Source organism: Mirounga angustirostris, unplaced genomic scaffold (genome assembly GCF_029215605.1).
Source record: "Mirounga angustirostris isolate CCGP_5_RB_7025 unplaced genomic scaffold, mMirAng1.0.hap1 SCAF_3, whole genome shotgun sequence".
Taxonomy (NCBI): Eukaryota; Metazoa; Chordata; class Mammalia; order Carnivora; family Phocidae; genus Mirounga; species Mirounga angustirostris.
The window spans coordinates 69,216,361-70,369,793 of NW_026991711.1; the positions used below are offsets into that span (position 1 = coordinate 69,216,361).

General features: G+C 40.6%; 5 protein-coding genes, 6 long non-coding RNA genes and 1 other non-coding gene across 26 annotated transcripts; 4 read left to right on the forward strand and 8 right to left on the reverse strand.

Annotated features, from left to right (window-relative positions):
* Positions 1 to 128,544: 128,544 nt before the first annotated feature.
* RXFP2 (relaxin family peptide receptor 2) lies at positions 128,545 to 175,222 on the reverse strand. The gene is made up of 18 exons (XM_045868530.1): positions 175,021 to 175,222; positions 168,664 to 168,828; positions 166,148 to 166,225; positions 163,073 to 163,178; positions 161,952 to 162,023; positions 154,791 to 154,862; positions 154,119 to 154,190; positions 152,533 to 152,604; positions 151,424 to 151,495; positions 147,860 to 147,931; positions 146,305 to 146,376; positions 142,914 to 142,985; positions 142,735 to 142,806; positions 140,508 to 140,579; positions 137,688 to 137,917; positions 136,646 to 137,056; positions 133,458 to 133,676; positions 128,545 to 128,959 (listed from the first exon to the last, which is right to left on the reverse strand). The coding sequence occupies exons 1-18, from the start codon at positions 175,220 to 175,222 to the stop codon at positions 128,700 to 128,702; spliced, it is 2,391 nt and encodes a 796-aa protein (XP_045724486.1). The 3' UTR covers positions 128,545 to 128,699.
* A 114,085-nt stretch (positions 175,223 to 289,307) lies between these two features.
* Positions 289,308 to 292,561, reverse strand: LOC135363847 (uncharacterized). Its single transcript, XR_010410048.1, has 2 exons — positions 290,333 to 292,561; positions 289,308 to 289,983 (listed from the first exon to the last, which is right to left on the reverse strand). It is a non-coding gene; the product is annotated as an uncharacterized LOC135363847 (long non-coding RNA).
* Positions 292,562 to 318,190: 25,629 nt separating this feature from the next.
* On the forward strand, positions 318,191 to 679,031 carry LOC123839628 (uncharacterized). 3 transcript variants are annotated; one of them, XR_008505658.2, is made up of 14 exons: positions 318,191 to 320,599; positions 432,665 to 432,767; positions 481,385 to 481,460; positions 521,653 to 521,748; positions 529,488 to 532,308; positions 556,629 to 556,788; positions 558,514 to 558,544; positions 623,533 to 623,627; positions 660,424 to 660,590; positions 661,013 to 661,099; positions 666,580 to 666,800; positions 675,266 to 675,516; positions 676,293 to 676,379; positions 677,024 to 679,031. It is a non-coding gene; the product is annotated as an uncharacterized LOC123839628 (long non-coding RNA). The 3 variants fall into 3 exon arrangements; XR_010410046.1 differs by lacking the exons at positions 318,191 to 320,599; positions 432,665 to 432,767 and adding an exon at positions 478,416 to 479,436; XR_010410047.1 differs by lacking the exons at positions 318,191 to 320,599; positions 432,665 to 432,767; positions 481,385 to 481,460; positions 521,653 to 521,748; positions 529,488 to 532,308 and adding an exon at positions 552,415 to 556,377.
* Positions 436,353 to 511,795, reverse strand: LOC123839629 (uncharacterized). The gene is made up of 3 exons (XR_008505659.2): positions 511,577 to 511,795; positions 509,514 to 509,640; positions 436,353 to 442,899 (listed from the first exon to the last, which is right to left on the reverse strand). It is a non-coding gene; the product is annotated as an uncharacterized LOC123839629 (long non-coding RNA).
* On the reverse strand, positions 644,446 to 765,260 carry B3GLCT (beta 3-glucosyltransferase). Of its 2 annotated transcripts, XM_045869271.3 has the most exons (15): positions 764,682 to 765,258; positions 750,617 to 750,666; positions 742,156 to 742,195; positions 735,937 to 736,046; positions 721,285 to 721,361; positions 720,697 to 720,808; positions 713,980 to 714,116; positions 705,867 to 705,930; positions 700,534 to 700,653; positions 698,774 to 698,843; positions 692,113 to 692,226; positions 679,235 to 679,334; positions 666,037 to 666,156; positions 658,605 to 658,749; positions 644,446 to 646,559 (listed from the first exon to the last, which is right to left on the reverse strand). In XM_045869271.3, exons 1-15 carry the CDS (start codon positions 764,752 to 764,754, stop codon positions 646,392 to 646,394), a joined length of 1,500 nt encoding a protein of 499 aa, XP_045725227.2. In that variant the 5' UTR covers positions 764,755 to 765,258; the 3' UTR covers positions 644,446 to 646,391. The 2 variants fall into 2 exon arrangements, with proteins under 2 accessions (XP_045725227.2, XP_064442319.1); XM_064586249.1 differs by lacking the exon at positions 666,037 to 666,156 and having other exon boundaries at positions 764,682 to 765,260.
* Positions 765,261 to 790,129: 24,869 nt separating this feature from the next.
* Positions 790,130 to 798,041, reverse strand: LOC135363848 (uncharacterized). Its single transcript, XR_010410049.1, has 4 exons — positions 797,902 to 798,041; positions 797,112 to 797,227; positions 793,221 to 793,427; positions 790,130 to 790,221 (listed from the first exon to the last, which is right to left on the reverse strand). It is a non-coding gene; the product is annotated as an uncharacterized LOC135363848 (long non-coding RNA).
* Positions 798,042 to 804,018: 5,977 nt separating this feature from the next.
* Positions 804,019 to 830,056, forward strand: HSPH1 (heat shock protein family H (Hsp110) member 1). Of its 11 annotated transcripts, XR_010410050.1 has the most exons (20): positions 804,021 to 804,546; positions 807,018 to 807,106; positions 809,232 to 809,372; positions 810,076 to 810,198; positions 812,327 to 812,426; positions 813,629 to 813,762; positions 814,172 to 814,416; positions 815,378 to 815,606; positions 817,599 to 817,705; positions 817,961 to 818,094; positions 820,070 to 820,278; positions 821,905 to 822,036; positions 824,498 to 824,635; positions 825,514 to 825,639; positions 827,073 to 827,180; positions 827,281 to 827,400; positions 827,521 to 827,559; positions 827,808 to 827,969; positions 829,151 to 829,407; positions 829,557 to 830,056. XR_010410050.1 is itself a non-coding variant. In XM_064586250.1 (19 exons), the coding sequence occupies exons 1-19, from the start codon at positions 804,459 to 804,461 to the stop codon at positions 829,355 to 829,357; spliced, it is 2,631 nt and encodes an 876-aa protein (XP_064442320.1). In that variant the 5' UTR covers positions 804,021 to 804,458; the 3' UTR covers positions 829,358 to 830,056. The 11 variants fall into 11 exon arrangements, 10 of the variants coding, with proteins under 10 accessions (XP_064442326.1, XP_064442320.1, XP_064442321.1 ...); XM_064586250.1 differs by having other exon boundaries at positions 829,151 to 830,056; XM_064586251.1 differs by having other exon boundaries at positions 804,022 to 804,546; positions 807,049 to 807,106; positions 829,151 to 830,056.
* Positions 830,057 to 844,264: 14,208 nt separating this feature from the next.
* Positions 844,265 to 860,214, forward strand: LOC135363850 (uncharacterized). 2 transcript variants are annotated; one of them, XR_010410053.1, is made up of 7 exons: positions 844,265 to 844,399; positions 845,070 to 845,309; positions 846,699 to 850,077; positions 850,156 to 850,319; positions 851,628 to 852,455; positions 855,460 to 855,675; positions 856,973 to 860,214. It is a non-coding gene; the product is annotated as an uncharacterized LOC135363850 (long non-coding RNA). The 2 variants fall into 2 exon arrangements; XR_010410052.1 differs by having other exon boundaries at positions 846,699 to 850,319; positions 851,628 to 852,393.
* Positions 860,215 to 938,883: 78,669 nt separating this feature from the next.
* Positions 938,884 to 946,492, reverse strand: LOC135363754 (uncharacterized). Its single transcript, XR_010409812.1, has 4 exons — positions 946,374 to 946,492; positions 946,194 to 946,277; positions 940,337 to 940,402; positions 938,884 to 939,030 (listed from the first exon to the last, which is right to left on the reverse strand). It is a non-coding gene; the product is annotated as an uncharacterized LOC135363754 (long non-coding RNA).
* Positions 946,493 to 981,122: 34,630 nt separating this feature from the next.
* TEX26 (testis expressed 26) lies at positions 981,123 to 1,015,882 on the reverse strand. Its single transcript, XM_064586258.1, has 7 exons — positions 1,013,349 to 1,015,882; positions 1,008,031 to 1,008,112; positions 1,003,559 to 1,003,724; positions 999,071 to 999,227; positions 988,921 to 989,097; positions 987,036 to 987,197; positions 981,123 to 981,783 (listed from the first exon to the last, which is right to left on the reverse strand). The coding sequence occupies exons 1-7, from the start codon at positions 1,013,758 to 1,013,760 to the stop codon at positions 981,689 to 981,691; spliced, it is 1,251 nt and encodes a 416-aa protein (XP_064442328.1). The 5' UTR covers positions 1,013,761 to 1,015,882; the 3' UTR covers positions 981,123 to 981,688.
* A 3,331-nt stretch (positions 1,015,883 to 1,019,213) lies between these two features.
* On the reverse strand, positions 1,019,214 to 1,036,352 carry MEDAG (mesenteric estrogen dependent adipogenesis). The gene is made up of 5 exons (XM_045869268.2): positions 1,035,980 to 1,036,352; positions 1,026,002 to 1,026,111; positions 1,022,893 to 1,023,005; positions 1,022,181 to 1,022,466; positions 1,019,214 to 1,020,390 (listed from the first exon to the last, which is right to left on the reverse strand). The coding sequence occupies exons 1-5, from the start codon at positions 1,036,255 to 1,036,257 to the stop codon at positions 1,020,266 to 1,020,268; spliced, it is 912 nt and encodes a 303-aa protein (XP_045725224.1). The 5' UTR covers positions 1,036,258 to 1,036,352; the 3' UTR covers positions 1,019,214 to 1,020,265.
* A 102,034-nt stretch (positions 1,036,353 to 1,138,386) lies between these two features.
* Positions 1,138,387 to 1,138,490, forward strand: LOC123840114 (small nucleolar RNA U13). Its single transcript, XR_006789924.1, has one exon. It is a non-coding gene; the product is annotated as a small nucleolar RNA U13 (small nucleolar RNA).
* Positions 1,138,491 to 1,153,433: the final 14,943 nt, after the last annotated feature.

The following is a 1,153,433-nucleotide window of genomic DNA, read 5'->3' on the forward strand; positions in this document are numbered from 1 at the left end:
GATCTCTAAATTGCTACCCCTCCTGCATTTTCCTGACCACTGAAGTTTCTAACTTGGGACTCATTCTAAGTTCCCTCCTCTCTCACCACCACTACATGGGCTGTTTACCAGGTGCTGCCAATTTTGACCTCCTTGAATTCATTGCGTCTTCTATTCCTGTCACCCTTGCCCTGATGCACGCCTCCACTAACTCTTGCTTAGATTCTGCAATAGCTTTCTCTCTGACTTTGGTGCTCTGCTGCTCAAACATATCCTAAATGTCGGTGTCAATGGCACCATCTAAAAGGCAAATGGCGAGGTCATTCTTCTGCTTACATTGTTTTAATGCCTCCCGACAACTGCAGGCAGAATGGCAATGGTAGATCCATTTCAATACCTTGGTAAGAGAAAGTGTGCTCTCCATGACCTGTGCTGGTATGCTTCTTTAATTCTCCTACAATCACCTTCTTTGCACTTGGTGCCTCAGCAACACTCAATTGCATGTAGTTAGTACCCTAAACACTCCCCACGCACAGCCATTTCTCAGTTAGGGGCCTGAGTTCATGGTGTCATCTCGTCCTGGAGTCCTTCTCTTACCTTCTCACCCCTTAATTCCCTTCCCTCGCTCCCTGCCCTGCACCACCCCCATCCCCCGCCCCCAGTTCCCCAGCCTCCATTAAGAAATCCCTCCTGGCTTTGGCCAGCTGAGTCAGTCACCCCTTGGTGCTCCTAGTTCCCCCTGTACAACTATCAACCACTGCCTTTCCTATACCATTTTATACTTATCTGTTTATGTAAAGTCCCCCTTGCTGGAATAGAACTCATTTCTTACTCGTCTCTGTATCCCCAGTGCCCAGCACAGTGCCTGGCATACAGTAGGTGCTCAGTAAATGTTTGCTAGTTTGTGGAACTGGAGGCTCATCCTTCTGACTCACTGGGGCCACCAATGCCTTGCCCCAGGCATGTACACGTCTACAGAGAGCGAAGCTCCTGGGGCTATGAGCAGGGAGCAGGTAGATACCAGGACAACTATGTCTTCTGAGTCCCTGCAACTTCTAAAAGCAGTTTGGGGCTGTATATTTCCATAGACTTAAACAAACACAAAGACCTAACTGGTTGACATTAGCGGAAGAAAGGAAGTTAGACAAAGAAAAAATAGTACGAGTTCAAGACAAACTGAACTATTTAGGTAACAGGCCACTATGGAAGGATAAGAGCTCATAGGGTTGGATTTTCTTGCTTCACAAATGGCTCAAACATGACTCTTAACAACTGTTTTGGTTAAGTTTCAAAACGAATGAGGGCCAAAAGTAATCACAAGAAAGTCACTTTTTATTTTTTAGTTATATAATAAAAGAGGAAGAAGGGAGAGAATTCCAGTGTTCTTCCACTTATTTCACATTTCTAGATTCTAAATGCTACAGGATCGATTTGGGCAATGACAACAGCCCCACGTCCAGGGAAGGGGTGGGACGAAGAAGGGCAAGGCTTTATGTAGCAAGAGGAAGGGGCAGGCAGGTGGGATTGTGGAGCCCACAGGCTTTGTTGTCTGCCACAGGAATTGTGCCTCCCTATGAACCTCAGTCCTCTCTGGAAGCATTGGCCCCCTGAACACACAATGGGGCTCGTGGAGGTATAAACAGGATGTGTCAGAAATTTAAGGCTGGGGTGGGAGGTGGGATCAAAATAATTGGACAGAGTCCCTGAGCTCAAGGAATGTATAATTTAATGAACCAAGGAGAATAAGGCTACCTGACCAGATTAATTGTCTGGCTGCCTCCTATAAAGAACAGTCAGGGTATACCTGGAATAAGGAAAAGGAGGAGAAATGAAATTTCCATCAGACTCATTTAATGAACAATTGAAATAGAAAAATGAATATAAGAAAAACACGAGGAAACATAATTTGTGTCAACAAACGATCCAGTGTTTGCACTGAATTGTACAAATGCAGCACAGCATACTGTCTGTTCATGAGTTCATAGGATTATCTATGCACCGTTCTGCAGGCAGGGTAAAATGAGATATTTTAGAAGCCAAGTTAAGAATATTTCTTTAAAATTACATACGACTTCTGACTTGTGTAGCTTCTGAAAGCCTACAAAAATTCAAATAAAGTTGCAAGATGTCTATCAGTTTCCAGAAGGAAGAGCCTAGGAATGAATATCTAGATGCGTTTTAAAAAACTGCTGCTGCAGATTGCTTTAGTTTCATTTTTGACTTACTAGTAACCAAGCCATTTATGATTAGAGGAATGAGCTTCTGAAAACCAGCTGAACTTTCGCGAGGGATATAAAACATCTTCATGTTCTTGACATGTGATAATAAATGCATTTCTCCTAGCACGAGCAGGCAGCTGAGTGAGGGAGAAATAGCACAGGACCCGGGGGCCCAGGATAAGTTAGAGTCTTTCTGGGACACCTGGGTGGCTCAGTCGGTTAAGCGTCTGCCTTCAGCTCAGGTCATGATCCCAGGGTCCTGGGATCGAGTCCCACATCGGGGTCCTTGCTGAGCAAGGAGCCTGCTTCTCCCTCTGCCTGCCTCTGTCTCTCTCTCTCTGATAAATAAATAAAATCTTAAATAAAAAAAAAAAGAGTCTTTCTGAGGATTGAATTTAGACACACTATGGAAAGTGCAGCTCACAGTGCCTGGTACATAGTAGTTATTAAGTAAAAGCAACTTCTAACTCCCTCCCCTTTCAAATTCTAAATCAAATTGCATGGAATAATTCTAGAACAAAAAACTCATATATTACGTGGGAAGGGTGGGTCAGGGGATGGCTAGTTTTTAAAAGTCTTAATAGTGTTATCAGATTTCTCAAAGAATGCATATATAATGCTTTGCTAAAAATAAAAATCAGTGAGAGATTACAAGCCACAAAGCATATCATCTTCTGGGACACAGCCGGAAATGCATTGTATGAGGGTAAACAAGGCATTCTCCTAGACCTTAAGGAGTTTACCCTATGGTATGAAATTGCTTTGGTCTGGCAAGCAGATGAAAGAATGTTAAACTTGAAATCAGAAAATCTGGGTCTGATTTTAGATTCTGGCATGTATTAGCTGTGTCACCTAGGGTACGTTAACCTCTCCGAGCGTCTGTGTCTTCATTTTCAAAGCAAGAATGCTAGCATCAGCTACGTAGGACATGGCTGTGGAAGAGTCAACAAGACAATTCTCATGAAAGCCCCTGGTTATAGGACTTGGCACAGAGTTGGCCCGTGATAAACATGGGTTGTGTCAGAATCTTTGTGAGCTGCATTGACTTTTACAGGTTATTCCAGGTAACAAGAGTACATACAATTCCTCTTACCTTCATGCAGTGCAAGAAATAGAAATAAGAACACACACTGAGCATTATTTTGTATAAAATGTAAAACACCCAGGCAAAACAGACCCTTAAAGAAGGGGGAAATTATTTCCATGACAAAGACATTTGTCGCTTTACATCGGTACTCCACCACCAGATTCCCTGGGTTTCAGACTCCTCTACTATGTGTGGAAAATACATGTGCATGCGTACATCTGTCTGTCCACAGATACATACAAATACACAAGTCCATCTTTTTATATCACAAGAGATCATTACTATATGTTACATGCAAATATTTAACTAAATAAGTAAAAAGGAAGAAAAACTCAGTTTTGAATCCCACGTCTACACTGTTCCTCTTTTCTGCCCCCTCCCACTCTGACTTTTACTAACACAAGTTGGGCACAAGAGAGGACAAGGGAGCAAGGGCGCTGCCACACGCAGGCTGCGTCGCTCATTCACTGAGCTGCTTTTATATTATTCGTTCTCTTCTCCCCACCCCCACACCCCCATGGCTAAGCTTAGTGTCTGTGCTAGGAGAACCATAATTCAAGGAGAAGGCAATCCTTTCTCCAACATGGCTTTGGGGTAAAAATGTAATCAGGTCATGATGGAATGATGGCACATGCAGTGCATGGGGCGGGGTCCAGACTGGAACAATGAGTGGGAAGAATGAAGTTCTCTAACCTGGGAGGTCTGGTTTAGAGCCCAGCAGTGGAAGGAATGTGTTGCTCCTTTCGGACAAGTGAGGCTCTGGCTTCCTCGGGTCTGAGACTCCAGATCCACAGCCGCCCTCTACAGGCCCTGCACCCTGCCTGAGTCAACAGAAGGTTTATTTATTGAGCTTGTGTCAACACAAACTAACCTCTGTCCCAGAGAAAGAAAAAAAGAGTACTCCAAAAGCACTTAGCTGGCTACTTTAAGTTCTGGCCATCTGAGAGGGGTTTCCCAGCTGTAATGGCAGACAGGGCACATTCCCACTAGAAATGATCTCACTTTACTTCATTCTCATGTCTTTTTGGCTAAGAAGCCGGGTAGAGTGGTACTGTGGAAAAAAAGAGGGTCAGGAAAATTGTGTGACACTTATCTTGGTTCAGCAACTAGCTAGATGTGAAACAATCCATTAAGCTGTTCGCTTTCCCAGAAAGTATGGAAAATAAAGAGTTTGAATGATACGGTTTTGACCATCCCCACCAGCTCCAAAACAACTGCGACTCTATGGGACACAGTGCAAAAATTTTGAACTAAGATTGCTGTAACTCAATTGGAACAGATTAAAATAAATGAATTAAATATATGACTTACGGTGACAGAGAAATAACACAAATCTAAAGAATATGGGACCGAACAATTTAGAAGACATAGAAAGCCAGAAAGTAATGCATTAAAACACTGTAGAACTGATGAATCTAAGAACTGGTGCTTAAAACAAATAAATATATAAATAAAAGATCCAAACTTCTGCAAAAGGTAAAGCTTAAACTTGGGAGAAAGTATGAATACACTACTTTAGGAATAAAAAGGGAAATGTATGTGGAAGAGCGATGTAGACACTCTATGTTAACAAATTTTAAAATCTGCAAGAAATAGACAATTTCAATGGGAAGCCGTTACCAAAGTGACCCAAGAAAAATCTGGACATCCCAGTGTGCTGATAATCATGGAATAAATTGTAGCAATGATTAAAACATAAAGCCCAATTTTCCCAAATCCGCTAGTACCAAGTTATTTTATAAGCAAATGTTAAGGAACATATACTTCTATATTACTCAAGTCATTCTAGAGAACAGAGAAAGATGGAAACATTTCCAATTTATTTAATAAAATTCACATAGCCTTAATACGAAGAGCAGAAAAATATGGTGCCCAAAACAAACAAACAAGCAAGCAAAGTAAAAATCATCAGTCTGATATCACTTATTAGGAAATCAAGTGAGTGTAAAGAAGATTATAGCCAAATAGACTTTATATCAGTAATGCAAAGATAGTTCAAGCTCAGAAAATTTGTTAATAATTAATTATTTCAATCCATTATCTCAAATGGAAGACACATGCTCATTTCAATCACTTAATAAAATTCAATTTGTGATCATAGAAATTATAGTTTGGTAAGATTAGAAGATTAATATGATAAAACTATAATCTAAAACTAGCCAACTCCTTACAGAAAATGGTGAAATGCTTATAGATATTCTCCATAAAATCAGAAATTGATAGTATCTAATAATTTTACCTATGAATTCTGACTAATGTAATAAAACAAGAAAAGATAGAACTACTTGCATTTTTTGCAGATTATATGAATTTATACCTGTAAAACCCATTACTGAAAAAGAAAATTTCAGTAAGAAAGCTGATTACAATAATAATATAGAAAAAATCATTGCTTTCCTATGTATCACAAGCAATAATGGATTGAGATACAAATTTTCCACAAAGACCCAATTCATAATAAAAATTAAAAAAAACAAGATAAGTACAGGATCTATGCCATGACTTCTAAGATTAGCTGATTATAATTTCTGCAACTAGCTTACAGATCTACTAAGAGTTTGATCTCTTGCTAACTAAGAGATTTATATGCATTATTGCATTTACTCTGCATAGCAGTGATAAAAAGTATCTCCATGCCCATTTTACAAATGAAGAAACTGAGGCTATGAGGTGTTAATACTCAAGCTAAAAACTGATAGACTCTGAATTCAATCCCAGGAGACAAACATCATTATTTGCAGGTAAGAAGATTATTTACCCATAAAATATAAGAGAACGATGAAAAACTATAAAAGCTATCAGAGATAGGCAAAGTAGTCACACAAATATACAAAGATCAACTGATTTCTTACCTAGCAGCAAAAAAAAAAAAAAAAAGAAAGAAAGAAAAAGAAAAAATAAATTTGGTTTCCAACAATAGCCAGAAATATTAAAAACCTAGGACTAAACAAGAAATTTGTGGAACCCATAAAAAGAAGAAATACTACAAAATGTTGCCAAGGGACAGTAAAGCAGACTTTAAGAACAAAGAAAACATTGTTTTTTTCCCCAAATTAATCTATCAATCAGGTGGATTTACAATAAGAAAAAATTTTTCCGGGAACATGACAAAATGATTCTACACTAATCAGAGAAATCTGGATGACACTCACTTAATGATCAGAGCTAATACCGCTCGTACTGACGTCATGTTTAATATGACATGAGGAGGACACAATATTGTTACTATAATATCCCTGCCAAAAAAATGCCTAACTTGAATTTAATCATGAAGAAACATCAGACAAACCTCAATTGGGAACATTCCACAATTGCAGTCTCTAAAAAAACTTCAAGCTGAAGAAAGAAAAAATGAGCATGTCTTGCTCCACAATAAAAGACGCTGAAGAGACAACTACGAGCAATGTGTGATCCTGGGTTGACTCCTGGACTTCTGGGGGCAGAGGAGTGGCAGACAGGTGGAAGAAGGAGGAAGATGGCACTGGTAGTGGTATAAATACCTATAAAGGACATTATCAGGGCAATTGACAAAACGTGAATATGGACTGTGGCAAGATAATGTTAAATTTTCCTGATTTTTTCTAATTAGATAAATGTACTGCAGAAATATACAAAAATACCCTTGACCTTATGAAATATACATTGAAATATTTAGGGTATCTGCACTGCAGTTGTATCTGCAACTAATTCTCAAATAGCTTGAAAAAAAGGTGTGTGTGTGGTGTATGTATACAGGAAAATAAGAAGGAAGAATAAGAAATAATGATAATATGAATGATAAAACAAATAGAACAAAAGGTAAATAATTGGTAATTCTGGGTAAAGGGTATAGGAGTGTTCCTTGTAACATTCTTGCAACTCTTCTATCAGTTTGTAATCATTTCAATATGAAAAGTTACAACTACATATATATGTTATATATGCATAAAATATATATTATGTATAATATGAATTATATACATAATGAGTGGCTTATATTCCTGGATATGAAAATATGTTACAAAACCACAATAATTAAAAGAATGTGGTAGCATAAGTAATCAGGAAGGATAATAAAACAAAATAGAAAGACAGAAGCAAGAATTCAGAATAAGATAAAGTTGAAATCTCAAGTTAGTAAGGAAAGTTAATCTTGGGGTAGAGGAAGATTTTCAAAGTATGGAATGAGGAGAGAAACTATAAAAATAAGGGTAGTAGACTTGATTATGTACATATTTTAAAGGTAAGGTCATGAACAAGTAATCAGAGATGAATGAATAATAGCTGATAAATATATGGAAAAAGTGTTTGACCTTACTAATGATCACAGAAATGCAAATAAGATAACAATGAGATTTTTTACTGATTGAATTACCAAAAAATAAAAATAATGATAATTTGCATTGTTGGGAAGGGTGCCCAAAATGGGCACACATACAATAGAAGACTACACAGACATTAATAATAATAAAGATACACATCTATTCATTTTGAAAGATGTTCACAGACTTCCCCTTCCCCTTGGCCAACTCACAGTTATTCATTAGTTCTCAACATAAATATACTTTCCCCCATGTCTTTCCTGGTCATATACCTTCACGGTATCTAGTACTCATCCTTGTCACTCATCACAATTTAATTATATCTGTAACTGCTTGGGTGCAGGAGTTTTATTTGGGAGATGGCCCAAGGATACAGGAGGGAGTGAGTGGGGAACAGTGAGACAGAGAAGGAGGAAAAACCAATAAAGGATGATGGTTGAGTAGTTAAGTCTGGGCAACTGCTCAATCCTGCTGTGAACCTAATGAGGAACCATGTCTGAGTGCCTGCCAGTTGTCCTAATGAAAAACAGGAGGCTGGGACGTTTATCTACTTCATCCATCAGCCCACATCACCACTGAATGGGCTCTTCTGGGATGAGCTTATGTGTGAGCAAAGTGAGCTTCTGAGGCATCAGAAAAACTCAAGGGAGGAAACCTGGAGATATTTCCTGGTACATGCTTAAGATATGAAGGTATAGTGTGCACAGACCATTCATAGAGGCTGGCTGTTGGGGGTGTGAGGCAGGGCACAAAGACTGGTTGCTACAAATATCTTTCAGGGATCCTAGCTCAATGTAGGTATCCAATAACTACCTGTTCAATGAAATACAGCTTATAAAATATTACATTTTAAATGATCCTGCTTTAGTAAAAAAAAGATGTGTGTAATATGTGTGCAGGCAATACATATTCATGTATAAGACGTAAGGTAATGGAAAATTTTCAAAAATAGAATGAAATAATTATATCACTATTTTAGAAAGAGAACTTTAATAAAAACATGGAGAAATAAGTGGTAGTAGGGGAAGAAACTATTTATGGGCCAGGCATGGTGCCACATATAGAATTCTTACATCAATCCTGTTGGATTCTAATTCAGAGTCCCCCCACTTCCACACTTGTGCTCTTTTATTGCACCACAGAGAAGTGGGGAGGCCTCGGAGGAAGGCTGGGTGCAGGGGGACCAGCTGCAAGGCAATGTGTAGCTGATGTTGCTGTGACTGGGACAAGGACACTATGGATGTAGAGACCGGAACAGACAGAGAGAGGTTTTACAATTAAGATATAGAGAACTAAATGGCAGACTTGGGGGAAGCCACATGGGCAAAGGAAAGAGCCAGGGATGACCCCAAGATTTCTGGTTTGAGAAATGATAATGCTATTAAGACAGGGGGTGCCAACAATTTCGGAAAACACAGGCTGAGTCCAGCTTAGGTTATGTGGAGTCTGAGGTACCTGAGAGATAGGATGTGCAATATTTAGGAACTACTGATGGGGAATTTGGAGCTCAGGAGGGCCAGCACTGGGGATGATTAGGGGTCATCAGTCTATGGCATCTTGGTAATAGCTCAATCCAAAGAAACTAGACAATTGCCCAGAAAAGAGCATTTGGAATAGTAAGCAAGGCTAGTGTGAATCCAATGATAGCAACATTTAAATGAAAAAGAAAGTGAAAGAGCAGCAACTAAAATGAGAGAACACCTAAAGACAGTAATATCTTGGAATTCAAAGGAGAAGAACTTTTTAAAGGGGGAATTTCAAGTAGTCAAAAAAGTAAAATGCTGTGTAGAATCACTGGGCATTGGGGTGATCCTGTCCTTTAAACTAAGAGGGTATCCAAAAGAACATTCCACTAAACTAAGCTGCATGAGGGCAGGGATTGTGTCTATCTTACCCACTGTGGGACAGCACAGTGCTTGGTCTAAAAAAGTACCCAGTAAGTATTTAGTGAATGAAGGCAGTCATGTGAGCTGGCTTGGATTAATGTCAGAACCCAAACCATAATCATGCCAGTTGGTTGGGTTAAAATTGCCTTCTTTGGGGGGCGCCTGGGTGGTTCAGTTTGTTAAGCATCTGCCTTTGGCTCAGGTCATGATCTCACGGTCCTGGGATGAAGCCCTGCGTGGGGCTCCCTGCTCAGCAGGGAGCCTGCTTCTCCCTCTTCCTCTGCCCCTCCCCCCACTTGTGCTTGATCTCTCTCTCTCTCTCAAATAAATATATAAAATCTTTTAAAAAATTCCCTTCTTTGGTCCCTGCATTTAATAATAGACAGTAGTGGAGAAAAGATTGATTCTTGCTGTTTGAAATGGTCTTTTTAATAAATGGTCTTTCTAATAATAATTCCTTTTTTCAACCCTATTTTCCTACTTTGTTTATGATCAAAGGAAAGATGTCCTTCCACCCTAAGGGCTCTAACTAAAAACACCCAAATTAGCGTTCGAATGCATTGTTAAGAAAGTCAAATAGTGGACAATGAACATATTTAAAAATCATTTAATGTAGAAAGATACTAACTCTGAAGGTATTTAAAATTCATTCTTTCTGCCTTCAACGTGTCCTCTTCTCTCTTCTAAGCAGACTGTAAAATCTGTTAGTTTTTTTAAACCTTTTGGCACAAACAAGTGGCTTAAATATCTTGTAGTTGAATAATAATCTTCTCTAAAGTCAGTTCAAAGGATGCCTGGGTGGCTCACTTGGTTGGTTAAATGTCTGCCTTCGCCTCAGGTCATTATCCCAGGATCCTGGGATTGAGCCCTCTTGTCATCTGGGCTCCCTGCTCAGCTCCCTCTCCCTCTGCTCTTTCCCTCCCCTCACTCATGCTTGCTTGCTCACGCTCTTCAAATAAATAAAATCTTAAAATAAAGTCAGTTTAATTTTTGCAAAATTCCTTCAAATAATACGTGAGCCATGATTTGATATTTCAGAGAGAGCTGATGCCACCTAAGTCAAATAATCAGTGATTTAGATTTTTAAAAATTTTGGTCCATATAAAAGTTTATGCTAAAAGTATGAAGCCAGCTTTAATATGACCACTAATTTTTCTACTCATAGATGGTAAGGTCATAGTAACCATCTTACAAAAATGTACCAAGAGTTATCTTTTTCACATTTTACCTGGTATTCATATGTGGATAAATACATCTACAGTTTGAAGAACCCAATAGGTAAATGAAAGGAAGAACAAATCATTCTGAGAAGGAAATGTATGATCACAAAGATTGGTTTAGGTGTGACAGGATCCTTCTTGGACGCTTGCCATTTTCTCCAGGTCCATTCTCTATCTCTAGGTAGGCCTGAGTTTGGGAAATGGAGTCAACCAGATTTCTGAAAATTTGAGTATGGGTGTTCCCCTTTTATAGTTCAAATTCATGAAAACACTGGTTGCTGTTTACTCTGGTTTAGATGAGCAGGGGATATATTTTTAGAATAGGAAATTTTACAGTTAATCAACAATCCTGAAAAAGTCATGGAATAGAATGAGCCTGTGTGTTTTTGGAAATAAGCTTTTAGTGTTTAGAATTGCCTTTTTTTTTCTTTTTCCATCTTGCAAAAATTCAGTTCTGGAGGCAACTTCAGCTCACCTCAGAAGCTTGGCAGTTCAGTTTCCAGCAAGATTCCAGTTGGCCCAATGTAGCACAGAATGATGTGTCAAACTATAAAAAATAAATTGAAGAATAGAATACCCCATTTTTTCTTTCATCAGTATAAAGAGAAAATCTTTGGAAAGAGTATAAAGGATTTGGTAAGAACGTGCATCTTTTGAAGAAAAAAAAGAACGCATGAGGATGGCAATCCTTTATCTTAGCTCTAGCATAATCTCTCAATTTCTGAGTCCTTACTCAATCTCTTCTTCGTGGGTAAAATGAATAGTCAGGAATAAACTGATTCAACACTATAGTGTAGTGATTTATACCATTTCTTTGGGAAGTGTGTTACATTCAGTATGGAACTGCTTTTCTACTCTGCCATAGGAAAAAAAAAACCCTCTGTATGCTTTTCATATTCTCTCTGCTTTAAAGGCAATGCTGTTCAGACTTGGGTTATAGCTTTCTTTCAAATGTTTGGTGATGACATTACACAAGGAACACCATATTAAAAATTAAAGGCATTAAATTTGAATTTTAAATTTCTTTCTTGCTTGTTTTCTAATGGTGAAGGCCCCTTATCTTGCTCTTCAAACTGTAAACCAGTGTCTGTCCTCTCACACACTGGGAGCAAACCAGCATATTATCAAAGACTTCTACTTAGCAGCCTGGGAAATATCCTTCCAAGGTAAATATGGTTCAGCTCCAACCCTTAATATACTACTTAAAGCTGTATTCCAATAGCAAATGGAAATGTCTGCGTGATGCCGGCATCTTTTGTAATTTATATACTAATTCTCGACCTAAAAGAAAAATCTTTACCCATAGAAGAAATACACACTAAAATCAACAGGAATTTATTGAATGACGATTTTTGTATGAGGCAATGCATTAAGTTCATTGAAATACAGCATAGTTCCTGTCCTTAAGGAATCTAAAATCTATCCTGGAAAATACGATGTAAAAGTATGAGAATGTAAACAACAATCCAAGGCCTCAGTGGCAGTTTATAAGATGTGAAGGACAATTCAAAACAAGTGTGGAAGAGCTGTTGTGAGTCGGTGTATGATTAGTTTCAGAGTGAGTCACAGAGACAATCACAGCAGATGCTACAGGAGTTGAAAGTAAAAGATAATTACTTCAGTTGGGATAAGCAGGAAAATATTAATGGGAAAGACCAACTTGGAACTGGATATCAAAGAAGGGGTGTATTGTATTGGCTGGGAGACATGAAGAGAACCTTCTGGAAGTGGCAATGTTGGAAGCTGAGGTTTGGATCAGAATGCACTTCAGGCAATTCTGACTGCTCATCTTCTGCTCTCACTGCCTGTCTACCTCTTTGTGTTAAAATGGGAAAAAATGTGAGATTATCTTTATTTAGCAAAGGAGTCAATATTTTTTGGTTTAACTGAACGTACCAGAACTAAAATAAATTGGTCCAGAATAGCAAAGTGCGCAAAACAACAAAACCACTTGCGGCCATTAAAGTTGCCTTAATTATAGCCACTGGTTGCTCAGTATAAGAAATAGGCACATTTATAGCAAAGAAAGCAGTCCCAAATTCAGGATGACTTGTTAAGTGTTGCCTATAATATCTGCTCACAAGAACTATTTCCTATCACTACCACCAAGAAATGTCCTAACTGTCTGTTACCAAGAACACACTGAGGCGTTGATTTGGCAAAAAGCCAAATGGACAGTAATCAATGAATTACAAATGGAAAAGCCAATGATTCCTAGACTCGTGGTGCTTGTCACACTTTTATGTGCATATAAATCACTAGAGGAACTGGTTAAAATACAGATTCTTCTTTCAGTTGGTCTGGGGTGGGGTCTGAGATAAGTAATTTGCTGATTTATTTTGATTATTGATAATATCCCCCTACAGTAGAATGTAACTCTAGGAGGGCAGAGGTCTTCGTTTACTTTGTCACTGACGTATCCCAAGCACCAAGAACAGTGTCTGATACGTGGGAGGCAGTCAATCATTATGTGTTGAATGAGCAGACGGCATTACCCACAAACCCCCACACTAAGAGGATGAGTTTGCCAATTCTGACTCTGAGTGATTAGTTTTGCTCAAGAGACACCACTGACTCATTAAGACTAAGAAAGGTCTGCAACAAGGATGGAGGTGGCCAAGTGGCCAGGTGGCCAGAAGTTTGTACTAGATCATTTTCTGAGTCACTGCCTTCCCCGTGGGGATCAGCTTGCCTTGTGCTCCAGCCTTCACTTGCCCAAAACTTAATGGGCATGAGGATTGACTTGGCATAAATTTCAGCTCATGATCTGGCTATTTGCGACTCTCGCCATCTACCAGCTGTGACGCTCCCTGGGTTGTTCATGTCTGTAGCCTTGGGCCTTCCTGTCTCAGAAGTCTTCATCTGAATTCTTTCTCCAAAACCCTGTGCGGTTTGGCTTAAGACCTAAATCCCACATTACCCTGGCTGTTGACCTTTTAAGCTTTGGCAAAGTTGAAAGAGTTAAGCACAAATTTGGCAACTACCTCGAAATCACAATATTACCTGGTGAACTCCTAAAGACCATGAGTCTGACCGACCACCAATGTCACAAAGTGCTTGAGCAATTGCATGGGTTATCTGTAAGGTCTATTAGTTATGTCCTCAGAACTAGAGAGGCTGAGCTTCCTTTCATACCCAGGTAAATTTCTTCTGTGTATTTTATCTTCATTTTCTTTACCCAGTTTTATATTAGGCTATGTTTCTATATCTTATTGATTCATAATTTTAAAATATACTCTGGTTACTAATTTTTATCACTTACATCCAACATAAATATCTTCTCCCATTATGTAGCTTATCATTTTATTTTGTTCATAGTACTTTCTGTTGGACAGACAGACCTAAACTTTAATGTAGTCAGACTTATCAATTGTGATTGTGTTTTCTGTAAACTGACTGAGAAATCCTTCCATGATAGGAGATTTTGAAGACATTTTTCTTATTTTTTAAAAATTCACATTTGGATCTTTAATCCTTCTGGAATTTATTTTTGTATGTGTTCTGAGGCAAATATCCATAATTCCCCCTACTTGATCTGCTATGCCAATATCTAGTTTTCTATGCATGTGGTCTCTACTTTGTTTGGTCTGTGTTTTTTATCCCTGCACCAATACTACTTTGACTAAATCAATATTGTTTTAAAATAAATTTCACTATCTGATAGAGCAAGTTTCTCCAGATAGCTCTTCTTCAAATATCCAAGGCATTTTTGTTCTTTTGTGCTTTCCATATGAATTTTAGGATCAGCTTGTAGAATTTCAAACTCCCACTCACCCACACAAAACCTACTGAGAATTTGATTGGAGTGTGATTGAGTTTTCAAATCAATTTGGTAAAAACTGACTTTGATATTGAATCTTACCATCTAAGAATATGTGACCTGTCTCTCCTTTGATTTGCATCTTATTTAATATTCTTTGGTAAAGTTTTGTAAGTGTCTTCATAAGGATGTCTTTTAGATTTGTTCCTAAGCATATTTTAGCTTGTTATTATTGTGAATGAGATCCTCCTCACTTCCTCCCCACCCCCAAATTACTTAACAGTGGTTGTTGTTGCCAGAAAGCTTTGGTGTTTGCAGCTTGTCAGGCAGTCTGGGTTCACTAGGGCTTAGCCACAGGCAGCAGGTTCATCCCTTTTTTTTTTTCTTTTTCAGCTTTTTTTTAGGGAAGTGCAGGAATCAGGGTGTCATCTGAGATCTGCCTTATCTTCCAGACCAGGCCTGTATTACTGACTTTTGAGTGTGTGCTTTTCCTCTGGTGAGGCTGGTGAGGTGGGGCTCCCGGAACAAAAGGGCATCATCATTTTTAAGCGCCTGTTACACCCAGATTTCATATGATAAGCCTCCTTTTCAGAGGCTTAAAGGTGAAATACCTTTCTCAATGTTAGTAAGTGGTACTCACTGAAACCCAAGCTTCCCTGGTCCCAGCCCCAAAGCTCTTACTCTCTGCTACACATTTCCTTCCAAATATTGCTTCTCTGATAAGAAGCAAAGCCCAGGCCTCGGCAGTGTGAACACGGGCCTTGACCAACTAGACCGAGGTGGTGCCCACACTTACCGAGAAGCCCGGACTGGAAACAGAGCATCATCACTGGAGCACCAGTCCTATGGACTCTGCCTCTTTTTCTTTTCCCTTCCCTTTCCCCTTTGTTGTTGTTGTTATTTTTGTTTTGTACCTTACTTACTATTACTGGTTTATTATAAAGGATCCAACCCAGGAGCGGCCAGATGGAAGAGATGCACGGGGCGAGGTATGGGCACAGGTCACCCCACTCTCCAGCACCTCCACACGTTCAACCCAGAAGCTTCTTGAATCCTGCAGTTTCAACTCTGCCTTCCAAGTAGCCCCCAGATCCACCCTCTCTCTTTCTCAGGTCCTCTCTCACCTTGACTGCTGCAAACAGCCTCCCCACGGCTCCCCGACCCCGCCTCTCATACTCTCTCATCCTGCAGGAGGTTGAGAGAATCTGATCATATCTCTGCTCTGCTTAAAAACCTCCAGTACCAGGGGCACCTGGGTGGCTCATTCGGTTAAGCGTCTGCCTTTGGCTCACGTCATAATCCCAGGGTCCTGGGATCGAGCCCCGCATCCGGCTCCCTGCTCAGCGGGGAGCCTGCTTCTCCCTTTTCTTCTGCCTGCCACCCCCCTGCTTGTGCTCTCTCTCTGTCAAAGAAATAAATAATATCTTAAAAAAAAATACCCCCTCCCCCCCGCCCCGCCCCGCCAGTGCCTCCCACAGCAGGCAGAGTAAAACTCACTTCCCTTCCGCAAGTCATGCGGCCTTGAGAATCTGGTTCTGGACTCATTCTCTGACTTTACTTCCTACCACGTACTCTCTATTCACTGTCCTCCAGTCCCACTGCCCTGCCTTCTGTCTCTGCCGAGCTCATCACAACCTTGGGGCCTTTGTCCCTGCTATTCTTTCTACCTAGAACATTCCTTCACCAGCATCCTGCATGGCTGAGTCTTTCTTGCAGGTGTCAGCTTAAATGCCACTTCTTCAGGAGTCCTCCCTGACCACCCAAAGAGCCCAACCCCTGCCCTGAGAGTTGCTCTCCACTGTGTCATGTGGTTCATCACTTCATATAATTTACCACAATCTGTATTATTACTATTATTATTATTTTGCCCAGAAAAAAAATCTACCTGAAACATAGTTTTTGGTAACTCTTTCTTGCATTTCTTTACCCCATAGCCTCACAGAATGTTTGCCTATGGGGGAGAGAGAGTTTTTTGTTTTTGTTTCTACGTTGTGGTCAAATATACATAACAAAATTTGCCATCTTAACCATTTTTAAATGTATAATTCTGTGGCACTGAATACATTCACAGTATTGAGCAACCATCACCACTACCCATTTCAAGAACTTTTTCATCTTCTCAAACAAAAACTCTGTGCTGGTTTAACATGAATTCTCCATGTGCCCCAACCCCCCAGCTCCTGGTAACCTCTATTCTTTCTGTCTCTTTGAATTTGACTACTGTGGATACCTCATATAAGTGAAATTATACAGTATTTGTCCTTTAGCGTCTGGCTTGTTTCCCTCAGCATAATGTTTTCAAGGTTTGTCCATGCTGTAGTATGCATCTAGATTTCATTCCTTTTTAAGGCTGAATAATATTTCATTGTATGTGTTCATCACATTTGGTTTCTCCATTCATCTATCAGTGGATGTTTAGTTGTTTCCCCCTTTTGGCCATTGTGAGTAATGCTGCTATTGCATTAAATCTAAAAAGGTGGTGATTGGGGCGCCTGGATGTCTCAGTCGGTTAAGCGTCTGCCTTCAGCTCAGGTCATGATCTCAGGGTCCTGGGATTGAGCCTGGCCTCGGGCTCTCTGCTCAGCGGGGAGTCTGCTTCTCCCTCTCCCACTGCCCCTCCCCCTGCTCTTGTTCTCTCTCTCAAATAAAATCTTTCTAAAAAAATAAAATAAAATAAAATAAAAAGGAGGTAATTACCTGTCTCTCCTCACCTGATGTAAGCTCCAAAAGGGCAGAAACTGTTTAAATAGAATAGTACCTGGCTTCTGGCATGAACAGTATAAGCCAGGTCCAAGTTACAGGCCAACTATGATATGATAAGCTAAATAGTCATACTTGATGAATATAAACAATCAAAGACTCCTTCCTTTAATGAGTCAACAGCATCTGTCAGCTGGGTGATGGCAGGAGGGCATGGTCTGATTTCCTTGCCTCTTCTTGTCTTGTTCCTTTTCAACCCATTCCTCCTACTTCTGCAAAAGTGATTTCTTTAAAACATAAATCTGATTATAACACCCTTCTTAAAAACCTTCAATGACTTCCCATTTTTCTTATAATAAATCCAAACTCCTTACAGGCTTCTAAGGACCTGGGTAAGCTGATATTCAGCTTCAGCCCTAGTCAAGCCCTGTGTTCAGCCAGAGTGGATTTCTTTCAGTTCTTTGAATGCCGCATGGTGTCTCATGGACTTTTGTAGATGCTCTTTCTTTCTTAGATATCTTATGCCCTCTCTATCATCAGTTCCTGGTTGTCGTTTAGATTTGCTTGGACATCACATATAGGAGAAGCCTTTCCTCACATGCCAAGTCTAGGTTAATTGCTTCTACTGTATTTGTAGGAATTGCTCGTATTTCTTGTCTTCGATCCCTTAGACTGTAAACTCCAAGAGGGTAGGAACTGTGTCTCTCTGTTCACTATTGAATCTCAGTGCCTAGTTTGGTGTCTGCACTTAGTCAGAGCTCAACAAATATCTAATAAGCAACTGAACAGATATTTAAGCCCCCTCTATTGTGATGAAACAAAATCAGTAATATTATGCCTAAGAGATTAAAAAATATCAACCTACTGGTATCTAGGGGTCCATACACAGCCTTTTGGATAAATGTGGCCCATCTGAGGTCTATGGAAAACATTTATTTTTTTTATTTTTTCAATGCAGGGCTTGAAATCACGACCCTGAGATCAAGACCTGAGCTGAGATCATGAGTCAGACACTTAACCAACTGAGCCACCCAGGTGCCCCTGAAAAACATTTTTTTTTTTAATCTAATTCTCTGGATCTCCTACATGACAGGCCAAATGGAGCCTTACCATCTGTCCTTCACAGCACTGTGACACTCACTGCCACCAGGTGTCACCCAGGTAGGTGAGGATCCATTAGTAATTATAATTGAAACTCCATGTAATTAATTACTTCATGCTCAAGTTTAATTCCACTGACTTTACATCACGGAACTAGGGGAACTACAAAAAACAATTGAAAGGAAAAAAAATAGATATGAAAAAAATTCTGGGCAGACTTTTCCCCTGGGGCAGCCAAGAACTTGAAGAATTGGACCAACTACTGTATATCAACACCCGTTAGGATGGAATAAGGGCTGGGCAGAGTTGTTTGATTACAACTTCGTCAGTGGTGTTAAGTGGTGTCAAGAAAGAATCTGTCAGCAGATATCAAAAGGATTCGGAGTGGCAAAGCTGGCCAATGTGTCCACATAACACAGAGGCGAGAGCCCCAGATACGGGGTCCTGAGTCATTTGGCTACCTCCCCCCCATACACACACAGATTGATGGTCTGTGGCCCATGAATGAAAGAAGGAAGGGAGGAAGAGAAGGAAGGGAGAGAGGGATGGAGGGAGGGAAGGGGGAAGGAGAAGGGAAGAGAAGAGAAGAGGGGAGGGTAGAAAAGAAAAGAAAAAGCAGGTTGCTACAGTAATTTCAGTTCAGTGCATTTCACGGTGATCTGTCCTATGGCTTTGCAATCACATTAAAGATCCCCCTCTATTAATATTGAGCACAGGTTTAAAATTTTTTTAACTAGCACTTAATAACTAAATCTGTGTTGACATTTACAGAGATTTAGAATATGTATCATCTCAACTTGTCATGCTCATCACTTATTGATGTTTATGATGTTTATCACCTGGCTCATAATGAAAAATGGAACCTTTGAGATTGATTAAATAAATTGCAGTGTATCTATACAGCAGAAATTTATCCTGTCTCTCCTCGCCACCCCCCCCCCATAAAGATGCTGTAGAACAGTGACTGGGATATGGGCATTTAGACATTTGGTAAAATATAAATTCCAGAGCCATATGCTGGAGGTTCGGAACCTGCAGATCCAAGCTAGGGCCTAGGAATCAGAATTTTAACAAGCATTCCCAAGGAAGCTTTTTATGCAGTGAGTTTATTGAACCATCATACAGAGATCAATACTTACTTGCGTGAAAATGTGGAGATTATTAAATGAATGAAACATAGGCTATATAATAGTGTGCCTTACAAAATAGTGTATATTATAGCATAATCTCATAAAAATACCTAGCTAGATAGATAGGTAGATCTATAGATAGGAGGACAGATAGATTAATACAGGTAAGTACAGAAAAAAGCTCGGAAGCATAGACACTAAGGTGTTAACAGTAAACTCTGTGGCAGTATGGTGTTTCTCAAAAAATATTTTTGCTCTATGCATTATCTAATTTTCTATAGTGCATTTATACTGCTTTTTATACTAATAAAAGTATATTTTTAATTATAAAAGAAATAGTTTTTTGAGTTCCTAACGTGCATTGAGCATTAGGACTACAAAGGTGAAGTCAGGCTCTGATTCTGCTTTAAGGAATTCAGTCCCTAGCGGGAGATGACACAATTCCCAGGAGCATTAGGACACAGCACTGTGTCCACATGGATGAGGGGTGAGAACACCGGGTGGGACCTGAGCACCTGGTGCTCCGGAGGCAGCCCAGCTGTAGTGAGGGACATGACAGCAACCCCTTGATCTGGCTGCAACAGAGCTGTGGAAGGCCAGGAAAAATACAGGCAATAGTGGGCAATGAGAATGATTTGCCATTTTAATGACTGCGGGGCTTTTTTTGTTTCTTCTGATAAAAGAACCACCACGAAAACAAACAGAACAAACTTTAAAATAAAACCCAAACTAAAAACAACAACAAAAAACTTCCAACCCACAACGTTAAAGACAAAGAAATAACATAAAAATCAGTGGCATTTATAATTTTGGATTGGGACCTCTCTGGGGAAGAATGGAGAGAGGGGCTGGGCTGGTACACGGCCGTGCGTGCATTCTTTCCTGCTCCCCCTGCTGGCCACGCTGTTACTCTGCGCTGCCCAACTAAACGCTGCCTAACCTTCCAGCCTAACTAGTTCCCCGAGTCTACACGTCTCCCCCAACCCTCCAGTCCTGGGGTATCACCAGCCTTTAAACACATGGTATTTTATCTGATACACACTTGCAAAATCTTGTATGTTTGCTATGTATTACTTATCTCGTGGATTATTTTTGTCACACGACAACTTCTTGAAGAGAAAAATCCTTCGTTTCTTCAACTTAACCGCCAGGTCATTGAGGGCAGGGATGATTTAAAAGACAATTCTAGGCACACAGACACATAAATATTAGGCAGTGAATATGTACTTTTAAAATAAATTATGTTGAACAAAAATACTTTATTTAGATTTTTAAAAGCTTAACATTGCAAAAGAAAAACCTGCTGGCTAAACTAAAATGTCTGTTTATGAATAAATGCCAATATAATTTTTCTCACTACCCATTTTTTATATTTTTTCAGCACTGCTACTTTATCCTCGTACATGCATGTTTTATTTTAAATTAGACAGGAGACACACGCTGATCAAATAACCACGTCCTGTGATTCTAAAAACAGGTTTGGAAATAATCCCTTTCTTTAATATCTAGCAGATGAGAACTATGGAACATTTTAACACACAGGACTGTCTCTTGGGAGAGGGCAAAGATGTAATCTTGAAAGAATAAGAATATGCCTTCCTTAAAAAAACCACAGCTAAGAAGAGACTTAAAAATGCTTTTCTTAAATTCAGCATTGGAAGAAAAGACCTGCTTTTGAAAAAACATTGATGAGAATGATAAATAATAAATGCCTGACTCATATCATAAAGCTATGTTACATAACTTCCAATACGTGTGTTCGAGACAAGGTAGTGCATTATGTAAAAAGCATTATTTTATTTTTTAGCTGCAGAGCGCAGGGAAAAGCAGAAGCACATTATAACATCACTTGAGCACCCTCTGGTGTCCTAATCACTGCACTCCTTTTTGAGTTCATTATTTGCTGTTTCTAGAGCTTTTCTAGAGCTATTTGCAAAGGAGCTCTTTAGGAAGCCACTAATGTGTTCTGCAGGGGAATGCCTCATCTAAGAAAGCCAGATACCTGGATCTTACAACCTGACTGTATGCTAATTATGCCCATACGCACGGTTTAGCCCACTGTAGGGAGCCATAGCCGGCTTGCACTTAGTAGAGTCATACAGGTGAGTGGAGTCTGTAAGGGCTCCAAAAGGAAATCTTTGTAATCCTATTGAATGCTTGTTTTGTGGAAAATTTCCACAGGAAGTCACAGATCATTAGGTGATCTGATGAGAGCTGGATGTTTGGTGGATACCTGCCATATTAAATCTGCTTTATTAAAAAGAAGTTGCATGAATGAGATGAGTGAAGATTTATCACCAAAAGAGATGTTAGACTTTTTTTGTGTGTGGGTCAGAAATGCAAATATGCTCCTTCAACATGTACAGACTTAGAAATAATTTTAGATTTTGGAGTCAGCCTAACCTGACGTGTTAAACTAATAACTGCTACTCAATATTCTAAAACAAGGATAAATTATGTGAATTATAACAAGGCATAAACAAACAAATACACAAACAAACCAATCTACTCTAATACAATGAGTACAAATCTCTGAAGGAAATACACAAGTGCTAGCAGGGTTTATATTAAAGTGGTGAAATCATGTCATTTTTTCCTTCGATAATTTCCTTTTTTCTTCTTTTGGTCATCATAGGAAATTACTTTTATAATGGGGGAAAAACTCACTTCAATAAATAAAAGTTCTTAAAGGAGAATGTGCTTGCTTAGGTCTTTCTGAAAATATATGTAAAGAAAATGAGGGCACAGGGAGGGGTATTTTGTCCTGTTTCCAAATTCTCCCAGTTGGTAACTATAAATCAAACTTTTATTTATGCTCACTTCACCTACTGCCTTTTGACTCTCTTCCTCACCTAATCCGAAATCCCAAGTGCTAGCAGTAGCTGTCCTCATTTCTGGCTACTGCCCGCCTGTCTTTTTCATTGTCACAGCTGAGTAATTGACAATTTATGCAATCCAGGTCATCTGCTTAGCAACAGGAGGGTGGGGCTCAAAACAGAAGGAAACTACACCAATAGCTTTCTGCAATTGTGAAATGAGAAAGGAAGAATGGGGAACTGGCTACGGGCCATAGAAAACTATTTTTAATATGAATTAAAACGATTTTCAATACTTTCAATACTAAATCCCAAAAAGATAAATCAAACAAGAAGTGCTCTATAGTCTTTTCATACAAAAACTCTATAATTACAGTGTTAAGAGAGCCATGTGATTAGAATGCCATAAATAGTGCCTTAATGACAAATAAATACAAAGTTCCTTACCCTTGGTTCTCTAAATGGGTCAATGGGCTTTGCCTTGGAAATCTCCGTAGGGAAAGGGTGTGGCTTAGCTGAGACTCAAACTTATGTTCAGACAGGAGCTCTAGCCACACAGGTGAGAACGTGTGATGTGGTAAATTCTGACTGAGAATGTTCCAGGATCGTGCCTGCTGTACTTTTCATCTCATCCCGTATCAGCAAAAAGGAGGGGAAAATGGGGAACTCATTGAGATATCCCTAGAGAAGTTCTTAGTATTAGGAGCTTTCCGTTTCTGCCCAACTACCGGATGTCTATGGCCATGGTCTCCTCAAATGAATGAGAATCCAGACGTCATAGGTCATAAGGACCCCGTCTCCAAGTCACAAAAACCTCTTACATGCATCTAATCAGAAATCTATCTAACCAGAAATCCATCATGTTTCTTCTTTATAGCAGCCCCGGTCACACATGCAGAAGGAAGAGGTTTCAGTGAACTGAATTGGCCAAATGACAATGAGTTTTTATTTTATTTTCTTGATGAGTCCTTAGAATTTAGTTAAATCAGCTGAGACCATGCTATGAAATAGAACAGAAAATGTCACCGATTTTCCACTTAACAGATGTCTTGAAGGCTAAATTCGTTCATTCGTGTGTCCAGAATATGTTTTCTGAGCGCCTATTATATGCACTGTTCCAAGCACTCAAGTTCTTGTGGCAAGTAAGACCCTCAAGGCCCCTGCTCTCAGAGCTTACCGTATAGCTGTGTGTGTGCCCCCCACACAGACTAAAGAATAAAAATTAATAAAGATGTCAGAGAGTAACGAATACGTAGGAGAAAGCCGAAGCAGAGGGATGTGACAGTGACTATTTTAAAGATTTTATGTATTTATTTGAGAAAGAGAGAGAGAAAGGGGGGAGGGGCAGAGGGAGAGGAAGAGAGAGAGTCTCAAGTGGACTCTGTGCTGAGCGTGGAGCCTGACTGGAGGCTCAAACTCAGGACCCTGAGATCATGACACGAGCCAAAATCAAGCTTCGGATGCTTAACCCACTGAGCTACCCAGGCACTGCATGACAGCGACGACTTTAGACTGGTGTCTCATGGGCAGCATCTCTGAGGAGGTGAATTAGGCTGAGATATGAATGTTAAGAAGGATCCAGCTGCTCCGAGATAAGGGGTAAGAGCTTTCAGCCCAGAAACAGCATCTGCAAAGGCTCTATGGTAGGCACATAGCTGGAGCATGAAAGAAATAAAAAGTAAGCCAGTAAAGTTGGGGCATAAGAGAAGGAAGAGAGGTATAAAATGATGCTGGAGAACTAGGTAGGACCCAGATGGGGTGGGGGCTTGGTAAACCAGGGCACAGCCTGGATTTCATTGCAGGTGAGATGGGTGGCCATTGGGGACTTATAACTGGGGGGTGGGGGGAAGGTGACATAAATATTATTCATGTTTTAAATTTTTTTTAATTTTTTAAAGATTTATTTATATTGGAGAGAGAGAGAGCGAGAGAAAGGGAGGAGGGGCAGAGGGAGAAGGAGAGAGAGAATCACAAGCATACTCCCTCTGAGTGCAGAGCCCAACACGGGGCTCAATCTCACAACCCTGAGATGATGAGAGCCAGACGCTTAACTGACTGAGCTACCCAGGTACCCCAATATTATTCTTGTTTTTACAAGATCACTGTGGATGCTGAAAGGAGACACGAATGGGAGTGGGGAGACAGTTGGGAGATGTGTTTAAGAAGTGAGGGTCAGAGACAATGGTGGTGTGGAGATGATGGAAATGAGAAGGAGTGGATGGTTGGGAACTGCTCTGGAGGCAAGATTGACAGTAGGGACTGAAGGTGAAGGTAAGAAAATAATCATGAGATCATAAGCTCTAGATAAGCCCTAGAATATTTGTCTTGATGTTGGATGATGGTGTTTTCTACTGAAATGGGAAAAAAGAGAGAGGAACAGTATGTGATAGAAAACAGTATGTGATAGAAAATCAATTTTTATTTTGGCCATATTGAGTCTGAAATGCCTCCCAAACTACCTAGTGAAGGCATTTAGACTATGAGTTAAATATTTTGGGGAGATGTGAAGACCAGAGATATAGTTTGGTTATTACCAACATATGGGATGGAAGATGACCTCAGAGAGTGTACATAATAAAGAACAGGGTGCTTGGGATCCCGTGTCTTGGGACACTAACATCAGTGGTTGGGCCAGGGAGGGGGAGCTGGCAAAGAAGATGGAAAAACAGCAACCAGGGAAGTGTAAGAAAATCAGGAGAGTATGGTGTCCAGAGAACAAGCGAAATAAAGTGGGGAGGTCAATGTAGTTAGCTACTACCAGATGTCTTAGTAAGATATGTGTAGAGGGGTGACTGGGAGGTCTGTTTAGCAACATCACTTGGTCAAATGGAGGAGGGTGTCTGCACAAAAACAGAGCAACTGAGTCAAACACAGTGAATATCTTACAGTACTTCATAAACTTCATATCTCTTCAAGTTATATGAAGCATCTTTTCACTATTTGTACCTCATATCTTATTTCTATAACCAAACCACTGAAACATGCACCTGAATATTTCCAACCTTATAAACACATGTTGTAATAGAGATACTGGAAACTGGCTTTAGCGATATCCATTACTTTTCTCATTCTTCCCTACTTTATCATACTTTATTCCAAATCAAGGGTATTCAATGCAGAAAAAGAGGTAAAATTAAAATCAATTAAAGTCTGCCCTTAGCAGAAAACATTTTTCTGAAAAGAAGCTTGAAATCACTGGCTAAAATAGAGTTTGGTGATTCTCTCTGGGTTTCAATGGTTCAAATGATACATTGTCCCCATTTTACTAGAGAAAAACAGGGTCAAATTTGTGTAGAATTGCAAGTGAATCACACTGATGGAAAAGGGACTTGTGTGTCCCACCCCAAAATTGTTATTCTTTCTATTTTTACTTAGAGATTGTCTTTACGTATTGAACCATCTCCACATTCAAAGCCAGGAAAATTTCTACTTGTGGAGCCACTGACTTGAGTTGCTGCTGGTAGCTCACTCTCTGTCCTCTGAACACAAGGAGACATGCACGATAAAATGGGGGGAGGGGGTCAAAAGGTACAAACTTCCAGTTATAAAAGAAGCCCCAGGGAATGTCATGCAAAGCATAGTGATGGTGGTCAGCAACACTGTATTGTATATTTGGAAGTAGCTAAGACAGTAAACCTAAAAAGTTCTCATTACAAGAAAAAATTGTGTTTATGTGTGGCGATGGATGTTAACTAGACTTATTGTGGTGATCATGTAACTGAATCATGTACACTTGAAACTAATATAAAGTTATATATCAATTATATCTCAATTTAAAAAAATAAGTATTTAGGCAAAGAGAAAAAAAAGACACGTAGGCTTCCCAACCTACTTTGCTCTGAGATAGCAAAGTCATGAGTTATTGTTTTTGTGATAATTTAAATCTCCCTGCTGCAGCTACATCCCCAGGGGCCTCATCTAGCACTTTGCAAACAGCAACTAATGCGTCTATTTCCCATTTTTCAGTGGTGAGAGAGGGGAACCAAAATCTCCCTTTACCTTAGTTGATATTCGCAGAGTCACCAAATTTGAGCAGGAACATAAGAAAGAGGTGAAAATTCAGTTGGAGATGGAAAAATAAAAGTGATTTCATAGAGCTGTTCTTGTAGGAAATAATTAAAAAATGGGACACTTGGCTAAGACATTAATCAGAACATTTTTCCAAAGTTTTTCTTCATTGCTTGGATAGAGAGCCATTTTTTTTTTTTTAAATCACATTTCTTTGGAAAGCTTACTCTAAAAGCAGCCTTTACTTTCTATGATATTTTAAAGGCACATCACTGGGTAAGTAAGTGTGGAATAAAATCAGGTGTATCCTGCATTTCCTCTAGTGGCATTCTCTAATACTAGAAATTCCACATAACTGGTATTTATAACAGAGAAGTTGAAGGAAGACACAATCTCAACAACAAAATTCATAAGACCTCTCATTTACAGGGAGCTCGATGACTTACCAAGTATTTTCACACACACTGTTTCATTTGATACTCAAATCCACTTGGTGAGGTGACCACCACTCATACCACAGACGAGAAAACCGAGGCCCAGAGAGGCTGACGGCGTCACACAATCATTGAGAGAGGGTGCTTCGACTCTCAGACTTCCCCTGACTCCATTTTTTTCTGCCATGGTGTAGCTCTGCTGAATCGAGAAGATAAACTATGCAAAAAGATTCTCGATAGACTGATTTAATTTTATCCTGCTTATTCAAAAAATAGCCATCAGGAGCTGGAAGATTCGAGATACAGTTCTGCAGTAGTTAACTGTGTGATCCTGGGAAGGTCACTTCTCTCTGTACTTCAGTGTTCTCAGCTGCAAAAGGCAGGACTTGGATGAAAGAGGTTTATAGCTCCACAGTTCTGAGATTCTGTACTAACCAGGACATACAGCTGACCAGAACAGTCGACTTGACTACTGGGCTAGTACTCCACATTATATTTCTCCATGTGCTTTGGGCCACAGCAATTCGCCACACTGCCTAATGCAGGCTAGTTTGGCTTTAAAGTGGAGGCTTGTTCAATTATTCATTTGAATGCTCTTTGGAAAATTATAGACCTCTTTGAGTTTATCCTGTGTTTCCCACTGGACTATCAATGTCTGCAAGACATTACTTTCTCTGTAATTCCCTATTCAGTGATCAAGTATCAACTAATGTACATCTAGGAGCCAAGACACAATTAGAAAAGCAAGCATGATTCAAATTTGGTTCATGAAAAGTTTATAAAGAATAAGATGGAAAAAGCAACCAAGATGAAACACCTAAAAATCAACAAAGAGCTGAATTGGTGTAACAGATTATAAGGGTTATATAGACATTCAGTTAAAGTGTAAATTAACGAGCCAATGTTTGTTCTATTCATATTTAGCACTGTGAGGAGCAAAAATGAAAAATAAAAAGGGCTCTCCTTGGCTACCTCTTCTTCAGTCCTCCTAATTATGAGAGTCTGTACATGTGTGACTTGCCAACCATTTGGGCATGAGTTTCTAAAATAATATACGGTTTTTCTTAAGGGCAAAGGTCATTTTTGTATGTGTGTATTAGGTTGAAAGCGATGAATCTCATTTTTCTACATAACTTATGGAAAAGTCATTTTCCTCAATTTGGAATGAAAACCAAGATGAAGTGAAATATCTTCAAAGAGCTGAGAACATTTTTGAGTGTGGAAAGGAAGGTGCTTTTGGATAGAAAATGCCTGAAGATAGGGAGGGGCAATTGTTGGGTGAGATTCAGGGAAAAGATGCATTAGCTGAATGGGCTGTTTTCTCTTTTTTTGTGGTTCTGATCCATCGAGCAAACATTTCTGGAAGACCAGCCATGGTCAGACCCAAGAGTGGGAAGGGTGAGGTGACAGATCATATACTGCAGGCTCAGAATGGTGTACCTTCTGCTCCCAGTTTCCTCCAGAAGGACGCATTTGGCTGAGGTCTCCCATGGCTCCCAGACCCCTCCATGTGTGACCAGCCCACTATAGGCACAGCCCATTGAGGTGGAGGGAAGCCTTCATTGTGTAGAGCTAACCTGCCCAAACCGGTTCTAGAATAATGACTATGGCTTTATTTGCACCAGATGGTACCAACTTTTTCTAACAGACCACTCAATAATGCCTATTTTAGGAAATAAATTTTATCTACTTATGCCCCTGTAAGAAACACATTTTCCCAATATGTAATCATCAGCAAATATTTATAGCTCCATTACCAAATATGGGGCATGCTCATGAGCAAAGACTTTGAAGACCACCTCATTTGGATTTTGAGGTTTCTTTGCACTACAAAAACAGGAAAAATGTCACGAGAGAAGCAGTGATAGAATTAAGTGATAGATCTGTAGAAATCAAACTCCTTAAAAAATAGGCATAACAGGGGCGCCTGGGTGGCTCAGTCATTAAGCGTCTGTCTTCGGCTCAGGTCATGATCTGGGGGCCTGGGATCGAGCCCCATGTTGGGCTCTCTGCTTAGCGGAGAGCCTGCTTCTCCCTCTCCCACTCCCCCTGCTTGTGTTCCCTGTCTCACTGTGTCTCTCTCTGTCAAATAAATAAAATCTTAAAAAAAATAGGCATAACAATAATTATATATTAGTCAGAACAATTTTGAGTATGGATCTAGTTTAAAGGTAAAGGGCCTGCAGTCAGGTATGGGGTGGTGTGGGGGGATAGAGCTAAATGAATGAATGAAACACCCAGGCTTTGGGAAGAGAGGATCCAGGGCTGCTCCAGGGGCCCCAGTCACTGGAATTAGACACTCAGATGCTGCACGATGACTTCATTCTCTCCAGTGTAGACGGGCTTTGTCACATGGAGAAGAACCTGCAGCTCTAGGAGCACAAGCTAACAGAGAAAAAAATAAATCTCTCTTTCCCCAGCTTAGGTTCACAAATTCCCTAAGGACAGACTTGGTTTGATCTGACTTGAGCCATAAACTTATCTCCGAATCAATGACTGAGGCTTGGAAGGAATACAATGTGATTGGCTTAGCTTGAGATCTCTCTCTCTCTCTCTCTCTCTCAGCCCATGGCCTGATGAAGATGGTCTTGGAAGAATAGTGGGTGAGTGAAGATAAAACAGGAAATAGGAAGTAGCCACGAGAGCTATCATTTATGAAGACTCTATTAGGGCCCAGATGCTTACATGTATTATTCTGATGAGTTATTCCAGCAACCATGTTGTAAAGGTATTTTTATACCTACTTCATAGATTGCAGAAGTGTTAACTAGCTTTCCCAGGGTCGTACAACTAGATAAAGGTACAGTGAGATTTGGATCCAGATAGATCTGACTCCAAAGCCCAGGTTTATTTTGCTAGGACATTCTGAAGAAGGAAAGAAGAAAGAGAAGGAAAGAAGAAAGAAAGAAAGAAAGAAAAAAGGAAGAAAGAAAGAAAGAAAGAAAGAAAGAGAAAGAGAAAGAGAGAGAGAGAGGGAGGGAGGGAGGGAGGGAAGGAGGGAGGGAGGGAGGGAGGAAGGAAGGAAGGAAGGAAGGAAGGAGGAAGGAAGGAAGGAAGGAAGGAAGGAAAGAAAGAGAAAGAAAGAAAGAAAGAAAGAAAGAAAGAAAGAAAGAAAGAAAGAAAGAAAGAAAGAAAGAAAAGGAAAGGAAAGAAAAAAGAAAAGAAAAGAAAAGAAAAAAGGAAAGAAAGGAAGGAAGAAAGGAAGGAAGGAAGGGAAAGAAAGAGAAAAAGAGATAAAGAGAGAAAGAGAGAAACTATGTTGACTTTATCTAGATTCAGCAAGGAGGAAAATATCCAGCATATATATTTTTATTACCAAATTCTGTGCCATGCAGACATTATTAATTGATCACAGACCTGGAATCCTCTGCACTGTTTTTCAATCGAGTCAGACTGGCACATGAGTTAAAACCTGGCTATAATAACTACAGTTCAGACAGTCTGCTTCAGGTCTTAGAGGTTCTGAGCAGACTTCCCTTCTTTAACTACTAACCAAATCCCAGTCATCTTCCTGCAATTTTTTTTAGCAGTATAGCTGTTGATGACGGAGGCAGAAACAAAGGAAATATTAATGCTTTTTACCAAAATGTGCAAGGCAACGGCAATCCGGTATTTTGGAAAGCATATTACTATGGGCTTTTGATACTGCTTGCTGAGATTTAGAATTTAAATTATGTGCCCAATTAAAAGGCAGTTACGGAATTTTAAGAGACTTGGTATAAAAATTAGGCCAAGGATTTACTGCAAGGGTGAAGTTCTGCTTAGCTTCTCTATCCATTGAGCCAACAGGAATTACTTATTTGAGGAAGTATGACACTAACATATGGCTAAGGCACAAAGGCAATGATAGAGTTAAAGAACAGAGGAGGGATGAGAATGATGTCCTGCAAGGCACTCTTTCAAGCTTTGATGGGAGACAAAAAGTGAAAAATGTGAAGAGCTGGCAATTATATTTGAGTGCAAAGCCTGAAAAAGAACACCCAGAGGCCACTAAACCAATCCAGAATATTAAGATTTTAAAATATCACTGGAAACAAGATTAGCATTATTTTCCTTATATTGATTCAAGCCTAATGGATATGTTTATTTAACAATAAATATAAATTCTGGCCCCATGTGACCAGGGTTTTAAAATAAATCAGGACAAACTGAGGAAATGAACAAAAATAAGTGTAATAAAATCTGCCTCTTTTTTGCGGGGCTGGGGCGGGTCCACTTTACTTGATTTTTATGGAAACCGGTTTTGCTGCCAGAATCATGTTTCTGTTTGATACAGGTCAATTTTTAATATTCTCACAGAGTTGTAATGTGGAGTGCCGTAGATAGATGGGAAATAAACATGGTAATGATATTTCTACAAGTCAAGGGAATTCATATTTTTCTGAGAAGTTTTTGCAATACTACTGTAACAACACTATCTAGATTAATAAATATCTAGTCAACTTCTTTATGGTTTTTTAAAAGATTTTATTTATTTGAAAGAGAGGGAGAGAGCATGAGTCAGGGGGGCAAGGGTAGAGGGAGAAGGAGAAGCAGACTCCCTGCTGAGTGGGGAGCCCAGCTCAGGACTCGATCCCAGGACCCCAACATCATGACCTGAGCTGAAGGCAGATGCTTAACTGACTGAGCCACGCAGGTGCCCCTTCTTTATGATTTTTATCATGAATTACTTCCTCTGAATAATACAATGTATGCTTTCTAGAAGCATTTAAACGTCATTTATTTGACAAGCAAAATCTTGAATAAAAAATCCAGACTCACCAGGACATACTTTTGTTGCTCCATCCTGTTTCTCCTTTTCCTTTCGATATTGCCCACACCTGCCTCTGTTTCTCTCTCCTGTCTATTGGCTGCCAACTCTGCCTCTTCACCTTTATCACTAAATCCTCATTCCCAGCTCTCCAGCTGAAATGCAGCCACACCACCGGCAACATAATTTTGGCATAATCCCAAGACTCTCAGGATCCAGATATTGAAAGAGAAAGGAAGAGAACATGTGATTATGAAAGAGATGTCAGCATCAGAAGGACTCAGGTTGGTCTTGAAAGTGAAGGAAAGAGCCAGAAGCCAAGGAAAGTTGTCAGCATCTAGGCGGTAGAAGAGGTGAAGCTTCTCCCCTAGAGTTTCCAGAAAGGAATTATATCCTGATCTTAGCTCAATGAGATCCACGTTGGATTTCCGATCTACAGAACCAAGCGAAAATCAATTTGTGTTGTCTTAAGCCACAAAGTTTGTGTGGTTCTTTGTTATAGCAGCAGTAGGAAACAAACACATTTCTTCTCTGAGGTGCAGCCCTTTGTGGGCCACAAGTAATGTGTCTGGTCATCATAAATTAAAAATACAATCCAACCTCATCACAACCTGTCCACTATAGAGCAAAAACGTAAACCCCAAAGTCAGGGATGCAGAGAATCTTTATTATATTAAGTTAATTTTCTTTAGTTAATGCTGATTTCTTATTCCTTTTGCTAAAGGCCTCTAAGGAACTTGCTATATTATTGTCCATCCAAATTTATTCCACATCCTTCGTTTCACTGTTCCTCTGGTCCAGTCCCTCTGATCAGTCTTGTCATGGCCCTATCTGCCTTCCTGCATTGTTATTCATGGATCCCTGTGTCTGGGGCACTTCCCTGCTTGTGCCAACCAATTTGCCAATCCAGAATATTGAGATTTTAAAACACCAATGGAACCAAGATTCACATTATTTTCCCCACTCCTCATTATTTGCTTCCTTTACAGCCAGCACCCTCATGACCTTCAGCATTTCCCAAGACTGACCTCCTGCAGGAAGTGGTGTAACCCAGCATACTGAGCACAGAGATACTGACATCCACAGGTAACAGATGGAACGAGAAGAGGAGAGGCGGTCTGCTATGTGTGGCAGCACCCCCCTTTTAGAAGGCATCCCAGAACCCAGAACCCCCTTTCACTCTTGTCATACTGCCGTTTGAGTTCCCAAAGTCATGGGAGTTTATAAATGGCTGCATTCGAGTCCTCTCTCTGGGGCTGCAAACTCCCTGGGGAAAGGAAGGAGACTTCATCTTTCTTGGACTCATTTTCGGGTTGTGCCAGTTACAGGGCTTTCCCACAATCTTAATAAGTTCCATCCCAGACACTGGGTGTTATCGTTGTATCTCAACGGCAACATGTTTTCTGTTTCAAAGGAACGGAGGCAGGCTGCCCGGCTTTGAATCCCAGCTGCGCCACTTGCTAACTGGGTGAGTTTAAGGCAGCTACTGAACCCCTCCCAGGCTGGCGTTCCTTCACTGACAACAACAGGACCTAACTCAGGGGTTTTCTGAGGATTAAATGAACTCCTATAAAGAAAGCCCTCATAAGCGTTTATCTTAAAGATCTTTCCTCCAGAGCATTCAGCACTCCATCTCAGTGAGGAGCAGGGGAGGGGAGGACGTGGGCTTTGGTGTCTGGCTGCCTGGGTTTAGTGGGAAGTTCCCCACTCACTCGCTGCGTGGCCTTGGGCAAGTTACTTAATCATTCTGGACTCGGTGTCTATAAAATGATAGGAGCCCTTTCAAAAGCAATTCTGAGGATTAAATAATGTAAGTCATGTAAAGGGCCAACGGTAGTGTCTGGCACACTAGTAAATAATAAGTGTGAATTTTAATCAGAAGCAAACAAAGCCCCTTCATGGGGGATGTGGCAGGACACGTGGGTTGTCCTCTCTCCTCCCACCAAGGGGAGGCCACGGGCAGCTGCTCACGTGCTTGTGCAGAGGTGGTGAGCGGTCAGCCTTGGCGTTCTGGCCTGGCACACCCACTTCCAGCTTCCGGTGTGAGGAGAACGTGAGCCCCCCAAGGCCTCCAGGGAGCTGCGGATGGCATCGGTGCTAAGTATCATTAAGCAATTCCCAACCTTCCAGCTTCCAAGTTCAGCAGGTGCCCCCACCCTTACACCCTTGGCTTCACACCCCAGGATGCAAAGCTTGGACAGTGAGCCCTTCCATCTGCCTCAGCACAGGAACTGTGCCTCAGCCATTGACTTCCAACCTCCTCTCCACAGGCGGCTCCTTGAGACACTGTCAGGATGGGGTACTGTCACCCACCAACTCCCTGATGACCTTCTCTGCAGCAGGGGTGCCACTGCTAACTTGGCCCCAACTCCCGGGCAGCTGTCTCCTGGGAACTTTCTCCCTGTGGCTCTCTACGCCATCTTGCTACCACAAGCCACAGAGGAAGCCAGAGAAACATCGCTGTACTTTAAAGGATGTGCTAACATGCGAGTTCGTGTCTGTGTGCTGGGACAGGGCTGACAACCAATTTATATGCTAAATACAAGGCAAAGACACACCACAACACTGAGAGGCAATGAGCTCACTGGAATGTGGGCTGCCTGGAGTTTATGGCGGCACCCACTGGGCAGAGGGTCCTCAGTTACCCCGGCTAATGGAGCAAATGCTACAGAATGATGATAAAAATGCTCTGGACCACACGCTAAAATCTTTACAGAATGTGAAGGGAGGAACTCCCTCTTTCTGAACATACTACTTGAATACATTGTCATCTTTTGCATATAAAATGCATTAAACTCTACAGTTCGGTACAGGAACAAAATGGCCTTGCATAACCACCTCCACCTGCAACCTTTTGCCATTCCCTCCATGGACTGATTTTAGTCTAGGTTGTTGGTCTATCACACTCCAAAGCCTAGGGATGGTAGGCTGAATAATGGCCCCTCAGAGATGCCCACATCCTGACGCCAGGACCTTGTGAATATGTTATCTTGCTTGGCAAAATGGACTTTGCAGATGGGATTAAGTCAGAGGTCTTGAGATGGGGAGAATATCTTGAATTGTCTGGGTGGGCCCTACGTACAATCAAAAGAGTCCTTATGAGAAGGAGACAGGAAGATGAGAGTCAGAGAGGGAGATGTGACCATGAAGTAGAGGTCAGAGTGTTCAGGGCCGTGAGCCAAGAAATGTAGTCTCTAGCAGCTGGAAAAGGCAAAGAAAGGATTTTCTCTTAGCGTCTCCAGAAGGAAAGCAGCCATGCCAACCCATTTTAGAGTTCTGATCTCCAGACGTGAAGACAATAGAGCTATGTTGCTATGAGCCACCGAATTTGTGGCGATTTGTTACATCAGCCTTAGGAAGCTAATACATTCAGAGTAGGTATGCAGGGCATTCTGTACTGTCCATACAAAGCAAGCTGTAAATGGGCAATAGATATCAAAATAGCATACAATATTGACTAGCTCCTAATCATTTGCATTATCCACAAAATAAATAAAAATCATGGTAGCCAGGTAGAGATTTCAACTCTCCAGTATTAGTTTTAAGTGTATTTTTTAAAAGTAATTTCTGCTCTTAGGCTCCAATGGGTTAAAGTCTATCATTTTTCTGCTCATTATGAGTTTCTTTGACATTACATTTCTTTATTTATACCATTCTCCTTCGATTCACAAGGTCAAAGCTTGTGGTCTAAATTGATCTCTTTTTCTTGTCTCAGAGATTTGCTCAGTCAGGAGAAAGCTCTGCTGTGGTTTTTAGCTCCCAGAAACCCCACGGGGCCATTTAGTTAGGCAGCTATGAAATCTGCCTTATTCTGAGGGTGGAGTCCCGTTTTGAGGGTGGGAAAAAAGTTCTTACTCCCAGGGCTATTGAGTGAGCCCAGACAGCCCAGCCTCCTCCTGTGCCGGGGGCCTTCTTCCTACCACAACTGTCAGAGTCGCGGAGGGAAGCTTCTAGAGCCCGTAGGGGGGCTGCAGTCGAGGTCCAGGGGCTGTTGGGGGGGCCCCTTCCAGTTGACAATGTCATTTCAGATGTGTGCCCTCTGAATGAAAGAGACTTTCTGAACTGAAGGGCCTGGGCTCTCCTCACAATAAGCCTGTCACTTGCAATTCTAAAAGGCTGGTCATCTTCTGATTTTCTTCCAGTCAAAATGATATGAAGGCACTTTTTCTTCAAGCTTGGCACTGAACCCCATTTAAATCTTTACTTGAGCACAAAACATTCTCCCTAACTTGAACACCCGTTCTCCAGCCCATTTTTTAAGCACCAAATCTTTGAGAAAATATTTCTGATGGCCCCAGCTCAGACAGGTCTCCCCCACTCCTGAATGTCCCTAACATTCGTCTTTCTAGAAAAGTTTTCTATTAAAATTCCAACTTAAAACAGGGTCACCATCTAAGTCTATAGGTGAGTCTGGTAGTTTGAACTCAGAACACTTTTCCCCACAGATAGAACTATAGCAACAACAACCAACCAGGGCCACCATAGAGAGAGGTATGCGCTGTGCACTGCGTGCCTTCAGGGCCTTGCTCTGTGCAAGGCCTGTTGCCAACATTTATGAAGCGCATACCATGTGCAAGACACTGCTATGCATATCACGAGGATCAGTTCATTCCTTTACTTCCCACAAATTCTTATTATTTGCATTTTACAGACAGGGACATTGGAGTTTTGAGATATAAACTATGCAAAGTTATAGCCAGTACACTGGGATCCAACTCAAACCCAGACCTGTTTAAATTAATATATTAGATATTTGCAACAAAATCAGCAAAACACTGGGAAGTAATGCTGTTGCAAATAAAGCATAAATAATAAAATTGGAATTAGAAGCCGTATGGGTTGGGTTACACATTTTGTTTGAGTTTGAGGTAAAACAGTTCCTATAGATGAGATGCTCCTCACCCCCACTAATAGAAAGGATTTGTCTCCAAATACTGAAAGGTTGATACTAGGGTCCTAATCTGTATGTCTGCTCCAGAACAATTAAAAATGAGAATGGGAAAAATAAAGTACAGTACATTCTATAGAGTTTCTCAAACAAGCCACTAAGAAATCCTAAATATTTCCAAAACCCTGCTTAAAGAAGCATATCATTATTTAAATTCAATCCTACCACCCCATGAATTATTTGACCAGTTGAATAATTGTAGTAAATATAGCAAGAATGATAAAGGTGGGAACTAAGCATAAAACCATATCATCGTAAGTATAATTTCATATAGTAGGAAGCTTAATCTGTATAGTAAAAAGTACATAAATTATAGGGGCTAACTGGTTGATTAGACACGGTGCTTGTGTCCATGATTTGAAAAATATCGGGTATGAAGACTTTCTTAGGTAATGAGCACTGTGCTGGGATCAATATCCCTTGCCCTAGCGTACAACAGATGCCAAAGAAAAAGCTTACTAAACATATGGGTATTTCTTAACATGAAAAATTTAACAAAAATTAGAAAGATTTGGATAGGCAAATATTGTCCAAAATAACACCCATTCATGAAAATAGGTAGAAACGGGGATTTTGATAATGGGGGAGGCTAAGCACGTGTGAGGGCAGGGGGTATACGGGGAATCTCTGGACCTTTTCAATTTTGCTGTGAACCTAAAACCACCCTAAAAAATAAAGTCGCTTGTGTCGAGCACCAGGTGTTGTATGTAAGTGATGATTCACTAAATTCTACACCTGAAACTATTACACTGTATGTTAACTTACTAGCATTTAAATAAAAACTTGGAAAAAAAAAAAGTCTTATTAAAAAGGTAAAGTGGAAATGTTTCCAAATCTCTCCAAGGGAGAAGTGAAAATGTCCTCTAATACCATCATAAGACACTGATGATGCTTTAGCATATATTTGCTGTAATGACAGACTACGGGCAAAATGTTCCATGGTATTTAACTGTGGTATTATTAATTTCCTTCACTGGATCCTTGATTTGCTTAAGGCTTAACTTGTTCTTTAAAATGTCACTAATAGTGATACCTAATCGTGCAGACTGCAAAAGCTCCGTATCCCATCCCCGCATGCGGGCTGCATCGGTTCCCGTGTGCTTGTCCTGTGTCTTAGCAGCATTACTGATGGACAGCACTCCCGGGCCCATCTGATAAATACAGAGGGTGTCTTATTGTGTTGTTCTGACACCTCTCTGAGAATGTTATTTTCTCCTGAGAAATCATCCCCCATCTAATTTTCGTGATTACAAAGTGAAAGTCATTCAGTTTATACTGATGGCTCAGCAGGAACCAAGGGGCACTATTCCACCCCAAAGATAATGTACGCATGCTTATTAAGACTATTAACATTATAATTGTAAATCTCTGTTTCTTTTCTGGGGTGGTAGATTCTCTCCAGGAACCATCCGTTCTTTTATGTGAGGCACTCAAGAGGATGATTGGCTTCCCTGTCAAGACAGCCGATTAATGACATTATGGGGTTCTTGCCTAGACATGGTTTTGCGTCCTTTGCTTGCACTCATAGTAAACAGAAAATAAAAACATTATAAAAAGGATGAATTTCTCTATGTTACTTTTTCTGGCGATCATGGGCTTAATATTATAGATAATGTTTTACATAATAAAAATAGTAGAAACCTGATATACGCCATTTTCTCCTTATGCAATGAAAGGTAATAACTCTAATACGGGTAATTTTGAATTGCATTTATTTGAAAAGAGCAGTAAACACGTTTTATACTATTTCATTCAACACTGCAAACAAGGTAGTATGTAAAAAAGATCGAAGCAGAAATTCTTGCTTCTATATTTTCTCTCAACAGCTAAATGACTGATATATCGTAAGTATGATCTCATAGTTGATACTGAAAAGTAGGAAGTGACAGCCTTGGTTTCTTAACCTTCACAGAAAGTTTCATATAAATAAAGGAGGAAGAAAAAGAGAAAAGACACGTTCAGAATCAGCTGACATACAGAATCATGTAAAGCTACAGAAACCTAATATTAAGGTATCCGTTTCAGATTAGGATTTAGAAACGAGGTGCCATGTCGCCACGGTGAATTCTATAAGATCATGCACAGGAGGAGCCAGGCTGGTGAATAATTGATATGTGCCTAAGTTTAGAAAAGCTAATTTCCAGGCTGTTCCGCTGCGACAGACACTACGAAGTCTCCAGTGAGCCAGTGATGGGCCTGACAACGTACCCACCAATGTTCCATGTTCCCTACTCCTAGTCACAGAGAAGCATGTTATAGACGTGGAGAAGCAGAATGGCTTTATGATAATTTATGTGGCTTATATGAGACTGGTAATTAGGCAATAAAAAGGCAGTAAGAAAGTGGTGCTCTGGGTTCAGAGCAGTTCCATGTATCTCATGGATACTCTAAGCCGCTTCGTAAGCCACGTTACCCAGGCAGAAAGGGTGTGCCGAAGAGAGCGGCTGAGCACGGAACACCCTTTCTGCCTCACCCTTCCCTATAAAATAAGCCCCTTACCTTAATTTGCTTTGGAGATGTTTTCATCTCAGCTCTTAGTTTTAGATAAACAAGCAATACTTTTGAGGCATCAAAAACATAAAGCCTGCACCTCCTCCCACCCCCGGTTGAGTTCTGTTTTATTCCGTGAGCAAAGGTATGGAGAGTGTCTTTAAAAATGTAGTGCCTTCCTTTGATATTCTGAGCAGATCAGGAGGCCTGACAAGAAATCCAAGTCACAGGGAGATTCATCTTCACCTGCTTCTACCTGTTGAACTGCATTGGTTTCTCGCACTATCATCCCGGGGCTAGAAATACGTTGAGTAACCAAAGACAAGCAAATGGAGAATTAACAGCACTCACCCCACCCGAAGTCCTGCCACGATCGCAAGACATTACAAAGCTATATAGCTTTCATGTGAAGTATCTATTAATATTTATGCACGAAATAAAGGTCTGGAAACCCGCACTGTTGTGCTTCTTTGCATTTAACTTCCTTTCAGCTCCGAGCTCTGTCCTAAGGAAATGAATTGCCATATCTGATAGTGATGTTTTCCAAATGCTCTGGGTACTGCAATGAGGGTTGGCATCGAAGAGGAGGCCCTGATAGCCTTTCATTTGTGCATGCCAGCTGCAGCTGAGAGCAGGGTCAGAGGCTTGAGAGCCTGGCACTTAGTGGGGGCTTAACTCTTTGCTCCTTTTACACACATTCCATGGTTTTTCACTGGTGCCGCTGAACTGCTGTGTCCACTGAGCCCCCACACAAAGAATTCAGTAGCTAAAATGGCCACTCTGCAACATTCCTAAGCATTTCAAATGGCTCTCCATGTTGACTTGTTTCAACTAATATGTAGGCAGATGGATAGCTACAAAAGATTTGGCCCTGCAATCTTACTCAAGCAGGGCCAGTGCACCAAAGCATAGGCACGCATTATGCACTGATATAGGCATGCATTTTGTTTTTGTTGTTTTTCTTTTAAGATTTTATTTATTTATTTGACAGACAGAGAGAGAGAGCACAAGCAGGGGGAGCCGCAGAGGGAGAGGGAGAAGCAGGCTCCCCACTGAGCAGGGAGCCTGATGCTGGACTCGATCCCAGGACCCCGGAATCATGACCTGAGCCGAAGACAGTCGCTTAGCCGACTGAGCCACCCCGGCGCTGAAGGCATGTATTTTGAACAGCAGAAATACTACATTAAACTGAACAACATTTAAAATAGAACAGGAGGGTGCCTGGGTGGCTCAGTTGGTTAAGCGACTGCCTTCGGCTCAGGTCATGATCCTGGAGTCCCTGGATTGAGTCCCGCATCGGGCTCCCTGCTCGGCAGGGAGTCTGCTTCTCCCTCTCACCCTCCCCCCTCTCATGTGCTGTCTCTCATTCTCTCTCTCTCAAATGAATAAATAAAATCTTTAAAAAAAATAATAAAATAAAATAAAAAAATAGAACAGGAATTATTCAAGTGGGAGCAATGACATGCCATTTATCTATGGTCTGCTTATCACTATTCCCGATTTCCCTCCTTAGTCATCTTGCAAGAATAAAAACAAAAGCAAAAACAAAAAAATAAAACAAAAAAAATCAAGGTTCACACATGGCACAACCAGTCAGGAATGTACAATTTGGCCTTGAGGAAAGAAAAAAGCATTTGGAAGTGGCAGAATCCAAAGCAGCCGGGGCTGCTGTGTTGGAAGTGGCTCAGCCTGGCTGTGTGTATGGGGGGGTAGCTCCTGAGCAGCGACTTTCAACATTTACTTGGCTGCAGCCCATGAAGAGACATGCTTTCCACATGGAGCCCCAGGACACACAGGATGTGCGTTAAGTGTGTGGTCTTGTACATGCGCACACACGCTCATACACATAGACCTATATTCGATTACCGCATTGTTCATGGTTCAGAAAGGTTTTATACAGGAAAGCTTTTATATATATATATATATATATATATATATATATATGAAAATTAAAATACTTTTTCTGCAGGTATTTACTTATGAAATTTATATCGATAACAAATTTCTAAATTAAAAGATACGAATAGAAATAGAAGTTAACCTACTTGGAAGAAACTTGTGGCACTAATTACTGTAAGATTCCCTGTTCTATTTATAGGCAATAAGATAATTATTTATATGATTACACATCTGGGTAAAACCAAGGCCTGGGCTCAGGCGCCGCAGGTGGGTGGAAGAGGCCCAGTCCTTCCTCTACCTGCCCACATCTGGAGTTTCATGTCCCTAGTTGGGCTCACCATATATCTCATGGCACCCACAAGTTTACTTGGAAGCCGAGAGGTCTTTTGGGCATAAAGGGAGCTGAACCCTAGCCACTTCCTTTCCAGATTCAAAGTTATTAACATTTGTCTGCTGACAGTACCTTGACAGAGACTAGATGGAAAAAAGGACAGAGAGGAAGCCTCTGGAAGGTAGGAAGAGACAGAACCCGCAGAACTGCGTCTCCACTGAAACAGGCACTGGCCGTGGGCGGGATGTTGGTCTACGTCCATGAAGTGACTTATTCTGGAGTCTGATCCAAGGCAGATGGTAGCAGTTGGCTCCACCAGGGCGATGCTCTTAGGTTGTGTGAGTGAAACACATAGCTGTGCCACTGGGGCTTTCAGGACAGAGTGCGGCTCTGAGGGAAGGGGCATCTCTTCTTGCCCCCCGGGGAACCATTGCAGCTTGGGCGAACCAGCCGGGCTTGGGCTGTGGCAACACCAGGGAGTTGCCACTGGGAGCCAGCACTGGCTCCGCTGCACCACCGTTTTGTGTCTTTGAACTTCAGCTAATGGAAAGGCCGTACCTCTACCTTCGGCCAAGGCAGTGAATGGAGCAGCGGGACATGCAGGGTTGAGTAGCTCTGCCGGAAACTCATCTTCAGGGGAATGCCCGGCTCTTCGGTTCCCTCAGGTCATGGCAGCAAGAGCAAGAGTTTGTCCCTCACGAGGTTCAAGCAGCCTGGCTTTGGAGACTTCATTGTCCCCAGCTTCTGAAACAAGTCTGACAGAGGGAACAACATCTCTTTCCTTTTGACAGAAGAGCATGGGGCTCCCTGCCACAGGTGCACGTGCGACATTATGGATTTGCTAGAACCCTTGCTATACTGATGGAGGGAGCCGGGGTGGTGGCAGCAACATCCGGGCCAGCTGTGCATTTTGCTCCACAGCAGGCAGCACAGACATCACACCTGACCTTTGTGAGCACCTTTGTGATTTATTCAGATCGTCGAAGATGGGGGCTGGTGGTGGTGCTATGACTGCACATCCTGTCCGGTGCTGTACTTTGAGGAGAGGGGATGACATTGCTTGTCCAAGTGAGCCTGGACACATGTTTCTTTCTTCCCCTTCTTCCCCCCTCCCACTGGTTCATTTATCGATAAATATTTATGCATGATTATGAACAAAATGCTGCGTGCGCTAGTATAGCTTAGAAACTGATGATTAGGAAATGGTTAAAGAGAAAAACATAAAAATCTTTAATAATGCATCCAGAAAGATGTTTAAGGGTGGAACATGGGAGTTGTGATAGAGCTGGGTTCACCCTCAAGACAGGTCTCTTCTGCCAAAAACTGGGTCAGGGCATGAACTGAAGACCCTTCTTATGTGTCACAGCCCAAGAAACAAGATGACAGGGAAAGAGAGAGAGAAAGAGAGAGGGAGAGGGAGGGATGGAGAAGGGGAGGGAGGGTGGAGGGAGCACTCCTGGCATAAGAAATAGCTACAGCAGGTATTTCCCAGAATGTTTGAAACCATGTGGATAAATTTACATGATAGAAGAACTTCAAAGTACCGTTAATGACGACTAGTTCCTTTAAAGTCTAAATTTGAAGCATCATGAGATGGGGGTGTCTCTGGCACACGGAGAATCCAAGGAAGCTTCAACTCTGTCACTAAACAAGTGACATGCACAGAAAAGGATCGGCAAATCTGAACCATACACAAAAAGAGGTTCTGAGCAGACTGGGATGCTAATAACTTCTGAACAGTGCCCAGCACAGCAAGGAACTGGGGGTATTAAGGGAAAAGCCCTGTAAGGAGGACTATGGTGTATGATTTGCCTGTTTTTGGTTTTGTTGTTGTTGTTTTTTGGTTTTTGGTTTTTGTCATCAATAAGACATTTATTGTTTAAAAAAAAATCCAGATGCTGGCATTGTCCAGAAAAATTTAACAGATTTATTTATAATTATTATAAAGTTGAATTGCTGAAATGTGTTCACGGAAACATTTTGACTTGCATTAATGCTTTATGTCCCAGTATTTATATTAAAAATTCACATACAGAAATGACAATGGAAAAACTGCCAATACCTGATTTCTGTCCCCTATTTTCCTACTTGCAATCATATACTTAGGTACCTTTTGACCCCATGGGGGAAAAAAAAATAATGTTCAGAACTACCAGTAACAGGAAGACGAGAATTTTTTTTTTTTTAAAGAATGAAATGCTTTCCATCTTAGTGGATTCTTAAGTGTGATCTCCACATTTTTGTGAGAAAAACCATAATTCAAGCTTCCCAGGATAAATCTTTACTTTTCTTTAGGAAATCTGAGCTGAAGTATTCCTACAGGTAGTTTTATAGATTCCCAAATTCTTGCCAAGGTGCAGGAGCTCAGAAAGGTCAAATCTGATCAAAAACAACCTTCCTTATTCTTGTCTTTGGGTGCTACACATTAGATTGGGTGCCATGGAAAATATGCCAAGGAATAAGAGAAATGCACTTTGCCTCTATGTCCTCCATTTAATAGGAAAGGTGAACACTTTATATAAATAATGATCATAGGATGTTAACACTGATAAGTCCCATAAAAGAAACACGGATAAAGCACTGTGAGAATTTGTTAGAAGGATAAATGATTTCTAGCTGGAAGTGGAAGCAAGGAGAATTTGGAGGCCAAAGTTTTATAGCCAAGAAAGGCTAAAAGCCTGGGCTTTGGAGTAACACAGTGTGGATCTGAGTCTTGGCTCTTCCATCCCAGGCAACTCACTAAACTTCTCTAAACCTTAGTTTCTGCAGTCGATAAATGCAGATAGGAACAGCGAATGCATCACTCAAAAGGTACACGCGCTGGTTCCCTGATAGAACAGAGTTTTGCACCTGGTAAAATGTTCGATTAATATTAGCTGCCATTACTGTTACAAAAGAGGCCCTGTTGAGCCTGGCCTCCAAGGCCAAAGATGATTTTGATTTGTGGGGATGGGGTAGGGCTGCAACAGGGAAAGCCATGAAAAAAGCCAAGGTATGAGAGGGTGAGCATGTGATGCTGCTCTTCCCATTTCTCCCCTCCACGCCCCCCCCCCCGCCCCTACTCCTTTAAAGCAAACGTGATGCTATGGTTGGAATGAGAAGTGCTGCGTGTCCTTACATGACCTCATGGCCGCTTGATCCTCCCGCATGTGAGTGAGGGTGAGGGGGTGGGGGAAAGAGAAAAGGCTTCACATATTCCATCCTTTGTGCACACTGGTATGCAAGTCTTCAGTGACATTCCTATTGTGGCTAGACAGGTGAGCGAACCAATTCCCATAATGTAAAAGAGAAGACTCATTATAGGCATACTGCTCTGTCTTTGGCTCAAACAAGTGTTCATTTGCATAGCATCCCCTTTAAGCTTACACATTATGACTCTATTATGCTGGAATCTGGACCAGCAGGGCTCACTCTCTCTCCCTCCAAAACGCTACAGGCTTAGAACAAGTGAGTTTAAAAAGCTAGCTAGCACCTCTCACATTCTGGAATCATGTTCTAAGTGCCTTTCAGGAAGGTTATAGTTTGAAACCACTGGGAGGTTCAACAAGGTGACAGCTTCCAACTTGAGGAGATCCTGACCCTGTGAGGCAAGACAACACAGTGTGAATTCAGCCAACACAGATGTGCTAATTGCTGCTGAAGGACATAACAACGTTGAGTTGGGATGATGGAATAAACAGTCACTTTTTTTTTCTCCACTTTGCCCCAACAACATAGGTCTGGATAATTCTCAAAGCAAGTAGGAGTACTTCACAGGAGACTTTGAAGGTCCTTGTTTAATTCGATTCAATTCATATCTACTGGTGTCCATGCATAGAGTTCTACTAGGGATACAAGAGTGCCTATGACAGTCTCTGACCTTTTATGGTTTACAGTCTGTTTGCAGAGACAAGACAACTAAGCACAGTAGTAAAGATCTCAGACACTGGACCCAGATAGCTACTGTGTGACATGGTACAAATCACTTAATCTTTCTGTGTCTCAGTTTCTTTATCTATAAAAAGATAGTTGTTTTTTATCATAAAGTCATTGTGAGGATTAACTGAGTTAGTATGTGCAAAGTACTTAGAGTTATCAGTTATTAATTATTTCAGTTATAAACAGGATTAGGTTTTAGGCCCTCAGCATGCCATACACAGACATTCTGCAGCCTCATGTCCTGTTCCTCTCCAACACACGGCCAGGTGCTAGCCATATCAGACCACTGAAATTGCTTTTCTCTCTCCTTACCTTAAAGCAAAATGGCTTTGGAGGCAGGTCGACCTGGGTTCAAATCCCACTTCCACCACTGGATAACATTTTTAACATAACTAGTACTTACTATACAAAATATAACTAGTTGTGTATTTGTCTGTTTCCCCAAGTTGACTGTGAGCCCCTCTAAGGCAGAGGTCTGTAATTAATTCATTTTTGTGCCCCCAATTGCTTGGCACAAGAAAATTGCTCAGTAAATGTCTATTGAATGAAGGACTGAAGAAAGTCTATTGCTAGTGGAAGGAACATCATAGAGTTATGAAAGCATAGGTGAATGAGGGTGACAGCCTGTTTGACATGCATAGGGGTGTCTGAGGACTAACATGAGAAATCCAGGTTAGAGGCATGTCACTTAGGATGGTGGATGCCAGATCTGGGGTCAGGATTCAAAACCGAGGACAGTAGAGGGCCAAGGGGCAACAAGTAATGAAGACCTAAACCAAACTAGAGGGCTAATCGGGGTAGTGGAAAGGAAGGGCCAGGTCTAGGAAGTATGCAGGATTTAATCTTAGACCTTATATATAGGACTTGGTAATTTGATGAATATGGGAGACAAGCTGGAGTCTTTAACTGCGAAGGGTATAATGGCGCCAGGAAAGAGTTTATGGAAAAAGATGAGGCATTTTCTTCATAATAAATCTGATTTGGTAGAAATTCCGTTTTGGTTTTTTTTTTGAGATTTTTATTTCTTTATTTGAGAGAGAGAGGGAGAGAGAGAGAACATGAGTGGGGGTGGGGGGGAGCCGCAGAGGGAGCAGGGAGCCCGACGTGGAGCTCCATCCCAGGACCCTGGGATCATGACCCAAGCCCAAGGCAGACGCTTAACCGACTGAGTCACCCAGGTGCAATTCCGTTTTTAAAAGTTTTTTTTCCAGGGGCGCCTGGGTGGCTCAGTTGGTTAGGCGACTGCCTTCAGCTCGGGTCATGATCCTGGAGTCCCGGGATCAAGTCCCGCATCGGGCTCCCTGCTTGGTGGGGAGCCTGCTTCTCCCTCTGACCCTCCCCCCTCTCATGTGCTCTCTCTCTCTCATTCTCTGTCTCAAATAAATAAATAAAAAAAATCTTAAAAAAAAATTTTTTTTTCCATTTACAGAAATTATATTTATTGTAGAAAAGTTACAACCGGGAGATGAGTTACAAAGAAAACTGAACTGAAATTATTTATAATCCAGCCATCCAGAGATAACAGTTTCTAACATATTGCTGATTTTCATTTAATCCTTTTTCAACGCATACATACAGATTTGCCATGGTGCATATTGGTATATGCAAGTCTATCAATTGTACACATTTACACAATTACACATTATATAATTGTGCACAATACACACTGAACATTTTAATCAATATTCTTTGACTCCTGATTTTTAATGTCAGCATTAATGTCATTGATGAACCACAATTTATGTAAATAATTCCCTGCTATTTTTCATTTGGGTTATATGCAATTTTTCACAACTACTAACAATGCTGCAGTGAACATCCTTATATATCCTTATTGGTATTTCTAATTATGTCCTTAGGGCAGATTCTGAGTCAATGTGTATGATCACATTTAAAGCTCTTAGGATGTACTGTTAAATAACTTTACAGAAAAGCTACATCTACTCTACTCCTCTCAGCAGTGTGTGCCAATACTGAGGATTATCTTGTAAAAAATATTACCAATAAGTAGAAAGTCTTCATCTCATTTTAGTACGCATTTCTTTAATTACTAAAGAGAATAACTTTTTTCATACTAATTAGCCACATATTTCTTCTTTTGTAGAGAAAAATCGTTTCCCTTGTCGATTACAGTACTGGATAGTAAAGTTTTTTTATGATTGATTAGAGACATTTATTTTCATATTAACCCTTTGTCATCACATTTGTTACAAATATTTTCCTAATGTGTTGCTTACATTTTATCATATTTTTGATATGTAAAAATTGTAGTTAAATTTGTCAGCTTTTCTTTTGCAATTATTTTGCATTGCTTTTATATCTTGGTAGAATTTCCCCAAACTAAGATTTACTTTTCATCGCTATTTTCTTTTTTTGTTTTATGGTTTGTTCTGCACTCAACTCTTTTTGTCAATCTTGAATGTATTTTAGCGCAAGATGCGACTGCAAGATGCGATTGCAGGGCAATAGGAAGGATCGGTGTGTGAGTAGCAAAACAGGCAAGGCATTTGGCTGTGCTCATTTTTCAAACATGAGGGTGGATAAACTGGGAAGTCTATGATTTAGACCTAGCACAGAACCTTATTTGCTTTCTCAGTTTCAGGATAGTGTCCTCTTGGAAAATGAGACGTGATATAGCATGCGACAGAAAACTGAGAGCTTGCTTTCCTAATAAAGTAAATCTCTAAAGAGTGAAAATATGAAAATGCTTATGCCTTTTTCTCTAATTGCTGATATCAGGCTGCTCTGAACAACAGATAGGCATATAGCTCCCAAGCCAGGAAAGGTCACTTGAAGATGCTGCACTTCAGGGTGTGGTGCTGCATTGTGAGACTAGATATCCTATTGCACGTGGGATTCTCTTCCCACCTCACTTTACTGTGACAGCAAGAGGAGAAGAATCTGACTCCAAGGGCATTTCAGCACACAGAAGACTGCTTTGAAATAAAACTATCATCGGCACAAAGGCAACAAAGCAAAAAATTCGCTCAGTGACTGAGGCAAACTTACCATATTAACTGAACCGGGAAATGATCATGCTGGGGCATCAGTTCAACAAGGTTCTTAAATATTTGCTACATGACCAGGAAGTTTCTATCTCAATAATACATTAATTGCCCAGAGCATAATGAATTCAGCCCAGATTAATGCAGTGCATAGACTTTTCTCATACATATTTCATTTCACCGTCTTAAACTTACTGGTAAGTTGTTTTCAGAGAGACAGGACAATGAGTGCGTGGGAAGTGAGGTACTAAGATACCAAGGGATTTATTAAGATCTATGTCTGCTGGTTCCCAGCTTTAAGACCTTCAAAAAATACTACTAATAGTCTGGGAGAGCTTAAAGAGCTCCAGGGAAGACTATCATGACCTTGGATAAGTCATTTGACTTTCTTGAATTTTTAAGAATTATGCTTTTTTGTGTTAAAATATCCATAACAAAATTTACTATTTTAACCATTTTTAAGCATGTAGTTCAGTGACATTAAGTATATTCACATTGTTGTGCAACCATCACCACCATCTATCTACAGAACTCTTTTCTCTCCCCAAACTGAAAACTCCGTACCCATTAAATGCTAACTCCCCATTCCCTCCTCCTCCCCATCCCCTGGAAACCACCATTCTATCTCAATGAGTTTGACTACTCTAGGCACCGCATATGAGTGGAATCACATAGTGTTTGTCCTTTTGTGACTGGCTTATTTCATTTAGAATAATGTCTTCAAGTTTCATCCATGTTGTAGCATATGACAAGAATTCCTCCCTTTTTAAGTCTGAATAATAGTCCATTGTATGTATATATCACATTTTGTTTAGCTATTCATCTGTCAATGGACAATTAGGTTGCTTCCACCTTTTGACTCGGGTGAATAATGCTGTTGCAAAAACAGGTATGCAAATATCTCTTCGTATCCCTACTTTCAGTTTTGGGGGGTATATACCCAGAAGTGTAAGTGCTGGATCACATGATAATTCTATTTTTAAGTTTCTGAGGAACTGCCAGATTGTTTTCCAGAGTGGCTGCACCATCCCCACCAGCAGTGCATGAGGTTTCTAATTTTTCTGTATCCTCCACAATACTTCCTCCTTGGGTTTTCAATTATTTATTTACTTACTCACTCTTTCAGTACATAGTTGCACAAAGCCTTTCATATGCCAGATGCTGGGGCTACAGCAAGGAACAAGACAGATTCTGCCTGCCCTCGGAAAGCCTGTCATCTGCCATGCAAGAGGGACACAGAGCACAGAGTTACAAGTAGGATAAATGCTTAAAAAACAGGGAGTACAGTCAGCTAGAGCAATGAAATCCTTTATCCCCAAGCCTTTGCAATTCTAGGTTTTATGAACCTGTGACATTTTCTTTCTGGAAGGCACTAACTCAGGTGGCAAGAGCCACTACTGGATAGATTCTAACATGGATACAGTTCCTACATTTAGAAACATGTTCAAACACATTTGTACTTGTGAGAAATGGCGATCCTTTATTATCCTTAACCAAACCTAACACAGCATGTTGCCTGAGCCAGAGAACCTCACGTGCTTTAAAGTTTGAAATGCTGGGAACAAAGGCCACAAACTGGCAGCTTGAGGGCCAGGCCCATATGATGTTTTGAAAGTTCTGAATTAGTTGCCAACACTTAAAAATTGAGAAATTGCCTGCAGGACTCTGAAATTCTGGCCTCCCCCCAAAACTCAGAAAACCTGGCAGTACTAGGGCTAAGGTAGGAACCGACTGAGCTAAGAGTAGCTCTGTCCATGTTGGAAGGGTTGCAGCCGGCCACAGGCCCCATTTGGGTTCTGTCTCCATTCTTACCTGTTTGGCCCCTGTAAGCCTTTGGTCTAATACCAGAGATACTAGCCCCTAGGGCTACTGACCCTGAGATATGTAGCTAGTCTGAACTGAGATGTGTTGCAAGTATAAAATACATACCAGATCTCAAAAACAGTAGAAAAAAATGGGAAGATATCCCCTTAATATTTTTTATATTAATTACATGTTGAAATGATAACACTTTGGATGTATTGGGTTAAAGAAAATGTATTATTAAAATTAATTCACCCAGGGGACCCTGGGTGGCTTAGATGGTTAAGCGTCTGCCTTTGGCTCAGGTCACGATCCCAGGGTCCTGGGATAGAGCCCCACATCGGGCTCCCTGCTGGGTAGGGAGCCTGCTTCTCCCTTTCCTTATACTGCTCCCCCCTGCTTGTGCTCTCTCACTCTCTCTGTCAAATAAATAAATAAAATCTTAAAAAAAATTAATTCACCTTTTTCTTTTTACTTGTTTTAATGTGTCTACTGGAAATTTAGACTGACATACATTATATTTGTCTCACATTATATTTCTATTGGATGGTGCTGCTCTAGAACCCCTTCCAGTTTAGAGTATCTCTGGAACTTTTCTCCCCACAAGGAATTATCACTTGAATTGTGTCTTATTAACTCTTTCTTATAATGCATAACTGCATATTCCATTGATTAAGCAAGGCAACAATCCCAAGGGGGAAATAACTGATGATTTATATAAACTGTAGCTCACATAAAAAAATCTGAAATCATGGGCCTTATATCATTTTTAAACACATTTATTCCTCTCCAGTGGATATAATAAAATAACATACCTAACCATTGCTCTGAGACTTCATTACTACTCCAATACTTAACTCCTATTTTCATTCACTGAAGGTATTTGGAAAGTTACAAAATAAATTGTTCATATTTGTTTATGTTACTTAATGCACTTGAAAATGAAATCTAATCTATTTACATAAACCCTCTCCACAACTCTTTTTGCAAAAAACTTAGACTGCTAGCACACTTGGCATTTCATAGGGACCATTGGTCTATGATCTTATTGGATAAATTACTTTTTAAAAGTCTTCTAACTTACTCAATTAAATAAGTGAGTGACTTAAATTAATTTTCAACAGGTGTGGGACAAAGGACTCTCAGCCAAGACCAAGGGAATTATTCTATTTTTTTTTTTACAAAGACAACCACTTAAATTATTATTTTCTTAGCAAATAAGATGTATTAAAATTAAGTAAGATTCTAATTCTAGATGTGTAGAATACATAGATATTAAGCTGACACATGCTTCCTGATGACATTCGCTTAACACTCAAAGGAAAGTGAAGGATTGAGGAAATTTTAGATCAATTTAGGTACAACAAAACAAGGAAAACACAACTCTGAAGGAAAGCTGTATTTTGGACTGTACTTTCCAATCTGCATATTTACGCGGACGTAATTCATCTGGTGAGTGCACAATCTCCCACTCTTCTTTACCCATGTAATTCATAAAGAAATTCCCAGGAATAGTACCCATCTTCAATGGAGCACCATAGAAGTTTATCTTTTTTTGGCCTCCTTTTTTGTTCTCCCTCTTTTCTTTCCATAAATGATTTCTATACTCTATACAGGCCTGAGTTTTGAGCAAGCACATGGCAAAATAGTCGATTCCCAGTGTATACACAGTGCCTCATCCCACTATGTGTGAGGCTCTCATTGGAGTTGTTTCTATCTGGGTCATGGGACATGGAAGAACAGACTTTATAAAATGGGTAAGAGGACAGATGAAATTCTGGGACGGAGCCCATGAGGCCTAGCTATTAGCAGGAGTCTCATCCAGTAGTGGGAGAGAAAATACAACTCATTAGCTTTCATAGGCTTGGGGAAATCTTGGTAATCATAAAACTCCATCATTCTTCCAAGATAAAAGTGTGTAATGAAAATGGTGTGGTAGGGCATACACTGCTAACAAGTCCCTAGACACCTTTAAAGATGCTTCAACTTTCCAGCTCTTGAGTTTGTTTTTTTTTTAAAGATTTTATTTATGTGAGCAGGGGAGGGGCTTAGGGAGAGGGAGAAGCAGCCTCCTGCTGAGCAAGGAGCTCAATGGGGGGTGGGGGGGGGTGGGCGGGGAGTATTCCATCCCAGGATCCTGGGATCATGACCTCAGCTGAAGGCAGACACTTAAGCGACTGAGCCACCCAGGCGCCCCTTGAGTTGTTTTTTAAACATATATGCTAGAGTGTAATTATGCCAAGGTAGCTTCTGTCCTTGCTTAATCGTCATTCTCAGACATTTCACAGGGGCAGTCAGATTTCAGTGTCTCTTATAGGTTAAAGAAAGGCTTTAAATAGATCACAATTAACACAACAATCATAATGAAAATAGCAAGACAGCCTTGCACAAGTCAGGGACTATGGTAAATCTCCCTGGGCACTTCAATAAGACTAATGTTTATGTCTCGCTAAATGGAAAAGAGAAATATTTTAGACACCTCTAAGAACTCAAAAGCCCACTGAATTTGATGTTGGGAAGGAAGCATTTCTGTATGAGAAGAGCCAATTCTTTTCTGAAACATGAGGCTGACAGGACAAACACAAGAAAACCTTTGCTCTTAGTTTTTAAAATAAGATATATGCATAGCTGCTTCCTCCCATCTGACACTCAGGAAAGATTCTAAGGTTTCTACCTTAAAATTGTATCTGGTTTTCATTTGTGTCAGCATCAACTCAACATCTGAGAACATTTTCAGAGATTAGCTCAGAAGGAGCGTTTGCTGACAGTACTATCAGGAAGTGGCTGGACTCTATAAAATTCTGTCCTATAGGGAATCCCGACTTTAAGTAGTAAGTTCGTGAACACAAAAATTAAGTAGAGCAAAATAGCACCGATAGACTAGTTGAGGATATGCATGGGGTCTGAAAGAGTATAAATTACCAGGAAGTGAATATTTCAAATGTATACATTGAGTCTCTGCCAGTTTAGGAGAGAGCTAGTACCCCGAAGTCCTAGAAAACTGATCTAGGGCCCAGATAAGCAGGATTGGTAAATATGATAATAAACATATTGCTTGCAAGAATAATGCTTAGCATACTGTTAAGCCCACATTGTTGCTCAGTAAATATCTGTTGAATAAAAGAAGGAAGGAAGGAACTTAGGAAAAGGTTTTGTGCTCAAAAAAGCATAGAACCTGAGTTCAAATCCTCAGTCCACTTCCTTGGATACACAACTTTGGTTAGTCACTTAAACCTTAAGCCTCGGATTCCTCAGTGGTATAATATAGATGATATCATCTATCTCAGAGGCTACTAGTGACATTAAGTTAGGTTTATATGCAGCACTTAGCCCTTAGAGGCACTCATTATGGTGCTCCTCTCAAGGTCCATCTTGTCCATGCTACTGATTCCTACTTTTATTATAAATGCAGAAATTGAATACTTATGCCAAGGTTTCACTTGAACAATCAATGCCAAACTGTACATGAATTAATGGGATTTCACTGCATTAATAATAATAGTAATAACCCAAAGGCTAATTATATTATCTAAGTCACTGAATTTTTTTTTCCTTCTAAAATATTTAAAATCATGTGTAAGGCAGTATTTAGAAATAATTCACTATATCCAAACTATGCATCTTTACTCTCCCATCATATTATACCATATATATCTGTAGCTTGGAAGCAAATCTCTAGGCTTTCTTGGTGAACAGGTATAGATTCAGAAATAGCCATTACAATATCAAAGATAAACGGATGCACATGAATATTGGAGCTTCAGAGCATATGCTCCCCCTAGGCTTTGGGGTTTTTGTCATCAAATAAATTTCAATTCCATGATAATCTGGAAGTTCCAAATTTAGTTTAGAACACCTCAAACTTGAACCATGGGCTCCTACAGAAATTACATTTCAAAGTTAGACCTAATTTCAGGACAGCAGCTTGGTCCTGGGGTTCTATGATGATGTCTAATCCCCTAAGGCTCATAGACCTGATAATTTCAGGACAGCAGCTTGGTCCTGGGGTTCTATGATGATGTCTAATCCCCTAAGGCTCATAGACCTGAGGCCAACAATTAGATTAACATACAAAAAAAAAAAAAGCCAAACAAAAAAACAAAACAAAACAAAACACCAGAAAAGCTTCCCATTGCCTTTATTTTTCTAAAAGAAAAGCTGTGAAAGAAAATGCAAAACTATATTTTAATCAATAAAGCTCAGGCATTATCTACCCAGAATGGACTCTCATCTATATGTTATAAGAGCCTAGGGGCATTACAATTCCTATGTTGTTCAGAAATGTATTTGAAAAACAGGCAAAGAACTTGAGAATGATTTTTAGCCATTTGGGATATATCTTTAAATATAAGTGTACATCATCTATAGAATACACATACATATGCACCCATGCATGCACTTACTCTCTTTCTATATATATATATATTCCATACATATATTTGGAAAGGCTATCTAACATACATGTGTGTGTATACACATTTATGATTTATGCTATATGTACATATATATGCACATATATATCACAGAAAATCCTTTCTAAAAAGATATATTTAAATATCGTGCATACACATGAATAGGTCTCTTCATGGGCTGGGAGCATCATGTTTCAGGGGTAGCTATCATCACATCAGGATCCCAGATTCCCCTTCCACTCTGATCCACATTTGAGGGTAATGATAGTGTTCTTTATCTGACTTAGCTTCAAGTTTCCACTGCATCTCAATTCCATTTGTTATTCAATCTGCAGTCGGTTAAACTACACTTAAGCTAAGGGTATGGGTATATTTGGAAATATGTCCAAGCATCAATCATGGTCATGATTTGACACATTATACTTTGAAAACTGTGTCTTAGCCATATCCATACTTTATTTAGCATAGAGACCTCAGTGCAAATAAGTTATCAAATGGAATGTGGATACCTCTTACAATATCCTAATAAGTCAAACAACTGTTAAAGTGAGTTTAAGAAAATATTTACCAAGAAACTTAAAATGAATGGCTAGTCCCGCACAAATGTGTCTCAGACGCACCAGCATTAATTAACCGCATGACTTGGTCTTTCCCACATAGGCGTGTGACATTTGTTGACCTTTCACTTGAAATCCAGAATTTTGTTTAATCCTTTGAGCAGTGGATCAAAAGCTATGCCTCAGATGAAGTAATGACTGAGAACTATTTAAAAATAGTCAGGGTTGATTCCCAAAATAGGAATTTTCCATTTGTCTGGCAACAAAAGGTCCCTGTAGATTCCCTATACTGGCAAAGGAAAAATGAGTCTATTTCAGAGTTGAGATTTCAGCTGGGCTTTCATTCTGCCAACATCCTGAATTTTTCAAGTATGCCATTAAAGCAGAAAATTTTTAAACTGACACAATTTATTTGTGGAAAAAAAAGGAAAAAAGAAAATACTTGCATTCGAATCCCAAGGATTAGAACATAATCAGTTAGCTGTCGTTTAATACATGCTAAATTCTGTTAATGAGAAGTAACTCAGGCTAAAAATCTCAAAACGGAACTAAAAGTACAGATTTACATTCTGGCTCTATTGTGTAATGCACACACATATAGATATACATCTACAATTTTCAATGAATTGTACAGACAACGAACGTGCAAAAATCACTGATGCCCTGAGGTATCTCAGAGGATATAGACTAAATAAAAAGACAACAAAGTGCAGGAAATGTTTTACTATCTTTCATGTCATCAATTATGAATGTCACTTTCTCAAGCTAATTTTCATAAAAGCTTCTTTTGATTCAAATGGCTACCCCTGCCTAATGTTCTTTTTTCAAAACTCCCCTTTAACAGAAACCTCTGATGTACTCTGTGATTATCATTAATTTTCTTCTCCTGGTGCTTTACTGAACTTTTAAATAAAAATTTTTTTCTTTCTTTTTTTTTGTCTTAATTAAAGTCAGTATTTGGCTTCTTATGAACAATGCCAACCGACTCTATTTTCCCTTTATCCCTGTCCAACTCAGGGTAGGTTTTTCTAGCTGAGACTTTCCTCATCCTTGAATCCCTCTCCCGGAATTTTCTTAATGACGCTGCCCTTCCCAGGATTTCCTGATAATCTTTCCAACTGCAGTTTCATGACAGGTCATGTATAAGGTTAAACTCATTAGAAAACTCATATTTCAGATCCCCAAAGAATTCAATGGTCTAAAGATCAAATGGAGTATCAGCATCCACCCTGGTGGATATCCTGCAAGAATTGAAATACAAATTAAAAGGACCCACCAGGGGCTCCTGGGTGGCTCAGTTGTTAAGCTTCTGCCTTCAGCTCAGGTCATGATCCCAGGTTCCTGGGATCGAGCCCCGCATCGGGCTCAGTGGGAAGCCTGCTTCTCCCTCTCCCACTCCCCCTGCTTGTGTTCCCTCTCTTGAGTGCTCTCTCTCTCTGTCAAATAAATAAATAAAATCTTTAAAAAAAATAAAAGGACCCACCGCAAAATATCCTACCTGGAATGCAGATGGAGCATCCGTTTCAAAAACTTCTTCGGGAACTCCAGGTTGTAGGATGGCAGTGAACAGTAGATGTTCAGGACCCTTCAACTTCACTTGCAAGTTTAGTGTAGACATAGCCCTAAAGACTTTGTTTTCTCTTCTGTGTGTTATTTAAAAAAAAAAAACAAAACAAAACAGATTCCACCACGACTCTCCTGCCCACCCTTTTTATTGATAACCCCTACTCAACTTGTATCATCCAGTTTGTTTGTGGGTCCCAGATCCGAAGGTCCACCCCCATCTCTTCATACTGTGGAATCTTAACTGTCTGTTATCTCTGCGGCATCTTCTAAGTGGAAGCTAATCAAGAATTCAAATGTAACTTGACCAAGATTGTTGTCTAAAACTTAGCAGGATGTTCCCTGTGGTGCAGCTCAGTCTTGTCATCTGACTCTCCTAGCATCTTTCTCTAACTTCATTCTCATTGATTTGCCCCTCTGGCCACAGAGCCTCTTGTTCAATCTTACTGAAGGTGTATTTTCATGGAAGTCTCAACAACATTCTTAATTAATTTGCTATTCTTTTGGAACCTATACAAAAGAAAGGGGTCATACTTTTCTGAGTCCTTAAGGTTGCATTAGTACCCGACTGATACAAAGTGCAATGCCATGTTTAATTGGCAGGCTGAAATGACTTTTCTACTCTTCAGCTTATTATGTGTGTTACTGCCCAGTTACACTAAACAAGAGGAAAAAGCACTTGACCCTGCAGTATGATTTCAAGGCAATTTGTGCCTCACAATTTTCATTTGATATTTATGTTACTGAAGCTATCAAGCCGTATTCTACTACACAATGCAACTTGATTTTTCCCCAGTTTTATTGAGATGTAATTGACATATGACATTGTATAAGTTTAAGGTGCACAACATAATGATTTGACATATGTATATATTGGGAAATTAGTTAATATCACCTCACATAGTTACACATTTTTTTTTCTGTGATGAGAACTTTTAAGACCTACTCTCTCAGCAACTTGCAAATACATAACAATACAGTATCGTTAACTAGAGTCACCATGCTGTACACTAAGTTACCAAGACTTACGTATCTTATAACTGGAAGTTTGTACCTTTTGGCCACCTTTGCCCATTTCCCCCACCCCGCACAATGCAACTTTAAACAGACACTGTTTAAAGTCCTTGCCTAGTATATTCTAAACAAGGTAGCACACACAGAGCTCAGTAAACCCAGGGCTCTAGCATCTCAAGCAGCTAGGCAGGAGCAAAATAGGCGGAATATATACAAACTTCGGACATTATGGCCTTTAATGATTCAAAATATGGGTATTCCTGTTGAAACTGGAAGATAAGTTTCATGAAGACAATATGACATTCCAGGAAGATTTTTAGAAAGGAATGGAACAGGTTTTTTTTTTTTTTTTTTTCTTGTGTGTGTGTGTGTGTGTGTGTGAACTAGATCAAGAACGGGTTGATAATCTAAAAAAAGAAAATAAGTACATGACCAACTAACAGAAACCTGATTCTTACTTCCTGGTGGATTCACTTTGCATTTGTTATGAGCACTGGATTCACTTTATATTCTATTCTTTACATTCTTTACTTGTGGCAAGGATCTTAGATTCCTCTTGTTTTAACAGCAAGGAAAGGGAAACACACTGGGCAGCCCCTCCCCAGGACCACAGAGCTTGGACAGGAGAAGCAGCGAGGTCTGAATTCAGGGATCTTGCCTCACCAGCCGGGCTGCTTCCATTGCCAGACCTGTCCATGTTCCGATCACCATCTCCTTTTCTTATATCCAGTATGACATTTCTGTTCTCTCTTTTCATTCTAGGTCTGAATCATCCAAGCCCTTGTCTTTGAATCTCTAGATTTTTTTTTTTTTGCGGGGGGTGGGGGGGTTCTTATTTGTTTGTTTGAATGGTTTTTAGATTTGGCACCTATTCCTTACCCGTAAGAAAGGTGTCTGGGCACACACAGCTACATGGTGTGGCTTAGAAGAGCAATCTGTTGCCTTTTAGTTTATTTGTAAACCATACTTGGCTTGAGGACTCCATAGATTAGGGGCTTTTGCTGTTGTTTTCATCATTATTTTATCTTTTGTTGCTCCCTTCCCTTCCCCTTTGATATTATTATTACTGGGCATAGAAGGGTCACTTAGAATAGGTTAACTTCCTCCTTCTTTTCCCCAGATGGGACTGCTGAGCTTCCAGCTGTATCTTCATCTCTAATAAATCAGTTTCCATTTCACTCACTCGAATTCTTTATCATAATGTTCCCCGTTTTACATCAAATTGACTTTCTCATTTTTGGTTTCAAAGCTTTCATTTATTCTTCACTTATGAATCACCTGTCATTTGACCCAAAGTCATACTCTTTCCCAAAGCTTTTCCTATTCCCTTCTATTGTTAATTTGATTGATCAAATTTCTGTTTTACTGGTGATGTTGACCATTCGGCTAGGAGTTTACCTTTCACTTGCTTGCTTCAACACCTGCTGCCTATTTTATGTAAGATGAACATACTCTTAATCTTAGTAGACAGGGACAGAACTTCTAAGCCATCCCTACAGGAACAGAAATGGTGTGAATATAGGTATGCTGATGGCTGAGACATGACTTCAGCTCAGATGGGGCTGTGTGTGTACAGGACTGGGCTTGATGTGGCTATGTGGGCAGCTCCCTGGTTTACCTTCCCACTGGCCCATCTTGATGTGTAACCCAGCTCCCAGGGTGCTGTGTCCCACATGCAGAAGGCCCTTATTAATATGTTCTGCTGCTCACTGTGGGATGTGGTAATGTGGGGGCCTCTAACAGCACCTTCCCACCCCATCATAACTGACAGCTCCATTCTTTGAGCCACCACTGAACTGTCTGCAGTTGTATTAGTGTTCTCCTAATACTTGCAACTGCATCTGTTTCACTATCCAACTCTGAGTTCTTTAAGTGTCTGAATTATATTTGGATCCTCACAGTTGGGGCTTACCAAGTGATTAACAAATGAGACTTCTACTTCCTTTAAAGGGCTCCTTCACTCTCAATTCTGGGCCTCAATGCACAATATCCATTTTGTAATACTGAGTTTATTAGTAAATACACAGTGTGACAAGTTATTGGGGAAATCAGAACTGTCCAGGGCTTATATGTTTAGGGGTGAAAAGTACTCAAATACTAAAAGTAACAGGGCTTTATAGAATTTCTATGACAACATATGAAAAAGAAGTGTTGGTGATAGCTTTGAAATATTCCAGTTGTGTTCTCTACTGCTTGGAATAACCTGTACACTTGTTCTGTTTGTGCTTTTATTAGATCTTATTTTACTTTTTTGGTGTCAGGACTCTAAATTTTGAAAGGCTATTTGATCACCACATCAAAAACTAATGATGTATTGTATGGTGACTAACATAACATAATAAAATAAAATTTTAAAAAAATAAACAAAATGTTTAAATGTTTAAATTAGGGGTGCCTGGGTGGCTCAGTCTTTAAGCGTCTACCTTCAGCTCAGGTCATGATCCCAGGGTCCTGGGATCGAGCCCCGCATCGGGCTCCCTGCTCAGCAGGAAGCCTGGTTCTCCCTCTCCCACTCCCCCTGCTTGTGCTCCTGCTCTCGCTGTCTCTCTCTGTCAAATAAATAAATAAAATCTTAAAAAAATTTTTTTAAATTGTTTTAATTATTTGCATTATCATCATTGATCTCCATACAATGTAATGGTATCTACAACAAAAATATAGTTATTAAATATAGCTTTGAAATATTTCAGGACACTTAAATTGATAGTGTAAAATATCAAACAGTTTACACTTAGTGTCATGTTTTTCAGAGGATCATATAAGTATATTCACTTCTTTTGTCTGAATATAGACAAAAATTCATTTATTTCCCTAGAGAAGTTATTTTCCTAAGCATAAAGAAATAAACTCTCATATCACTATATTTAAAATGTAACTGAAAAAGTATTTCCATATTTCAAAAAATATTATATAAAGTAATGACTCTTGAGATTTCTGGCCAAGATTTATAGTTAGAAATATGTATTATACTGCAATCTAGAACCAACATAGGTATACACATATTTAACATGTGTATGAAAATTCTCTTTTGCAAAATATTTAAAAGATTTTATTTATTTATTTGTCAGAGAGAGAAAGAGTACAAGCAGGGGGGAGCAGTAGGCAGAGGGAGAGGGAGAAGCAGGCTCCCCACTGAGCAAGGAGCCCGATATGGGGCTTGACCCCAGGACTCTGGGATCATGACCTGAGCTGAAGACAGATGCCCAACTGACTGAGCCACCCAGGTGTCCCTCTTTTGCAAAATATTTAACCTTACATGATGCCTTTTGGTATTTCTAGTCTATCCTATTTAATTTTTAAAAAATAGTTGGTTTTGAATTACTAAATTGATTTTCCAAACCACTGATGGGTCATTAATGATTCATGATCTGCAGTTTTTCAATACTAAAGAAGTGGACTCTAGAGTTCACAACTTTCTCCATTAGATCCTGGTAATGGCAAGTTACTTAGAGAGGCTACTGGTCATAAGGAGGGTTGGCCCATGAAAACTGTCACCTTGGGCAGCCAAGAAAGGCACCAAGTCATTGTGGGGTATACTTATCCCGTTTTCTCAGGATAGTGGCCTCCTGATTAATTACTTTGCAAATTACTCATTAAAACTTGGCTTTGCAAAGCTAGCCCTTGATCTAGTTATTGCTGCCAGATTTCCTGTTTACACTGAACTCAGTATGTTAGGTTATCGTCCCCACTGAAAAGTACTTTAGACAAGGAAAAAAGGTGAATCAAAGTAAGAAATCAGATTCCTAGCATCATTCCAGGATACACTCTGGCAAAGAATTAGTGAATATTAAATGACTATAGGTGAAATCTAGCAGCCTTCTGACAAAATAATTCTATAGCAAATGGACCATAAAGTTTAATATAGTGTGATTAGTCTGCATTGCTTTCTCCTGGCAGCCACTGACAGGCACTGGCAGTCACTAGTAACTTTAAATATCTCTTAAAGAGGTTTCAGGATGAACATTTTCTATATTCCTAAATTAAGAGGCAGGGTAAAGCATTCTTGCAAGTACACTGATACACATTTTCTCCTTACATAAACATATTTCTGCCCCAAATCATGTGGTTCTAGATGCCTGCTTCAATTCAATTGACTACCATTGGCACATTTATTTTCTTAATTTTGAACTTAAGAAAAACCACAATCAAAAAACCAACTCTTAGTTTTGTTGATTTTTTTCTGTTGTTTTTCTATATTCAATTTCATTTATTTCTGTCCTAATCTTCATTATTTCTTTCCCTTTGCTAACTCTGGGCTTAGTTTGTTCTACTTTTTCTAGCTCCTTGAGGTTTAAATTTAGGTTGTTCTATTTGAGATCTTTCTTCTTTTTTAACATATGCATTTATGGCAATAAACTTCCCTCTTAGCTCTGTTTCTGCTGTATTTTACATTTGTCTTGAGGTATTTTCTAATGTCTTTTTTATTTTTTCTTTGACCCAATGGCTGTTCAAAAGTGTGCTGTTTAATTTTCAGATATTGGTGAGTTTTCTAGTTAGTTTTTTAAAAGATAAACAAAATTGACAAACTCTTTGTTAGACTAAGATTAAAAGAAAACTCAAATAAAATCAGAAATGAAAAATGAGTCATTAAACTGGTGCCACAGAAGTGAAAAAGATCATAAGAGACTACTGTGAACAATTATATACTAACAACTGGATAACCTAGGAGAAATGGATAAATTCCTAGAAATATACAGCCTTCCAAGACTAAGTCATAAAGATATAAAAAGTCCAAACAGACTTATAATTAGTATAGAGATTGAATCAGTAATCAAAATCTCCCAATAAAGAAAAGTCCAGGATTGGATGGCTTCACTGGTTAATTCCATCAAACATTTAAAAAAGAATTAATGCCAATCTTTCTCAAACTCTTCCAAAAATGGAATAGGAGAGAACACTTCCAAACTCATGAGGACAACATTACCCTGAAACCAAAGCCAAAGACCACAAAAAAAGAAAACTACATCCAATATCTCTGGCGAATATAGATGCCAAAATCCTCAACGAAACACTAGCAAACTGAAGCTAACAGCACATTAGAAGGATCACACCACAACGAAGTGACATTTATCCTTATGATGGAAAGACTGTTCAACATATGAAAATCAATGTGTCAATGTGATACACCACATTAACAGAATAAAAGATAAAAATCACATGATCATTTCAATAAATGCAAAAAAAGAATCTGACAAAATTCAGTATCTTCTTGTGATACAAATTCTCAACAAACTAGGAATGGAAGGAAGATACTTCAGCCTATAAAAACCATATATGAAAAGCCCACAGCTAACATCATACTTAATGGTGAAAACTACAAGCTTCTCCTCCAAGATCAGGAACAAGACAAGGATATCCATTCTTGCCACTTCCTGTCAATGAGGTACTGGATGTCCTAGCCCAAGCAATTAGACAAGAAAAAGAAACAAAAGTTATCCAAATTGGAAAAGAAATAAAATTGTTCCTGTTTGCAGGTGACATGATTTTATATAGAGAAAACCATAAGGACTCCATAAAAAAGCCTTCAAAACACATAAACAAGTTTAGTAAAATTGTAAGACACAAAAATCAGTTGCATTTCTGTATACTTCAATGAATTATCTAAAAAGAAAATTAGGAAGACAACCCCATTTAAAATAGCACCAGAAAAGAATAAAATACTTAATAATAAACCTTAAAACTATGAAACACTGATGAAAGAAATGAAAGAAGACACAACAAATGGAAAAACATCCACATTCATGGATTAAAAGACAATAATGTTAAAACATCCATACTATATCCAAAATGATCTATAAACTCAATGCTATCCCTATCAAAATTCCAGTGGCATTTTTTGAAAAAACAGGAAAAAAATTCTACAACTCTATAGAACTACAAAGTTACAAGAATAGCCAAATCATCTTGAGAAAGAACAAAGTGAGGGTATCACACTTCTCGGTTTCAAAATACATTACAAAGTTACAGTAATCAAAACAGAATGGTACTGACATGGAGACAGATATATAGACCAAGGGAACAGAATAGAAAGCTCAAAAATAAATCCATGCATATGGTAGACTGATGCTTAGTAAGGGTGTCAAGAATACACAATGGGGAAAAAATAGTTACTTCAACCAATAGTGTTGAGAAAACTGGTTATCCACATGCAAAAGAAAGGAATTGAGCCCTTACCTTACTATACATAAAAATCAACACAAAATGGATTAAAGACTTAAATAGAGGGGCAGTATTGAAAAACTGCAGATCATGAATCATTAATGACCCATCAGTGGTTTGGAAAATCAATTTAGTAATTCAAAACCAACTATCTTTTAAAAATTAAATAGGATAGACTAGAAATACCAAAAGGCATCATGTAAGGTTAAATATTTTGCTAATAGAAGACCTGAAACTATAAAACACCTAAATACCTTAGGATTTGATGTAGATCTAAACAGAAAAATAAATAAAATCCAGGATTTCTAAACAGAAAACCAATGTGTAATCCTTATGTCAGGTTTTGAGACACATTTTTGCATACAGGTAATCACATTGGGTGTCCTCCTTTCAGACATTTAGGGTAGAAGTATTTACTTGTCATATGGGTTCAAAATGCAACACACTTCTATGGGCTGAAAAGTTACTATATAAATAATATAGGGAAGCCTTTCCTGTGCCTTATGTCCCCAAACATGATTAGCTAGTATAAAAATAGAATATACCCCAAATGATAAACTTGGTGATTTATTTAGTTTTATATTTTCTGACACTCATATTTAAAAAAAAAATTTTCATTGAGCAAGAAGAAAATAAACCAAACAAATATAGTACATGTGGGGGTGGAGAAAATGAATCTGACATTTTTCCTAGTGCCTGGCTTTGACTATTATATTTCTAATTATAGAGCTATGGACAGGGTTGTTTTAGGCTAGAATGCAAAATGAGTGAGAAGAGATCATTTCCTGGATAGAACCAGATCATTTTCTAAAGTAACATTAATCTTTTTTTTTTTTTTCCTATCAAGACATAAAACATGGGTGCCTTTTATTTTAATGATGTAAGTTTCCAGGTAATTGAATTAGAGATGCAGAAACATGGCCTGATGTTGATAAGCCAGCATGATCTAGCTGATTACCACATCTTCCTTAGGTAATTTTCAGAATCATTAGGTTGCTACTTACACACACACACACACACACACCAAAATCATTCCCTGAGATTCATCTGCCCTCAATGTACATCTCATTAAGACATTATAATAGAAAGTCATACGTGATGAAATTATCATCCTCCACCAGTAAAGCAGATAAAGTGAACTTATGTCCCCTAGGTGCCTTTCCCTGACCAACAACTAACCACACTGCAGAAGTCACATCACTCATGTTCTTCCTCTGACCTCTTGATTTTTCACTTCATCTAAATGGCTTAGCTAGATCACCTAGGCTTCCACCTGGACCAGCTAAACAGCGCTGGGATGAGGATCTAATTTTCAAACCTGGAGCCTCATGGCTTTACATTGAGCACCCAGAGGGAAGACAAGTTGTCCTCCCAGGAAGGTCAGTTAGGTTCTGACATGTTAGAGAGGTTTTAACCAGATGTCTCAATGAACTTTCCTGGATATGGGAGTGTTGTGTAGAAGGAGTTTCGCTGTCAGGCCATCTGCAACATAGACATCTATGTTGTTGCTTTCAATTTTTTCCGAATGACATTTGTTTTAAAAATGCCCAGACCCCTAGGGACATAAAAGCATTCATTAGAGTTCAGAAACAACTTAAAAATATTAATGCCAGAGCTTCCCTATCTGTCTTCCATCACCATCCCAAGCTGAGAGACTGAATTGCCTGCAATAAGACATAACTAAATTAGTTATGAGTTTCTGACTTTATTTTTATAACAAGAGCCTACTACATGTTGGGTACTGGCTACTTTAAATATTCTCCTGCTTTCCCCTCACAACAAACTGGTGAAATAGGTATCATAATCCTCATTTTACAGATGAGAAAACTAAGCACCTACTATGTGCTGGGTGCTGGTCCAGGTGCTGGGGTTGGAATTAGTTACCATGCATAGAGTTGTCTGACTCAGGTTATACTGCCCAGAAAAAGGGCTCTGTTTAGCAGTATGATTTCCCACCTCTTTGTTGCTGTTCACCACACCTCCTAAATCCAAGGGTCAAACTCTAGAGAAAGGTGGGCAATCAAGAACATATCTAGATTTATCTATAGAGCTATATCCATATTGCTCAACTGCCTTCACAGTCAGCCCCCAAATCAAATCCTCATGCTGGTGACCACTGTTTGGATGGTCTGCCTCTCCTCACCCACTGGACAGAGATTTCACACAGTAAACCCAAGAGCAGGTTCATTGTGAGGGAGGTGGGTAGATGGGTTATTTTGGTAAACAGCAGGGAAAGTGAACTTAGACAGTACTGGATGATTACACCTTTTTCTGTTGGAATAGAATAGTCTGATCATTTAATAGGAAAACAAAAATTTTGTTCCATAAACAAATCTAAGATATAACAAGATGATTTATAACTATGCTATGAACTTCATTAGTAGAGAAAAGCAACTAAATATTTCTGGTGGAGAATGGTTTGGTTTACACATGCAGAGTAATCAGTTTTATCGATCAACTGCCATATCTCCAGGTGACTGGCACTCATGGGGGAAAAAAAGGACGATTAACAACTCTAGTGTGGAACTGAAAAGGAAAACAAAAACAAAAACAACTTTAAATGGTGCTCTAGGGTGAAAGGAGAAGCTGCTGAAGTGACCAGATTTTTCTATATAACTGAAATATATTTTATCTCACTACATAGCATCTAATTATATTATTTACAGTCACTGTCACCAAACTGTATAGAAGTTTTAAGCAAGCAGGCTGCAGTTTAATTTTTTACAGGCTAAAATGTATCTATTTATAATGCTGAAGAAAGCATTGTGAAATAAATAAAAATTTGGAAGTGTAATGATTAATGGAGGTATTGTCTCCATTTCACAAAAGAATTAATTGAAAATAAAAATTACTTTTTTTGATTATTAAGCATGTACTAGAAAAGATGATATTTGTAAGAATATATATAGAAACCAAGTCATCAAGCTATTTAGTGTGTGGCCAGTTCCTTAAATCCTGGGAGACATACAACTCTAAAGATAATTAAATTTCTCTGTACTTACTGAAAAGTTACATTTCCATGCATAATGATCTCAGCTCTCCAAAACTCTCAGTTTATTTCCCTTTTAGGCTCGTTTATTTGCATTATCTTATCATTACAATACACTATACAATATAAATTAAGCCAAAACTTTTGGTTAAGGTGTGATTAGTAGCAGACTAACTTCAGATGAAGCTGGATAAGAGACTTTGAGCTTATGGTTTCTAAAGAGCTCAGAATTTAAAAATTGTAAGGCATATTTTAGATTTTTACCTGCATCATTATGATGAACTAGAAGCTATTCTTGAAGCTAAATCCATTTTGAGAATAATTAAAACCAGTAAACATCACTGTCCTGAATTAAATGTTGTCAGTCCCACTCTCCTACTCTTTCTAAAACAACAGCATTTTAAAAGTGCTCTTTGTTTTTTTTAAATATTTTATTTATTTATTTTAGAGAGAGAGAGAGAGTGAGAGAGCATGAGAGCGGGGAGGGTCAGAGGGAGAAGCAGACTCCCTGCTGAGCAGGGAGCCCGATGTGGGACTCCATCCCCGGACTCCAGGATCATGACCTGAGCCGAAGGCAGTCACTTAACCAACCGAGCCACCCAGGCGCCCCCGTAAAGTGCTCTTGGTAACGTAAGAAAGGAATGGAGCCATCCAGGTAACTGTAGGGAATAGATGTGTATCAAATACTCTGACAGGTATGGAAAGTAACCATGACGATCTATGGAGGAGAAGGTCCATAAAAATCAGAGCAAACTGTCAGAAAGCACAAAATGTGGGGCAACTTAGCTTCATGGACAGATGGTCCCACATACACAGGTTTACAGCCCCAGAAGGTACATGTTCACACAGATATTCACACAGATGGCCCAAGCCATCCAGAAAAGGGAAAGTTAACTTCAGTACTCTCTATCAGAAGACAGAAGTGAGAGTCTTGGTTTAGAGACTCTCAACAAAGCAAGATTTAGTTATCTGAAAAACTAACACGTTTAGAACATGTTCCTCTATAGCGGTAGATGAATGAGGCTTATTGTAATTGTGAAGTAGTAAGTGACAGACTTTACATAAGCCCTCCAAAAAAGATACACCAAGCTACTGCTGATGCCAAAGGAAGCACTCTATTTGTCAACAGAGGGACCCATTTGGCACTTAAGCAGTAAGGCTTCAGAATCAGCTAGGATAATGAGATTAAAGTCAGTCTGCCATCACCTTCTGCTATGGTTGGTTAAACCTCAATGAAGATCTTTCAGTAAAGCATATCCTCTTACCTAATGGATGCTCAAGTAAAATAGAGACGACCTTGCAAAGTTTGGCAAATAAGTAAATCCATCCACAAAAATCCAGAAACTGCACTCAAGTTCACAGATAAAACTCATGAGCAGACCTGATAGTTCAAAGGGTCAGCAGAAGGGAATTCAGTTAGTGCAAAATAAAGGTTAGTTTGAATCTCCATTTTAAAATAAGGTCGAGCATTGTCCACAATACTGATGATAATACCAATATTAAGATATTAGTAAAAAACTTCCAAAAATAAAAAAAATTCACATATTTAGTGCCAATTGATCACTAATAGTGTGTGGCACAAAAGAGGACAGTCATTAAGCTCTCAAAAACCTAACTGCATCTGAACCAGGACTTGGTTATGGCTTGATTTCATTTTTATTGATGTTATTTCAGATGTTATTTTATTTATGTTAGTCATTTTTAAAAGGGGATTCTGTTTAATTTATGTATGTTATTCAAGCACCCATTCTTTCCACTGACCAGTATCATTACTCTTGAGGAACTTCTATTCTGAGTAGAAAACAGAATGAGTATCATTAATTCTTACTACACTTATGATTCCAAAGCTCATATATTTTTAAAAGTACTGTGTTAGTAGGCCATATTTTAGAATTTAGGATTCTGAAGGTATATTTGGACCTTCAGCTGTTTAGGGCCATAAACAAAGCTGTGGGAATTTATGCCTACTTGAGCCCAAATAATAAAGGTCCATTCACAGAACCCATTCACTGAGATGGCAGTCCAGTTTGCCCGCTCAGCTACACCATCCATCATCTTTTGCAGCTGTCAGACCACACTGGCAGTGGATGGTATCACCCTCCATACTGTTCAGCCTCATAGAACGGCCTCCCCTCTGATTCTGTAATTTCTTGGATTAACTGGGTGCTCAGGAAGGTAAGGGTTCAGGTTTAAAAGTGAAGTGCCCCTTTCCCCGGCTATAGATGATGAACCTGGGTGGTTTAGAACATCTCAAACTTCTTTCAGGACAAATTGAATAAAACTTACAGTTAGCAAAGAAGAGACTATTATACACAGGGGAGAAAAACTAGAATTGTCGTTCTTAACCACTTTCTGGCCATGGATTCCTGTAAGAACTTGATCAAAGAAAGCTATAGACTCTCTTCCAAAAAAGGAAAGAAAAAAAAAAAAAGGAAAGAAAAACAAAGAGAAGATACATGTTGCCCGTGTTTCACACAAATTTCAAGGGAGAAATCACTGATGTTCTGAATCTCATCCAGGATACAAATGAAGTCAAAAGTGCCTCTGCCATTTTCCTCAGGTCCCTTGTTAACATTGAATTGTTTCTTGTTGCCTAATCCAGGGTCCAGCTGGCATTGGCCCTTAGCTGGGCCTGTGGGCCTGGGGTGCTGTGTCAGGCAGGAGATGAGAGGAGGAGGGTACAGACCCTGGGCTCCTCCTGTCTGTCTCCTAATCAACAGTCCTCACACCCGGTCCAGAGGCTGTGCTAGCTTTGACTGTCTTCTACTCAATGGGGATAATTCACATACAATTTCTATTCAACACTTCCAGTATTTCTTTCCAGTACTAAGGACATGATCCAACAAGAAATCAAGTTCTACTTGATTCTCCTGAATTAAGTTTCAGTAACAATACAATTAAAAGCACATACTATAATGTGTTTGTGTCCAATTGCCATTTCTGATAAATGCCTCAACTGTTTAACAAACACTGAGAAGAAACTGAAAACACCCAAAAGGCACTCATCCAATTTGCACTAGCCTGTAAGTGCTGGTAAACATCAGTGTCTGGGAAGGCTTTTAATGTTATTGATAGCTTATTCAAATAGCCTGGAGTGGTCCCACTGGGCCTGAATCACTACTACTGCTAAGGAATAAGCCACTTATAAAGCAAAGATGGGGAGAATATGCTCAGAAGTAAATGTTCTGCAATGTCTAAATCAAAACGGCCCTTCTCAGCATCTATGATGTAACCAGACGGTAGTAACCCTTTCTTCCAGTTATACAATCCAACTAGCTGTAAGAATGCCCTGAAAGCCAAATGCCTGATGACTTCCTTTAAGAAAGAAAATCTTGTAAATAGGTAGTATGCTGTTTCAGGAGATTTTAACGGCTGTGATGGTCACAGGAAATACCATGCTCTTAAAGTTTGTTCTTTTAGATACATCACACGTCCTTGGTGAGGACAACACCATCAGGGAATTAGAAAAAGACATTGTACAAAAGGAAAAAAAAGGACAAAAGAGAAATGGAAATGTGGAAAGAAGACTTTAAGTTGGAGGAGAGAGGGCTAAAGAAGTAAGGCAGGTGCCCCATGCTGGTCAGGGAGGAAAGGGTGCTGGCATGCATGGAGCCATGCTTGGCTGCTGGTGATTTCAAAGCTCAGGGGCCCTTGGTGGAGAAGGTGAAAGAACACAAATATATGAGGTTACAGAATGGTGGCTCTGATTCATTTTTTAAAATGTGTTTGTATTTTACATATATGTATATACACACACACACATATATATCCATATATATGTTTGTATTTCGCAGGAGACTGGAGGTAAGAGGGCAGACTGAGGAAAGGGGAGCTTAAGTTAGTATTTTTTTAAAAAATAAAAGAACATCAATTACTTGGAACTTGTTTGAAGAGCTTTGATGGGCTTTTAGAAAACCCAGATAGAAAAAAGCAATTTATATGCTCGTGAGCAAAATATCTGGATAAAGAACCAAGAAGGGACAGTAAGTGCCTGATTCTACTAGTACAAAACACCTTGCTTAGTGCTTTTCACAGTGAAGACACTGAAGGTTTCAAAGACTGATACACTCAAACTGTAGGAGCATAAAGACAGGCTGGGTTCTGCTTGTCTCTCTGGCAACCAAATTTTGGCTACCTCATTGCTCGTTAGGCTCTGAATCAGGGGCTAGTCAGGAAAAATAAAAGGAGGAGAAACTCAAATCAGTCCATTTGTGAGCAGCTCTGGCTGAAAGATGGATGGGGAGGAGATTTAAACTATCATAAAATTTGGTTATTATCTGTGGGTTTCAATTATCGTTGGCATCGCGGCTCCCAGGAGAAGCAGTAATTGAGAGCCAGCTGCAGAAATTAAAATCATAAGATAGGGAGGGTGTCAGTATTCTGAATGGCAGCTTTTGATCGGCAGATGGGCTTGGTTTTAAGAGGCCAGTTGGCAGGGTTGTGTATCTCCTGACATTCATCTGTCAGAGGATGCAAAGCAGAAAAACCTCATTCGCACTTCCATGTCAGAATCACCAGGATACTCTGATACCCCTCCTTAGATGATGAAAATAATGAGAAGCTCATGATAACAAGAGTAATAATACCAGGCAGAGGTAGGAATCCAGATGTAGAGTTCTCACTTTGCAAGTGAAAACAAGCTTGCACTACTCTAAAACTCCTCAAGATTGGGGTATGTCTTGTGTAGAGATGGACATAGTCCCCAGGCTTGGGGCTAAGTGGAAGCTTTTCTAGTGTCTCAAAACACAAGGACCAAGGTCTGATAACTTTCAGGTTGTCTAAAAAGCTATGTAATGATTTACTATCATGGAAAGACATTTGGGATAAATTGTATTAGCCTACAAAAGCAACTTACAAAACTCTATATTAAATGATTCCATTTTTTGTGTATAATATGTATGAAAAAAAGAAATATGGGAGGGAACATGCAAAATGCAAACAGTGATCGCACTTGGAAGGTGGGATTATGGGTGGCTTTTATTTTCTAATATTTAACTAAATCTTTAAATTTTTCAACATTGAACACATTAGTTGCATAATAAAAATATTTTAATAAGTATTAATATTAAAATATATTTTAATGTATCTTAAGTATGTTAAAATATTTTTTAAATGTATTAATCAGGGGTCACATAGCCAAGGTGTTGAACCTGTGAGAATAAAAAAGCAATTTCATAACTGATTTCTAAAAACTCCTAAGTGGATGCCCCAGGATCTCTTTAAGGAAAAGCCAGGAGGAATGCAATGTAGATTTCACTTGCTACAGTATATTTACAAGAATGTTTAAGATCTGCTAACTACTTACAAACACACAGAATCTGTAATTAAATGCACTCTATTTAGTCATTACTTCAAGAGTAAACTTAGGGTTGCCAATGGTTTTCTTCTTACTTGAGAAGATAACATATCCAGGACTTAAAAAATAGCAAATGAAGGTAAGAGTTCTCCAATTCTTGGCATCAGAGTGTTGAGTGGAAACTTTCCTCCTGTTCTACTTTTGGTGGATTTAATTCCACTGTTCTGCTGAGTGGGTACAGAGAATTCCTGCAAAGAATAATGCCAATCTGTGCCCCCACTTTAAAGTGTTTGTTTCCACTTCTGCTGCTTTCTAGTCATCTAGACACCCCATGTAAGGCAGAAAAGATAGATCCCGGAGAGAAGAGACGTTCTAGACTGGACTATGGGTGCCAGCAAGGATGTGCCTATAGAATGGTTGATAGAATGGCTGCCATAGCAATGGACATGACTGGGCTAAATTTGAGAGACAAAAATAGCTAGGATTTTCACTAGACTGTCACATTACAGTCATTTCCAAAAACAACAAAAGTAGCAATAACAATAGGCAACTACTCTGTACTAGGCCATTAGTGCACTAGATATTTTATATATATTCTCTCGCAAACTCATAACAAAGTTGCCCAGTAGAAATCAGCGGTCCCATTTCAGAGACAAGAAAGCCAAGACTGACAGATGGTAAGCATACACCCTGGGAGTATTATGTAGGTGCTTAAATTCATGATTCTGGGGTCAGACACTCTGAGTTCTTCTCTCAACTTCTTCACTTGCTGTCAGGGTGACATTGGGCAAAATATCTAGCCTCTTCATTCTTCAGTTTCCTAACCTGTAAAATAGAGATAATAACTGGGTCTATTACACAAAGGGGGATTGCTGTGGAGGTGAAATGAGGTAAGGAGACACTGTAACGCCATTGGCTTGGTACTGACCACACAGTCTTCAACATGTTCACTTCTCATTCTGTGGATGAGGGGATGGCAAGTCCAGATCAGTCTGAATCAAAGCTCTCCCCATTCCAAAAACATACCCAAGATAACGTAGCCACTGTTCAAGAGACCAACCTTTATTCTGAAATCATTTTCATAGTCAAGAAAATTATTTTCCATTCCCATGCAGTACTCACAGAGTTTCCACCAGCAGTTTCTATAGAAATAAGAAAAACTGCTGAAGTGAATATTTTGTGAGGATTGAGACCAAATTTCAAAACTTTAAGTACTGTTTTGGATAAGTGAGATCAAATTTCAAAATCTTAAGTGCTGTTTCAGATAAGTGTGCTTTTAAGAGATACAACTACAGTGGAGACAGTCTAATGTGCTATTAGAGTCTGTGAGTGTCCACACTGAAGTCTTCTGTTGGATTTGTTTCTACTGTTTAGAAAAACATCTAAGTAAGAGAAGAAGATCCTTATATGTAATTCTGTCTTAAGCAGTTTCTGAATAAAGTCCCTATGATCTAACTTTGTTAGTGGTGGTTCAAGGATTATTATTATTTTTTGTTTTACTAGTTCAACAAATGAAAACGAAGTCAGTAGACAGAGACTTCCAAATTTCCAAATCACTTTTGATTTTTGTCAAAGCACAAACTACACCTTTAAGCTGTAGCAATTAATCTGTTTGTTTTATGCCCTGGACATTATCATGTGATGATCTAAGATTTGTATTTCAATGTCCAAAATGTTTGCTCATTTCCCTCAACCCCATGCACCAGAATCTGAGTAGTCATGCCACATATCCCATATTCATGTAAACTTGTTACATATTTTATTTTTTAACTTTATTTTTATTTATTTATTTATTTATGTAACATCGACCCCCAACGTGGGGCTTGACCTGGAGATCAAGAGTCACATGCTCTTCCGACTGAGCTAGTTTTACATATTTTAGATAAGTTTTTATTACCCATGCTCTTTCTCATTCTGTCATTTTACCTTTTAGAATTTTTTATTATATTTCCTTACTTAAATGCTTTTCAGTTTTCTATATTCCAAAGCATCTGTCTTTTGTAAGATGACATGCACGTTCAGAAAAATCTTCATGGCCTTCAGACCTGGGATAAATACATTACTTTTCTTGTTTTCCCTCCCTTCCTTCCTCCTTCCCTCTTTCCTTTCCTTCCTTCCCTCCCTTCCTTTCCTTTCGTATTAAGACTGCATTTTTTAGAGCAGTTTTAGGTTCACAGCAAAACTGAGGGAAAGGTAAGAGATTTTGCATATAGCCCTGTCCCCACACATGTATAAGCTCCCCCATTATCAACATCCCCCATCAGAGTGGTGCGTTTGTTACAACTGATGAACCAATATGGACACATTATAATCACCCAAAGTCTACAGTTTACATTATGGTTCACTCTTGGTGCTGTATGTTCTGTAGGTGTGGACAAATACTAAATGACAAGTATCCATCATATGCATATGGTATTTTTTTTTCCTACAACATTTTGTGCTATGGCTTATCTGAAACTTACTACAACACAGGTTTCCTCTGCTATCCAAAAGTTTGCTTTACATCACTTAGCTTTTACAAAAGGCCTACATCAGTACTTGTTTTCACTAACCAAAAGAAATCTGAAGAAGTTTTTCACTTTTACAAAATGGTAATTGCTTTTTCTCCTTACACCCTCTTGGCTTACAAAGAGTTTCACAGGAACACTCTAATTTCGATAGCAGGGGAAACCTGTATTTGGTTATGACCAAAATATGTTTGTTATTCTTTTTCTACTGTTTTCTCTTCTTCAAACTGTTATTCTATTGTTCTAGCACACTCCATTAAGCAATTGACCTTTTCTTCAAAGTGGTATTGCTTATTTGTGTCTTACATTAAGTTCCCTAGGTAATCTAAATCAAAGTCTGGAATTTCTACACATTTTTTGTCTGTCTAGTTTTCAATCCATTATCATAGAATTTTAATAACGGTCATTTGTAATAGGTTTTTGTTGTTATTGTTGCTTTTTTTTTTTTTTTTTTTTGAGAGGGAATGGGGAGGGGCTGAGAGAGAGGGAGAGAGAGAATCTTAAGCAGGCTCCACACCCAGCGTGGAGCCTGACACGGGGCTTGATCTCAATACCCTGAGATCAGGCCTTGAGCAATTTCAGCTTGGATGCTTAACCAAATGAGCTATCCAGGTGTCCCCCATTTGTAAGAGATTTTTTAATTTGTTAAGCCAAACTCATCTTCATGACTTCTATTTGTTAAAATTTCACTTTTGATGTTTTTGATACTTCATTATTGATGATTTAACTATCAAATTATAAAGTATTATCTGAGATTTTTATTTCATAATTAATAAGAATCTTGAGCCAAAGGGTAGGAATTCCTGTGTCAACTAAACAATGTATTTTATTTTATTTATTTTATTTTTTATTTTAAAGATTTTATTTATTTATTTGAGATGGAGAGAATGAGAGACAGAGAGCATGAGAGGGAGGAGGGTCAGAGGGAGAAGCAGACTCCCTGCCGAGCAGGGAGCCCCATGCGGAACTCGATCCCGGGACTCCAGGATCATGACCTGAGCCGAAGGCAGTCGCTTAACCAACTGAGCCACCCAGGCGCCCCTAAGCAATATATTTTAAATCAGCAAATATTTATTAAGTGCCTATCATTTATAGCTACTTTTCTAGGCTCTAGGGCTGACAAAATAAGCAAGAATATGCCTCTTTCCACTCCACCCCCAAAAGAGTGCAATTCAAATTCATAAAGGTTAAAGCTAAAATAGAATGCAAATACATAGAATAGCTCCAGGAAGGCTGCCCCCTCTCGCCTCACCCTCCCATTATGGGGTCTCACTTAATATGCATCAACACAAAGAAAGGGCTCCAGGAAGCAAAGGACTCATGAGTGTCACTAATGTTGAAAGCAACATGCAGCACTTGTGTAGATGTAATTGTTCATCACAGTTTTTTTGATGATTCAAATGTTTCTGTACATTATCTCATTTGACTAAATACTCCATTTTCACATGGGCCTAAATTGTGTACGAAATCAGAGTTCAAAAGGACATAAAAGCCTAGATTTCAAAACATGTATTAGGTTAAAAGACATTTCTTCACTGTTATGGATAAACCCAAGGAGTGTCCTGACCAACATCAAATCTAGGTCAGCAACATAAACCAGGCAGAAAATCTTTCATTGTCCACTTTAGGCTAATAGTGCTACTTTAATTAAAGAGTTATGATGTCAGTTTGGAAACACAATGGGGGAGCAGCTGTGCTCCAGTAAAAACATCCCTACAATTTCCATCAACACAGATAAGCTCTTACACAATGCTACGGAGATGAGTGTAAAGCCACAAATGGAAAGAACTATAAGCAGAAGGCAGTCTCAGAGTTTTCACTGAAGAAATTACCCTTCTTATAGTATTAGATGGAGCTCCCGCTTATGTTTTCATTATTATTTCTTAACATGCATGGTCAAGATTCTAAGGAAAAGTCATTGGACTTTAAAGATGTTACAATTATTAACTAACCACATAAAGAGAAATCATAAGGTTGACTATGGTAACAACTCATCTAATTTACTTAGCTGTGAGCCCTAACACTTCTAACACTCCTGCACTCCTGCCATTCATCATAAAAAGCAACATCCTGAATATGGAAACAACTCAAGTGTCCATTGAAGTGAATCGATAAAGAAGATGTGATTGATGTATGTGTGTTTGTGTGTGTATACAATTCAGCCATAAGAAGGAATGAGATCTTGCCATCTACTACAACATGAATGGACCTCGAGGGCATTATGCTAAATGAAATAAGTCAGAGAAAGACAAATACCATATGATTTCAATTATTTGTGAAATCTAAAAAAAACAATCAGACAAAAAAGCAGAAACAGACCCATAAATACAGAGAACAAACTAATGGTTGCCAGAAGAGAGGGGAGCAGGAAGATGAGCAAAATGGGTGAAGGGGAGGGGGCGGTACAAGTTTCCAGTTGTGGAAGAAATAAGTCACAGGGATGAAAGTTACAGCACAGGGAATATAATGTATTGTAATAGTGTTACATGGTGACAGATGGTAGCTACATTGTGGTAAGCATGGCATAATGTATAGACTTGTCAGACTTACCTAAAACTAATGTAACATGTGTGTCAACTATATTTCAGTAACATTTTTTTAAAAAAGTAATGTCTTGAGTCTAACCCCACATCCATCCCACTCATCGCCACCCTCCATCAGCATCTGGAAAGTACAGGTATATTTTAACCATTCTGTGCCTAGACCTGTCACTACACCAATAGTATGTTTGATAGTTTTTTTTTTTAAGATTTTATTTATTTATGACAGAGAGAGAGACAGCCAGAGAGGGAACACAAGCAGGGGGAGTGGGAGAGGGAGAAGCCGGCTTCCTGCTGAACAGAGAGCCTGATGTGGGGCTGGATCCCAGGACCCTGGGATCACGACCTGAGCCGAAGGCAGGCTTAATGACTGAGCCACCCAGGCGCCCCTGTTTGATACTATTTTGAGTAATTCACATTTAGAAGTGTACTCCTGAGCACATCTACAATACACAATTCACTTTGCAACTCCAATTTTACTCAGAAACAACCTTTCTGTAAGTTGCCTGCAATTTTCATGTTTCCTGACTTTTACTGATATTCCAAATCCACAGTGACTAAGGAATTACCCCAAACATATAATTACCTTATAGATTTTAAGATCTTAGAGTTAAAGGTGTATTTGCTTAAGAGTTCATTTATGTTTTTAACAACTTAACAGTTTTTCCCCCTCTTTGTCCTGGGTGGTTCATCTTTCATCTGGGGATCCTTTACGTAGTGTGGTTCCTCATTTTTTTTTTTTCTCAAGATGAACACTGCACACCTGACTGCAATATGCAGCAAAGGCTGACTGTGAGTGTGGCTGGACCATCTGGTATCACAACTCAGATGTAATTAATGTTTACTGGGTGAGTCCCATGTGTCAGATCCAGAGCGAGGCATTTCTGCACATTTGGCTGAATGCTCCATGTGTACATGGGGCTAATTCATTACCGGACTATTTTAAAAATTCCCATATATTAACCATGTCTTTTATTTTCTGTATTCTGATGTTTTGACATCTTGGGCTCTTGATGATCCTGCAAGCCTGCCTCTCACAGGGTGAGCTAATTCCTAGAGATAAATAATTTGCCTTCCAGTGTGTCTTTCATATGCAAACCAATCAATCCAGAACCCATCCTCCCCATCCTCACACTCGGAGCTGCTGTCCACGTGCCCTAATCACCCCAGGGTCAGATACCAGACAACTAGGGACAGCCTCTATACCCCAGAGCTCTCTGAAACTATTTAGCCCTAAACCTGGCTTGCCCTGCCTCTCCTGCTTCTCTTGCCCACATTCACTCCTTACCCCCTCCACTTCCATGTGGCCCTGCCTGACTTATGTGCCTCCTGCTTCTAGGAATCTGTGAGCACAATAAATTCCTTTCTTTATGACAGTCATTTCCATGTCTGCATGTCTTACCATACGTGATTAAATATATCCCACATAATCATAGAATTGGCAGCTAAGATTATTCTGTTTTTCTTTCATCCCACCCTGTGTGTTCAGTAAAAAAAAAAAGTTTTAAATTACTTTTGTCTCTGGGGAGCTTGAGCAGCTCAGGTGGTTAAGCATCTGACTCTTGAGTTCGACTCACATCGTAATCTCAGGGTCGTGAGTTCAAGCCCTGGGTTGGCTCCATGCTCAGTGTGGAGGCTGCTTGAGATTTTCTCTCTCCCTCTGCCCCTCCCCCACTCACGTAAAGCGTGTGCAGGCTCTCTAAATAAATAAGTAAATAAATAAATAAAATCTTTATTTTTGTCATTTGTCATCTGTCTGGCCCATGTTAACAATACTTAATAAAAGTGATTATACGTAAGTTCCTTTAGTATACAGCCCAAAAAACTGCATTAGTAATTATTTTCTATTATGTGAAAGAGACAGGTCTGATCTATCTGCCAGGTCTCTTCACAGCATACACTGCTTTGCCTGTGCATGGGGAGAGACACACGCCATTTATTCTTCCCTAAGCAAGCGGACTGAATGTATATTAGAAGCCCACAAGTGACCTTAGTTGGTTACAAATGTGTTTTGGAGGTCCCATGTTTCACTGAACTGGAATTGGGGCGTATCTTTGTGGGTCTGGCTATCACATTCACCGACTGTGGAGTTAGTTGGGCAATGCTAATTATTCACTTTGGATCCTCAGGACTGCTTCATAGCTTGCTGCTAAGCTAAGCTTCCCTGCCATTCCTTCTGTCACATCTTCATGTAGCTTCCTGTTTGGCCTCGAAGTACATTCTGCTCGACTAGGAAGCAATAAGGAAGCAGAAGCACTGACAGACGGAGGTCTTTATTGCCTATCAAGGCTTTCCTCCTTCCTTTTCATCTTTTTCTTTGTCAAAATGTCAAGATGGCCTTTTTGGGGGGTTAAAAAGTAGACTGTAAGGCAAGGCCTTAAAGTGTGTACGTGTATATGAATATATATATTCTTTCAGATATGCACATCCAGACAAGGTCACCAGCACTGAATTTCTGTTTCAGAAGAGCCTACTGAAGGAAAAGCATGTGCCTATTAATTCTGGTTACTGTCAAATATCCAATAGGACAAGTACACGAAATTGAACTAAGCAAAAAATTCAAGCAATTTATGATCTGGGATCATATGAAAGAATCAAAGTATTAAGTTGTTATAAATTCTTTCAGTGGTCAAAGGTTAATGAAAGCTACAATGGAGTTTCTTCTATCCTGAACTAGTTTTTGTAATGGCATGGCATATTTTGAATAGGGGTCTGTAAATAAAATCAAGGACTTAATGCTGGCCTATACCCTTTTTCTATGTCTGGCATTTCTGTCAATGTAATAATTTTAAGAATACATGTTCTAACCAGCAAGAGAGTAGTGAACTACTTGATGTGTCTCCACGCCTTCCGTGGGAGGATATTCATTCACTCATTCTACAGATATTTATTTATTGAGCAGATTAACTATGTGTCATGGACTATCCCTAAGTGGCTAGCATATAGTAAAGAACAAGACAGAAAAAGTTCTTGCCCCCCTGGAGCTTGGTCTAACAAAATGAGCGACTGTCTGAATGAATGAATCAACAGGGTTGATGAAATGAAGTAGGCATAGTTTAGCATATTTCATTGATGTGGTTCATTTTTTCCCCCACATTTTAACATCTCTGAAATCAGGATGTGTCTTAATATTGATGGTATCTTAAAACTGCTGATAACTTGGCAGTAGTCACAGCACCATTGTCATTTCTCTGCACATGCATAAATTTGGTCACAGCTATTCATTTTGTTATCACTTCTAAATTATGGGCATTGTTGGCACTGCATGTGTTCTGTTTAATTGCCATTTAAATGGTGTTCAAAAAGATTCCACTATGATTTGGCACTGAAAGAAGATGTTCCTGTGTATGCACCACAGCACAGAAACAGAGCAGTGGGGCATAAATGTTATATTACTAAGGGAAACATTTGTCTTTGTTTGGCATTCCCATATTACCTTGCAAAGCAAGATCCAAATGCTTTACCAGATTGAAAAAAGAAAGACACAGAAGCGGAATCTGTTACAGTGTGTTACTGAGATATATGCAAACCCATTGCCTATCACACTTTGCTTAGGGAAGCAACACTAATGAAGGAACGAGCAGGAAAAAGTACCAAAACCTACGGAAGAGATGGAGGCTTGAAAGCAATGAGAGAGCAGTGTGACTGATTCACACAGTGTCATGGAAGACGACTGTTAAGGTGGCATGCATGTTATAATTGGCAGTATTTTGTCTTCTTGTATAACATAAAAATGTTATTTCTTATAACTCATGCCACTTTAGATTTGATGAAATATGGAAATAAAAATGGATAGCTAGTTAATGAGAAGTGTTAGAATAGAATAGAGTAGAAGTTTGTTGATACTGGACAGTTTTAAGTTAATGAGGTATCTGCACAAACCCAACTTCAGGCACACTGTGCAGTATCAATTTGGTATAGATTTGTAGATCACTAGTCATTTTAAAGAAGTCTACATCACTCCTTATCCCCAGCAATGTTTTTGGTATGTTTCCCATTCTCCTCCAAGACTGTGACAATGAGCAAACCTCATGTTCTACTTTCCCAACTTTAATTAGCGCTGCTACAGTTTTTGGCGGTTTAGAGAATTTAGAGGGGAGGTGCTAGGGCTGTATTCTAAACTCAAACCTTCCGACTGTTGCAGGGGAAGGAGTGAAATAATTAGACAGGAGGGTCCATTTGAAATCTCAAAGCATGCATACGGGACTTTGAGGTTCTTAGCACTAGAGTAACATGAGTAAAATGCCAACTACACGGATATGTTTCCAAGCAGCATATGGCCTCAGCTCAAAAATGCATCTATTTCTCTTTAGGCTTGGTACTTCAAATCATTTTGGAACCAGAGAGAGTTGAAAACTATACCAAGGGAGAGAACACACACACACACCCCTAGGAAGGAGAAATGAAAAAACAATGGCTGTCGATTATAACACACACACTTTTTTAGGCACAGCTTCAAAACTTACTGTTTCACAACTGTGACATCAGTTTTTGATACCATTCAGCCAGTGACTACTGCGTTAGTATAAAAGTGAGTAGGTGTGTGGCCACACCCATCGCCAAGATAACAGGTAAATAGGTTTCCATGTGGTAAACATATACGTTCAGCAGTGTTGACAACGGGCTACTCCATATACATGGCATTTCACACCACAGAGAAGGCCTGCTTCCTGCTCCTGGGGCCTATGTTAATTTCCTTTCTGGTCAGCACTGGAGAATCCAGGAATTCCCTGGACTAATACCACTGTCCCCAGCAACCTTGATTCAGTTTCTCCTTTTAAGTAGGCTGGCCCGTGTCAGGAATTCTCTGACAGTTGGTACAGGAAGATGAATGTGCCAGTGTGAACACTGCAGGGGATGTGTTGCTGCCAACTGGTGGTGTTACTTACATGTGCAGAGCTAAAACAGACTTGGATGACTGAGAGAGTAGAGATTGCTCCTTAAGTGGCAGTGAGGAAAACACTTGGTTACCTGTCTTCCAGAACCAACTTCTCTGAAAGGACAAGGAGTTTATGTGTCTGGAGATTTCCGTCTGATTTACATGCTGGGGACTGGGGTTTAGGGGGAATCTGGAGAGTTCCTGAGGTTGCCCTTTGGTGAGGGGACTACTTGTTGGGCATAGGCATACAGTGTTAGGTTTCCAGAGGGAGAAATAGTCTATAGAAGTGTTTGAATCCAGGAGGCCAGGAGACGTAGTATTTGCCATATTTTGACTTCCCACTACATTATAATATGGTAACTCTCTCTTAAGAGAGGCTGGGAGATAGCACAGGGTAGTGGTAAAGAACATGGGCAGCGAATCAAACAGATCCAGGTTCAAATCCCACCTCTATCACTTATCTGACATATAACCTTGGAAAATTACATAATCTCTTTTGTCTCTGAAACAGGGTGAGTTAATAGTATCTCATCAGGTTGACTATGAGATTTAAAGTCACAATTTATGTAAAAACTTAGTGATATATCTGGCATATAGTATGTTCTCAATATTTGGACACTGTTGTGTCACCACTAAGGAAGTTTCCTTCTCTTTATGATGTAAATGTTCTTAGAGAAGTTATGTTACGTGGTGTGAGGGTAACTCTTATGGATCAGAACAGGATGTCCATGTCCTTGGCTAAGGGTGTCTCCAGAGCACAAAAACTGGTATTATGAAGTTGTCTTATGGTATGAATATGTCTTGTTTAGAAATGAATAAAGTAAACTTGATAATCCACGTATATGGTCAGAAAGGTTGATTAGAATTAAACAGAATCTACATATATTTGTTGAAATCTGCTAATTTCAAGTCAACGGGATATCACACGTTACCACCTCTACGCTGAGCCACTTTACCATAGGCCTGTTCCCACAATCTTGTGTAAAACTCAGTTCTAACTCTAATCATTTCTCTGCATTGGAGGAAGATTTGTAAAGCAAATAATCCCCACCTAACCCACCTTATTTTGAAGGTTAGAACTTTCTCCTATTTTCAAGTGGGTACACATGTTCTGTATTCTTTGTTCCCACCTCCCATCCTAAGAGCAGGGCTATAACTTCTCCTCCCTTTCCTGTGCTCCACAGCACCCGCCCAGTACGCAAGGAAAGTTGAGTGGAAGCATATGGCAATAAGAAACTATTCAAGATTTGACAGAAGTAATCATTGGTACCTTGGACACATTGGTGTTTGGGGATCTTTAATTAAAAGGCCGACTTAAATATTTGAAGCTCTTAGAGCATAGATATTGGTAGCGCCCATTCTAGGGGGAGAGAACATGGGGGATACTGACTACCTGCTGCACTGTTTTCAAGCCAAAGCCATAAGGTGGGGGCTCTGGATGCCCTGCATCCGAAAGCCCCTCCCTAAGGGGGATTCCCACAGAGGAATTTCCTCAAGAAAGGGCCTGTGTCAGGAATGCTGCTTGGGTCAGAAAGTGGCATGGGTTCCTGCATGCCCATATTCAGAACACAGGCGTCCTCAACAGGGTTCTCTGACTCTCTTAATGGTGCGGGCCTCAGGGACCCCCGAGTCTGGCTCCTCAAGTCTCAGCATCAAACTTTCTCCTGGAACAAAACCTCTTTCAAACCACATGGAGACAGGAGGAGGATGGAGGATGGGGATGCAGCCAGCTGCTGCCCGGAGACAGCCTTCCTCCCCCCATCCCGCTTCCCTCTGCCCCCACCCTCTTCCTCACGGGGAAAGCGGCCCAGACAGCGCAGCCCCGCCCAGTCCCACCCACCCCGCTCCCAGCCCACCACTCGGTCGGGGGAGCCGAGAGCTTCACAAAGCCACTTGCCGGGCGCTGCGGTGCCCCGGACGAGAGGGAGAGCGGGGCTGGGTACCTTTAGGAAGAGGCCAGGACACCGGCGCCCGAGGAGACCCACAGCATCGCCCGCACGCCTCCGCCGCCGCTGCGAGGGGCTACTTCGCTGCGCCGAGAGCCGGATCCAGCGGAGACCGGGTGCCGCCACCGCCGCCGCCGCCGCCGCCTGTGCAGCTCGCGCTGCCTGAGCTGCGCTCCACTCGCGGAGCCCCGGCTCTGCTGCCCGGCGACCGCCACTGTCAAGCGGAGCCCCGCCCCCTGCGCGCCCGGCGAGCCGCGGGCCCCCGGGACGCGCCGCCGCCGGGATTGGCTGCGGAAGTCGCTGGCTCCGCCCCCGCGCGCCGCGCCCCTCCCGCGCCGGTGGCGCGCGCGGCGGCCGGCTCTCTCCAGGGGCGCCGCGGGAGGGTGGGGTCCCGGGCTGGGCGAGGCTTCCTGCGGGTTCGGCGCGCGCGGAGCCTCCGCTCCTGGGCTCTGCAGTTTCTCTCTTCTCGGCCAGCCCAGAAATCACTAAACGGCCAAGAAGAAAAAGAGGAAACATCTTCTGTAGGGCCCTCCGCGGAGAGGGCAGCGGGCTGCCGCAGTTCTGGTGTGAAATCTTAATGATAGAAAGACATTTATTAAGGAAGCCTAGGAAGGGCTACCTAGGGGGGAGTATTGGATTATAGCCAGAGGGTTTCTTTTGTTTTTTGTTTTTGCTGGTTTATTTTTTAACCTGAAGGCGCCCTCACACACCGTCTAAACTTCTTCATCTTACGAAGAAAAGAAATCCAGTTCAACAACTTGTCCAAGGTCACAGAGCAAGGAGATTGATTCTCTACCTGAATACCAAATCAAAGCTGCCTCGGGTTTTATTTCTTTTCAGTCATGCGAAGGGATGCATTCTAATATTTGATGCTATGTATATTGTGTAACAAGAAATTAATTAAAAATCCGTGGAGACAGAAAAGTAGATTGGTGGTTGCTAGAAGGTTGGGGGGGCGGGGGGGAGCGTGAGGAATGACTGCTAATGGGGAGGATTTTTTTTTTTTTTTTAGGGTAGTGAAAATGTTGTACGTCACCACTATCAAATCGCATAACTGAGTATACTAAAAAGCACTGATTTTTAGTATACTTTCTGATACGAATCTGAATTGTTTTTCAATAAAGCTGTTACGAAATATATCGAGAGTAATAGTGCTTTGGGTTAACCCACATAAACACATAGTTGGAGTATGTCGCCGTTCTGTTCTTTTTGGGCAAAAGTTATAGTTTATATACGTGCATTCATTCATTCATTCACTCAATAAACCATGTCCATCTTTACTAGGGAGGCTGCCAGGGGTACAAAGATTAATAATTAATAATCTCTGTCTTTAGGGAGTTCCCAGCCTATTGAGGGGGCAGTCATTATAGTCCAATAAAGTAAATGTTACTCCAGGGAGGTAACCGAAGTGCCAGATTTAGGGTACTAAGACCAACAGAAGGACCTTTGCACAGTCATGGAGGGGCTGGAGTACATGTTGTGTTTTAGCAATGGCTGTGCTAGGTGTGAGAGGTGTGACAGAAAGTGAAGCTGGACTGTTATTCACAGGACAAAGTTTCACTGTGGATTAGAGCTCAGTTCAAGAGGGACAGCCTAATTAAAAAATGAAAATTGAGTTCCTCTTTGTCTTTCCTATTGCTGGTATAGTGTGTGATTTTGGCGAATGGTCTTGATATAAACCTAGTTTCATTGCCTTATCATAGGGAGCAATAGTATCGTCAACCGATCTTCATTTATACCTTTATAGTACATAAAGAGCTTTGTGCATGCTTTCCTCTGAAGCTGGAGAAGTTGAGGGGATGCGCTCAAGGCCTTACAACTTCTAAGTGATGGAGCTGGGATGAAACTCCATTTCCAGGCTGAGTCCCACATTCTTAACATTATCAGCCTTGTGAGTTGTGAAGCTTCCTGAGAAGTGCAAAGAACTCTTGAGCTAAAAAAGCTTTTTAAGCAGCAGCGAATGAAACCTGTTTTTACACTTGGAGTTGATCTACTTTTTGATTTGGAAGTAGGAGTATTATAGGTCCTAAGGGGAAACAACAAAGAGCATAGCTAACTGATCCCCTTACTCCTCAGTTGAGTCTGTGCAGGAAAATCATGGATTCTGGATTTATAGAAGAGTGGCTTTGCAACTGGAAAAATGGAGGCTACCTATTTGTATTGTCAAGCATACAGCTGTCAGCACACCAACAGTACTTTCCCTTTCCTCCACCTCCCCTTTCATCCCTCATGGGACTGTGAGTACCTTTTGAAAGCAAGTACCCGGCTTTGTTAATCTCCTTACTTCCCTTCCCCTCTTCTGCATCCTCATCCATCCTTCTCCCACCCCCTTCCCCATCCTCTTCCCAGCCTCAGAGCCTGGGACCCAGTAGCCCTTCCATGAATGTTTGTTCAATGTTCAATGTTGTTTTATCAGCAAAAAGGGAATCATTTTTTTCCCACACTAATTGTTTATAGTGCTGACATACATTATGAAATTTGGATATTAATTGGCCCATATAGCACGTACATTCTAGAGCTTTGGAACATAGTTGTAAGAACATTACAGAATTAATACCTCCCACATTTTAACAAGCTGTGACTTGAACTCTAAATCTAAATGCCTGAAATTTAAGTTAGTTTCAATCTAAGAAAGCACATCATTAATATTTTAATAGTAAATAAGCTAAATACTTGAGAGCAGAATAATTTTAATATTTATTATAGAATTTTTTATCTCTGAGGAGATCATTTATTAGTAGTTTTAAAGGTCTTTGAAATCTTTTCTAAGTCTTCCTTGTTTCTTTTCCTCTTTCACTTCCTCCTTTTAGTCTAATTTTAATCTTTCACAGTATTCTGTTTTCTAATTAACACCTCAGCATTACAATACTATTTTCTGTTAAATTTCTGTGTAAAAATCTAAGGAATCCAAAAGAATGGGGCAAAGGGGTTGCTGATCTCCCAGGAGTCTAGAGCCTGGAGAAAACCAGCAAGAAGCCCGTAGCTATTTCTCTTGCAAGAACAGATGTTGTCCCTCCCTGAGGAGTTATTATGGGTTGGAAAAAATGAGATAATGATAATAAACAAGATACTTTGTGAATGTTATCAAATATCATCAGCACCAGCCAGATAGATCCCTGAATAAGTATTCTTTACTGATGAAAGTAGAAGTTGATGAACATGACAGTTTTCTAAATATATTAAAAAAAAAGTAATTTGAGCAAACGGACCAACATAATAGGGCCACACATGATAGGGTGCGGGCTGGCCATCAGCAGTCAACCTTACCCCAGAGCCATGGCTTTGCTGCCTTCTCCGTCAGCCTTCCTCCTCTCCAGGTCACATGGCAGAGTTATTGGGACAGCAATCGACTGCCCCTTAGGATATTTATGGGACCTGTTTTATGGGTGAAAAGCCAACCAAAGATAGGAGAAAGGGAGGAACCAAAATACTTCCCTGCTTAGCTGTCTGCCAGATCCTGGTGTTTTTAAATCAGCTAGCCCTGGGGTTCCTTGCTGTTCTAGGAGCATCAACTTGTGGCAAAATGTCAGGAAAGGAAAGATACCAGCAGATTGTGATTACAAAGGTATGTAACCTGATGAAAAGTAATAATTCTGTAGCTAGTATAAATGGGAAAATTATGAAGGTTTTTTTTTTTTTTAAATCAAACATAATGCTACAACTGCATACTCTAAACAATTAATAGTGGGAAACTATCCCCTAGCTCAGGCAAGAACACTTGATTCTGTCTGATTAGGGAAAGCATCATGATGAGGGTGGATTTTTGAATTGACAGTGAGGGATGTGTGAGGAACACTAGTCAGAATGAGAGGAGGAGGCATTCTGTGTGGAGTGAACAGCACCTGGAAAGTCCCAGGGTGTGCATATGTGTATGGTTTCAGAAAAGAGCAAGGTGACTTGTGGATGAAATGTGGAGGGGATAGAAGTCTCTGTTTATCTAAACTGTGTGTAGTTTCTCTGCCTTTGTGTATTTGCAGATTCTCCACTTCCACCTCCAGGAAAATAGATACATATTTGAGAGAGAAAAGAAACAGGCTTGAAGTAACTTAGCTGTTACCATAGAGAACAAGAAAATAAAAATTTTCACAGTATGTGAAAGGAAAGTCAAGCATGATATATAATTATTTGGAACAAACCACTAAAAAGACTCTTCAGTAGAATAAAGAAGAATAGTTATCCCAAAGGAAGCTACTGTTTTGACATTTAACTGGGAAGATATCCAAAAATTTAGACTAGGAGTATAGCCCTTGCTTTTCTTTTGGAAGACTTCATAGTGATTATTCAGAGAAGCTGATGTTTGTAATTCTAGTTACCTTCAAATGATAATAAAATAATATAAAACAAAATCCGATGGATGTGTATATAAAGGAGACTGACACTGAAATAATTTCTATCTTTTTAATAAATGACTTGATGCATTTTCTTAACATAGCTAAACTTCCCTTAGAAATGAATCTTAATAATCCTTTTTTATTTCTTACTTCTTTTTGCTTACTTACTAGACTAGTTGAAATGGTTCCATTTCTTTCCTTTATTTTTTTTTTTTTCTGTCTCCTGGCATGTAAGAATTATATTTCATGGCAGTAGGAGTAGCTTAGAAGGAAATTACCAAGGTGTTAGTTTTTGAAGAATCTGGAGGAATGAAAGTATGTCAGGAAGATGGGAGAAGATCGAATTTAAATCCAATTTTCCTAAATAGAACGAGGTGTGTAGTTTGTGCAAACTACTGATAAACTTGATCAGGATTCTGAGTGAAGGTCTAGATCAGGTTATTAAAAGTCTAGATATGAGCACCTAATAGAAAGTAAGGACCACCAGAAACCAGCAGAGATTATTGAAGAACAAATCATGTCAGATTAACCCTTTGGATTTCTCCAGGTTACACTGATAGACCATAAATTTATTAGACTAATGCTAATTGTCCCCCAATATCTATTTGCCCCATTTCATTTTCACTAGAAGAACCCTCTTTGTTTTAGTTGGAAACATGGCAACTTAGTTAAGATTCCAGTGTAGCTGGGTGTGGCCATGTGACTAGCTTTTTCCTGGCCAATGGGATGTGAGGAGGAGTGATGTGTCCCACCTCCCAGTGGCTTCCCTTCACTTCCTCCTTCCCTTTCCTATAGACAGTAGTGGTGAGGAAACTTCACCCAGGTAGTGAGAACAACACTCAGGGGATGGTGTAACAACAACATGGAGGGTCCCTGACTCCTTCAGTGACTTCATGAAGAAAAGCCACCTATTCCTCTCCATACCATGTATTAGAATAAATTCATTTTGTTTCAGCCACTGCCGTTTTGAGTCTCCATGTTATAGAAGCTTAGATTATAGCCTAATTAATAAAATATGTGAACTTCAGTAATACATTTGCTTAGTCTCTTATGATATACTTCTATACAAAGAGAAGAAATGTGTATAAGACAAATATTTGAATTTGTAGCTGGAAGATAACCTTACTCAAATTGAACTCACAGTTATGGTGTATTACCATGAAAGGATCCAGATTAAAACCAGACAAGGGATGGTCTGGGTCAGAGTCCAGGAGAGTCCCATGAATAGATCTGCTATATGTCCTCTCCCACTGGAGTCTTGGACAGCATTAACTCCTCCCAACAACAGTATGTGACAATATGCACTGAGTATTGCAAATCAGGGAAACTTACCAGAGCTTTGTTCTCTGGATTTATTATCGGGGCTTGTTCACATAGACCTGCAAAGCTGACCTTAGCATCCAGCCCCTCCAGAGGTAGAGCTGATACTGCATGGCCCAAAGCCCCAGCCATAAATCACATTATTAGACTATCTTGTGTGGCCCAAGGTTCCCAGATAAATAAAGACATGTTTATCTGATAGGGCATTTCAAAGGTCTATAGATAACCATCCAGGAGCTGAGAGCAAAGACCAGATCTCTTTTTGGGTAGGGTTAATTTTTTACTGCACAATAGGTTTAAATCCATTGCAATTTTTATTATTGAAGTCCAAACCATGCCATCTTTGACCAAGGTGAGCCTCTTAAATTGGTTCCTGAGTCCTTATGAGAAGATTTATTGATCTTGGATATGTGCCTTGATTTTTTTTTTTTTCAATATCACAACATACTCCATGCTCATCTAGTTTCTTTTGGAATAAGTATTTGAAGACCATAGTTTGTATGCTAGGAATTTTCGTTGTTATTGGGTTAATTATTGCTTCTAGGGATTTTCAGTGGACAGAGTTAAAATGATATATGTTCTACATATTATATATAGAATAACATATACATAATAAAGATCAATTTCTTATGAGTATCATACCGATATTTACAATTGAAAAAAGTACTACAGGACTTTTACTCAAGTTCTTCCATATTAAAAATATGTCTTTCTTACACACTGAGAATTCTGGTTCTCAAGGACCAACAGAGAGGATATTAGAATTACAATATTCCCTAATTATTCACTTGTTTTATTTATAAACACACACAAAATACTACTACTACTACTAGTAGTAGTATTAGTACTACTGATATTAAGGATAATGCTACTAACAGTATTATTAGTACTGCTGATTCTAAGAATAATGCTACTGATAGTATTACTGCAGTATGATTACTGAAAGCAGTTAGAATGTGTTTCCATATGCTTTCCCCAATGTTCCCCCAAATTGTTTACAGGTCCTATATCTACATTGCTGGAGTATAGGACCTCCACATACTCTACTTTCTCTTTTAGACATCATTTAGTCTTAGTTGTATAAGAAACTATACATTCAATGTTCACAACCAGTAATATGACAATGTCTCTCCAGTCATTTTGGTTATCTTAACCTCATTCTTTCACAGATTCTTTAAGAAGAGCTCACAGAATAAGTTCCCTGATCTCTTTCATGTTGATAACATTTTTCTATGCTATTTCTACCTGAAAATCAGTTTTGCTGGATATAAAATCCTTGGCTCAAATCATTTTCCTTGAGTACTTTAAATATGTTACTCCATTTTCTTCTGGCATACAGCAGAGCTTTTGAGAAGTTTGATGACAATCTAATCTTTATTCTCCTATAAATCATCTGTTCTTTTTTGTCTAGATGCCCAAGGACATTTTTTTTCTCTTTTTTAAATTTTATTTGTTTATTTGACAGAGAGAGACACAGCAAGAGAGGGAACACAAGCAGGGGGAGTGGGAGGGGAGAAGCAGGCTTCCCGCTGAGCAGGGAGCCCGATGCGGGGCTCGATCCCAGGACCCTGGGATCATGACCTGAGCCGAAGGCAGACGCCTAACGACTGAGCCACCCAGGCGCCCCAGACATTTTTTTTTTTCCATCTCCTTTGTCTAGTAATTTTACTAGGATAGATCTCAATGTTGGTTATTCTAGCCTATCCTCTCAGGTACCAAGTCTGCTCTTTTAATATGTAGTTTCAAATCTTTTTAAAAATTAATTTCTGGAAAGTTGCATAAATAACAGTCTTTAGAGTTTGTTCTATTCTCCTGTCCCCCTTACTATACTTCCTCCCAACCTATCCACGCCCAGATACTCCTATTATCTATGTTGTGTCTTCTTTGCCTATCTTCAAAGTTTATCATTATCTCTTAATTTTCTTTTATATCTCTTTCATTTTATTCTGGAGTGCAAGTTACTTAAATTTTAAACATTACCTGTTATGTTTATTTGTTCTTGAGTTCCTTTTAGTTTAGTTTTTATTTATGAAATTACTTTTATAAAATTTCTAATTCCTTCCTCAGTTCTGTCTTTTATTCTGAATTTTTCTAATTTTCATTTTGCTTGTTCTTGCATTATTATCCTAGTATTTTAGCTTGTCTTGAAATAATAGGTTATAGTTTGGGCTTGTTCTGGAAGCATGTCTATCTGGCATGCTTTCATTGTCTGTACAGATAATATTTTGCTCCTTCTTCTTCTTCTTTTTTTTTTTTTACAATAACCTTGCATTGAATCTGACCCCAGTATTTCTCTGTTGCTCATTCTTATGTGAAATTAGTTTTCTTGAATTGTTAGAAGGAAAAGTTCAGGAAACCTTTCTAACTTTACAAAACTCCCTTTTATTCTTTCTTTGAAGTGTTGTAAATTAACAACTTTATTTATATTTTCTGGCACTGTTCCTCTCTCCCACTTCTCTGGACTGACTCTCTTTTCATATCTACTGTGCTCGGCTTATTTGAATTTCCTCTCAGCAGTGTCTCCTTGGGAGCTTTGGCTGGTCAATTTTGAGACTGTTCCAGCCCCTTCAGACTTCTTTACAGTACACCCCTTGCACTCAGTAGCTATTGGAGTGGGCAGAACCTCTCTCAGGTTCAGCTATGTTTTCAGGTTGGCCTGCCACACTTTCTGGTGAGTACTTTTGGACTATATTGGGATTTTCTTTTCTTGGCTCCCTCAGATATCCCATTATTCCCTTCTGCCTCTTGCTGCACAGATGCTTTGTCATAAATGTTGTCCATGGGTTTTCAGTTTTACTAACCATTTACTCAGTCTGTTTTTATAAGGAATTTCAGAAAGTTTCAAAATATATGACAATAACACCACCATCATCTACCAATAATCTTAAGGTTCTTCTGTGGTAGAATCTCTAGTATTGATAATGAGAAGTAGTAACCCAGTAGATATCCTCAGCTTGGGCTATATCAGCCTACTCAGGCTGCCATAACAAAACACTTTGCATTGTGTGGCTTGAACTACAGAAATTTATTTCTCACAGTTCTGGAGGTTGGGGAGTCCAAGGTCACGGTGCTGGCCAATTTGGTTCCTGGTAAGGGCTCTCTTCCTGGCTTGCAGATGGCCACCTTTCTTGCTCTATCCTCACATGGCCTTTTTACATGTATGCATGTGGAGGGGGTGGAAGAGGAAAGAGAGATATCTTTCTTTCTTCCTTTCTTTATAAAGCCACTAAATCCCCCACCCTTGTGATCTAATGTAACTCTAATTACCTCCCAAAGACCTCATCTCCAAATAACCTCACTTTGGGGGAAACAAACATTCAGTCCATCCCATGTGTTTTATAGAAGGGTTATAGGTGGTTATCAACTTCATAAAACATTTATATTCAAAATTTTATATAGATGTGTTCATGTTTCTAGGAAGAGTCTATTTCTCACTGAAATCTAAAGGGATCACTGACCCCAATTTTTAAAACCATTTTCATAAATTATGAGATCTTTGAAAAGAGCACATCTTATTCCCCTTTTCAAAATGTGAATATATGAATGAACAAATGTTTCTTCTTTTTTATAAGATATACTGACAAGAAGGGTGATTTGACAAGATAAAAACTTGGCTTCCTTTTTTTGTTACTGATTTATTTTGTTTTTATGGGAATTTGAGTTTGCAGAACAACTGTAAGTACATTTGCCATGCAAATACAGGGTCAGCCACAGAGAATATGAGAATGATGAGGATGGGAGACAGGAAATAATATAAGTATATAGGTGGGCAAATGGAAATCTTGTAGGCAAGCTAAAGACTAGAATTCCTGCCCTATTTTTGCCTTTAAAAAAGTACCTTTTTCTTTTTTTTTTTAGAGAGAAAGAGAATGGGCACTTGGCGGGGGGGAAGAGGGTACTTGTGGGGGAGGGGTTGAGGGAGAGACAGAGAGAGACTCTTAAGCAGACTCCACACTCAGCACAGAGCCAGATGTGAGGCTCAGTCTCACAACCCTGAGATCATGACCTGAGCTGAAATCAAGAGTCCGGCATTCAACCGACTGAGCCATCCAGGTGCCCCTTAAAGAACTACTCTTGCCAGGTTATCTTGGACCACTTAATATGATAGCAATTTCTTTATTTCTTTCAAAGGATGTCATTCTAGTGATGAAATAAAACTAGAGGAGCTCCAACATTAATAGTAAATACAATAAATGCAATGTTATCCCAGGTCAGGTTTGGAGTCAGGGTGAAGTATTTTCTGGCAGATTTAAATCATCTTAGCTAGCTTTACAAATTCAGTTCTCATTTCCAGCTAACACTATTCTGCTTTTATCAGGTTAAAAGATATGTGACTGATGGAAGAACATGCAGATGTTATACTGTAAAAAGCAACGGCAGTGTTTTCAGCTCTAGGCAGGTTCCCGAGGCCTTGGGCTCTGCACCTGTATCCTTCAGCGTGATTCAGAGCTGGGACTCATTGAGTTACAAGAGCTGACAGAAATTAATCCTCAGGAATGTTAAAAATAAGTAGACCAAACCCTGGAGCTCTGCTGATAAAATAAGGTATATACTTGTTGACTAGGCAGCCCAGGGCACTCATGTGAGATTGACCAGCAGCTAAGGCCTGGAGAGGGGAAGATGGGGGCAGTGTCATCCCCCTATGTGTGCACAGTGTGAAAAGATCCAACAGCAGCCTGCTTTTCCCTTAACTAGTCAATGAAGTGAATCAGGTTAAACTCAATTCAATAGCCTCCTTAAAGACAGAGGGTAAAGTTCAGCTTGAGGGATGTGAATGAACAAGGCGGGCGGGGGGTGGGGGGTTGTGGGGAATTCCCACGTGGGTTGGGATTTAGGTGTTGAAAGTCTGTAAGTATGTGAGTCCAGGTTTTTTTTAGCACCATATGGTAGCATTATTCTCAGCTTCTTTCTTGCACACAAAAGTCATGAAACCCTGCACATTTCTTGTGAGATGTTTGTGTGTGTGTGTGTTTCATTAACTGTTTCTCTAGACATTATATTTTTAGGAGGTGTATTTCTGTAATTGTGTTTTTAAACCAATACCTACCAAGTTCTTTAGTAAGAGGGCTCTCAGTATTTTATAGTTAAAGCTTCCAATTTGAGGTCACAATTAAATACCCACTAAAATTACAAATGTGTAATTTTCAGGCACATATTGAAAATATACTCAAATTATAGATTTTGAAGCCAAAGAATATAGCTTTCATGAATTTGGACATGTTAAACAATTAGCTATTATGAATAAAAATGAAATTCTCAATACCTGTTTGCTCAGAAAAAAAAAAAAAGTCAATTTTAAACTCAACTAAAAATGAAATTGTAATGAATGGGAAGTCAACTGTTGCCTAATTTGTATGAACTAGATTAACATATTAATTCTTTTATTATAATCTATTTACATATCAGAGCATAAATTTTTTAAATCTTAGAGGAATATGTAATTATAGAATATTTTTTTCCAAAATAAGTCTTAATTTCCCTAAAAATAGGCATGGAAAGAAAAAATTGCAAACCTCATCTAAAGCAAAATATATTTATATCTCTTTGCTATTTCAATAGCTGAAAATTCCTAAGACCTTAAAACAAACAGAAAATAATATTTGTTATAAATTTTGTTGCTTTATTATTTAGTGGTCATTCTTCATTGATTTAATCCCTAAAAGACCAATCATTTTGTTTCTCCAAATATAACTTAGGAAAATGAATTATTATATAATTAGGGGATAATAATATTGAACTCATGAATAATATAACTGCTTTTTTTCTTTTTTTTTTTTTTTAAGATTTTTATTTATTTATTTATTTGACAGAGAGAGAATGAGAGAGAGAGCACATGAGAGGGGTTCGGGTCAGAGGGAGAAGCAGACTCCCTGCCAAGCAGGGAGCCTGATGCGGGACTCGATCCAGGAACTCCAGGATCATGACCTGAGCCGAAGGCAGTCGCTTAACCAACTGAGCCACCCAAGCGCCCCTAACTGCTTTTTTTCTATAGTTTTTTAGAAATATTAAGATAAAAGAAACAGTGAATTTTTATTTTATTCATTTCTTTGTTAGTCAATATTGCTGATAGTTACATGTTACTAAGACAGAGTTATAACTATAGAAAATCTATGGCTAAACTACTCAGGGTATTTAGTCTTTCAGCATTTAATTCATTCTCTAAGTTGATTAAATCTAAGTTTTAGTCCTGCACAGACAGAATTGAAAATATAGTTTTTATTTTGATAGAGCACGCCTTTGATTTTTCTAGAAAATGAGATGTTCAGGCATCTAGGATGAATAATGCCCAAGCATGTAATTAAAGTACTTTTAGGTATTGACTTTTAAATCATATTTCAGAAACATTATAGTTGTGCTTACAAACACAGTAACAGACATCTCTGTGGCATTCAGTAATAGCTGATGGATCAGAGAAATAATGTACTTTATTTTGAAAACAATTTAATGTCAGATATGCATCATAATATACACTTGGATTTACGTTATTTGATTAATAGACAACTATGTGGAAATATTCCTACTCTACAATCTAAGAAATTTAACTTTCCTGTGTCAGTTATTAGGAAAGAGAGAATAAATCAACAGTTTGGCTTTATTTTATAATACCCACTGGGTGCCTTGACACAATTGAATTTTTCCTGTAAATGCTGTTTCTAAATTGGAAAATAAATACTCAGATAAAAATAAATACTAAGAAAAAAGATGACTAAAAATCATACAATTTATTTTCTGCTTATAAATATTGAATCTTAAGACTATGAAAAACTGAATTATTTTTTTCTTGCAGTTGATAATTATTAATTTTGAAATCTAATATTAAGCAAAAGTGAATAGTACTCTGATCTTGAAAAACTCAAGTTATTGCTTTTGTTTTTATTAAGTCTTGTATTTTAATGTTATTTTCTTTTTTATTTTAATTCTAGTTAGCTAACATACAGTGTAATATTAGTTTCAGCTATACAATTCAGTGATTCAACACTTCCATCCAACAGCCAGTGCTCATGATGACAAGTGCCCTCCTTAATCCCCATCACCTATTTCACCCATTCCCCCTACTGACCTCCCCTCTGGTAACTGTTTTGTTCTCTATAGTTAAGAGTCTATTTCTTGGTTTGCCACTCTCTCTCTCTCTTTTCCCTTTCCTCATATGTTTTGTGAGATCATATGGTATTTGTCTTTCTCTGACTTACTTCTTAATGTTGTTTTCTTTATGGAGTGACAATTCAATGAAAAAGTCCTTTAGCAATGAAGTCCATGATAATAAAATTGACCAAATTTGACAAAATTATTTTAGAAGAAAATATAGGGAGTAAGCTCCTTGACACTGGTTTTGGTAATGATCTTTTTTTTTAAATTTGATACCAAAACAGAAGTAACAAAAGTGAAAACAAACAAGTGGGACTATGTCAAACAAAGAAGCTCTGGACAGCAAAGGAAATCATCAACAAATGAAAAGGTAACCTACGGAATCGGAGAAAATATTTGAATATCATATATCTGATTAGGGACCAATAATCAGAATATATAAAGTCTCATACCACTCAGTAGTAAAAAAAACCAAACTATCCAATTAAAAATTGGGCAGAGGAACTGAATAGATGTTTTCCCAAAGAAGACATATGAATGGCCAATAGGTATGTGAAAAGGTGCTCAACATCCACTAATTATGAGGGAAATGCAAATCAAACCAGAAGGAGATATTACCTCTCACATCTGTTGGAATGATGTCATGAAAAAGAAAACAAGAGATAGCAAGTACTGGCAAGAATGTGAAGAAAAGAGAACCCTTGTACACTGTTAGTGGGAATGCAAATTGGTGCACCTCTATGGAAAACACTTTGGAGGTCCCTCAAAAAATTAAAAATAGAATTACCATATGATCCAGCAATTCCACTTCTAGGTATATATCCAGAGGAAATGAAAACAAGATATCAAAAAGATATCTGCACTAACACGTTCACTATAGCATTATTCATAATAGCCAAGACATGGAAACAACATAAGTGTCCATCAATAGATCAATGGATAAAAAAAATGTAGTGTATGTATACACTGGAATATTATTCAGCCATGAGGAAGAAGGAAATCCTGCATTTGCAACAACATGGATGAATCTTGAACACATAATGCTAAGTGAAATAAGCCAGAAAAGACAAATATTGTATAATATCACTTATATATGGAATCTAAAAAAAAACAAAAAACAAAAAACAAGAAAAAACAGTAGAAGAAGAAGTCAAACTCATAGAAACAGAGAGTAGAAAAGTGATTGCCAGGGGGTGAGAGGTGGGGGAAATATGGAGAGATTGATAAAAGAATACAATGTTAAAGAAAAATAATAAAAAAAATCCCAAAACAAAAATTGGCCAGATTTAAAACATATACCCATACATTAATCATATGAAGCACAACTACGTGCATATGTTAGCAAGGGAAAATATATATCTCTTTGAACCACATTTATGTTTTATATCCAAGTAGGAGGTGGACAAGGCCATTCTGGAATATGTGAAAGTTGGTGAAACCTGTCTCCCCAGTCCCTATCTTCCCATTTTCTACTTCATTCATTTCACTGAATGAATGAATGACTGTTCCTTTTAGTCATTTTGGATGCTCAGGACTTTTTGGGAACATCAGTGATATGGTCCTTATATTTGCCAATTCATAAGAACAAAACAAAGGGCTTGGCCACATTGGCCTTTGTGCTTTGGGTGTCCTGAGATCCAGAGCTCTGGGTCTGCATATGCCACAGGACATAAAAAGCAAGTGGTGAGTGTGTTGTTTGTAGTGGTACTTGCTGAACTCCTCACTGGTGCTTTCTACTTAGGGTTGTGGCTTTCCAATATGTCTCCCTTCACTTCCAGGCTGTCACCTCCTCTCTTGAGTTTCCTTTGCTCTGCTGATCAGCCTCCCAAATAATTGTACTTTTTGCATAAGGCTTCTACCTCAGGAAATGCAGAATGATTCTGTTGCCTAAACTGGGGGCATTTAAAATCTTTATGATTTTTTAAAACATAAAAGTTAAAATATTGTGAATGTATTTGTGTACTTACACTTGTTACTTAGTTTGTGGGTGGTACTCAGTACTTTAGCATATAATTGTTCTCATGTGTAGGGCACCGCTCCTTTAATTTTCTCATTTTGGCACATTTATCCTTCGGAACTGCCAGATCAGAGGACATCATCATTGACAGACACTGAAATCCTCTCTGTTCTCAAGCCAAGTTTACTACCAGACTAATGGGAATTAAAGGAATCAAAAAGGCTTTGGCAAGATATTATCGACATTCCCAGAACTTTAAAGGAAGGAACTAGCAGGTAGAGGGCCTCTACATCAAAAGATTAGGTCTGAGAAGAGCTCCTCAGATTGGGGTGAAGGTGATCATTTGGTGGTAGTTATCTCGGCTCCCCCAGCCAGCTGGAGTCTGGCTCTTCTTAACTGTCAAGTGAGAAATCTCTGCCATTAACATCATAGTAGCAAAATGGTTCTCATGGATCATTTGTCTCTAGGGGGTTATTATTAACATGCCCATGTCACATGTTCTGTGGAAGCAGCCCTACCGATCCATCCTCCTTCTGTAATACTCAAGTAGCCTCTGGATTCACTAGTTAGCCCTTAAAATCTGAGGGCATGAGAACCCACCAACTATTGGAGTTATGAATGGGGGAAGGAGTACATGCTTTGGGTTTGGGGATGGAGGCAACATAAAGATGGTGAGTCAAGGATGACCAAGTTAAAATGAGGAGTTTGGGAGGCCAAGACATTGCAAAGGGTGGAAAACCTTCACAGAGCTTGGTAGATTCTAAGGGAGAGAAAAAACAGAGATAAATAGAAGAAAAGAAGGGATACTCAAACCAACTTTGCTTTTTTCCATTTTTCTTTCAGTTTAGCCTAAGCCTTTTTATATTTACTATCAAACTGACCCTCACCTTCTCTATTAATTATTTGTTGATATTTCCAGGAAAAATGAGAATAAATGGCTCACTCCTGTTCACTGCTTTGACGGAGCAGCTCCACTTTCAACAGTTAGGTTTTGAATAGGATATGCTTTGTTCTTGTGCTGGAAAAGAGTTAAAAGAAAGATCTCTGCCTTAGTAAAGGGAAAATGTTTTAATTTTTAATTAATAATGTATTTTTCAGTGAATCAAAATAAGGAACTTAAAGATCTTTGAAGGTTGCTGAAGATTATAGAGAGGCAAAGGCCTTCGTTATATTTCCTAATTTTTATTTTGTAGCAACCATTTGTAATTTTTGAATTTTGAATCGAATTTTTACATTAATCTGAGACTATTTCTTTCTCTGAGAGAGAGAGAGAGAAAAAAAAAAGAAATGTTTGTAGTGAGACAATCTGCAGTGGTAGATGTTGTTCACTGGACACCTTAGTCATACCAACTGAACACAGGACTTGGTGGTCAGAGGCAGTAGGCATAACTTCTCAGGCATAACTGACACTTTTCAGTGAAGTGTTGTCATCCCCATGATGTCCAATCTCCACATTATCAGTCTCTTCTTCTGTCGCAAATTGAAATGTTGATCACTCTTTTGATTTCCAATTGAACTACTTACTATCTTTCAAGAGAGTCTCCTAATGATTATGAAGGAACTTCACAAGCAGAAGAAAAAATGAGCCAAGGATTACTTACAAAGTTCTCTGGTCAAGATGGACTGAAACATTAGCGATATGTCCCCTACCCCCTAAAACCATTTGACTATGACTTTCTACACATTTACAGGACTTAGGGCCCATTTATCTCCTTTATATCTATCCCTAAGTGTCTATCTATCTTCAACTCTCTCATGTCCTTCCTTTATATCCAAGATGACAGGCTTTCATGTAGCCTGGGGCCTGGGTGTATAGTCATCAATTATTTTACTCGGAATGTTTGTAATAAGTTGTGTGGGGTACATTGACATTCACTCAGAGTTTTTGATTTTTGAATCTCTTTTGAGCCTTAAAAAGTTAATTCCAGCCAGATGTCAGAATAGTCCAGAAGAGTATTATTCTAGAGTGATCTGAATAGCTTAATGTTGAGAAGGATGGACTTACAGAACAAGCAAAGAAAAAGAAAAAAATAACTTCAGAATCTATTGAATAATAATCAATCATCTAATCTCTTGTACTCTGTAGAATGCTTTCCGCAGACATATATTATCTTGTCATTAAGTTTTCATGATAATTACCCTGTGAGAAAGATGGGGAGGAATAATTCATGTTTTACAAACATTTGAGGTTCAAAGACAGTACAAGTCTTATTCAAGAATACACCGACTTTCTGTGGCTCATCTGGAACTTGAACCAGATTTTTTGATGCCCAGTGTGAGATTTATGTTATATTTCCACCCAACATTCTGGCAAACTCATATTTCCTTCATGGTATGTCACAGGTTGGGATCTCCAAAAAGTAGACCCTCAGTTTAATTCAGGGGTCTTTATTAGGGTACCCTCAGGATCAACACCTGTGGAAGGGATAGAAAGGAAGCAGATAAGGCAGAGAGGGAGAAGTGAACTGGATGCAAAAGAGCAGCCTTGGCTGATGCCATGGGGAGCACTGGATCTGAGGTGACTCATCAGAGCTGTAAATGCACTGGGCCGAAATGGTCAGCCCACCTCAATCAGTTATTGATGCCAGCCACCCTTGGGAGAGCAAGTGTTTAGGCTGGTGGTTTTGGAGATGAAGTGGTCCTTGAAGAGGCTGACAGCTGAAGGTTGCTCACTTTATTCACAGCAGCTGGGACACCAAGTCCTGCCTTAAAGGGCCATGTGGGCAGGTGGGGGGCATATCTGTTTAGCCACTACAGAGAACAACTAGGAGTTGCAGCTGTGGCTCATTCTGCTTAGCTTCCCCCTGCAAAACAAACAAACCCAAAACCAAAAACCAAACCAAACCAAACAAAACCCAAAAACAAACCCTGTAGTGACCCTAACTTCAATTAGAATTTTTGAAGAATATTTGCTCCTAATGGCCATATATATATCAACAGAAAACTCTAGTCTACATTCAGCAAATCTCACCATTTTAGTTTCAGCTTTGCTTATTTACATTCCAAAAGAAAAGCACTAAGCCTTACATAGGTGTTAAAAAAGAGTCAGAAGAGAAGGCTTTATGCTCGACATAAGTCCACTGCCAAGAGCACAAGCCCTGATCCGATTGTTAGTGTGCCCTCACGCTTCTTAGACCTAGTGCACTTGTCAATCACCTGGGGAGCTCGGAAAATGCAGGCTGTGCTTCAGTAGGTCTGAGGTGGGGCCTTGATCCTGCCTTTTTATTAGATTCTCAGCTACTGCTAATGTTGCTGGTCCTCTAACCACACTTATGACCAAGGTTCCCCACGGAAATTTCAAATCTGTCTTCAAGGGCAAAGGAAAGTCTACCTTAGATAAGCTGATGGAAAGTGATTTGATTGCATGCCACCAATTAGCATCGGCCATGTTCACTAATGACTACCTGTCAGGGATTTTTCCTCTTGGAATGATTCATGTGTGGTGAGACAGAAAGGAGTTATGACAAAGAACCTGTATTGACATTTACTTTGTGTAACTTAGCCACTGATTTCAAAATCATGGAGGCTTTCTTTCTTTATTTCAGTTTTATTGCAAGATAAATCTTTCAGAGAGAATAACTGTCCTGAAGACAATTGAAAATTGACTTCTGTGTTGTTACTCTTTAATATTAAGGTATAAATTCTACCTTAACCAAAGATTTGGGGTCCTTTCCAAAATGTGTATTTGGCAACAAATTAACATAGTGCCTTTCTTTTCTAGTGTTCAAGGTACCTCTGTTATAGTAACAATCTTTACAGCATAGACAAGGAGAACTGTAGGGAACTTCAAATAACACACCACCCACATCCTAATTTTCAGAAAAGGTACAGTGTTCACATAGCTATTTAAAAGGAAAGCAAGAACCAATACTTTGGTTACCTGGCTCTCAAACAGCCTTCTTCCTAAAATGTTATGCCTCTATCATATTCCTGCAGAATTCTTGTGGATATTCACCCTCCCCATTGGTAGATGGGAAGGCTGATTTTTTTCTTTATAGCCTATTTGTGTCAGATTCAGAAAGAAAATCAAGTATTTATTCTTCTTATATTGTCATTTTCTCATTCTAGTCATACCACTTACACTAAACTAAAAAACCATGTCTAGTAAATGAACCTGAGGCAGCCTTTATTTGTGAATAAAATAATAATGTGTATTTTGAGTACTTTCTATATTCCAGATACTATTCTATGTGTTGAAAATATATTAATTCCTTTAACTTCAAATCATCTAACTTGAAGGGGTGAGAAAACAAGCACAATAAGGTTCAAGAGATTTGGCAGAGCTCAAAGAGCTAGGAATTGGTGGAGCCAGGATTTCAATCCAGGCAGTTTGGTTCCAGATCCTATTAACTTTCAGTCTGCAACTGAGAAAATTAATGAAAGGAAACCTCGTTGAGAATGGAGTTGGGAGGCCAGCAGGGGTCCTCTCATGCTCTACCACTCCTTGTCAATTGCAGACCCAGTAGGAAAAGAGGCACCTTGCACGGGGATAGGACTTTATCACCCCAGCAGGAGAAAGCAAGGCTTTCTTCTTCCCCCAGCAACAGTCTAGCCAATGAAAAGCCACTATACTTCAACCTTCCAGTTTACTCCAGTGAGCTTTTTGTTTATAACAGCCCTCCCAACTCCCAACTTTCTTCTAGAAGAGTGTTCCTCTCCTTAGCTCTCAGTACCTGCTTGTGGTTTGCTGTAGCTTGCTTGTGACAAAATTGCATGTCTCTGCTACTCCTGAATAAACTTATTTTTTGGCTGGTAAAATAACTGGCAGTTTTATTTTTTTAAGATTATCACAATTATGTCACCTGCAGGATCTGGTTACCACACAAATGGCCTTTGCCATAGTGATAACTTCAGCTGTGTGAGAAGTAATTTATAATCCAGTGGGAATAAATTCCAGATAGTTTCCTGAGAGAAGGTCTTCATAGGGCGGAAAGGGAAGAGACAGTGGGCATCTGTGGGGTTTTGGGAGCAGGCAGCTGCAGCATTCTGACAGATGGAGTAAAACAGGCTAAAGAGGCTAACAGAACCAACAGTAGCCTCCGCTCTTCTCCAGTATTTCCCAGCATTGGTGGTGTGGTGGCTGTTATTAGCTTCCTGTGGCTGCTACACCAAATGACCACAAAGTGGGTGGGCTTAAAGCAACAGAAATTTATTTTCCTACAGTTGTAGAGGCTAAAAGTTGTAGTGGCAAGATGCTTGCCGGGCCATGCTCCCTTCAAAAGCCCCTGGGCAGGATCCTTGTCTCTCAACTTCTGGTAGACACAGGTGATCCTTAGGTCTGGCAGGATAACTCCAATCTCAGCCTCTTCTTCACATGGTTGTCATCCTTCTGTCTCTGTGTCCAAATTTCCCTATCTTTATAAGGACACTAATCCTTGGATTAAGGATTCATCCTAATGACATCAATTTAACTTGATTACATCTGAAAGACCTTATTTTCAAATAAAACATTCACAGATCCTGGGGTTTAGGGCTTCAATATATCTTTTGGAAGGACATAATTCAACTCAGAACAGTATCTACATTAGTATCAGGATTTTTCAAAGAAACAAACCAATAGGATATATATATACATATCTGTGTGTATATATGTATATATGTATATATATGAATGTGTATATACCTATGTGTATATACATATATACATATATATTTATATGAGATTATGGAGGCTGAGAAGTTGCATGATCTGCCAACTACAAGCTGGAGATTTAGGAGAGCTAGTGTCTTGAGTCTGAAGGACTGAGACTCAGAAGACTTGGTGTAAATCCCAATCTCAGGATGGAAGATAAAATGAGTTGTCTCAGCTCAAGTAGAGAGGCAGGGAAAAATGGGGTGAACTCCTCTTTCCTCCACCTTTTGTTCTATTTAGGCCCTGGATGGATTGGAGGATGCCCGCCCACAATAAGAAGGCAATCTACTTTACTGAGCCACTGATTCAAATGCTAATCTCATCTGGAAACAGCCTCACAGAAAGACCCCCAAATAGTATTTAATCTGAATACCCAATGACCAGTCAAGGTGACACATAAAATTAATCATCACAACATCCATTCATTCCAGCAAGTAATTTAAACATTTAGGAAGCATTAGCAGCAAATCAATTCAGTACTGAGGTATATTTGACACCGATTTAATTTGTAAAATTGTCAAGGATAATGCTTTGGATGAAATTGGTAAACTCAGACTCTGGGTGATGTGTTTATTAGTTCAGTCTGTTTGGACATCTGCTTATAATATGTACCAGAGCAGCTTTTCTCAGTGTCTACTTGGTAAGTCCTCTGTCTAATGGTTGTCTTGCAAAGGATCCTGAGATAGATAAATGTATGAGATACTGTAGTAGACCTCATCCCCTCCTGGAAATTCATGACCACACTGGCTCTTTAGGAGCACAGACTTTTTAAACCGTATGTTTCATTTTGTTTCATTGTAGGTCTCCTAAAGCCTACTCGACTTTGCAATCCCTCTCCCCTTTAAAAAAAAAAAAATTATTTATGTCCCTTCCTAAACATTTTGAGAAATGTTAATCAAGATCCTAAAAATTTCTTTTTGACTTCTGACCCTTTCATTTCACTCCTTGCACTGGGTTTGGGTCCCCTTTTAGTGAGCACATCGCTTTCATCCCGCATTTCTCAAGGGTAGGGACTATTTCATATTTCTTTCTTTCTTACCTTTTTTTAAAATTTTTTAAAAAGATTTTATTTATTTATTTGAGAGAATGAGAGACAGAGAGCATGAGAGGGAGGAGGGTCAGAGGGAGAAGCAGACTCCGTGCCGAGCAGGGAGCCCGATGCGGGACTTGATCCCAGGACTCCAGGATCACGACCTGAGCCGAAGGCAGTCGCTTAACCAACTGAGCCACCCAGGCGCCCTCTTTCTTACCTTTTTGTCCCTAAAGTTTCTACAATGGTTGGCACATAAAAAGGCTTCATGCTTTATAAATGAATGAACAGAGTTGGAAAGATCCAAAATGTTTCACAGCAGGGAAGTAGTTAAGTCAATTAGGATTAATACATTAGTGGAAAATCATGTATCTCTATATAGAAAAGTAAGTATGAAAATTGTGTAACAAAAAAACTTTGCAATCCAGCAAAAGGAAAATAGTATAATGCAATCGTATGAACTGTATACTGGTTTTACAATGACAGAAACATTTATTTAATAAGTTACAGTAATAAGTGAATAAGAAATAAGTGAATAAGTGAAGAGAGTCATATTAAAATGGTGTGATTGGGGTGCTTGGGTGGCTCAGTTCTTAAACGTCTGCCTTTGGCTCAGGTCATGATCTCAGGGTCCTGGGATCGAGCCCTGCATCAGGCTCCCTGCTCAGCGGGAAGCTGCTTCTCCCTCCCCCACTCCCCCTGCTTGTATACCCTCTCTTGCTGTCTCTCTCTCTGTCAAAAAATAAAATAAAATCTTTAAAAAATAATAAAATAAAATGGTGAGATTACGGGTAATTTTCATTTTTTAAATTCCTTTTCCTTCAATATTGTCATAATTTAGTTCATGTGATACTAATTACATGGTTAAAAAGAAAAGAAAATGAACCTCCAGTTGGTGGCTTTCCCAGCACCACAGTTGGCCTGACAGTCAGCCTTTTGGGCCCCAGCAGTGAGTCGGGGCTTACAGAGCTGGAGAGTAGAGCTTCTTTAGCCATTAAAGACGTCCAGGAAAGCTATACTTTACTTCCCTCATCCACCCCCACAAAGGAAGGATGTTATTTCCTCTGCAAGAGGCTATTTTTTTCCCAAATTTTTATTTAAATCCTAGTTAGTTAACATATAGTGTAATATTGGTTTCAGGAGTAGAATTTAGTGATTCATTACTTACATATAACAACCAGTGCTCATCACAACAAATGCCCTCTTTAATGCCCATCACCCGTTTAGCCCATCCCCTGCTCCCTTCCCTCCAGCAACTCTCAGTTTGTTCTCTATAGTTAAGAGTCTCTTATGGTTTGCTTTCCTCTTTCTTTTTTTCTCTTCCCCTATGTTCATCTATTTTGTTTCTTAAATTCTGCATATGAGTGAAATCATATGATATTTGTCTTTCTCTAACTGACTTATTTCACTTAGCATAATATACTCTAGCTCCATCCACATCATTGCAAATGGCAAGATTTTATTCTTTTTGATGGCTGAGTAATATTCCATGTTTATATATACCACATCTTCTTTATCCATTAATCTGTGATGGACATCTGGGCTCTCCATATTTTGGCTTTTTTGATAATGCTGCTATAAACATCAGGGTGCTTGTGCCCCTTCAAATCAGTATTTTTGTATCCTTTGGGTAAATATCTAGTAGTGCAATCGCTGGAAAAGTTGATTCCTAGGTATCTTACAGTTTTTGTAAATGGGATTGATTCCTTGATTTCTCTTTTTGCTGCTTCATTATTGGTGTATAGAAACACAACGGATTTCTGTACATTGATTTTATATCCTGTGACTTTGCTGAATTTGTGTATCAGTTCTAGCAATTTTTTGGTGGAGTCTTTTGGGTGTTCTACATAGAGTATCATGTCATCTGTGAATAGTGAAAGTTTCACTATTCCCTTGCCAATTTGGATGCCTTTTATTTCTTTTTGTTGTCTGATTGCTGAGACTAAGATTTCCAGTACTATGTTAAGTAATAATGGTGAGAGTGGACATTCCTGTCTCGTTCCTGATCATAGAGGAAAAGCTCTCAGTTTTTCCCCCTTAAGGATATTAGTTGTGGGTCTTTCATATATGGCCTTTATGATGTTGAGGTATGTTCCATCTATCCCTACTTTCTTGATGGTTTTTATCAAGAATGGATGCTGTATTTTGTCAAATGTTTTTTCTGCATCTCTTGAGAGGATCATATGGTTCTTATCTTTTCTTTTATTAATATGGTGTATCACGTTGATTGATTTGCAAATATTGAACCACCTCTGAAGCCCAGGAATAAATCCTACTTGATTGTGTTGCATAACTCTTTTAATGTATTGTTGGATTCGATTTGCTAGTATCTTGTTGAGAATTTTTGCATCCATGTTCATCAGGGATATTGGCCTGTAATTCTCCTTTTTAGTGGGGTCTTTGTCCAAAACCAGACAAAGAACCTGCTAAAGGCTACTCTAAAATTAATTCTTAAATTGATCTTCAATATATCTACTGACTTAAAATTGCTTTGAGTTAATGGAATTTTGTTTCTTCTGGGTGTTCATGTTATTTTATCACAAGATGTTTGAATCCTTTAGCAAGTTTTAAATTCAATAAGACCGTGTAAATTCAATATTTGGCAGTGCATGAACCCGTTTAGAGGTCCCTTTTCTCTCCTGTATGCCTTTAAGTGCTTTGCAGATGACTTAATACTATTTTGGCATTTCTCTATATAGGGATTCCTTATATTTTGGTTAGTGTTCTAAATTGTCCAGTGGACTTCAATCTGACCACAGTAGTTGCATTGGGGTTTAGAGTGTGATGCCCAACTTCCTCTTTGAATCCCCTCTCTCCTTTTACCCTCCAAAGCAAATTCTGCCAAACAAAACTCTGCTGTTTGCTCAGCCACCAGGAAGTCTCTCCTGAAACTGGTACCAAGGTCTGTTCTCTGATGTGTCCCTTTGTCTGAGCGAATTCTCTCTATCTCATGAGTTAAAGCCAAGGGTTTTACTTTGCCTCTTACCTGTGTGTTCTGCCTTGCCTCATTCATTCTCAGCACCAGGAAGAAGGACGTCAGACATTCTCTCTCTTTTAAGAAGGTCTTGTTACACTGAAGAATACATAAAAGATACTCTGTTCAGTAGGTAATAAAATTGTGAAAAGACCTTATATGGATCTCAGTATCTTCCTCTAGGTAGGGTTTTCATATCTCTGGGTATGTTCTCTTATGTATTAATAATCTACAATTTCTTATGTCCTGCATAACACCATTTCAGCCATCTAAAATACTTGGATCATTCTAGATAATTAGATTGTGATTTCAGGAAGCTAAGGATATATATATTTCATTTACCCATTCTACAATCATGGAGCACCTGCCATGTGTTAGGCATTGCTCTAGACAACCATTTACCTATAAAAGCTAAAGTTTGAAATGAACTCTTTCTAAAACTTTTTATATCTTTTTTCTTTATCCTTTTTTTAAATTTTTTTGTTATGTTAATCCCCATACATTACATCATTAGTTTTAGATGTATTGTTCCATGATTCATTGTTTGTGCATAACACCCAGTGCTCCACACAGAACATGCCCTCCTCAATACCCATCACCAGGCTAACCCATCCTCCCACCCCCCTCCCCTCTAGAACCCTCAGTTTGTTTTTCAGAGTCCATCGTCTCTTGTGGTTCATCTACCCCTCCGATTTCCACCCCTTCATTCTTCCCCTCCTGCTATCTTCTTCTTCTTTTTTTTTTCCTTAACATATATTGCATTATTTGTTTCAGAGGTACAAATCTGAGATTCAACAGTCTTGCACAATTCACAGCGCTTACCAGAGCACATACCCTCCCCAGTGTATATCACCCAGTCACCCCAACCCTCCCACCCCACCCCTCACTCCAGCAACCCTCAGTTTGTTTCCTGAGATTAAGAATTCTTCATATCAGTGAGCTCATATGATACATGTCTTTCTCTGTTTGACTTATTTCGCTCAGCATAATACCCTCCAGTTCCATCCATATCGTTGCAAATGGCAAGATCTCATTCCTTTTGATGGCTGCATAATATTCCATTGTATATATATACCACAACTTCTTTATCCATTCATCTGTCGATGGACATCTTGGCTCTTTCCACAGTTTGGCTATTGTGGACATTGCTGCTATAAACATCGGGGTGCACGTACCCTTTCGGATCCCTACTTTTGTATCTTTGGGGTGAATACCCAGTAGTGCAATTGCTGGATCATATGGTAGCTCTATTTTCAACTTTTTGAGGAACCTCCATACTGTTTTCCAGAGTAGCTACACCAGCTTGCATTCCCACCAACAGTGTAGGAGGGTTCCCCTTTCTCCGCATCCCCGCCAACATCTGTCATTTCCTGACTTGTTAATTTTAGCCATTCTGCCTGGTGTGAGGTGGTATCTCATTGAGGTTTTGATTTGGATTTCCCTGATGCCGAGCGATGTTGAGCACGTTTTCATGTGTCTTTTGGCCATTTGGATGTCTTCTTTGGAAAAATATCTGTTCATGTCTTCTGCCCATTTCTTGATTGGATCATTGGTTCCTTGGGTGTTGAGTTTAAGTTCTTTATAGATTTTGGATACTAGCCCTTTATCTGATATGTCATTTGCAAGTATCTTCTCCCATTCTGTCGGTTGTCTTTTGGTTTTGTCGACTGTTTCTTTTGCTGTGCAAAAGCTTTTTATCTTGATGAAGTCCCAATAGTTCATTTTTGCCCTTGCTTCCCTTGCCTTTGGCGATGTTTCTAGGAAGAAGTTGCTTTGGCTGAGGTCGAAGAGGTTGCTGCCTGTGTTCTCCTTTAGGATTTTGATGGACTCCTGTCTCCCATTGATCTTTTGACCATTTGGAGTCTATTTTTGTGTGTGGTGTAAGGAAATGGTCCAGTTTCATTCTTCTGCAGGTGGCTATCCAATTTTCCCAACACCATTTGTTGAAGAGACTGTCTTTTTTCCATTGGACATTCTTTCCTGCTTTGTCAAAGATTAGTTGACCATAGAGTTGAGGGTCCATTTCTGGGCTCTCTATTCTGTTCCATTGATCTATGTGTCTGTTTTTGTGCCAGTACCATACTGTCTTGATGATGACAGCTTTGTAATAGAGCTGGAAGTCTGGAATTGTGATGCTGCCAGCTTTGCTTTTCTTTTTCAACATTCCTCTGGCTATGCGGGGTCTTTTCTGGTTCCATACAAATTTTAGGATTATTTGTTCCATTTCTTTGAAAAAAGTGGATGGTATTTTGATAGGGATTGCATTGCATTGAATGTGTAGATTGCTCTAGGTAGCTTTGACATCGTCACAATATTTATTCTTCCAATCCATGAGCATGGAACATTTTTCCATTTCTTTGTGTCTTCCTCAATTTCTTTCATGAGTATTTTATAGTTTTCTGAGTACAGATCCTTTGCCTCTTTGGTTAGATTTATGCCTAGGTATCTTATGGTTTTGGGTGCAATTGTAAGTGGGATCGACTCCTTAATTTCTCTTTCTTCTGTCTTGTTGTTGGTGTATAGGAATGCCACTGATTTCTGTGCATTGATTTTATATCCTGCCACTTTACTGAATTCCTACACGAGTTCTAGCAGTTTTGGGGTGGGGTCTTTGGGGTTTTCCACATAAAGTATCATATCATCTGCAAAGAGAGAGTTTGACTTCTTCTTTGCCGATTTGGATGCCTTTTATTTCTTTTTGTTGTCTGATTGCTGTGGCTAGGACTTCTAATACTGTGTTGAATAGCAGTGGTGATAGTGGACATCCCTGTGGTGTTCCTGACCTTAGGGGGAAAGCTCTCAGTTTTTCCCCATTGAGAATGATATTCGCTGTAGGTTTTTCATAGATGGCTTTTATGATATTGAGGTATGTACCCTCTATGCCTATACTCTGAAGAGTTTTGATCAAGAAAGGATGCTGTACTTTGTCAAATGCTTTTCTGCATCTATTGAGAGGATCATATGGTTCTTGTTCTTTCTTTTGTTAATGTATTGTATCACGTTGATTGATTTGTGGACGTTGAACCACCTTGCAGCCCAGGGATAAATCCCACTTGGTCGTGGTGAATAATCCTTTTAATGTACTGTTGGATCCTATTGGCTAGTATTTTGGTGAGAATTTTTGCATCCATGTTCATCAGGGATATTGGTCTGTAATTCTCCTTTTTGATGGGGACTTTGTCTGGTTTTGGGATCAAGGTAATGCTGGCCTCATAAAATGAGTTTGGAAGTTTTCCTTCCATTTCTATTTTTTGGAACAGTTTCAGAAGAATAGGTATTAATTCTTCTTTAAATGTTTGGTAGAATTCCCCTGGGAAGCCATCTGGCCCTGGGCTTTTGTTTGTTGGGAGATTTTTGATGACTGCTTCAATTTCCTTAGTGGTTATAGGTCTCTTCATGTTTTCTATTTCTTCCGGTTCAGTTTTGGTAGTTTATATGTCTCTAGGAATGCATCCATTTCTTCCAGGTTATCTAATTTGCTGGCATAGAGTTGCTCATAATATGTTCTTATAATTGTTTGTATTTCTTTGGTGTTGGTTGTGATCTCTCCTTTTTCATTCATGATTTTGTTGATTTGGGTCATTTCTCTTCTCTTTTTGATAAGTCTGGCCAGGGGTTTATCAATCTTGTTAATTCTTTCAAAGAACAAGCTCCTAGTTTCGTTGATCTGTTCTACTGTTCTTTTAGTTTCTATTTCATTGATTTCTGCTCTGATCTTTATTATTTCTCTTCTCCTGCTGGGTTTAGGCTTTATTTGCTGTTCTTTCTCCAGCTCCTTTAGGTGTAGGGTTAGGTTGTGTACTTGAGACCTTTCTTGTTTTTTGAGAAAAGCTTGTATTGCTATATACTTTCCTCTTAGGACTGCCTTTGCTGCATCCCAAAGATTTTGAATAGTTGTGTTTTCATTTTCATTGGTTTCCATGAATTATTTTAATTCTTCTTTAATTTCCTGGTTGATCCATTCATTCTTTAGTAGGATGCTCTTTAGCCTCCATGTATTTGAGTTCTTTCCGACTTTACTCTTGTGATTGAGTTCTAGTGTCAAACCATTGTGGTCTGAAAATATGCAGGGAATGATCCCAATCTTTTGGTACCAGTTGAGGCCTGATTTATGACCTAGGATGTGATCGATTCTGGAGAATGTTCCATGGGTACTAGAGAAGAATGTGTATTCCATTGCTTTGGGATGGAATGTTCTGAATATGTCTGTGAAGTCCATTTGGTCCAGTGTGTCATTTAAAGTCTTTATTTCCTTGTTGATCTTTTGCTTAGATGATCTGTCCATTTCAGTGAGGGGGGTGTTAACGTCCCCCACTATTATTGTATTGTTGTTGATGTGTTTCTTTGCTTTTGTTATCAATTGCCTTATATAATTGGCTGCTCCCATGTTAGGGGCATAGATATTTACAATTGTTAGATCTTCTTGTTGGATAGATCCTTTAAGTAGGATATAGTGTCCTTCCTCATCTCTTATTACAGTCTTTGGTTTAAAATCTAATTTGTCTGATATAAGGATTGCCACCCCAGCTTTCTTTTGGTGTCTATTAGCATGGTAAATGGTTTTCCACCCCCTCACTTTCAATCTGGAAGTGTCTTCGGGTCTAAAATGAGTCTCTTGCAGACAGCATATCGATGGGTCTTGTTTTTTAATCCAATCTGATAGCCTGTGTCTTTTGATTGGGACATTTAGCCCATTTACATTCAGGGTAACTACTGAAAGATTGTAATTTAGTGCCATTGTATTGCCTGTAAGGTGACTGTTACTGTATATTGTCTGTGTTCCTTTCTGGTCTATGTTGCTTTTAGGGTGTCTCTTTGCTTAGAGGACCCTTTCAAGATTTCTTGTAGGGCCGGTTTCGTGTTTGCAAATTCCTTTAGTTTTTGTTTGTCTTGGAAGCTTTTTATCTCTCCTTCTGTTTTCAATGACAGCCTAGCTGGATAGTATTCTTGGCTGCATATTTTTCTCGTTTAATGCTCTGAATATATCCTGCCAGTCCCTTCATTTATCCTAGCAGTTAGCACCCCCATTTTTGATTGTACCTCATTAATAGCCTTTTTGATTTCTACTTGGTTAGATTTTAGTTCTTTTACTTCTCCAGAAAGGGTTTCTGTAATAACTTCCCTGCTTTTTCCAAGCCCAGCTAGTATCTTTAAAGTGATGATTCTGAACTCCAGATCTGACATCGTACTAATGTCCGTATTGAGTAGGTCCCTGGCAGTCGGTACTACCTCTTGTTCTTTTTGTTGAGGTGATTTTTTCCGTCTTGTCATTTTGTGCAGAGGAGAATAGATTAATGAGAGAACAAAATGCTAACAGGGTAACAACGTTCCCAGAAAATATACTCTAAACAAATCAGAAAAGACCTGAAGCAGTGGGAAAAGAAAGGGAAATAGAAAAAAGAAAAAGAAAAACAAAAGAAAAAGAAAAAGATAAAGATAAAAACAAACAAAAACAGAACAAAACAACAAAAAAACCAGAATATGATCAAATATGATCAGGCTGGTATATAGATCAGTGCCACACACTAGATTTTGGGTGTTTTTGTTCTGTTAGAAGAAAGTGCCTCCCAAAATTTTAAAGAAAGAAAAACTTATATATGTACAAAAATAAGGGTTGATATGATGAAGGGATGGAATATGACTGTAAAGATGGAAATTATAAAAAATTTTATAAAAGGAATTGATAAGAAGTTGTTTGAAAAAAAAGAAGAGGATTTAAAAAAAAAGGGAGAGAATGTGATCAGGCAGGGGAGTAGAAAAAAACCATACACTACAGATTTAGGGTATATTTTGATCTGTTAGAAGAAACTATCTCAAAATTTTAAAGAGAGAACAACTTATATATATATATGCCAAAAATACGGGTAACTACTATGAAGGGATAGACTATGACTCTAAAAATGAAAAATAAAAATGAAAATTAAAAATGTTTTTTTTTAAAAAGGATTGATAAGATGTTGGTTTAAAAAGGGAAAAAGAAAAATTCAAAAAAAAAAAGACAGTTAAAAAAAATTAACTTTGAAAGACTAAAGAATCATGGTAAAAAAGCCATGAATTCTATGTGCATTATTCCCCTAGTGCTGGAGTTCTGCCGTTCTCATTGATTGGTAAAGTTGGTCTTGGCTGGCTGTTCTCGCTGATCTTCCAGGGGAGGGGCCTGTTGCCATGGTTTCCAAAAGTCTTTGCCGGAGGCGGAACTGCCCCGCCCTTGCCCGGTTTGGGCTAAGTAGTCTGCTCCGGTTTGCTCTCAGGAGCTTTTGTTCCCTGCAAGCTTTCTGTACAGCTTTGGAGGCCGAGAGTGTAAATGACGGCCTCCCAATCTCCGCCTTGGAGGAGCCGAGAACTCGGGCCCTGCTCCCCAGTGAGCCCCCAGAGAAAAGCCGTCAGTCACTCCCGTCTCCACGGTCTCCGGCCGCACTCCGTGCCCACCCGGCCTGTGACTGCGCGTTTCTATCTCTGGCCCCCGACCCCGGGTGGAGTCTCCAAACCCTGCAGATCCCTGCGGTGCCTTCTCGCGCCACTCCTCCCAGGAAGGAAGGTGAGTCTCCCTGGATCTGCCACTTGTTGGGTCCCTGCTGGAGGAGCAGTGGCCCAACTCTGCCGCGGATCACAGTTTATGGCAACCCCGAGCTGAGAGCCCGCCCTCAGCGGAGCAGACTTTTAAAAGTTCCGATTTTGTGCTCCGCGGCTCTATCACTTGCCAGAAGCGGCGGACGGAGGCCCCTCCCCTGCCGTCTATCCTTCCGGATATCGCCGCGGATTCACTTCTCCGCACGTCCTACCTTCCAGAAAGTGGTCGCTCTTCTGATGAGAGAGTTGTTGCTCTTCTTTTCTTCAATCTCCTGTTGAGTTTGTAGGTGTTCAGAATGGTTTGATCCCCATCCAGCTGAATTCCTGAGAGGAGACAAAATCCAGGTCTCCTACTCCTCCGCCATCTTGCTCTTCCTCTCTTTTTTCTTTATCCTTTTTATATTGATATTAATCTGATCCTTTCTTGGTGTCAAGGTTAGATACAGTGTGGAAAGGCATTATATTAGGAGTCAAGGGGACTGGATTTTAGTTTCAGTTAATTCTGCTGAAAATAATTTGTATGATCTCAAGTATTTCTTAAATTGTTTTTTGTGTAAAACTTCCTTATAAACTGTGAATGGCTGTACATATATAAGGCATCATTATTATGGACATTCATTCTAATACTAGATCACAAACAAACATTTCTTTAGGGCGCCTGGGTGGCTCAGTTGGTTAAGCGACTGCCTTTGGCTCAGGTCATGATCCTGGAGTCCCGGGATCGAGTCCCGCATCTGGCTCCCTGCTCGATGAGGGGTCTGCTTCTCCCTCTGCCCTCTTCCCTCTCGTGCTCTCTGTCTCTCATTCTCTCTCAAATAAATAAATAAAATCTTTAAAAAAACAAACAAACAAACAAAAAACATTTCTTCAGAATCAATTAAGGCATATGGGAATTATATGTCCCTTTACTAAATGGCCTTACATACATTCTAGCATTTGTATGTATGTGCAGGCTGCAGAATAAACTGAACAGGGAGTTGGGGGAGGCTCACCACTCTTGCAGATTTATTCCGGACCAAAGGAAAGTGAATTTTGATATTGTTTTCCTTCTGTTTTCTGAAAGTCTTGTAGGGTGAAGCTATCATTCATAAAATTTGGTCAAGCTGAAGGAAAACCTGCAATTTCAAAGATTTTTCTTTTGTTTGGTGCAGCTACAGGGTCAAGACCCTGAATAGAGGGTTCTTTTTTTTTTTTTTTTTAGCAATGTAGATTAATATTCTGGATAAGCAAAGGTAGGCTTGAACCTTAGTGTCAGGCAGGGGTGAAGAATAAAACTATTTTGCAGAAAGATTAACAGGATTTTGGAGGTAAGAAACTGACAGTCAGAATAGGGATAATGTGTGTGTGTGTGTGTGTGTGTGTGTGTGTGTGTGTGAAAAGCCCCAGGGGTGCCTGCGTGGCTCAGTTGGTTAAGCCTCTGCCTTAGGCTCAGGTCATGATCTCAGGGTCCTGGGACTGTACCCCACATTGGGCTCTCTGCTCAGCAGGGAGTCTGCTTTTCCCTCTCCTTCTTGCCACTCCCCCTACTTGTACTATCTCTCTCTGTCAAATAAATAAATAAAATCTTTAAAAAAATAATGGAAACAGTGTAGGCCTAAATGTAGAGGTGACAGTGTTTGAATGAGCCTTTAGAACATATTTTAACTATTTTACTGAACTGTAATCCATATTCTTTATTCTTAACTATTGGTACAAGTCTATGAACAGCAGTAGTGTATTTATATTGTGTTGGTGATGATATAGGAAGGGGTGAGATAATGCAGCCCTCCCTACAGTGTCCCTCTAATATACTATTGTGTTGGTGGCAGCACCACATTGAGGGGGGAATGTAGCCTGTGGCCCAGGTGTTCAAGGTCAGAGGATGCTCAGAGCTGGGGATCAGGGGAGAAGGAAAAACACGCACAGAACAGGAACTGACTTCGCCAATTGTAAATTTCCTGAAAATTCAAAGAAACCTTGAAGAGACTTCTGCACATTCTATGCTGTGATATGTAGGATGAGGGCTTGAGCCATTTACATTTTAATTCTAAAAGATGATGGGACCACAGAAAAGTTTATAAATTAATATATAACAGATAACAGTGAACATACTGTCCAAGTTAAACCAATAATCACATCAGTTATATTTGCTTCAGGTCTTTTTAGATTTTTTACAAAAATTATTAAAAACAAATTAATTTTTTTCTTTCATCTTCCCCAGAGGTATATCCTTTCTTAAAATTAGAAGATATACCCACATACTGGATATATATGGGATATATTATTTTGTGCATTTCAACATTTTGTATAGATGATATAGTAGACAAAATATGTCATAATTATCTTTTTTCAGTCAACATTATGTTTTTGACATTTCTCTATTTTGATACATGAGATCATTTTAACTGTTGTCTGATAATTGATTGTTTGAATAAGCCACAGTTTATTTATCCATTCTTTTATTGTATGAAACTTAGGATGTTTCCACTTTTGTGCTGTTACAAACCGTAAGGCATTAGACATCTTTGTATTCATCTCTCTGTACACATATGCAAGAATCTCTCTAGGGTGAACATCTAGTAGTTGAATTGTTAGGTTGTAGGATGTCTTAGTCTGATTCCCTAAAAAATCAGGGCCCGAGGCAAGGCTTAGGTGCTAATGATTTATTAGGAAGCCAGGCCTAGAGCGGTGAGGCTGAGGGAAGCAGGAAGCAAGGCAGGGAAGGATGAGAAGCAAGTGCAAGGCTTGTGTGAATGCCCCTGCTTCACAAGAAGCCAAGAAGAGATACAGCTGGTGGCTGGGCAGGTGGGCTTCCTTGGCCACATGGACTGTCTCTGGGTAGGCTATACTATTCCTAGGAACAGCCCGTAGGAGGAGGAAAGGAGGAGATTGATTTGTTGGCTCTCATTTCTCTTCTCTCTCCTATGAACAAAACTCATTCCAAGGGAAGTAAAACACCCTGTACTTTCAGATTACATTACCTGGCCTCTTTCATAGCTGCCAGACAAGTCAGAGTCCACTTGCCCCGCCCCGCTTCTCACCCCTCCTGTAGCCCAGTGCTTCTTCTTGAGTGCCGAGTGATGGGAAGAGTCAGGGACTTTGATGTCTGGCTGGCCAGTGCCGGGCAGTCAAGCTTCACAGGCCTCTGTGGAGCTGGCTGTAGTGACAGCAACTGAGTCGGCATAGACGGTGCATGAGAATTTGGGGAGGCTCATGAGATGTATCTGGTAGGGAATGCCTGTGACTATTATGCACAGTGTCAAATCGTTTTCAAAAATGACTGTGATAATTTGCACTCCTGCCCAGCAATGCAAAAGATTTTCCGTTTCACTACATCTTTGAAAACTCAGTTTACTTTTACTAATATAATGGTATAAACCAGTATTTCATTTTTGTGTTAATTCGCATTATCTGATGAATGGTATAAGTTTGTTTTTTGTTTTGTTTTTTATATTTTGTAAATATTTATTGACTACTTGGTTTTCTTCTCTGAATTGTTGGTTCAAACCCTTGGTCCGTTAAAAAAACTTTTGGCTTGTTTGTCTTATTCCTATTAATTTCCAGATAATATGTATTTGTAATTTACATGAGTTACAAAGACATTCTCCAAGCCTATAAACTCATTTTTATTAAAATTTTTTTAGATTAAGACTTTATTTTTTTTTAAATCAGTTTAAAGTGCATAGCAAAAGTGAAAGGAAGGTACATAGGTTTCCCACATACCCCCTGATCCCATGCATGAATTGCCTCCCCACCAGAGTGGTACCTTTATCATAGTTGACGAACCTAGAGAGACAAATCATGATCACCCAAATGTGCACAGTATACATCATGGTTCATTCTTGGTGTGGTGTATTCTACAGGTTTAGACAAATAAATAATGACATGTATTCATCAATGCAGTATTATACAGAGTACTGCCTTAAAAATTCTCTGTACTCCACCTATTCATCTTTCTTGTTCCCTGCCCTTGTACCCCTGATCTTTTCACTACCTTCATAGTTTTGCTTTTCTAGAATGTCATACAGTTGGAATCATACTATATGTAGCTTTCTCACATTGGCTTCTTTCACTTAATAATATACATTTAAGTTTCCTCTATGTCTTTTCATGACTCTATAGCTTATTTCTCTTTAGTGCTAAATAATATTCCATTGTCTGGATGTACCACAGCGTATTTATCCTTTCACCTACAAAAGGACATTTTAGTTGCTTCCATGTTTTGGCAATTGTGAATAGATCTGCTATAGACATCCATGTGTACATTTTTGTATGGACATACGTTTTCAGTTCCTTTGGGTAAATACCAAGGAGTACAATTGCTGGATCATGTGGTAAGAGTATGTTTAGTTTTGTAAGAAACCGCCAAACCTTCTTCCAAAGGGACTCTGCTATTTTTGCATTCCCACCAGTAATGAATGAGGGTTCCTGTTGCACCACATCCTTGTCTGCATTTGGTGTTGTCAGTAGTCTAGATTTTGGCCATTCTCCTGGGTGTGTAATGATATTTCATTGTTGCTTTAATTTCGTTTCCCTGGTGATATATGATGTGGAGCATCTTTTCATATGTTGTTTGTTATCTGAGCCATCATTTGTTGGAAGAGTGCTTCTCTTCCATCCTTTCTGTTCTTTCCCATCTGAGATTCCTTTATTTTATTTAAAGAATTTTCCTCCAGGTTTATTAAAGTATAATTGACAAATAAAATAGTTTATTTTAAAAATATACAATGTGGCAATTTCATATTATATACATTATAAAATGATCACAGCAATCAAATTAATTAACACATCCATCATCTCACATAATTACTTTTTTGGGTTATTTTGGTGGTGGAAACACTTAAGATCTAGTCTTGTAGCAGATTTCAAATTATTCAATACAGGATTAACTAGAATGACCATGATGTACATTAGATCCTCAGAACCTGGGACTCCTTTTAAATGTGCGTTTGACCTTCTTGTACTATCCTTTGTGACTCCTAAATCTTGATCATAATTCATGTATTTTTAAAATCTCTGTCTCCATTTTCTATGCTTTCCTCATGCCTAACGTCTAGTTCAGTAGTTTTCTCTTCAGGTGTACATAACCTGACCTTTAAACTATCCATGGAGTTTCTAATGATAATGAGCACATTTTTCATTCAAGAAGTTCTGTTTTTGAAGATACATTGCATAAGGTCTTTTACATTTTATGGTTTCAACTTCTTTATTTCTTGAATAATTTTTAAAAATGTGTTTCATAGGTTTTGTCAGATAATTCTATTACCTGAAGAATTGTTGTTTAGTTTTGTGGGTTTGTCGACTCCCACTTATGATGGATTATTTCCTCATGGTTTATTAATTTTGGATTATGAGCCCATCCTTTGTGAGACATTACCTGTCGAACTTCTATAAAGATTTGTATGAGAATCTAACATTCTGGAGATGTTTGTGAGGACTGAGTTGGGGACAGATGTTCTAGAGAAATTTTTTTTTTGGTTCTTCCTGTTATCTCAGCATCATTTATCATTCTTCTAGAATTAATTTTTAGGTAAGTTTCTTGGCTTTGGGATTCATAGATCACAGGAAGTCTAAATCTGTAGTGTAAATACACATGGGTATCCAAGACACACATACATGCACACACATACAAACACTCATACATGTGCATTGTACTACACATATATGCATTCCACATATATACATACTTACAATCTTCTCTGAGTTTAGAAACAAGAAAATAAATCTTGCTAAAATTATATGTGAACTATAGGAAAATGGATTCTGAACATATAAAGTTCTCTGAGATGAGTGAAATTTGTGAGATTAAGATGAATCTACTGTTTGTTGAGTAATTAACACATTTCAGGCTATGTGCAGGAATATGTATATGTTCATTTAAAGCTTTCAGTAATTTTGTGAGGTAGTTATTATTTTCCCCATTTTAAAGGTAAATAAACTGAAGAGAAGTGGTGGCATTTGCTATTTTACTCAAATGTCACTTTTTATTGAGGACTCGCACTGCCATTTCCCCTCCTCTGGCAATAACTCAACTGCTTTCCGGATTTATTTTTTTCTGTAGAATTTCTCTCCCTCTAGTACACTATAGATTTTGCTCATTTTCCTTTATTAATATTTCTCTCCCCCTCTACCTGTCAACCCCCCAAAAAGTAAGCTCCATTAAAACAGGCACTACTTTCTGGTCTAAGTGTTCCCTGACTATTTCTGTTACCTAGAATATTGCCTGGCATAATGACACCTGATAAATATTTGTGAATGAATGAATGGCTCAAATGAGATGCTCTGTGCTTTTGCTTATGCACCATTCTACTTCTGAGCTTTAATTTATAAGTCTGTAACAACTGTTTTGTCTTGAGTTCCTGAAAGGCCTTTAAAAAATTTATGGGTTTATTCTTTTAACTTAGTTATGTTCCAAGTAGTTGAGATTGCCAAATAGATTAATTCCAACATAATGAGGTATTTATGTGTATGTACGTCTGTAAAACCATGCATTTGTGAATAAATAATGCTTGACCTCCAGCAAATTAAAGGCCATGTAAAAACATTTGGCAGACTGTAAAGCACTGTTCCAGTATAAGATGTTCCTAGTATTATTTGTTGCTATATGATGGTGGTCAGATGGTTAGACCCTCTATCACTGACTTAGGGCACTTACAGCTGGAGGAGAGCATAAAAATGGACCTAATCAATCACTCTACTCCCTGATGTGCTCAACAGAAGAGTCTTTCTCACTTTTGGCCTCACTCCGGCCTTATATCTCCTGTCCAAACACTGCCTACCCAGGAAGAGAGAGAGAGAGATAGACAGCAATAGAAAGAGGACAGACACGAGGAGGCAAAGAAGCAGATTTAGAGAGAGGTAAGGAGGAGTGTATGTGTGTGTGTGTGTGTGTGTAGTGAAAGAGCAAGAGAAAAAAAACAAGAAATATCAGCAAAAAGTTTGAAAGAGGAAAAAGGAAGAACAGCAGAAAGAAAAAGATATTGCAATAAAGAAGAATGTCCTGTGGATAAAGTGATAAGACTGGTACACATGTGGGACTTAATCTCTGAAGGCAACTCTAGAAAAGTCCCTGGTTGTTTTGCTGAGCCTCTTTTATTGGAGTGTGAATTATCTGCCCTTGAAGATGACCTTGTCAGACAGCACTATGGCAGCTCCAGGTAGCTGTACAAGGCCTGTTTGCTGACTGAATAAACGAATGGCAATAGAAATTTAGATGTGTGGGACACCTGGGTGGCTCAGTTGTTGGGCGTCTGCCTTCGGCTCAGGTCATGATCCTAGGGTCCTGGGATCGAGTCCCGCATCGGACTCCCTGCTCTGCGGGGAGCCTGCTTCTCCCTCTGCCTGCCTCTCTCTCTCAAATAAATAAATAAAATCTTAAATTAAAAAAAAAATTTAGATGTGTATTTCCTGAAGTGATTCACTTCCTTAAAAAATGTATTATTTTAGAATCATACATTATGTTCAACTGTTTTCTTATTGGCTGACAAAGAACATGGCAGGACTCCAAAGATGGCAATGATCCACAGTAGTCGAGCAAAGGGCAGGGCTAAGGCTGGAAAGACACAATTGTGAGGGGCGCCTGGGTGGCTCAGTAGTTAAGCGTCTGCCTTCGGCTCAGATCATGATCCCAGGGTCCTGGGATGGAGACCTGATCCAGCCCCGCATCGGACTCCCTGTTCAGCGGGAAGCCTGCTTCTCCCTCTCCCACTCCCCCTGCTTGTGTTTCCTCTCTCGCTGTCTCTCTGTCAAATAAATGAGAAAAATCTTAAAAAAAAAAAAAAACACAATTGTGAATCTAAATCAAACTCAGCACCTGGCGGATTTAGCATTAACCCCTATTCAGGACAGAACCTTGAGGCTTTTCTTTTTTTGAAGAATAATATAAAAGAGGTAGAAATGAAAAATTCAAAGCAAGTGAGGAACCAAGACTTTTTTTTTTTTTAAGGATTTTGTTTTTAAATAATTTCTACACCCAACATGGGGCTCAAACTTACAACCCCAAGATCCAGAGTTGCACACTCTACCAACTAAGCCAGCCAGGTGCCCCAGGAACCAAGCATTTTAAAGGGAGAATATAAGCCACTGAAGAGTGGAAAACTAAGACAAAAGGATTTGCTATTTACTAAGCAGCAGAATGATACAGCCTTTGATCTCTAAGGCTACTGACAGCTACATAAAAATAGGAAGGGTAAATCAATTAATATCACTGGCCCAGTCTCTATGATGGCTATCATGTGATCTGAGGTTTCCACCCCACCCCATTCAGTGACTCTTTGGACTCTTAACTTTTCCTTTAAGATCCCTTTCTGGATCTCATACTTTTGGTGGACATGTCTGCACATTCTGACCTGGTCAAATAAAAATAAAGAAAAAGTAAAAAGTTTATGTAAGCTTAGGTCCTGGATTGAAAATAAAGGAATTGAGAGGAAATTTATATAGGGAGCAACCAGAATCTTCATCTCCCCTCTCCAGCCTAGGCCACTTATGTAGTTTAAGTTTATGGGATTTTCTATTAAAAATCTTCCAAACAAATGATTTTGGTGGGTTTTGAATCCATTTGTTAAACATGGAAAAATACATCACTTTTCTTTTACTTTATTTTATTTTATTTTATTTATGTTAAATGAGTTTAAGAGAATAGCTGATTCTCAGCAGGGAAGTTAGAAATTTCAACAAGTTTGGGGAGGGGGGTGGGAGGATGGGTTAGCCTGGTGATGGATATTGAGGAGGGCACTTTCTGCATGGAGCACTGGGTGTTATGTACAAACAATGAATCATGGACAACTACATCTAAAACTAATGATGTAATGTATGGGGATTAACATAAGAATAAAAAAATTAAAAAAAAAGAAATTTCAACAAGTTTGTATGGTGGCAGACATTAAAAAATAAATGTCAAGATTTAATAAGAGCTATCAAAATAAGCTCTTTCTATTTTTAATTATTTTAAGTGAGTTTTAAAAATAAATTTACTTAGCTATTACAGCTATAGAGAGGCTGAAGTCCAGGAGGACTTATGGAGGGTAAAGAACAGGGAGCCAAGAGTAAAACCCCAGAAATTTATTTATAAGTTTGTGGGACAGGTGGAGGAAGAGCAAACTCATAAATGCGTGAGAAGGAAGAGCCAATGAAATAGTGTAGAACAGGAGAGTGGTGTCCTTCATTCCCAGAGAGGAGCTTAAAGGAGGAAGTGGCCATCAGTGACAAATTTTTCAGAGAAATGAAATAGTTAAAGAAAGGAAACTGTCAATGGAGTTATTATGAAAATCTCAAGGAGGAGAGCCTCTGTGGAATGGTGAGGGTGGAAGCATTCAGTTGTTGAGAAGTCAAAGCACTGATGACAAAGAGTTTACCATCCTTTCTAAATGTTTAGCTATAAAGAAAAGGTGAGAATAGGCAAATGCTAAAGGAGGGTGTTGGATGTCAGGACTGTCTTCTTAGATATGAGAAATTGGAGCATTGTGAGCTGAGCAGAAAGGGCCAACAGAGAGGGGAGGTTAATGACACAGGGGAGGGAGTTCATGTCTGATGGAGCAAGGTTTGAGGCAGAGATCAATCCTGGGTCAAGATTGAAAATAAAAGAATTGAGAGGAAATTTATATAGAGAACGACCAGAATCTTCATCTCCCCTCTCCAGCCTAGGCCACTTATGTAGTTTAAGCTTATGGGATTTTCTACTAAAAATCTTCCAAACAAATGATTTTGGTGGGTTTTGAATCCATTTGTTAAACATATAATAAAAAAACATTACTTTTATTTCATTTTATTTATTTATTTTATTTTATTTTATTTTATTGTATCCTGTTGTATCCTGGTTCTATGGGGGAAATTAGATATGTTGTGTCTTTACCCTAACAGTATTTTTCCCAAGAATATACCCAGTCATAAGTGCTGGACATGCCTGTGCATTTATGTGTTTTTCAGGATAATGTAGGTGATAGTAGACCTATTTATACTTACATAAAGAGACCAGTTTATGACTTGTAGTTAATTAAAATGGTTGCTTGTTAATTACACCACTGTCTGTATTCCTAAATTTTGCTAACAAGAGGTCACCTAATTTTTAAATTGTACTCACTGCTGTACTGTCGTAATCTTCCACGTCTTAGGAAAGCTTCATTGTCTGAAGTTTCGCCTCAGAATTCTTTCCAAAATAGAATGGGGGCCCTGTAAGCCTCCGCTGGAAGAATTTCTGAACATTGGTGACCCGTGCATTCATTGGTTCTTTCTGAGAACTTGTATTATCTCAGGGAAACTGAGAGTTGGATGATACTTGAATTTTATGTAAACTTTTGGATTTTTAAGCCACATGGACCTTTAGTAAGTGGTTTAATCCACATTATAGATCTTCCCAGAAATGGGACAGGATATCAATTTATGTATATGATCCTAAGGAAACTCAGTTATAGGGAATTGAAAAGATTTGAAGGCATCTGTCTGAGGTCTTATAAATAGTTGATGACTGACCTGGAACTATGGCACCAGCCCCCTGAATTTGACTGTGTATTTCTTGGCCCTGAAGGTATATTGTCTGTAGCAGGAAAGTAGATAGCTTCCATTACAAAATCATTACTGAATCAAATACTCTACCACCATGAATTCAGAGAATTAGTAAACAGGTGAAAGTTTTATTGGTTCCCAGACAATCCAGAAATAATTTCTTTTTGTATCCAAACTAGTTGTGAGTTTATAACTCAAAGTAGTTATGCTTGTTCAGGTCCTAAAGATAAGAGGTGTCATTATGAACTGGAGCCAGGCTGTTCAGATAGCATAAGGCAACTGTTCTTGGATCTGCAATTTTGTCACTTGGCCTTATTATTTTCTATTTCTTTATTTGTAATTGATTTCTTCCATATGTGTCATGTAGAGAATATCCTGAAGACTATTCTAATGAAATACACTGGATAATAGGTTTCAATCAGCTTACAGGGCTTTAGGAAGTATTCCTCAAGGACTTTGAGATCTTCTACTACAAAACCATTTAAAAGAATACTCTGATTGCATTTTATATTACTGGTTCAGAAGTAAATATTATCTTTATTAAATATGTATCTTCCATCTTTCAAAAACAGGCTATCAGACAATTGACATGTAAACAGATAAATATAAGGAGAAATCTTCGTAATCAGTCTTTCTTTTCCTTATTCAGGAAATAAGAAAATACAAATATTTATCAGCAATACTTTGTTTCTTGAGTAAAATTGCCAGAAGGCTATTTATTAAATAGGACCATATGCCCATTTATGCTACATTAAAAAAACTAAAGAGAAATATGTCTTACATGTATTCCTTGTTAATTTTGGAAGATCCATTTCCTTCAGACCTCTCTTGGAGCATTTATAAAATGATAGGGAGCATATGATTGGTGACACTTTACCATTTTTCATTTTTATCGTGTGCATTCTTTGAATCTTTGCATTGTTTACAAACTTGAGGATGATAAGCCAGAGTGAAGGATCACATTGGGTGACATAAATTCTTGACAATGTAGCATGAATATATATGTAGCAAATTACCAAATACTGACTTGATCTGATACCAGAGTCACCCTTAAGAGACAAACATTGGGGTGATGGGTCTGCTTTTGTGGCTCCATTATATGCTATAGAGACTAGATAGATAAGGCTGCAGTGTTGGGGTGCAGAATGGTAATACTGCTACCTGGGAGCTAAGGGTCAGCTGTGTGTAATCCCACTTAAATCCCCTGGTCATCAGGGCCTCTTTCAGCAACCACAATGGGCATAAACTATTTTAATTTTGATTACAAATAAACTTTAAGAACAAAACAAAGTGATGTAAGTAAGCTTGGCTATGTATAACACAGGTAAATCATGCACCTTCTTTTTGTACACTCATTTGAGACTCCATGTTGATTTTTCAGAATATCTTTTTTTATTTCAAGACCGGACATCAGTAATACACAGAAACCTGATGGGGATGTGGATTGGGTGATTTGCCCTCATTCTTTCCTACTGAGAGGTGGCATAGTCTACGGCCTCTTACATTCTCAAGTCATGCTTACATGCTGTTTATATTGTCATGGAATGTATGGTGATTAACACAACATAATAAAAAAAAGAAATATATTGTCATGGGAAGTGGTTCAAGAACAGAGGTGGTATTTTCATAACCACCCAGAAATTTTGGGTTTAGAAAACAAGTCTAACCTAGTGCAAAAGACATTACTCAATCCAGATAAAAGACTTATTTGCTAAAATCAAATGTATTTCTTACAGGCTTCTATTTATATAGCAGTACAGAATAAGAGTGTAGATCAGTAAGCCATTAGAATTCAGTTTTATATTATCTGTTAGCATGCTGCTGACCAATATATAGCTTCAATTTTTCTGTGAAATATGCTTCCAACTTCCCTAACACACCTGGCCTTGTGCTTTTCATGTCCACTACCTAACAGTTGAGAGTGCAGACATTCACAAACATAGTTCCCAGATGCTTGGTGCGTGGGCCATGCCTGATGCTTTTCAAGAATGGGAAACACGCATTTGTGCTAAGATTGAAATACCCTGGGCTCAGGGTCGATTCTTTATTTATGTTCCTGATGTTTAGGAAATGTATTAGGAAACAAATCATCTGATGATCGAGGACTGGCAAAGGACATTTAAATAAAATGTCAGCAAATACAGGAAAGAAGTTGGGAAGTAACTCACCATAGTGAAGAGAACAAGGTGGAGGAAAGTTTGAAACCATAAGGGAAAAGGGCAGCCTACCTAATGGGGAGGAAAATTATTTGTAGAATCCTAATGGAAAGATTTCACTGATGCCAAAAAATATTTCACTTGATCAAAACACAATGGTTTTTTTAGTCACTATTAAGTAATAACAGGTATATTACCAGAACTGCTGTGACATATGAACTCTAAGATTCTTTCTTGGCTGCTACTGGATCCACATAATAGGGAGTAATCTGGAGTTCTCAGCTGCTTACATTCCACTCATTAAAGGAACTCAGAGTGAAGCAAGCAGTGAAGACATTCAGTTACTGCCTCATGCTTCAGGAAAAAGGGGGAAGATAAAAATTAAGATGTATCTTGTTAACTAGGTGTTGTGTTTCCTAGCTATATTCTCTATCAGGAGAAACATGGTAACAGCCAATAAACACCCTCTGTAGTCTTTGTCAAACATAAAGTAATATATGGACAAATGCAAAATATAATTTTATTTACCTGATTTTTTTTTTCACATATAAACTTACATGATAACAACACGTCCAGGCCTTCACAAGTACTTTTCATTTTCAAAAATCAAATCCAAACTTACTGGCCTTTTTGTTAAAAACAGTGGGAATTTTTCTGAGTATGCAAATGGTCCCAATCCAACCACTGTTCTTAAATCCCCTTTAATACCTCTCATCCGTGTGTTCTGTGAAGGCAGAACTTTCTAGCAATAGGAATACAGCTCTAAAGAAATTATACCTGAAAGATATTAAAATATAGCTTTGGCAGTTGGGGTGCCCAATTTTTCTTTGTGTCCTGGGCAACCTGAAGAAAAATATCTTGTTTTAGATCTCAGCTCTACCGACATTAAATAATAGCCAAGAAGGCAAATGGTACTAGGCTTAGTCAGTGTGTCTCTCTGCTTCTATGTTGGATGTGACAGCCTTGTGTAAAGATCTGCTTTCAAAGTTTCCACTCCTCCGGCCTCTGGAGGGCTGGGCTTGAGGAAGGTGAACATCTCAGAAATCCTTTTCCATCAGTACAGCAGGATGCTGATGATTTCATTTGACATTGAAAAAGCAAGGGAAGAGATGCTAGGCTTATGCTATTGTGTTCACACTGGCATTAGATGTCATGAATGTTTTATTTTGTGGACAGTGCAACTCAACTTCAAAGCAAACCATGAAGTGCCAACATGTAGGTTGGTAGTGTTGACTAGCTACAGACCAACTGCACATCAGCCTACTATATATGGATTCACTAGTGCATTTCAGGAACGTAAGGGTGAGAAGAACCCATAGGTACAGTTCTTGGCACGGTTGATAAATAGTACAGCTGCCATTGGATTGTGGTGCATGCCAGAAGTCATTCTGCTGTGCTCTCTGTGCAGAAAGGTTTGTTGTTGGTGGAGATGAAAAGCATTGCAGATGTCATCTTCCAAACGCTGTACTTTTCTTATAAGTAGTCCACTGAACAAGTCCAGGGATCTAAAACCATTACTAGGAAATTGGTTTCACTGTACCATCCCCAAGGGTTATTTTGTTCAAAACCCCAAGTTTAAGTGAAGAGGAGTCATCTGTCCACACAATGGATGTAGAGAGACTCTTTTTTTTAGTTTTGAAAATCGATTTCCTCCGATGTTTGTGCAGCAGCTGTTTCAACTTGTCCTTGAAAAAGCTGGTTGTGAGAGTGTAGAGGATTGGGTTCAAGGCACTGTTTACTGGAAGGAAAAAAATGACTATCCAGGAGGTGATTGTGCCTGGAGAGGGAAATGAAGTGTGGAAAATTTCATGAAGTGGAAATTTTAAACAACACAAATAACACATAACATTTTGTAGTCAATGCTATTTGGGGAGGGCTACCTAGTTCGCTCAAGTTTTCTTTCACCTTATTGAAAATCTCTCTGTGGGAGGAGCATAGGAGCTATGAATCCAAGGTCCTACCATTCTGAATTTCAGGAACTACTTGGTAGTTTGTTGTGAGGTCAAATGAGAGGAAATATGTAAAAAACACTTCATAGATTTAAGTTGATAATGTAATGTATTTTTCTTGTTTTTATTGCTTTTCTTGATAGAAAAGTAAGAAAATGAGGAAATACTTCTTAATCAATAGATCAGTGTTCAGGAAATGTCTGGTCCAGGGTCAGATCTGACCTTGGTCTTAACTCCACTCCTGAAGGCCTTATTGCCCCACCCCTGTATTCCAACCATCCTATCCAGAGTGGAGGCTGAAAATGTGAAGAGCAAATGAGAATACATCTTCCAACTTAATCAATCCTTTTGTGTGGAGCCTTACAGATACATTTAGAATATTAAGGGAAAGATGCCACAAAAAGTCCTTTGTGAGGAGAAATTTGTGATGGTAGTGTCCTTTCCAAATACATCATGTGCTTGGTTAAGATGAAGTGTGTTTTCCCCTTTATGCACAGCCTGCTCTTAGGGTCAGACACTTAGCTACGTGACCATGGGCAAATCACCTAAGCTCCCTGGACCTCAACTACCCTATCTGTGAAAGGGGCTGATGATAACTTACTTGATCGAAGTCAGGGGGCTGGGTCAGAGTCGGCGGCTCTGCTGACGTCCCTCTTCAGCACTAATACCTGTAATTCTCTGACCCCACCACACTATGCTGCCTCTTCCCACATCTCCAAAAATGCAAAGAACTCTCAGCTCAGGTGAAGAGCTGGGTCGTAAGGCCAGGGATACCTTCCCTGTCACTCTCCTTTGTCACCTTCTCTTTCCTCCCCACCCTCACAATTTTCTTATCCTTTAGATACGGTTACTTGTTCTTCTTTGCCCTGCTTTATTCCTTCCATCCTTTCTGTTCTTCTCTTTCTTTTCTATTTTTCCTGACTGCTTATCTGACCTTTCTTCCTCTCTTTCCTCTCTCTTGTTATCTCTCCCTTCTCCTTTTTTCTGTTTGCCTTCCTCTTTTCCTATCCCATCTTCTCTTTCTTGTCCTTATTTATTTTTTTGAACTGGAAAGAATATGGAAGAAAAATATCTATATTTAGCATATCTTAGATTTATTAAAGTTTCATATTACTATGTTACTTGTATTTAATTTTTAAAAATTAAACAATATGGACAGTGCATGATTGAAAAAAAAAAAAAAAACCCAAAGCAAAACAGAACAAAGTAAGTTGCTTTTTGTCTGTTATGTCCCCAAAGGAAATTGTGACCAGGAATGAGACTTCCTATTCAGTCTCAAGGTGACTCACTAATGTAAAGTCAGCAGGTGAGTTCTGAGAAAGGAAGGCTAGTACTGGCTTATTTTTCCAGGCTGACCACACATACTATCAGTGACATGCCATGGTGGAGCACACTCCAGAGTTCTTGGGGGGTGGGCACAAGATGGGTTTAGGTCAGTGAGTGCAGCATTTCCTACAATACATGGGAAGTTGGGCAAACAAGAAGGGGCTTAGTCAAAAATAATCAGGGCTACTCTTTTAGGCCCATTGAAGTGTCCAAGACAAACCTCAAAGTATTGAGCTATAAATGTAGAGAAAGACTGAGGTATGGCCCAATAAGGTTTTCACAAAACATTCTTTTTCCTATTCCAGTTTCCCGTCATGATCTGAAATGTCGCAGGCTTTCCAGGGATGATGATTACTCCTGCGGCTCTCAGATACCATGGATCACCAGACATCTCCTGATTCTAAATCAGACAGTGTGATGGGCTAAATTATGACCTCCCAAATTCATACACTGAAGTCCTAACACCCAGGACCTCAGAATGTGACTGTTTAGAGACAGCCCTTTAAAGATGTCATTAAGTTAAAATAAGGCCATTAGGGTTGGCCTTAGTCCAATTTGACGGGTGTGTTTATAAGAAGAGGGAAACTTTCCTATATGAGAGATACTGTGGGAATACGCACAGAGGAAAGGTCATGCGGGCACACAGTGAGAAGGTGGCCACCCGCAAGCCAAGGAGAGAGGCCACAACAGAAATCTGCTGACAGTTTATTCTGGACTTCCAGCCCTCCAGAACTGTGAAAAATAAATTTATGTTGCTTAAGCCACCCAGTTTGTGTTACTCTGTTATGGCAGCCCAAGCAGAGTAATACAGAGAGAAAAAGCCTCACAGAATATGAAAACTGGAAGGAATTTGAGAGGCCATATGAAAATCATCTCCATGAGGTGAGGTGACCTCCCTACATTTCCTCAACTGCTCAGTGGTGGGGTCAGGACAGAAACCCAGGACTCCTGCCTCACTTAGTCCTTCATCCACCACACAAGGCTGCCTCCTCCCACATTCAAGAGAAGCAAGTGACTGAGGTGGGGAAGGACATCAAAAGGTGTGGAAAAAGAAGTTGGGGAGGTTGATGAGATCATTCCTTTCCCACACTGTTCCACCACTCTTGGACCAGCTCAGCATCTTTAGTTGAAGAAGCATTTATTAAATAACATTATGTGAAACGCACTGTGGAAAGATGAACAAGACATGGTCCCTAACATCCTAAAGCTTATAATCTGAAGGAAGCAATGAACACACTAAAAAATAACGCTGGTAGGAGGCGGTTCAGATGAGGCTAATAAGTGAACTATGAACAATATGTAACAGACATTTAAGCAATTGAGTTGGATGGGAGTGGGCTGGAGAGAGGTCTGGAATGGTGCTATGGGAGAGTGAGTATTTGGGTTGAATTTTGAAGTATGAGAAGGGGTATTTAGTAGCTAGAGTCTTACAGGTTGAAGATACAATCCAGGTGGAGGGAACAACTTCAGCAAAGGCAAGACATCAAAAAGGTGCAGAAGAAAAAAAATCCCAATAATTCTAATGGGCCTGGATCACAGAATACATGAGGGCAGAGTGGGAGATAAACATTTCTGATGCTGATCCCAGCATTTGGACTTTAATCCATGAGCAATGGAGGCCAAAGGCCATCTTAGTCCTGTTGAATTTGGAATGTAAGAATGTAAACATTGAGATGCCCAGGAAGTTGTAGTAGACTGGATATTTCAGACTGGACAATTCATTTTTCCTCTTAATTAACTCTGGTCCTCACAGCCACTTGGCTCTCCCCAACCCCGAGCGATGGCACACACATTCTTATGGCCTCTGCTCTCCCCGCCTAGTGGAAGGTCCAAGTAGTCAGTCCCCATCTCTCTCTTGATCTGCACTTTCACACCTTACATGGCTCCAGGGACACCTCTGCCTTGTGGTCAGTCTATATGGACAGGTTAAGGGGAAGCTGGGGATGTTGTGTGTCATTTTGCAGGGAGGCATTTGACAAGGCCTCCCATGACTCTGTGCACAAGCTGGATGGACATAAACTGTTACAACTGTTTGGTACTTAAACATTCATCACACTTTTATAAGTGCTTCTGAAGGGCCAACCCCATGCATGAGCCTGGGGTGCCAAGATGAATAAGACACAATTCCTGCCCTGGATGGACTCCCCAAGTGGAAAGTCTAGTTCATTGAGAGTCGAGCCAAAGCCCTGGGTGGGCCCTGCATGGCTGTGATTTCTAGGTCCTAGAAAGGGATTCAAATGAAATCCTAACTCATGAAAGGTTTTTTCCTCTGGTTGAACTAGGGGTGTGGGTGGGAAACCTGGCCTTTTTTTTTTTTAAAGATTTTATTTATTTATTTGAGAGAGAGAGAATGAGAGACAGAGAGCATGAGAGGGAGGAAGGTCAGAGGGAGAAGCAGACTCCCTGCTGAGCAGGGAGCCCGATGCGGGACTTGATCCCGGGACTCCAGGATCATGACCTGAGCCGAAGGCAGTCGCTTAACCAACTGAGCCACCCAGGCGCCCGAAACCTGGCCTTTTTGATGAAGCACTTGAACAGAACATCTCACACCCTGCAGAGTGGAGCCTCGTGTGACAACCACAGGGCAGGGACCAGGGGTATGTGCCTCAGAATCACAAGGGGAACTTTTCCAAAATCGCCGTGTGTAGCCCTTTGCCCTTGTAGATTAAATCTAGAACCTGGGCATATATATTTTGATTTTTTTTGTGTACTCTTGGTTAAGAACCACTATCTAGCTCAGGTAGAAATGAGACACTAAGTCTTAGTTTTTGTTTTTTTTTTTTCCCAGCTCCTGTTTTCTTATCTTTCTTGTCTGGATTGCACCACTCCCCAGTTTCTATCTTAGAATACAGATTATAAAATACTGAAGAAAATAATAACTGTTTGTACCAAAGTTGTAGGTATTTACAGAGAATTTACTATATGTCAGGCACTGTATTCTGTCCTCATCAGGGAGTGTAAGATGGCACAATGTACTTGGGAATAATAGAAGGGACTGACCTGGTATTTCCACCCGGAAGAGGGAGAGAATTTTAATTACAAATACAGGAATCCAGCAGATGGCATCAGAGAACACTATAAAAAAGAAACGATTTGCAACAGCCACCTCTCTTCCAATGTGATTTCTCACTTCCGAAGTCTGCAAGGCAGTTTTTTTAATGGAACAGAACATAATAGTATAGGAAAACACAATGATGAGAAAAGCCAGCAAGTTCACACCTGTTGGGAAAAGCACAGCTCTTAACATCTCAGGGGTAGAAATCAACAGTAAAAATACTGTGTTACATAGACGTTCATTATGGTGCCTCTTCTCATGCTGTACTACCAAGAAGCACTCTTTTGTGTAAGCCCAGTCATAATCAGCTAAAAACCTTGAATCTAAGGCTATAAGCTAACGGAATTGGGTTTGTCAGATCAAAAAGATATTTAAAATACACAAACCCTTTATGAAGAGTTACAGAGCTCTGAAATTCAGATCTAGGTGTATCGTGAGGTGAATTTTAGCTTTTTTAAAGTCAGAAAAAAGCCATTATCATTTCTTGCTCTCTGCAAATTCAAATCTTAAGGGATTGCTGTAATCATACGTACATCTCAAAAAATAAACATGACCCCATTTCTTTATCTTATAAATATGAACAAAATAACCTTGGAATAGCAAGAAGATAATAGCCTCAGAAACATTATTTCTCATGTTTTTTTTTGGGGGGGGGGTCCTAAGTAAAAATAATACATAGAACAAAAATCCATTTTTTTTCTCAGATAGCTTACAATAATTTAAACTAAAATTCAGAACCCTTTAGACTTGTTTTAGAAAAAAAAGAAATAAGAAAAAATAAACAATTCAACTATATGGTTTATTATTTTAGGGTCAAATATGTTTAAATGATTCTCACTTAACATCATTATCTTATAATGTTGACTTCTTAGTCACTTTGTTATATTCTTTCTATAATAAAATTCCTGAGTAATGATCTTACTCTTCACTGTGAACATAAAATATGCTTACAATTTCAAAGTTGCTTAAAAAATGTTCTTCTGAATCTAGACTATATGTAAGAGATGGGTGAGGTCTAGGGGAAAATTCTATAAATTCCCAGTGTTCTGTTGTTTTTATTCAAGGTATTTCACATTCTACAGAATCTCATAATAAAGTCATACAATAGAATTTTATAAAATTGGCTTATGTTAGGCCTTTTGTCAGAAACTTCAGTTAAGAATAAAAGAAAATGACTGTTAAAGATGATCCTCTGGTGCAAATTATGAAAACAGACGTGAACGGACCAAAAGTGTGTGTTCTAAAAGCGCCATAGGGATGCGAGAGGTTAGCAATAGGGTATACTGGGTGAGGGGCATATGGAAACTGTACTAACCTTGCAACTTCTCTCTAAGTCTAATTCCATTCTAAAATAAAGAATTCATTTAAGAACTGTGTATTCTTATACTCTTTAAAGAGAAGAAAGGGCTCTGGGACTCCTCTCATAGGTAAGCCAAGTGTATATAGATGATGATGAGATATGTGTGTGTGTGTGTGTGTGTGTGTGTTACTCTCTGTCTATCTGGAGTACGTCACAGGTGCTAAACCCATTTTAGCCTATCCCACCCCCTTTAACTGTAAGGTCCAGCCTCACCTAACTCCTTGGCCCTTCATCTGGACCTGTTCCTTGTCTATGGGCCTCTACATCTACTATGTCTTCTCCTGGAATAGACTTCACTTGGCTAATGCCTTCTTATCATTTGGGCCTGAGGGTTTGGACTCATTTCTATTGGAAAGCCTTCCTGGTGCTCGGATTTGGGGCTCCTAGAACATCCAGTACTCCTTCTTTGTGGCATTTGTGAGTCTGTGATGTAAGAATGCATTTACTTGTCTTTATCCCCCTTTCTGGTGGCAGGTCTGTGAGGGCTGATCTATTGTATCTCCGGTACCCAAAATAGTGCCGGCCTATAGCAGGTGCTTAATAAATCCTTGACGAATCAGTGAATGTAGTGGTGTGTGTGTGTCTATGAAGTGCATCTATGCTAGGAACAGCTTACACTATCCATGAAAAAATAGCTATAGAATAGGGTAGTATGTAAAGAGTATTATTAAAATGGTGCTAAGAAAGTGTATTTCTCAGGAGAAGAGAAGGAATAGATGAAGATCTGGGACAGGTTGTTAGAGTCATTTTGTTTTGCATTTAAGTGATTGATTTACAATTGACCTTGGGAGTAGCAGGAAGTCACTGAAAGTCTTGGAGGGGCAAACACAGTCTTTTTGATACTCAGGTAGTGAACAGGTTAATAGGAGAGAGAAAGCCTCCAAGGCCAGAGGACTAGTAAGGGCTAATGTAATAAACCCTTATTAATAAGCCCTTCAGGGTTGAGGTAGTGAGGTTTTAAATTAGGGTGGTAGTAGGTACAGACTGGAAGAAATAGAAGACAGAGGCATATTTTAATGAAAAACTATTCAATGAAAAAGAAATGATGATAGAGCTTATTGACTACTTAGATGAGAGGAAAAGATGAGAAAGGGAAATTAAAATGATAATACTGCCCTAGTTAAAAAATGACGTGGAAGTCGTCTTAATTTTAAGCAGGAGGGATACCTATTAGACAATAACAAATGCTTTTTTCTAACCTTAAAGAGCTAAACTTCTCATTCACTTTTTTTAACAGAGAAAGTAGGATCTTTTCTAAAAAATTAGGGGGAATTAAGAAAACTGAAAAGCAAACAGTTTTATTAAGTACTCTTATGTTGTTGACTTTAGAGCTGCATTTACCAAAGGCAATAAACTTCCCTGGTATTTCCATTCCGGTAATCTCCTGCTAGTGAGTTTCCAGAATTTTATTATTATTATTTACTTAGCTCATATCTAGATTGTAAAAACAAATGATTTCAGATAACTTGGTGGGGTCGCAGGTCAAGGCACTAAAACTAGAATTCCTCCAGCTCAGAGTCACGATGTGAAAATCAAAGGGTCTTACAGATAATAAAACATCATCCAGACAGTATGCTTTTGTTTCTCAAACTAAATCTCTATAATAAAAAGTTAAATAAAAACTCTAAATTTTCAATAAGAACTTTTCTTTCAAAAAGGACAGTCTGGAGTATAATCTTTTACTTTCTGAAGTGGACAAATACACATTTGCTGAAATTTCTGTTTTTTTCTATCAGAATTACGTTGGTCCAGAAAATGAAACATATAATTTACCTAGGAAAATTCCAAGAGAATACCCTTTGCTTCCTATATCTTCTGTTTGGTCATAATAGAGTGGGAAGCATACGCCATTTTTTCCATAAAAGTTTCCAAAATAATCCTCATTCCAAAATGGAATCACAGCTATTAAAAATCCCACAATCCAGATGCCGGTGAGGATGACCGAGGTCTGCCATTTTCCAGGACGAATGTTACTGAAGGGAAAGACAATGACCAGGAACTTCTCCAAAGTCAAGTATGTCAGCAGCAGGACAGAGACTTCGGTAGACAGCATGGCCAGGAACCCCATGAGACGACACTGTAAACTCTCCATCCACAGCAAAGCATACTTCTGATACTGCCCGCGGTATTTTATATCAAAAAAGCCAATGAAGAACAAATAAACACCCATCAGGCAGTCTGCACCTGTTAAAGAATTAATACAGTGTCTGTTGGTAGTTCCCAGCATCTCTGTTTTGGTTTTTTAATTAGGTCTTCCTCCTCCATCCTGTATTAAATGAACTAATATAAACACCGACAACAGTCTCTAAAGGACAATGGACTTCACGAAAGGTGTCCTAATTCTAAAGTACCACACTTTATAATTTAAAAATAATGGTGGTGGTGTGTGTGTGTGGGGGGGAAATTTGTGTGTGGGAAGCTAGTTTTTGAACAGCAAACAAATATCACTTGCATAGTTAATAAAGAAAATAATTTTCTTTGGGCTTGAGGAACATGGGTGCTATTGTAGTTGAAGGTTTAACAGAGCTTAGTTTATAACCCAAAACCTGTCCTCCATAATCTGTCCATTGACTCATTGGCTCCCTGTTACCCCATTTCCAAGATATAACCCCACACGGTGGGTGCTGGATCACTGCAAATCTAATTTAGATGCAATCTAAAACAGAGAGTCAAAGAGAACAGTACTTCATTCTTAGAAAAAAAGCTGCCCAGCTCATATAATTTATAGTAAGTGCCATGGTTGAAGGCCAATATGTATGTAGTGCACATGTCACAGAAGACATCCTAAATCCACTTAGACAGGAAACATACTTACAACAAAGGATTTTGATGGACGTAGCGTGAGTCGTGTTTTCAGCTTTAATGAGAGATCTCATGCCAATGACAAAAAGATTTCCAAAGCAGGTTATGAAAGCTATAACCCAGACAAATATTCTGAGGATATTGTTAGCCAAGAGGTCCTCAAATGAAGAAATGCCGTCAGTCAAGGGCATACATATGCGGACATGGGGAGCATAGGAGCAGTACCGAAAGTTTGTGAAATAACTAAATTCAAAGGGAAAAAAAGAGTCACTTCACAGCAATGACAGAAAAACTAGAGTTGCCGTCCTGTATCAGAGCCGCTGCTCTGTCAGGTATGCAACTTCGCTAGGTCTGTTTATTTTTGGTTATAGTGATTATAGAATTCTTTATCAAATATTACGTTACTCTAGGCAGTGTGCTTCTTGGGAAGACGGAGAACCTGAAGGACATAGAAATTCTGTGCCTTGACTGAAACGAGTCAGGGAAGGACATGAGAATGTGAAGTCTCTAGGACTCCATTTTTCATCATCACATTGAATTATTCTTTAGGGTATTATAAAAAGTAAATTGTCCTTGTTACACTGACCTGCAGCAAACATTCAGGGGCTTGGGTTTGGGATGGAAACTAAAAACATCCCTGTCTTGTGCTTCCTTTTAATTATACTCACTTAACCAGCCTCCTTTTCCCTGACACTGGCGGGAAGGGAGGGTCTCAGAGACTAGGAAAACTCAGTCTCACGGGAGCTAGGAGAAGAAGCAGATTTCATACCAGGGCCTAAAAGGGCTTAAACAATTTCTAGAGGCAAATATAGGTTTGTTTGTGATCAATGTATTTTTGATCTAGGTGTGTGGAAGCTTGACGTGTTTGAATTGGGAGGTCATTTGGCTTATCGCCATTCCCCAAACCTGTGTATTTAGGCTCCCCCCCCATTAAAACGTATTCCATTTTTGTTTTCTTGTACCACCTCTTTTAGTTCATTTCTCTTTGTCTAATCCTTTTTTGCCATCTCCCCATGCGGTTTTGAGACTAGCCAGTTAAATCAAGCTTTACTCTGCCGAGGCCTCAAGGCCCCCGTGATCGATTGGCTGCCCAGATCCACCTCACCTTCCCTTCATTGCTCGTTCCGTTCAGGCATATTGGCCTTCTTCCAATTCTCAAAGAAGCCAGGCTCACCCCTCTTCTTACTGCACTGCTTTTGCTGTTCCCTCTGCCAGGAAGATTCTTCCCCCTAGATATTGCCAGACCTGCCCCTCCCTCCATTCAGGTCTGCTCAGACGTCACTTCTCTCTTCTATGTGAACCATCTATCTCCTCTTTCTGTCCTTTTGTCTTGCTACACTTTTTTCCACAGTGTTTATCACAGTTTATTTGTTCACTTTCTGTTTCCCAAAGCTAAATGGAAGCTCCATGGGGCAGACACTCCTCTCTCCTGTTTGTCCTGTGTTCTCAGATCTAGAACAGTGCCTGACACATGCGAAGTATTCAACAAATACTTCCTAGATGAGCATGTGAAAGATGGATAATTTAGTGCTGGGCTTGTCAGGTAGGGAAATAGGGGGCAATCACTGCCCTCAAGTAGCTGACAGTCGAGCTTCCAGAAATCATCTATGCAATTAAAGGAACTTGATGTATAATTCACTTTTTATCTTCTCCTTGCCTGGAGTCCTTGGTACACACTTGACTTGACCCTTTAGTTCCTTTAAGATTCCATTATGTCCACTGTCTTCAGATGGACCCAGCTAAGGTCTCTTGGTCATTCAACCTTTCCTCCTGCTGTGACCATGGCACTGGTCAGCAGGTGGAAGGAGAGGGGGTTATGAGGTGGAAGTGTTTCAATAAATGGTGGACAAAGAGGTGAAGAGAAGCTAGGTCACTTAGTAGGGAAGTAACTAAGTTAAAACATTTTTTGTTAATTATTAGCTGCTTCTTGACCTTATTTTAAGTGGCAGCTTCTCCATCAAGTTCTAAAAAGGTTGAATTTCTCTAATCTAAAAGGACCTCACATTCTACCCTCAACAAGGAAAAGATAGCCTCATTAAATAAGTATCTACTGATGCCACAGAAAGAGAAATGATGAAAACCATGTGGATATGCATCAAGTACTTGTCTTTTAGTAATCACACCTACTGCAGAGACTTAAACAAAATGTTCTCCCAAAAGAGCACCTTCACACCAACCATTTCATCCACTTGCTGCACCCAACTTGTAATCTTACACCGAATCCTCCCTATTGTTGTGGATAACAAGGGTTAATTTTTGAAATCATGAACACATTAGAGTACACAGTTGATAAAGAAATGAATCATGTCATAAACACATATATTAATATAACACAACTTACACAGTGCACTTTAGCCAAATATATTAAAGTGACATCAAAAACTACTATAAAGATTAATTACCTCCATTTTGTAGTGCACTTAGTAACAGTAACAACACCTGGAATTTATATAGCACCTTTCTTCCTAAGGGCTCAAATCTTAGAGCAGCCGACTGCTCATTCATGTGAGGTGAATTAATGTTTCCAGGTCTCCTGAGTACCATTTAGCCAGGGACTTCATCTTGTGTAATGTGTGGCATTCTGGTACCCTGATCTCTTATTGGGCCTCAATTGGATAAACAGCGTGTTTCCAGAGAGAAGTGTCATTCATGTCGGCACATCATAATATTGAACTCTATTTGAACAGGGACCAAAGGTGACAAAATTAAAAAGTTCTCAATAAAAAGACTTTTCTTGCATAAAAACACATTGCAGTGATACATTAGGCAGTTTATACTAGAACATCGACAATATTTCGCCATGCTTACTTCTCCATTTTTCATACATACATACATGTGAGAAAGATTCATCATGGGTTGAAACATCCGTGTGTTTATATTTGGAATTTCTATCCTTTCCAGGTCTCTGGAAAATAGGCACAATAGGTTTCATGTTTTCAGGGCTTAATTTTTTAATAATTGCATTTTTTGTCATATCCTAGATACCATGCTTCAAAGTCTTACTACCAGTTAAAATTAGGATGAAAATTTTACAGTAAACTATCTTAGGAGATTGCCATTTCTATTTATGACTTTTGTAAGTTGGAGCTGATTTTGTCACTTCATATGCTGAATTACATTCTAATAGAACATCCTCATGCATTTCTTTGATTTAAAAATGGCAGTGGTGATTTGTGTGATCATGAAATTGGCTGCCTAGTTTGATTTTATAGACCACGCCATGTGAGCTTTAGAGGGTTTCAGACAGGAACTGATATTTCCAACCTGAGAACATCATTGAATTAAGTTTTGTGAAAACCTGGATTCAAATACAGTCGTTTCTTCCAGGCCTATGCATCTTTAGGGTGGAAAACCATGGAAGCAGTAAGCAAGGCTTCAATTCAGGACAAGTGTTCCTAAGACAGTAGTGGGAAGCATAACGCCTTTCCTTCCTCCAGACCCCATGAGATGTCCTCAGAGGGCTCCAGTGGGAACCGCTATATTCCTCATTTATCCAGAAGCTTCTTCAAATACAGATTCTTTGAAGACTCTTTAGGACGGCATGAATTAAGGGAGTCTGCCATGTTCTCAGGAAACAGATGGAGAGAGGAAAATCTAAAAAGAAGCCTTTTACTTTTAAGGTTTATTTTGAAAGATGTTTGATTCTCACTCAGTTTCTCTTTGACTGATCTGAATAAGGATTTCTTGACATGGTTCTGAGTTTTCACCCATCCACTGAGTCTTTCACAGAACTGCCTTGTTCTTCGGCAGTCAGAAATGAAACCTAGTGGAGCAATTATACTCCAGAATTGTCCCAGGGCCTCTGATGCAGGAAACTCTTGAGTCCTTTTTAAAGGATTGGTTTCCCTCTTTCTTTTGCTCTCTGGCTTTCTCCTGGGCTTATCACAGTTTTAGCTCTACATGGATTGTGTGTGATTATTTGATTAATAGCTGATAGTTTCCAGAAGGGTAGGCGTCACTATATCTTGGGTACCTAAGACAATGCTATGAATAAATTGGCAGCCAGCAAATGTTTGTAAAATAAATCTTAAAAAAAAAGGATTGAGACAATAAAGAAAATAAATAAAGAAAGGTGTTGGGTAAATAGTTTCTAATTTGACTTTTAGAAAGGCATGATGTGGTAGCATGATATTTTGACTTTTAGGATTCAGTGTGTAGTAAGTGAAAAATCATTTTGTTCACATCCTAAAGTCTATTATTATATGAAAAAACAATATATTATATATATGTATAACACACACACACACACACACACATCTTTGTTTTTTTATATTCTCGCTTCTTAAGAACAGGAACCAAGTCTTTTTCATCAGTGGATGCTCACTAATACCTGTTGAAAGAGAACTTAATCTGGAATTAATTTCCAAAAGAAAACTATTTAGCAAGAGGAAAAAGTGATATTAAGGATTAATCTTTGGAATTAAATGAACAAAAGCCTAAGGCAGAGATCACATAATATGTATGCCCTCCGTGTAAAAACAAACAACAAACTTAAACCAACAATGGTTATTCCTGGGAAAGGAATGAGGAAGTTCAGAGAAAAACTGGCAGAGTTCTTGACTCTATTTAAACCTCATACATTTGAAATTTTAAAATACTAAACAACATTAAGTGCCTGAATGTTCATAATGGTGAGATAATTTTTTTCTTTACTGAGAGAAATATAAAAAGCATGCACCGTAGACCAATATCAAGTAGACTGTTGTAGCAAAGGGGAAAGGAAAAAGCAAGCAAGTCTTACATAATTTGTTTTTTACCAACCGTTCAGTAACCAAACTACTGAAAATTTAGTTCTTTGCGAAGATTGCAGGATGAGATTTTTCCATGTGAATCTGGTATACGTAGCTTCAAACACAGAAATGTTTTTTACAACATATTGAATGGTTTTGCTGTCATTCAGTACAAACTTGATGGTAACAATGATACTCACAACTGTCTGATGATGCACGCTCAAATAAAAACCCCTCTGTGTTATCAAATACCCATTTAAAAATAAATGTGGTTCTGAGTAAAGTACATCCACTAAAATGATAATCAACATACTGTTATATTTCACTTACAGAGACTGAAGTTGTTTAAGACTTTCAAACTGGTTCTTGTGGAGATACAAAAGAGGATTGGACGACAGATTCCTTTTGTACCATTAGAAAGAGGGAGGAAAGAAGCATCAGGATGTTATTATTTTGGAAGCTTGAGATGTTGCCATTTAAATCTGCTGATGGTGGGAAGAAGAACTTACAGTTTTTGTAGAAGCTTCAGGTCTTTAAAAATGTGGGGTGGTAGCTCCATTATCATATTGCTAGACAGGTCCCTGTTGATGAGAGTGAAAACCCGACACAATTACATAGGAAATAAATGACATGGTTATTACTCCTCACAGTTATCATCATCCCATTGGATGTAACAGAAAATATGATCCAATTTAACCAACCTGATAACTTGTTACAAAACAAGGCTGTGTGAGTCAGCCAAATGGAGTGTTTTCCATCACTTTCAGACGTGTGATATTTTGCTCATCCAGTTCCTGTCCGGAATTTCCTCTCAGTCTCTCTCCAACACATTCCCAACCTGGCTTCAATGTCTACTTTGATTAATTTCCTCTGTTTCAGGTACTCTCTGTACATTTCGATCATTCATTATTTCTGTGATTCTTATTTGGTTCAAGTATATGATATCTTGTTTATCCAACTGTATTACAAGCTTTCTGAGGCCAAGACCTCTGTCTTCTACTTACTCTTGCTTTCCAGCTAGGACAGTATTGGCCACATATTATCTGCCCAGATAATCTTGAATGGATGAATTTGCACATTTTAAATCTATTTTGATATGGTACTATTTTTTAAAAGAAATTAAAAATTTAGAATGAAATATAATAGGACTGTCCAATCCATGAAGAATCATAGGGAAATGCCTCTACAGAATATATAAAAGGATTTGCTTGGGTCAGAAGGAATCAGGGCTCTTCAAGAGTCCAAAATATCCTTCTAAAGGGAAGATGTTCAAAAGTGAAATAGACATGCAATTGCTTAAAACTCAAACAAAAGATCTTATCTATTTTTGATGCTTTGGAGCTGCTGATGGGTATGTGGGAGTTACAAATAACTAAGACTTAAGTCTTTTTCTAAAGAAGCTTACAATTAGAATAAACAACTGGATTATAAAACAAGGAAGGAATGAAGCAAGTGCTATTATAGATGTACTGACTAAATAAAGAGGAAGGAGTTGGAAATCAGGAACTGTTTGAACAAAGCTTTATGATTTTCATAGGTAGTATAAAAGAAGAACAGCTTTTCAGGTGAGAGTTAAGCAGGATCAGTGAAACAGAAACTTGAGATTCAATGACATCTTCTGGAATTGGCATGGGAAAGCATGGGGAGATGTAGAGGAAGTAAGTCTGGAAATGAGCATGGAGACAAAATGGAAGGGCCATGAATACATTCCAAGGCAGAACTTCCCAGGGTATAGTCTAGGCATTAGAACCAAAGAGGATTCTTATAAAAAGAGCACATTCCTCGTGCCCACTCCAGAACTATCTCTTCAGAATCTCTGGGAGGGAGCCTGGTAACATGCATTTTAATCCAGTATCCCTTGTGATTCTTCTGAACATTAACATTGAAATCTGGCAACAAGGAGGGAGAATATGAAGCAGGACAGGGGCATACTATGCTCTGGTTCATGGGATGATAGTTCTGTCGGAAGCATGAAAAGTCGGAGAGTCAAACGATGGAGACCAGGCAGGAGGCTTTGACCCTGTACCATGTGAAAGCTGATGAGGGCTTAAGGGGGTCATGGGCAGGTCTCACCATCTGGTAGGACATGAAGTGTAAGGAGGGTTGAAGGGAAAGGAAGAGGCTTGGAGCCTGGCTGCCAGGAAGGATGCCGATAGCCCTATGATGGTAAGTTCAGGGAAAGAAGCTGGCAGGAGGGTAAGGGTTATCTATAAATTAATTGTCACAGATTACTTTTGAGATGCTATCATGATATCCAAGTGTAGTTGTCCTGCCAGGTGGCAATTCTGATCTGGGGCTGCAGGTAAGAAGAGGACACCCGGGTCTAGTGTAGAAGGAAAGCCACGAGCTTGCATGGGTCAGAGTGAGCATGACAACAGAGCAAGATGATGATGTCTTGTGCAGCTAGAAAACATCCTGTTAAGTGTTATGTCGAAAAACAAAGTACAGCCTTTTGGAAGAAAGGACTTTAATGGCCTCACCTAAATGTGCTTATTCCTCTCCAGCATGGTTTGTTGTCATGAAGGCATAGTAAAATTATCTAACATTTTTGTAAATTCAGGAAGTAAAAATGCCTTGTTCAAGTTAATTCTATAAACTTCTGTATTTCTTTTTTCACTTACTGATGAACAGTGGATTGGAATAGATTATTGGTGATGTTTTAAAAAACAAGCTAATATCTCTTAATCAGACTCTTTTTTTGGGGGGTGGGAATGTGTGTGGCTCTGCCTAAGTGTAGGATAAAAAGAGGATTAGAATATTTTTCAAAATGTGGACTCCGTACCACTGTTTCCGTAAGTTTGCACCTAAAACATGCTCCTGTGTGTCCTGGGCTGCTCGCTTTCTCTACCCTATAACCCAAGTCCCTATCAACCCTCTAAAGTCTCATCAGGAATGCCCTTGTGAAGAATAAGCGAGCGATTCTGAGGGAGCTGCTTTTCACTTTTTGCCATAAAATGACAATATTTTTAGTTGTAATGGAGTGTCTTGCACATACTAGGCACTTAGTAAATATAGGTGGATTTAGTTTGTGATACTTATAAATTCTTTTGAATTATCTTGATTATTCGTGAATTAGTTTTCAAATTACTCTTTCTGAGTTATTTTCCCCAGTACTTCCTGGATTTCTAAACAAGGCATAAAGAACGGGGGAGAGGTAAATAAAGAAATTAATTTCCATTTTTAGGCTTCAGATCAGGAGGAGGAGTTCTATACCCAAGTCACCCCCTTAGTTTTAACTTCCAGTGTAACAGACTTAGTTTTAACTTCCAGTGATACACAATTATGGGGGTAGCAATGAATTAATAGCAAGACAGATGTTTTTAAAAGTTTTAGCTCCACAAAACATATATTTGAACAGAAAAAGTTACATGAGCTCTCTGAATATTTTTCAATAAACCCAATCATTCTAGACATTTGTATTTGCTTCATCTACTCTGGAAGTCGTAATTTCTCAAGGGATAATAAGCATCTTTGTTCCTTTGTTCAGTCATGATTAATATGATTTTAGTCACTTATTCATTTAGCAAGCATTTATTGAGAATTAACTATACTCCAGCCATTAGAGATAATAATCCTTGAGTTTAAGGAGCTCTGGAAAACTCATTTGCTCCAAAACACACACAAACACACATACACACATACACACACACACACACACACAGGAAATCACCCAAAGAAAATAGGGAGAGAAATTAGAGTAGGCTAAATCCATATTAAGCCCACCGTTTGATTTTAATATGCTTTTGGCTTTAGGATAATGTTGGTTCTCTTAATTGATTTTGAATATCCAGGAGTCTGCAGAATTTGATTGCCACTAGGGAAAAAGCAGCCTCCCTAGTCACTTAAATTTATAATCTTGGAAGAAGCAATCCTATTTTCCTAGTAGACAATGCTACTTACAGTTCTCCTAAATTTTTTAATGAAGAAAATGTCTTCTCTGGAACAAAATCAATTTGATTTCTAGGCAGAAACCTGTAAGACATGGTGAGAGTCAGCACTGTTGGTTTGTGTCTACTGTAAGAACCAGTTCTCATTGGGAGATGCCACTGATCCGGGGGGTAATTCCATAAGGCCTCCTTTGAAATCTCAAAGTAAGGTGTGTTCTGGTGTGGAACGTAAAGCAGAAATTTCTCACCAAGGATATCCACGTGTTCTCTCTAGGAAATGCTGCCATAAGTAATTTGAAGTGCTGAGTGTGGTCTATGAAGCTGCGTTTTGTTTGGAATCTGATTATTTCAGAAAGTGTTCATTTCCCAATATACACACACGGATGTCAAATTTGGAACCTGTTAATTAATTAGAGTAGGCTTTGAGAGAGAGGATCCTTGTGTAAGGCACATTCCTTAGGAAAAGGCCAGAAAGAACAAAGCTTAAACCAACCCCATAGCAGTTTCTGGGGCCACAAATGGATTTTAAATTGGGTGGTGGTGGGGAAGGCAGTGGTTTTACACTTCCTTTGTCTAGAAATGGAATTCTCCAAGATATACAGTAAAAAGAGGGGGTCTGCCGCTAACTGCCTTACAGAGGTGTTAACAAATGAGATCATGAGTGTGACAGTGATTCAAAAGCTACACGGGGCTATAAAACAGAAGGTGTCAATGGAATTTGTTTAGTTTACCAGTGTTCTCTGTACCAGTGTTCTCTGTCATTATCTATGAGAAAAGGAATAAACTCTTTGCATCTGCTGAGTGGGATAGCCCCTCTTTTCTCATTAAATATGCTAGTCTGCAATCTGATTGATAGATACGTAGCCTGGCAATAACCTTATCTCTTAGTTTGTTGAAAAACAGTGGTTAGACGACTACAAATGAATATACTCCAATTTTTCTTTTCCAACCACCTGTGCAACCATCAAACATTACTGCTTACTGCATGTGGAAAACTATGGTTAAAACCAAAGCAAAATTCTTGTGTTTTTACCAGGGCAAATATGCCATAGCCGATCCACGTGCATACCACCCCCCACACCCTTTGAAAAACGTAATCAGCAATCAGAATCACCAATCAGAATCTTTGGCAAACCAGAAGACATCAGATATTCTTCCCTTAAGAATAAAATTATTTTTTTCTTTAGAGAGAAAGAAGAGACATCAAGGGATAACTGTTCACAAGGGATAACAAAGCTAATTGTTGTAGAGCTAACCGTTTGCGCACACATTATCTCATTTCCTGAGTGATCACAGGGTTAGAGGCCAGCTCAGCTGAGAGGATGCATGGAAATGCTGATTGCCCTCAGCAAGAAGCAGAGCTGCTGGAAATCTAGAGGCTGGGCAGCTACACTGAAGGCTGGGACCCACCATCAAAACTGATAAATCTATGTGTGCGTTTTCTAGGACTGCAGTTTCAGACCAAGGCTGTAAACAAAACACTACTTTAAAATTCCTTGTCAGTATTTTCTTTTGACTTCCAAATCTACTGGGTTTCCCCTCTTTACTGATTTCCATTGTATACTTACAGCACCGTGAGTGAATTGCATGACAGAAAGGTGGACTTCCTAAGATGTTTTATCCCGTTGCCTTCCAAATCCCTAAAAGGCATGGAGGAGAAATATTTTTAATGTTTTTGCACAAATCACATGTCTACAGGCACTTTTTGTTGATATAACAGTTCTGAACTTTATTTTTTCCTCATTCCAATTTTTATGCTTTCTTCCTAATTATTGTAGGGTTAATAATATAATTAATATTATGCTTCTTTTCCCCTTCCAATTAATATTCAACTTAATAAAATTGAGGGAAAGGGCAGCCCAATATTTCATGAGTGTCTCTCTGTGCTAGATACCATGCTATTAATTATCATTATATTGCTACCATCATAGTGGTAACTACCATTTATTAGACTTCTATGGTGTCAGGTACTGTTCTGAGTGCATAACAGCATTCCTGCAAAGTTGGTATTATTTCTCCCCCTCCTTCCCACCCATTTAACATATTAGTAATGTGAGGCTCTTGGGAATTCACTTTATTTCTGGTCACACAGCTGGTAAATGGTAGAATTGACCTCCTAACCCAGATCTGTCTGTATTTAAAGCCTAGACACTAAACCATGGCATCATAGATCCTTATATTCTCACATTCCACTGACATCACGTAGATACTTTCATCTCTATTTTGCTAAAGGAGAAACCCAAGCAAATTTATCTTCCAGATACTGAACACCAGAGTCAGGATATGTATCCATTTGCATGATGGAAAGTGACTACTCTTTCTTTTATTTTGTTTTTGTTTTTTATTTGTTTTTGGTGCTGAAACCCAGAAACGAAATGACCGCTCTCTCCACCATGCCTCTGAGATCCTGCCGCTGGGTGTATCCCTGCTCCAGTGTGGCTGGGACAGCCCTTCGCGTCACCTGGGGACTTCTTAGAAATGCAGACCCTCGGGCTCCATCCCAGTCCTTAGGACTGAGGTCTTTTTTTTTTTTTAATTCCACTATAGTTAACATACAGTATTATATTAGTTTCAGGTGTGCAATATAGTGATTCAGCACTTCCATACAACACCTGGCGCTCATCACAAGTGCCCTCCTTCATCCCCATCACCTAGTTTCCCCATCCCCCCACCAAGCCACTCTTTGGTAACCATCAGTTTGTTCTCAATAGTTAAGAGTCTGCTTCTTGGCTTCTCTCTCTTTCTCTCTCTTTTTCCTTGGCTCATTTGTTTTGTTTCTTAAATTGTACCTGTGAGTGAGATCATACGGTATTTTTCCTTCTCTGACTGATTTATCTCACTTAGCATGATATTCCATCCACGTCATTGCAAAGGAACTGCGGTCTTAACTAGTCCTCATGTTGTTTGCGATGCGTGCTGACACTGGAGAAGCACCGGTGGAATGATTACATCCTGCTGGTGATCCCTTATGGCAGCGGCATCTCACCATCAGGGAACCCCCCTTGGGAGCACTCTGACATTACCACTCCTAGCAGCACCAAGGAATGAGACAGAGGCAACTTTCCTGCCAAGTCTCCTAACTTCTTTTTATAGTCTGCTTCCTATAATCCTCCATATATATATGACAATAGCTATTTTGCTGCTTCTGAACATTTCTCACATTAACACTAAAATCACCAATCCTTTTGTCATTCCCTTTTAAGTTTCATTTTATAGCCATCCAGGTGGTCTTGTAAGAACTCGATATTTTTTTCAGCCTTAAAATACTGTGATTAAAATAATAAACACTATACTCTCTTAAAGGTCCAAATATGGGGCGCCTGGGTGGCTCAGTCTTTAAGTGTCTGCCTTCAGCTCAGCTCATGATCCCAGGGTCCTGGGATTGAGCCCCACATCGGGCTCCCTGCTTGGCGGGAAGCCTGCTTCTCCCCCTCCCACTCTCCCTGCTTGTGTTCCTGCTCTCGCTATCTCTCTCTGTGAAATAAATAAATAATAAATAAATAAATAAATAAATATATATATATATATATTTTTAAGATCCAGATATTGTTAAATGGAATGGGAATAAATGTTTTTACATTTCACAGGTATAACAGTAAAGAGTTGAGAGCATAGCCCTACTGATGGCAAGTGATGGAGGAGAAGCCTGGCCAGGGCAGTTTTTTTTTCCTTATGGGGTTTTTTTGGGTCTGACCTCTCAGTTCTCTGCCCTCTTGGTTTAAAGGCCCTTTTCCATGTGCAATCAGACTATCTTACTAACAACATATTTTCACTGGATGTCTACATTTTCCCCTAGTGTTTGAAGGAGCCTTGAGTGACCATGAGTATGCCAGAACCCAGGGTTTTGACAATGGTTCCCGATCTCCTCTTGGTTGCTGATGTCCATTTTGGGGAACAGGCCTGGGCCCTGATCTTTTTCTGCTACTTTCACCCTTTCCTGTTTGCTTCTCATTGTGCAGATGTGCTCATGTGTTTTCTAAGTTGTTTTTTCTCACCTATTCTTAACAAGTTTTATTCTCATGTTCAGACCATTATTTCCCTTTCGGCAGTGGCACATCTACGTAAGACCTCTATTGCCTTAAAAGTATTGTGGTAACAGGTATATAAATAATAAAGAAATAAAGAAATGTATGTCAGTAAATAAACACAAGGGCACCTAATAGTTGTAACAAGTAATTGTAAGGCTAGCTCAGAAAGGATCAAAAGCTGAGACACTACAGTTTTATCATCTTATGAGTATTGAGTCCCCTGATTTAACAATGAGGAGAGTTCCAGGGGACGGTACAATCAGCATTTCACAGGGCAAGAGATGTCTGCGTGGGACAATACAGCCTGTCTCAGGAGACTGTGAAGATGAAGGTGGCAGGAATGGGGAGTAGTGGTAGTGAAGCCATTAAGTAAACCAACTAAGTGTTTTAAACAAGTATTGGTTCAAAGTTAACAAGGAGTGGAAATGGTTTAGCACATTAGTTTCACAAAGGTTTTTGAGCAGTTATTATGTGCTGGTGATTGTACAAATGCTGGGATATAAATCCCAAGGGGGGTTTCTGCCCTAGTAGAATTTACAGAGTAGTAGGGGACAGACAAGTAAACCGATGGTTCTGTGATAGTGATAGCAAGACAGGTGTGCAGTGTAGGGACCAGGTGGCATGGTGGACGTCTGTCCATAGTGTAAATAAAGGAGGCAGAGAAGCAGGCAATAAAATTGACTGGCATGTCAGGGATGGCCTCCTGGAGGGGATGTTTAAGCTGATTTTTGAAGGAGATGTTGGAGTTAACCAAAAGAATAAAGGAGCAAGATTTTCTAATTGAAGGAATAATATGTGCCCGGGGAATTGATTATAGCAGTTTGGTGCATCTGGAAGGAAGACTCGTGAGGAGGAGGAGCAGGGTAGTAGACTATATGGAGGAAGAGATAGAAAATGGGGGGCCTTGGGTGCTCCAGGGGCAAGTCTGAATTTGACCTGCACACCCAGTGGAATTCTCAAAAGATTTTTAAACCAGGAAATAACATAATCGGATTTGGGTTTTGGAAAGATCACCAATGGGCTTTTTATGTAATCATGAATTAACTTCAGGTCTAGTTTCCTTAATCTGGATGAAGAAAAATTAGCTCCTAAATGCATACTCACATCCAGTTGAGATGAGGCATTTGGGCACACATCTGTTTGGGAAGGGCTTCTAAGTGGTTATTAACCATAGACCTTTACACAAAGAAGATGTTAATTAGAAACAAAATGATATGCCACTTTAAGAACAGCATTTTTACTATTTCCACAATTTGGAAACTTGCATGCTAAAATCAACACATCCGGATAAAGAATACAGACATAACCTCTTCAAAATGATCTTTAGATATGCAAACGGCACGGAAAAGGAGGCAGATGTCAAAGAAACTATGAACACAAAAGTATGATATATATAACCTGGGAATAAACATTGTACAGTTTAATTTTATGAGATGAAACAAAAGTATATATTGAGTAATAATTTTGAAGTTCATGGTAATTTTCCTTGTAAACTTCAAATTTGCAATCATTTCTAGCATCCTACATCCAGAGTTTTTTCTTAAGGGAAACATTAATCACTTACAGTATTAAAGGGCCACATCGCAAACTGCATTAAATCTAAGAAATGGTAGCAGGGGCTCTGGGGGGAAGAAAACAACCCATTAGCATGTTAAGCTGCACAATTAATTTATGATATTGTGGTCCCTTTTGACAGATGGAAAAATAATGATGCTATACGATCAGCTATAAAGGAACATAATAATCCCCTGCTGATAAATCATTTCAGTGTATTAATAAATAGTGAGAACATAATTATGAGAACAGCTCTGTCGGTGGGACAAAGATTTTGGAATTTTTAGTGACTCTCGCTGGGCAAAGGCACATTTCCCTCTGTTAAAAATGTAGTCGGAGCTGAACTCCTGGGAGATTCTGATAGATTTAAATGTAGTTAGGAGATAAAAATGAATACTATCTTTGGTTAACCACTGCAAGTCAAACATGCCTTAGGATTAAAGGAAATTAAAGGAGATCAAAAAGCAATCAACCAGTAGGCTTAAAATATACCATGGCCAGGAAATCGCAACAGTAACTGTGGTTGGACATATAGGAAAGGTTTTGACTAATAAAAATGTTGGCAGGCTTGAGTTTTTTTAAAGCTCTTTTTTGTAAGCTAGTGTTAGATGTTTTTGCAATTTATAGACAGATGTATTGAAGGTTAGATGAACACTTACAGGAAAAACAAGGACTTTAATCCAGTAAACAACCTCTGTGAAATTCTGGTTATTGGATTGTCATCTAGAATTCTGAAAAAAACATATCACAAACATTTCCAGCATCAGAGACATTTGTGAAATAAAACCAGGAAACAAGAAAAGGCCCATGACAATAATGTCTCCCCCAACACCTGCTCTCTTCCTTCCTGCCCGTCCACACTTGGCCTCCATCCTCTTCCCTGAGAGCCCCTCCTTCACCCTGGCTCTTTCCTCCAAATTCTTACCACCCCCCATCCCAGCCCTTATGAGCTCTGTCCTGATTGTTTTCTCTGCCTGCTTCCACCTCCCATTGGACTTCAAGATCTGAGTCATACGCTTCACCTCTGTATACTTGGGTCCAGCACAAGCTGAATTATTAATTAGCTGAATACAGGCTTGGTGAATGCTTTGACCTACTGATTGAATGAAGAGTGAATGAGGAAAAAAAATTCTTAGGAAATCACAAATAGTTCTTTGGTCTCATGGTGTTTACATGATGCATTTAATAAGGTCTGCACAAACAAACTCATTAGGAGCTTTGAGGGTGAAAGAGTGAAATATTCATATATTCAAATCATCGTTTCTAATGATATATGGTATTTTCCTAGAAAGAAATAGACTAAAGGGAAATATGCCTTCTTTTTTCTTGTGCCTTTGAAACCAGGAGTCCCTGAGGGTAAGAGTTGAAGAAGGGAGTGGCATTGGGCACCTACTATATGCCAGGAGCTCTGCATGTGGCAGTTTATACATGCCCTGTGATTTAACCTCACAACATTGTTCTTAGAAAGGAACTGTGATTATAGTTGACAGATGAGAAATTCGGAAGATTAAGAAAGTTGCCTGGAACATTAAGCATAGGACCACGGCATACACAGGATCTGGATGAAGCTGAAGTTCTGGCTTTTTCCATTAGGCCAGGCGAACCTATAGAAAATGGGCAAACTGACACATAGACCCTTCTAACTGCCTGACGTTCATTTTCCTGATGAAAACACAAACGCCTGATGTGAGAGTCCTTGGTATGGAGCTGGTGGCTCAGCCTGGAAAGTAATGAAACACCACAAACTACCATATTTTCAGACTTTTCTATGAATGTTCTGGAAATCAAAAAAGCCCTTAACTTGCTTTACTTTCTAGGTCAGGGGACATTTGAGAATGTCTGGAGACATTTTTGGTTGTCATAACTCTGGGAATCAGGACTACTGTCATCAACTGGGGTAGAGAACACAGGTTCTGCTAAACATCCCAAAATGCACAAGAACACCCCCCTCATCCAAGAATTATCTGGATCAAATGCCAACAGAGCTGCGGCTGAGAAACGCTGGAAGAGGTAAACACTGGCTGGACTCAGGAAACTTCCTGAAAAAGCATGGCACAGATTTCTTTGCACATAACTACCATTCGGCATGCCGTTATCTGAATTGCTTGGGTAAAGTGCTCCAGGTTATGTGACAGTCAGAAAAATGAGTATAATAAACAAGATACATAAATAGATGGAAACGATAAGCATTGATGTATATCATCAAGACTGATCTTTTGAGGGGGAAGGAGACTAGACTACTTACAGCCAAGTTAGCTGATGTAAGTCTTTGAATACTCCGGGTCTGAGAGCTGTGATGCAGTTGTGATTGAGATACCTATAAATAGCATGCGCAAGTCAATTAGGCAAACTCAATGCTCCATTTTAGTCACATATAATCAGAATATGAGCTGCTGCTGATGATTATGGAGTATGGACATCTGTCTCTGAAAGCACCCAACTGGATAAGAAGAGGGGAAGAAATCAAGGAACAACTAGGAGATACAGATAACAAGCCTAGTCTATGCAACACCAGGGCAAGGACCAGCAAAATGGCCAAAAGCAGTGTGTTGGAATATTATCTTTTTTAAGAGTATAAGAGGAGGTTATTCTTGCTTTTGTCCTTTTTGGTCACATCCTTAGTAGACTAGCATTTTAAGAAAATATATAGGTAAATTAGTGAGAGTTAGAAAAAATAAAATGCTAAAATATTGTGGAAATGACCCAAACTTGAGAAGACAAGGTTAAGGAGAGCCTTTGTAACTGGTAAAACTAGGAATCTTTTAATAATTCTTTTAGCATAATAACTAATCTAAGTACTTCGTGATAACCGATTCCTCCCATTTCACTATAGCCAAGTTAAGCGTTCAAAAATGACCATTCTACCCTTCTAATCTTTACTTAAAATTGTACTCATAATTATAAAGAAGTTACTTACAATATTTGCAGGTTATGTAATCCAAAAAATGCTTTCCTGGAAATGTGTGTAATACAATTATGCTGAAGAAATCTGGTAGGAATAAGATAGAAGAGTCATGTGATTATGGTTTAGGTATTTTATCAAGTTGTTGAATGTGGTCTCCACTTCCTTCAACTAAAAGACACTTTGTGAAACTGGCTTATAAAGTCCCAAGTCCTATTTTTATGTTGAGCAGTAGAGGTGTTGCCCATGAGAGATGGCTGTGAACCTAGCCAATGCCCCCCCGTCCCTCTAGCACCCATGCAGTGAAATTCGGGCATCTCTGGTTTGCACTGCTGAGCTCGTGTGTGATGAGTTTGAGGAGCAAAGGGGTCTTGTTTTACAGTTTTCTTATCCTGACTTGCAAGAGATACGCCCCATGTGAGACCAACCAGTCTCACTGTTGAGCTTTATTTTTTTCAGCACAGAGTTCCAACTTTAAATCCTCATTTCTCTTCATTCTATTCCCCTGGAAAAAGGAGAGGGCAAGTCTTATTCTTTTTTATTTTGAGATGCAGAGCAAGAAGTACAAAGGGAGTTAGTATGGTGCTCAAGGTCACAAATGGCATGAGTAGTTGAACTGGGGCTAGTACATCAACTTCAGCTCACAGGATCATGATTTACTTAACCCCTGAAGCAATTTAGCAATAGAGTATTATTCAATAATATCTAAGTTGGGAGTATCTAAGTAAATAATTTCCATTTCCTGTGCTCATTATACAATGAGAGGTTAGCCTTGAATTCATATTTTCTAGAGGTATTTAGGAGCAGGAATTTTCCACTAATAATAGTAATTAATGACTACATAGTCTTTTGAATGACTTCCTTATCTCTTATTTTTTATTTGCTTTGGTTCCTAAAATCTTGCACAACACCTTCTTAACTGTTATGATACTTCATTGCCAAACTATTCATAGAACATGTGCTCCTTTAGCATATGACTGTACTCTGAATTTTGTTACACTGTAACTATTCATTCTCTAGCAAAGGCATTATAGGTGTGCCAAGATATTAAAAACCTCAGCCATTCAGGTAGCTAGGTAAAGCGGAGATCAGCTCCCAGTTATCAGTGAACCCATCTATAACCCTAAGTGTTAAACAAATATTGTCATTTTCTCTGTGTACTACCGAGTGGAAAAGGCTGGTTCTACAGAGCACATGCATTACATCCATAGATACACAAAACATCCATTTCAATCCCACAAAGTAAACCTGAAACCTATGGAGACCTCATGTCTTTCCAACCCTCCTCCCCTGCACCATGTCTGTGAAGAGATGCTTCCCATTGCAGTATAAATTGTGCTTTTGGTTTTAAAGTTCTGCTATGAATAGAATGAATCCATACAGATCAATATCTGTTTTAGCATTTCAGAGCCCTTGAGTGATGTAATGAAAATTAAAATAATGAATTGTGTTACAACAATAAATGAAAACAGAAAAAGAATATAATACTATAATATAGGTATATTGAAGTTCCTCTTAAATATAAGATTTACCACCTAACTAGTGTGATTTATATTTTATTCAAGATAATGTATTCAAAAGTGGAATGCACATTTTACCTACATGCTCGCAAAGTCTTGAAGAGATGGGCAGTCATAAATTTTGAATTTGACTCTGTGCTTTCAATCTGCATGACTCACTGGACATGTACAGCCTCTCTGCCTTCCCTGACATGAGCTGAGAATCCAACTCCTTAAATAATGAAGAGCCTCTAGTCTTCTGGTTTGACTTCAGTTTGCTGGCACCCCACAGAGAACCAGAGTCCCAAGTCCCCTGTCTCAGACTTAGGCTAGTGAATTTTAACTTGATCCTGTAGTATCCCCTTTCTTCTTTGCAGGATAGAAGCTTGGTGAATATGAGGGGAAATTTGGAAACATGACAATTTGGCAAGTGGTGTCCTCTTTTTATTCAGAGCTGAGATATGAGCCAATTTAATATACTTTACATTGAATGGCTTTTTAAGAATAACTTACTGGTTCATGAATTCCTGCTGTTTCAGCTGTCAGGACTTTTCAAGCAGAAACGCCAGGAATTTATGTACCTGAAACTAAAGCAAATAAATGCTTTAATGACATGCATGTTTATAGGCTATTTTTTAATGCAACATTTTGTATTCATGAGCCAGGCAGACTCCTTGAGCTACATTTTGTTGCCAATGATTGCCTTGAACAAGAACCATGTTTAAGAAGGAATTTCTGATTTATATAAGGTTTATGTTACAAGGGCGGGGAGAGGGCACCTGGGTGGCTCAGTTGTTAAGCGTCTGCCTTCGGCTCAGGTCATGATCCCAGGGTCCTGGGATCGAGTCCCACATCGGGCTCCCTGCTCGGCAGGAAGCCTGCTTCTCCCTCTCCCACTCCCCCTGCTTGTGTTCCTGCTCTCGCTATCTCTCTCTCTGTCAAATAAATAAATAAAATCTTAAAAAAAAAAAAAAAACAATGGCGGGGAGAACTGCTGTTGGTTTCCATGGTAGTGGTGATAAAGTATTACAGTCAATGTTATAAATTATATTTTATTTTTCTGAAAGGTCATCTTAAATTTCTTCCTCCCAATATTAGAAATTCTTGATATTTTAAAAGATTATTAAAATGAGTAATCTGATCAATAGTAAAAGCATTCAGATAAGTTGAACAACATTTATTCATCTGGCAAATAAGATTTCATTTTGATTTATAAATTTATTTTTCTGGATGCCTAAATGACCTCAATCCACTGAATATTTAGAGCTTTCTAGACCACAATCTCACTCAAAGTTAGATTCAGTGATCTCTTAGGATATATCCCAGTGCAGAGAAGGATGAGTTTGGTGTTGGTTCTGGGCAAGATCACAGAACAGGCTATTTAGGACACTGCCTATGAACGCCTCAAAGAGAAAGTGAACAGGGGACTACACGAGAATCAGGGCATGTCAGACCAACTTGATTTTTTTCTTTGAAAAACTGATCAGTCCGACACAAACACGTGGCTGACATTGCTTATAGGTCTACCAGGCATTGATCAAATGGTTTTATGATGGTTTTATGGACAAAATAAAGAACAATACACATTATTTTAAGGATGATGATGAAGGGCTCAGGAAACAGTATTTGACGCTATCCTCTTCGATATTTTACTCCATGATACGGGGAAAGGTGGTTCATCTAATTTTCATATGACAGAATGCTGGGAAGAATAGTAAATATGTTGAATTTTCCAAAAAGTTCTTCACAGTCTGATAAGAAAAGCTGACTCTAACAAGATGAAACAGAATAGGGATAATTTATGGACCCACCACTAGCTCTCAAATGCCAAGTGCACAAATGCAGGATGGAGTAGCCATCACTTAGCAGAAACACCTATGGCACAAGATTGGGAATTTTAGAAGCATGATCACTGACAGTTAAGGGAATGAAGTAGCCACCAAAAAGCAAATGTAAGCTTAGGGCATATAGAGTTTAGAAAGGAAATGTTGCGAGCTTTCTCCTGCCCTGCTTTGGTCATATCACAGTGATAATATTACATTTATTCTAAATACCTCATGTAAAGCAAATGTAGGGGAACATATACAGATTAGAGTGACCAGAATGTTGATCAGATATGAAACCAGGTCCTTCCGGGAGAGAATTCTGCTTGAAGAGACTTGTGGAACATGCAGAGTAATAACAGCCAGCTTTAAATATCTACACTTACGTGGAGGGCTGATTGGGTGTGTTCTGATCTGTTTCACGGAGTAAGTCTAATAAAGATGGGAAGCTTTAAAGATGATAGTAGAGCTAAGTGACAGGACAAAATTTATTAACATATTCTTTGAAATTTCTTTTCCTTAGCATGCCCTCATTCCCTTCCTGGCTTATTTTTCTCCATGGCCCTAATCAGTATCTAACACACTGTGTATTTTCAATTTTATTGTCTATGCTCCAACTTTGTACCTTAAGCTCCATGAAGAGAGGCCTTTTCTTGGTGGTATTTACAACTGTATCCTCAGTATGTGGCACCTTGCACGTATCAACAAATATTTGTTGAAAGAATGAATGAACATGTGGTTTTCTCAGCTTTTACCCTCCTGATGAATGCTACCAAGGGTTCTGGGGGTTGTCCATTCCCTGGACACTTTCTCCTGGGGATGGTTTGGGTTTTGCTATGGTTATTTGGGCTATTGTAATGCAGAATAGGGAAGGAGAAGGTAAGAGTAGGACAGGAGAGGGAAGGGCATGTCTGAGGCTGGGGGTTGGAGGAGTGGCAGGAGCTGCTGAAGAGTGGGAGAAAAGGGGCTGGGGTACTCATGAGCTCATGAGCTGCTTTGTGATATTCGAGTAATGCTTATAAAGAACTTGAGTTATTTTCAAATCAAAGTTTGGTTAATGGACATTTTCATCAACAATAACAATATTCTGAGTCTGGATCATGCAGCTAAGCTTCCAAAGGACCACAGTCAGAGGTCTGGCTTTGAGGCCAAGCTCTAATACTTGTCAGATGGCTGCCTTTGGGCAAACAAACCCTCTTCTCCAGAGTATATACCCTCATTTCTAAAAGGATCTCATGATGTCTGCCCCCACCTCACAGATTTTAGGGATTCAAAGTCCAAATGAGAATTCCAAATGTTGGATTCTTTGTAAACTTTAAAAAGTGTTATATAAATATAAAGAATTGTGCAGTATTTTGCCTTCAATAGATAACTTAGTGAGTATTTATTTATTTATTTATTTAAGATTTTATTTATTTATTTGAGAGAGAGAGAATGAGAGACAGAGAGCACGAGAGGGAAGAGGGCAGAGGGAGAAGCAGACTCCCTGCCAAGCAGGGAGACCGATGTGGGACTCGATCCCGGGAGTCCAGGATCATGACCTGAGCCGAAGGCAGTCGCTCAACCAACTGAGCCACCCAGGCGCCCTTTTAGTGAGTATTTATTGATGAGGGTCTCCTGATCTCTTTTCTCTCAGTCTCCGGGTGAATCAACCTGCCTAGAAAGCATCAAATAGCAGCTTGCATTGAGAAAGCCTCTGCTGGGTGATAATGTGGCACCTAGGTTTTCTCAGACAAAGTAGAAGTAAACATTTATTTGGAGAATTTTCCAGCTGCTCTGGGCAATTAGGGTTAATCCCTATTTTATTTCACTAGGAAAAATTGGGGCCTGAATTATCAAAAGGAGTGATTCCATATTCTTCCCTTAAGTGGGCTACCCGATACTACAAGAGATATTATTGACATAGATCAGTGGTCCACAAAAGGACTTGGTCTGAGTAGTTGAAATTTAACTCTCCTTTGCTTGATCCTCTGGTGATCTCTCTGCCTTCTCAGAAGTCAACTTGTCCCAAATTAGAGGGAAAATGTACAGAAGGGAGTTCTGTATGGTCTAGGACAGTATGTGTTGGTAGAACATTCAATCTGATGCTAGAATGATTTCTTTCCATCTCTAGTTTCTGGTTATTGTAAAATAAACATTGCATTGGGCATCAGAAGATAGGGGTTCTAAATGTGGCTCTTCCACTTACTAGTTGTAGATCTTAGTTAAATCATTTAACCATTGCAGACTTTAGTTGCCTTGTAAATAATAAGAAGATTTAATTAAAAATTCATAAAATTTCTACGACTCTAGATCATAGAATTGAAATGTACTCTACAACATGAGCCTTTTTTTTTCCCTTTCTGCTAGTGCTATTTTATTTTTCCTCCCTTGAGCATTATTCAGGCAATTGCAAGCACAATACTGATTCATAGAATGAACATGTGGTGATTCTAAGAATTTCCAGTAAGATTAGCAGTTAGGATTTCCTCTCTGGAGGAATCTGGAAACCCAGAGTCCACGCACAGCTACTCCACGGTGGCAATTTCAACATGACCACATGCTCCAGGATGGTATTTACAGAGATGTAAGATGATATTTACAAAGGCTATAATCAAACCCAGGCATGATTATCTCTGTTCACAGAAGATTCCATCTCACTCATGGACTTCCTTCAGTGACTTCTTTTCTTGTATGAGAAAATCTGTACCTAAATTCATGAACAGCATAGAATTGTTGATGGCATTTTAAACCAAATATGTCTGTTTAGTATAAGCCAAAGATCATCTTATTTTTATTCCTTTTAACGTATTTTACATTTCTAGATTTTAACATATTTCACATTTCTAGAAACCTATGCTGAAGGCTGAAGGATAAAACAATATGATTGTACTGCCAAGGGGCCTTACAACATTACTTTGTTAATTTTTAAATCTAGTCTAATGATCATCTTGGCAAGTGTAGAAACTTGATCTTTTCATTATCCCATAGTGGCTGTGCTCAGAGGAACTGACATACGGTAACCAAACTCACAAGAGGTTGAATATTCTCAATTTCTTTATTTAAATAGGAGATATCCAACTCCACCAATAGGAATGTTCTTATACCCTATCCAAGATAACTGCCCAGATACTTTAGTATGAATAATTTGGGAAGTTAATGCAGTCATCATAATGTTGCTTGGTGAGCAGGGAATCATGGCAAAGGATAGTTCATGCTAGTTATGGTGGAAATTGACAATCCATCCCTGTCCTCCAGTAGAGACTTCTCTAGGGATTATGTCTCCCAGATCCTGGTTTTCTTTCTTGGAAGATGGCATCTTGATACTTTGTTTCTTGCTGACTACCATTTCTTCACTGCTGACTGTGCTCTATTTATTAACATTTTCTTTCCTCAGATATGCTAATATCACTGATTTCACTAAGATTGTGGTTTTGTTCCTATTATCCTGGGAGATAGGCTGTATCCTATCATTATGTGTTTTAAATGATCTGATCATTCTGGTCTATACTAACATTCCTCTTTAAATTAAAAAGTACATCTAGTGCCTCTGAATCTACAATGTCATTTTCCAAATGATCTTGGAAAATCACATGGAACTATGTGTTTTCTTATTTAGATGCCTGATCTCAATTCCAATTTAGTTCTCTAAAAATAGTTTAAATAAAATCAATTCAGCTATTTTAAATTATGAAATGGAAAGATAATATGCTAGTTTTCAAAGCTTAATTTCCTAATCTTAATTACATTTGGAAAAATAAATTTCATGGAAAAGTTATCAAGTTTATATTTCATTTTACTTCAAAAGATAAAAGGCATCTTAAATAAAACATCAGAAGGATTTCTTCATAAAAACACTACTAATAGCTACTTACATCTGTTTAAGTTCTGTGTATTTGATGAAAACTTTATCTGGAAGACTGTGAATTTTGTTTTTCTTAAGAGACCTAAAATAACAGGTAAAGCAGACTTCATTACAGGTTTAATGACCAACGAAAGTTTTCCTAGAAAGTGCATGCTTGAAAACAGGATATTTAATGATACTCCATGCTGCTTAACATGTATTTGAAAATGACTGTGGTAACTGAAAACTTCCTCATGGGAGAATGAGAAGTCCATAAAGCAAAATTAAGCAGTTTGTACACATTTGACAAGTCTGGTTAGTATCATAGACTAGAATGTCTATGGTGATTTAACATCTTTACTCTCTGGGTAATTTAACAAAATACAACAAACAAAACACCCCCCCCCAAAAAAAACCAACAGGAAATCCTAAGCAACTCGGGGCGCCTGGGTGGCTCAGACGGTTAAGCGTCTGCCTTCAGCTCAGGTGATGATCTCCAGGTCCTGGGATTGAGCCCGACATCAGGCTCCCTGCTCAGCAGGGAGTCTGTTTCTCCCTCTTCCTCTGACTCTCCCCACTGCTCCTGCTTTCTCTCTCTCTCTCTCTCTCTCTCTCTCTGTGTCTCAAATGAATAAATAAAAAAAAAAAGAAAATCCTAACTAACTCATGCATGGTCAAATTATAACATGATTGCAAATTCCTGAGGCTCTCAAAGCATTTTTCCAAAGTACAGGAAAATTTGCACAGTGATAACACAGCTAGCTTCATGGATCTTTTATATCTTTGCAATCTTGGACAATTACTGCTATTTAAAATGAGATAGAATAAGCTAGTGGTCTTCCTTTTTATTTCCATTTTTAGTTGTACAGTACTGGCATTTTAGTAAAAACAATAGATCAGAAAGTAACTGAAATAAACACTCCAGACCACAGACATTTGTGAGTTAAATGATACTCAAGCTAATCTAACACTCAGTGTTTAAAACCTGTTTTCCTTGGAGAAGAATTCTCTAATGGCTGGTGGTTTAAAGGGAGCTTCTATTATTTTGCTAGTATACAAGTAACAAAACAGAACAAGGGGAGGTTAGATTAGACTACATTGTTTCCATATGATTTTACAGGCAAATATCAGCAAGATGCGAAGTCTACTCACAGTAATGTCATATTGCTGGAAATCACTGGCACAGACTTTAAGCCGACATTTACACATTCCAATTCAGTTCCTTTGCAGTCACAGGGTTGTGGATACTGATTTAGAACTAGGGGGCAAAAGAGTAGTATTTCACTGGGAAAACAATACTTTTTAAAAATTATGACCTTATCTCTAATAAATGACATTGTTCTCTCTTCATCGAAAGTATAACATTTACACCTTCAGTGCACTAATTTGGGCCCATAATAAAAGCAAACAAGACTTCTCACCTAGCCAAATATAGACTAATGTGGTGTTTCATCTCAGTTCTAGCTTCCAGTGGTCATTTCAGAGGCACTTAATAAGTGATTAGAAAGAAACCACAGAAAGGTTTAAATGGCAAAAAAGCGTATAGTGAAGCAAGATTAAGTTCTCTTCGATGAAAAACCTTACTATGATGGAGTAAATCTGTAATGGGTAAAATTGAGTCAGTTTAATTGAATTGAATGACACAAAGAGGTTGCTCAATAAATGCTTGTTGATTAAAATTAAATTCCATTCTTTTTCCCCTTTCAAACTTCTGGACCTGGGAGAAGAGAGGGACGCAGTTTCTGCCGTAGCCTCCATTGTGCCTTATTGTAATCAACTGAGTCAGATTCCCTCTTATTTTCGTTCTTTGTTTTTCATTACTATAAAGTTATAGTGGAAGATAAAAATTGTATAGATGCTATAAAGTGGAGAGAACCAAAGATCCATCTATCTGAAACATTCAGAAGAAAAATAAAACTTCAGATTTTACTGTGAAGAAACTTACATAATTATTAAGATAATGGCGTATAAAAGGAGTGAGAAATCTACAGAGAAACCAGGCCAAGTTGTCCCATGGGACAGATAATCACTGTGTGTGTGTGTGTGTGTGTGTGTGTGTGTGTGTGACAGAGAGAGAAAGAGAGAGAGAGAAGCGATATTTATGGAGCACTTGATTTTGCCTCTGATCCTATGGGTAATTGTTTTGATGGGGGCTAAGAACATGAGGATTATTTTCCAACTTTTGTATTTATTATTATTTATTTAAATCTTTATAAGTTCTTTCTAATTGCTCTGTTTCCTTTAAATCACTTTTATCCAAACTTTTTAAAATCAATGTCACTGAATTTTGGTAAGTTCAACAAACTTTTATTGAGTACCTGCTTAATTCAAAAGATGCATTCTAGTGTGTAAAATTCTGGAAAATATTCTATGTTGTTTATAAGTTTATGCTAATTAGCTCAACTTCTTAAAGATAAGTTCAGAATGTTTACTTCAATGTTTATTGACATCAAAAATCGTGGTTATATTATTAGATTGAAAACCTGGGGTTTGAAACTCTTATTTACCAATAAAAGAATCCCATGTAGTCCAAGCTGAGCCTGTTGTCTAAATGAGCAATGTGAACATAGACCCCTCACCTACAAGTTAGTCATACCCACAGGCTCTGTATTCTTCTTCAGGAATGCTTCTTGCATCTCTATCTTAACTTTTCTCACTGACATTTTCTGATTTTAGATTATGAGTATTAATCTGAAGTATTACAGGAAACATAATGATCAGTATCTCTTTCACTGTACTTTCTCCTCAGCCTTGACAAGGTTGACATTTGGGGAGGCCCATTCTCCACTGTGGGGGGCTGTCCTATACATTATAGGATGCACAACAGCATCCTTGTCCTCTACACACTAGATGCCAGTAGCAACCCATCAGTTGTGAAAACCCAAATGTCTCCAGACAATTGTCAAATGTTCTCTGGGGGCAAAAGTTGCCCAGGGCTGAGGACCATTGTTCTAATCCATTCTCTATAATTTTGGTGGAAGAATCAGTCTCACAAACGCTCCTTATCATATGCTTCTTCCTCTTCATTAAAATAAATAAATAAATAAATAAATAAATAAATAAATAAATAAATAAATAAAAGAAAATAAGCCCACAATTTTGGTGGGTGGTTGTCCACCGTGTACAGCAGTGATCTCCACAATGGGATGTGTACAAGATGACTTATTGTGGTTCAGGAAGAAACTATTAGAACTTTCAGTTATATTTATTTTTAATCTTTTAATTTCTAATTTTTATATATGATGCTCCTGTGTATGTATAGTAAAGCACATAATAAGCGGTGATTATAAACTGGTATTATAAAGTACATAATATAATATTAATATAGTGTTAAATATATATGCATTATATATACATAATAATATACATATATAATTGTATATGCACCTACATAATTGTGCCTATGTATACATTATACACATGTATGTAATATAGGTATGTATAAAGACATGATTCTATCTACAGAGTAGAGGCCAATGTCCAAGGTGTGCCCCCAAAACCCTTTATGGGCTGGCCTCATCTTCTAGGTCCAGCTCCTCTGCTCCAGGCACTCAGAACCACTGGGAAAAAAGGCACTGGGAGCTGCTCTGCACCTTCCTACCTCAGCGTTTGGCAGATCTTGCTTCCCTGCTTGTCCTGTTACCTCCTCCCATTTCCTCATCCAGGGACTTCTAAGTCCATCTCAATGTCATCTTCTCTGTGGTTCTTTCCCCACCCCTGGCACAGCCTTCATTTCTTCCAACGGGCTTCCGCATTCCCTTGTGCAGACATCATTCCCCCAGTTTAGCACTATATTGTACCTTCCCTGCTTCCATCAGGATTTGTCTTTCTTGCTACAGTGTGAAGTGTTTGTGAGTTGGGGCCACATCTTTCTTATCATTGTACTCTGAGTCCCTAACATAGGGGCTGGAAAGTAGTTGGTGTTCAATATCTTTATTGAAGAAAGTAATTAAAGGGAAAAAGATCTTTATTATTTGTCATAATTATTCAGTATCTATGTATTCTTGCAATCATAGGCTAATACATAAAATGAGCATGAATGGAGTATACTGTTTTCTTCCATCTCTTCAGTCCCATGGCAGACAACAGACCAGTTGACCATTGAAATACATTGAACTGAAATTGAAATTCCAAAGGGAATTTATTACACCACCCATATAAATCCATGCACCGCAAATCATGTTGCTCGCAAAGCTGATACTGAGTCTTTGAATCAATACCACTTACAGCACTCCTGTGTTAATGCCACATTATTAGCATTTCCATGGACTGTGCCAAATATGGTCGCCCATCCACTAGTGTCTCCTGTGAAATGGTGATGAATATGTGTCAGTTATTCTATAAATCAAATATCAAATTACAAAACAAAAGTATAAAAAATTGATAATGAAATCAATTAAAAATTTGTTTAAGTAATTGAATGATAACATAGATGGTAAGGGAGAAAAAGCTAGGCAAACATCTGGAGTTTTCCCCTTTTTTGCAGTTACAAATATTTCAAATGTATGTATCAGAAGATATATAATGGAACTAGATAATTATTTGACATACATATATGCATCTTGAAAAATATTACTTGTTTCTAATGCTGACAGTTTACATGTTTCATCTTTAATTTTGAGGTCCTCAGAAGAGAATACAATCTGAATTGTTTTGTCATATGCATATTGCTGCATATGTATGTGTAGATCAATACTTGATAGATGTAATGACTGTTAATAAAATATGTGTCACCTGCTCTTCTTCATAAAGCAAAAGCAAAGTTCCTTTTAATGAAGACTATCTAGTCCTATAGAGTGAAATCATATTTTCTCAATTTGTCAGAGGACATAACCAGCTTATTTGCCAAATTTCCTTCTCCTTTTCTGCAAGAAAATTCTATTCTTTTTAAAAAAGAGGCCTGATTCTGAAATATCATTACTTTAATATATGCTATTAAAATGGTGAGATACATGTTATAATGTAAGATACTGAAGTTTGTTTACAAATAGAAAAGTAAATTTAGATAGTTGCCCACAAGTCCCCTTTGATCCCTGAAACCTTTAACTTGTTTCTATTTCTTATTAATACCCCCAATTGTTTTTAAAATAATTCTATTTGATGCCTTTACAAAAATTATTTTTAATTTGCATTCAGAACATCCTCATGAGGCAGATAAACATGAAGGGTCTCTGATTCCCACACAGTGAAGAGGGAATGCCAAGCATTTGATTGACTTGCCCATTGACATCCAGACAGCTGCCCTCATCACTGAGCAGTGAATGGGCACCTACGATGTACTCTACTGTCTTAGCTCTGGTGACACCAAAGCAAATTAAAACACAAAGAACTCTTCTCAAGAAGTTCGCGTCTAGTGGAAGAAGTACAGTGAAAAGACAAGGCAGCCCTTAGTACAACCATACAGGTACAGCTGTGATGCTGTGGAAACAGAGAGAAAAGGTGCTTATCTTAGACTGGCGAGAGAGCTTTAGGACAGGGAATTGGGGCCAGGGAAGCCAAGCTTCTCAGGTGAAAATGGGACCTGAACTGAATCCCAAAGGATGAGCATGAATGATCCACAGGAGGTGAGGGCAGAAGTTTCTGTGAGAGGGAAGCATGCATGAATAACAGGGGCAGGAAAGCAGATTCTAGAGACAGATGCCTGGCATTCCTGGACGATGTTGTCTCACTTTGATTGCTAGTTGGGCAGAGCCAAGGAATGGCAGTTCAGTGTGGTAGAATACACATAGGATTCTTTCAGATTCAGGAGATCTGTGTTTTAGGGCTACTCGCTCATTAGCTAGACATGTCAACTTGGCATCAGCTTCTTCAAGTAAAAATATACATGTTATATTAGACAATATATACACTCCCAACATGCAGACCTGAGATGGCCTGTAAGAGTTTTGGTGATCTGGCCTCTGCTTACCTCCTCACCTTCTATATCCTTGTTCACTCCGATCAAGCCATTCTGGTTTTCTGTCCCACAAACACATTTTCTTATTTCATTGAGCCTCAGGGCTTTTACACTTGCTGTTTCTTTTGCCTGCAACTCTGTTCCTCTACGGTTTTTCATGGTTTGGTCCTCAATTCAAATGTTATTATCTCAGAGAGGTTTTCTCTGGTTGCATCTTTAAAATAACCCCCCCTTCAGGTCACTTTCTATCCCATCATCTTGTTTTCTATTCTTTCTGGCATTTATCACTTTCTGCAGTATTTAGTATTTAAATAAATATTAATACTTATATACATTTTATTTTTTTATGTACAGGTTTATTGTCCTCCTTGTTCACATGGTCCACATGAACTCCATGAGGATAAGACCTCCTCTCCCTTGAGCCTGCTGTGGTCGGGTGAGTTGAAGAGCCCCTGGCACAATATAGGTCTGTTCAATGAATCAGTTCTCTAGGCAGAGCCCATTCACACTTTATGAAATGTATTCCTGCAGCTGAACCAAATTACCAAGCCAAAAAGAGGTAGTCATAGGAAGACATTTAAAATTAGAATATGGGCATCCAAGTAGATTTCAAAATATGACTTCAGTTTTTATCAATTTTATATTTCTGGTTTAAGCAACTCCTACCTGTGAAAATTCTGGTCATCATCACAAATTAATTGGGAGAAATTATTTGTGTTATAATAGGATTCCCTATAGAATACCAAATCATCTCTTCCCTTTCATGACAATTATTATTTGGTTCAAGCACAGTTTGAGGGCATTCACAAGGGGAGGTGGGCATTTGGAGCTGAGTGGGGGGACTCACCACAGTTGTCCTCGTCAGCCCCATTCCCGCAGTCATCCACACCATCACAGTGAAAAGCACGGGGTAAGCACTTGGTAAGATTCCCACAGGGAAAGTATCCTTTTTGGCAAAAAGGAGTACTGCCCTCAGTCAGTAGAAAATCTATGTGAAAGAGGGGACAGAAATCTCATGTAATAGAAAGAAAGTGTTAATATGGCTAAACTTTTTCATGGCATCCCTTTTAATTTTCATAAGAACTCTATGAGTTGAGTTTGGTGTCATTCATAGCACACAATTTCTTTGAATAATATTCTTAATTATAACATTCTAAACAATCACAGTCATATCTAACACCAGCTATACCAACAATGGGATCAAGGTTTATTTTGAACTAATTTCAGGAAGGCAATAGTAAACAAAACCAAAGTAATTGTCTTACTTTTGTGTGAAATCAAAGAACTGTCCATTCTTGGAAACAGAAAGGTAAAGCCATGAGCTAACAGAATTAAATAGATGGATTTATTTACTTATTGACCCTTTATGAGAAGGATTTGAGGTGACATAATAAAAATACATATGCAAAAGGACAGTTCAAGTGTGAATTAGAGAGAAATCTAGAACCACATTTGTTTTTTGTTTTTTTTATTCTTATGTTAATCCCCATACATTACATCATTCGTTTTAGATGAAGTGTTCCATGATTCATTGTTTGTGCATAACACCCAGTGCTCCATGCAGAATGTGCCCTCCTCAATACCCACCACCAGGCTAACCCATCCTCCCACCCGCCTCCCCTCTAGAACCCTCAGTTTGTTTTTCAGAGTCCATCGTCTCTCATGGTAGAACCACATTTGAATAAGGAGAGATAATAGTAAGAACACCTAACACTCATTGAGCTTACTGTGTCCCAGGCGATTTGCACAAGTGGTTTATCTCTGTTATTCCTTCAACCAGTCTATGTATGGGTGATATTTTCTCTTAATGTTTCAGGTGTAAGGAAGTTAAATGCAGTCATCAGTTTGGAAAGTCACAGGTTTGTTCTCTATCCTGCTATATTATAGAACATTATATCACCAATCCAAGGGAACTCCTGGCCTTGATGCCAACCTTCAGTGACATGGTTAGGAGCCCCTTGCTAATGCCCCTTGCTCCCTTCAATTAGTGCCTGAGTGTACACTCTCCTTCAGTCAATTTCTGTGAAGTTTCATCTTGCATTCCTTTAAAAAAATACATGACTTCCACAATTGTACTAGAGTATTTACGAAGAGCATCTCTTTGTTTTCTGGAAAGTACTCTTTCGAAATTGAAAGAATGTCTCTTACATCTAAATTTCCGGAATGTTTTTGGTCATCCTATCCACAGAGTAATTTTGTCAAAGTTAATTATATTCCTTTTTATTCCTTTTATCATATTCTCATTCAACCTAGCCACTATTTAGCTTTTGTCTTCTCATATGTTCCCTGCACAAGGAGACTATTTTTAATCTGTCCTCACAGAGAACTTATGCCCCTTGAAATGCAGCTTCCTGCTTTAATTGATATCTTCATAACACAGTAGTTAACAGCGGGCCCTTGGGGTCAGGGGATGATTCAATACGTATATGGGGAGAGAGGATATGAGAACTAAATTGTCTTTCATAGGTAGGAAGTTCATAAAAAATAGTTTAACATCTGAGAAAACACATTATATTTTGTATTGTCTTTGCTCATTTTGTCTAATTTTCACTTCCCTTTAATAAATACATCAACACACACACACACACACACACACAGAGCCTGGCCCTCCTTGGGGACAGCTGGACGTACCAATGCACACTCTACTTCAGAAGCTGCTGCTGCTACATCTTCCCCAGATGGAGAGGGTAGCCCTGGGATGCTTTTGTACCCATTGGATTTTTGTTCTTACCCAAACAAAAAATATTTGGTCTGCTATTGTTGCAGTGGTAGATGAGTGATTTACTATTAGCAACTTGGCATACGACCAGCAGGTCTGACTATTTTAGGGAAATTCTGCTGTGTGGCTCTGGGAGTTGGCTTGTTAAGAGAGGCGTACTGAGTCATAGATTTTTTTTTAAAGATTTTATTTATTTGAGAGAGAGAGAATGAGAGACAGAGAGCACGAGAGGGAGAAGCAGACCCCCCGCTGAGCAGGGAGCCCGATGTGGGACATGATCCCGGGACTCCAGGATCACGACCTGAGCCGAAGGCAGTCGCTTAACCAACTGAGCCACCCAGGCGCCCGAGTCATAGATTTTTAATCTCTCCTTCCTCATAAACATTTCTGTAGAGGGCAGATTTATAAAAAACTAGTAGTCCTCCTGTACTTGGAACATGAATGAGTGAGAATCAATATATCTTAGTGAAGCAGCTTTGAAAGCTTTTTATGATAGTAACTCACAGACATATATTTTGTATCACAATTCAGCATACAAACAGATACACGCTGAAAACAAAATTTCTTGAAATATAACTTGCTTTTTACTTTGTGGGATGTACTCTGATCATTGCTAGTCTATCTAATTCACATATGGGATCACAAGCTACTAAGTTGACCTCATGATCCACTAATGGTATAGGACCCATTATTTATAAGTATTCATTAATGATGAAGTATTCTGGAGACCATCAGACTTACCTACATTGGAATTCTCTCTGCCATTAGACTTCAAGCAAGCTACTTAAGCTCCAAATTTAGTTCCCTCATATTTAAAATAAAGTTCATGTAGTATCCCCCTTATGGATGTGTTTCAGGAGCTAGATAAACTAATGCTTGTGAAGTACTGGAGAGTGCCTGGTGCATGGTAAACCCTCAGTTAATGTTGGTATGAGGGCAATTTCAACACAGGGCAAGAAAATAGGACTTTAAGAAGGAACCTCTAATGTAGAATGCAAGCTTGCTGTGCCTTAGTGTTGTAGAATTTTTTTTATGTGATTTCTAAGAAAGAAATAACAGGGACTATAATAAAGCTTCCCCTACTTCCTCATGTTTTTCTATTTGAAAAGCCATATGACATATATGGTTTCTATTTTAAGCAGCCTCAAATCACTTTGAAAGCTAACAGGGAGTTGTAAATGATAAAAAAAAAAAAAAAAAAAAAAGAGCAATGAAAATGCCCTTACAACCTCATAGTAACAATATTTTCCTAATGATCTAGTAGAGGTGATTAAACATTTGATTAAAGACAATTTTGAAATAGAAAGCTGAGGCTGTGTAAGACAATTTGAAGGCAATATATTGTGTTCCCTTGTGGGGTTTACCATGAAGGCAAACTTGAGTTCCTTGCAGGCTGGACCCAACTAAATGTCCATCTCACAGATGCAGATTCAGAGCAAGATAAGTAATCAGTTGTCACAGACAAGAGGGATCAACTTTATTTCCTTGTCCCTGAAAGAAAAATGGAATACATCTAGCAAGTTACAGTGAGGGAAGGGAAAGGGAAAGACCGACCATGTACAAACAGAACTTATCAATTGCATTTCTCTTAATTCCCCATTTTGCACTCAAGAATGGCATCTTCCTGAAGACATGCTCAAGGTATAAATTTTATGTGGAAGGAAAATAAATAAGTGAAATCTATTCCCTACGCCTTCCCCTCTGTATCCTAAATCCCTATTGTCCAAGTGCCTGGTACTTACTTGGTGCTCAGTAATTTTTTTAATGAACAAATGAATTAATGGGTCATTTAGGAATAAAAAGAATTGAAGGAAGAGCTCTTTTCAAAATTTAAACTTCCCAAAATTGCAAGCTTATATTTTATTTTAATAACAAAAATATTGTTTAGTTTTCTAAATATTCCATTTATTATTTTTTTCCTGGTCATTATACAATTTAAAAAATAATTAAGAATTCTTGCTGTATTTGGCACATACTGAAAAAGAATCAATAGCCGTCTGTAGAAAGCATATTCTGCCGTCTAGTCTTCCTGCCATCTGTGGAAGTGTAAAGAGATAGTTTTTATTGAAACTTGGGGATTATTAAAATGGAGGATGCCTGCATAAAAGCTATGTTGATAGCTTCTGCAGTGATTTCTATGGGACCCCTGCCAAACACACAGCTGAGAGGAGGTTCGAACATGTGAGAGAAAATTGCTCAGTGAGTGCTTCTTCTCTCATCTGGTCAATATTCTGGACATGTCTGTGCAAAGAGCTTTTTAAATGACTCCTTGAGAGCCTTTTGAGGCCAACTGGACTGCTGCCCAAGAACATTTTTTGCTGCCTGCCAACACCTTCCTCGTGTTCCTGGGAAACAACAGGTGAAGATGCTTTTTTAGGTCCTCAGTTTGAGAATCCATGGAGCTGTGCAAGTCCCTCTTTTTTTTCCTCTGATTCTTTGCCAGTACTAGTCCTGCATGAAGCTGAAGACAGCCCTTTTCCCTTCAACCTGGTGTTCTGGCTGAGATTCTTTCCACACTAACACCAGAGATGACAGCTGTACTGTCCCAGGGGGGACATAGAGGATCCTGGCCAATGAGGCCATTTCCCAGAATGCGCCACTCCTAGTGGAGTTCAATTCAGATGCAGATGAAGCCTCTGCCATTGACGAAAGAGCCAGCTTACTCTTTAAAGAGCAGCACGGGAAGAAACATTTATTTCACATGCAGAAATGTTAACTGAGTGCCTTCTAGGTGCTAGGTCAACAGGGTAGACAATGCCCAGTCCCACCTGGAGCTCAGGTGCTAGGATGTCTAAGAGGAGCAGCAATTCCATTCACGATGAGAAGCAAAAGTGAATCGAGCTCATTCACTGAATCCACCTTCTAGAAGCTCTCCTATTTCTAGGAAGAGTCTGAGCATCATAAAAGCCCACCTTTGTGGGATGGATGATTTATTGTTTGTGTGGAGATAACTATTAAAGTCTTTCTAAAAAACTTTAATGTTAAGGTGAGTGGAGAGAAATTGGTTTCTTGTTTGTTGTTGTTTTTTTTAAACTTAGAAATCTTATGCTTTTATGCCTCTGTTTGGTCCTCCCTTCCCTGACAGTATTGTGTGACCGTATCAACCAGGATGTATAGGATCCAGATCTAGTTTTATTCATACATTTACCCACCTCCTTTTCATTTCAAAGATTGCTGCCTTAACAGAATTTCTCTAAACCCCTATTCTCTGTCATGTTCTTCTGGGACAAACCAACCATCTCAGGCTGGTGAAAGTCCCTCGGGATCCTATTCACAGATGTTCTGTGGAAACTATCACCCCATCTCCCTCTGCAGATGATTGTCCAGTGTTTGAACAAACAGATTTGGGGAAATGATGACAAACCACGTGGAACAGAGTATAGGCTCAAGAAATGTTGGTTTAAATTAGAAAACAAGAGAACTTCAAATTGTCAATATCATCGTCAACAGGGATGGATCTCAGCCCCACGTTTCCCTTGGCTGGGTGCATTTATGTGGATCATGAATTGAATGCTGTGGCCCTTGATGAGTTATAAAGATATAAGGGCACCAGGAAGACTTCTCTTCCAAAAACATCTCTGCTACTCACCAATAAACTGCTTAAACTTCACCTTTAGGGATGAATTCTTTTAAGTTAAAATATTGTCTTTTAGTATTTAAATACCAATCTTGTTCTGCATGAGTTTGAGAGACTATCTTCTTCTTAAAACCTGCCTGAACACAATGGACTCAGAGAATGATCACCGTGGTGGATGAAGGAATAAGAACATGGAAAGAGTGCTTGTGGAAGTGAAGCGTGATGGAAGCTTGGCATGGGAAATGTGGAAAGGAGAGAAGGTGCTTCCCTTTTCCCTTCCCTCACTCTTCTAATTCATCCTGTCTGCTGACTGCTTAGTGTCAAGGGACTTTCACTGGGTTTTCTTCCTCTTGGCGGTAATTCTCCCAAATTCTAGTTCCATTGACTTACAGATTTACCTACATACAAGACTGCTGCATGTGCCTGGGCAGGATGTACCTCACACAAGCATGGGGCACCATTCACATAGACAGCTGGTGTCGAGCCACATAGAAGCCACACATTCCTAGGCTGAGGCCCTGGGTGCTTCTTTGATGATGCACAAAGGATGATGTTCTTCTTCCCTGCCCTTGCTGAAGTTGTCCATCTATGTTTTATATTCCACTTCACCTCATGTTCTCAGAATCTCTCTCTGTTAATTATTATCTTTTTCTCCTATATTTTAATATCCCTGTCTCTCCACTGGTTTTTAAACTCATGTTAATCTTATTCAACCAGCTCTCATCTTCAAAACAAACAAACAAACAAACCAATCAAGCAAGCAAACAACCAATCAACCCATCAGCCCAGATCCTACTGTATCCACAGTAGAACTGAGACCCACTTCTCTCGTCAAAATTAAATTTCTCAGAAAAATCATACAAGTCAATATCTCCACTTACTCACCAACCTTTCTGTCTTCCACCCACAGCATTTGGTCTTGGCCTTGCTGCTATCTCCCATCAGAATCATTAATGTCCTCTTTGTTACTAGATGCAGTAGGTACTTTATAGTTTTCATCTTCCTTAGTTCTCTGTAGCATTTGACACAGCCAATCACAGCCACTGGGCTGAAACCTTTTTTCCCACGGCTTTCTGATGTCTCACTGCCCTGGTTTACTTCCTCCTCCATATTCTCTAAAGGTCCTCTCCTCTATATCTCCTTAATGTATTGGCTCCTTCGTCTTTGTCAACACCCTTAAGATCACTGTTAAACATACGGTCAGAGATTTCTCAGACCATAAAGTCAATTAAAGAATTAAGAGGGATCTGCAACAAGTTACTAATATTTAGTTTTTCAAGTAAGAAAAAATTTTAAAACCCTAAGTTACCATGTATTACAATAATGATTTATTAGAAAAATAGTATTTTATCATTAAAAATTACACAAAACATATCCACAGGAAAAAAAGACAATCCTTTAAAAAGAATACACTTAGCTTTATGGAAAAAACTAGCTTATTTATGCTCCTGGACTGGTGAAACTTTCATTCCTGATGGCAGTGGCCCGGAACACAGTGTTTGGAACTAGGAGTGAGAAAATTGAATCTGGCAAGTTTACCAGAATTCTTTAGAGAGCTTAACCTTCTGGTCTATAACTCACAAATATTTTCACCCAGTCTGTCATTCGTCATTAACTTTGCTTACGACAGGGGCTCCAGGGATGGATCTATCAAATTCTGACTTTAAAATAACTATGCAAAGTAAAAATAGAAGGTAACTTGATTTAATAAAGGATATCTGTAAAAACTGATAGTACATAATCTGCTTAATGGTGGATTTTTGAAGGCTTTCCTTTTGAGATTGGGAACAGGACAGCAATGCCCACTATTTCTATATCTATTCAACATTGTCCTGGAGGACTTTAGCAAATGTAGTGAGACAAGGCAAATAAATCAATGGTTTAAATATTGAAAGAAAAGAAATAAAACTGTCATGATTTATGAATGATATGATTATGAACAAAAAAAATTACTAGTACTAGTGAATTTAGCAAGGTTTCTGAAAATCAATGTCATTTCTGTATGTCAGCAACAAAGAATTAGTTAATAAAATGTTTAAAAAATACCTTTGATTACAGCATCAACGTGTTCTATATTTAGGAATAAATCTAACAGAAATCTGCAAGACATTTATGTAAAGTATATAAAATTATTGAGTGACATTAAAGACGCAAATAAATGGAGACTTAATATTTTAAAGAAGTTAATTCTTCACCCAATTGACCTACAGGTTCAAAGAAATGACAATAAAAATCCAGGAGTGTTTATGTATATATGCATAGAAATGGATAAGTTGTTTCTAAAAGGCATATATTTCTAGAAGCTCAGTAAGAGCCAGGTCAGTCTGGATGAAGGAGAACAAGGCAAGAGAACTTATCTGTAAACTAAGACTTATCATGTGGTCACAATAATTTATGCAGTGTAATACTGGGGGGAAAGGGTGAACAACAGGCAAATCCAATGGAATAGAAAGTTCTGAAAGAGACAGACAGATGTGAACGTTTGATTTATGACCCAGTGGCACTGCAGAGCAGTGGTGGGGGGTAGGTACTTCTAGGTGGATTATATTTAAATATTAAAGGTAATCTAATCGACGTTCTGGAAGATAATGCGGGAAAAGTCTTTATGACTTTGGGCTAGAGATTTTAAGGAGAATACAAAAAAAAAAAAAAAAAAAACCACCCAGAAAATAAAAACGTTAATCATAAAGGAAAAGAGAGCTGAATTAGACTATATTAAAATTAAGAACTTCTGTTGCAAAAAATGAAAAAAAAATATACCATTAAGAAAGTGTAAAGGCAAGCTACAGAGTAGAAGATGTTTCAGAAAGTTTGTAATTAGAATGTATGTATGTGTGAGTATATGTGAGTGTGAGTGTGTGAGTGTGCGTAGTGAGAGTGTGTATGGAGGGGGTGAAAGGGAGGTCCTACAAATTAATGAGGAAAAGATGAACAGTAAATAGAAAACGGACAGGAAACTAAACAGACACATAAAAAAATGGATACACAAATGGCCAAAAACATTTGAAAAAGTATTAAATCTAATTAGTATGCAGGGAAATGCAAATTAAAACTACAGGCTATCACTACATATTACCAGTATGGCTATAATTTAAAAAACCACCAATCCTACACCATTTGGCGAGGATGTGAGGCTGTGCAAACTCTCATGCACTTGTGGGGTGTTCCTTGGAGCAACGGCTTTGGGAAACCACCTGTCATTATCCGTTAGACACAAAGCCTTGAAAACCTGATGAGTCAGCAGCTTAAATTGGCGGCATGTACCCAGAGAAATGCATGCACGTGCGTACCCGGAGACTCAGACAAGAATATTCACTGAAGCATTCTTCATAACAGCCTCAAACTGGAAACAACCCAAATGTCCTTGAAAAATAAAATAGATAAAAATTGTGGTGTGTTCATCAGTGGCATATAGTATAGTATTGAAAATGAACAAATTAAGTCATTCAAGGTGATGTCTGATCAAACACAGGCAGCAGAGAGTTCTTTACTTTTTATAATTGTTGTGTATTCTGGCAGCCCTATGTCTACGGGAATAAGATTTTGAGGCTTTAGCTTGTGCCAAAATGCACAATATCCCAAATGCAATTTTTCTCCTTTTTCACTTCATCATTCTTTTTTTTTTTAATTATTATGTTATGTTAGTCACCATACATTACATCATTAGTTTTTGAGGTAGTGTTCCATGATTCATTATTTGCGTATAACACCCAGTGCTCATCACAACATGTGCCCTCCTTAATACCCATCACCAGGCTACCCCATCCTCCCACTCCCTCCCCTCTGAAACCCTCAGATGGTTTCCCAGAGTCCATAGTCTTTATACCCATTTCAAAAGTCATTTCTGTGAGAAATTTACTGATCCCCTCCAGAATCTCTCTAGAGTAGGAACTTTCTCAGGTTGTCTGGGTGGCTCAGTGGATTATGCATCTGCCTTCAGCTCAGGTCATGATCCCGGGGTCCTGGGATTGAGCCCAACATCGGACTCCCTGCTCAGTGGGGAGCCTGCTTCTCCCTCTGCCTGCTCTTCCTGCTTCCCAGCTTGTGCTCTCTTTCTCTGACAAATAAGTAAAATCTTAAAAAAAAAGTATGAACTTTCTCCTCATCAAGGCATCTTACACATATCTCTATTGTAGTATTTATGACATTTTATTATAGATATTTTTTCTTTTTCCTATGGTGTATTGTGCCCATATTATTCTTATTCTACCAATTTCAATTCTCCCAATGCCTCGTGAAGTTTTCAGTTTTTAGCACTTACTATATGCCTCAAAATTGTTATCTAAACTTAAGTAACATATTCAGGGGTAGCTGTGTTTCCATAATTGGACTACATATACCTAAAATGCTATATGTGGAAGTGGGGAGTACACGGGTACTTCATGATAATCCATGTCAGAAGCATAGGTCCAACTTGAGTGTACATGTGTCAGATATGACGTCAATGTGGGTTAGGTGCAGATAGGAGCTTTATGTTCATTTCTCTCTTCTCACTTATCTACTATCAATACTATAGTTATTTCTTATATTGGCATTTTTAAAAAAATATTTATTTATTTATTTGAGAGAGAGAATGAGCAGGGAGAGTACAGAGGGAAAGGGAGAAGCAGACTCCCTGCTGAGCAGGCAGCCTGATGTATGGTGCTCCCAGGATGCTGCAGGGCTGGATCCCAGGACGCTGGGATCATGATGTGAGCTGAAGGCAGATGCTTAACCAACTGAGCCACCCAGGTGCCCCATATGTTGGCATTTTTGCTTGAAGTTATCTACCATTGAAGGGGAAAGGTGGTTAGGTCTCTCCTAATTTCCAGGAAGATTCTATGTACGTTGAGGTAAGGTGGCCCACACTGACTTATAGTATATGCTCTGTGTCTGGGAATCAGTATAAATATTTTCCTCATACTTTGCTTTTTACAAAACTCTTGCAATTCACTCATACAATGGACACAAATCACATCACCTTTGCAAAACCCTGTGTTCCTAGTGAGGTTTTTCCAAGTAGATAATTTTAGCATTAGTTACAGTTAGAGTGGCATTTATAATTGGGAAGTAGGAAACAGCCATAAAGGAATAGTTTCTGAACAAGGGAACAGAATTTTTCACCAACACTCAGCATGGAGTATTATCCCTTTCCTGACTATAAGTAAGTTTACCTAAAGACTCTCTTATCTCACTCTCAGACAGAATTTAAGACTTTTGAGGGAATATTTTTGCAGTGGCCCTCAAAAGAAGAATGGAAGTGAATCAATATCTTTTGAATTTCTTATATTTCATGAATTTACATGAAAGAAAATTAAGAGTAGAAATATCTACAATAATAGATACACTATTTTTAGCCTAAGATACATTATTTTTAGCCTATGTGGTTGAGCCTGAAAATCTCAGACAAAAGGGTGAATAAGAAAGAGACAGAGAGGTGGGTAGGGGGAGGGCAAGGAGAGGGGAGGGCGAGGGAGGGAAGAGGAATGAGGGGAGTGCTTGAATTAGCACTCTTGTCTTGCTACAGGCAAATGACTCATCTAGTCGAGTCCACTGGCTGGACCATAATCAAGCAAAAAAGTGGATAATTAAAACGACATGACAAATGAAAAAGAGGATCTCACTCTAAATCAGAAGAGACGCCTCCCTAGCCATTTTGTCATGGGTTAACAGTTTCTTCCAAAAAAGGGAGTGGTAGAGACTACCTTATAGTTAAACGTGCACATTAATTATTCTTTTCTGGATCATACTGTCCACTAGGAGGCTGTATACTGATCATTAGACAATGTGGGTTCAGCCATTTCTTTGCTAAATATTTAATTTGTTCTTATAATCCTCAAAATTAAAAAAAAATTCAAGAAGAATTAATATGTTAAATAATGCCGTGAACGCAATTAACATCCTGATATGCACAAAGAGTATAGGAAGGAATTAGCATTTCTTCTAGGAAAAAAAGCCTACTTATATTTTGATGTGCTAACTGTAATACCAGTGTTTCCAGAGGTGTGATTCATAGGACAAGTTTATCAGATCACCTGGCTTGCTTCTGTACTGTGCAGAGTCCTGTGCTCTAGCCTAGACCTATTGAATCTACTGGGGACGGAGTCCTAGAATCTATTCCTTTAACATCATCACAAGTGGTTCTTAGAAACCCAGCAGTTACACCAATATTATGGCCGGGGCTAAGAGATTATTTGGTGTGCTGAAGGCCAAAGGCTGGTGAAGGATAAGGCAGTGGCTTGAACACAGTTTTGCTAACCCTAAATCTAACATACTTGCCACTCTGCTGCCTCCCCTACCCTGATCCCTTACATTCGTATGGCGCTTCACTACTCCAAATCTCTGGTTTGTGTGCCCATCAGTGTCCAATTTCTGATAAAGCAAAATCTGAAGAATGAAAACCACCTTCTTTTCCGAGCTTCTGCATCAAGATGATCTGTTGTGAGCAAGTTCTGAATATGCTCCATTTTCCATAGACACAAAATGATTGCTACTATGTTTCTTCATTAAAACATTAAGCTCTTAGCAGAAAGAACTCTCCACAAATATGAATAGAGAAAAAGCCACCGGTGTGAGAGGAACTAGCCCCCTAGGTGGGACTGGATGAGCACTAGGACTGGGCTCCAAGCCTCTCTCCGAAATGGGTTGAATGCGGCCGGGCCAGCAGGTGCGTGGACCTACAGGAAGTGCGCACATTGGGACTGAGCTCCTGATGATGAATGGAGGATGAAATAGCTCTGCCTGACTACCCAAGGTTGTGAATTTGATATCGCCCTGCCCATGCCAGCAGTGAAAGCAGCAGTGGTGATTTGCAAACTGAACATGAGATTTGGAACTGGTAAAATCCCTGAGATTCGAACATAAATGACAGCTCAGATCTGAACACTTCAGTAGGCTATGTCGAGGCAATTATGGGAGCCCTACTAGGGAGAGGCGTGCAGGAGGAAAGTCCCTTCGACTTTATGAAAATGTCCAGGGCTCCAGAAAAGGGAGAATTCATACCTGAGGAATTAGATGATAGTGCTTTAAAAAGCAGTTTAAATCTGTATGATTAAAATTCTCAAAGAAATAATGGAAGGAATAGTATCATGAGGTAAGAATGGAAGTTTATAAAACCAGAACAGACAGATTTAAATACAGTTGGAATTATTGGAATGGAAAATATCATCACCAATATTTTTTTTAAAAATTTGAGCAGATTGAGTAAAAAATAAACTGGAATTATAGAAAGGAAGAAATAGTTAAAATGATCTCTCTCTCTTTCTCATTGAACACTTTATTCTAATAACACAGAACTTCCCTGGGGAAAGAAAAGAGTCATATAGCCCTGGGGAGAGTAATGTGGCATGGGACAGTGGTAACCTGAATAGAGTGATGGCTAGTGTAGATCTATAACACCTTAAAAGAAACCCATTGGAGAAATGTATTTCAGAATTTATAATTTGCTTTATTCTAGAAAGTTAATATGATGCATATGCTATAAATGACATAACATTCCCTGCTGGGTGTGGGGCAAAATCACATAATCAAGCACATTAATATTTATCTATATCATAATGTGTGAAGTTTTGCAGTAAAATTATAAATGAAGACTCTAAGTTGCTTCTGGTCAATTCTGACCACATTTTGTAGGCAAAAGAGTTCATACTCTCAGTTTTCAGAGCTCTCTGGATTTCAGAATTGTCAAGAAATCACCATGGACCTACAAAACCAGTGCATGTTGGGGTTGAAGTGATAAGGAGACATAGTACGAGTTTGCTTGTGTTTGGACACATGTTCTAGCAATCTGAACCACAGAAATGAGGACTGCTGACCAGGCCAGGAGCCACTGGGGCTGGCTAGCCACAAATAACAGCAAGGAGACCAGGGCCTCAAAGGGGGACAACAGGTACATGAAGACCCGGAGAGGAAGCTCAAGAGTCACAGGAGGCGATTAGAGGTGAAGCATGCTTGAAGAAGGAGGAAATAGAAGGGCAGTTGGATTCCAAGGGGGAAACAACCAGGTGGATGCTAACAATCAAAGTGGAGAAGTAGGAATGGGAATCAGGGAGCACGAGATATGAAAAGCGGGAAGCTTGAGCTGGAGAAGGTAAGAGCTCAAAGAGCAAGAGAGTTGAAAAGTGGAGGCAGGAAGACTAGAGAGAAGAGGTTTTAGAGGCCGGGAAGCCTGGAAGAGACCACAAAGAGAGGTTGAGATGGAGAAACGACAGCAAGAGAGGCCAGGTGGGCATCTGAGACAGATGTGCTCAGAGGTGAGGAGAAGAGGGGGTAAATGTGGTGGGAGGCGAATCTAAGAAAGGAGCACTGGTCGGGGTGCGGGGATGGGGAGGCTACGGGGTGGGGGCGCCAGGGAAAAGAGAGAGCGTAAACAAGAACAGACGTAAGGACAGAAGCCAAAACAGTGGAGAGTAGGAGCGACATAAGACAAGAGGTCTACCGTTTTATCAATAAAGCCGATTCCTCAACTGCAATTCCTTTCTAATTTTACCATGTTCAAAAGTTTATTTAGTCACAGGAGCATGAAATCATTTTATTTTGATTTGAAGATACTTTTCTGAGGTATTTAACAACGTTGAAATTATTGCAAACTTCATTTTTTTCCCGTACATACTCAATGACTGGTATGGGGTGAGAAATTGATGGGTGTGAATAAAGCATAGAAGACAGGTATATTTTTTATTTTCAGATAATTCCACTACTACGTCTCATGTAAAACAAGCACTTTAATTTTTTTTCCAGATGAATATTAAGTTATATATTTACCAAGCAAGTAAACCAAGCTACTTTGGGTTCTTAAACACTATATATATATATAGTATATATATTCCAGAAAACACTGTGCATTTATCATTATATAATTATGTGCACAAAAACTATTCTTAGTTAATTGAATTTTATTCAGGCCACAATTTTACAGGATAAAAGTGTGCCATTTTTCAAAAATAACTTATTTGAAGGCATACCAATTTTGTCTCTAAAATCCAGGTGACAGCCAATTTTGTTAGTTCAAGTAAGAGTTCTTAAAACTCTTAATATATCTGGTTTGTATTTATTTATAGTTCAACTAAGAGTCCTTAAAACTCTTAATATATCTGGTCATATTTATAAGATGAACAAATGAATAAACGTCTGTTGCAGCGTGTATTTACTTAGTGCCTTTAGAGAGAACACATCTCAAATAGCTTTCTCTTCTGGGTTTCTGATATTTTCCCTCTTCGCTCACAGTGGGCTCTTTTCAGCCCTCAAGCTGGTGAGTTTCTTTTTCATTAGTGGTGCCGCATTAGTCTCTCTGTATGACTGGCCTGCAGTATAATTGATTTTCACAGCTCCCAGCAGCATGATGTAATTGTGTGAAATTAAAATTTAGTTGGAAAACCTTTTCTCAAGTCACTGCAACCAATTAGAAGTGACATTACTTAGAAAAAGAAACATCCAAGCTGAGCTTTGAACTTGTCCATTAGGGGGCAGTCAAATACTGCTCACTTCAAAATATTGTTCAGGCCCCGTTTCCAAGGTTAGCAAATCATTTAAGTAGCAACTGGTAGTTACCAAGTAGCAATCTGGGCACTTCATGCTTTTAATTTCCCATAGAAGCCCATATTTTTGGTTTGTCATACTGTCCATAATAAGTCCACAAAAAACTTTTGTTGAGAGGAGGTGGCTTGAGGCTGGTTAACAAGGATACCCAGTGAATAAATTGATGATAAAATACATGTACAAAGTTATAAGGAGATAAGTTATTTTTACTTACCAGTTAATGCCTGTAGCTTAAGTTAGTCAATATCATTCATCCCTTAGGCACTCAAGGGTGATCATAGCCAGAAGAGAAAAGATAATAGTATAATGTCTACGTTTTCCTTTTGTTTAGCTGTGGCCTAAGAATCTATCGCAAATATTTATGTAAATTTAAAAAGCAACCTGTGCTCTTACATAATTTGGAATGACTTTTCTTTCTTTCTTTCTTTTTTATTTTTTTATTTTTTTTAAAGATTTTATTTATTTATCTGAGAGAGAGAGACAGAGAGAGAGCATGAGAGGGGGGAGGGTCGGGAGGGTCAGAGGGAGAAGCAGTCTCTCTGCCGAGCAGGGAGCCCGATGCGGGACTCGATCCAGGGACTCCATGCGGGACTCGATGCAGGACTCCAGGATCATGACCTGAGCCAAAGGCAGTCGCTTAACCAACTGAGCCACTCAGGCGCCCCACTTTTCTTTATTGTAGCCTAACTGCTTTACCTTTCTAAAATTTTGTTGTGAAAAAGAGTTCACTAGTTACATAGCAAATGCTTATTATTTTTATAAATAGGAGTAAGATATCAAAGCATTAATATGTCTAACTTTGAAAATAGATAAGTTTGAGTATAAAGGGTTAAATTAGCAATCAAAAGTCTGTAAAATCAGAATGAAATCAGAATGTGAATTCTGAAATGTAAAATCAGAAAATGAAAATTTCTAGGGAATTACAATGGAAATATTTATCAGGTTGGTACTGTGGATCTGAAATATGGCATTTACTTAGAAATAAAAAACAAATTCATCTGTTTAAAATTTCTTTCCTTCTTTTTTTAAAGAATACCATTACGTTGTGGTGAATAGTAAAACATTATTTCAGGAATAGATGTTTTTCATCTCAAAGATTTTGTTTTTCAAAATCAATTAAATGCATAAGCAAAAGTAGTACTATAGTAAAATTGGTTAACTATAGTTGCAGTTCCTCTACAGTTAAGAATTAAGGGTACAGATGATCACTACACAGTGTTTTGGATCCAAGAACCTACTTCTTCTATTCTTAAAAATCATATTAAATTGAATATTACAAATGTGCATAAGGACATATGAACTGAAGGAAGACCTGAAATCAAAGAAATGGACTACTTTCTACAACTGTATTTCATGTCAAGTGAGTTCATATAGTCTTTCTTTTTAAGAAACACGTTAAGATCATACTGAAAAGATAACTTACATTTCATGTAAAAGAGATTAAAATCCAAGATAGAAATCATGCTGAGTGTATTAGAATAATATTTTTAAATAATTTGAAGCAAAATTTTAGTATTTCAAATTCAAACTAAATTTAATATTTTAAAAATCTTTTATTTGTTAGACGTTTGTAAATAACTGCTCACAAATACTGTGTTTTATTTCGAGATTAAAAATATTCAGTTGAATTCATCTAATAAAGATTGAGTATCTTAAAAACCTAAAACAAATTTCTCAGGAAATAAAAATAATTTCAAATTCTAACTTTTAGTCTCAGAGGTTTATCAAAATTCCTTAAGAAAGACTATGGACTTAAACAGATACATTTGAATAATAATAAATCCAACATGCCTTAGGTATGATATATAGATACAAGCGTACAACCTCACAACAAAACAAGTCTATATCTTTCTTTAAAACCAGGTGAAGATTAATTTTTTTCCTTAGCTTTACAAGAAAAATGCCACTAACTTGAAAATTAGCAGTTTGGCTGAAATAAAAATGTTTAAAAATTAAGAACAGTAAAGAGAATTATCTAAATAGATATACTTTTGTACGTTTTAAATGATTTTGATTTATATAGGTTTGCCCTTAGGGAGAGCTTCTGATATTTAGATTTGTCTGTGGCTTTTTTTTTTTTTTTTTTTTTGCAGTTCCCAGTTTAACTATGTTAGCAACGAAACAAGCAACTAACAGTTACATACATTTTATGAAGATGTTTCAACAGGTTGAAGTTTCATAAGGCAAAGTTTTAATTTATTAATTTGTCATACTTTTGTTACAAATACTAAAAATTATTTTCTCCATTATAATTGACATATTCAACCTTGTTTTTTAAAGATGTTTTATCTACAATTTTAATAACACATAAAAGCAAGTTTCCATGAAAAATTTGTTGCTAGGATGGGACTATAAGCAATTAGTGATCATGACAAAGACAGTGTAAACCGGATGTCTGTTTCTCAAACGCTGCATCGAGTCTATTATAAATATGCTAGAACTAAATAGAAATATTCTATTTCCTATTCTTTTGGAGTTGCACTCATTTAAGCGAGAAAGTAGCAGCCTTACCTTTGATATCTATCAGGACGATGAAATGAAGTAGTAGGAACATTGCAGTCAGTCTGAGGCTGAAGAGATGTTTAATACCAGAAAAATAACAATAGGTTTACAGCAACTGAAGTATTAGATGTATCCTCCTTATACCTCAGAAGGAGTTCTGATATAGTAACTTCGGTGCCTCCCATGCGTCTGAGCATGCTCACAGCTAGAACCTTACTGGCATGAGGGGAGACCGTGTTGTCACTAGCAGCCTATCTTTCTTGCTCTTTCTTTTCTGTTTCATTTTATTTTAAACCTACAGTTGTATTCTTGGTCGTTATTTCATTATAGGATGGACAGAGAGAGACATAAAGAAGACTTTGGTATTATTAGATAGGAAACATTTTTTTTTTTAAATCACGTAAGAATTGTTTCCCCTCAAAGCATATAGTGCAATTTGCTCTTACTTAAAATCCAAACATATACGGTTCTTGCATATGAAGGCATATAGATTTACATTGAATAGGTGATGAAACTCTTTATAAGCATGTTTTTTAATGCGAGAAGCAAGTGACAAAAAGCTACTTATTGACAAATACACAGAGAACACCTATTCATGTGCACTTAAATATTTTCAAATAATATACAGAAAGATAGTAATGAAAATATATGGCCTTGGGTTTAACAGTCACTGTAAAACAGTTGCACAATATTTTAAACATTTACTTCCTCTATAACCATATTCCTTTTTTGAAGTGGATCATTTTCTTCTTGCTTTCAATTCTTGTTGCACGCCTACTGGAAAACATTAATTACAGCTTAATTCTTACATCCTGAAAGTGGCTTCTAACACAGCAGAGTTAGTGCAAGTTCAATTATAGGGACTTTTGGTTGATCCTAACGTAATCAGAAAGATTTCTACGAAAGTTCGTTGTAGAATTTTGTTGTCAGAGTATATGTTTTACTAACTGGGAAATGCCTACGTAGACATACAAAATAGTTTGTAGTCTTGATTTGGACAGAGGGTTTTGTAAGTGAATGATACGGATTTTCTTGCATGTTATTATTAATCGTGTCGTTAACAATACTGTTTGAAAAACTATCCCTTGATGACTGGCTATTGCTGTCACAAATCATAAGAGATGGGTTTTCATTGTTCTTTCTTTCATTCCAGCCTTTGATAGAATAAGGATTCAAAAGGAATTTGAAAGAGAAACTATTTTATTGATCACATAATGTGCTAGTTCTTTCTCTTTTAAGAAGTGAGCTAGGGGCGCCTGGGTGGCTCAGTCCTTAAGCATCTGCCTTTGGCTCAGGTCATGATCCCAAGGTCCTGGGATCAAGCCCCGCATCGGGCTCCCTACTCAGCGGGAAGCCTGCTTCTCCCTCTCCCACTCCCTCTGCTTGTGTTCCCTCTCTCACTGTCTCTCTCTGTCAAATAAATAAGATCTTTAAAAAAAAAAAAAAAAAGAAGTGAGCTAAATTCTCCAGATACATTTAGATGTGTTCTCTCATTTTTCAAACCAAGAAAGCAACAAAGAGAATCAAGTATAAGATGAGAAGAAAATATTCAAAATCTTTTCTTACATTTCAGGCACTTTTTTTCTTCACTAGCTTTGGAGCCTTTTCAAATAAAAATTGCCATACTTCGCTTACAAAAAATCAGGGTGATCAGTTTTTCTTATATTTTGTGTTCTGCTGTCAAGAGGATGGATGCTGTTTTCTGGTATTGAAATATTGAGCATGAATTTTTAAGTGCAAGTAAATGCCACGAATTGCCCATCACAAATCTAATTGAAGTTTAAATATATAGTCCATGAAAATACAATTTTTAGAGAAAGAAGAAATGTCAAGATTTCAAAGAACTTACTAGACTTTTTCATGAATACTAAGCCTTGGAAATAGATTTAAATTGCTAAAAAGTTGAACCACCATCCCTTTGTTTTAGGCTTTTCAAAGCTAATCTTTGAAATATTAGGACACAAAATTTAGAACTCAGTAATTACAAACAATAGTTAAGAACAACTTTGGGTCATTATTGGTTTCTAAAGGCAGAAAAGGGCACGTATTGAAACATGTTTCAATTAATATGTTTTAACTTTGATTTATCTAGCGTGAATATCCAGCCTTTTGAACTGAAACCGAAATGGTTAAAATGTGCACAGGGGATAATATATGTGTTTAAATAAGGGTAAATGAATTTACTCTTTCCTTGGAGACACTGCTGGGGAGGAAGTTCCAGATAGTGCTTCACGCAGAGCTGAGAAGAGACTTGCAAACTGATTCAACCCTGGATATTAACTTCAGATTTGCACAAGTGTGCTTTATTGATCCTTGCCTGAATGAACTCATTCCTTCATTCCGGTCCCTGATGAGTAGCACCCATGTTTTCAGCGATAATAGTAAAAGCTCATGTAAAAATAGTATTTACTATATAGCACAATTCAACGTCATTCTGGATAGTTGGAGGGAGTTTATTTACTGAAAGTACTGATTACCTAGTTCTGTTGGGGGTGGAGGTGGGTTGGGGCACTTTCCTAGTTTCCACTGTAACTGTTATTTGTGTTTTAGACACCATTGTTACACATAAAGCTCTGAGCTCCAGAACATAATTTATTTAAATATTGTCAGAAAACCCTGATTTTGACACATTCTTAGAATTATGTGATCATTTTTCATATAAGCTATAATTCATTATCTTGCCAAACTAATGTTTTCACCAAGATGCTTCCTGAACATTCACTGTGCTTAATGCCAGTATGGCCTTGTAAACACCTGTCGCTTCTACAAATTATCTTGTTTTTTATTCATAAAACCTGATCCATTCGCTATTTACTATAATTTTGGGGTTTGGGGGAAAAGGATAGAGTGATAATCAATGAATGAACTATATTAATAGATAAGATTTGTTCTCAAAAAAATTTTGGAATAATAAATATCAGAATTCCAAGCTTATGATAGCAGGTCAAACAATGGCCATGTTCACTTGAGTAGTCTCTCTACCATAAATAAAGTTATAGTAAAGCCTTAATAATTCAGCCATATTAGCTAAGTATTTGTGATGATTATTGTTAGCCTTTCTTCATGAGATTATGTCACTAATTTATCATTCAGTAAGTGATATTTTGAGTAAACTTTTCAGCAGGGTGATAGATCTATAAGCACCCTGTTGGCAGAGCAAATCAGACTGAATCCTATGATCTCATTAGCATAAGCTGTCAGTCAGTTAAATCAGTCCTGATATAGGGCCCATTTTGAACAAGAGAGTCTAAGTTAAGCCTTCTAACTCTGATTTTCTACGTTTAAAATAATTTAAGCCATGCTCCATTTATCTGGGACTCTCAACTCTTGGCAAGTGCAGCTTTTAGGAGCATAGCTATAAAACCAGAGTAAAAAATATCACCAAGACATCCATTACTAGCAGTGTGGTAGATTAGATACTCTGAAAGGTCTTCTTGCTGGAAAATAATAACTCCTGCATAAAACAATTTTTATTGTATTTCTGAAGTCTTTGAAATGAGGGGAATTAAGTATAAGAGGAAAACACAAGACAAAACAAAACCAAAATGCTGAGATGGCAATGAAGAACAGTAAACAAAAGTAAAGGGCGCGATGCCCCTACAAATGAATGTGGATATCAGCACTGCAACTTTTAGACCAAGCCTTGGGTCAGTGGCAAGTTTTGAGGCTCCATGTCCGCCTCCTAAGAGGATACAGCTGAGCACTGTTAACACCATTTAAAACAAACGCGAACCCTGTAGGAAATCTCCTCAGTTTAGACTTTTAGGATTTACCCAGACCAACATCAACCAAACATTAGCTCATTATCAAAGATCAACTGAGCACACTTGGGTGAGAGTCAGCAGAAATAAAAGCAATAAATTTAAAACCCCAGCAGTTTCAAATATTGAAATGATCAGTTATAGAATATAAAATGTTTAAAGAAAGAGACATATGGAATCACAAACATGAGTAAGAAATAAGAAACCATTCAAAAGAAACAAAAGAGAATTTTTAGAAATGACCAATGTATTGTGGAACTTAAGAACTCAATAGATGGGTAAAATAGTTAAGACATAGTTGAAAAAAAAAAGTTGTACATTGGAAAAAGGAGGTGAAGAAACTATCTAGAAGGTAGTATAGGAATGAAAAAAGTTAAGGAAGTTAAAGAGATTTGAAGGAAAGCAAGAAAAGTTTTAACATACAGGTATTTAGAGTTCCAGAAGATAGTGAGAATGAAGAAGAGACAATATGTGAGGAGATAATGACTGAGAATTTTCTAGAAATGATAAAATATAAAATTTACAAATATAGGAAGAACAATTTCTAGTGGGCAGTACAAATAACAATAAATCCACTTCTAGACTTTTGGCATTGAAATGGTATAATATCCAATACACAGAGAAGGTTTTAAAAGAAACCAGAGATCTCCGACAAAGAGAGTACTTGAATGCTAGGCTTCTCAACAACAATGATGGAAGTCAGAATAAATAACATAGCACTCAAAGTTCTGAGAAAAAATAGTTGGCAATTAAAACTTGTGTATCCAGGAAAACTATCTTTTAAAGGGAATATAAAATAAAGGCAAGCACAAGATATATTAGAAAGTTAAGTAAGTACCAAAATGAAAGATGCAGATAAGAAGTTCAATGGCATTTCAGGGAAGGGAATAATCCATTTGAGTTGCAGAGACTATTAGGTAAAGCTTGAGCTCTGCCCATCTTGAATAATGGATTGAAAGATTAGGAAGTAACATCAACTATTCTCACAGTGATATTAAGACACAGTCAAGTAAGGCTGAAGGGAGAAGGAAGTAAACCAGATTCGTGTGTTTGTGTAAAACTGAGAGAACAATAGGATGGATATTCAAAGAGTGTATCAGAGGAATTATGTTACATTATTGCTCCTAATTCTTCCACTCCCTATGAAAGGATTATACCCACCCACTTTTTGCCATGTGACTTGGCAGTATCTCTTATAGGTAGTGTGTATTTCTCTGATCCATTGATTTTTTCCCTTGGCCATGAGACTGGTTTTGACCAATTCGATGCGACCAGATGTAGCATGTGCCACATTCCAGCAGAGGCTTTAAATGTCTTCGTGTTGTGTGGCTTGACCTTTTGTGCTCCCCTACTCCTTAGCCAGAATGAGAGTGACATGCAGCATGCTTGAACCTGAGTTGAGCTAAGCCCAGAAGAGTGACAGATGATCCACAGACCTGTGAGCAAGGCATACATGTTTATTGTGGAAAGCCACAATATTTTTTGACTTTATTGCTGCTGTTTTGATTGCCACAGCAAAACTTGGCTCAAACAGATAGATAGATAGAAGTCATCAGTCCTGTTGTTTATTTTCCAGGACAAAAGCTGAAGACATTGACCTAGAGGCATGCTCTATGTATATTGAATAAGTTAATGCACAAATCCCAAATTTTCTTTTGGAATACCCTCTTCATGATATAGTATTCCTATATTTCTTAGAGTCAGTTATGTAAGGACTACTTCCAGAGATGGCATTCCTGTCACTGTTCACAAAATGATTCCTAAACATTAACTACGTTCTTTGATTTTTCTGAAATTCTGTGTAATATGACTGAACTTCAGTATGCACTTAGTAAATATGTGCTATTTTCTAGTGCATACATATCATGGTCTCTAAGTGCATACCTTTTAAAGCTTCAGGTAACATAAAATAAATTAGAACACTATTTGATGACTGCTTTAATTTTCAAGTCTGTGTGTTGAGTCTACCCTGAATGAATGTACTTTTATTTATAAAGTACGATCATGTATATTGTTGGGTAATGATCTTTGATTTAAGGTGAAAAGCCACAAATCATTTTTATCTGGATTCTTTTTGAATTCATTAAGCCAGCTCTTTGTTTTATAGGATCATAAAACCAGAAACCTGGCAAAGCCCAATGAAGCCCTCAAACCAGCCAGAATGCTCATAATGGCCATTACTCTCATCCTCTTCTCTTATTTCACCTCTCGCTTGAGGAAGAGCACTGATCCGTGCACTGTTTCCTCATAGTGTTACTTCACCTTTTGACAGCTGGATGAAATATCCAGAAAAGCACCCAAAATGTTAGTTTCAGATGGGAGAATGAGCAAAAAGCAAGGCCCCAAGCAATCAATAAATTGGATCATCTTGGATGGCAGAGTTAACTGCTCATTGTTCGGCAACTTGTGACAACTCATGATGGATGTTTTTATTTCATTTGTTGACATAGGCATTCGACAAACACTTATTGAGTTTAACTGTGGTTTAAGCTGAAGTATGAGGGAGTGTGGCTTGTAAGGAGGCCTGGACCTAAGGGGACTGTGGGGGAAGCCAAGAGCTTGTGTGGAATTAGAATGAGCATGGGAAGTGCTTTTTAAACCATGGAAAGAAAGGTAGACTTTTAGTGGCTGGAAGGGGAGAGCTGTTGAGAAGCTTTAACCAAATAGAAAGGGAGAAAAGTTGGCATGGCCACTGTGGAAGGTGAACTGAGGAAGACAGATCCCGAAGGTGGGAGGACCCATCAACTCTACTGCAGTGGTCCACAGGGAGGCATGAGCCAAGGCTGTGGTGGAGAAAATGGCGAAAAGGGAACAAATGCAAGATACATTTAGGAGGGAGAATTGAAGGGATAAGATGAGCAATGACAGGAAAGGGGAGAGGGAAGCCTCAGGTGACTCTCAGATCTTCAGACTGAGCCATTTGCTATGAGAACTAGAAGTTTCTTATCAGACACAGCATTGAGTGAATATTTCCATGTGCTGAATTTGAGGGGACTGAAGGACATCTCGATAGCAATGCCCAGCCAGCAGGTGGAAATAGAAGTTAGAATTCAGGAGTGAGATATAGTGTGGGAAACAAGGAGTCTCATTTGTGAAAATAATTACCAAAAATACTTTACAATAAAGGGATTAAAATGCTTCAATCCAACATTTTAAACCATCCAGTTGCTATATATCAGAAGATAGTCATTAGAAGCTTTATTTAAAAGTCATTAGAATTCCAAGGCGCTCAAGGTACCGGGTTACATGTAGCTAATTTCAGATTACTATCTCATGAGCATTCATTCTATGAGTAGCCTACATGAGCTCCGTTTGGCTATACCAAAGGAAAAGAGCTAGGAAAAGAAAAATTATAACCACACGGGTAGTAGATGAAATTAGGTAAGTGATTATATGCACATGTGCATATTCAAGCACATATGCAGAAAATTAGGTAGATCCTGTCAATACAAGGCTATTGGTTTTCAGAATGAATAGTTAAGGCACACAAAGCTAACAAATGAGTGGGAGTAACCCCTAAACTTTGTGAAAGTGTTACGGAGTTTTATTTTCACCAGTTTTGAGTTAGCAGCTAACTTTATGATCAAGCCGATGAGCCCAAAGAGCTGAGGCCAAACACAGTGATTCGTATGTCATTAGCTGGCATATGTTGAACTAGTTTTGCAGTTTAAAAACTGTTTTAATTACTAATTTTAGTAAATTGAGTCTGTTGAAATTTATAACAGATACCAATGACATACTTTATCTATACTTGAATGCTTCTCGTTTAATGTATCTTTCAGGAATATGAACAGATTATCATTCAATTAAAAAGTAACCCTTGACTATGATCAATTTCTCACTACATGAAACTCTGAACTCAGGACATACTGCAGAATAGTTGTTGTAAAAACATATTGGATTGCTTTGGATTTGGCAAACCTCCCGCCCATGGGCCAAATTTGGCCCCCCGCTCTAGTTCATCTGCATCTTGGCAAATATTCCCTATGTGAGTTTGGGCCTGCCAAGAGCTTCTGCAGCCCCCAGTGTGATTTTATTGCTGGGATTACTCCATTTGGGGAAGAGTCTGTGAAGGTTTAGTGATGCGCTATGGAGAACTGTGCAGTGCAGTTCAAAATGTCAAAGAGCAGCAGAGCCGGCTTCAGGTGACTGCCCCTTGGATAGCAGAGTGTTGGAGAACAGCAGTTAACCCTGGACTACCTCTTGTATGGAAACCACAGGGCTTCTCCCTTGCTTTTACTCCTCCCTTTTTCCTCCCCTTCCACCTTCTTAGCACTGCTCTAGGCACATCAGGAAATACTGCTGATGGAGTAGAGGGGTGATGTTTCCTTCATCAATCTTCCTCTTTATTCTGTGTATTTCTTTCCATTTCCCATTACCTTTCCCGTCTGTTTTCTTTCTCCCTCCATGTCTCCCTCATTTTAATTAATACAATATGGAGCTCAAATAGATTTTGATTAAAATGATTTTAATTCAATAAAAGAATTAAAATTTCTTTACTGAAAAGACTGTTAGGATTCATGTAATCCATGGGTGAGTTGGTAAATTGCCTGTGTTATAGTTCATGGAAAAGGAAAAGAGAAAATTGTTTTTAAACCTTGATTGACTTCTCTGTTTAATATTATAAGTTCCTGATAGAAAATTTTTTGTTTTATTCCTTATCATTACTTGATGAACTAAATATCATTATTATAAAAATACTAAAATGATTTTTAAGGTACCAGTACTGAAGTAAGAAAAACACTTGCTTTACTCCTTTCCCCAATATTACTTGGCTCTTAAAGGTTTTTTTTTAAATACTCAGGGTAGTTAGTCATTTTTGTCTTTTAACTTTTGAAGAGAGAGACCCTTTAAGAAAAATAGCATCCTGATTCTAAGCATAACCACATTATATAAATCAAGAACAGATACGTCCTAAGCAAAGGATACTTAATTATGATTAGAAAAAGTGCTCTGATGAAAGTATTCTCTTAGAATATTCCTCCTTTGAGATGCCTTCCCTAGAGGTTCTTTCCTAACTTGAGGTGGTAAATGTGTGTTGCATGTGCTTTGGGACTCACTTGGGGTCTCATTGCAAATGAGGTAAGAGGGGTGACTCAGCCAGGGTTGAAGTAGGGGATAGAGGGATCCCTGAAGCTAATTACTGATGGAGAAAAAGCAGAGCTGGGAAGGTCTGGAGAGTCTGTTTTTGAGTTATCAAATCCCGGTGTAGCCCACAAAGAAGTGAGCATAAAATAGTTCAATATCAAAATCCAGGAGCAAAACATCGAGAACTTGTATGGGCGAGGTCTGCATCAGATCACACAAGGAATCCAAGAACACAGGACTTCTGAGGAGCTGGGAAGAACTTTTCAGGCCCTTGGAAGCTATTCTCTTACCAAATGCCAGAGTAGCTGCAACAGTACTGAACTCCATTACCTCTTAGAGAAATTGGCTATAAGCACAGAAAAGATGTTTCTGAAGAAGTGGGAGCCTGCATTGGGCAGAACATGCATTGAAGAATGTTGCTTTTCAAAATTCATGTGGGGATGTGCAGGACCAAATCAGGAATAAAAATAACTCGAGTAGGAGAAATACAAAGACATTAAGACAATACAAAGACAAATAAGGTAGATATGCTTAAAATCAGATCATTGATTCTTTGCAGACATGGAAAGGGAGAAATAGTCCTAGCACACTTTTAATGGAATACAGAGTAATGCTGTGAAAGCCAGCATTTCCAGAGTGTCTGCACCAGCTTGCATTTCCACCAACAGTGTAGGAGGGTTCCCCTTTCTCCACATCCCCGCCAACATCTGTCATTTCCTGACTTGTTAATTTTAGCCATTCTGACTGGTGTGAGGTGGTATCTCATTGAGGTTTTGATTTGGATTTCCCTGATGCCAAGCGATGTTGAGCACTTTTTCATGTGTCTTTTGGCCATTTGGATGTCTTCTTTGGAAAAATGTCTGTTCATGTCTTCTGCCTATTTCTTGATTGGATCATTTGTTCTTTGGGTGTTGAGTTTGATGAGTTCTTTATAGATTTTGGATACTAGCCCTTTATCTGATATGTCATTTGCAAGTATCTTCTCCCATTCTGTCGGTTGTCTTTTGGTTTTGTCGACTGTTTCCTTTGCTGTGCAAAAGCTTTTTATCTTGATGAAGTCCCAATAGTTCATTTTTGCTCTTGCTTCCCTTGCCTTTGGCAATGTTTCTAGGAAGAAGTTGCTGCGGCTGAGGCCGAAGAGGTTGCTGCCTGTGTTCTCCTTTAGGATTTTGATGGACTCCTGTTCTCACATTTCGGTCTTTCAACCATTTGGAGTCTATTTTTGTGTGTGGTGTAGGGAAATGGTCCAGTTTCATTCTTCTGCATGTGGCTGTCCAATTTTCTCAACACCATTTGTTGAAGAGACTGTTTTCCATTGGACATTCTTTCCTGCTTTGTCGAAGATTAGTTGACCATAGAGTTGAGGGTCCATTTCTGGGCTCTCTATTCTGTTCCATTGATCTATGTGCCTGTTTTTGTGCCAGTACCATACTGTCTTGATGGTGACAGCTTTGTAAAAGAGGTTTAAGTCTGGAATTGTGATGCCGCCAGCTTTGCTTTTCTTTTTCAACATTCCTCTGGCTATGCGGGGTCTTTTCTGGTTCCATACAAATTTTAGGATTATTTGTTCCATTTCTTTGAAAAAAGTGGATGGTATTTTGATAGGGATTGCATTAAATGTGTAGATTGCTCTAGGTAGCTTTGACATCTTCACAATATTTGTTCTTCCAATCCATGAGCATGGAGCGTTTTTCCATTTCTTTGTGTCTTCCTCAATTTCTTTCATGAGTATTTTATAGTTTTCTGAGTACAGATCCTTTGCCTCTTTGGTTAGATTTATGCCTAGGTATCTTATGGTTTTGGGTGCAATTGTAAATGGGATCGACTCCTTAATTTCTCTTTCTTCTGTCTTGTTGTTGGTGTATAGGAATGCCACTGATTTCTGGGCACTGATTTTATATCCTACCACTTTACTGAATTCCTGTATGAGTTCTAGCAGTTTTGGGGTGGAGTCTTTTGGGTTTTCCACATAAAGTATCATATCATCTGCAAAGAATGAGAGTTTGACTTCTTTGCCAATTCGGATGCCTTTTATTTCTTTTTGTTGTCTGATTGCTGTGGCTAGGACTTCCAATACTATGTTGAATAGCAGTGGTGATTGTGGACATCCCTGCCGTGTTCCTGACCTTAGGGGGAAAGCTCTCAGTTTTTCCCCATTGAGAATGATATTCGCTGTGGGTTTTTCATAGATGGCTTTTATGATAATGAGGTATGTACCCTCTATCCTTATACTCTGAAGAGTTTTGATCAAGAAAGGATGCTGTACTTTGTCAAATGCTTTTCTGCATCCATTGAGAGGATCATATGGTTCTTGTTCTTTTTTTCATTAATGTATTGTATCACATTGATTGATTTGCGGATGTTGAACCAAACTTGCAGCCCAGGGATAAATCCCACTTGGTTGTGGTGAATAATCCTTTTAATGTACTGTTGGATCCTATTGGCTAGTATTTTGGTGAGAATTTTTGCATCCATGTTCATCAAAGATATTGGACTGTACTTCTCCTTTTTGATGGGGTCTTTGTCTGGTTCGGGGATCAAGGTAATTGTGGCCTCATAAAACGAGTTTGGAAGTTTTCCTTCTGTTTTTATTTTTTGGAACAGTTTCAGAAGGATAGGTATTAATTCTTCTTTAAATGTTTGGTAGAATTCCCCTGGGAAGCCATCTGGCCCTGGGCTTTTGTTTTTTGGGAGATTTTTGATGACTGCTTCGATTTCCTTAGTGGACTTCACAGTTTGCAAAGTGTTTTTACAGACCTCCTTTAATCTTTATGACAACTCTGAAATAGGCAGGGTTGGTATGATTCACCGAGTTTTTTATGGGTGAGAAATTTGGGCTGACGGAGTTCAGATGGCTTGCTCAAGGTCATTTCACCACTGACCATGTATCTTTCAGCTCCTTGTCCAATGCACTTGTCCTATTCTAAAGATACACATTTTATAATTATTTCCCAGTTGTGTGTGATGACATCTGTTTGGTCTGTCAGCTCGAAAGGAAACCCAAAACTTGTGTGGCTAAAACAACCTAGAGCAAACATACCCTGGGAAATGGAACAACACTGTCCAAACCCATTGCAATTCAAGTTGAAGCAGAAAGCCAACTTTATCATTTTTAATGAGGAAAATGACTGCCAGAATCATGTGGACAAGGAATGTCAACACATTTTCCTCCCAGTAGTTAATCCTGTTTTGGAAACCAAATACCAGTTCATTATATTTGAATAGAGGTTTTTATGGTTATAGTTTACAAATCACTCTCAAATACATATTCTCTTTTGATCCACCCATCATCCCTCAATGTCAAGCATGACAGATATGATTACCTCTATCTTCATTCTACAGCAGGAAGGGAGGTTGCTGGTAGGCTCCTTGGGGCAGAGGTCATATGGATCTTCCCTAATACCACCTGATGTGGGGTTCTGGGGGAAGGACACATAAGGGCAAGGAATCTTACATATATTATGGCATTTCTTATAATTAATTACTGTTCTTCCCCAAAGTCTTCACTTTCCTGTGTGATTAGTCGTGAAATAAATGTGAAACAAAAAGAAGTTCTTTGAAACGGAAGGGTGAACAGGAAAAGTATATAAAGGAACAATACGAGAAGGAGGAATTAAGACATCTGAATCCCACTTTACAGTTTGGTCCTGAGGAGGGATATAGAGGGAAAATCAGGGTATTTGGAAAGAGGGAAGCAATTGGAACAAATCCCTGGAGAATCTGATGAGGGAAAAATAGCCAGGAGAGTAGTTCGGGAGACAGAGGGGTGTGGAGGTCTGGGAGACTTCCTGTTCTCAACCTTTGATGGGCAGTGAGACAGAAAACCATCTGCTCATGTACTCAGTGAACATGTGGAGATTGACTGTGCCCAAATGAAGAACAGAGAAGCATTAGCAAGGTGGGGTGCCAGTGGATCTCCAAGTAACTATAGAAGTGAAGCCAAGAGAGGGTTCCCTCCACCAGGTACCAGTGATTCCAATGAATGAGATTAACTGGTGGGGCACAGAGCAAAGGGCTTCTCAGGAAACTGCAGAAGCAGAATGCTCCAGCATGGGGAATAGAGGAAGTGCTATGGGACACGGGCAGCATCCAGAGCCCAGGACGCAAGGAGCCAGGCCCAGAGCAGTATGAGGACAGAGGGGAGTGTGCTGGTCCTGGAAGAAGGAGGAATGTGGCCCAGTCTTGCCCAGTGTGACATCTGAAGACAGGACACCAGGAGAGCAGCCAGGAGAAAACTCCTGGGCGTTTCCAGCCAGACAGGAGAAGCAGAGGTAGAGGATCCTTCTTAAAATCATAGCTCACCATAAAACAAAACAAAACAAGAAAATTAAAATACCAAGAAAACCAAGATCCACCCCACCCCCCCACGCCAGGACAATTATGCCATGGAGCAAGAAAAATTTAAAGAGGTAACAATGAAGATCCTTCCAAGGGAAGTGTTACATGCTTGTGAGGAAAGAGAGAGGGCCTTTGGTTTCATTTACCAAGTAAAAAACAAGCTATACATAAACAACACCAACACCTGGGAGCTTGGTGCAATGTTCTTAGTAAGAATATCAACTCTTGAGAGCAATTGGCTGGTCTGGGTGTAAGCAGAAGGCAGACATCTCTTGTTAGAAAAAAGACACCATGTGTAGCTTTCAGGAAAGCTCTTTGTACCTGCTCAACTTGACCCAGAGCACAATAGAAGAAAACAACTTACCAACCAATGCCTATAGAATCTCAGACTTTGGGTTTAAAGCCATTGGCTGGGAACAAAACTATTTGAGACACTATGGTAGTGTGTCAGCTTGCCAGGGCTGCCATAACAAAATACCACAGACAGGGTGGCTTAAAAAACAGACATTTATTTTCTCACAGTTCTGGAGTTTAGAATTCTGAGATCAAGCTGTGGGCAGTGTTGGTTTCTTCTGAGGCTTCTCTCCTCAGCCTGTAGATGGCTGTCTTCTCCCTTTGTCTTCACATGGTCTTCCCTCTGTGTGTGTGTGTGTGTCCTCATGTCCTCTCTTTAAGGACACCAATCATACTGGATTAGGGCCCACCAGAATGTCCTCATTTTAACTTAATTATGTCTTTCAAGACTCTATCTCCAAATACAATCATATCCTGAGGTACTGAGGGTTAGGGCTTTAGCATATGAATTTTGGAGGACACACTGCAGCCCATAACAGGCAGGCACTAGTGAAAATGAGATCAGGACAAACCGTTTGTGAAATAATAAGAAATAAATATATATTGGTCTCTGCCTCTGGTTCCTGGTAATACTTGGTTTTCGACTCTGGTTCTTAGCATAGAGCTCCTCAAACACTTGTAATTTCCTGGATTGATAGGAGTGTCTTTTGTTCTAATAAAGTGACTTTCAGTGGGCTCCTGGATGGGGGCTGGTCACCAAAAAGACCAAGTTATGATTAGAAGCTTGGACTTTTTGGCCCCTCCTCTTGTTCTCAGGAGAAGAGAGAGGGGCTGGAAATTGAGTTAATAACTGATCATGCCTACATGATGAAAGCTTCATAAGAGTCCCTAAAGTTCAGGGTTCAGAGAGGCTTCCCTGTGGATGAACACATTCACAGGCTGGGAGGGTGGCACAATCCAACTGTACCAGAACAGAAGCCCCTGTGTTCGGGACTCTTCCAGACCTCACCCTATGTATCCCTTACATCTGGCTGTTCAATTGTATCTGTTCAAACATCCTTTGTAATAAGTTGGCAATAATAAGTGAACTATTTTCCTGAGTTCTGTGATTAGCTTTAGCAAATTACTGAACCTGAGGAGAGGGTTATGGGAAGCTCTGATCTGTAGCCAAGTTGGACAGAAATTGTGGGTAACCTGGGGACCTACTATTGGTGATTGGTATCTAAAATAGGTAGTAGTCATATGGGATTAAGCCCTTAACTTATGGGATCTGGGTTAACTCTGGTTAAAGTCAGAAATGAATTGAATTATAGGCTACCCAGTTGGTATGAGAAACTTGGTGGTTGGTGTGTGGGGAACATACATCTGGTATAAGGAGTATTGTGAGTTTGAGAGAAGGAAAACACAGTGTGTTTTTCACAGATACCCTTGTACACCTTTCTGGGAAAACAAACAGCTCATTTAGAAGCAGGATCCCAAACTTGGGACTTTAAAATTGGTGGATTTGTTTGTAAACATCTAAGGGTTAAATTGTAAGGTAAGGGAGGACCAAGGAAACATGCTAAGTGGCAAGCTCAGAGAAAATTTTGCCAGATGAAAGATATATTTGATTCAAACTTACTTTTAATATTGAAATGTATAGTTTAGCCCATATGTCCTCATAGGTATTACCTTTTGGCCTCCATTGAGGTATCTTTCTTTATCATAAATTTAAAAGTCAAATCTCATTAAATAAGTTGCCTCTATAATTCTTATTGTTTTGCCAATTGTTTTTAGAGGCTGAAAAATTATAGGCCTCTTCAATTTCATTTAATCCTGATAAAGTATATAAATGTTATCCAATTAAATATAAAGGAGCTCCATCAAAAGATTATCCCCACAAGTCAAGATGTTCCCAAACTGAGTTATAAACTTTCAAAATTAAATCTTGTGCATGATTGAGTCTCTTCTTTAATTTGTTTGTTTTTCCTTGTCTGTAATAGGAGAAAAGCCAGAAAATTTGTTTTCAATAAATGCAATTCACTAGAATCTTCAAAAGCTGGAATTTTTGGCACTTCATTTGTTTCACCCTTTGATTAAAGATTTTTCAATTGACTTTGGGGGAAAAATGCAGCCACATTTAGAAGACTTATTTACAAATGAAGTTCCAGAACATTGTAGGATATTAAGATTGGCTTACAAAGCAGATCTTCACTAGAAATTTATTTTCTCACAATTCTGGAGAGTAGAAGTCTGAGATCAAGGTGTCAACAGGGTTGGTTTCTTCTGAGGCTTCTTTCTTGGCTTGTAGATGGCCATCTTCTTCCTGTGTCCTCACATGGTCTTCCTTCTGTACATGTCTATGTCCTAATTTCCTCTTCTTATAAGAACACCAGGCATATTGTATTAGGGTCCATTCTAAGGATTTCATTTAATCTTAATTATCTCTTTAAAGACCCTATCTCCAAATACGGTCACATTCTGAGGCACTGGGGGGCTAGGACTTTAATATATGAATGATTTTGGAATTAGAGACACAATTCGGTTCATAACAGTTGCAAAGAGAGACAGCACACATTGTCATGCCACATTTTGTATTCAACATCAGGAGCATCACCAACCTCTTCTCTTTTCCATTATCTAGAGATTCTCTTTCTTTTTGCAGAGATGTCTGGCCCTTGGTGTTCTCTCTAGTCCCTCTGGGGCCTAAGTGGAGCCTGCGGAAGAAAGGTGACAAACAGGAAAGCTCTTACTTGATTTGTACTCATTTAATCAGGCTTTGGTTCTCTCTTTGGTGGATGTTTAAAGCTGATTATCTGGGTGTGGTGGTAAATGGGCAAAGGTGACTCTTTGGTGACCTTCAGAGGTTTGCATCAGCAACTCTTGGCCATAGTAGCGTGCAGTCTTCTCTGGCTACTTGGGGTTGCTCCACTGGCTGCTGAGAACTGGATGGCCCACTCCTCCTGGCTGTCCTCTTAGGCAATATTTAAAATGGCTTCCAATTGGCTTTCTCTCCTGAGTGGCCCACATTTGTTCCAGAAGAAATACATCCTTGCTCTCTTTTCCTCTGACTCCCATGGTTTTAACTTCAATTACCTGAGATGTCATTTGGGATGCTCAGGGTAGCCACAGCTGGAGAAGCCATTATGAGGACACCGACGGTTTGCTAGGGAGGCTAAGGCTCTAGATGTAGTAAACATCAGGGACTCTGAGCAGAGCTGGGTTGCACAGAGAGGCCAAGAAAAGAAAGCTCCCAGAACAATGTGCCACATGTGGACACTTGTTTTCAGAGTAACTGTATGTGTGCTCAGAGCCTCTTATGGTGGAAAACATGCGATCAGTTTGCAGCTTCACACCCCTAGGAACCTCATGCCATCTCTCATGGAAATGGTTCTACAATTACTTCTTTAAATTTCAGAGGCTCAGACTCAGCTCATGTGTAGCAACAGACACCTTGCCACCCTTCCTCCTCTTACCCCTCCCTTCCCTCAAGTCCCTACTCAAATTAACCTTCTCCCTGCTATCCATTCACACAACCAAAATCATGTGTACAAAAAACCAAAACAAAACAAAACACTGAGTGATGAGGGATGTTGTCTGTCCTGCTCAACCAGAAAATGTCTGGTTATAACTGGAAATATTTTAAATTGCCCCAAATGTGGTTTCAGCATCATTACCATTATTATTTTTAGCTATTTTTTTTGGCTCTTTCTATATAAAAATGGTGCTGTTCTAACCACTTTTTACTACTACTTTTACCCTAACCCTAACCCTTACCCCCATGAAGTAAATACTATTATAAATATGTAAGAAGGAATATTATACAACTATTAAAAATCATGTTAAAAAAGAATAATTATGGATATGGAAAATACAGTGCATGTTAAGTGGAAAAAGAAAGGTAAATATGTTTAGATAGTATAACACCAATTTTTTTTTTTTTTATATAAAGTAAGACCATGGATGTGCAAGGAAGGAAAACTGGAAAGAAAATGACTGAAATTATAATCCCAATGGGTAATGAAATTATCAACTATTTTAATTTTCTTCTATTAAGTGTTTTTGTATTTTCCATTTTTTTTTTACAATGAGCTTGCAATACTTTGATAATCTTAAAACTGTTATTAAAAAAAGATATATCTAGAAGCATTGTAGAAGATAGGACAGGGGAATGATAGTTATAAAAAAACTAACATTTGTGAAGCTCTTATGTGCCAGGTATAATTTTAAGCATTTATATTAATTAATCTCTACAACAACCCTAGGAGGTAGTTACTATCACTATTACCTTTTGTTTTTGTTTTAATTTTTTATTTAAATTCAATTTAGTTAACATATGGTGCATTATTAGTTTCAGGAGTAGAATTTAGTGAGTCATCAGTTGCATATAACACCCAGTGCTCATTACATTAAGTGTCCTCCTTAATGCCCATCACTCAATTAGCCCATCCCCTAATCCACCTCCCCTCCAGCAACACTTAGTTTATTTCCTATAGTTATGAGTCTCTTATGGTTTGCCTCCCTCTCTGTTTTTTTCTTCTTATTTTATTTTTCCTTCCTTTCCCCATGTTCATCTGTTTTGTTTCTTAAATTCCACATGAATGAAATCATATGATGATTTTCTTTCTCTGATTGACTTATTTCACTTAGCATAATACCCTCTAGTTCCACCCATGTCATTGCAAATGGTAAGATTTCATTCTTTTTGATGGTTGAGTAATATTCCATTATATATTTTATATTATATATATATACCACTTCTTCTTTATTCATTCATCTGTTGATTGACATCTGGGCTCTTTCCATAGTTTGGCTATTGTGGACATTGCTGCTATAAACATGGGGGTGCATGTGCCCCTTTGAATCTCTATTTTTGTATCCTTTGGGTAAATACCTAGTAGTGCAATTGCTGGGTCATAGGGTAGCTCTATTTTTAACTTTTTGAGGAAACTTCATACTGTTTTCCAGAGTGAGTGCACCCATTTGAATTCCCACCAACAGTGTAAGAAGGTTCCCCTTTCTCCATATCCTCACCAACATCCGTTATTTCCTGAGTTGTTACTTTCAGCCATTCTGCCTGGTGTGAGATGGTATCTCATCTTGGTTTTGATTTGTATTTCCCTGATGCCAAGTAATGTGGAGCATTTTTTCATGTGTCTGTTAGCCATTTGTATGTCTTCTCACTCTTACCTTTTTATAGACAAGGACACTGAGGCACACAGAGGTCAAGTTGCTTGAGGTAGGCAGACCAGCATCCAGTCTCAGACTGGGGTCTGTATTTAACCCTTTTACAGGTTCCTGGTTCTCAAGGCATGACCATTAGGTACCTAAAGCTGCAATCCATAAGGAGCTTGTTATTATTAGTGGCTCTTCAAAGGATAGATTTATATAGCTCCACCTGCTGAGTGTTAAAGCCCATCATCAAAGGAAAGATCAGCAGGCACTGATGAAGGGATCTTTGCTGGCGTTTCCAGCCATACTTCTCAGATGACCTGGTTCTGGAAATGGTAACACCAGGTCAAAAGAAAAATCCACTTTGGGGAGCAAATTGCCGAGATGAGGATAAAGGGCATGTGACTACCTGTTATTTCAGCGGGTAAAACTTGTAACCAGTTGAGGTGGGCTGGATACTGGGAGGCAAATCTGGGTATGTCAAACTTCTTCCTCCCTCAGACTTTCCACAGGTTCTTCCTCTACATGGAATGCTCTTCTCCCAGATATTGGTAGGGCTGAAGCTCACCTCACTCAGGTCTGTGCTCAGAGAGGCCCTTCTGACTAGGTTGGCCAAAATATCAAACTCCACCCTGCTACCTCCACTCACTCTGCTTAACCTCTTCCTAGTCCTGCCTCCACCTGTAATCATATCATGTATTTATCTGTTTGTTGTCTATTTTCTCTCTCTAGAATGTAAGCTCCACAAGGCCAAGGCTGTGACTGTTTTTTTTTTTCATTACCTGTCCCCAGGGCCTACTACGTGCTGGGCTACAGTAGACTCTCAATAAATTATTTGTGGAGGGACTGAGTGAGTGATTTCATGAGCAAATGAAGAAGTCTGTAGAATATTAAGAGAGAAAGTTGGCATGCTGGGAATAACTACTCTAGCTGGAGAGTTTGGGCACTTGCTTGTGGCTTGGGTGCCTAGTCCAGAGCAGCCAACACATTTAGTGATGACAGCAGGGAACACATGCTCTTAATAAACCATATGGCTTCTCCATGTTGAGAACTTAACTGGAAGGATGATCAGGATCTGCTAAGGTGATCATAGATATAGATTTGAAGAAAGAATTTTGGAAAGTAGAAGTAAGTCCAGAAAACAGAGCCAAGATGATTTTGTTGCCCCAGAGGGATTTTATGACTTTAAGGAATTAAGGCATTTTTCTTTCTGGGCAAGAAAAGCTCCAACTACCTTGCAGGGGCTGGCCCATAATTTTTTTTTTTTTTGTCTGAAATGGAATCCATTATGATTATGTATATAGAAAATATTACAATTTTTAATCCAAAATATGGAAAAAAAAATCTGGATTGCTTGGTAACATGGAAGTCCAGGCTAATGATGAAACGAAGGCACTGTAATCTGGATCACCTGAGGTATATGATTGGCCACATTATCACTCCTTAGGGACAGAATTGAATCTGTTCACAAATGGGGGAGTCTAAAAACATAGAGGCAGTTGCAAATTCTCCTGAATTGGATCAGTCATTATCTCAGGTCTAACATACCATGTAGAGCTTTGGCTTCTCTTCTCATTAATTTATTGATTAAATAAAAGCCAGATACAATGATTTGAAGCCCTGAGTGCTTGGGGATCTTTGACTAATTGGGATTTGGGAAGACAGAAGACAGCTGTTCAACTTCTCCAGACCTTTGTAGTCAGGGAGCAAGGGCTTGTAACTATGTATGTTGCAGTGGAAAAGAAAAGTTTTCCCAAAGTTGGTTTTATTTTATTTTATTTTTATAAACATTACTATTAAAGTATAACATGTAAAAAAGTATGAAAATCATAATTGCACAGCTGAATATATTTTTACATAGTGGATACACTCATGTGATCTGTGCACAGATTATGAAACAGAACACTGCACCAGAACCCTCCCTGTCCTCTGTCTTCCTCCTATCCCAGCTCACTGCCTCTAGGGCAACCACCATTCTGACTTCTAAAACCATACATTAGTTTTGCCTGTTCTTTTACTCCATACACATGGAATCCTGCTCATATTCCTCTGGGAATAGCCTTCCTCACTCAACACTGCATCTGTAAAATTTATCCGTGCTGAGGCCTGCAACTAAACTTTATTCATTCTTCATTGTTTTTTTTACCGTAAGACACTATCAAGAGCCATCCATCACCCATTATAGATGAACATCTCTGTGGCCACTGCAAGTAGTGGTTCTATGAACACCAGCAGGTGGGTCTTTGGGCAAGCATATGTGTGCATTTAGTTGGGTATATATTAGGAAAGGAATTGCTAAGCCACAGGGTACATGTGTGTCCCAATCCAGCAGATGCTGACAAAGGGTTTTCCATATTGACTGTTCCAATCCATTGACTATCCCAACAGCACCACTGCTGTAGCTGCTCTACATTCTTGCCAATACCTACTGTCATCTGTCTGTTTGATTTTAGCTGTTCTGGTTGCTGGGCAGTCTTGCTGCCTGGTGACCTCTTCAATCTGCACCTCCTTGATAACTTCTTCACTTATTTATTAGCCATTTGGATATCCTATCCCACAACCACTCATCCAGCTCTCCTGATGGCCTCTCCTCCAGGTGTATATTCTCCTATGGTAAGCTGAATAATGGCTGCTAAAGATGTCCATGCCCCGATCCTCAGAAGCTGTGAGTATGCTACCTTACATGGGAAAAGAGACTTTGCAGATGGGAAAAGGTTCTTGAGATGGGGAATTTATCCTGGTTATCCAGTTGGGCCTAATGTAATCACATGGGTGCTGTAAGAGTGAGGCAGGAGGATCAAAGTTAGAACAAGAAGATACCACAATAGAAGCAGAGGTGAGAGAAGTAATCTGAGGTGCTACACTGCTGGCTGTTCAGATGGAGGAATATGCCCATGAACCAAGGAATGCAGGTAGCCTCTGTAAGCTGGAAAATACAAAAAAATATATATTCTCCTCTAGATTCTTCAGAGGAACGCAGGAGAACACCTTGATATTAGCCCAGAGAAACTGACTTAGGACTTCTGACCTCCAGAACTATAACATAATATATACATTTATTTTAGGTCACTAAGTATGGCAACTTGTTACAGTGACAATAAGAAATTGATAGACTTCCTGCTATCTGCAGGAACTTTCAATATACTCAGAACTTAGTTTCCTTTCTAGACTAAGCATTGTGGACATCCTCTATCAGTCTGTGGCCAAACCTCCCTGCTCCCACAATGATTTTCTTAGGCAAATAGGAGTTCTTAACTTCAGTATAGTTTAATTTATTGTGTTTTATTCTTTTATGGTTGGCAATTTCTGCATACTATTTACAAAATCTATGCTTACTCCAAGGTCATGAAGACATACTTCTTTTACATTCTAATATTCAATCAACTTGGAATTGATTTTTGAGTGTGCTAGGAGGCAGAGGTTAAGATTCATTTATTTTCTCATGTAATGTTCATTTGACTTGTCATTTCTTGAAACAGCCCCCCTTCCCTGCTATGCCTTGTAGTGTCAACCTTTGTGGTATATGTGTGGGGCCTGGTTCAATGAGCACTTCGTCAGTGACTTCACTTTCACAAGGGGAGCTCTGGTGTCTTGGGAAACACCAAAAAGGGGCTTCCCTTGGCTGGAATAGTGGTTAAGGGGGACAAGCCCTTCTGACATCCCCAGGACATCAAGCTAGCCTCTAGGGCTTTGGCCTTGCCAGCAGTCTCTGTCAGATCTTGTAGTTCACATTCCTTAAGAATTGTGTCAGCAGGCGCCTGGGTGGCTCAGTTGGTTAAGCGACTGCCTTCGGCTCAGGTCATGATCCTGGAGTCCCAGGATCGAGTCCCGCATCGGGCTCCCTGCTCGGCGAGGAGCCTGCTTCTCCCTCTAACCCTCCCCCCTCTCATGTGCTCTCTCTCTCTCATTCTCTCTGTCTCAAATAAATAAATAAAATCTTTAAAAAAAAAAAAAAAAGAATTGTGTCAGGCTCTGCATTGACTACATTAATTATCAGCCTGATGGGCAAGGTAGCCACTCAAAACAGGCCCATAAGGCCTGCGGTAGTACCAGGAGGCCCTAAAGAATGTGGAAGAAGATCCTTTTCCCAGGTTCTGTATTAATGTGAATATTTGGTTTGGAAGGATATATTCACGTAGTCAGTTCATGAGTAAGAGAGCCCTAGAAATTGGGCTTCAGTTTCTTGGACAAGGGGGCTCCTTCTCCCTACCCCGGATTACATCTTCTGCTCTTTGGTGCTTGAGATTCCTTGATCCTTCTAAGATCAGCTACAGATCCTGAGTTTGGGCACAGGCCCGAGCTTGGGAGAATACAGAGGAAAGAACCAGCAGGTGTCAGATTGGGAATCCCCCTTGCTGAACTGTTGGATGGATGATGGGGGACGGCGCTTTGTAGCCTTGGTCACTGACCTTGCACCCACTGCGGAGAGTGAGCTATAGATTCTGCCCTTCAGCACAGTACTTGTTCATGAAGAGACACAATGATGGGAAAAGGTAAGTTGGGCTTGGGCAGGGAGCTGTCTGGACCCTGGCTGGGAGTCCTCTTTGCTGAGGCAGCAGTTCCCTCTATGAGGGCAGGAGAGCAGAGCAATGAGTAGATGCATACAAACTTCACAATGGGATGTGTGTGGCGATATTGCCAGGAGGAGAGCTGTTTACTCAAGTGTGTGAGCCACAACCTCCATTTGACCATAGGTTTGAGATGAGTGGGTGGTGTAGACCTGGCTTAGCCTTAGAGGTGTCTTCATGGGGCTTGTTGAGAATTGGATAAAATCTGAGACCTCCAGATCTCACAGGGTGTAGTCAGGAAGTCAGAGAAGGGGAAGAAGCTTCATGAACTTAAACATGTGGTCTTGGCCTGAGGGGAGGCCCCAGCCACACCAGCGTTCTTCTTATCTTGAAGCAGGCAGGAGTCAGCCGTTTTTTACACCATGATGAGATTGTTTTGTCTTCATTTATCAGAAAGTTGACTGAGTGCCTACATTGGAGATCCTCATTTTTCTCTCCAGATAGCCTCTACAATACAGAATGGAAGCAGACTCTCTCTCTTTCCTCCTGTTCCTCTTTGAGCTCAGAGCAAGCAAACAGCCAGTTCTCAATGTTTCTCTCTTGTGGGGTGCTACGCAACCCTTCACATCTCCAGAATGAAACCAGTGGGAGACCTTCCATGCTTCAGGTCATTCAGGAAGGGAAAGAAGCAAAGGAAAGGACAGAACACATGGACAAAAGTGTAATCTTTAACTTAAAATGTCTCTGGTGTCTGTTGTAGGTTTCTACTCCTGTCTTGTGATATCTGCAAATGAACCGAGAGGCAGAGTAGGAGGGAAAAGGTGTGTTTACATGTTTCCAGCAACCCATCCTGATAGGTACCAAATCATTGGCCTGTCTCTGGGCTTGCCCAGCCCTAGTCTTTTCACAGAGTCACTCCTACCCTCATTTGGAGGCTTCCCTAGGCTGGGCTGCACTGCTCTGCCCACACATGGGCTAAAGCACAATTGAGGGCGTAACTAACATCTGATGGGAATGCACTAAAGACTGGGAGAATAGAGCAACTTCAGATAGAAGCAAGATGAATGCCTTACCCTGCTTGGGCGGCTATAACAGAACACCACAGATGGGGTGGCTTAAACAACAGCATTTATTTCTCATGGTTTAGGAGGCTGGGAAGTCCAAGATCAAGGTGTCTGATGAGATCCCACTACCTTGTTTGCTGATAGCTGTCTTCACCTTGTATCCTCACATGGCAGAGGCACACAAACATTTAGTCCATAGTTATGAATCTTTTCTCAGAGTTTGCATGCCCCAGACCCTCAAATTCATTCCTCATGGTTGCATCATTCCTCTGACCCTAGTATGATGCTAAATCTTGCCCCTCACATGGACCAGAGGCATCTCCTTGACTAATGTCCCTCCTGCATAGAGTCTAGTCATCAATATGAAGAAAATGAAAACACTTTCCTGATAGATGGAAGAGTTGAATAAATGGAGAGCCCTATGACATCCTCCGGTAGAAACACTGAGGTTTTTAAGGATAATGATCCTATTATCTTAGAGGGTTTACATAATTAAAATAAAAAGTAAATTTTTAGAACTTTATAATGGATTGTGAATCATTAAAAAATAAATTTGCAAAAGCTACTTGAAAGAGATGAATTATGAAGCGAACCACCCAGTTTCAAAATCCATTTTAAAGAAAGCTAACGATGGCGATGATCGAACATTTGTTGAGCACTCTTAATGTGTTGGCATTATGTTAACCACCTTCCGCACATTATTTTATCTAATCTTTGCAGTAATGCTGTGAAATAGGCACCATTATTATCCATATTTTATAGGAGGAGTGACAGAATTCAAGTGGTTAAATACTAACTCATTGAAGACCAAACAGACAATCAGCTGTGAAGCCGGGATCGGCCTGATTCCTTGGGGCATCTCTTCACCCCTCTACCGCAGGCATGAAACCCACATGCTGCTGCTGAAGGAAGATGCAGACTGCATAGTAGAACAGACTAGAAAGCCTAGAGTGATCTTCTTAGTTCAAAGTGATGACATAAGACACAAGGAAAACATCGATGAAAGTCATCCTTTAAAAACTGAAGTCGATGTTGTTACAAACACGCATGCATACACACTCAGCACACATACAAATCAAGTCTCAGAAAAACCAAACTTGAAAAAAAATTGCAGCAAATATAACAGAGGTTGGATGGGGTTAATGTGAGAATTACAGACTGCTGCCAGAAAAGGAAAACAAGTGCAAACAGAACGGAGTAGAGGGGGAGAAAACGGCTAGAGACACTTGCAGTCAACTCCAGCTTGGAATCAGCCACCATCTTGCTTTTGGCTGAAAGGGGCAGGAGGTGGGGAGCTGGCAAGGGGCAACACCAAGTCCTAAGTCCTCAGCTTATGTCCCACTGTCCCCTTGGACTCCGTTTGTAAAACACAAACTCAAAGATGAAATTGTTGAAAATGTTGAGACTGGGATCACAGAGCATTAGACCCCAAGCGTGGGGTCCTCCTGAGGAGGGGGCCCTGCGTCAGCCTGCCCCAGTCACAGGCCTGGGAAGAGTCGGGTAGTCGAGACAGAGACCTTACGACCCTCAAAAGTGCTACAGAAATATTTTACAAAACGCATTCGCAGATCCCTGGTGTAGAGGACTCACAGGTTGTTGGACTCCGTGGGGGCCTGTGCGCTTCATTGGTGTAGTAATTTCCAACCCCAGAGAGATAGAAGCTAAGTCCTAGAGGGTCGTGCTGTGGCTTCCTCATGCAGGAGGCCCACTTTGTGTCTAATTGTCTGTTCAATTCACCTCCTGATTCTGTCTGCACTTTGGATTCTTCCCTGGCCTCCCCCATTTTTTTACACCTTACTGTAAAATGAGCTAAAGGAAACCATTGACACATGTCCACATTCTTCGTCAACAGAATATTGTTATTTATCCTTTAACAGAATATTGTTCTTTATCTAGGGATTTTCTTTTATTCAATTTCAGACAAAGGGGAGATGTGTGTTTGTACAACATCAGGATTTGAGGAAGGTTTTTGTTTTGTTTTGTTTTGTTTGTTTTGGGGATTGTGTGTTAAAATTTTCAGCTGACTGCCAAATAGTGGAGAGGGGAATATTTATGTTTTCTAAAGTTCTGTTTGGCTACAGTACAGTTCCCAGGTGGCCATGAGGTGTGAGGGTGGAATGATCAAGAAGACAGGTGTCAAAAGTATAACCTGCCAGCTGAAGTGCCATTCTGGACCAACAGCTCTGTGGCCAGCACAGCTGTGTAAGGGCTGTTCCCAGCCTGCAGGGCCTTCAGGTCCAAGGGAGTGGGGTCTGATTTGACCTAGTGACCTGTGGAAGGTGTGTGTAGAGTGAGGAGGGGCGGAGAGGAGGGTCTATCAATGCTGCCGTGGGGCAGAATGTCCCTGCTGGGCATGGTGGCATGTGGCTGCCATGCCCCCACATGGGTAATGCAGCCCTGTGTGAACAGGGCACTACCCTCATTCTCTCTAATTAGCATGACTACCCCCATCAGGAGTCCACTGCCGACTTTATCAGTGAAGAATAGGGCAGAAGTGGCACCAGGGCGCTAGGTAGGGAACTGGTGCAGTTAGGCAGGTCTTCACTGTCTCCTGTCACCTCTGCACCTCCAAGGCTAACTGATGGCCTGGCCTTCCTTGGCCTTTGAGGTTTTCTGGGGATCTTTCAGGGACCCTCGTCCACTCATTTCTTAGGTGGGTTTCCTCCTCTGCTTATGTCCAAATATGAGCCATCTGTTCTGGCTAGCACTCACTATACAGTCTGGAAATTATTCAGGATTATTTCCTTGTTTATAGTAATGTCCCTAATTTTTCAGAATGGATACAGGATTTTCTCTTAAAAAAAAAAAAATCATCCCTTTGGCAATTTTAGTGGGATTTGGTAGAAAAGCAAGGCAAATCAGTTGGCTCAAACAGTTACCTTAAAATATATCATTTCCAATCATTAACTTGTTTAAATAACAATGATGCCATTTTCATATTTGGATAATCTTAAAATCTGATTCCACAGTGTGATTACTGGCCTATGCATATTGACATATTTATGACTCTTGGTGTATAATTGCTAAATTGCTTTTCTAAAGGGTCGATACAGTTTACAGGGCTGTCAATGATATATGAAGATACAAAATGGCAAGACTAGCTCATCATTACCATTTTTCCTCCCCAATCTGGTAGCTAAAATAGTACCTGCTGCTTATTTTAATTTGTGTGTCTTTTATTCTTTTGAGAAAGAATGTGTCACATTAGCTGCAGGAATGTTAGCAAGTTCTCCTGTTTGCTGGTTTCACCTTGTTCTCATTATATTTAATTAAAATAGCTTCAATTCCCTTGGGTGGCGGAAACCCACTGTGTGCTCTGACATGTCTGGAAATTTGAGGGTCTTATTTTTCTTCCAGTCACTTCTTGTTCCAATTTTCTGAAGGGAGAGAATTCTCAGCCTCTGTCCTTTCTTACCTTCTGTGATCACGCTGTCCCCTATTCTTCATTTCCCTCAAACACTCTTTATGCCAGGGACAGCAAAAGAGGAGTGGAACTTATAAATAAACAAAACCTCTTAGCATGGCAAAACCCTGAAAATTAAATAGTAGACATTTTTATTTGTAAAAGTGATGTGGGAAACAAAGGCAAAAGAAAAATTAAGTTTTGTTACTACTTACAGCCCACTGACAAGTTCTTGAAACAGGCAAAGTGGCATTCTTCTAGAAACTCAACTGCTTTGATGTTAATACTTAGCTAAGGGCAAAAGGCAATCTTAGCCTGAGCCCCAGGATCCTGTAAGTCTACTTTAACATAAAAATTCCTTTGGAAACTTCCTTTTTCTCTACCGCTCCCCCCCCCCCAAGATATATGTTGGCAATCATCACCCAAACATATGACCCACCAATATACACCTAAAGGATCTTATGACTCAGGTTTTACTAGACAGTAATAAATGACTTTTCCCAACAATAGCTAGCTCCCTCCAGGTCCTAGAAACTTTGCTTCCAAAATTCCTTGGAGACTTATGCTATCCCTAACCCCCTCCCAACTTGAAAGTATACAATGGGCCACTCCTCATGGCCCCAGTGCTGCTCTTTCTACCCACGGGTCCTGTCCCCAAGCTTTAATAAAACCACCTTTTTGCACCAAAGATGTCTCAAGAATTCTTTCTTGGCTGTTGGCTTCGAACCCTAACCTCTTTCCTGCATCAAAAGCACACAGCTGTTCCTGCTCCTGGGAGTTCACTGATCCCTTTCCTCCTAGATGCCAGCTTCCATAGCATCTTGCAGCCCACCTTTTCTAGACGACACCTTGTCAAACTCCCTTCTCTCCTCGCCACCCTGGGCTCTTGGCCCTGTGCTTTCAGAGGCCCCCCAGCCCCTTCTCAATTCCCCCCGGCCTCGGCCTGCAGCTGTCTTTCACAACCCACAGAGGCCCATCTATGTTTTGCTAAACAAAATGCAGTTTTCTCCTTGAATAATTATACCAATAACTTCTAACCACTATTTTTCCCTCCCCATTTCTCTAGCCATATTTTCTCCTTTGTGTGTGTTCTGGTCAGGCTCTTTGCTCATTTATCTGTTGTCTTAATGTTTCTCTTATTGGTAATTGCCCTCTTTTTGTTCATTAAAAGATTTCTGAATTAAGGGAGAAAAATAATAATTAACAGATGCTCTCTTCACAATAAACAAAAGGTACTATTTCTTAGTTTCTGGGGAAAATTACTTTCTCCCAGAAGGATCAATAAATCTTTCAAAAGATTATTTCATATATGGCTTCAAGCTACAAAGCAGAAACTCAAGTCTCATTTTAAATATATTAGAAGAAATTTTGCATAATTGTGTTTATTTATCTCTGGCTTATTTTGGCGATTAGTATCTCATCCTCACCCATATAAAATACCATAGATAGTCAACTTCTGAATCCTAGACAAAACAAACATCTGCTTTAAATATTAGACATGTGTTTTTTAGTTTTGAATCTTATTCTGGATAATCTGAGAATTATCTAGTTCTAGAAATATATTCTACGAAACTCAAATCCTTACTGGTGTCTTTGAGAGAGTTACTATATCTTTCTGGTTATTATATCTAGATGAAAACAGGTAGACTTTCAGAAAATGCAATTCAAGGTTGTGTACTTTATATTTCCTTAAAAAATCTGAGCAGCTGCATAGCTAATACAAATTAGTAATAAATACTTTTGCCAGCATTTCTCATGTCCTCCTCAATATACATGCAGTAGCTACCATTTGATGAAAGGTGAAATCCTCTTTATAGAAAAAAAATGATTTTGGATGAGGATGTGGAGAAAGGGGACCCCTCTTACACTGTTGGTAGGAATGCAAACTGGTGCAGCCACTCTGGAAAACAGTGTGGAGGTTCCTCAAAAAGTTAAAAATAGAACTGCCCTATGACCTAGCAATTGCACTATTAGGTATTTACCCAAAGGATACAAAAATACAAATTCGAAGGGATACGTGCACCCTGGTGTTTATAGCAGCATTATCAACAATAGCCAAACTATGGAAAGAGCCCAAATGTCCATCAATAGATGAATGGATAAAGAAGGAGTGGTATATATATACAATGGAATATTACTCATCCATAAAAAAAGAATTAATGAAATCTTGCCATTTGCAACAATGTGGGTGGAGCTAGAGTGTATTATGCTAAGCAGAATAAGTCTGAGAAAAGCAAATACCTTATGATTTCATTCATACATGGAATTTAAGAAAGAAAATAGATGAACATGGGGGAAAAAAGAGAGGCAAACCATAAAACAGACTCTTAACTATAGAGAATAAACTGAGGATTGATGGAGAGAGGTGGGTGGGGGATGTGTTAAGTGGGTGATGGGTATTAAAGAGAGCACTTGTGATGAGCACTGAGTGTTATATGTAAGTGATGAATCACTGAATTCAACTCCAGAAACTGATATTGTGCTGCATGTTAACTAACTGGAATTTAAATAAAAACTTGAAGTAAAAAAATGATTCAAGAGTGATATACAAAGAGAGATTATAAAGAATCAATGGGGAGTCAAAATAAATAAAATAAATATAAATGTAAATATTTAAATGTATTTTATAAATATAAAATAAATCAGAATAAAGGGGTTTGTCGTGTTAAGAATTTGAAGATGAAAGTGAAGAAATTTTATGCTGTTAATCTCTATGACTGGCATTGGATTTCTGTCAAAGGGTTAAATGTGCATCTATAGAGGGATAAGCAGGCTGCAGAAAAATAAGGTTTCATGTGCACCAGATCATGGGAGGAGCTTTAACACCAACTCCAAGTGGTGGCTAATGAATTCTAGTGTATTCGGGAGAGGTCACCTTACACCCATCATGATGCATGTAGGCAGAGGGGTACCAGCTGGTTTTGTGCTTTATTAGCTGCTATCCAGCAGAGAGCCTGCTAAAATACAGCAAACTTCTTCCTTATATAACTTTTCTGCTCTTTGCTTCTGCTGATTCATGTGGTAATAATTCATAGAAACTGAACAAACCTGCAAAATAGCTCCAGTAACTTTGAAGTACCAGGAAGAAAACAATAGGTCTTAAGAACGCGGATGGTATTTTTAGGTTTTCTTTAATTTTGGAGACCAGGATATTAAAAGTGAGGAGGTGATCAATAAGACAGAAGTGAAAACTTGCTTACATGGATGGTGTCAAAAAACAGAATTTGGTTTTCTAGATCATGGGTCCTTTTTTTGTTGCTGTTTTTTTTGTTTGTTTGTTTTTTACAATGGGTCTTTAATGAGGGACAGAATGCTTTCCCTAAATACCAGAGAAAAGGTCCCTCAAAAAATTAAAAATAGAGCTACCCTATGACCCAGCAATTGCACTCCTGGGTATTTACCCCGAAGACATAGATGTAGTGAAAAGAAGGGCCATATGCATCCCGATGTTCATAGCAGCAATGTCCGCAATAGCCAAACTGTGGAAAGAGCTGAGATGCCCTTCAACAGATGAATGGATAAAGAAGATGTGGTCCATATATACAATGGAATATTATTCAGCCATCAGAAAGGATGAATACCCAACTTTTACATCAACATGGACGGGACTGGAGGAGATTATGCTAAGTGAAATAAGTTAAACAGAGAAAGTCAATTATCATACGGTTTCACTTATTTGCGGAATGTAAGGAATAGCATGGAGGACATTAGGAGAAGGAAGGGAAAAATGAAGGGGGGGAAATCGGAGGGGGAGACGAACTATGAGAGACTATGGACTCCGAGAAACAAACTGAGGGTTTTAGAGGGGAGGGAGATGGGGGGATGGGTTAGCCCAATGATGGGTATTAAGGAGGGCACGTACTGCATGGAGCCCTGGGTGTTATATGCAAACAATGAATCATGAAACACTACATCAAAAACTAATGATGTACTGTATGGTGACTAATATGACATGATAAAATAAAATAAAATAAAATAAAAGCATTTTCTTTCTCTCATTCACTTTTTACAGAGGCTAATTATTTGAATAAGAATATGCTTTTATCAATGTGGATGTAAAGAAAAATGCTTTTATAACCCTTGCTTTCTGAGGTCACACTAGCCTATGGAAAGGTGAATAGAAATGTGGTTCACATTTTTATTGGCAATAAATATACTCTTTGGTTCTTTTTTTTTTTTTAAGATTTTGTTTATTTATTTGACAGAAGGAGAGCACAAATAGGCAGAACAACAGGCAGAGGGAGAGGGAGAAGCAGACTACCCACCCAGCAGGGGGAGCCCAATGTGGGGCTTGATGCCAGGACCCTGGGATCATGACTTGAGCCAAGGGCAGCCACTTAAGTGACTGAGCCACCCAGGCACCCCATACTCTTTGGTTCTGAGCATATAATAAAGTATGGTGAAATTTCAGCACCAACTGTACCATCCTCCACAGCTCTATGCTATGCCAGGTAGACCAGTAGCTTTTCTTCTCTTAGTGAGCACGTGATGTGGGGGGTGTGTGTGTGTGTGTGTGTGTGTGTGTGTGTGTTGGGCATGGATGTGTGATAGGGACAGAGAGTGTAGAACTGGTTCCTCTCCTGCAGTCTTCAGGACTCAGCACAGTTCCCAGGACATACTCCATATGGGTAAGGTAAGGATGAGTGGAATCTTGGGAAGTACTCCAGCATTGTGGGGAAAAGCCCTGTTTCAGGAGTCACATGAGATAGGTTCAAATTCTTTCACTTCTTAACACATCATCTGGCAAATCACTACACCTCTTTACACCTCCAATTCTTCATCTGCAGAATGAGGATAGTAGTACCTTGCTTTAAAAAATGCTGACTCCATACCAAAAACAAGAGGAGTTCAAATTCTTTATTAATACTTATAAACTTCTTCATAGTTTGGGCTCAAACTAACCAGTCCTGGCTCTCACAATTTTCTAGTGTATCTTATTCTCCAACCCCACCAATAATCTCACCTTTTCTTAATAAGATAGGTCCATTAATAACTGGAATCTTGATGGACAAGGTAACTTTATCTGGCATGCCTGTCCCCTTTTCTGCCTGCTGACCTCCTTCTCACTCTTAGGATCCCTCTCAAAACTCTCCTGCCTTTTTTGGACTTCTGATTCATAGGAAAGAGTTAGATACTCTCCTCTGAGTGCATTTTGAGCTCTGAGTTTCTAGCTCTCTAGCAGCTATCACTCTGTTTCATATTATTTATGATTTAACTTTTAAGTATCTTGAGGGCAAAATATAGGTTTAATTTATCTTTGTATACCATTCTCAGCACAGTAATGGTACATAATAGCCTATCAATTAATGTTGAGTGAGTACAGCTCTTCCTTATGTGTTTTTTGTTTTTTTTTAAACTGAACTTAATTTGACAAATAATCTTATATAAGAGTTTATGCAATAGCTCAAATTGATGAATGAGTGAGGTGTGTGCATCTTCTTATTATTTCACTAATGTTCAATTCTGCACTTTAAGGGTGGTTGATTCTAACTTAGCTCATAGAAGAAGAAAGACAAATGGCCAGTAAACATACAAAAAAATATTCAACTGAACTAATAAAGAAGTTAAAATACAAAAACAAGATAGCAAAAATTAACAAAATAAAGAAAAAATTTGTAAAAGATATACAATTCTGATTAGGGTGCTATGAAACATGAACTTTAATACACTGCTAGTGGGAGTATTGATTTAATGTTTCCATAAAACAATTTTGTAACATATATTGGGGGGTCTCAAAAATCTTATTTTTTCTTAGTCAATTTCTAAGAATATCTCACACAGAAATACACAGAAGTGCAGGAAAACTTTGTGCACATAGATATTCAGCATGACATCATTCATAATAACAATTGGAAACAAAACATTCAACAACACAGGAAAAGTTAAACAATTTATAGTACATCCATGAAAGAAATATTACATAGCCACTGAAAGTTATGGGTACAAAGAGTATTCAAAACTATTGAGAAATGTTGAAGATTAAAAGTGTGTCATCAATTTCAGCACAAAGATGATGATAGGTAAACAGTCCATAATGTCAACAACACTTTTTATTGGGCATTTTTTATTTTCCTCTTTACTATATTTTTCCTATTTTCAGTTTTCTGTAGTGAATGTATATTTTATAAAAATTTAAAGCATTAATTTAGAATAAAAACTGAGCTTATCAGAGAGCTACAATCATAGCTTCAAATGTTTTTTTCCATAAATGGATCTTTTGCTCACCTTCCCTTTAAGAGTGCTCTCCAGGCAAGGACTCACTCATTTTTTAAGCTGAAATTTGAAGAATCAGAAGGACTTCATTAGGCCTCAAACTAACCACAAACCATTCCAGGCAGGGGAATAAATGGAATTGGCATGGAAGATGGGACATCGTGATGATAAGTCTGCAGGAATTGCAGAGTAAGGTATGAGAGATGGGTGTGAAGCAGATGACAGGTTCATAGAGTGAAGGGCACTGGGGTCTGTTCTGTGGAGTTTGGGTTTACACCTGCTGCCCGTGAGGAGCCAATGGAGGACTTTGAGCAGGAAAGTGAGCTAATTAATTTCATTCTGGAAATTAGTACTCTGGCTGCATTGTTGATGATTATAGTTTGTGCCTGACATTTAGCAAGTGTTCAGTAAATGCTTTATTTGAATAAGTAAGTGAATATAAAAGGGTTGATCCTGGAGTCAGGGAGGCAGTACAAAGGCTGTTGCAACATCTGCAAAAGAGGTGCTGGTGGCCTGAATAAAGACAGTGGCTGCTGGGCCAAGGAAAAGAAATAACTTAGAAGGAAATTTAAGACTGCTGGTTCTGGTCTGGCATGTAGGGAGCTTGGAAGTCATCTCTCCTTGTTCACACAACAACATCAAAAAGCTGAACAAACAGGGAATCAACAACTCTTTGTAGATTCATCAGATAATGGAGGTCTTAGTCAAATCACTGCCTCCAAAATTAAAGAGGCAGACAAGCAGATACAGAGAATCACAGATTCCCCAAGCAGAAGTTCAGGAGCAATAAAGAAGTACTGGTATAGAAAAACACTGTAATCAGTGAATTGCTAGAGAGTCAGTGTGGACAAGTGTGAGAGCTAAAAGCTCCAGGAGGGCCCAGTCTTGGTAGTGGATGGGAGCACACTTCCATGAGTTTTACCTCCAGGAGACCTACCAAATTTCTTTTTTTCTTTTTTTCTTTTTTTAAAGATTTTATTTATTTATTTGAGAGAGAGATTGAGATAGAGAGAGCATGAGAGGGGGAGGGTCAGAGGGAGAAGCTGATTCCCCGCTGAGCAGGGAGCCCAATGCGGAACTCGATCCTGGGACTCCAGGATCATGACCTGAGCTGAAGGCAGTTGCTTAACCAACTGAGCCACCCAGGCGCCCCCCAAATTTCTGATCAGAGAAAATCCCTTCATGTTTCTGGTAAGGGGAGGGGGAAAGTAACCGCTTAAAAATATGCACAGAATATTCTGTTCTTCACAAGACGTGCCCTCAAGAGGAACTATGCAAGTGAGCAGAGAGTAGAATAAAATATTTAGTGTTGAAGGTAAAGAATCACCAACCTATAATTCTGTACCCATTGCATTGTCCTTCAAGTGAAAGAGATGAAAATTTGGGAGACAGAATGAAGTTGAAGAGGCATTATTGGCTGCTTGGTTATGGGGTGAAATTGTGGGTGAGTGGGAGGATTTTATGGTTATTTTCCCTCTGCTACAGAGACTGAGTGGATTAATCAGGAGTGAGTACAGGAGGAGGAGGTTGGTGAGGAATGGTTTGGAAATAATGAATTTAAGACATCTATGTAGAACAGACAGAAGAGTTTGGGGTAGAGCTGTAGATTTGTGCATCCCCAGCATATAGGTGTCAATGCATTTGGTTCTATCATCCAGGAAGATAGTATTGAATGAGAAAGAAGGAACTGTGGACAGAACCCTGAGAAATAGCAGCATTTGAGCATGTATCAGTTAGGATTTGGCTGCCACTGAAAATCTGAGTTGTGGCTTAAACAAATAAGAGTTTTATTTTCTCATCTAACAAGAAATCTTGAGTTGGGAATTTAGTTGGTGCAGAAATCTTTCCAGCCTGTGTTTTCCTTTAGCTCCTAGTCACAGGTTTGCTAAGGACAATTCCAGCCAGAGTGTCTGCATTTTAACAGGGACAAAGGATAGGGTGCGGTTATCAGGAAAGCAAAGCTTTGCTGGGCACCCCAGAGTTGACTTCTGTGTAAATCTCATTGATTAGGACTTTCTCAAGAGCCTGTCCTGGTGGGAAGATGGCTGGGAGATTAGAGGTTGGGCATGGGGGCTGATTAGCTAACCAGTAGTGTCTGCTGCTGGTAGTTAAGAGGGAAGAAAAAGAGAATCTGGGGGGAAATATTGAGAAAAGGGGCAAGTCAGGAAGGAGGGAGGGTGTCCAGAAAACAAGAAAACAGTGTTCCAAGAGTCATGGAGCCTAATTTTGTCAAATGCCTCAGACAATTCCAGTGAAATAAAGACAGACACTTAAGTGATGAAAAAGCCATTGGGTCACATTAGCACGGAAGTTTCAGTGGTGTGTTGGGTATGGTGTCCAGATTCTAATGCGTTCAGCAATGAATAGGCAGTAAGGCTGTGGGACTGCTCTTCCTTTTTCCTTTTTCTTTATTTGCTATTTTTTTTAATTATTATGTTATGTTAATCACCATACATTACATCATTAGTTTTTGATGTAGTGTTCCATGATTCATTGTTTGCATATAACACCCAGTGCTCCATGCCGAACGTGCCCTCCTTAATACCCATCAACAGGCTAACCCATCTCCCCACCCCCCTCCCCTCTAGAACCCTCAGTTTGTTTTTCAGAGTCCATAGCCTCTCATGGTTTGCCCCCCCCTCCAGTTCACCCCCTTCATTCTTCACCTCCTACTATCTTCTTCTTTTTTTTTTTTTTAACATATAATGTATTATTTGTTTCAGAGGTACAAGTCTGTGATTCAACAGTCTTACACAATTCACAGTGCTAAAGCACACATGTGCAACATATATGTAAGTTGTGGAACATAGTGAAGAAATGATATTATTGCCCACCACCCAACTGAAGAACAGAACATGGCCAATACTGTTGCACTTCCCTGACCCTGAAGACCACTCTCTCAAGAAGTTTGATTCTAAAGGATGGAATAAAGCAAGTGATATAGGCTAGAATGGGAAGAAGGTAAGAAAGGCCTTTTCCAAAATGGCAGATTGGGAGGGTAATGATACAGGGGAGAGTGGGAACGTGTCAGGCAGTGTTGCAGGGCCCATCGCAGGGATCTAGGAGACAAGCCACAGGCATCAGGCTAGTTTTGCAGGGTGTGCCCTTCCTGAAGGAGGAGTAGTTAGCGCTTCTCTTTCTGTGAAAGGGGCAAGTCTAGGAAGAGGATGATTAACACCAGAAAGAGGGACATAGGTCAAAGCTATTTGTTGGAGAGGTAAGGCACCGAAGTGTAATTCCTGAGGGATTATAGGCAAGGCTCCCAGCTCTTTGCCTGGGGTGAGCTGCACAGTGACAGTGCCACTCTGAGTCCCTCCCGCAGGAAATCACCTGTCCCCAAGCTCAGGATCCAGTCTTCTTGAATTTGACAGATAGGAAATGGCACCTTTGTATAAACAAAATTCTTATCTTCAAGGTGGGAGCAAAGATGATTTCAAAAAGAGACTCTCAGGGGACAGAAACCAAGCAGTTCCTGACAATGTTCCCCTGTGTTTGCCATCCCCTTATAGTTGGTTACCATGACACCTGATGTGTGCAGACTGTTCTCTCCCTTTGCCCTCTGGTCCACATGTAGAAAAAACATACGGTTCTTTTCAACTTTCTCCCTAACCAGGACCTAAAATCTTCTGGATTAAACAAACAGACAAAACTCCCAAATTAATTGAGTAAAACAGAGAAATATCCTCTGAACATAGCACGTATTGAACTTTGAAAGTACCAACTTTGGGCTCTGTAGTAACAATCCATTTTTCTTCCCCATCTCTGCAGCTCTGCTCTTGCCCAGTAACAAATATTTATTTAGCATTGATTATGTGCCCGGGATGGGCTAATTGCTTCAAATGGATGATGTCATTTTGTTTTTATACCATTTTAGTGAGGTGGTTGTTAATAAGTTTATCTCAAAACTTTTTGTAAATGAAGCTACTGAGGCTGGGAGAGGTGAGTCAACTTGCTCCAGTCTACAAGGTGTGTCACTAGCAGACCTGGGATTCGAACCCACTCATGAAGGACGCCATACTCAACTGTGCCAAACAGCCCCAGATTTGTCTTTCAGTCACTGCAGGATCTGCCCCATAGCGCCTCAGGGAGGTGTTCACATACAACAAGGTCTCCATTCCCCTCTATCCTGCCTTCACTCCATTTGATGAGCTGTAGATGTTACATCTCTTTCCTGAAATAAAATCCCTGGAATTAAATCCAGTACTTCAGCTGAGGTCTGGCCTGTGCCTAGGATGGTGAGTCCATTGCTTTCTTTGTAATGAACATAAATCTTAGTTAATGCAAGACTAGTCTGTACATTTCTTTCTGTTAATTCAGTGTTGTCCATCCTGTACTCTATCACAAATTTGTTTTTAAATCTAAATGAAGAATTTTATATTTATCTTTATTAAATTTTGTCTTGTTTGTTTCAACCTATTGTTTTAGCATGTTAAATCTTCTCAAACATCTTTCCATCCAACATATTAGTTTTTCTCCAACTTTCTAGCTTCTGTATACCTTCATCAAAGAGACAGTTCCAAAAACAGAGCTCCATTACCCTACAGATCATCTTTAGTTGCCACTGATCCTCAAATAAGCCTGGATTTTAAAACTTAATCAGATAGGAACACACCTAACTATACTATCATGTAGTAATATTTAAAAAAAATATTTTGATGAAGATTTAAAAGACACTGTTAAGTGGCCTGCTTTTTTTCCTCCAAATTTTTATTCAAATTCCAATTAGTTAGCATACAGTATAATATTAGTTTTAGGTACAGAATTTAGTGATTCATCATTTACATACAACACTCAGTGCTCATCACAAGTGGAATAGCCTGCTTTTATTAAAGATATAATGTTCTAAATTTGCAAACTCAGCTAAGCAAAAATGTAACTATACTTTTTAAAACATATTATCTATCTTGATCCATCATTTTACCCATTAACAAAGTTCTTAACCTAGGTTAGACCAGGTAAAGTGAATCAAATTCTGTACTGATCTGATTGTCTCTATTTCTTTTAGTAACATATGAAGCAAGATCACTGGAGAAAGCAAAGATCACAAAGAGAGAATGGTGTGTGTGTGTGTGTATGTGTGTGTGTGTGTGTTGGGCAGTGTTGAACAGAAAGATGATAGGAAATTGCTTTTTTGGAGAGTGGACAAGCAAACATTAAAAATGTGCTCATTTGAGATTGTCACTATGAACTTAAGGAGAAGTATGTTTGATTGTGTATTTGTGGCATTGTTGAGCTGGTTGAGTGCAGGCAGGGAGCAGGTGGATAGTGGGGCTTGTGTGTGGATAACAGGGCTTGCATAGTTTTTCAGCTTTATAAGGCCAGTTAAGTGAGAAAGGGAAGAATGAGGGGGTTAAATTTATAATGGCAGTCTATGGAATTTATGCTGAGCAAGAAGGGACACAAGCATAAAGGGAAGGGTGATGGTAGGAAATGGTCAGGTCAAAGCTTTGGTAAGTCTGGGGATCTTGGAAGCAGCACTCAGGGTAGGTGAGCTGGAAGGAAGAAATGTAGTTCTCAAAGAGAGGGTGTTTTTAAAATTCCAGAATAGCTGCTGGGGTGGAGGAAGTAACAGGTCATTAGAAGCAAAGAGCCCCAGGATTTGAGAGATCAAGATGCTGAACCAGTTATCCATGTGGATGCTCAAGTTGTTAAGAACAAGGACAGGAGAAGTGGTGGGGAAGTGAAGAAAGCTCAGTTGATCAAGTCATCACTCTGAATGAGAGGGAGTGGTATGGGTGCTACAGATGACAGCAACAAAGTGGAGAATGAGCTCATGTGTGATGGTGTGATTTTCAGATGTATGTTGGAACAACTGGATGGTCTGGACACCAGCAACACAGGGATACCAGATGTTCCACTGGTGCCTGTACTTTTTCATTTTCATTTGGATGTTGTGGCATAGTGTGGGAAGGACTACAAATACAGAGTTAAAAAAATAAACAAAACACCCTCTTAACTTTCTGAAAAACATTCAGTGTTAATTATGTTACAATATGCTTAATGTGTCCCCACTGGCAATCGCAAACATTTGGAGAACAAAGCAATCAAGATGCTCCAGGGCTGGTAGCGAATGATAAGTGAAAAATATACCAATAACTCCGGCGCCTGGGTGGCTCAGTCGTTGGGCGTCTGCCTTCGGCTCAGGTCATGATCCAGGGTCCTGGGATCGAGCCCCGCATTGGGCTCTCTGCTCGGCAGGAGGCCTGCTTCTCCCTCTCCACTCCCCCTGCTTGTGTTCCCTCTCTCGCTGTATTTCTCTCTGTCAAATAAATAAAAATCTTTAAAAAAAAAAATATACCAATAACTCAAGTGTATTTTTGACAGCTGGGGAAGGAGTTTCATTCCAGGCAGATCAAACAGAGGTTTTGCCTGGAGACCATAAAGAAGAAAGTCCCAAGCTACCAAGAGACACAGAGTTGTAATTTGACTCACTTAGCCAAAATAAAATTTAGATAAAGTGAAAGTTCTCTGTGAAATTATTGTGGGTCATTTCTTATAACCCAGTTGAACAATATCCCTAAGGCTGTTTGGTTTGATTTTTTTCCATGTTTTATAATGATGATGAATTCAGTTTGATTTCTGATTATGTAAATTGGAATTTATAGCAAACACATAAAAGATGCAAGTATAAGAGAAAGCTACATTTTAAAATGTATTTTGAACAGATTTTGCCACTAATTATGGCAAATGGAAAACATTAAATAATGTAATATAGAATCTGTTAAATCCAAGAGTAAATGTATAACATATAATCCAGAAATATATGTATAATATACCATCTCTCTTTTGTCACTAGAAATACTAAGGTGTTTTCTATCACATATTCACATTTTATCCATCTAGAAAGAGTCCCACTGAGGTGGTCTGACTCTAAAGGCCACGTTCTTCATCTCTAAACCCTGCTGCCTTATTTATGAACTTTGTCCTGTGGAGAGTACATGGGACTAGGCTGGGCTGGGTCTCCATGGTGGTAGAGGTAGGTACTGCTGAGGCCTCAGGAAGAGTGTTCCTCCTTTCCCTGGCCTGTATTCAGCCTAGGCCTCAAGGCCATACAGAAGAGCACTGTCCCTACCTTTGTGGTTACCAACTCGCATTCCCCCGAAAAATGACTGACTGACAGAGTCCTGCCATGAAGCCCCTCCCTGAGTAAGCTCCTGCCCTTCACAAGGTACATGCAGTGAGAAGTAGAGTCTCCTCAACCAAAACCACATCCCACCTCCTGGAGTACCTGGTTCCTGTAATTCCTGATTGCCTCTGAGTGAATATTTTCTATGACTAAACCCCACTGCCTATTGGAAAATCCTTTCCATTTTTACTTGCCTTTAATTTGTAGAGAGTTCTTTAAATTGAAATGTAAATGGCTTAAATTGAACTTTTTTGAACTGGTTCCAGATCTGCCCTCGCCACTTCTCATAACAAATCTGGGTTTGGTGTAGTATCTACATACTTGGTGCAGAAAGATTTGCTCTGACCAAAACTCTCCGTGTCTTTTTTTTTTTAAGTTTTTTTTTTTAAGATTTTATTTATTTATTTGAGAGAGAGAATGAGAGAGAGAGAGAGAAAGAGAGCACATGAGAGGGAGGAGGATCAGAGGGAGAAGCAGACTCCCTGCTGAGCAGGGAGCCCGATGTGGGACTTGATCCCGGGACTCCAGGATCATGACCTGAGCTGAAGGCAGTTGCTCAACCAACTGAGCCACCCAGGAGCCCCAAAACTCTCTATGTCTTATTACTCATCCTGGGAGTTGTATGTGCATGAGAGGATTATTTACTGATATGGCATCAGGCGCCTCCCTTTACAGCATGCTACACTCCTAATAGAAGAAAATTTCTTATTAGCAAGTTTAATGTTCTGAATGTGGAAATGAGACCAGTTTAACTTTGTTAACCCATCATTCCCCAGATTATTTGATAACAGGATTCTTTTTCTTAAAAGCAAAATATGTGGGGGAGGAGCAAGATGGCGGAGGAGTAGGAGACCTAAATTTTGTCTGGTCCCAGGAATTCAGCTAGATAGGGATCAAACCATTCTGAACACCTACGAGCTCAACAGGAGATCAAAGAAAAGAATAGCAACAACTCTCTGAACAGAAAAGCGACCACTTTCTGGAAGGTAGGGCATGCAGAGAAGTGAATCCGAGGCGATATTCGGGAGGATAGACAGTAGGGGAGGGGGCCTCCGATGGCCACTTCTGGCAAGTGATATAGCAGCGGAGCACAAAATCGGAACTTTCAGAAGTCAGCTCCACTGAGGGACGTTGCTCCAGTGGCTAAGTGGGGGGGTGGAACCCTCATGGGACAGTGTGGTCTCAGGACCCTCGGGGGTCACACAAAGACCAGGGTTGCCTGAGTGTGGCAGAGCTCCCAGGTAACGGAGCAGGGAAGCCAGCTGCAGAGATGGAGCCAAGGAGTGGGATCTCAGCTCAGGGTTGCCATAGACCATGATCTGGGGCATAGTCGGGCCACTGCTCCTCCAGCAGGGACCCAACAAGTGGCAGATCCGGGGAGACCCCCTCTCCTCCCCCGGTGACCAGCAGCATGGGAGGGCACTGCAGGGATCTGCTGGGTTTGGAGACTCCACACGGGGTCGGGTGCCAGAGATAGAAACGCTCGGTCACAGGCCAGGTGAGCACAGAGTGCAGCCAGAGACCGGGGAGACGGGAGTGACTGACGGCTTTTCTCTGGGGGCTCACTGAGGAGCAGGGCCCCGAGTTCTCGGCTCTGCCGGGGTGGAGATTGGGAGGCCGCCATTTTCACTCTCGTCCTCCAAACTGTACCGAAAGCTTGCAGGGAGCAAAAGCTCCCAAGAGCAAACCCAAGCAGATTACTTAGCCCGGACCAGGCAAGGGCGGGGCAATTCCGCCTCCAGCAAAGACATTTGGGAACCACGGCAACAAGCCCCTCCCCCAGAAGATCAGCGAGAACAGCCAGCCAAGACCAAGTTTACTGATCAATGAGAACGGCAGAACTCCAGCGCTAGAAGAATACTGCACAGAGAACTCATGGCTTTTTTCCCATGAGTATTTAGTCATTCAAAGTTAATTTTTTTTTTAAATTTTTCTTTTTCCCCTTTTCAACCAATATCTTATCAATCCCTTTTTTAAAAAATCTTTTTTACTTTTCATTTTTAGAGTCATATTCTATCCCTTCATAGTAATTAACCTTATTTTTGGTATATATACATAAGCTGTTCTCTCTCTAAAATTTTTGGATACAGTTTCTTCTAACAGACCAAAATATACCCTAAATCTCTAGTGTATGGCTTTGTTCTAGTCTCCTGCCTGATAACATTCTGTCCCTTTTTTCTTTTTTTTATTAAATCCTCTTCTTTCTTTTTTCAACAAACTTCTTATCTTATCAATTCCTTTTATAAAATCTTTTATAATTTAAATCATTGCAGTCATATTCAATCCCTTCATCGTATTTACCCTTATTTTTATACATATATAAGTTTTTCTTTCTTTAAGATTTTGGGAGGCACTTTCTTCTAACAGACCAAAATACGCCCAAAATCTAGTGTGTGGCACTGATCAAAGCACAAGCCTGATCATATTTGATCATATTCTGTTTTTTTGTTTTTGTTTGTTTTTATCTTTTTCTTTTTCTTTTTTCTTTCTTTCCCTTTCTTTCCCCCCAGTTTCAGGTCTCTTCTGATTTGTTTAGTGTATATTATTCTGGGGTCGTTTTTACCCTGTTAGCGTTTTGTTCTCTCATTCATTTATTCTTCTCTGGACAAAATGACAAGACGGAAAAAATCACCTCAACAAAAAGAACAAGAGGTAGTACCGACTGCCAGGGACCTACTCAATATGGACATTAGTACGACGTCAGATCTAGAGTTCAGAATCATCACTTTAAAGATACTAGCTGGGCTTGAAAAAAGCATAGAAGTTATTAGAGAAACCCTTTCTGGAGAAGTAAAAGAACTAAAATCTAACCAGGTCGAAATCAAAGAGGCTATTAATGAGGTGCAATAAAAAATGGAGGCTCTAACTGCTAGGATAAAGGAGGCAGAAGAGAGAATCAGTCATATAGAAGACCAAATGATGGAAAATAAAGAAGCTGCGAAAAAGAGAGATAAGCAACTACTGGATCACGAGGGCAGAATTTGAGAGATAAGCGATACCATAAGACGAAACAACATTAGAATAATTGGGATCCCAGAAGAAGAAGAAAGAGAGAGGGGGGCCGAAGGTATATTGGAGCAAATTATAGCAGAGAAGTTCCCTAATTTGGGGAAGGAAACAGGCATCAAAATCCAGGAGGCACAGAGAACCCCTCTCAAAATCAATAAAAATAGGTCAATACCCCGACATCTAATAGTAAAACTTACGAGTCTCATAGACAAAGAGAAAATCCTGAAAGCAGCTCAGGAGAAGACATATGTAACCTACAGTGGTAGAAACATTAGATTGGCAACAGACCTATCCACAGAGACCTGGCAGGCCAGAAAGGACTGGCAGGATATATTCAGAGCATTAAACGAGAAAAATATGCAGCCAAAAATACTATATCCAGCTAGGCTGTCATTGAAAATAGGAGAGAAAAAATGCTTCTAGGATAAACAAAAGCTAAAGGAATTTGCAAACACGAAACCAGCCCTACAGGAAATCTTGAAAGGGGTCCTCTAAGCAAAGAGAGAGCCTAAAAGCAACATAGACCAGAAAGGAACACAGACAATACACAGTAACAGTCACCTTACAGGCAATACAATGGCACTAAATTCCTATCTTTCAATAGTTACCCTGAATGTAAATGGGCTAAATGCCGCAATCAAAAGACACAGGCTATCACAATGGATAAAAAAACAAGACCCATCGATATGCTGTCTACAAGAGACTCATTTTAGAACCAAAGACACCCCCAGATTGAAAGTGAGGGGGTGGAAAACCATTTACCATGCTAATGGACACCAAAAGAAAGCTGGGGTGGCAATCCTTATATCAGACAAATCAGATTTTAAACCAAAGACTATAATAAGAGATGAGGAAGGACACTATATCCTACTTAAAGGGTCTATTCAACAAGAAGATCTAACAATTGTAAATATCTATGCCCCTAAAATGGGAGCAGCCAATTATATAAGCCAATTAATAACAAAAGCAAAGAAACACATCAATAACAATACAATAATAGTGGGGGACTTTAACACCCCCCTCACTGAAATGGACAGATCATCTAAGCAAAAAATCAACAAGGAAATAAAGACTTTAAATGACACACTGGACCAAATGGACTTCACAGATATATTCAGAACATTCTATCCCAAAGCAACAGAATACACATTCTTCTCTAGTGCCTATGGAACATTCTCCAGAATAGATCACATCCTAGGTCACAAATCAGGCCTCAACTGGTACCAAAAGATTGGCATCATTCCTTGCCTATTTTCAGACCACAATGGTTTGAAACTAGAACTCAATCACAAGAGGAAAGTCAGAAAGAACTCAAATACATGGAGGTTAAAGAGCATCCTACTAAAGAGTGAATGGGTCAACCAGGAAATTAAAGAAGAGTTAAAATAATTCATGGAAACAAATGAAAATGAAAACAAAATGGTTCAAAATCTTTGGGATGCAGCAAAGGCAGTCCTAAGAGGAAAGTATATAGCAATACAAGCCTTTCTCAAGAAACAAGAAAGGTCTCAAGTACACAACCTAACCCTCCACCTAAAGGAGCTGGAGAAAGAACAGCAAATAAAGCCTAAACCCAGCAGGAGAAGAGAAATAATAAAGATCAGAGCAGAAATCAATGAAATAGAAACCAAAAGAACAGTAGAACAGATCAACGAAACTAGGAGCTGGTTCTTTGAAAGAATTAACAAGATTGGTAAACCCCTGGCCAGACTTATCAAAAAGAAAAGAGAAATGACCCAAATAAATAAAATCATGAATGAAAGAGGAGAGATCACGACCAACACCAAAGAAATACAAACAATTATAAGAACATATTATGAGCAACTATATGCCTGGAAATTAGATAATGTGGAAGAAATGGATGCATTTCTAGAGATGTATCAACTACCAAAACTGAACCAGGAAGAAATAGAAAGCCTGAACAGACCTATAACCACTAAGGAAATTGAAGCAGTCATCAAAAATCTCCCAAAACACAAAAGCCCAGGGCCAGATGGCTTCCCAGGGGAATTCTACCAAACATTTAAAGAAGAATTAATACCTATTCTTCTGAAACTGTTCCAAAAAATAGAAATGGAAGGAAAACTTCCAAACTTGTTTTATGAGGCCACTATTACCTTGATCTGCAAACCAGACAAAGACCCCATCAAAAAGGAGAATTACAGACCAATATCCTTGATGAACATGGATGCAAAAATTCTCACCAAAATACTAGCCAATAGGATCCAACAGTACATTAAAAGGATTATTCACCACGACCAAGTGGGATTTATCCCTGGGCTGCAAGGTTGGTTCAACATCTGCAAATACATCAACGTGATACAATACATTAACAAAAGAAAGAACAAGAACCATATGATCCTCTCAATAGATGCAGAAAAGCATTTGACAAAGTACAGCATCCTTTCTTGATCAAAACTCTTCAGAGTATAGGGATAGAGGGTACATACCTCAATATCATAAAAGCCATCTACAAAAAACCCACAGCAAATATCATTCTCAATGGGGAAAAACTGAGAGCTTTTCCCCGAAGGTCAGGAACACCACAGGGATGTCCACTATCACCACTGCTATTCAACATAGTACTAGAAGTCCTAGCCATAGCAATCAGACAATAAAAAGAAATAAAAGGCATCCGAATTGGCAAAGAAGTCAAACTCTCATTCTTTGCAGATGATATGATACTTTATGTGTAAAACCCCAAAGACTCCACCCCAAAACTGCTAGAACTCATATAGGAATTCAGTAAAGTGGCAGGATATAAAATCAATGCCCAGAAATCAGTGGCATTCCTATACACCAACAACAAGACAGAAGAAAGAGAAATTAAGGAGTCGATCCCATTTACAATTGCACCCAAAACCATAAGATACCTAGGAATAAATCTAACCAAAGAGGCAAAGGATCTGTACTCAGAAAACTATAAAATACTCATGAAAGAAATTGAGGAAGACACAAAGAAATGGAAAAACGCTCCATGTTCATGGATTGGAAGAACAAATATTGTGAAGATGTCAAAGCTACCTAGAGCAATCTACACATTTAATGCAATCCCTATCAAAATACCATCCACTTTTTCACAGAAATGGAACAAATAATCCTAAAATTTGTATGGAACCAGGAAAGACCCCCAAATAGCCAGAAGAATGTTGAAAAAGAAAAGCAAAGCTGGCGGCATCACAATTCCAGACTTCCAGCTCTATTACAAAGCTGTCATCATCAAGACTGTATGATACTGGCACAAAAACAGACACATAGATCAATGGAACAGAATAGAGAGCCCAGAAATGGACCCTCAACTCTATGGTCAACTAATCTCCGGCAAAGCAGGAAAGAATGTCCAATGGACAAAAGACAGTCTCTTCAACAAATGGTGTTGGGAAAATTGGACAGACACACACAGAAGAATGAAACTGGACCATTTCCCTACACCACACACAAAAATAGACTCAAAATGGTTGAAAGACCTCAATGTGAGACAGGAGTCCATCAAAATCCTAAAGGAGAACACAGGCAGCAACCTCTTTGACCTCAGCCGAAGCAACTTCTTCCTAGAAACATCGCCAAAGGCAAGGGAAGCAAGGGCAAAAATGAACTATTGGGACTTCATCAAGATAAAAAGCTTTTGCACAGCAAAAGAAACAGTCGACAAAACCAAAAGACAACCGACAGAATGGGAGAAGATACTTGCAAATGACATATCAGATAAAGGGCTAGTATCCAAAGTCTATAAAGAATTTATTAAACTCAACACCCAAAGAACAAAGAATCCAATCAAGAAATGGGCAGAAGACATGAACAGACATTTTTCTAAAGAAGACATCCAAATGGCCAAAAGACACATGAAAAAGTGCTCAACATCGCTCGGCATCAGGAAAATCCAAATCAAAACCTCAATGAGATATCACCTCACACCAGTCAGAATGGCTAAAATTAACAAGTCAGGAAATGACAGATGTTGGCGGGGATGTGGAGAAAGGGGAACCCTCCTACACTGTTGGTGGGAATGCAAGCTGGTGCAGCCACTCTGGAAAACAGTATGGAGGTTCCTCAAAAAGTTGAAAATAGAGCTACCATATGACCCAGCAATTGCACTACTGTGTATTTACCCCAAAGATACAAATGGGATCCGAAGGGGTACGTGCACCCTGATGTTTATAGCAGCAATGTCCACAATATCCAATCTGTGGAAAGAGCCAAGATGTCCAACAACAGATGAATGGATAAAGAAGATGTGGTGTATATTTACAGTGGAATATTATGGAGCCATCAAAAGGAATGAAATCTTGCTATTTGCAACGACATGGATGGAACTGGAGAGTATTATGCTGAGCGAAATAAATCAATCAGAGAAGACATGTATCATATGATCTCACTGATATGAGGAATTCTTTTTTTTTTTAAAGATTTTATTTATTTATTTCACAGAGAGAGACACAGCAAGAGAGGGAACACAAGCAGGGGGAGTGGGAGAGGGAGAAGCAGGCTTCCCGTGGAGCAGGGAGCCCGATGCGGGGCTTGATCCCAGGACCGTGGGATCATGACCTGAGCCGAAGGCAGACGCTTAACGACTGAGCCACCCAGGCGCCCCGATATGAGGAATTCTTAATCTCAGGAAACAAACTGAGTGTTGCTGGAGTGGGGGGGGGGGTGGGAGGGATGGGGTGGCTGGGTGATAGACATTGGGGAGGGTATGTGCTATGGTGAGTGCTGTGAATTGTGTAAGACTGTTGAATCACAGACCTGTACCTCTGAAACAAATAATACATTATATGTTAAGAAAAAAAGAAGAAGAAGAAGAAGAAGAAGATAGCGGGAAGGGAAAAATGAAGGGGGGGAAACCGTAGGGGGATATGAACCATGAGAGACTATGGACTCTGAGAAAGAAATTGAGGGTTCTAAAGGGGAGGGGGGTGGCGGAATGGGTTAGCCTGGTGATGGGTATTTAAGAGGACTACATCAAAAACTAATGATGTAATGTATTGTGATTAACAACATAATAAAAAAAAGAAAATAAAAGCAGAATATCTGTTAATTCACTGGAAAGCTAGAGTTTAATGGAATCCATTTTGGAAAATTTTGGCAAGGAGTATATAACCAAAATTGTAATCAAGTGATAATCTAACAGACTTCTTCAGGTTCTAGTCTCAAAGAAAAATATGATTAATACTTCTTGCCAATCATTTCAATTAATTTTCTTTGCATTTTCACAGGGTTAGAAACATTGCAGAGAGTATTTCATGCAAATTCTGAATTGTTAAAATATAAAATCATCTGGTGGTTCAACAAAGGAAATAAACTATTGATGTGACGTGTAACTTTTACATGATAATACATTTAATCACTTCTTTAGTCTCTATGAAAAGGAAGAGATCTTAGAGATCATCCAGTTCAACTCAGTTCACAAATGAGAAACCTGAGGCCCAGAAAAAGAGATTCTGTCTATGATCACACAGCTAGTTAGCAAGAGAGAACAGGAATAGAAGCCTCCCAGGGCACCTGGATGGCGCAGTCTGTTGGGCAACCAACTCTTGGTTTTGGCTCAAGTCGTGATCTCAGGGTCGTGAGATAGAGCCCTGTGTTGGGCTCCATGCTCAACACGGAGTCTACTTGAGATTCCTTCTCCCTCTGCCCCTCCTGCTTGTGCTCTCTCTGTCTCTAAAAATAAATAAATAAATCTTGTAAAAAAACTGAAAGAAAACAAAGAATAGAAGCCTCTTGATTCCATATTTCCATTCCCACTTAGTAAATACTTCGGTTCCAAGTGAAATCTGAACATGAAGAACATACTTTTATATATTGAATATATATACAAGCATACCTTGGTGATATTGTGGGCTTAGATCCAGACCACCACAATAAAGCAAATACCACAATTAAGTGAGTCAAAAATTTTCTTGATTTCCCAGTGCCTAAAAAAGTTATGTTTACACTATACTGTAGTCTATTAAGTGTGAAATAACATGAAGTCTAAAAAAATGTACATAACTTAATTAAAAAATATTTTATTGCTAGAGGGGAAGTGGGTGGGGTGATGGGTGAAATAGATAAAGGTGAATAAGAGGTATAAACTTCTAGTTATAAGATAAATAAGTCATGGAGATGAAAAGCAGCATTGGGAATAGAGTTAATAATGTAATAACATTGCATTGTGACAGATGGTGACTACATTTATCATGGTGAGCAGTGAGTAATGTATAGAACTATTGAATCAATATGTTGCACATCTGAAACTAATATAACATTGTATATTAATTATAGTTCAATAAAAAAAGTGAGAGTTAAAAAAATTATTGCCAAAAAATGCTAACCACCATCTTAGGTTTCAGTGAGTCATAATCTTTTTGCTGGGGGAGGTTCTTGCCTCAGTGTTGATGGCTGCTGACTGATCAGGGTGGTGGTTGATGAACGTTTGGGTGACTGTGGCTATTTCTTTAAATAAGACAACACTGAAGTTTGCTACATGGAATGACTCTTCCTTTCATGAACAATTTCTCTGTAGCTTGTGATGCTGTTTGATAGCATTTTACCCACAGTAGAAATTCTTTCAAAATTGTGGAGCCAATCCTCTCAAATCCTGCAGTTGCTTTATCAGCTAAGTTTATGTAATATTCTAAATCGTTTGTGGTCATTTCAACAATCTTCACAGCATCTTCACCAGGGAAGTTTTCATCTCAAGCAACTACTTTCTTTGCTCATCCATGAGAAGCAGTTCCTCATCTGTTCAAGTTTTATCATGAGATTACAGCAACTTGGTCACATCTTCAGGCTCCACTTATAATTCTAGTTCTCTTACTATTTCCACCACCTCTGTATTGACTGCCTCCACTGAAGTCTTGAACCCCTCAAAGTCATCCATGAGGATGGGAATCAACCTCTTCCAAACTCCTGTGATGTGGATATTTTGACCTCTTCCCTTGAATCATGAATGTTCATGATGACTTCTAGAATGGTGAATCCTTTCCAGAAGGTTTTCAGTTTGCTTTGCCCAGATCCACCAGAAGAATCATTCTTTATGGCAGCTATAGGTTTACAAAATGTATTTCATAGAGAATAAGTCATTAAAATAGAAATTACTCCTTGATTTATGGGCTGTAGAATGCATGTTGTGTTGGCAGACATGAAAAGAACATTAATCTCATAGTACATCTCCATCAGAGCTCTTGGGTGACCAGGGGCATTGTCAATGAGAAGTAATATTTTGAAAGAAATCATTTTTCTGAGCAGGTCTCAACAGCGGGTTTCCACAATTCAGTAAACCATGTTGTAAACAGATGTGCTGTCATCCAGGCTTTGTTGTTCCATTTATAGAGCATAGGCAGAGCACATTTAGCATAATTCTGAAGGGCCTTAGACTTCTTAGAATGGTAAATGAGAACTGGATTTAACGTAGTCACCAACTGCATTAGCCCATCACAAGACAGTCAGCCTGTCCTTTGAAGCTTTGAAGCCAGGTACTGACTTCTCTCTAGCTATGAAAGTCCTCGATGGCATCTTCTTCCAATAGAAGGCTGTTTCAGCTACATAGAAAATCTGTTGTTGAGTGTAGCTACCTTCATTTCTATCGTAACTGGACCTTCTGGGTAACTTGCTACAGCTTCTCCACCAGCCCTTGCTGCTTCATCTTGTGCTTTATGTTATGGAGACAGTTTCTTTCCTTAAACCTCATGAACCAACCTCTGCCAGCTTCAAACTTTTCTTCTCCAGCTTCTTCACCTCTCTCAGTCCTCACAGAATTGAAGAGTTAAGGCCTTGCTCTGGATTAAGCTTTGGCTTAAGGAAATGCGGTGGTTGTTTTTGATCTACCCAGGCCACTCAAATTTTCTGTGTATCACCAGTAAGGCTGTTTCACTTTCTTAAAATTGGCATGTTCACTAGAGTAGTACCTTTATTTTCCTTCAAGAACTTTTTCTTTGGACTCACCACTTGGCTGCTTGGCAGAAGAGGCCTTGCTTTTGACCTGTCTTGACTTTTGACATGTCTGCCTCAGTAAGCTTACTCATTTCTAGTTTTTGGTTTAAAGTGAAACACATGTGACTCTTCCTTTCACTTGGACACTTAGAGGCCACTGTGGGTTTATTAATTGGCCTAATTTCAGTATTATTGTGTCTCAGGGAATAGGAAGGCCTGAGGAGAGGGAGAGACAGGGAATGGTTGGTGGATAGAGCAGCCTGAATACATACATTTACCAATTAAGTTTGCCATCTTGTATGGGTGTGGTTCATGGCACCCCAAAACAATTACAATAGTAACATCAAAGATCATTGATCACCATAAGAAATACAATAATAATGAAAAAGTTTGAAATATTGAGAGAATTAACAAAATGTAACCCAGAGACAAGAAGTGAGCATATGCTGCTGGAAAAATGATACCCATAGACTTGCTCTATGCAGGGTTGTCACAAACCTTCAATTTATAAAACAAAAAACAAAACAACCCAATATCTGCTTTTTTTTGTAAAAGAAAAGGTGCAATAAAGCAAAGCACAATAAAGTGAGGTATGCCTGTGTGTAATTTATTCTCAATATTGCAGTAGGTATAATGGAAAGTATATTTTCACTCCACCCTCTGGATCTCCCTGAGTTAGGTATCTTGGGAATTGCACAAAATATGAGGTTTTTTTTCAGATATCATAAAATATCTTTAGAATGCTACAAGCACAGAAATCCAGACATTAATGGCAGAAGTATCATCCTGTATGAACCAGAGTTTATCTTCCATGAACATATTTATAGAGTCTACTCAAGACATTTACAAGGCCCACTATGTCTCTGTTTCATATAAATATGAAAAATGCTCTATAAAGTTTCTTTGGAGAGGAGGTTCACAGGTTTGACACACTGAAAGTTTCCATCTGCTAATAGAGTTGTTAGTAGTTCAAATACTAGACACACAAGGTAAAAATTTATTGCCTCCAAATATTTGCTATAACATCTAAAATAAAACTGTATATCACATTTTATTACACCTTTTAAATTTCCTTTCTTTTCTTTGATGCAAGTGAAAATAAAAATTTCTCTTATTAATTCAACACTAAATATATTAAATTATTATTTCCTTAGATCATCCATGATACTAAAAATTCTTTCCTTGCCAGTATTTGATAGGAAGTAAAGCAAAAGAAACCAATTTCAGCAAATGGAAATCAACATTATCTATCAAGGGCAGTGTTGGGACACTTTCCAAGTATCAAGTGGTGTTTTTCACTGTGAAAAGTGAAATACTATCTAAACTATGAATGTCTTCATAAAGTCAATTTGGAAGGAGTCCACATTTGAATCAATTTATCAAAATAAATGACTTTCTTCAAGTTAAACTCAAAGGAATTGGATGAATTTCGTGTTTACAGTGTAGTGAAAATAATTCCAAATTGGAATTTTCTAACGTGAGATAATTTCCTTAGATATTTGGGAACTTCATGTCCTGATTTAGAACTTCAGGGCTAATTTTTAAGGAATTCTTCCACATGCCAATGTAATATTTTTACTGGAACATACTTTTCTTCTCAAGAAATTTCAGAATTAAAAATCCCCTCCCAACTTTTTTCTATACCTCTGCCACATATTCCTTAATTCAAAGAGGCATGGTCAGGTATGAGCAGGATAAACATTCTGTAGAGGAAGAAACTGTCAAAGGATGCATTCGAAGTGGAATTTATTCACTACTTTTGTAGTTTCACTCTAGAACATTCTTCTGGGCAGAAAGTGAGAATATACGTGTGGCCAATTTAATGAAGAGTCTCTGCCGAGTGGTTCTAAACATGAAGCAGTTTTCTTTTCTCTAAACATTACTTCCAGCTATGCTCTTCTGACTCATCTGTTGTGATCCCTTACTTGTTCCTTTGTCAGATTCTAGATCTTTTTGATCACTTTCAGTTATGATTATCTACTCCGGTTCAATATTTCAAGTTTAAGCTGAATTTGAGTTTCATCTTAACCCTCTTCTCTTCTACCCCCAATGTGGTAAATTACTAAGGCTGTTTAAGAATCTTCTAGTCCTTTTTTTTTTTTTTAAGATTTTATTTATTTATTTGACAGAGAGAGAGCGCGCACAAGCAAGGGGAGTGGCAGGCAGAGGGAGAGAGAGAAGCAAGCTCCCTGCTGAGGGAAGAGCCTGATGTCCTTTTTAATAAAATAAAAAAAGTTAAAAAGTTAAAAATAAATAAATAAAAATTAAAAAAAAAGAATCTTCCAGTCCTTTTAATGAGGACATGGCAGGAAATCACTCCCCACAGCCTTTCAAGTTAGGGTGGCAATATGACTTGTGTTTGGCCAATAAAATTTAAGCAAAATGACATATATCACATTTGGGCAGAGATATTAAGAGCTGGTGCATCATTTCTGCATTTCCTTCCTTCCTATAGTGGTAGAAGAAGTACATGCCCAGGTGAAGCATCCCTCAGCCTAGGTCTTTAAGTGATCACTGTGAGAACAGCCCCCTGCCAACGTGCCTTGGAAATATAGCATGAGTGAGAAGCAACCTGTTATGTTAGGCCTCTTCTCTCGGTTGTCCTCTGCCAATACGGTAGTCTCTGTAGACAGAACACATAGTGTTGAGTATCTCTCTGTTGCTGAGGATCCCTTCAGAGAGAGATATTTAATTGCCCTGTCCGGCAGGGCATACCTCATCTTGACTTCTCCATACTTTCTGCAGCTTGTCCTCTACTTCAAGCTCTTTCACAGCGTCAAAGGACATGACAAATTGGAGTGAGGGTATCCCATCCTGTCCTTTTCTTTTCAGGCGTATGATGCTACAGCCCTTTTTTGCTTACTAATATGGGCTCCATCGTCAAGCCTGGGTCTTTAGGAATCCATCTGAGAAGCACACACAAGTTTCCATGTTTTTACATTCCTATTCCAGAGGACACTCAAGGCTTTCCCAAGGACTCCTTCACCACACTCAGGCAGCATCCAGCTGGAGAACAGGAGTCAAGCTTCCTTTCTTGCTCGCACTGCTCATAGATGCACATAGGTCTTTTGTACTCTCCTCCTTCACTTGATTTTGGAGGGGGTGGAGAGTAAATCCCACATGAACACCACAGTCCCCATAAGGTCAATGATGTCCACTTTCCTCCCCTGCCAACACTGCTTCTCAGAGAAGACTTGTGGGGTGGGGCTGGAAGTAGGTGGTGATTAGTTGTCATCGGAGCTGGGGTGGGAATGCCCTGGCTTTCATTGTTGTGCGCTCTCTTTAGAATGTGACTCACTGTCATTATTTTCTGGTTCTGTGGTTTAATAACCACAGGTAAGTCCCATTAACCATCATGTCACATTTATATTTCGAACTAAGTTGATTGCCTGGAGGTACTAGGGGACAGAAAGCAGGCCACTGATTCAATTACTCATGCCTTTTTTTCATTTAAATATTTATCGAGATTAACTATGTCTCTGGCACTCTTCCAGGACCTGGGATATAGAGATATAAGGTACTCCAGCAGTTAGTAATTTACTGGAGGAGTAATGATCAAGCAGAGTATTAACTATTACATTATGGATCATATGGAATACTCTAGGGGAGTGAGAGAGAGGCCCCTAACTTAAGCTTGAATTTGGGGAAGGACAGAGGAATAGCATAGGTAAAGAGGGGGTGCGGAAGTGTGTTGCAGCATGAGGGCAGCAGGAATCAGCGCCCGGGTGTGCCCAGGGCCCTCACTTGGAGAGTGAGGAGGAATGGTTGATTCTACCTGGGAGCTGAGTAGGGTTGAGTCTTGAGGGTCCCTGCATGTCCCTTAAGGAATTTGAACTTTATGTAGAGGGCAAAGAGAACTCCATAAAGGGTTTAAGGAAGGGAACAAGACAATCACATTTATGCTCTAGAAGGTACACTGGCAGCAATGTGGGGGATAAGGCTGTAGGCAGGTAAGTCAGTCACAATGATTCTGGAAACAAAGGGTGGTGTTCTTGAACTAAATGGCATTTTCATGTCAGTGAGGCCCGTGACTTTGCAATCAAGGCCGTGACCTTGCAAACCAATATAGGAGACATAGTGAGAGTGTAACATGAGAACGAGGTGATTTGTATACTTGGAAATGATGCCTGCATAAAACCATACTTTTGTCTGATATTTTCTCTATCTGGTTCTCAGACAGAAATCTCAAAAATGCCAAACTGAGGGGTTTCACATCAGATATGTGGAAACCCAATTTCAAAGCCTTGGTTTTAGGCTTGTAAAAATAACTCAGGTCAGTCCTGTGAAACACATAGTGTAGGGGTCATTTGAGAGTTTCAGTCTCACCACAGAGCTCTGGGGTCAGCTATTCATCTTGTCCAACTCCTCCTCCAATCAAAAGGGAAGGCTCTTTTCTGGAATGGCAGGCTTCTGAAGCCAATGTACATCTTATCTAGTATTTATTTGCCTGGGTTCTGGATCCTGTCCCTCAAGAGCACTAGGTGACACTATGGAGCATGGTCATTGCATTCAACTATTGTCGCCCGCTAAAAAATGAACTCAGCTTTATATTTTTCACCCCCCAAAGTGGTAGAGAAGCCACTTGCATTTCAACCATTTCACCCAATTCAGTTATTTCTCACTTGGTGGAATAGCTGGGTTTAAAAAAAAAAAAGGCTCTAGAAAAGTTTGCTAATTAAAAGATGAATTTTTGGGGTAATATTCTTGGAATACAGCTACCTCCAAATTAATTGGTTCCATAAGAAAGGACGTTTGTTTACAAAGTTTCCTTAATTGGAGGGACACCAGCAGTAATAATACCCATCCCACCCCCATCAAAAAAAAGAACAAACAAAACAAAAGTACCCAACCATTTTTGGCATTCACCCAGTCTAGAAGTTTTGTGATTTTGGTTTGCTGCATTTGGGTTTGTTTTTTTCTTGATTCTATAGGATACAGTGTTCTGAGAGCAGGGGATTTTCTTTTTTTTTTTTTCCTCACTACTATATCAAGCACTATGCACTTAAGTTTTTCATTACTTTTTCTCATTTTTCTAACTTCTCCTTATGCTTTATTGAACAGTTCTGTATTTACCCATTCCTTTGTTTATTCATTTATGCATACTCTAAAGATTTGTGGTTACATTGTTATTCTTATGGAAAAGATATTTTGTAGTTGGAAACACATTTCTGTACGTACTCTCTTGAGGGACACATAGCGGATTACATCTTTTAAGATTTGTTTTTCAGATTATCTTGGCTTTTGGGATACTTGGTGAAACAAAAACACATTTCTCTCTCTTTTTAAATTTGCCTCTTTATGTATTTTTATACACATTTTCCTCTTCAATGACATCAGCAACTTGTACTTTTTATCTTCATCATGGGGAAACTCAGATTGCACTTTTATTATAAATGTACATTCTTCCCTTGATCTAACATCAGATCAACTTGGCATTTTTAGGCTATTTTAGCCTCTAATTTCTCCTTTTGAAAAGATTGTATCCCATATTGAACAATTACAGGTTTCTGATTTATAGAACAATGGAATTAGAAACCTATCTTCCTCACCTTGTCTTATTCTGGTTATTAAAAAAAAAAAAAAAAAAGCATATGAATCCCTGGCCCAAACTCAGCTCCATCTGAACACTGAGTTTTGATCACTTGAAGATTGATGGTCAACTCCACTAGATCCAGAAGATTCTACACAGGCTGCATGTGGGGCTACCAGCTACTGCCAGTGGTCTGTGGAGTTGGCAAGGAACCCTCAGCTGCTACACCTAACAGTATCTTTCTTCATGTCAGTAACAATTATAGTATTGTCTCTTCCACCTGCTTCCCAGAGGGAGTCTAGCTATATATTGGTTCACTTCCTGTTGGGTCTCCTGGAATCCTGGAGTTTCTCTTTCTCTAGTTCTAGCTCTAGTTCCCATGATAGCCCCATGCCTTGCATGCTGGCTTTGCTGCATTACTTAAAAGATGTGAAAACTTTGTGCAAAATTTTCAAAACAGGTCTCTGGAAATACTCAAAATGTAAGCAAATTTTAGGAAATTCTTCTAGAGGTGGTGTGGAAGATGGCTTTTGGAAGGACAGGTCTCTAGAAAGACTCAAAACATAAGCATTTATAGTGTTATATCAAATCCTATTTTTATAACTTATTTTTTATTTATAGAAGATCTATAGAAAAATATATGATTCCACATGGTTTATAATGAAAATGTTTCTACTGCTTTTTGATGTTTGGGGTTTTTTTCTGTTTTGTTTTGTTTTGTTTTGTTTTGCTATTGGATATTATTACTGACTTCCAATTAAAAGAACACAAGGATTCAGGTCTCATGTACATAGTTAGGTCATAATTTTTAGTTACATCAATAGTCAATAAGGGTTTACAGTTGTGGAGTTGTACTGTTACCAGGAAAAAAAAAAATCTGCCTTGCATGTGCACCTCATGACTGTCCCATGGCCAGTGGTGATTGTACAATGCTTACTATTCTAAGATGCATCTAAATTTCCAAGTTGTTAAAATGGGAAAAAAGTATGGGCTTCAGAATTGACCGATGACTTTCTATTGATGAGCTTCTCAGTGAAGTGATTTGACATCGTGATGGGATATCTCCCACTCCTGGACCCCCAGGTGTTTTCCTTTCAGTGGCTTAATGGTTCCCCCAGAGAGATATCCCACATACTCTCACCTGTGGCTTTTGTTCTGGGAGCCACAGTGGAATAGGGGGCACATCTCAGACCCAATATGTCCAAAATGGAACTCCTGCTTTTCCCCCAATCTGCTTCATCTTCAGTCTTCTTATTTAAGTTAATGACAGACACATAACTTCTTATTCTAAACATGCTGGTATCATCCTTGATCCTTCTCTCTATCCCACACTCAACTGATTGGGAAGTAGCATTGGTCCTGCCTTCAGTACAGATCTGGAGATTCACCACTTCTCAACACTTCTACCTCCACTCTACCTTTCTGGTCCAAGCCACCACCATTTCTCCTCCATGACTGCAGTAGCCTTGACCTGTCTCTGTGTTTCTTCTCTTACTCCTAGCGCCTCTTGCTCCCACCCTCACCACCCACAGCCTGTTCTCAACCCAGATGTCAGCGTGATGCTTTTAAAGTGGATGTGAGAAAGTGTTAGTCCCTGCTTAAAATATTGCAGCAGCTTCTGTCTCAGTCCAAGGGAAACCTGAATCCTTCCAATGGCTTACTAGGACCCACATATTCAGGATCTTTCTGACTTCAGAAACATCCTATCACTCCTATCACTTTACCCTCACTCTCTGCACTCCAGCCATACTGCTCTCCCTCGAACACACCAGGCATAATCTATCTCAGGGTGTTTGTCTCAGCTCGACAACCTGCCTGCACGCGTGTCCTTCAGAAATCTAATGGTCAACTCTTCTACCTCCTTTAAGTCTTTGCCCAGGTGTGTCTTCCTCAATTAGCCTGATCATTTTAAAAGTATGCCAGATCATCTCCATACCTGGTTCCTCTTACTTTCCTTGGTTTTATTTTTCCTATAGCACTTACCGCTTTCCAACATACAACAGCTTTATTTCCTTATTGTCAGTTTTCCTCTACCTCCTAGGTATATATATACAGAATATATTCCCTCTAAAGGATTCAAGATAAGATTTGATGAATATCTACAGTGTGGCCAAAGATTTATGCACATAATCTCATTTGATCTTATCTATAACTCCATGAAATAACATTATTTATACTTGACAAACCTGCAAACAGACTTAGAGACATTTAAGGCAATTTTTCTAAGGGTTCTTACTTAATTAGGGATGCTGGAACTTGAATATTGGTAACCCAAATCCACCTTTTTCTCATTGTATTATGCTGGCTCCAACTCTTAAGCCATCTGAAGCCCAGCTCCCTCCTCTTAATCACCACTGCATCTATACTACAATGTCCAAGGTGGTAGCCGCTAGACATACACGGTTATTGAGTATTTGAAATATGGCTAGACCAAATCAAGATGTATTGTATGTGTAAAACACATACAGATTTCAAAGACAATAGGAAAAAGAATTAAAATATCTTGGTAATGTTTAAATATTTATATGTTAAAATAATACTGTGGATATATTGGGCTGAATAAGTATTATCAAATTAATTTCACCTCTTTTGTTTTACATTTTTTAGTGTGACTCCTAGAGAATTTTAAATTTCATACATAGCTTATATTTATATTGGATAGTGTTGCTCAAGACCATTTGCCTCTGGCTCTGTAATCACAAGAATTCATGTTTTCATTTCGTCCAGTTACAGACAATGAAATCTCCATAGGAAAGAAAGATAAGATGTATATATATCACAAATCTTTCAACCCTACATCTAGTCAGGACAAGATAGAAGCTTTGAAACCTTCTAAAAGGTCAACCTGCTCCAAAACACCTCTGTAGACAATCTTCATGGATTTCCTGCCATTAGACTCATTTCTCTGGAATATTTCCAAGAGCTGTCATTAAAATGAAAATGTCTTTGCAATGAGTAATGGCAAAACAGCATAGATCAGTTTGTCAAATGATCTCCGGGAGGGCTATTGGGTGTATGGTTTTGATCAGGGAAGTTAGTGAGACAGATTGCAACCTCAGGCACTCCTGCTCCACAAATGGAGATTTGGAAATTTTCAATAATCAGATAAACAACATAGATCACTTGTTGGTGTCATTTTAAAAGAAGATGCAAGTTCTATCACATGGAACCACATATATGTTATCTCTAGGTTGAGAGTTAGTGACTATTGTTGCTGAGTTGATTTATGCAATCCAGAAATCCATATTCCTTAATACTGGCGCTGTTAAATAGAGCATTAGGTGGGTGTGCCTAAATATTTTTGATGCCTGAAATTGTTTAAATTAGATATTTTGAAGGTTATCCACGTATTTAATTTTCATCAGGAAGACTTGAAATAGTGAATTTATATATCATTTAACACGTGCGCTTTTCGGGTGACTCCAATCTATTGTCATTCTCTAAGTAGGCATCATTGTTGTCACAAATACCTGAAAATGGGAGACAGAGAAAACAAATGAAGAAATATAGAGCAGTATCTTTGTATTTGAAAGTTGGTTGAGTTGTCATGTTTCCATTAGTAGGTAAGAAATGAAAGATAGTTCTTTACTGATTAAATATGTTTAAAAAAGAAAAAGAGAAAGAGAAAGATGTGTGATAGCCAATGGCAAGCCATTTGTCATTTATTAAGAGAAATCTAGAAGTTGCATAAGAAATTAGGAGTTAAAAAATCATGAGGTAAAATTCAGCCGATATTCAAGCCTCTAGGAACACTCTGTAAGGGGAGAACAGGCATGCGACAGAATTTTCTAATGGTGGCTCTCACTGAGAAGTTTCCTCTTTTTTTTTTTTTTTAAGATTTTATTTATTTATTTGACAGAGAGAGAGACAGGGAGAGAGGGAACACAAGCAGGGGGAGTGGGAGAGGAAAAAGCAGGTTCCCCACGGAGCAGGGAGCCCGATGCTGGGCTTGATCCCAGGACGCTGGGATCATGACCTGAGCTGAAGGCAGACGCTTAATGACTGAGTCACCCAGGCAACATGAGAAGTTTCCTCTTGAGACATGTATGACACACCTAATGGAATGGCACAGCCCTGAAATACATGTTTAAGCCACACGTTAAAACACATGTGAAATAACACTAAAAGTCAATTGTTAAAAAATGCTTAGAGAAAGTTTGATATTCATATAAGGAACATCTATTACTGTGATCCATTACTTTTGCAACTCATTTAAATATCAGGGAGAAATCTTCTACACAGGCTGCATGTGGGGCTACCAGCTACTGCCAGGGGTCTGTGGAGTTGTCAAGGAACCCTCAGCTGCTACACCTAACAGTATCTTTCTTCTTTTATTTTAGAACAGTTTTAGATTTACAGAATTACTGCAAAAATAATAGAGTTCCCATATACCCCATGCCCACCTTCTCTTATTAACATCTGACATTCATGTGGTACATCTGTCACAATAATGAATCAATATTGATACAGTGTTATTAACTAAAGTTCGGATAAAAACAGCTTTTTCCGAATGTCATTTCTGTTGCTGGACCCCATCCAGGATTCCACATTATAAATCTCCTGGGACACCTTGCAGCTGCTAGGAGGAACAACCGGCCCCGAGGCAGTGCAATGGGATGGTGGGTTTGGGTTGCCGCAGCTTGGACCTCGGCAGGTGGGACTGGGGCCCCGGGGTTCCCCACTGGAGGACAGTATGTCTGCCCTGGGGCCTTATGCCTCCTGGAAGGCGACGGATTTGTTGCCTGAGATGCTGTTTGCATCCCGGGTCCGGCCGTGGGCCGGTGTGTTCCTCTGCACCTGGCCAGGCCCATGGAGTGAGGCGCCCTGTGGGCAGGGAGGGACGAAGCTTTGTTTGATGGGTGCCCTGGGCCAAAGTCCTTGTGGAAGAGTGTGAGGCCAGGGATCTCTAGCACCCAGGGCACCCAGGTGCCTGTCATCCCAGGACTCCCGCTGCCCTGAGATCCCGCGAGATCAGGCTTCCTCCAGCAAGAGTGGCTGCAGGTGCGGCACCCTGGGCCTGATTCTGGGTCCTCTGCACCACCATTCTCTCCCTATCCCTCCAAATTTACCCCCCCCCCCCACCGGAAGCCACATAGCACAAACTGCTGGCTCCAGCTGGGCGGGGTTTGCCTTGCTGGGAACCCTGCGCTCCACACAGCCGGACCAAGTTGGCCCTCTCCAGACTTCCCACATCCTCCCTGGGAAAGGAAGAAAAACACTTGCACGGTTTCCAGGGAAGGCCGCTGTAATTCTGACCACCGCTTCTCTCCAGGTAAGTCCTCCACCCCGCCCCCACCGGCTCCAGGGTTCTTGAAAGATTGTCCCTTTGTCTTTGGTTTTCTGCATTTTGAGTAGTGTAAGTCTAGGTGCGCGGCTTTAGGTTCTGTGTGTGTGATTACTCTGAGCTTCCTGGATCTGTGGTTTACTGCTTGTCATAAATTTTGAATAGTTCTCAACTTCTATTTCTTTAAATATGTTTTTGCTCTCTTTTCTCTTTGTCAATGGAAGTATTACTTGACATACAATATTATTAGCTTCAGGTGTACAACATAGTGATTAAGCAACTATATACATTATGAAATCTATTACTATGGTAAGTGTATCATCTGTCACCATACAAAGTTATTACAATGTTATTGACTATATTGCGAATGTTGTACTTTTCATCCCTGTGGCTTATTTATTTTATAACTGGAATTTTGTACCTTTTAACTCCCTTCACCTGTTTCACTCATCTCCCTCCCCTTTGGCAACCACCATTTTATTCTCTGCATTTATGAGTATGCTTCTGTTTTGTTTGTTTTGTTTGTTTTTTAGATTCCATATATAAGTGAAATCATGGGTATTTGTCTTTCTCTGCCTGACTTACTTCACTTACCATAAAACCCTCTAGGTCCATCCATGTTGCTGCAAATGGCAACTTTTCATTATTTTTTTATGGCCTGAGTAATATTCCAGTGTGTGTGGGTGTGTGTACACCACTTCTTTTTTTATCCATTCATCTATTGACAGACACTTGGATTGCTTACATATCTTGGCTATTGTAAATAATGCTGCAATAAACAAAGGGGTGCATGTATCTTTTCAAATTAGTGTTTTTGTTTTCTTTGGGTAAATACCCAAAAATGAAATTACTGGCTCATGATCTTTCTATTTTTAATCTCCTCTCTGTTTTCCATAGTGGCTGCACCGATTTACATTTTTACCAACAGTGCATGAGGGTTCCCTTTTCTCTACATGCTCGCTAATGCTTGCTATTTCTTGCGGTTTTTATACAAGTCATTTGGACAAGTGTGAGGTAATATCTGATTGTGGTTTTGATTTGCATTTCCCTGATGATTAGTAATGTTAAGCATCTTTTCATATGTTTGTTGACCATCTGTGTGTCTTCTTTGGGAAATTGTCTATTTAGGTCCCCTGACCATATTTAAAAATCAGATTGGTGTTTTTTTTTTTTTTTTTTTGAGGGGGGGTGTTGAGTTGGATTAGTTCTTCATTTATTTTGGATATTAACTCCTTATTGAATATATTATTTGAAAATATCTTTTCCCATTCAAAAGGTGCCTTTTTGTTTTGTTGATGGTTTCCTTCATTGCAAACTCTTTTTGCACATAAGCGTGAGTTTATTTCTGGGCTATTTTGTTCCATTGATCTGTGTGTCTATTTTTGTGTCACTACCATACTTCCGTGGTTACTACAGATTTGTAGTGTATCTTAAAATCTGGGATTGTGATAACCTCCAGTTCTGTTCTTCCTTCTTGAGGTTGCTTTGGCTATTAGAGGTCTTCTGTGGTTCCATACACATTTTAGGATTATTTGTTTTAGTTCTGTGAAAGTTGCTATTGGTATTTTGATAGGGATTGTTCTCTTTTTCCTAAGGCTTCATCTGACATGCCCATCATATTGCACTTTTTGTTTTTGTTGTTCTTACTATTTTCTTTTAGATTTTCAGTTTGGGGGAAGTCTGTATTGACCCATATACAAGCTCACTGATTCTTTCCTCAGCTGTGTCCAGTTTACTGTGGAGCTCATCCAAGGCAATCTAGAATATACCAGGCATCTGCTGAGCACTGGGGATTAGCAGTGCTTACTCTCATGGAGCCCATATCATAATGGAGTTTCCCAGAAATTGTTTATTGTCATTCAACAACCATTTTCTCATCCTCTCAAATAGCATGAGAAGTTGTTCAATAGTAGAAGGAAGTCCTTTGATCTCAGGGAAGGACAGACCCTCTGTCAGATTCAGGGGCTATATTATAATTAGCCTAACACAATCACGGTAATCCCATTTCTCTTTGCTAGAAACTCAGTATCCCCGTATCTTCTGCAGCTGAGCAATACAAGGGAACATTTTCCAGAAGTATTCCAAGGAGGATTTTCTTCCTAAATGCAAAAAGAGAGCCTTAGGAAGTAGAAGTCTTTTGTTCATCCCTTCCTTCCTTTGTGGGGATTTTGGTGTGAAGATGTGATGCCTCCAGGTATAGAAGTCATTTTGTGACTCTCAGGGGATAAGCAGGAGGACACATAGTCAAAATCAGTGGGTAGCAGTGGAAAAGACTGGAAAGAACTCTGAACCACAGAATGAACTGTGAATCCACATTCTTCCAGCTAATGACCTGTGGCTTCTGTCAGTGCTTCTGATAACATGAGTGGTGAATGGCCACTTTCTTCCTAATTCTTTGAGGATGAATACTTTTGGTCTTCACCCTGTTCCATGAGACAAATCAATGGATCTTGTGCTCTGATATTGCCACACAGTCAACTTGCACTCAAAGCACCTGGACACCCTTGATTTGTGTGATTATCTTATGGTGGACTCGTAACAGACAGCTCATGAACTGTCACTTGTCTGCAAATCATATTTTGAGTGGCACTTATTAGTTAGCTCTCATTTAAGGATGGTTTGATAGATACCACGTGTCAGACATTCAGGCAATTAGTTTTTTTTTTGCTATCAGTTGCTTTCTAATTGATACACAGGAGACAAGTAAGTAAATACATGAGTAAGTGAGACAAACACAGACACACCGTTTTGGTAGGTCTCTCACAGGTGCCGCTGATATACCAGAGCCTCTTTCTTTATTGTTTTCTGCTTTAGGAAGTTGCATCCAAACCAGTGTTCTGTGTATGCTCTCATACCTTACAGGGTATGTTTGTGTCACCCCCCCCCACCATTCATATGTTGAAGCCTAATCACAATATGATGTTACCTGAAAGTGGGGCCTTTGGGAGGTGATTAGGTCATGGGGGTGGAGCCCTCATGAATGGGATTAGTGTCCTTAGAGGACTCCAGAGAGCTCTCTCACCCTCTTCCCCCCAGGTGAGGATGTAAACTGTATACAGCATAGCAGTCTGCAACCCAGAAGAGAGCTCTCACTAGAACCTGACCATGCTGGCACCCTGATCTAGAACTGTGAGAAATAAATTTCTGTCATTTACAATACCAATCTATAGTATTCTCTTATAGTAGCCCAAACTGATTAAGATTCAGGGGCTTTGGGGAAACAGTTTTTTATGTTGTTCTATCTAATCTTCTTACTACTCTCTGCCTCTGTCACAATTCAGAGAAGAGCCCAGACCAGTGGCGGGGGTAGATCTTGTACTCTGAATCGCCTTTGTCCCCAATACCAAAGGCTTGTCTGACTGGGCTTGGCCCCCTTTCTCAGGAGAATCCTCATTCACTCTGACAGAAGCATTTGCAGAGGTTCTCCTGCCAGAGAAGCTCATACATGTCTGAATCTTGGGAGTGAACATGACCTGGTCTCAATCACATGTGCTTGCATGCAGACACATGCACAACACACTTTCTAATCCTCGACTAAACAGAGTAACATGCCCCTCTACTGACAACTTTGTGTCTTTTTCTTCTTCTGACTACGCCTGTGAACTCATTTTGAACCAGATTTCATATGAATAATGTCTTTGGGAAAGAGGTGATAGAGGGGGATTTATCTTATAAGTTGAATTCTTTTAGCAATAGCCCTGGGGAGGGGTCCCCAGGAATTGTATTCATTATCCAGTTCTTGGCAATTGAAAAGTCTTACTGGATTTCTGGAAAGCTTGCCTATCTGGAAAAAAGCACCACTTCCAAGAGTATAAAGAAATATGAAGAGCGTGGTAGGGAAAATTGTTAAAACTGTAAGTGTACATCTAGTTAACTAGATTGTAGAAATGCTTGATCAGAAATAGTGGTAACACTGTGAAGGAAGAACACAAAAGAATTGTGTGGGAAGAGATGCTTACATTCTGTATTTGAAGTGAATGATACCAGTTCAGTTTGTAACTCAAACACAGAAGGAGGGATCATTCCACAAAGTAATTTCCTGCATTTCCTTCTCAGCACAGACCACAGCATGAGACCTTGACATTTTATGCCTTCTCTGAACAAGTATTACTTAACTCCTGTACTGGGTGGGACGGTGTCCCCCCCCCACCTCCCAAATTCATGTCCACCCAGGACCTCCGAATGTCATCTTATTTAGAAATAGAGTTTTTGCAGATGTAATCAAGTTAAGATGAGGTGTCCTTGTAATAAGAGGGAAATTTGGACACACTGAGGAGAGGCCGTATGAAGACAGAAGCAGAGACTGGTGTTCTGCATCCACAAGCCACAAAGATACGGCTTGCTGGCAACCACCAGAAGCTACAAGAGACATGGAAGAAACCTTCTCTACAGCCTTCAGAGAGAGCGGATACCTTGATTTTGGACCTCTGGCCTCCAGAATGTGAGAGAATAAATTCCTGTTTTTATTCGCCACCTGGTTTATGGCACTTAGGATTGCTTAGTGGCAGCCCTAGGAAACCAATACAACCTCTGATATGTGCACTGTGCAGAGCTAGCAGCACTAGAAGTGCTACAAGCATAATAGTTTTATAGGACTTAGGCCATGTCCCTAGAATACCAACAGATACAGATGAAATGTAAGAAAAGTCATCCCATTTTTTGGAGTGTTACAAGTCAACAAAGATAGGAACGACTGCTGTATAGGGAAAAGATCCTCCTGCCAGTTGACTGACATTTTCACTTTTCATCAGGACCCAGATGAAATGGCTCAAAATATTCACTGAGTCTCTCATGACATCCAACCCTATTCTCATTGAACCAAAGCTCCATGTTTTCCTGGTCATTGGTTAGCTAAAAAGAGTGTTTCTGAAACTTCTCTGAATAATAAAAATTACCTGGGCTGCCAGTGAATTAGAATTTTCAGGAAATCTGGATGTTTATCATTTAGTTCAGTATCAATAGCAAATTTTAATCAATGAATTTAAATTACCCAGGCTTATATAACCAGAGGTTATCTAGAGAACATAAAATATTTTGATGCATTTTGATCTAATTGCTGAGTTCATTTCGTTTCCAACAAACATCTGAGCAGGGATATATGTCAGGCCTGTGTAGACTAGGAAGCATAGAGCTGTGGAGCCAGAAAACCTGGACTTGAATCTTGATTCTGCCACATGCTGTTTGCAAGGTTTAGAGCAAGTTATTTAATTTCATTGGATCTCTGCTGCTTTATCTGTGAAATTGTGATGATATAGAGCATTATATAAATGCAAGGTATTATAATAAAGAAATTGGATGTACACATAGATAGTTGCAAGGGCAAACCTTATGGCACTAAAGGAAAACCTGGAAGTATGAGATGTGAAACTAGGAAGTCAATGTATTTTTTTCTTTGAAGAAATACTTTGAGTAAGTTGTTCCCCACATGTCCTTTGTTCCGAAATAGAAATGTCTGAGGAAGATTTCTTTATGAGGAGCATTGCCTGTCAGTGAGAAAAATGAAAGACAGGCCCTCTGACCCAGCGGCAATGATAATTGTACATTCCTTAGGAGAAAATTGACTTTTCTCATTACTGAAACAGAAACAGTACGAAGTTTTATAAAAAATGTGGAAACAAGGAATTTTAAAAGTAGGCCCTACTTGCAGAAATAACAGAAGGAACAAGAGCAAAAAGACACAAGAAGAGAAATGCAAGATCAATCACTTGAAATCAAATGTATATCCCTCTTCTGAAAAATTTTAAAAAAAGAGCAAAAGGGCCAGAATGTTCCATTTTTGTCATCAAATGATGAACAATGTGGGAAAACCCTGAATGATGTAACTTAAACCATAACCATGGTTCAGTAAAAATACATACTCTTTTAAAAAAAAACAACAGTAATTGTACATCTATTTCTTTCTCTTCCTAAGGGTAACATTGTTGGTGTATAGAGCCTCGTGTTACTGGATATTGATGGGACTTGGTTCCAAATCTGGTTCATGTGATCCTTGGCTTCCCCCACACAAGAAATCCCCTCCACCTTCCCCCCATAATATACATGTATCATCTTTTTTCATGTATCTGGCATTTGAACGCTTAGGTTTGAAAATTTCCTACCTTATAAGTCTGTGTGGAAAGCACATGTACTCTAACCCTATGGAAGCTGAAAATTCCAGCTATGGATTTTCTTTTCTCTCATAGTTTGAGCATGAGCATGTGCAGGGTACTGATTCACTATTCAGGCATCAGCCATAGATTTTATTTTATTTTATTATTTTTTTTTTTTTTAAAGATTTTATTTATTTATTTGAGAGAGAGAGAGCACATGAGAGGGGGGAGGGTCAGAGGGAGAAGCAGGCTCCCTCAGCCATAGATTTTAAATCAAGAGCTAGACAGATGAAGCGGCAGGAGCTGCAGAGTCCTTTCTGGGACAGGAAAAAGCAACAGTCACACATTGTGTTTCCACAGTTGCTGGAGGCAGTGATAAAGCTATGGCATTTTGTGTCCATTGCTGATGGTGACAGTGGTAGCAGGAATGGTTTCCTCACTGAGTAGTGTTGTTTTGGGAGAAGATGAAACTTGGCAAACACATAAATTATTGCTGGCAAATTGACTTTTTTTAAAAAGGGATTTTATTTAGTAGAGAGTGCATGCTTGCATGGGGGGAGGGGTAGAGGGAGAAGGAGAAGCAGACTCTGTGCTGAGCAGGGGGCTCAACGTGGGACTTGATCCCAGGACCCCGAGATCATGACCTGAGCTGAAGTGGATGCTTAACTGACTGAGCCCCTCAGGTGCCCCAGGCAAATAGACTTTAAAGATAGTCAGGCAATCTGAGATTATCTGACCTGGTTGGAGCTGAAGGCAGTGAAAATCCAGTCAGTATTTGGGGATGGGAATCTAACTGTTATACACTCAGTGACCAAAAAACTAATTAAAACATCACCAGTATTAGAATTTAAATAAAAAACTTAATAAAGAGAAAAATCCAGAAATAGACCCCCCTAAAACCCAAACATCACCAGCATTTATAGGGAATAAAGTACCAACTGAGGGCAAAGGGGAAGCTGTCAGTTATTGATCAAGTCCAGGCTGCCTTAGTCCAGTTGCCTCAGAGGTTGTCACTTGACTTTCCAGATTGGTTGCTACAGATCGTGGATTAGAGTTCTATTCTGCCTCCCAATAGCTTAAGAAGGAGAATGGTAGACTTGTTTCTCAATGCTCATCTATCTTTGATTTAAAATTGGGGACTTTCTGATTATGCTAAAAACCAAAACCAAAACCACAGCAACAACAATAACAACAAACCCTCTCAATTCTTATAGCCATTGGGCTGAAAAAATAAATAAAGCCTATAGAATTTGACAATATTACAAAGCTGACCTATTCAGGTCACTTATGTAAAAGTGTTGATTGAGAGAGTGAGGACAAGCCCTGGAACATAAGATAAAGGAGGGGGTCATGAGACTGGATTACCTCAACCTCAGCTGATCTTCCCTTATCAGCCAAGAACCCAGTTTCAACCATTTATTAAAGCTGTATCTACCTTTTTGAAGAGTAATGACACCCTGAAAGGCAAAGTCACTGTGTATCATGCTCTTACCTCCATACCAATAACTAGAGGTATATGTTGGCATAGCAGAGAGTCTATTACAAAATCTAACCCTGGAGGAGAAGATTTATATACCTATACACATGCTAAAATGTGAGGAATATGTTGTAAATGTATTTGGAGATAGACTTAGGGAACAGAATGTAATTTTAGATTTTATTTAATGTGATAGCTCAAGCATGTTAGTTTGTCTTAGTGGCCCTTCAGTGATCTGGAGGTCTCTGGAACCAATGAGATGAGGTAGTTCACAAACTGAAAAAATGGGTTTGTATACTTCAAACACCACCTGATCTGGTGCCCAGAGCCCTGACTTGAACCACCATGATAGTCCTAACTCTTCACCCAGTTCCCCCATAGAGTCATTTCAAAGGCCCTGAATAGAGGCACCTGGGTGACACAGTCATTTGGGCTTCTGACTGTTGGTGTCTGCTTGGGTTGAGATTTCAGGGTCATGAGATCAAGCCCCACGTTGGGCTCTGTGCTCAGTGCAGAGTCTGCTTGGGTTTCTCTCTCCCTCTCCCTCCCCCCACAGTTCTCTCTCACTCTCTTGCACTCTCTCTCTCTAAAATAAAGAAATCTTAAAAAACAAAACAAAACAAAAACAAAGGCCCTGAATATCTTGAGCAAAGGGAAAACCAGTTATTATTGAGAACCCTGTAATAACATCACAAACAGGTACGATGACTCTCATCCTTCAGTCCCAAAAAGGAACTTGCACTCCCTCATCAATCCACTGTTTTAGCCTCACTGAGAATTCTCTTTAACCAGCTGACTGAAAATAAATTTAGCCTTAATTATAGAAAACCCTGCATGATATATGAACTCCAGAAGCTGGCTTCTGTAGAATTATAGACTCAACTGAGGTGATACTGAAACAAAGTAAGAAGTGAAAATCCTCCCAGTGTATAATACATTAAAGTATTTTGCCTGGAAGGAGAGATTAGTTAAGGATCTATAATCAATCACTGATTATTGCTAATGGTTCTTTTGGGAGATAGGAACATGGAAAAAAAATGGAGGCCTCGTGACAAGGATATTTGGGGAAGAATTATGAAGATGGCGTTTTTTGAAAAGGGCCAAAGTATAAGAATTTGTGTTCTCCCAAACCCTTAATTTTGGAGGATTCTCTTATTCAGGGAGGCAAAATGTCTGGCTTTGTGAATGTCATTCAACTACATTCCCTAATCTTTCTAGTACTTTCTCAATGAGCTCGAGAACATGATGGCAGAGATAAAAGCTTTACATGGGCTCAATAGCCTTATCCTCTTTGGTTTTAAGGGTATTTCCATGAGAGAACACAATAGCTCCACTGAATTAGAAATTGAGGCAGTCATCTGATCGATTTGGTTTTTCTTGCCAATTAACAAATTAACAAAAAAGAGATTAGGATTTTGGTGTTGGTTGAAGTGACTGGTTCTGATTGTCAAGAGGAAATGGGTTTATACTCTTAATGGCATAGAGAGGCTTTTGAATGGAACCCCAGGTGACTACCATGTTACCTCCTATTAGCCAAGTCAGGTAATAAGAATTAATGAATTTTTGACAACAACCGAATCTAGATGGAATACCCAGGGCTCAGATTCCTTCCATAATGAGGTCATCATACATTATAAAGAATCCCAACTAGTTGGGATCTTGGTTAAACACAATGGGGGAAATGGAAGAAGTAAAATAGAAATGTCATTCTACAAATATGACCCGTGATTAGTGCAGAAATGAGGATTGTAGCATCCACATATTTTTTCTTATTGAAGCACATATATTCATATATTTGAATTACCTATCTTCTTATTTCAATTCCCCTTCTCTTACTAGTTTATAAAGGGTGTGCTGATGATTTTAACTTTATGGTTTAATCCATACAGTATAAAACATTGGGATGGCAACATGACAAAATTAGTGGGAAAATGGAAATCATCCAGAGTTCCAGGATTTGGATCTAAATTTATTAATTATACTTTAGGTTGTCCTACTTTGGAGATGAGGATAATCTCATTTTTAGTGGCTGGGAAGACAGTTACATGATTGAAACAGAAAGCATTTCTTGCTTCCTTATTTCCCTTCAAATATAAATCTCTATATTATATTGAGCATCCAAAGAGAGTACTACATGGAGATTTAGTATCCATCATCTATACTCCCTTCCTATATTTGGGAAATCCCCAGAATTCCCCACTGCCCAGAGGAAGAGCCTACTTCCCACTATATAAGCTAAGTGCCAGGTACTTTATGACCCTGACTCTTCCTGCTAGGGAGAGGTGGTGTCCTGCTAGACACCACTAATCAGAAGCAACTTTCCTGCAAATTGGGAGCTTGTGATCCAATAAAGAGTAGCTATATGGAGTCCATTCTGGGGCAGGTGTGGGCAGCCGGGCAGTGGGAAAAGTGTGGTGGCACCATCCAGTGTACAAGATGAAATGTAGCAGGGGCAGCAGGGAGGGTACAAACTTCAGCAGCCAGTGTTTGGTGATGGTGACATGAGAGTCCTCACAAGATTCACTTTGTAGGGGGCTTTTAGCTGTCCTCTGGCTATCGTTTAACATCCCTTCCTCCTACCCATTTTACAAGTTTTGTTTTTCAGCCTTCCCAGTGACTCTCATTCCTATTCTGCCAAAATGTAGTTTTTACCTAAGACCCTTGTGTGACACAGCCGTCTTGTTAGCACACACCCTATTTCTCACTTCTCCGTTCCCATCTTTTTCCACCTCATCATAAACTAGCCCCCAGCAGTCATGACCCAAGCTCATCTTTACCATAGTGCCCTAATGACTGACTCACAGAGACACCGATGCTGACACAGTGCTGGGTGTATTCAGGATTCATGCTAGGCCAGCACATGCAGTGGTGATGGCAGGGATGACAAAACCCCATTGCTGATGACTGAGATGGACACCTTCTGATTAGTAGATGTATAATCTGATGCAACAAATCAATATTTTGGTAAGCTCTTATCTGTCCATAAGAATAAATAATCATCATTGTTCAGGAACATGAAAGAGTCATTTTCAGGGTGCACAAAAATAATTTTATTATTTCCTGAAAGAAGTAGTTGGAGGGAAGGTGGATGAGTTGTGTGCTCTGTGCTACAGAATTGTGATCAATTAGGCGATGATTTAGGAGTTGTGTTTATTGACAAAGGCTTGGCTTGGTTATATCAGTACTCCTGTTCTAGCTAAACTATTCAAGGAAAAATGGATTTTCCCCATGGGGCCTGACTCCACTTTGTGAGAGAGGTGGTAGAGGACAGAGCATCTGCTAATCTTTGAAGTGGTAACCATGGAATGAAAGAGTTCAGGGTCAGAAGGCCTGGGTCCTGTTTCCATCTAGCTTAGGACAAATTAGTCTCTCTAGGGCTTGTTTTCCTTATCTGTACTAGATTTTTTTTAAAAAGCAACTTGTATATCTTAGATCTCTTCAACTTCTAACCTCTTGGATTGCTGATTCAATAAAATAAGTGTGATTACCTTCTCTTCACAGTGGTGTCACAAGGACTAAATTAGTTAACTTATGTCAAACATTTCAGTTCAGACCCAGCACATGGATGGCTCTCAACAAGACGTAGATCTTGCTGTTATCATTATTGTGTAGTTTCCAAAATTAATTTAACCCAAGGCCTTTGGTGCCTTCAGTGGATCCTTTCATTTACATGATTTAATTAAGTAAAAAGGCCAAGAGTTATTACTGCCACAGCAATCTAAAGCCCAGGTGATACTGACCTGAATTTAAGGGTCTATTTCTGGGTTTGGACCAACACCAGACCCATGTTGAGAATGCAGCTGCTTCTAAACATATGTTCCATTTCATGCAATGAGACTAAAATAATATGGAGGAAAATCCCCCAAACCACTAGATTTTTAACTTGTATATTATCTTCCCTTTCTTATCTTTTGGTATTTCCATACCTTTACTTAAAAGGAAGGGTGCATTTAATTCTATCTCGTTCTTGTTCTGTTGCTCATTTAACACACTTAATAACCTTTGAGAGATTTGCTTTCACATATTAAAATAACTCATTTAGAGTTACATAGTGGTGATTGGTATACTCATCTGGCATCTAGATCTACTGTGTCTTTTTTCCTTCAGTAATTCCTTGCATTTTAAAAAGGTAACACTTGGGTTAAAAAAAAAAAAAAGACTATTCTGAACAAATTCACACAGTACATATACTAATACATTCAAATTGTTTTTAAAGGTCAAATAATATATAATAGAAATTAAAGAGTAAAATCATCTCCCCCCCCGCCCCAGTCATTCCCACTACCTTCCTTAGAAATAATTACTTGTGACAGTCTGGTGGGCATCATTTCAAATCACTTTTAATGTTGAATATTAAATGTACATACACAAATATATAGGCTTCATTTTGGTTTGGTTTGTGTAGAGGGGATCATACTATGTGTGTGTATAAGAACTCACATTTTTACTTAATATATTTTGGAAATCTTTTTGAATAACTATACAGATCCACCTCATTCTTTTAAGCTAATAAATAATATTCCATAGTATGGCTGTTTAATAATTCATGTAACAATTCTATTGGCAGATATTTATGTTGTTCCCAGTGTTTAAGTTCTTCTGAAAATGTTTCCAGAGGTTATATTTGTGCCTCCTTGGGAACATAAATATTTCTCTTAGATACCAGGAAATGAATGTTCTCTGAAGAGTGTACATTTTACAAAAGACTGTGGCTTTTGGGACTGCGTGTTAACTCTGGGAATAAATTTTAAAAACATCTCTGAGAGTAAGAGTGGGAATGTGGTGGAGTGAATGGGCCAGAATCCCTCATGGCCTCATTAGAGAACAACTTTAATGGCTGAATCATCTCTCAAATCTCTTCCAGCTGTAGTGTTCGAAGGCTAAATCCATCTCTGGCTCTCTCAGGGAACTCTCTGTGGCACTAACTCCCCACCATAAATAGTTGTAGAATGATTGACTAGACCATGTACTCTTTCACATTCAGGGAAGCTGGATTGATAGCTGTGGTTCTCAGCAAATTCCACTTCTGGAATGCCTGGTTCATTTACCCATGGAGAAAGTTGGAGTATAGTTAGGGTGCATTTAGTCAGAAGTTTCATTCCACCATCTGAAGGTGAGATGATCCACAGTCATATGCAAGGTTCCTAGTTAATTTGGACATCAATATCTGGACACGAAGCAGTTAACTGCAGACTTGCTGGTTAGAAAGAACATAAGGTTTAGGGAATAGAGCTGGGTCAGACTATCAACTCCCCCACTAATAGCTGAGAAACAAGCAGATTATTTAATTTTGCTCAAGATCATTTATGCAGTAGGAATACCAGTAGCTACTTAACAGGTTTGGACTACAGAAGAACATAAAACCTGTAAAATGCCAGTCATAAAGGAGGTTCTCTTAGGGAATATGCAAGAAGGCAAATGTGAAAATGCATCAGCTATCTATATTATTAAATAGGATGAGATTATGCATCTATGAGATATAGTTGATACCAGGCAGTCACTTCATCTTTCTAAATCTGTTTCTTCATGTGTAAAAAGATTCAGCAATCTTAGAATTTCCATTGCAGATCAATGAGTGCCCTTTGGCTTTCTTGGGAACTCTTACTCATCCTTTATTCATTTTATCATCCCAACCTGGCTATTTTCAATAGTATTAAGGATTATATTTATAATACTTGCCTAATGTGCTTTGAATCACATTATTTCTCTTTTAGGTCTATCTTGAATATTTAAAAAATGTGAAATTTTAATGGTGTTTAATTTGATTCTTTCCATCAAAATATCTCTTACTACAATATGGCTATTTAGTCCCCATCATTGCTCAGAATTTGTTTTACTTGATGTATTGATAAAAATGAGTGGCTAACAGACTCCTGGAAATTTATAATGAAGCAATGACCCTTGGAGAAGGGAAAGAAGTGTTCATCTTCCCTGGGGCTGGGAAAAAAGCTTACTCTGGTGAGATGCTCCCACTCTCCGGATCAGGTTCTGAAGCAAGACTCAGGTCAGAGGCTCCAGGAGGAAAAAATACAGACACTGGGGATTTCTCATTGAGTTGTACTTCCATATCAAATTTAAACATAACAGTGATGCTTTATAGCTTAATGAGTTTAGTACAAATCTGAAATATTCACAGTTATTGACAATTCAGTGACCTTCAACCCAGTCTGCCCTCTCTGCTCTCATCTAGTTGTGCAGCTTAGTGAGGCTCACGTTTGCTGGCAGCCAGGAATGGTGCAAAGGGGAGGGTCCTCCATACAGATGCAGAGAGTCTGGAGGCAGAGCAGGTTTCTAAAACCTTAGACAATTACCCTCTTTGCCTTGACTCACTCCATTACATCATCTGTATGCTAATTCTCTCATGAAGGCCCTCTGTCACCGCGCGTTTGTGGAGAGGAGGAGGACACAGAAGCCCTCTTTCTGGAGCTTGGGATTTGAGAGAGGGGGCCATGAGAAGACATATTCCCTTTCTATTCTAATCTGAAATAAGCAGCTGAAAGTTGTGTGGGGTACCTCCACCTCTTTTAGGTGTCAAGGAAAGCTGATGACTGAGAGAAGAGATGTAAAAGAACAATGTTTCCAGCCTTTTGATATATTTAGAAAATAATGAAAGTCATTTTTGCCATTAGTTTTAGTCATTTCAACTGTGCACCATGTGCTGGCTGGAAGTGATGCATGCCCATCAGAGATTTGGCATATGTGACCATCAAAGATGATGACTGATTGGCTTGGCTCTTCTGAACATGTAGGCACATCCACAGCAGTCAGCCCACCTGTTGTTTCATAATCCTCTGCCATGTGTTTGTGAGACCCATTCTTCTCATCAGTTACTCTCCTCTGTACTAGAGGGACTGGGGACCAGGTTTATGGTGAGACACATGGTGAGATATGGAGAGTGATTTTTCCAGGACTGGTATCAGTGTGTGTCGTTTACAGCATCTGTTTAATACCCTGCCTGGCATCAGAGTATGAGGAGGTCATTTGAAGGTCTTGTCTAATCAATGTAGGGAAGCCAAGTATTGTAGCCTATTTTAGTGGTCCTTACAACCCAGACTGAGGAGGCATAATCATCTATAAGGACCATGTTTTGTGCCAGCTATGATAAAAATGATCAGTTAACAGAGTTTGTTTATTTATTTATTTATTTATTTATTTAAAGATTTATTTATTTATTTGAGAGCGAGAATGAGAGAGAGTACATGAGAGGGGGGAGGGTCAGAGGGAGAAGCAGGCTCCTCGCTGAGTGGGGAGCCCGATGCAGGACTTGATCCCGGGACTCCAGGATCATGACCTGAGCTGAAGGCAGTTGCTTAACCAACTGAGCCACCCAGGTGCCCAGAGTTTATTTATTTATTATGTGAGGATATTTTCCTTGTACACTAATTAGCACAAGAATTAGCACTTTACGTCCAGATTTCATTTCTAGTTGGCCAAATAACAGTTATTTTTTCTGTTACCTGTTTGGTGATTAGGTTTTCCATGGAGACAGTAAATTGAACCAGTGATGGTAACAAATGGAGCCGAGTCTTGGTGTGTCTGTTTGCTGGGCTGTGAACACCCAGTGCATGAATGCACAGTGGGCTGCAACACCAGTGCTGAATAGACAGCTAATGGAAGCAGGAAGAAGGGGAGAGGAACTTCCCCTGCAGTGTGAGAGAACGCTGTTCTGCAGGACTCTCAAGTCCTTTTAATTTAAAGGAGATATATTTAACTTGAAGGAGATATATTGTTAGCCATGATAAATAAAGTGCTTAATTGAATATCCTTCAGAAAATCTATAAGATAGTATTTCTTTCAGATTAAAAATATCAGTAATATATTTAGTTATTAATCAGGATATTTGCTAGAACAATGGTTCTAAAACCCATTAAATCTCCTACTTTTTATAATTGAGGTAAAATTTATGTAACATAAAATTAACCATTTTAAAGTGAATAATTCAGTGACACTTGCATTGTGTTACTATCTTTATCTACTTTCAAAATATTTTTATCACCCTGTATGAAAACCTCATACCCAGTAGGCAGTCATTACTCATTGTCCCCTCCTCTCATCCCTAGAAAACACCTATGTGCTTCCTTTCTCTATGAACTTACATATTCTGAATATTTCATAAAACTGGAATTAGGGCGCCTGGGTGGCTCAGTTGGTTAAACATCTGCCTTCTGCTCGGGTCATGATCCCTGGGGATCAAGCGCTGCATCAGGCTCCCTGCTCAGCAGTGGAGTCTGCTTCTCCATCTGCCCTCCCTCGGCTTGTGCACGCGCACACATGCTCTCTCTCTCCCCGCCTTGAAAAAAAAAAAAAAAAACCTTTAAAAAGTACTGAAATTATACAATATGTGATCTTTTCTTTCTGTCTTCTTTAACTTGGCATATTTTTTTTCAATGTTCATATTGTAGCATCTATCATTACTTTATTTCTTTTAATGGCTGTATAATAGTCCATCATATGTATATACCACAATTTACTTATTCATCTGTTGTTGGATATTTGGGTTGTTTCTACCTTTAACTATTGTGAATACTGCTACTATAACCATTTGTATAGAAATATTTGCCCAAGTACCTGTTTTCAATTCTTTTAAGTATATACCTGGGGTGGAATTGCTGTGCCATATGATAATTCTATGTTCAACTTTTTGAGGAACCATCAAACAGTTTTCCATAGAGGCTACACCATTTTACATTCTAACCAGCAATGTATGAGGTATATCCTCAATGTATATCCTCCTCAAAACTTATTATTTTCTGTTTTTTAAAAAGTTTAGTCACTCCAGGGGCATGTGTGTGGCTCAGTTGGTTAAGCATCTGCCTTTGGCTCGGGTCATGATTCTGGGGTCCTGGGATTGAGCCCTGCATTTGGCTTCCCAGTCAGCAGGCAGCCTTCTTCTCCCTCTCCCTCTGCTGCTGCTCCCCCTGCTTGTGTTCTCGCTCTCACTCTCTCTCTCTCTGTCAAATAAATAAAAAAAATCTTTTAAAAAAGTATAGTCTCCCTGAATAAAGATTCTGGGAAGAGTGTAAAGTAGAAAGCGCTAGGAATATATCTCCCTACCTAGACAACAATTGTACTGGTAACATCTGTTTGATGTAACTATTTTGGAATTCTAGAATCTATTGAAGGCTTACAACTTCTAGGAGAAGGCTGTGACACTAAATTAGAGTTAATATCACTCAGTTTCAGCTCTTAACTTGGTGGTGGCTGCCAAACCCCACTACCCATGCCTGTGGCAGGCAGCCGTGCACACATTCCAGGAGTAGCTTGCATACAGCTTGCAGGAACCAGGGAGGGGGTCAATAAGCACACTGTCCTCCAAATATCAAGGTTTTTGTTCTGAAAACTAACTGCTGCTTCAATAGCTCTTCAATAACAGCTTGTGTGTCAAGCTACAAAGAGGCAGTCAGCCAATTACTGTATATACTCATTATTGCAAACCTCTCTACTTCTCCAGTTAAAGTGATTCTTAGTGGACTTAAAGAGCTGACATGTTATCTCGCCTTTATTTTTCTCTTTTTCCAATTTTGGGAACCAGACATGCAAGAACTAGAATATTCTAAAGCAACTGAATATACGGGGAAATTTGGAAAGTCACTGCACATGCCCAGGCAGAAACACAGTCTCAAAAAAGACTAGAGAAGACCTTAAGTTTTCACCTCAGGCTGATCCATACCATAGACATAGCCTATAGCATTCAACAAACAAAAACAAAGAAACTTTTGCAAACCCTGGGAAAGGGGGAGAATCTGATTTCCAGTTACTGTATGACTAGATTCAAATGTCCAGTTTTCAACAAAATCAAAAGGCATACAGAGAAGCAGGAAAATATGGCTCATCCAGAGGGAGAAAAAACAAGCCAACAGAAACTATCCTGGATAAAGACCACATGGGGGACCTACTAATACTACAAAGCTTTAAAACAACTGTCTTGAAGCTGCTCAAAGAACTAGAAGGAAGAAGTGGAGAAAATAAAGAAAATAATATATGAACAAAATGGAAATATCAATAAAGAGAAAATCCAAAAGGAAATTAAAAGAAACTAAAAAGTTCTGGAGCTGAAAAGAAAAATAACTGAAATAAATTTGTTAGAGGAATTAAAAGTAGACTTGAGTGTACAGAAGAATCAGAAAACTTGAAGATAAGACAATTGAAATTAGACAGTCTGAAAAACAAACAAAAAAAAATTGAAGAAATGTGAACTGAGCCTATGGACCTGGATCAGTATACACATTATGGAAGTCCAAGAAAAAAGAAGGAGAGTAAGGGGCAGATGGATTATTTGAAGAAATAATGAATGAAAACTTTCCAAATTTGGTGAAAGACATGAATATCAATTTCAAAGAAGCTCAATGAACTCTAAGTAGGATGAACTCAAAGGCATCCTCACCAAGAAACATTACAATCAAATTATCAAAAGTCAAAGACAAAGAAGTAATCTTCAAAGCAGCAAGAGATGCAACCCATTACATACAAAGGCTCTTCAATAAGAGTACCAGCATATTTTTTATCAGAAACTTTGGAAAGTAAGAGGCTAATATATTCAAAGTGCCAAAAGAAAACAAACAAACAAAAAAACAAAAAAACCCCTATCAGCCAAGAATACCACATCTGGCAAAACTGTCCTTTAAAAGCGAGGAAGAAATTAAGATAATCCCAGATAAATAAAAGCTGAGGGAGTTTTAACAGTAGACCTGTCCTGCAAGAAATTGTGAAGAGATAAATTCAAATTAGAGTGTTAAAAATTTAGAATATTAAATGTAATCACCATGATAACCAAAGATAAAATATCTATAGAATATACAAAAAAGGAAATAAGGGAATTAAAATGTTTAACTGCAAAAAATCAACTAAAAGAAGACAGAAATGCAGAAAATGAGGAATAGAAAAACAAAAAGAACACAAGTAAAACAAATAGCAAAATGGCAGTCCCTCCAATCAGTAATTATTTTAAATGTAAATGGATTGAACTCTCCAATCAAAAGACAGAGATAAGTAGAATGAATTAAAAAAATCCAACTATAACCTCTCTATGAGACTCACTTTAGATTCAAAGACACAAGTAGGTTAAAGTGAAAGGATGGAAAAAGATTCCCTGCAAATAAAAAGCAAAAGAGAGCAGGGATGGTTATACTAAGACTATATACACTTTAAATAGAAAAAAGTTTATGATAGACAAAGAAGTAAATTATATATTAAATAGTTCAATAAGATTTAATAATTATAAACATTTATACACCTGAAGGTAGAAATATACAGTTCTACAATAATAGTTGGAGATGTTATTATTCCACTCTCAATAATCAATAAAACCAGACAGAAAATAAATAAGGAAATAGAGGACTTAACACAGTAAACCAACTAGATCCAACAGACATATACAGGACACTAACAACACAATACATATTCCCTCAAGTGCATATGGGATGTTCTCCAGGACAAGCCATATATTAGGTAACAAATTAAATCTCAATAGGTTTTAATAGACAGATATATAAAGTATTTTTGACCACAATAGGATAAAGTTAGAAATCAGTAACAAAAGCAAAACAAAAGCAAAAAAATCATAAATTTGTGGATATTACACTAAAAAACCAATGGATCAAAGAAGGAAAATTAGAAAATACTTAGATATGCTGTATCAAAACTTATGAGATGCTTTAAAAGCAATACTGCGGGAAACTGAAAGCTATAAATGTTTACATTAAAAAAATACCAAATCAACAATGTAATTTTACAACTTGAGGACCTAGAAAAAGAAAAAGTAAGCTAAATCCAATATTAGCAGAAGGAGGTAAATGCTAATGATTAGAGCAAAGATGATAATATAAAAATGATAGAGAAAATCAGTGAACCCAAAAGTTGATTGATCTTTGAAAAGATCAACAAATTGACAAATCTTTAGCTAGATGAACTAAGAAAAGAAGATAGAAGGGCAAAATGCATAAAGGGGAAATACAGGGCACAATGCATAAAGTGGGCAATAGAGGATTCCAGTTATAGAATGAGTAAGTTACAGGAATAAAAGACACAGCATGGGGAACGTAGTTGATGGTATTATAGTAGTGCTGTATGGTGACAGATGGTAGCTACACATGTGGTGAGCATAGCATAATGTATATACTTGCTGAATCACCATGTTGTACACCTGAAACTAATGTAACATTGTGTGTCAACTATACTTCAATTAAAAAATTTTTAGAAAGAATACTCATACTACTATTACCAGAAATTAAAGCAAGGGTATTAATACCCACTCTACAGAAACAGAAAGGATTAGAAGAGAGTACTTTGAGCAATTGTATGCCAACAAATTGGATAACCCAAATGAAATGGACAAATTCCTAGAAACATAAAACCTTCCAAGACTGAATCACAAAGAAATAGAAAATCTGAATAGACCTATAACTAATAAGAGGATTGATGAAGAGAAAGCATTTGACAAAATTCATCTCCCTTTTATGATTAAAAAAATAGAAGAAAACTATCTCCACATAATAAAAACCATATATGAAAAACTCACAGCAAACATAATACTCAATGGTAAAAGATTGAAAGCTTTTCCTCTAAGATCAGGAACAAGAATGTCCACATTTACCACTTTTATTCAACGTAGTACTGGAAGTTCTAACTAGAACAATTATGCAAGGAAAAGAAATGAAAGGCACCCAAGTTGGAAAGGAAGAAGTAAAGTTATCTCTTTGCAGATGTTATCATCTTATATACAGAAAACCCTAAAGATTCTACACACACAGACCAATCCCTGTTAGAAATAATAAACGAATCCAGGAAAGAGGTAGAATACAAATTAAGCATACAGAAAATCAGTTTCATTTCCTTGAACTAACAGTGAACAATCCAAAAGGAAATTAAGAAAACATTCTATTTATAATAGTATCAGCAAGTATAGAATACTTAGGAATTAACCAAGATGAGACTTGTACAATAAAAACTACAAAACATTGCTGTATAAATTAAAACATTAATAAGTGAAAACACATCACATGTTTGTGGGTTAAAAGACTTAGTATTATTAAGATGTCAATACTACCCAAAGTGATTTGCAGATTCAATTAGCCTTTATAAAAATCTCAATGACAGGCATATGACAAATGCAGCAGTAAAGAATCTAGAAATAAACTCTTGCATTAATGGTCAAATGATTTTTGAAAAGGGTGCTAAGACCATTCGATGGGGAAAGGACAGTCCTTCCAACAAACTTCAATTGACATTTCTCCAGAAAAGATATACAAATAGCAATAAGCACATGTAAAGATGTTCAGCATCATTAATTATTAGGGAAATGCACATCAAGTTTTAATCATAAATGAATGTTGAATTTTGTCAAATGCTTTTTCTGCATCTATTGAGTTGATCGTATGATTTTTACTCCTCATTTGTTAATGTGGTATATCAAGTTGATTTGTGGGCATTGAACTATCCTTGTATCCCTGAGTAAATTCCACTTGGTCATGGTGTATGATCCTTTTACTGTATTGTTAAATTGGATTTGCTAATATTTTGTTGAGGATTTTTGCATCTGTGTTCATCAGGAATGTTGGCTTGTAATTTTCTTGTTCTGTAATGTCTTTGGTTTAGTTATCAGGGTAATACTGGCCTCATAGAATGAGCTTGGAAGCATTTTTTTTCTTTTCAATTTTTTGAAGCATTATTTTCTCTCCAATTTTTTAAATACCTGGAGAAGGGCAGGTAGTAATTCTTCTCTAAGTGCTTGACAGAATTCACCTGTAAGCCATCTGGTCCTGGAAATTTATTTGTTGGGAAATTTTAATTACTAATTAATCTCTTCAGGAAATAGTGGTGGAAAATGGGCAGCCATATGCCAAAGAGTGAAACTGGTGTACTTTTTTATATATATTAAATTAAACTCAAAATGGATTAAAGATTTAAATATAAGACCTGAAACAGTAAAACCCCTAGAAGAAAACAGGCAGTAAGCTCCTTGACATCAGTCTTAGCAGTATTTTCTTTTGAATTTGTTTCCTCAGGCAAGGACAACAAAACCAAAAATGAACAGGTGGGACTACATCAAACTAAAAAGCTTTGAACCACAAAAGGAAACCATAAAAAAATTAAAAGGCATCCTACTAAATAGGAGAGGATATTCACAAATGACATATCAGATAAAGGGTTACTATCCAAAATCTGTAAAAACTCATAGAACTCAATATAAAAAAAAATCCCAAACAGTCCAATTAAAAAATGGGCAGGGAACTGTTGAATAGGTATTTTTCCAAAGTAGACATAGAAGCACATGAGAAGATGCTCAACATCACTAACCATCAGGGCAATTCAAATCAAAACTATAGTGAAATAACACGTCACACCTGTCAAAGTGGCTATTATAAAAAAAAAAAGTGTTGGTGAGGATGTGAAGAAAAGGGAACCTCCATGCACTGTTGGTGGGAATGTAAATTGTAAAGCCACTATGAAAGACAGTATGGAGATTCCTCAAAAAGTTAAAACTATAACCACCATATGATTCAGCAATTCCACTTCTAGGTATTCTTTGGAAAAAAACTGAAAGTACTAATTTGAAAAGACCTATGCATTCCTGTGTTCATTGCAACATTATTTGCAATAGCAAATACATGGAAGCAGCCCAATTTATGTCCTTTTGATGGATGAATGGATAAGAAAGAAGTGGTGTGTAGATAGATAAATAGGTAGATTGATAGAATCTATCTCCAGACATACAATGGGCTATTACACAGCTATAAAAAGAGTGAAATCTTGTCATTTTAATAAGAAAAAAGACCTACAGGGTATTATGCTAAGTGAACTAAGTTAGAGAAAGACAAATACCATAGGAATGGTATGGAATCTAAAAGATTATATGGAATCTAAAAGAAAAAACAGAACAAAGAAAATAAAACAGGGACAGACTCATAGATACAGAGAATAAACTGTTGCAGAGGAGAGGTGGGGGGTGTTGGACAAAATAGGTGAAGGGGATTAAGAGGTACAATCTTCCAGTTGTAAAATAGACAGGGATATAATGTATAATGTATAGAATATGGTATATAGCCAATTATATTGTAACAACTGTATGGTGACAGGTAGTAACTGGAATTATTGTTGTGACCATTTTGTAATGTTTATAAATATCAAATCACTATGTTGTACACCTGAAACTAATACTAGTATTACATGTCAGTTATTCTTCCAGAAGAAATCCACCATGAGACACCACCTCACACCCATTAGAATGGTTACTATCAAGGAAAAAAACAGAAAAAATAACAAGTGCTGGTTAAGATGTGGAAAAATTGGAGCCCTATGCACTCTTGGTGGGAATGTAAAATGGTGTAACTGCTGTGGAAACAGTTTAATTTTCAAAAAAATAAAAAATAGAATTACCATATGATCTAGCAATTCCACTGGGTATATACCCTCCACAATTGAAAATAGTGTCTTGAATAGATGTTTGTATACCTGTGTTCGTGGAAGCATTATTAAAGATAGCTAAAACATGGAAGCACCTCAAGTGTCCACCTGTGGATGAGAGAATAAGCAAGATGTGCTACATACTTATAATGAGATATTATTCAGTATTTATAAAAGAAGGAAGTTCTGACACATACTACAACATGGGTGAACTTTTAGAACGTTTACTAAGTGAAATAAGCCAATCACAAAAAGACAAATGCCATATGATTCTACTAATTTGAGATGCCTAGAGTGGTCAAATTCCTAGAAGCAGGAAGTAGAATGATGGTTGTGAATGCTGAGGGAATTGGGAATATTGTTTAACAGGTAATAGTTTCAGTTTTGGAGGATGAAAAAGAGTTTTGGAGGTGGATGGTGGTGTTGGTAGCACAACATTATGAATGTATTTAATACCACTGAACTGTACATTTAAAAATAGTTCAGATGGGCGCCTGGGTGGCTCAGTTGGTTAAGCGACTGCCTTCGGCTCAGGTCATGATCCTGGAGTCCCTGGATCGAGTCCCACATCGGGCTCCCTGCTCGGCAGGGAGTCTGCTTTGCCCTCTGACCCTATCCCCTCTCGTGTATTCTCTCTCTCTCTCATTCTCTCTCTCTCAAATAAATAAAATCTTTAAAAAAAAATAAAAATAAAAAATAAAAATAGTTCAGATGGTAAATTTTATGTTCTGTATATTTTGCAATAAAAATGGGAAGAATTATAACCATCTAAATAGGTGTGAATTATATCTTACTGTTTTGATTTGCATTTTCCTGGTGAATATGATATTGAGCATCTTTCCATGGCCACTTGTATGTCTTTTTGAAGAAATGTCTATTCACATCCTTTGACCATTTTTAACGCAGTTGTCTTTTTATTGTTGAGTCATGAGAGGTTTTTTTAAATATTCTAAATACTATAGCCTTAACAGACATATGATTTACAAATATTTTCTCCCATTCTGTAGGTTCTTTTTTTTTCTTTTTTACTTTCCTGATCATGTCCTTTGATGCACAAAAGGTTTTAATTTTAATAAGTCCAATTTATTTTTTTTCTTTCATTGTTCATTCTTTTGGTTACATATCTAAAAATCCATTGCCACATTCAAGGTCATGAAGACTGACCCCAATGCTTCCTTTTAAGATTTTTATGGTTTTCACTGTTTTATTTAGGTGTTGATCTATTTTGAGTTAATTTATGTATATAATATGAGGGAGAGGTCCAGACCAAAGTATTGCATGTTAGATATCCACTTGTTCCAGGACCATTTGTTGATTAAATTACTTTTAAAAAAAAGTTTTACATCCTTTTTACATCCTGAACTGAAGATGTTATAATCTGCCAGCTACATGTATTTTCATCTAAGTCAATATACTAACTTAATTGTAATATAATACAAAGTGAAGACCGGTAATTTCTAATCAAATATTATGTATTTCACTATGTAAATGTTCGTGTATCACTATACTAGAAGACTTCAGGTTCTCATGTTGCTTGCATGTAAGCATAGAATGACTATGACTTTAGAACAATATTTTTTAGAAGTGACTCAAACGTGGCCATCAGTTATTTTCTGAAATGAACAACTCTTTCTTAAGTAAAACAAAGTACAGTCTTTCCTTGATCTATATGGCTGTTGAATTCAATGAATTTTTAACACCATGCTAAAAATATGTTGTGCTTCTGTGTAGAACAGTTAGTTTAGATACCTAAAGATCATAAAATGGCTTTTCACATCCATTCTATGTACAATGCCCCATCTACATGATTTCACATCTGAAAGTTGTGCAGAATGCAGTAGAATTCATCATGTATGACTATTCTACTCCCTGCAGGGCATGTAGCATCCTTAGTCTTTTTCATTGAATCTTGACAATACCCACCTACCCACTACTTACAAAAAATTAAAAAACACCCCACTCCATTTTTCAAATGCCCTCACAATGTGTTGTTTAAGATAGTGTCTGCCAGGTTTCTCCACTGCACAATGACTACTTTTCCCATTGTAATTAAATACTTGAGAAGCGATTCTCTAAAACTATGCAAATATCCTGTTTCTTCTTAAATCTTTACCCACTAATTTCAACATCTATTAGTGGATTTTACCTACAGTAATTAGTTCTATGGTGTCTAATGATGATTTTCTATTTTCATTATTCCTTCTACATATAATTGGAATGCTTCTTTAAAGAAGAATTTTCTTTTCTCCCCCTTTTATTCATTTATCCAGTTATTTATGTCCATTTGAATTCATGCATATTTATTTTATTCTTTGGGTTTTAATCCAGTACTATCATTATTTATATTATTCCTCAAAATTTTCCAGCTTTGGCCCTTGAGGGAGCTCTTTCTGGTTGGACTATGTATTCCTTTTACATGCCCCACCTTCCTACACAAATTTTCTTTTCTTAGTACTTTCTTAATGTCTGGCACAACAAAATTCTCCAAGCTCCTTATATATTTTCCTTGCCCCAGCCCTGGAATCAACCACTTACCTGAGGTACCCCAGTTCTTTTTATTGAAGAATTATATGTAGAAATCAAGATCTGGGCACTAGATGTGCTCAGTGCTCCTGGGGTATCCCTGCTTCTTGACTGTCTCAGCAGATAGAGCAGTGGAATAAATGCATGAATACTAACCAATGTTAGTATTAGATACAGTCTGTCCTTCTGTCTGTCCATCCATCCATCCGTCCATCCCTGCATCCATCTCTTTATCCCAAATCTGTTAAACTATGTGTTGATGCTGATGCCTCCACAGGCTTTATCATTTTTTTTCTGATAGTGAGAAATTGAATTCTCATTATCTACAATGCATGTACTTAATTGTTTAACCCAAATACATATAAAGTAGTTTCACAACTGCTAACTCATACCTAATAGGGAACGTTTTAAATACACTGCTCTTAAGATTTATTAAATTTTAAAAAGTAGCTGTAGATAATAACACTAAATAGAATGTATTATTGTTCCCATTTTACAGATAACCAAGGGTCAAAAGAGTTTTGATAACTTCTCCAGGGTTAGACGTGGAAGTCTTACTTCCAAAACTGATGGACTTTCCTATAAAATAAGTAGAAGTAGAACTAACGTTTCTTCCAAATGAAACTGTAGGTCAAGTCTCAATATACAAAACTAAAAAAAAAAAAAAACAAAAAAACTGGAATTGCCCTTGTTTAAGGAGAAGTAGATGCCTTCCCGTGATGGTGCTAAGCCCTCTGGGGAATCTTAGATTTTTAGAGAATGCTGAAACATATTACCACTTTTGATAAAACTCATTTTCCTAGAATAATTCTAATTCCAGGCATCAATAACCTGTGATTACAAAATGAACCAAATGACAAAATGATAATAGCTTAAGTTTCTATGCCCCTCTTATTACCTAGGTTAAAACTCACAGTGTTTCTGCTAAAGGTGCCATGTCTAGTTGTTCCCAAAGCTACCTACTCTAGACATGGGTTCCAACTCTTTCTCTGATCTGTTTTACCATCAGCATCTAGAAGCTCTGTTGGACTCAGGATCTCACAAAGCCTTTAAATCAATTGTACCCCATTAGCTTCTACCCTTCTTTGCTCACCCATTAACTGGCATTTCACCAAATATCATGAAAAGTTTTTATCCTTTATCTCTTCATTCATAAGGGCTCAAACCTAGTTGAGGTGGCTGGTTTGGGATAGACACCAGGACTTCCACTCAAATAAAACACCTCAGTACCCCTCTAGTTACAAAAGCAAAGCTGCTATGCAGATACAAACAGATATGGATAGGTGGAAGTAGGTGATGGGGAGAGAAATGTGGCTTAGACCACCAGCTTTCAAATTATTATGTAAAGTCCTAGGTCTACTTAAAGCCCCTCTTGGGAAAGAGAGTTTTAAGGAAATTGATAAGATCTTCAATTTTCTTCATGTGGGGTTCCCTAAATTTCTGCCCAGAACAACCTTGTGGTGAGAGGTAGCTTTTATCTCTCTTCCTTTCACAATTACCCTTCTCCAAATTTACAAAAGAAACATATCTTTCACCTGCTCAAATTTTAACATGATGCATTTCCCCGATGCGTAAAAAATTGTAAGAATGCCAAACAATATGATAATTGAAAATATTGATTTTTGTCTTGGGAAAATAAATGATTCTAATGACTAAGTAATGAATCACTTTGCAAGTCATAGGTTTCTAATTCTTCACTTTCAATAAAATTTAAGGGGAACCTAATGAAGTTATCAACTGGTAGATTATAAAAGTAATTTTTCAAACATAATTTTGTGGAGATTTTCAATCATACACAAAGGTAGTGAGACCTTTATAATGAATTCCCACACACCCATCACCCAGCTTCAAAAATTATCAACATTCTGCCCACTCTTGAAAAAATAATATTTCATGCTTTGTCACTATATGAATTTTGGCATATTTTTAGAAGGAATGAAAATAATTGTTATAGCTATTTAAAAACAAAAACCACCTTCCACTCCTATGAATGTATGTACGTAAGTAAGTAACAGGGCTTCTTTGGAGCTTATAGCTATAGAATGTGAAAAATAGGAATATAATTGATATTAAACCCTATCTCATTCCAGGATTATATTAGTGCATGGATACATGAATTAATTAAAAACAAAGGCCCAACTATCTGTTTTTTAATAAAGATTTTTATTTATTTATTTGACAGAGAGAAAGTGAGCAAGAGAGAGAACACAAGTAGGGAGGGGCAAGAGAAAGGGAGAAGCAGACTCCCCACTGAGCAGGGAGCCTGACTTGGGGCTTGATCCCGGGACCCCAGGGTCATGACCTGAGCCAAAGGCAAATGCTTAAGACACTGAACCACCCAGGTGCCCAAGACCCAGTTATCTAATTAAAGATTAATTTACAATAAATTTTACATTTAGTTAATAATTATCAAAATTGGTAATATATTTGTTGTTTTAATGAGCCATTTACCTTTAATTGTTACAATAACCTCATAAACATGTATATCCTTTTGATCATAAGAAATTTAACTTTTAGGGGCTCCTGGATGGTGCAGTCAGTTAAGTGGCTAGCTCTTGATTTTGGCTCAGGTCATGATCTCAGGGTTGTGAGATTGAGCCCCAGTTTGGGCTTCCTGCTGGGCATAGAGCCTGCTTAAGATTTCCTCTCTCCCTCTCCCTTTGTTCCTCCCCTTCCACACGAATTCATGTGCTCTCCGCAAAATAAATAAATAAATATTTTTAAAAATTTAACTTTTAAAAATATTGTATTTTACTGTTTTTCATTGCAGAGAAGTTTTAATAGGGTAAATAATTTTTTTTCAGTCATAAAATAAATTACATTAAGATAAAAGTATGTGAGGAAAATGGAATGGAAATACTAGTTCAAAAGTACAAGGAACAATACAAAGTTTCTATTAAGATTGTTTATGTATTTTTTAGTGGAAAATGATATCAAATGGCTGTAGTAGAGGACTGTAGTACATGTAGTAGAGGACTGCTTAAGTGATATAACAGCTTAATTTTCTTTTTTTTATTATTATTATGTTACGTTAATCACCATACATTACATCATTAGTTTTTGATGTAATGTTCCATGATTCATTGTTTGCGTGTAACACCCGGTGCTCCATGCAGAACATGCCCTCTTTAATACCCATCACCAGGCTAACCCATCCTCCCACCCCCCTCCCCTCTAGAACCCTCAGTTTGTTTTTCAGAGTCCATCGTCTCTCATGGTTCATCTCCCCCTCCGATTTCCCCCCCTTCATTCTTCCCCTCCTGCTATCTTCTTCTTCTTCTTTTTTTTTTTTTTAACATATAATGTATTATTTGTTTCAGAGGTACAGATCTGTGATTCATCAGTCTTACACAATTCACAGCACTCACCATAGCATATACCTCCCCAGTGTCTATCACCCAGCCACTCCATCCCTCCCACCCCTCACCACTCCAGTAACCCTCAGTTTATTTCCTGAGATTAAGAATTCCTTGTATCAGTGAGGTCATATGATACATGTCTTTCTCTGATTGACTTATTTCGCTCAGCATAACACTCTCCAGTTCCATCCATGTCATTGCAAATGGCAAGATCTTCCTTTTGATGGCTGCATAATATTCCATTGTATATATATACACACCACTTCTTTTTTTTTTTTTTTAAAGATTTTATTTATTTATCTGACAGAGAGACAGCGAGAGAGGAAACAGAAGCAGGAGGAGTGGGAGAGGGAGAAGCAGGCTTCCCGCTGAGCAGGGAGCCCGATGCAGGGCTCGATCCCATGACCCTGGGATCATGACCTGAGCCGAAGGCAGACGCTTAATGACTGAGCCACCCAGGCGCCCCATATACACCACTTCTTCTTTATCCATTCATCTGTCGATGGACATCTTGACTCTTTCCATAGTTTGGCTATTGTGGACATTGCTGTTATAAACATTGGGGTGCACATACCCCTTCGGATCCCTACATTTGTATCTTTGGGGTAAATATGCAGTAGTGCAATTGCTGGGTCGTAGGGTAGCTCTATTTTCAACTTTTTGAGGAACCTCCATACTGTTTTCCAGAATGGTGGCACCAGCTTGCATTCCCACCAACAGTATAGGAGGGTTCCCTTTTCTTCGCATCCCCGCCAACATCTGTCGTTTCCTGACTTGTTAATTTTAGCCATTCTGACTGGTGTGAGGTGATATCTCGTTGAGGTTTTGATTTGGATTTCCCTGATGCCAAGTGATGTTGAGCACTTTTTCATGTGTCTGTTGGCCATTTGGATGTCTTCTTTGGAAAAATGTCTGTTCATGTCTTCTGCCCATTTCTTGATTGGATCATTTGTTCTTTGGGTGTTGAGTTTAAGAAGTTCTTTATAGACTTTGGATACTAGCCCTTTATCTGATATGTCATTTGCAAGTATCTTCTCCCATTCTGTCGGTTGTCTTTTGGTTTTGTCGACTGTTTCTTTTGCTGTGCAAAAGCTTTTTATCTTGATGAGGTCCCAATAGTTCATTTTTGTCCTTGCTTCCCTTGCCTTTGGCAATGTTTCTAGGAAGAAGTTGCTGCAGCTGAGGCCGAAGAGGTTGCTGCCTGTGTTCTCCTGTAGGATTTTGATGGACTCCTGTTTCACATTTAGGTCTTTCAACCATTTTGAGTCTATTTTTGTGTGTGGTGTAAGGAAATGGTCCAGTTTCATTCTTCTGCATGTGGCTTTCCAATTTTCCCAACACCATTTGTTGAAGAGACTGTCTTTTTTCCATTGGACATTCTTTCCTGCTTTGTCGAAGATTAGTTGGGCTCTCTATTCTGTTCCATTGATCTATGTGTCTGTTTTTGTGCCAGTACCGTACTGTCTTGATGATGACAGCTTTGTAATAGAGCTGGAAGTCCGGAATTGTGATGCCCCCAGCTTTGCTTTTCTTTTTCAACATTCCTCTGGCTATTTGGGGGTCTTTCCTGGTTCCATACAAATTTTAGGATTATTTGTTCCATTTCTTTGAAAAAAGTGGATGGTATTTTGATAGGGATTGCATTGCATTGAATGTGTAGATTGCTCTAGGTAGCTTTGACATCGTCACAATATTTGTTCTTCCAGTCCATGAGCATGGAACGTTTTTCCATTTCTTTGTGTCTTCCTCAGTTTCTTTCATGAGTATTTTATGGTTTTCTGAGTACAGATCCTTTGCCTCTTTGGTTAGATTTATTCCTAGGTATCTTATGGTTTTGGGTGCAATTGTAAATGGGATCGACTCCTTAATTTCTCTTTCTTCTGTCTTGTTGTTGGTGTATAGGAATGCCACTGATTTCTGTGCATTAATTTTATATCCTGCCACTTCACTGAATTCCTGTATGAGGAATTCCTAGCAGTTTTGGGGTTGGGTTTTTTGGGTTTTCCACATAAAGTATCATATCATCTGCAAACAGTGAGAGTTTGACTTCTTTGCTGATTTGGATGCCTTTTATTTCTTTTTGTTGTCTGATTGCTGTGGCTAGGACTTCTAATACTATGTTGAACAGCAATGGTGATAGTGGACATCCCTGCCAAGTAACAGCTTAATTTTGAAATGTCAACATTTAAAAGATGCTTGAAATTATATCCTTTGCAACTTGTGAAAATTTAGATACCAATTTAAAATTTTATGAAGTTATACATAGTTTTACAAAATCCTTATAAAATGTTTGAAGACCACTGGATGATACTCATATTGTTGGGCTTTTAACTCAGTCACCTAAAATTCCATTTTAGTATAAGAAGAGAAGAAAGATTGTGTGTTGAGGAAAATAGTGATCTCTTGGTGTTTGAATAACATGAGTCTTTTGGATAGTGTATATACTATATGGATAGTATCCATGTTTGACTTCCAAAAGACGAGCAGAAAATGTTGCTTATGCTAAGGTGCATTTATTAGACCTACTGCAGTAAGAAAGATGACCAACCTGATATCCCTGTCAGAAGAGAGAAGTTAGGGGAGGATATTTATCAGATTGGGGGTCTGGCCCATGTGGTTTAGGGTGGGTCATTCATGGTGGGGGAAATGGAATGGGCAGAGTTGAAGACGTTACAGTTTGGGATTGGTGTACATGGCAGTGGTAGAGCCTTTAAGTGAATCTTGATTAACTCACTGTTATTTGCCAAGTGAACTGTTTGCCCAGGACAAATTGGCTTTCAGGAGTTTGTTGAAACAAAGAACCATGTCAGTTATTATTTTATAGCTTTATCTTCCTGGGCAAGAACCATGTCAATTATTATTTTATAGCTTTATCTTCCTGGGCAAGAATTTCCTGGAATGAAGAGTTAAAAGGATTTAACTAGCACAGGCTCACTTGGCACAGGTTTTCTAGTCCTTGTTCTGTTCTACGCAGGTGTAAGAAGTCTCATTTTTCAGCAGAATATCTACATATATGTAAGTCAGACTTAGGTATCTTCATGTTTATTAGAAAAATAATGCGTAAGTTAACATTATAGGTTTTGAATTTACTAAGAATGAAAAAGATGGAGATGTTACTTGCTAAAAGAATGTTGTGTTTGGTGTAATGTGGACTACAAAAATATACAACTGAGAATATTTTCAGAAAAGCATGTACTTAATTGCTGATGTACTTGGTCTAGATTCTCACTGTTCTTGACTTTCAGTGAAAAGGAGAGGGCAGGGCCTGAGTTGGAGTACTGAATGATGGGTTGGATTTGGAGGCAAAGAGGTGACAGAGGTCATGGGAGGGGCCCCCTCTCAGGAGGTTGAGGTGCAGAGTTGGGCCTGACTGAAGTCTCCCCTTGTGGGCTGTCAGCACAGCTTCTTGGCAGAGAATGAATGGTTCTAGTTGCTGTGCTCACCATTTCATGGGTAGGGAGGGAAAACCAGGAGTCATTTTGGCTTGGCAAAGCTGCACAGGTCATTTTTCAGTTCTTGATTTACCACATATGGTGCTTTAAGTTTAAATTTCCTCTCTCCATTTACAGAAGATTTGAACTTAAGATGCTGCTTCCCGTGGCATCCTTTCATCCTTTCTGCAGCATGTGAAATTAGCTGGTTTACCTGTGGAGAAATCTCATTTAAAAGCTTAATGCAGAGGCAAAATCTTGCCTCAAATAGCCCTTAATGGGCACCTTCTCCTTGTGAATAGGATTCTAAATAAGTTAGGAATGGATAGCTAAGAGGAAAGGAAAACTGTTTATCTCTGTGGGATTCTGTGCCTTCCACTCTTCTTCCTCTAGGCCAGTAGTTCCACGTGTGTGGTCCTTTGGCTAGCAGCATCAGCATCTACCTGGGAACTTGTTAGAAATGCAAATTCTCAAGCCCCGTCCCAGACCCACAGAATCAGAAGAGAAGCTGGGGTGAAGCCTGAGGAATCTTCATTTTAACAAACGTTCAAGGTGATTCTAATGCACAAAAAATTTGAGAACCTCTGCTCTAGGCTATTCAGTGAATCAGGACCTTTCCCTTCCTGTATGTCCCCTTTCAGTCCATTTGGATTCGATGGACTACAAACAAGGATTTCACTGTGAACCAGAGTGAACAGCCTGGCAAGTTAACCTTTGTTGAATAGTTCCTGGTTAAACTTTTTGCACTTGGCTGAGCCCCCAAAACTCTGGAAGCTCTTTCCAGTGTTTTTCCTCATTCTTGATTGTTTTATTCACCTAAAACAGCACTCACTGTGTCCTGAAGGCAAATTAACTTCAGGCACCCTTATTACATAGGACTCTCCTAAGGACCCATACATAATATGTTTTTCCTTTTACCTGGATTTTCCTAGCACTGACAATACTGCTCACATGGTGATTCTATGAATTCCATCCAGGCTGTGTTATGAATTGCATCCAGAAGAGAATTTAGGGGCCACAGTTAATTGTTACATCTTGCTCATTGATTCCTTCAGAGAATATTCTTGACTATCAACTATATGTATAGTATTGTGGAGGATACAAAATACAGATAAGCAAAATCTCTGTATTTGTAGGACTTACAGCCTTGACTCTAGACTGAAGAATGTTGAATAGTATGCTTTATGTGGTGCATACTATGAATAATGCATGTTCCAGGTGTTAACTCACCTGTCAATCCTCTGAGGTAGAAACAATTTTCATCTCTACTTTAGGAATAGAGAATGTGTTAGGTTAAGTAACAAGAAAGTTGAGACATCTGAAAAATCAGGATTTGAACCCAAATAGTTGGGTTCCCATACTTGCTTTTAACCACTATACCATACTAGCTTTTGGAGGATTGACAACATAAACACTGGGGAATCCTTAGAGTGGTAAAGATAAATTGTGGGAGTGAATACTTGTTATTAGGTAGGATTGCCAATTTAACAACCACAAATAAACAGGATTCTCAGTTAAATCTGAATTATTTTTAATTGCCTATGCATATGTATATTGAGCTAAAGAAAACTATTATTCAGGACACACTAATACTGAAAAGTTATTGTTCATCCAAAATAAATTACACATATCTGAATTCTATACTTCTTTCTTTAATTATATTGCCCCAATTTAGCTCTGCTTAACAGTTCCTTGTTTTGCAGAATTTGCTTATAAAATCCTTGCAGTAGCCATATATGTTCCATTTACATTGTAACATAACTGGTATAGTGTTTATATAAAAAAATTATTTGATCCTTTTGCCCATTCAGCATTCTTTACTGAGAGAACACACTCAACATTAGCAGTATGAGCTGGTATCCTTAACATGTACTGGCATAAAGTTATCAACTGTGAGAATTATTTTCAAACTTGATTTGTTGAAGCACGTAAGACGTATTTCATGACATAACTTGCTTATCTATTCTTGAAGATTATGCCACATCTCTCAGTGACTTTTTAAAATGTTATCCACTGGCAAAGAGAAGATCATTGTTGTTCATTTTTATTCTCTTCTTCAACACTACACATGATGACTCCTTTTCTATTAAAGAACAATAAACACATTTATTTAAAGAAAAAAAAAAAAGACTGAGTGACATCAGTAAAATAGCCAGATTAAGGTGTGGCTTGTATGTCTCTCTGCTCAGCAACAATAATTTGGCATTCATCCACAGACAAAAGTGGCTTTGCTGAAACTTTGGGGTCTAAGTAGGAGACTGTGAAACCCTAGTGCAGGTCAAGACCAAGAGCTGTTTTAAGAAAGCAGGCTCACACCTAAGTCAGCTTATTCACTGACTGGTCCAGGCTACTGAAATGGAAACAGCTCCATTCCCCTGAGAACGCAGCTATAGGGCTATTTGGCTTTGAGTCTGTTGCTAGTGCTATATGCCAGGGGACTAAGGAGAAGTCACACCTACCTGTGTGTTTAGTAAAAGATTTCCAGACCTTTGTCCTGACTGTGGACCCTGAAGTGGCCCATGAATCAACATTAAGCCCCTTTTGGCTACAGTCCAGAAACCTCTGGAGATAAGCCTACCAAACTCAGTCAGACTGTACATTCTTTTTTTTTTTTTTTTAGGTTTTATTTATTTATTTATTTTGACAGAGAGAGCGAGAGAGGGAATATAAGCAGGGGGAGTGGGAGAGGGAGAAGCAGGCTTCCCACTGAGCAGGGAGCCTGATGTGGGGCTCAATCCCAGGACCCTGGGATCATGACCTGAGCTGAAGGCAGACGCTTAACGAACTGAGCCACCCAGGCACCCCCAGAGTGTACATTCTAAAAGGGTTCTGTAACTTGGCTCCTGCCTGTCCCAACCATACTGTACAAATAGTCTTTCTGGAACAGGGACCCTGCAGGAGACACTATTATCTGCATCCCCAGAGACCTGAGAGGGCCCTATATGCAGCTCCAACTCCTTCACAGTCACAGTCTGCTAGCAGTCCTGAGGATCCAGGGTCCCACTAGGTGACACTCTTATCTGCAACCCCAGAGATTTTGAAAAGGCCCTATGTTGGGCTCCAGTGCCTCCCAACCACAGAGACCCTGCAGGAGATACTTCTGGCTGTACCCATGGATATCTTGAAGGGTCCTGTACTTAGCTCCAATCATATTACAGCTATAGTCTATCACTAGACCTGCCAGCCCTGGGAGTTAGTAGGAAACATTCCTATGTTCTTAGAGACCCTGAAAAGGCGTTATATTTGGCTCCAACACCTCTCAGTCACAGTCCATGGTTCCCTCCTGGCACAGGTCACCAGTGGGAGACACCCTCATCTGCACCACTGGAAGTCCTGAACAAGGACTATACTTGATTCTAGGCTTTCTCAGCTACAGTCCACAAGAAGTCTTTCTGGCACAGGGACCAGGCAGGAGACACTTACATCTTTGCCTCAGGAGATCCTAAAAGGGCCCTTCACTTAGCTCCAGCCCTTCCAGTAATGGTCAGGGGCCAGTCTATCCCACCTAGAGACCATGTGGGAGACACACCGAGATGTGCTTCCAGAGCCAGGTCTGTGGACCTCAATCTTGAAGATTGATATGGGAACCTGAAATTGATTTGGTACTTGATTCTGGCCTCTCTCAGCAAGTTCTGTGCCAGTCCTGCCCACCAGGAACCCATCTGGTGACTAGACAACTGCTCTCCCAGGGATCTGGCAGGAGCCATACCTGCCATGCACCTGAAAATAGGCTGTCTGAAGACCCAACTGTGGATCCTGAAATGGGCCCTTGTCCCAGAAGCACCCCACTAAACAAGCTAGTAGGAGCAGTCCATCCACCCAGAGACCAGACAGGATGTATGCCCACTTGAGCCACTAGTAACAAACCTGCTAACTACAGACTCTACTGCAGACCCAGTAATAGCCTTATAATCAGATCCAACCCAGCATAACTACAATCCTAGATGTAATCTTATAACCCTGGGGAACAGACAGGAAAAGGTGTTTATTTATTGAAACCAGTCTGTAAAGACCAGAAGAGAAGTTTTCTCTCAAATGTATTGACACCAGCACAGGGCTACATGAATCATGAAGAATCAGACAAATATGACACCACCAAAAGAAACTAATAAAGCATGTGTAACCACCTTCAAAGAAATGGAGACTTAGTGTTTGCCTGACAAAGAATTCAAAATAATCATCTTAAAGAAACTAAATGAAATGCAAGAAAATACATATAGATAACTAAACAAAATGGAAATCAATTCATGAACAAAATGAATTTAATAAAGAAATAGAAACCATAAAAAATAACCAAACAAAAAGCCTGGAGCTGAAGAATACAATGATAGAACTAAAAAATTCAGTAGGGACCTTCAGCAACAGACTTGATCATACAGAGAAAGAATCCATGAACTCAAAGACAACATTTGAAATTTTCCAGTTAGAGAAAAAAAAAAAGAATGAAGTTGGTTGTCTATCTTACATCACTCATAAATACACCCTACACAAAGATAAACTCAAAATGGATGAAAGACCTCAATGTGAGACAGGAATCCATCAAAATCCTAAAGTAGAATATAAGCAGTAACCTCTTTGACAACGACCACAGAAACTTCTTTCAAGACTTGTCTCTAAAAAGCAAAAATGAACTTCTAGGACTTCATTGGGGTAAAAAGCTTCTGCACAGCAAAGGAAACAGTCGACAAAACTAAGAGGCAACCCACGGAATGGGAGACGATATTTGCAAATGACATATCAGGTAAAGGGCTGGTATCCAAGATCTATAAAGAACTTTTCAAACTCAACACAAATAATCCAGTCAAGAAATGGGCAGAAGACATGAGCAGACACTTCTCTAAAGAAGACATCTAAATGGCTAACAGACACATGAAAAAATATTCCACATCACTAGCCATCAGGGAAATACAAATCAAAACCACAATGAGATACCACCTTATACCAGTTAGAATGGCAAAAATTAACAAGACAGGAAACAACAAATGTTGGCAAGGATGTGGAGAAAGGGGAGCCCTTTTACACTGTTGGTGGGAATGCAAGCTGGTACAGCCACTCTAGAAAACAGTATGGAGGTTCCTCAAGACTTTAAAAATAGAGCTACCCTACAACCCAGCAATTGCATTACTTGGCATTTACCCCAAAGATACAGATGTAGTGAAAAGAAGGGGCACATGGACCCCAGTGTTCATAGCAGCAATGTCCACAATAGCCAAACTGTGGAAAGATCCCAGATGTCCATCGACAGAGGAATGGATAAAGAAGATGTGGTTCATATATACAATGGAATATTACTCAGCTATCAGAAAGGATGAATACCTACCATTTGCATCATCATGGATGGAACTGGAGGAGATTATGCTAAGTGACATAAGTCAAGCAGAGAAAGACAGTTATCATATGTGGAACATAAGGAATAGCACAGAGGACCACAGGGGAAGGGAGGGAAAACTGGGAAGAAATTAGAGAGGGAGACAAACCATGAGAGACTCTGGACTCTGGGAAACAAATTGAGGGTTACAGAAGGGAGGGGGTTGGGGGGATGGGGTAGCTGGGTAATGGGCATTAAGGAGGGCACGTGTTGTGATGAGCACTGGGTCTTATACACATATAGTGAATCATTGAACACTACCTCAAAAACTAATGATGTACTATATGTTGGCTAACTGAACATAATAAAAAAATTAACTTGAATTAGAGACTTAAATGTAATACCTGAAACCCTAAAACTTGTAGAAGAAAATATATGGAAAAATTTCTTGATGTGGGTCTTGGCAACAATTTTTTTGGATATAATACCAAAAGTTCAAGCAGCAAAACAAAAATAAACAAGTGACACTACATCAAATTAAAATGCTTCTGCACAGCAAAAGAAACAATCAACAGAATAATGAGGTAACCTATAAAATGGGAGAACATATTTGTAAACCATATATCTGAAAAGGAGTTAATATCCAAAATACGTAAGTAACTCATACTACTGAATTGCAAAGCAAATGAACAAAAAAAAGTCACCCAAATAATTTAATAAAATATGGCCAGAGGACCCGAAGCAATATTTTTCCAAAGAAGACATGCATATGGCCAAACTAATACATGAAAAGGTACTCAGCATCACTAATCATCAGGAAAATGCAAATCAAAACCATAATGAGATATCACCTCACTTCTATAGAATGGTTGTCATGAAAAAAGACATGAGATAATTAAGTGTCGGTGAGGAAATGCAGAAAAGGGAATCCTTGTGTGCTACTGGTGGGAATGTAAATTGGTGCAGTCACTAAGGAAAACAGTATAGAGGTTCCTCAAAAAATTAAAAACTGAATTACTATATGACCCATCAATCCTACTTCTGGATGCATAATATGAAGGAAATGAAAGAATTATCTACACCCACATATTTATTCAAGCATTATCACAAAGCCAAGAAATGGAAACAACTTGTGTCCATCAATGAATGAATGGATAAAGAAAATGTGATGTATAAAATGTATATATGTATATATACACATATATAGTATGATATATATAATGTATAATATATGATATATAATATTTATGTATAAATATATATATTTTTGTATTATATACCTCCCCTATACTCTTGTCCTATCAACCTCTTTGATGCAGACAAGCACAGCAGTTTTGGAAGTTATGTGTTAAAGATGACCACACAACTGGATAAAAGGATCCCAGGTCCCTAAATCAGTGCTTGGAGAAGAATAACATTTCTGTTTGGAAATTCTCATAAGTGAACTTTTTCCATATTAGGGCCAAAAGACATTTTGAGATTGATTTGTTATAGTAACTAATGTAAACTAATATGAATTTCTAAAAAACAAAAAATAAAGGAAATGTCATTTTTATCTTTCAGAAGAAAACCACACACAAAACATTTACCAAAAAACCCCTACCAAATTAGAAATATTAAGTCATGAACCTGTGTTAATCTGATAGACATAAGTCAACATATTTTGGTTTTTAGTCTCTTGTCACTTCTCTTTGTTGTGTTTCTGATTAAGGCCTTTGTCTATAAGTTGTTAGAAATAGAACTGCCTGGGGCGCCTGGGTGGCTCAGTCGTTAAGCGTCTGCCTTCAGCTCAGGTCATGATCCCAGGGTCCTGGGATCGAGCCCCGCATCGGGCTCCCTGCTCAGCGGGAAGCCTGCTTCTCCCTCTCCCACTCCCCCTGCTTGTGCTCTCTCTCTCACTATGTCTCTCCCTGTCAAATAAATAAATAAAATCTTAAAAAAAAAAAAAAAAGAAATAGAACTGCCTGTCCAGCTTCATATAAATGTGGAGATATTTCTTAGCCTAATCCTTGGTAATATATCTTGAAGAGCAAGTATATTTCTTCCTAAAAAATTTAAAAATACTGTTAGGAGATACTTTAACATATTCCTCTTTTTCACTGGTCACATCACTGGGGGATAATCGTCTACAATACATGTTAACCTCCCACCTTTTTTAAAATGTAGGCAAACATGGCTTTCAAAGGTTTTCTTTTAAGAATTTTTAATTTTTCCATAAAGCTTTTCTTCTTTTGAGAACTGAGAGACTACTCAAGTACAGCCCAAAGAATGGGGAAAATGAAAATCAAGATACTTACTTCCAAAGGCAAGCAAGACATAACAGACAGTGTATCCTTGAGAAGCTTGAGTATTGAGAGTATTGATTTATGTAAATACTGTTTTATCTTATTTCAGTGTCTCTGACTGGAGTATTTTAAGATATCTTCTAAGATAGCATATACGTCAATCAATATTTCCCTTAATGATGGTGATTTCTTAGGAGATCAGAAGTAGTCCATAGAATCTTGGCCAAATATGAGAGCATTTAGCTCTTCAAATTATGTTGTAAATGTAGAGTGATTCTGAGAAACTAATGGTCATAAGAATCAGTAACACAGATTATAATAAGCTAAAAGGGAAGAAATGCTTTGTGAAATATGACTGGCTTGTCTGTCATGATTTAAAATGATTGTTAGGAGCATAGAGTTATGGTTTTGACAAAAAGTATGATATATGATCCAGATAATTTGCTATTTTTCACAGTCACACAATGGCTCACAGAATTACATAAAAACATAAAATGTAAAGCCCCCAGTTTACCTGTCCCGTCTTCTTTTGTCAGAGCCTAATGCAACCTTGGGTTATTACAACAACCTCTAATTGATCTGCTTCCATATTTTTCCCAGCTAATTCATTTTTTACCAGACAGTCAAAGTGAGAATTCTTTTCTCTATGTGAAGTCACTCAGTGGGCTAATATGGCTTCCAATTGTACATAGAATAAATTTCAGCAACCTCAACATGATTTTTAAGACCTAGCATCACAGTCCTGCTTACCACTCTCACACTTATTAGTTGAATGAGGAATCTTAAATTCTTGGGGTATAAACATAAAAATACTTTGCTTGCTTGCTCGCTCATTTATTTTGTGAAATCTCTTTTCATGATAATTGTTCATTTCTTTTTTAAAAGTAATTTTAATGAATAATACAAATAGAGCTACAAAATTTAAAGGTTTTGTAATGGCATATAAGAAAAATACTACCCAATTACCTACCTTTGAGAAAATAATTGTGATTTATTATTTGTGTATTCTTCAAAAGATATTTTAATCATACAAAAAATACTACCCAATTACCTACCTTTGAGAAAATAATTGTGATTTATTATTTGTGTATTCTTCAAAAGATATTTTAATCATACAAGAATTTTTTTTTTTGCAAAGAGAAATTCTTCTGTTCTTCACCATGCTTTATTCTTCCTTCCTTCCTTTCTTCTTTTTTTTTTTTTCTTTCTTTCTTTCTTTATCTATTTATGGATGGATTATCGATGGATTCCATTTCAGTACATATAGAACTGTTTCATTTTAGTTGACTTCGTGGTATTCTATTGTATGGAATAAAAAAATTGATATTGCCTTAGCTCAGATTCTCTAGATAGTAGAGCTGGATGCAAGAATTAAGAGCTAACACATTATTTGAGAGGTACAGACCCAGGGCAATGAGGGTGATGGAGGAGGAAATTGAGGCTAGGCAGGGTGTAGGCAGCATAATGTGATGTGATGTTTGTCATGCTACCTACGCTTCAGGACAAGCAAAGCAGAGACAAAGCTGGGTGCTTAGTTCAGTTGATGCAGAGGACTTCTCCAGAAAGATTTCAAGAAGGAAACATGTCTCAACATAGTCCACAATAGAAGAAAGGAGGGGATGTTACCCGCCCATCTCCCTTCTGTTACCTGTTTGCCATTAGTCAAGCTTCACCTTCAACTTATCTTTGTGCTTCTATGTTATATCGTCAGGTCCCTTCAGCCATTCAGGAAACCAGATGTATGTCACATAGTGTGTGGTATTTCATCGAAATCCAAAATTGGGAGCATGGTCCAGTATGGATGGCTCATTCATTAAAAGAATAAAGAGAATCAGTAAAGGAACAAAAGATTTATTTTCCAGTAGAGACATTTAGACAGTGTATTAGAGAACTCTGAAAAGAATTAGCGTAATTGGAGATGGAGGAGAGAGAAGATATATCATAATTTATAATGCTACCTACAGTTGATTGTCATTCAGTTTTATTTCTTTAATTGAAGTATAGGTGACATATAATATTACGTTAGTTTCAGATGTACACCATAGTGATTCACCAAGTCTATATGTTTGCTATGCTCACCACAAGTGTAGCTACCATTAGTCACCATACAACAGTATTAAAATACCACTGAGTCTGTTCGCTATGCTGTACCTTTCATCCCCATGAATTGTTTATTCCGTAAGTGGAAGTCTATACCTTCCACTCCCCTTCACCCATTTTGCCCATCCTCTTGCCCTCCCTCTCCGCTGGCAACCATCAGTTTGTTCTCTGAATTTATGGGTCTGTTTCTGCTTTTTATTTGCTCATTTGTTTTGTTTTTTAGATTTCACATATAAGTAAAATCATAGGGTATTTGTCTCTATCTGGTTTATTTCACTTAGCATAATACCTCTTAGGTCCATCTGTGTTGTTGCTACTGGCAAGATCTCATTCTTTTTATGGCTGAGATATATTCCATTGTGTGTGTATATGTGTGTATACATACATATATACACACCACATATTCTTTATCCATTCATCTATCAATGGACACTTGGGTTACTTCCATATCTTGGCTCTTGTAAATAATGCTGTGATAAACATAGGGTACATATATCTTTGAATTAATGTTTTCATTTTCTTTGGGTAAATACCCAGTAGTGGAATTAATGGATCATATAGTATTCCTATTTTTAATTTTTTGAGGTACCTCCATACTGTTTTCCACAGTGGCTGCACCAAATTACATTCCCACCATCAGTGCATGAGGGTTCCTTTCTCTCCACATCCTCACCAACAGTTATTTTTTGTCTTTTTGATACTAATCATTCCAACAGGTTGTAAAGTGAAATCTTATTGTGGTTTTGATTTGCATTTCCCAGATGATTACTGATGGTGAGCATTTTTTAATGTGCCTTTTGGGCATCTGTATATCTTCTTTGGAACCATGTCTATTCAAGTCCTCTGCCCTTTTTTTTTTTTCATAAGATGATGATGATGATTATTTTGGTGTTGAGTTGTCTAAGTTATTTATATATTTTGGACATTAACCCCTTATCAGATATGTCATTTGCAAATATCTTCTTCCATTTAGCAGGTTGTCTTTTTATTTTGTTGATGGTTTCCTCCACTGTGCAAAAGTGTTTTATTTTGGGGTAATCCCAACAGTTTATTATTATTTTTTGTTTCCATTGGCTGAGGAGACATATTCATAAATATGGTGGGAAGGCATTTTTGTCAAAGAAATAACTGCCTATGTTTTCTTGAGGAGTTTTATGGTTTCAGGTCTCACATTTAGGTCTTTAGTCCATTTTGAGTTTATTTTTGTGTATGGTGTAAGAAGTCCAGTTTCATTCTTTTGCATGTAGCTGTCTAGTTTCCCCAACACCATTATTGAAGAGATTGTCTTTTCCCCATTATATATTATTACCTCTTTTGTCATAAAAATCATGGACTTATTTCTGGGTTATATAGTCTGTTCCATTGATCTGTGTGTCTGTTTTTATGCCAGTACCATACTGTTTTGATTACTACAGCTTTGTAGTATAGTTTGAAATTTGGAATTGTGTTAACTCTAGCTTTGTTGTTGTTTCTCAAAATTGCTTTGGCTATTCAGGGTCTTTTGTGGTTCCACACAAATTTTAGGATTTCTTATTCTGGTTCTGTGAAAAATACTGTTGGTCAGATTATTTTAAATTTAACAATGTAGCAATGAATATCATCCTTCACAAACTATGTCTGTAAAATACAATTATATCTGTAAGATACTTTAAAGAAGTGGAATTGCTGAATCAAAGGGAAGGTACATTTAAAAGTTTTGACAGATATGGGGCACCTGGGTGGCTCAATTGGTTAAGCGGCTGCCTTCGGCTCAGGTCATGATCCCAGGGTCCTGGGATGGAGCCCCACATTGGGCTCCTTGCTCAGCTGAGAGCCTGCTTCTGCCTCTCCCTCTGCCTGCCTGCTGCTCCCCCTGCTTGTGCTCTCTCTCTCTCACTATCTCTCTGTGTTAAATAAATAAAAATCTTTAAAAATAAAGTTTTGACAGATACACATTTATTTGATTTTTTTTCTGCTTAGGATTCAGTGAGATTCTTTAATATGTCACTTGATATCCTTTAATCTTTTGTAAAATTTTCAATCATAATGCCTTTGATCATTGCCTCTTTCCCCATTCTCTTTATCCTCTATTTTTGGGACTTTGATTCATGTTATATTTTTTTTATGTCCCACATACCTCTTAGGTTCTATTCTCTGTCTCACTATGCTTTGGTTTAGATATGCTCCAGTCAACTATGCCTCTCTTCTGCTCTGTCCAATCCACTTTTAAATTAGTTTGTTGACTGTTTTAGTTCTAGAATTTGCCATTGATTCTTTATTAAATATTGACATTCTCTGAAGACATTTTCCATCTTGTTATCTATTTTCTTGAACATATTTTTCACAGTTATTTCCAAGTCCACATTAGATAACTTCAATATCTTGATTACTTTTGGATCTATTCTGTTGTCCATATTTTTTTCCTTTAGTTTTTGCTCCTTTCTTTCTTTCTTTATGTTTTCTGGTATGCATGGTAATTTATTGAATGTAAAGAATTTTGATTGAATCTAAAGAATCATTAAGGTAATTTGAGGCTTTGCATGGTGTTATATTCTTCAGAGTTTACTTTTGTTTCTGGCAGGCAGTTGGAGTTGTGACAGAATACCCTACTGAGCTTATGTGAAGCTAAACTTCAGTGTTTGAGAGGGATTTTCCTTTTCAGATTTGCCCTTTCTTTGGGTAACATCTCTTCTGGAGTGCCAGAAGTCTGAAGTGATTTACCAGGGCCCCTCCTTCTTGTGGGCTCTGATACCTAATTTTGATTTCTTATCGCTGGATTCCTTCCAGGAATGCTGGAGAGGGTATGGACTGCTATTGGTCAGGATGAGGCTTCGGTGAAAAGGTGATACTTGAGCAGATAGTGAAAGTGATAGAGTTAGCCAGGAGGATGTCTAGGGCAGAGAGGACCGCTGGTGCAAGGCTCCTAATTGTATGCATGCTGGTGTGGGCAAAGAAAGGAGGTAACTGTGGTGGAGCAGTGTGAGTGAGGAGTAGAAGGGTGGAAGGTGAGGTCAGTGAGAAGATAGTGGACAGTTTGTGCAGGTGCCTGTAGGCCTTTGAAGACTTTGGTCTTTACTCTGAATGGAGTGGGAAGCTGCTGCAGGGTGGAACAGAGAACTAAGATGATCTGATCTATGTTTTTAAAAAGTTAAATCTGGCTTCTGTACTGAGAATAGACTATAGCGGATCAGAGGTAGAAGCAAGCTAGAAATTGTATTTGGATATCAGTGGTATAAAATAACTTTTGTCAAGTGGTACATTGGTGAGGGCTACTCTCTCAACTTGAAGCATAATAATAAACACAGAGAAAGCCCTTAATACAAGCTAAGCACCCTGTTTTACAAAATCAATCTCATATAATCTTCACAATGATCTTTGATGTACACACTGTTATTATAGCAGTTTTGCAGATAAGGAAATGACAGCACAGAAGGTTACAAAACTTTTCTAAAATCACACAGATAGTAGGATAAGGAGCCAGAGATAGAGTTGAGATGGGACCTCTTTTTTTGGTAAGGAACAAAGGGTTCCCTGTACTTCAACATTGATACCCTTGAATCATTTTAGGTGAACTGTTACTCTGAGCAACTACTATTTCATTCATGCTCAGTAAGTCCCCAACCCATCAGAGTAGAGTAGATTTTGTGCTTCTTTTGTTAAATTTATTCCTAAGTATTTTATTCTTTTGATACTATTATAAATGGATTTGCTTTCTTAACTTCATTTTTTTATTATTCCTTGCAAATGGATGGAAATACAATTTTTAAAATATGTATATTAATTTTGTATCCTTTAATGTTGCTGAACTTATCAATCTAATTTTAACGAATTCTTTATGAATTTCCATAAATAACATCTCATCATCTACAAATATAGATTTACATCTTTCTTTCAAATATGGATACCTTTTATTTCATTTTCTTCCCTAATTGCCTTGGCTAGAATCTTTGGTACAATCTGAAGAAGGTGGCAACATGAAACATCCTTGTGTTGTTTCTGATCATAAAGAAAACTATTCAGTTTCAGCATTAAGCATGATCTTAGCTGTGGGTTTTTTATAGATGCCTTTCATCATGTTTAAGAAGATCCCTTCTATTCCTACTTGTTGAGTGTATTTATCATGAAAGAGTACTGAATTTTGTCAAATGCATTTCTGCATCTATTGAGATGATTGTGTGGTTTGGGTCCTTTATTCTGTTGATGTGAGGTATTATAATAATTTATTTTCATATGTTAACCAAACCTTGCATCCTTGGGATAAATCCCACTTGGTCATGGTGTGCAATCCTCTTTATATATTACTGGATTCAGCTTGCTAGTATTTTGTTGAGGATTTTTCTTCATCTATATTCATAAGATACATTGGTCTGTAGTTTTCATGTGAATGTCTTGGTCTAGTTATAGTATCAGGAGACTCTATACTGTTTTCCACAATGGCTGCAGCAATTTTCAATGCTCCTGACAATGCACGGAGGTTTCCTATTTTCCACATCCCCACCAGTGTGTGTTATCTCTTGCCTTTTTGGTGATGGCCATTCTAACAGGTGTGAAGTGATAGCTTATGTGATTTTGATTTACATTTCCGTTATGATGAGTGATATTGAGCACCTTGTAATGTACCTGTGGCCATTTTTTTTTTCCTCAGAAATAATGTCTATTCAGATACTCTGCCCATTTTTTTCTTTTTTCTTTTTCTTTTTTCCCTTGTTTTCTTTTCTTTTTTTTCCCCTGTTGTATGAGTTCTTTGTGTATTTTGGACATTAACCTCTCATCAGAATATAGTTTGCAAATATTTTTCCCATTCCATAGGTTTTATTTTCATTTTGTTGATTATTTCTATTGCTGTACAGTAGCTTTTTAATTTGGTGTAGTCCCACTTATTATTAATTTTATTGCTTGTGCTTTTGATGTTGTATCCAAAAACATTGCAAACCCATGTCAAAGAGTTTTTTTCCTATGGTTTCTTCTAGGAGTTTATGGTTTCTGATCTGGCATTTAAAGGCTTTAATCCATTTTGAGATAATTTTTGTGAGTGGTGTAAGCAAGGTGTCTGGTTTCATTTCTTTACATGTGAATATTTTTTCAGCATTTATTGAAGAAGCTGTCTTTTCTCCATTGAGTAGCCTTGACTCTTGTCAAATATTAGTTGACTATATATGCATGGGCTTATTTCTGGGATCTCAATTCTGTTTCATTGGTTTATGTATTTGTTTTTATGCCAGTACCATGCTGGTTTGATTATAGTTTTATAATATAGCTTGAAGTCAGGAAGTTTGATACCTCTTGCTTTGTTCAGCTTTCTCAGGTTTTCTTAAGGTATTCAGGGTCTTTTGTGGTTTCATACAAATCTTAGGATTGTTTTTCTAATTCTATTAATTCTAAAAAAGTGCCATTGGCATCTTGATGGGAATGCATGGAATCTATAGATGGTTTTGGATAGCATGACGTTGGTTAAGTTTATTCTTAAGTATTTTATTGTTTTGATGCTATCGGAAGTGGGTTGTTTTATTTCTTTTTCAGATAATTTGTTGTTAGTTTATAAAAATGCTACTGATTTTTGCATGTTAATTTTGTGTTCTACAACTTTACTGAATTTGTTGTGTGGATATAACAGTTTTTGGATGGATTCTTTAAAATATTGTCTATTATAACAAATGTTTTTCTATTATAAAATCTTGTCATCTTCAAATAGAGACAATTTTATTTCTTCCTTTCTAATTTGGATGCCTTTTATTACTTTGTCTTACCTGATTGCTCTGGCTAAAATTTTCAGTACTCTGTTGAATAAGAGTGGTGAGAGTGGGTGCTCTTGTCTTATTCCTGATCTTAGAGAAAAAGCCCTCAACCTTTCATCATTGAGTATGATGTTAGTTGGGGGCTTGTCATATATGTTGTTATTTACTATGTTGGGGTGCATTCTTTCTATGCTGAATTTTTAAGGAGTTGTATCATAAATGGATGTTGAATTTTGGCAAATGCTTTCAATGTGTCTATTGAGATAATGACATGATTTTTTTTCATTCTATTAAAGTGATGTATCACATTTATTCATTTGCATATGTTGAAACAACCTTGCATCCCAGAGATAAATCTTACTTGATCATGTGATGATGCTTTTAAAGTGCTGCTGAATTCTATTTGCATCTATTTGAATATTTTATTGTGTATTTTTGCATTTTTAGTCTTCATGAATATTGGCCTATAGTTTTCTTGTAATGTCCTTTTCTGGCTTTAGTATCAGTGTAAGGCTGGCCTCATAAAATGAGTTTGGGAATGTTTCATCCTCTTCAACTTTTTTGAAAGAGTTTGAGAAGGATTGGTATTGATTCTTCTTTAAATGTTTGGTAAAATTTACCAGTGAAGCCATCTGGTCTTGGGCTTTCTTCATTGTAAGATTTTAAATTATTGATCTAGTCTCCTTATTAACATTTGTTCTGTTCAGATTTTCTATTTTCTCCTCATTCAGTCCTGGTAGGTTGTATGTTTCTAAAAATTGTTCCGTGTCTTCTAGGTTGTCCAGTTTGTTGGTGTATAGTTGTTCATAGTAGCCTATTATGATTCTTTATATTACTATGGTGTTAGTTGCAATGTCTTTTTTTTTCTTTCACTTATAATTTTGTTCATTGGAGTCTTCTCATTATTTTTCCTCTTGGTTAGGCTAGCCAAATGTCAGTTTTGTTTATCTTTTCAAAGAACCAACTTTTAGTTTTGTTAACCTTTTCTATTGTTTTTCTGCTTTTCATTTCATTTATTCATTTATTTTCTGTTATAATCTTTATTATTTCCTTACTTCTGCTAACTTTGGTTTCAGTTTTTCTTCTTTTTCCTTGATGTTTAGCATTAGGCTGTTTATTTGAGATCTTTCTTGTTTATTAATGTTGGCATTTATTGCTGTCAGCTTACCTCTTAGAACTGCTTTTGCTATGTTGCCATAAATTTTGTTTTGTTGTGTTTCCATTTTTGTCTCAAAATACTTTTTTATTTTCCCTTTAATTTTTTCTTTGATCCACTGGATGACCAGTAGACTCTTGTTTAATTTCCATGTATTCATGAATTTTCCAGTTTTATTCCTATTATTCATTTCTAGTTTCACACCATTGTGATCAGAGAAGATACTTCCTATCCTTTCAATCTAGAATTTGCTAAGACTTGTTTTGTGTCCTAACATATAGTCTCTCCTAGAAAATATTGTATGTGCACTTGAGAAGAATTTGTATTCTGCTGGTATTGGATAAAATGTTCTGTATATGTTTGTTAGGACCTTTTGGTCTATAGTGTTGTTTAAATCCACTATTTCCTATTGTTTCTGTGGATGATCTATCCATTGTTGAAAGTAGGGTATTGAAGTCCTTAATTGTTGTATTGCTCTTTATTTCTCCTTTTAGCTCTATTAGCTTTTACTTTATGTATTTAGGTGCTCCCATGTTGGGAGATACAATTGTTTTATCTTCTTGATGGTTTGATTGCTTTATCATATATAATGACCTTCATTGTCCTGTTTGTCTTTTTTTTTTTTTTTTACCATTTTTTTTTTAAAGATTTTATTTATTTATTTGACAGAGAGAGAGACAGTGAAAGCAGGAACACAAGCAGGGGGAGTGGGAGAGGGAGAAGCAGGCTTCCCACTGAGCAGGGAGCCTGATGTGGGACTTGATCCCAGGACCCTGGGATCATGACCTAGCGAAGGCAGACGCTTAACGACTGAGCCACCCAGGTGCCCTTTTTTTTTTTTACCATTTTTAAAGTCCAATGTGAGTGATATAGTATAGCTATCTGGATTCTTGCCCAAGGAAAACTGTAGGATGGGCTCTGCAGTTGCCTGGGTTCCCAATTCAGCCTTACAAGATGGTTGGGACTGAGTATTATATTCAGTAGTAGGTGGGGCTATGAGTTAGTTTCCCTGTCCTGATGAGACAGCCAAATGGGCCCTGGGCCTGCACAACTCATTTTGGGACCCAAATCAGGCAAGACTGTGCACTGAATTCCCTGGACAGACAGGGCCACCAGTTTTGCTCTGTATGTAGGGAGAACCACAAGCCTGTGCTCTCTATTCCAGTGCCACTGTCTGTAGGGCTATTGGATGGGCTACACAGCTTCCTGTGTGCTTTGGTTTGGTTTCATGGTCAGCCATGTTGAAGGCTGTATTCACTCTGAGCAGAGCTGCAAATTAGTTCCCCTGCCCTGGCAAAGCAGGACAACTGGTTCCAAGGCTGGCAAGGGTCTTTGTGGTCTTGACTCAAGTCTTCCTGCTCCTGCTTCCTGCTTCCAGCTGAAACAATGCCACTGACTTTGCTTTGCAGATGATCAGTTCTGCTTGCCAGATTCTCTGCTTGAGTGTTGCTGGGCAATGCAGCTTCCAGGTGTCCTGGCTAGGCTTTCTGGCCAGGCAGGTCCAGGAGCTGCACTCCATAGTGTACAAGGCTACTGCTCCCCTGTCTGAGCAGAGTGGGGGAACTGACTCCAAGCCTGGAAAGGCTCTTTGACTCAAGCCTAGTCACATTTCAAGTTTCCTCTTCAAATGGTGTCACTGGCTTTGCTCTGCAGAAAATGAGCTCTGCCCGCCACACACTCTGCTCAAGCATTGGTAGGCTACATAGCTTCCAGGTGTTCTGGCCAGCCTGTCTGGTCAGGCCGGGCTGGGAGCCACATTCAGCAATGTGCTGTGCTATGACTCAGATCTCCTGTCCGATCAGGGGCAAGCCAGCCTTCAGTGCTGGTAAGGCTTTTTCTTTGAGGACCTGAATCAGGCCGACCTGTGCCTTGCCATATTCCCTGGTTAGACTGCACCACTCTCTTGGCTGTGCAGGTGAGCAAATCCACAACTGGGACTACTACTTGGGAGGTACAGGTAGGAATTTGCTAGTTGTTGCAAGCCCTCCATCCTTCTCTGTCACAATCAGATTCTTGGTGGTCAAACCCCATGATTCCCCTGCAATCTTCATGGGGTAGGACTGGAGTGGGAGCTCCCAGAAGTGACCTACAACATTGGGGGAGCTGGATGTCCATCCGAGGTTCTCTTTTCCCACTGGAGGAACTGCAGGCTCAGGGGAGACCTCTTGGTTCTATGTAAGCCTGGGGAGGGGGCAATGCTGGCACCACATAGCTGATCCTCTTGTTCTTCCAGTTTGGACTGTCTTGGTCTCTGGTGCAGGGGGTGCTTCAGCCTCACCCCCATGTTCTAGGATTCTCTCAGTGATGTCTTGTCCATGAGTAGTCATTAATTGTTCTTATGAGGGGAGCAGGTCAGAAGTGACCTGCCTCACAATCTTGGTGACCCATACCTTTCTTTTCTTCTTTAAGCATTGTTCTTTTAGTTTTTTTTTAATGGTTACTTTGAAGTCTTTTTTAGTATATGTACTGCCGAAGCGAGCACTGAGGTCTTTTTTAAATTTGACCTCTATGCCTTCTGACAGAGTTTCTGTTGCCTGTGCTTTTTTCGTGTGCATTGGTCATAATTCTTTGCTTCTTTGCATGTTTCATAATGTTTTCTGTTGAAAACTAGGCATTTAAAATAATATAATTATCACTATGTTGTAATGTAGTATCCCTGAAACTAATATAGCATTATGTGTCAACTATATCCAAATAAATAATAGTAATAATAAGGTAGCAACTCTGGACACTGACGTTCCTACCAAGGGTTTATTGTTGTTTGCTTGTTAATTTGTTTAATGACTTGGCTGGGCTGTTTTGTTGATTTGATTAATAGTTATGAAGCCTCTAACATCATTCTTCAGAAGGCACAGCCTTAGGCATGTACCCTGTCATCCTAGGTTGACAATGATTTTAGCAGTGCTTTTTTACTGGCTTTTTCTTTGAGGCTTTTTCAGAGGCTGCCCAGATCTGTTGGTATCACAACCAGATGTTAGGCTTCACTGACTACCAGATGATTGCCCTACTATAGTACCCTACAACCTTGGTTGTTCCAACATCTTATCCAATTGAATTTGAGCCTCTTGAAGAGGTAGTTTTTGAATCTAGTTTTTGAAGTTTGCTCTGCTCCAGGAGAGATTTTCTTTTTTTTTTTTAAAGATTTTATTTATTTATTTGACAGAGAGAGGCACAGCGAGAGAGGGAACACAAGCAGGGGGAGCGGGGGAGGGAGAAGCAGGCTTCCCGCCAAGCAGGGAGCCCGATGTGGGGCTCGATCCCAGGACCCTGAGATCATGACCTGAGCCGAAGGCAGACGCTTAATGACTAAGCCACCCAGGCACCCCTCCAGGAGAGATTTTCTTAACTATCGCTTTCTGTGATTCTCTCTGGTAAAGAAGCAGGCCTCTACTGGTTAGCTCCTTGTTCTTGGGGAGGTTCAAGCCTCCTCTTAAGTGTTTATCACCAAAATTTCCACTGTTTCTAAAAACTTAGGCTTGCTCTTCTTTACACTTCTTCCAAATAAAGACAGTTCCTTATGGGGAGCTTTAGAGCTCTCTATTTTTATGATCTGTCTCTTCCCCAGGCAAAATCTCTGAGCCACTGATCCAGAGCTCGGCTCAAAGGGAGCATCCTGCTTCCCATGGAGTGACACCCATGCTTTATGAAAAAGATATTAAGCAGGGACCACAGCCTCTGGTTTTCTCAGCTTTCCTTGCCCAGCATGGAACCTCCACCCTCAGAGGAGGATGGGGCAGGGCAGTTGGGGCCCCAGTAGTCTCAATCTAACACACCTTGGGTAGAACCTCCACCCTACAAGTGGAGACGGGTAGGGGAAGGGCAGTCCTGATCATTCAGCTGCTCTCACTTGGAGTTTAGCTTCAGCAACATGAAACTAAGAAATGATGAGAAGTGCTGGGGGCCTCCTCCTCCTGGGGATATAGTAGCATCCTAACTGGAGATTTGTGGGGAGGGAGTCTTGTCTTCTTGACCACAGCCACTCAGGGTCATCACATTGAGCTATAGGAGAAGAAGAAGGGAGCAGGCATGTCTCAGGTGCCACAGACTTCTCACTTTCTTGCCAAGATGTGATACATTTTCTTGAATAAATCTTTCCTTATTTATGGTATAACCTTAGGACAGTTTTCAGAGACTATAAAGAATAATTTTTACCAGTTATGGATGTTTTGCTGGGGAATGAGTCCTCGGAGCTCATCATGTGGCCATTCTAGAAATTGTCTCATTTGCAATATGCAGAGCAGATTAGATTCCCAGACAAGTTATTTAATTTTTTTCTAATTAAGTAAACTCTACCCCCAACATGGGGCTCAAACTCACCATCCCAAGACCAAGAGTTGCATGCTCCACTGACTGAGCCAACCATGTGCCCTGAGCCACTACTTTTTTTTAATTTATTTTTAAAGCTTTATTTATTTATTTTGGAGAGAGAGAGAGCACGCGAGCGAGCAGTGGGGAGGGGCAGAGGAAGAGAGAGAATCTCAAGCAACTCCCTATTGAGCACAGAGCCCTACACAGGGCTCTGTCCCAGGACCCTGAAATCATGACCTGAGCTGAAATCAAGTACTGGAGGCTCAGCCAGCTGAGCCACCCAGCTGCCCCTGGAGCCATCATGTTTTAAAGACAACACAATAGTCCAACTGTGGAAAGACCCTAGATGTCCATCAACAGATGAATGGATAAAGAAGATGTGGTATATATATATATATATACAATGGAATATTATTCAGCCATCAAAAAATGAAATCTTGCCACTTGCAATGACATGGATGGAACTAGAGGGTGTTATGCTAAGCGAAATAAGTCAATCAGAGAAAGACAAGTATCATATGATCTCACTCATATGAGGAATTTGAGAAACAAGACAGAGGATCATAGGGGAAGGGATGGAAAAATGAAACAAGACAAAACCAGAGAGGGAGACAAACTGTAAGAGACTCTTAATCTCAGGAAACAAACTGAGGGTTGCTGGAGTGGTGGTGGGGGGAGTGGGAGGGATGGGGTGGCTGGGTGATAGACACTGGGGAGGGTATGTGCTATGGTGAGTGCTGTGAATTGTGCAGGACTGTTGAATCACAGACCTGTACCCCTGAAACAACTAATACATTATATGTGAATAAAAAAATTAAAAATAAATAAATAAAATAAAGACAACATTCTCCTGCCCATTTTCCTGCTAGTTGTACTGAATGCATTTCTTAAATTCTCTGAATTCTAGGTGGTTTAGCTTCTCTTGATCCTCCTAGCATGAACCAAAATTATCTTATTTAAGTAGTTTGCATAGAAATGATTTAATCCACTCTTTAGTTTTAATCAATGCCTCTTAATCAACACTTTCCTCTAGCTAGGCTTCCTGTGGAGTACAGAGGAAGACCCCAAAGATGATTTTGGTTTTATCTGAGTCTAAAGTAAAATAAACCATACATGTCACAGAAGAGAACTAAATAACTCCTGAGGGTATATTAGGCAAGTTTCATAGGACAAGCTCTGTATGCAAAGCAGATGATTTTGCAAAACAACCAGCTCAGGGGTGAGTGAAAGAAATAGTTATAAAAATCTTTTGTAATCTAAATAATATCCTAATTTCCCTCTTTTATTCAGTTGATTTAAACTTGAATAAATTTGGGCGCCTGGTTGGCTCAGTTGGTTAAGCGACTGCCTTTGGCTCAGGTCATGATCCTGGAGTCCCTGGACTGAGTCCCGCATCGGGCTCCCTGCTCGGCAGGGAGCCTACTTCTGCCTCTGACCCTCCCCCCCTCATGTGCTCTCTCTCTCTCATTCTCTCTGTCTCAAATAAATAAATAAAATCTTTAAAAAATAAATAAATAAAAATAAACTTGAATAAATTCAATAATGTATTGTGAATTAAATCATTCCATAAAACAGTTTAATGAAATCAAGTATGAATGTAATTTACTATTTGGATAATTATTTGCAAATATTTCTAAAAATATCCCAATTGAATTGTGGCTATATTGCCTGATGTTTAATATGGGAATAATAATAATAATAATAAAACAATAGCTTTTCTATTTAGTTCATGGGGCAGTTTTGATGGCAAGATAAAATGGTACATGTGTTCTGCAAAGTTTTTAAAACTTTGTAAATGTAAATTTGAGGTATTATTTGTGTATGTTTGAGGTACTGTGTTATTTTCAAAGGGACTTACAGAAAACTGTCAGACAAATGAAGATAAAGTGGGAATTTTGCTATTCTTTGATCATCTAGTAGATTTCCTTTTTCCCCCAGCTTCTGTTCTGTGCCCCCTTTCTGAGAGCAGGTACATTCACCTTAAACTCTAATTAGAATATTGAAGATAACTGCTTCCCCCATTTTCAGAGTGGATTTTCTTTTCACTGTTTTATTATGGGATTTCCATATAAGACTTCTTTTGTGCAATTCATTCCAAGGCTAAATAATTTTGAAAACCACTTTTCCAGAGCCCTTAAAGATAAGATTCTAATTGCCCCTCTTTAAATCGTGGATACATTTTCCTGAAATGGCAGCATATAAGAAAATGGTAAAATATATAAACATGTCTCCAATGGGAAGATGGTATAATACTGATAAAAACACCTTCCATTATTGAACATTTACATTATTCTGTTGAATACTTAAAACAGCCCTGCAACAAAAGTATTATTTCATTTTTGAAATGGATTTATTTATTTCCTCTCAATGCCTTTAACTATGCTGTGCCATGTCTTCTTTTCCCACAGCCTCCCTAATAATACTACCATGGTCCCTTTGAAAATACTAACCTAGTGGTTTCCACAGCTTCTTCATGGCCAGTGCCAGGTAGTGATGAAGTGTTTGCTGGTCTGTAGCAAGGTGTGGAACAGACCACAACTGTGTACCAATTTAAAAGACTTTCTTTGAAAATGATAATTATTTGTTGCTTTTTGTTTGTTTCAAGATGTCCTTTCTTTCATGATGTAACAGTTATAGTAGATGGCAGGAATTTTTTAAAAATGTCATTACTTGGAAAAATATAAACATGGCAGGATTATTACAATCTCTTCCTCATTTTTATCATATTGTAAGTTAATTTTTACATGGATAATAAATTCACATGGTTAAACAATAAAAAAAATAAAGGTGAATGTTCTCCCTGGCACCCTACTTACATCTGTTACTGATATCTTGGTACTTTTGTAGTTTCTTTATGCATGTAGATAAATTTTATACCCCTCTCCCAGTGTCTTTAGACAAAAGATAATATTTTACTGTTCTGCCCCTTGTTCTTTTCATATAAACATATTATCCTGTGGGTTTTTTGGAGGGGTATTGGCACATTCTTTCTTAATAGTAGCATAGAGTTCAAAGTATAAATAAACTATTATTTATTTAACCAGTCTCCTATTAATGGATGTAAGACTTGTTTCCAATCTTCTGCTACTATAAACAAAGCTACAGTGAATAATTGGACGTATTTATCATTTCACCCTCATGCAAGTATGTCTACAGGACAAATTCCCAGAAGCTGAATTGCTAGGTCTGAGGATGAATAAAAGGTAGTTTTAATGATGCTGCCGGAGTGCCTTCCACAAAGCAATGAATTAAGATGGTTATACCAATTTTCACTCTTACCAGCAATGTATGAAAGTACCTATTTTCCCACAGCCTCACAAACAGTCAATCTTTTGGATTATTACCGACCTAATAGGTGAAAATTGTTGGCCTGTACAGTTTTAAGTTGCACTTATATTATTATGAATGAAAATGTACATATTTTCATATGTTTAAGAGTCATTTGTATTTCCTTTTCTGTTAACACACTTTATATACTTTGCCCATTTTTCTCTTGGATTGTTTTACTCTTCCCGATTTTCTGATTATGACCATTATTGCTTTATTATTTGATACATGTATATTCATAATCTTGTGTCTTCATTAGCATTATAGTTATCTTTTTTGTCTTGTTTAATTCTTTCTTTCTTTCTTTATTTTTTGGTACACAGTGCAGTTTTCATCAGTCTATTCCCAGAGGCTTTTACACATCAGTTTACAAACACTTAAATCTTAATGAATGAAGATATTACTTGACACATTACACACAGTGTAGGTTCAATGAGTTAACAATAAGGCTATTACCATATACATCTTTTCAAAAATTTTTATTTAAATTCTAGTTAGCTAACATACAGTATAATATTGATTTCAGGTGTAGAATTTAAATGATTCAACACTTCCATACAACACCCAGTGCTCATCATAACAAGTGTACTTCTTAATTCCCATCCTCTATTTCACACCCCCCCCCCGCCCACCTACCTCTCCTCTAGTAATCCTCAATTTGTTCTCTATAGTTAACAGTCTGTTTCCTGGTTTGCCTCCCTCTTTCTTTTTTTTTTTCTCCCTATGCTTGTTTGTTTTGTTTCTTAAATTTCACGTATGAGTAAAATTATATGGTATTTGTCTTTCTCTGACTTATTTCACTTAGCTCCCTCCATGTTGATGCAACTGGCAAGATTTTACTCTTTTTATGGCTAAGTAATATTCCATTGTATATATATACCACATTTTCTTTACCCATTCATCAGTTGATGGACACTTGGGCTGTTTCCATAGTTTGGCTATTGTAGATAATGCTGCTATAAACATTAGGATACATGCATCCCTTTGAATTAATGTTTTTGTATTCTTTGGGTGAATACCTAGTAGTGCAATTGCTGGATCATAGGGTAGTTCTATTTTTAACTTTTTGAGGAACCACCATGCTCTTTTCCAGAGTGCCTGGACCAGTTTGCATTCTGACCAACAGTGTAAGAGGGTTCCCCTTTCTCCACATCCTCGCCAACACCTGTTATTTCTTGTGTTGTTGATTTTAGCCATTCTGACCAATGTGAGGTGGTATCTCATTGTGGTTTTGATTTGTAATTCCCTGTTGATGAGTGATGTTGAGCATCTTTTCATGCATCTATTGAGCATTTGTATATCTTCATTGGGAAAATATCTATTCCTGACTTCTGTCCTTTTTAAATTGGATTATTTGGGTTTTTTGGAGTTGAGTTTTATAAGTTCTTTATATATTTTGGATACTAACCCTTATCAGATATTTCATTTGCAAATATCTTCTCCCATTCTATATGTTGCCTTTTAGTTTTATTGATTGTTTCCTCCACTGTGCAAAAGCTTTTTATTTTGATGAAGCCCCAATAGTTTATTTTTGCTCTTCTCTTCTTTGCCTCAGGAGACATATCTGGTAAGTTGCTGCAGCTGATGTCAAAGCGGTTACTGCCTGTGTTCTCCTCTAGGATTTTAAGAGTTTCATGTTTCACATTTAGGTCTTTAACCCATTTTGAATTTATTTTTGTGGGTGGTATAAGAAAGTGGTCCAGTTTAATTCTTTTGCATGTTGCTGTCCAGTTTTCCCAACACCATTTGTTGAAGAGACTGTCTTTTTCCCTGCTTTGTCAAAGATTAATTGACCATATAGTTGTGGGTTCCTTTCTGGGTTTTCTATCCTGCTCTATTGATCTATGTGTCTGTTTTTGTGCCAGTACCATACTGTTTTGATTACTACAGCTTTGTAATATAACTTGAAGTCCAGAATTGTGATGCCTCCAACTTTGGTTTTCTTTTTCAAGATTGCTTTGACTATGAGGGGTGTTTTATGCTTCCAAACAAGTTTTAGGATTGTTTGTTCTAGTTCTGTGAAAAATGCTTGTGGTATTTTGATAGGGACTGCATTAAATGCGTAGATTGCTTTGGGTAGTATAGACATTTTAACAATATTTGTTCTTACAATCCATGAGCATAGAATATCTTTACATTTCTTTGTGTCCTCTTCAATTTCTTTCATGAGTGTTTTATAGTTTCCAGAGTATAGGTTTTTCACCTCTTTGGTTAGGTTTATTCCTAGGCATTTTATGGTTTTTGGTGCAATTGTAAATGAGATTGATTCCTTAACTTCTCTTTTTGCTGCTTCATTATTGGTGTATAGAAATGCAACAGATTTCTGTACATTGATTTTGTATTCTGTGACTTTACTGTATTTGCATATCAGTTCTAGCATTTTTTTGGTGAAATCTTTCAGGTTTTCTATACAGAGTATTATGTCATCTGCAAATAGTAAAAGTTTTACTTCTTCCTTACTGATTTGGATGACTTTTTATTTATTTCTGTTGTCTGATTGCTGTGGCTAGGACTTCCAGTAGTATGTTAAATAACAGTGGTTAGAGTGGACATCCCTATCTTGTTCCTGACTGTAGAGGAAAAGTTCTCAGTTTTTCCCCATTGAGGATGGTATTAGCTGTGGGTTTTTCATATATGGCCTTCATTCTGTTGAGGTGTGTTTCCTCTAAACCTACTTTGTTAAGGGTTTTTATTGTGAATGGGTGCTGTGCTTTGTCAAATGCTTTTTCTACATCTATTGAAATGATCATATGGTTTTTGTCCTTTCTTTTATTATTGTGGTGTCTTATGTTGATTAATTTGTGAATATTGAACTACCCTTGAAACCCAAGAATAAATCCCACTTGATTGTGATGAACGGTTCTTTTAATGTACTGTTGGATTCAGTTTGCTAGTATTTTATTGAGAATTTTTGCATCCACGTTCATCAGGGAAATTGCCTGTAGTTCTCTTATTAAGTAGAGTCTTGTTTTTTTCTTTTTTCTTTCTTTTTTTTTTTTTTTAATAGTGGAGTCTTTATCTGGTTTTGGTATCAGGGTAATGCTGGCCTCATAGAATGAATTTGGAAGTTTCCTTCCATTTCTGTTTTTGGAATAGTTTGAGAAGAATAGATATTAGCACTTCTTTAAATGTTTGGTAGAATTTTCCTGTGAAGCCATCTGGCCCTGGACTTGTTTGTTGGGAGATTTTTTATACTGATTCAGTCTGTTCAAGTTTTCTTTCTATTTCTTTTTGGTTCAGTTATATGTTTCTAGGAATGATTCCATTTCTTTCAGGTTCTCCAATTTGTTGGCATATAGTGTTTCATAATATTCTCTGATAATTGTTTGTATGTCTGTGGTGTTATTTCTCCTCTCTCATTTGTGATTTTACTTATTTGGGTCCTTTCTCTTCTTTTTTGGTAAGTCTGGCTAAAGGTTTATCAATTTTATTTTTTCAAAGAACCAGCTCCTAGTTTCATTGATCTGTTCTATTGTCGTTTTTTTGTTTGTTTTGTTTTTAGTTTTGTATCATTTATTTCTGCTCTAATCTTTGTTATTTCCTTCCTTCTGCTGGCTCTAGGCTTCATTTGTTGTTCTTTTTTTTAGCTCCTTTAGGTGTAAGGTTAGGTTGTTTGAGATTTTTCTTGCTTCTTGAGATAGGCCTTAATTGCTATATACTTCCTCTTATGATCGCTTTTGCTGCATCCTAAAGGTTTTGGACCATCCTGTTTTCATTTTCATTTGTTTCCATGTACTTCTAAAATTTCTTCTTTGATTTCCTAATTGACCCATTCATTCTTTAGTAGCATGTTGTTTAACCTCCGTGTATTTGTGGTCTTCCCAGATTTTTTATTTCAAATTTCATAGCATTGTGGTCAGAAAATATGCATGGTATGATCTCAGTCTTTTTTGTACTTGTTGAGGCTGGTTTTGTGGGCTAATATGTGATCTATTCTGGAGAATGTTCTGTGTACACTTGAAAAGAATGTGTAATTCTTTTTATTTAGTTAGTTTATTATATTCAGTTAGCTAGCATGTAGTACATCATAAATTTTTGATGTAGTGTTCAATGATTCATTTTAAACCTGAATTTCACCTTGTTTGCTCTTAAGATTATAATCCTGGTTTGTGATTGATCATGAACTTGCATTTGCCCAGTTCTCCTTTATTCATCTGTTTTATTTCCAACCTTGCTGCGCCATATCTTGTGTATAAACTTGTTTTTATTTGTTGCTATTAGAATTTTGTTTTGTCTTAGTTCTGCCAGTATATTTTATATTATATTTTCTTTTTTAGAGTTCAAGAGCCTTTTACTCTATAGGGTCTGTTGCTTTATTTTGTGTCTCAGTGTGGAATGTTGAGAGGCAATTATTCTGACATACAGTGTGCCTTTTATTATTATATATGTAATTATGTATACATAGTATATATATTTCACATTTACTATTACTTCAAGATTTTTGTCTTGATATATACCTTGATATATACCTTTAATTATTTGTTTAGTTCTTCCTTAGGCACTCCAATTGTGAATAAATTAGATCACCTTTGTCTTCTTTCCCTATCATTGTGTGTATATGTGTAATCTTTCTTATCTCTTTATTTCCATTTTACATTGTTCACTTTTCATATATTCTATGTGTCACTAGTGCCTTTTTCAATGTCACTTCTCTCTTCTAATTCCAGTTTCATTTTTATTTCTGTGACACTTTTCATTTTTTTTCCTATTTGTTTCCTGAGTGAGTTCTGGTACTTTAATTTCATGCCCTGATATCTTACTCTCCTTTTAATTTCTATATTTCTTCAATGTGGTTTTTCTTCATTGAAGTGACTACTTTATTACATGCTTTTAAATTCAGAGTGAATTATTTGGGCACAATTTTTATTTGCTGCATGGCCACATTTTTTAGTGAGTATTTTTGTTTGTCCTAAATTCTCTCTTTCTCCCTCCATATTTTTTATTTTATATTCTCTTTGATTCAGTGCTTTGCCGGTGACTTTTTCTTATAACTCATCCAAATACACTTTTCTTCGACTGGATTTTTGCTGAAGTTTGGTGTGTGTGTGTCTGTGTGTGTAGGTGTGGTGCAGCCTTCCAGGCTTCAAATCCTAAATGCTTTCTCCTTCTCTACCACACAAATTGTTTTATGCTAAAATGGTTCCTCCATGTTATTCTTTGGTCTTTTATCCTTTCCTTCTCTGAGCCAAATTGTGTCCAGGGAGACTTGTTCAAGCATTCCTGCTAATCCCAATTCTTACTCCCATTAATAAAAATGATCTATATTGGTTTGCACATTACAGTGAGACTTCTTATCTTCAGAAAGTATATTTTTCTTGGAACTGAGACATCTAGCCATCTTTAGGTTTTCTCCGAAATTTTATTGCTTTTGCCTAGTCTAAGCTCATTTGGCATCCCCACATATATTTTGAAGTATAGATAATAATTGTATCCTAGTTTTCCTAAGCACAAAGTTTGTGTTTTCCCCCCCTTTCTCCCTGTTGGCCTTCATATGACTTCCAGGATGAGAATAGAAAAGATACTGACCCAGCCATGTTTATCCTGGAAGTCTCTCCTCCTGTATTTGTTTTAATTATGTAGCTCTGAAACCCAAATGAGGAAACCATTGATCTAAACAGTAGTCTCTGACTTAGTTTATGTAGATTTTAAAAACTGAATAAATTCTTGAGATTCTCAGGTTCCAGTGATGCAACTCAGCACCACTGAGATACTTAGCAACTGATCCTTTATTTAATCTATCAATTTAGATAAACGCAAGTACTATATCCAAAGTACCATAACAAGGTGCCCTTTACTTGTTATAGGATGACCCAAGTACATGAACCAGAGTTCAATGAAGAATCTGAACCTAATGAGTTTTAGCTAAATAGGAAGGTGAATAAAGGAACTTTGTCAAACATGAGTGTTCAAGAAAGAAGGAAAAAAAAAAAAACTATGTGTAATTTGATCCACAAGAAAAACTCTCAGACACATTTAAATTAAATGCATAGTTTCCATTCAATTAGCTATATCTTTCCCACATTATTTCCATTAATAGAACATGTTTTCAACTATTCTTCTAAGCTGGAGCAGAAAGGTTAAAGCTATTACTGTTTCTGTATCTCTAAGAAGTGGAACAAGAGTTGTTTTTGCTTTCATTACTTATTTTTTCATCATATGTACTTATTCAAGTGTCTGGGAGAGAGGCTTTCTTTATTATCTTCTGGCAATGATAAGAGATGATGGCCAATACAGATAGTTAAAAATAATTAAATTGTGGCTTGTTACTAGTCAGTGGATACTTTATTTTAGTTTTAATCATAGATTTCTGTTTATTTTGTATGAAATTATACATCATTTGAGTTGGATAGATTTTAATATATAAAAGGGTGAAAAGAGCATCATGACCATGGAAATGACTTCACCCTTGCCTTTTACTTTTGCACATCTACAGAAGAAGAATAGACAAAATGATCCTAAGGTCCTTCCCTCCTAAGGTGCTGTTCTCTGCAATACTGCTCCAAAAGCAGTGTAAGAGACTGGAACTAATAGATAATTCAAGCCAACTTAACCTTCTGTCCCATTCTCTAAAGACCTCACATGAGCACACCCCAGGCAAAACCATCTCATTGTACTCTGGGAGTGTCTATCCTTACCTTGATCAGAGACACAACCTTTGTTATAGTTTCTCAAGTGATCTCCTGGATTTTTTGATCTGGTTTCCCTTTAGTGGAATATTTGTATGCCTAGTCAAAACAACATCAATCATAGCCAAACTATGCCAAGAAGTCTGGGAAATTACTTTGCTGTTTATATTGAAAAAAGTCTTCAGTTGAAACCCCCTTAGCCCCACTTTGAAATCTAAAGTAGAATTAACTCTAAGGGGAAACCTTTTTAATGGGAGGTCCCATGTCATAGAAACGTAGGCAGCATAAAACATGCCCCTCAGCCTCACACAACAACCTCCAAACCACAAGGAAGTTATGCCTGCCATGTCTTTGAAGGCTCTTGAAGCTGTTGGCTATGAAATCTAAAGCCCTGCTCTACAGATGTCAGTATAAATCAGAGGGTATTTTGACACAAAACAAATTATATTTGAAAGTTTTCAGTTCAGTAGCCAGGGTCTAGGTTTCACTAATTAAAAATTCTGTTTCTCATTCCATATTCCATGTGAGTCCCTCATACGAGAACCTTAAAATCAGCATTCAGCCTTGGTGGCCTCTAATCAGGCTGCATGTTGCCAGCACTGTGGTCATTTTAAAACACTTGTGTATCTAATGGTCAGGGGTGTTGTCTTTGGAGTCAGGTGATCTAAGACCACATTCCCCTCCAATACTTAATAGCTGGGGGATTGTGGGCCAGTTGTTTAATCTCTTTTGGGTCTCTATTTCTTCATGTTGTGAGGATCAGATATGACAGATGACCTAAAGCAGAGTCACTGGCACAAAGTCACTTGACTTTACAAGGAAGTTACACCACACATTCAAGGAAAAGATCCTTCCATTTGCACAGTTCTTCCTGGTACATTTTATAAAGCTAGTAAAAAGATTTTATAAATTTCACACAAGGAATACGGAAGACAAATCTCACTCATAAATGGTGATTTAAAAAAAAACAACTCCTGGGGTGCCTGGGTGGCTCAGTTGGTTAAGCGACTGCCTTCGGCTCAGGTCATGATCCTGGAGTCCCAGGATCGAGTCCCGCATTGGGCTTCCTGCTCGGCGGGGAGTCTGCTTCTCTGAGCTCTGACCCTCCCCCTTCTCATGCTCTCTCTCTCTATCTCATTCTCTCTCTCAAATAAATAAATAAAATCTTAAAAAAATAAAATAAAAAAATAAAAAAAAAACAACTCCTGAATTGGTAAATTAAGTCCAATCTAGCTGTGTGTGTGTGTGTGTGTGTATAGCACATCATTTTAGGTTTATTGCAGGAATTGCAATGTTGATTTATAAGTAGAAAAATCTCCTATAAATTCAGCATGTTAATATATTACTTATAGAAGTAATATATTACTATTTTACATAATATATACTATATTACATAATATATTACTACATTACATAATATATTACTAAAAATTACTTATGGATGACTGTATGGAAGAGCCATACAGTCATCTCAATAGAGGCATAAAAACATTCAGTAAAACTTAGCCCACTTCATGATAAAGTCTTAGCAAACTAGCAGTAGAAAAGAACTTTTTACATCTGCGGTATATCTCCCAAAATAAGCACTAGCATTATTGTTACTGCTGAGGTTTTAGAAACATTTTCATTTATAATTAGGAAAAAGTCAAGGATGTTTATTGTTTTCTTTTCAATATTGAATTGTGATCCCAACCAATGCATTCGAGATGAGAAGAAATTAAGGTTATAAGGGTTGGAAAAAAGAAATAAAATGTCATTATTTGTAGAAGTTATGATTGTCTACATAGAAAATCCATAATGACTTTCAAATAAATTATTAGATTTAACAAGAGGTTTTAGCAGGGTTTCTAGATATATATCAATATACCAAAAATTACACTTATATACAGTAGAGACAGTTAGAAAATATTATTTTTAAAAAGATATAATTCATTAAAGCCAAAAATAGTCATCTTAAAATAAATCACATGAAAAATATGCAGGACCACTGTGCAGATACGTATAGAACTTTGTTGAGAGATAGTGAAAATATCTAAATTAAAAAATATATTATGTTCATGTATAGGAATATTTACTACCACAAAAACGACACTTTTTATTCTAATAGACCCATGGATTCAAAAATAATAAAAATCCTACCGAAGTATTTTTGAGGATTTGAATGAGTTGATTCTAACATATGTGTGAAACTCTGGGAAACAGGATGGAGTTTCCTCAAAAAGTTAAAAATAGAGCTACCCTACAACATAGTGATTGTACTACTTGGTATTTACCCCAAAGATACAACTGCAGTATTCTGAAGGGGCACCTGCACCCCAATGTTTATAGCAGCAATGTCCACAATAGCCAAACTATGGAAGGAGCCCAAATGTCCATTGACAGATGAATGGATAAAGATGTGGTGTGTGTGTGTGTGTGTGTATGGAATATTACTCAGCCATCAAAAAGAATGAAATCTTGCCATTTGCAACGATGTGGGTGAAACTAGAGGGTATAATGCTAAGTGAAATAAGTTAATCAGAGAAAGACAATTATATGATTTCACTGATATGTGGAATTTAAGAAACAAAACAGAGGATCATAGGGGAAGAGAGGAAAAAATAAAACAAGATGAAATCAGAGAGGGAGACAAACCGTAGGAGACTCTTAATCATAGGAAACAAACTGAGGGTTGATGGAGGGGAGCCGGGTAGGGGGATGGGGTAATTGCGTGATGGGCATTAAGGAGGGCATGTGATGTAATGAGCACTGGGTATTATAAGCAACTGATGAATCACTGACCTGTACCTCTGAAACTAATAACACACTGTATGTTAATTAATTGAATTTAAATTTTAAAAAATGAATATGAAACAAAAAAATTAAAAATAAAGATTAAAAAAATGAAATGAAATAAAATATGTGTGAAAAAGCAAAATCTAAGAATAGCCAAGACTCTCTCAAATAGATAATTGGGGGAACTTGCCCTTCCAGAATCAAGATTTTCTATGAAACATCAGTGATGATGAAGTTATAGCAGCAAGGAAGAGAATAATGAAGCAGATTGGAGGGGTCAGGAACAAATTTATGCAGATATGGATAAGATGCATGCCCATACAGCAGGGCAGATCAGGGAAGGAAAGTCAGGCTGTTCACAAATATGCTAGACACTTGGTTATTCACCTGGAAAAATGTGACACTGGAGTCCTTTCTCATACACAACTCAAAAATTAATTTCAGTTGGATTAAAAATTTAAATTTGAGAAGTAAATAATGTAAACATTTAAAAGAAAACATTGGATGATTTCTTTCTGACTTTGGGGGTAGGGAAACTTAAACAAGAAAAAAAATATACACAGACAACATAAATCAAAGAGCATATATTTGTGTAAGAATTGAGAAACTCCCATTAATAAAAATGATACTATAAAGGAAGTAAACAAGACAACCCATAAACTAGAAGACCTTTGTAGCACATATAATACAAGGCATTATGTCCAGAACCTATAAAAAGTCTCCTATAAATCAATGGATTTTAACATACGCAAGAATTTTTACTGCAGTATTGTTTATAGTAGCAAAAAAACTGGAAGCAACCCAAAAGTCCTCATTTGAAAATGGGTAAATTTGATATATTCATATAATGGAAAACTGAACAGTAGTGAAAATGATTAAACCATATAAAGTATGGACAAATTTCAAAAACAATGTTGAGTGAAACTTATAGAAGACTATTTGTAGTATGATATCAATTATAAAGTCTCAAAGGCATAAAAACAAAAATATATAGGCAAATATACATACATATAAAATATGATTATAGTAAAAAAAATGGCATGATAAATGTAAAAATAAAGGTAATGGTTACCCCTAGGAGTCAGAGAGTAGAATGTGACCCAGAAGAGACACATAGAGGCTTCAATGATACTGATGCTGTACTACCTTTTAATATGAATTGCTGTCATTTAAATGATCACAGAGATGTTAAAGTGTGAAAAGATGTGCCTCTTAGAATTCTTAAAATATTGCATGTCATAATAAAAATTTTAAGACTAAATGTGTATAGTATATATATACATAGATATTTTCTCAGACCTTTCCCATATTTGCTTTCTCAGACATTTCTCATATTTAAAATATTTTTAAGAACTCCTCATCTTCCTCTTTTAGTTTGTCACTATTCCTCTTAAATAAACTATTGTGGCCAGAACTGAATACAATACTCATTTAAAGAATGGATTCTACTGTAGCTGTCCTTACATAAGTGAACAAAGACTTCTACTTTATTTCCCTGAACAAAAAGATCACTATAGAAGTTGTGATATTTGCCCTACTATTATTAGAGTTTCTGTGGAGCACAGATTTCTAAATGATTGGTCTGGTAGACGGGAGAAAGGATGGGAAAGAAGCTCACAAAAGAACACATGCCACTTGAAGGGTATGGGGAAGGAAGAACATGCAGTTGCCAAGCAACCAGCCTGTATCCTTCACCTTGAAATGCTGACTTCAAGTGGCACATGGGCCTCAGGTCTTTCTCTTTGTGGCAGTGATGTAGCCCTCCTTACACCTCTAGCCTCCTTTTTCCTTTTGCACCCAAGGTAGAGGATTCTGCAAAAGTGCCTTGATTTTGCATTGTCTATTGACCTCTTTGCATCTAGCTGCCCATGTTGACATGAGTTTGATTCACAAAAATAATCCTTGTCTTTATAGGATTCCCTAGATTAAAAGTATAAAAATTCTCTGGAAAGATCTTTTAATGTGTGTGTGTGTGTGTTTTGTGTTTTCCATACCTTTCCTAGAAAGGTTTGAGGTTGCTAGAGTGTCATATGTTTTATTCTTAGTTGATAAAGCCAGAAATGAAATTAATCCCCTTTTCCATGATGCATTCTGGAATAAAAGTGAGATTTTCAGCAAGAAAAGTGTATAATGTAAAACCATCTACTCCAGCTGCATGATAACGATGGTTGAGTTTGGGAGATAGAGGAATATAGAATTATGAATAGGTGTTTGCCTTCATAAATGCCAAGGAATTTCAAAAGGTCTTGTGCCAGAAAATCCTATTAAGTCACTGTTTCCCAAGAGTGATCTTGAATGTCCTGTATCAACATTGCCTGGGATGTTGGATTAAAGTGACCATTCCCTATTCACTCCCAATCTTATTGGATAAGGCCCTGCGATTCGCATTTCTAATAAGTTTTCCAGGCAGTTTTTGGGACACACCACTTTAAGTGATTTTTAAATGTCCCTAATCATGAAGTGTCAGAATTGTTACTAGCTTGGTGGTCTCTCTAAACAGAGGATTTACCATGCAATTAGCAGAGATAAGCCTTCACGGCATTTAATGAAATATTTTGCCAACAGTGCCCTAATACAATTATAGTAACTACATTTTCTCCGGTTCCAAATAATTTACCCTCTGGATTCTAAAATCTCTTACTTCTGAGACCATAAGCCTGATTGTTTTTTTCATTGTATATTCGAGCTCTCTGATAGCAGCTGACCCATACCTATACTTGCCACGTTATCCCATTTACTTCTTGCCCTTCAGACAGTAGATAAAGGGGAAGACTATCAACCAGAACTTAGGGCAAATGCTCAGATTCACCACCTGTTTGATTCTTTTATTTTATTCAAGTGTAATTGACATTCAGTGTTATATTAGTTTCAGCTATATAGTATAATGATTCAACAACTCCATACAGTACTCAGTGTTCATCGTAAGTGTACTCTTAATCTCCTTTACCTATTTCACCCATCCCCTTACCTACTTCCTCTCTGGCAGGCACAGGTTTGTTCCCTACTTGTGAATGTGGGGTTTTTTGTCTGTCTCTTTTTTTTATTTGTTCATTTGTTTTGTTTCTTAAATTCCACATGAGTAAAATCATATGGTATTTGTCTTTCACTAACTGACATTTCATTTAGCATAATGCCCTCTAGATCCATCCATGTTGTTGCAAATGGCAAAAATTTCATTTTTTTCTTTTATTTTATTATGTTATGTTAATCACCATACATTACATCATCATTTCTTTTTATGACTAATATTGCATCGTGTATATATATATACTACACCTTCTTTATTCATCTGCGGATGGACACTTGTGTTGCTTTCATATTTTGGCTATTGTAAATAATGCTGGGATAAACATAGGGGTGCATGTATCTTTTTGAATTAGTGTTTTCATTTCATTTGGGTAAATACCCAGTAGTGTGATTACTGGATTATGTGATATTTCTATTTTTAATTTTTTAAAGGAAATTCCATACTGTTTCTCCACAGTGGCTTCACCAATTTACTTTCTCACCACCAGTACATGAGGATTCCTTTCTCTCCACATTCTCACCAACACTTATTTCTTATCTTTGTCACCTTAGTATAAGTAGTTTTTATTTGCATTTCCCTGATGATTAGGGATGTTGAGAATTTTTTCAAGTATCTGTTGAGTTGTTGTATGTCTTCTTTGGAAAAATGTTCTTGTCTTCTGTCCATTTTTAATTGGACTTCTTTTGGTATTGCTTATATTTTGGTGTTGGTTTGGTTTTGGTTTGGTTATATAAGTTCTTTATATATTTTAGATATTAACCCTTTATAAGACATATTATTTGCAAATATCTTCTCCCATTCAGTAGGTTGTTTTTTTGTTTTATTGATGGTTTCCTATCACCTGTTTGATTCTGATGTGTTTTTACATGGTTGTATCCTGTCAGTTCTTCACTTTTTGGCCTTCCTGATTTGGAGCTCATCCCTAGTCTTGGCAGTCAGGTCTAAAGTTTCTATTATTATTCTAAACTAATCTGGCTCTCTGGTATCACCCATTGTCAGGAGAGTAATCCTTGTTTCTACCTCATGCTTTTGGAAACCAACCCCAATATGGTCATGGTGAGCTCTGCCCTGTTTCTCCTTCAACAAAAGAAGCTGGAAGCCTAACTTGGTATGTGCCATGCCTTCCTACTGCTACAAGGTATTCCTCCCCACTGTCTCAAATTTGGTTTAGTATAGCTGACCCTAAGTATCCAGTCTTGTGATACCAGTTGAATTGGGCATAATATAAGGTGAGGCAGTTGTGTCTGAACTCTGATGTACATGGTTACTTGGTCTACTGCTACCTGCTGTGGGAAGGGCCTTCCAGTCTACAAAAGATCATATATCCTGGTGGTAGGGTTGAAACCTGCCTAGCTTTGTATCGTATCCACACTGAACTCCAATCCCCCACCAAAGTATATGTGTCTACTGATGAACTTGTCTGATTCACACCCATCCTGGCAACCAGGGAATCAAAAATATAGCCAAAGACTCAATAGTTTAATTAATTAATTTTTTAAACCTTTTATTTATTTATTTGACAGAGGATAGCGAGAGCCAGAGAGCACAAGTGGAGGAATGGCAGAGGGAGAGGGAGAAGCAGGATCCCAGCTGAGCAGGGAGCCAGATGTGGGACTTGATCCCAGGACCCTGGGATCATGACCTGAGCCAGAGGTGGATGCTTAACTGACTGAGCCAACCCAGGCACCCCTTAATGGATTAATTAAAAAAAATATTTATTGGGTACCTACTAGGTACTAAGGCATTATTCAAATCATTAGTAATATACTATTGAAAGAAATGATCTTGGCTCTTGTGCAGTTTCTATTTTAGAGGAGGTAGACAAATAAATAAATGTAAAATACATCAGGGATGATAAGTGCCAAGAAGAAAAATAAAGCAGCTAAGGAGGTGTCTTAACTTGGTTGACTCCCAAAACAATGGTTTAAGTGTAGGTAGTTTATCTTGGGTAGATCCCAAGGTACAGGTTTGAGGCAACTGGGAAGAATGAAGCAGTAAAGGAGGAAAAGCCCATCTTAGAGTGCATCACTGCTGCAGTCAACTGGGACTCAGTCCTCATGGGGATCTTCTGAGGAAATTTATTGAATGTGCCTTACAATTGTCCACCCAAATCACAGGAGATGGCAGTATTTATCCATAGCTCCTGTACCCCATAGGTTAAGGACTGTCACATTTGGTTCCAGGTTTGAGCATATGCCAGGGTGGCTAAGTGGGCTCATATAGGCAGAAACAGGAAAGAAGCCTAAGGGCAAAAACAAGAGCTATGCAGCAGAGCTGGGGAGAGGCTGTTGGTCTATACTTGTGTGAAGCTAGTAGTCACAGTGATGGCTGGAGAGAAAAGTGGGCTAGAGGACATAAAATGAGACAAGGGTGGGGATGAGGTGGATAATGTTATATAAGCTGCTCAGAGAAGGCATTGGACTACACTCTGTGTGCTGTATGCCCACTGTCACCCCCAAAGTTTGCTGCCATTCGGGAAAAAATGGCCAGAAGAGCAGTCATGGCAACTTGACTCACATCTTAAGAATGCTTTAGAATAGTGGTTCTCAAACTTGGCTTCTGTGAAGCACCTTTGGGGGCTGCTGAAGTGGTGGTGGGAGAAAGAAGTGAGTTAGAAGGGGCCAATGTGTGGGAATCTGGGTCCCATCAACTACTTCAACCAGAAGAACTCTTTCACCCACTTTACATATGGACCTTTACCATAATAATTCTAGAGCTAAAATGAATTTGGAAATCACAAGATCACATCAGGAAATTCCACTAGGAGAACCAGGGAGGTCCCAAACCAGGAATGAACTGTCCATCTCAACTTTGGCCATCGAGCTGGGCTGATATGCAATGAACCATAAAAGAAAGCTGCAAATATCAACCTGTGTTCAAGGTAACTCCACTCCCTCCCTAACCCCATTTGATCTCAACCTGCTTTCACTGGGTCTCATTCTCTGGGTCACTCATTCATTCATATGACAAATACTTCTTGAGCATCCATTATGTGCCTGTGTTATGCTAGAGACCTGAGACATGATATAACTCTTTCGTTCAAGGAACCCAAGTCTAACGAGGAATAAAGGCAGATAGACAATTACCATACAATGCTAAGCAAACTGAGTACTATAACATGGAGATCTCAGAGAAAATCAAATATGAAATGAGTCCTGTGTAGTAGCGTGTGCAGGAGTTAGTCAAGCTCTAAACTTTTGTCTCTGGCTAAGTCCCACCTTCTGGTCTTGGCTTTCCTCTTTGAAATTTGGCTTGGCCTGAACTTCTGGAACTGGTTTGACATTATTCTAGAATATAAGATGTGACCTTGATCAAATCAGTCTTCTGCAAGCAGTGGCTTCCCCATCTATCCCTGATGGTGGAATGAGGATAAACCTGAGAGAAATAAACAAGTGTCACCTTGAAATGATGGCAGAGTGGAGTAAATATTATCCACTGAGCAAACACATCCTGAGCATCTACAATGTGCCAACCTCTGTAGCCAGTGCTGGATACAGAAGTGAAATATTTTCCTAGTCTGTTTGGGCTACTGTAACAAAACACCAGAGACTGGGTAGCTTATAAACAACAGAAATTTATTTCTCACAGTTCTGGAGGCTGGAAGCCTGAGATCAAGGCGTTTGTATGGTTACATTATATTGTAGACCCTCTTCCTTGTTGACAGCCAATGTCTTCTTGCTGTGTCTGCACATGATGGAAGGGGGCCTGGGAAGCTTTCTGGGTTCTCTTTGTAAGGGCACTAATCTGATTCATGAGGCAGAGCCCAAAGGCCCCACCTCTTAATAACATCATGTTGGGCATTAATATTTCAGCATAAGAATATTGGGATGACACAAACATTCAGACCACAGCAAATAGTTATTCCATATCCTCAAATAGTCTACAGTCTAACAAGGAGAGAAATAAGAAAGGAGACAATCACAGTATGGTAGGTAAGTGCTTTGATGGAGGTAAGCAAAGTGCTGAAGGATCCTGGGGAGATCCTGAAGTGCAGAGGGGATTTGGCATAGTCAGGTGGAAGTGGAGAGGATAGTACTAGAGAACCTGACCCATGCTAGGGCAGGGCCCACAGTTCACTATGACTGGACATAAAGTGTGAGAGCTGGAGTGAAGTGATAGACTAAACTAGATAAGTAAGAATCATACTCATCTTCATGTTCTATGTTATAGGCTAGACTATCTTAAAGGCTCTGGGGAGCCATTAATGGTTTTTGGAAGGATTCTTCTGGTTAGAGTTTGGAGTATACATTGGAGTGGGTTGGGCATAAGGAGTTTCTTTCCAATGTTATTACAGTAATCTGGAAGGGAATTAGCAATGGTCTATACTAACAGAGTGCAGAGGGCTTACTTAAGTTATCTACTGACTTATAACAAACCACCCCAAAACTCACTGGCTTAAAAAACTAATAATTTGGTATTTCTCGTGGTTCTATGGGTTAACTGGTTATTCTGCAGAATGCAATGTTGACAGCAGTTTGGCAATGGCTGGAAGGCCCAAATGACCTCACTCATATAGGTGGCAGTTGGTTCAGGCCAAAGGAGTTCAGCTGTAGCTTTCAACCAGAGGTCTCAGTTTTCCTCCCCATTTTTGTTGTCTCCATGTGACTTCTTGGGCTTCCTCAACATCGTGGTTGGGTTTCAGAAAGGAATGTACCAGGGCACCTGGGTGGCTCAGTCAGTTTAGTGTCTGACACTTGATTTTGGCTCACGTCATGATCTCAGGGTCGTGAGATTGAGCCCCAGGTCAGGCTCCACTCTGAGCATAGAGCTCTCTCTCAAAAACAAAAACAAAAAAGAATAATGGAATGAACCAATAATTCAAGACCCAGTGTGCAAGCGCTTGTCAAATCTCACACTTGGTACTGTCCTGTTGGCCCAAACTCGATACATATTTAAGCCTATAGAGAACTACATAGGATGTGAATACCAGGAGGCATGGTTTACTGGGAGCCCACAAACTAATGTTCTACCACAGAGATGGAGAGATGAATTGAAAGTGCCACTTGTAGTAACCACCCAAGCCATGTCTGCTCCATCTCTTCAGTCTGGTCTTCAGAATTTGTTCTGGTGACATATGCCTGTCCCCTTCCTCCTGTGGGAGCATGCAGTGGATGAGGGAGGGGTAGCACACTGGCTTATACTGCCTAAAAGATATGTATACCACTACTAAAATATTATTCAAGTGAAAACTTTCTACCTCTTTTTTTTTTTCTTCAAAGTATTTGGCTTGAATTCATTATTGAATAATTTTGTAAGAAGCAAATGTGACTATTTAGCAATTAGTAACATTTTTTCTTCTCTTGGTGGAAAATTGGATATTATTCCATGTTATGGCCTGAAATTCCCACAGCATAATTAGTATGTAATCAAAAATATGAAAGTGAAGTCAGACTGGAAAAAGGAAAGCAGGAAAGAATATAGCTATGGAATGAGTTGAATTATTTCCAAATATGTTTGCATGTGGCCCCTTTACCATAATGAAAATGACTTTTAAGGTCATGCTAATTGCTTCCTATGATTCTTTGCAAATTTGATTCTTTTGAAGTGATTGAATGTTTGAGAAGACATTAATTTCTGTATGTTACAAGCATACTTTAAAAATAAACTCCCTGTGGGTGGCTCATTTGGTTAAGTGTCAGACTCTTGGTTTTGGCTCAGGTCGTGATCTCAAGGTCCTGAGATTGAGCCCTGCTTCTGACTCCATGCTGAGCATGGAGCCTGCTTAAGATTCTTCCTCTCCCTCTGCCCCTCCTCCACCCCATCCCCCCAAGTGCACGTGCTCTTTCTCTCTCTCAAAATAAAAAAATTAAATAAATTCCTCGTGTACTCAAAGATAATGCACAAAATTATTTTCTAAGCCCCACTCCTGGTCCATGCCCCAGTTTCCTCATTAGTAGAAAGAGGATAGTAATAGTAACCTCATAGTTTAGTTGTGAGGACAAAATGGAATATAAAGTAAAAGTGCCTAAAACAGTGCCTGGTACTCATAAGAGCTCAATAAATGTGAGCATATGGTTCCTATATGCTTTAGGAATATTTTACAGGTAGCAATTGGCCAGGATATTGCCAAATACACTAATGCTCACACACACAGCACCCAGGAGGCTCAATATACAGTCTCTCCCTCAGGAAAGTTTCTCACCCTTCAAAGGCACCGAAGAGCAAACCATACCTTGTTCACAGGCATCTGTGCCTGTTCACAGGGCTCTGAAGTAAGCAAAGCCTATCCATCTTAGAGTAAATTATACTCAACCCTAATAATTTCAGCTGGTACACTTTCCAGGGTCTGACTTAGTAACATGTACAAAAAGAAATCTGTATTTCTGAATACACAACAAGGTTCTGTGATGCCACGTTGCAGAAGGGAACATTCTCTGATGCTGTCCAGCTCATGAGCAGTGGTAGACAGAGCTAGCCCTGGTACCAGTGAAGGGTTTAAATCAAAAAGGTATCACATGACATATATGACACCTAATTTTCCAGTGAGAAATTCTCTAACTTGCCCAAGATGGTTATTTTCTCCTCTTTGGATTGAAAACTAAGGAATTTTATTTCAATACCTAAATGTATCACTTTTTTCATCATATGATATAAAATTAAAAGGATTCATCATCTAATGGCAAAGTGTACATTTCTTGGCATGTATGAAAGAAGGAAAAATGAGAAATTCAAAATACAACATGTTTCTAATCTTCTCCTCTAAAATATCTTCCTATCTAATATAAAAAGGATAATCCCAGCACCCATCTTCTAAGATTACAAGGCAGTTACCAGGCCATCCAACGAACACTTAACAAACAAGATTGTTTTTATTGAACATTCATGACTGATTCTCACCTTTGAAATATGCATATTACATGAACAGTGGTCAGAAGTCTACGTTCCTCAGCTTCTTTGTTAATCTTTTTCCTTGTTCATGCATAGTTTATTTTCCCCAGTTGCATTCTGAACGTGCCTTTGACTGATCCACAAAGCTCTCCTGAGCGCATCCTCCCCCTTAGGGAACTATTACCTTATGTTTCTCTTCACCATCTGTTTGTTTTCTGCAAAGCTTTCTTGAAGCTCAGCCTCTTGGAACAAGAGAATAACAAAAATGAAATTTATTGCCATCGATCACTTTTAGATAAAGCTGAATGTCTTCCAGCCACTCTGAATTGATTTTCTCCACCACCCCCCGCCCCCACCTTGAGAAAGTAACAGAAAGGAGTTAGAAACCATGCAGGGGACTGAATCAATACAAAAGTGAGGAGAATTTCATGGAGGTAATCATGTGTAGAAAAACAAGAAGCTGGCAGCATTAGTGGATAGAGGTGAGTTGCTTACTCAGCTTTATTAATACCTCACTAGGCAGGACATAAAACCTCAGATTTTTCTACCTTAATCTATGTCCCTGCTCTTTTGTATAAAGAATTTGCTATCATTTGCTGCATCTTTTCCATGATTCAGACATGGTTAGGACCCCTCACAGTGACATGAGCAAGAACCTATTGTATGTATCGCATCATAACGTTAAGAGTAATGAGCTCTGAAGTCAGGTAAGAAGTTAATAATTATAATGATAGTGATAAAGTAATGTTATTTGAATATCATTACTTATTTCCACCGAGAGCTAAAAGTATGTCAGCTGGTACTCCTTTGGCCCCTCAAAGGCAACTGACTACTGTACCTTCTGTACTGTATCTCTTTTAAATTTTTGTTTACATTTTGGTAAAACATATATAACCAAAACTTTGCCATTTTAACTATTTTTAAGCATACAATTCATGGCCTTTGACTACATTTCTAGTGGTGTGCCATCATCATCACTATTTACAAAACTTTTTCATTAGCCCAAATAGAAACTCTGTACTCATTAAGAAACAAATCCCCTATCTCCCCACACCCTGATACCTCTAACCTGCTTTCTGTCTTTATAAATGTGCTTATTATAGAAATTCCACATAAATGGATTTATCAGCTTTTTGTCCCTTTGTGTCTAGTTCCTTTCACTATGCATCATGTTTTCAAGGTTCATCCTTATTGTAGAATGTATCAGAAATTTATTCCTTTTGATGGCTTGATAATATTGCATTGTATATGCAGTTGGTCCTCATTATTCACAGATTTTGTACTTGTGAATTTGCCTACTCATTGAAACTTATTTGTAGCCCCCAAATCAATACGTGGGGCTCTTTTGTGGCCATAGGTGGACATGTTCAGAGTGGCAAGAATTTGAATCATGTGGTGCTGATGTTCCCAGCTGAGGTAAACAAGTAATGCTATAACAAATATTGATGCACAAGTATCTAAGTCCCTATTATCCATCCTTTGGGATATACTGAGGAGTTGAGTTTCTGGGCTATATGGTAATTCCATGCGTAAGTGTTTGAGGAGCCATCAAACTGTTTTCTACAGTGGCTGCACCATTTCACGTGTCTACCAGCAATGTATCAGGGTTCCAGTTTGTCCATATCCTCACCTACATTGGTTGTTTTTCTTTTAATTATAGACATTTTAGCACATGTGCAGCGGTATCACATTGTGTTTTTGATTTTAATTTCCTTAGTGATTAATGATATCAAGTGTCTTTTCATATGCTTGTTGACCATTTGTGTATCTTTGAGAAATGTCCATTCAGATTTCTTGCCCACTTAATTGTGTTGTTTATCTTTTTGTGGTTGGGTTGTAGAAGTTCCTTCTACATTCTGGAATACTCTAACCTTATCAGACATAAAATTTGCAAATATTTTCTTTCATTCTGTAGGTTGCCTTTTCACTTATCTTGATAATGTCCTTGAAAATTTTATCTTTAATCCATCCCCTCCCCACTGTTGCCTTTAGGTCATACCCTCACTATTTCTAGTCAGGAGTATTTCAACACACTCTGGACTCCAACTTACGTCTTTGCCTTTGCTCTAGTATCTGTTCTCTGCTGTGATCCATTCTCCATTCAGTTGTTAATTGATATTTTTAAAGATAAACCTGATTAAATTTTTCAGCATTTTCCCTTTGCAATCAAAAGAAAACCCAGACTCCTTAGGATAATATTATTATCTTCAGCCTCATTTTATAGACCATTCTCCAACTCAAAGCTGATGCTTCGGTAACAAATCAAAACTTACATTTGTACTCCAGGCAGCGTGGCACATACTCTTATAGCTCTGTTCATTTGTGCATGTGATGCTCTGCCTGGAATACTTATATCTCTCCAGTCTTCAGCTATTACAATTCTACTTACTTGGACTTTAATGCAAGATGCCTTGATGAGCATAGATGTGTTGGACAATATATCACTGAGGAGGAAATTAAGTTGTATGTGAATATACAACAGTAGATAGTTATATGACAGTGAAAAAGCATTGAGTCAGTTTAATGCTACTTGATATGTAAGATATAAAGGAAGCTCAGTAATGTGACTCTTTACATAATTTGGATCTTAGAAAATTAATTTGGCTTGTATACAGCACCAATGTAAACTAACTAGCTTTACTTCTATCAAGGAAAGACTGCCCAGCTGCCAAACAAAGTAACTTGGGACACCAAACCACTATCTGTATTATTGTGATGCAGTAATGCATGTAGGAGGATGAACAAACCTCATGAAAGCATGGAAGCCAGCCATGCTGCTGAATGGACTGGTGGAGACTGCCCAGAAGGTAGTGGTTGACAGGAGTCTAGGTGGAGTCAAAGTATAAGTATGTATGTTAAATCTGATTTGGGGAATTTTTGAGGTATAGCAACTCCTTTTTTTTTCTATTTGCTGATGAATAGACCAATGCTGGTTCATTGTTTGTACTTCTCATCTTCTTATCACTGCAAGGAATGGTTCTTAGAGTTCTTGCAGGGATAAAAAGTATTACAAGGTGAACAACAGTTGTAGCAATTGAGACAACTGACTGCTTTAACTTGGGGGTAGATAAACTTTTTTTCTGCGAAGGACCAGATAGTAAATATTTTAGGCTTTGTGAGTCAAGAGGCCAAATAAAAAATATCATGTAGGTACTCATATAAGAGGAGGGGAAACACATTTTTTAATTGATGAAATTCAAAATATAATAATAAAAATTGAGTACAAGTGTAATACAGGTCTACTACTGAGAGTAAAATTCTTTTTGGAATGTTTTTACCTAGTTGGGATACAAGTCAGTGTTCCCTATCATCAGATTGATTGGAAATATTCATCTGTGAAACCATTCTCAGCTCATGGGCCATGCAAAAACAGGTGAGGACCAGCCTGCTGTAGTTTGTCAGCCTCTGCAGCTTAACCAAATACTTCTTGTTTCTTAGAGCTGCCAAGAGGGTGTGCAGTGGGCAAGAATAAAGCATGGAGGAGGGTTGTCAACAAAACATTTTGTTCTTGCACGCTCCCTGATCTTCACAGCCTCAGCTCCCCCTGACTTGTCCCTGTATCATCTTTCAATGAGGCCTTCTCTGACCACCCTATTTAAAATCACAATCCCTTCTCCCACCAGTCACTCCTCATTCCTCTTACCCTACTCTATTTTCTTTTTACATAGCCTATGTCACTTTTTAATATGTTACATGATTTCTTCATTCATCATTTTTATTGTTTATTTCTGTCTTTCCCTGCTAGAATGGAAGCTTAACATGAGTAGTAATCTTTTCTGTTTTGTTCACTAATATATCCCAAGTATACGGAGTAGTGTTTGGCATATAGTAGGTACTCAGTAAGTATATGTTGGATGAATCAATATGATATAGATCATTTCATCTTTGCAAAAACCTGCTAAGTACTATTAACATCTAAATTTTACATAAGAGAAAACTTGCAGGTGCAGGGAGGCTAAATAATATGCTGAAGATTACATAGCTAATTCTACTACCACTGTCACCACTCCTACTCCAGGCAAATTAATTATTTCTAATTATTACACTAATCATATACTAGAAACTGCTCAAACATCTTATTTAATTTTCACAATAACCCTGTGAGATGAGTGTCAGAGTTAAAATTCAAACCCAGGTAGTCTGATTCCTAAGCTCATGTTTTAATCATGTATTTATTGTCTAAATTATAATCAGAAGTAAATTCATAGCCTTGGAAGTTTTTATCATAAACATGAAGAAGAAAAACTAATAAGAAAATCATGAATAAATCAATAATAAAATGAATGTAGAAATAATTGTGAAAACAGTAGACTCTATTAATAAATCCAAGATTTCTTTGAAAAAAGAATAAAAGATGAATTCCTCATAAATCTAATTATGTAAAAGGAAGGTAAATCAAATTAACAAAAGTATAAAGGAATTAAATTCAAATGTAGAGGCAGAAATTACAAGGTTGTTATGGATTGAATGGCATGTCTCCCCTTCCCCCCACCAAACTCATATGGTGAAGTGTTAACCCCCAGTTAACCTCAAAATGTGACTTTGTTTGGAGATAGGGTCTTTACAGAGGTAATCAAGTTAAAGTGAAGTCATTAGGACAGACTCTAGTCTAATATGACTAGTGCCCTAAAAAGGGGGAAATTTGGGTGCAAAGGTGTACAAAGAGGGAAGACTACATGAAGCCATAGGGAAGAGAGGTCCACCTACAAGTCAAAGAGCAAGGCCTGGAACAGATCCCTCCCTCACAGCCCTCTTAAGGAACTAACCCCTCTTGACACCCTGATTTCAGACTTCTAGCCTTCAGAGACAGTGAGACAGTAAATTTCTGTTCAAGTTACTAAATTTGCAGTACTTTGTTATAGCAGCCCTGGCAAGCTAATGCTACTCCTAAATTTGAATTTATTCATATTTTCAATCAGGATATGGAAATGTTACCTGGTAACATCTGATTTATTGTGCTAGAGCTGCTTTGTAGGATTAAAATTTAAAACTCATCTTAGGTTTTCTTTTCACATTTCCCACTTTGAATTTTGAAACCATTTTTTTAAAAAGATTTTATTTATTTGAGAAAGAGAACATGAGCGGCGGGGGGTGGGGAGAGGGACAGGAAGTCTCCCCACTGAGTGAGGACTCAATGCCAGGGCCCTGAGATCAGGACCTGAGCCAAAATCAGACATGTCACTGACTGAGCCACCCAGGGTGCCCCTGAAATTATCTGAATGCAACCAATAATATCTTCTTCCATGAAACTTCTGGTATTCATCTTAGGGAATTTTTTGAGAAGATTTTTGAGCATCCCTAATTCAGTTAGTATTTAAAATGGATTTTGACAATGACAGAAAAATGTGATTCTAGGCCAAAGGAAATTTGACAGGAAGAGCAAACCACTATAAGGCAGGCAGGCTGCTTTTAGACTGGATGGGAACCTGTCTCCTTGGTGGGTAGAACCCTTGGCTTAGCTGAGCCTCTTGGAGCTACTACCTTTTTCATCATTTGGCTTTGCTGCTTTTATTGCTGGAATCCAATTGCAGTAATTAATGCCTGTCTGTATGTTTCCATCAGAAAGAACTCCTTGTTCTTCAGAACAAGATACAGATATGCCATGAAAAATATGTGAATTAATATAGTGCCTCTATTTGAACATTCTACTCACATTATACATTGATTGCAATTTCCCTTGGTTTTGGCATTCTCTAAGGGAGTGGGGACACTTACCTGTGACCAGCACATTGGTGACCAAGTCAGTGGTCTGTATACTACAAGTGGTATGCATACCAGAAAAAACTCGATGATAATACTTACCTTGACGTGGAGCAAATAGTCTTCCCATGAGCAAGATCACCCCCAAGGTCCAGTCAGGGTCAAAGCTCAGAACTTACAGGCCTTGAAGTAGTTGAATTATGTGAGCAGATTCAGAAGCAAGCATACATGAGTCAGAAAGAAGTGTTAGGCAGAGCCAGACAGATATTTTAGGCTGTCTATCTCCTTCTCAAGGTTGCTCTGACCCCCCAGTTTCCATGAGCAAAACTGAAATGGAAGAATCCTGCTACTCAGTGTGGAAGCAGCATGTATAGTGAAATAAACCAGGATTTGGGGTCAGGCAGACCTGGGTCCAAATCCTGGCTTGTGTATTTCTGGTTGTGTGACCTTAAGAAGATTGATTAACCAATATGACCTTCACATCCTGTGTCTGTATCATGTGAATAATAATGTATCATAGCTACCTCAGAGGGCTTTCGTTAAATGTGATCGTGTTTATAAATTTATGTGCCTGATATATAACAGCAGTTTAGCAAGAATTAAAGAATGCAAATGTGCCTCTGACTGGTTTGGCAAGCACTGTGGGAAGAACAGTGGTACCCAGTCTTTGTTGGGAGACTGCATGAGACACAATGAGCTGAGAAGATCTCAACATGAGAGGATGATATGAGACAGTTACATGGAAGGAAGCCCTAGACTAATAGTTTAGCCTCCTAGCCTAGCCTTGACCTTGTATCATAACTCGGACCATACTGAGTCCTCCCAGATTGGAAGATTTCCTGCCTACTTCTTCTGTCCTTGAGCCACTTTTCCACCTGTCCTGAGGGCCCCAGGGTTGGGGTACCATCAGAGGATGAATTTCTGGGTGCCTGAGAACCTCAACTGTTTTGTGAGAGCACAGACCGATAATGTATTCTTAGCAGACTCTTAGGTTTCAGTCCACTTATCCTTCTTCTTTTGCCTGAATGCCCCTAAAAGCCAATGAAGAAGGTAAAATCACCACCCTGCCATTGGTATCACATACACAGTTTGGAATTACTTTGAGTCAAGCACTCAATGTATGAGAATAAATTTGTTCCCTGCTGTACCAATGTGGAAAATAAGAGAGTCGAATAGTTTTAGCATTTTAAATGACAAGACTTCTTGAGTAGAATGCAACTGTTCTTCTTTATGAATATATCATTTGGGGAACAAAAATTGACATCTGGTCTCTCCAACAAAAAGGGGGAAAGGCCTTTTAAAAGCTGATGGCGATTTGGGTAAATTTCAACCACTTTTCCCCCATAGAGCCTAATGAAATTGAAATTCCACACCCTTTAAAACATGGCTTATTTGGGTTCTCTGGCTTGGCAGAAACACAAAGTAGGAACAAGAATCCAAATCCATGTGGCTTATGAAGAGAGGCAAAAATTCTGGGCACATTCATGTGATCACCAGCCCAGTTCCAAAGGAAGGCCTTAAAATAGGTTAAGCATTTGTGACTACCTCCTCCGTATAGGCACATATTCCAGTGGCCTCTTACAGGATTTGGGCATGCAATTCAATACTCTGATTTAACACATACATCATTACTGTGAGGAAAGGCGATCCAGCTTAAGCTTGACAGGTCATAGCTTTGATAGTAGTAAACTGTAGACACCTTGAGAAAGACATTGGCTGGAAATCCACTGTCACTTAACAGCTGTCAATAGCATAAATACCAGAGACTGGGTGGCTTAAACAACGAACATTTATTTCTCATAGTTCTGGAAGCTGGGAAGTCCCAGATCAAGGTGCCAGAAGATTTGATTTTTGGTGAAGGCCTTCTTCCTGACTTGCAAACAGATTCCTTTTTGCTATATCCTCACAGGACAAAGAGAGGAAGCCCTGGCTCTTCCTCTTTTTATAAGGGCACTAATCCCATCATAGGGCTCCACCCTCATGATCTCATCTAAACCTAATTACCTTCTAAAGGCCCTTTCTCCTAATACTATCACCTTTTGGGTTAGTGCTTCAACATATGAATTTTGGAGAAATTCAAGCATTTAGTCCATAATACCCACCAGCTCCAAAAAACCTTGAATGGCCAAGTAAATTACTTTAGGAATCTTTCTTAAGCTTTCCTTTCCTTGGGCTAAAAAATCCTGAATGCATTCTTGAGAACAATCACTTACTGCAAATCACTTTCCAAACTGTGATGAATAAATTGATGAATGGCATCTTGGAGAAGAGTCCTTACCCAAGAACACATTGCCTTGTTCAACATTTTGATCAGCAGTATAGGTGAAGAACCAGAGAGCAGACTTATCAAAATGGCATACAACATAAGGCTTAATGATGGGGAATTCAGTGGGTAGCAGAATTAGATTCCTAGAAGTCTCCATGGGTGGGAGCAGTGAATCACATATTACAAGATGAAATTTAACAGGGTTAGCTATGTAAGGCTGTGCACCTGCATTTGAGAAATATCAAAACCACACAAGTAGAGATTGGGCAAGATGTGGTTGTAGTAGCAACTTGGGTGTAAAAGGCACACATTCTCATCAAAGCAGTTTCATATGAATGGGAAATGCAATGTCTTTGCTGGAAAAAGTAATGCACTAATAGAAGCATAGAAGCATGTTATCTAGAGTGAGGTGGACAATAGCCTGCTCAGACCCACCACCTGTGCCCCTTGTTCAGGTCCAGACTTTGTACTTAAAAAAAGAAATGGACACACTGGACCATGTTCAGAGGAAAGTATCCAGGAGGGTGCAGAAAGGCAAACCTTTGCCACACAAAGAGAGCTTGACAAACCAGGGGATGTTCAGCCTGTAAAGAAGATGACTTTGGGCCACACCTGTTGCCTCCTAATGAGCAAAAAACGATAAACCCATTTTATTTGGTGGTTCATGTTAGGGAAGGATTAAGGCCACTGATGAAAGCTTATAGAAGCATAGATTTTGATATAATATAATTTAAAACTTGTCAATAGTCAGTTTGCTTACACTTCTTGTAATTCTCACAGCCTCAGCCTAGACCTCCTGACAATGATTTACTTGAGAAATCTTTAAACTTGGTATCACATGACATGCATTAGATTTAGGTTCAGCTGGGAATAACAAGAAATCCCAAAGTAACAAACCTCATTGGGGGGCGCCTGGGTGGCTCAGTCAGCTAAGCGTCTGCCTTCTGCTCAGGTCATGATCCCAAGGTCCTGGGATTGAGCCCCGCATTGGGCTCCCTGCTCAGCCGAGAGCCTAGTTCTCCCTCTCCCTCTGCTGCTTCCCCTGCTTGTGCTCTCTCTGTCTGTCTCTCTGTCAATTAAATAAACTAAACTAAAACAAAACAAAACCACATAAGGCTTTATATCTCCCTCACATAAAAACCCAAATAAAACAAACAAACAAATCCAGAGGTGGGAGACTTAGGTAAGGTCTCCTGTCTTGCTCTTTGCCCATCTTCCATCTTTAGCCTGCCTTTAGGGAGCTGAGCTACCTCAGGGGCCATGATGGCCTCTTGTGCTGAAGACGTTATGTCTGCATTCCGAATGGAAGGAAGGAGGTAAAAGGTGGAAAAGGGAAAGTGTTCACGTTATTCCTTTCCAGGGGCCTTTCCAGAAGTTCCACTCAACCTTTCTGCTTATACCTTCCTGCTAGAACTTAGCCTGAGTTGGAGTCTGGGAAACGTAGACTTTCTGTGAGTGACAGTGTGCCAGGCCCAAAAGGGAGTCCTTACTGAAGGGGAAGGTGGAGTGTTACAAGGTGGTTTCTGCCACATTCTTTTTATGGCCACAGCCTCCACCTTTTCATCTCTTGTTTTATGACGCCTTCTGTAACTACTCTTCCACTGTCACAGAGGTTGCAATTCCTTGATCCCTCCATTTTCCTCTAGCCTATCAGTCCCATGTGCTCCCTTCTTTCTCTTACCAGCTAGGGCTCTCGGGGCATCATCTGTCCTATTTACTTCCTTGTGAACATTCTCAATTCCCTTCATTACTATCATTTGTGGCACTCACTGGTCAAGATAAACCCTGGATCTAAAATCTACCTTTTACCCCTCCACATATAAATACCCAGAAGTTATGACAAAACCATGGACATTGGTGCCATGACAATCCTCGGATTCCCATGTCAGGCAGGCCCCTGGCTTTGCCCATCTATCCTTCTGTTGCATCACAATTAGTACTTTTGCTCATGCCCCTCCATGGCTAATCTAAACCATCATTTCTTTCAGGTATTGGCTTCCTCACACTCAGAAAATTATCTAATTTCATAGTGCTTCCAAAAATAAAGTGGGAGGGGCGCCTGGGTGGCTCAGTCAGTTAAGCGGCTGCCTTCAGCTCAGGTCATAATCCCAGGGTTCTGGGATGGAGCCTCTCGTCGGGCCCCCGGCTTGGTGGGGAGCCTGCTTCCCCTCTGCCTGCTGCTCCCCTGCTTGTGCTCTCTCTCTCTCACTTAAATAAATGAATAAAATCTTTAAAAAATAAATAAATAAAGTAGGCCATCAGTAGTTGTCATACCTAATATTTATTGAGGGTTTATTAAATTCAAATACTATGCTAAATGCTTTAAGTCTATTGTCTCATGTAAACCTTAAAATTCAATAGTTATTATTGTTACCTTCAAATACGACCCTGTATTCATAGGATAAATATTGCTTGGTCATGACATGTTATTCTTTTAATATATTGTTGAATTTGATTTGCCGACATTTTGTTTAGAATTTTTTGCACCTGTGATCATGAGGGATATTGCCAAATGAATATGGAATCAATGGAAAAATTATAGTCAATCATATTTATTTTGACAGTTTTTTAAAACTGAAAAATAGCCCTTTTTTGCTAGTAAAATTATTTCTAGGTCGTTTGAAAAATTCCACTTACTGAGTTCATTGAAAAAGTTCATTTACTGAGTTCATATTACAGCTTTCTGCAAAAAGTATTTTGCCTCCCGGGTCCTCTACCAACACTATGGCAGAATCTCCAAAGCTAGAAGTGATCTCTTCCTTCCTCCCTTGCTGGAGCACTCCCACTTTAAGAACTAGACATACCACAATAGTCCAGGAGGGGTTCTTCTAAGAGTCAGTGAGCTCAGGGGAAATAGGTCTCTGAGGCCTATCAAACAAGTTTTCATTTCAGTCCTTTTACTAATTAGGAAATCCTATGCCTCAAGACATAAATATCTAGCAATCTAGATATTTCTAACATCTACTTCAAATCTAATTCTTAAATTTGAACTTTGAGAACAAAGGCATCCATCTGTTTTTGAATGAGGAAGATGACTCAGAATCCTCTACTAATTCAAGCCAATTGAAAGTGTTTTTCAGGAGGTTTGATAATATCCTGATATCAAAAAAGTCACTAAAGCATAAATGTATGTTTTCCTTCTTCGAGATTAAACATGAATTTATAAGAAACAAAGTAAATATAGTTTATGATTCAGGGTCCTAGAGTTCACTGTTAATTTGGTAGCTAAAAGGGAGTAAATGAATGTAGATTTTTAAATTGTCCATCATGTCAGATCTCAGCATATTTAGTTGTTGGGGCATGTTTACAGATTTTTGGCTGTGGAATTTTAACCCTAAGAGGGTAGGCTACTAAAATAATCAGATTGGCTGACCTATGGTAAAATTCATAGGTAAATACACAGATAACAGATTCAGAATTTATAAAATCTACATAAGACTAGCCCTTGGGAAAGCATCAGCCAGTGAGTCAAAATTGTATAAACTTAAATGTAAAATTCTTCTAAATATAAATAACAACATAAATGTGAAATGAGGAATGTAAGCCTCAATAATTCATGTGAAAAAAAACCCCTTTTTTTTGTTTTTACTTTTTATTGAAAATAACCTGAATATCCCACAGAGGGAAAAACAAAAATAAGAAACGGATGTCATATAGAGTGTTCCTACCAGGGAGATGATAATCCTGAATTCCACACTGATCAGACTAAGCAGGTAAAAAGGGACTCTAAGAAGCTAGAATAAATTCAAAGAATCACTGAGAAGAGGCAAACTTTCAGAATCTTTTCTTAAGATCAGCAATGCATATGAATGCTGTTCTATTTAGTATTTCACCTTATTGTTCTGGGCAATGCAAATATATCTGTGATAGCACTCACTGACTAAGAATGCAGTTGAGCAACTGTGCTTTTATTTTATCCTATTTTCTTTTAACAGTATGCTTATTTTTCTGCCTGTGTTTCTGGAGCAGAATGAGCAAGAAGGAAAGTAGGTTTTAGACCAGAGAGGCAACAGGGCTCTAGAACGTACAGGGTCTCCTGGGTGAGAATAAGGACTTGGGGATTGCTTCTGGTGTGGTGGTGTATTAGAATCAGAGAGTGGAAACCTCTCTGGCTAACTGAAGGAGAAAAGGATATAATTCAGTGAATTAATGCTTACAAAATCTTTGGAAAGCCTGGAGGAATGGGTTCTCAGTGGACCTCTGGGAATGCCTTGCGGAAAACTCCCTCACAAAAGCATGCCATGGAAGCTACTCTTCTGCCAGAATCAGGAGCTCCTACAGCATCTGCTCTCCTCTAGAGCACAGAGTTGGCACTGTGGTCAGGGATGGGGAAGCTGCTGTTTCTGCAACTGCCTGTTTACATCCAAGCTGGTTCCTGGGCAGTGAGATGCTGCTGCAGAAAACAAAACTAAACAAAAACAGCCACGCCATTCACGACAGTGCTTGCCAGCAGCAGCAATCAAGGCAGCAGTTAGATGGCCTCTGTATCATTTCCATGTTCATCTTTTTTTTTTAATATTTTATTTACTTATTTGAGAGAGAGAATGAGATAGAGCATGAGAGGGGGGAGGGTCAGAGGGAGAAGCAGACTCCCTGCCGAGCAGGGAGCCCGACGTGGGACTCGATCCTGGGACTCCAGGATCATGACCTGAGCCGAAGGCAGTCGCTTAACCAACTGAGCCACCCAGGTGTTCATCTTAACCGGCAGAATCTAATGTGTGTCTAAAACAACTGCAAGGTAGTTTTAAGCTCTGTGTACTTGGGGATTTAGAATTAATGCTGAGTGTTGATCCACAATATTGGATGAAGATGGAAAGATTTCTAAGAATTTGTGCAGAGGAGTGAAAACATGATTTGACTTAAACTTTTATAGATATGGCGGTGGCTCCTCTGAGAAGGGACCACAGAAGAGAGCTTGAGAGGAAGGGAAATGGGTGTGGGAGGGAGGAGCCCAGTTGGAGGCTGTGGTAAACAAAAGGTGAGATGCAGGGTGATGGGCTTGGACCTGGGAGGCCGTGGTGCACGTAAGGAGAGTGGGAAGATTCTTGGGTTTTTTGAAGGCAACATTCAACACATCTGCTGATGAAGTGGATATGGGGTACAAGAAAGAGAGGAGGCAAAATGTATTCAAAATTTTTGGCCTGCACAGTTAGAAACCATTTATTGAGGTAGGGAAGACTATGGGAGAGTCAGAGTTAGTTGAGGACAGCAGAAGCTACATGTAGAGATGTCACATAGATTGGGGAGAGACTGGGCTAATGTCATCACCACATAGATGACATTTAAAGTCATGAGACCAGATGATTTTAAACTATGTAAAGTGTGTTAGAAAGATGTCTGTGCGCTGAGCCCTGAGACACGCCAGTGTTTAGATGGCAAGAAAGTGAAGAGAACAGAGCAAAGAAGAGTGAAAAGGGTTGGCCATTAAAATGGGAGAATTGAGACAAAGGAGTGCTCTAGAAGTCAAGAAGAAAAAGTAAGTCAAGGAGAAGAAAGTTACCACTTGTGTTAGATACTGCTGGTGTGAGAGGGATGAGAGAGTGAGTGTGTGAGGAATGAGAATTAATCTATGGATTTGACAACATTGAAGTCATAGATTTTTTGGAAAGGCAGGGGCCAAATCCTGATTGGAATAGGTTCAGGAGAGACAGCAAGTATAGATATCGTTCAAGAAAATTTACTGTAAAAGGGAGCAGAGAAATGACTTATGGGCTCAAGGATGGATATTTGGGTTAAGGGATTTTTTTTCCAAGTTGGTCAATAATAGACCAAGCGTGTTTGTTCATGGAAATGGTCAAGGAGTGAGGGAAAATTTGATGACCAAAATGATACTTCATTATGGATTTTGGATCCTGTTTTTTTTCTGCCTAACATTATAAGTATGTTTTCATGTTATTTTAATTTTTATAGATGGCTTTAGTGGTTATATTATATTCCATGGAATGAATATAATGATTTTAGAAGGCTTCTCCTTATGTGTTTGAACTGTTTACTTTTATTTGCTACTGTAAATAATGCTAGGAGAATCATCTCTCTATATTTGTCTCTCTATCTTTGTCTATTTTTCCCCACTTCTCATTTCCAGCTGAGGGTTTAAATATTTTAAAGTCTCCTACACTGACACATTTACTTTCCAAAAATCACATTCCAAGTTTTCAGTTTGGGATTTAAACATTTTTCTTTCAAAGGAAATATCAGACAGCTACTCTAGACATTATTTTCTAGCTCAGTGTCATGCTGATGTATTGGCAAAAATATCGGAGGTTCGGAAAAATGCCCAAAGTGGCCCCACATCACTTCAGCAAGTTGCTTAGAAACAGTTGCCAAAGTTTCACTGTGGAGCAGTGTGCTTTTTGCTTTATATATATTTTATAAAGTTCCCCAGTGTGAGAGCTGAGTTATGCTGAAAGGAAAATATCATTGAGAGATTTATCTAGATCTTTCAGTTGTTATATATGAAATTGACTGATGTGTCTTAACTTCCTGCATGGAAGTTTTCCGACAGTCAAACTTATTGCTTCAAAGTGGGGGGAAAGGTAGGAGCATTTTTCTACTTATTTCAGAATGAGAAGGGGTATGAATAAGTTGATAAGTTTTTGATTGTCTGAAATGGGGGGGCAAGGAAATAAGTGAAAGAAATTATAAATATTAGCAATGAGTTGTTAGAATCTTTTAATTTTCTGCAACTGAAAGTCAATTTCTTTCTTAATTTGTGGGATAGAATTAAAGAGAGGGAAATATTTACTTTACATCTGCCCCTCCTTGCCCACCCCCAAGACACACACAATCATAGTTTCATACTTTTATACAGCCATATCTCCTTTCGAATTATAAATACTTGAAATCCCAAAAGAACCATATTGGTATTTTACTGATTTTGACATGGTGAAAATGGACATAATCTATAGTTCTCTCTAATTTTCTATACATTATTATTTGTATGGGATAGATGATCTTAAAGACTGAGGGGTTTTTTGGTTTTTGTTTTTGGTAAGGAAAGTTAATCACAAGCATTTTATAATCCTTTTTTTTTCTTTTTCTTTTCTTCTTTTTTTTTTCCTTTCAGGAGTAGAATTCAGTGATTCATCACTTACAACACCCAGTACTCATCAGAACAAGTGCCCTCCTTAATGCCCATCCCCCATCTAGCCCATCCCGTACCCACCTCCTTCCATCAACCCTCAGTTTATTCTCCATGGTTAAGAGTCTCATAATTTGCTTCCCTCTCTCTTTTTCTTTTTTTCCCTTCCCATATGTTCATCTGTTTTGTTTCCTAGATTCTGAGTGAAATCATATGGTATTTGTCTTTCTCTGACTTGTTTTGCTTAGCATAATACACTCTAGCTCCATCCACATCGTTGCAACAATCATTTTAGATTCTGTATAAGGCCCTAAAGAAAATCACTCAACGACAATATAAAACTCTTTTTTTTTTAACTTTTAGGCATATACTTTTATTTGCTTCTTTTTAAAGATATTTTCATTACTGATTTTGAAGTAATTTATATTGTTGTAAGAGAATGTGCTATCAAAGTCTGGTCCAGGGACGGGTACCATCTCATTAGCTTATATTTGTTAGAAATGTAAATTCTAAAACTCTTTAAAAACAAAGTTCCTCCTTTCAGTATAGGTTCTCAGTCTCTTAACTACATTTCCAGAATGTAAAAAAGGCTCTGAAAATGGAAAATCTTTTGTTTAACTCATTTGACTGCAAAACCTGATCTGACCTGAACTCATTTGGCCACAAAACTTGACCTTACCTGACATGAGGCTACACTTAGTCTTTATTCATCCACTTTATGTAAATATTCATATACTGCTATACAGAAACATTAGTGTATTTAATTACCCATGCTGCCTTAGAACACTGCTGCAGAGTTCTGAATACTGAAGCACTTATGACTCCAAGGGCATCAGAAGAGGGATTGCGAATCTACATTACTTTTAATTTTCTAATACATCGCTCTCTACCACTTCCTTTTCTGAAAATAATTGGTGAGACATACGGACTTCCCTGATAATAGAGTTCTAAAATGGAATCAGACTCTAAGTTGGAATTGACTAGCACCACATTCCTATTTTTTTGGTTCTGTTGAAATTCATTATGCCCAGTCAAAATAATAAAAGGATTTTAATGGTTAAAAAATAAGTCTGGTTAAAGTATTGCATGCATTTCCATTTCTCCTTTTTCATTCTGAGGTTTCTCCTAGCACATACATGCTTCATATTTTATCATACACTTGATAATATATAATTGATACTTTCATCAGTTTATTGATAAGAGGAAGTACAGTTCTGTGACCAGATTGTTCCTGATTGAGTCTGTGGACACAGATAAAGGCCGAATAGACACAGCCTTCAAGAAATTCCCAGACAGTAATTTCTTCCTTAGCAGATTTTTGGAAAACTTAGTTTAAGTATATAGTAAAGGTAGAAAGATGACCCAAAAAGTTTTATTTTGTTTTGTGGTGTTCATGGTTTTTTACTAATTTACTTCAAAAAGACAATTTACCAAAAAAAAAATGATTTGTCTCAAAATAAAGAGGTGCGTTAGTAAACATATAAATAGTTTATTTGTTAATAATGTACATAAGATGAAGAGATGACTGGAGGACTGACTTCCCAGAAGCCAGATGAATGAAAAACCAAAAACAGGCCCAGATAACCATGAATAGAGCATCTTCCTTCTGCAACTTGAACATTTGCCCGCAGTCAGATCTTCTGATTTTATCTGATGTAGGCTGGGTATAGGGTAATTACAGTCCTGTTCCACTTTGTTATTCTGTATAGGGAGTTGGATTATGGATTTATCTAGGTAGGTAATAGAGATAAAGAAATACCTCAGGTTGGGGCGCCTGGGTGGCTCAGTCATTAAGCGTCTGCCTTCAGCTCAGGTCATGATCCCAGGGTCCTGGGATCGAGCCCTGCATCGGGCTCCTTGCTCAGCGGGAAGCCTGCTTCTCCCTCTCTCACTCCCCCTGCTTGTGTTCCCTCTCTCGCTGTGTCTCTCTCATAAAATCTTTAAAGAAAAAAAAAAAGAAATACCTCAGGTTTTGCAAAGAAAAACCATAGCACCTCATAGAGAATGAATTACCAAGGACCCAGGTGCCTTAGGAATAAGGTTTGGAGTCCTCTACAAGGCAAAGAACTCAGACAAGTTGGGGCCTGGCCATGGTAGAAAAAGTTGGTAAAGAAAAGTGATGAAACTGCTCGTTAGCAACCAGTTGCTGAAATGAGGATGATGACATATACCCTATTTCCTTCTTGTATCATGTAATGATAATGTCTTTGAACTAATTTATTTTTATCTCTTTCATTTCCCTGGTATGCATAGGATGTGTTGTCGTAGTGAACTTTACAAATTTAGTTCAGAGGCTTCAGAGTACCAGTATGGAATTGTGAGAAAACTGGGTGAGAAATGGACTTGGCCCAGAGTTCCTGAATTTGGAGCTGGGTACAGTGAGAGACTCTTGGATTGTTTCCTTTTGGAAATAGGGTGAGTGAATTTTGATTTGCACCCTTGAATTATGTTAAGGAGGAGTAACTGTTGAAGTTATGATGCACATAAGAGACTGTATATAGATCTTAGACAAACAGATACTTGTCATTCCTGGTCCCCGTCATCTTTGTTCTGTCTGCCTAATGCACAAATCTGAGCTCAGAATCTCAGGCTTTCTTGCCAGTAAGATGTGAACATTGGAGTTGGGTCTAACAATCAAGTGCCTTGTGCAGGTTTTCCTTTTGGAGGTGAGCCATGTGAGAAACAGGCTCTGTCCAGAGCTCCCATTTTGCTGAGGCAGGTGGTAGTGGGAGTTGCTGGCTTTGGGCAGAATAACATGAGGATGCCAAGTGGAATTCTTGATGATGACAAGTGGTGTAGGACTATGTCCACCCAATGCCTTTTAGCTTCTAAAAATTCAATAAATTATTATTATTGATATTAGTAGTAGTAGCATCAGCAGCAGATGACAGAGTTCTTTAACTTTGGATGTGGACGTGGATAGTCCATTTGGATAGTCCATTTAAACATGGACTAGATGACCATCTGCAATGTTGCAGAATATCTAGATTAGGTAACTGTACATCATGCTTTGCTTTTTTGTTATCCTTGCTTTTGTATCATAGGGGGAGCTTCTGCTTCCTTATCCCATGTGATTCTAGAGGACTTTATAAAGGGGTCCTACCTCCCTATCACCAGGTCAGAGTGGACACATAACTCAGATTGGTCAATAGAATTCTCTATCTCCATGGACATAGTGATTTCCCCCATGGAGGTAAATGGACATCTGATCCAAAAGGGCTAATTCTGGGATTGATTCTGATGCCGGGGTGGGGATATCTCTTTTTTTCTAAGATCATTACCTCCAAAGACTATTGAGCTCTCATGACCATCTTTTTTATGTAGTCAGAAAGCCTAGCCTCCACTTGGGTGAAGACAAGCAGAGGGAAATAGAGCTGAGAAATGAAGAAAGAGAGAGAGAGAGAGGAAAGTGTATGGGGGTAGGGAGAAAGAGGGGGAGAGAGAGAGAGTGAGGGAGGGTGACAAGTAGAGAGGGAAGGAGGGAGGGAGGAGAGGAGAGAGGGATGGGCAGAAGGGGAGGAGGGAGGGAGGAAGGGACTCAGTGGCATATTTTGACACCTTCATCAATCTGTGCCTGAAGTCTCAGAATGAATTTCCTAGTGATGTGAGCCAACAATGCCATTTTGGATTTAAGCTATTTTGGATTGAATTTCTGTCCCTTGCAACTAGGAAAGTTCTACCTGAAAGAGCAAACATAGCCTTTTTAAATCTGAGATGCTGTAATTTTCTGTACAGGAAAAGAGGAATATTTTCCTTTTTTTCTTGAGCACCAAATCATATTCAAACCCATGTCACACCCTACGTACATATTATATTTTTCAAACAGAAATTCTGAAAATAGGTTTTTAAATCTATGACTAAGCAAGGGAAAGTAAGAGAAAATACTTGTAGGGTTAAAAATAGAAGATTGAGGGGTAACATGTTGCACATTCCAACAGAAATAAGTTTTGTGATGATTAATTTCACTAAAGGGATCCACTCCTGTCTCCATGCATTCCTATTCTTGTCACCAGAAAAACAATTAGGTGGGTCCCTCAGTCCAAATATCCATCTATACAGTGGTACTCATGAGGTTCTTTAACTTTATGAATACAAAAAAACTGAGAATAACTAAACCCATACAATGGAACAATGAATTGTATATAGAGAGAAGTTCCAAAAACTCATTTTAAAACAAAAAAGATCTGTTTGTTTCAAAGAACAATTTGGGTTTTAACCAGATTTGGATTCCTCTTCTACCAGTCCATTTCTGAGCTTCTTATTATTCTTGACACACTGCTTACAGTACTATTAAAAGATAATCTAATTTTATTTAATCTTTGTAGCATCCTTACACACAAAGGGAAAGACAGGCTTTAAGAAACTAAGAAATTAGCTCAAGTTTCATGATTTGTAAGTATGGAGCCAGAGCAAGACTTTCTTTCTCTTTTTAATTATTGTTGTGGTAAGAACATTTAACACAAGATCTACCACCTTAACAGATTTTTAAGTTTACAATACAGTATTGTTAAATATAGGCATATATGACAGTTCTCTGGAACTTATTCATCTTGTATAATTAGCATTTTATACCCACTGATTAGTAAACCCCCTCCCCCATTTCCCCGGCCCCTGGCAATCACATTTTACTCTCTGTTTTTATGAGGATAACTATTTTAGATATACCATATAGGTGGAATCATACAGTGTTTCGTTATGTAACTAGCTTATTTCACTAGCATAATGACCTTGAGTTTCTTTCATGTTGTCATATATTGAAGGATTTCCTTTTTGTTTAAGGCTGAATAATATTTCATTATGTGTATGTCATTTTTTATCATATTTTTAATCCATTCAGCCATTGATGGTCATTTAGGTATTTTCCACATCTTGACTGTTGTGAATGGTGCTGCAATATACTTTTTTTGGCCATTTGTAGGTCTTTGGAGAAATGTCAGTTCAAGTCCTTAGCCCATTTTTTAATTGGGTTATTGGTTATTTTGCTATTGAGTTGTAGGAGTTCATGATATAGTTTGGAAATTAATCCCTTATCAGATAAATAGTTTGCAAATAAATAGTTTTCTCCCATTCCATAGGTTGCCTTTTCATACTATCATTTCCTTTGCTGTAGTTCCACTTGTCTATTTGTGTTTTTGTTACCTGTGCTTTTGGTATCATCTCCATGAAATCATTGCCAAGACCAAACCTTTTATCCTATGTTTTCTTCTAGGAGTTTTATGGTTTCAGGTCTTATGTTTAAGCATTTACTCTATATTCAGTTGGTTTTTATATATGGTGTATGATAAGGGTCTGATTTTATTCTTTGCATGTAGATATCCAGTTTCCCAGTACCACTTGTTGAAGAAGCTATCCTTTCCCCATTGTATAGTTGTAGCACCCTTGTTGTACATTTATTTCTGGGGTTTGTATTCTGTTCCATTGGTCTGTCTGTCTTTATGCCAGGACCATAGTGTTTGAATTACTGTAGCTTTGTAATATAGTTTGAAATCAGGAAGTGTGATACCTCCAGCTTTGCTGTTCTTAAGAGTGTTTGGTTGTTCAGAAAGTTTTTCTCTAACATCAGGGACAAGGGAAGCATGCCCACAGTGACCACTTTTATTCAACACAGAATGAGAAGTCCTAGCCAGAGCAATTAGGTAAGAAAAATTGGCCCTGTTTGCAGATGACATAATCACATATGGGGAAAATGCTGAAGACTCCACAAAACAACTTAAAATAAACAAACTCAGTAAAATTGCAGGATAAAAAACTAACTTATGGAATTAGTTGTTTCTATACAGTAACAATGAATTGCCTGAAAAGGAAATTAAGAAAACAATCTCATTTACAGTGGCATCAAAAAGAATAAAATACTTAGGAATAAACTTAACTAAGGAGGAAAGGTTTGTACACTGAAAACTATAAAACATTGATGAAGGAAATTAAAGAAGATGCAAAAATATGGAAAGTATCCCCATGTTCATGAATTGAAAGACTTAATATTGCTAAAATGTCCATACTATCCAAAGCAATCCAGATTTATTGCTATCCCCATTAAAACCCAATGACACTTTTTTTAACAGAAATTGAAAAAGCAATTCCAAAATTCATATGGAACCACGAAGGACTCCAGATAGCCAAAATGATTTCTGAAATGTTTGTTACTGATGTGATAACCACATAATGAAAAAAAAAATCTTTCTATTAGGAAGATGTAGGAAAAAAATAGGTGTAGATATGCAGTGATATACTGTAGTGAGCATACAAACACTAATTCTACACATCTTTTTCCAACTCTGTGTTCAGTGATGCCATTTGGTTATTCAAAATCAGATGTAATAGGAGTATTTACACCACAGAAATTGGCAGATTCTACAAATCAAGACTTTCATTTGGAAAGCCAGTTATTAAAGCTTTAACAGCATACCATTGCCTGCATGTTAATGAATATGGTGGCTCATTTTTGTTTTTCACAAATTAGTAAATACATAAAAATTATAACATATATAATGATATTAATATAATGATTCTTAATATTTGTTTTAAAAGAACTCATTTCCACTCAGTCTAAAATTTGGAGTTTTGAAACTGAAGATTTAAATAGACTCTAAAGCAACTAGGATAATTTAAGAAACTAAAATTAAGGAAGTATTCCTTTTCAAGATAAATTTTGACAAGAAAAAAAAAATTTCAAAAGAGGTATTTTGAGACATAGAATTTGGTCTTTAAGCTGGTATATGGGTCTCAGAGATTAGGATGCCAAGTATGTTTAATGAGGTATCCTGTTATTTCAATCCTCCTCTTCAGGGATGGGGGAGGGAGAGCGGGTAGGAAAGAAAAGCTTGACTATGGCAGCCATAAGTACCAGCATTGTAGTCGCCTGTGAACCTGGGCTGGCTTTTCACGTGGAAAATATGGTCACTTTATCCATAACCCTCTAGAACAATGCACCAAGCTATACAGTAGAAACAAATTGCTGAGACAGTGCTTCACTATAATTGACATCATAGTGATATCAAGGTAGTTTTTCAGGAAGGAAAGATGTCAGGTAGAAAGATTTTGGGTGGCAAATGAACAATTAGGATGACACAGCTATCTCATCACTGACAGTGGCTTAATATGAGGGCCCCCTTGGAACTTTCACTTTTTAAAAGAAGTTGAAACACTCTGGTTGGTTCGGAAGGCAGTGACAAATCCATATTTAGAGCTTAAGTTTTGTTTGTTATATAAATGTAAAATCTTCCTCTTCCCTCACATTGTAACAAAATACGAAAATGGGAATATAAATTTAATTGAATATTAAAATAGAATCCAACAAATCTGGAAGCCTATAAGAGTAACAACTTTGTGTGAGATTCTGAGATACTAATAATTTATTAGAAGAAAAAGTATATATACATATGGACAAATAGGTATTAATATGGGAAAGTAAATAATCAAGGTCAAAAGAGTGAGAGATGTATATTTTACAAGAGATAGGAAAAAGAGAAATCACTCCTAAGTTGTGATGGAAGATTGCAAGGACCAGGTGGGATATAATCTGGTCCTAGATACTCTGTTTGCAATGGATAGAAACTAAGGACCAAGGGAGTATTCATCATTAGCAAAGATGTGAATACTTTCTAACTGGGAAATAAACTAGAGATGTGAATGAAAACTGATCCATATTCTCTCTGTATCAAAGTTTTTCTCTGGGAGTAAGTTAAGGGAACTGAATCTAGCCATTCTGGGTGTGTGACCTCCTTGAGTTCCCAAAGTGAGCACTGAGCTGCTATGAACTGGGCCAGTGGAAAAGTCACTGGCCTAAGAATAAAAAGACCCTTCTGCACCACTGATTTCATTTTTCTTATTTGTAAAAACAACTGGTTGGAGTATTGAAGCCTAAGGATCCCTTCAGGTTCATAAATAACCCTAACCCTGGAGCCACAGGGACATCTGCAATGTTACTCCCCAAGCATGCTAGCCACTTTGTCCTTTTGGTCATTGTTCATATTAGAATCTGTGTTCCTCAGATAGCCAGTTCATACTGTGCGCTGTTGCGTGCCAAGTCATTTTTGCTACTAATTCCCAAAATTGAGGTCAGATGTTTTAGTTCCTTACGATTGACATTCAGGTAGTTCTCAATCTTGACTGCTCATTAAAATCTCCAGAGGACACTTAAAAATACTGATGTCCCACTCAGGGATTCTGATTCAGTTGGTTTTGGGTGTAGCCTGGGTGTGGAGACCTTTAAAAGCTTCCCAGATGATTTTACTGTGCACCTTCTCAGGTAATTCTACAGTGTTGAAAACGATTATATTTAGTAGATTTTCCAATCCTTATTAACAGCACTAGTTTTATAAATCATATCCTGCAGTCTGGCAAGACTAAATTAAGTTTCCTAATTTGCCTATGTGATTCTAGAAGCAATAGGTCAGTCCTGTGTTAGCTGGTGAGAGGGCTGTCTGTTAAGCCTGTCCTCAGTCCCAACCCTCCCCTCCCCAAACCAAAACTCTTATGTCAAACCCCTAGTAGAAATATAAGGGTAGGGAAAAGGCTGTTCCTTCTTTTCCACGCTTGTCCAGACCCAGCTGCATCTGAATCATCAGCAAAACTTATTACAAAAGTTGAGGATTTAGTATAGATGGGAGAAGCCCAGGAATCCACTCCCAAATATGTATTTAATGCTTTTAATAATAGATGGAGCCTAAAAACATAATGACACAATTCCAAAGGAAAAGCCACTACACATAACTTGATAATAATATCTAAAGACATAGGCTTTAATAAATACTAGGAGGCCAATATTTAAAGCAAGTCAAAAAGGTTTATAAGCCAGTAAAGATAGCTCCTATAATTTTTAACATGCTGTCATTCAGGAAAGACTACCTAGGAAAAACAGGGAAAATAGAAATCTCATAATAGATTATTGCAAAATGAAAAGCATATGGTATGCAACTGAACAAATTTGGCATACTTGTCCAAAGGAAATGCTTTCTAAATATAATCATTCCATGTCACACCAAGCCACAGTGATTCCACAGGAAAAAAAGCCTTTGACCACATGGCCAAATTAAAAGAGCATTCTTTGGAGTGAAATTATTCTTTGTTTACAGTGTGTGTTCTTGTCTTTTAAATGAAAAGTGCTATTTTACCATAATGTGTCTTCAATCAAGCAGCCAAGTTAAATTATTTAGCCTTTGGGAAAAACTAGTATAGAAGTCAGGAGAGAATATTGAATTCCAGGATTCCACCTAGGGTCTTCCTAATGCTGTTTGATTGTGTGTAGCAAAATAGAGAGGTTACTACTGAAGGTATTAAATCATTCTCTGAGGAGAGATTTAGGAAGTCCAGGGGAGGCAGAATTTCTCCACCTTGAGGTATGGAAAGGCCATAAAGTGGAAGCTAGCAAAAAATAGAACAAATGCCAAGTAATTTTTTAATTATTATATAATAATTTTTTTAAAAAAAGAAGGAAGAAAGAGATGAAAAAAATAAAAACACCCAGCATTTTTAAAGATTAGATAGGCAATTATTCAAAAACTATCTGAAAATCTAGGGGAAAAAGTCTAAAATATTATTGAGAGTAAATTAAAAAGATAAAAATGGAGAGATAAACCATATTTATGCATTGGAAAGTTTAATATTTTAAGGAGGTCTCCTTCCCCCCAAATTTGTATAGATTCAGTTCAAAGTCTCAACCTTTTTGTGGAATCTGAAAATATAATAAAATTTGTATGAAAACAAAATAAAATAAAAATAAAATAACATTAAATTAAATTAAATTTGTATGGAAAAAATCACAGATTTTTTTTTCTTATGATGAGGATTTTTAAGATCCACTGTCCTAGCTACTTTCAAATATGCAATACGGTATTATCAATGATAGTTACCATGTGGTACATTATATCCCCATGACTTGTTCATTTTATAACTGGAAATTTGTACCTTTTGATCACTTTCACCCATTTTGCCCACTTTCCATCTCCTACCTCAGGCAACTCCCAATGTGTTCTTTATATTTATGAGAGCCTCAGATTCTTTGAACACCAGTCATAGAGCATCCTTCCTCAGGCTGAGGACCAGTTGTTTGAACCTTACCCCATAGGTCTGAACACCAGTCCTAAAGAGCCCCATCTTGAACTCCTAGCTTCTGGTGAACCCTGCTCTCCATTTAAGTTCCCTCAGCCAACATTGGAACAGACTTTTATAGTTATTTATCTCTGAGGGACCTCAGCATGCTTTTTTGCTCTTTCAATCCCACAATATTTATAAAACCAGCCCCTTTTATGTGATATGTATTAATTTTATTTTTCTGACTGGACCTTAATGGATACAGAGACTAAACCAGTTGCTTTTCCTTTTGTGTTTCTTGCCTGGTTTGGGAGAGCTGTTGCAGCCTATGTTTCTGAGCTCTTTTTTTTTTTTTTGCCATGGTTAATATGTCCTCCCTCTGCCTCAGGTAGGCTTAGCCCTATTCAACAATCAATTGCATAGGTATTTGAAGAAATCTCTCTTAATCTGAGGAGCACATGCTACAAGTTTACCACTATCTTTCCTATCAAAAGAATTCTTAACACTAAGGTGGGGTCAAGCAGGCTCTGCCCTAAGATCCATGGCCAAGCCCCATGGTCTGTGTGGATTCACTCATATCAAACAGCTCCCTAGGTGCTATTCCAGATTCTCCTTTTATGTTCTATGGCTGTAGCTAGGGTCAAAGTTGCACATATCAGTGACAGCCATATTTGTGCAATTGAACAGCCCACCTCACCTTGCAATGCTCCATGGCCTCCGAAATTGAAGTACATATTTTATAAGCACCTTCTAACTTTAGAGGAAAATTCCATCTATCATTGCTAAAGCTAATACTTCGGGATTTGACAAAGAGGTATCTAGTTCAGTTGTTCTCAGCATCCCAATTCAAATAGCTGCATTTCATATACTATTCACACTCCTATATTACTAGGTTCAACCTCACTCTCCCAGGCAGATGTTCTATCAGATCAAATATTGTCCTATTGTGTCATCTTTGGAAATTCCCGAATGGGTATTATTTCTGCCACTCTTCTTTGCCATAAGAGAATATTGGAGAGAGGGTTCCATAGCTGAATTTAGGTATGGAATCTGCTATTTAAATGCTATCCCTTAGATCTAATCTAAACTATCTGATCCACAGATCTACCCAACTTTCCATGCTATGTCTGCATTGCTAGCCAAGGTCCATGGTCTAGAATGTCAAATTATTCTTTGTTCTGTCAGCTGATTGTGTATCTATGACCCAAGACCTCTCCTGTCATGGAGAGGGGGTGTTTCTCTGAGAAACCTATCTGGGACTCTGAGATTTGACTTCAGGGGTTGATTAGAAGGTATACTCTGGAACAACACTGACGAAGGAGGATTGAGCAGCAGAATCTGAACTGCAATACAGCTGCAGCAGAAGATTCAGCCATTCCAAAATCAAGTCAAGGGGGTCTGGACATTGGACATCCTCAATCACTGGATATTGGCTACCTTCATTCAGTAATGCAGCTGCATCTGAATGATCAGAGTAGGGACTACAGTCTAGCTCTTGCACTACTTGGATCCACTTGCTCCATATAATAAGTTCAGTGCATTTAGGAATAGCTCCCCCAGGATTCTGGTAGTTTCTTTTCCTGGAAAAATTTTCAAGAGGATGTTTATTGGGATGAAGTATAGCCCCTTTTGCTGAAACTGATCTCAAGACCACAATTGATGCTCATCATCACCCATCTCTACTACTTATTCCAGATTCTTCTTTCCCTTGACTAGGATCTCTGCTATTGTAGGTAACTTACCTGGTAAGGTGGCCCAGAACCTCATGCTGAGGTGTCTGAGCCCATGGTCACCTTGTCCTTCTAAGGTTATGGTTGTTGTCCTTGTTCATTTACTACCAGAACTGAACAAAGGTATACAAAGAGCTACTGCAGTGATCACCTAAGTGTCAAAGATCTTTTTTCTGCAACCAGTGTGTAATAAGACCTCTCTTTCCTTCTGATGACCAGAATAATCACTCCTGCCAGTTGGTTACTCCCCCTTCTTTGCTTGCAGGTCTTTTGGTACAGGAAGCCTAAGTGACTCAGCAGCAGTCATACTTAAAGGTAAATTGGATCATTTCTGTGTCCCATGAAGGAAGCATTCCCCTTCTAGGAACCAGAAACTTTAGATCTATAAAGCCTACAGCTATGTGGATAGGAAGAACAAATTCCCAGGTGGGACACTGAGTGATGATAACAGGACAGTTTCTACTTACATATTTTGGTTCCCGGACCCATGTATTCATCTACTGAGGACACAGTACTGTATATTTTCACAGCATGATTTACCATGTTACTGTATTCTGGAGAATAATAGCACACCATCTACACAGGATATTCTTTCCAAATTGGCTCTTCAGCTGCACCTTCAAGAAATTTCTATCACCCTATTAGGCTGGAAGCCTCTAGATAGTATGGTGTATGAAAGGACCTGTGAATTCTGTGGTCTCATGCCCACTGCTGCAACTTGCCAGGACTTGTATGCCTTGGTCTGTGTAATGTCATGTGAGATTTTTGTGTCAGTGGATAAAATACTCTAAGTCCTCAAATAATGATGTTGTCTGAGGCTGGTGGGCAAGGAAGGCAAATCCATACTTGGAATAAGTGTCAATGTCAGTCACTATGAAGTACTGCCTATATTGGTTTCCTAGGGCTCCTGTAAAAAAGCATCACAAAGTGGATGGCTTAAAATAACAGCAATTTATTCTCTCACAGTTCTGAGGCTAGAAGTCTAAAATCACAGTGTCAGCAGGGCCATGCTCCCACTGAGACTCTGGGGAGAATGCCTTGCTTCTGTCTGCCTTCTGGTAGTTTCCTTCAGTCCTTGTTCCTTGTTTTACAGTTGCATAACTACAATCTATACTTCCATCTTCATGTAGTGTTCTTCCTGTGTGGGTGTGTCTTTTCTTATAAGTGTACCTGGATTAGGACCCACTCTAATGACATCATCTTAACTTGGTTACATTTCAAAACCCTACTTCCAAATAAGGTCTCAGAGATAGCAGTCATTAGGACATCAACATATCTTTTGAGAGACACAAATCAACCCATAACACTACCCCTTCAGAGGTAACAGGGATCCAATGTAGTCAAATTACCACTAGGCGGCTGGTTGGACTTTTTGAGGGATGGTGTCTTATTGCAGGCTCATTGTTGGTCCCTGTTATGAGTAGTTGGATATTCAACAGTGGCAGTAGCCATGTCAGTCTTACTTGGTGGAAGGTCGTGTTGTTTGACTCATGCATAGCATCCTTCTCCCAGGGTACCTGGCTGATTCTCTTGGTAGAGCATGCAACTTTTGATCTCGGGGTTGCGAGTTCAGGCCCCACGTTACATGTAGAGATTACTTTAAAAAAAATAACATCCATCTCCCCTACCAGAGCCACTCCATCTTGTAGTGCCAGAGTGAAAAATGACAGAGACTGACTTATGTCAAGTAGCTAAGTCATTCTGTCTACTTGGGTGTCAAATGCCCGTTCTGAATAATTATTGTCTTAGGGGCATTAACCTGAAATACAAAGATCTTTCATTTGGTGTTTATTCCCATAGGTCCTTACACTTGCTTTACCCAAGATCTTAGTCCAGATCTTCCAGTGCTTTTCCTTTTAAGCCCCTGACCAACCAACCAGCCCATTTGCTACTGTTCATGACCCTGACTTACCCTTTCTTCAGGCTACCTTTCTTTATACACACAGTGAATGACCAGATGTGCTGTTTATAGCCCTGGAAGCCCATTGGAAGAATTTCTTCTCATGCTATCATTAGGACCACTTCCAGTGGGGTGCTAGTGCAACAGAAATCCATTTCTATCTTGTACCCACATACTGTACCAACCTACCCATGAACTAGGCTTGGTTTGCTTACTCCTTGGTTAATGGGTTATAGGGATACCCTCTCCCCAGCCCATGTCATCAGAGGTGTGAGCTGAGACAAAGGTGCCAGTATAACAGTGGTGGATGACACACAGGTTTGGGTCACCTGCTCTTATAGTCTACTTTTGCCCTCTGGCTCTGCTCATGCCTGATCCTGCACATCTCACTGCCATTTAATAGTGGATTCTTCCTGGACCCACTGGACCTCCTGATTTGGTGGGTCTGAGAGAATCCAGCTTATGATGGGCAGCTGTGGCTGCAGAGTCGCTTGATGACATATGCAAGTACTCTGTCTTTATTAAGGCCCAAAAGTGCGTCAAGATCTGTGTTTCAGTTGGTATATAATACTCTGCCACAAATATCTCCAGAAACTTAGGGGTCAACAGTGTGATTCTCCCACTGTGGCTTGCCCTAAATCCCACATGACATCTTTTGCCTCCACAGATTCCTGTTACTCTAGCGTTTGCCCAGATGTATGGCCCAGATGACAAGCTGCTTCTACAATAGCCTGGATCCACTGCTGAATTCTTTTCTCTTCTGAGCCACACTCAGAATGAGTAGCCATCTGGTCACTTGTTTAATTGTTCAGAGTAGTACCCCCAGGTATATCTGGTGCAGCAGCTACAGTTAAAGCTAAAACTTCGGGGGCGCCTGGGTGGCTCAGTTGGTTAAGCGACTGCCTTTGGCTCAGGTCATGATCCTGGAGTCCCGGGATCGAGTCCCACATCGGGCTCCCTGCTCAGTGGGGGGTCTGCTTCTCCCTCTGACCCGCTTCCCTCTCGTGCTCTCTGTCTCTCATTCTCTCTCTCAAATAAATAAATAAAATCTTAAAAAAAAAAAAAAAGCTAAAACTTCCTTGAGTTGGCAGTAGTCCATGGTCACCCTCTAGTGTCTGTCAGACTTTGTTGGGGCCAGTCTTTTGTGAATTAGAAACATAAAGGAAACCACCATCTCTGCATTTTTAGGTCTTTAAGGGTTACACTAATTTTTGCCATTTCCCTGTGATTTGCTTTCGGGGCTAGAGGAGGGACATTTCCAGGGGCTTCCACTCAGCTTTCCCAACTACCATAGCTCTTGCCAACACACCAAGGAATAAGTGTGCCAACTGCATCTATGTCCATTCCGTTGTACATTGAGAGACTAGGTATATGACTGCTGGGCAAGTGGTCCTGCTGTGGAACTAGATCTGGGCTGATCCTGTGTACTGCCTGGTGTACATGAATCTTACTTCTGTGAAGACGCCCTTGATGATGTTAGTTCCTGGGTATCAATATCAACTCAGATTTTGCTCCAACAGTTCTCAGATGTCTGGTTCTTACATACCTGTGGCACTTCCCTTCCACAGCACATGATTACCCAAGGAAATGGTCGAAGCCCTTTGGGGAAGGACTGGGGGAGCTATTACTTGTTGTAGTGGTGCCGGTTCCTTCCTCTTAGGCCTCACTTCTAGGTCAGTGTGTCCCAGGTCTGAAAAATGGCTTAGGTCTGGAAACTTGGCAAAGGAAGGTGACTTTTTATTTGGGACAACTGCCTTCAGCCTTCTGATTATCCATCCTTGATTTATTTAGGTGGTATAGATGGAACAATATACTCTTGACTGCCCATATATTTTGTTTCTAGGGATGCTGTCTTATACCAACCATCACTATATCTCTTTGCAGATCAAGCTCCCTGGCTCCCTGACCTTGCCACTTATTATGATAATTATAATGTGCCCATCTTGCACATGTCTGATGGGAGAGCATCACCTCCTTGCCTTTATTTCAAGGTCCTAGCTATGGATCAGGCATTGCATGGGAGCCTGTTAGAAATGCAGACTTTCAGACCCCAAACCACTTCTACTGAATCAGAATCTTCATTTTAACAATTTCTTCAAGTTATTTGTATATACTATATGTTTGAGAAGCCTTACTCTGTCTCAAATCTTGATCTTTTAGTTTTCAACCCCAGCCTTATAAACCAAAACATGATTACTCCTCCAGTTTTAATGCTATGGTTTTAAATCTAGGTTCTCTTTTGACACTTATGGTCCTCACCATTGTAGTTCAGCAGGCTGGGCCCAGACCTTTCCCCTGATGTTGTCATTAACAGAACTGTAGAAGTCATTAATCAAAATCGAGAACTGTGTTTATCCAACCTAATCATACAAAGGGATTTTATGTAAAATCCCTTGCTTTGATTATAGCCATTATTGAATGGAAACATTTTTGTACTTTCACAAGTACATTTTATTTTTAAACATCATGCATTTTATATCACAGTTTTAAAGCCACCACTTTTACCTATGAGATCAAGAATGTGGACAGAAACATCATTTAAGCATTTGTTAACTGACAGATTGTGCTGTAACAGTTAATTGCTTTATGTTGTAACTTTAGCAAGCACAAGCATAAGGTTTGCTGGATCAATAGCCACACAGGATACTGGTGCTGGGGGAAGAAAGCTAGGTCCAATGATAGTAGGGATTGGTAAAATTTACCCAGCTGTAAAAGCTGACCTTTGTGAGGTAAGTCTAGAAGCCTTATGTGCAATGCTAGGGAGCGTGGCAACCCTTTGGAAGGCATTTTGACCATATCTCTAAAATGTATGTACCATGTGACCTAGGATTTCCATTTGTATCAATCGGGATTGATTTGGTAGCATGCAAACAAATCCGATTAGTGACTTAACCAAATAGAGCTTATTTTTGTCCTAAGGAATAAGGCATTCATCTGTTCTTGGCGTGTGACTTGCATCCTCATGATTACAATATACGTGTTTCTATACCAGACAAATTCCAGAGTAAAGTATAAAGATCAAAGGACAAAAGGGACATGTCCAGCTGGGCCTGCACCCTATAGTAAGCTTTGCTAGAAGGGAAAAATCTGTCACATCCCCTTATATACCACTGACTTTGTCTCCTTGGTCACTTTTCACTTGCCACCCAAGTGCAAAAGAGTTCAGGAAGCTGAGCATTGGAAGCAGGGCACTTTGTCACCCCACACAAAATTGGGGTTTGGTTAGCAAAGAAGAAAGGGAGAGTGGGCATTGGGTGGACATCTAACTATGGTTGTCACATCATCACTAGAAATATACCCTTCAGATTTATTCTCAGCAATACACACTGATATGTGCAAAGGTGCTCATGACAGCAAAAATCTAGCAATAATCTTAATGACCATCAACTGAGGACTAGTAAAGCTAGTTATTAATTTATAATTTGAAAAATTATGCAACAATTAAAAATGAAGTTTATCTCTGTGGACGGGTGTCCAAAATGCTATTAAGTGAAAAAAGAAAGTTGAACTATTTAGAACTATAAAGAAATATATCTATTTTATATACACACATATTTACACACACATATATAGATATATAAATGATTCCATTAGAGAAAAAGGAGAGCGAGATAGAATGAATTAGATAAAGCTAGTATAAGTAGAAAGATGAAAAATCCTGGAATAATACACCACAGTAGATTATAAATGGAATTTCCTCTGGGATGTGGAAATGTGAAGCTGAGTTTGGGCTACAACGGGCTTTTACATCCTTTGGTACTAAATGAAAAATTTTAATAAACCTTTATTTCAAAGTGAATAATAAGGCATTAATATCAGGACACAAGAAAAAAGATAATTCAAAGTATTTTAATAAGGAAATGTATCAATTGTGTAACTGAAGACAAAGGACAAAGCTTCCAGTCTGGCCTGATGGCCAGCTCTGGCTGTATTTCTCCGTGATTCTGTCATTCTTGTGTTGGTTTTGTTCTTAAGTTGACTTCTCTCATGTGAGAGCATAGCTGCAGCAGTTCTAGAGTTTACACCAATATGCCATAGCATCTAGAAAGAAAGGAGAGAGTCATCTGGTGGCTCTCTCTTTTAAAATCAGTGTAACATCTTTTACAGAAGCCTTTGGCATATCTGCCCTCATATATCAATGATGTAATTTTGGAGTGGCCCCTGTGGCCTGGGGAATGTCATGTTTTATTGGGTTTAGACCTGGCTCCCTGAGTCCTAAGTTCCACCAGTGGTATTTAGTTTTGATTGCTCTATGAGTTTGCAAGGACTGCTCTAACAAAGTACAACAAACTGGGTGGCATACACAACAGAAATTTATTGTCTCATGATTCTAGAGGCTAGATGTCCAAGATCAAGGTGTCAGCAATGGGGTAGGTTCCTTCTGGGGGAATCTGTTCTGGGTCTCCCCCACCAGCTTCTGGTGGTTTCTGGCAATCTTTGATGTTCCTTGGCTTCTGCCTGACCACCCTAATCTCTGTTTTCATCTTTACATGGCATTCTTTCTATATATGTGTCATAGTCCAAATTTCCCCTTTATATAAGTCATATTGGATAAGAGGCCACCATATTCTAATATTCCAATAATTTTAATTAATTACATCTGCAATGACCCTATTTCCAAATAAGGTAACATTATGAGGTACTAATAGTTAAGACTTCAACAAATAAACTTTTTGCAGACACAGTTCAACTCATAATAGATGCCCACTAGAATCATCTGAGAAACTTTAAAAATTAATGCCTGGCCTGAGCCCAACTCCAGACCAATTAAGTCAGAATTTCTGTACAAGGGGCCCAGGCAATAGGCATTTTTTAAAAGTCTCCCAATATGAATCTAATATGCAGTGAGGGTTGAGAAATGTTGCCTTAGGGAGCTGAGCCCCAGAGCTAGGGCAGTGGAGTTGGATTTTCCTAAAGCACATGGCCTGCATGGGGAAGAAGTGGAAACTGCGATATAAAACAGAAAGCAATGCTGGGGAGGCCATCCTCAATGTCCACCACATTATGGCAAACTCCAGCCTGGATCAGATAGACATTTGGCTTGTGGGGTAGGTCACACTTTAGGTATTGCTGATAGGCAGGCAAGCAGTCCAAGTATGGTATGTGTTTATTCCCAACGGACACCTCACCAGAGAATGGGAAGAATATCAGGAATAGAAGAGAAGACCTGTGGAGAAGAGCCTGGATGGAACTAATATGAATTATAGGGCAAAGAATCAGGGACCTATCTATATGGCATGGATGAGTGGGGATTAATGATGCACTGTGATCATAGACTTCAAAGACATCCCAGGTTCATCTCTTACACAGTAAAACAACAGGTCTGTAGGCAATGAGATTGAGGCTTCTGGTATGTAGATAGTCCCTCACTTACAATGGTTTGACTTACAATATTTAAGCTTCACGGTAGTGCAGAAACAATATGCATTCAGTAAAAACCATACTTTTAATCTTTAATTTTGATCTTTTCCCAGGATACTGATATGTGGTACTATACTCTCTCAGGATCCTGGGAGGGGGTAACCTTAGCAAACAGCCCGTGATCACGAGGGTCAACAACCAACACTGACAACCATTCTATACCCAGACAGCCACTGTGATTTTCACTTTCAGTACAGTATCCAATAAATTACATTACCTGTTCAGTACTTCATTATAAAATAAGTTTTGTGTTAGATGATTTTGCCCACTGTAAGCTAAAGTGAGTGTTCTGAACATGTTTAATATAGGCTGGGCTAAGCTAGGTTAGATGTATTAAACGAATTTTTGGCTTATGATATTTTCAATTTACGATGGGTTTACTGGGATGTGACCCCATTGTAAGTTGAGGAAAAGCCATACTGAATTACTTGGGATTGACCTTAGAGTTGGCTACATAGGTGAGTTACTGGGCAAAACTAGGAGAAGATGGGAAACAGGGAATGGGGTCTTTGGCTTCAGACCTCTCACAACCTGGCTGTGATATAACATCAGATGTGTTCTCAGTGACTCAGACTCCAGCCTTGGCATTGGGCCTTTGTAATGAGTGTGATGCAGCACTAGCCTTATGGATGTAGAATACAGACCCAGAATGAGGAGTGATGGTATGAGCATCAGAAAACGTGTAATATGTTCTATGGAGGATTCAGGAATTCTTGGAGTTGAGTCCAAATTGAAAAACTGTAGAGGTCACTTTTTTCAGGTCAGTAAATTACTATCTGTCCCTAGCACTTAAAAAAAGGAAAAAGGGGAAAAAGTCAACGTCACCTCTTCTGGGTCTTTGCCCTGGATCATTTCCCCTTTATGCTCAAACCACAGTTCTTGCTTTTATCATCATGGTGGCATTTCTACTCAGCCCTTTCAATTTTAGTCGATCATTCAAGCTGTTCTCTTGAGCTTATTGGTCTCAGCCTCTACTTAGCTCTCAGCTCTGCATCATGCCCTGGCTCTGGCTCCCCAGTCCTATTAAAATCTATAGATGTAGTGTGTCAGTTTTTCTCCTCATACTTTCACCTGAGTAAGGATAGATTTTTTAGATACTGAGTTCAGTTGACAAAGTTTAATTCACCCTGAAGAAATTCGCCACTTTTTCAAAACCACTCTCTTAGGTTGATAAGCTAACCAAAAGAAAGGGGCAAGGGAGGAAAGTTAATTAGTGTTTATTAAGGGCCAGATACTTTATATAATTTCTAAACTCACAACAATCCTGTGGAGAAGGTACCATTATCTGCATTTCAGTAACTGAAGAAACTGAGGCCTGGAAAAGACAAGTAATGCCCCAGATCACCTAGTTAATAAATTATAGAGCTGGAATTCAAATTAGAAGATAACTCCAAAGCCTGCTTTCTTTTCCCTTTTGTTTTATTCTGTTTTATTTTGACTGGTGAGGCAGTCTGGAAGCCAAAAGGTAGGAATCAGATCAGGTGGCTGCAACTTGTAATGGTCCTTTAGAGCAAGAATATAAATTTCCAAGAAGATAAGGTGAAAAATAAACGAGGCCTTGGGGTAATCTAGCATTCAGCCATTATTTCTTCAAATATACTTTCTTCCCCTTTCTCTCTTTCCTCCTCTTCTGGAACTCCCATTATGCATATGTTGGTATGGTTTATAATGTCCCACAGGTCTCTGAGGCTCTGTTTATTTTTCTCCATTCTTTCTTCATTCCATTCCTCAGACTGGATAATTTCAAGTTCTATGATTATTTTCTTCTATTTCAATGTACTGTTGAGCCCCTCTAGTGAATTTTTCACTTCAAACTCCGAAACTTCTATTTGGTTTTATTTTAAAATTTCTATTTATTTATTGATATTTAATAAACATCATTCTCACACTGTCCTTTAGTTCTTTGAGGATGGCTTTCTTTAGGTCTTCAAACATACTTATAATAGCGGATTTAACATTTTTTTCTGGTGATTCTACCACCAGCTTCCCCAGGGGCAGCTTTTATTGGCAGCTTTTTTGTCATTGTTGTTCTCTGTATGTGCATTACTTTCCTGCATTTCTTTGCATGTCTGTAATTTTTTTTTTTTTCAAAAAAATTTTTTTTTTCTTAAGATTTTATTTATTTGCGAGAGAGACAATGAGAGACCGAGAGCATGAGAGGGAGGAGGGTCAGAGGGAGAAGCAGACTCCCTGCTGAGCAGGGAGCCCGATGTGGGACTCGATCCAGGGACTCCAGGATCATGACCTGAGCCGAAGGCAGTCGCTTAACCAACTGAGCCACCCAGGCGCCCCTGCATGTCTGTAATTTTTTGTTGAAAACTGGGCATTGTCAGTAATCTAATATGACAATTTGGGAAATGAGATTTCCTCCTTATAGGGGTTTTTGTTGTTGTTGTTGCTATTTGTTTTTGACCTTCCTGGACTAATTATTTAAAGTCTTTATTCTGTCATATGTGACCACTGAAGTCTCTGCTCAGGTAGCTTGGTGATCAGCTAAGAATTGGTTGGAGATTTCCTTAAATGCTTTAATCCAGTACCTCTATCAGCCTTTGCTGAGAAACTCTTTGTGTGTGTTGGGACAGGTCTTCAGCAGTCCAACAAGCAGCTCACAACTCTGCATTCCCTTCCCTGCTTTCACAAAGCCTTGGAAAAATGGAATGGTTTTCTTTTCTTGAGGCTGCTTTACTCTAAAAAAATCAGGGGAAAACTGCCACAAGTTTTCATCATTGCATATCCCAGTACCTGCACCTAGATGCCCTATTCTCCCTTCTGCTACTGTGAATTAATTGTCCATGTTCCTAGCTATGGTTCCTCCCTCTGCACAAGAGCCAATCTCTTCTTTCCTACTCAGTGTCATCACTTCAGAAATTCTCCTTCTTTCTCTTGCCTCTCCTTCTCTACAGGATCATTCTCATCAGTATACAAAATGCAATTGTTAAAAAGTAAAACTTTCTCTTGACCCCACCTTCCCTCCAGACCACTTCATTTCTCTGATCCCCTTTCAAGCATAACAAGTTTTTAAAATCATCCAAACTCATTCAGTTCTTTTCCCATTCCCTCTTTTTTTTTTTTTTAAAGATTTTATTTATTTATTTGAGAGACAGAGAGCACGAGAGGGAAGAGAGTCAGAGGGAGAAGCAGACCCCCTGCTGAGCAGGGAGCCCGATGCGGGACTCGATCCCGGGACTCCAGGATCATGACCTGAGCTGAAGGCAGTCGCTCAACCAACTGAGCCACCCAGGCGCCCTTCCCATTCCCTCTTGAACCCACTTCAGTGAGGTTAAATCTCAGACTTCATCACACTTGCCCTCCCAATCACATTTGAAGCAGCTGATTACTCTTTCCTATTTCAACTACTTGTTTCCTGTGTTTCTCCCAGTTTTCCCCTTACTATTATGGCTACTGAGTCTCAGTCTTCTTTACCTACTCCTTCTCATTCCCTCTACCTCTTAAAATTGGGGTGTTCAAGAGTTTGGTCCTTACATCTCTTTTCCCCCCTCTGGCTACATTCAGTCTCAAGATGACCCATCTAGTCCCATGGGTTTAAATACTATTATACGCTGAAGATTCCCAATTCATATCTGCAGCTCTGACCTCTCCCTGAACTTCAAATTCATATATCTAATTGACATCTCCATTTGGGTGTCTAACAAATATCTCAAACTTACCATGTTCAAAATTTATCTTTCCTCCTTCTCCCCTACAATATCTGCTCCTCTGTCAGCCTTTGCCTTTTCAATAAATGTTAACTCCATCCTGCCAATTGTTCAGTCTCTCAGAGTTATCTATGGACTCCCCCCCCCCTTTTTTTTCGCTGCCCATTTCACATCTAATCCATCAGCAAATCTTGTTGGCTCAGCCTTCAGACTATATCTGAAATCTGATTGCTTCCTGTAAGCTCCACTGCTGTCACACTGGTCTTTCCCATTGTTCTCTCACCTGGATAATCACAATAACCTTGTAACTGACCTGCTTGCACCACCTCTTTTCTCTTCCTATCATTTGTTCTTAACCCCAACTCCAGAGTGATCCTGTTAGATCCCAAGTCAGATCATGTCACTGTCCTGCTCAAAACCTCCAGTGCCTTCCCATCTTATGCAAATAAAAGCCAAAATTTTTACAATGGCTTATGAAGCCCTAAGGATTTGATATCCCTTCCTCTCTAACCTCATCTTCTACTGCTTTCCCCCTTATTCTCTCCTTTTCAGACAGGTTGATCTCTTTGTAGTTCTTCCAACATAACAGACGTATCTTAGCATCTGCTAAGATACTTCCTATCCTTCTAAACTGCTTTAATTTTTTCCAAAGCGCTTCTTAACATTTGACCTATAGTATTTTTCTTATGTTACATCCCAAGCACCTAGAACTGTGCCAGGCATGTAATGGGATGCTAAAAAAAAATATTTGTTGAATGAATGTCAGTGGATCACCTGGAAGAAGAATTACTGTGTCCTCTCCCAATGAAGACATTAGGACAGTGGGAAGCCAGAGGGCAGGGAACTACCTTCAGAAGAAACAGCTTCCCATATGATTAAAGTTCCTCCACTTAGGCCTAAAGAACTAAAAGCAAGCATGATCTTAGAAATAGTAATTGCCACATTTTTTAAAGATTTTATTTATTTATTTATTTATTTATTTATTTATTTATTTATTTATTTATATTTGAGAGAACAAGAGAGAGATAGCATGAGCAGGGTGAGGGGCAGAGGGAGAAGCAGACTCCCTGCTGAGCAGGGAGCCTGATGCAGGGCTTGATCCTAGTATTCCAGGGTTGTGACATGAGCTGAAGGCAGACACTTAACTGACTAAGCCACCCAGGCACCTCAGTAATTGCCACATTATTGAAGTGACAAGCTATGGAGTGGAATTTACAGAGTCAATTTAGGGTCTTAAATATGTGGATACCAGAGCAATCAGATATAGAATGCAGAATAGTTGTATAAAGATTTTGAGGACACAGTTATAATAATGAAATGTTAGGCATTCATAGAGAAACTTAAAAAACATGAAGCAGAATTTCTGGAAATGAAAAATATGTGTTGATGTCAAAACATAATGAATGAGTTTAATAGATTATATACAGCCAAAGAGAAGGTATATCTGAAAAATTTAAACAACATTTACTTAAGAGAGATATCAAGAAAGAAAGTATGAAAGAGAGGTTGAAAGACAAGGAGGGTTGAATGAAAAGATCTAATGTATGAATGATTGGTGTCTCAGGAAAATAAAAGAGAAAAAAATTGAGAAGAGGAAATATTTTAAACGATGATGGAAAATTTTGCAAAACTTAAAAAAAAAAAACGGAAGACACAGGAAGTACAGTGTATCTCAAGCAGGACACTAAAAAAGAAGTTTATTCCTAGAAGCATGCAGAGGAACTACATACCAAAGGTACAGGAAGATCTTGCAAATGTCCACAGAGAAAGACAGACTATGGTAAATGAGGGCAGACTTCTCCACAGCAGAAATGGAATTTAAAATCCAATGGAATAATAATTATAAAATGTGGAGAGGAAATAATTCAGCCTAGAATTCAGCATTCCACAACATTGTTATTCAGGGATAAAATTTATAAATTTAGAAAATGGGAGAGCCTACTCCCAAGAGACTTCTGTCAAAAGAACTTTTAATTATTGACTTCAAAAAGAAGGAAAATTATTCTAGAAGGACATTTGGGAATGCAAGACAGAATGGTAGATAATAAATTGATAAATATGTAGGAAAATTCTGGGGTATCTGGGTGGCTTGGTTGAGCATCTGACTCTTGATTTCAGCTCAAGTCATGATCTTGGGGTCCTAGGGCAAGCCCCACAGCATGCTCCATGCTCAGCAGGGAGTCTGCTTGAGGATTCTCTTCCTCTCTCTCTGCCCCCTGACTTGTGCTTGCTTGCTCTCTTTCTCTCTAACATAAATCAATCTTTAAAAAAATCTGTAGGAAAATTCTAACACATACTGTCTATATAAATTTACCAACTCAGCATTCCAATGTCTGCCTACATTGTGTCACCCCCAGAACCTCCACCCTCCACTCAGCACCCCACTTGCCATTCAACATGCCTCTCAGAGTCTCACTTAGCCCATACTCTGCTGAGTATTAGTCTAGATCTCAAGGAGGTTTCAATGCAGTTTTCTGAAGTTCTTTATTTTTGAAGTGGTCTTCCCTGCAAATTCCATCTACCTTAGTAGCTCTGAGTTTCCATCTCTGTCTTCTACTATACACTGCTTTCTGTGTGGACACTGCTTCTCTGTGCTACAGTTTGAAAAGTGCCCCAGACAGAAAACCAGCATGAATGGTGAGCATTGTGTGTTTCTTTTTCTCAAAATTTATAACTTTGTGCTGCCTATCATCCATAGCCTGAAAATAGTTACTTCATATATTTTGTACAGGTTTATAGTTCTTTACATCAGAAAGATAAGTTACTTGTTACTCCCTCATGGTTGGGACTAAATCATTAATCATTAATTTTTTAGGCTATGGCCTTCTTTTATGGCTAAAAAGGACAAATTATAGCATGTAAGGCTATCAGTTTTCTTCAAGGCTCTTTTTTTATTGCATTCCCACAAGTTTTATGTAATGCTTTCAATGTAATTCAGTTCTAAGGTTTTGTTTTCATCATCATTTGGTTTCTTTTCTGAAACATGACTTACATAGAATTGTATTTTTTTTAAACTAAAGACATGTACACAAATCTTTATATCCACTCTAAAGCCAAAAACAGGAAACAACCTAAAGGATCATCAACAGAATGGTCAAATTGTTTATTATACAATGGAATTCTACTTAGCAATAAAAACCACTAAATTCTAAACTTGTAACAACATAGACGAGACTCAAAAACATGCTGTGAGGAAGATGCCAGACATTAAGGAGAACATGTATATGATCCCATTTAGTAGGAAAGTCTAGAGAAGTCAAAACTAACTTATGGCATTAGAAATCAAAATAGTGGTTACCTCAGGATGGGGGTTGGGGATTGCAGGGATTGACTGGGAAGGAACAGTTTGGTGGGTATAAAACTCAGTGAAAAACTTAGAAATGAGAGAAAATAACTTCAAAATTTTTCTTTCATGCAACTCAATTTTTAATCCCTTAATGCCAGGCATTCCCAATGTTTCCTTCTCTCCTTTCAGTTCCTGCTGTTGCAGGACGTTCCAATGCAGCTTCAAAGCCCTGGGGGCAAGCGACACTCTAGTCATTGGTCAGTGGCTCTCAGACTCTCTTCCTCCTGACTATGGTGTCCCTTTGTTACTTCTGCACCTCCCTGGGCTATCTGGTCCACTTTGCTAGACACGCCATGAAGCATTCCCTCCAGAGCAGAAGCATCTTTCTAGGAAAGTTACTGAGAAGCAGATTTTAGAGCCCCTCTGCTCTGTGGATCCACAGATGTCTCTATCTCTCTCTTAGTTCATGGAGAATCTGTTAAGTTTGGGTTGGGGTCCCCACAGTCACTTCTACTTCTCCAAAATGTTTCTTCTCCTATATGCATGAATCCTCTCCTCCTTTTGGCCATAGACTTTTGGAAGTACAGCCAAGAGAGGACCTGTGTGTCAGGCAATCCTAATTCTCCACCCTACCCCACCACCTGAAGGAAGCCATAAACTCAGAGTCAACTCTTTAGAAAGTAATAGGACAAAGAGAAAATAAAGGGGAAAAAACCCACATGGTAAGGTCTTAATATACAATATCACATTGCTTTCTATTTTCTAACTCTGCTTATGGAAAACTCAGACTCAGTTTAAAATTCCAGTTGAAAGTCCACTCAGATATTCTTTTTCTTGAATAGATACTGGAATGTGCTCATAATCACCTCCCTTTAAAAATGATTCCATGAGGCTTCTTCAGTATTTTTTGCTCATCTTAAGTGTTTTCTTGACTCTGAGACAATCAGTAATGTAACAGGATTCACACTGTTATAAACCACTGGAATCCCAGCTGTCAGAAGCAGGATTCTCAGTTTATATAATCTGCTTGGCACCATGCCATCAGTCTTCATTCTGTTTCTGCAGTCAGCCTGATCTGAAGCACATACAGGTTTACTTCCTGGCCAAGAAAAAAGGCCTACCCACTAGTCAAGGATTTCTGTTTCAATCTGAAAATGGGTAAAAGTTTCTGCTTGGCTAATGGCTAAGATGGATAAAGGACAGATGAAGTTGTTAAAAGGGTCAAGGGAAAATATCCTTTGGCTATAACTGATTCAATCTTCTGTAAAATGTACTGAAATAAAAAGTATGCAATTGCAAGCAGCTTTGGTTCAGAATTACTTCTTTCCTTGCCTTACCTAAGGGCTGTCTCTGACCTTTCTCCTGTCCCATGATTCAAATTACTGCTCCATTAAAAAATTAAAAGAACAAAAGAGCACAGTAGCCTTGTAACCCTATCCATTGTCATAAGTGTCCAGTATGTAAGAGCCTTGTTCAAATAAAAGGACAACATGGACAGACTGAATTGTCTTACTTAAGAGCAACCAATTAAAACAGAACAAATGTGGTGAGTTTCGGCTTGTGTTGACTTTTGGGGTTAAGGTTGTGTGTTCAAGTTCCTGAGACTGGTAAGCCTTAGCGCATTTGGTTTTTATTTATCTGTGGACATGCCTATATAGATGTTCTGGGAAAAAGCTCCCAATTTCCCTGTGTTATGCTCTGTACCCAGTTTCTCCAATCCTTATACTATGGGTCACTGAGGTAACCCATGAGCCCAGCACTGTCTCATGTTGCTGAGAATCCCCTAGCCTGTACTCCACATACCAGAGGTAAAGGAAATTGTTCTAGATCAAAACTGTCTCCTCTACCTCTCTTGAGAGGTATATTTTTGAGACATGTTTGTTAACAAAGAAGCAGACAAGTGAGATGATTTGGATCTTTTGACACATTCATGGATCTCAGAGTAACAAAAGGATTAATTACTCTCCAAGACACCTATTTCTGAAGTTATAATTTTGCTTGTAAAGTTAATATTTTGCTTGCCCAATCTTTGGTAACAACTTAGCATCAATATGCTTATTGGATATCAATAATCAGGTAAGTAATTACCTGTTTAATGACTAAAAACACTAATTTACTAATCTAAGCCATTTTTGGAGGCAGTGTTACTTTATAAGCTGATTTCTAAGTTAAACTTTAGAATTTACATAGAATAGAAAATAGTGTTTCTGATCTGGCAATAATTAATTTTGTGATTTATAATTTATATAATTTTACATAGGCTTTATTCATTAATTGAATTAGAATAAATGGGGTAAGTGATTTGAAGAATCAGAGAAAGTGCTGTATACCACCTTATATTTTCCTAACACTTTCCCTAACACTTTAGTCTAGATTGGCAATCGTCTATGTACCAAGATTCAGCAGCTGACAGTTTGGCCAGATGTTTTGCTGCTGCACAATGAGGGTCACTGCTTTCCAACATGGAATGCTTGGGTTCTCACCCACCACTTCTCTATCTCCTTCATTCAGTCATTTTCCATGTTTTATGGCTTGTAACCAGTAACCACCTTGCAGTACCTTGCTTCCAAGAATCATACACTATTAGCGATGGATATGAATATGAACATGTGGATCTGAAAGTAAAAGAATACGTTGTGTGTGTGTGTATACATATATACATATATGTATATATTTATACCTATATATGACAGGTCTGGGGGTGGGTGGTTGTTGACTTGTGCAGCTGTTGAGTGACACCATCAAAGCCTCAAGCTCTTTTCACCTTATTTTCATCACTCTCAGTGTGGGAGCTTCTGACCGCGGGCTTGTTTACCTCAGTGATATTTAAATACCTGCTCCAGCTCCAGCAAGGCAGAGAGGGGATATAGGAGGAAAACAATGCCTGCTGGCTGTTTTCACTGTAAACAGAATGCAAATGCCATCCCGGAAATACCAGCAGACTTCTGCACAGATTTCCTTGCTTTGAACTATGTCATGATAACCTTTGGCTACAAAGGACACTGGGAAAGTGGAAAATAGAATTGTCACACCGGCCTCAGAGTAATCATTATCCGTCATCTAGTGATGGACGTGTAATCTCCCTGAACAAAGCAGTTATTTTGGCAGGGAAGAGCAGAGGATGGATATTGAGAAGGCAATTGCCACCACAGTTTGTAGCTGCTCCAATTTCCTTGAAAAAAGGGGAGGCAAATTCTTTAATTCAGTGTTTGATGTATCTGCTCCTGATTTAGCTCCACTGGGCAATGAGAAGCATTTTGGAGGAAAAGAGGGTTAGTGAGCTCAGTATTCTCTGTCTCTGTATCTGGAAATGAAGCCTGCAAACCGGGGGTACAGAATTAGATTAGAAGGAAGACAGTTCAGGCTGCTCAAGTTATTTGCAGTGTATTAGTGAGGCAAAAAATTGATAAGGGTATTAATAAGTAAATTTCAATAGTGTTATGAGCTATGACAAAGATAAAGCAGACTAAAAGAGTAGAGCTTACCTGGAAGGGAAGTGGGAAACAATGCTGAAACTGAGTATTTCAGATAGGACAGACAGGGAAGCCTTCCCTGGGAGGTGACTATTGACTTAACACATGAGTTATGAGAAGGTGCCAGTCATGCAAGATCGGGGCAGGGGGGGTGGGGTGAGCATTCCAGGCGGAGATGATAAGTGCAAAAGTCTTAAGTTGAGAATGAGCTTGGCTTGTTTGCTTGGAGTAGAAGGAGCAAAGAGGAGAGAGTGGTAATGTGTATGGGAGGGGGATGGTAAAAGAATAGGGAAGAGCCACATAATATAGGGCCTATAAGCATGGTAAGGAATTTGAAATTTAAGTGTAGTGAGAAACAAAATAGTGACATAATCTCATATTAGCAGTATATGAGGGGCATTAAAGCATTCTTGGAATAAATCAGAAATATGGTACTGGTATGATAACTCAGATGTCCTGATGTAACTAGCCAAATGTGAATTTGTTTTACTGTTACTCAAAGAAAAAACACTATAAAGAAGAAAAAAAATAAAACATTCCTCATAGCCGCTACCTCCAAAAATATAAATGTTCAACAAATATTTCTAAAATACTTATTAAAAGGATTGATAGGTTTTTAGTTTGGGACATCCATGTGTCTTCATGCAGTGACTTCCTTTAGGTGATCTCTCAAGAAGCGCTACTTTGAAAATAAGTGGATGGGTAGACTTCTGGTTTCCAAGAACTTGGAAATTTTCACTTGAGTTTTTATGACACACACATACAGCACACCCACCACACACACACACCAACTACACACACAGCTAAAGAAACTGAAAATCACAAACTCTTCTTAGATCCACTAGAGAATTGAGGTTACAGGGCCAACCATTACTCTCAAAATTGGAGGGACAGACAGGCTGATACAGAGAATCACAACTTAACTAGAAGCCTAGGAGCAGAAACCGTCACTGGAGCTGGTACTGAGATAGGAAAATTTAACCTTTGATTGATAAATTGCTGGAGGCTCAGAGTAGAAAGATTGAGAGTTTAAAACTCCAGGGGCCCAGACATAGGAAAGTCCACACAGTTGTGAATTTTACCTCCAGGAGGCCTACCATATTCTCACAATAAAGATTACAGAAAAATCTCCTCTTACTTTTGGTAGAGTGAAGGGAAGAATAGCTACTTTGAAATATACACAGAGCATTAAAGGCCTGTTCTCAAGGGAATCTCTTTTATCAGAGCCTAACTAACTTGGGGAAAGGGAAATATCCAACTGTAGCCCACCGTAGCCTTCTATGTAGGAGAAGGGAAATACCCAACTCTTATATCCTCCAGTGTTATCTCACCCAAGAAAGTGTGGTTAGTGAGAAGCACATATAAAGGCCACCGCTCAGGGGCACAGCCTCACTAAAAAACTGAAATCTAATTGTTAAGAGTATAGAACTAACCCCCTTCACGTATACACATACACCTTAATTAACACATCAGTAGGCTCCTGTGTAATAACAGGAGATTACAATGGAGAGGACCACATGCCTCATATTTAAGAAGAAATCTCTAGGGGAACTAAAAGACAACAGGGAAGATGAAAACAAGTGCACCAGAGGGAAATTTAGCTTCTGACACCTGTAGCGACAGTAAACGCAGCCTAACTCCTACCTAAACATAAAACCTCACACTAAAGGCTCATTTACCTCAATTCTTTATACCCAGTATCATGTTCAGCTTGTCAGTAAAAAGTTTCAAGGCATCCTAAAAGACAAAACAAACAAAAAATCCCACAACTTGAAGAGACATAGCAAGCCCCAGAACCATACTTAGATAAACTAGAGATGTTGGAAGTATTGAATCAAGAATTTAAAACTACGATAAATACACTAAGGACTCTAGTGGAAAAAGTAGACAACATGCAAGAACAAACGGGTGATATAAGCAGAGAGATGTAGAACTCTAAGAATGAATCAAAAGCAACTGCTAGAAATAAAAAAACACTGTACTGAAAATGAAGAATGCCTTTGATGGTCCCATTAGTAGAATGGACATGGCCAAGGAAGGAATTAGTGAGCTTGAAGAAATGTCAGTCAAACTTCTAAACTAAAATGCAAAGGGGAAAAAGAATGAAAAGGATGAAACAGACTATTCAAAAACTGTGGAACAATTACAAAATTTTAGCACATATATATGTTATATATGTGTGTGTATGTATATGTGTAAATGTGTATGTATATATATAGAAATATCAGAAGGAAAGGAAAGAAAAAAAGAACAGAGGAAATGTTTGAAGTAATAATGGCTGAGAATTTTCCAAAATCAATGACACGCCTGAAACTAGACTTGGGAATCTCAGAGAACACCAGACAGGACCAAATGTTCTATACATAGGCATGTCGTATTCAAACTACAGAAAACCAAACACAAAGAGAAAATCTTGAAAGAAGCCATAGGAAAAAACACCTTACCTGTAGAGGAGCAAGGATAAGAATTACATTAGACTGAGTCTTCAGAAAGCGTGCAAGCAAGAAGAAAATGGAGTGTAATATTTAAAGAAGTGAAAGAAAAAATCCACCAACCTAGAATTTTGAATCCTGTGAAATTATCCTTCAAAAGTGAAGGAGAAATAAAGACTTTCTCAGACAGACAAAAATTCAAATAATTTATTGCCAGTAAACCTTGCTAGAAATGTTAAGAACAGTTCAGAAAGAAGGATAGGAACTTGGATATACATAAAGAAAGGAATAGCATTAGAGAAGGTATAAATGACAGTAAAATAAAATTTTAGTTTTACTGTTCTAAGTTGATCTAGGAGAGGAGAGAAAATGGAAGCATATAAAATGTCTAATTAAAATGAGAGAAGGCAGAAAAAGTAGAATACAAAAACAAATTAAAAAACAATGACAATGACTAGAAAACCATAACAAATACAAAGATATAACTCTGACTATATGAATAATCACTGTTTTTTTCTGAGTCCTCATGCTTTATTGATTGTTTGATACAATTCTACAAGGCAGCCCCACCCTGTTCTGAGCCCCTTCTAAGAGGTTATAAGACATTGTAAGTGTTCCATGTTTACCAGTTAATAGAAGGCAGGACAGATGGATTTTTACAAATCCCTTTTTCTCCCATCTAAGGAAATACCCCTGGGTCTTCTGCCTGCCTGTTCCTCTACACTTTATTCCCCTCTGTCCTGATAACCCTACTGCCTGAGAAGCTTGTCTGGGACACCTCTCCATGGCAAAGTACACAAACCTCCACATTCCTTTTAATTTTGCATAGTGTTAAGTCTACAGAGGAATGAATAATCACTTTAAACACCAACAGTTGAACTTAATAAATGGAGTGATAGTGCACATTCATGGATTAGAAGACTTAATATTGTTATGATGTTGATTCCTCCTAATTTGATTTATAGATCCAGTGCAATCCCAATCAGAGTTCCAGCAAGTTATTTTGTGGATATCAACAAACTGATTCTAAAGTTTGTATGGAGAAGCAAAAGACTTATAATAGTCAATCCCAAATGCTGGCAATGATGTAAAGCAACAGGAACTCTCATTCATTGCTGGTAAGAATATGAAATGGTATAGTCAGTTTGGAAGACAGTTTGGCAGCTTCTTACAAAACCAAATATACACTTAGCATATGATCCAGCAGTCACACTCCTTGGTATTTACCCAAAAGAGATAAAAACTTATGTCCACATAAAAACCTACACACAGATATTTATAGCAGCTTTATTCATAATTGCCAAAACTTGGAAGCAATCAAAATGTTAGTAGTGTGTGAATGGATAAACTGTGGTACATCCAGACAATGGAATATTACTTGGCAATAAAAAGAAATGGGTTAACAAGACATGAAAAGATACGGAGGAATCTTTTTTTTTTTTTAAGATTTATTTATTTGGGAGAGAGAGAGAGATCATGTGCGAGTGGGAGGAGGGGTAGAGGGAGAGAGAGAATCTCTAGCCAACTCCATGCTGAGCAGGGAGCCCAACAAGGGACTTGATCCCATGATCCTGAGATCATGACCTGAGCTGAAACCAAGAGTCAGATGCTCAACTGTCTGAGCCACCCAGGTGCCCTAAGATATGGAAGAATTTTAAATGCATATTGCTAAGTAAAAGAATCCAGTTGTAAAGGCTACATTCTGTATGATTCCAGCTGTATGATGTTCTGAAAATACAAAACCATAGAGTCAGTAAAAAGATCAGTGGTTGCCATGGGTTTGGTGGGGGGACAGGGAAAAAGGATGAATAAGTGAAATAGAAGGGATTTTTAGGACAATGAAACTATTCTGTGTGACACTCTAATGGCAGATACATATTATACATTTGTCCAAACTCATAGACCATGCATCACAAAGAGTAAATCCCAGTGTAAACTATGGGCCTTAATAATGATATGTCAGTATTGGCTCATCAGTTGTGAGAAGATATATGGGAACTCTGTACTTTCTACTCAGTTCTTTTGTAAACCTAAAACTGCTCTAAAAATAAAGTCTATTGATAAAAAAATAAATAAATAAAACCTCCAGGCACTCCTCTATATGCTTTGCCAACTTATTAGCAGAAGCATGAGATTCTAGATTTTTCTCTAGGTCTCTCCTTTGCCCCAGCCTCCTTAGTCTTAAACCATAAAACTCAATTTAGGTTCTTTAGTTGTTGTTGTTTTTTTTTTACATAACTTTTATGGCTTTAATTTCTTATCTTAGTTGTCCTTACCATAATACACAGTATGTTTCAGATAATCATATGGTGGTCATATGTCTCTTTTTAGTCATAACTCTCTGTAAATGGGGTCTTTGGTAACATAATTATAAATACTATTGGCTTAAAGCTTTGACTCTGTTAAATATAGATTCTAGAAGCTGTAACTAAATAATATGAAGACAAAAATTTAAGTCTCCTTTTTGAAAAAAGCATATAATCAGAGATGAGTATCACTCACTATAAATCCAGTGCAATCCCAATCAAAGTTCCAGCAAGTTATTTTGTGGATATCAACAAACTGATTCTAAAGTTTATATGGAGAAGAAAAGACCCTAGAATAGCCAACCCCAAATGCTGGCAATGCAAAGAGAATCAGATTTTAGTATTAGCAACTAAGGAGAAATCTCTTTAATTTTGAAAGTACTCTGCTTTGGGGGTGCTGTTTTAAATCCTTCTGTGTGCTGATTAGACAGCTGAACTTAAAACCTAGTAAACTCAACAAAGAGTTCTGGTGAATCAGCTGAAGAAATAGTCTCCAAAGAATTTGTGCTGTATCCTGTCTGAAGTGCCCACTTTCCTTCCATTCAGTGAAAAGAGATAAAGACCCATGATGTCATGAAGCTGTATGACAAGATGTTGTCTGAAAGTGTAAACCTTTATGTTTGTGTGGACAACATTGGAAAAAAAGGTTAGGTAATTGCAAAAGGTGAAAAAACATGGAAGAGATATAGTTCATTAAGTGTATTTATTACTAACCACACCAAACATAACTGATCTCAGGATAAACTTGCTATGTTTGTAAAGTATTTTCAGTCAGTAATTCGGCTCTTTTGTTCCACATCCTCCATAAAAAAGCTCAGTCTAATCTCTGAGATTTGAAATAGCAGCTTCTCTGTTTTCTCACTGCGGCTGCTGATTAGGATTGCATAAACTGAAGATGTTTCTGATGGTTTGAAAATCTGAAACATCACTCAGAACATTGTTCATTCTTTGGCACTATCACTAGCCATTTAACAAGCACAGGAAGAGAATAAGAGGTTTTGGTAGTGATGATAATATGGACAGGTGTGAAAGTACAAGAGAGGGAAATGTAGAATGGAAGATCTGAGGTCCTAAATCCTACTGCTTCCTCCCCACAAATGGGCCCCTATTCCAAGGTCCATATTTCTTCCACTAACAGTCATTCTCATCAGACACATATGGGACTTTGATGTCATCCTCAAACCTTTTTTTTCCCTATCAACTGAGGCCAAAGGAGAGCTGTCCCATGAGCAAAATTGCCTGGAAAGGACTTGAGCTGCCCATAATAAAAGCTGGACTAAACTAAATAAAAGGTAGAATAAAATATGGTATAAGATTCTGTAAGAACAGTAAGACCTACTACCTCCCAGCACACCTAGTAGGCTCTGTCATTGGCTTTTTCATTGTCTATTCACTCTGGTTTACCTCAGTCTGCCTTATTGGTCACTTAAAATTTGCTTCTCACCAGGACTTCACATTGAGAGACTTAAATCAACTAGTCAGAAGCTGCCTTTGTGAAGCTCCATTCCTACTAGCATCTCTTGCCTCAATACCTACCGTCTCAGTGCCTGCTAGCTTGCTTATAACTGGGCAACTCCCACTTCCAGTCAATCGACAAGCCATTATCTTGCTGGGACTCAATAAACATTATTCTTTGGCCATCATCCCTTTTCTCTTTGTGTCTATAATTCCTTTTCATTTTTCTAGTCCAATTTCTTATCACCTTGTGCCTAGACAGATCTCTCTTAACTATTCTTCCTATACTTTAAGCTTTTCACTATGCAATCTATCTAAAATAATACAGCTATTCACCTTTTTTGACTCATCATCCCATTTACCCTCACCCCCTCTGAATCTTTCCATGACTTCCTATTAATTGCCAGAGATATCCAACTGTTCTGCAGGGAATCTGGTTCCTACAGTCTGACTCATGACTCCTTCTGTTCTAGCATAATTTCCTTCATACGTGGACATGAACCCTCTGTTCCATCAAAACTGACCATTCAGTTTTTTTAACCATTCAGTGGAAATGACTTATCCCCACCATCCCCAGTCTACTCACTTGGCCAGAATAAATGAGAATCAAGAACTGTGAAGGGTCTGATACATTTCCCTACTTGTAATGTAGTATGTTAGTTTGCTATAATTTCCTGGATGCTGGTAGAAGACACAAGACTCCTGGGTCAGAGACAAAGAACTTTGTTAATCACAGTAGTCGCAGTAACCAGAGTATAAGTACCAGTTTTAGAAAAGCAAGTCGTACAGGGCAACACATCGAGGCCAGGTTAGATCAGCAGTCAAGGTAGGTTGTATTATAAGAGAGGAACCCTTTAAAAAAAAGAGGAACCCTGAGTTTAAGGAACCCAAACCTTTTATAATGGAGAGTAATTATGCTAGCTGTTATTTCTGAGGGAGACACTATCACTATCTTTCAAGGGACTTCTCACTGTGAACATCCTTGAAAAGACAGTTCAGAACAAAATTGGGGGATGCCTCTGCTCACAAGATGTGCAGAAACACAAGAGATCCATGGCTAGATGTATCTTTGCGAAGTACCTACTTCTTGAAAAAGGAGGAAGCTTGATTTGTTGGTGAAGTACACAAAGAAGGTTATAAGGGGCTCTTGAGTCAGACACCACCAACCCATTTAAAGCATTTAGCCTAATGCCTGGCCAACCATTAAGTGTCCAATATACATTAACTATTATTATTTTGGTTGCTGTTGTTAAGTAACAGCAATAACTGATGATTTCCTAATTTCCTACCCTTGGTTCCAGAGCAGAAGGTCCTCCCAGTCAGCATTTGTCTCAGAATACACATGGTTGGTGATTATTATGGATTGCATTGTGAACCCCCAAAATACATATGTGAAAGTTCTAATCCTCAGTCCTTCAGAATGTAGCTGTATTTGAACATAGGCTCTTTGAGAAGATAATTAAGTTAAAATGAGACATTTAGAGTGGGTCTTTATCCACTATGTCTGGTGTTTTAGGACACAGACACACAGGGAAAACCATGTAAAGACATTGGAAGAAGAAGGCCATCCATCTACAAGCCAAGGAGAGCAGCTTAGGAAAAACAACACTGCCAACACCTTGATCTTGGACTTCTAGTCTCCATAACTATGAGAAAATAAATTTCTGTTGTTTAAGCTACCTAGTCTGTGGTACTTTGTTATGGCAGCTTTAGCAGATTAATACAGTGATGAACAAAATATAAATGAACCCCTTGAGATCTGGCTTTGGCTGATTCTGTGCCTTGACCAAATAGTTGTTCCAGGGAAAGCCAGTGTTGAACATTATCTTAACAACTAAAGATATGCACTGTCTAGTCCTACCCTTGCCTGGGACTCTGTGTTTCCAGTGTTCCTACCCACCCCTCCATGTACCCACCATTCCTGACAGCAAAAGCAGGGCCATTTCCCTTAAGATATTACAACAGAGTTAGGGACTTACCTGACTATTTCAGTTGCTCAGGGAGAAAAATTCTGGTAGCTCTAAGAACTAAATTACCCTTGCAAATAATTTAGTAATAACAAGTACAAGGTTGTTACCTACAGTTCAAAAGCAAATTTGATACTCATTTTTCTCTTCTTTCCCAAGGCTAGGTAATTAAAAACTATAATTACCTGTGGGGGGAAAAAAAGCAAACTACAGTTTTCAAGAGGATTCAGATGTATTATCATTTGTGCCATTTTTAATCACATGGCCTGTATAGTTCAGAATGCCCCCAAATTCCTCTCTTTTTATCCAAGTTCTCCCCTTCCATCAAGGACTTGTCCTTAGAGTACTTTTCTACCTGAATTTTTATCATTATTGTGAGTTAATATATTACGTGAGTTAATATAGCACACACAATGAATCATGGAACACTACATCAAAAACTAGTGATGTACTGTATGATGACTAACATAATAAAATTAAATTAAAAAATATATAGCACACACTCTCTTGCAAATTATTTTGTGGAAGGCGTCTCTCAAAGATTTTCAATTTTAGAGCAATAGATTGCAGACCTCATTTTATAGTTTTTGAATTAATGGACTTAATTTTTTTTAGAGCAGTTTTAGGTTTATAGGAATATTTAGCAGAAAAGTCAGAGAACTGCCATGTACCCTTCCTCCATTACCACTTTTTCCTATTGTTAACAACTTTCATTAGTGTTGTCCATTTGTTACAATTGATGAGCCCATATTGAGACATTATTATTAATGAAGGCCAGTAGTTTATATTAAGGCTTATCCTTTGTGCAGTTCTATAGATTTTGATAAATGTATAATGGCATGTATCTACCTTTGCAGTTTCGTTGCCCTAAAAATCCGCTGTGTTCCACCTAGTTGTCCCTTCCTCCCTTCTTCTTAATCCCTGGAAACCAATGATATTTTTACTGTTACCACAGTTTTGCCTTTTCCAGAAAGTCACGTAGTCAGAATCATATAGTACATAGCCTTTTCAGACTGGCTTCTGCCACTTAGCAATATGCACTTAAGTTTCCTCTAAGTCTTCTTGTCACTTGATAGTTTGGCCTCATTATAGTTTTAGCACAGGATTCTGCTCATGGCAAGTCCTCGATAAATATGGTTTGAGTTGTTGGTGTTTCCCATTGAACAAAACTTCATGGAGGAAGCAGCATTTGAGCTGATCTTTGAAAGATGAGCAGGATTTCTGTATGTGAAGGAAAATGCATTTCTGTATGTGAAGGAAGCTGGAATGCTGGGGAGAACATTAGCAAAAACACAGAAGTAATGTCCCTGATTCTCTGAGGCTCATGCCCTTTACCTATATTTCCCTCGCCTCCTCTCATTGCTATCATGTCATTTGTTCACTGAGCACCTGGCTTGAATTCTTTCTCTCTACCTCATGTTTTTTTCCTTTTCCTGGATATTTTCAGCTTCCATGTGTTGATCCAAGCAATATCCTGTTGACATTTTAAAATTCTCATTTAACACATGAGTAAAATAAGTCTCAGAACAGTTGAGTAAGATATCTGAGATCTCCATAAGTGGCAGAATTGGTACCTAAACCTAGATCTTTCTGTCCCTAAACACCACAGTGACATTTTATGTCCCTAAGGGTTATGTCAACCCAGAGCTAGTGAAAATTCACTTTTGGTCCCAGTCAATGCCTTGAATCAGCAACCAGTATATGATGCTGTTTCTCCCATGGCCACAATAGATAGGTTCTGGATCTAAGCAATGGAACTGGACATGGCCACTCTTACTATCATACCTCATAGCACACTCTGAATTTTTGCTTTCTATTTCTGCAACCAGGCAAGGAATGTTTCTACCAGGGAAAACAACAATGATAGCAGTGAATTGGAATTAGGACTGTCACTTGGCTACTTGCCTTCTCCTGCTCTTGAACCAATACACAGTTGGGAAGTTGCTTTACTGGCTCTGGTAAATGATCTCACTTTTCAAGGGGGATCAGGTTGCTGCTACAAAATTGTAAAGGGAAGACCAAGGCTGATATCTAGGTGGTTTTTGTATCATAGGGAGGCTGACTCCTATAGGCAGTCTGGGAAGCATGGGGTGAGGCGGTAGTTTGGAGGGTTTGAAGAAGGGAGAGTCAGGTCTTTTTTCCCCTCCCATCTGTCTCTAGTGGTAGTGACATCACCCTGTGGCTCTAGTTCTTGCTGACAGGCCCACCACGTTTCCAGCTTCTGCCAGTGACCCTAAACTCTGGACTCTGCTCATACCACTGCCTCACTTTGTCTTTCCAGCCAAGAGGTGGTAGTGGCTTCCTCCTATTGCTAATCCCTAGATGGTATCATTGTCCTGTGGTTTGGCTTTTTAGCTCTTCCATGATTTATGCACCAAATTCCCTGTGTTAAATTTTCTTTTTTTAGATATCCAAGGTAGTTTCTCTTTTTCCTGGTTTTATCTTTTCACTTTTACAGACTCTTACTACTCTATATGTAAACTCTCTAGAAAAGATCACTGTCTCTAATGAATGTGATTAGTATCTAAATGCTGACGATTCCCAGATACATGTCTTCTATTCTGATGTCACGTCTGAGAGTTGGTACCCTATATGCAAATGCCACTGAGAAGTTGTAACATTAAGTATACGCTAGTTTATAATGAGGAAACAAGTGATCTTAATAGATTACAATTATTTTAAAAAATGGTTTATTTTTTGTTCACACTACATATTCATCTTGAGGAAGCTGTGGTTCTATATTGTTTTCCTTCTGGGATCCAGATTTGATGGCAAAACATCTGGGTCTTAAGCTTTATGCCTAAAAGGTCCAAATGGCCACTCCTACATCATGAAGCAGGGGAAGGGTCCACAGAGAGGGAAACAAGTATTTGGCACATGGTAACAAGCACTCACGTGCGGCATGGTCAGACAGACCTCCATCATCCCCTACATATGTTCCCCATCTGTGTTTCTATTCATAAAATGTCACCATCTTCCTCAGTTACCTGAGACAGAACCTAGGTATGATCCCTGGTCTCTTCTTCCCTCAGTTTTTCCCAGCACCCTTACCCAATAAATCACCACATTCTACTGAGTCCATTCCTAGTACTTCTCAAACACATTCCTATTCCCACTTTCAAATTCAGATTACCATCATCTTTAAATGGGTGTCCTTGCCCCCAGTCTTGCCTGCCTTCAGTTGGTTCTCTGTAGAGTAGCCAACATGGAACCAAAAAAGATCCACTTTAAATTTTGACTTACCCTGGTATTGAAGCAGTAAGTTACAAATGTGTAAGACATAAGGCCTTGGAAAGAAAGGGATTAGGTAATGTGGGAATAAGTACATGAAGAATTGATAATGCTATGCTGAAATTGCTTTCCTAGGAATGATAAGAAAGAAGTTAAGTGACATTTACATTCCTGCTACCAAGAGAGCATAATAAGTCAGAAGTGCTGCTGGAGGCCAGCCAAGTGGGACCAAATTCTCAAGATTACGGATTATACAGTATCTTCTCTTGGTTATTACATTTATGGAACATGACCCAAATGTACTAATATCCCCAAGGGCTATAACTGAGTTCAAGGGTTAATAGTCTAACCATTTATGTTACAACATTTGCTGTACAAGATTATATTTTTTTCACTCAAGCTATAAAAAGAATGATTTCTTCTGTAATTAATTTCAGCCTACTAATGCTGAGTGAATTCTTTGTTGAATTCATTTTTGACTACCTATTCTGTCTCTTTCTACATATGGATATCAGTGTATATATCAGAGATATGTGTAACTAGTGTTATGGATGGTTTTGGCAGTTCTCATCCAAGTTTTATTTCTTCCACATCAGAAAGATGTTTCTAAAGCTTATGACCATGACCATGACCATGATCATGTCATTTATATTTTTTAAATACTCCAATAATTCTTCCTTGCTCTTAGGATAGAGTTGGAATGTCTTAACCTGGTTTAGGAAGCTCTGCATATTCTGTTACTGGTTACTTCTCCAGTATTATCTAGACCAACTGTTTCAGTTCCATAAGGATACTCCACTTTCTTTCCCTCCAGATCTTTGTATACATTGTTCTCTTGCCTCCAATGATTCTTGCTGATCCCTAGCTACCTCAGTACTCTTTCCCCCCAAGTTCTGAGTCTGGCTCCTTTCTGATTCATCCTTTACATTTCAACTTAGGTGTCCGTTCTCCATGATCAGTCCCCTGAGCCCCTAACCTGTGTAAAGTCCCTTTCCCTCTGTGCAAAGTCCTTTTCCCTCTGTGCACCCAGAGCATCCCCTACTTGATTAGCACTTGATCACACCGTGTCCCCATTTACTTTCCTACATCACCCACTGGACAGTCAGAATAGTAAGAACAGAGATTATGACCATCTTAATAAAATTATAAGCATAGTATATATTTCTAAACACTTACATGCTACTGATTATGCTAAATGCCTTAGGTGGCATATCTCATTCAATCTTCACAGACCTCATCAGCATTCGTTAGCAATAGTTAAATACCAAAAGAAAAATTGGGGATTAGGGGAAACGGTGTGGAGTAATTCACAGAATCAAAGGAAAAGTTCAACATCAAAGTTGTGGTTGGGAATCAGGGAAGTCCTGGGAATCCAGGACTGTATCTGCAACGTACTGCTAGAAGATGCACATCAAATGGTTACTGCATGAGAACAACACTTCATGGAAGAGGGAGGAATATTTCTGTAAAGAAAATTTTTTTTCAGCTTTAATGAGGTTTGACAAATAAAACTGTCATATTTAAAGTGTACAACATGATGATGTGATAAATGTATACATTCTGAAAGGATTCCCACCATTGGGTGAATTAACATATCCATCACCTCACATATTTACCTTTTATTATTATTTTTTCTATTTTTGGTGAGAACACTTAAGTTCTACTGTCTTAGCAAATTTCAGTTATACAATACAGTATTATTAACCCTGGCAGCCACCTCTCTATTCTCCATTACTATGAGTTCTGTTTTTGTTTTTTTCTTTGTTTGATTTTAGATTCCATATACAAGTGATGCCATGCAGTATTTGTCCTTCTCTTTCTGGCTTATTTCACTTAGCATAATGCCCTCTAGAACCATCCATGTTGTTGCAAGTGGCAGGATTTCCTTCTTTTTAAAGGCTGAATAATATCCAATTCCACATGGGTGTGTGGATGGATGGATAGATAGATGATAGATAGATCACATTTTCCTTATCCATTCATCCATTGATGACACTTAGGTTTCCATGTCTTGGCTATTTTAAATATTGAACCCAATGAACATGGGAGTGTAAATATGTCTCTTCAAGATAGTGACTTCCTTTTTTAAAATATATACCCGGAAGTGGGATTGCTGGATCATATGGTGGTTCTTTTTTTTTTTTATTCTTATGTTAATCCCCATACATTACATCATTAGTTTAAATGAAGTGTTCCATGATTCATTGTTTGTGCATAGCACCCAGTGCAACATGCAGAATGTGCCCTCCTCAATACCCATCACCAGGCTAACCCATCCTCCCACCCCCCTCCCCTCTAGAACCCTCAGTTTGTTTTTCAGAGTCCATCGTCTCTCATGGTTCATCTCCCCCTCCGATTTCCCCCCCTTCATTCTTCCCCTCCCGCTACCTTCTTCTTTTTTTTTCTTAACATATATTGCATTATTTGTTTCAGAGGTACAGATCTGTGATTCAACAGTCTTGCACAATTCACAGCGCTTACCAGAGCACATACCCTCCCCAGTGTCTATCACCCAGTCACCGCATCCCTCCCACCCCACCCCCCACTCTAGCAACCCTCAGTTTGTTTCCTGCAATTAAGAATTCCTCATATCAGTGAGATCATATGATACATGTCTTTCTCTGTTTGACTTATTTCACTCAACATAATACCCTCCAGTTCCATCCACATCGGTTCTATTTTTAATTTCTCAAGTAGACTCAAAACTTTTTTTCATAGTGGCTATACCAGTTTACACTGTTTATATAAAACAGTGTACATCAGTTCCTTTTGCTCCACATTGTTGCCGGCATTTTTGATAATAGATATTGTGACAGGTGTGAGGTGGTATCTCTTGTGGTTTTGATGTGTATTTCTCTGATGACTAGTGACATTTAGTACCTTTTCATGTACTGTTGGCCATTTGTATGTCTTTAGAAAAATGTTTATTCAGATCTTTTGCCCACTTTTTAATTATTTGATTTTTTTTTGCCATTGGGTTTATATTTTTCCTTATATGTTTTGGGTATTAGCTCCTTATTAGATTTGTGGTTTGAAAATATGTTTTCCCATTTCATAGTATGCCTTTTTATTTTGTTGGTTTCCTTTGCTGTGCAGAAGCTTTTTTGTTTGCTGTAGTCCCACTTGTTTATTTTTGTTTTTGCTGCCTTTACTTTTGGAGTGAAATCAAGGAATTATTGCCAAGACCAATGTCAAGGAACTTACCTAATATTTTCTTCAAGGAGTTTTATGGTTTCATGTTTTATGTTCAAGTCTTTAATCCACACTGAGGTGACTTTTGTGTATGGTGTAAAATAGGGGTCCAATTTCATTATTCTACACGTGGATATCTAGTTTTTCAATCACCATTCATTAAAGACAGTATCCTTTTCCCATTATATATTGTCTCCTTTGTCCAAAATTAATTGACCATTTATGTGTGCAGTTATTTCTCAGATATGTATTCTGCCCATTGATCTATATGTGTGTTTTTATTCCAATACCATACTGGTTTTGATTACTCTAGCTTTGTAATGTTTGAAATCATAAAGTGTGATGCCTCCAGGTTTGTTCTTTCTTAAGATTGCTTTGACTATTCAAGGTTGTTTGTAGTACCATATGAATTTTAGGATTGTTTTTTCTATTTTTGTGAAATATGCAGTTGGAATTTTGACAGGGATTGTGTTGAATCTGAAGATCACTTTGGGTAGAATGGACATTTTAACAATATTGATTCTTCAAATCCATGAACATGGAATACCTTTCTGTTTATTTGTGTCCTCTTCAATTTTTTTTATCAGTGTTTTATAGTTACCAGTATTTAGATCTTTTACTTCCTTGGTGAAATTTATTCCTAAGTATTTTATTGTTTTTGATGCTATTGTAAGTAGGATTGTTTTCTTAATTTTTCTTTCCAGCAGTTCATTGTTAATGTATAGAAAAGTAACTGATTTTTGTGTGTCAATTTTGCAACTTTACGTATTCGTTGATTAGTTCCAACAGTTCTTTGGTGAAATCTTTAGGGTTTGTCCTGTTCCTGATGTTAAAGTAAAAACTTAGATTTTCACTTTTGAGCATGATGTTGGCTGTGGACTTGTCATATACGCCTTTTATTATTGTTTTTGTTTTTGTTTTTTTTAAAGATTTTATTTATTTGAGAGCGAGAATGAGAGAGAGAGAGAGAGCATGAGAGGGGGAGGGTCAGAGGGAGAAGCAGACTCCGTGCCGAGCAGGGAGCCTGATGCGGGACTCGATCCCGGGACTCCAGGATCATGACCTGAGCCGAAGGCAGTCGCTTAACGAACTGAGCCACCCAGGTGCCCCACCTTTTATTATTGTTGATGTACATTCCTTCTATAAACAATTTGTTGAGAGTTTTTATCATACAAGGGTGTTGAATTTTGTCTAATGCTTTTACTGTATCTATTGAGGTGATCGTATAATTTTTCCCTTTATTTTGTCAATGTGGTTTATCATATTGACATATTTGTGGATGTTGAGCCATCCTTGCATCCCTGGAATAAATCCCACTTGATAATAGTGTATGATTCTTTAACTTTACTGTTGAATTCACTTTGCTAATGTTTTGTTAAGGTTTTTTACATCTATATTCATCAAGGATATTGGCCTGTAATTTTCTTTTCTTGTAGTGTCCTTGTCTGGCTTCAGTGTCAGGGTAATGCTGGTCTCATAAAATGAGTTTGGAAGTGTTCTCTCCTCTTCTAATTTCTGCAAGAGTTTGAGAAGGATTGGTATTAAATTTTTATAAAGACCTTATTTACATATTTGATTGAGAGAGAGAGAGAGAGTGTATGTGGGGGGGGAGGAGCAGAAGGAGAAGGACAAGCAGACTCTGCACTGAGCACAAAGACTAACACAGGGCTTGATCTCAGGACCCCGAGATGCCCCAGTATTCTTTAAATGTTTGATAGAATTCACCACGCAGGTGCCCCAGTATTCTTCTTTAAATGTTTGATAGAATTCACCAGTAAACCATCTGGTCCTGGGCTTTTTTGTTGTTGTTGTAAGGTATTTGATTACTGATTCAATCTCCTTACTAGTAATTAATCTGTTTGGATTTCCTATTTCCTCATGGTTTGATCTTGGTAGATTATATGTTTATAGGAATTTATCTGTTTCTTCTAGGTTATCTAATTTGTTGATATAAATTGTTCATAATAGTTTCTTATCCTTATTATTTCTGTGGTATCAGTTATAATGTCTCACTTTTATTTCTTTCTGATTTTATTCAAGTGTTCTCTTTTTTGTAGCCTAGCTAAAGATTTATCAACTTTGTCTTTATGAAAAACCAGCTTTTAGTTTTGTTTATCTTTTTTGTTGTCTTTTTAGTCTCCATTTCATATTTCCAGTGTGATCATTGTTATTTCATTCCTTCTATGCACTTGGTATCAGGTTGTTCCTCTTTTTCTAATCACTTAAGGTATAATGTTAGGTTGTTTATTTGAGATATTTCATTTTTCCTAATGTAAGTGTTTATTGCTATAAACTTCCCTCTTAGAACTGCTTTTGCTACCTTCCATACATTTTACTATTCTGCATTTCCATTTTCCTTTGTCTCAAGATATTTTTTTATTTCAAATTTTAAGTTCTTCTTTGACTCCTTAATTATCCAGAAGCGTGTGGTTTAACCTCCACATACGTGTGAATTTTCCAGTTTCCCACCTGTTATTGATGTCTACTTTCATACCATTATGGTCAGAAAAGATCATTGAAATGATTATAATGTTCTTTAATTTATTAACATCTGTTTTGTGGTGTAACATATGATCTATACTATAGAATATTCCATGTGCCTTTGAAAAGAATGTGTATTCTGTTATTATTACATAGAATTTTCTGTATATATCTGTTAGGTCCATATGGCTTAACACATGATTTAAGTCCAATATTTTCTTACTGATTTACTATCTGGATGATCTATCCATTGATGAAAGTGGGGTATTAAAGTTCTCTACTATTATTGTACTGCTGTCTATTTCTCCCTTCGGATCTGTCATATATTTACCTTTACCAGTGTGTCTTATACTTTTATATGTTCTCATGTTACTAATTAGCATCTTTTAGCTTGAAGAATTCCCTTTAACATTTCTTTTTTTTTTTAAGATTTTATTCATTTATTTGAGAGAGAGAGAGAGTATGAGCAGGGGGAAGGGGAAGAGGGAGAGGGAGAGGGAGAAGCAGACTCCCTGCCAAGGAGGGAGCCCAATGTGGGGCAGGGCTCGATCCCAGGACCCCGAGATCATGACCCGAGCCAAAGGCAGATTAGAAGCCAGATCTTCAGGCAGCAGCTGGGAAAGTATGCAGTTAAACTCCTTCCAGGGAGAAATAGATATAAATATTTTTCCCTGCTCTTTCTTCTCTGAGTCCTGGGGGAAAGCTCTGGCAAGTGCTCACATGTGTACCCATTAATAACTGTTTCTTTGTTTGCTATAGTCCTATGGAACTCATGAATGCATGCCCCACTTGGCTAGCAGAGCTAGGCATTCCAGAAGCCTGTCCCTTGGCAGCAGCTGCAAAAGGCAGAATACCAGATGGGTGGACAAGCTCATTCCAGAGAGTTGCTGGTGATCTGGTTTTATTGTTGGAGTGAGCCAGAGGTAGAAGGTGGGGGAAATACCCACCAGCAATGTTGGAATCCTGGGATTTTAGCCAGCAGATGAGTGAGTCCTAATTAGAAAATCAACCTCAAGGCAGCCTCTTGTAATGTATGCAAACTCCTCTAGGTAAAGCCTGGGGAGATGGGCTTTTCTGCCTGTTCCCTCTGTACTGAGCTCTGGGGGTATAGCCACAGTGAGTGCTCATGGACTCATTAAGAACTACTCCCTTGTTTGCTGTAATCCTGTGGAACTCCTAAACACAAGCTCCATTGACTTTCAAAGCTAGGTGTTAAGAGGCCCACCCCTGGATGGGAGCCATAAAAGTTGGGGATAGATAGACAGTATAAACCCTTTGTTCCTCAGGGAGAAGCTGGAAGTTTAGGGTTCTCTCCTGATTGTATGGTGCCAGGGCTGCAGTTTATGGCAAGGGTGTGTCTCAGCCTTTCCTGCCCATTTTGATATGGTATTTTTTCATTTGTCTGATGTGTAGGAGTCCCTCATCTAGTTTCTGGATTTCTCTCAGAGGGACTTGCTCCATCATAGGTGTACATTCAGTATGTGTGTTGGAGAAGGGAAATCAGGAGTTTCTATGTCATCATCTTGGCCCAGAGTCTATAAAAAAAATTCGATAAGAAAGAAATAAGGCTAGGAACATAGTGAGGTATTCTTATTTGCTGACAATAAAATGGATGCTTTGAGAGATTATAATTTGTTGAGGTTGTAATTAGCAGAGCTAGACCATAACCAAGTCTATTTGACTACAAATACCATGCTTGCAACCAATATATTATAATGATCCCTTACTCACCCTTGCACCCTCAGTGACTGTTAGAGTATTAGAACAAGGTGAGGATTCCACAAATATTCCTTGGGTAATTGAATGAAAAGATAAATAAATAAATGGATAAAGATATTGGTCAGTGGTCAAAAGTGGCTGAAGCATAGGATATGTGGAGATTTGTGTAGGTATATGAGGAAGGAAGTGTAGGATGGCCCTACACTTTTCTATCAGTCTTACTTCCCCAAAGTTGGCCATTTTTCTCGTGTCTTACTACCACATACAATCTTGCCTCAATGTATTTTACTTGTTCTTTGGCCAAGAATGCATCTCCATTTCCCACTGATTCATTTAAACTCATTTGTGATTGAAACCTTCCTAAATAGGTTATTTTTCTAGATCTTCCTCATCTATGAACCTGAAAGAAAGTTTTGCCTTTACAACATTAATTATATTGATATTATTGACTTTCAAAGCTTGCTCACTGCTTAGTGTCTATTACATACTAAACAATGCATTGCCTCAGATTAGCATCAGCTGTACAAGGACAGACAAAGGTTATGCCCACTTGCTCCCAAATGGTGAAGAACAAATTAAAGGTGCTTCATGAATAATTATTTCTTGATTAATTACTGAAGTATCAGTTAACAAATCAATAGTCTGTCTCTGGAAATGGCAAAGCTAAACTCCCTGGCTGTAAATCAATCAAACCATAATAATTTAAAGTTTGTAGACTCAGGACCTGGCCCTGCCACTGATTCACTGACCTGAAGCCAGATATTTATCCATACTGTGCTTGAATTCTGCCCTATATGCTGTGCATCCTTCCTGTATGGGAGCACCAGAAGTCCTGTAAAGTACTGAGACTCCATTAAAAACATACTTAAAAAGACAACTGAAAAATCAGAACAAGCCACTGCTCCCTGAATGTCCTCACTGATTTGCTAAAAACAAAGAACACTCCCAACCTGGTCATTTCTTCTAATGTAGAACTGTAAAATGTCTTTACAATAAATCTCTGATTCAGTTTGTCTTGGGCAGAATCCAAAATCCTATTTCTTTTTCAGTGGTTTCCTAGCTTGCTGTCAAAGGATTATCTTTCTTGTTGTGAATGGGGCTTAAGATATTTTTGTGTTTGTCAGATGTTTTCTCTGGAGGATTTTTTTTATTCTCTCAGCAATACTGTACAGATTTTGACATTCTTCTTTCAAACATGTTACATGATGTTTTTAGTAAGTACTTAGAGGGAGAGGCACCAGAGATTAACAGTAAGACAATAAATGTGGAACAAAAATCAGGTGTCTCAAATTTCCTTTCTTGAGAGCAGATATTCTGGAACTGACAAAATGAAATAGAAGCTTATAGAAGGTGTTAGGGAGTAAAGCAACACACACACACACACTCTCTCTCTCTCTCACCCTTACTATCCAGAATAAGCATAGCTCTTAAATATGCTTCTACCCTAAAAACATTTTTCAGGACAGTGAGTAGGCAGATGTTATTGAGCCTCTGTCTCAAGACAGTAATTAAGGATCATCATCTATTAACCTTCTTCACCTAATCAGTGGTGTTTAGGTGAAGTTTTCAGCTGTTATAGGATTAGAAATCCCTAGAGGAGCAGGATGAGTGTGTTAGTCCATTTGGGCTGCTGTAACAAAAATACCACAGACTAGGTGGCTCATAAATGATAGAAATTTTTTCTCACAGTTCTGGAGGCTGGGAAGCCCCAGATCAAGATGCCAGCAGTTTTGGTGTTTACTGAGGATCTGGTGAGAGCCTGCTTCCGGGTGCATAGATGCCATTTTTGTGCTGCATCCTCACATGACAAAAGAGGCAAGGGAGATTTATGGGGCTTCTTTTCTAAGGGCACTAATCCCATTCATGAGGGCTCCACCCTCATGACCTAATCACTTCTTAAAGGCCCCACCTCCAAATACCATCACATTGGGGGTTAAATTCCCATAAGTGAATTTGGACACAAGCAGTCAGTCTATAGCAATGAGCGATTTCAAGATCTGCAAGATGTTAAAGTGCAGCTCTGGCTAAAATCACTGATATGAAGAACGTTATTGAACAGAATATTGGGCAAAACACAACTTGAGGAAACCTGCCCATAACCATGATACATCAAATCCCTCTGAGGTGTCAAAAATCTTTGTACATTAATACCCAGAGGTGAAAATCTTCAGAGCTTGGGCTTTCTCTTTACAAAAGACTCTAGATATGAAACGTTGAAGGTTTCTAGACCCTGTGGGTTTAGCTGTCAATTTTGTGTGTTTCTGTTCTCTTTTCTTCTATCTTCTTTAAGTAAAAACCCCTGCTGCTACATGCTATGAAAAGCTGAAATTTCTACTTTTGATCAGTTTTCGTATATTGAAGCCACAAGACAAATGCAAGGAGGGTGAAGTGCCTTTGAATTCCTTTTTCTGTGTAGAAAGTAAGGAAGGAGAGGAGAAGACAGAGGGTAACTTGAAGACACCAAAAAGAGGTGGGAGTTGACCCCAAAAGCTCCTAATACCCTCCAGGTCCAACCACGTCGTTGCAAATGGCAAGATTTCATTCCTTTTGATGGCTGCATAATATTCCATTGTATATATATACACACTACATCTTCTTTACCCATTCATCTGTCGATGGACATCTTGGCTCTTTCCACAGTTTGGCTATTGTGGACATTGCTGCTATAAACATTGGGGTGCATGTACTCCTTTGGATCGCTACATTTGTATCTTTGGGGTAAATACCCAGTAGTGTAATTGCTGGATCATATGGTAGCTCTATCTTCAACTTTTTGAGGAACCTCCATACTGTTTTCCAGAGTTACAAAGCCATTTTCTATAATTTTGTAGCAGTCAGTGACAAAAGATACAGTTTAGAAATTTCAGATAATAAATGCAAGAAGTTTAGAACTGCAAACATACAGCTTTTCAGAGAGCAAATGAATGCACCTCTCAGAATCATTTTCATATATATTATTATAATTATCTCCAAAGAATTTTGGCATTGCTTCAGAAACACAAAACAAAGGGCAAGATCATACAGAGGATTTTTTGAGTGGGTTTGCAAGTATAGGTTCTTGGGTCAAGAGCAGCCCTGTGGGGGTTCCTGGGTGGCTCAGTTGTTTAGCATCTGCCTTCGGCTCAGGTCATGGTCACAGGGTCCTGGGATCGAGCCCCACATCTGGCTCTCTGCTCAGTGGGAAGCCTGTTTCTCCCTCTCCCACTCCCCCTGCTTGTGTTCCCTCTCTCGCTATGTCTCTATCTGTCAAATAAATAAATAAAATCTTAAAAACAAAACCAAAAAAAAAAAAAAAAAGAGTAGCCCTGTAGATCTGCACATTACCATAGTAGGGAAGGTAAGGGGCTAGTAAACTCCATGTGGGCCATATTTCCTGGTAGGGTTCCTCCACAACAGAAGAAGGAAAGCTTCGTTAGTTACTAACCTTAGCTAAGTTAACTATCCCCTGAAGTCCAGTTTTTCCCAGCTATAAAATTAAGATAATAATAGCTATGCTGGATTTTAAGAGGGTCATATGAGATAATGTAGGTGAAAGTGTCATCTACCCAATATTAGATGTGAAAGAACTAAAGATTAAAAACTCCGAACTGCTTCCACCAGGAAAGATATGCATATTAAATAGGGAAGGTAATGTATTTGACCCAGTGGGGAATCCTTTCCAGCACAGACTGAAAATGAAAATCATCCTCCCCACCAAAAGAAATATATGAGAAAAGGCCCTCAGTTGGGGTGATGTGGACAGAACACAAGAGAGAGAAAGCAGCAGAGATAGTCAAATAGAAAAGTCATGTGTAGCTCATTTATAGCCACTGGCAGGATTTTTGCACCTTATATTAAATGAAGCAAACCTCATTAGGGAGGACATTGATAATGATCCAGTACTTCATGTCTTTGAGGTCAATAAAGTAGACCAAGCTGATGCAGAGGAGGAAAAAAATCTCATTAACCTCTAGAACATAAAAATGCTGAATATAATTTTTTAAAGTGTTTAATATATAACTCTGCTCAAAACTAAGAAATGAGCAGGAAACTCCAGGTCATAATGGTGAGTGGAAGCTGAAGCCAAATTGCTACCAAGAACTAGTTCTATATTTAGGGCCAGACACGTGGGGACAGAGTTTTGATTCCAGCACATGTGCCCAAAACAGGATCCACAAAGGGCAACTCGGGTGAGAAAGTCAAAGGAAGTTGGCCTTCCCCTCATGTGGATGAGAGAGAATGAGCCACTCATGAGAAGTCTGAATCCTACTCCCGCACCATGCATAAGCGAGAAGTCTGAATTCATGATCCTTCATGGTGGAGAGACATCAGATAAGAACTTAACATAAAAGAGACATGCTGCATGTTGGAGCCCCTTGGCTCCCAACATGGGCAAACCAAAACCACTCTGTAAGGAAGTTGCAACCAGTACACAGGGGGTTCCCATGAAAAACAACCCAATGAAGAGGATCTCACAGTAAAAAATAATACTAATAAAAATTTTCAAGGTGACATGAGAAAACAAAACAGAGAATCAGGAGAATGGACATTGCTGGAAGATGTGCCTTCTCAAGAACTGAAGATAATAGATACTAGAACCATATCAAGGAGCATTTAAAATAAGTATGTCTAAAATGTTTTAAAGATAAAGAATGAAATATATTGACAGTATAGAGGATAAAAATGCAGCACAGAGGATAAGAAAAACTGAATTAAGGACACATGGGGCTAAAAACTAAAAGCTCTAATAAATGTTTTGGAAGAGTTTTGAAAGGAGAGAATGCAGAAAATAGGTGAAAATTATATTTGAAGACTAATGGATGAAATTTTTCCTAGGCTGAAAAAAAACCAGAGGCCTTTTATAAAAGCACAGTGAGCTGGATAAAGTCAATACCTAGCAGTGAGACTTAAAACATGAAAGACAAAGACAAAATCACTAATGCTATTATAAAGAAAAAGATCACCTTCTAAGAAACATCAGTTGATGTTTTAAACAGTTATTTGTTAAAAGCAGCACATGGTTATCAGAAAGATAAAATATTTCAAAATGCTGGTGAAAAATGATTGTCAAACTAAAATTCTATAAGCAATTAAATATCACTCAGCAATAAAGTAAAAATAAAAATATTTTGGAAAATGAAAAGATTGAGTTTACTACTCACAGATGCTTACTAAAAATGCTTCACCTATATGTAGAAGAATGTTGAATAAACAAAGACATAAAGAAAAAAATGTATAGCAAAAAAAGATAAACATAATTCAAAGTAAATTTTTACTATTACTAATAATTATTATATATAATTCTAATATCATTATCGTAAGTACTATAATATTGAAGGTTAAACCCAGATACATGTAAAAAACAAAACCTGAAAGATGGAGAGGGGGAGATCGGAGTCAAAATATTCTAAAGTTCAGGATGGGGGTTGAGGTGCTGGTCACCTTCAGACATTTTCAAAATATGTGCACTAAATTTTAGGGATAATCAGTAATACAGTAGAAATAAAATGTATTATTTCCAAATCAGTGATGAATAAAAAGAGAATAAAGATCAAGTAACAGAAGAAAGAAGGAAGGGAGACAAATAACAATCCTGGCAAATAGAGTTTACTAAATAATAATGTAGTCCTTAATTAATATACTAGTCAACACAGATACACCTTGAAAACGAAATGGCGAATGAAAAAAAGAAAATTACAGACTAATATGTAAAGTCTGATAATATTGATGCACATTTTTTTTTAAGATTTTATTTATTTATTTGAGAGAGAGAGAGAGAGAAAGAGCACAAGAGGGGGGAGCGGGAGAGGGAGAAGCAGACTCCCCACTGAGCAGGTAGCCCGATGCGGGACTCGATCCCGGGACTCCAGGATCATGACCTGAGCCGAAGACAGTCGCTAACCAACTGAGCCACCCAGGCGCCCCTATTGATGCACATTTTGAAAGGACAAAAAACAGTCCCAGAATATGCAGGACTGGTGATATGATTTCTGGGCCCAATGCAAAATGAAAACACTGGGCCCCTTGTTCAGAAGTATTAAGAATTTCAAGATGGTGACAGGAGAAGGCCCATATATGGCCCTGTGTGACCACAGGGGTCACATGCCTGTGAAGCCAACCCTTAGAGTGTATGAGAATAAAATTTGAATAGAGCTAACTTATGATGGAAACTAGAATGATACTGTTTGAACAACCAAGTAATGCTGAAGTCATCTACTCTGGAAGAGGTACCCTTGAGGCAGTATATCAGTGGGAGAGAGCATGTTCAACACAACACAGTTGGTAAAGATCACTGGGGGGAAAAAAAAAACTCATATATGATCCCAAGTTGAAACTGCTCATTAATCCTGTTACTATCTAAATATTTTATGCACTGGAGCACAGCCTTTTTACAGCAGACATTACAGTTTGTCAGGAAAAGAGAGCCTGATGCATACAATTTTATAAGGAGGGAGACAGCAATTTTACTATATATATATATAAATGCAAGGTTTTCCATAATTCTCTCTTAAGAAATCCATCATTTTAGACTTGGAGGCTGTGAGCATTTCTGAGATTTGCTCAAGATCACAGTGCTAGTAAAAGGTAGAGGCCAAATTCCAATCCAGGCCATCAGCTCCAATCCCTGTTCATTCCACCTCACCATGCTTCTCTGGGGATCCACCTTATGCTGTGTATACTTTGCAGAGCACAAGTATGTGCAGGTTAACTACAGAACAAACTATGGTTCTCATTTCATAGTGTGACACATACAGACTCAGTCCTTTGGTTGTCTTCATGAAGTCCCATGAATATTTTAGTCTCCCCGTGGTATTTGTGGATACATATTTGGGCTAAGTAGATTCAACCCAACTATTGCAGTTAAGATGCCAGGAGCCAGAGGAGGGAAAGCGGGTAGGTTATACTCCTTAGAGAATGCCAGTTTAGCTAGACTTGTACTGAGAATTAAAAACTTTTTATAAAGTAAAATCCTTACATAAATTTAATGAATGTATGTGTCTAGCTTAATGAGATCGAGTGAAGTTTTAATATATACAATTAGGTTAGATGATTTTCTTATTCCAGGTATGCAGCAAAGAGTGTTTTTCGTTGAGAGGAGGAAATCAAAGAGGGTTAACTCCCAGGATTTTGCTCTTCATTCTGCTAAGACAATATCCTTCTCTGCTCCTAGATCACAGTGTTGTATAAAACAGGTAAAATCCCCCTAGGATTCCATGAAGATGTCTTTGTGAGGAGACCCAATTTAGTAGATATGTAGAAAGGTAATGTAGTTTGATGAGGATGAGGGCAGTCTTCTGAGGCTCTCTGATGTGGGTTTAGTTCCACTTTATCCCTTTCCAGCTGTGTGATCTTGGGCAAGCTGCCACTCAGTTACTTCATCTATAAAATAGGGAGGATAAAATATATACTCCACAAGGCAGTTGTTAAGATTAAAGAAGATAGAATCCCTTTTCTAGCCATATCATGGACTGTTTAAAGAACTCACAGTACAAAATATCTAGAAATTCTGGATAGAATGGGAACACATCTGTTAAAATGCAAAGTGAGAAAAAGACTAGAATGTTAAACTGAGAGTGGAAGGTGGCCATCCAGGGGGAGGTACCATACTCCATTACCAAGAAGATCCCATGTACCACTTGTGTGGAAGAGAGAAGACAGAGGTGAGGTAGTGAAAAGTGGGATGTGGGGTTGAGAACTCTAGGCTGATACCCTTGAACACGTAGGACTTAATCAAATGGTAGACTAGATAAAATCTACATTAAAGCAAGGAGAGGAAACAAAGGAAATGGCCTATGTTTGCCTGGGCTCTTCACATGAACCTTTCCCTCACGTCGTTCAGGTGTCTCTTCACATATCACCTCGTCTGTTGTTCGCCAGTCTTTACTTCATTTCTTTCTTTATAGAATTTATCACTGCCTGTCATTCTCTTCTCTGTGAGCACAGGGGCTCTTTCTTTCCTGGGACTGAACTCCTGCACAGGAACATAGTGGGCTCATATTAAAGATTTGCTGGATGAGGGGTGCCTGGGTGGCTCAGTCGGTCAAGCGTCTGCTTTCCGCTCAGGTCATGATCCCAGGATCCTGGGATTGAGCCCCACATCTGGCTCTCTGCTCAGTGGGAAGCCTGCTTCTCCCTTTCTCTCTCCCCCCTGCTTGTGTTGCCTCTCTCACCCTCTCTCTCTCTCTGTCAAATAAGTAAATAAAATCTTAAAAAAAAAAAGATTTGCTGGATGAATCAATGAACATTTAGGTTATGAAGTGAAATCCAGTATTCACATCTAGTTACTAAATAAATATTAGTAGAAATTGCTCTAGGACAAGGATTTTAATACTTAATAATCAAATGTAGTGGGAAGAATACAAACATTTTCACCTAAGACCATTAAGTTTAATATCTACCCTAAGATAGGAAAGGCAACAAGTTTTAACAAAATGAGCTTAAAAACCCCACAGATGTGGCAGAGGGATTGACTGAGACAGCTTGAACTTATCCCCCTGTTATTTCTGTGAATAATAATGACGATTCACATTATAAAAGGCCCAAAGGGTGCATGTGAGGGGGAAGGCCAGGAAAATTCCCATTTGAGCAGTCATAGAGCTCAGGCTCTAAACTCATCTCCTTTTCAAAAGAACTGATGTTCTGGAGGAAACCAATTCAGTCCTGCAGGCAGTAGAGCCAACTGACTCCACATAAGAAACGTGACAAAAACATCTGCTTTGATCTGGCACATATTTTATTTATTTTCTAATTTTAAAATATTACTTTATTTCTCCAAAATACTTGAAGAGGAATTGGTCCATGTTCTCACCTCAGCTGCATAGAGATTTCCACCCACTTCTGTTTCACTCTTTGATTCCTGTACAGTAAAGGGAATGGGTGGTTTCTTGGCGAAGTCTGCTCTTGCCAATTACCCACCCCCCACAATGCCTGTGCCCACGCACACCTGCTCTCTGTCATCTGGAAATTACTGGGTTGGGGTTGTTACATTTTGAAAGAGATGGATGCCCATGGGCTGACTCCCAGGTGGTGAGGTAGAGAAAGGTACTTAGGACAATGGTTCTCAAGAGCCTCTTGGTTCTCCAGAGCAACAACATCATCATTATCCTCATCAGCTGGAACTTATCAGAAATGCAGAATCTTGGGCCACATCCCAGACCTCCTGAACCAGAAACTCTGGGGCCAGGCCCAGCCATCTGGGTTATAATAAGCCTCAAGGTGATTCTGATTCTCACTCAAGTTTGAGAGCCACTAGACTAGAAGAACCAGCCTTTGAGCAGTGGCCACTTTCAGAATGAAGGGATTTCATGTTCTTTTGAAGCAGACACCCAGTCACATGGATTGTGTGAGATGTACCCTCCTGCTGCACTAGAGCAGGGCACCTTGAATTGACTCCAAACTCCGAGAAAAAACCAACATCCTTCTTAAGAGTTGCTAGGCAACCACCATCAACTGATTAGAGTGGGCTAATGGGATGTTACTTATTTGCCACCCAACAAAGACTCTAACCTTGACCAAACTTAGGCAGGCTCCTCTGAACCCTTTTTTTTAAACCATGCCTCATCCTTGGGCTCTGTTCTTGGCCTGCCAGACCTAGTTTTAGCAAGAATCTTGCAGTTAGTTTAGGGAGAGTGCCTCCATTTTTGATACCTGATCAAGTTCCTCATCCCCACCTTTGATGTCCTTGGCCTGCCTTTAGCAAGAATTCTGTTAGATCAGTTTAGCAAGAATCCCCTTACTCTTGATGTTCCCTCTTAGTAATTTTCTACCTACTGCCCCCTCACACTCTGCTAGTTGCCTATAAATTCCCAGCTGTTTTTGCTGCATTTAGAGTTGAGCTCAGCTTTATTGTAGCCTCTCTCCCTTTTTGTAATAATACTGAATAAAATCTGTCTTTATCACCTTTTACTAGTGTCCAGATCTGTTTCTCTGTAATACACCTTAGCCAGGGGTGAATAAAATCTCTATCTTAGGAGACATATGTTGTCCGTTATCTGATACTGTAGGCCAGGCTAGAAAGTGAACTTTAAACAATGTGAGGACAGAAACTGAATTTCAGGGAATCTTATCCCTCATAGCCCTAGCCTATAATGAGCCAAGTCCCTTCTGTACACATTTTTAAAATTACCAGTTGCAATCAGTGCACTTATAGCTCAGAAGATCCTATAAAGAAGTAAATACTTTCATTATACTTAGGGAAGTCACCAATGGCCTGCTAATTTCTAAGCTCAATGGCTCATGTTCCACTTTAGGCATTATCTGGTTTTCACCACCATCGCCAAAAGCCTGAATATTTTTTCCCCAGTAGTTTTCATAATGATTCTTTATGAGCACCAAATCCTACTTTGAAACATATTCATGTGACCTACTTATTTCTCAGAGACTCTGACTACTATTGTAGCATAGCCTGCATAAAAGGAAAACAACTAGAATTCCTTAAATGATGAAAATTTAATTTTGACAATATAAGAGGAAGAAAGGGGGTGGGGGGAAGCCTTTATAAGGATCCCAAAGGACGTTCATCAGCTCAAAGGCAAATGGCATTTGACTTTCTGGAAAAGGAGCTATAGTGTGCTGGATGGTAATTCAATTTCTGTACTTCATGTCCTCCGATTTTCCCCCTGTAATAGTTACATAAATTTTAAAGAACAAAAAGGAAAGCAATTTCCCCATTTCCAAGTCAAAGATAAATGCCAGTGTGTTTTGGAATTCATTTCAAAGCATGGAGTGGATTTTGCCAATAGGTACTTCTGCATTTGCATCAGGTATTTCATTAGAATTTATTTTTAAATCAAGTAAAATCACAATGCTTTGTTTTCTGAAGGTTAGGGGAGAATAAGCACCATTCTCTGGTGAGCTGTCTGGAAAGTGTTTGGGATAGATTCGTTTCAAGCTGACATTCCTGAGAATAACCCGCAGCTAGGGAAGAAAGCTACACTTCTGATATGCCACAGTAGATGTTTCTGGTTAAGGGTGAGTGAGCTAGCCAAGCACAGAGAGGACCTGCTAGGGAGTGTGCTGGTGGTTCACTAGCTGAAAACCATTTGCTGACTGGAAGAGGTGATTGTTCTAGGCCTGCCTGACCATGTGCCCACAGACACAAATGCAGGGTGTCTCCTCAACCCATGCACTTTTCAGAGTGGCTGGCTGACCCTATCATCTGCCTCCATCATCCAAGCTACCATGGTGGCCCCTGATGGCACCTAACATTGGAACCCTTTCACTGGGCACAGTGCCTAGCACACAGCAGATGGGCAGTACTTGATTAGTAACTCAGCGGTTAATCAGCTTTCAGGCCTGACCTTAAGTTGCTCCAAGCTCCAGATGTCTCCAACTTCTGCCCTGGAAATATTTCTATTCTGGGCCTCATTTCCTCTGCCAGGGAGCAAGGAGTGATAAATTAATTACAGCCAGCTAATTCTAGCTTGCTAATTTGTTGCTCTTTTCAGCTACCAGAAGGTGTTCATTCAGTTCAAGCCTCCAAGCATATTTGCAGGTCAGTGGGAGAAATATTTTGGGTCTGGAGGGCCTGTTTATGCCCCTCAGAAGTCACCCCAGAAGTAGTGTTCTTGGACAGCAACAGCTGCCCAAAGTTCTCCCTGGTAGAGAGGAGCCAGTTACTCTTGATGCAAATGCAGAATGCTGTCCAGAGGGAAAAAATGTTTACAGTAGTCCAGGTTCTAAAAATAACAGCTATTTGAGTATGCAAAACTGTCTTGATGTGTGTCCATAGTAAAGCATGGAAAGAACCCATTCAAAGGTCCTCTGCTTTGCAGCTTCCATCCTTTATAAAACAGACATCTTTTAACTCTGCATATCAATACTTTGTGGGTTCAGGATCTAGAGTAGCTGATGGGGGAGGCAACTCAATGATTCTGTAAAAATATTAGAAAATGCACTGGACGTAAAATTATTCTAGAGTGTGTAATGTGGTGAAATGTTGGGTAAACTAGGGCAGGATGCTATCCCATTTCTTGTGTGTGTATGTGTACACATGCTAAGGACATAGCAACACACTCAGAAATTCAGCTTCCTGCTCCCTTGAGGAGCAGAGCTATTTAAAAAAAATTTTTTTTATTGACTATATTCCCTGTGCTGTACTTTTAACCCTCATGACTCTTTTATTTTATTATGACTCATTTATTTTATAACTGGAGGTTTGTACCTCCACCCATCCCCCCAACCCCCTCCCTTCTGGCAACCCCCAGTTTGTTCTCTGTATTTATGACTCTGTTTCTGTTTTGTTTGTTCATTTGTTTTTTAGATCCCACATATTAGTGAAGTCATTCAACGTTTCTCTTTCTCTGACTTATTTCACTTAGCATAATACCCTCTAGGTCCATCCATGTTGTTGTGAATGGCAAGATTTCATTCTTTTTATGACTAGGTAATATATATATACACCACCTCTTTATCCATTCATCTATTGATGAACATCTGGGTTGCTTCCACAACTTGGTTATTGTAAAGAATGCTGCAATAAACATAGGGATGCATGTATCTCTTTGAATTAGTGGAGGAACAGAGCTTCTTGATGATGATATAGATGATACAAGGAGGCATATTTCACACTTTTTAAATTAAAAGGTATTGGTACAAATTCATTCAAATGAATTAACATTTTCATCTGACTCATCTGGTGGTAACAAAGTCAATGTAAATTTAACCCAAATTCACTAACCATCACATTTTCCCCACTAATAAGCAATGAGAATTATCACATTTTTCCTTTCTTAATGGAAATATATATTTGAACTTGATTTGCCATTCTAAGTGGCATTGATGGGCTAGTGAATACAACTCAACAGCAAACAATGAACTTAACACAGAATAAAGGAAAAGTGTGAGAGATGGGGCTTATTAAGATATTCTTCTATTTTTCTTTTTTTCCTAGAAAAACTAAAAAAAAGAATTGCACAGGGAACAAATTTAAGTAATGACCTTGCTAGAGATCATTGTGGACATAAATTTCTCATAAGACAATAGAGATATTATTATATGTGTAATGTCTTATGTTTCTATCAGGAAAGAGCAATTATGAGCAAATATAAATGTCCTACATATATTGTGAATTTAAGATTATTGATTTGTTAGTATGAGAAACACCATATGACTTTTGCAGGAAAATTAATTAAACATTCAGCTCAAATAAGAAATTAAAAAAAAAAACAGGAGAAAAGAAATTCAAATTTCAAAGTTAAAAAATTAAAAAACTGAAAATAAAATACATAGAACCAAATGCTGATTATTTTTTAATCTTTTTAAATTAAATTTCTAGCATCCTTATTAAAAAATAGGAAAACAAAAAGCAAATAGAATTAGAGATGAAAACTAGAACTTAGCCAACCAAGGATAACAGAGAATTAATAAGCACACATTCTGTGGCTAAATTACCCATGCCCTAGGCAAGACTATAGGCTCATGCTAAAGAAGGAATAAAAACACAAGCTGATCTGTTACACCAGTGGTCTGGTAGCCTGACATAAGCCATGCCACAACTCCCTCCAAGGATCAGAATATGGCAAATAAAAGGCACGTTATGTTTCCATACTCCTCTGCAAGAACAGAAGCTGCAGAATAGTTATTAACAGCCTCTGATGTTTTACACTTTATAAGACACTTTTGAGTGATCCATTTTATATTTTTTTTAAAAGGGAGGTAAATAGTATTATCATAATCCCATTTTACAGTCATGGAAATGCAGGATTAGAGACAGGATGTAAACTCCCCAAGGACACTTGCCTGGTAAATGATAAATATAGGACTTGAGTCAAAGTTCATGCTCTTTGCTCTTTCAAATATACGCTATTCCTCCTGGTCTTGCTTCATTGTCACAAGGAGAACACTTTAAAAATCTCAGTCACAGGGACTTTTTCATTAAGAGTAAAAAATGAGAATAGCCAAAACTCAGGCACATTATTTGCACCTAGAGGAAGAGAAAAGTTATTTCCAGAGAGAAACTATTTAATATAGGTTTACAGCAGCACACTCTTTAAAATAGGTAGTGCCTCAAAAAAAAAAGAATCAGGCTGATTGATAAGAAGTGTGGAGGAAACAATCAGGCCCAGAATCTTTAAGGAAATTCTTAAAGAGCCCTGGCAAAGATTTGATTCCAAGTGTCAGCATTTAAAGTTCTTAGGGTATGGTGGAGGGCTTAAAAACTAATAGGCATTTATTGTGGTGATCACAAGACCCATAAATTGCCAATTTTTTAAAACTATCCCTTGGTCTCGAAGGGTAAAACAACAGCTTTTTGATGGTGTTGAGCCTCATGAGCAAAGGAGAGTCTTACACCTGTGGCCTTAGGAAAACATTTAGCCAAAGGGAAGAACAGTGTTACATTTCCACTGCAGCTGTGAGCCAAAGATGGGAGGATATATCACTGACAAGCTAGTGTGAAACAAGAAAGCCTTCAAAGACTAGACCAAAAAAAGTCCAGATTTGGAAATGCTGCCAGTGTTGGGGACTAGAGAATCATCAATTACCAGTGGTCGTGGCCAGCCAGTCCACTGAAGCCAAAGGGGAAGGCGATGACTTATTTTTTTTGGTGGGGAAAGGAGTTGTTGCAGAACCAATGTAAGTGCACTACAGGATTGAAAGGTTTCTGGAGTGTGTATTCCATCTGTAAATTCATTAGACATAATGACATGAAACAAAACAAATGAGCAAAGGGCTTCACCAAGTGCCGATTAATTATAATGTGTGTGTTTGTGTGTGTGTGTGAGTGTGTGTGTGTATGTGTATGGGGCAGGGAACTTATGTTTGAATTGATGTCTTCCTTTGATAGAATTGTCAGGATGTTATACAAGAGAGAAAAATTGTACTGGCTGTCAAAAACCTTTCTCAGTACAGCTCCAAGCTCAATACAGCTGAGCAAGTGTCAGAGTTCTGTGGAGTCAAACCATTCAGCAAGTGAATAGCTCTAAACTTCATGGGCCAGGGGGAAACCTTTATTTTATGTCAATGAAGATAAGGAGAATAATGAACATGATGTAAGCTGTAGGCCAAGGTTGAGCAGTGAGCAGAATGCTGACTGGACAGGAGTGAGGGCAAGCATCACTAGTCCTGAAAGGGGATGCAACCACAGTACTTTCCACTTCTAATTTGGTACTTCATAGTGATAAGTGTGCTAGTTACTTCAGTCACTTCGTCTCAGTGGCCTAATGTGTCCATAGAAGTTACTTCAACTGTCAATAGCAAAACCTTGTTTCTTTGAGGAGTGGCAAGCAAGATTTACAAGCATGCTTTCTCCTTAATTTAGCTTCCTAATTTTTCCTGGGTTCCACTGATCCATTTCCTTCTGCACCTTTCATCTCTATGTTGGATACATTTCCACTTGGGTAAAATAGCTAAATCATTCTCCAGGCTAGTTTCTATTATGGAGGACACATCAAGAAGTTTCTACTATAGAGGACACATCCTCCCATTGGATGTTTAATTCTGCTAATAGATTCAGTTTCTTCGCATCTATTTTTTTATTTCAGGCAGATTTTTTCCAAAACCATAAGAAAAATAATGCCAAAAGCAAATATACAGGCTAATAATCTGAGTGGTTTAGTTAACATTTTCTGTAACACACAGAACTTAAAAATTGATTCAAGTGGAAAACTTGATAGATGCATAAGGATGAAAGGGTTTGAGAACATTATCAAAGAAAGCACAAGCAAGAGTCCTGGGCTTAGAGGTTTTCATGCCAGTTCCTTTCAAAATACAGATGATTCCATTTAAATTCTAACTAGGTATGGAAAAAAAAAAAAGCCCAGATGATTTCATAAAGTAGGATAATCTCTATTTTAATAGAAAGAAAGGGGGAGAGGGAAAAGATGGCAGAGGAGTAGGGGACCCTATTCCAACCGGTCCGGAATTGAGCTGGATATCTACCAGACCACTCTGAACACCCATGAAATCAGCCTGAGATGTAAGAAGATAGATCTGGATCTCTACAAACAGAATATCGCAGACAGTTGGTTTCGAGGTACGAAGTGGGGAGTCGTGATTCTGCGGGCAGATATCAGAGGATAAACAGAAGGTGGAGGGAGCCGAGCTGTTAGGATCTTACACTGCCGGTGAGTGATAGCCTCCCACGCTGGGGACTGGGCACAGACTCGCAGACCAGTAGCGATGGGGAAAGGACTTTAGGGCAGCCCCCTGGACTGAAACTGGAGTGGTGGGCCCTGCGTGGGAACTGGGGGTGGCTGGCCGTTTTAAAAAACACAAAGGGCAGAGACATGCCCAGACCTGGAGGTGAGGACTGGGAGCGTTGCTGAGGGACGCACAACCCAGGATGCTGCAGTTTATAGCAGCACAGACAGAAACAGAGATAGTGTGGCCTGGAGAGCTCACTGAAGAACAGACTGCGATCTCTCTGCTCTGAGGCAGAAGCTTGGAAACAATCTCTTGTACCCTGACTCTTGGAAGAGATGCGGAAAGCCACAAGGGAAAGCCACCAGAGAACAAAAGCCCCCAAAAAACGTTTTCACTGAGCCCATCACCTACCACATGGGGCAGGGCAACTCTGCCCAAACAGGGTTGCCTGAGTAACAGTGCGGCAGGACAGACTGGGAGAACAAGAGGCCAGAAACCATAAGGTCCCTACGAAACAGGTGCATCTAGCTTGGGTTGTGGTCAATAATTTGGACTATATACATTCCCTCAACCACCCCTCAACAGAATGACTAGAAGGAGGAACCCCCAAAAGAGGAAAGACAGACTATGACTTATACCACAGATTTACAAATTGATACAGAGAAACCAAGATGTCGGAGATGGAATTCAGGGTAGCAATTGTGAAGACAATAGCGAGAATGGAGGCAACATAGAGTCTCTAAGGGCAGAAATGAAAGCTGAATTGGCAGAACTTAAAAATGCTATCAATGAGATCCAATCTAATCTAAATAATCTAACAGCTAGGGGTAAGCGAGGCAGAAGAATGAATTAGTGATCTATAAGACCAATTAATAGACAAGAAGGAAAAAGAGGAGGCCAGGGAAAAACAACTCAAAATCCATGAAAATAGAATCAGAGAAATAAGTGACATCATGAAACGTTCCAATGTCAGAATTATTGGGATCCCTGAGGGGCTGGAGAGAAAGAGGACTAGAAGATATATTTGGGTGAATCGTAGCTGAGAACTTCCCTAATCTGGGGAATGAAACAAACATTCGTGTCCTAGAGGCAGAGAGGACCCCTCCCAAGATCAAGAAAAACAGGCCAATGCCTTGGCATGTAATAGTAAAACTCACAAATCTTAGAACCACGGAAACCATTTTAAGGGCAGTTGGGGGAAGAGATTCCTTATGTACAGAGGGAGGAACATCAGAATAGCATCAGACCTATCCACAGAGACCTGGCAAGCCAGAAAGGGCTGGTAAGACATATTCAGGGTACTAAATGAGAAGAACATGCAGCCAAGAATATTTTATCCGGCATGGCTCTCATTTAGAATGGATGGAGAGATACAGAGCTTCCAAGACCGGCAGAAACTGAAAGAATATGTGACCACTAAGCTGCCCCTGCAAGAAATATTAAGGGGGGTTCTATAAAAGGATAAAGACCCCAAAAGTGATATATAACAGAAATTTACAGGGACAATCTATAAAAACAAGGTCTTCACAGGCAATATGATGACAATAAATTCATATCTTTCAGTAATCACTCTCAACGTGAATGTCCTAAATGCTCCCATAAAACAGCACAGCATTGCAGATTGGATAAAAAGACAGGACCCATCCACATGCTGTCTACAAGAGACTCATTTTGAACCTAAAGGTACATCCAGACTGAAAGTGAAGGGATGGAGATCCATCTTCCATGCCAACGGACCTCAAAAGAAAGCTGGGGTAGCAATTCTTAGACCAGACAAATTAGATTTTAAACTAAAGACTGTAGTGAGAGACACAGAAGGACACTATATCATTCTTAAAGGGTCTATCCAACAAGAGATCTAACAATTGTAGGTATCTATGCCCCCAACATTGGAGCAGCCATCTACATAAGCCAACTGTTAACCAAAATAAAGAGTCATATTGATAACAATACGTTAATTGTAGGAGACCTCAATACTCCACTCTCAGCAACAGACAGATCATCTAAGCAGAAAATCAACAAAGAAACAAGAGCTTTGAATAACACACTGGACCAGATGGACCTCATAGGTATATACAGAACATTCCACCCTGAAACAACAGAATACTCCTTCTTCTTGAGCGCACATGAAACTTTCTCCAGAATAGACCACATAACTGGTCACAAATCAGTTCTCAACCGATACCAAAAGATTGAGATTATTCCCTGCATATTCTCAGACCATAATGCTTTAAAACTGGAACTCAATCACAAGAAAAAATTTGGAAGAAATTCAAACACTTGGAAGCTAAAGTTCACTGTGCTCAAGAATGTTTGGGTCAACCAGGAAATCAAAGAAGAACTTAAACAATTCATGGAAACCAATGAGAATGAAAACACATCAGTCCCAAACCTATGGGATACTACAAAGGCGGTCCTAAGGGGGAAATACATAGCCATCCAAGCCTCACTCAAAAAAAATAGAAAAATTCTGAATTCACCAACTAACTTTACACCTTAAGGAACTAGAGAAAAAGCAACAAACGATGCCTAAGCCACACATTAGAAGAGAAATAATTAAGATTAGAGCAGAGATCAATGAATTAGAAACACAGTAGATCAGATCTATGAAACTAGAAGCTGGTTCTTTGAAAGAATTAATAAGATCAATAAACCACTGGCCAGACTTATCCAAAAGAAAAGAGAAAGGACCCAAATTAATAAAATTATGAATGAAAGGGGAGAGATCACGACTAACACCAAGGAAATAGAAACAATTATTAGAAATTATTATCAGCAACTATATGCCTATAAATTGAGCAACCTCGGAGAAATGGATGCCTTCCTGGAAACCTGGAAACTCCCAAAACTGATACAGGAAGAAATTGATAACCTGAATAGGCCAATAACCAGTAACGAGATTGAAGCTTTGATCAAAAACCTCCCAAAAAACAAGAGTCCAGGGCCTGATGGATTCCTTGGGGAATTCTACCAAACATTCAAAGAAGAAATAATACCTATTCTCCTGAAGCTGTTTAAAAAAATAGAAACAGGAGGAAAGCTTCCAGACTCATTCTATGAGGCCAGCATTACCTTAATCCCCAAACCAGGCAAAGACCCCATCAAAAAGGAGAATTTCAGACCAATATCCCTGATGAATATGGATTCCAAAATCCTCAACAAAATCCTAGCTAATAGGATCCAACAATACATTAAAAAGATCATCCATCACAACCAAGTGGGATTTATCCCAGGGATGCAAGGGATAACAAATCACAAATCAATCAATGTGATAGAACATGTTAATAAGAGGAGAGAGAAGAACCATATGGTCCTCTCAATTGATGCAGAAAAAGCATTTGACAAAATATAGCATTCTTTCCTGATTAAAACTCTTCAGAGTATAGGGATAGAGGGAACATTCCTCAAGTTCATAAAATCCATCTATGCAAACCCCACAGCGCATATCATCCTCAATGGGGAAAAGATGAGAGCCTCTCCCCTAAGATCTGGAACACATCAAGGATGCCCACTCTCACCACTATTGTTCAACATAGTACTAGAAGTCCTAGCAACAGCAATCAGACAACAAAAAGAAAGAAAAGGAATTCAAATTGGCAAAGAAGTCAACTCTCTCTCTTCGCAGATGACATGATACTTTATGTGGAAAATCCAAAAGACTCCACCCCCATATTACTAGAACTCATACAGCAATTCAGTTATGTGGGAGGATACAAAATCAATGCACAGAAATCAGTTGCTTTCTTATACACAGTGCAACTGTAGAAAGAGAAATTAGTGAAATGATTCCATTTACAATAGCACCAAAAACCATAAGATACCTTGGAATAAACCTAACCAAAGAGGTAAAGGATCTATACTCTAGGAACTACAGAACACTCATGAAAGAAATCAAAGAAGACACAAAAAGATGGAAAAACATTCCATGCTCATGGATCTGAAGAATAAACATTGTTAAAATGTCTATTGTATCCAGAGCAATCTATACCTTCAATGCCATCCCGATCAAAATTCCAATGACATTTTTCAGTGTGTTGGAACAAACAATCCTAAAACTTGTATGGAATCAGAAAAGACTCCGAATCACCAAGGAAATGTTGAAAAAGAAAAACAAAGCTGGGGGCATCACGTTGCCTGATTTCAAGCTATATTACAAAGCAGTGATCACCAAGACAGCATGGTACTGGCACAAAAACAGACATATAGACCAATGGAACAGAGTAGAGAGCGTAGATATGGACCCTCAACTCTATGGTCAAATAATCTTTGACAAAGCAGGAAAAAATATGCGATGGAAAAAAGACAGTCTCTTCAATAAATGGTGCTGGGAAAATTGGACAGCTATATACAGAAGAATGAAACTTGACCATTCTCATACATCGTACACAAAGATAAACTCAAAATGGATGAAAGACCTCAATGTGAGACAGGAATCCGTCAAAATCCTAGAGGAGAACATAGGCAGTAACCTCTTTGACATCAGCCACAGCAACTTCTTTCAAGATACATCTCCAAAGGTTCGTGAAACAAAAGCAAAAATGAACTTTTGGGACTTCATCAAGATAAAAAGCTTCTGCATGGCAAAGGAAACAGTCAACAAAACAAAGAGACAACCCACAGAATGGGAGAAGATATTTGCAAATGACACTACAGATAAAGGGCTGGTATCCAAGATCTATAAAGAACTTCTCAAACTCAACACCCAAAAAACAAATAAGTCAAAAAATGGGCAGAAGACATGAACAGACACTTCTCCAAAGAAGACATACAAATGGCTAACAGACACATGAAAAAATGTTCATCATCATTAGCCATCAGGGAAATTCAAATCAAAACCACGCTGTGATACCACCTTACACTAGTTAGAATGGCAAAAATTGACAAAGCAAGAAACAACAAATGTTGGAGAGGTTGTGGAGAAAGGGGACCCCTCTTACACTGTTGGTGGGAATGCAAGTTGGTACAGCCACTTTGGAAAACAGTGTGGAGCTTCCTAAAAATTAAAAATAGAGCTACCCTATGACCCAGCAATTGCCCTCCTGGGTATTTACCCCAAAGACACAGATGTAGTGAAAAGAAGGGCCATAAGCACCCCAATGTTCATAGCAGCAATGTCCGCAATAGCCAAACTGTGGAAAGAGCCGAGATGCTCTTCAACAGATGAATGGATAAAAAAGATGTGGTCCATATATAAAATGGAATATTACTCAGTCATTAGAAAGGATGAATACCCAACTTTTACATCAACATGGATGGGACTGGAGGAGATTATGCTAAGTGAAATAAGTCAAGCAGAGAAAGTCAATTATCATATGGTTTCACTTATTTGCGGAACATAAGGAAGAGCATGGAGGACATTAGGAGAAGGAAGGGAAAAATGAAGAGGGGGATATCAGAGGGAGAGACGAACCATGAGACTATGGACTCTGAGAAACAAACTGAGGGTTTTAGAGGGGAGGACGGTGGGGGGAATGGGTTAACCCGATGATGGGTATTAAGGAGGGCACATACTGCATGGAGCCCTGGGTGAATCATGGATCACTACATCAAAAGCTAATGATGTATTATATGGTGACTAACATAATAAAATAAAATTTTAAAAAAATAGAAAGAAAGGTATAGGCCAATCTCATTTGTTAAAATTCATAAAGAAAATTCCAAATAAATCACTAGAAAATAATCTGCCATAATTAAGAAGGTCTTATAAGGGAAGAAAAGAATGGATTAATATTAGGCAAGCTAATGAAATGAAACATCAACTTTGATAGATCAAATAAGAAGAAAAAAATGAACTGTCATAGTAGATATTGAAAAGGCATTTAATATCATTGTTACCATTACTGACTGAAAGAAATTCTTTTAAATTTAATTTTGGAAGTATGTGAGCTATCTATTGCTGCAAAACAAATTTACCCCAAAATTAACAGTTTAAAACAATAAACATTTATTATCTCAGAAAGTTTTTGCAGGTCAGGAATTCAGGTGTGGCTAAGTTGGATGACTCTGGCTCAGGGTTTTTCATGAGGTCACAGTCCAGATATCAGCCAGGGCTGCAGTCATCTGAAGGCTAGATTGGGGCCAGAGTATCTGCTTCTGTGGCGGCTTACTCACATGCCTTGCAAGTTAGTGCTGGCTGTTGACAGGAGGCCTCAGCTTCTCACCACTCTAGCACTGCTTGAGTGTTCTCACTACACAGCAGCTGGTTTCCCTCAGAGTGAGTGATCAGGGAAAAATTACCAGGCAGAAGCCTCAAAGCCTTTTGGGAACCCAGAAGTCACAACACATCATTTTTTATAATATCCCTCTTAGTTATGTAGGTCAGTCTTCTTCACAATGGGAGGAGACTATGCAGAGGTGTGAATACCAGAAGGCAAGAACCATTAGGGGAGTCTTGGAGACTGGTTGTCCCAGATAGTTTTACATAAGATAACATAAAGAATATCTACTTTAAACCATAGACAACATCAAAGTTAAAATGGAAATGCTAGAAATTGTTCCAATAAAACTCAGAAGAAAACCAAGGTGCCTTCTAGAGTCTTATTGTCCAGCATGTACCAGAAGTTTTAGGTAATGTAAGACACATAACAGAAATAAGAGGTAAATTTATTGAAAGAAGATACTTTTCAATTATTCTCAAATCATGTGGTTATCTAAAGAGAAAACTCATTTATGCCAACAATAACTAACTAGAAAATGACTTTTACCATAGCACCAAAAATCATCAAGCAGCCAGAAATCTCCTAAACAATAAGAAAACTACACTTTACTGAGAGGCATGAGCAACTAAAAACTATAGAAGTGTTCCATGTTCTCTGATAGGCAGATGTAATAATGAAAACATTCATTGTTCCAAAAAATTTATTAGTCTATTTTGGGAGGCATCCTAACAAGGTTTTTAAGCATTATTGATCAATTTTAAGTAATACTAGTTAACAAATAGGTAAAATAGCTATGTGTGTGTGTGTATGTGTATATTTATGAGCTTTATTTTTTGTTGTTGTTTCAAGCTTTTATTTAAATTCGAGTTAGTTATTGTATAGTATAATATTGGTTTCAGGAGTAGAATTTGGCAATTCATCACTTACGTATAACACCCAGTGCTCATCACAAATGGCCTCTTTAATCCCCATCATCCATTTAGCCCATCCCCCGCCCACCTCCCATCCATCAACCCTCAGTTTGTTCTCTATAGTTAAGAGTCTCTTATGGTTTGCCTCCCTCTTTTTTTTCCTCCCTTCCCTTATGTTCATCAGTTTTGTTTCTTAAATTCCACATATGAGTGAAATCATATGGTATTTGTCTTTCTCTGACTGACTTGTTTCACTGAGCATAATACACTCTGGTTCCACCCACATCATTGCAAATGGCAAGATTTCATTCTTTTTGATGGCTGAGTAATATTACATTTTATATATACATATATACCACATCCATTCAGTCAGTGGACATCTGGGCTTAGCCGGGTATATATTGAAAAGGAAGAGGAAGGTTAGGGAAGTCATCCTGTCAGATATTAAAATACATCTGAGAAATATGATTACCGAGCTTGATACTAATGCAAAATAAAGATATAAATCAATGTCATAAAATAAGTAGTCCAGGAATAGTCTGACACAGATGAACTTAATAATTTAAATTTCCAGTGTAACTTCTAGTGTAATAGTATCACAATTGGAGAGGAAACAAAAGCTTGTTAAAAATATGATACAGAAGTCCTCCCTTATCCATGGTTTTCTCTCCATAGTTTCAGTTACCATGGTCAATTGCAGTCTAGAAGCAGAAGATCCTCTTCCTGACATCTCCTCAGAAGGTCAGTAGCAGGGGCACGTGGGTGGCTCAGTTCGTTAAGTTGCCAGCTTTTGATTTCAGCTCAAGTAATGATCTCAGCGTCCTGGGATCGAGCCCCACCTAATTGGGCTCTGTGCTCAGCAGGGAATCTGCTTAAGGATTCTTTCTCTCTCTCCTTCTGCCCCTCCCCCCCACTCATGTGTGTTCTCCCTCTCTCTCTTTCTCTCTCTTAAATAAATAAATAAATCTTTAGGGTAAAAAAAGGTCAGTAGTAGCCTTAATGCTATGCTACAATGCCCACATCATTCACCTCACTTCCTCCCATCATGTAGGCATTTTATCATCTTATAACTTCCCAAGAAGGGTGAGTACAGCACAGTTAGATATTTTGAGAGAGAGAGAGACCATATTCACATAACCGTTATTATAGTATATTACAATTGTCTATTTTGTTATTAATCTCTTACTGTACCTCATTTATAAATTAAATTTCATCACAAGTATGTATACATAGGAAAAAACAGAGTATATCTAGGGTTTGGTCCTAATCCACTTTTTCAGGCATCCACTGGGGTGGGTCTTAGAATGTACCCCTGTGGATAAGGGGGGACACTGTACTGGGTTAATTGGTTACAGATGTGTACAATTGAGCTGAAATGGGGAACACTGAGTACTGGGAATGAAATAGCTCCATTCTGGGACTTGGGTAAGACCAAATTTCAAAAGATACATCTCCACTTTCTATCTTTCCAAATTCTGACCCACTATTTCTTTTCTTTCTTTTTCTTTTTTGTTATGTTCAGTTAGCCAACATATAGTACACTGACCCACTCTTTCAAATAAATGGAAAGTGAATATGCCTGGTGTCTCCACTATTTTCAAAATCTCTCCTTATGAAGCAACTTTAATTTTGATCAGGTTTTCAGGAAAACTCTTTGTCTTTTGGATGGGGCCTGATGCCAGTAAATGAGACAAGTTGTTTTAATCTCATCAGCATCACTTGTAAAGGTCCAGAAATCCAGTTCAGGCTTTCAGACTTTTGCAGAGTTTGAATATGCTCACTCACCACATTAAACCTTTTCCTTGTTTTGTCTCTGCCTCATCTTACCAACGTGGTTTAACAAGAGAGGGGTAGGTGCTGGGAATGGACTAAATTTTGGTTTATTTTGATTGATTTTTTTTTCTCAGCACTTTGAAGCATCTACTGCCAAAGGACTTGGAAAAAGTGCACGTGTGTGTGTGTGTGTGTGTGTACATAGCATCTAACCATAAGAAAATGGGACATGTTAATGGTCTTGAAAGTAACATGCATCATGAGGAAAGAGTTCCTGCTTAGGGCTTTCCCTTCCTTTATAGAAACCTCTCACCCTGTGTCAAACCAAAAGATTATAGTTTTGAAAATACTTTTAAATGTGAACCCCAAACAGAAATATACAGTAACAAGTTTATGGATTGATCTAACTTGAATGGACTATTCTAATTTTGTGGCTTGGTAATGCTGAGTGAAATTCACTGTGATTCCAGATGCCTGAACAGTTTATCCAACTCCCATTTTCACCCCAGACCCAGATCTTGGCTCCCCTTTCATTCTCTGTCTTTCTGTCTTCATTTTACATTAGAGTCACATAGGGATTTCCTCAAAAATGCAGAAGCCTGGGCCCCCAGTATGAAGCTAATAGGCTTCCCCAAGAGATTCTAATGTGAACCAGGGTGGAAAATCACTGTTTGGGGATGCTTGGGTGGCTCAGTCAGTTAAGGATCTGCCTTCAGCTTAGGTCATGATCCCAGCATCCTGGGATCAAGTTCTGCATTGGGCTCCTTGCTCAGTGGGGAGCCTGCTTCTCCCTCTGCCTGCCGCTCCCCCCCCACCCCCACTTAGGCTCTCTCTCTCTCTCTGACAAATGAATAAATAAAATCTTAAAAAAAAAAAGAAAAGAAAATCACTGTTCTAAGTCATTGTCTGTTGGAACTGTCCCTGGAATTTTTTCCCAATTAACATGCCACCAATATCTCTGATTTTAGAATAGTAAAGTTAAATAAGTATAGATTTGTAAAATATTTTTTCTTTTATGAGTGTTGTTGGAATTTATCTTTCCTGTATAATGTTCTGGTATACAATATGCTCATATTCATAAAGTTGTTGCGGTTTTTAGTAAGTGAGTTATTCTCTCCAACATCTACACTTACTATAAAGCTCAATACCAAATGGCTGGTACTTACATATAATTTATTATGTGCGCTATCCTATCTAGATATTTTATATATCTCATTCAATCCTCACAATATCCTCTGAGTTAAGTAATATTATCATCATCCCCCTTTTCAAATGAGAAACTCAGGCTATAGGGAAATTAAGTAATTTACCCAAGGTCATGCAGCAGAGCCATATTTGGGCCTAAGTTTTCCAGTTCTTATCTGCTATGTTATTCTGCCTCTCCTGCTTCATATTTTATGTCTTTAAATTTTTTCAAAGCATAAAATACAGCAGAATAAAAATCTTCACTAATGAAGATAGAATGAAAGTATGTCTAGTCTTCTTGGCTTGTAAACAAACTGTAACATGGCTTGTTCTTTTCCCATATGTAGGCAAACAAGTTAAGATTAAAGTCACACAGCTAGAGAAAGAAGCTAGTTGTGCATCACTTGGGCCTTTGGCAAAGATTAGAAGTCCCTTAAAACTTCTAACAATCCTACACCATAACCAGAGATAACTTTGGTGTTGAAGGTTTACCCAGTAGACAATATTATATGTCATTGCTTCAACCTTTGAGTTTAAGTATCAAATTATTCTAATCACTTATTGCAGTCCCTTCCTTCTATGTGTAGAGGAAAAAAAAAGAAAGACCCAAAGCCAAATAGACATAAAAACCTGTAATGACCCCTTCATTCCATAAGCATTTATTCAGTACTAACTACTGGTGTCATGATAGGTATTTCCAGGAACACAAACACGTGGGAAACATCTCTGATAGCGATACTCTGAAATCCTAATTGATCTGAACAATGACTCAAAGTCTGCAGAAGCACTGTCTCAGTGTCTTGCACAAAACCACAGGGTGAGGCACTTATCACTGATTGCTGGCAACTCTGAGCTGCTTGGTTATATAAACAGTAAGACAGGATAGAACACCCTCCCAATGAGGACTCAATGAGGCTCATGAGAAAGATGGTCCTGGAACTGAAGTTGGATAAAATGAAAAGTCACCAAATTTCTTCTAGGCGGGAACCTAAAAGTATTCCCATTAACTTTTAATTAAATTGATGCCTAGAGATAAATAATCCTCCCTCTGTACTCTTCATTAGAAATGAAACAGAAACAGAAACTCTTCTGGTGATGAATGCTTATACTTAACTATTTTATTAGTGCAGTTGTACTCATTAAATTATCTTTATTCCAACAACTATACCTGTTGGATACCCTGCTGCTTTAGATAAATCACCAGTGATACCCAAGTTACATTTGGCAGCTGAAGAGAAAAAAACTAGCATCCTGAGGCTTAGCTTTGCTAAACTTAAAACAGAAGTCTACAGCTAATATCTCCATGAAATTTTTCTTTCATTCATTTATTTGTTAAATATTTGTTCTATGAGACTGTGGTGCACTGGATACATTTTCAAATTTTCCTTTACCTTCTACTATTTGCACTTTTAAAACAATTTCAGGTAAATATAAGTAAAGCCTATTTTTTCCTATAAATGAGAAGCTGCTGTGTTTCCTAATCCTACTTTAATTAAGGACTAAAACTATAGCTTGAATTATAAGATCATAAAATGAGAAATAACCTTTTAGCAACTTAATATATATAGAATAATGAGTGAATGTTTTATGTTTTTTTGTAAGTGACCCCAGAAACCCACTTAAATCAACATGGAAAATGCTTCCCTGAATTTCTGATTAATGTTGCACTTATCTCTGGAGACAAAGTACTAGTGATTAATAAAACAGACAGCAAAGTCGTATTTTTTTAAAGTTCTGGCATCTTAGCATTTCAAATGCTGAAATTAATCTGAGGATTAATGATGAAGAAGGTTTGAGGCAGTTTGAGCTTGCACATTTTGTGGGATAGAATTAAAGAGAGGAACTAATCTCCAAAATGGGAGATAGGAGTCAGAGGCAGAGAGATCATAAATTCACTGAGCCCTGTGTACTTGGTTTGCAGATTGGTCTGACATCTGGGATTTCCTTCCTTTGGCCCAGATTTATTGGTTAATTGCAGTTTCACAGTTGGGGCGTAAATTATGTCACAATCACTTAGACAATACCAGTTATACGTTTTGTATTCATTCATCAAGCTTCCCATAACACTGCAAACCCACCACAGCTGTCACCATCCTGGCCACCAATAAGAGCCTGTTTGCATCAAGACACCTGACATCACACGTTGTCATCATCTCATACACTCTGTGACTGTAGAAACCACAAAATAATAATGAATTGTAATCTTCACTTTTCTTATGGAAGGTAATATAATGCACGAGTCCTGTAGGAAATAGGTTGGTTCTCTCAAGCTTATAAGAATGCATGAGCCTGAAAGTTACCAAAATGGGAAGTGAATTTCTTTAAAGGGTTTTCTGTTACCAAGTGGGATGGACACTTGTGTCAGACTGAAAACAGCTTAAACTAGAGCAGGATCTATTAAATGGTGTATTTTTATGTGGGGAAGGCTTTCAAAGGTATAATGCTAAATTGAGCTGGGGCTTAAAATGTGGAAAAAATCTTAAGATCCTTTGACTACACTGTGATCCCACAATTTTGTCTGGTCACACATTACTCATGCCCAATTGGGGCCATTATTTCTTCCTGCCCCCAGTTTCTCATTTATATAGCCATCCTGTTGCCTGCTTTCAGGCAAATATTTCTAAAATGCCATTTGTTGGGGCGCCTGGCTGGCTCAGTTCAAAGAGCCTGCGACTCTTGATCTCAGGGTTGTGAGTTTGAGCCCCACGTTGGGCATAGAGTTTACTTAAATCAAATGACATTTATTTAGTTTCCTTCATGTGGCTCAATGATATACATTGTCCCCAGCCTGGTCATTCAAAGTTCTCCATTATCTTCCCTGTCTCCACAAAAAGCAGCAGCTCAGAACTCTCCCCTTGGGGAACAACCATCTACTCAGGTCAACTCATTCATTTTGTAGTGAATATGGTGCTCCTGGCCATACCGAATGCCTGCATCTGTGCCTGTGTGTGTGCTGTTTCCTCAACCTGCAAGGTCACACCATCCCCCAGTCCTTTTTTTGGGCCTAGCCCTCCCTCAGCCACAGCTCATTCTCTCTGGATGCTTGTGTCTCAGCTGATCTTTTCTTTCTCTGAACTCCCATGACCTTTACAGCCCACGCTTGAGCACCCTATCCTCTTAATGCTTCCTGTGACTTCGTCATTCATTACCTTCTTTTTAAAAAAATTTTTTATTGTTATGTTAATCCCCATACATTACATCATTAGTTTTAGATGTAGTGTTCCATGATACATTGTTTGTGCATAACACCCAATGCTCCATGCAGAATGTGCCCTCCTCAATACCCACCACCAGGCTAACCCATCCTCCCACCCCCGTCCCCTCTAGAACCCTCAGTTTGTTTTTCAGAGTCCATCATCTCTCATGGTTCGTCTCCCCCTCCGATTTCCCCCCCTTCATTCTTCCCCTCCTGCTATCTTCTTTTTTTTTTTTTAACATATAATGTATTATTTGCTTCAGAGGTGCAGATCTGTGATTCAACAGTCTTGCACACTTCACAGCGCTCACCATAGCACATACCCTCCCCAATGTCCATCACCCAGCCACCCCATCCCCCCCAACCCCACCACTCCAGCAACCTTCAGTTTGTTTCCTGAGATTAAGAATTCCTCATATCAGTGAGGTCATTCATTACCTTCTATAGAGCAGGAACTGTCTCTGACATGTCTTTTGTGTTTCTCACAGTACAGGTGCAATGCTGAGAACAGAGAAAATGTACAACACCTGTTGACTCATGCCCATATAAATACATCATTTCCTTTACTCAGTGAGCCTATTAGTTTTGAAACTTTATGTTCTATCAATAAGTCAGTAATTTCTAATTAATTCTATATGTACTGTCTCTATAAAAATCTTTCTCCAGATTAAAGACAGCCTGAATTTGTAAGGATGGTGCAGGCACCATCATGCGCTGTCCCCAAATCCTCCAGCCTTGCAGAACCACCTTCCCTTTGTCATTTATATTCAGATAGCTTGGCACTTGTCCCACAAATGATGGGAAACAGAGCATTGCCAGCAGTGTTTCCAGGGATCCTAAAGGAGATTACGTTTCTCTGAGTCATACCTTATTTCTTGCCTCTGTAGAATTTTCCATTTCATTTGTGTTTCTCTCTTATGATTGATATTTGCTTTCATCTTATATTAATATAAAGAAGCATAGTTTTTCATTCTTGATTCCCCCAATTACGCCTTATATAAAACAGTTCTCTGTAGAAATATTTCATTCAAAAATTTGTAGAGGGAAAACAGGAGAAGAGTATTGCAAAGGATAGGAGAAAATTTGCAGTTGAATCTTAGTCTGAGATACCTCTCAGCCATTGCCAACATTCTCACCATTCCCACCTCAGAGTTCTTGCTGGCTGACTTTCATCCTCAGTCCTCTGTCCACCCTCCAGCTTGTTTTCCATTTTTCCATTTCTTTCTTCCTTCTCAGACTGCTCCTGGAACTTAAAAATCCCAGACCACCTCTCCACTTTTTTTTTTTCCTAACCTATTCAGATCACCTTTCTCTTCCAGTGAGAACAGCACTGTTCTCTCATGAAAATGAATCCTGCCGCTAGCATGAAAATAGTTTTATCTTAATATGTAAATAATCCAATCCTTCATAATTTTAAAGGGGAAAATTAATATATATGTCAAGTCATTTTGCTGATTCTTTCTTCTCTATTTTCTATTATTTTAGGTGCCCAGAGCTAGTGCAATTACTTATTTGCAGTGAGATTAGATTGTTGAGCCAAAATTTCTTTTATATGATGTTCAACATTTTCCCTTAAGCTTCAGTCTTCCTGAAAATCAACCCAGGGATTTTCTCCAACTTTCAGATTCACCAAGTAATGAAAACTTAACTTTGGAGTATTTATTGTGATGTGTTATCTGGGAAAGACTCTTGATAATGGGGTTTGTTTTCTCTTGATTCGTCCAAGTCATTAGAGAGAAGGGTAGCTCTTCATCTTACAATGCTTCATCTTACAGATGTTTCTTTGACTAATTGGAAAGCCTGAAGATTTTTCTTAGTGATTAGATGGAGGGGAAAAAAGGGAAAGATATTCTTCAGTATTAATCAAGAGACATATTAGAACCCTTGAAGCTTGAGGTGCAGGGTGACAATCTCAGCCACCATATGCTTTACAAAGACTTGAGAAGCCAAATCAATCGTAGAGGGGCTTGAGAATGTTACCAGGAATTAATTAATATCAGCTAGGCATTAAGTGGAAGATTCCAGAGCTAGAAGCCAGAATCAAGCTGGAGCAGGCAACAGAGGTGTAGAGGTTGAAATAAGAAGCAAGACCTCACTAACATTTATAGGGCCCAGAACCAGGGTAAATGTAGGCCCTCACATGTGTCTAAATACTTAAAAGTTGTAATAAATTCCTTGAAAAAACTATTAAAGATGCTTTATCCTCCTGCCTTGACAAATATACCTTCCTAAAAACTTGGAAGGCCAGATTTGAATTCAAAATTCTCAAACTCCTCAAAGTTCTATACTACCGTATGATGGCACAGACAGAGAGTTGGTCCAGCTCTTGGCTCCTCAGCTCTTTCCCTCTCTCTCCTTACCCCCAGCTCAATTCAGAAGGGTGAAAGGACTTGGACACATGCCTGGGGTCAACCCAGCTTTCATATCCAGATGCCATCCACACCCTCGTAGTCAGCCATTCCTCAGCCATCTGGGCCTGTGGTTCTACAACCAGGTAGTGTCTGCCTCAGAAAGATAGGCCCAGTGATGAAGTACACACATTCTTTGAAAGTGGGCTTTAATCTGTTTGGACAAGTGATTCTGAGCTGCTGTGTGCCTGGGGCATATTATAGAAGGCATTTTTGTTTTCTTGACCCTGAGCACTCCTTGCCCTATGGGATGAAGTATAGCCTGAGGAAGTCCAGAACAGGAGTAGTAGGCCCAGGACTGGGGTCCCTCTTGCCCAAATTTAATGGCAACATTGAAAAGAGGAATGCCCACCCTCAACCAGAAGAACTAGGAAAGTCTAGTGGGGTCACAGGAACTAAATATCAAGGTGTAAGGCAGAGGTCCCAGGTAAATCAACTGGAAGATTCTTAAACCTCTAGTGTCTACCTAAAATTGGTTCCGCTCACCTATCCTCCAGTTACTTTTTAATATGGACAAGTATCACCACTTTTAGAATCTATCACTCATTCCTTATCCTCTAAACCACTCTTTCTTGCAAGGTCCTCACCAAATTCCCCCACTGGAATAGTGTCTTTCCCTGTATTTCCTCAAAGGGACCTTGAGGGACACATGATGGCAAGAGGTGATGTGCAGCAGGTGAAGGAATGGCCTAAAAGAAGGTAGTGTTGGCCAAGTTGACAACCATGAAAGATCTATAAGACATGTTAACAATCTCTGGAGAATCTCTGAAATTATTGGGGAGAACTCATAAAAAGTCTGATCTTCCTGTAGTTATACAAAATGGAACCTCAATAGATGTTAGTTTGGCATTAAGGGGAAGGATCCTTTCATCTGGGGACAAAAATACTAAGTTGTTGACAAAGATGTAGAATAACAGGAACCCTCAAACCTCACCTACTGGTGGGGGTATAAATTGGTTGTGGCCATTTTGGAAATCTTTTGTATTATTTAATAAAGCTGTATGCACAGATTCTCAGTAACCCAGCCATTCCACTGTGGTATATATCCTGCCGGAATGCACACATGTATGCACCAAGAACATGTATAAGAATGTCATAGTAGTATTACTAGTGTGAGCCTTGAACAGGAAACAACCCTACTATCATTCAACATTAGGTCGGATAAGTAAAGCATGCATAATTATCAACAAAATTGTATGCAGTAATGAAAATTAATGAATTACTACAACACAAAACATGGGTATATCTCAGAAATATGCTACTGAGTGAAAGAAATCAGACACAAAAGAACACATTATAAGATTCAATGTATATATAGTTCAAAAACAGATAAAACTGAGTTATATAAGCAGAGGTCAGGCTAGTGATTACCTTTGGGAAGGAGGGGAGGAATGGCAAGTGGGGGGGATATAAGAATGATTGGCTATGCTCCATTTCTTGGTGAGCACACAGGTGTTCCCTGTGTGATAATTCATTAAGATGTAGGTTTATATTTTATGCCTTTTTCTATGTGTATTATGCTTCAGTAAAGAGTTAAAAAAATTGAGGAATACAAGCTTATACAAAATAGCATTATTCCATGCACATTCTCGGTTTTGATCATGAATGTGGCCTGTTTTACCTCACTTCCGTAGTAGTAGAAGAGGAGTTTGCTCCAAGGAGCAAGAAATGATTCTGATTTTTTCCACCCAAATGAGGGTCATGTGTTAGAAATGGAAACATAGAAAATAAACACAGCAATCTCTGGTGGCTTTTAAAGTCAAAATCAAACATAATCAGGAAAATTTGGTAAAACCCCATCTCAAAGAAAGCTATCTGCTTTCCTCTGGCTCTTTTGTTTTCAGAGTGTTTTCTTTCCTGGTAAATTTGATTTTACTGTTAAAGTTTTCAAAACATGAAAGTGGATCTCTGGGAAACAGAACAAACAACAAAAATGGGAGGCCCAGGCTGCTTCCTCCTATACCTGCCTCCCAGTAACGTGGAATTTTGCCAAGGAAAAATGAACAACTTCAACTTGGATTTGAAACTCATTAAAGGCTCTTCTGAAGTCAGGATGGATTTCCGTTCTCCCCCCTATAGAAATGTATCAGCAAACAGCCTTGTCTGACAGAAATCTCCAAGAGTAGAAAATCAAAGGCCATTGGCCCATGGAGACTGGAAGAAATTCTGAAGGCAGAAAACTGAAATTGGCAATTCTGTTGTCATGGCCAAAGGAAACCCTTTGGAGAGTATCAGGGAAAAGGAGGAGATAGAATTTTAATGGTCCCAGGAGAGCCATAATATGTCAAATTGTGTTCCCCATCCACATCCTTGTCTGTGCATGTGAAAGTCCTTTCCCTAAACAGAGGAATAGAAATAAAAATGGAAAGAGAAGGCAGCTTTAACAAACTCTGGGTTTTGGAGTCAGTGTGTAGTTAGTGACTGTATGAATTTGCTCATGACCAGGCCAGCAAATAAATGGGAAGCAGTTGAGTGTTCTGGAGTAAAACGTATTTATGTTTTCATTGGGTTTTAAACTGAAGTTACTCTGTAGTCAATCTGTTCATAATACAAGCATTCACTCAACAAAAGGAATATTCTCCTTTAATAAAGTACTCAAGCAAGCAGCACCTCTACAATTTCCAGAGGAGGGAGTTGCAACATACAGAGTTTAGGTCAGTAAATCTTTTTGATACTACTTATCTATTTCTCAGGAAAGAGAGGAAGAACTAACGAGAGTGGGGGGCAAAGTGTCAGAGTGAGTGGTGGAGTTAACAAAAGTATAGTGACTAGGAAACCTGAAATAAATTATCACAAAGTAACACAGTGGCCCCTGTCAATGTCACTGAGGAAGAAGAGAAGCAACTGGCTTTACAGGAAAGGGATAGCAGAAAAGCAGGAAAGCTTTCCTTCCTTTGTATCAGATACTCCTCAAGTGCTTATATTTTAGGGGTATATTGGTAAAGAGATTGGGTGGGAGTAGCATTACAAGGATTTAAAAGGGGGCAAAAGAACTGTTTGTGGTGAAAACAAGGAGTACTGCCCTGCCGTATGCAGTTAAGGAGTATTAACAAGTCATAATTTAACTATTAATTTTCAATCATATTTGGGAACAGAAAATAAGCTGTGGGGTGGCTGATTGTAAGTTGAAGGTGAAATGTGTTTTTTGTTTTTTTGTTTTTTTGTTTTTGCCAGATTTGCATCTAGATGGATGTCTGGGATGATTTTCTTTTTTTTAAATATTTATTTGACAGAGAGAGAGAGCACAAGCAGGGGGAACAGGCAGAGGGGAAGGGAGAAGCAGTCTCCCTACTGAGCAGGGAGCCTGATGTGGGGCTTGATCCCAGGACTCTGGGGTCACAACATGAGCCAAAGGCAGATGCTTAACCAACTGAGCCACCCAAGCACCCCTGGGATGACTATAATTACACAGATATCAGGTTCCAAAATTGAAGGGCAAATCACTAATCTGAACTTCCATTCTGCCAAAGAAGCATCCTGTAGAATAGCTGTTCTCAAAGTGTGGTCCCTGGACCAGCAGCATCAGCATCCCCTGGGAACTTGATAGAAATGCAGATTCTCAGGTCCCACTTTTATAATGATTGGTTTTACATTTATTTTTAAAATCATATGGGAAATAAAAAGAGGAGTTACAAAATGACTAGCTTTTATATTTAATTGTGTAGTTACCTTTACTGGAGTTCTTCATTTCTTTGTAAGGCTTCAAGTTCCTTTCATTTTACTGAAGGATTTCCTTTAGCATTTCTTGTAGAGCCAATCTAGTAGCAATGAACTTCCTCAGCTTTTGTTTGTCCAAGAATGTCTTAGTTCTCTCTCTTTTTTTTTTTTAAGATTTTATTTATTTATTTGACAGAGAGACACAGCGAGAGAGGGAACACAAGCAGGGGGAGTGGGAGAGGGAGAAGCAGGCTTCCCGCGGAACAGAGAGCCCGATGTGGGACTCGATCCCAGGACCCTGGGATCCTGACCAGAGCCGAAGGCAGACGCTTAACGACTGAGCCACCCAGGCGCCCCCAAGAATGTCTTAGTTTCTCCTTCACTTTTAAAGGACAGTTTTGACAGAGGATTCTTAGTTTGGAGGTTTTTTGTTTTTGTTTTTGTTTTCTTTCAGCACTTCAACAATGTCCTCTCATTCCTTTCTGGCCTCCATGGTTTCTGATGAGAAATTTGCTGCATTGAGGACTGCTTGCCTATGACAAGTCTGTCACATGGTTTGGAATAGTCACTGTCTTTGTCTTTCAACAGTTGGATTATAATGTGTCTCAGTGTGGCGGTCTTTACATTTGTCCTTCTGTAATTTGTCCTGGTTCTTAAATATGTAGATTGCTATATTTTATTTTCAGTCAATATTTCTTCAAATGTTCTTTCTGCCCTCTCTTCTCTCTTCTTCTGGAGTTCCTGTTATGCTTATGGTGGTATAAGTGATGGTGTCCCACAGGTCTCTTAGGTTCTGTTTCTTTTTCTTCATTCTTTTTCTGCTCCTCACACTGGGAGTTGTTTTGGTTTTTTTTAAGCTTCAGCAACATATTCATTTGTGGTTGAAGAAATCCAGGTAAATTTGTGAGTTCCTTGTACTATTTTATGGAAACCATCATTTCATGCCGTGGGAGATGTAATTTGTGTAGTATCTTATTTCTCCACCATGTGTTCTCTGTAATTTGATTTTCCAGGTACCTAAACAACACTACCTTGTTATGAAAACTTGAAATAATGAAGTTTGGTTTTTGTTTATGCGTTTGTTTCATTTTTTAGATTTCACATGTAAGTGAAATGATATAGTATTTTTTGTTCACTGTCTGGATTATTTCACTTAGCATAATACCCTCTAGGTCCATCCACATTGTTGTAAATGGCAAGATCTCATTCTTTTTCATGGCTGAGTAGTATTCCACTATGTGTGTATAAGTGTGTGTGTGTATGTGTGTATATATATATATATATGCCACCTCTTCTTTATCTTCATCTATCAATGGACACTTGGGTTGCTTTTATGTCTTAGCTATTATAAATAATGATGCAATAAGCATTGAGGTGCTTCTATCTTTCCGAATTGTTGTTTTTGTTTTCTTTGGGTGGAATTCCTGGATCATATAGCATTTCTATTTTTATGTTTTTTGAGGAAACTCCATACTGTTTCCACAGTGGCTGCATCAATTTACATTCCCACCAACAGGGCATAAGGGTTCCTTTTTCTCCACATTCTTACCCACGCTTGTTATTTCTTGTCTTTTTGATTCTAGCCATTCTGTTAGGTGTAAAATGATATCTCATTGTGATTTTTATTTGCATTTCCCTGGTGATTAGTAACATTAAGCATCTTTTCATGTATCTGTTGGTCATCTGTTTGTTGTCTTTGGGAAAACATCTATTTATGTATTCTGCCCATTTTTTAATTGGATTGTTTGGGAGTTTTTTTGATGTTGAGTTGTATAAGTTCTCTTTATATTTTGGACATTAACCCTTTATCAGATATAACACTTGCAAATATCTTCTCCCATTCAGTGGATTGCCTGTTCATTTTGTTGATGGTTTTCTTCACTGTGCAAAAGTTTTTATTTTGATACAGTCCCAGTATTTTTTTTTCTATTTCCCTTGCCTGAGAAAAATGTTTCTGCAGTTGATGATAAAAAAATTATTGCTTATGTTTTCTATAAATTTTATGGTTTCAGGTCTCACATGTAGGTCTTTAATTCATTTTGAGTTTGTTGTTTTGTATGGTGCGAGGAAGTGGTCCAGTTTCATTCTTTTGCATGTAGTTGTTCTGTTTTCCCAATACCATTTATTGAGGAGACTGTCTTTTCCCCATTGTATATGCCTTGCCTCCTTTGTCACAGATTAACTGACCATATGTGCATGGGTTTATTTCTGAGCTCTCTATTCTGTTCCATTTATCTATGTGTTTGTTTTTATGCCAATACCATGCTGTTTTGATTACTCCAGCTTTGTAGTATATCTTGAAATCTGGAATTGTGATACCTCCAGTTTTGTTCTTCTTTCTCAAGATGGCTTTGACTATTCAGGTCATTTGTGGTTCCACACCAATTTTAATATTGTTTGTTCTATTTCTATGAAAAATGTTGTTGGTATTTTGATAGGGTTTGCAATGGGTAGTATGGAAATTTTAACAGTCTTAATTCTTCCAATTCATGGGCATAGAATTACCTTTCCATCTGTTTGTGTCTTCCTCAATTTCTTGCATCAGTGTTTTGTAGTTTTCAGAATGCAGATCTTTCACCTCTTGGTTAGATTTATTCCTAGGTATTTTATTCTTTTTGGTACAATTGAATTGTATTCTTAATTTCTCCTTCTATTACTTTGTTGTTAGTATGTAGAAACACAACAAATTTCTGTGTATTAATTTTGTATCCTGGAACTCTACTGAATTCACTTATTATTTCTGATAGTCTTTTGATGGAGTCTTTAGGATTTTCTATGTATAGTCTCATGTCATCTGCAAATAGTGACAATTTAACTTCATTCTTACCAATATGGATGTCTTCTATTTCTTTTTCTTATCTAATTGCTGTGGCTAGGACTTCCAGTACTATATTGAATAAAAGTGGCAAGAATTGATGTACTTGTCTTGCTCCTGATCCTAGAGGAGAAGCTCTCAGTTTTTTACGAGTATGATGTTAGCCCTTAATTTTTCATATATTGATCTTAATTATGTTGAAGTATGTTCCCTCTAAACTCATGTTGTTGAGAGTTTTTATTGTAAACATTAATTGAATTTTGTCAAATGATTTTTCTGCATCTATTGAGATGATCATATGACTTTTATTATTTGTTTTGTTAATGTTATGTGTCATATTGATTTTGAATATTGAACCATCCTTGCTTCCCCAGAATAAATCCCACTTGGTCGTGATGAATGATCCTATTAATGTTTTGTTGAATGTGGTTTGCTAATATTTTGTTGAGGATTTTGCATCTTTGTTCATCAGGGATATTGGCCTGTAGTTTTCTTTTTTTGTAGTGTCTTTGTCTGGTTTTTGTTTCAAGGTAATGCTGGCCTAATAGAATATATTTAGAAGCATTCCTTCCTCTCCTATTTTTTGGAATACCTTGAGGAGAATAGATATTAACTCTTCCTTAAATGTTTGGTAGAATTCACCTGTGAATACATCTGGTTCTAGTCTTTTGTGTGTTTGGAGTTTTTTAATTATCAATTTAATTTCATTACTAGTAACTGTTCAGATTTTCCATTTCTTCTAGATTCAGTTTTGGAAGATTATATGTTTATAGGAATTTATCCATTTTTTCTTGGTTTTCTAATATGTTGGCATATAGTTTTTCATAGTATCCTCATAATCTTTTATGTTTCTGTGGTGTCAACTGTTACTTCTTTTTTGTTTCTGGTTTTATTTATTTGGGTCCTCTCTTTTTTTAATCTTAATGAGTCTGGCTAAAGGTTTATTAATTTTCTTTATTTTTTCAAAGAATCAGCTCTTAGTTTCATTGATCTTTTCTATTGTTTTTACTCTCTATTTCAGTTATTTCATTTATATCTTTATTATTTCCTTCCTTGTACTCACCTTGGATTTTGTTTTTTCTTCTTTTTCTAGTTCCTTTAGATATAAGATTAAGATGTTTATTTGAGATTTTTCTTGTTTCTTGAGGTAGGCCTGTATTGCTCTAAATTTCCCTTTTAGAACTGCTTTTGCTGTATTTCAAATATTTTAGAGTGTTATATTTTCATTTTCATTTGTCTCAATGTATTTTTTAATTTCTTCTTTGATATCTTTGTTTACCCATTGGTTATTTAGTAGCATGTTGTTTAACCTTCATATGTTTGTGGGGTTTTTTCTAATGATTGATTTCTGGTTACATACTGTTGTCATTGGAAAAGATACTTGATATTTCAGGCTTCTTAAATTTATTGAGATTTATTTTGTGACCTAACATGTGATCTATCCTTGGGAATGTTTTATGGGCACTTGAAAAGAATGCATATTCTGTTGTTTTTGTATGGAATTTTCTATATATATCTGTCATGTCCATCTGTCAGATATGTCACTCAAAACCACTCCTTATTGATTTTCTGCCTAATCTATCCATTGATGTAAGTGGAGTGTTAAAGTCCCCTAATATTACTGTCATTTTCTTCCTTTATATTTGTTAATATTTGTTATATATATATTTAGGTACTCTGATGTGGGGTGCAAGTAATTTACAGTCCTCTTATTGGATTGATCCCTTTATCATTATGTAATACCCTTCCTGGTCTCTTGTCACCGTCTTTGTTTTAAAGTACTTTTTTCTGATATAAATACTACTGTGCTGGTTTTTTTTCACTTCCATCTACATAGAATATCTTTTTCCATCTCTTCACTTTCAGTCTGTATGTGTCTTTAGGTCTGAAGTGAGCCTCTTGTAGGCAGCATACTGATGGGCCTTTTTTTTTTTTTTTTTTGGTAAATCTCTTCAGTCACCCTGTGTCTTTTGATTGGGGCGACTTAGACCATTTACATGTAAAGTAATTGATAGGTACTGTTTACTGCCATTTTGTTAATTGTTTCTGATTGTTTTTATAGTTCATCTCTGTTCCTTTATTCTTCTCTTGCTCTTTTTCATTGTAATTGGTAACTTTCTGTAGTGTTATGTTTGGCTTTCTCTTTATTTTTTGTGTATCTGTTATGGGTTTTAGGTTTGGGGTTATCATGAGGCTCATATATAACATCCTAAGTATAGCAGTCTATATTAAGTTGATGATCATTTTAGTTTGAACACATTCTAAAAGAACTTCTGTGTTTTTTTTTTATTATTATGTTATGTTAATCACCATACATTACATCATTAGTTTTTGATGTAGTGTTCCATGATTCATTGTTTGTGTATAACACCCAGTGCTCCATGCAGAACGTGTCCTCTTTAATACCCATCACCAGGCTAACCCATCCCCCTCCCCTTCCCCTCTAGAACCCTCAGTACTTCCCCTTCCATATTTTATGTATTATGATCATAGTTTACATCTTTTTATTCATAATTTTTTATGTCTAATAATGGCCTTTTCCTTTCCACTTAAAGAAGTCTGTTTAACATTTCTTGTAAGGCTGGCTTAGTAGTAATGGATTCTTTTAACTTTTTTTTTATTATGTTATGTTACTCACCATACATTACATCATTAGTTTTTTTTTTTTTTTTTAATGTTCATAGTTGTCTTATTCAGAGATAAACATACCATTTGGATTTACCTAAAACAATTGGGCATGATGAAACCCTGAGTTACAAACATACTTACCTATTATAATATTTTTTAAGGGAAATTGAACCTGTATTGTCTTCTTTTGTTTACAACCATACTGCACAGGTTTTGTTACCCAAGGTTTCACAGTTCTCAGAGGCCACAAAAGTGGGACAAGTGGGTCACTTTTTCAGAACTACTTGTTTTCCCCCCATTCAAATATTTTTACTCATGTATCTAGAAAGACTACTATCCAGAGGGATTATTTCAGGGTTCAGAGAAGAAAACAATTTTGAAGTAATAGGTAAGGGATACAGTCATTATTTGTGTCAGTACACGCTTTTTACTCAAAAGACCTTTGGCCGAAACCTTATACCTTACATAAAAATTAAATCAAAATGTATCATAGATTTAAATGTAAAATTATAAACATTAGAGGCTAGCATATAAGAAAGTTTTCAGGAGCCCCTGGGTGGCTCAGTCGGTTAAGTGTGCGTTCAGCTCAGGTCATGATCCTGGGGTTCTGGGATCGAGTTCCGCACCGGGCTCCCCGCTCAGCGGGGAGCCCGCCTCTCCCTCTCCCTCTGTCTGCAGCTCTCCCTGCCTGTGCTCTCTCTCTCTGACAAATAAATAAATAAAATCTTTTTTTTAAAAAAAGAAAGTTTTCAGAATCTAGAGATAGGCAAAGAGTTCTTGGACTTGACAACATCATTAGTTTTTGATGTAGTGTTCCATGATTCATCCTTTGCATATAACACCCAGTGCTCCATGCAGAACGTGCCCTCTTTAATACCCATCACCAGGCTAACCCATCCTCCCACCCCCCTCTCCTCTAGAACCCTCAGTTTGTTTCTCAGAGTCCATAGTCTCTCATGGTTCATCTCCCTCTCCGATTTCCACCCCCTTCATTTTTCCCTTCCTGCTATCTTCTTCTTCTTCTTCTTCTTCTTTTTTTTTTTTTTAACATGTAATGTATTATTTGTTTCTGAGGTACAGGTCTGTGATTCCTTTAACTTTTGTTTGTTTGGTAAACTTTTTATCTCTTCTTCAATTCTGAATGATAACCTTGCCTGGTAAAGTAATCATGGTTGTAGGTTTTTTTCTTTTTTTTTTTCTTCCAGGATTTTATTTAAATTCAAGTTAGTTAACATACAGTGTAGAATTGGGTTCAGGGGTAGAATTTAGTGATTCATCACTTACATATAACACCCAGTGCTCATCACAAGAAGTGCCCTCCTTCCTTAATGCCCATCATCCATTTAGCCCATCCTCCCACCCACCTCCCCTTCAGAAACCCTCAGTTTGTTCTCTATAGTTAAGAGTCTCTTATGGTTTGCCTCCCTCTCTGTCTTTATCTTATTTTATTTTTTCCTTTGCTTCCCCTATGTCATCTGTTTTGTTCCTTAAATTCCACATATGAGTGAAATCATGTGGTATTTGACTTTCTCTGACAGACTTATTTCACTTAGCATAATACACTCTAATTCCATCCACATCATTGCAAATGGAAAGATTTCATTGTTTTTGATGGCTGAGTAATAGTCCACTTCTAAACTTGAAACAATGGTCTTGTGTATGGTCATCCCTTGTGTAGGCTGTGTGTGCCTGTTTACTTTCTCTGGCTAGCTGGAATTGTGGGTGGCATGGGTTATGGGGTACTCTGACCTGGAGCTGCCCTGGTCGGATGGCTGGAGCTGAAGTGTGCATTGGCCAGGCAATCCTGTGGCTCTTCATGCAGAAGATGTCCTGGCAGGACAGCCAAAGTAAGTATAAGCTAGGGGTTTTCAGGGCTGTATGTGCAGAGGGCACCCTGAAGGACTGCTGAAGCTGAAGTGCTGAAGCTGAAGTGGGTATAATCTGGGATGTTCTGGGACTCTCTACACAGATGGTGTCTTTGCAGGTGGCTGGAGACAAGGCAGGGCACAGGCTGGGGGGTCCTGGGGTGCTCTGAGCAGGGATCACCCTGGCAGGACAGTTGTAGCTGAAGTGGGCATAACCTGGGGTAATTCCAGGGCTCTTTGCAGAGAGGATGCCCTGGAAGGACAGCTAAAACTGAAGTTCATGCAGGTTGGAATGTCCTGAGGCTCTCCACACAGAGGGGAGAAGGACAGGACAGCTGAAGCTGAGGAAGGAGCAAGCTGGAATGTCCCAAGATGCTCAGTACAGGGAGTCTCCTGGTGGGGTGTCTGGAGCCAAGGAAGGCATGGGCCAGAGGTTCCCATGGTGCTCTGTGCAGGGGACACTCTGGTGGGGTGTGGCTAACAGCTGAAGCAGGAATCAGCTGGGAAGTCCTGAAGTATTCTTTACCTAGGGGTGCTCTAGCAAGCCATTTGGAGCCAAAATGGTACAGGAACTAGAATGTTCCAGGGCGCTTTGTGTTTGTCTCAATGTAGCATGGCAGCTGGAGCTGTAGTGAGTGCTGACCATGGGTTTCTTAGTGCACACCACCCTGGGACCGCCTTGGTGGGATGTCTGGGGCTGGTGTGTTCTAGAGTCCTAGGACTCACTGATGTGGTATGCCAGTTAGGGTGCTCAGATTCTGCTCAAGTCCAAGCCATCAAGATGGAGAGTGAACAAAAATCGTGATGCTTGCCAGCCCTTCTGACCCAGAGAGAGTTCCAGGAGCTCCTCCACTGTTTGGCAAGGTTCTAGGGCTAGTTCCTTTGTATTCTAGTTGCTCTTTTGAACTGAGGCTTTTTTTTTTTTTTTTTTTTTTCTGTGCTCCAGGGCAGACAAATCTGCTTAGGGTTTCTCAGTACTGTCCCTCCTCACTGCAGTTCACTGCATCGGGGCAGGGCGGGGGGGAGGGGCTGGCATTCTCTTTGTTGCAGTGTCCGTTTTTCTTGCCTTTATCTTTTGTTGTGTAGAATCTGTTCAGTCAGCCCTCAGTTCTTCAGGAGGAATTTATCTGTAAATAGGTGTCGATTTGGTGTGTCCGTGGAGGAGATGAGTTCAGATAAGTAGCCATCTTGGACCAGAATTCTCCTAGACTGGGAGATTTAAATTGACTTATCTTCAAGTTTGCTGATTCTTTTTTCTGCCTGCTCATATCTGCTGTTGAAACCCTTTAGTGAGTTTTTCATATTATATTTTTTATACTTTTCAGCTCAAGAATTTTTGGTTGGTTCCTATTTATAATTTCTGTCTCTTCATTGATAATTTCTACTTATTTGTACATTGCTCCTCTGGATTCCATTAGCTCTTTGTGGCTTCCTTTAGTTATTTGAATACATTTAAAACAGTTGCCTTAAAGTCTTTGTCTATCAAGAGTACTGTCTCTGCTTCCATAGGGACCTATCTCCTATTGAGCAAATCCTATCTGTGACTCTAGATTGACCTATCTCTCCAGATTTCAAGGTATCAGTTCTTTGCAAAGTTGTTGATTTTCAGTTTGCTGACTTTTTTTTTTTGTTTGTAAGCCTGGATATGATGACTTCTAAGCAATTTGCATGTTGGAGCCAAAACTAGAAGTTTCTTCCCATTCTATTTTGTTCCTTTTTAGTCCCTCCATTTTTTATTTCTCTGTTTTCTATTCTCTGTCTTCCTTTTGGTAACTTGAAAATATTTTGATATCTTATAATGATTTTGAGTAAATCTATTTGTACCTTTTTTTTAATTTCTTGCTCATGTTATTCAGTTATATATACTAACATATGTAATGCATAATACCCATATTTTCTAGTTTCCTAGTTTCTGTGTTTGATGCTTTGACATCTTGGGGCCTTGCTGTTCCTGGATGGACTGTCCTCTCCAGGGCTTGCTAATTCCTAAAGAAAGCAAATGATTCACCTGCAAATGTGCCTTTCATATGCAAACGAATCATTCCAGAGCCAAACCTCCCATCACTTCCTTTATCTAACTCTTATACTTCTACACTCCAAACTTAATCTTCTTCGCCTTGCTTTTCCCACAGAAGCCACGATAAAGGCTCTTGCCCACATTTGCCTCTTGACCAATGATGGGTATTTCCCATGTGGACCTTCATGATGTGCCAAGCCTCCTGTTTCTAGGGATCTGTAAGTATAAAAACTTCTTTCATGACAGTCATGTTCATGCCTATGTATGTGTCTTACCATACCTGATTCAAACAAATTCTGGTTACTTTTAAAACAACAGTCTGCTAGTGTTGACATTTACTAGTTAGAATACAGTTAGAATCCCTATCTCTTTTTACATCCCTTTAACTGTTCCCATTAATATGAAGTGTCTCAAGTATTTCCTCTACATACATTTAAAACCACCCAGACATTACTGTAATTTTGGTTTTAACCATCAAATATCATTTAGAAAACTCAGTAGGAAAATTACCCATATATTTACTCTTTCTATTATTCTTTCATCCTTTCTGGTATGGTAAGAGTCCTTCTATTATCATTTCCTTTCTGTTTAGAGAACTTCCTTTAGCCACTCTTCTCTCAGCATTTGAGAAGTGTTGTATCACTTCCTTCTGTTCGCCATGATGGTTAACAAGAACTTGCAGTCATTCAAATAGTTTTTCTATAAAAGTAGAAGTCATTTCTTCAAGATTAACTGTGATGTATTTTGATCTATGATTCTTTGGGTATATCCTGTTTCGGATTTGCTCAGTTTCTTGTATCTGTAGTTTTATGTGTTCTGCCAATTTGGGAAATTTTCATCTGGTGTTTCTTTGAATACTTTTTTTTAAAATTTCTCCCTCTTCTTCTGCTTCTTCTGGGAGTCCTCTCACAAAAAAAAAAAAAAAAGTTTGATCTTGTGCTATAATCCAACAGGTGAAGCTCAATTCATCTTTTTTTTTTTCTTTTTAGTGTATTTTATCTGTTGTTAACATTGGGTAATTTCTGATATTTCTAATATTGTTCTACCTTTATGTTCACTGATTCTTTCATTCCCTTTATTCTGCTTTTGAGCCCATCCACTGTGTTTTTTGCTTAACTTATATTTTTCAGTTTTAAAATTTTTATTTGGTTATATTTAGTATCTTTTATTTCTTTGGTAAGACTTTTTTTTTTCTTTTGTTTCAAGAATATTCACAATTGCTCATGGAAACATTTCTATAATAACAGCTTTAGAAATCTTTGGAAGATAATTCTAAAATTCCTGTCATCTTGTTCGCATGTATTAGTTGGGTGTTTTTGTTTTTTGTTTTCCTAATCCAAGTTTAGATTTCCTAATTCTTTGTATGACAGACTAGTGATGTTTCAATTGAAATCTGGATATTTTAATATTATGATATTTTAGGTATTTTTAAACCTTCCATTTTAGCTGGCTCTCTCTGTAAAATTCTGGCAAGAAAAGAGGGGAAAGGTGATCCTGCTGCATTACTGCCAGGTGGGGTAGAAGTCTAGGTTCCCTACTTGGCTTCTGTTGACACAAAGAGGTGAGAATCTTCTAATTACTGCTGGCAAAGGGTGGGAACTTGTACTCCCTGAAGAGTGTTCACTGATGTCACTCTCGTTGAGAAGGTTAAGCGTCTCATTTCTGCTCCCCACTTGGCCTCCACTTACATCACAGGAATGGGTTTTGGTGAAAATCCTCAGTCTCTACTAAGCCTCCTCTAACATTATCCCTGTGTGTAGGAGAGGAGGAGCTTCCTTACTTCTGTGTGAAAATGGAATTCCAGTCTCCCCACAGTGTTTTCCACACACTATGGGGCTGAGGGGGGCCTTCATACCATATACTGGAGATGAAAATCCCAGCTTCATACTTAGCTTTCTCTGATGGCACCCCACAGTAAGGGTGTTTTGGGGCACCTCATTACAGCATGGCAAGGATGGAAGTCTAGGTTCCTTACTCTGCCTTTGTGGGCAAGGATGAGAGTGGGTCTCTGCCATTCTGACAGGTGTGAGATGATACCTCGTGTAGTTTTGATTTGCATTTCCCTGATGGTAAGTGATAATGAGCATCTTCTCATGTGTCTGTTGATCATCTGTATGTCTTCTTTGGAGACATGTCTGTTCGTGTCTTCTGCCCATTTTTAAATTGGATTATTTGCTTTTTGGGTGTTTAGTTTTATATGTTCTTTATAGATTTTGGATGCTAACTCTTTATCAGATATGTCATTTGCAAATATCTTTTCCCATTCCCTAGGTTACTTTTTAGTTTTGTTCATTATTTCCTTCACTGTGAAGAAGCTTTTTATTTTGATGTAGTCCCTATAGTGCATTTTTGCTTTTGTTTCCCTTGTCTTGGGAGACCTATCTAGAAAAAAAGTTACTATGGCTGATGTCAGAGAAGTTACTGTCTGTGTTCTCCTCTAGGATTTGGATGGTTTCCTGTCTCACGTTGAGGTCTTTCATCCACTTTAAATTTATTTTTGTGAATGGTATAAAAAAGGGGTCCAGGTTCATTCTTTTGCATATTGCTGTCCAGTTTTCCCAGCACCATTTGTTGAAGAGACTGTATTTTTCCCATTGGATATTCTTTCCTGCTTTGTCAAAGATTAATTGACCATATAATTGTGGGTTTATTTCTGGGTTTTCTGTTCTGTTCCATTGATCTATTTTTTGCGCCAGTACCATACTGTTTTGATTACTACAGCTTTGTAATATAACTTGAAGTCCAGAATTGTGATGCTTCCAGCTTTGTTTTCTTTTTCCAGAATGCTTTGGCTATTCAGGGTCTTATGTGGTTCAATTCAAATCTTAGGACTATCTGCTCTAGTTCTGTGAGAAATGCTGTTGGTATTTTGATAAGGATTGTATTAAATATGTAGATTTCTTTGGGTAGTATAGAAATTTTAACTATATTTGTTCTTGCAATCCATGAGCATGGAATGTCTTTACATTTCTTTGTGTCTTCTTCAATTCCCCTTCATCAGTGTTCTATACTTCTCAGAGTACAGGTCATTCATCTCTCTGGCTAGGTTTATTCCCAGGCATCTCATTATTTTTGGTGCAATTATAAATGGGGTTGTTTTCTTAATTTCTCTTCCTGCTGTTTCATTACTGGTGTATAGAAATACAACAAATTTCTGTCACTGATTTTATTTCCTGAAACTTTAATGAATTTATTTATCAGTTCTAGCAGCTTTTTTGGTGGAATCTTTCAGGTTTTCTATATATATTATCATGTCATTTGCAAATAGTGAAAGTTTTACTTCTTCCATACCGATTTGGATGCCTTCTTTTTCTTATTTGTTTGCCATGCTCGGACTTCTAGTACTATGTTGAATAAAAGTGAGAGTAGACATCCTTGTATTGTTCTTAACCTTAGGGGAAAGGCTCTTGGTTTTTCCCCATTAAGGATGATGTTAGCTGTGGGGTTTTCATATATGGACTTTATTATGTTGAGGTATGTTCCCTCTACCTACTTTGTTGATGGCTTTTATCATGAATGGATGTTGTACTTTGTCAAATGCTTTTTCTGAGTCTATTGAAATGATCATATGGTTCTCCTTTTTCTTATTTATGTGATATATTACATTGATTGATTTGTGGATATTGAGCCACCCTCGCAGCCCAGGAATAAATCCCACTTGGTCGTGGTGAATAATTTTTTAAATGTATTGTTGGATTCATTTTGCTAGTATTTTGTTGAGGATTTTTGCATCTGTGTTCATCAGAGATATTGTCCGTAGTTCTCTTTTTCTTGTAGTATCTTTATCTGGTTTTGGTATCAAGATAATGCTGGTATCATAGAATGAAATTGGAAGTTTTCCTTCCTTTTCTATTTTTGGAATAGTTTGAGTTCACAAAGAGATATTAACTTTTAAATGTTTGGTAGAATTTGCCTGTGAAGCCATCTGGTCCTAGACTTTTGTTAATTGGGAGTTTTTTGATTACTGATTCAATTTCTTTGCTGGTTTTTGGTCTGTTCAAATTTTCTATTTCTTCCTGTTTCAATTTTAGTAGGTTATATGTTTCTAGGAATTTATCCATTTCTTCTAAGTTGTCCAATTTGTTAGGCATATAGTTTTTTATAATCTCTCAAAAATGTTTGTATTTATGTGGTATTTTTTATTTCTCCTCTCTCATTTGTGATTTTATTCATTTGGGTCCATTCTCTTTTGTTCTTGTTAAGTCTGGCTAGAGGTTTATCAACTTTATTGCCTTTTTTCAAAGAAGTAGTTTCTGGTTTCATTGATCTGTTCTATTCTTCTTCTGGTTTCTATATCATTTGTTTCTGCTCTAGTCTTTATTATTTCCTTCCTTCTGCTGATTTTAAGTTTTGTTTATTCTTTTTCTAGTTTCTTTAGGATAAGTTTAAGTTGTTTATTTGAGATTTTTCTTGCTTCTTGAGGTTGGCCTATATTGCTATAAACTTCTCTCTTAGACCACTCTTGCTGCATCCCAAAGGTTTTGGACTGTTGTGTTTTCATTTTTATTTGTTTCCATGTACTTTTTTATTTCTTATTTTATTTCCTGGTTGACTCACTCATCATTCAGCAGCATGTTATTTAACTTCCATATACTTACGGTCTTTCCAGATTTTTCCTTGTGGATGACTTCTAGTTTCATAACATTGTTGTCAGAAAAGATGCATGGCAGCACTTTGATCTTGAATTTGTCAAGGATTGTTTTGTGGGCTAATATATGATCTCTTCTGGAGAATGTTCCATATGCACTTGAAAAGAATGTGTAGTCTGCTGTTTTAGGATGGAATGTTCTGAATGTATCTGTTAAATCCATCTGGTCCTGTGTGTCATTCAAAGCCATTGTTTCCTTATTGATACTCTGTTTAGATGATGTAAGTGGGGTATTAAAATCCCCTACTATTCTTGTATTATTATTGATTAGTTCCTTTATGTTTGTTATTAACTGGTTTATGTGTTTGGGTGCTCCCATGTTGGGTCCATAAATATTTACAATTGTTATTTCTTCTTGTTGGATTGTCCCCTTTATTATTATATAGTGTCCTTCATTATCCCTTGTTATAGTCTTTGTTTTAAAGTCTATTTTGTCTAAGTATTGCTACTCTGACTTTCTTTTGACATCCGTTTGTGTGATGAATGTTTCTCCATTCCCTCCCTTTCAATCTGCAGATTGTCTTTAGGTCTAAAATGAGTATCTTGTAAGCAGCATATAGATGAGTCTTGTTTTTTTTATCCATTCTGTCACCCTGTGTCTTTTGATTGGTTTGTTTAGTCCATTTACATTGAAAGTAGTTATTGATAGATGTGTATTTATTGCCATTTTATTACTAGTTTTGTGGTTGTTTTTGAATATTTTCTCTGATCCTGTCTTGTCTTGCTGTCTTTCATGGTTTGCTCATTTCCTTTAGTGATATATTTGGATATATTTCTCTTTATTCTTTGCATATCTATCAGTGGTTTTTGATTTGTAGTACCATTAAGTTTGTATGTAACATCTTCTGCATATAGCAGTCTATATTAAGTTGGTGTTCATTTAACTTGGAAACCATTTTTTACTCCTCTCCTCCCCACATTTTAGGTATATGGTGTCATATTTTACATTCTTTTATTTTGTGAGTTCCTTGACTGTTTTTTTCCAAAATATTCATTTTTACTGCTTTTGTGTTTCCTTCCTTCATACTGTCATTTTTGGCCTTGCCTTTCCTTTCAGAGTCCACTTTAATATTTCTTGCAGGGGTGGTTTAGTGGTCATGAACTCCTTTAGTTTTTGTTTGTCAAGGAAACTCTTATCTCTCCTTCTATTCTGAATAACAGCCTTGCTGGATAGAGTATTCTTGGCTGCAGGTTTTTCCAATTCAGCACTTTGAATATATCAGGCCACTTCTGATTACTATGGCTTTGTAGTATATCTGAAATGTGGGATTGTGATACTTGCAGTTTTTTCCCTCCTTTCTTAAGGTTGCTTTGGCTATTCGGGGTTTTTTTGTGGTTCTGTACAAATTTTAGCACTATATGTTCTAGTTCTGTGAAAATACTATTAATAATTTTTGTAGGGATTACATTGAATCTGTAGATTGCTTTAGTTAGTATGAACATTTTAACAGCATTAGTTCTTCCAGTCCATGAGCATGAAGTATTTTTTCCATTTGTTTGTGTCATCTTCAATTTCTTTTATCAATGTCTTACAGTTTTCAGAGTATAGGTCTCTCACCTGCTTGATTAAATATATTCCTAGGTATTTTATTCTTTTTGATGCAATTGCAAATAGCATCATTTTCTTAATTTATATTTTTTGCTACTTAATTATTACTGTAGAGAAATACAACACATTCCTGTGTATTAATTTTTATCCTGAAACTTTATTGAATTCATTTATTAGTTCTATCAGTTTTTTTGGTGGGTTTTCTATATATAGTATCATGTCATTTGCAAATAGAGAGTTTTACTGTTTCTTTCAAATTTGGATGCCTGTTATTTGTTTTTCTTGTCTGACTGATGAAGCTATGACTTCTAGTATTATGTTTCTTGTCTTGTTCCTGATATTAGAGGAAAAGCTTTCAGTTTTTCACCAGTGAGGATCATCTTAGTTGTGGGTTTGCTGTACAAAGCCTTTATTATGTTGAGCTTTGCTCTTCCTAAACCCATTTTGTTGAGAGTTTTTATCAACATTGAACTTGTCAGATGTTTTTTCTGCATTTATTGAGATGATATGGCTTTTAAGCTTCATTTTGTAAATGTGATATGCGACATTCATTGATTTATGGATATTGGACCACCCTTGCATCCTTGGGGAAAAAAACCCTTGACTGTAGTGATTGATCCTTTTATTTTCATTGTTGAATTAGGTTTGCTAATATTTTATGGAGGAGTTTTACATTTATGTTCCTCAGGGATATAGTTCCTTAGGCTTATAATTTTCTTTTTTTCTGTCTTTTTTTTGTAGAGTCTTTGCCTGGTTTTATATCAGCATAATGCTGGACACATAAAATGAATTTGCAAGTTCTCCTTTCTCTTCTGTTTTTTTTGGAAGAGTTTGAGAAGAATAGCTATTAACTTTTCTTTGAACATAGGGATCCAGCATTTTTGTCTTTTAAACCTGTTTGTTTGAGGTGCCTACTTAGCTCAGTCAGAAGAACATGTGACTCTTGATCTTGGGGTCATGAGTTCAAGCCCCATATTGGGTGTAGAGATTACTAAAAAAATAAACTTAAAAAATAAATAAAAATAAACCTTTTTGTTTACCAATCAAGTAAAGTTAATAGGGTAAATATGAATTTAGTGCCATTGTATTACCCATAAAGTTGTTTCTGGAGATTTTCTCTGTTCCCTTCTAGTATTTGTTGCTTTTGGTCTTTCTTTCCCACTCAAAGAGTCCCCTTTAATATTTCTTGTAGGGCTTGTTTAGTGGTCATGAACTCCTTTTGTTTTTATTTGTCTTGGAAACTCTTTATCTCTCCTTCTATTCTAAATGACACCCTTGCTAGATAAAGTATTCTTGGCTGTGTATTTTTTCCCATTCAGCACATTCAATATCTCATGCCACTCTCTTCTGTCCTGTTAGGTTTCTGTGGAAAGATCTGCTAACCAGATTTGTCTTCCCTTGTATGTTAGGAATTTCTTTTCCTTCACTGCTTTCAGGATTCTTTCCTTATCTGTATTTTGCAAATTTTACTACAGTATGTCTTGGTATTGACTAGCTTTTGTTGATTTTGATGGGAGTTCTCTACCTCCTGGAATTTGGATGTCTGTCTCTTTCCCCAGATTAGGGAAGTTTTCAGCTACATTTTCCTCAGATAAACCTTCTGCCCTTCCCCCCCCGCCTCTTTTTCTTCGGGGACTCCTATGATACAAATGTTATTATGCTTTATGGAGTCATTGAGCTTAAGCACTAGATGTTATATGTAAATGGTGAATCACTAAATTATACTCTTGAAACCAATATTACACTAATGTTACCTAACTAGAATTTAAATAAAAATTTGAAAAAAAATAAAGTTAATAGGGATTCTGGCTATCCTTGCAAGAGCAAGATCAGTCATTTATTAGTACAGTTATGCTAACACCTTTGTTAGTATGGTTCCCCCAATACCAACCACTGCAGTTTTCTATATCTTCCTTAACACTGGCAGGCAGTTCAACTTTTGTCCTCAATTGGATTAACTCCAAGTTTATTCCATAACCTAGACTGAAATGCATTCACTTTTACTTTTCAACTCAAATTTTTCCCAGTCACATAATAAGCTCAAATGATACAATAAAGATACCATGATAATACAAGGTCAATAATATAAAAAGTCTGAAAATTGCATAATATTGATTCCATTTTATTATTTTATTTCTATGGAGGAATAAAGTCCAAAAAATCATGTTCCTATTCTCTATATAAGTTAAAGGCACAGCCCAAATTCATCAATATAAAAAAAAGAAACTAAAAGACCATATTTCTTTTTTCCTAAATTACTTCTTTTACACAGTGTTAAGTAGCAGTTTAAATCAGTCTCCTGGATACTTTTAGGGGTCCATTCAGCTACTTTAGCATGAGTAGTTACTAACAGAAATAAAGGTAAGCTCTTTGGGGGAAATAGAAAATTAAAGAAATAATATCTGAACATTTTCCAAAATTGATGAATATTCTACACCTATAAATACAATAAACTCAGTGGATCCCAAGCAAAAGAAACACAAAGAAAAGCACAGCAGGGCTCATTATAATCTAGTCGCTAAAAATCCATGATAAAAAGAAAACCTTAAAGGCAGCCAAAGAAAACATTACATACACAAAGGTAAGAATAAAAAAAAGAAAAAAAGAATGACAGAAGACTTTTCTTCAGAGGGTAGGCAAACCAGAAGACAATGGAACAACATGTTCAAAATGTTGAAATATAAAGAAAAAAAGTCAAGCTATAACTCTACAGCTAGCAAAAAGGAGGAAACAAGGACTTTTTTGACAAGCAAAAGTGAGAGAATTTATGATCAGAAGAATGAACTACAAGAAATGTTTTTAAAAACAATTTTTAAGACAAAAGAGAATAACTATATGGAAATTTGGACTACACAGAAGAGTAAGGATGATTAGAGCTGATACTTATCATGAGTAAATATCTTTCTCATTTGTTAATATTTTTTCAAAGGTAATGTACCATTTAAAAGAAAACTAATAGCAATGTATTATAATAAGCCTATAATATATAGATAGATAGATGATAGATAGATAGATAGATAGATAGATAGATAGATAGATAGATAGATAGATAGATAAAAATGTACAAAAACAATAGCACCAAGGCAGGGGAAAAGTCATCTTAAACTGTACAGGAAAAAATTTATAATGTTATTTGAAAGTAGACAGTGGTTAAATGAAAGCTGTATATTATTAACCCTTGAACAATAATTTTAAAATAAAACAAAGAGGTATAACTAATAAGCCAATGGTGGAGATAAATGGATTCACAAACAACAAAAACAGCAAACACTCAACTAAGAAAAAGTAAGTCAGCAAAAGGGAAGAAGAGGAACAAAAAGAAGATTAAATTAAAACAACTAACAAAATGATAAATCTAACATAATGATAATTAAATATAAATTGCTTAAGACTGTATTATCCAATATGGTACTACTATCTACGTGTGGTTATTGAGCATTTGCTGTGTAGCTGGAATGAATTGCTGGACTTTGAGGACTTAGTGCAAAGAATATTAAATATGTAGTTAATAAATTGTATTTATTACTTACTGAAATAAGTACTTATTATTGAATTAATATTTTGTATGTATTGAAATAGTTTGTATGTATTGGGTTAAATAAACAAAACACTTAAATGAATTTCCCCTCTTTTTACTTTTTTAATGTGGATATTAGAACATTTAAAAATACATATGTAGCTAACATTTCTTTCTGACAGCTTTGGTATAATTCAGTTAAAAGGCAAGGATTGTCAGATGGGATAAAAAGTAAAACCCAACTATATGCTGTGTGTAAGAACCCAACCTTAAATTTTAAAAAAGAGGGAAATGCATGGTAGTAGAGGCAGGTCTGTATTTCAGATGTGAAACCAAAGATTATATAGTTTCTACTATGCCCTGCTCTTTTCAGTTATCTTTAGGCCCTTTGTAGTTTTAGGTGTTTGAGATACAAAGTAACTTACAAGTGCAAACATTACATAAAGATCAGTAAATATAATACAATACCTCAAGAGCCAGGAAAGTTGTGTGGAAGGCAAAATTTATTCTTTGGTATCTTCACAGTTCTTTCTTAGTGTCTTCAAGGGAATGGTATTGTTGATATCTCTCATTTTATGAACTATCTTACTCCCAGCTTTTCTTCTCCTCTTGCTTTTATCCAGTTGTAAGTTAATTCTGAATAAAGTGTCAGTTGAAAAAAGTTTAAGATATTACCTACACCAACTGACTTATATTTCACTAGAGGACTCTAGAAACATTTTGAAGGAAAAAAATTAAAACCCTTAACATAAATAAATTGAAATCTCATTGACTGAAAGAATAAACAATATCTCTAATGATTGAGGTACAGACCCCTTGAAAAGCCATGTTTGGGAATGAGAAACCTCCTCTATGCCATCAAATAAGACTATATAATGTGACACAGCTAATGAAAAAGTTAATGTCATATTCCTTTCACCAACAAATGCTTAATACCTAGTTCATTAAAGGTTATTTGCTATACTCTGTTCTCTGAAATAGCCATAACACATTTGTATCAATTTTCTGAACGACATTGAAAAACAGAAGTGTGTCCAGAGGAAAGTCATCAGGATAGTAATGGGACAGGAAACCATTTCAATCAAGGAATACTGAAACATTTGGGAATATTTAGCCTGGAAAGGCCTCAGAATGAGCATAATACTCCTAAATATTTAATATATAATCACATAGGAGTGGGGAGAGATTTATGCTCTGCTGTTTGATAGAAGGCCATTGAGAATAAGAAAAACATTTCAAGAGACAGTTTAGAGCTGTCAATGGAATGATGAAATGGAATTGGAAATGCCTCACCAGAAGCATTCAAATAGAGATAAATGAAGGATAATTGGTCAGGGATGATAAAGAAGTATCATGTGCCTTAGGGAAATATTTAACTAGATGCCCTCTAAAATTTCCTCCAACAGTTATGAGTAAGTCCCAGGCTTAGAAGTTAATTTTTACCCTAGAAGCAGCCATATATTTTAATGAGAAAAAATCCATCTTTTTTTTTGACATTTATACAAAATAAATCATTTTATTTCCAATGTTATGTAATACACAGATTTTGCTTCTTCTACCCATGCTTTAACATACTGATCCCTTATTATATAGTAGTCAACTGGACCCCTGCAATGTAGTAAGAAAACTTCTAATAAATAATAAGGCTCAGAGTTCATGCTTTTGTTGCATTAATGTAAATATTGTATCAACATTTTCACATAGAAGTAAATATTGTAATCCTATCTTTAAATAATCTCTTATTAAGAAAAAATAAGTTCTTTATTCTTCTGTGAACTAGCATATGCAGACAATTGTAATACCAACTTCACTTCTGGGCAGTAATATAGTGAAAACAGAGTGATGCCAAAATAATAGGAATTACCCCACAGAAAATTCTGACAACTTGTATCTTACAATATATTTAGTATCATGGCTAGTAGTGAACTACTGTGTTCCTAAATATAAGATAAAGTAGACAAGTGAGGTTGAGTTATTGATTACTGATTTGACCTTAATGACGGAAATACTGGCTTTCGCTGTAGATTGTAGCTTCTCAGTAATTCTGTGAATCATTGTACATTTGACTGAGTAGCATTAAGACAGGAAGACTTGTTCCTGTTTTTTTATATAATGTTGTTCCATCTAAAAAAATTTTTTTTATCTGTGTAGACCTTGGGTTAAAAGCCTCCAAGGAGGAGCACCTGGGTGGCTCAGTCAGTTAGGCATCCAACTCTTGATTTCAGCTGGGGTCGTGATCTCAATGTTGTGAGAGCAAGCCCTGCGTTGGGCTCCGTGCTCTGCACAAAGTCTGCTTGGGATTCTCTCTCTCCTTCTCTCTCTGGCCCTCCCCCTGCATGTCATGCTCTAAATAAACAAATACATGCATACATACATACATACATACATAAAATAGGTTTTAAAAAAGCCTCCAAGGAAATGTAAATGTATAAATGAATTATGTTTATGTTGTTTAGATAAAGGTTTTCTAAGTGTTAAGCAAGTTGCATTATTCTTACACCTGGAAGAATAAATGAGGTTTTCTCTATTTGGCAAGAAAAAAAGGTTGTGCTGAAATAAAATGCAAATACAGAGTTCTGATTTTATCAGAACATTTTGACCTCATTTTGTCTGCATGAATATATATTTAGTAATCTGTCAATTTCACAGTCTCTAGAAGCTGAGACTAAAACCTGCTATTTTGACTATGGACTGAGTCTTTTTTTTTAAATCTTTTTAGCTGAGAGATAATGCATTTTGTTTGTGGCATACAGCTACCTGTTCCCCAAAATTTGATCTTTTTCACCATAGTAATTCAATTTAAACTGGGCCCATGGTCATCTACCTGTAGACTATATTTCCCAGCTTCACTTGCTGTTAAATGTAGCAAGTGAGTAAGTTCTGTAGGGCTGGTTTCTCACTGATGAATTGTTTAAGCAGGTAGTTTTTTCATCCTTGGCACTTAGGATATAAAGAGTAGACAAGGCTTCATGGAAATGATATTTGTGTCCTTTTACTTGCTAGATCCCAGAATATGTGTGTAATCTCTTTTAAGCCAGTGTCGTGGTATTATACTATATTCAGTTCCCCTAAAGAACATTTTAAGTTTTAGCGTATAAAAGAAAGTGATATATGCTACTTCCATGTTACTTGCTTTAAAAAGAAAAAATCACTTGCCCTCCACATCCCAGGAACAGGGAAGTACCCTAATTCCCTGAGACTGATGAGATCAGTATCCTTGGGGTTTGTGAAACAATAAAATGGAAGCTCTGAATAATAGCCTGGGTTTCTGAACAACCATGTGGAACAGTCACTGCAATAGCAAGAATCTTTGAGGGACATTAGTGGATAATTACAATTAATGGGCATTTGTGTGTATCCATTTCTCTCCAGCAATAGAGTAGATAAGGGCTTCACCTGGCACAAGGACTAGTGACTATCACAGAAGATGTAGAAAGTGTTCTCTTTGGTCAGCTACAACTCTCTGCTCATGGTGAATGGTCACCTGAACACAATCGTAGTAGTTTTCTTCAGTATGGCTACATTTGATATCAGGGCTACTCATGTAAATGATTTCATATGTTAAGGTGCAGCTGTTCTTCATTCATTTATTTGCAGAATCCAGAGCAGTGGGGAAAAGTGTCTTTTAAAATGATTTTACCTCTAAATATATTTTCCTAGAAGCTATAACAGTTTATTTCAGCAGCATACACAGTGAATGGCAGTGGGGGGAAGAGGAGTTGGCTCATGAAGGAAGAATATTTTATCACTGACATTGTTTAGAATTGCCAGTGCATTGTGATAATAAAAGCAGACAGACTTTTAATCAGTTTTATTATTGATTTTTAGTTATATACAATCAATTATCTCCCTATACCAGGGAGCCCTGATCCCAATAGCCCAGCCTTTGTGTGCCACTGACTTATCTGAATATCACTGGATAATGCACAACTGTTTTTTCAGAATAGCTCAAACCCCCGGAAAGACGAAGTTAACTTTTAGTGGCATTTGATAAAACAAACTAAAACAAACTAATAAATTGTTCTCTCCAAATACCTCGCAGACATTGCCAGTGTCATGCCAATATCCCCTTAGCCATTGTCTTAGAACATTCAGATTGCCATACCAAAGTAGCTTAGACTGGGTTGCTTAAACAACAGAAATTTATTCTCACAATTCTGGAAGCTGTAAGCCCAAGATCAGTGTGCCAGTATGGTCCAGGTGCTGGTCAGAGCTCTCTTCCCAGCTTATAGATAGCTACCTTCTTGCCATATCCTCACATGGCAGAGAAAAAGAGTTTTTTGTGGGTGGGGGGCTGGGTGAAATAGATAAAAGGGATTAAGAGTACACTTATCATGATGAGCACTGAGTAATGTATAGAATTGTTGAATCACTATAATGTACACTTGAAACTAATATAATACTACATGTTAATTATACTTTAAGAAAAAAAGAAAGAGAGCTATCTGATGCCTTTCTTATAAGGATGCTAACCTCATCTTAAGGACCCTACCCTCATGACCATCTAACCCTAATTATCTCCAAAGGCTCCACCTCCAAATACCATCTCACTGGGGATTAGGCCTTCAACATATGAATTTGGGGGGACACAATTCAGTTCATAGCAGCCATTTAGTATTTTCATGCATGCCAGTCCAACTTCCAACTTCCCTTTATTCTCCTAGTCCCAGGATAGTCGTTGCTTCCTGTAGTTATTTCTGTATTACTTTTTGTTCTCTAATCCCCTATATTAAATTATCTTTGTTAAAATAACTTGTACAGTTTCTGTTTTCCTAAGTGGACTTTAATTGGTAAAGCATTAAAATTGTGAATCAAAAAGTTTAAGTCATTCAAAAGACAGGTTTTTCTTAATGATTAAAAGAAGTTAGGAAAGATATATTATCTCCCACAAATATATATTTAAAATTTTTTTGCCATGCAGAAAGTTTTAATGAAAAGAATATTGAAGAAATCAGAAACTCTAAATAGAAGATCCCATTTTTAAGCCCTCATGAGGATATAATAATCCCTGCCTCCTTCACAGACTTGAGATGCAGTTCACATAGATACTAAATAGATACTAAATTGCTTTATAAAATATAATTCATTTTGAAATAAAAATTATTCATTATTTGTTAATAATTATACCTCTAAGAATTAAAACTACTCAGCTTAAATTTTAAAGATTATTTTCTTTTAAAGCTTTACCTTAATTTTATGTAAATAATTTACTTTTGTAGGCTCTTTGGCCATAACAAAACTTTATTGACCCGTATTAGTATTCTCTTTCTTACCTGTAGAGATGACTCTTAACTCACCATCAGTAAGATTTGTGCTTCTGTGTATTTACTAGTGGTAGGTGAATAGTTGCTTTGAGCCACTGAAGCACAGCAAATCAATTCTGATTAAACACTTGACTAGAGACATAAAGGATGTTAAAGTGAAGTTATTGGCTCTGATTTATTTTTCTTCTTGTCAATGATATTTTTGGTGATTTTTCTATCACTTCTGAGCATATAATGTTAGATTGTTAAATCCTATAAATGACCACTTAAATGTCCTCCCTTTCTAAAAATAAGGACTTCTGTGAGTCATACTTAAAATTGCGGAAGTAAACCAATGGTCCTGAAATTGAAAATAGAAAAATAACCAGTGGGCATTATCACATGGATGCTTCACCAGCTCAGACCCAGCATATTGTGAAAAGAACTCATTATTCCTCCAACCAGAAAGAGCCAAGATAAAGCTATTTTTGTCTCCCAATCATTCACATGGTAAATTCAGAATCAGTCCTTCTCCAGAAACTCTAGCTGCAGGCAGTTGCCAAACTCAATTATTTTTCACTTTTTCATGTCTACCATATGTACTTCTCCTTTTTTCCTTTCATCTCACTGCCCAACTCCTGCCCTAGCCTGATGCCTGACTGCTACAGTGAATTCCTTCAATTCCTAGCTTGTCTCTGCACTTAGCATCTTCTAACACAATTCATCCTCTACTGCCAAAGTGGTTTTCCTGTATTCCTGGGTCCTTAAGAAAAAGCTGTGTCAAATTTTCTTTAATAATCTCCATCCTTAGAAGTTCTCTTCAGAAAGAGAGGGGAGAGAAAGCACTGCCTTCAGATTCAATAGAGGGAGTTAGTAGGGTGAACTTATATCAGATGTACCTTCATCTGTAGAACCAGCCTCAATGCAATGTGGGAACCAAAGACTCTACCAAATAGACCACCTCCCTGCATCCACCAATTATCAAGCAGAGTAAACAGAAACTTACATGGGTTGGAGATTCACGGTTCTCAACAATTCACAGTTACTGTTTCTAAGAAGTCCATTCTTTGTACCTGAGACTTCAGGGTTCAGAGTTAGACTAAGGTACATTCCAAAGATCAGGGTTCAGATAAATGTATTCCAACACATGACTTTGATTCTTTAGTTTACAAGCTTTAGCAATACTGTGGGAGTGGGTTTTGTAAACACCACTATCTCAGGAACTTCTAGAAATTAACTTTGTGACTATGATTATGCAGGAAAAAAGACTTAATTTTCTTTCAGAAGCCAAATAAAATAGCTATGTGCAGCTTGGAAGATATGAATGACCACCACTACCTAAGCTGTGGGTATCACATATTGATAATAAAGCAATAAAAAAATAGACACAAGAATGTTTATTTTTAATCATTGCATTTGTATTCTGTGAGAGGAAAGGAAATGCTAATTCCAAATGTTTACTAAGGTATTCCTTATTCATATCTAATTGTTACTGCATTTTTTCAAGTTTTTATTTAAATTCCAGTTAACATACAGCATAATACTGGTTTCAGGTGTAGAATTTAGTGATTCAATTCTTAAATACTGCATTTTAAAAATAAATAAGCAAAACAAAGGGCATAATGAATAAATGTACAGCCAAGGTGAAAACCTATTTTGTGTTTGAGTTTTGATTCTTAAAGCCATTTTGAGAGAAAAATACCCCAAAATGTTATGGTTGTTATACATGTATAATACAACTTTGTTATTCTATAGAATATAATAAGTGCTCTTTGATAGTTTTAAAAAGAAAGAAAAAGAGGAAGGGGGGAAGGAAGGAGGGAGGGAGGGGCGAAGAGGGAGGGAAAGTAAAAGAAAGGAAGGGAGGGAGGGAGGAAGGCAGGAAGGAAGGAGCTGTGTGACCATTTAGTTAAGACAGAGAAAATGCAAACAATAGATCTCTCCCAAAACTGAGATTCTATTACCCTATGATTCTAACACATCTTTTTACATTTCCATATATCTCCCTTTAATTTGCTTTTTCCTGACTTTTTCCAAGGTCTTTAAGATATATTATATGGTACTTTTGGCTAAGAAGTAGATCTTCCCAAGTTATAAGGGATTCTTAATTGAATTTAAAATTGCGTCGATTTCTTTTTAAAATGCTTATCACATGCATCTTTATTAAAATCTTATTAAGAAGAAAATAAGTTGGTCTTTTCTCAGTTGTGTCATATGTTAAAACTGAGTTCAGAGAATTTATCAAATAAGAATAAGACTTCTCTTTTTTTATATTTAAGCAGATTCATATGTTGGAGACTTTCTGATTGGGTATATTTATCCTATTTAATTTTTATTCAGAGCTTTGGAATTAATTAAAATGCTACTAATAGTAGGAACTTTGGAACTCCTGAAGGCTTTGTGCAATCACTTACTTAGTTCTAAAGTTTTTGATAAATCTCTTAGGAAACTGAATGCTTTTGAGTCACCACTTTTTTTAGTACAAAGTATAACTATAAATAAAATTTCGGTAATTCTGGTTTTTTTCCTTTGTGTCTAGCTGAAAGAATTGAAGCAACTCTTCCTTATGAAAATGCAGTTTTTAAATTTTACAACTATTTTAGCAATCTTGCCACCTCTCTCTCCTCCACCCATGGGCCCATTGAGTGAGCAGGTTGGCCCCACTCTCCATGATCATAGCTGATTGACTATTGGAAGAGATAGACATCTGACCCAAAGTGAGCCTCTCCATGGGGTGAGCCAACACCTATGACATGTGCAGTCTGGCTCAAAAAAAATAGTGGGATCAGCCACGTTTTTCTCTAAGAGAACTTAACTAAGACACAAGGACATAAATTTCTAATTGGAAAGTTTAAGCTGAGGTATGTCATGGAGCTGAAGTACATCAATGACCACACTGGGCTCTATAAACTTACTAACTTCTGATACTGGATTAACATGAAATATTCCTTATCACTCTTTCATTAAACTCCCTTGGAAGCCAGTGTGAAGAACCTTTGGTAAACATAAGTAAAGACAAAAATAGACAAATCTATGCATGTCACCATTGATAATTTGAATTTGAGAGCACATTGTTGATACACTCTCAATTATAAATGCTTAGATCTTCCAAATAATTATATTAGATATGAGTTGGCACAGTGTCTAGCACAAGGTAGATTCTCAATCAATATTTTTGAATGACCCAACCAATGACTAAATAAGCTATTATCCAACAATATTTGCCATGAATAATAATGGTTCCATATTGTAGACATTGTCCAGAACTTTTACAGGCTATTTTCACTTTGTCTCATATAATTTTTTTTACATCTTTTTTTTTACATTTTTTTTTTACATTTTTTTTTTTTTTACATTTTTTTACATTTTTTTACATCTCTATAGTATTTTTTACATCTCTATAGTATGATCTACATCCTTGCAAAGTGTCTGTGTATCAGCATCACCGGGAATATTATTAGCAATGCAGAATCTCATGCCTCATTCCAGCTTGACTGAGTCAGAATCTGCATATTAATATATCCAGTGATTTCTACATACACTAAAATGTGATAAGGGTTGCTGTAGAATATGGAGGCTACTTTGATAGAGATTAATCAGTTCAGTGGTTCTCATCTCTGGATACAACAGAATCCCTAAAATCCTTTACAGAATACTGATGCCCAGGTCCCACCTCATACCAGTTAAATTAAACTCAGACCCACCAAGTTAGGTAATGAGAATTGAGCCCCCACATTGCATGGGGACTGTACTACTACACCAATGATGCATGGTGACATTGTATATATATAACTTATTATGTATTTATCTGTATATAATCCACATTGGTATAAATGAAGAAGGAGAAGTAAATTAAAGGAGGGATGACCCTAATGAGGGAAACCCTTCTGGAAAAACTAATAGCTTGGGTTGTGATTTAAAGAAGATAAAAGATAGTTTGGTTAAAGCAGAAATAATATTTTGAAGCAGGCTGTATCAATGGCAACATAACAAGATTACAGTAAAGAATAGAAATTGCAAGGGGCTCCTGGGTGGCTCAGTCATGATCCCAGGGTTCTGGGATCGAGCCCCAAATCGGGCTTCCTGCTCTGCAGGAAGCCCACTTCTCCCTCTCCCCCTCCCCCTGCTTGTGTTCCCTCTCTCGCTGTGTCTCTCTCTGTCAAATAAATAAATAAATCTTTAAAAAAAAAAAAAGAATAGAAATTGTAAAAAAGGTAAAGCAATGATCTGAGTTGGGTAGTTACTATTTATAAAACAACAAACAGAAACCAAAGATAAAGACTCAGTATTAAAAAAAAGAAATAAAGCCAAGGGACCCTGCGTGGCTCAGTTGATTGAGTGTCTGACTCTTGATTTCGGATGAGGTCATGATCTCAGAGTCCTGGGATCCTGCCCTGCATTGGGCTCTGCACTCAGCAGGGAGTCTGCTTGAGGATTTCTCTCCCTCCCCTTCCCCACCCCCACCACCACTTATGCACGCATGCACTCGCCCACTCTCTCTCAATTTTGGTTTGAAATATTCACCTAGAATAATTTTAAGGCATTAAAAGCAATAATTGGCAATTCATATTTATGTTAAATATACTGCTTGTACTACTCCAATAAAAATAACTCAAGAGGCAATCAGTTTAACATATCTGTACATATATTTTGATTCTGATTTTTGATTATTTTTATGGCACGTTTTTTGATAACCTAAACCCAGAGTACCTCATTATTTTGTTTTATCTCAGATGTCTTTGGTGATTAGTGAAACTGAGCAAGCTTTATGCTTCTTGGTTATTTGCATTTCTCCTTCTGTGAATTGTCCTGGGAATACCCCCTGTTCATTTTTTCTTACTGTTTTTGTTTTTTTAATGTGTAAAGACTCTTATATATTAAGAAGAGTAGCATTTTCTTATCACATTTCAAGCAAATGTTTTCTTAATATCTTGTTTGACTTTTAAACTTACGTTTGTATGTGCATACAAAATGTATAATTTCAAGAAGTCAAATAGATCCATTTTTTCATTAGGGTTCCTTTCACTAATTTTATATTTGGGAAGTTCTTTCTCCATTTTGAGATCAGCTAAAAAAATTTTAAATGTATTTTGTTTTTAAAATCTATTTGTTTTAAAAATACTTTTGTGATAGTGTTATAGTTTGTATGTGTCTCTTGATCTAACTGGAACTTGATGTATGTTATACAAAGCTCTATTTTTACTGAAAGGAAATTATTCATGTAATTCATCCCCCTCAGTAATTTGTGATATTTCACTTATTATTATTTTAGGTTATAATACATACTTATATACAACAAGGTATGTTTCTAGATTTTAGTTCTGCCCTATAGGTCTATATGTCCTTTCTGATGTCAGTGGTGGATGATTTTAATTATTATAGCATATCAGTTTTGAACATTATCAACTGTAATAAAAATCTCTACTATAAAAAAGACATTATTTTACTCACTCAACAAGAAATCAAGGGATTGATAGCCTACAAATGATTCAGCTGCTCAAGATACCATCAGGAACTCAGAATTATTCTCTCTTCTTGCTTCAAAAAGCTTAACAATGGCTAGCTACTCTAACCACAGTCCCTACTCAATTGCATGAAGAAAGAAAAAAAAAAAAGAGGCAGTGACTGTGCTTTGGGGTCATCTTTAGCTGCAAGAGAGTCTAGAAAATTATAAGATTTGTTTTTGTTTGCTTGTTTTGCTTTTATAGCTTCTATAAGTAAAAGAAGACATGACAAAAACAATTGAATTAGCCAACATATAGCATATGTTACGTGTAGCTTTATACTGTTTGATATCTTTTAGGAAAAATGTCCTTTTACTCTTTCAAAATTTCATAGCTTTTCTTTGTCTACCCTTCCTTGTGGACTGTGGAATTAAGATGTCTGATTTTATTAGGTTTGTGATTAGAATTCCTCACTCAAGAATATGGTATGTCTTTATTTATATGTTCTTAAGTATCTTTCAGTAACATTAAGGTCTGTTGAGTTCTTGTTAAGTTATTCTTAGAAATTTAGTGTTTGGGGGTTGTTTTGTGAAAATTACCCCTTTTTAAATATAGCTTTTAATTAGTTACTAGTTGAACAGCTATTGATTTGAGATCATTTATCTTGTATGTAGATACACAACTGTATCCTTATTAGCTAGAATTCTTTTTCCTTGATTTGATACTGCTTTTCTTTTCCAGATATGCTATATAGAAAGTTTTGCTTAACATTATTTTTGGCATGCATTTAGAACATGAGCATCTTGCTTTTAGTTTATCTTTAAGCATGAATTTTATCAAGAAAGTTATTTGTGTACTGAACTAGATTTCAAGCTTGAAAAGAAAAATTATGTGATGGTTAATTTTTTATGTCAGTTTGACTGGGCCATGAGGTACCCAGATATTTGGTTTACTGTTATTCTGGTTGTATCCATGGGGGTGTTTCTGGATGAAATTAACATTTGAATTGGTAGACTGAGCAAAGCAAATCACTTTGCCCAATGTAGGTGGGCCTCATCTAATCCATTAAAAGCCTGGCTAGAACAGCAGGCTGAGTAAGAGAGAATTTCTCACTCTGCCTTACTGTTTTCATGCTGGGACATAGTCTTCTCTTGCCTTTAGACTCTGATTAGAACTTACTCTGTTGGCTCTCCTGATTCTCAGGCCTGCAGATCTGGACTAGAATTATACCATCAACTCTCCTGGGTGTCCAGTTTGCTAATTGCAGGTTTTGGGACTACTCAGCTTCCATAATCCTATGAGTCAATTGCTAATGTGTTTCTATAAACTACAATGAACTATCTGAAAGAGAAATTAGGAAAGCAATCCCATTTGCAGTTGCTTCCGAAGAATAAAATACTTGGGAATAAATTTGACCAAGGTGGTGAAAAACCTATATACTGAAAACTATGAGACCTTCATGAAAGACACAAATAAATGAAAGATATCCTGTGCTCTTGGATTGGGAGAGTTAATATTGTGAAAATGTTTATACTACCCAAAATGACCTACAGATACAATGCAATCCATATCAAAATTCCACTGGCATTTTTCACAGAAATAGAAAAAAGTATTGTAAAATTTGTATGGAACTGCAAAAGACCCTGAATAGCTAAAGCAATCCTGAGAAAGAGGAATAATGCTGAAGGCATCACACTCCTTATTCAAACTATATTACAAAGCTATGGTAATAAAACAGTATAATACTGACATAAAACAGGCACATAGACTGTGGAACAGAATAGAAAGCCCAAACATAGGCCCAAATATGTAGAGTCAACTCATTTTTGACAAAGGTGCCACAGAATGGAGAAAGGGTAGTCTTTTCAGTAAACGGTGTTGGTAAAGTGGATATCCACATGCAAAAGAATGAAACCGGACCCCTATCTTACACCACTCACAAAAATTAAATCAAAATGGACTAAAGACTTAAATATAGACCTGAAAGTATTAAACCAGAAGAAAACAGAGAAAAAAAAAAAAAAAGATCCTCACTACTGGTCTTGGCAGTGATTTCTTGGATAAAACACCAAAAGCACAGTCAACAAAAGGTAAAATAAGCAAGTGGAACTGTGTTAAACTAAAGAGCTTTTGCAGAGAAAAAGAAATGATCAATAAATTGAAAGGGCAACCTACAGAATGGTAGAAAATAATGTAGTTAAAAATGAAAAGAGGAACTGAATAGATATTTTCCCAAAGAAGACATACAGATAGCCAACAAGTACGTGAAAAGGCATTTAACATGACTAATCATCAGAGAAATGCAAGTCAAAATCACAGTGAAATACCACCTCACACTCGTTAGAATGGCTATTATCTTTTGGTATTGGCTGAGACCTGATTTGTGACCCACTATGTGGTCTATTCTGGAGAAAGTTCAATGTGTACTTGAGAAGAATGAGTATTCTATTGCATTAGGATGGAATGTTCTATATATATCTACAAAGTCCATCTGGTCCAATGTGTCATTCAAAGCTCTTGTTTCTTTGTTGATATTCTGCTTAGATAATCTGTCCATTGCTGTGAGTGGAGTGTTGAGGTTTCCTACTATTAATGTATTATTAATATGTTTCTTTATTTTGCCTATTAATTGGTTTATACAATTGGCTGCTCCCATGTTGGGGGCATAGATATTGACAGTTGTTAGATCTTCTTGTTGGATAGACCCTTTAAGTATGATATAGTGTCCCTCTACATCTCTTACTATGATCTTTGGTTTAAAATCTAATTTGTCTGGTATGAGGATTGCTACCCCAGCTTTCTTTTGAGGTCCATTAGCATGGTAAATTGTTCTCCATTCCCTCACTTTCAATCTGGAGGTGTCTTTAGGTTCAAAATGAGTCACTTGTAGACAGCATATGGAGGGGTCCTGCTTTTTTAATCCAATCTGAAACCCTGTGTCTTTTGATGGAAGCATTCTGCCCATTTATGTTCAGAGTAACTATTGAAAGATATGAATTTGGTGCCATTGTATTGCCTGTAGAGTCCCTGTTTCTATAGGTTGTCTCTGATACTTTCTGGTCTATATTACTCATGGGGTCTCTCTTTGCTTACAGAATCCCCCTTAATATTTCTTGCAGGGCTGGCTTGGTGGTCACTCTTCTTTTAGTTTCCACCTGTTCTGAAAGCTATCTCTCCATCCATTCTGAATGACAGCCTTGCTGAATAAAGTATCCTTGGCTGCATGTTTTTTTTCATTTAGTACCCTGAATATGTCTTGCCAGCCCTTTTTGGCTTGCCAGGTTTCTGTGGACAGGTCTGATGTTATTCTGATGTCTCCCCCCCATATGTAAGGAACTTCCTCTCCCTGGCTATTTTCAGGATAGTTTCTTTGGCTATAAAATTTGCAAGCTTCACTAGTATATGTCGGGGTGTTGATCTATTTTTATTGATTATGAGAGGGGTCCTCTCTGCCTCCTGGACTCGAATGCTTGTTTCCTTCCCCAGATTAGGGAAGTTCTCAGGTATGATTTGCTCACATATACCTCCTAGCCCTCTCTCTCTCTCTCTCTCTCCATCCCCTCGGGGATCCTAATAATTCTGAAATTGGAATGTTTCATGGCATCATTAATCTCTCCAGTCCTTTTTTCATGTGTAACTAGCAGCCTGTCTGTTTTCCTCAACTTCCTTCCTTTCCATCAGCTTATCTTCTAGATCACTAATTCTCTCTTCTGCCTCATTTACCCTGGCTGTTAGAGTATCCAGTTTAGATTGCATCTCATTCATAGCATTTTTTAGTTTGGCCTAATTAGATCTCATTTTTGCTCTTAGAGATTCTATATTGTCACTAATGCTTTTATATGGAAAACCCAAAAGACTCCACCCCCAAATTACTAGAACTTATACAGCAATTCAGCAACATGGCAGGATACAAAATCAATGCACAGAAATCAGTTGCATTTCTATACACTAACAGTGTAACTGAAGAAAGAGAAATTAAGGAATCAATTCCATTTACAGTAGCACCAAAAACCATAAGATCCCTAGTAATAAACCTAACCAAAGAGGTAAAGGATCTATACTCTAGAAACTACAGAACACTTATGAAAGAAATTAAGGAAGACACAAAGAGATGGAAAAACATTCCATGCTCATGGATTGGAAGAATAAACAGTGTTAAAATGTCTGTGCTGCCCAGAGCAATTTACACTTTTAATGCAATCCCTATCAAATACCATTGACATTTTTCACAGAGCTGGAACAAACAATCCTAATATCTGTATGAAACCAGAAAAGACCCCGAATTGCCAGGGGAATGTTGAAAAAAGAAAACCAAACCTGGGGGCATCATGATGTCTCACTTCAAGCTATATTACAAAGCTGTGGTCAAGACTGCATGGTATTGGGCGCCTGGGTGGCTCAGTTGGTTAAGCGACTGCCTTCGGCTCAGGTCATGATCCTGGAGTCCCGGGATCGAGTCCCACATCGGGCTCCCTGCTCAGCAGGGAATCTGCTTCTCCCTCTGACCCTCCCCCCTCTCATGTGCTCTCTCTCAAATAAATAAATAAAATCTTAAAAAAAAAAAAAAAGACTGCATGGTATTGATACATTGAAACAGACACATAGATCAATGGAACAGAATAGAGACCCCAGAAATGGACCCTCAACTAATCTTCAACAAATCAGAAAAGAATATCCAGTGGAAAAAAAGACAGTCTCTTCAATAAATGGTGCTGGGAAAATTGGACAGCCACATGCAGAAGAATGAAACTGGACCGTTCTCTTACACCACACACAAAGATACTCAAAATGGATGAAAGACCTCAATGTGAGACAGGAATCCATTAAAATTCTAGAGGAAAACATAGGCAGTAGCCTCTTTGACATTGGGCATAGCAACTTCTTTCAAGACACATCTCTAAAGGCAAGGGAAACAAAAGCAAAAATGAACTTTTGGGACTCCATCAAGATAAAAAGCATCTGCACAGCAAAGGAACGAGCCAACAAAACTAAGAGGCAACCCACGGAATGGGAGAAGATATTTGCAAATGACATATCAGATAAAGGGCTGGTATCCAAGATCTATAAAGAACTTATCAAACTCAACACCCAAAAAACAAATAATCCAGTCAAGAAATGGGCAGAAGACATGAACAGACACTTCTCCAAAGAAGACATCCTAATGACTAACACACACATGAAAAAATATTCCACACAACTAGCCATCAGGGAAATACAAATCAAAACCACAATGAGATACCATCTTATATCAGTTAGAATCACAAAAATTAACAAGACAGGAAGCAACAAATGTTGGCGAAGAAGTGGAGAAAGGGGAGCCCACTTACACTGTTGATGGGAATGCTGGATGGTGCAGCCACTCTGGAAAATATATTATAGAGGTTCCTCAAGATGTTAAAAATACAGCTACCTTATAACCCAGCAACTGCACTACTGGGTATTTACCCCAAAGATACAGATGTAGGGAAAAGAAGGGGCACGTTCACCCCAGTGTTCATAGCAGCAATGTCCACAATAGCAAAACTGTGGAAGGAGCTGAGATGTCCTTTAACAGATGAATGGATAAAGAAGATGTGGTTCATATATACAATGGAATATTATTCAGCCATCAGAAAGGATGAATACCTACCATTTATATCAACATGGATGGAACTGGAGTGAATTATGCTAAGTGAAATAAGTCAAGCAGAGAAAGACAATTATCATATGGTTTCACTCATATGTGGAATATGAGGAATAGTATGGAGGACCACAGGGGAAGGGAGGGAAAACTGAATGGGAAGAAATCAGAGAAAGAGACAAACTGTGAGAGACTCTGGACTCCAGGAAACAAACTGAGGGTTACAGAATGGAGGGAAGGGGAGGATGGGATAACCGGGTGATGGGTATTAAGGAGGGTGCATTTTGTGATGAGCACTGCGTGTTATACACAACTAATGAATCATTGAACACTACATCAAAAACTAATGATGTACTATATGTTGGCTAACAAACATAATAATAATAAAAAAAGAATGGCTATTATAAAAAAGAAAAGAGATAAGCACTGGCATAGATGTGGAAAAAAGGAAACCCCTGTACACTGTTGGTAGGAATGTAAATTGGTGCAGCCACTCTGGAAAACAATATGGAGTTTCCTCAAAAAATTAAAAATTGAACCAGCAATTCCACTTCTAGATATTTATCTGCACCCCCGTGTTTGTTATAGCATATTTATATTAGCCAAGATGTAAAAACCACCTAAGATGGGCAGTTGAATGAAGACAATGTGAGATATATATTATATATCATATAACATTCATGACTGACTTTCCAGTCATGAAAAACAAGAAAATCCTACTATTTGCTACAACATGGATGAACTTTGAGAGCATTATGCTGAGTGAAATAAGCCAGACAGGGAGGGACAAATACTTCATGATTTCACTTAAACATGGTCCTAAAAAACCTGAATTCACAGAAACAGAGAAGAGATTGGTAGTTGCCAGGGGAGATACAGGGAGAGAGAAGAAATGGTAAAAGTGGTCAAGAATGACAAAAGTCCAGTTGTAAGATAAATGAGTTCTGGGAATTTCATGTGCAGCATGGTGAATAAAGCTAACTATACAGTATTGCATACTTGAAAGTTGCTGAGAGTAAATCTTAGAAGTTCTCACTATGCACACACACAAAAAGTAACTATATGAGGTGACCAGTGTTTTAACTAACCTGATTGTGGTAATCATTTTGTGATATATATATATGTATATTGAGTTATCACTTCGTATGTCAGTAAGTTACACAATAATATATGTAAATTATATCTAAACAAAACTGGAGGGGAAGAGATAAAAGAAAACAATTGCCATATCTACCTCTGTATCTTCAACTGAGTTCAAATTTTCCTGCTAATCCTTTCCAGCCACTTTTGTTTTTCATTTTCATGCTCTTTAAATTATTGTTTAAATTTGTAGTTTCTGCCATAGAACATTCAAGGACAGTGTTCTGTGGTCCTCACATGTAAACTTTGGTCACAGTCTTTTTCTACTGGAAACTTGGGGTGTTGTGCCATTACTTCTAGCATTTATTGTTTTTGAAGAGCACTCTGAGGCCAACTTGACTTGCTTCTCTTTGTAGGTAACCTGCATGTGTTCTCCTAATTGCTTTTAGGATCTTTAATCCTTGAAAATTCTGCCAGAATGTCTTTTTATCATTGTTTTTTCTCATAACAAGAAGTATAGTCTCAAAATTTAGATTATGATTTTATTTATTTAGATCTGTAAAGCATGCTTCTATTTATTTATTGTTTCTGTCTTATATTTCGTCTTTTAGAATTTTTTTTTTAAGATTTTATTTGAGAGAGAGTGAGTGTGTGATAGAGAGCACGAGTAGGGGGAGGGGCAGAGGGAGAAGGAGAAGCAAATTCTCTGCTGAGCAGGGAGCCCAATGCCAGGCTCCATCCCAGGACCCTGAGATCATGACCTGAGCCAAAGGAAGAAGCTTAACTGACTGAGCCACTGATCAAGTCCTGCAATGGGCTACTTGCTCAGTGGGCAAGCCTGCTTCTCCCTCTGCCTGTTGCTCCCCCTGCTTGTGCTCTCTCTGATCAATCAATCAATCAAATCTTAAAAAAAAAAAAAAGCTTAATAGTTTCAATATCAAATCTCTTATTCATGGCTTAAATCAGTTTTTAATTTGTTAATTGTATTTGCCTTATCCTTCCAAATTGTGGATTATCCTTTAATTATGACTGTTTCAACTTTATTGTTGAAAAATTCTCTCAAATTATGTTGAAAAATATAACTCAAATGTTTTCTAAGATTTCTATCTTTTGTTAAATATATTTCAAAGGGAGGTAGACCTTGTGATCCTTTTGAACCACAGCATCTCTTCAGTGACACCATGATTTTTCTCTTCCTTACGGAAGTGAAGACTTATTTGATATTGTGTATCAGCTAGCAATCGCTGTATAACAGGCCACTCCAAATATATTGACTTAAAACAATAGCCATATTAAGTTCATCATTCTATGGAACAACAATTTAGGTTGGACTCTACTGGACAGTTTTCTCTGATTTTTATTTGTGTCCCTCATGCATCTGCAGGCAACTTCAGGGCAGCTTCATGGCTCTGATCCTGGAAGTTGACTGGCTATTAGCTAGAGTACCTCATCCATCATCAAATGACCTCTCATTTTCCAGCAAGGTAGCTTGAGACTGTTCTCATGTCAGGATAAGGGGTCCAAGATGGCAAGTAGAAAAAAGAAAACATCTTATCAAATCTCTACTTGCATCAAGTTTTCTACCCCCTCATTAATCAGAGCAAATCAGATGGCTAAGCTCAATGTCAGAGTGGAAAAGGACAACAGAGTTAAAGGACAAGAATGTATATATATAGAGAAATATGATTTGAGACCATCAGTGTAATCAGTGTACTAACTATTGACCCGTATGTATGAAATTATTGAGCTAAAGCCAGTAAAAGGTTAATTGAGACCCATGCAGGTCTTCACAGAAGAAACTTGAGGCCTAACCACTTTCTGTGGGTAAAGAGGTACAGATAGCTATGGTCAAGATATTTTCTCTTGCTTCTACCTTGCCTCCCCATGACTCAGTCTTTCTGAATGTCTACACAATATGGTATCCATACATGAACTGAAGTCTGGTACTGCTAGAGTTGCTTGACTTAGCAAGGTAAATGTTAAATCTATGAAAGCTTTACAGTCTGTTCTTACCAATATTTCTAGTACTAACCAAGTAACAGTAGAGGCCTACCAGTACCCCCACCCCACCCTATGCAAAATTACTTTCTTTCTAGAGAAGAGAATGGTGCATAAGGGCTTTATGACCTATATGTTGTCTCATTCAAATTATATATTGGGACAACAATTCCATAAAGGTTGTGAGATATGTCAGTGTTGTTATTTTTCATTTCTATCTCTGATGCAGGTTTTTCCAAATTTGCATGTTCCACTGTAGTTGTGGCTGTTGTTGAGGTGTAGTTTACAAACAATCCATGGATCTTTAGTGTTCATTTCAATGAGTTTTTTTTTTTTTAAGATTTTATTTATTTATTTGAGAGAGAGAGAATGAGAGACAGAGCCTGAGAGGGAGGAAGGTCAGAGGGAGAAGCAGACTCCCTGCTGAGCAGGGAGCCCGATGCGGGACTCGATCCTGGGACTCCAGGATCATGACCTGAGCCGAAGGCAGTCGCTTAACCAACTGAGCTACCCAGGTGCCCCATTTCAATGAGTTTTAAGAAGTATTCATATTCATGTAAATATCACCCAAAATCAACATACAGAACTTTTCCGTTATATAAGGAAATTCCTTTGTACCTCCTTCCATGCAATCAATCTTCCTTACGCTAAAAACCTTTTGACTTCTATCACCAGAAATTATTTTGCTACTTCTTTCAAGTTATACAAATGGAATCAGGCTTTGTCCCTCAACATAATGCTTTTTTTTTTTTTTAAGATTTTATTTATTTATTTGAGAGAGAAAGAATGAGAGAGAGCAAGCACATGAGAGGGGGGAGGGTCAGAGGGAGAAGCAGACTCCCTGCCGAGCAGGGAGCCCGATGCGGGACTCGATCCAGGGACTCCAGGATCATGACCTGAGCCGAAGGCAGTCGCTTAACCAACTGAGCCACCCAGGTGCCCTCAACATAATGCTTTTGAGATTCATTCATGTCATTGCATGTATCATTAGTTTGTTCCTTTTTATGGCTAAGTAGTTTTCTGGTATTCAAATATACCACAATTTGTTTATTCATTCTCCTTTTGATAACATTTGATTTGTTTCCAGTTTGATGCTAGTATGAATAAGGCTCCAATACATATTTCCATGTTAGTCTACTTGCTTCTGTTGAATTTCTATGGAACAACTGCCCTAGAAAATCTTTCAGTCTTAAAAAAAATGGAATAAAATTTTTCAAAATGCCTTAGCATTCACCATTAATTTTAAAACATTGCTACTATCAATTTCAAAAGTAGAATTTAATGCCTGTTAAAAGTGGAAAATATGTTTGTAGAAAAAGTATTATTTACTCAGTAAGCATTAATAATGACAACCTGAGGAGATATCCATGGTGTGTGTGTGTGTGTGTGTGTGTGTATTCATTCATTCATTCTTGATTCTGTCAGAGATTGTGTTCAACATTTTAGAAACAAAACAAAACACTCCTTTATTATCTCTATAGATGATACAAAGCTGTGGATAGAGGAGCAGATAGTTAACATAGTGGGTAATACCATCAAATTGGGGACAATATGTATAATAGACAATATGTAAATCTGCCAGAGGGGTTTGTGGAGGTGATTCCAGAATGAGATGGGAACTGAAATTTGATCAGTAGTTCACAAACTGGACTGCAGGGATCGGAATAACCTGGTTGGATAAATAACATGAGCGAGGTAGAGAGATGTAAGAAAACGATGTTTTAAAAAATTAAAACTTACTATACTCCATTATAATCATGGGGATTACAATTCAGTAAGTTAAGGATGCAGTTAAGAATCAATATTTTTAAGAAGCACCTCAAGCAATTTTGAGGCATTTGTTTGGATGAGAATTTAGGACTCTGAGTTGGGTGACTTCTAAGGCCCCTTCTAAGCTGAAGGTACTGTATTTGTACTAATAGTTTGAATGCTTCCTGATGTCCTTGAATTATGCTGGAGCCAGATGTTATCTTAGGTATGACAAAAAAGAATTTACAATATGTGATAATACTTATTTCAAAAGACAGGGGGAACAGCATAAAGGACACAGGTAAGGATAGGGAAGATTAGAGAGATGTACGGATACAGTAATTAGGACCAAGAAAGGATGATGACAAAATAATTCCCAGGGGTTTGACTTCAGCTTTTTAAAATTCTCAAAGTTTCTAGATGCAGAAAATATGAATGAATTTCCTGTCATTGTTTGAAAAATGGGTAGGCATTTTTATTAAATGGATGAAAATGGAGTGAAGTATAGATTCTGTGCCAGCAGCCTAAGCTATAAAAATGTAATTGCTCCCAAATTGAGCTACATTATCAATCCCTAGTTTAATAGTGATTCAGAATTAAAGGTCATTAATCATGTTTGGCACAAGCAGAAGCATAAAGCAATAGTAATTGGTTTCAAAAAATAGAGAACCTAAACATTAGTTATTTTTTTAATTACCCATTATGGGATAAAGCTTGTCTTAGGCATCTTACTTACCTTGTCTCTGTTCTTTACACTAGTCCTAAAAATTAGGTGTGGAGTCTAGGATATCACTAGAACAATATCATAGAATTTCCTTCTATGTAAATTGAATTTATGAATTTTATGGAAACAAAATTTTAGTCCAAGCTGTACCAGTAATTGGTTGATCTCCATCTTATATAACTACTTAACTCTGAATTTAAGGTCTGCAGAATGAAGAGTAACTTCAGGCCTTAACAGTATAGCAATGAGGATCACTTAGACTGTGCAGTTATAACAACCCCATTATCTCAGTGCCTTACACAAACAAGTTTTTCTCTCATACAAAATCCACTATGGATCTGGATGACTCTCCAGATCAGGTGTTATATATGTAGTGATTCAGTAATCCAATCCTCTGGTTCTACCCTTTGAACATGAGGAAGAGAATCTCCAGAGGCTTTTTACCACCTCTAACCATAGTAACATCTCATTTCTATTCACCTGTCATTGGGTAAAACAAGTCACAGGGCCCCACCTAACTTCAAGGTAGTTAGAAAATCAAGTCTCCTATATGTTCAAGAAGTAAAAACTAGGTTTTATAGGACTAGCTCTAGGAAGGCCCATTACAAATTCCCTCTTTTCTTTAAGTGCATGAGGTGTACAGCCTTGAGGATACTTGGTTAGGACCATTTGATTCCAACATTTTATAAATGGGTAAGGGAAAATAGCCTCAGTAATTATGCAGGCTTTTTAAATCAGTTACTTCTGATGATTATTTATCACCATCATCATCATCATCACAGCCGGTCTTTAGACATTATGCCAATACACTAAAAATTGAAGTAATAATAATAACAATAACATTTATGGGCACTTACTTTGTCCAGGCATTAAAACTAAGTGCTTTAAATGAACTAAATTATTCCAATCTCACAACTCTATGAGGTATATATTGTTGTAATTCTCATTTCACAGCTTGAGAACAAAAATAAAAACAAACATTTAAAAATGCTTAGGTTAAGTAATGTGTCCATATTTAAAGCGCTAGTATATGGCAGAGCCAGACTTTATGCCTGACCTCAAAGCTCATGTTCATAGCAAAGTCATACTTTGTTTTGTTAACAAACACGGAAACTGAGGCTCAGAGATGCATGTATCCTGACCAGTGTTATTCATCCTAAATGTTGTGAACCTAGAACACAGGCACCCTTTGGGGTTGAAATATTTATTCTACATTTTTTCCATGCCTGGGTCACTTAAGATAAAACAGGGTACTGCTGAAAATAACCTCAAAGCAGAAGTTCATCTGTTACTGTTCATCTATTCATCTTAATTCACTTTTGGCTGCCAGCAGCTTGGCCATGACTCTTGGATCTTACAGTCTTTCCCAAATTTCAGAGGTTTTTTTGAGGTATTTTTCTTTATGCCTACTGTATTGAAGCACACACAGAGCGCACTCAAGGGCACATCTCTTTTGACTATAGCACACACACACACAAATTCTTAGAGTATGTATCTCCTATTTTTAAAAACTACAGAACCTGTTTTTTGGTCAAGGTGTTTCTCCTTGAGGAGCAAGTATATCACCAGTCAGTAAACGTTTGTTGAGATAAATGAATTTGAATTATTCAGTTAGAATTCAGTTGAATGCATTGATAAAGAACTTCTTTTGTGTTAGGTCTAAGAAGTTGTTAAACAGTTATTCTATGTACCTATTCTTCCATTATTCAAGAATAGCTGGAGTGAAACAAAAGAGAGGATAAGAAATTTAAATAGTTATTTATGAAATAACCATAGGAGTAGTACTCTAGAGATATCCCTTTCCTTTCTGTCCTTTAGATCTTTCAAGAAAATCTCATGTGTCCCTCTATTTACCTTAGGGAACTAGAAATTTTCCTAGGATCTCTCCTTTTTTTAAAGTATTTATTTATTTATTTATTTATTTATTTATTTATTTATTTATTTATTTATTTATTTATTTATTTATGGTGGGGAGGAGCAGAGGCAGAGAGAGAATCAAGCAGACTTTGCTCTGAGTGCAGAGCCCAGTACAGGGCTCAATCCCACTACCCTGAGATCAGGAATCAAGAATCAGATGCTCAATCGACTGAGCCACCCAGACATCCCCCTAAGATTTCTTGAATACAGTACCAGAATGAGATTTATAAAGAAACTTAATTACATCCTAAAATGATATTTTCCCCCTTCCTTCCTTTCTTCCTTTCTTCTATCCCTCCCTCACTTTCTTCCTCACTCCCTCCTTTCCTTTTCTCCTCCTCCTCCTTCTCTTCCTCACTCCCTCTTTTTTACTTCCTAAAATTTATACTTATTTTTTAATCAACTACCAAATGAAATATGGCAGTCACACATTCATCTTTGGTGATGGAGGGAGAAATCCAACACAGTAATATAAGATGTAAAAAAAAAAAAAAGTGAAATTTATTGTGTCTGGAATGTTCCTGAAGGGGAAAATATTTTCCAAAAGTGATTTTAAAAATAGTTGCTATATAAGGTCAAGTGGGCCCTGTCAGTTTAAACACTTTTCAAAAAGGGGAAATTTTTAAATAAGAAATAGAAGAAGAAAGAAAGAAAACAAAGACTAGAATGCAAGAAGCAGTGGTCAATATGGTCAGTTTACAGATAATTCTAAATAAATATTGCCTCTAAAAATAATCGTAATACTGATGAATGGGCATTACAAACAAGATAGAATTAAAATCAGAACATCAGTAATGTGAGACAGTATCTGAGCTAAAACAGTCAAGAGTCTTGCACTGTTTGGGAGAGAGATAGAAGTTTGAATATGTCATAGAATCCCAGGTACAGAGGAAATAGAAGCACCAGTCATCTCTGGAAATGGGGGTTCAGAAGGAGCTAAAAGTGGAGACTTGAACATAAATCTACATCAGAAGCAGTTAGACCCCATTTCCTCTTCTTTCTCCCCCACAGCTATGTAACTACCTTTCCTTAGTCTGGCAGAAAACTAGAGATTTACTCTCTGAAGATACTGAACCAGAGGTACAATAACCTGGGGACATTAGACCCAGTGAGTGCAGACATACTATGTGACAGTAAGAGGAAAAGCAAAGTTTATATATTAAACAGGAAAGCCCTCAGTTCCCTCACCCAGGCCCACTTTCAGGCAGGAAATTAAAGATCTACTTTCAGGGGAAATTGACCAAGAAAATAGACCTACTAATAACTGATACTTCAGATACTTGAATGGTCCCCTAAGGGAAACTTTCAGCTCACCACTCTCAATGTCCCTGCCCGTAAACAAGGAGCAGGAAGTCACTTGGTAAACAGTTTAACAGTTTCTTAAAATGTTAATCTTTTCATGGGACTCAGCAATTTCACTCCTAAATATCTAGTTAAGACAAATGAAAACGTACATCCACTCAAAGCCTTAAATGAAAATGTTCATACAGTATTATTATTCATAAGAGCCAAAAACTGAAAGCAAACCAAATGTCCATCAACTGATGAATGATTAAACAAAATATAGTATATATCCATCCAGTAGAATACTATTCAGGAATAAAAAGGAATCAACTACTAAAACTTGCCACAGATTAATAAGAGTCTCTTATGGTTTGTCTCCCTCTCTGGTTTCGTCTCGTTTCATTTTTCCCCTCCCTTCCCCTATGATCCTCTGTCTTGTTTCTCAAATTCCTCATATCAGTGAGATCATATGATACTTATCTTTCTCTGATTGATTTGTTTCACTTAGCATAATACCCTCTAGTTCCATCCACGTCATTGCAAATGGCAAGATTACATTTTTTTGATGGCTGCATAATATTCCATTGTATATATATACCACCTCTTCTTTATCCATTCATCTGTTGATAGACATCTATGCTGGAGTGGAGGGGTGTGGGAAGGATGGGGTGGCTGGGTGATGGACACTGGGGAGGGTATGTACTATGGTGAGTGCTGTGAATTGTCTAAGACTGATGAATCACAGACCTGTACCCCTGAAACAAGTAATACATTATATGTTAATAAAAAAAATTTTTTAAAGAACAGAGGGAGAGGGAAAGAAGTCTCCCTGCTGAGCAGGGAGCCCCATGTGGGGCTCGATCCCAGAACGCTGGGATCATGACCTGAGCGGAAGGCAGATGCTTAACTGACTGAGCCACCCAGGCGCCCCCAAAAATAAATGTTATAAAAGGGAAAAAGAATACTTGCCACAACATGAATTAACCTCAAAAACATGCTAGTGAAAGAAACCTAATGCAAAAGACTACATATTGTATGATTCCATTATATGAAATGTCTATAAAAATGCAAATCTTTAGAGACAGTAGATTAATTGGCAATGAGGATGAGAACAGAGATTGCCTAAAAATGGGCAGAAGGGATCCTTTTGGGGTGATGGTAATGTTCTAAAGCTGGATTGTGGTGGTGATTGTACAACTCTATAAATTTGCTAAAAATCATTGAATTGTACACTTAAATTGGGTGAATTTTACGGTATGTAAATTGTACCTTGATAAAATTATTTAGAGAAAAAACATATTCATTAAATAAGAACAGGATGATGTGAAATAGAAACAATAAGAAAGAACACCTAAGTAAACATGATTTTGAAAATAATTTTTAAAATGTAATAGAAATTTGAAATTAAAGTCCAGTAATCTCCCAAAATATGGAACTGAAAGGCTGAGACATAAAAGATAAAAGAACCTAATCCAGGAATTACAACTTCTGACCAGTATGTGTTCCAGATACAGAGGGAAAAAATAGGGGAAATTGTAAAATAAATAAGAGCAAATTTTCCAGGGCTGAAAAGAAGCAGGAGTCCTTCACATTTTGAGTCTACAGAGACCCAAGAAGAAGGAATGCAAAAACAAACAACTCTCCCTAGACAAATTGCCATGAAATTTCATAATATTAAGGAAAGGGTATTAAAATTTCCACAATGCAAAACACAGAAAATGAGAAACAGATGGGCATTGGTTGTCTCATCAACACTAAATGCCGTAAGACAATGAAATGACATTTAAGTTCTAAGAGAAAATTATTTCAAACCTAGACCATTATACCCAAATTTTCAGTGAAAGGACACACAAAACGTTTTTAGCTATCAAAAGGCTAAGTACATTACCTCCCATATATCCTTTCTGCAAAGAACAAGGGGGAAGAGGAAGGAAATCATGGGATACAAGAAATAATGAACATCACTGAGCAACTCAGTGAACATGTTTCCCAGCATATGACAGTTATATAGAATATCTAATAAGCAACTGATTCAAATAAAAGTAGGAAGCCACTAGACTCAAAGAAGAAAAGGCAGTAGGGTGGATTCCAAGCAATATACAATGACTGCAGAGCTATTAGGAAAAAAATGATGAAAATAAAAACAGATGAAAATATGTTTCTATTCTCAACAAGAGGAAAGTAAAATAATTAAAACAGCTAAGAAAGCTATAAAATATGTAAGAAAGATGTGTCAAAATACATTTCAAAGTAAACTCTGGCATGATTTTGAACAATAGAAGTGAAGGAAAGAAATTCCACTTAGTTTGGATTCTTTGAATTGTCTCTTTCAAGTGACACAGCAGTTAGAATATTGTACCCATTGAGAATGAAATATAATCCTAGCACTCTATTTTGCATATGGTTCTACTTTTGAAAATACTATTATTTTTTCAACTTTAAGAGATAATTGATTGAAAAATAATCTCCAAGTCTTCAATGTAGGTATGAAACAATATAAATACCATTATCATAAAGAGTAAAAGAAAGGAGGAAGTAAGTAGATATGAATATCCTCATCTAACATTGTGGGAAGCTCTGGTACAGTATTTAAAGTTGGTGAAACAACAAATAGAAGTTTAAACATGACATATAAAGTTACAAAGACAAGCAACAGAACTAAAGTCTATCAAAAATTAGAACAAGGAGCTAGAAACTTGGGTAAGTTATGGAGGCAAATCCTCATCTTTCACAGTGAGGAGTTATGTGTTAAATGTAAAACCAAGCAATAGTGATATAAACATGTTATTCAGAATATAGGAAGATAACCCCCTTAGAATGTTAAAAAGTGTTTCTCTTGATTCAATGCAATCCCAGTTAAAATCCCAGAAAGTTATTTAGGGGATATCGACAAATTGATTCTAAGGTTTGTATGGAGAGGCAAAAGACACAGAATAGTCAACACAGTATTGAAGAACAACAAACTGGGAGGCCTGACCCTACCCAACAGTAAGACTTACTATAAACTACAGTGATCAAGACAGTATGGTATTCACAAAAGAATAGACAAATAGATTAATGGAACACAACAGAGAGCCCAGAAATGAACCCAGATAAATATATTCCATTGAACTTTGACAAAGGAGTAAAGGCAATACAGTGAGGCAAACATCTTTTCAGCGAATGGTGCTAGAACAACTAGACATCCATGTGCAAAAAATAAATAAATCTAGACACATACCTTACACCCATCACAAAAATTAACTCAAATTGGATTGTAAACCTAAATGCAAAATGCAGAAGTATGACTCCTAGAAAATAACATAGGAGAAAACCTAGGTGATTTTGAACAAAGCAATGACTTTTTAGATACAACACCAAAGGTCTGATCCATGCAAGAAATAATTGATAAACTGGACTTCATTAAAATTTAAAAGTTCTGTGAAAGACAATGTAAAGAGAATGAGAACGCAAGCTACAGCCTGGCAGAAAATATTGCAAAAGACACATCTAATAAAGAACCATCGTCCAAAATATACAAAGGACTCTTAAAAACTCAACAATAAAAAAAATAAAAACCTAATTTAAAAATGAGCCAAAGACCTTAACAGACACCTCACCAAAGTAGACATACAGATTGCTGGTAAGCATATGAAAAAGCCTCCACATCATATGTCATCAGAGAAATGCAAATTAAAACAACTAATAAGATACCACTACAAACCTACTAGAATGGCCAAATCCAGAACACTGACAGTGCCAAATATTGGTGAGGATGTGGAGCAACAGGAACTTTCACTGACTGCCAGTGGGAATGCAAAATGGAACAGCCACTTTGGAAGACATTTTGGTGATTCCTCACAGAACTAATACTGCTACCATAAAAAACAACCATTGCGGTCCTTGAGATTACCCAAAAGGAGTTGAAAACTTTATGTCCACACAAAAATCTGCACATAGATGTTTATAGCGCCTTTACTAATAATTGCCAAAACTTGGAAGCAACCACAATATTCTTCAGTAAGTGAATAGATAAACTGTGGTACATCCAGACAGTAAAATATTAGCACTAAAAGGAAATGAACTAGCAAGCTATGAAAAGACATGGAGGAAACTTAAATGCATATTACTAAATGAAAGAAACCAATCTGAGGAGGCCACAGACTTTCTGATTCCAGCTATATGACATTCTAGAAAATGTTAAACTATGGAGACAGTTAAAAAAAAAAAAGTGGCTGCCAGTGGTTAGGAGCTAGGAGTAGAAAGGGGGAGGAGTGCATAGGTAGTGCACAGAGGATTTGGGGGGCAGTGAAAATATTCTATATGATACCATAATGATGGACATATGTCATTCTACTTTTGTCCAAACCTATAGAATGTACAACACAAAAAGTGATGTGAACTATAAACTTTGGGTATTTATGATATGTCAGTGTAATTTCATTAATTGTAATAAATGTACCATCCTGGTGGGAAGGCTACACATGGGTAGGAGTAGGGGAAGTCTCTGTGCCTTTTCAACTTTGCTGTGAACCTAAAACTTTTCTAATAAACTTAAGTCATAAAGAACAGATTTTTTTTTTAAAGTGCATGTCTTTGGAAACTAAAATTAGGGCTAGGGCTGAGGAAGGGCTTATAATTGTTTAATTCATGCATTCAATCAACAGAAATTTACTGAGTACCAACTGTGTGCTAACCCTCATTTATTATTTTACTTTAACATTGTGAATATATTATAAGAAACATTAAAAATGGAAAAGCTAAATAAAATAAAAATGAAAATAAGTTACAAATATAACATTCACAGTATGAAAACCTCTTCTATAACTGGAAATGTTTTGAAAATTCATCTTTATGTAGCTTCATAATGTATAACTTCTAGCTAAATTACTACTTAAATTGCTTTGTCCCTGACTGACCAGAAAGACTCAAATTAGAGCATTCATTTTTACCCATGCTTTTACTACTTCTTACTTCCTTTGTTCATTTAGCACTTACAACTAATCAAGTATTTCTGAAACTCAGAGCCTAAACCAAGAGAGAAAAATCTTATGGCATAAGATTTGGATTGAGTATTTGTGGATTATTTATATAATTGTTTACTTCTAAAAATAACTGAAGGGCTTTTGTAACTCTAAAATGAGGTTGTTAAAAGAGAGAAAAGAGGGAGCAGAAATTATCTAGAAGAGGCAATTTTTTTAAATTTTATTATGTTAATCACCATACATTACATCATTAGTATTTGATGCAGTGTTCCATGATTCATTATTTGCGTATAGCACCCAGTGCTCCGTTCAATACGTGCCCTCTTTAATACCCAAAGAATAGAACCCTACTCTGGCTTGCCTGCTGCAGTGCAGGCTGATAGGTCACAGATCAAATCAACATTTTGAACTACGGCTACTTGTGGAAAGAGTCCATGCAACTTGCTTTACATATACATCCAGGAAATGCATATCAGGAAAATGTTTTCACTGGTATGCATTAAGAAAGATGTCTGGGGAATTCTTCCACAACGAAGAAGATGGATTGGATTTTACCTCAGGTTTCCTTTTGCCCCACCCTTCCCAATTCCTTCCATTTTATATAGAGAAGTTCCAAGCAGGGCATAAGATACCATGACAATAAACAGTTCTGCACAACAGAATCCCTCCCCTGTAGCAGTTAATAAAATGAAATGGATCTCTATGAGGTCGGTTTATGCAGTTTTTCTCAGCTGTTTCCTTGGTAGAACTGAACTATGGCTTAGCCTTTCATAACTTCTGCTCTGCCATAAAAATTATCTCCAGTCCACACTCCTCTGTATCTCTACTCAGTAAACCATGATTCATTAAAAACCAAACCTCCCTCCTAAATCCCCACCAAGACCGTCCTTCCCAGTCTCCTGAGCACTTTATGTTTACTTCATTCTTCTCTTGGTCTGGCAGCTAAAGAAAAAAAAAAAGTGAAGTTCTATTTGTAGGAAATTCACAATAATGTAAAAAATCAAAGTCCAAGTAAGAAAACTTTGTTTAGGATAAGAGACAGAAACATTGTACAGATAGTAAAAAGCAGGAAGAGTTCACTTTAGGCAATAAGGTTGTATTATACTGTTTATTTCAACAGTTTTGGAGAAAACACTACCCTGCTCTATATCAAGTTCAGGGGAATCTTGCAATTACCATATAGAAATAATAGTCTAAATTAAGATTAGATGATGAGGATGAATATCTGAGCCATTAATAGAAACCAATTAGCATCCTCTCTTAATAAGCAGAATTTTTCACTAAGTCTTCCTGCTGTAAAGCCAAGGGTAGAAATGGAAATAACTATTGCGATAAATGCAACTAGCTATTCCCATTGGTGGAATAGGTTTAAAGACATTGAAGAAAACAATTTACATCAATACTATGCTAAAGGTGGTTCACAGAGAAATGGGAGCTCAGATTTGGTAGTAAAGAGCCCTGGCTGACACCAAGTTGCCTAGGATTGTATTCTTATTCCTTTTTCCTGTCATGCACTTGGGCTTCAATTTCCTCCTATGTAACATGGGGCAAAATAATTACATGTCCACACAGGGTGGTTGTGAGGATTAGATGAATGAATACACGTGAAGTGCCAGGCACATCCTAAGTATTCATTAAATATTAGGTATAATAATTTATTTTTCTGCATTTCACTTAGGATGCAGAATGATTAGCTGGAAGAGATTTCTGCAGCCACTGAGTTCTATCTAGGTGTCCACAGTAGATTTTACTTGTTAGCTGTTGCAAAACAGAAAGAGAAGCAAGTATTTTTTAAAATCAATGTGTTGATTTTTTTAAAAGATTTTATTTATTTATTTGAGAGGGAGAGAGAGACAGCACGAGCAAGGTGAGGGGCAGAGGGAGAAGCAGACTCCCCACTGAGCAGGGAGCCCGATGCAGGACTCAATCCTAGGACTCCAGGATCACGACCTGAGCCTAAGGCAGATGCTTAACTGACTGAGCCACCCAGGTGCCCCAGTGTGTTGATTTTTTTTTTTTTTTTAAGTATAACTGACATACTATTATATCCTATTACTTTCAGGCATATATCATAGTGATTTGAAACTTGTATACGTTATGATATGATCCCCACAATAAGTCTAGTTACCATCTGTCAGCATACAAACTTATTATAATAGTATTTTCCTATATTTCCTATGTTGTACATTACATCCCCATTACTTGTTTGTTTTATAACTGGAAGTTTGTCTTAATCTTCTTCACCTGTTTTACCTGCCCCCTCTGATAATCAACAGTTTGTTTCCTATAATGAGTTTGTTTCTATTTTGTTTGTTTTGTTTTTTAGAGGCTACATATAAGTGAAAACATATGGTATTTTTCTTTCTTTGTCTGATTTATTTCCCTTAGCACAATACTTTTTAGATCCACCTATGTTGTCACAAATGTCAAGATTTCATTGTTTTTGGGTGCCTGGGTGGCTCAGTTGGTTAAGCCACTGCCTTCAGCTCAGGTCATGCATGGTCCCTGGGTCCTGGGATCGAGCCCTGCATCAGGCTCCCTGCTCCGGGGGAAACCTGCTTCTCCCTCTCCCACTCCCCCTACTTGTGTTCCCTCTCTTGCCGTCTCTCTCTCTCTCTGTCAAATAAATAAATAATCTTAAAAAATACATATTTCATTATTTTTTATGGCTGAATAATGTTCCATTGCATGTGTGTGCATGCATGTGCATGTGTGTATACACATATATCACATTATCTTTATCTCTTCATCCATCCATGGGTGCTTAGATTGCTTCCATATCTTGGTTATTGTAAGTAATTCTGCATTGAACACAGAGGTGCTTATATTTCTTCAAATTGCTGTTTCCATTTTCTTTGGATAGATACCCAGAAGTGGGTATTCCCACTCGCATGATGGATTCTATAGTAGTTCTATTTTTAATGTTTTGAGGAACCTCCATACTGTTTTCCACAGATGCTGTACTGGTTCACATTCCCACAAACAATAGAAGGAGGTTCCCTTTTCTTCACATCCTCAACGACGCTTGTTATTTCCTATCTTTTTTGTTCTAGCCATTATGACGGGTGTGAGGTGAAATCTCATTGTGGTTTTGATTTGCACTTCTCTGATGATTAGTGATGTTAAGCATCTTTCATATGTTTATTGGCCATCTGTATGTCTTTTTTGGAAAAAAATGTCTATTCAAGTCTTTTGTCCGATTTTAAACAGGTTGTTTGGTTTTTTATATTAAGATATGTAAGTTCTTTATATATTTTAGATATTAACCCCCTATCAGAGGTGTAATTTGCAAATATTTTCCTTCATTCAGTAGGTTGCTTTTTCATTTTTTAAATGATTTTCTTCACTGTGCAGAGGCTTTTTTAGGATAATATAATCCCATTTATTTATTTTAGCTTTTTTTGCCCTTGCCTAAAGAGACTGGTCCAAAAAAAAAAAAAAAACAAAAAAACAAAACTATTGCTAAGACTAATATCAGAGCTTACTGTCTGTTTTCTTTTAGAAGTTTCAGGTCTTACATTTAAGTCTTTAATCCATTTTGAATTTGTTTTTGTATATGATATAAGATAATGGTCCAGTTTCACTCTTTTGCATGCCCAGTTGTCCCAAAACCATTTATTGAAGAGACCATCTTTTCCCCATTGTATATTCTTTCCTTTCTAATCATTGATTAACTGATCATATATGTGTGGGTTTATTTCAGGGCTTTCTATTCTCATGCATTGATCTATGTGTCTGTATTCATGCCAGTAACACACTGTTTTGATCTTTGTAGCTTTGTAGCATAGTTTGAAATCAGGGAGTGTGATACTTCCAGCTTTGTTCTTTCTCAAGATTGCTTTGGCTATTTGGGGTCTTTTGTGGTTCCATAAAAAATTTAGGATTCTTTGTTCTAGTTCTATTGAAAAAATGCCATTGAAATTTTGCTAGGGATTGTACTGAATCTATAGGTTGCTTTGGCTAGTATGGAAATTTTAACAATATTCATTCTTCCAATCCATGAGCATAATATATCTTTCAATTTATTTGTGTTGTCTTCAGTTTCTTTTATCAATGTTACAGTTTTCAAAGTACAAATCTTTCACCTCCTTGGTCAAATTTCATTCCTGGGTATTTTATTCTTTTTGGTGCATTGAAAATGGAATGGTTTTCTTAGTTCTTCTTTCTGATAGCTCTTTATTAGTGTTCAGAAATGCAACTGATTTCTAGATGTTAATTTTGTATCCTGCAACTTTACTGAATTCACTTATTAGTCCTAATAGTTTTTTGGTAGTCTTTAGGGTTTTCTATATATAGTGTCATGTCATTTGCAAATAGTGATGATTTTATTTCTTCCTTTTCAATTTGGTTGCCCTCTTTTCTTTTTCTTGTCTGATTGCTGTGGCTAGGACTTCTAGTACTATGTAGAATAAAAATGATGAGAGTGAGCATCCTTGTTTTGTTCCTCTTATTAGAAAGAAAGCTTTTAGGGGCACCTGGGTGGCTCAGTCCTTTAAATGTCTGCCTTCAGCTCAGGTCATGATCTCAGGGTCCTGGGATCGAGCCCCATATCAGGCTCCCTGCTCAGCGGGGAGTCTGCTTTTCCCTCTGTCTCTGCCCTTCCTCCTCCCACTCGTGCTTGCTCTCTCTCTCAAAAAATAAAATAAATACATTTTTTTTTTAAAAGAAAGCTTTTAGCTTTTCACAATTGAGTATGATATTAGCTGTGGTTTGTCATATATGGCCTTTATTATAGCCACATTGTTGAGAGTTTTTATCATAAATGCATGTTGAATTTTGGCAAATGCTTTTTCTGCATCTATTGAGATGATTATATAATTTTTATCTTTCATTTTGTTAATGTGGTGTATTACGCTGATTGATGTGTGAATGATGAACCATCCTTGTATCCCTGGAATAAATCCCATTTGATCATGATGTATGATCCCATTAATGTATTTTTGAAATTGGTTTGCTAATATTTTGTTGAGGGTATTTGCATCTATGTTCATCAGAGATCTTGGCCTGTAGTTTTGTGTATGTGGTGCCTTTGTCTGTTTTTGATATTAGGGTAATGCTAGCCTCATAAAATAAGTTTGGAAGCATTTCATCCTCTTCATTTTTTTGGAATAATTTGAGAAAAATAGGAACTAACTCTTCTTTAAATATTTGGTACAATTCACCTGTGAAACCATCTGGTCCTAGATTTTTGTTTTGGAGAGTTTTTAATTAGTAATTTCATTTTATTGCTCGTAATTGGTCTATTTAGATTTTCTGTTTCTTCATGATTCAGTCTTCAAAAGTTGCTTGTTTATAGGAATTTATGCATTTCTTCTAAATTTTCCAATTTCTTGGCATGTAATTGTTCATGGTAGTCTTTTATGATCCTTTGTGTTTCTCTGGTGTCAATTGTAACTTCCCTTTCATCTCTGATTTTATCTATTGGTCCCTCTCTCTTTCTTGGTGAGTCTGGCTAGAGGTTCAGTGCTTCATTTTTTCAGTGAAGCAGTTTAGTTTCATTGACCTTTTCGATTGCTTTTGAGTATTTCATTTATTTTCACTTTGATCTTTATTATTTCCTTTCTTCTACTGACTTTGGACTTTGTTTTTCTTTTTCTAGCTCCTTTAGATGTAAAGTTGTATTATTTGGGATTTTTCTTGTTTCTTGAGGGAAGTCTGTATTGCTATCAACTTTCCTCTTAGAACCACCTTTGTGATATTTCATAGATTTTGGAAAATTGTGTTTTCATTTTTATTTGTTTCAAGGTATTTTTGAATTTCCTCATTGATTTCTTCATTGACACATGATTGTTTAGTATGTTGTTTAGTCTCCCCATGTTTGTGTTTTTCCCAGTTTTCTTCTCTTGATGATTTCTAGTTTCATACTCTTGTGGTCAGAGAAGATGCTTGATATGACTTCAGTCTTCTTGAATTTATTGAGACTTGTGTTGCAACCTAACATGTGATTTATTTTTTTTAAAGATTTTTATTTATTTGTCAGAGAGAGAGAGAGAGAGCACAAGCGGGGGGGAGCAGCAGAGGGAGAAGGAGATGCAGGCTCCCCACTGAGCAGGGAGCCCGATGTGGGACTTGATCCTGGGACCCTGGGATCATGACCTGAGCTGAAGGCTTAACGACTGAGCCACCCAGGCGTCCCCCTAACATGTGATTTATCTTGGAGAATGTTCCATGTGCACTTAAAAGGAATGTATATTCTACAATTTTTGGATGAAATGTTCTGTATATATCCATTAAGTCCATCTGGTCTAAGTAATTTTCTTTCTGGATGATCTATCCATTGATGTGAGTGGGGTGTTAAGTCCTTTACTATTATTGTCTCACTGTCAATTTCTCCTTTTAGGTCTGTTAATACTTGTTGTATATATTTAGGTGCTCTTATGTTGGGTAGATAAATATTTATAAGTGTTATGTCCTCTTCTTGAATTAATCCTTTTATCATTATGTAATGCCCTTCTTTGTCTTTTGTTATAATTTTTGTTTTAAAGTCTATTTTGTCTGATATGAGTATAGCTATCTCAGCTTTCTTTTCATTTCCATTTGCATGGAATATCTTTTTCCATCCCTTCACTTTCAGTTCCTGTGTGTCTTAAATCTGAAGTGAGTCTCTTGTAGGTAGCATATAAATGAGTCTTGTTATATATATACTTCTGTTTAACTTGATAGTCACTTATGTTTATATGCATTCCAAAAGCAGTACATTTTTACCCCCTTCCAAGTTTTGTTTTTGACATCATATTTTACATCTTTTTATTTTATCTCTTAACTATTATATTTATAGCTGATTTTACTACTTTTGTTTTTTAATCTTTATACTAGCTTTATAAGTGGCTGTCCACTGCCTTTACTATATATTTACTTTACCATTAAGATTTTTTTCATATATTTTATTTCTAGTTATGGCCTTTTTTCCACTTAAAGAAGACTTTTAACATTCCTGTGTCTGGTTTGGTGGTGATGAACTCTTTTAGTTTTATCTGTCTGGGAAACTTTTTATCTTGCCTTCAACTCTGAATGATGATGTTACTTGGTAGAGTATTCTTAGTTGTTTTTTTTTTTTTTTTCCAGCACATCAAATACATCCTGCCACTCCCTTCTGGCCTGTGAATTTTTTTTCTTGAAAAGTCAACTGATAGTCTTATGAGGTTTTTTGGTATGTGATTCTTTATTTTTCTCTTTCTGCCTTTAAGACTCTCTTTATTTTTCTCTTGCCTTTAAGGCTCTCTCTTAAGTTTACATACTATAACATTTATGTATTCAAAGTATACAGTTCAGTAGTTTTTAGGATAATTACAGAATTCTTTAACTTTTACCATTTTAGTTAGAGTGTGGCTCTCTTTGGGTTCATCTTGTTTTGGGAGTCTCTGTGCTTTGTGGAACTGAGTATCTGCTTTCTTCCCCAGGTTAGGGAATTTTTCAGCCATTATTTCTTCAAATAAATTTTCTGCCCCATTCTTTATCCCTTCTCCTTCTCAGATTCCAAAAACGTAGATGTTAGTATGCTTGGTGTTGTCCTAGAGGTCTCTTAAATTCTTATTTTTTATAATTATGTTTCCTTTTTGCTGTTCTGATTAATTTCCACTATTCTGTTTTCCAGTTTGCTGATCTGTTCTTCTGTATAAACTAATTTGCTGTTGATTCCCTCTAGTGTATTTTTCACTTACGTTATTGTATTCTTCAACTCTATTTATTCTTCTTATATTTTCTAACTCTTTTTGAAGTTCTTACTGTGTTCCTCCACTCTTTTTTCTAAGCTCAGTGAACATCTTTATGACCATTACTTTAAACTTTATCAGGCAAATTACTTACCTCTACTTGATTAGGGTTTTTTTTTTTCCCCAAGGGTTTTATCTTATTCTTTCTTTGGAACATATTCCTCTGTCTCCTCATTTTGTTTGATTTTCTGTATTTGTTTCCATGAATTAGGTGGAATAGCTACCTCTTCCAGTCTTGAAGGAATATCCTTGTGTTGGAGTGCCCTCTATGTAAACTGTGTATGCCTGGCAGCTTTGACAGGCAGGCTGGAGCTGGAGCAGGCATGGGCCAGGGAGTCCCAGGGCATGCTGTACCAGGGCCATTTTGACAGGACAGCTGGAGCTTGGGCTGATGTCGGCAGAGGGCCCAGGGTGCCTGGCACCGGGGCTACAATGTGGGGGGACAGTCAGCTGGAGCTGATATGGGCTAGGAGCCCAGGTTATGCTGAGGTAGCTCTAGCAGGCTGCTGGAGCTGGTATGGGCTAGGAGCCCAGGGTATACTGAGGTAGCTCTAGCAGGCTGGCTAGAGCACACTTGGATTCTGCTCCCATCCCACTATCAAATTGGAAAGGAACTAAAAAATGGCAATCATTAGTGCCTCCAACTCCAAAACAAGTTCTAGTAATTCCTGCCCATTTGATAAACACTCTAGGATTAGTAAATGGATTTCTTTCACTTATAGTCTAATTGCCCTTTAAACTGCTCTTTTTTTTGCTATACCCCAGGGCAGGGAAGTCTATGCACAGGCCCCTCAGTGATATCCCTCCCTACTCCAGGTCACCATGTTGGAGATGGGGTTCCCATCATTATGTTTCCTTCTCTCCTCTTCTCTGTATTGTTTCTTTATTGTTTGTTGTGCAGAAGCTGTTCAGTCAGTCCTCAATTCTTCAGGAGGAATTGTTCTATATGTAGATATAAGTTCATAGATTCAGTGTGTCCATAGGAGGACTTGAATCAGGGTCTTCCTACACTGCCATCTTGGACACTCTCCAATGTGTTGATTTTTATTACTCTGTTTCCCCTGCATCCATGGTGTCTAACCCTAGAACACCACATAGATATAATAGTAGAAGGACTTATATGAGGGTTAGAAGTATTCACTTTTTCATACTGAAAATGACTGATTTGGGAAGGGGGGTAGTGTGTTTCATTCTAATGACCTAATTTAATATTACTGTCAAAGTAGCAGGCTAAAGTCAGCCTATATCAAGAACCAGTTGTTAATAGTTAAGAGTTTTCAAGGTGATTGTTAAACTATTGATAACTTTAAATCAATCATGGTGGGAGTCTTTACATCAAAGAGATCAGTAAATGCTATAAATTGGGTCCTTTTTTTTCCTCTCCAGAGAGCCCATTTATCAGCACACCACTGAGTAACTGTGTCATGTATAACACATGGAAGGAAATGAGGATGCTTCAAAGGTAGTGGCTTTTTCTTTTTGAAGCGTTTCCATCCTATCTAAATAATCTTCCCACCAATTGTATGACGGTGGTAGAGTATTTTTATTGTTCTGTTTTACATACTTGGAAACTGAAATAATGATGCATAGTCATTAATAATGCAAAGTAATGTCCATCAGGATGAAACCAGGACTAAAACCTAGGCTTCCTGACTTACTACAATATTTATTCTATTCTGGTTTGAGATACAGCATCGCAGGATTTTAGTTTTTGCAATTTAGGACTTCCAATTAATTTAAAAGATGCTATGATATTTTCTAAATTAACAAAAGAAAGAAATCATTAGAATTAAATATTCCATATATCACTTAGTGGGGAGTGCTTGGAAATGAGGAGAAAGTCGAAGACGTGGTGAATATTTCCTACAGATGTATTTATTTGTCAACATTGGGTGAATCCTCTGCTGGTTGCTTCTGTGTATAGAAAAAGAATATCAAAGAAATAGAATGTGTACATGTTTCCCTGAGAAAGATTTCATTATGACTAGGAATCCTGAACAGACGTGAAATGCGTAAGAATGTTTACAAAGCAAAATAATAACAAATGAAATGCAGTTTTGTTCAAACTGGAAACCTGTGCACTGAGAGGTCGATCAAAGGAGGCCTCCTGGAGGGAGAGAATATTGAGGTGTGTTTTTCAGGAAGTGTCAGCTAAAGCTGAATTGCTGAAGATGACAGGAAAGGATATTGGCCCCTGGTGTGCTAGAACAGCTAAGCAAGGACTTCCTTCCCCAAAGGATTTCCAGCCTTCTGGACATTGCTCTAGATAATGGTACCTCTTCTAGGGATGGGGAGATACAGCTCAAACCAGATACTTTTATTATACCTTTTCCAGTTTGGTAAGAGAACTGAGGTTGCAAATTAATAACAAAATAGATTGAAGCCTAGGATTTTCATTTTCCTTTCCACCATTTTCCTTAGTCATTCCAATCATTTCCTTTTGACATTCTAGTACATAAATCAGGTATGACAGTATCTAAGAAAATTTTCCTATTGTTTTCTCTGAAGCTACATGACATATTGTTGTACCACAATTAACAAAAACCTAGCAGACAAATATCTAAACCCATAAGCCAAATGGATCAGGGTATGGTTATTTGCATCACAAAAAGGATTCACTATTGTTTTATTAATTCATTTTTTATGTAGACAGCCTATATTTTAGGCACTATAGACAGAAGGTTGTATAAAACAGGATCCCCTGCCCTCACAGATCTCAGAGTATATAAGAGGAGACTAACATGTTCTGGCATAATTATAATCACACTTGATGTAGAAAAATGTTGGGGTTCAGAGCCAACAGCTAAGAAGGAATTCTTGAGACGTCTTTGGTGCAAAAGGTGCTTTAATAAAGCACAGGGACAGGACACATGGGCAGAAAGAGCTGCACTGGGGTTGTGATGGGTGACTGATTATATGCTTCCAAGTTGGGAGGGGGTTAGGGACAGTTACAAGCCTCCAAGGTATTTTGGAAACAAGGTTTCCAGGATCCTGAGGGGGCTAACTATTGCTAGGAAAAGATCATTTGTTACTGTTTAGTAAAAACTCAGTGAAGAGATTCTTCAGATGTGTATCAATGGGCCATATGCTTGGAGGATGATTGCTTACATTTATCTTAGGGGGTAGAGATAAAGGAAACTTCAAAAGGAATTTTTATATGTTAAAGAAGACTTAAAGGATCCTGGGGGGTTGGGATAAGATTGCCTCTTGACCTTAGCAAAGTATTAACATCTGGGCAGCTGAGCTCCTAGAGGAATGTCACTCTGACTGTTTTGAGGACTTGTCAATGGACTATAAGTAGTAAGGAAATTTAATTTTTCTTTTGCCTTTGTTTTCCACATTAACACCCAATTGTTATAATAGAAGTTCAAACACCATAGGAATACAATGATTAGGACAGTTAACTGTTGCAGATGTTAGGCAAGTCTATAAACAGAAAGTGATGATTAAAGTGGAAATGAATGGGTTCACTGGACAAAAAAGGAGAGCTTTCCTAAAGAATGACAAAACAGAAAAGTGAGCAAGTATTTTTTTTTAAAAAATTGATGTGTTGCCATGGTTTCCACTGTGTTCATGGTGTTCCAATCTAGACCCCTTAGATATAATAACCGAAGGGCTCATGTGAGATTAGGAATAATCCTTACTTTATATCACAGGAGTGAAAGGTGGTTGTTGGATTATAATTGGAGTGGGAAAATTGAAGTTTCTGGAGACAGATTAGGTATACACGATGGTAAGTCACTGAACATTTTCAGCAAGCACAAGAATGGTATGCTCTGATTTATGCCTTTTTGAAAAGATCATTTTAGAGATGATATAGAGGATGGATTGAAAGGTAGAATTCTTCAAATAGAAGCTTCCTTATTACATTCAAAATGTAATTTTATTTACAGAAGTTCTGCTTGCATAGAGCAAACCCTTAACCCATCCCCTGTAGCAAGTGGGCCACACATCAGTTATGTCAGGTGAAGTCCAAAAAGTACAAATGTTTTAGTGCCATGACCTTCTATTTTTCAGTGACAAAGAGAAGTTCTGCTCAGAGCAATAGTCCAAAATTTAAGCTTGATAAACTCTGATTGATCTCATACCACCCACAGCATAAATATTTTCAAAATATCAAAACAATGATTCCAAATAATTCAGATGTATAAGTTCCCAGTTATTTATCTTCCATTTCCCGACCAAAAATGTTAAGGTTTTGAAACCTTAAGGTTGCCTTTTCCTTTGCTTTGAGATGTTGCAAATTGAAGCTGAACTATCTGCAGGCTGGTATAGGATTCATTTCATCCCTTAAGATAAATAAAGGAAAGTTTCTAAGGAAATTTCTAAAATGAGGACTCCATACAAAATATGTAGGCTCTACATCTTTTTTCAAAGGAATTTTGCAATTGAGCTCAGAGTTTGCTTCTGTTGGCTAGCATCCTGCTGAGTTAATGATTTTCAAATTTAGAAAAAATAAAATAATTAAACAGAACTGCTTCTGAGGGTACTGTAAAGGACTGAAGAAATCCATGATTATTCAAATTAATGCTCTGGACCACTTGCCGATATAGCCAGGAATAATGGCAGGCACTTGTTTTTTCCTTGTATTTTAAATCATCTTAATTTGGAAATCATCTTTTGGCATTTATGACCCCAATTCTGTGTCAACATAAGCACATTACTATTCTCTTTTTCATTTTTTACTTTTAAAAAAGGTGAAAGACTTTATAAAACTCAATTGCAAACTTCTTGAACCAAAGAATCCAGGAAAATGATGCCCTGCCTGCCATTTATAAATAACCAGGTAGATCACATTGTAAGTCAGCCTGAAAATCAGTTAACTCTATTTCTTTTGTCTTCTATCTGTTAGTTAACAGATCTTTGTACATTCTTAGCCAAGGATGGGAGGAAGAGTGTCTGGCAATAGCAGTTTATCTAGGATTGACTCAGACTATAGACTGCTGAATATTTTTCAGCCATTGGCTTTTAGAAAAATAGATCTATCTGTAAGGCTGCTTGCATTTGTAATTTCATTTCAGTCACAGTTTGATTTATCACAGCTCAGTTGACATTAGGCTGTGACTAATTCTTTCAAGACCTTAAAGCTACTGAACCTTTGTTGCCCAGGTGATGTTGAGGGTGGTGGGAAAGCAGTTAGCCTGGTCTACATAATTGTTCAAATCATTATCTAAAAACACCATTTCAGGACTAAATTCTCTACCCTAGGATCCAATCCATTCAATTTACAGGCCTCACAATTCTCTCTGAGCTTCTCTCTCGCTCTTCTCTGGTGCCAGCCCTCTTGCCAGCTGGTGCCCTGTGGTTTGCCTATTTCTTTATTATTATGGCCCATACTTGGTACCTTTGACTTTGTTGCTCATATCCTACCTAGGATATTCTCTTAAATTCTCTCCATTAAACTAAATCCTCAAATTTCTTCAAGACCCACAGTTTAAAAATCACCTTAACAAGCTTATACCATCCCTCAAAGATATTTTGGTACTCACCAAGGCAGAAAATATAATACTCTAGACCCTTTATCATGTATTTTTAGTTCTTTCATTCATACATCATAGGGCTTTATAGCTGGAAAGGACTCTAGAGATTGTTTATAGAAGGGGATGGTGAGGCCCAGAAAGATTGAGGGATTTTTCCAGTTATAGTTCAGTGCAGTGAAGACTGATGCTCCTGAAGATAGTCTTGAGACCCCATGATATCATGAGATGAACTTAAAATCATCAAAGGATGGTTGACTTGTGTTTATTACAGCTTCATAGTTAAATCTGAATCTCAGAAAACAAGCATCCCAGTCCTGCAGCATAGGTATTCCTCAGAACATCACATTATGTACTCCAAGAGCAGACAGAATGTGTTATGTTTTGGAAAATTTCCACAGTTGTTTTGTGTAGATTAAGGTTCCTCTTCCACTTTCCCATAGCAACCATTTCCTTCTGCAGAGCAAATATCTACCATTTTTATAATTGAATTGGACTGTAGTTATCGTATTATTATAATAATGATATTATAATTGGATTATAAAATCATGAGGACAGGGACTGGGATTGTTTTGTATCATTATATCCCTGTGTCTAGAATAATGCCTTGAACACAGAAAGTGCTAAAAAAATGTTAAGTGAATGAATGAATGTTTATGCCTTTTTTCTAGCTTAAATAAATGTACAGTCTACAAGACAGGTTTTAGTTCTTGTTAGCTTAAAGCAATTCATTTAAAGCTTAATCAAGATTTTTAAATTAAAATCTACTAAAACATGAGTCACAATTTAAATGCCTATGGATGCAAGCAGGGAGCACGTATGAGCAAAGCCAGGCTGGATGTGAGAAATACAACACAACAGTGCAAGCGCAATCTTAGAAAAGGATAATAATAATGATTAGAAGTATGGCAAATAGCATAAGTCTCACCTAAACTAGCTGATTATTGCTATGTCAGGATGGAAACCCAGTGATTTTTATAGAGAGGCTAAGACTCAGATTTTAATATAAAAATATCACAATATTAAAATATTGATAATTCATTTTAAAAGAAAAACACTTTGTGGACAAATTTTTCTATGGGTAACCCAGTGGCCGTCAATTCCTAGACATCTGCTCTAGACTCAAAGGAACACATCTGGGCAGCTCTGTGTGGGTAACTGAACCTAGTACTCCCCAACTTTCTTGCTGGGACCTTCAGTAGTATGTGGATAGCATCATGCTCTAAACATCATGCCACCATGTGAATCAGATGAATAGGGCCCTTTACTCCAATTAGAGTGTATATTGCTGGCAGGTGCTGCAGCTTCACAAGACAGTAATTGGCTTGACATTTTTAAAATATGAAAGCAACAAGACTTATGCACTCTAAATTGACCATGAAATGCTCTTGAAGCAAAATTACCACCAAGCCTGTCTAAAACATCTCAGAAAAATAGGAAGGGGGAGGACTAGGATGGGTGAAGTTACTTTCTTAAGCTTACAGATTCTGCTTTGCCTACATATTTGAGAAAATTCTTATAAAAGTAGTGTATAATTTGATTAAGATCTTTTGTATATAATACAGAGGAGCATGTGCACAAGAAAGGTTTTTTTCATAAGAATGATATAGTTTAGAACATACAGTATATTACCTATTATATAGCATTATATGGCAGGCCATGCCTTCATGAACCAAAACAGTTTTCAACTAGAGAAAGTTAGTCAAATCTCTTACTTGTATGGGAACCCATATTTTTTTTTAAATGAAGACAAACAAAACCACTCAAGCAGCTAACACACACACACACACACACACACACACACACCCATGAGCTAGGTGAATAGAATTGTTTTATTAAAAACAGAATTTCATCAAACTGCCTTGTGTGTACATGGGCCTAAAACGATATTCATTCAACTACAAGTTCATTGATCAGCCCAGTGTGAATGGAGAAAGTTGGCTGTCAGAAGTAGCATTCTGTGGAAGGGAACTTAGAAAGAATCTACTGACTGTGCTCATCTTTGGCTGGCTGGTCCAGCATGCTGCCATCACTCGCTCAACATCCTTTTGAGGTCCTGCTGTGTGCCAAGACACTGCGTGGACATCAACACTCATCTCTCACCCCATCCTGCCTCCAAGTTGCTCTAGAGACATCCATTTTCAAGATTAGGCACTTAAGGTACACTGCTCCTCAAAGTGAAGAATGTAGTCATTTCAAATATATTGGTGTTTTCTCTGATCCCACTGGGTATTATTTGACAAAACATAGGCAGTCTCAGCACAAACCCAGGGAACAGATATTTTTGGTGAAACAGCTGAGCTGGGACTCAGTATCACCGTCTCTCTACTGACCAGTTGCTTTCTGCTCTTCCTCTGAGCCTCTCTGCCTTAGCCACTGATGGCAGCCATTTATTTCCCAGTTGACCCATTTCCAGCTTTTGAGTTAGCTAGAGATACAAGAGCATTAAACTAGAAAGAATTCTCAAGACATGAATCAAATATCCTGGTTCTACATTACTTATGCAACTCACTTAACCTTTCCTGGACTTGGTTTCCCTTCTGTAAAATAATTAGATAATATCTGCCCATCTACATCCAGAAGACTATAATGAGAATAACAGGAATTTACACACATGAAGTCAAAATATACAACTTGTCCAAGCAGAAGTAAACCTTAACCCAGAACTCCCTATCAGTATTTACCTGGTTTTGCTCACTCCAAGATCTTAATGACTGCTTGTAAAGTGGGGGACTCAAATCTAGCTATATAGAGAAGGTGTTCTTTGAGATGACAAAAATAACAAAAGACATATTGGAAATGACCAACTTTGCTCTGGGATTAAAGTATACCATTTACCTTTCGTATTTATATACAAAGAACTGGGTTGTGATATCATTCCCTAGTTTACTCCCACTAAGGAATGGGTGGTAACCATAACTAGTAGGGCTAAAAGATGATTTCTGGTCTGCTCTAGTCTTTGTCTCTGAAGTTACAAACTTAGGCAACATCTCTCACTCCCTATCACCAGTCCTGTCAGTTCTGCCTCTCCTGTCTGCCTCTCTTGTCTCCTCTCCTGAATCAGTAAACTGCCTCAGCCCAGTCTGGATCTCCTTCCTCTATCATCTGGATTATTGCACTGACCTCCACACCGGTCTCCCTGCTCTAGGCTTGCTCTGCTCCAATCCTTTCATCACACAACCACTCTAGTTCTCTTCCTAAGGGACACATTGACCAGGCCACAGCCCACTCAAAACCCTTCAATGACCTTCCATTGCCTTCATATGTAAGACTAAGTTCCCTACCTATCTTTCAGACCCCTCTACCTCCCCCTGCCTCCTTTCCTGTTTATCATCTTAATCATGCCACTATATCCCCTTTTGCTTTTAGGCCCTCCCCTGTGCTATTATTCTCTCAACCTGTGATGCTATTTTTCCACAATCCAAGTGACTTCAGCATGTGACTGAGCAAAATCCTAGTCATCCAGCTTAAATCTCACCTCCTCACAGGACCCTGCTGAACCCCCAAAATGGATTAGAGCACCCTTCACTTTCCCTGTAATAGTAGTCATTATGCATTATTGTGTAATGTCTGTCCTCCCCACTAGACTATGAGCTCCATAGAGATGGGATCTACTTCATACAGTACTATATCCCCACTGCCTAGCACAATGAGGAACACATACTAGAATCTCAACAATGTTTACTGATAGAGTAAATAAATGACCGAGTGAGTTAATATCCCATGCTGTTATTTCCCCCACTCCCTACCCTTAGGCTGGCTGTAGTATACTATGGTATCTACTTCTTTTTTAGGGTTTTTATTTGTAATCACATATAGTTCTTAATTTTGCTTGTTTGATAAATAGTCTGTAAGTACTGATTTTGTTTGCTGATTTCCATTCATAACTATACCTCACCGTACCCTCTACTTCTCAATTGGCACTAGGAAATATTAGCACTTAGTTCCAAAACAAAGAGGGAGATATATATCTAATCATATTCAAAATCTCTAAGCCATTTTGGTGAATAAAGCAAGTCTTAAAAAATACTTCCACTAAATAACACAATATATTTCCACAGGGCTATATTAAGAAATTTGAAGGGTGCCTGGGTGGCTCTGTCAGTTAAGCATCTGTCTGCCTTTGGCCCAGGTCATGATCCCAGGGTCCTGAGATCGAGTCCCGCATTGGGATCCCTGCTCCTTGGGGAGCCTGCTTCTCCCTCTCCCTCTCCCTCTCCCTCTCCCTCTCCCTCTCCCTCTCCCTCTTCCTCTTCCTCTCTCTCTCTCTCTCTCTGTCATGAGTAAATAAATAAAATCTTAAAAAAAAAAAGAAATTTGAAGGCCCTAAACGATCTTAAATTTTGAAGGCACTGCTCCACCTAATTTGGAATATATTTCTCAAATTAAGTATAAAAATTTGTTGCAAAAATTAGGAAGGATTTTTCTAATTTTGCTTCTGGAAAGATTTGGTTATATGTAATTTATTTAATTTGTAATTGGCTATAATTTTCAGTAATGATCATTCAGACTTGGGAATATTTGTGAAATGACAAAAAACTAACCTACCTATTTTCTTCAAATGCAATGACTTGTTAATGTTAGTGATTTATCACTTACATGTACGAAGTAGGGATAGAGGGAACATACCTCAACATCATAAAGGCCATATACGAAAGAACCACAGCTAATATCATCCTCAATGGGCAAAAACTGAGAGCTATCCTCAACACTCAGGAACAAGTCAGGGATGTCCACTTTCACAATTGTTATTTAACATAGTGCTGCAAATCCTAGCCTCAGCAATCAGACAACAGAAGAAAATAAAAGGCATTCAAATCAGCAAGGAAGAAGTCAAACTTTCAGTATTCGCAGATGACATGATACTTGATGTAGAAAACCTGAGAGAGTCCACCAAAAAATTGCTTGAAATGATACTGAATTCAGTAAAGTCACTGGATACAAAAATCAATGTGCAGAAGTCTGTTGCATTTCTATACACCAATAATGAAACAGCAGAAAGAGAAATCAAGGAATTGATCCCATTTATAACTGCTCCAAAAACCATAAGATACCTAGTAATAAACCTAACCAAAGAAGGAAAGATCTGTACTCTGAAAACTATAGAACACTGATGAAAGAAATTGAAGGTGAAGAAATAGAAAAACATTCCCTGCTCATGGATTGGAAGAACAAATATTGTTAAATCTCTGTATTACCCAAAGCAATCTACACATTTAATGCAATCCCTATCAAAATACCACAGCATTTTTCACAGAACTAGAACAAACAATCCTAAAATTTATATGGAACCACAGAAGGCCCCGAATAGCCAAAGCAGTCTTGAAAAAGAAAAATCAAAACTGGAGGCATCACAATTCCATACTTCAAGCTATATTACAAAGCTGTAGTGATCCAGACGGTGTGGTACTGTCACAAAAACAGACACATAGATCAACAGAACAGAACAGAGAACCCAGAAATGGACTGACAGCTATATGGTCAACTAATTTTGACAAAGCAGGAAAGAATATCCACTGGGAAAAAGACAGTCTCTTCAACAAGTGGTGTTGGGAAAACTGGACAGAAATATGCAGAAGACTGAAACTGGACCACTTTCTTATACCCAAAAATAAATTTAAAATGGATTAAAGCCCTTGAGGAGAACACAGGCAGCAACCTCTTTGACATCAGCCATAGTGACTTCTTACTAGACACGTCACCAGATGCAAGAGAAACAAAATAAAAAATGAACTACTGGGGTTTCATCAAGATAAAAAGCTTTTACACAGTGAAGTAAGCAATCAACAAAACTAAACGGCAAACTACAGAATGGGAATCGATATTTGCAAGTGATAAATCTGATAAAGGATTAGTACCCAAGAGCTGTAAAGAACTTATCAAACTCAACATACAAATAAAATAATGCAGTTAAGAAATGGGCAGAGGACATGAACAGACATTTTTCCAAAGAAGACATAAAGATGGCTAACAGACACATGAAAATATGCTCAACATCTCTCATTATCATGGAAATACAAATCAAAACCACAATGGGATACCTCCTCCCACCTGTCAGAATGACTAAAATTAACAACACAGGAAACAGTGATGTTGGCAAGCATGTGGAGAAAGGAGAACCCTATTGCACTGTTGGTGGGAATGCAAGCTGGTACAGCCACTCTGGAAAACAATATGGAGGGTCCTCAAAAAGTTAAAAATAGAACTACCCTACGATCCAGCAATTACACTACTAAGTATTTAAACATTATTTTTCAATTGTGTAGTTTTCTTTTATTCTTTAGAGGCAATAAAAAAATTTTAGGACTTGAGGGCAGAGCAAGATGGCGGAGGAGTAGGAGACCTGGATTTCATTTGGTCTCAGGAATTCAGCTGGATAGGGATCAAACCATTCTGAACACCTATAAACTCAACAGGAGATCGAAGAAAAGAATAGCAGCAATCTCTGAACAGAAAAGTGACCACCTTCTGGAAGGTAGGACCTGCGAAGTGAATCTGAGGCGATATTTGGGAGGATAGATGGTGGGGGAGGGGGCCTCCGTTGGCCGCTTCTGCAAGTGATAGAACCGTGAAGCACAAAATCGGAACTTTTAGAAGTCTGCTCCACTGAGGGACGTTGCTCCAGTGGCTAAGCAGGGGGTGGAACCCTTGCTGGGACAGTGTGGTCTCAGGACCCTTGGGATCACAGAAAGACTGGGGGTGCCTGAGTGCAGCAGAGCTCCCAGGTATCAGAGCAGGGAAGGCGGCTGCAGAGACGTAGCCGAGGCACGGGCTCTCAGCTCGGGGTTGCCATAAACCGTGATCCGCGGCACAGTCGGGCCACTGCTCCTCCAGCAGGGACCCAACAAGCGGCAGATCCGGGGAGACTCCCCTTACTCCCCCGGGAGGAGTGGCGCGGGAGTGCACTGCAGGGATCTGCTGGGTTTAGAGACTCCACACTGAGTCGGGTGCCAGAGATAGAAACGCTCGGTCACAGGCCGGGTGAGCACGGAGTGTGGCCAGAGACCAGGGAGACGGGAGTGACTGACAGCTTTTCTCTGGGGACTCACTGAGGAGTGGGACCCGAGTTCTCTGCTCCTCGAGCACGGAGATTGAGGGCCACCATTTTCACTCTCGGCCTCCAAAGCTGTATGGAAAGCTTGCAGGGAACAAAAGCTCCCGAGAGCAAACCCAAGGAGATTACTTAGCCCAGACCGGCAAGGGCGGGGCAATTCCGCCTCAGGCAAAGATATTTGGGAACCGCGGCAACAGGCCCCTCCCCCAGAGGATCAGCAAGAACAGCCAGCCAAGACCAAGTTTACTGATCAATGAGAACGGCAGAACTACAGCACTAGGGGAATACTGCACATAGAATTCATGGCTTTTTTCCTCCTGATTCTTTAGTCTTTCAAAGTTAATTTTTTTTTAACTGTCTTTTTTTTTTTTCATTTTTCTTTTTTCCTTTTTCAACCAACATCTTAACCCCTTTTTTAAAAAAACATTTTTATTTTTCATTTTTATACTCATATTCTGTCCCTTCATAGTAGTTACCCTTCTTTTTGGCATATATATATAAGTTGTTCTCTCTTTAAAATTTTGAGATACACTTTCTTCTAACAGATCAAAATATACCCTAAATCTCTACTGTATGGCTTTGTTCTAGTCTCCTGCCTGATCACATTCTCTCCTTTTTTTTTCTTTTTTTTTTAAATCCTCCTCTTTCTTTATTCAAACAACTTCTTATCAACTCCTTTTATAAAATTTTTTATAATTTTCATTTTACAGTCATATTCCATCCCTTCATCGTATCAACCCTTATTTTTATACATATATAAGTTTTTCTTTCTTTAAAATTTTGGGAGGCACTTTCTTCTAACAGACCAAAATACACCAAAAATCTGGTGTGTGGCACTGATCTATGCACCAGCCTGATCATATTTGATCATATTTTGGTTTTTTTTGTTTTGTTCTGTTTTTGTTTTTTTTTATCTTTTTTTTTCTTTTTCTTTTTTCTTTCTTCCCCTTCTTTTCCCCCAGTTTCAGGTCTTTTCTGATTTGTTTAGAGTATATTTTCTGGGGACATTGTTACCCTGTTAGCAGTTTGTTCTCTCATTCATCTATTCTCCTCTGGACAAAATGACAAGATGGAAAAAATCACCTCAACAAAAAGAACAAGAGGTAGTACTGACTGCCAGGGACCTACTCAGTATGGACATTAGTACAATGTCAGACCAAGAGTTCAGAATCATGATTTTAAAGATACTAGCTGGACTTGAAAAAAGCATGGAAGTTATTAGAGAAACCCTCTCTGGAGAAATAAAAGAACTAAAATCTAACCAAGTTGAAATCAAAAGGCTATTAATGAGGTGCAATAAAAAATAGGGGTGCTAACTGCTAGGATAAATGAGGCAGAAGAGAGAATCAGTCATATAGAAGACCAAATGATGGAAAATAAAGAAGGTGAAAAAAAGAGAGATAAACAACTACTGGATCATGAGGGCAGAATTCGAGAGATAAGCGATACCATAAGATGAAACAACATTAGAATAATTGGGATCCCAGAAGAAGAAGAAAGAGAGAGGGGGGCCGAAGTTATATTGGAGCAAATTATAGCAGAGAACTTCCCTAATTTGGGGAAGGAAACAGGCATCAAAATCCAGGAGGCACAGAGAACCCCTCTCAAAATCAATAAAAATAGGTCAACACCCCGACATCTAATAGTAAAACTTACGAGTCTCAGAGACAAAGAGAAAATCCTGAAAGCTCAGGAGAAGACATATGTAACCTACAGTGGTAGAAACATTAGATTGGCAACAGACCTATCCACAGAGACCCGGCAGGCCAGAAAGGACTGGCAGGATATATTCAGAGCACTAAACGAGAAAAATATGCAGCCAAGAATACTATATCCAGCTAGGCTGTCATTGAAAATAGAAGGAGAGATAAAAAGCTTCTAGGACAAACAAAAACTAAAGGAATTTGCAAACACAAAACCAGCCCTACAAGAAATCTTGAAAGGGGTCCTCTAAGCAAAGAGAGAGCCTAAAAGCAACACAGACCAGAAAGGAACACAGACAATATACAGTAACAGTCACCTTACAGGCAATACAATGGCACTAAATTCCTATCTTTCAATAGTTACCCTGAATGTAAATGGGCTAAATGCCCCAATCAAAAGACACAGGCTATCAGATTGGATTAAAAAACAACACCCATCAATATGCTGTCTGCAAGAGACTCATTTTAGAACCAAAGACACCCCCAGATTGAAAGTGAGGGGGTGGAAAACCATTTACCATGCTAATGGACACCAAAAGAAAGCTGGGGTGGCAATCCTTATATCAGACAAATTAGATTTTAAACCAAAGACTGTAATAAGAGATGAGGAAGGACACTATATCCTACTTAAAGGATCTATCCAACAAGAAGATCTAACAATTGTAAATATCTATGCCCCTAACGTGGGAGCAGCAATTATATAAGGCAATTAATAACAAAAGCAAAGAAACACATTGACAACAATACAATAATAGTGGAGGACTTTAACACCCCCCTCACTGAAATGGACAGATCATCTAAGCAAAAGATCAACAAGGAAATAAAGACTTTAAATGACACACTGAACCAAATGGACTTCACAGATATAGTCAGAACATTCCATCCCAAAGCAACGGAATACACATTCTTCTCTAGTGCCCATGGAATATTCTGCAGAATAGATCACATCCTAGGTCACAAATCAAGTCTCAACTGGTACCAAAAGACTGGGATCATTCCCTGCCTATTTTCAGACCACAATGGTTTGAAACTAGAACTCAATCACAAGAGGAATGTCAGAAAGAACTCAAATACATGGAGGCAAAAGAGCATCCTACTAAAGAGTGAATGGGTCAACCAGTAAATTAAAGAAGAATTAAAAAAATACATGGAAACCAATGAAAATGAAAACACAACTGTTCAAAATCTTTGGGATGCAGCAAAGGCAGTCCTCAGAGGAAAGTATATAGCAATACAAGCCTTTCTCAAGAAACAAGAAAGGTCTCCAATACACAACCTAACCCTACACCTAAAGGAGCTGGAGAAACAATAGCAAATAAAGCCTAAACCCAGCAGGAGAAGAGAAATAATAAAGATTGGAGCAGAAATCAATGAAATAGAAACCAAATGAACAGTAGAACAGATCAATGAAACTAGGAGCTGGTTCTTTGAAAGAATTAACAAGATTGATAAACCCCTGGCCAGACTTATCAAAAAGAAAAAAGAAATGACCCAAATCAACAAAATCATGAATGAAAGAGGAGAGATCACGACCAACACCAAAGAAATACAAACAATTATAAGAACATATTATGAGCAACTCTCTGCCAGCAAATTAGATAACCTGGAAGAAATGGATGCATTCCTAGAGATGTATCAACTACCAAAACTGAACCAGGAAGAAATAGAAAACCTGAACAGACCTATAACCACTAAGGAAATTGAAGCAGTCATCAAAAATCTCCCAACAAACAAAAGCCCAGGGCCAGATGGCTTCCCAGGGGAATTCTACCAAACATTTCAAGAAGAATTAATACCTATTCTTCTGAAACTGTTCCAAAAAATAGAAATGGAAGGAAAACTTCCAAACTCGTTTTATGAGGCCACCATTACCTTGATCCCAAAACCAGACAAGGACCGAATCAAAAAGGAGAACTACAGACCAATATCCTTGATGAACATGGATGCAAAAATTCTCACCAAAATACTAGCCAATAGGATCCAACAGTACATTCAAAGGATTATTCACCATGACCAAGTGGGATTTATCCCTGGGCTGCAAGGTTGGTTCAACATCCGCAAATCAATCAACGTGATACAATATATTAACAAAAGAAAGAACAAGAATCATATGATCCTCTCAATAGATGCAGAAAAAGCTTTTGACAAAGTACAGCATCCTTTCTTGATCAAAACTCTTCAGAGTATAAGGATAGAGGGTACATACCTCAATATCATAAAAGCCATCTATGAAAAACCTACAGCAAATATCATTCTCAGTGGGGAAAAACTGAGAGCTTTCCCCCTAAGGTCAGGGATGTGGCAGGGATGTCCACTATCACCACTGCCATTCAACATAGTATTAGAAGTCCTAGCCACAGTAGTCAGACAACAAAAAGAAATAAAAGGCATCCAAATCAGCAAAGAAGTCAAATTCTCACTGTTTGCAGGTGATATGATACTTTATGTGGAAAACCCCAAAGACTCCACCCCAAAACTGCTAGAACTCACACAGGAATTCAGTAAAGTGGCAGGATATAAAATCAATGCCCAGAAATCGGTGGCATTCCTATACACCAACAACAAGAGAGAAGAAAGAGAAATTAAGGAGTCGATCCCATTTACAACTGCACCCAAAACCATAAGATACCTAGGAATAAATCTAACCAAAGAGGCAATGAATCTGTACTCAGAAAACTATAGAATACTCATGAAAGAAATTGAGGAAGACACAAAGAAATGGAAAGACGTTCCATGCTCATGGATTGGAAGAACAAATATTGTGAAGATGTCAATGCTACCTAGAGCAATCTACACCTTCAATGCAATCCCCATCAAAATACCATCCACTTTTTTCAAAGAAATGGAACAAATAATCCTAAAATTTGTATGGAACCAGAAAAGACCCCGCATAGCCAGAGGAATGTTGAAAAAGAAAAGCAAAGCTGGCGGCATCACAATTCCAGACTTCCAGCTCTATTACAAAGCTGTCATCATCAAGACAGTATGGTACTGGCACAAAAACAGACACATAGATCAATGGAACAGATGGACCCTCAACTCTATGGTCAACTAATCTTCAACAAAGCAGGAAAGAATGTCCAGTGAAAAAGAGACAGTCTCTTCAACAAATGGTGTTGGGAAAATTGGAAAGCCACATGCAGAAGAATGAAACTGGACCATTTCCTTACACCACACACAAAAATAGACTCCAAATGGTTGAAAAACCTCAATATGAGACAGGAGTCCATCAAAATCCTAAAGGAGAACACAGGCAGCAACCTCTTCGACCTCAGCCGCAGCAACTTCTTCCTAGAAACATCGCCAAAGGCAAGAGAAGCAAGGGCAAAAATGAATTATTGGGACTTCATCAAAATAAAAAGCTTTTGCACAGCAGAAGAAACAGTCAACCAGGACGCCTGGGTGGTTCAGTCAGTTAAGCGTCTGCCTTCGTCTCAGGTCATGATCCCAGGGTCCTGGGATCGAGTCCCACATGGGGCTCCCTGCTCTGCGGGGAGCCTGTTTCTCCCTCTGCCTCTGTCTCTCATGAATAAATAAATAAAATCTTTAAAAAAAAAAAAAACCAGTCAACCAAACCAAAAGACAACCGACAGAATGGGAGAAGATATTTGCAGATGACATATCAGATAAAGGGCTAGTATCCAAAATCTATAAAGAACTCATCAAATTCAACACCCAAAGAACAAATGATCCAATCAAGAAATGGGCAGAAGACATGAACAGACATTATTCCAAAGAAGACATCCAAATGGCCAACAGACACATGAAAAAGTGCTCAATATCGCTTGGCATCAGAAAAATCCAAATCAAAACCTCAATGAGATACCACCTCACACCAGTCAGAATGGCTAAAATTAACAAGTCAGGAAATGACAGATGTTGGCGGGGATGCAGAGAAAGGGGAACCCTCCTACACTGTTGGTGGGAATGCAAGCTCTGGTGCAACCACTCTGGAAGACAGAATGGAGGTTCCTAAAAAGTTGAAAATAGAGCTTTCATATGATCCAGCAATTGCATTACTGGTTATTTACCCCAAAGATACAAATGTAGGGATCCGAAGGGGTACGTGCACCCTGATGTTTATAGCAACAATGTCCACAATAGCCAAACTATGGAAAGAGCCAAGATGTCCACTGACAGATGAATGGATAAAGAAGTTGTGGTATATATATACAATGGAATATTATGCAGCCATCAAGAGGAACGAGACCTTGCCATTTGGAACAATGTGGATGGAACTGGAGGGTGTTACGCTGAGCGAAATAAGTCAATCAGAGAAGACATGTATCATATGACCTCACTGATATGAGGAATTCTTAATCTCAGGAAACAAACTGAGGGTTGCTGGAGTGAGGGTGGTGGGAGGGATGGGGTGGCTGGGCGATAGACATTGGGGAGGGTATGTGCTATGGTGAGTGCTGTGAATTGTGCAAGACTGTTGAATCACAGATCTGTACCTCTGAAACCTATAATGCAATATATGTTAAGAAAAAAGAAGAAGAAGATAGCAGGAGGGGAAGAATGAAGGGGGAGAAATTGGAGGGGGAGATGAACCATGAGAGATGATGGACTCTGAAAAACAAACTGAGGGTTCTAGAGGGGAGGGGGGTTGGAGGATGGGTTAGCCTGGTGATGGGTATTAAAGTGGGCACATTCTGAATGGAGCACTGGGTGTTATGCACAAACAATTAATCATGGAACACTATATCAAAAACTAATGATGTAATGTATGGTGATTAACATAACAATAAAAAATTTTTTAAAAAAGCAAATGGACTTATAGTACTATTCTGTATTTATTGAAATAAATCTGTGTATATGTGGGAAAAAAAATTTTAGGACATAAATATTTTAAAGGTCCCTGAAAAGTGAGTAAGCATTAGTTATTATGCTTATCATGCCCAATGGATCAAATGGCTGTATGGCTATAGGTTCAAATGTAGATGGAAACACACAGAAGAAATAAAAGTTCTGGAATTATATACAACGAACTAACAGTGGTTCGTTCTAGGAAGGGAATTATGATTGGAAGTGGAGGGTTGAGGAACACTAGCTTAATTCATAATGCCTAAATTTTGCACAGAGAATATGTTCCTATATTACTTTGAAAATGCAACTTGAAAGGGGACTTAATATTTTTTTAATTAAGTATAATGAGAAGACTAGAGTGAGAGATGTCATAGGCACTAGGGATTTTCAAGTAGAGGTGGGTAATTTTTAATGATGGAAATATTTCTAAACCTATTTTTACCAGGCTGTAACATATTTGGGCAGATGAAATAGTGCTGATTTTTTACAAAATAAGAAAAAAGTCTCCAAGATAATTGTCCAAGAACTTCACTGTAGTATCTGACTATATCAGGTACTCTTGGAATGGATAATTCAATACATAACTTTTGTAATAAATCTTCCCCATTGTTAATATCTGATTTTGTAGCTTCTAGATACATATAATGGAAAAAAATTGATATGAAACTTCTGGTATTAAAGTGATGATACTCCAGAGGTAAAAATAAGTGGACCACGTTTCACGTTACTTTACAGTAGTTTGGTTTCACCTCAGCATTTATTCCAAGACCTGAGTCAGTTGCAAAGGTTTTTCTAAGGACACTAAACCAAAGGGTATGTAACCACAGAGGAAGGTGTGGAAATTTCATGTAACAGGACCCCATTCTTTCAACATATATTTTAACGATTACTTTTGCTGACATTTGCAAACAAACATGGGGTATTAAAATATAAGCATAAAAAGTGCATATTTGGTTTTTTTCTTTCAGTACTTTGTTTATTTTTATTTTTTTAAGATTTTATTTATTTATTTGAGAGAGAGAGCAGAGTGAGAGAGAGAGCATGAGTCAGGGGGTGAGGGGCAAGGGAGAGGGAGAAGCAGGCTCCCCACTGAGCAGGAAGCTCCACGTGGGTCTCCATCCCAGGACTCTGGGATCATGACCTGAGCCGAGGGCAGATGCTTAACCAACTGAGCCACCCAAGCACCCCTAATTTTTTTAGAGAGAAAAAGAGAGCATGAGCAGGGGGAGGGGCAGAGGGAGAGGGAAAATCCCAAGACAGCTCAGCACTGAGTGTGGAGCCTGATGTGGGGCTTGATCCTGAAACCCTGAGATCATGACCTGACCCAAAATCAAGAGTTGGATGTTTAACCGACTGAGCCACGCAAGCACCCCTGTACTTTATTTTTTTTTTTTATTGAAGTTCAGTTAACATACATTATATTACTTTCAGGTGTACAACATAGTGATTTGACAACTCTATACATTATACAATGCTCACTATGGTAAGTGTAGTTATCATCTGTCACCATACAATGTTATTACTGACTATATTCCCTCTGCTGTACTTTTCATCCCCATGACTAATTTATTTTATAAGTGGAATTTTGTACTCTTAATCCCCTTCAGCTATTTGCCAGTCCCCCAACCCCCACCTGGGTCCCTGGGTACCTCTGGCAGTCACCAGTTTGTTCTCTGTATTTATGAGTCTTTTTCTGTTCACTTTGTTCTAAGTTGTTTGGATTCTGCATATAAGTCAAATGGTATTTGTCTTTTTCTGTCTAAGACTTATTTCACTTAGCATGATATCCTCTAGGTCCATCCATATTGTTGCAAATGGCAAGATTTCATTCTTTTTTATGGCTGAGTATTTCATTGTATGCATTTACCACATCTTTATCCATTTATCTATCATTGAACACTGTATGTTGCTTCCATATCTTGGCTATTGTAAGTAATGCTGTATTAAACATAGGAGTGAATTAGTGTTTTCATTTTCTTTGGGTAAATACCCAGCAATGGAATTACTGAATTGTATGGTATTTTTAGTTTTAGTTTTTTGAGAAAACTCCATACTGTTTATCACAGTGGCTGTACCAATTTATATTCCCACCAGCAGTGCATAATGGTTCCCTTTTCTCTAAATCTTTGCCAAGACTTGTTATTTCTTGTCTTTTTTATTCTAGCCATTCTGACTGGTATGAGCTGATATCTCATTGTGGTTCTGATTTGCATTTCCCTAATGATTAGTGATATTGAGTATCTTTTCATGTCTGTTGGCCATTTAAATTCTTCTTTGAAAAAATGTCTATTTAGGTTCTCTGCCCATTTTAACTAGATTATTTGGCTTTTTTTTTGGTGTTGAGCTGTATGAGTTCTTTATGTATTTTGGAAAATAATCCCTTATCAGATATATTATTTGCAAATATCTTCTCTTATTCAGTAGGTTGCCTTTTTTTGGTAGATGGCTTCCTTCACTATGCAAAAGTTTTTTAGTTTGATGTAGTGCCAATAGTTAATTTGGCTTTTGTTTTTCTTGCCTGAGGAAACATATTCAGAAATATGTTGCTAAAGCCAATGTCTAAGAGATTACCACCTATGTTTTCTTTTAGGAGTTTTATAGTTTCAAGTCTTACATTTAGGTATTTAATCCATTTTGAATTTATTTTTGTTTATGTATAAGAAAGTGGTCCAGTTTCATTCTTTTGCATGTAGTTGTCCAGTTTTCCCAGCACTACTTATTGAAAAGACTGTCCTTTCCCCATTATATATTCATGCCTCTTTAATTGTACATTAATGGACCATATATACATGGGTTTACTTCTAGGCTCTCTACTCTGTTCTATTGATCTACATATCTTTTTTTGTTCCAATATCATACTGTTTTGATTACATAACTTTGTAGTGTATCTTGAAATTTGGGATAGTGATACCTCCAGCTTTGTTCTCAAGATTGCTTTGGATATTTGTGGTCTTTTGTGGTTCTGTACAAATTTCAGGATTATTTGTCCTGTTTCTATGAAAAATGCTTTTGGCATTTTGACAGGAATTGCATTGAATCTGTAGATTGCTTTAGGTAGTATGGATGTTGTAACAATTTTAATTCTTCCAATCCATGAGAATAATCTTTCAATTTATATGTTTTGTTTTCAATTTCTCTCATAGTTTTCAGAATATGGGTCTTTCACCTTCTTGGTTAAATTTATTCCTAGGTATTTTATTCTTTTTATTCATTTGTAATTTCTTTATCTGCTAAAAAAATGCATGTTTTAATGCATCCAAGAACATTCTGTTTTCACCCATTCAGACAAGACAGTATTTTAAAATGTCATAGTTTTTATATAGTCTAACCCAATAAAAAAAAGTATTTTTCTAATAATCTGGCTACCACATGATTGTTTTTCTACATTACTTACCTAATTTTAAAAAAGTAATTTTTGAGATATTTTTAATAGCCTTCTTTTTTCCACAAATTTCCTTTGTTGTTTAGACATTATTTTCAAATCCAAAATCTGAATTGACCATGATGAACACAAGGACAGTTTTGTGTTCCATTTTTTAGTGTGAGGAAAATTATTTATTATCTTTTTATTTCCAAGATAAAGTCTAGAGAAAATGTTAATTGATTCCTTCTGGCAATAATTGAGAACTGATAAAAGTATCATCCTAAAAACATGAGGTAGCAAGCAATGTTAAAGAAAAAAATGTTGGAAACTGTTAAAGCCAAATTTTCCAAACAGTATTATGAAAGAAGGACATGGAGCATTCAATACAAGGACAAGATCCGAGAACAAAGAAATACATCAAACCAATGAGAGCAAGATCATCAAAATGCCATAATATTCAAAAAGTGGCAAGCAGTAACAACAAATTAAGGCATTACTGAAAATAAAAACAGGAGTGATAATTGTGGATGTAAGTAAAATGGAGCTGTGAAGAGGAAAATTCAAGAAATTAAGAAAATTAACAAATTGTAGTTTTTAGTTGATTGTGGCATTTAGATAAGCACCAGTAACATCAAAAACAAGCTTGTTTTAATTTCTGATTCTATTCTGTAACATGAACCAGATGCTACACAAAACCATTCAGTTAAACTGATCAAGTGGAAAATTACCTTCTTTCCAACAGGAACCCTTGGTCATCCAATTTAAGAACTTTGTTCTATTTTGGCATTGTATCAATGTTTTAGGTAATGTAGAAAAAACAGACCAAATTTGAGATAAATTCTGAGCCACCCCAGGTGGATGTTCTAGGCCTGGCTTTAGCCAGAAGCATCTTGACGTTGCTCTGCTTTAGGTTTTGGTTTGGCAGAGCCAGGTGTTTTGTGACCTCAGATCTGTTTCTCTGAACCTTACTGTTCATGCCATTCCAATTTCCCTCCTTCATTTTAGACTGACTGAAATGGCCATCCTTTATTTTGAATAGGTCTTAACTCATTTTTAAATCTCCTGGAGAGAGACATAAAACTGAACCCCAAATATTGAAGTCATATACGCAGGGCCACCAAATCCCTGAGGAGTCTTACAGGCCTGTACCCAGCTTGGCAACTGATGCGTGTTCCAGGCATTACTCCTTCAAAATCCCAGAAAGCAGTAACTCCTTCTGTATTTTCTAATTTGCAGTGTGGAGGAGAAGATAAATTTTGGAGGAAATAAAAATGTTTTCCAGCTCCTGACATGAATATATTAATGAAGTCCCAACCTCAGCCTCTGGCATTTGGAGGCGAAGGAAATTACTCCACATCTGGGAAGCCTTGGAACATGGCTCAATACCTGGAGATTGAGCGTGCTCAGTAAACACTCTCAGAAGGGGATTCAGCACAACATAGAGCTTATTACCTTCTGTCTATCCCACACCAAATCTAAGAGAACATTTAAAAACAAATCTCAACACTGCCTGATTCTGCTGAAATAAGGTGGCTATTCAAGTTGTTTTAACTTACAGGAGTTCCAGTATGTCAAAAATATTCTTGCTTTGATACCAAGGTTATGAAAAATTAAGGTGACTGGTTGACTTTTTTTCTTTAAATCCATCCTAAATCTTGGACTGTGTTCAAAGGTTTACTTTTTTTTTTTTTCCTGTGTTCACCCAAATGAACTTGACCAGGGGCATCAGCCATGTGTGGAAGTTTTGTTTGTTTTACCTCCTTTACAGCCTTCTCATTTAAATCACCAAAATAGGCCAAGATTCTGTTTCCCTTTTCATAGGGAAAAATAAATAAAACATACCTCTCAGTGCTTGTGCACCATAATTCCAATTTTATATTGCCGAATTCACTCAGATGGACTTCCTGAGCGCAGCACCTGTCAGCCCTTTCTGATGGGAAGGAATAGCCCTCAAGCCTTGCTCCTGTCCAGTAGTTTGTTTGGATACTGTGATGTCCACTCATCTTAGATTTTCCAGAAGTATCTTAGCTTTAAATATTGTGTTCTTCTGTTGTCTTAAGACATTGAATGTGAAGGGCCATCCCAGGACACTTCCTGAACCAAAATATCCACACATGAGTTATGGCAATGTTTGGTACAGGCTCTACTTTGTCAGTGTCTTCACAGTTACCCTACAGCAATCTAGGTTCTGCTATCCCAAGGGCACCAAGCTTTTATCTTGATAAAAGCTGTTGTAGGCCAGCCATTTCTGCAGTGGATCAAAGGATAGACTATTTAGCAGAAAGAATCCCATCATACAGCCAATCACAAATGTTCTCAGAGTGGAGAGGATGGTCTAAAATATTTCTTTACTGTTTCCAAACTAAGCAAATTATTTCTCATATGGGCCTCCAGAAGTCCCTTCTTTCTTGATATCCTTTCTTCCTTTCCTACCATCTGTCCACCTTTGTCTACCCCTTTGTCACTGATCCTGTGTATAAGCTCTGGGAAACCCCTCCCTGGTTTCATCCAAAGAGGGGATGGTGAGTTCTCACTTTATTTGGAGAAAAGACATTTTGAGGATTAAATAATATAATCCAAGCAAAGCACTTAGCTCAGTATCTATCATAAAGAAAGTATTCAGTGATATTAGCTACCATTATCTTGATAGGCAATGTGCCAACTTCAATCACCATGATTTTAAAATTTGTATCAGTGGGGGTCTCCTATGTAAATATTTTCTTCTCCCTAAATTCTTTTTATTCCTCTATGGTAAAATGGACTTCTCACCACCTCTATTCCTGTGCATCCTCACCTCTGCCCAGGAGGGATTTTTCTAGTAGAATAACACATCTGTGTTATGCATGAGACAGGCTGGTTTTTAAAGGCCTCTGCTCCAAATAAAGTGAGAACTCACCATCCCCTCTTTGGATGGGGATTTGTAGATGGGGAAAGAGATTAGGAAGATTAAATTGCTTGCTTATAATTAGACCATCCTGACTTTGGGATCAGAAGATGATGTGTACTGTCCACATTATAGTTACTTGTGTATAAGAGTCAATCCTAGATTAAATTAAAAGGACTTGGAAGTCAAAAAGTTTTATACCCACCCACCACTCCATAACACATACTCCAGGAGAGCTTAGAACAGTGACCTGCACATATTAAGAACTAACAAATATTTGTGACGTGCATGAAGGCACAAGAGGATTTGCATAGGTTAATGAAGGCATATACCACATTTTGGGAGTTATAGTCAAGTGTTCACTCTTTAAGTTTACACATATAGAAATAAGAAGTGAAATATAGCAATGACAGGGAAATATTTAAAAAGAGAAATGAAAGACCTTAGCCAGAAATGAAAACAAGATAAACATCATCCCGGACCAGAAATGGAATAGAGATGGAAAATGATGAGCTGGCTGAACCCAAAAGCCCATGAAGCTCTGGGTCTGGACACAGGCAGTGGCTACCAGGAGGCAAGTTTCTGTGGGGTAAAGGGCACTGCAAGTTTTCCATCACACATGGGGCAGGAGCCAGGCTCATAGCATGAAGGCAGGGGTTCAGGTGGGGCTCTCCTTAATCATAAAAAGAGACTAAATAACAAAAGAAAAATAATGTGGCAAGTGTCCTTCTGAAGCTCTGGTCTTTAGAGACCTGAGGATCTGAGAAATCAGCATGTCGATTCATCAAAATACGAGACAGTAAGCCAAGTTGCCTGCTGGCTCTGCAAGAGGATCTACTATCTCCTGTATCTTAGTGGAACAGACATCCAACACTGTTCTTACTCTTCTTAATTTAGAGGCTCAGAGGGCTAGGAGGAGGCAGTTGGAAATCTGCTAGCCTGAGAGGGAGAGACAAAAATACTATGGAATCTAATATTTAAAAAGCCAACAAAATCAACAATGAAAACATTCTTATAGAATATTTTATAGACTCAGTTTTATAGACTATTTTTGGCAAAACCTTTAAATAAGTATGCTAAATGTGTTGAAAAAGAAAAGGAGGCATTACTTCTTTTAACAAAAAAAGGAAAAACTTCATAAGATAAAAACAAGGAAAAATGAAACAGGTACAATAACAAAGAAAAAGAACCAACTATAAACTTGGAAATGAAAACTATGATATCAAAATGAAAATAGAATAAATTCCAGAAAGGCCAGAGTTGAAGAAAGACTGGCTATTTGGACAATAATAGATAGAACACAACCTGCTTTTCAGTTCATGTCACAAAGAAAATACCTACTAGGTCTTGACTTTTTCTTCCCAAAGGCAATCTAACATCTCTGAGATGTGGCTTTGAGTCTACTTAAGCCCTTCCAGACTTAGTTTAGTAATCATCTCTGATGAGAGCTTTCCAGGAGTAAATGCATCCTGTTTCTGTATTTTAAGGATATTCAGTCACCACGAAAGTGTATGTAGCCCCACTTTGCTACAATAAGGATCCTGAAGCAACGAGAAGTGACTTGTCTCTTCCACTCTCTTCAAGTCCATTTTGGTGATCAAAGACAGAGATGGAGCATGCCTGAGTGATTCAGTGACCACACCTCTGTGCTCTACTAGAGTCCAGAATGTGAGGGGCCCAAACTGGAAGGCCCTTCAACCCCAAGATGGAGAGGGACACATTCTTCAATGAGAGAACATCGATCTCTGTTGCCAAGAGTTGCAGAGGAAAGAGTTTGGGAATTAGAGGAGGTGTTGATTGCCTAAAGAGAGATTGTTGCCTAAAGAGAGAAATGCTGCTCATGGGTTTTGTGTAGTCCAGGACAAAATCAGTCTCCACAAGAAGGCTTGTGTATGTGACTGTGGGGAGGTCCCATTCCTGGTTGGGCTACTAGGTGTGTGGAGGATAAGATGCATCAAAAAAGGCACCTTATCAGGTACTGTATTCTAGAGCTCTTGCCCCTGCTCAAGGGGACTAGGAGGGCTTGTAGCTGAAGGTGGCATGCCATACCTGAGATAGTGGCTCCCCTTGAAAGGAGCCTTCTGTTTGAAGCACAGAAAATAGACGTATGCTGGGAAACTGGGGGGCATTGTGGGACCTGAGGCTGCAGAACAGAACGTGTATGTTGACTTTTCTTTCAGTTTATTCAAACTTTTAAAAATACTATGGGGGCGCCTTGGTGGCTCAGTTGTTAGGCGTCTGCCTTTGGCTCAGGTCATGATCCTAGGGTCTTGGGATCAGGCCCCGCATCGGGCTCCCTGCTCAGCGGGAAGCCCGCTTCTCCCTCTCCCACTCCCCCTGCTTGTGTTCCCTCTCTTGCTGTGTCTCTCTCTGTCAAATACATAAATAAAATAAAAATACTGTGGACATTGCACTTGCCATTTGAAGGGTTGCTGCTCACCATTATTGAAGATTTGAGTAAAGTTAATATTCCCTGGAGTCTTTAATGCATAGGCATCTTCTACACAAAGCTGCATAAACAGAGGTGGCAGCCTGAAAGTAGATTAAAGAGTTTGACTCATTTTATTTGGAGCATCCTCTTAGTGGTGGTTGCACTGAGGAGTTTTGCTCGTACCTTGATCTTACATAGTCTCAACCTGAGCACTACCTCCTTCTGGCTCCCTTGCAATGCCATGCTAGATCCAAAGTGTGTATGCTGGCCTCTGGAGGCATCTCTCCTGTCCCTACCCACATCTGGTCTGCTCACTCATCTCCTCTGGTCAAACTTCCTTTCTACCCTTTAGCAACTCTTAATCTCCAGAAAATTCTGCCTCCCCTCAATTTCTTTTCATTTTTTCCTGTCTCTGTTATTTGTTTTGTTTCCCTAGAAACACAGAGCTGGAAGATACTGTAGGAATTACCTAGTTCAGCACCCACATCTTACAGATGAGGCCCAGAAAGTATAAGGTGTGTGGGTATGTGTGTATGTGTGTGTGTGTTTTAGTGAGCCATGGGATCTGGCTCTTCTCAGAGAGCTGGCTATGTTTCTCAGACTTTACGTCAATAGGGTCTCTCAGGGTGGCAGACTCTTCCTGCAGCCCTTGAGAACACCCCAGAAGTCCAGCAATGCAGTCATTCTGAAAGTATCTGCTCTGTCTTGGGAATAGGCTGAGTCTGTCTCTGATCTTTTTGGACTCTTTGCATAGTCTGACCCAGTGTGCTTCTTCTCCAGCTTCCTGACAATCCTGATGTCATCCAGAATGTTCTTGCCCCAGCCTGACCTGATTCTCCATCTCATTGCTTCTGTCTAATATTGATCTCCTTGCCATGGAATTTGCTTACTGATCCAGCAGCAGGTTGCATCATTCTGCTCCTCCTAAATGTTTCTTGATGCCCCTTGGTGGCCATGAGCAGGGATCAGTTGCTAGGTTACACTGGGATCAACTCAGCCCCCAGCTCCACAGAGACTGAGACATGATCCATCTGCACCTGCATGCCATGCCTGCCAAGACAATGTGCTGAGGAAGATATTTGCAGATTTCAGGGCTGATGAGGATGGGGCTCTCAGAGAGTTCTTGCTGGACATCTGTGACCCAGGGCTTCTCTTAAGGGAGAATAAAGTGAGGCAAACTTAAATGGGCTTAGAACCATAGAATGTTAGTCCTGAATGATAAGTAAAAGTTAATCTAGATAAGAGCAGTGGGCATCAGATTTAAGAAGCATCTACATCGTCTTGGGGGATTATTAAAAATTCAGATGTGGGGGCCCTACCCACAGAGAGTAGGTTTACTTGGTCCATAGTAAAGCCCAGGAAAGTGACTTTCTAATAAGCACAAATGACTCTAATTTGGAGCTCCTCAATATGCATACCTCCTGCTGCTGCAAATAAGGAAACTGAGGGCCAGGACCTCTTGGTCCTCCACCCAGGTGCAGCAGGCTGTGGCTCCCTAGCCCTGTAGAGAGGAGATCTCTAACTTCGATTTCAGGCCTCTACATGGCCATGGCTCTGTCCTTGGCTCAGTGAGAGGTGGGCTGTGCTCCCAGAAGTGTACCTGGAGGAAAGAAAAGAAACCAAGGGTATGAAGGAGAGTGGCACAGAAAGAGAATTGGAAAAGCAGTGAGGACAGCTGCAAGTGTTTCCTCACTTTGCTGATGGAAATTACTGAGCCAAAAGCATCCAGTCAACTCTGGAAAAAGAGCCATCAACCACCTGCCAACCCACTAAATGTGTAGTCAGTCACTCACCTAATGAAACACAACATGAATGTCTGCTGAAGCCTTTCTTTCTTCCAGCCTCATCTTCTTCCTTCTCCATCCTCCTCCTCCTCTTCTTCCTTATTTTACTCCCCGAAGTATAATGTGAAATACCAATCTGGAGAGAGAAATTAATACAAATGTTGCATTGTGTACACTATGTCCAAAAGTTTTTAAATGTGACACCGTACAAATGCAAATATGTCAAGGTGTCCCCTAGTTTCCAAAGTCCACCAGGAGTGATGCAGCAGCATAGTCCTGCCTTCTTGGCATTCCTCGCACTTCCTTTTCTCAAAGGGATGCTGGTGATTGAGTGTTACTTACTCAGAGAGAGTGCAGAAGAGGAGACATTAACAGTTTTCTAGCAGAAATGCTTTTTAAAAAATGATTTTATCTTTCAATCTGAGTTCCTCTTTAAAATCAAAATAGCCATTCAGCTCTTTTGCGCCTAGTGTGCAATTTCAAATTACATCCTCTTGCAGTTTTCCCAGTGCTTGCCAAGACCTCGCAGATGAGAGGATGTTTTATACCTTCAGTATAAGTTTTGTTCCACTTACACACATTAATCACCAAATGCCAAGAAGTGGCAAATATATGGGAAAAAACAGGCAGCATAAATTACATTTTAAGGTGAGCAGATAAGAGCAAAGTCAACATCTCCATGTACCACCTCAAATCTCTTTTGGAATTAGATGGTGGTATAAATTTGAAGCTGTAAATATGTAAGACAGTTCTGCACTGTTATACTAACATCATAAGAACAAACCACTTTTTCCCCCTTCTGAATGTACCTGAATTTGAACCAGAAGTCAGAATGGTTTTAGCGAAACACAAAAATGTGCTAAAGAAAAGCAAATTTGAACTGGGATTTTTTTTTTTTAATCACTAAATGAAAGTAATCATCATCACACATTGCAGCTACTTTAGAGCTCCGGTCACACTGTGACAAAAATTCCTGGGTAAATGATCCTCTTCACTCTGTTGAATAACACTGCACACATGGACTTACTTAAAATCTGACAGTTACAGTGCTAATCATTCCTGTAATGAGATAGCTGGTTAAGAGAAAAACAGTGGAAGAAGTCCAGAAGATAAAATATAACGAGTAGCCCTGCGTGGGTTTGGAAAACCCCACACAGACATGTGTTAAAAGTGTCGGTTCTCAAGATGTGCTGGACGATTCTGGACCCCACTGCTTTTGGTGAAGAGGTGTCTCTCATGAGCGATCCCCCAGGAGATGCTAAGTGACAGTTCAACAAATGATGGTAAAGGTAGATGCATCCATCTCTGTACAGGCTGAGCCTAACAACTGGATACCTCTGGATCTTATGAAGAACTTTTGGGGGAAATGAAGTACTGTTTAGCATGCTTAAGTATCAAAAGTGATTTCATTGTGGTTTTGTAGAAGAAACATTATTTTGCTCATAAAAAGTATCATATATTATTTATTGGACCCAATGCCAAAATCATAATCTAAGGATGCAGCAATATTCTAACAATTCTGGGCAAAAGATATACAACTGTATGATTAAAAATAAGTATATTGACATCAATAAATATAAAATGCAATAAATTTGCTGATGAATAAAATTCTACACCTTTCAGGTCATACTGTAAGTGCAAATAACATTTTTGCCTTTCAAAGAATGCCAGTACCTAAGTCAGCCATAATATAAAATGTATGTGAGTGGATTTTTTTAGCACTTTGGACAAAGTAAATATATCATGGAAAATTCAAGAAAGTGGCAAGACACAATAAACTAATCGAAAATAACTCATAGAGCCAAAGTGCACATAAACAAAAAATAATAATATTAATAACTGATAGAAAGCTTTAAACTACATAATAAATTTGAAAGAATTCCAATATCATGTGTATGCATGCAACAAAACCAAATAATTCCCTGACTGTGAGTAAACAAGGAGAAACATGAATTCTAATAGATACTACCTTGAACTTGTTATTATAATGATTCTATTGGTTTTAAGTCATAGCTTATCTTGAAGCAAATATATATCTCAAACGTTAGTAAAATAATACCAAATCTACTCACCATTTGGCTTCAGGCTTGTTACCTTTTGTTTAACAAACACACGCCACCACCACCCCACCACCCCCAATGCCAGATCCCTCCATAGGAGTAGTACTAACACTCTTGTCCTGATGTCCACCCTCAAACCTTGGAGGCCTGGCCTGACAATTGATCTAGGAGCTCATTGGATATGGGAAAAACTTGTTGTATTTGGAGGCTGAGGGAATGTGTGTTGCAGCCAACAAATCCAGGATTTTTGGATAACTGTAGTAATGGCTAATAGATTGATGTGTTTTGTTATTTTAATTTTCTCTTTAGCAAAAAGGCAACACCAATAACATACTGCATTTTTGAGTGGAATACCTGAAGGTTTTACTAATCCAGTACAATCAGTTGATTTGCTTAGCCAAAAGGAAAAGGGGACCATGACTGGCTTTTATTAGTGGAGTCTTGTACCCCAAAGTGGAAAGCCCTGGCAGAAGTGAGTATAAAGAGGCATGACAACTAACACTGAGAAAGAAGGGGAGGCGCATGCTGACAAGGAGCCTGTGGTCCAGGATTAATGATGATCGAACAGTACTTACAAGTGAAAGGAAATGATAGTAGTAATTAGAAAGATTGCCTTAATTGGAACATTAATGTTCTGAGGGACAACTGTGCTGAAACTCCTCAGGAATTCATTTAGCTGTCATAGCCCTGGGCCAATCTTGCATATTGATACCAGGGACTTTCCAAAGCAGTAATAACAAAAAACATATTTCAGGACCACAAGAGTGTCTACACTTCAGCCCACAGTTTACCATGGTCTGTGTCAACATCTGAGTCTGGAGCTGCAAAATGAGCAGCGGACAAATTGAACACAAATTGTGTAATGAATGATACTTATATGCCCGAGGATTAATTATATTGAAATTGTATATCCACTGAATCTGCTCTGTCTCATAAAATAAGGAAATGCACATTTTAGAAATTTTCCCATTCAAATGAACTATATATAAGATTTAAAAGGTTTGAAGGTATCTGAATAAACTTGGCCATCCAGAAATTCTTCATTCCCCAAGCGCTCTGGATTGTGGAACACTTAAAATACTGTGCAGATTGGGGTGCCTGGGTGGCTCAGTTGGTTAAGCGTCTGCCTTCTGCTCAGGTCATGATGTGGGGGTGGGGGCCTGGGATCTAGCCCCACATAGGGCTCCCTGCTCAGCAGGGAGTCTACTTCTCCCTCTGCCCCTCCTCCTGCTTGTGCTTGTGTTCCCTCTCTTTCTCTCTCTCAAATAAATAAAATCTTTAAAAAAATCATTTATCTTCTTTCACCTCTTCACCTCCTATCTATACACCATGGTGTTCATTTTGTTGCACATAGCTTTCCAATTTCCCTTTTTTAAAATTACAAACTCTTTTGTTTCAGTCTCCCCCCGCTTCTTCTCTCTTTTCTTCCCTTGTGGAAGCTATATTCACAGTACAGACAAAATGTCTACCTACTGAACGTTCTTTATTACAAGTTACAATGTATGTGCACATTGTCTCTCAGAAGAAAAAGAAGAGAGTCCTTGCAGTCCTCCACTATGTGGCTTTCTGCAGCCTTCTCAACACTGATCCTAGAATTTGAGTTTGAAGAGACCATACACATAGTCTGGCTTACTATTCTTATTTGCTGGCTGAAGACAATAAAGGTGTCATGTTATTTTCTATTAGCTCCAGCCCAGTGCTTGTCCCACTGCATAAGAATTCTCCACCTCCACCCCCACTTCCTCTTCTTATTGATGGTAATGTGCCCTGAAGGTTCAGGTTGCTTGTTTGGGGAGGAGGGAGTGAAGTGGGTGGTAGGAAGGGAGCTGGATGGATACTGTTTGTCCAGAATATTATGAGGATGCATGAACATTGCAAATATAATAATTGTACTTTCTCAAGGGGAAAGCCCCTAAAGTAAACATAAAACATTATTAAGAATCAGATATAGTTTGTTTAACCACAATATGGTTAACATCCAGATGTGAAATATGGAATTTAGAAATACATGCATTCAGAACTAATCTCTTTTCCTTCCTGAACATTCAGATTGGTATGCTACAGAATTTAAACATCTTCTTCAGTCTCCCTGTGGCTATGCTTACAAATATGTCCAGCAGTGCTGTAAATATGTAAACAAAATGCTGTGGAAAAATGACTTCTTTTTCAGAAAGTGCATACAAGACATCCACCATAGGTTTTTCTTCAAATCCAAAAGGATTTAGCTGTTCTTTTTCCTATTCTATGAGCCATGGTGCTAGCACACTGACCTGGTCAAGCAGAACTCCAGGGCTCTGCCTCAACTTTCCCAGGTTTCCTTCTATGTTCCCCGGTGGCCCCAGGGAGCAACTCATCTCCTGGGGACAATACATTGCTGGGAAGGGCATTCTGTAAAACTCTGTATAAAGATCTTCTGAACTTTGCGTAGAGCACCCTCATTGAAACACGCCTACTTGGGGAGCAACCTCCATGCAATTTACATATAATGCCAGTCAGAGCCAGCTGTAGCCAAAATTGTGACCAGGCATTAGTTGCTTCCAGAACATTCTGTACGCTTTGCCCTTTGGTGACTTGGTGACCTTTAGTATTCACATTATTACAAAGGAAGTTTTGAAGAGTCTGTGAAGTTGCTTTATCTTAATGAGATTATGACAAATAAAAAATTAGTGGTCCAGTTCAAAGCATGCTTATAGAGGAAAATGATGAATAGCAGTTTGGATACAGAAATAAATTAAAGAATGATTTATATCCAAGCCAAAATCCATAACAGACACCAGCCTGAATTTAAAAATGAAAATAAAAACAAACAAACAAAAAAAACTTTGGGGCTTATGGAAAAACTAAGGTGGGGGGAAAAAAAACAGTTGTCATGAGAAAGACAGCTTTAGTTGTTTTTTAAAAGGCAGTGTGGTTGAGTTTAAAACCCATTAAGTCAATGAACTACTACTTTCTGAGTTCAAAAAGTGACACTTTCATTTGCTTCATTGTCCTTGAATTTAGTGCTTTTACACTGGAGATCCATCATTTATTTTTTTTAACACTTAAAAAATCTGCTTCACTTTTCCAAATCTTTCCCTCTCCTCTTCGTCTTATCTACATGTACTTCATTTTCCCCCTCTTACAAAAGCCTTAGAAAGGGGAAGGAGAGGAAGAAAAAAGATTTAACAATCAGAGGCTTAAGTAAAATTTTGATAACAGTTTTCATCAAGCTTCTGCAGTCACAACTACAAGAAATTGAGTGTTTTCAGATACTCTAAACAGCTTCTGACACTCTGAGAAAGAGGGTGCTGATTAATCTACCATTCATCGAACAGGATTGACTACTAAATGGGAACTAGAGGAAGAGGTGAACCAGTTTATCAAATGTTCCAGGAGCATTCCTATGTAAAGGCTCTGGTGTTGGGACTCCTGCACCTGTCCCTCTTCTGACCTGCCCACCACCCTCTCGAAGCTCCTCACTGTCTGAATAAGCCCTTCCCCATTTTTTCACAAATATTTATTGAACAACTATTACATGCCTGATACTATTCTAGGTCCCTGCCTTCATGGAATGTACATTCTAATTGGGAGAGAAAGAGAGACAATAACATCTCATTATCCCAAGAGCTAAGTGATTAAAAAATATATATGAAAGAGAATGACTTCGCTGGGTATTAAAAGTGGCAGTCAGAGAAGGCCCCTAAGACCATTTAATATTACATGTCAGCTGCCTTCTCCCTGAGATGCTACAGCTCGGAAACTAGGTCTTCATTTCTGTCTGAAGGGATGAAAAACTTTTAAAGAATAGTCAAATATGGAATAATATGCAAGTATTTACCCTTGGAATATAAACACTAAGAGAACATAAGGAAGCTAGAAATAAGAATAACTATTATAGACAGAACTATTTGGTGAAGTTTTGTAAATGGCCTCCATTCTTAAAATATAATATCCTCAATTCTGCCCCCTTTTGCCCCAAGAGCCAAGAAGTTTCCTGCAAACTTACCAGGAGAGGTGTGGTATCTTTGCAGAATCTCAGGGAAATGCTGCCATCAGCTTCTGCCCCTAAGAGATATGGTGCCCTGTAAAGGGATGAGATGAGGTGTAGTTCAAGGGAGATGAGTGGCAGAAAGGCCATCAGAATCTTGGTGAAATCTAATCCTAGTCTTGCATGGTGGCCAAATTGCCTGAGCGTTCCCCATAGCCTTCCCCAAACTTGAGAGAAATATAGTTCTCCAAGAGGAGAATGGTTGTTTCCTTTGGTTATTGAACTTTGATGATAGAAATGTGGTTCTAATTTGTTCCAACTATGCTGTGTTTCCAATCTTATATTATGCTTGACATTAATTTTTTCTAACCTTTTTTTTCTTTTTGTTCCTAAACAGCTCAGAAAGGGAAACATGGTAGTAATCATACAAGCTTAACGTGCTGATCCCAGTCTTTATGGCATCTCCTTTCTAAAAGTCTAAAATCTGGCCAAGAGTCAGGAGAGGATGGTTTAGGAGATATTCAGTGACCAAGCATACAAGCCTACCATGCCCCTCCCCTCAGTACAGTGTATTTCACAGACCCTCACAGTCCCTTGTCACATATCACACCCCTGATTCAGAAGAGAGTTGCTAAGAAGGAGGGGTTTCTCATTTTTAGTTCCATCATTTGTGTTGATACAACCTTTTAGGTTTAACAGAAAAAAAATAGGATAGGCAAGGTTAAACTTGTATCTGAACCTTTCTTCTTAAATAGTTTTTGGATTTTTAAGGTAATTATTTTGATCCCTAATTTTCATTTTTTTTCCTTGAGAACTTTAAACATTTTTCCTTAACTGAAGAATCTTAAGAATAAATGCAAAGTACTTTATTTAACATGTTGCAGAGGAAAAGTCTACACAAAATATTATAATTGTTTATCAGTTTGTAGGATGACCCTACGTTAAAAGCTTCTACTTTTTAATGGCGATGGAAAGCATTTTTAAAACTGAATCTTATGTAAAGTACCAACATATAAAGTCAATAAAATTTGGTTGTTCTCATTAAAATGGAGGTGGAAAGACTTCAATGTCCTCTTCTTTCACAAACACACACCACACACATAAGAAACACATTCGTACCATGCACCGAGGAGGTCCTGATGTGTGTCCCCAGAATAGAAGGCTCTGAGGGATGCAATCTTAGAGTCAGTTTTTGGGGGACCTCAATCCTTCTAGCTTCACAACATCACATTTTATAGGTGGCCATATTGGTTATACTGAATGTGATTACCTTTTTGGTGTGTCTAGCATTTGATTTTTGCTTATTCATTTCCAAACACTATCCAGGAAATTTAAAAGGCACCACATTTAACTCATTTTTTAATTTCTCCTTTTATACCCTTTTATGAAAATAAAAATAAATAAGTTAGTAATCAAGTTGCTTTGAAAGGAGCCTAGAAATTTTACCTGGATCTGCTCTTAGTCTTAAATTTTTTGGTTTTTATTTGTTACTCTGTTAAATATTCACCGAACTCCTTCTATACACAAGGCAATTAATTGTCTAAACCAACCAGATTAAGGCAGCATTGTTAAATGGGAAGGACATGGGCTTTGGAGTTATCCCAATTCAACCAGTTAGTGTGTCGTCGCACTGTGCCTCAGTTTCTTCATCTGTAAATTGGGGATAATACCTAACTTGCAGTGTGGTTTTGCAGTGTGAGGCTCAATGGGATAATGCATATGAAAATGCCTATCCTAGCACTTGGCCCAAACACCCAATTTCCCTTTAAGTGGGAAGAAGAAGAGGGAGGGGTGTGGCTAATAAGTTTTCTGTGGCTTAACAAAGAGTGCAGGGTAAAAGCCTGACATCTAGTGGTCAGAATGACAGTTGCACCTCATTTTGTAGGGTTGAGTCTCAGAAGTTCCCAACTTGGATCTGCATCAGAATCACCTGGAGAACAAAGCCCCTCTCATGAAGATCGTGATACTGTAGGTCCAAGCGAAGACCAGGGAAGATCTAGCTTTAAGAGCTCCCCAAAATGATTCTTATACCACCTGCTAGTCATAGATAATTTGAGGTCACTAACCCAAAGATTAAGAGAAGAAAGGCTGGTAGTTGAGAAAGGTCTTTATTTTAAGCTTTTCATAAAAAGAGATCTTGTGCCTGCAGGAACATAAAGGCAAGAAAGTACTTTATGAAAAAGTGGATTTCCAGGTGTGCCAAGTCAAGCAAACCTAACCAAAACTAAGAATGATCTCATAGAGAAAGAGCAGTAACCATAGCTCCTTCTATATATATTATATATGTATATATAATTGAGGGAAACCTACCAAAAAGCACTACACTTAATCTCTCAATACAGTTTATTGAGAAACACAGAAAATCAGTTATAGCATTTCTATGCATTTGAGAAGCACTTATCCAACAAATATTAATTTACCATTAGCTATGTTCCAAGAACAATGTTGACCCTTAAGAGTATAACCTGAGTAATATTGATTCAGTATATTCTCCTACAGATCTCATGGGCTGCTGGGGAGATGAACAAGTAATCAGACTATTAAATGGCATCTTAAGAGTCTTAAGACATAGAAAGGAAAGAAAGGTATGAAAGTATGTAAAAAGCTATCTGTATTAGTTTTCTGTTGCTGCTTCAACAAATTACCACGGACTTAGAGGCTTAAAACAACACAAAGTTTTAATCCTACAGCTCTGAAGTTTAGACATCCAAAATGAGACTTATGGGGCTAAATCATGGTGTCTACAGAGCTGTGTTCCTTTGGAAAGAATCTGCTTCCTTGCCTTTTCCAGATTCTAGGAGCTCCCTGTGTTTCCTGGCTCATTGCTTCATCATTCTGACCTTGGCTTCCATTGTCACATCTTCTCTGATTCTGACTCTCCTGATTCCCTCTTATAAGGACCCTTGTGATTACATTGGGCCCATCTGGGTAATCCAAGATCATCTCCCCACTCCAGTCTCCTTAACTTAATCACATCTTGCAAAGTCCCTTTTGCTACACAAGGTAATATAGTCACAGGTTTCGGCATTAAGACATGGATATCTTTGGGGAGCCATTATCCTGCCTACCACATCATTTCACCCAGACTTGGGTAATAAGGGTGAGAAGGCATTCCTGGAAGAAGAGATATCTGAACTGAAACTTAAATGATAAAATATTATATTTCCAGGAAGAAAAAAACGGTGAGATATGTGAAGAAGGTGATCAGTCATAAGTAAGATTTCTCAAAGTGGAAACATGTGAGAAGACCCAGAGGCGAAAGGAAGTATGCCTGTGGAACTAAAGACAGTGCTTTAGGGCTCTGTGGTAGGTGGAAGAGGGAGGGGATAAGAAGGCACTAAAAATAATCAGAGGCCTGAGTATGGAGAATAATGTCAAAAGCTGAATTATGTGACTTTGGAATTTATCCTGTGAGTAGCAGAGAGCTAAACTAAAGAACTTTAATTGGAAATATTTCACTCTGGTGTGAAGTGAAGCTTGGAAAAGGTTATAGTTGGAGGCTGACCTACATAGAAATCCAGAGGAGAGATGATATAGCTGCCTAATCTGAGGGTTTGGTGGCTAATGACACTGGTTCATGCTACAAGGCCCCTTCACCTACCTTCTATGTGGTAGGTGCAAAATGCTTAACCTCTTTATACCTCATTTTCCTTATCTGTAAAAATAAGAATAACACTAGAGCTCACTGGAACTTACCCAGTTGCAGTGTTCTTTTTTTTTTTTTAATTTTATTTTGTTATGTTAATCACCATACAATACATCATTAGTTTTTTGATGTAGTGATCCATGATTCATTGTTCTGAGGAATAAATGCAGAAATACATTTAAAGCACTTAGTATAGAACCTGGTACATAACAAAGGTCCAGTAAACATTAACAGTTGTTATTTAATGGTCATTTCAGTAGGAATGGAGACAATTGAGCAGATTCAAGAGGTATTTAAAAGAAAGAATGAGGTAGACCAGGAAGCCAAGGCTAATGCTCTGATGTCTAGGTGAGCAGTTGATTTAATGGTGCAACAGATAATGGTGCCCCAGGACACAAGGAAAGAACTAAGGTGTGAATATATGTGTGCGTGGGGTATAAGGGAAGTGATTGGTTCAGTTTCTGACATGTTGAGTTTGAAAGTGATTGTGAGAATCTTGAGAGATCCAATAGACATTTGGTGGATATGTTTAGAAAGATTTGAGCTGGACATCTCTACTTGGGAGTCATTAATTGAATCCAGAAGAGTGAATGAGATCACCTGGAAGCACATATAAAGTAAGGGAAGGAAGACCTAGGATAGATGTGAATGAAGAGGACTCTGCATTTTCCTTCTCATGGCATTTGTGACATTGAATTGTAATTGGTGTTTATTGTCTCTGCCACATGACCCCATTATACTGCAAGCTCCCTGGAGGCAATGATAAAGTCTAACTTGCCCGCTGTTGTACCTTGAAAGGGTAATATCTGGCTGGCATAGAACCACACTGAATAAATATCTTCAGTTGACTTATTAAATTATAGGCATCCTTCAAAACCAAAAAAGGTTTAGTATAATATATAGTAGAAAGAAGTTGTGAAAGATCTTTGAAAGTCTGAGCATGAAGACAGTTAATATTGTAGCAATATGCATATGGTATTGGGTAGTTTTAATAATGACGTGTATGGGAATTTGGTAAGTAAAAGTAGAACAATCACTCTAAGATGAGCTATGAAGGAAGAATTGACAGAATGTGGTCATTGGATAGTGATGATGGTGATGGTGGTGATGATAATGATGGTAGGCAAAAATGAGACTTATGGAATGACAGTGTCATTAAAAATAGGATAAATGGCCATTTATATCCCTGGGTGATTCAAGTACAATCTTGTCTAGTGACAGATCTTTTTCTAGTCCAATAGTTCTGGGGTAATGGCAGCCTTATAATGGGCATCCTAGGTCAAAGCCTAAAATATTCCTTTTCATATATTTACATAGTCATTCCACAAACATTCATTGAGCACCTACTGCATATCAGGACACAAAAATTAGTGAGACTGCCTAAGAGGGAGTGATATGATATGATACATCACTGGTATAAAAGGAAATGTAAACAAATTAGCTACAATATTGATTTTATAGTCTAGATATAGGACACTCTATCAAAATTGCTTTCCCTGGTCAATAATGACCTCCATGTTGCCAAACTAAATAGTCAATTCTATGTCCTCATGTTATTTGACCTATCAGTAACATCTGAGAGAATTGATCACTCCCTATTCTTGTAATACTTTATTCCCTTGGCTCCCTAGTTTGATTTTGCTGCCTAGTCCTCTTTAATCTCCTTCAGTGATTCTTCCTCTCTTCCATGACTTCTAAACATCAGAGTACCTCTGAACTTAGTACTTGGATCTTTTCTCTATCTATACTCACTTCCTCAGTGATCTCATCTAATGTCTTGGCTTTAAATGTGCTGAAGAATTTTATATTTTTACTTCAAGACTGAAATTTTCCCTTAATTTCCAGGTCATGTAATCAAATATCAAACTGAAATCTCCTCTTGGGTGTCTAGTAGGTATCTCAAACTTAACATGTCCAAAATCCAATTCCTGACTATCCCTTCAAAACCAGCTCTTCCCAAGTCTTCCCCTCTTAGTCATGGCAACTTGATCCTTCTAATTGCTCTGGCCAAAATATATGGACTCATCTCTGACTCCTGTCTTTCTCTAGCACCCAACAGACAATCTATCAGAAAATCTTCCAGCTTTATTGTCACATTATATCCAGGATCTCATTTCTTTCACCACTATCAAATTTCTCCACACCATAGGCATCCCTTACTTGGACAATTGCAAGAGTTCCTAACTGTTCTCCTGCTTCTACACTTGCCTTCCTATAGCCTTGTCTGAACACAGAAACCAGATGATCCTGTTAAACATGTTGGATTACTCTTCCACTCAAACCCTGCTTTTTATCTCAGAGAAAAAGCCAGAATCATGATTACCTATCAGACCTCAGATCCTCCTCTTGCTCATTCTTCTTGAGTCATACCAGCCTCCTTGATATTTCTCAAACATGCCAGACGTTTGTTTGTTCCTTCCGCCTGGAACAGTTTACTCTCAGATAATGATGGCTCATTCCTTTACCTCCTTTTAGATCTTTGCCCAAATGTGAAGTTGGGAAGAGAGGCACAATCGGCTCTTTTGAACTGGTACTGGCAGACTACAGTGCACCACTGGGAGGCTAACTTGTGTGAGTTCATTTAGTTTCTTTCCTCTATGAGATTTAAAGACCTATCCCTCAAATGCCTGAAAGATTCTGATAGCACTAAAAAAAAAAACAAACCACCTTGGGAATATCAAATTATGTCTCTTTCCTCAAATAGGCCTCTTCCCAGCAAAACACAGAGAGAGTGACATGATTGGCCATGTAGTCCTTTGGTTTAGGATGTGAAAGTTGGACCAGAGGGAAAGTGGAGAGAAGGGCTACCCAGTGAACTTCACTTGTGCTCAGCTTTTAAAGACCTGCTCATTCTGGGCATAGCCTAGATAACAAGACAGTCCTTGTCCTCAGAGGCTCATAACGTATTTCATTCAAAAGTCCTGCTGGGTAAGAATCAGTCCCTAGTTAAAACAGCAAGTAGACCCACAAATCTGAAAAGAAAAATGAGAACAAGTTTAGATGGGCAGATTTATCTAACCCTCTAAAATTGCAAAACTCACAATTCTAAGGCAACTGTTTTCCCTTCAAAAGAGTTAGAAAGAAAACATTTTTCTTGGAGAAACATCTAAGATGATTTGAATAGGGATTAAATATATATTCCCAGCCCCTAGTAACCTGCCAATATGAACCCAAAAATATGAATAAAGTTTAAAGGCAATAAGTCTTTTTTAAAGTGCTTAAAATGTGCCAGATATTGTGCAGACTGTTTTATATAAATTAGTTCATTTAACCTTCACAAAAACTCTCAAGTTAAGTGTTACTCTCCCTATTGTGTAAATGGGGAAACTGACACTCAGAGAGGTCAGATAAATTGGCTCAGGTTGGTGGTAAATGACAGGGTCAGGTCTATTCCCCCCCAAAGCCATGTGCCTTCCACTATCCCAGGTACTGAAGACAGGTAAAAGGGATGTGGGCAATATCTCCTACAGAAGATGATGCTGTGGACAAGGCGGATTTCCTTATTGAATTATTCCTTACCCACCCAGACCTGCCTCCTTAGTTCCTCTCTGGTCACACCTTCCATAAAGCGACTGTGGATCATGGCCACTAGAGGGCAGACATGCCCAAAAAGTCAGGAGCGCTAGGAGGAAGGAGGAACTTTATCCTGTCCATTTCCTCTCGATCTCATTCACACAGGACTCGAAGAGGCACTCCTGGGTCTGCAGAATAAATGGCAATAATTACCATTTATATTTCCACTGAACAAATACATTCCAGATCACATTCCATTTCATCCTTGGCACAGCCTCATCAACTAGTGCTTTTTATCATTTTCATTTTACAGAAACACTTAAAAAGGAATGAGATGAAGATTTATATTACTATCAATATTTTTCTACATTGTAGAGTCTTGTTGGAACTGTGGAAAGCACTGATCCCTCAAGACAAATTGGTCTGATGGGATAAGCAGCCCAAAGGATAGAGTGTAGACACTTAGAGGGAAAAACACTGTCTTCTTCAGCCCTGGGTTTCTCACAAACAAGAAATATTAATTAACTAATTTTAAAAAAAGAAACTCAAAAACTTACTGTGTCGAGTTTACTACCGTCAAGATTTTGCAAATGAGACTCCTTGGCATTATTATCCGACTGTATAAGCAAGATATCTGAAACTCAGAGAGACTCACATTAAACCACAAAGTTTTTCAGTGAAAATAAGTATGACTTGCACTAAGTATTTCCTTTTTGAACTCTTTTTACCAAACCTCATGGTAATTGCTAGATCCAGAATCCACAGAAAAATTAAAGTCAAAAGAGACACAACCTGATAAATAAGTTCTAGGAGGCTGGGTATGTCACTCACAGGAAGAGTCAATGTTTTGTCCACCCCACTCAGTTTGACCCGAATTAGAGAAAACTGCTAACCTCACCCTGTTTCCAGGGTTTTAGCATGTTATAGATAACAACAAGGCATTGGAAGAATACTTTTGAAGGCTTATATTAAAGGAAAGGTTAAGAAAAGCAGATTCTAACTAGATCATTAAGATGACCCACCACAGAGTAGCTGCTAAGAACTTGTACCAAGCCATGTTGATGATATCTGAACTAAGATGATGGCAAACACTGGTTTGAAGTTTCACTGGATGAGGAAGAAAGTGTCATAAAGAGCTTATTCCATTTAATTCTCTAACCAGATTCCAATCTTTTTACTCCAGGGGCCTTGAGAAGACTCTTTAATTGTACTTCCTAGTCATTTCTCTGCCCGACAAGCTTATTCCATGCTGGTGAACTCTTGGTTGCTGCTGCTTTGGTTGATATTCCTTTTGAACTATCTGTTTCATTCAGACATTTTGCTCATTATTTGTGTTAAACTATGATTGTTAAAAATTGGTTATGCCCATTTCCATCCCTACAGTGCTGCTTGTCTCAGGTGGTGAGATCTGTGTGTGGTGGTTTTCCATATAGCAGGGGTCACTGTCAATGTGCGGCTGGAAACGGAGCTCAGACATAGTTTCAAGGTCCAGCCTGGTACTCTATTGATAGATGCTTTTTACAGTTAAAATCTAACATGCTAATAGAAATCTAAACCTCCGCTTATAAACTGTTTTGAGAAGTAGCTCAGGAGTGATCTAAGATATGGTGCCCAGTGATGGATTCATTCTTTGGTGGTTTGCTGTTAATTCCCTGTCCCTTTTCAAGTGACAGTATTTTGTGTAGTGTAAGAATTTGCTACTTCCTTCAGTAAGACATTTAGAAATGGCTTTCTCCATTTCTCCACTGATGTATCCAGTGTCCAGAGAGCAAGGATGAGAATGCTAAAGTGTCCATTTCCGTAGAAAGTGTTGTCCCTAATAGCCAGGAAATCTATTAATTAAAGCTCAAATAATATTCAAAAAAATCTCCATTCACTTAAAATTCAGACATTTTTGGAGGGGCATAGAACTAAGATATACTTTTATGTCATGTGTAGGGGAGAAAAGACTTTACTAAGTATGCAACTTTAATCAGTGTATTTTTTCCATTTTCCATCCCAATGAATTATTTTTTCCAATTTTACATATATATTTTTTCTCCCATCTAATTGATCTGATTATTAGCTAAAATTTTCAGAATTAATTGAAAGATACACTGGCTTTGGTGCTAAAAATAATAGAACAAAGAGAGATCCTAAACATTCTGGTAGTATGTAGAAGTGGGGTGGGATTCTAAGACTTCTGCTCTGGATGCATAATTTTCACTATTCTTTAGAAATCAGAATACTAAGGACATGACCACAACATGGATATGGAAATATGGTGACAACATAATGCTGTATGGAATTTAAGAAGTATAAATGAGGATTTATGTATATTATTTTTCCTATAATTAACCTTACAAATTAAACTGTCCACACTTCAAATGGGCATTTTATTTTATTTTCACCAAACATTCCTTTGCTCCTCAAATGGTTTAACTTTATTTATGTAGTCCAACATAAGGTCAAGCATTAGCCATTATGGAGTATGTATTATCACATACGCACATAACAATTCCTTATCTCTATAGCCATGTGCTCATAAATGCAAACTGGATGCACAAGTAGGAAGAAATTCATCATTCTCAGTTTGGGTTAACACATTTATATGGTCTCATGATGAGCTTGAAGCCAGACACAGTAGGTTTGTCTTTCCCCATCCCACAAAGACTCATAAAGACCAGATCTGTTGAAACATACCCAATCCACCCTTGTTTGTTGAAATCATTCAGCCATCAGCACGTGCCTTGTTCTGTTTCTTCTTGTGGATCCCTAAGCTCCAGGCTTTGCACACTGCATTTTTCCTTCTCAGTCTATTCCAAAACCAGTTGGTTAACATATGAAAACAAACACATCTAGGTTAGGCATTCCTCTGGATGTGCTTTTTTTCTTCTTGCATCCCAACCCACAAAAGACAGCAGCTGCCAAGAACTACCACACTCTGGCCTTTAAAAGCATAGTGCCTGGTCCCAGATCAAAGATTTTTATTTATTGGATGTTTGTAAGTATCCTGGAGCTAAACACAGAATTGTTTTAAAGAACTATTCTCTGAGGAGAAACCAACTTACACAAAAGTGAAGTGAAGACTTAGACCCTCATGGCTTCTCCCTGCCCTCAGGATACTTCCTGCCTCTTTGACTCTTCATCCCGACATTCAAGGCCCTCCTCACTGAGGCCTCGCTGCCTCTCTAGTCCTTTTCCACAACTGCTCCAACATGATCCATCTGCTGCCTAATTTTTTGTCCTTCTCTATGCCTGGAATGCACTTTCTTCTTGATTTATCCAAATGCTATTTCACCCCCTGTGCAAACCGCTCCTTATCCCCTCTGAAATCTTTCCATACCTCTTGGATCTACTTCCCTTCTCTGAATTCAGACACTTATTTATCCGTATGGTTTATTTCCCAAATGTCATATACTTAATTATGACTTTGTTTTATCATTGACTTTTTATATTATTTGACTTGTTGTGACCTTTCTTCTCAACTAGACCCTACGTTTCCTGAGGGCATGGGCCCTGTTTGTCACATCTTTGTCTCCCAATAGCACCTAACAGCATGCAGTAGGAACTCAATATATATTTGTTGATAACATATAAGGACAAAGAGCTCAAGAACCTCTAGAAGTCTATTCTCATGAGAGACTGAAGATAAATATATATATACATATATTCAGTGATACCAATTCTCTGGAGAAACAGGAAAAAAACCCACCTCTCCTCATGGCCTGAGTGTCATTTGCATGCTCTAGCTCCTCCTCTCCAATCTGCCTCTGACCACCCTTGAAAGAGGCCCAAGTGGAGAGATTCTTTAGGCTGCCCCTGCTCTGCCTTCTGCCCTCTTCCCACTCCCCATGCCTGGACTTCTCTGGGTCAGTGATTTAGCACTCATCTTTCACTGTCCTGTGTTTTTCCTCCAAAGAGAACCCATGAGCAATGATCAAGTCTAAATGCCCTGTGTCCCAAGTCTGCTTTTCCCCCATTATTGCATGGGGTGTGTAACACATCCCTCTGGTTATTCATGCTTTCCCATAGTGTCATCCTTGTAATGCTTTCACCACTCCCACTCAGCCTCCTTCCTCCTAAACCCTTATATTCAGCTGTCTTGCACTCCCCATTATCTACAAACTCCCCTGTGTCCTCACACCACTCTGGGAACCCCTTCCTCCTTTCCACATCTTAACTGTGACCAGCTCTCTCCTGGTGGCACCATTTCTCCTACAGTGCCAAGAAGCTGCTCATTTTCTCACACCCTTGTTAAATGAGATAGAATAAATCACAGCTTGGTACTGAGTAGGGGTTCCAGAAATGGTAGCTATTAGTAGTCCATTATTATAATTATCATTGTTGTTATTCCTCAGATCAGGAAACGAGGTCATCATCCTCCCCACTCCTCCATCTTCTGGTGAAGACCCTGCTCTTTGGAGTGCATGCTGCCTGGGAATATTACCCTTGATTCCCTATTAGAACTGTCCGTGGGGCCTCTGGCTCATAGATAACATGTTGTCTTCCCGCTCTCCACCAGCCCCACCTCTTTGCACTTGCCTCCCTTTGCATTGTAGATTTGGGATGGTGTAGCATCTCCATCCCACTCCTGCCCAAACTCTAAATTCTCTTGTCCATTGTCCTTTATTTCTGAGCTACCCAAACAAATCTCATCCCTGCATGGTATCAATTTTGCTTTCTCTGTGACAGCACCTGAGCAAGTAAGCCCCAGACTCAATTTGTTAATGTTTATAAAGGAGTTTTGTCATGTATTTTATAAGATAGATTATTCTGAAGTTTTCTTTCCGCAATACATTGTTCAAAGCAACATGTAATTTCAGAGAATCTGATTTGCCCCAAACCCTGATAGCAGTGAAAACATTGACATGGCCACAGGCTTCTCGATGCCTAATACTGTGGCTGCAGGTCTTGAAAATAAATTGGGAAGAGTTTTATCTTTTTTATTCTGTTAAAGAGTTTTAATAGCACAGGAATTCAACTGTCCCTTAAAAGTTTGATAATGATTAAGGCTGATTAGTTTTCATGTGGAGTTTTCACCTTTGAAAGTGAGAATCATTAAGAAATGGAAGTTATTTAAATTGACACAGATTCAGTAATAGAACCAGGAAGGAACACTTGACTTTAAGCACTTCTTTGAGTTCTAGATTGTTCTTCAACTATTTACTGTTTGTAAATAGTTGGGCCTTTCGTATTGAATTGCCTGGTAATTGACTATAAATAAAAGCAATTATTTAAGAGATGGCTGAATGGCTTACTTGGGCACAAAATTCCATTTCTCTTACCTCAAGACTATTTCAGACATATATTTCAGACTATATCAGACAGTTCTGTAACTTACAAATCCTGCCTGAGTTTTCAGCCTGCTGGTCTTCCCTACAGATTTAAGACTTGCCAGTCCCCCAGTCACATGAGTCAATTTCTTAATAAATCATATACATATGATGTATATATATAATACAGATACATATTACATAAATACATGAACACACAGACACACACTATTGGTTCTGTTCTGGAGAACACTTACCAACATACATAATCCAAAGTTTTCTGCATTTATAACTGTCCCTTCACTTTCCATGGACCATGGTCTATAGTTATTTCCCTTCCTTTGAAGTCCAAAGTAACATAATCTATCATTCAGTAGCTGAAGTTTTATAAGCACTTAGGAGTACCTAAACCCTCAGGTGCTTTCAGACAATAAACTCATTCAGTTTGGGGACGGGGGGGACAATATTTTTTTTTTAAATAGTAAGACCTGGGATAAGGTTCACAAAATTATATAAAATGTTTTAAATCTATACAAATATAATATATCTATTATAAATCTATAATGTAGAAAATCTATAAATACTTGGTGCATCATGCTTAGGGCACTGATTCTTTTTTTGGTTCTGATTTTTCTTAAACTTCATTCTAATTAGATATGATCTCAATTTGGATTTTTTTTTTAAGTCAAAAACAAAACTGGGGAAAAAATATGGTCATTGTTAATCTCCTTGAGGAGGAATCACATACGGAATGTTTAACTTCTTTTTGTAATGAACATATGTTGCTCTTATAATAGAAAAAATAGCTTCTGAAAAACAGAAATACTTGCTTATATAGAATACAATTAAATAAGAGTTGGAAAATTTGAATAATGCGGATGAAATTAAAGAAATAGGGGCGCCTGGGTGGCTCAGTCGTTAAGCGTCTGCCTTTGGCTCAGGTCATGATCCCGGGATCCTGGGATCGAGCCCCGCATTGGGCTCCCCACTCAGCAGGAAGTCTGCTTCTCCCTCTCCCACTCCCCCTGCTTGTGTTCCCTCTCTGGCTATCTCTCTCTCTGTCGAATAAATAAATAAAATTAAAAAAAAAAATTAAAGAAATACTGAAAAAAATTAAGAAATTGAAAACTTAGGGGTGTAGGAATATAAGTTTATTTCTCCAGGGCCACAAACAAATATACATGTAGGACAGACAGAGGGACAGGAGTATAGATAACAGAATTAACCATCACACAATGGAAGGAAACAGATTTAACTTTCTGGGAGAGCCAAGCCCCAAAGTTCTGAACATCAGTTAATGGAATATGACACTCTTATTAAAAAGTAAGACTGTTAATTGGGGCCCGGGGTCCTTGGAGTATCAGCACTATGTCAGCTCATCAGCGCCAGCTGGGAATACCCCAAATGAAATGGAAAGATGAAGTTAGGAGTGGATGAACAAGAAGAAAGAATTTGGGAACAAAATGCTATCCAGAGAAACTGAATGATAAAGAAACTAAATGACTCATCTCTTAATGCTGATTTTTTTTTTCTTTTAAAAAGGAATAGCCGTCCATAAGAAGTTAAATTGAAATGCGTTGAATCTGACAACACAACCACAGAAGATGAGAAAAATGTTCAGAAATATATGTGAACTTTGAGAAACTTTACCAATCAAATGCCACCCAAGGAAAGAAACCCTTCTGGGATAAAAATCCTTTTACTGAATCGTGTAAAGGCTTTAGGAGTGTTTCAGAAGAAAGGCACCCTGGAATGTTTAAGTTATTTTTATCACTTTTATTGGAAAGGCCATTTCTCTGCTCTAAGGCTGAATTTTCTGATGCAAGTTCGGTGGCTTTGGGATGAATCTGAATGCAGTTTTCAGAGCAGTGAGAAAAATCATGCAGTGTTAAGATGCCAAGCTTCCTCCAATAAATCTTTTGAAAATAACTGATAAAGATGCTTAGGGCTTTTCTGAATTCCTGTGAGGTATAGCATTCAAAGAAGCTGGTAGTTTGGAACAGTGCTTTCCTTTGATTATAGACTGTTGAATTCTCAAATGCCACATAGCAATATAAGAGCAAAATATATTCATTTTTAACTCACAGTGGACAAAATACATAGGTACAGTCTTCACTTTGAGGCTGAGGAGGTAGATGTGGATGCATCAGTCAAGTTATCTTGTTGACTGATCTTGATGATCATTACCAATGCCATGGCCATCAGGAGGGAGGGAAATGATAGTATAAGCTGTTTCAGGCATTTGGCAAAGATAATCAAATACCAGGAGGAAGAAATGGGATAGAGCAGAAACAAATACAACAAAAGTCCTCATAAATCAAGAGATCCAATCTGGCCAATGGCCAATGACCTACATAATAGCACATAGTAATTAATATCATATGATTCTAATACAGGGGAAAACATTGTATTGTTTCTGGAGTTTGGACATTTTGTGAATTTTGGGGGTTTTAGGATTTTAATGCTGCTTTGTAACACAATTTGAACTTTACTTTTCAAAAAGATTTAAATTTATTTTGAGAGAAAGAGAGCACGAGTGCAGGGAGGGGCAGAGGCAGAGGGAGAGGGAGAATCTCAAGCAAACACCACACTGAATGCAGAGCCCAGTGTGGGGCTCGATCTCATTACCCTGAGATCATGACCTGAGCCAAAATCAAGAGTCAGACGCTTAACAGATTGAGCCACCCAGACACCTCTGAACTTTACTTTTTAAAAAATATTTATTTAAGTAATCTCTACCCCCAACGTAGGGCTCAAACTCATGATCCCAAGATCAAGAGTGGCATGCTTCACCAGCTGAGCCAGCCAGGCAGCCCCCCAACTTTTTTTTTCTTCACAAATTGAACTTTAAAATTTCTCCTATATACCAAAAGTCATTCACTTAATAATAACAATAGTCTACACATACCATGCTTCTTATATACCAGACATCATAGTTTACAAATACTATCCCACCATAATCCTTTAAGATAGAGGATTGTTTCTGCCCCCATTTTGCAGAAGAGAAAACTGAATCACAGAGAGGTTAACTTGCCCAAGGTTATACAACTATTTGGTGGCAGACCTGGGATTCAAACCCAGTTAATCCAGCTTAAATATCAAGGCCTTTATACTACTACACCACACACTGCAGTTTATATTTTTATTGAGCATCTATTAAGGACATAGCACTTTGCTTATTTATGTAGATGATGTGAAGTATGAGACAGGATTTTTTTTTTTAATTCTTTTAATAAATAACATTCAGTATTTTTCAACTTTCCAAAACCCATGCATGTATACATAGCATTGCTTAGCGTTTTGCCTCAGTCTTTGGTGCCATCTGTACTGAAAATCCCCCAAATAGTGAAAATAGCTTACTGGCAGAGAAGAGCTGATAATAGGACACTTAATACGCATCTTTCCCGACGGTAAGATCTGGATCCGCTGGAGCAAACAAATGGCTTAGTGATGGCTCTCTGGGCTGTAGGCTTATGCTGCACATTCCTACTCTGATATTAGTAATGAGAGAGCTCCCCTAGCCTCCATGCCCAGTCCACTCCTCTGTTTCTCCAAGAGACAATTTCCCGGTGGAAAGTGGCATATTAAAGGCCAAGACTCATCTCTGGATTGCCTTGGATCTCCTTTCACTATAACTAAAGTCTAATAATAATAACAACAACATTAATTAGACACATATGTTGCTTAGCACTGCCCTATACAGCACTGATTTGTTATAATATTCTCACCACAGAAATATTTTTATTAAAAATAGAGACTATATAAAGCCATTATAGTGAGCCAGAGTATAATTAGAATGGTGAAGCATATGAAATTACCAAAGGCTCTGAAGTTAAATTCAACCTTTCTGACCTACAAAAAAAAAATGTTTTCTTATATACAATGAGTATAGTACATAGAGTATCCTAAGTTCTTACCCAATGAACCAACTTCCCATAGGGCGCTTTACTTAATCTCAATGAGGTTTAACTCTCTGGTCTTTCTTCCATTATTGGATATTCTTGTGGTCCAACTCTGACTCACCAAATTAAAAAGGGTACACAGGTGACAGGGCCTCAGATGCAGCAGAGCTTCACGGAAGAGCTGAAGGATGATGTGAAATGCAGGCTTAGTGGCTAGTGGCCTTCCCAAGGGAATGTCAGAAAAGCACAAGGTGAAAATCAGCTGCCACGTAGAGGGCCATGCAAGAAATAACACATTATGAAGAGCATCATAAGCATCGTTGTTGCACTGGAAAAATAGAACAGAGACATGTCACAACTTTGGGAAGTATAAGAAGAATGAGTAACTGTCAAGATTGCCTTTTCATAGGGATTATCCCTGGCAACCCATGTTTCCAGAAAGAATTCTCTATATTAAACAGGTATGTATAGAATAACAATGATTAGTCTATACTTTGTGGGGACTATGATGGGCAAGGCCCTGTGCTAACTGCTAACTGCTCTGCATGTATGTATTAGGGTTCTCCAGAGCGACAGAACCAGTGGGATATTGCGATCTGCTTTAAGGAATTGCCTTACACACTGGTGAGGCTGACAAGTTCAAAGTCTATATGGCAGGCCAGCAGGCTGGAGACTGTCAGGTGGGAGCTGATGCTGCCATCTTGAAGCAGAATTTCTTCCTCCTCAAGAAATCTCAATGCTACTCTTAAGGCTTTTCAACTGATTGGATGCTGCCAATTCAGATTATAGAGGATAATCTCCTCTACTTAATGTCTTTTGATTATAGATGTTGACTGCATCTACAAAATACCTGCAATCCCTAGATGAGTGTTTAACTGGGTACTATGGTCTAACCAAGATGACAGCTTAAACTAATCATCACAACATGTATGCTATTATCTCCTCGTGAAAAATCTGTGAGGATGGTATCATTTTATCCTCATTTTACAAATAAAAAAACAAGTCCAAGAAGGTCAAAAACTTGTTCAAGGTGATAAAATTTGTAAAGGATGGAGCCATGTTTTGAAACTAGGGAATTTAACTTCAGAGCCTGTGAATTTAATCACTGGGCTCTTCTGTCTCACCAAGTAGCAAGGATTTTATGCTAAGGAGGCAGAAGTTGAAAAGGCAAAAGCCAGCAAAATGTAAAGCCAAAAAGAGGTCAGTATTAGAGAATCACAAGCTTTCCAGCACCATACCCCCTCCACCCCAGCCATCTCACCATGCAGTGAACACAAGCTGAGACATATTAAATGAGCCACTCTATAAATAGAAGATTATAACATAGTACATACAGGGGTACCAGCTTGTGTGAAAAAAAAAGTCAGATCAAATTGGATTACACATAAGACAGAAATTAGAGGGATGCATTAAGAAGTCCTTCTTTCTCCCATTCCACATGGACTCCTTCCAAGGTTTCATTCCAATGGCAGCATTAGCAGTATCTGGGAAAGCTGCTCCCTCAGAGCTGTGACAACGTGGACGTGGAAGGATGTGGGACTTGGGGACCCCAGGGAAAAGCAAGTTGACAGCTAGCTGGAAGGGGATTTTACAGTTGCAGGAGGACTCTCCCTCACCTCCCAAACAAATGCCTCTCTCCCACTGTCACCCTCCCTTTCCCATAGACACTGGAGGCACTTGCAAAACCTTTCCATGTCCCTAAAACTCTCAGCTCTGCTTGCAGATATTTTAGCAGAAGACCTTGTTCCCACCTTGGGAGAAAAATAGAGGCCAGCAGAGTCTACCTTCCTAAACATCTTCTCATACCACCACCAAACATAGATCTGTACTAGTCCTCCCTGGCTTCCTCTGTAAGATGACCCCTTGTCTTATGCTCTGGACTCCAAATATCATTGCCATCCATCAGCTCTAGAACATGCCTTGTCAGTCTCAATTTCCTTTCCCTCTCTTATTTTTTTCAACACTTTTAGTTTTTTTTTTTCTTTCCCCTCTGCCTGCAAGTAGAACAAATGCTTCCACCACCTTAAAAAAGTACCTTGTTTCTACATCATTATAATAAACATAAATAGATTCAAATGCTTTACAAATCAGAAAATTTGATCAGAGAAGATGGGATAAAACAATTATATTCTGATTATAATAAATACATCTTACATATAAGGTTATAAAGATTATAGGGGCACCTGGATGGTTCAGTCGGTTAAGCGTCTGCCTTTGGCTCAGGTCACAATCCCAGAGTCCTGGGATCGAACCCCACATCATCGGGCTCCCTGCTCAGCAGAGAGCCTGCTTCTCCCTCTCCCTTTGCCCCTCCTCCCTGTTTGTACTCTATCTCAAATAAATAAATAAAATCTTTAAAAAAATTAAAGATACTGTAGATAAAAAAATAGAAAAAAATAAATTCCTTCCAAACCCTAAGCAAAATATGGTGTATATCACATAAAGAAAACACTGAGACAGGAAATATTACTAGAGATAAGGAAGTTTCATAGAGATAAAAAGTTCAAATTAACAGAAAGATATAAAAAATTGTAAATCTGTATATGCTTAAATATACTCTTTTAAATTTGCATATTCTTCTAAATATAGACAGCAAAAATTAACAAAAGAGGAAATATATATCAGTAATGTACTGTGGGTTTTAACACACCTCTACCAGTAATTTACAGAGCAAGCAGATACACACACAGTAAGATTTCAGATGGTTTGATTAACATGATCTGACATATCAATAAACTGTGCTATCACTTGACTGTAGAAATGCATTATCCCTCTTCCTACAGATACACTCAACCAAAACAGGCACACACATATACCCAGAGACATTTACAAGAATATTTATAGCAGCACTATTTCTAATTATCAACAACTGGAAACAGGCAATGGTATCAAGGCAGATGAAATAAATGAATTATGGTATTTAAAAATATATATGCCTTACCTCAATTCTGCTTCTCCTAGAGCGACCAAAACTTTTCTTTGTTTCCTTATCTGACAGTCTTGAGTACAAATATTTTCAGAAAAAAAAAATACTAGCTCTATTTCCTCATGTCTATTGCACTGCTCAATCCTTAGCAATATTCCCAGCCCCCATCTTGCCACAGAAATTTTTCTGGACAAGGCAGCAATTACAAAACTCCATTTATCTTGTTTCTTTTTTTTCCCCCCATTATCTTGTTTCTTATACCTGTTCTACTAGGTTGGCTTCTCAGCATCACGTGAAACGGATGGTTACTCCCTTCAACCTAACAATTCCTTTTTTCTTAATTTATTTTTTATTTAAAAAATTTTTTTAAATATATTTATTTTAAATTTTAAATTTTTAAATTTTATTTTAATCCCAGTAGAGTTAACATGCAGTGTTATATTAGTTTTAGGTGTACAATACAGTGCGATTCCACAATTCCGTATGTCGCCAGTGCTCATCACAAGTGCTCTGTTTAATTTCTTGATTTCTCTCTTGGTTCTTTTTCTGTTGCTAAAACCTTTTCTTTTTCCTTTTTTTTTTTTTTTTTTTTTTTTTGTCTTCCATATCTTCCACAGCCTCTTGTTCATCATTGCAGGTACACTGAGACCTGAGGCCTTGTCTCTCCTCATGCTAGGTAACGATATTCAGTCCCACAACTTTAGTGCCATGTCTGTGTTGAGGCAGTAGGTGCAGTTACATGGTTGAGCATGGACTCTGAAGTCAGATAACAAGTTAACTTTGCCCATCAACGTCTCTAAACCCCAACCCTTCTCCTGAGCTTTAAGCAGATGCACCCTAAAATAAACTTGACCCAGGTCATATCTGTGCAGTGAACCAATTTTCATCCCTTCACATCCATAAACTGTTGAAAGCTCATATCCTATTCTCATAGGATACATATCCAGTTTATGTATTTCTCAGATTTGCTTGTCTATGTTGTCTGCTGGGTGATACAGAGGACCCTCCAGGAAGATCACTTGGCACCAATGGCATTCTTGTTGGTGCAGAGAGCTGATGTCCATCTTTACTGAAGAGAAGCTTGCTGAGCTCTGTCCTTGCCCTCATGAAGGAAGCTGATCTCTTGTTGCACCAGGCTGCCCGGCACTTGGCCCTACTTCAATAAGCAGCTGCTTTTGATTTCCCATGTTGCTAGAAGCAGAACCAAACCATGCCTCATTTCACACCTCTGACCTCACACTGCAAGTATCTCTCTTCTGTCCTTGTGCTTTGCCATCATTGCTAAAGTATAGATGCCAGAAGCTTTATAAGCTCCCCAATCCACCCATCCCACTGGCTTTCCAGGATGGGTCTTTCAGAATGCAGTTTGCAAAAAGGCAGGCATGAAATGTTGCTAGCTCATGCCCTTTCACTAGCTAAATGCCACTGTTCTTGGGGAAAAAATAACCAGAAATGTGGGGGTGTTACACCCCAATGGTGGAGAAAAGGGGAAACTGTTCAGTGAGCAAAAGGAGATTGAAAGGAGCCAACAGATTCTTCTCCCCTTCTCCCTGAGAGAGTATTCTGGGACCCACTATTTTCATTTTCCTTCTCTGGAGTTGTCCTACATGACTGAGGAACCAGTAAGTTTCCTGGCAAAATCTAGACAGCTTGGAATGCACTCCTTTGTACTTGCTTTCTCTCATCCCCTACTTCACTTACCTGGTTCCTTCATTTTTGCTTCCCTGTATTACACCCCTTCGGCAAAACTTTGGCACCTAAGTTTTGACTTCTGCTCAGTACTTTAGGGAAACCACACTAAAATATTCACCATACAAGGGAAAAGGGAACATAATCCTCTTGATTCTCCAGTAAGTGCCTGTGGTTTTGCTAAGTGACTTCCATTTATCTCTTTGAATCTTCACAGAAAACTATGCAATAGATATGATTTTTCTCCTATTTCAGTGAGGAATTGAAGCTCAATGATGCTCAAGTAATTTACTGAAGGTGGCACAGCTAGGAGTGACAGAGCTAAGGTGCTAACACCCGCATGTCTGGCATCTGAGGCATTTTCTTCTCCCTATTCTTTACTGTCTCTAATATCAGGACATTGGGGCCTGGAGATTCTATGAAGGTTGTATGTGGCAATTCATTGTTAGAGTTTTCAGAAGCTTTGAGAATGATTAAGTGAAGCACAGCACCATAAGAGAGTCCTAAGATGAGAGGGTGAGCAATCAATAAAAGCAGATGGTTAAAACACCCTTATTATTTGACATTTAGATATCACTTATATAGTCATTTCTAAATGGAATCCCATTAATGAGCCAGCTAAAGGTCATGAAAGCAGCTGCTGCGGGAGGAGACACGGAGATCCAAAAGGAGAAACAAGGGAGGGGAGCTCTGCCCCACCCAAGCCCAGCTCGGCGCTCCATCGACGTGTGAAATTACTTGGCCAAGCTCATCTAGATCACCCAGATATGTCTGTTCTCCTCATAAAGATCTTTGAGAACAAAGAGTCCAAAGATTTAACTAGGAAATTAATCTTGAAGTAGAGGGGTCCTGACTGCCAGAGACTGACAAGGGAGAGATTTCCTCATCCTGCACAAACTGTTACTGGCAGAATTCTGTGTATGTCCAGAGGTTTGGGCCAGGATTGCACTTTGGAAATTGGAGACGGACTGAATGTGGACCCTATTATGGCACTCAGCATCTCTCCAGGTTGTGAATTACAAACTGAACCTTTTCAATGTGTCCCTCCTATGGGAAGGAGATGTCTTATTGTGTGATTAAAAAAATCATACTGTTTACAGATCTAATCATTTTCTCTTGGTCTGATAAAGTGCTAGAGGATTGACCCCTTGAACATGGCTCTTAAATCATAAATGCATACTTACAAAAGCTGGTGGATTGTGAGGAAAACATTAGTACCACCTGCCTGATACTGAAACTCTTGCCTTTAAACTCAATGAGCATCCCAGAGGTCTCCAGGAACTCTGCTGTGCCACAGGAGGTTAGTTCTCCCAGCACCATTGCCTGCAGAAGCCTTTTCCTCTTCTGTATTGTCCCTGCATGCTGTTCTGTCGCATTGCTGCAATGCCAAAACCCTTACCTCAAGAATTAGCTCTTGTCTCTCAAGAAATGTAAACCCCTCATCTCTCAAACCACTCTCCCACAAAAACCTGTTCAAAGAGCTTAAAACACATTGTCTCGAATTGTAGTATCACCTGGAGGTCTTGATAAAATGAGGACATTCTGATTCAGGAGGTCATAGTAGGAGGGGGTGGGAGCTGAGATTCTGTATTTCCAGCCTACTCTCAGGATATGTCAATGCTGCTGATCCCAGGAACCAAACTTCGAATAGTGAGAGCTTAAAAGACCACCTTGATTCTCTTTTGAGTTTGAAGATTATTTGGTCCCTAGAAAAATTTGCTCCTTGAAACTTCCTCATTGTTATCAACAAGCTGTTCTGGGCACCACCGCAGAAATTTTCAAACAGATGGGGACAAAGTTAGAAAAACTGAGAACATCACATAAGAGCTGTTCTCATTGGCCACATTGTTTTAGCTCTCGGCACCAGCACAAACTCAATGCTGACCTAAAGGCTTATTCTCAAAATTACATACAAAAATGGATTTTGCCGATGCTACTTGACTAACGTGCTTGTTCCTGAGACCACCAGGTTCATTTTATTCTGTCTCAAATTGGTTGTTTTTCTTTGGGCAATTTCAATTATTGTAGGGGGGTAAGAAGATTTAAATGTTAAAGCACATAAACAGAAGCAGCTCAATTGTGTATTTAAATTCTAATTTGTTTTAACAGAAGTAATATTTGTTATTCTGCCTCTATTTTAGGGTTTTCATTTTCTGCCTGGAGAATTCAGTCATTTTAATGTCTTAAAAAAAAAAAAAACTACTATGGAAATGCAGCTAGTCCAAAACATGTCTAACTGTCTAGAACAGATGAGGGAAAGGGGTATTGAACTAGGCAGCTCTTTCCAGATGCTTTAGAAATGCTTACTTAATATGTATTGCCTTTTACCCAAAGAGCATAGCTATGTATTATCTTATGTAGAAAAACATCTTACTTAGAGAAAAAATAAAGGTAAACATGTGGTTATATATAAACTATACCAGTTCTTAGATTTATCCCTTATATTCATTTTTGAAAACTACCTGCCTCGATCAAATCTTCACCACCACATTTCGGTAACAGCCTCCTGGTTACTATCCCTGTCTCTAGAGGCTATCTATTCTAAGTAAGTATCGATTCCAAAACACATTTGCCAAAATCTCCTTAACTTAAGGAGCTTAAGACCTTAAAAACCATTTAGCATATCATTCTCCTATTTCAAGACATTTGTTTAAAGCCTGTAGTTCTCAACCCACTACTCAACACCCTTCATCAAAGAAATTAAAAACCAAAATCTCAGATTTGGGAAACCAATATATTGCTCAGCAGGGGCAAAATAAGGAGCCCTACCTCAGTAAGTTAGTCTTAATTAATTTTCTCTGTTCATACTGACCTGTGCACTTAAATATAAATTCCATTTCTTTAATAAATACAGAACTATTCAAGTTATCTATTTCTTCTTCAATGAGTTTTGGTAGTTTGTGTATTCAGAGGAATTTCTATTTCATCCAAGTTGTTAAATGTATGTGCATAGGGTTCTTTATAATTTTCCCTTAGTATATTTTCAAGGTATGTTGGATCTGTAATGATGCCATCTTTTTTCCTCCCGATATTGTAATTTGCATCTACTCTCTCTCTTTTTTTTTTTTTCTGGTCAATCTGTACAAAGTTTTATCAATCTTACTGATCTTTAGAAAAAGCCAGTTTCTGGTTGTACTTACTATTTTTCTGTTTTCAATTTTATGGATTTCTGCTTTCTATTATTTTCTTCCTTCTGATAACTTTGGTTTACTTTGCTCTTCTTTTTTAGTTCCCTAAAGTAGAATTATATCATAAACTTGAAGCCTCTTTTTTTTCCTGTTTGCATTTAATGACACATTTTCCCTCTTAAGTACTACTGTAGTTTTACCTCACCAATTGTGATATGTTGTATTTTCATTTTCACTCAGATCAAAATGTTTTCTGATTTCCTCTGAGACTTACTTCCTGGCCCATGGATTACTTATTATCTAATTTTTATCTAAATTATTATCTAATTTCTAAGAATTGGGGGATTTTCTAGTTATTTTTCTCTTATTTCTAGATTAATTCCATTATGGTTAGAGGATATACTTTGCAAGATTTCAATACTTTTAATATATGTTAAGGTTATTTTATGACCCAGTATATGTTCTATCTTGATAAGTGGTCCCTGTGCACTTGGAAAAAAAAATGTGTATTCTGCTGTTCTTTGGTGGAATGGTGTTGTTCATGTCTTCTATGGTTTTATTTTTTTGTCTACTTGTTCTGTTACTGAAAGAGGACACTGAAAGCCTCCAGCTATAATTGTGGGTTTATTTCTCCTTGCAGTTCTTTCAGTTGTATTTTAATACCATTTTTGGTTTTGGTTCTGGTTTTTCTGTGTGTGCATACATATTAAAGACTGTATGTCTTCTTAGTGTATTGACCCTCTTATTACATAATAATAAGATTATGCCTCTTGGTAATTTTCCTGTTCTAAAGTCTACTTTGTTTAATATTAATAGAGACAATCCAGCTTTCTTTTGATAAGTGTATGTTACATATTTCTCTTTTTACTTTTAATCTATCCATACCAGGATGTTTCGAGTGGGTTAGTTTCTCAACAACATATATTTGAGTCTTAGTTTTTTTGTCCAACCTAATGATCACTGTCTTTTATTTGGTGTGTTGAGACCATTTATATTTTATGTAATTATGGATAAGCTATTGTTTTTGTTTGTCATTATTTTGTTTTCTTTTTGTCCCCTCTATTTTATATTCCTCTTTTCTCCTTTTGTGAATTTTTAAAAAATATTTAGCTATATATTTATATTCCATCTTATATACTGTCTTTTTGTCTTTATCCCTTTTCTTAGGGGTTGTTCTAGGCATTACTACATACATATGTCACTTTTTACTGTTTATTAAAATTAATATTTTACCTCTTCAGTGAAATATAGAAACTGTATTCTCCCCCTTTTATGTTAGATTTGTAGTTGTCATAGTACATCTACATACATTAAAACCTTACCAGACAATATTATAATTTTTGCTTTCTATCATACATATTCCAAAGAACTTGAAGAGAAAATAATCCATTATATTTACCTAGTTATTTACCACTTATGTTGCGCTTCCTTCGTGCCTAATTTTTGTTTTTCCTGCAGTTCCTCCTTTAACATTTCTTTTAAAGAAAAGGCCTGCTTTTGACTAATTTTGTTAGTTTTCTTTCAACTCAGACTGTTGTTATTATTCCTTCATTCTTGAAAGATATTCTTACTGGATAGAGAACTGGGTTGACCGTTCGTTTCTTAAATGACTTTTAAAATGTTGTGTCACTTTATTCTAGCCTCCATTGTTTCTCATGAAAAATCCACAGTCATTTAAATGTAATGTGTAATTTTTTTCTCTGGCAGCTTTTAAGATCTTTAATATTGATTTTCAGCAGTTTGATTAAGATGTATCTGGGCATGGTTTCCTTTGAGTTGATCCAGTGAGGTGTTCTTTAAGTTTCTTGAATCTGTAAATTTATGTCTTTTACCAAATTTTGGAAATTTTCAGCCATTATTTCTTCAAATATTTATTCTGCATCATCTTCCCTCCTAGGTTTCAACTTGCATGAATGTTATATCTTCTTATACTATTTCACAGATCTCTGAGGCTCTGTTCAAACTTTTTTTTTCCAATATGTTTTTCTCTGCTGTTCAAATTGGATAATTTCTATTGCTCTATTCAAGTTTATAGATTCTTTTCTGTGTCATCATTACTTTGTTTTTTATTTCTAAAATGTCCATTTTATTCTTTTTTACAGCTTCTCTTTCCTTGCTGAGAACTACTATCTTTCCATTTGTTCCAAGAGTGTTCAACCTTACTTCATGAAACACAGTTACTGTAGCTGATTTAAACTTTTGTTGGATTTAGATCATCAGTAGTAGGCAGCTGTTGAATGTTTTTTCCTTATGAGTTATTGAGATTTTTTCTCTTCCTTGTATATCAAGTAGGTTTAAATTGTATCCTAGGCATTTTAAATATAATGTTATAAAACTCTGGGTCAGTTGGAAATCCTCTGGGTTGTAGGACTTCTAGTTCCAGCCAAGTTGAAGCAACAGAAACTAGTTTCACCATCTTTTTGAAACAACCCTCCCCTTTCAAAAAAAAAAAAAAAGGACAAAATATATGCAACAGTGGTTTTCAAGACACTGGATATCAGGCCATTAAGGACAGCAATCTATAAGGGATAGGAAACAAGGGGAGCCCAAAATTGCCCCTTTTTATTTCTGTAGGAGAGTTATCAGGCCATAATGCAGGGAGTGGAGGCCAAAGCAGGACCCAGTGGATTCCCTGAGTTGAGTAGATTAAGCTCAGCATCCATAGAGACCAAAGTGGCTAGAGTTTACAGTGCAAATAACAGAGATGGGAGAACTTCCCAAAGAGGGGACTCGAGATCTGCAGGGGTAGTGAGTGCATATGTGTGAAGAAACTACTTGATGCGAGCAAATAACCACCCTAGAAGGATCAGAGGAAACATTCTTTGGCATTCACAGAGGACCAGGAATATGACCTGCTTCCACCAGCCAGAATGGAAAACCTCATAACCCATGAAACATCTGGTAGAGTACTCAGAAGTATCTTATTTCAGTAGTGAGAAATAATTAGCCTTAGGTTAAATGCTGCTCTGATTCTGCCTAAACAAATCTTAAAAGCAAGACATAAAAAGATTAAGCTGTTTCTTAATTGTATCCCAGAAAAAAAAATATGAAGAATATTTATAGGAGGGGCACCTGGGTGGCTCATTCATTAAGCGTCTGCCTTCGGCTCAGGTCATGATCCCAGGGTCCTGGGATCAAGCCCTGCATTGGGCTCCCTGCTCTGTGGGAAGCTTGCTTCTCCCTCTCCCACTCCCCCTGCTTGTGTTCCCTCTCTCACTGTGTCTCTCTCTCTCTGTCAAATAAATAAATAAAATCTTAAAAAAAAAAAAAGAATATTTATAGGAAAACAAAAATGTCCAGCACCTAACAAGGTAAAAGTCACAATGCCTGGAATCCAATTTAAAAATCACCAATCGGGGGGAGGAAAAGATGGCGGAGGAGTAGGGGACCCTATTTCAACTGGTCCCTGAATTGAGCTGGATATCTAACAGACCATTCTGAACACCCACGAAATCAGCCTGAGCTGTAAGAAGATATATCTAGATCTCCACAAACAGAGTATCTCCAGCAGTTGGTCTGAAGGTATGAAGCCAGGAGCTGTGATTCCGCAGGCAGATATCAGAAGATAAACCAAAGGGGGAGGGAGCTGCCATAAGTGCTTGAGCCAGGAAGGTGAAATAATACAGGAGCATAAAAGCCTGCTGCAAAAGCCTGCTGCTGGGGACTGGGCACAGACTCACAGACCAGTAGCTTCGGGGTAAGGACTTTAGGGCAGCCCCCCTGGAAAGAAACCTAGAGCTTCAGGGGCGTGTGTGCGAACCAGGGGCGGCTTGTAGTTTTAGAAGCACAAAGGGCAGAGACATGCCCTGACCTGGAAGCGAGGACTGGGAGTGCTGCTGAGGGGCACACAACCCAGGATGCTGCAGTTTTAACAGCACAGACAGAAACGGAGGCAGTGTGGCCTGGAGAGCTCACTGAAGAACAGACTACGATCTCTCTGTTCTGAGACAGAGGTTTGGATACGGTCACTTCTGCTCTGACTCTCGGAAGAGACATGGAAAGCTGCCAGGGAAAGTCACAAGAAAACAAAAGCCTCAAAAAACTGGTTTTCACTGAGCCCATCCCCCCCCCCCCAGGGGGTAGGGTAACTCTGCCCAAAGAGGGCTGCCTGAGTAACAGTGCGGCAGGTCCCTCCCCCAGAAGGCAGGCTGGAAGAACAATAGGCTGACAGCTCTAAGGTCCCTATAAAACATGTGCATCTTGCTTGGGTTGTGGTCAATAATTTGGACTCTGTACATTCCCTCAACCACCCCTCAAAAGAATGACTAAGAGGAGGAACCCCCAACAAAGGAAAGAACCAGAGAATGTGACCTCTGCCACAGAACTACTGGATATGGATATAACCAAGATTCAGAAACTGACTTCAGAGTAACAATTATCAAGGCGATATCTAGGCTTGAAAAAAATATTAATGACAATATAGAATCTCTAAAGGCAGAAATGAGATCTAATCAGGCTGAACTTAAAAATGCAATGAATGAAATGCAGTCTAAGCTGGATACGCTGCCAGGATAAACGAGGCAGAAGAACGAATTAGTGAGATAGAGGATAAGATGATAGAAAAGATGGAAATCGAGGCGGCATGGGAAAAACAAATTAAAACCCAAGGAATCAAACTGAAAGAGATTAGTGACAGAATGAAACGTGCCAGTGTCAGAATTATTGGGATCCCTGAGGGAGTAGAGAGAGAGAGAGGTCTAGAAGATATATTTGAGCAAATCGTACCTGAGAATTTCCCTCCTCCCAAGATCAATGAGAACAGACAGACACCACGACATATAATAGTACAATTTGCAAATCTTAGGTCCGAGGAAACAATCTTGACAGTGGTGAGAGGGAAGAGATTTCTTACATACAGAGGGAGGAACATCAGAATAACATCAGACCTATCCACAGAGACCTGGCAAGCCAGAAAGGCCTGGCAAGACATATTCAGGGTACTAAATGAGAAGAACATGCAGCCAAGGATACTGTATCCAGCAAGGCTGTCATTCAGAATGGATGGAGAGATACAGAGCTTCCAGGACTGGCAGAAATTAAAAGAATATGTGACCACCAAGCTGGCCCTGCAAAAAATATTAAGGGGGGTTCTATAAAAGGAGAAAGACACCAAAAGTGATATAGAACAGAAATTTCCAGAGACAATCTATAGAAACAAGGACTTCACAGGCAACATGGTGACAATAAAATTATATCTTTCAATAATCACTCTCAATGTGAATGGCCTAAATGCTCCCATGAACCGGCACAGGGTTGAAGATTGGATAAAAAGACAGGACCCACCCATATGCTGTCTACAGGAGACTCATTTTGAACATAAAGATACATCCAGTGAAAGTGAAGGGATGGAGAACCATTTTTTCATGACAACAGACCTCAAAAGAAAGCTTGGGTAGCAATTCTCATATCAGACAAATTAGATTTTAAGCTAAAAACTGTATTTAGAGATACAGAAGGACACTATATCATGCTTAAAGGGACTATTCATCAAGAGGATCTAAAAATTGTAAATATCTATGCCCCCAAGCAGCCAACTACATAAACTGTTAACCAAAATAAAGAGACATATTGATAATAATACGCTAATAGTAGGAGACCTCAACACTCCACTCTCAGCAATAGACAGATCATCTAGGCAGAACATCAACAAAGAAACAAGAGCTTTGAATGACACTCTGGACCAGATGGACCTCATAGATATATACAGAACATTCCACCCTGAAACAACAGAATACTCATTCTTCTCAAGTGCACATGGAACTTTTTCCAGAATAGACTGCATACTGGGTCACAAATCAGGTCTCAACTGATACCAAAAATTGAGATTATTCCCTGCATATTCTCAGACATTAATGCTTTGAAACTGGAACTCAGTCACAAGAAAAAATTTGGAAGAAATTCAAACACTTGGAAACTAAAGACCACTGTGCTTAAGAATGTTTGGGTCAACCAGGAAATCAAAGAAGAACTTAAACAATTCTTGGAAACCAATGAGAATGAAAACACATTGGTCCAAAACCTATGGGATACTACAAAGGTGGTCCTAAGGGGGAAATACATAGCCATCCAAACCTCACTCAAAAAAATAGAAAAATCCTGAATACATAAAGTAATTTTACACCTTAAAGAACTGGAGAAAGAACAACAAATAAAGCCTAGGCCACGCATTAGAAGAGAAATAATTAAGATTAGAGCAGAGAGGGCACCTGGGTGGCTCAGATGGTTAAGGTCTGCTTCGGCTCAGGTCATGATCCCAGGGTCCTGGGATCGAGTCCTCCATTGGGCTCCCTGCTCAGCAGGGAGCCTGCTTCTCTCTCTCTCTTTCTCTCTCTTTCTCTCTCTCTCTCTGGCAAATAAATAGAATCTTAAAAAAAAAAAAGATTAGAACAGAGATCAATGAATTAGAAACCAGAAATACAGTAGAGCAGATCAACAAAACTAGAAGCTGGTTGTTTGAAAGAATTAATAAGATCAATAAACCACTGTCCAGACTTATCCAAAAGAAAAGAGAAAGGACCCAAATTAATAAAATTATGAATGAAAGGGGAGAGATCACAACTAACACCAAGGAAATAGAAACAATTATTAGAAATTATTATCAACAACTATATGCCAATAAATTAAGCAACCTGGAAGAAATGGATGCCTTCCTGGAAACTTATAAACTACCAAGACTGAAACAGGAAGAAACTGACAACCTGAATAGACCAATAACCAGTAACAAGATTGAAGCAGTGATAAAAAACCTCCCAAAAAACAAGAGTACAGGGCCTGATGGATTCCCTGGGGAATTCTACCAAACATTCAAAGAAGAAATAATACCTATTCTCCTGAAGCTGTTTCAAAAATAGAAACAGGAGGAAAGCTTCCAGACTCATTCTATGAGGCCAGCATTACCTTGATCCCAAAACCAGGCAAAGACCCCATCAAAAAGGAGACTTACAGACCAATATCCCTGATGAATATGGATGCCAAAATTCTCAACAAAATCCTGGCTAATAGGATCCAACAGTACATTAAAAGGATTATTCATCATGACCAGGTAGGATTTATCCCTGGGATACAAGGGTGGTTCAACATTCACAAATCAATCAATGTGATAGAACACAGAAATAAGAGAAGAGACAAGAACCACATGGTCCTCTCAACTGATGCAAAAAAAGCATTTGACAAAATACAGCATCCTTTCCTGATTAAAACTCTTCAGAGTGTAGGGATAGAGGGAACATTCCTCAATTTCATAAAAACCATCTATGAAAAGCAGCGAATATCATCCTCAATGGGGAAAAGCTGAGAGCCTTTCCTTTAAGATCAGGAACATGACAACTATTGTTGCCACTTGCCACTATTGTTCAACATAGTACTCTTGCCACTATTGTTCAACATAGTACTGGAAGTCCTAGCAACAGCAATCAGACAACAAAAAGAAATAAAAGTATTCAAAGTGGCAAGGAAAAAGTCAAACTCTCTCTCTTCACAGATGACATGATACTTTATGTTGAAAATCCAAAAGACTCCACCCCCAAATTACTAGAACTCATACAGCAAATCAGTAATGTAGCAGGATACAAAATCAATGCACAGAAATCAGTTGCTTTCCTATACACTAACAATGTAACTGTAGAAAGAGAAATTAGGGAATCAATTCCATTTACAATAGCACCTAAAACCATAAGATACCTTGGAATAAACCTAACCAAAGAGGTAAAGGATCTATATGCTAGAAACTACAGAACACTTATGAAGGAAATTGAAGAAGACACAAAAAGATGGAAAAACATTCCATGCTCATGGATCGGAAGAATAAACATTGTTAAAATGTCTATGCTGTCCAGAGCAATCTATACTTTCAGTGCCATCCTGATCAAAATACCAATGGCATTTTTCAATGTGCTGGAACAAACAGTCCTAAAATTTGTATGGAACCAGAAAAGACCCCAAATTACCAAGGAATTGTTGAAAAAGAAAACCAAAGCTGGGGGCATCATGTTGCCTGATATCCAGCTATATTACAAAGCTGAGGTCACCAAGACAGCATGGTACTGGCACAAAAACAGACACATAAATCAATGGGACAGAATAGAGAGCCCAAATATGGACCCTCAACTCCATGGTCAACTAATCTTTGACAAAGCAGGAAAAAATATCTGATGGAAAAAAGCCTCTTCAATAAATAGTGCTGGGAAAATTGGACAGCTGTATATGGAAGAATGAAACTTGACCATTCTCTTACAGCATACACAAAGATAAACTCAAAATGGATGAAAGACCCAATGTGAGACAGGAATCCATCAAAATCCTAGAGGAGAACATAGGCAGTAACCTTTTTGACATCGGCTACAGCAACTTCTTTCAAAATACGTCTCCAGAAGCAAGAGAAACAAAAGCAAAAATGAACTTCTGGGACTTTATCAAGATAAAAGCTTCTGCACAGCAAAGGGAACAGTCAACAAAACAGAGACAACTCACGGAATGGGAAAAGATATTTGCAAATGACACTACAGATAAAGGGCTGGTATCCAAGATCTATAAAGAACTTCTCAAACTCAACACCCAAAAAACAAATATCAAGTCAAAAAATAGGCAGAAGACATGAACAGACACTTCTCCAAAGAAGACATACTAATGGCTAACAGACACATGAAAAATGTTCAACATCATTAGCCATCAGGGAAATTCAAATCAAAACCACAATGAGATACCACCTTACACCAGTTAGAATGGCAAAAATTGACAAGAAACAACAAATGTTGGAGAGGTTGTGGAGAAAGAGGAACCCTCTTACACTGTTGGTGGGAATGCAAGTTGGTTCAGTCACTTTGGAAAACAGTGGAGGTTCCTCAAGACGTTAAAAATAGAGCTACCCTATAACCCAGCAATTGCACTACTGGGTATTTACCCCAAAGATACAGATGTAGTGAAAAGAAGGGCCATATGTACCCCAATGTTCATAGCAGCAATGTCCACAATAGCCAAACTGTGGAAGGAGCCAAGATGCCCTTCAACAGATAAATGGATAAAGAAGATGTGGTCCATATATACAATGGAATATTACTCAGCCATCAGAAAGGATGAATACCCAACTTTTGCATCAACATGGATGGAACTAGAGGAGATTATGCTAAGTGATATAAGTCAAACAGAGAAAGACAATTATCATATGGTTTCACTTATTTGTGGAACATAAGGAATAGCATGGAGGACATTAGGAGAAGGAAGGGGAAGATGGTGGGGTGGGGTGGGGGGAATCAAAGGGGAGAGGAACCATGAGAGACTATGGACTCAAGGAATCAAACTGAGGATTTTAGAGGGGGGCGGGGAATGGGTTAGCCTGGTGATGGGTATTAAGGAGGGCACTATTGCTTGGAGCACTGGATGTTATATGCAAGCAATGAATCATGGAACACTACATCAAAAACAAATGATGTACTGTATGGTGACTAACATAACATAATAAATTATAATTAAAAAAATAATAAATAAATAAATATCACCAATCATGCAAAGAAGCAAAAAAATATGACCAATAATGAGAGTAAAAATCAGTCAACCCAGAATTGACATAGGTGTTAGAATTAGCAGAGAGGGACATTAAAAGTTATTTTAACCACATTATATATGTTCAAAAATTTAAGTAGAGACCTAAGAAGATATTTTTAAAACCCAAATCAGATTTCTAGACATGAAAGCTACAATGTCTAAGATAAAAACTACATTTAATGAGATTAACAGCAGATTAGACATTATTAGAAATAAAGATTACTGAACTTAAAGACAGAACAATAGTAACTATCCAAACCGAAATATGGGGAAAAAATAATCCAGAAACGAGCAACAGTTAACTGTGGGCTAACTTCCAGAAGTGTAATATTAGTGTAAATGGAATCTCTAAACTAGAGGAAGCAGGAAGAAAATGAAAATATTTTAAATAGTAGCGGGAAAAAAATCTCCCAAATTTGATAAAGGCTATGAACTCCTACAACCAACAGGTTCAATGAACACAAACTTGCTCAAAAACAATGGTAAAGAGAAAAATCTTAAAATCAATTGGAAAAAAAGATTTGTCAGGTATAGAGAAACTAAAGTAAAGATGACATCAGATTTCTTATTGGAAGTAAGGCAAACAAGAAGACAGTAGAGAGCATTCTAAAAGTACTAAAATAAAATTACTATATAGAAATATATCCCTAGTGAGAATATCTTTCAAAATTATAGCAAAATAAACCATTTATCAGATATATAAAAGCTGAAATAATTCATTGTTAGCCTGAAATAAATGATAAAGTCCTCCAGGCACAGGTAACTGATTATCAGATAAAAAAAAATAAATTAAAAAAAAAAGGAATAGTGAATATCAGATATAAAAGATTTATTTTATTTAAATGTCTTTAAAATTAATTTTTATATATATTGGATAAGAAAGCAGGATTCAACCCTATGCTGCCATTCAAGGCTACATATGTGTGTCTGCATATGTTTGTGTGTGTGTGTACATACATATATAGAGAATCTTGACTTTTATTTATACCAATCTACCATCCTAATATTAGTCATAAAAAATCTGTTATAATTATATTAACATCATAAAAAGTATAATTCAGAGCAAAGAATATTACCAGAGGTGAAGAAGTTTAATAATGATAAAAGAAACAACTCATAAAGAAGACATAAAATCCTAGTCTTTATGTACCTAATAATAGAACTTCAGAATATTTAAAGAAAAAAATTAATAGAACTGTAAGAAGAAATAGACAAATCTAAACTTATATTCAGAGATATCTATACTCCTTTATTAAGAATCTATAGAACATGTAGATAAAAATTCTAAAAAAAAAAAAAAACTTTTAGCAAACAGTCCAACAATACGTTAAAAGGAAAATACAACAAGATCATGTAGGATTTATTCCAGGCATACAGGGCTGGTTTAACATTAGAAAATCAATCTAATGGAGCAGCCATTAGATTTCCATACCCTGGAAAACAGTATGGAGATTCCTCAAGACGTTAAAAATAGAGCTAGCCTACGACCCAGCAATTGCACTACTGGGTATTTACTCCAAAGACACAGATGTAGTGAAAATAAGGGGCACATGCACCCCAATGTTCATAGCAGCAATGTCCACAATAGCCAAGCTGTGGAAGGAGCTGAGATGTCCTTCAACGAATGAATAAAGAAGATGTGGCACATATAAATACATATACACATACACAATGGAATATTACTCAGCCATCAGAAAAGATGAATACCTACCATTTACATTAACATGGATGGAACTGAGGAGATTATGCTAAGTGAAATAAATCAAGCAGAGAAAGACAATTATTATATGATTTCACTTATATGTAGAATATAAGAAATAGCACAGAAAACCATATGGGAAGGGAGGGAAAACTGAGTGGGAAGAAATCGAGAGGGAGACAAACCATGAGAGACTCTGAACTCTGGGAAACAAACTGAGGGTTACAGAAGGGAGGGGGTTGGGGAGATGGGGTAACCATGTGCTGGGTATTAAGGAGGGCATGTGATGTGATGAGCACTGGGTGTTATATGAAACTAATGAATCGTTAAACTCTACATCAAAAACTAATGATGTACTAAATGTTAGCTAACTGAACATAATAAAAGAAAGAAGGAAAGGAAAGGAAAGGGGAAAGGAAAAAGGGGAAAGGAAAAAGGGGAAAGGAAAGGGGAAAGGAAAAGGGGAAAGGAAAGGAAAGGAAAGGAAGGAAGGAAGGAAGGAAAAAGAAAGAAAGAAAAAGAAAGAAAAAAAGAAAGAAAGAAAAAGAAAGTCTGATTCATCATATTAACAAACTAAGAAAAAATATATTATCATGTTAATAGACGGAAAAAAGGCATTTAACAAAATCTAACATTCATTCAAATAAAAAAACTCTTAGCATCTAGGAATAGAAGAAAGCCTTCTCAACCTGGTAAACATCACACGTAATAGTGAAAGATTAAATACTTCTCCCTAAGACCAGGAATAAGACAGAAATGTCTGCTTTCACCACTTCTGTTCAGTATTGTATTAGATGTTCTAGTTACTGTGATTAGCCAAGAAAAAGGAATAAAAATTACTCTGATTTAAAAAGAAGTAAAATTCCTTATTTGTAGATAATATGGCTATCTATATAGAAAATTTGATGAAATTTTACCAAAATAAAAAATAAAAGCTCCTAGAACTAGTAAGTGAATTTAGCAAGGTTGCAGAATACAAGTTTAATATACAAAAATTAATTGCATTTCTAAGTATTAACAACAAATAATCAGAAATTGAAATTTACAAACAACATACAATATTATCCCAAAATATGACATATTTAGGAATAAATCTGACAAAAAATATGCAAGACCTGTACACTAAAAGCTACAAAACATTAATAAGAGAAATTAAAGAAGACCTAAATAGATAGGCTAGGTTCATGGCTCTGAAGACTCACTATTGTTAAGATGTCAGTTCATGCTCTCTCTCAAATAAATAAAATCTTAAAAAAAAAAAAGATGTCCGTTCTTTCCAAATTGACCTAAAGTATTCAGTGCAATCCCAATTAAAATCCCACTTGGATTTTTTTGGTAGAAATTGACAAGCTAATTCTAAAATTTATATTGAAATAAAAAAATCTAAATTAGCTAAAACAAGTTTTAAAAGAAAAAGAGAATTAATTTTTCCTGATTTCAAGGCTATTATAAAACAGAAGTAATCAAGACAATGATTGTCTTAATTGGCATAAAGATAAATAGATCAATAGAAATAAGAAAGATTCCGAAGATATATGAACATATCAACAAATATTAACAACTGATTTTTGACCAAGGTACCAAGGCATTAAAGACATTTCAGTGGAAAAATTGGATATCCTATGCAAAAAAGAGAGATGACTTCAATCTATACCTCATACCATATATAAAAAGTAACTCAAGGTAAGTCCTAGATTTAAGTATAAAATCTCAAACTATTAAACTTCTGGAACAAAAAAGAAAATGAAAAGACAAGCTACAGACTAGGAAAAAACACTTTGCCCATTTTTAATATTGAGTTGATTATTTCCTTATTATTGAGTTTCAAGAATATTATAGATAAAAGTTCTGAACAGATTTATGTTTTGGAAATACTTTCATTCATTTTGTTGTCTTTTATTCTTTAAGAGTCTTTTTTTTCTCCAAATTTTTATTTAAATTCCATTTAATTAACATACAATTTAATATTAGTTACAGGTATAGAATTTAGTGATTTATCATTTACATACATTACCCAGCGCTCATCACAAGTGCCTTCCTTAATCCCCATCACCTGTTTAACTGATCCCCACCACCTCCAACCACCTGCCCTCCAGTAACCATCAGTTTTAAAGAGCAGACATTTTTAATTTTGATAAGGTCTATTTTACCAATTTGTTCATTTATGGATTATACTTCTGGTGTCATATTGAGGAAATCTTGCCTAACCCAAGGTCACAAATGTTCCCTCCTTGCTTTCTTCTAGAAGTTTTATAATTTTAGGTTTTATATTCAGGACTATAATCTACTTTGAGTTAGTATATGGTGAAAAGTATAAAACAAAGTCAAAACAATTTTTTAAAGTTTGAAAATATTTATAAATCAATAAAGAATTTATATCCAGAACATATAAAAAACATTCAAAACTCAGTAATAAGAAAATGCACAACCAGCGACACAAGCAAAAACAATGAATAGATGCTTCACCAAAGAAGATAATGTAGATGGTAAATGAGCATATGACAAGATATTATTAGTTATTAGTAAAATGCAAATTAAAATCACAATGAAATACCACTACTCACCCTATTAGCATGTCTAAAATCAAGACCAAGTATTGATTTGGTCATGAGACAATACTAAAGTCAAACCAAGTATTGGCAAGGATGTGGAGGAAATAGAACTCTCCTGGTCTGCCTCTCATAGGTCAGATTTTTAAATCGTACAATCATTTTGGAAATGAGTTTGGTAGTTTCTGAGAAAAGTTAAGCACATGCTTACTATATAATCCATCCTTCCTCTCCTAGATACTTAACCAAAAGAAATGAAAGCATATGTCTACAAGAAGCCATTAATGTTCATAGCAGCTTTTATTAATAGCTCAAAACTGGGAACAACCCAACTGTCTATCAGTAGAGCTAAATGGACAAAAACATTTTGTTTATTCACATGTATTAGTTTCATAGGGCTGCCATAACAAAATGGGAGGCTTAAACAAGAGATATTTATTGTTTCACAGTTCTGGAGGCTAGAAATCCAAAATGTTGGTTGCTTCTGAGAGCTATGAAAGAGATCTGTTCTGGGCCTCTCTCCTAGCCTCTGGCAGCCTCAGGAATTTCTTGACTTGTAGTTGATGTTCACCCTGTGTCTTTATATCATCTTCCCTCTGTGCATTTCTCTGTGTCCAAATTTTCCCATTTTTTAAGGACACCAGTCATATTAGATTAGGGTCCACCCTAATAACCTTATTTTAACTTGCTTACCTCTGTGCAGACCCTATTTCCAAATAAGGTCACATTCTAAAGTACTGGAGTTCAGGACTTCAACATATCTTTTTTTGGGGGGGGGTTGGGGAGGCACAATTCAACCTATAACACTATACAGTGGGTTACTATTCTTCAATAAAAAGCAAAAGCATAAATGATTTTGAAAACATGAGTGAAAGAAACCAGATTAAAAAAAATAGTACATACTGTATGATTCCATTATATAAAATTCTAGAAAATGTAAACTAATCTTAAGCTATTTTCTTTTTGGAAGGAGATCAGTGATTGCCTAAAACAAGGGATATATGGAAATTTCGTTGGTGATGAATGTTTGCTATTTTTATTGCGATAATTATGGTCATGCAGACAAAATGATTTAGAGACAAAACAATCAAATTCAGTCAGTGGAATGAAACCACACAGAAAAATAATCCAGTTATTGGCAATGTTGGGTATCATTATCCAGGACAAAGGAACCAGTAGTCTTCCCCTCTGGCTTCACCATCATGTCAGTTATGCTCTTTGTACTGGCATTCCTCAGAGATACTGTGAATTTGGTTCCAGACCACTGCAATGAAGTGACTATGGCAAGTCAAAAAATTTTTCTGTTTCCCAGCACATGTAAAAATTATGTTTATACTGTACTATAGTCTATTAAATGGACAAAGCATTATGTCTAAAAAATGTACATACCTTAATTAAAAAATAATTTATTGCTGAAAAATGCTAATAATTATCTGAGCTTTCAATGAATTGTAATCTTTTTGCTTGTGGGTGGCCTTGTCTTGATGTTGATGGTGGCTACATATGCCTCAGAGGCAGTGTAAATAGACATGACTATCAGTTTTGCTAATTATTGGAGCCTTAGCCAAGATGTTTTATTTTTCTGGGTCTTAGCTTTTTTAACTAAAAGACAGAGATAATCATATCTATTGCAATTCAACTAGATTTGATAATATCTACAGTTATTCCATGTTAGCACACTTTAAGAAGAGATTTTTTATTTAATAAACTCTGGCGTAGTATTACTTGCCAGCCATTGTTCTAAGCAGTGTTCAAATATGAATTCATTTAATTCTAATAATAATCACATGATGTAGGTATTATTTTCCTCATTTTTAAAGCTTGAATAACTTACCCAATGTCACAAAGCCATAATGTGACAGAGTTGAGACTTGAGCCAAAGAGCACAGTCTGGCTACAGTCTGTGTTCTTAACCACTATGCACTGCTGCCTTATATTTGGGATTAAATGTAAATTTTAACAGGAAAAAAAAATCCATGTCACTCACTAAAAATGACAGTCATTGTGTTGAAGCAACAGTTTTCATTAGCCGACATTAAATAATACTTCTGTTTAGTTATTTGTTACTGTCTGCCAAAGTTTCCAGCACTCAGTAGGCACACACAAATATCAATTAGCTGACTTGCCACATTGTCAGTTCTCAACTAGCCAAACTGACAAAACACAGGGATCAAACAAGTAATAGCAAATTATTTATATTTGGCCTGTGCATATCTAATATACGAGAGCAAGATGGAGAGGGTTCTGCAATTCGCCTTCCTAAATGTACTTCCCTAGCACATTTACTAAATTGTCTCTCAGATATTCTGCAAGATGTCAGTAAATTTTCTAACTTTCTCTCATTAAAAATATCATTTTCTATATTTCTGAAATCATTTTACTCTCTTAGCCTCTATGAGTCTGTAACTCATTCCTTTGTTAGCTCAGGGATGGCAAGTGGGTTTCGACTGGAGTGTCAACTCTGGACAGTTGTGTCTCCCTGGGAACAATGGATAGAAGAGTTCTGAGGCTGGCTCCTGGTGTATTCATATGGAGCTGCATCTACAGGGGACTAAGGGAAGCATGCACATAGGGTCACACTTATTTCCATCCCTGTGGCCCATCTCCATACTCAGCACCACATGTCCAACCATCAGAGTACAATAATGTATGTTAACTAACTGGAATTTAAATAAAAACTTAAATAATAATGGTGAGGGATTCAAACACCACTGTTAGAGAATCCTCAAATAGTAAGAAAGACATCCTCACTTTATTAAATTGAAGTTCAGCAAAGATAGAGCCAGCAACTTTGATTTCTGCTTGTCACTCTAATAAAAGTCAGCTGGGATTCTATTCCTATTTCCTCAGTTTCAAATGACTGGCCTCTCAAATAAGTGATTCAGGAACCAGGATCATTAGAGATCCCCTTTAACCTCAAAGTTGAGAAGCTGGAGATGATGCAAGTCAAATCAAGTGTGGTAACAGAACCTGAGAACCTAGTGCTTTGGCAACTGAAAGTAAGGATCCTTGTCTTCTATGAGCATTGCTTTATCTATCTATGAAATGTCACCTATTTCTCAAGGATGAGTCATTGGAAATAATATATTTATAGGATAAAGATAGGGAATATCTGAAAATCATTAGAATTCATTTTCCTAATATTAACTTAGATAAAATCAATTTTAATGATGTATATAACAACACAAAAAATTTATTTATTTGAAATGCTCTCTAAAGGAGGAAGTTAACTCAATTTTCTTTCATTAAGTGCCCACTTCCTAGGACTCTAAGGAGATGGTCTCTGTATGAAGAAAAGGAAAAATCCAAAAGAGCTCAGTGGAAGACTGAAAAAAGAAAACTTGGGCCAGCCCTTTGCTGTATATAGAAGAGGCTCTCAGCCAAAGGGCCATTGATTACCTCAGAATATGGTACTGTCCTCAGATGTTAACTCTTCCTCTTACTACATTTCTACCGTACAGAAGCACAGGAAAGCATGTTCATTTTTTCTACCTCAGAGACCTCTGGCAGCCTGGAATGCTCTAGTGGTGCTTGGATTTCTTCTCCCATCACTGTGGCAAGTCTCTTCAGAGCAAAGATTTCAGGCACATCTGTCTGGTGGGCCAGCCTGAGACACACATGAAAACCTATGGCAGAAAAAGAAATTACCATGTTGTGGAAAAATATTTCTGCCATTTTAATTTTAGAACATTAGAAATAGACTTTTAAAATGGAAAGTAGCCCAGTGGCTTTAAAATTCTAGCTATTAGTTTTTCTAAAAATTCTATAAATGAAACTGAATCCTTTATCCCTCCAAAAAAAAAAAAAAAGAGTGGATAGAACTGTGTCATTTCACAAGGTGACTTTTTTTTCAAAGGCTTTTTGACTCTCAACTTTAAAAAGGCTGACAATTCAATAAGAGCTAAAAGCCTCACATTATTCATTCCTCTTTGAACTTCTCTTGAATGTGGTCTCTGATCATGGTGTTTTTGTATAGACACCCTTTATAGCAGCTGCCCAACGATCCATTAGAATGACAAACGAAGGACCACATGGTGGGCTGAGTGCACTTAGTGCAACTATGACAGGAGAGATGACAAAACGGTTTCTTCTGGTCAGTTGCAGAGATGCCTCTACACCTGGGAGCAGAGGGAGAACTTTTAAGTTAAAGCATAGAATGATCTTTGAATCCAGAGACTGGAAATGGAATTGAGGAACCATGGTGCCAAATGAATCAAAGTGATTTTAAATTGGTATTAGAAACCAAAGGATGCAAAGCTAGTTAGAGGACTTGCTACAATCATGTTCCAATTATAACCTCTTGTCAGTGGGTTAAACTATCATCTTTATGAAAGTTTTATGAACATCATTGAGTAGATGACACCATCCATGATTATCTCTTTAATTACAATTAAGCCTAGATTATTTATACTAATGTAGAATCTGGATGCATGACAGAGAACTATAGATGACAGATGACCTTCCTGGGATTTTTTTAGACAGCAACCATTAATACCCATGAGCTTACTACTGCAGAGATCAAATTCTATAGTGCAAGCTTTGAGAAACACAAATGTGAAAACTTTAGTTTTTTGACACAGGACTTTTAAGGGACTCCATTTCTAGTTAATGTGAGCAACAATGAGCTGGATTAAGAAATAAGTGCTACATGCTTTCTGTTTGATTAAAAAAATGTTAATGAAAGTCATCAACAAGAGGCCCATGTATTTTCTTTTTAACTTTCTATTATTTTGAAATGATTTTAGATTTACAAAAAGTTGCAAAAGAGAATGAACTAGAACCCCATGAACCCTTTACCCATCTTTCCCCAATGGTGACACCTTTTATAACTGTAGTACAATATCAAAATCAGTAAATTGACATTGGCATGTTACTATTAACTAGATTACAAATGTTAATTTTCACCAGTTTTTCACAAACTCATTGTTCTGCCAAACTTTGAAGAAACAGATTATTCCAAATATATATTAGAGGAGTACCCATGAAATGTCAATATTTGGTCAGCTGAAAATTGACTATGAGTTGTAAACATGATATAAATATGATTCTATTTATGCTATTGAGAATTTGCAACAATATTTCCTCTTTAATTTTGTTTTCTTACTGAGCTTATTTTTGTTTTTATTTTTCCACAGAAGTAAACGATATGATGTCTTTGAAAGAAATGTAAGTAGTTTTTTTATATGAATTTAAATGAACATTTTATAGCTAAGACAGATAAGATTGTTTTGGGTTTTCTATGTAGACAGTCTGATGTGAATAATGACAATTTTATTTCATCTTTTCTAATCCTTATATTATCCTTTTCCTTGATGTACTGTTTTATCCAGAACTACCAGAATAATGTAGAAAGGACATAGTATTAATGGGTTTTTGATTTTCAAATGGGATGATTCTAATGTTTTACCCCTATGAAGTTTGGTATAAGTTTTGAATATATAACCTTAGTCACATTAAAGGCTTTCTTACCATGGCTTTACCAAGAGCTTTTTTTTTTTTTTTTGAAATCATGAATGAGTACAGAATTTTCCAAATTCTCTTTGTGCCCCTATTAAGGTGTTTGTACTTTTTTCTTTTATATTAATATGACTACATTTAAAGATTTTTCTAATGGTAATCACTCCATCTCTAGAATAAGCCCAACTTGGTCAGAATATAATTTCTGTTCTTTATGTTACTGAATTCAGTATGCTTTTATCATGTCTAGGATTTTTTATGTAGATAAATGAGTGATATTGTGTTATAATTTTCTTTTATTATATAGTCCTTGTCTGATTTTGGTGTCACAATTGTACTGACCTCAAAAATGAGTTGGGAAATATCCTCTTTTTCTATTCTCTAGGAAAGTTTATGCCATATGAAATTGCTGTACTTATCAATAATAGAATTCTGGAGTTTGGAGGAAAATAAGTTTTAATCAACACATATGTACCATTAACATTAAAAATTTTTTACACTGGCATATTAAATATTATAATCAATTTTGTAAATTTGGTGGTTTTATATGACATAAATTGTTCTGGTCTTCCAATTTACTAGTTCTTGATTGGGGAAGGTTTTGTTTTTTAAAGCTCCAATTGGTGAATGTAGTGGTGGTCCACTGGAGAAAATTTCATTGAGTATGGCAAATACAGTATGATGATATCAGTAGTTGTTTTATCTGAGTTTAATAAGCCACAACACAGTCACCAGATTTACAAGCTTATCTTGCTAGTATTTGGTGGAACATGGATTCTAATCTTGACAAACTGACATCAGAAAACTTAAAATCTTGAATTCCACACTGAAAAAGAGATAAATCTGTACAATGCCTGATTTTCTGGGAGGTATTCAGCAACTATAAAGTAAGCAATGAAAGCTGGCTGTCCATCAGTAGTTGCTGTCAAATTCTGGTCTCTCCTAATCAAATATATTAATCATAGTTTATGTGTCTTGGGAAGCAGCCCTTATTCTTCTGGAGGAATACCAGAGAAATAAGTACGTTTTGAAACTCACACTTTGAAAAATATGCTTGACTCCCTCTACACTGAAAGGATAATAAATAAAATGTACACACACACAAAGACATAAGCCATAAGGGACACCATCATAACCACTCCCTTGCATACACTCTTAACACCTCAACTTCTGCCTGGCCTCACCATATTCATTTGGCAAAATCACAGTCCTAGTTAAAACCAGCTGTCTGCATATTTCATACCTGTATCTGTACAGCTAATATGGCTGGAGGAAAACACCCAATCACATTGATTGATCCTACTTCAAATTCATAATTTTAAGGCAAGTGGACCTTTATTTTATGATGCCCAACAATCATGTTATAGTTCCCTATTTCATTCACTCTCCTATTCTTCTAGAAAAGTACAGTCAATTTTTGTTATTTGCTGCAGTCACATCCTTTGAAGTCACCAGCAACAGTGAACTAATGCATACTGAACCAGTGCTCCTAGCAAAAATACAGAGTTAAGTTTTAGGAACTTAACTGGCCACATTTTCATCAACTGATCGTGTATAACCTTGTTTTTTGTGTGTGTGTTTTCATTTAAAAACATCTTATTTAATATATATTATTGATGCACCAACATTGAACTTACAAGTCAATAGCATTATAACTCATACCTAAATAAAGCTTATCTAATACACATATTTTCTCCATAAGGCATGCCACAGCCTCCTTGCTCTTGCACTTTAGCACTATGCCTGGAAGGGGGGCAATGTAAACAGCAAAATCACCAATAAAAAGCACAAAATGCTAAATATATACCATATATTAGATGGTGTACCATCTAAATATACCATGAAGAAGACACTTTCTTCATATCAGTTGAGAAACAAGACAGAGGATCATAGGGGAAGGGAGGGAAAAATGAAACAAGATGAAACCAGAGAGGGAGACAAACCATAAGAGACTCTTAATCTCAGGAAACAAACTGAGGGTTGCTGGAGTGGTGGGGGGTGGGAGGGATGGGGTGGCTGGGTGATGGACGTTGGGGAGGGTATGTGCTATGGTGAGCGCTGTGAGTTGTGTTAAGACTGATGAATCACAGACCTGTACCTCTGAAACAAATAATACATTATATGTTAAAAAAAAAAAAAAAAAGAAGAGGATAGTAGGAAGGGAAAAATGAAAGGGGGGAAATCAGAGGGGGAGATGAACTATGAGAGACTATGGACTCTGAGAAACAAACTGAGGGTTTTAGAGGGGAGGGGGTGGGGGGATGGGTTAGCCTGGTGATGGGTATTAAGGAGGGCACGTAAATGGAGCACTAGGTGTTATACACAAACAATGAATCATGGAACACTATATCAAAAACTAATGATGTAATGTGTGGTGACTAACATAACATAATAAAATAAAATTTAAAAAAAAAAGACACTTTCTTATAGTATGAGAGCTGAAACAAAAAGGCAGAGTGTCACCCTGTTCAGTCTCAGCTGGGAACGTACATGTTGGGTGACCACAATTTTTCACAGCTCAGAGTGTGCATGTATCTGCAAATGAAAACACTGAGAGTACAGATCTGGGGGTGACAAGTTAATTTTAACAAAGGGGTGAATTTGCAAATATGAAATCCACAAATAATGAGAATCAACTTTATTTTACCATCTTCTCCTCTCAAAGCTTCATCTTCTCCTCTGCCCTCACTCTAACTCATGACCTTGTTTTTTGCTTCTCCAAGAAATTTGAAGCAACCAGAGCTTCTGCTCCCACCACCACGCTGTCAACCTTCTAGCATCTTCTCCCACATACTATACCTTCCTGCTTTCTACCAAAGATAAGTCCTCCTTGTTCCTATTTAAAATCACCCCCCAGGGCGCCTGGGTGGCTCAGTTGGTTAAGCGACTGCCTTTGGCTCAGGTCATGATCCCGGAGTCCTGGGATCAAGTCCCACATCGGGCTCCCGGCTCAGCGGGGAGCCTGCTTCTCCCTCTGACCCTCTCCCTTCTCATGCTGTTTCTCTCGCTTGCTCTCTAAAAAATAAGTAAAATCTAAAAATAAATAAATAAAATAAAATAAAATAAAATCACCCCCCACCCAATCTGGGCACTAAGATCCCATACCCTCTCACCTCCTCAAGGACATTGCTCTGGCTATTCTGCCTTTACTACCAAGTATCAGTTTTTCTCTCTCCTAGGTCATTTCTATCAGTACAAAAATTTTGTTCGCTCTTATTTCTTGATAACTGTTCTGGAAGTTATTTTGCAGTATTATGAAAAGCTTTTTAAAATAGTCATACAGTTTGGAAAAGATTCCTGTCTGCCCTTAATACTAATGAAATAATCAGAAATAAGTTTCTATGAGGTTATTAATTGCAGCAGTATTCATAAAAGCAAATAATTAAATTTGGGACAACATGGGTGGATATAGAGGTTATTATGCTAAGTGAAATAAGTCAGAGACAAAAACAAATACCATATGATTTCACTTATATGTAAAACCTAAAAAAAAAAAAACAAAAACAAATGAACAAACAAAAAAAGCAGATGGACCCATAAATATGGAGAAGAAATTGGTGGTTGCCTGAGAGGAGGAGTGGGAGGGTAGAAAAAAATGAGTGAAGGGAGTGGGAGGCACAAGCTTACAGTTATGGAATGAATAAGTGACAGGAACAAAAGGCACAGTGTGAGGATTTTAGTCAATAGTATTATAGTAGTGTTGTATGGTGACAGATGGTACCTACACTTGTGGTGAGCATAGCATAACATATAAACTTATGGAACCACTATGTTGCACCTGAAACTAATATAACATTGTGTGTCAGCTATACTTAGAAAGAAAAAAACAAAGAATTAAAAACAATCTAAATAAATAGTAGAGGGCTGCTTAAGTACATACAGTAAAATGCTACACAGACATTATAAGCTACAGATTGATATTAAGTAATGTATTCATTTCTACAAATTAAGTTAAAAACACAAATTACTGAACAAATTATAAAATATTGTCCTACTTTTATGAAAAGAAAAAATATGTTGGTTTGTACTCTGAAAAATAATCAGAAGGATATGTGCCAACATTTTACTCCTGGTTTGCCTGACATCCAAACCCAGGGTCCTAGTCACTCCACTAAACTGCCAGGTGTGCCTGTTCTCAACTAGACTGGGATGGAAACCCATGGAAGTTACTCTAATTCTTGGCCCAGAAATCACACTAAAACTGTACGTATTTTGCTAACTTATTCCTAGAATGTAAAACAAACAAACAAACAAAAAACAACCCAACTAGTTGGGAGTTGCAGTGTCTTCTTTGTCTTATATAGATACACCCTGCTTAATTGTAAAACTGGGAATATAACTAAGGGGCTTCTTAACTCTAACAAAATGTCTACCAAAGTGATGAGCTGGGATCACCCTCCCTTAGTCGAAGGCAGAGACCACAAACTCTAATACCCCTGGTAGAATAAGAACAAATAGCTCTTACAATAGCAAAACCAAACAACAAGTGTCTCAAAACTGTGTTTAAAGAAAAAAGAAAAGAAAAGAAAAAAACTCTGATGTCAAAGAGCAAGCAGAGCTTTTCTAGGGTAGGTAGGAGGTATGTTTGTAGTGGGATGACTAGTTCAAAGCCAGACTTCCATCTTGACAGCCGTTCTGATTCTCACAAATTGTCACCATGGCTACTCCTCAGCTAATTCTCACCAGATGTTTTGAGAGATTGAGAGCATTTCCCAAAACCTAGCCCAGTTCCCCAAAACAATTAAGACCTATAATCAGATTCTAAAACTCACCTTCATACACTATTAAACAACAGTGCATTACCTAAGGACAAAATAAGAATAAGCAATAGAATTTATACTATTTCAGTGTCGAAGGACTTAAGTAAAATTTTTTTGTTGTTGTTTTCACAACAATCCTATGGAACAGGAAGAGATAGTACAGTTACTCTGTTTAATAGGTAAAGAAAGCAGGGCTCAGTGGGATTAAGTGCTTTGCTCAGTCACATGTCTGATAAGATGCAGGGTCAAGAGCCCAGATCTGCTGCTCATGGTTCACTGCTCTTGGCTTCATGCCTTGCTGCTCAATGTCTTCTCAGGCCTTGGTGTATATGTACCCCAAAGCACTCACACACCTTCATCCCCACCTCCTTTCTGTGCACCTCAAACCCTCATCACTATGCTTTTACAATGTTCTGCCAACCCTTTTCCACTATTTGCCCTACAAGCTCCCACATCAGTCAAGTTCAAGGACTAGATTCTGCCTTTATAGAAAACACATATTTAGGTTACATAGGTGTTTGCTTAATAATTATTCTTTTAATGATAATTTTATGTATCCTTCTGCTTTATATCTCAAAAAAAGTAAAAATAACCAGTTCTATGATGAAGAAAATGGTTAACTTTTAGGGTTTTTAAAAATATTCTTGCCCATATCTATCTGTTAGCAGGTCATGACAGAACTTTGACCTTTTCATGACCCCAATTTTTGCCAAGCTTCCTGATGCCTGTTCAGTCAACTTTCCTCTTTGCTCCCACCCAGTCCTACGTCAGTACTCCACCCCCTGCAGAAATCAGCCTCATTAGCACAAGAGTGCTGCCCAATGGGCTCCTAAACTCTGGGGGCCTAGTCTTCAGGTCTACCCAATCCATCTATGGGCATAGAGAAATACCTAGAGCTTTTTAAGTTAGGGTTTTATATGAAAATAGCAAAACAATGTACTGAATATGACTGGAACACATTCTTCAAAATGAAAACTATAGCTTTTTATATGCATGTAAAAGGGCATTTTTATCCAGGCCAAACCTGAGGAACCTTAGAACTCGTGACCTCTGACCTAGAGGTCGGCTCAGGCAGACCGCCTCTTAACTGTCATAGAACATCGGGAAAGTTCTTAACTGTCACTGATAGCAATGTCCAGACATACCTCTTGATGCACCTGATGGAGCAGGAACCCTGTAGGGACATTTGCAACTAACATATATTGAGGTATTTCTGCTGGACTGAGTATCCCCAGAGGAAACCAGACAGAAGGGAAGAAGTAGAGTCCTGAGAAAAAAATCCCTGCGAATAAAGATTAGCCAATTGGGGGTGCTTGGGTGGCTCAGTTGGTTAAGCGACTGCCTTCGGCTCAGGTCATGATCCTGGAGTCCGTGGATCGAGTCCCGCATCGGGCTCCCTGCTTGGCGGAGAGTCTGCTTCTCCCTCTGACCCTCCCCCCTCTCATGTGCTCTCTCTCATTCTCTCTCTCTCTCAAATAAATAAAATCTTTAAAAAGAAAAAAAAAAAGATTAGCCAATTGGATCTGACAGGGCATGGTGAAGCAGATGTACCAGCCGGGGGGACATTTTATGTGTCCCTGAGCCAGCTTTCTGCCCACCTACTCACAACCTGTTCCCCTTCCCCAGGGGAGGAGTATGTTCCAGAAGGGAGTGGTCCAAAGGAACAAAATTGTGTCCCTTAGGCTCTAGTACTGATGGAGTGGTGATCCAAAAGAGATGGGCAGCCTTGTGGGGAGTGACCTGTGTGGGAGGAGACCAAAGCATGGAGATGAGGCCAGAGAGATTGTAAAGCATGTGCGCTTTGTTTTTAGGATGCAAGTTGCTGTGCCTCCTTGGAAGTGCTTCAGGAAGAAAAGTGAATTTACCTTCCTAGAAGTAGGGATATTCAGATTACAAATGAAGACACACTTGGAAATCCTGAGGAATGTTTTGGAAGAGGGATCTTGAAGGGGGGGGGAGAAATAGAATTTTTGCTGGGAAGAGACATGGGAATTCAGAGCAGGGAGAATGGCAGGAACAGTACAAATGGGGAGTGTATGTACTTAGTGGCAGATGAGACTGGCTGTAAACTCAATGTGTATACAATGGGGGATATGAATCTGGAATTCTTCCCCACTAAAGGGATCAATGATAAGCCTTAACCAGGGTGGATTAGGGAACCATCCTGGTCCATTCTGGGTCCTCTTCCTCATGTCCCAGCTGTCCCACTTTCCACAGACCATATCTTCATTGAATATCCCCTCTTGCTTTGGTGCCCTATAACCTGAGACCAGGACTTTTTGCTTAGGAAGTTGCTCACATAACAGCCTCCAATTACACTGTCCTTGCCATTTATTTTATGGCAGGCTCTGCTTCCCTGAACCATATATGCTCTGAGGTTTGCCATGGCTCTCTCTAGCCCAAGTCTGCTGTGCCTGTTTCTGTGTTCTCTTTGGCAATTGCATTCTCTCTTTGGGACCCAGCTTCTTCCTACATGATATGGTAATCAGACAGGTGTTTTAAATCCAGCTCAGCAGCTGAATATTAGCTCAAACGTATCCCCATTAGACAAAAAAAAAAAAAAAAAATGTGGATGGGTTACAGTTTTAACATCAAAGGTCAGTTCCTGCTTGAAATTAGAGGTGAAAAGTGTTCCCCACTAGTCCAAAACATGGACACAAATCTATTGCTTGTGCTGTAGGCAGCAAGCTTCTCTCTCTAGCCTCCCACCCCATCCTCTTGCCACAGTAACTGATGACAAGTACATTTTGCCAATTTTGTGCCAGTAATTAATGTAAAACTCCATAGAGCAGGTTCTCAGACTTTCCTGCCCACCTCTGGTCATTTTGCTTCTTTGTTTCTTAACTTGCCAACCAGTACCCTGATACCTAACCTATAGGTAACCAGGTTACCTGCCTGATCTATACTCTTGCTGCCCTTCACTGTTGTCTCCTTCAGAGGGCCAGTAGGACCCAGGTAGCAAGAGTCTGGCTTCACAGGAAGAAGGGTTGGAAGGTATAGTCAAGGTGTTGAACTCTAGAAGTCAGTTAAACTTAAGGGAAAAGTAGACACCGTAAGTCTATATAGACATGCCTGGAGTTTGGAAATCCAGGTTTCTGGAGCTATTGAGCCCCTTGAGGTAGAAGTTGACACCTTTGGCAAAGGTCCAATGATGAAAGCACACAGCTTCCAGTTCTAGTTCTGCGAGGTTGTTGGGTGAATTGGGGCAAGTCACTAACTTTGTAACCTTGGTTCTTTATCCAGACTTCAGGGAGATGGGGAAAAGCTGGGGAGGGCAATTACCAGGAACCTTGTGAATCTGCAGATCCAGAAGTGAAGGCAGGAGAGACTGAGACCGACCAGCAGGAGATGCTGAGATGGCTCAGCGTGAAGGCATTAGCTCTGCTCTCTTTTGTAATACCTGCCCCAGCTATGTGGTCTGGGAACCCCTTGATGCAGATATTTTCTGTGTCTCCTGACTTCTGTAGCTCATTAAGCTGCCTGCTTCTAAGACTCTCAGGACCCCTAAAAGAATCCTGAGATTCTTCTACTTTCTCCATATGTTTCCTTTATCCTCATATCCCCTAGCATGTTGAACAGCACAGAGTAGAGACCTCCCCAGCTGTAAAAAAGACATTAAGGTCTGATTCAAGAGCAGCCTCATTTTGTTGTCTTTTTCTCTGTTTTATTTTTTATTTTAATTTTAAAAAGATTTTAAATTAAAAAATGTATATTTTATGAGGTGAATGGCACTATCTCACTTAAAACTTTATTTAGATGTTGCCCCTTTGTCAACAAGTCAAATCAAACTCCTTGGAATGAAATTCACAATTCTTCACAGTCTGGCCCAAACTTTCCTTTCCAATGTAATCTCCTGTCACTTTCTCCCACCCAAATTGCTTCAGCTCCTTCAGAGAGCTTAGAATATACTAAATAAATAGTTCCATGCCTCTGTAATTTTGCTTATGTCGCTAGTCCTTTTCTCTCCTCTACCTCTAGAGCATGACTTTACCATGTTCTCTTCAACATTACCTTGCTACCCTCTACCTCTTTCCTCCTTGAAATCCACTTGCCCTCCCTGCTCCACACACTCAAAGTCTACTTCATTTATTCTCATGATTGTATAGTCTTATTATTTAACTTGTATATGTGTCTCATCTTCCCAACTGTTAAAAGTTCTAGGGCAATAATAGATGGTTCTTGCATTTCTTTTATACTCCCCATGTTGCCTGACATAGTAGACACATGTTCGATAACTGTTGAACTAAAATATAGGGAAAGAAAGCATACCAACCAAACCACTTTGAAGATGTGCCAACCTTAAGCTTTCCTTCTAAACCTGTAACTTTTGTCTCTTGGCTGAGTACTTTCCTATTCTTGCATGTCCTCAATGCCTTAGTGTTCAAGTCAGTTGATCAACATTGATGATGCTATTGCATGTCCAACTCATAGGCAGAAGCCAGGTTTCCAGGCGTAAGCCAATGAGAGCAGAAATCTTCCAACATTGCTTTTAAGATGTCTGAATCTGTCACGTTGAGGTTAGACTAAAATGTCATGAAAGGAAAAAATGAGTGCCCTGAAGCTGTGCCTACACAGGATGAGGTCAAGAGTTAGAATCTATCTACTTAATCATATTTTAGAGAGAGAAGCTGTATTATTCAAAGTTTAAAGTGGAGTTTTTGAGAAAATTGACAAAGTAGATAACTCAATAAAGCTTTTATTTTTTCTGAATGTCTTTTAAGTGACAAATTATGTCTTAGGAGTCTTGGTTTATCTACCTTCTCAAAAGAAATCTGACTGAGTTTACTCTCCAGTAATTTCCCTCAGGAATAAGAGATGAGAAAGATTTATTATGGGTTATGGAAGAATTGAAAGCAGAATGATCTTTAAAGTATTAAGGAAGCTATTCATAGCACTTTAGATCTTCTTACCAACTATTTCCAGAACATATATTACAAATATTTACATAACATAGGTAGTGGTGTATACCAGAACATACACAGTGTATGCCCTTAAATTGGAAAAAAATAGACTTGAAATGAATACTACAATTTCTTGACTGAAGAAAACCTTCAAGCCCAAAACACAACATTCTACAAAATCATCAACACTATACTAGGGTGACCTTTACTCATATTCTCTCCTGGCATTTTTCAGTCTCTCAAGATAGGACAAAAAAACAAACTGCCCTAGATAGGATAAGTTCATTGTGCTGGGAAATACAAACTTTTCTGAAACAAAAAGCCATGAATTCAACTATTCATCAAGATCTGGGGATTATGAAGATCCCTGGTTCTTGGGCTATTACTTGTTTTCCAGAAAAGCCAAAAAGACATCAGTTTTCACTATCCTTAACCTGATTAAAACCATTTTGATTCAAAATCACTTTGAGAGGTAATCATCCACGTGATATATCCTAAATCTCTTCTATTCTGAACAGACACTGGACAGCATTGCAGATATAGTCCCTAAAGAGAGGGTTTTTAATCCTGAAGTCAAATTCCACTGGATGAAATTTAAATTACAAAAGGACTTCCAAATCTATGATTTCCATCTGATTTTTCATCTTATGAGCATATGATTTTCAAAAATGTGGACATTGAAGGATAACATGCATTTTATTTTTACCTGTAAAACTGTCCTCACTGCCCTCTCTAATAACTCCATTCCTCTTGCCTTCTAATTGGTTCTCCACACACAGGCCGAAGTATCTCTACAATGCAAACATGATCATGTCACTTTCCTATTTAAAATCCCTCAAAAGTCCTCCATTGCTCTTAGGATGAAGTCCAAATTCCTTATCTTGGCTTACAGACCCTGCTGGGTCAGCCCTGGCTTATCCAACTCTCTTATCTTTCCATCTATCACCCCTGCTATCAGCACACGTCTCTGCTTCCCAACTCTATAGAAAATCCCTTAATTCTCTGTGCTCTGCTGTCTCCATGTCTTCAGCATTTTTTTCCTTCCTATGCCTGCTCCTGCCCTCCATACTCCTTTAATTTAGGCTTGACTTCACATGCACATGTTTGCACAAACACATGTAAGAATGAATGCCCTGGCGGTGTGAAGAGTAAGATTTAATTCTTAAATGTTACACACTACGAACCATGAGAGACTTATGGACTCTGAGAAACAAACTGAGGGTTCTAGAGGGGAAGGGGGTGGGGGGATGGGTTAGCCCGGTGATAGGTATTAAAGAGGGGATGTACTGAACGGAGCACTGGGTGTTATACGCAGACAATGAATCATGGAACACTACATCAAAAACTAATGATGTAATGTATGGTGATTAACATAACAAAATAAAAAAATTGTTACACACTACAAATTCTATAGTGATTTTACAGGCTAACATATAACTTACCATTTTAAATGCAGTCGTATATTTTTGTCTTGATTATCTCTCCCACCCCATCAAGTCAGTTTAAATGTTTGACGGATTATGAAATAAGTTCTGTTTCAAACTAAAAGCAACTCTAATATGTGGAGGATTCTGGCAATCTCTCTTGATGTCTGTAATTGTACTCTAATAAGATTAGATGTAATCACTCTGGCTGTCTGTGTTTGATTTGGCTTGCTCTTGACTATGTAAAAGAGTATACAGTAACATTAATAAGATATTTAATTCACCAAAGAGGTATTTAATTTTCTCATTTGCTAAATTAGAAGTATGATAGGTAATCTAGGAGAATGATGAAATATAGTTCACCTGCCCAATTTTTACTAGATTTTACAGTTCTTAGAGGTCCTTAGAAAAAGTATCATAGTACTTTCTGTAGTTCCATAGGAAAATAATGCATTTGGAACCATTACCTCTCTCTACCTCTAAGCTTTTACTTTCAATACCCCTAGTATTGAAATGAAATTCAGGATCATATATGGTAAGCATTCACAATTTTTGCTGGTTGTTGGTTACTGCCAAAATATCTGGTTAATGATCTGAATTCTTCAGTTTTAAATTGTTTTAATGCCAAGAAACCATAGCTTTATATAACTTTAATCCAGGAAGCTTTTCCTAAGCATTTACTATAAAAGCCCTTATTTTACTCCGACTTACATGAATGATTCTGTCCAGTATATAGAGGAGCGAATGTTCAAACACTGACATTGACTCTAGGACCTCCTGAAGTGATGAGGCTCTCTAAGGGGTAGTCCTTCCCCAAGCCGCCTGATGCTTTGTGTAATGCTAGCACCCTTCCCTGCTGCTTGCCCTTCAGAGGCTGCATGCTTGTACCCAGATAGGTGACGTCATCTATCATACAGTGGTGTTACAGAATACCGCTAGGATGGGTCTGGAAAATGAGGGATTTGTGATATTAAGTTCTTAAAGAATTCCCTAAATCAAGATTTGTATAACCAGGTTCCTTATCCAGTCAGAGTTGACCCAGGATCCCCATTTCCAGCAGCCCAAGAGCTCCTATAATGAGCTCAGCAAGTCTTCATATAAGTGATTGCTGGAGCTGTGCATGGGGCTGGAGCTGGGGTGGCCTTGATCCACTGCCCCTGTCCCCTCCCCGTCCCAAGAAAATCTTACATCCAAATGGCAGAGACTGAGCCTGTGCCTCCCACCCTGACCTGATGTTCATAAAGGCACTTAACAGTGAATCGGAGAATGAAGTGGGAAGCTTTTCAAAATGGACAAGTTTATCCTAATCAAACCAGTCTTTTTTAGTGCTTGAGAACAAAGTCAAAAACAGGATTAAACCAAACTCCAGAACTAATACGTTTAAGGGACAAGAGCAAATGAGAGTGTTAAGATTTGGTAGAAAATAAAATCCTTCCTGTCCGTAACATTGAAAATGTAGGCAATCTGCCAAGAAACAAGTCACCAGTGCCTCTCGGCAAGCCAACTCACCTGTCTTCCTTGTGGGATGTGGGGATGGAAGTAGGGAGGCTGTCTGGTGGGTCCTTCAGGTGCAGGGAGAGCTGCACACTGCCAGAGGAGGTTTTACTCTCAGAGAGCCACACCAGTTCTGTTTGGGAACCATGTGACAGAGAGGCTAACCTCTGGGAGGAAGGAGAGGTCCGGGAAGGGATGGACCCTACAAGATGCTCCTGGGCATCATTAACAGCCTTCCCTTGACCTCAGCGGTGCTTACATGACTATCAGTTTTATAAATATTTGTTAAACTGCATGGATTTATGCACTTTTCTGTAGTTTTATTTTACAACATTAAAAATGTTAAAATGCAAAAGAACAGGGCACAAGGTTATAAAAGCAGGCCCTCTTCCTGGCTCCATAGTAACTGTAGGACTTTGGGCAGTAAAAATAAGAATAAAAACTATGAGATGCTGGTTGTGTCCTTATATTAAACTTGCATGATGCAGCAGTCCCATAGTTAAAATATTATTGTGCCCATTCTACAGATGAAACTACTACCTTAGCAAGATGAAATTTTACACCCCTTGAGAGGCAGGGCCAGGTTTAGACACAAAGTCCTCTTATAGGTCTACCCAGAGCTGCTGTCCTGCCAGGACATGGGAAGATATCCTCCATGGCCAGCTTGCTGCTGGTATAGCCACTCAAACAAAACCATGCTGTCATGCTATTCTTGGAGAGTAGGGTCATTTTTTGAGATTGTAATCCAAAGATGTGGTCTTGACAGTGTACTTTAAAGAATGTGCCACCAAGATATGCCTAATGTGATTTTTTAAGATTGCTTATAAGGCTGTGTTTTGACTCGACATGATGTTTCTGCTGGGTTGTATTAAGGAAAATGGCTGGAGGAGCTTAAATACTTAAGGGGTTTTTACTTGCGTTAAATGGCGTACCAAAATACGGGTACATGATTGGCTTTCTCTGTAGTCCCTGGTTTGGCCTCTGGCTCCAAGTGATGCACCAGTCAACCCCTCAGGTCCCTGTACAATAGTCCTTCCGCTCCTCAGGAGCAGTAATTTGGATAGTCACTGAGTTCTGGTGACCCTGGAGAGCCACAACTGGCCACTCCCCACCTGGAAAAATGACTGAGCACATGGGGACCAAGGACCGTTAAACCATTTCTCCAATCACTGGCTCCCACCGCCCAGCCAAGGGCAGTCCCGCCAGGCATGGGGTTGAGGTCCAGGACTTTGGCGACATGGGTGACTGTCACTGACTCTGTGCTTGAGCCAAGTCCATGGGTCCTGTGGAAATTGTTACTCCACAGTGTCCCATCTGGTTCCCCAAGCCACTATGCTCATAACCCTGGTACTATAATGCCATCTCCATGCTTCCCAAAAGAGAGGGGTGCTTAGGTCTGGATATAAGTGGCAGAAGGCTGGGGGGTACAAAAGCCACTCAATAAAATGTGTACATTTTCCTAAAGTTTTCAATTAAATATTATTAACGCTGCAGGATTTTCCCTGTAGCCTGATTCTAAGAGACCCCTGGGTGTCTAAGCCTTGTTCAAGTTCACAGCTCTAAGATCAGGAAAGGTTCAGGCTGTGGTGGCCTGAAGAGGCTGAGGGTGATAAGTCAGGAGAATGTGCATGCCCGGGTGGGCTGCGCTGGCCCTTCATGTTGTACCTGGTGCAACATAAGAGCAGTGGCGTGCACCTTGCACAGAGGAGGGCCTCCAGCACGTGCTCCCAGTCTGCAAGGCCTGGCCTGAGGGCAACAGGGTTCAAATGCTGTGTATCTGCGTTCATGAGCCTACTCTGGGGCCCTGGAAGCTCAGACCTCCATCTGTCACTGGGGGATGTAACTGTTCTCTCTGTAGTCTACCCTATTTGCCCAGACTTCTTTATCCTTTAAAGAAGCAGATCTTGTTTGATAGACCTATGCCCAGTCTATCAACAGGAACCTATTTTTGCCATTTGTCAATATTGGGGGAGGGGGGAATACAGAAGTACCATGAATATGTTTACTTCTGTACAAGTACAAAATTGCCTGAATTTTCAGACAAAATGCAAGATTTCAGAAACAGAATCAATGTTTTGGGGCAGCTTTGGGCTGGCTTAGAGTAAGATTTGGGAGGGTGTGGTTGCTATCAGGGGAGGTGGGATAATATAAATTCATTCTCCTCTGCCCTTAGGAACATGTGGCTTGCAGAGCAGATTCCCCAAGTCCAGGCTGACAGGTACCTCTCAGGGATAAATGATCAGGACAGGCTCTGTGTGGTCTGCATCGCCGCACATGAATAAAAGTTGTGAGCAGTGTCATAGAGTTCAGAGAACTCTAGGAGGGATAGAGAACATCCCTGTAGCACCCTGCGTGGTCCAACAACTGTAGGCCCAGTGCAAAAGTGGACATCACGGTGGACACTGCAGACAGGTGACCCTTTTGTAAAGCCCTGGAATTTAGCCAAGATCCAGAGCCAAAAGCATGAGAATCCCTATTTTCCCATTGCCCTATCAGGCTGACAGGCTCCTCCTGCCAGGACCGCCGCCTCCTGTGCTGTCTCTGGCAAATTACATCTCCGCTTCTCATTTTCCTCTGAAGATGGTAATAATAGGACCTACCTCATAGAGTTGTTGTGAAGATTAAATGGGTTAATTTACGTGAGGCTCTTAGAAAGCATCTGGCAGAGAGTAAGCGCTCAGTAAATGTTAGCTAGCAGCAGTAGAAGGAGGAGGAGGACTGTCGTTGAGGAAGAGCAGCCGTCCTCACCAGAGATCTCAGCCTGGGTCTCAGGGAAGCCGGTTACTTTCGCCCATAGTTCTCCTCTGTCATCTGTCTTCTGTTTGCTGTCAGTGGTTTGTAGCATTATCGCACATGTTTTTAAATCTATGAGCAATTGCAGGGACTTCTTGAGAGAAACACTCCCCTGCGCCACATGATGCTATATTGCTACTTCTCCTTTCTCCTCCTCATAGAAGCACATGATTTCCATATTCATTTTTCCCTGGCGGACAGAGCGAATGCCAAGCTGCAAGGGGAAAACCTGGCCTCTGGATGCCACTTGATCTCATTTTTCCATTATGTTCCCTTTCATCCAGATCCACACCCCAGAGGCTTTTCAGTACTAAAAGAAGAGAAGGACAGAGAGAGGGAGGGATGGAGAGAACAAACTCCCCTTTTTGATTGGTTCGTGAAACATGCTTAGATGCTGGACAGAGGCTACATTGTTCCGGTTCAACAGTGTAAGGAAGCATTGACCGTTAAGGGTAGGAAATATATTCCTCCCTAGATTTCACATATGCTTTCCAGGCACGCTCCTCATTTAATATATTAGTGTCAGCCGTCAGCAGCAGGAAAGGACCAGGGTGCAGGACAACTCTGGCCCACTCAGACTTTTGGTTTGCAGCACAGGCACCTTCCCTCACCTGGGGCAGTGAGGTTGTGTGTGACCTAAAGGACTCAGCAAAGAGAAGTGACCACAGATCGCTGAGGGGAAAAGAATGTCTTCCTGCCTTTTGAGTTTCGAAAGCCTGGACCTTTACGGGAATTAAAAAAAAAAACAAAAAAAACCCCAAAACCCTTTGGCTTTAAAAAATTTGGGAGAAAGTCACGTGGGTAAGAGCAAGACTCCCCATGCTCCTCCATAACCAATGATAGAAGACTTCTCCCGCTGGGGTGGAAGAGAGAGGAAGGATATGAAGTTTGATGTTAGAGGGTCTCTGGAAGAGACCTGCTCTCCAGGTGAAGCTGTGAGACCTGTGAGGACCAAATGAAGAGAGAGCCTGTGCCCTAGTTCCCAGGAAAATCCCTAGAGAAATGGCCAGACTCCAAAAAGCTCGATGAATGGGGGGGGGAGGTGTCTAGAAAGATGGGGCTTACGTGGTCTCCAGAAACTTACAGGCGGCTCGGACTAGCTGAAAACCTGAAGCTGGTTCCTTTGTGCTAGAGACATGATGTATCAATCAGAAGATGGGAACATCCCTGTAGCACCCTGCGTGGTCCAACAACTGTAGGCCCAGTGCAAAAGTGGACATCACAGTGGACACTGCAGACAGGTGACCCTTTTGTAAAGCCCTGGAATTTAGCCAAGATCCAGAGCCAAAAGCATGAGAATCCCTATTTTCTCATTGCCCTATCAGACTGACAGTTTCAAAGATACATTTCTGAGATGTCTGGCCATTTAGATACACATGCATCCTAAAACAATACAAAATAGTGTGTAAATTATTGAGCCTGTGTTATCACTGCTGAAGACATCTCCTCAAATGAAATATTTGTAAACCTATAGAATATAAGAACAATTTGTTGAGGGTTGATTATTCTGAGGGCTTATCCCATGTTTGGTGTAGCACTGCCCATACCATGGTAGGAGGAGAATGGTAAGTAGCTACAACTACAGCCAAGTCAAGAGGAATCTCTTAGGCCCACTGCTTCCCCATGGGGTAGGGAGAAAGTCAACTAATGTTCCCAGATCTTCAAGGAGATTTTGGAATTCTGAGAGGAAGAGTGACCAAGAAAGGGTCTGAGGTCTAGAAATTACAGAGGACAATGACAATAGTAAGGTCATCAGCAGGTGGTGAGAAAGCCATAACCTGATGGATCCCAGGACCAGACATCTGATGCCCAGGTCACTGACATGTTCAACAGATACTGCAGGGACAGCCAACCATGCTCACTGGGGACAAGGCACCCCTTTCCTAGTGCCAGAAAGTACATTAGTCCCCTTCCCCCCCAGGCACTTAATGTCACCTCCAAAAAGAAAGGCAGGTGAAAGTGGAGAGAAAAACCTAGGTAGCAGAACATTTACCTCACCATGGTAAACTCTGAACTTAACAGTGGTTGAGAAAACAACTTTTTGGTGTATCTGAAAAAAATCCCTGGATTAGTTTGAATATGCCAAAATGGGAAAGAATGAGTTATCTGTTCTCAAGAGCAAAGTTGAATTCAGCATTTGAAAATAATGTCACATTTGCTCACATTCAAATTCACAATGGTCTGATGTGGACTTACATTACATGTCCAGGAGAGTACAAGCAAAGTAATATTATAGGAGTGTTCTAGAAAAAAAAAGGGGGGGGTGGAAAAGCAGCAGGCAGTCATAGTCATGGCAGTACACATGAAAGGAGACAGTTATAGCAGGGAAACATTGCATTAAGCTAGAAAGCCACTTATTAAGTTTAATTTCACATTAGAAAATTCACAAAGGTAGTAATACAGATAGAGCAGGGAGTGTGATGTTAGAGATAGAAAGCCAGAAGTGAAGCTGACATTTACCAGTCCAAGAGATAGAAGTGACAAGGTTGAGAAGAAGGGATGGATTTCAGAGAGATTTAGGAGGTAAAAAGCAAGAGAACTTGCTGTTTGATGCTTGGCTAAGGAGAGGGCAAAGGAGGGTAAAGGATCCAGGGTAGCTTGGAGCTAACTCCTTTGGACAACTATGTGCATGGGCATGGCATTCACTAGTTTTACCAGGGAAGGCAAGGGCTAAGGGGATAGCAGTTTGGGTGGTTAGAGAAAATAAGGGAGATGCTGAACTTGAAGCACCTGTGGAACATTCAGTTGGCAAGTTCTGCTAGCCAGGAACTTTTCCCAGAGATCTAGAAAGGAGTCACCAACATACAGATGGTAGCTGAAGTCATGCCATGTGTGAGACTGCCCAGTGGCTAAGCATAGAGTGAGAAGAGGAAAAGGGCCCAGGGGCAGAGAGTAGGAAGGATGGACATTGGGCAGACTGAGAAGAGCCCATAGTGAACTATGGCCATGAGCAGCCAGAAGTCCGGGACGTGAGCCAAGAGAGAGTAGGTTCAGGGAAATGAATGGAAAGTTTCAAGAGGGAGTGGGCAGTTGGGTCAGATTCCCAAAGGAGCCTGGTAAGGTGGCAACTTCAGAGTCAAAGGCTCTGAGTTACAACGTTTCTGCCTTTCCCCTTTTCTTCTATGGTTGCATGATTCTAGATGAGCTCAGGGTTGCTATAAACTGTCTTACTGAACCTCCAACCATGATGGGATTTTGTTTTTGTTTTTCTTCTACTACTCCCCTGAGTTCGATAAGAACAAATAAATTAGCCTGACGGTGACTATAGAATGGCAAGAACTATGTGGGGGGCAACTTCAGCCTTCTGGACAGACCCCAGCCCTGTTGTCCCTGTGAGACTTTGACTTTTTCAGTGTCTCCTTTGAACTCCAAATGCTGGAATCTCTGAGTCTCTTAACACTTTAGAGAAATATGGCCAACATACAAACTGTCTAAGTAGCCTCAGAATTATCCCAGGGCTACAGTGTGCCCTTTGCTTATAGTGGCCCCCAAACAGGATAGATCCACACTTTGGATTGTTTTCAAATGTTCCCCATGGCTATTCCTCTCCTCAGTGCTAGCCTTACTCTGGTTTCTAGACCTGTATAAATCTCTGCCCCCTTTTTATCCTACTACATGGGCCACCCAGAGTATGCCCAGTCACAAACAAAAAGGATTAATGAAACTCTCCTCCATGCAATTCTCTGAAGATATGTGTTTGTAAAGGTCTCCAAGATTTTCATCCTCCCTCTGGTCTCCTCCAGCCCTACTCAGATGCAGAGACAGGAGACTCCCAAGCTGTGAGTTCAGCTCCATGCCATTCCTGATCACTTTACCTCCCTAAGCATGGTATTTGATGTGTCTCCTGTGCCTTCTGGGATACCCACTGGCCCACTGAGTCTTTCTTCAATCCCAGCATGGTAACTTCTCTGAGTCCTATTTTCCTGAGTGTGCTACAATTTGCCACACTAGGATGGGAAGTTTTATCAACTAAACTTGTCCCATAGCCTCACCTATTCATAGCCACCTCTTTTTTATTCTCAAGAGACTCAAGAGGTATTAAGCCCAACATGCCTCTCCTATATATCATCTAATGGTTTATCCATTCAACAAATATTTTCATGTCAGATACTGGGATATAACGAATTAAAACTCAGTCCTTGCCCTCATGGGACTTGCAGTCTCCCACTGTAGACAGACAAGAGAACAGACATGACAGTGCTGTGATAAATGGTGGTAAAGGTGCATAGCTGGCACTAGAAGTCAAGAAGGTTTTTCTTAAAGGATGTCTATGCTGAACAGTGAAGAATTGTAAGGTCAAAGGGGGAGAGGAGGCAGGGAATGGCATTCCAAAATGAATAGACATCAGATCAAGGAAGTCAGCGTGATCCATGAGAAGAACAGATTCTAGGCCATGTAATATATCCTGGGGTCGGATGAGAGATCAGGGGCAGATGGTGAAAGCCTGGGCCTGTTGGGGAAAAAAGCTTGGACTTTATCCAGTAGGCAATGAAGAACTGAGGAAAATATTTTAGTCAGTGGAATAACAGGATGAGGTTATATTTTAAAAGATCTTTGGAAGGCCCTGACTTGCTTTAATCAATGGGCATGGGCAGGGAAGAGCATACTATGGAGAGGACTATCATGGCATTGACACCATTTTTTTTTTTTTAAGAAATGTACCTGCACATGTGGAAGAGATGAGATTGTGGGCACTTAGACTTGAAATTAAAGTAGCTAGTTTTCATTCTCCTAGTTGGAAATGACACGTGTTCTGATTTAGTCACTTCCTCTTCACTATCCTTCATTTTGAAATCTTGATGTGCATCACTTGATAAGCCTTCTGCATATCCTCTTTATGGAAATCTAACGGTCATTAATTTCTTACTTTGAAATTTTCCAGTTTTTGACTCTGACTCAGGCCTCAGATGGATTGGAATAAATTCATCTTAAATGCCGCAGGGGCAGTGCCCAGGAAAAGAAAATCAGAAATCTCAATTCAACTTGAAGTCCAGCTTTGTGCATTGATAGAAGGATGTGAGGATGTTTGTGGTGGTCCGAATGAACCTTTATGTGGTAATTGAACTGCCTACCTGAGCCACCCATACCACATCCTTTTTCGTGAAAAATGTCTCCCCACAGTATGGCAGAGCCCAATGCTGAACCTATGATACATGGGGTCATATTACACAGGTGCCAGCATGCAAGGGGCCAGTGTTAAAGAATAACCCTTGTTAGAACAGCAGAGGGGGGCTGTCCCCTGAACGTTAAAATACACATTATGAATAGTCTCCCAAATAAACCTATTGCATGAGGTGGAAGAACGGATCTCTTTAGCTGGAGGAGATAATACAGAAAGCTCCAAGCTCAAGTGGTTTTTGAAAAAGAAATGGGCATGTCCATATTCTGGTCTCATATCAGAAGATATTAGAGACCATTTTTTTTTAAAGGTGATGTTTTAAACTTCTACTGTTTTTAAGAACAAAGCCTTAACCTTACTTGCAGACAATGTGGAATAAGAAACAAAATACTTAATTTGATAAAAATAATGAAATGAAACAAAGCATTTCAGCCTTTGGTGGTCCCTTTGACATACCAAAATCACTCATTTCTGACATTCTTCTCATGCTAAACCATGTGGAACCAATGGTAAATCTATCTCTCAAAAGTCTAAGAATGATACTGGGAAAACACTTGCAAAAAAAAAAATTATCTAAATCCAAAATAGTGAAACAAGTGGGGAGAATTCAATGATTCTCTTTTTTAAAATGAAAGTGAACACCATTTTCAGATATTAATGAAACAATTAGATGTGACAGCATAGTTCTTTGGATGAGAGCAAAGGTAAAAACAAATGACATGGAAAAAATTGATCAGCCTGAGCTTTGCAACAACTGAGATAACTATTCTGCTGGCCCATCTGTGCGCTCCTCAGGACAATCACTAGAACATGTAGTGGCACCATCCAGAAGATTCCACACATTATTAACAAAGAGTTAGTAAGAAGCATACCCAACAGGGGAGGAAGACTGGGTGGCACCGAGTCACCACCTGAGGAAATGCCCTCATGCTGGATGGTGGTGGTGCAGTTGGGGGAGGTGGCTTAGGAGCAGGGGAGGAACGGGGAGGAGAGCGATGGGAAAGGATGGGATCTGCAAGGATGAGGGAAGGGTGTGGCAGAAGGAGAGCTTATGAGGGTAGAGGAAACCATGGCAGAAGAGAGGATTAAAAAGGTCCATATATGGAGGAGATGGAGGTGATGTATAAGATAATTTTTTTAAAGAACTTCCTAAATTATATGTTTATTCTTGATAGACACTTCAGGCAAAATATCCTAAATAACATGGATGAATGTCATTTTTGAAGTAAGCACTTGATATTCTCGAATCTGGTTAATAGGTGAGAGTACTGTTTTATACTAAAAGTTGTTCTTTTAGACAACATTTTTCCCCATACTTCACATATGCTGAGCATGGCAAGTCTTTTTAAGCCAAAAAAATATATATTTTAAACAAAAATAACTTTTAAATAAAATATATATTACCAACAAACATGAAAAATGGAAAGTATGTTGAATGTAAACTGTGACCTATATTCATTTTGAATGTAAGTTTGAAACAAATTGCTCCCCTTCTAATGCAGAGAAATGCAAACTACTAGCCTCATTTAAAATAAAATTCAGTCTGATTAGTGCAATATTTTTTAAAAGTGTTTAAATAAATAAAAAATCCTAATCCTCTCAACCCAAAAAATGGGCCTCCCCCAGAATTGAGGTCAGGTTACAGGAAGCAGATTACTCCCCTGTAGCTAATAGCTTCTAAATAAAGCCTCCCTGGGTAACAAGAGAAGGGAAATGTTTCTTAGATGCTGCTGGCTTAGCCACAGACAAAATTATCAAGTCAAAAGAGGCAACATCTGGTCTCCCTTCCTTTTTTCAATCACAGAGGGACCTCCAGCTCCCAGAACACTGCCTAGCCTATAGCCATACTCAGTAAATCTTGTATGAGTGAATGCAAGGGATGACTGAACGAAATGAACGGAAAAGTTAGCATTACCAAGTCCTCAGAGCCCACAGGCCAGCAGTGGAGACAGAATAGCATAGAAAACAATAGAACAATAGAATAAAAAATTAAAATAGAAAATAAAGCACCAAAGGGAAGTGTTTTGGTAGCAATAAGGACAGCATGCTGGAGGCACATCAGGGCTCTTGCCTGCATTTACCCTTTGCTGTGTTTTCCTTTTTTCCCATCCCACCTGTGTCCTCACTTCATTCATTCAACAAGTATTCTTTGGGCACCTGTAACACACATACCGGTAGTGAGTGGGTTATGCCAGGTTCTGCCTCAGAGAGCTTATATTCCAGTAGACGGACTGGAAATACACAGTGCATAGGGCTTAAGATAATTTTAAAGACAATAAATCCTGTTAAGGCCATAACATAGGATGATATGGCAGTGATGGGAGTTGGAAGACCAATTCATACAGGCTTGTCAGGGAAGGCTTCTCTGATGAAGTGACACTGGCCTTCTGCCCACTACCACAATGGAAATTGGACTTTCCCAAGGCAGCACCTTCAAGGAGAATGACTTTCAAACTGAAAAAATCCCCAAGAAAGTAGAAAGAAGACATCTAACTATAGATGTAATAGGAGAACTCCTAGCAGCTAATTATTTTAAATCCCTGCTCAGAAGAGCTAAAAACATGAGGGAATTTGTTCACATAATCCTGGAAACAGTAATCTTTGAGGAATTATGGAGAATAAGAGGGGAAGCAAAAGAAAATGCTGATTATTCACAGAGGGAAAGAAAATGCAGATTTTGGCCCAGATTGCTCAGTTTAATGTGAATTCTCAGCACAATGCAAGACTGACTTTCAAAGAACTGGTGCATGTGTCCTTGAGGATCCGGATCCCCTGCCCCCTATTCCATCTGCTCAGCACACCCATGGCCTGACATTGAGCCTGCACTTCCCAAATGTTTCCTGGATTCTATTTGCCTGAATGTTCAGAGCATTTTATGCCCACATCCAAACTTGAGTTCCTCATACCCCCACCCATGTGTCCCTCTTTCTCTCATTTTAATTTACTCACATTCATTCATTCATTCATTCATTTCACAAACACTTACTGAGCACTAAATGGCAGTCAAGATGGTACATGCTATCAGGGCGCCTGCATGGCTCAGATGGTTAAGCGTCTGCCTTCAGCTCAGGTCATGATCTCAGGGCTCAGGGTCCTGGGATCGAGCCCTGCATCGGGCTCCCTGCTTGGCGGGGAGCCTGCTTCTACCTCTCCCTCTACTGTTCTCCCTGCTTGTGCTCTCTCGCTCTCTCTGTCAAATAAATAAATAAAATCTTAAAAAAAAAAAAAAGATGCTACATGCTATCAATGGGAAGAAGAATGCACAGTACAATGTGGCCTGCACCAACTTCAGAGTCAGGCACTGGGAACTCCAACCTAGGCTCGGGGCTTCCTTTGAACTAACTAGATGCATATAGACAAACATCTTATCCTTGCTCTGTCTCCATTTCCTCATCTGTAAAATAGTGGTGATAGCGTAGGTTTGGCACTAAAATATGTGCAGAGAGGGAAGGGCGAAGGGAAAAAGGGAAGAAGGGGAGGAATGGGGAGGGGAATGTGGGAGACAAGGAGGAAGGGAGGGAGAATTGGCACTTACCTCATTTGTGAGGATTAAATGAAATGCCAGCACTTAACACCGTGCCTGGCACATGGTGGTATTTGTAATTACAGCCCCTCATTTCAAGGAGCCCACCATCTAGTGAGAAAATAGGAACACAGTTCAGGTAATATTAATAGTTAACACTTACTGAGTGCTTATAATGTGCTTGGCACTATTCTAAACACTCACTTCATCCTCAACACTTTGTGAGTTAGGTTCTAATTATTATTATCCTGACTCCATAGATGAGAACTACAGACATGAAAGGATGAGTAACTTGCCCAAGGTCACACAAGGAGTGAGTGTGGAGCAGAGCTGGGATTCAAACTCAGGCACTTTGTTTCCAATCACTATAGTCTGTTGCCTCACACAAGTATGAGCAAATGCACAACAGTGATGTGCACATGCTATTATGGGGGACTTGTAGCCCAGTAAGGTGACAGTGTGGCTGAGGAACTGTCCCAGGGAAGAAGATCGCCTGCATTTGGGGATTTCAAGATGCCCATGAGGAGTCAGCCCCAGGAGAAGAGGAGGCAAAGGGCATCACATAGAAGACAACACGAGTAGAGCTCTGTTGCTGGGGCAGGGATGGTGGTGCAGCTCATGGAGCATTGCACACCATGCTAGGGGCTTGGACTTTATCCTCTAAGCAATGGGGAGTCACAGAGAAGCAGCATGATGGGAATTGCACTGTAGAAAGATTGATCTCGGGCTGAATGTGTGTGAGGAATATGATCGTGGAGAAGGGAGGTCAGTCAGAGACTGCTGCTAGGGGTCCCTCGGATAGTGGACAAAGGTGGGGGCAGATTCATGACCTATTTAGAAGGTATCATTGGAAAAACACTGTGCTTGTTGGGTGAAAAGGCTGACGGAGGAAGAAGAGACGAGGGAGACTTTTGACTTGGAAGCTGGAAGGACAGTGGTATCATCTTTTGGGCAGGAAACATAGAAAAAAACATTGACATAAAGATCTCAGGAGCAAGAAATTTCCTGTGTCTCAAAGTCAGGGAGTTTCCCTTCCTTTTTTAAAGCTTTCTTTTATAATGATAATAAACTTTAAACATATAGAAAAGGAGGAGTACAATAAATACCCATCACCTAGATGTAACAATTCTTCATAAATTGTTGAGTTTGCTACCTCTGCTTCATATGTACATTATATCTATTTTTATAGTTACTCTTTTATTTTGCTTATTATCAAATCATTTTAAATAAACTAAAGACATCATTACATTTGCCCTTAAACACTTTAGCCTGTATCACCAAAAAATACTTAACTACACAATCACAATACCATTGTCACACCTCAAAAAATTAATTACATAATATCATTTCATAATGAATCTACATTAAAATTTCCCTACTAATTTCTGGAATTACTTTATAGGTTGTTTTTTTTAATACAGGATTGAAGTAATGATCCCATATTGCTTTTACTATGTCTTTTAAGTCTCTTCAAATCTGTAACTATCCTCCCCACATTTTTTTATGACATTGACTTGTTTATGAAACTAAGCCAGGTGTCTGAAGGATGCCTCATAGTCTGGACTTGTCTGCTGGTTTCATCATTGTATCTTTTAACTTGTTCCTCTACTCCCTGCATTTCTAGAAAACTGGAAGAAAGTTGTAAAAGCTCACCAGATTTAAGGTCAAAGCACATTTTGACGAGATGTCATTGATGATGCCGTATCTGTGGTATCACATTTCATCAGTGTCAAGATTTTGGTTTCAAAATACCATCCTAATCATGCTACTAAACAAAACTTGACTGATTCCAGGTCTGGGATGGAGGAGTGAAAATGGTGAGCCCTATTCTGGAAAGCACATAAGTACCCAGTCAGAAGAACAAAATACCCAGTTTAAGGGGCCCCACTGGTTAAATTTGGGACACTTTAAGCATCAAGAAAAAAATGACTGGGATTGATCAAAACACAGTGAATGTATAAATCTGTATAATAATCATAAAAAAAAAATAAACAATTCTGGGTCACTTGAAGATTCAGGAGTGGTTCACACATTGCTGAGACAGTTTCTCTGCCTTATATCTCAATCTGATCCATACTTCTGTGTCTTGAGTCTAGAATACCCCAGCCATGGGCCATCTGGGTGGCTCAATCGGTTAAGCGTCTGCCTTCGGCCCACTCAGGGTCCTGGGATTGAGTCCCGCATCAGGCTCCCTGCTCAGAGGGAGTCTGCTTCTCCCTTTCCCTCTGCTCTTCCCCCTTGCTCATACTCTCTCTCTCTCTCTCTCTCTCTCTCTCTCTCTCTCACTCATGCTCTCTGTCTCTCTCAAATAAGTAAATAAAATCTTAAAAAAAAAAGTAGAATACTCCGGCCTTCACTTAAACTTGGACGATGATCCCAGCTGTCCCTTACGTGTGCCTGGAACAATTGGTAAAGGTGATGGGAACTGAAATTAGATTTTCTTCCCAAAAATTACTTAGGTCTCATCAAAAAGATAATATACCAAACATATTCTCATTTTGAAGTAAAATTGACAGCATATTCTAGAACTTCCCTAGTACTGTACAAATTCTTGTCACTATTAAAAACCAACAACAACAAGTTTCTGATCCCAATTAATAAATATGCCTTGCTAGTAAATACTCTTCCCATGGCTCTGGCCCCACCCTAATTACTTTTCTAAAGTTTACATCTGTTCCGTAAGAATAAGTAGCAGTTTTTTCTTTAATATTTATAAGAACTACACTTATTTCCTTCACATTAACAGCAGTCAAAAAACACCAAACAAAATTCTACTTCAGAACTTAAAGAAAATTTCCTTTTCTCATTAAAGTCCACCTACTTTAATTTTTTTCTCCTCATGCATTAACATAGTAAACTAACATCTAATCCATGCTGCAAAATCATACTAAACGAAACAGAAATAGTAAAATATCACAAGGATGAAAGAAACAATCTTTGTAAAAGTATATGCAAGAAGATAGAATTCAAAAAGGAACATTCAATATCTTATTTTTGCAGAAAATAGGTATGGTGTCAGATAAAGACTTCTCAGGCAGGTTCTGTTTGGTTCTTAACAGAATCTTAATTCTCCCCTATGTTTACCAACAAATTTGAAATATATATATTCTAAAACACGATTTTAGTCATGTTTTAGAAAGCCACCATCACACCTTCTCCCTTAACTCCTCTGGATAGATCTCTCTCTCTCTCTCTCTCTCTCTCTTTGGTTTTGTACTAGAATTTTTTTTTTTTTTAAATCTTAGAAACGACTTTGAAAATTGATCCCATTAACCACAATTTTGAGGCAGGATTTTTTCAAATACAGTTCAGAAAAGTATAGTTTGCATCTCCAAGTCTGAGATTAAGAAACCATTAGCTGGGGGCACCTGGGTGGCTCAGTCATTAAGTGTCTGCCTTCGCCTCAGGTCATGATCCCAGGGTCCTGGGATGGAGCCCCGCATCAGGCTCCCTGCTCAGCGGGAGGCCTACTTCTCCCTCTCCCACTCCCCCTGCTTGTGTTCCCTCTCTCGCTGTGTCTCTCTCTGTCAAATAAATAAAATCTTTAAAAAAAAGAAAGAAAGAAAGAAAAAGAAACCATTAGCTGGTTTACACCTCATTTCAATCCTGGTTTAAAGTTTGACTAGTTTTACTGTGCAGACATCAAATATTATATTCAAATATTAGACATTAGAAGTTTTCCTGGCTGCAGATAGAAGTAGAGAAAGGCAACAGAATGGGCTTGTTCCTCATCTACACTATCTGTAACAAAGAAAGAGATTTCAGCATGGGTTTCAAAAAGGCCTGGGAGATGCTTTCTAAAACTTCATCTCTACTTGGCATAAACCAGTTTTTTTTTCCTGCACAAATATTCAACTCTCACTAAGGGGAAGAAATAGGACCAAAAAATTGGGATTGTATTCTGTTGTGTAATACAAGAGCCAGCTACGTACACTTTTCAGAGTTATAGTGGGTACTCTAGAGCTGGGAAAGGATTGTCATTTCGCTTTTGCTACAGTTTTTTCCACACAGAAGAGCTCTTCCTGAGAAATGAAAAACTTCAATCCTGTGTATCCCCAAAGGATGCCTTAAAATCACAATGAATCCTTCCTAGCAGGAAACTACTCTCCACTAATGTTTAGGATTACTGCACAATATTTTAAGCACCAGGGAAACTGACTATCAATCTCAGTCTAAATCTCACTGCCATTTGCCAATACATTCTCAGTGAAGAATTCATTCATCATTTTTTAAATTAACCCCAAATAACACTCAACTTGCTAATAGAGGTGTAACTTTTTGTTAACTACAGAAGTTGTTAGTGCTGCATTTGACTGACTTAGCACTTCCTCAGAATCAACTGGGCTGCTCTCTCATAGCTAAACTGTACCTGATTTGCCTCCCAGTCTTTGTACCATCACTCAACATTAACTTGCAAGCACAATGAATAGCTTGGCTTGTCAGTTATGCATGGAAAACCAAGGCACAACATCAGCATAAAGTAAATAACCATTGCGGTGGGAGGGAGGGAGACTTTCTCTCTGTTTGTACCACATTTTCAGAGAAAAAGAGGTGAGCCATGATTCTACTGGCTATTGAATCAACAGAGCTGTATTAATTGACAATTAATATAAAAGCTCCAGGGTCTCCATTACATTTCTTCACAGTAGAATTAAGCTCTTGATTTCATCTCACCTTCTCACCAACTATATTAATAGTCATTGCTATAAACAGAGCCTCTGACTGTGAACCACACTGTGATTCAGCTGCCAGGAGACCATTAGAGCAGGACATGCCTTCTTTCTTAAGGCATCTCTTTCCTCATAAAGAGAAAATTCTGAATGAGCCTTAGTGGCTTAGACAGTGTGATGACGAATGATTGAAGCTGTCCTTACATACAGATTCTTACAGTTGCTATTGCAAATTATATTTGCAATAATCTAATGTTTTTTAGTAAGGCCCTAAAAAATAGCTTTGCTCCTGAGACAAGCTTTCTTGGCAAGAAATTGAATTCAATAAATTGGCTACCCAAAATGAGATTCCCACCCCAAATCACAGGCAAAGTTATTATTACATCCATTTCATAAAACTGTCAAGTCCCTCTATCAGGCTAGTAGGCTCATGGCCCAGCCTTCTAAAATCTGACACCATTAGTTTGGAAGCTAGTTTCTTGAGTTCTATCTCTTCTGTGTGAGCAGTTCTCTCCAAACCATGTGAAGGCATCCTTCCTTGCTGAGATTCCAGCAGCTGTGTGTTCACTGGACTCTCTCCTGTAGAGTTTTTTTCCTTATCCCTCCATGACAGCTTTGGCTTATCAGAAAGAAGTTTGGGGAAAAGTTCCCAGAATACAAACTACCATGGAAGAATAGCTCACAGGTTGAATCATTTTCTTTATAAAGACTTCATCGTATCCCTCTTCAAATCTGTTTTAGGCCCAGACTGGGGTTATTAATATTTCTGTAAGCTTCAACTTCTTCATCAATTACTCTGTCTTCAGTGTCCTACAACCTCCTCTGGACAGCCTCCCATGGCACCTGTCCAGTTACCCAATCCATTATTTCACATAGGTCTCTCATGCCAAATGAGAAAGGTCACCAGTGCACGGAGCCCTCACATTGTCATGTCCCTCAAGAACTCTGCCATTGCAACCCAGCACAGAGCATCGCTCCAATCAGGCTTTGCTTTCTTACTGGATAATCTCCATCATCATTATGCTTTTGCCTGTGTTTCTTTCCTCAGTGAACTGAAACTCCTCAAGTCTCTAGAATCTAGCCAGGGCAGCTCAGGGCAGCCTGACCCACAGCGGAAAGGACACCTCAACCCTTCTGCCCCAGGGGGCACTCAGGCAAATGTGGAGTCTGCATCCATCTCTGGCCAGCCTGTCCCCTAGTCCATGAGCTGCAGCCACACTGACTTTCCAGTCCTGACCCCAAAACATGTGTTTTTATTTGACTATAATCCCCCTGCCCATGTTCTCTTACAGATGGGGTTGTCTCCCAATTGCATACAAATAGTGAATAAGAAAATTTCTTGACTTTTATAATAGAATGTCAACCCTATCCCTGTCTCTTCTAGCTTAACACACAAATGCATATGTAGCCATATGGAGTAGCCTACACACCAGATCCTTATATAGGAGGATTATTACTATTTGCTATCTACCACTGTCAAATGCTTCACTCAGAGAACTGACATTCAATATAGAGGAGATGGCATAAGACAACAATTCTTAATTTAGCTGTACATAAGAACCACTTGAAAGAATTTTAATTAAAAATACAAATTCTCTGTACCCTACTCTAGAAGATCAGGAGATCTGGGAGGCATAGAATCTGGTAACAGCTGGCTTTTGGGACCACTGGCTAAGGAGTATATCTCTATCCACATCTTCAGCTATGCCCTCCTATGGTGGGATCATTGTTAAAGTGTTTATGCTTGTTTTCCTTTATTTTTTCTCCTACACTGATCTCTGCAACTCCAAGAAGGTAAGGGGTTGTACTAGCTTGCCTTACTGTAAGTTTTTACTGGGGTCAAAAGCAGAAATGGCCTGAAGTCAAACCCTATCTTTCGCGAAAGCCTAAATCCATTGAAGAAATGTCATTAGATACTCCAGAGGAAGTTGATGAAGCAAAGTCGTGCAGACTAAGAAAGACTGTACCATGGTAGAGAACTATGTTGAACTGCATGGCACATCTCTGGGACAGTGACAGGGTCTCAGTAAGGAGAGGGTGCAGGTATATATGTAGGCAGGACCCAACCTAGACCATGGGATTCCAATGTTGACAAAGGCTTGGACCCTCAGTGAGCAGTGTGGAAGTGTATTTGTCAGGGTTCACTCAGAGAAGCAGAAACAGTAGGAGATTAAGATATATGGACTTATTAAAGGGAATTGGCTTAAGCACTCATGGGAGTTCACTAAGTAGTCTCTGCAAAGCTGTCTCCACATCTAATGCTGGAACCCAGAACCCACAGTCTGGCTGGCAGGAAGGAAGGTCATGAACGGGCTGGAACCCCAGAAGCATGAGCTGGAACCCCAAGAGGCTAGGCTAACACACATCAGTTCTTATTGCCTCTGACCTTGGTAACAAAAGAGTATCCTGCAGAGGCCAGGGTCCTTTGTTGAGGACCTAGCCACACACACACCTGACCAGGAGTCCGAGAAACTGAAAGAAGATCCAGGGGGAAGGGAGAGCAGTTGCAGGCCAAGTTGCTGCTTCATGCCAATAAAATGAATCGACAGATCAGGATCGATGTGTGTGTACCACAAAATGGCTGCTGTCTTCCTTATCTCCTCCAACTGTCAAGAGAATCTCCCTGGAAGCTCATGCTAACAAGAAACACAGAAGGAAAGGGAATTCTGGGAAATGTAGTTCAGCTTAGCCAAGTGGGCATGTGGCAAAGCCATTGCAGGAAGCAACAGAGGCTTTGGATATCACAAGGAACCAGGGTGGACAAAGATAATGACCCACCCTGAACATTCTGTTTTGTGTGAGGGGAAGGAAGAACTCTTGTACCATCCTGCAGGGAATCCCAATAATTATAAACATTAAGTTTTCTATCAGCCTTATGGGAGAGGGCTGAATGAGAATTATTTTGGTTTAAAGGAGATAAAGTAATGTGATAAAAGTGATGAAATGTAATCCAGTGAGGCCTTCAGAAATTTATGTTTGGACTGTCTTAGATTAGCTCCCTCCCAAAACCGTCTTTATTAAGAATTCATTTAATATTATAACTTTGTATTATCAACCATTAGAAGAAACAACTATATGAATACCACTGCTATATTTATTATTGAAAGTATACACCACTAATATCAAGGACATTATTTAGTTTGCTGTCCCCTGTATAAGATCTATGTAGAAAACCAAAGTCAAAATGTCCCAGAGATGCCATAGACAAGTAGGCAAGAAGTGTATGGGCCATTTTGGTTCAAAAACCTATTTCTGAGGATTTCTGAACAGTCTCCCGATACTTAAGTTGGAATAGTGTGTTGTTCTAACATCATTAGGACATCTTGGAGACCATGGTGTCCTTTCCCACAATAATAGCTATTCATAACAATCTTCATAATGCCCTAAATGTTCCTAAGTTTCTTCCCTGTCCAGAACCTGCATAATTGCCTTTCTATCAGTGGCTGGGACCCTTGGCCCATCCTGTTCTAGTCTGTAACTGTGTTCTTGACCTCACTTAGAGAGCTTCCATACAAACCTAACTCAAAGTGTTGAAACTCAACGAACTTTTTAAAAGAATATTACTAGTCCAGGTTCCCAGTCCTCTTGGAAAATGCTTTCATTTATGTCAAATTCTATAAAAATCCATTTCTCTAATTCCAAATTTATTTTTTCTCCTCTGATATCAACTGCTATATTGCATTATTGTCAGCAGACCCTTCGTATAATCTGACAATATAGTTGCCCTGTAATTGTCTGGAAATAAAGCAGAGACCCAGCCCCAAAAAAACTTCTGGGGTTTTATGAAGACTCAGCCCAAGTGTGTTTTGTAAACACTGTCTTCTGTCTCAGAGCCTTTTATCCCTTCAGGATTGAGAGCAAAAGAGTTGGAAGTGCAAGGACTTGGTACCTGAAAGACCAGAGGCTAGATCTGCACTCTGTCCTTAACCAATACTATAGTGTGACCTTGAGCAAGTTACTGAGTTTGCTGAAGAAGCTTCTTCATCTGTAAAATGGAAATGTTGTTATCTATCTCCTAGGGGGAGTATCCCAATTAAATAAAATACCTAGTGGGCACTTATTTCATCATAGCTGTGTTGACAATGATTGGTGTTGACATAGTGCCACCTGTGCATGTGTGTGAGGTTACAAATATCATTGCTTTAAAAGCATTACATAGACATACTCTTATATAAAAAGTTATATATAATGTTTTATTATGTAATACATATATATCCTTTTTTGTGATGTCTAAAGTAGTAATCAAACATAATACTTTAAGGAAAGCAATGAATAAATAATCTCTCAAGAAGGTAAAAAAGATGGGGCACCTGGGTGGCTCAGATGGTTAAGCGTCTGCCTTCGGCTCAGGTCATGATCCCAGGGTCCTGGGATCGAGTCCCACATCGGGCTCTCTGCTCCTTGGGAGCCTGCTTCTCCCTCTGCCTCTCCCTCTCTGTCTCTCATGAATAAATAAATAAAATCTTTAAAAAAAAAAAAGAAGGTAAAAAAGAGAACGAGAACTCATTTTCTCAGGAAAGAAAGAAAAAGAGAGGGAGAGGGAGGGAAGGAGGGAGGGAGGAAGAAAGGAAGGAAGGAAGGAAGGAAGGAAGAAAGAAAGAAAGAAAGAAAGAAAGAAAAAAGAAAAGAGGGAGTGAGAGAGGAAGGAAGGAAGGAAGGAAGGAAGGAAGGAAGGAAGGAAGGAAGGAAGGAAGGAAGGAAAAGAAAAACTATTTAGTGCCTGAAAGCAGAAAACACTTGACTAATTAATATTTTGTGTGGTCTATTCAGAATAGCACTTCAAACAACCTTTGATGAGTACTGATGAAATTTTATTTTTGTACTTGGTCATTAGTTCATTATGGGTAGGGATGGCAAGGAGGGGGTTGACAGAAAATAGAGATTACACTAAATTTCCTTGCTGAAGATTCTTCCAACTTTAGTAACTGGCACTCAAAGGTATAGATGGCTACTACCCCAGAGAGAATTACCACCTGAAAATCAGAAATATGTACAGCTGTGGTTGTGAAGATGACCAGGGCACAGAAGCCACTGGAAGATGACTCATAGTTTGAACCCAGGGTATTGTGTCCCAGAGCTATCCTGGCGCCCCCTAAATTGTGCTCGTCACTGGATTCTGAGGAGCTGGGCTCTCTGAAGCACCCAGGGATTGCTACAGGATCTAGCTGCAAAGTCATGAAACCCTTCCTACAGGAAGAGAAAGGTGGGACTAAAGCTTATACATTGGGAGGAGAGAGAGAAATTTGAATGTTACTCAATCCCTGTGATTTAGTTTCTTTTTGTCCAAGCACCATGTCCTCATATCTGGGGTATGTAGGGCAGAAGAAGAGGGTATAATCAAGAGCAAATAAAGACTAAAAGATCTTTCACTAAAAATCTCTGTAAGGCTTTGAGGACTCAGGGGTGTGTAGTCTTATGTAGCTTATGAATACAGAGAATAAAATATGCAAGGGTGGCAAGTCCTTCCTTTGCTCATTAGGACCAAGAACAGACATAGGGACCTGAGGAATAAGTCATTTTTCTGCATGAAACCAGGCTAGAGAGAGAATAATAGGAAAAGGTAAATATGAGTTGGCAACCAAATGAAATATTGACAGCATTTAAATTTTTTTATTAAACATAGCTATAGTAGTTACTATTTACCAGGTCCTGTTTTGAAACACTTTAAAAATATTCCTTTAACCTGTCATAATGACTCTGTGCAGTAAATATTATCTTTGTCTCCACTTCAGATGGGGATTTTCAGCCATTTTATACTGCCCATAATACTCATTTCATTGGTTATTAGTAGCTGCTACAGCACTGTGCCCTGTAAGTTGGAACAAAAATGAGGGGGAAAGTGAATGCAGTAAGCCATACAACCATGAGACACACCTCCAAAGGTATCCAAGTATATCTGGGGAGAATTCTAAGGAGCTAGATTAGCCTATTCATTTATTTTATTGTTCCCAGGGATTTAAGAAACTCAGATTTCATAATGTTGCTGGGAAACATGATTAAAAGTAATATCTTAGTATCAATTCCAACAATATTTCTAGCAAAAGTCACCAAGTCAGATCTCTGCAAGGACCAGGCAGGCAATGTAAGTGAATGAATCTACTCTGATGTAGAAATACAGTGTCTGCCCCACATAGAGGGGGGAATCAGCTTCTCAGATCCAGCTAATTTGCTCAGACTCTCCATTTTTTTAAGAGAAGCTAGAAATCCATATTTTATGCTATATCTCCCTATTTTTAAATGTTTGCAACTAATTCAATTTTTATAACACTATGTAGGTTAACAAAGCAAGTCTACTAGTCTCTTCTGGCTCTTGGGCATCCATTCTGCAATATCTGCTCCATGGCCTTTGTGCCATGGCCACATAGGGAATGCCCTTATAAGAAACTGAGAATCCTATCCTATCAAGGGCTCCAACTTATGTGCAAGTCATGCTCCCTCTGCTGAGCTGCAGTTGGCACAGAGCTTTCTTTTTTCCTCTCTGGAATTTCTTTTAAAACATTTTGAAAGGACTTCTTTAGAAGTGCCAGCCTTACTTATTCTTGTGGAGTCTGAGCAAGAGGAAATAAACAGTACACTGCATAATTGTTTCCTGGTCACTCCCTTGAACCATAATCAAAAGGCAAGATTGCTCTGAAGTTTCTCTAATTAGTTCAACTGTACCCAATGTGCCTGGTTCTTTGTCTTCACCAATTTCTCTGACATTCTTCTTTTGTTTGGGAAACTGTCATAAAAGACTCAGAACAACCCAATTTCATGCTGGCTTCTGCTCCATGATGCTCCATTCCTGGAGCTCCAAGGGCTGCTCAGTGGCTCACATCAGTCTTGGCTGTCCCACCAGTCCCCTCTATCACAAGAGCTGGAATATGTCTGTCTTATCACTGCTACTAAACTAACCTTGGCCAAGTATCCAACACAAATTGCTAGGTAGGTGCTAGTAATCCAAAAAATTATTTTAGAATGATTCAATGTAAGAACAAACAAATTCTTTGAGATTTTGTCATTTTATATACAGCTGACCATACCATCTTTTTTTAAAATCTCTAGGATGCCTTGACTTCTGGAACACAGCACGTGTCTCCTTGCTTCTCACAGTGCTGGCTCTTCCTTCCCTCTCTGGCCTATTTGCTCTTAGTTACCCCTCAGGTAGCTGTTAGGCAATTGGGGCTCTTCTTTCTGATCCCTACAAACCAGACTCAACCCAAAGAGGAATGTCAATAGGGTTCTGGGTCCAAATAAGCTTAGAAGATGCTAGGCTGACTTAAGTTTCATGTTTCTTTACTGCAGGATTTCCTTGGTTTTTTAGTATACTAATGTACTTTGAGAATTTCTAACAGTTTTTAAAAATTACTTAATTCTGAAAGTCTCCTTCTGAGAAGTATTCTAAAGGTCAAATATTCCATGGGTCACATCCTGGGAAGACCATTCTAAAGAAAAATAAGCCAACTGAAATAATCCTAGATTGGGATGTATGTAGGATGGAAGAATAGAAGGACCATGAGTGAAGAACTATACTTTTTGACTTTTAAAGGTCTTTATAAGACCTCAGAAGTTAGTGGGCAGTCATGATTCCTTCAAGAAATCTCTACTAAGTCACTAGGGTAGTCACTTAGTTCTAGTGAGCAGAACACTTGACACAATTCATGTCCTTGAGGAGTTCTTCCTTTCTGATGCAGCCTGACTGGATCTGCCACAAAACCTCAGAGGAAAGAGCTCAGTCAGTCTATACTTGTGTATATATGATTGCTTTGATGATGTGTGAGGGAAGATGTATTTAGGACACAAATTGGAAATAAAGCTTGATAGAACAGTCAGAACCTGACAGAAAGGTTTGTCAGTCACAGAGGAAAAATGAAACGTGAACAGTTCCAAGACAGTAACCTTTGGAAAAACCAACAATCAATGATCAGGGAGAGAAAGAAGAACCAAAAAAATTACAGAGGGGAAGCCAGAGAAGAAAGAAGAAAATCAAGATACTGCATTATTAATAGTAGTAACAGTGGCTAACATTCAGTGAGCTATTGTATTTATTCATTGCATTCATTCAGTGAACTTGATATTATATTATTGAACCCTCACAAGAGCCCCAGTGAGCTTGCTGAAGTTAAGAAATTGCCCAAAGTCACACAGCTAGTAAGTAGTGGTAGAGTTGGAACATGAAGCAGACTACTCCTAAAGCCCATATGTAGAGATGGGGAAGTTCCCCCCAACCCCTGCAAGGTGGAGGAAGAGCTTTAGAAAGAAGAGTGTGGGTAACAGTGCCAAATGCCACAAGGACACAAGTGAAATAAGAACGGGGAAGGATTTGGGATTTGGCAGTGATAAATTTTGGAAAGTGCACTTTCCAGAAGAAGAGAGTCACAGAAACAGAAATCAGATGATTGGTAATGAGACAGGGATTGGATACAAAGAACTTAGAAGTAGTTGGGATATGTAGCATTTATTTGAGAAGTTTGACCTCAAAGGAAACTGAACTTTCTGGAGGCACCTTAGTAAACCCTTAATCCATTAAGGCCAGTATACTACTCAGGATACAGTAGTTGCTTTAACAACCCTCAAATCTCTGTGGCTAAAAACCATAGAAGTTTATTTCTTGCTCTCATTAGAGTCCAGGGAGGTTTGTGGAGGAGGAGTACTCTGCTCCACATAGTCATTCAGGAACCTAAGCTCTTAGCATCCTCTACCTAAATCTGTGACTCTTTAGACCAGGAAAGAGTTTATCAGCGAAAGATGGGAAGAGGGAGAGATGAGTAGTGGCTAGGCTTAGAAGTGATGTACATCATTTACATCCATATGTGTCTAGCTATCACGTGTTCACATGACCCCACTCTGACCAGAGGGCTATCTGGGAAATGTGCTATAGATGTGTGCCCAGGAAGAAAGGCAAGCAGCTCACCTTTAGCCTGTCTCTCTGAACTCCTCTGCTACAACTCTGTTCTTCCTCTACTTACTAGCTACATGGTAGAGCGAAGAGGTTAAGATGCCTAGAGACCCTAGTTTCTTTTCCACTTTCATCTCAAAAATGAACTTGAAGTCCAGTCTTGGTATAGGCTACCATCCTCTCCTGCCTCATCTCCCCTGACTGGCCCAGAGTTGGCCTCTACCTGCAGTGCTGGACTTCTATTTCCAAGGATACTGGTGGCCCTAAGCTGGACCTGAAATAAGAGAAGTGACTGTGGGATCAAAGTAAATACAGAGCAAAAGAAAATCCCATGCACTGTGCCAACAATTCCAGGGAAGGCAATCACATAGTAAATGTGAATAAGTAGGGCAGGCAGGGAACAGTGGGTCCTCTAGATATATTTGACCCTCCTAAAATTCTAGCTGAGTGTCAGTGCTTAGGAATATGGGCCCCTTGTTGCTAGATCTTCACATTTTTCAAGAAAAGTCAGAAATCTGGATTTTTATTTGAAAAATCGGTAATTTAAAAAAAATTGGTCAAACAAAATCCCTGTGGGCCAGATTCAACCAACAAGCTAACAATTTTCTATCTCTGGGTTCTGCAGTGTGACTCCAGGGACTGTAACCTCTTCACCATTCTGCTGCTCATAGAGCAATCAGAAGAGCTCAGCCTCTGGTACTCTTGAATAACCTGTCTCATAAGGAGGGAGGGAACTGGGGCAGGGCTGGGGGGGTGGGGGGAATGCATTCAGAAGAAGCACCTCTGATAAACCTGACTTTGAAACGAGCTACCGGATGTTGGTATGCCAGTGATGTCCAAAGTGCCAGAAAGAGGATGCCCTTTCTAGGTGCATTCCAAGGTTCATAACCAAGGAGTCCATATTAACCTAAAGTTAATAAATACAAAGGGGAGAAGAGAAAGTTCATCCTTAAAATAGAATACCAGCCAACATGTGTAGACACATGTGTAGGCTAGAGATTGGGGATAAAGAATCTCTTCCTCAGGGGGACCTCTACCTCTCATTACCTCTTGGATCCTGGCATACTGGCATACTGTTGACAAACTCTGTCCTACATCTGGGTTCTAGCATACCCCAATTTATTCTGTGCAATAATGCAACTCTGAGCCATTATGATCTCACCAAGTACTTAGAGAAGGTGACTTGTACATAAACAAGTTACAGAAAGCCAATAATGATTTATTGCCATGTGATATTTACTGTATCTATGACATCCAGGCTTACAGTCTTGACTTTCCTTCATTTTAACTTAAATCCCAATTGAAAAAAAACCTTCTGATTAAGTCCGAGAAGGGACTCACCAACATGGAAGATGGAAAAGCTAGAAAAAAAATCTAGTATTGAATTAGAATTAGATGCATTGGTATTACTGTGGGAATTTTTAATACATATAAACAGACATGGGAATAGTTACAAATGTGATATATGTGTGTATATTAATATATATGTATGTACATGTGTGTACATGAATATATTTTCAACTTCATCTGCTGAAGGGGCCTGGGAGCAATGACAGCCCCAGTAGAAATGAGCATATTGAGTGCTCAAATCAAACTTGGCTCTAAATGTCATTTTTCACTAAAAGGAACCGAATCTCTTCAGTGGAATAGCAGTTTCTATCACTGGGTTAGGAAGAGCACACCTTTTCTTTTTTTTGACAGAAAATACAAAAATGCTCAAAAGAATTATTAGAACAAAAGAGTAAGAGCCAGCTTGAAGGGGCCCCCACTGGCCAAATCTAGAAAAATTTTAGTATCTAAATATATAGTGGGCATAACACTGTCTAGCAGCTGCAGAGACCCCACATGGTTCTGTCAATGCCCTGATAGAGAATTTGAGGCCAATATTAAATTTGAAATATTTCAAATGGGTGGGTGCTGAAATACTTTAGCAACATAAACAATTATATTGTCAGTGAAAGAGCCATCAGTAAAAAAACAAAACAAAAAAACAAAAACAAACGAACAAAAACCAGGTCACCTGACAGCCTATCCAAATTTCCCATCTAAATATATTCCAGCCATGCCTAACAGCTATGCAGGCACAGTTAGGGTATAGAGAGCCATATGCTCTTGAACTTTTTTATACTACAGTGCAAGATGATTATGACAAAATATGACCTTCACTAGTCCACAACAGATGCATCCCTAGTCTGTTTTTCAGTGCTCTCTCTCTCTGTCTTCATTTGAGAATATGAAAGAGAAGTGGGTACTTGAGACACCACTGTCCACAGGCTCCTTTCTTGCTTGTTGGGACCAGCATTGATCTCAAATGACCCCTCTACTCCTGGGACACATGCTAAGAACAAACAAAAGCCTATCACCCTGAAGACTGCTGAAAAGCAGGGCCATGGCCTGAAGGTTCTCAAGTGTGTAGGGTGTTTTGCACTCAAATGGAAAGGCCAAAAGAGTGCATTTGACAAAACACTGTTTATTAGCTGTCCTATAGCCTCCAGAACAGAAGAGCTACGAGTGTGTGTTGCTACAAACATCCCTCTAGAGCCCTTTCTGCACCAGTGGTGTCCACATGCTACTAAAAGCAATGTTTACATTTAACTAAAGATTAAAAACTAAAATATACTTTCGTAATAATGACAAATGCCTTGCATCCACCCATATGTACTTTTGTGAGACAAGGCCCATAGGCATGGTCTAATTCAATTTAAAAACTCGTTAATGCATAAGAAAAGTGATCAACACCATTTTTTTGGTCTTCATTTAAAAGGAAGGCATGCTTGTAATGACTCAAAAATTCTTGGCTCAAATTGTTGAAACTGCTTCCTGGTTACACTCTGGAGAGCAATTTGGTACATCTTAGTGAACTTTTTTTGTTTTTTGTTTTTTCTTCTTTTTCCTTTGAGGGGATGTATGCAGCAGTTTTTATTTGGTCTTGTTTTTAATTAACCAGTGCAGAGGAGTATGGATTGATTGCTTATTCTGCTTCCTAGACCTAATTTGGAAAACATAATCCCCATGTGTTCTATGAGAAAGTAATATAATAGAGTAAATGTCTCATTTAATAACATATAATCTTTTTTGAAAGTTGCTTTTTCTCTCCTTGAGTGGGCCCAGTATTTTGTGAAACTTATTATGACTTATAAAAATAGATGGAACTTTGATGTACCATAAATATGACTATGACTGTCAAGGAAATTTGTCTGCCATATGTTGTTCTTGAAGTTTTTTTCTGACCTCTTTCACTGATAGAGAAAAGTATTGCACCTTTTCAAATAATCCAAATCGTTTTAGCTCTTAATTACTTCTCTGTTTAGAAATATGCATACAATGTGGGATTGCAACCCATTACATAAAATCATAACCAAGGAGTCCATATTAACCTAAAGTTAATAAATACAAAGGGGAGAAGAGAAAGTTCATCCTTAAAATAGAATACCAGCCAACATGTGTAGACAGAATGGGGAAAATAATCATTAGTTGACAGTCAAACCATCACAGCAACACTTGGTACTAGCAGGAGTTGTCAATGGATGTGAGGTTTGGTGGATGGAGGTTTGAGGGATAGGATAATTTCAGAACATCTCTTCACAAAAGATGGATCAAATACAAAGGGGAAAATGGCAGCTTTATGTGAGGAAGGCTGGCAAACACTAGGTTGTCCCGGTGATCACAATCAGCATCTTAGTGGGACCAGTAAATATCATGTGACCACTGACATGATGTGCTGTAAAGAGTCCAGCACCATTTCTGAGCTATTCCTGCCAAGAATATGTGGCTCACATCTGGTTAGGAGGAAACATAAGACCAACCCCAATTGATAGTCATTCTACAGACCACTGTATTCTTTGAGCTTTACAAAGACATGAGGACAGGAAAAGACTGTTCCCAACTGTTGGAAATTGATGTGACATGTTCACAAAATATAACCTACGTTCCTAGGTAGGATGCTGGGCCAGAAAGGAAAATAGACATTTGGTGGGACAGTTGGTAAAATTTGAATGGGGTTTATGGATGGGATGGTAATGTTGTACCACTGTTGATTTCCTGATTTTCAGAGGTTTGCAAAGTGGCAATGTAAGGGAATATTCTTGTTTGGGAGAAGTATATCCCAGAATATTTAGTGGTAAGGGGAAATCTGGGTTTGAGGAATGAGGAAGTTCTTTGTTTTGTTCTTGCAACTTTTTGGTAGATTAAAAACAAAACAAAAGGCTGGAAGAAAATAAAGCAAAATAGGAAGAGTAGTTGCCCTCTGAATACCAAGATTATGCCTGGTTTTTTTAATGTTTTGTTAAATTTTGTTATACTTTCCAGGTATTCTATAATAAACATGCATTTTTTAGTTGAAGGGCATTATAATAAAGTACATAAAGTATACCCACTTGATTTCTTACTTGTGTATACACACTGGGCGAGACAGTGAACATTTCCAGCATGATATAAGGTTCGTCTAAGGGGCTTCCCTGTTCATACCTCATCACCAGAAGTTTCCATTATTCCAACTTCTGTCAGCTATCTTTACCAGTTCTTGAATTTAATATAAATGGAATGACACAATTATGTTCTCCTTTGTGTCTGGCATCTTTTGTTCAATATACGTGTGAGAATCATTCATGTTATATCTACCAATAGTTTACCCCTTTTAAGTGCTGTGAAGTATTCCATTATTTGAATATAACAGTTTATCCACTCTCTTCTTGGTGAGAATTGTTTTTCCTGTTTGGAGCTACTATAATAAAATTTCTATGTGCTCTCTTGAACATTTCATTTTGTGGAACCATGACCTTAGGGGAGGAATTGCTTAGATATGGTGTAGACCAATGGTCAGCAAACTTTTTCTGTAAAGAATCAGATAATATTTTAGGCCCTGCAAGCCCAATACATTCTGTCATAACTAGTCAACTCTGCCACAGACAATACCCATTTTCCATGCCTTTTTAGAAACTAGTAGTTGCCTCTGGACACAGTTCTGATATCTGTTTGTGACAGTTATTTTTGATTATGAGGCACAAGCATGAGAACAAGGCAACATACTAAGGAAGACAGGGCAAAAATATATAAAGAAAATGAGTCTCTGATGGCATTTTTGAGCAGCTAAACCAAAGCCAGAAACTACCTACTTCAAAAATAATTTATGTGTGAGAAAAATAAATCCCTATTAAGATTCTGTGAGTTTAATTTTTTGTTACTTATAACTCAGTGCATTGCTAACATATTTTAATTCAACTTCAGTTATTCAGTAAGCTAACACAGATTTGTTGAATACCTGTTGTATACACTATGATTCTGTTATGCTTTTGTTTCACTGAGTATTAAAAGGAGTTCACAATATAACTCGTACTTGAAGAACTATAGTATTTTCAAAGCAAATAGAGAAATATATCAGTAAATATTAAAAATGAACACATGATACATAACTACCCTATTTCAAATAAATGATATGATAGTGACCAATTGATATTTCTAAATATAAGTATTCTCCCATTCTTTGTGGGAAAGTAAATATTCCCTGCTGGATATTGAAAGGGAAAGGACTGCTTCAGTCTAAAGATTGAGTTTGATGCCATTCACAAGTGAAAGGCAGTTGCTTTCATGGAGAGATTTAAGAGCTCCTAAAGTCCTGTGTAAGCAAAGTTAAATTCCTAGCCTGCATGTCCTTATGTTTTAAAAACCCTGCTGCTAAAACACTTTTTTGGAATTAAGGAATTATCCAAGAGTGTTCCTTATTAAAATAAATATCTTAGCCAGAAGGTGTAACATTAGTAATCATTATTGTAAGTTCGTGTACCATGGTGCTAGCTGAAAGCAAGCCTCTGGAGGATTGAGGTGATAAAGAGGTATAATTTGAAGGAGGTTTGCAAAGAGAGGTGTGGAAGGGAGTTTTGGAAGGTTTAGGATATTCCCTGGGAAGCCAAGTATATTTGTCTACTCAGGCTGCCATAACAAAATACCACAGACTGGGTGGCTTAAATGACAGAAATTTATTTGCTCACAGTTGTGGAGGCTGGAAGTCCATGATCAAGGTACCAGTAAATTCAGTTTCTGATGAGACCTCTCTTCCTGGCTTGTAGATGGCCACCTTGTCACTATGTCCTCTCTTTCCTTGGTGCCTGTGCTTTGGGGGAGACAGAGAGCAGGCTCTCTGATGACTCTTCTTATAAGGACACTAATCCTCTTGGATCAGGGCCCCACCCTAATGAACTCATTTAACCTTAATTACTTCCTTAGAGGCCCCATCTCCAAAAACAGCCACCTGGGTGTTAGGGCTTCAACATATGAATATTGTGGGGGACACAAACATTTGGTCCATAACACCAGGAAACAGAAAAAGGTGCTGAATGTTGAAGGGAAGGAACAAGAGAAAATCATACAGAAGCCATGTGACATGAAGGCAGGGTCACTGGCTTGGGGGCCCAGGGTTCTGGTCCAGGCCTTACCACCAACTTGTTGTGTCATGAGCTATGTGGTTCAACCACTTTGTATACCTTCAGTTAAAATGAAAAAAGCAAATGGGAGATTGCTACAGTCAAGCATATAATGGAGTAGATGTGGAAAGAGGCAGTATGACTCTTAGATCAGGGAAACAGATCCCTGACACTGGCCCCATGCCTCAGGACTCAGTGCTCTGGAGTGCCTTCCTTCAAGGAAGTCCTCCTCTAAAGCCTGGCACTTGTTGGGACTAGCCATGCCATCTGCACTTGGTGTGCCAAGCCCAGATAATGGCCATTTTCTTTCCCAGGAGCACTTTCCAACCTTCTACCTCACATGTAGTGTAGACCAGAAGCCCTATGGAGCTCTGGAACTCATACATACAGAGTCATCCTAGAGCCTCCTAGAGATACCAAGTCCCAGGAAGCAGCTTGAAGAACAGGTTACTACCACTGGCTGCCACAGTGATTCTTTTACAGGATCACATGAGATTGGGTCACCAAAATAGTGATGAGACACTAAATTTGGGCTCTCACTCACATAGGACACAGGACAAAGAATCTTCACATGCACTGATTGGAAGATAAATAAGTACCTCTTCTCTACCTATCATTTTAAGTCTTCAATAAATCACCAAAACTCACATGGATCCATGAATTTTGTAATACAGTTTCTAATCAAACTGCTTATATAGACAGGCAACCTACAAAAAGATTTTCCCATAGCCCATGTGTCCCGGGGGATAGCTCTAGAAAGGGGCATACCTACTTTACATTTTGTCTGAAACTATATATGGTTAAGAGATTAGAGGAGTCAAAGTAGATAAGAATTAATAGAAAGTTTCCAGAAGGGGAAATCCTGGCAGCTAGACTATTACTCAATCTTTGGGGGGGAAAAAAAAAAAGAGCAATTCAGAACCTTTAGGTATCTTTGTTTCTTTTAAATAACACTAAGGACAATAAATTAAATTGAATCTCAAGGCTTAAAATTAATTACTGAATGTTGAGCTCTTCAGTACTAATCACATGTCAGATATCTGGGTACTTACTCATTCACTGCTCTATAAACAGACCCCTAACCCTGATCTTGGCCGTTGAACTGTAGAGCAGGCTGCTGAGGTCTGGTTTTCTGTCTCTCCTCTTATAATTGAAAAAGCAGCTAGGCAGTTCTTAGTGGGTCATTTCTAGGCCTTAATTGGACTGGTTCAATCTGTGATTTTGGTGCCCAAAAGCCTTTGGATACAGTGCCAGTTATCAGTTGATTACGTTTCAGCTCTAATCTACCCTTTGTTACTTGCTCTGCCGTATTGGAGCTAGACCATTTAAGCATTTCTGCTTTGCAGCAAGCGTGATGTTAAGCTTTGTCAGTAAAGTGCTGTGGAGGGACATTGCAGGAGGAAGGGTCTTCTCTTCCTGGTGCCAGTGCGTTCACCTCATTAGACAACTGCATGTGTATGGTCTTTTCTGCAATGGGCCGGCAACAAATATCACCTTCCAGTGAGCATCTTCCCCTACCACCTACCTCAGAAAGCCGTGCAACAGAACGCCTCTGTTGGGGGTCCTTGCTACTACAGGCTTCCCCCAGCTCCTCCTCTGTACCTTTGGAGTTCACTTTCCAATAAAATGCTAGCAAGTACTCATTTTCTAATGCTAAACTTATAGCACCCATTGTGTGAACATTTTCATTCTGCAGAGATTCTGCAAATGGTTTAAGAAGGGAAAAACAGAAATGAGCCTTAGGGAACACTTACATTTCTCAACATGTTTGCACCATTTTTATTCCCCAGAGGAAGAAAGACTGAGAGAAATGAAGGTAGGGTGGTGCAAGCTGCCAAGGGAGAGGCTGGAAAATTGATTATTAATCTGGCTCTTAGGATACCTGAAACTTCTGGCATATATCTAGATGCCAAGATCAGTTAGGAACACTTTTCATGAATCAGGCACTGTTTTAAAGATTGCTAGAATAATCATTTAATTCTAACCACCACCTTATGAGGACAGCCCAACTATTAGCCTTGTTCTAAATGAGGTTGCATAACTTGGTTGAGGTCTACAAGTGGCGGAGCTTGGATTTCAACCAGAACATTCTGGCTGCAGAACATACACCCTTAACCACTGTGCTAAAGTAATGTACTTGGTGGTCAAGCTTAGAATGTCTTGGAGGGAATCCCTCAAGACAGCTCTTAAAAAAAAAAAAAAGTAAACCCCATAGTAGCTTAACCACTCTGTTTTACATTATACTACAACCCAAATCTGTTTGAACCCAAATATCCACTTTCTTCACTTGGCATACAAACACTGAAAGTTGCTAGAGATGTCACAAAGCCATACAGAATTTAAACTCATGATCATTAATCTCAAAGGGACACAGTACCCTCCCCACTGATTCTATTGGTTCCCTCATCATAAGCTCACATTCCCACACTCTGGGGCACTTCAAGTTCTCTTCATCCCTCAAACCTCTCCCACCCTCTTCCTCCCTACCTTGCCTCATTTTTAACTGAAAAGTAGAAGTCATCAGATAAGAACCTTATCTTCCCACAGTGGAATCCACAGGCCCTCCTGCATTTGCAGACACATTTTCTTCCTATTGAAATGGGAGAAAGGCCTTCCTTCTAACAATGGTGGGTTCTTCCACTGTACTCAGATCATTCCACTCTCTGCTGTGTCAGGAGTTCACTTCAATCTTCCCTCTCTTTTCTGCACTCCTGTAGCAATGCTCTCTCTCTGTGATTGATCCCATCAGTATATTCATGTGCTCTAGTATCTCACATCTTAAGATTCTTTTTTGACGCCACAGCCCATTCCATTGCTCTGTTCTCATCCACAGCAAACCTTCTTGTATTCATTTTTGTGGTATATACATACAATGGAATATTACTCGGTCATCAGAAATGATGAATACTTGCCATTTACATCGATATGGATGAAACTGGAGGGGATTATGCTAAATGAAATAAGTCAATCAGAGAAAGACAATTATCATATGGTTTCACTCATATGTGGAATATAAGAAACAGTGCAGAGGACCATAAGGGAAGAGAGGGAAAACTGGATGGGAAGAAATCAGAGAGGGAGATAAACTATAGAGGCTCTTAACTATGGGAAACAAACTGAGGGCTGCTGAAGGGGAGGTGGGTGGGGGATGGGGTCACTGGGTGATGGGCATTAAGGAGGGCACACAATGTGATGAGCACTGGGTATTCTATGCAACTGATGAATTGTTGAACACTACATCTGAAACTAATGATGTACTATGTGTTGGCTAATTGAATTTAAATTAAAAAAAAAAAGCTGTATTCATTTTGTCACCTGACATGCTTACCCTGTCCAGTTGACTTTTGTCCTTAATGCTCCAAATGAAACTGAACTAGTTAAGTCCCCAGTAACTTCCACATTTTCAAATCCAGTGGCTTATTCTCAGAAACTTACCTTATTCATTTAACTTGGTGGCCTTTAACGTTGGTTACTTTTTCAAACATTGGTTACTTTTCCTGTCTTAGTTTCCCTGATAGCATATTCTCTTAGTTTTCCTTCATATCAGCCAGATTGGCTACATAGACCATGGATTGGGAAACATTTTCTAGGTTCCAAATAGTAATATTTTAGGCTTTGCAAGCCACATAAGACTCTGTCCCAAATTCTTTTTTATATATTTGGGTTTTTCTTAACATTTTAAAAATATAAAAAATGATTCTTAGTTCATGGGCAACACAAAAACAAGACTACAGACCAGATTTGGTCTATAGGTTGTAGTTTGCCAATCCCTGACTTAAAACAACAAAGGTTTAGGGCGCCTGGGTGGCTCAGTCGGTTAAGCGACTGCCCTCGGCTCAGGTCATGATCCCAGGGTCCTGGGATCGAGTCCCGCATCAGGCTCCCTGCTCTGCGGGGAGTCTGCTTCTCCCTCTCCCACTCCCCCCGCTTGTGTTCCCTCTCTCGCTGTGTGTCTCTCTCTGTCAAATAAATAAATAAAATCTTTAAAAAAAAAAAAAAAAAGGGCGCCTGGGTGGCTCAGTTGGTTGAGCGACTGCCTTCGGCTCAGGTCATGATCCTGGAGTCCCGGGATCGAGTCCCGCATCGGGCTACCTGCTCGGCAGGGAGTCTGCTTCTCCCTCTCCCGCTCCCCCCTCTTGTGCTCTTGCTCTCTCTCACTCTCTCTCTCAAATAAATAAAATCTTAAAAAAAAAACAAAAAAAAAAAAAACAAAAAAAAAAACAAAGGTTTAATTCTTGCTTATGTTCCATCTTAATCATGGGTCAGCTGAGGGTTCTCATTTTAGTGACTCCAGATTCAAGCTTGTCGAACAGACACCATCTCAAACATGACAGTCTCTGGGCCAGAGTGAATGAAATGAGGGTTCTGGAATGTTCCACATCAGCACTGGTGGCTCACAACTCATTGGCTGGAAGTAGTCACATGGCCCACCCAACCATAAGAGAGTCCTGAAATTTAGCCCCACTGATGAACATCACTAATCAGAATCACATTTTTGGAAGGTGGTTCCCCATAGGTCTCTCCTGTTGCTGTATGTCTTACAAGCAGAGGTACTGACAGCTTTTGTTCCAGACCACCTTTGCAAGGATGTCTTTTTGTATAGCAAAAAGCCATGAAAGATAGAAGTTGTGCCTCATTCTGGAGCATAGTTTTTTTACTGTTCAATATAATAATGTGTTTCTGAGGCAACAGATGGGCTAGTTGGCTTGGAACCCATTAAAAAATTGGGATTCCCTAAGCTCTGATTTCCTCATCTATGATACAAGCCCATGGTGTGTGCAACATCTATATATATATCACCCCCACTGGATTTGGGGACAGGAGGAACTGAGCGAACATGAAGTTCCTGTGGCTTTCTCTGTCATGCAAAATAAAGTGCTTTGTCCCTGACCCAGCATCTTGTGTCTTCTGACAGTACCCATGAAACCACAGCAGGCTAAGTCAGAAGACAAAAAAGGTCCTCATCCTCATGGGCCTTATATAAGAGTGTGGCCACTTTCATTCTTGTCACTTTATCATAAAGGTCTTTCCTGAACTTCCCTATAAGTTATTCTCTACCACATCATCCTATTTCCTTCAAAGATATTATAAAATTTTAAAACATAAATTCTGTCTTAATTTTCCATTTCCCTTCTCTTGAATGTAAACTCCTTAAAAGTTGACATCACCATCTTCAGTGCCAAGAACAGTGGTCTTGGCACAACATGGCACAACAGCCATGTTGAAGGAAGAGGGGACAGAAGAGAGGAAGAAAATTATGTGGGTGTTGTGTCCCTGATCCACAACAAGTCTGAGTACTTCTCTCCAGCTCCAGAGTCAAAATATATTCAGAGAGGTTGGCCAAAAGGACAGCTAAGCCTTCAGGAAAGGTTAGCCACCGAGAGTCAATCCAGATTTAGAGATCTTTTTCTGTATTTCCATGCCAAACCATATCCCTGAATGGAGCTAAAAGTTTCTCCCCTGACTAGACAGGTATGGGTATAGATCTTGGCTGGTCCTTTGCTACAGACCCCCAGCCTTCCCTGCAAAGCCAACCCTGACTGTACAAGGAAAAGGCCCAGGTGTCAACTTTGTGGTGGTGATGGGTTAGGGAGGATGGAGGCAGACAGTTTGTCTTTAATTTGCATTTTTCTCTTAGCATGGATTTTGTAAGGTTCCCTCAGTCTGCACTTTCTGTGGATTTTATTTCCAATCTAGTGACTCAACAATTTTTAGATGAAAAAATGCACCTGCCTTTCCTTGCCTTGCCAAATTTGGAGGGGATACGAAAAAGGCTATTCTTGTAAAAATATGTGGTTTTTTTCTAATTACCATTATGTCTTTCCAAAACTTAGTGTCTCCTGTTTATTTGTGTTCTCTTTTGCTCTCTTGGTGGTTTTCCCATCCCTTTTTCCTTTTGCTTTTCACATTGCCAGCTTTCTTTGGGATTTCACCTGAAATCCACAGCATTACTCTGACTGTTGACATTTTCAATATCTCTTTTCTTACCTGAATTTTAGATCTTGCAAACCAGCTTGGGGAGAGTGACAGCAATTTTTACTTATTTACTTTAAATTGCAGCAATAGTTCAAAAGGTTTTGAATTTCTAGAGTAAGGTGATGTATTGTTTTATTAATTCAACCATTTAATACAGACTGAAGAATTTGCTGGCTTTTGAGTGAACATGACAAATGGAAGACTCAATTTCTTTTTTTGAAGTGAGCTAAGCAAATGTTTACTTCAGTAATGAAGGGCAAATGTGAGTTACACACTTCTGGTGCCTTGGAATTGCTTTCTGTATTGGCTAAAACAGTGATTCTCAAAAAGGTACTCCTACAGAATAGTGTCCCAGTGAGATGGGCTAATGTGTTCTACTGCTCAAATTTTAACATTAGTATTTTCCCAATTATCTGGGGAAAAAGTAGATGAACTGAACTATTTCCTTGATTTTAAGATTTTTCTCCCATAAATAGTGTTCATGCATGTGGAAGCTGCTGCTGCTTATCTGTTAATAAAAGTCTACAGATGACCACACTTAATGAATCAATAGCAAACAGATATTTACATAAAATTCAGAATCTGGTTATCTTGCTAAATCTTTTGCATTATTTTTCCAAGTACATCTTTTCATACATCTGAAATGGTTCCTGGCTTCATGAGGAAATAAACTCAATATCTGTGGATCTCTAAAATGAATTATTTGATGTCTAGTTGTTCTACTATCTAAAACAAAATTGTCACTCTCTATTCTAGACCATGACACAGATCAGTTTTCATAATAGCAAAATTATAAAGTGTTTAAAATTCATTCTTAGAGAACCCTCATACTACCTATTCTATATTCTTCAAAATTCATTAGCTAACCTGGTCAGCCCAAAGGAGACTCCTAAATGAATGCTAAACAAGTCCAAATGCTATAACAAGATTGTACCTCCCACTGTCTCTTCCATGGACTTTCTCATCTGGTTTTTCCACTTAGAACTGCAGAGTCAGAATGTTTATTTCTTTCTGTATATGTTGATTTGAAAAAAATGGTTATTCTAGGAAAACTTGGCTTAGTTAATGCCAATGAACATCTACTAGGGTTCTTTCTTTGTTTGCTGACTATGGATGACTATGGATGGATTTCCATATTAACCGTTATTCTTAGTTTCCCGTGTGTGTGTGTTTGTGTGTGTGTGTGTGTGTGTGTGTGTACTGAATGACCTATCATTCAACCTCAGGTCAACAAAATGATTTAAACTACTATCTCTGTGGACCCATTTAAGATGAAAGCATATAAATCAAGTGCTATGAAATAAAAGAAACATCATTCACCACACTGTTAGTCTGCAGTAATGAGGCTGGATGCATGCTGAGTTTGGGTTAAGAGGAATAGAGCCGTCTTATAACATATGCAACATATGGAAGCTGTGTGCCCAAGCATTTGTGGTATAGATCATCTTGCAGGAGACTTCATGCCTCCACTGAGAGCACACACTTGATATTTATGACCCATCTGTCAATTCAGAGTTTACTTTGGTTTTTATGTTCCCAGTTCTCCCAATCTTGGTGGCCGTGAGTAAGTGAAGCATAATTGGTTTCCATGGAGATATTATCACTCTTTGCATGTTGTAGTGCAGCTGAACCTTTTAATTCTACTTGTTTTCATGTTTAAATGCATCAATAAATTGTTCAGATTATCTTTTCCCAGGTGAATTTCATGTCCAGAGTGTTGTTACTTTTCCCGAACACCTAGTTGCTTGTAATGTTATAAGAGGAAAGGAGGTAACTTGCCTGTATTGAAATAGATACCAAGACAATATAGCCCAGCACTACATGAAAAATAAGTACCAGTAAATGTACTGAGAGCCAACTACTCTTACTTATCCAACTAAAATTGTATACTACATAACAAATAAGTGAGAGATGAAAAGTTCATTCAGTTTTCTGGTTATTTTCTATGCTTGAGTGTTATGTTTGTCACTAAATAACTGCCAGTTTTTTGCCACATAACAAGACAATTGTGATAGAGAATGTGAAAATAAAGTGGGTTTTTCAGAACCAAGAGTTCTGAAAAATAAAGGGTAAACTTAACCTTGAAAGTCATGGTTAGGTTAAGAGAGGTATGCCCTGATCTGGATGGGCCAGATGTTCTCTGAGGCACCCAGTCCCCAGATGCTTCTATTCCTCTGCCTACCACATTAATCTTGATGTTTTTTTATGATGCTCTCCCGGCCCATGGCTCCTCCTTCTGTATTCTTTGAGTGATTTAATCCACGATCATGGCTTTTGTGGATAGGAGGCATGTTTGTGTTTTTGCCCCAAACATCCCTGCAGAGCTACATACCCATGTTCCTAACTGGCCCAATGGCCTTCCAGAGGCCACTTTAGGCACTTCAAATGCAACATGACCAAATCTAAACTCTTTATCTTCCTCTTCCCTAAATCAGCTTGCCTCCCTTTATCCTTTGCATCTGGGAATGTTTCCACCAAACTCCTATTGTCTAAGCCAACCTTCTTCCTCACCTCCTATTCCCACTGCTCTGGGTTTAGGCCCTCATCACCTCTTACTTGGTCTAGTGCAATGGTATCCTTACTATTCCCTGTCTCTAGTCTTACACCACATTAATCGGTCCCTCAAAATCTTTCTCTGAAATGCAAATTGTTATAAGCTTTTCCCTTGATAAAAATTTTTCAAGATCTTACCATCACCTAGGACAAAATCTAACTTCTATTTACAATCCACCAAATTCTTCATAAATCTGAACCTTAGTTCTCAAATCAGCACCATCTTCTTAATTGCACTGCTTTTGAAATGTTAGTGCTTTCACATTTTATCAAAATAACACATATATATAGTTTTAAAAATCAAGTAGTACAGAAGGTCTATAATTAAAAGCAAATGTTCTTTCCCCGATCCTGTCCTCCCCCAGTCCAGATCCCCAGGACAAGCACTTTTCAGCACTCGTTTCTAATTCTTCTGGTATTCACCAGTGTATGTTTAGAAAATATACTTTTACTATCATTTTTTGCTTGGCAACTTTAGGGATCCCCTTATTTGTACTCCCACCTCCTCCTAATACAGTTACATCACCTATGTATCTCTCTACCTTTTTAAACTTCAAATAATATAAACTTCTATTTCTTATAGCATCAATTCTAGATATTGCCTTTCCACCCTTCAGATTGTAATATTAGGATAATAGCCTTCCCACCCTTTATCCTTCACCTCTTCTCCCCACCCCACGCCCCTTCCTAAATTTTATCAAATGTGCTTTTACTTTCGCAACCTGTATATGCTATTCTGTAACAATAATTAATTTTCCTGTTCTTTCTCTGTAGGTGGATTTTTCAAGTTTTAAATGCCAATGACATACTTACATTATGTCCCTATAAATATTGTTAACTGCAGAGCTCTTGTTTATGATGTTTCTTTTCTTTATGGAGCTTTTATTTTCTGAAATACTAATTGCCTTATTAGGATTTCCTCCCTTTATCATATTCTTAAGTTCATCCATCATCTCAGCGGTACTGTGTGGTCTATGGCTTCTCTTTTTCTCCATAAGATCTCTCTCCTGGGTCATCCATATTCCTGCTGCCATCTGGACTGATTGTTCTCTAGGCCTGCTGCATTCTGTCACTCTGGGACTCTTACTGTTCCACTGAGTAGGAGCCATTGTTTTCTGGATCCCTTCTTTTGTTTACTGTCTCATTTGGCCGGAACATGAGTAACATCCTAAGAAGTAGTGCATAGTACATGAGAAATAAAATTTCTGCATCTTGGCATATTTAATACTTACTGGCTCTTCACACTTAACTGATAGTGTGGCTTGTATAGCATTCCATATAACTTTCCCTCAGCACACATAAGGCATTGATCCACCTGATTCAGACATCTAGAATTGCTTAATGCCCACCTTATTCTTCCTTTCTTGTAAGAGTCCTATGGTTTTCATAGATCTTTTAGATTGTCCCTTTATCCTTGCTTCTATTAAATTTCACATTGTTGTGTGTAAGTGTGGGAGATTTTTATCTTTTGCTTTGTTACATTTTTTTTTATTATGCTAGACACAGAATAGAATGTTTAATTAGAAGATTGGAGAAAATTATTTGATAATTTCTGCTCTCTGGTTTCTATATTATCTATGAAAATCCCATTCTTTGGATCTTGTACATATGATTTCATTTATATGAAATTCTAGAAAAAGCAAAACTGTCAGGACAAAAAAAGCAAATCAGTGGCCACCCAGGGCCCCTGGTAGGCAGATAGGATTGATAACAGGGTATGAGGGACATGTTGAGAAGTGAAAATGTTTTATATAATGATGATGGTGTTAATTTCATAAAAGGATATTTGTCAAAGTTCATCCAATTGTACACTTAATATTGGGTAATTTTGAGGTACATTATACCTCAAGAAAAATGACCTTTTAAAAAGGAGCTGAGTCAAAACAGAGTTAAGAAGCATAATGAGATCTATAGCATGATATCTTTGTGTAAATTAAAAGTAAACACAGCACACTCATAAACTATCATTCAGCCATAAATAGAAAAGAAATACTGACCCGTGCTACGAAATAGACGTATCTTGTTTTCAATTATGCAAAGTGAAAGTAGCCAGACACAAAAGCCACATCTTATATGATTCAATTTATATGAAATATTCAGAATAGGCAAATTCATAGAAACATAAAGAAGATTTGCCATTTCCAGGGCCTGGAGGAGAGGGAATCAGAGTGACTGATTAATGGATATAGTTTCTGGTGTGGGGTGATGAAAATGTTCTAGAATTGGGTAAGCAATGATGGTTGCACAACACTGAATGCACTAAATGCCACTGAATTGCACATAACATGAATATGGTTAAAATAGTAAATTCTGTGTTATCTACATTTTCCCACAATAAAAATCAGCACATGTATACTGTTTTTCCACTTGCAGCACTGCTGGGGTAACTTATACTAGACCAAACTTTCCACCAAGAAAAACTATAAAAACAGTATACATGTACTTTAGGGGGAACAAAAGCTTTTGAATCTGGTCATCAAAAATTGGCCAAGGCAGGCAGAACATGAGGGGGAGTGTATATATGATAGTCAGACTTCCAGATGGACCCCGTTGATCCTTGTCTCATGGTATTCATGCCTTTGAGTAATCCTCTCCTCTTGAGTGTAGGTGTGACTTGTGATTTGCCTCTAACCAGTATATTGCAAAGGCAATGGGCTGTCACTTCTGTGATTCCATTACATAGGACTCTAACTTCCATCTTGCTGAGTCTATTGTGCTCTCAGCTTGTATACTTTGATGAAGAAAGTGTTGGCATAGCCGATATGGCAAGGAACTGAGGACAGCCTATGGCCAAAAGCTAGCCAGAAGTGAAGACTTCCGTCTAATAGCCTGCAAGAAACTGAAACCTGCTAACAACCACTGAATGAGTTGGAAGTAGATTCTTTCCTGGTCTAACCTTGAGATGAGATCTTAGCTCTAGCTGACACCTTAGTTGCAGCCTCATGAGAGAGCTGGAAGCAGAGGACTCAGCTAAGCCATGTCTGGACTCCTGACCCTGAGAACTGTGAAATAATAATTTGTGTTGTTTTAAGTCTCTAAGTTTATGATAATTTATTACACAGCAATAAATAATATAAAGAGCTAAGAGCACAGAATGAAGGACACTATAGTAGGTTCTGGACTGTCTTTGCCCCCTTTCCCTCAGGGAATTGCTTGTTTTTAGTGCAAAAGATGGAGGCTGAACAGAAAATAGCTGCCTAGAGATTTTTCCCGTTGGGAGTCATAAATGAATGCAAGATTAACTTATTAATCTTGCCAGACTTGAAGTACTAAGATCCTAAAAGTAAAGGAAACCACAAAAAAGTGAGTCCAACATTCTGCATCATTCTATACTGCATTTATCCTCAAAGAATTTGCCACATCATAAACTACTCTGGGTCAAGAGGCCAAGAAATTCAGCAGAAAATAGTTACCAAGTGGCTACATGATGGAACAGAGTTTATACACTCTAACAGAGCTGAGGGAAGTAAAATTGCAGATCAGGATAAGACAAGGAGGAGGGACCCTGGTAAATATTTCAGGTTTTCATCTGACACCCCTAAAGTGCCAGCCTCTAGATGAAGGGACAAAGTGGAACGACCAGCCCTCAGAAAGCCTGGAATCCCACTTGAATCATCTCAAACCCTGATTTGATCAAATTTTTTGCTTCTAGTTTAACTACTTCCTAGAGGGAAATTAAATCATCTCTGGGAGAGATAAAATCACCCACAGCCTATATAGTATTTCATACAAAATATCTAGTATTCAATCAAAAAATACCAGGCATAGCAGGAGACAGGAAAAATAACTGATTATCAAAAGATAACATAAGCAACCAGAACAGATAATCCAGAAGATGGATGAAAAAGTAGAAATTTTGCCATAATATTGGAGTCTTTTTAAAGTCAAATGGAAATTTTAGATCTTAAAAGTCCTATTACTGATTTTAAGAACAAATAAGAAAAATTTCACAGTAGAAAAAGAGTTAGTGAACTGGAACATCAAGTCATTTGAAACAATTCAGACAAACCACCAAAAGAGAAAAGAGGACGGAAAACACAAAAATAAACTATAGTTGGGGGAGTGGATGCTGTAACATATATATAACTGGAGTCTTAGAAGGAAAGAAAAGAGAGAATGGGATAAAAATACATTTGAAGGGACAAATGACTGATAATTTCCTAAAGCTGATGATATTAGCCACAGATTCAAGAATCTCTATGAACACACAAGACCTTAAAAAAATTAGTAAAACCACAACTAGACACACTAATAACATTGCTGAAAACGAAGGATAAGAGTAAATATTAAAAACAGAAAAAAAATAAGTATTAATTTCCAGGGAGAAACAAAAAGAACTACTGACTTACCAACGAAATTATGAAGCCAGAAGACAATGGGATGGCCTCTTAAGAAGTGATGAAATTTTTCAATTAAAAAAAACAAATTCTTTCAAAAGGAGAGGTGAAATATAGACCATTTCTAATTTTAAAAGTAAAGAAACATCCATTTATGATAAAAACTCTCAACAAAGTGGGTATAGATGGAATGCACCTCAAAGTAACAAAGGATAAGCCCACACCTAACAGTATACTCAATGGTGAAAAGCTAAACGCTTTTCCTCTAAGCTCAACTTTTAATCAACACAGTATTGGAATACCTAGCCAGACCAGTTAGTCAAGGAAAAGAACAGTCATCCAAACTGGAAAGGAAGGAAAACTGTCACTGTTTACAGATGACATGATACTACATATAGAAAACCCTAAAACGACACCAAAAAATTATTAGAACTAATAGAAGAATTCAGTAAAGTTGCAAAATACAAAATAAGTATGCAAAAATATATTGTTTATATACACTAATAATGAACTATCAGAAATTAAGACAACAATTCCATTTACAATGGCATCAAAAAGAATAAAATACCTGGAATAAATTTAACCAGGGAGGTAAAAGAACTGTACTCTGAAAACTACAAGACACTAATGAAAGAAACTGAAGAAGGCACAAAAAAATGGGAAGCTATTCCATGCTCATGGATTCAAAGAATTAATATTTTTATGTACATTCTACCCAAAACAATCTGTAGATTCAGTGTAATCCTTATCAAAATTCCAATGGCATTTTTCACAGAACTAGAACAAACAATCCTAAAATTTGTATGGAACCATAAAAGACCCTGAAAAGCCAAAGAATTCTTAAGAAGAACAGAACTGGAGGCCTCACACTCCTTGATTTCAAACTGTATTATAAAGCTAAAGTAATCAAAACAGTATGGCATTGGCCTAAAAACAGACACATAGATCAATGGAATAGAATAAAGAACCCAAAAATAAACTCACATATATATGGTTAATTAAATCACAGCAAAGAAGCCAAGAATATACAATGGGGAAAGGACAATCTTCAATAAATGGTATTTGGGAAACTGGACAACCACATACAAAAGAATGAAACTGGACCACTAACTTTCACCATACACAAAATTTTATTCAAAATGGATTAAAGACCCGAATGTAAAACCCGAAACCATAAAACTTCTAGAAGAAAACATAGATGGTAAAGCTCCTTGACATAGGTCTTGGTGATGATTTTTTGAATCTGACACCAAAAGCAAAAGCAACAGGAACAAAAACAGGTGGGACTGCATCAAACTAAAAAGCTTCTGCACAGCAAGAGAAACCATCAACAAAATGAAAAAACAACTACTGAATGGGAGAAAATATTTGCAAATCATTGCTCACACAACTCAATAGCAAAAAAAAAGAAAAATCATCGAATTAAAAAATGGGCAGAATATCCAAATATGCATTTTCCCAAATAAAATATACAGATGGATAAAAGATACATGAAAAGGTGCTCTAACATCACCCATCATCAGGGAAATGTAAATCAATGAGCTATCACCTCACACCTGTTAGAATGGCTGTTATTAAAAAAACAAGAGATAACATACTGGTGAAGATGTGGAGAAAAGGGAGCCCTTGTGCACTGTTGGTGGGGATATAAACTAGTGCAGCCACTGAGGAAAATGGTATGAAGTTTCCTCAAAAAATTAAACAGAACCACCATATGATCCAGCAATTCTATCTCTTGGTATTTATCTAAAGGAAATGAAAACAGTAACTTGCAAAGGTATCTGCACCCCCATGCTTATTATAGCATTATTTACAATAGCCAAGACATGGATGAATGGATAAAGAAATTGTGGTATATATACAATGGAATACTATTCAGCTATATAAAAAAGAAGGAAATATTATCATTTCCAACAACATGGATGGACCTTGAGGGCATTATGCTAAGTGAAGTAAGTCAGAGAAAACCAAATACAGTATGATCTCACTGATATACAGAAATTAAAAAAAAAAAAAAAAACACCTCACAGATACAGAGAACAGACTGGTGGTTGCCAGAGGTGGAGGATAGAGTGGGCAAAATGAGTGAAAGGAGACAAAAGGTAAAAATTTCCAGTTAAAGTCATGGGGATGTAACATATAGCATGGTGATTACAGTTAATAATACCATATTATACATTTGAAAGTTGCTAAGAGAGTAGATCTTAAAAGTTCTCACCACAAGAAATTATTACTGTGTATGTTGATGGATGTTAACTAGACATATTATAACAATTTTACAATATAGACATCTATTGAATCATTATATTGTATACCTGAAACTAATGTTACATGTCAATTATATCTCAAAAAAGGTAAAGGAATAGAATTTATCACCAGATAACCCATGCTAAAAGAAAAATCAAAATTGTATAGATGGTAAATGGAAAAGATAAAAATACATTATCCCAGTGGATCACAACAACGTAGAAAGGAATAGAGAGCTTTGAAATTCTGAAAATTTAACAATAATTTCTAAATAATCCATACATAAAAGAATAAATTGCAATGGAAGTTTTTAAATATTTTGAACTAAGTAATAATAAGTATTATATAGTAAAGCTTATGGGATGCAATTAAAGTTGTGCTCTAAGGAGAATTTAAAATGTATATGTATATATTAGAGGTATATATTAGAAAAATAAGAAAGGCTAAAAATCAATGATCTGATCTAAGCATCCACTTTTTTTTTTTAAGATTTTATTTATTTATTTGACACAGACACAGCGAGAGAAGGAACACAAGCAGGGGGAGTGGGAGAGGGAGAAGCAGGCTTGCTGCTGAGCAGGGAGCCTGATGTGGGGCTCGATCCCAGGACCCTGGGATCATGACCTGAGCCGAAGGCAGATGCTTAACGACTGAGCCACCCAGCCGCCCAAGCATCCACTTTTGAGAAGGAAAAAAAAAAAGCATTTTTGAGATAAAAGCAAAATAAATCCCAAGAAAATAAGGAAATCATTAAGAACAGAGAAGAAAATAATTAAATACAATAATAAAGGGAAAATAGAGAAAAGCAATAACTCAAAGCTGGTTCTTTGAAAAGTCAAGGCAGGACTGATAATGAAAAAAGGAGAAAAGACATAATTGACCAGTATCAAGACTGAAAAAGTGATGTAACTACAGATTCCACAGCCATTGAAAGGATGAGACATTGAAAAGATGATAAGCACAATGCTATACCAATAAATTTAAATTTGGGGATGAAGTGAGGAAATCTCTTAAAAAAAACACAGTTTACCAAAACTGATGCAGAAATAGAAAAATCTGAATATATTAAATAAAGTGAACCTATAATTTAAAGCCACCTCATAGAACTCCAGGCCAGACCACTTCACTAGTGAATTTTTCCAAACATTTAAGAAAGGAATAATGCCAATTTTAAACAAACTCTTTCTTAAAAGAGAAAATTTGGGAACACATCTCAAGTTGTTTTATAAAACCTGTATAACCTTAACAGCCAAACCTGACAAGAACATCCTACAGAAGGAAAATTATAAATGAATCTCTCATGAACATGAATTGAAAGATGCTAAACAAAATACTGATACATTGAATCAGTGATAGAAAGAAATAATAATACATCTCAACCATTTGGGTTTATTTAAAAAATTCAAGACTGTATAACGTTCAATAATAATCAGTATGATTTACCATTATTCAAAAAAAAAAGCAGTGATCTCAAAAGATACAGAAAATTTATTTAATAAAATTCAAACACTGGTTTATGTTAATAAAAATAACTCCTAGCTAACTATGAATAGAAGGGAAATTTCTTAATCTAATGGAGGGCTCTCTCTCTCTCTCTCTCTCTCTCTCTCACACACACACACACACACACACACACATACATACACACACACACTAGAGCAAACATCGTACATATAAAACTGCAAGAACTTTTTTTGCCCCTGGGATCAGGAAAGAGGCAAGCATATGCACTGTTATTACTTCTGTTTAACATTGCATTGGAGGTCTAGACTTTACAGTAAGGCAACAAAAGGAAAAGGATTGAGGAAATAAAGCTCAGTTAAAAATGACATGATTATATATGTAGCATATTAAAAAAAACCTATGTGCTATGGTGAGTGCTGTGAATTGTGTAAGACTGTTGAATCACAGACCTGTACCTCTGAAATAATAATATATGTTAAAAAAAAAAAGAAGATGATAGTAGGAAGGGAAAAATGAAGGGGGCGGAAATCGGAGGGGGAGATGAACCATGAGAGACTATGGACTCTGAGAAACAAACTGAGGGTTCTAGAAGGGAGGGGGGTGGGGGGGTGGGTTAGCCTGGTGATAGGTATTAAAGAGGGCATGTATTGAATGGAGCATTGGGTGTTATAAGCAAACAATGAATCATGGAACACTACATCAAAACTAATGATGTAATGTATGGTGATTAACATAACATAATAAAAAAAAACCCACCTTTGGTGGGGTGTCTGGGTGGCTCAGTCAGTTAAGCATCGGACTCTTGATCTCAGATCAGGTCTCAATCTCACAGTAGTGATTTCAAGCCCTTCATGGGGCTCCATGCTGTGCATGGAGCCTACTTAAAACAAAATCTTTGGTAATAATTTTAGACTTAATAGGTGAATTTAACAAGGTGGATAGATCTAAGGTTAATAATGAGTCAACAAAGACTCATATCCAGAATATATTACACATTGCTATAAACCAATAAGAAAAAAACCAATTTTTCAAAAATGGGTGAAAGATTTAATCAGGCATTTCACAGAAGAGAATATCCAAATGGCCAGTAAATGTATTCAACCTCATTAATCTTCATGGAAATGCAAATTTAAAACACATTGAGGTATGACCACACATCCATCAGAATGACTGAGACTTAAAGTAGCAGAAGGATGTGGAGGAGGGGATGGTAGTGAGATCTGAGGATGAAAGCTAAGAGATGCCTGCTGCCCGCCTGACTAAATACATGAACTAATAAAACAAGTGGGAAAGAGGGTAATATAAGGAAAGAGGTGAATACTTTTATATTTTAGGATAAGTATAGCCTCTCCAAAAATAAAGTGAGGGTGGAGCAACGGAAAAATATTTATAGGTCTAACTATAAACACAATTTCTTCCTGGCAAAATAAAACCAAATGGGTCCCATAAATAAAGTTAAACATTAAACTAGTAAAAAATGCTTACAACATATATCACAGACAAAATGAAATTATATCCAGAATGTACAAAGATATTATTAATCACAAATTAATAGAAACAATAATTGCTATTTGTGGCATAAGTGGAAACTACTACTCAAGAGGAGGAGAAAGTGTTCTTACTGTAAGTTTGACAAAATCCCCAAAACAAATCAGCCCACATGATGTCAGGCCACTGACCCACTTTTCCAGGATTGGACTGGAGGTACTTGCACCTGTCATCCAAGCCTTATCTGGGAGAGTACCAAAGGGACTTGTATTTCTAGAGTTCAGCCCTTGCAATGCTAAGGAGAATCTTTTTTTTTTTTTTTTTAACATATAATGTATTATTTGTTTCAGGGATACAGGTCTGTGAATCATCAGTCTTACACAATTCACAGCACTCACCATAGTACATACCCTCCCCAATGTCTATCACCCAGCCACCCCATCCTTCCTACCCCCCCTCCACTCCAGAAACCCTCAGTTTGATTCCTGAGATTAAGAGTCTCTTATGGATTGTATCCATCTCTGTTTTGTCTTGTTTCATTTTTCCCTCCCTTCCCCTATGATCCTCTGTCTTATTTCTCAAATTCCTCATATCAGTGAGATCATATGATACTTGTCTTTCTCTCATTGACTTGTTTCACTTAGCATAATACCCTCTAGTTCCATCCATGTTGTTGCAAATGGCAAGATTTTGGGGGTTTTTTGATGGCTGCATAAGATTCCATTGTATATATATACCACATCTTCTTTATCCATTCATCTGTTGATGGACATTTGGCTCTTCCCATAGTTTGGCTATTGTGGACATTGCTGCTATAAACATTGGGGCGCATGTGCCCCTTTGGATCCCCACATTTGTATCTTTGGGGTAAATACCCAGTAGTGTAATTGCTGGGTCATAAGGTAGCTCTATTTTCAACTTTTTGAGGAACCTCCATACTGTTTTCCAGAGTGACTGCACCAGCTTGCATTCCCACCAATAGTGTAGGAGGGCTCCCCTTTCTCCACATCCTTGCCAACATCTGTCATTTCCTGACTTGTTAATTTTAGCCATTCTGACTGGTGTGAGGTGGTATCTCATTGAGGTTTTTATTTGTATTTCCCTGAGGCCAAGTGCTGTTGAGCACTTTTTCATGTGTCTGTTGGCCATTTGGATGTCTTCTTTGCAGAAATGTCTGTTCATGTCTTCTGCCCATTTCTTGATTGGATTCTTTGTTCTTTGGGTGTTGAATTTGATGAGTTCTTTATAGATTTTGGATACTAGCCCTTTATCTGATATGTCATCTGCAAATATCTTCTCCCATTCTGTCGGTTGTCTTTTGGTTTTGTCGACTGTTTCCTTTGCTGTACAAAAGCTTTTTATCTTGATGAGGTCCCTATAGTTCATTTTTGCCCTTGCTTCCCTTGCCTTTGGCAATGTTTCTAGGAAGAAGTTGCTGCAGCTGAGGTCAAAGAGGTTGTTGCCTGTGTTCTCCTTTAGGATTTTGATGGACTCCTGTCTCACATTTAGGTCTTTCAACCGTTTTGAGTCTATTTTTGTGTGTGGTGTAAGGAGGTGGTCCAGTTTCATTCTTTTGCATGTGGCTGTCCAATTTTCCCAACACCATTTGTTGAAGAGACTGTCTCTTTTCCACTGGACATTCTTTCCTGCTTTGTCGAAGATTAGCTGACCATAGAGTTGAGGGTCCATTTCTGGGCTCTCTATTCTGTTCCATTGATCTATGTGTCTGTTTTTGTGCCAGTACCATACTGTCTTGATGATGACAGCTTTGTAATAGAGCTGGAAGTCCGGAATTGTGATGTCACCTCTGGCTATTTGGGGTCTTTTTTGGTTCCATACAAATTTTAGAATTATTTGTTCCATTTCTTTGAAAAAAGTGGATGGTATTTTGATAGGGATTGCATTAAATGTGTAGATTGCTCTAGGTAGCATAGACATTTTCACAATATTTGTTCTTCCAATCCATGAGCATGGAATGTTTTTCCATTTCTTTGTGTCTTCCTCAATTTCTTTCATGAGTATTCTATAGTTTTCTGAGTACAGATCCTTTGCCTCTTTGGTTAGATTTATTCCTAGGTATCTTATGGTTTTGGGTGCAGTTGCAAATGGGATCGACTCCTTAATTTCTCTTTCTTCTGTCTTGTTGTTGGTGTATAGGAATGCCACTGATTTCTGTGCATTGATTTTATATCCTGCCACTTTACTGAATTCTGGTATGAGTTCTAGCAGTATTGGGGTGGAGTCTTTGGGGTTTTCCACATAAAGTATCGTATCATCTGCAAAAAGTGAGAGTTTGACTTCTTCTTTGCCGATTCGGATGCCTTTTATTCCTTTTTGTTGTCTGATTGCTGAGGCTAGGACTTCTAATACTATGTTGAATAGCAATGGTGATAGTAGACATCCCTGCCGTGTTCCTGACCTTAGGGGAAAAGCTCTCAGTTTTTCCCCATTGAGTATGATATTCGCTGTGGGTTTTTCATAGATGGCTTTTATGATATTGAGGTATGTACCCCTATCCCTACACTGTGGAGAGTTTTAATCAAGAAAGATGCTGTACTTTGTCAAATGCTTTTTCTGCATCTATTGAGAGGATCATGTGGTTCTTGTTCTTTCTTTTATTAATGTATTGTATCACATTGATTGATTTACAGATGTTGAACCACGCTTGCAGCCCAGGAAAAAATCCCACTTGGTCGTGGAAATAATCCTTTGAATGTACTGTTGGATCCTGTTGGCTAGTATTTTGGTGAGAATTTTTGCATCCATGTTCATCAAGGATATTGGTCTGTAGTTCTCCTTTTTGATTTGGTCCTTGTCTGGTTTTGGGATCAAGGTAATGCTGGTCTCATAAAGTGAGTTTGAAGTTTTCCTTCCATTTCTATTTTTTTGGAACAGTTTCAGAAGAATAGGTAGGTATTAATTGTTCTTTAAATGTTTGGTAGAATTCCCCTGGGGAGCCATCTGGCCCTGGGCTCTTGTTTGTTGGGAAATTTTTGATTACTGCTTTTTTGCAGCAGTGGCCCAAACCCCATCTCACAACTATTGTTTTAGAGTCTCCAGGGACAGAGCTCAGGTATCCATATAATTTCAAAGCCACTCAGGTAATCCTTGTGATCACTGAGAGTTGGGTACTTAAAACTCTCAATTGAAGAAGCATGAAAAGAAGAATCTGTTAACTAAATAGAGGAAGGTATTCTTTGAGTTGAAGTTGTACACTCAATCAACTGCTTCTGCTCTTCTCACATTAACTCTTCTTCTATCCTTCTGAGTCAGATTCAGAGTGCTAGATGAAACAAAAAAGCGTTTGAGGAAAAAAAGAAACCTTCCCTTTCCTCACTTGAGCCCTTCTTTTAAACATTGAATTTCCAAAGCATTTGGAAAAATGTTTGAGAGCAAATTGTTTGGTTGTGGTCTTCTTTTCTTATCCTCCATCCTTGTCCTAGGTCAAGCCATTTACTTAGTTGGGAGAATAAAAGATTGTGTATAATGGACCATTTCTCTTGTCCCTTCTAGAAGTGGTGAAAGATAAGAATTATGAGAACAACCTGTCTTCCTCTCCTATGAACCCATTTCTACAGACTTGAAAATTTAAACCTCACCCCCCTCCTTTCTTGCTCCCTAAGTCAGAGGTAAGGATGAGTGGGGTGTTTCAATATGGACTTACAGCCATGGTGATGGCTCTGTGTCATCACCACCACAGGGCATGGGAAGCCATCACTAGGCCCCCTGCATCTTTACTGCTTATCCATCCCCAACACAGAGGCTACAGGGGGGTCATTACCTCATTTCTCCCTCGGCTGGGCTGATATGACGACCAGGAAGTCACAATAAGAGAAGGAAGTAAGAGTATATGGACCATTAACTCCTTGTAGATGAAGGCTGCTATATGTGATTGGCAGTAAACCCTATTCCAGGCTGGAGAAACCTATTAATCTTCTTGCCTTAAAATACACTTGATAAAATCAATGGGCAGGTAAACCTTACAATCTGAAATATTGGAATATACATATTACCTCATTAGGAAGGACAGGTCTACAAGTTAACAGAGCATGCTTTAGGATGAGTTTAGGGAGATTTATATATATTTTTTTTTATATAGTTGCTTTTTTTTCCAATTAATTAAATTAATCCTGACTTTTTTTTTTTTTAACCCTGACTTTTAAGTAAGGTTATAGAATGAAATGATTTGGAAATGGATTGTGACAGGAGAATATAAAAGCCTGTTTCTTTTATATTTTTGAAGAGGGGGTCTGAAAACTTGCTGAAATTTACATATAAATTCCTCAAAAGCTTATTAGGAGAAGAAAGGGAAAATATATTTTTCCCCTCTTATGTTGTTTGAACTGATTATCTGGCAAGTAATGATATCTCTGATTAGACTATTCAAACACTGGTGTGTTCTGCTAACTTTCTTTGGTTGACTGCCTTTCTTCCCATCACTGGGGACATGAGAGGATATTTCTGCATCTCAGTTCCAGGCAAGTGAGTCAGTGAGTGCAACTTTCTGCATTAATATGTCAGAATAAAATATCACCATTAGCTTCTGATGATAGGGGATATTTTTCATCTTTCTTAAATTGCTTTTCCCTCAAAGAATTTTTGTCAAATTCAGATATACATTTCTAGGATGTATTTTCTTCAGTTTGTGAATTTCTCTTTGGAACTATATTAGCAGGTACGTTTGGGTTAATTACACAGTTGATATGGTGGGTTCAGTGCACCTGTACTGGGAAGTTATTTAAACCTATTGAAAGGTTGGCGTTGGTGTCTGAGGGAGTCCTACTTTGCATCATCATAAAGTCATGAGCTCAATTATCCAGAGTAGCAGTCTTCAAACTACATAAGTTGTTATGATGTTTAACAGAATCAGTTTCCAGATCTGCACTTGCATATGCACCCTGTACTTGGTACTGCAGGTTCTCCTTCCCCCATTTCGCCTTCCACTCTATGGAAGGAAGGCCTATGGCTCTCCTATCCCTGATTTTATGTATGTTGCTCTGGGTAGGCAAGTCTCCAAGTGCAAAACAAAGGATCCATTCAAAATCTTGGTGTCAGCATGGGAAACGACTAAGTAAAAGTCCTTATGTAGGTGAGGGGTTTCTAGTTCTTTACTGTCAACAAAATTGAAAGATGACATAATGGAATTATTATTAGCTGGCAGATCACTAAACATCATTTTGGAAGAATAAATTACTATTCAAAATAGTAATAAATTACTATTACTATTTTGGCGTGCAACTCATGATCTCAAAGAATTAAATGATAATGCTATAACAACATCCCTTCCATTTCCATCTACTTATTGATCAATAAAAATTAAAATAGTAATAATATTCATCCATTAATATATAAAATCATATAAACATACTCCACCAATCTTACTGAGTTGCATTTCCAATAAAATAGTTTCTTATATTTAATAATTATTTTAAAAATCTAATATGTAGCTATTGTTTTGATCATAATGATTATAATGATAAATTGACTTTTGAATTTTTAAAATTTATAGCCTCAGAGTCAGAGAAGAAAATTTTAAAACAATAACTTCATATGTATGTAAATAAAAAATATATATTTGCATATATATGCCTTTATATATGAACATATAATATATATTGATTACATATATATATACATCTTTTTGCCAAGAGGTATGATGAATTATTAATAAATGACTTTTGAGAATTCTGGGCATGAATTTAAGGAGGAAAAGCAATGATTTAAAACTTCTGATTGTTGAAGAATAGGTCATTCCTATATTTTTAAAATGAATGATGGTAGGTATTAAATTGCTATGGTATTTGGATTCATCTAAATAGATCAAAAGAGTGATTTAGTAGTTTTACTTTAATTTTTTTACAATGTATTATAATTACATATTTTATGACACCTTGAACTGTCAAAGCATAACTCGCAAAATGTTAAAAATATAATTATTATACAAATAGAAGCTAAAAATCATACAAGTAGATGAGTCAAAGTTTTAGTTAACCCATTACAGAAGGAACTAGCATGAGACAGGACTGTTTTAAATAGGAAATGAGAAACTTGGATTTTATGTAGTCAGTGAACGAAGGGACACTTAAGCAGTACAGGTAAATTAGAACCAAAATTGGCTAACGTGTTATGGGGCAATAAGATCATAACGTTTAAGGTTATCTGCTCTAGCAGACAGACTAGAAAAATCCACACACCTTACCATTTTTCGACCAGCTAATTCGTAACTTGACATAATTATAAAATGACTGTGTCCTGATCAGGCACAAAACTGAGTCAGACTTCTATTCCCTGAAGGAGCCAGATTATCCTGCAATGGATTGTTAGAAAATGCTCTTAGCAAGACATTAAAAGTTTAAATAATCATCTTTTCATCTTATTTAGCAGCTTTGAATAGTTGTCCTCAGTAAAACTTATGATGAAACATTTTAAATGTCAGCTTTAAACGGTTAAGAAAAGAAACATAATTTTTTGAAAAAAATTCAGGAGCTACATAAACAATAATGGTATGATTGAAACATGGGAATGAAATTCACTGTTAGCTATGTTTTAAATAAAGGGTAGGCTATTTTTACACAGATTTGTATGTATTTCCTAAGAACAGAAACGCAAATAATTGCAGCACAAAGGTCAAACTCAGAAAATATAACATAGAATTCTAGTACCTAATCCACAATTCACATTCAAATTTCATCAGTTGTCCCAGTGGAGTCCTTTATATCTATTTTTTTTTCCTACCTGGAGTCCAAAATGTGAGGAGGTATGATACATTCTGCGAGAACTGTGTGATCTTCCTAATTTACATAGATAGGAAATGGGACTACGTGTGGGAATGGATCTTAAGGATGTGGGATGAAGTTGGAAGGAATATAAAGTTGGATGAGGCTAAAATTACTAAGAAGTGGCTCACTAAGCAGAATTCTGAATTCAGTGTTTCAGCTTGTGGGGTTAGGAAGCGCTCTGTTGGGATTCCTGGGTGGCTCAGTGGTTAAGCATCTGCCTTCAGCTCAGGTCATGATCTCAGGGTCCTGGGATCGAGTCCCACATTGGGCTCCCTGCTCATTGAGGAGCCTGCTTCTCCTTCTGCCTGCCGCTTCCCCTGCTTGTCCTCGCTTGCTCTTTCTCTGACAAAATCTTTTTTAAAAAAAAAAAAAAGAAGAAAGAAAGAAAGAAAGAGCTCTGTTTGGTTGATTGACTGAAATATGGACCAGAGTAGCCAAATGCCAGAACCGCCTTGGTGTGTTTATAGAAGGAGGTATTCAAAGATTTAGGGACATTAAAATGTTAACGTGGATTTATCATATAAATCCTGCTCACCCACCTTGGGAGAGTTGGGAGAGACCAGAGAACACACTTTTTACCATGACTGTGAGAAATAGATTTGGGAGGAAAGCCCCAGCATCCTTGAATAGGTCTGTGATTGCCCTTCTCTGTAGGTCAGAAATTACAGGGAGAACTGCTACCACTAAACTGAGATCTCTAAATGCAATGTAAATTATGGGATCCCTGTGGCAGGGGCTAAGAGGTGGCACTTAATTGCCAAAAACAATGTGGGCATGGTTACTGTAATAGACAGTGGGACCAAAACAATAATCAAAATATTCTAACTGGCCCATAGACCTATGGCATTTATTAGTTGATTCTCAGTGTCTCAAGAAAAGAAATAGATGGACAGCCTACTAAATTCTTACCTGATCTGTGTAAGTAAAATAATTCTAGGTCTAGTAAATAGAAGTCTGACTTGAATCACTAAAATAGTTAACTCACTTAATTTCCAGTCTTCAAACCCAGACCTTGGATGAAGGTGGAGGGATGACTCGCCTTAAGAAAGCAACCCACTGAACTGCCAAAAATCTGTACTGTCTTTCTCTATCTTCTCCTAAAGGGGCCAATGGTGACTATGAACTGGGGAAAGGGAAATAATTAGATTTCTCAGGGATTACTTGACACTGGCTTTGAACTGATGCTAATTCCTGGAGACCCAAAATGCCATTATCATCCACCAATCAGAACAGGGGCTTTTGGAGGGCAGGTGATCAATAGATTTAGCTCAGATCAGTCTCAAACTGGACTCGGTAGGTCCTCAAAACCACCCAGTTCCAGATTGCATAATTGGAGTAGACCTACTTAGGACCTGGCAAAATCAACCATGGGTTACCTGGTCCACAGAGTGGGCATCATTAAGATAGGAAAGGCCAAATGGAAGTCACTAGAATTGCCTCTACCGACAAAAAGAATAAAAACAATACTGCATTTCTGAAGGGAGTGCAGAGATCAATGCCATTATACTCGAAAGATGCAGGGTGGTGATTTCCACCACATCCATATTCAACTTGCCTATTTGGCCTGTGTAGTAGACAGGTGGATCTTGAAGAATGACAAAGGATTATCAGGTGGTCACTCTGTAACTGCTGTTCCACGTGTGATTTTATTGCTTGAGCAAATTAACACATACCCTGGTACCTAGTATGCAACTGCTCATCTAGCAAATGCTTTTTCCTCTGTTCTTGTTAGAAGAACAAGGAGCAGTTTGTTTTTATCTGTCAAGGCCAGCAATTTACCCACACTGTCCTCCCTCAGGGATATATCAACTTTCCATCTCTATGTCATAAAGTCATACCCCAGAGACTTTGATCACCTTTTCCTTCCACAAGACATAATGCTGGCCCATTACATTGATGACATTATGCTGACTGCGCCTGGTGATCAGGAAGTAGCAACTATCCTAGATACATTGGTAAGACATTTGCATGTCCCAAGATGGAAAGTAAGTCCTACACATTTTCAGGGCCTTCCACCTCAGGAATGTTTCTAGGGGTATAGTGATGTGGAGCATGTCAAGATATCGCTTCTAAGGTAAGGAATAAATTGTTGCATCTGGCCCCTCCTTTGACCCGAATAGACGCACTGCTGTGCTGTTCCAACCTGTTTGATCAGTGACCTAAAATTATTCTTTTGTGAGACAATTCCTCTTGACTCTTACATTTCTAAACATGTAGGCATTAACAGTCCATTTGCTTTGAGCAATCCTTGCAAGAATATTCGTATAAACAAAGAGCCTCGGAGAGATACAGTGACTCCTGGAGTTGATTGATTTAGATTCCTTACATTACATTACCATTACGGTATAGTCAAAATAGAGATGTCTCCCTCCTCTCCCAAGAGCAGATTTGCTTATAATCCAGGGTAATAAGAGAATGATTCTCCGTGGAAGAGAGGATGAGCAAGTTTTCCAGTAGCCCTGAGTAAGACCACAAGAAGTTTCCTAATCTCTGGGTTCTACTCCAAGAATGCCTCCCACTCTATATGCAGGAAACACCTGACTTTGAGCACACGGTCCCGTGAGAGTTGAGGCTCGGGGAACAGAGACAAAATGTTACTCTGGCTACAACTATTGCTAAAAGTAATAAATCATTTTTCTGACCCAGATGCCTCATGTTTTTCTGCCAGGATCCATGAAACTGTGACAAGCTTACTTCTTAGCTTGCAAAGAGAATAAAATCTCAGAGCTTTCACAGTCTCTGACTCGAGTGTTTAATGCTGATTACTAATTACATTGAGTGTCTTTTTATGTGCTTATTGGCTATTCATACATATTCTTTGGGAAGTGTCTGTTCACATCTTTTGTCCATTTATAAATTGAGTTGTCTTATTGATTTATAGTAGTTTTCATATATTGTGGATATAAATAATTTGTCAGATACATGTTTTATGAATATTTTCTTTTCATCTGGCTTGGAAATATAATGACATAAAATATAAAGAGGGCTAATATTCAATAGGATATACAGAAATCATTTCCTCTAACTACATATCAAAAAAGAATAGTTGAAATCTGAGGGCAGACTACAGAATTTTATCTACCCAAATCAGGAGATAAAAAAGATGAAAGAGGTTACATTGAAATTAAATGAGGTTTAAACAAACGCATGATACACTGGGGGCAAAACTTATCTGAGCAGTATATCTGTCTGTTTGGGGTTCATCATTGACACAGTAGGCATGACTAGGTAGGTGTCTCAGTCTTGAATCTGTGAGAGAGAAGTAATCAGCTCTCAGTCCTAAACTTCCAACACAGTAAGTTCAGCCAGCCCCTGCTGGCAGTCTGCTTCCTCTGGTTCTATAAATGCCATTGTCCCACCAAGAAGCTATATTAGTAATTACAAAACTACAAAGTGAATTAAAGCGACAATATACTTTTTACGTTTTAGAATCATAATATAAATCTCTTTGTGTTTATTATTTAAGGTCTTTTAAATATTTAAGAAAATTAGGTCTTCTGTTTTCAGAAGTGTGGTGGACTGATTATCAACCCTACTGCTAAAAACAAAAAAGAATGGAAAAAATATTTTAAAATATTCTTAAAAAGCTGAACTGGAAATAAGAATACCCAAGGGAACAACAAAATTGAGATTGGAATCAAAGAAGTAGGAATGGCGAAGGCTTATTTCTTATTGAAGGTATTGGCCAAACTGGATTAAGTTGAAGTGAGCTGTCATGGCGCGTCCTGAGTGAAGGGCACAGGAGATAAGTGGCCAGGGCCCAGATTGGGAGATCCAGTAAGAGACCTCTCCAAATAAAGCTGAGGCCACAAAGAGCTATACCCTCAGTATAAGTGTGCGGTAGAAACCCCTCCATCCTACCCCAAGGACTGTGAGGAACACTGCCTATCTCATACTTTGGCACAGAGTAGAAGTGGAAAACAGTTAACAGGATCTCAGTAAAAATGCCAATAAAACTTTGTTCAGTTCCCCAGCAGTCAGTACTTAGATACACCAGGCTTTGGGCCTGTTCTTAGCGTTTCCCCACTTGAGACTCTTTCAGAGGTGATTTTGTGTGTGTTCGACCACAATTAGCCATCCTGATCCCCTCTCTTTCCTCATAGTCATTGTGAGATTCCAGCTCCTCAATTTCACACAGAGGTGGTGCCTTCAGGAAATGATTCTGAGTTGTTGCTATGTTTTATGACCTGTACCTCCCCCTTCTACCTGTCTACTGTTAAGGACTAGACCTTCCTACCACTCTGCAGGCTTGTTTTTTGATCTGATGTGGGGTGCCACATTGCCCGCATAAGCTCGTCAGTTTCTTCAAAAACGTATTTAGTTCTCTGCTCTCTCAAAGTGCAAATAGTAGAACTTAACATAGGATCATTTGAAAATAGTTACATATCTTCCTCTTCAGCGGCCTCAGGTTTTCCTTCCAGGGAAATGTATTAATTGGTCTTGGACTAAAGGCATGTGTCATGAATGACACATGCTATAAAAGCAGAATTGTATTCATTTGTGCTTCACAGAACATTCCTGTTCAAATCATAATCCTTTTCACTCTCTGGGGGAAATGCAGTTGGATTCATCTCTTGGAGTACAGTCCTCTCGAAAGCAGCAACGAACTCAATTTTCCACAGGCTTCTAAAACTGTTTGTCAGAACTTCATTTAAATTTTGCTGTGACTTCATAAGGTTATTTTTCCTTGCCTTTGGTTCTTAAGGAGCCACGGTGGAAATTCTCGAAATTGGCAGATGCTGAGCATTTTAAGTGTCAACTCAGAGATCTTATCATTTGAAAGTAGTAAGAAGCACTAGCATGATGAAAGAGGCTGGCTTCCAGCTTTGTCATCAAGCAGTTCTTAACTTCGAATTGTTGCACAACATTTCTTTGAGTTGCTCGTTTTCCCAAGTTGCTCTGCTTTCCGTGATGGAGTGTGAGAACACCCAGAAGTGATAATCATGTGTAAACAGCCCTGGTGAGGAGGTGTTACAGATGGGTCAATGGGCCTCTAGTCTGTAGATTTTACATCTTCTGTGTGATGACAGGGAGAAATGTATACAGCTAATACTAAAAACATTTCAGGACAATGCCAGTTACACTCAAGGTGTCCACAAATGCCTGTGGAATTGATTTGGCAGAGAAAGCACTGGTCACATGTTTAGCGTAATACATGTAGCCCAAAGTAGTACTCAGGTGGAAGCACACCCAGATGAATTTGACTTCCAGCCAGGTAAAACAGAGCCTAAGGTGGTGTGGTAGGCAGAGTAATGGCCCCCAGAGATGTCTGTGTCCTAATCCTCAGTACCTGTGAATATGTTATCTTACATGGGAAAAGGGATGCAGATATGATTAAATTTAAGATTTTGAGATTGGGAGGTTATCCCGGATTATTGGTTGGTCAAATGAAATCACAAAGGTCCTCATAAGAGGGAGGCAGGAAGGTCAGAGTTAGAGTAAGATTTGAAGATCATGTGCTGCTTTCTTTGAAGATGGAAGAAGGAGCCAGGACCCAAGGAATGCAGGTAGCCTCCAGAAGCTACAAGGAAATAGATTCTCTCCTAGAAACTCCAGGAGAAAAGCAGCCCTATTGACACATTGGCAATTAACCTGGTGAGGTCCATTATAGATTTCTGACCTCCAGAACTACAAGATAATAAATTTATGTTGTGTTTAACCACTAGATTGTGGTAATTTGTAACAGCAACCAAAGGAAACTAATACAGAAGGCATATGGAAATCCCTGCCTAGATAGATGGTTTCCATGTTCTGTCTCAAGTTCTTCCCTGTTGGAAATTGAACCTTTGGGTATATACTTTAGAGATACAAAGTGCCCAAAAAAGTCTAAACATGCATCTTTAAGTGTTATACTTTCAGAGAGTTTCATGGTTCTGTTGCCTAATATGAAAAGCAATCTAAATTTTTAATTAATCCTTTGGGTCCTTAGAAAAGTTATAAGTTAAACAATGCCCAGCGCACCTCTTCTATACTAAAGGAACATGCAACTGGGCAAGGAAATAATTTACACCTTTGTTAGATCCAGCAGCCCAAGCTGATTCTTGCCCAGAATAGCTCCCACTGTCTTGTTTTTCAGGATTTCTTATTTAGTGGCAATGTTACTAAATCCCCTTTGCCTAGGAATTTTAGAATGGCCTACATCCTTTATTTCTGCTTAAATTTTTTTTTCAATAATAAGAGCTACTAACTAATAGCGCACAAGGGTTATGAGTTAGATACACGGCTCTATCAGCACTTTTTTGTCTGACTAGGAAATTTTGTCAGAATTAGGAAAATTAGGAGCAAAGTGGCATGAATAATTTTAAAACATAAGACACAGCTTTAATGTAGGTTTGTATATACTGTGCTAGGTATTTTGATGCATTATATTGTCTAACTCATTTATTCCTCACAACAACCGTAAAAGGTAGGAAATATTATTACACCCATTTTACAGAAGAGAAAAATGAAACATAATGAATTAATTAGCTTGTCCAGCATCACATAGTAAATTGTAGAGCCAGGATTAAAATCCAGGTATCCTGTCTCCAGCACTCTCAGATTTTCACTACAAAGCCCTGTTCATTAAATCTGAAAAACGTAAAGCCCTTTCCCAGGTCACATTGCTCTTGGAGTCTGACCATCAGCTTAAATTATTTTCATTGTAATGTTACTTAAGCATGTACAAACATAAAACTGATTGCACATTTCTCTATTAGTCTGTGTGGGCTACCACAGCAAAATACCAGACGGGTGGCTAAGGCAACAGAATTTTTTTTTCTCACAGTTCTGGAGGCCAGATGTCCATGATCAAGGTGCCAATGAGTGCAGTTTCTGGTGTGGCCTCTCTCCCTGGCCTGTAAATAAACAGCCACATTCTCACTGCCTCCCCATATGGGCTTTCCTGTGTGTGTGTGTGTTAGTGTGTGTGTGTGTCAGTGTGCATGTGTGGAGTGTGAGAGTGTTAGTGTGCGTGTGCGTGTGTGTGGAGTGTGAGTGTGTGTGTGGAGTGTGAGAGTGTGTATGTGTGAGTGTGTGTGTAGAGGGAAAGAGATCTTTAGTGTCTCTTTTCTTATGACACCAGTCCTATCAGGTTAGTGTCCCACGCTAATGACTTCATTTAACCTTAATTACCTCCTTAGAGACCCTGTCTCCAAATACAGTCACATTAAGGGTTAGGGCTTTACATGTGAATTTGGTGGGGACACTATTCAGTCCATAACGATTTCTTGTTATTGCTCTTATACAAGTATAAAAGCAAAACTAATATACAGAGTAAATACAAACAACATTCCCAAGCCAAGAAAACTAATTTAGTGTAGTGGATTTTTGTTCCCCAAAACTAAATTGCTGGTATTAGGTTTAATACTCGAAAAGTGGAACCTGAGGCCTGGCTCTATTTTCACTCTATCTGCATTTTGACTTCAGTAACCCTATTGCCTAAGATTCTTGCTCACGTAAGTATATTGTACAAAATGTTATTAATGACCTCAAGACTTTGATCAAAAGGACTCAGGTAGACACCAATGACCGTCCCGTGGTGCTGGCTGGAAATCAGAGTCATAGATCTGTATGTCTCTCCCTGTTCTCCTGGCCTGCCTGGGACATATGCTTGGCAGGACGCAAGTGGACGCTTTCGCATCATGAGGCTATGCTCCAAGAGAGGGAGCTGCCCTCCCAGAAGCCCCCCTTCTTGAGGGGTGGGAGCACCTGTCCCAGCTAACTCACTGCAAACTCCGCCAGGGATGTCACAGCTCCGACAGGATTCGGATCCCACACTCAAGCTGGGTCATTGAGGAGAGTTTTAAAGAGCAAAGGAGTGGGTAGGGTTTAAGGAAACCAAAAGCAGTCTTGCAGTAGTACCTCAACACTAGCAATTGTGAGGAGCTATTACCAGCCCCATGCCTGAAGGGCCAAGGCGAGGGAACAGTTCCCGGGGCCACACACACAGGGTCTGCATGGAAAACGCTCTCCAGCAGGAGCAAAAGCCTTTGACGGAGGGGCATCCCAAGCCATGGTGGCCCAGCAGGAAGGGAAGCAGAAGTAAAATAGCTCAGTCTCCTCCACTGCCTGTCTCCCGCAGGTGTCTCCCATTGGCTAACCTGGACTGGAAGCCAGTGAGCCTCCTCACGTCACAAGAAGGGTGGAGAGTAGATCTGAGGGGCAAACAGAAAATATCCAGTGTACCTGGCCAGAGCCTCCAAGGTCATTTTGCTGACAATCCCATTTGTCTATCCACCAACACTTCGCTAGTGTACTGTAATTAAGTGAATTAGGTAACTGAAACAATGTTAATAGTAGAATATGGCAACACTGTTACATCCATTTGGTCTTTTGAAAACAGGGTTAGTATTAGGGCACTATTGAAATCTACTTTAAATGGATATCTAATCCAATTATTGCTGGAATTAGAACCTGAAAATGTCTGAAATTCATTTGCAGTCTTGCAGATAATAAAATAAATTCAGACTCTGGAAGGAAAACAGTAAATAAATGACTTATTCACTCCATTTCGGATTGTAAATCAAAGTTTGTTTTTACTGCTTCCGCTATGCCTTCCATGCAGGTTACATAAACCTGTGCCAAGGGTCTTTCCCTAGCATGCCATGACACCACGTGGCCTTAGCTACGCACGACAGTGCCATCCGTGAGCCAGGTCTGTCTCTGCTCTTTTCTGACTTACTGATGAAGTAGCGCATTATTTGCCCCAAATTGTTTTCACATCAAATCAAACCCTTAATGTATTAAATAAGTTCTCGCGCAAATGACTGCCATTGGTTACTTTTCTCTGGAAAAGGAAAGTTTTGCTGTTAGAGTTGGCAAGAGAATATGATGACAGTTGTCACTTGACGTTGGTGACTGCTTGATGCCAATGCAATCATAGACACAAAGATGATAGTCGGTCGTCAAAATGCTGAGATTACTTTCATCATATTGTCTAAAAGAGAACTGGGATGCATCACAGAGAACTCTCAGACTCCCAAAACTGTGTCCAGGGATTCACCAGGAGGCTTCTTTGCCCCCTTCCATCTGGCTCTTGCTACAACCAGCCTGCCTTGGTCTTCGGGGAGCCAAAAGTGTCTTTAAATTTGACAGTACAGGACTCAAGGCTCTCTTTGTCCCTGTTTTTGTGGAGCCAAAATGTGAAGTAAGAGCCCCAGAGATTCAGTCCCTCATTTTATACCCTCTTTAAATGTACTTACTGAGCCCAAATTGTGGGTCAGGCTGTGTTCTCTGAGCTGGACTATCACAACACACGGTAATAATGAAAGGCACAAATTTTATTGAATCCGAGGCAAATAATGCTGCCAGGAAATTAGAGGCAGAATTCCTTCTAGATTAAAACAGATACTCCACCCCCTGATAATCCAAGCATCCACAGTGGGTAAAGACTAAAGGGAACAGGCTGTATGTAAACTACCCGGCAACCCTGAAGAGTCACAAGAAGGGGGAGGACAGGGCCGACCGACAAAGGGAGACCAAAGCTGTCACAGCAGGCAGCAGCCTTGAAGGTGATCAGTGGACAGCAAGCCATCTCCTCTGCCCTATTTGCTTATCTCCCCACAGCACAGGTTATTAAAAACCTGAAAGGAGCCCAACAGTCGATGGAAGACAGGGAGCACCTGGCCTGCCTAGAGTAGGTAGTGACAGCAGAGATGAAGAAAACAGGATCCCCGCATGCCCACCTTCCTGCTGGGCCATGGCCAATGAGTCATGCCCACCGTGTGCCAGGATGAGGTCTTTCTGAAGTTACAAAGGACAATAAAAAACAAAATTCTTCTCTACTTACTTTTAGAAAGTACTTTTATAAATTGCCTTTTTACATCCAGTAGATTCATAATGCCTTTAGGATCTGGGAATCAGAAAGTCTTTAGATCATATATTGCAGAAATCTGTGGAGAAAAAAAAAACCACCTTACATCAACTAAAAAGTTAAAGCACAGAGTGAGGAGAGCACCCTCTGAGCAGAAGAATCAAGACAGTCAATCCTGTGTTAACCAATCTTGACTTGACCACAGGTTAATGCTATTCAACAAATATTTGTTGAACATGAGTTCTGTGCTGGGCTCTGTAAAGGACACAAGGTTGAGTAAGCTGGAGTCCGTTTACCAGGGAATCCTTCAGCGCAATAGACTAGTAAGTAGATTAGAATCAAAATGAAAAGGAGACATTCAGGAAAATACAAGGCTCCCATGAAAAATAAAATTATTATATGAAAAGTTCTGTGGGACTGGTGGAAGTATAAGATGGTACATTGCTAAAGTGCTCTTTGATGATACATAGTAAACGCATTCAAACGTTTATCACATTGTGTCAAATGTTTCACAAGTAGGAATTCAGCCTAAAAAAATAGTCTTGAACCCTTCAATGTGTACAAAGGTTTAGTTATTAGGTTGTGCACCACAGTGTTGTTTATAAGATGGGGGATACAGATGTATATATAACTAAAGAAACAGAAAGGAGAATGAAGGTGGAAAGAAGGGAAGGAAGGATGGAGAGGAAGAATTGGGAATTGCTTTAGAGATGGTTGTTATTATTTTTCTTTCGCTTTCTTCAAAATAACACTTTTCATTTAAAAAATTAAAGTCCCACAACATACCTACCCACTTTGACAAACATAAGTAATCTAATTCAGAGTCATCCTACTTCTCTTACTTCATTTAATTCCTTTAAAACTTAATTAAAGGTGTGAAAACAACAGGGACGCCTGGGTGACTCAGTCATTTGAGCATCCACTGTTGGTTTTGGCTCAGGTCATGATCTCAGGGTCGTGGGACAGAGGTCCACTTTGGGCTCTATGCTCAGCAGGAAGTCTGCTTGAGATTCTCTCTCGCCCTCTACCCCTTCTCCCCCACCACTCATGCTCACTCTCTCTCTCTCAAATAAATAAATCTTTAAAAAATTGTGAAAACAGCAAATAACCAAAATAACCAGTAATAGAGAGTTTTTTAGATAAATTATAGTGTAAATATGCAGTGAAATACTATGTGGGGATTTTGTTACAGAATATCTAACAGTAAGATGTCCATGATATATTATGTGAAGAAAGCAAGTTACAAAGGGTTATCCGTTGTGATCCTAGAGCATTCCAGCTTTTTCTAGTTTCTTAAAGAAGCCATAATTCTTCTACCACAGGACCCTTGCATATGCAGTTTCTTCTTCCTAAAACGCTCTCCTTTGACCCCTTCATATGGTTAACTGCTTTTTTATTTTTGTATCTCAAATCAAAGACCAACTCCTCAGCATTTATTAAAGCTTATGAATATTGCTTTAGTAGTAGTAGTAATCTGTGGCCTAGATTATGAAGTCTACAAGGACAGAGAGTTTTTCTGCTTTTGCTCACCATTACATGTCCAGTATCTGGAACATAATGGAAACGTAATACATATTTTTTTGAATGAGCCAAAGTTAATTTTCACATTCAGGAAAAAAAATATTACTTTAAAACTGTCTTATTACAGTTTTCCTATGTTTCTGAATTCATGAATGAAAGCCAAGTATATTTCAAATTGATTAAATTCAATGTGACACAATTTTCCAGATTGATAGAGCAGATAATTCATTTTAATTAGAAAACCTTGAAGTCTTAAAATTAAGTTCTTTTCATAATGGAGTATAAAAATGCGGAAATAGCACCCACTGGGAATATTTAGTAATGGCATATTTAGTAATACAGGCCCTATATTTAGACAGTAGAATCATAACACTTTCAAGTTCAAACCACTTCATTTTATTACAAAGCTGAAGCCCAGTGAATCACCCAAGATTGCATAGTGAAAGCAGAGCTAGGACCTTTTAATCCAGTGCTTATTCTACCTAAACATAAAGGAGCAGAATAGCTCCCAGTTCCAGATGTGAAATCAGAAGAAACTCAGAGGAGGAATAAAACAGGAAGGTAAAAATAGTGAAAAGAAATTCTAGATATAGGAATGTCTGAAAAGGTCCAGCAAACTGGTATGCAGGTCTCTAGCTTAATTTCTTCTCCATATAAAGAATGCCTTTTTAAAAAAAGAAAGTGTGTGTGTGTGTGTGTGTGTGTTTCCTGATGTAGGATGATCTAAGTGGCACCACTGAGAGCCCAGTGCCTTCTGACGTCTAGCAACAATGCCTGGCACAATATAGTTGCTCAATATATTTGTGGAATGAGTGAATGAGTGAATGAGTGGGCATGTCATCCTTAGACTCCCCCAATTCACCCACTTGCTCGGTCATGTCTGAAAATAGCCTATCAATGAATGGTAGCACACTGCAGTAGACTGACTAATGCTGTCCCTCAAAAAGATATCCATGTCCCAATTCCTAGAACCCCTGAATGCTACCTGATAGGGCAAGAAAGGGATTTTGCCAGTCTGATTAGAGATGAGGAGATTATCCTGGATTATCTAGGTGGGCTGTAAATGCAATCACATGTATCCTTATATGAGGGAGGTAGAGACATGGATATTTGACATACAGAGAGAAGAGAAGTCAGTGTGACCACAGAGGCAGAAATTGGAGTGACGTGCCACAGACCAAGGAATGTAGCCGCCACCGAAAGCTGGAAGAGGCAAAGAATGGAGGAAGGGTTGCCCTGCCAGCACTCTGATTTTCACCCACTGATATTGATTTCAGCTTTCCGGTCTCCAGAACTGTAAGTGTATAAATTTCAGTTGTTTTAAGCCTCCAGGTCCGTAGCAATTTATTATAGCAGCCGCAAGTACAAATTTTGGTCCTGGGAAGTGAGATGCTGTTCTAATACATAGCTACAAAATGTGGACATGGCTTTGGAATGGGTAATGGGTAGAAGCTGGAGGAATTTTGACATGCATAATGAAAAAGCCTACATTGCTTGAAACAAACTGTTGGTAGAAATGGATGTTAAAGATGCTGCCAGTGAATACTCAGGAGGAAGTAAGGAGCACGGGGAAGAAAACCTATGTCATGTTAGAGAATACATACATTATTATAAATAGAATGTTGGTAGAAATTTGAGCTTTAGAGGCCCTGCTGGTGAGGACTCAGAAGGAAATGAGGAAAATATTTTTGGAAACTGGAAGAAAGAGGATCTTTGGTCTGCAATAGCAGAAAGTCTAGCTGAATTTTGTCCTATAGTTAGTTACATGGAAAGTAGAACTTGTAAGCAATGAGCTTGGATATTTTGCTGAGACTTCCAAGCAAAGTATTGAATGTGCACTGGTCTCTGCTTGTAACCTGTAGTAACATTTGAGAGGAAAGAGAGAGATAGAAAAACTGCTAAGCAAAAAGGAAACTGAACTTGATGGTTTGGGAGATTTTTAGCCAATCCAGACTGTAAAGGATACCCAAATTAGGAGACTGATGCTGAGGAAAGAATGCCATGAAGACAAAGCCAAAGGCAGAGCCAGAACAGTCTTTTGCTAGTGCCGTGGGAGGATGGAAAGATCAGAGTATTCCCTCGCACAAAGTGTCCTTTGAAGATATTAAGTGTGTGACTCATGGATCCCCTCAACCATCGGAGCAGAAGCCAGGGGTAGAGATGAGATCGTCAGGAAGGATCTGTGGAGGAGCACCTTGTCCAACGGCATGAGTCCCCTCGATATACTAGGAGACCCACGAGGTTTTTGAGACTTGTTACACAAGCAAAAATGATACCTGTTTGAACAAAAGGGACAGAAATAGGACAAAATGAAAGAAGGCTGCTAGACTCCCCAGATTCCACAGGCAGGACAGAAGATAATCATTTTTGCTTTTGTTAAGCCACCCACTTTGTGATAAATGGTTGCAGCCACCACCCGAAATTAATACTCACACGCTAAGTGGTCAACTTGGGGTTTTTTAATTAAATCAAGTTTAACATTAATTACATCAAAATTAAATGTTGAACAGGGAGCATTTACAACATATGTATCAGGCATAAAAACTATGAAATAAACACCCATGTACCCACTGACCTGTTTAAGAAATAGAAATTAACGTTACCTCTGAGTCTCCCATATATCTGAAAGCGTAGCCTCCTTGCTTTCCCCCAGAGGTAATTACTATCTTGAATTCTGTATTTACCATTCTCTTATTCTTCTTTATTTATCTTGAATTCTGTGTTTATCATTCTCTTATTCTTCTTTATTTTTTTAGGTATGCGTGTATCTCTGTGTTTACTTTTTCATTTTGCATGGTTTTAAATTATTCACAAGAAATCCTACTGAAGGTTTTGTTCTGTGACTTTTTTTATTTGCTTAACATGGAAATGTCTCATGTAGCGGTAGTCCATTCATACTAATTGCTGCATAACGTGATATTATAAAGACATACCACAACTTACTAATTCTTCAAGCAATGGACATGTAGATTGGTTCCAGCTTTTGTTCTCCCAAACCGTATATGCTATGAATATGACTATACATGCTTCTTGGTGCATTTGTGTAGAAGTTTAACTAGGGTCTATGCCTCAAGTAGAACTGCTGAGTCACAGTGCCTGAGTACCTTCACCCTCACTCCATGTGTTGTGCAAAGTGTGGTACAGAAATTTAAAATTCAATCTCAAGTAGCCAGTTTCTTCATTTTTTAACCTCCCAACACATCTCACTTCTGTAATTTATCTGATATTTAATCATATTTGCCCTTAATCTCTCTGATATAGGGTGACTTATGATTCACTCTTGGATTCTTGGTCATCTTTATCTGTGCTGGTGTTACATGCTCTTCTTGGGAGAGGAAAAAGAGCACAGGTATTCAATGAATAGATTCTGGAGCCAAATGTCTAGGCTGGAAACCCACTGTGCCACTTACCAGCTGTGTGACTTTTGAGCTGGTTACTTAATCTCTCTGTGCCTCAGTTGCCCCTAGTGTAAGTTGGGGAAAACATAGTACTTACTTTATTACTTATAGTACTTACTTTAAAGAGTTATTGTGAAGATGAAATAAGCTGATATATGAAACCCTTAGAATAGTGCCAAGCAGAGTAAGCTCTATGTATGTGGTTGGCATTGTTATTATTCACGCCACAGCTCTTCATGAGAACAAACATATGGGGGCACCTGGGTGGCTCAGTCAGTTAAGCATCTGCCTTCAGCTAAGGTCATGATACTGAGGTCCTGGGATCGAGCCCCTCATCGAGCTCCCTGCTCAGCGGGGAGTCTGCTTCTTCCTCTCCCTTGCCCCCCATGGCTCACACACTCTCTCTTTCGCTCTCTAATAAATAAATAAAATCATTAAAAAAAAAAAAAAAAGAACAAACATATGTAAAAAGTCAAATATTCTCAGCGGGTTACTATCTCACAATAGAAGTGATCAGGTTCAAACAGTCACATTTTCATGTCAGTAAATCTAAAATTCTTTCTCTGTGCATACACTTTGCTCCCATTTGACAGCAGAGCTTCCTATCAAAGTGGATCCCTCCAATGAGCTCTGGATTCCATTCTGTTTCACCAGGACTGCCCATGGAGTCATTGTACCAACCTTGCTTTCTATGTGATCGTTCTCATCACATGTGTACATTCCCTAGAATCTTACATCTTAAAATTTATGATAACATTTATCATTATTAGAAATCATCTCGTTCCTTCATTTGTTTACTGCTTTACATTCCTTCTCCTTGCAACTACCCCTATTCCCACAAGGAACGTTAAGTGCCTCTTAAGGGAAAACATGTGCTAAAAGACAACATGAGATACAAAAGCTTCACTTTCTACAGATAGGAGGAAAACACATTTTACAGGTGACATGTTTATAGAATTCTTGGGAACATAAAACAGTAGCACCTACTATGTGCCAGGCATTCAAAGATGCCAGGGGTAGAGTGATGAAGAGGACGGATAAGGGGCATCCTGGAATGTCTGGTACATAGTAGGTGTTTAATAAAGAGCTGCTGAATGAATCTATTGATAAACTCATTTTAGTCCACAGAAATTACATCTCTGATGTTTTTTAAAGATTTATTTATTTGAGAGAGACAGAAAGAGAGAGAGAGAGAGCATGAGTGGGAGGGGTGGGGGGAGAGGCAGAGGGAGAAGCACACTCCCCGCTGAGCAGGGAGCCTGACATGGGGCTTGATCCCAGAACCCTGGGATCATGATTTGAGCTGAAGGCAGATGCTTAACTGACTGAGCAACCCAGGTGTCCTGAAATTACATCTCTTATTATGAATGAAAAACAACAGAAACATTCTTAAAATTCTTCTAGCATTCTTCTATCATCAATTTTTGAGGAAAAACACATAAACTATTTTAATGGATATGGATGTGGAAACACTAAACGTATTCAATAATCAGGAAATTCAGAGAACACTGACACTTACATACCTGTGCATATCATCACTTTGTGCTGTTGTTTTATGTTCCCGAACATTCCATAAAGGCTGTGTTTGTGTCTGAATTTCTGATTTAGCTGTAAGGTGTAAAAATCCTACATAGACAACTTGGCTTTAGTTATATCAGAAGTGACTTAAAAGCAAATTATAGCATTCCAGTTATTCCTTGATGTTGACATCCCTAGGATTAAAAAAAAAAAAAAGCATTTGGAAGTAAGTTCCTATTAAAAAGGCAAAAGAAATATGAATAGGACACTACCTGTCCTGGGAAGTTCAGATTCAAAATGTAGATAGGAACTGTATGGGAATCCATTCCAAGATAACGTCTCCACTTGTTATATAATAAGATAGATAATGGTTGCACAGACTTTGTATAAATATATCTTCAATGTCTGATGGTTTTCTCTTAAAAGGATAGCTTATTGATTTTTCTGAGAACTGTGTTCACTGAGCCGCCAACTTTTCCCCCTGACTTTAGTCATTCTTTTTCCCTTTGCCCTTCCCCCTCTAGGTTGGACTAATGAATACATAGGAGAAATGAGTAACGTAGGCAAAGACCTTTTATTTGTGGTTAGGCTTACATAGTTTCAAAAAGTAAACATAATTAACAAAACACCTACAGGTACCAGAGGAGGTGCTCCAGTATCAGTAGAAGGCACTGATCGTAAGAAAGCTTGATGTGGATCGTCATGTACAGAGGCCCGTTCACTCCTGGCGAATGAATACGCTATGTGCTGAGCGTGACAGTTGGGAGGCAGGGGCAGGAAGAACCAAAGCCTCTTCTCCACTGGATTAGGCACCCAGGTCCTCCAGGCGTATTATCATAGATGACATGAAGGTGTTGGCAGTGATAGCTACGACAACGATCCCAGCTATGGCAATGATGCTGACGTCATCACCAACAGTTTGACAGGATCTAGAAATCCTTGGGGTGCTTCTCATCTAGTTGATCATCTCTGATCCATTCCTTGGACAGGCCACAAAATCCACTTTTACAAAAATGAATCCAATGCATATGGTGACCACTGAAAACACACCAGTCCTGGTATTTGCTAATTTGGAACCACGGTCAAAATACTATTGCATCGTTTTGGAAATGAGTCCAATCTAAGCTACAAGAAAATGTACTGTTAAAAAACACACATGGGTACTTTTGGTGGTATGGCTTTAAAACCCTGTGCTTGGCTATAAAAGCCTTACAAGCGAAGTTAATGAATAGCAATTTTTATTCTTAAAAAAGAGGAAAGTATTTTACTAGACCAAAATTAGTTTAAGACATACAAAAATCAAATTTTATGTAAACACCCTTAGAAAAACTGAATTATATAATTAAAACATTAAAACAGTGTCCTTGTTACAAATTAATAACGAATGTGTTAAATTACTATATATTAAAGATATGATTTGAAAATTAGAGCTGTTTCAAAATACTATGTTCAGATCTCATTCTGTAAGAACCCAGGGAAGTTGCCAAATCACCACGCTGTCCTTCCACTAGGGTTTAATGGGTACACCGGGGGGTTTATTATGAGCCAGGAGAGAGTCATTAGGTAACATTCAAAGATAAATAAGAGTAAAACATCAGGTACAAATTAATTTAATTCACTTCCTGAGACTTACACAGAGCTCACTGACTTGAATAAAGCACAACAACATTGTTTTTAAATATTGAGAACACCTATTTTCTGGCAGCATCCAGCATACTTTTGTGTTACAAGTAGGTCATAAAGATAGGGCTTCGGGGAGAAATAGAACACAGATGAACCTCTGAAGAAGTAGAAAACTCTAGCAGAAGACTTCTTACTCTCTTTTTATGAGGCACAAAGAGAAAAATAGATAAAACATAACAACCCTGATTACAGACTACAGGGGACTTCATATCTCGACTTTTATGATGTTTTATGAATGATATTTAATACAGCATTATTCCTACTGAATAACCAGAAAATAATTTTCATCATCAATAATATGGTTAAAAAGTTCACACCGTGGTAATATCCATGTCAACAGATGTTGCCTGTTCTATATGAAGTGTGTGTGTGTGTGTATATATAGTATATGGAGAATATATATATATATATATATATATATATGTCTAGAGCATATATATAAACACAGTCATGTCTTCTCAGTCTCAAGCCCATCTGACACTTTATAATGAAGAGAGAAAACAGGAAGGAGACTTCTGGTACCATTTATTAATAAAGCTGCTGTATCACAGCTTGAAAAAAAAACAGTAATCGTGGTATATTACAGTAACTGCATAATGCAAAAGCAAATGATTTTTTTCCCAGAAAAAAAAATCTGTTTTCCCTATGACTCTGCTTCCTCCCCCCTCAAAAAATACCATATACATAATTTCCACCTAAAGTCAGAAGGCTTCCAATGCCGGGTGGCACATGGAAGCAGTAATGATCACAGCTCAGCAGGACTAGGCCAGTCTCCACTTCTGTCTCTGACCCAAACTGTGCTCACAGGCCGGCACGTTTTATAACTCTTCCTTAAGGCCTTTCTTTGTCTCCTGCCTGGCTTTGTCTTCCTCCCTGGGTGCCAACCACGTGAAATACACTTTTACTGGATCGATGTTCCAGTGTTTGTGAAAGGATACGGGGACTTGGTGAGAAAGGTAGTCCCTGGGATAATCCACGGGCCGAGCCTGTGGGAAGAAGAACAGAGAATTACATTCCTTTATTCACTGAAAACAATTTTGCTTCAGAATAGCATTTGAGGGCGCCTGGGTGGCTCAGTCGTTAAGTGTCTGCCTTTGGCTCAGGTCATGATCTCAGGGTCCTGGATCGAGCCCCACATCGGGCTCCCTGCTCGGCGGGAGACCTGCTTCTCCCTCTCCCACTCCCCCTGCTTGTGTTCCCTCTCTCGCGGTCTCTCTGTCAAATAAATAAATAAAATCTTAAAAAAAAAAAAAAGAATAGCATTTGAATTTATGAAGTGACTGCTTTTCTTCAATATTTGATATTGCTTAAGAGAATCTAAAAGCAAAAAGGAAAATCTTTTCCACTACCCTCCCTCTGATGTGAGGCTCTTTGCTTTTGTATCTCCAATTACTTTAATATCCCCAATGTACCACTTTTTGCTTCTATGTTCCATAGTCATACCTCTGGGAGATTCCTCAACCATGGTAATAGATACAAAAAGCCTTCCTTGGTAAGTCATTTAAGTGACTATTATAACTTCTGCAAAAGGCAGAAAGATTGCTATTTCCCAGGCCTCTTTAAAGAAACTCTAGCCATACATGGTGTGTGTGTGTGTCTGTGTGTGTGTGTGTGTGTGTGGCGGGGGTGTGTGTGAAGTGTTCTCGGGGCTCCCCTTGCCTGTCCACTGCCCTGATGTCAGTGTAGGGAAATGCAGAGCTCATCAGGAATCAGGGAGAAGGGTGAAGTAACTCAACACTTTCTTCCTATCCAGATACCGAGTCTGACCAGAAATGGCAAGGGAAACATTGAGTAACCAGAAGCACTTTGCAAGAGCGCCTAAAAAGTCTTTGCATCGTCATTTCAGGATTCTCTAGAACTTACAAAATGAAGTTTAAGCAGAATCAGACGTAGTCTAGGATGGCTGAGATTAAAGTTACCTTCAGGGTATGGAAGGAAACAGAAACCAGATACATTTTTTTTTTTTTTTTTACTTTAAACAAAGCATCCACCTTTGTCTCAATGCCTATCTTGTTTATAAATGTTTAAATGGTTTATAAAATACCTTCATTAAATTTTATCTCATTCAACCCTTGAAACAACCTTTCAAGATGATCAGAGTATCTTGATTCATCCTCAATTTATAGAGGAGGAAACAGGAGCTCACAGAATTTATAAGTTTCTTAGGTCAACAGGACTAGCACCTATTGGAATGGGGACAAGAGCAGGTGCCCAGCCCAGCTCCTAGTCCAGTGTTCTGGCAGGACATCTGCAGCTGGTCCTCATTCCGTGTGCCCCAAGCCTGGCACATCAACAGTGCCTCAGCTGCCCTGGCCTCCTTGGGGGGCTTTATCCTGGGATGGCACAAATATCCTGCTCCGATGAGTATTCAAACAATAACAACTGCACAGAAGACTTCAAAATGATGAGCGGGGGGAAGTTCCATACTAAACATGCATTGTCCTTTAAAAATTCTAAATGCTCATGGAGTTAAAAATCTAAGAAGGCAATTTTAAAGGAAGAGAGAGAAACAAAGACCAAAAATACACACTAGAATAATGTCTAACAGAGTTGAGCAAGTTCTGAGTATTAGCTGAGGGGATTCATATCTCATGTCTACTTGCATGGCCTCTGGGAATTTACTGGCTTGGAAGAAACCCCACGAAAAACATACTCTCAATTCAGTTCTCAGATAATTCCACAATGCTCCCAGAAGAAAGAAAGAAAAACAGTGGAAACAAATCTTGGGTTGTTTTTCACATTTAAAAATGAACTCTCAGAGACACAAACGCATCTCACAGGAAAAAAAGAAATCCGTAATATCTTTCCCTCTATTAATGCGGATTCCAGAGGTGATTGCTGTTGCATGTTAGGACATGAGTGAAGAGCTGGTTTACTAAGTATTAGAATGCGCTAATCATTTCTGGCAAATGTAGTTTTGGAAAAGAACAAGATTAGAGAAGTAAAAGGCATCCACAGAGGCATGTGTAACACCAAGAAGTCTAGATGGACTCTGATAATCACATCTCTGTGCCCAAAATGCCAAAAGGAAGTACCAAACAGGCAGGGTTGGGGCAAAGGAGGAGGCCTTAGGAACAGACATGGAGCATGATGGGAAGCTGTGTGTGGGAACAGAGAGAGATGGTGTAAACTGCACGGAAGGACATACATTGGGTGAAATTAAAACTTAATCTGTAAATGTTAGAGCACACTGAACAGTGCAACAGAGATCAAATTTGTATTTCCTTAGACAAACACATTTTTTATAGCTGTATTGACATATGATTTACATACCATACAATTCACACATAGTCATGGTAGTTTGAAAATTTATAGTAGATGTCCGTATTTAAGCAACCACAAATCCAGTTTTAGAAGACTATGGTCATTCCCCCCAAATTCCCTGCCATGTATTTTCAGTCAATCCCCACCCTCACTGGCAGCCCCAGGAGACCACTGATTTGCTTTTTCTCTATAGTATTGCCTTTTTCTAGAAATTTCTTATCAGTGGAACCATCCACTATGAATGTTTTGAGCCTGGCTTCCTTCACTTAGCATTGCTGCATGCATCAGTAGTTCATTACTTTTACTGCGGAGCAATATATCACATTGAGTGGATACACCATACAAACAACACATAGTTATTATCACACAGCTTCCATGGGTCAGGAGTCTTGGCAACACATAGCTGGGACCTCTGCTTCATGGTCTCTCACAAGATCGTAATCAGGATGTCAGCCCAGGCTCTATGATCTCATCTGAAGGCTCAGCTAGGAAAAGATCCACTTCCATGCTCACTCAGTGGTTACTAGTAACATTCAGTTCCTTGGGGGCTACTGAGCTGAGGGCTTCACTTTCATACCCTTCCCCCTTGCAGCTTGCTTCAGCAAAACCTACAAGCCAGGAAGGAAGTAGGGAGAGTCTACAAGGAAGATGGAAGTCACAATCCCTTGTAACCTAATGATAGAAGAGACATCCCATCACCTTTGCCACAGGCTATTGGCTCATACTCAGGAGAGGGGAAAACGCAGGATATGAATACCAGCAGGAGGGGACTAATGAGATCTATGTCATAAATTGCCTGCCACATATATGCTTAATTTTTTAAAAACTGCCAAAACATTTCCAAAGTGACTGTATTTTATATCCCCACTAGAGGTCCAGGTTTCTACATCCTCAGCAGCACTGGGAATGATCTGTTTGCTTATAGGCATTCTATACATGTGCATTTAGTTTGCATTTCCCTAATGACTAATAATGTTGAGCATCTTTCCATGTGCTTAGTAGCTGTTTATGCATCTTCTTCAGAGAAATGACTGTTCAATCTTTTACCCAGCTTAAACTCAGCAGTTGATTTTCTTACTGAGTTGTAAAAGATTTGCTATGTATTCTGGATTCAAGTCCTTTATCAGATACATGATTTACAAATATTTCTCCCAGTTTATGAATTTTTTTTATTCTCTTAAGGATATCTTTTGAAGAGCAAATTTTTTTTTAAGTTTTTTGAGTTCAATTTATGAATTTTTCCTTCTATGGATCATGCTTTTGATGCCCCAAATCTTTGCCTAAACTAAGGTCACAAAGAATTATCCCTGTTTTTTCCAGCAGTTTATAATTTTAGCTCCTATATTTTTGTACTATGATCCATTTTGAGTTAATTTTTGTATGTGGTATGAGGCAAAGTTCCAAGTTCATTTTTTTGTGTGTGGAAATACATAATTGCTCTAGCACCGACTGGCCATCTGTGCCACTTGTCCCCTGGATTGCCTTCACATCTTTGTCAAAAACAAGTTTACCACAAATGAGAGGGTTTATTTCTAGAATCTCTATCCTGTTCCATTGATATGTATGTGTGTGTATGTGTGTGTGTGTGTTTATCCTTATACTAATCGCAGCTTGTCTTGATTATCATAGCTTTATAGTAAGTTTTGAAATCATAGAAAGGTAAATCCTCCAATTTTGATCTCCTTTTTAAGAATTATTTTGTATTTCCATGTAAATTTTAGGATCAGCTTGTCAATTTTTTCAAAGAAGTCTGCTATGACTTTGATATGGATTGCACTGAATCTATAGATGAATTTGGGGAATGTGGGGAAATAAAATTTCCTGTAAAAAAGCCCTATAGCCCACAAGAAACAGTTCACATTCCATTTGTCTAGTTAACTGCTCAGATCCTAAAGGAGAGTAGAACTCCCCTTATCTCTTGGAGAGGCCAACAGTTATATCCCTGAACTAGGTCCTGAGGGTAAGCCCCAAGGTGCCAGGAAGACCTGAACACTTTCCGCCCTGGGATACATTTACATTTCAAGGAAGAATGGGGTATTTATTTGCATACCAAAATGCTGAAGTAAGGAAGTTCACCTTTAGAAGCAGAGAAAACAATTTTTCTTTGTCCCTTGGCTATGGAGTATCTCACCACTTAATGTAGGACACTTGAATTGGCCCTCGTCACACTCACACTGCACTGGAGGTAAAAACTAGGTCAGAGGAGCAGTGGGAGTGGAGATGGGGGCAAGATGTGCTTATTATTTATTGTAAGGGACTTAATGTAAAAATTCATCTCTGATCCAGAACACTTCATTTAGACATTCAAAATAAGTTAATTTTAAGTGAAATAATATGAATAGATGAAATAATAAAATTCATTTTAAGTGAATATTTAAAAATCAATGGAGAAAATTGCCATCATAGCAATATTAAGTCTTCCAAACCATAAATATGGTATATATCTCTTCATTTAATTAGATCTTAATTTCAGCAGAATTTTATTATAGTGTAGAGTGTAACTTCCTTTTTAGATTTATTCCTGAGTATTTTATTCATTTGGATGCCATTTTGAATGACATTGTTTTCTTCATTTTCAGATTTTTTTGTTGCAAAAAAAAAAATTGCTTTTGTACGTCGACCTTGTAGCTAGCCTATAACCTTGCTAAACTCATTTATTAGTTCTGGTAGTTTCTTTTTCCTTTGGTAGATCCGTAGGATTTTCTACATACAAGATGTGGTCTGGATAAAGACAGTTTTACTTCCTCTCTTACAACTTGTATCCTTACTATATATCTGTATACATATATGTAATGTATGTATGTATATGTATAGTTATGTATATATATATGTGTGTGTGTATATGTAAATATATATACATTTTTTTCAGCTTATTGCACTGGTTAGAAACACTGAATATACTGCTGAATAAAAGTGGTGAGAACAGACATTCCTACCTTGTTCCCAATTTTGTTATTTTGTAGATTCACCTTATCAGATTGAGGAACTTCTATTTTGTTGAGAGTTGTTTTTTGTTTTTCTATTTGTTTTTTTTTAATCATGAAGTGGTGTTAGATTTTGTCAAATATTTTTTCTGCATTTATTAAGAGGATCATGTGGTTTTTATTCATTATTCTACTCATATGGTATATAACAATAATTGATTTGGGATATTAAACCAAGTTTGCATTCCTGTGATAAATCCCAGCTGGTCATGGCATATAACCCCTTTTATATATTGCTGGATTCAGTTTGCTAATATTTTGTTAAGGACTTTTCCATCTATGTTCAAGAGTAATATTGGCTGTAGTTTACTTTTGTCATATATCATTTTAATCTCTTCTGTTATTTTTTTAGCAATATTTTTGGAGTGATTTCCTAAATTCTTGTTCTAGGGATAACAATATGCATTTTTTTTTAAGATTTATTTATTTGAGAGAGAGGGAGAGCATGTGTGGGGGGTGGGGCGGTAGGGGGAGAGAGAGAGAGAGAGAATCCAAGCAGACTCCCACTGAGTGTGGAGCCTGATGCAGGGTTCGATCTTAGGAGTCTGAGATCACAAATTGAGCTGAAACTAAGAGTCAGAAGCTTAACCGACTGCTCTGCCCAACAATATGTGTCTTTGACATATTAGGCTAATATTGGACTCATAAAATGAATTGGAAGGCATTCTCACTCCTTTAATTCCATTCCATCAATGTATGTAGGTTCAGATAATTTTTCTATTTCTTTTTAAGACAGTTTTGCTAATGAGTGTGATGCAAGAAATTTCTCCCATTTCATTTAAATTGTCTAACTGTAGGCACAATTTTGGTAGGATTTGCAATAACGTCCACTCTTTCATTCCTAACTTTGGTAATCTGTGTCTTCTTTCTTTTTCTCTTGGACAGCCTAGCTAAAGGTTTACCAAATTAGCTGATCTTTCCAAAATAACTCATTTTTGGCTTAACTAATTTTCTCTGCTGCTTTTCTGTTTTCTACTTGACCTGTGCTTTAACCGTTAATATTTCTTTTATTCCACTTAATTCAGATTTGAATGATACCATTCTTTTGCTTTCAATGCAGATGTTTAATGATTTTTTAAAATTTAATTTAGTTTTATTATATGTTAGTCACCATACAATACGTCATTAGTTTTTGATGTAGTGATCCATGATTCATTGTTTTCATATCACACCCAGTGCTCTATGTAGTACGTGCCCTCCTTCATACCCATCACCAGGCTAACCCCATCCCCTCTAAAACCCTCAGTTTGTTTCTCGGAGTCCATAGTCTCTCATGGTTTGTCTCCCCCTCCGATTCCCCCTCCTTCATTTTTCCCACCCCTATCCATTTCTAGTATGTTTAAAACTATAAATGTCCCTCTAATCCCTATACAGCTATGCTAAAAACTTTTGTTATGTTTTGTTTTCATTTTTATTCAAGTTATTTTCTAATCTTCCTTATTTCTTCTTTGACCCAAGATTATTTTAAAATGTGTTGTATAATTTTCAAATATTTGGAAATTCTCCCATTTTTTTCTGTTGATTTCTAATTTCATTCCATTGCTGGGAGGATATATTTTGTATGTTTTCAATCCTTTAAAATTTCCTTAGACATGTTTTATGACCTAGTGTGTGATCTATCCTTTAGAACATTCCATGCACACTTGAACATGCATTTTGCTGTTGTCAGATGAAACATTCTATGTCAGTTAAGTCAAGTAGTTTGTATTTGTCCGTTTCTCATTTCAATTCTGTCCATTTATGTTCCATGTATTTTGAAGATCTGTTAGGTGTACATATACATTTATAATTATTGTATCTTCTTAATGTATTGACTTTTGGTTATGAAATATCCCTCCCTTCTCTCTAGTAATATCCCACTTCTTAAAGTGTATTGTGTTTAACACAGACACTCAAACTCTCTATGATTAACTGTTTGCAGGGTTCATCTTTTCCCATCCTTCTACATTCAACCTATTTGTGTCTATGAATCTAAAGTGTACTTGACTGTTATAGACAACATATAGTCAAATCTTGCTTTTTATGAGATTTGATAATATCTGCCTTTTGACTAAAGAGTTTAGTCAATTCATATTTAATGTAATAATTGATACATCTGAATTTTTATCACTCATTTTGCCATTTCTTTTCTTTTTTTTTTTAAAGATTTATTTATTTATTTGAGAGCGAGAATGAGAGAGAGAGAGTACATGAGAGGGGGGAGGGTTAGAGGGAGAAGCAGGCTCCTCGCCAAGCAGGGAGCCCGATGCGGGACTCGATCCCAGGACTCCAGGATCATGACCTGAGCTGAAGGCAGTCGCTTAACCAACTGAGCCACCCAGGCGCCCCGCCATTTATTTTCTATATGTCTCATGTTTTATGTCCCTCTGTTTCTCCTTTATTCTTTGGTTAAACAAAATCTTTTAGTGTATAATTAAATCCCTCTATTGATATTTTAAGCTATATATTTAAAATCATTTTCTCAGAGATTGCTCCAAGGATAGCAATATGCATCTTTAACTTAGGTTAATACTGACTTAATTCCAATAAAATCAATTGCTACAATATAGCTTCATTTCCTCCCTCTTGCCTTTGCACTATCATCATATATATTGCATTTACTATGTTATAAACCCAACAATAGGGTCATAATTATTGCTTTAAACAATCTTATATTTGTTAAAGCAATTAAGAGAGACAATATATATGTTTGTGTGTTTATACACACTTTTATTCTTTTAATTATATATATGCACATATATATAATATATATATATAATTATATAATTACATAATTATATTTGCCTCCATATTAACCCTATCCAGTATTCTTCCATTCCTTCCTATATATTCTAATTTCCGTGTACCATTTTCACTCAGCCCAAAGGATTTCCTTTAGTTTTCTTGTAGGGAAGGTCTACTAGTAAAGATTTCCCTCACTTTTTGTTTACCTATAGATATCTTTATTCCACTTTTGTTTGGGAAGGATTGTTTTATTGGATATAGAATCATTAGTTGATTGGTTTCTTTTTTGACTTCTGCCTTTGGGTTTCTATTATTTTTAATGAGAAATCAGCCAGTAACTATATTTTTTGTTTCCCTTTTCATTAGGTTGCTTTTAAGACTTTTACTTTTTCATTGTCTTTCAACAGTTTGACTGTAACACATCTATGTGTGATTCTTTTCATGATTATACTACTTGAGCTTTGTTGAAACTTTTAGAGCTATGCATTAATGTTTTTCATCACATTTGGGTAGTTTCAACCCTATTTCTTTCAAAAAAAATTTCTATCCAATCCTCTCTCCACTCACTTTTTAGGAATCCCATGAAATGTATGTTGTTACACTTTATGGTTTAAAGTATTTTAAAGCTTTGTCCACTTTTCTTTAGTCATTTTTCTCTCTCTTCTTTGGACTGGGTAATTCTATTGATCTGCCTTCAAATTCACTGTTTCTTCTGCCATCTCAAATCTACTGTTAAGTCCACCCAGATAATTTCTCATTTCTTTTACAACTATAGAATTTTCATTTGTTTTTTATCATAGTTTCTATTTTTTATTAAGATTTGCTATTTGTTGAGTCATTGTCATCATACTGTCCTTTGATTCTATGAACATGGTTTCCTTTAATTCTGTGACTGTAATTTTATTAGCTTCTTGAAGTCTTTATCTATCAACTCCAATATCTGGTCCCACTCAGTCAGTTTCTATTCCTACACTTTTCCCTCAGTATATCTCTTTGCTTTGTATCATGATAATTTGTTGGAAGTTATTTTGAAAATTTATTGTAACAACAAATCTGTTTATTTTTACTACTTTTTAAAAAGTGATTTGCCTGGATTTACACTGTGGAATCTTTCTCACTGCGGTGTGTGGTTACTAATACCTCCACTCATCTTTTAGTTCTAACTTTTATCTTGTAGCTTGGCTTGCTAGAGGTCACCCCTGTGCTTGAATAGCTTAGTAGTCAACTTATGATATAGGCAGAAGTTATGCTCAAATACCACAAGCCCATAAGGCTTCTACCTATGTATAGGTTGGAAAGTGCATTCAAAGCTTCAGTGGGTTCTCAAATATGCCTTGTATTTTACTTTCTGCTAGGCTTATCCAGTGTCCCGTGTGCATGCACGCGGTTTCCCAGTAGGCCAGAGAATTATGGAGAGCTTTCCTAGCCCTGTTATTTCTCTCTTATTTCCAGGGTACTAAGTATTAAATTTCTGGCTAAGACATCCTTTACCATATCTGAGACTGCAACCTCAGGCCCATAAAGGTGCAGGTTTTTCTTATTTCTTTCCTACCAAGTTTAACTATTTTAGGTGACCTATCTATGGGTTTTTCTCTCTCCCTATCCAAACCAAGTCCACCCCCTCTGACAGCAAAGCTGCCATTTTCCCCAGCAAGGCCCATACTGGTCAAACTGCTGTTGCTCTTTCCAACCAAGCTGGGGTGAATGGAGAGGTGGAGGCTGGGGGAGGGGAGGGAGAGGAGGTTTCAGGGAGAAAGGCCTCAGAAGACCTCATACTCTGTTGGTCTTACTGAAACTATAGCAGTTTTTTCAGGAATAAATGCTTCTCAATGCTTCTGGTTGATTTCCAGAGTCCTGAAATGAGTATTTTGACAATTTTATGCAGAGGATTCAGTGGCCATTGCATGCTGCCATACCCACTGGTAGCATATAATTTTGAAAGAACAGAAAACCATATGCTCCAGATCCTTTGTCTTTAATAAAAGGATACACTAGACATTCCTCGAAGCCCCCTTCTAAGCCTATGATTTCACAATAACCTCCCCTGACTAAAAAGAGAAGGGAAGTGGCCCAGGCAATTTTGTATCTGAGACTGTTTCCATTTATTTTTTTATTTTTTTTTTAAAGATTTTATTTATTTGTGAGAGAGAGAATGAGAGACAGAGAACATGAGAGGGAGGAGGGTCAGAGGGAGAAGCAGACCCCCTGCCGAGCAGGGAGCCCGATGTGGGACTCGATCCCGGGACTCCAGGATCATGACCTGAGCCGAAGGCAGTCGCTTAACCAACTGAGCCACCCAGGCACCCTGAGACTGTTTCCAAAAGCCCACTCTATCTCTAACTCTTCAGGAATCTTGGTTTTGTATCTCTTTGCCTCATATGTGTTTTTCAGTATGAAAACACACACTATATGGATCACTGTTCAAGCATTATAAATGGGGAATAATTTCTAAATTATAGCAAACTCTCTAAAAGAGGCTTAAGAATTAGAAGATATAGTCGTATCTGTTGGGGAGGATACAGTTTATGCATATTTTACAATTTTGGAAAGATTTAAAATTTATTATGTGAATTAGATAAATCAAGAGTTTTGAAGTCTGGGAAATGACAATTTTTTTCATTTTTAAATTATCTTCAAAGGATATTTGCTTAAAGAGTATTTTCCTTCTTTCTTTTCTCTTTATCATTTTCTTTACTAGCATATTCTTCCCTTAGTGAAGGCTGCTATAAAAATCTAACACTGCATTATTAACAGTAATAAGTCATTCCCCTTATACACCGACAGTTTTAATTAACTTTCCTTTTCTAGAAGTGAAACACTATGAGAGAGAGCAAGAGAAAATAACTTGCTTCTCTGTCATCCCATAACACAACACATAGGCTTAAGATGGGTAAGACCTCTCAAGGTTTTAAAAGATGGATAAGTACTCTTAACTGGTACGAAGAAAGGTTTCTCATATATTTCTTATTATGAAAAGTCTCTTTTTATTCTCCCTTATGGTCCTCAAGATGCAGAAATGGATTCTGCCTTTCTCGATAATGCAAACACTTTCTTTGCCTTGTTCAAGTTATTTCCTACAGTGCTATTTGTCATGTTCAGTTTTCTATATTGCTATGATAGCATTTGCTACTGGTTAGTAAATATGACAACATATTTATTCTTACAACATCAGAACATTCACTGACCTGATTCTTAAAAACTACCAAAAATAGTGCGGAGGATTCCCTTCTCCAAACCACGGTATAGTGGTTTGGAGCACAAACCATCCCTGGTAAACACTATCTCAGACAACAACAACCCCGAGATTATATGCTTATTGAGATACTAAATTGAAGCTTAATAGTGTTTAGTCACTCATCTTTTTTTTTAAAGAAAGTCTTTTTTTTTTTTTTTTAAAGATTTTATTTATTTATTTGAGAGAGAGAGAATGAGAGACAGAGAGCACGAGAGGGAAGAGGGCAGAGGGAGAAGCAGACCCCCTGCTGAGCAGGGAGCCCGACGCGGGACTCGATCCCAGGACCCTGGGATCATGACCTGAGCCAAAGGCAGTCGCTTAACTGACTGAGCCACCCAGGCGCCCAGTCACTCATCTTAATAGTAACCAAAGAGGAGTAAGCCCAATAAAAAGGTAACCAGTGGACAGTGTAAAAACCTAGGACAGTATAGAATTACATACACTTGGCATATATACAGCAGGAAATATTAGGTTATTCCTGTATATTTCTAGATGGCATTTAATAGTTTTTAAATGCCATCAATTTTTTAACTCAAAAATAGAGGGGAAAAAAGAGCAGCTTTTCCCTGGTACTATATTCAAGGACAATGGTCAAACACCATTTCGTTTTCTAGAGGTTTCTGTCTTCCATCTTCCTGCTGTACATGGTATAGGATCAACCCTCCAGACAAAAAGATCTGTTAAGGATGCCCCCCTGGGGCCTGTCCACATAGTTCTTAAGATTGTTTCCAGAAGAATATGTGAAGGGAATGAAGTAGGATCTTTAAGTGAGAAGAAAATCCCCCTCTCTCCCTCTAAGGTAGGTATAAAAACATTGTTCTCACCTGATGGAAGAGAGGGCTGTGTGTCACAGGGATTCCCAACCCACTAAAGCACATTCCTAGGACCATATCGTCGGGGGCATCATTGCTGTAGCAGCGACATTTACTGGCGAGAAGTCTCCTGATTGCTTCTCTGCTGAAGACCATTCTAGTGGGAAGCCAGAGCAGACAGAGAAAGGGGTTAGGGCAGCAGCTCCTCGAGATCTTTAATCTAAATAAAGAAATATAATTCAGAGGCCACATTCTTGATAAAGATGTTGACATCAGCAGTGTTTCATATTTCATAGTTATTCTGGGGGAAATGTTTTGTGCTTTCTATGAAAGGAAAATTTACTTCGAAGAAGTGTTTACCTATCTAATAGGCAATTTTATTTCTTTATATCGTTCTTGCAAATGAATACTATACAATGTTCTTTTCCTAATATGCCAATGGAAAATTAGAATAGTTCTTTAGTTTTAACACGCTCAGTGAGGTCCATAACAAAACCCACCAACATTCCCAGCAAGTAGATGGGCCCAGGTACCTCCCTCATACAGGTGATGACCGACAGTGAGATCAAGTCTAACTGAAACAACCTTGCATTCACTGTCCAAGTGATTCCAGTCTGTGGACGCTTCTTTAAGGTGATTTTGGGAAAGAGGAGAGAGGGAGAGGGAGGTTGACTTTCCTCAAACAGCGCTATGATGCTACTTGGCCTGGTATGTTGGGTACTTTCTGGTGGAACTCATGCCCAGTCCTGCCGTTCTGTGCCCTCAGATTTGCAGGAGGCTGGGAACTGTGAAACAATATCTTCCAGACTCCCTTGCCAGCAAAGACCTGGCTTCGATCTGTCCCTGGGGGCACAACACTGGGGGAGGCCATTGGCTTTTGGCGCTTGCAGTCTCTGTGGCAGAGGCAGGTGATGCTGGGCAGCCCCAGGCTCCAGGGCCAGAACCACAGCAGCAATGGGGAGCCAGTGCTGGGACTGGGTCAGATGCTGTGCTGAGACCCAACCGCAAGAGCATCCACCGCAACCGACAAGGACGGGCTCCAGAACACAGCCTTTGCCTTGCTCTTCCAGCCTTTGGGGCAGTACCAGCTTTCCGTAGTTACTGAGCTCTCAGGAGAGCCACCTGCCCCCTTTTATCCCTCTGGCCCTTTCCAACCCTTTCACACCAAGTTCCTGCAATACATCCTCCTCTTTTTGAAATACAGATTGGTCCTAAAATATAGGGCCACTCTGGCCCTACGGTAGTAATGGATCTTCTCATAGTATGAATAATCTAATAGCTGATAGGGCTGAAGGGACTAATACGGTTCACAAATTCATTCCCAATAAGCAACGACTTCCTTGAAGGCAAAACTGTCTATCCCTTATCCACATATTCCCAGAGCCAAATGCAGGGCCTTGCACACAGTAAGCACTCAACAGAATTTGATGCATCAAACAAGTGAGTATAAGGCTGCCTTTACAAAGATCTTCCTCCTGGGGGAGGGGAAGGAGTTCTATGAATCAGTCTAGTGGGAAGGAAAAAAGGACAAAGACCTTGAATACGATCCCTGAGGTGAAATGTTGATTCCATACTCAGCTGGGGGCTCAGTTCAGTGTAGTTTAATACCAGTGACCAAGCCCTGGTGATGTAACATACACACAGGGCACTGTCCCCACCAAGATGCCAGAGGACACGGTGAAACAAGACCAGACAAGAGGAAAAGCAGCTCTTTATTTAAGCTGATACAAGAAAATAGGACTGTACCAGAGGAAGAAACATGGTTCTCATGAACTCTACCAAAAGGAAAACGGCACATTTGAAAACTCACCAGCAATCCTCTTTCTCTCAGAGTCCAGTGCCCACCAGGGGCTGGGATAGCACCTTCGTCCTGAGTCAAACCCCTGCTCATCTACCCGACCCCAGGAAAAGGGCCTATGTAAGGGGACATGCACCTGCTGGAGACAGACACTTTCCTTAAAACATCTATCTGAAGCCACGTCAAGGGGAATTTCCTAAGTAAGTGTACTGCAGTTGACCTTGAACAATGCAGTGGTGAGGGGCCAGCCCCGTGTGCAGTTTAAAATCTGATCCTACTTTCGACTCCCCTAAAAGTTACCTACTGATAGCCTACTATTGGCCTTACTGATAACATAAATAGTCAATTAATACATTGTGTGTTATATGTCTTATAAACTGTATTACAATAAAGTAAGCTATGGAAAAGAAAATGTTATTAAGAAAATCATAAGGAAGAGAAAATACATTTACAGTATTATACTGTATTTATGAAAAAAAAATCCGCATATAAGTGAAACTGCCCAATTCAAACCCATGTTGTTCAAGATCCAACTGTACTTGTATTCCAATCAGAACTGTAATCTTCTTTATCTTAAGCCCAATTTAATTATATCAAACACTTTATTTTTTTCTTTTGTCAGCACCTAATAGAATGAAAAAGAAAAGGAAGGCCCACTCTTTTATCCTGGCCCACTCTCTGAAAAGTTAACCTTACAGGAAGATAAAATGTAAGCATAAAATCTTTATTAGTAATTTTTTTTCTATTTTTCCCTACTCACACAGAACAGTCTTACATTAATTATTCACACAAACTAAGTATACACGAGCCTTTAATAACACTTGCTTATTAGTATGCTGATGGGTTGTTTCAAAATGAAGAGTTCCCCCAAAATGGAAAAGTACTGGACATATCATGGTATGTCTGCTCTGCCTGCCAACTTTTAAATATTAAAAAGATGTTGAGAGGCTGTAAGACTAATAATGTGATTTCTTTTAATATACAATATACTAATTTTAAGCAGAAGAAAAACTGAAACGGGGGGCAGGGGCCTGCCCAAGGCCATGCACGTGCAGATCAAGAGCACATACAGAAGGTGAAGGGCATCAGAAATGCACCTGCCTCTCCCGGGCTTCCAGCAGATGAACTGGTCAGGGCTGTCTCTGGGTAACATTGTCCTCAGCCCCTTCAAGGAGGCTGCCAAAGAGAATGAGGACATCCTGATCATAGCTTCCTACTCAGACATAGGAGTAAGCAATGAAATGAACACCAGACATTTGCATTCAAGAAAATGCAAAAGTCTCATTTTCCAAACAATACAGAATATCTACACAAAAATCACTGTGGAGTCTACACTCCCGATTCAGCTCTGCTTCGTGGGGCTGAGGGGAGATGGTTGAAGGCAAGGCTTTACAAAAACTTAACTTGACCATAAACCACAGTGAGAACACAAGAAACACATTTCGTACTACAACCATTTATATGCATTGTATGTGTGTATAAAACTGAAACAAAATTTCACAAAACAACACACACCCTTACTACATGTGATACACTATGATATTTCTGTTTTATTCTATTCCATTTTATATTTCATTATTTTTAAATGATGGTTATGATCCATTCATTGGTTTTATAAGCCATTAATTGATCCTGACTTGCTGTTTACAAAAAAACCATATTGGTTCTTAAGCTGGATCATCAGAAAAGTCTACCGAGAAATCATTTAACATGATGTCTGCAGCTTTCTTCAAAGGTTGATATGAGACAATCTCATGATGAATGTTTCTGCCTCTTTGTAAAAGTGCTATGAAAGGGCGCCTGGGTGGCTCAGATGGTTAAGCGTCTGCCTTCGGCTCAGGTCATGATCCCGGGGTCCTGGGATCCAGCCCCGCATCGGGCTCCCTGTTCGGCGGGAAGCCTGCTTCTCCCTCTGTTTCTCTCTCTCTCTCTCTCTCTCTCTCTGTCTATCATGAATAAATAAATAAAATCTTTAAAAAAAAAAAAGTGCTATGAAAAACAGAATATTACAATGGTCGTTAGCTATACAAAGACCAAGGCTCAGTGTTCATGCATTTGTTTATTCACTTATTCATTGTACCTTGTAAAAAATGAGTCCCTATGCTAGGAAGTGAGGATATAATGAGAAATGAGATACAGGTGCTGCTTTCAAATAATTCATAATTTAGGTGGAAAACAGAAAGGTAAATAGGCAATTAAATGATAATGGTTTGCATAATATGCTATGAAAGTACATTTGAAAGGCATCAAACCCAGATTTGAGAGGCCAGACTAGGCCAAAGGCTTCCAGGAATAACTAATAGCTATACTGTTTCCAAAAAAAAAAAAAAAAAAGAGAAGGATGAGCCCAGTGACAAAGACAGAAAGTTGGGGAGGGGACACAGTGCTATGTAGAGACCAGCAGATGCCAATCTTGGGGAAGAGGAAAGAAGAAATGCCTCTGAGGAATTGAAATAAGATGAGGGTGCAGATGAATGAAGCTATAAAAGTAAAACAGCATCTGCCAAGGTCATGAGAGGCCTGGTAAGTCTTAATGAGTAATTTGGACTTTATTCTAAAGGTAACAGGAGGTTGTAAAAGAATGCAAAGACTTTCACTTGCCATGGTAATAAAAAAAATCCAAATAAAATTAAAATCACATTAACCTATGGAATTGTTGAAGACATGGATGATATGAAACCCAGAAGAACTAATTTCTAGAGAGAGGAATCCTTCCCATGTGGGTAGCAAGATGTGGCAGCTTTCAGGGACAAGTTGGGTCAGAGAGCAGGAGGAAGGAGACAAGACCCACTAGAGAAATCAGCAGCACCCAGAGAGGCTGTGGACCCGGCAAACCAGCAGTGATTAAAATGAGGCCTAATCCCAGACCAGCATGACTCCTGTAGGAATGTGAAAGACTATCTCAGATGCCAAAGGTAGGAAAGAGTTCATGCTCTTGTGGAAGAATAAAAGCAATGGAGGCGAGTGAAAGCCTCTGAGCAGGAGGGCCACAGGATCAGACGTGGTTGTAGAAAGGTCTCTGTGGCTACAGTGTGGTCGACAGCAAGGAGCGGAGGAGACGAGCTGTGGCAGGAGCACACGTGTAAGAGGTGGGGTGACCTCGACTAGCCCTGGGGAGGTGGAGACAGAGGTGGTATTTATGAGACAAAACTGACTGGGTTGACTTCAGGGTCCTGGGGAATGAGGGAGAGAAAGGGTAAAGCAGAGTCACAAGTCTGTGGGGCGGGAACTCGTGATTCCCTGAGGCAAGACTACTTGAAAAACAGTAAAGCAGGGGCCAGGGGCCAGAGTCAGAGGATGAGGTCAGGATGGCAGTGCTGGGTCTTGTCACCCCAGTTGACATGGCCTCGAGGTCAGGAAAGAGCTGTAGGCTGGGGATAGAGGTTTGGGTGCTTTGAGCTTAGTCATAGGGGTGGATAAGATCACCAAGGAGAATACAGAGTGAGAAGAGAAGGAACACCAGAAAAGATGCCTGGAAAACACAGCCATTTAAGGGACAGGAAAAAGGACCTGGGAAGGAATGATCAGAAAGGCAGGAATACACAAGGATATGACACTGTTCTGGAAAGCAAGAGAAAGAAGCCTTTCAAGGAGTGGTGGTCACCTTTGTCAAAGGCGGCCAAGAGGTTAAACAAAAGAGAGTTTGGAATCACGCCACTGGATGTGGCTACGTGGACATGGTCACAGTCCTCAGCAAGGTGGTTTAGGTTGAAGGCCAAGCACAGGGGTCAGATGGAAGTGGGGAAGCAGAGATCATGAATTGTGGATTCTGAAGATGATTTCAAGGGGAGAAGAGGGAGGGTGTGGTGGCAGGAAGGAGTTTTGTTTTTTGGGGTTTTTTTTATAGATTTTATTTATTTATTTGACAGAGAGAGACAGAGAGAGAGGGAACACAAGCAGGGGGAGTAGGAGAGGGAGAAGCAGCCTCCCTGCTGAGCAGGGAGCCTGATGCGGGGCTCGATCCCAGGACCCTGGGATCATGACCTGAGCCGAAGGCAGACGCTTAACCAACTGAGCCACCCAGGCGCCCGGCAGGAAGGAGTTTTAAGATGGGAAAACTGGAGGTGGCAGGAAGTCCACAGTAGCAAGGTAGAAGTTGAACATATAAGAGGTTAAAGGTGCTATCTTGGTGGTTACAGTGCCCACCATGGGCCTGGGAAAGGGAGCAGTGACACTCATGCAGTGTATCTGTCAATCTGGCACTAGCCTGTGAGCGCCTGGAGGGAAGGAACTGTGGTCTTTGCATCCCCCATGCCCGCACCCGCTAGGCTCCTGGAGCGAATGAGCAACCAGCTGGAGCGATGAAAGGCAATGCTGGCTGGGTGCTGTCAAGTGGCATTTCAGGCTTCAAGGGCCAGTCTCAGACCTAAAAGTGAAATCCAACAGGCAAGGAAGACAACAAAATAGTTTTCTTGACAAAAAATCACTTCTATGTTCAAAGTATATCCACACCTATGTGCTACAAAATACACAAACCCATATTCAAATAACAGGACCCCTTTCAAAGGTAGGAAGTTCTTACTCAACAGATACCATGCCCAGATCCTTAACCAGACCCAGTACCTCACCCACTGAAAACTAAATGCATTACCATAAGGCTGCACATAGCTTGAGTTTCTTTTTTCTTTTCTTTTCTTTTTTTTTTTAAATGAAGAGACCAATACTCCTTGGCCTTCCCTTTAGTGTCTTTTTGAAGGCCTACCTGCATCTGCATCTCCTATTGGTAATGACCTCAGGAAGACACACGGCCACTGCTCAAGAAAGATCAGTACTCATGCCCAGGCTCAGTTATCACTATGAAAGAGTCATGTCCATAGTCATGTTATATTAACCACTGAATCAGCTAGACCAAGCCAGAACCCCTGGAATGTGATTCTTGAGGTCCTGCAGTAGGAACCATTCTGATCTAGGGGACTACAAAGTAAGAATATAAAGTCCTGACCCTTCAGAGGTTTAGAAACCAGTGCCAAGAATGTTGCTTAGCACATGGTGGACATTCAGCAAATACCTGTTGGAATGACTTTAAATCACTATAGTTTATACCAAGTTAAGATTTTCCCTACATACCCCAATAGCAAAGACTACAGAAATAATAGAAAGATTAATTGCTCAATTGATTTACCCATATAAATCAAATCAAAATCTTTCCCCACAAGAGATTAGGCGGATACTTCATTTAAAAACATTGACTTTTCACTGTTATTTAAAACCTATAAATCCTACACAAATATCACTTAATTGCTTAAGTCTAAACTTCTATACTAATCTCCGAAATGTGATTTATTAGCACTAGATAATTTAGAAGTCCAATGACTTATTTTCTGACAATAAAATCTATATCCAAATTTCTTTTTTCATTTAACCAATCAAAACTAATTGGCTACCTAGAAACAATTATTCCTATAGGGACATTTCTACCAAATACTTTGACAACGATTTATATTTCTTCATGGGGTAAAATATTCTTTAGCGTGGATTCTTTTCCTATTTAGCAAATTTAATATTCACTTTCCTGTTATAGAAACGGCTGCCATTTACAGAGCACTTAGATATCAGGATAGGCCCCACCGCCACAGACCGAGCCCTGTATCATGGAAACCGAAGTTAATGCTGAGAGTATGTGCAGAAAGCCATGCTCATAGTTACCCTCCTCCTCCCGTGATGTAGCTGTAGCCGCCAGTGCCCAGGCCGTAGCCGTACCGCTCTCCCAGAAACACTGGTTCGCTGGAGTCATAACAGCTAAGCAAGTGCTGGAGCCTGGAGATGCTAAAATTCCAAAGGGAACATAAGCAATAATGACTTAAACTCAAAAGTGTGTTCACGGTAAACAGTTTATGATTCTTACATCCCACTGGTCATACTATGTAGTTATATGTATATACGTATAATTATAGTATAATAACAACATGAAATCATTTAGAGATGAAATTCAAGTGATTTACAGAAGAAATGCATTTTTTCAGAAAAAGAAAAAAAAAATCAGTGGACACTGTATATTCCTGGAAACAGGAGAGAGACTAAAAAACCAGGGGCTTACTCCCCAGTTTTAGTAAGCCACTGCCAGAACATGGCTGCCTAGATTGGGTGAATAGGGTGGCAGGTTAATGAAGTACAGGTGGCCCATGTACCATTTAGCTCACTTCTTCCAGTCCTGTTTCTCAGTAAGTGTGAACTGTCTAATCTTTTCAGGTGTACTTGGTGTAGGAGTGCTGACAACACCGACTCCATCTTTGGTCCTCTAGCACACAGGTGGCACCACTTTAGATAACTACCCTGTGACGGCACCACCACACCCCTGGCGCCATAAAAGCTGGGGATTAAGGTCTGGAGAGTGGCAAAGAATTGCTGCATATTACCGTCCTGACCAACCAACCAACCAACCAACCAACCAACCAACCAACCAACCAACCGTAAGTTGTCCTGAGTAAAACTGCGTAAACAGGATGGAGTGGCTTGCTTCCATTTTCGGTATTAAAGTGCCTTCTCAGTCTGGAGGATACATGACTGACCCTCCTCCACCTCCTAACACTTGGCGTAGTGGGCAGGATACCGAAAATCAAACAAGCCATGGGTTAACGGGCTATGACGGGGGGGAGCCTGTTGTCCGTGGGGGAAATCCCAAGCTGGCTAGCCACCACCCTGTGGGGAGACTCGGCCAGGACTTTTGAGCATTTCAGACCAGTGTGTGAGTACAGGGATGCCCTAAAAACACCTATCTGAAATGGTGGAGAAGCAAAAGGGCTCAGAAAGGGTGGCAGCTTGGGGGTTATGACTGTGGGATACTGGAGAACATGGTGTTATGGTAAATGGATTCGAGACATCAAAAATGGCCTCAGCCACAGCTCAACCTGCCTTGTGACAAAGACTATATACTGCAGGCATGGGTGAGCACTGCAGGCACTTAGCTAATCTGACTGATTGGATACATGCTAGCATTAAGAAAACCTGGCTTACTGAGGAGGCTGTTCCCTCCCCTCCGTTGCACGGGACCTCTATGGAAGAACTGGGGATGAAAACAGGCCATTTACACCCAGCATTTTGGTGGCCCAAATGAAGAATTACATTCCTCTTGTACGAATGTGCACATCTCACGGTCAGCGCCAGGGGCAGGGTATGGGACTTTAGCATCCGCTCTCGTCCTTGGGGTTAAACGTCCCATTGCTATAGTAGGTGCTATAATGGCAGACTTACATGAAACCGAAAGGGAAACAGATGGAAAAGCAGGGAAAAATAAAGGATCCTCCTAATGATAAAATGGTGGAAAGGGGGCCTATCAAGAGCTCATAAACAATGGTAACAAGATCTAATATTATCTGGGACCCCCAGAGAAAATACAAACAACCCATTTCAGTCTTGCTAAGCCTCTAGAAGGCATTGCCTAAGGGAAAGCAGTTTACTTCCCTAAAGGAAGGCTCTAAAAAGCCAGGGGTGTTGCCAAGTGCCCCCCTGTTACTGGCAGAATTTCAGGGGTGGATACCACCTACCCCCCCGAGACTAGGAGGTAGGCCAGGGTTGCCCTCTCATGTGTGCAATAGGGGGCAACCGGAGGCCCCAGGTGGAATTAACCATTTATTGGTCTTGTACTAAGAGTCACTGGCTGAATGCACACTTATCTATGGAAAGATAAGTATAAGCATTAGGGATATTAATGCCAAAGGTGAGTTGTGAATTGGATGTAAGTTCACATCCAGAAGGATTTGGCTGGGGCTTGTGGCAACAACAAAATGGGAAATCAATTATAGTTATTTGTGTAAGTTCAATAAGAACGTGTTCTTGTAATGGAACATTGGAAACCGTGGTTATATTACCAAGGCTATGACTGGAAGGTCCTATTTGAGAGAGACCTGCATAGATTCTGATAGGGCCAGTTTTAAGGTGCTAAGATTGACTTTATGGAGCCAAGGGAGCCCCCCTTGAAAAAATTAATTCAACCTGGTCCCTGTTTACAGGGTTCCTGGGAGCCTTGACCAGGTAAGGAGGGTCACTTCCTGGCAGTCTCAGGAACCACAGGATATTTTGGGGGGAACCTCAAGAAGAGTGGAAGTAACCCAAACTAAAGGTATTGCAGGCAAGTCTGATGGCAAGTATTTGGCTTGGCTTCTGGCCTCCAAAGGCTGTTAAAAGCTCAATATGAAATTCCTTATGAGAAGTTCCAACAAAGCAGCTTTAGAACATAAATGGCCAGTCACTATTCTTACTGCATTTATGTAGATAGGCCCAAATAATAATAATTAGGCCGAGTTTGTTAAAATTGGACTTGTTTTACAAACAATCTTTTTTTTTTTTTGGCAGTAAGGGAGGGGGAAACTAAGTGGGGCAGAAGCAGAGGCAGAGGGAGAGAGAATCTCAAGCAGACACCATGCAGGACTTGGAGCCTAATGGGGCTTGATTTCATGACCCTGAGATCATAACCTGAGTCAAAATCAGGAGTCTGATGCTTAACCAACTGAGCCACCTAGGCGCCCCCACAAACAACTTAATTTGGCTACCTTTGATAGAAATGAGGGTGATTTTAGAGAGGAAAAAGTTGATTTGGTGATATATCTTTATGGGTGTTAGATTCTAGTTCTGATTATCTTTGAATGTTGTTTCCCTCTAAAACTAGGCTGGACCCTGAATTCTTTTGGTTTTCTTGCATATATGGCTAATTTTCTACCTGACTGCTTGCACACTATAGGCCTGACTTTGAAAGCCCACCAGCAAGACCACGTCCTGAAATGGGACCACGGTTCAAATGAACTGACCTAATTGGCCTTGTTTTATAAAATGTAGACTAAAATGCTAAGACTATATGCAAGACTTCCAAAGTAATGGCTATATAAAGATGGGGGCTCAACTTAGTACTACAGAATCTCTGCAATTGGTTGAAAGGCAGTTTCATTCCTTAACTCCTGACCTGCACCCCTCTTCAGCAGGAAGTAGTTAGACTGATCATTGCCCCTACCCCTCAAGAATGCGGAATACTGAAAAACCAGGAGTGGTACTGGTTAAGCTCCTGTTGCTATTTGTATTCCTGCTGCGGCACCAGGATGGTATCTGGTACGAGGATAAAGATTATATGGGCCATAAAGACGTCGGCAGGGGGGTGCAGCGTGGAGTGTAGGAGTGCTGACAACATTGACTCCACCTGTGGGACTTCTTGTTCTCGCTTCTGGTGCACAGGTGGTGCCCCTTAAGATAACTAGCCCCGTGCCCTCCCCACCAGGCCCCTCACTCCGTAAGAGCTGGTGAAAGGGCTGGATAGAGGCCTCGAATAGGGGCGGAGACTAAGTGTATTACAACCGGGATCGTCTGTAAGCCCACCCAGCCGCCCGTCAGTAAGTTACCCTGAATAAAACTCTGTGAACGGTATGGAGGGGCTTGCTTCATTTTTTGGTATTAAAAGGACTTCTCAGTCTGGAGGAGACCTTACTGACCCTCTGCCACTTCCTAACACTTGGTATATTTTCATTTTTAATGGCCCCCAAATGGATTTTTTTTTTTTTTAAGATTTAGAGATCGAACACGTGAGGGGAGTGGGGGGCTGGGCAGAGGGAGAAAGAAACTTTAGCAGACTCTGCAATGAGCAGGCATAGCCCAGTGCAGGGCTCAGTCCCACAACCCTAAGATCTCAACCTGAGCTGGAACCAAGAGCTGGATGCTTAACCGACTGCACTACCCAGGTGCTCCCCCCCCACAATAATGGAATGTTTGAGGTACAAATGAGGTCCATGTCAGGCACATGGCTGGCGGGTGGGGAAAGGGAATTTGGGCAGTGAGGCTTTCCAGGAAACCTTCCAATTATGGTGCACAACCATGAATATGTTTCCCCCGAGTAAGGCCACATGAGTTGTCTTTTTATGTCTATTTATACCTCTGGCAACTGTACCTCTTTGTACAAGTCAACAAAATAGCTTACAAAGGGCAATGAGAATATCTAGGAACCGATTAGAGAAATGCCTGCAATGATAGCTGCCATAAGGATGAAGGAAGAAAAACTTTGTAGGAAAATAAAATCTAGAAATAGCTTTTTAAAGGTGAGACAAAGGTTGATATTGAGAAGGGCTAGCTTTTCCGTGTTTGAAGAACTTACACCACTTACAGATACTTTTATAAAGTCCTTCCACTGTATGTTCTAACTAGAGCTGGCCAGGTCACACTCCACCAAATCCCCAGTTCTCTCATGACTTTAATCAGTGTTTCCTGAAAAGAGTTGTTCCGTGGTCAATTTCGGATTTTTTTTTAATTGGCTAAATAAATTTCAATGTTTCTCAAGCCTGACGAGCATCGTGCATGTCCAAGAGGTGGATATATCCAGTATTTCTCTAAATTACTAATCATAAGTTCTTAGAAGTATTAACATCTAAAAGACTAGTGCTCTAGAATTTCATTTTTCTTCTTTTGGGGGATAGGTAGGGTCTTAAGAAGTCAAAATGGAAATGCATGAAGTAGAGAGGAGGACACCTTTCCAATCCATGCTCCTGCATTTTACACAAACAGCCCAGCTAATAAGCCTAAAGCTGAAAGTGAAGAAAATAAATTTAACGTGTGAAAAAAATTGCTTAAAAATGTGCTAAAAATTCACAAGTTTGCTAATCGTGTTTATATCTGCCTGGAGGTCAAGGCCACTGACAATGTTGACAGTTTCTCAGTGGTCAGAATACATTATCTTGGAAACTTTCATGTTTGGGGCACACGAGGTAAACATTCTAGGCACCTAGTTTGGAATCTGTCTTCAGGAAGTCAGCTGATAACTCTGCAGGGGAAGGTGAGGAAGTTTGCAGATACCTAGTAAGACACCATTCAGTTATGGAGAATATACTCAAAGATCTCTAAGGACACTGTGGTCTTCAGCTGGTAAAAGTCTTGTGTATTAAAAAAAAAAAAAAAAACCCGCAAAAAAACAAACAAAAACCCTCAAAGACCTCTGGGGCAAATTTACATCTACTTCTTGACCTGAGAAGAAATGAAAAGTATTTCTCTTGCTCCTGCATATTGTAAAAATGTCAATTCAACCTTCAACTTATAATTTCTGAGGTTAAAATAACTGGGATTTAACATCTCATCTGGGTTTCTTTTCCTTTTAACATCAACCATTTCCCTACTCATGGTATCATTTTAAAGCTAAAGAATCATAAACTGAGTCTGACAACTATCATGTACTTCATTTTGGTAAAAACTAGAAATGTGGATAAAGCAAATGAATCTCCAATTCTGTCCAAGCGGATTGGCTGTTCATCCAGGAAAGGAACTTTTATTTAACAATATGTTACCATATCAAGCAATTTTGAGGCACAGAAATGAAGAAAAACAGTATGGCAACAGTTAAGATGACATGCTATCAAAATCATACTAACAGAGCTTAGTGTTGCATAGATCTTTTCTAACAGCATAATACTGATTTGTGTGTGTGTATGTAAAGGACACATAATGTTACCTAAGTTACAGGTGTACAACTTAGTGATTTGACAAGTTTATATGCAATGTTATGCTCACCACAAGTATAACTACCATCTGTCCCTTTACATCGCTAACCACAGTATCATGGATGGTATTCCTTACGTTCTGCTTTTTATTCCCATGGCTCACTCATTTCATAACTGGAGGTCTGTATCTCCCCTCCCCTTCACATATTTTGCCCAATCTCCCACTCCCCTTCTCTCTGGCAATCATCAGTTCTTTATATTTATAGGTCTGATTTATTTTTATTTTTTTACATTCTGTTTATTAGTGGAATCATAATTGAGACTGAGAAAGACAAATATTTTATTTCACTTAATACCCTCCAGGTCCATCCATGTTGTCACAAATGGCAAGATCTTTCTTTTATAGCTAATATTCCATTCTCTCTATATATACCACATCTTTATCCATTTATCTATCAATGGACACTTGGGCTGCATCCATGTCTTGCCTATTGTAAATAATGCTGCAGTAAACACGGGTGCATATATCTTTTCAAACTGGTGTTTTCCTTTTCCCTGTGTAATCCCCCAATAATGGAATTATTGGATCATATGGTATTTCTACTTTTGACTTTTTGAAGAACCTCCATTCTGTTTTCCACAATGGCCGCACCAGTTTGCGTTAGCACTAGCAGCACAAAAGTGTTCCTTTTTCTCTACATCCTTGCCAACTCTTGTTGTTTCTTGCATTTGATTTTTGCCATTCTGACAGGTGTGGTTTTGATTTTGCACTTCCCTCAAAATTACTGATATTGAGCATCTTTTCATGTGCCTGTTGGCCATCTTTATGTCTTCTTTGGAGAAATGTCTATCCAGGTGCTCTGTCCATTTTTTAATCAGATTTTTTGGTGTTGTAGGACTTCTTTACATATTTTGGATATTAACCCCTTATTGGATATATCACTTGCAAATATCTTCTCCCATTCAGTAAGTTGTCTTTTTGCTTTGTTGATGGTTTCCTTCACTGTGCAAAAACCTTTCATTTTGATGTAGTCTCATACTTAATTTCTGTTTTGTCTTAGGAGACATACCTAGAAAAATGTTGCTATGGCCGATGTCAGAGAAATTATTGCTTAAGCGCTCTCCTCGGATTTTTATGGTTTCAGGTTTCCTATTTAGGTCTCCATTTTGAGTTTATTTTTGTGTATGGTGTTAGAAAACAGTCCACTTTTCTTGTTTTACATGTTGCTGTCCAGTTTTCCCAGCACCATTTATTGAAAACATTGACTTTTGCCCATTGTATATTCTTGCCTCCTTTTTCATAGATTAACTATATTAATGTGGGCTTATTTCTGGGGTCTCTATCCTGTTCCACTGATCTATGTGTCTGTCTTTATGCCAATACCATATGGTTTCGATTACTACAACTTTGTAGTCTATCTTGAAACCTGGGATTGTGATACCTCCAGGTTTGTTCTTTTTTTATCAACAATGCTTTGGCTATTTGGGGTCTTCTGTGGTTCCCTATGAATTTTAGGATTATTCTAATTTTAAGAAAAATACTGTTGATATTTTGACACGGATTGTGTTGAATCTGTAGACTGCTTTGGGTAATAGGACATTTTGACAATATTCTTCCAACCCATGAGGATGGAATATCTTTCCATTTGTTTGTGTCTCCTTCAATTTCTTTCATCAGTGTTTTATAGTTTTCAGAGTACAAGTCTTTCACCTCTTTAAGTTCATTCCTAGGTATTTTATTCTTTTTGGTGCAACTGCAAATGGTGTGTTCTTAATTTCTCTTTCTGTGACTTTGTTGCTAGTGTATAGAAACACTACTGATTTCTGGATATTAATTTTGAATCTTGCAACTTTAGTGAATTCATTTATTCTAGTAGTTTTTTGGTGGAATCTTTAAGGTTTTCTATGTATATCATGTCATCTAAAAGATGACAGTTGGACTTCTTTACCAATGTGGATGCCTCTTATTTCTTGTCTGACTGCTATGGCTAGAACTTCTAGACTATGTTGAATAAAAGTAGTGAGAGTGGACATCCTTGTCTTTTTTCTGATCTTAGGGGAAAAGCTCTCAATTTTTCACCATTGAGGATGATCTTAGCTGTGGGTTTTTCACATATGGCCTTTATTATGTTTGGGTTTAGAAGGAACATACCTCTTTTGTTGAGAATCTTTATCCTGAATGGAATCTTGTCAAATGCTTTTTATACATCTGTTGAGATGGTTATAGGATTTTTATCCTTCATTTTGTTAGAATACTGATTTCTGGATGAAAATCTACTCTGACCTATGGTTTTTATTTTTTGACATTTTATCTGGAAGTAATTTCAAGATTTTAGAAAAATTCCAAGAGTAGTACAATGGAAAATACTCTCCTATATCCTTTACCCATATTCACCAGTTGTTAACTTTACCCTATTTGCTTTATAATTCTCTCAATATTTCTCTATATTCATATATTCATGTATCTGTGTATATATACATGTATTGTGTATGTGCATATGTGTGCATATGCATGTGTACGTGTGTGTATATACATATTTTTTCTAAAATATTTGGGAGTAAGCCTCATACATTATGCCCCTTTCCCCTAAATACATAAATGTCCTAAGAACAGGAAAAGTTAAGGATTTCAAAAACTTTAATACAGTAATTTTCTTAAAAAGTTAAATATACACTATGTTTCAGCCATTCTACTCATAAGTATTTAGCCAAGATAAATAGATATATTTACAAAGATATGTACACAAAGGTTCATAGCAGCCTTAATTAGGATTCCAAAACTGAAAATAAATGCTTATAGCTAAGCTACCACCATACTCCAATTTTATCAATTGACCCAATGTCCATTATAGCACATCTTCCCTTCAGTACAGGATGCAGCTCAGGATCCCTTATTGCATTTATTTATATCACTTTATTCTCTCTTAATCTGCAATAGTTATTCAACTTTTCTTGGTCTTTCATGACCCTGGTATTTTTTTTTTTTTTTATTTGAGACGGAATGAGAGAGACAGAGAGCACATGAGAGGGGGGAGGGTCAGAGGGAGAAGCAGGCTCCCTGCTGAGCAGGGAGCCTGATGCGGGACTTGATCCCGGGACTCCAGGATCATGACCTGAGCCGAAGGCAGTCGCTTAACCAACTGAGCCACCCAGGCGCCCGTGACCCTGGTATTTTTAATAATAAAAGCACCTCCCCTAATTTTAATGGAATGATCCTCATGTTGGGTATGTCTAGTGTTTCCTCATGATAAAGTCCAACACATACATTCCCAGTCACAGTATTCATTCCCAGTCACAGTATTATGTGATGCTGTGTCTGACACACGATGTCCTTCTGATCTTCACTGGTGATACCTATTCTGACCACTCAGTTAAGTTGTTGTCTGGTTTCTCCACTGGACAGTTACCATTTTTCCTTGCTTTTTTATTTTTTTTAATTCCAGTGTAATTAACGTACAGTGTTATATTAGTTTCAGGTAACCTAGAAGAAATGGCTAAATTCCTAGAAGCATACAACCTCCCAGAACTGAATCAGAAAGAAACAGAAAATCTGAACAGACTGATTACCAGCAAGGAAACCGAATCCCAACAAAAGTCTAGAACCAGATGTCTTCATAGGTGAATTCTATCAAACATTTAAAGAAGAGTTAATGCCTCTTCTCAAACTATTTCAAGAAACAGAAGAGGAAGAAAAGCTTTCCTTCAAACTTCATTCTATGAGGTTAGCATTACCCTGATAAATGACAAAACCAAATGACACTACAAAAAAGAACTACAGGTCAATATCCCTGAAGAACATACCTATTTTCTACTTCTTATAAGCATGAACTCACTGAGTCCTAATTTTAATGGTTCATAATTCATTGTTGTCCTTAATTATATGATGCTTGTCCAAGATGTGGCAATGGGAAACCATTTTTCCTTCCGTGTGATGATGTTTTCATTTGAAACACAGTTGAGTTCATTTCTTTTTTCCCCCTCTATCTTTGACTTTTCTCCTGTCCTTATTTTCAAATATGTAAAATATGAGCGTGCTTCCCCAACTCAACTAAATTAAAAGATAAATTCATAAGTATCACACCCTCCCCTACTACTCCATCTATCCTCTTCTCCCACCCAACCCTTTTAGAAACCAACTTCATGGTTTACTGGTTCATCTGTCCCTTACTTGTTTTTGTAAAGATAAGGAGACATAGGTATGCTTTATTTCCTTTTCATTCTTACAGAGACCAGCATACTAAATACGTTGTGCACTTTGATTTCCAGGAGATACCATTAAATGAGAAAAGCATTCAGTACCAATTTTTCAAGGAAACAAAATTTTGATTAATTGGATCTTTTTCTCTACCTCATCATTTCTGCATGTATCTTTATTATTTCCTTCCTTGTGCTTTTTTGGGTTGGCTTTGTGATTTTTTTTTTCCCCCAGCTTTTAGAGTTGGGAAGTGAATTTTTTATTCTCATTGGTTTGCCAAATATTTATCCTTTTATTTTTAGGCTTTTTGAAGAACTATATTTATGTATGTCTCATATAAAAGTACAGAGTTGGGGTTTGCTTCATGAGCCAATTTGAAAAGTTCTTTGGTGAGTTAAACCCATTAAAATTTAGTGACATGACTGATATTTGGTTTCAACACTGAAATTACTTTGTTTTAATTATACATACACTATTTACTGTGTTTAATTTTTCCTTTAAAAAAAATTCTTTGTGTTGGAAAAGTTTTTCCCATTATCTTGTATCTAACTTTTTATGCCTTATTCTTTATTTAACATCTTATTAGATCTGTCAGTTTTACATGGTATCCTTTGAATCCCACCTATGAGCTATACAGTAAGCCATGATCTTATTCTACTTTCCCTTTTCTTTCCATTTTTTTTTTAAAGTTGCAAGTTTTTGCTTTGTCAACATATTACATTTATATACTATTCCCCTACCCACATCCCAACCCTGTTTTTACAGTTAATTATATGAACTGTCCACCATCAGTCCTCTTGCCCAAATTTCATCTCTCGTTTGCACAAAGTTCTCTAATCCCCAGGAAGGATGCATGTGCACACTGCACCCTTAGTTCATGGACATTAATTTCTTACAGTCTTGATACTTAAGAGAATCTTAGCTGCACATAAAATTTGTGATTCACACTTTTTTGAGTTTAACCTGTTCCTCTGTTTCCGTACTTATGTTATTCTGAGACGTCTGATGCCAGTCTTACTTTCTTGCCCTACAGGTTATTTCATCATTTTGCCTCAAGACTCAGAGGAAGTTCTCAAAATCTAGTAGTTTTACCCAGCTATGTGAAGAAGCTGAGGGTCCCAAGTCCATTTTCCATGGCACCTACTAGGTAGGCCTTTTTAACATATATATTAAGATACTGTTTTATTTCTGGTAATTTGTTATTTCTGTTTTTGATTTTTTTCCCTTCAATCAGGAACTCCAATTATACATATGTTGGGCTTCATTGCCTCTTCATTTTAACCAATTTTTTCTAACCTTTTTAACTACTTGACCCCATTTTCTGGATTACTTTCCTAATTTTCATCCATGTCCTTTATTAAATTTTCATTTGAATTTGTTTACTGTGGGGTGTTTTAGTCATAACTCCAGATATGAATTTGCCTTTTTCTTTCTTGAGTCTAAAATTCTACTTTTTTTTTCCCTTTCTTGGCCACTTCCTTTTTTAAGTTTTTGAATTTTTTTCTTAAGTAGGCTGTATGGCCAGCGTGGAGCCCAAAGTGGGGCTTGAACTCATGACCCTAAGATCAAAACCTGAGCTGAGATCAAGAGTTGAATGCTTAACCAACTGAGCTGTGCAAGGTACCCCTCAGTTTTTGAATTTTTGACCTGACTCTAAATCTTCCAATTATTCAGCCTCATGACTTAGGAGAAGTCAAAGTTCATGCAATCAAGAATGATGTCAGAGTCTTGCAAGGAAAAGGTGACAAGCTCAAAGCAAAAAACACATTTAAGACCTCACTGGGCAATTAGATATTATTGCTGGTAAATATGAAGAAATGTGGCAAAACTTTTAATATAGATTATACTGAAGATTGATGACACAAGTGGTTGCAGATATAATAAATGCTATACAAGATGTCCATTCTTGGAGGTGATTATGCTCTGCTTGAATGCTCACAGTTGTGTCTAGGGTTCACCGATCTGGAATCCGTGTCTAGATCAGCTGATCCATAGTTTTCATCAAATTTGGAAAATATTTCTTTAAATATTTGTCAGGTCCCCTTTTGGGGAACTCCAAATTGCATATATACAAAGCCACCTGTGACTGTACCACAGCTCAGTGATGTTCTGTTCACTGATTTTAAATTATATTTGTATTTCCTTTGTATAGTTACTATTGCAATGTCCTCCTATTTCTTCTGCAATATCTAACTTGTTAATCTTATCCAATGGATTTTCACCCCCAGACAATGTAGTTTTTATCTCTAGAAGTTCAGTTTCATTATACCTTTCATGTTCCTTTTTGAATAAAGGGAAGAGTTATTAAGTTGTAACTAACAGAACTGGTAGTTATAATAACTAGTTAACACTGTCATTTCTAGGGTAATTTCAATCAACTGATTTTTCTCATTATGAGTGTGTTTTCCTGCTGCTTTGTATGTCTGGTAACTTTTGACTGAATGCCAAACATTATGAACCTTTGTTGGGTTATGGATATTTTGGTATTCCTAGAAATCTTCTTGAGCTTTGTTCTTGGACGCAAAATAGTTACTTGGAAACAGTTTGTTCTTTGCGGGTATTTTAAGATCTCTTGGGCAGGACTGGAGTAGTACTTAATCCAACCTTAGCTGTTTCCCTGCTATTAAAGCAAGACACTTCTATATACTTTACCCAATACCCTATGAATCCAAGGTTTCCCAGTGGGGCTGGTAGGAACAGGTACTATACTCAGCCCTGTCTGTTGGCCACCATCCCCTCTCATCATTTTGGCTGGTTCTCTCCCCAGCCTCCAGTAGTTTCTTCATACACATGTGTACTGATCAATACTTGAAGGGAGGCCCCACAGCTCTCTGGTGTTCTCCTTCTATGCAGCTCTCCCTCTCCAGTGCTCTGTCCTGCAAATTAATGGCCTCAGTCACCCCAGGCTCTCAGCGTCATCTCTTCAACTCCAGGGTTGCCCAGGTTCCACCTAGGTTCCCCTCCCTCAGCAACTATTTATACTTCCTTAAGGCAGTTAGCTGGGGCTGTCGTAGAACTCACCTCCTATGTTTCATGTGTCTCAGGGGTCATTGTCCTTTTGACCCCTGAGACACATGAAACATAGGAGGTGAGTTCTACGACATTTCATATATTTCATATATATATATATGAAATCTAGTCCCTGTTACTCCATCTTGGCTAGGAGCAAAAGTACCCATCATAGCTTCTGAATATGAATATATATAGAATTTAAAGCCATCCTAGGATGAGAAGGACTCCTTACCTTATTAATGTATCATCATCCACAATGACCAACCATGCTATTTTGTCATGGCTGTGATTCAGAAATTTTTCCAAAATGGCAAATGTCTTTCCACAATGACCTAGGAAAGGCAAGAAGAAAACTTACAGTGTGATATTTTAAAATGCAAATATAATTCATTTTAGGGAGAGCCTGAGTGGTGCAGTTGGTTAAGCATCCAACTCTTGGTTTCAACTCGGGTCATGATCTCAGGATCATTAGATGGAGCCCCACATTGGGCTCAGTGCTCAACAGGGAGTCTGAGTTTCTTGCTCCCCCTCTGCCCCTCCCCCCCCCGCACTCTCCCTTTAAGTAAATCTTTGTTTTAAAATGAATTATATTTGTGTTTTATTTAATTTTTTTTTAAGTTTTAAAAGCTTAAATCCTGATATGTACACATAGAAATATTAAAAATTAGCCTTTTCTAATTCTCATAGACCTAGTGAAAACAGTGGGAACTTCAGAGATCATGAAGTCTAAGCCATTTATTTCACACATGGGGAAATGGGAAACCCAGAGAGAGGAGGTCACTTGTTCTAGCTCTGCCTCAGATTAGCTTAGTATCTTTGCTCCAAAGTTGTAAGCCTCCTAGAAACTATAGAAGCTTGGCACCTTTCCTTAGAACCCCAAGCATTACAACTATAGGGAAACAATGGTACACACTAGATTTTGGGTGTATTTTGGTCTGTTAGAAGAAACTGTCTCCCAAAATTTTAAAGAAAAACTTTATACATGTACGTGTGTGTGTATATATATATATATATATATATATATATATGGAATATGACTGTAAAGATAAAAATTAAAGATTTTAAAAGAGGAATTGATAAGTTGGTTGAAAAAAGGAAGAAGAAAAAAAAAAAAAGTGGTCAGGCAGGAGACTAGAACAAAGCCATACATTAGATTTAGGATATATTTTGGTCTGTTAGAAGAAACTGTATCCCAAAATTTTAAAGAAAGAAAAACATATATATAAAACATAAAGTTAAATACAATGAAGGGATAGAATATGACTGTAAAAGTGAAAATTAAAAGATTTTAAAAAAGGAATTGATAAAATATGGCTGTCCTCCAAAGCTGTATGGAAGGCTTTCAAGGAACAAAAGCTCCCGAGAGCAAACCTGAGCAGATTACTTAGCCCGGACCCGGCAAGGGCAGGGGAATTCCGCCTCCAGCAAAGACATTTAAGAATCACTGAAACAGGCCTCTCCCCCAGAGAAAGTTAATCTTTTAAATTTTTTTCTTTTTCTTTCTTTTAATTGTTCTTCTTTCCTTTTTCAACCAACATTTTTATCAATTCCTTTACAGTCATATTCCATCCCTTCATCGTATTTACCCTTATTTTTGTGTGTGTATATACATGTGTATGTATATGTATAAAGTTTTTCTTTCTTAACAGACCAAACTACACCCAAAATCTACTGTGTAGCTCTTTCTATTCCACAGCCTGATATTTTTTTTTATTTCTTTTTCCCCCTGGTTTTGGGTCTCTTCTGATTTGTTTAGTGTATATTTTTCTGGGATCATTGTTACCCTTTTAGCATTTTGTTCTCTCATTCATCTATTCTTCTCGGGATAAAATGACAAAACGTAAAAACTCATCTCAAAAAAAAAGAACAAGAGACAGTACCGACTGCCAGAGACCTAATCAATATGGACATTAGTAAGATGTCTGAACCAGAGTTCAGAATGACAATTACAAAGCTACTAGCTGGGATTGAAAAAAGCATAGAAGATACTACAGAATCCCTTTCTGGAGTAATAAAAGAACTAAAATCTAACCAAGTCTAAATCAAAATGGCTATTAATGAGGTGCAATCAAAAATGGAGGCTCTAACTACTAGGATAAACAAGGCAGAAGAGAGAATCAGTCATATAGAAGACCAAATGATGGAGAATAAAGAAGCTGAGAAAAAGAGAGAACTGCTGGATCATGAGGGCAGAATTCGAGAGAGAAGTGATACAGTAAGATGAAACAATATTAGAATACTTGGGATCCCAAAAGAAGAAGAAAAAGAGAGAGGGGTAGAAGGTCTATTGGAGCAAATTATAGCAGAGAACTTCCCTAATTTGGGGAAGGAAACAGGCATCACAATCCAGGAGACACAGATAAACCCCCTCAAAATGAATAAAAATAGGTCAATACCCTGACACCTAATAGTAAAATTACAAGTCTCAGAGACAACGAGAAAATCCTGAAAGCAGCTCGGGACAAGAGGTCTGTAACCTACAACAGTAGAAACATTAGATTGGCAGCAGACCTATCCACAGAGACCTGGCAGGCCAGAAAGGACGGGCATGATGTATTCAGGGCACTAAATGAGAAAAATATGCAGGCAAGAATACTATATCTAGCTAGGCTGTCATTGAAAATAGAAGAAGAGATAAAAAGCTTCCAGAAAAAACAAAAAGAATTTGGGAAAACCAAACCAGCCCTACAAGAAATCCTGAAAGGGGTCCTCTAAGCAAAGAGAGAGCCTAAAAGTAACATAGACCAGAAAGGAACACAGACAATACACAATAACAGTCACCTTACAGGCAATACAATGGAACTAAATTCATATCTTTCAATAGTTACCATGAATGTAAATGGGCTAAATGCCCCAATCAAAAGACACAGAGTAACAGACTGTATATAAAAACAAGACCCATCAATATGCTGTCTGCAAGAGACTCATTTTTAGACCCAAAGACACCTCCAGATTTAAAATGAGGGGGTGGAAAACCATTTACCATGCTAATGGACATCAAAAGAAAGCTGGGGTGGCAATCCTTGTATCAGACAAATTAGATTTTAAACCAAAGACTGTAATAAGAGATGAGGAAGGACACTATATCATTCTTAAAGGGTATATCCAGCAAGAAGATCTAACAATTTTAAATATCTATGCCCCTAACATGGAAGCAGCCAATTATATAAGCCAATTAATAATAAAATCAAAGAAACACAGTGATAATAATAGTAGGGGACTTTAACATCCCCCTCACTGAAATGGACAGATCATCTAAGCAAAAGATCAACAAGGAAATAAAGGCTTTAAATGACACACTGGACCAGATGGACTGCACAGATAGATATATCCAGAATATTCCATCCCAAAGCAACAGAACACACATTCTTCTCTAGTGCACATGGAACATTCTCCAGAATAGATCACATCCTGGATCACAATCAGGTCTCAACCGGTACCAAAAGATTGGGATCATTCCCTGCATATTTTCAGACCACAATGCTTTGAAACTAGAACTCAATCACAAGAGGAAAGTTGGAAAGCACTCAAATACATGGAGGCTAAAGAGCATCCAATAAAGAATGAATGGGTCAACCAGGAAGTTAAAGAAGAATTTTTTAAAAATCATGAAAACAGGGCGCCTGGGTGGCTCAGTTGTTAAGCGTCTGCCTTCAGCTCAGGTCATGATCCCAGGGTCCTGGGATCGAGTCCCACATTGGGCTCCCTGCTCGGCGGGAAGCCTGCTTCTCCCTCTCCCACTCCTCCTGCTTGTGTTCCTGCTCTCACTATCTCTCTCTCTGTCAAATAAATAAATAAAATCTTTAAAAAAAAAAAATCATGAAAACAAATGAAAGTGAAAACACAACTGTACAAAATCTTTGGGATGCAGCAAATGCGGTCCTAAGAGGAAAGTATATAGCAATACAAGCCTTTCTTAAGAAACAAGAAAGGTCTCAAATACACAACCTAACCCTGCACCTAAAGGAGCTGGACAAAGAACAGCAAATAAAGCCTAAACCCAGCAGGAGAAGAGAAATAATAAAGATCAGAGCAGAAGTCAATGAAATAGAAACCAAAAGAACAGTAGAACAGATCAACGAAATTAGGAGCTGGTTCTTTGAAAGAACTAACAAGATTGATAAACCCCTGGCCAGACTTATCAAAAAGAAAAGAGAAAGGACCCAAATAAATAAAATCATGGATGAAAGAGGAGAGATCACAACCAACACCAATGAAAGACAAACAATTATAAGAACATATTTGAGCAACTATATGCCAGGAAATTAGATAATCTGGAAGAAATGGATGCATTCCTAGAGACATAAACTACCAAAACTGAACAGGAAGAAATAGGAAGCCTGAACAGACCCATAACCACTAAGGATATTGAAGCAGTAATCAAAAATCTCCCAACAAACAAGAGCCCAGGGCCAGATGGCTTCCCAGGGGAATTCTACCAAATATTTAAAGAAGGGGTGACTGGGTGGCTCCGTCGTTGAGCATCTGCCTTCGGCTCAGGTCATGATCCCAAGGTCCTGGGATCGAGCCCTGCATCAGGCTCCCTGCTCCGCGGGAAGCCTGCTTCTCCCTCTCCCTCTCCCCCTGCTTGTGTTCCCTCTCTGTGTCTCTGTCAAATAAATAAATAAAATCTTTAAAAAGAAAAAAAAAAAAAAGAATACCTATTTTTCTGAAACTGTTCCAAAAAATAGAAATGGAAGGAAAACTTCAAACTCATTTTATGAGGCCAGCATTACATTGATCCCAAAACCAGACAAAGACCCCACCAAAAAGAACTACAGACCAATATCCCTGATGAACATGGATGCAAAAATTCTCACCAAAATACTAGCCAATAGGATCCAACAGTACATTAAAAGGGTTATTCACCACGACCAAGTGGGATTTATTCCTGGGCTGCAAGGTTAGCTCAATGTCCACAAATCAATCAATGTGATACAATACATTAATAAAAGAACAAGAACCATATGATCTTCTCAAAAGATGCAGAAAAAGCATTTTACAAAGTACAGCATCCTTTCTTGATTAAAACTCTCCACAGTGTAGGGATAGAGGGTACATACTTCAATATCATAAAAGCCATCTATGAAAAACCCACAGCAAATATCATTCTCAATGGGGAAAAACTGAGAGCTTTTCCCCTAAAGTCAGGAACACAGCAGGGATGTCCACTATCACCCCTGCTATTCAACATAGTATTAGAAGTCCTAGCCTCAGCAATCAGACAACAAAAAGAAATCAAAGGCATCTGAATTGGCAAAGAAGGCAAACTCTCACTCTTTGCAGATGATATGATATTTTATGTGGAAAACCCCAAAGACTCCACCCCAAAACTGCTAGAACTCATACCAGAATTCAGTAAAGTGGCAGGATATAAAATCAATGCACAGAAATCAGTGGCATTTCTATACACCAACAACAAGACAGAAGAAAGAGAAATTAAGGAGTCGATCCCATTTACAACTGCACCCAAAACCATAAGATGCCTAGGAATAAATCTAACCAAAGAGGCAAAGGATCTGTACTCAGAAAACTATAGAATATTCATGAAAGAAATTGAGGAAGACACAAAGAAATGGAAAAACGTTCCATGCTCATGGATTGGAAGAACAAATATTGTGAAAATGTCTATGCTACCTAGAGCAATCTACACATTTAATGCAATCCCTATCAAAATACCATTAACTTTTTTTGAAGAAATGGAACAAATAATCCTAAAATTTGTATGGAACCAGAAAAGACCCCAAATAGCCAGAGAAATGTTGAAAAAGAAAAGCAAAGCTGGTGGCATCACAATTCCAGACTTCAAGCTCTATTACAAAGCTGTCATCTTCAAGACAGTATGGTACTGGCACAAAAAACAGACACATAGATCAATGGAACAGAATAGAGAGCCCAGAAGTGGGCTCAACTCTGTTCAGCTAATCTTCAACAAAGGAGGAATGAATGTCCAATGGACAAAAGACAGTCTCTTCAACAAATGGTGTTGGGAAAATTGGACAGCCACATGCAGAAGAATGAAACTGGACCATTTTCTTACACCACAAAATAGACACACACACACACACACACACACACACACACAAATAGACTCAAAATAGATGAAAGACCTAAATGTGAGGCAGGAATCCATCAAAATCCTTGAGGAGAACACAGGCAACAACCTCTTTGACCTCAGCTGCAGCAACTTCTTCCTAGAAACATCGCTAAAGGCAAGGGAAGCAAGGGCCAAAATGAACTATTGGGACTTCATCAAGATAAAAAGCTTTTGTACAGCAAAGGAAACAGTCGACAAAATCAAAAGACAACCAACAGAATGGGAGAAGATACTTGCAAATGATATATCAGATAAAGGGCTAGTATCCAAAATCTATAAAGAACTTATCAAACTCAATACCCAGAGAACAAATAATCCAGTCAAGAGGTGGGCAGAAGACATGAATAGACATTGCTGCAAAGAAGACATCTAAATGGCCAACAGAGAAATGGAAAAGGGCTCAACATCACGACATCAGGGAAATACAAATCAAAATCTCAATGAGATACCACCTCACACCAGTCAGAACGGCTAAAATCAAGTCAGGAAACGATGTTGGCAAGGATGCGGAGAAAGGGGAACCCTCCTACACTGTTGGTGGGAATTCAAGCTGGTGCAGCCACTCTGGAAAACAGTATGGAGTTCCTCAAAAAGTTGAAAATAGAGCTACCCTATGATCCAGCAACTGCACTGCTGGGTATTTACCCAAAAGATACAAATGTAGGGATCCAAAGGGGCACGTGCACTCCAATGTTTATAGCAGCAATGTCCACAATAGCCAAACTATGGAAAGAGCCAAGATGTCCATTGACAGATGAATGGATAAAGAAGATGTGGTATGTATATATATATATATATATATACACACACACACACACAATGGAATATTATGCAGCCATCAAAAAAATGAAATCTTACCATTTTCAATGACGTGGATGGAACTAGAGGGTATTATGCTAAGCAAAATAAGTCAACCAGAGAAAGACAATTATCATATGATCTCACTGATAAGAAGAATTTGAGAAACAAGACAGAGGATCATAGGGGTAGGGAGGGAAAAATGAAACAAGATGAAACCAGAGAGGGACACAAACAGTAAGAGACTCTTAATCTCAGGAAACAAACTGAGGGTTGCTGGAGTGTTGGGGGGTGGGAGGGATGGGGTGGCTAGGTGATGGACATTGGGGAGGGTATGTGCTATGGTCAGGGCTGTGAATTGTGTAAGACTGATGAATCACAGACCTGTACCCCTGAAACAAATAATACATTATATGTTAATAAAAATAAATAATACACCCCTGATTTCAAAAAAATATTTGGTGACACAACAGAGAACAAGCTAATATTAACTAATATTAAACCACTCAATTTATTTTCATTTTTCTTGATCTCTTTATGTATTTTTAACCATTATTTGAAAGCCATCTCAAACTCCTGTTGTTACAAGATAGAATATAAATAGCAATAATGTCAGACTAATCACAAATTAAGAAATCAAATAAGGAATACATGAATAAATGATTATTAAAGACAACTTAAACTGAAATCTAAAAAGCAAGCTTAACCAAAAACACCTCAATGTAAAATCATTTTTCAAGAGCCTGGGGAAGATGGCAGAGGAGTAGGGAACCCTAGTTTCATCTGGTCCCCGGAATTCAGCTAGATAGCTATCAAATCATTCTGAACACCTGTGATCTCAACCGGAGGTCTAAGAATTGCTGCAATTCTACAAATAGAAAAGCGACCACTTTTTGCAAGGTAGGAAGTGCGGAGAAGTGAATCGGAGGCAATATATTGGAAGATAAACCCCTGGGGGGAAGGAGCCTCCATAAGCCTGATACCGGAAAGTGATATAGCAGTGGGGCATAAAATCAGAATTTATAGAATTGTGTTCCCAAGGGGGACGTCCCTGCCTGAAAGGTGCTCAGGTGGCAAAGCAGGCAGAATATAAGGTGGAACAGCATGGTCTCAGGATCCCAGGGTCACAGAAAGAATGGGGGTGCCTGAGTGTGGCAGAGCTCCCAAGCATCGGAGCAGGGAAGCCAGAAGCAATCAGCAAGCCCAGGAGTGGACTCTCAGCCCTGTGTTGCTATAAACCACAAACCACAGCATGATCGGTGGACTGCTGTCTGAGCAGGGGCCTAGCAAGCGGCAAAACAGTGGCGAGAGTCTTCTCCCTGCCCCAGGAGGAGCGGCGCATGTGTGCGCTGCAGGAGTCTATATTATAAAGTTTGGAGACGTAACAGGGTCATGTGCCTGAGATAAAAATGCTCAGTCACAGGCTGGGTGAACAGAGTGTGGATGGAAACCAGGGAGATAAGAATGACTGACTGCTTTTCTGTGAGGGCTCACTGAAGAATGTGGGGTGTGAACTGTCAGTTCTGGGGCTGGAGACCGGGGTGCAACCATTTTCATCCTCTAAAGCTGAGCAGAAAGCCTTCAGGGAACAAAAGTCACATAGAGCAACCCTAAGCAGCTTACACTGAGCCCGGCACCCTAGCGAGGGTCGGTGCAACCCCACCCAAGCAAAGACACCTGAGAATCAGTGCAGCAGACCCCTCCCCCAGAAGACCAGCTGGAACATCAGGCCAAGACCAAGTTTACGAAGCACACAGAATTGCAAAACTCCAGGGTTAAGGGAAAATAGTATATAGAATTTGAGGTTTTTTTCTCATGATTCATTAGGCTTTCAGTTTAAATTTTTTTTTCTTTTTTTCCTTTTCAGCTAGTTTCTTATTTTTATCAACACTTTTAAGTCTTTTTTAATTTTCGTTTTTACATTTACATATATATATTCTTCATTTTTGGCTTCCTTTCATTGTATTCAATTTTATTTTTGTATATACATAAGTTTGTCTTTCTTTACAATTTTGGGATCTATTTTCTAACAATCAGACCAAAATACACCCAGGACCTAGTGTATTACTCTGTTCAGTCCACCTGTTTGATTATATTCTCTTTTTCCTTTTTTTTCTTCTTTGGTTTCTGATCGCTTCTGATTTGTTTAGTACATATTTTTCAGGGGTCATGGTTGATATTTTTGTATTTTGTTATCCCGTTCATCTATTCTTCTCTGGACAAAATGACAAGACAGAAAAATTCACCCCAGAAAAGAGAAAAAGAGGCAGTACTAACTGCCAGACACTTAATCAGTATGGATATAAGAAAGATATCAGAACTAGAATTGAGAATAACGATTATAAAGATACATCCATATTGAAAGTGAGGGGAGTGAGAACCATTTATCATGCTAATGGACAAAAGAAAGCTGGGGTAGCAATCCTTATATCAGACAAAATAGATTTTATTTATTTTATTTTTTATTTTTTTAAAGATTTTATTTACTTATTTGACAGAGAGAGAGATAGCGAGAGCAGGAACACAAGCAGGGGGAATGGGAGAGGGAGAAGCAGGCTTCTTGCCGAGCAGGGAGCCCGATGTGGGACTCGATCCCAGGACCCTGGGATCATGACCTAAGCCGAAGGCAGACGCTTAACGACTGAGCCACCCAGGCACCACAGACAAAATAGATTTTAAACCAAAGACTGTAATAAGAGATGAAGAAGATCACTGTATCATAAAGGGTCTATCCAACAAGGATCTAACAACTGTAAATATTTTTGCCCCTAACATAGGAGCAGCCAATTATATAAACCAATTAATAACAACATTAAAGAAACACTTGATAATACAATAATAGTAAGGGACTTTAACACCCCACTCACAGCAATGGACAGATCATCTATGCAGATCAACAAGGAAATAAGGCACACTGGACCAGATGGGACTTCACAGGTATATACAGAGCATTCCATCCTAAAGCAAAAGAATACACATTCTTCTCAAGTGCATATGGAACATTCTCCAGAATAGATCACACACTGAGTCACAAATCAGGTTTCAACCAGTACCAATGATTGGAATTATTCCCTAGATATTTTTAGACCACAATGCTTTAAAACTTGAACTCAATCACTAGAGGAAATTTAGAAGGAAAACAAACATATGGAGGTTAAAGAGCATCCTACTAAAGAATGAATGGGTCAACCAGGACATTAAAGAAGAATTTTAAAAATTCATGGAAACCAATGAAAATGAAAACACAACTGTTCAAAATCTTTGGGATGCAGCAAAGGCAGTCCTAAGAGGAAAGTATATAGCAATACAAGCCTTTCTCAAGAAACAAGAAAGGTCTCCAATACACAACCTAACCCTACACCTAAAGGAGCTGGAGAAAGAACAGCAAATAAAGCCTAAACCCAGCAGGAGAAGAGAAATAATAAAGATCAGAGCAGAAATCAATGAAATAGAAACCAAAAGAACAGTAGAACAGATCAATGAAACTAGAAGCTGGTTCTTTGAAAGAATTAATAAGATTGATAAATCCCTGGCCAGACCTCTCAAAAAGAAAAGAGAAAGGACCCAAATAAATAAAATCATGGATGAAAGAGGAGAGATCATGACCAATACCAAGGAAACACAATTATAAGAACATATTTGAGCAACTTATAAGCCAACAAATTAAGCAATCTGGAAGAAATGGATGCATTCCTAGAGACGTATAAACTACCAAAACTGAACCAGGAAGAAATAGAAAACCTGAATAGACACATAACCAACAAGGAAATTCAAGCAGTAATCACAGATCTCCCAACAAACAAGAGTCCAGGGGAACTCTACCAAACATTTAAAGAAGAATTAATACCTATTCTTCTGAAGCTGTTTCAAAAAAGAGAAATGGAAGGAAAACTTCCAAACTCATTCTATGAGGCCAGCTTTTTATCTTGATGAAGTCCCAATAGTTCAAAATGGACAACAGAAAGCTGGGGTAGCAATCCTTATATCAGACAAAATAAATTTTCTAGATTTGTATTTTGTTATCCTGTTCATCTATTCTTCTCTGGACAAAATGACAAGACAGAAAAATTCACCCCAGAAAAATAGAAGTGGAAGGACAACTTCCAAACTCATTTTATGAGGCCAGCATTACCTTGATCCCAAAACCAGACAAAGACCCCATCAAAAAGAATTACAGACCAATATCCCTGATGAACATGGATGCAAAAATTCTCACCAAAATACTAGCCAATAGGATCCAACAGTACATTAAAAGGGTTATTCACCATGACCAAGTGGGATTTATTCCTTGGCTGCAAGGTTGGTTCAACATCCACAAATCAATCAATGTGATATACTACATTAATAAAAGAAAGGACAAGAACCATATGATGCTCTCAATAGATGCAGAAAAAGCATTTGACAAAGTACAGCATCCTTTCTTGATTATAACTCTCCACAGTGTAGGGATAGAGGAACATACCTCAAAATCATAAAAGCCATCTATGAAAGACCCACAGTGAATATCATCCTCAACAGGGAAAAACTGAGAGCTTTTCCCCTGAAGTCAGTAACACGGCAGGGATGTCCACTATCACCACTGCTATTCAACATAGTACTAGAAGTCCTAGCCTCAGCAATCAGACAACAAAAAGAAATCAAAGGCATCAGAATCAGCAAAGAAGAAGTCAAACTCTTACTCCTTGTAGATGATATGATACTTTATGTGAAAAACCCAAAAGACTCCACCCCAAAACTGCTAGAACTCATACAGGAATTCAGCAAAGTGGCAGGATATAAAATCAATGCACAGAAATCAGTTGCATTTCTATACACTAATAATGAGACAGAAGAAAGGAAAATTGAGGAATCGATCCCACTTACAATTGCATCAAGATACCTAGGAATAAATCTAACCAAAGAGGCAAAGAATCTGGATTCTGTAAACTACAGAACACTCATAAAAGAAACTGAGGGAGACACAAAGAAATGGAAAAATGTTCCATGTTCATGGATTGGAAGAACAAATATTGTTAAAATATCTATGCTTCCCAGAGCAATCTATACATTCAATGCAATTCCTATCAAAATACCATCGATATTTTTCACAGACCTGGAACAAATAATCCTAAAATTTGTACAGAATCAGAAAAGACCCCAAAGCCAAATGAAAGTTGAAAAAGAAAACGAAAGCCACTGTCATCACAATTCTGGACTTCAAGCTCTATTACAAAGCTGTCATCATCAAGACAGCATGGTACTGGCACAAAAACAGACACATAGATCAATGGAACAGAATAGAGAGCCCAGAAATGGACCCTCACCTCTATGGTCAACTAATCTTCAACAAAGCAGGAAAGAATGTCCAATGGAAAAAAGACAGTCTCTTCAACCAATGGTGTTGGGAAATTGGACAACCACATGCAGAAAAATGAAACTGGACCATTTCCTTACACCACACACAAAAATAGACTCAAAATGGTTGAAAGACCTAAATGTGAGACAAAAATCCATCAAAATCCTAGAAGAGAACACAGGCAACAACCTCTTCGACCTCAGCCACAGCAACTTCTTGCTAGATGCATCTCCAGAGGCAAGGGAAACAAAGGCAAAATGAACTATTGGGACTTCATCAAGATAAAAAGCTTTTGCATAGCGAAGGAAACAGTCGACAAAACCAAAAGACAACCGACAGAATGGGAGAAGATATTTGCAAATGACATATCAGATAAAGCGTTAGAATCCAAGATCTATAAAGAACTCATCAAACTCAACACCCAGAGAACAAATAATCCAGTCAAGAAATGGGCAGAAGACATGAACAGACATTTTTGCAAAGACGACATCCAAATGGCCAACAGACACATGAAAAAGTGCTCAACATTGCTTGGCATCAGGGAAATCCAAATCAAAACCTCAATGAGATATCACCTCACACCAGTCAGAATGGCCACAATGAATTATGAAGGTATAAAAAAATACGTTAAATAATCCTAATTGTCATATGCTCAGTCAGTCATATCAACATGGCCTAACAACTTACAACCTTTCTTAATACTTATAAAGCAGCTCTTAATCTGAGAGAATTGATCCATATCCATGGGTAAAGATGTTGGGAGGGGAAGAAGCGAAACTTACATAAGGCAAAAATCATAGTATTTATAAGATATTTCATTTTTATCCTAATTTAGGATAATGGACATTCTGAATAAGAGTAGTATGAATTAATGACTCACCTCTATCTGTATTGGGAATCCCCAGATCTACTGTAGGAATGGAACTTTCTGCGTGATCACTGTAGTATTCAATGACACTTGCCTGGCCCGCCCAGGTCTGCTTTACAATGGGGACTGAAAAAATGAGAGGAGTGACAGTCACTGGCACAGTTCTGCAGGAAAGCTTAGCATCATGAAGGGGAGCACAATCACCTATAAAGGAGGAGAAGCATTATTTGTTCTTCGGGTATCCCAACCTGCATGCTTTTCCTACCCTGAGAAATGTCAGGTTGTTGGTTGATGACAACACCTGTGTGGAACCCTCTCCTTGAGACGTTTTCAATGTACGTTAAACCCCAACCCTTCTCATTCCTGCTGATTCCTCATTCCTCGAGTCCATGTAATGATCCATTTCCTAATCTGCTTATACTGTAGTGTTTTAATTTTCCTCTTTCCCCCATAGGCTATTTCATTTAAATTCACAACTGGATTTTTCAAATGCTTCTTGGAGGGGTGAGGAATATAATTACTTCTAAGGGATGGGAATATTCTGCGTTTCTGGCTGAGATGCAAATATGTCTCCCTTACAATGGTGGGGGGGGGTAGGGGGCTTCTCAAACTATTCACATCCCCACCCAACGATTCCAACAGAACCACGAAATCCTATCCAGGGAATGACCCTACCACTGAGAACCACTGCCTAGGATAGCTGATATTCTTGTGCTACACTTCTGAAAAATGTGGAAGAAAAAAGATTGAGAACAACTGCAGATTTTTTACCACTACCATTAACAGATAAATTGTTTTAATAAAAGAAATACAAACAACAGAAAACTTTCCCAGTTTTCTGTAATTTAAAGCTATTTTAAGCATCTCCTATCTCCACATTTGACAGAATTCTACCTGATCACTATTTGATATTAATTCACCCGACCAAATATCTGCGTAATTATTATATATATATTTTTTAGCTACTATCTGTGCATCTCTAAATTTTGAGAAGAGGTTTCTGTTGTTTTAATAGAAAAAAAATCATCCTATCTAGATTGCAAACCCTGGCAGTTTAAGAACCTCCACTCCAGTGAACTAAATCTTCAGGTCAGTATTTTGAGATTTTTTTTTTTTTAAAGATTTTATTTATTTATTTGACAGAGACAGAGATAGCAAGAGCAAGAACACAAGCAGCGGGAGTGCGAGAGGGAGAGCAGGCTTCCCGCTGAGGAGGGAGCCCGATGTGGGACTCGATCCCAGGACCCTGGCTTAAGGCTATTTTTGGAACTAGTTTAAAGGAAGGTTTTATCCATAAAGGCAATTCATCATTTGGTACAAGACTGTTGCCACCATTAAGAATCATATAAAGATACACCAGCCATTTTAATATAGTAGGGTGCTATGATTCTATAATCCCAGAAGCATTCAACAATTTTTATCATCTGTCCCCTAATCACTGTAACTCCTGAGGCATTTGCCATATCTGGCAGCTATAAAGAATTTAAAGCTAAGCCTAAGTCTTCTATAACAGCAGGTAAAGCCTTTATTTTTAACTAGGGTTGATTCTAAGTTACTTAAAACTTTTAAAATATTGGTCGATTTTATTAGCAATGTTTGAATTCTAAATTGAATTCATTCTAGTTATAAAATATTTTATATTGAGGCACTGTGTTCCTAAGTATATTAAACTTTGAGAAAATATTTCAATAGTTACATGATCAATTATCTCATTTTCAATACAGAGAGGCATACTTTCTACCCCCCAATAAAAACACTAGTGAATGCCTCTTTCAAGAAGGTTTACCACAAGATAACTTATAATTGGAGCAAAGTAAAACTTGTGCTATTAAAGAAAAAACAAACCCCACTGCACAGATGGTATAAATCTTCCACATGGCTTTACAGACTTGAAGCAGGAGGAGATGTGTCTCGCTAGGAAGCACAGAACACACATTTTTACCCTGATGAATTTACTTGCAAACTGATTACAAATGAAAATGAACTAGACACTTAAACACTGTACAAAAACTACCCCACAGTCAAATGTGAATGACTCTCGATGTTAAGGTATCTGCTCTTTTCACTTGACAAATGGACTTCTTGTCTCCGTATGCACGTCAATGGCAAAACCCTGGCTGTGCCTCTCTCCTCCGGAGAGGGTTAAGACACAACCCCCGATTTTAAAGATGAGGTGTACGTACGACTGAAAGGCATCCCTTGGGGGCTGATCTAAAACATTTTCAGGCAATCTTGGAACCTCTTTATCGGTTCAACAGCCAGGGGGAGATCCGAATAGGGCGGCACCTGACTCCCTCCCTCTCTTCAATTAATTAATCTGATCACATCAGTTGACCCAGAGTGAAGCCTTCCACCTGGCTGCATTGTAACCCAAGCCTCATGTCTGAAATAAGCAGACAGCCCAGTACCTGTAAGCCTCTCTAACCACACACCCCTTTCAATAAGTTTGTTCACATTGGCTTCTTCCAGACAAGATGACTGCGGTAAAGATAACAGGGTGTTTTGTTTTTTCAATCTGAAAGGAATAAAGTGTTTATTTTTAGGTGCTCAGGAAGCTGTGAAAAGGAACGAAAGGCTGAGCAAATAGCAATTTTACCTCTTTAATCAGAGGGGACTGCAGCGGGAGAGCATCTCACGACCCAGCACTTGATGAACAAAGCAGTGGCTGCCACCAGATACTTAAGACACTCACAGGAATGGTGTGGCAAAATGGTGCAAAAAAAATTCTTAACATTTTCTGACAGCTCACGTCACACAGTGGAAAAACACATAATCCAAGAGGAAGTGAAGAAGCTGAATATTAAAACTCCAGAGACCTTCTCCTCGCTTAAATATAATTTTACATGCTATGCCTAATTTGCTTTATATAATACGTTTAAAGTTTCTTAAAACCCTATACTAACTGCTTGCATCTCAAGAGTGTGTTGCTATTTCAATGGTGTCAATATGTATTTCTTTCTTAAGCCAAAAGATAGAATATATTTTTGCTGTGTCCTAAGAATGCTTTATTTCATTTAAATCAGAATCCAGACACAAAGCAGTTACATAAATGTTTGTTTCACCGTTAAGCAAAAAAGGTACAAGATGTTAATACAATTTTTTTAATTTTGGAGCTTGCCTCATTATCAGTTCTTCATTGAGAATATAAAAAATGAGTTCAACGTATATTTTCCCTTGCCTTGACTGGAGCCTTTTTTTTTTTTAAAGATTTTATTTATTTATTTGAGACAGAGAGAATGAGAGAGAGAGAGAGCACATGAGAGGGGGGAGGGTCAGAGGGAGAAGCAGGCTCCCTGCCGAGCAGGGAGCCCGATGCAGGACTCGATCCAGGGACTCCAGGATCATGACCTGAGCCGAAGGCAGTCGCCCAACCAACTGAGCCACCCAGGCACCCTTGACTGGAGCCTTTAACAGAACGTGCCATCCCTCACCCTCACCCTGGACATGGCTGACATTATAAGGAGTCAGGAATGGGGGGCATCGCGAGGGGTCTTCTGCTGTCCCCAGGGGCAGTGCACCCACAAGTGAGAACCTGCCACCAGATACGTCACCAACCGTATAGCCAACTCTCAGTTTTTCAAAGATAAATACACAGTCTTATCTTTGGGTCTTTTTCCTTCATTGTCATCTGGCCTTTGTAACTTCAAGTGTTTCTACCACAAAGTGCACGGGGAAAGAAAAAAAAAACCCACTCCAGTCCATGTATTCGGCTTGACTATAGCAGTTATATGCTTGGACAGGGGTGGCAGTCTGAATGCCCAGCTTGGTTTATATTTTAGATCCTCTGTGGATTTCAATTTCTGGCTCTCCCCATTGCTACTGAAAATAGAAAGCCTACATTCCCACCTTCTGGCCAAGTCAAAAGTGGCCTTGAGTCTAGCAGAATGTCAACATGAATATCAAATACCATTTATCAAGTGTTAAGATCGTTACATCCAAGGAGATGACAGTACAGCTATGCTGTGGCAGAAAGAATTTGGGATTTGGAGCCAGAAAACCTGAATCCCAGCTCTCCTACTCAACAGTCTACAAGAACGGGCCAGCTGAGTCTTGTCCCGCACTCCGCTTTCTCTACATGATCAAGGGAATCACGTTAATTATCACATCATAAGGAATTGTCACCATGAAGGCAGATGATACAATGTATGTAAAAAACACACCAGAAAATGTAAAAAAGATGAGCAGACGCAGTTAACATGGTGTTGTCAATGTAACGAATATGATTACTGGATAATTCTCTGGGCCAACTGGTGGTTAGACTAGTCTTCCGAAAGAAAAAGAGGAGCCCAATATGAGGAATTCTTAATCTCAGGAAACAAACTGAGGGTTGCTGGAGTGGGGGTGGTGGTGGGAGGGATGGGGTGACTGGGTGATAGACACTGGGGAGGGTATGTGCTATGGTGAGTGCTGTGAATTGTGCAAGACTGTTGAATCACAGATCTGTACCTCTGAAACAAATAATGCAATAGATGTTAAGAAAAAAAAAAAAGATAGCAGGAGGGGAAGAATGAAGGGGGGGAAATCGGAGGGGGAGATGAACCATGAGAGACGATGGACTCTGAAAAACAAACTGAGGGTTCTAGAGGGGAGGGGGGTGGGAGGATGGGTTAGCCTGGTGGTGGGTATTGAGGAGGGCACGTTCTGCATGGAGCACTGGGTGTTATGCACAAACAATGAATCACGGAACACTACATCTAAAACTAATGATGTAATGTATGGTGATTAACATAACAATAAAAAAATTTTAAAAAAAGAAGAAGAAGAGGAGCCCAGTGGCCTGACAGGCTTACTTCTATCCAGCAATATGGATATCAAAGTCCCTAAAATCCTGCTGCCTCAGACTATCTTTTCAAACAAACATCCAAGTTTAAAGATGGCTTGCCACAGAAACCCAACTGTGAAAACCTCATAACACCTTTTAATTAAGTCTCAGGCTTCGGTGACCCCAGATTCAAATTCATAGCAGTGAATTAATGCATCCAGCTTTGGGAGGTTTGGTTTTAATGCTCCTTACAGGCTTTTAAGATTTGTAATTTTTAAAGACCTTTGACTTGAAATTCAAATGTAAAAGCATTTGATGGATATCTGAAAAGATTATCTCAACCTGATGCAAATAAGAAAGCAATAAACTAGATCATTCAAAATTACTAAATTAAAATTAGCAAACTTCTTTTTCATTTCTGTAGAATATGAAAAATACAACAGGGATGATCCCTAATTTTACTGCTTTACTGTCACTTGAAAAATGTTTCAAAAGAGAAAATACCACCACCACCACCATTCTTAACATCAATATTATGAAAACAGTCACTACTTCCAAGTGCAGCTTCAAGATCCAATAAATCAATTTGAACACTTCTGCGGGCTATTAAAAAAAAAAAAAAAAAGGCAGTCCCTTCATTCATTTCCTTTGATACTTTTTTACAAAATATGTCAAACCTTGTCCCCAAACGCCCTCCCAGATTTGCTCCCAAAAAGCAAAAGGATATTAAATCTAGGTTAATTTTTGTGAATGATGAAAATTTTAACTACTATATTGATTTTTAATAATCTTTAGGACTCCTTGTATAATGAGTGCATATATTAGGTTGATTTAATAGGACTTGGCACTTTATATGACTATTTTAGGTAAATATGAAGGTTTATAGTTACATACTTGTATGATACTGTACACATAACCAGATTTTAATTGATGTTAATATCTGAATACTTCAATCCCAAATTACAATATTTTTTATTTGTAAAATGTTCCCCTTTAAAGTATAATATTTAAGTATCATATTATCAAATAAATAGTATAAATGAACTTCCCCCATAGCTCCAATCCCACGAAAACGACAGCTGGTTTAGAAATCTCTTCTACACAAATATCACACTCTTGATGAAATCGACAGTCTTTTCATGGAAAAAAATTAAAATAAATGCTAAAATTAGAAAATGCAAAAGACTGTCTAATTTTCAATTTCAGAAAAGTGCAGCTTGAAATAAGGCGAAAAAAGAAAGAAATTATGTCTACTTATATTTAGGATGGGCTTTTTCTTTTACATTATCACCATAACTTAGAATTCTGTAATGACACCAAAAACTTGAATAAAAACAACATTCATCTGCATGCCAAGATTTTCTTAAGAAGGGACCGCTGTGTATAAGCCACCTCTTGCCTTTTCTGCAATATAATCCACTCATGAGTGAATACATATCTTTAAAAAGTTCCCAAGTGTGCATCTACCATAATGTAAAAAGATGTCTTTGAGAAAACATCCTTTTTTTGGCATTCTCTCACCTTGAAATCCCCTCTAACATTGTTCATACAGTTCAGAGCCGGTGCATGGACATGATAGGACATTATTCTGCAAAATGGATTGTTATTCACACATTGTGTCCAAGATTGCCACAGCTGTGCTTTCCCATTTCCAATTTAAAACACTGCTCTGAACAGTATTCAGAAGGGCTAGGGCCACTCATGTTTCGACACAAAACAGTCCCTTCTAATTGATCTTGGTGATTGAAGTGGTATGATGAGGAATACTAACTAAATAACTGCTTTCACTTCAACAGTATATATGTCATTATCCCTTTCTTGAGTTTCTCTCTGGTTTGTAGTTTTTTGTTTTTTTTTTTAAGGCAGTTGGGATTTTAAAAGTTCAACAAAAAGGAATAACACAAAACCTACTTCTATCACCATGAAATTTCTTGCATGTTTTTACTGCAAAAAATATATCCTCTTTCTTCACTGGATTTCCCTAGAAAACAAGAAAACATATATGCATATATGAGTCCGTGTCATATTAACACCCACATTCACACCCGTTAGATCTCGCATGCCGTAGAGGTGACCTTCACCAACGTCAAGGACATCAAACCTGTTTCCGGGATTAAGTTTTAGGGGAAAACAGGAACTGTAATTCAGCTGACAAGTCCTCTGACGTCAGCCAGACCTGGGCCCGGATCCCAGCCCTGCCCTGTGCACACGGTGTGATCCAGACAACATTCTTCAGCTCTTGACTTCAGTCTGCTCGTTTCGAAGATGGTCAGAATAGCCACCAGTGAAGCCGCTGTCATTGCTACATTTATTCAGCACATTATAACTGCCCAATAAATGCTAGACACCTTTCCTTTTCCCAGCTGGTGAAGATTTTGACAAAGGGAGAAAACCAGTGGTCTGTGTTTGTGTACAACAGGAGCAGACTCTCTCTTGTGGGGCTGGTCTCACTTTAATGTTCAAAGTATCTTTATGGCCCCTTTATTGTCTACCCAAGTCTAGGCTACAGCAACATTCTGTCTTCTGCCAAAGGGAGGATTACTTCAAACACTTGGGTGCCAGGAAGGAGGAGCAATTACGGAGCCCTGACCTGGCCTAGCCCCAGCTGACCGCTCAGATGAAAGAGGCACACAGGGGGATTGTGGACAGCCTACACTCAAGGCCATGGACTGCTTCGTGGGGTGTTCTGACCCCTTTATCAAATGTCTTAGGCCTTTCATAATATTCAATCATGACTCAAACATCATCTGGGGCCAGTTTATAGTGACATTTAACCACAGCTTTGTCGTATAACTCAAGACACTAGGAGGTTGACCCCACCAGACTGCCCAAAAGAGTATTAAAAAACAAGCAAGCATCATGTCTAGAAAGACAGGAGACAGGTTTTCCCCCTCAGGAACTAAGAAAATATTACAGATTCTCTCCCATTACTGCAATATGTGTGTGTGTGTGTGCGCGCGTGTGTGTATACATATATTCATCTTTGAATATGCAACACACAGACTTCTGTGTGACCGCCTTGAGAAGAACAGACAACATTTGAGGGTGAGGAATATATTTTCCCTTCTGAGAAAGAACTGTTAACAACTTAGTGAGTTTCAGCGGTCTTCAGGCTCATCCTGGGGACTGGACCAAGGGAATGCCGTAACAAGTAAGTTCATTCTGAAAGCTCTGCTGGACAGTGCAAGGTGAGACCAAATCAAGGTCTTCAGGTGAGAGGAGACGGGCTTGAGGAGAAAGCTTAGGTATAGCAGGAAATGTCTGAAATCACCCTTCTAGGAAGTGGAACAGAAATTCCAGTAGACACATGCTGAATCATCAAGAGAAATGACTCCAGCATACTGACTCGGAAGAGCTGTGGCAGGCAGTTCCGCACGGAGGCTCCAGTGTGAGTCTGTGCCCTCACAGTCCTCCCTGCCCCTCCCCCAGACTCATGGTGTGACCTTGAACAAGTACTTCTCAGTGCCTCTCTCTTTTCTTGTGTCAACTAGGAGAACAACAGTGCTCACCTGATAGGGCTGTTATTAGTAGAAACACGATCTCTACTTCTTACCTGGCACATAACGAATGTTGGGTTTTTTTCAGTAGATACTTAAAGTGCTAGGACAACGTTATACACAGCATATAGATTTTCCTTTGATATGCGAGGAAGTTTTTCTTCTATTACTTACACAAAGTGGTAGAAAAGAATGGAATGTGGTGGCACAGTAGGAGTCCACAGCATCTGTACAGAATTCAGGCACTGGAGTGAGGGGAGGCCCATCGCCTTTGTCCCAGATGTAGAGGGCAATCTGTCAGGATAGGAGCCGGCAACAAATGAAAGAACCTGGCCAACACCACAAGTGTAAGAAGGTACAAAATATCTCAAGGAAAAGCAGACCACGTCTTCTATAGAGCACTTAGACTGAACCATATCAATTTGACACTATTCAACAGATTTTTTTTTAGATATAAAAATAGCAATTTCTGTGGATCAATCTAATCTTTTATTAACAAGAATCCATATTCTGTCTGCCAAACAATTCCAAAGTTGTCATAAGCAATTTCAGGGAAGCTATTTTAGGGTTTCTAAAACATCGCAGTGGAAGATGAAAGAAAATATTCCCGTGAGGCTGGTTTTCTGCAGTATGGTAATTACATACCTTGACTAACTGCCTTGCTGAAAACATCTAAAACTGTTGGATAAAATATCTTTAAAATAATTTTAAATGGATTGCTAAATTGCCACAAAAGTATGGAACTTGTGAGGACAAAAATGCAAAAGGAAGAGCCTGGGGAAAAGGGCATCAAGGGTAGTTTCCCTCAGTAGGTGGATGGTAACTCTGATGATGCTGAGTTTCTGATGGGGGTTAAGAAAATAAAGCCCATGACTCACCCAAGGTGGGGAGTGTTTAAGAGCAAACCCCACATAAAGCTGGGACTTTGGAGCTAGGTGGAGGGGAAAAATCATCTCCAAATCTCCTCTGAGATTTTGTAATCAAAAACCAGACCTCCCTAATTTGTGCCACCAATGTGGTCTAAAACACTTCAAACAGTAATTTAAAGTGGTCCCAAGTCAGTAGAACCCTGTAGCAGTAGGAAAAGCAAATGCAAATCCTTCCTGGGGAACCCAAACCTTAATGTAGGACTCAGAGGATTACCACAGATACAGTTCCAAGCAAGACTACTCAGAGAAAAATCACAGAAAGTACAGGGACGTGAGCTGATGATCAAGAGCCAGCAGACATAACATAATTGGACCCAAAAGACTGCAGGTCTTGGAACTATCAAACACAGATTATAAAATTACTATGTTTACTACATTTTCATAAAGAGAAAATTTCCAAACTTTAGCAAAAAAGTTTTTCAAAGATTATATAAAATAAGCAAATTTGAAAAGAAAGAACTAAATTTTTATTCTAAAAATAAAAAACAATAAATGAAAAATGTAATGGTTAGGATAAGCAGCGTATTAGACCCCGGTGAATAAAAAATTAGGGAACTAAAAGATGAAGGCCCCCAAACTATCTGAAATGGAGCACAGCAGAAACAGAGGTGGGAAATGTAAGAGAAAAATTCATAGCGCTAGCACACATCTAAAGATCCAGGAGGAGATAACAGAGAGAACTGGGGTGAGAACATGCTTGAAAAGACAATGACTGAGAATTTCCAAAAATTACCTAACAATCCTATTTTGGAAAGGGTCAATGAATCCCATGCAGGATGTTAAAAAAAAGAAAAAAAAAAGTCAGCGCCTAGACATCTAATAGTGAAACTGCAGAACACCAAACACATCTCAAAAGCAGGCAGAGAGAATGGGATTACCTACAAAGAAGCCACGTGAGACCAACGTTGATTTCCCAACACCACAGCAATAACAGAAGCCAGAACACAGTGTAGTAAGGCCACTGTGATGACAGAAAATAATGGACAACCCAGAACTGTAAACACAAGGTAACTAGGTTTCAAGAACAAAGTGGACATAAATGTTTTTAAAGGGAAAAAAAATGAGAATGTACCACTTCACTGAAGGAAACTCTAAAGGATGTGCCTCAGAAGAATAAAAATGACCCCACCTGGGTACAGCTACTCTGGAAGAGGTTCCTCAAAAAGTTAAAAATAGAGCTACCCTATGACCCAGAATTGCACTACTGGGTATTTACCCAAAGGATACAAACATAGTGATCCGAAGGGGCACCTTCACCACAAATGTTTACAGCAGCAATGTCCACAATAGCCAAACTATGGAAAGAGCCTAGATGTCCATCGACAGACGAATGGATAAAGAAGATATGGTATACACACACACACACACACACACAGAGGAATATTATGCCGCCACCAAAAAAATGAAATCTTACCATTTGCAATGACGTGGATGGAACTAGAGGGTATTACGCTAAGCGGAAATAGGTCAATCAGAGAAAGACAATTATCATATGATTTCACTCATATGTGGGATTTAAGAAACAAAACAGATGAACATAGGGGAAGGGAAGGAAAAATAAAATATGACTAAATCAGAGAAGGAGAAAAACCATAAGAGACTCCTAACTCTAGGAAACAAACTGAAGGTTGCTGGAGGGGACAGGAGTGGGGGATGGGCTAACTGGGTGATGGGTATTAAGGAAGGCACTTGATGGAATGAGCAATGGGTGTTATATGCAACTGATGAATAACTGAACTCTACCTCTGAAACTAATAATGCACTATATGTTAATTTACTGAATTTAAATTTTAAAATGTCCAAAAACATATGATCCCACCTTGCAGGTCTTAGAAGTAAGATGGGATACCAAGCAAAGGCAGTGGCAAATACATGGTTAAGCTAATACTGATGTGAATTGCATAAAATAAAGATAATATTTAAGTTGAGGGGTTAAAAAAAAGAACAAAAATACTAATTAATAAAGACCATATAAATTGGGAAGGGGACAGGCTCCCGGGTGGCTCAGTCAGTTGAGTGTCTGCCTTCAGCTCAGGTCATGATCCCAGAGTCCCAGGATGGAGTCCCAGGATCAAGTCCTGCATCAGGATCCCCACTCAGTGGGGAGTCTGCTTCTCCTCTGACCCTCCCACCTCTCATGCTTTCTCTCTCTCTCAAATAAATAAATAAAATCTTTTTTTAAAAAACTGGGAAGGGGATAATCAGAGTCCAATGATTCTAAGTCCCTTGAATTTAGGACATCAATTACTTAGCCTTTGTCAGGTTAAGAATGCATGTTAAAATATTTAAAATAACCAGTAAGGTTATTTTAAGGTACAGACAGAACTTCCAAAATAGCACAGGAGGAAAAAAATGGAAAAAGAACAAAAAATAATCCTATATAGACAGTAAGGAAATTTTTAAAAGAGCCAGAGAGAAAATGGGGGGGGGGAGTAAATGAAGTGTTAGCAATCAATTCAAATATAATGGTAATCATGTTCAATGTAAATGTAAATTTGCTACCTGGTTTAAAGACAAAGACTGGCAAACTTGGAGGAAAAAAAGATATGTCCTAAGAGAAATGCATCTAAAAGAGGACACAAAGGGGCTGTAAGAAAAAGATGAGAGATAATTAAAAAGCAAACCCAAAACGAAAGCTGGTATAGAAACAGTCACAGCAACAAAATACATGCTAGGGCAAAGAGCATGACAAGAAATAAAGATGAAGTCCTAAGAAGGTGTAAAGATTCTAAACTTGTATGCAATTAATTAACATAATCTCAGAGTAAAAAAGCAAGAGTTGGAAGTTACAAGAGGAGACACTGAAATACACCATTATTATGGAAGATCTTCCCATTCCTCCCTTAATAAATGATACATCAAGCAGACGAAAGTAGAAGGAAGGGAGGAAGGAAGATTAACTTATGAGATTAAATCTATTTCTTCCTTAATCTAATAAGAGACTATTATACCCCCCCCAAATTTTAGCATATACATCTTTTCCTCCATTCATGAAAAGTAAACATGAACCAGGCCACAAAATAAGCCTAAGAATATTTCTAGCTACTGTTATATAGGCCACAATAATGCTAAGCTAGAAATCAATAACACAACACAGTAACAACACACACAAGTATACCGGGTCGCAATGAAAAATGTATTTTTTAAAATGGGTCAGAGTCAAAAAAAAAAAAAAGTTTAAAAGCCCCTGTCCTAGGGAAACTCCTGCCAATGACAGTCCAGACACACATCCAAAAAACCCCCTAAAAGTAATGAGTGTAATAGCAGAGAACACAGCGCAGTGCAGAAGCCCGCCACCAGGAGAACGGGTAGGCTGACTGCTCTAGTCACAGGAGGGACTCCTGCGGGAAGAGGAAGTAAGCTCATTAGAGCCACTGCGCATACCGACGTGGATGAGTTCCGAGTTAGAACAATACTCATGGTACACTTTTGTTCACCTGAAGTCCAAAAGGATGCAAAACTGCATAATGTCTTATTCAGAGGTACAGTCATATGCTATAAAAGATGAAGAAAAGGAAGAGAGAATTCCAGAAAGTGTTGACTAGTGAGAACGAAGGGGACGCAGGAACGTCACATTCAGGTAGTTTCAAAGTGACTGGTCATGTTCTAGCTCTTAAGCCAGGTGGCGATTACATAGATATTTTGACTGATCCTCATACCTTTCACATACGTTAGAAATATTCTTTGTAGGTATTTAGTGTTCAATAGATTCCCGAACCTGGGTAGCTATACCAAAGTTCACTCTTCATTAAAAATATCTAGGCAGACCTGTGCTTTCAATTAGTCATTCTTTCCTTTCTATGGGAAGGAAGAAAGGTTTTTTACATGTATATTTCTCCCCCAGTAAGCTATTTCATCACATGCAAACAGCCAGGAAGGTAAAGCCTTGTGAGTGCCCTTTTGCTCCTGGCATGCTGCCAGCACTCCAGGCCTGAGTGACATGTCAAGATTGACGCCCCCGTCCTAAGATACAGGTTCCTACAGAGTGAAAGGTGGGGCTATTCTAGGCAGTCAGATGTGCATGTGCCTGTGAATGAAACCCATGAAGAAACCTTCTTAACAATGATCCTGGAATGGTTAATGATGGGACACCTGCCTCCAGGATGACTGGTCACAGGTGTCCACCAAATGCCAGGGATGCTGGGGTCCCAACTGGCATGCCACGCACGGCTGCCTGCTTGGGACCCACTGGTTCAACTCTGCCCCAGAGAACCAAGGAGAAAGACATGACCAAGGTATTGTGCAGCCAAAGTACCAAATAAGAGCAAAGGTGCTCTGATGGCAGTTTTGCTTGTTTTTAGAAATCCACCTTTGCACCCCTCCACCTAGCTTAAAGAAAAAAAAAATCAAGATTCACGGATGCAATCTTTTTCACTGCTCCTCCTCCACCTACATGATTAAAATGAGCGTACAGGGAAAGACCTAATTTTCTGGAGAAGAATTACCTTGGTGGGGAGACATGCATAGGTGCATTATGGGGTAGGGGTGTGCTGTCAGGGAATAAAAAAAGCCACCTTTTATATCAAAACACATGAATTCTTGATTACTAAGACTTTTGACAAATAAACCATGACGTACCTCATGTTTTAAATCTATCGTAAAGTCGGATTTCAGGGATTCACTCTTTAACCTCTTGGTAAGCCTAGAAAATAGATACAATTTGAGATTTTTTTTTTTTAAATCAGAAGAAGCATCAAACAAGAATAACACAGTGAGACTTTCTAATGTTTGAAAACAGATTAAAAGCACACATTTTAAGATAAAATTAAGAGTTTCATATTTCCTTGAGGCAAAGCACTGTGAAAATGGAATTATTTGTTGAGTAGGAAATGAATGCAAGCCTTTTTTTGCAAATGTAGCATTCATTGTTTCAACATCTGGCAAATACTATAAAATACAATACAATAAATTAAATGCCTTATGTAAAACAAAGCCACAAAGTTTATTGACTCCTGATAAGTGTATTAACTCCTGACAGAGAAAGAAGACAGAAAAGGGGAAAAAAAAAAAAAAGCTTGCATGATAGAGAAACAAAAGTTGCTACTTTTCAGTCTTGTGCTTTTAATAACCCAAATGAACTATAGCTTGTGGAGTGTTTAGGGGAAGAGCGCATATGGTTTGTGGAAAGAAAAAAACATTTCATTTCAAGTCCTTTTCTTAAAAGAAATCTTCAGTGGCTCCTTCTAGTGCAGATGAGAGCCCCATCATTCCCGTCCACTGTCCCCTAGCGTCTCCGTACTTACCTGCTGCACCCACAGCATACATCTGCCCACTGTTCTCTCTTGCTGTACCTCTGCCTGGTACACCCACACCCAACCTTCACATGGCAAACTTGTCGTCAAGATCAAACTCAAGGACACCTTTTCTGTGGAACTTTGCCAGACTTGCCCACCGGCATAAATGGAAACTTCCTTTGCTCCCAGATAGGAAGCAAGCTCCATTAACTTTATCACACACATCCTGTTGTGTATACGTTCCTCTCTGTGCTATAGCTTCTTTGTATCGCCAGCACTGCCCACTGTGCCTGGCCAAAAGGAACACTCAGTGAGCAGCCGGAATGAATGAGGGCAAGATATTCTTTGATTTCAAGCTGTGTGAGGTAGAATTACATACTTATGCAGACCGCTGAAATACCATATGGTTCTAGATCTGTCATAGGCTAGAGACCAGACCATCGGTTTCAATTACAAACCCCCTAACACATATTTTAACTGCAAAATTTTAACTGCAAACACTCCTTTTCCTTTTAAAAGGAAAAGTAGAAATAAGTTTCAAAACTCTTTACTGAATTTTCAACCTAGTTGAACCACAAAGATTTCTTTTTTTTTTTTTTTTAATTTTATTTATTTTAGGGAGAGACAGCACAAGTGGGAGGGGCAGAGAGAGAGAGAGAATCTCAAGCAGACTCCATGCTGAGCACGGAGCCTGAAGTGGGGCTCGATCCCAGTACGCTGAGATCATGACCTGAGCCGAAACCAAGAGTCAGGTGCTTAACTGTGCCACCCAAGCACCCCAAGACTTCCTTAAAAATTTACTTTTTTTTTTTTTTTTTTTTTTTTTATATTTTAAAGATTTTTATTTATTTGACAGAGAGAGCACAAGCAGAGGGAGAGAGAGGGAGAAGCAGGTTCCCTGCTGAGCAAGGAGCCCGATGTGGGACTCGATCCCAGGACCCTGGGATCATGACCTGGGCCGAAGGCAGCCGCTTAACCGACTGAGCCACCCAGGCGTCCCTAAAAATTTACTTTTAATTAGAGGAAAGAAAGGACACAGGTTATAATTTATGTTTAGTATTAAAGCATCTGTCTTGGAGTAGATATTAATGCAGCTTGGTGGCGGGTAGATCCAAACAGCCCACGTAATCTCGGTCACATTCCTGCTCAATACCTGCCCTCAGATTTGTCAATAGGAGTGGGTAAGGATACACAGAGACAATGTTCTCAGACACACTCCCGGTATATATTAACAGAAAAAAATCCACCCTGGCATGGATTCTCATCCAGTTTGAAGTCTGCTCAGTTAGAGCTAGTTTTTATAAATAAACAATATCAAGGTAACTTTGGAATCTGGACTCATGCCAAGAGCCTTCAAAATCCGATCAGACCACATTCAGACTCTGAAGACAGAAAAAGTCATACCTGGGCTTCCTGCCAGAGGCAAGGGACATGGAGTTGGGATGGGAACCCAATGGCATGTGACATCCATTGTTATATGGCCATGCATCACAGGCCCCTTCTTCCTAGACAACAAAATACCTCTGACTTGTTACCCTAAACATGCTCTCTGCTTTTTTGACTTTTTAAGCTTCTTTCTCATTCAATTCTTGAAAATTTGTATTTGGGGGAAACTTCAGAGGGGCAAAACTTGAAGAGCACTGAATTTCTTTAAGATGGACAACGACTAATTTGAGGACACACAGAGATGTAGACTGGCATTTTTAAGTGGCTATGTCTAGCAGCCCATGCAGTCAACCATAACCTTAAGTGATGGTCACCTCAGCATCACGAAGGTCACGATGAGTCAGCCTCACTGACACCTAGAGCCTAAGTCAGTCACCTTGCAAATGTGTTTTTAGTTCTAAAAGTGTACAGGGCGTTCACCTGATTTAAAAGGCAAGTCCTAAAAGTGGGAACTAGGTTTCACTTTTCTATACAACAAGACAGCACAAGGGTTTTCCAAATGCGAATTTCAGTAACCAACAATTCCAAAACACACACACACACACACACACACACACAGTTAAGGTCAGAAATTCCAATTACTTAGATAAAATATCTCCTCATTAAATATTCAGTTCCTGGCACATATGACATTTGATATTCAGCTTTCCTATTTTTAGAAAGCTAACTAAGTCATGTCCCAATAACACAGCTCTAAAGACATAACCAGCAAGACTGGAAACTTGCAACAGACAGGGGGCCCCTTCAACTCCATATTAGAAGTTCCTAGCTGACTTTTATAGTCCCATTTGTGAGCTAGTCAAAGGAGCAAAATATTGAAAATAATCTAGGTAAGTTTTACTGGTGGAAAAACAACAGAAAAAAACAATAACATCAACCTATTTGAAGAGATCATCTTATTGGAAATTTCTCCAAAAATGCAAGTATATTCTTTTATTGACACTATTGTTAGAAGATCACCCAGATGGATCACCGGGAAATGTTAGGCAATGTTAAATCAAAACTCACTAATGTAGGATTGCTAGGGCCAATAATGTTTTTGGTGGGAAATAGTCTAAAAAAGTGTGTGTCGTGAAATGTTTTTAAGTAACCAGTTTTTTTGATGACCTGAGCAGGAGAAATACGTAAGTAACTATAAACAGTTGACCTACCTACTGAGTGGGCCATAAAATCAAGGAAAGGAGGCAGAGGGAATCCCCACTCCTGTAGTTTGTGTGGTAGACTGCCTACACAATACAGAACTTCCCCTTCCTTCTTCCTAAGAGACTTCTAGTTACTGAGCCCAATAACTGGGCTCCAGGGTCAGAATTCATTTGATCCCAACCAAAGCACTGAAATTCCCAGCAACTGTTAATGGTCCAGGAGCTGGTACATGCCTGAAGTTGACCCAACCAACTTCAATAAGACAAGATCCAACTAGAGATTGAAGATAAGCACTTACATTTCAGTGGTTAGAGAGGTTCTCCACTGCTGAACATAAACAACAGAACATAAACAGAAACATGTAGCCTTTTTTGCCTTGAATCACAAGAAGAACCCAGATTTAGGATGAACTGCTGCTGTATGTGGTCTCAGGAGGCTGTGCACTAAGCATGAGAGAGAGAACCAGCATCCTCAATAACAGTAGGATGCATCAACCAACACAGACTTCACCTTCCAATTACAGTAATAATATTTCCTTAATCCAGCATGCTAACTAATATAGTTAATTACAACCATATTAGTTATAACTATAACAGGAAGAAATAGCACATTAGCTTTGGAACTGGGAAAAACCAACTGGGAAGATCCAATTTTGCAGCCAGTGGGGCTAATTGATACTTTATGCCTCCTTTAGTTCTTAGTATAATACCAGTTTCTTGAAGAATGTATAGAATCTCCTATGAGAAAACCATTTTTAAATAGATCTTGGCCATACCATAGTTGCTATGCTAGATGGGTTACATTATTTTGTTTGTTGGATTACTTGTCTGCATCACAAGAAAAAGGAAGTATGGTATCAGGTAACTGGAATTTTGAATTTGGTACTCTGGGGGAGCCTACAATTTCATTCTGTTTTGTTTTTGCTGGAAGGGAAAGGGAGGAGAGCCAGAGAAGACCACGGATATTAATTAACTACAAACATTGTGCAGTGTGTTGGCAATCGTTCAGTGTTATGGAAGCAGATGACACTGAATGCAGAAGGTTAACTGGCGCCTTATTCCTCGATCATGCCCGAGTTATAGGGCAACTGCTGGAAATTTTTGGAACTTGTATGGAAGATTAGTCTTTTGGCCCCAATTCCCTTATGCGGTCCCTTCCATACCCTACCGCAGTGACATGAGGCCCTCCGGCCTCTCCCACATCTCGGCAGAAAATATTCCTCAGCTTGACAAGAAAGGGAGTAAGCAGCACTTGTCAACAGATGTTTTCAATGACTTCGTAAAGATGACAGACATGTGCGGGTACAACTACCTCTACAGGGCGCCAAGCTGTCAGTAACACAGTCTCCCCTTGAGAAGACATGTGTCTTGGCTAGTGCAGAGCCTGCAGCCCCAGTTCACAAAGCCCCTGGGAGTTAGCCGCATGGTGAGCATGTGGTAGTCAGAAGATGAGCATGAGCCAGAGCCAAGAGAACCTGCCAGGACTCGGACTGCCTCTCCAGCTTATAAGCAGTGAAGCCAGAGGGCAGAATTTACAGACCCAAGAGGTTTTATAGAACAGGTTTTGTAGAACAGAACTGCCTGCATGCCAAGCAATGAGTTGGGCTAAATCGTCCTTTAAGAAGGTCCGAGGAGCCAAAGATGTGTTCAACATGGATTACGTCTATCCACCCGGTTTAAAAGTTAGTCAAAAGGAAAGCAATAAAGCTGGTGCAGCCACTCTGGAAAACAGTATAGAGGTTCCTCAAAAAGTTGAAAATAGAGCCACCATACATACCCAGCAATTGCACTACTGGGTATTTACCCCAAAGATACAAATGTAGGGATCCGAAGGGGTACATGCACCCTGATGTTTATAGCAGCAATGTCCACAATAGCCAAACTGTGGAAAGAGCCAAGATGTCCATCAACAGATGAATGGATAAAGAAGATGTGGTATATATATACAATGGAATATTATGCAGCCATCAAAAGGAATGAAATCTTGCCATTTGCAACGACATGGATAGAACTGGAGGGTATTATGCTGAGCAAAATAAGTCAATCAGAGAAAGACATGTATGACATGACCTCACTGATATGAGGAATTCTTAATCTCAGGAAACAAACTGAGGGTTGCTGGACTGGTGGGGGGTGGGAGGGATGGAATGGCGGGGCGATAGACATTGGGGAGGGTATGTGCTATGGTGAGCACTGTGAATTGTGTAAGACTGTTGAATCACAGACCTGTACCTCTGAAACAAATAATCCATTATATGTTAAAAAAAAAAAAAGAAGAAGAAGAAGATAGCAGGAAGGGGAAAATGAAGGGGGGGAAATCGGAGGGGGAGACGAACCATGAGAGACTACGGACTCTGAGAAACAAACTGAGGGTTCTAGAGGGGAGGAGGGTGGGGGGATGGGTTAGCCTGGTGATGGGTATTAAAGAGGGTACATACTGCATGGAGCACTGGGTGTTATACGCAAACAACGAATCATGGAACACTACATCAAAAACTAATGATGTAATGTATGGTGATTAACATAGCAATAAAAATTAAAAAAAATAAATTAAAAAAGAAAAAAACTAATGATGTAATGTATGGTGACTAACATAATAAAAATAAATAAAAATAAATAAATAAAAGGAAAGCAATAATTAAGTTCCTTATTACACCTAACTCAGTAAAAGGTGAATTGAATCCAGCATCAAGGGGCCCCCAAGGTCCTTGCCAGATGGGGGATGGAAAGAAGTGAAACTCTCTAAACTACAGAATTTGTCTCCTGGATGAGTGGCCTCCTGGATCGGGAGGGAAGGATGGAGAAGGGCATTGTACTGGCTTCAGAGAGATGGTTATATTCCAGGCTTGCTGTACAAGATCTTTGCAGGTCCATGGGTTTCTCTTTAGCCTTGGGGGGGGGAAGAAGGTAGCACCTGTGCTCAGAGTACTGCATAGCACAAGTTATAGCTGTGCTTGTCCCTTTCTCAAGGGACTTGGCTCTCCAGGAAACGGAAGACAAACAGACTTAGGAAGAGCTTCTAACCCCCAAGTCAGAGAAGCCACAGCCACCGGAACTCATGTGGAGGAGTCAGGCCATGTAATGCCAGGCTATGAAGCTGAGGACAGACAGTGAGGACAGAGGGGAGGAAGGCCATCACCAGGACGAAGAATCTGGAAGGCACAAGGAACAGCTCTGGGGCTGGGATGTGCCGCTCATGGCTCTGGAGAGTCCAAACTAAACACAGGTAGCCAGAGGGGCCCTGGGAAAAGATGTCACGGAGGCTCCCGGTCTTCAAGCTACAGCAAACCCAAGCTTAATTCATTTGAAAATAAAGATGACCCAGGACTGCTGAAACAGAATTATCTTCCCCTCACTTCTGCAGAGAGCAGAGCCAGGCAGTGCAGTTTGAGAAGGGAATGACAACTCTCTCTTCTCGCTCCCCCTCCCCGCCTGCCCAACCTGTCCAAGAACGGAGCAGGGAAAATGTGTGGGCCCTCCTAGGCATGTCTGGCACAGGCTGGGGGCAGGGCATCCTTGCCCGGTATTCTCAGGATGGGTCAATGGGTCACACATTTTAGTTGGAGATAAGAGAATCCACTCTGGCCAGTTTAAGCACAAAGTACACTTATTAGTGCATACAGATGGCTCACAGAATTACTGGAAAGTCTGAATAAAGAGACTCTAGGCTGAGATTCCAAGAACAACCTCCAGATTGATACTACAGAAATGGGTAGCCGAGGAGCTGTGGCCTCTGCCACCATCAGGAAGCTGCGACATCAAGAAGCTACTGTCTCAGCTGCTAGCCTCCACCTGACCCCTCCTCTATCATGACCTCTCAAGCCAAAAGGACCACCATGCATTGTCTCATTGTCTCCTTCTCCATATAACTCAGTTCCCAGAACAGATTTTCCACAGCGCATCAACCTAACGGAGCCTAGCTCATGTAGCTGCTGTCTAGTAGGAAGGAAGGCTATATAACATGGAGGTGGTGGTGGTGTCCTTTTCTGGATTCTACATTGGGAAGGAGGGTCTCACACTGTAAAAACTTTCAAACGTCAGCGGAGTGGTTAGTAAGTGTTGGCCAGCCACAAATGACAAGCTACTACTAACCTGGTATGACTGCAATGGACTAAAAAGCTCTCTGAGACTCAAAACCCTAGAAACAGCAAACCTGATGTAAGAAATAACAGACACCCTTCCATCTTTGAAGATAGAAAGGCCACAACTGCTTTATCAACTTTCTATTCCCTAAAGAACAAAAACACGTCATAATTAATCTGTGGCATTCAGATTAAGAGCCTGTCAACAATCCTATTTCTCCTCAATTGCGAGTTAATTATCTTTACTTTTCACATTGAGAAAAGCATTACGGCAATTATACGCACAAATAGCTAGGTACGACTATCTACAGAGCCTCTGGTAACTGTCTCTCCTGCCTGGCCCCTGTTTAAACGTGTATACCCGTGAACATAATCTGTCATCAACTCCCACCCCTGGGCATGTTACAGATTCGTTTTCTTACTGACGATCAAAGTCATACCTATAGTTAACTAGATCTATTAATAATAGTAATAACACTTGTGGATATAGAGCTCTCAGAGCACTTATGCACCCTCCCTTGGGCTCACCTTATTTTGCAGGTGAGGAGGAGAAAATAGAGAACAGATGAGTAATCAGTCTGGGGACCAGTACATGACAGAGGAGAAGCAAGACCCTCAGGTACCGGCTCCTGTTCCAGGCCTTCCCACTCCACCACACGCTGCCTCCCGCTGCAAAACTCACCTGAGATCTATAAATCATAGTACTCAGTAAAATAAAAGTTGATCCGCGCGTGCACACACACACATACACACACACACGCATGCACAAAGTTTAATAAATTCTTACTTGTTTACAAGTGGAATACTAAGGGCCCAGCCAGCAGCAAAGTCTGGATATTTAAAAATTGTAGGATTTTCAGAAAAGGCATAATGGTGAATTATTGTAGATTCTTCATCATGTAATGCTTTTCCTAAAAACCATTCCTGTTAAATAAAGATATAAAATGTCATTTTCTTATAAAGAAGATGTGGTATATATATACAATGGAACATTATACAGCCATCAAAAAAAGAATGAAATTCTTTACCATTTGCAACAACCTGGATGGAACTAGAGGGTATTTATGCTAAGTGAAATAAGTCAATCCGAGAAAGACAATTATCATATGATCTCATTCATATGTGGAATTTAAGAAACAAAACAGAGGATCAAAGGGGAAGGAAGAGAAAAATAAAATAGGACAAAATCAGAGAGGGAGACAAACCATAAGAGACTCTTAACTCTAGGAAACAAACTGAGGGTTACTGGAGGGGAAGGGGGTAGGGGATGGGGTAACTGAGTGATGGGCATTAAGGAGGGCACATGATGTAATGAGCACTGGGTATTATATACAACTGATGAATCACTGAACACTACCTCTGAAACTAATAATACACTATATGTTAATTAACTGAATTTAAATAAAAAAAATAAAAGTAAAACATATTTCAAATGCACATCCAAAAAAATAAAAACTAAAAATAAATGACACTTTCTTAAAAAGCCATATAAGACCAAAAACAAAGTCATATCATTAATTCTAGTTAATTAAATATTCTGGGTGATAGAGAATTAGCATAGATTATTAGTTTCTAAAGAATTTTAATAAAAACATAATTAATGTTCTATGATAATGAACATGGCATAATCTTTACAAAGAGAATAATTTAGTTTATCAACAGGATGAACAAAATGTTAGTCATCATTATGCCATAAGCACATAAAAGTGGTATTTTACAGAAAATTCCGTATCAAAATACTAATAAGGCAAAGAAAACTGTGTTCCTTTATGCCCTACTGAGGTTTGCAAAGAAGAATCTGAAAAATTCTTTCCAGAATTAGTGCCTATTTTATTCATTTATTCACTCACTCGATTAACATTTATTATTGTTATCAATTAACATTTGACATTTATTCCACACCAAGTGGGAACGCAGCTTACACAATAGTGGGAAAAGAGAAAATAAGTAAATACAGTAGGGTCAGATGGTGACTGCAATGTGCTAGGATGAAAATAAAACAGAGCACCTGGGGACTTCCCCTGGAAAGAGAGAGAAAGCTCTCATGAGCTAATAACTGAACTGCGAGTAAATAATACCAAGGGGCCAGCTATGCACAAATCTGGGGAAGAGCCATCAAGGCTGTTACTACAAAGTCCCAAGGTGAGAACAAGCCTTGATACATTTGATAAAAAAGGAAGTCCAGTGTGCTAGAATATGCCAGGTATGGGGAGAGGGTATGAAAGAGACAGGCAGGAGACAACCCAGTGGAAAGCAACGCAGACTCTACCCCAAGGGCAGTGGAAGACCTCCACTTCCGGCCACAACAGAATAGCCTGGATCAGACCTGCTCTCCTGCTGAGAACAAGTATGAATGCTGGAGAAGATGGGACTCTGCAGCCTTCCTGGACTGAGAGAGGGGTTGGAGCTTGAGGCTGCCCAGAAGGTAGAGATTTAAGAGGATCCAGAAAAATGAGCCCCAAATTCTGCATATGATTTCCCTTCAACTCTTACACTGAAGAAAAAAAAAGAAAAAGAAAACAAGAAAAAGAAAACAAGAAAAGAACCAAGAACCAAGTGGAAAGCAGCAGTAGAGAGGCTAAGTGCTGACCGAAGGCTTCAGCAGTGGTGTTGGGGAGCCCAAGGCCCAGGTACAGGGTCTGCTGGGAGAAAGGGGTCTGTAAATAGACCTACCCAAACAACGTCTAAAACCCAGAAGAATATTAAATGCTCCTGTATGTAGGGATATCATCCACAGCCTCTTTGATTTTTCACATAAAATATCTGGCATTTAGTGAAAAATTACCAGGCATGCCAAGAAATAGCACCAGAACAAAAACAAAGAGAAAAATGAGAAATAGAAAGAGATGCACAGATAAGTCAAATGCTGCAGTTATAAAAAAAGAAATAAGTATTATTCATATCTTTAGGGAAATAGATGAAAAGATTAAGAATTTTACCAAAGAGCTAGAATAATAAACAAAAGTCAGGTGGAAATTCTAAAACTGACCAATGCAATAACCAAAGTTCGGAATCCAAGAGGATATTAGACACAAGAGAAGGATGGATTAGTGACCTGGAAGGTAGTAAGTCAGTAAAAAACATACAGTTTGATGCACAAAAAAGAAAACAAAGGAAGAAAATGCAGAAAAAGAGAATAAAAGCAATATGAGAAATAGTGAGGTCTAAAACACATAAAACTGAAAGGCCAGAATAGGAGGGGAAAGAGAATGGAACTGAATCAACATTTGAAGAAATAGAGGCTTAGATTCTTCTAAAACTAACAAAAGTCATCAAACCATAGATTCAAGAAGCTCTATAAACACCAATAAAGTACTGAGGAAACCCCACAGAGTCATATGTTGGTTGAAAAGACCAAAGTTTGAGAAAATCTTAAAAGTAGCTTGAGGGGAGATGGGTGTGTACACATTTCTCTTAAAGGAACTAAAACAAGACATACAGTTGAATTTTCAATGGAAACAACAGAATGTAAAAGACAATGGAACAACATCTTTACAGTGATAGAAGAAAATCCCTGCCAACCTAAAATGCTGAATCTAGTGAAGCTATCTTAGCTGTGGGGGCAGTTTTTGAACAGGTGAGTAGTATGATCTGAATTACCAAGAGGCTAGATTATTAGGATGGCAAGAGTAGAAACTAAGAGACCAGCAAGGAGACTCTAATAATTGTCAAGGCAAGAGATGATGGTAGCCTGGACCAGAGTGGCAGTATTAAATAGGGAGAGAGGATGGAAGAAGATGTATTTTGGAGGTAGTCTCAATGGGATATGCCAACATAGAGTTAAGGGAAAGGGAGGAATCAGTCACGAGTCCTAGGTTTTTTTTATATGAGCCAATGGATAGACCATAATGCCATTTCTGAGATGAGGAAGACTGAAGATGGGAGAGGCATTAAAAACTCAGTTTGGTGTATGTTGAATTTGAGGTTCCGATTAGACAAGTGGGGGGATGCGGTAGGGAGTTTGGTACAGAAGCAGGGAGCATATGGCTCATTCCCTTGGTTCCTTCATACTCTGCTCAAAAGTGACCTGATACCCTATATAGAATAGTAAGCCCACCCCCAATCTGTCCCTTATCACTCTCATTCTGCTTTCTTGTTCTCCGTAGCTCCTACTACCTTCGGACACATTGTTTGCATTTTTGCTCCTTGCCTATCTCCCCTGCCACAAGAATACCCCCCTCCTTGGCAGGGAAACCGTCCATTTTGCTCACTGCTATATCCCCACCAGAAGACCTAACATGTAATAAGTGCTCACTGGTTTTTGTTAAATGAATGGAGCAAGCCCAGGAGAGCTTCAAATGGCAACCACCCTGTTAGAGAAACTAATTTAAATCAAACACCCTAAATGCTAAACGTTTTGCATATTTTCTCTGTTATCCAACCAACCCCACCTCACTCCCTGCTCCTTATCAGAAAACAAAAATAGGAGGGACACCAGATTATCTCTTCTGCTTGTGGTTGTGTCCCAAATACCTCCCAGACCCCTGGTTTTGGTCAACACATGTGCAACCCATTAACATAACTGTGTGCTTGGCTTATACAGCTACATCACGATTTTCTTGACATTTTATGGATATTTTAAATCATCACTGGGCAAGAGGGATAATTATAAGGTAAATGGCTTTGGCTTAAGATAGAAATTCAAGATCTTTTTAAAAAAATCAATGACATAGGACTTTCTCAAACTGCTAAACATTACCCAATACAAAAATCATCACATTTAACATACCATGTCAATATAGTTTGTTTAAAGAAAATAAAGTAATTCAGGAGATTTTCAGTACCTTTCTCACTAATCCTTCACTGTTAAAATTTCCTGCTGCAAACATAACTTTATGCAGAACATGTTTCTATGGTTTTTTTTTTTTTAAAGATTTTATTTATTTATTTGAGAGAGAGAGAATGAGAGACAGAGAGCATGAGAGGGAAGAGGGAAGAGGGCAGAGGGGGAAGCAGACCCCCCGCTGAGCAGGGAGCCCGATGTGGGACTCGATCCCGGGACTCCAGGATCATGACCTGAGCCGAAGGCAGTCGCTTAACCAACTGAGCCACCCAGGTGCCCCATGTTTCTATGTTTTAACTCCTAATGGCAGTGTCCAGCTATGACCGAGTATATAAGATTGTTTCCCAATACTGGGGGGAGGGGTTACTATATAAACTAAGGGAGAATTTATACAGAATCTGTGGAAAGAGGCACTCCCCCATCCTGCTTAACAATTTTCTTAATAGTTTTACAGTAAAGACAATTATAATCAAGATAAACTGTAAAATAACAATTCAGACAATGTTCTATTAGTATCTTAGAATTACTCTTTACCAGAACCCGTGCTTCACTTCTATTAAAAAAAAAAATCAAGACATTTCAGCAAATGCACACTCATATTAAAAGCATACAGTAGGAAAAAAAGAAAGACTCCAGCAAGATATGGAAACTTATAGAAATCACCTAGAAAGGCAATTTAACAAAGATTAATTACTTTAATAAAGATTTAAATTCTCCATTTAAAATATTGTATAACTGTAAATTTGCATAAGAATGACAGAAAGATATTGAAGGGGAAAAACATCTCAGAATCCAAAAAAAAAAAGACTGATGCTCTAACACGCTACATAATTATTATTTTAATATAGTTTATTTGTATCATTATCAGAGCCAGTTTTGCTTTTTTCCTAAAATTTCAAATGGTAGGGGAAAAAAGCACACTGGTTTGAGCTAACTTGAACATTATGTAATCTTTATTTCCTAATGCTAGTTTCAAAAGAAATAAAGCATCCTAGATTTTTTTTTAAAGGTTGAGTTCAGAAAAGAGGGGGAAAACATCTCATTTTACCTCTGTTCTGTACTTGCTTTTCATGAACTTGTTTTGAACTTTTAAATTTATCATTCCAATTTTCATTAAAAAGCACAGTGAGTCACCATCTTCTGCAAAGAATTAGAGCTATGGATAATGGAAAAATAATCTCCAGGTGAAATGAACACTAGGAGGAGATTAAAACTCCTACATTTTAAAAAGGATTTGGGAGTTTTTCTCAAGTCAAAAGGAAACATAACAGCCTACCAAATGTTTTACACAAAACATGGCCAAAGTATACAGATGCTGGTTAGCATCATCTGAAAAGACAGGATAAGACACATTTATAATTCTTCTCTCCTTTGAAGGATTTTTCTTTTTAACCTAAAAACCTTCTCATTCAATTATATCTGTATCTTTCCAGAAAGCAAAAGCATAAAGAGAAATCATAATGGACTCCTGCGGTTTTTAAAGAACATTGAAACCAGTGGCTTTGTTAAGCTAACAAACTTTCCAGTGTTTGAGGATGATCACTGTTGCCCAACATTATTCATCCACATCAATAAACCAAGTAGGCACCCAGAACCACCTGTCCTTCCCCACATTCTCATTAAACATGATTTAGTTCTGGAGTGGGACCAGAATAGGGGTGGGCCAGGTGTCCAGTGGTACCTGAAAGGGCCCAATTCTGCTTATTCTAAGTTTAAAGGATTCCATGTGGTGATCTGGGTATAACCCGGGCTTCCCCAAGAGAAATGAACAGCCTGATTACTCTCGACATATCTCCAAGGCATCCTCCTGAGACACGACCTAGCCCAGCAGGAAAGCGGACATTACAGAGTTAATCAGTCATTCACAAATACTCATTGACCACATATTAAGTGTTAAACACTCTGCTCAGTGCTAGGGACTTAGAAATAAACAAGATCCAACTGCTATATTATATCTGCCCAAAATAAAATCTGAAAATATGAAAGATAAGGATACAGAAAGTAACACTGGACTTTTTTTTAGCATTAGATTTCTAACACAAGAAGCATCCCTTCTTACTTCCAGACCTTCTCAGATTTTGTTCCCTCTGCTTAAAATACTCTCTTTCTCTCCTATTAACTCTTACTCATCCTATAGGACTCAGATTAAAGGTCACCTCCTGTTCTGACCCTCAGAGATTAAGTTTGATGATGCCCTGCCAAGTGCTTCTGATAGCACCCTATGTTTCCCTTACTATAAGACCTTTCACTTTTCATTGTTTCCTTAATGGTCTGTTTTCTCCTGCCACTCTGTATCAACCACGTCATCAAGATTCTTGTCTGTCTGTCCTAGCCCCTGCTATCATAGTGCTTGATACAGAGTTGGCAACCAAGAAATACTTCTCATCTAAAATAATATGTGGTCATTGTTGACAAAGAGAAATAAGCAATTTAAACTTATTTCTTAACTCTGGGTTATAGCTTTTTAACTCTCTGAAACTGCTCACACATATAAATAGATTTTGTCATTTAAAAATGGTTCATTATAAGTTCTATCCCTCCAAAAGCTATAAAAACCTCAAAAAGAATTATTTTAGCATTGCTTCTAGATATTCAACTATTATTTCATTCTTTTTAATTTTAAATTAATGTTTTTATTAGTTTAGAAAACTTCTTAATCAAAACTAAATCTTCTTTTAAGATCCTCTAGTAGATAAATACCAATATTAAAATTGTATTCACCTTTGATGGGTCATATCTTCTGAGTGTTTCTAAGAGTTCTGGAATTTGTATTCTTGTCTCCTCTTCACAGAAGAAAATCCATGATGAATTTCTGCTATATGTTACAGAAAAGCTGACAAAGAGAAATAGGTTATAGTAATCACTTCTATAAAATGAGTTTATAATAAGGTTTAAAACTAATAAGAAAGAAATGAATGAAAGACACATAAAATGGCAAGAAATCTAGATTTTTCCCCTACATTTTTCTTCGATGTATAGTTTCAGCTTATGGGAAAGCCAGATACTAATGGTTTATAAAACAGCTAGAGTTCTTAAAGTTAATTCTCTCCATAACAACACCGGTCCAGAAGGTAAATAATTTCCAAATGTAAGTATCAAATCTATCAACATTTTAGCATTTAAGAAAGCAACATATTTAAAAACAGAAGCCATTCATAATTAAAAGAATCAAGAAAGTTGGGTAATGTAGTAGTCATAAAAAACAGAGTTCAAATTTACTTTACTTATTGACTCTTACTAAGAAAAGTAGAGAGCATAGGAGTATTCAGGTAGAAATGTCAAAATTTACACATTTCAAATTAAACATACTGTGGTAACAATGGAAGTATGGTCCATGCACCTTCCTGCTTAGACAGCTGATGAAGAAGAAGGACTCTGGGGAGTTCCTAAAGAAACATTATCAAAGAGGAGAAATAAATAAAAATACAATATGATCATCCCAATTTAAAAAAAAAAACTCAATTTTTAAATGCAGGTATTTTTGGAAACCTGACATTTTACTCTTCTACTCTCTTTTTTCTTCTCCTCAGGAGTTATTAGAAATGAGAGACGTTGGCTGAATCCACTTAACCTCTTTATCACCTACACATGGAATAGTGCTGAAGACTCCAAGAAAGGTCTTCAGTGATACCAGGAGCTGACCTGAAATTTGCAGATTTGCAAAGGTGACCAGAAGGGAAAAGCCCAGAAGCAGTCAGGGATAACAGAGAGGCATAGAAACAGCTTTCACTATACATACCACAGGTAGCAGATGGAAAATAAAATACGTCAGCTAAACAAGAGGGTATATATAATATCCAATTTATCTCATGTAAAAGAAAAAAATTTAAGTGCCCTTAAAAAACTGAAACACCATGGTAATAAAGAGTTTGGGGTCTAAATACTAGAAATATAACCTTTAGGTACTCAGACAATGAGAGTAATAATAGACTTTGAAAATTTATAAACATAGGAGGAACTAAGATTCAGAAATAAGATACACCTATGGTTAAATAAATATGCATACATATACACAGAGAAAGAAAGAGATTAATATGTTTAAGGCTATGAATGTTAGCTTTGAAGTAAAACACTATTCAATATATTTCATGTTATTACAAGCCCTAAGTCAGATATAATATGCTTGAATACCACCCTCCCAACAAACTTTAGTATATTCTGTGTTTTATTCGATTTCTTGGTAACTGTTGCAAACAAAAGACATTGAGAATAAGTGCCTAAATATTTGTACTATTACTACACTAATGTAGATTCCATACCAGCCTTTAAGTTCATATAAGTTCATTATTTCAGGAGAATGGTTTTCAATATAAATCTTTGGAACTACCAAAGTCTCATTTATTTATTTTATATAACATTTATTTTAACTTTCATGTATAAATATGAAATGCCATAATAGTAATCAAAGGTTAAATCAGACTAGCAATATGACATGACATAGAGAAAAAAACAGCTGAAAGGCTGAATTAACAGCTACTCAGTATACTCAATACAATTTGGGCTTTCCTGCTGTTGATTATGAATTATGCAGTAATTTTCACTGACTTTTAAGAAATGGCTATATATATATCTTATGTATATGTATATATATATACACACAGATACGCATATATTCATGAGGGATTATGTAAAAACAAAAATCATGTGTGAAGAAAACTAATAATATTAATAGTTGTATAAAACTTTCAAATAATTATGGCATGCTAATATGAACTAGTTAGAAAAGAACATAGCAAATACTTTAAAAGGTTTTATAAGAAAATAGGTAGGGGCTCCTGGGTGGCTCAGTCCATTGAGCATCCGACTCTTGATCTCAGCTCAGGTCTTGATCTCAGGGTTGCGAATTCAAGCCCTGTGTTAGGGTCCATGCTGGGTGCTGGGCATGGAGACTACTTAAAAAAAGAAGAAAGAAGAAAGAAGAAGAAGGAAGAAGAAGGAAGAAGAAGGAAGAAGAAGGAAGAAGAAGGAAGAAGAAGGAAGAAGAAGGAAGAAGAAGGAAGAAGAAGGAAGAAGGAAGAAGAAGAAGAAGAAGAAGAAGAAGAAGAAGAAGAAGAAGAATGACCTATTGTGTAGCAATTGAAAGTATAATAATGAAGGGCGCCTGGGTGGCTCAGTTGGTTAAGCGACTGCCTTCGGCTCAGGTCATGATCCCAGGGTCCTAGGATCAAGTCCCACATCGGGCTCCCGGCTTAGCGGGGAGCCTGCTTCTCCCTCTGACCCTATCCCTTCTCATGCTGTTTCTCTCTCTCTCTCTCTCTCTCTCAAATAAATAAATAAATAATTTTTTAAAAAAAGGATTACGTTTAAAAAAAAAAAAGTATAATAATGAAGACTTTGTAACCATGGAACTGTCTTTATGTTAAATGGGAAAATAGACATGATTCCAAATATGTAAAACAAATTCATACATGAACAGAGACTGGAAAAGAACCAGAAAAATGAAAATATTTGTGTCAAGAGAACCAAAGTATTACATCTATGCTTTTAAAATCCTTTAATGTAGCTAAAAGGTAGTTTAGTTTTAAAAGTTTCTTGAGGAAAAATGAATACACCTCAGAATTCTTCTTCCATACAAGTCCTATCCTTCCTGGTTATAGGAAGTATATAGTGATGTCAGCAGGTATCACAGGAAGGCTGTGAGGGCACCTTCCCAGCAAGGATGCAAAGACAGGCTTATGAATAATCTGTCATGACAATAAAAGTAAAAAGGCAAAGTCTTAGCACAAAGGAGTGAAATTCTAGTCAAAAATAAACTCTATGCATTACTAGTGAATTATAATCATCCCTATCACCATTCCTTTTTGTTTACTAAATCATATGCCTGGTTTCATATCTGCTTCGGTCAGTGAACACAAAAATGGCAATCAAGTTTTCTGTACCTGCCTACCTCCAAATAGAAACATTTCAAAAACTAATGGGCTGTGTTTATAACGGTCTCCAAAGGTGTGTGAATACCTTGGTCTCAAAAATATGCCTACCCTGACATTCAGAAACTCTTGATTAACCCAAGGTCATTTCAATTATAAATAAATTTTCATCTGCTAATCCTCAAAAAGGCCCAAGAGCTTTTATTCTTGTTTTTTATATATACACATATATAGTCGTGTGTGTATGTGTATTTATATACATGTATACATAGATATATTCTATGTGAATACACATGCACATATGTTCATACGTATTAGCACCTCTCAGATACAGTAATTTAAAAGGTTACAATAAAATTTTCTATTAAATGATCTTATCTCAGTTTTTACTACTTGGAATTGTAATAATTAATGCTCTATCTATTTGTATGTTACAAATAACACCACCACAAGATTTAGACCTCCTTACAGCTGCCATACCCAGCTTACAGCACTTTTATATGCAATGCAAGTTTTTAAATATGTAATTGGATGGAAGACTGAGAGAGTTTTCAAATGAAATATCAAAGGGAAAGAAAATAAGAAAATGTTATATCAACAGTGCCATTTGGAATAAAAGCTATAGTAAAGTCACCCATGCATATAGCTCTGTCTGTTGTCAATTTAAATTAAATTTAAATCCTATTCACCCAACAATACTCCTATTTCAAACCTAAAAGGTAAGGCAAAATTCTATCAATAATGAGATAATGCCATAACAGAGGCAAACATAGATGGGCTAAAAATACAAAGGGCCTACTGTGGGCAAATGACAGAAAAAGGAAAGAAAATGAAAAAGTTGAACAGTCATCTAAACTTTTATGTCAACTCTGTTTATCTCACTGAACCCCCTATCTTTACTTCCATCGTCAGCATCTACTGGTCCCCTAACAAGCACTTTGAGGTCAGAAAGCCTACTGGACATGCAGTCAGTACTGCCTTTGAACTCATATTGTATCAAGTCTATGTTCACACTTAAGGCCACTTAACCATTATGAACAACAACCACCTTCAAAGTCAACACTCTAACTGGTTCCCTGGTTCTTCCACAAATCCATCACCTGTACTTGGCAAAGGGGTTTGATTTCACAGCTGAGCATTCTAACGATGCTCTGCGAATGGAGATAGCCTGTCATTCTTGATATGGAAGGAAAATCATGAAAATTTTATATCTAGAAATTTTAATAGTATAAATGAAAGAGACAACACTTGAACATGGATGGAAACAGATTAATATTTTAAATATCATAAATAACTTTAATTATTAGGCAAATTTGGTTTTGGATCACTTGACTCTTTCTGCCTCTGCCTGGAAGGAATTCAACTAATTCAACTTCATGCCACTGGCCTTTTCCCTTCTCGACGGACTGTTTCCCAATACTTATAACTTGCCCATACCCTTACTTCAAAGTATAAACCTAGCAGTACATGAGTTTATGGTCTAATTCAGTCTCATCATTCAGACCAAGTACTAAATTTGAAAGCAAAAGCCAAGACATTTGTTCAGGATGAGGCAGTGGCTCTGAAAGACTGAATCCTGTTTTAAGACGGTTTCCAGTTCAACTGCATTTCCAAATTCCAACTGTTATATACGTCTTAGCCATTGAACCGAGCTTTTAGACCAACACATGAATTATGATGAAAATTAACATCTGTTTATTGTTATAATATCTCTCATAAGAAGGAGGTATATCTTATGAGGATGATGATAAAGATGTCTGATATGCTGTTTGGAACACATATCAGAGAGATTTACTAGTCTTTAAAAATCCAGTATTCATTTATGAACCAGTAGACTACATGTGTTGCTATAATAACGTTATCTTCCAGGAACCTGAGCCTGTATTTAAAATATATATATATTTTTTCCAGATACCTGTCTTAATCACTATCTTCTCCTAATAAGAGAAAGCTATTACCTCATTATTTATAAAATTTGTTTTTATTAACTATTTACTTTGAAATGCATTACTAAGTACATTTTTATAGCTCATATAAATCTGTTTTAACTAATCATTCATTCATTCATGAAAGGCAGAACAGTTCAGTGTTTAAGGATCCAATTTCTGGAGCCAAGATACTTGCATCAGAATCCTCACTCTGGGGGCACCTGGGTGGCTCAGTTAAGCGTCCGACTCTTGGTTTTGGCTCAGGTCATGATCTCAGGGGCCTGAGATCGAGCCCTACGTCAGGCTTGGCACTCAACATGGAGTCTGCTTGTCCCTCTCCCTCTGCTCCACCCCCTGCCCCCTCCTTCCCTTCCTCTCCCCACCCTCCCTGAATAAAATCTTTAAAAAGTCAGCTGTGAATCCTGCCATAGTTTCCAACTCTGTCTCTGCTCCAGACCCTGGCCCCATATATCAGATGTCTCACTAGTCCCTGCAACTCACCTCTCTCAACATAAGCTCACACGCTGGCTCACAGAGCGGCTCACTTTCCTTGTATTCACCCTTTCCCTAATAACCAGCGAGACCCACGATGACTGCCTCCATCAAGGAGAGTCCCCAGAGTTGCTCCAGGCAGGAGTCTGGCAAAGTCCACTATTTGTTCAAGGCTCAGTTCAAATGCCGTAACAAAGCCTTCGCTGACCTTCCCGGGCAGGGCTGGGTGCTTCCTTGCCTGTGTTCTCAGAGTGTGACGTCACTGTGGCTTCATGCAGCAACATGCAGTGTGTCCCCTACTAGAATGAGCCTGCTGGAGGGTGGGCACCGCCACTCACCTGCAAGAGGCCACCCTGCTGGGCATCACCCACCATTAGCACCCCGTCCCCAAGGAGCACTTGCCTCCTCTGCACACCTGCATGTGCTGGTCCCCACAGTACACCTCTAGCCACTGGGTATGGATGTCACTACCAAAAGAATGAACTCTAAAGTGAATGGCTTCTGTGGGCCCCTGGCTCCAGACTCAGTCCTGAGTGACACTCAGTGGCAATGTCTGACTGGCCACACTCCATCACAGGCTGCCTCCCCCTGAACCCGGGGAGACCCGGCACCTGGCCTCTGGCGTTCTTACTGGGTCAAGCCCCAGCTCCCACCAGACTCACTCAGAGACAGTTCTCCAGGACAGGGAAGGGGTTCAAATGCTAGGCAGCCAAAAAGAGACAAATGCTCACAACATGGCCTTCTCCACAGTGGGATGAACTCATTATCGCTGAGCAACCACCTCGGAAGCAATGTGGGTCTCAATGTCCTGTTTTCTCCTGGGGCCAATCTTGCCCAGGTCCTTGCTTAAAGTAAATATTCAATAAGGATTTATTAAATGAATAGATGGATGAATAAATTCTTACTCAACAGCAATGTAATCAAGTCTCCAATTTAATAAACAATTAATGTGATGTCTTAACACCTATCAGTTACTACAAAAAATGAATCTTCAGTAAGTAAGCATCCAACTGCTCTCACCTAAAAAGAGAAATTTAGTGATAGTCAGCGACACACTGTCAAAGCTAACCTTTCAGTGAAGTGCCTCATGCTGTCTCCTTGACAATAAAAAAAAAATTTCTAAAAACAGGAAACACAGAACCATCTTTTTTCTAAAGCTTCTTCACACTGATCTATGAAAGGTTTTGCTCTGGCTTATCTTATGGAAATAAGGTTTTTTTAAAACTAATGAACCAAAGTCTGTAGACTAACTCTCCTCCAGCAAATAGCGATTTACAAAACTTTCTGTGAACAGGGAAAAAACATCATTTATTTGTTAAGGTTGAGATTCTTCCAGGTTTTAAATAAAGTTCATACCACAAAAGAAGACAATAAAATTGGAAGTATCTGTTCTTTTCAAAAGCTATTTAGTTGGGGATGGGGAGAGTGGGGAAGTGTCTAAGCAGGTAGTTCGGCTCCATTTGGCCCAAAGCAGAAAATGTAATCCAACAACCACCAAATGTAATGTATACAGCGGCAACATCCCCTCCCTCCCGTCCCCCCAAAAACTCTTATAAGAATATCCCACATCTGAACTTGCTTTTCTGTATTTGCAGGTTGCCTTAAAAACAGAACCATAATTTGTCTGTTTCTGCCCGTATTTGTCTCAGGTCCTGCCTCCACTGTGAAGTCAGCCCCCCCCCCCCCCCCCACACACACTCACTCCTACAGGGGCTGACTTCCTCACTCAAAGTTGTTCCCCAACCAAGCATGACCCTTGCCCTGCACTCTGGTTGAAGCTCACACTTCAAAATGGTGCCAGAATTTTTGTTTTACTAGAACCTACTAAAAAAACCCACCATGATGCTTTTATAATCTTTCCTTTATTGTTTCCAGCTTAATCTTATTTTGAAATTCCTTTGGAGAATACTGGTTTCTGTAACTCTAGGCACGTGTTAATACCGCATACTTCTGAAGCTACAGTAAAAATGATCGCAGCCTTGGTTCTCCTTGGTTACTGGATCCAGGTCCCATCCGGGAGAAGATGACACTCAGAGGATGGCCTCTCCACCAACAACATAAGGACAAGACACTCTGATAGTGTCTTCACCAGAGGCCGAGCAGTTTGCTCCCACTCCAGATAACAACAACAAAAAAACATATACAAGTATTTCCACACAAACAACCATTCAAGAAGGAATTTTCTTAGGTTCAAAAAACAGAAGTCAGGGGCGCCTGGGTGGCTCAGTTGGTTAAACGACTACCTTCGGCTCAGGTCATGATCCTGGAGTCCCGGGATCGAGTCCCGCATCGGGCTCCCTGCTTAGCAGGGGGTCTGCTTCTCCCTCTGCCCTCTTCCCTCTCGTGCTGTCTCTCATTCTCTCTCTCTCAAATAAATAAATAAAAAATCTTTAAAAAAAAAAAACAGAAGTCAAATCATAACTGACACACCGATGCTATGCACATAGGCATTCGAAAAAACACACACTCAAGTGTCTGATTAATTAAGAGATTGTTGCCTCCTTCTGGGTTTCTGTCAGCCTCACCTCCACGCGGCCTTTTGTTTGTGCACCTCTTTAAATAGCCAATCTTTGTAACTTCGCATTACCCCTCCATCTGTAATGCAGGGAGAAAAAAAAAAAAACTGAGGGAGAAAAATAGCACTTCTTCAAAATCTGTATTCTCATATCCACAGATCTGCATTTAGAAACCCCGCACTCATCAATCACACCCCCCATCTCACTGACCTCACTGATTTTACTTTCCATCCGTTCCAACCTAAAAAGACCAGTACATAGCCCACTGCGAACACATCCTTACACGTCACCCAAACTGCTCCCAAAATCCCAGTTGCCACCTGGCGTCCCTTCCTGACTACTTGTCTTTGTCTTCTAGTTCCGGTTTCCATGTTCTCGACTGACAGCCCTCCAGCTCATTTTTCCTGTCTTCCTTACCCTCTCAGGCTTCACATGTGCAGTGGGCACTCTATTAACGTGTGCTTTTTACATATTGCTCTTCTTCTTCCATGGTTTCAGATGTGCACCGTCGTTCTAAAGGGCCCTGGGTATTGCCTAGAGATGTCCTTTTACATTCATAAGTACCTCAGATAACCACAGATGTCCAATTAATATTTGTTAGATAAATATTTTAAGATGCTTATCTCAGACGTCTAATACCTACCTAACGATATAGTAGTCATTTCTATCATGAAGCAGTTACCATCTACCTCATCAGTAATTCAAAGAGCTAGAGGATCTTTCTATCCCTTCACTCCCCAGCAATCAAGAATGGTACTCTGCACATAGAAGAGCACTTGGTAAAGTCCGCTGGCTGACTGATTAGAAGAAACATATAACTACAAACTACAGAGCTGTTATAAGGTGCCTTATAAGCTTCAAATCTGGAGATGGACAAGACAACTCACAATGACCCAAATTATTTTAGAAACAAGGGAAAGAGTTTCACCACTCCAGCCACAACTCCTGGTACAGTACTAAGTTTCAGACAGAAAGTTAGTTTAGGCTCCTGTTTTTATATTCGCATTTGGAAGGTCGAAAAATGTTTGTGTTCTTAGTAAGACCGCTTTTTAGCACTTTGCAGCAAAACCAGCATAGGTAATGACTTGCCAAAGCAAAGAGAACAGCTAGAAGCAGATGCATAATCACAGAAACCATTAAATTTTTGCACCTTAATTTTTGGCAGATTTTGTAGTCAAGTGCAACCTGACAAGGGTAATGAATAAATAGACAGCAGTTCTAGACATCTGGTAGCATGGGAGGAATAGATATTTTGGGCTATCAGATAAATACTCAAATGATAAAACTTACTGTTGATTCATCCCTTGGCAAGCAACTTTTGTGAATGCTCATGGTGGGCAAATCTACAGGGAAAACCCAAATTGCAACCTGAACACTTCATGGTTCAGTTCCCAAGTGACATGAGGGCCCCAGACATCCTGTTCAATTAGAGGTACAGCACACGCCTGCCAAACCATGGGACTGACCCCTCCTTGAAGAAGCGAGCATGCTCCCCATCACAGTGCTGGGGATGCCCTGATAACTTCTGCCTTAGATTCTCCCTTTCTTCACTTCCATGGCTGATAATTGAGCTGTCAATTCTTTCTCAAGGATATGTCAATTCCTTAAAACAAGTTCTAGTTAAATTTTAAGTAGGGAGCCATACCTTCCTCTCAAAGGGACTTTGGCCCACCCCCATGTTTTGTGCATCTCAGCATTTAATTCTCTGAAGTTAACATTACTGCTCTATTTTCACGTAGTTCTAGGTCAGGGTATACCAATACTGCCCCAAGGATTGTCTGCAAACCCTGTATTAGCTGTCAACTATCTTTGGATCTTTAAAATTTGACTTTTAATCACAGGTATACCAAAAAAAAAAAAAAAAAAAAAAGACTCTATAAAGAGAAAAAAATGAACCAGTATCAAGTATAGTTGCAGACTCTAAAATCTTTCTGACCATTTCAACTACCAAAACACTGGATCTTGTGTGCAAATTAAATCCAAGTGTTAAAGTTTTGTCATAACTTCCTCAGTATTCACAGTTGGCTTCCATCCTAGGAAAGAACTTCAGAATAAGAAAAATAGACTATCTTATAATTAAAGGGAAGTTTCCTTATTGCTTTAGTCTAGACTCCATTTATTATCACAGAAATTAAATGCTGGAAAAGAAGGGTTTGCTCAACAATGTTGCTTAATTACGTGTCTTTAAACGTAAAACCAATATTGCCACCTAGTGGCAATCTAAGACAGCTCCTAAACACGTCTAACGTGCAAGCTGTAAACAGAAAGGACAATAAAAATTAAGTATAAGCAAACTGAAAATAGAAGCATAAAATTAAGTGCTAGAAAGGGTAAATACTTGAGCGAAATGGAACTTCTTTCTAAGCTTTAAAAGCTGAGAAAAATCTATCAGTGAAAAATGCAGTTTCTAATATTGTCCGCGGGCAGCATTGCACAAGGTGCCTCGGGGGATACAAAGATAAGTACAGAGCAGGTCTTGCCTCCCTTTGGGTTCTGAAGGCAGGACAGATGCCCTGGAGGAGAAAGGGCACTGCAGGGGAGCCCACATGGAACACTAAAGGAGCATCCATGAAAGTGGCGGCCATCCTGCCATCCGTCATGGCGGACCAAGGCTGTCAAAGTAACAATAATAAACATTCAGCCATAAAAAAGAAGGAAACCCTGTCACATGCTACAACACGGATGAACCTTGAGGGCATTACGCTAAGTAAAATAAGCCAGTTCAAAAAAAAAGACAAATACTATATGATGCCACTTACATGGGGTACATAGAGTAGTCAGATTCATAGAGACAAAGTAGAAGGGTGGTTACCAAGGGCTGCGGAAAAGGGAAATGTAGAGTTGTTGTGTAATGGGTATGGATCCAGTTTCAGTTGGGAAGACAAAAAGTTCCAGAAATTGGTTACACAATGTGAATGTGCTTTACAGTACTTATACTTAAAAAGGGTTGAGGGCAAATTTTCCACGCTTTTTTTTTTTAAACCGCAATTAAGAATAGAAATAACAATAACAAGAGCACCAGCACCAGCAAAGCGCTCTGAGTGAGGACGCCTCCTGAGGTAAGTACACAGGCAGGAATTCCCATAAGACAGCCCAGTGAAATGGACATTTCTGAGACCCCGTCTTACAGGTCCGGTCTAGGGAACAGGACAGTACTGATCACTGTTTGAAAGCCTATTCCTTCAGGTTCCCTGACATCAGACAATGCACCTTCTCTGTGTCTCACACACTCCTCCTACGTCCCCAGAGGGCTTCTGCTCTGCCCAGTCCCCAAACCCTGGTTTTCCCCAGGATCCCGCTGCTCCCCTGGAAGAAGTACTTTCAAGCTCTCAGCCACTACCTATGTATGTTCCTGATTCCAAAGCCACCACCTTCTGGTCAAACTGTTCTGAGTTTCAAGCAAACAAATATCCAGCCTCCAGCACCTGACACCTCCACCTCAGACTTCATGGATAGAAACCTGAAGTCATCTTGCACCCTGCAAACCTGCAAATCCCATCCTGTGCCTCAGATGGCAGCCCCACCCCACCCCACCTCAGCCCTAGCTGGGCACCGGTCCTGACTTCTCAGCCCTTCACCCCAACTGCCCCGGTTCTGGCCTCACACACGCCCCACCACCAACACCCCAGCCAGCTCCACCCCTCACCCCTGGCCCAGTGCCTCTCACACTGCCTTTGACGAAGCACCAGCAGAGCTCTGCACCCCCACTTTGAGCAGCATCACCCTGGACAGCTTCCAAGAACCGTGGATTAGGCTCCTTGCCCCAGTCTCCGGTCTGTTCAGCTGTCCTCCTCACAGCCACCCGAGTGATGGTTTTAAAATACAGAGCTGACATGCGGAAGCCCTCATGGCTCTCCCTAGCAGCCGCTTTCAACTGGCGGTACCTGTAGTAACAGTGACTGTTGGTTCCTCCTGGGGCCAGAGATGCTAAATGTCCTGGATCTCAAAGAAACAGTTCTCAAATGCCCGGAGTGCCCCCCTGAGAGGCCCTGAGAAAGGCCTGGGCCCTTAAGAGGACATACAGCTCCCCTGCGGTCGGGTCCCTACCTAACCTTCCAGGTTGTGACACGCACACTGCCCGCCTCCTCCGCAACATGCTCCTGTTTCTCACCTGGCCGCCTTCACCTGTCTACAGAGAAACCCTCCCTGCTCCCTCCCCCTCTTTAACCTCACTAGTATCTGATTTTTTATTTATTTTTATTGTATTGTGGTAAGAACACTTAACATGAACTGTGTCCTCGCAACAACTTTCTATTGTACAACAGAGTACAATGCTGGAGTGCAGATCCCAGAGCTTAGTCATCTTATGTAATTGAAACTTTATGCCTGTTGCTAACTCCTCACATCCCCCTCCCCTGGTCCTCCCCTGGTTACCACCGCCCTGGTCTTTGATTTTATGAATTTGATGGTTTTAGATACCTCAAGTACGTGGAATCATGCAGTACTTGTCTTTCTGCACTTCCGCCTTGCTTTAAAATTGCCCGTGTATGGGCCTGTCTCCTCTCCTGGACTATGGGCTCTTCAAGCACAAGGACTATGCTTTGCTGATGCCTACATGCCCAGTGCTTTGCTCTGTAAGTACTGAATGAATGAATGAATGAATGAGAGGTTCATAGATAAATTCTATTGACTAGGTGAGTCCTTGATATGTAAACAAAATCCTGACTTTAGCAGTGATATCAATTTGTCTCTTCTTCCTTTTAGTGATTAGAACCACCTTCTTGCTTTCAGTAATTAGAACTCCTTGCATTTTGGCTGGATCCAAAGGCCACCCAACTAGATATTACCTTTCCCAGCCTAGGTATGCCCACATGACAATGGGATGTAGGGGGAAATGATGGAAATGATGTATTACCACTTCAAGTTCATATCCTTAAAAGGAAACTGGTTGTCCTACATACACCAGAATGCCAATGTCACGGTAGTTAACCAGTTCCAACCATGCTGATGAGGACAAGACACTTTAGCCCGTGGGAAAGTAACAAAACAGAAGGATCCTGGTGCAGAGCTGTCAATCCCTGGCCCACCCACCAACGGACTATTTGTGAGGGGAAATAAATCTCTACCTTCCTTAAGTCATTGCTATGTTGTCTGTGTTAAAGTAGTCAAGTGAATTTTCTTCTTCTTTTCCATATTGTTTCTCAAAGATTCACTTACTCATGAGATCATATTTTCCTAGCACCAACTCATACTCAATTTTTCACTCTACTCTTTTCTCTACATTCTGTTGTTTCACTGGGAGAAGTAAAATAGCTATTCTAGTTAATATGAGAGGGATTCACCACTATCAACTTAAGAATTAACAAAAAAAGTTTTTAAATAGAGAAAATAATTTACTTAAATTTTCATTTTAATTTGTTCAATTTCCTCTGAATTCAGTTCAACTGCCATATGTTGAATACCCATTATGTTTAAGGTGCTATGGAGGAAGAAAAAGCAGAACAACCTGGATTAAATGGGGAAGATATATAATCTAAAACACATGACTCTGCCTCTGTAAGATGGAAGGTATTTTGGAGAACAAGGACACATATGGTTACATGAAGATACACATGCTCTTAATTCATATGAGTAAGGGATACATAAGTCTGTCGTGGTGTCATCACTGTTTATGCATTTGGGGTAATTGCCAAGGCCCACTTGAGCTAAATTCCATTAATGCCTGTCTGGACCCAACTGAGGGATTATTCAGGCTACCAATTCCCCATCCTCCCCACCTCGGCCTTCATTTGGCCTCTCCACTAGTGCCTTTACCAGAGCAAATGGAAGAAGGCCATCCAGTCAAGGCTGCTGCATGTCTGCCTCTCTGATGAAATTAGACAAGATTTAGTAGAAATCTCCAAAGTTGGGTTTCCAAACAAAGTATTTTAAACTCATCACCTGCTCCTATCTCCAATTACCAAAAAAACAATCTGTCTTCTAGCATGCCAGTCTTTCCTTTCCCTTGAGAAAGTATGATCCTCCAAGGAGGGGAGGCAAAGACCTATCCTTGTGAGGATGCTGGGAGGTTGGATGAATTTTATAGGTAAAACATCTGGGGCGCCTGGGTGGCTCAGTCGGTTAAGCGACTGCCTTCGGCTCAGGTCATGATCCTGGAGCCCCAGGATCGAGTCCCGCATCGGGCTCCCTGCTCGGCGGGGAGTCTGCTTCTCCCTCTGATCCTCCCCCTCTCATGCTCTCTGTCTCCCATTCTCTCTCTCAGATAAATAAATAAAAAATCTTTAAAAACAAAACAAAACAAAACAAAAAACCATCTGAAGGTTAAGCACAACTAAACCTTATGTTCAGCAGTGTCTCAGCCTTGAATACCATTAAGGTTAATTTGTCCATTGATATTTCCAATCCTTTATTTCCCAGCACTCACCAACGGAAGGAAAGCAATGCATCAGAGATACACATCTCCTGTCAAAGAGTTCTTGCCGACAGAGCTGAGGAATGGCCTTCATCTATAGACAAGCATGTCTGTCTTGAAGGCCAGAGCAATGCAGTGTAGCAAGCAGGCGTGGGGGAATTTTTTTTGCTCGGCTAAAGAAAGCACCTCTATGGCAAGACAAGGTAGATCTTCCTTTACTCAAACCTCCAGCATTATTCATAGCAGCTTTAGATTCAGTTCATGCCTATTTTAAACATTATTAAAATATGTACCTGCATGTGTCGATCTTTCTCTCCATAATCCTTCTTGGATATTACATTACAAATCAACCCAAAAGTCCAATTAATGATATCCAATTAAAAAACAGATTAAGAGACTCATGGAGGAAACACTAAGGTTAATGAAAATGTTACTTCAGCATGAAAATTGCCTTAGAACCTGGTATTAAAATTTTGAATATTAATTATCCCTGCTATTTTAAGCCCTGCTTTTAAAATATTATTCCTTCCACTTCTTATCATACTTTATGACAAAACCACAATAGTCCTACACAATTATGCAAGTCTCTTAAATTTAAAAAAAATAAGAAGAATTTAGAAGATGATGCATTGAGCATCAGGAATTAACAACAGCCTTTTAAACAAGTCAATATTAAATAAGGAAAACAAGTCAGAAGAATTACTCTTATCTAAATAAAACGGATTCTCTACAGACGGAGTACTTTGGAAAACATGAAAGTAACAACAAATAAGTAACTAGCAGACATCCCAGCCATGACTACATACCTGTGTAAGATTTGCTGCTTGCTTTAAGATGCTTTTTTTTAACTGTTCTGCTCTCTTTGCATGAAAAGAATTACTTTGACTCTGGATGACAAATACAATTCCTTTTAAATCTAGAACCAAAGGAAATAAAAAGGTTTTCAGGTATTTATTTTTCAACAACTGAAATACACTTAAAAACAAGTTAAAAAAAAAAAAAAAGCTGCAAGGCAAGCTTTCAGGCCATAAACTCTTAGGGAAAAAAATCAATTTAAATGTAATCATAGCAACAAAAATCTCTTTTTAAACTGATCTCTGAAACATCCTTCCTAGAAGTTAGCAAGTAAATAAGCTCACTGTACTGGATCAAATCTGTGGCAACAAACTGTGAATCCGCTCCTGCATCTGTCGAAACAACGACGGTAAATGTGAGAAAGTATGAAAATGTCTACAACACTGGCCTCCCCAGTAGCTGGGGAAAATCTTGTTTGCCACTAGCCTTCAAACAAGCCACACATAATCCTACATTGCACCATTACCTGTTATGGGCTGAAGGATGTCCCCCAAATGTCATCAGTTCGAGTCCTAACCCCCAGGACCACAGAATGTGACCTTACTTGGACTGGGTCTCTCCAGAGAGGCACTTAAGTTAAAGTGAGGTTGTTGGTGGGGGTCCTAATCCAGTATATTTGGTGTCCTTACACAAAGAGGAAATCTGGACACAGACACACAGAGGGAAGATGATGTGAAACCACCGGATCTACAAGTCACGGAGAAAGGCCTCCGAAGAAACCAACCCTGCTCACTCCTTGAGCTGAGACTTCTATCCTTCAGAACTGTGAGCCACATTTCCGTTGTTTAAGCCACACAATCTGTGGTACTTCGTTTCAGCAGCCCTAGCAAACTAATAACACTACCTCAAGAATGTTCTGGATGGCTCTTTAAGGTGACACTCAACAATGACTGCTTCTGTCCCATCAGTTCATGAGAGCTTGCAAATAAATAACTCCATAATCTCTACTCTACTTCACAGGGCACCTAGCCAGAATTAAGTGATATCTCCAGGAAAATAGCCACAATTCCACAGGAGCAGGGCTTCAGCAAGAAGCGTGGCATAAAAGCCCATCTACAACAACACTGGAAGCATTTGCCAGCCCCCTAGAGACTCGCCTCAGGGTGGCCAGCTTGCTTGCAATGACGAGCACAGAGTAAACCCTCTCGAATGTTAGGCCCACTGACGGGGGAGGACTATCGGAGGTCTTGCCAGCCAAGATGGTTGCTCAGTCTCCACAATGGAGAAGCATGTTAGGTTCTGAGTTTGCAATAAAGCAATAGACAGAAACAGCCATTGGGTCAGCACCCTGCCTCCAGACAGGGGCGTTGGCAGAAGGCAGACTTCACATAAACTGTAGCCTCCAGCCCGGCTTAGAGCAACGAATGTGGGGACCTACCCCCCACCCTGTGCCTTTCCTTTTAACACCTCGACTTAGAGACATAATCTGGTTTTAATTTTATCCCATGTATTTTATTGTTCTTATGTTCAGTTCTATAGTTCCATTCATTTATTCAATCACTCAAATATTCATACAATAAATAGCTCCACAGTGAGCCATCTAGATCCTAAAAATAATCCAAAATGCTTTGGTTAAAACTCAATAAAAAATTTAAAAGGAAATGCTCAACAACCTACTGAATATGACCTAATTCTTTTCTTATAGGAGTTTATGTAAATATGAACATTCTACATACCTACCTCTATTTCAAATCAGGTTCTTGGCTCTATAAATAGGACACACAGATAAGACTTAAACGAATACCTTATGTTTCTACTGAAATGTAATATTTGATCTACTATATCTGAAACATTAATGTAAGTGACATATCAAAAGAGGAGTTATAAAGACTTACTTTTGTTAAAAATGAAATAAACTTCAGAGAATAATTTTTACAAAATTTAATAAAGCTGAAGATGCACATTCCCGATGACCCAGAAACTCCACTCCTACTAATCATCCTTGAGAAACTTGCATATGTATAAACAAGGATATATAACAAGAGTGCTCACAGCAGGATTGTGTAAAAGGAAAAAATGTGAAGCAACTCAAATACCCACTAATAAGACATACAAATTGGAATACTATGCAGCAACGAAAATTAACTAGCACTCGATGCATCAATCCAGATGGATATTATAGATGAATCCTACAGACTGAAAAACAAAAGCAAGCTACAAAGGAATAACCATATAAATCAATGGTTTGGGGGCGCCTGGGTGGCTCAGTTGTTAAGCGTCTGCCTTTGGCTCACGTCATGATCCCAGGGTCCTGGGATCAAGCCCTACATCGGGCTCCCTGCTCCGCGGGAAGCCTGCTTCTCCCTCTCCCACTCCGCCTGCTTGTGTTCCCTCTCTCGCTGTGTCTTTGTCAAATAAATAAATAAAATCTTTAAAAAAAAATAAAAATCAATCAATCATTTGTGAAAAGATAAGCACAAATATATATAAGATGGATATATACCATACATACGCATATATATACATATCATATACGATCAGAAAATATAAAAGATTACATGCGAATGATATAAACACCAAATCAAGATCATGGTTAAAAGGCTCCCGCCGTATTAGGAAGGTTTTATTTCTTAAACTAGATGGTAGATACATGGATATTCATTATATTACTCTTTGCGCCTTCCTATATATTCAAAATAATTCATACTGGAGTTTTTAAAAGAGCAAATCCATCTGTCAAAAGGTTAATCCTGCAATAATCAACTCCGGCCTTTTCTTCTACCAGATCAGCAAAATTCCTACCGTCCCACAAAGACAACAGTTCTTCCACATGGGGAAGAGGCTTTGCAAGAAGAAAAAAAGGGAATTCTTCTCCTTTGCTTGTACCTGAGTCACGTGCTATGGGTTGTATTTGTTTTTCCTGCTACTAAGAAATCATCACCTTCCTTCTTCTCATGCCTTGATTACACATGCTATGTGCACTCATCCAGCAAACATGTCTAAGTCTGTACTGAGTGCATGGTTCTGGCCTGCTGAGAGAAGCAAGCACGGCCCCAGCAAGAGCGAGCCTGAGCAGAGGTCAGAAGGCAGCCATTATAATACAGAGCCAAGTGGGGACCTATGGGAGGAAGGGGGGGTGGCAAGTGCAAGAGAGCTTCTGGAAAGGGGCATTTCCTGTGCTTCCTTTAAAATGCAGCAATTTTCTGCAGACTCAGGCACAGAGGGTAGCAGATCAGGGGCAAAGAAGGAAGCAGGGTTATCACAGAGCCCACAGCCTGCCTTCTCTCTGTGGCATCAGGAATCGATGACTGGGGAGTCAGTCTGTCAGGCATTTCTGAGAAAAAGGTGAAGGGAATGGTCAGTGATAAAGTTAGAGGGGGAGGCTGGCTCAGCCAGATCAGATCATGAAGGATTTAAGTGCACACCAAGAGGGTGGATCTTTAGATTAATAGCTTTCAAACGAGGGAAGGGCCACAGAGCCATCCGGGACCCCAGAGAGTGGGGCCTTCCCAGAAGAAGCGATGAGGACCCTGTGTCCTGGGGATGCCCACAGGAGAGGTGGGAGGAGCTTCACAAAAGAGGGGACAGGGAAGGTGTGGGAGAGCAAGTGGAATTAGGGCTCTGAAAACAGTAACAGTTAGGCATGGCTGAGAAACAGGACGCATATGGGGCAGTTACTGGTGCTGAGGCAGAAGAGTAAGGGTACACCTAACCGAGTTCCTAAAACCCTGTTAATAATGAATGACAGCCATTTACAAGCCATTCGGCCCCACCTGCATTCCAGAAAAAAATAATAATAAATAAATAAACCAGGTTAGCACAGTTAGGTGCTGAAAGCTGCTTATATACTTAAATTACTGATGTTCTTTATATCAGCTCCAAGAAATATTTTTCTGAGAGACATCCTAAGCCCTCCCTAACTGGACCACATTCTGGCTGAGTCTAGACCCCAGGGCTCACCTTGGTGGCGGTCTTCTCTGCCTATGCTGTCCCACCCTCTGACTCTTAAGCTCCTGCTGCCCAATGGAGCTAAATAAGACGATCCCCCTATCTCCTTATCACTTCAGTCACACTCCCCTGAACTCACTGCAATTTGTCAACGGCAAACACTATCACAACTCAAGACAGATGGTCGTTGTTTCCCCTCCAGGAATGTACAATAAATGGGTCGTACACTGAGTGCCTGACAACAACGAGCGGCATAATGGGCCAGAAGAGGAAGATAAAGAAATCAGTTAAGACTAGGAAAGAACCCGTGTGGGTCTGAGGCCAGTGGTAAGTTGCAGAGCATTAAGAAAAGGTGATGGAACCAAGGAGGCCATTAGAAAAGATCCTTGAAGGAGAAATAATAATTCCTTGAAGGAAAAAGAAATCAAAGGTTTTCCTTTTCTCAGTTGCTGAGCACCTATCGCGTGCCAAACACTCTACTAAGCGCTAATCCTTCCGGGTCCAAGGTAATCTAGAAACATGGATTCCATCCTGCTGCTGACTCTCTGAGGAGAAATCAGTGTGGGGTTCTTCTGATAAAAGCCGAATAGCAAGCAGCCTTAGGACTTAAGGCTGAGGAATAAATATGCACACACACAATACATGAAGAGCCACTCCAATTGTGTTCTACTTGGTGAGAATAATTGTCACCCATGAAATCTACTGACAAGGCAGTGAGCCAAAAGAAAAAATTCTACCCTACCCTGAGTGTGGTGAGACTCTGATTCTTCTGGGAGGCTACTTTTGTAACACACCCCCCCAAACCCCCTGGGCCTGCAGACCCAGGTTAACACTGTGGCAAATAAGGCTCCTGGGTCTTTCTTGGATATGCTAATACCAAATCACATATCACTAGATTTGCCATTTGTAATTGCAAGAATGTCAATTTACTTATCCAGGTAACTTCCCCTTGGTACTTTCAAGCCCATGTCCCAGACTAGTGACATTAATTCATTTAATAACCATTTTCAGACTTTCAGGGCGCCTGGGTGACTCAGTCGGTCAAGCACCCAACTCTTGATTTTGGCTCAGGTCACGATCTCTGGGTCATGAGATGGAGCCCCACGTCAGGGTCCATGCTGGACGTGGAGCCTGCTTAAGATTCTCTCTCTCCCTTCCCCTCTGCCCCCCAACTCTAAAACTAAAAATAAAAAATAATGATTTTCTACAAGAGCCCCATCAAATCTCATAAAATAAACACACAAACAAATGCCCAAACCCACAAGTGTTGGCAGCAGAGAGAACATCTCCACATGGGGAGGAGTGTCTGAGCCATCCAGGGTATCATAACATAAAGAAGAAAAAGCAATGAACCAACGCGGTTCCGTCAGAGCTGAAGACATGCATGCCCGGGGCCCAGCACAGGCCATCCTCCCTGTACCACCCAGGGGCCCTCTCCTGCCTTCTAGACTCCACAGAACCCAGGCCTATGGAAGGAAGCCTAGAAACGAAAATGTGCCCTTTCTCTCCTGTCCAGGGCCCACCTTGGAGGTCCCCCCGGCCTACCCTGGGACCACCGACATCGACAAAGTTCACAGCCTTTGGGAAAAGACCCAACACGCAGACGTCAGCCTTATCATCTCATCAAAACACTGGGGCATATTTCTCACAATACCAGAAAACAACAACAACAACTGTGACTTCATGGTCACATTTTTGAAGATGCTTACAATATACTGAAAGGGAGGACAAATAAGGGTGCACAGGGGCTGTGATGGGGGTACAGGGTGTCTACAATGACGCAAGTAGCTGCTTCTGTACCAGGGTTCTCGGGATAGTTTGACAGATGTGGTTGGTAAGCTAACCCCTAGGGAAAGTGGTGTCTGCAAGTCCACAAGTGGGGAATCTGGCCCCAGGCAGAGGTTAGTCCTTTTCTCCCACTAAGTGTGGGCCTAGAATGACAGAGACTGTGTCTTACTTGTCCCCGTCACCCCCACAGTGGTCACCTGGCCCAGTTCTCCACCCTTATTGGAAACTCAATAAATGAGGGTCAAGGGAATTCAATCTAACCTACTGGCTGTTGTTTCCAGTATAAATCACATGCCACTATGTCGATCTGAAAAGTGTTCTCCCTGGGTCTTCATGAGGGTAGATGTGGGGCCAGGCCCAAGACAGAACATTTGCACAGCAATACTGACCTTCTAAATAAAATCAGAAAGAGAATTCATTTCACTGAAATATAATTTACAAGAAATATACCTGGGTACATACTCATAAGTTTAAAAAAAAAAATCATTACTTACCTATGTCATTTTTCCTTGAGACACCACTTTTCTCCAAATTCTGTATTTTGGACAAAAGAGAAAAAGATAAATCTCCTCACATAACAAAGCTAGCAAAACACCAAATAAATATGCATGGTACACAGTAACATTTGGGGGAAGACGGAGAAGAGGAGAGCTTGGCAATGCTTCCCTAAAACTGGGGCGGGGGGAGGCGGAGGGGGTGGAGAGCAAAGATGAGCTTCCGCGTCATGACAGGAGCTTCCCACGAGGCCCTTTCTTACTTCTTACATGCTCTTGGGCAAGTCACGTAATTGAACTGAGCCTCTTTCCTCCCGTGTAAAATGGAGCTAAAGCTAAGGCTTAACTGGTTCACAATGTTCTTGGGAGAGTTCATTTAAAAACCCCCATGAACTCAAAAGCATGGCAAACAAAACAGAGACAGTTTCAATGCTGGCAGTGTGTGGCTCATGAAGATGAGCCCCACTAATTACGGTATTTATCATCTTGTGGGCTCCGACATACTGGCATCCGGAACATCACAACGATGTTCTCTTTCACCTGAGGACCAGCACTGGGGGCCTCAACGGGGCCCGAGGAGCACGCAGCCTGCGGTTCGTGAGCTACAGCGCTCTGGACACAGGAAATCTGGACGTGGGCACAGAAACACCCGATCCTGATCCTGGGTAGATCAGGGGAGAGGCTCGTAAAAGATTTCTCTGACAAAGTGCAAAGTGTCAGCGGCTAAATCTGCCGTTTTCAAGGTCTTCTCCAGCAGACAAGGAAGGAATTTTCTCCCTAATTGTCCTTTTCTGCTTCCAACTGCCATTCACTATAATTATAACAATTGGACAGTGGCAAGTATCCTTCAATTTTCTTCACAGACTGCAATAAGAAATGCACTTGTGAGCCTTTACCAACAAAACTGGGAACAGCTCAAAAGCCAAGATACAGCCACACAGAGATGTATCCTCTCAGAATGCCAAAGGGACCATGACAATAGACAGGGAGGGGAGAGAGGGAAACAGGAAACAGGACAGTGTCTATCTTTGGCAGCATTTCCTACAATTATCTTTGTCTCAAGAACAGAAATACCACTGAGTGGAGGAGAACCCCATAGTTGGGTACTGCTTTGTTACGCCTTGGGATCAAGTGACACTTCCTTCTGATAAAACACGGACTTTTTGGAAAAGCCCACTAGAAAATACTGGAACCAGAAATGCCACTCAGCGTTCACCCCTAACCTGCTGCCCATCCCTTGGCCAAGCTGCCCACTCCCAAGCTGGCCGGTAGATGAGGATCGTGGAAAATTTACAAGTTCAGACTTAAAAATAGCATTGGAGTGGGTAAAGAAAATATACTGTACACACACAGTGGAATATTATTCAGCTTTAAAAAGGACGGACATTCTGGAACATGCTACACCAAGGTACCTTGAGGACATGATGCTAAGTGAAAGAAACCAGACACAAAAAGACAAACACTGTACGATTCCACTTACAGCATCATCTGATTCATAGAAACAGAAAGTAGAGGGATGGTTGCCAGGGGCCAGGGAAGGAGAACAGAGCGCTGTTTAATGCGGACATTTTGTTTTGTGAAATGGAAAGAGTCCTGGATATTGTCTCCGTGACAGTATGAATATCCTTAATATTGCCGATCTGTACACTTAGAAATGGTTAAGGTGGTAAATTTTATGTTATGTGTATTTTATCATAATTAAAAAAAAGAGAGAGAGAGAGAGATGATCCAATCCAACACTCCCCTTTACAAATGAGAAAATGGAGGCTCAGAACAGGTAAAGGATTTGCCCAGAGTCCAACAGTCATGCTAGCCACAGAACCAGGATGAAAATCCAGGTCTTCTGAGTTCTTCCCAACGTTCCTTTTTTCCACCCACGGGATAATGCATGCCCTGTCTTCCTCCAGAGGTATTCTTCAGAAAAGGTGCACCAGAAGAAAGCACACTTGAGACTGAGCTCCAAGTGATACCCACAACAAAAGTCACCTTTAGCAATAAGCTGAAAGATTAAAAAAAAAAAAAAAAAAAAACCCTGAACTCAGTGTTTCCTGACTAACTTAAGCTGGAAACCAACTGGACTTCCTACCACATCTCTTTGTGAAACCAAAGAAAATCAACCAAAATTACATATCTTTCCATTTGTTATTAAGCCCTGCTGCTCGAACTGGCTGAAAACAAGAGCTCGGAAATGATTAACCATTTCGAATGGCTCGATTTGTAAACTGTAAAAATAAAACATCCAAGAACGGTTGCATTAAGTGAACTGAATGGAACCAAAATGGTCTTGAGCAATTTCCCCTTTGAGAAAGAAAATTAGACTAAATGAACGAATTGACAGGACATTTAAAATTCTGTCTCCAGCTTTCCTCATGAAAAGGCTTAGCTCTTCCTAAGAAGAAACACGTGGTTTGTTTCATTATCTCTGCTGCCATGTTTCTTACACTATCAATATCAGCCAAAATGTGCTGTCAGTTTTGTAAGTCAACTGAACTGCTATTCAGATAGGAAAGAGATTTCTTACTAATGTATCTACCCCACAGGCAGCTCCTACCCTAGCTGGGAAAAGACAAATCCAAGTCACCCTCTGGTACAGGTTTTATTGGTGAAGGCACGATAGATTTGAACACCTGTAGTCCACATATGTACGGCCTTGTTTACAAAGCCTTCGTGAAAAGAAGATAAAACATCCTCCCAAGAATTTGACAGGAAATCTTTTAAGAAGAGAAGTAAAATGGCATCTTGTACCCAGTCACAAACAACCACCACCCCTCTAGACGTTGAATAAAATGAATTGGTCAGGATGTGTTCATCAGTGGACTCGTCTAAAAGCTGGTCCTGGTTTTTAATTCTGCCCCCACCATTTAGTAGCTCAGGCCTCAGTTTCTCATCTGTAAACAGGAAGAATAATTATATCACAAGGTCGTTGTGGGAATTTCATTAGGTAATGTAATGCTGAGCGGAGCATCTGCCCAAAGAAAATGCTCAATAGTTGTTAACTACTAGTCTTTTTTAATCATGAACATCATCTACTTCATATGAAGTCAACTAACACCATAAAAGAAATTTAACTGATAAAAGCAGTAAGGTCTATAGCTCCTCTTTTATACTTGGATTTGCTTGACTCCTCTCGCAAGACTGTGTAGGTCTTTCTTGCTGTCCTAACAGGTACACATTTAAATAGGGTCTGGCACTGTTTCAAGTGGTAGACACACACACACAATCTTCAAGACAGCTTTTTGATATAGGTCCTATTACCGCATCTCCTAGATGAGGACGCTGAGGCCAAGAGGGTCAGTAAGTCCCACAGCATATAAGTGCTGGAGGAGGGACGTGAACCACAGTGTCCAACTCTACCCCTACATGACACAAGATACAGTATCATAAGCCACCACAGGGTGTAAGTCTGGGCAAGAAAGACTACAGGTTGAAGCAGTGGGCGCCGTGGCTGAGGGGGTGCCACAGCCTGGAGTTCGAGCCTGGCTGGGCAGGCTCCCCTGAAAGCTGAGCTAGGTCAGAATCCGAGTCAGTGCCAGGGACCAGGAACCCAGAAGAGGTGCCTAGGCCCAGAGGTCAGGCCCCAGGAGGTATGACAGGGGCAGCACCCAGAATTCGGATGTGAAGCCACCAGATGTCCTGATGTGTGGGGCGGGCCCCCAACCCTGAGCAGGGATGCTGGCATTTGGACAGAGCGCTGCCTAGGGCCCCACACTAAAGCAAGCAGTGAGGTGAGGGGCAGGGAAGGTGTGTGCTTCTGAACAGCACGGCCCGGCAGGTCCTGATCAGTTCTGTCGAGGGTGATCAACTAATGATAATCCCAAATTAACGTGGTTGTTGGTAAGAGCCTTACCTCCTATCTCCAGGTTCATCTACAGACTTTGGGCGAGCTTGGACAAATGAATTCTTCCCCAGATCCCAGTCTCGGGTATGGTCTAGACATTTTATCACTGCCTCTCCTCAGGGGATTAATGGTTTTTTTGGCTCCGTGGCCTAAGCACAGATGGGGTTAATGACATTTTTCAAGGACTTTAATACCTTTGCATGAAAAGTGACATGAAGATATAAGACTCACCTTATTTCTATCTATATTTATATTTATATATACATATATATTTAAGAAGACATATACATATATATTTCCCCATTTGAAAAGGTGGGTTGAAAGTATAGGTTATAATTCTCAATTCATTACACAAAATTTTAATTCCCTATTAATATCCCTTAGGTAGCACTTTAAATTCATTTCAAATGAGTTTTATTATTGCCAAACGCACATACACATTATAATGCACACAGCTATATAATATAAAATTATGGTATGAAAAATTCAAGGATTCAGGAAATTAAGACTCTGACTTCACCTTTTATTTTTTTTTAAAAAGATTTTATTTGAGAGAGAGAGAGCAGAATGGGAGAAAGCACAGGAGCAGGGAGGAGGGGCAGAGGGAGAGGGAGAAGCAGATTCCAAGCCTAGCAGGGAGCTCCAGATACCAGGCTCCATCCCAGGACCCTGGGATCATGACCTGAACCCAAGGCAGACGCTTAACCAACTGAGCCACCCAAACGTCTTTTAATTGCCATGTGACCTCAGTCAAATCACATAACTTCTTTGAGGCTAAGTTTTCTCTGCTATGCAGGCATGCCTCCTTTTATTGTGCTTCGCTTTATCATGTTTTGCAGATACTGTGTTTTTTACAAACCAAAGGTCTGGGACAATCCTGCGTCCAGCAAGTCTATCGGTGCCTTTTTTTCCAACAGCATTTGCTCGCTTTGTGTCTCTGTGTCCCATTTTGGTGATCCTCACAATATTTTAAATTTTTTCATTATAATTACATTTGTTATGCAGATATCTTTGATAGCACTATTGTAATTGTTCTGGGGTGCCCTGAGCTGCACCCATAAAAGAGGATAAACTTCATTGACAAATGGTGTGTGTGTTCTGACTGATCCACTAACTGGCTACTCTCCCTTCTCTCTCCCTCTTTTCTGGGCTCCCTATTCCAAGACACAACAATACTGAAATTAGGCCAGTTAGTAACCCTACAGTGGCCTCTAAGTGCTCAAATGAAAGGAAAGGTCACGTGTCTCTCACTTTAAATCAAAAACTAAAAATGGTTAAGCTTAGTGAGGAAGGCATGTTGAAAGCCGAGATAGGCCCAAAGCTAGGCCTCTTGCACCAAATATCAGCCAAGCTGGGAATGTGAAGGAAAAGTTCTTGGAGGACATAAAAAGTGCCGCTCCAGTGAACACATGAATGATAAGAAAGTCAAACAGCCTTACTGCTGAGGTGGAGAAAGTTCGAGTGGTCTGGAGAGAAGAGCAAACCAGCCCCAGCATTCCCTTAAGCCGAAGCCTAATCCAGAGCAGGGCCCTAGCTAGCTCTCTGTAATTCTGAGGGCTGAGAGAGGTGAGGAGGCTGCAGAAGGAAAGTCTGAAGCGGCAGAGGTTGGTTCACGAGGTCGAGGGAAAGAAGCCAGCTCCACAACAGAAAGCAAAAGGTGAAGCCGCGAGGGCTGGTGGAGAAGCGGCAGCAAGTTCTCCAGAAGGTCCAGCTACGATAGCAATGAAGGTGGCTACACTCGACAGCAGGTTTTCAGTGTAGACAAGACAGCCTTCTACTGGAAGAAGATGCCATCGAGGACTTTCACAGCTCCAGAGGAGAAGTCAGGACCCGGCTTCAGAGCTTCAAAGGCCAGGCTGACTCTCTTGTTAGAGACTAATGCAGCTGGTGACTTGAAGCTGATAACAATGCTCACTGACCATTCCAAAAATCCTAGGGCTCTTAAGAATTAAGCTAAACTGAGTGCCTGGGTGGCTCAGTCGGTTAAGTGTCTGCCTTCAGCTCAGGTCATGATCCCAGGGTCCTGGGATCAAGTCTTGCATCAGGCTCCCTGCTCAGCAGGGAGCCTGCTTCTCCCTCTGCCCCTCCCCCCTCACTCATGCTCTCTCTCTCTCTCTCAAATAAAATCTTAAAAAAAAAAAAGTACACTGAGCACTGAGTAATATATGGAATTGTTGAATTGCTACATTGTACACCTGAAACAATGTAACACTCTATATTAACTATACTGGAATTAAATTCTTTAAAATAAAAGATAAATAAAGAAAAAGAAACACATTTCATGAGGCTAATGATCTCATGGTGATTCTCTGATGGATCCAGGCAAAGAAAATTGAAAACCTTCTGGAAAGGTTTCACCCTTCTACATGCCATTAAGAACATTCATGATTCATGGGAAGAGGTCAAAATATGAACGTTAACAGGAGTTTGAAAGAAGTTGATTCCAACCCACGTGGATGACTCTGAGGGATTCAAGACTTCAGCAGAGGCAGTGACTAACTGCATTTGTGGTGGAAATAGCAAGAGGACTAGAATTAGAAATGGAACTGGGGGTGGGGGGCGGTGGTATGGGCAAAACAGATGAAGGAGAGAGAGAGGTACAGGCTTCCAGCTGTGGAATGAGTAAGTCATGCGGATGAAAGGCACAGCACAAGGAGTATAGTCAATGGTGTTGTAATAGTGCTGTATGAGGACAAACGGGAGCTCCATTTGTGGGGAGCACAGCAGAATGTACAAACTTGTCTACTTACAATGTTGTACACTTGAAACTAATGTAACATTGTGCGTAAACTCTACTTCAATTAAAAAATAAATAAATAACTGGAGCCTGAAGATGGATCCATCTCATGATCAAACTTGAACGGATAAGGAGTTCCTTCTCATGGATGAGCCAAGAAAGTGGTTTCGTGAGATGGAATCTGCCGGTGAAGACACCGTGAAGACTGTTGAAATGACCACAAAGGATCTGGAATATGACACCAACTTAGCTGACAAAGCAGCAGCAGGGTTTGAGAGGACTGACTCCAGTTTTGGAAGAAGTTCGACTGTGGATGAAATGCTATCAAACAGCATCACCCACTACAGAGAAATCATTCGTGAAAGGAAGAGTCAATCGATGGGGCAAAGTTTATTGTTGTCTTATTTTAAGAAACTGCCACAGCCACCCCAGCGTTCAGCAGCCACCACCCTGATCAGTCAGCAGCCATCGACAATGAGGCAAGATCCTCCACCGGCAGAAAGATTAGGACTCGCTGAAAGCACAGGTGATTTAGCATAATTTTTTTTTAGCAATAAAGTACTTTTTAATTCAGGTATGTTTTAAACATAATGCTATTATACACTTAACAGACTACAGTCCAGTGTAAACACAACTTTTATTATGCACTAAAAACCAAAAACAATTCATTTGACTTGCTTTCTTGCAGTATTCGCTTTCTTGTGGTATTCGCTTTATTGCAGTGGTCTGGAACCAAACCCACACTATCCCCAAGGTATGCCAATACATGGGAATATCTGTTTTGCTTAGCAATAACAGGATCATTGAGAAGATCAAGTTAATGAAATGTCTGAAAATGTTTTATTAACCATAAAGTATCTTAAAACCAAAGGAAATCATTATTATTGTTCCTGCATAGGAAACCCACAGTACAGTTAGAACAGATAATACTCTGGTGACAAAAGAAACATCCTTTTAAAAAATGCTTTTATGCTAATTGTGGGATAAAAAAGCCAACTGAGCCTTAACTAATATGATAAAGACAATTCATATTCTTAAAATAGTTTCTCTTTAAAAAAAAAATCCTGTTTCTCTTTGTCATCTGCTAAATTCATCTAGTGCAAAGCCTAAATGGTAAACATGAGGCAAAGTTCTTGAATGAAATCGATGATGAAAAAAGCAGCAGCTCTGAGATTTGGGTAAGTGTTGTCCTGTCTCCATCAGTTCCCCAGGTCTCAGTTCCTGGGTCTGACTATACAAGAAGCCTGGCAGTCACCTTTGGGGACTCTCACACACTGCCACCTTCAGGGAGAGGGATACTCAGTCTCTTGTGACCCCAGGGACATAGCATAAGACTCCTTTCTCAGACTGGAAAAATGAAGCCCAAGTTTAGATGTGGTCAGACTACAGAAAACTACGGTATCCAAGCAAGACTTCTAAAATGTCTAACTCCGTTTCAAAATACTTTTTCTTAAAATGAAATTTGAAACCTATTTGGTCTGTTTTAACTATTAAAGGACTTTTTTTAAAGCAAGCTTATCTGTAGGTTCCACTAGGGATTAAAAATTTATGGTTGAGGGGCCCCTGGGTGGCTCAGTCGGTTAGGCGGCTGCCTTCGGCTCGGGTCATGATCCCTGGGTCCTGGGATCGAGACCCACGTCCGGCTCCCTGCTCAGTGGAGAGCCTGCTTCTCCCTCTCTCTCTGCCTGCCTCTCTGCCTACTTGTGCTTTCTCTCTCTGTGTCAAATAAATAAAATCTTAAAAAAAAAATCTATGGTTGACCAACATTTCATTAATTGATAATAAAAACTGGTAACTGTTGAAAGATGAAATCATTACAGCTCCCATTAAAGAAAATACAAATGAATCTCAGACAGGAAGAATAGATTTGATCATGAGAATAGTACCTTAAATTGCTTGACCTCTTTCTCTGTATCTTCAGAAACCAAAGCAAAAGCTAGAAAAAAGAAAACATTTTTCCATTAAAATTATCAATTAAGATTTATTCTCACATTCAACAGTTATGCTTAAAATGAGAAAAAAAAGGGGGTACTTTAATAAGACATACTTTGCTCATTTTTAAAAGCAGCTGCATTGCTACAAACCAGCACGGTGGGCCACCTTCATCTCAGGACCTGAAATTATTCACCGCTGGTAAGCCAACGTGCTTAGGCTACCAAGCGAAAGAAATACTACACCAAAGAAATTAGAATCTGTATACCATTTGTGTCTATGGATAGAAACTACAAAATAGATGCGTGCAAAATACACCTCTTAGCAACCTCGATCCTGGTGCCTTCTAAAGCAAAGGGGGAATTCCTGAGAATCTAGAGGGAAGCAGTACAAATTCCTACTCACACAATCACTTCCAGAGCCCAGCAGGCAACAGAGATAATCTGGGGCAAGCTTTCAGTCTCAGGGGCTGCCAGGTTAGAAGCGTGGTGCAGACAATGCTGCCACACGCAGGGGAGACTTAACAGAGCCCACTAACGCAACAGGGCCAGGAGAGTGAGGGGAATTAAAATCACTCCCTATTTAGAAGGACTGCATGTTTTGAGTTGGAGCCCATAAACAGATGAGGATATCCCTACAGACACACCTAGGCTCTACATTCAAAATCGTCATCATCATCATCATCACATGCCAGTTAACACTTTGAAAATACAAAGCAAAATAATAAACCCAACAGTCAGGAAGGTTAACCAGACAAAAAAATAATATACTTTGATAGTGCATTTCTCCTGAGGAGCTAAGAGGAAAGCACCTCATAGAGTTTGCTTTCTCCAGTTAGCATCCCCAGGAGAAAATGGGCAATGGCATAGAGCAGTAATGTACGAAAAGTGTTGGACAACCAATTCCACGGAGCAGTAAGGTAGCACAAGGGGTTTCAGCGGTAGGTCTCCCAGGCTAACAGAGGAGACCCTCCTGAGAAGCAGCAGACAACCTCCTGCACTCGGACCCCTCCAACCCCACCCCCACTCCCAGACATCGCTGCCCCAAATTCTCTCTCCATTAACATGTGCTCAAAGGAAATAATCGGAAAGCATTCACATGAAGATGCAAATGACTGACATCGTTTAATCATTTCCATTTCCAGGATGGCATTTCAAAAGGCAGGGGGGAATTGAAACGTAAGCCAAATGAACCTCTATGTGTGGAATTTGGATAACAGCAGATGTTATGGGAGGCCTCCCTGAGACCACCTCCTATAAATAATAATCCCCAACTCAACCCCTCCTTACCTTCCTCACTCTTTCTTTTTCTCCAGAGCACTTACTACCATAATACATATTTATATTTGTTTATTGCTTGTCTTACATATTAGTTTATTGTAAGCTCCATGAAGGCAGGAATGTGGTTTTATTAACTGCCTGCCCCATACCTAGAACACAGCCAGCACACAGAGGAAGGGTCAATAAATATTTATCAAATGAATCAATCAATCAATACGAGTCTTTACAATGGCACTAGGATCCCATCATTCACGGACTGTCTACTCCTTACACTAGGTAGCATCCACCAAGCAAATTGAAGGAATTTAGTGTGTCCTCCCAACACCAATTTATTCTCAGTAGGACCTAATCTACTTTCTCATTTTACACACACACAAAAGACGGCAACCATGAAGCCCAAATCATTCATTAAATTCTAAGAAGAAAGGAGAGATTTAACCCCAAACACCATTTTAAATTCTGCTTCTGGGTATTTAATTCCTTGGCTTTGTCATATTTGATTTACCTCCAAACTAGCATGCACACTTAAAACCCTCAAGAAGATATCAAAAATAGAATTATTAATGAATATCATGTAGGGAAGTCACAACATGTTAATATCACTCAGCACCACAGAATTCCAAGAAACAGAACATTCCAACAACTTGCAGGATATAACAACCATGGTCAATCTAAGACACAACTCTGAGTCCAAAATCCGTCTCTGCCGACTTCCATCAATTCTTAATTCCAAACACAGACAGTTAAAGCTCTCTGGGCTAGAATTCCCTCTTTTGTCAAAAAAAAAAAAAAAAAAAAAAAAAAAAACCCTTCTCAGTTTAACACGTTCAGTGACTCATCATCTAATAACCAGGATTTAGTCTTTCCTCACCTTTTTTGCAGGCCAGATGGCTATGTAAAAGGAAGAGTATGTCAACATGAAAGCCCTTTAGAATGCAAACTCTATACTGAAGAAAACATGTCTTTATTTGGTTATCAGTTCTGCAAGTTACTAACACATCACCTTTCATAAGTAAGCAACTAATGTCATTTGATAATGTTTCACATAGGAATCACAGGGAGGGATGACATTCCCAATAAATCAAGGGAATTCCACAAATCCTCCTTGTCATAATCAAGCCAGCATACCTCTATTCAGGCAACACTTAATTGAAGTGAGAGTAAACTAGATTTTAGTTCCCTCCAAAACCACAAAGGCCTAGATTTAAAATATCCTTTAAAAAGAAAAAAGAAAAAAAAAAACCATACAAAACTGCCATTTGTCTCCTTCACACTCTGCTGTGAAATTAAGAACTCCTTTTTCCCCATCATAGAAATGAAGTATACAATGTTTAAAGCAGAAACAAAGAGGCTCCTGGCCGGCTCAGCCAGTACAGCATGTGACTCTTGATCTTGGGGTCATGAATTCAAGTCTCACTTTGGGCATAAAGCTTACTTTAAAAAAAATAAATAAAGCACTAAGGTAAAAAATGCACCCGTTACTTTCAGGTATCAGAGCAAATCACATGGCAAGATAATCCTCATTAAATGAATATAAAAAAATACTAGTTGGTTTTGTATTTATGTTTCCATAATCAAAATAAAACAAATCACCAAGGAACCAAATGCATTTTGAAGGCACAGAATATGCTATACCAATAATAAATCCAATCTTAAAATAATGAATCCTTTACAAAATTCTTACTCACAAAATCCAGGCTTTCACAGTTGGTACAAATGAAGGAGAAATGGTAAAATTAGAGGAGAAAGTGATAAAAATTAGCAAGTGAGGTAAGAAATTACCTGTCACATGGTGGGACTTTAACACTGCGTGCCAAGGGGTGGGGGGAAGGAGGAGGGAGGAAAGGAATCCCCCAACTCTGCCAAAGGGAGGGGCCACCTGGGGCTGGATGTTTGCTGTTTGGCTTCATACTAATTTCCAGATTCAGTGGGGGAAAAATATTCTTGAAAGCTTGGCCTTAATGTGCAGTTGGAGAACTATTCCAAGGTAAATCATGCTCTTATATGCCAAACTGCTGTTTAAAAGTAATTTTCCCTTTTCTATTTTCAACATAAATTCCTGTGAATTGCTACAGGGAACTATATTTAAAGTGCAAATCAGGATGGGCAATAGAAATAAGACCTTTCTGAGATAACTAAATATTTCAAGCCAACTAATGTGTTAGCACACCTATTCTAAGAGATAAATCAAGATTTTACAACTAACCTGGGACGAAGATTTATAGGCTAGCCTAAGCCCTAGAGTGCCAGAAAACTGGAGAGGAATTAATTGCAACACATTTAAGCAACACTAATCAACTATCGTTGATTATCCTAGCCTATCGTTTCTTGTTCCTGGGAGGGAGCAAGGGACCACGGGCCCACGCAGGAAGGATGACTGCCCCTCCTAGCTCCTCGCGCCGTTCTGTTCCTCTTCCCTGGTTTGTCCTCCCAGACTCTCCCAGGAACACCGATCATAGAAACCAGATTAAACACAAAAAAACAAAACCACTGAGACACTAAATAACCCCACTCAGAGGGGCGCTGCCGGGATTAACTGAGATAAGGTACACAGTGTTTAGCGTGGGGCTCAGCATAGTCAAGGCTCAAGAGTGTCTCCATAATGCCGCTGGTGAGGCAATGATCGCGGTCAGACTGGGCAATGTCTAGCTGGTCGTGGGCCCTACCCCGGAACTGCATGTCCCTGGCTCTGCCATCCAGGACAAAGCTTGCAGCTGGGGCCCCTGCGCGGCTCAGGGTCTCACACGGGCTCTGCCCCACTTTCTCTTTTGACACGCTGTGGGAGGGAGCCTGTGGGCCCTCACTTTCTTTCCTGTGACCTACTTACAAAACGTTTCACCCAGCACAGCTCCCCCCCGCGTGGCTCCAGCACCCTGGAGTTTTCCAGGTTGAAATCAAAGTCCTGGAGGCCTTAAGCTCCAGGATATGCAGCCCACAGCTGATTTACTTAGTTCCAATTACCTGCTTTGAAGATAATCCGTGCCCACAGAGCAACTAGAAACCAATGCACCCCCACCCAGCAGCAGGGGGCAGAGCCTGCCTTTCCTTCCTCCTTTTCAGACAATCTACTGTTCCCTGGGGCTGTGCACAAACTGGGTAGCAGCTCCATCCACCTTGAGCCACCCCCCGCCCCCCACAACCTGAGGATGGAGGGCCCCAGGCACTCCACAAGGGCCAAGGACAGAACCAGCCCAGGCATGTGGCCAAAGATCAACTGGTTTCACACGTGTTATGTTTCTAGAATAGGGCCTGGCACATGCTAAGTGCTTTGGGCCTTAGCAGTTACTGTCGTTATTATTAGTTTATATTTTCATTTGTGCAACAGAAAATCAGAGAGGGGCTGTGTGCACCAGTACCACCCGTCCTGCTAGGGGCTGGGGAAGATGAGCAAGCAGCTACCCAAGGCGCTGACATGAAACACAAGTCCTTCAGTCAACAACCAAGGGCACAAGTGCCCACTCTACTGGCTGTCCTTCTAATGGGAGTCCCTAAAGGAGCACCTGGGGTAGAGACAGGGGCCATCTCACCCAAGGCAGGGCAGCAGAGGGAAGGGGAGGCTTCCGGAGAGCACTGCTTGGACCAAGCTCAACACAGTGCTTGAGCAAGTAAATTCCAGGCAGCAGAGACTTCAAGTTACAAGAGCAAGGAGGACCGGAAACAGGCTTCTGCATCAAAGTTTGGTGAATAGTCCAGTGTACCCAGAGCACAGACACTTGAGGGGAGGGACTAGGGCATGCACACCTGGGGGGGAGGGGGATACTGGGGTAGCACACCTGGGGGAGGGGGAGACTGGGCATGCACACCTGGGGGAGGGGGGAGACTGGAGCATGCACACCTCGGAGAGGGGAGAGACTGAGGCATGCACACCTGGGGGAGGGGAAAGACTAGGCAGGCACATCTGGGGGAGGGGAGAGACTGGAGTATGCACACCTGGGGGAGGGGGAGACTGGGCATGCACACCTGTGGGGAGGGGGAGACTGGGGCATGCACACCTGGGGAGGGGAGAGACTGAGGCTAGAGATGGAACTGGAGACAGCAGGGGCCATGTCATAAAATGGGTCAGTGTTAGGGAGTCTGCTTTTATTGTAAGGGCCATGAAAAGCTTCTATGAAAGCAAGCGCCATGTTTAAATGTATGCCTTAGACAGGTTTCTAGAGTAGTGTTGGGTGGGACTGTGGGAGGACAAAAAAAAAAAAAAAAAAAAGACACAAACAGGCCAGCTAGGAAGCTAATGGACAGGTAATGAAAGAAGGGACAGAATTCAGATGATGCAGTGCCTGGGCAGTGGGTAGTGAGCAAAACAGGTGTTGGGGATATTAAAGCAGCAGAATCTACAGGCTAGGAGTCAGATGCTACCAGGAGATGGGGCAGGGAAGGGAGAGTCCAGAGGGGTTGGTGAGTGAGAAAGGAGTGTAGGTGAGTCTGGGTTTCAGAGGGAGTGGCTGGGCACACTGCGGTGCCCTTCACAAGCCAGAGACTAAAGCCGGGGGGAGCAGATGCGTGGAAAAACTCAGTCTGGTCCCCAACATCCTTAGGTGCTGAGGCTATTCAAGGGGATACATCCAGCAGCAGCGTGTACCCAGGGGTGGAGCTGGGCGCAGGGGTCAAGAGGAGAGGCACCAACAGTGGCCCCACAGTCCAATGGAACCAAAGCCACAAGACTGGATGGGAAGACAGGAGCGAGGAAGCTCCCACATTTCAGGGACAAAACTGTAAAGATGACAGAAAGGAATGGCCAGGCAGAGAGGAGAAGCTAGAGAGAAGGCAGTAGTATAAGGAGTTTATAAAGTGTTCTTTTAAAGCATTCTCTCCTTAAAGCTTCAAAGGGCAATGGAAAGAGGCTGCAGCACAGGAGACCTGGCCTCCAGGCCCTGCTCCACTAGGTGGACTAGCACAGCATGCTGGTCGGATGCACAGAATCTAGACTCCCGCCTCGTGGCATCACATATCTGCCACTTAGTAGCTAAGCAACACTGGGCCAGTGACTTGGGCTCTCAGAGCCTCTGCCTCCATCCCTGTAAAAGGAGGGAAACTAAACACGAATGAGCTAAGTTGGTGCATGTACAGGATTAGGATAGTACCTGGCCTATGGGAAGAGCTATGGAGCCTTTTGCTCAGATGCCAAAGAGCAAACTCAGGAAGAGAGATGCTGCACTGGGGAGGAAGACGGCACAATTCCGCAAGTAGACAGCTGGACAACATTTACGGTCAGGGAACTGCTGTGCCCCATTCTGTGGGTTCTGCACCACTTACAAGGTGATCAGCCGGTTGAGAGAAGGCATGGAGGTTGCGGGGGCGGGGGGGCTGGCCTCCCCTCAAGTGTGGCAATGAGCACACCGACACAATAGTCCTCTTTTGAGCCACTCACTACCTACCCATTTGATCCTACTCCATCTGAAACACCTCTTCTGTTTTATCAAAGAAGTCAATGGGAAAATGGAGTTTGGAATACGAATTTTTCTTCCCTTGACAACAAAGTTGGCCAGGACCAACACAGTCTCTGTGCCAGAGGGTGAACTCACTTATAGAAAGGACAGTAAATAGAAAGAAATAGGAATTAACTGTGTATTTTAGAAATAAAAAGATCATTTGCTTTTTTGATTCCTATCTCATTTAAACAAGTAATAGGAAAGCCCATATGCCAACTGGAACAGAGTTTCAGGGGAGAGATTCAAAACACCACCCTCATGAGCATGTTTCATAGGCTGAGTCATGGGAAAGGGGCAGAAGAAACCCTGGTCACACAACCCACTCCAGAACAAACTCAACCACAAAACAATCAGCCCTTCGTATAACCCCTTCATGTGGCAAGAGTAGTACTGAACAGTTCACTGTCAAGCTGACCTACACAATCTCTGCTTAAATTGGGGGTATCTTACTTCTGCAATACAAAAAGTGGTTTTAGAAGCCCCCCCGCCCCCCGTCAGCAAACCAAATCCACGGTAGCCACAGGCTGAGATGTTCTAATGCCATTAGGAACTTGTCAACTGTCCAAACACCTTTGCTCTAACAACCCACTCTCTAGTTTCTGAGGCTCACGCTCTCCTCCAGCCCCTCCAGTAGCATTTGAAAACCTGCCTGTTTCCAAAGGATGCTGGAACCAAAGACTGCTTCGTTTGAATTCTGGGGTTTCTGGTTCCTTTCCCAAGGAGATGAAATATCTGAGCAGGACGCATCAGGCCTCAAGTCCATACTTTGCTGTCTCTGAAACAGCTCCTTATTTCATTTTAAAGACAAAGCAACCAGCAATCATCTTTACATTCTACAGATACGAAAGAAAATCAGCTGGCAAGAGTCCCAGTTTCTACCTCGGCCTAGGCAGGGTTCCTGCACCTGCCAGCACATACAACCCACCTGGGGCCTTCTAAAAATGCAAATCCATAGGCCTCATCTCAGATCTTTTGAGTCAGAAAAATCTGAAGCTGGGGCCCCATAAGCTGCCTCTTAACAAAGGGGCTCATAACAAAGGGAACTGACACTGAGGTGATTCTCCTGTGTGCTGAAGTCTGACACATCGGGATACATAGCTAAATAGACTCTCAAGGGAACGGAATGGGACTATTTTTCCAACAGGCCTTGGCCATTTACCTTCTTTTACTTTGTTCACCTCGTAAACGAAGAACAAACTCCAGTATATCCACCCTCAAGGATCTGGAGAAGATAAATTCAGTGTGATGTGTAAAGAGCCTTGAGCTTCTTACGGCAAGCAATGATGTAAACTAAAATAAATCACCTTTTCAGACCATAAAATATTCTTTTAGGAGTGAAAATAAGTCATATCCCTAGAAGAAAATGGCATTGCTATAATTGAGATACATTCAAATCTTATTTGATGATACCTTTACTCATTTTTTGGTATAAACCTACAGCTTTACATCATACAAAGATTATTTTCTGTCCCAGCTTCTACCAAATCTTGGGTACCCGTACATTTTGAATTGGATTTACTGGATTTATTTTGCCAATTAAGACTCTCTCCTCTTAAAAAAAAAAAAAATCTAGGGGCACCTGGGTGGCTCAGTCGGTAAGTGTCTGCCTTTGGCTCAGGTCATCGGGCTCCCTGCTCACCGGGAAGCCTGCTTCTCCCTCTCCCACTCCTCCTGCTTATGTTCCCTCTCTCGCTGTGTCTCTCTCTGTCAAATAAATGAATAAAATCTTTAAAAAAAAAAAAGTAATTAAAAAAAAGCTACTCAAATTGCCCCCAAATCTCTCTGCAGCCAATCTCTCCTCTGAGCTCCAGACCCAAATCTAACTGCCCACCTGACACGCACCTGAACATCTCACATCCCCCCAAACTCAATTTGTCCAAATTGAACTCCTCATCCGCACCTCCCTCTAAAATTAAAAGTAAATCTTAGAAAAATGTCCGGGTACTTAATGTCACAGAAATGGTCAAAAGAAATTTTATATTTAACTACAATTAAAAAAATGTTTAAATCTGGTCCTTCTCCATTAGCGCCTGTATCAGTAAATAGACCCGGTACCCACCCACAGCTCATGACAGAAACCTGATTCATCCTTGACCCTCTCCTTCCTCTCAGCCCACTGTTCCCATCAACTGCCGTGTCTCAGAGATTCTTCATCATCTCTCACGTAGTTGATTCTGGCAGCCTCATTACTGGTCCCACACGTCCTCACTGGCCACCTCTAATCCCTGCTCTACAGGACAACCAGGGCAAGTTTCTTAGAACGGTAAGTTAAATTATGTCACTCTCCTATTGCAACCCCTCAGCCACTTCCTGCTGCTCTAAGGACAAAGTCCAAAATCCTTACCCTCCTCTGCCAGATCCTGCATTGTCCAACCCCTACTGAACTTCCCAGCTCCTCTCTGAATCTCTCCAGTCCTGTCCTTTCTGCATTGCGTTCCTCCAGCACCAAGCTCTTTCCCTTGCTGGGTGTGTCCCCTCCCTCCACTTAACTGATCTCTGCTTCCCCTTCAGGTCTGAGTGCCGATGTCTCCTCCTCCAAGAAGCCTTCCATAAGCCCCTATTCCAAGGTTTCTCAACCCGGCACCCAGCACCATCAACACTAGACCAGATCCTGGATTCTTTGGAGGGGGAGGTTGTCCTGTACATGGTAGGATGTTCCTCAGCGCCTCTGGCTCGAGAAGCCAGTAGCACTCCCCACCACATCATCCCTGTGACAACCAAAAAGTCTCTAGCCATTGATAAACGTTCCCTGAGGGGCAAGATCGCCCCCTGTTGAGAACCACTACTCTGGACTCCATCTCCCTGCCACGCGTCCTCACAGCGCCCAGAACACCCCCACCCCCGCCGCGCTGCCCCACCCCCGCACCCCACAGCATTGAGCACGGTGCGATTTGTTTCTGTGTAGTGTTTAATGTCACCTTCCCCTCGAGACTGCATGCTCCACCAGAGGAAAGCCAGACTCGATCTGTCTTCTTCCTGCAATATCCCCAGTGCCTGACACATGTAGATACTCAACACTTTCTGAATAAATGAAAAAAATTCCAAGTACAGTTCTTTCTTTTAATACTATTTTTGAACTGTTAACATTTTCTAGGAGTGCAAATCAGCGCCTACACTGAATTGGGTTTCTCTGGGGAGTGGCTTAGTGAACAGAGCTTTGAAACATGGAATTAAGGGAGACTCTCAATCAATAATAGATCTGATGAACCCCCAACACTCACTAGAATTTTTCCTTTGTGTTGGGAAAGAGAATTAACACTCCTATATACTATTCTTAAGCAAGAATCTGGCAACACCAAAGATGGATTGCCCATAATGCTACAAAGATGCAAAACATAATAACATTTGTGAATCCCCCATAAATAATCCCTTTGTGCCTAGCATAATTTCTAAGCACAAAGGGATTTATGATTTATGTTTCTAATGAAAAGCAAAAAAAAAAAACCCCAAAAACCTGGCCTTTAGTGTTCCAAATGAGGTCAGTTATTAGGATTTGCTCAAGTACTGGGCCCACAATGTTTGCCTCAGAACAAGTTAACAGAAGGGTCAGGATAGCTCCTCCCTACCCCCCCACCCCACTCTGCCATCCCATCTGAAACAGATGCTCTTTTCCCCCCTCTCCTAATATGCTCCCCGATAAAGAGCTTGACTGTTGGCTATAGGCAAACTCCTTTGGGTCAAGTCCATAACCAAGAGGACCACGCCAACTTGGGAACCCCAGACTACCTGGACAAGAACCCATCCAGATGGGTAAAATCTCTATCAGTCATATCTGCTTAAGAAATAAAAGGAGGGTTTAAAAATTAAAAATTAAACACACACACACACACACACACAAGATAACCTGGGATCAGTTCTGACTCTTGGTATCCTAAAATGTCTAACTCACTGCAATGAAAAGAATCTGAGCGAGAACTGGACCAGAATGAAAAATCAACCCTAATTTTGGCAGATGCTAACAAATTCAATCCTGACACAGAGTAGAAAAAGGGATAAGAAAGATAAAAGTTAGTATCTTATTATTTTACCATTGGTTCAAATGAGCTTCTTCACAGATGTGTCAATTAGGATTAGGTTGGCTACTGCCTGTAATAGAAAACTCAAACAATTGAGGCTTAAACAAGACAGAGGTTTATTTTTAATCTCCTGCAATACAAGTCTGGAAATAAGTGACCCAGGGCTGGCATGGTGCTCCACATCCATCCGGCACCCAGGTGGTGCTATCCTTTCTGCCCTACCATCCTTACTACTGGCTTCTGTCTTCAAGGTGACATCACGGTCACAAGATGACCACCATGGCTCCAGCCATCAGATTTACACACAATGGGAAGGAAGATGAAACAAAGACAAGCAAACAAACAACAACAAAAAAGCATGCATCCCAGCTAGATCAGCTACCTTTAACAAGCTTCACCAAGAAACCCACACAAAAATCTCTACAGATAACTCAGTGGCTGCCCCTGCTTGCAAGGGCCACTGAGAAACTTTTTCTCACTGGACACACTGCCTCCACCACCACCATGACATTCCTCCATTCTTCCCCTCATAACAACCACCATAGACTGGAAACAGAAATTTATTCCTCACAGCTCTGGAAACTAGAAGTCCAAGATCAAGGTGCCAACAGGGTTGGTTTCTGCTGAGACCTCTTTCCTTGGCTTGCAGGTAGAAAACTCTTCTGTGTCCTCACATGACCTCTTCTCTGTTTGAGTGCATCCCTGGTGTCTCTTCCTCTTCAGAGAAGGATAAGGACATGGTCCTGCTGGATTAGGGTCCCACCCTTATGACCTCATTTACTCTTTATCATCTCCTTGGAGGTCCTATCTCCAAATACATTCACCCAACATTCCTGATTATCTAATAGGTTTTTTAGTTAGGAAAAGAAGGAACTACAGGTTATTGAGTAGGCAGATAGCAGTCTTTGCCACAGTAGAATCAGTACGTTAAAACTGTAAGAAATGGCTAAGTTCTGGTATTTTATCTAGTTTATGCCTCCTGTTTTATATGAGAAAACTGAGCTCAAACCCACTAGGAGTCACACAGTGGCTGACGTAGAGGTGTGAATAAATCTGATTCTAGAACTGGCACTGGACTTTAGAACTGAAGTTGCAGTGAATTTGGTCTGTATAATCATATGGGTTTAAAATAAATTTTCTATATTGACTTTTCTCTAACAACTCAAGTGAATATGCTACAGTTTGTGGGAAAACTAAACTATATATATACCCAGGCCAAACTTATAAGGGAATATTTAGAGTATTTTTAAGCAATCAGGACTGTTCACATGCCTCAGAATTCCTATCATAAGCTCCGTTTTAGCAAGATTCCAAGATACTTGGTTTCCAGATCTATAGAGTGGGTACCACATCTTTCTGCATCTTGGTGCTCCCCCAACACCACCAAAGCAGAGCTCAATAAACTGAGCTCGGGATTTTTTTCAGAAACCTCAAAGAATACAGCTTCTTGTCTGCCAACCCATGAAAGCCAGTTCACAAAGCCAAATGTCTCACAGGGACCTTTTAATAGGTTTCATGTCTTATTTATTGTGCTTATCTGACAACTTCACAATGTTAATAGACATCTCTAAAAATGTGTTGACATTTTGGTTCATTCTGACTATCCTTCAATGTATTATCAAGTTTGGGCAGTACAGATATTCCCTTAAGTGCAGTAAAAAATAGATACGTACAGCAATACAAATGGGTATTTCAGCCCATACGTTGAATATATTATGTACAAATATTATATCCCCAGTACACCATTATAAAGTTCTGTGCTATAAATAGAATGCCAATTTCAGCTACCACCCACCCCATTTGGTTAGGTGCAAAACTTCCAGGCAGCAAGCCAACTAATGCAGCCAACAGTCACCTAGTCAATTTCCCACCCCTCCAACCTCCCCTTCTCCCTGGGCTGCCCCCCTCCCAGGGATGCATTCTTTCTTCCACTAAAGTAGATCTCCAAGTTCAGTTGCTCCCCACCTCAATTATAGCTTTCTGTGCCTAAGGTGCCCGAACATTTTTAATTACATTGTTGCTTACTTAATCATGCGTGTGAACAATTAATTAACAATTAATCTCACTCGATTTTCCCACACTTACTGAGCACCTATAGAAAAGCGAGGGATATGCAAATAACGTCCTTATTCGGAGAGTTTAAATCCAAATAAAACCGAGCTGTACAGGTTCCGGTGGGCTTCCAAAAAGCAATGTGCTATAACGCTACGTCTCTTCCTAAATTGCACCATTCTGCCATTTCTAAAAATCTGAAATTACTGCCTTTTAACAGACTGGAAACACAAAAGTCCAGGTTAGAGGACAATAACCCCGAGAACACTGAAAAGGAAGTAATTTTTTCCCCCAAGCTTTCAAATTTGAACAAATCTCACCATAAATGTCAATTAGAACGATTTTTTTTTTTTAACTTTGCCACATCATTTTACGATAAAGGGGAGAAAATGCTCTTTTGAGGAGAACGGAAGAAAAAGGGGATGGGGCATTATGGCTGCAGCAGACCCGACAAGCATTGTTCCCAGAAGTGTTCTCTAATTTTCCTCCATGAGGACCCAAGATTGGGGAATGTCTCCACTGCCTCCCCCACGCCACCACCGCACACACTGAGGGCCCAGCCGGGCACCCCGATCCTCCCTGCCCGGCCGAGGAATCTGTAGAAGTGCCAAGTCGGCAGCTCAGCCCTGGAGACCCGGCACGGCCGGAAGACCCCGCAGAGAACCCCTGCAGTGGCGGTGCCCGCCCTAGCCGCCCCCCTCTCCTGCCCGGCGCGGAGGTGCGGGGCGAGCGGGCGGCCCCGGCCGCAGGGCCCGCCCGCCTCCAGCCTGTGGCGCCCGCGCGGGGCGTGTGGGGCGCGCGGGGCAGGCGGGACGCGGGCGGAAGGCAGGGGGGCGGGACCGCAGCCGCCGCTTCCCTGCTCTCAAAGTTTCTTGCAGTTGCACATTCACTCAGCGCTTCCTGTGGGGGTGAGCGCCTCGCCCTCCCGGCTCGGCCGGCCGCCAGCTCCCGGCGGAAGGAGGCGGGCAGACGCGAGTGGGGCCGGGGCGGCGGCGGGACCCAACGAGCCGAAAGGGGCCGGGCGCGCTGCGCCCCGGGGTCCCGGAGAGCCGGGCCCCCACCCGGACGCCGCGAGAGGGCGCTGCCGCCGGCGCGGCGGGGACGGGACGACGGGACACGGGCGCCCGCGGGGCAGGGCTGGGCCGCCCGGCACCTCCTCACGCGCGAGGGCGTGGGACCCGGGCGGCAGCGCCCGGGAAGCCCACGCCTCTCCGGTGCGCGCCCGGGCCGCCCGCTACTTACCCAGGGAGCAGGTGAGGAGCGAGAGCAGTGCCGGGAACGCGAGGCGGAGGCCGCGGCGAGCGAGCGGCAGCATCCCGGCGGCGGGAGCTGCGCGCCCTACTGGGGCGCGGGGACGGGAGACGCGCGGGGAGCAGAGCTGCGCCGCTGCCGCCCCTGCCGCCGCGGCTGACCCTTCTCCGCCGGCTCCCCTCCTCCCTCGTCGGGCTCCGCCGCGCCGGCTCTGGCCGCGCCCTCTGGCGGCCGACTTCGGGAGCGTCCTCGTGCCGGTTCGAGCGCCCGCGGCTGTGGCTCGCGGCTGTGCCTGGGGTCCCGCCGCCCGTTGAGGGTAGGGGAGGCTGCACCTCCGCTAGGACAGCGACCCTCTTCCAGGCCTGTGGCCTGTGCTCCTCAGGCCATTAGTCTCCAGTCCTTTTTTTCCTTCTCCCTTACCTAGGCCCCCTCTTCTACCTTCCTGTCCTCCCACCTTACTCCACCTCCCTTTCCTGGGATCCTGGAGTAGATCAGGTCTCCTCCTTACTCCACCTCCCTTTCCTGGATCTCCTGGAGTAGATCAGTAGGTCTCCTTCTTACTCCCAAAGTGAGGGACTGGTGGGGGGGGGGGGCGGGGAGGGGAGGAGACTGGGAGCAGAGTCACTCTTCCTCTCGGCTAATGTACCATCTGCTATTAAAAAAAAAAATCAATCATTCAACTCAATATTGTTGGCACCCGTGTTCTACGTTGATGAAAGTGTTTTTAATCAGCTCAGCTGATTTACTTAATATCCTCTTTTTTTAATGGGATTTGGCCAATAGCTTAGGCCTGGAATTTGGCTTTCAATAGAAGTTTGTGTAAATGTAATTTCGTATAAATGTAATTTTAAGTGTTCACCATAGTGGAAGAGGGAGGGTGTAATTTTATTCAAAACGTCTAACAAAAATTAAATCGGTGGGCGCCTGGGTGGCTCAGATGGTTAAGCGTCTGCCTTCGGCTCAGGTCATGATCCCAGGGTCCTGGGATCGAGTCCCACATCGGGCTCCCTGCTCCTTGGGAGCCTGCTTCTCCCTCTGCCTCTCTCTCTCTCTCTGTCTCTCATGAATAAATAAATAAAATCTTAAAAAAAAAAATAAATTGGAATACAGAGAAGTGGAGTGACCTCAGGTGGAGAGTCCCTCTTGTCCCCATGGGACTGTCAAGGGGCTCCCTCCCCAGCCAGGAGGTGTGGTAGCCTGGCAGAGGGCTGGCCCCCTTATGTTGTGTGGTGGGTAGAGGAGGAAAGCAGTAACAAATGAAGAACTATGAACCCCCTCTAATGGTTCTTCACTGCTTTGGGCCTCCTCCAAGCCTTGACTCATGTCTCTCTCCTAGAAAGTGTATGGGACCAAGTGCCCATCCTTTACCTGAGATTAGACCATGACCACCTGAAGGCTGTGTCCATGTTCTCATTCATACTTCATCATATTTTTTGGATGCCTACTCTGTGCCTGGGATTGTGCTAAGCACACTACCAACACCAGTATCTTCCACATGGACATACAACATTCACCCACTTGCTAAACGTTAAATGAAAACCAGTGTCAGGTGGTAGGAATACAAGTAAGATGTTGGGATAACAGCAAAGCAGGTGCTGAATAAATGCTTGTTGGCTTGAGCCTTATAAATGTGAAGACCAGGGGCACCTGGGTGGCTCAGTCATTAAGCGTCTGCCTTTGGCTCAGGTCATGATCTCCAGGTCCTGGGATGGAGCCCTGGTCTCTGGTTCCTTGCTCAGTGAGGAGCCTGCTTCTCCCTCTCCCTCTGCCCCTCCCCCCGCTTATGCACTTTCTGTCAAGTAAATAATCTTAAAAAAAAAAAATGAAGACCATTAAGGGGTTTAACCTTGAATACGTTAGGATAGTATTGTCATTTCTCAGTTCAACATCTGCAGCAAGGCTTTTAAAAAAGTTCAGAGGCTGTGGGTTTTCTCTGGTTTACACTGACTTCTTAAAACTGGGAATTAAATATCTTGTGTGTTATCTATTTTTGTGAATGCAAATCTTGTTCCATTCAGCCAGGGTTTGTGGCTACATGTCAATACTGTTTTTATAAAAAGGGAAAAGAAATGTAAGAATCCTTCCTTTCATTTTTTTAGTGAAGCTTCTCAAATTTATAGTTGACTGCATTGATCCCTTTCATCTTCTAAAATGTACCTGCCTGGTTAAGAGTTCTAGAACTTTTCCAATTTCCAAAGCTGTTTAGCTTCCTTCCAAAAATATATTCCTCAAATATATTTGATATTGAATATTAAACTAAGGCGTGTTTACATAGACACAGAAGCCTAATAATCAAGCAGCTTGCTTACCGTGTATGTGTTCAAATACCTACTTCATATTTGGTAACAAGCAACTCTAGGTGCTCCATCAGTGTTTTCATCAAAATTCACAATAGGAGAGTATTTTGTGTGCTGGAACAAGGTGTGGGGAATGGAGCCCTAAAGACAACAGCACACACTGTTTAAGTAATAAACCTGCCCTGCCGTTCTCCCGTTGCACAGTAGACATAGATAAATGGCACATTACAAAGCTCCATAACTCACATTTTAAAAAGGATTACCTTTCACTTACTCTAATCATATGATAAATGAACTTCCTGGGAGTTCCTCTCCCAAAAACAGGTTGAGAGTTTCCTGGAATAAAATGTGCACGTGAGGACACTAACAGATTCGTGGTTAGGCACCGCTTGCCATCTGAAACACCAACTGTACGGGGACAGCTTTTAATGGGAAAAAAATAAATGTCATAAACTGTAAGATTGGGATCTGAAAAAAAGAGCAGGCCTTGGCTCTCTCTTCCTGGAGTTCACTCATCTTGATTTCAGATGCCACCCCCATACTGGCCCCTGAAAATATGTCCCTCCCCTTTGCAGGGATGGAGTGAGGAGTCCCCTCTTTTGAGGGAGGAGGGCCTATTACAACATAACTATAACAGTTCGGTAATTTCTAAAAGGATTTTCTAAATGCCAAGAAAGAATATAAAGACATATGCATAAAACCCTAGGTAGTCAAATAATCTAATAAGCAAGCTCCAAATAGATGGTTTCTGAGCTTATAATAACTATAGACCCAAAAGCCTGGACTCCATTCATTCATTCAATTGATAGTGAATGGCTTCTAGCTTGTGTGTCCATTACTAGGTTTTGAAGCAGATACAATGAAGCATGGCACTGGGCACGAGAACTCACAGTCCAGTTAGGGAGATAAAAATGTTCGGGGGCATCTGGATGGCTCATTTAGTTGAGCAACTGAGTCTTGGTTTCAGCTCAGGTCATGGTCTCATGGGTTGTGGGATCAAGCCCAGAGTTAGGCTCTGTTGGGCTAGGCTGGGCTCCATGCTAGATTGAAGATTCTCTCCCTCTGCCCTGCCCCCTGCATGCATGTGAACTCTCTCAAATAAATAAATCTTTTTTAAAAAATGTTTCTGTGGCACCTGGGTGGCTCAGTCAGTTAAGCATCTGCCTTTGGCTCAGGTCATGATCTCAGTCAGGGTCCTGGGATGGAGTCCCGGAGTGGGGCACTCTGCTCAGCAGGGAGTCTGCTTCTCCCTCTCCCTCTGTGCAAACGCTCTCCTTCTATGCACGCATGTGCTCTTTCAAATAAATAAAATCTTTTAAAAAAAATGTTCATAAGTAATTTTACTGCCCTGTGATAAATGCTATAGGACAGGTGGATGGAAATACTTGGGAACATACAGAGGGAAAAACAAAATGGTGGCCATGAGAATCCATCAGTAAGACAGAAGTGACTTGTCCAGGGTCTTAAAGGAGAAATAGGTTCCTGGGCTGAGAGAAAGAGGAAAGGCATCCCAGATAGAAGCGCAATATACACAAAGCAAATCAGCCCAAAGAAGTGTGATGTTCTGGGAAGTGGCCATAGGGTGGCGCAGGCTTCTTACCCAGCCTCCTCGGAGCCTGCTACCTCTCTCCCACAACCTGGAAGTTCCTGTACCAGCAAAGACCAAGGGACAGATTCCAACTCTCCCATCTAGAAGGGCCCTCTCACACAGTTTCAGGAGAGCAGTTCTCTTCGCACACAGAGAAGCGGGCTTGGGGATTATTTTCAAAAACCTGAAATCAGGCCTAGGGTCTGACAGTGAACTAGAATGTCTAAAACTGGGTCTCCAGGACATAAGATCATTGTGATCATCAGACCTATGATTAAACCATCTGCCAACCATGTTCCACACGCCCAGAATCAGTGTGCACCTGGTAACAGGAGAGCACCCAGTCACTTCACCTGAAGCTTTAAGCTTTAGGGAAGCATGAGAGTCTTTATTCCCTATAGAAAAGAGTGAGACAGGAAGAAAAGACACATAGCATGAACCTTCATGGCTCAGAGTAGATCCAGTGGCCACAGCCTTGCCCTGCAGCAGGTGCTCAGGAGGAACACTCTGATAACACAAAAAAGGTGGTCTCTCCAATGCCATAGAGGAGCTGGTCTCACTTTTCTTCCAAAGCTATTCAAAAGCCATAGGTAAAACCTATCAAGCCAGACTTTTAAACAAGACTTTTACCCAAAGAGGCTTAATCTAAGGATTTAGAATCTAAGGATTCTTACAAACTAACAGCTCTGAACCAAGATCCAGGAAATAAAACAAAAGTTGCCATCTTGTCAGGCCCCAGGACAAGCCCAGAAATCCAAAGCTATTGGTTTTTTGGTTTTCTGTTCTTTTGAAGATACTGTATGGTATAAACACTTCTCTGCAAAAAAAAGAAGGAAAAAAGCTATCTCCTAGAAACTTCTGATCAGAAACAGATCATCCACTTGACTGTTTTGTTCTCCTTTCTAGAATCACATATCCTCCTGTTCTCAGGAAAATTCAGGAATTGCTCCTAATAGGTATAGCAACAGGAGCAATAGGAAGTGTCTGCATTTGACTTTTTTTAAAGCAATTTAAGTATATTTTATCTCCCCTCCATGATCCATTCTATTTTTATTATTACTCAATTTATTTAAACTAAAAACAAACACATAATTCACCCATTTCTCCTATTCTCTACCTCTCCACCTCTGGGAACCAATCTGTTCTCTGCATCTATGAGTTTGCTTTTTTTTTTTTTTTTAATATATACATATATTTTTTAGTTTCTGCATATAAGAGAGATCATATAGCATTTGTCTTTCTCTGTCTGATTTATTTACTTAGCATAATGCCTTCAAGGTCCATACATGTTGTTGTAAATGGTAAGATTATTCTTTTTCATGGCTGAATAATATTCTTTACTATTTCTTTTTTCTTTAGCCATTCATCCATCAGTGGACACTTAGGTTGTTTCCATATCTTGGCTATTGTAAATAATGCTGCAATGAACATTGGGGTGCAGATATCTTTTTGAACTGGTTTTCATTTCCTTCAGATAAATACCAGGAAGTAGAGTTGCTGGATCATATCACAGTTCTATTTTTACTTTTTTTTAAATTTAAATTCAAGTTAATTAACATATAGTATATTATTAGTTTCAGGGGTAGAATTTAGTGATTCATCAGTTGCATACAACACCCAGTGCTCATTACATCAAGTGCCCTCCTTAATGCCCATCACCCAGTTAGCCCATCCCCCACCAACCTTCAGTTTGTTCCCTATAGTTAAGAGTCTCTTATGGATGGACGCCTAGGTGGCTCGGTCAGTTGAGCATCTGCCTTTGGCTCAGGTCATGATCCCAGAGTCCTGGGATCGAGTCCTGCATCAGGCTCCCTGCTCAGTGGGGAGCCTGCTTCTCCCTCTGCCTGCCCCTCCCCCCTGCTTGTGCCCTTACGGTTGGACTCCCTCTCTGTTTTTATCTTATTTTTCCTTCCTTTCTCCTATGTTCATCTGTTTTGTTTCTTAAATTCCACATATGAGTGAAATCATATGGTGATTGTCTTTCTCTGACTTATTTCACTTAGCATAATACCCTCTAGTTCCATCCACGTCATCACAAATGCAAGGTTTCATTATTTTTGATGGCTGAGTACTATTCCATTGTATATATACCACATCTTCTTTATCCATTCATCTGTTGATGGATATCTGGTTCTTTCCATAGTTTGGCTGTTGTGGACATTGCTGCTATAAACACTGGGGTGCAGGTGTCCCTTTGAATCACTATTTTTGTATCCTTTGGATAAATACCTAGTAGTGTTATTTATGGTTTGTAGGGTAGTTCTATTTTTAAATTTTTGAGGAACCTCCATACTGTTTTAGAGAGTGGCTACACCAGTTTGCATTCCCACCAACAGTGTAGGAGGGTTCCCCTTTCACCGAATCCTCCATAACATCTGTCATTTCCTGACTTGTTAATTTTAGCCGTTCTGACTGGTGTGAGGTGATATCTCATTGTGGTTTTGATTTGTATTTCCCTGATGCCGAGTGATTTTGAGCACTTTTTCATGTGTCTGCTGGCCATTTGTGTGTCTTCTTTGGAGAAATGTCTGTTCATGTCTTCTGCCCACCTCTTGACTGGATTTTTTGTTTTCTGGGTATTGAGTTTGATAAGTTCTTTATAGATTTTGGATACTAGCCCGTTATCTGATATGTCATTCACAAATACCTTCTCCCATTTCATAGGCTGCCTTTTAGTTTTATTGATTAGTTCCTTTGCTGTGCAAAAGCTTTTTATCCTGATGAAGCCCCAGTAGTTCATTTTTGCTTTTGTTTCCCTTGCCTCTGGAGACATATTTAGCAAAAAATTGCTGTGGCCGAGGTCAAAGAGGTTGCTGCCTGTGTTCTCTAAGATTTTGATGGATTCCTATCTCACATTTAGGTCTTTCATCCATTTTGAATTTTTTTTGAGGAACCTCCATACTGTTTCCCATAGTGGCTGCACCAGTTTACATTCCCACCAAGTGGGATCTGCACTATTTCCAGATGACATGATATTAAATATAGAAAACCCTAAAGACTCCATCAGTAAACTTAGAACTAAAACAAATTCAGTAAAGTTGCGTGATACAAAATAAGTACACAACAATCTGTTGTGTTTCTTTTTTGTTGTTGTTGTGTTTCTATATACTATAATTAAGTATCAGAAAGAGAAAGAAACAATCCCATTTACAACTGCATTAAAAAGAATAAAATACCTAAGGGTAAATTTAACCAAGGAGGTGAAAGATCTGTATATTGGAAATTACCAGAAAGTAATGAAAGAAAATGAAGAAGACATAAATAAATAAATAAATAGTTTTGTTGTGCTTTTATTAAGACTTTTTTTAAGAACAGAAGCTGTGGGCCATGACTGCACAGCAGCTTACACGAAATGTATTGGTGTTTTTGGTGCTGTTGCTGGTAAGTAGTCCCTTATTTTACCGTAGCTGATTTCAGGTGTAGGATCCTGGTTAATAAACTTGACAAAATAAATAAAAATTAGTTTTCATTTCTCCATCAATAAACACGTCACAGAGTAACTGCAGGTATGAGGCCCACACGTGACCTGCTGAGGTTGGGAAGAGAAATGCATTTCCTGGGGAGATCACAGTCCCGTTGAGAGGACCAAGATGTGCATAAATGCCATGAGCTCACGTAGAATATGGCAAATACCCTAACTAAGAAGCATCTGAATGAAATATGACAGAAGTGCAGGGAGAAGGACAGCACATCCCCCTGGGGGACCAGAGAGGGTCTCACACACGGGGGAGGCGAACTAGGGGTTAGGGAACAGATGGGCTCTCCACAGCGAGAGAAGATAGGAAGGACATTCCAAAAGAGAGAACAGGGGGCACTGTTACATGGAAGCTGGGAGCTATGAGTTCAAAGACTGATGAGTTCAGTTTGGCCAATACATAAGAAATATGAAGGAGAAGCCAGTTTGGGCTGCCTTGAGGAGGACTTTAAATGCCATGCTAAGGAGACTGACCTTCCACTGAGCGTTCCAGGGAGGGCAGTGGAGAGATGGGAAAGACACTTCAGTGGTGATGACAAAACCCTCCACCATGGGACTGTAGCTCTCAAGGCATATCTTTTGTCCTAAGTCTGCAATCACTATCAGAAAACCCAGTACATGATGTGTACCCAATTCATGTGTGCTGGGTATTGATTTCATGAAAGAGCTCTGCTATGAAAAAAGTAATTCGGTGGTAACATTTTAGATGCATTGGAAAGGGGAAGGAAGAGGAGCAAGAACAGTTAGGAAAACAAAACAGTACACCTGAAACTAATATAACATCATATGTTAACTACCTGGAGTTAAATAAAAACCTAAAAAACACACAGAAAACAAAACAAAATCATGAGAAAAGGATAAAGGAAGGGAAACCAAGATGTGTAGAACACATGCTATAGCTTGGACTCAGCCAGTTAACTTTCAAATATGTTACTTCATTTAACCCTCCCAAAAAATGTATATAAAAGGACTGTTCTCATTCCCACTTTACAGAGTAGTAAACTGAGTCAGGCAGGTCAAACACCAACAGCCAGAACTGCCTTTAGTGGCAGTTTCTTTGCACAAAGTCATGCTCTTTAACCAAGATGGTAGCAGCAAGAAGAGAAGGTGTCACTGTGAAGGCATGACAGAGGTCAGATCCATAGTACGGTTCTTGTGGGTGAGCAGATATCGGCTGGAACAAAGAGACCACAGAAGGAGACAGCTGGAGCAATGAACTAAAATGGAGATCTGCCAGAGGAATGAGTTGGTAGGGGAAAATGGAAGATTATCAGTACTACCATTATTAATGACAGCTATGCCCTTACAAAATCAATAGATGAATAGTAATAGCTAACATGTAATAAGCACTTATACACCAGGCACTCTACTAAGGGCTTTACATGCATTACTTCTTGTTAAATAATATTTTATTCAATTCTCGAGGCAATATTTCATTCAATTCTCAAAACTTTTTGTAACAATACTGAAATATTATTTGCTTTTTTCTCTGTGTTTCCACCACTGGTGCAAAGGCAGTGTGGGTAGAAGGGTTATCTATTGCCTTGGCACTAATCAAGGCAGCGGCAACAACAACATAAAAGCCAAGTTAGTGCTTAATGAAGCAAATTACTCATTTTCTGAAATTACACCCTGAGTACATATCTTTTTGATATTTTGTGTGGTGAAACTGAGGTGTGGCATAAAAGTGTTTCTCCTATATGTCAAACTATAACGTCCTCTCAAGAAAAAACACTGGTGTGATGGCTTGAGTTGCAAGCTGAACTAGCTGCTTTTTTTCACAGAACACCATTTTTCTTTTTTTTTTTTTTTAAAGATTTTTTATTTATTTATCTGAGAGAATGGGAGACAGCATGAGAGGGGAAGGGTCAGAGGGGGAAGCAGACCCCCTGCCGAGCAGGGAGCCCGATGTGGGACTCGATCCTGGGACTCCCACCATTTTTCATTGATAGATTGACAAACCATGGCCATTCAAAGTTAGGGACTGGGCCAACATTTTTTTTTTTTTTTTTCAAAAAAAAACAAGTGAGCCTGTCACTTCAAGGAAAACAGCTGATGGTATTTGTTGCCAACAATAAAATTGAAGCTTTGACATGAAACTTGAATTTTGGAAAACTTGTATCTGTAACCATGAGTTTAATAGCTTCCCAATCCTTGAAAACTTTTCCAGGAGATCAAAGGTGGTGGTAAGAAATACCATTTTTTTTTATATCATATACTGACATGGGTCAACATTTGAAAGACCTGCATACTTCCGTGAAACAATATTCTCCAAATTACCTGTGTGTGATGTTACAAAATCACAAATGGGTTTTAGAAAGTTCTTTTCAAAGTAAAAGATCAATGGGGTTTAATGTAACACAAAAAGTTCTCTGATACGGCTTCAGATTCCATGTTGCAAAGAATGTTTAAGAAATTCCCAATCATCTCAAGTTTTGGTGTGGTATCAAAGAATGCCTTCAATTAAATGAAAAGATTTTTAAAAATCTCTCCATTTTTCAACTGTGTATCTGTGAAGCTGGATTTTCTTCACTTACTTCATTCAAAACAATATATCCCACCAGATAAAATAAAAAAAGCAAATATGAAAAAAATCCACTCATCTTCTATTAAACCAAACATTAAGGAATTTACAAAAATGTGAAATAATGACACTCTTCTCCTTATTATTTTTCTTTTGGAAAATATAGTTATTTATCATAAAAATATATTAACAGATGATGGGTTAAGTATTGTTATTTTTATCTATTAATATGTTTAAATTTCTTGGGTCTTGTATCTAATACAGCAAGTATTTATAGATATGATCCACATAAACAAAAGTTGTTTAGGGTCCTCAATAATTTTTAAGAGTATACAGGGGTCCTGGGACCAAAAGATTTGAAAACCACCAATTCAGGACATACACCTTGTAAAGCATGGGTTCCAGGACTCAAACCCTGGTCTGACTCCAAAACCCTTTCTCCTGCCCTGAATTGCTCCCTGTTTAGTTATAGATTTATTGCATTTGAAGTCCCAAATTTCCAAGGATCCCACTTTGGCTTTCAGGTTACCTAATTAAACCCCTAATCATTAGGGATTTAAAATAAGTATCAGTTAGATGGGCCAAGTTATATTGTGGTAACAAACAACCCGAAAATTTCAGTGGCTTACGATTACAAAGGCTTTCTTGGTCTGCCAAGTCTGCTGCTGGCCCGGGCGACCTTCCAGGCCAGCTGTGCTCCATTGTCAGTGGTCTCAGGCTGCCTGCCATCTCAGCTCAAGTTCTCCTTCACGATCATTGTTATAGTAGAGGTGCCTGCTGGAGAGCCATGCACCAGCTGTCAGAGGCCTCCAGCAACAGCAAACAGTCATCTCCTCTTGGGTTGCCCTGCAGGGTGGGGCAGGTGCAGTCCTCATGGCCAGAACAGAGGAGAGCTGGATACTGCTGGTTATGCTGGTTACTGTCCAGCATCCACTCCCTCTGAGCCCCCATCTTCCACCACCCCAGTGTCTGCTCTGAAGAGATGCTGTGCTAGACGCTAGGGGGCATGAGCAAGGTTCAGTTCCCAGAACTCTGCCTCCGCCCTTCAGAAACTCACCATTTATCTAGAAAGAAAAGATAAGAATACAAAGACGGCTCTGTAGCTGACGTTGTAAAGCTCTTTACTATTTATCAAATAACCATGAAAATAATTGCTGAATGAGGCAGCTAGAGGAGAAGTCTGGATGAATCGAACAGTTTTGAGTGTCCTTGGGAAAAAGAAAGCTCTGGGTTGGATAATCAAGGATGATTTCAGGGATAAGGTAGGATTTGAATAGAGGTCATGAAATGAGGGAAGGATCCAAACTGGTAGAAATGGAAAAGCGGTGGGGGAGAAAAAGACATAAAGTCAGTGAAGTGAGAGAAATATTTTCAAGAGGACCAATAGACTAATGTGGCTACGGGTGATGTCTGTCTGGTGAGGAGAGTAGCAAGCCCTGAAGAGGGGCCCTGCCCTCATGAGGGCTCAAGTCTCTGGGAAGAGAGGGCGCAGCTGACCAGGCCCCCACGAAAGGAGGCCACAGGGCCCTGAGGACTTCTAATTAATCAACAAGAGAAATGTTAGGTAGAGATACAGACATCATTTGTTCTAACTGAAAAATCTAGAGCCAAAATAGAACCAAATTTTTGTCTTTCTTTCTAAAATTGTACTTCCTTTGTAATTCCCCAACTTTGATAACAATAAAATAGCTTGGCATGATAATGTCTTACACAAATGAAAATACGATTTTCAGAAATAGCATTTCAGTAACTTTAAGTCAAGCGGATGTTGGACTATTTGGCTTAAATTAAATTGTCAATGGCTCTCAAGAGTAGGCAAGTCCTGTTTTTTTGTGTTTTCCTGCCTTGTGACATCTACTGACATCTACTTTTGGAGGGATATAAAATGAAAGAGAAGAAAGAAGGAAACCCCAAATTTTGAGATGCAGGCTGTGCCTCTGCCAGGGAAGCTGCCCTGACTCACTGAAGCACTCAGGGTTTGGAGGAGAGTGGGGACAAATTCAAATGCGGCAGTAGTCAGGGAAGAGAAGAGATTGCAAGGAGACACATTGCAGGCATCGAATTTAAAGGACCTGTGAAAGATTGAAATCAACATCTTCTTTCTGTGATCCCTGCATGATAACATTTCTTAGTTTGTTTAAATGTTTGAGGTTAAATCAAAGACTATATAATGCTAGAACAGAGTAAAAGAGTTGAAGCAAGATGGCTGAGGCCTTGAATGGCAGGCCTGCAAAGGTGTACTTTCTCTTATAGTCACGAGGAACCCAGCGCATTGTTGAAAGGCTGATACTCATGGAGGTAGCCCATTAAGAAGACTCTGGAGAGAGGGGGCGGAGCAAGATGGTGGAGGAGTAGGAGACCTGGATTTCGTCTCCTTTCAGGAATTCAGCTGGAGAGGGATCAAACCATTCTGAACACCTACAAACTCAACAGGAGATCGAAGAAAAGAAGAGCAACAACTCTCGCATCAGAAAAGCGACCACTTTCTGGAAGGTAGGACGTGCAGAGAAGTGAATCCGAGGCGATATTCGGGAGGATAGACGTCGGGGGAGGGGCCTCTGTCGGCCGCTTCTGGCAAGTGATAGAGCCGCGAAGCACAAAATCAGAACTTTTAGAAGTCGGCTCTGCTGAGGGACGTCACTCCAGTGGCTAAGCGGGGGGTGGAACCCTCGTAGGACAGTGTGGTCTCAGGACCCTTGGGGTCACAGAAAGACCGGGGGTGCCTGAGTGTGGCAGAGCTCCCAGGTAACGGAGCAGGGAAGCCGGCTGCAGAGGCGGAGCCCAGGCGCGGGTTCTCAGCTCGGGGTTGCCATAAACCATGATCCGCGGCACAGTCAGGCCCCTGCTCCTCCAGCAGGGACCCAACAAGCGGCAGATCCGGGGAGACTCACCTTCTCCCCCTGGGAGGAGCGGCGTGGGAGCGCACCGCAGGGATCTGCTGGGTTTGGAGACTCCACCCAGGGTCGGGTGCCAGAGATAGAAACGCGCGGTCACAGGCCGGGTGAGCATGGAGTGCAGCCGGAAACCAGGGAGACAGGAGTGACTGACTGCTTTTCTCTGGGGGCTCACTGAGGAGCGGGCCCGAGTTCTTGGCTCCTCCGGGGCGGAGATTGGGAGGCCGCCATTTTCACTCTCCGCCTTCAAAGCTGTACAGAAAGCTCACAGGGAACAAAAGCTCCGGAGAGCAACCCGAGCAGATTACTTAGCCCAGACCGGGCAAGGGCGGGGCAATGCCGCCTCCGGCAAAGACATTTGGAAACCACGGCAACAGACCCCTCCCCCAGAAGATCAGTGAGAACAGCCAGCCAAGACCAAGTTTACCGATCAATGAGAATGGCAGAACTCCAGCACTAGGGGAATACTACACATAGAATTCATGGCTTTTTTACCATGATTCTTTAGTCTTTCAAAGTTAATTTTTTTTTTAACTGTCTTTTTTTTTCTTTTTCTTTTTGAATTTTTCTTTTTCCCTTTTTCAACCAACATCTTATCAATCCCTTTTTTAAAAAACATTTTTATTTTTCATTTTTAGAGTCATATTCTATCCCTTCATAGTAGTTACCTGTATTTTTGGCATATATATATATAAGTTGTTCTCTCTTTAAAATTCTGAGATAGTTTCTTCTAACAGACCAAAATATACCCTAAATCTCTAGTATATGGTTTTTTTCTACTCCCCTGCCTGATCACATTCTCTCCCTTTTTTTTCTTTTTTCTTTTTTAAATCCTCTTCTTTCTTTTTTCAAACAACTTCTTATCAATTCCTTTTATAAAATTTTTTATAATTTCCATCTTTACAGTCATATTCCATCCCTTCATCATATCAACCCTTATTTTTGTACATATATAAGTTTTTCTTTCTTTAAAATTTTGGGAGGCACTTTCTTCTAACAGACCAAAATACACCCAAAATCTAGTGTGTGGCACTGATCTATGTACCAGCCTGATCATATTTGATCACATTCTGGTTTTTTTGTTGTTGTTGTTTTGTTTTGTTCTGTTTTGTTTGTTTTTATCTTTATCTTTATCTTTATCTTTTTCTTTTTTTTTTTCTTTTTCTTTTTTCTCTCTTTCCCTTTCTTTTCCCACTGCTTCAGGTCTTTTCTGATTTGTTTAGAGTATATTTTCTGGGGGCATTGTTACTCTGCTAGCATTTTGTTCTCTCATTAATTTATTCTCCTCTGCACAAAATGAAAAGACGGAAAAAATCACCTCAACAAAAAGAACAAGAGGTAGTACCGACTGCCAGGGACCTACTCAATATGGACATTAGTACGATGTCAGATCTAGAGTTCAGAATCATCACTTTAAAGATACTAGCTGGGCTTGAGAAAAGCATGGAAGTTATTAGAGAAACCCTTTCTGGAGAAGTAAAAGAACTAAAATCTAACCAAGTTGAAATCAAAAAGGCTATTAATGAGGTGCAATCAAATATAGGGGCACTAACTGCTAGGATAAATGAGGCAGAAGAGAGAATCAGTGATATACAAGACTAAATGATGGAAAATAAAGAAGCTGAGAAAAAGAGAGATGAACAACTACTGGATCATGAGGGCAGAATTCGAGAGATAAGCGATACCATAAGACGAAACAACATTAAAATAATTGGGATCCCAGAAGAAGAAGAAAGAGAGAGAGGGGCAGAAGGTATAATGGAGCAAATTATAGCAGAGAACTTCCCTAATTTGGGGAAGGAAACAGGCATCAAAATCCAGGAAGCACAGAGAACCCCTCTCAAAATCAATAAAAATAGGTCAACACCCCGACATCTAATAGTAAAACTTATGAGTCTCATAGACAAAGAGAAAATCCTGAAAGCAGCTTGGGAGAAGAGATATGTAACCTACAATGGTAGAAACATTAGATTGGCAACAGACCTATCCACAGAGACCTGGCAGGCCAGAAAGGACTGGCAAGATATATTCAGAGCACTAAATGAGAAAAATATGCAGCCAAGAATACTATATCCAGCTAGGCTATCATTGAAAATTGAAGGAGAGATAAAAAGCTTCCAGGACAAACAAAAACTAAAGGAATTTGCAAACACAAAACCAGCCCTACAAGAAATCTTGAAAGGGGTCCTCTAAGCAAAGAAAGACCCTAAAAGCAACATAGACCAGAAAGGAACACAGACAATATACAGTAACAGTCACCTTACAGGCAATACAATGGCACTAAATTCCTATCTTTCAATAGTTACCCTGAATGTAAATGGGCTAAATGCCCCAATCAAAAGACACAGGCTATCAGATTGGATTAAAAAACAAGACCCATCGATATGCTGTCTGCAAGAGACTCATTTTAGAACCAAAGACACCCCCAGATTGAAAGTGAGGGGGTGGAAAACCATTTACCATGCTAATGGACACCAAAAGAAAGCTGGGGTGGCAATCCTTATATCAGACAAATTAGATTTTAAACCAAAGACTGTAATAAGAGATGAGGAAGGACACTATATCCTACTTAAAGGGTCTATCCAACAAGAAGATCTAACAATTATAAATATCTATGCCCCTAACATGGGAGCAGCGAATTATATAAGGCAATTAATAACAAAAGCATAGAAACACATCGACAACAATACAATAATAGTGGGGGACTTTAACACCCCCCTCACTGAAATGGACAGATCGTCTAAGCAAAAGATCAACAAGGAAATAAAGACTTTAAATGACACACTGGACCAAATGGACTTCACAGACATATTTAGAACATTCCATCCCAAAGCAACGGAATACACATTCTTCTCTAGTGCCCATGGAACATTCTCCAGAATAGATCACATCCTAGGTCATAAATCAGGTCTCAACCAGTACCAAAAGATTGGGATCATTCCCTGCCTATTTTCAGACCACAATGCTTTGAAACTAGAACTCAATCACAAGAGGAAAGTTGGAAAGAACTCAAATACATGGAGGCTAAAGAGCATCCTACTGAAGAATGAATGGGTCAACCAGGAAATTAAAGAAGAATTAAAAAAATACATGGAAACCAATGAAAATGAAAACACAACTATTCAAAATCTTTGGGATGCAGCAAAGGCAGTCCTAAGAGGAAAGTATATAGCAATACAAGCTTTTCTCAAGAAACAAGAAAGGTCTCAAGTACACAACCTAACCCTCCACCTAAAGGAGCTGGAGAAAGAACAGCAAAGAAAGCCTAAACCCAGCAGAAGAGAAATAATAAAGATCAGAGCAGAAATCAATGAAATGGAAACTAAAAGAACAGTAGAACAGATCAACGAAACTAGGAGCTGGTTCTTTGAAAGAATTAACAAGATTGATAAACCCCTGGCCAGACTTATCAAAAAGAAAAGAGAAAGGACCCAAATCAACAAAATCATGAATGAAAGAGGAGAGATCACAACCAACACCAAAGAAATACAAACAATTATAAGAACATATTATGAGCAACTCTATGCCAGCAAATTAGATAACCTGGAAGAAATGGATGCATTCCTAGAGATGTATCAACTACCAAAACTGAACCAGGATGAAATAGAAAACCTGAACAGACCTATAAGCACTAAGGAAATTGAAGCAGTCATCAAAAATCTCCCAAAAAACAAAAGCCCAGGGCCAGATGGCTTCCCACGGGAATTCTACCAAACATTTCAAGAAGAATTAATACCTATTCTTCTGCAACTGTTTCAAAAAATAGAAATGGAAGGAAAACTTCCAAACTCATTTTATGAGGCCACCATTACCTTGATCTGCAAACCAGACAAAGACCCCATCAAAAAGGAGAATTACAGACCAATATCCTTGATGAACATGGATGCAAAAATTCTCACCAAAATACTAGCCAATAGGATCCAACAGTACATTAAAAGGATTATTCACCGCGACCCAGTGGGATTTATGCCTGGGCTGCAATGTTGGTTCAACATCCGCAAATCCATCAACATGAAACAAAACATTAACAAAAGAAAGAACAAGAATCATATGATTCTCTCAATAGATGCAGAAAAAGCATTTGACAAAGTACAGCATCCTTTCTTGATCAAAACTCTTCAGAGTATAGGCATAGAGGGTACATACCTCAATATCATAAAAGCCATCTATGAAAAACCTACAGCGAATATCATTCTCAATGGGGAAAAACTGAGAGCTTTCCCCCTAAGGTCAGGAACGCGGCAGGGATGTCCACTATCACCACTGCTATTCAACATAGTATTGGAAGTCCTAGCCACAGCAATCAGACAACAAAAAGAAATCAAAGGCATCCAAATCGGCAAAGAAGAAGTCAAACTCTCACTCTTTGCAGATGATATGATACTTTATGTGGAAAACCCCAAAGACTCCACCCCAAAACTGCTAGAACCCATACAGGAATTCAGTAAAGTGGCAGTATATAAAATCAATGCACAGAAGTCAGTGGCATTCCTATACACAAACAACAAGACAGAAGAAAGAGAAATTAAGGAGTCGATCCCATTTACAATTGCACCCAAAACCATAACATACCTAGGAATAAATCTAACCAAAGAGGCAAAGGATCTGTACTCAGAAAACTATAAAATACTCATGAAAGAAATTGAGGAAGACACAAAGAAATGGAAAAACGTTCCATGATCATGGATTGGAAGAACAAATATTGTGAGGATGTCAATGCTACCTAGAGCAATCTACACATTCAATGCAATCCCCATCAAAATACCATCCACTTTTTTCAAAGAAATGGAACAAATAATCCTAAAATTTGTATGGAACCAGAAAAGACCCCAAATAGCCATAGGAATGTTGAAAAAGAAAAGCAAAGCTGGCGGCATCACAATTCCGGACTTCCAGCTCTATTACAAAGCTGTCACCATCAAGACAGTATGGTGCTGGCACAAAAACAGGCAGATAGATCAATGGAACAGAATAGAGAGCCCAGAAATGAACCCACAACTCTATGGTCAACTCATCTTTGACAAAGCAGGAAAGAATGTCCAATGGAAAAAAGACAGTCTCTTCAACAAATGGTGTTGGGAAAACTGGATAGCCACATGCAGAAGAATGAAACTGGACCATTTCCTTACACCACACACAAAAATAGACTCCAAATGGTTGAAAGACCTCAATGTGAGACAGGTGTCCATCAAAATCCTAAAGGAGAACACAGGCAGCAACCTCTTCGACCTCAGCCGAAGCAACTTCTTCCTAGAAACATCGCCAAAGGCAAGGGAAGCAAGGGCAAAAATGAACTATTGGGACTTCATCAAGATAAAAAGCTTTTGCAAAGCAAAGGAAACAGTCAACAAAACCAAAAGACAACCGACAGAATGGGAGAAGATATTTGCAAATGCCATATCAGATAAAGGGCTAGTATCCAAAATCTATAAAGAACTCATCAAACTCAACACCCAAAGAACAAAGAATCCAATCAAGAAATGGGCAGAAGACATGAACAGACATTTTTCCAAAGAAGACATCCAAATGGCCAACAGACACATGAAAAAGTGCTCAATATCGCTCAGCATCAGGGAAATCCAAATCAAAACCTCAATGAGATACCACCTCACACCAGTCAGAATGGCTAAAATTAACAAGTCAGGAAACGACAGATGTTGGCGGGGATGCGGAGAAAGGGGAACCCTCCTACACTGTTGGTGGGAATGCAAGCTGGTGCAGTCACTCTGGAAAACTGTATGGAGGTTCCTCAAAAAGTTGAAAATAGAGCTACCATATGATCCAGCAATTGCACTACTGGGTATTTACCCCAAAGATACAAAAGTAGGGATCCGAAGGGGTACGTGCACCCCAATGTTTATAGCAGCAATGTCCACAATAGCCAAACTGTGGAAAGAGCCAAGATGTCCATCGACAGATGAATGGATAAAGAAGAAGTGGTATATATATACAATGGAATATTATGCAGCCATCAAAAGGAATGAGATCTTGCCATTTGCAATGACATGGATGGAACTGGAGGGTATTATGTTGAGTGAAATAAGTCAAACAGAGAAAGACATGTATCATATGATCTCACTGATATGAGGAATTCTTAATCGCAGGAAATGAACTGAGTGTTGTTGGAGTGGGGGGTGGGGTGGGAGGGATGGGGTGACTGGGTGATAGACACTGGGGAGGGTATGTGCTCTGGTAAGTGCTGTGAATTGTGCAAGACTGTTGAATCATAGATCTGTACCTCTGAAACAAATAATGCAATATATGTTAAGAAAAAAAAAAAGAAGAAGAAGGTAGCAGGAGGGGAAGAATGAAGGGGGGAAATCAGAGGGGTAGACGAACCATGAGAGATGATGGACTCTGAAAAACAAACTGAGGGTTCTAGAGGGGAGGGGGGTGGGAGGATGGGTTAGCCTGGTGATGGGTATTGGGTACCCATACCCATGTCCACTTTCCACCTCCTTCGGAAGTGCTCCAGCTTATCTTCATGGCACTGCCAAGTCTGGTTCCTGTCCTACATGTCAGATTGCTTTGTCCCTAGATTGCTTGAAGATTGTCCCCAGATTGCTTGAAGGGTCAAGGGCAGGAAGGAAGAGGGGAGGGGGGTGGGAGGATGGGTTGGCCTGGTGATGGGTATTGAGGAGGGCACGTTCTGCATGGAGCACTGGGTGTTATGCACAAACAATGAATCATGGAACACTACATCTAAAACTAATGATGTATGGGGATTAACATAAGAAAAAAAAAAAAAGACGACTCTGGCAACAGAGTCTAGAATGCACTGGAGAGAGCACAGACAGATGGCAGTAAGGTGGATTGAAGACCATTGCAACAGCCCAGGCATAAGTCAAAAAGGAGCTGAACTAGAGCCCAGGCTGCAGAATTAGAAAGGAACGTGAATGCAAGAGTTGTCATGAAGGATAAATCAGAAAGATTTACGATTAGCCAGAAGGAATTAAACATGATTCTGAAGTTTGGAATCCTAGTCGCCAAGTATCATGGTGAGATAAGTGAGGGGAGAGGACACATGGGTTTAAAAGATTTCGTTTTTCTGACAAAGTGTATTTGAGGTGAGGGTGGGACATCTAAATAGAAACATTCTGTAAACAGATAGATGGGAGGACTGGAACTCAGAGAAGGGTCAGTGGCTGAAATACAGATTTGAAAGGAGCCACAAAAGAACTGGAAAAAAATTCACAGGAGTCAATAAAGAGAGAGAGTTGCAAATGGCAGGACACCAAGTTAGGGACACCATCCTGGTGGCTATTAGGTTTTTTTCATCTTGATACCATATATTTGGTGTCTTTTGCAATACCACATCTCCAGCCTCTGAAAACAGTTGTCACCATCCACCTGGAGTAGGTGTCAGATCCCATGGGGGAAAAGATTCCCACAGACTGCCCCCACTTCAGATGCCAACTGCAAGTTCAGGGTCACCCATATTTCCGACTGATAGGCTGTAAATCTGAGGTTCCTACAACCTCCTCTTCAGTTTCAACAATTTGCTAGTACCACTCACAGACCCCAGAAAGGCACTTCGCTTAGGTTGACCAGTTTATTAGAAAGGATACAAATGAACAACCAGATGAAGAGGTACATAGGTGAGGTCCAGAAGGCTCCCAAGCACAGGAGCTTCTGTCCTCATGGAGCTGGGGTGCACCACCCTCCCAGCACATAGATATATTCACTGACTTGGAAGCTCTCCGAATATGATCATTTAGGGATATTTATGGAGGTTTCATTCCATAGGCATGATGGATTAAATAACTGGCCATTGGCGATTAACTCAATCTCCAACCTCTAGCCTCACTCTTTTCTCCCAGGAGCAGGGGTGGGGTGTAGCAGTGATGTTTGAGATTGAAAGTTCCAAGCTTCTAATCAAGGCTTGATCTTTCTGGCAACCAGCCTCCATCATGAAGCTATGTAGGGAATCCCTAAGAAACACCTCAACAAAAGAAATTCCTGTCACCCTTATCACTTAAGAAATTCGAAGGGTTTTAGGAGCTCTGTGCCAGGAACTAAGGAAAACCACAAGGGATGTTTTATATAATACCACAGGGGTTATCCTCATTGAAGGGTCAAGGGCAGGAAGAGAAGCTAGGGACAAAGCAATCTGACATGTAGGACAGGAACCAGACTTGACAGTGCCATGAAGATAAGCTGGAGCACTTCCGAAGGAGGTGGAAAGTGGACATTTAGCTTTCCTTTAGACTTTCCAGCATCTGAGTTCCTTTGCTACATTTGGGAAATTCCTCATCTTACTATATGCAGAGCCTGATCACTTTCCCACCCTGCATTGCAGTTAGGAAGCAGGGGCAACACCTAGACTCTGCCAACCAGACACTCATGCCCAGGCTCTGAACGTGAAGTTGGGGTGGGGGTGCTGCCAGGTACACTCTGCAGTGAACGGTGGCAGCAGCAACAGGCTCCTCCAGTGTGGGTGCCCCCAGCAGTGGAAGCAGCAACATCTAGGGCTGGCGGCAGATTCAATGGATCAATTTCCAGCATGACTGGGGGACTCATTCCTGGCTTCCTGGCCTCCAAGCCTGGTTCCATGCCCTCACCCCATGTCCATCCTCCAACTCCCCAGATTATTTGAGCTTCCCAATACCTTTGTGCCCCTTTTCTTAAATCATCCAGAGTAACTTCTGTTGCTTGCAACTAGGACCCATGGCGAATATAAGAAGTTGCCAACAATGTCAAGTACTGAAGACTATTGAATTCAATTTCATGATTTGGTTATTCGTGATTTTTAGACAGATATCTAGCAATGGGAATAAAATACTATTAACAGTGGAAAAAAGACTGAGTTCAAAGATCATACTTATCTAGCCACATGTCTGAGATCAATATCGTGCTAACAAACAATATCGATTTGGTTATAGAGTTCTGGAGGACTCATCAGAGTCCAATTGTTAAAAGCCTGAGACCTTCTCTTGTTCAGAGCTATATTTTTTGTGTTAGGTGCGGCTAGAGAGTGATTCTCATTCCTTCTTCCTCCAACAGAGAGAGACCCACTCTTAGGATCATAGCCAAGAAGAGAATCGCACAGATTGATCTAACGGAGCAGTAGAAAGGTCTGATTATCCTTCTCTTTCCTCCCCTCCTCTCCTTCCTGTGGGACAAAACACAGGTTCATGAACTTGGCATCCTCAGTTCTTCACACTCTGGTCTCAACCTTTCCACCATGGGCTCTACCTCTCCCTTCCCTCACATATCCCACCATGGACACAGGACTCTCTCAGAGCACATCCCATTCACAAAAGTGACATGTTCTTTCACACATATGAGAAAACACTGCTATATTTTCCTTCTGACTAAGATGGTTCCCCCACTTTTCTGCCTGGCAAACTCACAGGCTTCCTGTATGACTCAGATCAGATATTGCTTATTTGGGGAAGTCGTCCCAAGTTCCACACTTCAGATCAAGTGACTCCTGTTTCTGTTCTCCTTTAACACCGCTCTCTAAACAATTGATTATGCAACATATCTACCTATATCTATTTATAAATTGCATGGGTGTCACTATACCAGTTATATATATCTAAAAGCATACAAAAACAGAAAAATTTAAAATGTGAGATAAAAAATACAAAACAAATTCTAGTATTTTTCCTTGTCCCTACCCCCACCCCTTCAGTCACATCCTTTGTACATAATTCTTTTTTTCCTTTGTACATAATTCTATCACATTCATAGCATCTATTGCATCCTATTATAATTGTTTCAAGACCCTATATCTGTTGAGTTAGCCTAATAACATTATAAGAAATCATTTTTTTATAAATAGTTTCAAGTTCCCATAATTTCTCAGTGGTGACAGATTGAAGAAATTGGTATATTGACTGAGTTATCTGAACAACTGCAGTTTAAAGTCAAGTGAATCACTTTCCTTCATTTAAACTGCCCCGATCTTGTGCTCAGTTAGTTTTCTTTCTGTCAGTCCTGGATTTATGCTTTAGAGCACAAATAAATGGCAATCCAATCCTGGATCTGGAGCTATTAAAAATTCCAGAATCTGGGTTTGTTTTTGAAATGAAGTATATGGACATTACCATCGCAGCTAGGACTGGGTCATTAATTTGCAAATGTGAAAGTCTTCCCAAACAAGCCAAAAGCCCAGTTATTCATGCAAGACTTGAATCAAAGAAAAAAACCAATAGGAATATACTTTAAATAGTCACGATTCCCATTTCTGAAAATTTTATTCATTTTGGGCATTCAAGGCTCAGTGCTTTTTCTTATGAGAATTATCTGACTGTGAAATACTTGTTTAAAAATAGAATCTTTAAAAAATACTATTACATAAAAAAAAATACTATTACGTTGTGGTCCTCTCCAATGTTCATCCTACTTATTTAAATTATATGCTGATGGCTGAGCTACATAGGCAACATATTAACATATTAATAATTAAGTGAGTTCTGTGAGGAAAGCCGGTGTGCACCTGCCTGATGGGAAGGTGGCTCGGTAAGTGCATGTTGACTCCACATGATGTTCTATAGCTTCATTTCCCAGGGTCCTTGCAATAACCCCTCCCTCCTCCAAATACTCCCATCCAAAAAAAAAAAAAAAAAAGCTCATTTGGAATAGGTCTATACAGAGTCTTTTTTGTTTGTTTGTTTGTTTGTTTATACAGAGTCTTGACTGATCACTTATTCTTTATTTTGTTTGGAATGTATTTTATTTGGAAACAGTAATATGGTGTGAGCTGCTGGCAATATTGCTTTTATTTGGGAAATCCTACAGATAAGAAATTGATAGTAAGTTTAAAGGAGTTGTTTAGCGTTTGAGTTGGTGTTTAGCGTTTGAGTTGGTGTTTGGGGTAATCACTCATCTCTCCTTTCCTCTGGGGGTTTATTCCTGACTGTCCCACACCTGAGGAACAGTAGCCAAAGTACTGCTTGCACAATAACCCCATTGCTGGGCTATCGTTAAACCAGACACATACGGCTGAGGCTGTACCCACGGTGAATATGGCTGAATAAAGTTGAGGCCAGGAGGCTTCCCTTCCAAATATTAGATGGCTGGGTCTGTAGAGCAGTGCAAGTCCACTTGCCCAAGCAATTGAATGGGCAGGATTGACATACTCTCCCAGAAGCATGGTTCTGTGGAGGAAGAATGTAAAAAAAGGAAGTGCCTCTTGTCCATCCTGCCCTTTAAGACCAGCTCACTAGCAAAGCATAGGCCAGGAAATGCCTTGAATTCTAGTCCACCAGATTAGCAAGTCCTCTTTCTGTAGAAGTACTAATAGAGTTGAGTATAAGGATAAATATGGGTTAAAGTATTCCATCCACTCTGGCGAAGGAGGCCTAATAGGATGAGAAGGTCTGAAAATTCCTCTTCTCCAATAACGGTAATATTCAGTTCCATAATTTGCTGGTGTTTTCTAAATTTCATGGGTTTGAGGTTATGCATCTGTCAGGTTAGGCCATGTTATGCTGCAGTAAGAAAAGACCCCCAAACTCTCAGAGGCTTTACATGATAAAGATTTATTTCTCTCTCACATTACATGTCTATCAAGGGTCAGCTGTACCTCTGCTCTATGTCATTTTGACTCTAGGACTCGAGGTGACAGAACAGCTTCTGCCTGGGACATTAGCTGTTGCCATAGGAGGAGGGGGAAAATATAGCAAACTATACATCACTTTTGTTCATATTTCATTGAGCAAAGGAAGTTGCACAGACACATGTAAGGCACAGGATGTATCATCCTTTCTAGGAGAGGTCGCCACAAGCAGGTCACTGAATATGATTAAACTATATTACAATATAATGCATGCTGTTACGGTCTTATGTTTTATGTTGACCCCAGAGAACTTTTAAAAAGTAAGACTCAAAGGAGATCTGGAAATGGAGAAATACAACTATGGACATATTCTAGCCCCAGGGATGCTTCATTGTCAAATACTCTAAAAAAAAATAGGCTTATTTTGCTCACAATACATGTCCCTCTCAAGGGGCTCTGATCTATGGTGTCCTCACTAAGAGACAGGAGCCTCCATCCCTTCATCTGCAACATGGTGGACCCATGGCAGGGAAAGAGAAGAGAAGAATTTGCACATTCTGTCTTAAAGACTTTGACCAAGAAGCAACACATGACACTTCTACAACAACCATTCTGTTGACCAAAGTAGATCACATCACCATGCCCAAATTTAAACAGAAAACCCAATCCCACAATGTGCTTGGAAGGAGGAGAACCAAACCACAGTTGAACCACTCAGTGACTACCACATAAGGTACTGAAGGTGGCCTAGGCTGAGCAATGGAAGAAGAATCCAGAATCTACTGACCACCTGTGACTGTTCTGGCCAGATTACAAAGAATAGGGGACAATGAAAAAAAAGAACATCTTTTGTATGTCTCCTCAACTTTAACTTTTCTTTCGGAAAAAATAAAAGGGTTGAAGTTTCATATGTTGATGCAAATTTTGAGTTATTTTATATACTAGCCCTGTATTATCTGGGCTGGGTTCCTATCTGAGCTCACCATATAAACCTGCCAGACAAATTTAGTTAGCCATGGAAATAAACTATGGATGACTTTGCAGCCTATTATAGAGTATGACCCTGGGTATAACATTATCTCATCTTGATCCAGTTTAGAGATGGTGGGAGCCACCTCATAAAGGCCTGAGGGGCTCAAATACTCACCTTACAGACTTTGGGGAATGTGCAGGGAAGATAGGATAAGTCTGTGAAGGGGCCAGAGTAAACTCCATTAGGCACAGCAGGCAACTTCTTTCAGAAAGTTCTTTGAAAATCAGAAGAAAATTGGAAGAAAGAAAAGATCTTTTATGTTGAAGAAAATGTTTTCACATATAATATTAATAGTCATCTTTTTACCAATGCTTTAGTAAAATAATTTTTATTTTATCATAAGGGAAGGGGCTCATGAAGACAAAAGTGGCTAAGACCCATGAAAGTCATAATGCGATGCTAGAAAGAGCACCCAGAATCCTCCCCTAACCTCTCTGGAGGGCAGTAGAAATATGGTTGACTCAACCCGATCATTGACATTGGGATTAACAAGCCAAGAACACAAATGAGGAAATTCTGGCCTCAAGGGGAAAATAGGGCTTCCCTCTGCTCCCCACCCCAGGGCATACCATATAGAATGTGCTAAAAATGATATTCAAGGTCTACATAATAATTTGGGAATCAAGAGGTGGTAGAGTTTTGCTGGGTGATAGAGTGTGATGAGGAAGGGATTACAATGCTAAGCCAGAGCAGTCTACTTCTGGATTCTTCTCTTCCATTATGTCATGGAGTTGTTCCCGATATGGTTCTTCCTTCTCCCTACAAGGGGTAGGGGTGCGAGATTCTGCAAGTTCTAGCCTATGTCCTAAGAAGAAGCTATTGTTTCTTGGGATTGCTCATCCTTGGTGCATTTTTGTCCTTACTGTCATCTTTCCTCACCATTATCTCCTATCTGCACTGTTGCAAGAATGTCCCAACTGGTGACCCTGTTTCCAAACTTGCCCCCTATAGTATAGACCCATGTTACACATTATGGTAACCTCAAGCCACGTAGGGCTATTAAGCCTTTGAAATGCAACTCTGCTGAATTCAGAGGTGCTGTAAGAGTGAAATATATGCCAGATTTCAAAGATTTAATATTTTTTAAAAGATGTATATATAATCTTAATAATTTTTATATTGTTTATGTTATAGCATTAATAATTTAGACATTAGGTTAAGTTAAATATACTAAAATTATTTTCACCTGTTTATTTTTGCCTTTTAAAGCAAAAAACTGTTTCTATTTGCTGCTTGAAAATTTTTTGAAATTATGTATGACTCATTTTTGTGGCTCACGTTATATTTCTATCAGGCAACGCTGCTCTAGACTTCATGCAACACCTAGAATCATTCTTTGGGAATCATGAATATCATGTTTCCCTTCTATTCAAAACTCTCCAAAAGCTTTTACATTTCACTCAGAGGCAAGTAACAGATCTTACTGTGGCCTGTAAGGTCTTATGTGATCGTAGATGATCCCGGCTACCTCCCTGACCCCCTCTCCTACTACTTTTGCCTTTGCCACTCCATTCAGGGCACAGTGGCCTCCTTGGTAAACATGCCAACCATGCTTTTACCCCAGGGCCTTTGCATATGTTTTTCCCTCTGCTCAGAATCCCTTTCCCCAGATATTGGGTGCCACTCCCTCACTTCCTTCAGGTCTCTACTCTTTTGTTACCACCCTATTTAAGGTAAAAGTGTGCGTATGCATGCACACATGCACACACACATCCACAATCCCCTGAGTCACCTGTTCCCTCCTTATTCTGTTTTAGTTATCCTCAGTACTTACTATACCCATCAGTTTTTCTTTTTTTTTTTTTCTGTTAGAAAGGAAGCTCCATGAGGGCAAGGTTGTTTGTATGTTGTTTACTGCTGAAGACCAAGTGCCTAGAACGGTGCCTGGCATGTAGTAGACACTTAATGAATGTTTGTTGAATGAATGAATATCAGAGCAGTAAATGTGTGTGGATCCAGGGAGGAAAAGCCCAGGATGACCCTCAGGTTTGCCAGTAGCCTAAGTAAAAGGATCTCCTTCACCTCCAAGAGATCTGTACACTGGGGTTTGAGGCAAAAGCCTCTCAGTAATAGGGTCCCCTTTGCCTGACTTTGTTCTCTGTAGAAACTCAAGGACAGGACAGGACCTGGGGATGCTAGGTGCTATCCAAATATTATCAACCCTAACACAGCTCACAAAAATCTCTTTTGTATGTGTGTCCTTTTTCTTTCTTTTTTTTCCTTTTTCCTTTAAACACAACTAAAACAGAATACAGTGCTTTAAAATTCTTAGGTAAAATGAAAAGAAAGCTAAGAAATCCAAACAGTATAAAACCAATTACTGTAGGGCTTGGGCTATGATCCTACAATAACTAGAGTCAAGTCACAGATTGATTAAATTTTCAAGGGCAAGGCCTGGCTTCCTCCAGCTTCAGCTTTCATCTGTTCCAGCTCATACGTGCTCTGGGCGTTACCTCATTTCCAATTACCTAGTACAATCCTGAACATTGCCCTTAATTCAAGGAGAAACTGGAATGCCCACTTTTCTAGCCACAAACCCTTGCTTGCTAGAGACCTCAGTTCATAGTTTACGGTTTCTCCAAATGCAATTAATCCCCAGTTCTTCCAGTCAGCCTCCTCCCTGCCCTCACTGGCTCTGAGATTCACTTCCCTGGGCCCTTCTCACCCCTACCGGACTCAAGGGAGCCTTTCTGGCAAGATTTAGCAGCTTGGTCTCAATTAGCAAGGAAATGGAGTACCTGGAGGCTGAAGGCCCCAGATGGTAGAAGAGCCCCTTGGAACTCAGCCTCAACATCTGAGAGCTGCTCCAGACCCTCTTTGCCCCTTCCCCATGGGAGGGTTAGGATCTGCTCTGTGTGAGATCAGACAGCGGGGAGTACAATCCCGGGCTACACTCCAGAAACCTCACCCCGTTCCATCCCTACACACTGCCCAGCGCCAGATATAGTAACCTGTGCCTTTAATGGATGAACATTGTTCCACTCTCTGAGCCTCGCCTGGGACGGATTTTGTGGCTTAGGCTGTGCTGGAAGCAAAGCGAAGGAATTATTTAGAAGCACTCTGCTCTGTTTCCTCTCATTGCCTACATCCACACCCACTACCTCAATCACCCAAGCCTGCCAGCCAATGCCTTCCCCCAACTTCTCCTGTACTTTCCTGCCCCTTTCAATCAAGCAAGGACTTCCTTAAGTAACACATGGCTCCACCACTTACCAGCTGTCCTTTGGGAAATCACTTAATCCAGCAGCGCTGTACTCTCACTTGTAAAATGAGGATGAAATAGAAGGTACCTAGCTCTGAGGGGCCTTGGGAGCTTATCCTCGCTCTCCTCTTCTGAGCTGTAAGTACCTTGTCCACCTGGAGCTGCAGGGCCTGGTTTTATCCCCATGACGAAGGAAAGGGACACAGAGCAGAGCTTAGCTGAGAGTTGGATAGAGAAAGACAGAACAGGTCCTGATAAGCTCAGTGGAGCACCTGGATATGGCTGAGCCTAAATCAGATGCACCCCAAAACTTCCAAGTTGGGTGAATCAACAAATTCCCATTTTTAGTTTTATTTTGTTGGTGGTTGATTGGTTGTTTTGTTGCCTGCAACTGCAAAAGCTCAAACTAAAATACTGCTTTTCTATGCCCTGGCTCTTAACTTTGGCAGCTTCATATAAGAATTTCATGAGTCTCTGGCTCCCCTGGGTGGCAAAGAGAATAAATTCACCTTTCTAGGATTCTTACTCTCTACATAAGCATTTTCATTTCTACAATTTATTCACACTTTGGCGCCTATAGTCTCGGATATATTTGGGTTTACTCTTAGCCCACAGGTGCCTTAACAGAGATTTCTTTTTCATGATTCCCCCCACCCCTCCCTCCTGTGGTGGTGCTCTGTCTGCAGTGAGCCAGTCGAATTCTCACTGGTCCTATTTGGAGTGGCTACTGGGTTTGGGGCAGTTGCATAGTGAACGGCCCAAGTCAGGAGAGCAGAGGGTCACCTGCCTCCAGAAGCAGTCTGGACACAAAGCACCATTTTAGTATTAGTCCTGGTTTCACCAACCAACTATGTGAACCAGCCCAGATTCTATCATGCTTTCAAAAGCCCCAGCCATGTGTTTCCAAAGAAGACATCCAAACGGCCAACAGACACATGAAAAAGTGCTCAACATTGCTCGGCATCGGGGAAATCCAAATCAAAACCTCAATGAGATACCACCTCACACCAGTCAGAATGGCTAAAATTAACAAGTCAGGAAACGACAGATGTTGGTGGGGATGCGGAGAAAGGGGAACCCTCCTACACTGTTGGTGGGAATGCAAGCTGGTGCAACCACTCTGGAAAACAGTATGGAGGTTCCTCAAAAAGTTGAAAATAGAGCTACCATACGATCTAGCAATTGCACTACTGGGTATTTACCCCAAAGATACAAATGTAGGGATCCGAAGGGGTATGTGCACCCCGATGTTTATAGCAGCAATGTCCACAATAGCCAAACTGTGGAAAGAGCCAAGATGTCCATCGACAGATGAATGGATAAAGAAGATGTGGTATATATATACAATGGAATATGCAGCCATCAAAAGGAATGAGATCTTGCCATTTGCAATGACGTGGATGGAACTGGAGGGTGTTATGCTGAGTGAAATAAGTCAATCAGAGAAAGACATGTATCATATGACCTCACTGATATGAGGAATTCTTAATCACAGGAAACAAACTGAGGGTTGCTGGAGTGGTGGGGGGTGGGAGGGATGGGGTGGCTGGGCGATAGACATTGGGGAGGGTATGTGCTATGGTGAGTGCTGTGAATTGTGCAAGACTGTTGAATCACAGATCTGTACCTCTGAAACAAATAATGCGATATATGTTAAGAAAAAAAAAAAGAAGAAGATAGCAGGAGGGGAAGAATGAAGGGGGGGAAATTGGAGGGGGAGACAAACCATGAGAGACGATGGACTCTGAAAAACAAACTGAGGGTTCTAAAGGGGAGGTGGGTGGGAAGATGGGTTAGCCTGGTGATAGGTATTAAAGAGGGCACGCTCTGCATGGAGCACTGGGTGTTATATGCAAACAATGAATCATGGAACACTACATCAAAAACTGATATAATGTATGGTGATTAACATAACAATAAAAAATTAAAAAAAAAAAAAAGCCCCAGCCATGTGAATTGGCCGCATCCAAATTTCTCTAAATGAGAAGAGCACAGAATTGAAATTGACTTGCAGTGCCAGTGCAAGCTGATAGTCATTTTCATTATGCAATTTGTAAAGACATATTTAAGAACACAAAGGGTTGGCCATATTGGTATTATTTTACCATGATCAATTTTCTGGGAAGGCATTGCTATTAAAAAGTCAACAAGGTTCTTGGAACCCTTACTCACCTTTTCGTATTCCGAGACCATCTTGAAACATGTCATTAGTACGTGCCACTCTGTTGTGCTTACGTTTTTTACATAATTGTTGCTCATTCCTTACTTCAACCCTTGCACTTCAGAAACACTAACCTGCTTGTCCTTACAGGCTATCATTCATCTCCTGTGTATTTGCATCCTCTGGCAGAGAAATGGAGTACTTCCCCCCATCCTCCTCACCTCAGCTCAGGTGTATCTACCTTATCCCCCCATTCTGCACCCTTGGCCTAAGTTGGGCTAGTGTCCCACTTCTATTTCCAATAATGATCTATGCACAGTTCTGTCATTACAGCGATTACTTGTTTATTAATTGTGTCCTCAACTAAATCGTGAAGCTTGAGGTGTGGTCTTTTATCTCTTTTTTTCTTTAAAAAGTGCTTCTAGCACAGGGCTTGGCCCAAAGTTTACTAAATGAATATATGAATTAGAAGGACAGGAGAAGATAAAATAGCATTTGTTGAGGACCTACTGGCCAGATGACTTAAAGCACTGTGGTGAGAATTTCGCAAGAGAGTGTAAGTAAATGACCTGGAGACATACCTAGCACCACATGGACATGTATGTTGAGTGAATGATGGTAGATCCACATTCTGAAGAGGAAAGCTGAGGCTCAGAGAGCCTAAGCTACTTCCCAAAGTCACCCAGTTACAGTGAGAGAGCTAAGATTTGAACAGAGCTCTCTCTGGCCCCCAGACCCTGGCCTCATCTACCCCTCCCTGTAGCCTTCCACTTCCGCCTCACCATATCCCTCATCCCAGCAGGGAGGCAAATTTTTTTCTGTTGATCATGATCTTTGAATCAACTGTAACACTTTTACATAATGACTTTCCATGGGAAGAATTCCACAAATATTTGTTGGGTGAATGGGTGAATGACTAGACTGGGGGAAACTTCCAGTGCCGAACAAACACAGGTGGCTGACTAGTCCATTTAGTGCCTGGTATTAGATTACTCCTTTAGAAAATGTACAATATCACTGTAGCGATCCATTAAGCAGAAACATAATGTGTGATAAAATAACAGTGGGTAAAAGGCTTTTAAGACTATGTAACAGAAGTAAAGGTAAAGAAAATAAAGCTACTCTTTCCAGGACATGGACAAAGTTAAAATCTGTAGTATTCAGAATATTCTTAAGAATCTCTCACTACAGAGAGGAGGTATTTTAACCTCCCTGCTAAAATCTGATTCTCTGATTTTGAATTACCTGCAGAGATATTAACACAGATCTATCTAACGTTTTGAAATCTGGATGGTTGATTGTCTAAGCAGTTAAGCAGTATGAAGTAGCATACCGTGAAAGGTGAGGATAAGTAAAGAGTTGCAGGTTCTCTTACTGGGAGAGGTTTAGGAGGGGAATGAAGCTAACTGGAGGCGTCGTGGGTAGCTAAAGAGATTAACCAAAGCAGTAACAATCATAACTGCTGTCCATTTTGCTCCCTTTCTGTGGCAGGCACTTTGCTTATGCTATATATTGAATTAACTGGTCCCCACAATACCACGATGCGGTAGGATTTCTTATCCACATTTCACAGGTAAGATTTCAGAGAGGTTAGGTATAGTAATTTGCCCAAGGGATGTTACAGACGCAAAGATTTACACCCAGATCCATCTGACTCCAGACACGGAGGCTGGTGGATTATCTTGTGACTCTCACTGTAAAGGCAAATTCACAAACCTGCCGCCCAGGCTGTGAACCTTACCACGCTGGGTTCTAAGAGCTGCGCCCCCTTCAGTTTGCTGAGGACATGGACTGATCAAAGCGAAGGCCTTGCACACTGAAGAAGCTCATCCACTGTAGGTGATGACAAGGGCTACTCTGTAATAAGCAAGGTGCAAAGTCAGCTTGTTAGAAAAAAAGCATATCAAGCTGAAGGCTAATAGGCATTTTAATTACGTAGGACATATTTAAAGCACAAAGTCTTGGCCATATTAGTTTTATTTTATTGTGATTAATTTCCTAGACACCCACTGCTATTGAAAGAAGTCAACAAGGTCCTTGCGATCCTTCTTGGAAACAGCCCAGTGCTCCTCAATATTACAGTCTTCCTCCCACCATCCCTGCCAAGCCTCCCCACATTTTCTTATGTATAAACTCTGCCCCAGGGAAGAGTTCTGTTCAAGGATAAATGTGATCCTCAAGGACAGGTCATAGGTCACAGTCATAGGGTGGGGCTTCCTGTACTCCCAAGGAACAAAAATGTCCTCTTCTTTCATTTCTGTCCCCTAAGGGTAACAAGCATAGTTAGCACTTCCTCTTCCATAGGAGGATATCCAATGATTTCACCTTTGGGAGATCAAGCAAGGCCAGTGCAGGACCAGAGGAAATAAAGTTCTGTAGTGGTTTGTTCTAGGAGAAAGAGGCCCTTTTTTCACTGCTTGGCACTTGATGATATAAAACAGGACTGGGGCTGCCTTTTACTGGTAGGCCTCTCAGGCCTTGGAAGGTCAAAGAGAAATCAAATAGGAATAGAACATGCATATCTAGAGAACCTTAGCAGAGGCAGGTCAGGGATTTGCATTCAGGGCCACATACGAGACACAGCCAAAAGTAAATGAGGAGGCCGGAGGCAGGTATAAAAAGTCAGGGGTCAGGAACTATAGACATTCCTGACCTTTTGTTTTGGGTTGACCCTGTTCCTTCCTGTAGAGACAAAAAAGAAGAAATTTACATTGTCAAAAAATTAAAAGCAGTTGACAAATGGAGAACTTCTCAGAAGGGAGACTCTGCAAGTATAGAATAAAGTGCAATGACATATTTGTGGAGTGTACTTTTTTTAATGGAAAATAACAACACACAAACTTCCTCAGGAAAAACAGACTTAATATATCACAATTTAAATAGCTGGTTTCAGGGTTGTTAGTCAGCAATATCAGATTCCTAACCGTAATTGTGGGAGGGTGGAGGGATGCATCTTCTCCAATGCTTTACTCATAACATACCTTAAGCCTTTTGTTTGTTGATATAGAAAGCAGTTGGAAGGCATGTGTTATTAGTTTGAAGCGCCTCATCATTCAGAATTGGCAAGAATTTTTGCTCCTTTTCGCTCTTTCTCCTTTTTTATTGGGAAATTAAAGCAACTTTAATTTGCACAACTCTTAGTTCTCATGTCTCTCTCTTTTCCAATTCTAGCTGTCCACCATTAGACAACTGACCTTTTGTGATTATATCCATTTTTGCTGAGATCTGACTTTGTAATCAAGTAGCCAACTCTCCTGAAGGATCTAGAAAGAGGGATTTCATTTCACTCTGCACAGATGAAGTTACAGGTCAATTTGCCCAATGAAAACAAATCCTGAACATGTTCTTTTTTTTTTTTTTTTTTTAAGATTTTATTTATTTATTTGTTTGAGAGAGAGAGAGAAACAGCATGAGAGGGGAGAGGGTCAGAGGGAGAAGCAGGCTCCCCGCTGAGCCGGGAGCCCGATGTGGGACTCGATCCCAGGACTCCGGGACCATGACCTGAGCCGAAGGCAGTCGCTTAACCAACTGAGCCACCCAGGCGCCCTGAACATGTTCTTTATTCCAGCACTCCCACCCTCCTGACTGGGTTATTAATTCATTTGGGAAACTGAATATACATATACTGGTTCCATGAACCTAAGGTGCCATCTAACAATAGCATCCATAAAAATGCTAACATCCCTGGAACTCAGACACATCCTGGTCTCAGAATCTGATTCATAAAAAAACAAAAACAGTAACACTTTGGTGGTTGTTTCCCACTGAAATGAAGATGCTTTCTTTCAACAGGGCAAATCCAAATAGTCTGTAGTGAAATGACTCATCTTTATGTACAAGGACTTTGAATTTACCCCATTATAGCTCAGAAGAGAGAAGACACAGGATACTAATTCTTCTTCCTTTCCTTTTTCTCACATGTGCTGAAGAAACAAAAGAGAAAAAAAAAGAGGAATCTATTTCTGGCCTACAAATTTAGCTTTCAGGGTGAAAAATCAGAATATTATGTACGGCAACAAAGATCCCGATTATCCAAATATGAAATCTCTTATTTCTACTATCATAGAATGCTTAAGGTAACCATAGATATAAGAATTGCTTTATAATTTTCAGTAACAGAGGAGGAATTCTCATTAATAGTTTATAGGTGAGAAAACTAAGGCAAAGAAGAATGGTGAGTTACATATATTTGTCTGAATTAATTTATAGTCACAAAAGTACTTCTCAATCACAGTCAAAATCAACTCCTTGGAATGGGCAGGGCAGGCGTTCACAACAGCAAGCATGTCCTGTAGCTAAGTGGCAGACACACCATCCCTCCTCACCTACTGGATGGAACACAGGATGGAGCTGGCTGTCTTATTCATAGTGAGGTTATTGTTCTTCCATCTCTTAGCCTCTGGTTTCGGAATCAAACATCACTCTATTTTCTCTCAAAAACATCTATGCTCTATTTGTGCCAGTTAAGCTTAAATAAAATCTTTTAGATATTATAGCAGTGGTTCTCAATCAGGGACACTTTTGCCTTTTTCTGCGACTGGTAAAGGCTTGGGGTGTTGCTAAACACTCTAGGACAGCCCATACACAACAAAGAATTATCTGGCCCAATATGTCAACAGTGTCAAGCGTGAGAAACCCTGTATTAGAGGAGAGCTGACAAATGTCCCTTTTCCCCAATAAGTTTGTGATATATTTCTATCATCCAAATCATTCACCAAATATTTATTGACCATCTATTATGGCACTGTGAAGAAGAAAAACAAGATCACTGACTTCCTGAGCCATATAATTTAAAGAGAGGAAATAGGTAAATAAACAACTAACTAACTAAATAAACACTATAATTTCAGAGTGTGGTATAGATGGTAAAGGAAATAAATGGATAACAATAGAGAATAACCAGAAGATGCTTTTGATAATATAGTCAAGGAAGACCTACCTTGCTGAGGAAATGAGGATGTTTTTAGCTGCGAATAACAGAAACTCCCAATTCAAACTGACTTACACAGTAAGGAAAAATATGGTTTCATTTAAATCCAGAGGTAGGGTGAGTCTCAGAATTGGATTAATGCCTAGGCTCCAATTTCTATCCAAGTATCTACATCCAGCTTCCTTTTCTGGATGGCAGTAAGGTCGGTTGTAATCATGAGGTCTCATAACCTTACATAATGGGGCTTGAGGGAAGGCAAGGGAGATGGAATGGGGCACACAGGTAATAGTCACACCCCAGTGCTCTAAGCAATAACACTGAGAATCACCTGATTGGACTGTGTAGGTCACGTGTCCACCCTGAGCCAATGACTGTGGCCAAAGGGAATAGAATGTGCTGATGGGCTTAAGCCAAACAGTGCCCACCCTTGGCACGCGGTCTGGCATCAGCTTCTCCTTAACAACTAAGCAAACAGTGGGAAGAGTGAGGTACTTACTGGGTGACTTTAGGAAACTTTCTCTGTAGAAGATGAGATTCAAATTGTGCCTCGGAGAATGAGAAGGAGCTGGTAGTGAGGGGCCCAAAGAAGAGCATGGGGATGGGGCGGAGGGACACAAAGGCTTTGAGACGGGGAAAGGAGGCCATGGTGCTCCAAGGGGAAAGTGGTCCACAGTAGGCTTGGAGGGCCAGATAGGAACATTATCCTCTAATTTGAGTTTTTGCTAACCACATTTGTTATAAAATATGGTGATCCTTTTTAGGTTGGAAAAAACACAGTATTTCCTTCAGGATTTTTCCCTGCATTCCTACTTTTAGGTAATCATTCTTTCTAATGGCACTTAAAATTAAGGCAAAATAGGTTTTATCAGAACTAATTAACTTCCAAAGAATAATTTTCAAGTTAATATATGAAAAGAAAAAAATCCTTTAGAAAGCAAATATTGAAAGAAACTCAAGTGGATGAGATTTCAAATATTTGAGCATTTAGATGTATGGGTACTCTAGAGAAGCTATACGAAACTCACCTTGATTTAGAACAAGTTTTATCTACTTCTGTAACCCCCGGCACCTGGCACCATACTGAATGCAGAGGCGGCCACAATGATACTGATTCACACCAGAAGTTGAAGATCACGAGCACTTTCATGTTCATTATTCTACCTACATATCCATTGTTTTGACCATCTCTTCCTTCCTTGTAAGGAAGCCCATCACAACTTTTTTATATTGACTGCACATTATCTCTCTGAATGACATTCTGGTTTGGGCTTTTCTTTTTTTTGTCTTTGCATTTTTGTTTTATTGTACTTTGGGAGCTGTTTCTGCTTCTGATTTTGATGATTCTCTCGTTCTCCAAGACAAATATGGGGGAAAAACCCCCAGTAACTGCACTGATAGCTGCTAGCAGATTTAGGATAAAGTCACCTTAACTTCTTGTTTACCTTTGGCTCCATAATTACATAATAATGATGTGTTGGAATTATGTTTATCATTCTTAGTTTCATCCTAAAATTTCTGACACTATGACAAATAGTGTGAGAAATTATATGTATTAAAAATGTAATAAATAAAATAATAAAATATGATAAAGTAATAAAAACAAGGATTCTAATTAGATAATAAATGTAGCATTATCTAATTAGAAAATAAATGTGGTAGTTCATATTCCCTATTCACTTGTCCCAAAAATTTGTGAAGGTGATATAAAATGTTAAATAGGGTTAAATAAAAGGGGGCTACAAAAATGTACAACTCAGCATTCACAGCAGTGTGAGCTGAGATACAAGTTCTGGTACTGGCTTTTCTTGAATAATATTACCGTTGCTACAATTTATTGAGTGCCTGCTACCATACTAGATGTTTTATTTACATGTAATCCATCCAAACTCCCAAGGAGATAGTATGATCTCCATTTTTTACATATGAGGAAACCGGGGCCCAAATAAGAATTGGAAGATTACACAGCTATCACATAATAATAACATATGTTTGGTGGTTTATATGCATTTTCAGTCCTTATATACAACCTATCAGGCGGAATTCAAGAAAGCTTAATATAATTATCTCAAGGTCTCACAGCTGGCAAAGTAGTGAGTCTCTAGAGCCAGAATTAAAGCCCACGAAGTCTAACTCTGGGAGGCTGGTACTCTTTGAAGCTGTGCTATAAAATATCTTAGTATTGCCCAGGATTTGAACCTGACTCAAATCTACTTCTAAAGACCAAGAACTGTTCCTTTCTCCTTTCTGCAGAAGTTTCCTCATATACAAAATGTTAGAAGACCAAAAAATCTCCCAAGTTCTATTTCTGTTCAAAAATGCTACGATTCCATGGATTCTAATACAGAAAATTTTGTTATGCAAACAACGTGGGGGCAAGAGAAGTTTTTGTAAGGCAAAACAAATATCATCATAGCTACCAATATTTTCAAAGGTAGGAATACCATCACCTTTAGTTAACTAATGAAGCATTTAAAGGTTAAGTAGCTCGTCTAGATGCCAGGCCAAGGATCATAAAGCACATACAATTTACTTCACGTGTAACAAAAGCTGGCCTCCTAGACTTGTCTCTAATACAACCTTCTAAGAGTTGTCATACTCTTCAGAAGACAGATTTTTTTATCTTTGGGTCACCACTCCTAACTTACCCAGTTACACACCTTTGAACTGTGCTTATATTTTTCTGCGCCTGAGGGAAAGTGAGCAGAAAGCTATCAGGAAAACTTGAAAGACACAGAAGCGTATGAAAGACCTGATGATAGCAGCAGAGTGCCAACTTTTTTTCTTTTCATAGTTGTCTCTTTACTGAAAGCAAGTTGATAGCAACATCACTGTTCAGGGAAAGAAACAAAAGCTGTTTTCTGATCAAACCAAGAAGCAAAACTTAATATGGCTAGGAGTGGCAGGGTAGAACAAGGTCCGCTTAAGTAAGACATCAAAAATAAGCAGCAAGTGATACCACAGACAGCCTTCCATATTACGCCACATCTAAAAAACGCTCCCTTAAAAACAAATCAGTAACAACAACAACAAAACCTTTTACATTTTATTCCACGAAAGAATATCCTGTCGACTGACGAATACAAGAACATTTAACACACACCTTGTGCCTATTAGCGGCTTAAACGGAAATTCCCTCTTCTATTTCATAATTCCCCAGTTGAGGGGTAATCCGTACAATCGAAAAGAACACAAAACAAACAAAACAAAACGCCACCGCTAGGGAATGCGCGCAAAAGCACCAGAGGGAACCCAGCCTCCCCCGCGAGTCTTCCAAGACAAAGCGGGGTCCCGGCACGCACTGCGGCCGGGACTACACATCCCAGCATGCAAGGCGCACTCCATCAACCGGCTGGACTACGGTTCCCGACGTGCTCTGTTGACAGCTGGTCGGCCTCCTCGGGGTCTAGGGTCTCCGAAGAAGTGGGGTTTGTCTCCGCCCGATCAGCCTCTGAGGGTCGGATACCATCACCCAGTAGTAAATTGTGAAGATGACGATTTTCCATTTTTCCATTCTTCATTGTCCGTTTTATTAGGACAGCAAAGAGCCTGTGGCTACGGCGGGCGGGGACCTAGGTGGGTCAGCCTGGCCGGCTTGAGCCAATAACGCCGGGGCGGCTTTTCTGCCACTATGGCAACCGCGGCCGTCCCCAGAGGGACCAGCCACCCATTGGGTAGAATCTTTCGAGAAGGCTCGAGAAAAAGGAAGCGGAAGTGGCACGTGGAGGGGCCGGTGGAGGCGCCGGTGAGTAAATGCCGCAGATTCTGGAAAGTTCTGATCAGTGCGATACATAAGGCTGAGGAATTGGGACCTCCCCTTCTGGGTCGGTAGTTCAGCGCCGCGCCGGTGAGCTGTGGGTGCAGATCGAGGCAGTCAGCCCGAGCTTGCGGAGCTACCTGCGGAGACCGATCACCGCTTTCCCCAGTGCTTAGTCGTCTGGGAGCTGCCACTGTCTCCAGGAAGCCGGAGGCGCCAGCCAGGCCGACTGTCCGTGTGTCCGTCCGAGTGACAGAGGAGCGGTCGGACTCCGCGGGAGCCGCGCGCGGCCGGGGCAAGAAGCGGCTGCGGAAGGAGCGGGCGGGCGGCCGGAGGACGCAGAGCCAGACCCAGAGCGCAGGCGGAGGCGGACCGCGAGCCGGCCATGTCGGTGGTGGGGCTGGATGTTGGCTCGCAGAGCTGCTACATTGCGGTGGCCCGGGCCGGGGGCATCGAGACCATCGCCAACGAGTTCAGCGACCGGTGCACCCCGTAAGTGGGAGCCTGCGGGGGCGCTAGGAGAGACTGTGGAGTGAGGAGAGAAAGCCGGCGGGGGCTGGGGAACGTAGGCACCGGGGGCTTGCGCGCTGGCGGCGGAGCGCCGGGCCGATCGGAAGGCGATGTGGGGAGCGGTGCGCTCCTCTGTAGGGTCTGGGTACCGGCGGCCGGGTAGGGCAGGACGCTTGCCCAAGAGTAGGGGTGGGGGCTTGCCGCCGGGACTGGGAGAGGAGGGGGTCTTGGCGATTCACGGGGCCAAGAGAAGTCCTAGAGCGGAGTGGCCCAGGGCGGTCGCTTCGGGGGCGGGCTGCGCTCAAACCCGCGATTTCGTTCCTTTTCTTGGCAGGCCTCAGTTCGCTCTTTCCGCGGCCGCCCCCGTTTCCCCACGCGGCTTCTCGCTGCCTGTGCCGCCCCCAGCTTGTCCCCCTCCCGCGGAGCATATCTTTGCGCACCGCAGTTGCGGGGCTGCTGAGCTTTTTCTTCCGCATTGTGAATCTCGAAATGAACTGGAAGCTTCCAGAGCCTGTATGCTGCTGCTTGTCCAGTGAGCGGGCGGTCTGTTGTTAGCGACCGCAGAATCCCTCGTTTCATAGATACCTCTTCGTGCGCACTTTTGGTTGCTAACGCTGTCCGCCTTAGTGCCTGGGATCATTTGTGAAGATGTAAATGTTCTTTTGCTCATTTTATGGGCGCCGTTCAAGGGGAATCCTAAATCGTGTTCTAGTTTATTAATTTTGCACAGTTTAAATAAAGGAGATAAAATGAGAATTGCACAGTTTTGTGCTAGAACTCGGGGATGAATGTTATCACCGAATTAAATATTCTACAGCGGCACGGGGTGGGCAAAGGTAACATTTCATTAAAGCAACTTTTTCGGGGGGCTTATTTTCTGAAGATGATACATGCAAACATGCCTGCCTGTACATTAATGAAAACAATTGCTTCTCGGGAAAATTAATGTAGGTATTTATTTTTTAAATGCCTTAAACCCAAGATAAAAAGCGTAGAATGAGACATTAAGGCCCAAAGGTAGAATGACTGTGTATGTCACGATTTGAGTACAGATGGCCATTGATTAAAGTGAATGGAAAATCAGAAAATAAGCAAATATTTGACAACGAGTAGCCTTGGGAATACTTATTTCATGATTTTACGTATTTGCACATTTAGTCTGGTCTTTAGCTGTGTAAAGGGCTCTGTAATTGGAGTATAGTAAGAAAGACACTATGTCAGGCTTTCGTGCTTAGGTACAGTTTACATCTTTGTTCTCTTTGATCCGATAAAAGGAAGAAAAGCTGTTCAGATGAGAGTAGGAAAAAATGGGTATGTGGCTGTATTGACCACTGTGAAAGTAAAGACAACAGATATTTCTCTAAAAAGGGTAAACAGAAGGCAGCTTGGAATTCCCTTTAGTCTTTTGATCTAATAGATGTTTGACTCATTTGCATTGGCCAGTATTAATTTCAGTGTGGAAAATGAGTTAAGTCGTTCTGCAAGTGAATAGTTTACTCTGAGGCTAGAATGATACACTGTTTTTGGAAGGTGCTAGCCTTTGCTTGAACACTTCTCTGGTTTTTAGGATGCTATTTAGCACCTGCTCAGATAATTTAGATTTAGGGTGTTTCCTTACTAGCAAATTTAAAGTTGATTTAGCCTGGTGTTTAATGCCCTCCGCATATTCCCATTTTGTTCATCACACTATTACTCCTACCTGCTCTCTGATTGAAAACCTAATTTGCTTACCTCCTCCTGACAAGACTTTGAGTTTCTCTCTGCTCTGTGCTGCCATTCCATTTCTATTGCTGAGAAGGCTGTCTCACAGAAGTCATTTTTCATCTCTTCTGACTTAATGTAACTAATTACTCACTCCTTTCTCTCAACTCTGTTCTGCTGTGGTCATTGCTCTGCGTCATTTTTAGTTGGCTTCATTAAGTAGAGTCTTCCATATAAGACCCCCTCTTGTGCTTTTAAACTCCAAAAACCTAACTTAGGGCCACTTGTTTGGGTTTATATAAACCCTTTGATCCTAAAGAGGCCAGTGGTGTATATATAGAACAGCAAGGGGTATGACAGTGATACTTAGATTTGTACAGAGTTGCTAACCGAGAAGTGGAATTACACCATGAATTTTGATAATCATGTATATAAGGCCAAGTTAATGATAGCTTTTATTCAAAATATTTTCAGAGTTCATGTGCACTTCCTAATGATTGGGCATCTGGAGAATTATACTGGTACTTGAGGTATTGGAAAATGCCCCCTGAACCATGAGCAGACTTTTTTGGGTAAGATGGCCACCTAGATTGGATTCTCAGAGTAGCGATTAAGCAGACTTCCACTGAGTATCTGACCAAAGCTTTAGAGTCCAAAGTTGTGCTATAGTTATGCTGTCCTCCACCCCCAATGGGTAAGAAATTTGTATGTTCTTGTCAGTTAAAGATGTCCACATCTATGCCTTTTAACAGTTTTGAGACATGCGGTTTGTATATCTTCTAGATCAGTCATATCATTTGGATCAAAAAACAGAACAATTGGAGTTGCAGCCAAAAACCAGGTATGTTCTTTAAGAGAATTCTGGTCATTTTTAAGGGGGAGATTTTCAAGGTAAAATCTCAAGGGCATACAAGAGTATGAAATATCTAAGCCTATATATTTTTGAGTTTTAGAAATGTAATGTGAGTATTCTTTATGAGCCCTTAGATGGCTATTTTTCCTTCTGTTCCGTTCTTCTTTTCCCAAGATCTACCTTAGTGTTCTAATCTGCCAACCTTAATTTTTAATAGTTTTGCTACCTTCTAATTTATCTAATTTTTAAAAATTATAAATAAGACACCTGAACTTCTTTCATGTGTAATTTCTTATGATATGCATTTAAGAGTTAAAGATTCCTTCTAGAAGTTCTGTATTTAAAAGCATTTTCAGGTTATTTAATAATTAAGGTAAGACTGGGAGAACTTTCTATATAGACCTGTGCTGTCTTATTAGGGTAGCCATTAGGTACACTTGAAATGTACAAATGTGAAGTAAGTATGAAATACATATGAGATTTTGAAGTCTGAAAAGGAAATAAAGTATCTCCTTAATATTTTATATTGAGTACGTGTTGAAATGACAGTATTTTGGATCTATTACGCTTTTTTTTTTTAATTTTTTAATTTTTAGATTTTATTTACTTATTTGAGAGAGGGAGACAGAGATAATGAGAGAGAGCACAAGTGGGGAGGAGAGGGAGAAGCAGGCTCCCCACAGAGCGAGGAGCCTGACGTGGGGCTCGATCCCAGGACCCCCGGGATCATGATCTCAGCTGAAGGCAGACGCCTAACCGACTGAGCCACCCAGGCACCCTGGATCTATTAGGCTTTAAAATAAGTTACTGAAATTAATTTCGCCTGTTACTTAATGTGACTAGAAAATTTATGTATGCCCCTCCCACATGGGCCTCACGTTGTAACTGGTGAGCCCTTAGGTTTGGGGAGGAAAAAATAAAGGAAAAGAATATGAAATATGAAATCTCTTCTGAGAGGCTTTTAAAGAGAGACTGAAAAGTTCTTTTAAATACAGAAAATAGTATTGCTGAAACAGAAACAAAATTCTAAACCCTGGAAGGGTATAATAAGGCTAGTTGGAAGAGATACAAGATAAAAGAAGAAAAAAAAGAGAAAAAAAGCTATGTACACTCAATATACTCAAAAGGAAAGAAACACATTAGTGAAGTAACTATCTTCCTGAATATGGCCATTTAGAATATTGATAATTCCAGACATAAAATTCTGTTGCATTTTTTGTAATTATATGAAGAGAGTCAATAGAGACCCAGATCTAGCCTGTAGGTTACTAGATCTACCTCAAGTCAGTTTCAGAATCACAGGGAATTTTAGTATATAAACATGCTTCAATTCTGTGTTGTTTGAAAAACTAGTACTGCCAACTTGTAGTCCTCCCTTTAGAAGAAGTGGACCAGAGAAAACAGTAAATAGTTAACTGTTTTGGGATTTTCATTATTTCAGAAGTCTCAGTTTTTAGTCTTTGAATTATTTCTGTATTTTAAATAAAGTTCCCACTGCCGACTTCTGTGAGTGAAACATACTGTGGAGTGTGGGACTTTTCAATCCAGAGCCTAATCATCAAAAATATGCAGTTGAAAGCATTAAGTCACTTAGAAACTTCTTGAATTATCCTCTAGCCTCTTCTGCTTTTGGGTATAGATAATTAACATTCCATTATTGTCCCAATCCATGTATTTTGTGACACAAAATGTTTATTCTGACCACTTAGCAATTTATTAGACTGTAACCACTTTTTTTTTAAATGTAATTTGCCCTATAGTGCTTCTAGATCTCCTTATTCATTTATTCATTGGGTATAAAACTTACAAGTTCAGTGGGGGGGGGAGGGAAGGAATGAAATAAAGGGATGCAGTTCTTGGTTTGTTCAGGGCTTTAGTGATAGTTTCACCATCTTTGATTTTATCTTGCAGATTTTGAAATCTTTTTAAAAGTCTGTGCTGACAGTATTGCCTTCTGTTCCCTCTCACTGCCTACCTTCTGGCATTTCCCGGGGTTGCGGAGAAAGTTGTTTATGTTCTTAATGGTTTGAGTTGTACAATTGACTTTCTATAAAATTGTAATAGCTGATAGATGTTCCAATTAGGAAAAAAAATTTTCTGATTTCTTTTGCAGCAAATCACTCATGCAAACAATACAGTGTCTAACTTCAAAAGGTTTCATGGCCGAGCATTCAGTGACCCCTTCATTCAAAAGGAGAAGGAAAACTTAAGTTATGATTTGGTTCCAATGAAAAATGGTGGAGTTGGAATAAAGGTAATATAACTGAGCAACCTTAGAGTCCTTAGTAGGAAATGGAATTCACCTACAGAAAAAAAAACAAAAAACCCTTAATTCCTAATAAACATTTAATTTAAAGTTCTTAATTAGATGAGATCTTTTTTTTTGGTCAAGTTCTTGTAAACTGTAAGTATGTTTTAATGTCTGAAAATTATTCAAATGATATATACTGCTATAACTTAAATTGTCTCATAGCTTCCTTATAATTATTGAAATATAGGTTTCCTTAGGGGTGGTTAAAAAAAACCTCAGTTGTCTTGTTTTATCAAACAAAAGCCATGACAACAAGCCATGCCCAGTTGCAGTTGTTTGGAGAGCAATAGTGTAATACAACCAGAAATCTGTTTTTAAACTAGCAGAAACGTTCCTGTCTTAGGATCTACACCAAATAATATATGTCACAGTGATTCATCTCTTCAGTTAGAGTGGAAATTTACTACTTCCTATAATGTTTTGACTAGTACTTTAGGTTGAGGAAAAATCTGCCTTAGCTTTTTTCCTTCTCTTCATCTCTAAAGAAAAGTTCTTCTTTTTTTTTCTTCTCTTTCCTTTCTTCTTTTCTAACAGCTGTACCAATAAAGGTTTTCTGGAAGAGAATATGTAATAATATTTGGAAGTTAGTATTAGCATGTAGCTTTAAGTACTATAATGTTTAAAATATTTTCTTTCCTCAATATAGGTAATGTACATGGATGAAGAACATCTCTTTAGCGTGGAGCAGATAACAGCCATGCTGTTGACTAAGTTAAAGGAAACTGCTGAAAACAACCTCAAGAAACCAGTAACAGATTGTGTTATTTCAGTAAGTAGAATTCAGCAAGGCAGTGTGTTTTATTTTAATTTGCCTTTTTTGCTACTCTTAAGTATTAAATGTGTGAAAGCTGTTCTATTACTAGAGATCAAAATCCTACTGGACTACATTAGCATAGTGTTCGGGAGCATTTCAGAGTATGTTTGAGTGGTATTTTTAGCGAGAAGTTGCAGAGGTTCTTGACTAGAGGTGCAAATCAGAATCTCCTGTGGGGCTCCTTGGAAAAAGAGACTGACTAGTTGAATGGGGGGTTGTTCTAAGGCAGTTAACATACTGTTAGACAGTTTGTATACTTAATGGGAAGTTTTCAGAATTCTGCTGTCAGTTGAGAACCAGTTCATTAGAAGTTTTACAATGTCACTTCCCAGTAGTGACAAAACCTAAGATATTTTAGGATTTTATTTATTTACTTGAGAGACAGAGATGGAGAGCACAAGTGGGGAGAGAGGCAGAGGGAGAGGGAGAAGCAGACTCCCCGCTGAGCAGGGAGCCCGATGCGGGACTCGATCCCAGGACCCTGGGATCATGACCTGAGCCAAAGGCAGATGCTTAATTGACTAAGCCACCCAGGCGCCCCAAAACTTAAGATTTTTATGGACAGTTGGTAGGTTATCAAGGAATATTTGAAATGGACAAAAGTCATCTTTTATTTGGATACCAAAAAGGCAGCGGGACATTCTCTCCCAAATGTCTAGGGTCTCTTTTTGATCATCTGTGGTTATGTCCTGGACCAAGACAGTCTGTGATGGACTTCCCTGCATCATTCATGGTCTTTGCATTATAACCATGGGCAGCGTGGCCTGCCCAGACCATTCAGAAGCTTTTATGGCAGTGTGTCCTAGGATATGAAAGAATAGAGGCAGAGGCTTAAAATTTCTCCTAGTGCCCTTGCAAGACAGAAGGTGTTCTGAAAGAGTATCTGGCTGTCTCTTGGAAAAAAAAATTAATATCTGGTAAAATTAAAGAATAAGTTACAAGTCAGTGGTTCTTCCTTTTTTTTTTTTTTTAAATAAGCAATATAGAAAACTGATGAAAGCAGTGTTCCTGATTTGAAAGGTGATCACAACTGCCCTAACTTTTGCTCTTGCCTCTCTTTCTGAAGCAGCTACAAATACTTTGGGGAAAAAATGAAAGCCGCTGTACTAAGTTTTCTCTTCGGTACTTTCTAGTTAAGTGATTCTATGGCTGTATTGTTAGATGCTCTTCCTGAAGAGTGTCCTAGTTAAAGTGATGTCCTAGAAAGCGATCAAAAGAATTAACCTAGCTGGAAGCACAAGTCAGCACCATAAGAAACTTCATCCCATCCCTTGAGCTGTTTTTGCTTTTCTTTCTTTTAAGAATATCAACAGGCTTTGCCTAAAAATGTTTTTGTAATCTTAACAGGTCTACAGAATTAGAAGGTCCCCCATCATCTATTAATGCTTAAATGCAATGAATAGCAAAAACTATAGGGCAGTGGCATATGCCAGAATTAGCTCCGTATTATCTTTAAGTTCCTGAAGTATTTATCTGTAGTGCAGTTATATTTAACATTAAATGTTGACTTAACATTGTGATCTCCAGCTGTCAGAAATTTAGGACTGGCTTAGAAATGGTATTTCATATGCTTAAAGCTTTCTGTTAGATAGGAGTAATTGTCAATATATCTTAGTGAATACTCCTGATTTTTATTTTGGATTAAAATTTGGTTACAGTAGGGCACCTGGGTGGCTCAGATAGTTAAGCGTCTGCCTTCGGCTCAGGTCATGATCCCGGGGTCCTGGGATCGAGTCCCTCATCGGGCTCCCTGCTAGGCGGGGAGCCTGCTTCTCCCTCTTCCTCTACCTCTGCCTCTCTCTCTCTCTTTCTCTCTGACTCTTATGAATAAAAATAAATAATAAATAAAATAAATAAAATTTGGTTACAGTAAAGATTACAATTTTGGGGCAATTTTTTTTTCAAGTAGTTATTCTTTAAGTTAAGGAACTTGCTAGACATTAAGTCTAAAGTTTTATTTATGTTTATGACTTCACTAGGCACCTATTTAGTTGAATTGTTGTTAATTCATTATAAGTGGTTGTGAGGAATTTGTATGTGTGTATTCTAGACAAGTTAAAATTCTTTCCTTTCTTGTTGGTAGGTCCCCTCTTTCTTCACAGATGCTGAGAGGCGATCTGTATTAGATGCTGCACAAATAGTTGGCCTAAACTGCCTGCGACTTATGAATGACATGACAGCTGGTAAGGAAAAAAAACTATTTTTATGTAGAAGTGAATATACTATCAAAGCTAGAGTTAAGACACATCAGGTATCATAACCGAACACTTTTTCATGTTCTTGTAGAAACATAGCCTAGTAAAAAGTATGGGTTAGATTTGAAATTAAAGAATTCTAACTTTTCAGATGCTTATGTCTAATGAGACATTGGCACTTTGTCAGGTTTATGATTCTGTTTTCATTAAGAAATTCTTTTATATATATATTTTAATCTTTTGAGTTATGTATGTTGGATTTAGTTTTCTATTTCCTTACATAGTTTTAATAGTTAAGTTTTCCCCAAACCTTAAGATTTGGGGTTTCACAACTGCCCTGACTATAAGCATTGATTAAAAGTTTTTCCCTTCTACATTTCCTGAATATATGCAGTTAGTCACTGATCATTCATCTTCTATCAAATATTGACTTAAACTATCATTTGCCAGGCATTGTGTAGGTACAGATACAGTGTAAACAAAGCAATCACTATTCCTTCCTCCTAGAACCTTTACTAGTTTTTTATGATTACAGGTGAACAAAAGGTCAGTTACAATTTAGTGTATTCAGACAAAGCGAGTAAGACTTTTTTCCAGTGTATATCTAATATACACGTGTTTTATATCTGATATATATATGTCTTCCAAATCTAATATGTGTTTTAAAACTCCTAGCTAAAGTATCGATAAAGATGTGTTCTTAGGGTATATGTATTTTGAAATACAGTGGTTTCAAAGCTCAGAAAAAGCTAACAGTCTCTTTAAGGTAGATCAGTTATTTGCCTTGGACCTAGAAAGAAACTGGTAGGAACTGCAGTTGCTGTAGTTGTATATTAAATTCTTAATTTTTTTGGATAAGCAGTCTCCTGGCAGGTTGTGGTTCAAATGTAAGTATTGTGTAATGAGCCTGCTACTGTTTGTGGTTACATTTCATTGTATTCGCACCTTGTACATTTTCTCTGTCACATCTCTTCATACATTGAAAAGTGATAGAGCATTGTTCTAAAATCAGAAAGGGAAAAAGTTATTGATGCCATGAAAATTAGTTCAAAGTCCAGGTATAAAAGGAATGTGTTCACCTTTAAGTGTTTGAAGTATAGTCAAATTTCCTGCATGTATAATTATTTTGGTAATGATGAAATTCCTAAGAAAATGTGAACCAAAGAATTAAAACAATTATTTTTTTGTAGTGGCTTTGAATTATGGAATTTATAAGCAGGATCTTCCAGGCCTGGATGAGAAACCTCGGATTGTGGTTTTTGTTGATATGGGACACTCAGCTTTTCAAGTGTCTGCCTGTGCCTTTAACAAGGGAAAATTGAAGGTAAAGTCATAAATTGGAACTCAATGACCAAAACATATTAATTGTGTTGTATTTGTCATTACTTTAAGCAGCTTTGCTTCTTGGCAATGAAGAGTTTTGGGTAATATTAATAAGGAATTATTCCCAAGGTTGCTCTCCATAATGATGATGTAATTATCTTAGCATACTCGTAAGTATTCTTGCTTAAGAAAGAGCAGCTTTTTAAGATTATCTTCTATGTGATCATTAAAAGTAAATCAGAAATTTAGCATTTCATGTGGCTTTGGTAGTAACATTTCTCTTAACTTGGATTTCATGTAGTAATTTAAGTAGAAGTCTTGATGTCTTTAGTTGTTTGAATAGCAGTATTTAAGGTTTTAGTTAAAAATATGATTGAAAATAACCAGATTATTTGTTTTAACTAAATTAGGTACTGGGAACAGCCTTTGATCCTTTCTTAGGAGGAAAAAACTTTGATGAAAAGTTAGTGGAATATTTTTGTGCAGAATTTAAAACTAAGTACAAGTTGGATGCAAAATCCAAAATACGAGCACTTCTTCGTCTGTATCAAGAGTGTGAAAAATTGAAAAAGCTAATGAGCTCTAACAGCACAGACCTACCACTGAATATCGAGTGCTTTATGAATGACAAAGATGTTTCGGGAAAGATGAACAGGTGCGTCTTGAATTCTGCTAGATTAAATAGAAGAAATTTCTTGCTGATGAAACTATAACCCAGATGTCAGTCTAGCTGTGGTGTTGAGAGTCTTGGCCCACATTTCAAGATTATATGCTATACACTAGGACTGTTCACACCATTAGAAACTAGGATCACTTCTGCAAAGAGATTGTTTTTTATTTATTTTAGAGTGGGGATAGGGGCAGAGGGGGAGAGAGAATCTTCAGCAGGCTCCATGCCCTGCAGGGAGCCCGATGTGGGGCTCGATCCCACAATCCTGAGATCATGACCTGAGCCGAAATCAAGAGTTGGATGCTTAACCAACTGAGCCACCCAGGTGCCCCATGCAAAGAAGTTTTTTAAAAAGATCTTTGCTAAGTGCCCTCATGATGGAGTCTTTTTGGTATTTATCATCTCTTAGTCTTTCTAGGCCAGTAATTGAATAATGGCTTCACAAAAAAACTTTTAGGAAGAGAAGAGCAGTCTTTTTTTTTTTTTTTTTTAAGATTTTGTTTATTTGACAGAGACACAGCGAGAGAGGGAACACAAGCAGGGGGAGGGGGAGAAGGAGAAGCAGGCCTCCCGCGGAGCAGGGAGCCCGATGCAGGGCTCGATCCCAGGATCCTGGGATCATGACCTGAGCCAAAGGCAGACACTTAACGACTGAGCCACTCAGGTGCCCCTAAAACGGCAATCTTAATTTAAAAGTGATTTTCCCCCCCAGTAATACCAGTAGAACTAATTTTTCCCCCATTTCTTTTCTGCACCTGTTTTGTATATTTATATATTTTTTAAAAGTTAAAGATTACAGTTAAACTTGGCCCATGTGGAAGAGAGGTTGTTGAAGGAAAAAGAAATTCACTGGGTTAATATTATTAAAAAAAAAAACAAAACAGGCAGGATATTGGCTTTAAGATAATGTTTCTAGAGATTTATAGTGTTCCTCTTGCTTGCCAAGGGCACAGTTTGAAGAACTCTGTGCTGACCTCCTGCAAAAGGTAGAAGATCCCCTACACTCTCTGATGGAACAAACTCAGCTCAAAGTGGAAGATGTGAGTGCTGTGGAGATAGTTGGAGGCACTACGCGAATTCCAGCTGTGAAAGAAAAAATTGCCAGATTCTTTGGAAAGGATATCAGCACAACCCTCAATGCGGATGAAGCAGTAGCTAGAGGATGTGCACTACAGGTACTTTTTGCTCAGCCCTTCTCTCTCTTGGTGCTCATTCCTTAAACCATTTCGGCCGTATTTCATTGTGGTGGGGTTATATAGTAAGCAAAGCCCTGTGTCTCATTAGCTATCACAAGGGAGTTCACTTGCAAACACAGCCAGAAGGCTGTGGGGAAACCAAGGATCTTCAGATCCGGAGCATCCAGGAAATTTTTGATGAAAGGAAATTTGCAGCTGATGTTTTTAAACTGCAGATCAGGAGCAGGCATGATTCTGAGGGGACACAGGAAACACAACAGTGAAGCACGAATTAGTAGTTCCAAAGCACATAGAGGGGAATTAGAACGGCAGTATGGTGTAATTGAGGAAATGATTCGGGGGAAAATTTGCAGGGCTGACAGTATTAGTTAACAAGTGGTTTTAGAAAATAGCTCTTCTTGGGGCGCCTGGGTGGCTCAGTCGTTAAGCGTCTGCCTTCGGCTCAGGTCATGGTCCCGGGGTCCTGGGATCGAGCCCCGCATCGGGCTCCCTGCTCTGCGGGAAGCCTGCTTCTCCCTCTCCCACTCCCCCTGCTTGTGTTCCCTCTCTCGCTGTGTCTCTCTCTGTCACATAAATAAATAAAATCTTTAAAAAAAAAAAGAAAAAGAAAATAGCTCTTCTTCCTTCTCCAAATGGATTGTAACTTGCTTATCAAGTAAGAAGGCCACTCAGAGGCTTAAGTGTGGCAAAGCGAAAGCACCAAAACTAGAAGTTATTGATAAGAGAATTAATCTTTATATTTAGGATAATATTATAGTCATCAAGTAGTTGTAACTGAAGTTTCAGGGTATCTGTGCTTAATTTTTTTTAATGTTCTGTTAATCACCATCATTAGTTTTTGATGTAGTGTTCCATGATTCATTGTTTGCATATAACACACAGTGCTCCATGCAGAACGTGCCCTCTTTAATATCCATCACTAGGCTAAAATTTTAATCTAGTTAGCACAATTATTTTTAATACAAAATAGCAAGAGTTTCTGTACACAAAGATTTTTAGAAGGACTATACTTAATACCTTTTTTTTTTGTTTAAGATTTTATTTATTTAACAGAGAGAGAGCACAAGCAGACGAGGAGTGGCAGGCAGAGGGAGAGGGAGAAGCAATCTCTCCATAGAGCTGGGGGAGCCTGATGTGGGACTCGATCCCAGGACTCCGGGATCATGACCTGAGCCGAAGGCAGTCGCTTAACCAACTGAGCTACCCAGGCACCCTGGACTATACTTAATACTCTAAAAAGGAAGAATATGTGCTCATTATTGCTGATAATCCATTGTACCCACATGATGCATCATGGGGTTTTTAGTTTTGCTTTTTCCTTGATAATGGAGTGTACCTCCTTAACTGAGTCTCTTAATTCCCCAAAACTTTGGAAGTTGATCATTTCGTTAGAGGTAGAGCTTATTTTGGCCTCTCTTTTGAAGGATCCTATGCTAATCAGAGATTGACCTTTAGTTTAGTCGTGTATTTAGTCAATTTTATGTGACTAGTCCACATCCACCTGTCGGGGTGGGTGTTTTCCACCTCAAATTTGAATTTACCACTGCTTCCTTCATAAAACTACCTGAATATGGACATTTTGGGTTTTATCCTTTTTCAGTTTCTTAGACATTTGAAAGGTGATGTGGACAGAGCTGTGTGTGGATATATACACAGATTCAAAAGTGATACAGTTTGTAATTAAAATTGCTATCAGGGCATTTCTGGCAAGGCCGGTGTTTTTTTTCCTAAGCTCCTATGAAACTTGTTACTAGTCAACAATTGTTGTCCTAAGATTCATTGTATTATCATTCTATATTTAGTGATTGGAATAGTATTTAGATGTTAAATCCTTTATACTTACGATGTATACTATAAGCAATTTTTATTTTGAATTTAAACTTACCATCCAATTTGAATTGAGTTTTATATTAAAAGGTGAGTGCAGTTATTCACGATCTTATGATAATCCTTTCTTTTTTTCTTTTAAAGTGTGCAATTCTTTCCCCGGCATTTAAAGTTAGAGAATTTTCCATCACAGATGCAGTTCCTTTTCCAATATCTCTGGTGTGGAACCATGATTCAGAAGATACTGAAGGGTATGTAGCAGAAGATAACTTTATTCAGATAATTATTTTAATATAAGCATGAAAAAATTAACAAATGACTTTTACATTTGAGGGTCTGATTAATTGGGATCTTTGAACAATCAAACCTTTTGAAATATTTCTCTCATTTTGGTGTTAATAAATGGTGAGATAGAATTGATGGAGATTTCAGAGCATTTATTGCATTTTGTGTAGCATAGTAAGCTTAAGTGCTTGGAATACTGAATGCCTTTTCCTTTCCTCTAGGGTCCATGAAGTATTTAGTCGAAACCATGCGGCTCCTTTCTCCAAAGTTCTCACTTTCTTGAGAAGGGGACCTTTTGAGCTAGAAGCTTTCTATTCTGATCCTCAAGGAGTTCCATATCCAGAAGCAAAAATAGGTAAGCAATTAATTTTGTGTGTTTACGCTTTTAAAGACTTAGTGTACCAAAGTAAAAATTTTTCTTCTCAGTGACGTTGAGTAGAACATAATTCCATGTAAAGACATTGTCAATTTACAATAATGGTGATGAAGAAATCTCTTCCTTTTATTGATGAATAAGTTGGCCTGTAAAGATGGAACGACTTGCTTAGTGCAGCTGTTATGTCCACGTATCTGTGTTTAGGAACATGTCAGTCTTTTTTCTCTTCTGATACAGTCTCTACTTAAAGGATTACCACCTGTTTTTAATATTAACCTTTCTTCTAGATGGAATGTTACTTCTAATTTTTGTTGTTGTTGTTGTTGTTGTTGTTACTTCTAATTTAAAACCTGGCTCAGAAACCATCGCAGTAGCTTCTCAAATGTACCTTTCTATTGTAATCTCTTTTTTTTTTATTTTATTATGTTAATCACCATACATTGTAATCTCTTTTAAAAGTACATCTTTTTTGGTACATTTTTCCTTGAGAGGTTTGGCACTATCCATCTGTTTTGACCCTTACTAACTGGAAATTTATGGGAGAGCTACAGATCTCTTCCTGAGTGGCCGTGTGTCTTTCCCAGGCTGAGGGTAAAGTTTACCAGTATTGCAAGATCTGTTCAGGACTCACCGTTGCCCCATACTTTTTCATAACGAAGTTGTTTGAAGAAGTCTAACCTGACCAGTTGTGTTTTCTTTCTTACCACTTAAGACTAAAAATGTTCAGCACAGAAGAGGTTTTTTGTTGGGTTTTTTTTTGTTTTTAAACAGTTTTTACGAATTTATTGCTAGGAAATTAGCTTGAGAAATTGTTGAATAGAGAGAAATTTTAATAGGTTGGATTCTATGCGTTAATTTCCCATCGTGCAAAGGATAAAATCGAAGCTTTTTAGTATGACACCAAATCAATATGTTATCACCAAAACTGAAAAGCTCGCACATACTTAAAGAACAATCTTACATCTCTCTCCGTCCTCTAACTCATCTCGGATACCCCACAGTAAATGCTGTTTCTTTAAATGGGTCTTACAGTAATCATTTCCTGAGCTCCAGTGATTTGATAATTATTGAACGTTTACTCCAACATCTTTCACTGACCTGGTAATTAAATCTGTAACTTTCTGTGTTTGTGTAAACAGCACCTTAAATATAAAAATGTCAAATCCCATATAGTGCTTTACACATACTAGATTCAGAATACTTAATTTTGGTTTAGTGGCCTCTGGAATAAGAAGCCTATTAGTGGAGATGATATAGCTAACACATAGCACTTGGTACTGCAGTTTTACATGCTCATTGTAAACACCAGCTCAGTCCACAGAAGCATAGATAACTGAAATAACTTGCAGTAGGTTACATGGCCAGGATTCAAGCCCAGAGACTGGGTCAGAGTCCATACTTTTAACTCCTACTCAGTAATGCTCTGGAACTGCTGTATTTTGCATAATAATTTTAGGCTTTGGTAACAGGTTTTATCAAAACCTCTCCTATTTAAGACCTAGGAAAATGTTTTGATTATTCAGTCAGAAAAAGTATTCCCTAAAGACCTGTAGGATTAAAATGCATCCGGTTCTTGGTATCATTTGAGATCTCTGCCTTATACTAGCTAACAGATTTTCATGTCTAGTTTGTGCTTACCCATCTGGAGAAATAGGGTAGGAGGAGGCAGGGACTTCTTGTCATCTTATCTTACAGTATCTGTGTTAAATAAAAACAATCACAAGAGTGCCTTGCCTTTGAAGGTTTTACAGCATATTAAGACTAATTCCAAGTATTGAAGTAATACCATACAACTAAGTTTATTTTATGTTAATAGTATATATCTTAATTCAGTTAGTAGAGAAAATGGGAAGATTTGGGAATAGCAATACTGTGAAGCTATATTTCTTGGTCTTTGTCTTATTTACAGACATTTAGATTCACTTCAAAAATTGCCAATTTCTTTTTGTTCTAGGCCGTTTCATAGTTCAGAATGTTTCTGCGCAGAAAGATGGAGAAAAATCTAGAGTGAAAGTCAAAGTGCGAGTCAATACGCATGGCATTTTCACCATCTCTACAGCATCTATGGTGGAGAAAATCCCCGCTGAGGAGAATGAAGGGTCTTCTGTTGAAGCAGACATGGACTGTCCAAATCAGAGACCAGCAGAAAACTCGGACACTGATGTAAGTGTGTGAATAATAAGACTTTGAGTTGGAATATATAGTTAACTCTATAGGAGAAGAGTAGGGAAGGGCTCAGATATGTTTTTCTTAATTTTATTTAGAATTTTGGGGAATGATGATAGCAATTGCTAGATGATGATAACATGGCCCAGAGTTTGGTGAATTATGCTTAAATTCTATACAGTTAATTTGAACTGGCACATTACAAAATAATAAGAGTGTAATAACTTGTTACAAAATAATAAATTGTTTTTTTTAAAGGCATTGACCACATATTGAGAAGGCAGTTTTGACTGATGATTAAGAAAAAAAGAAAAAGACTTAAAAATATTAATTTGGAACATATACCAAATATTAAAGCTGATTCTTAAATTACTGCAAAATTGGCTTTGGTATTTCAGGACTTAACTTGCTTTTATTTACATGATTTGTTATATTATGGGAGGGAAGGAAAAGAAGTATCTGCATGGAGTATAGAAAGAAAGTTGTTACTGTTCGTGTTCTTCCAATTAGCATGAGTGCAGAAGAATTTTAAGAAACTTTAAAATAGATTAGCTATTGGGGTTTACTTCTGGATAATAATCAGAAATAGCTTAAATGAAGAGGCAAGTGAACAGTGTTTTAGTCAAGATGTGAGAAAGTGTGGTATCCTGTGGTCAGACAACTGTTACCACTATTATTCCTAGAACATTTAAGGAACATTAATATCTGAGCCTTAGCTTTGTTATCATTTTTAAAAATTTCAAAATAATGCATGCGTTAAATGACCAGTGCCATATACTTTTCCATTTGGCTACGGACACCATTATTCTAATGCCTGTTTTATCAATCTCTTAGTACCTTTTGGATCTGTTTACATCATGAGTGCCTTGTTTCTGAATACTTCCATGTTTGCCTTAGAATCTTGAAGCTCTGAAAGAAAAATTTGAGAGACTTCAGGGTGGACAGAAAGTAGTTAAATTAGAATGTTTCAGCCTTCTCCCAAAGATGGGAAACGACTAGTGCAAGCACTGATTTATCGGGAATGGAGAGGTCTACTAACATGTAGCATATATTCTTTATCCTGACATCTTCTGAGGTGGAAATGGCTGGATCACAAAAAGAAGGTGGGGACAGAAGGAGTCTTGGGTATCTGTAAGCTGAAATGATGAATCCCTGAACGACTGACTGATAGTTGGCTTTTTTATGCAACTGTTCAGGTCACTGAAATGGTGATATGTTGAGATGCTGATGGCTGCTGGTGAATTTAAGTTTTGGAATCTTGTTTCTGGGAGAGAGGCCTGGAGTAAACCTATTTCTTGTGCTTTTGGGAGTTAATAGCTGTACAAGGCTAGATCAAAGTTTCTTAAAGGAGAGTTCTTGATTGTCATCACATCAATCAAAATGCCTACTGCTTGGTTATTTAACAATATTAACTGCTCTCATTCAAAGAATTTCTTACAGGTTTAAGATTTGTAAGGAGTTTTCAAATATTTTGTGTTTATTTTGCTTTTATCCAGTATCTTTTCTCCCCCACCTATTAAGATTTCAAAAATGGAGTGTACGGTCTTTGGTGCCCTATAACCTTTTAAATTTATATAAGTACACCTGCTTTCTACATCCTTTGTGCCTGGGCTTTCATTTCAGAAAAATATCCAGCAAGACAACAGTGAAGCTGGAACACAGCCCCAGGTACAAACTGATGGTCAACAAACCTCACAGTCTCCCCCTTCACCTGAACTTACCTCAGAAGAAAACAAAATCCCAGATGCTGACAAAGTGAGTGACTCTTCTAGTTCATTCCTTTAGACAATGTTGCAACATGTGATCATTAATGATATCATTAAATCTGCAGTTTCAAGAGCAAGCACCAAGTTATCTTATTCTGTATAGGGTTTTTCTTTTAGTTGTTTGTGTTTTTCAATTAAAATTGGAGGTACTCAAGCTCAACTAAGAGAATTGAATATTCTGCTTTAGACCTAAAAGCTTCTCTTGATTAACTGCTACTCCAAGCAACAAGAGGCAAATGCATGGCATTTCTTGTCTTCTGTAGTGCCCGAGGTATCTGCTAATGTGAGGGCAGAAATAGATACATTCCCAGGGCTGTGTGATGAGTTTTCACTTGAATTAGTCTGATGATAAATACACGGGCTATAGGAGTTTAGTAAACCTTTTTCTCCTCTCAAATCCCCTGCCAAAATTAAATTAATTATGATGGTCTGCTAATAATCAGATTGTACTTCAAAGTCATTTTTCTTTGCCATGCTTCCACAATATGTATTGGAAGCTTAATTAAATATTTGTGCTTTGTCCCTTGAAAAATGACAGCTTCTAATCAAACCTTTAAAATTCATGGTCAGATAGATACTGGGAAGTTTACATTGTTACTGTAGATCATTCTGTGCTTTTCAGAACTTCACTGTTTGTACAGATTGCATGTAAGTTATTAACCTTTCATTAGTGGTTTGGTTTTTTCTTACCTTTAGATAAATTGCAGAATTGTTCTTTGGCCAAAATACATTTTCCACTTGGTGGTAAAAGTTTCCAGTCCTGTGGGGATCCTAATATGAGCTTTAGTTCCTGTCTCTGAACGCTGCCTTTTTCTCCTCTTAAAAGAGTTCTGTGATGATGATGGTGGAGCAGCATGGCTTTCTTTGCGACAACAGCTCCTTAATGTCCCACCCCTCCCCTCACTTAGTGTTGAGTATTAATGGGCTTGTGCTGTTAGTCTCAGTGCCTGTCTGGAACATGACATTGAGCACCATCTCATGTTCTTCGTTGTAGGTGGGACCGCTAGTGTCAAGCCCTTTGGAACATTCTCACACACCCCTTTGCAGGGTTCTTCATCCATCCCTTGTCAAGTGCCATTTTGTGATATATCGGTTTAGTCAGTAGTTGGTTTAATGTACTGTCAGAGTCTTATTCTGACTTTAACTGTCACACGTGTACTGTCATCGATTTGTTTCCCAAATATCTGTTGTATTCCTGTTTTTTTGCGAGATGTGGGTGTCCTCTAATTCATTTTCCTTGTGGTCTGTGCCCCCAGAGCATGCACAGTATAATGAGGGGTTCTCGTGTGTGCTAGAGTGAAGAAGACATGGGGACTGCAGGCTGATTGACTAGATCCTTGCTGGTGAGGCAGCTGGCTACACTTCTGAGACATCTGACTTTGAGGAATACTGAACTAGAAGTCTGAAAAACATGAGTTCTAGTCCCATCTCTGTCTTTGTCATTTTAGGCAAGCCACTGAACTTTTTTCAAGTCCCAGTTTCTTCTATGAAGTGCCTGGAATTCTAACAACCTTTTAACTTCCCAGAATTATCCAGTGGCGGTGCTCATTGTACTGATGGGCTAGTCCTTCCTATTTGACCATCCCAGCCAGCCAGGGTATACGGCTGAGTTTCCTAAATTGTGTTCTTTGTCATCTCAGCTAGTAGGAACCTGTAGAAATGGAAATACATAGAAAAGTCTTGGAAAATTAAAGGCCATAGGAGATACTTACTTCTTTAGCCCTGTATTTACATATTTTGAAAAACCTGCAGTAAACTGTTAGCATTTGCTGTGTCATTTCATTTTCTATTTTAAGGTTCTTTTGTCTCTTTCTACCTTATGTTTGCTTTGAAAAGGGGTATGACTCAAAGGCAGATAGTAGGAATAAGGATATTTATCTGCATATGTACATACATGTACATATGTGTGTATATACATAATCCCCAAATTCAATAGGAAACTTTAAAAGGCACTCACCAGTATAGTGCTAATTGTAACTGAAGCAGGTATAATAGTGGGCTAGAGGGACTCAAGTATAGAGGAGAAATAGAAAGTGATCCTAATGTGTTTAGCATTGGTCACAGTGTATTTTAGTTACTGTTAGATTCTAGACTGTTATTTAAAGATGTGGTAATTTAATAATAGTTTTGACTTTTTTTGGAGTCCTAGACATTGCTTACAGGGCTTAAAAATTAAAGATCTATGAAGAAGAGTTTTAGCAGGAAAGATTGAATTTAAGTTTAACATGCAAAGAGAAAAATATCCTGGTGAATTCTTGAGAGAGAATATGACATGTTCAAGTTGTAATTGCAGCCCCGTTTAAAATGAGTGGGTGGGAATTAGATGATCTTCACTCCTCCAATTTAGGATTTTAGGGATTTTATTTTTAGTAAGTGTGGTAGGGAGATTTTGTTGTTGTTTTCAAGAATTATTTAGGAATTTTTCCATTTCTTTTTTACCCCTTCCTAAGGCAAATGAAAAGAAAGTTGACCAGCCTCCAGAAGCCAAAAAGCCCAAAATAAAGGTGGTGAATGTTGAGCTGCCTATTGAAGCCAACTTGGTCTGGCAATTAGGGAAAGACCTTCTTAACATGTATATTGAGACAGAGGTAAGTACTTCAGGTAATTATTTTCCATCCTGGAATGTATTTAGTTGGTTGGCCCTGTTACCCATACTTCTGATAGAGAAATAGCTGTACTTCTTTCCCATATCCCACATTTTATACAGTTTTTAGGACTAGGATGGATCTTCAGTTTAATTTTTTTTAACAAGTTTTGTTTACATTTTTGTGTCCTTATGAACGAGATCTATACCCTAGATCATTCTGCTTGGTATATAATTGATTGCCCAAGGTCTTGGAAGAAATTGGATGCCACTATGTCCTAGCATCGGGCACAATACAGTTGGTGTCTCAGGCAACACTAAATATTTCTGTTAAAATACATTGTGCTTCTTTGTAGTCTAGAATATGTGAAAAAATTTGAGATTAGGTTTTATTGTTTTGTTTTATTGAGATGGCAACATTGTGTTTTGAAATTTAATAATAAATTACATCTCATTAATATTTCATAAGTAAGTGGATAAATAAATTTACTTAAAGCCCTTGATCTCAAATACGGTTGCAGCGTCCTATGACGATTATATATTGGCCAATATTAATCCCAATATGAGACAACCATATAACTACCTAAAAAGAAAATTATAGTGAATTGGGTTTTTTCCTTCTTGGTATTAAACCTGAGATGCAAAAGCATGTAATTTATTATATAATTAAAAAAAAATCACAACCCACTATGTGTATTTTAGTAAATGAAGAACTTTGTAAGATTTGTTATAAGCTTTATGACGTATAAATTAGAACTGTTAACACTAATTTTTTTGTGTGTGTGTGTGTAATTGTTGATTTTAACACTAGAGTCTAGTTAACATTTAGTTACAGGTAATAGAAGACCAAAGCTGAAATTAATCTTTTCTATTCTCTGACAGGGTAAGATGATAATGCAGGATAAATTGGAAAAGGAAAGAAACGATGCTAAAAATGCAGTGGAGGAATATGTGTATGAATTCAGGGACAAGCTGTGTGGACCATATGAAAAATTTATATGTGAGCAGGTATGTGTAGAGCTCTGTTTTTATTCAGATAATCTCATAAAGTGTTTCATATCAAATTTGACATTTAAGTCTCTACTAGATTATGTAACGAGCTTTTTGAAAACAGAAAACTTGAGGGGTGCCTGGGTGGCTCAGTCGTTAAGTGTCTGCCTTCAGCTTAGGTCGTGATCCTGGGGTCCTGGGATCAAGCCCTGTATCAGGCTCCATGCTCGGCGGGAAGCCTGCTTCTCCCTCTCCCACTCCCCCTGCTTGTGTTCCCTCTCTTGCTGTCTCTCTCTGTCAAATAAATAAATAAAATCTTAAAAAAAAAAAGAAAGAAAACAGAAAACTTGAAATAGGAATTATATAAATAGAGTCCTGGAAAGAGGCTCATTAGTAATGTGCAGTTCTAACTTGTCCCAGTGACTTTTTAGTTTTTACCATCCAGAAGAAAGAACCTATCAAACATTTATTTAGAGTCTATGACACTAAAGGTATGGGGGCTAGAAAGATAAATAAGAGAAAATCCTTGGTTTTAAAGACCTCAGACCTTTTATTTTTGTTTCTGGTTTTTTGTTATGAGTCTGGTTCCCTTGGTTCCTCATGGTCATTGTTTTATCCCCTAAGATTTGTTCATCCAATCATTCCAAAGTTTATTGGGCACATTATTCCCTTTAGCCCTTTTCTAAGCTCCCAAAGTCATTGTGGCTCTGAGTAAATCCCAGAAGTACAACTGTGAAAATGGGGCTTAGAAAACAATTGGCTAGATACAAATCTGGGATGGTTTCGGGATTAATTCTGAAGTTAAAAGAATTTAAACTTAGGGGTCTATTTTAGTTCTAAGATCCCTGGACTACCTTGTAATAAACGTTAGTTTTTGGCTCTGCCCTGATATGTCCTGGATTTCTTATGGTTGGGATTCTGAAGGAGAGATGACCTAAGGAGGGTAGACCTCCTAAGGCTAGAGTAGAAATACATTATGGGAATTGGTTCAGAATGGCTTTTTTTCAGGTTCAGTGATTGAATTGTCAACTTGTCTATTTCCCTTTGATAGTTGTGGGAGTGAATAGGAAGTTACTTCAAGACCTAATTGCTTTGGAGAGTGGGAAGATAATTGCTCTTCCATAACCCCATTTCAGTGTATAGATTGTTCAAAACTGGACTTCTGAGATACATTATTGTTAACGGCAGTAAGCAGTTTACCAAAACTTCTCACGTGTCCACATGTAAAAGAGAAGCCAAAGAATTACTGTTCATCTCTCATATAAAATCTACTAGTGTTCATTGTTCCCTGATACTTTACAGTAAAGAGAATCCAGCTAATAATCAGAGTGCCTTCCTAGAAATAAGATTGGTGACTTAGTGTTTAACACTTCTGAGGATGACTCTGTTTTGTTGTGAAAACTTTTAAAGTAAAATTGCCCCTGATACAGTTTCTCATGTTTCATATACAGGATCACCAAAATTTTTTGAGACTGCTCACAGAGACCGAAAACTGGCTCTATGAAGAAGGAGAGGACCAAGCTAAACAAGCATATGTTGACAAGTTGGAAGAATTAATGGTAGGTCCTTCTCTCCTCCTAGAAAGTGGTACATGTGTTTTAGACTACAAACTTTCGAAATGCAGTTAGACAAATGTTAATTTATTATATCTTGTTTTAGAAAATTGGCACTCCAGTTAAAGTTCGGTTTCAAGAAGCTGAGGAACGACCAAAAATGTTTGAAGAACTGGGACAGGGACTGCAGCACTATGCCAAGATAGCTGCAGACTTCAGAAATAACGTGAGTCTGTCTGTGTGTTGCGAGGAAGTTACCCTAGATTTTAATAAGCTGATACTAAGTTGAGGAACCTTCACTGTGAACACATCTTCTTAAATGAGAAATTTGTTTTTGGTATTTGAGACCACAGATAGATTTGAACTTCATGGAAAATTCGGGCAGGTTAGAGTTACTGTTAAATACTTTTTTTTTTAAAGACTATTTGAGAGCGAGCATGAGCGGGGGTAGGGCAGCGGGAAAGGGAGAAGCAGGTTCCCCACTGAGCAGGGAGCCCGATGCGGGGCTCGATCCCTGGACCCTGAGATCATGACCTAAGCCAAATGCAGATGATTAATGACTGAGCCACCCAGGCGCCCCACTGTTAAACACTTACTTAAGTCTATAGAATGACCATGCCTTTTTCCATTCAGGATGAGAAATATAATCATATTGATGAGTCTGAGATGAAAAAGGTTGAGAAGTCTGTTAATGAAGTGATGGAGTGGATGAATAATATCATGAATGCTCAGGCTAAAAAGAGTCTTGATCAAGATCCAGTTGTACGTGCTCAGGAAATTAAAGCAAAAATAAAGGTAAGTATTATTGTCTGAAGTTTGCTGCTGTGTTTTCTTAGGGACTCAAGTTGCAGTCCTGTGAACCTTAAACATAGCTCTTTCTTTGATCACTCTTCTACCTCATCCTGATTGAGGCCAGATTTCTTAGTTCATTATTGATACTACAAAATACAGAAGACCTTATATGTTTCTCTTAAATTTCCATTTCTTCGTTATTCATTCAGTTCAACAAATACATTTGTTGAGTCCCTACCACGTGGCAGCCATTGTTCTCAGGTTAAACTCTGAGTGTACAAAGTCACTGCCCCTGTGGTAGTCACCTGCTGGTTCGAGGAAGGCTTGACAGCAAACAAGGAGGAGAGGAAGTGTATCAGATGGGGTCAGGTGCTGCAGGCAAAAATAAAGTAGTCAAAAGGATTAGGGGATTCTGGGCACTGGAGAAGGACCCAGATTGGTGTTTGATCAAGGAAGGCCTTGCTGAGTGTGTGAGGCTTTGAAGAAAGTTGAGACGAAAACCAAAGAATGTTTTCCATCTGGAAGAATGTGGAAACAAAATGAAGGTTAAAGAAGCGTGAGCTTTTTTTTTTTTTTTTAAGATTTTATTTATTTATTTTGGAGAGAGTGCATGTGGGGGGGAGGGGCAGAAGAAGAGGGGGAGAGAGCATCCCAAGCAGACTCCAAGGTGCGGAGTCCGATGTGGGGGTCAGTCCCAGGACCCTGAGATCGTGACCTGAGCCAAAGAAGGCAAGAACTGGAAGCTCAACCATCCGAGTCAGCCAGGTGCCCGAGAATTGTGAGCCTTTGAAGTCAGGGGGCTATAATCTTGAATCCCAGTTCTTTGCTCCCTAGTTTCCCTGATCTTGAGGTTTAGTTAACCATCTTCTCTAAACCATCTTTCCTCTTTCCTAGGTGGGGATCATAATTTCTACCTTTAATATTGTGAGGATTAAATGAGATAATAAGATGTGAGGACTTTGCAAGTTCCTGATTCATCATAGAAGAATATTCACTGCTCTTTTTTGATTAGGCTTCAAGTCATAGTTTTGGGCAAGTGTAATGAGGAAATTGAATTCCTCGAGATATGTGTAATTGGAGTTGATAGAAAAATAAACAGTTAAGGTGGTGTGTTAGGAAAGTAATTGAAAATGACTGGGTGGATCAGAGTTAACCTGATTACCAGTTTTGTTTCCCTTGCTTAGGAGTTGAATAACACTTGTGAACCCGTCGTAACACAACCCAAGCCAAAAATTGAATCACCCAAGCTGGAAAGAACTCCAAATGGCCCAAATATTGATAAAAAGGAAGAAGATTTAGAAGGCAAAGAAAATTTTGGTGCTGAGCCTCCACATCAGAATGGAGAATGTTACCCAAACGAGAAGAGTTCCATTAATATGGACTTGGACTAGATAACATTACGTTGGCGTAGTCCTTCAATGAATAAAATATTTTTGCCATAGTATGTGATTCTACATAACATACTGAGACTATTTATATTTTCTTTTTTAAGGATGTTTAGAAATTTTGTGTATTATATGGAAAGAGAAAAAAGCTTAAGTCTGTAGTCTTTATGATCCTAAAAGGGAAAATTGCCTTGGTAACTTTCAGATTCCTGTGGAATTGTGAATTCATACTAAGCTTCTGTGCAGTATTACCATTTGCATCACTGAGGATGAAACTGACTTTTGTCTTTTGGAGAAAAGAAAACAAACTGTACTGCTTGTTCAAGAGGGCTGTGATTAAAATCTTGAAGCATTTGCTCCTGCCAAGGTAGTTTTCTTGCATTTTGCTCTCCATTTCAGCATGTGTGTGGGTGTGGATGTTTATAAACAAGACTAAGTCTGATTTCATAAGGGCTTTCTAATATTAATTCTGTCCAATAGAATATGACTTTTTGCTTTGATATTAAAAATCAACGAGTAAAGCAAAAGCTAGTGAAATGTGTTAGCAGCATGCAGAACAAAAACTTTCAACTGTATCTCCTGTCATACAGTACATTGTCATGTGAAGGTGTAAATTGGAAGAAATGTTGATTCTGTTTGTAACTGATATTGTGAAGCCTTTTATGAGCTTTAAAATAAAGTTCATCTTATGGTGTCATTTCTAAACGGTTTTGTCATTAACTCAAAAATGGGATTGGGAGGGAGAAGGTTATATAAATGGTAGCAAAAATGAAGTTACTTTGTATGAAAATCCAATTTTCCTTTTTTGCTCCTCCTTATGTATGCTTTCTCCTGATAGAAGAGTGGCATGTATTTATTACATTGAACTTTTTTTTAATAGAGCATTGAATATAACTCCAACACCGGGGAAAAAAGCATTAACTTGTTGCATATCCTTCAAGCCTTGTCCTCCTAGTGATGGGGGTGTGTTGGGACAGGTATGCGTGTTATACTGTTGTGTAGGCTGTTTTTTAAAATTACATAACCAAGCGAAGATGTAAATTTAGTCAGGTATTGTAACTGCACTGCTCTCCTGAGTTCCAATATGAAGACATACAACAAAATATTTTAACCAGTCCCAGTGTCGGTGGAGAGAGGTTTCTCTGGGTTTTGCTATCTAATGCTGCAATGAATCCTGTCTATCTGCTTATTTTCTAAGGCCAAGTAGTGTTGGGGGTGTGTTGGGAGTGTGCTGGGTGTGTGTGGGATAACAAGTAACCACACTACCCTTTAAGGGGCCACAGTTTTATGTTCCTTTAATGAGGACCAGTTTTCCCTCACCAAGGGGCAGAATTCATGTTTTATCTGTGGCCAGTCTATTATAATATCTACTATTTAGCTACTATGTACCAGGTATTTCAGAGTTTAGTCCTCAAAACATCCTGGGCATCCCAGTCACTTGAATTTTAAAGCCCACACCCCAAACAGCCACTAAGCACTAAGTAACCTGTCTTTGTGTGTGTGGTGTGCACCTCAACATTGTAAGTTTGTTTGCCTGTTCCTATTTCCTAAATACTTTATTCTTATTTGTAATGTTTGAATGTTGATTTTTTTTTATAAAATGTTCTTATTAAGAATCTTAATCATTTGCCAACATTCAAACATTTTCCCACTTTGTAATTTCATTTTTTTTTTTAACCATTTAGAGCCTGTCTCTTCTGTGTTTTTTCTTATGTTCTCTTAATGCATGTTAATATATACTCATTGGGTATATGGTCCCCCATTGAGAAGTGAAGATAGGTTAATGTTCTGTGTACAATTGGGAAGCTCATAAAAAATGAAAGATTTTTAAAAATATGAATGGGAAAACTTTTTTTCTTCTACCCCAAAATAGTACCTGGTGATAATGATAGAAGAACTATCAGTCTGGTCTAAGTCTGTTTTTGTCATTAAAGGTTAGAAATTATCTGTAGTATCACTTTTCTGTAAAGATGAGGTATTTTTTAAAATGGCTCAACAGGGGCACCTGGGTGGTTCACATGGTTAAGCGTCTGCTCAGGTTATGATCCTGGAGTCCTGGGATCAAGTCCCGCATCAGGCTCCCTGCTCAGCAGGGAGTCTGCTTCTCTCTCTGACCCCCCCTCCCCATGCTCTCTGTCTCATTCTCTCTCTCAAATAAATCTTTAAAAAAAATAAAATGGCTCAACTGGCTATAGTTTGCAGACCTCAGGACTGCATTTTTGAATGTGGGGAAAAAACACATTGTCAACATTGACTACTTTATGATCTAATATAGGCTTACACAATATATATATATATATTTATATATATTTAATATATATATATATTTTTATAGTGTATATATATATTTAGTATATATATATTTAGTAATCACCTAGAATCCTCAGGACATGGACTAGTTTGGGTAAGTTCTCTAAGAGAGCATTGATTTTTTATATTTAATTTTCACTTAAGGTGTTACTTAATGACAATTATTTTTAAAGATGTCTACTCACTAGAGAACATAGGCAGTAACCTGACACTGGCCGTAGCAACTTCTTGCTAGATAGGTGTGAGGCAAGAAAAACAAAAGCGAAAATAAACTATTGGGACTTCATCAAGATAAAAAGTTTTTGCACAGTATAGGAGGAAAAACTAAAAGGCAACCTTTGGAATGGGAGAAGATATTTGCAAATGACCTATCTGATGAGGGGTTAGTATCCAAAATATATAAAGAACTTAAAAAACTGAACACTTAAATAGTCCAGTTAAAAAATGAGCAGAAGACATGAACATTTTCTCAAAGAAGACTTACAGATGGCTAACAGACACATGAAAAGATGCTCAACATCAGGGAAGTATAAATCAAAACTACAATGAGTTACTACCTCACACCTGTCAGAATAGCTAAAATTAACAATACAGGAAACAACAGGTGTTGGTGAGGATGTGGAGAAAGGGGAGACCTCTTGCACTGTTGGTGGGAATGCAAACTAGTGTAGCCACTCTGGAAATAGCATGGAAGTTCCTCAGAGTTAAAAATAGGACTACCCTATGATCCAGCAATCACACTACTAGCTATTTACCCAAAAAATTCAAAAATACTGATTTGAAGAGATAAGTGCATCCCGATATTTAAAGCAGCATTATCAACAATAGCCAAACTATGGAAAGACCCCAAGTGCCCATCGACTGATGAATGGATAAAGAAGATGTGGTATATATAATGGAATATTACTCAACTACCAAAAAAAAAAAAAAAGAAATCTTGCCGTTAGCAACAATGTGTATGGAGCTAGAGGGTATAATCGTAAGTGAAATAAGTCAGAGAAAGACAAATACCATATGATTTTATTCATAAGATGGAATTTAAGAAACGAAATAGATGAACATAAGAAAAAGACACAAACCAGCAAATAGTTAACTGTAGGAAACAAACGGGGTTGCTGGAGGGGAGGTGGGCGGGGGATGGGCTAGATGGGGGATGAGCATTAAGGAGGGCACTTGTTCTGATGAGCACTGGGTGTTTTATGTAAGTGATGAATCACTAAATTCTCCTGAAACCAATATTGCACTCTGTTAACCAACTGGAATTTAAATAAAAACTTGAAAAAAGAAAAATAAAAATACCTACTGACTTTAGTAATCATTAATGGACTTCTCGAGTCTAGTTCATCATGAACATTGATTAAGTCTGAGCAATGATTAACTCTCATGGGTAAAATCCCTAATATTTACTTGATTTTTATTATCTTTGAAAAAGCACAATATGGCTCTTTAAAAATAGCTATGAGAGTTACTTTTAGAAAGACCAAAAAGTAAACTTCAGCGTTGCCAATGACTCGCTTTTATCAGCAGTGTTCAATATTTCTTTTTTGACATTACCACTTGTCAACTTGTACCCAGACTGTTGTCTTGCCTGTGATATTTGCTGTGCGGGAGTATCTCACTATCTATATGTAATCAGCACAAAACAACCACGTCATACTTTTCTGGAGAGATTGAGTCCTGATTTAATGATATTTGGAGAGATAGATTCACTTTCCCAAAGAACGGAGGCGTTTGGCCATGGTGAAGCTCTTGCAGGGGCTAGGATGATGGGAAAGCATCCCCCATGCCTCTGAGGCTAGCTCTGGCAAATGTGCTATGGTTTTCTCGCAGGAGGTCCAGCTTCGCTAGCCTTGGCTACTTCTTAAAAGACAACCAGTCAAAATTCGTTATTTCTGAGTCTGTATTTGCATGTGTTTTGTAAATAATATGAGCATGTGTGACATATTTGAAAGCTTTAGAATAATTAGCTGTTCCAGTCTCTGGTGGTTTTATTTTCTCAGAATTGTCACATGGTGCAGGTCCCTTAACAGTTCTTATTCTACTTAAGGAGAGGTGGCACTATGATAGAGTGGAAAGAGCACCTTTTGGGGTAAAAACGGATTTGGTTTCACGTCCAAGGGTCCAAACTGTGCCTCCCTCAGCACCCTCCCCAAGTATACTATGGTTTTTAGACAGATCACCCAACTTCCCCAGATCTCCCATTTCCTCATCCAGAGCTGTATCACGCACACTTGGCAGAGTCTCTGATGTTGTGCATCCCTTGGTGGCAGGGTTTCTCTACCTCAGCACCACCGACACTTGGGGCCGGATAATACTGTGTCATGGGGGGCTGCCCTGTACCGTGTATAATGTTCAACAGCATCCCTCATCCACTAGAGGCCACTAGATGCCCCTGTTGTCACAACCAAAAATGACCCCTGCCCCTTGAGATCCGCTCTAGGGAAAGGGACTGAACTTCAAAATCGTACATAAAGAGAAGGTTGGAAATCGGCACCTAACTGCCTCAGAGTGTCCCAGCACTCTGCCAGGTGCTCTTACTCAGGCTTCACAGTCCTTCCCAGTTTACAAGTGGAGAAATGGGGCAGAAGACAGTCGGACCTAGTTGAAATGTTGATCAGAACTTAGATCTGACTGACTCCAAAGCCCGTGTTCTCTCTATGGCAGTAGAGCGATAAAAGGTAGCTCTTAGGTGTAAACGTTGTTCAGCACTGTCAAAATACATTACAAATGCTTCATGAGAGGACTCAGAATCTGTTTTTTGAAATTATCTGTTGAACTCAACAATATTATGATTTGCTGTTTTTTTCCACCAGACTGTATATAGCTTTGTAAACTCATGCTTATATGAAACACTAAAGCTTTTCTTTACCAAATACAGACTCTTAATCCAGTATTTTCAACCCTGGTCAAGAGACAGACAAAGAGAAAAGGAGAGGGGACGGGGGGGGGGGGGCGGCGTTAAGCAAAATATCAGTGTTTGATCAAAAAACAGTCAAGATGAGTATCAGCCTATTTATTATTGCTGGGTGCCCAGGGCTACCTCTTTGCTAACCACTTCCAGATTTGGGAATGTTCTAAAAGCCAGATGGTGCCCAAAAATGGCTCTTGGGAATCTGACTTTATAGTGCGTAAGTAGAGGACAATATTTTCCCAGCTCCAAAGAAGTGGTGACTGTCAGGATTTGCGAATTTTCCTGTTTACTGGCATAAAAAACGTCTGAAAGAGGAGTGTGCCTGGGCAGCTCTGCTGGTTAAGTGTCTGGTTCTTGATCTCAGTTCAGGTCTTGATCTCACGGTCATGAGTTCAAGCCCCACACTGGGGTCCGTGCTGGGCATGGAGCCTACTTAAAAACAAAAGAAAAGAAAAACTTCTGAAAGAGTTGCCTTAATAATATCCTTTTCCCTTAAAACAACAAATACCAGAGTAGCATGTTTCTTTTTTTAAGTACCCCTACCTTTTTATTGAGAAAAGTTAAAATATTGCAGCGAACACTTGACTAGTCATGGCCACACTCACCTCTCTCTTCCCCACATACCTTCTGAGAACAGGGACCTCCTCCTCCCAAACCACAAGTCCATTGCCACACCCAAGGAACCCTTCATTGGCACGGTCGCATTATCAGGTCCACTTGTGCCCTAGATGTCCTTTACAGCTTTTTTTTTTAGATCTAGATACAATCATGGATTATACACTTCCTTTGGTTGTCATAATCAGCCCAACCCTTTTTAAATTATGTAAATTGTTTTATTTGAGAATGTTGGACATTTTACAGCAATACTATTCATAAGTGTTTTGCCTAAAGAGAGCTTTATTGAGGAATTAGAAGGTGGTTCTTTATTAGTCAAATAATTAGACAGTACTTGTATTCACTTAGATCAACTGCATCTTTCTGAAAGCTATGGGGGTGATCTCATGATTAGGGTCATACCATTCTTCCATTAGTAGATAAGACACATCCAAGAGTCAACAGCCCTACTGTTCCACAGCTACAAAAAATCAGATCTAGAAGAGCAGATCTCCGCTTTACAATCGGTGTGTTTCGGTGGGACATAGGTGTGCGTCCCGCACACAGCTGGTCCCTACATTTTCCACACGCAGCCTATGTGTTGTAGTCCTGAGCGCTGCATGCTCAGGAGGAGGCACTGCCTTGGTTGTACTAATCAGGCTTCTCAGCTGGCAAGTGTAAGACACCTGACTTCGAGAATTTGGTTCCAAGAGGGAATTTACAGGAAGAGTGATTGCATGTAATAAAAGAACACTGCAAAGCCAGTGTGTGGATAACCTGGGGTGACTGGGCTTCCAGACGCAGCACGCGTCTCCTCTGTCCTTGCAGATGTCTGGACCTCCTGCACACACACCTGCTTCCTGGGCGGGGTGGGAAGTCCCCCCTGCACACCGTGCTGACACACGCCTCCCTGGGCCCAGGAGTCGGAGGCGGGGGACACTTGTGACGGGCGCCCTTCTGGCCACCAAACTATGCCCGCAGGTGAGCTCTGTAAGAGCATGACCACTTCCATTCAAGCCCGCGGTGACGTGGCAGGAGGAACCCTTCCCAGGGCAGGAGCCTCTGCTCCCGGAAGAGCCGAGGGACGCTTGGCTCACCAGCCGCGCTGTCTGCGGGATCCGCACTCGGGCTCCCTGGGCTCTCCCCAGCAGCGCAGCGCATCTCCGCACCACCCTCGCAGGGCGTGGAGGAAAGCGGCCGGGAAGCGATTCTTCAGCGCTTGGTGGGCAGTCAGGAGTCCACCTGTCCCTGACCGTCCCGGAGCTGTGCGCAGTAAGGACGGGCTGGGATGCTGAGAGGGAAGCAGGGCCGTTCTTACTCCTTTCCTGTCCCTGGGAATCACTGCAAATAACCTAAGCGGTTCAGGGCTCCCTTTCTCCCAACTCAGCGCTCCTGGTTTGCCCAGAAGGCTCGCCTCCCCCGAGATCTCAGCGCGCTCATCTGTCGCTTCAGCTCCTCTCCACCCTGGTGTGCTGGTGGACTCCCGATGAGCGGCGGGGACAGGGACAGGCTGACTGCTGTGTCTCTGACTTTGGTGTCATTCCTTAAAATGGAGCTCACAGGAGGAGACCGGAGGAGGTGAGGAGAGCTGGCTTCACCTTTGTGCATGTTGAGTTGGTAATGTCTACCGAGGGCCAGGGCAGAGCAGGGGGCTCCCAGGTGCGGGACTCAGCAGGGAGGTCTGAGCTGAAACCCACTGCCAGTTAGCGTGGGGGCCATGCCCCAGGCTCTGGGTGTAGACGAACAAGTGGCCCATACATGGAGCCAGGGTGAAGGGTGGGTGGTTGGAGGGTGGGGTGGGTGGGGCTATTGTGTCCAGTGAAACAGGGTAGGGGGTGCACAGGGTCCCTGGGAGTCACTCCTTCTCTCCAGGGGAAGCCACAGTCCTGCTCCAACATCTCCACGTCATCCCCTTCTCCAAGGGGAGGCTGATCACAGTCTTAGGGACCCCTCTTCTACAAGCCCCGACTTCCCCAGACAACTACCGGAGAATAGCCTCAGACTGCTCTCCTTTGTTGCCCAAACTGGCTATGACACCCTGACCTCTCCTCCTACAAGGAAGTGAGGATTTATTAGCTTATGTAAGAAATGACGCGCCCTGTCAGGAACATGATGATCTGTGTAGGCTTCAGCCTGGAGTCAGTCCCAGTGGCCTGCGAGACCCCTCTGCAGACTTGTTTCCGGGGTCCAGTGGCAGCCCCCTGCCCCCCCTGCCTGCCCTCTCCCTGCCCCCATGAGACAAGCCAAAAGCAGGATTGGCTGCATGTGGATTTCTGTTTCCAGCTCTGTTATTCCAAAGAGATCTTTGTGTCATGCGACTTTGTAGTGTCTGTGAGGGATGGAGTTTGAAATGCGCTCTTGGCTAAAACCCTGGATAGCACGTCAAAGGGGGAAAGTCGATTCTCAGCTGCAGTTGAGATTTGGGAGGGTCCCAGGTAGGAAGCAGGAGGAGGCAATGGGGCGAGAACTGGGTGACACCAGATGGACAGAAGGGAAGACCCAGGATGCCCGGGGGTTCTTTCTGGGTTTGACGCCGGTGGCGGAAACAGGTGCTTCTGATTTCCAGGGCCTGTTTGGCCAGCAGGACAGAGGACATACAGACACGGGAAGTAATGTAGGCTTCTGGTTTACCGCTCACTCTCCGAAGTGAGCATGGCGGGGAGTGTTCTGCAAACACCGTGTCCATTGTTTCCTTACACCCATTCATTCCAACTGCTCTGCTCTCAGGAATCACTGGTGAACTTTCTGGAGCTAAGTCCAGTGATCTTTCGTGGCTCTGTGGCACTCACCGCTCTCCTCTCTCCCGGGTCTGGCGACCAGAGGTCTGAAATCAAGTTGGGGGCAGGGTCCCCCACTCTCCGCGGGCTCTGGGGGGAGGACACTTCCTTTCCTCTCCCAGCTTCTGGTGACTCCAAGTGTCCGTTGGTGTGTGGCCTCATCTCTCTTTTTCACGTCACCTTCCCCCCACCCCGCCAACGTTCACCTTCGCCCCAGGGTCTCTCCTTTGCCTCTCTTACAAGGACACGTGGGATGGCATTTAGGGGCCATCCAGATAATCCAGGGTCATCTCCTCCTCTCATGATACTGAGGTTCATCACATCTGCAAAGACCCGCTTCCCAGTAAGGTCACATTCACAGGGTCTGGGGATGGGAACTTGCTGGGTGTGGGCAGCCGTCATTCAGCCCTCTACCGTGCCCCACAGTGGACGAGAATAAATAGTGCCTATGTCTTTCTTGCGATGCTTTCCTGTCTGTGTCTCACCGGAGAGAAATGTCCCAGATAAAATGTGTGTAGGAATATTAAGCCAGTAATTAAAATTTGTAAGCCTTTAGTAATACCTCTGATGATCACAAAGAGGCACACAAATGACATCTTTCTTCATGAGAGTCACTACAACGGGAGGCAGAAGTGAAAGGGGAGGCTAGAAAGTGTGTCTCGGCATGGGAGGGAGAGGGAAGCGTGATATATCAAACCGGCCAAATTATTTCAGAATAGCACCTAAACTATAGAATATTCTCTTTGGGATCTTGGAACTGAGGGCGAGGGGAGGACAGACCCAGGTTTAACCTGATCAGAAAGGGCAGGGAGTGGTATGAGGGACGGAGGGTGGCCTCAGGGAGGGGCCTGGGAGTAGTCCGGATTGAGGTAGAATAGAGTGGCTTCCAGGGTCTAGAAGAATGATCCTGCCCCTGTCTTGAATCTCAGAGGCAGCCCACCAAGCATCTAGGAGCTGTAGCCAGCCTCCCCCAAGCACCCGGAGTGGAGAAAAGACCGTGGTTGCTCTTTGATGGGCCCCTACCTTCTACCAGAGCAGCCTTGGAAAGCAAACAAATTGTGTTCCAAGGCTTAGCCAAGCGGTGCTATGCTGGGTTGTCCCCAACAGAGGAGAGAAGACAGTGCCATCACTCTAATACCACTGGTGAGAGACAGGGATCCTGACTGGGCTTCACCACTCACAGTGGGTCACTCACACCAGAGTCTTCAGCTCACCAAAGTCCAGTGGTAAGATTTGGGTACGAGAAGGAAAGACCTGCTCAAACTCTGAGCCTGTCCTAACCCCGGCTCAGCTTCCTGGAGCTGTCCACCCAAAGGACTACCAGGCATCTCAGCTAGCAATAAAATGGCACTTGCTTCCATCTTCTGTTGTTCCTTGTTGCGTGTCTCCGTCTGGGATCTCACCAGAAGAAGGGGTTATGGGGGAGGGGCAGATTCGGACTCCCCAGGGCCGCTGCTCGGATGCTGGGCATCATCAGCATCTCAAATCCTATCCAGTCTCATCCTTCCCACCAGCTGCCCAGCACAGCACTTGATAGTCCATGATGCCTCATACTATCGTTTACATACAAGGGAAAGAGGACAGATGGAGGAATCTGGAGACATCGGTCCCAGACGTGGCTCTTGCCACCTTCTTGCTTATGATCCTGAACAAGTTACTCTCTGTTACAGACCGAGTGTTGGTAGCACCCCCAAATCTATATGTTGAAGCTCTAACTGCCATGTGGTAGTGGTAGGAGGATATGCCTTTGGGAGGTGATTAGCTTGAGATGGGGTCAGAGGGAAACAAACCTGCTAAACTGTCTTTAATCCAGCATTTCCCAAACTTATTTCTGCAAGGCCCAGCGGGTAACGGCTGGACTTGTCCCTGTTCCTGCTGTGATAGGCAGCGGGCCTGTGAGAAAGCAGGATTCTGGCTGCAGAGGTAGGAGTGGGAAGGGGCAGAAGGAAGAGCTGGGTCAGAAAAGTTCTGATTGTTCTTCACCGTTTTGCCCCATTTTCTTCCAACAAGGCCAGACCAATTGGAAGTTGCACCTGGAGGGATCTGGAACCCGGCTTGGCATGATTTACAAGATGGGTTTTGTTTTGAATGCCTCTGACTTCAGATAATGGCATTATTTCCTCAAGGGATAAGTTAATGGAGGGAACACTGCCCTCAGCAAAACAGCATTAATGCAGAGCTCTTGATTCAAAATAGTACCAAGTAGGCAGGCTAGAACCCCGAGGATTAAACTCTAAATGTTATGGTCCAAAAATAAAGGATTAAAAATGAGTACTTCATTAAAATAAGGAGAGATCCAGTGTTTTAAAGGTTTACATAAAGCAGGGTGGGAAAAGGGGTCTGGCCAAGGTAGGCTGGTTGCTTAGGAGGCTCAAAGACTCAGAAACAGAAGGGCAAAACCTGTGTGGCGAGCAAACTGCTCCCCCTTCCCTTTTTGGCAGCTGAGGATATTAAGGCTTAAGGGATAGAGTAATAATAGGCTCTGGCCCATCAGCAAGCTGGTGACAGAGCTGCGAGCAGGTCCTCTCTGTGCCTCTGGAGCCTGGATTCAGTAGGAAGGAGAAAACTCAGGATTTAAACCCATGTCAGGAAGAAGGCAAGGGGGGCGAGGGGAAGACGAAGGCAGGCAGATAGGCATAGTTTGATAGTCTGAGGTGGTGGGAATCAATAGTCTAGCTTTCGGAGACATGCAGAGGATTGTTTGTGTCCCCAGCCCCCTCCTCTTCTCCAGGGGAGCAGGGCCTTTGCATCACCGTGGCTCTAAGAGACCAGCCATTTTTAAAGGAACCAGTCCCCAGCTCTCATTTGGTTTGAGCCAAGGTAAGTGCTGACCCAAGATACGTCAGTAAGTCTCTTTGCTAGGGATTTGAGACTCGGAACCCAAGAGAACTTAAAGTCAGTCTCTCTGTGGAATTAAAGCTACAGATTAAACCCAGAGACTGTTGTGGCCATGTTTCTGGCAAGGTGGACAGAACTGGTCTGCAGAGAAAGAGAGAACAGGCAGTACCACAGGGACAAGGAGAGAAGGTCAGTCCTGATGGGGTTTTTAAGTTCTTGGTCATCGTTTTTCCCATGGTTCTACGAATCAATACATTTCTCATTTTGCCTAAGCTTGGGTTGCTTAACGGTTAAGCAGGATTCTTCACCGATGGGAGCGTTTTCCACCGGTGCTGGCTGGAGGTACTGAGGTCTGGGCTCCTGCGTGGCTGGGTCAGAAAAATGCCAGGGAACAATCAGGCAACTTAGCCAGAAAGCAGGGCAGCATCTCTCCTGGAGCTGCTGATGATACAGAAACCTGTGGAATGCCCTTCATGGGCAGGGAGTTGTGGGGGGGAGGTAGGGGGCGGCTCCTAGAAAGCGCTCAGTGAGGATCCAACGTTCTTGGCAAGGGTGGAATAGGAAGTAAGGCCACAGGGGCCTTGGGGTGTGTGGGACTAGAAGACTCTGAGAGGTGAAAGGGAAGTAGGGGCAGGCTCACCCCCGATACTTGGGGGGCCAGGGCAAGAGTACAAATGGAGGCTCAGTCTTTAAAAGTTAAATATCAAGTTAACAAGTGTTCGGTAAAATCTTAACAGATGGTGAGTGTTCTCTCCTACCTTGGCCACTCAGAAGGCCCCAGAAGGCCAGGATGAATGTAGAATTTTTGGAGTCCTCATAGTTCCATGGGGATGTGGCGATGCAGGGAGGGCAGCCTCTGGTTGCCCCAGCTCACCCCCTTTCTCCCTCCACCTTGAGGGACAGATTTCTCCTTCCCACCGTAAGGGACATATATGGGCAACCCCCCGCCACTATGTATCTGCACCCCAGCAAATACCCATCCCCTTTGCTGCCCTGCTGGGCTGGGACTTTGCGGTCTCTTCACGGATGGACAAATCCCCGAGGACACGGAATGGCTCTGGACGTGGATTCAGGGCCATCTGGGCATGAGATTTCCAGGTCCCAGGACCCGCAGCATGGTCCAGAAGTGGGACACTTCTCCTGCAGACTCTTTGCCCAATGGGGAGGGGCGGCATGGCCATGACAGTACCCCTCTTGCCCTTCTGAGAAGGCTGCTGCTCATGGGCTGACCAAAGAGCAGGTGAGTGGGTACTGGAAAGTACTGGACTGCGGGGTCAAGAGACTTCCTGTGTTTGCAGTCATGGATTCTGTACCATACTATCCTCATTTGCAACATGATGGCTTTGAATGAGGGGTAGAGAATTATAGCCCAGTGACTGGGGCCAAACTAAGATTTGAAGTTGGAAGATTTTGGCTTGTGTGACTTTGTGCAAAAAACCCGTAATCTCTCTGAGGACCAGTTTTCTCACCTAAAAAGCAGGGATGCACCTTCCCTAGGCTGCCTCAAGGTTAAACGATGCCCGTGACGAGATTGGCACAGCAAGTGCGCTGTAACTGGCAGATGCTTTGCTATTCTTTCTCTACCATGGTTGGGAGCTCTGAGAGGGCCAAAGCTTCAAAATGACCCCACTTGGAAAGGAGAGGGCAATCGGCCTTCGGATTTTATTCCCAGAGCCTGCTTTTCTCAACTCTGATGGTCCGCATTGTTGGTAGTTAGGACTGTGGGCTCTGGACTTTCTTGTGCCATTTACTTAACTGATAGCCACTGGCCAGTCATCTCACCTCCCAGAGCCTCAGTTTCCCTGTTGGTGAAAGGGGACACTAACAGTATGAGTAACACTCATAGAGGTGTTACTAGGAATAAAGGAGATAAGACATTCCAGCTCTTAACCGAGGCTTGCCTGGCACAAAGTGAACTTTCAAAATTGTCAGTTTGTTACCAACAGCCTCCCTTTCCTGTCTGCTGTCCCAACCCACCTGCGGGCGGTGGTTGTTGGTGATATCTGGGGTGTGGGTGGAGCTGTATGCAGGCCATCAGCTCTGTCCTGGCTCTTCACTCAATGAAATCATGGCTTCCAAGGAAGAAAAACCCCGAATCCAACTCGGTTGCTTCAATCCAAGCTCTAATTGCTTTGGGAGGAAGCCCACATTGGCTGAAATCATTCCTTGCTCTGTTCTTCCTTGTCCCTGTCGGGCAAAGCTGACTCTCCCTCAGACATCTAGGTTAACTGGGGAAGAAGAATTTGCCAAGACAATAGCAACCTGGTCCCTGCAGAGCCCAGACACGGAAACGGCTATGTGATCAGTGCTCCTCCTGGGCAGCTTCACGTCCTTCTTTTTCCTGTGAGGGAAAATTTAAATTAAACAAATCTGAGCCAATAATAGACAAGTCTGGCTTCTCCCCAACAGCGGACACGCAGGCGGCCTCGTGGCACCGGAGGGTCTGGTAGATGCTGGGCCACCCCAGCTCACATGTTCTCCTGGAAGGCTGGTTCTGGTCAAGTGGCAGCCTGGAGGAAAAGAACCGGGTGAGCGTGCAGATTCCTCGGGCACCTGCTGCCTCCTGCTGAAACATAAGCCCCCCGCTCAGCACAGTGGTCCTTCCCATCATCCCCCGGCTTCCATTAGCAAAAGCATGAGCATGTTGGTCTCCTCTACTTGACCCTCTATCACCAGCTCGTCCCCCTCTTGTTTATTTCTCAACACCTTGGAAAGCCATCTACTTCCATCCCTCAGAATCCTTTTGTAGTCTAGTCCTTGCCACTGTTTCCACCCCCCCCTTCCCCAGACTCTGTGCTGGCACGTGGAGCTTCTCATGGTCCCCGGAACTCCTCCACCTTTCTCTCTTGCCTTGGCCCTTGCCTCATGCTCCTCTCTCTCTCCCCCTCCCTCCCTTCCTCCTCCCCCCTCCCTGTAACTTTTAATTGTGGTAAGATTCGCATAACACACAATGTGCCATCTTAGTCATTGTGAACTACAGTGTAATTTGGTGACATTAAGCCCGTTCACACTGTTGTGCAGCCATCACCACCATGCATGTCTGGAACTCTTTGCATCTTGTAAAATGGAAACTCTATCCCCATTACACAACAACTCCCTATTCCCCTCTTCCCCCAGCCCCTGGCAACCACCTCTCTGTCTCTCTGAATCTGACTCCTCCCAGGTCCTCCTGTAAGTGGAGTCCTGCAGTATTTGTCCTTTTGCATCTGGCTTATTTCACTTAGCTTAATGTCCTCGCGGTCCATCCATGCTGTAGCCACTCTTCCTTCTCTAAAGGTTCCCTTCAAATGGCTACGTCCTAGTCAATTTTCAGGTCTGGGTAGGAATTCCATTCTTCTAGGAAGCCCACCCTACTGTTTCCACGATACTTTGCACCCCTGCTGTCAGGGGGCAGCCAAGCAATGAAGGGCTGGAGCCTGGAGATGCCCCTGCTTCCCCGAGTGTGAACTCCTTTGGGTCACAGACTCTTTTCTATTCCCACCATGCCCAGCACAGAGTGGTGCTCAACAAACCATGTAGCATGAATGCTGAATAAACTCTCTGGAAGTATTCATGGACAATTTCCAGCAAAAATCTTGAGATGAAGCCTGAATGTTCCTGATCTATCAGGGATAAGAGGTATACTTCACTACCCTTTGCTAGAGCAGTTTGTCTCTGTGGTGCTATTCTCCGTCTGCTTACTGGCTTCCATGGCCTCTGTCAGCAGCTCCTCCATGTCTCTGAGAGTCCAAGTGAATCCTCTCCCTCCCCCAGCTCCATGCATGGCCGCTGGGTCATCCACTCACCTTCCTGGTACCAAGTCTCCTCCCAGTCTGCCTCTCCCAGCCTCGCTTCGGTCTGCACAGCCTGGAAAGCACCTACTCCTGGCCACCTGTTCACCACTTTCTGTACAAGTGAACCTCAGCTAGTTAACACTAGCATCATCACTCAGGCCTGCATTTGGGAGAGGGTGTTTGATTCCACGATAACCTGCCCATTGCCAACAGCTTCTATTTCGTATCTGGAGCATTATAAAGCTATACCTCCCTGGGGCGCCTGAGTGGCTCAGTTGGTTAAGCATCCAACTCTTGGTTTCAGCTCAGGTCATGATCTCTGGGTCGTGAGATTGAGTCCCACTTTGGGCTCCGTGCTCAATGGGGAGTCTGCTTGAGGATTCTCTCTCCCTCTCCTGCTGCCCTTTCCCACTGCCTCAAATAAATAAGTCTTAAAAACAAACAAGCAACAACAACTACAACTTCCTTTCTATTCTCATATAAAAGCCCTCCTCTAAGATATGGTCTTTTCACAGAGCAGTGACCTCACACCAGTGGTTCGACTTTGGGAAAACTCCTAAGCCTCAGTTTCCTTATCTGTAAGTGTTGATAACACACAGTACAGCTCCAGGATGTCGTGAGAATGAAACAAAAATCATTTAGTAATTCCTGCCTAAGCATCAGAAGGGACTTGGAAGATCCTCAACATTTTTTGGTGTTGGATAACGTGCGTGCTATTTGAGAAGGCTGGACCCCACTGAGAGAATGTAGATGAGGTATCTGATGGGTAGACCAATGACAGGGTCGTCCCCCTCCTCCTTCCCGCCTGTGTTCTCTTCTTCTCCTCCTCAGTGCTACAGCCAAGCTGTCCAGGGAAAGCATCAGTTTGATTTGTTTTGATCCTTGCTACTCAAAGGATCACATGTGGCAGATGCCCTCCTAACTGAACGGATGGATTGATTGACTCTGTAAACACCCTGCCCGATGCCCACAGCCTCCCAATGGTCATGGTTGGTAGATGACAAGTCTGATACCAATGGTTGAGTGTTGAATTGTATGCTTAACAAGGACCCACTGTGTTTGTTCCCAAACCTATTTATGCCAGTGGTACATTTTATTGCAATTATAAATCAATTTACATGATATGAAAATTAATGAAATTAGGGTGAAAAAACTTGTAAAAACCAAGATGAATTCTTTGGAAAGACCAGATGAAGGGTGACACTGAATTGAGGATAGATGGGACAACTTTTAAAGTATGGGGAAAATTCTAAAAATCTAGAAGACTACTGTGCTTTGCAAATATCTGTCATATTGCTTTGCAAGTATCTTTAAGTTCTTGCTCCACTTAAAAAGAGCAGAAACTGAAAGTCATATATAATATATTTATGGAAGACTGTGTTGAACTTGTCTCTTAGTTGAAAAAAAAGCCTTGGCCCAGTATCCAAAGATCGGGGAACGAATGCGCATTTTACTGTTGCAAGTTGAAATAAAACATTTACTGTATGTACATGGGTTCCCTGCCTTAAAAAACATATATTTTTAAGTAGCCCAACAAAGTGGTGTCAATCCACTTGGAGGAGAGTATTTCCACTGGTTCCCCTCCTGGTTGGGACTCTCTAAGCAGCCCCACTCTGGCCTCTTTTCTTCATAGCTCCCCCTTTATGTTCCACTCTTGTGTCCATTCAGCAGAGAGCAGTAGAGAATCGGTACTGAGTCCAGAGCCAATTTTTGTGCTGCCCCACTTGGCATGGACCTAATGAGCATGATGGCATCTTCCTGTGGCTGCCTCCTGCTGTTGGTTTATGTTGTTTGGCAGGCTTGCCCCACCTCACACCCACAGCCATCTCCAGGGATGGACTGAATGGTGTCCCTCAAAACTCAGATGTTAAAGCCCTAACCCCCAGAGTGATGCTTTTTGGAGATGGGGTCTTTGGGAGGTAATTAGGGTTGATGAGGTCATGAGGTGGGACCTTTAGGATAGGATTAGTGTCTTTAGAAAAAGAGGAAGAGAGATCGTTACTGTTTCACCCCATGAGGACACAATGAGAAAGCCCCCACCTGGAATTGAGTTGTCCAGAACCTTGATCTTGGACTTCCACCCTCCAGAACTCTAAGAATAAATGTCTGTTGTGTAAGCCACCCTGTCTTGTGTTTTGTTACAGCAACCTGAGCAGACTAACACTCTGAGGAGAGGCAACTAAAACCCAAGCTGGTTCTATGAAGGTGTTTAAAGAATGACATTCTGCTGCTGCCCATGATGACAATGATGAAGACATTGGTGATGTGAAACCCCAGGTGTCTGCGGATGGAGGCGCCCCCTCCCTTTCCGTCTCCAGACCAACACACCGTCATGCTCACCATCTCCTTAGAGTGCAGATCCCCCTGGGAGATCACCAGGTGTACCAACAGGAAGTTTATATGACTTGCCTGAGGTGACACTATTTTCAAAGACAGACCTGTAACTATAATCCTAGTCCATGTCATTTCTATCCAGCCAAATAGTCTCCTAAACCAAACTTTTGATTCATGGCTGTCTGCCATTTTCTGGCGTGATACACATGGTAGGGTTTCCATGTGTGATGCCCTCAGATTTCAATAGCATCTGAAACATCCTACTATTTGACCCGCTTGAACAGAGATTGCTAGTCATCTCCCAAAAATCCTTTGTTGCTTTCCTCCTTGGTTACAGAACTCTGAACTTCTCTTGTAGCTTGGTGTGGCCTGTGTGAATAAGTTCTGGCCAAAAGGATGTAAGAGGAAGTGTGTAGGACCTTCTGGAAAAGTCCATAAAGGGATCCGATCTGGCTGGGATGTGCCTCCCTTTTGTCCTGGACCTCTGTTCTCCATGCTCCTGTTCCTTCACACTATCTGGAAGGTGGGAGGCCCTGGCAGCTGTTTATACCATAAGATGAGAGTGAAGACAGAAACCAGAGCTAAGATAGTGGGCAGAAGTACAAAGAAGGGGCCTGGGCTCCTGATGACATGGAGCCACTGCACCAAGGGACTGGGCAAGTCAGGATGGTGTCATCACTCATGCAGCCCCACAGTCTAGATCTAAATCCCATGATGAAAGGAGCAGCAGGGGATGCTAAAGGGGGTTTTCAGGCCTCTTGGTGATTGGGACCCATGAAGGCTGGTACAGGGCCTGGGGAACAAAACACCTCACAGAACTGGAGAGAGGCCTTCATTCATCCTACTTCTCTGTAGAACCCAGCCACATCCCAGTGCAGGGAGACTGGAGGGCACACAGGGCCTTTGTGGTACCCCATGTTATCTGAGCTTTGGACCCCCCAGTGCCTGCCCCTAACCCCATGCCCTCAGGTGATGGGAGCGGCTGCAAGAACAGTGAGGGGCAGTGCCTCACATGGCCTTGAGGGCAGCAACATCAGCCATGGAGCTGGGATGGCTAGACAAAACTGGGGCTCAGAGTGTCCAGTCATGCAGGCAGGACATCACGGTGGTGAGATCTGAATGGTGACCTCGTTATAGTCACAGGCTGGGGGCTTAGGGACAAGGGGCCCATGCTGATGACAGAGTGGCATGGGATGCCTCAGCCAGGAAAGCTGGGCTGACTTTAGGGGGGCCCTTGCTTCGCCCTGCCTGTTCCTGTTAGGCTGGCCTGCCATTGCGAAATGTACACCATCGATCTATGTCTTCTTTCATTTCAACTTCAAGGATGGGGTCTTCTGGAGAGCGAGGGTTAGGGGTCTTTTCAGGCTGGAAGAAGAAGGAACAGTTATGGGAATGGGAACCCATGATCATACTGGTGATGGGGAACAGGGATAACTTGTCAGTTACATGAATTTTCCGTGTTGAAGCAAGATCCAGGCTGGCTGAATCTGTTAGAAAACAAGAGCATTTTCCCCTGAGCTTTTACTCAGTTTTCAAACCACCAACTCATATGTGATTTTCCAGGTGAATGATTTTCTGCATTCTGTCAACTTATTTTAGTTGTGGTTGTGTTTGATATGCTGGCATTCTGGAAGAATCGCTACTGACACCCAGAATCCAATCAACACATTCAGCTTTGCAAGACAGACACTCAGAAAAAAGTAGCATTTTTAGGGCTGGAACAAAACTCACAGATCAACTAATCCCCCTCTCATTTCATAGATTAATAGGAGTGATTGCTGAAGGTCACACATCTAGTGAAGGTGAACTTGAGATCAGAACTCAGGTGACCCTGCCTTGTAAACAGTGCTGCAAGCACTTTATTCTGCAATTTCAGTTTGGATTCCCGTTGACTGGCCCAAATATACTACATAAGAACTCAGATCCTTTTCGTTTTCTCCCCGTGTATTTGTCTTGGGAAGAATTTACAGACTGTTTCCTGAGGTACCAGCAGTCAAATTGGACAGAATAATAAACACAGAAGCACCTAATGGTTTCTCTACACAAGACCAAGGTCAATCCTGGAGTCCGCTGCTCCCCCCGCCTTTCACCTCAGAGAACAAACATCATGTAAAATTATCTATTTTGATTTGTTGAACTGAAGAGCCTTCCTCCCCTCCCCGCCTCTCCTTTCCCCTCCCTTCCTTCTTCCTCCTGCTTTGCCCTCCCTCAGCTCCCTCCTTCCTGTTCCTACATTAGACTTGCAGTCGGAATTTCTCTCTAGGACTGCCTTCCAGCCAAACTTCCGCCTGGCTTCTGCACACGTCAGCACATTTTCCCCATTCTGGCCTTCCTCTCTTCCCACCTCCCTCTGTGCTTTTGTTTCCAAATTGCAGGTCTGTCAAAATTAATGAACTCATTTATTTGCTCTATATCAAATGCACATGGAAATTACTGTATTTCTAAATAGGCTGATAGTGCTGGGTAGACACATTCTGATCTCCTGAGAGCCACCACGGTACCTCTTTATAACCTTGGGAATGCTTATGAGAACACGATCATGGAAATGTGAGAGGCCTCTGACAAGACAGAAGGTTTTCTTGATCTATGCTTGCCTGGTCCCTTTATTTCCTATTTTGAGCATGTTTGTGGCTCTACACAGAAATCAGTGACGAAGTTATACTGTGTGATCAGTATTCTAGAAGGTTGCCAAGGAAAAACCTGAGACACATTATTTTGCTGCCAGAGCAGGTGTTCTGCTTTGAGTTGTAACATAACCAGTGAGCAATAGCTCATGAAATGACCTTCTTTTCAACTTATTAAAGGGCAAGCATTTCTTGGAAATCCATAAATTTCACTAAGCTCTAAATCAAGACTGCCTCTACCAGAGCCTTCTCAAAATCTCTTGCTCCAATTTTGATTTTCATAGACTAGGGCACTAACCTGACCATTTCTTCCTTTCACTTGCTAGGAAGCCAAGCTTTTGTGTGTATTTCTTAATGGGAAGTGTGTGCAGTGGGCTGAATTATCAGTCTGTCCTTCTCAGATGTGACAGCGGGGATGCGCATGAGTCTCCTTACATTCCAAGGCCATGGACAGTCACCTTTTTGTTGGTCAAAAGGAGAACAAAGTCAAGTGACACTGGGAGATGAGCTTCAACTATTCCCACAGATACCAACAACCCTCACCCACACCTCTGCCCCAGCTCTGGTCAGTAGCATGATCTAGGGACACACTTTTAATCCCCATATTTACTTGGTTCTCTGGGTCATTCCTTGACTCTTTCAGGAGGCAGTTTCTATTCCATGCTGATCTGCCTGGAAGCCACAAAATTCCAAAATGCAAAAATGTGAATTGGATGTGCCAGGACCAACCTTAGCCTTTTCCTCCACCACATTGTCTTGCTCCTCCACTTCTGTATGCATGGCAGCCACACTCCCTTCCAGCACTGGGTAAGCAAGCATGCTCTGGGGATCTATCAAAATTTCATAGGGCACTCTGGAGTGGCTCCAGGAGGCGGGAGTGAAAATATCCCAGGGGCTATGCTGCCCAAAGGTTCCTGGAAGAATAGAGACAAACAGGCATAGTACGGAAGCTAACCTGGCTTCTAATCGGAGCAAAGCTTACTGCTAAGATTGCTAGGTCAACCTAATCAAATTTAGTTCTGCTTCTGTAGTTCTGTAAGAAACAACTCCAGGGCAGTTGGCTCTGGAGACTCGAGTCTGGTATGCCTCCTACAAAATGCATCACATGGGTGCTTAATCTACTCAGTAATATACTAAGGACTAACAGGACAAATTCTAAACAGTTTTAGCACTTGCTTCAAGGAATATCAGTTACGGAAACAAGATGACCTGCTGAAACGGGTACAGAGTCTATGCAGTAAGTTGGGTTAATCTCATTTTAGCCTACTCTGGCTAGGCCTTTCCCCATGCACAGCTCCCCCAGTCCTGGATTGTTCCTACCAAGACATGACCCTATGATAACACATGACCCTTACCAAACTCACTGAGTTCAGTCTGGCTGAGTTCTCGAAGTCTAAATGTCTTTGATTTTGCTAATTTTTGTGAAAGTAAGCTGACTTTAAGGTATAGCCTGAATTTTGTTTCCCCCCCAAACTCACATGTTAAAGCCCTCACCCCCAATGTGACTATATTTGAAGATAAAGCCTTTATGGAAGTAATTAAGGTGAAAATGAGGTCATAAGGGTAGAACCCTGATCTGACAGGGATCTGATAAGAAAAGATACCAGAGGAGTCTCTCTGCCATGTGAGGATACAAGAAGATGGCCCTCTGCAAGCCAGGAAGAGAGCTCTCTCCAGAACCCTGACCATGCTAGCACCTGATCTCAGACCCCCAGTCTCCAGAAGTATTCTCATGTTAGAAATAAATGTCTAGGGACGCCTGGGTGGCTCAGTCGGTTGAGCGTCTGCCTTCGGCTCGGGTCATGATCCCAGGGTCCTGGGATCGAGTCCCGCATCGGGCTCCCTGCTCCGCAGGGAGCCTGCTTCTCCCTCTGCCTCTGTCTCTCATGAATAAATAAATAAAATCTTTAAAAAAAAAAAAAAAGAAAGAAAGAAATGTCTATTGTCTCAGTCACCCGGTGGATGGTATTTGTTAGGCAGCTTGAGCTGACTAATATACTTGGCCTCAGAGAATTCATGACTCAACAGAGGCTACATCAGAAGCCCTGAACTGGGACTGAGGCAGCAGCCAGGGGGATGTTCCATACCTATGTACTCCCCGCCCCCACTCCACAGGCACACGGTGCGGTCAAGGGAGGACGACAGCAGAAACTTTTCTTCTATCAGCTCCAAATTAATGAGATAAAAAGGGAGAAGAGGTGCTCCAAGGTTGCTCCAGCATAAAAGGGACATTGGATCAATATGTCAATGCTCCATTAATTACAGTTGGGATATAGAAGACAGGTCAATCTCCTGAATTATTCCTGGTACCATTCTTTCCTGGCCTCCTACCACACCACACTCTCCAAAATCTCCAGCTTCAGCCCCAAGATAATCAAACAAGATACACTGGAAACCATCTTATGGATGATGGGTCTGCGGGGGGAGATCAAAAGGTTGTAAAGAACAGCCCTGCCGGAGTTCAGGTCATGCTTTCAGCACTGACTCCTTTCAAAACTCAGTAAAAAATTAAACGACTAAATATAAATAAATTAATTAATTAATTTACTAAATTTCTAAACTTACAGTAAAATACCAGATCAGAGCTAGTCAAGGAAGACAATCTACCATTTACAAGAAAAATGAAGACTTCCAATCAGACCTGCCAACAGCGGGACTGTAATACTGTTTTCATATTTTCACTAATTCCGAGAGGCCTTCTGAGAGGGTTGATTTGATCAAAGCTATGAAAAGTATTTTAACTCTTACAAATTCTTGAACTCTAAAATGGATGGTACTCACGATGTCACCACACTGACATGGGCCCGCCAGAACGTCACACCTAAACGGAAAGAAAGCGCACACCTGAGGACGGTGGCGGAGTTAACCACCATGATGCCAGGTGCTGTACAACAGGTCCTACAGGACGGGGTCGGATCTGCATGAGTGTCCACAAGCAGAGAGGTAGTGGTGTGGCAGTCGTCGGTTTTGCTGTATTAATTGATAAGTGTTTATCGAGCACCTACTATGTGTAAGGCCCTATGCCAGGTCCAAAGACAGATAAAACGGGTCCCGTGCAAGGTGCTTATGTTATGGTTTCCCTCAGTGCTTTGGGTTTGATAAGCATTCAGGAGTAGACAAGTAACCAGAAATGATTTGTAAAATAGCCAGGTAAGAGCTATGCTCCCAGTACTTGGAGTAAAGGACCCAGGCTAGGCAGGTGACTTTTACTTCTAAATTCCAACTTCTCTTACTATAGCATTTAAACTTTTATGGCGAACAGGAAAAGGTGACTAAATGGAAGTATGCAAATATTTACCTCTCTCTTGGCTTTATAGAAATGTATTTAATGGGATTTCATATAGCCATTTAAATATGTTAGATATTAAATATGCTAAATATGCTTAGTTAGAAAGTTGTCTAAGGGATACAAAGAAAAAAAAAAGGTCCTGAAAATTATGCATTGTGTGTATGTAGGTGCCCCTGTATTTATATGGATAGAAACTTTCTGGAAGAAAATTAAAATTCATTAACAGTGTTCCTGGGATGCAGCAATGGCAAATTAGGTGGCAGAAGAGGTCAGAGTAACAGCTGTTACTTTTCATTTTCCATTCTTTTGTGCTGTCTGATTTTTTTTTCCCAAACTTGAGCACTTTTACAATTGCATGAAAGGGTTTTAAATTCTTAAACATTTTTCTGACTGCTAATGCAATATGTTTCTGGAGAAGTTAGAAAATACGGATTTCCAAAAATAAAAAATAAATAACCTCATCTACAAAGAGCTGACATTTGCTAAAACCTCAGTGCGTATCTTTCCAGCCATTCGGTCTTCCATATACTTCTTCATTTTAAAAAAGACTCGTACTTTACTGTTTTGCAATCTGAAGTTTTTCATTTAATAATTTACCAGAATATTTTCCCCATAAATACATTTTCATTTACAGCATTGTTATTTAATGACTAGATGGCATCCCAGTGTATTTGTTACACCATCATGTACTGAATCAATTCTCCTTATGTTAGATATCTAGGTTATCTCTATTGTCTCTTACAAACAATGTATTGATTCAAACCTGATAACTAAATCTTTGTGCACTTGTCTTATTATTCCTTTCGGCCAAATGCCTAGAAGTAGGACTGCTGGTTTGAAGCTTTAGGTATGTATTGTCAACTTGCCCTTCAGATAGGATATACCGATTTGCCTGCTCTCCAAGTGTACATGCCTTCAGCACTGACTCCTTTCAAAACTCAGTAAAAAATTAAATGAATAAATATACCCATTTTCCTGTATTTGTGCCAACTGTGAATATTTTCATGCAAATACTTGTTCCTACATCCATTCGTAAAGGGTCTAAGAGACCCCCTCCCAGCCTCACTGGTACAATTTCATTTTACCGATGAGAATATTCAATTAAAACCGAAGCTGTGCTCATCATAGGATTTAACATGAAGAGTTCATTGCCTACTCTTGGGGGACTGCAGCTCAGGTCCCTGCAGGCCATGCTCTGTGATGTCATAGACGTGCACCAAGCCTTTCTGGTCAGCCATGTAGGCAAGGGCATCTCCTGCTGTCACCGCGATGCTGCTGACTTGCGCTTTGTCCCTGGACTGAAAGACACATGCACAGAGCCATTTACAGAGACACCCATATGGTCCATCACACATACACACACACAAGCATGGCCTTTCACAGACACGGACACACAGGGCCACTCATAGACAGACACACAGGGCCTGTGACACACACACACACACGGTCCATCACAGATGCACACGGGGCCATTGCAGATAAAGCTTACCTGTCAGACAATGGCAAGGGGAATGCTGTATCCTATCTAGAGCAAGAACTAATCACTTGCGGGTGTTAATCTTTCAGCGAGATAGGAATGCTATATAGAAAAATAAGGCTAAGAACTTGGAGCCCGTAAGAGTTGCTGTGTTTCATAGTCAGGCTAGTGTCAAAAAAGAAAAAAACCAACAGGGGCGCCTGGGTGGCTCAGTTGTTAAAGCATCTGCCTTCGGCTCAGGTCATGGTCCCAGGGTCCTGGGCTAGATGAGGAAAGCATCCATGGATGCCCCCTAAGGAGTCTCTCCTTTCTAATCTGTAACTCTCTGCTCCTTCCCTCTTGTCCTCTAGAAAGAAAGAAAGAAAGAAAGAAAGGCTAGAAAGAAAGGAGGCTCCCTGCTCGGAGGAGAGTCTGCTTCTCCCTCTCCCACTCCCACTGCCCCTCCTCCCCACCCCACTCCTGCACGTACTCTCACATACCCTCTCTCTCTCTCAAATAAATAAATAAAATCTTTTAAAAAAGAAAAAACAAAAACAAAAACAAAGAGAAAACAACAGACCCAAAGCACGGAAGTGATTTCCAACCAATTGCCCAACTTAGGGAGTGAAGTTTGCAATGGGACAGGCCCCACCGAACAGCCTCCAGGAGGTGACAGAACCTGTGAGGAGGGGACAGCAGGAAGGGCACCTTGGGTGTGCACTCTGCCTGCCACTGAGTCTCTGAGCCGTTGCTGACAGGCACTGCCGCCTCGTGACACCAGGGCCTTTTTTTTTTCCCTTGGCTACCCCATCAGTTAGAATTATCAGTAACTATTGGGGCAGGGGGTCCTTTTTATGGCTCAGTAGCTTTTTCTTTCTCCACTAACCTGGGCAGCTTTTCTGATGGGAAGGGCTCCAGCTTTGACTATGGAGGAGAGGTCCAGAAGTTTGGGCTACAGCAATAATTAGCGTGTGTGCGTGCCTGTATGTATAAGCACTTATTGCAAACATACTGTGGGACTCGCCTAGTCAAAGGGCTTCCTGGGGCGGGGGGGTCTTTTTGGCCTACCGGTCACACACAATTCTTGACTGTGTTTTATACATGGGTGTTCATGTAGCAAGCTTTTGTGAAGTGGGGACCCCATGCGTATTGCTTCCTCTTGGGAGCCCCCTAATGAATGCAGTTTCCTCTTCTTCTCTCAGGGGCAAGGGCGCTCTGTGCTCCCACCGGGTAAAGCAGAAGCCATGGATGCCTCACAGTGGAGGGTGGAGAGAAGCTTCCAAGGGCATCTGCAGCCTGGGGACTGCTGGGGCCGTGAGTCTGCGGCGTCCCTTACTACCTAATGAGAAGAACACAAACGACCAAGTACCCTGGGACCGATATACACAACTCGAGCCTCCTTTGCCACCAGAACACAGGTGGCTGGCTGCTTTCAACTCGTAATTTTAATTAAAATCCTAGAGCTTTGGAGCAGGACTGTGGCCCACTTGTTCCATTTTACTAAAGCCCGGGGGGGGAGGGGGTCATGTCATTTGTGTAATGTCACCAAGCTAGTTAGTGGCAGATCTGGACTTAGAAGCTCATCCTCAAGCTCTCGGGAGAGCCCTGGCTTCTTCGTCCTAAAATGAGCAGGCTTCACAGCTCATCTCCACTTAGGATTCTTTGTTTTTCTTCCTCGGGCTCTTTGGTCAGGCTGTCTGTGCTTGCTTGTGGCCTTCCCTTTACAGGCTTGCTTGGTGTTTACTCAGCCTGACTAAATGATGTCCTCTGTGGCCCACCTCACTTGCAGAGGACCTCTGAGTGGGCAGCTAGGGCAAGGAAACTTGATTTGGATGAAGGGGGGTCAGGCCCTCACTCCCCTCGTGACCACCTCGCTGGCTGGCAGGACTGGGCCAGAGCAGGCCCGGGTGGGGGTACTTAGCCTGGGCTCCAAGGACAGACAGCTGCCGGAGGGAGGGGTAGCAGAGGCTGCGGAGGACAGTAATGAATGACTCGGGACCCTCCCTCTCCAAACCTGGGCCTGCAGTGACCAAGTCTTAGAAAAGAGCCGCCCAGAGTCTGGGGGATGCCATCCTCACCTCGGGGCCCGTTGGCGATGAGGGAAGCGGCCACTGATTCAAACTTGGCAGCCCGAGTCTTCAGGAGGGCGAGGCAGGAAACACTCTGGTCTGGGCCTGGTGACCAGGGAGAGTTTGGTTGTGCTCCCCATCAGGCTCACAGCCCTATCTTTCCCCCTCTCCTGCGGCTCTGACCCCTCCACACCCCACCGCGGGCTGAAGCAGGAGCTGAACACACAGGGGTGCGCGAGCGGGCAGGCACCCTCGCTGGTTAAGAACCGACCCAGGAAAAGTCGGGTGTGAAGCCTAACGACCCTGGCAGCCCAGAAACCCCAGCACCACCCAAGACCCTAGGACTTTAGGAGAGAGGCAAGGATTTGGGAGACTTTGCCCAGGACTTTACAGATGCTTCTCAAGAAGTCCCCACTCTCCAGAAATTCCTGGATTGGAATAACACGAATTAACCTTTATGTCACCTTTGACATTTACCAAGATGGAAAACCATGTGAAATCCCATGGTTTATAGGATTATTAGTCCCATGGCCAGATGAGGAAGTGGAGGCTTAGAAAGGTGAAAAGCTTCGCTCAAGGCCATAAAGATGTTCATGCTTCCATTCACTTGTTTTTTTTATCAACATCTGTTAAATCTCTGGTCCAGCCTAGGCACTGTGCTGAGGGGAAGCAGAGAGCCGAACCAAAGCAGAAGAGCTACCCCCAGGAGTGAACTGGACGCTGATGAGCACCTGCAGGATGAAGGCTTCTCAGGGGAACCAGCATCTGATCTGGAATCTTGAAAGATAGCATGTTCCCAGGGCAGAGAGGGCTCTCTAGGGAGAGACGTCAATCCCCAATGTTCACAGCACAGCCAAGTGTTGGAATAACTTCAAAGCCCACCACCACCTTGCTTCGCCTCGGTCTTCCAGTCGCCCTGCTAGACTCAGCACCATCCACACAGGGGCCACATCAATCCCCTCACAGTGCTTGGTACACAGAACTCAACTATTTGCTGTTGAACAAAAATCCAACAACCAACCTTAGATGCAAAGCTATGAGAGCCACAAAGAACGTTGCTACTTGAGGTTGCAGGCAGGGAATTCTCTTTATGCTTTCCTCCTTGAGTCTGTGGGCTCCAGGGTACATATATTGCCCAGACTGGAGGCGCAGTGAATGGTCTCATGTAAAGTCTCATACAAATAATGGGGTTGGTGCTGGAGTTCAATACAAGTGATGCTCCTCCCAGGACTCACACCATGAGGACACCCGTGTATCAGGCTGTTAATCATTCAGCAATATTGATTTTGGCCTGACTCTGAGCTGGGCCCTGTGCTATGCACTCAGGAAACCACAGTGGACATGGCAGACTCAGGCCCTCAAGCCCTCAAGCTGTCATAATCATTGTTACTGAGCTCTCTGGCCTCAGTTTCCTTATCTATGAAAATGGGTGCAATAACACCTATCTCTCAGGGTCAATGTGAGCCCTAAATGCGATAAAATACTAAGAGCACTCAGGAAAATGATGTAGAAGATTAAATATATTATTTTTATAATATTTATATGTTGTTATATTAATTATAATTATATTATTATTAAATACTAAATGATTATATTTATTAAATATTATATTGTTATAATAAACAAATATCATTAGTTATAAATAAATATTTTTATATTAGTTTCCTAGTTAAAAAGCCTTAGTATCTAAGAACTAATAAATGAATTCAGTAAAGTAGCAGGATACAACATCCACCCACAATAATCAGTCGCATTTCTATATACAAACAAGGAACCATCTGAAAAAGAAATTACAAAAACAGCCTCATTTCCAATAGCATCAAAAAGAATAAAATACTTAGGAATTAAGGAAGTTAAAGACTTGTACAATGAAAACTACAAAACATTGATGAAAGAAATTGAAGACATAAGTAAATGGAGACACATCCGTGTTCACGGATTGGCAGATTTAATATTGTTAAAATATTTAACATAAAATAAAATAATTAAAATACGCAAAGCAATCTAGGAGTGCCTGGGTGACTCAGTCAGTTAAGCGTCTGCCTTCAGCTCAGGTCATGATCCCAGGACCGGGATTGAGCCCCATGTCGGGCTCCCTGCTCAGAAGGGAGTCTGCTTCTTCCTCTGCCTCTGCCCCTCCCCTCCCCATTCTCTCTCTCAAATAAATAAAATAAAATAAAATAAAATAAAACTACACAAAGCAATCTACAGACCCAATGCAATCTAAATGGTATTTTTTGCAGAATTAGAAAACCCATCCTAAAGTTTGTATGGAATTTCAAGGAACCCCAGATAGCCAAAACTATCTTGAAAAAGAAGAGCAAAATTGGAGGACTCACGCTTCTCGATTTTAATACTTACTATAAAACTACAATAATCAAAACAGTTTGGTACTGACATAAAGACAGACATGTAGACAAATGGAATAGCATAGAAAGCCCAAAAATGAACCCTCACATTTATGGTCAAATGATGTTTGATAAAGGTACCAAAACTGTCCAATGGGAAAAGGACAGTCTTTTCAACAAATGGTGTGGGAAAACTGGATATCCACTTGCAAAAGAATGAAGTTGGACCCTTATCTAACACTACACATAAAAATTAACTCAAAGTGGATAAAAGGCCTAAACTTAAAACCTAAAACAGTAAAACTCTTAGAAGAAAACATAAGACAAAAACACCAGGACACTGGATTAGGCAATGATTTCTGGGATATAACACCAAAGGCACAGGGAACAAAATTTAAAATAGACAAATTGGACTTCATGAAAATTTTTAAAAATGTGCACAAAAGACACTACCCAGAGTAAAAAGGCAGCCTACAGAATGAGAGAAAATATTTGCAAGTCATATTTCTGATAAGGGATTAATAGCCAGAATATAGAGTGAACTTCTAAAATGCAATAACAACAACAAAAACAAAAACAAAAAAACCTGAAGCAAAAGTGGGTAAAGGACTTGAACAGATGATTTTCCAAAAAAGATATACAAATGGCTGATATGCACATGAAGAGATGCTCAACATCACTCATCATTAGGGAATGGCTAATCAAAACCACAATGAGATACTGCCTCACACCCGTTAGGATGACTATGAGAGAAAGAAGAAAGAAAGAAGAAAGAAAGAAAGAAAGAAAGAAAGAAAGAAAGAAAGAAAGAAAGAAAGAAAGAAAGAAAGAAAGAAAGAAAGAAAGAAAGGAAAGAAAAGAAAAGAACAAGTGTTGGCAAGGATGTGTAGAAATGGGGACCTTGTGCATTATTGGTGGGAATGCAAACTGGTGCAGCCACTGTGGAGGACAGTATGGAGGGTCCTCAAAAAAATTAAAAATAAAACTACCACATGATCGAGCAATTCCACTTCTGGGTATATACCCCAAATCATTGAAGAGCAGAGTCTTGAAGAGATATTGTACACCTATGTTCATAGCAACATTATTCACAATAGCTAAAATGTGGAAACAACCCGAGTGGCTACTGATGGGGAAACAGATAAGCAAACTGCGGTATATCCACACACAGTGGAGTATTATTCAGCCTTAAAAAGGAAGTAAATTCTTTAACATGCTACAACATGGATGAAACTTGAGAAGATTATGCTAAGTGAAATAAGCCAGTCACAAAAAGAAAAATACTGTATGATTCCACTTACATGAAGGACTTAGAGTAGTCAAATCATAAAGACAGAGGTGTAATGGTGGTTGCACAGGCTGCAGGGAGGGGACAATTGGGAGCTGGTGTTTAGCAAGGACAGAGTTTTAGGTGGGGATGATGAAAAGTTCTGTAGATGGGCAGTGGTGATGGTTCATGGCCACATACGTGTATCTAATACCATTGCATTGTACATTTGCTGTGTGTATTTTACCACGATAAACATAGAAAGAGGAGGAGGAGGGGAAGGAGGAGAAGGAGGAGAGGGTGGGGGGAGGGGAGTAGGAAGAGGAGGGGGATGGGGAGGGGAGGGGGAAGAGGACAAAGAAAAAGGCTTAGTCTCTCAGTATGCCCACTGCTTTCCTGGATTTTAGCCTGGTTGAAATCTCTGTCTCTCTTTCACTGTCAAATTCTTTCTCTTTGATGTCAAGGAAGATGTGACAATCCCCAATATAAGGAAGAATGAAGCTAAAATGTCAAAAAGTCAGCAGAAAGAATTTGTTTTCAGCTCATTCGGCTTGGCTTACACCATTGCCTTTCTCTCTTAGCTCCCCTCTCTACTAAAGATGACTTCAGAAGAATAGTCTGGATAGTTTTCCAAATAAGATGGTGACCTCTTAACCAATCCCATGTGAAAAAGACCACGGGGTTCTGGTTTGACCTTCAAGAAGAGCCAGTACTGCTCTTTCTTGGAAGGGTAGGGAACTTTCACAGAGTTTCATCTCATTTGTGCAGTGTAGAAATGTGAATTATCGGTAGCTATGGTTGGCTTTGCATTTGGGGAGCAGAAAAGGAGTTTCTCAAAGCCAGCAGTCACATAACTTTAAGCAACAAATGCTGCTTTTAAGGGTTTTAAATTAGAGCTGCTAGCTAAAAGGTCAACATTGCATTCTTGGCCAGTAACTTTATTTTCTTTTTAATGGCGATGAAAATAATCATTTAGAAGGAAATGCCACCACTTTTTCCCCAAAGATTTTTAAAAGTCTTAGGCACTGGTAGAAAGAGCCTCAGAGAAGAATCTTTTTTATGTTCTAGTAAAAGGGGTAGGAACAGACTAGATAACAAAGCTACAGGTAAGAATTTCTTTTTAATCTCGTGATGTTCAGTTTCTAGCCACTGCCTTCCAGAGTGTCTCTCAAGCACAGCAGTCCGGAGGCTGATTGCATTTCTTTTCCATTCTTTTATCTGCTGGGCATGAACATCTTGTGTCTGAAATTAGACTGTGAACCCTCTGAAGGCAGCATCAAGCCTCACATCTCTCTCTAGTCTTTTCTATGTATCTCCCTCAGGGTTATGCCCATAGGAATGGCTCAACGATATTTTCTGATCAAATGAGTCATTAGAGCTCTTCCTTGGCTAATAAGTTATCAGATGCCTCAGGCAGGGGATTGCAGGGTGGGGTTCTCTGAGGGTTTGCTGGCTGGGTTTCAGGAGATGCAAGAACTCCCTGGTTTTAGGTAAAATCACCAGTGCCCTGTGTCTCCCTGTGGGGGCTCCATGGGTGTGAGGTAGTGGGTCTCTTGGCTGTTGGCAGATGAGTGTCTACAGACTGCCACTTGGGAAGGATGAGCCTGGACTCTGGAGGTAGGGCAAGAAGTGGTAGAAAGCCTTCGGCTGTGGGTTACCATGGTTTTCCATCCAGCACAGCCAGCCATGAATGAAGCTGACAGGTAAGTGTGCTTTTCAAAGAGTTCATGACTTGGAGGGAGAGGGGTGTGGTTACCAACCCCCACACCCAGCATTGGGCCTGGCACATAGCAGGAACTCAACAATGTGTTTTGAATGAAGATGTGAGTGAACAGGCCCATGATCACATTAGCAGACAGAGAGGGTCTTGAAGAAATGGAACCAGGGCAGAAAAATTAGGGAGAATGGGATGGGAGGGTGGAGAAAAGTTTTGCAATAAGATATACAAGTAATACGGGGTGCCTGGGTGGCTCAGTCAGTTGAGTGTCTGACTCTTGGTTTCAGCTTAGGTCATGAACTCAGAGTGCTGAGATGGAGCCCCACATCAGGCTCCATGCTCAGTGGGGAGTCTGCTGGAGATCTCCCTCTCCCCCTGTGCCCTGCCCCGCTTGTGTGCACTCTCTAAATAAATAAATAAATAAATAAATAAATAAATAAATAAAATCCTTATAATTAATAAACAAATCTTTATGTATATTTATATGTATTTTAAAACCTTTATAATACTTTGTATTACACACAAGTAATAAGGATTGACTCATGTGGCAGAGTGTAGGGGGTCACGGGCAATGTGAGGACTCTGGGACCCTGGGGGCCACCTGAGGGTGCTGATGGAGAGGATGGCATAAAACCTGAGGGCACATAGCTGAGTGACACATCAGAAGATAATGTTTGAGGTGGGTTGGGAGAGCAGGCTTACTAGCTGGGCAAAAGGAGCCTGTAAGACAGAGGGGCAAAATCAGCACTATAACAAAGCCCAAGGGGCTCAGGGGAGAGAGTCCTTTAGGTGGACAGTGGATGAGAAAAGGCTCCCGGAGGTGGTGGGTTGGTCTGAGACAGCTTCTGATGGATGAGTGCCTGGGGATGTGGACTGAGCTAGCTGAACTCTTAAACTCCCTCCCAGCTTTGGGAATCTCCAGCTGACAGGTTTAACCTGCAACCAGGCTAATCCCTTCTAACCAGGAAGCTGTCCAGAACTGAGAACTCTTTAGGACGTGCCAGGAATCCAAGCCTGCTGGGACCTGTGCAGAGCAGCTGTGGAGCCTACCCCTCACCTACCTTTTCTGTCTTCTGTACCATCAGAGGGGCTGGAAGTATTCAGCTTGAAGTATATGTGGCCTGAGATGACATTCCAAATGATGACCTCCCCATCGTAACTGGAGGTGGCAAGAAGCAAAGGTGGGCCTTGAGCCACACAGAGGATGTCCTCCTTGTGCCCATAGTTCTGAGAAAGAGAGAGATGGAGAGGGACAGGGTAAGAAGTCAAATCCCCAATCACACCCAGGTAGCTCCCCTTCATCTGATGCCTAAGACAGAGGATGCAGATGGGTTCCTCCTTCTGTGCTTGCCCACATCGAAGACTCACCTGGAACCTTGTGGCCCAGCCTCAAGGATCAAGGCATCCCTCCATGCAGGAGTCTGTGTACAGTTGAGCCAGAGAGGTGTTGCCTCTCCTTGGGTCAGTTGTATTTCCTTCCCCAGGGAAGTGATACTCCTAGGAGCCTCCTGATCTCCCCATAGTGCTGGCAAGCTTAGTATTTGCAAGGAGGCCTATTTGGGGCTGAAATATTGATGGCAATGGGATAATGGAAACCAGCTCTGGCCAAGGTGGTTTGGCTTCCCAACAGCTCAGGTCTAAATTCCAGAGTGTGCTGTCCCTTGACTTGATTCCTACAAGGCTCCCATATGCAGCTTATACCTGCGACTAGGAACTGAGATCACCTACTCTCCTCAAAAGGAGGATTTGGATATGGATCCTTAAGAAAGAGGGGAAACAAAAATGAAGTTTTTGTGCCACTATCCTTTCAACTTTCTCTCTGGCGTGCAGTTTCCATGTGAAGAGATTTGGCTTCTCTTGGCACTGTAAAGACATCTTTTTCTCCCTTTTCCTCACATACTTCCCACAGAGTGTCCCTTGAGGACCTGTCCATGTCATCTAAGATGTCTCTTCTGCCTGAAAGTGGCTGGGAAGATGATGGTATAAGACAGTTGGAAAAGAGAAGACAGTTGGAAAAGAGAAGGTCAATGGCTCCCTCTTTCCCACAGTCTTCTGCCAAATCCCACCTCCTTCTGTGATTTGTGACCATGTATGTCTGGGATCCTCCTCCTGTGGTCCCCCACTGCCTGCACAGTGAGGCGTACATGCCTTAGCAGGACTGTCAAGCTCTAACTTAACTTGCCAACCTCATTTCCCTCCTCAAACTTTTCATAAACCCTCCAAACAACATGCTTTTCATGCTTCCCCACTTAGCTCATGCTTTCCCCCTTCCCTTCATCTAGATTGCTTTCCTTACCTTGGCCTTCTGGAAAAATCCTAGCAATCTTTTGATATCCTGTGTGATGTTAGAATAAAGTTAGTACTTTCCATCTCTGGGCTTCTCCAGCATCTTATACATTATTATATCATCTGTCACATAGTAGGATTATTATTCCCTTAGTTTATCTCCTCACTAGTCTTTGAGATTCTAGGCCGGGAATCACATTTTATTCACGTTGTATCTTCTGGACCTATCCACTAAGCATGACACTATGAAAGTGCACAAAAATATGTGTTGAGTGAATTAATAGTTGAGTGAATAAATATTTGAATGAACTAACACTTTGCTGACTTGCATGATGCCCATCCTTGCAATGGCCATCACTTCCAGGGCATTTTCAGCATAACTTTGTTCTTTCACTCAATAATCATTAATCTGTAAACCCCAGGAAGGCAGAGATCATGAGATGACCATTTTGCTCATCACTTCATCTTCAGTGAATAAAGCACTTGGCCCACAATAGGCATTTGGCATATGCTAGTTGAAAGAAACAAAGTAATTGGGCATTGCTATAAATTGGACACTGGGCTAGGTCCTGGGAATACCATGGTGAAGACAGACAAGGTCTGGCTTCATGGGGTTTGTATTCTAGTGACCTGTACCTTTTGGAATATTTATGGGGGTATAAGGTTGGGTTGAACCATGGCAGTTGATGTTTGGGCACAGTAACTTTTCTTTCTTAACACTTGTCTTTTATTTTCTTGGCATCCAGGTAATTTTGAGGAAGGATATTCAACCGTGGGAAGCTGTAGAAAACTGGGGCGGGGGGCACTTTGCTAATAAGAATCACAAGAAGTCCCCTGCTTATGGGCCCCCAACAAGTCACAGGGCAGGAATGTCATCTCTTAGCCTCCCTGGCTGCCAAAGGATGACACAGTAGGTGCATATAATTTTGCATGCCAAGCAGAAGCAGGAAGTAGATGCTTCTTAGAGGAAAGTTACACCCACCACATCTTGGGCTGCTATTCCTGCACTACATGAGTCCTGGCTGAGCTCACAGAGGGCTGCATGGACTGGTTTCTGTGGCCCCATGCCCCCGTCCGAACACAAGGCCATCCCTCTTCCTGGAAGGGAAGCAGTTGCTTGGCACTCAGTGCTCCTGGCTCTACCTGGACGCTTCATGAATCCTGCCACAGCAGAGGCAGGCCCAGGAGAGTCAGGGTGAGCCTCTGAATGAAGGGTATCTGCATCATGTGCCACTGTTTGGGTTGAGAGCCAGACAGTGGACCGGGGCTCACCAGGTCATCCTGCCAGTGTGGCTGTGGCTTCCAGAAACGATGAAGGTCACATGGTGCATCCTGTATGCAAAGCCAAAGAGGAGACGTTGTACAAGCAGTAAAATGAGCTGCCAACACACTTGCAACTTCAGAGAGAAGGTGTTGGCACATTTTATAACCCTACCCCTCACCCCATCAGTGATGTAGATTTTCAAAATGTCAAAGCAAATTCCCCTCGTGCTAGTGGGAATAAAAAGCAATCCACTTCTGACGTTTGGGTGATTGCATTTCAACAAATCATATGTCAACTGACAAACTCTGCTTGGATGGTCTACATAGCTTCGCCTTCATAATAAGACCCATAGCTGTTGCATGTTTTAAAACAAAAGCCCTCAGCTCAGGAACCTATAATACCAAAGGACGAATTCAACGCCAGGGCTTCTCAGGTAGTCATCTTTCAAATCATCTGGGGATGCAAGGCTTAGGCTATGAAATATGGCACACCTTCAAATGAATAAAGAACTTACAATGTTTAAAGACCATCAGAAATCCATGACCATCCAGCATAGCAAGCAGGGGAAATAAAATGTCACAGGTAGATTTAAAACTTAGTTTCAGTCAGCATTTTCAGCTTCCCCTGTCTCTGAATCCCTTCTCCATCTCTAAGCCATAACAAAAAGAATTTTTTTTCCCATAGAGCTGCTTATGGATGGCATTTCATCTCCTCTTTCCACTTAGGGAGGGACCAGGGCATAAAGACAAAGTGGGAGGAAGAAGGAAGAAAGTAAAAGGCTGGACAGTTGATAGAGAGGTTAACCCTCAGTTAGGGACGAGGGTATGTGAGATACAGCTGAAGCCCCTGCATCCTGGGGAGGAGGGAGAACGCCAGCCTGTATAAGGGGTAAGACCAAGAGGCAAGGTGTGGAGAACTAAGCATTCCAGGCATGGTCTGCTTTGGATTTCCAGGGATGCCCTCTGTGCCCCTGATAGCTCTTCTAGCTAACACTTTGTGGTATTGCGATTTATGATAAGAAATAGGTATTTGGTCTTTGTCCCCATTTTTGGCAGATAGCTCCTAAAAGCTTTGGAATTTCTTAAGTGATGAGAGCATGGGAGGTATCTGAAATTGGGGGGCAAGAATGGCAGGCTTGTGGGACCTGTGAGCCCACAACCTGTGGGACCTGATGCCATCTCTGGGTAGATGGTGTCAGGATTGAGCTGAATTATAAGACACCAGCTGGTGTCAGAGAGTTGCTTGTTGATGTGGGAACCACGCCCCTCCCAGAATTGGGTGCAGAGTGATTACACTTCTTCCCATAAAAGAGAACTAGAGGGAAGAGACTGAAACAAAAAAAAAAAACAAAGTAGAAAAGGTTTTTTAAAGGGAGAAAGGGAGGGAGGGAGGAAATTCTTCTGTCTATATCATGGCTTGACTTGTACTAGAGAGAAGAAGCATGAAGAATTACTACAAATGTTTTTTTTTTTTTAAAGATTTTATTTATTTATTTGACAGAGAGAGACATAGCGAGGGAGGGAACACAAGCAGGGGGAGAAGGAGGGGAGAAGCAGGCTTCCCCGCGGAGCAGGGAGCCCGATGTGGGGCTCGATCCCAGGACCCTGGGATCACGACCCGAGCCGAAGGCAGACACTTAATGACTGAGCCACCCAGGCGCCCCACTACAAATGTTTTTAGTGGGAAAAGAATCCACGGCTGGGGGGGAGGATAGCAATCGGAAGCAGGGTTTTGAATACCTAATTTTTGTACATTTCACTTACAAAATATGCATTTATTCTTCTGTCCCATCCAACAGCTATGATACACCTAGAACAGTAAAAGAGTAGTACATTTCAATACTTAAGCTTATCGTCTCTTTAATTTTTGCCTGCAGTCAAGACTGTGGTTTAATTTTGCCATGTCTATGTGATAAATGGAGAGAGCCAGGGCATTCTATCTTATGAAGAACAAGATAAAATGTGATCGGATAAATTAGGGTCACTGTTTTCACTGGTGCTTAAGGGATCTATAATTTTTAAGATCTACAGATGCTGCTCCATGAGCAACTGCCCTCCTGAGGGTTACTCGATCCTAAGAGCATGGTTGAACCATGGAGGCAAGGGCACAAACAGAAACTGATCAGGAATTGTTTTTACCCTTAGTGTTCAGGAGAGAATTTATGGGATTTTTATTCTTTGACTTGTGGGTGCTGAATTTCATTACTCTAGCAATCTAGTCTGTGCTTTATTCCTTAAGAAAGCATTGGTGGAGAGCTACAGTGCTCCCTATCGCTACCTCTAAGCAGCCATCAAAATGGGCAGAGAATTGCTTCTAATATTCTAGAAGAGCCTAGTTGCCTAAATTACCATCAGGGAGCAAATGGGAGCCTTGAAAATTCTTTGACACATTTCCTTCTGGAAAATTCCCTCCACTGTCTTGGTGTCCTCCTCCAGAATAGATTTTGTTTCAAAAAGATGCCTCTCTATAGCCAAGCTGCATATAACTCACTTACATTGGTTCACTTCCAAGTAGGTACAATCACAGACTTCATTTTCCTTTTCATCTAGAAAGATCACATTATCAAAGTATATTAGACATTTTTCTTTACATTTTCTTTACTTAGACTTTTCTTTACGTTCTTCTTTTCTTTTCTTTATTGGTTCTTGAAATCAGCTTGAACATATTGACGCAACTAAACTGATGACTGGGGAGAACTTCAGTACTGACTTTCTAGTTTTTAGACCACAAGTAGCTGTCTTTCAAGGCACCAGAGCACTGCTGGTTTCTGGCTACACCCATTGCCCTAAAAGGCTGGCCCTGAACTTGCTCAGCTCGGGGAAGAGGCCCACCTTCTGCTGACAGGACCCTTCACGGTGCCCGGCACTTGCTGAGCAAGTGAGTGAACAGTGAATGCATGCAGGTCAAAAGCAGACCTGGGAATCACAAACCCATTACCTTGAGTGATTTTTGTCTTTTTTTACTTCGACTTCATTTATATTCTCTGATAGTTGAAAACTGTCTGCCTCTTCTCTCCCTCATACAAGGATGACAGGCCAGAATTGTGGAAATTCTACCAAGATCAGGCAGAGCACATGAACAAGGGGAAGAAAGCGGCCTTGGGGAAAAAAAGTCACAATAATGCACAAAACAGACTAGCTTTTAGTTTGTCCATCTAGATTTTGACTTATGTGATGTTTAAAATGTCTAGAAAATGTTAAGCTCGTTCAAGAACTCAGATAAATATACCAGGTAATAAAGGACCAAGTGCACGAGGCTTGGCTGGGAGCACATACATTTATGTAAAGTATGGCTCTCCTCAGTAGAAGTTTAGAGTCACTGGTAAAACGAAGTGCCAGGGAAAAAGGATGTAGGACTGTTGCATGCAATCTAGACTCTATCTCATTTGTTTCTTCTACACTGACAACAAATGCCCAATCTCGCATCATTATGTTATGGGGACCCTTGGTAGGAAGCGACTTGCCATGTTGCAATGTGTGCAAACAATGTCCATTGCTATAGCTCCATATTTTCAGACAGCCGTCTCTGCCCCCGGTGATTAGCCTAGGAAACAGTCTCCTGTCAGGAAATCATGTCAGGGATCTCACTGCTTAATGGTTGAAGATACACACCTTCTTCCACTGATGTCAAAGGTCAAACATGTGATTCCAGCATTTCCATGAGCCCCAATGAATCCAGACAACAACCTTCCTGTTTCAAAGTCCCACACTTTTACCACCTGTATCAGGAAGTTGACAAAAAAAAGTGACCCAGAGATTATGGTTATCAAATTAAAAGGAATTTGCATTTAGAAGTCTAGTGTCTTGGATATGAAAGATGCAAATTTACCCTGAAAGTATCCATCTGTACGTCCAATGCAAGTTGGCTTAGCCCAATGTATTCATTTGCTGGGCTGCACAACAAAATACCACAGAATGGAGAACTTAAACAATGGACACTTAGTTTCTCACAGTTCTGGAGGCTGGAAGTCCAAGATCAAGTTGCTGGCAGGTTTGGTTTCTTTTGAGATGTCTCTTCTTGGCTCACAAATGGCCACCTTCTTGTTGTGTCCTCACATGGTCTTTTCCCCGTGCGTGCACACGCAGGGTCTCTCTATGTGTCCAAATCTCCTCTTGTTATAGAGACACCAGTCAGATTGGATCAGGGCCCACCCTAACATCCTCGTTTTAATTTAATCCCCTCTTTAAAGGCTCTGTCTCCAAATACAGTCACAATCTGAGCTGCTGGGGTTAGGACTTCCACATATGGATTTTGGGGGAACACAATTCATCCCATAACATTCAGTGAGAAGATTAAAAAATTTAGAAATCTTTGGATAAAAATCTCCTGACTACCTAGGCTCAGAGAAATAGGTGTGGATTGAATTTTGAGCAGCAAAATTTATTCAGCACCAAGCCAAAGCTGAGTGAGGAAGATGGCATGTTTGGAGGGGAAGGACATATCTTCTAAACCCTCAGCTTTAAGATTTCGCTCAGTCCAGCTAGTTCCAGTCTTGAAATTGCTTTCTTTCAGCTGCATCCCTTGAGCAACCTTTGAATGAGGATCATCTGTAAAGGGAGAGGAGTGGCATCTCTCGTGACTTCGGATAAGTAAGTGCCCACACTAAGGAGGGCATCCTCTGGGGCAGGCTTTCTGGAGCCTGCACCCAAAGGCAGTGACAGTGTGGGAGGAGAAATGCTTGAGGACACCACTCTTTCTCTGAACTACTGAATGTTCCTTTTAGTCTTTCACTTTGTAAAAGAGGCTGCTCCATGGACATAGAGAAACTTCCAGGTCTCCAATCCAGAAACCAGAATGCATCACCTCACTGTTGTTGATTTCAAATACCTGAGACCAGATTTTTCGTAGTGTACACTTTGCTTCCTTCCCCACTGTCCTCTTACAATGTCAGCATTCCTGGGGGTGTCTACAGCTCAGGTGCATCCATTTGTTCTCCTCCATATTGCAATAGACCCTTAGCATTACTGGGTTTTACTTTAGTTATTCCAACCTTTGCAAACCTCCCAAGGTTTCACAACATGCAATGATTTGTAATATGGTTGAGGTCCAGAATTGAATGGAGTACCAGTTGGCATGGAAGAATGAGCAGAAGGGCCCGGAGTGTGGCAGATAGCCCCAGATCGACACCCAAAGGAAACATCCTCCCTGTGGACCTGTCTTCCCGTTAAGTGATTAAACAGTCACACATTTGTTTCCATAAAAAGGAATTCCCCCAAGAACGCCACCGGCTACTGCAGGTAATGGAAGTGAAAAGTTTGAAGTGAGCAACTAAAATATCTTTAAAAATGACCTTAGGGTTCTATTTATAGAACCAAGAAAAGTCTAACCATGCTATTTATACTTTTTAGGTGCATTTTGTAGAAGGGGTTTCATGCCCTACCAGGGCTCCCCTAAGAACTTCCTTGCCCCAAGCAATTCTTCCTTTTGAAGTTCCCATTCAATTAAACATATTAAAATGCAACGATATCCCAAATGAAATATAATCTTGCTATTAAATTTTAAAATATTTATAAAATATTTCTAGTTTTAAGCTTTGTTGAAAAATTATTCACTATTCTTAAAAAAATAAACTTCCATATTACATATAACTGGATATGTGGATGTGGATGTGTGTAAGTTGCAGTTCCTATGTCACACATTGTAAACATTTAATTGAGTATTTATTAGTTTACATGGTACCATTTTCAAGCATTTTCAGAGGCATTGAAAGTTGGTGGTCCCTAGCACTCTGCTATGCAACTCGAAGAATAAAATGTGGTATAGTGGTATTAATAACTTCAGGCATCATGAAAATCTTGGGCTACATTCTCTCCTCCACAAATATAGACTGCAATGTGCCTTGGATGCTGTGGATCGTGACAGTAGGCATGTGTTATAAAGATTTCACACAGATCTGCAAGGTGAGCAAATACTCAAATCAATAACTCAATTTAGTAAGTATCCAAGAGTTTATTACCAGTGTGTGCCTAATACAGTAAGAGCTGAGAGAGTATTTATATCCCAATTCAACATCTCCTTACCACCTACAGGCAGGGAAGTTATGCAAATCAAAAGTAATGCTATTGAAGGAGGCTGACTGTGTTATCATAGAATTAGGAGCCCAAATGCTAATGGAGCCCGTCATTCTGCCTGGATGTGGGAATGATCTAGAAACTTTTCTCAGAGGAGCTGATATCCAGAGTTGTGCATTGAAGAATAAGAAGGGTTTTGACAGATTAAGAAGGAAGAAGAGGGAAACACAGCTGAGTTGCTCGTTGCCCTAAGTGCCTACTGAATGATTAGAGACACAAGGCTCATGAGTGTGAAACAAAGCAGGACAAGTGAGAACTGAATCCAGCACCACATGGGAGGCGCCATCTTGGGTGGTCAGGAAGAGGGAGGTGCCTGTATGAGTCCAAAGCCGTGAAGACAAGATTTGTGGAAGAGATAGCACTTGAGTTGGACCTTGAAGAATTGCTGAGGTGTGTCAGAGAAGAGGAGGAAGCAGGAAATTCCAGGGTGGAGATGGGAAAAAGTTGGACAGCACCAGGAACAGGCCTGTGCAGGATGCTGAGACCAGAAGGTTGGTGTCCTTGGAGTCACAGGTGATTCCGATAAATCTGGAGGGAAAATGCTTCTTTATAAGTATGAGCCCAAACTATACAGGAATCTACCTTCTTTGAGATGAATTGAGACTGAGTCATCATAAAAATTTTTTGATCAACAGACCAAATAATCTATTTCTTTCAATACTTGATAAAACCATGGTGATGACTAATCTGTAGAGCAGGGACTGGCAAGAACATATGCAAAGACAACTGAGTCTCACTGCGAGTGAAGCCGAAGTGAGTGTGAACATGAAGAGGACAGGTCCAGACAGTGGTGCCCGCTGGGCTTGAAAACCTAAACACAGTGTGTGCCAGGTAATGGCAGGGGCAAGGAAAGAGTGTGTAGCCAGATGGCCTGGGGCACTGGCTTGTAATGCCAGAGCCTAGGCCAGTGATTCAGAAAGTGATTGAACTGATAATTTAGGAGATTTCAGAACACTTAAGTATCTTGAGTGTACTTGGGATGTGCCCCCACCACCTGCCCAATTAGCTCAAGGACAGAAGTACATGAGTTAGGGGATGTGTTCTCTGCTCTCGCTCTTTATTCAAAGAGCACTGGGTATGTCCGCTCCTATGAACCAAACACTGTGTCACTCATCTAGGAGGGGGCCAGCATGATCCTTGAGAGCCCTAGTGAAAGGGGAAATGGACGTGGAATGCTCCATACCCTCAGCTCCGGACTAGAATTACAAGGTAGGTAATAGGGTTGTATTAATTGTCCTACACCACCATGAAATAATACCATTCCTTAGTACCGGATGGGCCTTCCAAATAGCTCACACTAGAAGCCACTGGGGAAACTGTGAGCTCTTCCACCCAGCTTTCAAAGAAGGGTGTCCAAACAATACTTGATAAATACTGGAGTTGAAGAATTCTAGTAGAATTCTTAACCTCCAGGGACAGAATGTCCCCAGAACATTCTGCTCAGCTCTAAGGCGAGGACGATGGGCCTGGGCCCACACTCACAAATACATCATTGCTAAAGAAAGCAAGAGTTGATACTTACAGATGCTTCGGAGCAGCTGACCACCTGCCGGAAGGCTGGATAGTTAGTGGCACACCACGAGTTCTTGGTGGGAGACCACCAGGTAAGGCTCCAGCGGAGATCTTGCTCATGAAAAACAGGAAGGATGAAAACCTGAACCGAATGTATGACATGGATACTGTGGATGAAGCATCTATTGCTTTATTAAGAAAAGTTAAGAGGACAGGGGCGCCTGGGTGGCTCAGTCAGTTAAGCTTATGACTCTTGGTTTGGGTTCAGGTCATGATCTCAGGGTCATGAGACTGAGGCTCCCTACCCCACCCCCTGCTGGGCTTCAGGCTCAGCATGGAGTCTGCTCAAGATTCTCTCTCTCTCCCTCTCCCTCCCCCTCTGCCCCTCCTCTTGCACTCACGTGCTCTCCCTCTCTCTTCCAAATAAAGAAATAAATAAAAATCTTTAAAGAAAAAAAGGTTAAGAGGATAAAAATGGGTCTGTGACTTTGGACAAGTTGTTTAACTGCTGAAAACTCTAACTTATCTTTTAAATGGGGATAATGGTATCTAGGGTTGTTTTGAGGATTCGATGAGAAAACCTACATAATGTCCTTCCCACAGACCCCACACAGCATAATTGGCATTCAGTGAGCATGATACTGCATGTCTCCTATTTAGGGCAGGAGGAGTGTGATTTCGTACGACTACAGAGTGGACCCTCTTCCCTATGTGTTTACATCCTCCCTCACAAGCAAACACAAACTGTATCATCCCATCCTGAGTCTTCAAGCCTAGAAGGCTGTGCTTCTCATTCACAGCAGGGATGAGACCCTGCAACGTGCCTCCCATGGGCACCCTGGGGCCAAGGGCACCCCTGTGTACTCGGGCCTTGCCCTGCGTGCCCTCTCTTCGAGGACAGCGCCCAGAAGGGATAGCTCTAGGAGTTATGCAAGCCAATCGCTTTGCACTCATTTCCTCATCTGTAAAATGGAACACTTTATAGAAATTTTGTGAGGATTAAGTGAGGAAAGGGATGTCAAATGTCTGGAGAAGCCTGGTGAGCGGGAGACACTTAATAAATGAAGGTTGGTTCTCAGTCCCACTGCTCTGTCCTCTCTCTTGATGGTCCCTCCAGTGCTCAGCCCCAAAGCTGGGCCACTAATAGAGGTTCAGTGGATCTGGAACCTCCGACTTAGTGCCAGATGATTCCCAGTGGGTGGAATCCTTTTCAAAGAAGGCAGAAGGATGATGAGCACTTTCCCATGAATGGTCTCTGGACTGCTCTAAGGGGAAGTCTGGCCTGTGGGGAAGGAGGAAGGAAGGGTGTGGGGGCACTGCCCCAGATAGAAAGTGCTAGGCCTAGACCAGAGCCTCCTAGGTGTTACCTACACCCCTTCCCCAACTCGGGGAGGAAGGTGCTGAGTCTCCCCGCCTCACAGATGAGGACACTTCCAGAAGGCTAAGAAGGACCAGGTGACCTTGATTATGGTCACAAAGTTCCCTGCAACAGAGCAGGGACAGGCAGACGTCATCTGACACCTAAGTGTTGGCCCTAGAGATTGGGGCTGTTCTTGCCATGAGGTGGAATTTTGCTTAAAAAAAAAAAGAAAATCAATCCACCAGCCTGTTTTTCTACACACGGATGCCACGTTGAACAAACAGCCTTTGGACTGACCACAGTCCCATCTTTCAGCAGGTTGCTTTGGCATCCTGAGCCAAGAGCGCGCACTTGCAGGCCTGGCGGTACCACCGATGACTGGGGTCGTTCTGCCGGGCGCCCCCCAGCCACGTGAGCCTTTCCCACAGTCTCAAGGGAAACATTAGGAAGGATGGGTCCAGGCACAGGCAGCAGCCTTACGTTCTGGACTTCTCAGTAGAGTTTTGATGCTGTGAAATCTGATCACTTTTCTGTAAAGTTAATTTTTTTTTTTTGTAAAGTTAATTCTTGACCTGTGATTTAATCACTGAACACAATATATTTAAAGTTCTTCGTATACATATGTTCACAATTTTTTTTAAAGATTTTGTTTATTTATTTGACAGAGAGAGAGAGCACAAGCAGGGGGGAGCAGCAGAGGGGGAGAGAGAGGGAGAAGCAGGCTCCCCGCTGAGCAGGGAGCCCAATGCGGGGCTCGATCCCAGGACCCTGAGATCATGACCTGAGCTGAAGGTAGACACTTAACCGACTGAGCCACCCAGGCGCCCAAACTCAATTTTTTTTTTTTTAAACCCACCCTTCGAGATGGTATGCCATCATTTTTGGCTCAGGAAACCCAGTTGCCATTATCATATAGATGGGATGTGAACCCTGCAAACCACAATATTCAGCCTAATCCTTCTCTGCCTCCTTTCCTTAGTTTTCAAAGACTACGGACTTGGGATCCATCATCTTGCTGAACAGTGAGGGGGAAAAAGCTGCAGGCTGGAAATGAGGAATGGATTTATGTCAGGGCAGCAAGTGGGGTAACGGGGTGGGTGAATAATCATGGGCCATGTTTGAACCATGAAGCTATAATGATGTTCCTAGTTTTAGTATGCGGAGGCCTGAAAGTCCTCAAAGCGGAGGTGATGCGCCCTGCCAGCCATGCCAAGACCAGGGGAAGGGGTGTGACTTAGCCCAAGGCCACTGGGCCCAGGGAGGCAGAGCCCGATCTCTCTACCGCTCACAGGTGCCTCTTAGGAGCTCTGCAGGTTCTGGTGAAGGAAGACTAGACAATGTGCCTCCCATTGTCTAGTTAAACAAACAAACAGAAAACAAACAAATTAAGCTCTCCTTCTCCTTCCACCTCTTAGACTTTTGGCCTTCCAGTGGGAGGAGCACCACACAGGGAGAAGGCAGGGGGCCAGGCATCCTGAGAGGGACGTTCTAGCCCCAGCTCTGCTCCTGACTCCCTGCTTGACCTTGGGCAATTCATTCCCTTCTCCAGGCCTCTGTTCGCTCATCTGTAAAACCGCAGCATTGTACTGGATGACTTGTGGGTGCCTGGGAAGCAGGATTTAAACTCTTCAGTAAGACCAGGCCGTCTCAGTCTAGCAGAACAGGGACAGGCACTGAAGTGGACATTCATGCTAAGGGGACGAACGTCTCCATGACCTCCGTGAGTGTGGAAAAGGCAACCAGGCCCCCATTTTCCTGGCTGAGGAGGACATGAAATGTGGCCCGGCGAAGGTGTGCCAAGGAAACCCAGGGGGACTCATTGCAGAGGAATCCGGGAGATGGGTCTTGAAGGCATTCAAGCTCCCTGACACTGAGGCCCTGGGCAGGGAAAGCCCACTAAGGGACCCTCCCTAAGGACCTGTCCAGCACCGGGGCTCGTGCTGTCCCTGAATGGCTACCCTGCCAGAGGGACAGGGTCTCACATTGGGCCACTGCTGCAGCAAGTGGGGTTGATGCTTTCAGACCGAATTAAAAGCCCCCAGGCTCTACCTTCGCTAGAGAGGTGGGGCCAGTGGGTCCGTAAGGGCTCAAGAGGTAGATTCCAGATTTTCAGATAATCTAAGGAGGTGGTGCTGGAGTAATAAATGGGAAATGTTCAAGGGAGCTCAGCAAATACATACTGCAAGATGAAGACATGGGGACATATAGCTCAGGAGCTCACCCAGAGATTGAACTGTGGATGGTTCCATAGAAGGCTGCAAACAGCTACGCTGGGCCCTGCTCTACCCTCTAGAGAGCTGACAGCTGGGGGCCAAGAGGAGAACCTCAGACCTCAGTCTTAAGTGTAGGAATGCAGCCATGTCAGTGGCCACACACAGGGCTCTGGAGTGGGGGAGATAGAGGCAGGCTGTGAACTCCCCCTTAATTCCACTGGCTTTGGAGGAGGCGGTAAACAAGCAGCTGTCGATCTCTAGATCACAGATCTGAGGGAATGAGGGAAAAAAGGAATTGGAGGTCTTGAACAGGCTGCTTTGCTGTGTTTCCAAAGCTGTCACCTGCTGGGGGGTCTGGTTAGGACTGACCAAAGTTTAAACACTGCCCCACTCTCCCCCTCGCCAAGAGGGAAATGTTAAAAGGGCTTCCTTCACCTCTGCATTTGTAAAGGAAGGAGAAAGCGGGGCCCTTGTTCCTGAGCCCCTCTGCCATGCTGAAGCTGCCCAAGGAGCAGAGATACCTGTGGCCAAGCTACCCTGGAGCTGAGCTTCACCCCCCACCACAGGGAGTGGCCAGTGACTTCTCCGCTCACGACCATCTATCACAGTGGAGGTTTGATACTGTGGGTCTGATGTGTGCACAGAGCTACCTCTATCCCCTAGATATGTTCCCATTTCTTCCTACAGTTCCTCAAAACCCGCCGTGGGGGAGATATTTGGAGGGTTCAGGGAACAAACCTCAGTGTGGCTATTAGTTAAGGACATGGAGGTCCAGAACCCCCTCTTTGGGTTGGAATCCCAGCTCTACCGCCTAATGGCTCTGTGGCCTGGGCCAAATTACCATACTCCCTTTCCCTCAGTTTCATCTGTAAAATAGGGAGACTAATAATAATGCCTTTCTTACAGGATTTAAAATCTTAGAGATTTTTGGGGTGCCTGGGTGGCTCAGTCGTTAAGCATCTGCCTTCGGCTCAGGTCATGATCCCAGGGTCCTGGGATCGAGCCCCACATTGGGCTACCTGCTTGGAGGGAAGCCTGCTTCTCCCTCTCCCACTCCCCCTGCTTGTGTTCCTGTTCTTGCTATCTCTCTCTCTGTCAAATAAATAAATACAAATAAAAATAAATAAAATCTTAGAGATTTTAAAATTAATACAAAATAGTGTTTAGCATCGCAGCTAAGCCATGATGTAATGGTATATGATTAGAATGATAATATTATTGTTAATCATTTATTAGGATTATTACGTAAGCCATGCCACGGCTCTTGTATTATTTTAAGGTACTGTGATCTGATGAGAGCTGCAAGGGTGGCCACATCCCTGGGGAAGAGCAGATGGGCCAAATGTAAAACTGAGAAGATTGAATAATCACGAAGACAGCTGTCGTTTAGTAAGCTGACATGCGCCAGGCATTGTGTTAAATGCTTTCCATGCATTGTTTCATTTACTCTGTTATGGGTTGAATTGTGTCCCCCCCCACCCGCCCAATTTGTATGTTGAATAACCCCCAGTATTTCAGAGTGTGCCCTTCTTTGGAAATAGGGTTGTTGCAAGTGCAATTAGTTAAGAAGAAGTCATGCTGGAGTAGGGTAGGTCCCCGGACAATATGACTGGTGTCCTTGTAAGAAGGGGAAATTCAGAGACAGACACAGAGAGAGGGAGAAGACCATGTGAAGATGAAGGCAGGTGTCAAGGTGATGCTTCTATAAGCCAAAAAATGCCAAAGGCTGCCAGCAAACCACCAGAAGCTAGAACTGAGGCATGGAACAGACTCTCCTTCAGCTTCAGAAGGAACCAACCTTGCTGACAACTTGATTTTAGACTTCCAGCCTCTAGAACCGTGAGACATAAATTTCCATTCTTTAAGTCACCCAGTTTGAGGCATTTTGCTACAAACAAATACGATCTTAAACCAAAGTTGGGAGGTAGGCATAATCCATTGAGTTCCAGCAGGGTTCCATGACTCTCCCCTTACAGACGCAGGGGGCAGCTAAAGTAAGAGTCCTTCTCAGGCTTATCTCCCTCCAGAGCTGCACTAGAAAATCTGACTAAACTGGGTGGGATGTACTTGGATGGGGCTTCTTTCCCCTACTCCACAACTCCCCGAAGCAAAACAGCGATCAGGAAATTTGAAGCCTTTACCCATAAGCCAGACTCTTATTTGTTTTATTTATACTGTTTATTTTCCTTAGTTCTCCCCAGTAGGTAGCAAAGTCATTTTGAAAGTTCTAGTGTGCTTTTTCATCTGTTACTTTAGGTCACGCTGTAAAAGGCGGGAAGCAATACACTCTGGGAGGTCAGTACGGGGGTGACAGTAGTGATCAGAGTAAAATAATCCCATGGAAAGGTGACCCCAAGGACTACTTATTTAAGGGGCATCTCCCACGCCTTTCTGGAGTATTGAATTGTTTGAAAATGCTCATTTTCCTGGATAGAAAGGTAATACACACAGTTTTTTATCAGTCACTTATACCACAAGGGGAATCCATTCATCTGGTAACTTCTTCTTAATTCATGAGATAATGTTACTGAAAGAGAGGAAGGGTATTTTTTTTTTTTTTTAAAGAGAGGAAGTTTTGATGAGGGGGAAGATGAGGTAATTCTGGAGCTTGGAGAGTGATCTTAGTTGGGATGCTATGGAGGAACCCTTACAAGGTCTGTGAAAGGGAAAGGTAGGAAGGAACTCTTCCTATTATTGTTGAAGTTGAATCAGCAAGTTGGCATTAAATCACCAAAGTAAAAGTAGCTACAACAAATTATCATCACTGACTTATCTCTGGCCTGTCCAGCACCCTCCTGTCTTCTGTTAGAATTGCCTCTCTGATTGCGAGCAGTAGACAGGACAGCAAAATCTGGTCAATCTGTGTCTTCCCTTCGATTTTTCTGGCTGGAGCTGATAGTGAAGTTGGAGTTGGGTTGTGAGTTCAGACTGGACATCAGTGGTCCCAGCCATTTGGAAGGAGATAGCCCTTCTGCACTAAGAGTCAACATCAGTGTGCACCAAGGAAGTGTAGGCAGAAAGCATGAGAAAAACAGTGCCATCTTTGAACCCAGATGTCCATGGGGCCATCTGTCTGATGATCTGGTTTCAATAACCAATAAGTTCTCCCTTTTTAGCTTAAACTGCTTGAGTTATATTTTTGTCTCTTTGGCTCAAAAGAGTCTTACCTAGTAAAACTACTCTGTGGTGAGCACAGTTCATACATTATCTTTTATGAGCATAACTAACCTACAAGGTGGGTCTTTCTTCTGTTTTACAGAAGAGTGACCAATGTCCAAGAGAATTAAGTCACTGAGTTCAGAAGGATTGAATACTTCTCCCAAGGTCATCTAGTTCTGGTAGTTTCAGAGTTTAAACTCAAGTCTGTATTTCTCCAAAATGCTGTGCCCCAACCCCAAAATGCACACTCCTCTGTCCACAGTGGAAAGGTGTTGCTGGGGAGTGGCCACCAAACTAAAGCATTTCCTGGTTTCCCTTCACCCAGAGTTATGAATTCAGTTGGTGGAGTGAGAGAACGTGATGGTCATTTAAGGCTGGGATTTTTAAGAGGCAGACATCCCATTGTCCTGGGATGAAGAAGACTCTGAGAACCTAGGGACCTTGCATGAAGACAGCGTAGTTCTTGAATGGGGGGAAAAATGCCCCTCCCAGGAGCACCAGCCTTGGGTATGACAGCAAATAGAAATAAATTTCTATTGTCTCAACCCATGGAAAATATAGGGTTTATTTGTTACAGTGGCAAGCCTTGCCTTAACTAATACACCATGCTATCTTCCTTCAGGAAATAACTTTCTTTCTATGCTAATTCCTGTTGACACAAAACAGCCCTCTTTGTAGTGTGCAATATTAAATTCACAGAAAATAACAAGTGAGAACAGAAAACTGAACCTGTCACTTTCTCTCCTTTAGGGTAATGCCAGAAACTAGCAGACTCCTGAAACGTTTCATGTGTCCCCATGATTTAGAAAAGTGAAATATTTGGGCTGAAAAATCAATTCAAAGAACGAAGACTATCTGATCAGGCATGCTAGAAATTTAGCTGTTTGGTTCCTGGTTGATTACTTTTTATTTGATAGGAATAATATATTCTGAAATAAATTACACACCATATTTCCAAGATAGGATTTCAATATATTTTAAACACATTTTGGGAAGTGATTCAATATGCCTGAATCATCACAGGCAAGATGCTAATCTTGTAATCATGATTTCAGATTGGAAGAAAATGGAGAGGCACTAGGAAAAGAAAATGGGATAGGAGACGTGTCCTCACATACAGAATTATGATTATCTGATGGTGCCAGGTTTTGAGGGGAAAAAAAGCTCATTAAAAATATGAAGTCTCCAACTTTGTGGCTTTGGAGGATACCTTTGGATAGATTTGATTTTCAAAATAAATCAAATACTGAAGTCCATGAATCTTCTCATTTTAATCAAATTTGCTTGGAGGACAGAATGGAGTTTGGGTCCTGATTGCATCACTGACCGTGATCTCAACACCTAATTTTGTGTAAAATGTCCTCATGGTTGCCATGACATGAACTCTGAGCTCACTCTACAGGAGCCATGTCGGACCCCACACACAGTGAGAGCACAGTCTTTGAGGCTTTTCTCTCCATTGCTCACTATTGCTCTCTTTTCCATCTCATCCCCTCCATGGCTTAAAATTCCATCTAAATGCTAATGACTTCCAAATTTATTTCTCCAGCCCTGACATCTCCCCTCAACTCAGGATGACTCTACCCAACACATTCAGAACTGAGCTCCTGGTCTTATGCTTCTCTTCCCCACCATCTGCCCTGTCTCAGTGGGCTCTGGCCCAAAGCCTTGGCATCTCCCTTGACTTCTCTATCTCTCCCCTCCCCCTCCTTTACAAAATAACAGTTTTATTGAGATATAATTTACATCCCACAAAATTCGCATTTTTAAAGTGTACAATTCAGTGGGTTTTAGCATATTCAAAGAGTTGTGCAACCATCACCACTGTCTAACTTCAAAACATTTTCATTATTTCAGAAAGAACCCCCATACCCATTAGTGGCCACTCCCTATCCCACCTCACTGCAACCTCCCAGCAACCACTAAGCTAGTTTCTGTCTCTGTGGATTTGCCTATTCTGGACATTTCATATAAATGGAATCCTCCAATACATGGCCTTTTGTGACTGGCTTTCATGTAACATAAGCTTTTTCAACGCTCATCTATGTGGTAACATGTATTAGTGCTTCATTTCTTTTTGTTGCTGCCTAGTATTTCATTGTATGGATATACCACATTTTGTTTATCCATTTATTTGGACACTTGGGTTATTTCTACTTTCTGGCTGTTATGAATAATGTTGCTATGAATATTCATATGTAAGAGTTTATGTGAACGTAAGTTTCCAATTCTCTTGGGTTTAAATCTGGAAGCAGAATTGGTGGGATAATATGGTAACTCCATGGTTAGCATTTAAAGAACTGCCAAAATGTTTCCCAAAGTGGCTGCACCATTTTAAATTCCCCCTAGCAAGGTATGGAGAGCTTCAATTTCTCCACATCCTTGCCAATGCTTGTTATCATCTATCGTCTGATTTTAGCCATCCTAATGGATGTGAACTAGTAACTCATGGTGGTTTTGTTTTCATTTACATAATGACTAATGATGTGGAAGATCTTGTCCTGTGTTTATTGGCCATTTGAATATTTTCTTTGAGGAAATTTCTTTCTTTTTTTTTTTAAGATTTTATTTATTTATTTAACAGAGACAGAGACAGTGAGAGCAGGAACACAAGCAGGGGGAGTGGGAGAGGGAGAAGCGGGCTTCCTGTTGAGCCAGGAGCCCGATGCGGGACTCGATCCCAGGACCCTGGGATCATGACCTGAGCCGAAGGCAGTCGCTTAACCAACTGAGCCACCCAGGCGCCCCTTTGAGGAAATTTCTATTTAAGCCCTTTGCCCAGGATATTTGTGTTTTATTGTTGAGCATACAGATTATTTTGTATTCTAGATGCAAGTCCTTTATCAGATGTGTGATTGGCAACATTTTCTCCCATCCTGTAGGTGGTCTGACCACTTTCTTAATGGTGTCTTCTGAGGCACAAGGTTTTAATTTTGACGACATCCAACTCATTTATTTTCTCCTTTTGTCTCTTGTGTTTTTGATGTCATATCTAAGAAATCATTCCCTAGTCCAAGGTCATGAAGATTTACTCCTGTTTTCTCCAAAGAGTTTTGAAATTGTAGCTCTTTTTACATTTAGGTCTATTGCCTTTGATTTAACTTTTGTGTATGGTGTGAAGTAAGGGATTGAAGTCCTTGATGGAGGTGTAGGCAGGTTTGCCTTCTGCTGAGGCCTTTCTCCTTGGCTTGCAGATGACCCCCTTCCTGCCATGTCTTCACATGGTTGCCCCTCCATCTAAGTGTGCTGATTTCCTCTTATTATAAGGACACCAATCATATTGGATTAGGGCCCACCAACATGACCTCATTTAACCTTAATTAATTCTTTTTTTAAAAAAACATTTTATTTATTTGACAGAGAGAGACACAGCGAGAGAGGAAACACAAGCAAGGGGAGTGGGAGAGGGATAAGCAGGCTTCCCGCAGAGCAGGGAGCCCGATGCGGGGCTCAATCCCAGGACCCTGGGATCATGACCTGAGCCGAAGGCAGATGCTTAATGACTGAGCCACCCAGGTGCCCCTAATTAATTCTTTATAGGCCCTGTCTCCAGATACAGTCACATTGTAAGGTACTGGTGGTTAAGACTTCAACATATGAATTTTGAAGGGACATGATTCAGCCCATGGCATCTATTAATCATTTATTATGTGTGTAGTCAGTAAGCTGGTTTATGTATCTATGCAAAGCAATGATACTGACCTGCCTGAGGCTTTAGCATTCCTTTGATTCAGACTGCTCTAAACTCCCACCCTCCGGCCCCATGACAGTTGAGAAAGAAAGATGGATGAAATCATGAAAACTTTTCATGTTCACTGGAAAAGCATATGAAATGATGGATAAAGCAAATCAATAAAATTTCTAATTTTTTTTGGTATAAAAATAGTGCATTACAAAGGTCACAGGGCAGCTGAATTTTAGAATTGGGTAGGACCCTACATATAAAAAGAGGTGTGAAGGCAAACAAAATAAAGGTGATGTTACCATGACCTCTACCGGGGCCAGAAGTGTTTAAATTCTAAGCCTTACAGACATTTCAGAAAGGGCCCACGTGCCCTACGTGTATTGCAAAATAAGCACTAATAGTAAGAGATAATTAACCTCCCCCATGTCCCCATTCCATCCCTTGCTCCCCCTCTTCATCCTCCAACACACATTCTCCCAGGGGAATCAGGACAACATGCAAACAGGGGCTGAGATGCTTCAAGGTTTACTCATCCCAACGAAACACCAGGTATAGAAAATTCTCTAAGACACTACCCTTCCATTGCCCACTTACCTTCTTTTTCCAAAGCAAACCCACAAATGTAACTACCATTTGAGTATCTGCTAATGCAAGACCTCTAGAGCTGCAAAGAGGGGAAAGAAAACACCAAACAAACACATTGTCTATCCGAAACTGTTGGACCATGCATCCAAAATGTGAAAGGGCAAAGACCTTAATAGTGTTGTCGGTGGACATGGAAAATATTTTGTTATCCTCAGCAGATACATGGATGTAGATCACTGGAGCTGTGTGGCTTTTCAGCATACCTGTTGGTTTTCTAGAATGGAAAAAGAACAGATGAACACCAAGCAGTTTTAAGTGCTATTTCTAAATAAAAATGCAAGACTAAACTTGGCCTGGATCTGGCAGTTCTATTCAGCCTGGAGGAGGGTTATGTCTCCTTCTGAAATCACACAAGTATATATCTTGTGTGATAAAAGGACTGAAGCAAATAATACCCAGTTATAGCAACACAACTCAGTGTGAGATGAAGCTCTGGGCTTTGTTTCTCCAACTGCTGACAATATCACTATAAAAGGAATAAACGAGGAAGAGCACAGGGTGGTGTGGGAATAGATTCTATGGCAGGTTGTTGCTTTATGCAGGTCAGAGTTAACAGTATTCAGATCTGGGGGGAATGTCTTTTTAATATAAGTTTATTTTAAGGAGCTCTGAGGGATCACAATGCCCTCAGGGTCACAGGGCTGCATGTGTAGGGAGAGGGTGGGGAGGTGGGGAGAAGGGAGGCAGGGCTGAGGTTGAAGGGGAGTGCCCAATGTCATTTTATAACCACGTCACTGGAAGGTAAGCGAACTGTTCTCCATCACCAGACAAATGGGAGTCTAAGGTAATAGAAGTGGGTAGAAAATCATTTTTCTTTCTTTTTAGGCATCCGACATTGTGTTGAGAGCTATACGTGGATGACCTCATTTGTGATCTTTATTATTACCGGAGAGGTAGGTACTCCTGTGAGCACAATTATCGAGGTGGACACTGGCTGCAACCCTTGCACAGGATTACTGGGCTAGAAGGTGACAGGGGCAGCATCCGATCCCACGTGCCCCCCGGGCTCCTGGTGCTGCCTCCGCAACTGTCTGCCCCTGCTGAGGGGCCTGGGTCACCTTGCAGGTCCTCCACTGCTGCCTGGTACAGAGACTCAGCAAGGAAGCGGGGTGCACCCTAGGTGACTTGTTCTTGTCCCCAAGTGCCCACTATCAGTGCACAGAAGACTACTCCCCATTTTCCACTCTCCTGCTGTCTTCAACACTGACCAACGGAAATGGCATAGGCTTTTAGAACCAGCCAAAATTAGCCAATTTTGGCTTTATGTCCAAAAAGCTATTTACCTCCTCTAAGCTTCAGTTCCTTCATTGGTAAATGGGGCCAATGACTTGCTTATTAACCCCAAAGAATGAGTCTTTAATGGCCACCAACAGAAGTTTCCCAGGCTGTGTGTACGGGAGATCGATTTTGGACAGGGCTTCTTAAATTATCCTAAAAGGGAATTAGCGATCCCCTGTGTTGCTCTCATATACTTTACTAGATCAGTGGCCTTTTGGTTGGAGAGAGAAAGAAACCTTACCCAGGCAGATAAGGATTCCAGACTCGAATGATCCGATCCATTCCCCCTGTCAGCAGCAAGTTCTTTCTCTTACAGAATGAAAATGCCTTGACTCCTTTGCAGATGCGAAAAACAGTTTGATCACATTCCGCCCGCCTTTGGGGCAAACCAAGGAATGCTTGTTCTCTTCTTGCCTCGACATCTTTTCTAACAGCCCTTGTCTCTTTCATCTTTTGCTTGACATTTGTTTTTCCCATAGTGCACCCTAAAAATATTCACAGGAAAACAAAACACAACTTCTTAATATGATCAGTCAATTTTCTGACAAGTTGCTTATTTTTAAAGGTCCTGGTTTTGCTTTCAGCGAGGACTACTTTTTTCTTTCTCTTTCACCCCCTGGTGTTACACGATGGATAGTCCTTAGGATGAAAACAGCGTCGGTAAGAAGAGCAAGACTCATTTCCCCTCCTTCTCTAGAAAGACGCAGGAAAAGTCACCTGGGGGAAGGAGGAAATGTGAAGAAGGCAATCTCATTCTGAGGAGCCTGGCTTCTAATAGATCTTTACTGAACATCAGGCACTGTGACAGGGTCTCGCTGTACACGATTTTGTTTGAACCTCCTAGAAACTCAGTGAGGCAAGCACCTTTACCTCCATGGGACAGATAAGAAAATATACACTATGGGGTTTAACAAACTTGTCATTAACAAGGCAATGAAGCCACGTCTCAAACCCTAAAAGAGGGCTCATTGAATTAACCTATCAGTTTCATCCACTAACCAGCCAACTTTCTGCTACAATTATTTTGACATATATTTTTAGTCAAATGACTTTTTGGCTTATGAACCTACTGAACAGTAAAATCAAAACAGTAGCTGCATACCGAAGCAATCAAAGGCCTTCCTGTAGGTATAAGACATAGTCTCACCAGATGATCATGAAGGAAATCCCCATCTAGCTTACCCTGACCTCCGACCTCAGCTGTGTCCAAGGTGGCTGAAGGGCCTCAGATGAAGAAGATGGAAGAATATTTCATCTTCCAGCCTCCCCCTGCACCCACGCCCAAATAAGAATTCTCTTTCATGGTTTGTGACGTCAGCAATTACTTGAGGGATGATTGGTGTTGTCTGGATGTCATGCGTGTTATCATAAGTTACTAATTCAACTGTTTTCCAGGAGCAAGGAGAAAAGTTTGCTATTCGGGAAAGTTGGACCAAAGCCAGTGCATGCTTCAATTCATCTCAGGGGGTGGTGCTTCTTCAATCCAGCAGACTCTCCTGAAGTAGGACTCTGATGCAGATCTGCTAAGTTTCAGGAGAAGTGGGAAGTGTCTATTTTCATTGGAAACTGTCAGAATTTTAAAGTTTGGTACACAGTTTCAAAACAGGATCCTGTTTTAGATCTGTCTGTGGCTGTTTGGCCCACCGCTGCCTCTGGAGACCTCTGGTTTGGCAGTGTGTTGTTGTCAGGGAGGACAGGAAGGTGTCTGGGAAGGGAAAGAGGGCCATCATCTTTCTCCTTCTTCTGAACCTTTTTTCCTCAGAGTCACCTGGCTGTTCTCCAGTCCATGAATTCTATTTCCGAATGACTGGGGTATGTGATTTCCACCTTATTTTGGGCTACAGTCTGAATGCTGGCACAGTTTACAGATGGTGAGTTGAATTGACAACCTGCTGTCCACAGTTTCTCCCAGCAGTGGTGAAGGACTGGCTTGGGTAGGGCAGGTAGCTAGTCTCTCTGGCCCCGTCCTTCCCTTCCTCCTTTGGTATGCAGCAGGAAGGTAAACAGCCTTGAACTTGGAGCTCTTTCATCTGCTAGACGGAGGGGAGGGGAGGGTAAGTGCTGAGTGCAGATAATTACTTAAGACGGTAGAGTGAACCTGTGTATCTGGGTGAGCACTTGAAGTATCAAAGCAATGCAGCAAACCCTCCTCAAACACCAGTTTGACACCTTCACCCTTCTTGTTATGAGCAAAGATCGGAACCTTCGGAGCAGGTGTGTCACTTTATTTTATTTTTTTTTTAAGTAGAGGGAGAGCAGCCAGTTGATTTGCATGTATCTCTAGCAGTTCTCTTCCAACAGAGCCAGACAGAGATACATGTTTAAATGGTTGTCATGGAAACCAGAGAGCATAGTTCTCCCCCAAGGTCTGAAGGAAGGATGATGAAAAGTTTAAAGCAATCACCATGGAAACCTAGAGCAAATTCAAGGCAGGTTCCGATCGCCAGCACACTAACTAGCAGATAAGTCCTCAGGTGCTGGATCCTTCAGGAAGGTTCTGTGGCTGCTAGCATCAGAGCTGACCCAGGAGCCACGTCCAGAGTTCTGGGCTCCAAGAATCCCATGGGATTGGCAGCGAGGTGGGTGTGTTTCCTCAAAGCTCAGACTTTCACTCTTCCTCTTTTGAGGTGGATCTTGGAGCCTCTCCTGCCCATCCTTCCTTTTATCTTATTCCTCCCTTCCATCAGTTTCCTCAGTGTGGCAGGAACCCGCAGATCTGCTGTGACAAATGGAGCCCTGCCCAGGTCTACAGAGGGAAGACATTCAAGGCCCAGCCTCGGTTTCTTCATGGCCTCAACCAAGATATAGCTCCCTTTGATGTTCATTAATAACCAAAACGAAGTCAGAGATTCCTGTCTTCCATCACCTTGAGTTAACGAATGTGCTTGAAAGCACGTCCTATGGAGCCCTCTCTACAAATCCCATTTAGGGGTGGGGAGCTGGTGCTATACCCCCTTGTGGAGGAGTGTGTGTGTGTGTGTGTGTGTGTGTGTGAATACTGGATACCTGACAGAAGCAGTGATGTGATTGTAGGACACTGTGGGGTCACGCTTGGGGGCCAGTAGATGGGGAGATGGAAAGGGGTTAGATAGCACAGGAGGAAAATACTTGTGACCACAGAATTCTACTTTTCCTGGAAGGCAATGCTTCAGAAGACCGCTTGGGGAGAGAGAGGCATGTGGTTTGAATTTTGACCACAGGTCAGTCCATTCAATAAATATTTATTGAGCACCTGTTATGTACCAGGCACTATTTCTAGCACTTGAGACACAATAGTGAACAAAACAGAAACCTCTACCTTTGTGGGGCTCACCTTCTGTTGGGCAAGGGCAGACCTTAGACGACAAACAAGAGATCAATTATATAGTCTATGAGAAAGTGATTGGATTTATGGATTTAGAGAAGAATAGAACAAGGTAAGGAAGATTAGGAACGCCAGGATCAGGGGCTGGGCTGTTCTAGGATATGTATAATGAAGTGGGCAAGGAGGGCCTCACCAAGAAGTGACGCCTGAGCAAAGACTTCAAGGAGATGAGGGAGTGAACGATGTAGACATTTGCAGGGAAAACCTCCCAGGCAGAGGGAGGATCTGGTGAAAATATCTTAAATATATTCCAGGAGATTGGTGTGAGTGGGATGGAGGGCCTGAGGGAGAGAAGTAGGAAACCAGGCCAGAGATATAAGGGCTGGGTTGACACACAGGGCCCTGGAGGACTTTGGGTTTACTGTGAAGGAGATGGGGGCCTGATGGAGGATTTGGATGGGTCTGACTTCTAATTTTGCAGGATTTTTGGCTGCTGTGTGGAAAAGAGACCATAGGGGAGGGATGGAAACAGGGAGAATTGCAAGGCTCTTGAGGGAATCCAGGGGAGAGAAGAGAGTGATTCCCACTAGATGGTATGGGGGTGGGGGTAGGGCAAAATGGCCAGATCCTAGATACAGTATGAAGGCAAAGCCAGAGGGTTGGACATGGGCTGTGGAAGAGAGGGTCAAGGTGACTAGTAGGTTTTGACCAGAGCAACTGGAAGGATGGACTTAGAACCAACCAAGCTGGGGAGGATGGTGTGAGGGAGAAGATGTGGATCCGGGTTTGGGTTAAATTTTGATGCCTATGAGACATCCAAATGGAGAGGTCTTGTAGAGAGAGACTCATGGTGGTTGGAGATGCCAGAATGAAGTTTGGGGGCAGAGCTGGGCTAGATACCTGAGTTTGGGAATGGACAGAAATGGTGCTGGAGGGGTTCACCAAGGAGCTGATGGAAGAGAAGAAGAGCAAGGACGGAACTCTGGGGCTCCAGCAGCAAGTCATGGAGATACGCAGGAACAAAGACCAGCTTTCAGTGGGTCGTAGACAGACTACAAGGTGAGGCCTTGGAAAGAACAATGGCAGGCAGCTCTTTCCAGAGGTCTGGCAGCAAAGGCTCTTGGAGCCCCAATAGCCTCATGTTAGCACCATGCCCGAGAAATTACAGAGATGCTAACTGGGTTGGGGAAAGTGCTGACTCTTCCCATGATAGACTTGTCTGGATCTCTGGAGACCATTAATAGCAGCTCAGAGTATGAGCAGCTTTAGTGGCCCTTGCTTTCTGGAATGTGAGAAGGAAGAAGGGATGGACAGGAGACTCCTGGCAAAATTAGGGATCAGGGAATATGAGTTGGACAGATCCTTAGAGCTCATATCCAGCATTTTTATTGAACTAGAAAGGAAATGGAGGCCTGAAGTCACAGCTGTTAGCTGCAGAGCCGGTTCTAGAACTCAGAGATCCTCATTCTGGATTCATTGCTTCTGTTCTGCACAAACACTGAATTTTGAGCTGCTTCAGTTTCTGAAGGCTGAATTTTAGTTTCTTAGGATTCATATCCATGATCGTTTCAGAAAACCACAATTTCCCAATTCCAAGAATGTCTAATGAAAATTCCCAAGAAATTTCTTAGCCATTGCAATCTCTTTCTAACGCTTTGGTGATTTAAATGTCAGTGAATCAGAAATGTATAAAGGAAGATTTCCTTGAAAGACAACGTGAGCTCGAAGGCTGTGAATCAGAGGTGGAAGGGGCCTCGGGGAAGCAAGGTGGTATTTGATGGGAGGCTGAGATCTGAGGCATGACTCATGACTGATTTTCCATGATGTTCAATGGCAATTGGGACAAGATTCTAAAGGAAGGGGAGGGGGGGAAGAAGAAAGAAAGAAAGAAAAAGAAACTCTTAGGATTTCAGCCTTTCCAAATCTCAGAAATGCTGAGGCACAGCTAGGTGGAAAGGCATCATGAAAGAAATGGCTGTCGTCGTTATGTGGGTGGTTGACTTCTGAGTCGTTTAAAAAAGTGTTAACTTTTTTATTCATTACAAATGCCCTGCTTGGTGAGTTCTAAGCAGGCCCTGAAAATCCAGGGGGTGAAGCTACAGGAAAGGAAAGAAGAGGTGAGGGCCATTTAGAAAGGCCAAGAGAAAAAGGTGAAGATCATTCCAGCAAAGGAAATACCTTGCAAATGAAATGAAATGCCCCAAGTCATGCCTCTCCTCTCGGTGATGAACACACACCTCCTGCCTCCCAGCCTTCCCCTTCTCTCTGCGGCGAGCCTGGCTGGGCAGCAGACATGAGTGTCTGTGTCTGGGCTCTTCGCGGATTCCTTTCTCAGGCTGCTGCTGCCGCCGAGCCAACATACACAAGGAGCCCATCCAGAGAGCACAAAGATAATCGAAGGTGGCTTTCATCGGCCACAACTTTCTCAGTATGCCAGGGTGAACGAGAACATGTCTTTTCTCTGCAGTCAGAGGTTTATTCTGCTCCAGGGTCAGAATCTTCCTTTTGAAACCAGGCTGTCCTAAAACAAGTCCCAGGAGCAGAGGGATAAGACTTTCCCAGCCCAACTCTAGGGGATGGCAGGTGGTCTCCTGGCCTTGGGGTCAGAAAAACTGGACTTGAGTCCCAATTCCACCTCTTCAGCTAAGTGACCCAATGGGCAAACTTTAGCTTATGTGTCCTCACCGGTAAAATGGAGTATGTACACCCAGCTATCATGAATATCAAATAAGAAATATAATGCATGTGAGTGGTTCTTGCCCTTGCCCACAAATTAAAGTCACTGCAAAGTGTCCAAAAAATACAGATGTCTGGGCCATACCTCCTCGAACGTTGGTTTTAAATCTTTTGAATCACTGGTGGTGGTGGGGGGGGGGCTTTTAAAAGTCCTGATGCCCAGGTTTTATTCCAGACCAAATAGGTCAGAATATCTGAGGATAAGACCCAAGCAACCAGCTTTTATAAAGTCCCCAGATGATCCAATAGGCAGCCAAGACTGAGAGCCACTAATGAATGTGGAAATTCTTTATGAATTAGTAAGTGCTAAACACATGGAAGGAATTACCGTCAGTATCAACTTGAAAATTAAGTATGGTGATAGTGATGCTGAATACTTGGATGGGGCTTTCCAACATACTCTTAAGGGCTTCACAAGGTAAATATGAAGTTTAAAAAAGTAAATGTGAGGAATTGAGAAGATCTTCAAAGGGCAAATTATTAGAAAAAATTATAAAAATATTACTATAATATAAAAAAGAGGAAAACGTTTATGTTATAGAGATTAAAGGATGCTTCTCAGACTGGACATATACACAAGTCACCCTCAGTTCTTTTTCAAGTGCAGACTGATTCCATTGTTCCAAGGAGAGCCTGGGATCCTGCAATTCTAGCATACACCCAGGGGACACCATTGCTGTGGGTCCAAGGATGACAAGCACAGGACTTGAAGACACAGGACCTGGATTCCAGTCCTCGGTCTTCCATGTCTGAGTTGTGTGACTCAGTGCAGTCGTCACTCTTCACTTTTTTGTCATTAGTAAACCTCCTCTTCCCATCCCCACTTCCAGAAACACACCTCTTCATACATCATGTGGTTGAATGGGCACTGCCAGGTTCTTATTGTCCCTGCTTTTCCTAGGTCATTTGGCTTGCAATTAATTGTCCCACAGTTGGGCCAAACTGGTAAGGTGGGAACCTTCCCAGGGGCAGCCGGACTGGGGACCAAGAGCCGCAGCCAGTCTCTCTTGGTGGCAAAGTGACATGTGAGATGGGCTCTTCACCCTCTGAGGGAACTGCTGTGCAGAGGAGAGAGAGAGAGACAGAGTCGGAGTAGCATCTGAGTTACTGCTTCTAGGACTTTCTAACACTGGGTTGTGCTTCTGCCTTTCTCATGTTATATGAGCCATCCAAAAAATTCTCCTTTTGCTTGCCCACTTGAATTACATTTCTTTCAATACTGAAAAAAATAAAAGCCCTGAACAATACCCCAGGACAAGTTAATGAATGACTCTGTGCTTCACTTACTCAAGTGTAAGATGGAGCTAATAGTGGGACTTAAACCATAAGGTTGTTAATGGAGATTAAATAAAATAATACATGGAAGGAGCTTAGTACAGTGTCTGATACTTAGTGTTCAGGACCAGAGATTACAACTTCTTCTGACCATGAGCTGTTATCCAGGGAATGCTCCATTATAAAGGGATTGGATTCCTGGTTCAACTCTAGACCAGTCACTCACCCAGTACCAGGATGTCTGTCATCCATCTGGTCCAGACAAAATGATTCCTATGCGAATAACACAGACTTGTTCTGCCATATTCCATACTTCATGGACCTAAGATCAGCCTGGCCTAGCCTATGTCCAGACTAGCTGTGCATTTGAGGATGTAAAAGTGAGGGATGGATTGGGATCTGGGTTCTCCCTTGGCCTTTCTCTGAATGCACTTGGTCAAAGTCCAGCTTCCAGAAAATGCAAAGGTCTTCAGGTTCTGGGTCTTCCTGTTGCCATCACTAAAAACTTGTTATTTCCAGCATGCCTTTTGAATTGTAGAAATTCCCCAATCCCACTTCACACAAATGCCCCAAGACCACTGTCCTGTGTTGATATTACTGTATATTTAATATCTTGTAACACATTAGGGGTGCTCAAAGGGTGTAGCCTGAGGTTGCCTGAAGTGGATTTTGCTCTTATTTCAAATCAACAAATACTGATCGAGCTCTCAGTATGTGGGAAGCCCTGTGATAGGACTGCCCTCCCTCATTCTGCCTCTCCAGCAGCCTAGTGTGAGGCTTATAAAGCAAACTGAACAGTGGAGGATGTCACATTTTGAGCTGCAGAGTATGGGATGCCTGTTGCAATGCAGAAATTATAAAGGTAGGAGACATCCAAGGATCTGGCATACAGAGAATATTACAAACGTAAGGGGAGTGTAAGCAGTACCTATTACTAGAGCAGTGGGCTCATGGTTGGAGCTTGAAATGATGGCTTTGATAGAATCATAGTAGTTCAGCTAGAAAAGACAAAAAAAGAGAAAATGCTAATTAATATGAAGATCACACACCAGGTCAAGAAAGTGTTTGTAACAATATCTAAAGCATTCTCTTGACACCCATTTTGAGAAGGAGAAAGGAACCACTTGCTCACAGGATAGGCACATTTTAAAAACTCCACTTTTGCGAGTGGGCAGATGTGTGTAGGTGGCCTGGCGGAGTGCGAGTATGTGGGGGTTCTCTCTCCTTGACGCTCACTCTAGGCTAACACCAGAACAATTCCTGGGTATCCTGTCTGGCAGACTGTGCTGAAGTTTCTACTACGCATTTTAGATATTTCTGAGAAAATCGGAATGCTGCCTGCCTAGCTGCAGGGGTTCACGGAGAAAACAGCTTATCCTTCACTATAAATCATATTTAAATCGGACACTATGCTGAGCATCATACTGGGAAGGGTAAAAGACTCTCTTCCCCTGTCTTTGAAAATCGAGAGCCGGGGGCACATGGGTGGCTCAGTTGGTTAAGCATGTGTTTTCAGCTCAGGTCATGATCCCAGGGTCCTGGGATCCAGACCCACATCAGGCTCGCTGCTCAGCGAGGAGCCTTCTTCTCCCTCTCCCTCTGCCCCTCCCCCCCACGCCCAGCTCCTTCTCTCTCCCTCTCTCTCTCTCAAATAAATAAATAAAATCTTAAAAAAAAAAAAGTGGAGAGCCAGGCTCTGAAGGAGCTGTGCTGGGATTAGGGAACCAGGGCTTTCGGGCAGGTGCCAGGGCTGGTCTCAGGTTCAAAGAACAGGAGTCGGTGGGATTTGCGAAGTTTTCTCTGCTCTTAGGACACCTCCTCCCTGGAGGAAGTCCTTTTTAGGAATATAAACATGTAAAATGGATAAAGCCGTAGTAGTGTTGGAAGAGCACCATGTTAGCTACAAGGGATGATTGGCTTCTCTTTTAGACCTTGCAGGCACTATGCTAGGCTCAGAGGGGTATGCACAGAAGATAACCCTTGGTTCTAACCCCCACGGTGGGCAGAAACCAGAAAGCCAAAGACACAGGAAGACAGAGGGTAAGTCTGGGGGGTGAAGAGAGGGTTTCTGGAGCTTAGGACCTGACCCAGCACAATAGGATTCAGTGTCCCGAGCAACCTACAGAGCTCAGAACTGTCGATGTCTTTTCTCCGTTGGAACAAGCTCCCTCAAGAGGCTCAGATAGCCCACCTCTGAGTGGAGAGATCATGAACACACCCCCTGAGGTGGTAGGAGAATTCTCCTATCGTACAGCCCCTCTCTGTTAGCTCCCTTTCTATGCAGCCAATGCCAAGGCCCGGCTTTGTTTTCCCCCAATCCACCCCACCCCTCCATGTGTCATCCCTCGGATGGCACTGACTCTGGATTTTGGTATTGTTCCTTCCACCTTCCCAGGCAATGGGGGCTGGCAGTTCAGTGGGACAAAATGTCCACATGCTAAGCAAGGCTCCGTTTTGTGAAGTAAAAGAAGCCAGGCACAAAAGGCCACATAGTGTATGACTTTATGTACATGACATGGCCAGAAAAGGCAAATCAATAGAGACAGAAAGTAGATTAATGGTTGTCTGGCAGTGGGGGTAGAATAGGGATTAATTGTACATGGTTAACAGAGGTCTTATTGGGATGATGGAAATGTTCTGAAACTGCATTATGGTGATAACTGCATAACTCAGTAAACTTATCAACAATCATTAATTGTACACTTAAAATGGGTAAATTTATGATATGTAGATAGCTCAAAAAAGCTGAAGAAAAAAAGGATCTTGTGCTAATCACCTTCGAGAAACGTATAGGTATTACATATGGCAATTTTACATGAGGTTGTTTAGTTGGATTGTTTCCTTTTTGTATTCTTAATTAATTCACATTTCCTTTCTACTCCAGAATTGCTATTTTATTTTCTTCTCTTTGTGTTTGAAAATTTGTCAGTGTTAATCTTTTAGACAAATGCTATTTTCTTGGCCCAATTTTTCTTCCCCTTGAATTTTCCTTTTCACTTAGCAAATAAATTTGGTTGTTTTCCTAGTTTTTCTTTCACCCGATAATATTTTCTAACTTTCTTTTCTTGCCTTAAGCCTGCTGTGTTTAGGAATAGACAAGAGATATTGGCAGGAGTCTCTCCTCCCCTAACTGGTGCTCTATCAACCCTGAAAACTCCTTCTAGGCTGCCTTAATGTAAAGAACAATGTCTTGCTTATTTATGTGTTTAAGAAACACTAATTTAGCTTCTCAGAGCCAGTAGAAATCTCAGGGAAAGGACTATCATGTCCAAAGTCATATTATTGGTCCTAAACACTTGGATCATTTGAATTGGCTTCCCCCCACAAAAGAGGAAGGAAAACACACCTACTGCCTTCAGACCCAAAAGATGGCTGAATGGGAACCCCAAAAACAAGCATGCCAGGAAGTTCAAATTGAACAATTTCACTAGCTTCTAGAAACCAGATGTTAATCATGCTTTGTACTATTCTGGATATTTCATGCAACATTTATTTTTATTTGTTTTCAGCTAAATTAATAAAGTTATCTCAAGTACAGTTGTCACTCATTAAAGAATTTATATATTTATTTGATTGTTTGGCTGTTACACCTGGAGAGAGACATCAGGCTGGCAAATTCCAATTTACTTTTACTTAAACATTTCTTTCTTTTCCTTTCCCTTTCCCTTTCTGCCTTCTACTTCCCTCCCTCCCTCTCTTACTTCTTCCTTCCCTCCCTTCCTTCCATCCATCCTTCCTTCCTTCCTTCCTTCCTTCCTTCCTTCCTTCCTTCCTTCCTTCCTTCCTTCCTTCCTTCCTTTACCTGAGTAATCCAGTCTCCATGCACTTTCCAGTGGATATAGTTTACATTTGGAGAGGTCATAGCATTATTAATGCTAATGTTTGGCACGTTCTCAATTTTGGGCAGCTTCTTCCAAGTTCTAAGGAGAAAGATATAAAAATCTCAAATGGATAAGAATGAATGTCCCTCCCACATCCTGCTTATTCCAACCAGGAGCCCTTTCTCAGATTATCCTTCTGGTAAGGAATTCCCTCCCATACTCTGAGGCCTCTCTAATTCCTCCGCGGGAACCTTGCTGACCCTTATGCTAGACCATTGGACCACTCCCTTTTCTGGACTCCAGGATATGCTTGTATGTGTGCTGCTCTTGTTATCTCACCCAGACATGTACAACCAGAAGGCTTTCAGAGCCCCACAGGGCCCGGCAGAGAATAAGGACTCAACCAGTATTGACTGGTTGAGGACTGAGTATCCTTGTGTGTCCCAGTAGAGGTTTGAGCAGTTTTTTAGAAGAAGATAGGGTTTTTGAAGTCAGTCCCACAAGGAAGCGGACCTTGCTCATAGGTATTATGCATGAAGTAAAATGGGAAGAACTTGGAAATGGCATCAGTGGCCTCCCATGTTATAAAAGCTCTTTAATTATTAATTCACATGAATGTTGTGGGAGGCAGATTGTCCTACAGCTGAAGCAGGAACAAAGCATTTGGAACAAAACAGAGGAATGATTCACTGCGGAGGACCCGTGTCCGCCCAGCAGGTGTTCTCCCACTTCTTCCCTGCCAACAAAACCAAGGCACAGATCCCTTGATTTCAGGAGTCTCCTGTGACTCAGTTCTGGCCAATTGGATAAGGTAAAATCATGAGGGGCACTGGGAAAATATTTTGCTTCTTCAGAAAATATGAAAATAATGTGAGGCAGTGTCTCTCTCTCTCTTTTTCTCTCTCTCTCTCATTTTTCTTTCTCATTTTTCCTCTTCCCTGGCTAGCATTCTTTCTGATTTTTAAACACAGTCCATATGTGAGATGATGTCTAGAGCTATGGCAGCCATTGTGAGACTACGAGGCATAGGTTGAAGGACAAGAAGCCAACATGCTAAAGATGCTGAAGTGACATAATAGAGATTGAAGGCTCTTCATGACACCACTGATAAGCTAAACCAATGCAGCAACCACCTATATCCTGACATTTTTGTTAATGAAAGAAAGACAAATTCCTTTATCCTGAGCTAGTCATTTGTTCCTGTTATTTAAAAATAGCAAACATTTAACTCTTTACTGTGGTAAGCACTGTTCCAAGCACCTTATACATATTAACCCATTTACTCCTCAGCATAAACCTATGAGATAGGCACTACTATTGTCCCCTTTTTAAAGAAGAGGAATGTGAGGCACAGAAAGAGTAGATAACTTGCCAAAATTCGCAAGTAGAAGAGTTGGGATTCAAACCCAAGCAGCCTGGATGCAGCTTAAAGCATTCTTAGTGGATCGACTAACAGTACACAATAGTCTACAACTGATGCTCGGGTTTTTCAACAAGTCACAGAGTTATGGACTGTTTTAGAGCTTCAAGGGATCCTTTGAGATGACCTTGAAAATATTTGAGTTAGATATAACCTGGAATGGTGATCGCCATATCGCTGAAGCCTGTAAGTAAGTCATTTTTATATATACCATCAGCAAGCATAGATGTGCACTAGCTTCCCCAAAAAGAGTCTCCATATTGGATTTTTCTTCCCAGAGTAATTGTGTTTTTTCCATTTTATTAGTTACATCATAATAAAGTTCTCTTACTCTGCACTTTTTAAAATTTTTTAATTGATCTTACTCTGTACTTTTTAATTGCTAGCATAGCAGTTTTTCATTTAAATCGTTCATTGCTTTTGATTACTTTCAAGTAGTACATTTGTATGTTTCAATCCACTCAAGAGTTATTCTTTAAGATTCCTCTGTGAGTAGTGGTTCTATCAGACTGATAAGAGACCCTCTAAATTGGCGGTCACTCAGCATTGCCTCTCAGTTTGGTTGTAACCCTTGCTGTACTGTCTCACGTCATAGAGGGGTGAGGGAGAGTCTATGTGAGCACTCACCTTCTCTCCAAATTTCCTGTCAGGTTACCTCACCTCGTGCACATGCCTTCCCATCCATCCTTACCTGATGAAGCTCTTTACTGCTGAGTTTTCTTGAATTTTCCCCCAAGACCCCTCATCCCCTACCCACCTAAGCCAAAGAGTACAGAAAATCACAGTTTGAGTAGATCTCAATTCCCAAATTCAGAACTCAGGACCCATTATTTGTCTTGTTTCTACTTTCAGATTATGGCACCTCAGAAACCAAAACTGGCTACTTGACAACCCCCATTTTACCTGTGGAATTGTCCTTTTTTTTTTTTTAAGATTTTATTTATTTATTTGAAAGAGAATGAGATAGCGAGAGAGAGAGAGCATGAGAGGGGGGAGGGTCAGAGGGAGAAGCAGACTCCCTGCTGAGCAAGGAGCCCGATGCGGGACTCGATCCTGGGACTCCAGGATCATGACCTGAGCCGAAGGCAGTCGCTTAACCAACTGAGCCACCCAGGCGCCCTGGAATTGTCCTTTTAAAATTTATTTTATGTTCTAAGTTGACTTGGCTTCCATAACAATACCCCCAATGAATCTGATCTCACTGGTTAAATGGAACATATTTTTTTAAAAGAAATTTTCAAGAAGCAGTTTAAAATGTCTGGTATTGTTACTTTATGAAGTGTTTATTCTCTAACAATAGAGCAAATAACAAATACATCTCCTCAGCCCGCACCTTTCTTTGTGGTACTTTTTCTTTCATTTAATCTCTTGTTTAAATTTCTCTCACATAAAAACCTTTCTGACCTTCTTCCATTAACCTCTCCTTCATACCATTCATCATCTGTGTTACTTTTCTCTGGATACATTTAATTTCTTGGAAGGAATTTTCACGACAGAAATGGGGCAGAAGAGAAAAACTGGCCAAGTTTACAGACTTTGTGAGATTAAGGAGATGGTGATGGTTCTCAGTACTCAAAGGTAACTGGAACCTGCATTCATATTTCAAGAGATAAACTCTAGAAAAAAACCTTTAAATTCTGCTGGGAAACATGGGTTCAGTCTCTTGTGCTGAATTAACATGTGGGGACAAAGTCTCTAAATAAGGAATAAGGACTTGATTTTAATTTATATTTCATTCTGATAATAGTTTCTGTGTGATCCATCAACATATTTTTTTTAAATTCAGACAAGATTCATAATCTGTTTTTTTAAACTCTACTGGGCATAAAGTAGATAGATTTCCTGGGATACTTATGACAAAAGCTGTTCTTGTTTGAAGGTGCCTACAGGAGAGAATTAAATAATCTTTCTTGTATCAATTTTTCATCCACTTTGAATAACTGTTCTCCACAGTGCTGGCTTGATGAGTTCGAGTATGTTTGCTATCAGGAGCCAATTATTCACCTTGAACTTTATCTTTCAGCTTTAAAAACAAACAAACAAAAAAAAACTAACACTATCCAAGCACCAGCATGAATCTCCAAGGAAGCAGAGATTGGAAGAACTGGAGCCTCAAGTCCTCGGCCCCCCCATTCAGGACCTTTTAAGAAGCAGTGCGGGGCTCTCCACATTGACCCATGAGAACCCTTCCCACACTTCAGAAGCTCCACGGCTGTGGAAGGCCGGTATCCCCTGGGACTCTGGTTTTCTGGTTCCCAGCAGGGAAACTGAGAAGTTGTTTCACCCTGTGTGTGTGTGTGTATGTGTGTGTGTGTGTGTGTTGGGGGAGATGTCTCTTCCATTATAGGGCAAAGCTCCAGCAGATTCATTCTTTCTCACCCAAATGCAACTGAAGAATACTGTGAATTGTCCTGCTGTGACTCGAGAGAACCAAATATTCCTGGAATTGTTATTACCAGTACTGTTTCTTTTCCATTCTTCCCCCAAAGGTGTCCTTGGATTATATCTTTTGAGCAAATGAGTAAACACCTTTAGTCAAAATGAAATGAATAGTATTACGTGAATCCCACCCTATGGGGAGGTTTTAGTGCCTGCCCTAGGACTCGGTTCTCATTGTGCCCTGTTCCACAGTCTCCTCTAGGACCTGGATGAATACACTGAAGTACTGTTAAATTTATTGACTACACAAAGCTGAGAAAAAGAGAGAATCTACTGGATGCCTGGATGTCAATGTCAGCATTTAAAATTATTTTAACCAAATAGATTAAGGATGTAAAAAATCAGTAAGATGAAATTTAGCAAGAAGGAAAGCTTTGGATTTAGGTTCAAAGCATTAATTTATAAGAAAAGGATGAGGAATACATGGCTTGAATGTGGGAGGTAATGTGCTGGCATGTAAAGCCTTGATGAGCCATATGGTGCCTTGTGGTGTCCAGTCTTGAGTACTCCAGACAGGGGAATCATATTTTGTTTTTTTTTTTTTCTTTTAAAAAATTATTATTTCTGTCTAAGCTATATGTACTTTCTTAAAAAGTAAAATAGTTCTGCAAATTTGAGAAGCTTGACTCCTCTCCTCATTTCCATCTCCAAGGGGCTCCACATTAATTTTGATGATCATTTGGTATCTATTCCATGTCTTTAAATTACATACCTACATTGCTTCTTTTGGTTTCTCAGACTGGGGTATTATCTTTTGACTCTCTACTTTCACTTGCTTAGACTTCTGAGTACTGAGCATTTTTTACTCACCATCTCAATCGCCTCTCAAGACATCCAGCTCCACAAAACATTCATTTCATTGGCTTTATCTTCCGACTTGCTCTCACTGCCCTAACTTGGATCCACAGCTGTCATCTCAGGCCCTCTTTTTCCTGTCATCCTGGGGACACCATTTGCTCCTCTTCTTGTTTGTTATCTCCTGTTTGATGTATCCTGGTTCTTCCCCTTTTCAGTTCTCTCCCTCACTTTATTTTTTTTCTTGTTTCTATTTTTTTTTAATTTTATTTTATTATGTTATGTTAGTCACCATATATTACATCATTAGTTTTTGATATAGTGACAATCCTCCAGTACTTTTCTGAAAAGTATACATTTATGGGAAGTATATTTTGAAACTTTGCATCTTTGAAAATGACTTTGTTCTATTCCCACATTTCAATAATAGTTTATCTGGGTGTAGAATTCAACACTGGAGATAATTTTCCTTCGAATTTTTTAAAAGATTTTATTTTTAAGTAATCCTTACCTCCAACATGGGACTTGAACTCACAACCTCAAGATCAATAGTCACATGCTCTACTGACTGAGCCAGCCAGGTGCCCCACTTCAGAGTTTTGAAGAGATTGCTCCATTGCCTGCTGGCTTCCAGTACTGCTGTGGTAAAACTCAAAGCCATTGTCAGTGTTAATCCTATGCATAGTGAACTGACTTTTTCCTCCTCTCCACACTTCTAGGATCTTCTCTTTGCTTTTAATGTTTTGGGAAGTGTTCTCAAACTGTTTACTTGATTATTTTCTCCCCTTTCTTTTCTCTTCTTTGTGTGCCAAATACTTGGATATTGTACTTCCCGGACTGATCCTATGGTTTTCTTATCTTGTCTCTTTTATTCCATATTTTTTTGTCTTTTTGTTCCATTTTGGGAGAATATTATCTTCTAACCATTTTATTGAGTTAAAAAATGTTTGTCACAATTTTAAATTCCAAGAACTTTTTATTCCCCAAATTTTCCTCTGTAACAGCACCTTCTTGTTTAATGGATTTTATCTTGTCTCTGAAAAGATGAGAATGACACTGGATTGCTCTTTCCTGCCTAAAAGGAGAAAGTATGGGGTCAGTGATCTAGCTGGTAGTGTTGCCAATTCTGGGGCCCATGGAGGGGGCATGGGGTTCTTCCTTGCTAAATAGTTTTTTGGCTCTCAGCTTTTCCCATGGCTGACCTAAAGATTTAGTTTTGGCGGGTCTCCTAAGTAACTTACCATGTGTTTATCTGCTTTCCAAATTCCACATTTTGCTGCTGCTGTTTCCATCCATCTTATCCTTGTGGGGTTGTGCCTTCAGAGGGGGAAAAAATCCCCTCCATGTTGTTCAGACGAATTTTATTTAGGTGGGAATGAAAGTAGAGCCATGTGTTCAACCTATCCTGTTTCCCGGAAGGGTGGAAAGTCTATTTGGAGTCATGAAGGGTTTGCCTTCTAATATTTAGAAATAATCTACATTTTGGGGGGCTGCCTTGAGATAGAAGCTCCCTTTTTCTGGAGGGGCCATGCCAATTTGGAATGTCTACCTCTCAGGAATGTGGTTGAGAGCCTTCTTTTTCCACTGACTTGGTCACAGATTAAATATGGTGCCTACCTGAGACCTCACTCAGAATCCTTCACATTTATTATTTAAACCTCTGACTACATTACAGTCACTCCCAGCTTGGAATAATGGTCAAATGTTCAAATCTGAGAAAATGTGCTATTGTTTCGTTTCATTTTTCATACAGCCTACAATGTACTTTTGTGGAGGGATGGCCTTGGTGAAGAAGTGACACTTGGAGAGAGAGTTTGCTCCTTCTGGTTCTGTCCTCCAGAGATTACAGGGGGTGAGAAATATGTCTCTAGCCACCGTCAGGGAATTGTTTCCTCTGCCTTCCTGAAGCAATAAGTAGAGAAGGAATCCGCTTCCAGTATGACCCTTACAATCAACATGATACAGTGTTTCTCAAGATAAGAAGACCCTGAAGCCCTAACTGGGCAATGACAACACTAGAAAAACAGATGAACTAAGAGATGCTTATGTGTTGCAAAAAGACTCCTCCTGTTCTAAAAGGGTTCTCCTCAGTATTTTGCCAAACAGAAATCAATCCCTTTCAGCTGATAGGGAAAGCCAAATATCAAGAAACATAAAGTCACAGTGTGAACTAATTGAATAGCATGCCAAGAAAATAAAGCATGACTGAAATTATATTTGGTCAATGGACAAATAAGAGGCCATTTATCAAAATCCCTCTTATATCCAACTTCCCAGCAACACAGCTGTCACGTGCAGTTGATGAGTATATATGCTTACAAGTAGTTACCTGAGCACACTCCTTCAGCCATCTCTTCAACAATGAAGAAGTTAATGTCTTATAATTAGTTTTTATGCATTTTCTAATGCTTAACTAATTTTAAACTAAAAATAAAATCCCTTGAATTCAAGATCTGATGAAGAGCCAGCAACCATCCATCCATGCATCCATCATCCATGCATCTATCCATCCATCCATTTAATTCTACTAAGGACTCAGAAATAAATTATTACCCTCTAGGAGTTCCCAGTTTAGTGAAAGAGACAGATTGTGGATAGAATATTTTGTCTCAGAGCTATAATCCCAATCATTGAAGTATGCACGGACTGCTTTGGGATGCATGGTATGGAGACAAGAGAAAGGCTTCCTTGTGGAAAAGAGGCTTAGTGAAGGCCCAGAAGGGCACTGTGGCTGAGGCAGAGGAAGCCATCTACACAGACTCATGGGACCATGAGAGGAGAGAAGAGGATGCTTATTAAAAGCCCACCTGCTTTAGAACATGGGGGCCATTGGGAGTGTGAAAATACCAGAAAGAGATGAATCTGAATAAATAAGCAGGGCCCAAATCCTGAAGTGTTTTGTGGGCTACACTAACACATTCAGATTCTATCTGTAGGCTAAGGGAAGTCACTGAAGGATTTTCTGCAGAACAGAGACATTACCATCTCTCACGGTCTCCTCTGCTTCCCCCTGGTCTGAGTCACCACCACCAGCAGAGCGATCATTCAGCATAGAAATCAGAGCCTGTCCCCCACTGCTTAAAACCCTGCCATGGCTCCATCCTGCTAGAAGACCTCAAGTAACTTCCCTTAATTCTGACCTCATACCTTCCACTCCCTGCACCTACTCTGTTCCAGACACACAGGCACGCTTGCTGTGCCACCTTAGAGCACTTCTCTGGATGTTCTGTCTGCAAGGAATGTTCTTCCCCACCAATATCCTTGTGGCTCACTCCCTCACCTCCTTTGAGCAAATACCAGACTTTCAAAGAGGACTACTCTGGTTACCCTCTTTTAACCCATACTCACGCGCATGCACACATACACACACGCACACACACACATGCCCTCGGCACTGATGATACCCTGTGCCTTGTTCTGGTTTTTTCCTTTTTTCCATAGCACTTATTGCCTTCAAAGGTATCATATAATTTATTATGTTTATTGTTTTTCTCCTCCCACTATACTCTGACTAGGTATCTAGTAGACATCTTTGTTGTGTTCACTGTTGTGTCCCAAGCAACTAGGATGAAGACTGGCACACAGTAGATGCTCAATAAATGCTTGTTGAATGAGTGAAAGATTTTACAAAAAGATATAGAAAATGATCTGTGGGGACTTGATATTGGAGGCTGGGGAGGTCGGTGAGAAGTTTGTTTCTGTGATGATGATGATAGGTTGGATGCGAGAAGTGGCTGAGGGGAGAGAAAGGAGGACACAGGTGATAATTACTAAGGAGAGAGAATTTTCAGGACTTGGTGACCAATTATTTGAATGTAGAGCTGAGTGACTGGGATGACCGGCCTGGAGCGGGCATTTAGGGTTAGTGGCACCATTCACAGAGGCAGAGGAAGAGAGAAGAGATGCTAACTTTTGATGGATGGCAAAGACATCACTAGCTGAGTTTCGGACATGCCATCCTTCAGTTCTCTGTGGGACAGGTGAGCAGATGCTTACTGTCTCTATGTATTATGGCGTATATTTCAGTTTTACTGTCTCTCTCCCCTCTGCACAGCCCTGAAGCAAACACACAGTTTATCTTCAATTTTTATCAAAATCAAAATAACTGATGATAATAATTTAGTGTTTATCCTATAGCCACTGGCCTTCCCCATATTCTTATCTGAGGCTTTATTTTTTTAAAATAAAATTTTTAATTTTATTTATTTATTTAAGAGAGAGAACAAGCTGGGGGGAGGGACAGAGGGAGAAGCAGACTCCCCGCTGAGCAGGGAGCCTCACGTGGGGGCTCATGGGATCATGACCTGAGCCGAAGGCAGATGCTTAACCGACTGAGCCACCCAGGCACCCTTTATCTGAGGCTGTAAAAACAACCTCCGTATGAGGCACAACTGAGTACCTTTCTCATTTCCCTGTGGTCCGTTTTCACCTTGACACCCAGAGGTTAATTCTCGATTTCTCTCCACCCTCAGACACCCTCTAACTTTCCCTGAAATGATCATGTCCTTAGCTAGTTTACTTGAGACAGAAGCAAACTCACTGTAATCCAATCCTTAGGGAAACCACTAGATTTTTTTTTTTTAATGGCTGGCAAGGCTCTGGCTTCAATCCAGTTCCTCAAAGCAGTAACCTCCTCTCATGATAAAACTGTACCCACTTGCTAGAAACTCAACAACTTTGTTCTTCCCTTTCTTCATAGCTCCCAGATGGCCACCAGCTGGTCTGGGCTATTTCTTGCCTTCTAATCCCTTTATCCGTCCTCCTGGTTTTCTTTTTGATCTCCATGTCTTGCCCCTCCTCCTTCTAACAGCCACCATACTATTATACCCGTCTTGCGAAGCACCTATTTTCTAAGAGAATTTGAGAATTTTTGGAGCATTACTTTTTCTTTTTATTTGGCTTTTGTATTGTAAGGAAAACCAGCGGCAGAGATGTGTGGGAAGAAAAGCTATCTCCAAGGGGAGGACAACAACCTCCTGCATGAAAGGGGTCAGAGCCAACTTTGTTCCCTGACAGGGCTGTAGGGGGACCAATGCACCCGGCATGATCCAGAAGCCACACCTCGGTCTTCCAGCTGCGCTCGGCACTCTTCATGGGCACGGCCAGATGTTTGGCCCCCTTCCTGGCTTTCTAACTAGCTGGCCAGGCTGTTGGGAAAAGGCACCATTTGATCTCATTTGAGTGTTTCTCTGTTCCAATCCCCCGTGACCAGAGAGTGGTGCACCCTATCCCCAGTTGTCTGCAATATAGAACTTTTATTGATTTGCAAGATTACAGCTAGCAGACTGTCTGAAATAACACATCAAGGAAGTGAAGCTAATGTGTCTGTGTCTTCATCTGTGTTTGTTAGGCCTGTGAGGGTCTGTGTTACATGTGTTTGGGGGAGAGTTTCCGTGAGGTCTTGGCAAAGGTCTCTGCAGGTGATGAGTCCCTGTGTGAGTCTGTCTGTGTGGGTGGTATTGCCGTTGCAAGGAGAGGAGTGCGTATATTTGCATGTCTGGCTTGTGTTCGTCTCTGTGTGCCCACAAGGACCTGTGCAGGGTGACTGACTATGTGTGTGTGCACAGCCATGTGTGTGGCTGTGTGTGTGCACAGGATCTGTGTGTGACTGCGTGTATGTGTATGTGCAGGAGCCGCGTGTGCGACTGTGTGCGCATCTGGATCTCTAGATGGTGTTTGGAAGTGACGTGTCATGCCTGTGTGTGTGTCAGAGGCTAACGTGCGGTGCTCCGTAGGGGTAGCTGTGAGTGTCTGGGTGGGAGATGGTGGGGTGAAATTAGGAGATGCGTGTGGCTGAGTGTCGCAAGGGGAATCTGTGGAAGACGCGTGGAGGGGTGTCTGCAAGGGTGTGGCGGGTGTATTTTGAGACGTTTGTGGAGGATGCTGGGGGTGTTAGTACAAGTGTCTGTGTGGTGTCAGTGGGGTGTGTGTGGGGTTGTGGGGTGTGTGAGAGTGACTGCAGGGTATCTATAGGGTATCTATGGGGGTGAATGTGAGTATGTAGGCGTGTGTAGGGGTATTCTACTCTGGAGCATGTAGGGGTATTTGTGGGGCGTTTGTGAAGAGTCTGTACATTTGCCTTTGGAGATATTTGTGGGGATGTCTGTGGGCAAGTTTCTGGGTGTGGGGGTGCCTGCAGATCCCTGTGCCTCTCTCCATGGGTCTGTGTGTCTGGGAGATATGGTACATGAAGGCAAAACGACCTCAGAAAATTCCCGCAGAAGCACACCTTACCCTGTGTTAGTGCTTCGTTGTCCCCAGAGTGTGACTGGGACAAGCCCAGTTCCCTGGCCACCGCGGGCAGCTCTCTCATTGGGAGGCCCTGGTCCCCAACGGTGACTTGCCGACCCCTCTGCTGCACACTGCTGTCCTCTGAGGGCACAGGTGACTTGGACTTCCCTCTCTCCTGAGGGGAGCGGCGACGAGTTCCTGCTCTCTCCTGTGGGGTGTGCAGAGCTGCGCAGTCCTCACCCCATTCCCAGGGCACCCCCCAACGGACCGGGAGAGGCCTCAGCTGGTAACAGCACAAACTGGTCATCTCCAGGACTAACTGGACAGACAGAAGAGAGACCATGTCCAGCATCTTTCCTTTCAGCCAGCTTCCAAAAATGACGTAAAAGTGCAAGAGACACTTGGATTTCAATCCGCTTTTCTCCAAAGGGAGAAAATGAGATGTCCTACAGAGATTGTGCTTTTCACTTTATCCAGCCAGCTTCAAATTCACCAATGATAGGTCCATTCAGAGGAATCCTGCGTCTCCTCATCAAGAGACCATTGTTGGCAAAGCGGTATTTATGTTTAATGTGTGTAGCGTTGGTGTTCAGCATTAACAATTAAGTCCTTTCAGTATCTCCATGATGCGGCTTGTATTTGCTCCCAGGTTTGCAAACGGGGAAAGCAAAGCAGAAGGCGATCACGGTCCTGCCTGAGCCCCTGCGTGGCCCGGATTCTGGAGATGTGCTGCTAACGTGGGACTCACCAGGCCCTCCTGTGGTCACTCCAGCTACAGCGGGGAACATTGCGGGACTGAACCCAGAGGACCCAAGCAAAAGCCAAAGCTCGCAGGGAGGCAGGTGAATGGGCTTATTTACATAGAGATCCTGAGCGGTACACCATGCTTATCGTGAGGGGCGTTAAACGTCCTTTAAGTAGAGCTCAGAGCTGCCACCACAGAGTGATTTTAGCCAGCTAATTCCTTCGTCTGAAGAAAGGTATTTTATTAATGTCAAAGCCAAAAGCCAGGGGTGTTCAGTCCTGACGTACCCCTTCCTATTCACTTTTGATAAAACTTCTCCAGTTTCCAAGAAACACCCCAGGTGGCCATTCCTTCCCCTCTCTGTCTGGCTGACACAACGAGGGCTTTGTTGGCCCTTGGCAGGTGCTGGGACACCACCTGAGCCCCATTCCCAGGACAACCTCGTTGCTGCCTCTCAGTCAGATGAGCCTGGTGACTAATCTTCCTTGTCCTCCTTCTGCATATACCTGAATTACCTCATTCGAATCGCAAAACCCTCCGGGGAGGAAAGGAGGGGCGGTTGTTGCTGTTTTCAGGTTATGAGTGGGGACACGGGAGCAGACGTAAGGACCTGGAGACAGCCACACAGCGGGGAACACACTGACGGACCAGAGCTGCGGGCCGGCATCTCCTATTACCTCAGCCTCCTTCCCCAGCAATCATGTCTGGATGACAGGTGTTGTCCTCTCTAACAGCATCCATTCTATTGAAAGATGAGGCATCGCTCGAAAGCCTCCCAACCAGGTGGTGAGTGAGAAAGCCCCAGGGGCGGTGTAGACAGTGAGACTTACAGAAGGAGGGCTGTGTGCTGTGATCGGGCAGACTCTGGAAGGCAGAGGATTCCATCCAAGAGCTGAGGGTGGGAGAGGAATTTGAAAAGCCAGGATGGAGGGGAGGGCATACTCCAAATGTGCAGTTTGTAAGCCAAGACTTGGAGGAAGGCACGATTCTGACATGGCCCACCCTGGAGCCTGCGAGGAGATGGATTCCGCAGGCTGGGCAGGGCAAAGAGGAATGTAAAGAAGGGGCAAAAGCGAGAGGTGACAGGGAGAGAGAATTCCCCGGGTGTGTGTGGGGGAGTCCATGCCACCAACAGACATATCATAGGAGACATATGGTGTGTTGGGTTTTTGGTACCTTAGTTTCAGGCTTTGTGGCAAAGCCTGGCTAGTCATTCACCATACACACTTCCATCCTGGTGACTGTTCACCTGTCCCAGCTTCCATTGCAATTAAGGTGACCATGTGACTGACTTCCGGAATATGGGCAGAAGCGATCCAAACACTTCCAGGCATGGTCCCCAAATCCTCCTGTATGACCCCTCACTCAGCTTTCTTCTTTATCTGCTGCCTGGATGCAGAGGGTCCAAGGCCTTAGGGGAACCTGGTCCTCGAATCACCACATAGAGACCACACACCAAATGCATGCCGTGAACTGTTACGTGAGCGGGAAATAAATTTCTATTGTGAGAAGCCACTAAATTTGGGGGGCTGTCTGTCGTAGCAGCTTGCCTAGGCAGTGTAGACTAATTGTGTTTCATCTGATCCTCTGAACATTTTATGTTTAGTTGAACTTTCATCCTGGCTTTGTGACTAGTTTAGGTTTCACTGCTCTCTACCCTGAACCAAGCAGAATGACTGGACATAGCCTCAGGAAACATTTCTTGAGTGAATGAATAAACGTACCAACCCATGATTGTGGCAGGGAGATTGAGTATATCCGGGGGCGGGAAAGTAAAAACACAATCTAAGAAAGGAGAGGAAAAAGCTAATCCAAACCGTAAGCTATCTTAAGAACATTTTCTCCATTTATTATTTTACCCCCTGTCAATAGTTACACAAAGAGGCTATGTCCTTGCTTAAAAATGTATTATTCCCCTTCTTTCGAAATTAGATTTAAACTTCAATATTTACCTTAATAGTTCACCTACAGAAGCCAAAGACAGAATGTTCACACATCCCTGCAACACAGTTTAAAAAAGAAAAGGAAAATAAATCCCTTTCCCAAGTAAAGAGCCAACACATTCCATTTATTTCCCATGCTCTAATAAATAGCTTGTGCTCTCTTGGCAGAATCAACATGCAATGTTTTTCCAGTTAAAAGGGAATAGATAGTTTTCCAGGCTTCTCTGTTTCTCCCTGAGCAGATGGGCCTTCATATTTAGCAAGTGGAACCGCCATAACCTTGAATGGGACATGAGCGTGGCCAGACCGCACGGTCCAAATGCCCAGACCTAGGTCACAGGGGGAGCTCCCTGTCGCGAGTGACTGCACACAGAGGACCTTAATCACTCCGGGCCATTTCTCACAGTGACCTGCACTTGGAACAGCATGAGATACAGAAGAAAACACTAGCATTATAGCAGGTCTGTTTGGTAGCAAAGCGTGCCCTCTCTTGTATGAACTGCTGCAGGTTTGTGGATGGGAGCTTGCTGCAGTATTTTCTGGTATCGATGTGACCAAAGGATAGCTCCTCGAATAAATAGCAGGCCCTGCACTAACAGCTTGGTATGCATCATCTCATTGAATCTTCACAATAATCCTGGGGGGTAGGCACTTTGATTCTTTCCATGATGCAAACTGAGGCAGAGAGAGGTTGAACAGTGTACCCGGGTTACCAGAAGTAGAAGTCCTAGGTGGCGAAGGCACTGGACTTGCTAAATTTCATGTGGTTTCTGAGCTCAGGTGAGTCAGCAGTGGAACCAGCTATGATCTTAGTTGGGGTCACAGTATGTGGCGTGCATAGGTCTGTAATGTCATTTTTTTGCTTGGTCTTTGGATACACATCTCTAGAAATCTCGGGACTCTCACTGTGCTGTTTTTTTAACCTTGGTATGACATACACCAAAAATTCTGTGGCATGTGTCTTATGTAGTATTTTTCCAGTGCATAATCTATTAATGAGAATTCCACTCGCGTCCTTGAGTTCTGTCACTTTCCATGCAATTGCAGTACCATTTAGAACCTCGTTTTATTTCAAGAAACCACCGTATACAGTTCCCCTCTCTCCACATTTCTCCTAGTTAATGTGTTGTTTTCTCACTCCACACTGCCTCCTTAGAGCCCTGCAATCTGTCTCCCTGTTTCTCTGCTGTCATTTTTCTCACCACTGGTTCCATTTCTAATAAATCGAATGGAATTCTGCCGGGCTCTCATCTTCCTCGAGTTCCCTGGATGTTCGGCTGCTAAGCAGCTCTTTCCTCTGAGACATCCCCTCTCCCTCGGCTCTTGCTAGCACCTTGTCCCTCTTGGCAACTCCCGTGCCCCTGCTATGACTCTAAGCCTGCGTGCCTCCCAGCTGCCCTGTGCTGAATACTCCTGTATGTGTTGCTTTCTGTCTGCCAAAGGATTTAGTGGCAAAGATCATTTATTGTACTACTTAGTTTCTCTTCCATTGGGCCTAGCTAAGGCTGATCAGATGATATTTAATTTAATTAACACTCACTTATTCTGGCTTCCGGCTTCCAGACTTAATGATACCGTGACCCCAATTAAGTTAAGCAGTTGATGAAGCAGTGGTCATATCAGGATTATTTGCCCGATAAATAACAGATCATAATCAGTACCCGGCCACGGTGACCAGTGACAACCTGACAATAAACTGCTTCACCTAGGGAGTAACTTTTTTTTACCATTTCCTTTAGGGAAAAAAAGGAAACCAAAGTAAAAAAAAACAAACCAAACCAAACAAAAACCCTAGAGCTCATTACTAGTCTGAAATCATTTTGCTTCCAAGTCTTATCAAATCATCTCAGAGGCTTTGTTGACATTATCTGCTAACGACTGTAATCCATCTTTCCAAATGGAGAGAGGCACCAGGCAGCCAAACATCACCCTCTGTCCAGAAAGCTGAGGTCCGAGGTCAGACTGTCGTGGCAAGCACGTGGGACCAGGCCAGCTGCCTGCGCGGGGCCTCTGGATGCGCTTCTCAAGGGTGTATTTATAGTGTTGGAGAGCTGGGCGCCGTGGAGCTTAATGGCATTCTTAATAAAGGCAGCTTTCATCAAGACAGAGAGCACAGGCAAGTGCCCTTGCTTTTGAGGGAAGGACAACCCGGCACAAGACCAATGCTCCTCCTCGGTTTGGAAATCATGCGGGTCAAGTGCCTCGTCATGCATTAACAGTCTTTTTGAGTTCTTGGCAGATTGAGAGGAGCGGCTTAGATAAATGAAGGGAGAGGAATCATGCGATCCGTCTTGGTAGTATAAACGCCGAGACACAGCAGCTGCATTTAAACAGAGCAATTTGCTAAATGAGTGGTTGGCTCCTTTCCAGATGGCCAATGTGGCACAGGGCTTGGATGACTCCTTCATTCAATCATGCGTCTGTCTAGACTGCAACAGGAAAGGCCAGGCTATAGCCGCTGCTGGAGAGAGCAGCTCCGAACCCCTTAGATAAAATGCGCTCAGTTTGGCCCCGGAGGCAGCTTGGTCAGAGACCCCCCAGGGAGGCCTCGGCAGCAGGGCGTGCAGGAGGATGACCAGCTCGGAACGGGGGCCGGCCCTGTGCATGTCTGCCTGCTGGACCACTTCGCCCACCTACCAGGGACACTCGGCCAGGTGATTCTCAGAGGCCGAAGCAGCTAAGCTTCAAAAGCAGAATATGGGCTGCATTCTACGTGTTTCCTTTATGTGCGCTTTTAAAGCATTTCACACGTGTTCTGTCTTGATTCTTCCAGTTAGGTTGTAAAATTCCCCAGGTAGATGAAAGAATATTCTTAGCTTTCACCCACGACCCCACTCTGCTGCCCCTTCTCTCTGCCTCTGACCCTTAATTCAGCCCCAACTCGAGCACCTCTTTAGAGATGATATCTCAGAGATACGGGCTGGGGAGCCCAGGGGGTAGAGCCGATGATCACTCTGTTTGGGGTGCTTTGGGGTCTATGACACATGTTGATTGACCGAGGAAAACCAGGTCAGGTAAAATGAAGCCACTCGATAGGCAGTCTGCCCAACTTTAATAAAATAGGCAGTCATAGGACTTTCATTGGGCTGTAATGGGGACTTACAGGAAGGCAGATCTACTGACCTATTTCTCTCTGGTAAGTTATCCCCCAAGCCTATTTAATTTTTATAATTGTATTGAAACTTTCCACGGTGAGAGTTTCACTGTATTCTTTAGCAGGCTAGTTGAGTTTCATGGCTAGGAGTTCTGACCAGTTAGTAAACAAGCCTCCTCCTCCCCCCGCCCCCCGAGCCCTCTAAGCCTCCACCACCGTGGACAGCAGTTTCTGCTTACTTCTGACTCGGGAGGAAAAGTTTAACCTGGTGAATCACCAGCAGCACTTCCTGTGTTAGTCTGAGGAAAACTACAGTCTGCTTAGGAAGAACTGAAGCATTTCGTTTCCTGCTATTTCTGATCTACGCGGGGTGGAAAAATTTGAGTTCTGCTGTGTGCCGATCAGCCAAAGCTTTCTCACCAATATTTTTCTTTCTTGGAAGTTTCCTCTCATCAGGGCTCTGGCGACCCTACAGTCAGCCTGAAATAAATGCATCAAATGAACAGGGCTGTCCTACAGGGGGACATGGCATCATTCCTCTGCCCGTCTCACCCAGATTCCACTTCTTCTGTAACCATCTGAGCCTCATTTCTTCATCTGTACCATAAAGCACAGAAAATGATTTGTGGGATGATTTTGTCAATTCTCCTAAGGATGGTATGCACTCTAGGTGCATAAGTGAGAAGCTAATCCATACACAAGGGATGACTTTGGGTGTGGCCGCCCTAGACTCTATCAATGGAGGTCTTTATGGCAAGAGTCCAGGCTATGGAAAGGGAGTTATTCTAATATCTAGAATATTCTAGTAGTAGGTATACCAAAAGGTCAGAGCAACGAAGTCACTGAACTTGGAGATAATAACAAGTTTGTTCTAGTCCTTGAAATGAGGAAATAGCTCAGAAAGGGTATAAAAATAGATTCTTAATTTTAAGAAACTGGTCTCTCAGTATGCTGAATGTAAGTAACACTGATGAATATTATCAAATGATCTTGAAGTGCATGATCCTGGGCTAGATGCAATCATCTAACGAAGTCCAAGGATAATCACTCATCAAGAGAGCCCTTGTGGTATGACGTTGGTGAACCAAGTTCCCCTTGCCTTTGTCAGCATATTGCAAATGTAGCTTCCCTTCTGCTGAGTGTGACTGGGTCCTCAATTCCAGGTCTTCAATGTGTGACCTCCAAGAAGCATGCAAATTGTGAAGACCTTGAAGCCTGCCAGAGGATGATTAGGTGACAAGACAGGCACCTTATAATACACTTATTTCTCTCTCAGGCACAAATGATGGCTTTGCCAGGTGGCAACATGAACCCTTTGATTCTACATTCACTGTAAACCTTTTTCTAGCCTAAAGAAAATTTGATTTTTAAAAATAAACATCAAATGAGGATTCAAACACTGTTTGAAAATGTCGTGGCTTTTTAACATTCAAATACAGCTCCACAAAGAGTCCCCCACGATTGACATTTTATCTTATTAAAGCGCTGTTAATTAAGAACTACAGATACCAGCAATAACGACTAAAGCAAGACTCTGGCAAACTCTTCCTGACATAAAATGCAACTCTGATTTGCTTAGAAGCTAAATCAAAAGAACCCAGGGTATTGGCTCATTCACATCTAGTCCACTAGGGGGCAGTGAATGATCGAGTTTCCAGCCGGCGGGCTTCCACGCCGGTTGGCTGCTATATATACACCTGAAGTGTGGCAGGCCTTTTACACAAAGTGAGCAGCGCCGCGGCGATGACAGGTGTAGGGAGCAGCCAGTTATTGCTACCAGCACAGTCTGTCAGAAGGGTGAAGTGAAACGAATCATTTGCATTTTTACCAATGAACCGGCATTATAATGAACAGGCAGTGTCGCCCGGATCGGCCCTGGCTTCGCCTTCCTGGCTTCTGCGGGACCGCAGCCGCAAGCACCAGGCTCGACCGCACCCAGGACTGCAGCAAGGAGACAGGCAGAGCCAGGGAGCCCGATTTACCAGGCGCCTGGGGCTGGCGACCACAGGGGCACGACTGACCCGCGGCGGGGGTGGGGATGGGGATGCTTCCCTTTTCCGTCCCATCCCAGGGCCAGTGTGCATTTGAGAAATTCCAGGCCGGGAAGCCATGCAGTATAAATCCAAGGACACCATTCACTTCGTAGTCTGTGTGAATAGCGCCCCCTACAGTTGAGAAGTGCGCAGGTCATTCCCTGCTCCCTCCTCGTGGGGCCTCTGGGCTCCAGGTCTCTGCACAAGTACCCATCTGCTCTCTCCTCTGCTCCTCGGTTTGTTTGTTTGTTTGTTTGTTTTTAATCTGCATTAAAAGGCTTTAGGGGAAGTAGAGAGTAAGGCAACACCTGAGCAAAATTAGAAATCGGGACCTATTGGATTTCAGTGTCTGCGATGGTTCCATCTTCCTTCTTCCTCTATCCGGCTTCCTCTATTCCACTGAGGAGCTAGCGCCCGCCCTGTGGCCTGCTTTTGCCCTGTGCTAATACTTTCTTCAGGCAGATCCTAGGATACCAGACCATTCAACTTTGGTTGTGTTTGCAGCACTCTGTCTCCCCTCCCACTGGAATCTGCATTTAAACCTTATTTGTAACTGGGAAACAGAGTACACAGAAGGGAATCCTCCCTTCTGGCCCTGATTTGCAAGAGCCTCCCCTGCCTAATGGGAGACAAACCAGATGTGCCATTTCCCCCTGTGATCCGATGTCAGTGCTTTCAGACTGAATTTCTTCGTTCTGGCCCTGTTTCTTCACACATTGACCTAGAACATCCCTTCTGTTTTACTTCGAAGCCAGTAAAGCATAGTGGTGAAATGCACAGACTTGGATCAAACTGCTTGGGTTCCAATCCCAGTCTGTTACCTCCCAGTAGCATGTACGCTTAAAAAGGGCATGACTGCTCCATGCCTCAGTTTCCCCATTCTCACAAATGGCAGTCGTAACATCACCTTGTGTTTGTTTGAATTGGATGGATCAAATGGAAAGCACTAAGCACAACACCAGGCATGTGAACGAGCACTTCATACATGTTACCTCTTAGTATTTTATTTTATTTGACATAACGTATTTCTTCATCTCCGCTTTAAGACACAGATGCTCCCACCCTCCTTTTCCTCCCTTGCTTCTCCCTGAAAGAATGGCAGATGGTCTTCTGGCCCCTGAATAAATGCCTACCACTCTCCTTCCACCCTCCACACCTACCTGATCGTCGCCGTAGAGAATCAGGCACTTGTCAGGATCCTTGTAACTAAAACAAAGACCGCGAAGAGAAAACATCTTCAGACATCAAGAACAAGCTCGAGGAATGGGGCCGGGGCGGGGGGGGGGGGGGCTGGGGAGAATCTGACAAATGTCCTTTATGTCATGCCCATGTTCTATTTGTAGAACTGTCTTGGAAATAAGCACTTGTTTACTTCGCCCAGATCAGAAGTGATTTCAGATTCTCTTCATTTAATTGTCTACTTCCCCTGTGCAGCTTCGTAATTAAAATAAGAAACTTATTTATAAAGCCAGTGCCAGAGCTGAGAGATAAGTGTAAGGAGGAGCTCCTCTGTGAAGCCGACTCTAAACCATGTTGGCTAGTTTGGAAGGAGTGTCAGGCACATCCCGCGTGGCAGGGGTCCCTCCCGTCAGGTGGGAGTTGGGGAAAGTACGGAGGGACAACTGGCTCCCCAATCCAAGTGTATAGGATGAAGAGTGAGGACATTCCTTTTACAGAGCAGCCAGATTTTTATGGGGAAATGCTGCAACTTCCTGCTTTGAGTAAATGGCTCGTTCCAAGGGTTTGGGCAACACCGGCTGGTACCAGGACGGAGGAAGGCTCGAGCTTGGGTGGCGTTGGGAGGAGGAGCAGGGGAAGGCAGGGAGGAGGAATGAAGAGGCTGAGCAGGATTAGATGGTGAGGAGAATGGGCAACAAAGCAGCAAGACCCTGAGTGTACACCTTCCCCTGTGACCCCTGGAATCTTCAGTATCATCTGCAAAAATCACAAAATGCTTGGTGCAGTTGGATTTCCTGTCAAAACCAGTGAAGTGGCTATGTGGATGCAGGAAGTGGACACCCACTGATATCTGGGAAGCATCAACATTACAACTGCAAGGCTTGTTTGACGTTATGTGGCCACATTAAATCTGGCAAATGATTCATCCGTTTATACTGGATTTATTTATTGATCTTTTATTTCCAAAGACAAGAAGGGACCTACTAGAGGCATTTCTTTTTTGTGTCAGTACCAGAAATCCGTGTGTCTCTTAAACACCTTAATTGTTTTCTTATAGACAATATGAAGCTGCTGTTGTTTCCCTCTTTTTTCTGGCTTCTAGGAAGTCCAAAAAGAAATATGTTATTCATTTCTAAAATTGTTTAGGGTATTGTAGAATATATTTTGCTCATTGACTTTATCTTTCTATATATGTGTTTTGTCTTCACCCCCATTCACATATGTGCATGTGTATTATCTTTTATCCTATTCTATGCTCATTGCTGTAAGTGTTCCCAAATCCTTTTTTAGACAGTGTGGTTTTTAATAAACAAAAACACCAATAAATGCATTTTTGTCTCTCCTGAAGTTTTTATACTTTAATCTGTAGTAAAAGAAATGTTCTTTGAGTTTTGTTGTCAAGACTGTTAATTTTTTCTTGACTTTTATCTCTAGAGTTCTGCATTTGCAAAAGACTTTTTTTTTTAAAGATTTTATTTTTAAGTAATTTCTATACCCAACATGGGGCTCAAACTCATGACCCCAAGATCAAGAGTCACATGCTCTTCCTACTGAGTCAGCCAGGCACCCCACAATAGACTTTTTTTAACCCTAATTATTGTTAAGATGTTCTCTTATATTTTCTTTGATCTTTATCTGGAATTTACTTTTATATATATTCTGATATAAGGACTTAATTTTTCCCCTAAATACATACCAATAGTTTTATGTTAAACTATTCTCCCACTAATTTGAAATGCTTGTTTTTCAAATACTATTTTCCATATAAACATAGGTCTATCACCAATCCATTTGTCTCTTCTTTGCACCAGTATTTTATCTCTTTCATTTACTGTAACTTAATAGCATACTTTGATATCTGGTAGCATAAGTCATTATCCTTTTTCAACATTTCTTGGTCATTTTCACATATTTACTCTTCCAGATGAACCTTAGAATCAACCTGTTGAGGTCCAAAACAATCTCATAGAGATTTTGATTGGAATTCCTTTGAATTTGACATTTAATTTGGGGCAAGGTGACATCTTCACAATACTGAATTTTCTCATCCAGGAACGTAGTCACTTCCCATTTATTTGGGCTTTCTTTCATGTTTTTAGAAAGGTTATCTCTCTATCTTAACATTTCTTGTTAAGGTTATTTCTGGAAATATACAATTATGTACCAGTCAGTTTCTTCCTCGGAGAAGATATGAGAAAGGTAGTATGGAGTCAAGTTCCCCATGGCCAAGGTATTCTTATTATGCAGCCATATTCACCTGCAAAGACATGACATGCCCTTTCCCAGCAAAGACCAGTTCAGCCCACATACAATGTTGGAAATACTGGCTAAGAACCGTTGGCCAGTAAAGTAAATTACAAAAAGAAGAAAAAAAAAAAAAGGTTGTACAGGTCCCTCAAGAAGACGAAGATCTAAGGCTCTCTGCTAAGCTATCAAAAAGACCCATTTTGGGGCACCTGGGTGGCACAGTCAGTTAAGCATCCGACTCTTGGTTTCAGCTCAGGTCATGATTTCAGAGATTGAGCCCCACGTCAGGCTCCACATTCAGTGCAGAATCGGCTGGAGATTCTCTCTCTCCCTCTTCCTCCGTCCCTCCCCCTGCTCTCTCTCTCTAAAATAAATAAATCTAAAAAAAAAAAAAAAAAAGACCTGTTTGGACCAAAAAAATTTCTCTCTCCCTCATATTTATATAAAAGATTTAAAATATAGAATTTAGTTCCTTGCACATTGTCACTCTCCCCAACACTACTCTTTTCATAATTCTTGGGATTTAATATCAATCATAAATAATCCATCCAGTCTACCAGTTTCTCGTTTCCTTACAACGGTTTTGTCTTCTATCATACTACAGCTGCTCACTGCCACAGTCACACCCTTGATTTTGTCATTAGTAATAACTGCAACCTTCAGCTGAGAACCTCGATCTCAAACATTCTGCCTCCCGTCTTTCCAGCTTATTCACACTGTACTACAGATTTAACTGCAGGACTTTCCACCTGTTGATCTGAACACATTTTCTCTGTTCATGACCCTTTTGTGCCTCACTTTCCTTCCTATGTGGCTTAGATTCCACGGTCAGTTATAACCACTTCCTCATGCATGCCCTCAACTTTCTCTTTTGTTGTTGTTCTTTCTTGGCACAAGCATACCCCTGATTCATTTTGACTTTCCATCCACCCCATGCATGAAAATGTGGCTGGAGACAAACCACACAACTGTGCTGAGTGGTCTGACTTCAACTTCATGACCACAAACCACAAATAAGTTCTCAGTGCTTCCTGGCAGCCATCCCTCATCTCCCACTCTCCAAGACCATTTCCACTTCCTCCTTTGTCTGAAAATCTCCGACAGCTCCCAATTCTCATTCTCAGATCAAGATCTTGCTTTCTAAGTCACTGAGAAAATGGAAACTCTCTACAGAGGCCCTCCACTGAATCCCACCAGATACCCCTGCTTTACCAATGTTCTGGATCATTCCCATCAGCACACAAACATGCTCTTATTTCTCTCATTGGGAAAATTTTTTTTTTAATTGTCTTGATCGCTTTGCCGCTCCATTTATCACCCCCGTTTTCTCCTTCCTTTTACAGAAGAGTTGCTTGAGACAAGGGTTCATGCTGTTGCCTCCGTTTCCCTTCCTGTTCCTACGTGAAGGCATTCCCATCAGGCTTTCGCCCCACCTTGCACAAGACTGCAGTGGCCTCTAGTGGAAATTCTGGGTCCTCATCCAGCGGCTGCACTTGACACTGGTCACCCCGGTTTGAGTACCCCGGACTCACTACCTACTTGTGTGCCAGCAGTGAGCACGCCCATCAGCCTCAGGGCTTTACCTCTTTATGCTAATGACCTAAGATCACACAACATGCACACATGCGACCTCCCTGAATTTCTGATGCCCTTACCTGGTCTGTTTTTTTTCATAGCACTTACCACTTTCTAGCATCCTACATAACCATATATTGATTGTTTATTGTCTAAAAGCCAGGTTCTGCTAGAGCAAGGTTCTTGCATGTTTTATTCATTAACATATCCCAACTGCCCAGAACAGTGTTGGGCCCAAAATGAGCGACACTGATCTTTGTTGTTGATGCGTTCATACACTTCCAGGCTGACCACATAATCTCCTTGCACACACCAGGTGAGTCCCACTGCACAGCCTTGCCTGGAAACAGTTGTGCTCCCTTCAAGTCCTTGCCCCACTGGTGCCTGGCGAGCTTTGCCCTGCTGCTGCCCCATGTTTTAGTCCCCTCTGTGCTACATTTGCTCTCCTTAGTCCTTATTCCCTAACATATTACCCACTGGTTTTACATATTCCCTGTCCCTTCCACTAGGATGGAAGTTCGCTGAGAGCATAGCTTTTATCTGCCTCTTTCACTGTCCTGGCACCCCAAACAGTGCCTTGCATCGATCTGTGGAAGTACTAACTTAGAAAGCATCCTTTATAGAGTTCTCTGTGATCCATGTCCATACTCATCACTGTGAGTGTGGACTGAAGACAGTTCACACTAGCTGGATGCACCGTGTCTAGCTTGCATGCTGCATCCAGATTCCTCAGGGTGGCCCTCATCCACCCTTGGCTGCTTGGCCTCCAAGCCCCATGCCGTGACCAGTCCCAGCCAATACCACAGCTTCCCTTCTCAGTCCCAGTGCTCCCACTACATGTGACCTCTTTGATTTCTGAGCCTCAGCCAAACTCAGGGACCACCTTGCCCACTCTGGGCTTTGTCTTCCAGTTGAATGAATGTTGGTGTCGAGGACAGTGTCTGTCATAGTTTAGGAACTCCCCCAAACCCATTCATTCCTTCATTCTTCAAATATAAATATATATTAAATATATACCACATGCCCAGCACTCTTCTAGGCCAATGGGATGTAATAGATAAAGTTCTTGCCATCATGGTGCTTATATTCTAATCAGGAGGCAGATAACAAATAAATAACCAAATAAATACATCATATGTCAGGTGATAGCAATTGCTCTGAAGGGCAATAAGGAATTTTGGGTCTGGGGGTAGGGTAGTATGGAGAGTGTGTTTTCATGTAGGGTGGTCAGAGAGGCCTCTCTGAGTGGGTGATATTGGATTAAGCCACATGGATTTCAGGAGGGAAGAATGCTTCAGAAGGAGATAATGAGGAAGGCCCTGAGGCACAAGTGTTTGGGCTCATCAAGGAACAACCAAGAGTCCAGTGGTCTGGAGCAGGTTGAGCAAGCGGGAGCATCAGAGTAGGGATGGAATGGTGTGGAGGAAGCAGAAAGGGAGGAGGATTTCTCCCACAACCAAAAGAAAGCCTCCATAAGCTGGGGAAAGAGTAGGAAAAGGAGAAGAACCATGAGGCAGGGGAGGAAGAGGAGGGTTGAGGGTCCTATAGTGGGTACTCAGGCCCCACTTCCCAGAAGGGCTGCCAGCGGGAGCAGTGGTTCCCCATGAGAGAAATGGTCTTGTGCAGACTCCTGCAGGGTCTTGCATCCAAGACAACCAACCACAGGGCCTGAGGGGCCTTGAGGACACTTCCCACTGATGGGCCCCCCAACTGTGCCACGATGTCGGTGGGGGAACCCCCGAAGTGACTGATATTATGGTGGGTGGTAGGAACTCAAAATAGAACTGAACTCAAGTTTTCAAAAATAAAATAAGTGATGTTTCTTGCACACCCAAAGCTATGGACTGAGATTCACACTTGCTACGTTATTCCAAGTACATCAAAATAAGGGGAAACAAACTGTGGGTGCATCCCCGGCTTATCTTTCACAATCTTTGCTCCTGGGTATCGGCCTATTTTTCTTACATCAAGACTGTTGAAAAAAATGGGAAGAGTTGCCTCGAGTGGAGGTCTCTGCTCTGCTGTTGCTCACCCTGAAGGGAGCCTCTGAGCCTGCCTCGTGGCATGAAATCACTGACTTCTCTAAGAGAGATAGACTCCGGCGGTATTTCTGCCAAAAAAAATCCCAGGAACACATCCATCCTGAGTATCAGAGCCCAGAAATTATTCATATCACTCTGCAGCTCTGGCAAGAGACCAGATTCCTGGAATTCAAGGCATCTGAAGCATTTCATTGTTGCAGTAACAGCAACAGACATGGGCGATAACAATCTAGAAAGATGGAGTTTTCCAAAGAGGGTATCTTTGATTTCTTTTTAAGATGCAAAAAGGTCCAATTTAAGACTGATAATTTCCTTCCTTCTTCAGAAATTTCTCTGGCTAATCACTGGGTATATCTGAGTCTCCATAAAGGAAGCAAAGGTTCTCATCTCCTTTGGGAGTTAGAAGTGACAGAGAGGAGTTTTATCCAACTAGCTGCAGCTGAGAGATTCATGAGAACATTTTGTCACATCTAATAACCTGCAGCTTTCATACGGTGCTTAGGACAGGGCCCCAGACCCAGGGCAAGCTCAGCATATGCCCCTGGAAAGAACAGGGGAGCCAGGAAATTGGAAGTACCCCGCATTGTTGGGACTGGCTCCAGATTTCTTTTCTTTGAACTTTTCTAAATTGCAAAGTATTATGGTAAGTGAGTCTATTTCTGACAAGTCTTGGTATTCTAAATCCTAATGATCTTACCAACTCCATATATTTTTCTGTCTGGAGTACAGTAGGATAAAGCATAGAACAAACCTGGTTTTCCCCTTTAAAATGGAGAAAATCATTGATTCCCAGTTATGAAAGGTGATCCGGGAGATTGATACTGATAACAACTGTCCACAAGGGGCCAACCAGTGCCTTCCTTTAGGTGGCAAAATGTGTCTCTAGTTATGATGCTGGATTCTTCTCCTCTAGACATCAGCCTTCCAGAAATACAGTGGATGGATGAGCAGTGCTCCCAATTCATAACTCAGCTAAGAGAAGAATGCAGGTCATTTTTACTTAGCACGTACTTGACCTGAAGCAAATTGATTATATTAAGGCACTGAAGGGTAGCTGGGATTCTGTCACTTCTGTGAGAAGGTTCATCTGGGGCATCATGGAGATTGCTGTTATGGGACGAACCATGTCTTGAGAGCACCAGCCAAAGTCTTAATGTCATTTTGGAAGAAGACCAGAAAACAATAGTGATGTTCATCACTTTTGTGCCTCGAGGAAGCTGTATAGGGAGTTCAGATCATATGGCAAGCATCAGTGTCCCAAAAGGCCTTGACCTATGGGATAAGAGCCAAATACTATTGAGGTTTGTTCAAGATTGAGCAAAGTGTAATCCAGTCTGCCCAGAGTGTGTGGGCCAAGTTGCAAAGAGGAGAGATTGTAGGCCATGGGCCAATTAACTGCACATGTAAGAAACTGGGAGAACTCACACTGGGCAGTGATCACAGAAGTGAGAGGAGAAAACGGACAAGATCTGGCCAGTGATTGCAAGTGGAAGGTGAGGAGGAGAAGAAGTAACCACAGGAAATCCCGAGGTCCCCAGTGTAAGTGATGAAATGAAGCCAGAAGTCAAGACAGAACACATAGGAAGCACTGAAGAATTTGAAGGGAGTGCACTTGTCTTTTGACACTTCAAGTCTGAAAGGCCTATGGGTTATCCTCATGGAAATGAATCTAGCATTTCGAGAGCAGGTGTCAAGTAGTAGATTCTAAATAATGGCCAAACCCAGTAAAGGAAAGAAAATACTTAAAGAGGGAATGTGGTATAAGGAGAAGGCCAAGGGTGGCACCTGAGAGGCTCTCAGCATGTGAGTGGGGTGAGGATGAAGAAGAGAGAAGGAGGAGCAGTTAGAAGAAGCGAACCAGAGACAGGGCACTATTGCAGAGGTCAAGGAGAGAGAAATGGTCTATGTCACAGAGTGTGATATAATAAAGACTCAAAAGAGGGGAAAGATTCACCTCTTAGGAGGTCATTGCATTAGGACCAGTGAGAAATAGTGAGGTTGTGAAGCCTGGTAGTGCTGGTGTCATGGGCACATAGCAGAGGACCAGAGACAGGCTGCTGTGAGTCCCTGAACATGCAGGGCAGGGGGGTACATCCCACTTCAGGCCTTTGCCCTGGCTGTTCCATTATCTGGGCTGCTGTCTTCCAGGTATCCCCTTGGCTTCCTTGGCTCACTGCCTTGCTTCTTTTGGGTCTTTGTTTGAATGTCACCTTCTCACTGAAGCTGTCCCTGACCACCTTGCTTAATACTTCAACTGACAGCCCCTCTAGTCCCATCACTACATACACATATATCCTTGGCATTACCTTTTCTTTTGTCCAAAGCGCTTATCACCTTCTAATAATACTCTATCATTTGTATATTTATATTATTTGTTATTTATTATCAATTCACCCCCCCACTTGAATGGATACATCTTTTTTTAAAACATATTTTATTTATTTATTTGAGAGAGAGAGAGTGCAAGTTGGGGGAGGGGCAGAGGCAGAGAATCTCAAGCAGACTCCGTGCCAAGCATGGAGCCCAACACAGGGCTCAACCTCATGACCCTAAGACCACAACCTGAGCCAAAACCAAGAGTTGGATACCCAAACGACTGCACCACCAAGGTGCCCCTTGAATGGATACATCTTAAGGACAGAAAATCTTACTTATTTTGTACACTGAAGTGTTCCCTGTACCCACAATAGTGTCTGGCCCACAGCAGTCCTTCTATAGGATTTGTTGAGTGAATGAATACAGTGGACTGTAAAAAAAGACAGAGGATGATAAGGCCTAGAATAGATATATAAATAAGGTACTATGGAAGCCCAGAATAAGAAATTAATTCTGGTTCAGAAGATTGGTAAAGGCTTTGTGAAGAGTGATATCTGAGTTGTATCCTGGGGATTGGCAGGATATCAGCAGTCGTAAGTGGATACTGAACGGGTGTGTAGGTGAAGAAAACTGTGATGGGGCTCCTAGGTGGGAAATAGTTCATGCATGTAGGAAAAAGAAAGCCACACAGTGGGCTAGAACATGATGTTTAAGAGAAGGGCTGTGGGAGGGTTGGGTATGGGTAGTCAAGGGATCTCCAAGTCACATGCTCTGGTGTCTGCATGTGCCTACCAGATTTCAAGGTGGAGACATTGAGTAGGTAGTTGGATGTAAGACTCTGGAGTTTGATAGGAAGATCTGCTCCAAAGATACAAATTTGAGCCATTAACATATTGGTGGTTTTGAAAGCCAAGAGACCAAAGATCACCAAAGGGAATGAGTGAAGATAGAGAAAAGGACCAAGGATGGAAGTTAGGGATGCTCCAAGTATAAGAGCTGAGGGAGAAGGATAGGAACAAGCAAAGGAGACTGAAAAGAATTACCAGTAAAATAGAAGAAAAATCAAAAGTATGGTGTCCAGGAAGGCACATGAAGAAAGTATATCAGTGATCAGCTAGATCAAGTATAGCTGATGGGTTATGTCAGATATGCTCAAAAGGATGAATTGAGCTGACTAAAGGATTTTCAATGTGGGTATTATTGGTAACCTTGGTAACAGCTTGGTGGAAGAGGGAGGGAGAAGAAAGCCTGGTCAGAGTAGGTTGATTCTTTTAAGAAGTTCTGCTGCAAAGAAATGGGGTATGAGCTGGCAGTACCAGTGGGACATAGAGCAGGACATTGTTTGCTTACAATGGGAGAAATAACATTTTTATTACTTAATGGGAAGGATCCAGTGGAGAATGAAAAGTTGATGGAAAAAGGAGGGAGATTTGTAGGAGGGATATCTTGAGAAAGAGGACAGACTGTTATTTGAATAGAGAGATTTGCTTTTGATGGAGCATGGAAAGTTTATTTGGATAGCAAGTGAGAAGGCAGAGTATGTGATACAGGTGCTGGTGGGGGATGTGATGGGATAGAAGGTGGTGGAAGTTCTTTCCTAGTTGCTTCAGTTTTTACAGTAAGGTAAGAAACAAAGGTCATTAGTTGAGATGAGGATAAGGGATGGGCTGATGGGGATTTGAGGAGAGAGGAGAAAGAATGAAATTACAGACTTGGAACAAGGTTGGAGTGAGTGCACTTGGGATGTGTAGATGACTGCCTGGGATCCAAGGGATCACTTGAGCTTCATGGTCATGAATTTAAAGTAAGCTCCATTGGAGTGTGTTTCTCTTCACTATACTCATATCTATCTCCTTCACTTCCTTTAATCTTCATTCCTTACTCATCATTTGACTTCTATAAGGACTGGTGCATACAACAAGCTTAATCAATGTTTGCTATTTGCAACTGAGATCTTCAGTACTTAAGGAAAGTACTTAAAGCAAAGTCTGACAGGCAAAGGCAGGATATCTGAGATTCCCAAGTAGGCTGAGAGGTAAAGCAGGGGGCACTTTTGAGATCCTCTCCTCTGTCCCTCTCCTTTATCCTGGTTCTTCTCTATTATTGTGACAGATAGGATGTTGGAGAGTGGGTGAGGAGGAGAAAATGATCATCTTCCCTAAACTGTGCAAAACCAAAGGACTGCGTTAATTCCTGAGTGGTGAAAGGCTCCATCAACTACCCAGACTTGGAGTGACCTCTCTGCTCAGGTGCTCTCAGGCATGCACCTCCAACCAGTAACAAGCCCAGTTTACACGGTCTTCTGAAAAACTGGAGTCATTTTCTTCTCCACCCCATCTGTTGTTTCAGCTTCTGTTGGTTACCTTTAACATTTGTCATATGGATACTATTTATTGAGTACTTATTATATGCCAGTCACTAGTTCAAGGGCTCTGTACTTATTCATTCATTTAATTCTCAAGAGAATTTCAAAAGAAACTCATTTTACAGATGATTATCTTGAGGCACGTGAATTTCTGCAATACTCTATCAGTCTCTCTGAACCCAGTCTAATCCATCCCTCATTTCTCTATGAGTCTCCTTAGACATTGATTTAAAATATGCATTGGGGGTGCCTGGGTGGTTCAGTTGGTTAAGAGTTCGACACTTGATTTTGGCTCAGGTCTTGATCTCAGGGTCATGAGACAGAGTCCCACATTGGGATCAGTGCTCAGTGCAGAGCCTGCTTATCCCTCTCTCTCTGCTCCTCCCCCCTCCCCCCCGCCTTGCTCATTCTTTCTCTCTCTCTCTCAAATAAATAAATAAAATCTTAAAAAACAGAATAAAATAAAATATGCATTGAAGGGATGCCAGCAAAATGGTGGAGTAGGAAGCTCTGGGCCCTCCTTCTCCCATAAACACTCTAGTTCAGCAGCAATCCACAGAAATATTTCCTTTGTGAGAAATCCAGAAAGTAACTGAAAGCCTCCAGCACCCTGGAAGAGTATAAAACAAGCCTCACTGAAGCTGGTAGGGAGGTTTAAGACATCTTCTCACAAGAACCCCTGACAGGCACAGTACCTTATGATCAGGAAGAGTGCCCCCTGCTTGCAGCTTTATCCAAGGGAGGAAAGGGTTGTGTCCAGCATCCCAACTTTTCAGCTCTCAGCTTCCTCCTAGGGAGTCAGAATCCCTGGTTGAGCTGATTAATGGGGATCTTCTTCTATGAAGACAGTCTATAAAGAATGGGAAAGATGCCTGCTTTGTCCAATGAGCAGACACCAACACAAAGAGCCAAGGAAAATAAAAATTTAGGCAAAGATATTCCCAACAAAGGAACAAGATAAATCCCAGAAACCAACGCTAATAAAGTGGGATTATATGATTTATCTGACAGAGAATTCAAAATAGCTATCATAAAGATGCTCACAAGTCAAGAGACCAATGCGAAAATCTAAACAGAGAGACAAAAAATATTTAAAAGTACCAAACAGAAATCATGGAACCAAAGAGAACAAAACTAAACTGAAAAATTTCCTAGAGGTATTTAAAAACAGACTAGCTCAAGCAGAAGAAAAAATCAGCAAACTCAAAGATAGGTCATTGGAAATCAGTCAGGGAAGCAAAAATAAAAAAAAAAATGAAGAAAGCTTAAGGGACTTATGAGATACCATCAAGTGGACCAATATACAAATTATAGGAGTTCCAGAAAGAAAAGAGAGAGAGAGAGAGAGAAAGGAAAAAAAAAAAAAGAAAGCTTATTTAAAGAAACAATGGCTAAAAACTTCTCAAATCTAGAGAAGGGAATGGACATCCAGATCCAGGAAATGGAAATTTGTTGATAAAGGTAAATATGTGGACAAATGCAGAATACTGAGTTACTATAATAGTGATGGGTAAATCACTTTTAATTCTACTATGAAAGTAAAAGACAGGGGTGCCTGGGTGGCTCAGTCGGTTAAGCATCTGCCTTTGGCTCAGTTCTTGATCCCAGGGGCCTGGGATCAAGCCCCATGATCAGGCTTTCTGCTCAGTGGGGAGCCTGCTTCTCCCTCTGTCTGCCACTCCCCCTGCTTGTGCTCTCTTCCTCTGTCAAATAAATAAAAAAAAATTTTAAAAAGTAAAGGACAAAAGTATTAAAATAACTATAACTAAAATGTATTAAGTAAAACAAAAAATTGTGACAATAAAAAAGTGTGTATGTAAGGCTATGTTAAAGTGTAGAGATTTTGTATGTAATTGAACTTAAGTTGTTGTCTGCTAAAAAGTAATTGTTATCATTATAAGATATTTTATGTAAGCCCCAAGGTGACCACACACAAAAATTACCTATGGAAGTTACACAAAAGAAAAACAGAAGAGTCAAAGCATATCAATACCAAAAAAAGCAACAAAATACAAAGAAAGACAGCAAGAAGAAAAGACAGGCAAAAGAACTATAAGACTAACAGAAAACAGTAAAATGGCAATAGTAAGCCCTTCCTTGTCAATAATTATTTTAATATAAATGGATTAAACTTCCCCATCAATGAATAAAAAATAATACCCAACTATATGCTGCCTACCAGAAACTCACTCTAGATTTAAGGACACACATAGGCTCAAGTGAAGGATTAGAAAAATATATTCCATGCAAATGGTAAACAAACAAGAGCACGGATGGACATACTATATAAAAAAATAGGCAGTAAGTCAAAAACTGTCACAAGAGACAAAGAAAGACATTACATAATGATAAAACAGTCAATCCACTAGGAAGATGTTGCAATTATAAATATATAGGCACTCAACATTAAAGCACCTAAATGTACAAAACAAATATTGACAGAACTAAAGGGAGAAATAGATAACAATATAATTATAATAAAAAACTTCAATATCTCACTTTCAATAATGGATAGGATATTGAGACAGAAGATCAATAAAGACATACAGGACTTGAATAACACTGTAGACCAAATGAACCTACCAGACATATACAGAACATCTGACACAAGAGCAGCAGAATAATATTCTTAAGCACACATAGATCTTTCTCCAGGATAGATCACATGTTATGTCACAGAACAAGTCTTAACAACTTAAAAAGATTGAAATCGTACAAAGTATCTTTTCTGACCACAATAGAATGAAATTAAAATCAATAACAGAAGGAAAATTGGGAAATATACAAATATTTGGAAAATAAACAATACATTCTTGAATAACCATCTGGTCAAAAAACAAATCAAAAAAGAAATTAGAAAATACCTCAAGAAAAATGAAAATGAAAATACAACATACCAAAACTAACAGGATGCAGTAAAAGTGGTAGTAAAAAGGACCTTCATAGTGACAAATACCTACATTAAAAAAGAAGAAAGATCTCAAATCAACAACTTAACTTTATACCTCAAGGAGCTAGAAAAAGAAGGAAAACTAAATGCAAAGCTAGCAGAAGGAAGGAAATAAGAAAGACTAGAACAGAAATAAAACAACACTGAGTTGGTTTTTCAAAAAAGATTAACAAAATTTACAAACCTTCAGCTAGATTAACTTAAAAAAAGAGAAAATACTCAAATAACATTAGAAATAGAACATGTGACAAGATGTACAGTTAGTATGGAGTTTGAACCAGTAACCAAAAACCGTCCACAAAGAAAAGCCCAGGACCAGATGATTTCACAGGTGAATTCTACCAAACCTTAAAAAAACAAAGAGACAGAAAGATTTAATACTAATCCTTCTCAAACATTTCCGAAGAAAAGGAAGGGGATAGCACACTTCCAAACTCATTTTATGAGGCCAGCATTACCCAGATATCACAGCCAGACACATACCACCAGAAAAGACAATTACAGGGCAATATCCCTGATGAATGTAGACACAAAAGTCTTCAACAAGATACTAGCAAACCAAATCCAACAGCACATTAAAAGAATCATACACCATGACCAAGTGAGATTTATCCCTGGGATGGAATTATGGTTTAACATATGAAAATCAATTAATGTAATACATCACATTAACAGAATAAAGGATAAAAATTACATGATTGTCTCAATACATGCAGAAGAATCATTTGACAAAATTCAACACCTTTTCGGGGCGCCTGGGTGGCTTAGATGGTTAAGCGTCTGCCTTCGGCTCAGGTCATGATCCCGGGATCCTGGGATCAAGCCCCACATCGGGCTCCTGACTCAGCGGGGAGTCTGCTTCTTCCTCTCCTTCTGCCTCTTCCACTGCTCATGCTCTATCTCTCTGTATCTCTGTGTCTCAAATGAATAGATAAAAATCTTAAAAAAAAAAAAATTCAACACCTTTTCATGCTAAAAACCCTGAACAAACTAGGAATGGAGAGAAAGTACCTCAATATAATAAAGGCCATATATGAAGAACCTGCTGCTAACATCATACTCAACAGTGAAAAACTAAACAGTTTTCCTCTAAGATCAGGAACAGGGCAAGGATGCCTGCTTTTGCCATTCCTATGCAACACAGTATTGGGAGACGTAGCCAGAGCAATTAGGCAAGAAAAAGAAATAAAAGACATCCAAATCAGAGAAGAAGAATTAAAATTGTTCCTGCTTACAAACATAATGATCTTACATATAGTAAGCCCTGCACACTCCATTAAAAAAAAACTATTAGAAATAATAGTCAGTAAAGTTGCAGGATACAAAATCAACATGCAAAATCAGTTGTGTTTCTATACATTAAAATTAGCTATCTGAAAAGGAAATTAAGAAAACAATGCAATTTAAAATAGACTGAAAAGAATAAAATACTTAGGAATAAGATTAACTAAGGAGGTGAAAGATTTATATATTGAAAACTGTAGGGGTGCCTGGGTGGCTCAGTCATTAAGAGTCTGCCTTAGGCTCAGGTCATGATCCCAGGGTCCTGGGATCGAGCCCCACATCAGGCTCCCTGCTCCGCGGGAAGCCTCCTTCTCCCTCTCCCACTCCCCATGCTTTGTTCCCTCTCTCGCTGTGTCTCTCTCTGTCAAATAAATAAATAAAATCTTAAAAAAAAAAAAGAAAACTGTAATACATTGATGAAAGAAATTAAACAAGACACAAACAAATGGAAAGATATGTGTTCATGGATTAGAAGACTTAGTACCCAAAGCCATTCAATGCAATCCCTGTCAAAATCCCAATGCCATTTTTTACAAAAATAGAAAAAAAAATTTAAAAATTCATATGGAACCACAAATTACCGAATAAATCTTGATAAAGAACAAAGCTGGAGACATCATACTTCTTAATTTTAAGCTATAATAATTGAAACATTGTGGTACTGGCATGAAGACAGATCTATAGACCAATGGAACAGAATAGAGAGCCCAGAAATGAATCCACACATATATGGTCAACTGATCTTCAAAAAGCGTGCCAAGAATATACAATGGGGAAAGGGTAGTCTCTTCATCCAATGGTGTTGGGAAACCTGGATATCCACATGCAAAATATTTCAATTGAACCCCTATTTTACATCATACACAAATCAACTCAAAATAGATTAAAGACTTACATAAGACCTGAAACTATAAAACTTCTAGAGAAAAGCTTCATGACATGGGTCTTGGCAGTGATTTCATGGATAGCAAAAGCAAAGGCAACAACAGTTTTATGCAAAGTGAAATAAGCCAGTCTCAGAAAGACACTGCATGATTCCACTTATATAAGGTATCTAAAGTAGTCAGATTCACAGAATCAAAGAGTTGGGGAGATGAGAAAATGGGGAGTTGCTAATCAATGGCCAGAGTTCATTTAAGCAAGAGGAATAAAGCCTTAGAGATCTAGCTGTATAACATTGTACCTATAGTCAACGATACTTTACTGAACATTTAAAAATTCGTTAAGAGGTTAGATTTCACGTTAAGTGTTCTTACAACAATAAATAAAATAAATTTAAAAAAATATGTAATCCAAACCTTCTAAAACTGTCATCTCCCAAAGAGTATTTCTAAATCAGGCAAGCAATGTGGTCATTAAAAAAAAAGCTAGATACATGTTTGAGCTAATATATTTCTTGGGGCCAAATTTATAATCTACCAAAATTCTGTTTTGTGAGCTTCATGTGTATTTTGTAGAACAGGTTGAATAAAAAATTACCATTATTTGACCATGTTGACCAAAAAATTCAAATATATTGCTGGCTGTAGTATACAATATAATGCTCTATTTCTTATTCTAAGACTGAGTAAAAGTAGACTATTAAATATTTACTAAAATAAAATAAAACCCACATAGAGTTGAGGATGCAAGACAAAGTGCTTAGCAGGGCATAGGTGACTCTTCATTAGCAAATCTATTGTCTGTCTTTCTTGATGTTCTTTTCTTCTCTTTCCTTAAACGTTCTTCATTCCAAAGTATGCTAGTTTCTCCAAAAACTTCAACATCTACTCCTCCCTCTCCCCACCTATACTCATACTGTTGTCATGGATTGGAAGGCCCTTACTGTCCCTGGCCCACTACCTATTTGTCCTCCAGTTCAACGATCACTCCCCTGTGGAGACTTTGCTGTCAGCCACCATCTCTCCTCCAGTCTAATGGGTGGGACCCCTGCCTTCATACCTCATGCACATCTCTATCCAGCACTTAATTCTCATTCTGTAAAGATTGGTTGGTTGACTTGTCTACTGCCCCCACTGGAGTGCAAACATTATGAGAAAGTATAGATTTATTAAATCTATATTACAGAGCTCATTTCATGGAGAACTAGTATTCAAGATACAAACATGTTTTTTTATACATAACAACTGGAATGTCTCTAATTTGGGAAGTAAAGCCAATCTCTACTTGGTCTTTTACTGACATATTGTTTTAACAATAGAAAAACTTAAGTTTTTCTTCCAAGAAATTTTCTGAGGTAAGTTGATATTATATCCCTGGGTTTTTTTTCCTTCTTCTTCTGTTGTTGTCAGTTTATGTTTACGGAAGGTGATGTCTTGCCCTAGGTTAGCAGGCAAATAAGCAGTAGGTCAAGCCAGGATTAAAAACTACTTGTTTTTTCCATATTTGTTTAGTCAAAAATTAGCTATTGAATGTCTCCTATGATCCAAAGGTTCTATTAGGCAGATGCATTTATCATTCATCAAACATATTTCTCTTGCCTGTTTTACTTTTATATCTAAAATTTTTAAGGCTGAAGCATACCTTAGAGTGTGTCTACAGTAGTGTGAAAGCAACAAAACGCAAGTTGTATTATATGTGAAATTGTATATTAAACGTAATGATAGAGTGAGCTCCATACATGGCAATTAGTTTACAATGTGCTCCCACAAATGCACTCAGACACCATGATTAATGCTCCCTGGAGCATTCAGTCCCTGTAACTAGCTCTCATTGTACTTACCAGAACACTACTCTCCCAGGATATTATGATAAATACCATGTTGGTTCTAATATTGCTCTAAGTGATTAGGTCTGGGTGTGAGGGGGTGGTGAGATGAAATAGAGATAAAATGCAAAGTTTATGTTATGGTTGCTTAGCAAGAAATCAGTAAGGAATCAAGCCAGCAGCTCTTAAGTGAGGTTTTAGGGTGACACAGGGTCATCTCCCTCCAATACACCCCCAGGCCCTGTCTGTGGGAGTTATAATGGTCTACAAGTGCTGTTTCACATTGGTTTTCTGTTGGGTGTGTCTGGAAGCTAAACATCAGAAGATGAAAGAAAGAAAGAGAAAACTAGTCTCCACATCATAGGAGCGGAGAAGTATCTGAAACCTCACCCCTACTCTCCTGGGATAGCCCTTCAACAGAGGAGGGGCTCTCAAACAATGACATCATCAACAGACAACCCCATTAGTTGATGGCACTGGTGTGTAGCCAATACCACTGACTCCATCCCAGATGAACACCTCAGCAAGAAACAGATAACATGATTAGAGAGCACGACCCATGTCAGTAAATATTCACTGTTGTGGACTGCATGTTTGTGTCCCCCAGAATTCATATGTTGAAGCCCTAATTCCCAGTGTGATGGTATTTGGGGACGGGGCCTTTGGGAGGTAATTAGGGTAGATGAAGTTGTGAAAGTAAGATTCTTATGATAGGATTAGTGTTCTTATAAGAAGAGACACCAGATAGTACTCTCACTCTTTCTCTCTCTCTCCATGTATACATATCATGGGAAGGTCATGTGAGGACACAGTGAGAAGGTGACTATCTGTGAGCCAGGAAGAAAGCTCTTACCAGAAATAGAACAGGTCCACTCCTTGATCTTGGACTTCCATCCTCTAGAACTATAAGAAAATTAGGTTCTGTTGCCCTAAGCCACACAGTCTAAAATATTTCGTTACGGTAGCCCAAGCAGACTAACACACTCACGTCCACCAGACTGTACTCCTCTTGAGAGTAGGTGTCCTGTGTGTTCAATTCCTGAATCCCTAGCCCATAGCAAAGGACTCCCTTCACACACACACACACACACACACACACACACACACAGAGAGAAGAAAAAGGAAGAATAGGGAGGGAAAGGCAAAATAAAACTCATGTAAGAGTTTTCTGACTTGCTCATTCAACAAACATTTCTTGAGAGCCTGCTATGAACCTGCCAGTCAGTGTGTAGGTGTCGGAGAACACACAGCAAAGACTAAGGCACCAGTGCTGCCTGTGAGTTACTCAGGAACTGTGCCTCGTGACATGCAGGACACCAGTGCCAAAGGTTGGGGAGGCCTCTAGGAGATGTTGGCTTTTGGATATGGAGGAGATTCAGGGGAATCCAGGGAGGTTTGGGCCATGAAGAATGGTAAGATTTCAGCAGGAACCACCTACTCTGTGAGACTGTGATAGCCCCTAAGAATCTTGTCTCATTCATGCATATGTCCCACATCCAACAATGAGGGTGCTTAGTAGGGTCTCAAGAAACATGGTGGGATGGATGGTTGGGGAAGGGGGCAGCACCAGGAGCACCATAGTGGTGACAATGCCTGGCCCAAGTTGAGAGTCTCTGCTTAGCTCTGTTGGTGCTTGGGAGGCCTAAAGACTCAGAGGGGCTGAAGCTGAAAAGGCAGGGGGGGTTAGATGTTCTCTGAAGGTGTGGATATTTTTGGAGAGGGAACTGGCAACCATTACAAAGCAGAGTAACATGGTCAAAGTCGAGTTTTAAGAAAATTAATCCAGTCACATTTAAAACAGATGAATTCATAATTACATGTCTCTAATAATCATTTCACCTCTCTGGGCTTCCCTTTCCCGATTTGATGCAGGAAGGTCCCTCCTTTCTGGGTAGTACTATGATGTGAGACATGGTCACGACAGGCTGCATGGAAGCCCTGACATTTACTGATTGAACAGGATTGAATGGAACTGCCCAAGGGGAGAGGAGAGAAGGTCCCAGTGGCCAGGAGAGAGCGCCCCCGTGAGGCCTGCCTGGCCCTGGAGATGCTCTTACCAGTAGTCCAGTTTCAGAGCAACAGCTACCGGGCCACCAATCTGACAGTAAGGCTCCAGGGTGGAGAATTCATACAGCTGGATTTCACGGTTTCTGTTCAAAGATCAAGCACCGTTGGAGTAAACTTAAATATCCCACTTCACTTTTGTAGAACAGTTTTTATATTTCATGGATTCCACAAAGCAGAGACACCTGGCCAGTGAAACACCTACCCTACTGAGCAACCCCTCTGGCAGAACATGAGATCTCCCTCCCCTGTCCCACCATCTGGGGACATCTCTTCTGCCTGGTTCTAAACCACCCTGGCTTATCCTTCTCCATCAGGAGGCTGGCACAGCTTTCAACAATATGAGCTCTGGATGCCAGTAGTTGGGGCGTCAGATCCCAGCTTACCACTTAGTCCCCTCATCTGTGAAATGGGGATCTCCTGTCTTTCAGGAGAGTTACGAGGATTGAACAAAAGGATGTGTGAGAAAGTGATTAGTTTCTTGGGACTTGCTAAGGGCTCACAAATGTGAGCTGTTGTTTATTGCAGATACTAAAGATGGTTAGATCTACAAAGTGCAGGGCCGAGGCCTCTTTAGAAACAAAGGGGTTAACTCAGTGCTCCCCTAATTTCCCACCTTTCCAACTTGCACTCTTGACCCCTTCCCTCCTGTGTTAGCTTGTCTACCTTGGAGCTGATTAAGAGAAGAGCAAGTTTGTGGCTGTAAGAAACACAATTTACTGCTTGACCTGTTGGTATAGAATGAACAGAGGTCACTCCCTAAATTCCAAATTCTTGCCTTTCCCTCAGTGTAAAATGTCTTTTTTCCATCACCTTTTCACCTGCCATGCAACTCTAGTGGTTCCTGCCTCCAGGTGCCATAAGCCTTGCCTCACCTTCTGATTTGTCAGCTCAGAGAGTCTCTAGCAGGTTACTGAGCAATCTCTGAACTGCTGTGTGTGCAAAAGACATGATAATTAAATTATTGGGCATGGCTTTTAAACCAAACTGGGCTGAATGTATACACTCAGGCTTATTGCTTTTTAGTAGTTAATATTAATTATATTAATACATCTTACTCTATAAACAAATATATTTTAATTATTAGATTTATCATTAAACTTGATTGTATTTAATAGCTTCGATTATCTGAGGTTGGGTTAACTGTTGGTTCATTAAAGTGGTTGAAGACTAAGGAACTAGGGGCCTCTGGAGGAGAGCAGGTGGAGAAGAGAGACCCCTAGCTTGGGGGGAGTCAGGGGATTCCCTGTAGGCAGGGCTGTGGGAATCCCCTTCAAGCTCCACCCCTTCCTTTAGCCATGCCCCCAGAGCCCTGTGTTTAGCAGCTTGACTCCTCAGTCCCCCAGCCCTAGATCACAGTTCACACCCCTACCCCCACATCCCCTCCCTTGTGTTGAACTTTTTGCTTTACCCTTGATCTGAAATTTTCCAAATTTCCTTCCCACCAAGCCACACTCCCTTCGCTGTGGCCCATTACTGAGGTTAACCAAGCAACCCAGGATGGTGCCTGTTCATTTTTCTTGTGTTGACATGATCAAAACCCTCAGGATCTTCCTTCCCAGCCTCAGATCCATTCTTCTGAGGTTCTTCAGCTATAAGCATTATCTTTTTACTGTAGATTTTTTTTTTAATCAGTCCAAAGCACTATGGATTGAATTTTGGTGGATAATAAAATAGGCATATTATTTTGAATCTGAAATAAAATGTGCTAAAAGGTCACAAGACTGATTTTTTTCCCCATTGGCCCATACTTTCACTCTGGAAGTATTCCAAGAGAGGGCCTCTGTCGGTGTTGGAGGCAATGACATCATTGCAAGGGGCCAAAAAGACCCTAACTTTGTAAAGTAGCTTTGACTGATATTATGAGTTCTAGCATGTTTTAAAAGGGGCTTCATGACTTTTAAATACCACAGATGTGTATGTGTCTGGGTAAACTGACACATGGAAATGAATTTCATAACACAAGGATTGTTTACTTCCAACTGAAGAGCTGCAGGCACTCACCCAGTCCCTATGATCAGTTTGTTGTACTGTGGCATGCTGATGACATCTGTCACCCACCTGGGCTTCCGACTCATGGACTCGTCCTAATGTGCTGAAGAGTGCAAATAAATAAGAATATCCCTTTTTAATGATAAGACAGTTTGACAATAAACATCTTTAAGATTAGAGTTTTTTTAAAAATTGATATTCTCCTGGGCGCCTGGGTGGCTCAGTTGGTTAAGCGACTGCCTTCGGCTCAGGTCATGATCCTGGAGTCCCTGGATCGAGTCCCGCATCGGGCTCCCTGCTCAGCAGGGAGTCTGCTTCGTCCTCTGACCCTATCCCCTCTCATGTGTTCTCTCTCTCTCTCAAATAAATAAATAAAATCTTTAAAAAAAAAATAAATAAATAAAAAATAAAAATTGATGCTCTCCTTCAAGTATAAAGAACTTGCTAGATTCAAAGAGCCACCTTTATTCCCTCGCTCTAAGGAGGGCTTATTTGGCAGCCTGAGGGGTCTAGGATAGCTGTAACTTCTAGTGTAGATGATAAGTTTCCAGAGGGCCGAGATGGGTTTCTATTTTCCCAGTACCCAGCAGAGAGCCTAGGCTATGTCAGGGGCTCAACTATTGTTGAATGAGATAATAAAAAAAGAAATGACTCTAAAGACAGGATATATTCTGGAACAGGTCAGGCATTTTTATTCCTATCCTAAGTCTACTTCCCAAATGCTTTTTGCCTTCTGAATTTCTGATTCTGTGATTCAATAAGAAGACAAACCCTAGCATAGCTGCCTAAACTGAAATAATCATCAACAGGAAAAAAAAACAATGGGAAATTCTTTTCCGTTTGTGATTCATTAAGACATATGATAAATTACATGATGGAGTCATGTGTAATTCATTACTCCATCTGATTTTAGAAGCAAAATGAAGCATTATCTTGTACTACATATAGAGATCATATTTGATTTGCATTCTATAGACTAGCAAAAGCCAACATGAATATGTTACATTCAAGGACACAATTTCTGTAATCATACCACTTGAAGAGCAGTTTAAAATAGCAAATAAAATCAAACCGGAGCACTCAGCATCCTTATCAAATGAAAATCACATACAAAAACTCTCTTTCTTCTTTTCAACTTCAGCTGCAGGGACCAGAAATAAATCACTCCATCTTCTCTGATCATGATTAAGGTGTCATCAGGCATAGAGAGAATGTGCAGCACGGGACCCCCATATGACAGCCCCTGCAGCACAGCAGGCAGCTGGAAGGAAACCTCTTTCTGTCGGGCCAAAGCATCCGCTTGTTCTGAATACTCTACCTGTAGATGCGTGCAGAAGCCATCCTGGAGGATAAAGGAAAATTCATTAAACATCTACTGTATTCCTTTCTTTCAAAACTTCTCTTTACCATCAGAGTATGGGTAATTCCTTCCCTGGACATGACATAATTATTAGTACTCACTAGTTCATCAGCATGCCAAAAACGCAAGGGTAATAACTGGGATGTGTCTGTTCAGTTGAGGCTGGAAGTCTGTTACCCAGCTTGGGCTCCCTTCCCCACCCCCAGTGTCTCTCTCTCTAAAGATGACGGCAGTGATGATGATGAGGAGGAGGAGGAGGATAGTGGTGGTAGTTTTGATTGACAGTATACCATGTTCTATGCAACATAGACCTTCCTTTTAATTCTCATGAAAACTGTATGAGATAGAGACTATTGTTCTTCCCTTTTACAAATTTGGAAAGGTTAAATAGCTTGCCTAAGATCAAACAGCTAGTCAGTGGCTGACCAGAGACTGAAGTCCTTATCGGTCAGACTTCACAGTTCCCACCCACCAGTATATGCCTCATTTAGGATCTTAGCTGTACAACTAGGGAAAAGAAGTCTGCAGTCAGAGGGAAAGGGTGGGGATACTGTAGGGCCTGGGGACATTTTTTTTCTCTCCACTTCCCCCAAAGCCCCACTTCATTAGAGCCTCCCTTCTCTTCTCTGGAATCCTGACTTCCTATTCAAGTCAGATGATAATGTAAACACTTGCATTTGATTTGGTTGGGGAATTGGCCCAAGGTCTGAATAGAGGTATCTTACTGCTCAAGTTGTCATTTTAGAACTTAATTCATCCTGAAACAATAGAAGGGCACTGACAGACACAATGGCAGAGAATGTTTAAAGCAGATGTCTCAGCTCCTTATTATCACAGTACTCAAATTCGGTAATATTAATAATGATGATGATGATGGTATTTGTTGAGAATTCACTTTGTGACTCTCCTTGTTCTAAATACTTTACATGTGTTAACTGATCTGATTATCATCAGGTGTTTTTTTTTGCTCGTAGAATTTCTTGCTCACTGGTGTTTCATGTTTGCTTTGGGGTAAGGTGACAAATGTATCCTTTATTCCCTAGTTTTAGGAAACCCTTCTTAGAACTTGACTTAGCTACGGAAATCCCTAGTTAAACTATTCCAAGTATAATTTGACATTACAAAATTTGAAAATTGTGAACATGCATATCCCTTTGGTTCAGTTTCAAGTTGACAAAAGCACTGAGGGGCATAGCATACTCCAGAAAGGAACAGGCTCAGAACTAACATTTTATGTGTTTTCCTTACTAATCTCAAAATTTGATTTAGAAAACATAACCCAACTTACCCATTGAATTCTGCCCACTGATTCATAGTCTATTTTCATGAAAAGTTGTTCTATTTGTTCAATATTCTGGAAAGGAAAAAAGTAAATCTATTTATAGACTGCACAGGAGTAAACTCTTCACCAAGTTGTTGTGGGAGAGGATGCAGAAGGAGGGGAAATCTTAATTTTTCCAATTTATGAATTTTATATTAAAATGCATAATACTCAAAGATCTCTGGAATGCCTGCTCCAAAACATTACTAGGACTGTTAGTTGGAGGTCAGTGTGCTGACCCTAAAACTCTTCCCCCCATGAGAGACTGGGGATCGTAGAACTTATATTTTTGAAATGAAGCCCTAATTAGCATGAAGAGCTTTGTGTCTCTCAGTCCCTGTGCTCCCAGGAGATCCCACTCCACCCTGGTCAATTCCAGCTAAAAGATTGGACTGTGTTTAGGGACCCCACTTTAGATAACAGCAAAACAAAAAGTTCCAAGGACAATAGTTGGGTGGTAAGGGTGTGCCCTTAGGTGTATCCCAAAAGAAGAGGACATGCAAGTCATGAAAATTATTTTTGAGTATTAGAAAGATTATTTTATGAGAGGGAGAGTAGATTACTTCTGTGTGGTAGTAGTAAGCAGATTATAAAATGGACCAAATAATCCCTACTTCTTGGTATTCATGGCCTATGTAATCCCCTCTCCTTGAGTAGCTTGCTTATAGCCAATAGAATACCTAATGTAGAGGGTAATGCCATTTCCTTGATTAGATCCTAACTTTGGCCTAACTAACAGACTCTCTCCTTGGTTGGCTTTGATGAGACCAGCTACCCTGTTGTGAGCTGCCCTACAGAGAGGCCCACATGGCAAGGAACTGAGGGCAGCCTCTGGCCAACAGCCAGCAAAGAACTGAATCATGGCAACAACCCTATGTGCTTGGAAGTGGATCCTTCCCCAGTCAAGCTTTCAGATAAGACCCAAGCCATTGTTACCACCTTGTTGCAGCCTCATGAGACACCCTGAAGCAGAGAACCTAGCTAAGTCATGATTGGATTCCTAACTTCTAAAAACTGTGAGATAATAAATATGTATTTGTTTTAAGATACTATGTTTGTGGTAATTTGTTATGGTGGCTCAAAAGAATAGAAATTGAGCTAATGGGTAGAATGTCAATAAAAACCAATTTCAGCTCATAAAGGGGAGAAAAGTTTCTAAGGTCAGAGCTCTCTAGCCTTGAAATGAGTTGCCTTGCATGGCATTATGTTTTCTTTAGTTGAGGGTATTCAAGCATATCCTGACTCATGGCTTAGCAGAGAAGAAAATTTGAGTATTGAAGGGGCTATATACTAAGTGACCTCTAAGGTCCTTTCAAACTCCAAGATTCTGTAATTTCAGGAATGTATGTAGAAGGTACCTTCAACAGAAATAGTAAGGTTATATGTCTATTTGGGAGAGCGAGATGTTGGCTTTTCTCTTATAAGTCCCATGAGTGTTTGCCATTGTGTAGTAATAGCAGTAAAAGGGAGAAAATAAGATGAGGCCTGATGTTCAAGACACCAAGGCTTTGCCTCTTGGTGAATCAACACTCAGTGTCAGTGTAGAGTTTGTAAGGAAAGGCCCTGGCTGTAGACTTCAGCTCAGCCCTACTTCCCTCTAAGTCATGCTCAGATGGAGACATATACTCCTGAGGGAGGCTGACAGTGCAGACTTCACCATGGCAACTAGACAATACCATGCACATAATATCTAACAAAGGTTTTTGAAATGAATGTCCAAACAAACCAAAACACCCAGAGAGATGACCTCAAGAAGAGTGTAGGGCCACAGATGGAATGGAAACAGGAAAACTCAGGATGAAAGCAATCACTGCCTGAGCTTAGGATGCCCACTCAGACCACCTTGTCACCACAAAGCAGAGCGTGGGAGAGCTTTGGGTAGGCCTGGGCATCTTGGAGCTCCAGACAAGGTACACCAGACAAGGGTCATGCAGTGTCACAAGCCATGGCAAGAGTTGGCCTTCAGGCAGGGCATGTGCCATCAGATGGTCTCTTTTTGGGGGTGGGGGGCATGTGTCTATGCATAAACAGGCTCTGCCCAAGGTACTGCTTTCTCAGCGTGATTATGTGGGATTCTGAGGAACATTGGACTACTTCCTCCACACATTGATTCATTCATGGAAGAAACACAAGTTGAGCACCAATGGTATGCCAAGTCCTGTGCCAGATGTTGAGGCCTCAGAGCTGGGAGATATGTTACTTGCCCTCGCAGCATTCCCTGTATAGTGGGGTCACAAACAAGCAAACAGTGTAATGCAAAATGATTAGTTCTATGCTACAGGTAACTACAGACCACTATCAAGTTGAAAGGAGAAGCATCTATTGACTTCTAGGAAAGTTAAGATAGACCCCTTCGAGTCCACAATGGCTGCACTGCCTTAACATCATTCATTCATTCAACATTTATTGGGCACCTGCATGTGCCACACATGGTGCTAGATTCTGGGAATATAAAAAAAAGAATCAGAATTCAGAGACAGTCATTACTTAAGCCAAAAAAGGGGAGGAGAGCATTCTAGGCAAAGGGAACTGTGCATGCAAAGGTACAGAAATAAGAAAATGGGGCATTGCCTTCTCTTCTCCCCGCCAAAACCAAGGGCTTAGTGGACTTGGGGACTAAGACTCCTGTTCCTATAGATGCCACCTCTGTCTAAAATGCTCACCCTATACATTGTGCTCTTCCTAAATGTTATTCTTTAGTGCCCCCTCCCCTTTTTGGCATTGAATTGTGACTAAGTCAACATTTCCTAGAAAGAACAAAGGAGATACTTCCTGGTTTTTAGCCAGTACTAGAATATGAAACCCCAGAATAATGGAGAAGACATGGGGTTGTTAGTTGTTCCTCTTAGCTATTCTTCCTTACTAAAAAACATACACCTTTTAACTGGATACAGGCCTCCTCAGAAAAAAGACCACATTTACCTGCCAACTTTTGCAGCTAAATATGACACATGATTAATTTCTGACTAAAAAAGTTAAAAATGTCACAGGCAGCTCCTGGGAATTGTCTTAAAGGGAAAGAGTAGAGCTCTCTTTGCCCCTTCTCCCTTCCTGCTGCCTGGGATAAGAGTATGTTGGCTAGAGTCTGAGCAGCCATCCTGAGCCATGAAGAGGAGTCCACATGCTGAAGGTGGGAGAGAAGCAAAGCAGGATAAGTCTTCCTGATGATTTCATGAAGCCCTTTGACCATCTGACTTTTTGCATGACAGAGAGAGAAAATCTTTATCTTTCTTCAGTCTTGGTGGCTTAGCATTTTCTGTCACTCTGTAGATGAACATAATCTTTTTTTTTTTAAAGATTTTATTTATTTATTTGAGACAGAGAGAATGAGAGAGACAGAGAGCACATGAGAGTGGGGAGGGCCAGAGGGAGAAGCAGGCTCCCCGCCGAGCAGGGAGCCCGATGCGGAACTCGATCCCGGGACCCCAGGATCATGACCTGAGCCGAAGGCAGTCGTTCAACCAACTGAGCCACCCAGGCGCCCTGTAGATGAACATAATCTTAACTGACATATTGTGCATTAGTTGCAGACCAGAGTTTGAATCCCAAATGCTTTCCTTAGTAGGGACTTCAGGCAAGTTATTCAGATTCTCTAAACCTCTGTCTTTCCAGTTACAAAATAAGAATAATAATGCCTTCTGAATGATGTTATTATGATATTCTGGAGACTAATGAAATGAAATATGAAAAGACCCTAAGACAGTGTGGTCACATAGTCAAAAATCAATTAATTATTTGATAAATAAGCAAAGAAAGACATGGCTTCATGGATCCTCAGTGATATACTATATAAAATTAAGCTTAGTACAAATGGTCCCAAATAATCTGATCTTTGTCCCACATTCCTTTGCACACATTCCCCTAGATGTATGTAACAGGCATCATGCTGGTCCTTGCCTTTGTGCCTCTGGGAATGCTGTTTCCTCTTCTTGAAGGCCTTGCCTGTCTGTCCCTCCTTTATGGAGCAATTCCCTTCATTCCTCAAAACTCAGCCCAAGATTTATCTCCTTCAGGCCTGACTCAGTGGTGTGGTTGACATGCCCCCATGGCACCCACGCTTAATTCTAGAGTGGCTCTAGGCCCTATCTTGACTGACTGTGTGCCACAGGGGCTAAAATAAAGCCCCTTAGTAAATATTTACTAAGTGAATATTGCCCCAGTAAAGATTTGTTGAATGAATGAATGAATGAATGAATGAGAGGATAAGGGAATGAGTGGCTGACTAGGTGGGCAGGCATTCTAAAAATATAGATAATTAGAGTGCTTTGGTTAAAAAGATCTAGAATGTTGGCAAAACACCCAAGGATTTATCCATTTAAGACACTCCTATCTCTTCCCCCAACAGAAGTTCTTTGTATAGTATTGCACAAATAGAGGGGAGACTGTTTAAAAATAGGTTCCATTTAATGATCACTTCTCATTGTAGAAGAAATTTTAAACACACCTAAACTTGTACTGTAGTCATTAAAACTGTGGGCTTTGCACTTAGAAGGGGCATGTTTTTGTTCAAATCCCAGGGACAAGATCAAAGAGCTTTACCTTGAGTTTGTTTTTATATATAATTTAAGATGCAATCAGGAAACCTTAGCACGTAGTGCTTAAAGAGCTTCTCCTTTTATAATACATATTTTATCTGAGGAATATAATCTTATTTATTGCTATGGACTGAATGTTTTTGTCCCCCACACCCCAATTCATACGTTGAAGGCTTAATGCCTGATGTGATAGTATTAGGAGGTGGGGCCTTTGGGAGGTGGTTAGGTCATGAGGATGGAGGCTTTGTGAATGATATCTGTGTTCTTAGGAAAGAGATCCCTCAGAGCTGCCAAGTCCCTTCTGCTACATGAGGACACAAGGAGAAGTCTACAACCTGGAAGAGAGCCCTCACCTGACCCTGATCTCAAACTTCTAGTCCCTAGAACTGTGAGGAATAAATATTTGTTATTTGTAAGCCACCCAGTTTGTGGTATTTTGTTATAGGAGCCCGAATGGCCATTCATTAAGATTTCATATTCTGAGCTAACAACTGGGCTAACCAATATGGCAGAGGGAATGTTTAAACTATTTCATGCCAGCAGATCGGGTGTGGAAAGGAGGTCCATGCTCTTTGGAAACAACAAATATGCAGATCTTCTTCAACTTTTGATGCAATACATACTGATAATCCCATCGTAAGTTGAAAATAACATAAGTGGAAAATGCATTTAGTACACCTAACCTACCAACATCATAGCTTAGCCTAGGCCACCTTAAACACGATCAGAACATTTACATTAGTCTCCAGTTGGGCCAAATTTTCTAACAGAGTCTATTTTATAGTGACGTGTTGAGTACTATACTGAAAATGACAAACAGAATGGTTCTCAGTGTATTGTCAGCTGTTGACCCTCGTGAGCACATGGCTAACCGGGTGCTGTGGCTGCTGTCTAGCTTCATGAGAGAGGATCAGCCTGCATATCACTAGCTCTGGAAGAAAGATAAAAATTCAAAGTGTGGTTTCCACTAACTATGCATGGCTCTCACGCCATCTTAAAGTCAAACCATCATAAATCGGGGACTGTCTACAGAAATAATTATTGATGGAACAAGAGCCTTTCTCTCCTTTTCAATAAAAGTCTCTAAATCTCTTGCTGGTCTAGCATCTTCTCAATAATTTAAAAATATTTTCCCAACTAAACTGTTCTGTGAATCAGGTAGATACTAGCAGAAATCACCATTTAGAGCTGAGACTGATCTTACAGATAGAACATCAAGCCCAATTCATTCATACAGGTAAAGTTTTAACTGTGGTTTCAATGATCCAACATTTATAAAATCCATTTACTTTATTCTGTGACCTCATACTCTGTTTCATTATGCATTTGAAAGTTTCCACGTCCAGCAGCTGTCTTCCTCTCTTTTCATACTCCTAGGAGGGAAAAAGAATAATTAATGATTAACATAGCTGCATTTTGTTTAGTCTAGGAGCAAGAGCCCAAAAGATCAAATGTCTAATTAGACTTACCTAAACCCTGTCAACTTCTCACACGGTATCCCTTTTGTTCATTTCTCTGATGCATTCACAACTTGTTTCTAATTCCATTAAAAGATGACAATTAAGGCAAATTTATTCCTCACTGCTATTTTATAGGAATTAAAAGGATTATACTTTTCACTGAAAAATCAACCATCAAAGAGAATCGAATTACCCAGATGAATATTTAGACAGCTCACCTGGTCAATTCCTACCTGAAAGAGTGCACTTAAGTTTTGTAGCTCTTCTAGGGTCATTTGATGTTCGATCTCATCAAAACAAAAAGAAAATAAATTTAAAAACACATAATACTAATGATAATGCCCATAAGATGCAATTTCTGGAAACCCATAATTTCTCTCTTTATGAGAGGCCAATGAGATAGCTGAGCCTCCGAGTAACTCTTAGGATATTTCAACCCTCCTTTTTCCTAGTTTCTATTCCAATTCAACTGACTCCTCAGTGCCCAGTTTTGGAGGAAAATTGGCTGGACGGGGCTGGAAGGAAGGAAAAGGTGGTGAGGTAGTAGGAGGAAAGGAGAAGATAGGCACAGACTTATCATGACCTGGACAGAAATGGGCAAAGGGAGACTGAAAATATTTTGCTACATCATATTCCAAAGGTTCTCTCTTTCCTGTCAGGCATCCTGTGCACATCCTCTGTGTCAGTCCCCCTCCAACCCACCCCATTCTGTCTCACCCCAGGCTGAACCAGGAGGAGGCAGGTCTAGGGGAATGTGATCTGGAATCTCTTTTTGGGGGGTACATTTTCTGAAGCTATGGCTAGAGGTTCTTGGTGTTAAGGAAATGGGCCATCTTTTAGTCACCTGTCCTTAGCTCAATAAACAGACCACCAGAGGATGCCTCCTCTCACCTCCAGTCTCTGAGCTACTATCTCAACAATTTGGCTTTCATTATTGAAAATCTCTAAACTTTTGGCTTAGAATGAATGAATAAACTGTGACCAGTGGGTAAAGCCAAGTTAAGCTCTGGTGTTCTTGCATCATCTCATGAGGTTTGAAAAAGATAATAAAGGATGGAATTGGCTATTTCCCCAATAGGATCATTCTCTGAAATCACTATGACCTGCCTCTAAGGTTCCAAGGTGGTGGCCTTTACCATAAAACTCAGACTGACACCAAAGCCATTGAGAGACCCATCATTTTATAAAATTGAAGTACCTTTCAAATTCTGTCTTGAATGATCCCATAATTACTTTTTATTTGCTTTTATCAAGGAATAAAATTGGAAACCTAGCTCTAGAATGGGAAAACACTCTACCTGAAGATTTTATTAAAATTTCCCTGTAGGGCTTTTTCGGCAAGACCTGAACCCAAAAGGTAATATTAAAAAGCTCACTGTGGGAATGATCTCAATAGTATGAAAGATGATTCCATCACACTGAGGGACCATTTCACTCACCCAACAAAAGTTATGGCCACTGAATGAATTCAAAATCATCTTGGACCAAACCTTCTCTAGATCCAAAAAAGCAGATGAGAGGTTTACCAGGCTTACACACAATACATACGAGAAAAATGTATGTGAATCTGAGGCCTAACAAGACGGCATCTCTAAGAGCATGTGACTTCTCTTCCTGCACCCTAGATGTGAATGCCAGGGAGTGAAACAATTTTTTAAAGCATTTGAAAATTATTTCCCTTAAGATTGAAAAATTATGGAGAAGACATGCTACTATTTCTATTTTTTTACATTGCATTTTTCTGAGCCTTTATGATTTTAAATATACAATATAAATACTTTATGAGCCTATATGTTACATAAAGTATTTATATTCCTAAACTAATAAAATGACTCTAGATTTGTACAAGGCAATCAAAACATTGCATATATGTTATCCTTCCTTCTGTCTTTCCACTGTCCCTGATACCTTTTCCTCTTCGCTTCAAAATTTCCTGACACTCCATTCTGTGTAATTATTTGTCCACTAACTCCCTTATTATGTGAAATTGGCCTTTGACCTTTCTCTATTTCCATTACTGAAAGAGAATAAACAACAAAAAATTGCCCTACCTCCCAGGAGGGGGCTCCCCAATCCAGAAAGAGACTAGCTCATCTTCTCTCAATAAATTGACTAGAAATGCTGCTGACAGAGTAGTGTGAACGCTATCATTAATAGTAATCATGAAGGGCATGAAATCTACAACCCAGAGTGATTATACAATTTATAAAGGGCTTTATGGTAATTTTCATTTAAGTATAAAATGTAACCAAAAAGCTTCACTTTCTCCCCAGAGCCATCACTCCATCCCCAGCAAATATTCTATCTCTCCCTGCTTCCTCCTACACTCATGACCAGCCTACAGCTTTCCAGTCTTTCAAGGTTTACTCCTTGTTATCCTGGTCATTTCTGTTTCATCCTAGCTACAAATTGCAGTTTTTCCTGCATCCCCTTCTCCCACTTTCCACAAAAATAAGGAAACGGATGAAAGGTAAGTATTTTTCAGGCTTGCGGTACAAAACTATGTTAACTAAATTTCCATTGCACTTAAGAAAAACAGTTCTTAAATCTCACAGACCTCATCAAATTTTCATATGTCATGACGGAAATCAAAAATCCAATGATCATTAGCCAACTTCTTTTGAAAAGGCAGCAATATAAATACGTTTTAGAGAAACATGGCTACAAAACAGAGCCATTATTGTGCTTTTCCTTGAAAATATAAATCAGGCCTTCACATAATTGCATGTTTTTTAAGGCAAATTTGGAACACAAAGCAGAGAAAACATATGTCCCTTCTGGGTACTCCTGTGCTTGGCAGAGCTTGAAAATTCGTAACTGCCATCGACAGCAAGTCACATTGTATCACTAAAAAGCTTGAATGACTTGTTTTCCTACAAATAAAAACAGGGAGAAAAGCCTGACTATTTTATTTCCAAACTATCATAGCTATAGTGACAAACATAAATAATTCAGTCTACAACTGTGGAGTGAAATTTTAAAGATATTATCTATTGCCCAGCAATGCATTTTGCTTCACTCAAATGCAATTTCATAGAAAATTACCTGGATAATTCTCTAATATCCTATATTAGAGGGGATTCATGGAGCTATGATTCTGCTTGTCCTTACATTGCAGTCTCCCCAAAGCAAGTGGTTTTTATGATTAGAGTGGTTTTCCCATAAGGATTCATTTGCCTGCTGGTTGCTTATTTGCATTGCAAATGAGCTCTCCTATTGTTACAACCCAACATCTCTGTGCTTCTCACTGTAAGAGTCTCCTCAGTCGGGATGGTTTAGGGGTAATTTCACATCTACGACAAGGGAATTGACTAATTAATCGAATAAAGTATCCTTTTGAAAAATCTGTTCCTTGAGCGGCTGTCTCTACAGCTTCAGAAAATAGATATGATCCTGTGGTCTTAAGATTCTGAAAGAGAAAATAACTCCAGAGGGTTTGGGGAGTTCTATGGGTTGATATTTAGGCGATCCCGTGGCAGACCATCCAGATGAAAAGGGGCAGGCTACAGGGAGTTCTCCAGTGAACCTAGATGGTGACAGCATTTGTGTGCAAAAGGATCATAGCATAAGGAAGAAGAGGAAAAAAAAGGTGGGGGGATGGAGCCTGGGTGACTGTCCCAGGAACTCTGGAACCCACCCTCAGCCATGGCTTTAAAATAGATGGTCGTTTTAGCCATATTCGAAGCAGGGAGATTAAAAGAGTAGCTTCAATTTTAAAATAATTACTGCAGCCTTAGGCAGCACTGCCCCTACCATCCAAACTTTATTGAGTGTATTGTGAGCTGGTCACTGGGTACCTTATCTGCATGTTTCCGTTAATCTTCACAACTCTGTAAGGGAGATCTTATTATGATCCCTATCTTAAAGATCAGGAAACTGAGGCACAGGGAGACCAATGAACTTTCCCAGCTTCTCGGAACTAGCAACTGCTGGAACCAGGATCCCAACACAGGTTGTCTGTGCTGCTCACCTGGTCACTCACTGCCCAGCTCGATGTTTCACTGCCCAGCTTCTGCCTGAGGTTCTGGGTCAGCTCCCAAAGGAACACAGACAGATGAGTAGACTGTGGAAGCATGTGGACTTCAAGACCTATACTGTTCACTATCACTCATGTCTCTCCTCTGGAGAGTCTAAAAATCAGAGTGGGTTATTTTAGTTCAAGTTGTTAGTACCTTAAATGTGACCCTCAAATTCCCCTTTACTTGGAGTCATTCTTACTTATTTTGGTTATGGTTATATGTTATATGGTCAAAAGTATGGTGACATTGGAAGAGTCAACTCCTCTCCCTTCCTTCAGTGACTACTAAAAACTTCCCACCATGGGGAGATTTTACAGCTTATGTAAGCTTTTAAAAGGTTCCAAATTTGTTGCAAGGAGCAGCCCAAGCATTTCCCAGTGTGCTTCTCTAAATTAATCTAAAATGAATACACTGCTGCTTGTCCACCTGCTTGGGTAGATTCCATGGCCTCCTAGTAGTTGAAAGAGAGAGAGACAGAGACAGAGAAACAGAGAAAGAAATGCTTCCTCCAGTCTTACCAAATAAGTATGACAAAGCTGACCTTGCCTGTGTATTCTAATCAATAGTAGTGGTCAAGTACTATGTTGAGGAGAATTCTGAGGCAATATTCACTCTTTGCAGGGAAAAGCCAGGATGGATTCACTCTGTCTGCCATGAGCACTGGAGGGAAGAGTGAGAACTGAAGCAACACATCTGTACCAAGAGCAAGGCAACCACAGAAAGGGACAGAGAAGGAGAGCTGGAAGGGATCTTAGAACACATATAGTCATCCCCCTTCCTTTATAGTGGGGAAACTGAGGACCAGAGAAGATAAGTAACTTACCCAAGATCACATCAGTATCAAGACTGGAAGTCTGGTTTCTTTCTACAACACACATGGGATAACCCTTTCCATTTCCGGACCAAGTTGATTGGAAGTTTCCCCTTGAACTGAGTGCAGAGTTAGAAGGACAAGGATGTTCCCAGTTGTCATCAGGGCCCTCCTAGAGCTTTCCTCATACCATCTCTCCTTCACTCCAGCCCTGCCTCACCAGGAGATGCCAGGTCCCTAACTCATATCCCATGTCCCCTTTTAGTCTGTCTCCTGAGGGCACTTCCTTGCCTACCACCTGTAACTCTTCTACCTGTTAGTCTGCAAAAGGAAGAGAGGCTCCTGCCATACCCTCTGGAGTTCTAGGCACTGGATGTTGAGAACGAAGATCAGAGAAGAGAAGACCAATAGTCTGGGGAGAGAATCAATCAAAGCAAATCCAACTTCATTGCTCATTGTTGTGGCAAACTGTAAAAATGACCCATGTTCTTTGTCAAGTTACCATGCCTTCCCCCATCTTGTCTCTGGGTTTGGCTGGGTGACTTGCTTTGGTCAATGCAAATTTAGAAAACTTGATACAAACAGAGGCTTAAAAACTGTTTGCACAAGTCCTTTTGCTCATGCCATCAACATGAGGACATGCTAAGTCTAGTCTGTTAGAAGGTGAGAGACACTCACTCAAATTGCCCCAGTCATCCCAGCCACTCAGATCTTAGATCAGCTGATAACCCACTGGTTTCCAGACATGTGAGGCAGCCAGATGCTGAACAGAGCTGTGTAGTTGCCTCTGTAAGCATGTGAGAAACCAATGCTTGTGTTGGATGCCACTGAGGTTTTGTGTTGTTTGCTATGCAGTGTCACTATGGCAACAGATAACTGATACACTGTCACTAATGTATTGGTTGGGGTTCTACCATAGGCACATATGCCTGAAATATCAGCCCTTCCAATGTTAGATACTGTACATCAGACTTTTAAACTTTCTTTGCTATCACAATCCTCAGTGAGAATCTGTTAAACATATATATACATGCATGCTATAAATTACATATATATATAAAATTTCACAAAACATTGTGAGTGTGTATATATATACATATATGATTTATAGCATGTATATATATAGGTATGTTTACCAGATTCTCACTGAAGATTGTGATATCAAAGAAAGTTTGAAAGCCATGACTTTGTGAAACACTATTTACCTTTTGTTTTAAGAGTTTGTTTTTTTTATTTGAGAGACAGAGAGTGAGAGAGGGCACGAAAAGGGGGAGGGGCAGAGAGAGAAGCAGGCTCCCAGCTGAGTGGGGAGCCTGATGCAGGGCTCGATCCCAGGACCCCAGGATCATGACCTGAGCCAAAGGCAGATGCTTAACTGACTGACCCACCCAGGTTCCCCTACCTTTAATATATGTGATGTATTCTACTTCTTGTTCTATTCTATTTCCCTTCCCCACCCCCCTAAATTGTGCTTATCATCCGCTAAACTGATTTCATGACCCACCAGCAGGCCAGGACCTTCAGTCTGAAAAACCTCAGCCTTCTGCGCCACAGACTTTCTCATGTTAGCAAATAAGCCTCATTCATTTTTGTGTTCTCATACCCTTCTCAGTAATAGGCACAAACATTCAACAAATGCTTGCTGAATTCAGTTGAATTGAGAGAAACTTACAGCTACACTATTCCCCGGTTTGCATTTTTAATCCCTGCCTGCTGGATTTTACCATATCTCCCAAGATTTCAGGGACAGGACAATTACTGTTCCCTGGGCTCCACTTCTAGACTCCATGGAAACCAATTATGAGTCACTATTCACACACAGCTCCATCAAATGAAAGCATCTTTTCCAACGTGGCCCATCCTGGTGCCCTGTCTGTCCACTCTCAGTGACAGAGCAGCCTGCAGATGCAATGATCCCACTCTGAGTCTGTGCAGATGGACATGGGATGTTGGAAAGATGAAGGGTAGGTGCTGTATCTTATCCATCATTGCTTCCCTGCATTAAGCATGGTGTTTGGCACAGAGTAGGTGCTCAAAAAACACCTATTCAGTTGAACCTAACTAACCTCATTCCTCTGAATCTTGGTTTCTTTATGTATAAAGGAAGGACATCTGATCAGGTTCTTTCCAGCCTCAAAGCCAGGTTCTAAGTAGTGTCGACCACATTTGAGTGCATGCATCCGTGGAATAAGCAGCTACCTACATACTGTGCTGTAACTGTGTTAAGAAGGGCCCCACCACCCTGACAGATGCTCTACTCACTAACGTTGGAGTCCAGCTAGAGCTTTCTTTGCCACATTAAGTTACTCAGCCTCACTGAAGTACAAACACTTCTGCAAAGGTGAACTTAAGCTATTATCAGTGTTTTCCACCCAAATAAGAAAGAAACTTCTAGGTCTTTCCCCAAGAGCAGGCCTTGAGAAAGGAATGAGTATTATATGAAGCAGTGGATCTAGAATGGCACAGGAAAAAGGCTGGAACCCTCTAAGATGAAATGAGTCTGGAGACAGTGATGATAAACTTGAACTAGCCCACACTGGGACGGCCTGGCTGCCTACTATCTTCCCTTGGCTCTTTTCCATGGCCTTTAGCACAGAAGTTTGTGGTAGAGCTGAAAAAGTCTTCATCTCCTATCCAAAGCCAGTATTCTACTCTATGAACAACTCTGGCTCTTACGGTTTCTAACACAAACTAAAAATAGCTGCTGTGTGCCTGTTTTCCCACAGCTGATTTAAATCTGTGCCACTTAGGCCAGCCCTTTTACTTTGAAGTGGCTTCCACCCACACCCTCCTGCATAGCCTCGATTCTGCACCATCCCACACACACTTCATGCCAGGAGCTTCAGATCCTGTCACTAATCCAAGATGGCGACAGGAGCCTCAGGCCTCAGAGGTCCCCTGCCAAACATAGCCCAGTCACAAACAATGTGGCCAGTGTCACTGAAGTGTCCAAACTGGTTAACCCAATTAGCAAAGGATCAAAACCCAGGCTGGCCACAATTGGTTAAAAACTCACCCTCGGGACGCCTGGGTGGCTCAGTCGGTTGAGTGTCGGTTCTTGAATTTGGCTCAGGTCATGGAGCCCCACACCCAGCGCAGAGCCTGCTTAAAATTCCCTCTCCCTCTACCCATCCCTCCCCTCCAAAACCAGCTCACCCTTAACCACAAAACACCCCACACAGCTCTGCCATCCTCTGACAATGACCAAAACTTCCTTTCATTGTGGGAGACTGAATAAGAGTCTGATGGGTAATGTGAAGGTGGGAGTCAAACCTACAGGGGAACCACTAGTTTCAGACTTTTAGAACTGCCACCCATTTTCCATCATGACTCAATGCACACTTGGAAAACAAAGGTTCCACCATACACTACTTGTGCTTGTTCTGGAAGATGCACTCTGGTATTAACTCCTGTCTCTCTCTTTTTTAGATCCCAGTCGTATTTCCATAAATTACTCCCCTGACCCATTAATTGATCTCACCCACACTATGAAGATCCTATCCTGAGGAAAGCTCCTTTTGATATATTAGCTGCATGGGTCACAAAGGCAAAAAGAAAAAACCCAATTCTTAACCCCTCATGATCCACTTCCAACCTCAACTTCCTTGCAATCCCATTTCTGCTCCTTCGACCCTGTGTACTTCAATCACTTGTGTGTCTTGGCTTGTGTTATTTCCTCCATGTGGGGTGGCCTCTACTTCACAGCCTTAGAAAAACTCCTAGTCATCCTTGAAGACCCATCTCTAATGCCACTTCCTCCATGAGGCCTTCCTTGCCACATCCCTGTCTCATTAGGAGTGAGTCTTTTGTCTACAAATCTTCCTCTCTTACTGAGCTCCTACTTCAAAAATTAGCCACAAGTCCATCATCACCTGCATAAATTTTTGTCATTTCTGTGTTATTTACTTAATGTGTGTCTTTAAATAGACTTGTTTATTTTGCATACTACCTTCTTTAGCCTCATTCTAAACAATAGTAATTATGAAATCATGGGTTTGATGTGCTTGTGAGATTCCTAGTGCACATTTACATAAATATTTACTATTACTACAGTTTAAAAATTCTCATCCTAATACCATTCCCTTTGAGGGAAATATGTGCTAGTTGTATAAAATCTTAAGAGACTATATTTGAGGGGCGCCTGGGTGGCTCAGTCGTTAAGCGTCTGCCTTCGGCTCAGGTCGTGATCCCAGGGTCCTGGGATGGAGCCCTGCATCGGGCTCCCTGCTTGGCAGGAAGCCTGCTTCTCCCTCTCCCACTCCCCCTGCTTGCATTCCCTCTCTCGCTGTGTCTCTCTCTGTCAAATAAATAAATAAATAAATCTTTTTTTAAAAAAAGAGAGACTATATTTGGTTTAAGTTTGAGTTTTCTCTAGGGCTCAGTACACGATATTGCTCCATAAATGTTTGCTGAATTGAAATAAAATAAAATGGATTAAATGGAATTTATTCACACCCTTAACATATTAGCATGAATCTGATTTATCCAAAGAGGTAATTGTGACCTTGAAAAGCAAAGAATGATACTGGAAAGGAGCCGGACATTAAAAAAAAAAAAAAGTTGAAAGACATGGAAAGGAGAGAGAGGAAGAAGCATGGTGAAGTTGGCCACGTGGGTTACAGGAGAGGTTCTGGGAGGTGCGTGCATTAGGGGATGGGTGGCAGGAAGCAACAAACACAGGAATGGGACCTTACATGGGGGAGACCACAGCACACCTACTATGAACCCTGGCTTTAAGTTGGGTTATTGGCCACAGACCCTATGGGATTCCAGCCAAGTCCTAGAGCCCTGCCCAAGAGACTGCATGGCCCACGAAGGTGTGGTCCCGCTCACTTCATCCTTACCTTCTCCACCCTTAGGCTCTGAGCTAGTCCACATGGTGGGGTGGCGTCCTCCCCTGAGCCAAGTGCTCCATTCCGATGGAGTGGCTGCACATCCTCTCCCTCGTCAGGCAGGCCTGAAGCAGCCAGGCCGGGGGGTTGGCCCTCGGCAGCCCCTGCTTACATGAAGGCCGAGGTCCAGTCGGGCAAGTCTGAGCTCTGAGCATTACTGGCTTGCCCAGGATCGCTGTTGCATCCAGGATGCTGTCCAGACCCCATCCCAGATCACAGTCACGTTAGGGGTCTCAGTAAGGGACTGGCTCCCATTCCACTACCATTGCCCATGACCCCACATGCAGTTGCCTTGTGGGCCACCTAAGCAGCCACCTTCTCAAAGGAGACACCAAAAGTAGGAAAGGACTTTGGGGGTGGGGTGTGGGGGCAAGATCTTTGCCTTAACTGACCAAGATGAAAGACATCAAGTGGAGCCCTTCCCAGTCTGCTTTAAGGAAAAAAGAATAAAAAAAGAAAAGAAAAAAGACTTATCTAAGCCCAGAACTACTAGTTTCTTAAATATTTTCAGTTCTGAATAGACAATATAACAAGCAGTAAACTATTAAGACAAAATCCATAAAAGTTAAGGATTGTAATTAAATAAAGCCTACAACAAAGTGAATCTGTCATGATAATTTTTATTGTAGTGCATGGTAATTAGATATAAATGACAAGTTGTTTAAGCAATAATCCTAATTACTATTAATTTTACAAGAGTGTTATGGGGGCTGCTCAAGAAAACCCCCAAAGGTGCCTGAGATTGCTACTTTTTCCATGTATTTCCATCTTAAGGAAACAGAGGCAAAAATTGATCCTAGATTTCTTTTACATAAGTACTGTGCCCTTTTGTATTTGTATTCAGAGAGAGTAACACTTGCTAGTCCCTTACTTAAACTCCCTTTGTTTAAAGTTCTTGTTCACTGAATCTTTTTGGAATATAGGATTTGGAAGAAACTCATCTCTTCGGTTGCCAAGTAAGGCAAAAGAAGTTTGTAATCTTATTTCATTTTATTGGTCCCATAATTTGGGTTCTGGGAAAAAGAACAAAGAAGTAGGCCAGTTATCCCACCCGGAGGTTCAACTGTAAGCCACAGGGCCAACTGTGGGTCCTCCTGGAGGTTCAGAATTACTGAGGATAAAGAGCGCCCCCTTTGGAGCATGCTGCATATTGCTCGGATGCCCGATGTAGAAACAGAGTCTACAGAGCCTGTGAAAAACTTTGAAGAATCTCTTACTCTTGGTGCCCTGAAATTTTATTCCATGTGACCAAAAGAACACAGATTCTATCCTGGAGTAAAAGCTCCTCAATAATGGCAGGCCTTACCCAACAAACAGCCAGCCAAACCAGGCTTTTCTGGGGTAAGAGTAGGGGAGGGGAAGACAGCCAGAGGTTAATTGAGCAGAGTAGGATTTGGATGAGTAGTGGAGAGGAGAAGGAGTGGGATGACATGGGAGTTTGGGCATTTAAATGAAGTACCTTGGACAACTAAATGTGAGGGCACTGGACCTCTGCAGGAAGGGGACAAAGAGGAGAGAGGAGGATAGGAAATGGAAGCACTGCAGATGCACAACCCCCCCACCCCCACTTTTAGGGTTGTAAAGTATATAGATACAGCTACATGGCGTATAAAGCTTAATTTCCCCAACTGCGAAATGATCATAATCATAGTACTTAACCCACATGGTAAAAAGAAAATGTGAGAATGTATGTCAAGTATTTAGAGTAGTGCAAGACAAATAGTATGTTCTCTGTGCCTACCAGCTATTATTACTATTGTTGTTATTATTATTAAGGCTCACCCTGCCTCCTCCTATCCTATATCAGGTAGACCAAGTGCCCTTGACCCTCTTGCCCATGACTGATTGGGTAAGGTATCCATCAAGCTGAGGACTCTTAAAGAGATAAGTTGGGCCAGTACAAGTCTCTTTCTCTCAGTGTTTAAACTGGGCTCTTGAAAAGTGTTCAGGAAATTGTGGCAGGATGGAAGGAGGCAGACATATGGAGTAAGCTGACTTATGTGAACAGTGGGGCTCCACAGGAGAGACTCTGAGCTACTGCTACTTGGCTCCCAGATATCCTCTGAATCCAAAGCTACTACCCACTCTAGCACCATCAAGGTCCCGTGCAGAGACAGCATCCTGCTCTGAGATTCCCACAAGAATCCCTGTGATTCCACGTGGCTTTCCATCACAACATCTCTTGGCTTGAGCCCCCCTGAGGAGATTTCTTTCCCGTGCAATCCAAAAAACCAAATTGAAAGAGAAAATTGTCTCTTGTGGAGGGTCCACACATGGTTTCTACTTTCTTTTCTTTGTTTTTCTCTTTATTCTGTATGTTCTACAATGATCCTAGATAATCAACTTCTAATATTCTACAATCAACACTTATTTTTTAATCAGAAAAAAATACTTTTACAATAAAAGAAATGGCTCACTTCTTTGCAGCACGCAGAAAGACTGAGTCTAAGTCAGGTCTATCTTCAATGGCTTTCTCATTATCCAGTCATGTCCCTCAAATGAGAAAGTGGACTAAGGAATCTCTCTAGGTTCCATTTTGGTTCTAAACACTATTGTTATTCTACTTATTATCCAGCTTAGCTGAATCTATACCCCCCCAAACCTGCAGCTAGTCTACTAGCTCCTGAGTTTTGGAAGCGGTGACCCTTCAGAATGAGGGTGGGCATGGTGGCATAGCATTGTTGAAATTATCTGTTCATGTCTTCATTCATTCTCTTACTTGGATCAACATTTATTAAGCCCATGACCTATAGACATTGTGTTAGACCCTGACACTATGAAGACAAAACAGTACAGACAGGTGAGCCAATAATTTTAACACTGCAATAAGTGCCATGTTGGAGGGTCTCTGTTGGAGCCCTGTAACAACAGAGGGGAAGCACTTAACTCTGGCTGGACAGGTTAGGGTGGGGAGGTACTTCCCAAAGGAGAAGCCATTGAAGAGATAAGTATTAGTTTTCCAGGAAGACTAGAGGGACTGTGCCTTCCAGGAAGAGACAAAGTGAGTAAAACAGAGGCAAGAATGAACTGGATGCTGGATGTAGTCATGGAGCTGCAGGCAGTTGAGCAGGGAGACAAAAGATAGAAGGGCAAAAAATCAGTGGAGGGTCAGATCCTGAAGGAGCGGGTATGTCGTACTAAGGAGATTTCATCCTTAAGCAATGGAGAGCCACCTCAGCAAGACATTTTAGAAAGGCAGTTCGTTCTGCAGCAAGGAGGAGAGATGAGAAGGGACAGAGGCTGTCTGGAGCAGTCTAAGAGAGAACTGCAGAGGGCCTGAACCACAGCAGTAGCAGGAATGGAGATATGGGTAGATGTATGGAGTAACAGGCTTCCGTGACTTTGTTGTTGGGCAGATGAAGAATGAATGGCTCCAGAGTTCTGGATGACATAAATGGGGAGAGTTTGTTAGAAAACCATGGGGGAAGAAAAAGACGTGCCACTTCAGATCAGACTGAACTGAAGCTCCTGTTGAGATAGCTAGGAACAGGGGTCCACCAGGCAATCAGAAGTAGAGTGCTGGAGTTCAGGGGACTGGTCTGGGAGACCTCCCCACAGAGGTCATTGTAGCATGAGGGGAGGCAAGGAAGGAAGGTGTGTGGAGAGTGTCCTGGTCTCAGAAATGTCAGTGTCACTGACATGCCTATACACAAAGAGCCAAGCACCTAATGGTGATGCTCAAGGTCAACATTTCAGAGGGAAAAATGCACACAGGTAATAAAAAAGGATCAGGTCTTGGGGCAGATATTGGGAAATATGAAGCCAGAAGACTTGAGGACAAGGGAGAGAAGAGCAAGAGGCAAACTCTGGAGCCAGAGACATTGGTGCTCGCAGCAAGGTGGAGGTGGGGGTTCCACTGTTCCTGAAATCCAGGGCAACCTTCACTGGCTGCAGGATCTCTCCTTTTGGTTGTCCTTATGGCTTCTGGTCCCAGCATGCTGAAAGCTGCTCCTGTCTCATTTCCTGGGAATGACCCCGCTGTTGAACCAGCTGCCCAGTCCCAGAGACTGAGACCTTTTTAATTCTTTCTTCTCCCTACTTTCCTGGAAGCAGAATCACCATTTGAACAGCTGCCCAAACTCAGAAATGTGGACATCATGTTCCTCTTTCTCACCCTCCATCCTCTTGATCTGCCCAGTCACCAAGTCATTCCATCCTGTTATCCTCTGTTCCATGACCCCCAACCTGAGTGGTTTCTGGGTCTCCCTGACTTTTGAATCTGTCATCCCTGATTCTTCTCAACCCCAGATCTGCTTTCCTGAAGACCCTTTCCTCATGCCATCCCTCTACTGGGAGCCCAGCAGCTCCCCACTGCCCTACGGTCTGTACAAACCCGCCGCTCTCTGGTTTTCTGACCTAGGGCAAATTGTTTAACTTCTGTGACCTTAATTTTCTTGTCTGTAAAGTGAGGTGGTTGGATCAACTGATCTTCCAAGGGCTTCTTATGATTTCTCTGCTGCAGTTTAAAGACTCTCTTCACCTCACACCTGTTAGGATGTCTTATTATCAAAAGACAAGGGATAACAAATGTGGGCGAGAATGTGGAGTAAAGGGGATTCCTGTGCACTGGTGGTGGGAATGTAAACTGGTGCAGCCATTATGGAAAACTGTTGGAAGTTCCTCGAAAAATTAAAAATAAAAATACCATATGATTCAGCGATCCCACTTCTGGGTGTTTATCCAAAAGAAAAAATAAGGAAATCCTGTCTTTTGCAATAACATGGATGAACCTGGAAAGCATTATGCTAAGTGAAATAGACGAGATGGAGAAAGACAAATACTACATGGTATCAATTATTTGTGGATCTAAAAAAAGTCAAACTCATTAAAACAGAAGAAAGTGGTGGTTGTCAGGAGCTGGGGGGAGGGAAAATAGGGAGAGGTTGATAAAAAGGTATAAACTTTCAGTTATAAGGTTAATAAGGTCTGAAGATCTAATGTATAACATGGTGACTACAGGTGATGATACTGCATTATATAATTAAAATTATATACTCCGTCTCTAACGGAGTAGAACTTAAATGTTCTCACTTAAAGAAAGGTCGGGGGAAAAAAGACTCTCCTGATGGGTCTCCACCCCTACTCACATAAACCCACATGGTTACAGGGCTCCTCCCCAACCTAGGAATGAACAGTGCTAGTCTCACCTAAGATCCTCTGCTCATATTGTCACCTGAGGCACCTCCTGGCTGTAGTGGGTGTATAAACTGAGGTAGAAGCCTCAATCACAAGTCAAGGCCTGTTGCCATGCAGTGGCAGCGGTGGGATATAGCCTAGGTCTCTCTGTCAGTTTGCTCTTCTTTGAATCTGACCAAGACTAGGGCCAGCGAGGGAGGACAGGTCATGTTATAGCATCATAAAACATCACCTAATTCTAGGGAATGCAAGTTGGTACAGCCACTTTGGAAAACAGTGTGGAGGTTCCTCAAAAAATTAAAAATAGAGCTACCCTATGACCCAGCAATTGCACTACTGGGTATTTACCCCAAAGACACAGATGTAGTGAAAAGAAGGGCCATAAGCACCCCAATGTTCATAGCAGCAATGTCCACAATAGCCAAACTGTGGAAAGAGCCGAAATGCCCTTCAACAGACAAATGGATAAAGAAGATGTGGTTCATATGTACAATGGAATATTACTCAGCCATCAGAAAAGATGAATACCCAACTTTTACATCAACATGGTTGGGACTGGAGGAGATTATACTAAGTGAAATAAGTCAAGCAGAGAAAGTCAATTATCATACGGTTTCACTTATTTGCAGAACATAAGGAATAGCATGGAGGACATTAGGAGAAGGAAGGGAAAAGTGAAGGGGGGGAAATTGGAGGGGGAGACAAACCGTGACAGACTATGGACTCCGAGAAACAAACTGAGGGTTTTAGAGGGGAGGTGGGTGGAGGGATGGGTTAGCCCAGTGATGGGTATTAAGGAGGGCATGTATTGCATGGAGCACTGGGTGTTATACGAAAACAATGAATCATGGAACACTACATCAAAAACTAATGATGTACTGTATGGTGACTAACATAACTTAACAAAATAAAATAAAATTTTTAAAAATCACCTAATTCTAAATGTTTTCATAATTTTTGTGAATATCAGTGTCTCTCTCATCTGGAACATCTCATAATTCAGTTTGTGTCCCCACCCAATATATATGCTGAAGCCCTGATCCCCAGAGTGATAGTACTTGGAGATTCAGTCATGAAAGCAGAATCTTCCTCAATGAGATTAGTGCCCTTGTAAAAAGAAACACAAGAGGGATGATGTTTTTCCATAATGTGAGTATACAAGAAGTTGATTGTTTATAAACTGGGAAGAGAACCCTCAACAAGACTCCCACTGTGCCCACTATGCCAGCACCCTGATGCTTGGGCTTCTGGTCTCCAGAACTGTGAGAAGTTAATGTCTACTTTTATGCCACCCAGTCTGTGGTATTTTGTTATGGCTGCCTGAGCTGACTAAGACAGACTCTTTTGACAATGAATTCTGGTTTCTGTTGACATATTTAAATGGAACCATCATGGACCATTCCTGTGTGCCCTCCCTTCCTGCAGCCCTTTTAATGGGACCTGCCTGCCTCTCACCCCATTCCCAGTATTGGCATTTGCCCGACCACCTTCTCCTTTCCCTTCTTGCCTTTTTGTTTCTTGCTCTTGTTTTCTCAACCAACATCTGATCAGGCCCTCTTTGGGCAAAGACCCATTGGGCCCAGTGTTCTAGTTTACTAACCAGCCTGTTCCCTCACCTCTGACCTTCAGCAGCTATGGCAGAGTTTCTTGTCACCTGCTCTCATCCACACAGCTCCTTCCATGGTCCCCACTCTGTCCCCCAGCCTTCTTAAACAGAGTCACAGAAGGGATATTGAAGAAGTCCTATGCAAATAGGAGTTTTAAAAAGCTGAGCAGTTCAATCAAGAACTAATCCAAACCATCACAGGGGTGCATTTGTGCGGCGGTCAGATCAGAGCCAACACTAACATCCTTGGCTCCCTTGGATTCTGTCTGCAGAATGTGCTTACCAGGCTGGGAGACATGGGCCTGTTTCAGATCACGAGCTGGCATGCCCTGGTTGCCCATGGCAACCCAGCTGCGCTGGAGTGTTAGCATTTGTAAATGTGTGTGGGCTTAAAATTATATTATTGATTCTGTCTGGAAGACGATAGTCTGATTTGTATATAGCTCTGAATAAATTACTCATTATCCTTTACAGCCATCAGAGTATGAGTCTCTCTCTTTCTCCTTTTAAAAAAAAATTAGAGAGGCAGCAAATTGTGTCAGCAGATGTGAAATGAAATGTTTCCCATAACAACCATACTACAGGAACCAACATCTAGGGCACCAGCCTGGGAAATTGTCTGGGCATTCCTGAATAGATAACTAATGGGATGCCTTTGGGAAGGATGGAGACTATATCAGGTAGTCTATTCCAAAGGGACTGTAAGGTGTAGTTTGAATTACAGTGACAAGCAGATGGGAACAGAGAAGAAGCAGTCCCACCCTGGGCTTGATCAGTTCAAGCTGAACCCAATCTTTCTCTTCTGTTTTCTTTCACATGTAGTATATACTCGGGCAGATAGAAGTATTGTTCTGATTCATCACCCTTCCCATATCCATGCAACTTGCCCTGTAACTCAGTAGATGGTCCCACAAAAGGCATCATGTACTGCTCTTAGTCTTTTAGCTTGCTTTGACTAGTTGGCCAAAGAGGCAGTCTGCCAGTTACAGGCCTGGGCTTTAAGAGGCTTCAGGTGTTTCCATTTGCCCTCCTGTGCCTTTATTGTCATCACCATGAGAAGAACTTCCCTTGGGAAGCTGCTGCCCCTTTGGTTGGGACCCACAAGTGGAATAAAGTCACCCCCTGTCAAACCCAGCTTCAAGAACTACCCCAGCAATGCCCAACCTAGATGAGCCACTTCAGCCAAGCTGAAGATGCATGGGAAATAAATGCTCATTGCTCTATGCCATCAAGATTTTCTAGGTGCTTATTAAGCAGCAGTAGCTGACTGGTGTAATTCTCCATCTTTTCAACGTCATAGCTTATTAGCATCATTGATGATGGAAAAGACAAGAATAACATCTCTCAGCTTTCCATTTCATTAGTCACTGATCACAAGCCTTATTGGGGGAAAATGTAGGTCATGCATTACAACTTCAATTCACCCTGGGCTCTCATCGTATGCTGCACCACCAAACACGGCATTGCTACCAGGAGCAGTATGGGGGCCAATGCCTCTGAGAGAAATTGTAAAATTTCATGTCCACCCCTTCTTTAGTGCTCATGGAAGTCCTGTCAAAAGATTGATGGGATTATGTTTGAATTGGAGAGGAAGAATGGCATTGTACCTCTCAGAAAGTGCTGTGAATGTTTCTTTCAATTTATCCCAGAATGAACATCTTTATCAGAATGTCACCCATTATTACCCTCATGCTTTTTCTAACCTCCACACTTCCATTCTCCAGTCAAGGTATGTACCACATAAGCACATTCAATCAATTTTCAACAAATATTTATTGAGCACCTACTATGGGCTGGACCCTTGGAGTGGCACGTTAGAGCCATGTTGAAAAGTGGTTGTGATGGACAGTTAAGGAAGGTAAGTGTCAAGACGGACTCCCACACATCTGTTCTGAAAAACTAGGCAGATGGAGGTGCTGTTTACTAGGATGGGAAAGCCTGTAGAAGGGCTGGTTTGGGGGAAAACTAAAAGTTCAGTTGATGTACATGTTTGAGATGCTTCTGAAACACAAAAGTAAGCTGTCAAGTGGGTAGTTAGATGCCAAATGTGGAGCTCAGAGGAGAGTTATGGGCTGAAGATATCAATTTGGAGGGTTGCCAGCATGTAAATGGCATTTAAAACCATAGGACTGGATGAGATTTTCTAAGCAGAGTACACATAGAGAGGGGAAGAGGGCCCAGGCTGAGTCCTAAGGAATCCCAATATTTCAAGGACAGGCAGAGGAAGGGAAGTAAGAAGACCACAAATGAGCAGCTAAAAAGATAGGAAGAAAACCAGAGTGCCCATGCATTTCTACCCAGCAGCATCTCTCCCCCACCCTGCCTTTGATGACAGAACTCTGCCTTTGTTTGTGTAGGTGTTGGGGGCCATGCCCTTCATGAAAACAAGGCTCCTCCCTAGTCTCAGGGGGTGGTGAATCATGGGGTCTACAACAACAAAAGTAACCCACTGTCCTTGCTGGTTTGGGTTTAGTCATGAGCACGTAACACAACTTGGCCAATCAAATGTGAGTGGAAGTCCACTGGGTGGCTACTGGGAAAAGTTTCATGTTTTTAAAAAGTGAAGAAAAGGACACAGAATTCTTCTCCTGCCTTAGATGTGGACTCTGGTTGGAGATACTGTAACCATATGCAACCCAGATAAATGTGAGACCAAAAGCCCGAACAAGGAGGATAGAAAGGATACTTGTGTTAAGTAACACTTTGAGTTGTTGAAGTAACCAACCTCGGAGCACTCCCTGCCAACAAAGTGATGTTGTGAGGTAATCAATTTTCTAAATGTGTAGGTGTTGTGGGTCTTCTATGACCTGTAGCACTAAGCCTCCTAGATGGTACCTGTGGTTTCACAAGACAGAGAGTAAAGTGACTCACACCTACTGGTAACATGATTATGCCAAGGGCTTGAAGGTGATGTTTTGGCCATACCTTAATGGTTTCTTTTGACTTCTTTGAGGAACTAGCAATTAACCAATTTTTAAGTGTATTCTTTGTCAATATAAATATTAATTTAATACTCTGTTTACAGTTTGTTTCTTTCCACAGTCAAAAAACATTTTTCTGCCAAGCTAAAAGCACATTTTGTCTTAGCCAACTCAGAAAACATGGATCACTTTTAATTATGATACTTCATCAACACTTGGCCAGTAAGAAGGATGGGTTGAAAGACTGAGTTGGAAATATTCTAGGGCTTCTTTTTCTGCCAATATGACTGGGCAATGTGAGAAAGAAAAAATAGACACCTAATGGTCAGGACAACAAGAAAATTAGATGGAAACAAATATAAATAAAGTACCTTGAAGTCAAAATGTTTGATGACACTTAGTACTTTAATTAGCCAGATTTTAAGATAATGACTGCAGAGTCTGTACCTTCAAATGGTTTGGGACGTCCTTAAAGCTCTTTGAATAGTGTTCTTTTTATTCAATTAATGCTTCTGAAAGAGCTTTAATTTTGCATTAATCAAAAGCCCTCTCGTGATGTTCTCAGGACTTACTCAAATTCAAGGTTTGTTTTTTTCTTAAGTGCAATTAAATTATCAAGGCAGAGGCTCTGATTACAGATACAAAATTCCATAGCAACAGCCAGTTAAGCACACTGAGCCCAATCCACTGCTGCACACTGATGTTCGTGCCAGGCCAGGGGGTGTGGTCAGGCTCCACAATGAATGCGACAAACTTCCCTTTACCTTCCTTCTGAGGAACAAAACCTGCTTCCTTAACAACATAAACCATTACATTATAATATCCACTGTTATGGCAAACAGCTCTCTGTACTCAAGCAGAATTCTAGAAAATTCTATGAGATTAAAAAAAAAAAGCAAGGAATGAAGGTAACTTTTCTTACCTGTTAACATGAGATGTTTCTTTTTTTTCTTTTTTTTTTTAAAGATTTTATTTATTTATTTGACAGAGAGAGAGACAGCGAGAGAGGGAACACAAGCAGGGGGAGTGGGAGAGGGAGAAGCAGGCTCCCCGCAGAGCAGGGAGCCCGATGCGGGACTCGATCCCAGGACCCTGGGATCATGACCTGAGCCGAAGGCAGTCGCTCAACCAACTGAGCCACCCAGGCGCCCCAACATGAGATGTTTCTAACCTTCCCAAAGCAGAGCCTGCTCTTTTGCCTCTCCAGTTCATGCTATCAGACAACACAACCTGCCAGGTACTCCTTTACTAATTAGAATGGTGTCCACTCGGTCCCCTAGAACAATTACTAATGATCAGAGAGATGCCAGCTGAAGAAAATCTTGCTGCTTTTTTGCTGGGATCAGCCAATGCTAATGAGCTCTGCCCACGGTGGTGGCGTGCCCTTCACTGCCAGGGTTTGTAACTGGAGTACCAGGCTAGGTTCCTCTTCTCTCTGCTCCTCCCCAGGTACATTAATCCCATCACCTGAGAAGGTAATTGATGCTAACATGAAGTTGGGGGTGGGGTGAGGAGGAAATGCCAGGGAGTGAACAAAGAGGAAAATAACTCTGGTATTAAATGTACTCTCTTATCACTTTGCCCTGCAGGGGCACAATAATAATAATAATTATATTTGAGTGATACCCACTGTCCAAAACTGAACCCTTGATTACCCAACCCCACTCCCTCACCTTCCCTAACTCAGATAGCAACTCCATTTTTCCAATTGCTTATGGAAAAACTCTTGGAATTATCTCCTTCTATTTCCTCCCAAACACACATTCAGTCCACCAACAAATTCTATAGGTTCTACTTTTGAAATATCTCCAGAATCCAACCATTCCTTACTTTCCCCACCAACACCTCCTAGTCTGAGCTAACTCATGTCTCTTGCCTGGAATTGGCACTAGCCTCATGTTGGTCTCCCTGTTTTAATTTCTGCCTTCCTACTATACATTCCGTGTAGAGAGACATCTTTTAAAAGCAGAAGTTGGATAATGTCAATCTTCTACTCATGCCATGACTCTCATCTCATTCAAGCAAAATCCATAGCCTGACCTTAACTCCTACCACTATCTTCTGGCTTCTCTAGGACTACACTAATCTTCTCTTAGAACATACAGGGCTTCTGCCATTGTTCCCTCTATGTGGAAGGCCCTTCCTTCATCTATCCACAAGATTCCTCCCTTCTCTCTGACTTCTGTTAGGAATGAGCTCAATGCCCCCTTATAAATGCCTTCCTGACCACCCCACCGAAAACAGCAACCCCTCATGCCTCTCTTTCACTAGTCTGCTGTATTTTCCTTCATACTTCTGAATTCCACAATGTATCATATATTTACATGGTGTATTATATGTGAAATACATACTTGTATTATGTTTATGTTTTTCTTCATACTGCTGTAACTCTCATTGTATCATGCATTTATTAGTTTGTTATTAATTTTTTTAAAGATTTTATTTACTTATTTATTTATTTGAAAAAAAGAGCACGAGCAGAGGCAGAGGGAGAGGGAGAAGCAGACTCCCCACCGAGCAGGCAACCTGATGTGGGGCTCCATCCCAGGATCCTGAGATCATGACCTGAACCAAAGGCAGAGGCTTCATCGACTGAACCACCCAGGCACCTCTGGAGATGCTCTGACTTTAAGCACTACATGTGATATATCATTTGGTAGCACTCTGATATCCATTCCTCGAGATAAAGTGCACCATGTTAGACATCAGTGTTTTGTTTTATTTTACACTAATGTGAAGTTGTACAATTTTATAGAAATGGCATAACATCATTTTGTATTCTACTTTTTTCACTTAGCAAGATGTCTAGATTGTGTTTCTTTATCAATAGAGGCCTTACTGTATGCATGGTGTTCCATTCTGAATTTACTAACACTCCCTTATTAATGGAAATAAAAATCATTGACATTTTTCTCCAGGTTTAGGGAAAGCTTTGATTTAAAAACCAAACTGGGCATGTAACTTTCCCCATTCAGGCAAAGATCTCATTATGGTAAATTCATGAGGGGGAACTCTGAAACGTATTGCCAAACTGAGGTCATACTGCATAGGGTGGGCCCTTGTCCAATTTGAAGAATGTCCTTATGAGAAGAGAGAAATTTGGACAGAGACACAGAGGTAAGATGGTCTTGCGAAGACACAAAGACACAGAAAGAATGCTGTGTGCCATGGAAGCAGAGGTTGAAGTGTTGATTCTACAAATCATGAAATGCCTAGGGTTAGCAGAAGCTGGAGGAAGCCTGGAAGGATTCTCTCCTGGAGGCTTTGGAGGGAGCAGGGCCCTGCCAACACCTTAATTTCTGACTTCTAGCCTCCCAGACTGTGAGACAATAATTTCTCTCGTCTCAAGCCACCCAGTTTGTGGTACCTTGTTTCAACAGCCCTAGCAAACTAATGCCCACCCCAACCACACACAAAAGCATCCTTTCCCACCCTTGCCAACTCTGTTTGGTTCATCTTTGCCAGCATGGCATACCTTTGCTTATCTTTCCGTTAAGGTGTTTGTTAATTTCTGATTGATTTATAAAAACTATTTGAATCTACTATTGCTACTTTGTTATATGTGATACTGATACTTCTGTTGTCTCTCACTTTTATGGCAGAGATTCTTTGGGGTGGGGGCTATTTTGGCCATACTGAAGGTTTTAATTTTTAGGTGGACAAATTTAATAGTCTCTTTATTTAAGAATCTGGGTTTTTTTACCCTAGCTAGGAAAAAAAAAATTCTTCTAGTGTCTGGATGATTTCATTTTTTAAACATTTTACATTTATTTACTTTATCCATCTGCAATTTATTAAGCGAGTGATGTACAGATACCTTTCAATGACATTTATTTGATAAGCCATTTCCTTCCCATGGTTTTATACTGGCACCTTTATTATATACCAAATTGTCATATATACTTTAGTCTTTTCCTGGCCTATTTTTGTTCCATTAATCTGTTCATTTTCCCCTGCACCTGTGACAGAGGGTCGTATGGTAACTTTACCACACATTTTAATATTTGTAAAGGGCATTTTAACTCAATTATTTTCTCCAATTGTCTTCTGGATTAAAATTTTCATGGTTATTCTTGACATTTATTCTTTCCAAATGAGCTTTAGAATTTTTTTGTCAAGTTACATACACAGCTATCCATACTCATGAAAATACAGTAGGAAATTTTATTGATATTAAGTTTATAAGTCAGTTTAGGAGAAAGTGGCATTTTTACAGTATTGAATCTTCTGTATGAAACTATACTGCTTCTTTATTTACTCAAGACTTACTTCATGTTCCTTAGAGAATTTTATGAGTTTTCTTCATATGGGTCCTGTGCATTTCTAATTAAATGTTATCCAAAGTATTTTATGGGGGTTTATAGTTACTATAAAAATAAGAAAAATTAAACTAATAAAATAAAACTAAAAAACTAATAAAATTAGTTAATAACTGACTACTGATTATTTATATCCACCAATTAATTATAAAAAGCAAGTCAATAAGATTTTTAAAAACACTGTATGATTTTTAGTGATATAATTAACATGCCAAAGCATTCATCCTTTTAATTTTTTTAGTTTTATTGAGATATAATTGATATATAACATTGTATAAGTTTAAGGTATACAATGTAATGATTTGATACATGTTGATATTGTGAAATGATCACCACAATAAGTTTGGCTAACATCCATCACCTCATATAGTTACATATTTTTTCTTGTGATGAGAACGTTTAAGATCTATTGTCTTAGCAACTTTCAAATATACGATACAGCATTGCAAATTATATCATGCTGTACATTGCATCCCCAGGACTTATTTATCTTATAAATGGAAGTGGGAAACTGTTAAAAGACAAATAAAAACCATATTTCTGACTTTCAGTTTCTGCTCAGGGATCTGGAGACCTAGAAAGGGTAGAATTTCTACCCTTAGAAGAACAACAGAAAGCTGGACAAACTGCAAGTTTGCAACTTGTTTTGTGCCTATCACAGAGGGCAACCGACTAGCCCCAAGTCTAAGGAGGCTACAGACATCTGCAGGATGAGATGGGAAGTAGTATTCGCTGACCTGGGACAGAAGCAGCTGGACACCAGAAAGAATTCAGCAATAATAGTTAGTAATCTGATGGAGACTGAATATGGGCTGGCAAGAGTGTGTGGAGCCCAGGGACGCAGCACATATAGGAGGAGTTCCCACCCCCTTGCAGACTTCTCCATGGACCCCACAAGGAGTTCATAAAAGGGACTGGTGATTCTCCGGAGAAAACATGGCGCAGGCCTTAGGGAGAGTAGCTACCACAGACTCCTTTCTCCCCTAAGAAATAAAGGATTTAATCTATAGGGGGAAAGAAAATAACACTGCCTTTAGGGTACAGGTGAAAACCCATTGCTGCTGAGGGAAGGGAAGTGAAAATATCCTCTACTCATGGGAGAGGAACAGGAACAAGGACTGGACTCAGAACTACAGCTGGAGGGGAGGCAGGAGTCCCGAGAAGGCCACATCCCAGGACCCAGGAACACAGTATCTGCCTAAGAATAAAGCTTAACCAGACAACAAAGAACACCCCTCCCCTCCCCATCACCACCATAAGGCTAACAAGCTCTGTAATGAGTAATAGTAGAATACTGCTGGGAGAATTGCAAGTGCATTCTCAGGAGGTGCATTATATAGGAAAGACCTAAAGTTGAGGATGGAGCAGGAATTGAAAACACCCTCTGGAAAACCAGCTGCTACCCTACAAGGTACTGTTACACTACAAGGTATTGTTAGAGGAATCTGAAGCCTGTGGTGCTACTGAGGGTAACCATAGCAAGTTATACAGTCTCACTCCTGACTGTATAAACCCTAACTCCCACACAAAAGGTCTACGAGAAGAAAAAGCACACCAATTTCCAGTCATGAAAACTGTTTACTCTAGTTTCTACTGTCATACACAAGATGTTCAGCTTTCAGCAAAAAGTTATGAAGCACATGGAAGCACAATTTAAAAAGATAAGTACACTGCCAAGAGACAAAGCAACCAACAGAAAAAGACTCAGATATGGCACACATGTTGGAACTGTATGATGGGAAATTTTAAACAACTATGATTAATATATTAAAGTCTAATGGAAATGCAGACAATATACAATATCAAATAGGGTAATATCAACACAGAGATGGAAAATACAAGAAAGAATCAAATGGAAATGCTAGAAATGAAAAATGTAGAAATAGAGATGAAAAACCCCCTTTGGTGGACTCATCAGTAGACTTGACACAATCAAGAAGAGAATCAGTGAACTTGACAGGCCAATAGAAATTAGCCAAACTGAAACACAAAGAGAAAATAGAGCAGAAAAAAATGAACAATACAGGATATTCAAGAGCTGTCTGACAATGTCCGATAAGAAATGTGTACTTGGAATCACAGAAGAGAAGAGGAGAGAACAGGGCAGAAGAAATATTGAAGAAATAATGGCTAAAAATTTCCCAAAATTGATGACAGACACCAAACTATAGATATAAGAAGCTTAGAGAACATTGGGCAGGATAAATACCAAAATCAAACAAAAGAACAAACAAAAACCTCAATATTATCCTCAAACTCCTGGGCAAAAAAAGAAAAGAAAAGAAAAGAAAATTTTGAAGGCAGCCACAGAAAAAAAAGACATACTGTAGAGGATAAGAATAAGAATTACAGCATTCCTTGTTAGAAATGATGCAAGCAATAAGGCAATAGAGTAACACCTTTAAATGTTGAAAGCAAAAAAATCTGTCAAACAAAAATTCTGTACCTAGCAAAAAATATCTTCAATAAATGAAAGAGAAATAGACATTCTCAAACAAAAACTGAGAAGAATTTGAAGCTTTTGTCATACCGAAGATAACCCTACCAACAATGAACCTCAAAGCCAGCCCAGCTTATGACAAGATTAACATTAACTCTCACACTGAAGTCTAAAAGAAGGAAAAGCTTTGGAAATGTTAAAGGAATATAGCATCAGACAGAAACTGCGCAGACATGAAGAGTGTCGGAAATACAATAAATAAAGATAATATAAAATTTAATTTTTCTAAAAGAAAGCTGCCTGAAAAATAATAGCAATGTATTATATATTTATAGCATAGGTAAAAATAAAATGTATGATAACAACAGTACAAACGAAAGAAGGGGGGAGTTAAGAATATACAATTATGAGGTCTTTAAACTATGTAGGAAGTAGTAAGATATTTGATGGTGGATGTATATTAATTAAAGATGTATATTGGAGAAACTAAGGCAAGCACTAAAAATTATTTGGAAAACAGCATAAATAATAATAGTAGAAACAAAGATGGAATAATAAAAATACGCTGAATTAATCCAAGAGAAGATAGAAAAAGAGGGGAAAAAGAACATACAAAATAAAATGGAAAACAGATATCAAAATGATAAGTTTTAATCTGATCATATTGATTATCACATTAAATGTGAATGGCAGGAGGACACCAGCTGAAAGAGAGAGATTATCAGATTGGATAAAAAAGCAAGTCAAACTATTTGCTATCTACAAGAAACCCACTTTAGTTTTTTAATTTTTTTAAAGTTTTAATTTAAATTCCAATCAGTTAACATACAGTGTACAATACAGGGATTCAACACTTCATACAAGTGCCCTCCCTAATCCCCATCACCTATTTCCCCCATCCCCCCACTCACAAAATACTAATTCAAAGGGATACATGCACCCTGATGTTGATAGCAGTATTATCTACAATAGCCAAATTATGGAAACAACCCAAGTGCCCCTTGACTGATGAATGGATAAAGAGGATGTGGTATATATATACACAAAGTAACCCACTTTAAATGAAAAGACAAAAGTAAAAGGGTGGGAAAAGTCATACCACACAGAAACTAACCAAAAGAAATCTGAAATAGCTACATTAATATGAGACAAAGAAGACTTCAGAATATGGAATATTATCAGGGTTAAAGAGGGCCAATATGTAATGAAAAAAGAGTCAGTTCTTCAGGAAGACATAGCACTGTGTTTGCACCTAACAACGCAGCTTCAAAATACAGGCAGGGAAATGAAATGATAAATAGATAAACCACGATTATAGTCGGAGACTTGAACACTCCTCTCTCAAATAGAAAATCAGTAAAGATACAGATTTGAACTACACAAACGACATAATTGACATTTACAGAATACTCTACCCAGAAGTACATACACATGGTTTCCAATGTCTCTGATTTCTGTATCTAGCATGGCATGGTGATTAGCACACAGTCTCTTAAAAAATATTCTGAAATAAATGTTGAATGAATGATAAAGTTTAAACTGTTCATAATCACATACCTTAGATTTTCTGGAACAGTCCCGATTTCATGAAAGGTGATTATTTTTTAAGATGATTCTTTAAATAATTTCACTTTGTTTTGTAAAGCATTTTATAAAATTACATTTAGAAATCATATTCAGTACTTGGCCGCACACTCTGCTTTTGGTTTTGGTTCAGAAAGCCTGGCTAGTTGTGTTGCTTAAATTTGGTGTGGCCCCCCAAACCCTTTTAATGTCCTTCTCTAGTCACTCTGTGCCACTGAGGGTTGACCCTTTGGACTGTATCTCCCTCAATACCTTTCTGGTGGGAGTCCATTGGGCTTGGTCAATGGGAGCCATTGACAGGGGTTCAGATTCTATTAAAGAGCAGGAGAAAATGAGAGCAGAGTACTTCTTCCCCCATCTCTCCCTGTTGCATGTCTCTGGCAGTGGCTATCCCTCCATAACTACAACTCCCATGGGACAGGGGCTTCTCCATGCATCTGGGTCTCACTGGGCTCCAGTCACATTGTCCATCAGCCCTAGAGCTAATAGCTAGGTAATAGCTTCCTTCCATTGCTAGTCAACTGGTCCAGGGAGTGGCCAGGGCATCAGGATTTTAAAAAATCTCTCCAGGCCATTCTGTTGTGCAGCCAAGGTTGAGAAGCATTGCTCTGGTTCATACACTTCCTATACAGAGAGATTTTTAGCACATAATGAAAATTCAACTTCAAATGCCCCATTGTGATTTTTCTTTTTCTTTTTCTTTCATTTTGTTTAATAAATTATTGCAGTCTTTAATTTCAAGTGATGTTATTTTTCTACTCTTCCATTCGTGAAAGCACTTTTTAAACAAAATAGAATGAATTTAAACATATTTATATCACAGTTTCCTCAGGAGGTTAAAACAAAGAACAGATGTTTCTGGAGAGCATAGAAATCTGTTATATGTACATTTTTTTTGATTGGATGTGTGTGCGGGGTGAGTTTTGCAAGAGACTAGAAAGGGAATCAAAAAAGCCATCAGGGGATTCCACAAGAGAAACAATTTCAGAATCATTATCTGTGTTGAAAAACTACTCTCTTTGAAATATAATAATAGAGGTACTAGTACTACATAATTAACTCATGTCAGATGCATTGACTGATCTGGTCTCGACAATCCACTCTGAGAAGGAACCATATTAAAGCAATCATTCACATCCTTTGGCACATTAAAATAAGCAGTGGCTACTGGCCTCATGAGAACCTTTGAAGTTTTCAGTGTTTAAAATGCCTTCACCATGAACAGGGAGAACACAGAGGATTTTTAGGGTGATAAAAATACTCTATATATTATAATGATGGATATATGCCATTATACATTTACAAACCCATACAATGTCCAACACTAAGAGTGAACTCTAAGGCAAACTATGGACTTTGGGTGATTAAAATGTATTAGTGTAGATTCATCCTTGGTAATAAATGTACCACTCTGTTGAGTGATGTTGGTAATGGGGAAAGTTATGCATGTGTGGGGGCAGAGGAATATACAGGAAATCTCTGTACCCTCCTCTCAATTTTGTTGTGTAACTGAAACTGCTCTAAAAAAGTCTTTAAAAAAATAAACCTTCAAGGGGGACTCATCCCCAATATTTTGTGAGATTTACTAAAAAAATAAATAAATAAAATAAAATAAAATGCCTTCACCATTTGGCAGGCTTTAAAATACCTGTGCCTGGATCACTTAGCTATGCTACATTAATCTCAGTAGCATGCAACAAAAACCATTTATTTCTCACTCACCATTTGTGGGTCCCTAGGGTAGGTCGGCTGGGGTAGCTGTATGAGTACATTTGGGCTGCTATAACAAAATATCATAAACTAGGTAGTGCATAAACAAGAATCATTTATGTCTCACAATTCTGGAGGCTAGAATTCCAACATCATGGAGCCAGCAGGTTAGGTGTCTGGTGATAGCTTCCTGGTTCACATGGCAGTCGTAGGGTCCTCAAAGGCAGAAGGGGCCAGGGGGCTCTGTGTGTCCTGTTTTATAAGAACACTAATCCCAATCATGAGGGCTTTGCCTTTCAAAGGCCCCATCTGCTAATAATCACTTCAAGGATTAGGATCTCAACATATGAATCTGGGGACACACAAACATTCAGACCATAGCAGTAGATCTCCTCCACAAGTCTCTCATCCTTCTCCTGAGACCAGTGGGCAGTCCAGGCTTATGTCTGCTACCATCCTATTGACTGAAGCAAGTCACATGGCCAAGCTCCCAGTCAAAGGTCTACCTACATTTCATGCTTGGTAGGAGAGACTACAAAGTTGCATAGCTAAGGGTATGGATTATATACAGAAAGAGATGAAGAATTAGAGACAATACCACAGTTACCACAGTGCCTCAAGAAGAAGTCAGTTAAATAGCACATCACAATGCTGTATTTACAGGTAGAATTTCTGGCTCTAGAGTGGCAGCCACTCACCTGTCCTACAACTCTGTATGTATAATGCCTTTTTGTGTCCAGGCAGATGGACGTTAAGACTCAGCTGTAGGCTGTCTCCCACGAGGCAATAGATTTGGTGTTGGCTTTTCTTGGCCCTCCTGCCCTTAGAATATCAAAACCATTTCCAAAAGAAGTAATGAGAGGTTTGGGAAGAGCAAGGGAAGGTGGAATAGATGATGGCCAGGTGATATTTTAGGGTGGTGAAAATATTCTGTACAATACTATAATGACTCTATGCTTGTGTCAAAACCCATAGAACTTCACAGAACAAAGAGTAAACTTTGTAAACATTAAAAAAAAAATTATTTAAGAGGGAGGTCAGGGATCCCATTTGGGACTCCCAGAGTGTGGAGCCTTCTCCTTAAGATGCATCTACAACATGGTGTGCAGTGGCTAAGAAATCCAGTCCTAGACAAAGCTTTCCAGCGAAGTTTGAAGAGGAGGATTAGCATTCAACCAAGCCATGTTCATGAGTGATCCACAACTTGAGTCAACAGAAATGTATTAAGTAATCTGGAGCACAGAAACAAGAAGAACAGAGTCCATGCTACCAGGAATCAGCGGCATTCAGGCCATGCACGATCTGAGCCTTGCCTCCTTGGCCTCCTTTTCTATGACTGTGCCCAGCCAACTCCCCATATGTCAGTCACTCTGCATTCTGACAGTTTCTAGAACACTTCAAGATTTTTCCCACCTTAATGCCCTTGCTTAGCTACTTCCCAAGCCTGGAAAGCTATTGCCTCATCTCTTCACCTGGCTTGCTCTTTCTCCTCTTTTTTTTTTTTAAGACTTATTATTTTAGATAGATAGATAGATTAGGGGAAGGGACAGAGGGAGAGGGAAAGAGAATCTCATGCACACTCCCCGCTGAGCACAGAGCCCAAAGCAGGTTCGATCTCACGACCCTGAGATCATGACTGGAGCAGAAATCAAGAATCGGACACTTAACCACCTGAGGCACCCAGGCGCCCCATTCTTTCTCCCCTTAAAGGCTCAGTTTAAATTATCCTTCCCCATAGAAGCCTCTCACTATTCTCTATCACAGCACCATTCATATTTTGTGTAGCACTTATATTTTGTAATTATACTGTTCATTTTTACTTGTTTATGATCTGTCCCTCCCTCTAGAATATATGCTCCATATCTTTCTTTTCACTACTAATGTATTTCTATTACCTAAAACACTGTTTGGCATGTAGTAGATGTTCAATAAATATTGACTGAAGTGGCTATTCATTGTTTAATATTTGGCTCAAGATCCCAGTGGAGTGTGGACCATGCCTTGGAGTGGGTGTCATGAAGATAGTCAGGAAGTCCCACACCGCACACACTAAACTTAGAAAGATTCCATGTGAAATAACTGGCTGGCCACAGCTAAATCCCTAGTCCTCCAAGAAAGGCATTAATAGCAGCTTGATGTTCAGGTGCTGGCCCACAACTGCTAAAGTGGGGCAAACACCAGCTCATAGGTAGAAAATCACCCATCCGAAAGAAAGAGACACCACCGGGACATTACTGCTTCAATACAAAATGAAAGTGGAAAGAGGAACAGGTCCAAATAAGAGATCCATAAAAACCTTAGTGGTCAAGCTGTCCCCCCGCCATGCAAATCTTGCTGGTAGTTGCCAGTCAGGGCAGGGAGCAGAGGAGAGATGCTGCACAGGACTTCCGGGGAAGCAGAGAAGGGGGTGAGATAGAGAAGCCTTGAAGCTACTCCAAATCTCTAGAGCTTCAGACACATTCCAGTGCCTCACAACAACCAAACTGCACACTATTGAGAGGGGCCTGGGCTGTGTGTGAAGCCACAGATTCTTCAGAGATTTGGAGTAGGTACAAAGCTTGTTTTCCTTGAACCCTGTGCCATGATAGAGCAGTAGGCACGGAGCCACGGGAGAAGGCACTCTGCTGGAGCCCATGGCAAGAATCTCGGATTTCAGGCTTCTCTGATAGGCCCAGATGGGCAGATGTGGGAATATGCCTTCCAGAATGGCCATTCCTGTCCCCTTATTAAACAAGCTGCCCAAGCCTGATAACCATATACAACCTGGAGGGGTTTGCAACAGTGGGATAAACTTTTCCTAGTCTGTGCATCTGAGGAGGAGTTGTCCATCTCCTTCTTGGAGGAGTCCAGAGGGAGCATGGGACTCTTGCATGTACTTCAGCAGCAAGTGAACCCCTTCTGTGTTAGCCCAACCCCTTCGCTGCTCATCCAGTAAACAAACACTGGCCAGCCTTCCCTTAAGGCTCATTTTTCTTGGCTCAGAGGCCCCAAAGGACTGACCTAACCTGAGGGTACAGACAACCCATGATATCCTCTTTGAGCTCTCCATATGTTGAGGGAGAAGACCAGACCCAGTAATTAGAAAAGGTGGTTCCAGTGAAGACAGAGTCAATGGAGAAGATAAGGATACGTTTAACAAAAACAGAAGTAAACTCTCAAGGAGATTCAATCATAGAGGGGAAAAAAAGGACTTTCGAAAATTAATGGTAAAATAAAATTTGATGCCTGGATTTTAAAATAGGATAAACAGAACATTCATTGCTAAGAACCAGATGTTCTGAGTGGGCAAAAGGAAGAAATATTCAACAGAAGTCAAAAACATTTTTCAAGGGCGCCTGGGTGGCTCAGTTGGTTAAGCGACTGCCTTTGGCTCAGGTCATGATCCTGGAGTCCCTGGATCGAGTCCCACATCGGGCTCCCTGCTTGGCAGGGGGTCTGCTTCTCCCTCTGACCCTCCCCCTCTCATGTGCTCTCTCTCATTCTCTCTCTCTCAAATAAATAAATAAAATCTTAAAAAAAAAAAAAAACATTTTTCAAAATGGAAACTATGGGATGAGCCCTGGGTGTTATACGCAACTAATGAATCATTGAACACTACAACAAAAACTTATGATGTACTATATGCTGGCTAACTGAACATAAAAAATAAATTAATTAATTAATTACCAAAAAAACACAAAACAAAATGGAAACTATAAACAAAAAGTCAAAAAGACTCAAAGGACAGATCTAAGAGGTCTCTCCTGCAAATATTATTATATTCAGAAGGAGAGAAAGCATCATAGAGAGTAACATAGAGAAGAAAGGCCATAATAAAGTATGAAATGAAAGAAATTACCTGAAGTTAAAGAAAAATTCCAAATGAAACTGAATATAGCCTTAAAAATTATTGAAATACTACAAAGGTAAAGAGGCAATCTTATAAACTTCCAGAAAAACAAAACCAAAAAACCCAGATCACTTATGACAGTAATTGAGCCAGACCAGTATCTGAGTTACAAACTATACTCTCAAGCAAAAGACAATGGAATGACTGTGGACTATTAAGAAAATCAAAGTTCCAAGAATTCTACACACAGGCAAGATATCATTTAATGCAAAAGAATGATATTTTAGGACAAGTAAGGGTTCAACATGTCGCCACCCTTGTAACCCATGGGAGGAAATACATAGAAACTATTCAAACTGAATAAAAGTCAGAGCACGGATCTGAGCATTTGGGAAAACAAGAGAATGCATGAACAAGTGATAGTTAAACATAAATGGATCATACTGATGATGCAACGGAAAATTTATATGCCTTAGGTCTCCTTTAAATAGGACAGGAAATTGTAAGGAAATCCCTAAGAAAATCTTGAAGGAAAAATTACAAACTATCTGAGCAATGAAGTGCGTGTGAGTGTGTGTGTCCGTGTGTCCATGTGCATGCACAGATGGAATAGGGAGTACAATATGGGATGGGAAATTAAAGATCTCTAAGTTAGTGGAGAAGGGAGGAATTATGAAGGAAAAGGTACAGGAGGCATAGGAATGTGTAATTTTTATATATTAATAGAGAAATCCATATGTAACAATGGCCATTGTGATTTTTTAAAAACCTCTAGTATAGCGAAAAATAGTATATTTTAAAAATTAACTGTGTATGGGGTGCCTAGGTGGCTTGTCGGTTAAGTGTCTAACTCTTCATTTTTGGCTCGGGTCATGAACTCAGGGTTGTGAGTTGAGCCCCAAGTCGGGCTCTGCACTCAGCAGCGAGTTTGCTTGAGTTTCTCTCTCCCTCTTCCCCTTTCCCCACTCATGCTTTCAATGCGCACTCTCTCTCTCAAAACAAACAAACAAAAAAATTAACAGTGTAAGAAAAAAATAAAGTAAATTAGGAAAAGTAAGACTAAAAAGAACAACAAAGTTCTTTTATGTCAAGTATGTCAAGCATCATAATTATTGTGTATGAATTAAATTTTCATATTAGTAATAATATAAAACCCAAATATAAGGTATTTCTAGCAGCATACTGAAAGAAATTTACAAAGAAAGATTGGAAATTAAGGGAAGGCAAATATATACCAAGGAAAGGTAAAGAAAAACAAACCCAGCATGAATGGCAACCTTAATATCAGTTAAAATGCAATTCATGGCCAAAATTATTAATGAAGTCAAAGAGGAATAGCATGTAGTGGGGGAAAAAAATTAATCACTGAAAAAGCTTTGTATGAGTCATAAACACTGATAAACAACATAGCAGCTATATATATTATACATTTACATATATAAATATATACATAATATATATTATATAAATATATGTGAAACCCTAGAAATACAAGAAAACATAGATGAACACATTTTTACTGTGGGATGTTTTTAATATTATTCTTTCGGAATTTGACAGTTCAAGTTCACAATTATAGCAAAGATATAAGGGATTTGAGAAATACAATAAACTATACATTTTTTCTCTTCTTATATTCATGTAATATACAAATTAATCACATACTTGGCATAAGAGAAAACCTTGCTAAATTTCCCAAAACAAAGATTTTTTTAAAAAACTTTGAACAGAAAGTCAACAATGAAAAGTTTTTTAAAAATCCTCTAATTATTGGAAAATTAAGAAGCCTCTTCCGCATAATTTCTGGGTCAAAGAGGAAATCAAAATTGAAACCACGAATTAAGTATCCAGCAGAGAATAGGAAAAAAAACATTATAGCAAAACCTATTGGATACATGGTGGGGGAGGGGAGGATTTATGGCCTTAAATGATTTTATTGTTTAAAAACAAAATAAAACAAAACAAAATTACACAAAGCCATGAATATATTATTTGGAACAATTTGGATCTTATTTTTTTTCATTATTGAGAAAATGATCCAGTGCTTTTATTGATTTTCAATTTTTTTTTTCATTTGAACTGTTTCCTTTATTTTTCTGTCCCATGCCAAAGTCACAGTGAGAGCGGATAAAGCGATCGAGAATTTGTCTGTCTGAAAATAACAAAGAAAAACAGGATGAAATTTTCCATTTAACTATTTAAGTGCTAAATAGAGAAATTCTAGGAAGGAGGCAAGTATCAGATAATAGTAATCTATATACAAATTTGATGAGACCAAAATAATCAAAGGGTATATGTCTAACATCTAAAAAAGGCACAATTGTATAATTATTGATTAAAAAAGAGTAAACTTAATAGTCAAAGGATCAGCATGGCTTCCTGGAAAGAGCATGGCGTTTTGAACGAAACTGACCTAGGTTTCCATTCTGCCTTGGTGAGCATTAGCAAGTCATGTGACCTCTCCATTCCTTCATTTCCTCATCTTTGAATACATACAATAGGACTTACCTTGCACAGTTGTTGGACTGGATTAGGAATGCTGTGTGTGAAGCACCTAGACAGGGCCTGGTCCATAAGAGACAATAAATGGGACAGCCTTACCCTTTATTATTGAGAACACAGTAATAAATAGTGATGACAAAAAAACAATATAGGCTTATTATGAATATTATTATATTCAAAACGCCATGCTCTTTCCAGGAAGCCGTGCTGATCCTTTGAATATTAAGTTCAATATGGTTCCCAGAGTTTCTTCGAAGTGGGGGGCTGTTTTTCTTCCCACCAACTGTTGGTGTGCTTTACTATCTTTGACTGACAACTGACCACCAGAGGGCCCTTCAGCTCCCTGGCCTCCATTTCCTCATCTGGAAAGTAAAGGAATCTTGTCTGGTTCTGAACAGCTACAGTTCCCTAATTCTCATTGCCTATATATAATATTTTTAATATTATATTTTAAATATTATATTATATATTATAAATAAATATTATATTATAAAAATATATTTTTTAATATTACAGAGTAGAACTGTATAATTTTTCTCACTCCTAGCAATTGTCCTCCGTGCAGCAAAAACCAAAAGAAAGGAAGAATGCAAGTGGTACATGTTATCATGTTCAATGTCCCTGTTACCATGCTCAGTGTTAGAAATGTCAGCTGAGGTGTAAAGATCAGGAGTGTGTATGTGTATGTGTGTGGTGTATGTGTGTGTGTGGTCCTGGCTTACTCTCCAGTTCTTCGTGGTTCTTTGTTTTTGTGACCTAACATCCCCACCCTACTCCATATCTTTTTTGACCTCAACATTGTTTTAAATTGAGGTATCCTTTTCACCAGTGAAACACACTGGTCTTTCACAAGCAGTTCGATGGGTTGATACTTGTGTGCATGTAACCTGTACCCATATAATAAGATCACTGCCACCACTCCAGAAAGACCTGTCATGCTCCTTTCCAGTCAGCACCACTCCTACCCCAAGACAGTCACTGTCCTGATTTCTTTCATCACAGAGAAGTGTAGCCTGTTGGAACTCTTTGAATTAACGTAATCACACAAAATGTAAGATTTTGTGTCTGGCTTCTTTCACTCAGCATCATGTTTTTGAAGTTCATGTTGTTGACTACAATGATAACGGATTCTTTTTTATTATCTAGCATTATTTCATTTTGTGAATATACAAGGTTGTTTACATTTTGCTGTTGGTGGAAATTTGGGCTGTATCCAGTTTGGGACTTAAGAAAACAGTGGCTGCGGACATTTTTGTATAAGTCCTTCAGTGGACACATGTTCTCTTTTCTCTTGGGTAAATACCCAAAAATAGAATTTCTGGGTCTTGGGGGTAAATATAGGTTTAACTTTATGGGAAACTGCCAGGTCTATTACGAATGTTACAGTGATGCTATTATTTGATATGCCTACCAGCAATGGATTGCTCCATATTCTCAACATTTGCTAGTTTTAGTCCTTGTCATTTTAAGCCTAAAATGTCTCTATTTTAAATCTTACACCAAAGAGTTAATTTTAAATAAGCAAGCAAACGAATAAAAAAAATACTCCTTATGCCAAAGATAAGCATACAAGATGAATCAAGTTCAGCATGAATGAATAAAAAAGATGAGATGGTATCAAATTTAATATCAACTTAAACAACTGTTCAAAAAGGCTACCAGTTGTAATTCAAATGCTGCCTGTATTTATTATGCATCGATGCAGATTCATGTCCCCATGTTTTTGCTTATGCTGTTCCCTCTGCTCCCTCTGAATGTCTCTGCTTCTGCTTATCATGTTGATTCATCCTTGACCTTTAAAAGAGGTTTCGGAGCAGCCTTCCCTAAAGCCCTTTCAATCCAGCAGGCTGGGAGTACCCCTTGTAGGCTTCTAATATACCCAAAGACCATTTTGATTACAGAGTTTATCACATTCTACCTATGTGTCTGTCTCCCACACCTGGTGACAAGTTCTTTGAAAAGGAGGAATTGTTTTTTATTTATCTTTGTATCAAGTGAGCATTACAGGTATTCAGTCAATGAAGTTCCTTGAGTCACTGAATATATTCTTAACAATACTGAATCACAGCCTAGGAAGAAATACCCTTTGGATAGCCATATGCATGGGAGTTTGGATTGGAAGAGATGGGGAGGAAGTGATAGCTGAAAGATTCTGAAAACCAGAGTTCAGATAATTTTGTCTTTTAAGGTGGGGGATAAGTAGGGAGATGACGGTCTTTACCAATAAATAACAGAGGCCCAAAGAGTAAGATGTTGGGTGGTCTGAATCACTCAAGATTAAAACAATTTTGAAAACAAAATGGCCACTAAATTCATTTAGTTCAAATCTCTCAAGTTATAATAGAGAAACTCAATACCAAATAGCAAAACATAGAATTATTGGAAACAAAGGGTTTGCCTTAAGCTGCTCCTCCTTTCTTATTTCCCTAGCTTCATTTTGTGTCTTCCTGGAATCTTCTCTATCCAACCTCACACCACCATCTCCCTAGCCCCCTGATTTAGGCCATGATGTTCCCCTCTCTCTTTCAAAATGTACCAGAACGGGTATCAATACTGCCAAGAGGGATAATCCAGTAAAATACTTTAAGCGAGGTAATAATAATTCATTCAGCCTAGTGTATCTGCCAAGTTTTTTATTCTCTTGCATACTGGCTCAGCCCTACCATACATGAGCTCTGCTGAGACACTCACCATCCGGAAAGAATTAACGTCCTCCCAGACACTAATGACAACTAAATGGCAAGAAAATGACGAGAGTTTTGGGGCATAAGAATTCAAAGGGAACCTCCTACTTGCTTGTCAGCCTCTGGCATAGCTGGCTGATGAGTAGGTCATTCGCATGCAAAACTAGGAAAGAGAAACTAAAACCCATAGCAAGCAGATCCTACAAACGTCCAAGTCAGTGCAAAATGTCAAGGCTCTGGGGCCTGAGCATCTGGGTATCTGCCCCCAGTGCTGTCCTAAGGGCACCAGGAAAGCGGGATACCTGAAAAGCAACCAAGGTCTAGATCGGCCCTAAAGCTACCTTGTTAGGTAATAGATCATGTGTTACTTGTTTGGGGAGGAAACCCAACTGGAAAAGCCCAACTGAATCAGCTTAGGCTAGGAATCTTGGAGAAGGTAGCTCCGAGTAGAGCAGAGGATGTCAAAGCACCTGCCGAGTCCTCAGTTCACCCTTGAGGGGCACCACTAAGGCTCGATTACAGATCACACACACACACAACCAAGGACAGAGGTGCCGGCAGCCACCGTGGTTTTCCCATGCAGGCTGAGAAGCACCAACTCCACCCGCATCGCAAGTCCCTGGGCAGATGGGAGCATCTGCTTTGGGCGCACTCTGTAGGGTCAAACAGATGTAGCTCCAAAGGTGAAAAGAACACATTACAAAATGCAGACTATGGTTTTATATATACGAACCCGAGCTGGGATGGAAAGAATGGAAAGCAGGCTGGAGCTTGATGGGTAGCTTCTGCTCTGCCTTCCAGGAAGACCTGAGCAGCCGACCTCAAGGAGCCTCTTGGTTTCCTTCTGAAGTGTCACACTGGCCCAGAAGCTGCTGTTGAGAGGAACAAGGCTCCCAATGGCAAACACAGGCTTCTGCCTGTGCCTTAGGGTGAGGCAAAACACCTGCTTCTGGTACTTCTTAAAACCCAACGTTCGAGCTCTTTTAAGGGCCTTTGGGTCATCAACCCTCAGTCTGCAATCATGGAAAGTACCCTCTTTCCCTCCTTACACACACATGCACACCCCCTCGCCAGTCTTGCCTATAGCAGGGTTTCGGTTTCGTGTGGGGCACAAGATCCTAGCCTAACAGGGTTTCGGTGAGGATTTAGCTGGGGACAGGCAAAGGACAGAGATTGGGGACCCAAGGCAGGCAGGAGGCAGGGAGCAGTTGGAGGGTTACTGAGGAGCTGGTGGAAGTTCCAAGTTAAGCCTGACCAGAGGGCACAAAACAAGGCAGTGACCGCCACAGAGCCTGAAGCACCAAGTGGCAGGTATAAGATGGTCCATGGTGTGCAGGAAGAAATATTAGAACCTATATTTATAGTCTACATATCTATGTTCTATAACATTATACTGTATCGTTTTTTACTTCTGTTTTCAGCATTTAGTATGTTTTATAACTTACATAGTACACTAGTTTAGTGGCGTATGGATACACTTTATAGAAATAAATTATGTCTGCATTGGGTCATGTGCTCAAAAACGGGGAGTAACAGGGAGTGTGATCACTAGCAGGGGATGCTGAGGGCAGCTGCTGGAAGAGTTTAGTTTCCTCTCCTCCACCTCCTAGTCTCTGAGTTGACATCTTATACATGCACAGACTGACCAGTTGCCCCTGAGATGCTCCCAAGCAGATTCCAGTCCCCGGGGCCCGGAGCTAGGATAAGTGTTTGTTATACAGAATGAACTAACACCGTCCTGAGAACGGCCTTTGCTCTTTTGGTGGATATTCTACACAGAGATTCTCATGTACCCTAAAAAGCCTGTCACCAAAAGTACCATCAGACAGGAAATAAAGATTATGCATAAAACAAAACTGTGAGACAGCATAAACACCCACAGAAGAAATCACTTAACTGTAATAAAACCAGAAATCATCCTGGAGAAATGCAACCACGGGTTGAAGGAGGGAAATGAGTGAGATCAGAAAGGAGTGAAAGGCTAGATGTTTCTTTTTCAACAAGCCGGGCTACTGTCACTGGGGCCTCTTTTAAGAAAAATTTATTTTCAGTGGGTTGAGGTTTACACAAAACTATGGGATTTCTTTGAGGCAATGTTTATCTTCTTGTGAACATTTAACTCCAGTGGCTAAACGTTGGGATTATTTCTATTTGGCATAAAAAGCAATGTATTACGATCTGTAAATTCATTCAATAGTAACTCAAGACCTCCTCCTACCTTTGTAGGAAACACTCTGAAGGTACTCTGTGACTTGGGAGGGAGTAAACGAGTTTAAAATCGTTAAGAAATCCAGATAGGTTTTTCCATAATCGCTTTGGTATGTAGTCTGCTTCTTTGTGCGTTCTTGATTCCTCACGTGGCTGCATAGCACAGCAGGGACTAGGGGGACACAGGGGAAGGAAAGACATGGAGGCTGTCACTGAGCAAAGAATTCCTGCCCTTATTTGCCAAATGCACCCCCAACGGCCATGAGCCCCACTTGGAGCTTAATGAGCAACCTTGAGGTACTGGAAAGCGAGGCACAGTAGGAGTAACTCTTCCCACGATTCAGGCTATGCAGAGCTGCTGTGACTCAGGACGGTTGCTGCTGGCAGTGGGGGTGACAGGGGCTGATGGCCAGAAACTCCAGTGTGACTACCATTCTCAGAAAAGTTCTCCCTGAAATCGACTCTTCTGCAGGTCAGCATGTTGGGATAGTAGCATTCACTACCTCCTTAGTAAACAAATGCCTTCATAGAAGCTTCTTTCCCTTTCGTACCATCTCCTGTGCAGACGTGGGCTGACACACTGAGGAGTCCCTCAGGGACCCAGGTGAGTGCGGATGAGTAGTGATGAAATGTCCAGCCAGCACTCACTGCACATTCAGACTAATAAAGGTATCAGGTGCAAGCAAAACCTAAATCATTTATGTTTGATTCTGAGTATTGCTCATTTAATGTGGGTTCTGATAGTCATGGAATTATAATGACAAAAAAAAAAGCAATGAAAACATGATGTGAGAACCTAATTTCTACAACATGCCTAATCTTTGTAAATCTTAAGGACACCTTAAATACTGCTTTTTGTTCCAGGTGTCCCCTTTACAGGGACCACCAGCTGGTGGGAGGAAGAGACTGGTGAGGGTACTTTGATGCTACATCCTGAGAAGAGTGTTTATAAGGTCTGGAAATGTTTTGAGAAGAGAATATGGAAGATACGTAGTAAGATTTTCATAGAATAATTTATACTAGTTAACCTCTGTAGGAAGAAGTAGAACCAAAGCCAAAGTTTATGCAAGAGAGTTTCCAGATATTGGGAACTTTCCAACAGTATCCAAAAATGAAAAAGTTGCCTTGGGGGGGGCACTCCCCCAAAGAGTGACGACATCACCCCTTGGCAAGGACGGGATAGAGGGGATTCCCACATAGTGTGAGGTGACTTCTAGGCTGTCTTCTAACCTCGAGATGTTAAGTTTCTATCCTGTGATTTTTGTCTGCAGCACTACTTGATTCCAACTCCATGCCAGGAATAGATCACTATCTCAGACTGACTCCAAATTATACTCTCAACCAGTAGCGTCGAGGTGGCTTGGCCATGGAACTTTTAAAAACTTTTTTGTTGAAAACAATAGGAATCAGGATCATAAAAGATCACTTGAATAGAATGGTTGTCAAATTTGAAGATGCTTGATGGATATACCATATGGTTAAGCTTCCAGTGGATAATTGACAAGTCTAATGTGAGTCCTATCCAGTCTCTTTTTTGGTCATTTGATAGCAACTAAGTCCTTCCTTTTGTTTTATAAAGGGGAAACGTCTGCCAATCCCAACAACTGCTTCCACTCTCCCCCATTACCCCACCTTCCTCCTCCGCCTCCCCGCCGCCCTGTCGCCAGGCAGAGCAGGTACTCATTTCATAGCATAAGCAATCAGCTCTTTTCCAAGGCTTACTCATTCCCTGGGTTTGAAGCTAGGCATAGTTTTGATTCCTTGCAGGGATGCAGGAATCGCTGGCATTCTTCATAACTGTTACCAAGATTACCTGCCAGGGCCCCGTGTGCCGAAGAATCTTGGAACAAGGACAGAATCTATGAAGTTGCTTTAAAAGCTACAGGTGTACTTACCGAGACCCTGAGAAGCAACTGGTAGGCTTGAGTAGCATCCATATTTGAAACTAAAATCCTGCAACTCAGGAATTTTAGCTGGAACTTGGTAATTCCGTCGAAATTCAGTGTCTGCAGGCCGGGGAAGTAACTTTTTCCATTCCAGAGACATGGGAGAACTTTCCTTAATCTTCTGAGCTGGGGTGGGGTTACAAATGCAGAAGTCCTTGTAAGCTATTTAAAATAACATCCTATTTTCCCCCTTTTGCTTCTGGCAGTACCTTCCAATTGATCACACTAAACCTGCTCTTCTTGTATTTAGAGGTACAATCAATGTAGTTTTTATGGATATTTCAACCAAGAAATAACTTTCTGCTTTATCAGGCACAGGAAGTATACGCTCCCATGATTAGAAGCAGCTTCTAATGAAGATATCATATGTCAGTTAAGAGTGCTCTTTTGCTCTGCTGGGTGGACACAGAAGGCATTCCTCTTTCCAGTAGGCCTGCCTAGTCCCTGGGGCAGGGGTGGGGAGCAGAGTGAGAGATTTTAGATAAGGCTAGGGTTGACATATAAAACATAAGATGGCAGTTAAATTTGAATTTCAGATAAATAATGAATAATTTCTTGGTGTAAGTGTGTATAAGTGCTCATTGTTTATCTACTATGTATAATTATTCAAATTTAACAGGCCATCCTATATTTTTATTTGTTAAATCTGGCAGCCCTAGATGGGACAGTGCATATCATCAATTTTCCATTACCTGGAAAAGAACCACTTGAAGCTTATCCCTTACTGCTGGAGGGTTAGGTAACATTGTTGTCATTGGTGGACAATAGCACTATTATTTCTTTGAAATAACTCTGCTAACAACTAGTTATTAAATATATAATCGTTAAATATCTATGAAGCACTGACTGAATGCCAGGTTCCACAAACACTACCAGATAATAGAGGACTTGCAAGCCATCTCCCTTAGAATGAGTTCATCCTTAATCCTTGCCATCAAGTGTTGGTTCAGAGGCACATCATATATAACACCAACTTTATTCAAGACAAAAGTGTTGAAGACATGGAAAGCATGCACTATATCCAAACAGTGCTAATTACTATTGAAACTAAACTTGAATCTTGTTCTGAATCCATTCTTCAATAGGTCTTTTCAAAATAAATTCAAATGTACATTAAACAATATATCATGTTATCTACTGGCATCTAAGAGCATTTTAATATTGATTTTTAAAAAAATGATCTCTGTCTAGACCAGAAGAGTGAGAGAAAGTTTCACTACATGCTGCCTCTTCATTTAGATGACTCAGGAAAAGAGGACGTGATATTCAATGGGCCTTATAATGACCTCATACACTGCCCAAGGAGAAGACAAGGTTATAGGGAAGAGGCAACTCTAGGGCTTAATATCGGGACATCCTTTAAGATATCTTGGAAAATCATCTGGTATTGTTCCTGGTAAGCACCATCTATAACTTGGTTTATGTAAATTGCTGATAGCTTTATAGGAGAAAAACAAATTCCTGTTGAAGTACTTGATATGTATGCTTATCCTTCTTCCCTAGAGCGACCACTCAATAGCAAATGTTTTCAGTTCCTATATGTGTTCTGTGCCAAAATTAAATATAATGTAGTCATTGTTCTACCTTAATACAACCTCAATCTAGTGTGATTAGAAAGATATATACAGGACAAACAGATGTGGAATGTGATGTCTTATAACCCTAACACTTGAAACCATGGTTCTCACATGGAGATAATACATCAGACTTACCAAGGAAGGTTTTTACAAAACATATTTGCTGAACCTCCCAGACATTGAGAAGCTCTAGAAGTGGGGCCCAGGTACTTACACTGTGAACAAGCTTCCCATATACTTAAGAATCACTCCCTCAGAGCCTTCAGTAGGTGCTACAGAAGGCCAGAGAGCATACAATGAGCTCTGTTAAGGGAGGGAAGGAAGACAAGAATTAAAAGGCAGACACAGCAAAGGATGTGCTTTGATGATGTGTCAACACCGAAGCAAAAGATGTGCAGGGTGTTTTTGAAGTATGGTCTGGCTGGCAGGAGTATAAGATATGCAGGGCAGGGAGAAGTAGCTGAGGGTGAAGCAAGAGAAGTGAGGAACCAGTTTGCAAATCGTCTTGAGGGGCTGGTCCACGTAGACCATGACGAACCAGCATAGTGGAGCAATTGGAGATGAAGACTCAGAAAAGACAAAAATCAGGGCCTAGACTTGCTGAGTTCCTTTGAAGATAAAGATTGTCTTACTCTTCATTGCTACCTTAGCACTTATTACAGTAACAGACCTCATTAAATGTTTATCAAATTAATGAGGGAGTGAAAGAAAAAATCAGGAACAATCTGAACCACACTCTAGTGACTATGTGATATATGCTTACAGTAATCTTTAGTTCTTCTCAACTCATGTTTTTATTGCCTTTATAAAATTTCATGTTAATGAGTTCCTTTAGCATTATTAAGAAGAGAAGTTCTTGATACAAAGGATCCAACCAACCTCTGAAGTCCCCATAGTGGTACTGAAGTTTGGACGGACAGGATAACCATGACTCAGAGCTAAACAGACCCAATGCTAACAGCACCTCCAAGGCCTGGACTCCTCCCAGGGAGCCATCTGTGTTCCTCAGGACCTCACCTCCCACTGTTTCTTTTCCTCTTGATAACAGTGATGCTACACTAGCGTAGCTATAGCCCAAAGAGAGAAACCGGCCCATTGAAGATTAATATGGCATTTGCAGAAAGGCCCAGTTCAAAAGTACATCTACAGCAAGGACTATTCAAAACCACTAGGACCACTGGCCACATAATCTACAGCCAAGTGAGAACTAGTTCTGCTGTCCCAATTCATCAAAGCCAAGTTCTCCAAGCCTGAATGTGAAACAAGTACCCTTCAGTGCTTCTCACTCATTTGCCTTAATACCATAAGGATACAAAGATAAGATATGGTCCCTGTGTTTCAGAAGCTTAAAGCATTAGAGAAACAGGTGCAAAAAAAGAGAATTGCAATATTAGGTGATAAATGCTGCAAAAGAGATTAGAATAAGATCTATAACATATGGGAGAGCCACCGATCCAAACTTGGAGGATCAGAGGAGATTCCCAGGAGAGAAGTGAAGCCTATATTTAGACTTAACTTACGGGTAGACATAGGCTAAAAGAAGGGAGGGACAGGTGTTCCATAGGAAGGAAGCAGTGTGTACAAAAGGCACAAGGCTGCCAGAGCCACGGTGAGTCCAGAGGAAGGAGGGCAGTGGGTCTCATGGAGAGTGTGGGGGGTGGCAAGGGAGAATGTTGGCACAGCAGGCAGGGACCAGATTGCACAGACTCACATTAAGGCATTTAGCTTTTATCCTGAGGACAATGGGTTTTCAGCTGGAAGGTGATATCAATTTGCATATCTGGAAACTTGCTATGACTATAGGATGGGCTGTGGATTGGAGGTGACAAAACTGGAAAAGGGAGCTGGATTAGAGGTCATCCAAGGAGGAGACATGGGTAGCAGTGGCTTTGGGGAGGAAGAGAAGCAGATGGAGCTAAGAGATTTAGGAGAGACTCTTGGCAGGTCTTGGGTATTTATCTACACATGGGGAAATGGTAATTTGTGCACACTGAAAGGACTTTGATTAGAAGCTCGAAGACATCTTTTAAGAATGCTGACATTTCAAAAGTCTTCCCATCACCCTTAATGTTTATCTGAAGTATGGAGGTCTTTTGATTCTGTACTCAACTAACTTCAAAAAGTGCACTTCCCATATATTTTTTCCATCATTCAGCAAATATTTACAGAGCGTCTCCTCTACACCAGGACTAGATTATATATTTTGCACTAGATTCTGAGTGAATAAAGGCCTTTGGGGCACCCACTGAATAGTGAAGGAAAGAGCAAAACAAAAACAACAAACAAGAATCAGTAAACAAACAACTGAAAATGCAAGGCCCTAGAAGGTAACAAATGAGGCGGTGGCACCCCTCTTCAGATAAAATAGTAAGGAAAGCTCTCATAGGCAAGGTGACATTTAAGCTGGAGTCCATAAAATGACACAGTAAAGTCACAGAAGGAGCTGGGAGAAGTACAATGCAGGCAAAGGGGACAGCCTGCACACTGGCTGAAGGTGGGGGAAAAAATTGACATCCTATAGGAATTTTAAAAAGGCCCATGTGGCCGGAGCCTGGTGAATGAGGGGGATGGAGCATGAAGGAACGGTGAGGAGGGAAGCAAAGTCTAGACCAGCCTTGCAGGACATTATGAACAGAGAGAAGGAACTGAAACTTGGATTTTATTCAAAGTGCAATGCAAAGCCAGTGAAATAAAGCAATAGAATAATATGATCCAGTTCAGATTCATAAAAGATCATCTCTATACCATATTTGGCTCCTCCTTCCCCAAATTTCACCAGAATGATAGTATATTAGAGGTTAACACATTTTTAGAAGATGGAAATCAAACACAGATGTGCCAAATGAATTAGCAAAGTAGAGGAAGCTAAAACTAAGTGACTGCCGAAGGGGATAACAAAACAGTGAGCTAATCTACACTATAGAACACCAACAGGCTTCTGTAACAGGTACAGGGGAAGGCAGGTACTGCAGCTCAGGCTGAAAACAAGAGGCTTGGGTGAGAGCTTATATACAGAGTGAATAGAGTTCCTGCACCATCTTCTTAACTTCATGCAGTCATTTGGCTGTCCTTTCCTAACCAGAAGTTTATTAGGTGCAAAACTGAACCAAAGAAGCTCTGGATGCCAGGACATCAGGCACAGTGGAAGTGGGTGTAGTGGGATGCCCAACAGGAAAAAGAAGTGTTCAGTGAGAATCTGCACAACATGCAGGAAGATCCCATTTACCTCCCCAATCCTGGTCTCAGAATGCCAACAGCCAAGTGTTTATCTCCCTGAAGAAACTGACCTTTAAATACAGGCATTTGGGGGTTTCCCAACCAAAAGAGAGCTTATCAACTAATCACCTAAATCAAGCACCAGCTAACAAGCCCCATCTCTGTATGTAGCTTCCAATCAGATTTGAGTATCTCCCTTGTAGGTTTTGTGAATCTAAGAGATTAATATTTTGCATACTCTCACTTCAAGAAAAAGAAGTGTCCACAGAATTGAGACAAGTTTTATTAGTGTGATAGTAAATCTGCCTCTGCTCTCTTGTAAATATGAAAAGACCAAATTTTCATTAGACCATTAAAATGCTCAGAGAAAATAGAGACAAAGCAAGGAATAGATGAAAATGTTGAAAATTAAATATATCATAAATATCCTAAAATTTGTAAGAGAATTACTACATGTATAGAACAAGAACAGAATGCTATTTAAAAAATAATCATGTTGAAGGCAGGGTCTATATATTGCAGTAAATATGCTTATTAATTTTATTCTTCAAACAAAAAAAAATTATCAAGAGGAAGAACGAAACTTCCAAACTCATTTTATGAGGCCAGCATTACCTTGATCCCAAAACCAGACAAAGACCCCATCAAAAATGAGAATTACAGACCAATATCCCTGATGAACATGGATGCAAAAATTCTCACCAAAATACTAGCCAATAGGATCCAACAGTACATTAAAAAGATTATTCACCATGACCAAGTGGGATTTATCCCTGGGCTGCAAGGTTGGTTCAACATCCGCAAATCAATCAATGTGATACAATACATTAACAAAAGAAAGAACAAGAATCATATGGTCCTCTCAATAGATGCAGAAAAAACTTTTGACAAAGTACAGCATCCTTTCTTGATCAAAACTCTTCAGAGTATAGGGATAGAGGGTACATACCTCAATATCATAAAAGCCATCTATGAAAAACTTACAGCGAATATTATTCTCAATGGGGAAAAACTGAGAGCTTTCCCCCTAAGGTCAGGAACGCGGCAGGGATGTCCACTATCACCACTGCTATTCAACATAGTATTGGAAGTCCTAGCCACAGCAATCAGACAACAAAAAGAAATCAAAGGCATCCAAATTGGCAAAGAAGAAGTCAAACTCTCACTCTTTGCAGATGATAGGATACTTTATGTGGAAAACCCAAAAGACTCCACCCCAAAACTGCTAGAACTCATACAGGAATTCAGTAAAGTGGCAGGATATAAAATCAATGCACAGAAGTCAGTGGCATTCCTATACACCAACAACAAGACAGAAGAAAGAGAAATTAAGGAGTCGATCCCATTTACAATTGCACCCAAAACCATAAGATACCTAGGAATAAATCTAACCAAAGAGACAAAGGATCTGTACTCAGAAAACTATAAAATACTCATGAAAGAAATTGAGGAAGACACAAAGAAATGGAAAAACGTTCCATGTTCATGGATTGGAAGAACAAATATTGTGAAGATGTCCATGCTACCTAGAGCAATCTACACATTCAATGCAATCCCCATCAAAATACCATCCACTTTTTTCAAAGAAATAGAACAAATAATCCTAAAATTTGTATGGAACCAGAAAATACCCCGCATAGCCAGAGGAATGTTGAAAAAGAAAAGCAAAGCTGGCGGCATCACAATTCCGGACTTCAAGCTCTATTACAAAGCTGTCATCATCAAGACAGCATGGTACTGGCACAAAAACAGACACATAGATCAATGGAACAGAATAGAGAGCCCAGAAATGGACCCTCAACTCTATGGTCAACTAATCTTCGACAAAGCAGGAAAGAATGTCCAATGGAACAAAGACAGTCTCTTCAACAAATGGTGTTGGGAAAATTGGATAGCCACATGCAGAAGAATGAAACTGGACCATTTCCTTACACCACACACAAAAATAGACCCCAAATGGTTGAAAGACCTCAATGTGAGACAAGAGTCCATCAAAATCCTAAAGGAGAACACAGGCAGCAACCTCTTTGACCTCAGCCGAAGCAACTTCTTCCTAGAAACATCGCCAAAGGCAAGGGAAGCAAGGGCAAAAATGAACTATTGGGACTTCATCAAGATAAAAAGCTTTTGCAGAGCAAAGGAAACAGTCAACAAAACCAAAAGACAACCGACAGAATGGGAGAAGATATTTGCAAATGACATATCAGATAAAGGGCTAGTATCCAAAATCTATAAAGAACTCATCAAACTCAACACCCAAAGAACAAAGAATCCAATCAAGAAATGGGCAGAAGACATGAACAGACATTTTTCCAAAGAAGACATCCAAATGGCCAACAGACACATGAAAAAGTGCTCAATATCGCTCAGCATCAGGGAAATCCAAATCAAAACCTCAATGAGATACCACCTCACACCAGTCAGAATGGCTAAAATTAACAAGTCAGGAAACGACAGATGTTGGCGGGGATGCGGAGAAAGGGGAACCCTCCTACACTGTTGGTGGGAATGCAAGCTGGTGCAGCCACTCTGGAAAACAGTATGGAGGTTCCTCAAAAAGTTGAAAATAGAGCTACCATATGATCCAGCAATTGCACTACTGGGTATTTACCCCAAAGATACAAAAGTAAGGATCTGAAGGGGTACGTGCACCCTGATGTTTATAGCAGCAATGTCCACAATAGCCAAACTGTGGAAAGAGTCAAGATGTCCATCAACAGATGAATGGATAAAGAAGATGTGGTATATATATACAATGGAATATTATGCAGCCATCAAAAGGAATGAGATCTTGCCATTTGCAATGACATGGATGGAACTGGAGGGTATTATGTTGAGTGAAATAAGTCAAACAGAGAAAGACATGTATCATACGATCTCACTGATATGAGGAATTCTTAATCGCAGGAAACGAACTGAGTGTTGTTGGAGTGGGGGGTGGGGTGGGAGGGATGGGGTGACTGGGTGATAGACACTGGGGAGAGTATGTGCTCTGGTAAGCGCTGTGAATTGTGCAAGACTGTTGAATCTCAGATCTGTACCTCTGAAACAAATAATGCAATATATGTTAAGAAAAAAAAAGAAGAAGAAGAAGAAGAAGAAGGTAGAGGGAGGGGAAGAATGAAGCGGGGGAAATCGGAGGGGTAGACGAACCATGAGAGACGATGGACTCTGAAAAACAAACAGGGTTCTAGAGGGGAGGGGGGTGGGAGGATGGATTAGCCTGGTGGTGGGTATTGAGGAGGGCACATTCTGCATGGAGCACTGGGTGTTGTGCACAAACAATGAATCATGGAACACTTCATCTAAAACTAATGATGTAATGTATGGGGATTAACATAAGAATAAAAAAAAAAGAGGAAGAACTAAAGCTTGGACATTAAAAATTCAATAGAAGAACTACATTAAAAGGTAAAGAATTTTTCAAGTTAGCACAAGAAAAATACAAAGAGAAAGATACTAGGAGAGAAAAGGTAAGAAAATTGGAGGATCAATCCAACTAATAGGAATCCCAGAAGAGAACAGAGAAAAGAGATGGGAAAAGAGTAGGAAGGAACTATGCAGGAAACAATGCCCAGAATTGAAGGACATGATTCTAGCTTCTAGAACCCCTGAATGTCCAACATAATCAATGACAAAAGATTCTTACTAATGCAAACAGCTGTGAAATTTAGAATGTCAGGAATAAAGAGGATCTTAAGCACTTCCAGAAAAAAAAAATACAACAGGGTCAGGAATCAAAATGGCATCAGTCTTCAAAAAAGAAATTCTGGATGCTAGAGGACATTTGGAGGAATGGATTCTAAGGGAAAGTGATTACCATCCTAGAATTTTATATCCAGCCAAACTATCAGACAAGAGCAAGGAAGAAAAAAAGGACATTTCCAAATTGGAAAGAACACATTCAAAAAAGTTCCTCCCATGTACTCTTTCTTAGGAAACTACTGGAAGATGTGCTTCAGCAAAACCAGGGAAGAGGGACAAGAAAGAGGAAGAGGAAACAAGATCCAATGCAGGCAGGCAGAGGCCAAAGCAATTCCCAGAATGATGAAAAAGGAAGTCTCAGGGCACTGTTGGGCAGCAAACCCACAGAAAAACCAGTCTAGATTAGAGGAGAATGATGAAGAGTGTCAGAAAGATCATCTCTGGGAAAAAAATACTAGAAGTGGTAGAGTGTTTGAAACTGTGTTGGGAAAAAATCCTGGTAAGTATGTGACAAAGTATTTGGAAAAAATTAGTGACAGGAACATATAAGACTAAGCATATGAAAAAAAAAATTCAATTATTAACTCTGGTAAAAAAACAAAACAAAACAAAACAAAGAAAGAAAGCAAAAAGGAAAGGAAACAATCATAAAATACCACCTGGATCAGCAGTGAATGTTTACATAATCATATCATCATATCACCACAATATAAACATTAGCAATTGAATTAAACAAGAATTTGTAATATAATTATTGAGAGAATGGATGGCAAGGGTGTGATAAAGAGTTACAGGAGAGCCAAATCCTCAACCACCATAACAGGAAGTCAATAATAATGTCTAAAATTGATGAATCAAAAATAGCAGTATATGCATATTATTTTAAAACATGGAGGATTACATAAGAAACAGTTGAAAGGATTGAGATGATTACCAATGGGGTCAAAGAACTGCTGTTATTTTGTAATAAGCCCTTATGTTACTATTTGATTTCACTGTATGCATACATTAGTTTAATAAAAGTAAGTTTTAATTTTTAAAAATAGCAATAGAGATGAACCATGAGAGACTATGGACTCTGAGAAACAAATTGAGGGTTTTGGGTGGGGGGGGATGCCTTAGCCCGGTGATGGGTATTAAGGAGGGTGTGTACTGCATGGAGCACTGGGTGTTATACAAAAACAATAAATCGTGGATCACTACATCAAAAACTAATGATGTAGTGTATGGTGACTAACATAACATAATAAAATTTATAAATAAATAAATAAATAAATAAATAAATAAATAAATAAATAAATATAGCAGTAATTGGAAACAGCATGTTTAACTTGACCCCTTCATCTTCGTCATGTTCTTTCATGCTCGTTTTTCAGGCCAGGAAGGCCTTTCTTTTAGGCTCCATGTCCTACAGCACGCACCCACAGCATTTCCCACATGGTCCACCTTTTCATACTTGACTATCTTTGTTTGCCAACCTGCCTTTTCCTGTGTCTATACTGTGAGTTCCTTGAGAGAAGAGACTGTATCTGTGCTGTTTACCACTGCGATGCCAGCGTACAACACATAACCAGGAAAAGGAGAAAAATGAACACGTTTACCTTTTGCTCTGTCCACAAAGTCTCTTCTAGTATTGGAAATAAACTGATTTGATATCGCCTTCCTAATCTCTTCCTCTGTAGCAGCGATTTTCCAAGGGAGGTAGCTCTTTATTGATGCTGCTGGTTGACCTTGAGGTAGTGTCCAGAGAAAGAAGTCCTATCAATACAGACACAATTTTTAAGAAAATTCACATGGGTTCCTCTAATGGAATGAACACTCTGTGTGTCTGCATGTACATATTCTTCTGGGTCCTTTACACCCAGCTACCACACTGCAATGTATGCAGGAGCCTGTCAACAGGAACCATCAGTTTACCCAGCTGTAACACAGGTACTTTGTAATTTCTTTGACTTTTCATACTGAGACAAGAAAATGTGATTGCAAAATCCAACGAGTTGTACCTGCAACCAAAAATCTCCAGCCAAGACCAGAGGAGAAGACCCATGCTAACTCTGGCTCTAAGTGCCCAAGCAGACAGCTGCTGCTTTCACTCAGAGCCCCAAGCTTTGAGAGACACCCTGCCTCCCATGGAGAGGCCTCAGAATCAGCCTGTAGGAGGGGGAGGGCAGGCCCTTTCTCCTCTTTGCCTGCAAAGGAATTTTATGATTATGAAACTTGAAACCTCCAGGACCTCTTTCCACCTTCCCACTCTCTCATAACCTTGCTTCCTATTTCCCTGAGAAAACTGAAGCCATCTAACGAGGACCTCCATACACAGCCCACCACACTGCCACCCAGCCACCACATCTGCATTCACTTGTGCTGTGATGGGAATGGAGTGGCAGGTGCTCCTAGCAGGGCCCACCACATCTGGTATGCCACAGCCCACTGCCTTTAGTCTACTCCGGCCCATGACCCCCAAAATTCTCACTTCTCTCCTGCAACTTCCATTTCTCCCTCTCTTTGGTGTCATGGTCGTCAATATCCAAACTTGCCTCCATTTCTCTTAGAAGAGAAAACTCTCTCTTCATTCTACTTTCCCCTCTAGTTATTAAGATATTTCTCAGTCTGCCTTTATATTAAAATTCCCCCAAATAGTTACATATATTCCCTGTCCCCAAAATGTGTCTTTTAAGTGTCTTTTAATCTTCAGGGCCCCTCTCCATCCCCTTCTTTCCCTTATAATCTATTGAAGAAACCAAGCCATTTGACGTGTAGAGGTTCCCACACTCCAGATTGTGTGGAATGCATACTCATTGTGCAGGTTAACAAGTTCCTCTGTTCCCTGTATTTCCTGCAATTGGCAGCTAGATCCAGAGACTCACTTACACTCAGAATAGATCCCTTTGGCAAGACTGTATTTGGCGAGGAGGATCATAACATACAGCTTTTTCTCTTTGTGTGATGTTAGCAGCTGTTGATGCTTAATGCCTAGATTAATGGATGCAAAGGGGTGATATTCCATCATTTCCTTTTCATTTGTTAGCTAAAATATGTTTATAAGGAGACACTTCCCTCATCTACCACTTGGCTTACCAGTGGCATAGTTCATAGAGATAAGGCAGAAAAAAAAGCTTGATTTTTTCCCCCTTTGTCAGTTTTTAAGATAATGAATTGGTTTCTTATCCTCTGAAAGTGTCCCCAATTTTTTTTTTACAGAACTCACAGATCTAAGCATATTTGGTGTGTTTCAATCTATTGCATACATTATCCAAATAGAAGCTCAAATCATTTTTGGCCTGTGGGCACCTCTTTAATTTTAATATAACTCTAGTAGTTTTTTATGGGATTTTTTCCTATGTGGCGTGACATGATGTTCCAGATTCATCTTGCACATTTCCCACCCCAGATCTGGACTCAGCCAGTTCTCCAAGAAGCCCTCCATCTCACACTAATCAAGCATTCTTCCACCACAACTGCTCTTGTCAAAGCAACCAAGGAACTCTATTCTGCTAAAGTCAGTGGCCAACTTTATCCTCATCTTCTTTGACCTGCCAGCAGCATTTCACATAGTGGTCAGTCCTTTTTCTTCATTTTCTTCACTTGGCTTCCAGTACAACACACTATGTTGGGTTTTATCCTTCACAACTGGCTGCCCCTTCTCAGTCCCTTTTGCTGCTTCTTCCACTGGCCTCTTAATGGTGAAGTGCCCCAAGGTTTGGTCCTTGAACCTCTTCTCTTTTCTAGTTTGATGATCTCATCCAGTCTCATTTTCTACCTGACTGCCCACACCTGGATGCATCATAATTGTCACCAATATATCAGCCGGCCCTTGTTTCCCACCACCCTTTCCTTGAAGGAAACCACTAGTTCTACATTTTAACTCCCAGGGCAACTGTTCTTTAGCAGCAGATCTTCTCTGTTAGCAGAGAAGGAGCATCTTGCTAGTCTCATCCTAGTTCAGGCCCTGAGCCACAGTCAAAACCATTCAACGGAAACAATAAATGGCAGAGCAAGAAGGTTCAGCAGAGTAAACAATGCAGCACACCCTCAACTCAGGTCAAGGGGAAGAGCATTCACGTGCTGGAGCGACTTCAGCCTGGTGTGGAACCCTCATTGGTTGAAAGCACAGAGGGCAGTCTGCCTCATTACCGCTCATCGGCTGAGAATGCACAGGACACCCTACCACTCTAGCTCTCACTGGCTGGGAACCTTCAAGACACCTAAAGGGAAAATAAATGCTTTGTGTGTATATGTGTGTGTGTACGTATACAAACACAGTATAATATTGTAACTAACTGCTTTTCATTAATTTAAAATCTTAAGGCAAATATTTAAGGGGTAAATTCATTAAAATAAATGGGTGCCATGAGGAACCAAGTTAAATGGCATATTTATGTTCTAATGATTCCCAAGTCTACATCTACAGCTCTCCTCTTCCACACAAACTCTAGACCCGTATATGCAACTGCTTGTTGGACATATTTACAGCCAATATGTCTTCAACTGAATTCACATTTCCCCCATGCCCTTTCCCACCAAACCTGGTCCTTCTCACGTTCCAGCTAAGGAAACAGCAGCCGCATACACCCAGATGTCCAAGTCAAAAACGGAAACATCATCCTTCATTCTTCTTCCTTGTCCTTTATATCTTTTCAGTAGCCAATTCCTGCCCATTCTACCACCTTATTATCTATTGAATGCATCCAGGTGGCTCCACCCCATGTGGCACCACGCCAGGAAAAAGCCAAGTAAATGAAATCCTTTACTACAATTGAGCATTGCTTTCTATGGTGGGAGAAGGCTATACAGTGCCAAGGACACAAAGGGAGTATCAGTTACTTCTATCTAGAGGAGAAGGGAATTAGAGATAGCTCTCTTTAAGCTGCGTCTTAAAGAATGTATAAATTTCCTTGGTGGACAGGAGAGGGATTCTAGATAAAGTAAATAAAATGACAAAAGATATGGGAGTTTGAGAATGCATACTGCCAAACATAAATACTTGTGAGTGCCAGCATTGCTGACAATAGCCAAAAGGTGGAAACAACTCCGATGTCCACCAATGAATAAACGAATGAACAAACTGTGGTATACACATACAACAGAATATTATTCAACTCTAAACGGGAACCATAAAAAGAATGAAGTACTGATAGAAACTACAGTGTGGATGAACACTGAAAGCATTATACTAAGTGAAGAAACCAGACACAAAAGGTCAATATTATATGATTCCCCATAAAAAAATATCCACATAGACATCCACATAGGTCACCCACACAGACAGAGAGCAGATTGGTAATTGCCAGAGTCTAGGGAAGAGGGAAGCAGGAAGTTATTTCTTTTTTTTTTTTTTAAGATTTTTTTTTTTATTCATTTGACACAGAGAGAGACAGCGAGAGAGGGAACACAAGCAGGGGGAGTGGGAGAGGGAGAACCAGGCTTTCCACTGAGCAGGGAGCCCGATGTGGGGCTTGATCCCAGGACCCAGGGACCATGTCCTGAGCCGAAGGGAGACGCCCAACGACCGAGCCACTTAGGCGCCCCAGGAAGTAATTTCTTAATGGATGTGGGGTATCCTTTTGGTAGATGGAAATGTTTTGGAATGAGATAAAGGTGGTAGTTCCAGAACATTATGAATGTACTAATTGTCAATGAATTCTTCATGTTAAAATGGTTAATGTTGGGGTGGCTGGGTGGCTCAGTCGTTAAGCATCCTTTGGCTCAGGTCATGATCCCAGGGTCCTGGGATCGAGCCCTGCATCGGGCTTCCTGCTCAATGGGGAGCCTGCTTCTCCCTCTCCCACTCCCCCTTCCCGTATTCCCTCTCTCACTGTGTCTCTCTCTGTCAAATAAATAAATAAAATCTTTTTAAAAAATGGCTAATGTTATGCCCTGTGAATTTCATTTCAATTTTTAAAAATCTTTTTAAAAATTTGGAGGATAAGGGAGAAGTGGTTAGAAATAAATGTGAGAAAGTAGACAAAACATAGTATAAGAAGGACCATAACTACAGATGAAGGATTTTTTGGGATATACTCAAACTCTCATTCTTATGGATTACTGGTACAGTATTAAATTCAATAGATATGTAGATATTATCTTACTTGACTGGGGTGAGATTTGTGTCTCCTGATTCCTCTTGAAGTCCCGTTTTTGATCAAATCTTCTTTCGAATATGTTTTCCAAACATACTCATCATTGTACTGTGTCTGGTTGGGAATAGGGTCACTAAGTGAATATGTATATCCTAGTCTTCTGATACTTTTTTGGCTATGAGAAAAGATAGTGGAAATCAGAATAAGGGATTAAATACCAAATCTCACAGCAGGACCCACAGGGTTATTTTTTTAACCCAAACATGTCAAATAATTTTGCTTATTACATTTTTTTTTAAAGATTCGCTGGTTCAAGACTTGGTGCCAGAAATAATTTAATTTCCAGATTCCCTTGAAAAGAAACAATCCTGTATCTTAGGATGGCTCTTCACAAAAGTATGGGAAGCCTAAAATGGAATTTAAAAGAACAGCCATCTGAAATTCAATAATTTTTTTAATTAATTTTTTTAAAGAGCTGGTACTCTCCTCTCTACACGGTACTTCAACATAACCAAATACCTGGTGAAGAAATGTTTCTCTACGGAAGTGTTCCAGTTAATAAAAGGAAGATACAGAAGAACTGGGATATCACTAGTTTTCAAGGCCCTAATGAAATTATGCATCCAGGCAATGATCACCAGTTCCTACTCACAGTTCAAGAAGAGGTTTCATCAGCTATCACATGCCCTGGATAGACATACACAACACCTATTAAATATTTTTGTCAAAACACCCGGCTTGAACCAGATGAAGACTTTGAAATAGTAGATTACAGGAAATACATGAAAAGAGGAAATTTTAAACAACACAATGGGGCTGAAATCAGAAAAGTCCAGAACAACAATCTGTTTCTTCAACAAAGAAATTCTCAGAAAAGAAAAAGAAGGGGAACTTATAGATTAAATGAGGTTAAAAAACAATAACCAAGAGCAATGTGCAGAACATATTTGGATTTAATTTCTAACAGCCTGGTTGTTGTTTTTTTTTTAATTTTGAGACATTAGGGGAAAATTTGATTGCTGATTGGCCATTTGATACTAAGGAATTATTTCTTTTTGAGCTGAGACAATGGTATTGCATATTTTTAAGGAGTCCTTATCTTTTAGAGATACATAAAAATAATATTTGGAATTAAAACGATAAAATGCCTGGAATTTGCTTCAGCATTATCCAGCGGGAAGGCTGGATAGAAGGTATACATAAAAAGTGTCCTTGTGTTGATTATTGTATTTGGATAATGGCTAGGGATTCATTGTATATTCTTTTGTGTACGTCTAAAATATTTCATATTGACTTTTTCTTTAAAGAAGCCTGGGTTTCTTTAAAGACAGCCTAGGTACTGTCTATAAGAAATCAAACATCTGGAAAGTGGGATACATCTGCATGACGGACTATTTTACTTGTCATTCAGATGTGTAGGCTCAGGTAGGACTGTGGTCCTGAATAAAACTGAAGTGATCAAAGGCACATGAAGATTTTCCAAAGGCAACACAGCACAGATAGCTTATAATCCAAATTCCATACCCTTACCTTGGACTTGCCTTCGCAGGTCTGAGAGAGTGGGGAGGGCGTAGGGAAGGGGGATGGCGGAGGGAGTGCATTGCTCTAACCAGGACATGTGGTCTGTGTGGGGATGTCCTGAATTTAAGTACATTGTAGAGTGCTATGGCTAAGAGTAATGTGTAGTTTTTCATTTCCTAACAATTACAGAATGTTCAGCCCCTTTGGTGGGGGGAAGCCTCTGAGAAGAGAGCAGAGAATATAGAATGCTTCAAATGACTCTTTCCACCACATATTTAAACATTTTTTTCAGCTTAAAAAAAAAATCCCTAAGACATGTCATTAGCTAGAAAGAAAAGCATCTCTGAACAGGTACAGGGCAGCAATGCTGATTCTTTTGAATAGAACCGGAATCTTTTCTGAGACTAGCAGATTTGAAAGATTCACTGGGTAAAACTGGTACATAAAAATTTTGTTATTTTTTTCCTTCAGATTTTGTATTCGTCAATCAGGTACTTAAGTCTTATTTTTTTAACCCAAACATGTTATGAAATATTTAATCCAGTGCAGCCAGTCCTCATTTTATCTATATTGTAAAATACGTAACGACACATGGCAGTATATGCCGGCTTGCCAGACCAATTAATTTTCAGCATGTAGAACTTTCTCTCTCATTAAATGTAGAGTAAATGTTTGATTTGTATCTATGAGAGAAGATGGATGTTAGCTGAATCTATTGTGGCAATCATTTCACAAGGTATGTAAATCAAACCATCATGCCGTATGTCTTCAACTTATACAGTGATGCATGTCAATTATTCCTCAATAAAACTGGAAAAAAATATCAAACAAGTTTCTTCCAAGTGAAAGAGCAACTGATGTAATTTAATAGTCATTTGTTAAGATGTAGCTTTTCAGTATACTCTTCCGAAAAGGAGTTAGGGAATAACTCAATAACTGGATGACATATCATCTAATTATTTCCTTTCAATAAAATCAAAAGACTAGCCCAGCCAAGTTGTCAGCTGCTCAATCATAAAAATCACCTTGTAATTTTTGGTGTATAACTCAGGAAGAGTTCAAAGTCTTGAATGACAACACCACACTTAACTCCTTTCATTCACATCTACTTATTTATGTGAACAAGTTTGCTTAACATTAGCATCTATAAATTGAAAAATAAACATGAGAAACAGAAAAAAAATTGATGCTAATTGCAGTCCCGTTCCAAAAATAATAACACTTAAAACTGAATACATAAATTAATTGCAAACAGAACAGTCACATTTATCTCATTAAATTACAATTCCAAAGAATTTACTTTTTGTGTTAATTAATTATTAACATTTGTAATGTATTTATTGCTTTGAGCAATTGTGTACTAAAAATAATTGTGATAACTCAGTACTTAGGGTCACATAACATGTTTAAAAATTAATTTCAATTAATATACTAAAATAGTTTCAACAAAGTATAATGGAGTGATCAATAAATGGCCTTCAAACACAAAATACATTACAGCAGGGTAAGATTCTATGGAGGAAGTGGAGTGGAATAAGAGTTCAAGAAGCAAAGGGAATGAAATAAATGGTCTATTAAAGAAGAGTTTGTGTATTTTTTTAAAAGATCAAAGCAAGTATCTATTTGTTAAGGTGTTTAGGTTACCCATTGGCTGTATTTTTTTAAGTGACTTAATAGTTTTATTTTAAAATGTCAATGTTTAGGATGGGCTATGCACTTTATCTTTCACAATTATTTTAATTTACAATGAAAACTTTTCTGTGAACTTAAAAAATATGCGAATTTGAAGACCACTGACCTAGACTCCATTAGTACCCACTTGCTTTTGGCTTTCATCCCAAATATTTCTTCTTGAGACAACTGTTACTGACTGGGAAGCTGGCATGATCATTGCCATCAGATGATAAATCTCCCAGTTAGGGGACATAATGTAACTCAGTGGGATAGACAGCAACTCAGATATCAAGAGTCTTGCAACCTGTAGTGTTTGAAAGTCTATCAGGTATTATGCTGGGGAAAAAATTAATGAAAAATTTCGAATAACTTCTTGGTGCTAGTCACTGTTCTAGTGCTTTCATTCCATCCCCTGAACAACCACCTCCGGCAGGGATCATCATGCCCACTTCGCCAACCGTAAAACTGAGCCATAGATGGCTTGTTCCCTGCCAAAGGTAGCAGAACTAATAAGGGTCAGAGCAGGGAGCAGAGGTTAAAACCCATTTCTGCCTGACTCTTCAGCCATGGTTTTGCTCAACAACTTGAACTTTGGGGGTGAAAAGGTCCTCTTTTTTGGAAACAATTCACACAGGCAGGTGAAGGCTCTCCATGTTGGTTTCCTACCCACCACGGATGCAATGAACGATGACGGGGCTTTCCTGATCCCACTCTCACTCACCCACCAATGAGCTTAAAGAAGCAGCTGATGGACAGACATTCCCACCATTCACAATTCAGGTGGAAATGGAGAAGTTGCAAGCCATTTGAGGAAGCAGTAAGCCGCGCTGTGAAGGTAAGGGTGAGTGTGTTATGGCCATCCAGCTTCCAAGACCAATGTTGGTGATGGAAGTGCTAACAATTCTGCATTCAGCCATTCATTCAATTGTCATTGCCTGCCTACTATGTACCAGGTAATGGATTCGATTCATACTCTGGTCAGGTAGCACAATTCTGTTAACCTATATACCGGCTCTGTTGTAAAGCAGGACCCGCAGTGAAGGGTCCTTTATGAAGGATTCATATGTTCCTTTTCTTAGTTCTCCTGTAAGAGGTCTGGATACTGTCTAAAGGGGGGAAGGCTATCTGGTGCTTGGAGGAGCACCGTGCATGCAATAGGTTCTCCATGCGTACATTTTTATAAGCCTTCTCTGATTACTCTTTCACTTGGTTTTGGATTTTGAATAATAGAATACAGGTGAACAGTTTAAGGTATGTACGTCAACCTGACACAAATCAGGATCTACCGAATTAAAGCAGGCACAGCTCCAGTCTTGGGCGTGTATGCAGTCCTCATGGTGGTGGCATAGGAATCCCAGGTGGTATCACCTGTCAAAAGTACAACAAAACAGTTTGAAATGTGGCAAACCAGAATATTTCCGTCGTATGCTGTTTTAATAATTAAAATAATTTTGCAAGAGAAAAAATTTTTTTGGATAGTGATTTAAAGTCTAAAGGAACAAAGTCCAACTTGAGGCCTCTTATAGGAAAGAGGAAAGCTCAATTGAATGAACTGAGTTCCTCCCTAAATAGAAGTAAGTCCATTGTTTTTCCTGAGAACTCGTACATGCTATTTTGAAGAGTTCAAGCAACACATGAAAAATATAAAACAGAAAGTTTGTTTGAGGTGCTATCACTTTAAGATGCCCGCTTTGACTTTAGTGACCAACTTCTCATACACCGTAGTAGATAAACCTATACACACATGACATGATTTTACACAAAGTTTACATGTCCCGTTTTATCCCGGGCACCTTCTCCTCTCTCCTTCCTTCCTCTGCTCCTTATCACCCTCCTCCTCAGCCCTCCTCCCACCCCATGTGAACAACTGTGCTGGTTTCTTTCCATGTTTTACATCTGCTGATAGAATTATCTAGAGATTTACATATACATATATAACTATTTTGACGTTGGGTTTTAGTTTTCACCATCTCGTTTCACAAAAGTGGGCTCATAATTCACAAAGTGTCCTTTTCTTCTCTCTGTCCCTGAACAGTGTCCTATTCCCATAGGAATAGCCCTCCAACTCATCCGGAGCAGCTCTAATGTGTTCTTTGTTGGGACTGAGCAGGATTCCGCAGCACAGATGAGAATAAAAGCGGTGAGCGTGGGTGGGACCAACAAGAGAGGGAAGATAGATGGAGGAGACCAGTCCAAAGGCTGAAGGAATCAGAGGAGGAGGTGGAGAAGAGCAGTCTGTAAGGGCAGAGGAATACCAGGGCATGTGGTGTCCCGAAGGCCACAGGAAGGAGGGGTTTCCAGGAGGGAGGGGGAGGGATCGCCTATGGGAAATGCTGCTGGCTGGGTCCAGGAGGACGAAGACAGAGAATTAACCGTGGGGCATGAGCTCACAACAACAGAATTTTTCTGCCCTAACCTCTCATTGTCTACAAAGTACCACCACACTTCTTGGGAGTAAAGATTTTAAATTTAACTCAGTCGTTCTCTCATTCTTCCTACCTGGGCAATTCACCTGTTTACATTTCATTGGAACCTGGGTTGAAACGGTCCCCTTTAATGTCTGAATACCCTGCTGTGTGGGGTCGAGCGCCTCACTGCTAGATCCCCGTAGCCACCTCATGGCCTGTGATGTTCCCACTCACACATCCTAAATATAATTGTTATACAGTATTCTTCTCGAATACATCTTCAGTTTCCAAATAGTCCTAAAATCTATATGCACTGTCTAGCATATAGGGCCCTGACCAAACATTTAGTTTTTGCTGTCTGTGTACTTCTTCCTGTGTCATCTCCCCATCTCCCAGCCAGTTCTTTTTTCTGATTTAACAGGCCCTTGGGTGCAGCCGGGCAGCTGGACTTTCTCCTCCGTGACCGTTTCCCCATCGCCTTCTCTCTGGTTGGGATTCACCTCCACCAGCTTCCCCAGTCTAACAAAAGTCTAGCCCCTGCCTGTTCCACCCTGTGCCTCTGCTCACACACACTCTGGATGTCCCCACCCAGGTCCCACTTGACGAGAAATGACGTTCTTCTCTGACGCTGCTGGTTTGTGGGAGTCATTTCGTGCTTTCAAGCATTTTGTTCCAACGGCAGAATAAATGTTCCTTGTTCAGAGAATTCCAAGTATGGACAAGTAAGTGGGAAGAAATTGGGAGGCAGAGTTGCTCTTAAAAGAAACCTTCGCTTAACCTGATATGAACCTCGGAGTGTGACTCTTGCAAGGCTCAGGAAAGATCCTCCGCACAGAGACTACACAACATTTCACCCTCTTTTTCCTAAAGCAGACAATACTAACCCAGACCAGACCAATTTCCTTCTAGGCCCGCATATGCCTCAAAAACCCTGGCAACACAGCATCCAGGCAACATCTCCCCGTCAATCACACGGGCAAGCCAGATACACCTCTGGGTATCCCTGTCTCTGGCCTTTCCCCTTCCTGAGGACAGGCTGGGGGCTGGCAGCCTCCTTTGCTAAGATCCTATTCCAGAAGGTATCAGGTGCAGGAGAGGCCATGCCCAGCTGCCTCTAGGACCTGAGACCAAATGGACCTCCCTCACCCTAATTCTAACCCACTTGGATAACTAAAATGACGAGATGCGCAATTTCCATTACATCTTTCTACAATTTTTTGTTTAATGACTTTTCTTACTAGAAGTCTTTACATCAGGTCTGTGTCTGTGCTTCCTATTTCCATTGACACAGCTTCTGAAAATACAATGTGATTAGAATTAATCCTCTTCATTAATAGAAATAGTAACTTAAAAATCTATGATCTTAAGATTCTAAACACCTGTTTCCGGAATGTGCTACCGCCTGTTTTTGCATTCACTCTCGGTAAGTATCTCAGTGTTTTTCCCTGTAATCTGTGTCCACCTCTCTCAGGATTCTGTCTTCCTGTTTCTACCTTCTCTCATTTTTGTTCATTCTACAGTCAAGTCCTGAGCCCCTCCTGTAGACCAAGCCTCCTGCTGGGCCCTAGTACATAGAGATCCTGTCCTGCCCTTGGGGAACTCCTAGGTGAGTAGAGGAGACTGCAAATCTCCAGTGAGCACAAGCTTATAAATGCGCGGCTGGGCCGTGTGCCATGGGAGCTCCCAAGGAAGGTGAAATTCTTTCTGGGTAGATGAGAGAAGGGGCATCGAGGGTGGGTCCAGGAGGTACTTCATAGAATAGGTAGCATCTGAGCCAGGACTTAAAGTGGGACTTGGACAGGGACCACAGGAGGATGCGGAGTGAAGCATTTTTCAGAGGAAGGAGCATGAGGTATGAAAGTCTGAGACCCGGCAAGTGGCCCAATGTGAGCAAGGCAGGGGAAGAAGTGGCCAGTGACAGGTCAGCAAGGCCTGGTTTGCCCTGCTCTACCCTGGTGCTTTATCACCCCTGAAGGTATTCACTATTATGAAAATTTATGATGAGGTTTTGAAAATATTATAAAAAAGTAATTAGCAGTTGCATATTATATTACACTTTACAGAGCATTTCCACATATGGAATCTTGTTTTATCCTCCACAATAGCCCAACAGATGGGCAGGTATGAACAGTACCTGATAATTCTAAGTTTGCCTTGCTGTTGGGAGGATTAAAGGGGACGGTAGAGTCAAGCATTTAGAGTAGGCTGAACGGGGATCCAAAAGATACATCCACATCCAAACCGCAGAACCTGCGAACGGTACCAAGTAAGGAAAAAGGGCCTTTGCAGATGCAGTTAAGGATGATGAGATGAGGAGATCGTGCTGGATTATCGGTGGGCCCCAAATGCCATTTCATCACCCTCATGAGAAGCAGAGGGAGATGTCACACAGAAGAGTACGCGATGTGACCCTAGAGGGGCAGACTGAAGTGAGGAGCCCACAAAAAGGTTGACAGCCCCCAGAAGCTGCAAGAGGCAAGAAAGAATTCGGTCCCCGAGCTACTCTGGGAGTGCAGCCATGCCAGCACCTTGATTTTGGGCTTCTGGTCTCCAGAATGTGAGATGATAAATTTCCTTTGTTCCAAGCCACCAGTTCATGGTTATTAATGGCAGTCCTTCAAACTGATACAGCAATTACAAGCCCATATCTAGTAATAGTTCAATAGCAAGTAGCCCATGGTAGTCAATGTCAACCTCATCTTATTTTTGGATCAAAGCTAGCCAGTGACACCTCAGTCCCACCTTTTGGAACATGACACTTCTAGCAGTGGAAGATAGAGTGGCAGAGAGAGCCCCAAGATTGGGCACGAAGAGTCAAACTCACCCACAGGAAGGGAAACTTTGGGGGCAGAACCAATGAGCCTTGCTGATCAAAATGAGATGTCAGCAAAGCACCCTCCTAACTGAGCCTGCAAAGTCTGGGAGGACAAGGAGTGTAATTTTGTACATAGAAGTTCGAGGCCCTTCTATGACATCCAAATGGAACTATTTGGTAGGCAGTGGAATACTTTGGTTTGAAAATTAGGAGTGAGTGACAGAGAAGATTAGAAAGCCACCGGCATATTTCAGTAGACTTGAAGTCCTTGGTAGGACATGGCCACCACACAGAGAACCAAGAAGGATAGATCTTGGAGGACTCTCACATTCCCCCGACAAGAAGGGGGAGAGGAGGCAGTGAAAGAAACCAAGACAGGTGGCTGAAAAGAGAGGAGGAGATTAAAAAGGAATGTAGTGGGGGAATCCTGGGAAGGAGGTTCTCTCCCCGCCTCTTTTTTTTTTTTTTTTTTGCCTTGTTATCATATAGAAACAGTGTTTTCAATATATTTTGTACAAATTAAGTATTTTCATTTTCTATCCTTAATTTTACAAAGGGATGAATGGAATGAAAATATGCATTTCGTTCTTTCTGGCAGGTCTACAATTCTAGGGTATTTGCAGCTGAACGGTTCCCACAGCTCTGTAGCCACCATGGAATCACAATTACCCAGCTAGAGGGCTGCGGTGGGTTATTATTGCCATGAGAAAGGCCAGGATGGAGCTGACTACACAGTAATCACGCCACTAGCATCACAGCTAGAATGCTCTCCCTCCGCTGATACAAAAAGCTGACTTTGTAAACCTGCTGCATTTGCATACAAAATTAGCATCAAAAGCTCTACCTCTGTTAAGTGCAAAATCTCATTGAAAGAGAAATCAGCAAAGGTTAGGTAGAAGTGGCAACTGAATGCCAAGTTCCCAGCCTCTGCTACAGCCAGGTGGGGGGAGGCTGCCTCTGCAGATCCACTTAGGGGTCCTGCATTCTGCACCTGCCAGCCTTCTGTGCTCTTCCCTAGATCCTGCGTGGGGATCGGTCTCTGCTGGGTCTGCTGTCTTCAGAGCCTCTGACTTCGGTACCTTCTTTGTCTTTGACCTTGTTCTCCTGGAAAGGCACTGTTCTCTCCCTTCTCCTGAACCCTCCTAGGCATTTCGTGGGGGGTGTTTAAAAACACTTGAGCGGTTTAGGGAGAGGATCTGCAGAAATATGGCGAAGGGCTGTAGAGGTCTGACTCCCAGACTCTCCATGGATTGAGTCCCACCCATAAGAGGGAGGCAAACAGCCTTGCAGACAGAAGCAGCCTTTGCTCTAGGGTACCCCATTCCCAGGAAAAAGCCTGCCCCCCTTCCCCCCCCCCCGCTGGCAGGGTCCGCAGCCTTACTTGGCTGAATCTTGTGGCCGTTTTGAGAGGGGCACGCGGCCTCAGCCCCAGTCCGTGCCATTCTGCTCAAAAGAGGCCGTGACGGTGCCCTCTGCTCCTGCTGGACTGGGTGCTGTGGGCTGCGCGTGGCTGCTTTGTGACGCGTCGCCATGGAGACGCGGGTCACTTTCCGCAGCTCAGCTGGGGGCCGATAGGTGCGGGAGGGGGAGGGCGAGCGCTTCATCAGGCAGGCTGGGGGACGGGGTGCGGAAAGCCCAGATGTGTTTCCAGCAATATGCTTACTTCCGTGTGTTCCTATAGTTCTGGCAGTGAGCTTTCCTGAGCATTGTCTTGCATATCTGGGGAGAGAAGGGAAAAGATGAGTTGTTGAAGAGAAAGTCCTATTGTCAGATTTGCGATTGCAAATTTTCATCTCTTGGTAACTTTCAACTTTCAGTGACTGTAGGGAAAGTTGTCATAGATCTTTGCATTACTAAGGAAACAAGAGTGGGCAGGGATGTGTGTGACACCTTTCTCTTCACCAGGGGAGGTTTCTGGCATGAACCATTGAGTTTTGTGATTGTCAATGTAATTGTTCTATCCCCACAGACTCAACTGTGTCTCTCCCCGCCCCCATGTGTGTGTTACAGTTTTCCAAGAGTGTGGAGGGTCTTTTATCTTCATATTCTTGGCAACTAGCTTGGTAGTTTGACACATAGTAGGCGCTTAGTAAAATTGAATGCTTCCAGGCTAGGACACAGCTATTAGCCACCTGGGTGCAAAGAAAAGAGAGGAAATACTCATTAGAGACTGCTGGCAACACATTTAGAAAGCAATTTACAACCATTCCTTCTCTGCAAAGGGGTTATTTGAAAAAGTAGGACCTTAGGTGAAGTTGGTGTTTAAAAAAAGGAGTTTATCAAAGGACACAGAATAGGCATCAAAGTAAGCATCCCAAGTGCATATGCAAGGTATTGCTTAAAAATTAAGAACTAAAGTAGAATTTTCTGAGAGGGGTCCTATCCATATAATGGAACACATATAACACATTCTAGACTCTCAGATTTTATAGCTATGAATGGTGGTGGAGCACATAGAAGGTATAGCATTCTGTCGATGTTATTAAAAGGAATGAGTCTAAATTAGGATTTAGTAGTGGCATCTAAATGAGGAAAATAACACCCGATAACAGATTACTGTCTGAAAATGACAGAGCTAATTAGCATAGCATAATTTAAGAAAAATATTTTTTTTAAAACAGAGCAGGGAGTCTATAGAATTTTGAAAGTGAATTCTTTTTTTTTTTTTTTAAGATTTTATTTATTTATTTGACAGAGAGAGACACAGTGAGAGAGGGAGCACAAGCAGGGGGAGTGGGAGAGGGAGAAGCAGGCTTCCCGCAGAGCAGGGAGCCCGATGCCGGGCTCGATCCCAGGGTCCTGGGATCATGACCCGAGCTGAAGGCAGACGCTTAATGAATGAGCCACCTAGGCGCCCCCGAAAGTGAATTCTTATTAATATCTTACATTTGTCTCCTCTTAGGCAAGATGTGAAATTGTGGCCTACGCACCAAATCGGGAGCTGGGAAATCTCTTTGTACTTTCTACCTGGGGCCCTTAGGATCAAGCAGATACTTCTCTGAGCCCCAAGTTATCTGTAAAATGACTATACCAGTGCCTGTCTTGCCGGGCTGTAAAGATGAATAATTCTAACAATAATTTATAAATTATAAAGCCGCATAAACCTAAGGTATTGCTCTTTTGTCTTATTGCTATTCTGAGCTCCATTCTTTTTATAGTCTTTCATTCCTGCTTCAAAATGGATTTTTGGTACAAGTCCATTTTATCACGACCGGTATAGCACTATTCCTGCCTCTGAATTTGGGTTGCTTGAGGCAACCCCTTTCAATGATTAAGATGATTTTTTTTTTCCTTTCTACTTTCCCTCAACAAACACTGCCTATGTACTGAAAATGAGCTGCATGATGACATTAAGGGCAATGCCCTGGATAGGGATCTTGGGGAGCTGGTCCTAGAACAGGAAATGCCCGAGCTGAGTTCTCAAGGATGCCTAGGAGGCAATCAAGGGGAGACAGAGAGCTGCCACCAGGCGGAGCAAAGGCCCAGGAGGCAGGGGATAGCACAGCATGGGATTGCCACACTGGAAAGAGTGAAGGGGGAGCTGGGGAACACTGAGCCAAAGGCCCTGCGGGGCATCGTGCTGAGAAACTGGGCTTCCCCTGAGCAGGAGAATTATTCACTGGAGTGGGTTACAGCAACAGAGCAAAGCGATCAAGTCAGAACCTTGCATAAGTCCTGGCCTCTTTTTCCAGGGGAAAGAGAAGCAACATCATCCATATCACCTACCAGAAAGAGTTAACCATTTAGAAATTAAGACATGCAGCTTACTAATATGCCTTTTACAGAGTTTCAAATTGATCAACAGTTTGAGAGTAGCTGTATTGAAGGGGCTAAATGTTAAATGGTTTTTTCCAATTTAAATTGTTATAATAAATTTCTTCCCGTGTACGTACACACATACACACACACAGAAGGAACATGACGTGAAGGAGTAGCAACAGGTGGGTGGTAGCAGGAGGGGACAGCAAGGGTAGAATACCCAGCTTTTGGCTATGAAGGAGAAGGAAGACTCCAGCTGGAGGAGAGGGAGTGGGTCAGGTAGAGAGTTAGTACCCAAACCGGAGAGGAAGAACCAAGTTCTTAGGCTGTGGGTAAGAAGCAGGGAGAGAGATGGAGCTTGCCTGCTGTGTGGAAAGAGCAGATGGGGCCCAGACCTGGAGAAGACGAATGTGTTCCTCCTCAAACCGAGCGTATCCACCAACACCTGGGCATCTAGAGAACACGGATTCTGACTCAATAAGTCAGGTGGGGCCTGAGATTCTGTTTTTCTAACAAGATCCCCAGATGATTCAATAAGTTTGAGATGGACAGTTCCAGAGCCTGGTCCTAGGATGAGCAGCCTCTGCATCACCCAGGAGCTTGCTAGAACACAGACCTACTGAATTAGAGTCTGCAGCTTAGCAAGACCTCCAAGAGATTCCTAGGCACATTCAAATTGGAGAAGTTCTGCTCCAGGAAATATGACAGGCAAGGGTGTCTCCTGAATGAGAAGGAGAATGGGAAATTAGTTGATGGGAGGATTCAAAGAGCAAGCCAACAAAGGATGTGTAAAAGATTTGGCAGGGGCCTGCTTCCAAAAGCCTGGGAGAGGTCACAAACGATCTCCAGTGTTGCCCAAGTACTCTGGATATGGATATACTGAGTGAAGTTTCTCCAGCTTAGTACATCTGGGCAAAAGTCTTTCTATTACTAAGTAATATGCAATGCTTTTATTCAAGTGTCTTCATGTTAAAAAAAAAAAAAAAAAAACCTATTGCTTTTTCTCCTTTGTTTTAGCTGATTGATTAATTCGTAAAACATGTTCTCAATTTCTGTGATGGAGTCTGTATTATTCAGGGTTTTCTAGAGAAACAAAACAATAGAGAGAGAGAGAGAGAGAGAGAGTGTGTGTGTGTGTGTGTGTGTGTGTGTGTGTGGAGAGAGAGAGACTTATTTCATTTTAATGAATTGGCTCACACAGTTGTGCAGCCTGACAAGCCCAAAGTCTGCAAAGGAGGCCGGCAGTTGGGGGGCCCAGGGCAGAGCGGATGTTGCAGTTCAAGTTTGAAGGCCACCTGTGCAGAATCTTCTCTTGCTCAGGGGAGGTCAGGCTTTTGTTCTATTTAGGCCTTCAACTGATGGGAGAGGTGCACTGATATTGTAGGGGGCAATTCTGCTTTACTTAAAGTCTGCCAATTTAAATATTAGTCTCATCCAAAAATACTCTCCTAGAAATATCAAGAATAATGTTTGGACACCATGGCCCAGGCAAATTGACACATAAAATTAGCCATCACAGGTCCAGATCTTTCTGAAGTCACCTAATTCATTATCTACCACTCGGAGGGGTTGTTGTTAAGTAGCCAAGAATGATTGCCATCCTTTTACTGAAAGATCCAGAAAAGAAAGTTCTACAATGTTCTCTATTTTGTTAGGACAGTCCAATCTAATGGGGCAGATTCTAAGCCCTGCTTCTAATGTGCCACTCGCCAAACTTACTCACATTTAATCCAAATAAAGCCATAGCAGCAAGTTCAGACTGTTGATTCTATCAAAACCTTGTCAATCCAGTATAAATGTCACCTCCCTCCTGGGCCAGCTCTGCCCTCCTGGGTTCTTGTGTGTTCCTCTTCTCTGAACTCGAGAGGTTAAGTGGGCCAGGCCAGCCATTGGGTAATTACTAATGCTTTACACTGTTGGTTCTTTCAAGTGTATTCAAGTGTTGAACATCAAGTGTGAACATTCCTTTTAAATCTGTTATACCAGCATTTACCCATCCAAATGAATGTTCTCTTCTTCAAAGTAATAATTTATTCTAATGACACTGCCATTGCTTAAAGCATTGAAATTCTTTAGAAACTCCTTTCAGAACTAGATGCATGTTCTTTTGAATTTCTTAAATAGGGGCATAACTTGGCTCTTTGAAGATAGATTGGGGATTTGAAACAGTAAAAAGACATTCACATTTGAGCTGATAATTAAGGTAGGCAATCAAGTTGGGCAATGTTATCCTTCAGCCAAAAATCAAACTCTAACCATGAGGTAATGAGAAAAAAACCTCCCTCACTCTGTAGATAATGTCTGGATTTGCGTTCTTGTTGGAATAAATTAATAGCCTCCAAGGTGACTCTTGTACTGAGAGCTTCAATAAATCAATCACTTGGATACATCAGTCCTCACATATTTGTTTTAAAACTAAGTTTTATAGTTTTACGTCATTAATTTTACCTCCAAAGCTGGATCGCTAAGTGTTTTAGATGTTCTCTTTTTTGAACGTCTCTCGTAGCACTCATTTTATTTTTCTTCTCAGCTTGCACATCTGTCTTCTAAGACTGGACACTCCTTGAAAGCAAGGGCCGTGCTTTAGACACTTTACATACCAGCACCCACCTGAGTGCACTGCACAGAGTAGGCACGCAATCATACGTGTTGAATGAATGACTTGAATGAATGGATGACTTGAATGAATGGATGAATTGAATGAACGGATGAATTGCTTAGATCATTGTTGTCCTATAGATTTATTGATCTTGAACTGTTAAAATATCTGAATTAGGCTGCATTTATACCCAGATTGAAGCCCACTTAACCCAGAAAGATCTGTCCCAATATGCTTTTCACCAATTTTAAAGATCACCCAATAGCACTTCTGTGTGACGCATGCTAATAAATATATTGGCATAGGGTATATTCCCTTAGAAGCACTTCATAAAACTTTGCTGAGTGAATACTGAATGAGTGAATGTATTCAATGAAAATTGCTTTTAGTTCAATGAAAAAAAAAGGTTTTAATTATAAAAGAAAACTTCCAGATCTTTAGTCCATTCTTGGAGTGATTACTGATGGTTTTTCTCAGTTCAGCTACTTTTAAAAAATTCTTCTTTGTCAACTTTTGTGAACAGAGTCCCTATTTCTTTTGGGAAGTATTTAATATTTGATATCCATCTAAGGTTTGTTTGCACTGGTATAAAACTTATTTTATTGTGAACACTCTTCATTTTGCACTGAGTTGAATAACAAATGTGTAGCCTCTTCTGTTCTTTTTAAGGAACTTTTCTTCCTTTTGTGAAAGATCAGTATCAGATTCTTTTTCTTTTCTCCAAATGCTTTGGAGACGCGTTCTTCCAAAAGCCCTTCTTGAGAAAGTAGCTGAGAAAACCACAATTCTAATTGTCATTTAGTAAGTTACAAGGCAAATATACCACCTGCAAAGCACAGTGACAAGATCACACATACACGCTTGGTCACAAATTTAATTGATTCCGTGTTGAATGTTAAGAAGAGTTTTAATTGCACAAATAGAGTACCCAGCATATCAATATAAATGAAGGGACAATCAGTAGTGCTATCAAAATGTATAATACCGGAAGTTGTTTAAAAAGGATAGAAAAATTACACTCAGGACCCATAAATCTTCCTCATTATAAGCATATGTAGTGACTCATTCATGCAGGTTTTTATATGTAAATAGAATTTTTTTTTTCTTTTTGAAGAATGCCATTGTAGCTATGAGATGAAAAATGTATTGATGTAACAGTGTATTATGGTCATGTTATAGCTTTTCTATTTTGCTTTCAGTGGTAGGATGGCTTAAAGCTTATTTAAAGTACCCAACTGACTTAATGTGTTTCCAAAGAGAGGATCCTGCCCTGTACATTATCTTTCCCCTGTCACTGTTTGGTACCACATCACCTGGCCACTTTCCACGCAGGCCACTTTGATGAGAGAGATCAACAAGGCAGCTCACATTTCAGGCAGTGGGTGGCAAGGTCACTGTCCTCTCAACCTGGCCAATCCTCCGGCACCCCTTACTAGAATGTTCCTCCTAAGGATGAGAAACCTACCTGTCTTCCAGTGAAAAATGTCCTAGGCTTTTTGTAAGCCATGTTTGCAAGAAAACAGCACTGCTAATCACCTGCTTGCTGGGTTTGGGTTCAGACAAGGAGGTCCCAAGCAGAGGGCCACTGACTTATGCAGCATGGAGAGTGAATGCTCAAAGGCTGCCAGGAGAGCTCCCAGGACGCCAGGATACTAAGCAAAGTGTTCAGCCTGGCAGGACTCTGCTGCTCCCTCGGCCTCTCTGGAGAAGTGTTACAAGGAGAGGCCATCCAGCCAAAGCCCTCCCTGTCTGAAGTCAGCTGCAATGGGCCTGCCAGGGCGTGGCCCAGGAAATGGAAGACAGGAGCCCTCTGTGGGAGCAGAGGGGTTGACAAGCAGGTGGAAGTGCCCGCCTCCCACTGCCTCTCGCCTCCCCTCAGCCTTCTGTCCTCCAACAGGCCTGCCTGGCGGGTAGCAGTGACCACAACATGTTCAATCCAATCAGATAAATTGGTCGGGTGTCTCTTCAGATTCCAGAACGCTTGGAAACGGCAATTCTGCCAAAAGAACCTCAGTCAGAGATGATCTGGGTGACAGATTGCAGTTGAAAACTTCATCTAATGAACCTGAGGAAAGTAACAAGGCACATTATTATCATCACTGGAAAAACAAGAACAAAACAAACAACAGTGGCTTAAAACTCCTACAACATACAACGTAACCATTTCGATAATTAGTGGAAACTCCTGACTTCCTCAGAAAAAAGAAAGCTGAAGAGTTTTTTCTGGCTGTTTGTCTACCAGCAGGACATGGACCATGTGCTTTTCCACGGGACGGAGGAGATGCGCAGTTTTCCCACTTGTGACAAAAGGCCCAGAGCTGGGGCCCAGGGGCCTAGGACAGAAGTCCGTTTTGGCGAGGTGGACAGAGCTGGGCCGATTCACCAGGGCAGAGCCAGTGGACGCCAGGGCAGAGGATGCATCCTGGCTGGGCCACCTGTGGTGCATAATGAAGGCTCAGGAGGCCTGGAAGAATCCCTCCCCACTGCTCTGGAGTGCAAGTGGCCCCAGGCCTGGCTCCTAGCAAACTTGCAAGGAAGCGCTGCCCAACTTCCCATGCCCCTCGGTGTCCCCTGGATGGCAGTGGACATCCCAGGGAGCCACACACAGAGGGAAAGGGGGAAGGATGTGCGACAGAAACCCCCACCCCTACAGGCTGCCAAGGCCAGTGGGTGGGGTTGGAGGGGAGTCACAGGAGGGACCAGGCACCCAGGGCTGCAGCAGGGGCCTACGTGCCTGCAGTGGGGCAAAGCACAAAGCATCTTTGTAAGGAACACCCAGACAGAGAAGGCCAAAGAGACAGGGAGGGAGAGGCGGAGGGAGGGAGCTGGAAAGGAGGACACAGAGAGGGAAAGACAGAAAGGGTGGTGGCAGAGGAGCAAGGGAGGAGGAAGAGGGAGAGAGACAGAGAAAGAGGGGGCAGGGAGAAGAGGGGAAAGAGGAAGGAGGAGTAGGAGGGTGAGGGAGAGCACACGCATGCGCAGGAGTGGGGGCTCCTTCCAGGATAAGAAATACTTAGGAGTAAGCACTTTTGCTATAAACATTGGAAGAAAGCAACTTTCATTAAATAGAATTAATCAAGACTCTGTTTTTTACATCTGAACATTTTTTAAACTGCAGGTTCATAGAGATTGGTGTGATTCTGTTTGTCTTTGTTTGTGTCTTTTCTTCTTGCAATTGGCAGCAAGAGTCCTGGTTCAAGGAAGTTTCTTTCCAGCCCAGACTAGCATGGGACAGGAGAATGGCTCAGCAGAAGGCAAATCCAGACAAGACCTGATGGATGTCATCTGCCTTAGCCGCAAGCAGACTGAAAAGTCTCACCAACTCCTGGGGAGGAGGCACTGGATATTCAAATCTAGATTAAAATCTGTTAGGTAAAGCGTTCTCCAGATTTGTTCTTTTGTGGTCTTATAAACTCTGGAGAACCCTTTCACATATTTTTAAAGATAGATATCTTGACCATGTACAGTCCTCCCCCAGCTGACACTGTTAACATTCTGTTGCCTTGGATGTGCCCATCAGGAAAGCATCATTCTTTCCTAATATTTCAATTATTATTAATATTTAAATGAGCAGTAATATGTATTTAAATGAATAATATATTTTAAAATTATATTCTGGGTTTGCTGCACATTATAACTGCTGTGTCAGAAAACTTTAAGGAGCCTGAAAAGAAAAGTCACTGTGTTTCTTCTTAGTAGTAAACATTTCTTGCTTCTTTCTGAATTATGTGATATTATATTTCCCCTTTATCAAGAGGTCTTTCTTTTTCAGTTAATTGACTTTCCACTCCCGTGATATTATTCTACCCTTTTATTTAACTACCTTCCTCAGGTACTTGGGAATTTTTAACATACCTCTGGAAGTTACACTGAATTTTCGGTCAGAGAAACTGCTCCTTCGGATTAAAGGTTCACTCATTTTTTCCAGAAATAATTTAATTGTCTCCTTCTTTTCTGGACTTGTACTTGACAAATTCAGAACTTTTCCTTTCACCTTTACAGTGGAATTGCTGAGCCCAAACCAATAGAAGAAATCAAATAATGCATCAGCTTTGAATTCATACACAAAGCTCAAATTTTCTCTGTCAACCACCTCATTTCCTGGAGGGAAAAAATTTTTTACTGCCTCTTGAAAGTCAAACTGAAAGAGAGAAAAGCATTTAATTAATGTCATGGATATAACTATAATGTTATATTACAGAATTATATATTACTATGGAATTATAGCATTGAATTAACAATAGTCCGAATATCCAAGATGCCACACCCCTTATTTCTTTTTCCTTCTGACAGATATTTTTAAACAGTTGGCTTTTGTTTTTTAAAATAGACCTTTGCATTTGCATCCTAGCCATCCAAAGCCCTTGAACTGTGTGGTCAAATTGACATTTATTGTTTCTAGATCAGTTGCTAGAAACCAAGTTCATTTTATTGGTAGTGATAATGAAACAATAGAAAATCTATGTGTCTGGTTATAATTAAGCTCTAGGGACTCGGCCTTGCATGAAATGCACAGACCCCTTTCTATGTGGTTAGCAGCCCTGGATTCATATTGACCAAAGCTTACCTGAAGCCGGTAGCTTTCTCCAATCACTGAGGAGATGACCATGTCCATCCCTTGCTCTATCTGTCTTCTTATTTTGGGGTGCCTTGTGTTCACAAGAAATGCGTATGTTCTTTCTAGAAATTAGGAAGCAGAATTCAAATAGAAGTGTGCATGTGTGACATAAACATATCTCTTAGCATTTGATAAAGCAGTGATTCCAACCTTATTGGGAGATTTTATTCATTTGTAACGTCCCTCAAGGCTCCCTCAGACCCTCACTGCAAAGCCTAACCAGATTTCTAGAAATGTTCCTGAGAATTTTGTAGATATGAAGGAAGCTCTGGGATACTGTAATAGCCGGTTAGAAAATCAGCTCCCCTAAGTGCACTTTGTCATCCTAATGATCACAGATGAGAACTGAGTCCCAGGGCATGCGTCCAGCATGGGGGGCTAAAGTCAAAACAACCTCGCTGGATAGTTAAACAGTGATTTGCCTCTCACCAACATTTCCTCATTTGCAAAGCAGAACATCAGCCAAGTCCAGGGAAGGAAGCTGCCCCATGCCTTCTCCCCGCATCACCCGTCTCTCCCCATCCTTCCCCCAAAGACCTGGCATGCATTCTGCCAAAGGGCTAGTCCAGGGTTCTAAGGATCAAGACAATTTGAGACTGAGTCTCCTCCACGCCGCACCCCAACACTGTCTCCAGCAGGAGAAGTCCTTCCCATTGTTTAAACAATACCACATCTCTGCCCAGGCAGACAGTTGTTTTGTTGATGGTGGTGGTGGTTTGATTTGGGTTTTTTTTTTTCTTTCTTTGTTTCTTTTAATTCCTTATGTCCAATTCTGTCTGATTCTATATAATCTAAGCAAAGAGAGGGTTGTTTGCTCATTAGGAAATTTGAAATATTATAAACCAAGAGTTTCTTAACTTTTCCAGGCCCCAGAATCAAGCTCCGTGGCTCTAATTAGTCAAGCATTTTTTTTCTAGACGGACACGTAACATAGATGGTCACTCTCTGTTTAAAGGCCATGGACAGGGGCGCCTGGGTGGCTCAGTTGGTTAAGCGACTGCCTTCGGCTCAGGTCATGATCCTGGAGTCCCTGGATCGAGTCCCGCATCCGGCTTAGAGCCTGCTTCTGCCTCTGACCCTCCCCCCTCTCATGTGCTCTCTCTCTCTCATTCTCTCTGTCTCAAAAAAAAAAAAAAAATCTTAAAAAAAAAAAATTAAAGGCCATGGACCAGCCATTATGTGATTTTGAGAACTGAGCATTTTGCATAGGCTTTGAGAGACAAACCTGTGGTCTACCAGTAATGAGTCTTACATCCCTGAGGAATATATATTGAGCTAATTTTTGCACTAACCTTATTCATCTTATTTTTTCTACCCCTGTTTCCTTTCTCCCAAATTACCATTTGGGGGGGCACTTTAAATATAAATTACCTTATATGCTCTTTGAGGTAAGAGATAAAGCAAGCAAGCTATTTGATACCTTGAATTAACTTTCACATAAACAAAACTAAGATCTTTAGGTTCATTAGATACTAAGGGCTACCACACTCTACAGTTGTGCTGATTGGGCAGGTTATGCACTGCACAACTCAAGAGGATGCCATTGACATTCATAGACATCGTCTATTTGTATAGTTGTTACGACAAACTTCAGCAAAGGATTAGTAAATTGTGTTGAGTCACTGGTGGCTTTTTTCTAACCTGCACAAAAGTGCCGTTTAGCAGCAAGGTTGGACGTGTTACCTTACTTAAAATTTTCATAATTTAAACTTGACCATCTTAAGCTTCTGTATCATAGAAGCTCTTTAGTTCATGGTTTTCCTCACAATTACACAGCACTGGGTTTCTGTACCTCCTTCCACGATAGCTGTCATACAACTGTGTACCTTTTGTAGGCCACCTGCAAATCCACAAATACCTCCTGTACCATTCCCTGCACTTTCATTAAAATGCTAAAATGGAGAGGTCTCTTATTCTTTCTTAAGATTTCCTCCTGAGAGGTCGACGCAGGAGGTGTACTTGATATGTCTGTGAATTACATTCCTGGAGAACTCTCCAGCTTTCCGGTCATCATCAAGCCAAATAACATCAGGGGCTCAGATGCTCTAACAAGCACGGCTTGTTACCTTGTATTCTGCTCCCAGCCCTTCCTGCCGAGAGAGCATTGCGACTGAATTATTAAGTGAGCAGAGAATCTGAATGATTCTGAATGAAATGAACAGAGAATCGGCTCCACGAATCTGAATGAGAATGAATGTTTGAGAAAGTCTATTTGGAATTTGTAGATCGTTTCTCATTACCTTGGACTCATTTTAAGAATGCTATCTGGAAGGAGAATTAAGAAATTCTGCTTCCATCCCAGAGCATGATGCCCGTTACTTTCCCCACATAACATGGAGCAGGAAAAAGGGAAAATGGAAATGTTTTCATATCAGAACTGGAATTAATAGAGTTGTTAGCAGTTAATCTGATTTCTTGGAAGAAGCAATAAAGAGATACCCCTAAAATTGAAATTTGAAGGCCATAGCGTGAAACGTAAAAGCATCTACAACTGTTATTATTTCTTTACCTTAGTTTCCTTATCTATAAAATGGGTATAAGCACCTCATAGGTAGGATGACTATGTATCCTATTTCCCCTGGGTCAGCGCCCGTTTATACCTCAGTCCCAGCATAGTTATTAATAGTCCCTACTTTCATGCTCAAAACTCTTCCCATTTGGATGAAAGCCCTACAGGGCTGTTGTGTCAATTAATGACACAGGAGTACGCCTCACATATGTAAGCAATTGGTATGTGGTAGACAGTATTACAGATCATCACCACCATTCCAGCCATTTTTTCAAGCCCGGCCAACTCGGAACACAATAGCACTTCCTGCCTAGACCGGAAGTTAAGACAAAACCCGGAAACAGAGGGCTCTGCCCTCAGATCACTGAGAGGTTCTGCAGGCTTGTGCTGTGCTGCGGGTGGTCTAATACTCCAAGCTCCTCCTCGCTCCCGGCCTTGTCACAGCTGACACCCACCCTGCTTGCCCCATGCACAATTTCTACCTCATTGGCGTGCCACAGCCCACAGCCTCAGGAGGCAGGATCCAACCAAAAATATTTATATACCTACCTTTGGAGGTGTCTTTTTTGGTCTGTACATTAACAAAGAACAGCATTGGTTTGCTCAGTATAGTTTCCCTGTAGTCCTTATAATCGCAGTAGTTGGTCAGTTCCACATATCTATGGAAAAAGCAGAGATAATTGTAAAGGTAATATACCCTCCTATCTAGGTCGGGAGGAGGATGTCCTGGACAGGTGCCTGCCACATCCACAGATCTCGTGAGGGAAGTCACCTAAAATGTGTCCTATGGAGGGAGTCATATTTTATAACATATATTTAAATCCCCTCCCTAGTCCGATGAGAGATCGGGACACAACCCTAAGATGGCTATGGTCTTTGGGGTGGCCTGGCACCGATGCTTGGCTCTCAGGGGCAGCCCTCACAAATAATGGCCAGTACCATCTATTTTTTGGGCTATAAGAGTTAATTTGGAGCAATGAGAGCTCTGTGTCTGTCCAGAGTGAGAAGGAATTACACTCAACGAGGGGGATAAGCTGGGTCTTCTCCAGTCATCCTGCCAAACTGGTGGGTCTGAAATTTTCCTTTTCTTCTCCTCTCCTCCTCCCTTCTCTAATCCCAAGATAAGATCCCAGCCCCTCCGTAGATTACACAGTCAACCAATAGTCATATGAACTAATTCATATCTCCCTGCCCCTGAGCTTTGTGCAATGAAAAAAAAAAAAAAAAAGACCACACTAATGTTGGACTTTTGCCCATGACCCTATTCAACTTAGCCTCCTTGGTTTTCATTCATTATTCCAGCCTGGGGAGTTCTTTTTCGCATTTTGACTCTGTCATCCAGCATGCCAGCTTTCTCCCCCTAGTCTATGAATTTTCCAAGTAGTCTTTCTACCTGCATTGGTGAGAAAAAGACAGATCGAAGTGCAAATCGGCTTCCCTCAAGAAGATGGCTAATTTCCTATCCACACCCAAGCTCAGAGACCACGTGGACGCAGGCAGGCAGAATGGCATCCAGCAGGCTGGAGGAGGCACCTGCCACAATCCCTCGCCAAAACAGACCTGGGTCCCCATTGACAGGCACAGCTGTGTGCATCTGCATGGAGTGAATGGCTGCCCTGGCTGACAGCATGGGCTACTTTTGCTGTGCTGAGGTGTGTTTGCTTCTTACATCTAGTCACGGGCAGAGACAGCACGAGTGTTTCTCTCTGGCTTGTTGTCTGTCAAGTGCCTGACATGAAAATCACAGCCTTGGAGGGATCTCCGCGGCAGGGAGCTGCGACCACGCAGTGCTTTCGGCCTCCCGCCCCATCCCACTTCCCACAACCCACTCAGAGGGGCCGTCACACGAGACCCGGACCCGGGCGTGGTTTGTGAGCACGTGGGAGAATATCTACCCCCAAGGCAGAAAAACACAGCTTCAGCTTCTCTGTCTCCCAGCTTGGCTTCTTAGAAATCTGTATCATTATCTTTTTCCTGTGATTGTCAGGCCTGATTTCAAGAGCTTTTAAAACCTGACCCCTGATGGAGCCTCTAAAAGGCTTCCTGCCTTGTATTTCACCAGGCTTTTAATGTACTCTCGGCTTCCCATGCCAGGGGCACTGGGGGTGGTCAGGGGGTTTGTCCTGGGGTGGGGAAGGGAATGCAGGGCGGGTGTGTTCCAGGGGAGGGAAGGGGGTACAGGTGTTGACCCTCAGGAGTGGGGTGAGGAGGGCAGGAGTCGGGGAGAAGGGGTGGGGGGCTAGTGGGAATAACAAGGGAATGGACTGAGGAAGATAATGCAGACCAGGGATTTTTGTATGGTTCTTCTGTCGTCCCGCTCACCTGAGCAGCACAGTGCCCAGTGAGAATGGGGAGAGGTGGGGCACCCGAAGGAGAGTGGCCCTTGTGTTCCATACCAGCAGGGAGAAAGTGTTCCTGTTCCTTTTTGTCCCAGTTGACCAGCAGTCAAAAGGCACTAAAAAAAGGAAGCAAAAGAGAAGGGAGAAAGGGAATTGCCATTTGCGGAGTTCATTTGCTCCCATTCATTCATTCACTCATAATCGGACACCAATTATGCACTGGGCACCAGATAGTCATCGCACATGTTTTATCACACCAGAGGGGCTCAGGACCTGCGAGGTGGGGCTGGGATAGAGGGTGGCAGTACAGGGGTTCCCTATGTCCTCCCAGCCCCTCTGCCATCCAGGACCTGGCACGGGCAGACAAGAGTGGCCTGGCAGAGGCTTCGGAGAGCCAGCGAGATCTGTGGTTACAGGGGGTGTGGGGAGAGGTGCCGAGGACGAACAATGGAAGAAAACCCTTGTAGCCATGGAAGAAAAAAGGGCAAGTGCGATTGGAGTAAACATCAACAAGATAGATGCGTGATGCTGGGGCAGAATCAGGTGCCACCTGTGACCCATCCAAGGCAGATTCTCATATTCTCCTGCCTTGTTTGCCATGGAGTTAATTTATAGTCACTTAAACATTTCATATTTTCCTCAGGGTGACTCCTCTGCTCTCAGTATCCATGGTCTGAGTGTCATTCTCTAGGGCACGCACACGGCATTGATGTACAGCGCGTCTGGAAAATCTGCCATCCCAGTTACTATTCTGATGTTGCAAATGACAGCACAGTACCTGCCTCTGCCTTTGAGACCAGTCAACATCCAATCTGAGCGACCATCGATTTTATTCTGACGAATCCACAGCTTATAGGAAAAGGATGAAAATCTCAATTTAGAAATGACCACTGGTTGGGAAAGTAATCAGTTTTCCCCAAAATACTGTGGAAGGTTTTGTTTGGAATGCTTTGGGGCTCAAAGAGTTGTTGTTTCTCGTGATCAGAGAAGGGGGGCCGGGCCAGGGGAGACGGGGTGGGGGGCTTCTGGATAGCCCCACACTGAGTTTAATGCATAACCTATACATGAGTCCTCCTTTCTGGAGTCCAAATTTAATAAGATGCCCTGAATGCTAAAACTATGCTCCACATAATTTAATCTTCCTTTGATGATTTAGAGGCACTTTTAGGATGTTAACGGGGCTGTATACATCACCACAGAGCATGTCAGTTATCACGATGCCACAGATGTGTGAAAATGCTGCTATTTATAAGAGAGCTCTGTAACAGAATTTACAGACAAGAGATTGTAACAAGATCCCTACTTAATGAACTCTCTGTTTAAACCAGGTCACAAATAAGAAATACCTTCCTAATTCATTATTCCCAGCCTACCAGTGATGGAACAGTTGTTAAACACCTTCAAATTCCGGTGAAATCAATAAATGCAAGCATTCCTTTGGAATTCACTCTTACAAAATTTGGATATGTAAGTCCCTAAAATACAAAAAAGACTGAGGACCTGGTTGTAAAGTCTCACAGGTATTTAAGTATCTGACATTCAATCGCTGGTTTTAAGAGGAGCCTTACCAGACTACTTTAGGGACTAGTTATTTCATCTCTAATCATGCATATTTCTGAATTACTAATGCAAATACTGCTTCTTGTGTGCTGGATGTTTATTATATTTGCTGAAGTTATTCAGGATAAAAAACAAAGGGTTTAAGATAGCTCCTTTAAATTCTCATGTCTTCATTGCTTTTACCCTGGCCCCAAAATGCTTCTAGGCTGAAACTTTCTATGCCTGGCTTCAGTCCAGAGATTGAAAGGCCGACCAATGTGATGCAATGCTTAGTGATTCGAAATAAGAAGATCTAATGCATGCCCTAATTGACTGGCTGTGTGAACTCAGCCGCAGAGCCACAACTCACTGTGACTTTGAGTGAGTTACTTCACCTATCTGAACCCGTGCCCTCATCTGGAGAAGGGATATAACAGGATCTCCTTCTGTGCGAGGATTCAAGGCAGCCCAAGTAATAGACACATATGTACTGGGGCCCATAGTAGCTGCTTAACAAACATGGTTAGTATCTTTAATCCTGGCCAACTCTACTGGCCATAGGGTGAAGTTCTATAGACTCGTGACACACAAGCAGGGCTGTGTTCATCTGAGTGACCAGGAAAAAGGACAACAGGAGCATCTGAAAAATACATGAGCAAGAGTTTCTCCTTCCTTGCTCCAATTTCTTTCCTCCGTTTTTCAGTTCGGAAGGCTAACACAAAGCTTAGTGAAGGCAATGCCTGGAAGATGAGACCAAGAACAAAACACTGTATTTTTGCTTCTAGCAAATCTGGAGTGGCTGAGAGATCATTTCCCTCTGAGATGCCTACCTTTTTCTGGAGGTTCCTTTAGCTTTCACATCATTTCTGGCATGATCTGCAAAGCTGCCCTAAATTTCCCTTGGCTCTGGTGCTTTAATGCTCAGAGGCCAATAAGAATTCAGACCTATGGCTTCCATCTGAGGGGCTGGGTGTGTGCATGTGTGTGTTCATTTAAAAAAATATGGAGCGGGGAGCCCAGCAAAAGAGGAACACATATGGAACAGTCCTTGTGTAGAAGGCCCAGAAATTGCTTCAGCTTTCATAATCCTTCGCTGTGACACTAAGCAAAAGCACCCTGCCCTTGGGAGCAAGCGGGAGGGCCCTGCTGTGTTTTAAGTGTTAACGTGACAGCTTTATGTGGGGCCTCAGCCTGAGCTGTCAGACAGTGCCTTTTCTCTCACTTCCTCCCCTCCTTCTGCCCCAACTCTAGGGAAATTAAGCAAAATTTTCTGATTTATCACTCTACTGTCTGGTGATTCGAATCAAGGACACACATGTTCATCTACTCATTCATTCATTCGTTATTGATGCTCAGTACCTGCCCCCCCACCCCGCAACTCCAGCTACCCCCCCATCATGGGGCAGAAATGATGCATTCATGCATCCACTTTTTCATGCAATAAACACGAAGCATGTGTGCTGGGCACTGAGGACACAAAAAGCAAAAGGAAATAGTCTTGCTTTCGAGGAGCATCTAGTCTATTAGAAAGACATAAGAAAATGCGCCATTTCAATATAAAATGATAGACTGGTAAAACTTTGTTGCTGAGAGCATGATCACTCGACCATCAGCACTGACATCACCGAGAAGCTGGTAAAACCGCAGAGTCTTGGGCTCCTCCCCGGTCTTATTCAACCCAAAAATTGTGATTTAATAAGATCCCCGGGAGAACTGCATGCTTATTTCAAGTTTGATCGAAGACATGGTCCCTGCCATTAAGAGGCTTACAAAGGAGTTAATGATTCAAACATACAAATGCCAGAGAAATGCAGAGCTCTCTGCATTCAGGTGTTATGTTCTGGTTATTTAAATAAGAAAGAGCAAAGCAGGAGGGGTCTGGAGTTAGAACCATTTCCTGAGCTGAGACAGACAAGAGGGATTGTTCTGTCCAGCCAAAGGTCCCACCACTGGGTGGGCCAATGCAGGAGGGAGGCGTCCCCAGCAGGAGTCACTGGTTAGCCGAGCCTCAGGGACTGTGGGGTGGCTGCGCTGGGGCCTGCAGGCGGGCATCTGACAGGGACCAGGTGAGCTGAGAGTAAGAAGGGGACCAGAGTGTGGCTGGAGGTCCAGAGCAAGGCTCCTGAGGAAAGAAGGCAGTAATGGCACGTGGTTTTTGAATCATTAGATCTGGGTTCAATTTCTGTCTCTGTGACCTCAGCAAGCTTTTTTTTTTAGCTTTGCTGAGATTGATTTCCTCCCCTGTAAGATCTGGCTAACAAACGGTACCCCATCAGGTGGCTAACAGACAGGATAATGTGTGTGAGGCACTTGGCTTATGGGGCTGCTTAATGATATTATAGGTTAATGTTTGTCAAGCCATCAATATGTGCCAGTAACTGCTTTAAGGACCTTATAAATTTAAATTCTGAACAACAACCGTATAAGGCTGTTGCTACTATTATTTCCATTACACCCTGAGGAGACTGACTCACAGAGATTAAGACATCTTCCAAGTCCTTCAGCTACTAAGCTGCAGAACCAGGATTCAAACCGAGGCAGTCTGGTCCTGGCCCCCATGCTTGTCCACACTGATTCTAGACTGCATCCCATGCGAATTATAGCTCAACACACAAAGGATGGTTACTTCGTCACTAGCATCATATGTCCTAGCGAGGGGCTGCTGTCCTGGGCAGGTCACCAAATCTGAGACTCAGATACCGGGATCAAGGCAGAGGACCAGTCACACGCCTCCCGCCTCCAGTCGGGTTGCCTCGGAGAGGGGAGCCTGGGCCCGCAGACACAGCCCGACACTCCCTGGGGCAGGGGCGGGGGAGACCTCCCCAGGCTGCAGCCCTGACTCCACCTCAGCTGGGCCCCTTTCCCCCCCCCCATGGCCCCCTGCAGCCCCTGCCCCAGGTGGCTGACCTCCCGGCAGGTGTCCCCGTCACCATCTAACAGCCGATCGCCTATGGGCAGGAGCAGCTCGCATCTCTGCTTTTAGTGGCTTCCTCACGGCCACCGGATTTCCTTGCTCTGTGGGCCTGATTATATGAGATGCGTACTGTCTGCTGTAATCCCAGTCATTTGTCGACTCGGGAGACTTGTGAGAAGGCGGCTGCTGTCTATAGGAAGCCGAGATCCTTGCAGCTCCGAGGCTGAGAGCAGAGGCTTACCGTGAGCCAAGGCGACTCGGAAGGCCTGGCTGGTTCGACAACTCACCAGCTCCTCGCTAAGGTAGCCTGTTTAATCTGAGGTCTAATTTCCTCACCTGGGAAAAGAAGGGAAACACCAATCGTGCCAACTTGGTAAGTTTTTGTGAGGTAAGAGTTGTGAACTACTTTGTGCCATTCCTGCCACTTGAGTGAACTTGAGCAGCTGCCATTATTATGACCGAACAACATCCTCTCGTGCTCAGAGACCTCTGAGAAGAAGCATGGCGTTCCTACGTGCCCAACACGTGCCTCTACAGCTCCCTAAGAGGCCGCATCGCGTCACAGGGAAAAAACGTGTGTGCGTTAATGGTTATTTACCCCTGGTATCCCGAGCAGGTTTTGTTTGTAACACAGATGGAAATTCTGAGCTTGAAAGAAAAAAATAACAAGGAAGATCTTACCATTCACTCCCCCAAATTTAGAATAGATTTTTCGAGAAGGCTCTCAGGAGCTCTACAGCCCTGGTGGCCATCCCTAAACCTCCCCGCTCCATCCCAGGTTCCCTCAGGTTTATTTAGTAGGCACGAATTTCGAAAACGATCAAGTATCAGACGACACACCTGAATAAGTTGAGCCATCCTCTTGTCATCCTCTTATTGTCTGAATGGGTGAATCACATGAATGTCAGGGTCAGTAGCCCAAAGCCTCTTCCTGAGGAAAGGGCCTCACGAAAGTCACAGCGCACATTTCTGAGGCCTTAAAAAGGAAATCCTGCTTACACTGTAAGCTTATCCACACCAAAAATAGTTGTTGAACCAAAAAAAAAAAAAAAAAAAAGAACTAAATTAATGAATAGAACAAGGATCCTTAACCTGGATCCAAGTATCTCATAAACTACCTGGATACCTGGATGGTCAGCAACATTAGTGCATATATATATATACCTCTGGGGAGATGGTCTATAGAAATTCTCAAAAGCTCTATTAGTCTAAAATGATTAACAATCATTGCTTGCCTTTCTCATTCCCTGGCCATCTTGGCAGCTGTTCCTGGTTGGAGGCCATCCCACACCTAAGGCAGGAATATGGTGACCCCAGAAAAGATGAAAAAGTTGCTGGAGTCCATCAACTCTAGGTCCTAACTGGACATAAAAAGTGAGAAGTATGTGCTGGGGTACAAGCCGACTATGATGACTGACAAGGCAAAGCGAAACTGGTCATCCTCAACAACGGCCCAACCTTGAGGAAGTCTGAAGGAGAGTACTGTGCCATTGGCCAAAACTGCTGTCCAGCATGGCAGTGGCAATAATGTTGAATGGGGCATAGCATGCCAAAAATAAATAACGCACGCTGGCTATCATTGATCCAGGTGATTCTGTCATCTTTAGAATTGTGCCAGAACAGACTAGTAAAAAGAAAACCATGCAGTTTTTCTTTAGTAAAACTGGCCAAAGCTTACAGAAGGAAAGAAGGAAAGGAAGGAAGGAAGGAAGGAAGGAAGGAAAGATGGAAGGGAGGAAGGGAGAGAGGGAGGAGGAAAGAGAAGGAAGGGAGGGATGGAGGGAATGAATCACTGCCTTGGAGCAATGTTCTGAGAGAGGAAGCTGTATGCTATCCCCAAAGCCAAATCAACTGGGTAAATTTGGCAGATCTAAGGAAGCAACTTTGATGTCTGCATTCTGACTGTGCTCTCACTTTCTGATCCATGAAGACAAAACCTCTCACTGCTGCCCTCAACACAGTCTTTCCTCCCTTCTAGAAGGCTCTCTCCATCCAGATCAGGGTCACCCTTCAGGACTGTACACCCACCTATAAAAGCCTACTTCCCCTGCCGCGGCATTGTCCCCTGAGAGAAAGATCGTTCCTTCTATCACCCAGATTAGTCTCAGATGCTCCTTGCTATGTCCCAGGGTCCAAAGGCCCTCACTCAACCCCTTTGACAATGAGAAGCTTGTTGTTGCATCCTCACTGCATTCTGGTCTGGTCATTGTTTATTTTGGACTCTAAACTGCCAGGGGACCACTGCTGTTTAATAGTCTTTTGTGTAGGAGGTGTTCAAAGCGAGAATTTAATAACCAGACTTCGACATCATTTTCAATTTTGCCGCACTGCTTGCTAAGGTTGAGGGAGCTGGCTCTGTCAAAAGCCTAACCTATGGCTTCAATTAATTTTGGACATTTTAATTTTTCATACTCTGTTTTCAAATACAATGGTTAACTTTTTTTTTAATCTTTGCAAATATGATTTTTAACTCAGTTCCTCCCATCATCCCCTGCTTATGCGGAGGGGGCACTTTCTTCACTAAGAAAGGGAGAAATTCTTGCGGCAGAATGGTTTTTCAGGCATTCAAAGCCCTCACTATCTTTGTGGAAAAGCAATGTTTTTCCCAGCAGCCTTGAAGAAGGTATTTTAAATATCTCATTTTGTTTGCTTGCCCTTTTTGGTTCCAGCCCACCTACAGGGTACCACGGCACTGCTGTCGTTCCCAGTAGTGAAGACTTTATATCTGCAGAGCTGGCAAGCTTACGCAGCTCTGATTCAAACTCTAGACTGCATTGCCCGCTTCCCGAAGCTCAGTTCGTTCCACAGCACAAGTATAAGACATCCCCCCACACATACCCACACACACACAAGTACAGGATGACCTCTGCAAGGCATGAGGCCATGTAGAATCAGGCATGAAGCTCCCTCTTCCTTTATCCCATGATGATCAAAGCCTGCTTCAGATGGACTACAGCCTGCTGGCTGCAAGTTTGCTAAGAAATGCTTCTGACGCTTTGGCCACAACAGCTAAGCATCCTGGACACACGCCATCAAATTAAGTTTGGGTCCAGCTCTGCGCCAGGATCCTGGAAGCTACCCTCATTGGACCTATTTTGCCAGAACCCGCCTGCCCACATCACAGCCCACATGGCCCTGGGTTGGACTTCATACCAGGCTTTGTTCCTTTCTCAGACATGGTTTATTTCATTATTTTTTGAAAACGAAGGCACGCCAAAGACGGGAAACTTTGAACTTTTGCACGCTTGTCCACTGGGTCTCCTCACTGGATCAAGCCAGTAATACACAGAATTGAGCAGCCTCTCTCCCCTCCCCACAAATCCAAAGCCAGGGCGTGAGTCTCTCCTCTGCAAACACCCCCTGAAGGGTGTGTCTCCGTTTGAGCTCATCTGACCCAGTTACGGAGCCAGAAAGGGAAAATCACCCGCCGGTTACGAGCTCCCCACCCAGCCCTACGCCACGCGCCTGCCCTGATGCCCTCCTGGGCGACTTCAAGCGGCAGCTGCAAGATGTCAGTGCAAAGGGCAGAAAAGGCCAGGGCTGGGGGAGCTGTGCACCTCCAGGTGACGTTAGCAATGAGGCAAACCTAGAAGTGGCATGAAGGGGGGCGGGGGGGGGCCCGGCGGCGGGGACGCGGAGGAGGTGAGGGGGGTGGCGGGAAGCCGGGGCCACGCGGGGCTCCCGGGGACGACAGCGGGGTGGAGGCCTCTGCGGGGACCCGGCGAGGCCACCCACCTCTTGATGTAGCTGCTGAGGCGGTAGAGCTGCCCGTCGAGGCGCACGCGGCCGTCGCCGAAGACGTTGAAGCCGCCGCGCGCCGCCGCGGGTCCCCCGGGGCCGGACACCACGAGCTGGTCGCCGCGCAGCTGGAAGGCGCCCGGCTGCAGGCGCAGCAGCTGGGCCAGCGGCAGCAGGGCCAGCTCGCAGTCGCACGTCCACAGGCTGCGCAGCTCCCCCGACGAGATGGAGGTCAGGCTCGGCCGCGCGGCCGGCGCGCGCGCCACCTCCGCCATGCCCCTGCCCGCGGTGCCCAGGGCCTCGCGCGCCGGCCTCTGGCGTCAGGTGCCCGCCCGCGAGCAGCGCCGCAGGCCCGGCGTGGAGGAAGCGGGTGCCGCGCCGCGCCGCCCTTTTATCCGCCCTGGGTGCGGCCGCCCGCCCCTCCCGGGCCTCGGGCACGACCCCGGATGCTCCGGGCCGAGCTCGCGTCGGGCTGGAACTTGGCACGCTCGGGGCTTGCCGCGCCTGCTCGCCGCCGAGGGTTACTCATCCCCCTTGGGTCCGCGGCTCCACACCCGGGCCCGGGCCCGCCCCCGCCTGGCCGACACCGCCGGGGCCGGGATGGGGACGGTCGGCCCGGGGGACTGCTGCGCTTGGCCTGGGGGAGAGGGGAGCAAACACCCGCGCGCTAGACCCCGCACCTCTGCGGACCGATGCGAGCGGGGCACGTCCCTCTCCCCGGCTCTCCCCGCCTGGGGCCCAGGGGTCTGCCGGCCGTGCGGACTTCTGCACCCCGATGTGGAGTCGGTTACCCACCACGGCCTCCCAGCTTGTTTTAACTTTTCTTTTCTTTTTTTTTCCTCCACACCATACCCTGCATTTTCGCTCCTCTCCCTGGATCCGTTTGCATGTGGAAACTCCACTGAAAATCATGTCACTTTTCCATAAAGCCTTCGTGAGTCCACCGTGGATTTCATCTCTTTGCCTCGGCTTGCTTCTCCTGCACGTGGGCCACCGGCCTCAGTACACAGAGTAGTGGGGACCACGGAAGGGACCCGGCATTCCTGCCTCTCGCCCGCCTCCACCCTCCACCGCATAGGCTGAGCTCCCCAGTGCCCCCAATATGTTTGTGTGTTGAGTCAGTCGATAGATGCTGGAGTGCCGGCTATGTACTCATTCTATGGGCGTACTGAATGCGCTCGGTCTCCTGAGGTGTGAAAGGGCTATTTCATTCGATTTAAACAACTGTTTCTGAAATAGCTACTAGGAGCCGCCAGTAGGTAAATTCTGAGCAGACTAGGATGACTAAGCACAGGCCCTGTCCTTGCCTAACTTACAGTGTGGTTATAGAGGGTAGACAACATTTCAGCAGCTGCCATGCACTGAATATAAAGCTCTGCTGAGGATAAACCTGGATTTATGGGGGGACAAGTCAGCCCAGTTTTGAGGAGCTGGGGAGGCTTCCTGAAGTACAGTAATTAGGACACAAAACTGGATCCTAAAAGTTGACTAGAACTTAGAGGATATTTTTAATTCATCCTTGCGTGCACCCAGCATGGACCCCCGCATAGGTTTAATCAAGTTGAGTGAAGAGCCTTTCTGTCAGATCTTGTTGCAATCCCAGAATATATATGAACTCCATTCACTCCCTTCTCCAGACATGGGTCCCTTTGCCCCAGGATCAGTCCCCATTGCTGAGTCTCTCTGAACAAATCTAATTCACCCAAGATGCATTGACCATGACTCAATCAGTCTTTTGTGGGGAGGAAGGGAGAATGTGCCCGTGAAACAAGCGCCCAGGGGGCTTCTCTCACAAAGTGAAGCCTGCGGACCACTGCGCAGAGGATAGGTGTGGAGTGGCTGAGGCTCTAGGCGACACCCAGAGGCTGGGGTTGTGTTCACAGGGACAGACATGGCACCAGCTGTAGACCATCACACTCTACTGGGGCATTCATTCTTGCTCCCAAAGAGATCAAGAGGAGTGATATAATAGGTATGCTGACTACGTACTATGAGAGCAGGGTCAAGGGAGTGATTGGCTCTACCTGGGAGGCCCTAGGAAGGGTTCTCAGAAGAGGTGACAAGTGGGCTGGACTTTGAATACAAGATAGGAGCTCCCAGGTGAAGGAACATCATGGATAAGAAGCTGGGAGAGAAGATCCTGGATTAATCTATGCAAAGGGAGAAAGTATGGTCTATTGGGGGAAGAATGGGAATTCTGTATGGCTAAAACAGACAAGGCCTATTTAGGGTGAGAGGGGTGAGTTTTATAAGAGATGAGGTCAGAAAGGGAAGTTGGAGCCAGATTGTGATAGGCTCTCTGAGTTGTCTAAGAATTTAGATTCTTGAACATTCTTGAATGTTTTGAAGGAAGGATGTGATATAATTATGCCTGAGCCTGGAGAGACACCTTTGGTTATGGTCACGTAGAAGATGTTTTAAAACAGGAAGATTGGAGGAAAAGAGACTAGGTAGGAGACTGATGTAACAATCCAGGTAAGATATAATGAGAGTCTGAACTAATTCACACAGCAGCTGTGGGGACGGAGATAACAGGATGAATTTGGGAGATTTTTGAACTAGAATCCAGCAGGATTTTATGAGCAAATAAATGGAAGAAGGAAGAGAAGGACAAAGGAGCAGAGAGAGACATTTAGTGTCTCACTGGGGTACTGATACAGATGATATAGATTTTGAGCCACTTACGGACCAACCAAGTGGAAAAGTGCAGGAGGCAGCTAATTAGCTGGGTCTGGAGTTTTGGAGAGAAGACAAGGTTAATAATTGAAATTTGAAACTGATGAGCTCAAAGACAGGGGTTAAAACCAAAGAAATGGATAGGAGCATCTAGCTGATAAGTGATAGGGTAAGAATTTGAGCCCAAGCCTTTAGTTTACTTCCATAAATGTTTATTGAGCACCTGCTATATTCTAGGGCCAGCAGTTTGCTGAAGATTAAGGGGAGTAGAGACAGTGAAAATGAGTAAAGGAAAACCTCATTCAAAATGGGGTCAGGAAAACTGGAAGGGGGAGCTCTTCTACAGGTACCACTCATACCATTTATTACTTTATATGCCCCATCAGGAAGACACTTACTTTCCATACCGTGGCAGGAGGAAGTAAGATTTTCTCCTTGCCCGGCAACAAACCCAGCCAATGAGAAGACACCACAACCCCAAACTCTCACTCTCCTCTAATGAACGTTTTTTTTATTTCCTCCAGTGAACTGTCATTCAAAAACACCCCTCCCAATCCCCTCCTTTCCTCTGTGAAAGCAAGTCCCTCTCCCTTGTTCTCTGTACTTGCCCATGGTTTGCCATAGTTTGCTTGTCCCGAATTGCAATTCCTCACTATGCCAGAATAAACTCACCTACTGCTTGATAACCTTCCTGGTTTAATTTTTGAGGTTTACAAGAGGCTGGTCCTATCCTCAAGTAACAGGGAAGAACGCCGGGATCAGCCCAGCTGGTCCTCTGGCACCACGTCCAGACTTATTGATGAATTCTAGCTGTATTTTGCTTATAGCAAGTCTCTGATTTACTCAACAAGGGCAATAGCTACAGAAGTTGCTTTTCTGATTAGTAAGGTTAATGAGGGCAGGTCCACTGCAGAACCCCACCCAGACCCACATAGACTAAGCTCAACATTGTTGATCATCCTTAAACCCATGCTGTTTGTGGATGATTTGGCTTTGTTGAGGGGTAAAATGTAGCATAAGAGCTTTATGTCACAGCTATATGCAATTTGTTTAGATGAACATAGCAGTTTCTCCCACCAAAAGCTGTTTCCTTTATAAAGTAAAATATCAACATTTATTATCTAAATAGAAGGATTAAATGAAATTTTTCTTTGCTTCTTCATAGTTCTCTGATTTACAATTTTTCTACATTTTCCAAATGAGTGTGTATTGTTTTATACAGAAAAATGGTGTCAAGCATAATAAAAACATTCTAAAGATGCTTTCCTAGTGTGTTATCTAGAGTTTTCATTTGATGCATTTTCAGTAAAACACCTGCATTTCTTTATGGATAATTTATGCACTACCAAAATGCCAAAGAATAGTATGAAAAAGTGAACGGGAAAAAAAAAATTCATTGTAATGTCAGCCGTTGCTAATCAGTGGAGAGCTATAGAGATCTTTTCCTGTTCAGTATCTTTTTCGTTATCAAAGACCCAACCAAACAAACATAATCACTGCGAGTGAAGATACTTTCAGTCTTTTTTATACTGTTGGCTTGTTTATATTGTGTACATACTGTAGAATTGTTATTCTGCTTTTCTCACTTAACACCATATGTATATCAAGTATCAAAAATTGTCTTTGTATGTAGTATTTGAAGCCATTAGGTTATTTTCCATCAAGAGGATTTATTTTTTTTAAGATTTTATTTATTTATTTGACAGAGAGAGAGAGAGAGTGAGAGAGGGAACACAAGCAGGGGGAGCGGGAGAGGGAGAAGCAGGCTTCCCGCTGAGCAGGGAGCCCGAAGCAGGACTCGATCCCAGGACCCTGGGATCGCAACATAAGCGGAAGGCAGACGCTTAACGACTGAGCCACCCAGGCGCCCCCATCAAGAGGAATTATTACTGTTTGTGTGGACATGTCTTTACTCATGACTACTCAAACTGTTCCCAAGTTTTCCTTATTGTAAACAACGCTGTAGTGAACATCTTTGCACTTTAGCTTGTTTCTGTATCCAGAGTCTTGGAAATGGAATTACTGAGACAAGTGATATGAAAATGTTTTAAGGTTATTGAAACACGCACCATTATTTTCCAAAAGAATTGTACCAGATTGTCTATTCACCAGCAGGGAATTCTCATGGTTTTAAATCTTCGGTACTGGGTGTATGGTACCTCCTGGTATTTACGTTTGTATGTCTTAGATTACAAGTGAAACTAACAGGTTAGCTGTGATGTTAGTGTTCAGATTTGGAGACTTTTTATAGCAGAACAGTCACCCATTGACGAGTCTGTGGCTATGTCTGCAGTTAAAGCTAGGCAAAGTAAAGATGTGGACCATCCCCATGTGCCCCCACTGGGGTGGCTGTGCTTTGGCAACATCACCAGCTTATCGGCTCAATTTCTCAGTGGAAGTCCAAAGTTAGAGAACCTGATTCACATTAACCAAACTCACAGCAGACTGAGAACCAGTGCTCCACTACCTCTACCCCCATTCTTGGATTTCCTGTCAGCATGCCAATACCTGCAGGTTTCTCCCTCTTAACCAAAAGATAATTTTTAAACATTTTTACATCCCACTTTTCTTTTTAGCTACTTTCCCATCTCCCTTCTTATCTTGAGAGTCAAACTTCCTGAAAGCATAATTTAAATTCCTTGCCTGTCATCCACTCTTCAAGACTTTACACCTTCTGCCTCATCACACCACTGAAACTGACTGCAGTGCCTATGTGTGGCCAGATGTGAGACACCTTCTGTTCCATTCTCACTAGATAACGCTTGTCCCTGCAATTCCCTCTTCCCTTAGTTTGTGAAGAAGGTGCACAGTATAGCAAAAAGTGCAAACATTTTAGTTTAAAACCAGACTCTGACACTTACTAGCCATGTCACCTTGAGCAAATTTCTTAACCTCTCTGATCCTTAACTTTCTCATCTCTAAAATTGGTGCAGCGTAGGGTGAGGCAGAAGAGCACCATGGCTGGGAGCTCAGACTTGGGTGCCTTATCAGCTGGGCCCGAGTTGCAGTCTACTCTGGGATCTTGAGCACATCACTCCTACGTGCTTCAGTGTCCTCGTGTATAAATAGCAGGGCTTTGTGAGGATTTAATGAGCTACTGCAAAGTACTCCAAAGAGTGCCTGGCACATCGTCTGTGCTATTTCAGTTTCTGCTCTATGCCTACATCAGGGGACTTCCGTACCAGTAGAAGGAGATGGCATCCAGCACAGCACTCGGCACATAGACCCTCATTAAATCAGCGCCAGCTCTCTGGCTTCCCCTGGTCTTCCCCCCGCATCTCAGGCCACTCCTTTTTTCCGAGTCCCAGAGTTCTGTCCTTGACTATTTTCCCTTTCCCTGGATGACTCTGTTTAAATCCTTGGCTCCAATGACCTCAAATCTCAAGCTCCGGGCCAGCCTCTTTTCAGATTCTCAGACCAATGGACCCAACTGCTGGCTAACCTCTCCCTGTGATTTTCCACTGGCATCTTTAACTCACTGTTTTCCTCCCACCTCCAGATGTGCTCCCTATCCCCTGTTCCTCCTTCCAGGGAGGCATCCCCATCCTTCTGTTCAGAATTTCAACGTCATCCTAGACTCACCCTCTCGCTTCCTCCCTCCACCCACGCCCTCCCCCGCTGTCCCTCCACCCCAGCCAGCTGGCGCCTCCGTGTGCAGGGGCGCCCTCCACAAACCTCAGGGATCTATCGCCCTCTTCCTATCCTCATGCCTGTTGCTCACTTTGCCTTCCATCACTTTTCCCCTGGACTATTCCAGCAGCCGCCATGTCAGCCTCAGCCCCCTCGATCCCTCCTCTTCGTGGCTTATGGATGGATTATGCCTCCCCATCCCCCAAAGTCACATGCTGAAGCCTTAGCCCCCAGTACCACAGAATGTGACTGTATTTGGAGACAGGATCTTTAAAGAGGTGAATAAGTTAAAATGAGGCCATTAGGGTGGGCCCTAATCCAATACAACTGATGCCACTCTAAGTAGAGGAAGAGACACCAGACATGCTTGCACAAAAGGACGACCAGGTGGGGACATGGCTAGAAGACAGCCATCTATAAGCCAAAGGGACAGACTTCAGGAGAAACCTCAACTGCTCACACCTTGATCTTGGGCTTCCAGCCTCCAGAGCTGTGAGAAAATAAATTTCTAGCTAAGCCTCCAATCTTCAGTATTTTGTTATGGCAGTCCGGGCAGACTGAGACCCCTCCTCAACCTCAGATACTTTGCTGTAAGCTTGTGGAATACGGCTCAGAGCTCCCTGAAGGTGTGGGCTGACTTTCCTCAAAGCTGCGCATAGGCAGTTTCTGCTCCACTGGCCCTCCTCCCTTCCCAGACCCTCATTCACTTTTGAAGACACAGTTTGAACATCACCTCCTCAGGGCTAAGTTACATGCCCTTCCTCCCAGTCCCCAGGACAAATGATATATGCTGTGTACACCCTAATTACAGGTGGTGTGCTATTGATTTACTTGTTTGTCTCTCCCACTAAAACCAAGGGGGGGGCGGTGACTGTATCTTGTGCCTTTTTATTCCTAGCACAATGTGGTTCCACAGAATATATCCAATTTATTTTTATTGACGAATGAATAAATGAATGAGAGGCAGCATCATGTTGTGGTTATATATAAAATTCTTAGAATGGTACCTGACACATAATATGTACTATTGAGTGTTTGTTAAATAAATGAACCAAAATATACTGAACATGCTTCAGATCATTTTTTCCGCGATTATATCTGCTGAAGTCTTATGAAAGCTAAAGTAGGAACATATGGGAAAATAAAAGCCCAGATTTGCAAAGAGATTTACCCATGCAAATCAGTTCAAATTCGTCGTTATTGCACTGATTCCTGACAACTTTAGTCATGGCTGAACTAGAATGGAAAATTTTATTTCTTTCCCTCTGTGCTTACCTCATTGGGCTCTGGCTGTGTTATTCTCTGAGTTCACTGCTTCCTTTCTGCCCAAATAAACACTCCCTCTTGGTAGCAGAGTTCACAGGGAAGCCTCCCCAGGCCAGTCCTGCTACGTTCTTTGGCCCTTTGGTTAAAGCTCTGTGATTGCTGTCAGGGCACTGAGGAGAACGTGGGTTAGGATGTTGTAGCAGCTACCACAGGGAGCGTTTAGTGCCAATGACTGGAGAAGAGCAGGTCTACTGAGAACCATGTATAAGGACAAAGGTGCAACGCCATTCTCCGAAAGCTAGTTAGATCCTTGTGTGCGCTAAGTGCCTGGGACGTGAAGATGCCGAGGACCTGTTCACCGCCTCCAGGGACCTCAAATCAAGCCGGCTACAAGTGTTTACTAACTGCTGGGAGAGAGGATGGAAGAAAACACAGAGAAGAAAGAAGGAGGACATGAGGACAGCCAGATGTGGGGGACAGCGTCAGGATGGAGGGTGTTGAAGTCCAGGAAGAGAAGGGTTGGTTAGACACAGGAGACAACCAAGGGCATCTCCAGAACTTTGAACAGGGTTGGATGCAGTTGAAAAGCTGATTCTGTAATGGTGGCCGGAGAAAAGATTCCCACCTGGGATGGGAGGTTGCACTAGAAGGCCTGAGAGCCCACCAAACTCTGAACACTTTTACTCCAAAGTGAGCAGACTGGGAGGGCCAGGAGATGGACCCAGTGAACCCCATAATACCTTCCAAATCACTGCTGCTCCCTGGAAGAAACAAATATGCCAAGCCGTTGTTGGGATTTCGCATCCACCTGCATTCATTACAGCATCAGCCGTGACCTCAGCCATCATGATGATGGCTAGCAGTCAGTGAGGACTTCTCTGTTCTAAGTGCCTTCAAAGGATTATCTCATTTAATCTTCCAAGCTAGGGACTATTCATATTCCACATTGGTATTTTTTTAAAGATTTTATTTATTTATTTGAGAGAGTGAAAGCGAAAAAGATCACAGAGGGAGAGGGAGAAGCAGGCTTGCCCCTGAGCAGGGAGCCCGATGCAGGGCTCGATCCCAGGACCCTGAGATCATGACCTGAGCCGAAGGCAGATGCTTAACCGACTGAGCCACCCAGGCGCCCCTTCACATTCATATTTTATGGAAGGAGAAATAGAGGCACGCAAAGAGCTCCAGTTGTTTGCCCAAACTTACACAGATGGTACAACAGAGGAGCACTCTTCATAAACCCCATCCTCCCCCAGATGGCTGAGCTCACATCCTAGATGGAAAGGTTCACTCCTCCCGTTGGCTTTGACTCTTGAGCTAGATGGGCGAACTTCGGTCCCCAGGCCGAGTCCTGCCTGACACCTGTTTCTGTACACTTGTGATTAAGAATATTTTTTTTTAAATAATTGGAAAAAATCATAAGATGAGTAATATTTCGTGATACATACAAATTATACGAAGGTCAAAGTTCAGTGTCTATAAATAAAGTTTTATTGAACACAGACACACTCATTTGCTGACACACCACTGCAAGAGTTGCCATCGAGACTGTCTGGCCCTCGAACCTAAAATATTTACTGTCTAGCCCCTTACAGAGAAACAGTACCAGTCCCTGCTCCGCAGCCTGGTGGCATCTAGAGTCAGGGGTTCCTCTCTGGTGCGGCGCCCTGTTCTCCAGGCAACACTGGGCCCCTCTACCCTCCAGAGCTTAGAGGACCCCCCACCTCCATGTACGAGACTCCAGACCACAAGAGAATAAAAGCCACCTCCCAAACCCAGACCCTCCATCCCCCAAGTCCCTCTCTCGAATAAAAAAAAGTACTTAATGTCCATTTTCCACATTCTTTGGCAAGATGGTGGTGGTTCTGTTCACCCAGTCATTCATTCATTTCATTCCATGAACATTGGGTGAGCCCTGTGGCCTTGGTGCTTTCTACGGTGGGTGAGGGAATGAAAAGTGGACCCTCAACCTCATTCGTTGACAGTTCCCTCTAGTCTTAGACTCTGACCTAGATGGTCAGGGACAGACTTTGAACTTGGACAGACCAGGGTTAAGATCCTGGCTCTTCCACTTCTGAGCTCTGATTGCACAGGAGGGACTAGACCACAGAACCCTGCAAGAAGTGGGGATGCTCTTATCTCCCTCCCATTCCTGTTAGGAGTGGTCAGTAGAATAGTGTGGGCAAAGCACTCTGTACAGGGCAGGGCATTGGGTCAACCCCAGAGAATTATATCCACCCTCAGAATCACCAGTCACAAAACTGGTGTTACTGGAGGAATCTGATCAGGCCCACCTTCAAGTTGATAAAGCTGACACAGATTTCGAAAAAGCCACCCCTAGTGTGTTCTCTCTCTTTTAAAGATCTAATACCGGGAAACACTGTACTATTTCTAGGCCCCTGGATATTTGTTACAATCTCAAAAGCCAGAATCATTTGAATCAGAAAAAAAAAAAAAGAGAGAGAGAGAGACTTTTCCTCTCACCAAAATCCTCTGGGATTGTGAGAAAACACAGAGCAGAAATAACAAGGATCTTGGCAATGCTGGGCTGACAGCAGTGAGAAGAGGGGCCAAGCTCCTGGTCTGAACGTCAGGACTTTGGAATGCTGGGCTCAGCTCAGTAATCCTTTTAGAAGAAAAAAATGACAGGCACAGAATGTTCAGAAAGAAATAAAATTAAAAAAAAAAAACAACACACCACATTTTGTGCGTTTGTGAGGCTTTACAAGCAAGGGTTTAGCAGAGACGGAGGTTCGGGAAGCTGAGCTGGTTTTCCTTAATCCTATTTTAGCCTGTAAATTACCAAAGCAGCAGAACAAGGGGGAGAATGAGTATTTCCTCACCCTTTCTGACAACTTTGCAAACCTTGTAATTCATTACCACCCAGTGATATGTGTGAAGTGCAGAAAAATCAGAATACATTGGATTTAATTTTTTTAATTAATAAACAGAAGCTTTTCGCCATAATCCTCCCACCCAGAGATAAACACTGAAAGCTGGTCAATGTGCATCCCCCACCCCGTCAAGCTTTCACCATGTGAAGTGAGCACACAAAGCACACTTTTCCACCTAGTATAGCAGGGTTCGTAGTTAAGATGAGGCAGTCTGGAGCCACAGAACCTGGCTTTGAACCCAGACTCTGCCTTCCCAACTGTGTGACTTTGGGCAAGGTCTTCCCTCTTTCTGCCTCGGTGTCCTCATTTGTAAAATAAAGTTTTTTTTCTTTTCTTCTTTATTTTCTTATTTTTAAAAAAGATTTTATTTATTTATTTGACAGAGAGAGAGATAGCAAGAGAGAGAGAGAGAGCACAAGCCGGGGGGGCGGGGCGGCAGAGGGAGAAGCAGACTCCCCGCAGAGCAGGGAGCCTGATGTGGGACTCGATCCCAAGACCCTGGGATCATGACCTGAGCTGAAGGCAGACGCTTAACCAACTGAGCCACCTGGGAGATCCTTCTTTTTTTTTCTTTTAAAGATTTATTTATTTATTTGAGAGAGAGACAGAGAGAGAGCACAAGCAGGCATGTGCAAGAGTGGGGGGAGAGGCAGAGAGAGAATCTCCAGCAGAGTCCCCACTGAGTGCAGAGCCTGGATGCGGGGCTTGATTTCAGGACCCATGAGATCATGACCTGAGCTGAGATCATGACCTGAGCCGAAATCATGAGTCGGATGCTTAATCAACTGAGTCACCCACGTGTCCCTGCACATGTGTGTTTTTAAGTACTCAAACCTAACAATACTTTCCATTATAACTTTTGTCCTGGAAGTCATAAAGTTCTTAAATGATAACAATAATCTTTTTCATTTTCTTTCAAAATATTTATAATGTCATTTTTGACATTTAAAAATTGGATTTACATCAAACTTACTTTGCAACTTGTATCTAATATGTGTGGTTTCACCTCTAGACTCAATGATTCTATAAGCTGATCATTATCCAAGTTGGTTAATTTCTTTGAACATCAATATTTTCCCTCCAAAAAGTGAAAATAAGGAAATTCCTCTGCTTGTTCTGTTGTAAATAAACATGTGCTGAAAAGTATTAAATGATATAGCAGTGTACATAATTATTACCAAATTCAGGACGTAAAAGGAGTGAGACATAGAAAGTGCAAGGTTGGAGAATTCTTCTACCTTGAAAGAGAAGTGAGAATTTCCAACTGTCAGTTTCCCTAATTCTTAGTGGCCAATAAGCTCACTCAAGTTTCCGAAGCTGGGTACAGGGAAGCATTTGGGATTGTTCAAACATGTCAGTGACACTTTATAAATACCTTTAGAATATTACAGAATTGACTTCATGTGCTATCAAAAGAAAAAAAAAAGCAAAATTCAAATTCTAGAACTTAAAAAATTAGAAGTGGTTAATTATCACACATTTCAGCTGAAAAGAACTCATAATTCCTAAGTGGCTTTGATTCCCCATAAACCTTGTGCCAAATGTATTAGTATCACGCAAGACTGCCACTTCCATTTCACAATATTTGCAAACTTTCATCTTGTTATTTTCTCTAATCAGAACAGTGCAGATTAGAATAGATCAGACATGGTCAGTGAGGCTGCCCCACTGCACTTGTTCTGGGCTCTGCTCCGTGCTGCCTCCCCCCAGCACCCTAGCCTTGCACACCTTCAGTGTGCTCAGAATCCATCACCCCAGGGAGCGACAGCAAGAGCCAACAGTCACCCACCATTTTGCTTCCTCCTTTGGTCCTTAACGGGGATAAATCGTGCCTTTGACAGCTATCATGGACTCAACTTCAAAGACGAGAGACATTACTTAAGGGGAAACAGCACCAAGTTTATGAGTGAACAGTTAAGAAGCAGCTTTTAAAGTTTCTGAAAGGATGCCGAGAACCTTCTGAATAATCCACAGTCATCCATCTCTTTTATTGTTCGTTTGCTCAAGGTCCTGCAGGACATTTTCAGAAACATGAGACATCTCAAATGGTATTCAAGGATGTGAACTAAAGCCTCCCCCATTCTTTCAGATGACTGTTAGTAAATTTAGCAATGAGAGATACAAGAGGGCAGTGTTCCACCCTCATTATGCAGCCGTGATTGAATTTTGAGTAAGAAATGTTGATTCTCTGGTAAGTACCATGTGTTCTTTCATTTCATGCTTTTTTCCTTTCTGTGCTATTGGACACTTCTGAAGATACGTCTTTTTTTTTTTCCTTTCAAGAAAAGCAAGAAATAAGTGTGACAACACTTTTTTAATGAGTCCAAGTTTGTCCTACTTATATAAAAAGTACAAAATAACAGCTGTTATCTCCTCCTATGAGCCTGGTATATGCCAGGCGCTTTATACATGTTCCTAATTGCTGTAACCCCCTGTTAAGGTCAATATTATCACTGTTTTCTGGGTGAGGAAAGGCAACTCAGAAGAATTAAGTAACTTGCCAGAATTGTTGGAGGTGGGATTTGAACCCTGCTCAGTCTCAGTCGAGAGCCTTTGTTTTCTCCACTGCCCAGGGCTGCCCTTCCCAAACCTGACCTCCAAAACGCATCCAAGAGGAACTTCTCTCCTCTTCTCTGCTCTCATGCAGGACACGAAAAGAGGAAACAGACCCTTGCTGAGTTTTTAAATTGTGAAAACATTTTCAGCTACCGATTCTGTGAGTTTAGGTTTCTTTGAGGTTTCTATGAGATAGAAGGAGTTGCACTGCTTGGTGTCTTCATTCTGTTCTACATTCTATCCCTGGGGAATTACAATTCAGACTCTTTTCCTGACTACTTGGTTAGTTAGATCATCCCCACAGGGTGATCTTCCTTCTACTTTCTTGTTACTCTAAACTCTGACAGGGTCTCAAATCTATATATTGCCTTTCTCTGCAAAGTATGGATTTTTGATCTACTATGATACAAACTAAAATAGTAAAATTCGATCTTACTGGTCCCCCGGAGATCTGAATGAGTGGACATCCTAACATGCTGCCAGAGACAGACTTAACATTAAGAAGACAATAATTCAATATTTGTGAGCTATTCAGACTGCACGGAGCACTTACAACTGTGCACATGGCTTTCTACCTGAGAAGTCCATTCTCAAGGTCAACGAGGCAGCAACCGTGCATACATGCAACAGAAAAGAGAAGATTTTAAGACAAAGGGATCCTCCCCCACAAACCTTTGCAGGACTTTAAATATACATAATCTCTTAACTGCTGAAACGTTTAAAAGAGCAAAACAATCTTAAAGACATCAACAATTTTCTTCTTTTTCTTTTTTCTTTTGCACTAGAGTTGCTAGTACAAATACAAATCAAATACAATACGTAGTAAGCATTTGGTAAATATTTGTTGGAAAACTGAATGAATAATTAAAACAAAGGTTTTTACTTTTTTACTATTCAGTTCCGTCCTTCAATTTATTATTCATTCAACAAACACCATATTCAATTGACAAGTACAGAAAAGACACTGAGAATTCCACTTCAAAATGTGTACGTAATTCCTATCCTCATGTGACGTTCCCACTTAACCATCTGTGTAACCTAGGGCAATGCCTTCACAGTCCCTTTCTTCATGTAAAATGAGAGGAATAACAGCCTTTCTGAACATCCCTGTGGAGAAGTGAAAATGAAGTAACATAATGTGATTTGTAAACTGTTAAGTTGTATACCAATACATCATCTATAAATTATATTAGGCAAGTAACAGAAAGACTCACTCAATATGATTCAAACCATTAAGTGAATTTGCTAGCTCAAGTAACTGAAAATGGTACAGATAAGTAATTGGCTTCAGGCAAGTCTTGATCTAGTAGCTCAACAATGTCACCAAGAATCTGATTTCTTTCCAGCTCTTCACTTTGCCCTTCTTGGTGTCAAATTCTCAGACTTACTCCCTTAAGGTCCTCTGTGGCTTCCAGCAGCTCTCCTAGCTGCTACTTCCTCATTCTAGTCCAAAAGGGAAGAGAGAGCTTCCCTGCTCAGGCCTCTCAAGGAAAATCTGAAGATTCATTCTGATTGGGCCCCCTAAGGTCACATGCCTACTCTGTAACCAGTGTCTATGTCCAGAAAAATGAAAGATACTTATTGGCTCAGCTTATACTACATGTCCCACCTCTGGAGATGGGGGTGAAATCAGGTTCCCTCCAACCTCATGGATCCCCCGCAGAAAGTGGTTGGCTGCCAAGTAGAGAATGAGGATGGTAGGGAATGGATGATAACTATGTGACCGACAAACTATCCAGTTAGCTGAATTTGAAACAAGAGTCAACCAGTTATACTGCCAAAAAATCCATTCTATGGTCCCAGGGGAACTGAAAAAATCTCAATCTTTGGAAAAATTAGAGACAGGGGTGGACATACTATGATGTACATAAATGTTATTTGTATACACATGCTCTGAAAAGTAAGGTAATAAGCAGAATCATTTCCATAATCCACTATTTTACTCCAAATCATGGCCAAAGAGTTTAAGGGACTTTTTAACATTTATTAAAATTATTTGAAAAAAGTAAGGGCCTGCCTGTCTGATAATAGATACTTCCAAGGATTTTTTTAAAAAGATTTTCCTGTTTAAACCTCTTATTCAAATCACTGGTTAGTCAGATATGAGGATTTCTCATTTCCTTAGAGAGATAAAATACCTTTCACCTCTGAATAGTTTATCTGGATAAGGTTTTGTCACCCCTAGGTCAGCCTTATATAGACATATACTCAAAAGAAAAGAAAGTCTAAATCTGTAAAACTTGTGAAGTGACATAAATCTTCACGGAAGGTACTGCAAAGGCCCTAAGAAGGCCTTACACAGAGTAACACACAAGAAGACGAACAAGCCTTTGTACACAACCAATAGCAGACCAGTGGCCTCTCTCACTTGATGTGCCTTTTGCATCTGGGTCATATCCATAGCCAGGAGAGATCCACATCAAGTAATTATAAAGCATCTCTTCATAGGTGGAACTTAGAGCCATTATATTCACTACATGTTTGAAATATTTTAGGTTCGAAGTAGGAGACACCCCCCTCCCCTACTAAGTCATCAGAGAAAACTTGGGGCTTATTAAACAGACCCAGGAATGGCATAATAACTTCCTGAGCTCAGAAAATGTTAGTTCTCGGGCGCCTGGGTGGCTCAGATGGTTAAGCGTCTGCCTTCGGCTCAGGTCATGATCCCAGCGTCCTGGGATCGAGTCCCGCATTGGGCTCCCTGCTCCTTGGGAGCCTGCTTCTCCCTCTGCCTCTCTCTCTCTCTCTCTGTCTCTCATGAATAAATAAATAAAATCTTTAAAAAAAAAAAAAAGAAAGAAAATGTTAGTTCTCTGCAAATGAATGGAGATCTTTTCTCTCAGGACCAAAAATAGAAATTTCAAGGAAGGTCCACAAGGGGTTCCAAGTGTCTCAATGGAGAAAAAAGTGATCTGTCACTACTGGAGGGAACGGGCTATTGGAATCATGGTGCCAACTGTCAAGGCAGCTGCTGCTAAGCCATGATATAAATGTTGGTGAGTGTTTTTCACACCACGCTCTGCAGAGTCCTGGGTGTTCTCTGCACCCTCTCCACAGGCCATTGTGAGAGAGAAGAGAAGCTGACTTCTGGAGTCTGCACACTTGCTTCAGCCACAGAGCTTTGTTTTATCTTTTACATCTCAAACTTCTGTCAAGATTTTACCGGAAGCCTTGCTTTTTCAAGATGGTGGCCAAAACACCCACAACGGCCTCTTCTCCAGGATCAGGTTTTCAGAGATGATAGAAAATGTATGTAATGTAAGAATCCTCAGAAAACTAGAAGGGGAATTCTTGGTGAACCAGAAACTCTGAAAAATCCCTAAAAGAAAGGATCAGATGGAAGGGAAAAAGAACAGCCTAAGAAGTGTGTGAAGGGTCCTGCCACAGAGGTTCAGGCAGCACCAAGTATTTGTCCCACCTGGGGGTTGGAAGCAAGGAGCCGGGGTGGCTTAGACACAAGGGCATCATGCTTATTTGGGAAAGAAGGACCAGAGCCGCCCTGGCTGGACCCTTTCTCCCCACCGTCACTGTGAACAGAGTAGGACACAGTAGGAGGCAGCCGTTTCCACCTTTCCTGTCAGCAGTCTGGGTAGACAGTGTTCAGATTTTTCCTTGTTGATCAATAAAACCCAGTAGGTGGGCCAAATATCCAAATGGATGCAGGGGAATGAGGGAGGAAAATCTCCCAGAAAGCCACACATAGGGATAAAGAAATGGAATGTAAGGAATACACATTGTAAACTCAGGAGATCTTCAACTCATCTTTTAAGAGTTCCAGAAGGAAAAAATCAAAAGAAGGGAGCAGAAGTAACAGTTAAAGAAATAAGAGAGAAGAAGTTTCTAAAACTGAAGTCCTCAGATTGAATGTATCTGGAAGGACGAAACAGGATACATTTAAAAACAAAATGAAACAAATCCACCCCTATTGACATTGGAGTAAAATGTCAGAATATTAGGGATAAAGAAAAACTCCTAGAATCTTCTGGAAAAGAAGCAGGTCATCTATCGCAGAATGTAAAACAGTCTGACATCACGCTTCATCATCAGCACCTAGAGTAAGAATTTGTTCTAGAATTCTCTACACAACCAAACTATCAAACTATCTTTCTGGTGTGAGGGTGAAAACTAACATATTTTTGGACATGTAAGAGCAGAGAAAATGTCCCACCCACAGACTTACCTGAAAGAATTACTAGAAGATACAGTCCAACAAGAAGGAAAATCAACGAGAAGGGAGTTTTTAAAAAGAAAAAGGGATGGAGACAAGCTTCTCTTCTGTGTCACCTCTGGGCCAGTGTCCCTGCTGCCAACTCTGTCCACAGGGTGTGTCTTCACTTATCCTTGGGGCGGTGGGAGCAAAGTGAATCAGGGGCGTTGTCCTGACCATCCCCGACGGGCATTATCTGTCCTTTCTACTATCCACCATGGGTCAGGAGAGACCACCCATCAGATAGAGAGATGGTCATGGGAAAGGGGCCAGACACCCCTTCCTTTGACCCCTTCAGACCAAGCACCTGCTGGGAGGGGGTCCTTAAGTGGTCCTCACACACTGCAGCTGTGAAGAACTCTCCTCCCTGGAGAGCACCTCATTGCCTCCTTCTCTCCCCTCAGCTCTCCACTCAACATTTCCCTTGAAGTCCTCTTTCTCTCTCTCTGTCTCTGTTAACTTTTGAACAACTTTTACAAAATTGCAGTGGAATATACAGAACATAAAATTTCCATTTGACCATTTAAATTTTTTTAATTTTGAGAAAATACACATAACATAAAATTTACCATCTCAACTATGTTTTAGTGTAGAATTCAGTGGCGTTCAGTATGTTCCTGCTATTGTGCAACCATCACCACCATCCATCTCCAGAACGTTCCCACCACCCCAAACTAAAACTCTGCCTCCAGTAAACAACAACTCCCCACCCCTGCTGAGTCCCTGGCAACCCCCATTCTACTTTCTGTCTCTATGAATCTGACTACTCTAGGTCCCTCATACGAGTGAAATCCTCCAGTATTTGACGTTTTGCATCTGGCTTATTTCACTGGCCTATGTTTATAAGGTTGATCTATGTTGTAGCATATGCCAGAATTTCCTTCCTTTTTAAGGCTGGATGATATTCCACTGTATGGATAGACCACATTTTATTTATCCATTCATCATCGATGGACATTTGGGTTGTTTCCATCCTTTTAGCTACTGTGAATCATGCTGCTGAGAACATTGGTATCCGAATATCTGTTGGAGTTCCCTCTTTCAAATCTTTTGTGTCTATACTGAGAAGTGGAATTGCTGGATTGTGTGGGATTCTGTTTGACTTTCTGAGGAATTGCCATCCTATTTTCCATAGCAGTTGGACTATTTGACAGCCCCAGAAGCAGCGCACAAGGGTTCCAATTCCTCGATTTTCTCCCCAACACTTGCCTTCTGGCTTCTTGGGGGGTATTTTTTATAATAGCCACAGGAATGGGTATGAAGTGATATCTCGCTGTGGTTTTGATTTGCATTTCCCTAATGAGCACCTGTTCATATGCTTGTTGGCCTTCCATATACCTTTTTTGGAGAAATGTCTATTCCAGTCTTTTGCCCATTTTTTATCAAGGTTTTTTCTGTTGCTGTTGAGTTGTAAGAGTTCTTTATATATCCTAGGTATGAATCCCTTGGTGGATATATTATTTGCAAATATTTTCTCTGAGTCCATGGGTTGCCTTTTCACTCTTTTGATTGTGTCCTTTGATGAACATGAAATGCATTTGACGCCTTCCCTACATGCACCCAGCGCCCAGCTCCTTCTCTCAGGCTGCCTGGCACCCCCCAAGGGGTTAGCTGGTGTATCGTGCCGCCTCCCCGGGGGGTGGGGGGGGTGGTTCAACCAATGGGTCCTTCAACTCTATTCACTGTGATTTCAGCCCCCCAGTGGGGCTGCCCCAGGCTGACTTCCAACACACTTAAACATCACGACAATAGCCTACCACCAGGATTTGCTAACAGCTTTTTAAAAATATGGAAATGTGTTGTGAGCTTATTTTAGGGACACTTTTTTTTTTTTTTAAAGAAAAAGCAACCTGTATTTTTGAAAATCGAGGGAATGTAACAAGTCCTCTGCCCCAGCCTGAGGGAAAGCGCTCTGCTGAAGAGTGATTGGCAGCAGCCGAACAAGATAAAAAGGCAGGTGTCTGCCTGAAGCCTGTGAGGGAGACAGTGGGGATGGTGCGAGGTAACCCAGGTCAGGAGACACACCTGTGGGCTCCACTCCAACCCTCCTGCCCCCCACCCCAACCCCGGGAAGCCTCTGGTGTTGGTCCAAGGTAGTCCTTGGCCTTCTCTGGGAGAGGCCTCCTGACACAGAGGAGAGAGCACAGGAGTAAGGAGACAGACAACTGTGTGGGCCCAGCCTGTCAGGATTTGGGGCTGTACCTTCCCCTCCCTGAGCTTCACTTTCTTACATGGAAAATCAAATCAATAATCGTTATAAATCTCGCTCCTTTGTTATATGATACAATTTACACAGTGCTTCGTATGAATTTTCCAATTTAAGAAAATACTACAGAATGAAGCACTTTGAAAATAATAAAATGCTTAACATATGTAAGAAATTCTTTTCTTTCTTTGAAAACTGCTCTGGGTGGTTCCGCTATTGTTTAGTTAAGAGAGTTATACAATTTTGAGACATGGTTCCTTATCTTGTGTAGACGGAAAGGCAATTAAACAATTATTCATGTCAGAAGGTGAGGTAAGGAGAAGCCTGCTTCAAAGGGTCCACTTGACAAAGTGAAAAGCAGTTGAGTAGAAACAGAGAGCAGTACATAATTTCCTTCTGGAATATCCACTCCATATGGCCCAGAGCAAGAATCTCAAGCTCATCTGTGGGGAGAAAGAGACAGAAATAAAAACATCAACTTTTTTTGCTCTGATTTCTCTCAGCCATTTTCTGAACAACCTATGGAAACCATCCATTCCTGTAAACAGAAACCCACTAAGAGTCTGCAAGGATGTTTTTTCTCTCTGTGGAGGGATTGTTCAGTCGTGAATCAGTGTCTTTTTCCGAAGGAAGGTGCCAGTAACAAAAGTTGATCATAGGAAGGACATTAAGCTTTAGTATTCTCTTCATTGGCCTCTCCCACTTCCAACTGCCAAGAACAGAGACAACCAGAGGGTGTGGTGCATGAAGGTACCCCCCCACACAGCCCACTGGCCAGATGACCAGGACCCCGGCTCCCCTGCAGAGGAATATAAACTTTATGGCAAACATGTTTGCACGTACACCAATGCCACCCCTCACTAGCACTATCGCTGTTCACCCCAAACCCCCATGTCTCCCTCAGCCTTCTACTTTTCTCCCATGGGGGCTCTTGTACTCCAGTGCCCAGGGAGTAGAAAACCTTCCCCAGGCTTGCCCTGTTGAGACCAGCCGGTCCATCATCTGCTTCCACATGTGTTCTTCCCCCAGCCTGGACCCTCATGGGCAGCCAAACACACACAGTCCTGCAACCGAAAGGAATTTCAAAGTAACTCCAATCTTTGACCCATTTTCCTAAAAACCAGAGGTGACCCACAGACATCATCCACAGCATACTTTAAGAAAGTTTCCTCCCGGGGCGCCTGGGTGGCTCAGATGGTTGAGCATCTGCCTTCGGCTCAGGTCATGATCCCAGAGTCCTGGAATCGAGTCCCGCATCGGGCTCCCTGCTCCGCGGGAAGTCTGCTTCTCCCTCTGCCTCTCTCTCTCTCTCCGTCTCTCATGAATAAATAAATAAAATCTTTTAAAAAAAAAGAAAGAGAGTTTCCTCCCCTGTATATATATTTCCAGCCCACCCCACTGTTTCTCACTCCATGACTACACCCAAAGGGGACCAGCCTCTTTTCTCTCCTCTCCCTGCACCTGGTTCCCTCCCATTTCTATTCCTGTAGCCTGACCAAGTGTCTGCCCTGCCAGGTCTCTTACTCTTTGGAGGAGGGCATGGGCAGAGACAGGAGTGTCTGGTGGGCTGAGTGGGTGAGTGCGGGCTGGGCTCACCATCCCTGCACAAGCGACTGTACCAGCCTTGAGTGCTTTAGTTCCTTGGCCTCCTCCAAGCCACCCACACAGGAGTGGTAACAGCTTCAAAGCCTGAGCTCCTGCCTGGACATCTGGGGGGAAATGGCAGCGCAAAGTAAAGCTTGGTTTGAAAGATCTGGAGAACACTAACGAAAGTTCTCCTTACCCCCTCCCCACCCCCACTGCAGCCCCTCCCTATGCTGCCTTTCGGAATCTACTTTACCCAGCAGGAAAATGTGATGTGTGCCACCGGCTTCTGCCAGTGGGAGTTTATTGTAAGCCCACCCCAAGGTCATGCCTCTCAAGGAGCAGAGCGCCCCCCGGGTAGAACTCTGCCTGGATGGGGCTGAGACTCACCATTGTGCTCACTTGTGAAATCTTTCTCCTTACAACCTCAGGGAGGTAAAGGCCACAGAATTGAAGAGAGGTGGGGGCAAGGCTGGGACATTTTTTTTTTTTCCACTAAATGTAACCTTGGCTGCAAGGACAGCTGTTACCATTTGAAAGGATGTATCCAATGAGCATTTGGTGTGCCTGGTTAACCTTGCTGTAATACCCGGCTTTTAGCATGAGTCATCTCCCTGCTGGGAAAGAAGTTAGAAGTTCAGAAATAAGGATATTGCAGAATGGGACCGTGTTGTTCACGAAACCACAGGGGAAAGGGTGGAGAAGCAGCCGCCTGAAAGGTCACAAAGCATTCTTTCTTCTCACTAGCCAGGGTCCAAGTGAAGTAAGCTGAGAAGGTTAAGATCTAAGTGAAAATTAACTGAGGGTAGCCATGCCATTCCGACCAAGAGCACGTACGCTGTACGAAAATGCTAACTACCTTCGCTCTCTTTCCAGGAGCAGAGCTGAAGAAGGAATAGGTATTCATAAGGATAGATGTAAAGAAAAAAAAATACTGGTACAAAATGACAAGAAAAGTTTGTGGAATTCCTTTCCTTGTGGATTCTTGGAACAAGAATAGACGTGTGAGTTAGGTGCCTAGGACCCCTGGAAATGAACAAATTTCTGTCCCCAGGATTGTGAAGTGTGCTGTGCATCAGCCTTAGTTCTCATGGCTGCCCTGGCCTGGGTGAGTCATTCCAGCAGTACGGGATGCCACGGTCACGTTCATGCCAACCCACTGGCTCCCAGTCCCCACCCGGAAGGCCGTTGTGGGTGCTCTGACCTCCTTTCTCCCGGCAGAGTCACTGGGAGGTCGTGTCCCCTTCTTGGTGATTAATAAAGATTTCTTGACTCTCTCCAGCCTTTGACTTCATGGCCTTAATTTGCCACCCTTTCGGTTGCAGATGGTCACTCTTGTATCTGTATCAGCCCGATCATTCTTCCAGCTGTTGAGTTGGCTTTCCTGCACTGGATGCTCACAGAGAGGGGGAAGGGGCTCTCCTCACCACTGTTTCTAATAAAAAGAGGGGCCCCTGCATTCTCAGTTTGTCGCTGAATTTCTGCCAGTGGAGCTAACCAGGAGTTTTCTGGCAGGTGAAGGAAATACGAGGGCACCTACCCCAGGATGCCCAACACACAGCTCTCAACAATACTCAACTCCAGGACAGAGGCTATGAACAAGAAATCTATACCTAGGACTTTTTACACCGAGACACTATGCTAAATACTCTACATGTATTAACTTATTTGATCTTTGCCTCAGCCCCACAAGGTGGGTGCCGTTATCATTCTTGTTCCACAGATAAGGACGCAGATGTGCAGAGACTTTCTGACCTCACATTGAGAGGGTGGGGCAGCCCATCTGCCCTTCGTATTCAAGAGGAATTTTCACCGTGGTGCAGTAAGCAATGCTCATTGTCATCATTCTGCCTCTCAAGTGTCCCTTGGGTCATCAAGACAGTAGGTTTCCAGGGGATATCACTGGTGTGCCTGATCTGTACGTGGGCATTAGGCCTCACTACATTATAGACACTGACAGCTCTTGGTTTTCCTTTGGTTACAGTGCAAGTAAAAAATGTGAATAAAAGCTCAAGAATAGGAAATACACCTGAAGAACAACAAAGGCTAGGATATTGAGCGTTTAATATTACCATGCTCTGTTCTGTGAGGACTCAGTCCTCGTTACACCCGTAGGAATTAGGGACTATTATTGTTAGGAGTTAGTTGGACAGTTAGGTAGTGAGGGCCAGGATCCCCAACAAGAAAATATGGAGTCAGGACAGCTAAAATAAAACAGCACTACCATCCTGCTTTGCACCTTAGACAGGACCGCACTAACATTCTGCTTTGCAGCCTTTGCAGAAGTGACTTCTGCAAAATATCCTAAAATAAGACAACTAACCACAAGGCATTTGTCCCTATCACTGACAAGGGACAGTTAAGACAGAAGCCCCCAGATGTCAGCAAAAAAAAGACCATCAGCATGTAGACATTAACCTAATAGGTAGACAGATATGTGACCAAGGCCCTGATTGGCACACTCAGCACATCCTGATTGCTTAAGATAGTTCTGCAAAAGAGCTCATAAAAACCCCTAAACTTAGAGGTGCCTGGGTGGCTCAGTTGGTTGAGCATCTGCCTTTGGCTCGGGTCGTGATCTCAGGGTCCTGGGATCGAGTCCTGCACTGGGCTCCCTGCTCAGCAGGGAGCCTGCTTCTCCCTCTCCCTCTGCCTGCCACTCCCCCTGCTTGTGCTCTCTCTCTCTCTCAAATAAATAAATTAAATTAAATTTAAAAAAAACCCTAAACTTAGAAACTCCAAGGGCAATCCTCTCGGGCCCCCCTCCCTCTCTGGGAGCTTTATTCTATTGCTTAGCAAACTTTGCTTTGCTGCCCACCACTATTCGTCTGCTCTACCTCTTTGTTCTTTGAAGCATATGACCAGGAACTACAGGCACTAAAGGCAGAGAAATCCTGCAACATTATTATCCCCATTTATAGGCACAGAGAAATTAAGTAACTTGCACAAAATTGCACAGCTCTTAAGTGGAGAGGCCAGCATTGAAATCCAGCAATGGTATGAGCCTGTTCCTTGAAAATGCCAAATACAGCAAGGCTTTCAATCTTCTTGTTTCTTATCACACTTTAGAAAAGAAGACACCAAAAACATCAGAATTAAAATAAGATGTGAGGGCTCCTGGGTGGCTCAGTCATTAAGCGTCTGCCTTCGGCTCAGGTCATGGTCCCAGGGTCCTGGGATCGAGCCCCGCGTCGGACTCCCTGCTCGGCCTGAGGCCTGCTTCTCCCTCTCCCACTCCCCCTGTTTGTGTTCCTGCTCTCGCTGTGTCTCTCTCTGTCAAATAAATAAATAAATAAAATCTTTTAAAAAAAATAAAATAAGATGTGAGAAGTAGCTAAAACAAGGGCTCAAGTCCAAGGAGTAATGTGGAGGCTAGGCTCTGTGCTTGGTGCCTTCTCTCAATTCAGCAGGAACATGATACTATACACAGAGGTGTAACCAAATACAAAGAGGCAAGGGCCCCGAGAAGGACACACATACAGCCCTGTGGGAGCTTAGGCGACAAAAATGTTCCCCACCCACTCCTTCTTCACAGAAGAGGCACCACTGAATTAGGTTTTGAACAATCACTAGGATCTCCATGAGTGGACATGGGAAAGAGACAGGAGCATTGGAAGCAGAGAAAGAACTCTGTGGCAGAAGTGTTCTGGGGTCCAGAAATAGTGAGTTACTGGGATTCCTCCAAGGAGGAAGGAAGAGATGATTCCAGGAAGAAGAGATGCCAGGATTTACAAGACCCATCAGCAGGTGAAGTTAGCCACATTTCCAGCATGCACAGGGCCTCCCAAAAGCCTTTGGTAATGGCCTGGGGCGGGTGGGGGGGAGCAGAAGAGCGCCATCTGTCTAGGTGCTTGTTCGCTGTGATGTCCCAGTTTACACCTGCTATCCTGGCATCCCATCCGTGAGCACCCCAGTCCACCCTCAAGAAGGTCCTTGCATGGACAGGAAATTATGTGGCTACCCTGTCCCTGGCAAACTGAAAGAGCCAACAGGTAGGGCCCAACACTTAGGTGTATGGAAGGTAAAAAAAAAAAAAGAAGAAGAAGAAGAAGACGAAGAAGTTATGTTTTCAAAAGCCTGTATCACAATGCTAGCTAAGCGTTATAAGGAAGATGGGGTCATTGACATTGGTACTTGTAAACAGTTGCAAGCACAGCTAGTTCTGACAGCAAGAATCAGTTGCTCTTCCACACCCCCACCCCCCACCTTACTTCGTCTGGGCCCAATTTTACACCGAGTAACCCCAGCCGGTACCTATCACAAAGACAGACAGGAAGAGTCAGCGCTTTGATAAATATCCCATCTTGCCACAGCCAGTTAGAGCAAGGAGAAAGCTTACCGCAGGTTTAAAACACACTCTGACACACACTGATAATGCTAATTTTTATCCAGGCACACTTTTGAGTTTAAAATAACTGAATTCAAAGAAGTTAATTAAAACCAGATAGAGTTGTCAGGGAGTTTAAAAATCAAACACAAAGGACTTTGAAACAATGAGACTTACTAACTCTGTGGTAGACAAGCGAGCTAGTTTTTGCAGAGGAACCAGCCTATTTGTATCGGGGCTAAAATACTTTCAGGAAAGAAAGAAAATTGCAAAGTGTTTGCAGAGCACAGAGCTTGACGTGGAGGAGGCGTTTCCAACCATCCTTTCAACTTGGAAGTGCAATCTGTCTGCAGGGCTCCCCCGGGGGTGTGCAGACTCCTTTAGTGAAGTCTTATTTAGTTGATTGATGCTGTGTTGTTGCTGGGTTTTATTACTATGTGAAGTTGAAAAGCCTGATGTGAACGCATCTTAAACTTCAAGTCTGACCATGCACACTCCCATTTAAGCTTGCCTGTGTTGGTCAGTTGCTCTGCTGTGCATTCAGCTTGGGTGTTTCTGCCATCCCCCAATGGGCGAGGTATGCTTTGAGCACTGAGAGGGGGAACTGGCTTTCTCTGGCCCTCTTCTGAATCTTCTGTTGTTTGTTCATCAGAAGATGGGCAAATAATGATAAAAATTATTAATGAAGTGCCCCCCCCCACCAAAGCCTTATATTTAAAAGAATGTGGAATGAAAACAATGACAATAGAGCAACTTGAACTAATTTACGCGATGAATAGGGAATAAGGAATTTGGGCCTTCCCTAATTTTGTTTTCCAGATTCCAAACATTTCATAAATAAAATATGACTAGCTGCATGAAATTGAAAGGTATGTATCGTGTGAATTATATACACAGGGAGAGGTTGTTTTAAAAAACTCCTGCTGGCAAAGCCAGACTTCTCATTGCCACTTTTAACCTTGTCAAATAAAATCATTCCAGAAAGGGAGGTTGGAGAGACTTCATGGTACATTTTAATATGAAAGCTTAAAATTTGCACTCCAGAGTAGGGAAAAATCTGATTATATTAATTTACTCTCTATCAGGGGCATCATACCCAGCTATATTTTTAAAGAAAGAAAAAGCATGTCATTTCCTTTGTACATGTATCAACATAAATGAACATTTAGAAGTTGATATCAGGTGTCAGTAAAATGTCATATGACAGGTAAGATCACCTATGTAAAATACACCTATATAAAAATTGCACTCTTATAAGTGCACTTTTTTATCCTAATAAATATTATGAAATGTACACATAAAAGTTTATCTCATAAATAAAATCCAAGTTATTTTCAGATGCTGAGGGTCTGAGAAGACCTCAATCTGGGGAAGAAAAAGAAAGCCTTCAAACATATTTGCTTTATTCCTAGATAACTCCCGCATACTTAAAATGTGGTAAGTTGAAAAAATGGCATAAAACACTGTAACAGAAATCCCTGAGGGAAAGCAAGAAACTATTTACTCTCATTAGTCAGGTAGCTATTTCATAGTCCGGGAATGCTGAAGACATTGAGCTTGTTGCAAACACCACCTTTATTCAGGATCAAGCGGATAGAGCGCCTGGGGGCAAGGTTCAGTTCCAAACCCTCAGACACAAGTGCATGAACGTGATCGCCTACTGAACTCCGACTGTGTGTCAGGTACTCTTAGCTCCTGAGAGGTAAATGAGCAGTACTGTAGTGGGCTGAATGGTGGTCCCCCAAAAGTTACATCCACAGCCTAATCCCTGGAAACCGCGAATGTGATCTTATTTTGGCAAAAGGGTCTTGGCAGATGTGATTAAGTGAGGGATTTTTTAGATGAGCTCATCCTGGATTAGCTGTGTGGTCCCTAAATTCAATGACACGTGTCGTCATAAGAGATGCACAGGGAGAAGAAGGATTGAAAAGGTAGACAGGAGCCGCAGGTCAAGGAATATCTGGGGCCACCAGAAGCTGGAAGAAGCAAGGCTTCTCCACTAAAGCCTTCAGAGGGAGTCATGACCCTGCTAATGCCTTCACTTTGGACCTCTGGCCTCCAGGACTGTGAGAGAATAAATTTCTATTGCTTTTAAGGCACCAAGTCTGGGCTCATTTGTGACAGCAACCCCAGGAGACTAGCACAGCCACCATCCCAACATCCAGGAACTTCAAGACAATATCGAGGGCAGGGAAAAGCTTGATAAAATTTACCTTATAAGTAGCTTCTTCACAACAAAGAAAATAATTGGCAGAACAAAATTTTTAAAAGTTAATGGTGTGTGTGATTTTTTGAAATTCAAGCTAGATGGGGACGCCCACACATAACTGGTGGGTCCCCCAACCTCAAGCGCTGGAGTCCTGGGCCGCCTAGAGTTTGGCGCCAGGCCTCGGCACCCTGCTTTTGCTTTGCAAGAAGCCCCGTGGAACAGGCCCGAGTGGGAAATACTTTCTTACCCATGCTCATTCTTATACAGCCTGTGTGGAAGAAGGGATGTGATGATGATTGTGCATTCCGGACTACACCCATTGCAGGGCCTCAGCCAGGACTGGGTGTGTCCCGCACCCTGGCGAGCTGGACCGGACCCAAGTGTTAAGAAAGCGGTACTAAGAAAGTTCTTGCGAGAAAATTCCCTTCTAGTAGGATTCTTTCTCAGAGGCTCAGGCATTGTCTTCCAGGGCCCATAAACTTCTGAGCTAGTCTCTGAAGTGCTGGCATGCGTGTCTGTACTTTTCTGTGAGGTTTCAGGGCTTTTATCACCTTTTCCAAAGGCTCTATAACCACCCCGCACCTCCTGGCCCCAGAAGTTAGGACTTGTGTCCTAAGTGATGTGGGAAACAAAGGCAGAAGAGAAATTATTAAATTTCCTTACTACCTACAGCCCATTGACAAGTCCTGGAAACAGGCAGAGTGACATTCCTCTAGGGACTCAACTGCCTGGATGTGGACACCTTGCTAAGGGCAAAAGGTACACTTAGCCTGACACCCTCCCCCCCACCCCCCAGGATCCTGTAAGCCTACTTTGACGTATAAAAATTCTCTTAGAAATTTTCCTTTATCTCTAAACCCCCCCAAGATCCATGTTGGCAATCATCCCCCAAGCATATGGTCCACTGATATATATCTGGAGGGTCTCATGACTCCGGTTTTATTAGATGGTAATAAATGACCTCTTCCTAACAATAGCTAGTCACCTCAAGGTCCTGGAAACCTTGTTTCCAGAATTCCTTAGAGACTTACGCTATCCCTAGCCCCCTCCCAACATGTAGGTATATAATCTCCACCCTTCATGATCCCCTTGCAGCTCTTTCTGCCCACGGGTCCTGTCCCCGGGCTTTAATAAACCCACCATTTTGCACCAAAGACATCTCAAGAATTCTTTCTTGGTGGCTGGCTTCAAACTCTAACGTCTTTCCTACATCACTAAGAACCCAGAGGAAGACTCAGTGAGCCTGATGCATTAGGAAAACCTCCATTGTCAGACAAGAGTAGGCTTTCCGGGTACAAAGATGCAGGCTTTACCTCAGGGGCAAGGCTGGGTCTGAGGTGATGAGAGAAGACAGAAGCAACAATTGAAAGACTGGTACATGGGGCCCCAAACAGCCTGGCTTTGGGGGTCCCATGGGGGACTAACACAGCAGAGAAAGGCATCCTCCATCCCTCCGCCTAGCGCCCGGCAAAGGGTTGCCACACTAAGCCTTCAGGAGCCACCATCAGAGAATGGCTGCACTCTGCAGAGCAGAGCATTCACGAGATGCCCCTGGAGACACCCAGAAATCCGGAGACACCCAGAAATCCGCAGGTAAAGCTCCAGGAGGCTAAACATCCTGCTGCAGCCTCAGGGGATAATGGAGTCAAGCAGAATTCAGGTTGCAATGTTTTATAAACTCATTTCTTCCCACAGACATGGGAACATTGGGGTGACACATCACAATGACCCAGGATTTGTACCCCCAAAAGATTATACAAGTGTATTTATGTCGATCGATGCTCATTACATTGGTGAGAAATTTTAATATTTAGTCCCATTTGAAAAAATCCCCTAGATTCCTGCTCAGATTCTTGTGACCAAAACAGAAATGGTAATGCTCATTCCCTAACATGCCCAGAAGATTAGACTATTCTCTGAATGCTACAGAATGAAGACGCGCTCTGTGCGTGTGGAGAGCACCAGGGGTTATAAGAACACACACATCTCTGTGGCTCATGATTGCACGCTATTTTCGGAGTGCTGGTAGACTTCTGCTGTGTAGGATGGTAGGCTAGCAAGGCCCTCCACTCCCCCGGGGCTGCCGTCGCCAACATCTCTGTTCCAGATGACAACCCAGAGCCTTTTCCTTGAGGTAAACAAGAAAATAGGATCTTTTCTCAAAACGCTTGCAAAAAAACCCCCAAAACCAAAACCCCCAAATGCAGAGTTTTTGTTTTGTTTTGTTTTTTAGGGTCTCAACAGAGCCAGGTAAAGGCTAGAATATCTATTTACACAGAATGGTTTTTTGATATAATAGAAAAGGAGCTTAGGGAGTTTCCATTTTGTGATTTGCTTAAAAAACAAAAAAGCTAAAGCCTCAGCCCTAGTCTCTATTGAAAAAGGTGGGGGGGGGGGTAGGCAGAAAAGAGGAACTTGTTGCAAAGTGGAGTGAATGCTGGCTTCCCTCCGGCCCACTCAAGCCCGTCACCATGGAGACTCCTGAAGGTTCCAGGAATGACTCACGCGATTCGCTGGTGAAGCCTTTGAAATGGAAGCAGCCCCACAGCACAAAGACCAAGTTAGACTGCAGCCCTTGAAGAATGAGCCTTTGACTCCTGACTGACGGCCCAGGATGTGGAATCCGGGCTGTGGCACTCAGACAGAATGGCCCTTCCTTCTTCCAGGTCCTCGTTATTAGGGGCACTTGCTCGCGAGAGCAAAGGTCAGAGAGCACGTTTGCTTGGACCAGGCTCTCCCACCACTGCTGCAGAAATGTCGAGGTCAGCCCCACCTGGGGGTGCCAAGGCTTGAAAGGGGAGGTTGCCTGGAGGCTGGGAGTGAGGGTGTGTGTGTGTGGGGGGGGTAGTCTCAGAGGCGGGGGAAGGCAGTTTCCAGAAGCACAGGGCTGGGGAAAGTGTGCGGGCGCCATGGGCCAGGTGTTTGGGCACCTGGAACTCACTCCCCACTCGGGCCCTCTGGCCCCGAGACGCTCCCACTCACACTGGGCACCTGCAGAAGTCAGGAATGGGGATGCGGGCTCCGCGGAGGATGGCGCTGGGCTCCCCCTCCACCTCAGCAAGGAGAAGGCTCCAAGTAAGCACTGCTCTGAACTCCTCTGAAAGCAGCCCAGGGGACTGTTGTGGCTGCCCGGGGCTGGGACGTGTGCCTCCCTTGGGAATCCACACAGGAGGAACTGTGGGCCTGACCAGCATCTTCCTGAGGAAAGTCCCCTGCCACATATCCAGGGTGCTTCCTTCTTCAGCAGGCTCCTCTAGCTCCAGGGCACCGTGTCAGCGCCCCGACTCAGGGTGCCACTGGCGGCCGCTGGTCCGGAGTGCTGGGGGGCCCTCCCTGGCCCGGGGCTCGACTGAGGCATCGGGGCTCCCCCGGGCAGCTGTGTCATGCTGGGCTGTCCACGGCCCCCACGGGCGCAGCCACGCCCGCCAGCCACAGTGCAAAACCTAAGGAGGGAGAGAAACTTCTGGGGCCAGGCCTTGTCTCAGGCCGAACGAAAGCACTGAGACCGAGACCCGGAGGGACCACGCCGGGCTTGCCTCCACAACACTTTTCCAAGACAGAAGTTCACCAGAATCTGCATCCACAATGCAGGGACACTACCCCCCTTTCTTCCCTCGAATGGGGAGAACGGTGGGTATTCTTTTCTCCTCGCCCCTAAATCTACATGCCGGTGACTATAGACCTGCTTAAGCAGGAAAACAAATAGGAAATAAAGGTCTGAGCAGAAGCCCCAGATGTCTCCTCTCAACTATTTATTCTGATTTCTCGACAAGTGAGTTAATTGGATGGGCCCCCGTGACAGACATTCCATACTAAAATTCATAGCTTTCTGCCAAAACAACATATTGTGTGCTGCTATATTTTCCACGTTGGAACTTGGAACTGACGTGGGTCCTGAGCAGTTTTATGTGGGGAAAGGGGGACTGAAGGCGTAGAAACGCAGGCGGCAGCTCCAGAGGTTCCAGGCCGGCGCCGGGAAGGCAAGCCACCGCCTGTCCCCTGCCCTTGGCCGCAGCACCAGCTTCTTTGCCGTTCTCTTGCTGCTTATGCTTTGCGGGGTTGCAGTTCAAAGGGAGCCACGGGGAGTGAAGAACAGATGCATCCCCAGCTGGCCGAGGCCTCCATGGACCTGGCCATCCCTGGCGCGGTCAGGTCCCTGCCACGAGACGCTGTCCCTTGTCCCCAGCCTTGTGCTCAGGGCCCACAAACAGGCACCCGGATTTGGGGGACAGTGTGGTACCTGCTGACTGCTTCCCCAGGGAGGTAGGGCTGGTCCTGGCTGCCCAGAGGGAAGGGCAGGGGCCAGAGCAGGCTCAGGGCTCCACGCCTGTTTTGGCCAGGCCTCAGTGACCCACGGGCAGCCCCCAGTGCTGTCTCGTGGGTTCCCTTCCCTCTCAGGCTCCCATGACACAGCGATGTTTCCCCTCTGAAATATCTCTCTCTTCATTTTCCGGGATTTCCATCTCAGCATCCCTCTATCCATCTGCCAGGGTCCCTTAGCATCCCCCATCCTTCTGCCTCCTGGGCCCTTTCTCTGGTCCCTCACATTCAAGGAGCACCATGGAGAAAGGCCAAGGCCACGGCTCTCCTCCCAGTCCTTGGGGCACCCCCCCTCCACCTCCTCTTCTCCACTCTCTGTAGCAGGTGCTCTCAGCACAAAACAAGCAGAGACAGGCCACAGCCTCCCTGGGAGACAGCAGCCTGGAACTTTGCTTCCCATTGCAGGCCCCAGAAAGCTCAGCCGTGAGCAAGCAGATGCCAGCCTGGAGTGCACTTGCCAGAGACAAAAGGCAGGCCCCCCGATGCCACAGAGCTGCAGAGCCCCCCCCCAGCTCACCCCAGTGGAGGCCACTGAGCCACGTGGCTTTGCCAGACCCCTGCTGTCACTCTTTCCCTGCTCCCAAAGGGGCTCACCCACGTGACTTCATGCAGTACTCTTCTCCACAACCCCAAGGAACCCTTAAGAGCAGCCTCCTCATTCTAGAGTGAACTCCTTTGTGCAGGGGTCCTCTCTCCAGCTCTGACACACCATCTCACTTTCCTCCCCGGCTCACCTCACCCCTGAACTTCCAGTTTGGAGTCTCGGTCCTCTTGCGGTCTCTTCTCTCCTGAAGTTACCCTCTCTCTGGGCAACGCCACCCACGTTCAGTTGCCACAGCCACTCCCACGCAGAGACTCTCCAGCCAAGAAGCCAAACCCACACATCAACGTCTGGCTGGACCTCTCTACCTCAAAGTTCTGCAGTCACTTGAGTTCTGTATGTAATGAATTAAACAGAGCACCGATCTCTCCACCCTGTTCCTCCTCTGGTGTCATCTGTCTGCCCCACTATGCACCCAGTCACCCAGACACCTGGAGCCATCCCAGACCCTCCCTCCCATTATCACCACTGTGCCCAGTCGGCCACCCGAAGTGGACCTTCCAAACTATCACATGACTGGGGTCTGAGCTGAGCACTTAGAGCATTCCACTTATTTCCCACCACACTTGAGAGCAAACACTAGTTTAATCCCTGTCTTAAAGATGGGAACATCAAGACTTAGAAAGATTAACAAACGAGCTCCAAAGCCAACAAGTGGTGAGTGGCCACACTCGGATGAGCTGAACCCAGAAGAGATGCACCCATGTCCCTGCACTCAGCCAGAGCCCACTCTGCATAGGAGAGGACCTGCGACATAGACAGAAGCCATTTGATAAGGGAGAAAACCAAGCTTCAAAGCCTTGGGAGACCTGTCAAGCTTCTGAGACACTGCTTCTGGGGCATTCGACAGCGCTTTCTTCTGTTAAATGCCAACATTCTTGTGCGAGTGATGATTATTCCAGCAATGATGAACAGTGGCTCTGAATTTCCATCGATTGCAAAGAGAAAGAACTGGTATAAGTCACAGCGTGAAAGATCTAAGTTAGACATTTAAGAGTCCCTTCCAGATCTGGAGAGCCGGGAGACTCTGCCCTCCCTTGGCTAGGAGTGTCTATGAAGCCTCTCTCAGAGTCTTGCAGGAGATCCTTTCAAATGGCTCAGAGACCTGGTATAGCTGGAATGAGTTTGGAAGAATCCAGAATGAAGGTAGCTCCACCACCGTATACCAGAGGTTGTCTTTGGCCTTACACATATTCGGTTTGGCACACCTAGTGCCTCATGAAAATCCCGACTTCTGGCTTCTCTTGAAAGATCAGTTGGTACGACAACTCTGGACTCTCTGTCCCGTTTGGCAACAACCCCCTGGCGGAGGGGGGTCAGCCTGCCCCTTGGGACAAGGCCTGCACACTCCAGTTGGTCAACTGCTCCAGCCAGCTTCACTACCGATGTTACCTTCCTGGCCTCATAGCGTGGTGAGTTGGTGACCTCAGATGACACTGGTAAGGTCACGCTTTCAAACGTGTGCCCTTCCACGTAGCCAACATCTGAGCCATGCCAAACGTTGTTAGACAGCTTTAGAGCATAGACTACAAGTTGAATTGCTTTTGCATTGGAGGGCCCAATTCCCACACTCCCATTTTATTTCTCCACGAAAATAGAGCCAAATCAAGTTACCTCCCTGCTTACCTTCTGAGAAAATCAGAAGTATTTACCAGGTGTAAACTTCTTTCTCAGAATTGCCAACTTGGCTGCATGGAGTCGCATGTTGATTTCTGCCTAATGAAAACTCCAGAGTAGGCTGGAGTCTGACAGATAGAGCCCAATCGGCTGTTTACTCTGGTGCTAATCACAATCATGTTTACAGGAAAATGCCCTCATCTGCTTCCAGCGGCTCCAGCCACTCAGCCATGTGAGAACTGTCTTCAAAGTCAATTGCCTGTCATTTTGCTGATTTATGTTGAGCAACTACAAGGACCCCTCGAGGTATTTATAGCTAGCTTGATGATTCCCGGCTTATAAAGTGGCAGTGGGCAGAGTATTTCAGTTCAAATTCCCATCAAGACAGAATTTAAATCCCCAGCTCTGCTGCTCATATTTGCAATGTGAACACTTAAGATAAGCAGAAGCCATCATACCCTAAATGCTGGGGGACGTACAACCTGGGTTTCTTCAAATGGAGCCTGAACCCAAATCTTTTAGACCTTGGCTAGGAAAGTGATTCTAACAGTCTTTAAAATCGTGATCACATATGCTGTTTCCCAAGAAATATTGATGATGGAGGCAGGATGGGAACTATCAGGTTAAGACTGGAGGAGCATTCCCTTACTGCCTGCCTGGATTCTCAACATTTCAGCCAGCAGAATCTAATTTCTGTGGAATAACTCGCCTCTTTTGAAAATGAAAATATTACTGGAAAGGGTGACCTATTCAATTACTAACCCATTAGCTTCTGGTTTAACTTCAATTTTAATGGGGCACAGCCTCCCTTCTGCGCCAATTCCCTCTCAACCCCTCCCCTCCATGAGGAAAGTGCTGGAAGGTTCCAGATCCCAGGGAGCTAGCCCTTCTCTGCTGATGCCGGAAGGTGAGACTGCAGGTTCTTTCTGAGAATCACGCACGTCCTGTGGGGATACCGTCCCAGCACCGAACCTCCAAGAGGTGAAAATGGGTGCATCTTTTATGTCCTCCCTTACAGCATTTGGAAGTCGAACACGGATGATTTAAGGATTGCCCACGGCTTACATTGCCTGCATTTCTGCACTGCTTGCTCATTCAGCATCTCAGATAATAAAGCTACACAGTGTTAGGGCTGAAAGGAGACCCAGAGGTCTAGATCGGCCCCTTTGGGTCCAGTGACATCCCCCAAATCAATAGAGCCCAAGGATCCTTAAGAACCCAGACATGTGGGAGACTGAGTCATCCAAATTGAGGCCAACTCCAAAAAGAGTACCACTGACTCATCTTCCCGTCATCTTTCTCCTGCTCTCTCTTACAGAAAGTGTGTATTTCTTCCATTTAGAAAAAGACTGCTCACATGCACTATGCCATTACCTTCTTTATCCTTCTCTTTATAATCCAGCCTCCTCTCTCCGGGTTTCTGTCACCTGCCCTATTTAGCCAGTTCCAAACTAGCTACCTGTCTTCGTGCCATGCAGGGTGCTTTTCTGCAGCTGGCCTCGCGGTCCTTGGACAGCTTTCACACCCCTCTCCTTCTTCAGCCTTCAGCTTCTAAAACTGGGTTCCTGGCTCCCTTGCCGGTGCGCTGTAATGCCTGGGACGTGCCACTGGATGGCAGTGTTTCAGAGCATTCCCGAGCCCGGCGACGTGGCCTTGGGCTGGGCTGGGCTGGTGGTTTGTCTTTTCCAGCACAAACAGGGCTGTGGGAACAGGCAGAGCAAAGGGAGACTCGCGTGGTGCTGGGGAAATCGAGTATTAGATATTATGGTAACGAGGGACAGAGGTCTGAGTACTGTCTGCGTGCGCTCAGAGCTTGCTGTAGTCACAAAGCTGACATCTGCCATCATTCTAACAAAGGAATCTCAAATCCGAAGGCTGTTTGGGAGGTATCCTTGGAGAAAATGGCCATAACCCTCTGCCCTCCTCGTTTTGATTTTTTAACCGACCATTGGGCCCCGATTCATCCATAAAAACAACAACCAAAGGGAAAAACGGCAATCCTCGTGAGCATTATGTGTTTGCTGGACAGGATAGTAATGGCCTAATCCTTCTAATGGCTTTGGTCACTGCAGGATATTAGCTATTAGAAGGGTCTGTTTACAGGGGGGCGGTGGGGGAAGGTAGGGCCATCTGCTGATTACAGCATGCATGAGGAATGGAAAGAACATTTAAAGAGACACTGTCCGTCTACTTGGACACAAATAATCTGCCTGTCATTTAAAAGGTTTATTTAGGGTTTGGATTTTAGTATCTGAATTATTTGAGTGGCCCAAACCCTAAACGTGATGCTTTAGACTGGAGACCGTCCCAAGAACTATTTGTTTCCACCCTCTTGCTTTCTGAAAAGAACTTCTCTTGGGAGTAGAAGGAATGTGGCCTGAACGCTTCAGCATTTACATCATGGGTTGAATTCTGTGGAAGTCAAACCAAATGTTTTTATTATAAACAAGTCAGCCCAAGACCAAACTGTGAAGCACCGGTTTGATTTCCAAGCCTCCCCCCCTCCCCCCCAGCGCCAACCCCCACGCAGGAAATAGTCCCCGGCATCCCACCAGGGGCCGGTTCCCCTCTCCAGTTCCTCTGCCCTTGCTTGCAAGCTGTACACCTTCCCTTCCAGGCAACTAAAGTGAGATCTCCCTGAGCATCAGGAGGATGGGGTGTCCCTCACTGTTCGAAAGTTCGCGTTAAGCCACTTGGCTTTCATGAAAGGCCTGCCCGAGTCCCTGTTTTCGCTGACCACAAGAAATCAGAAGAGGGTTATTGCTTTGACGCAAAAAGGTGAAAAGTGAGAATAGCGTTCAGTATATGTTTGCAGTGAGCCATACAGAGGCAGCACGGACCCCAAGAGTTGAGAGCCCCGGGGGTCAAGCTCCTTCCCCGGGGAGCCGCGCTGCGCATCTCGGCATCAGCCACCACACCTTTGAACTGTGTCTGTGAGCATCTGAGCTTTATCTCGAGTTATTTTGTGCCCCCACTGGCGAGATGTGTCCTAAGATATCAGAAAAGCCTAAGAGAGGTTATTTTGGGGGAGTGAGAGCGCTCAAAATTTTTTCCATAGAAGTTAATGGTGATTGCTTCTTTCCTTTTCGGCTTACATCTACTTTCAGACTTCGGGGGAAGCCTAGATCAGGAAGTGAATGCAGGTGCCCATTCAGAAAAGCTGGAGGCAGGCAGACCTCATGTCCCAGAAGGGGTTAAGCCTAGACAGAGAGGTGAGCAGATCCCCGCTTCCCCTCCTGGCCAGACCCTGGCTCAATAACTCAACAACTGTTGTCCCATCTGCAGATTTTCAACCCGTGCTCGATGGAGAGGAAGATGTGGAGGACAAATTTGGTATCAATTCATCCTATCATCACACGAAACCAAACATTTGGTTCCTGAACCAAGAGAATATAAAGGCTTAGGGAGAGAGAGCTCCTGAATATTGAGAGGTGAATGCTGAGCGATGGAAGGGGGCAGACGCTATCCCATGAACGGCCCAGGCGGGAGGCGATGCCGGTCGGTGTCCAGAGGAAGGCCGGGCTGCTATGATGGTGATGTCATGTAAGCCTCAAAGGAGAGGCGAGACTCAAACTGGACCTTGGGGGAAGGGTGGATCAGCCAACTGTGCTACAAGAGAGGGACGAGGGAGGGCATTCCTGCAGGTGGAGCTTGGATGAACAAGGTTCAGCAGACAGGCACATTGCTGGATAAAAAGACATCCATGTGGTTAAAGCTGAAGGGTCTGAGGCGCACAGTAGGAGAAAGGCAGGAGAAGCCAGTACATGTCCCATCTGTAATCCCTGTAGCTGATTTTTTTCAGATTACAAGGAAGAGAGCCACTCAAATTACCTTAAGTGAAGGGGGGTGAATCCAAGATAAGAGAGGTGGAGGAAGCAGCCTGCCAAGCTCCCTAGACATAGGAGGGTAGTGTAGGAACGGAATGTTTGAAAATATAGCATATTAATAGAAAACTTGAGGTTTGTAAGGCCAGCAAGTCAGAAGATGATTGCTACTGAAAAGACAGTTGGTTACTCAGAGTTCCCAACAGAAGGGAGCAGAACACACCACATGGGCCACACAGGGAAGCACAGGGCTGGTCGGGGGCAGAAGGTGGGGCGGGGGGGGACTGGGAGCAAGAGCTCTTATTGAGGTGTAGAGGGGAAGGAATGGGTGAGGCAGGGTAAGCAAGTTTAGGATTGGCTTGTTTGGATTATCTCAGCAGGCTCTGGGGCACAGGGCTGCCTCTAGTTGTCTGGTACCTGGCCCTGGCGTGATCAGTGCAGGTGGACAGGGGCCCAGGGTGTGAGAGCAGAGAGAGGAGGTGGCGGGGCTGTGGGCTCTGGACTGGTTGGTTTGTATTTGAAAAGCACGCTCCCAGATGTGTAGTAGCTCTTGGTCTTGGCTCACCCTGGGAAGGGCAGTCCCTCCAAGGCCAGCAAGGCCCCAGATGTCAAAACGTCAGATTGCAGAAAATAAAAGACATGGTAAAGACACCAAGAGATCACTCAGGACACAGTGCGGATCTAGCAATGCTGTCATCTTGTCCCTGTGGCTGCCACTCAAGTCAGATTGGGTGACTCATCCCCGCCCCTTGCTGACTCTCCTCTACTGTCCTGTCTGCAGCTGGACTCCCAGGAGAGAACCAGATTGGCCAAGTGGCCTCCATCCAGCACCAGCTGTTCCAGTTAGGCACATCTTTACGCCAGGCCACCCATGCCGGCTGCCCATAAATCAAGTGCCCACTCATGGGCTAACCAATTTACTAGTGGATCTCAGTGCTTGGCAAGCTAAGCCTTGAGCCCACTGGCTTGAGAGACCTGCGCTGGGGCGGGGAGGGGGCGTGGGGAGCGACATCCTGAGGATTCCCAGAAGGAGAAAATACAACCAGCCAGTGCCTTACTTGGCTTTTCCTCCACATAAAGCTTCTGACAGGCCAGAAATGAATCTGAGTTACAACTGCAGATGCGCCCAAGGATTGCAAACAGGATGAGACAAGGGAAAGCAGGATTTTTATTTAAAAAAAAAAAAAGACGAATCTGGCAAAAAACATAATGGGAACGGCTTGGAGAGGGAAGGTCCTGGAAACTGGAAGAATCATGAGGATCCTATAATAGGTCCTCATGGCTCCAGGCACCAGGCGTGGTGGTGATGATGGGGACAGGGAGGAAGGGGCAGTTCCCAGAGACAGGTTAAAGGAAGCATCAATGGAACTTATTAGCGGAGCAGCCAAGGGAGGAAAGGGAGAAGGATGACCCAAGGGCAACATGGAGGCTTTGAAACTGGGGTTGGAGAGAAAACACCTCTCTAACGGAAACAGCAAAGAGAAAGGGAACAGATATGAGGGGAGCTCATGCAGATATACGAACTTGTGTCTGGTGATGCACACCAAGAGCCCCCAACTATTGCTGCATAGGAAACAGTGTGGCCCTAGCAATGAGTCACCTTGCTGAATAGGCAGCCTCGTAATGTTCTGTTTTATTCGCGAGTCCGAGAACTCCAAAGACACAACTACCACTTTCTAGATTTTGCCCAGTTTTCTTAGAGTCCTCAAAGGCCAAGTCTGGGTCCCCAGTAACGAAGTGCCCACCACGCTTCTCTGATGTCCTCCACTCACCCTTGTCCAAGTGATTTTTTTAATGATGATTAAATCATTAAAAGTGCAGCTTTCGTACAAATACATACCAAGCACATGCTGAAGAGATCTTTTACACACTAATGAGGAAACCAGCAGGACGGTAAAACTGGTTCAAAGAGCATTTGTGGAACAGACATGTATACGCTCTCTCAGGAAAGGAATGCTGAAATAAGTTGGCTAAGTTAGACACAAAGCGAGTTAATGGCCTAGAGGGCAACACAGCTGTAACCTGTTAGGCTGTCTTCTCAACCGGACAGAACTGGTTGCATCTCTATCAGACAAAAAGTCGTTTGCCACTTGGCAGTTGTCTACATGATAACTTCTTTTTTTTTTTTTTAAAGATTTTATTTATTTATTTGGGAGAGAGAGAATGAGAGAGAGAGAACACCTGAGAGGGGATAGGGTCAGAGGACGAAGCAGACTCCCTGCCGAGCAGGGAGCCCGATGCGGGACTCGATCCCAGGACTCCAGGATCATGACCTGAGCTGAAGGCAGTCGTTTAACCAACTGAGCCACACAGGCACCCTACATGATAACTTCTAACTTCCCGCAGCTTCGGCCTTGGTCAACAGTTAACAGTGGGTCAAACTTGGTATATTCCTCTAGAGAGCTGGATGGTTCTTGCATGGGCCTTTTCAACAATGTTCCAGTTCGGCACTGAAAGGTCATGCCGCCATCCTTTTCCTTCATTTCCAAGTTTTGGATGATTCTTAACGTTCATCTTCCATCCCACCTTAAGATGGAAGATCTTAGCTCAAGCATCATTTCCTCCCATAAGCCTTCCTTGACTTCCCTGATAAGGTCAGGTCCCCCTATTCGTTTGCTTCCAGAGCTGGGAATATTTCACCTTCACAGCAGTCAGGGGAAAGGGGAAAGAAACGCTTATTACGATGGTAATAAGACTTACTCGGGACTGCTGCAATAGGTGTTGAGACTATCACAACAGGGAAGAGGGATGGGGCTCAATGCCCAATACCAGGACAAGTGGGAGTTCACAGCCAATAGCAGAGTGAGGAGGCAGGGCATGGAAAGTTACTAAGAGGACACATCAAGTGGCGAGGGCGGGACTCTTGCTAAACTGACTTAACAAAATTCAAGCTAAAGGCAAGCCAGGGAGATGAGATCTTGGGGGTTAGCAGGACTTGCTAAGACTAGACAATGCAGGACCAGTAAGGACAGGATGAGGGCCAGGTCGAAGCCTAGTCAAGAAGAGGGCTCAGAAAGCCTGGCTAAAATTGGGTCAAGGAGAGTTTTAGCACTCCTCTAATTTTTGTGTATCTGTGCAGTCACCTCATTCACATCTGCCTCCTCTTCTAGACTATAAGCTCCCCAAGGACAAGGCCATTGCCAGCTTCTGCTTACTGTCCCATTCCAGCACCTACACTGGACTTGAAGCATAGAAGGTGCTCAATAACTACTTCCGGAAGGAAGGAAGGAAGGAAGGAAGGAAGGAAGGAAGGAAGGAAGGAAGGAAGGAAGGAAGGAAGGAAGGCAGGCCCAGCATGTTCAGCAGCAGGAAATGCCCTGGAAGGCAAGAAACTGGTCCACACGCTGCAGCTAATGCACTGTCCTTCTTTGTTTCTATTTGCTTAATTGCACCTTTTTTCATTTGACTGCCTGGCTGGGAATTCAGCTCTAGGGGGACTCGGAGCAAAGTCAAACTGTTTGCTCCCGCAGCTTGCTGGTGCTGACTCAACCAGCTCTGCCTGCTGAGGCCTAAATACAGTGATCAAAGACTGGGAAGCAGCTAACCTTAGTCTGTGGTGCAGATGGTTTGTACAGCCTGCCCTCTGCCTCTCGTTCCTGCCCCATTTTCCAGGGGCTTCAGGATCCCCTGCCAGCCTTACACTGGGGTGGAGGGGGGATCTGTGAGGACCCAGTGGCCACCTCATTGCTCCATTATTTAATTTGCTCGAGATAGGCAGGGTGAAGGAAGGTTTGCTGAGCACCAAGGATTGGAAAAGGGATCCTCTTCTCAGGAAACAACTTCTCTAAGAACAAAACACCAGGAGTAGGATTTGGGTATTGTGTCTCACTCCCCTTCCCCACCCCCCCCGCCTCCTGTGGTTTTTGAACGCCTCCCTTTTCTACTTTGTGTCTGTTTCTAGTCATTCCCAGCCCATGCCACCTATCTGATCTCCCTGGCCCTCCTCTCTTACTCTTGTTTGTTCCTTCCCAGATGGCGACTCCTAAAGGCTGGAGGGCTCAGAGCTCTTCTCCAGTCTAGACATTTGATCCCTGCTATCTCATTTCTAACTGGCCTGGCAGCTCATGAATATCTGTGTGCAGCCCAGCCCTCTTCCCAGAAGACCAGGCTTTCATCTTGTAGAAGGCAGCCTCTAGGGTGACCCCGGTGATCCCCACTGCCTGATGTTCATGACTCCTATTAGTGTAGGCTGAATCTAGTGACTTCTAGCAAGTAGGAGACCACCAAAGTGATGGGATGTTGCTGATCCAAGATGAGGCTTCCATCCTGTTGGCCCTCTCTTCCTCTCTCACCTGCTCACCATGATGGAGGCCAGCTGCCATGATGTGAGCTACCCTGTGGAGGCCCACATGGTCAAGAACTGGGAGCTGCTTCTAGCCAGCAACTAGTGAGGATCTGAAGCCCTCAGTCCAGTAGCTGCAAAGAACGGAATCCTGCCAACAGCCACATGAGTGAGCTTGGAAATTGGTCCTCCCTGGTAGAACCTTCAGATGAAAACACAGCTTCTTGATTACGGTCCTATGAAAGACTGGAAACCCTGAACCAGAGGACGTGTCTAAGCCATACGCAGAAATGTGAGATACTGAATATTTGTTGTTTTAAGCCAGTAAGTTTAAGGATAGTTTGTTACACAGAAGAGGTAACTAATATTATATATAACTATCTACTCGGACATCAAAAGGACTTCTCAGATGTAATGTCTAAACTAAATCTCGATTTCCTATCAGAGGAGAGAGAACAGAATACGTCCCTGCTAAAGCAGCACAGTTGGGGCAGAACCACGATGCGGCAGGTAGCGCTGAGGGTCAGGGTTTGGGTCTGTAGGAGAAATCTCATGGCAGGAAGTAGCATGCCTGTGCGACGGGAAAACAATTAAGACCCAGGGTGGGCACCCCAACTCAGGGGAACACTCGGTCAAACCTATCGATTATCCCCAATCAGTCATGTGGATTGGCTGAAGTGGCTAACTTTGATGACACCTACATTGACATTGTCCAGTAGACGGACGTACAGAAAGCCTGGCTGAGAAAGGACAGACTGCAACACCGTGCCAAACCCCACAGACACTCAACGCCAAGTGCATGTCATTTAAACATTTCAAAAAATCCACCCCAACTCAGGCACGATGTTTAAATGCTTTTTAGGATTAAGAACCTAACTGAGCACTAACTATGGAGAAATGTTTTCAGCTTCCTTCTTATGTGAGCAATTTTGAGATTTTATTCCAAGTCTCCCTCAATAAAAATGGCAAAAACTAAGCTCTTCTCCAACACACCTCCATTCCAGGCAGAGATGGGGGAAAATCCTAAATCTGAAAATTTAGAGATAAGCTCCCTCTGTATATTGCATGTTTTTGTAACACCTTATATGGAGAGTGCGTGTGAAATAAAGTGTGTTCTTTCACATATGCTTACTCGTTTGAGCTTCATACAAGCTGTGGAAGAAATGGAAATCATGACTTCATTGCCATTTTAAGTGGAAACTGATGCTCAGAAAAGTCAGAGACTTGCCTTAAGGTCACACAGCTGGTCCATTCTGGAACCTGCTCTAGAATCAAGTTTCCTGATGCCCGAGCCAGAGAGTCACTCATTCCTTTGCTGCGGAAGCCCAGCTTGACCTGGAGAGGCGTCCACCCTGGGATTCATCCAACACGTTGGGAGAACAGGCCCATCACCAAAACCACGCTCACCCAGGCAGTGGAGATCCACCTTGGATAAGGGGAAGCCAGAGGGTCCTGTGTGGCTCTGTGGTCAGAAGGAAAAAAGGAAGCATGTTTGGCACAAGACGGTGATGGACACCAGATCCGTCTCTCAGGCCAGCCGTCCAGGGGGTGGACTGTTTAGCTTCACTCTCTGGAAGACATGAGCACACTGATTAGGGCCCCGGTACCCCATGCAGGATGCAATACAAAAAGGGCTGTGAGGAACTGTAGGGCACTCGGGAGTTGCGGGGTCTTAGGTGCGGCCCCGGCGGTGGGCGGAGGTGAAAATGGCATTGGTGTGAGGCTGAGGGCGCTCACAGACCCCGCCTCAGTCATTCTGAGAACAGGTCCATGAGAAAAGGGACTCAGCTGTGGACCCCACCTGCCCACCACCTCATGGTCTACAGATCTTTGCAAGAGTGGAGTGCACAGGAAGCAACCAAAGATGCTGAGTTCGGGGTCCAGGTCTGGTGAGAGGGAAGCAGCACTCTCAGGAAGGGAGGGGGGAGAGAATCGGGAGTGGATGGAGGTCCTGGGCGATGCGCAAACTCAGTGGGGACTTTGGACATCCCAGCTGTCTGAGTGGAGGTTTGAGGAAATCTTATATACTAAAATCCAGGGAGGCCCTGATGACCAATGACCCTGGTAATGAAATTAAGGCCTGGAGGGTGTAATGACTTGCCCGCATCATCGAACTCCCAATCTGGTGCTCTTTTCGCTATATCATGCATTTACATGATACCCCACATCGCTGGGCTCTGTGGGATTTCCCCAGCCAACTCTGGGTGACAGCCTGATGGTCACATGATAAACACCCAGCTCTCCCCATCCTTGTCTGGCCCGGCTCTCTCTCTCCTGAGTGCCAGTTTCTGCCTGCCCTGTGCCTGTTGACTCAGTCTAAAGGAATGCTCATTTTCTAAAGGTTTGCTCTCAATATATAGTCAGTGACAGGACTTTACAAATCCATCCCTAGCTTATTGATCCTGAGAGCATGCTCCAAGGGGCACGCAGTGAGCACGGATCTCCTGTGGGAGGACCACCCAGGAGCAGCCTCCGTGTTCTTGGGCTGTGCCTGCCTGCCCAGTGCAGGCTCAGAGCGAGGCTTCACTGATCATGGACGGCATGTTGTTCATTCATTCACTAACAGCGAATCCAACAGCGGAGCTCCGAGGTCTAGATCTAGAACTGCAGGTCATGGGGCAATTGCCCCCTTGACAGCACTTCCCCAAAAATGGAGGCTGGAGACAAGTTTAAATCACCCTGCAAAGTGGTAACATTCACAGCAGCCCGTCATGACTTCCTTCCACACATGTTTGTCAAGTACAAGTATGTGCCAAGCACTGAGTTACATGCCTGGAATTTACTGGTGAGCAAGACTGACACATGGTCTGGTGTCAGGGCAGGAATGCGGAGAAGACAGACGAGTAGCAGTTAGACAAAGTGCAGAGCAGCTGAGCTGGGGACGCACACGTAGCCCAGGGATGGACGGAGGGGCTGGGGGACCAGGCTGGCGAGAATGCGCACGAAGTTAGCTGCGGCAGGAGAAGTTGAAGGTGCCAACGCAGCGGCCAGAAATGGGTTTGTTCACCACATCAGGTTATGAAGAAGCTGGTTCTCTGAGACTCAAGAGTCAGTCTTCAACCTTAACTCCTGGAAACCCTTGGGCAAATGGCTACAGTAGAGACATCTACTTCATCACTCATTTCTCCAGAACTCCCTGGCTGGGCTTCTTTCACTTCGGGGAGCCTGGGAAGACCACGTATTATGGCATTTAAACTACAGATTCTGGAAACAGACCCAACTCTGCCTCTCGCTAGCTGGGTGACAGGGCAGGTTCCCTAATGACAGTGCCTCTGAGACCCAAAATGGAGATAATCGGAGGATTTCTGGAAGATATGTCAGTCAGGCTTCTCTGGAAAGACAGAATCTATCTCTATCTATCTCCTTCATGTGTATCAAGAAATTTATTTGAAGACGTTGGCTCATACGGTATGGGGACTGGCAAATCAGAGACCCATAGGGCAGGCTAGAAACACAGGCGTAGGAGTTGATGCTGCCGGTCTTGATGAGGAATTTCTTCTCCTCCAGGAAACCTCAGTTGTTGCTCATAAGGCCTTTCAACTGATTGGGCGAGACCCACCCATGTCATGGAGGGTAATCTCCCTTTGCTTAAAATCAACTAATAGCAGAGGCACCTGGGTGGCTCGGTTGGTCAAGCGTCCGACTCTCGATTTCGGCTCAGGTCATGATCTCAGGGTTGTGGGATCGAGCCCCGTGTTGGGCTCCGTGATCAGCATGGGGTCTGCTTGAGATTCACTCCCTCTCCCTCTGGCCCTCCCCCTCCCCTTCCCCTTCGCACTCTCTCTTAAAAAAAAAAAAAATCAACTGATAGCAGATGCTAGCTATATTTACCAAGTACTTTCACAGCAACACCTAGGTTTGTCTTTGATTAAGTAACTGGGTGCTATAGCCTAGCCAAGTTAAGACATAAAACTAACCATCACAGAGCCTGGAAACAAAAGGTAAGGTAAGTGTAACACTTACCCCAGTCCCTGCCACAGAGATTCTTATTTTTAATTTATTGGGGCACTGGGCAAAAGTACATCTAATTTCTCCCATATTGTAAGGGAATATTAGTACACGCAAGTACAACCTAGTTTGGGGTCCACATCCAATACCCCAGTCCCCTCTGAGCCAGCTCCTGACCGTTTGTGCCTCTAAAAGCCTCTCTCTGTACTGGCCAAAGGGTATCTCTTCATCACAAACTTCGCTGCCACAGGAAGCTATTAATAAAGGGCCCCGTAAAAGCTGCCAGGATTCTAATCCTCCCTCAGACATTGAGGGGAGCTCAGGACTACATCTCTCTATATTAGAGCCAATATGAGGGCTTTTATTTTTAACCAAGAGCGTTACTAGTATTTTCATGAGCTAGAATTCTTCAATACCTTAAAGGAGAGTGGAATCTCCTTTCTTCCTGTCTGGTGAAATTCCTTTCCTCCTCTTATTTTCAATGCTACAAAAACTCGGGGCCGATGGAGGAGTGGTGGGGACTAGAGCAACAGGGGCATGTAAAACCAGAAATACAATTAAAGTTTACTTTATGGCTTTGCCTTTAATAGGACTTGGCAGGAGACCAGTATCCCATCACCAAAAGGACATATGGCTCTGGAACAATGGGTTCCATAATGGTGGCTACAAGTTCTTTTCATGGAATTTCTTTCCTTTTCTATGTCTTGATCTAGAATCCAAATATATTTGGGGGGGAGGGACAGATGATGTCTGCCCTTCTATATGGTTCCTCCGTGGTTAAGATCAGAGCAAATATAAAGCCACATACAAGTTACAGATGTGAGAAGATTTGCCCTAAGCGAAGGATGCTGGAAGGCTGCTCATGAGAGAAACACCATGATTCTTTTAGAGAGAGGTCCTGTATCCTATGGTCAAGGGTACAGGCCTGGAGTCAGATTTCAAGTACAAATCCTGGCTCTGCTACTTACTGGCTGGGTGATTTGGATGAGTTACTTAACCTCTCTGTCTGTGCCTCAGTTTCTTCTGTTACCGTAGGAATAAAAGTTCTCTAAGTATGAAGTACTTGGCACATGGTAAACATTTAGTTTAACTACATTATTAGTGTTAGTATTATTTTCACTACTCTTATTAGTAGTAGAACCCAACTCAAGCAAATATTTAAAAAAAAAAAACAGCAAAACACAACGCAGGAAGTTTATTAGAAAAATAATGAGTTATTTTATAGAATCCAAAGATTAGGCTTTAGGAAGGCATGAGCCAGGCCAGCCCCAGGAGCCTCAGGGAAGAGGGTGCCCAGGATGTTCTCATCCTTCTTCTCTCTGCCTTTCTCTATCCTTTGTTCTCATGATAAAAATACAGGTTTTTTCTCTTTCATGCTACTCATTCATCACCATTTGGCTGTGGCCCAGCACCACATCGTCTTCACCCAGGGAGTCAGGCTCAAGGAGCAACCTCTTGTTGCCAGAGCAAAGAGAGAAGGCAGCCTGGCAGACCAGCGAGCGCTGCGAAAGCCGCCGCTCAAAGACGGGCCCCTGTCACATTTGCTCCTGAGTTCCGTGGCCGAGCCTGAGAGCAACAGGGTGGAAATGCAAGAGGGGCATCGCCAGTGGAATAAGAGTAAAATGATCTACTGTAAGAGTCATTGAAAGGACCCCTTGAGTTGGACCATAGGGGAAATACCTCCTCCCAACAAAAGTGAAGCGAAGAAGAACCCTATGTGTGTTTTCTAGGGGAATCATATGCCAAAATGCTACACACACACACACACACACACACACACACACACACCCTTCAGAGGGGACTGGATAAAAAGAAATAAGAGAGCTGATTCACCATGGGGCGCCTGGCTGGCTCAGTCAGCAGAGCCTGCGACTCCTGATCTTGGGGTTGTAAGCTGGAGACCCACATTGGGTGTAGAGATGACTTAAAAATAAAATCTTTAAAAAAAGAAAGAAAGAAAGCAGATTCACCAGAGCGAAACTCACGAATGAAGATGATCCGACTGGCAGTAGGGAAGCCACATTAGTGATTAGAAGTTTTTAGAACAATAGGCAGTTAGACATGCTTGAAATCAAAGGTTACCATAAAAAGGATATGAGACTCTCAGAAAGGCATTCATTGGGGGATATTGTTAACTGGGGAGAATGTTGTCTCTCAGGGGCCAAAGCTGCCCTGAGAACATTCTGGTCCGAACTCAGGACCAGGATCTGGAGAAACCGGGTAGATTTAAGCTCTCTTGGGAGCAGCCAGGCTACAAAATCAGGGACTCGGCTGGATCTAGAGAATGGACCCAAGGAAGGCGTGAAACCAGAGACAACACGCAGACACGGTCAGCACCAAGACTGAGGTGGCCCGGCCAGGCAATCCCGCGGTGCCCTGTGATTTGTCTTCCCATCCACAGTCTGTCCTCCAAATTTCCATGCTGCTTCAGAACAGTTCTAGGACTCAAAACAACCAACCCAACACGCGCCACTGAAATACATCAGAAAGAAGAAGGGGAAAGAATGAAATTGCAGAAATTCTACTTATAGAGAAGTCATCGAACCCCTTGTGCAGTGGCTGAGGACCCGCCAGTCACTGAAGAGGTATTTTTGGTTTTGTTTCTGTTGTTTTGAGGGGTCTTGATCCAGTACTATCCAAAAAGAAAGAGATAATAATAATACTGATTTCCTTGACAAATATTTATTGTCTGCGGTGTTCTAGGAGTTGAGGGTATGACAGTGAACAAAAAGACAAAATTGTGTGTCTGGGCGCCTGGGTGGCTAAGTTGGTTAAGCGACTGCCTTCGGCTCAGGTCGTGATCCTGGAGTCCCGGGATCGAGTCCCGCATCGGGCTCCCTGCTCGGCAGGGAGTCTGCTTCGCCCTCTGACCCTCCCCCCTCTCATGTGCTCTCTCTCTCTCAAATAAATAAATAAAATCTTTAAAAAAAAAAAAAAGACAAAATTGTGTGACCTTGTGGAATTTACTTCCTACCTGGGAAAGACTGACAAAAAAAATTAATATGGTATGTCGGATGTTGGAAAGCTGTGTGTCCTGGGGAACAAATAAAGCAGAGGATGAAGACTGAGAGTTACTGGGGGAAGGTTTGAGACTTTAAGACTAGAGGTCAGGGAACCCTTTGCCAAGAGGGTGATGCTTGATTACAGACCTAGAGGAAGGGAGAAGTGAGCCAATCGTGCATCTGGGGAAAAGCGGTCCCAGACACAGAGAAACAGGACAAGCAAAGGCCCTCCGATAGAGCCCACGTGGTGTGTTGAGGCACTAAGAGGAGAGGAAGGTGGGTGGGCTTAGCAAGGGGAGAACAGAGGAGATGAGGTGGGGGTGGGGTGCACATCGTGTGGACATTGGCTGTTCCATACCAGGATCTTGCAATGACCCTCTGAGATCTGCTGTTGTTAACCCCAGAGAGGTTAAGTCACAAAGCCAGTGTGTGAAGGCGTCAAGACACACTCATGAGTCTGTGGCTGCAAAGTCCACGCTCTTCCCACTGCTCGCCGCTCACATCTCTCCCGCAGCTCTTTAGGGATGAGGAGTGTGAGCATGCGAGCTAGCCACAGCTCCATGCACACCACCGTGTGACCCCGGACAACTTACTCCACCTCTGTGAGCCTCAGTTGCTCATCTGTAAAATGAGTCTGCTAATACTTCACAGGATTATCACAGGATCAGGTAAGATACCGAGTCGGCAATGAGCCAGAGGATGCGTGTGTGTTTCCAAGCTACTCTGGGGCTTTTTGCCCATTGCATTAAAAAAAATAATTTTTTTTTTTAATTTGTGATTTACACACATACACGGGTGCACAGAGAACTCAAACCAGACCATAAAAAGAAATAGAACAAAAGGACAGAAATGGAACCACAGAAATGGGAGATGTGACTAAGAAGGAAGCAGAGAAGGAGGTCCTGAGGACCCCCTGAGGCAGGGGTCCCAGGATGGGGACACAGACACTAGGGAAGATAGAAGAAGCCTGACAAAGCCGACAGAGACAGACCGTGTTGGGTGCAGGCGCCTACCAGCAAAGCGCACTTTGCATTTCCAGCCCACACAAGGCCTTTCTGTTGTGCCACGGTTATCCTGTCTCAGAAGTCCCACTGGAGTGGCCACACCTCTCCTCTTTTGCTCCGGCAGCTTTGCTCTCCCCAGCAATCAAGGGCCACAGTGCAGGCTCACAGGGCTCTGCGGGCTTCGGGGTGTCTGTTTGTTCCCCAGCAAAGATATGTAGAAGGACAACAAACGTTCAGTCTCCTACTGCTGTGGCCGAAATGTTTTTGTCCCTCCAAATTCGTAGGTTGAAATCCTAACCCCCAAAGGAGACGGTATTTAAAGGTGAGACCTTTGGGAGGTGCCTAAGTCATGAAGGTAGAGCCCTCAGGAAGGGGATGGGTGCCCCCTACAAGAGGCCCTGGAGAGCTCTGTACCCCCGTAGCTGTTGGAAGCCTGCGAGGATACAGCCGGAAGCCTGGCATCTGGAGGAGGGCTCCCACCAGCCATGCCGCGCCCTGATCTTGGACTTCCAGCCTCCAGAACTGCTCTTCCTAAGCCACCCAGGCTGTGGGACTCTGTTATCACAGCCCAAATAGACTAAGACACCTACCTGACGGCCCTCACTCTGAACTTGGGGAAGACGAGCCGCATCAAGACTCACTTACTAGCAAGTCAGAGACTGAGATTGTCAAGGGGAAAGCTGTGAACCACCCCTTCACATAGGGCTTGTCTCTCTCTCACAATCATCAAAGGCCCACAGGAGGAGCATCATGGGGCGCTTGTGGCTAAGGACAGAGCTTGAGGCTCAAATTGGACACAGGTGCAAGGGAGAAGCACTTGAAAGAGACACGGGAAATGAGGGGTCATGTGTGTTCCGCTCACTGTACTTAACAGGGCGTCGTCCACGCTCCCCGTGATAGAGAGACTGTTAACCGACAGCAGCTTCAGACGGGAAGGGTGCAGGTAGCTCTGGGCTAGCCCACCATCCAGCCACTGCCAACACCCCCTCCAACAACCTGCCCCAGTTGCTTGGGGGTCCACCCAGGTGGGGCAATGACTGCGGGACGCTGTGCCTCCTGGCTTCAGTGGGAATTCACCCCAAAGACAGCCACCTGTCCAAAGCATGCTGGCATGTCGGGAAAATCACCCCATGGATGGTTCCTAAGCTTGAGTTCTTCCTTTCTAGCAAGGCTTCATGCCATAGGAGTTTTCATTTTTAAAACAAAGCGTCATTATTTTGCCAGGAACATTGTAATCACAAGAAACGCTTAAAAAAGAGAAGAGTGTTCTGACTACATTTTGATTCTTTCTTTCAGATTAATGTCATCTTATGCCCAACAGCCTAAGATCCAAATTAAACAGAAGCTGATGTCCTTTGTTAAAAGAGCCGTTAGTGTTCATTACCAGGTGTCCTTCTCCCAAAGCACAAGTTCCCTTGTTAGGGGACTGATGACTGCTTTGTAACACACACTAGTTATACTTGAGAATAATAGCTGCGTTCTCATGTCAGGACCCATGGAGTGGCTACGATTTTCCCTCCTTGGGAGAGCACAGACATTTCGTGGATGTGACAGAAGACATGGGTCTCCTGGATAAGAGATGAGAGATGTTATTCAAACAGCAGCCTCAGCTCACAGAGCGTCAGCATCTCAGCACCAGTTCCCCGCCCGGAGTCTGCAGAGCAACGGGATGGGCCCGGAGGGGTGACGAGCACCCACTGGGTGGCACGGTGGCAGAGGAAACCAGGGCCAATGGCCGGCACTTTTTGAGTGAGCTGAAACCATTGTAGCAAGCAGATAACGAGCCATCCCCCCTCCTCCTGGGGAGTGAGCAGTTTCACGGTAGTCAGGCTGGACACACCTTGACCTACGTAGTGTGTGTGATTAGCTCAGGAGCTGCTGGGCATCAGGAGATGGGTAGCCCCACAGTCTGGGCCATGCAGTGAGAACACGCAGGCATGCTCACACCCATGCATCTGCCTCCCCAACACATTCATCTAGTCAAGGGATCTCTTCTCCAATCATTCCATTATATGGTAACTTTAAATAATGTCCATGCTACTTTGTAGACAATGGAGATTCTGGCCTGAGAACCGTATCTCTCAGGCAACCCATCTCTCTCTCCCTCGAGAATATAACACTTCTCAGAAGAGTACATTAGAATTAAATATAAAACCAAGTCTTTTGCCTCCTGTTCATGTGGTTGGCCTACGCTGATTTTATTTGCAGAGTCACTGAGGCCAAGAGAGGTACTTGTTTTATGGCATGGGGTGGGAGCGGGCTGGGGGTCAAGGAGGGGAGCTATGTATACCCTGTTGTTACATGTAGCTCTTAGAGCACATAACTAAGGAAAGTGTTGGATGGTAAGTGTGTTGGGATATCTATTAACAACATAGCTCACAAATGCTTTTCAAAATGTCATTAGACATCTTTCCTCTAAGCATGGTTGAACTTCAGGTCACCTTGATGTGCGTAGTGTGGAAATCTGTTACCCAAGGTGACAATTCATTAACCGTGTCTTTTAGTTTTCTGCATTCTGATGTTTGACATGTGGGGCCTTGCTGGCCCTAGAGGGACGGACCCCACCATCCCCAGGGTTAATCAAGTCCTAGAGCTAGGGAACTGGCCCAGGAACATGTTTCTTAAGTGCAAACCAGCTAATGAGAGCCCACACCCCCTCACCTTCCACTATTGGGCTCCTACACCATGGGCCACTATCCACCTGCACTGACCACCCCAGAGCCATGTACCAGACAACTAGGGACAGCCGTATGCCCCAGAGCCTGCTGAAATTACTCAAACTAGCCAATCCTAAATCTGCTTCCCCTGCCTCACCTGTTCCTTCCCATGGAAACAACCATGAAGACCCTTGCCCACAGTTCTCCCCTCCTCCCTGTCTCCTGACCGACCTTGGTGCTTCCCTGTGTGGCCCTGCATGGTATGGCATGCCCCCTCTGCCTAAAAACTGGGTCTAATAAATTGTCTTCCAAGGGCAGTCATCTCTGTTGGCCTTACTGTGCCCCAAATTTCCTATTAAGACGCTATGTTTTAAGACAGGCAGTAACATTTGTACTTGGCCTCTGAGTGACCGGAGAGAATCCAGTGTTGTTTTCAAGTCTCCTGCTTCTCTAAGTGCAACAGGGAGGTTTCGCTCTCCTTCTACTGATACCGCAGAGATCCAGATATTATATGCAGCTGCCCACCTGGCATCCCTGCTAAGTGTTCCCGAGGTAGCTCTCCCTGCACTGTACCAAATGGAACTCTAAATCTCCCCTAAAATATGTGCGTATATGCACATGTGCACGCGTGTGCGCATGCACACACACATGCACACGCACACACACAAACACACAGTCTATTCCTGCCTTCATACATGGCATCTCCATTCACTAAGTCGCTTAAGCCAGAAAATGTACTGTCATTCTTGACCCTTCTTCTTCCTCCATCCCAATCTACCACCCAACGTCACCAGTTCTACCACAAAGATGTCTCCCCATCGTACCATGTCTCTCACTCTCTATCACCCGACTCTGAGCCACTATCATTTCTAGCCTGGACTATTTCAATAGTCTCTCCCTCCATCTCTCCATATAATAGCCCAAACCACTTTTGTAAGCGATGGATCATACACCCAGAATGCTTTCCTTTAAAACATCCATGTGTACTGAGAATAGAACATGGAATCCTTCCTGTGTAAGAGCTGAGCCTGACCCCGTCTTCAATCAACTCTCACTGCTTCACCTTTGCTCACGATGCTCCATCCACCCCATCTTTCCTTTCCCATCTGGAAATCCCTTCTCCCCATTCCTGGTCTGTGTGGTAGACGTTACTGGCCCTCAGCAAGATTTCTGGTTCTCTCTCCTTCCAGGCTCATGTCTCCTTGAAATCAGGGATGGCCATGAGGTTTGCTTTGGCAGCAAAATACCAGTGACACATGTCACTTCAGAAGCATTCAGAGCTGGAGTGCATTTCTGCATGCTCTGTTCCTGGCCACAGTGCTCTTGGAAGACAAGTTAACATGGAGGGCCCATAAGATCAAAGTCTCCTCTACCCACTGAGCTACATGTGGAGGGCAGCTGCCCCGAAGAGTTACCCAGACACTCAGCCAAGTGAATGTGAGTGAAAAGTAAAATTTTAACGTCAAGCCACAGAGATCTGGGGTTGGTCGTTACTACCTATTTTGACTCTCACAGCCTGGCTGGGAAATTTTCATCCTCCCATTAAGAAGCCTTCCCTGACTCTGCCTTAAAGAATCACACACACACACACACAGACACTTCCCTAAATTCAATTCCCCCCTGTTATTCTCCCACAGCCTTTTTTACTCTTCCTGCATAGATAGCCTTTTTCAAAAATTTGTAATTATGTATATAATTTGTATTTACTTGCTCATTATTTGCCCTGCCAACCAGGTTATAAACTCCACCTGGGCTGGAACCTTATCTGGTTTGATTATCAGGGAGCCTCCACTGGGCCTGGGCACAGAGCCTGCACACAGTAAGCACTCAAACAACTTCTCCCAAATGAGTGGACAAGTGAATGAACGAGCAAGTGAATGCTCTGCGGAAAGATCTGTGGCCTATGGCGGGCACATCAGCTGGGACCCCCTTCTGCCGAACCCACATCCCCCCTCCTCCTCTGTTATTCCTACCCCTTCTTCTGCTGGTACTGCCTTGGGCTCCTTTCTTTTCTCCTTCTCTTTCTTGCCTTTTCTCCACTTTCGTCCCTGCCTAGGATGGTGATAGAGACCAGAGGGCAGGATTGCCTTGCCATCTTAACTAACCGCGTGGTAGATTTTGATCTCAAGATGAGTGAAAAGAAAGAGCTAGAAGTCTGTTCTCACTCTTTGCCTTGGGGATCTGAAGGAGAGTCTCCAATCCCTGTTTCCTCTGCATTCTGCGTGGGCGTGCCCACCCGCAGGCTGCCACCGCCCCTCCACTGTCTCCCTCTCCGAGAGTGACAGGACCAGCCAGAAATCTGACAGTATCTCAGGCTCTTGCCTCTCCACTCCATGCCACACCGAATGGGTCACTCGGTCCTGCACACTCTATCCCCAAAGCACGAAACCTGTCCATCCCCTTCTGCACCCCATTCTGCCGGCTCATGCCCACTCTCCCACCTGAATTCATCACATCCCCTCCTAACTGGCCTCCCAGGCTCTAAACTACCCCCATCACGGCCTCTGATCCGGGCTGCCTGGGCATGCGTCCGCTGAGATCCAGGGCTCCTGTACCTCTAAGATAAAATGCACGTGGTCCAGCCTGACCTGCAGGGCCCTTCACACTGAGCCCAGCTGGCCTCTTCATCTCCCTCTCTTGCCTTTCGCCCCCCACACCCAACATTCTGGCCATACTGGACCCTGGCAGTTGTCAAAACCATGTGGTGCCCATCCTGCTAAGAAGTTTTTCTTATCTTAATGTTAAGACATTCCTCTTCAGGGAAGAACTGCCTACACTTAGCAAAATACCTAGATAAACCGCTTTGGAATAGAAGATTAGGCTCTAAGACATGGTTAGAAGGAAGTAAACAAGAGATAGCTAAACCACACACTACATGAGAAATGAACAGGAATTCCCCCCCCTTTTTTTTTTAAATGTGAGATGTAGTGTACATCTAGAAGAGTGAGCAAGTCATATATGTTCAGTTTAAAAAATAATTAAAAAGGAACTCCCCATGTAACCATCACCAAAGTCAAGACAGAACTTGAGCAGGATCTCAAAAGCCCTCCCCTCATGAGCCCCTCCCGGTCACAAGGTCCTGTGAGCAGGAGTCTGGGGCAGGGGGAAACTGGAGAGGAGGACACTCGAGCAGGGGGACGACACTGTGGAAAGCTAGAGAAACCAAGAGAACTTTTAAGCACGAAAGCCTAATATTTGTGTTTCAATGAGCTGATGTGTGTTGCTGCTATGTTGGCCTTTTTGGCCTCAGTTTTCAGGAGAATTCTGATCCCGGGCTGAGGGCAGGGGTGACTGCAACAGGGAAAGCAAGGGGGATGGGTCCCGTGCTTGAGCTGCTCTGGGGCAGAGGTCAAGGACCATCTGCACGATGCAGGGAGGAAGAGGAAACTTCAGAAGAAACTGGGAACTGGAACCAGGGGAGATCCAGAGCCTTGATGTGAGGCATGGCCATCCTTGGTGCTCTTCTTCACAGTCACATCCTGATACCAACTTGCCCATGTTCTCTTTGCAGGGCTGTGTGGCCTCCTGTTTGCCTTGTGCATGCATAATGCACGAATCTTGGCTGTTGGAACCTAGCTGTTGGGATGTTGCCATAGGGACCCAAGTGCCAAGAATGTTGGGAGCCCCTAGATCCATCTGGGCCCATTTGGGGGGCCACATGCAAGTGTCAAACCTCAAGGACCTACAAGAAGAAGATAAGAAACCCCCGTACAGAAATACCAAGAGCATCCCCATTCCAGTTCTGTTGATTATGGCTCTCTCTGCTTATTCTGGGATACAGGTTTTTATGGAGATGGGCGCGAACTAAAGTGGAATGAATCTGGGGAAAATATTGCAATGTAGAGAAATGCATTGGTTGTACAGCTTCTATGAAAGTTTACTCTTCTCAGTCGGGTGGGAGGTATCATACTGGCTACTACTAGCCACACTAGTTAGTAGTCTCAAGTTTCAGATGATTCTGCAAGGCGGGTCAGTTCTCTCCTTCCCTACACTATCCCAGGGAGAACAGGGCTAGCAAGGGCAGGGGTGGGGAGAGAAACTCCGGCCATTAAAGCTTCTGTGATGGAGGATGAACAGCTACAGCTCGGGAAGAGGCATGTACTTCCTCACCCTGAGCCCAGACTGAGAAGGAAGAGTGAGATAAACATTAAGCCACGTCTTGGCAGTGAGAAGTGAGAAACATCTGCTCTCAGGATGTTGACACTTCTCTGAGGGCTGAAAGGCAGACGCTGGTGGAAGTGCAACCTACAGAACCTCAGTGACTCCCACATGGGTTTGCAAGGTTGAAAGGGGAGACCTGAGCCCCACTGAAGGTTCTGCTGCTCAGGTGGAGTCTGCCTACTGTGGTCATTGATAGCTTCATTCCCAAGGTTCTCTAGCAGGACCTGCGTCAACAGAAGTGCCTTGGGAGTCAATCTAGGAGCTGGAAGCTCAGGAAAGCCTCTCACTTTCCCAGTGTGCCTCCCACTCCCAGGGACCCGGGGTTTGCAGTACACCTTCCCAGAGCAGTGTAGGGATCCTGGAGGGAAGAGTCTGTTTTCCTGCAACGGGTCTGCTTGGAAATGATGAGCGCAACCTCAAAAAAAGTTAGGCTTTTCATTCCAAATGCTCGAACCACGGTCACAGAAAGATGTTAAATGCTAGACTCTGCTAACATTTGAAAGGAAGCAGGAAAACGGAAAAGGACACAAATGTCTAATACTTTGTACTTTTGATTTTTTTTCTTTCAGTACCTCTCAGAGCCTTTTGCCACATCAAAGCCAACTTTTTCATTGAGTTCATCCTTCTGCTGTGTGAGGGGTATGGGGTGTAGTGCTGTGGAAGAAACAACGGGGCCTCACAGATGGGTTTGCCCTCAAGAAGCCCAAAGTCCAATGGGACCGATAAAATGGGGCCGTGATTACCACAGACAGAAAGTGATAAATAGAACTAAAATGGTATGTAGTTTAGAGGAAAGAAAGGTTTATAGATAGGATTGCCAGATAAAAATCAAGATGCCCGGTTAAATTTGCATTTCATATAAACAATGTTTTTTTTTAGCATAAGTACATCACAAATATTGCTTGGGACATACTTATGCTAAAAAATTATGCATTGTTTAGCATTGTTTATATGAAATGCAAATTTAACTGTGCATCTTGGGTTTTTATGTGCTAAACCTGTCTCCCCTATTTATGGAAGATTTCACGGGTAAATAATACTTCATCTAAGTTTTCAAACATGGGCAAGACGGGGACATGTGGCAAGCCACGCCTGTCACACATTCAGGATGCCTTCTGACCCACTGCAGAGACTTCAGCACACTCGCAAAGGGAAACTGCGGGTTTACAAGAGGACAGGAAATTTTATTTCTGCTGCCTGTCACCATGGCCCACAAGCTGCTGGGAGGGGCGGGTCAGCGCAGCAGTCCCGAAGGGCTGGGTCATGCTGAGGTAGAAAACAACCCCCAGCATCAGCCTCTCCTGTCCTCGCTCCAGGACCCAGGCTGATGGGCGGGGGGGAGCAGGAGGGGGAGGCCACTATCTAGGACATTGCCAGTTGCCATGGCAAAGGGAAAGAATGTTGCAAGGCAAAGCATAGGCTTTTAAAACTTACACTCAGAAGCAACACGCTCACTTCCATGAAAATGCCTGAGCTCAACAAGACAAGAAAACGCCACCCCACCACATGTGTGGGAGAAGAGGAAAACACATAGATATCTGGGAACAACCCTAAAGACCCCCTCAGTCAGCACGCTCCAATTACCAGACATACTTCCAACCTGGCTTCAGATGCTCCTGCCAGCCCCCACGCCCCAGCCCCCAATGCCAGGAGCGCCCCCCCATCTAGTTCTGGGCTGTCACATTCTGACAGGCTGGGCAAGCAGCTTTACTCCCATTGTGACTGCCCTTTCCCTCCTGATGGTAGCCTGGAGATGACCAGGAAACCGGGCAGTACTGAGCCCCCTCGCAGCTAGGGAGAGATGCCCTGGAACAAAGGAGTTGCCTCCAAGGTGATTCTCCTAAGAAACCAAAGGGGACCCTGGAGATTTGCATTCATGTTTGGAACCTTCAGTTCCCCCAGGGTCGCTGTGGCAGCTCAGGTTCAGGTGGGGTGGGGGGGCCCAACGTGGTGACCCTCCCAAGGAGCCAGAGCATCAGGGAGCAGACCCAAGACTGACCCAGAGAATCTCTGGCACCAAATAGCAGCGTGCATTTAAAAATCAACATGGAAAGGAAATGAAAAACACTTGCCCAGGGCCACCCAGACCCAGAAACGGTTTACGAGGCGGTTTCTGGAAGAGGCATGACTAATGTTGTTATTGCTGAAAGCGCCTTGGCTGCGCGCACCGTCCCCACCTCCGCCGCCGCTGTCAGGTGCGGCCCAGACAAAGGGGCCTTCTGTGCGCAGCGGGGACAAGGATGCCTGAGGAGCCAGACAATGGTGTGCAGGAGCCTGGGGGCCGCCCAGGGGAGAGGAGGGGGGAGGGGGAGGGGCAGCGGGGGAGGCGGAACCTTGGCCCTGGCCCTCACCCTTCGTCGCCCCTGGCCAATGAAAGGGGAAACCCGGAGCCATCCTTGGGCTGCCAGGGATCATTAGCACCTGCAAAGAGGAGAAGCAGAGCCGGAGCCACGGGGTACAAAAGGCGCAGGGCAGGGACCCTGGCGCGGTAGCCCTGTCTGTCTGCCCTTGGAGCCTCATGTGTTAGCAAACATGCCTGGCACAGCCCCCGTGTCAGGAAACAGCGGCCCTTTACTGACCACTGGCCCTGCGCGAGGCCCTGAGTCACCCCCTGCAATCACACAGCATTAGCTAATTTCGCCCTCACAGCAAACCTTACCAACGGAGATTTATTAGCCCCAGGTTAGAGTAAATGAAACTGAGGTTCAGAGAGGTTAATGACCTGTCCAAGGTCACACAGCTGAGGCTGAGATTCATCTCCAAGTCACAAGAAAGCCTGCTCCCAAAGCCACAAGCCACACCCACTAACGCTGGCAGGAATGCCACTTCCCTTCCCCCGAGCAGCCCAGGTGAGAAAAAGAGCGAGAATCACCGGCACCTGGGGCGAAATTGAGCAGAACACCAAAAAACCTAGTAATCAGGATAAATAATACCTTAATGCAATATTTTATTTATTTTCTTTTTTAAAAGATTTTATTTATTTGAGAGAGCACGTGTACACATAACAAGGGGGGGAGGAGAGAGGGGCACAGGGAGGGGGAGAAGGAGACTCCCCGCTGAGCAGCGGATCCCAGGACCCCAAGATCATGACCTGAGCTGAAGGCAGACGCTTCACCAACTGAGCCACCCAGGGGGCCCCTTTAATGCAATATGTTTTAAAAAATCAAAATTAATGCAAAATATCTATGCTGCACAAAATACCAAAACTGTGACTAAAGACAGGATCCAGCCTACATGTGTGCGGCCCAAGGGTGACTCCCCCCTCACCTCACCCTATACTGGCCATGCCCCAGAAGGTGGATCCCTCCCTGGGGGGACAATGTGCACCCTCGGATACACATCCTCCAAAACATCTTCATCCCAACAGACAGAGATCCCTTCACCCCACTTCTCAAGCCCATGAGATCACAAGACCTGTTGCAAGTTCTCAAGCCTCCTCCGCTCCAGTGTGGCCAGCACTGGACAAAACCATAAGCTCTTTGGCATTTTAGTGTACCCTCTCAATTCTAATGCCTGCCTCTACCACTGGCGCAAGTTTTGCCCACGGCTGGCTCTCAGCGAACAGACTCAAGCTATGAAGGTTTCAGGCAGTGGTGCTCTTGGCTCTCAGCCCCAACTGCACCTAAGAAACTAAACATGTAGCAATCTGGGCCCTACTGGCCAGTTGAACAGGAGCTCTGAGCGTGGCCAGGGTATCTGCGTTCTTTTCTCTTTTTTTAAGATTTATTTATTTATTTTAGAGAGAGAGTGTGTGTGAGCCTGCAGAGGGGCAGAGGGAGAGAGAGAGAATCTCAAGCAGACTCCCCACTGAGTGCAGAGCCCAACACGAGGCTGGATTCCCACAACCCGGAGACCATGACCTGAACCAAAATCAAGAGTCAGACGCTCAACTGACTGAGCCACCCACGTGCCCCCAGGTATCTGTGTTCTTACCTTGTGCTCTCCTGGTGATTGTCAAGTGCAGCCAGTGTTAAGAGCCAAGGATTAAAGGAATTACTTATTCCTGGGGCTGGATCTGCATTTTCATAGTGGATACTGAAAGGCAAAAAATCCTTTAAGACCCATTTCTGAACTCAAATTATGGGAGTTAGTCTCCAGCGGGTCAGTAGATCCTTCCCAGCATCTCTCAATCATTACACATAGGCAGGTTCTTACTCAAAATAGCACCTGTATCTTCTATCTCAATTACCTGTCAGCAGTCGGAGGCCAGGATAACACCGCAACAGCTCCCAAACCTTACTTCATTCCATGGCTTTAACTCTTCAGAATGCCCAACAAGGAACAAAGTTCCTACTTGCTCATCTTTGTATCTCCAGCACCTAGCACTATGCTGACTCCAAAAAAAAATTTTGCTGAGTCGACCAATGAAAGATGAATTGTTATTTATCTCCTTTAGTCAGCTGTTTGTGTGACCTTACCCTGTACCTGACTTACACACTCAGGGGATGTGTCAGCGGCTGTCCTCACCCCCAGGCTGCTCAGCACCCCGCTCCCTGTCCAGGGAAGCTCACCTCTCTGACCGCAGGAAGGGCTCCCTTACCCTCTGATCTTTGGTTGGGTGTGGTCAATGGGAGCCCTGGCAGATCAGAAGACCGAGTGAGGTCAGCCTGCTCAGCCAAAGTGCATTTGTTATGCTAACTGGGGGGCCATGCTTGGAAAAATCTGGGATCTTCAAACTTCGGACGTCCTCTAGGATTTCAGCTCTGCGGACCCCCTGAATGCTCCGTGCTTACAGGGGTGGCTCAAGCCCTCCATAGTGAGAACTGGCACTTTCCCCGAGGGGCAGGATGCTGCACAGGCCTCACACCTACCCTGCTGTGGTAGGCAGAGAAGGGGTCCCCCAAAGATGTCCCTGCCCCAATCTCCAGGACTTGTGAATAGATTATCTCAAAGAGCAAAAGGGACTTTGCAGCTGTGATTCAATCAAGCGCCTTGAGATGGGGAGATTGTCCTGGGTTATCCTGTAATCACATGGTCGCCTGGGTCCTTACAGCTGAACGGTCCGTCTCAGCTACGGTCAGAGGGAGATGTGACTGTGGAAAAATTGTCTGAGAGATCCATGTCACTTGCTTTAGAGATGGAGGAAGGGGCCACGAGCCAAGGGACATGAGTGCCTTCTAGAAAGTGAAAAAGTCAAGGAAAGAGATTCTCCCCTAGAACCTTCAAAAAGATGTGTGGCCCTGCCAGCCTCTTGATCTGAGCCCAGTGAGACCTGTGTTGAGCTTCTAATCGACAGAACCGTAAGATAATAAATTTGTGTTGCTCTCGGGCACAAAGTTTGTGGTAATTAGTTATAGCAAATCGAAAACCCGCTTACTGTTACTCCCAGTGATCCACGTGGGGACTGCTTTAGTCCTTTCAGGGGCTGGAACAAAATACCAGAAACTGGGTGGCTTATAAGCCACAGAGATTTATTTCTCACAGTTCTGCAGGCCGGAAGTCCCAGGTGTCAGCATGGTCAGGTGAGGGCCCTCTTCTGGGTCACAGGCTTTTTGTTGTGTTCTTACGTGGCTGAAGGGGCAAGGATTTCTCTGGAGCCTCTTTTATTAGGGCACTAATCTCATATAGGTGGCTCCATCTCCCAAAGACCTCACCTCCTAACACCTAGCTTGGGCATTAAGATTTTTATGATATTGTAATTTATTATAAGAAATATATATGTGGTCTTAAGACTTCCATGGTTCCTGGCACCTTTGTAATTTCCTGAATGATAAGAGCAATAAGGGCATCTTTGTTCCCAGCCCCTAAAATAGCCCCAAAGAGATAAAGTTCAAATGGGTGTCTTTGCTATTCATAAGAAACCCCTTTCCACCGCACCCGAGTTTATGTGAATGAGGTGACTTTTGGAAAGCCGCTAAGGAAGAGGTCGGTGCCAAGGGATTAAAGGGTTAAAAATTGAGTTCAATCACCAATGGCCAATGGTTTAATCCATCCCACCTATGCAGTGAAACCTCCATAAAAAAAAAAAAAAAAAAAAACAAATGGGGCTCAGAAAGCTCCTGGGCTGGTGAACAAGAAGAATGTATCCACATGTCAGGAGGGTGGTGCACCCCAAACTCAGAAGCTCCTGTGATTTGGACCTTCTGGCTCCTACCCTGTGTATCTCTTCACCTGGATGTTGAAGGGAAGGAAAAATTCTTCCTCTGCTCTCAGAGTCTTCCAACTGGACTAAGAATTAAATTGACATGGGACTGAGTAACCGGAGAAAAAAACCAAAGTTTTATTACGTGCATAGGAAGCCCAATAATAAATTGAAGACCCAAAGAAATGACCAAAGCAAGCAGTTTTTATACTTTTTAGACAATGAGACAATATATCTGTGAGGAATTGACAGGACCAAGAAAACTTAACTTTGGGGACTTCAATTAGTAAGGAATGCTAGAAAGAATTTGGGCTGGGGTAGTAAATTAATAAGAGTAACAAAAGTTGTTTATATAGCCTCCTCTGCTCTAAATTTCTCACCTTTGGTGATAGGGATATCTCGTACCTCCTGGTACAGGAAAGGTAACTTTCACACGGGAGGTTTATTTCTTGCTTTCAGGGGGACTGAGGAGGGTGAGTGTCCTTTTTGCATAGGCTGTCTCTTAAGTAACTTTCATTTAAAATAGTCAAAATGCCAGGGCGCCTGGGTGGCTCAGTCAGTTAAGTGTCCAACTCTTGGTTTCAGCTCAAATTGTGATCTCAGGGTCCTAGGATCAAGCCCCGTGTCGGGCTCCAAGTGTGGAGCCTGCTTAAGATTCTCTCTCCTTCCTCTTCAGCCCTTCCCCATCACCCCCCATTCTCTCTCTCTCAAATAAATCAATAAAATCTTAAAAAAAATAAAATAGTTGATATGCCAAAGGGGGGCACATTTAGGGGTAGCCTGCCCTTGGTTCCTACATGGTGCATCTGTATTCCTTAATATCCTTTGTAATAGACTGGTAATCTACTAAATAAACTTTTTTTCTGAGTTCTGTGAGTGGCTTTAACAAATTAATCAAACCGAAGGGGAGAGTCATGAAAACCTCTGACTTCCAGCTCATTGGTCAGAAGCACAGGCAACAACTTGGATTTGTGATGGGCAGTCTTGTGGGACTACGCCCACAACCTGTGGGATCGGATGCTAGCTCCAGGTGGATGATGTCAGAATCGAGTTAAATTGTACGACACCCAGCTGATGTTGCAGAATTGCTTAATGTGTGGGCACCTTACATGTCTGGTGTCAGAGGTGAAGTAGCACAGTTAAGTACTGAGAGTAGAGGAGGCATGGGAGCGTTTTTCCCTAGCAGATTTCAGCACACGAATTTTGAGGGGGCACATTCAGCCCATAGAAGGGACTTTGTGTTTCCTGTCCCTACCGCTCTGTGGGGTTAGACATCCCGGATCCCGAAGGGAATGCACTTTTGCCAGGGGACCCCACAAGGGTCCCTTTGAAGTATAAGATATGGCTGCAGCCAGGGCACTTGGGACACTTTGTGTCTACTGGCCAGTAGGCAAGAAGAAGAGTTGCCATCTTGGCAGGGATAATTAACCCTGATCAGCAGGAGGAGATGGGACTGCTTTTATTCAGCAGGGGTGGGCTGGAATATGTAGGGAACCCAGATGAGCCCCTGGGGTGTCTCTTGGTACTCCCTTGCCCAATTGCAATGAACACATGCAGCATCCATCCTGGCCGGAGGAGGATATGGTCATCAGGAGCTCAGAACCTCAGGCATGAGGGTATGGGTCATAAGACCTGTTGGGGTGATAGCTTAGGAAGAGGGGAACTTAAAAAAACAGAGCGAAGGAAGACATTGACAGTGGTGGTGTTGCAAGACCTGCTGCAATGAAAGCAGAGGTAGTTCTACCCACTAACCTCCTTCTCCTAGTTTCTCATTGGGAAGAAAGGCCCACAAGAACCATATTCCCCATACCTGCTTGGAGAAGGAATTCAGCCTGGCACAAGGGGTGGACTGTGGTGGCCATGGAGTGTGCCATTTAGCTCCACCTTGGAGAGAGTCTGCCGCAGGGAGCATGGTGGACTGATGGTCTCCAGCAGCTGCACGTTTGGCTCCTCCAGTGTCTTCACTTCCTCTGGATGCTCCCAGCCAATGACTAAGCATGGTGGATACTCAGGCCGGGCCATCGCTGCTCATCATGGGACTCTTCCAACAGGCATCCTTTGCTTGACATCTCCCCAGAAGCCTGGAAAGACCCTTTCAAAGCTGCACAGCAGTTGGAGACCCTCCCCAGCCAATCTTCCTTCCCTGTCCCTCCCTGGGGGTCAGACCTGTGTCTCTGTCTGCAGGCTCTGTCCACTTTCACTCCTTCCCCCTTGTGCTTCACACACATTTCCCCCAACACATGTCTAGCACATCTCATCCTGTCCTGGTACCTGCTTCTCAGGACACCTAAACGCAACCCTGGACAAGAAAGGAAATGTCCACCTCACTTCCAAGCCAGAGGTCCACGTTGGCCCTCATTCTGAGGCACAGAGATCTGGGGGACATTTATGATGGTTCCTCAGAGGCAAGTCTGGAAGAAGGCAGGAAGCCTGCCCAGTAAGATATGCCAGGGTGGGTCTGGGTCCATAAGACAAGGTGACATTCTCTGTGTTGTGTTGTGTTTCTCTTCCATTTGTCCCAGAACCTTCGGTAGAGCCCTGTTTATAATTTCAGCCTAGTCTCTGCTCTACAAAGAGGCATTAAGGGAAGGACCTGCTCTGCACCCAGGAGAACTATGTCCCCTCCCCCACTCTGTGGTCAGAGTAAGATAACAGCTGGGCCATGGAACAGCCGTCCCACAAGAGACCTCAGCAACAGGTGGCAGTGCCGTGGCTGGATGAGGAAATGGGGAGCCCTGAGACCTCTCCCCAGGGCCACCAAGGAAGCCCTGGCAGCTATCAGAAAGAACTATGGGAAATGTTGCGAGAAGTGCCCCAGCCAGAAAGAGCTTTTGATATCATAACTGAGGTTCAAAGGGAACATACAGGAGTAAAGGACCCCTATATCCTCCAACTGGATAATCAAAAATTGACCACACTCATGCTACTTGGCTGCCCCATACACGTCTGTTTTGTTTTTTTTTTCCTTGTTTCCTGTGGTCGGAACAACTCCGATTTTCCCAAGCCCCTCAAACCCAGTGCGCCCACCCTTCTAGGCGCTGACTCCCTTGGCTTTCTATCACTGTTTCTGTAAACTTTAATGACCACAGACTCCCCAGGGGCATTTATTAAAATGAAAGTTCTTGGTGGAGCTCAGAGACTCTGATCCAGTAGGTCTGAGGTTGGTCTCAGGGTCTGAGTTTTAACAAGCAGCCCAAGTGGGTCCCTGGGTGGCTCAGATGGTTAAGCGTCTGCCTTCGGCTCAGGTCATGATCTCAGGGTCCTGGGATCGAGTCCCGCATCGGGCTCTCTGCTCCTTGGGAGCCTGCTTCTCCCTCTGCCTCTCTCTCCCTCTCTCTGTCTCTCATGAATAAATAAATAAACTCTTAAAAAAAAAAACAAAAACAAAACAAGCAGCCCAAGTGCTTCAAATGCAGGAAGCTGCAGACCCACCTCCGCTGAAGCCAGTGTTTCTCAAACTGCAGCGTGCATCAGAATTTCCTGGAGGGCTTTGAATGCACTGATGTCTGCCTCCTTGTCCCCAGAGGTTTCTCAGGAAGTCTAGGGTGGGCCCAAGCATTTGTATTTCCACCAAGTTCTCAGACGGCAATGACACTGCTGGTCCAGGGACCACGCTTTGAGAGCCTTTGCTCGAAGAGAAACACTCCCCTCCCCCCGCAGTCCTCCATTCACCAGGAAGAGCTGATCACATATGTTTACTTCTCTCCAGCTCTCTGACAAGACAAGAGTCTCCCGCAGACCCCTCACAACTGTCAGGGACCTGGACTACTGCACATCTCTCCTTGCCAGGTGGGTTGGGTTCAGGTCACAGCTCTGCGGGGTATGAACCAAAGTGTCAAGAGCAGATGTGACCACAAAATTTATTTGTAGAAGAGGCCGGGGTGCCCTTAGTCTTCTCCACAAAGCCCTGTCCAGCTGCCTGAGGCAGAAGGCAGCTCTTCCCTGGTGCTCCCCTTGGTGCTTTGTCTTTGGGTCTCCAACTGTACTTGCCTGGTGACACTTGTTTTCATGCCTGTCACCCCCTGACACCCTGGACTTCCCCAGGTTCATGCTTGTTTTTTAAAGACTAGAACAACCCTCAGGTCTGGATTGCATAGCTTTTATTTCGGGTTTGTTGCACGGAAAAACGAAGCATAAATGAGAGGACATGGGTGCCAGTGGCATGGGACGGTTGTCACATCTGATTTTCAATCTCCCCATCTTTGACCAGTCACCACCAAGCGCATACAGAGTTTGTCCCCAACTTTCCTATCTCTCCCATTCCTCAGGATTGGGATAGATGAATAGATGATAGGTAGATTAGATTGATAGATAAAAAGATAGGTAGATGACAGATGATTGACAAACAGATCATTGATAGATTAGATATAGATAGATGATAGATAGATAGATAGATGATTGATAGGTAGATAGATAGCCAGCCAGCCAAGATGAGGGTGCATAGCCCAAGATTTCTGGGGTCTCTTGGAGTGATCCCGTTTCAAAAACAAAAGTCTCAGCACAGACTGCCATCATTTTTTTTCTGATTTGTTTTACAAAAGTATTAAAATGAAGTCTTTTGGGGGCGTCTGGGTGGCTCAGTCGGTTAAGCGTCTGCCTTCGGCTCAGGTCATGATCCCAGGGTCCTTTCCCTGGAGATAGTCCAGGGAAAATGTGACCGGGGTGGGTGAGAGGACAAGCAACATATCCTGCATTGGGGAGCAGAGACCAGATGATGCTGTGCTAACAGGAGATCCCCTAACTCAGTGTATAAAACAACAAAGTGTTTGTCTTTTTTTAAATAGAAAACTCCTCCCTCTGAATGTTTATCACTCATCGGCTGGGCCTTCCTCTTGTGATGGATCACATCTGTTTACTTCTCTCCAGCTCTCTGACAAGACGAGAGGCTCCCGCAGACCCCTCACAACTGTCAGGGACCTGGACTACTGCACATCTCCCCTTGCCAGGTAGGTTGGGGTCAGGTCACAGCTGTGCGGGGCTCTGCAGACAGGTGGGCGTCGTCCAGGTGAATGCAGGGAGGGAATCCACTCACATTCACGGGGTCCGGCCCCACCGGTGACTTCTCGTGAGCCCAGGGCCCAGCCTCATCTGACAGGGCAGGTCTCTGGCCCCTGGACGTCATTGGCTGGCCCCGGGCAGCTGTACTCAAAACCAGCCTGTCCCCAGGAACTTCACAAGTAGAATTGTTTTCAAGCTGAGCAACTAACAGGTTGTGCCCCAGACAAGATTCAGTGACCAAATCAAACAGAGTCGATCTTCGCACGGCCCCCACAGAGGTGCTGATTGGCAGGGCCTCAGCTTTCAGTATTTTCAGGAGGCCTAAACACCGAGCAACCAGCCCACAGTCTGCAGGAAAAATGTAAGGATCACAGACCACCGCTGGACTGTGAGGTGTGAGATGAGGACATTATACAGAATCTCCCAGAACCTGGGGGAGAGCTTGCTGTGCAGAAACGATGCCATGAAGATAGATAAGATAGGTGATGGATATGCAAGATAAATCGGTGATTGATAGATTAATAGATGATAGGTAGATTAGACTGATAGATAAAAAGATAGATAGATGACAGATGATTGACAAACAGATCATTGATTAGATATAGATAGATGATAGGTAGATGACAGATGATTGACAAACAGATCATTGATAGATTAGATATAGATAGATGATAGATAGATAGATAGATAGATAGATAGATGATTGATAGGTAGATAGATAGCCAGCCAGCCAAGATGAGGGTACATAGCCCAAGATTTCTAGGGTCTCTTGGAGTGACCCAGTTTCAAAAACAAAAGTCTCAGCACAGACTGCCATCATTTTTTTTCTGATTTGTTTTACAAAAGTATTAAAATGAAGTCTTTTGGGGGCGTCTGGGTGGCTCAGTCGGTTAAGCGTCTGCCTTCGGCTCAGGTCATGATCCCAGGGTCCTGGGATGGAGCCCCGCATCAGGATCCCTGCTCAGCGGGGAGTCTGCTTCTCCCTCTCCTTCTGCCTGCCGCCCCTCCCCCATCCCCGCTTGTGTACTCTCTCTCTCTCTCGGTCTCTCTGTCAAATAAATAAATAAAATCTTTTTTAAAAATAAATAAACTGAAGTCTTTTTATTTTATCATATAATAATCGCTTTTACCAAAAATATCTCATGCCATCAAATCAGGAAATCCCGGGTGTCCGGGTGGCCAGAAATCCACGCTCGACTCCATCCAGGGACAGGTCTGGCTTTTGCCTTGGTAGGGTGTGCTGGCATCTCTGTTCAAAGGAAATCACAAAGTCTATATATTTGAAAATACTTTGAGTATGAGAATGGAGAACAGGTCATTTCCATGCCTCTCCCAGCCCTGTCTCCCCCAGGGGTTAGAGGAGAGACCACTTGTTGAAACTGAATCCATTTTACCAATGCCTCAAAATAACTACCCAGACTTCACCAAGACACCCTTTGCTGGGGAGAATGACTTGGGCTCCTGAAAAAGAGGACTCAGATGCAACAGGGGCTCCATTCTATGAAGTTGCTTGCCGAGGACTCCAGGGACAGCGTTAGAACGAAAGGCTCCCGATATAAGAGAAGCCAATGTGAAACAAAGCGCTGTCCTTTGGATAGCAATTTGCCTAGCAAAATGCACCTTCCTGTGTGACAGTCACCCCTTTATTCAGGGACAGCCTGGAGGTCAAAACAACGAAGCGATTCTTTAAATGAATGTGTACATTGGTTATCTTCCTTGATAAATGGAAAACCACCCAAATTCAAGAGTTTCTCTGCTCCCCTCCAGCTCTCCTCCCGATCCCTGCTTGGACGAATTTCTCTCCCTTTGTTTTCTCATTCATGTCTCACCCTCCTTTTCTCTTTTTTTGCTATTCATCCATACTTGAGAAGACATGGGACTTTGGATCAAGTGCCTGCCACAGTGTTTGTAAAATCCTGTTCCCCGAAGTGACATAATGGTCTCTGGAACTTCTCTGGTCCTAATTACTTGGCAGTAGAAATCTCTGTGGGTTGCTTCTCCAGCAATCAGTTCGGCCCGTAATTACCACAAGCCAGAGCAGCTGAAGCCATGTGCTGGGAAGAGCGTGGCATTGGGTCAGGCTGAGATGCTTGCTTCTGACTTCAGGTGTGCACCGAAAGATAACAGAGAGGTGAAATGTGGAGCGGGATGGACCCACAGGCTCCACACAGTTTGAAAACCAAGGTCAATTTCAAGAAGAGAATCCATTTCTGCAAAACTAATACCGTTATTTGTTTAGACCAAATCACCTAGTCTTAGATGGTTTTAGACCAACTTTCCTAGAGTGAGGTCTTGACATCTTGGCTCTAGAATTCTGTCCCATGAGGAGAAGACATCAGGGGACGCCAATGGCCAACGGGCAACACTTGGCCTTGTGCCACTCATGCGGTCGCAGAGCTAGACTTCTAACATAAAAGATCCAGACTTAAAGTGAGTAACAATGCTAGTTTGTAGAGGCGTCTGTCACTCTGAAAATGTGGTGAGAAAGGTCCTGGAAGGAAAGAAACTAGTCTTCACCATGGCTCTGTCCAGTATTTTGGGCTACTTTGGGCTATAATATTGCAAAATCCAATTACAGGCACTGGGTTGTCATCCTATGTTCCTCTGAGTTATGATTATTATTGAACTGATCTCAGCCCTGTTTTTCATGGCTTCCAGGACCTGGAAGCACAATTCCATTTCCAAAAGCTTTTAATTTGCCCCCTTTTAAAAGGTAGCACCTACTGCCTGATTAAAGAGATTCCTTGCTGTATCCCCAACACCTAGGACAGTGCCAGGCACAAGAGAGGCGTTTGGTACGTATCTATTAGAAGTTGACTTAATGAAACAGAACAGAGTGTGTTATGGGGTAATTTGCTTACAGGCCTTGGTTTTCTTCTTACTAAATGTTCCAGTAATCATTCCATCACCAAATTCATTAATTCAACAAATATTCATGGAGAATCAGCTAAATGCCAATCTGGGACTCTGGGGCCACAGTGGTGAGCCAGGCAGACAACCAGCCTTGTTAAAGTCACTGAGAACCACGGTCTCCACCCTTGAGCTGCTTATAATAGGGTGAGGGAACAGAACAGATCAGAAGCAATTAGAAAACAATTAAGTGTTAAATTATGTGCCTCTGACTAGCCCAGGGTATTCTCAGAGGGAGAAGATGCTAATGCAGTCATTGCTGTTTTCATGGGAGAGGTGGGTCTTTGGCTGGGCCTTGAAGAACACTCTGGATTTGGGAAGTGGAGCAAAGTGGCTAGAGTGGAATGTTCCTATCAGGAGCTAGCTACCTGGTAGCCACCCAAGGAAACTGAAGCCTTGAACATCCAGTTATGCACCGGACCGGAATCGCTCACAATTAAAGAGCTGGAAAATGCTCTAAGGGTTTAGTAGGTTTGAAGTGGACCTGGAGATAATAGTCAGTGGCTGCCACAGAGGCTAATTTTCCTTCCTCTAAAATGCCAGAATGTGATCCTACGGTTATTTCCTTTAGGCCACTCTGCTGGGGGAGAAGCTAGGGGCCTCCTCCAGTTGCTGGCCCAGGCTGACTGTGCCGGAACCACCTGGAACCTTCTTTCCTGACCCCCCCCCCCCCCCGCCACAGTCTCTGCTTCAGTAACTCTGGGATGGGATCCAGGTATGTTTTTAAAGTTCCCCAGGTGATTCTATTCATCAGCTTGGTTTAAGAACTACTCTCTGAGATTTATTTCAAAGACATTCCCGTTCAGGATGAAAGGGAAGGCATCTAATAACCCAGGAAATAGATATGACTTATATCTGTGAATCCTTGTAATAGGCCTGGAAAAGTCACAGGGGAAAGAACTCAATCCGACACATTCTACTTCCTTGACTTCCTAAATAAGTCAGAATGGTCAAAATTTGGCTAAAATAAATTACATTTAGCTTATATAGCACAGGCACAGCCTGATGAATGAAAATGAGAGATTTTCTTTGTATTTAAAATATTAGGAAGATGAATCTGTGAGCAAATTGGAGCAAAACTAGATTAATGTACTAACTTTCCTTATTTAGCTATGTCAGTTTGTGTCTCCAGTTCCAGAATAATGTCCATTGGTGTGTCTCCAATTCCAGAAAAATGTTCCGAGCATAAAAATCAGGAGCAGCGTGTCTCTTCGGTCACACACTGCATGGAATGGTGCCACATCCGTCAGCATTAAGAGGATTGAGAGGGTGATTTCGGGCCTTGTCTGCCGTCTTCCACGTCTCCGTCTCCCCATTTTTAATAGGTGATGGCTTGTGAATGTTTCAAGATGTGTTCCTCCTCTTGCATCACCTAGCAGATCCCTGGTTCTATTTTCTTTTTTTTTTTTTAAAGATTTTTTTATTTATTTGACAGAGAAAGACACAGCGAGAGAGGGGAACACAAGCAGGGGGAGTGGGAGAGGGAGAAGCAGGCTCCCAAGGAGCAGGGAGCCCAATGCGGGACTCGATCCCAGGACCCTGGAATCATGACCCGAGCCGAAGGCAGACGCTTCACGACTGAGCCGCCCAGGAGCCCCTCTATTTTCTTTTATGTAGCTAATTTATACTCTGCACTGGGGATTAGTTTGCATTTTTCTCTCTTTGTCTGGGTGTTCAATTCCTATTGCTATCAACGGGAGTTGTGTGCTCAAACCAAAGGCTTAAAATCTACCTGCAAATTTTTTCTGGGCACACACATATGCACCACACACACACACACACACACACACCACATGATCCTCCTCTTCCCACTGTGTTCTTGACCCTTGCTTAATCCAAGACACCAGCGTTCGATTTATTTGTGACATTTCTAAAATCTGACTGAGGTTCCCCGAGGTCATCCCCACATGTAGAAATTAACTAGTTTCTCCCATTCTGAAGCAGTACCAGTTTCAGAGGTCTTAATGGCTCAGAGGATGTACTTATTCTCTGTAGGCCTAACTGTATGACCTAGTTTATTATTCGTTCAGGATTAGTTCTGCATCGCTGGGAGCAAATCTCAATGTATTCATTATTCTCTGCTTAGAGCAGGTTACCATGTGATGGTACCCAATTCTTGCCTGGAATTAGTCTCTAACTTGTTTTAACAAATAATCAGCCCGATAATTGTCATGGAGTTATAGTAACACGGAAAAAAGGAGATGTTGCAAGTGCACGCACCGAAAAGCTCAACCATAAATATTCCACATCATTATTGCTATGATGTCATTGCAATTTTAGCATTTACTTTGATGATAGATTAGGATTCAAGATTTACTTCCACAAAAACTGATAAGTGCAAAAGGTAAGGCACAAACACCAGGTCTAATTATATCTACAGTCATGTTACATTAGTCACAATCTTACAGGAGAAGAAACATCAAACTAGTCATTAAACTGACAAGCTAGACTCCATCTCCCTCATGTATGTGCCTTAGAAGGTTCAGAGCATTCTTTTCTGTTAGAATTCTTCTCTGTGGCATCAAATATATACTCTTTTCCAGAGCGGCCTATGTTAGATTATTCTGGCACAGACATCAGAGGCCCTTTCTGGAGGTGACTTGGTGGTTTTATTCACTCAATGAGCATGTATTGAGTGGGCACGTTGTGCAGGGCACCTTGCAAGTGGCTGAGGGTACACTGGTTAAAAACAGACATGGTTCCTAGTCCCATGAAGGCCCAGGCTAGCAAGGGAGACTTAGGAAAATCAAGTAATGCCAGATACATGTATGACCAGAAGTTGTGCTGAACGTTAGCACAGATGAGCAGCTCTCTGAGACAGGTGACAAGACACCTGGCCTGCACTGAGGGTCAGGGAAGGTGTGAATGAGACAGGGCTGTGCCTGACCTCAGACACCAGGGCCGGGCAGGATCCGGAAGGCCATAAAAGAGCAGGTGGAGTAGGGACACGGCCTTGTGATGTGATGTGCAAAGAAGACAGGTGTGACCTGAGCAGGGGCTGCCAGGACAGGTGCAGGTGGGGACCTGATGGGATGGAGCCTTGGGAGCCCCCCTTCAAGAACCTCAGCTTTATCCAAAATGCAACTGGAACCTATTGAAAGTTTTAAGAAGGAGTGACACAATCAGATTTACACACGGGAAGAATGTTTAGGTGGCAATGTGGGGCATACGCTGAAGAAGTACAAAAGCAGAGGAAGACAAGGAGACTAGTTAGGGAGGCAGCTTAGCCATGAGCGATTGGTATCTGACTAGGAAAGTGGGTGAAGGGCAGCTGGAAACAAGGGGAACGATGCAAGAGTTATACAGGAGGTCAAAGAACAGGCATTGGGAATAAGCAGATGTCTGGGAGGGGGGAGGGGTCAATAAGAATTTCTACACTTTTGACTTGCATAATGTGATGAATGGGGTGTCCTTGGCTAGAAGTGGACCTGACTTACAGGATGGGGTGGCAGTGAAGCATCAGAGGGGGGTGTTGGGCAGCAATTCAGAGACATACAGATGAGAGCTGTGGACCAGAGGACACTTGGAACTCATTATCTAGCTGGTCATTGAGGTCACAGGCGTGAATGAATAAGCCAAGAAAGAGAATAGAAGGAACCTCGGGTTTCTGGAAAAACAGTTATGCAATGTAGAAATGATATGAGTCATGGAACTTCAAATCAACCTTCCTAAATTTAATACTCACACCAATTTGTTGTTCTATGCAATCCATCTATGATTTTAACAGCTAAATTTAAGGGTCATTGCTATTTCTTCATTGGAGAAACTTTAGGAAAAAGGTTTAGTTATGGCAGACCACCAATCACACAGGACTCCAATTTTTTGAAAGTCATTTATTACAAAGTTTTGGTCAAATATGCTTACTTGTGCCCTGGTCCATTCTGAGCAATCAGGCTGACGCAGCGAAGTGGGAGACTGGCTCAGTGTCTGCCGTGATTAAGATGGAACGGGCCCTAGAGTTTTATTTTCATGGCTCTCTTATACAAAATCAAAGAAGCATGCTCCAGTCTCTCTGCTCATTTATCTTGCTCACTAATTTTATTAACCTCTATCAAGCAGGTCCAGGATACATATGATCTTGGGGCAAAGATCTTTACTTTTATTTATCAGCCCCCTGAGAACATGTTGATCGAGGTACAGTATAATTATCAGTCCATTAACTCACCAGCCAACTTTTTGTTCTAGTAAACAAATGCAAATTCAGGTTCTTGAACACTCTTAGAAAGCATTTCTTCCTTCCTCTCTCTTCTCAGATAGAGTTTTCTATAATCAAACCGCTGTGTAATCTGCGTTTTTAACTGGTAGACCAGCAGTCAGAATTCCCCAGGGCACCAGTCACTACCAAATTTTGGCCCATAGGGGCTCACACCAGGCTGGGACAGAAAAGCTGTGAAGAGACAGATATTGCTCCCTAAATCAGAGTGTCCCAGTGGGTAACACCATGCCGAAAGTGGTGGAACAGAAGATATTTACAATCAAGTCATGGATTTGAATTTCCAAAACCTGGTTGCCCAGAAGTTGCTGCTGCCGGACTTCCAAGGAGCCATCTGCAATCCTGATACCTATATTTACACAGACTACAATTTACAGTCCTTCAGAAATCCTTTCGATTTCCTCAATGCCCTGTGGTTCCTCTCTTACCTCCAGATATATTACTTGCTTCTATCCAGGATGCTCTTTCCCCTTGTCCTTCCTCTTGATGGAACTCAATCTTACTACTCCAGCCTCAGCTTAGCTGTCACCTCCGGGAACCTCTCTTGGGTCCCCTCATTCTTTAAAGATCCTCCCACACTATTTCCATGGTACCCTCTACTCCCCTGGCCCTAACTTATACTTCATTGTGAATGTGTTGTCACTTCAGTGTATCCCCTCTGCACCAAAAGGTCTGGGTCAGCCCCCCCAGTATGAAGGGCCCTGGGTATATGGCCCCAAAGGGAACCAAGCAAGCCTGGCCATCTAAGATGAGACTGTGACTATACCTCTGAGAAGTGGCCCCTCCCCGAATTAAGCAACCTCCCTTAAGGTGGACAATTTTAAGTGCAGATGTCACGGGTCATGCAGCCTTTGCAGAGGGCATCTAGACAATGAAGGCCACCCAGGCAACTGTATTGCCATTGTCAGTAGATACTGGGGTCTCCTTCCCTCCTCCCAGACTGTGTACCTAGAAGACCCTGTGTCCAATGGCTCCCTTTCAGACACCAAAGAAAGACCATAGCACCATGAGCAAATGCCTTCTTAGCCAAGGAGTACTGAGGCCAGCCCAGAGCCACGGCCCGATCCCTACCCTCTCTACACTAGTGATGAAGAACCTACGGTCCAATTCCAGGCATAGCTTTTTAGCTTATACAAAGCAATGGTTTGGGGCAGTTGGGAGTGGGATAGGCCTGGAGCAAACATTGCAGAGTGGGCCTTGATAGAACTGTGCTTCCTGACACCTCTGTTCCAGGAGCACGGTGAGACCATAGTTATAGGGGAGAGGACTACGGATTGGCTATGGGGTGGCCACACAGGACTGGTGGGCTGCATCCCAGGGAAGCCGAAGCTACAGTCTACACGCCAAGACCTCTGGGTGCCAGAAGCGCAGCTCAGCATGGCTCAGAGCTGGACAGATGCCCTTACTGTTTGCAAGAAACAAAGCCTACATCAGAGACTTGGGTCTAGTTCACTGATTTGGAAGGTGGTCCCAGGAAGAAGGAGGGAGGGAGACAGGAGGGAAGGCAAAGCCAATAAAGGTGAGGTACTGAGCAGTTTCCTGCTGTGACAGCTAGCTCAATCCTACAGGAGGCCCCCGAGGAATAATGGGTGGGCGTCCCAGTCGTGCCTCTGAAGGATGCAGGGCTCTTGTTCACATTGGCTGAGGCACGCCGCAGGGCACACTAACTCTCCCACACCGCTAAACTGCGCTGGAACATACTCGGCAAATTCCCACCGCTTCCAGGAGGCAGGCAAGCAGCCAAGCCAGTCGGGCACTAGCGACAGGACCCTGTGTCTTGCCCACGAGTCCGTTGTGGCTACGCACACGATCAAAGCTACCATCAGCTCATTTCTTGGGGTGTGCAGGACACTTCAGCTCTCTTGAGCCTCAGTTTCCCCAGCTATAAAGTCAGGGTGAGAATAATACTTAACTCCGAGGGCTGTTGCCAGGATAAAAGAAAATATGTTATAAGGAAACACTTAACATGCCCTAAAACACTTTCCAAATGTAAAGGATGAAACTTGAAGGTGGGAAATCTGGTTCTTTTTGCCAGTAGAATGTAAAATGGTACAACCCCTGCAGAGGGGAGTTTGGCAGGACCGAGCGAAAGTACGCAATCCCACTTCTAGGAATTCATTCCAAAGATAAGCTGGCAAAAAATATTAAAAAAAAAACAAAGAGACAAATGCACGTAACTACCTTTTAAATACCTGATTTTTTTAAAAAACAAAACCACATTGAAACAAATTTAACTCCATACTCTCTTGGTGGCATAACCACACAAACAAAAACTATACCAGCAAACTTTAAACCACCATTATTTTCTTGCAATTCTCTGATGGGGTATGCCCTAAGCACAAGGACTGGAAAAGAAAAAAAAAATAACCCAAATTGTTTTCAACAAACACTGTTGTTCTTAGATCAAGCATATGTATTGTGGGATAAGCCAATTTCAGCACCGAAGAAAAGAAAGACATCTACAAAACCAATGGGATTAAGTAAAAACCTCATAGTTCTAAATTGGATGCATGAGTATAAACTCATGATACATTTTATCTTAAACAAATAAAATGTCTAATTCCTCGCTCTGACCACTGAAAAGGCAGGAATGCATATCTTGGTAGCTTCTAAACACTGTCTCCTAGTAAAAGGAACCTGGGTTCCTTGGAGAAATGGCAGTTAACATGTCAGAGGAAGGACATGTATAAGATAAGCCAGGACCATCTTGTCATATAAAGAAATAGAGAAACTATCACATCAGATTGTCCATTGAAAAGCTCCCCCCGCCCTGCCATCCCATAAGGGAACAATTTGGGCACCGATAAGGATACTAAATGTAACAGATTGAGACACATAAAATGTTTTTTTTCATAATAGTGTTTAAAGAAGAACCCATTGGTTAACATTGAAGGTGTCAGGGAACCAATCCAAAACTTCAGAAAAATTTGGTGAATCAAGCATTTTTCCTTTCTTTCTGAAATGACCCATACCCCAGAATAATGAGTTGATGAGAGGAATTTTTTTATATACAGATGTGTCAGCTAACAAATGAAGAATGACAGAATACCACCATTCTCCAACTCCTAAAAAAAAAAAAAAGAATCGATGAATGAACAATTGGAATTTGAAACGAACACATGATACCATTTACATTAACACCAAGAAAATGTAATAGAAACAAATCTAACATAATATGCACAGGAACCATATGAGGAAAGCTACAAAACTCTGATGAAAGAAATCAAAGAAAATCTAAATAAATGAGAGATAGTTTATGTCCACAGGTAAGAAGAATCAATATTATTAAGTCGATTCTTCCCAGCCTGATCTATAGATTCAATGTGATCCCAATCAAAATTTCAACAAGTTATTTTGTGGATATCAAAAAACTGATGCTGAAGTTTGTATGGAAAGGTGAAAGACCCAGAATATAGCTAACAGAGTCCTGTAGAAGAACAAAGTGGGAGGTTTGATGTACCCTGATTTCAAGATGTACTATAAAGCCACAGTAATCAAGATGGTGCAGAGAAAATAGACAAATAGATCAATAAAACAGAATACGGTGTCCAGAAATGGAACCACATAAATACAACTAGTTGATCTTTGACAAAGGAGCAAAAACAAGCCAGTGAAGAAAGGAGTCTTTTCCACAAATTATACTGAGAAACAATTGGACATCCACATGCAAAAGAATGAGCCCAGAACTTAACACCTGTCATAGAGATGGGCTCAAAATGGATTCTAAGCCCAAACATAAAATGCGGAATTATAAAACTTTTAGAAGACAACAAAGGAGAAAATCTAAATAACCTCGGGTTTGATGATGAGTTTTTAGATACAACACTAAAAGCATGATCCATGGGGGAAAAGTCAATAAGCAGGCCTTTATTAAATTAAAAACTTCTGCTCTGCGAGAAAGACATTGTGAAGAGAATGAAAACATAAGCCATAAACTGGGAAGACATATTTGCAAAATATGTATCTGATAAAGGACTTGTATCTAAAACACATAAAGAACCCTTAAAACTCAACAATAAGAAAACAAACAACCTGCTTTAAAAATGGGCAAAAGATCTGAAGAGACACCTCACCAAAGAAGAGACGGGGACGGCAAACAAGGATGTGAAAAGATGCTCTACACCATCTCATTAGAGAATCACAAACTAAAACAACAGTGAGATTTCACTACACATCTATTAGAATGGCCCAAAGCCAAACAACCAACAAGATCAAAAGCTAGCCAGCATATGGGACGTCAGGCACTCTCATTCATTACTAGTGGGAATGGAAAAATGGGACGGCCACTTGGGAAGACAGCTTGGTAGTTTCTTAAAAGTTAAGCATACTCTTACCACATGATTCAGCCATCGTGCTCCTTGGTATTTGCCCGAGTGAGTTGAAAACCTATGTCCACACAAAAACCTTCACACAAATATTGATAGCAATTTCATTCATAATTGCCCCAAACCAGAACCGTTAGTGGTTGAATGGGTAAACAAACCGTGGTACAGCCATACAACAGAATATTACTCAACCATAAAAAGAATGAACTATCAAACCACAGAGAGACATGGAAAAAAACATATGCATGTTGTGAAGTGAAAGCAGCCAATCTGAAAAAGCTACATACTGTATGCTTCTGTGTGACATTCTGGGAAAGACCAAACTATGGAGACAGTAAAAAGATCAGTGTTTGCCAGGGGTTTAGAGGTGCAGTGGTGGGTAGAGAGGTGGAGCACAGAGGATTTTTAAGGTAGTGAAACTATTCTGCATGGTCTTATATTTGTGGCCCCATGTCATTATGCCATTTGTCAAAACCATAGAACTGTACAAAACAGAGTGAATCTTAATGTAAATTGTGGACAAAATAAAAATATATCGATATTGGTTCACCAATTGTAACAAACGTACCACACTAAAGATGTTAATAATAAGGAAACTGGGGGGGTGGGGGGCAATTAGGGGGCATATAGGAACTCTCTGTACTAATTGCTCAATTATTCTGTAAACCTAAAACTTTTTTTAAAAAAATAGTCCTTTTAAAAAAATAAGAATTGATCTAGGCAATAATCGTCAATAGCTGCTAACACACAGAATGAGAAACCACCACACGTTATGTACCCCCTGATGGAAGAACACAATACCACCATAGCGTAACCTTAGCGAAAAAAACGAACCAAAAACAAAAGAAAACTTGAATCTCATCAAGCTCTTACTTCTAACTTCCAAATGGCATAAAACACCACTGTATCATAGGAAATTCGGAGAACAAAGAAATATGTCCAACAACGACACAGGGGTGCAATCACAAATAGACTATAGGAAACCCTGCAGAACAAAACACAATTTCTTCAACAAATCACTTGTAAAGAAAAACAAGACAGATAGAAAAGAACTTGTAGATGAACAGGATTAGGGGACCAATCAAGCAATTGCCATTTAAGGATGTCGTCTAGATCCCAGCCCAACAAATAAGCTGTAGGGAAGAAAACACAAAACCTGTAATCATACACATTTATGAGACAGCTGAAAAAACTGAATATTAATTGGATATTTTATGATATTAAGGAGTTCTCATCAATATTTTCAGATGTGATAATGGCATTGTGGGTTTATGTTTCAAATCGGAGTCTTCTTTTAGAGATAAATACTGAAGTATGGATATGGGTGAAATAATTTGTTGATTAGAGGTTCGCTTCCAAGACTGCAGCGGGGAGGAAAAAGGGATAGGAGGATAGATAAAACAAGATACACAGGGAGTTGGTTTTTGCTGAAAATGGGTGCATGATGGCTGCACCACTGAATTGTAGAGGCAAAGGAAAATATTGCTGTCCATGGAATCTTTTCTCAAAGAATTCCCCACTTTTGCCATTTGGCAAAACACACCCCATGCCTCATCTCTCCCCCTGGAAGCCTCCTGCTCTGCAACTCAGAAGGTGTCTATTACATCGTGAAATAATATTTTTCACCGAATTAATCTTGACCTTAAGTACGGTGTCGAAATTGCAACATTAGCACATATATGGCTTGGCAGCCCCGGCTGGATTCTCATATTAAATTCTCTACCCGGAGCCATTCTTTGATGATCTGCACCCAGGCTGATAGTCAAGCAAATGAAACTGTGTATTAAAGCTACGTACATCTTACGTGACCCAGGGCAGCTGTATACTTGGAGGCTGGTGGGACTCTCATGAAAAGCCTGCCAATTTAGACCCATTACTTGTGATTCTGAATTCTTCAATTGCAGGTGCTCGCGCAGCTCTGGGCGATCTGCCGTGCATTTCTGCTGAAGTCAGGCAAACCATGCAAATGACCCGCCAGGAAACACCGCCTCGGATGCTAGCCGCTGCTCGGCGGCAGCTGGCTCTGCACACCCTGTCTTGGCGTTCTCATGACAAATCCAGTCCTTCGGGATGGGGCTCTGGGAAGTTAACTGGGTGGGGAAGAAAAACGCTGTGCCTTCAGAAAAGAGCGGCAGGATGGAGCCCTCCACGCCTGCCTGGTGGCGGGCGCTTGCCCCGCTGCGGCAGCCTGTCACAAGCGATGTGGCTCTGGGGGCCGCCGACGGTTTGGACCGAGGTGTGAGTGCTCCTAAGGGCAGAGCGTGGCCGCCAGCAGCGGGCGTCAGAGGCCTGGGTGGCGCCCCGGCGTGGCCTCCGTCAGCGCTGGCAGGGCCCGCTCCCCGGGCTGCACGCCAGGGCGGGCAGGCTCCACGCGCGCTCTGCACCGCGCGCAGGAAACCACCCGATCGTTTTCCGCGCTAGGTTCCTCCGCACGGCTGCTGGCTTCATGCCCGCGCTCTGGCACGGTGGTGCTGGTGTCTCGGGGTGGGAAGGTTCCCGGCAGCCCCTGGCTGCCTTGGCTCCTTGGGGAATGAGGATGGAAAGCTCCAGCAGCCACGACCAGGTCCGGGTGCCCAGTAAGCCTGGCTCCTGCCCGTGGGGTGTCGGGAAGCCGTGGTCTGTGTCTTCCGCCAGCTTCCCTCCGCTGGGAAGTAGAGGAAGTGGAGAAAATGAAGCCCCGCGGGGGCTTTGCTCAGCCTCGAGCAGACCAACACCCCAGCAGGGCAAAACTGGAAAGAGGCTAGCTAGAAAACGTCCATAACCCATGAAGACAGAGGTGGGCCCTTCTACACAAAAAAAAGGCCAGGAAGCAAGTGAGAGACTGAAATGAGAAGAAAAGTCAAAATTCTCACCATGGCCAGGCCCTGCTTCATCCAACCTGTTTCCTCCTACCTCACGTCATGCCACTTTTCCCTCATACTGGTCTCATACTGGCTTGTTCAGTGGCTCAAGCCTCATGCATACACAGCCTCATGACCTCAGGGCCTTTGCACATACTGCCCCTGCTGCCTGGAGTGCTTCATGCTCTCCTTCTGTGTGCTCAGCTCTCTTCCAGTCCTGACCTCCACCCCGCCTCTGCTTGTAGCCCACCCCTTCTCTTCCATTAGGCCCTAGGGGAGAGCACCCCTTGCCCACTCCTTACACTCTCCCTCCATTTTTTTTTTTTTTTTACTCCATCACAGCCCCCGATACAGCTTAACAGTTGTCTCACTTATTGTTTTACTTACTCATTTTTGTTTCTATCTGTCACAACTAGACTAATTCCCTTCGGGACAAGTACCATGTCTAACTTATTTTCCACAGTATACCCAGACCTAGTACAGTGCCTGGACAGAGTAGGTACTCACTAAATGTTTACTGAATAAATGGGTGACGAATTCACTGGTCACTGCATTCACTTTTCCTTCTTGTTCTCAGTTCCCTCTATAGATTGGCTAAGGGATGTTCCCAGGGTTCGGTTGTTTCCAGAAGGAACAGCTGAAGTGTGTTTTCCAAGCCCTTTCATTTCCCCTCCCCTCCTTTTTGTGCTTGGTCTTCTGGTCATTTTGATGCTCACGAACAACACGTACCCTAGAGTGGGCAGAAGGGGTGGTGGGGAAGGTCCTCGAAACTGTCAGTTGACCTGTGAGCTGGGCCTGGGTACTCAACTCCTCACCCCATTCCCCATCCTTGGAATGTGGGTTCTGCCTGCCTTCCCCACTCCCAGAGGCTGCCCCGGGGACAGCCTTGAGATAGCAGTGTGGTGATGAGGGCCCCTGTACAGTACATGTATCTGAACCCAGTGAAGGCCTCTAGATAAACTTCTAAGGTTTTCGGGTACAGGGATCCACTTGTCCTTCTGCTGCCCAAGAAAGGCTCAGATGTAAGCTCCCTTTGCTTACTAAAACTGTCCCTACGGGACCTGCAGTCAGTCTCTCCCTGCCTTCCGTGTTCGGAGGCCAATTTTGGATTTCACCTGGGAAGCGGCCCCCCACCCCCCAGCAGGTTACAAACCAACAAGGAGTCATTTGCTTTTTTCAACTGATCCCACCCAAGACTTGGTCAACCAAAGTTCTAATTATGGACTAAACTATCATTTGGGGATTATTTATTATTTCAATTATCCATGAGATTTCTGTCCACACAGAGCAGGCATTTGTATGGGTCAGAATAGGCTAACTGCTGTATGAATAGCCCCCAAATCTCAGAAGCTTAAATTGATGCAGAGCCCAATATGAATGTTCTGGGTCCCCCAGTCCTCCTCCAAGGAGTGACTCAAGGATCCTTCTGCCGTGTGACACTTCATCTTCAACACCTAGTGGGCAGGAGAGCAGGGGAGACACCTGGACACCCCCCCCCCCAAGTAGTGACACACACAGCTTATATTCAGTCATTCACCAGTCGGTCACCCGGGCCCACAGGGACACAGGGTCCAGCATGGGGGACGGGAGATGGAACCCTGGTGGGCAGCCTCTCCCAGCAACAGCTCTCACAAGGGGAGCATGAGGGTCCCTGCTACAGCAGTAGGCCCCCGGCCATAGGAAAGAATATCCCAATGCCTTCACATCACCACCTCTCATGCCCTCTTGGAAGAACCAAGTGCATGACGAGCTACAGAGGACCGCCCACAGAGCTGTGCAGGGTGATGGCCCTGTTTAAGAGCCCCAGTAGGGTGTTTCAGTTAACTTCTGCTTCCCTTGTCCTCTGCCTCACTCTTCCCAGGCCCTTCTCTGTAAGGCCCCGGCAGGCACCACTGCCGCGATGTGGCCCTGCTTCCCTCACTCAGTGTCCTATCCTATCCTATCCAATCCTTCCTATTCGGATAGATCCTAATGTCCAGGCCCGTCAGCCCTAAGAGAGCTCCCTTTGATAAATGATCCTTCTCTCTCTCTCTCTCCTTTCTCAACTTGGCTTCTAATTGGATGCCAGGAAGAGAGCAGTCCTCCTAGATCTACTCTCAGTCATAAAGGACAGACAGCACCCCCCACCCCCAGCAGGTGGTAGACAGATGTGCACAGACAGAATGGCAGGCAGCCCTCCAAGCCCGAGGGAACCACTTCAGGCTGCTGGCAGGGACGGTCATCCACTTTAGTGAGGAGGTTCCTCAAATAGCAACAGGTAGTTGTCCTCTGTTTTAAAACAGAAGTTGTATTACTATTCTGGTATGGGAGGCCAGCAGATCAGGAGACCCCCGCCTTGGAAAGACAGTCTGTGACTCTCGGTTCCCAAGAGGAGGCCCCCCTTACCCCGCCGGGGAAGCAGTGTGGGTTTTCCACAGGGAGCGATGGGCAAGACAGGGTAAGCAGGCTTAGCATTGGCTCCTTTGAATCATTTCGGTGGGCTTTGGGGCACAAGCCCTCCCTAGTTGTGCAGTACTGAGCCCTGGGGTGATGCATTAGGATGGGGGGGAGCAGGGGCCCAGGGTGTGAGAGCCTGACAGATAAAGAAGGTGGTTGGGGTGGGTGTGGGCTCTGGATCCAGTTGGCTTGTATTTGAAAAGCAGGCTCACGGGCAAGCTGTTGACTATTTCTAGAAATTGGCTCACTCTCCAGGGCCAGCGAGGCCCCGTGGATCAAAGCATCAGAAAATAAAAGTTGTGATTAATACACTTGCTCCAACTCACACGCTAGCTGATGCAGTTCAGTGGCTGACAGGCCCGTCTGGTGGCAAAGGAGCCCTTGGAGATCATGACTTCGCCCGGACCCCTCCCTCTCCCTCATCCCCACATCCCGTCTACCAAGCAGTCCAGCTGGCTCCAGCTCCAGAACAGCCCGGCCCTACTCCCAGAGCCAGGCCCAGCGGTGCCTCGCCTGACAGACGATTGCAAAAGTCCTCTCACTGGGTGTCCTCCTCGGCCCCTCCGTGATCCGGGGTCCACGGGCCAGCCACAGAGGGCATTTTGCTATTGTTTTGTTTTGTCTGTTTGTGGCGTTCTTTTTCCTCTTTGTTTCTTTTGCAGTTTAAAAAGTTCTTTTGTAAATTTTTTAATAGCCATTTCCAAGTACACACAAAACAAAGGAGCACATAATATCCCCCGGCCCCAGCTGTCGTCACCTGGCCGGTCTTGTTGTAACCATACTCCGACCCACTGCTGCCCTCTCCCCACACTATTTTGCAGCAAATCCTTGACAACAGAGGGTCTTGCAAAACAAATCAGATCAAGTCACTTCCTAGTTTCAAAACCTCCCGCAGCTTCCCAAGCCCTGTGCAGGGACAGCCTGCACTCACTGTGGCACCCAGAAGCCCACTAACCACTCTGGTGGCGTCTCCTCACGCTGCTCCAGCCACCGTGGCCCTCCGGCCTTGGACTCACCAAGCAGGGCCTTCACACTTGCCATCCTGCCCCCTAGACAGCCTACCGCTCCCCATCGAGGACGAGGCCCGCTCTATCCCTCGGCATTCACATCTCAACTCAGACGCCCCACCCCCTCCGAAAGGACTTCCCAGGGGGCCCATCCCTGGTTGCCTCCCGCCTCTAACCACTCACCGCCGAAACACGCTGCAATCAGTCCACTCATGTCAAAAATGTGCTTGTCCTAAAATCAAAGCTTCAGGAAAGCAGAAACCTCGTCTGTTTTGTTCAATATTTTTTCCCTATCCAGTGCTTGGCATATAATAAGCCCTGACTAATTTTTCGAGCTTTAAAAGCAAACAAAAAAAGAAGAAGAAAAATGAAAAGTATTAACTTCGGGGCAGTTTTTAAAAATAAACTTTCCTGGTGCACTTATCATTAAATTAACCGGTTTAACGAAACCTCGTTTGTTAGGAGAAATACATGCGTAAGTGTATTTGCAGGGTGGTGGCGGGGGCGGGGACAAAACCTCTCACAACTCAAAGACACTGGCCTCTGTGAAAGATCCTAAGTGAGCTGAGTTCTGATTCTGCAAACAGAGAAAGAAAAGTCTGGGATGAAATGACTATTTTTAGTCTTTAGAAGCAGCTCCTGCCCCAGCTAACGTGAGCATGGGGGTTGGGGGGGCCTCCCTGAGATGAGAAGCCCATACTCTCCCGCTCTTAATGCCATGACATGCGGTGGGGGGGGAGCCTCTAAGGAGGCAGGATTAATGAATTCTGAAATGAGAAGTAAAAGGTAGACATTTAGTTCGGTTAAAAAAAGCCTCCATTGAAGGCCTTTGAGTATTTGGGGTTCTGTCAAATCACACTGCGCTTCTCGATATTCCACAGCATGTTTTAAAACAAATACATAAAATGTAATTTAAAAACATAATGTTTTTCCATCGGCGAAAATCCATTCAAAAAAAAAAAAATCCTCCTTTCTCCGCAGTCCTGCGCCCGCACACACGGCTGGTTCCACGGCCCCTACCCTCAGCCGCTGCCTGCCATCTAACCCGCCTTCACAAGCGGCTTCAGCACCCAGACTCTCGCTCTCATCGCCTGTAGGAACATTTTTGTGGAACTGGTGGTCAGTGTTCCCGATTGTGAGTGCGAACGGCTTCACACAAAAACCATGAAGGAGAAAAGTTTCATATTGACGAATTTTTTGTATGAATGCGATGCTTCCAAACACACTGGAAGGGAAGGGAATCCTTTGACAAAGAAAGCGACACCCCCCCGAACTGTTGGGTAGTGAGGGCACACACCAGGCTGCAGGAAGGCGAGGGGTGGGGTGGGCGCGGACCTACCCAGCCCTGGGGCCTCCCCTTCCTCCTCCCGGTCCCTCCAGCTCTCCAGACAGCCTGGCAGGCGGACAGCGCACCCTCAGCCTTCTCCCACACGAGGAACACAACAGCATTATTAATTCAGGCGCTGGTAGGAATGTGCAGGGGCTGGGGCAGGCTTCTAGCTTCGGAGCTCTTTGAAGATAGAGCATTGAGGCAACCAGGAGAGCTGAGAGGCTCTGCGCCCAGCAAGGAATCCGTGGAAAAAACCTCGCCTGGTTTCCTTAACTCTATGGCTGGACTCAGGCCTCCTACCTCAAGGCCTAATGTGGCTGGGCTGGGCTGGGCTGGCCAAGGGGGGTGGGGGGGCCCAGGGGGGGGCCACAAATTACTTTAAAGAAGGCGCTTTGAGTTCTGTGGATGGCATAAGTCTGAAGACTTCCCATATATATGCCACATCATCTTGAGCACTTTTCTGGGGGCTCGCGAAAACCCTGTCCATGACTGGCTCCCTTAAACCTCACACATCTCTATGAGGTAGGATTAATATCATTTTCTACTCTGTTGAGGAAACTGAGTCACAAAGAAGTAGGAAACCTACTGAGCTCACACCACGTGTCAGAGGAGAAGCTGGGAACATACTCAAAGCCATTTGACGCCAGTGTCTAAGTTCTTGACCACCAGCAAACCCGGAACCAGCACAGACAGGGATAAAAAACAAAACAAAACAAAACAAAAACCCACGGGTCCACACTAACCTGGGCTCGAACCCCACCTCTGCTGCTTTTTGGCTGTGTGATTTTAGCAGGTTGCTAAACTTCTCTGTGCTCAGTGGCTTTAAGTTTAAGTGGAGAATAATGATAAGACCTAGCACACAGGATTGTGTGTGCATTTAATCCATTCCTACGTGCGAGTGCTTCACGGTGCCTGGTGTATAGTAAGAGCCGTGCGTCTGTTCTGAGTCCCACGATGCCACTTCCTACTCCTGCACAATCTTGTGTTGCTGGCTCCTTTCTCTACCTGTTAATGGTGGACAAATCCAAGTGAATTATTTCGGGACGGGGGACTTTCTGGAGGAGATCCTAGAAGATGCCACTTCCTAGCTGCCTCCTCTATCTCCCTATCTGGTCATTGTTCAGTGACACCCATTTTTAAAGCCGACCCCTTCCAAGGTGCCTACAGCCCCTCCTCCTCCAGGGTTGGTGGGCACCGTGATCTTCCAAGATAATGTGGGGCCCTCCCCCACCCCTGCCAGATGGGCGACTGGGCCCCGGCACGCCAAGACTGAGCCAGTTCTGTTCTCTGAGCCCTCATTGTGCCAGAGCCATATGGGGCCAAGCTGGGCAGCCTGCCTTCAGGGCCTTGCCGAGCACTTAAGGGAATTGGCTTCCGATTTTTTCTCACAGAATCCATGAGCTCATGGGAGGCTGGGCTGAGGGTCAGATCTGAGGCAGAAATCAGAATTAAGTCCTCTCCAAATGCTTGAAGCTCTGTCATCATCCCTCCCTGTCCCCTCCCCCTCCCCCAGCCCTCCAGCCTCCACATCCTCCCTACCTCCCTCAAGTCAGGGGTTCTCAACTGGATTTAAAAGGCCCCTGGATGCCTGGGAGGTCTGCAGTCTGAAACTGAGCATGTATACTTGCGGGCATTTCCTGGGAAGACTTCCACGGTTATTGTCAGGTTCTCTAAAGGTTTATGATTCCCCCAAATGTCAGGGACCCTAGTTTCCGTAGGACAAGTCCATCTACTGGGTTGGGCTCTCCGGGAAAGGCTCTAAGCTGGAGTTGGGCATGCAGGGGGTAGCTGAGAAACTCCTGTGGGAGAGACAGGGGGAAAGAAGGATGGTGGGGGGCAGGCAGTCAGACAGGAGAGAAACCCAACCCGGAGCTGCTCACTGGGATTCTGGAGCACGGACCACCAGTAGAGGAGTCCCATGCTGGGCAGAAGCGCTGGGCCCCTGGAACAGAGTGTCGTTCTCCTATTGGCCTGGGCAGCACTAAGAAGCGTTAAGGCCGGGTTTGAAAGCCGAGGCATAATCTGAAGGAGCCAACAGCTGGATCCTGTCTGCAGGCCATACTCTTTGTACCTGGGGTTTGAGCTATTTCTGGAAGGGGGTCTGGGTGGGGCATCTCTGTGCCTGTTGGTTGCCCTGGGTAGCTGCTCCACACAGCCCCCCCACCGGTCCACCTCACAGTCCATCAGACTTGCCCAGACAGATCCAAATCCTGCAAGTGGCCCAGCCTAAACCAGGCCAGGGGCCCGTCACCCTTGACCTATACATAGGAGTCTCAGAGACCTGGGCCCCTGAACTTGACCTGAGGAAGAGAGCTAGGGGGATGCTGGGCAGGAGAAGCAAGTCGTAGACAAGGGAAATCTTTATCTTATGAATGGATTACATACACCATGGTTGTTCTAAAAAATTGGAATATATTTTCTCATGGAAATCCTACTAGAAATGGTTCCCGGGCTTATTTGCAAACACCTATTAAATTTACAGCGATGTTGAAGGGTCATCCTGAGGTCGGAGGCCGGAAGACATCCATACCGAGCTCGTGGGAGTAGTGCAGGGAACCCTGCAGCAGCGGAGGACAAGGAAAATCTGTCAGCATCAGCAGGCAGAAGCAGTCGGAGGGAATCCAGGCTGCCAAGGGCATCCCAGGACTTCCGCAGCGAAGGGAGAGCGGCTTAGCTATAGAGAGACATTAGCCCACAGGGATGCGGGGACCCCAGGGGTCTGCGGCAGGGGGACCCTGCGGCAAAGGCACGCTGCCCTGTACAAGGAGGTTATGCCGCCCCTTTCTTAACCGGGTTTCCTGCCTGCCATCAGCCCAGGCCCCTCTGCGATCACCCTCCGGGAAAGGCTCAGCCAGGCGGGAGGGAGTGAACGAGACATCCCGCAAGCTCTCGGTTAACCTCCAATGCCGGGCGTCTCATCCCAGGGCGCCGCAGCGCCAGAGCGCGCCGGTGGGGGGCGTTTTGCAAGCGGCCACCAGAGGGCGCATCCGCCCTTCCCTGCTCCACGAGCGCGGAGAGGGCGCGGGTGATGAAACCGGTCTTTTCGTTGCCCTTTAATGAGCCGTCTGCTCCCGAAGTGCCCTCCTCCCAGGGCAAGCTCCAGGCTTCTATTAAGGGCAACAGCTTCTTTATCCTGTAACGTGAAGAAGCTTCCGCACAGCATCACTTAAACACGTTTAATGTGCCTAGAGTGGGAAAACATCTGAAGGGTAGATGTAGAGTTGTTACCCTTAAAAAAAAACAGACCACCCATTCCCGCCTCCGTGGTGTGTGTAGATTGGTCCTGGGATAGGTTTCAAGTTCGCCTGTATGCCGCGGAGTGCTGTCCCCTCCCCAGACAGGCTGAAGGTTGGAGGCTTGCCTGGGTACGGCGCCCAGGTACTCCAGACACCACAGGTAATCTGACTTCATACTGATTTTCCTTATTAGCCTCACATGGACACTCATATTTGTCCAGACGTTGGTTACAACGTGGGGGTTGAAAAATAGGGCCACTGGTGATATTTTCTATACTGTCTACTTAATGCGTAGGGCAGATTCTGGAAGGTACCATTGTCTGGACCAAAGTAGGTCCACGTTGAATAAATATGTCCCCCGGAGTGGGGTTTTCAGGAGCAGATGACACACCAAGAAAAAGTGAACTGAAATCTTAAGCAAGATCCACAGCTGTGAATTCTGAGCTGCTGGAGGGGATGGTCAGACCCGGGGTTCTATGGAGGTTGTGGTTTGTACATTACCCAGAGGGTTATGATCCAAAGGCCCCCGGGCGGAAATGCCCATCTTTCCTTGGTTCCAGAAATCGTGATTGCCTAAGAAGTCGATCTGCTCTCCTTTCAACATTCATCTGTTTCCCTTTTTTGTTTACTCCTGATCCCAGCTTTTGGCCTTTGGAAAGGAGGTGTACCAACCTGCACTGTAAACTTTGTATTTTTCCTCACCCCACTCCTGGCTCTGGGTTATGTCTCCACTCTGCTTTTTCTCTTCCTCTGGTTTTTAGTGTATATTAAAGCTCATATTTGGTTTCTCCTTTGTAAACTGCCTAAATCCTTTGTGAAACAGAGCAAAATGAAAATAAAATAAGAGACATTAGATACATTCTTTCTATGGCACAGCATTAAGCCAAAGGGTTCATGAATATTTGGTACCTGTAATCCTATGCAGGAGAGGAGAATTTTCAAGTTCTGTGCCAAACTGTCTGAGTGGCGACATTTGCCAATACTATCTACTTCCTACTTAATTTTGCTTAATCTTTGATTTGGACACCTCCAAATCGTGTCCTCTAGACTTTTCTCTTTTTTATGTAATACACAAAGCTTTATTTTTCTGATTTTCTAATTTCAGAAAGTATATTCTAACTTCTCACGTCAGCCACAGATTTTTTTTTTTTAATTTTAAATCGGTTTGCCAATTTAAACGTTTTTTTCTCTCAGAAGACCTAAGTACTGCAAACCAGCAATATCATTTCACCAATCTGGTCGGTGCCTTTGAAACCTATTAAAGAAACAGAGAGGAAGTCATGGCAGATTGACTCAGAAACCCAGATATCCCCATCGCAATATGCTTTTTTGTTACTGTTGCTATGACAAGTAGTGATACACTTTTTGAAGGCCTCAATTCCTGAATTTCAAAGATTTGACCCCAAATCTGAACACTGTGCATGCTCAACACTATTTGTTAAATGAATAAATGAGTTAACACAACCCAACCAAGATGCTGGGGAAAAATGAATGAATTCCCTCAGTCGGGCCTCGGTAGTTCCATTACTCGGGTTCTCCAGTGGGATTGACTGACTTTCAAAGATGTAAGGATTTGCTGAACTGTTGTTGCTGTGGTTTTCTCCAGGAGGAAGGGACCGGGCCGGAAAAGGCTGGTCTCTGGAAAAGGCAGCTTTGAAGGAGAAAGACTTGGTGGACAAGGAAAGCTTTGGGGAAATGCCTGGAATGTCTTTTTTTTTTAATAAAATGAGCCCCTTGCCTTCTCTGTCCCACAACCTCGCCTCCCTCAAGTATTAGCAACTTGCCACATGAATGCCAGCAGTGAAACCCCAGCCCCCTGATCCCACAGCCCCTTCTTTCCCAGGCTTACTTCGAATGTTTGTCCTGAGAGGGTTTTTTTAATTTTTCTTATTTTTTTTTTCTTCTGGGAGGCTTTTCATTTCTGAGGACTTTAGGTCATTGGCCAGGCCCAAAACTTTCAAAGAACAAAGAGGGTAATTAGTCTGTGGGTTTGGGCTGTGTAAACAACTGATTTCTCTAATTCAGGTCAAAAGCTGGCCTTACCAAGGACACACATTTTTATGAAAAAAAAAATGCATTTATATTAGAAAACTTCACCAGTTGGTATTTTTTCAGCTCCACGGATGTGTCTCATTCTCTCTGGTTCCTGTTTCTTTTGCTTTTACTTTGACTCCTTTTTGAGGAGTCCTCTGCTTTACAAGAAGCAGACAGTGCTTGGTGAGGGGCCCTCTCGGCAAGCTGGAAACATTTACTTTCCTAACCAGCTTCCCTTCCTGCCAAGGAATCCACGAGCCTGGGGAAATGCTTTTCCTTCTATGTTTACAAAGCACTAAATTTTCAAAGTCATTAATTCCCTTCATAAAGAAAGGGCTTAATGGAGTTTTCTATTAGTCATTGAGATAGCGGTTATAACCCTGAAAGATCCAGAAAGCTAGGAGCCTAAATTGAAGGGGGTGTGGGGTTGGGGGGTGGGGCACAACAAAATCAGTTCTCTTTTTTTGCCATCAGATTTCTCCGGCAGTAAAGGGAAATATTTTGAATATCTTAATCGCTACCTCACACATTTACTTATTTTGTTCTCCTTTTCAGAACTGGGAAGTGTTGCGTAGACACAGACCCATTCTTTCTCCATGCGTGTGTTTCTCAAAGGAAAGCTTCTTTGTCCTGAGGGGTCAGGGTAACTATGTCCGGTGTGGAGCACCTAGTGTGGGGGAAGGGAGGAGGGGGAGGCCCAGGATCTCAGCCCCCAGGGGCAGGTACCAGGACCGAGGTGCTGGCTGGTGTGCCCAGAGGACCAGGCTGAAAGGCTCAGTGCTCAAATTACTCCTTGAAATCCAGGCTTCCGGGGAGAGTATTAACCCTTTCAGCACCTTAACCCTGCAGGGACCCCCTCCTGTTCTGAGCCTTTGCTTGTCCACCTCTGGGCAAGCCCAGGCCACCCACTCTGGACTCTGGGGGAAGGAGAGGGGACACTCTTCCTGGTCAGGGCACTGGTCCCCACACATCCCTGTCCCCAGGGCCTTAATGGGGCCCTCCACAACTCTATGATGAGTCCAGTAAAGATTCCTATTTTTTTTTTAAGATTTTATTTATTTGAGAGAGAGCACGAACAGGAGGGAGAGGGAGAAGTAGACTCCCCGCTGAGCAGGGAGCCTGATGCGGGGCTCGATCTCAGGACCCTGAGATCATAACCTGAGCCGAAGGCAGATGCCCAACCGACTGAGCCACCCAGGCGCCCCAACACTCCTATTGACTTCAGCATAGATTCATTTTCTAGAGACTCCAATGGCTATAAAAAGTGTCCCTGTGGCCAGAGGAGAATGCAATGGAAGATGTGTTGGCAGGGAAGGCAACAGTTTTCAAAATATGGCCCACAGACTCCCACATCAAAATCACCAGCAAAGTTTGTTAGAAATGCAATCACTCCCCACCACCAACACTGCCCCCTACAAACTCAGAACTTCTCAGGAAGGCCTGCGGGGGGGAGGTGGTGGTGGGAACGGCAGGGAAGACAAGGTCTCCTGCACCTGCCTCTGAGCCCCTGAGGCACCAGCCCTCCTGGCCTCCCATGATGGTCCCAGAAGACTTTCCCTCCAGGTTGCAGGACTGCTGGGCTCCCACGGGAGGCGACACTGCCTGGAGGCTACAGGGGACCCCCAAGACATGCTCTCCCCATGGAGCGGTCTGCACACTGGGCCTGCCAGCCTTCCAGATTCGAAACCTTCTTGCGTGCGTCAGTGTTTTCACCTCAGTGCTCCTGGGTAGAATCCAAGAGAGCATTAGAGTCTCTGGCTTGAGAGCGCAGATTTCAGTTACCCTGGAGATTGCTTTTGTTCCCCTGGCTGCCTGTTTGGTGTGTGGATCTGGCCCTATCCTAGTCACATTCCTAGAGAGACCCCGCAGGAGCCATATTCGGTGGAAGAAATTTACAGACAGGCACGGGGATCAGGGCTGCCTTTGGCAAAAGGAATTCCCAACCTCTGACGATTGAATGAAGCCGGGGCATGTTGGGGGTCCCGCCTTCCCGGGGAGCCTTTCAAAGATGCTGGGAAAGATCTTCCGGTTCTAGTGTCACCTCTGTGCCATGACTTTAGAGGCAAGGAGCCAGGAACCAGGCCCTGGCTGTGCCTTCCATAGCTGTGTGACCTTGGGTACATTCCTGTCTGTCTCTCAGCCACAGGTGGTCTTACCTGCAAAATAGAAAAAATAATAGTCATAACGTTCCTGCAGCGTCAGTGAGATGAAAGCTCATAACAGGGGCCCAGCCGGCGCTTGAACAGATCTACCTGCCTCTAGCATTCTTACTCTGCATCCGCACCAGGAACTTAGGCGTGTACCTGGACACTCAGAGAAATGGGCCCAGGGAACGATTCTAGCCACCTCAGAGTGACAAGTGATCCGTCATGCCTGAGATTCCTGAGTTTGAGTAGAGATAATTATCGTCAGTTTTTGAACGCAACGTGTTTGCCCAGTCTGGTGATGAGAGACCTCCCATCAGGACAGATGCTCCACCAAGCTAGGGATGGATGATGCCTAAGCTGTCTTGCTTCGAGGATTTTCTTCTGAGCCCCACCGTGCCGGGGTGGCTCCGAGCACAGTAAATATTTAAGCACATGTCTTGGACAGCTGTCATGGATCTGGATGCACCAGGAGCCACGGAGCAATACACGGACTCCTGCCAAAGTGCCCCAGCTTTGAGAGACAGGGTTAATGCCACTGTGGGGAGTCTGCCGGCTACCAGTGACTAAGAGGTAGCCGAATTCTGTGGTCTATGCATCGTCTGGGAAACAAATTCTTGAACTGGGAGAAAGAGAAAGCAACTGTAACTAAAGCTTTCCTTGGGCAGAGCTTCCCAGTGAAGGGAATTGGCACATTTCTTGTGTGCCCATTAAGCTCCAGGTGCTAGGCTAGGAACTTTACATATATTGAATGTTTTAATCCTTACAACAGCCAGAGGAGGGACTATTATCGTCACCAAGAAACAGAGGCTCAGAGGGGTTAAATTATCTCCTCGGAGTCTTACAGCTACTCGGTGTCAGAGCAAGGGGACGGAGCCGGGGGTGGCAACTGTAACTGTGGAGAAAGGGGTCAGTGGCGCTCTTCTGAACCCTGAAGCCTTGCCAGTCACATGCTCTCAGAGACTGCGGCTCCCTGAGACTGGGGACGAGGCTCCTGCGTACAGGGGATGCCTTCACGCTTCACTACTGGGTCGATGCTAACCCACTTCCTGATGCTTCATAGATGCCCACTGGGTAAATCGGTTCTGTCTTACCTCAAAATAGATACTTAAGACTCAGGGGAATGGAAAGACATCAGAGACAAAAGCAAACAGATGCAGGATTCAGGTGCCATGCCCCCTGTCAACAGAACCCCGGAAGCCACATTCTGAGAGAGAGGGAGGCCACTCCACCTTCATCTTCAACCCCCGCCCATTTGCATTCTCCCTCCGCTTCTCACACAGACCTCTGCGCCCACCAGCCACGGCAGGCCCTTCCATACTCTGTTCCCTGGATCGCTGGCAGCCGCATTGACACCCAGCAGCTCCTTCTTACCCAGGTCGGTGCCTTGGCTCCCTAGACGTCACCAGGAGACTGGCGCAGCCTGCTGCTTCTCACCTGGCTCCTACTCCTTCTGTGCTGCATCATAATTGTACGTTTATACATTTTTCCCTTCTGCAAACGGTGAGCCCTTCAGAGGATGCTGTGCCCATCTGTGGTCCCCCAGGATGTTGTCCAGGGCTTGGCACATGGAAGGCACGTGACCGACACATGCTGACTGGCAGACTGAATGAATGGATCGTGGCCTGGGAATAGAAACTTTGAGTCTCCAATCCATATTCTAGGTCAGGAGCATCTATCTGGTCATTGTTTTCGTTGCAACCTGAGTGCAGTACTTTCTCATTCAGAGATCGTCAGTCAGTCTGACGTTCCCTCGGACGGTAAGCAAGGTTACGCTGCCTTGTGGAGAGCTCCTAAGGAATAACCAGTAACTAAACAATGACAATAAACAACACTGGAAAACTGTATTTTTAAATTTCCGAGCAAGCATTTTAGTAGATACCAGGACAATTCATTTCACTCTTTAAAGAATCACCTCAACAACTCAGAGGCGTTCATTGAGTACCTTCCAAGTGCTTGATGCTATGGGGGGAAATTATTAAGATCTTGTATGGATAAAAGTGCTTTATGGCCCTCTGCACATTTCACAGAATTGCTTCTGCATTTCTCGGCGTCTTCACTCGGTGGGCAGAATAATGGTTGTGGAAGACACCCCTGCTCTAATCCCTGTCACCTGAGAATATGTGACCTCACATGATAAGAGGGACTTTGCAGATGGGGATTAAGGGAAGGGTCCAGAGATGGGGAGATTATCCTGCTTATCTGGGTGGACTCAGTGTTATCACCTTGGTCCTTATAAGAGGGAAGGAGGAGGGTCAGGGTTGTCGTAGATGAAACAAGGGAAGCAAATGGTTGGAGCCATGTGGCCAGGAGCCGAGGAATGCGGGCAGCCTCCAGGAGCTGAAAAAGGTGAGGATGCTCTCCCAGAACATCTAGAAGGAATGCAGCCCCGCCGACACCTCAACTTTAGACTTTTAGGTTTGTGGTCACTTATTACCGACACATACGGAAACTAATACAAGCATCCTTACAGTGGACATAGTGATAGTCCTTACCTCGTGGGGTGTGCCACTGGGTGACAGGTGACAGTGGTCCAGAACAGCGCCAGGTACATGGCCCTTTGCTTAGTTGTCATTATCAGAGAATTATTATTTTGTTGTTATTTATTTGGGAAACCTTACTCTGTGGGGTAGGCAGGCCCACTTCATCTTCATTGAATGAACTTGTATTAAGTCCTTGCTAGACACCAGGTCCTCAGTAACACTGGGAATCCAAGAGGAATTGAATGGCCTTTCTGAGCCCAGGGGGTCCTGGCAGGTCGGGGAGGCGGACATCTCAACAAGGAAGGCCAGCTTGGGGTGACGAGACTCAGTGAGGGGTCTACTCCGGATTGGGAGTCCAGGGGAAGGATCTCAGGTGGGCAGCGGGGGTGACTGGGGAGGTCCCTCTAAGGAAGGAAGCCTTGAGCTAAGCACTGCAGACAGCAGAGACCACCAGGCCGACAAGGGGAGGTATACTGCAGGCAGAGGGGACGAGGGAGGCCTCCGTAGAAGAGGGGGCGGAGCACCTGCCCAAGATCCCTCAACCGAGACTCAAACCTAGACCCTCTGCCCTCGCCCCCTCTGCTGCTCTGGGGATACTAGCTGCCTCAAGGGGTAGATGGACACCTGGATATGGGATAGGACACAATTTAAAACAACCATAGAAGTCCCCATGTGAGAGAGTTTAAAAAATAAATGGTGGGGAAATTCCACTAGAAAGATGTAAAAGGACCAGACTTGGGAAGATTTAAAGAGGAAAGAACATGAGTTGTACCCTACAGGTGGGTAGGATGTGGACAGTCAGGGGCTGGAGTGAGGGAAGAAGAACCTTCTCAGCATGGAGGCTGGGCCTCCCGGAGGCAGGGGAGGCAGGCCGCTGGGCGAGCGTGGGGAACAGCCACAGAAACCCAGAAGGTAAGGATGACAGGCGAGCTGCAGAAAGTCACGCAGGGCCTTGAGAGCTAGTCCCAGCCAGCACTTTATTCTGAGGCTATCTGGGGAGTCTGCTGAAGGGTCTTTGAGTAATGGGATGAAATCAGTGTCTTAGAACTACTGATGGTCTGTCTATGAGACCAGGACTCAACTTTATGATTCCAGCATGGTGCATGTTCTGTTGTTATTTGTTGAACCGAATTGACATTTGTAGGACGATTGGAAAGAATAGTGAAATCTGGCTTCTGATCTAAATCCTCCTTGCTCACGCCTCATTGGAGGTGGAAGCTAATGTTGCCAACCTCCACAAAGACCACAGACCTTAAAATTCGCAGAAGGTTATGTCATCCCAGATTAAACTCTCTGGGTGTTGCCTTTGACCTTGCCCGGTGTATACAAAATATCTCGCCAAGTGGAGAGTGAAATGACACTCTTTAGCTCCTATTTTATGTCTAAATATTGACTGTTTATAACTGAGTGTAACCAAGTATTGACTCAGTTATAAAACAGGAGCTGAAAGTGTGTTTTCAGTGCCAGGTTCCGATGGTAAGAAGCAAAGTCTTCTCTGGCTTCTAAGCCTTAGCACAGTGTGATTGCTGCCCACGCCAACCCCGCATGTTGGGAGTCGTTGAACGGAATGGGGGCTTGGCTGCCAAAACGTGCCAGAAATTGTGCACCAGAAATAATAGTAACAACACGTGTAGAATGCTAAGAAACCGTTAGCACGTATCATAGCAAGGAACACAACTTGAACTTGGGCAAAATGAGGAGCCACTGATTCATCTAACCAAATGATGGCGGAAGCACCCTAGCCTCAGGAACTACTGGAGCAGGGACTCAAGTTCACAGAAACTTCCAGCCACTTCAGTCACATGCTTCTCTCAGCATGTTAGCTTCATTCTCATCAAAAGGTGGTGGACTCTCTCTTCTCTAGGAGGTGGGGGGACACGACCACCAGCAGCTTGCAGGCTCTTCTCACCCTCCCAACAAGGAACACCTCTCCCCCACCATCTGCAGTTCCAATAAGGCTCTGGGAGGGACTGTCTCCAATGTCCTCCCCTCAAGGGACTGAGGCCAGGGAGGCAGAGACACAGAAAAGGATGACAACCCTCTTTTGGTCCACGTGGCTGGAATCGGGGGACAAAAGGCAGTGTCATCAAAGAAGGGCTTGGGCAGCAAGAACACTAAAGAACCATCCTGGGCCAGGAACAAACTTCAGGATCTGCTGCACAGCAGCTTGGGATGAAGTTAGGCCTGGGAAGGTTCTGTTATCTTTCCAGGTCATCCCGCCTGGCCTCTGTATCCTGCCAGCCAGGAGACCTCACTTACCCCTCTGCCTCCTGGAGTCAGCCTCGGCTGTCTCCCCACTTCCCCTCCGCGCTGGGTCCTCTGAAGTCCCCGATGCCTGTGGCTAAAAATCCAACTTTGCCATGAAGTTAACCTTGTGTCGGGCAGGCGCAACAATGAGAGAGACTATATATAAAGACCTAACATTCTTGTCAAAGACTCGCGAGAACCTACAGCTTCAAAATATAAGGTGGGAGTGAAATCAGATTAGGTTGTCTTCAATTGTTCATCAGAAGTTGGCAGATACCTCCCCCAACGACTGTGAATTTGACGTCTACGGCAAAAGCTCAGTGACCAATCAAGTCATTGATCATTGCCCTGGCAGGTGGTTAAACCCTAGCCGTGGCGATCCCGCTTGAGGAAAAGGCCTTGCCAGCGGTGAAATGTTTACCTAGGGATGGTGGGATTGTGTCTGTACTGCGTTTCACTGTTGGTAGTACCAGGCAGAGCCTGCCCTGCTGCTTGCAACTGTTTTAGATCCTCCGGCACCACGGATCCCTAACCGACCCCAGATGCCTGGCATCGGGAGCTAGCCCTGACTTGCTCGTCCCTGCCCCCCACAGCCAGCGCTGGCTTTCTGCGCGCGAGTCATCAGCTGTGTGCCACCGAGCTCAGCCTCAAGGGCCACCCTCTCACCGTGAGTCAGCCAAGCCCACAGCCAGCAGGCCGACCTCCCTGGGGGGCTCAGAAACAATAGAACCTGCCTGTAGCTAAAATATGTATTTTTTTTTTTCCTTCTGTGAAGCTATTTAAAACAGAAGCCTTAATTTTCTGGTTATCTGGCCAATAGAAATCCCGTCAGTCCTCGATTATCAGATAGCTGGCTGTTATTGCCTGGACTAGTTATAACTTAAAGCAATGGAGGGCATCTGACTCTTGATCTCAGGGTCATGAGTTCAGGCCCCACGTTGGGCATGGAGCCTACTGAAAGAAAGAAGGAAGGAAGGAAGAAAGGAAAGAAAGAGAAAGAAGAAAGAAAGAGAGAGAGAGAGAGAAAGAAAAAGAAAGAAGAAAGAAAGAAAGAAAGAAAGAAAGAAAGAAAGAAAGAAAGGAAAGAAAGAAAGAAAGAAAGAAAGAAAGAAAGAAAGAAAGAAAGAAAGAAAGAAAGAAAGAAAGAGAAAGAGAGAGAAAGAAAGAGAGAAAATGTTGAAGGTAGGTTCACTGCACTCAGAGACAAACTCTGTCCCTTTGCCCTCGGGATACACCCTGAACCTTAGCCAGTTGGCTTTGAAAGTCTCACGTGGGTGAATGGGTGCCTGGCTGAGCAGAGCTCCCTCACTTCCCCCGTCCCTGATGATAGGTGGCCCAGGTGTCACCTGATGCAGAGGAGAGTGGGTTAATGTGTTGAGAACTCACCCCTGCATGTGAGAGCCAACCAGCCAGCTGTGTGGGAGCAGGCTGGAGCTTCGGGAAGCCACGTTTGGTACGGGACTTCAAGCAGCAATTTGGTCAGAGGGAGCTTGGCAGCCCGGAGGAGACATCACGTAAGCCCGGCACGAAAACAACAGAGCTTTGAGGCCAGCGGTTTATGGGTGTTTCCAATAAAGACGCAGAGCCCAGCGCCTCTCTGAGGCGTCCCCAGCACAGGAACACAGCACACATTTATCTGGCCACATTTGCACTTTTAAGCACTTAGGAATATCCAGAGAAGGGGCCTGTGTGCCTTTCCAAGCATCCTGCTGGCCTGCCCCTGAAATCAAAGCTGTGCGGTCAGATGCGGATAGGGGAGAGGGCAGGGCGGAACCAGGACAGGCATTAAAGGCTCAGGATGAAATGGCTCCTCAGTGGCAGACAAAAGTATGCTTTTTCTTAAACCATGAACCTGGAATGTGCCCTCTGATGATGATTACAGGACGAATCAACACTCAAGTGATGGAAACCAGGCCCACGCTTTGCTCATGGTGTCCAGGCTGGGACAGCTGTGGCCTAATGAGATCCAGAAGCCTTACCGTGCTCACTAGCAGGTCCTCAGGGGAGGGGGCACCCAGGCGCTGTTCTGAAGGGCTCCCTGCCCAGCTCGGGGGCTCTGCAGGTGTGCACCAGAGTCAACCCCATCCCACCCATGGACTCCCTGCTTGGGTGACAGGAAGGGGTTGTGGTGCTAGGGTCAGAGCATCTGGACAGAGCTATTCCCGGACCTCCTCCCCAGCTCGAACCGTGACCCAACTGCCTGCAAATTTCTCAACTACATCTGGAAATGCACGTAAATTGTGCTCCCTTTGCACTTGGTGGAAATGATATTTCTATCTGATACATAATGAAGTCCCATGATAATGCACTCACAATAACGTAAGATCAGATGAATATACAGGGAGGGTGATTGCTCCCTGCCCCCTGGTCATTCCACCTACCTCATTAAAACACAGGCCCACATTTTATGGGACCAAATTCAGGGGGCCCTACTTAGGAATTTACTATAATTTTTTAGTGACCTAAATCATGCATAGAGAAATGCCAAGCATGCCGAAGCCCCCTCCACCTGCTGCCAGGACCACTTCAGTAAGAGACAGCCCTGGTAAGATGCTGTTCTCAAGGACATTTCTACCTGAAGGAGCTTACATTTTATTTTATTTTATTTTTTAATATTTTAAGGTTTTATTTATTTGACAGAGAGATACACAGCAGGAGAGGGAACACAAGCAGAGGGAGTGGGAGAGGGAGAAGCAGGCTTCCCGCCGAGCAGGGAGCCTGATGCGGGGCTCGATCCCAGGACCCTGGGCGGAAGGCAGACGCGTAACCGACTGAGCCACCCAGGCGCCCCAGGAGCTTACATTTTATTTTATTTTTTTTAAGATTTTATTTATTTATTTGAAAGAGAGAATGAGATAGAGAGAGCATGAGAGGGGGGAGGGTCAGAGGGAGAAGCAGACTCCCCACTGAGCAGGGAGCCCGATGCGGGACTCGATCCCGGGACTCCGGGATCATGACCTGAGCCGAAGGCAGTTGCTTAACCAACTGAGCCACCCAGGCGCCCCAGGAGCTTACATTTTAAATGCCTGTGGGTCACTGTCATCTCTCAGTGGTCCCCCAGGTAGCGGCTCAACAGTTTACGAGGTGCACGTGGTCTCAGTAATAATGTTTAGTCCCTCGCAGAGTAAAGGGGAGAAAGATGGCTTAACGGATCCTTTCATAGCTCATGAGCGTGATGATTGGGTGTTCACGCCGTTGTGCGCTCTGTGCCCCCCTCCAACCTTGTTACGACCTCGGCACGTAACCCGTCTGACATGAACTTGGAGGAAAAAAAAAAAGATGGCTTAACAGAGAAGTCAGGGCAGAACATTTATTCTGGTCCGCACAGGACTGCAGATCCAGACTTGCCCTTGATAATAAGCTGCTTCCTCACACAGCTCTGGGGAGGGAGTACGGCTGATAATTAATTCTCCACCATTTGGGATAGTATAGATCCAGCTGTTCCTTCCAGCATCGTCTTCCCCATCACCATTATTGGAGCCTCTGGTCCTGAGAGCTGAAGCATTCTTGAGAGATTGGAGACCTGCACATCACTAATCTTGCTTCATGTCAGTGTCAGTGACAATCTCGACTGTGAAGGAGCTGTGATTCCTGAACAAGAAAGAAAAGTACCTTCTCCACAGCTTCAGCACAAAAGACGACCTTGAAGGGGAGACATCCAAGTGTGGAGGGGGATAGGAGGAAGGTACCGATTTTCCACAGTTAATATTGTTCAGGCTTTCTGGAAAAGAAATCATGGTACAATTTAGACCTGGCCACACTCTTGGAGGAAGTTTGCTTCACTATCTGGAGTCCCGGCCTCTTTAAAGGGGCAGAACTCTCCACATGTGACTACAAGGTTGCTGTAGTCCTGTCTGGAGCAGCCCACAAGCAGACAAATCAACAAACCCAATCTCTTACTCACAAACAGAATCGTGTGAACTTCTCCCTGCCCTCTGGCTTTACCCATAGGAAGTAATTCCAGAATATACTAGAATGTTCTAGAGCTTCCCAAGAATTCTGGAATGCCTATACTCTCCGACCAAGCCTACCCAGCTCTCTCCTCCAGAGCCCTTGCAGACTTTAGAATCTCCCACCTACAGATTCTTCTCCTACCATGAACTGAACTGGAGTTCAGAGACTGCTTGTACTTCATGTCTGTTAACCTCACCACTCAAATTTATTTGCTACTCAGTATGTTCTCACTATACTGCATTTCCTTTTTCTCTAATTTTTTTTGAAGATTTTATTTTATTTATTTGAGAGAGAGAAAATGAGAGACAGAGAGCATGAGAGGGAGGAGGGTCAGAAGGAGAAGCAGACTCCCTGCCGAGCAGGGAGCCCAATGCGGGACTCGATCCCGGGACTCCAGGATCATGACCTGAGCCGAAGGCAGTCGCTTAACCAACTGAGCCACCCAGGCGCCCTCCTTTTTCTCTAATTTTTAATCACAGTCTACAGTGGATGTGTGAGAGGCAGGAGAGCCCCCACCTCCAGTCTCGTCAGCAATTTGTAGTAATTGTGGGACCTCCCTGACCCCCAGAGGTAGTTATATGCTCCCCCTTTGTGTCCTCAACCTTCAATATAAAAGCTCACTACACTTTTTCACATTCTGTGGTGACTGTCTGATACGCCTTCACTCTAGAAAATAACATTTACTGAGCACTTCCTACCTGACTGTGTTTAACATACATTATTTCCATTCCTTTAAGATAAGTATTCTTTATACTATTAACAGATGAGGAAACTAATGTTCAAAAAGATAAAGTAACTCCTTCAAGATCACACAGAGAAAGACGGAGCAGCGAAAGCAAGCTTCAGCTGGGCAGGCTTGGCTCCAAAGCCAACCTTCTTTCCATGGCCTCCCTGCAGTCAAAATCCTATAAACCTGGTCTGGACTCAGACTTTCCCTCTCTGTCCTGGAGGTTAACCCTGAGACTGAGAAGTTTCATGGGACATGGGACTTTCAGTGCTAAAACCAGGACAGCTGTCCATCTAGGGAGTGTGGACAGCTGGACCTTAAAGTGGGTCTCAGGTGTAGAAGGTAGATGCCAGGGAGAGCGGAGCCAAGGGAAAGAACGCCCACTATATGCAAAGACGCCCCCTGCAGGGCAGACACTGTGATGACAAGTCTTCCACCGGGGCAGAGGGTTACAGCTTTAGTCTCCAGGCCAGGACACAATCAGGATCATCTGGAGAGTAGAGACAGGACTTGTCAGTGGGTGAGATATGCCAGACATTGGAGAAACATCCTCAAGTCTTTTTTCCGTGTATATGAATTCAAGGAAGCTAAAACTAGATAAAAATGTTTGAAAATATTCATGGATCCAGTGGACTCACCCAACTCAAATGCTCATCTCTGAGAAGCTTCCAGGTCCACATGCTCCCAGGTCATGACCCAAGGTCCTTGGGGTGCTCCTGATCCTGTGCCTGCTAATAGCTCCCCCCCTCCAACACACACACATACACACACACACACACACTCACTCTCATCAAAGCATTTTGCAGTTTCACTCCACGTTTCTGCACACGCTGTGGCCATGGCTCAGACTAAGTCTCTCCTCCCAGAGCCTTCCTGACTACCTCCTCCCTGTCCGGGTCACCGTTCCTTTCTGTTGTCCATCTATGTTCACTGCAAGGGCCAGTGACTGTGTCTTATTCCTGGGGTTCCCAGTACCCACCCCGGTGTTTGGCAAGCAGATGATCAATGACATGGACACTGCACTGCATAGGGCATGCTGCTAACGAAGTCTCCCAGCTTGAAAGGCGCTCTGCTCCAGGTTGCAGCCACGGGCAAGTCCAGGTTTATAAGCACTAAGCTTACTGTCAGCTTCTAACCAAGGCTACTCAGTCGCTGCTGCCTTGGAGACCACCCCTTGGTTGCCATGGGAACCAGCCCCTCACAAAGCCTCTGGGGCCCGTGGAACTCCACCCGCACTCCCTGCTGCAGAGCCTTCTCAGATGCTACCGGGGGAACTGCCCAGGTGCCAGAGCCTCCCTCCAGCACCCCCTTCCCCTTAGAGTTGCCTTGAGCCAGAAGATGGGGGCCGGGCTTCAGCAGAGATCCACGTACAGCTGTTTTTATGGAGAAATGCACTCAAAGTTGCAAAGCGACCAGCAGTAAGTGAACTACTGGAACACAACTGGTGAGATAAAGTGGCTTTGCTCTAGGCAGCTGGTTTGAGAAGGGCAAGAACCAAGAAGCAGGCAGGTGGGAGAATGGAAGAGGGATCAGGTCTCCTTTCTCCCCAGGGTGGGGGTGGGAAGTCTGATGCTGGGACAGGGGAGCTAGGGAATGTTGCCACCTGCCAGCGGTGGGTCCCAGCAGAGATTTTACCAACTGGCCCTGGAAGGCAATCAGTGGAGTAGTTCGAAAAAGAGGGAACTGAGGCTCAGAGACATTAACCGGACCCACGTTCATTTCTTCTTTCCGGGTACATGCTGCCTGGCCTCCCTTGCAACTAAGAGTGACCATGTGGCTATCCAAGGGATCTGAAAGGAAGTGATGTGGGCCACTTCCAGGCTTGGCCAAATCTCCCATGCACGCCTCCATGCTCTGGTCCTCTCATGGCTGGCTGGACTGATGATGACCCCTAGGCAACCTTGGAAGTGAACAGTGACCTGATGAAGATGGCAGAGCCTCTGCCAGTCCAAGTCCCCAAATGAGTGTGCTGAGTGGGTTGCCCCACAGTCTTTCCACCTGCCCAGAAGTACTAAACTTCTAGTGTGATTATACATGCGGAGGTCTGTTTGTTACAAGTATCCTTCCCTGATACAACAGGACCATCCTGTCTGGCTTTCAGCTTCCCTGTACCACATGTCACAGGTCAGGACTAATTCCAGGGTGACCAGTGGCATCTGAGATATATAGGCTCCGCTGGACAAGCCCAGAGATGCTGGGCTCAGAGATGTTTTGTTCATTGTAACAACTGCTTCCCATGCTCTGGAGGACTTCCAAGAAGCTGACTCCAAGACAGAACATGAGTTGTCCACATGACATGTTCCCAGGGAGATTATGGATTTGCTGCCTGGTGTCTGGTACTTAAAAGGTGTTCTATAAATACCTATTGGATGGATGGATGGATGGAAAATAACTTCTACTATAGGGCTCCTACTACAAGGGAAGGAGAGAATGCCCTAAATACAGCCATGTGAAGTCTAATTGAGACACAGGAAGGTAGCTAAAGAGAGAGAGCTGTTCACTCCAGTGACAATACCCACTTGCAATCCAGCTGGGTTAAGGGACGTGGGTGACCGGAGATGGACAGGCCCGAGGGGGCAGCTGATGCGCAGTGTTAGTGGCCCCTCCTGCAGGGGAGGCTTCACACCCATCCCTGACCAGGGCTAGGGTGCCACCTTAGCAAATAAAAACACAGGATGCCCCTTTCAATTTGAATTTCAAATAAACGACGACTATCTGTCCAGATAAAGCTCGGGACATACTGATCCTAAAAAATGATTCATTTTTCTAACATCTTAAATTGAAATTTAACTGGCTGTCCTGTAATTTGATCTGGCAACTCTTGGCTGCCCAAGAAGGGATCTTGTATGGACAAACGGAGGAGACAGCTGACACGGCCCGGATCAAAGACCATTGCTTCAGGGACGAGCCTTCTCGTCAGGGTGGTTTGCTTCTTGCGAATAACCAGGAGGTAGAAGACCTGTAGCAACTTCATTTGGCCTCTTTCCTGCATTCTGGAAAGTATTCTAAGTATGGAAAATGGTAGGTCTATAAATAGTAGTGTAAATTAGAACAGGAAAAAAAACCAACAGCAACAACAACTCTGGCCTTCAGTCCACTAGATCCAGAAAAGAAATCCTTCCAAACCAGTGACTGTTTATTAAATGTGAAACAGCCTCATTCATAATAGAATTTATGGAATGGGAGCACAAGGGGCCTTTCTGTTTTCAACCGTTAGAAGAAGTCTCCAAGTTTTTTTCAAGATTCTTAAAACAAACATCATTCACATGTAGTTATTGTCACTGTCAAAAAGCCAATACTTAATAAATAGTCCATCGTCAGCACAGAATTCTCGATCAGACACTGTTGTTCTCCCCTCCTTAGATTCCACAAAATTTTAGCTTACCTTAATATTCCTGGGAGCCATAGAAGAAAGTTCTAAAAGTAAAGTTCTAAAAGTAAAGAAAGTTTTAGCCTCACCCTTCCCACCACCCACACTGATGACATTACAAGTTTACAGTGAAACCTCTTGGGAGAGAAAAAAGGCAAGAGAGCTGAACAGGTGAATCCCTCACCAGCCTGGGTCGGGAGGACTGGTCAGAGATATCTGGTACCACATCCTGCCTGGTGTGATGACACCTCATGTTAGTGACAAGATTCAGAGCTGCATCTAAGCATCACATTGTGACAGAACCTCCCATCATATCGCCCCCATCGGCCACGTGTTTTACGTGTCATTGTCCTCCACTGCTGTCCCTATTTTAAGGCTTGCCTCTCTGCAGGCCATTCTCAACCCAGCGGCAGTCAGAGGGATCTTTGTAAAATGTCATTCTCCCATTTTAAACTTTCCAATGATTCCCTAGCCTTCTAAAAAAATATATCCAAACCCCTTCACGTGGTCTACAATGCACACGACTCGACCCCTCTGACCTCACTTTCTTCTAGTCTCCCGCATGACATTCACCCCAGCCTACCAACACTGGTCTGCCTTCTGCCCCTCAAACATACCAACCCTGAGCCCTGCTAGGGCTCTGCATGAACTGCTTACTGTGCTTGAAAAATTCTTGCCCTGGATGTTTGGCTGGCTGCTACCTTTTGTCATTCAGGTAACAGCTTAAAATTACCTTGAAAAGCAGCTTTTCTAGATCAGGAGACCTACAGCAAGTCCCTCCTAGATCCCTCCCGATCTCCTCATTCTATTTTATTTTTATCATCACACTTCGCACTAGCTCATAATTTTTCATTTATCTGCTTATTGTCTCTGTATCCTCAAAATAGAATGTAAGTTCTGGGAAGACAGAGACCCGATTTGTCTTATTCAACCCATATCCTGGTACCTAGCACAGCATGTAACATAGAGTAGGCTGTCAATACATGTGTCTTGCAGGAACCATGAAGAATTCCTCATGAAGACAGCATATACACAGACTAATAATACTAGCAAATATTTATCCAGGGCTTGCCACATGCCTGAGCACTTTACACGTATAATTGATTCTCCTAACCCTCACGATGGCTCTCGGAATTCTATTACACATTATCCCATTTAAAAGACAAAGGCCTGGAGCACAAGTGGGAAAAATAACTTGCCCATGACCACATCAAGACTAAGGAGTTGCCTGGAGAACCCCAAAGAAAGCCCAAATCCTGGGACATAAATGGGACTGAGTCTAAGCCAGTTTCTGGAAGATAGTCCCTGTGAGGCTTTTTGTTGTCTGTGGTGCTTGGTTTCATATCATTTGCAGAGTTCTGGTCATATGTTAGGAGGAAGGAGAACCAACCATGATTTGGCAAGAATTATGAGAAAGCCAAAGACAGAAGAGGAAGGAGGCCAGCGAAGACCTCAATAAACCACTGTCTTCTGTGTCCACCCATCTGTCCATTTGTCATTCACTCAACACACGTGTTTTGAGCACGTAACCACCTCCAGGAACTATTCTAGGCACGTTTGTCCATCAAGAGGTGTTAAGAACAGTAGAGGCACAGAAGCCAGGTGGAGGAATATGGGGTGCCAAGGCTAGAATGCTGCTTTATAGGCTTCCTCAGGGGGTCTGGGAGCAGGGAATTCTAGGTATGGGGATAGCAAGCATAGAGGCCCTAAGGCTCGGGAACACACCTGGTATATCTGGAAAATAAGCAAAGAATAGGTCTGAGACAGAGAGAGCAGTGGGGAGGGACAAAGTCAGAGGAGAAGAGAGAGGGCTTACAGGTATTGTAAGGTATTTGGATTTTACTCTGAGTCCATGGGAAGCAATGGTTTGGCTTAACAAGTTTAGAGAATCGATCTGGCTGCTCAGAGACCATGGGGGCACCAGCAGAAAGCAGAATACCAACTATGGCGGGGGTTCTGCCCCCTGGTGGACATTTGGCAATGTCTGGAGACATTTTTGGTTGTCCCAACTTGAGGTGAGAGGGGAGGGTGCAAGTGCCATCCGGTGGGTAGAAGCCAGCGACGCTGCTGACCATCCTACAGTGCACACAAAGCCCCCACCAGAGAATTACCCAGCCCAGAATGTCACTGGTGCTGAGGTTGAGAAATCTCAAGTTCAGAGATTACTACAATAATCTAGGCAAGAGATTTACTCATCAAATGGGTGCTAAGCATCCACGATGTGCCAGGCAATGCACCAGGAACTGAAGATACCACAACAAACAAAACAGACAAGGTCTGTGCCCTCACAGAGCTCACGCTGCAGTGATGGTGGAAGCTCAGAACAGGGTGGAGAGAGATGGCAGGGTGCGGATCGCCGGACTTCTTAAATGTCTGTTGAAGGCAAAACTGACAGTTTGCTCAGAAGTGGATATGCAGAAAGAAGAGTCAGAGTTGACCCCAACGCTTTGTCCCGAGCAGTTAGTATAGAGTTGCCATGTATTAACACAAGGACCCCTGGAGGAGAAAGCGATTTGCGGTTTGGAGCAATCAGAGGTTCTGTTTTGGATATATTAAGTAGACATGAGGGAAACTAGATATTTTAGTCTGGAGGTTTTAAAAAAAAAAGCCTGGAGGTAAAAAAAAAAAAAAAAAAAAAAAGTCAGAGACAAAATCTTCGAAATTGGCAAATGTAAAGAAGAATACTCAGGGATTCAGTTTAAATGTAAGAACACACCCAAGAGATCCTCACACCAAACCTGAGCTCTCCCCCTTGAGGAGGCTGGGGAGGACCTGGCAACAGAGGATGAGTTAGGAAGACAGCAGGTGGGCAGAGTCTTGTTGGAAGCCAAATGAAGAAAATGTTCCAGAAGAGAGTGGTCAAACCATGCTAGGTAAGTGATCTCATGCAAGGAAGAAAATTTAAATACCACCCAGCCCCATTTCTAACACTATAAATTGTTCTGTTGAGCCCATCACAAAACTTGATCTGCCTATTGCTGCCTTATCCATTCAGTCCCTCCAGGATAATTACTGAGCCTGTATCCTGATCAATAAATTAAACTGGATGTTGCATAAGATGCAAAAATGATTAATACATAGTTTCTGTCCTCATGAAGGTTTCTATCTACTAGAGAAAACACAACATCCACAAAAGCTTCTGTCACATCAAAAGAAGGAATTAACCCGTTGGTACTCACTGGGTATCTACTAAACTCATAGCATTCTTGTGGTTAAAAAGCTCTTTCTGCCCACGGGTCCTGTCCCCACGCTTTAATAAAGCCACCTGTTTGCACCAAAGATGTCTGGAGAATTCTTTCTTGGCCATTGGCTTCGAACCTTAACGTCTGGGCACCTGGGTGGCTCAGTGGGTTAAGGGTCTGCCTTTGGCTCAGGTCATGATCCCAGGGTCCTGGGATCGAGTACTGCATCGGGCTCCCTGCTCAGGGGAAGCTTGCTTCTCCCTCTCCCACTCCCCCTGCTTGTATTCCCTCTGTCAAACAAATAAATAAAATCTAAAATATATATATATATATATATGTATATATATATATATATATATATATATATATATATGTATATATATATATATATATATATATATATATATATATATATGAGAAATGTAAGACAAAGGCTTTTGTCTCATGGAATTTACAATACAGTCGAGGAGACTGGGATAAACACAAATGAAATATTTAGAGAAGAAATAAAGGTAAACCACTATAGTGTAAAGTGGGAATGGCTTAGGTGTTTGAAGAAGGAGGAAACCATTCATATTTAAAGGCTCTCTTTATGAACTCCAGCCTGAAATGCTTCCCTTTTGCCGTGGTCCACATATGTGTGGGGGATGGGAGTCACACGGAAGTTGGGAATCAGGCAAGAGGATATGAATAAATCAGCATCTGACCATGACAACCTCTGAGAAAGTGGCCCCAAAGCATGCTGGCCACCCGCTGCTGGTTGGAAGAGACTTCTAGATGTTCAGCCTCATGATTAAGCATCTACTAGGACTGGCAATGGAAGTGGAATTCAGGCCAACATGGAGCTGAGATATCTTGGTGTCTCTTCCCATTCATTAGCTCCCAGCTGTTATTTCCCCCAGAAGTAACCAGATAAAAGAGTTTTTGCATTTGAAATGTTGAGGCTTTGGAAAAATCAATTTCCATACCATTTTCTCCCTCAGTCTGATATAGTAACCCAAAATACTTCTCAATTTTGCATACCCAAACATTACAGTGGGAAGTTCATGCATTTCTGCATAATGTAACCAAATCCTCATATTATACTGAACCAAGCTTCGGTGCTCACAGGAACTCTTTGTGTAAGGGGCAAATGAGCCTGAAAGGACAATCAGTCATTTGCCTGTTTTAGCCTAATTTCTGGAGTACAGCCTGGGCAGTAAAGCAGTGGCCTGTTGGGCATGTGTAAGTAGAATATGGTGCAAGTTATTATAAAATTTATATGCCTTTTTCTGTACAAATTTCAAACAATTCTTAAGGTAAATGTGAAGTAGAGAAAGGATCAGAGAAACCATATATTCTCTTTTTGTGCTAATTCCTGAAATACTGTCTCATTACAACTCAAGATAACTCAGAAGGAAGATAGAAGGACAAATTATTTCAAGAAAATATCTACTTCCTCTATCTCCCCTCCTCTTCTTTCTTGAATCAGTTTGCCTTATCAACAAATCAACAGATATTCCAATTATCTGTTCTGTCAACATCCCACCAAAGCCAAAGGAAACATGGTCATTTGCTCTGGTCCAGATAAATATGGGAGTAGATTATTTTTTTCAAACAGCAAAGGACCATAGAAATTACCTACAAAGTCTGGAAGGCTTATACAGCCATTATCAGGAAAATTCCTTAAAGTCTCTTTCTTTAACAAAGAAACAATTAAAAAAAAAAAGACCCATATTTTTATTTTTCACAGTGTGAAGCCATCCTGTTCTCTTTGAGCCCAGTTCTAAATTGGAAAATTCAGAAAAATAAATTATAAATACCCAAGATCAATTGATTTCTTATGAATGTGATTTTTCTTATCTGACATGTTTTCCATAAATTAGGATAATGTTGCTGTGTTTTTAGATTAAAAGACCCAGTTCAATATGTCTGTCCACAAAAGAGGAAATGAAACATCTGCTTCGAGCTTCCATTAGGAAGATGACTTACGACAGGCAACTGTCAAGCAAGGCGTCTGGATTCTGATGGTGCTGGTTTAGATCATGGTGCTGAAAGTCTTCAAGAATCCAATGAGAGTCATAGAACCTCACCACAGCCCTTCCCCACCCTCCACCCCCAGGAACAACATGAATGATAAGGATGTACACATGTACAATCCTGAGGATAATTTTAGGGTTTTTGAGCTTCCTCACCCTCAAGCTCCAGACCTGTATCCCACATCCATTAGCTTCAAGCCGTCTGATCTGGGTCAAATGACTTGTTCTCTTTTAGGTTCACTTTCCCCCTTTGTAAAATGGGCATGTAATAATGACATCTACTTCATCAGTTTGTTCTGAAGGTTAAAGGAGTAGATATATCTGAAGCCCTTGGCACAATGCCTTGCCCATGATGACAGCTAGCTATTGTTAGCTGTTATTTTCATGCTTGGGCCATGAGGTTAAGATTCCCTGGTTAAAAAGAATAATATAGGTACTTTATAGTTTATTGATACCATTTTTCCAAAAAACCCATATTACAGTTTTATGGAGTAAGAGTTAAAAATATGGGTTTACTTTACAATGTTCATAATTTACTTTAAAATAGTTTGACCTTGAGGGGCGCCTGGGTGGCTCAGTCGGTTAAGCGGCTGCCTTCTGCTCAGGTCGTGATCCCAGGGTCCTGGGATCGAGCCCTGCATCGGGCTCCCTGCTCAGCGCGGAGCCTGCTTCTCCCTCTCCCTTTGCCTGCCTCTCTGCCTACTTGTTCTCTTTCTCTCTGTCAAATAAATAAATAAAATCTTAAAAAAATAATAATAATAAAATAGTTTGACATTGAGCATGAGAGCAGGATTTTGTATTAGTGGAAACCTCAACTCTAGGGGCATTTAGTTGCCCTTAGAAATCCAAGGGCAGAACCCCTGGGTGGCTCAGTTGGTTAAGCATCTGCCTTCAGCTCAGGTTATGATCCCAGTGTCCTGGGATCGAGTCCCACCTTGGGGGTCCTTGCTCAGTGGGGAGCCTGCTTCTCCCTCTGCCTGCTGCTTACCCTGCTTGCACGCTCTCTCTCTGGCAAATAAATAAATAAAATCTTTAAAAATAAATTAAAAAAAAAACAAGGGCAATAGAGAAATTCAACCCCCAAGGGTGGACAGCTGGGATTACATCAGAAAAGCATCAGCTCTCCTGATCTCAATCGCCACCTGAGGCTTTGAAAATTAAGATAGTGAGTATCAGAAGTGAGTTTCTATTGTGAAATGAGAGGCTTGCTGGTCTACATGGTGAATACTAGAAATAGGCTCTCAATATTAAAATTAAAAGTATTCAAGTTTTGAGGACTGGGTAGATATTGGGAAGGTGCTCCCCAGCCCATGCGTGAACGGGCTGTAGGAATCCAGCGAGGCCTGAGGCCATGTCCATAGGGATGGCATTGAATGTTGTAGCTTCTGACTCAAGGAAAGCTTTTAGACAAGAGGTGGAATCCTCAAGCTCACAGTTGTATGAACTGTCCTGGGCCTGCTTTCTAAAGGAATGTTTGTTTAATAAAAGATCTGCATCTGTGGCCAAATTTGGTCTGAGAATTGCTTTCTTAATAACAAGATAATGAGGTTGAGGACATAGCTAATTCTCACCTACCTTAAATGTCCCAGTGCCATCATATACCCAAAATTACCCATGAGTTGTGGTTGGACCTTTTGGATAAAGTCAGTTCACAATGACTTTAAAATAAGATAGACTTGAATTTGGATCCGGGATATGCTCCTTCCTAGCTCTTTGACCTTGGGCAAATGTCCTCACCTGGGCATTATTAGAGGATTAAATAAGATAAGCCCTACAAAGCACAGTGAAAGGGTAATAAAAGCATTGTCATGGTTATTATTAAGTGTTTAGGGATTCTCATTTCTCCTAATTGTAAGTGGCTTTCCAATATCCCTTGATTTTCATTTTCCTTGGTGATTTACACAGAGCTGTAAGTCAAAACTGTCACTCTTATGCTTTTGTAATCTATGTTGCTCTGGTGATTCCTCTACCTCTCTGACTGCTTACTGTCCCATTAGAATAAATGTTCCTCAAGGGCAATCTTGTCCCTCTTTGTCACTGTTGATGCCCAGCACTTAGCCCTAGGCCTGGGATATGGTAGAGGCACTCTAGGAACTTAATTACATAGTGATTCTCTTCTCAACCAGGCTCAAAACCAGCTCTTTTTTATTCTCCTTCTCCTTTCCCTGTTCCCATGAAACCATTCATGATCCCTCTTTGTTATTTATTCATGATGTTATATCTTCCACTCTCTTCTCCATCTGCTCTGCTGCCATCTTAGTCTGGGCTCCATCTTGCATTTAAACCATTGAAATTGTCACCTATCAATTATCTCCAGCTTGTTCCTCCTCCCCCACCTAGTTATTCCCTTTCTTCAACTATCTTCAACAAAGCTGCCAGATTAAAGATTAAAGATTAAAATCTTGCTTCACACAAGTCATCATTCTCTCAAAAACAAAAACAAACATTTTCAACAACTCTCTACTGAAAGCATCCAGATCCCATAGACTGGCTGGCAACTGAAGTGTCCACAACCTAACCCATGGCCTTTCCTTTTAGGTAATCTTTCACTCCAGTCAAAATGGTCTACTCATTATCTCCTATTGATCCCTGTGTTCACAGTCCAGCATTTCTCAAATCTTCTCACCAGTCTCCCGAAATTACAAAGGAGGTTGACTCAAGTACAAAGTGTGAGATGTTACTTTCTTGTGTTTTATATTTACAGCCATATCAATTTTGCATATGAATTTTCTATATATCTCTTAGTGGTAAGAGCTTTTCTGATGCTATGCTTTAAAATATTTCCAACAGGGGCGCCTGGGTGGCTCAGCCAGTTAAGCAACTGCCTTCAGCTCAGGTCATGATCTCAGGGTCCTGGGATCGAGCCCTGCATCGGGCTCCCTGCTGAGTGGGGAGCCTGCTTCTCCCTCTTCTTCTACTGCTCCCCCTGTTTGTGCTCTCTCGTTCTCTCTGTCAAATAAATAAATAAAATCTTAAAAAAAAAATGCTTCCAACAGAACAATAACAAAGTAATTAAGTAATAAGTAATGGCTACTTTTTAATTTAATTTTTAGCATTTTAAGGTCAGAAACTTAACTTGTTTCATGGTAACACACTAGTTGAGAATCCCTCACTGAACCAATGTGGAACATTCCAGAAAAGTACCCAAGCAATTCTTGACTTCCTGCAGACCCACTTCCTTTCTCTGCCTGGCCTCTCCCATTTGATTCCTCAATAACTGCCTCACCAGAGGGGAAGAATGAAGGCAGGGAACTCAAGAAAGGAAGGCCTTTGAAAGAAAGGGTTACAATGAGATGAGGTTCAGGCATTAACTATGTTTTCCATGGTCCTCATTAACCCAGGTGATTGAAAGAGAGAAAGGATTTGTCAGCTGAATCACAAAATGTTATTGTGGGTTTTGTCCTCTCAGTAGTTATGAACTATGCGCACGTGTGCACACCCACAGACTTTCCCCAGCAACCCCCTCCTCCATCAGGCATTTTGTTGAGGGAGGTTACAAGAACCATCCAGCTTCATGGTGTCACAGTCACATCAGCCAGCACTCTTTTCATACCAGCTGATGCCCTGATAAGTTTAAATATAATTGGGGGGAGCGGGGGAGGCTGTGCGCCCAGTGGGCATGGCTCTTGGGCTCTAGGTAAGAATAGACATTTCCGGACAGTGGCTGTGACCTCGTTCTGGTTGCCATAGTACTGATGTCAAGGATGCAAATGTATATGCAGGGAAGGAAGCCATCTTGCACCACTTGTTCAGCCTTTCACCACCTTGTTTATTGGCTGAACAGTTATTTATTAGTTTGAATTCTGAGGCTTTTATTTCAGTATGTTTATGGAGTGGCTTCCAGTCTATTAATAGCAAGTCCATTTTTGCAACAGTCTTCAACTATTAAGGCCAATTTCTGTTAAAAATTGTTTCTAAAAGTTATCATGAGAGAGCCAGAGTGGTTGCTTTCCGTTAGATAGACCTTCTAATATTCTTGAAGCCTGTGCCGACTTCTTTTAGGCAAGTAGGAGTTGTGCGTGCTTGCAGGGCCGCAGGAAATTCTTTTTTTTTTTTAATTTTTATTGTTATGTTAATCACCATACATTACATCATTACTTTTTGATGTAGTGTTCCATGATTCATTGTTTGTGCATAACACCCAGTGCTCCATGCAGAACGTGCCCTCTTTAATACCCATCACCAGGCTAACCCATCCTCCCACCCCTCTCCCCTCTAGAACCCTCAGTTTGTTTTTCAGAGTCCATTGTCTCTCATGGTTCATCTCCCCCTCCGATTCCCCCCCCCTTCATTCTTCCCCTCCTGCTATCTTCTTTTTTTTTTTTCTTAACATATATTGCATTATTTGTTTCAGAGGTACAGATCTGTGATTCAACAGTCTTGCACAATTCACAGCACTCACCATAGCACATACCCTCCCCAATGTCTATCACCCAGCCACCCCATCCCTCCCACCCCACCCCCCACTCCAGCAACCCTCAGTTTGTTTCCTGAGATTAAGAATTCCTCATATCAGTGAGGTCATATGATACATATCTTTCTCTGATTGACTTATTTCCCTCAGCATAACACTCTCCAGTTCCATCCACGTCATTGCAAATGGCAAGATCTCATTCCTTTTGATGGCTGCATAATATTCCATTGTATATATATATATATATATATATATATATATATATATACCACATCTTCTTTATCCATTCATCTGTCGATGGACATCTTGGCTCTTTCCACAGTTTGGCTATTGTGGACATTGCTGCTGTAAACATCGGGGTGTATGTACCCCTTCAGATCCCTACATTTGTATCTTTGGGGAAAATACCCAGTATGCAATTGGGCTGCAGGAAATTCTAATGCATATGCCCCATACAGACATTCTGCGCTACCTATCAGCATGGCATCTAAATGCTTAGGCAAGGAAAACAAGAAGAAAGGAGGATAAACTTC

Coding starts and splice junctions, on each gene's coding strand:
- RXFP2 (XM_045868530.1), bottom strand. CDS start 175,222: ATGGAGGAGGAAGTAAACCAGGGCAGTGAGACATCAGAAAGCCGTGGG. Junction 168,829..175,020: donor CAAGGCCAAGACCAAATGCT/GTGGGTGGAAGA, acceptor CTATTACATGAG/ATTTCTGTCCCCTCTTTCAC. Junction 137,918..140,507: donor ATGATGAATCTTTCTCACAT/GTATGTATGTAT, acceptor CTTTGAATTTAG/TTATTTCACAAACTTTCGGT.
- B3GLCT (XM_045869271.3), bottom strand. CDS start 764,754: ATGCTGCCGCTCGCTCGCCGCGGCCTCCGCCTCGCGTTCCCGGCACTG. Junction 700,654..705,866: donor CGATAGATTTAAAACATGAG/GTACGTCATGGT, acceptor CTATCCTGACAG/ATTGCCCTCTACATCTGGGA. Junction 698,844..700,533: donor ATTCTTTTCTACCACTTTGT/GTAAGTAATAGA, acceptor CTTGTTTTCTAG/GGAAATCCAGTGAAGAAAGA.
- HSPH1 (XM_064586250.1), top strand. CDS start 804,459: ATGTTGGCTCGCAGAGCTGCTACATTGCGGTGGCCCGGGCCGGGGGCA. Junction 807,107..809,231: donor GAGTTGCAGCCAAAAACCAG/GTATGTTCTTTA, acceptor TTTCTTTTGCAG/CAAATCACTCATGCAAACAA. Junction 827,181..827,280: donor ACAAGTTGGAAGAATTAATG/GTAGGTCCTTCT, acceptor ATCTTGTTTTAG/AAAATTGGCACTCCAGTTAA.
- TEX26 (XM_064586258.1), bottom strand. CDS start 1,013,760: ATGAAAATTTGCAATCGCAAATCTGACAATAGGACTTTCTCTTCAACA. Junction 999,228..1,003,558: donor ACAAATCTCACCCCAGTCAA/GTAAGATAATAT, acceptor CTGTATTGATAG/GACTTCTTTCTCTGGACACT. Junction 987,198..988,920: donor AGTTGCTTCTCAGGGTCTCG/GTAAGTACACCT, acceptor GTGTCCCCCTAG/TCCCTGCTGTGCTATGCAGC.
- MEDAG (XM_045869268.2), bottom strand. CDS start 1,036,257: ATGGCGGAGGTGGCGCGCGCGCCGGCCGCGCGGCCGAGCCTGACCTCC. Junction 1,026,112..1,035,979: donor CTCAGCAGCTACATCAAGAG/GTGGGTGGCCTC, acceptor CTTTTTCCATAG/ATATGTGGAACTGACCAACT. Junction 1,023,006..1,026,001: donor CAAAAAAGACACCTCCAAAG/GTAGGTATATAA, acceptor CCTAATTTCTAG/AAAGAACATACGCATTTCTT.